This window comes from Schistocerca cancellata, chromosome 7 (assembly GCF_023864275.1).
Source record: "Schistocerca cancellata isolate TAMUIC-IGC-003103 chromosome 7, iqSchCanc2.1, whole genome shotgun sequence".
NCBI classification, from domain to species: domain Eukaryota; kingdom Metazoa; phylum Arthropoda; class Insecta; order Orthoptera; family Acrididae; genus Schistocerca; species Schistocerca cancellata.
Window position 1 is genome coordinate 541866436 of NC_064632.1, and position 1134033 is coordinate 543000468.

General features: G+C 44.2%; 1 protein-coding gene and 3 non-coding genes across 4 annotated transcripts; 2 read left to right on the forward strand and 2 right to left on the reverse strand.

The window, feature by feature from the left end:
* The first annotated feature begins 71221 nt into the window (after positions 1 to 71221).
* LOC126092515 (uncharacterized) lies at positions 71222 to 769803 on the forward strand. The gene is made up of 6 exons (XM_049908142.1): positions 71222 to 72915; positions 381454 to 381574; positions 494760 to 494989; positions 731227 to 731396; positions 749328 to 749474; positions 769540 to 769803. The coding sequence occupies exons 1-6, from the start codon at positions 72625 to 72627 to the stop codon at positions 769658 to 769660; spliced, it is 1080 nt and encodes a 359-aa protein (XP_049764099.1). The 5' UTR covers positions 71222 to 72624; the 3' UTR covers positions 769661 to 769803.
* On the reverse strand, positions 201262 to 201336 carry Trnat-ugu (transfer RNA threonine (anticodon UGU)). Its single transcript has one exon. It is a non-coding gene; the product is annotated as a tRNA-Thr (tRNA).
* On the reverse strand, positions 678194 to 678268 carry Trnas-cga (transfer RNA serine (anticodon CGA)). Its single transcript has one exon. It is a non-coding gene; the product is annotated as a tRNA-Ser (tRNA).
* Positions 678358 to 678432, forward strand: Trnas-cga (transfer RNA serine (anticodon CGA)). Its single transcript has one exon. It is a non-coding gene; the product is annotated as a tRNA-Ser (tRNA).
* Positions 769804 to 1134033: the final 364230 nt, after the last annotated feature.

The window sequence follows — 1134033 nt, forward strand, 5'->3', positions numbered from 1 at the left end:
TGGTTGGTCGGCGTTCGAAGGAGTCTGTAGAGAGGGAGAATGTCCATAGTTTCGATAATATGATTCACCTTCTGCTATTATGAGGGAGGGGACCCGGGCTTTTCTGGGAAGCCAGCGGTGGAGACAAAGAGGTCTTCCGTTTTGAGCGCCCGTGTCTGACGGTCGCTCAGTATCAGCTTTTGTTGGTACAGACGGACTTGCTGTCTTTACTCTCAAGAGATTTTATTGTTAGTGAACGGTTAGGCACTGCAGTGTTGCGAACTTAAACGATTCTGGATTTCTCCTCCAGGTAGGGTGTTGTCGTTAAGTACACAGCTTGACTGAGAGCAGTTCTTCTGTCTATACTGATGTAGAGACGTTATCTGACTTCCGTCATTGTGGCTTGGAGTTCGCGTTTCTTGTCTGTGGAACACCGAGAGCAGGAGACAGTATTAAATTATACTAGTCAGAGGACCACCTTCTACCGACCTAGTGTTTGAATCAGGGTTGTTTTTTTTTTATTTTGTGGCTGGAGTTCTTCTGTCGTCACAGACGTGTACAAGAACCGTCACTCCGACGACCGGACGCACTACATACGGTGATATTGCTAATCGCTTCGACTTATTAGGGCTATAAATCTAAACAGCTGTGATCACGTTAGTTTATTTCCATTGAGGTTGCACACCACTGTAGATCATCTCTGTAAGTAGTGTCTTCTAGTATTGGTATGTAGATGATGTCAGTCATCTCGCTTTATTTATATTAGATCGTGTAGCCATGAAAGGGCAGATTTGGGCAATTGATCAGTAATATTAGTAAGGAAATTCATTTATATCTCTGTATGTCCATTGGAGATAGATATATAAACATCTGCGATATATAAAGGGGTTTTAATCGACAAGAAATGTATAAGCACACGGGGTGGCCGAGCGGTTCTAGGCGCTACAGTCTGGAACCGCGCGACCGCTACGGTCGGTTCTAAGTTCTATGGGACTGATGACCTCATAAGTTAAGTCCCATAGTACTCCGAGCCATTTGAACCATTTGTATAAGCACAAAAAACATTTATCATTTTGTAGTTACTAGTTCCCTTAGTTATTTATTTATGTTTTATGTTGTAATTTATATGTTAAAGAGTAAGAAGGAGGAAATAATATCACCATTAAGAGATCGTAAGATCTGCTTCAGGGGGTAGTCAGACACGGCCAAATATTCAGTTTCGCGTTCAGTATTTTCCATTGCGCACATTCATTTTTAAACCCACTTGGAGTAGCATCTTGGAGCATATAAGACGCTGCGGGCACACGTAAGTATTAATATGTCAGGAAGTGTTTTATACAGCTATCAGTCTGGAGTGTAGCGTTACACCAAAGTTAAACGCTGACTATAAGGGCAACAAGAGAATAGCAGCTTTTGACACGTGGTGCTGCAGAGGAAAGCTGAAGATTTAATGTGTAGATCGAGTAACCAGTGAGGAGCTACTGAATGAAGTAGGGAAGAAAATAAGTTGTGGCAGAACTTGACTAAAAGAAGGGATCGGTTATAGGGCGTATCCTGAAGCAAAGCATGGGGCTAAAAATTGTAGAAAGAGGAAAAGGCAAGAATGCAGGTTCAAATGAATGTAGGTTACACTAGGTGCATCAAGCCAGTCTTCCGATTCAAGACAACAGTATCAACCATAAGGAAAAGAAAAGCAAGAAAAAGAAAGAGAAATGTTTCGTACCCAGAGAAAGACAGTATATTCATTTCTGGTAACTTAGTGCCTTTGTTTTATTCCTATTTTCCTTGTTCCATTAGAGACTAAAGGGAGATCATGCATTCCTCGGCAGAGTTAACCCCAGTTGGAGTTGAATCACAAGTGAGATGGTGCCAAGACTTCGTGCCAGTGACACTCAGGTTAACGAAGTGCAACATATAAGAATACATTTGACAGGTCCAGCAGGACGGACTGCGCCCTCTGCTCTTCTGTGGCCTAAAATAATGCCTGTGCGCTGCAGAGCTCATCTGTGTCCTCAATGGGGCAGCTGTCTGGTCTAATCTGGCCCAAATGTCCCAGTATCACTGCGGTCGTTCTCACACTGCAAGGTGAATGATCTCTTATCTCCCATTCGCACACGACACTTTACTTTTAATGTTGCTTTTATTACGATACCTCAGATATACAGGGTGGTCCATTGATAGTGACCGGGCCAATTATCTCACGAAATAAGCATCAAACGAGAAAACTACAAAGAACGAAACTTGTCTAGCTTGAAGGGGGAAACCAGATGGCGCTATGGTTGGCCCGCTAGATGGCGCTGCCATAGGTCAAACGGATATCAACTGCGTTTTTTAAAATAGGAACCGCCATTTTTTATTACGTATTCGTGCTGCACCTAAAGAAATATGAATGTTTTAGTTGGACCACTTTTTCCGCTTTTTTATATATGGCGCTGTAATAGTCACAAGTGTGGGCTATAAGTACGTGGTATCACGTAACATTGCGCCAGTGCGGACGGTATTTGCTTCGTAATACATTACCCTTGTTAAACTGGACCGTTTACCAATTTCGGAAAAGGTCGATATCGTGTTGATGTATGGCTATTGTGATCAAAATGCCCAACGGGCGTGTGCTATGTACGCTGCTCGGTATCCTGGACGACATCATCCAAGTGTCCGGACCGTTCGCCGGATAGTTACGTTATTTAAGGAAATAGGAAGTGTTCAGCCACATGTGAAGCGTCAACCACGACCTTCAATAAATGATGATGCCCAAGTAGGTGTTTTAGCTGCTGTCACGGCTAATCCGTACATCAGTAACAGACAAATTGCGCGAGATTCGGGAATCTCAAAAATGTCGGTGTTGAGAATGCTACATCAACATCGATAGAACCCGTACCATATTTCTATGCACCAGGAATTGCATGGCGACGACTCTGAACGTCGTGTACAGTTCTGCCACTGGGCACAAGAGAAATTACGGGACGATGACAGACTTTTTTGCACGCGTTCTGTTTAGCGACGAAGCGTCATTCCACCAACAGCGGTAACGTAAACCGGCATAATATGCGCTACTGAGCAACGGAAAATCCGCGATGGCTGTGACAAGTGGAATATCAGAGACCTTGGCGAGTTAATGTATGGTGCGGCATTATGGGAGGAAGGATAGTTGGCCCCCATTTTATCGATGGCAATCTAAATGGTGCATTGTATGCTGATTTCCTACGTAATGTTCTGCCGATGTTACTACAAGATGTTTCACTGCGTGACAGAATGGCGATGTACTTCCAACGTGATGGATGTCCGGCACATAGCTCGCGTGCGGTTGAAGCGGTATTGAATAGCATATTTCAAGACAGGTGGATGGGTCGTCGAAGCACCATACCATGACCAGGACGTTCGCCGGATATGAAGTCAGCGGATTTCTTTCTGTGGAGAAAGTTAAAGGGTATTTGCTATCGTTATCCAACGACAACTTCTGACACATGCGTCGGCGCATTGTCAATGCATGTGCGAACGTTATGGAAGGCGAACGACTCGCCGTTGAGAGGAATGTCGTTACACGTATTGCCAAATGCGTTGAGGTTAACGGACATCATTTTGAGCATTTATTGTATTAATGTGGTATTTATAGGTAATCACGCTGTAACAGCATGCGTTATCAGAAATGATAAGTTCACAAAGGTACAAGTATCACATTGGAATAAGCGAAATAAAATGTTCAAACGTACCTACGTTCTGTATTTTAATTTAAAAAGCCTACCTGTTACCAGCTGTTCGTCTAAAATTGTGAACCATATGTTCGTGACTATTACAGCGCCATCTATCACAAAGCGAAAAAGTGGTCCAACTAAAACATTCATATTTATTTACGTACTACACGAATATGCAACAAAAAATGGGGGTTCCTATTTAACAAAACGACGTTGATATCTACGTATTTGACCTACGGCAGCGCCATCTAGTGGACCAAACATAGCGCCATCTGGTTTCCCCCTTCAAGCTAGACAAGTTTCGTTCTTTGTAGTTTTTTCGTTTGACGCTTATTTCGTGAGATAATTGGCCCGGTCACGATCAACGGACCACCCTGTATAGATACTAATATCATGTATATCTGCAGACATTTCGAAGACACCTGACCTCCCTCCAGTCTTCTTTAACGTGCAATGGACCCGTCGTTTGTGATGACTCTGATACGATTCGAAGCACTCCTTATTGGCTGATCCGACAATATACAGGGGGATTCAAAAAGAATACCACAACTTTAAAAATGTGTATTTAATGAAAGAAACATAATATAACCTTCTGTTATACATCATTACAAAGAGTATTTAAAAAGTTTTTTTTTCACTCAAAAACAAGTTCAGAGATGTTCAATATGGCCCCCTCCAGACACTCGAGCAATATCAACCCTATACTCCAACTCGTTCCACACTCTCTGTAGCATATCAGGCGTAACAGTTTGGATAGCTGCTGTTATTTCTCGTTTCAAATCATCAATGGTGGCTGGGAGAGGTGGCCGAAACACCATATCCTTAACATACCCCCATCAGAAAAAATTGCAGGGGGTAAGATCAGGGCTTCTTGGAGGCCAGTGATGAAGTGCTCTGTCACGGGCTGCCTGGCGGCCGATCCATCGCCTCGGGTAGTTGACGTTCAGGTTTCATAACTAACCTTTTTCGTAGGACTCTCCATACAGTTGATTGTGGAATCTGCAGCTCTCTGCTAGCTCTGCGAGTCGATTTTCCTGGGCTGCGAACAAATGATTGCTGGATGCGTGCTACATTTTCATCACTCGTTCTCTTCCGTCCAGAACTTTTCCCTTTGCACAAACACCCATTCTCTGTAAACTGTTTATACCAACGTATAATACACCACCTATCAGGAGGTTTAACACCACACTTCGTTCGAAATGCACGCTGAACAACTGTCGTCGATTCACTTCTGCCGTACTCAATAACACAAAAAGCTTTCTGTTGAGCGGTCGCCATCTTAGCATCAACTGACGCTGACGCCTAGTCAACAGCGCCTCAAGCGAACAAATGTACAACTAAATGAAACTTTATAGCTCCCTTAATTCGCCGACAGATAGTGCTTAGCTCTGCCTTTTGTCGTTGCAGAATTTTAAGTTCCTAAAGTTGTGGTATTCTTTTTGAATCACCCTGTATTTATCACGATTGCTGTTGCGTACAGTTCCGTTTCACCCATAAATGAAGTATTAAAGAGAGTTCCGATATACTGTAATATCCATCCTGCAAAATAACTCTCCGCTCTATCGAAATTTGGGATCCAGTACGGAAATGCTTGGAATCCGTGTGTGATGCTGATATTACCTTACTGAAGTGCCGCGACAATGGCCTCATTCCGAAGTTTGCCCGAGTGACACATTTTGTCAAGACCAACCTTACTAAAGATCATCATGCCTAGTACAGACGAAGGAAAGGATTCGCTTTACTCACCGCGAAATGGCGCATCTCCAAAACATCTGTTTTATCTGCACTTGGGGTGTCATCCAGTCTCTTGTCCGTCTCCTGGGAATGGGTCACAGTGTAACCTGGACCAGGTCGAGGTAAGCCCATGAGAAGTCTGCAAGAAAATCATCTAAGTTCAATCGCTTGCCAGCAATGTCACTGAAGAAGTTACTCTTCCACACTCGGTGGTCAATTCCATTGGTAAGATTTTGGACAACGTGACATTGTCGGTGTTCTGGGAAGGACTGAACTTCGCAACTACGCCTAGACTCTTGCCTTTAATTAATCTCATTAGTGTTATTGAAGAAGCTGTTATATCCTTTCCCAGTGATGTAGCAGAAGAATTAAGGTCTGACAAGTGTCTCTCGCTTACTGGAGTTCCTCCTCAGAAGGGTGATATTTCCTCTGTGGAAAGGGCCGCGCTATGCAAGCTACACTACTGGCCATTAAAATTGCTGCAGCGAGAAGAAATGCACATGATAAACGGGTATTCATTGGACAAATATATTATACTAGAACTGACATGTGATTACATTTTCACGCAATTTGTGTGCATAGATCCTGCGAAATCAGTACCCAGGATAACATCCTCTGGCCGTAATAACGGCCTTCATACGCCTGGGCATTGAGTCAAACAAACAAATGGCGTGTACAGGTACAGCTGCCCAAGCAGCTTCATCACGGTACCACAGTTCATCAAGAGTAGTGACAGGCGTATTGTGACGAGCCAGTTGCTCCACCACCATTGACCAGACGTTTTAAATTTGTGAGAGATCTGGAGAATGTGCTGGCCAGGGCAGCTGTCGAACATTTTCTGTATCCAGAAAGGCCCGTACAGGACCTGCAACATGCGGTCGTGCATTATCCTGATGAAATGTAGGGTTTCACAGGAATCGAATGAAGGGTAGAGCCTCGGGTCGTAACACATCTGAAATGTAACGTCCACTGTTCAAAGTGCCGTAAATGCGAACAAGAGGTGACCGAGACGTGCAACCAATGGCACCCGATACCATCACGCCGGGTGATACGCCAGTATGGCGATGCCGAATACATGCTTCCAATGTCCGTTCACCGCGATGTCGCCAAGCACGGATGCGACCATCATGATGCTGTAAACAGAACTTGGATTCATCCGAAAAAATGACCTTTTGCCATTCGTGCACTCAGGTTCGTCGTTGAGTACACCATCGCAGGCGCTCTGGTCTCTGCTGCAGCGTCAAGGGTAACCGCAGCCATAGTCTCCGAGCTGATGGTCCATGCTGCTGCAAACGTCGTCGAACTGTTCGTGCAGATGGTTGTTGTCTTGCAAACGACCCCATCTGTTGACTCAGGGATCGAGACGTGGCTGCACGATCCGTTACAGCCATGCGGATAAGATGCCTGTCATATCGACTAGTGATACGAGGCCGTTGGGATCCAGCAAGGCGTTCCGTATTACCCTCCTGAACCCACCGATTCCATATTCTTCTAACAGTCATTGGATCTCGACCAACGCGAGCAGCAATGTCGCGATACGATAAACCGCAATCGCGATAGGCTACAATCCGACCTTTATCAAAGTCGGAAACGTGATGGTACGCATTTCTCCTCCTTACACGAGGCTCACAACAACGTTTCACCAGGCAACGCCGGTCAACTGCTGTTTGTGTATGAGCAATCGGTTGGAAACTTTCCTCATGTCAGCACGTTCTAAGTGTCTCCACCGGCGCCAACCTTGTGTAAATGCTTTGATAAACTAATCATTTGCATATCATAGCATCTTCTTCCTGTCGGTTAAATTTCGCGTCTGTAGCACATCATCTTCGTGGTGTAGCAGTTTTAATGGCCAGTATGGGAAGATACTCTCCCCGTGGTCCTTCCGGTGGATAAGGGAAACGCCACTGTTCTGTTGCCACATGTAGTCCGTGACCAGAAGATTTACAGCCCGTTCAGTGAACCATCATGCCGGAAGATTAATATAGGACACACAGGCAGAATGGAAAAAAAGGGCCACCATTGTTCCATTCTTCTTGTTTTCTATAAGAAGTTGTGGAATGATTTAGACCTCGCAACTCTGTTCCACTCAGGTTGTGTAGTCTTTCAAAAATTCACAAAGAAGTTGTACCATTATGTTCCGTTGTGTACAATATTGACACATTGACATATGACTTAGCTAGACATCTTGCTTCGTTACTGACACCTCTTGGGTAAAAATGCTTGCATCATTTTTCCAACTCTGCTTCTCTTATTACTAGACTGGGGTCACTGTGACTCACTGAATCTCACTTATTTGAGGATTTGATGTAATTTCTCTCTTCACTAGGGTCTGCTTCATGGATTCATTGCCACTCATCGTTAGTAAGTTCAAAACCGATGTTATCACCGCTGTCCCAGCATGTCCATTCCCCAATTTACTCTTTATTCACCAGTGAATATTTTGAACAAATTGACGGTACGGTTGTGGATTGTCTTCTCTCGCCTCTGCTAGACAGCATTTTTTATGTAAGACTTTGAGAATGGTGACTCGATGAGAACGGAACTTAAATTACATGTCTTTTGGCGATAAGTAAATTATACCTTTGTAGTGTGGCCCCACGGTGAAGAAGGGCTGGTATGATTTCTAAATTCACTCCATTACAATATTCAATTTACAACACAAGTGAAAAAATGCGACTCCCAGCCATATCTAGACGTCTCAGTCAAGTGTATGGATCACTGGGGCATCCCGTTTACTGTAAGCACACACTTACTGGCCTCCATATATATGCTGGCATATTTGCCAACACGCTTTCCAAACTATGTGCTTTGAAGATTAGTACTCTGGATACATGTCGTGTCCAACAGTTAGTTTTGCAAAAGAGTTGCAACACTTCAATTTGTGTTCAACCAAGATCCATATTCTGCGCGTCAGGTATGCACTGCTTCTGACGAAGAAGAAATATGACCACTCGTAAGATCGAGAGGAGAAGGAAATTTTCAAGTCTAGGACATTCCTCCCATATGCCGGCAATATTTCGTCGTAACTAGGCAGAACCCTAAAGAAATATTATGTTAAAATGGTCTTCCCAGTTCGATAAAAGATGACCTAGTTTTGCGGAAGGTTGGAGTCAACAGAATACCATGCCAGTTTGGCAAAGGCTACATGAGTTAGACCATACGCATAGTATGTGAAAGGTGAGTGGAACATGATGGCCACATTTGCCTTTCACAGCCCAGAAAGTCAGCCGTACCGAAGTATCATATTTTCAGAGGCCATTCTGTGGATTATTCTGGCACGAAACTCTTGGACACGATGTTATTCTTCTGGGATTTAGTTATTAACGAATCTTTGAACTTGGTTTGTCTTTGGCGGAAGACATTACTAATTGTGATGGCGGCCTTCAGTTTGATAATGCTTGGGACCCGCTGAAATCTCTGATATCCTAAGAAAGATAACATTTTACGCCTAATGATTCGGCAAGTGACAGTACAATTTGTTATGTTACGACCTGAAATTTAACTCAGTGGGCACGCAGGTCGACAGAGAGTTAGAACTGAAATAGTTACAACAATTTATACACAACGCATACAAAATAGTTACATGTTTGTGAGGCGTGCGTGGCTCACGTTCGTGCCATCTATTATATAACATCTTTTTTTACCGTACGGCCGCCTCGTCATTTTAATTTCAATTACTGGTGTCAATGAATTGCTGTCTTACCTGCACGTGAGCAGCAACAGCAGCGCGTATCGACACGTGCTGTATCGAACTATCTCTGGGCTACCGATAGTATTTCCGCGTCGTCGTGTCTCTGGCGGGCAGTTGGAGACGGACAAGGAGGGCGGTCGCAACGCAGATCCAGTGCTGTCAGCCACAGAGCCCCAGTGAGGCCCGCACAGCCAGGACCAGTGGGGACGACTGTTCGTTGGTCTTTCGGTCGGTCGTCTCATCGACGACGTGTATCTGGGTCGGTTGCTTCTTGTGCAGAGATGTAGGTTGTGTTCCGTATGCATGGTTGGGTCAGAGCCAGTGTCTCCAGGACGTCGTCCATCCGAAGGAAGTCAGTTCACTTGCAGACGGACCAGGAGGGCGCTCGCAACGCAGCACCAGTGCTGTCCGGCACAGAACCCCAGTGAGGTCCGCACAGCCAGGAGCAGCATGGACGACTGTTGGTTGGTCGTTCGGTCGGTCGTCTCATCAACGACGTGTATCTGTGTCAGTTCCTTCTTGTGCAGAGATGTGGGTTGTGTTCACCTATGCATGGTTGGGTCAGAGCCACTGTCTCGATGACGTCGTCCATCGGAAGGAAGTCAGTTCACTTGTAGACGGACCAGGAGGGCGCTCGCAACACACCACCAGTACAGTCGATCACAGAGCCCCAGTGAGGTCCTCAAAGGCAGGACCAGCGCAGACGGCTGTTGGTTGGTCCTACAGTCGGTTGTCTCATGGACGACGCGTATCTGGGTCGGTTCCTTCTTGTGCAGCGTTGTAGGTTCCGTATGCATGGTTGGCTCAGAGGCAGTGTCTCAAGGACGTCGTCCATCCGAAGGAAGTCACTTCACTTGTTGACAGAACAGGAGGGCGGTCGCAACACAGCACCAGTGCAGTCGATCACAGAGCCCCAGTGAGGTCCGCACAGCCAGGACCAGCGGGGACGACTGTTGGTTGGTCTTTCGGTCGGTCGTCTCATCGACGACGTGTATCTGGGTCGGTTCCTTGTTGTCCAGAGATGTAGGTTATGTGCCGTATGCGTGGTTGGGTCAGAGCCAGTGTCTCCAGGACGTCATCCATCGGAAGGAAGTCAGTTCACTTGATGACGGACCAGGAGGGCAGGCGCAACACAGCGCCAGTGCAGTCGATCACAGAGACCCAGTGAGGTCTGCACAGTCAGGACCAGTATGGACGACTGTTGGTTGGTCATTCGTTTGGTCGTCTCATCGACGACGTGTATGTGGGTCGGTTTCTTCTTGTGCAGAGATGTAACTTGTGTTCCCTATGCATGGTTGGGTCACAGCCAGTGTCTCCTGGACGTCGTACATCCGAAGGAAGTCAGTTCACTTGTAGATGGATCAGGAGGGCGGTCGCAACGCAGCTCCAGTGCTGTCAGGCACAGAGCCCCAGTGAGGTCCGCACAGCCAGGACCAGTGGGGACGACTGGTTTTTGGTCGTTCGGTCGGTCGTCTCATCGACGACGTGTATCTGGGTCGGTTTCTTCTTGTGCATAGGTGTAGGTTGTGTTCCGTATGCAGGGTTGGGCCATAGCCAGAGTCACCAGGACGTCGTCCATCGGAAGGAAGTCAGTTCACTTGTAGACTGACCTGGAGGGCGGTCGCAACACAGCACCAGTGCAGTCGATCACAGAGCTCCAGTGAGGTCCGCACAGCCAGGACCAGCGGGGACGACGGTTGGTCGGTCTTTTGGTCGGTCGTCTCATCGACGACGAGTATCTGGGTCGGTTCCTTCTTGTGCAGAGATGTAGGTTGTGTTCCGTATGCATGGTTGGGTCAGAGCCCGTGTCTCCAGGACGTCGCCTATCTGAAGGAAGTCAGTTCTTTTGTAGATGGACCAGGAGGGCGGTCGCAACACAGCTCCAGTGCAGTCGATCACAGAGCCCCAGTGAGGTCTGCACAGCCAGGACCAGTGGGGACGACTGTTGCTAGTAGTTCGGTCGGTTGTCTCATCGACGACGTGTATCTGGGTCGGTTGCTTCTTGTGCAGAGATGTAAGTTGTGTTCCCTCTGCATGCTTGGGTCCGAGCCAGTGTCTCCAGGACGTCGTCCATCGGAAGGAAGTCAGTTCACTTGTAGATGGACCAGGAGGGCAGTCGCAACACAGCACCAGTGCAGTCGATCACAAAGCCCCAGTGAGGTCCGCACGCCCAGGACCAGCGGGGACGACTGTTGGTTGGGCGTTCGGTCGGTCGTCTCATCGACGACGTGTATTTGGGTCGATTCCTTCTTGTGCATAGATGTAGGTTGTGTTCCCTATGCATGGTTGGGTCACAGCCAGTGTCTCCTGGACGTCGTACATCCGAAGGAAGTCAGTTCACTTGTAGATGGACCAGGAGGGCGGTCGCAACGCAGCTCCAGTGCTGTCAGGCACAGAGCCCATTGAGGTCCGCACAGCCAGGACCAGTGGGGACGACGATTGGTCTTTTGGTCGGTCGTCTCATCAACGACGTGTATCTGGGTCGGATACTTCTTGTGCAAAGATGTAGGTTCCGTATGCATGGTTGGGTCAGAGGCAGTGTCTCGAGGACGTCGTCCATCGGAAGGAAGTCAGTTCACTTGTAGACAGACCAGGACGGCAGTCGCAACACAGCACAAGTGCAGTCGATCACAGAGCCCCAGTGAGGTCCTCAAAGCCAGGACCAGCGGAGACGACTGTTGGTTGGTCGTTCAGTCGGTTGTCTCATGGACGACGTGTATCTGGGTTGGTTCCTTCTTGTGCAGAGATGTAGGTTCCATATGCATGGTTGGGTCAGAGGCAGTGTCTCGAGGACGTCGCCCATCCGAAGGAAATCACTTCACTTGTAGACGGACTAGGAGGGCGGATGCAACACAGCACCAGTGCAGTCTGTCACAGTGCCCCCAGTGATGTCCGCACAGCCAGTACCAGCGTGGACGACTGGTTTTTGGTCGTTCGGTCGGTCGTCTCATCGACGACGTGTATCTGGGTCGGTTTCTTCTTGTGCATAGATGTAGGTTGTGTTCCGTATGCAGGGTTGGGCCATAGCCAGAGTCACCAGGACGTCGTCCATCCGAAGGAAGTCAGTTCACTTGTAGACTGACCTGGAGGGCGGTCGCAACACAGCACCAGTGCAGTCGATCACAGAGCCCCAGTGAGGTTTGCACAGCCAGGACCAGTGGGGACGACTGTTGCTAGTAGTTCGGTCGGTTGTCTCATCGACGACGTGTATCTGGGTCGGTTGCTTCTTGTGCAGAGATGTAGGTTGTGTTCCGTATGCATGGTTGGGTCAGAGCCAGTGTCTCCAGGATGTCATCCATCGGAAGGAAGTCAGTTCACTTGTAGACTGACCTGGAGGGCGGTCGCAACACAGCACCAGTGCAGTCGATCACAGAGCTCCAGTGAGGTCCGCACAGCCAGGACCAGCGGGGACGACGGTTGGTCGGTCTTTTGGTCGGTCGTCTCATCGACGACGAGTATCTGGGTCGGTTCCTTCTTGTGCAGAGATGTAGGTTGTGTTCCGTATGCATGGTTGGGTCAGAGCCCGTGTCTCCAGGACGTCGCCTATCTGAAGGAAGTCAGTTCTTTTGTAGATGGACCAGGAGGGCGGTCGCAACACAGCTCCAGTGCAGTCGATCACAGAGCCCCAATGAGGTCTGCACAGCCAGGACCAGTGGGGACGACTGTTGCTAGTAGTTCGGTCGGTTGTCTCATCGACGACGTGTATCTGGGTCGGTTGCTTCTTGTGCAGAGATGTAGGTTGTGATCCGTATGCATGGTTTTGTCAGAGCCAGTGTCTCCAGGTCGTCGTCCATCGGAAGGAAGTCAGTTCACTTGTAGATGGACCAGGAGGGCGGACGCAACACAGCACCAGTGCAGTCGATCACAGAGCCCCAGTGAGGTCTGCACGCCCAGGACCAGCGGGGACGACTGTTGGTTGGGCGTTCGGTCGGTCGTCTCATCGACGACGTGTATTTGGGTCGATTCCTTCTTGTGCATAGATGTAGGTTGTGTTCCCTATGCATGGTTGGGTCACAGCCAGTGTCTCCTGGACGTCGTACATCCGAAGGAAGTCAGTTCACTTGTAGATGGACCAGGAGGGCGGTCGCAACGCAGCTCCAGTGCTGTCAGGCACAGAGCCCCAGTGAGGTCCGCACAGCCAGGACCAGTGGGGACGACTGGTTTTTGGTCGTTCGGTCGGTCGTCTCATCGACGACGTGTATCTGGGTCGGTTTCTTCTTGTGCATAGATGTAGGTTGTGTTCCGTATGCAGGGTTGGGCCATAGCCAGAGTCACCAGGACGTCGTCCATCCGAAGGAAGTCAGTTCACTTGTAGACTGACCTGGAGGGCGGTCGCAACACAGCACCAGTGCAGTCGATCACAGAGCTCCAGTGAGGTCCGCACAGCCAGGACCAGCGGGGACGACGGTTGGTCGGTCTTTTGGTCGGTCGTCTCATCGACGACGAGTATCTGGGTCGGTTCCTTCTTGTGCAGAGATGTAGGTTGTGTTCCGTATGCATGGTTGGGTCAGAGCCCTTGTCTCCAGGACGTCGCCTATCTGAAGGAAGTCAGTTCTTTTGTAGATGGACCAGGAGGGCGGTCGCAACACAGCTCCAGTGCAGTCGATCACAGAGCCCCAGTGAGGTCTGCACAGCCAGGACCAGTGGGGACGACTGTTGCTAGTAGTTCGGTCGGTTGTCTCATCGACGACGTGTATCTGGGTCGGTTGCTTCTTGTGCAGAGATGTAAGTCGTGTTCCCTCTGCATGCTTGGGTCCGAGCCAGTGTCTCCAGGACGTCGTCCATCGGAAGGAAGTCAGTTCACTTGTAGATGGACCAGGAGGGCAGTCGCAACACAGCACCAGTGCAGTCGATCACAGAGCCCCAGTGAGGTCCGCACGCCCAGGACCAGCGGGGACGACTGCTGGTTGGGCGTTCGGTCGGTCGTCTCATCGACGACGTGTATTTGGGTCGATTCCTTCTTGTGCCTAGATGTAGGTTGTGTTCCCTATGCATGGTTGGGTCACAGCCAGTGTCTCCTGGACGTCCTACATCCGAAGGAAGTCAGTTCACTTGTAGATGGACCAGGAGGGCGGTCGCAACGCAGCTCCAGTGCTGTCAGGCACAGAGCCCATTGAGGTCCGCACAGCCAGGACCAGTGGGGACGACGATTGGTCTTTTGGTCGGTCGTCTCATCAACGACGTGTATCTGGGTCGGATACTTCTTGTGCGAAGATGTAGGTTCCGTATGCATGGTTGGGTCAGAGGCAGTGTCTCGAGGACGTCGTCCATCGGAAGGAAGTCAGTTCACTTGTAGACAGACCAGGACGGCAGTCGCAACACAGCACAAGTGCAGTCGATCACAGAGCCCCAGTGAGGTCCTCAAAGCCAGGACCAGCGGAGACGACTGTTGGTTGGTCGTTCAGTCGGTTGTCTCATGGACGACGTGTATCTGGGTTGGTTCCTTCTTGTGCAGAGATGTAGGTTCCATATGCATGGTTGGGTCAGAGGCAGTGTCTCGAGGACGTCGCCCATCCGAAGGAAATCACTTCACTTGTAGACGGACTAGGAGGGCGGATGCAACACAGCACCAGTGCAGTCTGTCACAGTGCCCCCAGTGATGTCCGCACAGCCAGTACCAGCGTGGACGACTGGTTTTTGGTCGTTCGGTCGGTCGTCTCATCGACGACGTGTATCTGGGTCGGTTTCTTCTTGTGCATAGATGTAGGTTGTGTTCCGTATGCAGGGTTGGGCCATAGCCAGAGTCACCAGGACGTCGTCCATCCGAAGGAAGTCAGTTCACTTGTAGACTGACCTGGAGGGCGGTCGCAACACAGCACCAGTGCAGTCGATCACAGAGCTCCAGTGAGGTCCGCACAGCCAGGACCAGCGGGGACGACGGTTGGTCGGTCTTTTGGTCGGTCGTCTCATCGACGACGAGTATCTGGGTCGGTTCCTTCTTGTGCAGAGATGTAGGTTGTGTTCCTTATGCATGGTTGGGTCAGAGCCCGTGTCTCCAGGACGTCGCCTATCTGAAGGAAGTCAGTTCTTTTGTAGATGGACCAGGAGGGCGGTCGCAACACAGCTCCAGTGCAGTCGATCACAGAGCCCCAATGAGGTCTGCACAGCCAGGACCAGTGGGGACGACTGTTGCTAGTAGTTCGGTCGGTTGTCTCATCGACGACGTGTATCTGGGTCGGTTGCTTCTTGTGCAGAGATGTAGGTTGTGATCCGTATGCATGGTTGGGTCAGAGCCAGTGTCTCCAGGTCGTCGTCCATCGGAAGGAAGTCAGTTCACTTGTAGATGGACCAGGAGGGCGGTCGCAACACAGCACCAGTGCAGTCGATCACAGAGCCCCAGTGAGGTCTGCACGCCCAGGACCAGCGGGGACGACTGTTGGTTGGGCGTTCGGTCGGTCGTCTCATCGACGACGTGTATTTGGGTCGATTCCTTCTTGTGCATAGATGTAGGTTGTGTTCCCTATGCATTGTTGGGTCTGGCTCAGTGTCTCCAGGACGTCGGCCATCCGAAGGAATTCAGTCAGTTGGAGACGCACCAACGGTGCAGTTGTGATGGTGCAGCAGTCGCGGACGGATCATTAGTCCAGTCGGTCAGTTGGCATGGGGCAGCATGCAAGGCCCCGTCGCGTTGAGTCGGGCCGGAGCCGCTGGCGGCGAGTAGTTCGACGGCTGAGGTGTCGTTGGTCGTTGTGGGAGCCAATATTCTATGTGTCGTTGTATTGAAATCTTGTGGTCGTTTTGCTGGTTGTGTCGAGTGGAAGTGATTTGGTTCATTGGTCGGTCGGCTGTCTGTAGGTTGGGTTGCCTTCCGATTAAGAGATGGGTTATCAGGCTGCCTGTCCCGCCTAAATGGGCGTTAGTGTTACAGTTCCAGGCCAACCCTTGGAACTTCTGAGCGCCGTTCCGTGACTGTTACATAGTAACTTCCCTGTTTGAGTCTTAGTTATTTAGTTTATGTGTGGCCTTCAGCCGGGTTTTATGTATCCTGAATTAATGTTCTTCTCTTGCGCTTAAGGGATGAGATTGTTGTTCTTATTGGTGCCTTCAGCCGATTTTTATATCAAATATTTTAAGGCCTTAAGCCTTTAAATTATTGTGTTGATGTGTGGCTTTCAGCTGAGTTTTAATATCTCTTAAATTATTGTTCTTGTCTTGCTCGTAAGTCATATGGTTGTGATGATTTGGTATGGAGCCTTTGGCCGAATTTGCTTCAATTGTTTTAAGATTACGCTTTTCTGCAGTTGGATACAAACACTTCTTATTGCTTAACATGCGACCTCCAGCCGGGTTCCATTAAAATTAACGTGCTAAGGCCTTCAGCCGATTAGTTTTAAGATTTAGACAATATTCTTGGGTGAAACCTCCAGAACAACCTTGTATTTCAGTTGTGCTTAAGCCTTGTGTCTTCGATTTTGAATGTGGCCTTCAGCCGATCTAAAGTTAAGCAAAGGAGGTCGATTAAAGTTTTGAGTGTTTCGCATTCTTGTGTAGCATTGTGTGTGGACAAATAAAGTTTGTATGTTGAGTGCAACTGAGAGCAACCTCATTTTGGCCGCGTTCCACAACCTAACCCGCTCTCGCCTGCTAGCCCACGCATTTGAGTTTGCACCTGTTACTGTCCTTCAAAGTAGTCACCAGCGTTGTGTAGAACCCGTTGCCAGCGATGTGGAAGGAGTAGTATACCGTTAGCAGAGCCTGTTCTGTTGATGGTGCGAATGGAGCGGTCTATGTGTCGAATCTCTGGAACATTTCTGAAGCGAATGCCACGAAGTGGTGCCTTCATCTTCGGAATCAAATATAAGTCACAAGGACTTAAGTCCGGGGAGTATGGTGGATGGTACAGTACTTCCCAGTCCCATCGACCGAACAGAGCAGCCACAGCTTGCGCTGTATGCGCCCGCGCAGGTAATGCTTCACAAACGACCAGCTTTGCGAAAGAAGCGGCGACACTTTCTGCGCAACCGACCCACCATTTTGCACGACAATGCTGAGGCGCATACAGCGCAAGCTGTGGCTGCTCTGTTCGGTCGATGGGACTGGGACGTACTGTACCATCCACCATACCCCCCGGACTTATATTTGATTCCTAAGATGAAGGCACCACTTCGTGGCATTCGCTTCAGAACTGTTCCAGAGATTCGACACATAGACCGCTCCATTCGCACCATCAACAGAACAGGCTCTGCTAACGGTATACTACGTCTTCCACATTCCTGGTAGCGGGTTCTACATATCGCTGGAGACTACTTTGAAGGACAGTAACAGGTGCAAACATGTAACTCCTTTGTATGAAACTTCCTGGCACATTAAAACTGTGTGCCCGACCGAGACTCGAACTCGGGACCTTTGCCTAGCAAAGGTCCCGAGTTCGTGTCTCGGTCGGGCACACAGTTTTAATCTGCCAGGAAGTTTCATATCAGCGCACACTCCGCTGCAGAGTGAAAATCTCATTATGTAACTCCTTTGTATTGGTTGTGAATAAATAGTTTTCACTATTTACGTTCCAACCTAGGTATTACGGACTTAACGCATGTGTCTGCGGCCCTCAGAGCAATATTCTTGATACGACGCTTAACTAGGAAGAGGGTGGTCACGCTGCGGCAGTCTACACGCGTGCACCTCCACGCCAATCCTAACAATAACTTAGCGACGTGCGTCAGCAGTCTCTAGCGTTAAACACTCACCTGATGATGGCATAATGATTGTCAGCCGAAATATCGTGACAAAATCTTGAAGTCATCCGCCTTTTTATTGCTCATGAAAACCACACATTGCATGTTGTACCACCATACAACGAGATCTTCAGAGGTGATGGTCCAGATTGCTGTATACACCAGTACCTCTAATACCCAGTAGCACGTCCTCTTGCATTGATGCATGCCTGTATTCGTCGTGGCATACTATTCAAAAGTTGACCATCTCACTGTTGGTTCCAGATTGTCCCACTCCTCAACGGCGATTCGGCGTGGATCCCTCTGAGTGGTTGGTGGGTCATGCCGCCCATAAATAACCCTTTTCAATCTATCCAAGGCATGTTCGATAGTGTTCGTGTCTGGAGAGCATGCTGGCCACTCTAGTCGAGCGATGTCGTTATCCCGAAGGAGGTCATTAACGAGATGTGCATGATGAGGGCGCCATTTCTTGTCCATGAAGACGAATGCCTCGCCAATATGCTGCCGATATGCTTGCGCTATCGGTCGGTGGATGGCAATCTCGTATCGTACAGCCGTTACGGCACCTTCCATGACCAGCAGCGGCGTATATCGGCCCCACATAATGCCACCCAAAAACAGCAAGGAACCTCCACCTTGCTGCACTCGCTGGACAATGTGTCTAAGACGTTCAGCCTGACCGGGTTGCCTCCAAACACGTCTCCGACGATTGTCTAGTTGAAGGCATATGCGACACTCATCGGTGAAGCGAACGTGATGCCAATCCTGAGCGGTCCATTCTGTATGTTGTTGGGCCCATCTGTACCGTGCTGCATGATGGACCTCGCCATGGACATCGGGAGGGAGCTGCGCGTCATGCAGCCTATTGCACACAGTTTTAGTCGTAACACGATGTCCTGTGGCTGCACGAAAAGCATTATTCAACATAGCAGCGTTGCTGTCAGAGTTCCTCCGAACCACAATCCGTAGATAGCGGTCATCCATTGCAGTAGTAGCCCTTGGGCGGCCTTAGAGAGGCATGTCATCGACAGTTCCTCTGTATCTCCTCCATGTGCGAACAACATCACTTTGATTCACTCCGAGACGCCTGGACACTTCCCTTGTTGAGAACCCTTTCTGGCACAAAGTAACAATGCGGACGCGATCGAACCGCGCTATTGACATCTAGTCATGGTTGAACTACAGACAACAGGATTCGTTTACCTCTTTCCTGGTGGAACGACTGGAACTGGTCGGCTGTCGGTCCCTCTAATAGGTGCTGCTCATGCATGGTTGTTTACATTTTTTGGCGGGTTTAGTGACATCTCTGAACAGTCATAGGGACTTTGTCTGTGATACAATATCCACAGTTAACGTCTACCTTCAGGAGTTCTGGGAACCGGGGTGATGCAAATCTTTTTTCGATGTGTGTAGAAAAAAAACTAAGGTCAATAAACAAATCGGCGAGTACGGAATGTGATACCACAGTGTATGAGAATATACTTTGAATAAGTTGGATAGTAAACAAACTAGATGATGAATTGCACCTCTTTTTCAATTTCAGCAAACAAATAGAAAAGGGCAAGAGAAGTGGGTCTTTTTCACCTAGTCATTAAAAAAAAAAAAAAAAAAAGACGATAGCTTTGTTCGTAACATACTTTTTGCCAGTCGCTTCAGCTGATTAGATAATACACAAAAAATCTGTTTGCAGCTCTGGTCACTATTATTTTAAAGAGTACAACTCGTTTCATTGTGATGGCCTCAGGATCAGGTGGAACCCGCTCTTCTTCCAACGAGGCACGAATTTAGAGCACACCGTGTGACGTCTATGTGACAGACAGCGATGTTTCAAGGAGGTTGCGATCTGTCTTGTACTAGAGAAAAAACAGCAGCTATAGATGCGGCGCTGAGCAGTGGTTTACACGTTTCTACCGACGGAGGTGGTCGTTGTTAAGACAGTGAACTTGCATTCGGGAGGGCGGCGTTTCGCATTCCTGTCCCGCCTATCCAGATTTCGATTCTCCGTGATTGGCCTTAAATGCTTAAGCAGAACGCGGGGATGGTTCATTGAAAAGGCCCCATTGATTTTCTTCCCATGTTTTCTTGTTTCCCGTCTCTGATTACCCCACTATTGACGAAACACTAAACCCTCATCTTCCTTCCTTTTTACGTTTTTAATAGGTGTTTTCTTGACTGTTCGTTGTGTACAAATTTTGTAATTTATTTTAAACTAAGTTTCCGATTAACTAGAGGCTTGAAATTTTAAACGTATCTCAGAACTGGATGACTATGCAATATTCACTCGCTTTCTAGCCGGTCTATTCAGTAGAGGTAGGGCTGGGGGTGAAACTTTGGTAACACCTGACATCTCAGCTACCCTGGAGGACTGGTGTGTTGGCAAGGTGGCATTGGAATACGTTCCAGGTTGCATGCGTGCGGCCAGGCACGCCTGAGCAGCTAGAGAGAGTGGATGAGGGGAAGAGCAGATGGACACAGAGAAGAGGTAATCTCATTAAAATGTTTAAAAATCATTTAAGATACAACAGTTTTAAGTTTTGCAAAGTGCAAAATTTTATCTTTATGAACACTTATCAATAGTTGCATCATATCTGGTGAGTGAATATTTACTCAACCTTGTACAGAGACTACTTCATTTTAGGTCCACCACCAAATCTGAGTGGTCAGCCCACCTGATTCAGGTTCAGTTCCCAGTGCTGTCATGGCATTATGTTGGGGGTGGGGCAGAGAGGATTGGTATGAGGTGCAATAAACCTCAGGTCGTAACTGAGGAGATACTTGAATCAAGTAGCGACTCCAACGTCTTCTAAACTGACAAAAGCCAGGAGGGCGTTTTGGTGACTTCATTCCTTTCCATGTTGCATCTGCATGAACTCATTTGCAAAAGATGACTCATCGGTTGGTCGCCATCACATGGTTTTTAGGGCCGGCGGGTATGTGGAATTGGAGTTTTTGCTTCACTATACATAACTGCATCATCTTCAAATAGTCTGAAGCTACAATTGTCCTTATCAATGGGCATCTAAGGGCACTCCTTACCAACTATCATACACAAATATCATCCACTCCTTTTGATAAGATACCAGTTCTAGTAAAGTTAAACGGATAATGTTTCAATAGAGAACACAGTGAATCGCATACAAGACAGGTGTAGATGCATCATTTTAACTAAGCACCACCAATAGAACACAACTGACGGAACTCGTGGGAGGCCTTATAATTAATGGAATAAAAAAGATTCTTGAATAAGGCCGCAACCAGTAAGTAACTCTGTCGAAAATGGTTTATTTAGTTTCATTAACTGATTTCGGTCCACTATGTCCATCTTAAGGTATCTGCATTTGTTTTAGTACGCTGTCTCTATCGCAACAGCATGTAGTCGGCTACGGAATTTGGTTTTAGTGAAAAATGGCAGGGAATGATGACCTCAGATGTTAAGTCCCATGCCGGCGGGGGTGGCCGAGCCGTTCTAGACGCTACAGTCTGGAGCCGCGCGACCACTGCTGTTGCAGGTTCGCATCCTGCCTCGGTCATGGATGTGTGTGATGTCCTTAGGTTAGTTAGGTTTAAGTAGTTCTAAGTTCTAGGGGACTGATGACCGCAGCAGTTAAGTCCCACAGTGCTCAGAGCCATTTGAACATTTGAAAAATGTCTCTAAGCACTAGGGGTATTAACATTTGAGGTCATCTGTCCCCTAGACTTAGAACAACCTAAACCTGACTATCCTAAGGACATCACACACATCCATGCCCGAGGCAGGATTCGAACCTGCGACCGTAGCATCAGCGCAGTTCCGGACTGAAGCGCCTAGAACCGCTCGGTCAAAGGTTTTAGTGAACGGTAGGACAAATTACAGGAGGCGACATGCTGCTGGCGATACTAACATTGTACTAAAACAAGTGTAGCCACCTGGAAATGGGCATAATGTCCCGAAACCAGTGATGGCATGAAATAAAATTTAGATAGTATTTGTCACTGGTTGTTGTCCTCTTCCACATTCTTTAATTAAGCGGAAACCATGACATTTAACAAGATCCGGCATGGGTGAAATAAAACGGACAAAATACCGGGTGATTAAAAAGTCAGTATAAATTTGAAAACTGAACAAATCACGGAATAATGTAGATAGAGAGGTACAAATTGACACACATGCTTGGAATGACATGGGGTTTTATTAGAACCGAAAAAATACAAAAGTTCAAAAAATGTCCGACAGATGGCGCTTCATCTGATCAGAATATCAATAATTAGCATAACAAAGTAAGACAAAGCAAAGATGATGATCTTTACAGGAAATGCTCAATATGTCACCATCATTCCTCAACAATAGCTGTAGTCGAGGAATACTGTTGTGAACAGCACTGTAAAGTATGTCCGGAGTTACGGTGAGGCATTGGAGTCGGATGTTCTCTTTCAGCATCCCTAGAGATGTCGGTCGATCACGATACACTTGCGACTTCACGTAACCCCAAAGCCAATAATCGCACGGACTGAGGTCTGGGGACCTGGGAGGCCAAGCATGACGAAAGTGGCGGCTGACCACACGATCATCACCAAACGACGCGTGCAAGATATCTTTCACGCGTCTAGCAATTTTGGGTGGAGCGCCATCCTGCATAAACATCGTACGTTCCGGCAGGTGTTTATCAGCCAGGCTGGGGATGATGCGATTCTGTAACATATCGGCGTACCTCTCACCCGTCACGGTAGCAGTTTTTCCGTCCATCGCCATCCGTTGGACATTTTGTGAACTTTTTTTTTTTGTACTAATAAAATCCTATGTCATTCCAAGCATGCGTGCCAATTTTTACCTCTACATTATTCCGTGGTTTATTAGATTTTCAAATTTATACTGACTTTTTGATCACCCGGTATGTCGGAGTGTTTGCTACATTCTATTTCTCTCGTTGGTGTATTGTCATTTGCACTTACGGATGGCAACAAGTGCGTTTATTAGAGATCGTGAGGAGTAATAGTGCACCATTTATTCCACTCTGCAGTGAACGTCAGGTTGCACCTTATTCTGGCGAGTAAAATACCTGCCCCCATCGTGTGGCACAGCCGCTACTTTGATGAGAAACGCCGGAGCTGCGGTTGGCTGGATAGAGACGCGCGACCACGCCGTACATCAGGCTTGCCCAAGAACGGGCGCGATATCAATTAGGGGCCGGCAGGTCCTCAGCTACCGCCTCTGAGTGGCGGCGTGGCAGGGATGAGCGATGAGGCCCTCGCTGGCGGCTTTCGCCTTTCTCCGGCGCGGCGTCGGCTCGCGCCGCGCCACAGCCGAGTTACGACGCCGCTGCTGGCCGACAGTTCAAAGCAGCCGCCGGCACGCCCACCTGCGCTTCGCGTGGGCTGGGGAAGCGACGGGGGCAACTCGATGCGGGTAAGCAGATGGCTGTAGCCAGCGTACATACTCGCTACGTATTCGCTCTCACAACGGACGGTGCCACATACCCGCAGAACGCAATAAGTACTACTCGCGCAAAATAACGTGGCACCTGCAGAAGTACGTTTTTGTTCTGAGTGCTGGGCCAGTCCACTCCATGGCTCCGAAGGGTCGGCCCGCCAACCAACGTACGTTGAGTGTTTTCGCTGATGTGTCTTCAATACATAACACGGCGCCATAGTCACCACACAAATTAGGTGAAGGATGGTGCTTCATAAAGAAGCACATGTCATTCTATGCAATCACGTTATACATTGATGAGCAAAAGAAACTCGTACACCTGCCTCATATCGCGTAGGGCCCCCACGAGCACGCTGAAGTGCCGCATCACGACGTGCTATGGGCACGACTAATGTCTGAAGTGGTGCCGGAGGGAACTGCCACCATGAATTCTGCAGGGCTCTTCATAAATCCGTAAGAATACGGGAGGGTGAAGATCTTTTCTGAACAGCACGTTGCAAGGCATCCCAGATAAGCTCGATAATGTTCATGTCTGGGGAGTTTGGTAGCCAGCAGGAGCATTTAAACTCAGAAGAGTGTTTCTGGAACCACCCTCTAGCAATTCTGGACGTGTCGCATTGTCCTGCTGGAATTGCCCAAGTCCAGCGGAATGCACAATGGACATCTGTGGATGCAGGTGATGAGACACATGCTCACGTACGGGGATCAGAGTCGTATCTAGACGTATCAGGGGTCCCATATCACTCCAAGTGCATATGCCCCACACCATTACAGAGCCTCACCAGGTTCAACAATCCCTTCCTGACATGTAGGGTCCATGGATTCGTGAGGTTGTATCCATACTTGTACACGGTCATCCGCTCAATGCAATTTGAAATGAGACTCGTCCGACCAGGCAACATGTTTCCAGTCATAAACAGCCGCATGTCGGTGTTGACGGGGCGTAAAGCTTTGTGTCGTGCAGTTATCAAAGGTATACAAGTGGGCCTTTGGTTCCGCAACCCATATCGATGATGTTTCGTTGAATGGCTCGCATGCTGACAATTGCTGATGGTCCATCATTGAAATCTGCAGCAACTCGTGGAAGTAGTGCACTTTTGTCACGTTGAATGATTCTCTTCAGTCGTCGTTAGTCCCGTTCTTGCAAGCTTTTTCCGGCCTCAGTGACGTCGGAAATTTGATGTTTTTTACCGGATCCCCCGTGTTCACGGTAGACTCGCGAAATGGTAGTACGGGAAAATCCACGCTTCATCGCTACCTCCGAGATGCTGTGCCCCATCGCTCGTTCGCCGACTGTAACACCACGTTCAAACTCACTTAAACCTTGATAACCCGCCATTGTAGCAGCATTAACGGCTCTAAAAACTGCGCTAGACACTTGTCTTACGTAGGCGTTGCTGATTGCAGCCCCGTATTCTACCTGTTTACATATCTCTTTATTTGAATACGCATGCCTATACACGTTTCTTTGGCGCTTCAGTGTAGTTGTGTCAGAAGAGGCAAATGAGGAAGCAAAGATCTCGTAAATAAGTGTGCTTTAGAAGATTGCAGGAACCCCTTAGTTATTCCCAGTGGCTCAAAAACGAGAACAGGGAAAGAACAGGAAAACACAGTGCAGTACTTCCCAAGGCATCATTCTCCCGAAAAATGTTAACCAAGAGAAGAAAATTTTATTTTCAGATAATGCTGCCAAACAGCTTTTCGAGGACCTGACACATAATTTCCCTGTTCTTTATTTTACATTAGAGACTGCACGGTTTGTACAGATTTTTTTTTCTTTAATCGAATTTGTATGTTGCTCACAAACTGCAACATCTTCTAAACTTTTCTCACTAGGTAAGTTGGTCTGTCTTTTGAGCTATTGTGGTGGTATTTCCATAGAAATTTCCACCCCTAACACATACTTCTTCAGAAGTCAAATATCAGTTTTCATAGATTTAGCTCTAAAAATGTTTCAAGGTAAATAAATATTTTCGTAAAGAATTTCACCCCCTATTTCGCCCCTTCAGCGATTAAATTCACAATGCATTGAGCGAAAATAATAGTGCACTGAGAATAGCTAGCTTCTAGCCGAAATCTAGATCTGCACAATAAAATTTACAAAGGACGACTGATCGCTGCAGTATTGGAACAAGGCGAATTCTGGAACACTCTGCATTGTTGCAAGGTATATCGAAGATGGCAGTGATGACGTCATCCATGATGGCGTCGTGTAGACTTGTCAACAGCGCATTACGTCATCCAAGAAAGCGGCCATGACATGAGCTGATGACGCAAGTACCATTATCCAAGATGGCGGCTTATGGCGGGAAAGTGCCACGTCCCCCTCCCCTCAGAAAAATGGCAGGAAGTTCAAAATCCAACAGGATAAAGCACCAGTTATCTGTACTAAGCAAAGAAAATCGCGGGAAGATAGGCCACTTGGGCTACCTCCACTAACCTAAGTCACCTGACCGCCACTCCCACCTATGAACTGTCACAAAGTGTGAATTTTGGCAGTATACAAAGGTCACCTGGGGTTTCGCTATTAAGCTAAGAAAGGACATTTGTACTAACCTCAGTCACCCGACCGCCACCTCCTCCTACAAGTACATTTATCACAATGATACAAAACACATGCTTTGACATGCTTGGTACCATCTCACACAGCCCACAGACCTGTAAGCTGCCAGCCGGAGTGGCTGAGCGGTTCTAGGCACTACAGTCTGGAACCGCGCGACCGCTACGGTCGCAGGTTCGAATCCTGCCTCGGGCATGGATGTGTGTGATGTCCTTAGGTTAGTTAGGTTTAAGTAGTTCTAAGTTCTAGGGGACTGATGACCTCAGCAGTTAAGTCCCATAGTGTTCAGAGCCATTTTTGAACCTGTAAGCTACTTCTAAATAACGCTCTCCAGACACGGAAAAAACTCCTGAATTAACGAAATAATTTCAGTACACGCTTTCAGACTACTCCTGAATAATGCAGCATAGTGATGTGTAGACACACTCAGTACTCGTAAACTGTCCAAATAACACATTGTGCAGCCTACAGACATGCACGCAAAATAATGCAATCAATGCATGCAAGCACCCTCCGCCACTCCCAGTCCAGTAGAATGTACAGGAGGTAGCGGCAGATCCTGCGAAGTGACTTGGCCGTCAGCTGTCAAACCACGCACAGGCCACCGCTCGGGTCTCGCGAGCATGAGGCTCTGACATCACATTCATACTTGGTACCTGAGAAATTCCTATCTAAATACATGTTCACATAGACACCGCGGCCGACGTGAATGGGCAGGAGTGCAGATGCTCCAAGGGATGCGCACAGCTGCAAGCTACCACCTGATGTGAAAGTTGATTCTATTTCCAAGCATACAGTGACAGTTATACTGACATCACAGAATTCCAAGGTGCGATCACGCCGGTCTCATACGCAGACACCTCCGAGCACCACTTGTCTTCACCATTGATGACAGAATAGCACATCCTGCTTTCACCCTAACGGAACATACGAGCTGTGTCACTGACATCTTGCTGTGAAACGCCTGCGTGGCGATTCGCAATCTAAAACATCCTCAATGTTATTATTAAGACACATGCCTTTGTAAAAAGTAACAACCGAGTCGACCTGTTGAGAATTTTGTAGTGTCCCAGAAACAGTTAAAGCTCACTTTCTTTATCTCTAAGGCTTGTCTGCGCGAAAATTCTTACCGTAACGGAACCTGTTTACGAAAGTAATGCAGAATAACCCAGTCCATCACGTATTACCCTTCCGGCTCTCAACATATGCATACGTTCCCTCCGCTATGTAGAGGCTCCTATATCCCAGCACAAAGAATGTCAATGAATCGAGCATTATGATCGGCTTTTATGGAATTTACTCATTGAATTACTGATACCGCCGATTTCGAAGCACTGTCCGCCTTTCTTCCTTCTGCAGACGAGATTTTACACAGATCGCCATATTGCACAGACAATTAAATCATGCAAACTGCCATACATATCGTCAAATACGGAAAGACTCTTACGATAGGACACACAGTCATCCTCTCTAGTCAGGCCATAACATAAACCATAGTAACTTTACAATGCAATATATGCACATTTTACACAACATAAACCACAGTAACTTTACAATACAATATATAGACATTTTATACAAAGATTTATATCTGTACAGCACCTGAAAAAATTATGGTATGCCTACACTCACACCTGCTATATGTCACGATGCTCCCCAGTCCTAGGGAAGCACCGTTTGCACCGATAACTAAACCTCCCAAAGTGCGATACATATCGTCAAATATGGAAAGACTCTTACTCAATTACACTGCTCTCCCACCGAGAACAGGAGCTTGCATATTAGTCCGCAAATCCGATCTCCGACACAGCAGTATATCACCACGTACTCTGTCGATGTAGTAAACATACAATTCATATCCTCCGCCATACAGAATCATCACTTTTACATCAGAGCACCCCCAGCCGACTCAAGTCGCTCTCAGAACTGTTCTACAAATTCGAGATCGTTTCCCGTTGCCACAAACGCGTTACTGTTTCTGATCCGAACCTGATCTCTTTTCTAGAGACATTTCCAGGCCTGGGGATTACAAGAACACACATATTTTTGCCATAATATTATACCATTTTCGCGGTACTTCTCGATATCAAGAACTAGGCAGCATCCTACCGATCGCTACCGCAACCTGATTGCCAAGATATAGACTGGAAATTATTTCTCGACAAACCCCAAACTTTAGCGAGTTGCAGCATGCTGTAAATCACTGAGTAAGTAGAAACAAATAGAGGAGAGTGATATTTCCACTCTCGAATACCGATGCCGGTGATGTAACAGATTCCAAATCACCCCTATAATTTACAAGCCAACTAAGGTCTTTCCCATGTCTAGAGAACAGGAAAACGTGTCTTCTATATGCTAGATGCACACACCACAATCGATTTTCTCTCAACTAAATAAAGGCGCGAAATATGCAGAAGCAGTCAACCAAACAATTTACATGGGAGTGAACAACAGTCCAGCGCAAAAGTACCTCCGTACACAACATTCTTAAATTTCCACTTGATCACGAAAGCCACCGAACATATACTAAGTAATAGTTCGTCGTCTAGAGGATGGTAAAGTTAACTCAGATACATTCCTACACTCCAATAGGCCTCTGCATTCAGACGGCTGCTGCCGTTAATGGGAAACGTGAATCATTCCCACTACAGGCCATGCATGCACGGAATTATTCCAGAACACCGGTCACATATGTGTCTTATCATTATACTTACAATTAAATGTTACGATTGCGGTCTCAATTGAACGGCATTCGACAATGAGCGAAGTATCGGAAATACACCCTCTTGACGCCTGTGGCTCTGGAAATGGAAATATCTGTACCATCCTTAGGACTGTACTTAGGCATTTCCTTTACGCAAACACAAACATTATAAACCTGATGCTCAAATGCGAACATATCACGCACCCACCACTACTAGTAAGTATAATACTTCGTCAATAACTGATTGCCTACGATACAAAATAATACTGACCGAAAATCAGCGATGGATGGGCATGTCTCTTAGGTTTTTCTTGCAAGTGCTACCACTGTGTCTTAGAAAGAGAGATGTTATCGGCCAGATGTTAAAGAAAAAACACGATCCCAACAACTACTGCATGTTACTGTCACAAGCGATCTTGGTTCTACAGGTACACAGAAGTATCCAGGTTAAAAACTATACCCGCTTTACAGATCGAGGTATGACATTACCTCTGAATAAGGTGGTTTTTTTCCGAACAAATATAGTGACGGTGGTCATAGAAATGTGTATTGTCAGCCCATGATGCAACCTCGGGATAAAATTACCCCATTTTTGAAAGTGATTCAGTTAAGGAACGTAGTATGTAAGCGGTATTTGCGACTCCCCCTCACCGCCCCCAACTAGATAATTCTATAGTATTTGTAGTGCATTCTGTCTCGATACCATATCAGAGGTTCTGCGATATATCCACTGTGTTATAGGCAATGACTGATTGAGAAGGAACACAAACAGTAGTAGCAGATGATGTACTGATTGAGGTCATAACAAGAAAAATGTACACTAGTTTCTCAGTTCGCTAGTGTTAAACTATCAGCTAGAAATGATATTCATGATCTGGAATCAGGTGTTTCCATTCAAACACATACCTGCATACCCACAAGTGAATAATATTTCTGGCACTCTCATATCTCGAAACCAGTCACCTTCCTCGAACCTGTCTGCTACAGTAAAATTACAACCTGGTTTTAGCCACTCCCTATGCATCTTGCAGCCATGCCCATTTCTGTAGCTTCACACATGTGATCGTTCCATTTTAAGTCAGAACGGAGCAGAAGGTGGAGAAGGACATATCCACCACCTTCTGCAGCCTGTGAAGAAACAGAACGATCTGAGTTACTGCAGCAGGAGCATGTTTTGACCATTCGATGGAAATGTGCACATTGTGGTACGTCTTCAACATGGATACAGATACTACAGATCCGTGTCCATTCAAATTTATCACCCCAACATCCTATCATTATTCTCTACCCCCAAACAGAGAAAAATTACGAACTATAAAAGCTCATCTGATATCGAACTCACCTAGGCACCATTGCTCGAGCTATGACACAAAGCTGAGGTGTGGTCCAGCGCGGAGAAGGAGATTTCGCAATGTTTCCCCAGAATAGCGCAGTGTGCAGCCCTCCAAGCATTCCTGACCGTGTACACCATCCTCCACCGAATTCACACCTCAAACTGCTGCTGCTACAGCTGCCTGTATGGGTACGATCCTATTAAATAAACAGGCACTGCAGAGGCCACTTCAAAGTGTTTATCACCTATAAGCGAATGATCATATCCCACAGACTATACTAAGTCGCAAAAGACGCTCCCTCTGGTCCTTAGTTGTTTCAAATAGTGTTTCATAACACGCTTTTTTACAATGCCAAACATTTCCTTCTATGTGACACGACTTCAAGACCTGTGACAGGTTCTAAACTGAGATTAAGAAGTTCCGATCCACGGCCTTTCGCAGGAAACTAGACGGTGCATGGCATAAATCATTTTCTTACGGCAGATAGCATAACTCATCAGCTGATTTTAAATAAAACACAGTTACAACATATGCAAACTGTAAGAGTTTTACGGCGTTGGTTCTAGGCGCTTCAGTCCGGAACCGCACGACTGCTATGATCGCAGGTTCGAATCCTGCCTCGGGCATGGTTGTGTGTGATGTCCTTAGGTTAGTTAGGTTTAAGTAGTTCTAAGTTCTAGGGGACTGATGACCTCAGATGTTAAGTCCCATAGTGCTCAGAGCCATTTGAACCATTTTTTTACGGCGTTGGCACAGGTTCCAAACTACAGTCTGAAGGTGATTCACGAGCTCTACATTTAGACTCCTCTCTCAAACTGACGGAACAGCTGATGGCTCGGCATTCCCTTTCGACTGATTCCTCATATTACACTCATGTACCGATCACTGTTTCGCTGCTAGCAACCCCGTTAAGTTGTCACCCATAAACAAAACTCATTCCCCAACTCAAACAAGCGTTGCCAGTCAATTATTATGTGGTAACCAAAAGCACACCAATGCATGGATGGGGTGGAAAAGACACCGCTGATGTACTGTAATAATAAGCAACACAGTTGATAGCACGAAGAATTTTAGCAATTTTACAGTCACTCCAACACCGGCCAATGATGTGACAGCATGTCTCACCCGTTTTCAGTATCATAGCTAAACCACCCCTTCTCTACTTTGGGAGTATCATTATGAATGTAGACAGATGACTGCTCAGTACGTCCATTCAGTGTTAATTCTCGAACACATAAATCATCAGAGTATACCAGACAGCGCCCTACATATTTCTAACACCTCGAGCATAATGCTTAATTTACGATCTACCTCTCTGCATATGAGAGTCACAGAACATTCTCGCTATCTTAGGGTAAAATTAGGGAGTGAAAGGCCCTCCTCACACTGTCATTGACCAACCCGCCCTGCAGCACCGTTACCAAATCAATCTGCAATCGATCAGAAGAAGACCGCTACACTCCCCATCCAAGTGCACGAGATTTCTCGGGATGCGACCATGTCGAGGAGATTAGCACTTCTTATAGATGTATAGTAACAGATTTCAAAGTGCTCTGAAGTAATAGCACACAGTTAAGAAGAACAAGAAACGATTGATTTTTATATGTGATGAAGCTCCAGACGGATGGAGGTCGACGCATTTTTACGTAAATCAACCAAGCTATCAACTCTAAAGTATTGTTCTAGACGTTTTAAAGTGTCAGGCAAATCCAACACCTTCCATGAAAACCCTGACATGATAAGCAAATCCAGTAGAATGTCACATAGCTCCGAATAAATCGTGACATTAAATTAAGCAAAGTAATACGAATAACGAGTGAGCAAATGGAATACCACAGACTAACACAAGAATGCCTAAATGCATGTCATACCTTCCCACCGTGAGACAGACGCAGTTCCGAGGGGAGAAACGAGAACAGAAGCCTAGAGCAGAACCGGGTTAAGTTAGAAGGCCGTACGATAAGGTACGGCCACCCACGTCACCAGCTAACCGCTAGGACCACCCCCCAAGCCATGTTAAAAGCTAGAGCCCTCCAAAAGAACAGTATAGATCTTACGATAACACTAAAAGGACCACACCAGCTGTAAGTTTTAGCGTGAGACTTTTTCGCGTCTGTTACGTTGCAAACTTTAAAAACATTGCCCCAACACGAAAAGTATAACGTTTCTCATTGGATAGAGGTTAAGGTTAACATTGAGACCCTGATTGGTCAGATGAAAACACAGCCAGATAGTTTTTTTAAACCAACTTCGGTAAATTGTAGTAAGGAGAAGTTAGGAGAGTGTTGCTTCCGAGACGGCGAGGTGAGCGGAGCTGTGCTGCCCGTCGCCCCCTGACGAACACCGACAAGGTAATGAACGCACGCGATGCCGCATAACAGAGCATAAAGCTTCACTCAGAACTGCAGAAGTCTCATCTGTTACACCCCCTTTTTTGCGTAATACTAGTGTCGATCGTCAATTAAAGATCATGGTGTTCTTACATCCTACTTCCCGGTTTCTTTACGATAAACTATGTTAGCGAACCATAAAACGAAAAACAAACTACTTCCGTAAAACACTTGCACTGCATGATACGAGCACAATATAGCTTTCCGGAGACGTGTAGTGTCCACTGTTCACATCCAATCACAGTTCAGAAATTATATGATTCCTGCATCAGGCCTAACTAAAATTATCGTTAGTAGCAGGGAATACATCCCACAAGGAAACAGATAAACATATAGGAGCAGCGTCTGACATGTGAAAATTACAAGTCATTCCGTCACTAACTCTGTAAACAGCATATCTGTCGGGAAAATGTGTACTCAGGGATTGCAGAGCCTCACAAGCTCCTATCGCTAACGTAGTTATGATGCTGAAGTCTCGATTTTACACACAAGATGCCATAGGGGGGATCGCATAAATCAAAGTTCATTTAGAGGAATGTGTCAAGTTCATCACACATAAGATGGAAGTCCTCTGATGACTGACAAGGTTTACCATTAACAATCGCAAGTAGACAGTGCTTTAAACACTGGAGCATCTGTGCTCCTGCCCGTTCACGTCTACCACAGTGTCTTGGTGAACACGTATTTAGATAGGAATTTCTCAGATACCAAGTGTGAATGGGATGTCGCCGCCTCATGCTTGCGGGACCCAAGCGGGGCCTGTGTGTGGTTTGACAGCTGACAGCTGTGTCACTTCACGGGGGCGGCCGCTACTTGCTGTGCGCTCTACTGGAAAGGGGGTGGCGGAGGGTGCTTGCGCGCGGTGATTACATTATTTTGCGAGTAGGTTCTGTAACCTGTGCTATGTATTATTTCGACAGTTTACAAGTACTGAGCGTATCTACACATCACTGTGCTGTAGTATTTAGGAGGAGTCTGCAAGTGTGTACTGAAATTATTTCATTAATTCAGCCGCGCGGGATTAGCCGAGCGGTCTAAGGCGCTGCAGTCATGGACTGTGTCGCTGGTCCCAGCAGAGGTTCGAGTCCTCCTTCAGGCATGGGTGTGTGTATTTATCCTTAGGATAATTTAGGGACTGATGACCTTAGCAGTTAAGTCCCATAAGATTTTTGAAAATGTTCAGATGTGTGTGAAATCTTATGGGACGTAACTGCTAAGGTTACCAGCTTAACTGCTAAGCTTACACAATAATTAACCTAAATTATCCTAAGGACAAACACACACAACCATGCCCGCGGGAGGACTCGAACCTCCACCGGGACCAGCCGCACAGTCCATGACTGCGGCGCCTAGACCGCTCGGCTAATCCCGCGCGGCCCATAAGATTTCCCACACATTTGAACATTTTTTCATTAATTTAGGAGTTGATTGGATGTCTGGAGAGCATTATTTAGAAGTAGTTTAAAGGTCTGTGGGTTGTGTGAGATGGCCCCAAGCATGTCAGATCATGTGTTTTGTATCGGTGTGATAAATATACTCCATCCCTAAATAAATTGTTCCAAAATAAATATAGTGCACTCCTACCTTACTCTCCCCAGCAGCCCAGAGCAGGCTGAGTAATTTTTGCGCCGTTTTCCCCCTACAGACCACCATCTTGGATTACATCACATGAGGTATGACAACACCATCTGATGGCAGTACTGTGTACTAGGTCAGGTCGACTCTAAATCTCGCGGTGAAGAGACTGCCTGCAAAATGAAGACTTGTGTCCAGAGTCGTTTTCCCGCCATTCCTCCCCCCCCCCACCATCTTGGATTACGTCACAGGAGGGATGACTGCACACTGGTGGCAATGTTGTGTGCTAGGTCAGTTGGAGTCTGGATCTCATGGTGGAGACAGTGCCTGCAAAATAAAAACTTGTGTCCAGAGTCTTTTTCCCGCCATTTTCTCCCCCCCCCCTCCACCATCTTGGATTACATCATAAAACGGACAACAGCGCCCTATGCTGGTGGTACTGAGTACTAGACCTTGTGGTGAACACACTGTATGCTGCCATCATGGATAACTGTACTTGTGTCATCACCTGACGTCATGGCCACCATGTTGGACGATAGTGCCCTCTGATGCCTGTACTGTCTACTAGGTCAGTTGAAATGTAGACCTCATGGCGAACACACTGGATGGTGGTGTTGCCTCTAATTGTTTAAGTAAAGACTGGTGCATGATTTTGACAGCTGACGATTAGGAAGCATGTTTGCAGAGTGTTTTAGATGGATTATTATTTTGACAATTTAGGAGTTGTTTGGCTCTCTGGATGTAAATGTATTGCATTATTTACGTGTGGTTTGCATGTATGTAGGCTGTGCAATGTGTTATTTTGACGGTTTACAATTAGCAGGCATGTGTGTAGAGCATTATATATGAGTTATTTAGGAGTAGTTTGCAGTTCTCTATGCTGTTGGACATGTCAGGGCATGTGTTCTGTATCACTGTGATAAGTATACTCCATCACTAAATATATTGTTCCAAAATAAATAAAGTACACTCCTTCCTCTCTCCACCAGCCCAGTGCAGGCTGAGTCCTTTTCCCACCAACCCCTACGAAGAGGTGGCAGCTGTTTGACTTAGGTAAGTGGAGATGAGCTTTGTTTCGCACAATTTTCTTAAGTAGGTAGCGAAAGCTCAAGTGACCTTTGTTTACAACGAAATTCAAACTTGGTGCCAGTTCATAGGAGGAAGTGGCTGTCAGGTGACTTAGGTTAGTGGAGGTAGCCCAAGTGGCCCATCTTCCCGCGATTTTCTTTGTTTAGTACAGATAACCATGGTGTGGTGCATTATTGTGTTGGAATTTGAACTTGCCGCCATTTTTCTGGGGAGGGGCATGTGGCACTTTCCTGTCAAAAGCCGCCATGATGGATAACGGTACTTGCGTCATGAGTTGACGTCATGGCCGACATCTTGGATGATGTCATGCACTGTTGCTAAGTCTACACGACGCCATCTTGGATGACGTCATCGCCGCCATCTTGGCTACATCTGGCAACAATGCAGAGCGTCCTAGAACCCACCTTGTTCCAATATTCACTGCGATCTATAATTTACAAGTTACACATTCATATTGATAATCACACTGGAAACGTCGGCTGCAAAATAAGCGCACAGACTTGTATTCGAGGGTGGGGTTGGGAGGGGTGGGAGGAAAGACACAGCGACCGAGAGGTAGTGGGAGGGGATAGCGAACCCATCCAGCACTTCATTTTCATGTTAGTTTAGTGGTGATGGTATTTAGCCAATATACTAGTCGTTATTAAGGGCGAAAGCAACATTCGCATGAAATGCCACTGCAGAGTAACATAGCTCGATAAAACTTGGAGCGTGCTTAGGAAGAACAGCTACATTACAATACAGAAGGTAACTGAAAGAAGTACGCAGTGAGACTAGCAGAAATTACAGTTTCATTTACAGACAGTAATTAAACTGAAGTAACTCTGATTTATGATGTAGCCGCGGACATAACGAAAGATGGAATGTGATGCAGCTCTGGAACGTGCTCCCATGCCGTCCACGAAGTTGGTAATGAGATCTTCCGGTAGGGCGTTCTATTCCTCCGGCAGCCGATTATCGTTGGTGCATGTAGAAGAGCTGCAGTAGGGTACGTCTCCGCAAAGCATCCCACAGGCGCTCGACGCCATTAAAGTCGAGGGAACGAGCACGCCTGTCCACTCGCCAAACATCCTCTCGCTTAAGAGTTCTTCCACTTGCGCTGTGGATGTGGTCGAGCATTCTCACCCATAAAAGGAAGTCAGAGCAGAGTGCACCAATGAAAAGACGCACACTGGGGAGGAGTACAGTGTCACAATGGCGTCAGCTGGCGAGTGTACAGCATTCAAGGGTTTGGATGTCAGTACGTCGATGCAACCCATACCGTAACACCTGGGTCATCAAAACTATCATGTTAAACAATTTTCACGAGCGCGTTAAGTGTTCGTATGTCTCGCCCAATGAAAGTACACGCTGCCTTTTGATATAGCCGAGGCACCGTCATAAATCGCGGTGACTTCACAGTAATTATTGTCTATGAATTCATTTCTGAGCGTCCCATTGCGTATTTCGATCAGTTACCTTCTGTACTATACTGTAGCAGTTCTTTAAATATACAAGGTGACATTTATTGAACCGTATGAAACAAAAACTTCGTAACTTCTGAACGGTTTGTGTTACACGTTTAAACTGCACGGCTGGCAGCGGGGCATGGTGGGAATTGGAATGCGCCTTGTGGCTGTTGGCCATTTGCAAGTGAAAATGTCAGGGCACAGCGTGCCTGAGCATATAGCGCTTGTGAAGGCCTACTATGCGAGCACTAACAGCCCAACTGCGCCTCAAAGGAAATTTGCGACCGAGTTCGAGCTGAAGACGACCGCTCCATGTGTGGTAACACTCAAGAATGTGATTCGCAAATTTGAGAGAACGGGTAGCGTTCGTGATGAGAGTGCTGGTAATGTCGGTCGTCCAAAAACGGTGAAAACGACTGAAAACATCGAGAAGACAGGCCCTGTGTTTTAAACCAGCCCCAGAAAACAGATCAGACGAGCTGCACAAAAGGGAGGGACTTAGCCGTGAGACACTGCGATTAATTGTTGTTGAAGACCTGCATCTCTTCCCGTACAAAACTCAAACCCATCAGCCATTAAGGAAAATTTTCTAAATTTTTCGTAAGTTCCTATGGGGCCAAACTGCTGAGTTCATCGGTCCCTAGGCTTACACACTACTTAATCTAACTTAGGCTAACTCACGCTAAAGACGATACACACAACCATGCCGGAGGGAGGACTCGAACCTCCGACGGGGGGAGTCGCGCGAACTGTGGCAAGGCGCCCAAGTCCGCCCCACTAACCTGGCGCGGTTCAACCATTAAGCCCCAGGGCCATGGAATAGCTATTGTGTTTCGTCAGACACTATTGTCCACAGAATTCACGAGCAGGACTTTAATGTGAGCATGGTTCGGTTTGACTCCAATGGTTCAAATGGCTCTGAGCACTATGGGACTTAACATCTATGGTCATCAGTCCCTAGAACTTAGAACTAATTAAACCTAACTAACCTAAGGACAACACACAACACCCAGTCATCATGGGGAAGATTCGGTTTGGTGACAAAGTCCGCTTTCACTTGGATGAGTTCGTCAGTAAGCAAAATTGGTGCATTTGGAAGACTGAGAAACCGCATTTTGCGATCGAGAAGTCTCTTCGCCTTCAATGGGTGACTGTGTGGAGTGCAATGTTCAGTCACGGAATAATCGGTGCGGTATTCCTCGATGGCACAGTGACTACCGAATAGTACGTGAAGATTTTGGAAGATTATTTCATCCCCATTATCCAACAGGACACTGATTTCGACAATATGTGGTTCATGCAAGACGGAGCTCGACCCTATCGAAGCAGGAGAGTGTTACATGTCCTGGAGGAGCACTTTGGAGAGCGAATTCTGACTCAAAGGTACCCAGAGGCCAGTGGCATGGGCCTCGATTGACCGCCATATTCTCCGGATCTCAACAAATGCGACTCCTTTTCATGGGGCTGTATTAAAGATAATCTGTACAGCAATAACACCAAAACAATTGCTGATCTGGAAACACCCATTCAGGAGGTCATCGACAGCATCGATGTTCCGACGCTTCAGCGGGTCATGCAGAATTTCGCTATTCGTCTGCGCCGCATCATCGTCAATGATGGCAGGCATATCGAACATGTCCTAACCTAAATCCGAATATCTGTAGTGACGTTTACATGTTGAATAAAGTGTGTGCACGTCGGAGTTTGTAACTAATTTCGTTTCATTTTCATATAGGTCAAGAGACAGGGGAATGTTCAAGAGATAGGGGATGCAATATTAGAAGGAAGCTTTGGAGGACTTAAGATTAAATAAGGCAGAAGGAATAGATAACATTCCATCAGAATTTCTAATGTCATTGGGGAAGTGGGAACAAAACGACTATTCACGTTCGTGGGTAGAAGGTGTGTGTCTGGCGACATTCCAACTGAATTTCGGTAAAATATCATCCACACAATTCCGAAGACTGCAAGAGCTGACAAGTGCGAGTATTATCGCATAATCAGCGTATCAGTTCGTTCACCCGAGTAGCTGACAAGAATAATATACAGAAGAATGGTAAAGAAAATTGACGATGTGTTAGACGACGATCAGTTTGGGTTTAGGAAAGATAAAGACAACAGAGAGGCAATTCTCACGTTGCGGCTGACAATGGAAGCACGAAGAAGAAAAATCAAGACACGTTCATAGGATTTGTCGACTTGGAAAAAGCATTCGACAATGTAAAATGGTCCAAGATGTTCGAAATTTTGAAAAAAAGTAGGGGTAATCTTTAGGGAGAGACGGGTAATATACAATATGTACGAGAGGTCAAAAGGGAATAATAAGACTGGACGACCAAGAACGAAGTGCTCGTATTCAGAAGGGTGTAAGACAGGGATGTAGTCTTTCCGCCCCTACAGTTCAATCTATACATCGTGGAAGCAATGATGGAAATAAAGGAAAGGTTCAGGAGCGAAATTAAAATTCAATGACACGATTCGCTGATGACATTGCTATCCTGAGTGAGAGTGAAGAAGAATTACCTAATCTGCTGAATGAAATGAACAGTCTAATGAGTAAGGAATATGGATTGAGAGTAAATCGAAGAAAAACGAAAGTAATGAGAATTAGCAGAAATGAGAATAGCGAGAAATTTAATGCCAGGATTGACGGTCACGAAATAGAGGAAGTTAAGGAATTCTGCTAGCTAGACAGCAAAATAACTAGTGACGGACAAAGCAAGGAGGACATCAAAAGCAGACTAGCACTGGTGAAAAAGGCATTCCTGGCCAAGAGAAATCTACTAGTATCAAACATAGGCCTTAATTGAAGAAAGAAATATCTGAGAATGTACGTTTGGAGGACAGCATTGAATGGTAGTGAAACACGGACTGTGGGAAAACTAGAACAGAAGAGAATCGAATCATTTGAGGTTTAGTGCTACAGGCGAATGTTGAGAATTAGGTGGACTGATAAGGTAAGGAATGAGGAGGTTCTGCGGAGAATTAGAGAGGAAAAGTATGTGTAGAAAACACTGACAAGAAGAAGAGAAAGGATGACAGGACATCTGTTCAGACCGCATGGCTCATACTAGAGGAAGCTGTTGATGGCAATAACTGTAGACGATGTCAGAGAGTGGAATACATCCAGCAAGTAATTGAAGGCGTGGGTTGCAAGTGTGAGTTGAAGAGGTTGGCACAGGAGAGGCGGGCCTCATCAAACCAGTCAGAAACAAATTACGCCAAAAAAATTGTTTAATAACTGTCACCTGTATTTGGTCCATGTTTCATCGAGGTATGTTACTTGTGCGTGACACATATTGCGAAAGTTACTTTCGTCCTTAAATTTCGCGCGCGCGCACAGACACACACACACACACACACACACACACACACACATACACACCGACCGGTGTACGAGGAGCGTCACGAAAGTTATCTGGTGAGTACACTACTGGCCATTAAAATTGCTACACCACGAAGATGACGTGCTGCAGACGCGAAATTTAACCGACAGGAAGAAGATGCTGCGATATGCAAATGATTAGCTTTTCAGAGCATTCACACAAGGTTGGCGCCGGTGGCGACACCTGCAACGTCCTGACATGAGGAAAGTTTCAAACCGATTTTTCATACACAAACAGCAGTTGACCGACGTTGCCTGGTGAAACATTGTTGGGATGCCTCGTGTAAGGAGGAGAAATGAGTACCATCACGTTTCGGACTTGGGTAAAGGTCGGGTTGTAGCCTATCGCGATTGCGGTTTATCGTATAGCGACATTGCTGTTGGCGTTGGTCGAGATCCAATGACTGTTAGCAGAATATGGAATCGGTGGGTTCAGGAGGGTAATACGGAACGCCATGCTGGATCCCAACGGCCTCGTATCACTAGCAGTCGAGATGACAGGCATCTTACCGCATGGCTGTAACGGATCGTGCAGTCACGTCTCGATCCCTGAGTCAACAGATGGGGACGTTTGCAAGACAACAACCATCTGCACGAATAGTTCGACGACGTTTGCAGCAGCATAGACTATCAGCTCGGAGACTGCTGCGGTTACCCTTGACGCTGCATCACAGACAGGAGCGCCTGCGATGGTGTACTCAATGACGAACCTGGGTGCACTAATGGGAAAACGTCATTTTTTCGGATGAATCCAGGTTCTGTTTACAGCGTCATGATGGTAGCATCCGTGTGCCATTGGTTACACGTTTCGGACACCTCTTGTTCGCACTGACGGCACTTTGAACAGTGGACGTTACATTTCATATGTATTACGACCCGTGGCTCTACCCTTCATTCGATGCCTGCGAAACCCTACATTTCAGCAGGATAATGCACGACCGCATGTTGCAGGTCCTGTACGCGCCTTTCTGGATACAGAAAATGTTCGACTGCTGCCCTGGCCAGCACATTGTCCAGATCTCTCCCCAATTGACAACGTCTGGTGGCTCGTCACAATACGCCAGTCACTACTGTTGATGAACTGTGGTATCGTGTTGAAGCTACACGGGCAGCTGTACCTGTACACACCATCCAAGCTCTGTTTGACTCAATGCCCAGGCGTGTCAAGGCCGTTACTACGGCCAGAGGTGGCTGTTCTGGGTACTGATTTCTCAGGATCTATGCTCCCAAACATGTCAATTCTAGTATAATATATTTGTCCAATGAACACCCGTTTATCGTCTGCATTTCTTCTTGGTGTAGCAATTCTGATGGCCAGTAGTGTAGTTACAGTCGCACGTACGGGCTAGTTACAGTCGCACGTATAGGCAACACGGCCAGGTCTCTCACACACACAGCACTGGCTGCTATCGCCGGCAGGGCGCCAGAGCTGAAGGCACGGGCTTCCACAGCGGTCGTCCCCGGCTGGCACCGCGCTGTCTGCGTGGCCGCGTTCCGGCTGGCCTCCTCCCGCATTCCTGCGCCTCCTCTTGGCTGCTGGCGTTCCCAGAAGCTGGAGGACCAGCAGAGCGCGGCCCACACCTCCGTCTCCGTACACGGACTGGACGGCGATCGGTCGGGCGGTCGGGGTCACGGCTGTCGAGAGCCGCGCCTGCGCAAACTTGCCCTTATACAGCGCGGCCGGCGTTTTTTCGCTCCGGGCAGACTGCAGCCGCCGTGGGTCATTTTCTGGAATGGCCAGATTCCCAAAACGGGCGGACCCCCTGCTTTATTAACTGTTTTTCGGCTGCGGCTTCAACCGGGCCGCCGCTACTGGTTTTTCAAATTTCCATATAAAGGAGGCACATATCGCAAATATTGCCGATCAGAATGTATAATTACGGGGCTATTCTTTTTTGCTATAGGGCTAAAGATCAGGGGTACATTGCAGTACAGTCAAACGTGATAGAGGACAGCAGTCGAGAATCATTGGGGACAGAACGATATTGATCGAAGCGGCAGCTGAAAGAGCTGCCGAAGGCAGGTAAGCTGCAGAGACAAACACCCGCCAGTGTGATGTGAAAGGAAGCTTTATCAGGATTAAAATTCTTGTCTACGTTACAGTCATTAGAGCAGTAGCATGTCTGAAGGGGGGGAGGGGGGAAGGATGAGGTGTTTTCAAGCGATTGTCCCAGTATTCGCTTTAAGCGCTGTATGAAAGCTGGAGCTATATTAGTCGGAGGCGACTTCAACCTACCTAGTATAGACTGGGATGTCGTGTGAATTACTTTTGAACACATTATCCGAAAACTGTCTTGAGCAGCTAAATCGACAGCCAACGCGTAATGGAAATATTTTAGATCTGGTAGCCACGAACAGACCAGACCTCATCGACGATGTCAGTGTTGAGACAGGGATTAGTGATCATGATGTTGTCACTACGACTATGGTTACGAAAGTTAAAAAGTCGGTCAAGAAGGCTAGGAGAGTATTCTTACTAGAAAGAGCAGATAAGCAGTTGTTAGCATCCCACTTAGTAAACGAATCGACTTCATTTACTTCCAGTACGATGGACGTGGAAGAACTATGGGCAAATTTTAAATGCATTGTAAATCACGCATTGGACAAGTATGTGCCGAAAAAATGGGTTACGGACAGAAAAGACCCACCGTGGTTTAACAGCGCAATTCGGAGAATGCTCTGGAAGCAAAGACAGTTGCACTCGCTGTACAAGAAAGATCGGGAGAATGAAGACAGGCAAAACTTAGTAGAGATTCGTGCTGCTGTAAAAAGAGCGATGCGCGAAGCATACAACCACTACCACCGTCATACCTTAGCAAAAGATCTTGCTGAAAACCCAAGGAAATTCTGGTCTTACTTAAAATCGGTAAGCGGGTCGAAGGCTTCCATCCAGTCACTCACTGATCAGTCTGGCCTGGCAACGGAAGACAGCAAAACGAAAGCTGAAATTTTGAATTTAGCATTTGACAAATCTTTCACGCAGGAGGATCGTACAAACATACCGCCGTTTGAGTCTCGTACAGATTCCCGTATGGAGGACAGAGTGATAGTGAAGCAGTTGAATGGGTTGAAAATAAATAAATCGCCAGGTCCTGATGGGATTCCAATTCGGTTTTACAGAGACTACTCTACTGCATTGGCTCCTTACTTATTTTGCATTTATCGCGAATCTCTTGTCCAACGTAAAGTGCCGAACGACTGGAAAAAAGCGCAGGTGACGCCTGTGTATAAGAAGGGTAGAAGGACGAATCCTCAAAATTACAGACCAATATCCTTAATATCGGTTTGTTGCGGGATTCTCGAACATATTCTCAGTTCGAATATAATGAATTTCCTTGAGACAGAGCAGTTGCTGTCCATGCATCAGCACGGCTTTAGAAAGCATCGCTCCTGCCAAACGCAACTCGCCCTTTCTTCACATGATATCTTGCGAACTATGGATGAAGGGTATCAGACGGATGCCATATTCCTTCACTTCCGGAAAGCGTTTGACTCGGTGCCCCACTGCAGACTCCTAACTAAGGTACTAGCATATGCGATTGGTTCCCAAGTATGTGAGAGGCTAGAAGACTTCTTAATTAATAGAACCCAGTACGTTGTCCTCGATGGTGAGTGTTCATCGGAGGTGAGGGTATCATCTGGAGTGCCCCAGGGAAGTGCGGTAGGTCCGCTGTTGTTTTTTATCTACATAAATGATCTTTTGGATAGGGTGGATAGCAATGTGCGGTTGTTTGCTGATGATGCTGTGGTGTACGGGAAGGTGTCGTCGTTGAGTGACTGTAGGAGGATACAAGATGACTTGGACAAGATTTGTGATTGGTGTAAAGAATGGCAGCTAACTCTAAATATAGATAAATGTAAATTAATGCAGATGAACAGGGAAAAGAATCCCGAAATGTTTGAATACTCCATTAAGCGTGTAGCGCTTGACACAGTCATGTCGATTAAATATTTGGGCGTAACATTGCAGAGCGATATGAAGTGGGACAAGCATGTAATGGCAGTTGTCGGAAAGGTGGATAATCGTCTTCGGTTCATTGGTAGAATTTTGGGAAGATGTGGTTCATCTGTAAAGGAGACCGCTTATAAAACACTAATATGACCTATTCTTGAGTACTGCTCGAGCGTTTGGGATCCCTATCAGGTCGGATTGAGGGAGGACATGGAAGAAATTCAGAGGCGGGCTGCTAGATTTGTTATTGGTAGGTTTGATCATCACGCGAGTGTTACAGAAATGCTTCAGGAACTCGGGTGAGAGCCTCTGGAGGAAAGGAGGCGTTCCTTTCGTGAATCGCTTCTGAGGAAATTGGGAGAACCAGCATTTGAGGCTGACTGCAGCACAATTTTACTGCCGCCAACTTACGTTTTGCGGAAAGATCACAAAGATAAGATAAGAGGGATTAGGGCTCGTACAGAGGCTTATAGGCAGTCATTTTTCCCTCGTTCTGTTTGGGATTGGAACAGGGAGAGAAGATGCTATTTGTGGTACGAGGTACCCTCCGCCACGCACCGTATGGTGGATTGCGGAGTATGTATATAGATGTAGATGTAGAGAGGAGCCCATGAATGGATGGACTGAACACTTCTTCTGACTGAGAGATATCAGGGGCCGAATTGCTTCATCCCTGTTTCATAGTAAAGAAAAAAAAATGGTTCAAATGGCTTTAAGCACTACGGGACTTAGCAGCTGAGGCCATCATTCCCCTAGACCTAGAATTACGAGGGTGAGTCAAATGAAAACCTTAAACTTGTAATAATAAATTGAAATTTCGCCCATTTATCTTGTAAGTTAGTAAGCGTGCTACAAACAGCGTGCAGAATGGCCCGTAGGTGGCAGAATAGTGCAGTGCACACATACCGTCGCAGTGTCAGTATAAAGGTGGCCGCTCCACTTGCGACTTGCACCAGGGAAGAGCCGGCCGACGTGGCCGAGCGGTTCTAGGCGTTTCAGTTTGGAACCACAGTAGCCACCGCTACGGTCGCAGGTTTGAATCCTGTCTCGGGCATGGATGTGTGTGATGTCCTTAGGTTAGTTAGGTTCAATTAGTTGTAAGTTCTAGGGGACTGATGACCTCGGAAGTTAAGTTGAAGCGTCCCTTAGAAAAATTATACATGACTGTGCTTAAACTGACACACAATATTTTTAGCGCAACGCAATCTGACTTTCAGTAATCCCTACAAGAGAATGACCCTGACTAAATTAACCTATACGTTTCACAAATCACTTACCCCACAAAAATCTTCGTTACTCGAACTACTGCAATACAGCAAGCACCACTAGTGCCAGCTAAATAAAATATTCAAACTACGGAAGGCACTAACTACTGATAGGCATAGTTAGCAAAAAAAAGATTTTAATAGAGAACAAACAATGTATTTACCTAAATAGTCATAATATATATAGCAGTTCATGCCATCCAGTCTTACAAATTTCAAAACTCCGCCATTTCCCTCCCCACATCCACCACTGCTGGCGGCTCACCTCCAACTGCGCAACGCTACGCGCTGTTCACATCCAGCTGCCCAACACTACAATGGCAGACAACAATGCAAACTAGCCACAGACTGCATACAGCACAGCCAGTGATTTTCATATTGAGCGCTACGTAACGTTGCCAATAAGAAAACATAAACAGCCTACTTACAAGTCCCATAGTGATCAGAGCCATTTTTGAACCAGGTTATTCAGTTTTTGCGTAGTGAAGGTGTGAAACCTATTGAAATTCATCGACGAATGAAGGTTCAGTACGGTGATGCATGTTTGTCACAGCAGCAAGTGTACGAATGGAGTAGGAAGTTCGCAAATGGTGTGACTTCAGTGGAAGATGCTCCTCGTCCAGGTCAGGCACAACGAGTTGTGACTCCACAGAACATTGCAGCAATTGAAGCCATAGTGAAGGAAAACCGCCGAGTGACACTGAATGACTCTGTAGCATGTTTACAGATTAGTCATGGGTCTGCAGACCACATTGTGCATGATGTGCTCCAGTTTCACAAAGTGTCTGCAAGATGGGTGCCACAGCAGCTGACGCCTGAAATGAGAGAACGACGTGTTGATGCTTGTGAAGAACTTCTTCGGCGCTTTGAACGAGAAGATGATGGCTTCCTTGCAAGAATCGTTACTGGGGACGAAACCTGGGTTCACTTCCACCAACCGGAAACGAAGAGAGCGAGCAACGAATGGCGCCATTCCTCATCATCAAATGATTTCCATATGTTTGGACCACTCAAAGACGCAATGTGGGGAAAGATGTTCCGTTCTGATGACGAGTTATGCCACGCGGAGCATGAGTGGTTGCGCGGACTACAAAAAGAATTGTTTTCTAAAGGAATTTATGCACTTTGTATGCGCTGGAGGACTTGTGTTGAGCGTGGGGGAGATTATGTTGAAAATTGATACAGCTTTGTACCGCTTCTGCACAACAAATAATATTTAAAAAAATATTTAAGGTTTTCATTTGACTCACCCTCGTAGTTAAACCTAACTAACCTAAGGACATCACACACATCCATGCCCGAGGCAGGATTCGAACCTGCGACCATAGCAGCAGCGCGTTTCCGGACTGAAGCGCCTAGAACCGCTCAACCACAGCAATCAGCCCTAGTAAAGAAAAAGAATCGTATGGCTCTGTTGCTGGGAGACCCTTAGGGATTGTTCAGCCGGCCAATGCGAAATTGATTTCTTCCTCCGTGCACAATGGACTTTGTCATAGGCGCCACTGTCCCCTCCTGGAATCTGAGGTACAGACTTTTTATTCACTGTAGAACTGTAATACATTTCTCCAAATTACTGTACGTGATGGTAGTAATCCGCAGATTTTGCGAGTGACAAGAATAATTTTGGGTTTAGCGTCTGCTACGTAACTTAGCTCTTCCACGCTGACGGGAAATTATGTCATTTTCTTGGTGCAGTTTCGAATTTGACACTGTCTTACAGTCAGAGCCGATGCGAATCTTAACAGAACAGTGTAGAAACAAAATACCCACTTCTTTTTCTCTGTCGATTCCTTGGAGAGCCCTTAACGAGGGACAACAAAGGTACCGATCCAACATACTGGCACGGAATGCGTGATCAATTCTCAGTAAGCTTTTCTTTAGAAGAGAAGAAAACAAAGTATGGCGGAATGAGAGGCACGCAGGAATCAGTTGCCACCCCATTTGTTTTTATTAGTTCTTGCGTATCTAGATTTCGACTGTAAATAGTTATCTTCAGTGCATTTGAGTTAACATCCGACAAACTCGCGGCAGCATGTCTCATCGTACATTGTGAATGTATTGTTTCGTGAGATTCACCCCAAAATTACTTGCTTATATTTCATTAAATCCAAAACAGCATCCAGTTTTACCGAGTAGTTTTTTTTTTAATCATCCAAATCAGTTAAAAAAACTTTCTCGCGAGAAATACACTTTTAAAGTTTGGAGATCGATTTTTGTATATATAACTTTAAAAGCTTTTGACGAGGTTGACTGGAATACACTCTTCTAAATTATGAATGTAGCAGGGTTAAAATACAGGGAGAAAAAGGCTATTTACAACTTGAACAGAAACTAAGAGTAGATGGCAATTACAACGGAGTCGAGGGGCATGAACGGAAGGCAGTGGTTAAGAAGGGAGGAGGCTATAAGATGAACATCAACAAATGTAAAACAAGCATAATCGAATGTTGTCGAATTAAATCAGGTAATGCTCAGGGAATTAGGAAACGAAACACTTAAATTAGTAGATGAGTTCTGATATTTGGAAAGCAAAATAACTGATGATGGACAGAGTAAACAGGATATAAAATGTAGACTGGCAATGACAACAAAGAAAGTTTCTGAAGAAGAGTAATTTTAACATCGAGTATACATTTAAGAGTCAGGAAGTCTTTTCTGAAGGTATTGGTACGGAGTGTAGCCATGTATTGAAGTGAGGGTTGGGTTGTTTGGGGGAAGAGAGCAGACAGCGAGGTCATCGGTCTCATCGGATTAGGGGAGGACGGGGAAGGAAGTCGGCCGTGCCATTTCAAAGGAACCATCCCGGCATTTGCCTCGATTAGGGAAGTCACGGAAAACCTAAATCAGGATCGCCGGACGCGGGATTGAACCGTCGTCCTCCCGAATGCGAATCCAGTGTTCTAACCACTGCGCCACCACGCTCGGTATGGAAGTGAAACATGGTCGATTAACAGCTTAGACAGAAGGAGAATAGAAGCTTTTGAAATGTGGTGCTACAAAAAAATGCTAAAGATTACGTGGGTAGTTTGTTTAAGTAATGAGGAGGTACTGAACGGAACTGTGGAGACAAGAAGTTTGTGGCATAAACTGGCTAGAAGGGATCGGTTGATAGGACATGTTCTGGGACATCAAGGGATCACCAGTTTAATGCTGGAGGGAAGCGTGGGGGTAAAAATTGTAGAGGGAGACCAAGAGATGAATATGGTAAGGAGATTCAGAAGGATGTAGGCTGCAGTAGTTATTCGAAGATGAAGAGGCTAGCACGAGATAGAGTAGCATAGAAAGCTGCATCAAACCAGTCGTAGGACTGAAGTCCACAACAACAAAGTTAAAATTTTACAACTTACCGCTAATCTGCTATTGCTGAGCCGTATAATAAACTCTCCACTTCCTCGAAGATCTCATTTTCTAAAACGCGAGTCTCTCAGGCCGCAGTTCAAGCCTCGATGTTGCTGTACAACGTGCGGCCCTCCGTAAGCCAGAGGCGTTTCTCGTCCCTTTTCGTGGCGAATGAGCAAGTCGCGGTGCCGGTAACTCCCATGACCTTCACCTTATGGACACTCTTAATTCTATCGTTAAAATGATGCACACCAGATTATTAGCAATTTGGACGAGTTAGACGCTTAAAACACCTCTTTAGGGGCGTAAGATCATATTAATGAGTTCAATGTTTCGTTGTGTTTTGCGGATGGGCAAGCAGTCAGTTAACTGTACACATCAACAATAGCATCACTAACCTCAATCCTCAGTGATGGCGTACGATCAAAAGCATCCACGCTTACTTTCATCTCAGATCGCTTCAATCTACAGCGACTTTCACAACAGTAATAGTGCTGCGGACTGTCACTCCTTTGATATAGTTGTTGTACTTGCCCACAAAGTGCTTTAAGTATATGCTTTTGGCAAAAGTGCGATGAAAAAGTCAGTTATGGTGACATTTTATCACCGGAGTTTAACGAATGATATTTTTCTTCTTTTTATTTTAAACAAAATGTGTCAGACGTTGAACTGTGATGAAATGTCAACATAAGCTGTTTTTTTTTTCATTGCAATTGTGTCGAAAGCATTTACCTAACACACCTGCTGGGAAGATAAGACACCTATATCAATATTTTCATTGAGCCGGAATGTACACCATACAGAGAAAGGGAAATCGTTCGGTGACGCAAACGGCCCAAGTGCCTAGAGAGGCTAGGTAGATGCCATTTTCCTTTGACTTCCGGAAGGCGTTCGATACAATTCCTCACTGTCGCCTGATAAACAAAGTAAGAGCCTACGGAATATCAGACCAGTTGTGTGACTGGATTGAAGAGTTTTTAGCAAACAGAACACAGCATGTTGTTTTCAATGGAGACGTCTACAGATGTTAAAGTAACCTCTGGCGTACCACAAGGGAGTGTTATGGGACCATTGCTTTTCACAATATATATAAATGACCTAGTAGATAGTGTCGGAAGTTCCATGCGGCTTTTCACGGATGATGCTGTAGTATACAGAGAAGTTGCAGAATTAGAAAACTGCAATGAAATGAAGGAAGATCTGCAGCGGAGAGGCACTTGGTGCAGGGAGTGGCAACTGATCCTTAACACAGACAAATGTAATGTATTGCGAATACATAGAAAAAAGAATCCTTTATTGTATGATTATACAATGGCGGAACAAACACTGGTAGCAGTTACTTCTGTAAAATATCTGGTAGTATGCGTACGGAACGATTTGAAGTGGAATGATTATATAAAATTAATTACTTGTAAGGCGGCTGCCAGGTTGAGATTCATTGGGAGAGTCCTTAGAAAATGTAGTCCATCAACAAAGGAGGTGGCTTACAAAACACTCGTTCGACCTATCCTTGAGTATTGCTCATCAGTGTGGGATCCGTACCAGGTCGGGTTGACAGAGGAAATAGAGAAGGTCCAAGGAAGAGCGGCGTGTTTCGTCACAGGGTTATTTGGTAACCGTGATAGCGTTACGGAGATGTTTAGCAAACTCAAGTGGCAGACTCTGCTAGAGAGGCGCTCTGCATCGCGGTGTAGCTTGCTGTCCAGGTTTCGAGAGGGTGCGTTTCTGGATGAGGTATCGAATATATTGCTTCCGCCTACTTAAACCTCCCAAGGAGATCACGAATGTAAAATTAGAGAGATTCGAGGGCGCACGGAGGCTTTCCGGCAGTCGTTCTTCCCGCGAACCATACGCGACTGGAACAGGAAAGGGAGGTAATGACAGTGGCACGTAAAGTGCCCTCCGCCACACACCGTTGGGTGGCTTGCAGAGTATGAACGTACGTACGTGCACTACCACTGAAACGTGGTTTTCAGATGTGACGAATAGCTTCCCAACAAAATCATTTTGATCACATATCCTTAAGACTAAAAGGAGTCAAAATGTGAAAAAAAGAGTTTTTGAAACCTCGACACGGGGAAACTCCCTTCAGACCTTCATCCGGTGGACGGATCACCATCGCCGTTGTCACATGCCCTCGCTTCATGAGAGACTGCGGAGAATATCGGTACAGGAACAGGGCGAGATGGTGCAGTGGTCTGCACACTGGTCTCCCATGATGGAGGAAGAAGGATGCGCTTGCAGCCATCCAGATTTAGGTTTTCCGTGATTTCCCTAAATCGCTCGAGGCAAATGCCCAATTGTTTCCTTTCAAAGTGTACGGCCGATTTCCTTCCCCATCCTTGACACAATCCGAGCTTCTTCTCCGTCTCTAACGACCTCGTTGACGCTGGCCGCTTAATAGTAATCTTCCTTCCTTCCTTCCTTTGTTAGCCCAGGATGTTGGTGTGAACTCTGGTGATCAGGAACTGTACGTCAACACGTCTGCTATGGCGGCCAAATACTGTATATGAAGATTTCATCCACACACTCCATGTCGAGCGCCACCTTACAAACGCGTGTTAACGACGCAGACTGCGGAAGAAGGTTGTTTTCAAATAAACCAGGAGACTGGGAGGCGCACTGAATCTGACTGGAAAACGAATTTAGTATTTTTGTATTTGAAACATCCCCTCAGAAGAATTAGAAATTACTGTGCTGGTAAACTTCTATGTTATTTGATACAGAGACAGATGAGTAAAACTGAACGTATTCAGACGTTTCTCTGTTTACTTATTCTGATCATCAGTAAACTGACACACACAATATTTTTAGCGCAACGCAACCTGACTTTCAATAATCCCTACAAAAGAATGGCCCTAACTAACAACAGCCTATACCTTTCATGAATCACTCACCTCACAAAAATCTTCATTACTCGAACTACTGCAATACAGCGAGCGCCAATACTGCGAGCTAAATAAAATATTCTAACTACGGAAGGCACTAACTACTGATAGGCATATAGTTAGCAAATGAAAGCTTTAGATGAAGAACAAACAATGTATTTGCCTTAATAATGTTCAAAAGTCATAGTATATATATCAGTTCATGATATCCAGTCTTACAAATTTCCTCTTTCTGACGCACACAAGTCCATATCGTACGCTCTCAAAAATCTGGCATCTCTCTCTCCACATCCACCACTGCTGGCAGCTCACCTCGAACTGCCCAACGCTACGCGCTGATTACATCCAACTGCCCAGCACTACACAAGCGAATATTCCAACAATGAGTTCAACCAACCACAGACTGCACACAGCACAGTCAGTGATTTTCATACAGAGCGCTACGTGGCGTTACCAACATAAAAACCTAAACAGCCTACTTACATATTCATCGCCTGACAGTCTTCATAATTAATGTCATGTTTATGATTTCTTGAAACTGTGAACCGCTCGCTGTATAAAGTTATTATTTGACGTCCTTTTCCATTTCCTTGGCTGTAATTAATCAAACTAAGGTCTACGCGTGCAACATAGTAGCTTTTTTCGTCCTCCACAGCGATTTTGAAGTGAATCCTAGGTACACATACTACGTCGTAATATGTACATTGCCTCACTGAAATTGTGTGTGTGCCTGTGTAATTTATTCAGTACGGAAATTAACTGTTTACTGCTAAATCAATTTTGGAAAAGAACGGGTTGATATATATGTGTTCAAAAATAAATGTAATTTAGACTTTAAGCTCATTTTATGAGGTATTTCCTGAATAAATAGTGCTTTCATAAAGACGAAAGCAAAGGAAACCATCCATTTTTAAATATGAAGTTCGTGTACTTATACAATGATACTGGAAAGAATGTAATGTAGTCTTCTGCGTTAATATTGTTATTATTACTTTTGTGTACTAATTACAGTAAAGGAAAAACAACACATCATAATAACTATACTGATGATTCTGAGATTGTGTGTGTGTGTGTGTTTGTGTGCACGCGCACCTAGATGAACGTAACTTATGTTTTTACATGAGTGTTTCGTCTCAGTTTATTTGAAGATTTCTCAGTGGCCTGAAATATAGAAGCGTCTTTACATAATTACTGATTCACGTGAAAATGTGTGCATATTTCAAGTCACTGACGATGGCTGTAATAAACTGAGGCAATCCGCGTACTCCAAAACATGAATTACATTTCCTTAGTTGCGCTCAGCCGCAAAATCAAAGTAACGTAACAACACTTATGTTCTTGATATAGACAAGATCACATACCCTCTCCTTTCTAAAACAACACAATTGCTGTGTACATGAGCGTATAACTTGTGGTAAGAAGACCATCCATAACGCCCTGATAGAAATCTAATAAATCTAAATTAATAGCGCAGAAACATCTGCCCGTTAACAAACAAGTAAACATACAAACGAATATAACCGAGTGAGATGTGGAAATGGTTCAGAGACTGAGCTCAAGGTCGGAAAAAACGAAGTTCAAGGCCCCCTCTCCCTCCCCTCTACAAATCACCATTTAAATTTCTTCCGTTTCCGTGCAGCACGTGAGGAGAACCGTAGGATGGTACCTTCAATACGACAGTGTTCCTGCGTTCCTCTCAAAGTCATCTGATGTCAACAGGAAACCAAACTACAGCATCTGTCCGTTTTCATTTGTTTGTATTGTGATCAACATGCAGAGGGGAAAAACGTTGTAGCGACGCATACCATGAGTCGATTCAATTGACTTTGCTAACTGGATGAATTAGCCGCGTCCCGAATAAATATCGCTTTCGTAAGGACGAAACCGACCGCAACTGCCCATCTTTAACTACGAAATTTGTGTGTATCAAACTGTTTTGTTAGTGTTATTACAATATTTGATTTCTGTTTTTTTAAAGGTTGGATTCTGATTATGAAGCCTTTCGGAGTTTTGGCAAATTGTCGCTCGGTACCAGTGTTTAATTCATTCAGATCTACATCTACATCTACATCTATACTCCGCAAGCCACCCAACGGTGTGTGGCGGAGGGCACTTTACGTGCCACTGTCATTATCTCCCTTTCCTGTTCCAGTCGCGTATGGTTCGCGGGAAGAACGACTGTCTGAAAGCCTCTGTGCGCGCTCTAATCTCTCTAATTTTACATTCGTGATCTCCTCGGGAGGTATAAGTAGGGGGAAGCAATATATTCGATACCTCATCCAGAAACGCACCCTCTCGAAACCTGGCGAGCAAGCTACACCGCGATGCAGAGCGCCTCTCTTGCAGAGTCTGCCACTTGAGTTTGTTAAACATCTCCGTAACGCTATCACGGTTACCAAATAACCCTGTGACGAAACGCGCCGCTCTTCTTTGGATCTTCTCTATCTCCTCCGTCAACCCTATCTGATACGGATCCCACACTGATGAGCAATACTCAAGTATAGGTCGAACGAGTGTTTTGTAAGCCACCTCCTTTGTTGATGGACTACATTTTCTAAGGACTCTCCCAATGAATCTCAACCTAGTACCCGCCTTACCAACAATTAATTTTATATGATCATTCCACTTCAAATCGTTCCGCACGCATACTCCCAGATATTTTACAGAAGTAACTGCTACCAGTGTTTGTTCCGCTATCATATAATCATACAATAAAGGATCCTTCTCTCTATGTATTCGCAATACATTACATTTGTCTATATTAAGGGTCAGTTGCCACTCCCTGCACCAAGTGCCTATCCGCTGCAGATCTTCCTGCATTTCGCTACAATTTTCTAATGCTGCAACTTCTCTGTATACTACAGCATCATCCGCGAAAAGCCGCATGGAACTTCCGACACTATCTACTAGGTCATTTATATATATTGTGAAAAGCAATGGTCCCATAACACTCCCCTGTGGCACGCCAGAGGTTACTTTAACGTCTGTAGACGTCTCTCCGTTGATAACAACATGCTGTGTTCTGTTTGCTAAAAACTCTTCAATCCAGCCACACAACTGGTCTGATATTCCGTAGGCTCTTACTTTGTTTATCAGGCGACAGTGCGGAACTGTATCGAACGCCTTCCGGAAGTCAAGAAAAATAGCATCTACCTGGGAGCCCGTATCTAATATTTTCTGGGTCTCATGAACAAATAAAGCGAGTTGGGTTTCACACGATCGCTGTTTCCGGAATCCATGTTGATTCCTACATAGTAGATTCTGAGTTTCCAAGAACGACATGATACTCGAGCGTTTCACACGCCGGCCGGAGTGGCCGTGCGGTTCCAGGCGCTACAGTCCGGAACCGTGCGACCGCTACGGACGCAGGTTCGAGTCCTGCCTTGGGCAAGGATGTGTGTGATGTCTTTAGGTTAGTTAGGTTTAATTAGTTCTAAGTTCTAGGCGACTGATGACCTCAGAAGTTAAGTCGGATAGTGCTCAGAGCCATTTTGCGTTTCAAAATTTTAATGAAATCTAAACAAAATTTAAATAAATGTAAGTAACGACTGCTGTCAGTCACATTTCAACTCATTCCAGGTCGGTTTTGCTGTACGACACAGCGAATCACAAAAGGCTTCTGTAGTTCGAACAGAGATAAAAGGTTTTGATCAAGCAATCAGCTTCAGCTTTCAGATTTTGAGAAAATACAGGCAACAGAAAGATAGATGGAAGGATAGCAAGATGTGAAGTCGGCCGTAGCAGAACATTACAGTAAGAACTACGAGCAGAATATGATCGGATATGCCATGCGGTGTGAGTAGCGTATTCTAGCCTGAAAAAGGCCCATGTGCAACACGAATGTTATCTGTAAGATGTGCTATAAATGTGTATTACAGGAATTATTTAAAATACGATGAAACTTGACTTCAAGCACTTCACGAGCAATGGCAGTGCTGAATCACTAGAGCTGTGTCCTCAATGCTGTCTCCAGACACTGTGTTATTATTATTACTTTTTTTAACGAGGGATACTTGTTTACTTATTGTTGACAGTGACTTATATTCAGTACATAAAACAGAGTGGCAAATGGGCACTTATTGTGAGCTGCATCTCTCTGATAGGCACTTATACTGCGAATTATGACAATGTGAGATGCACTTGGAGTGAAGTTACGTTGGTTTAGCATAAATAAAAATGCGCTGCTGGCAGTCACCATTTCTGTTTATTTAATTGATTCTATTTCTGAAAATTATTTCCATCGTAAATTATGTTTTTATTACATTTTGACATCTAAAACGTGGTGTGTGAATATCAGTGAATGTCATTTTGATGTTAAAAACCAAATCATAATTTTTTTTTAGAGTCGCCGGCAGTCAACAACAATGTCGTAGTGGATGAAATACGGTTACGGTCACTATGGTTTTAAGCAATTGTTTTATGGAGTAACAGCTGCTAGACTGTGAAAATATACTAAAAGGCAAAGGAGTATTTGGCCAGCACTAATTTCCAGTGCTGAAATAATCGTAGTAACAGCGTGTGTTTTCTCAATAGAAATGTCAGCAACTAGTCATATGCCGTGTATGAACTTTATTTCGTTATACAAGACTGGTTTTCCCTTATTTCCTTAATCAAATGAGGATAGAGCAGACACTGGTTACAGTACACGCTAGCTTAACTCAGCATGCGACTTGTTTCCAGTGTGATGGGACATTAATATCTACATCGACATGTCTGTGCTGCTACGCAAACCACTGTATTTATTTGTGTATCCTGGCTTGCCATCAGGCCCTCTCTTATATCCTACCAGGGCTTCACTCATACGGTACCTTTTTTACATCATATTTAGCTAAGAAAAACAATTTTAAAATGACAGATAATATTAAAATGATCTGAGTGCCCATGGTGACGTTGTGAGTAAATAATTCTATGAACAACTAAAGCTAATACTGCCAGTACTTCTACTATTGCTGCTACAGCTGCTGCCACTAATAATGACAATAGTAATAGTAATAATAATAATAATAATAATAATAATATACTGGAACATAACCATTATAACAGATAAGACAACACCACATAACAAACCTGACATCATACTCACCAATAAAAAGAAGAAATTAACACAACTAATCGAAACATCCATACCCAATACAACAAATATACAGAAGAAAATGGAGAAAAAATTGAAAAATACATCCAACTGGCTGAGGAAGTCAAGGACATGTGGCATCAGGATAAAGTTGACATTATACCGATTATACTATCAACTACAGGAGTCATACCACACAACATCCACCAGTACATCAACGCAATACAGCTACATCCAAACTTGTACATATAACTACAGAAATCTGTAATTATTGATACTTGTTCAATTACCCGAAAGTTCCTAAATGCAATGTAACATATACCGTACAGTTAAAAGGAAGTCACGCTTGATCAAGATCCGCTTCACTTTCCATTTTTAACCAGACATAACGCCTGAGAAAGAAAAGAAATAATAATAATAGTGACAATAAAAGCAATAATGGTAGTATCACATATAAAAACAATTTATAGGTGTACAAAAGATATGTTTTCCGATGTAGACAGTTCTGAGGAAAGGAAATTTAAGGAGACTGCACCAACTAAGAATAATGAGAACAGAGGAAGACTGGTGGGAAAGAACGATGTACAAGGGTAACGACTGCGTTGAGGGACAATGGTAATTCTTATTGTTGCTTTAGTAACTATGTCGTTAATTGTCTTCTGAAGCTGGAGATGTTATTCAGTTTTCTAATATAATGCGGGAAGTTATTCCGGAGTCGGGCCTCTGCAGCTAAGAAGCACGTCGAGAAAGTGGCTGACGATGAATTGGACGGGAAAGGGCGCTAAGGTCGAGGAGAGATGTGGGGAACAGTGTACGTTGACAAGGAAATAGAGAAGACTGAGGGTATAGAGGTCTCTGCACGCAGCCAGGATACCTGTGCATATGGTGGTGAAATATAATCGAAGAGCCGAACGTCACAGATATAACGAACACAGGCATTCATAACCAGTTCCGGTCACCGTGCGCTTTCTCGAGAAAGGCCTTGCAGGACAACATCTCTGTAATCAGTAACTGGAAATATAAGTGTTTGTACAAGTTTCTTTTTCAGGTCAAGAGAGAAGACCTTCTTACATTTTTCTAGGACATGGAGAGATGCTGATGCCTTCTTGCACATTGTAGTTCAGTGCTCAGTACAATTTAGATTTTCATCTATTGTTACTCATACATTATTTGATGAAGAGAAAAGTTGATATTGGTCCCATTTAGGGTAAAAGATGGTAGGGATTGCCGAAAATTCGGGCTAATGAGCCTGGACTGAGCAATGAGCACCACTTGTGTTTTGGATATTTAATGCTTTGATCCTACATCCTGCTCCCATTTCGATATAACAAACAGGTCAGTATTTAGATTCTCGATGGCTGTCCTCAGATTTATTGTTTCACACCTTGAAACAACTTGGGGTCATCAGCGTATATATGGTATTTGCAGTGGAACAGAACTGAAGACACACCATGGACGTACAGTGAAAACAGAGTAGGACGTAATACTGAACCATGAGGGACGTCTGATACTGACTGCCTACAATGTGACTTTATGCTGACGGACATGACACACTGCTCGCGAGACATCAGGTACAGTACATGGCAAAAGGTGTTCCGTACCTGTATTACTGATTTACTTTCTTATTCTGTTCGTGTATTGAGCGGGGGAAAACCGCTGTCTGTATTGACTCGGCACTCGCCAGACTCTGTCTTGTCTTATTCTCAAGATGCCCACGTGAATTATACGATGAGGTGACAGTCTGTATCCCTGCATACGCCCCTTTATCTGATTTATGTTGATGGCCACTTTGCGAAATGTATGATAGTGGCAGCAGATCTGTCACGCAGTCTCCTTCGAGTATAGCTTCTCTTAATTTACCCAACAAGGTTCCATGAGAACCACTACGTAATTTTCGTACCAAGAATTCCCAATTTAGTTCCCCGAGGATTTTTTTTTGTTTTCTTTTACTTGGCCACCAGTAGTAGAAGTCTATTTAGGCATCCAAAACACATGTTTACATTGTACACTTACTAATAAAAATACGGAAATGCGTATCTGCAGAATTAAAAGCTCAAACTACCATAATTTTTTGGACATTAAATTTTTAACAAATAGCATGATACGTAAATTAGACATTTTTGTGGTATGAAGTAACAATATTTCTTAACTTTAATCATAACCGGTACCGAGAAATGAAAATAATCACAGTATTCAAAATACAGATTCTTCCAGGTATTTTAAGGATATTAGCAGTCACTTCATAAAAGCGAATGTCTTTAGTAAATAAAACAGAGAAAGGTGACTGAGGGAGGTGGTATCCCATATGCATCAATGTCTTCAAAAATTCTCATCTTTCATTGTCAAATTTGGGACACGAAAGCAAGATGTATTTTACATCAGCTTCTGATTCAGAATCACTCTCAGGTACAAGGGAACCATGAACGTTCTGTGTAGATGTAGAGGAAAAGAAGGCGGAGGCGTATGATTGTGGAAATCTTGGTCGTTCGAAACGGGTTATCATGAATCACGGCCTAGTAGGAATTTGAGTTTGTGGTACTGCATAGTATTCACTTTTCTTTCGTTGTGAGACGTTCTAAATCTCTTGCCATTGTTGTTTTGTGTGGCCCTTGACGTCACGAAGTACGTTCGTTACACTTTTAAGTGGGCTTTGCCGACTTGTTACTATCATAGCAGCGCCTAACTTAATTCGTTCCACGTCTGCTGACATGCTTACTCAATGAAGACCTCAAACACTGGTACAGCATTCGAGAATTGGTCCCATTAGCGTCTTTTGTGCGATTTTGTTCACAGATGCACAGTACTCTGATAAGACCCTTCCAATAAATGGAAGTCCCTTTCCCTAATACTGATTTTAGCTGATGGTCCGATTCTTATTACTTCATAGTATTATGCCTAAGTTCTTACCCGATTCGTGGTGTTCAAGATGTCGGGACTAATTTTGGGAAATTAACTGCGATCGGTTCTTTTTCTTTGCTGTAGACATTATCTTACTTTTCTCTGCGTTTAAAGAGAGCTTTTGTTACGCCTAGAGGAAATTTTGACCAAGTCTTTCTGCCACTCCTTATGATCGTCTAAAGGCAATGCTCTCCTGTAGATGACAGGGTAATCAGTGAACAGTCTTATAGTGTTGTTTATCCTGTCTGATAAATCGTTTACGTATATTGAGAACGATTCTATGGGGCACAGATGATGTTACATCTACGTCTACATCTACATCTTCACAGATACTCCGCAAGCCACCGTACGGTGAATGACACAGTGTACCCTGTACCACTCTTTGTCATTTCCTTTTCTTCTCCACTCGCAAATAGAGCGAGGGAAAAAGTACTGTGCGTGTGAGCCCTCATTTCTCGTATCTTCGAGGTCTTTAGGCGCAGTGTACGTTGGCGGTAGTAGAATAGTTTGGCAATCAGCGTCAAATGCTGGTTCTCTAAATTTTGTCAATAGTGTTCCTCGAAAAGGATGTCGCCTTCTCTCCAGCGATTCCCGTTTGAGTTCTGAAGCATCTCCGTAACACTTATGTGTTGTTCGAATCTACCGGTAACGAATCTAGCAGCACGCCTCTGAACTGTTTCGATGTCCTCCTTCAATCCAACCTGTAACGCATCCTAAATACTGGAGCAGTACTCAAAAATAGGTCGCACCAGAATCCTACATGCTGTCTCCTTTACAGGTGAACCACTCTTTCCTCAAAGTCTCCCAATAAACCGAAGTCGACCATTCGCCTATCGTACCACAGTTCTCACATACTCGTTCCACCTTATATCGCTTGCAACGTTACGCACATATATTTAAACGAGTTGAATGTGCCAAGCGGCACACTAGTAATATTGTATCCGAACATTACAGGTTTAATCTTCCTACTCATCGGCATTAACCCACGTTTTTCCACATTTAGGGCTAGCAGCCATTCATCACACCAAGGGGAAATGTTGTTTAAGTCGTCTGGTATCTTTCTACAGGCACTCAACTTAGACACCCTACCGTACACCACGGCATCATCAGCAAACAACCGCAGATTTCTGCGTTTCATTGGAGTGTTTACTATCCAGTATAACGTACTGGTTTCTGTTAGTCAAATATTCTTTGAAAGAATCACATATTTACGAAGTGTATGCTGCTGTCTTGGTTAGCAGTCTATAACGTGGTATATTTCGGGAATATGTGAGGGTGAGTCAAATGAAAACCTTAAATATTTTTTAAATACTATTTATTGTGCAGAAGTGGTACAAAGCTGTATCACTTTTCAACATAACCTGCCCCACGTTCAAAGCAAGTCCTCCAGCGCTTACAAAGTGCATAAATTCCTTTAGAAAAGAATTCTTTTGGTAGTCTGCGCAACCACTCATACAACGCGTGGCGTACCTATTCATCAGAACGGAACTTCTTTCCTCCCATTGCGTGTTTGAGTGGTCCAAACATATGGAAATCACTTGGGACAAGGTCTGATGAGTACGGTGGATGAGGAAGACACTCAAAATGCACGTCTGTGATTGTTGCAACTGTTGTACGGGCAGTGTGGGGCCTTGCATTGTCATGTTGCAAAAGGACACCTGCTGATAGCAATCCAGGTTGCTCTGATTTGATTGCAGGCCCCAGACTATTTTTAGGAGATCTGTGTACGATGCACTGGTGACAGTGGTCCCTCTAGGCATGCAATGCTCCAAAATGACGCCTTTTTCGTCCCAAAAGAGAGCCAGCATAACATTCCCTGCTGGTGGTTCCGTTCGAAACTTCTTTGGTTTTGGTGATGAGGAATGGCGCCGTTCCGTGCTCGCTCTCTTCGTTTCCGGTTGGTGCATGTGAACCCAGGTTTCGTCCCCAGTAACGATTATTGCTAGGAAGCCATCACCTTCTCGTTCAAAGCGCCGAAGAAGTTCTTCACAATCATCAACACGTCGTTCTCTCATTTCAGAAGTCAGCTGCCGTGATACCCATCTTGCAGACACTTTGTGAAACTGGAGCACATCATGCACAATGTGGTGTGCTGACCATGACTAATCTGTAAACACGCTGCAATGTCATTCAGTGTCATTCGGCGGTTTTCCTTCACTATGGCTTCAACTGCTGCAATGTTCTGTGGAGTCACGACTCGTTGTGCCTGACCTGGACGAGGAGCATCTTCCACTGAAATCACACCATTTGCGAACGTCCTACTCCATTCGTAGATTTCCTGCTGTGACAAACATGCATCACCGTACTGAACCTTCATTCGTCGATGAATTTCAGTAGGTGTCACACCTTCACTACGCAAAATCCCAATGAGAGTACGCTGTTCTTCCCTGGTGCAAGTGGGGCGGCCATCTTTGTACTGATACTGCAACGGTATGTGTGCATCTGCACTATGCTGCCACCTACAGGCCATTCTGCTCGCTGTTTGTAGCACGCTTATCAACTAAATTTAAATTTGTTATTACAAATTTAAGGTTTTCATTTGACTTGCCCTTGTACTTGCTACCCTGCAATTAAGTGTGAGCTGCGCCGCATAGCGTAAAAGTACACTGTGTGAAGTGTGACGAGTAAGTTTAGTAAATGCTGGGGAGTGGTCGTATTTTAAGTAAATGGAACTAACTGATGACGCGTGAGTGCCAGCATTTCAGTAGAATCTGTATTTCATAAGACTAAAAACAGCCGACCAGTTGCAATGGATAAAGAAATCTTTACCTAGGTTTCGACAGATTTAAATCTGTCTTCTTCAGAAGGCGGCAATTTTACATCCATGTACTAATTTTTATTTACATGTCAAACCCTATTTTCCGGGCTATATTTTAATTTGGACTAATGGATCTATGCAGATATTTGTAAAAACGACGATGATATATCATTCCATATTAATGTAAAATTGCTGCCTTTTGAAGAAGACAGATTTAAATCTGTCGAAACCTAGGTAAAGATTACTTTATCCATTGCAACTGGTCGGCTGTTTTTAGTCTTATTACGTGGAACCGTTGCTGTTGCGCAGCTATGCTTAAAATCTGTATTTCAGTACTGTCTTGGAAGTTCTTCGTCCACCTGGGTCGAAATATTAACTCCTCACGCTGCTGCTAGTGGCCACAGAGGGAGGAAAACTAACAATTTAACAGCCTGAAGTACTGGTGCTCCTCCTGAATTAAGCCTGGCTCGCACCACCCAAGCGGCATTCCCAGAATTCGGAGCGCCGCTTTGTTGGCGGCGGAAGAGGAATCCGGGACGCCAGCTGACAGCTTAATGGTCGCGGCCGTGCAGGTCGGCACTCCGTACAGAGTCGCGGCTACTGCTGCTGCGTCTCTCACAACCAATTCTGTCCGAGGCGCGCTCCAGCACCTGTTCATCCTGGTCCATAACTCGGCCCTCTTGTCTCAGCGTGAAGAGGCAAGCGGACATGGTTTGGATGTCCACCGCATTTGCCCGAGTAGTAACTATAAGTAAGTGAGCACAAAGACACGCTTTTGTAGAATGGGTGCCTGAGTTTGTATAAGGATTATTTCTTTATTAAATGGCGACGCGGCGAGCTGCCGCAAGTTCTACTATTACCTTGTTACCTTATATTCATGGATATACATGGATATAAACGTTGTGGAGACGCACTTTTCTCAGGAAAGTTGGAATAAGAATCGCAACCCGAGACCTAAGTTCGAGTTTTTAAACAATTTCTCTCAGCTGAATATTAGGGGTCTAAAGTAACATTAATTTGCCAGCACAAAATTCGTGACTAGTGACTTAGAATACGCATTTGACTATTGCGCTGTCCCTTCTCTCCTCATCACCGTTGCTATTCACAATATATATAAATGACCTTGTGGATAACATCGGAAGTTCACTGAGGTTTTCTGCGGATGAAGCTGTAGTATATCGAGATGTTGTAACAATGGAAAATTGTACTGAAATGCAGGAGGATCTGCAACGAATTGACGCATGGTGCAGGGAATGGCAACTGGATCTCAATGTAGACAAGTGTAATGTGCTGCGAATGCATAGAAAGAAAGATCCTTTATCATTTAGCTACAATATAGCAGGTCAGCAACTGGAAGCAGTTGATTCCATAAATTATCTGGGAGTATGCATTAGGAGTGATTTAAAATGGAATGACCATATAAAATTAATCGTCGCTAAAGCAGATACCACACTGAGATTCATTGGAAGAATCCTAAAGAAATGCAGTCCGAAAACAAAGGAAGTAGGTTACAGTACACTTGTTCGCCCACTGCTTGAATACTGCTCACCAGTGTGGGTTCCGTACCAGATAGGGTTGATAGAAGAGAGAGAGAAGATCCAACGGAGAGCAGTGCATTCGTTACACGATCATTTAGTAATCGCGATAGCGTTACGGAGATGATAGATAAACTCCAGTGGAAGACTGCAAGAGAGGCGCTCAGTAGCTCGGTACAGGCTTTTGTTGAAGTTTCGAGAACATACCTTCACCGAGGAGTCAAGCAGTATATTGCTCCCTCGTACGTATATCTCGCGAAGAGAACATAAGGATAAAATCAGAGAGATTAGAGCCCACACAGAGGCATACCGACAATCTTTCTTTCCACGGACAATAAGAGACTGGAACAGAAGGGAGAACCGATAGAGGTACTCAAGGTACCCTCCGCCACACGCCATCTGGTGACTTGCGGAGTATGGATGTAGATGTAGATCAACTACAGGCTCCTGCGACGAATTAATTAGTGGATAAGGACTTTTATTTCTCGTGTAGTTGCTGGTGTGACCATGTGTCACCACGCCACAGATGCAAATCGTAGCGTAACCATGTCTGAGAAGAACCGACAGTAACATTCATAACAGTCAAATCTTCTTCTATTTAAATACGATTCTTCTATAGCAGATCCTTCTCACCAACAAGGAGTAGACTCATGGACAATCTGGACGCATAATGTTGAATTACGTTCGTGGGAAAAGTGTGCGATATTGTGAAACAGGGGAAGACTCTATATATCGATGATCCAACAACACGTTCATCTCTGGTGTCAGTGTTTTATAATGACAGTATTTAACAATATGCGTTTTCTTGAGTACATAAGCTTTTAAATAACTCACTTCAGATGGTACCATTAACTGCAGCTCGTCAATACAGTTTAAATATCACTGTTCATGTCAGCTATCAATCGCAGTCAAAGATAATTCCTATTATCAACAAAAGTAAAACAAAGGTAATGGAACGTAGATGAATTAAATCAGTTGATTCTGAGAGAATCACATTAGGAAATGATGCATCAAAAATGCTCGTACTGAATGGATGTTAGTTCCTGGGCAGCAGAATGCTGAAAAGACGGAGGTACTGACGATATAAAATGCAGTCTAGCAACGCCGAGAAAAGCTCATATAATAATTTATTATGCCAAGATCGCCACTAATTTCTACAAAAATTAAAATTATTGGGATTAGCACATTAAATGCCTTCTTCAGATGTGACAATAATCCGCAAATACTTCAGTCATAATCTATAAAAATGAATTACAACCATACTGAACATCATGAAAAGTATTGTAAGATATGTAGATTATTTGCACTTGTAAAAATGGCAGTTAATGTGCTTACATCGCTATTGTAAATGTTTCTAGTAATTAGTGACAATCTTGGCATAACAATTTACTGTATGAGCATTCATAACGTCGCTTGCTTCAAGCTGACCGTATGTTAGTTCTTAAAACTGGAGAACAGCATTTCTGAAAAAAAGGGGTTTGTTAACATCGAGCATAAATTAAAGTGTTAAAAAATTGTATTGTGGAGGTAATAGTCTGAAATGTAGCCTTGTACGGAAGTGAAAAGTGAACAAAAAACAGTTAAGACAGGAAGGGAACAGAAACTTCTGAAATATGGTGCTACAGAAAAATGATGAAGATTATACTGAAACATCCCCTTAGAAAATTTTATGAATTACTGTGCTGGTAAACCCCTTACGTTATTTGATTTTAAAACAGCTGAGCAAAACTGAACGTAGTCAGACATTTCTCTCTTTACTTATTCTGATCATCACTAAACTGACACACAATATTTTTAGCGCAACGTAATCTGACTTTCAATAATCCCTACAAAAGAATGGCCCTGACTAACAATAACCTATACCTTTCATGAATCACTTGTTGTTGTTGTTGTGGTCTTCAGTCCTGAGACTGGTTTGATGCAGCTCTCCATGCTACTCTATCCTCTGCAAGCTTCTTCATCTCCCAGTACCTACTGCAGCCTACATCCTTCTGAATCTGCTTAGTGTATTCATCTCTTGGTCTCCCTCTACGATTTTTACCCTCCACGCTGCCTTCCAATACTAAATTGGTGATCCCTTTATACCTCAGAATATGCCCTACCAACCGATCCCTTCTTCTAGTCAAGTTGTGCCACAAATTTCTCTTCTCCCCAATTCTATTCAGCACCTCCTCATTAGTTATGTGATCTACTCATCTAATCTTCAGCATTCTTCTGTTGCACCACATTTCGAAAGCTTCTATTCTCTTCTTGTCTAAACTATTTATCGTCCACGTTTCACTTCGATACATGGCTACACTCCATACAGATACTTTCAGAAACGACTTCCTGACATTTAAATCTATACTCGAAGTTAACAAATTTTTCTTCTTCAGAAACGCTTTCCTTGCCATTGCCAGTCTACATTTGATATCTTCTCTACTTCGACCATCGTCAGTTATTTTGCTCCCCAAATAGCAAAACTCCTTTACTACTTTAAGTGTCTCATTTCCAAATCTAATTCCCTCAGCATCACCCGACTTAATTCGACTCCTCACAAAAATCTTCGGTTCTCGAACTACTGCAATACAGCGAGCGCCAATACTGCCAGCTAAATAAAGGATTCTAACTACTGAAGGCACTAACTACTGATGGGCATAGTTAGCAAATGGAAGATTTTGATATAGAACAAACAATGTATTTACCTTAATAATGTTCAAAAGTCATCATATATATATACTCCTGGAAATTGAAATAAGAACGTGAATTCATTGTCCCAGGAAGGGGAAACTTTATTGACACATTCCTGGGGTCAGATACATCACATGATCACACTGACAGAACCACAGGCACATAGACACAGGCAACAGAGCATGCACAATGTCGGCACTAATACAGTGTATATCCACCTTTCGCAGCAATGCAGGCTGCTATTCTCCCATGGAGACGATCGTAGAGATGCTGGATGTAGTCCTGTGGAACGGCTTGCCATGCCATTTCCACCTGGCGCCTCAGTTGGACCAGCGTTCGTGCTGGACGTGCAGACCGCGTGAGACGACGCTTCATACAGTCCCAAACATGCTCAATGGGGGACAGATCCGGAGATCTTGCTGGCCAGGGTAGTTGACTTACACCTTCTAGAGCACGTTGGGTGGCACGGGATACATGCGGACGTGCATTGTCCTGTTGGAACAGCAAGTTCCCTTGCCGGTCTAGGAATGGTAGAACGATGGGTTCGATGACGGATTGGATGTACCGTGCACTATTCAGTGTCCCCTCGACGATCACCAGTGGTGTACGGCCAGTGTAGGAGATCGCTCCCCACACCATGATGCCGGGTGTTGGCCCTGTGTGCCTCGGTCGTATGCAGTCCTGATTGTGGCGCTGACCTGCACGGCGCCAAACACGCATACGACCATCATTGGCACCAAGGCAGAAGCGACTCTCATCGCTGAAGACGACACGTATCCATTCGTTCCTCCATTCACGCCTGTCGCGACACCACTGGAGGCGGGCTGCACGATGTTGGGGCGTGAGCGGAAGACGGCCTAAAGGTGTGCGGGACCGTAGCCCAGCTTCATGGAGACGGTTGCGAATGGTCCTCGCCGATACCCCAGGAGCAACAGTGTCCCTAATTTGCTGGGAAGGGGCGGTGCGGTCCCCTACGGCACTGCGTAGGATCCTACGGTCTTGGCGTGCATCCGTGCGTCGCTGCGGTCCGGTCCCAGGTCGACGGGCACGTGCACCTTCCGCCGACCACTGGCGACAACATCGATGTACTGTGGAGACCTCACGCCCCACGTGTTGAGCAATTCGGCGGTACGTCCACCCGGCCTCCCGCATGCCCACTATACGCCCTCGCTCAAAGTCCGTCAACTGCACATACGGTTCACGTCAACGCTGTCGCGGCATGCTACCAGTGTTAAAGACTGCGATGGAGCTCCGTATGCCACGTCAAACTGGCTGACACTGACGGCGGCGGTGCACAAATGCTGCGCAGCTAGCGGCATTCGACGGCCAACACCGCGGTTCCTGGTGTGTCCGCTGTGCCGTGCGTGTGATCATTGCTTGTACAGCCCTCTCGCAGTGTCCGGAGCAAGTATGGTGGGTCTGACACACCGGTGTCAATGTGTTCTTTTTTCCATTTCCAGGAGTGTATATATATATATATATATATATATATATATAGAAAAAGAAATTCATGGCGTAACTTCCGCTCCAGTAAAGGATCGGTGTAGAGCATCAAGGAATCAAGGCATGCTGGGGTCGGCACTTTGGTAATGGACGATGATGTTTGGTTTGTGGGACGCTCAACTGCGCTGTCATCTGCCCCCGTACAAAGTCCACACTTTCACGAATGATTATGATGACTCTACGCGTTTCAGCCTGGAACCGCGCGACCGCTACCGTCGCAGGTTCGAATCCTGCATGGGGCATGGATGTGTGTGATGTCCTTAGGTTAGTTAGGTTCTGAGGACAACACAGACACCCAGACCCCAGACAGAGAAAAATCCCCAATTCGGCCGGGAATCGAACCGGGGACCTGTGATCGAGAGGCATCTACACTAGCCACTAGAGCACAAGATACGGAGTTTGGGAATGGTTCAAATGGCTCTGAGCACTATGGGGCTTAACATCTGTGGTCATCAGTCCCCTAGAACTTAGAACTACTTAAACCTAACTAACCTAAGGACATCACACTGATGCATGCCCGAGGCAGGATTCGAACCTGCGACCATAGCGGTCTCGCGGTTCCAGACTGTAGCGCCTAGAACCGCACGGCCACTCCGGCCGGCGGTGGGGGTGGGGCGGGGATAAAATTTGTAGAGAAAGACAAAGACGTGAAAAGACTTTCACAGGCTAGAGAACTGCTTCAAGCCGGCCGGAGTGGCCGAGCGGTTCTAAGCGCTACAGTCTGGAACCGCGCGACCGCTACGGTCGCAGGTTCGAATCCTGCCTCGGGCATGCATGTGTGTGATGTCTACATCCATACTCCGCAAGCCACCTGACGGTATGTGGCGGAGGGTACCTTCAGTACCTCTATCGGTTCTCCCTTCTATTCCAGTCTCGTATTGTTCGTGGAAAGAAGGATTGTCGGTATGCCTCTGTGTGGGCTCTACTCCGTCTGCTTTTATCCTCATGGTCTCTTCGCGAGATATACGTAGGAGGCAGCAATATACTCCTTGACTCCTCGGTGAAGGTATGTTCTCGAAACTTCAAAAAAAGTCTGTACCGAGCTACTGAGCGTCTCTCTTGCAGTCTTCCACTGGAGTTTATCTATCATCTTCGTAACGTTTTCGCGATTACTAAATGATCCTGTAACGAAGCGTGCTGCTCTCCGTTGGATCTTCTCTATGTCTTGTATCAACCCTATCTGGTAGGGATCCCACACTGCTGAGCAGTATTCAAGCAGTGGGCGAACAAGCGTACTGTACCCTACTTCCTTTGTTTTCGGATTGCGTTTCCTTAGGATTCTTCCAATGAATCTCAGTCTGGCATCTGCTTTACCGACGATCAACATTATATGATCATTCCATTTTAAATCACTCCTAATGCGTACTCCCAGATAATTTATGGTATTAACTGCTTCCAGTTGCTGACCTGCTATTTTGTAGCTAAATGATGAAGGATCTATCTTTCTGTGTATTCGCAGCACATTACACTTGAGATTCAATTGCCATTCCCTGCACCATGCGTCAATTCGCTGCAGATCCTCCTGCATTTCAGTACAATTTTCCATTGTTGCAACCTCTCGATACACCACAGCATGATCTGCAAAAAGCCTCAGTGAACTTCCGATGTCATCCACCAGGTCATTTATGTATATTGTGAATAGCAACGGTCATATGACACTCCCCTGCGGCACACCTGAAATCACTCTTACTTCGGAAGACTTCTCTCCATTGAGAATAACATGCTGCGTCCTGTTATCTAGGAACTCCTCAATCCAATCACACAATTGGTCTGATAGTCCATATGCTCTTACTTTGTTCATTAAACGACTGTGGGGAACTGTATCGAACGCCTTGCGGAAGTCAAGAAACACGGCATCTACCTGTGAACCCGTGTCTATGGCGCTCTGAGTCTCGTGGACGAATAGCGCGAGCTGGGTTTCACATGACCGTCTTTTTCGAAACCCATGCTGATTCCTACAGAGTAGATTTCTAGTTAGGTTTAAGTAGTTCTAAGTTCAAGGAGACTGATTATCTCAGCAGTTAAGTCCCATAGTGCTCAGAGCCATTTGAACCATTTGAACTGCTTCAAACCAGCTCGCCCTATTTGCCCAAGAAATTCACAGTGCCGTAGACACTGGCGAGCAGATTGATGCCGTATTCCTGGACTTCAGGAAGGCATTTGATACGGTTCCGCACTTACGTTTAATGAAAAAAATACGAGCTTACGGAATATCGGACCAGGTTTGTGATTGGATTCAGGATTTCCTAGAAGAAAGAACACAACATGTCATTCTTAACGGTTCAAAATCTGCAGATGTAGAGGTAATTTCGGGAGTACCGCAAGGAAGCGTGATAGGACCTTTATTGTTTACAATATACATAAATGACTTAGTTGACAACATCGGTAGCTCCGTGAGGCTATTTGCAGATGACACGGTTGTCTACAAGAAAGTAGCAACATCAGAAGACTCGTACGTACTCCAGGAAGACCTGCAGAGGATTAATGCATGGTGCGACAGCTGGCAGCTTTCCCTAAACGTAGATAAATGTAATATAATGCGCATACATAGGGGCAGAAATCCATTCCAGTACGATTATGCCATAGGTGGTAAATCATTGGAAGCGGTAACGACCGTAAAATACTTAGGAGTTACTATCCGGAGCGATCTGAAGTGGAATGATCACATAAAACAAATAGTGGGAAAAGCAGGCGCCAGGTTGAGATTCATAGGAAGAATTCTAAGAAAATGTGACTCATCGACGAAAGAAGTAGCTTACAAAACGCTTGTTCGTCCGATTCTTGAGTATTGCTCATCAGTATGGGACCCTTACCAGGTTGGATTAATAGAAGAGATAGACATGATCCAGCGAAAAGCAGCGCGATTCGTCATGGGGACATTTAGTCAGCGCGAGAGCGTTACGGAGATGCTGAACAAGCTCCAGTGGCGGACACTTCAAGAAAGGCGTTACGCAATACGGAGAGGTTTATTATCGAAATTACGAGAGAGCACATTCCGGGAAGAGATGGGCAACATATTACTACCGCCCACATATATCTCGCGTAATGATCACAACGAAAAGATCCGAGAAATTAGAGCAAATACGGAGACTTACAAGCAGTCGTTCTTCCCACGCACAATTCGTGAATGGAACAGGGAAGGGGGGATCAGATAGTGGTACAATAAGTACCCTCCGCCACACACCGTAAGGTGGCTCGCGGAGTATAGATGTAGATGTAGATGTAGAACCAGTGTTCGGGCTTAAACAATAACAACAGCGCTTCACACCCGCTACTTTGTAGCGCGTTACCGTCCCGTGACGCAACATTTCGTCAGCGTCCAGTGAAAGTCGGCATTAAATGGGGAAAACAAAAATATGTCGAGGCTGGCTGACGTATAATTTGTCAGAAGTCTTCTTTAGGAAAACGGAACCGGGAAGCAAAAAGAAAGTAGCGGAGGACTGGTAGCGGGAAGGGAGGTGTCTGTGTGAGAGAGAGACGAGAGATTAATGCGATCAGGCGGCAGCGTGAGGTGGCGGGCCTCCGCTGGTCACCTGCTGGGGGCAGCGGCGGCGGCGGCGGCGGCGGCGGGAGCAGAGTGTCCCCCGGCAGCCAATGGGAGGCGGCGGCGGGTGGCGCGAGCCGCCGCGGGCCGGCTCTGCACACACAGCCCCGCAGTCTGGCCCGCGCGCTCCGCCACCGCGCACCTTCTCCCGCCACCTGCAGCTGCGCTGGCGCCGCCACCACCGCCGCTGCTGCACCTGCAGGCACGCGTCACGCCGCCAGCTGTGCTGTCTGCACCTGACGAGTCCGCTAGCGCTCTGCAACTGACGTGTCACGCCTCGGAAACGTCGCTCGAGGACTTTTGACAAGGGTACCGGTTTCTTTTATTCAGTCCAAATTCGCACATCGCGTTTCTTCGAATCCGCGTAGAACCAGTCGTGATAGATGCGACATTCTGGTACAGCTTTTGATAGTTCGGACATTTAGTATTTCGTGCCTTTTTTACAATTTTGCAGAGGCCTGTGCACTCCTTTCGCTCGAAGTAATGACGTAAAATGTGGCGATTTAGTTGAGGTAATTAACTATTAGACCAACTGACAGTGAAGTGCTTTCGTTATAAATATCTGCATCTGATCTGAAAGGAAACAACGGATAAGGACTGTCATAATGGAAGTTTCTGGGTAATTGAGAGTGAGGAAAGAGATCATATCAATAGTGGTATATAAACTGGCTTCAGTGAGGATTATTTGTATATCGTATATATTTAGTCTTACGTCGAACCTTTTCAGCATCTTGTCACAAGCCGACGTAAGTGGAAAAGACTGTGCTTACAGGTACTAGGTCGTTTAACACTCTTGTGTGTGTGCTTCATATAGCAGCTGGTGCATGAATTAGATACAATCACGCTGAGCGGATGAAAATTAGCGTCGCAATTTTATTATTGCCAATGATGTGTGGACACTTACTGAAGACGTAGTGGAAACTGCACCTGATCAGTGTGTAGCTAACAACTCAGGTCTCAATATCAGTCCCTGAGGAAAACCATATTTACATTCTAAGCCCGCTGCTGGACAGCTAGTGTCATACAACAAGAATTCCCAGTTGACTGGGGACACTGCAGAACTAGTGGAAGCAGCGTAACCGCAGCATTTAGTCAATAACTGAGGCCCCGGCATCAGTCCTGTGGAACACTATATTTGCTCTTTCTCAGCCTGTCATTACAAAACTGGTGTCATATATTGGCTGTTTTCAGTCGGTTGTGGACACTGACTGCAAAATTGGTGACATTATTGTGATACTAATCTTTAGTTTATCAGCTCTGGCCGTAGTGTCATTCCCGACATCGCAGTTGCCCTCCCACGTAGCCAGTATAAAATTGGTGTCGTGGCATCGATTGTTGTCAGTCCACTGTCGAGAGTAACTACACGACTGGCGATACTGCCGCATCACTAATCTTCAGTCAACAACTGAGGGCCCAACACTGATCCCTGTGGAACATCACAGTTATTCGGTCACTTGACGGCACCCGGCGTGGCCCGCCAGCGTCGACGTACAGACCAAGTGATAACCGTGTGATGCTCGTGTCCAGCACCGCCTGAAGCCATGACGCAGAGAGCATCATTGCTGGTGTTGACACCGCTGATGGTGGTGGTGGTGGTGGCGTTGTCCCTTGTGGTGCGACTGCCCGCCGCCCACGCACGCCAGCTGTCGCCCTTGGAGCGCTTCATGCACGCGCGCTTCCCGTCCACGACGGAGTCGCCTCTGCAGCGCGACTGGGTCGGTGACGATTACGATTCGGACAGCTTCGACGACGACGACATCGACGACTACCAGGACAGCACCAGCAGCACGGCGCCGCCGCCACCGTCGCCCCCCAGACAGCACGCTCCCTCGGTGAGTACAGCCGCTAAACACTGTAATTAGCGCCTCGTTCCGGGAGCGCCCGCTCCGCTATTTATTGGACACAGAGACGGTAAATCGCTTCTCCGTCTCTCCGTAAACACAGGGCGTGCCTTCACGACGAGAGGCGTCACGTAAAAACAGTTTACTTTGTGGCTACTGCCTGGGTGCGACCGATTACGCATTGTCCTGCAAAGGGACCGACGACGTATTTCAGACCATCCTGACTGAAGGCACATGCGGGCTGTCGCGTCTTACAGTGATAAAATGACGGACGTGGTGATTCTCTCACATTAAAGACAGCAGTCTTTTAGTCCAAGAGTATATGACATGTTAACTGTGCACCTGTGTATGTTTCTGACACGAGATCATCATCATCATCATTTAAGACTGATTATGCCTTTCAGCGTTTAGTCTGGGGCATAGTCCCCCTTATAAAATTCCTCCATGATCCCCTATTCAGTGCTAACATTGGTGCCTCTTCTGATGTCAAGCCTATTACTTCAAAATCATTCTTAACCGGATCCAGGTACCTTCTCCTTGGTATACCCCGACTCCTCCTACCCTCTACTGCTGAACCCATGAGTCTCTTGGGTAACCTTGCTTCTCCCATGCGTGTAACATGACCCCACCATCTAAGCCTGTTCGCCGTGACTGCTGCATCTATAGTTGCTTCCCAGTTTTTCTTTGATTTCCTCATTGTGGACACCCTCCTGCCATTGTTCCCATCCACTAGTACCTGCAATAATCCTAGCTACTTTCATAACCGTAACCTCAACCTTATTGACAATGTAACCTGTATCCACCCAGTTTTCGCTCCCATACAACAAAGTTGGTCGAAAGATTGAACGGTGCACAGGTAACTTAGTGTTGGGACTGACTTCCTTCTTGCAGAAGAGAGTAGATCGCAGCTGAGCGCTCACTGCATTAGCTTTGCTACACCTCGCTTCCAGTTCTTTCACTATGTTGCCATCCTGTGAGAATATTCATCCTAAGTACTTGAAACCGTCCACCTGTTCTAACTTTGTTCCTATTATTTGGCACTCAATCCGTTTATATCTCTTTCCCACTGACATCACTTTCGTTTTGGAGATGCTAATCTTCATACCATAGTACTTACATTTCTGATCTAGCTCTGAAATATTACTTTGCAAACTTTCAGTCGAATCTGCCATCACAACTAAGTCATCCACATATGCGAGACTGCTTATTTTGTGTTCACATATCTTAATCGCACCCAGCCAGTCTATTGTTTTCAACATATGATCCATAAATAATATGAACAACAGTGGAGACAGGTTGCAGCCTTGTCTTACCCCTGAAACTACTCTGAACCCATGAACTCAATTTACCGTCAACTCTAACTGCTGCCTGACTATCTATGTATAAAGACCTTTAATTGCTTGCAAAAGTTTGCCTCCTACTCCATAATCTCGTAGAACAGACAATAACTTCCTCCTAGGAACCCGGTCATATGCCTTTTCTAGATCTATAAAATATAGATACAATTCCCTGTTCCACTCGTAACACTTCTCCATTATTTGCCGTAAGCTAAAGATCTGGTCCTGATAACCTCTAAGAGGCCTAAACCCACACTGGTTTTCATCCAATTTGTCCTCAACTAATACTCGCGCTTTCCTTTCAACAATACCTGAGAAGATTTTACCCACAACGCTGATTAAAGAGATACATCTGTAGTTGTTACAACCTTTTCTGTTTCCATGTTTAAAGATTGGTGTGATTACTGCTTTCGTCCAGTCCGATGGAACCTGTCCCGAAACCCACGCGATTTCTATTATCCTGTGTAGCCATTTAAGGCCTGACATTCCACTGTATTTGATGAGTTCCGACTTGATTTCATCCACCCCAGCCGCTTTATTGACACGAGAATTAAAAAAAAAATCACTGTGGATCCAAAAACTAATGAAGTCATTTGTACTTTAAGAAGGATGTAGCTACATCGTAATGACGAAAATTTGATGACAAGTATTTCTCTTCATGAGAAAAACGACGTATTCCTCTCGGTATCGTGGGTAGCTTTGCCTCCCGCACACAGCGCGCCGCCCACGTCTCAGCTGAAGACGCAGCTCACAGACCTGCCGCGAGTCACGCCGGCTGCGGGGTCCACCGTTTTCCCATGGGTGTCGCTATGGACGCCGTGTTCGGTCCCACTCACTGCTTGCCAGTGTATCCGTCCGCGCATCTTCTTAACACGCTGCTTACTGAGTTCCGCTCTGAGATATCGAAAGACTTGCAGTGCGGTACAGTGACCTGCGCATGACGCCATTACTCTTCAGAGTGTGTTCAAAACTACGAGCGTCGGTCCGAAAGAATTTCCTCTTATTTTTGTTCACGAAATCTACAGGCGATACGTACACTTCTAGCCATTAAAACTGCTACATCACGAAGATAACGTGCTACAGACGCGAAATTTAACCGACAGGAAGAAGATGCTGCGGATATGCAAATGATTAGCTTTTCAGAGCATTCACACAAGGTTGGCGCCGGTGGCGACACCTATAACGAGCTGACATGAGGATAGCTTCCAACCGATTTCTCATACACAAACAGCAGTTGACCGGCGTTGCCTGGTGAAAAGTTGTTGTGATGCCTCGTGTAAGGAGGAGAAAAGTGTACCATAACGTTTCCGACTTTGATAAAGGTCGGATTGTAGCCTATCGCGATTGCGGTTTGTCGTATCGCGACATTGCTGCTGGTGTTGGTCGACATCCAATGACTGTTAGCAGAATATGGAATCGGTGGGTTCGGGAGGGTAATACGGAACGCCGAGCTGGATCCCAACGGCCTCGTATCACTAGCTGTCCAGATGACAGGCATCTTATCCGTATGGCTGTAACGGATCGTGCAGCCACGTCACGATCCCTGAGTCAGCAGAGGGGGACGTTTGCAAGACAACAACCACCTGCACGAACAGTTCGACCACGTTTGCAGCAGAATGGACTATCAGCTCTGAGACCATGGCTGCGGTTACCCTTGACGCTGCAGCACAGGCAGGAGCGCCTGCGATGGTGTCCTCAACGAGGAACCTGGGTGCACGAATGGCAAAAAGGCATTTTTTCGGATGACTTCAGATTCTGTTTACACTATCATGATTGTCGCATCCGCGTTTGGTGGCATCGCGGTGAACGCACATTGGAAGCCTGTATTCGTCATCGCCATACTGGCGTATCACCCGGCGTGATGGTATAGGGCGCCATTGGTTACACGTCTCGGTCACCTCTTGTTCGCTTTGACAGCACCTTGAACAGTGGACGTTTCATTTAAGATGTGTTACGCCCCGTGGGTCTACATTCGATCCCTGCGAAATCGTACTTTTCAGCAGGATAATGCACGACCGCATGTTGCAGGTCCTGTACGGGCCTTTCTGGATACAGAAAATGTTCGACTGCTGCCCTGGCCAGCACATTCTCCAGACCTCTCTCCAATTGAAAACGTCTGGTAAATGGTGACCGTGCAACTGGCTCGTCACAATGCGCCAGTCACTACTCTTGATGAACTGTGGTATCGTGTTGAAGCTGTATGGGCAGCTGTACCTGTACACGCCATCCAAGCTCTGTTTGACTCAATGCCCAAGCGTATCAAGGCCGTTATTACGGCCAGAGGTGGTTGTTCAGGGTACTGATTTCTCAGGATCTATGCACCCAAACTGCGTGAAAATGTAAACACATGTCAGTTCTAGTATAATATATTTGTCCACTGAATACTCGTTTATCATCTGCATTTCTTCGTGGTTTGGCAATTTTAATGGCCAGTAGTGTAAATCACAACAGCCCAGCTACATAGAACAATATTTCAGCTAAGGACTGTCGTTTTTACACATGTTCACCACCAAGCGTTATGCTCTTTTGCCAACGATGAACCAGAAACTGCAAGCCGCGCTTGTAAAAATCGGAAGCAGCTGCGGCTAAGCACTTCCTTACAGGTTTGACGACAGCAACCGAATGTTGAAAATATTCGCCACGTAGTCCATCTTTCAGAGGCCCAAGTAGATGGAAGTCTGAAAGCGCTAAATCGGGACTGTACAGTGGATGTGGCGAGACAGTTCAGTCGAATTTTGCATTGAGTTGCGTGGTCGTAAAACTGGTATCGGGCCTGGCGTTCTCATGTTGCAGGTAAAAGTTGGTCTTCTTCTTTGGCCTTACTCTGGAAATTCAGGCTTTCCGCTCAATCAGTGTCGTCTTGTAGCGTGCTGAATTGACAATTTACCTACGGTCCAGAACATCGGAATGAACCACACGCTGGCTCTCCCAGAAGACTGTGCACATCACTTTGCCTGAAAACGACTGTATCTTGAATTTCTTCTTTGACGGAGAAATCGCATGTCGCCATTCCAGGGATTGTCTTTTGGATTCCGGCGCATACTCGTGACGCCACGTCTCATCTCGGGTGACGATGCTCATTTTATGAGATTTTTGTTCTTTTGTGAGCATTTGTGGGACCCATCTCGCATAGATGTGTGTGTGGCGTATATGAGTATCTCAGTCATTTCGGTGTCTTATTGCTCTATACTATTTTTAGTTCCAAAAATCGAAAAGTTTACAGTAGCTAAATTTAGATTCTATCTTGGCGAAAGAATTTACGCTGACTCGATTATGGCTACTCAGTGAACGCTAAAGTACGCTGAAACATTTTTTGGATTGTGTATCACTCGGGCAGGAAAATAAATCTGCTCTGGCCTAGCACAGCTTAACGGAAAAGCACATGTTGGTTTTGAACAAACGTTAGTTATCCGCTCAGTCAATTGTTTCTGGGGCAGCTTATTAAGGAAACAGTCGAAATACGGGTGTCGACAAATTTTATTAATCGAGATAGGGGTTTTGCCCTTAGCGTAGCTGGAAAACAGTCCTTGAAGCAATAAGACATGAGAGGGTTGGATTGGGTTGTTTGGGGGAGGAGATCAAACAGCGAGGTCATCGGTCTCATCGGATTAGGGAAGGACGAGGAAGGACGTCGGCCGTGCCCTCTCAGAGGAACCATCCTGGCATTTGCCTAGAGCGATTTAGGGAAATCACGGAAAACCTAAATCAGGATGGCCGGACGCGGGATTGAACCGTCGACCTCCCGAATGCGAGTCCAGTGTAAGACATAAGACGCAGCATTCTGCATGGTAGCCGGCGGGCACGAGATGTCAGTCACGAAGCAGTTAGCGCGGACGATATTGAAACTGTTGTGGGACGGCCTTTGCGAGATTTAAATGCCCGGCGGTGAGGTCTGCCATATAAAAGGAGACTGTCGCACACCGCTAATTTACCAGAAGACAGAGAGAGAGAGAGGGAGAGAGAGAGAGAGAGAGAGAGAGAGGGAGAGAGTAGCCTCTCCTCTTGCGCCCACACTCCGATCTTAGGCGGCAAGAAACCATTGAAGAGTGTATTGAATTTTTTGGACTATTTTTCTAACAACAGATTCATCTCCGGACCAGTTTTCTTTTCCGTTATGATCCCATCTTTTAGTGTGCAATCGTGAAATAAAAAGTGCCTATTATGGTATTGATAAGAACAGACACAAGCTCTTTTCACAAAATTGGCCACCACTTCGCAGGGCTATGCCTTTTAACCGCGTAAGTAGAACGAATATATTTCTTCTTCGTAATGTTACGTGTACAAGGGTAGAAGAGATTATTATTGTAACAACAAATTTTTAAGCTTCTGTAGACACGCTTTGCATCTATCACTTTTTCGTGTACAACTTGTTACGGAATCAAGGATTAAAATCTGTTTTTCTTTCGCTTTTCATTTTTACATCAACCTATACACCCTTACCGTGTATAGCAGAGGATTATTCTGGCACCATTACCATCCCTCGCCCACTCCCACCTCTGATCCATTCGCGAATGGTGCGCGGGATGAAGTACAGTCGGTAAGCCCACACATGAACTCCAATTTCTGCGGTTTTTTCGTCGTGATTTTCGTCATGGTCATTTCGCGAGATGTGCATGAGAAGAAGTGCGTCTAATTTGTTACTCGACTGTTCTTGGAAAGTTCGCTCTCGGAATGTCAACGGTAAATCTCTTCGTGAGGCTATGGCCCCTGTCAAAGAGTAATAAGCAGCACCGAGGGACCAGTCGAACGAGTGGTTCGGTACGACACCTCTCGGTAGAATTATCACAGTGTCGTGCATTTAACCAGGCGACCCAGAGCGGTTGTGTTTCGGTCAGTGATCTCTGTACAACCTGGATGTAGAAGTCTGGTCTCTGAGTATAGAACCACAGTGTGTCCGCAGTTCCATGTGCTGTCCATCGTCCGCCGGGGTGGCCGAATGGTTCTAGGCGCTTCAGTCTGGAACCGCGCGACCGCTACGGTCGCAGGTTCGAATCCTGCCTCGGGCATGGATGTGTGTGATGTCCTTAGGTTAGTTAGGTTTAAGTAGTTCTAAGTTCTAGGGGACTGATGACCTCAGATGTTAAGTCCCATAGTGCTCAGAGCCATTTGAAACCATTTTTTTGCTATCCATCGTCCGTCATGTTATAGTTTGGCAAACAAATTTCTATCGGTTTGTACTTGACAATTGTAGACTGAGTTCTTGTTTTGAACTTTATGTCAACATGTGATGTAACAACTGATGTTGGAGCGGAATCGAAAAGTATTTTCTTTTCGTGTTCTACTGACATTTCCTAGCAGCCATGTTGCAGTTTGATAAGAAACGAAATGTCAGCATCTATGGTTGCTACGATCAGATAGCTGGAGTTCAACATCCAGGTAATATAGAGATCACTGGTTTCGGCACATATAGCGCTCAGCGCTTCGTTCCTTGACCGAACAAACGAAAGTCAACTAATGTTGTGATCCGTTTCGCACGCATACCCTCTCGGGGTTTCTCTTGTGAACAAACAGCTTAAGTCTCTAGAAGCCCTCTCTTGTGACGGGACAACACCCGGCTGACGCATTCCGCATTCCATGAAAGCGGCCACTGTGTTGCCTAATGGAGGCCGCTACTCCAGAGGCCGCTGAAAGCCCGCTGAAGTTCTCGTTGGCCTAGATCTGGAGAGCCGCACTTCGGGAAGCAGCACTTGGCGTCCTAGCCGTCGCTAGCATCTCGTTGCCAACACTTTCATCATATACGTAATTCGTTTGGGTCCCACTGGACCACACTATGTACACCACATGCTTTTTCAGACTGTTGTTTTAGCTTTCCTTTGAGGCCATTTACTGTCACTCTCTTAGAATCGGCGCTTTTCCGCTTATGTGGTTCTGGTCTACTTGAGTTTTCCTGCCAGGCCAACTGTACACTCGTGAATTTTCTGCTCGAAATTTTTTTCTGTGTGGTATAAGATGTGTAATAAATGGTGTCGTAGAAGCAGTTATGAATATTTTGGGCTACGACAGGAACGTCAACATGAAAGAAAAAGCTTCAAAATGGTTCAAATGGCTTTGAGCATTATGGGACATCTGAGGCCATCAGTCCCCTAGAACTTAGAACTACTTAAACCTAACTAACCTAAGGACATGACACGTATCCATGCCCGAGGCAGGATTCGAACCTGCGACCGTAGCGGTCGGCCGATAAAGCTTCCTATGCACGTATGCTCTATTCCGAATAGCATCCGAGGTGGAACAATTTTGTGATAAGGTATAGGAGTAGACATGAACTTTAAACCCCCCTCCCTCCCCCCCCCCCCTCTGTGATTTCTCCCCAGTACAATCGACCGGCCACCAACGTCGCCAGACTTTACGCCGTTAGATTTTTGTTTATGGGACTGGATGAAGTCTGATGCGTAGGAACGAAATCATATGCGAGGTGGTCTGTCTTGTCACGCCGGCCGGAGTGGCCGAGCGGTTCTAGGCGCTACAGTCTGGAACCGCGCGATCGCTACGGTCGCGGGTTCGAATCCTGCCTCGGGCATGGATGTGTGTGATGTTCTTAGGATAGTTAGGTTTAAGTAGTTCTAGGGGACTGATGACCTCAGATGTTAAGTCCCATAGTGCTCAGAGCCATTTGAACCATTTTTTTGTCTTGTCACGTCGTGGCCGCTGCTGCCCTCATTAAGGAACACAAAGAGTGCACAAATGCACTGACTTAGACGGTGGTATATTCGAACATCTATTGTGAACTTTTTACAACAGCTGTAACGTGACGTGTGCGGTAATGCTTATAGGTTAATGTCTTACGAATATCTGTTTCTCAACTGACAATTTATAAAACCAAAGTTGTAATGTTTACTAACTGTTGTACATGAGTGCATGTGTAAACCTAGCAACGTATTGAATAATACAGGAAGTAAATAACAATGTAAATTAAATGTGTTCTATCTCGGAAACAATTCGGAATAGGACATATGTCCATAAGAAGACTTCTTTGCTTCAAATGACCGTTTGTATCATTGACCATCCCTTCTCGTCACCCTGTATGTATGTAGTGGCCTACATTGATTCTGCCTGTGATTTTGTGATAAGGTATAGGAGTAGACATGAACTTTAAACCCCCCTCCCTCCCCCCCCCCCCTCTGTGATTTCTCCCCAGTACAATCGACCGGTATCCACTTTCTTCTGTCCTGTGTTTCTTTCTTAACCTAGTGACAATGTCAATCGTTTTTAATGCCATTTAGCGTCCCAGGTCTTCTTCGACGTCTCTCGTTCCTTCAGTTACTTTTAGTTACAGACAATTTCTTTGCAGCATGAAACGTCCTTGGGCATTAAAGCTGTGTGCAAGATTGGCAGTCGAACCCTGGACCTCTGCCTCCCGTGAGCAGGTGGTCTACCAACTAAACCACTCAAGCACGGCTTACGTCCAAGTTTGGGTGTGGCGATCGTGTTCGGGATCCTTCGTGGGCCTCAACATTTCTCGGATCCTGTTACCTACCAATCACATGCGAGAGTATTACAAGCAATAGCCCACAGTGCAGCCATCTACCCATAGCAATTTCTTACTTCAAATCGTCCAGTAGCATCTCAGAATGTGGCATTGGTAGGCATCTAACAAACAAAACAGACAGTATATAAGGAGAAGCCGTAACGAGAATTCGTCAGTTAGTCACCCCGAATCGGACGGCTGTAACGTCTGTAGAAACATCAACATTTTAGAAGTTTTAGTGTTTTATAATTACGCTACTTATTACCCAAATGATTTTATTCAAACCGATACAAGCCGTGAAAGACATAAGTTAAAACTGATTAATTTCCGTGACATCTTCAGATTCATGCAGGTGGGGTTGGCAGGTTTTGGTCGTTAGAGGGAATCTTCAGACCTGCACTGATCTGTTAGAGTGCAACACGACGTAAATGTAGCTTTGACCGGCTTCCTTAACCATTAAAACAGAGAGCTATGGTTTGTTTACTTAACTTTCGATTAATGTCAGAAGTATATACCTTTCTCTGGAGCTTATAAGAAATGGGCCACCTATTATTATGAGCAAGGATGCTGTTATAATTCGTTATCTACATAATTCGTCCAGGAACAAAATCGTTTCCACGATCGCTGCGCTAGCTTGTTCCGTATCTGCTGAGGTTCTGCCTCGTAGTTATTAGTTTCGGGAGCACAACCTTGTAGAAAATGGTTCCTTCGTCGATTTACCTTGTCAGTCAATAAAAGCCGAGAGAGCAGTAAACGTCACAATTATGGCTGCCTTTAGGTCTCTGCGTGACAGCTAGCTATTGTTCCGAAAGCTAATATGCTATAAATCTTACGCGACTGTCACTGACGTTCGTTGCGTAAGATGTCACTCCTTACCTTCTGCTGACACCTTTGCATAGGAAATGTCTATATCTCGCTCGGCAAGAATCTAAGATAACAACAAAAAATTACTCCAGTCGGGAGTGAAAGTCGCGGGTCGTGTTTCCCGACTGAGCTTGAAGGCAAAGGTTCTTCCGCATTAGAGGGCAAATCATTCATTATACGAGGAAGGAGACCCCTGTAGCGGTGGATAGATCGTGCGACTTAGGTTCGTGACTGGTTTGTCCGTTCAAAGCGCGCGGACGTCGAATAATCACACATCTGTGTCTTGAGAAGAATTCTGTGCTCGTATCGGAAAGAGCAAATACTGTAAATTGTAGATACGTTTCTGCAAAGATAACAGTAATACTAGGTGACGTCGCCGGCCGCGGTGGTCTCGCGGTTCTAGGCGCTCAGTCCGGAACCGTGCGACTGCTACGATCGCAGGTTCGAATCCTGCCTCGGGCATGGATGTGTGTGATGTCCTTAGGTTAGTTAGGTTTAAATAGTTCTAAGTTCTAGGGGACTGATGACCTAAGATGTTAAGTCCCATAGTGCTCAGAACCATTTGAACCATTTGAACTAGGTGACGTCATTAAGTTTTAATTATCATCTCGACAGAGGTGTGACCATGCCACTTTGTTCATTCTTCAGTGCGACGTATTTTTTCCAACTATGGCTTACTTAGCGGGTACCTTGTTCTAGACGTCTAGATTTTCATAGTTCAAGAAACTTTCCAGTTCCAAAACCACCTCAACTCGTTCTGAAAGTGTGTCCGACGCAATGTATATTCATCCTATGGAGGACGTGCTATGTCAGAAGAAAACGTGGAGAGGGAGGGGGGGGGGGGGGCAAGTAGCATGTGCCACTGTGTCCTATGCAGAATCATGTGGAGGATGAGGGGTTGTTGTGGAGCAATAACGCCTCCAAGTCTACATCCATACGCCGCAAGTCATTTTACGGTGTGTGTTTGAGGATACTTTGTGTAGCTGTGTCATTTCTCCAATTTCCTGATCCAGTTGCGAATGGTTCGCGGGAAAAACTGTTACTGGCAAAGCCGCGCGGGGTAGCCGTGCGGTCTTAGGCGTCTTGTCACGGTTGCGTGGCTGCCCCCGTCGGAGGTTCGAGTCCTCCCTCGGGCACGGGTGTGTGTGTTGTCCTTAGCATAAGTTAGATGAAGTAGTGCGTAAGCCTAGGGATCGATGACCTCAGCAGTTTAGTCCCATAGTTCTTATCACAAATTTCCAAAAAAAATTTGTTTCCGGTGAGCACCTGTGTGGGCTCGAATCTCACTAATATTATCTTCCTGCTTTTTTTTCTCGTGATGTACGTAGGATGATGCATTGTACTGGCTGACTTTTCCAGGGACGTACGCAAAACGCCTCCCCTCCAGCTTCCCCCCTGGAGCCTGAACATCTCCGTGACGCTTTCACACTAACTAAATGAACCTGAAACAAAACGTGCTGCTCTCCTTTGGATCTTCTCTGTTTACTCTATCCATCCATTCTGGTACAGATCCCAGACTGACGAGCAATATTGAAGTATTGGTCGAACGATTGTATGCTACTTCCTTTATTAATGGACTACATCCGCCTCTGCGATAACTGGTGACTAAAATCACTTGCCACAGCGAAGCGGAATTCGTCGGAGAACACCACTCTGGACCACTGTTGCTGATCACCACCCAACATTCTACCTACACCAGCTAATTCTTTCTCGACGATGGCGTTTTTGAAGCGGGACGCATTTAACAGTCTTCCGATCACACAAAGCCAACGTGATTTAATTACCGCGAAATGGATCTGGCAGAGACACTTGTATTAGTATCGATTACAAGGCTTGCAGCGATCTGCCCAGGAGTGAGATGTCTGTTCTTTTTCTCCACTACGGCTTACGTATCGATCCTCTCAGGGTGTGCTGGTCGGTCTACGGCCACCAGCAAGCTTTCGCATAGCATTTGCAATTTCAGCGGCCTTTTTTTTTTTTTTTTATCGCGAGGTGACACTTTTGTACACATCAGTTATGTGGCCACAATAGTGACATTTCGACCGGATTCGAGCTAACTGCTCTTCCACGATCGTAATCACTCAGACAACGTCTTGCAGACATGTTGCTGTACCACAAGGAATGTCGCACTAATCTGTTCCACAACAACTTTGCGTCAAACACCGTACTGCACGAACTGCCGAATACGTACAAAAGACCGATTTCCTTTCCTATCCTCCCCTATCTTATTTATATAAATGATATACCTTCTAATATTACAGGTGATTCAAAAATATTTCTGTTTGCTGATGACACCAGCTTGGTAGTGAAGGATCTTGTGTGTAATATTGAAACAGTATCAAATAATGTAGTTCATGAAATAAGTTCGTGGCTTGTGGAAAATAATTTGATGTTAAATCACAGAAAAACTCAGTTTTTACAGTTTCTAACTCACAATTCAACAAGAACCGATATTTTGATCAGACAGAATGGGCATATTATAAGCGAGACGGAACAGTTCAAGTTCCTAGGCGTTCGGATAGATAGTAAGCTGTTGTGGAAAGCCCATGTCCAGGATCTTGTTCAGAAACTAAATGCTGCTTTATTTGCCATTAGAACAGTATCTGAAATAAGTGACACTTCAACACGAAAAGTAGTCTACTTCGCATATTTTCATACGCTTATGTCGTATGGTATTATTTTTTGGGGTAGTTCTTCTGATTCAAAAAGGGTATTTTTTGGCTCAAAAACGGACTGTTCGAGCTATATGTGGTGTAAGTTCGAGAACGTCTTGTCGACCCCTATTCAATAGTCTGGGAATTCTGACAATGCCTTCACAGTATTTATTTTCTTTAATGTCGTTTGTTGTTTGCAATATTAGCCTATTTCCAAGAGTTAGCAGCTTTCACTCAGTTGATACTAGGCAGAAATCCAATCTTCATGTGGAATGCACTTCCTTGACTCTTGTGCAGAAAGGAGTGCAGTATTCTGCTGCATCCATTTTCAATAAGCTACCACAAGAACTCAAAAATCTTAGCAGTAGCCCAAACTCTTTTAAGTCTAAACTGAAGAGTTTCCCCATGGCTCACTCCTTCTATTCTGTCGAGGAGCTCCTGGAAGATCTAAAAAATTAAGCAAATTCCAGTGTTACATTGTTGATTTTCTTTATTTAAACTTACTTGTCACCTGAATATGCTTTTTATATTTTATTTTATCTGTTTCTAATATCGTGTAATAATTTCATGTATTGACTTGTTCCATGACCATGGAGACTTCTCCTTAATTTGGTCCCACGGAACAATAAATAAATAAATAAATAAATCCGACAGGGCCGATGACCTCGCTGTTTAGCCGGCCGGTGTGGCCGTGCGGTTCTAGGCGCTTCAATCTGGAACCGCGTGACCGTTACGGTCGCAGGTTCTAGGCGCTTCAATCTGGAACCGCGTGACCGCTACGGTCGCAGGTTCGAATCCTGCCTCGGGCATGGATGTGTATGATGTCTTTAGGTTAGTTAGGTTTAAGTAGTTCTAAGTTCTAGGGGACTGATGACCACAGATAAGTCCCATAATGCTTAGAGCCAACCTCGCTGTTTGGTCCCCTCCTCCAATTCAACCAACCAACCAATAAATGTTGTAAAGATCTTCCAGTTGAACTGACACAGACAAATTTCTAAAAATCGTATCAAGTGAAGAGTTATTGACAAATGCTTGTAAAATTAATCTTTCTCAAACCGTTTGGAGTATTTTCCTCTAATTTTAATATAATGTTCCATGTTTCATAGGCTGCAAAGGTTTAGCATAAGTAAAACATATTCTGTTCGTAAAATCGATTTATTATTCGCTGCCAGTATGAATAATCTCTTCGTCATCGCCACAGTCTAAATGAAATGATCCTATGGAATTATTCACCGGGAGACACCGTCTGGAACCGCACGCCCGCCTGCTGTAGACCGTTCTGTTTGACGCCACCTTGACTACTTTCGCGTCTTCGTAATGAAGACGAGATGAAATGTCTAGGACAATGCGAACACCCAGTCTCAGAGTGAAGAAAATTTCGAACTCGGCCCTGAATCGAACGTCGGAACCAACAATCTACAGACCACTAGACCGCAAGTTGAGGTCACTTCCGAAATTAGTAATTGTTTCATCATTTATGCTGGCTTTATGCCGGTAGCTACACAGAAATAGTATTCACTCCAGTCATTTCGAAATGTAGTTTCAAAATTTGAAACAATTCGGAAGAGTGAGGATATATATTTTTTTGTTTGTTACCGTAAAACTTAATTTCCAATTAGATAGGTTCGTGGCATTATACGAGGGCTATCCACAAAGTAAATTACGTTTTGGAATTAAAAATAAATAAAGTATAGGATTTTTTTTATTATATACAGATGAAAGCCACACTTAAATACTACTTTCCTACATAGTTGCCATTTAAATTAAGGCACTTATCGTAGCGATGGACGAGCTTGGAAATTCCTTCGTCGTAAAATTCGGCCGCCTGCGCCTTCAACCACGTGGTTACCTCTTCTTTTGGGACAGAAAAGGTGTGATTTTTGTGGATTTCCTGGAAAGAGGCGCTACAATAAACTCTCAAAGGTATTGCCAAACTCTGCACAACCCCAGAAGAGCAATGCAAAACAAGCGCAGGGGAAAGTTGGGCTCAAAGACCTTGCTGATTCACGACAACGCCCGGGCCCACACGGCAAATGCCACTCGTGAAGTTCTCGAATCTTTTAAGTGGGAGTTGTTTCCTCATCCGCCGTACAGTCCCGACCTGGCACCGAGCGACTTCCACTTATTCCCAGCAATGAAGAAGTGGTTGGCTATGCAGCGTTTTGATGACGACGCGGAGCTTCAAGAAGAGGTAAACACGTAGTTGAAGGCGCAGGCGGCAGAATTTTACGACGAAGGAATTTCCAAGCTCGTCCATCGCTACGATAAGTGCCTTAATTTAAACAGCAACTATGTAGAAAAGTAGTATTTAAGTTTGGCTTTCATCTGTATATAATAAAAAAAAATTCCAATACTTTATTTATTTTTAATTCCAAAACGTAATGTACTTTGTGGATAGCCCTCGTAATATCCGATGCAGGCTTACACAAAGGTCTAGAACAGTAATCGCACTAAAGTAAATAATGCTACCCATATGTAAAATTAAAAATCGCCATTCCAGGAAACGCCTGCTTCCTGTCAAATTTCAAGCCAGACACTCCGTCTTCTTCAAGCCAGACTATACCTTGTTTGTATAAGATGCAAATCAGACTCTGTATTCTACGTTATTTTGTTTATGTTTCTTTCCTTCTGTCAGTGATGTATCTGACGAATGAGGGGAACCAGCGCAACGGGTTCCTCTGCCTTATCACCGGCAGCTGATTGGAGAAAAGGGGAGAAAATGCCGTATGAAAATAGGGGGAGAGGAAATAGAGCAAGTGAATAACTTCAATTACTTGGGAAGTGTAACAAAGGATGATATGTATTGCTCAACAGAATTTAGGAAAAGAATTGCAAAGGCAAAAGAAGGATTCAAGAGGAAACAGAAATTTCTTTGTGGACCACTAAACAAATATCTGAGGAAAAGACTTGTGGTTCATGGTGTGGGTTCCTGTAGTCATGTCCTAGTTCATGAACCACGGGCAACGTATGAGTGGCCAAGTAAGTGGTCCCGACAGTCGGGATACCAGTTACTTTGGAATAAGGCTGGGCATCTCGGACATATTCTGAGTCGTGGTCACCTTTGTGCTCATACGGCAAAGACTACCAAATCCACCGGTTAGTCCCTCAGCCGTTAGGGGTAAAACCCAATGGGACTCGGGGCAAGTAAGGCTAGCAACCTGCTTCCCTGGTACTTTAAATATGATGCTGGCAACAATCAGAGCAAAATGCCTCGGACCTTTGGAGGTGACGGAGTCCCACCTCTAACTGACAAACCAGGGACTCCTAAGATACGACTTGGCAAACAAATGGTAATGCGATGGGGAGCTATTAATATCAATGGGGGCTACTCTGGGAAGAAGGTAGAGCTGGCAGAGGCTGCAAGTAAGATGGGGCTGGACGTTTTAGCTGTTAGTGACATTCGGGTAAGGGGTGAGAAAGAAGAGGAAGTGGGAGAATACAAGGTCTACCTGTCAGGAGTCAAAGCAGGAATAGCACAATGGGGAGTAGGGCTTTACATCAGGAAAGAAATGGAACCCAGCGTAGTTGCAATAAGGTATGTAAACGAACGACTGATGTGGATAGATTTGACAGTGTCTAGCAAGAAAATTAGGATTGTGTCAGTATATTCGCATTGTGAAGGGACAGATCAAGATAAGATGGATAGTTTTTATGAGGCACTCAGTGATGTAGTTGTTAGAGTAAAGGACAAGGACAGTGTTGTGCTCATGGGTGATTTTAACGCCAGGATTGGAAATCGAACAAAAGGGTATGAAAAGGTTATGGGTAAATTTGGAGAGGATATGGAGGCCAACAGGAACGGGAAACAACTCTCTTGGATTTCTGTGCCAGTATGGGCTTAGTAATCACAAACTCCTTTTTTAAACATAAGAACATTCACCGGTATACTTGGGAAGGCAGGGGAACCAGATCTGTCATTGACTATATAATAACAGATCAGGAATTCAGGAAGGCTGTGAGGGACACACGTGTATTCAGGGGATTCTTTGATGACACTGATCATTATTTAATCTGCAGTGAAATTGGGATTGTGAGGCCGAAAGTGCAGCAGGTCAGGTCCATATGTAGGAGGATAAGAGTGGAGAAACTTCAGGATAAGGAAATCAGGCACAAGTACATAACAGCGATCTCAGAAAGGTACCAGTTAGTTGAATGTAGTCAATTACAGTCATTGGAAAAGGAATGGACAAGGTACAGGGACACAGTACTAGAAGTAGCTAAAGAATGTCTTGGAACAGTAGTGTGTAAAAGTAGGATGAAGCAAACAGCTTGGTGGAATGACACAGTTAAGGCAGCCTGTAAAAGGAAAAAGAAGGCGTATCAAAAATGGCTACATACCAGAACCCAGGTAGACAGAGAAAGTTATGTTGAAGAAAGAAACAAAGCCAAACAGATAATTGCAGCATCCAAGAAGAAATCGTGGGAAGACTTTGGAAACAGGTTGGAGACTATGGGTCAAGCTGCTGGAAAACCATTCTGGAGTGTAATTAGCAGTCTTCGAAAGGGAGGTAAGAAGGAAATGACAAGTATTTTGGACAGGTCAGGAAAACTGCTGGTGAATCCTGTGGATGCCTTGGGCAGATGGAGGGAATATTTTGAAGAGTTGCTGAATGTAGGTGAAAATGCGATCAGTAATGGTTCAGATTTCGTGGCAGAATGGGATAGGAATGATGATGGAAATAGGATCACATTTGAGGAAGTGGAAAAAATGGTCAATAGATTGCAGTGCAATAAAGCGGCTGGGGTGGATGAAATTAAGTCGGAACTCATCAAATACAGTGGAATGTCAGGTCTTAAATGGCTACACAGGATAATTGAAATGGCCTGGGAGTCGGGACAGGTTCCATCAGACTGGACAAAAGCAGTAATCACACCAATCTTTAAACATGGAAACAGAAAAGATTGTAACAACTACAGAGGTATCTCTTTAATCAGCGTTGTGGGTAAAATCTTCTCAGGTATTGTTGAAAGGAAAGTGCGAGTATTAGTTGAGGACCAATTGGATGAAAATCAGTGTGGTTTTAGGCCTCTTAGAGGTTGTCAGGACCAGATCTTTAGCTTACGGCAAATAATGGAGAAGTGTTATGAGTGGAACAGGGAATTGTATCTATGCTTTATAGATCTAGAAAAGGCATATGACCGGGTTCCTAGGAGGAAGTTATTGTCTGTTCTACAAGATTATGGAATAGGAGGCAAACTTTTGCAAGCAATTAAGGGTCTTTACATGGATAGTCAGGCAGCAGTTAGAGTTGACGGTAAATTGAGTTCATGGTTCAGAGTAGTCTCAGGGGTAAGGCAAGGCTGCAACCTGTCTCCACTGTTGTTCTTATTATTTATGGATCATATGTTGAAAACAATAGACTGGCTGGGTGAGATTAAGATATGTGAACACAAAATAAGCAGTCTTGCATATGCAGATGACTTAGTAGTGATGGCAGATTCGATTGAAAGTTTGCAAAGTAATATTTCAGAGCTAGATCAGAAATGTAAGGACTATGGTATGAAGATTAGCATCTCCAAAACGAAAGTAATGTCAGTGGTAAAGAAATATAAACGGATTGAGTGCCAAATAGGAGCAAAGTTAGAACAGGTGGACGGTTTCAAGTACTTAGGATGCATATTCTCACAGGATGGCAACATAGTGAAAGAACTGGAAGCGAGGTGTAGCAAAGCTAACGCAGTGGGCGCTCAGCTACGTTCTACTCTCTTCTGCAAGAAGGAAGTCAGTACCAAGACTAAGTTATCTGTGCACCGTTCAATCTTTCGACCAACTTTGTTGTATGGGAGCGAAAGCTGGGTGGATTCAGGTTACCTTATCAACAAGGTTGAGGTTACGGATATGAAAGTAGCTAGGATGATAGCAGGTACTAGTAGATGGGAACAATGGCAGGAGGGTGTCCACAATGAGGAAATCAAAGAAAAACTGGGAATGAACTCTATAGATGTAGCAGTCAGGGCGAACAGGCTTAGATGGTGGGGTCATGTTACACGCATGGGAGAAGCAAGGTTACCCAAGAGACTCATGGATTCAGCAGTAGAGGGTAGGAGGAGTCGGGGCAGACCGAGGAGAAGGTACCTGGATTCGGTTAAGAATGATTTTGAAGTAATAGGTTTAACATCAGAAGAGGCACCAATGTCAGCACTGAATAGGGGATCATGGAGAAACTGTATAAGGGGGGCTATGCTCCAGACTGAACGCTGAAAGGCATAATCAGTCTTAAATGATGATGATGATGATGATGATGAAAGACTTGCCAGACGTTACATTGACTATATGGTGCGGAGACCTGGACATTGAGGAAGGCAGATGGAAGAAGATTGGAGGCACTAGAGATGTGGATATGGAGAAGAATGGAAAAAGTGAAATGGGAAGACCGAGTAAGGAATGAAGAAGTATTAAGAAGAGTTGGAGAGGAAAGAAACATGCTGAAAGTCGTCAGAAAGAGAGAACGGAACCGGATAGGACATTGTTTGAAGAGGGACTGTTTATTGAAGGGAGGAATAGAAGGAATGGTGGAGGGAAAAAGGGGAAGAGAAAAAAGAAGATATCGATTGCTGGACAATATGAAAGGAGATAAATATTCAGAAATGAAAAGACTGGCTATGGACAGACAAAAGTCGAAGAGTCTTAACCCATGACAAGACCTGCCGTAAGGCATAATACCATACTACTACTACTGATGTCAAAATTCTCATGTGGACAAATTGCAGAGTTTCTTGCTATAACGAAAGGACTCATGTCCCTGGCGGGAGCTGTGTAATATTCATTTTTGGAAATTTTTTTAGCGCTGTACAGAATTTTGAAGTCTGGAGGAAAGGAAGGACCAGAAACTGTATGAAACTGTGTAACAAGTAACCATTATGAGGAAAACAAAGACTAGACGACATCGGTGGACAGTATAAATGGCTCCCATTGAAGAACGCCCTAGAGTCGAACCAAGTCCGGAAGGAATACAGCCGCTTGGTAGAACCAGGAAATGACAGATGGACGAAATGCTTATGCTGGGAGCTGAATCAAGCTGGCTGGGAACAGCTCGAGAGCGCAATCACTGGAGGCACATTGTGAGGTTTACCACGGTCTTCAAGGTGGAGAAAGGCCAGATTAGTAGAATATTTTAACAAAAGTATCCGGACATCTGTTAGTGGACTGTAATATTGAGTGTGCCTACTCTTCGTTTTTATGACGGCTTGAACTCCATTGGCGATACTTTCATCGAAGTGTCTGAATGTATGTGTAGGAATGGCAGAGTCGAAATCAGAGTAGTAACGTTGGGCGTTAAGGTCTGGAGTGAAATCAACGTTCTAACTGTTGCCGAAGGTGTTTCAAATGGTTCAAATGGCTCTGAGCACTATGGGGCTTAATTTCTGAGGTCATCAGTCCCCTAGAACTTAGAACTACTTAAACGTAACTAACCTAAGACATCACACAAATCCAGGTCCGAAGCAGGATTCGAACCTGCGTCCTTAGCGGTCGCGCAGTTCCAGACTGTAGCGCCTAGAACCGCTCGGCCACTCCGGCCGGCCCAAGGTGTTTCATTGGGTTCACGTCACACCTCTGGCCAGGGCAGTCCATTCCAGGAATGTTATCGTCCACAAACCATTGTGCCACAGGTGCTACTAAGAAAGTGTGCATTGAGGTGCTGGTACAAACATCGCCTCCGAACTGTTCCTCCATTGTATACAATACACAGTGGTGTAAAATGTGTTCATATATTTTAGCGGTTAGCGTTTCCTTAAGCGGAATAAGAGGGCGACACTCTACCCACGAATGTTACCACCATACCGTAACACCACCTCTTCCACTCTTCACTGTTGGCAGGTAACGTTCCCCAGACATTCACCGAACCCTAATCCTTCCCTCGGATTGATACAGGATACAGCGCGCTTCATCACTGGAGGTTACTCGCTTGCAGTGATCCACTGTCTATTGGCTTCGCTGTTTACAACACATCAAGTTCAAATGGTTCAAATGGCTCTGAGCACTATGGGACTTAACATCTCAGGTCATCAGTCCCCTAGAACTTAGAACTACTTAAACCTAACTAACCTAAGGACATCACTCACATCCATGCCCGAGGCAGGATTCGAACCTGCGACCGTAGTGGTCGCGCGGTTCCAGACTGAAGCGCCTAGAACCGCTCGGCCGCAACGGCCGGCTTTTGTTTGTGAATATAAACTTTATTGTCAGTACAATCTGAAAGGAACATATACTACAATGAAGAGCCGTCCATGGAGATTTGTTCTAACTTAGCACATGCTGAATATGTCCACCATTTCGTTTCCTAACTTCCTTCAAACGAACACTGAAGTTAGTGTTTACACTACGGCACATGTCTTCTGTCATTTCACTGCAAGCTTGATGAATAAGTCTTCTGAGCTCCATTAAATCACGTAGACGTTTCGGGAAAATTTTTTCCTTTAGTGGGTACCCGCAAAGAAAAACGTCACATGGACTGAGGTCTGGACTATTGGGGGGCCTATTTTGTCCGTCATTGAAGCGACCTGGAAACCTGTGTGAAATGATCCGCATGTCGAAATGCTCGTGTAAAAACTCCAACACAGTTTTTGCAGTATGTGGCCTTGCTCCATCTTGCACTGCGTGTTGAAGGGTAGCAGAGTACGTGTGGCGTGCACACGGGGGTTTTTTAGGTTAGAGAGACCCCCCCTTGGGCGAAACGATAAAATACCTGACGGCTTACCAGAGAGGACATTATCATCGTTGATAAAGAACGTCCGTCCTCAGAGACCAAAAACAGGAAAAGTTAACGTAATGTTGGTAAACTGCAGGAGTATCCAGGGCAAGGTTCCTGAATTAGTATCTCTTATTGAAGGAAATAGTGCGCATATAGTATTAGGAACGGAAAGTTGGTTAAAACCGGAAGTGAACAGTAACGAAATCCTAGACACAGAATGGAATATATACCGCAAGGATAGGATAAACGCCAATGGTGGAGGAGTATTTATAGCAGTAAAGAATTCAATAATATCCAGTGAAGTTATTAGCGAATGCGAATGTGAAATAATCTGGGTTAAGCTAAGTATCAAAGGTGGGTCAGATATGATAGTCGGATGCTTCTATAGACCACCTGCATCAGCAACCGTAGTAGTTGAGCGCCTCAGAGAGAACCTGCAGAACGTCGTGAAGAAGTTTCGTGATCATACTATTGTAATAGGGGGAGACTTCAATCTACCAGGTATAGAATGGGATAGTCACACAATCAGAACTGGAGCCAGGGACAGAGACTCTTGTGACATTATCCTGACTGCCTTGTCCGAGAATTACTTCGAGCAGATAGTTAGAGAACCAACTCGTGAAGCTAACGTTTTAGACCTCATAGCAACAAATAGACCGGAACTTTTCGACTCCGTGAATGTAGAAGAGGGTATCAGTGATCATAAGTCAGTGGTTGCATCAATGACTACAAGTGTAATAAGAAATGCCAAGAAAGGAAGGAAAATATATTTGCTTAACAAGAGTGATAGGGCACAAATCGCAGAATATCTGAGTGACCACCATCAAACGTTCATTTCTGAGGAAGAGGATGTGGAACAAAAATGGAAAAAAATTCAGAAACATCGTCCAGTACGCCTTAGATAAGTTCGTACCGACTAAGGTCCAAAGCGAGGGGAAAGATCCACCGTGGTATAACAATCATGTACGAAAGGTACTACGGAAACAAAGAAAGCTTCATCATAGGTTTAAGAGTAGTCGAATCATAGCTGATAAGGAAAAGCTGAACGAAGCGAAAAAGAGCGTAAAGAGAGCAATGAGAGAAGCATTCAACGAATTCGAACATAAAACATTGGCAAACAATCTAAACAAGGACCCTAAAAAGTTTTGGTCATATGTAAAATCGGTAAGCGGATCTAAATCCCCTATTCAGTCACTCGTTGACCACGATGGCACCGAAACAGAGGACGACCGAAGAAAGGCAGAAATACTGAATTCAGTGTTCCGAAACTGTTTCACTGCGGAAAATCGTAACACGGTCCCTGACTTCAGCCGTCGCACGGACGCCAAAATGGAAAATATTGAAATAAACGATACCGGAATTGAAAAACAACTGCTATCACTTAGTAGCGGAAAAGCATCCGGACCAGACGAGATACCCTTAAGATTCTACAGTGATTATGCTAAAGAACTTGCCCCCTTTCTATCAGCAATTTATCGTAGATCGCTGGAAGAACGTAAAGTACCTAGCGACTGGAAGAAAGCGCAGGTCGTTCCCATTTTCAAGAAGGGTCATAAATCAGATGCGAATAATTATAGGCCTATTTCGCTTACGTCAATCTGTTGTAGAATAATGGAACATGTTTTGTGTTCTCGTATTATGACGTTCTTAGATAATACAAATCTCCTTCATCATAACCAACATGGATTCCGCAAACAGAGATCATGTGAAACTCAGCTCGCCCTATTTGCCCAAGAAATTCACAGTGCCGTAGACACTGGCGAGCAGATTGATGCCGTATTCCTGGACTTCAGGAAGGCATTTGATACGGTTCCGCACTTACGTTTAATGAAAAAAATACGAGCTTACGGAATATCGGACCAGGTTTGTGATTGGATTCAGGATTTCCTAGAAGAAAGAACTCAACATGTCATTCTTAACGGTTCAAAATCTGCAGATGTAGAGGTAATTTCGGGAGTACCGCAAGGAAGCGTGATAGGACCTTTATTGTTTACAATATACATAAATGACTTAGTTGACAACATCGGTAGCTCCGTGAGGCTATTTGCAGATGACACGGTTGTCTACAAGAAAGTAGCAACATCAGAAGACTCGTACGTACTCCAGGAAGACCTGCAGAGGATTAATGCATGGTGCGACAGCTGGCAGCTTTCCCTAAACGTAGATAAATGTAATATAATGCGCATACATAGGGGCAGAAATCCATTCCAGTACGATTATGCCATAGGTGGTAAATCATTGGAAGCGGTAACGACCGTAAAATACTTAGGAGTTACTATCCGGAGCGATCTGAAGTGGAATGATCACATAAAACAAATAGTGGGAAAAGCAGGCGCCAGGTTGAGATTCATAGGAAGAATTCTAAGAAAATGTGACTCATCGACGAAAGAAGTAGCTTACAAAACGCTTGTTCGTCCGATTCTTGAGTATTGCTCATCAGTATGGGACCCTTACCAGGTTGGATTAATAGAAGAGATAGACATGATCCAGCGAAAAGCAGCGCGATTCGTCATGGGGACATTTAGTCAGCGCGAGAGCGTTACGGAGATGCTGAACGAGCTCCAGTGGCGGACACTTCAAGAAAGGCGTTACGCAATACGGAGAGGTTTATTATCGAAATTACGAGAGAGCACATTCCGGGAAGAGATGGGCAACATATTACTACCGCCCACATATATCTCGCGTAATGATCACAACGAAAAGATCCGAGAAATTAGAGCAAATACGGAGACTTACAAGCAGTCGTTCTTCCCACGCACAATTCGTGAATGGAACAGGGAAGGGGGGATCAGATAGTGGTACAATAAGTACCCTCCGCCACACACCGTAAGGTGGCTCGCGGAGTATAGATGTAGATGTAGATGTAGAAGAAGCTGTGGAATGAAGCTATTGCGAAGCATGCTCAAATAACGCTCGCTGTTCACAGTTTCTTCAAAGAAAAAGGGTCCAGTAAGTCCGTGACTGGAAATTTCTCCCCACGCTGTAATCCTCGGAGCATAATGTTGTCGTTCATGAAGCACTTGTGGGTTTTCAGTGGCCCAAAAGCGTACATTTTGTTTGTTAACCACACCGTCTAAATGAAAATGCGCCTCGTCTAAAAACCAAACGTTGTTGATAGTTTCTGCCCTATCCTCCGCCCACTGAGCAAACAGTAGTCTCTGCTGCTTGTGTTCTTCAGTGAGCTTCTGTGCACAGGTGATCTTGTATGGGTACATAAGGAGGTTACATTTAAGAATGCGTTGAACGAAGCGTCTGGATATTCCCAGTTGCACTGCTGCCTTTCTATACGGTCTCTCGGGACTTCTCTGTGCAGCAACTCGTACCGCTTCAATATTCTCCGGCGAACAAACAGGCTTAGGCCGAGGTGGCTTCGCTTCCAATACTGTTCCTTCCTGTACAAATTTATCGTACAACCTGTGTATGGTCTTCTTGCAAGGGACCCATCGTGTGTTAAACTGTTGCCGAAAACGCCTCCGCGTCACAACAAGGCTTTTCGTTTTATTAAAAAGTAACACAATTGCCGATCGTTGCTGTGTCGTCAGTTGCTGTGTCGTCAGGCTCGTTTCACACTGGGACACTTGTGACGGTCACCGGTGACGGTCACTGATAGAGATACCTTCGTTTGAATTGGAGCATCCACATCGGGGCACTGCACTGAGTCACCGAGTCACGGTGACCCAGCAGTGACTCACCCTCGCCACATGTGACGGACACCGACACTGCGTTCGCTGCGGTCACCGCCGGACACGCATTAGCTTGTATTGGAGTGTTCACACTGGGACACCGATCACAGACACAGCAGTGCAGAGTTGCCAACAGACAGGCAGCCGTTGCTGAGCCCAGTGGTTCTCCACATTGTGCAGCCACGAGTTTAGAGTTCATCAACACAGAAGATTTTATAAGTGAAGTGGAAAGTCGTCCCGTTATTTGGGATATGAAAAGCGATGACTACAGTAACAAAGTCATGAAAATAAAAGCGTGGCAAGAAATTATTACGAAGTTTGTGCCTGATTTCGATGAAAAGAGCATAGATGAAAGAAACAAAATTGGTAAGTTCTATATTCTTTTTTCACTTTAATACCGTATTTTTCGGACCACAAGAATAGCGAAATATATTTTCTATCCCTGTACGAGGCTAGGAGGTTAATAACCTACAAGGAGAATACTAGTAGTTCATCAAATGAAGTTTTTGACATTCGAAAATACTGAAAAAACTTCTTCTCAGATTGTCTCAGATCGTCATAAAGGGTGTAATACAATCCTTTCTCCAGCCGATCACGTAGCAGTGGATGTATGTGTAATGAACGTTTTGTCTTCATTCTCCTCCTCCTCCTCATTACAAGTACTAACAACAGTTCCTCCTCGCTCGAGTCCATTTCACCAACTAATCAGTTGGCAACAGCTGCAGTGTGAGACACCAGTGGCCCAGGAGTGTTCGCCACAGTCACCGGTGACCGTCACCGGTGACCGTCACGAGTGTCCCAGTGTGAAACGAGCCTCAGTCTTCCATTGTCAGCCATTGCTGCTTACTAGTGTCCTAGCGGCAGTATCGTGAATTACACGTCATTTCGTAACTCCTTTGTTTTTCCAGGCTCTGCTGGTCCTGCGGGATATCTAGTGTGCGTCGTAAATTGTGAAAGAAACAATTGGTAACACATTTAATGTGCCACCCTATATATTAGTTGTAATGGAGAGTGTTTCGAAGGCGATGAGGTTGTTTTGTAAACAAATTGTAAATATACAGCTTGTATGCCAGTTTTTTGGCGGGTACCCCGTCGTATAGGTCACTCAGAGCGAGAAAGCAGTGGCCCGCTTTCGCTGGCTGCAGCGTCTGGTGGTCAGTGAGCGTGGCGGCGGCGGCGGCGGCGGCGGCGGCGGCGCGGCGGCGGCGGCGAGTACTTGACAGAAGCACAGTGTCCGCCGGCCTTTGTGTGGCGCTCCGCTTAGTCAGGGTGCTATTCGTGGCCGGCGGGCGCCGACACAGGCGCGACGGATTCCGCCGCCGGCCAGAATAAACGCCGCACCGAGAGACTAGACTGCCAGACTGCCCGTCTCCTGTCCTGCGAGCGAATGCCAGCCACTGTGAGCTGGCAGGTCCCAGCGGCTACGTCTGCCCGCCTTGCCCCTGGCTCGCTCATTGAGGAGCCTTTGTTTTCGCCGTCCAGTGTCAGCCGACCCTAGTCAAGTCGTTTGGTCATAAATTTTGAGGGAGACAGGCCATTCGACGAAAATTCAGTTTTACTCGATAACTTTAAGTAAGGCTGGGACGTGTTTCTGTAACAGCTACAAGCCAGTAAATCAATTACATACACTACTGACAAAGAACCGAGAAGACGTGGTCTGATGTCGATGTACACTACTGGCCGTTAAAACTGCTACACCAAGAAGACATGCGGATGATAAAGGGGTATTTATTGGACAAACATATTATACTAGAACTGACATATGATTACATTTTTACGCAATTTGGGTGTATAGATCCGGAGGAATCAGTACCCAGAACAACCACCTCTGGCTGTAATAACGGCCTTCATACGCCTGGGCATTGAGTCAGATAGAGATTGGAGGAGGAGGAGGACATTAGTGTTTAACGTCCCGTCGACAACGAGGTCATTAGGGACGGAGCGCAAGCTCGGGTGAGGGAAGGATGGGGAAGGAAATCGGCCGTGCCCTTTCAAAGGAACCATCCCGGCATTTGCCTGAAGCGATCTAGGGAAATCACGGAAAACCTAAATCAGGATGGACGGGATTGAACCGTCGTCCTCCCGAATGCGAGTCCAGTGTGCTAACCACTGCGCCACCTCGCTCGGTGAAGAGCTTGGATGGCGTTTACAGGTACAGATGCCCCATCCAGCTTCAACACGATACCACAGTTCATCAAGAGTAGTGACTGGCGTATTGTGACGAACACGTTGCTGGGCCACCATTGACCAGACGTTTTGAATTGGTGAGAGATCTGGTGAATGTGCTGGCCAGGGCAGCAGTCGAACATATTATGTTTCCAGAAAGGCCCGAACAGGACCTGCAAACATGCGGTAGTGCATTATCCTGCTGAAATGTAGGGTTTCGCAGGGATCGAATGAAGGGTAGAGCCACGGGTCGTCATGCATCTGAAACGTAACGTCCACTGTTAAAAGTGCCGTCAATGTGAACAAGAGGTGATCGAGACGTGTAACCAATGGCACCCCATACCATCACGCTGGGTGATACGCCAGTCTGGCGATACCGAATACACGCTTCCAATATGCGTTCACCGCGATGTCGCCCAACACGGATGCGACCATCACGATAGTGTAAACAGAACCTGGATTCATCCGAAAAAATGACGTTTTGCCATTCATGCACCCAGGTTCGTCGTTGAGTACACCATCGCAGCCGCTCCTGTCTGTGATGCAGCGTCAAGGGTAACCGCAGCCATGGTCTCCGAGCTGATATAGTCCACGCTGCTGCAAACGTTGTCGAACTGTTCGTGCAGATGGTTGTTGTCTTGAAATGTCCCGGGGATCGAGACGTGGCTGCACGATCCGCTACAGCCATGTCATCTCGACTCCCCGCTACGGTCGCAGGTTCGAATCCTGCCTCGGGCATGGATGTGTGTGATGTCCTTAGGTTAGTTAGGTTTAATTAGTTCTAAGTTCTAGGCGACTGATGACGTCAGAAGTTAAGTCGCGTAGTGCTCAGAGCCATTTGAACCATTTGAACCATCTCGACTGCCAGTGATACGAGACCGTTGGGATTCAGCACGGCGTTCCGTATACTCTACTGAACCCACCGATTCCATATTCTGCTAACAGTTATTGGATGTCGACCAACGCGAGCAGCAATGTCGCGATACGGTAAACCGCAATCGCGATAGGCTACAATCCGACCTTTATCAAAGTCGGAAACGTGATGGTACACATTTCTGCTCCTTAGACGAGGCATAACAACAACGTTTCACCAGGCAACGCCGGTCAACTGCTGTTTGTGTATGAGAAATCGGTTGGTTCAAATGGCTCTGAGCACTATGGGACTTAACATCTATGGTCATCAGTCCCCTAGAACTTAGAACTACTTAAACCTAACTAACCTAAGGACAGCACACAACACCCAGCCATTACGAGGCAGAGAAAATCCCTGACCCCGCCGGGAATCGAACCCGGGAACCCGGGCATGGGAAGCGAGAACGCTACCGCACGACCACGAGATGCGGGTAGAAATCGGTTGGAAACTTTCCTCATGTCAGCATGTTGTATGTGTCACCACCGGCGCTAACCTTGTGTGAATGATCTGAAAAGCTAATCATTTACATATCACAGCATCTTCTTCCTGTCGGTCAAATTTCGCGTCTCTAGCACGTCAGGTGTAGCAATTTTAATGGCCAGTAGTGTAACTTGTAAAAGTACACAACATCAGCGGTATATACACGATTAGAGTTGCAATTCTCTGTGACAGGTGGCATCATCAACAGAATGCATTAATGTTCGGCGTGAACAACAGGGTGCATTACTGTTGTTCACAGTTAATAAGAAATTCCAGGCTTTTACATCGTGGCCGAATGGATTTCACATCAACACCCACCGTTTCGTCCCTATCTGCAGAGGACATTTTCAGGGGGGATCGTAGCTCCTTTGAGTGTCCGACTCAGCCACTTGCTCGTTACTAACTGCAGCAAAATTCCGTTTACGCGTGCTTCCGCATAGTGGCGTGATGTCACATACACTGGTGTCCAAAAGAAAGTCGCTATTTCCCCGTCCATTGTCTTCACAATAGAATCATACAAACTGTCAACAGATGTTCGTACGATCGTCTTCTGAACAGAAGATGGCATTCCGTTCAAAGGACAACCGCGCCTACAATGACGTTCGGGCGCCTAGAACATGTTTTTTGCTCGCGTATCACGTCGTTTCTGGAAACCCAGAATCTACTATGTAGGAAACAACATGGATTCCGGAAACAGCGATCGTATGAGACCCAACTCGCTTCATTTGTTCATGAGACCCAGAAAATATTAGGTACAGGCTCCCAGGTAGATGCCATTTTCCTTGACTTCCGGAAAGCGTTCGATACAGTTCCGCACTGTCGCCTGATAAACAAAGTAAGAGCCTACGGAATATCAGACCAGCTGTGTGGCTGGATTGAAGAATTTTTAGCAAACAGAAGACAGCATGTTGTTTCCAATGGAGAGACGTCAACAGACGTTAAAGTAACCTCTGGCGTGCCACAGGAGAGTATTATGGGATCATTGATTTTCACAATATATATAAATGACCTAGTAGATAGTGTCGGAAGTTGCATGCGCCTTTTCGCGGATGATGCTGTAGTATACAGAGAAGTTGCAGCATTATAAAAGTGCAGCGAAATGCAGGAAGATCTGCAGCGGATAGGCACTTGGTGCAGGGAGTGGCAACTGACCCTTAACATAGATAAATGTAATGTATTGCGAATACATAGGAAGAAAGATCCTTTACTGTATGATTATACGATAGCGGAACAAACACTGGTAGCAGTTACTTCTGTAACATATCTGGGAGTATGCGTGCGGAACGATTTGAAGTGGAATGATCATATAAAATTAATTGTTGGTAAGGCGGGTGCCAGGTTGAGATTCATTGGGAGAGTCCTTAGAAAATTTAGTCCATCAACAAGGGAGGTGGCTTACAAAACACTCGTTCGACCTATACTTGAGTATTGCTCATCAGTGTGGGATCCGTACCAGATTGGGTTGATGGAGGAGTTAGAGAAGATCAAAAGAAAAGCGGCGCGTTTCTTCACAGGGTTATTTGGTAACCGTGATAGCGTTACGGAGATGTTTAGCAAACTCAAGTGGCAGACTCTGCAAGAGAGGCGCTCTGCATCGCGGTGTAGCTTGGTGTCCAGGTTTCGAGAGGGTGCGTTTCTGGATGAGGTATCGAATATATATTGCTTCCCTCTTCTTATACCTCCCGAGGAGATCACGAATGTAAAATTAGATAGATTCGAGCGCGCACGGAGGCTTTCCGGCAGTCGTTCTTCCCGCGAACCATACGCGACACTAACAGAAAAGGGAGGTAATGACAGTGGCACGTAAAGTGCCCTCTGCCACACACCGTTGGGAGGCTTGCGGAGTATAAATGTAGATGTAGATGCAGATCAAACGCCGTAGTCTTTGGCCAGGTAGTTCCACGTCCACAATCGGTGTGCACACAATCACAGACGGCGCAGTATGTCACAGAGACGATGCCTACCAGACTTACTGCCGTGGAGTGCCACAGAAAGAATGGAAGCAGGATGGTCGCAAACTGATGCGGCTCGATGGCTTAATGTGATCCTTTCTGCTGTTTCTTGGATGTGGCGATAGGTTGCAGAGACCGAAACTGTGTCCCACAGACCAGGGCGGGTCCGACCACCTGTGGCATCAGAAAGAGATGACCGTTATCTGGCTCCAAGGGCACGACTGCACCGCCTTAGTACTGCATGGCAACTGGCATCTGACCTCGCAGCACCCACTGGGTGTGTTGTATCGAGACAAACGGTGTACAGAAGGCTTCGGTAGAATGGCCTTTATTGTCGGAGAACTGCTGTATGTGTACCTATGACCCGTCTTCACAGAATAGAACGCCTAGAGTGAATTCGTCAACATGCCACCTGGATGATGGAGTAGTGGGCCAGTTCCTTTCACAGAGGAGCGCCGATTTGGTCTGGAGCCGGCCAGTGTGGCCGAGCGGTTCTAGGCGCTTTAGTCCGGAGCCGCGCGACTGCTACGGTCGCAGGTTCTAATCCTGCCTCGGGCATGGATGTGTGTGATGACCTTAGGTTAGTGAGGTTTAAGTAGTTCTAAGTTCTAGGGGACTGATGACCTCCGATGTTAAGTCCCATGGTGCTCAGAGCCATTTGAACCAACCATTTGGTCTGGAGAGTGATTCTCGACGGATTCCCATCTGGAGGTGACGTGGAACACGATTTCAGGACCCAAACACTAGGAAGGAGACTGAAATCGAGGAGGATCCCTAATAGTGTGGGCAGTGGTCATGTTGACCTGTGGGCTGTAGTCATGTTGACCACTCGAACACCTCTTCATGAAACTGCTCGGGTGTATCGGCAAGGTTCAACTGCTGTCAGGCATCGTGACGAGATCTTGGGATCTCATATGCGCTGTTGCGAGGTGCTGTGGACCCAGACTTCGTACTGATGGACGATAAATCTCGACCTCATAGAGCACAGGTGGTTGGTGTTTTCTTGAAAACGGAAGATATTACACGCATCGTATGACCTGCTCACCCTCCCGATCTGAATGTAGTAGAGCATTTCTGAGACGCACAAGAGAGACAAATTGCGTTACGTCAGCATCCACCAATCACTCTCTAAGAGTTGCAAGCAGTTCTGCAGGAAGAGTGGGCGCTGTTGCCTCAGAATGAGTTTCATTACATCATTCCCAGCATGTCGCATCATCGTGAGGCCTGTATTGCTGGCAGAGGTGGTCACATCCCATACTGAGCACATTAATCAGTTGTCGGAATGTTTGAACAAACCCATTAAGTTGGATAAAGTAACAGTATTTTTGTCTACCGTTATGCATGTTGCAGTTGTTTACGTTCTGTATTCTTTACATTGTTTCTACTTTACTATTAACCGTTTATACTGTTTTGTGGCAAAATGAGCGCAGCCTTGCAAAATTTCCGGTTGTTGCTTTAATTTTGGACACTAGCGTAGTTCGAATACCCGAGCACAACTGATGTTGTCGATTGCCGTCTTCCGCTTTTGCTATCACCACAAGGTGGAAGACTGGTACACATCTTCTTCAGCAGCGGAATCGAGATGTTATTCAATTTCACACCCTTCTCCTTCTTACTGAAACTCCCGAGGTGTTTTACATCCCTATGGCCCCTATTCGGACCACAATGCACAACGAAAGCGCGTCATCATAGAAGCGTTGACGGTTTGGGCGAGGAACATCTGCGAACCAGGAATGCTTGCTGCAGGATTAAAATATCTCACCAATGCATTGCTCAAGAATGGTTATTCATCGGCCGTAGTAAAAAGAACGTAAAGACCAACGCGCAGAAATCATAGCGATGCAAAAGTTCCTTTCATTCAAGACGTTATCGAAAGCAGAAGAACATTGCGGTAAAAAGCAGAACATTGCGGTAATCTACATACCCAACCGGAAGATACTAGATCACCTAAAATTGGGAAAGGATTCTCGCCAACCGCTGGTAAAAGCAGGAATATATAGATTTCTGTGTAGTTGTGGAGAGATGTACATGGGGACTACAAAAAGTACGCTCAAGAGACGACTAGAAGAGCACAAGGTCAACTGCAGAAGAGGGGAGATAGACAGAACATCTGTTGCGGAACATGTTTTGCGGTCATGAGACCACCACATTAATTTTGATAGGACTCTAGTACTGTCAGATGCAAGTGGATACCATGAAAGGCTGTACAGAGAGACCAAAGACATTGTAAAACACCCCAGGAATTTCAATAGGAAGAAGGAGGACGTGAAATTGAGTATCTGGATTCCGGTGCTGGAGGACATCTCCTCCAGTCTTCCAATAGCAACAATTGACCAAGGGCTAACTGTACTCGGGTGTTCAAAACATGTGACGTCACGCCACGGCACGAAGCCATGCTTAAACGCAATTTTTCTGCAGTCAGTAGCGAGCCAGGATGGAATCAGACAGTCAAAGAAGCTACGACCCCCCTTGTAAATGTCCTCTACGGATGGGCGAAACGTTGGTTTGTGATGTGAGGTCCATTCGACTACGGCATAATAGTCCGGAACGATTAATTAACTGTTAATTTCTGTTCACGGAAGTTTACGTTTTTAATTAGTGTTTTTCCTGTTTCGTGCACTACTGAATAAGTTTGTTAGTCTTTCTACGTGTCTTGTACGGTTTATTCATGTTACGGCAAGTTGAAAAAGAGAGAGTGAGGGAGAGAAGTGATATATACGTGCAAATGATAAAGCCCTTCCTTCAAAAATATTTCTCTCCTGAATACCTCGTCTGTGTTACCACACATGACGTGTCATTAATCTCATTTGCACTAAGTGGCATCCCGTGTAGACAAACTGATTTAAAATGTAATCATTTCTAAAATAACAGTTGCTGGCATAGAGTTTCTATCAGCCTCAGAATTACGGATTCACGACCGTCGTGCTGTTTTCTGCGCAGGGGACAACAACTGTAGAAGACTGCAGGTTGCTGAACTTGCCGGCCGAGGTGGCCGAACGGTTCTAGGCGCTATAGGTTTGAATCCTGCGTCGGGCATGGATGTGTGTGATGTCCTTAGGTTAGTTAGGTTTAAGTAGTTCTAAGTTCTAGGGGACTGATGACCTCAGAAGTTAAGTCCTATATTGCTCAGAGCCATTTGAACATTTTTTTTTTTGCTGAACTTGTTATTAGAACTTACGCATTCCACTCAGGGCTGTGGAAGCAAATAGGCACCTCGCTTGTACTTCCGAATGCAGCAGCCAATCGTGGAGAAGGACCACTATTTAGGTGGTCTTTCTCACGGTGCCCGTACCGAACGAAACCATCTGTCATCGGTACCTCACACCACATTACGTCGTCTAGCAACTGCTGCCTTCTCAACTGCTCTAAGAAGAGCTTCTTATATCATAATAATGGCTGCAAAGCCAGAAATATTACAATGTGCAGTTAGGTAGCACCTGAAGACGGGGTCACTGTCTTGACAGGGGATCTCAAGTTGATTCCGTATTTCTAGATTTCCGGAAAGCTTTTGACACCGTTCCTCACAAGCGACTTCTAATCAAGCTGCGGGCCTATGGGGTATCGTCTCAGTTGTGCGACTGGATTCGTGATTTCCTGTCAGGAAGGTCGCAGTTCGTAGTAATAGACGGCAAATCATCGAGTAAAACTGAAGTGATATCAGGTGTTCCCCAGGGAAGCGTCCTGGGACCTCTGCTGTTCCTGATCTATATAAATGACCTGGGTGACAATCTGAGCAGTTCTCTTAGGTTGTTCGCAGATGATGCTGTAATTTACCGTCTAGTAAGGTCATCCGAAGACCAGTATCAGTTGCAAAGCGATTTAGAAAAGATTGCTGTATGGTGTGGCAGGTGGCAGTTGACGCTAAATAACGAAAAGTGTGAGATGATCCGCATGAGTTCCAAAAGAAATCCGATGGAATTCGATTACTCGATAAACAGTGTTAAAATTGCGAACAACTTCAGTTGGAAAGACCACATAGATAATATTGTGGGGAAGGCGAGCCAAAGGTTGCGTTGCATTGGCAGGACACTTAGAAGATGCAACAAGTCCACTAGACAGCTTACACTACACTCGTTCGTCCTCTGTTGGAATATTGCTGCGCGGTGTGGGCTCCTTACCAGGTGGGATTGACGGAGGACGTCGAAAGGTTGCAAAAAGGGGCAGCTCGTTTTGTATTATCACGTAATAGGGGAGAGAGTGTGGCAGATATTATACGCGAGTTGGGATGGAAGTCATTAAAGCAAAGACGTTTTTCGTCGCGGCGAGATCTACACTCCTGGAAATTGAAATAAGAACACCGTGAATTCATTGTCCCAGGAAGGGGAAACTTTATTGACACATTCCTGGGGTCAGATACATCACATGATCACACTGACAGAACCACAGGCACATAGGCACAGGCAACAGAGCATGCACAATGTCGGCACTAGTACAATGTATATCCACCTTTCGCAGCAATGCAGGCTGCTATTCTCCCATGGAGACGATCGTAGAGATGCTGGATGTAGTCCTGTGGAACGGCTTGCCATGCCATTTCCACCTGGCGCCTCAGTTGGACCAGCGTTCGTGCTGGACGTGCAGACCGCGTGAGACGACGCTTCCTCCAGTCCCAAACATGCTCAATGGGGGACAGATCCGGAGATCTTGCTGGCCAGGGTAGTTGACTTACACCTTCTAGAGCACGTTGGGTGGCACGGGATGCATGCGGACGTGCATTGTCCTGTTGGAACAGCAAGTTCCCTTGCCGGTCTAGGAATGGTAGAACGATGGGTTCGATGACGGTTTGGATGTACCGTGCACTATTCAGTGTCCCCTCGACGATCACCAGTGGTGTACGGCCAGTGTAGGAGATCGCTCCCCACACCATGATGCCGGGTGTTGGCCCTGTGTGCCTCGGTCGTATGCAGTCCTGATTGTGGCGCTCACCTGCACGGCGCCAAACACGCATACGACCATCATTGGCACCGAGGCAGAAGCGACTCTCATCGCTGAAGGCGACACGTCTCCATTCGTCCCTCCATTCACGCCTGTCGCGACACCACTGGAGGCGGGCTGCACGATGTTGGGGCGTGAGCGGAAGACGGCCTAACGGTGTGCGGGACCGTAGCCCAGCTTCATGGAGACGGTTGCGAATGGTCCTCGCCGATACCCTAGGAGCAACAGTGTCCCTAATTTGCTGGGAAGTGGCGGTGCGGTCCCCTACGGCACTGCGTAGGATCCTACGGTCTTGGCGTGCATCCGTGCGTCGCTGCGGTCCGGTCCCAGGTCGACGGGCACGTGCACCTTCCGCCGACCACTGGCGACAACATCGATGTACTGTGGAGACCTCACGCCCCACGTGTTGAGCAATTCGGCGGTACGTCCACCCGGCCTCCCGCATGCCCACTACACGCCCTCGCTCAAAGTCCGTCAACTGCACATACGGTTCACGTCCACGCTGTCGCGGCATGCTACCAGTGTTAAAGACTGCGATGGAGCTCCGTATGCCACGGCAAACTGGCTGACACTGACGGCGGCGGTGCACAAATGCTGCGCAGCTAGCGCCATTCGACGGCCAACACCGCGGTTCCTGGTGTGTCCGCTGTGCCGTGCGTGTGATAATTGCTTGTACAGCCCTCTCGCAGTGTCCGGAGCAAGTATGGTGGGTCTGACACACCGGTGTCAATGTGTTCTTTTTTCCATTTCCAGGAGTGTATTTACGAAATTTCAGTCACCAACTTTCTCTTCCGAATGCGAAAATATTTTGTTGAGCCCAACCTACATAGGTAGGAATGTTCATCAAAATAAAATAAGAGAAATCAGAGCTCGAACAGAAAGGTTTAGGTGTTCGTTTTTCCTGCGCGCGGTTCGGGAGTGGAATGGTAGAGAGATAGTATGATTGTGGTTCGATGAACCCTCTGCCAAGCACTTAAATGTGAATTGCAGAGTAGTCATGTAGATGTAGATGTAGATGTAGATTCCTTGGCTGTACACATGAGTGACTATCCAAATAAAAGGACTTTGAAACTACAACTACAGGTGATTTTATTCATCGAAATAATCTTGTAGACGTAACTGACCCACTCGCGACGTGGGTTGCGGCTCAGTGAATTGATGACTGATGACACCACCCCACACGTGACGTGGTAGGCGGCCTATTTACACGCTGGCATGTGACGAGTAACCGACTTTGACCAGGAAGTCGCACTGGTAACCCGGGCTTTTAGGCTGCTCAGCCACCAGGGCGGGATTTTTTGTTCGTCGAGCGACTTGGGAAGTGCTTTCTACGGCCGCTTCTCGTGAGTAATGCTGGAGACGTTGCGCTTGTAGTGGAGCCGCCAGCAGGCGGAGCCCGGGGCGTTAACACGCTACGCTGCCCGCGCTGTGCTCCCAGCCGTTAGTTCCGAGCCGCTAGGCATCGCGCAGGTTCAAGGCCGATCAGCTGACTGCCCAGACTCGGCGGGCGGGGTTCAGAATTCCGCGCCTGCTAAGCGAAGCGGATCCCAGCTGCCTGACGGTTACCCAGCGCCTTCAGCACGAGCGTCTTTCTGGTCGGAATCAACTAGTGGTTGCTGCGAGTCACGTGCTAGCGTGTAATAAAGGCCGATTCACACTAGACGTCAACGCACCGTCACGTCACGTCACGTCAACGTCAACGTCGGGTAGTATTTATACTGGACGTCGAGTCACGTCACATCACGTCAATTCACCCAGTAGCGAACAGTGAAACTTAAGTTTAAGAGATTCCATCCGTGATACAAAAAATAGGAGAACAATATTGTAATTGAGGAACGATAAAGTTTATTAATGGCTAAAGTAAACTTCATATGAAATATTTTTCACCAATATTTGTGATAAATTGCTGAGAAGTGAAACAAGATTTCAAAACATTGACATTTATTTGCTAAAGAAATTATATATATATATATATATATATATATATATATATATACAAACCCATCGAACAGTATTTACACGGAAGATCCGTACCCAAAGACTGGAAAGTTGCACGGGTCACGCCAATGTTCAAGAAACGTAGTGCAGCAATCCACTAAATTACAGGCCCGTATCGTTAACGTCGATATGCAGCTGGATTTTAGAACATATATTGTGTTCGAACATTATGAATTACCTCGAAGGAAACGGTCTATTGACACACAGTCAACATGGGTTTAGAAAACATCGTTCCTGTGAAACACAACTAGCTCTTTATTCACATGAAGTGCTGAGTGCTATTAGCAAGGTATTTCATATCGATTCCGTATTCCTGGATTTCCGGAAGGCTTTTGACACTATACCACACAACCGACTCGTAGTAAAATTACGTGCTTATGGAATATCATCTCAGTTATATGACTGGATTTGCGATTTACTTTCAGAGAGGTCACAGTTCGTAGTAACTGACAGAAAGTAATCGAGTAAAACAGAAGTGATTTCTGGCGTTCCACAAGGTAGTGTTATAGGCCCTTTGCTGTTCCTTATCTATATAAACGATTTGGAAGGCAATCTGAGCAGCCGTCTTTGGTTGTTTGCAGATGACGCTGTCGTTTATCGGCTAATAAAGTCATCAGAAGACCAAAACAAACTGCAAAACGATTTAGAAAAAATATCTGAATGGTGCGAAAAGTGGCATTTGACCCTAAATAACGAAAAGTGTGAGGTCATCCACATGAGTGCTAAAAGGAATCCGTTTAACTTCGGTTACACGGTAAATCAGTCTAATCTAAAAGCCGTAAATTCAACTAAATACCTAGGTATTACAATTACGAACAACTTAAATTGGAAAGAACACAGAAAATGTTGTGGGGAAGGCTAACCAAAGGCTGCGTTTTACTGGCAGGACACTTAGAAAATGTAACAAACCTTCTAAGGAAACTGCCTACACTACGCTTGTCCGTCCTCTTTTAGAATACTGTTGCGCGGTGTGGGATCCTTACCAGGTAGGACTGACGGAGTACATCGAAAAAGTTCAAATAAACGCAGTATATTTTGTATTATCGAGAAATATGGGTGAGAGTGTCACAGAAATGATACAGGATTTGGGCTGGAAATCATTAAAAGAAAGGCGTTTCTCGTTGCGACGGAATCTTCTCACAAAATTCCAAACTTTCTCCTCCGAATGCGAAAATATTTTGTTAACGCCGACGTACATAGGGCGGAACGATCACCACGATAAAATAAGGGAAATCAGAGCTCGTACGGAAAGATATAGGTGTTCATTCTTTCCGTGCGCTATACGAGATTAGAATAATAGAGAATTGTGAAGGTGGTTCGATGAACCCTCTGCCAGGCACTTATATGTGATTTGCACAGTATCCATGTAGATGTAGATGTAGGTGAAATACACACATCCTATTTACCTTATCCATTATGTTCTTGTTTCCTGCGTAGCAAATAACGTCGTGAATAACTGTACTTTGATGCTTCAATACAGCTGCCATTTTCACTTTTTAAAGACTTTTTAATGAAAGTTGTTTTATAAATTTGAGTTCTGATTTACACGCAGGATAGGTGTCAGCTCTGTTCTGTTAATGTGAAATATAAAACATTTTTCGCTTTCAGATATCTGACCTGGCTTACAGAAGAACACTCGATGGAAGAAATAACCAAATCGTCATGGAACATTTGCAATCTGTAACGAAAACAAAGGAAAATAACAAGGAAAATTACGAAATAGAGAGTAAGAAGTGACGAAGCACGAAACAGACTACTATAGCACACGTGAACTTGGCGAAAATAGGTTAACTTTTGATCTACATCTACATCTACATCTACATGGAAACTCTGCAAATCACATTTAAGTGCCTGGCAGAGGGTTCATCGAACCAACTTCACAAATCTCTATTATTCCATACTCGTATAGCGCGCGGAAAGAATGAACACCTATATCTTTCCATAAGAGCCCTGATTTCCCTTATTTTATCGTGGTGATCGTTTCTCCCTATATAGGTCGCTGTCAACAAAATATTTTCGCATACGGAGGAGAAAGTTGGTGATTGGAATTTCGTGAGAAGATTCCGTCGCAACGAAAGACGCCTTTCTTTTAATCATTTCCAGCCCAAAGCCTGTATCATTTCTGTGACACTCTCTCCCATATTTCGCGATAATACAAAACGTGCTGCCTTTCTTTGAACTTTTTCGATGTACTCCGTCAGTCCTCTCTGGTAAGGATACCACACCGCGCAGCAGTATTCTAAAAGAGGACGGACAAGCGTAGTGTAGGCTGTGTCCTTAGTAGATCTGTTACATTTTCTAAGTGTCCTGCCAATAAAACGCAGTCTCTTGTTAGCCTTCCCACAACATTTTTATGTGTTCCTTCCAATTTAAGTTGTTTGTAATTGTGATTTCTAGGTATTTAGTTGAATTTGCGGTCTTTAGATTAGACTGATTTACCGTGTAACCGAAGTTAAACGGATTCCTTTTAGCACTCATGTGGATGACCTCACACTTTTCGTTATTTAGGGTCAAATGCCACTTTTCGCACCATTCAGATATTTTTTCTAAATCGTTTTGCAGTTTGTTTTGATCTTCTGATGACTTTATTAGTCGATAAACGACAGCGTCATCTGCAAACAACCAAAGACGGCTGCTCAGATTGTCTTCCAAATCGTTTATATAGATAAGGAACAGCAAAGGGCCTATAACACTACCTTGGGGAACGCCAGAAATCACTTCTGTTTTACTCGATTACTTTCTGTTAGTTACTACGAACTGTGAACCCTCTCTGAAAGTAAATCGCAAATCCAGTCACATAACTGAGACGATATTCCATAAGCACGCCATTTCACTACGAGCCGCTTGTGTGGTACAGTGTCAAAAGCCTTCCGGAAGTCCAGAAATGTTAACAGACGACGACGTCGTCGAAACTTTCTGAACGCCGACGCGTCGTGACGTGACGTTGATGACCTGTGTGAATGCCGACATTTGGAGGCCCTGTGAAATGTCTTGACGTGCATGATGTCGATTATGGTGGCCTTAAGCTAGCCGCCAGTCACATTTAGATGTATCAAAACTGAAATTTGTGTCCATGCAAAAATCTGTTGAATTTGCGCCCATTGTTCCCGCAAATTACCTACTCACAAAGTCACGGCCTACCTGCAAACCGAGAGCCTTTTCCTCCTCCGCAAACACTCCCCTTGAATCTCGGTTTGCGTGCACCCCAGTGGGTGGTCGCTTGAACAATCACCATGCGTACAACTATTAACTCTTTACTATTCAGTTTGTGCACCTTGTGCAATTTGTATGCTTGTAGGTTCGCCATGGAAGTATCAACGATCATGCGCAATAATCCATGTGAACGCTACGAAGATTTCTCGTATGTCATAAACACAACCAAACAGAGGGACTGTGATTTGGCGCTGTTCAAAAAAGATATAAATACGCGCTGAGGACTGCTTAAGATCAAAGATTGTACGGTTTCTAGCTCAAACGAACATTAGCGTAAACCTCCGGACTACGCTTGCTTAGAAGAAAGTTGCAAAAATTGTTCGTTAAACAAGCGAAGAACTGTTCGAGAGCTTACCGAAAACTTAGCATCTCGTACTGGGCCGCAAAAAGCATTTTAACTGATAATTTGCAAATGAGATGAGTGAGTGCAAAAGTAGTTACCAGACTTTTGAGCGATGAACAGAAGGAAAATGGTGTGTGAGCTTGTACGGAATGTCCAAAGTTGTAATTGGAGACGAAACTTGGGTCTGTGGGTATGACCGTGAGACGAAAATTCAGAGTTCTCAATAGAAAACCAGTGAATCTCCTGGCCGTAAAAAGGCACGTCAGTGAAAATCGAATATCAAAGTCATGCTCATGGTTTTTTCGATATTGAAGACATGATGAGATCGGAGTTAGTCACAAACAACTGTATCATCATCATCATCATTTAAGACTGATTATGCCTTTCAGCGTTCAGTCTGGAGCATAGCCCCCCTTATACAGTTCCTCCATGATCCCCTATTCAGTGCTAACATTGGTGCCTCTTCTGATGTTAAACCTATTACTTTAAAATCCTTCTTAACCGACTCCCGGTACCTTCTCCTCGGTCTGCCCCGACTCCTCCTACCCTCTACTGCTGAATCCATGAGTCTCTTGGGTAACCTTGCTTCTCCCATGCGTGTAACATGACCCCACCATCTAAGCCTGTTCGCCCTGACTGCTACATCTATAGAGTTCATTTCCAGTTTTTCTTTGATTTCCTCATTGTGGACACCCTCCTGCCATTGTTCCCATCTACTAGTACCTGCAATCATCCTAGCTACTTTCATATCCGTAACCTCAGCCTTGTTGATAAGGTAACCTGAATCCACCCAGCTTTCGCTCCCATACAACAAAGTTGGTCGAAAGATTGAACGGTGCACAGATAACTTAGGCTTGGTACTGACTTCCTTCTTGCAGAAGAGAGTAGATCGTAGCTGAGCGCTCACTGCATTAGCTTTGCTACACCTCGCTTCCAGTTCTTTCACTATGTTGCCATCCTGTGAGAATATGCATCCTAAGTACTTGAAACCGTCCACCTGTTCTAACTTTGTTCCTCCTATGTGGCACTCAATCCGTGTAAACGCCGAATTTTACTAGCGCGTTCTGTAACGTTTGCGAAACGATGCACGAAGAAAGAGAGCAGAAAAATGGGCCAGTGGCTTCCTCATTCATCAGCCGGCCGGTGTGGCCGTGCGGTTCTAAGCGCTTCAGTTTGGAACCGCGTGACCGCTACGGTCGCAGGTTCGAATCCTGCCTCGGGCATGGATGTGTGTGATGTCCTTAGGTTAGTTAGGTTTGAGTAGTTCTAAGTTCTAGGGGACTGATGACCTTAGAAGTTAAGTCCCATAGTGCTCAGAGCCATTTGAACCATTTTGAACCTCATTCACCACGACAATGCACCGTGCCATACCTCAATTTTGATTGATTGTGTTTCTCTCTGTACAAGTCCTCCTTACTCACCAGATTTAGTAGCATGCGACTCCCCAAAAATTAAAACCGTGTTTAAGTCAAAACGTTGACACCATTTCTAACACTGAGGTCGCCACGGGCAGAGCAATTGAATGCCCTGCCAAAGGAAGCTCTCTAGAAGTGTTTCCAGTCATCGATTTAACGTTTGGATAACTGCATTGTGTGGTAGATTCTTTTATGTGTTTGTCTGTTTTTTGTTTGTCTGTTGTCGATGTATTATGCTCGCAGTAAAAGGTCGTAACAACGTGATAAAATTGTCTTTGATAGTGCTGTTAGAAGAATTACCGTTTGTTGCGCGTATGAAGAGTCTTGGGAGAGACAGCTGGATATTTTTAGCAACTATTCATACATGAGACTGGAGGTTCGAGTGCTCTTGTCCACGTCTCTTCCCGTACACGTCGCAGTGAATCTGAAAAAATTCTGCTATTTCAATACTTCCAAAAATACCAATAAAGGTCGTGACGCTCACCTTTGTTCTCATGAAATAAGAACGGTTTATTGTGTCTCTTGTACAATTCTCCACATAACATCAAAAGAAGCGAACAGAAAACTCTAGTTACCCTTAGTTACGAGTAAACCACGTAATTTTGAGGAAATACAAATTTGAGTTTCATAATTTTAATGTGTTTGTAGAAGAATTCAGATCAAAAGCTGGTAAATCAACTACACTAACAGGTGAGTCAAAACTTACACGTGAAGGTGCCATTAATGCCAATCTTGATGTTGAACACAGTGGGTTGTTTGAAAAATGTCTTGTATCATGTTATCATAAGAATGAAACATTTCCATTATCAATTCAGAGTACACCTTACATAAAATGGAAATCACCCAGACGCACCAAATTTACTTACACACATTACTTGAAACCAAAGCAATCAGTTGAAATTAGTAAAGACTTGTCAATTCAGAACTTGGATGAAATGGAAAGACGCATGGACTGTTCAAATCCATATTTTGAAAGCAAGAATCAACCTAAAATAGCTGTTGCGTTGAGTGGATTTGAACCTAATGCTAAATCAACATCAAGAGTTGTTTATAAAACATTTTCTGGTCATTGTAAACTTAGTGTGTATTATTGTTATTCAAAAAGACATGATGTTGAAATTCCTTTTCCTATGAATCAATAAATAAATGAAAACGTATTTCTGGTAAAAGTTATTTATTGAGGTGACACATTGACGTGTAGCGTAGCCCCAGAGAGAGTAATATTCCGAGTCAGCGATATAATTATCATAGAGTCTCTCAGATAACGTCTTTGCCACTTAGCTTTCTCATGGTCGATTCCGCACATTACATATTTATTACACTACAATTGCCAGTCTAGGACAATAACTTGAACGGGATTAAACCAAATTCCATGTAAGCTTATTCCTTTCGTTTTTAATGAAATTATTCGCCGTATTTTTTGATCACGCCTCGTACATGGATTCGAAATAATCACCTTGAACATGCAGACAACGTGTACATCGATCGTAAAAGTTGTTGAAAGAACGCTGGGGGACTCTTGCGGTCACACCACGTTGGATGTCCTCATTGTCGCTGTAATGTTCCCCTTTTAGAGTACATTTAATTTTCGTAAACAGAAAAATATCTGCAGTTGCCGAATCAGGCGAATGGAGAGCGTCTTCGAGCGACCGCTCCAGGGGCAGGGCGCAGTGAGCCGGTGCGTTGTCATGCGGAAGAACGTAGCTCTTGCCGTGGAACAAATGCGTCTTGGCACGACGCATGCGAATAAAGAGGCGTGGCTTGACTTCTAAGTAGTACTCTTCGGTCACTCCAGAAGCATCGAAAGAAAAACTATTCCCACTGTCTTGATGCGTGATTTCCGCAACGTTTCTTCGACCTCGATGACAATCCATATTTACATCCATATACAGACCCTGCAAGCCACCTCACGGTGCCTGGCGGAGGGTACACTGTACCACTACTGGGCATTTCCTTTCTATATCTACATCTACACTCCTGGAAATTGAAATAAGAACACCGTGAATTCATCGTTCCAGGAAGGGGAAACTTTATTGACACATTCCTGGGGTCAGATACATCACATGATCACACTGACAGAACCACAGGCACATAGACACAGGCAACAGAGCATGCACAATGTCGGCACTAGTACAGTGTATATCCACCTTTCGCAGCAATGCAGGCTGCTATTCTCCCATGGAGACGATCGTAGAGATGCTGGATGTAGTCCTGTGGAACGGCTTGCCATGCCATTTCCACCTGGCGCCTCAGTTGGACCAGCGTTCGTGCTGGACGTGCAGACCGCGTGAGACGACGCTTCATCCAGTCCCAAACATGCTCAATGGGGGACAGATCCGGAGATCTTGCTGGCCAGGGTAGTTGACTTACACCTTCTAGAGCACGTTGGGTGACACGGGATACATGCGGACGTGCATTGTCCTGTTGGAACAGCAAGTTCCCTTGCCGGTCTAGGAATGGTAGAACGATGGGTTCGATGACGGTTTGGATGTACCGTGCACTATTCAGTGTCCCCTCGACGATCACCAGTGGTGTACGGCCAGTGTAGGAGATCGCTCCCCACACCATGATGCCGGGTGTTGGCCCTGTGTGCCTCGGTCGTATGCAGTCCTGATTGTGGCGCTCACCTGCACGGCGCCAAACACGCATACGACCATCATTGGCACCAAGGCAGAAGCGACTCTCATCGCTGAAGACGACACGTCTCCATTCGTCCCTCCATTCACGCCTGTCGCGACACCACTGGAGGCGGGCTGCACGATGTTGGGGCGTGAGCGGAAGACGGCCTAACAGTGTGCGGGACCGCAGCCCAGCTTGATGGAGACGGTTGCGAATGGTCCTCGCCGATACCCCAGGAGCAACAGTGTCCCTAATTTGCTGGGAAGTGGCGGTGCGGTCCCCTACGGCACTGCGTAGGATCCTACGGTCTCGGCGTGCATACGTGCGTCGCTGCGGTCCGGTCCCAGGTCGACGGGCACGTGCACCTTCCGCCGACCACTGGCGACAACATCGATGTACTGTGGAGACCTCACGCCCCACGTGTTGAGCAATTCGGCGGTACGTCCACCCGGCCTCCCGCATGCCCACTATACGCCCTCGCTCAAAGTTCGTCAACTGCACATACGGTTCACGTCCACGCTGTCGCGGCATGCTACCAGTGCTAAAGACTGCGATGGAGCTCCGTATGCCACGGCAAACTGGCTGACACTGACGGCGGCGGTGCACAAATGCTGCGCAGCTAGCGCCATTCGACGGCCAACACCGCGGTTCCTGGTGTGTCCGCTGTGCCGTGCGTGTGATCATTGCTTGTACAGCCCTCTCGCAGTGTCCGGAGCAAGTATGGTGGGTCTGACACACCGGTGTCAATGTGTTCTTTTTTCCATTTCCAGGAGTGTATATAGACATTCCGCAAACCACCGTACAGTGCGTGCCGTAGGGTACCCAATGCCACTACCTCCTCTCCTGCTCCATTCGCGTCCGCAGTTCGCGGTCGTGCGGTAGCGTTCTTGCTTCTCGCGCCCGGGTTCCCGGGTTCGATTCCCGGCGGGTCAGGGATTTTCTCTGCCTCGTGATGACTGGGTGTTGTGTGATGTCCTTAGGTTAGTTAGGTTTAAGTAGTTCTAAGTTCTAGGGGACTTTGGCACGGTAACTCAGCGTGTTCGGTCAGAGGGTTAGTTGCCCTCTATAATAAAAAAAATTGAGATAATGGATCAACTGCGAACTGAAACGGGTGTCTTGCGACGTCCGCACTGAGCAGATACAACGAACGAAAACGAACAAAATGAGACTAAAAAAAAAGGGGGGGACTGATGACCATAGATGTTAAGTCCCATAGTGCTCAGAGCCATTTGAACCATTTTGTTCCATTCGCAAATAGAGCGAGGGAAAAACGACTGTGTCTCCGTATCTTATTTTCATGATCCTTACGCGCGATGTATGTTGGCGGCAATAGAATCGTCTTCAGATGCCGATTCTTTGAATTTTCTCGAAAACAACGTAGCGTTTCCTCCAGGGATTACCATTTGAATACCCGAAGCATCTCCGTAACACTTATGTGTTGTTCGAGAATGTTGGTAACAAATTTATCCGGCCGCTTCTGAATTCCTTCGATGGCTTCCTTCAGTCCGACCTAGTACGGATCCCAAACACTCGAGCAGGACTCTAGGTCACACCAGCGTCCTATATGCGGCCTCCTTTACAAGTGAACTACTCTTTCCTAAAAGTCTCCCAATAAACCTATGTCGACCATTTGCCCTCCCTGCCACAGTTGTCACACGCTCGTTCCACCTCATACCGCTTTGCAACGTTACACCCCTAGATACTGAAACGATTTGACTGTGTCAAGCAGGACACTAGTAATACTGTATTCGAACTTTGCAAGTTAGTTCTTCAAACTCATCCGCATTAACTTACATTTATCACAGCACCTGAAAATATTGTCTAAGTCGTTTTGAATCTTCCCACAGTCATTCAACTTCGACACCTTACTGTAGACCACAGCATCGTAAGAAAACAACCGCAGATTGCTGCCCACCCTGTCCATGAAATAATAATGTAAGTAGGCTGTTTATGTTTTCGTTATGTAAGTAGGCTGTTTAGGTTCTTATATTGGTTACGCCGCCGCCACGTAAGTAGGCTGTTTATGTTTTCTTTATGTAAGTAGGCTGTTTATGTTTTCTTTATGTAAGTAGGCTGTTTAGGTTCTTATATTGGTAACGCCGCCGCCACGTAGCGCTCTCTGTATGAAAATCACTGGCTGTGCTGTGTGCAGTCTGTGGCTAGTTTGCACTGTTGTCTGCCATTGTAGTGTTGGGCAGCGGCAGCTGGATGTGAACAGCGCGTAGCGTTGCGCAGTTGGAGGTGAGCCGCCAGCAGTGGTGGATGTGAGGGGAGAGATGGCGGAGTTTTGTAATTTGTCATGAACTGCTATATACATATTATGACTATTAAGGTAAATACATTGTTTGTTCTCTATTAATATCTTTCATTTGCTAACTATCCCTATCAGTAGTTAGTGCCTTCTGTAGTTTGAATCTGTTATTTAGCTGGCAGTAGTGGCGCTCGCTGTATTGCAGTAGTTCGAGTAATGAAGATTTTTGTGAGGTAAGTGATTTCTGAAAGGTATAGTTTAATGTTAGTCAGGGCCATTGTTTTGTAGGGATTATTGAAAGTCAGTTTGCGTTGCGCTAAAAAATATTGTGTCAGTTTAACCACAGTCGTGTACAATTGTTCTAAGGGGACGTTTCATAATAATAATGAGCGTATGGCATTGGTAGTCGGGAGACCCCTCGCTGGGCTGTTCGGCTGCCGCTCCACAAGCCCTTTAACGCCACTACGCCGACTTGGGAGTGAATGAGGATGAAAGACACACAACATGCAGTCATCTCGAGGCAGAGAAAATCCCTGACCCCGCCGGGAATCGAACCCGGGACCCCGTGCGCGGACTCACTGAAATCATTTGTGTATATAGAGAACAACAGGGTCCTATCACACTTCCCTTGGGCACTCTTGACGATTCCCTTGTCTCTCATGAACACTCGCCGTCGAGGACAACATAATGGGTTCTATTACTTAAGAAGTCTTCGAGTCTCTCAAACATCTGTGAACTTATTCCATTGCTCGTGCCTTCATTCACAGCATGCAATGGGGCACTGTGTCAAATGCTTTCCGCAAATCTAGAAATATGGAATCTGCCTGTTGCTCCATAGTTCGCAGTATATCATGTGAGAAAAGGGCAAGGTGGGTTTTCTCATGAGCGATGTTTTCTAAAACCGTGCTGATTCGTACACATAAGCTTCTAACTCTCAAGAAAGTTTGCTATATTCGAACTGAGAATATGTTCAAGGATTCTGTAGCAAACAGAAGTTCCGGATATTGGTCTGTAATTTTGTGGGTCTGTTCTTTTACCTTTCTTATACACTGGAACCAACTACGCTTTTTTCCAGTCGCTTGAGACTTTGGGCTGGGCGAGAGATTCACGATGAATGCAAGTTAAAATGGTTCAAATGGCTCTGAGCACTATGGGACTGATGACCACTTAAACCTAACTACTTAAACGTAACTAACCTAAGGACATAACACACATCCATGCCCGAGGCAGGATTCGAACCTGCGACCGTAGCGGTCACGCGGTTCCAGACTGAAGCGCCTAGAACCGCACGATCACACCGGCCGGCGAATGCAAGTTAAGTAAGGGGCCAATGTCGTAGAGTAATCTTTGTAAGACCGAACTGGGATTCCACCAGGACGTGGTGATTTATTTGCTCAAATCTTTAAGTTGCTTCTCTTCGCCAGGTATGCTTGTTTCCATGTTGTCCATATGGGAGTCCGCCCGATGGTCGAATGACGGTATGTTTGTAGGATTCTCTTGTGTGAACAATTTCTTGCACATGAAATTTAAAACTTCGGCTTTAGTTTTACTATCTTCAACTGCCACGACAGACTGGTCGATAAGGGACTAAGTGTAAGCCTTAGACCCGCCTAGCTTGTTATGTAAGACCAGGATTTTCTCGGGTTCGCTGGCAGATCTTTGCTAAGGTGTGGTGGTGGTAGTTGTACGCTTCACGCACAGTTCTTTTCACAGACGCACGAATCTCTACTAACCTTTGCTTGTCGTCATTGGAGCATCCTCTTTTGAACCGAGAGCGCAAAAGCCTTTGCTTTCTCAGCTTCCTCCGAATTTCGTTATTAAACCATAGCGGGTGTTTTCCATCATTTGTCCACTTGAGCTGGGCATATATCTCTCCAGACCACGACTTACAATCTGCTTAAGCTTTGCCCATAATTCTTTTACGTCCATCTTACTGGAACTAAGTGATGTCAGTTCACAATCTCAATGAGATGCTAACAACTGCTTATCTGCTCTATCTAGCAGAAACACTCTCCTAGCCTTCTTGACTGATCTATTAACTTTCGTAGCCGTAGTTGCTATAATGACATCATGATCGCTAATCCCCGTTTCTCTACGGACATTGTCGATATAGCCGGGCCTATTTGTGGCTACAAGGTCTAAGATACTGACGTTGCATGTGGGCTGCCGAGCTAGCTGCTCAAGCGAGTTTTCAGTAAACGTGTTCGAAAGTATTTCGCATGACTGTCTGTCTGTACCACCCTGCGATGAATCATTAGACCTCCCAGTCAACATTCGGTAGGTTAAAGTCGTCTCCAACTAGTATTGCATGATCTGAACATTTACGCCAGTTTCCACGCCATTCCACACTGAGACGGTTTACCTCTGGGTCCTCCCCAGTTACAAATCTTTTCAACACATCAGGGTCCCCATCAATTATGGCAGCGAATTTGGTCAAAATGGAGCTTGATGGTTTTCTGTCAGTTAGTATGGAACTAACCGTGAACAAACCTTTCTCTTGCGCAAATCTTTCTCTGCAGTGGATCTGGCCGTTTCCTTATTCCTCTTCCAATATTCTGGTGGCAATTCGACCATCACTGGTAATAATTTCGTTGGCTTTTTCCACATTTTCTCCCTCCCGAGTAGACACAGAACATCCAACAGGTAATTGTCTAATGTTTCTCTTCTATTCTCCAACGCTTGTGCACGACTAATACACTCATCCCCGTAAACAAACTGCATGTCTCTGGTAATTTCTGATGTATTTCCTAATTTGCAATAAAATTTTATAACACCTCTTTGATTCATGACGCTCCGTTTGACCGCCGCTACTTGCTCAACACTACTTTCATAGCAGCTACGCTTGTATTGGCTAAGTCATCAACACAATAGAACCATCTACATGTGCAGCACAATCTAGTGGGTGAAATGGTAACCACATTTAGCATCTTCCTTGATAGAGTTTCTGGAAAAAAGAAAACATTTTCATCATTTATTTGGCACAGCGTGTATCTGCGAATAAACAAAAATGGCTCTAACCACTATGGCACTTAACATCTGAGGTCATCAGTCCCCTATCCTTAGAACTACTTAAACCTAACTAACCTAAAGACATCACACACATCCATGCCCGAGGCAGGATTCGAACCTGCGACCGTAGCAGCAGCGCGGCTCCTGACTGAAGCGCCTAGAACCGCTCGGTCACAGTTTCCGGTTGCGAATGAACAATGACGTACGTTTTACAATGCCTCCACTGAGAGAAAACCCTGCTTTTGCATGCACGAGAATGTAACTAGATGATATGTTTTAGTAAAATTGTTTCAACAGTGAGGAGGTCAGCTTTATAGAAGGAGAAATTAGTTTTAGGTGTTAATTTTGGCTTACAAATTTTGTCTCGACCAAAAGATTTTCGATGTCTTGAAATGTTTCAGAAACAGTTTTCCTACTCTGCCACTTCTCGGGAGTGTGGAAAATTAACGATGAAACCTTCAACAACGACGTCTATTACGAATTTTGGTTTGGATGTTAAAAAAGCGTTGGTTCAGTGGTAACGTGGATACTGATCTAGAGGTCTGGTTCTCGATCACAAGCAGTCCTTGTCTCTCTTTCCACTTGTTTAACCTCTGGCAATGTTTGTTGGTGTGAAAAATGCACAGTCTGACTGTCGTCCGGAATCCACCTGAAACTCTTGGGCGCTCTATAACTGACTGGTAAAGTCAGTTCAAAGAAAAGTAACGGCAGTTTACCTCTAGTGGAACGATGCCAAGTAAAACACTGTGTTGTTCAAATAAACCGCTTGCATCTCTACTTACGTTCATAAGCTGTATTATCATTGCTAGTTTCTCAATGCTGTTACTACAGTCCGACTTTTTATAAGACAAACAGTTCCACACAACCCCACCTGCACGTTCAGGTACAAAACTGCACAGCAAACAGCTCTCACAACATTAAAGACATGCAACTATACTCCATGGACACTGCAGTAGAATCACCTTAGGCGATTGGGCCGAGAAAGTCGGTTGTGTAAAGGGGGCTTCGGGACTGCTGGGTCTATTCCGAATGAGTCGAGTGGTATCACATGCTTCTAGGACACACTGATAAAGCGCCTGTGGTAGTGGTAAGTTGCTGTAGGACCAAACTGCTGAGGTCATCGGTCTCTAGGCTTACACACTAGTTAATCCAACTTAAGCTAACTTACGCTAAGGACAACACACACACCCATGCCCGTGGGAGGACTCGAACCTCCGACGGCGGGAGCCGCGTGGACCATGACAAGGCGCCCTTAGACCGCGCGGCAAAAGCGCCTGGGCACTACAAATATCCGATAAACAGACCTATCGTTTTATGAAACCCCAAAGAGCATAATCAAAAAACTTGAGGTCAGGAGAATGTGTAGGTCATGGAACTCGCGCTTTCCTACTTACAGGGTGTTTCAAAAATGACCGGTATATTTGAAACGGCAATAAAAACTAAACGAGCAGCGATAGAAATACACCGTTTGTTGCAGTATGCTTGGGACAACAGTACATTTTCAGGCGGACAAACTTTCGAAATTACAGTAGTTACAATTTTCAACAACAGATGGCGCTGCAAGTGATGTGAAAGATATAGAAGGCAACGCAGTCTGTGGGTGCGCCATTCTGTACGTCGTCTTTCTGCTGTAAGCGTCTGCTGTTCACAACGTGCAAGTGTACTGTAGACAACATGGTTTATTCCTTAGAACAGAGGATTTTTCTGGTGTTGGAATTCCACCGCCTAGAACACAGTGTTGTTGCAACAAGACGAAGTTTTCAACGGAGGTTTAATGTAACCAAAGGACCGAAAAGCGATACAATAAAGGACCTGTTTGAAAAATTTCAACGGACTGGGAACGTGACGGATGAACGTGCTGGAAAGGTAGGGCGACCGCGTACGGCAACCACAGAGGGCAACGCGCAGCTAGTGCAGCAGGTGATCCGACAGTGGCCTCGGGTTTCCGTTCGCCATGTTGCAGCTGCGGTCCAAATGACGCCAACGTCCACGTATCGTCTCATGCGCCAGAGTTTACACCTCTATCCATACAAAATTCAAACGCGGCAACCCCTGAGCGCCGTTACCATTGCTGCACGAGAGACATTCGCTAACGATATAGTGCACAGGATTGATGACGGCGATATGCATGTGGGCAGCATTTGGTTTACTGACGAAGCTTATTTTTACCTGGACGGCTTCGTCAATAAACAGAACTGGCGCATATGGGGAACCGAAAAGCCCCATGTTGCAGTCCCATCGTCCCTGCATCCTCAAAAAGTACTAGTGTGGGCCGCCATTTCTTCCAAAGGAATCATTGGCCCATTTTTCAGATCCGAAACGATTACTGCATCACGCTATCTGGACATTCTTCGTGAATTTGTGGCGGTACAAACTGCCTTAGACGACACTGCGAACACCTCGTGGTTTATGCAAGATGGTGCCCGGCCACATCGCACGGCCGACGTCTTTAATTTCCTGAATGAATATTTCGATGATCGTGTGATTGCTTTGGGCTATCCGAAACATACAGGAGGCGGCGTGGATTGGCCTCCCTATTCGCCAGACATGAACCCCTGTGACTTCTTTCTGTGGGGACACTTGAAAGACCAGGTGTACCGCCAGAATCCAGAAACAACTGAACAGCTGAAGCAGTACATCTCATCTGCATGTGAAGCCATTCTGCCAGACACGTTGTCAAAGGTTTCGGGTAATTTCATTCAGAGACTAAGCCATATTATTGCTACGCATGGTGCATATGTGGAAAATATCGTACTATAGTGTTTCCCAGACCGTAGCGCCATCTGTTGTTGACAATTGTAACTACTGTAATTTCGAAAGTTTGTCTGCCTGAAAATGTACTGTTGTCCCAAGCATATTGCAACAAACGGTGTATTTCTATCGCTGCTCGTTTAGTTTTTATTGCCGTTTCAAATATACCGGTCATTTTTGAAACACCCTGTACCTATCGGTTATAAGAGATATATCATCCAGTCCGTCTACTCACGTTATGAGCGAATGTTTATAACATGATGGTATACTATGTTTGCAAATTCCAGGCACGCTGCTTTGGCATGGTAGGTCCGCAATTGTATAGTATTGAGGAACTTTTCTCTTAAGTTGCATGAATTTCCAATTTTTGCTGCAGTGGTTGCCGGTTTCGGACTGAAACGCCCATTCTAAAACCACATACCTTGTTGTTAACCGTAACTAGTCATGCAATATTGTGCAATATTGTGCTAAAAGGCACGAATAGGCGTGTTAGCCTGAAATCGGTTACCACTGCAGCAAAAATTGTACATTTACGCAACTGAGACGGACAAAATAAAAAAAAAGCAATGTGTCGAAATAACATCTGATGATGGATATGGCGAAAAAGGTCATGAAAAGTGAAAAATAAACGTAGTTAATTTTTTGGTGACCGAGACAAGTGTAATTGTATCACAGAGAGGTAACTGTTGGAATTTCGATTGCATATGTTCCAAGAGGAGTCGGGCAACACATTACTTGCAACCACACCCAGGCTGACGATTATTGAAGTATATCAAAACAACGCAAATCAGTTACAAACTACGGCGTTCACACACTTTATTCAACACGTAAATGTCACTACAGATATTCGGATTTAGGTTATGGCATGTTCGATGGCATCGGCGATGACGTGGCGCAGACGAGTAGCGAAATTCTGCAAGACCCGCTGAAGTGTCGGAACATCGATGCTGTCGATGACCTCCTCAGTGGCTGTTTTCAGCTCAGTAGTGGTTTTGGGATTATTGATGCACACCTTGTCTGTAATATAGCCCTACAAAGAAAAGTCACATGTGTTCATATCCGGAGAATGTGGGCGGCCAATCGAGGCCCATGCCAGTGGCCTCTGGGCACCCCGGAGCCAGAATGAAATGCCCAAAGTGCTCCTCCAGGACATCAAGCATTCTCATGCTTCGATGGGGTCAATCTCCGTCTTGCATGAACCACATATTTTCGAAATTATGATCACTTTGGATAACGGGGATGAAATCTGTGGTGTCACCGCCAGACACCACACTTGCTAGGTGGTAGCTTTTAAATGGGCCGCGGTCCGCTAGTATACGACGGACCCGCGTGTCGCAACTGTCAGTGATGGCAGACCGAGCGCCGCCACACGGCAGGTCTAGAGACAGATCCTAGCACTCGCCCCAGTTATACAGCCGACTTTGCTAGAGATGGAACTGACACATAGCGCTCTCATTTGCCGAGACGATAGTTAGCATAGCCTTCAGCTACGTCAATTGCTACGACCTAGCAAGGCGCCAGTATCATTTAATATTTATCTATGGATGCCTGTACAGTAACAAGAGCTATGTTCTACAATTGTGGATTAAAGTTAAGTATTCCAAGAGCTTCGTACTTTATTTGCTACTATACATTCCCTTAACTGTTCCAGACCTCACGCCAGTCTGCGTGAGCTTTAACGCGTGCCTTTCGGCCTCCTCTAGCTACAAGGTGTTGGCTCTTCTGCCAACACTTCAAAATCGTCTTCCACAACCTTCATGTACGGTTCGTTAGTCATCATGCTATCAAGGAACATCACACCGGTTATTCCGTGTCTGGACACTGCACACCACACAGTCACCCGTTGAGGGTGAAGAGACTTGTCGATCGCGAAATGCGGATTCTCGGTCTCCCAAATGCGCCCATTTTGCTTATTGATGAACCCATCCAAATGAAAGTGGGCTTCTTCGTTAAACCAAATCATGCACGCGCATACTAATGCTCCGCGACCAACCGTGCCCAAGTTATGACGACTTTATTTCCTACAGTTCAGTAACTGTCACCGTGTACGACTCTCGAAATGAGCTCGACGAGAAATCAAAGATATTACACTACTGGCCATTAAAATTGCTACACCACGAAGATGACGTACTACAGACGCGAAATTTAATCGAGAGGAAGAAGATGCTGTGATATGCAAATGATTAGCTTTTCAGAGCGACACCTAAAACGTGCTGACATGAGGAAAGTTTACAACCGATTTCTCATACACAAACAGTAGTTGACCAGCGTTGCATGGTGAAACGTTGTTGTGAGGATTCGTGTAAGCAGGAGAAATGCGTACCATCACGTTTCCGACTTTGATAAAGGTCGGATTGTAGCCTATCGCGATTGCTCGCGTTGGTCGAGATCCAATGACTGCTAGCAGAACACGGAATCAGCGGGTTCAGGAGGGTAATACGGAACGCCGTGCTGGATCCCAACGGCCTCGTATCACTAGCAGTCGAGATGACAGGCATCTTATCGCATGGCTGTAACGGATCGTGCAGCCACGTCTCGATCTCTGAGCTAACGTATGGGGACGTCTGCAAGACAACAACCATCTGCACGAACAGTTCGACGACGTTTGCAGCAGCATGGACTATCAGCACGGAGACCATGGCTGCGGTTACTCTTGACGCTGCATCACAGACAGGAGCGCCTGCGATGGTGTACTCAACGACGAACCTGGCTGCACGAATGGCAAAACGACATTTTTGCGGATGAATCCAGGTTCTGTTTAGAGCATCATGATGGTCGCATCCCGACATCGCGGTGAACGCATATTGGAAGCGTATATTCGTCATCGCCATACAGGCGTATCACCCGGCGTGATGGTATGAGGTGCCATTGGTTACAAGTCTCGGTCACATCTTGTTCGCACTGACGGCACTTTGAACAGTGGACGTTACATTTCAGATGTGTTACGACACGTAGCTCCACTCTTCATTCGATCCCTGCGAAACCCTACATTTCAGCAGGTTAATGCACGACCGCATGTTGCAGAGCCTGTACAGGCCTTTTTGGATACAGAAAATGTTCGACTGCTGCCCTGGCCAGCACATTCTCCTGGTCTCTTACCAATTGAAAACGTCTGGTCAATGGTGGCCGAGCAACTGGCTCGACACAATACGCCAGTCACTACTCTTGATAAACTGTGGTATCGTGTTGAAGCTGCATGGGCAGCTGTACCTGTACACGCCATCCAAGCTCTGTTTGACTCAATGCCCAGGCGTATCAAGGCCGTTATTACGGCCAGAGGTGGTTGTTCTGGGTACTGATTTCTGAGGATCTGTGCACCCAAACTGCGTGAAAATGTAATCACTTGTTAGTTCTAGTATAATACATTTGTCCAATGAATACCCGTTTATCATCTGCGTTTCTTCTTGGTGTAGCAATTTTAATGGCCAGTAGTGTACAACTGATACGGAGATACAGATATACATGTAGAGGTTAACCGTCCACCATCAGGCAGCGGTCGGATATCGACTGAAGGCAGTCGCGCATTGTCACCCCCGCCGCCTCACAGCGCATGAGGCGACCGCAGGATTGCACCGCTGGTCGACCTTGGCAGACGGCCGCGTGCAGGTAGAGGCAGGCACGCAGCTATTCAGCGTGGAGCCCCGGGGGCGAAGCCGGCGCCAGTCGAACGCTTCTGCTTCTAGGGGCTGCCTCCTCCCAACACGCGGACGGGGCAGAGCTGGTATACGCACCTATACAGGCGTCTAGCGCACTTCAAAAATACTAAAGTAGGAAGCACCGAGGACGTAAAACACTCTAGATGTGACGTAAAACAAAAATTAATAGAACAGAGAGTAAAAGTCGTCGCAAAGTAGTGACTTTATTGGAGACCCACGTTACATTTCGTAGCACGATCTTCGTAGTGTGCACTGTGTACTTCGGAACCCCTCACTTTTTTAGCCTTATTGGAACGTAAGCTTTTAGGTTATGTTCAAATTCGAAAGAATACAAACAAGGTAGGATTTAATTTCTTCATTTGTGTGGCCGTATTGTCCGTAGTTGCCTTACAATTCTCGACCGTATTTTCGTTCTGCCGTTGCAACTACAATAAATGCCAGACATGTTTCGCTTTATTGAGGTAGAGCATCATCAGTGGTGTGTAATTAAGTTATTAACCTTTTGATTTGATTTAAGATCAAAAACTGTTCGTTAACAATTTGTTGGTTTGTACTTAAGGGGGGGGGGGGGGGGGGGTAGAACGTCAAACGGGCCGACCTGGAGCAGGAAAGGCACCACAGGACATTTTATTTTCTACTGTCTATACTTTTACAAATTAATTCATAAAACTTTGTCAGCGAGACCAGGAAGGATTCAGGATTCACACTCATAGCAGTGGAAGTGCAAAAACATAACAAAATAAATTATTTTTAGATATGAATTTTCATCATTTTTGCACTTACTGCTGGCTGCTATAGGCACATTTTTCTTCGGAAGTAAGAGAGATTCTTTGATGAATTTTGCACAGCATACAAACCATACTTACAGGTGTATAAAACTCTAGAAGTTTCCAAATGTATTAAAACAGTGGTAAAAATGGAGATAATTAACTACAAAATTTGATTTTTTTCTACACATAAAGTTTAAATGTAACAGCTCATTCATTTTTTCATAAATTAAATAAGTTCTAGAGTTTCACACACATGTAAGTATGGTTTGTATGCTGTGCAAAATTCATCAAACAGTCTCTCTTACTTATGTAGAAAAGTGTACCTAATCCAACAAATGCAGCCAATAGTAAGTGAAAAAATGGTGAAATTTCACATGTAAAAAAAATTATTTTGTTATGTTTTTGAATTTCCGCTGCTACGAATGTGAATCCTGAATCCTTCCTGGTCATGCAGACAAAGTTTTATGAATTTACTTGTAAAAGTATAGACAAGGAAATTAAAATGTCCTGTGGTGCCTCTCCTGCTCCAAGACGGCCCGTTTGATGTGCAATTGATTTCTCACCTACATCGGGAAATGCTGTCTGCTAGCACATCGTTGATATTTTGCTTCTTTAGACACTGATAACTGTAGACTAATTTTTAATTGCTCTAAAAAACTATCCATTACACCGCACCGTAATTAAATGGAATTACATACACACAGTAAACTAAAAAAAGGAGTATAGTTCAAAGATAAACTAGTGGCAATGTTATGTTGGCAACACTACAAAACAAAACCAAAATACATACTTAGAAGTATAAAAACAAAACAGAAAACAGTGGTGTGCGAAAAAGTGTGCTGTGTAAAACATAAAAAATGCATAGTTCTGCAGAAAAACTAAAAATTAGACTACATCTATCAGTGTCTAAAGAATAGAAACATCAACGATGTGGTAGCAGACAGCATTTCCCGATATAGGCGAGAAACCAATCGGAAATCACCGTAAGTGAAACCCAACATATTGTTAATGAACTGTTTTTCCATCTTAAAGCAATTCAAAATGTAAATAATTTAATTACAGCCGACTGATGATGCTTTACTTCAATAAAGCGAAACGCGTCTGGTGAAACAAATCACGCATTTTGTAGTTGCAACGTCAGGACGAAAATGGCCTCATGAAAAATATGGTTTGCTGGTATTCGTCAGCCTTTTACATCTGCCATCTGAGAACACGTATGAATTCCATGCAACATTCTGTGTCATCCCGCCCAGCAGCCAGACAAGACAATTAGCTACCCATGTATAGGTCTAGCACCACCACACTGATGGCTGCATCTGAGTGGTGCTGTGAATGGAATCGGCGACTGCTGACGAATGACGTCACATTACGTTCAGCGACGAATCACTGTTCTGCATTCTGCACTACTCCGGACGACCATCCTGGGCGAATATGACGGCGACAAAAGGAGAGTGTGATACTATATGAACGTGTGGACGTGTCCGCAGGAACAGACACGAGGCATTCATGTAATTGATATGCTTAGATGGGCAAAGGATTCACCTCTTTCAATGCGGATGCGCAAATACGTCCGACCTCCTGTGGGAATCTCAGAGTAGCGAACGGGAGTAAAATCGGCAGTGACTGCGGACAGGTAGCGCTCGGTGGGAGTCTGGATCGGCTGTGAGGCGTGCTGAGATAGGCTGTGCAGTTACGATAACGCTGTGTCACGCATGGTGCAGTGGTTACCGCACCTGCTAGTAAGCAGCAGATCCCGGCTTAGAATCCTGGTCTGGTGCACGTTTTCACTCGTCGCTGCTGATTCCACATAATGTCCCGCTGCAGCCGATAGCAGCATTATGCATATGACGCAGTCAGTCGTGTGAGGTACAAGTAGCATGTGGTTCGTTACTCGTTGGAAAGACCACGAGAACTGCAGAGTACTGGCTGATGCTTACGGAGGCTGTGCGCAAAAATGCTTATTATCTTTCATTAATGAACCAGATGGCAGTTATAAGAGTCGAGGGGTATGAGAGGGAAGCAGTGGTTGGGAAGGGAGTGAAACAGGGTTGTAACCTCTCCCCGATGTTATTCAATCTGTATATTGAGCAAGCAGTAAAGGAAACAAAAGAAAAATTCGGAGTAGGTATTAAAATCCATGGAGAAGAAATAAAAACGTTGAGGTTCACCGATGACATTGTAATTCTGTCAGAGACAGCCAAGGACCTGGAAGAGCAGTTGAACGGAATGAATAGCGTCTTGAAAGGAGGATATAAGATGAACATCAACAAAAGCAAAACGAGGGTAATGGAATGCAGTCGAATTAAGTCGGGAGATGCAGAGGGTATTAGATTAGGAAATGAGACACTTAAAGTAGTAAAGGAGTTTTGCTATTTGGGGAGCAAAAATAACTGATGATGGTCGAAGTAGAGAGGATATAAAATGTAGACTGGCAATGGCAAGGAAAGCGTTTCTGAAGAAGAGAAATTTGTTAACATCGAGTATAGATTTAAGTGTCAGGAAGTCGTTTCTGAAAGTATTTGTATGGAGTGTGCCCATGTATGGAAGAGAAATGGCCGGCCGGTGTGGCCGTGCGGTTAAAGGCGCTTCAGTCTGGAACCGCGTGACCGCTACGGTCGCAGGTTCGAATCCTGCCTCGGGCATGGATGTATGTGATGTCCTTAGGTTAGTTAGGTTTAAGTAGTTCTAAGTTCTAGGGGAGTTATGACCACAGATGTTGAGTCCCATAGTGCTCAGAGCCATTTGAAGAGAAATGTGGACGATAAATAGTTTGGGCAAGAAGAGAATAGAAGCTTTCGAAATGTGGCGCTACAGAAGAATGCTGAAGATTAGATGGATAGATCACATAACTAATGAGGAGGTATTGAATAGAATTGGGGAGAAGAGGGGTTTGTGGCACAACTTGACAAGACGAAGGGACTGATTGGTAGGACATGTTATGAGGCATCAAGGGATCACAAATTTAGTATTGGAGGGCAGCGTGGAGGGTAAAAATCGTAGAGGGAGAGCAAGAGATGCATACATTTAGCAGATTCAGAAGGATGTAGGTTGCAGTAGGTACTGGGAGATGAAAGAGCTTGCACAGGATAGAGTAGCATGGAGAGCTGCATCAAACCAGTCTCTGGACTGAAGACCTCAACAACAAAAACAATGTTTTAATAACGATGCAATAAACTTACTTGACATTCTGGAATAAGTATCTCAAAGTAGCAAACCGTCGCCTACTTATTTCGAAAGTCAGAATTACGTGTTAAATAACAACAAAAGTGAAACTAAACGGCCGACAAAGCTCTTCAGGTGTCTTCAGACGTCCACCTAGAGCGAGCATCCAAATGAAGTGGCGGTACTCCCTAATGATAGCTGAAGGGGCAGTCGTGGGGGAATGACGTGTTGTCTGGGGCAGTGGGGCAGTTTGTCAGATCTTAATTGTGTGCAGAAATAATGAGTTCGGAACAGTTGAAGAATCAGTAACCTGTAATCAGCCAATCGTGTTGCAAGATAAAGTCAGTAAATATGCTCATAACGTGTGACTTGCTGGAAGCAGTGCATAATGTTCGTGAACTGTAGTTTCTCGTGTTCTACTAAAGTAAATACGAGTAACATCCCTGAAAAAGAAGTGAACGAACTACTTAATTACATAACATCAGTTTGACGCTAACGGCTTATTACAGCCTCGAGACAATGGGTCTTCGACCTAAGAGCTGGTGTCTGTGGAGGGGCCTTCTTCAGAAGACTGCAGGTTGGACAGAACGTTAGAACTAACTGTTTTTTTTCCTTTCCTTTTTTTTCCACTGCTTCCTCCACTCAGACCCACTGCGTTTATCATAAAGCGTTTCGTACTTTCCATAGAGGGTCACTCAAATACACACCCATTTACACACATACACTCTCACATTTTATATCTAAATTCTCATGTGCCTCCAGATATACCCTTGAGTAACCGGTATGCCATTGTCCGTATACCGTCACGTGGAGCTGGACCATTTTGGTGAAAGGGCAGTGATAGGGAATTATCAGTAGCTATCTGAACTTACAAAATGAAATATAAAGTAAAGTTAGAGATTTAAGTAAAGCAAAATGGAAATTAATTGTATGTTAGTATAGTAATTAGTGATTTAAGTAAATAAAAATAAAAATCAGTTGGGTGTTACTATATGTTATTAATGAAAGTTAGTAAGATAAATAAAAATGAAAATGAATGGAATCCCATCAGTAATTGGACCATAAAGGGAAAGCCTCGTTTTTTCTTGGAACCTATGCCTTTTAGGTCTAATCCTATATATAACGTTAGTTTATTTACGAAGTTAGTTATGATTTAGGTAAAACGTTCATTGTCTATGGCATTAATAGCCAGTCATTTCCTACGTGTTAATTACATAATTAGACATACAATAAACAAACACAGAAAGGCTTATGACTTGTCAGTGTAATATTGTAGCACAAGAAAACATGTAAGGTAATTGTCAGAGCACTATGAAGTACAGCAGAGACAATGCCAAGTACGTAATAATATAAGAATTGCGATTAGTAGGAACTTGAACTGTATCATAATTCAGTAGTAAGGGGACTTGGGTATTATGGATTAAAACCAAAACTAGTACGTACAACAGAGACAATTGAAAGAACGTAAATGCTGTTATCGACTATGGTTTACAGAAAAGCTTGTATTATGATATATACAGTTGAGACAATGTGATATGTAGAATAGAACTAGAAAAAAGTAGAATAGATTGGAAGATAATTGTAAATGCAGTTATGTAATTTGTATGCAGATGTTATAACAATGCAGAATAGAATATGTGAAAATTAAAAATAACTCATCTTGTGTAAGCTGAACACCGTAAAGCAATTAGTATTAATATATTGTATCTGATTAGTAATTTAGGGTACAACCATTTAATGTAAATTGTTTGTCTGAGGGCCACAGCTGAATGGTATTATACCGAGACCTGCAATGCAGGATAAACTCAGTGGTTTACCAGAACAAAGGGGTCCTTAACACTTCATGTGTGGTAACACAGATGACGTTAAGGAACACTAATTAGTATTCCTCCCTTAAAGGGTCATAACAGCAGTCTTTCACTGTTTTGGCGAGGCACAGCTGTGTTCCTCGTGGCGTCATTGTCTGGAAAGCCAACAGGTGCGACTTCACATGACGCCTGTTAACCGTCAATTAGGGCGGTTCACAAACAACAACTCAAGTACACATGTTATTCCAAAGCGTTATCGTGGAAGTAGGGGCCAGGAGGTACTGCTGAAATAACACACACTGCTAAAGATACCTTTTTTGTTTAAACTTTCTCAATAATAAATTTTTAAATCTGGCACCTTTTTAAAAGAAAAATTTCAAAAACAATTTCCAATAGCTGACAAATTTTCTTCTGATAAGGAGATTGCAAGGTATGGCGTTAACAACTTCCCAATAATAAGATTTTAAACTTTATATATATATATATATATATATATATATATATATATATATATATATATATATATATATATATATATATTATATAATCTCTTTGTAAAGGATATTGCAAGGTTTGACGTTAACAATAAGAAGATTTTAAACTTGTTATATCAATCAGGGAACAATTCCAACAAAAAAAAATTAAGTAGCTAGCTTGTAGTAAGCAAAAATGGTTGTCTCTCGCCAGTTACAGAACTTATATTTGTTACAAGATAAATGTGAATAAGCCAGCACGCAAACCTTCACATTAAAGGCAGTTCCCAAAGAAAAATTTCCTTAGCTCGATGAGGGAGTGACACGTGTAAAGGAGCCCAAATCTCAATAGGCGGAATAGTTACTGGTGGCCTACAGGGCCATAGCAGATCAGCCCCAAAACTTCCATTACAAGCCGTCACCTCCCCGGGTTACTTAAAACCAGAAGATGTAGCAAGGGCGGTGCCTGCACAGACTCCAAACCACAGAGGCCCGCGAGACCGACCCTACATCACCCAGTCGAGGTGTGAATGAAAACGGCCCGACCAAGAAGCAATTACCACATTCCCGCGGACAGGCAAACGAAAACTGTGGTGGGACGACCCCAACAAAACCACTCAACTTCTCACACTTCACCCCAGCGCCGGGAACACGTCGCACTTCCAAATGCTCGTCAGAGCCAACCACTGCCAGTGGTTTCAATGGCCGATAAGAAGACATACGGTCCCACGGCCTGATCTCCTGCACCAAGGCTTCTAAGCTTCATATGGCACATACATGCAGGCAAGGCAGACTTAGCCCCTGGCAGCCAAGAGGTCGGCCAAAGCACGTGGCGAGCAGTTGACGACCCCCGACAACAGGGCCCCGCTCGCGCCACCACCTCCCTCGGTCACCGCCCAGTACGTACTCCTCGATCGTCACGCGACCGTACACTTGCTCCACCTCCCGCCAGAGGGCGGTAGCGATCCGGGTCCGCAGCTCGTGGTCGTGCGGTAGCGTTCTCGCTTCCCGCGCCCGGGTTCCCAGGTTCGATTCCCGGCGGGGTCAGGGATTTTATCTGCCTCGTGATGACTGGGTGTTGTGTGCTGTCCTTAGGTTAGTTAGGTTTAAGTAATTCTAAGTTCTAGGAGACTGATGACCATAGATGTTAAGTCCCATAGTGCTCAGAGCCATTTGAACCATTTGGTAGCGATCCAAACAGCGCGCCAAACCGAAAGCGCCACCGCAAACACTAGACGTGAAGCGAAAGCACTCCACCTGGCGCGCTTTTCGAAGAGCCGAACACAACTATGGCTCAGCCTGGTAGTGATTGAAGGAACTCTTGACGGAATAATGGCAGGTCACGGACAACCTGCATCCAAATGTGTCACCTCTCCTGTGACAGTACCGTGGTACCATTTTGCGGCGGGACAGTACTTGTTCACAGATGGCACATGTCTCTATGAATTGGGTGTGTGATATTGAGTTACCCCAGTGACCAGCAAGAGCCCCAGATCTGTCCGCGATAGAACGTGTGTGGGACCAGCTCGGCTGTCAGCATCGTCCCAATACATCAAGGATCAGTTACAGTAAGTTTCACTTATTTAAGAAAATGAAGCACCTAAAGCTGTCCTCATGATGTCATTTATCGTATGGCTACCAGTTTCGGTGCTTCAGTGCACCACCTTCAGGCGTCAGCACATGGTATGGGGTTAACACTCTCGGTATACATGATGCATCAATGGCCAACATCTACAACAGGTTTCTGCAGACTACCAGTAACTGTATGTTGTCTCTCCAACCATCCAGTATCTACTGATAGTTGTCTCTCCAACCTCAACTATCAACTGACAGTTATCTGTTCAACCATTAACTATCAGCAGACAGTTGATGGTTGGAGATACAACATTGCAGTTACAGGTAGTCTGCGAGAACCAGTTATAGATGTTGACCACTGATGATCACGTATATGGTGGGTGTTGACCCTATACCATCTGCCAAAGCCTGAAGATGATGCACTGAAGCACCGAAACTGGTAGCTATACAATAGATGACGTCATGAGGACAGCTGTAGTGGTTCATTTTCTTACATAGGTTACAGCAGTAGTGGGCCAGCTTGGCTCATGAGAGGACACGACAGCTTTATGACACCCTTCTCAACCAAATTAGTGCGTGCATCCAGGCCAAAGGGGCTGCAACGTCATACTGATACGTGGCCTCATACTGCCAAGTTCTTTGTAAATTTGACTAGATTTTGTAATCACCGGAAAAACGTCAGTTACCATCTCAACCCATGAAGTTTCATGTTGTGTGCTCCTCCCCTTCTGGGTGCTTCAGTTCTTTTGTTGGGCAGTGTATCTTGACAGAGGTTCAAAACGGTTCAAGTGGCTCTGAGCACTATGGGACTTAACCTCTGAGGTCATCAGTCCGCTAGAACGTAGAACTACTTAAACCTAACTAACCTAAGGACATTGCAAACATCCATGCCCGAGGCAGGATCCAAACCTGCGACCGTAGCGGCCGCCCGGTTCCAGACTGTAGCGCCTAGAACCGCTCAGCCACCACGGCCGGCTCTTGACAGAGGCCGCCATCGTACTCTGGGCAACTGTTGTTCCTGTCAAGTATAAACAGTTGGGTGTAATTATCACCAAAGTTAAACTGAAGATAGACATGTTGGGGTTCTGCCCTCTTTGGCTGTGTGAATAATTTCTGTCATTTATCCTTTGTTTCGAGGTCTACTGCTTTCATAATTGAGTGATTTTTATGTTTCTTTAACATTTTCTTCGGAAGCCTTTCGTATCGTCGCACACTTGAGTTAACCTAGTGGCGGAAGATGGTACTCTCCACCTGTGAATAGTGGAAAGTTTGTTCTGTGTGCTATCGAATTTTAACTGTTTCTGCATCGTATTTTCTGAGGAAGAGATAAAGGAGCAGCCCAAAATTTGCGTAAACGAATGGGTAAAATCGACTAAAAACGACTTCCAAGCTGGCCGCTGTACCAAACCAACGGTTAAGGTATTAGCAGGTCACGACGGCTGTTTTAAACATGGTATAAAACAGACTGTAACTCATATTTGCCATCTTAGCTAAAATTATGTATAATATGTTATCAGGAAGCACAGATTTCTGGAACGTCCATTAGCAAGATCAGGAGTTTTGCATAATCATGGCAGTGTTTTTAGCACACTTTTTGTGTTCATCAGTTTTGTGTGGTAGTTAGGGAATAGTATTATAGTTGAAACTTCCTGGCAGATTAAAACTGTGTGCCGGACCGAGACTCGAACTCGGGACCTTTGCCTTTCGCGGGCAAGTGCTCTACCATCAGCACACACTCCGCTGCAGAGTGAAAATCTCATTCTGGAAACATCCCCCAGGCTGTGGTTAAGCCATGTCTCCGCAATATCCTTTCTTTCAGGAGTGCTAGTTCTGCAAGGTTCGCAGGAGAGCTTCTGTAAAGTCTGGAAGGTAGGAGACGAGATACTGGCAGAAGTAAAGCTGTGAGGACGGGGCGTGAGTCGTGCTTGGGTAGCTCAGATGGTAGAGCACTTTCCCGCGAAAGGCAAAGGTCCCGAGTTCGAGACTCGGTCCGGTACACATATTCTGCCAGGAAGTTTCATATCAGCACACACTCCGCTGCAGAGTGAAAATCTCATTCTGGAGTATTATAGTTTAACATTTTTGCATATCACAGCGTGGGTAGCTGAGCGAATCCATCTACTGGGAATTACAAATGTACCGTGCGCTAGTCCTAAAAAAATTAAAAACTGAAATGTAAGTTCCTACGTCACTACCAGGACGGTATAAGAAACGTAATGGCGTTGATCCTCCTTGGAGATAATTATGCAGACTGAGTGCCGAGGCACTCGTGCTACAAGGAAAGGCGCTGGATGCGTTACGCAGAGGTCTTCAGCATTCAGAATGAAAGTACGGACCGCAGCTTGCAACGAGGGCACAGCGTGTGATAAACAACGCGGACGGTAAACCACATCCCTCAGCCACTGGAGGGCCTGCTGTTTGTCCTCACATTCCAGAGGGGCCGGGAATGAGAACATGTGGCGCTCAAAGCCAGGGTCTGGAGCAGCGCTCAGCCGAAGACTGCGCCGCCGAGACGACAAGATGAACAGCTTGCAGACTTCAACCAACATCCGTCACGGAATTTAGAGGATAGCTGATTGGTAAGGACAGACGTGCTGCCTTCGAGAGATGCAACAACAGTCAAAAAGTTGTCTCTCGTTTTTTATCCAGTCGGAGCTTCGAAAAGATCCTAGCTGCCAATACTTAGATCTACAAAACTGTTAATGTTTGGAACAAATAACTGGTAACTGTTAGCCCAGTATTCTTCAATCCTGACGCTACTTTTTTTTCCTTTTCTAAGTTCTTTTCAATCCAGTTTCTGGACCCACTTTTACTGCTGTTAGTGACTGGAAAGAATTTGATAAGAATTGGTTTTTGTCGTGAAGTTTTGTGTGGTCAGTTTATAGGTAACAACTCTTGAGACAGTGCTGCAAATTCTTGACGTAAGTATCTAGTTCACATATCAGACAAAACCGCCGTAAATAATTCTTGTCGTCGATATATAGCACTGTAGATGTTGTTCGCGCTCTTTGTATCTGATTCTGCGCACACTATCTTCTTTTATGAGCCCATGATGATTCTCAGAATGTTCCTTTAGTTCTGCATTCCCGAGTTGCCCCAAGTTTCTTTTTCTTTTTTTTTTTTTTTTCTTATGGGGCTTAACTGCTAAGGTCATCAGTTCCTAAGCTTACACACTACTTAACCTAAATAATCCCAAGGACAAACACACACACCCACGCCCGAGGGAGGACTCGAACCTCCGCCGGGACCAGCCGCACAGTCCATGACTGCAGCGCCTTAGACCGCTCCGCTAATCACTTTGTTGAACACGATGAGGCCTACTGGTGCATACGGTATTGAAGGTGTCGCTGTAATCGGTTAGCGTGGAAGTTTTAGGCGAGGGAAAAGTATTTAGATCTCTAAATATTCTTACAAACATCTTTTTGTAGTTTGATGCACTTATTGTTCATGGCCAACTGTTCGTTGATTATTGGGGATATCTATTGCCCGAGGTATTTTAAGGTCTTAATTTTCTGTATAGTGTAGTGGAACCGTGTCGTGTGCATCTCTGATATTTGTGATGTACTCCGTCCGTCTTGTTGCAGGCGATTTGAAATGCACCTTGAGTCCCTATACAGCTGTGAGGGGGGGGGGGGGGGGGGTTGGCAGAAGTAAAATCTTAAAATCTTTTACACTAGATGCTGAAAGCTCGATATCGTTTGCAAAGATTAAGCAGTCGTCTATTATCTTGTCGAGTTTGAAAACAATTTTCAGCTCGCAGTCTTCTTCAATTCACGAACAACACGCTGCATAAGGCAGTTAATTAGTGCTGGGGTTCGGGCGTCTCCTAGTTTCAGTTCTCCTCGCATTTTTACTTTCTGCGTCGCTTTCACAGACTTCTAGTGACGTGGTCCACTGTAACCAATCAACAGAGGAACAACTTACTGTTGTATGTTTTTATGTTCATTTTTACGTAGTTATCGAAACCGGAAGCAAACTCGGTAATTACCTGTATATACTCGCAGATGACTGAAATAAATTACAAATTAAGGTTGTTTCAGTTCAGTCTGACAGGATCATCTATTTAAGGATATAGCGCCGCCCCCAAATAAGTCACAGTTTCGAAACGGATTGATGTAATTTTCTGGAACAGACTGTCAAAGGGGATCATTGTAAGAAAGGCGACATATATCTCGCGAAACTCTGTTGGAAAAATTTAGAGAAACTATTTGAATAACACTGTGCGGTCACATATCTCGCGTAAAGAACACGAGAAAAAGACAAAGAAAGAATAGTGCCCATATAGAGCGTACAGACAGTTTTCCCTTGCCTAGTAGGAGAATCAAATAGGAAACAAAATCGATAATAATGGTACGAGCTACCCTCCGTCATGCAATGCTCAATGGCAAGTGGAGTTTATCTTTAGATGCAGCTACATTACTCTTCACTAAAAGTAAAAGAAAAGAACCAGACAGGTGCGAGAAGGACACGCTCTGACGGTTCCGCACCAACTTAATTATGTACATGGGAAATTCATCTGCAGGTTTTGTGAGTGAGTTTGCGAGTTTCTTTTGACTGCATTGACTTACAAACTTAAATTTATACTCCACCAAGGGACCGCAGACCTTGATATTAGACATAACTTTCAACTTGGTATCTCTTCCCAGTTCTGAGAAAAAGCGGTCTTAACAAACGCACAACAAAGTGATCCTGTAAGAGTTCCGTTTTTTTACCGATTGAGACATGGAACCATAACTAAACGAAATTAGAATTAAATATTAATACCTTCAGGTGCTGACGGTCGTTGATATATATCAACGGGGACAGGTGAAAATGTGTGCCCCGATCAGTACTCGAACCCGGGATCTCCTGCTTACATGCAGACGCTCTATCCATCCGAGCCACCGAGGGCACAGAGGATAGTGCGACTGCAGGGACGCCTCCCGCGAGACCCACGTTCTCACCTTGCATGTCCACACACTACATTCGTAGTGTCCCTTCCCAACACACTCATTACTCGTAGACGACATTCTTACCAAGTCCCGTAAGAGTTCGGGGAATATGTGTGCATCCGCACAGAAGAAGGTCTTGGCCGGTATTGCCAGAACTATACAGGGTGAGTCACCTAACATTACCGCTGGATATATTTCGTAAACCACATCAAATACTGACGAATCGATTCCACAGACCGAACGTGAGAGAGGGGCTAGTGTAACTGGTTAATACAAACCATAAAAAAATGCACGGAAGTATGTTTTTTAACACAAACCTACGTTTCTTTAAATGGAACCACGTTAGTTTTGTTAGCACATCTGAACACATAAACAAATACGTAATCAGTGCCGTTTGTTGCATTGTAAAACGTTAATTACATCCAGAGATATTGTAACCTAAAGTTGACGCTTGAGTACCACTCCTCCGCTGTTTGATCGTGTGTATCGGAGAGCACCGAATTACGTAGGGATCCAAAGGGAACGGTGATGGACCTTAGGTACAGAAGAGATTCGAACAGCACATTACGTCCACATGCTAACACCTTTCTATTGGTCTTTTTCACTGACGCACATGTACATTACCATGAGGGGTGAGGTACACGTACACACGTGGTTTCCGTTTTCAATTACGGAGTGGAATAGAGTGTGTGCCGACATGTCAGGCCAATAGATGTTCAATGTTGTGGCCGTCATTTGCTGCACACAGTTGCAATCTCTGGCGTAATGAATGTCGTACACGCCGCAGTACATCTGGTGTAATGTCGCCGCAGGCTGCCACAATACGTTGTTTCATATCCTCTGGGGTTGTAGGCACATCACGGTACACATTCTCCTTTAACGTACCCCACAGAAAGAAGTCCAGAGGTGTAAGATCAGGAGAACGGGCTGGCCAATTTATGCGTCCTCCACGTCCTATGAAACGCCCGTCGAACATACTGTCAAGGGTCAGCCTAGTGTTCATTGCGGAATGTGCAGGTGCACCGTCATGCTGATACCACGTACGTCAACGCGTTTCCAGTGGACATTTTCGAGCAACGTTGGGAGATCATTCTGTAGAAACGCGATGTATGTTGCAGCTGTTTGGGCCCCTGCAATGAAGCGAGGACAATGTTTCAAGCGTCAACTTTAGGTTACAATATCTCCGGATGTAATTAACATTTTACAATGCAACATACGGCAATAATTACGTATTTGTTTATATGTTCAGATGTGCTAACAAAACTAACGTGGTTCCATTTTAAAAAACATAGGTTTGTGTTAAAAAACATACTTCCGTGCATTTTTGTATGGTTTGTATTAAACAATTACACTAGCCCCTCTCCTCACGTTCGGTCTGTGGAATCGGTTCGTCAGTATTTGATGTGGTTTACGAAATATATCCAGCGGTAACGTTAGGTGACTCACCCTGTATACTTATATGGACATGGTGTCTGTTCTTTCGCACATGTCTGAAACAACAGACACCATATCCATATAAGTATATAATTAAACGATGTATTAAACATCCTAAAGGTAGTAGTTTTTTACACTGTAGCGCCAAAGAAACTAGTGGAGGCACAGGTATTCAAATACAGAGATATGCAAACAAGCAGAATACGACGCTGCGGTCGGCAACCCCTACACAAGGCAGCAAGTGTCTCGCGCAGTTGTTAGATCGGTTACTGCTGCTACAATTGCAGGTTATCAGGATTTAAGTGAGTCTGAACGTGGTTTTATAATCGGCGCACGAGCGATGGGACACACCATCTCCTAGGTAGCGATGAAGTGCGGGTTTTCTCGTACGACCGTTTGACGAGTGTACCGTGAATATCAGGAATCCGGTAAAACATAAAATCCCCGACATCGCTCCGACCTCAGAAAGATCCTACAAGAACGGGACCAACGACGACTGAAGAGATTCGTTCAACGTGACAGAAGTGCAACCCTTCGGCAAATTGCTACAGATTTCAGTGCTTGGCGATCAACAAGTGTCAGCGAGCTAACCATTCAAAGAAACATCATCGATATGGGCTTTCGGAGCCGAAGACCCACTCGTGTACCCTTGATGACTGCACGACACAAAGCTTTACGACTCACCTGGGCTCGTCAACACCGATACTGGACTGTTCATGGCTCGTAACTTGTTGCCTGGTCAGTCGAGTCTCGTTTCAAATTGTATCGAGCGGAAAGGCTTGAATCCATGGATCCCGCATGTCAGCAGGGGACTTTTCAAGCTGGTGGAGGCTCTGTAATGGTGTAGGCATGTGCAGTTGGAATGATATGGGACCCTGATACGATTAGATACGACTCTGACAAGTGACACGGGCCTAAGCATCCTGTCTGATTACCTGCATCCATTCATGTCCGTTGTGCATTCCGATGGACTTCGGCGTTTCCGGCAGGACAACGCGATACCCCAGACGTCCAGAATTGCTAGAGTGGGTCCAGGAACGCTATTTTGAGTTTAAGCACTTCCGCTGCCCACCAAACTCTCTAGACATGAACATTATTGAGCATATCTGGGATGCTTTGCAACGTGCTGTTCAGAAGAGATCTCGACCCCCTCGTACTCTTACGGATTTATGGACAGCCCTGCAGGATTCATGGTGTGAGTTCCCTCCAGCACTACTTCAGACATTAGTCGAGTCCATGCCACGTCGTGCTACGACACTTCTGCGGGAACCTACACGATATTAGGCAGATATACCACTTTCTTTAGCTCTTCTGTGTAGTACAATAAGTGATTTAATGAAAACACAGATCAGCGTGGCAGACCATCAGCTTCGACTGCCAACATGGTTAAATTAGAGCCTGTACTTGATGTTTTGTCGTCATTCTGAGGTACATCCTTCTCCAACCGGATCAGTAAGCCTACCGTTCCACAAGTTCCTTCTCCTCCTCCCAACAAAGGCGGTCTAAATAGCTAATCAGGAGGTTTATATCCCCCCCCCTCCCCACCACCACCAAGCTGTGTATCTACTGTTCTTTTCTGAACCACTGCTGTTTTCATTAATAAATCGAGGTACTTCCGAAATCAGCATGCGAGAACCGCACTGAGTCTTTCGTCCATCGTCGTCTCTATTCATTAATGATTATGTACCCGGTAGTAGCTTCATACAGAAAGACGGGGTCTGGAGGTCAATGGCAGCGCTCGTGTTCCATCCTTGCTGACCTTGCTCGGGGGTTGTGAAGCTCACGTGCGCTACAGTACCTGCTGTTGTAAACATGAAAGCGGCCGCCTTCCTTAGTCCGTATCCTGGGATAAACAGCCGTTGCTTCCACTGTAGAGCTCACCGACTGAGGTCCACCCTGACAGAATGCAATCTACCGTTTTCTGAAACAGTCCCTCATATTCAGTTAATATTTGACTCCTCACATTATCCAGATACTGAGTACTTCTTTTGCTGTAAGATTAATTTTTTGCATTATGAGGCGGTACGGTATATTGTTTCAGTTTTCAGTGTCTCACTCGAACGTCACCGTAATGTTGCTACAAACTAACGTAGTAAACTACCGGTCTGTCTTGTGTTACTATACGAGGTGCATTCAAGTTCTAAGGCATCCAATTTTTTTTCTCCGGACTGGAAAGAGATAGAAACATGCGCATTGTTTTAAAATGAGGCCGCGTTCATTGTCAATACGTCCCAGAGATGGCAGCACCGTACGGCAGATGGAATTTTACCGCCAGGGGCGAGAATGAGAACTGTTTTAAATACTTAAAATGGCGACGTTTTCCTTACTTGAACAGCGTGCAATCATTCGTTTTCTGAATTTGCGTGGTATGAAACCAATTGAAGTACATCGACAGTTGAAGGAGACATGTGGTGATGGAGTTATGGATGTGTTGAAACTGCATTCGTGGGTGCGACAGTTTAATGAAGGCAGAACATCGTGTGACAACAAACCGAAACAACTTCGGGCTCGCACAAGCTGGTCTGATGACATGATAGAGAAAGTGGAGAGAATTGTTTTGGGGGATCGCCGAATGACTGTTGAACAGATCGCCTCCAGAGTTGGCATTTCTGTGGGTTCTGTGCACACAATCCTGCATGACGACCTGAAAATGCGAAAAGTGTCATCCAGGTGGGTGCCACGAATGCTGACGGACGACCACATGGCTGCCCGTGTGGCATGTTGCCAAGCAATGTTGACGCGCAACGACAGCATGAATGGGACTTTCTTTTCGTCGGTTGTGACAATGAATGAGACGTGGATGCCATTTTTTAATCCAGAAACAAAGCGCCAGTCAGCTCGATGGAAGCACACAGATTCACCGCAACCAAAAAATTTCGGGTAACCGCCAGTGCTGAAAAAATGATGGTGTGCATGTTCTGGGACAGCGAGGGCGTAATCCTTACCCATTGCGTTCCAAAGGGCACTACGGTAACAGGTGCATCCTACGAAAATGTTTTGAAGAACAAATTCCTTCCTGCACTGCAACAAAAACGTCCGGGAAGGGCTGCGCGTGTGCTGTTTCACCAAGAGAACGCACACGCACATCGAGCTAACGTTACGCAACAGTTTCTTCGTGATAACAACTTTGAAGTGATTCCTCAAGCTCCCTACTCACCTGACCTGGCTCTTAGTGACTTTTGGCATTTTCCAACAATGAAAGACACTCTCCGTGGCCGCACATTCACCAGCCGTGCTGCTGTTGCCTCAGCGATTTTCCAGTGGTCAAAACAGACTCCTAAAGAAGCCCTCGCCGCTGCCATGGAATCATGGCGTCAGCGTTGTGAAAAATGTGTACGTCTGCAGGGCGATTACGTCGAGAAGTAACGCCAGTTTCATCGATTTCGGGTGAGTAGTTAATTAGAAAAAAAATCGGAGATCTTAGAACTTGAATGCACCTCGTAGAAGTAACTGATGCCAGCAGCTGTCTTAAAATTGCGTATTTTTCTATAGTTTACGAGTATATGCACTGATATTCACTGAAATATTCTGTTACTGTTGGCCTTCTTGTCCCTCACACGTCCGTAATTTGAAGTAGTTCTAGTTTACTATTGACTATGTGGCAAACGTTCTTATTATCGTAGAGTGTAGTAATCGTCTTTAAAATTATACTGAACGCCACGCCGTGTTGTTGAAGTAGTGGCTCGTCAGTTCATAATTCTTAAAGGAGGTAGTATACAGGTAGAGGTGCTTAGCAACATTTTAAACTTCAACAAAATAGTTGAGACCTTTTATTTCTATCTTGTGTGTATTGAGTTTCCAGATGTATGGAGAAGCTTTGTCTTCTCATTCGGACTGTTTTTATAATGGCCGATAGACATATTGAGAGCTAATTGCATTCTAGACCTCTGCCTCACCAACGTAGCGGCCAAGTGACTGAAACATTCCAGGTAATTTCCTACTTGGAGATGATGAACACTGCGAATACGCCACTGATCCTAATGCGGATTAGTCACAACATGTTTTCCAAGACAAGGAACTGAATTTTTGTTATCATTATGGTTCCTGTACGATGAGTCCATAGTAAATTACAAGCGCACATGTCTAATGCTGGCGTAGGAATGCGTGGAATTCTTTATAGCTCTGTTCAGGTGCTTTGACGTTGACTTTTTCATTATACTGAATCTCCTAGATTTATGCGTCCATTGTTTCGGTGTTCACTGCAGAAATAAACTTTTTGTTTATAGTCGACTGTCTTTCGAATGCTTTGATCCTATCGTATAATGTTTTTCTTTTTATCTCGTGCTGATCTCTTTATCTGCGCACAACTGCAACGTCCACACCGAATGTTCAGCCTTTGTCGTCGCCCTGCCTCCATACGCAAATTAAGAGCTCTAGAATGTCTCAATCTCCATCTGTTTCTTATAAACAGCTTCTTTAGACTTCGATCTTGTCTTGTGTGATAGCTTCGGCACTAAGAAAATAGTTGTTGCGCGCCCTATATCCACAACACTGCCCGCTTCCTGTAGCGGCATGCTTTAAGTGACCCTAGCTACATTTGAGACGTAAACATTTCACGTGAGTGCAGTACTTTGTTGCAAGGAACTTCCGCCAACCTACTCACAACTTCTTTCACTTTCCTTCATGCCTCATGTGCCCATTTGCACGTTTCTTTTAGAAAGACACATGACTGACGCTTCTGAAAGAAGTGATGACGGCAGTGAGGACATAATCGACAGAGCAGTTCTTTAACAGCCTTCGATTCACCAGTGGCATGGAATCTTAGAGTAGCCAAAAACTTCTCGAAAGGAGTAAATGCTTTTCTCATCAGAGTGTCTTGCTATGTTAATTTCTGATTCATAGGCTGCGGTAGGAATCGATTACTATCTTCGCTCATCCTCAATTATTTCGAAACGAGTATTCGTTCTCTAGAAGAAGTTATTTTTCTCCCGCCTTGACGCATACACGATTGATGCATGAATCGTTCACCTCCTATTACGCTACTTAGGTCTACTAATTGATGCCTCCTTACCATTACTTTTGACAATGTTGACTGGAATACTCTCTTTCAATTCTAAAGGTGGCAGGGGTAAAATACAGGGAGCGAAAGGCTATTTACAATTTGTACAGAAACCAGATGGCAGTTATAAGAGTCGAGGGACATGAAAGGGAAGCAGTGGTTGGGAAGGGAGTAACACAGGGTTGTAGCCTCTCCCCGATGTTATTCAATCTGTATATTGAGCAAGCAGTAAAGGAAACAAATTTGGAGTAGGTATTAATATCCAGGGAGAAGAAATAAAAACTTTGAGGTTCGCATTCCTCCGGTGTTTTACTAGCATTTATAACATCCCATTTGGCGGCAATTATAATGCCTGGTAGTTGTCCTAATCCCATACTGATAGACCTAAAAAGTTGTGCTTGTGAATTTTTAATGGCTATGACAGAACTTGTAAGATTTATAACGAAAAACATGGGAAGCCTGCAATACATAATCAGTTCATGTTGGGTTCACCTATTATCTGTGGCGTCTGTTCTACGTTTTTCGTTAAAAACCTTACAAGTTTTATAATAATAGATAAAAAATTCACAAGCACAAATTTTGAGGACTATCTGTATCGGGAAAGGAGAAAACATTTTACACTTTTTGTTTCGATTTAAAAAGGCGTTACATTAAAAATTTACTTTTTTAGAATAATTATTTTCTCCTTTTTTGCTCTTGTGTGTGTGAAATTTCTCAATAAATTTTAAACATTTGGAAGGGGTCTGTTTATGGATTATAACTGCCGGCCGTTGTGGCCGAGCGGTTCTAGGCGCTTCAGTCTGGAGCCGCGCGACCGCTACGGTCGCAGGTTCGAATCCTGCCTCGGGCATGAATGTGTCTGATGTCCTTAGGTTAGTTAAGTTTAAGTAGTTCTAAGTTCTAGGGAACTGGTGACTTCAGATGTTACGTCCGATAGTGCTCAGAGCCATTTGAACTGATTGTAACTATTTAAAGGAAACAATAAGTACATCAGATTATTTAATATTTCTTTAACCATCACAACAGCAGTAAGGACGCCTGAATATTAATTATCATCTTCAGAGAACATTAGAAATGGACATGGTACATTGGTGATTGCACCGCAAGGAAGACTAGCAAGTCGGAACGAAAGATGTCATTTGTAATGAATTCAGTCAAAATCTACGCGAGCTGACGGGACAAAAAAAAAAAAAAAAGTTTTGATCACATTGTTACACAAGGTTGCACGAGGTGAAATAACATTTCGTCGTCCGCTCATGTACCAAAGAGAAGTGGGCTAGTTGATTTAATGGAATGAAGGTAACTGAAACTCGCGCTTCCATAATTTCCGTCAGGCTTGACAAACTCGGCTCGGGCCTGGCGTGTAATTTAGCGATGCCACGCTTACCTGAGAACAAGAGTCCCGTTCCCTACTTTTCGGATTAGCGCATGAACAAGCGAGCACGTCGCGCCAGCTGTATTACGAAAACAGCTTCTAGTTTTGTAACCGACTTGTTCCCAGGCAGAGAAAACGGGAAGCTGGGTCTCGACGTAGCGTCTCCCACCATCGTTGCGTTGAATCGCCACGTACGCAGCGAAAAGTCGGTGTATTTCTTGAAGGTCAACCCCTCCGGCCTTGCAGTCGTACCCTGCCTTTTGTGAACAGGTGTCAAAAGGGGGCGCCCCGACTGTTTTCAGCTTGGCTGAAAAGACGGAGAGCATCTCCGTAGTGTCGGGACGCGCTCATACGAAAATCCTTCAAGAGGGTGAGAATTATTTTCTTTATGAACGTGAACGTGAAAGTGAAGAAGAATTACATGATCTGCTGAATTGAACGAACAGTCTAATGAGTACAGAATATGGATTGAGACTAAATCGAAGGAAGGCGGAAGTAATGAGACGTAGCAGAAATGAGTATCGCGAGAAACTTATCAGGATTGATGGTCACGAAATAGATGAAGTTAAGGAATTTTACTACCTAGGCAGCAAATGTTCGTCTCGAACATATACTTCGTTAGGTTGGCAGCAAATAGGTAAACATACCAAAGAAGATGAAACACGTAATGGAGTCGCAATATTTACGTTGTGAAAAACAGTGTACGACGAAATAGTTGTATCGAGTGACAAAAGAACTATAGCCCACCACAAAAAAGAGTGAGAAACATGGTGAACAGTATGTGGAAGGCGAGAACACAAAGATGTGATTATATGGCAGTGATAAAAGTGGTAGTGCGACCTCCAGACCAGATGTGAGGAAACGCAAATCAGCAAATCGTAAGTAATTACTTTTTTTTACAAAAAATCGCGAAGTGAACTGTTTAATAATCTAAAATTAACAAAACTGTATCGTTATAGATCCCACTGATGATGACTTAAAACAGGAGAAGGCGAAACGCGTGTGGGATAAATAGAGTAACTAGCAGCAGGACAAGGCAGTTTTATTTACAAAACAAGTATTTATATGCTTGCTGCGGAGGATGGCCACACAAACAAACTTGTTGTTCGAACATCATCTCTTCAAATGTAAAAATACGCTCTTCCAATTTGTTTTCTACTACTTTAGAAAGAACTTCATTGCAGCCAAAAAATGTTATTCCCCGTTTTAAATTTTGTTTTTATTTCAAAATGCCTTGCTAACGGTGAAGCACCCCTTTCTCGAAGCTGTTTCGTAATTGTGGAGAAAAGGTTATGCGGTGGAGTCAGACGTCGTGGATAACGATCCTGATAAATGCGACGAACAGCTCGGCTTTGACATACAGAAGGATCATACATTCTGAAAATGTGTACTAAATCATGTTGCTGTAACGCTCACAGACACGTGATAAGGCGCAACCAAGTCACACAGGTAGGATAGACGTTAAACTACATCAGCCGATCCGACGTAAGCACCTCACACCATGACTACCCTGTTGCGACACTACCTAGCAAATAACGTTTTCTAGAGGCTGTAGCACGGAAACGGTTCGTTTCCGGACATGGGTGCCAATTCAAAATATTGTCTACTCAGTCCCGTTTACGAGTCCTAGAATTTTGTAATGGGAATTTTGAAGCATATTGAATGTGTCCACGTGTATGTAATCCATGATCCCCATTTAGATATATTATTACAGCTGAATGCTATTCATCTGCGCCCCGCTTCCCGTAACGCCCTTCCCGTTACCCTTGAAATACAAAATAATTGTTTAATTAATTACTTAGTGTAAGGAACGCATTACAAAACTCACCTCATCACTTTTAACCATTATGCTGCATTAATAAACCAAAAGCATATTTTACAGGTTCCAAAGTGTACCTGTATATATCGTAAACTTACAGGGGTTTATTACAGGCAGCGTCATGGCCGTCTGAAAACTGAAGTTATTTCATGTATATTCACACAAAAATAAAACATTATGTTGCCACTTACCTAATTCTCTTCGCCGTGTACACAAAAAGTGAGAGGAAAACAACAGCAAAATCAATGTTGTGCTCAGACGATCTTTCCCTCAATATACAGAGCTCGTTGCTGACAATATCGCTCCAAGAAGCTCGTAGTTGAGTCTGACTTCGGTAAATGTTGAACTGTACACGAGGTACGAAATTTATAGTCGTGGTACAACTTTTGAGCCGGTACAATATAGCCAACTCTTTCCTAATCAAGTTTTTGTATGTCCGTCCTTTTGACTGGAGGTCTTGGGGACCACGGCCGTTCACTATTGTAAGAAAACAAAATACCAACAGCCGTCCTTATGATCTTATTCATTGCGTAGCTACCACTTTCGTTGCTTCAATGCGCCATTTTTAAGCCTTAATTGATGCTGGAGGGGTTATCACGATCTATATACACTCCTGGAAATTGAAATAAGAACACCGTGAATTCATTGTCCCAGGAAGGGGAAACTTTATTGACACATTCCTGGGGTCAGATACATCACATGATCACACTGACAGAACCACAGGCACATAGACACAGGCAACAGAGCATGCACAATGTCGGCACTAGTACAGTGTATATCCACCTTTCGCAGCAATGCAGGCTGCTATTCTCCCATGGAGACGATCGTAGAGATGCTGGATGTAGTCCTGTGGAACGGCTTGCCATGCCATTTCCACCTGGCGCCTCAGTTGGACCAGCGTTCGTGCTGGACGTGCAGACCGCGTGAGACGACGCTTCATCCAGTCCCAAACATGCTCAATGGGGGACAGATCCGGAGATCTTGCTGGCCAGGGTAGTTGACTTACACCTTCTAGAGCACGTTGGGTGGCACGGGATACATGCGGACGTGCATTGTCCTGTTGGAACAGCAAGTTCCCTTGCCGGTCTAGGAATGGTAGAACGATGGGTTCGATGACGGTTTGGATGTACCGTGCACTATTCAGTGTCCCCTCGACGATCACCAGTGGTGTACGGCCAGTGTAAGAGATCGCTCCCCACACCATGATGCCGGGTGTTGGCCCTGTGTGCCTCGATCGTATGCAGTCCTGATTGTGGCGCTCACCTGCACGGCGCCAAACACGCATACGACCATCATTGGCACCAAGGCAGAAGCGACTCTCATCGCTGAAGACGACACGTCTCCATTCGTCCCTCCATTCACGCCTGTCGCGACACCACTGGAGGTGGGCTGCACGATGTTAGGGCGTGAGCGGAAGACGGCCTAACGGTGTGGGGGACCGTAGCCCAGCTTCATGGAGACGGTTGCGAATGGTCCTCGCCGATACCCCAGGAGCAACAGTGTCCCTAATTTGCTGGGAAGTGGCGGTGCGGTCCCCTACGGCACTGCGTAGGATCCTACGGTCTTGGCGTGCATCCGTGCGTCGCTGCGGTCCGGTCCCAGGTCGACGGGCACGTGCACCTTCCGCCGACCACTGGCGACAACATCGATGTACTGTGGAGACCTCACGCCCCACGTGTTGAGCAATTCGGCGGTACGTCCACCCGGCCTCCCGCATGCCCACTATACGCCCTCGCTCAAAGTCCGTCAACTGCACATACGGTTCACGTCCACGCTGTCGCGGCATGCTACCAGTGTTAAAGACTGCGATGGAGCTCCGTATGCCACGGCAAACTGGCTGACACTGACGGCGGCGGTGCACAAATGCTGCGCAGCTAGCGCCATTCGACGGCCAAGACCGCGGTTCCTGGTGTGTCCGCTGTGCCGTACGTGTGATCATTGCTTGTACAGCCCTCTCGCAGTGTCCGGAGCAAGTATGGTGGGTCTGACACACCGGTGTCAATGTGTTCTTTTTTTCCATTTCCAGGAGTGTATAAACTACATCAGTGGCCAACATAACTGGTTTATGCAGACTACTGTAACTGTCATGTCAGCACTCGAACCATCAACTGCCAAATCAGTTGGTTCGACTGCTGACATGACTGTCACAGTTCTGTGGGTAGTCTGCGTCGAACAGTTATGTTGTCCACTGATGCAGTGTATATATGGATCGTGATAACCCCTCCAGTATCAATTAATACCTGAAGATAGTGCATTGAAATGACGAAACTGGTAGCTACACAATGAATAAGATCATAAGGACGGCTGTAGGCATTTCGTTTTCTTACTCTCCTAATCAAGCGTTACAGGAAATGTTTTGAAGCTTTTTACTGTCGAATTTGTATTCATAGAATGAGCACAGTTTAATGACGTTGGCCTTCTAATGCATCAAAAATATGTGAAGCTTCATTATGCTCATGGTCGAAATTTCTAGTAGAATCATTCAACACTTTTCACACTTGCCTACGAAATGATATCTTGATTATTACCACAATGACGGATTGCAGAACCTTGCCTTCTTCTTCCGATCCTGGTACGAATTCGTCGAGTGTAACGGGCACTGGATACCGCAGTGCACCTTGGCATTTTTTGCATAAAGAAAAAAAAAACTAGGATCGCAGCAGGTTGGAACACAGGACCACTAATATTGTAGAAGCAGCAGTACCGATCTCTGTTTTAGGACCACCATCATCCCCCACAGTTCCTCCTTATGCTCTCAGTTTTCCCATCTTCTCCGTCGGCTTCTTCTACTACGATAATAAAACTCGTCTTACTACACTACTGGCCACTCAAACTGCTACACCACGAAGATGATGTGCTACAGACGCGAAATTAAACCGACAGGAAGAAGATGCTGTGATGTGCAAATGATTAGCTTTTCAGAGCATTCACACAAGGTTGGCGCCGTTGGCGATACCTACAACGTGCTGATATGAGGGAAGTTTCCAATCGATTTCTCATACACAAACAGCAGTTGACCGGCGTTTCCTGGTGAAACGTCGTGATGCCTCGTGTAAGGAGGAGAAATGCGTACCATCACGTTTCCGACTTTCATAAAGGTCGGATTGTAGCCTATCGCGATTGCGGTTTATCATATCGCAACATTGCTGCTCGCTTTGGTCGAGATCCGATGACGGTTAGCAGAATATGGAATAGGTGGGTTCAGGAGGGTAATACGAAATGCCGTGCTGGAGCCCAACGGCCTGGTATCACTAGCAGTCGAGATGACAGGCATCTTATCCGCATGGCTGTAACGGATCGTGCAGCCACGTCTCGATTCCTGAGTCAACAGATGGGGATGTTTGCAAGACAACTACCATCTGCAAGAACAGTTCGACGACGTTTGCAGCAGCATGGACTTTCAGCTCTGAGACCATGGCTGCGGTTACCCTTGACGCTGCATCACAGACAAGTGCACCGGCGATGGTGTACCTAACGACGAACCTGGGTGCACGAATGACAAAACGTCATTTTTTCGGATGAATCCAGGTTCTGTTTACAGCATCATGATGGTCGGATCCGTGTTTGGCGACATCGCGGTGAATGCACATTGCAAGCGTGTATTCGTCATCGCCATACTGGCGTATGACCCGGCGTGATGGTATGGGGTGCCATTGGTTACACGTCTCGGTCACCTCTTGTTCGCATTGACGGCACTTTGAACAGTGGACGTTACATTTCAGATGTGTTACGACCCGTGGCTCTACCCTTCATTCGATCCCTGCGAAACCCTACATTTCAGCAGAATAATGCACGACCGCATGTTGCAGGTCCTGTACGGGCCTTTTTGGATACAGAAAATGTTCGACTGCTGCGCTGGCCAGCACATTCTCCTGATCTCTCACCAATTGAAAACGTCTGGTCAACGGTGGCCGAGCAACTGGCTCGTCACAATACGCCAGTCACTACTCTTGATGAACTGTGGTATCGTGTTGAAGCTGCATGGGCAGCTGTACGTGTACGCGCCATCCAAGCTTTGTTTGACTCAATGCCCAGGCGTATGAAGGCCGTTATTACGGCCAGAGGTGGTTGTTCTGGGTACTGATTTCTCAGGGTCTATGCACCCAAATTGCGTGAAAATGTAATCACGTGTCAGTTCTAGTATAATATATTTGTGCAATGAATACCCGTTTATCATCTGCAGTTCTTCTTGGTGTAGCAATTTTAATGGCCAGTAGTGCATTACTGTCCCGTAACTTTCCTTCGGGGAGGTCAATCTGTACTAGGCTTAAAGAACACCACAGAAGCTGGAGATTGAGGAAACCTGATTCAGCCTTTGAAGAACATTGCCCGAACAATAACTACAAATACACAATAGATGTACGAGTCCTACACATGAGGAAAAGGGGGCCAAACTCAACCGATTAGAAATTTTATAAATTAATAAACAGATGCGTATATCACTACAACTGTTATTAAACGATCAAACCCAATTCAATTTTTCACTTCTTTCGGATGAGATCACAACCCCAGGACAGAACCAAAACTTTGTGTCACAGTCCATCGCAGTTAAAAATGTCTTGGCTAATGCATAACTTGAGTCCGGTCATTGTAGTATAATTGGTGAACGTGAAATAATGTACGTAATTTGTTAAAAAATGGTCATTGACGTAACTGTACATTAAGCTATGGATCGATACCTCAGGAAGTTGAAATGATTGTCTTTGCCTGGTCGTCATGTTTATCTGTGCATTATCAGCTTTGGGAATCAGTAATGTACTTGAAAATGGGCTTATAACCCGAAACCTTGGTTGTGGAATAAAATTAATAATAAATTGTGAAACAAGGCTAAAAACAGTGTTTGTTTAGTTACTTTACAATGAATGTAGGTTAATTCTTACAAACAATAAAACAGCAACCAGCCACTATTAATACTGCTATTTATTTAGGTAAATAGCGCCGTTACCGGTTTCGAACTGGCAAGTTCATCGTCAGACGGCTGTTCACATGATTTTTCAAGATACACCTTACATTATTGACCGTTTTCAATTTTTATTATTCCAATGTGGCGAAGTATTTTTGGTGTGTTGTTGCCCTACGGTAGAAAACAGTGTTAAAAGCACCCTATGTGAAAATAACTAACCTCCAAACGATGAAATATAGCGTAAATAAATATGTGAGGTTATGTGGTTACGGTACTTACATAAGTACCATAACCACTTAACGTAAGTACCATAGCCACTTAACGTCACATATTTATTTACGCTGTATTTCATCGTTTGGAGGTCAGTTATTTTCACGTAGGGCGCTTCTAACACTGTTTTCTACCGTAGGGCAACAACACACCAAAAATACTTCGCCACACTGGAATAATACAAATTGGAAACGGATGATAATGTAAGGTGTATCTTGAAAATCATGTGAGGTTATGTGGTTATGGTACTTACATAAGTACCATAACCACTTAACGTAAGTACCATAGCCACTTAACGTCACATATTTATTTACGCAGTATTTCATCGTTTGGAGGTCAGTTATTTTCACGTAGGGCGCTTCTAACACTGTTTTCTACCATAGGGCAACAACACACCAAAAATACTTCGCCACATTGGAATAAAGAAAAATTGGAAACGGATAATAATGTAAGGTGTATCTTGAAAATCATGTGAACAGCCGTCTGATGATGAACTTGCCAGTTCGAAACCGGTAACGGCGCTATTTACCTAAATAAATAGCAGTATTAATAGTGGCTGGTTGCTGTTTTATTCTTTGTAAGAATTAACCTACATTCATTGTACACAGCCACGGTGATGATGATGATGATGATGTTTGGTTTGTGGGGCGCTCAACTGCGTGGTTATCAGCGCCCGTACAATTACCCAATCTTTGCTCAGTCCAATTTCGCCACTTTCCTGGATGATGATGAAATGATGAGGACAACACAAACACCCAGTCATCTCGAGGCAGGTGAAAATCCCTGACCCCGCTGGGAATCGAACCCGGGACCCCGTGCTCGGGAAGCGAGAACGCACAGCCACGGTCTCACCATATCAGTTTTAGACAAAATAACATTAACTTACAATGTTTCACCAAGAAGCCACATTTGCTCCTATTAAAATGATTTCCTTCTTTCCGTATAATCGCTAGTTTCTGTTATTGACATACCATTATTATTTAAAATTTCACTTATACGTATAAGATGAGCTGGTGACGACTGAACCAGAGTATCTTAACAAAGCTCGCCACTAATTTCCACTGAGGGAGCTTACTGTTATGTAATTTTCGTAAAGTTGGCACATTCTCACTTTCAAGGAAAGAAAGAGCATCAGTAGGTTCCAGCATTGCAATGAATGTACGAATTGACGATATAATGAGCTGCTCCTTTACATTCTCTGCTAGGATGGCTACCGCAGTTTAGTATCTCGAACGATCAGATACACGGCGCCTGTCGCATTCGATACTGCGCGTACACCTAATAATCGTCACACATTCGCCTCACTTCGTGTGAAATGAAGGCGCCCCTCAACGGTGGATAGTTTTCTGAAGCCATCCTCTCATGGGACGCTGGTATCGTCACAGCGTGGAATTCCTCGTTCCACCACATTTCGAAGCGTGAAATGGACAATCTGGCGTGTCAGATTTTTCCTCGTGGAGACGAACGTGGCTAATGAGATGCGGCATTGGTTTTACGTCCGGGGCAGAACGTAGGGGCTGCCATATTGTATGGAGTTAAATTCCTTACTTGGTGTTTTTTTTGTTGTCATTATAGAGTACGTGGTATGAGTAGAAGCTCATCCAAAGGGACAGCGCATTGAGGACCTGTCGACAACGCGTTGGTTTAGGTACAATTTGCCACAATAAAATGACAGGAAATTACATATCGGTAGTTAAAGGCTTTCTGTGCTTGAAGCTTTTAGTACCATAACTTGTTTGCTATGAAAGTACACCGTTTCAGTGGAATGGCACAATGATCATGTATCAAAAGCGCGTCGTTTTTAGTGCAATTTGTCGTAGTCAAATATCAAAAAATGACTTTTCTTAATACATCCGTTAAGCAGTGTATACCGAATAACTGAGGCACTGTTGCTATGTCAAGTCGGTAGCGTAGTTCATATTTTCATTAATTATTTCAAAAAGCTATCAGTTTTGTGTATAGCTACTTCCAAATTTTTATACCTTTTGTTTTGCAAAAGATTCTGCGTCTTTCTCATTAATTTAATAGGAGTATTATCTGCAATAGTCGATGTTAGTTGCTATAAATAATGCGTTTGCTGCAATTCTTGTTGCATAGGCCACCAATTGGAATGTATCCCCATTGTTAAAAATCTTAATGTGACTGCCAGTTTATGTCAGAAACTAAATAATTGTTACATATTGGAAGTTTATGCAGTTATCAAATTTTGTAAACATACAGGTGTGTATATCTTGGTTCAATACATCTACATCTACATGGATACTCTGCAAATCAAATTTAAGTATTTGGCAGAGGATTCGTCGAATTTTCTATTATTCCTATCTTGAGCAGCGCGCAGCAAGAACGAACACCTATATCTTTCCGTACGAGCTCTGATTTCCCTTGTTTTACCACGGTGATCGTTTCTCCCTTAGTCGGTCGGCGTCAACAAAATATTTTCACATTCGGAGGAGAAACTTGGTGATTGGAATTTCGTGAGAAGATTGCTCGGCAACGACAAACGTCTTTGTTTTAATGATGTCCATCCCAAATCCTGTATCATTTCAGTGACACTCTCTCCCCTTTTTTGCGATGATACAAAACGTGCTGCTCTTCTTCGAACTTTTTCGATGTACTCTGTCAATCCTATCTGGTAAGGATCCCACATCGCGCAGCAGTATTCTAAAAGAGGACGGACAAGCGTAATAGATCTGTTACATTTTCTTAGTGCCCTATCAATAAAACGCTGTCTTTGGTTTGGCTTCCCCACAGCATTTTCTATGTGTTCCTTCCAATTTAAGTTGTTCGTAATTGTAATTCCTAGATTTTAGTTGAATTTACGGCCTTTAGATTTGGTGATTTATCGTGTAACCGAAGTTTAACGGATTCCTTTTAGCACTCTTATGGATGACCTCACACTTTGCGTTACTTAGGGTTAATTGCCAGATTTCGCACCATACAGATATCTTTTCTAAATCGTTTCGCAATTTGTTTTGATCTTATGCTGACTTCACTAGTCGATAAACGACAGCGTTTTCTGCAAACAACCTAAGACGGCTGCTCTGATTGTCTTCCAAATCGTTTATATAGATACGAAACAGCAAAAGGCCTTTGGGAACGCCAGAAATCACTTCTGTCTTACTCGATGACTTTCCGTCAATTACTACGATCTGTTACCTCTCTGACAGGAAATTGCGAAATGGCTCAAATGGCTCTGAGCACTGTGGGACTTAACATCGGAGGTCATCAGTCCCCTATAACTTAGAACTACTTAAACCTGACTAACCTAAGGACATCACACACATCCACGGCCGGGGCAGGATTCAAACCTGCGACCGTAGCGGTCGCGCGGTTCCAGACTGTAGCGCCTAGAACCGCTCGGTCACACCGGCGGGGCAGGAAATTGCGAACCCAGTCACATGGCTGAGACGATATTCCATAAGCAAGCAATTTCATTACAAGCTGCTTATGTGGTACAGTGCCGGCCTGTGTGGCCGTGCGGTTCTAGGCGCTTCAGTCTGGATCCCGTGCGACTGCTACGATCGCAGGTTCGAATCCTGCGTCGGACATGGTTGTGTGTGATATCCTTAGGTTAGTTAGGTTTAAGTAGTTCTAAGTTCTAGGGGACTGATGACCACAGCAGTTGAGTCCCATAGTGCTCAGAGCCAATTGTCAGCGGCATGCTACGCCGCTCTTCAGCCATAGTGGTGACAATAACAGAACACAGAATGGAGAATCAGAATGAACATAGTGACGTGCAAAGAAGAGTGGTCACAGATACACAAAAAACACGGAGCCGTTCACACTCGACGATAACGACACTGAAAACACGTTGACACGGCGCACAGAACACTGGTGAATCCGACGGCACAAGTGAACGTAGAAGCGTGACGGCGGACACTAAAAACACAAAACGACGTCACACACACGAGACACTGATGGCGATGATCTCCGGCGCGCGAATGTTCACTGAGCGTGTGCGAGTCCGGGGACCTGCCAAGAGGGGAGGAGGGGGAGGGGTGGGAGAGGGAGAGGGGGAGCAGAGATGCCACGGGCAGGGGAGATAGGGGGAGGGAGGAAGGGGGAGGGGAAGCCCGGGGGAAGAGGGGTGGAGGGAGGGGACGGGGGAAAAGGAAAGAGAAGGGAAGGGAAGAGAAGGGAGGGAGGGTGCCTAAAGGAAAGGACACCGGAAGTGGGGGGTGGGGCAGGGTCAAAGTTGATAGGAGGGGTTGATGGAGGGGAGGAGGACATCATCAGGGAGGGGGAGCTGACGGAAGCCACCTTGGGAGAGGGTAAGGAGGGTGGAAAGATGGAGACCGGGTGGGACGTGGGAATACAGGCGCGGCAGCGGGCGGGGGTGGGAGAGGATCGGGGAGACTAGCGGGTGAGGAGGATCGAGTTTACGGGAGGTGTACAGGATCCGTATCCTTTCAAGGAAAAGGAGGAGGTGGGGGAAGGGGATGAGATCGTACAGGATCCGCGTAGGGGAGGGGAGACGGATGCGATAGGCGAGGTGGAGAGCATGGCGTTCAAGGATTTGGAGGGATTTATAAAAGGTAGGGGGGGGGTGGAGATCCAAGCCGGATGGGCGTAACAAAGGATAGGGCGGATGAGGGATTCATAGGTGTGGAGGATGGTGGAGGGGTCCAGACCCCACGTACGGCCGGAGAGGAGCTTGAGGAGACTGAGTCGGGAGCGTGCCTTGGCTTGGATTGTCCGGAGGTGGGGAGTCCAGGAGAGGCGACGGTCGAGGGTGACGCCAAGGTACTTAAGGGTGGGAGTGAGGTCGATAGGACGGCCATAGATGGTGATATAGAAATCAAGGAGGCGGAAGGAAGGGGTGGTTTTGCCTACAACGATCGCCTGGGTTTTGGAGGGACTGTATTTTATCTTCATTCAGTTTAAAACCGAAAGTGAGGTGGGGACTCAGTTGCGTTAACTAACTTACACTAGTATGTATCACAATCGTCGTACAGCATTACGTAGTGTTCCTTTACCAGCAATTCGTTGTTCAACTCATCGAAGAGTTCAGAACCTTCTTCGACAATCGTTAACATAGTTAACGTAGCCATATTACGCGTGTTCATTTTCATAAAGAAATTGCGTGATTTGTGTACCAGATGCAGCAGAGAACTGCCGCTAGAAAGCGCTGCTGTCGCAAATCACGATGAGGAGCTCGTTACTATACGAGCAAACTACAGGGGATAGGCAAAATAATGTGAACCAGTGTACTTACTTGGGAATGGTTTATTAATAAGAGTTTGGACACCCATTTGTCCGTAATACAGCCGCGATTCTCTTTGGAATACTCCATATAACGATTGCATAGTCTCTAGTGGAATGTTATGCCACTCTTCGATCGGTACCTTTCCCAAATCCTGTTGTGACGAGGGAGGCGGAAATCTACTCCGGAGTCTGCACTCCAATACCGTCCACAAAGGTTCGATAATGTTCAAGTCCGGGGACTGTGCTGGCCAGGGAAGACGCGGCGGTTCAGTTGCATGCTCCTCATACCACGATTGTACTGACCTGGTTGTGTGGATGGGTGCATTATCGTCCTGAAATATGGAATCATTGTTGGGGAACAACGTTTGAATCATGGGCTGCATCTGATCACCTAAAATGTTCACATAATTGTTGGTCGTAACACGGTCTTTGAGAGTAATGTGGGACCAGCAGAATACCATGATATGGCTGCCCACACCATCACACTTCCACCTCCATGCTTAACCGTTCGAATCAAGCAATCAGGTTTGTAGGCTTCTTTTGGCGCTCTACAGACGTAAATCCAGTCCGATGTTGGAAATAACGAAAACGTTGACTCGTCAGACCATATCGCGTGTTTCCACTGATCGGCCGTCCAGGATTTATGCTCCTGACGCCATGTTTTACGCTTCTTTGTGTTGGTTGTCGTCACTAATGGTTTAGGTGTAGCAGCTCGTCCATGAATATTCGCTTTATGGAGTCGATTGATGCGCGGTCTCAAATATGGTTATTGAGCTCTGCAGTCACTTTAGCCGCCGTTGTTTTGTGTTCTTTTCACACAATTCATGTTAGAGTACGACGACATCTGTCATTTAGTTTTGATTTGCGGCCACTATTACGTTTACTCGATGATGTCTTTCCGTGTGTGTAGGCTGTCGTGACTGTTGAAGCAGCTGCTCTTGAAACAGTCAGTAAGTTGGCTGTCTTGGTTACTGATGCTCCAACTAATCGGACACCCATAATCTGCCCTCTTTAAGAACTCTGTTAGGCCTTTCATTGCATGTCGACCTCGGCTTCAGAATGCGAATACGAAATGTGCACTACTCGTAGGCAACCTGCACTGATGCCTAGTCCGTATTGAACACTCACAGTCCAGCGCGACACGTGCCTTACCTGCGTTGTTGACCGTCAGACACAACAATCCCATTACTACCACTGTGCACATTATTTTGCCTACCTCCTGTACGTTGAGACTCGGTGCGGTAGCACTTGTAAATGCATTTCCCATATGCAGTCGCTCCCATCGACCACCGCGCCGAGTGTCAATTTTGTTTGCGCGAATAATACCGGGTGATCAAAAAGCCAGTATAAATTTGAAAACGTAATAACCCACGGAATAATGTAGATAGAGAGGTAAAAATTGACACACATGCTTGGAATGACATGGGGTTTTATTAGAACATAAAAAAAAAACAAAGTATTGCTTGACGCGTGGAAGATCTCTTGCGCGCGTCGTTTGGTGATGATCGTGTGCTCAGCCGCCACTTTCGTCATGCTTGGCCTCCCAGGTCCCCAGACGTCAGCCCGTGCGATTAATGGCTTTGGGGTTACCTGAAGCCGCAAGTGTATCGTGATCGACCGACATCTCTAGGGATGCTGAAAGACAACATCTGACGCTAATGCCTCACCATAACTCCGGACATGCTTTACAGTGCTGTTCACAACATTATTCCTCGATTACAGCTATTGTTGAGGAATGATGGTGGACATTTTGAGCATTTCCTGTAAAGAACATCATCTTTGCTTTGTCTTACTTTGTTATGCTAATTATTGCTATTCTGATGAAATGAAGCGCCATCTGTCGAACATTTTTTGAACGTTTGTATTTTTTTGGTTCTAATAAAACCCCATGTCATTCCAAGCATGTGTGTCAATTTGTACCTCTCTAACTACATCATTCGCCGGCCGGGGTGGCCGAGCGGTTCTAGGCGCCACAATCTGGAACCGCGCGACCGCTACGGTCGCAGGTTCGAATCCTGCCTCGGGCATGGATGTGTGTGATGTCCTTAGGTTAGTTCGGTTTAAGCAGTTCTAAGTTCTAGGGGACTGATGACCTTAGAAGTTAAGTCCCATAGTGCTCAGAGCCATTTGAACCACTTAACTACATTATTCCATGATTTACTCAGTTTTCAAATTTGTACTGACTTTTTGATCACCCGGTACGTTCCGTGAGATGCAGCAGGTTGTTTCAGAGAGTTCTACGACCACGGGGGACACCAAGTCTGGCGTGAGAAACACGTCCCTCATGAGGAGGGCTTAACTTGCAGGACGTTTGAGGCTGCCGACTGCTGCTGCTGCTGCTGCTGCTGCCTCTAGAAGGGAAGAAAAGCATTCTGCTGCGCCTGACAAATAACGCACCTGCCCCTCGCGCGCCTGTTTACCTTTTTCGCCTTTTTCCGGGCGCCGACGTGGCCCCCAGCAAGTAGCAGACCCGGGGCGGCCGCTTTTGTCGGCAGGCGGGCTAAACGCCCTCTTAACGGCCGGAAATTTGTAAAACAAGTGGGCCGGCCGTGGCGCCCCCTCATTTGGGGCAGTAAACTCCCGGAACGTATTGGCCACATCACAATGAGCGGCTTACATTAACGCTGAGCCGCCCCGCCGGAGGCTATAAATTTATTCCTTTACGAGGCTTACATTTCCTTTCATTTCGCCCGCCTGGCGTCCGTCAGGTGTTGCCATAAACTGCGATCTTCTGAGGCGGTGTGTGCGACCCCGCCGTTCCGCCGAGCAAAGCTTTATTCTGTTGCTCTTTGTGAACGTCATGAGATCAACGCCGTTGCTTTGTTCGAAAGCGGGTGGTAAAGACGCTCTGGAACAAAGCCACGCGCAGATATATTGCACATCAACAGGCTTTCAGTATCACGAAATACTGCTTAAAATGTTTTGGATCATTAAGTATGTACAGAGAAGTTGCAGCATTAGAAAATTGTAGCGAAATGCAGGAAGATCTGCAGCGGATAGGCACTTGGTGCAGGGAGTGGCAACTGACCCTTAATATAGATAAATGTAATGTTTTACGAATACATAGAAAGAAGGATCCTTTATTGTATGATTATATGATAGCTGAACAAACACTGGTAGCAGTTACTTCTGTAAAATATCTGGGAGTATGCGTGCGGAACGATTTTAAGTGGAATGACATAAAATTAATTGTTGGTAAGGCCGCTACTAGGTTGAGGTTCATTAGGAGAATCCTTCGAAAATGTAGTCCATCAACAAAGGAGGTGGCTTACAAAACACTCGTTCGACCTATACTTGAGTATTGCTCATCAGTGTGGGATCCGTACCAGATCGGGTTGATGGAGGAGATAGAGAAGATCCAAAGAAAAGCGGCGCGTTTCGTCACAGGGTTATTTGGTAACCGTGATAGCTTACGGAGATGTTTAGCAAACTCAGGTGGCAGACACTGCAAGAGAGGCGCTCTGCATCGCGGTGTAGCTTGCTCGCCAGGTTTCGAGATGGTGCGTTTCTGGATGAGGTATCGAATATATTGCTTCCCCCTACTTATACCTCCCGAGGAGATCACGAATGTAAAATTAGAGAGAATCGAGCGCGCACGGAGGCTTTCAGACAGTCGTTCTTCCCGTGAACCTGTAAGTAGGCTGTACAATTTGAATAGCAAAAATAAGAGAACACATTAACATAGCACTGAAAATAATATGTAGTTAATTACAAGCGCAGCTGCGAAATACTTGGTGCAAACCTACATGCATGCCACAACTGTTTTACAGTACAACAATGAAAAACCACAACTACCAAGGAAATTCTCTCTATAATTACGCGCTATCAGTAAACAAAAGCTACACTAAATACACAAACTACAAGAAAAAATCAGAAGATTCCAGTGAGGTATCCTAGGCTAAGGGTCGACATATGAAACGTCCCCTTAGAACAATTGTACACGACTGTGCTTAACCTGACACACAATAATTTTAGCGCAACGCAATCTATCAAAAATCCCTGCAAAAGAATGGCCCTGAGTAACATTAAACTACACCTTTCAGAAATCACAAAAATCTTCGTTACTCGAACTACTGCAATACAGCGAGCGCCACTACTGCCATCTAAATAAAAGATTCAAACTACAGAAGGCACTAACTACTGATAGGGATAGTTAGCAAATGAAAGATATTAATAGAGAACAAACAATGTATTTACCTTAATATTCATAATTGACATCTAATTACAAATTATCAAAACTCCGCCATCTCTCTCCCCACATCCACCACTGCTGGCGGCTCACCTCCAACTGCGCAACGCTACGCGCTGTTCACATCCAGCTATAGCAGTTCATGACAACAATGGCAGACAACAATGCAAACTAGCCACAGACTGCACACAGCACAGCCAGTGATTTTCATACAGAGCGCTACGTAACGTTGCCAATAAGAAAACATAAACAGCAAACTTACATAAAGAAAACATAAACAGCCTACTTACAAACCATACGCGACTGGAACAGAAAAGGGAGGTAATGACAGTGGCACGTAAAGTGCCCTCCGCCACACACCGTTGGGTGGCTTGCTGAGTATAAATGTAGATGTAGATGTAGATGTACGAGGAGCATTCACATATAATGCAACATCGTTTTTTTTCGGTCGATTTGTTATGGGACATCGTGGAATATTGCTGCTTCAGCCCCTGTGTGCGCTCTAGGTAGCCTTCACAATGAAATTCTATCTCGAAATCTGGCAGAAAACCCAAAGAGATTCTGGTCATACATAAAGCACACCAGTGGCAAGACGCAATCAATACCTTCATTACGCGATAACAACGGTGAAGTCACTGATGACAGTGCCATTAAGGCAGAGTTATTAAACACGGTTTTCCGAAACCCCTTCACCAAAGAAGACGAAGTAAATATTCCTGAATTCCAATCAAGAGCAACTGCCAAGATGAGAAACATACAGGGTGAAAAGTATTTAAACCGACAAACTCTGGGAGGTTGTAGGGGACATCAAAACAAATATTTTTCCCTAATGTCATTTTTTCCTATGGGGATTATTTAAACCGGTGGAGGCCGTATTACACTCTTCAGTTGTTAGAGGCCGTATTACGATCTTCAGTTGTTAGAGGACGTATTACGCTGTTTAGTTGTAGGCAACTGCTGTCCACCAGTGTAGTAGACCATTGTCTTTGTTTACTAGTGGACCGATACACCAGGAGTGAGTACACTGACATGTTAGAGGACGTATTACGCTGTTTAGTTGTAGGCAACTGCTGTCCACCAGTGTAGTAGACCATTGTCTTTGTTTACTAATGGACCGATACACCAGGAGTGAGTACACTGACATGTTGGAGGACGTATTACGCTGTTTAGTTGTAGGCAACTGCTGTCCACCAGTGTAGTAGACCATTGTCTTTGTTTACTAATGGACCGATACACCAGGAGTGAGTACACTGACATGGTTGGTGCGTACTAGTTAGCGCACCACAACGGACGGGCTGTACAGCACGTTTATCAACAACAATATCCTAATCGTCGTATCCCGCATCATACTCCCTTTGCTGCCGTGTACCAACGTGTGCGTAGGACCAGGTCATTTAGCAGATTACCTGGACAGGGACTCCGTTGCACGTTAGGAACGCTGCAGTTTGAGGAAGCTGTCTTGTAGCTTGTGGAGCGGCACCCTTCAATCAGCACTCGTGCAATTGTACGTAACATGGGGACGAATCAGACGAATGTAAGAACAGTCCTTCGAGACCAGTTGTTGCGTATATTTCACTTACAGCGTGTCCACAACCTGGAACCAGTTGATTACCCACCCAGAGCACAGTTTTCGCAGTGGTACCTGGAACTGTGTGAAATGCATCCAACATTTCCATCCTCTGTGTTGTTTACCGATGAAGCAACGTTCGGGCGTGATGGAGTCTTCAACTTGCACAGTTCGCATGTTTGGAGTGAGGATAACCCACAGGCCACAGTTACTAGCGCTCATCAAGTGCGGTTCTTCGTTGATGTGTGGGTCGGTGTTGTTGGGGACTGTTTAATTGGGCCGTATCTGCTACCTAGGCCATTAAATGGCAGGCACTATTACAATTTTCTCGCCAGAGCATTGCCAGAATTGCTGGAAGACGTCCCGCTCCCTTCAAGACAACGCATGTGGTTCCAACATGACGGGGCGCCGGCACATTTGAGTTCGTGTGCATTTTTGAAAAGCTACTGTAATTGAAATTGGGTTGTGTTAATGTGTTGTCTCTTGGTCATAAAAAATGGAAAAGTGTTTGTTGGTTTAATTAATTTGCCGCCAGAGAAATCTTCCTCTACCGGTTTAAATACTCCTCATAGAAAAAAATGACATTAGGGAAAAATATTTGTTTTCATGTCCCTTACAACCTCACAGAGCTTGTCGGTTTAAATACTTTTCACCCTGTAGAAGTAGATATCCTCGGAGTAACGAAGCAGCTTAGATCACTTAATAAGGGCAAGGCCTCCGGTCCAGATTGTATACCAGTCAGGTCCCTCTCAGAATATGCTGATAAAATAGCTCCATATTTAGCAATTATATACAACCGCTAGCTCACAGAAAGATCCGTACCTAAAGACTGGAAAATTGCTCAAGTCACACCAATACCCAAAAAGGGAAGTAGGAGTAATCCACTGAATTACTGGCCTATATCACTAACGTCGATTTGCAGTATGGTTTTGGAACATATACTGTGTTCGAACATTATGAAGTATCTCGAAGAAAACGATTTATTGACATATAGTCAGCTCGGTTTCAGAAAATATCGTTCTTGTGTAAGTGCCATCGACAGGGGATGTCAAATTGATTCGATTTTTTTAGATTTCCAGAAGGCTTTCGCCACCGTTCCTCACAAGCGTCTTCTCATCAAACTACGTGCCTACGGAATATCGCCTCAGTTGTGCGACTAGATTCGTGATTTCCTGTCAGAACGGCGACAGTTCGTAGTAATAAACGGAAAGTCATCGAGTAAAGCAGAAGTAATATCCGGCATTCCCCAAGGAAGTGTTATAGGCCTCCTATTGTTCCTGATCTATATTAACGACATAGGAGACGATCTGAGTAGCCGTGATAGATTGTTTGCAGATGATGCTGTCATTTGCCGTCTTGTAAAGTCATCAGATGATCAAAACGACTTGCAAAATGATTTAGATAAGATATCTGTATGGTGCGTAAAGTGGCAATTGACCCTGAATAAGGAAAAGTGCGAAGTTATTCACATGAGTACTAAAAGAAATCAGCTAAAATTCGATTACGCGATAAGTCAGACAAATCTGAAGGCTGTAAATTGAACTAAATACTTAGGGATTACAATTACAAATAACCTAAATTGGATTGATCACATTGATAATATTGTGGGTAGAGCAAACCAAAGACTGCGATTCATTAGCAGAACACTTAGAAAGCGCAACAGGTCTACCAAAGAGACTTCTTACACCACGCTTGTCAGCCCTATTCTGGAGTATTGCTGTACGGTGTGGATGCCGCATCAGGTGGGACTGACGGATGACATTGAAAAAGTACAAAGAAGGGCAGCTCGTTTTGTATTATCGCGAAGTATGGGAGATGGTGTAACAGACATGATACGTGAATTGGAATGGCAATCATTAAAACAAAGGCGTTTTTCGGTGCAACGGGATGTTCTCATGAAATTTCAATCACCAGTTTTCTCCTCCGATTGCGAAAACATTATGTTGGCACCCACCTACATAGGAGGAAACGATCATCACGATAAAATAGGGGAAATCAGGGCTCGCACAGTAAAATTTAAGTTCTCGTTTTTCCCGCGTGCCGTTCGAGAGTGGAACGGTAGAGAGACAGCTTGAAGGTGGTTCATTGAACCCTCTGCCAGGCACTTTATTGTGAATAGCAGAGCAATCACATAGACGTAGACGTAGATGTAGAAAATGGCGTCTGTAACGGAGGTGCATTCCAGGCGGAGAGCTGCCATTGAGTTTTTGTTTGGCGGAAAACCAGAACATCGCAGAAACTCATAGCCGCTTGCAGAATGTCTACGGAAACCTGGCAGTGGACAAAAGCACGGTGAGTCTTGGGCGAGGCGTCTGTCATCATCCAGTGACACATACAATTGGATGGAAAATTTTTTAACAGACAGGGAGCAGTATGTTGTCCTGAACGGGATAACCTCAACAGAAACAAGAGTAACTTCAGGTGTGCCCCAGGGCAGCGTAACAGGTCCTCTGCTTTTTACGATTTACATAAACGATCTGGTTGATGGTATTGACAGCGGCCTTTGACTGTTTGCCGATGATGCTATGGTCCACAGGAAAGTAGTATCAGACGAAAGTTGTGAACAAATCAATGAGGATTTGCAGAAAATAAATACGTGGTGTAATGACTGGCAGTTATCTCTCAATATTAGTAAGTGTAACCTACTGCGTATAAGAAGGTGAAAATCCCCATTAATGTATGAGTACAAAATAATGGTCAAGCGGTAACATCAGTCAAGTATCTGGGTGTGACTATTCGAAACGATCTCAAACGGAATGATCAGATTACACAAGTAACGGGTAAGGCGAACTGTAGATTGCGGTTTATTGGTAGAATCCTGAAGCGGTGCAGTCCTTCTACAAAGGAAATAGCTTACAATACGTTAGTTCGTCCAGTCTTAGAGTATTGTTCGTCTGTATGGGACCCTTACCACTTGGGTCTGGTTCAAGAAATTGAGAAGGTTCAAAGAAGAGCGGCAAGATTCGTGATTGGTACATTTAGCCATCGCGAGAGCGTTACAAATCTCATAGAAAGTTTAGAAAGTTTGAAGTGGGACACACTTGCAGATAGACGACGCGCTGAACAGAAGGAGCTGCTCTCTAAATACCGAAATCCAATCTTCACCGAGGATGTACAGCATATACACTACTGGACATTAAAATTGCTACACCAAGAAGAAATGTAGATGATAAACGGGTATTCAATGGACAAATATATTATACTAGAACTGACATGTGATTACATTTTCACGCAATTTGGGTGCATAGATCCTGAGAAATCAGTACCCAGAACAATCACCTCTGGCCGTAATAACGGCCTTGATACGCCTGGGCATTGAGTCAAACAAAGCTTGGGTGACGTGTACAGGTACAGCTGCCCATGCAGCTTGAACACGATACCACAGTTCATCAAGAGTAGTGACTGGCGTATTGTGACGAGGCAGTTGCTCGGTCACCATTGACCAGACGTTCTCAGGTGGTGAGAGATCTGGAGAATGTGCTGGCCAGGGCAGCAGTTGAACATTTTCTGTATCCAGAAAGGTCCGTCCAGGACCTGCAACATGCAGTCGTGCATTATCCTGCTAAAATGTAGAGTTTCGCAGGGATCGAATGAAGGGTAGAGTCACTGATCGTAACACATCTGAAATGTAGCGTCCACTGTTCAAAGTGCCGTCAATGTGAACAAGAGGTGGCCGAGACGTGTAGCCAATGGCACCCCATACCATCACGCCGGGTGATGCGCCAGTATGGCGATGACGAATACACGCTTCCAATGTGCATTCACCGCTATGTCGCCAAACACGGATCCGACCATCATGATGCTGTAAACAGAGCCTGGATTCATCCGAAAAAATGACGTTTTGCCATTCATGCACCTAGGTTCGTCGTTGAATACACCATCGCAGGCGCTCCTCTCTGTGATGCAGCGTCAAGTGTAAGCGCAGCCATGGTCTCCGAGCTGATAGTCCATGGTGCTGCAAACGCCGTCGAACTGTTCGCGCAGATGGTTGTTGTCTTGCAAACGTCCCCATCTGTTGACTCAGGGATCGAGACGTGACGGCACGAACCGTTACAGCCATGCGGATAAGATGCCTGTCATCTCGACTGCTAGTGATACCAGGCCGTTGGAATCCAGCACGGCGTTCCGTATTACCTTGCTGAACCCACCGATTCCATATTCTGCTAACAGTCATTGGATCTCGTCCAACGCGAGCAGCAATGTCGCGATACGATAAACCGCAATCACGATAGGTTACAATCCGACGTCTATCAAAGTCGGAAACATGATGGTAGGCATTTCTCCTCCTTACACGAGGCATCACAACAACGTTTGACCAGGCAACGCCGGTCAACTGCTGTTTGTGTGTGAGAAATCGGTTGGAAACATTCCTCATGTCAGCACGTTGTAGGTGTCGCCACCGGCGCCAACCTTGTGTGAATGCTCTGAAAAGCTAATCATTTGCATATCACAGCATCTTCTTCCTGTCGGTTAAATGTCGCATCTGTAGCACGTCATCTTCGTGGTGTAGGAATTTTAATGGCCGGTAGTGTACTATTACCACCAACTTTCAAATCGCGTAATGATCATCATTCAAAGATAAGGGATATAACAGCTCGTACTGAGGCATTCAGACAGTCGTTTCTCCCTCGTGCGATCAGCGAGTGGAACAGAGGGGTCGGGGGATATGACTTTGGCGCGAATTGTGCCCTCTGCCACACACCGCTTCGTGCCTAGCGGAGTATATATGTAGATGTAGATCGCAACGAGGTCGGTCAAAACTGTTCCATATCCTGTGTGCCGGCCTGCGCACACAGATTTGATTCCTGCAGTTTCGGAACGTGTGGACACTCTCATTCGAGGTGATCCACTGATCACAGACACCTGGTTGCTCAACTGGACGTCTCTGGTGGTATTGCTGACACACTCGTCCACCAGTTGGGGTACACAAAGGCGTGTGCCCGCTAGATTCCTCGCCACCTAAGTGAAGACCATAAAACGAAGGAACATCTGGGCGGAATTGATGCTCATCGTGACAATTTTTTGTTGAATATCTTCTCAGGATATGAAACGTGGGTTCATCACTTCGAACCGGAAACAAAACGGCAATCCACGGGGTGCCCCATACCACCTCTCCTCAGAAGAAAAAGTTCAAAGCCGCACCCTCAGTCGATAAAATCAAGGCGATGGTCTTTTCTGACTGCGAAGGTTTATTTTTTTTGTTTTTTTGTTTTTTTTTTGTTCGATACCTTTCCCTCATGATGTAATGATCAACTATGAAGTGTATTGTGCTTCTCTCAGAAAATTGTAGAAACGATTTCAGCTAGTTCGTCGCCACAAAAACGCTAACGAACTTTTCTCCATGAGAACACAATTCGCAGCGCGCCCGAAAGGAGTCCAGAAAACCTCACTGGACTGCTGCTCCTCCTCCACTCTGAAGCTCCGATCTCGCACCTTCTGGATTCCGTCTGCCTGTGCGCAGTGAAGGATGCACTCCGGCAGGGCGCAGCAAGACTTTAGCTCCGACGACGACGGGTAGAGTGATACTTTGTGGGCATAAACGCCCTGCCGTAAGATGAAGCAAGGCCGTCTCATTGAACGCAGATTATATTGAAAAAAAAAAAAAAAAAGAATTTTATAGCCAAAAGAGTGGGGAATCATATGTATTGGAATCCTCAACAAAACCAACCTGTTACTTGTAATCCGTCTTGATTGCAAAATGTTTATTCACATGACCGGTTTCGGATCCTCTAGAAACATATTCAGATCTGAAATGACAATGATACTAATTTACTATTTCATAAATGCAAACCTATTTCGTCCTGTCTGATCAACATCAAATGTACCAGAACGTACCTGCAATTTCGGTTACAAGAGTAACCCGCCCACACTCAGCAACCTTCACATGCTGCGTCACATTAAATACCAAAATAGGCGTTATGATTGAACTCGCTTTGCTCGTAGAGGATTAAATCCGGGTCTTTCTTTTTGTGGGTGTGTATTTGAATTTCTTCTAAAATGTTAAGAAACCATCCCTTATGAGCTCTACGCAGGATGTCTAAATTTTGTTCAGTGTTCGTGACTGAGTGCTTAAAGGCAGCCATATGCGCCCCAAACACTGTTTTGTTTTGAGAGTAGGTGTACTCCCTGGTTCTAGTTTCAAAGTTACTGTCAGTCTGCCCTACTCAATCATAACGCCTATTTTGGTATTTATGACGACTTACTGAGATGGTCACTGTTGCGTATAGAAGTCCAAGCCGAAGGAAGAGAGATGGTGCACAGGGAATCAGCTGGAAGACGCGTGCAGCGCCTAACGTCGTTGGCGGGGCCCTCCTGCACGGCCCTCTTACCCACGGCGATGGACATCAGACGACTGAACAGCTCGCGACACAACACCGAAATGGCGGGAACCACGGAAGCAGACCATGGAGGAAAAGAAGTCTACACCAGCGCCATGGATATAGAAATCGCCCTTTGTTTCCGATCATAGAAAAACGATAATTGTATTATGTATTTTAATTTTGACAAGAACAGATTTTAACCTTGACAACTAAAGATCTTAGCTAAGTATTTTTAGAGATAAAAGCAAATTAGAAAAATCTACTTAATACAGTATGTGCATATGTAATGTAACAAATGTACCAGACGCCACCTGTCGGTAAGAGTTTTATAATTATTATAAATGACGAGCATTCTGCCAACCAATTTAATGTGACACAGCATGTGAAGGTTGCTGAGTGTGGGCGGGTTACTCTTGTAACCGAAATTGCAGGTACGTTCTGGTACATTTGATGTTGATCAGACAGGACGAAATAGGTTTGCATTTATGAAATAGTAAATTAGTATCATTGTCATTTCAGATCTGAATATGTTTCTAGAGGAATCGAAACCGGTCATGTGAATAAACATTTTGCAATCAATACGGATTATAAGTAACACTGAATAAGAAAGTGAGTGCGGTATCCCTGCAGACGTTATGTCTGTTTTTGGAAAACTAACCTGCTTTCAGAAAAGAAATGTGTTCCATAACTTATTGAACACCTCTCGTAATTGATGCAGTACATTAATTTCTTTTACATTGTGCCGTGTCTTCAGGTGCGCCGAATACAGAATACTCGTTGCTTATAGCGTGCCTAAAGGATGTTGCCTTCTCCGAATACTATACAACAATTCAACGAATAACATTAGTAGTTTTATTTCCAATAAGCAACTGACTATACTTAACTGTGGAGATTTACTAGTAGTAGTCGCAAGCGAGGTGCGACATGAAAACAGTAAAGTTCTTACTATACACAAAGTCCAAGTAAGCACTTGATACGGATCGCGACAATCTGATAGCGCACCACTAATCCCGTTGCAGACTGGACCGATCTGAGCGGCCGAAGCTAGAAAAGGCGACAGTTATGGCTCTGAGCACTATGGGACTTAACTCCTGAGGTCATCAGTCCCCTAGAACTTAGAACTACTTAAACCTAACCAACCTAAGGACATCACACACATCCATGCCCGAGGCAGGATTCGAACCTGCGACCGTAGCCGTCGCACGGTTCCTGACTGAAGCGCCTAGAACCGCTCGGCCACCGCGGCCGGCGAGCGACAGTTATATCCTCTTCTTCCAGGTGTAGCTCCTGGCGCGGCGCGGTCCAATTCCGCACACCATTGGCCGACGTCTCCTCACCGCCTTCTGTGCTCTTGCGTTCCGCATCTTCGTTCCGGCTCTTGTGGTTACGCCAGAATGCTAAATCTCTTACTTTACTCTCCTTACCCACAACCTGAATATGCTGTGGTGGCAACACAATTTTCGGAGAGTCTTCCTCGACAACTGTTTCTTGAAAACTTACTGAACCGGTCTTCGCAAGGACAACGGCTCCTTTTATCTGAAAACCCTTTTTAAGTGCCCTGGCATTACTTTTACACTTCCGTATGTGCTACAGCAAACGTCGCTGAATTTCTTCAAAGAAATGGTGATTAGGTTTTCACGTTCCTTCGGCAATGAAGTCTTTAAAGACCTAGCACAAACTAGGATGGGGAAAGGATGCTGAAGAAAAGCAGCCGTAGCAATCTCGACTTTCGCCTAAGCTATTTAGGAAACTTACAGGGGACTTAATCCGTTTGGGCCAAATTTGTGTTCAGTTTCTTACCATTGCGCCAACTCGTTCGGTGAATTCGTTCGATGTCGTGGCTACTCAAGGGGAGATTTACTATCTTTTGGATCAAAAAATCGATTTTTTTTTAAAAAAAATGCATTTTTGGATCCATAAAAGTGTTTAGAATCCACCCCTGAAACGGTTTTTCCGAATACGGAACGGAAATATTTGTTATTCACGGTTTAACAAAAAAATGCACCTGCCTGAATTCGGCCTTATTCACGCACCAGTTTTTTTTCTTTCGCAGGACGCGTTATTGTAGCGGTGCTTGGGAGGAAACACACAAAATTCAAATGAAAGTCTGAACGCGGGTGTTTGGAAGTTAGCCCCCAAGCATTTGCATTCTGGTGCGAAGAATGTGCAGATTGCGACTTTCCTGGTAGTGAGCAGCTTCAACGAAGAGTATTCAGCTATTCTGAAGACCGTGACAACGATGGACGTCACCCTGGGAACTCTATTCCACGCAGTTCGCCAAGTATTCGGACGACCACCGGATTCAAGCGGCCGAAAACCGCTTGTCACCGGCCATGCGAGCGGCTCTGGAGCAGCGCAGGATGGTCCACATCGAGTAGAACGCCCTGTATGAGGAAGAGGAAGGACTAGTTTATGGACCCGGAATAGCATATGGAACGTACGTTGCATAATATTGCATTTGTATGTAGTCAAAAATTCAAACGCGTTATTCTCGAAATGACTTTTTTTTTATCGCCCGGTAACTTCAAATCTACTGAACCGATTGGCATGATTCTTTGTTTCCGACGAAGCTAACTAAATTGTCTAGGAGTTGTACCACTTTTATTCCGATCCATCAACTATAAATATTTTTACTTGGCCGACGAAGTCGAAAAATCGATGAAAAAAACCTTATTTTTTTAAATGGCCGCCATTTTCTTTCCTATGGTCCAAATAACTTAAGCGAGGTACAACTCAAAAAGATTCTTATATATTTCGCTAACGTCAACTCAGTTTTGATTTCAGACGAGCCGGCTGACCTGTGACATACCGGGCGTGGAGGTCTACATCGAAATTTTGTTTCGTTCCGGCAGCATTTTCGCCTTTGCTCTTCGCCATTTCCGGTCGAAAAAGTTCCAGTTTGTAGAGGAAATATCAATAACAATTTGACATTGATATCTATAACACACCCCGAGAAAAGGTTTTTTAAAGAACATGCTTTTTTCGGGCCAAAGATAGTAAACGTCCCCTTAATAAAGACTCTAACGCTGGTAAAGAGCTCTGGAATTGTTCACACTAGTATCCCGTATGCACTTCGCTTTCACTGTGACCGAGATTCGGCGTAAAGTAGGGAGCGACCAAAGAACCAGCTAGGAGTCATCAACTGCGGTTCGACGAGTGTGAACAGAAGCACAACAACAAAACGAAAACGGACAAAGGAATCAGTATGGGAGAATAACGCAGTCCTCTGAATAATCCATGACCGAAAACTTTAGACATAGCAAAATCTAAGACCAAACCACCAGTGTGCAATGAGAACAATACGAGAGCTCAGCGAATACACAAGTGAAGACAGAGCCGCGGCACGAAGATCAGACGGGCCGCCAGCACTAATTGGTCAGCAGGGTGGGCGTGGCCCTGCGGCGCTGTGCGAACGGTGCTGCAGAGGAGATGAGATACTGGCGCTCACAGGTGCAGCGGTCCCGTCTAGCGGCCGCCATAAGAGTTCCATGACCTGCGGCAGCTTTCAAATCGCCTGGCCAGGATACTTCCCCAGACCTCTCACAACAAATCTGTTTACCATTCCACCTGCCTCCGTCTCATGTACATACTCGTATACCCACAAATACGAAGCCCATGTGGCAGACCCCAGAAGTCCGTCACTAATGTTTTAATCTACATCTACATCCATACTCCGCAAACCACCTGACGGTGTGTGGCGGAGGGTGCCTGGAGTACCACTATCGGTTCTCCCTTCTATTCCAGTCTCTCATTCTTCGCGGAAAGAAAGATTGTCGGTATGCCTCTGTGTGGCCTCTAATGTCTCTGATTTTATCCTCATGGTCTCTTCGCGAGATATACGTAAGAGGGAGCAATATACTGCTTGACTCCTCGGTGAAGGTATGTTCTCGAAACTTCAACAAAAGCCCGTACCGAGCTACTGAGCGTCTCTCTTGCAAAGTCTTCCACTGGAGTTTGTCTATCACCTCCGTAACGATTACTAAATGATCCTGGAACGAAGCACGCTGCTCTCCGTTGCATCTTCTCTATCTCTTCTATCAACCCTATCTGGCACGGATCCCACACTGCTGAGCAGTATTCAAGCAGTGGGCGAACAAGCGTACTGTGGCCTACTTCCTTTGTTGTCGGATTGCGTTTCCTTTGGATTCTTTCAATGAATCTCAGTCTGGCATCTGCTTTACCAACGATTAACTTTATATGTTCATTCCATTTTAAATCACGCCTAATGCGTACTCCCAGATAATTTATGGAATTAACTGCTTCCAGTTGCTGACCTGCTATATTGTAGCTAAATGATAAGGTATCTATCTTTCTATGTATTCGCAGCACATTACACTTGTCTACATTGAGATTCAATTGCCATTCCCTGCACCATACGTCAATTCGTTGCAGATCCTCCTGCATTTCAGTACAATTTTCCATTGTTACAACCTCTCGATACACCACAGCATCATCTGCAAAAAGCCTCAGTGAACTTCTGATGTTATCCACAAGTTCATTTATATATATATTGAGAATAGCAACGGTCCTACGACACTCCCCTGCGGCACACCTGAAATCACTTTTACTTCGGAAGACTTCTCTCCATGGAGAATGACATGCTGCGTTCTGTTATCTAGGAATTCTTCAATCCAATCACACAATTTGTCTGATAGTCCATATGCTCTTACTTTGTTCGTTAAACGACTGTGAGGAACTGTATCAAACGGCTTGCGGAAGTCAAGAAACACGGCATCTGCCTGGTAACCTGTGTCTATGGCCCACTGAGTCTCGTGGACGAATAGCGTTAGCTGGGTTTCACACGATCGTCTTTTTCGAAACCCCTGCCCATTCCTACAGAGTAGATTTCTAGTCTACAGAAAAGTCATTATAATCGAACATAATACGTGTTCCAAAATTCTACAACTGATCGACGTTAGAGATATAGGTCTATAGTTCTGCACATCTGTTCGACGTCCCTTCTTGAAACTGGGGATGACCCATGCCTTTTTCCAATCTTTTGCAACGCTACGCTCTTCTAGAGACCTGCGGTACACCGCTGCAAGAAGGAAGGAAAGTTCCTTCGCGTACAGTAGTACATTGTTGTTTTGCATTTAACGAAATTTAAAGATACCTGCCACACATTATAGCAAGTGGACTTATTGTCCAAGTGTTTCTGCGTTTTCTTAATCCTGTCCAACTGACGATACTTTCAAGCAGACATCATCATCGGACAATGTTATTGCGCTGTTGATAGTATCGGTTAACTCATTCCTGTATACTGGAAACATTGCATGCCACAGCACGCTCCTTGAGGCACATCAAACGTTCCTTTCGTTTCTGTTGAACAGCCGCTAGCCAATGTAATGTACTGCATTCTGTTATCAAACATTCATCGATCTTATCGGGTGTTGAAGATAGTTAATATTTGAGACTCGAAGAGGTGGTGCTGTGTCAAAGGCTTTTCGGAAATGAAAGAAGACACAATCCATCTGTTCGCCTGCCTCAACAATCGCGTGTGAATGAAGCAAGCTATGTTTTTCTCATGTTAATTTCGTGAACCTGTGCTGACTCAATGAGAGAAATGACAACATGGTCTGTTATAGGTTGAATATTAATGTTCTAATTTCGACTTCGCGACATTTTCAAACACAGGCGTGGCATCGTACATCACGTTTTACGTTGTGCAAATACCGGATTCAGCTTACACATACAGGGTAATTCAAACTGCCGCTACCGGTTATGCAACACGCAGTGTTACAGCTGGCCTTCACTTACCACGAGCGAGATTTTCACATTCTTTCGCTCACTGTTGGTCCTACAGTAAAAATGAACTGGACATTTTTATAGAAAATTTAATGCAGTTAAATTTGGTACGGGGATGCGTTTTCGCTGGACGCCACGGTTTTCGAGTTATTCAAGAAAAACGGGGTGGAACTGCGTTTGAAGATCACTTTTGTACGTTTTACTAGAATAACTCGAAAACCACAACCTCTAGCGAAAACGCACCACAATGCAAAATTTAACTACATTAAATTTCCTATGAAAAAGGTCCAGTTCTTTTTTTCTGTAGGACTAATAGTTTGCACGTAGCGGGCGAGAGAATGTGGAAATCTCGAGCGTGGTTACTGAAGGCCAGGTGTAACACTGCGGGTTGCATAAAACTACGGCGTTAAGGGCAGCTGAATCGCCCCATATATAGCCACCCAGCATAACCCATAAACACATGTGGACGAACTCTAGATCATAAAGGTGGACAATCACGTGGCATATAATGGCAACTGTAACTGCGAGTGAACCATTGTGATCTGCAGTCTGTCCACATGTATGTATGATTTATGACATGTGCCCGTATATATGCATAAGATGAATCCGATACTTACACAGCGTGAAAAATTTACTTACACACTGCACATAAGTTGATGTCGTGCATGTGCTTGAAAATAATAAGAAACTGAAATTAGGTAATCGCACAAATTAAATAGTCAACGTTGGTATTCAGCCAACAAATGACCATGTCTTCATTAGTAAAATATTTAGAGGGTGGATTCCAAACGTAACCGTCAATTCAGCTACCCGCTGCAAAATGCACGCCATGTAATATTCGGAAAAGGCACCACTTTTCTGTACTCTTTGAAGTCTCTCTTGCCAGTAGTTCGTCAAGTCATTTCTGCACTGCCGAAGAAACAGATGGCAGAGAGCAGCCGAAACCGGCGTGCTCTGATCTAAAAAAAAAAAAAAAAATTAGTGAAGAAAGTACTGGATCATATATTTATTATTCTAATAATCTACTTCGAGGAAATTACGCTCAGAGAATTTTGCTCAGAGAATGATGCTCAGAGAATGGAAGCTATCGTCATCATTAAGTGGTGCGCGTCGTTTGTAAATACATGTGTGTGTGTGTGTGTGTGTGTGTGTGTGTGTGTGTGTGTGTGTGCGTGTATGAGCCTTTAGATGTGCTTTAAGGTATTCTAAGAGGTCTTAAAAGTGTGCGCCGTGCACATCTCTTTATTTATTTCAGGAAAAATTTGGTTACTTCACTATCTCTGCCTTGTGCATCTTACGAAACGTTTTACACCAGTTATATAAGTTGTATTTATTAAATAACTATCCTATACTTGAGTGTTTGGACATACCAACAGTTTTCAGCGTAGTCACCTCAGAGTAGCAAGAAACATCCTCCGTTGTATGGAGTATGACTTCAATGTTGTTGGTCAGCCCAGTATCTCTTAGTTTCTGTTAAATTAATACTGTTTAGAGTATATCTGTGAATGTGAACTGTAAACGCAGTTTTCGTTTATCCAGAAGCGGTTTGCCATAATTTATTGAGATATCGTCAGTGTCGCATACATTCTGACGAAAATACATCAGTTTTATTTTTACTTTCTTAATTATTTGGTGTACGGATTGAACACTAGACGAGAAAGACTGCGTAATGAGTGTTTCAATGCAATTAGTTCTCTGCCGGCCTCCCATTTTTTTATTGTTTCCTCTTCCCTCTTGGACGTGTATATGTACTACGTTTCCCTACAGCATGTACCTATTTTACTGAGGATGTCAAATGTGCTGCAGCGTTTCACGTTATCGGAAGATTTTTCTTCAAGAAATCCGTCAAAGCGTCTTGTCTGTTCGTAACTCTTGCTTCCCATGCCTAGCTCTGCCCCGTACCGCCTTTCTGCTTACTTAAAGTCAGACTGAAATTTAGCAGAGTTATTTGGTCGAAGCTACTTTTTTAAGCTGCTAAATCCCTGACTGAACTGTCACGTGCGTTACGTGTATAAGAATGTGTTGCTGCTTACGTTCAGCGGTGCGTCAGAAGGCTGTCCTTGATGAATGACTGTAGTCCAGTGGTTCCCAACCTGGGTGTAAATCCTCCCTGAGAGGTAAAACGAAACTTTCTCAGGAATAAGAACCAAACGATTCGATTCTGTATCAGTCATAAAACCAAATTATTTTCAGAACAGCAATACTATTATCACAATTTTGTAAAAGTCTAATACTGATTATTTACACTGCTGGCCATTAAAATTGTTACACCACGAAAATGACATGCTACAGACGCGAAATTTAACCGACAGGAAGACGATGCTGTGATATGCAAATGATTAGCTTTTCAGAGCATTCACACAAGGTTGGGGCTGATGGCGACGCCTACAACGTGCTGACACGAGGAAAGTTTCCAACCGATTTCTCATACACAAACGGCAGCTGACCGGCGTTGCCTGGTGAAACGTTGTTGTGATGAGTCGTGTAAGGAGGAGAAATGCGTACCATCACGTTTCCGACTTTGATAAAGGTCGGATTGTAGCCTACCGCGATTGCGGTTTATCGTATCGCGACATTGCTGCTCGCGTTGGTCGAGATCCAATGACTGTTAGCTGAATATGGAATCGGTGGGTTCAGGAGGGTATACGGAACGCCGTGCTGGATCCCAACGGCCTCGTATCACTAGCAGTCTAGATGACAGGCATCTTATCCGCATGGCTGTAACGGATCGTGCAGCCACGTCTCGATCCCTGAGTCAACAGATAGGGACGTTTGCAAGACAACAACCATCTGCACGAACAGTTCAACGACGCTTGCAGCAGCATGGACTATCAGCTCGGAGGCCGTGGCTGCGGTTACCCTTGACGCTGCATCACAGACAGTAGCGCCTGCGATGGTGTACTCAACGACGAACCTGGGTGCACGAATGGCAAAACGACATTTTTTTTCGGATGAATCCAGGTTCTGTTTACAGCATCACGACGGTCGCATCCGTCTATGGCGTCATCGCGGTGAACACACATTGGTAGCGTGTATTCGTCATCGCCAAACTGGCGTATCACCCGGCGTGATGGTATAGGGGGGCCATTGGATACACGTCTCGGTCACCTCTTGTTCGCATTGACGGCACTTTGAACAGTGGACGTTACATTTCAGGTGTGTTACGACCCGTGGCTCTACCCTTCATTCGATCCCTGCGAAGCCCTACATTTCAGTTGGATAATGCACCACCACATGTTGCAGGGGCTGTACGGGCCTTTCTGGATACAGAAAATGTTCGACTGCTGCCCTGGCCAGCACATTCTCCAGATCTCCCACCAATTGAAAACGTCTGGTCAATGGTGGCCGAGCAACTGGCTCGACACAATACGCCAGTAACTACTCTTGATGAACTGTGGTATCGTGTTGAAGCTGCATGGGCAGCTGTACCTGTACACGCCATACAAGCTCTGTTTGACTCAATGCCCAGGCGTATCAAGGCCGTTATTACGGCCAGAGGTGGTTGTTATGGGTACTGGTTTCTGAGGATCTATGCACCCAAATTGCGTGAAAATGTAATCACATGTCAGTTCTAGTATAATATGTTTGTCCAATGAATACCCGTTTACCATCTGCATTTCTTCTTGGTGTAGCAATTTTAATGGCTCTGAGCACTATGGGACTCACCTGCTGTGGTCAGAAGTCCCCTACAACTTAGAACTACTTAAACCTAACTAACCTAAGGACATCACACACATCCATGCCCGAGGCAGGATTCGAACCTGCGACCGTAGCGGTCGTGCGGTTCCAGACTGTAGCGCTTGTAACCGCTCGGCCACTCCGACCGGCCAGCAATTTTAATGGCCAGTAGTGTAAGTTATCCATAATTATTTCTCTCAGTTAGTAGCATTAACGTGATCGAGGTTATAGGTTCCTCACATAGCCCTTCCACTACACACATATGTTGTGCTTTGGTCCGTAAATAGCTCGTGATAAAAGTGAGACATATACGAAACAAATGCTAAATATGTCTTTTTCCAGTTGTAAATAGTACCTGAAATAGTCCAGAAATTGTTTCATTACTCGCTTCGGAACAGTTAAATGAACTAATTGGCAGTACGACACAGCAGTAACTATATAAGGGGTACTGTAGAGCTGCACACTATTATTATTATTATTAGAGTGGTTAGGAACAAAGCATTAACAGCCGGAAGTCGTCCAACTTCTGCGAGTTCAGAAGTAAGAAGTGCAGCAATGAAATGATTTACAAGCAAAGTATAGCGCACGCAACTGAACTTGCTTGATTTTAAATGGCGTTGCAGTGTGCACGTCAAGCAATTGACGCAATGGACAGAGACAACGCAGGGGAAGCATGCTTCGTAACAAGTGTGTACCCTCCCTGTGGATAATTAGCTTTCTCTTCTGAGAAGGAGTTGTGGGCAACACTTCCGATGCACCACGAATTTCTTCGTCATTCTTTCTAACACAAACCGTCACACATACCCACCCACCAACCCACACACACACACACACACACACACACACACACACACACACGCACGCATACACAAACTAAATATCGTTCATCTTTCATCATTTTGAAAGTGAAAGTGTTCCAAGAGAAGTTTTTCGATCTACAGTTTAGCTAGGTATTAAAATTGGTGCTAATATGGGGACTGGGGGGGGGGGGGGGGAATGACACTGATGACAAAAGGAGGGGGGGGGGGCTATTAGCCAATGTCCGATTGCATTCATTTCGGTCGGAGAAAGATTGGGGAGCACTACTGTTGCCAGCCCTAGCTACGCTCTGTCGACGCCTGTGGCAGGGGGCTGGCTAACTCTGTGGGAACAGCGTGGTGCAGCCGTTTGAGGATACAGGGCAGTGTGCGGCGTGCGTGCGAGGCGTGGGTGCCCAGGCAGCGCGGCCTGGCGTGGGTGAGGTTGGAAACCAGGACACGGCTGTTAGTGCGGCGGTGCCGAAGGCGGACACGGCGGCGCGAAAGCGGCAGCAGCAGCGGCCACTGTGCTACACTGTGCAGTCGCTCTCTGCCTGTCTGCGCCTCTTCCCCACTCACTCAGCAGGGCGCAAACGCCCGTCTGATAAACAGCCCGTCAGGAGACGCCGATGTCCAGATACGTTCTCAGACAGAGCGCTCCCGAAACGGAGTGCAAGGAAACCTGCGTAGGAAGTGTCGAGGCCACGTCACGAGGAGAACATTTGTGAAATACTGCAGCTAACGATCAGCCTTGGTGGCCGATCGGTTCTAGGCGCTACAGTCTGGAGCCGCGCGACCGCTACGGTCGCAGGTTCGAATCCTGCCTCGGGTATGGATGTGTGTGATATCCTTAGGTTAGTTAGGTTTAAGTAGTTCTAAGTTCTAGGGGACTGATGACCTCAGAAGTTAAGTCTCATAGTGCTCAGAGCCATTTCTGATCAGCTGGGTGTGACCAATGGGCAGGCCAGAAAAACATAGCACTTCAACCGTAAAACAGGATAATTTGTTATCAATTTTCTGCAAAGTTCTTATGAATTTCTTTTTGAGGCGTGAAATGGGACATATTCAAGTAAATGCAAGAAAACTGCCGTTGACTCATTAATATTTGAAAGTTAAATAATTTACAGTTGAAATTTGAAAGCACTGAGTTGCGTCATACTACTGCCAAAGTTATTTAAGCAAGGCAAAGTCCCAAAATTCAACGATTACTAGAACATGCAGAACATTTCCAGGTAACGCATGGGGCAAAGAAAACTTCTTCAGTAGCCAATGCAACTGAGACCTGTAAGGTCAGCAGTTCAGTCAATCAGTGGGCAACCAAAATGTACGGGCATTATACTTTCTTTCTTCCATTCGCGCGTGCCTTTGTCCTGCAGGTACGCAGGGTCAGCTTGTTTTATCGGATTTGGCAATTTTAGATTAAGGGCTGGCCGGATGCCCTTCCTGCCACCACCCCGTACCCCCCCCCCCCCCCCCCAGGACGGAATTAGTGTACCCCAACTGTCTGCGACTAGTGTAATCCAGGGAATAATGCGAAAGTGGTCAGATATCTGCGAGCCATGTAACTGAGGCGGGACGTGGAGACCAGCCCGGTATTCACCTAGGGGGATGTGGAAAACCGCCTAAAAACCACATCCAGGCTGGCCGGCACACCGACCGTCGTCGTTAATTCGCCGCGCGGGTTCGATCCGGGGCCGGCGCGCCTACCCGAGTCCACGAAGCAGCGCATCAGCGCTCTCGGCTAACGTGGCTGGTTCGTACGGGCATTATACTACACTCCTGGAAATGGAAAAAAGAACACATTGACACCGGTGTGTCAGACCCACCATACTTGCTCCGGACACTGCGAGAGGGCTGTACAAGCAATGATCATACGCACGGCACAGCGGACACACCAGGAACCGCGGTGTTGGCCGTCGAATGGCGCTAGCTGCGCAGCATTTGTGCACCGCCGCCGTCAGTGTCAGCCAGTTCGCCGTGGCATACGGAGCTCCATCGCAGTCTTTAACACTGGTAGCATGCCGCGACAGCGTGGACGTGAACCGTATGTGCAGTTGACGGACTTTGAGCGAGGGAGTATAGTGGGCATGCGGGAGGCCGGGTGGACGTACCGCCGAATTGCTCAACACGTGGGTCGTGAGGTCTCCACAGTACATCGATGTTGTCGCCAGTGGTCGGCGGAAGGTGCACGTGCCCGTCGACCTGGGACCGGACCGCAGCGACGCACGGATGCACGCCAAGACCGTAGGATCCTACGCAGTGCCGTAGGGGACCGCACCGCCACTTCCCAGCAAATTAGGGACACTGTTGCTCCTGGGGTATCGGCGAGGACCATTCGCAACCGTCTCCATGAAGCTGGGCTACGGTCCCGCACACCGTTAGGCCGTCTTCCGCTCACGCCCCAACATCGTGCAGCCCGCCTCCAGTGGTGTCGCGACAGGCGTGAATGGAGGGACGAATGGAGACGTGTCGTCTTCAGCGATGAGAGTCGCTTCTGCCTTGGTGCCAATGATGGTCGTATGCGTGTTTGGCGCCGTGCAGGTGAGCGCCACAATCAGGACTGCATACGACCGAGGCACACAGGGCCAACACCCGGCATCATGGTGTGGGGAGCGATCTCCTACACTGGCCGTGCACCACTGGTGATCGTCGAGGGGACACTGAATAGTGCACGGTACATCCAAACCGTCATCGAACCCATCGTTCTACCATTCCTAGACCGGCAAGGGAACTTGCTGTTCCAACAGGACAATGCACGTCCGCATGTATCCCGTGCCACCCAACGTGCTCTAGAAGGTGTAAGTCAACTACCCTGGCCAACAAGATCTCCGGATCTGTCCCCCATTGAGCATGTTTGGGACTGGATGAAGCGTCGTCTCACGCGGTCTGCACGTCCAGCACGAACGCTGGTCCAACTGAGGCGCCAGGTGGAAACGGCATGGCAAGCCGTTCCACAGGACTACATCCAGCATCTCTACCATCGTCTCCATGGGAGAATAGCAGCCTGCATTGCTGCGAAAGGTGGATATACACTGTACTGGTGCCGACATTGTGCATGCTCTGTTGCCTGTGTCTATGTGCCTGTGGTTCTGTCAGTGTGATCATGTGATGTATCTGACCACAGGAATGTGTCAATAAAGTTTCCCCTTCCTGGGACAATGAATTCACGGTGTTCTTATTTCAATTTCCAGGAGTGTATATATGTATATGTGTGGTTGGTTGGTCTGTTGGTTGATTTGGGAGAGGGGACCAAACAGCGAGGGTTAGGGAAGGATGGGGAAGGAAGTCGGCCGTACCCTTTCGCAGAAACCGTCTCGGCATCTAACTGAAGCGATTTAGGGAAGTCACGGAAAACCTAAATCAGGACGGCTGGTCACGGGTTTGAACCGTCGTCCTCCCGAATGCGACTCCAGTGTGCTAACCACTTCACCGCGCACGGTCACAGATGTGTGCTCTGTCCGATATACATTGATAAGCCAAAACATTACGACCACTGCCCACCGCGACTTTGGACGCCGTTTGGTCGCGTTGCGGTCACGTGAAACGGTAACAAAACTGTGTAACCGGAGCAGACACGGATGGGGAATCACCCTAGCCGAGATATGGGCTGCAAATGGAGGAAGCCATTGAGATAGGCAACTTTGACAAAGGTCAGTTTATATTTACGCAGAACGAGTATCTCTAAAACAGGGAAGCTGGTTGAATTTTCACTGTCGAGAGCGTCTGAGGGAAGAGGCAGGACAGTGAAACTACGACTAGGTGCTAGGTGGTTGGACGCCCACGACTCTTGAGAGAATGTGGGGTTCGGAGGCTTGTCTGCTCCGTAAAGTAGCATAAATGGTGATCTCTGGCATCTCTGGAGAAAGAGCACAATGCTGGTGCACTCACAAGTGTTTCGGAGCCCACAGTTCATCGAACGGGAGCTCTGTCGCAGACTACCTCCATGTTCACATGTTGACCCAACGACATCGTCATTTACGATTAGAGTGGGCATGGTGAAACACGAATGTATTCATTACCAGCGATGGCGAGGCATGACAGAATCTCTGACCAGAGAGTTATTTATCGTTGCTAGTCTGCGCTTGACCGCGCGAGACGACAGTAGTAGCACGTAGCGAGTCGGCAGGAACAGTTGTTGCATGTAGCGAGTCGGGAGAGGTAGTAGTCAGTCGGATACAGTAGTAGCGAGTGGACGATTGTACTGACCGGGCGTCGGCATGCGTCGGCGGCGTGCTCTTCTCGCGATTCTGGTCACGGTTCGGGACGATGTATATTGTTATAGAAGGTAATGAAGCAGCATTGCGCAAATCTAATAATGTATGTTAATTGTAATTAATTTGTTCAAAAACGCCCCAATAATAATTTTTTTTTATAAAGCAACTTTTTTAAAGAAAAACATTCATTTCAATTTAAAGAATATTTCCTATGCATTTCCTCCAAGAATCAAAATTAAGTACACTCCTGGAAATGGAAAAAAAAACACATTGACACCGGTGTGACAGACCCACCATACTTTCTCCGGACACTGCGAGAGGGCTGTACAAGCAATGATCACACGCACGGCACAGCGGACACACCAGGAACCGCGGTGTTGGCCGTCGAATGGCGCTAGCTGCGCAGCATTTGTGCACCGCCGCCGTCAGTGTCAGCCAGTTTGCCGTGGCATACGGAGCTCCATCGCAGTCTTTAACACTGGTAGCATGCCGCGACAGCGTGGACGTGAACCGTATGTGCAGGTGACGGACTTTGAGCGAGGGCGTATAGTGGGCATGCGGGAGGCCGGGTGGACGTACCGCCGAATTGCTCAACACGTGGGGCGTGAGGTCTCCACAGTACATCGATGTTGTCGCCAGTGGTCGGCGGAAGGTGCACGTGCCCGTCGACCTGGGACCGGACCGCAGCGACGCACGGATACACGCCAAGACCGTAGGATCCTACGCAGTGCCGTAGGGGACCGCACCGCCACTTCCCAGCAAATTAGGGACACTGTCGCTCCTGGGGTATCGGCGAGGACCATTCGCAACCGTCTCCATGAAGCTGGGCTACGGTCCCGCACACCGTTAGGCCGTCTTCCGCTCACGCCCCAACATCGTGCAGCCCGCCTCCAGTGGTGTCGCGACAGGCGTGAATGGAGGGACGAATGGAGACGTGTCGTCTTCAGCGATGAGAGTCGCTTCTGCCTTGGTGCCAATGATGGTCGTATGCGTGTTTGGCGCCGTGCAGGTGAGCGCCACAATCAGGACTGCATACGACCGAGGCACACAGGGCCAACACCCGGCATCATGGTGTGGGGAGCGATCTCCTACACCGGCCGTACACCACTGGTGATCGTCGAGGGGACACTGAATAGTGCACGGTACATCCGAACCGTCATCGAACCCATCGTTCTACCATTCCTAGACCGGCAAGGGAACTTGCTGTTCCAACAGGACAATGCACGTCCGCATGTATCCCGTGCCACCCAACGTGCTCTAGAAGGTGTAAGTCAACTACCCTGGCCAGCAAGATCTCCGGATCTGTCCCCCATTGAGCATGTTTGGGACTGGATGAAGCGTCGTCTCACGCGGTCTGCACGTCCAGCACGAACGCTGGTCCAACTGAGGCGCCAGGTGGAAATGGCATGGGAAGCCGTTCCACAGGACTACATCCAGCATCTCTACGATCGTCTCCATGGGAGAATAGCAGCCTGCATTGCTGCGAAAGGTGGATATACACTGTACTAGTGCCGACATTGTGCATGCTCTGTTGCCTGTGTCTATGTGCCTGTGGTTCTGTCAGTGTGATCATGTGATGTATATGACCCCAGGAATGTGTCAATAAAGTTTCCCCTTCCTGGGACAATGAATTCACGGTGTTCTTATTTCAATTTCCAGGAGTGTATAATCCAGCATTGCAAGAAGCTGTGTGGATAGATAAGAGCAGATATAGATGCAGTTTGTTGACGTAAGAATTTTGCTTTTGTTATTCAGAATACATTGGCCGAAGGTCAGCGCTGCTGTCCTTATAAAATTTATTAGGTTTAATTATTTCACAGGGCCGAAGGTCAGCGCTGCTGCCCTTATAAAATTTACCAGATATTATTATTTCTGCTGAGAGCTTCCATTTGGGTCATGGTTCACTATTTAATTAATATTGTTGTTGGTTTATGGTCAATTTTCATTCCCTAATTTTTGTGGGGAGTTTAAGCTTGGTTCCATTTCACATTTTTTATTAAAGGATATTTTGCGGGGAGTCAACATTTGGCTCATTTTTTCTCTGTGGGGAGGTTACAATGGGACCATCGGAGTATGACCGTCGATCAACGGAAACGTGCCGGCTCTTCGGGTGAATCACATTTTTACTACACTAGGTCGCTGGTCGTCTCCACAAACGCCGTCATCGAGGCGAATGGCGGCTCGAAACGCGCAGAGCACAACGGACGCAGGCTGGTGGGAGCAGTAATACGCTACGGGAGACACTCTCCTGCGCTTGCGTGGGACCTGTGGCAGTAATCGAAGACACTGACAGCTGGGAACCACCTGCATCCCTTCATGCATGTGTCTTCCCGACGGTGACGCCATCTTTCAGCAGTGCCTCGGAGTCAGAATCGTGCTACAGTGATTTGGGGAGCATCATAGTGAACTCACGTTGATGTCTCGGCGACCAAATTCGCCGTATGTAAATCTTATGAAACTCACCTGGGTCGCTGTCAGGCGCCATCGGTAGCCAAATCAGCGGCCCGTTGTTTACGCGAATTACATGACACGTGCGTAGACATCTAATGCCACAAACCTACCAAAAAACAGTCGGATTCTTGATACGGCAGACACACTACTGTTGTCACAATAGAGGATGAGAGGATGTTTGGTTTGTGGGGCGCTCAACTGCGTGGTTATCAGCGCCCGTACAATTACCCAATCTTTGCTCAGTCCAAATTCGCCACTTTCCCGGATGATGATGAAATGATGAGGACAACACAAACACCCAGTCATCTCGAGGCTGGTGAAAATCCCTGACCCCGCCGGGAATCGAACCCGGGACCCCGTGCTCGGGAAGCGAGAACGCTACCGCGAGACCACGAGCGGCGGACCTGTTGTCACAAAGCCAGCCCATCGGGTGCCAATAATTGCACTTTTCCCGTGCATTCCGTAGCCATAAAAAAAAGAAAGAATTAAGTTCCAGTACCGTCACCCATCAAATCTGAGGTCCACGCTTCTCTGGCAGATACGTTGATAGAATAGCGCCACCCGCTCGCTCGAAAGATACCTGTTGCTCACAGCGTCCATGTCCCACATAACTGCCGGCAGTTGCCATTGGACGGCCATCCTCCAGCTGTCGGTGATAAACGACTGATGGCGACCTGATTCTGGACGCCATTAACTGAGCATGGCAGATTGAGCGCCTGCTCCCTGATGAGACTGGAAGTAGACGGTTGCTTAGCTACATGTTTTGTATCCCGGCTGGAAGGCCGCGCGTGGGTAGGACCAGGAAAAGGTGAAGATCTCTCTGTACTGCAGTGTGAATTAAAATCACCTTTACTTTAGCAACAACTTACATAACTTTGCCCTGAGGTGCGAAGTTCAAGCGAAGTGTCCCAGCCGTCTGCTCTTGGTCAAATGGGCAGAATTTCCAGTGGTGCTAGTAGAGCTCAACAGCTCAACAGCGCCTGCTAGAGGCCGCTGTCGTCGTTGTCTGTCGTAGTGCCAACTTAACTCGCAGCTACGCCGTGGCATCCTAGCTATCGATACCACAACATGCGGATCGGATAGGTTACATCGCTATTTTGATTACACATCGAAACAGCCCTTGGTCAATTTCGTCCTCAAACCTGTGCCACAAGGGATAATAAGTTAACTCTGTCTTACATGAAATTAATTTTACACATAGTCCAAAAACAAATTGTCAAAATCTGTCTCCGTTGATGATCAATGTGTCCCATGAACCTAATTAGGTTAGTGTTCTCTTTGGAAACTAGGACTTCCAAAGTTAAGTTTTTGTCTGGAGGGAGACCTTATCGGGTTCGTAAATATGAGAAAAGTTTAACAAGTAAGTACCAAAACATATTTATTCCCGTGTCAGTGAATAAACGTGAAATATCGCATAGAGACGTCCAACATAAAATTTGAAAGGGGCTTTGACGTATGACACAACAATGATTTTTTTTTACGTTTCACGCTGGGACATCTATTTCTCATTAGTTACAAATGCATGTACCAGCGCAACCACATCTACATCTACTTTATTACCCCGCAAGCAATCTGACAGTGTGTGGCGCAGGGTACTTCTGGCGCTACTATCTCATCCCCATTCCCCTTTCCATTGCCGAATGTCGTAGCATCTAAAACTTGTCAGTTTTATTGCTGGCGTATTACAGTTTTCTTCCTTACATTCCGGTAAGAAGTTAATTAACCAAAACAAGTTGTTAATTAATGATTAAATAATGAAGTAAGTGCTCATAATTAAGTATATACCTCCTGGAATAGTCCCCATTAAAATAAATCGGTGTGATTTCGGAGAACAAAAATACATTCCTGGAAATGGAAAAAAGAACACATTGACACCGGTGTGTCAGACCCACCATACTTGCTCCGGACACTGCGAGAGGGCTGTACAAGCAATGATCACACGCACGGCACAGCGGACACACCAGGAACCGCGGTGTTGGCCGTCGAATGGCGCTAGCTGCGCAGCATTTGTGCACCGTCGCCGTCAGTGTCAGCCAGTTTGCCGTGGCATACGGAGCTCCATCGCAGTCTTTAACACTGGTAGCATGCCGCGACAGCGTGGACGTGAACCGTATGTGCAGTTGACGGACTTTGAGCGAGGGCGTATAGTGGGCATGCGGGAGGCCGGGTGGACGTACCGTCGAATTGCTCAACACGTGGGGCGTGAGGTCTCCACAGTACATCGATGTTGTCGCCAGTGGTCGGCGGAAGGTGCACGTGCCCGTCGACCTGGGACCGGACCGCAGCGACGCACGGATGCACGCCAAGACCGTAGGATCCTACGCAGTGCCGTAGGGGACCGCACCGCCACTTCCCAGCAAATTAGGGACACTGTTGCTGCTGGGGTATCGGCGAGGACCATTCGCAACCGTCTCCATGAAGCTGGGCTACGGTCCCGCACACCGTTAGGCCTGGTGTCGCGACAGGCGTGAATGGAGGGACGAATGGAGACGTGTCGTCTTCAGCGATGAGAGTCGCTTCTGCCTTGGTGCCAATGATGGTCGTATGCGTGTTTGGCGCCGTGCAGGTGAGCGCCACAATCAGGACTGCATACGACCGAGGCACACAGGGCCAACACCCGGCATCATGGTGTGGGGAGCGATCTCCTACACTGGCCGTACACCACTGGTGATCGTCGAGGGGACACTGAATAGTGCACGGTACATCCGAACCGTCATCGAACCCATCGTTCTACCATTCCTAGACCGGCAAGGGAACTTGCTGTTCCAACAGGACAATGCACGTCCGCATGTATCCCGTGCCACCCAACGTGCTCTAGAAGGTGTAAGTCAACTACCCTGGCCAGCAAGATCTCCGGATCTGTCCCCCATTGAGCATGTTTGGGACTGGATGAAGCGTCGTCTCACGCGGTCTGCACGTCCAGCACGAACGCTGGTCCAACTGAGGCGCCAGGTGGAAATGGCATGGGAAGCCGTTCCACAGGACTACATCCAGCATCTCTACGATCGTCTCCATGGGAGAATAGCAGCCTGCATTGCTGCGAAAGGTGGATATACACTGTACTAGTGCCGACATTGTGCATGCTCTGTTGCCTGTGTCTATGTGCCTGTGGTTCTGTCAGTGTGATCATGTGATGTATCTGACCCCAGGAATGTGTCAATAAAGTTTCCCCTTCCTGGGACATTGAATTCACGGTGTTCTTATTTCAATTTCCAGGAGTGTATTTCATCCGAACGACGTGTTACTTTCCCAGCCCGGTTACCCCGGCGAGCGGCTCACAAATAAATGCCACATTGGATCAACCTTCGGTAGAAACAGGTGGCCGTTTCTGAGACCGGGATTCACCATACGCAGAGGTCTGCGCGGATAAGAGATGCGCTATCCGCTTCCGTAAACCCTTTATCCGCATCCGCAAGTAATTTTTCCGCATCCACACTTTGATCCGTTCTGTACGCCAGAACTCTGACGGGTCGCTTACGCCTAGCCTGAGTTTTTGTCTGCTGAAGTCGGACCTCGCAATTTACACCACTGCCGTCATTTTCGTTAAAAGAAACAAAGAAATAAAAGAAGATAAGAAAAACAAAAACGACATGCAATTGTAATCGGAACAGTACAGCCAGTGTATTTTATTCTCGATATTTCTATGTTGGATTAACGAATCTCAAACGCAAATACTAGTTACAATAAGTTTACCAATATTTGTTGCATACTACTGCAGTAAGTTCAACATGGGAAAGAAACTAAAGCCTATAGGCTACTGAAACAACTAAATAAAGATGAAAGAGATATGGTTCAAAAAATGGTTCAGAAAATGAGTGGTTCGATTGTTTCCAAAATCTGTGAACAGGTGATGAGGAGAAGGTGAAAACTGCAATTAGTGACTAGCAAGTTTTAAAAGATCTAAAAACAGAAAATCATCAGAGGAAGACACCCTAAATGTGGATTTTTTTGAATATGCTTCGGAATCACTACTCTCAAAACTATACTTGTTGGAAATATAGCAACAGACTAGAGGACAGGCAAACGGCAGTTGTTACCGCATTATTTACAAAATGAGATCGCAGGACATGTGGCAATGATCAACGTATTAGTCTTCCTAACTCTGGGTACAAGATATATGCCAAACGAATAACAAATAGACTTAAGATACTTCCGGAAACGTTTCTTACTGAAGAACGGAATCAATTTCGGATGGGACAAGCTTGCTTACACAGTGTTTTCCAGTCTGCCAAATTACTGGAAAACGTATACTATCATCTCAGCCTATACTGACTATGAGAAAGCTTTTGATAAAGTTATAGGAAATTTTAGAAAAGAATGATATACCCCAGCATCTAATAAGTGTAATTCAAAGTATGTATACACATAATAAAAGCAACGTACAAAAAGGATCTCCGTTTGCGAGAAACATCTATTAATGAGTGAGACAAGGGTGACCTTTATCTCCCACATATATACACAGACGATGTCGTAAAGACATGGCAGAATAAATTAGTGCAACATTATAAGCTTAATAATAAAGTTATTAATATATTCTGTTTGCAAATGATCAAATAATCTTAGTGGACTCAGAAGATAAATTACAGAGAGCAGTTTGGTTCTTGCACAAGGTAGCAAATGATTATAGTATGAATCATAGTATGGCAATATCTAAAAGTAAAACTAAGATAATGGCACTCCATGTTAGGGAGCATTTACGAGCAAAAGTAATAATTGGTGATACGCCAATGGAACAAATAAATACTTTTAAATACCTGGGTGTGAGGTCTCATATGTCACAAACAAAGATTAAGGATACAAACTGCTAAAAATTCCAGCAGTTGGTAGGTACTATAAATCGCAGTCTCCTCCAAAAATGTTAGAAAAGATACAGTCCTAAAATCTTATAAAGTGATGGTCATACAGTTCTAATTTATGGGTCAGAGACTTCGACTCTAACTGCCAGTCAAAGAAGGAGCACTGAGGCAGTAAAGATGAGACTCCTAAGACCTGTAGCTGGTTACAAACTCATGGATCGTGAAATAAGGAATGAACAGGGTGACATAAGCATACCTCAGGAAATAGAGGAGTGCAGAAAGAAATGAGATGAACACATTAAAAAAAGAATGACAGAAGAACGAATACCTAAAATAATATGCAAATATAGACCTCAGGGGGAAAAGGAATGTTGGGCGTTCTAAGAAGAGATGGAAAGGTCAGCTGCAATCTGCTTGAAATTGGAACAGGCAAGGATACATAAACCAAAACCAGGTATGTCAAGATACGCACATGTTGTCCGTTGGTTATGAGTAACGCGACATTGTGTTTCGTGCTAGAGTGATGCATCTGAACTGAAGATACTGACGATCCTGCGGCCATTAACCTAAGGCATTTATGTTTTGTACAGCAGTTTGCTTCAGTAAAATTTGTTTGACAAAAGTGCAGCAGTATTACTGCTCACAGCGTACGTAATATATAGCGACGCTCTCTTAGTAATAACTGGCAGTTTACGAAAACATTAGAAATCTTCTAGGAGAAGAACTTTTAACTTGACGTCTGAAATAAACCTTGCTGCTTGAGTAGTTAGGTTTATGTACTAATAAATGGTCTGGTTTAGCTAGTCTGTTCTAGATTTCGATGACGAAACGTCCTCCAGAAAGAGATGTTGGCCCTTAAGCTTTGATTTTTCCTACTAAAAGCGACTTTTCTGACATGATATATACTTACAGGGAAAGCTGGCTAATATACAGTATATACAAGAACCAAGAGTGAACAATAATAGTGGGAGACAAGAACAAACTGCTCGCCTTAAAAAGAATATAAAAGAGATGTAGTCTTTCGCCCCTACTGTTCATTGTATACATCGAAGATGCAATGATGGAAATTCAAGGAAAGTTCTGCAGTGCGATTAAAATTCAAGGTGAAAGGACGTCAGTGTTGTTGACTGGAATGAAAAATCTAATGAGTACCGAATATGAATTGAGAGTAAATCGAAGAAAGGCGAAAATAATGAGAAGTAGCAGAATTGAGAACAGCGAGAAGCTTAACATCAGAATTGTTGATCACGAAGCAGATGAAGTTAAGGAATTCTCCAGAATGAGATTTTCACTCTGCAGCGGAGTGTGCGCTGATATGAAACTTCCTGGCAGATTAAAACTGTGTGCCGGACCGAGACTCGAACTCGGGACCTTTGCCTTTCGCGGGCAAGGGCTCTACCAACTTTTTTTTTTTTAACCTCATTTTGTTCGTTATAGTTCGTTGCAATTGTTCGTGGCGGACGTCCCCAGACGCCCTTTGAAGTTCGTTGTTGATACATTCACTCAGTTTTTTTTATTACAGAAGGCAGCTAACCCTCTGACCAAACACGCCGAGCAATCAACTGAGTTACCCAAGCACGACTCACGCCCCGTCCTCACAGCTTAACTTCTGCCAGTACCTCGTCTCCTACCTTCAAAACTGCAGAAGCTCTCATGAGGGCCGAAGCAAGGAGGACATAAAAAGCAGACTAGCCTTGGCAAAAAGGGCGTTCCTGGCCAAGAGAAGTCTACTATTATAAAACATAGGCCTTAATTTGAGAAAAAAATTTCTGAGACTGTGCGTTTAGAGCACATGGTTTCTGGGAAAACCGGAGCAGAAGAGAATCCAAGCATTTGAGATGTGGTGCTACAGACGAATGTAGAAAATTTGATGGACTGGTAGGATAAGGAATGGGGAGGTTTTCCGCAGAAGCGGCGAGGTAAGGAATATATGGAAAAAACTGACAAGAAGAAGTGACAGGATGGTAGGACAACTGTTAAGACATCAGGTAATAACTTCCATGGTAATAGAGGGAGTAGTAAAAGGTAAAAACTGTAGAGGAAGACAGAGATCGGAACTCTCCCAGGAAGAGGACGTAGGTTGCATGTGCTATTCTGACAAGGGGACCCTCCATACTGTAAATCACGGATTTTGATGCGCTTCAAATATGATGCAGAGGCACTTACCCTGAGTACCTGGCTATCCGGTTTTTTAGCGACGGGCCTTGGTTTATGAGAAAATCGTTTCTGAAGTTCATTGCGCGATTTGTATACCTGTAACATTATGTTCATTCCGAGCAAGTCAGCGTAGCGCAGCGGTAAAAGTTCACTGCTACCGCGTAGGAGGTACCGTGTTCGAACCCTGCTCCTATATGTTTTTTTATGTATGCAAGACCGTCCGGAAAATTTGGTCCTAACGTTCAAAAACGAGTAGACGAATCAACTGGGAAATACAGAAATGAAGTCGTGTCCTGCACGAAATCCTGGAAGTTCACGAAACTGGTGTACGAAGAATTTTTGCATTCTGTAATTCTTTCGCACGTGGGACAGAAAATTTTTTTCTGCATTATCGATTCATGGGGAGGGCAAACCGATTCCACTTTATACAATCGTCTGCTCACTGATGAAAGGAAAGCGAGCACCTGCACCCTAAAAGTGGTCCCACCAAAGTGCACTCCTTATTGTCAGCACTGCGATGTTTATTTTCACCGACAGGTGAAAATCTTCACGAAAATTATTCCGAATGCTCCCAACATAATGAAAGACAATAGAGAGATCGCTTCTAGGGAAGACTCGATAAAATTACATTCGCTAATCCTACATCAATTTAGCGCACCTAATTTTGAAAGCACGATTAGATGCGCATGGTTCGCATAGATATTAGTGGATGAAAGAGCAATATTTTTGAATGCATAAGAATTGTGTTTCCCGGTATCGCTCATGAAGAAACCGTGCGCCTGCAAGACGGTTGCTTTCATAAAATGCGCGTGGTGCTGCGAAAATTTGTGCTTCGGTTGTTTCTATGATAAGTATAGCCCACAATTGTGGCTGCTAAAGTTAAAACTAGAAATAATATTCTTCAGAAGCTTGTTGGTACATCATGGGAAGCCAATACTAACGTCCTGAGATCTACAGCATTAGCTCTGTCATATTCTGTTGCTGAATATTGCTGCCCAACCTGGATCAACAGTGTTCACACTAAGAAGATAGACGTGCAACTCAATCAGGCAATGCGATTAATCACAGGATGTATTCGGAGCACAAACACGCTGTGGCTGCCTGTTCTAAGCAATATCCCACCTCCAGCCCTAAGAAGATCAGAAGCTCTCCTAAAGACGTGGAAAAACATTCAGCAGAACCCCCAGCTCCCCATCCATCAAGATATTGTACAAGGAACACACCAACGCTTGAAATCGAGGAAACCACCATGGCGCACAGCACTCGACCTTGAAGGATCTGCTTTCAACATTAACAGTTCATGGAAACTCCAGTGGGAACAGTCTTCAGTAGCCAATAAACATCTAGTCGAGGACCCTTCCAAGCAGACGCAAGGATTTGATCTTCCAAGGCGTCAGTGGAGGATCATTAACCGCATTCGAACTGGACAAGGCAGATGTGGCTATCTACTGCACAAATGGGGATGGGTTGGCTCCGCAAATTGTGACTGTGGTGCCCCCTCACAGACGATTCATCACATTGTTGCTGACTGCCCTCATCGTACTTTCAGAGGAACTTTAATGGACATTCACCGTACATCGGATGAAGCAGTCAAGTGGATTGAAGAACTAGACATAGAGCTGTAAAATTGTACGAACTTGTGATTGTACATTTTAGGCCTGAAAATATTGTATATAAATGTAAATCAATGTACACATCATACGATAAATAAATAAATAAATAAATAGCCCACAATATTGTTCTGGCACATCAAGCAATGTGGACGATGAAAAATAAGATTTCGTGGTATTGTAAGACAGAAAAAATTAATAACTGAATATAGCTTTATAATTTCGCACACCTTACACTGTTTTTTCATATTCTTTGAAATAAAATTGAAAAATTCGGTCGATTTTGAAAAAAAGAAAGAGGAAGAACACGAGCAGGATTCGAACACGGTACCTCCAGCGCTGTAGCCGTGAACTTGTACCTACATCTACGTCTACATCCATACTCCGCAAGCCACCTGACGGTGTGTGGCGGAGGGTACCTTGAGTACCTCTATCGGTTCTCCCTTCTATTCCAGTCTCGTATTGTTCGCGGAAAGAAGGATTGTCGGTATGCCTCTGTGTGGGCTCTAATCTCTCTGATTTTATCCTCATGGTCTCTTCGCGAGATATACGTAGGAGGGAGCAATATACTGCTTGACTCCTCGGTGAAGGTATGTTCTCGAAACTTCAACAAAAGCCCGTACCGAGCTACTGAGCGTCTCTCCTGCATAGTCTTCCACTGGAGTTTATCTATCATCTCCGTAATGCTTTCGCAATTACTAAATGATCCTGTAACGAAGCGCGCTGCTCTCCGTTGGACCTTCTCTATATCTTCTATCAACCCTATCTGGTACGGATCCCACACTGCTGAGCAGTATTCAAGCAGTGGGCGAACAAGCGTTCTGTAACCTACTTCCAATGAATCTCAGTCCGGCATCTGCTTTACCGACGATCAACTTTATATGATCATTCCATTTTAAATCACTCCTAATGCGTACTCCCAGATAATTTATGGAATTAGCTGCTTCCAGTTGCTGACCTGCTATACTGTAGCTAAGTGATAAGGGATCTTTCTATGTATTCGCAGCATATTACACTTGTCTACATTGAGATTCAGTTGCCATTCCCTGCACCATGCGTCAATTCGCTGCAGATCCTCCTGCATTTCAGCACAATTTTCCATTGTTACAACCTCTCGATATACCACAGCATCATCTGCAAAAAGCCTCAGTGAATTTCCGATGTCATCCACAAGGTCATGCGCCACGCTTACTTGCTCGGAATAAACATAATGTTACTGGTATACAAAACGCGCAATGAGCTTCAAAATCGATTTTCTCAGAAACAAAGGCCCGTCGCTAAAAACCGAATAGCCAAGTACTCGGAGTAAGAGCCTCTACAACATGTTTGAAGCGCATCAAAATCAGTGATTTACAGCATGGAGGTCCCGTTGTGAGATGAAAGGGCTGGCAAAGGAGAGGAATTCATGTTGGGCCGCATCAAACCTGTCAGAAGACTGATGACTGTTTGCCATCACTTTCAATAAATGATAGCAACACGCAAACTAGTGTTTACCCTCGACACAGGCACATACTTTATGGCATATGTTTCCATCTCTTTTTAACTATATATGACGGTAGTATCTGTTCCCGAAAGAACAGTTACCGTCGATGACCATGCAGCTTTGCTAGAAATGAAATGATAATTAAATTGACACCCTAGTTGCAAGCAGGCGTTGATATACTTCATTGGGGACATGTTGAAAATGTGTGCCCCGACCGGGACTCGAACCCGGGATCTCCTGCTTACATGGTAGACGCTCTATCCATCTGAGCCACCGCGGGCACAGAGGATAGCGCGTCTGCAGGGACTTATCCCTTGCACGCCCCCCGTGAGATCCACATTCCCAACATGTCCACAACACTACATTCGTAGTGCGCCTAATAGATGTTTGCCCATCATACTCATTACTCGTGGCAGATTAATCTACCAAGTCCCGTACGAGTTCGGGCATAGCGTGTGCGTTCGCACAAGAAGGTCAAAGGCCGGGAACCCAAATTTTTAACTATATATGACGGTAGTATCTGTTCCCGAAAGAACAGTTACCGTGTAAGCAGGAGATCCCGGGTTCGAGTCCCGGTCGGGGCACACATTTTCAACATGTCCCCAATGAAGTATATCAACGCCTGCTTGCAGCTATGGTGTCAATTTAATTATTGTTTCCATCTCGTTTTCTTTTTCTTTTTTTTTAATTACCCTTAGGATACGGGCATTACTTTTGAAGCTACTACTGTTCCTAGGCAGTGCGTGAGGCCGTGGAGCACGTTCCTTCAATAGAAACGACTAAATACGATGAAATGCGGTGGGTGGAGAATGGCAGGCGCCGGCGAGGTGGCCACGCTTTCGCTGTACAGGGCTACAGTGGGGACCACCCCGTGTCGCGGACCACTTGTGCTGCGTCGCGCCGCCCACGCAATCACAAGTGCCGCCCACACTCTCTGGCGCCAGCCTATCTCAAGTAGCTTTGCATGGCGGGCGGTCCGCTCTGGTTATGGAAGCATGTCGAGTGGAGGCAGGCGGCGGCGTTCGTGAGTGCCTCCACCAGAGAGGTATCTGCATGTCTTATATCTCTGAAGAGATCACAGGGGAACGTTCAGAACCTAAGCGACGCAGGCAGGGTCAAGTAAAACGCGCGTTGTAAGACTCCCTCTGCTGTGTCACTCCCATCACTTCGCTGTAGCACCTACATCCAATGTTCTCCGTTCTTTGTTGTTTGTATTCTATCTACATAAATGATCTTCTGGATAGAGAGGATAGCAATGTGCGGCTGTTTGCTGATGCTGTGTTGTACGGGAAGGTGTCGTCATTGAGTGACTGTAGGAGGATACAAGATGACTTGGACAGGATTTGTGATTGGTGTAAAGCATGGCAGCTAACTCTAAATATAGATAAATGTAAATTAATGCATATGAATAGGAAAAAGAATCCCGTAATGTTTGAATACTCCATTAGTAGTGTAGCGCTTGACACAGTCACGTCGATTAAATATTTGGGCGTAACATAGCAGAGCGATATGAAGTGGGACAAGCATGTAATGGCAGTTGTGGGGAAGGTGGATAGTCGTCTTGGGTTCATTGGTAGAATTTTGGGAAGATGTGGTTCATCTGTAAAGGAGACCGCTTGTAAAACACTAATACGACCTATTCTTGAGTACTGCTCGAGCGTTTGGGATCCCTATCAGGTCGGATTGAGGCAGGACATTGAAGCAATTCAGAGGCGGGCTGCTAGATTTGTTACTGGTAGGTTTGGTCATCACGCGAGTGTTACGGAAATGCTTGAGGAACTCGGGTGGGAGTCTCTGGAGGAAAGGAGGCGTTCTTTTCGTGAATCGCTACTGAGGAAATTTAGAGAACCAGTATTTGAGGCTGACTGCATTACAATTTTACTGCAGCCAACTTATATTTCGCGGAAAGACCACAAAGATAAGATAAGAGAGATTAGGGCTCGTACAGAGGCATATAGGCAGTCAGTTTTCCCTCGTTCTGTTTGGGAGTGGAACAGGGAGAGAAGATGCTAGTTGTGGTACAAGGTACCCTCCGCCACGCACCGTATGGTGGATTGCGGAGTATGTATGTAGATGTATATGTAGTGAAACGTCCCCTTAGAACAATTTATACACGACTGTGCTTAAACTGACACACAATATTTTTAGTGCAACGCAATCTGACTTTCAATAATCCCTACAAAACAATGGCCCTGACTAACTTTAACCTATACCTTTCACAAATCACTTACCTCACAAAAATCTTCGTTACTGGAACTACTGCAATACAGCGAGCGCCACTACTGCCAGCTAAATAAAAGATTCAAACTACGGAAGGCACTAACTACTGATAGGGATAGTTAGCAAATGAAAGATATTAATAGAGAACAAACAATGTATTTACTTTAATAGTCATAATATATATAGCAGTTCATGACAAATTTCAAAACTCCGCCATCTCTCTCCCCACATCCACCACTGCTGGCGGCTCACCTCCAACTGCGCAACGCTACGCGCTGTTCACATCCAGCTGCCGCTGCCTAACACTACAATGGCAGACAACAATGCAAACTAGCCACAGGCTGCACACAGCACAGTCAGTGATTTTCATACAGAGCGCTACGTAACGTTGCCAATAAGAAAATATAAACAGCCTACTTACAGTAGATATTCTTGTGGGTGGAGAAGGGCATCCTGGATGTTCTGCACTACTTTCTCTGCTGGGTTGATTAGAGAGACTGAAGAGCACAGAGACTGAAGGGTACTAAGGGAGTCGAAACAGACGAGGATTTCAGCATGAATGACGCATCTCATCTCCTGAGCACCCTCTAGATTACGTATGATTCGGCACCGAACACAGAGAAGTCTTGAGGCCACCGAATCTTGAGCCAACGACATGAACATTACATTCTAAATTTACTTTCTTCCTTCCAAAGACTAATTTGGCCTGTAAAAGAGTGTGATGTCACCTGTCTCCTGGACAGATCTCGCATTCACCGGAGCGCAGCTGCGCCTCTAGCTACAGGCCCTTTTAAACTCGTGTAGTTACGGCCCCCCCACTCGGCTGACAGATCGCTGGTGTGTGCAGATGGAAGCGACGCCAGCAGCGGCCTTACTGGACGCAGTGCTCTTGCAGTCGTCCAGATGCTATCTGCCACAAAAGAAAAGGGGCCGACACGGCGTCCAGACAAGTCCGCAGGGACACTGGCCATGTACCTCTTGACGTCCCTGATGCCATCCAAGGTCTCCGTGTGGGTAACCTCCAACCGTCAGGCAGGACAGCGCAGATTCGTCTTGGATGCTGTGCCGCTGACGGAGGCCCCAGAGTCTGAACAGAGCAGACGTTGCAGTCGGAAAGGAGATTTGTATCCCCACCACAAAGAAGAAATCTGGTGCTACTCGTCGCTGATGCTTGTTCAGACAGTGGGTGAGCTCATGAGACAAAAGTATGCCACCAGGCGAGTAATTACTTCGGAAGGATATACCATAACTGTTATTAATACTGACAAGGGTAAAATCATACAGTGATAGAAGAGGAAACATTTTAGTAATCATGGAGACGCAAACGAGTCGTGCAAATGTGTGGTTACGAGCTGGCTGTGACTTCTATATTAGATAGCGTCCTAATTAGTACAAACTGTTTTGGATGTAAGCTTTTCAATTTATTCTCCACCTTGCGAGGCGCCGGGGTGGAGAAGAGTTTGTACCTCGTTAATTCTGACGAACTTTGCATGAGAACGAGAGATGCACTTGACCCCTTCCTTACGTACCTCCTAATTAATTATGCGCACGACGGAGACGAGGGGAAATCATGGTGGACCTTGCTAGTTGGTAAAATAAGCACAATCACAATAATTTGGTAAAATCGTAATCCACTCACAGAGAAAAAAAAAAGAGAACTTTATCATAATAAACAACAATAAATAGTGTAACCTCTCCACAGAATATATATATATATATATATATATATATATATATATATATATATATATATATATAATATTATGAACCATGAACCAAGTGTAACCTCGCCACAGAAATAATAATTAAATGAATTTTTAAAGTATTGTAACCTCTGAACAAAATTAATTTTAATGTAACCTCTGAACAAAATTGGCTCCCATTTATGATCTCTATGCTGAAATGCATTCACATTTAATGTAACCACAAAATTCAATTCCTAAATCCGGAAATTATAAAAAAAAAATTAGTAACCTGGTAAATTTTATGACGACAGCAGCGCTGCGCCTCGGCCCTGTATTCTGAATAAAAAAAAGGAAAAATTCTTACCTCAATAAAAACTGCGAATATACCTGCTCCTACGTAAAAACTTTTTGGCACAGCTTCGTGCAATGCTGGCCTATATTTTTTTCTGATTCTTGGAAGGAATGATCATGCATTGGAAATATTCTTTAAATTGAAATGAATGCTTTTCTTTAAAAGAAATTACTTTATATTATAAAAATTATTATTGGGGGAATTTTTTAAAGAAATTAATGACAGTTAATATACACTCCTGGAAATTGAAATAAGAACACCGTGAATTCATTGTCCCAGGAAGGGGAAACTTTATTGACACATTCCTGGGGTCAGATACATCACATGATCACACTGACAGAACCACAGGCACATAGACACAGGCAACAGAGCATGCACAATGTCGGCACTAGTACAGTGTATATCCACCTTTCGCAGCAATGCAGGCTGCTATTCTCCCATGGAGACGATCGTAGAGATGCTGGATATAGTCCTGTGGAACGGCTTGCGGACGTGCATAGTCCTGTTGGAACAGCAAGTTCCCTTGCCGGTCTAGGAATGGTAGAACGATGGGTTCGATGACGGTTTGGATGTACCGTGCACTATTCAGTGTCCCCTCGACGATCACCAGTGGTGTACGGCCAGTGTAGGAGATCGCTCCCCACACCATGATGCCGGGTGTTGGCCCTGTGTGCCTCGGTCGTATGCAGTCCCGATTGTGGCGTTCACCTGCACGGCGCCAAACACGCATACGACCATCATTGGCACCAAGGCAGAAGCGACTCTCATCGCTGAAGACGACACGTCACCATTCATCCCTCCATTCACGCCTGTCGCGACACCACTGGAGGCGGGCTGCACGATGTTGGGGCGTGAGCGAAAGACGGCCTAACGGTGTGCGGGACCGTAGCCCAGCTTCATGGAGACGGTTGCGAATGGTCCTCGCCGATACCCCAGGAGCAACAGTGTCCCTAATTTGCTGGGAAGTGGCGGTGCGGTCCCCTACGGCACTGCGTAGGATCCTACGGTCTTGGCGTGCATCCGTGCGTCGCTGCGGTCCGGTCCCACGTCGACGGGCACGTGCACCTTCCGCCGACCACTGGCGACAACATCGATGTACTGTGGAGACCTCACGCCCCACGTGTTGAGCAATTCGGCGGTACGTCCACCCGGCCTCCCGCATGCCCACTATACGCCCTCGCTCAAAGTCCGTCAACTGCACATACGGTTCACGTCCACGCTGTCGCGGCATGCTACCAGTGTTAAAAACTGCGCTGGAGCTCCGTATGCCACGGCAAACTGGCTGACACTGACGGCGGCGGTGCACAAATGCTGCGCAGCTAGCGCCATTCGACGGCCAACACCGCGGTTCCTGGTGTGTCCGCTGTGCCGTGCGTGTGATCATTGCTTGTACAGCCCTCTCGCAGTGTCCGGAGCAAGTATGGTGGGTCTGACACACCGGTGTCAATGTGTTCTTTTTTCCATTTCCAGGAGTGTACATTACTAGATATGCGCAAGGCTGCTTCTTTACCTTCTACAATAATACTTATCCTCCAGAGTCCCGACCAGAGCAGACTGCCGACACACGCAGGCACGCGCCGACTACAGTCGACTACCGCTGACTCACTCAGACTACTCAAGACTACTGCCGACTAGCGACAAGCAACAACTAACTACATACTACTCTCTGGTCAGAGACTCTGCCATGCCTCGCCCATCGCCGGCAACGCATACGTCTTACAATGGGATTCTGCATATATCTACGAAATGATATGCAGCTTAAATATTACAATTAGATTTATTATACATAAGAACATAAAGGCACCTGATTATCGACACAAACAGCATGTTAAAGGATAGGGCATTCTGAACTATTATGCGAATAAGAGTTGGCTTGAGAACAAGTGCTACTACTCTCTGTGATGCAATAGCTTGACGAAAATGACTGGAGGTCCTAATCAATCAAATATTACTCTCCCGACTATATTGCGGTATCGCTGAGCTCACGTGGGATCACACGGAGAAACAAGCAAGGTGGACTTGTGGCTAAACGAGCACGTGTGCTGCTGAGGACTTTAGTATAAAACTGATAGGTCGTACAATTCCGAGGCCGCAAAATACTTCAGCAATCCTGAAATTTGTAGCAGGTCGTCGGTAGGCAGCTTTCTGATGGTGTAGGCGCCGACGTCTGGTGTGCAGCAACTCTGTTTCAACCCGTGGCCTCGAAGGCTGTCCGAGAATTCTAAGTTCTGCCGAAAAAAGTGCGACTAAGTCACAAGACCGTCCGACTCCGACGAAGATCAGGTCCTGAAAACTCCTGCGCCGGAGCAACGCAAGAGAGAAGCCGATATTGCTCAACTCCCTACTATCCTCGAAAACCGCGAATCATCATTCAGTGCTTATTCCAAAACTCCCCCACACTGTCTGAGAACATCATTCGCGCCAACAGTGACCGTCCCGTCCAATTTCGAGCAGGGCTTTATGACGTCAACTAGCCTCAATTTAAGTTGACCAATCACGCCTCTGCTATTCAGTTGAGGGCACTGAACTTTCCATTTGACCGGCTACGAAAACAACATGCCTAGACCACCGGCCATCCGGCGCCAGACAGTCGCACCCAGCAGGGCACAGTCCACAAGTATTCTCAGAATCAAGAGGACAAGCTGGCCGGAGTGGCCGTGCGGTTCTTGGCGCTACAGTCTGGAACCGAGCAACCACTACGGTCGCAGGTTCGAATCCTGCCTCGGGCATGGATGTTTGTGATGTCCTTAGGTTAGTTAGGTTTAACTAGTTCTAAGTTCTAGGGGACTAATGACCTCAGCAGTTGAGTACCATAGTGCTCAAAGCCATTTGAATAACTGTTTAACAGTGTGTGCTCCATCTCTAACACGCAGGACATAACTACGCAGGATATCTAAACGACACTGTCCGTCGTAGTATATCCTCACTAATGGTGCAAAAATGGTTCAAATGGCTCTAAGCACTATGGGACTTAACATCTGAGGTCAGCAGTCCCCTAGAACTTAGAACTACTTAAACCTAACTAACCTAAGGACATCACACACAACCATGCCCGAGACAGGATTCGAACCTGCGACCGTAGCAGCAGCGTGGTTCCGGACTAAAGCGCCTAGAACCGCTCGAGCACAGCGGCCGGCACTAATGGTGCAATTGCTGATCTTGTGCGAGTCGCACTTCCTTCAGGTCCACACCTGCGTCTGGTTGGTAGCATCCTCAACAAAGTCCCAAAGTAAAAAACCTGGCAGGATTACGTCTGAAGCCCTTGGGACCAGGAAATGGGCTCACCTATGCCAAACCAGCGACCTGGAAATGTGTCGTGTGAAGTCTTCCTTACGATCGGGGCCCAGTGAGGATGGGACCAGCCTGCTGCAGCATGTCGGGTTGCAGTTTTTGAAACCTGTCGAAACGCAGACTGTTCCAGCATGTCCAGAGAAACAGCCTCTACAAAGAAAAACTATCCCACTACACGTTAGTGAGGCATACCACGCCATACCTTTACCTTTGGAACTGTCGCACACAATTTCTATCCTAAAACAGGGGTTCTCAGAGAACCAGATCCTCAAATTATACCGCCTGAAAGCAAACTTCGTCCGTGATGTTCACCTTTTTCAGGTAGTCTAGGTCATCGTCTTAAATGCAAACGCTTCTTTGCCCTTTCTGCGTCTAGTCAGGCTGCTCCTTCTAGACCTGAAGACTCAGCTTCAAATGGTTCAAATGGCTCTGAACACTATGGGACTTAACATGTAGGTGATCAGTCCCCTAGAACTTAGAACTACGTAAACCTAACTAACCTAAGGACATCACACACTTCCGTGCCCGAGGCAAGATTCGAACCTGCGACCGTAGCAGTCGCGCGGTTCCCGACAAAAGCGTCTAGAAGCGCTCGGCCACCGCGGCCGGCAGCTTCAGCTTCTTGTGCAACACCCCGTGCACTATTGTTGGTGTGTTGGTGGTAGCTGCAACTGTCAAGGTGCCTGGCGGATTGATTTAGTTGGGCTACAGGTAATTGCCTGTTGCACCCGTTCGATATCTGCTTCCCTCGTGCATCATCGCCCAGTACTCGTCCTTTTCACGATACTTGCGGATTATTTGAACATCGACAGGACGTTAAGGTGGTGTGCTTCTGTAACTTGAAACGTCCCCTTAAAAAAATTATACAAGACTGTGCTTAAACTGACATACAATATTTTTTAGCGCAACGCAATCTGACTTTCAGTAATCCCTACAAAAGAATGGCCCTGACTAACATTAACCTATACGTTTCACAAATCACTTACCTCACAAAAATCTTCGTTACTCAAACTACTGCAATACAGCGAGCGCCACTACTGCCAGCTAAATAAAAGATTCAAACTACGGAAGGCACTAACTACTGATAGGCATAGTTAGCAAACGAAAGATTTTAATAGAGGACAAACAAAGTATTTACCTTAATAGTCATAATATATATATAGTAGTTCATGACATCCATTCATACAAATGTACTGTTTCTGATGGACACACTTCCAGATTATCTGCTCTCAAAAATCCGCCATCTCACTTCCCCACATCCACCACTGCTGGCGGCTCACCTCCAACTGCGCAACGCTACGCGCTGTTAATAGACAACTGCCCAACACTACAATAGCCAACAACAATGCAAACCAGCCACAGACTGCACACAGCACAGCCAGTGATTTTCATACAGAGCGCTATGTGGCGTTACCAATAAAAAGACCTATACAGTCTACTTACAAACTTAATGTGGAAGTTCCATTGTACCTGTGTGTCAGATTTTCTCTCTATCATCTCAACCATTCCAAAATCTGCTAGGGTGGGCTTCGGTGAAAGGGGGACGGGCGTGGCAGAGAGGAGATCGTAAAGCTCGTTTTGAAACACTCTGTATATATATACCTTACTGCCCAGCCACTATAGAAGAGAGACCGTATGAAATATTTCTGGCTTTACATCTTGAAATCTGAATAAAAACTGAAGCGCCAAACGAATCGGTATAGGCACCCGCATTCATACACAGAGATATGTAAACAGGCAGAATACGGCGCTGCGATCAGCAACGCCTATATAAGACAAAAAGTGTCTGGCGCAGTTGTTAGATTGATTACTGCTGCTACAATGGCAGGTTATCAAGGTTTAAGTGAGTTTGAACGTGGTGTTATAGTCGGCGTACGAGCGATAGGACACAGCATCTGCAAGGTAGCGATGAAATGAGGATCTTTCCCGTACTACCATTTCACGAGTGTGCCGTGAATATCAGGAATCCGGGAAAACATCAGATCTCCGACATCGCTGCTGCCGGTAAAAGATGCTGCAAGAGCGGATCCAACGACGACTGAAGAGAATCGTTCAACGTGACAGAAGTGCAACCCTTCCGCAGATTGCTGCAGATTTCAATGTTGGGGCATCAACAAGTGTCAGCGTGCCAATCATTTAACGAAACATCATCGATATGGGCTTTCGAAGCCGAAGGCCCACTCGTGTGCCCTTCATGACTGCTCGAGACAAAGGTTTACGCCGCCTGGGTCTGTCAATTTCGTCATTGGACTGTTGATGACTGGAAGCATGTTGCCTGGTCGGACGAGTCTCGTTTCAAATTGTATCGAGTGGGTGGACGTGTACGGGTATTAATCCATGGACCCTGCATGTCAGCAGGGGACTTTTCAAACTGGTGGAGGCTCTGTAATGATGTGAGATAAGTGCAGTTGGAGTGATATGAGCCCCCTGGTACGTTTAAATACGACTCTGACAGATGACACGTACAGTCGTGGACAAAACGATCGAAACCCCTCGCCTTTTCGTTATGCTGATCCGCACAGGTCTAAGGTCTGCTACACAGCATAACAGGCAAGGCGAAGGAGTGCTACCAACATACTACGCACAGGCGTTAAACTGAAAAACTATCCGAACTTTGTCAGACCGTTTTCAATCATGTGTAAGACTATATTAAAGCTGATTAGTGTGTTAAACACAACACGTAAATATGAGATATAAATGAAAGAAGGGACGCTAATTACTATGAACTGTACTGATAAAAATGAATTTCAGCTTATCGAGGTAACATAACTGTTTTAGTAAGACAGAGTAACCCAGATCGTTACGAATTAGCAAAATATTATGCGCATTCGGCCGCGAAAGGTCCTAATCTCGACGAAGGCAGATAGACTATCAGTAAAGCAATTTTAAGAAATTCTCGCGCTCCCAATACGTTTTATTGCTACCTTTATTCTGTACCGGCGCCCTGTGGATGTCAATATGAAACTCTTGTATAATTTCATACTTGTTACTGCCTACTTTTTCCTCTTCTGTCAATAAATGAATTGGCACTGAATGACTTTTCACTGAATTTCATTATGAATCTTCACGCATTCCTAAATTTGCACACTTTCATGGTAGGTCAGCAACGGTAATCCAGTATGACTGCTGTGAACGTTGACACAGAACCTTTCGCGGCGCATAATATTTTGCTAATTCGTAACGATCTGGGTTACTTTGTCTTACTAAAACAGTTATGTTATCTCGATAAGCTGAAATTCATTTTTATTAGTACAGTTCATAGTAATTAGCGTTCCTTCTTTCATTTATATCTTATATTTACGTGTTGTGTTTAACACACTAATCAGCATTACTAATCTTACACATGACTGAAAACGGTCTGACAAAGTTCGGACAGTTTTTCAATTTAACGCCTGTGCATAGTATGTTGGTAGCACTTCTTTGCCTTGCCTGTTATGCTGTGTAGCAGACTTTAAAGCTGTGCGGATCAGCATAACGAAAAGGCGAGGGGTCTCGATCGTTTTGTCCACGACTGTACGTAAGCATCCTGTCTGATGACCTGCGTCCATTCATGTCCATTGTGCATTCCGACGGACTTGGGCCATTCCAGCAGGACAATGCGGCACTGCATACGTCCGGAACTGCCACAGAGCGGCTCCAGGAACACTCTTCTGAGTTTAAACACTTCCGCTGGCCACCAGCCTCCACAGACGTGAATATTATTGAGCATATCCGGAATACCCTCCAGCACTACTTCATACATTAGTCGAGTCCATACAGAGTCGAAACGCGGCACTTCTGCGTGCTCGTGGGGCCCTACACGATATTAGGCAGATATACCAGCGTCTTTGGTTCTTCAGTGTCTACTGTCAGTCCGTCCATGTTCGTTCAAAAATGGTTCAAATGGCCCTAAGCACTATGGGACTTAACATCTGAGGTCATCAGTCCCCTATAACTTAGCACTACTTAAACCTAACTAACCAAAGGACATCACACACATCCGTGCCCGAGGTAGGATTCGAACCTGCGACCGTAGCAGCCGCGTGGTTCCGGATTGAAGCGCCTAGAACCTCTCTGCCTCAGCGGCCGACCCATGTTCGTTTCAAGTCAACACTTTAACTATGTAAGCCTATAATTTTTATCTGAACCAGGATTCAGATGACGACTAACGTCGAAACATGTAAAAAAGGGTTAATAAATGAAGGAATACTGCTTTCTATCTTTATCTACATTACAATTCCTTCATCTGCGACCAATTCAGCAAACTGCAAAGTACGCTAATTACTCACCATGGTCGCCTCCCTCCTGAGTGTCTTTATGGCGCACCTCTGTTATTTGCATGCTTGTTCATTGTGTTTTGCACTGACGCCCGTGGCCTTGTTGCTACCTGTTCAGCGACTGCGGGGGCCGCAGCCTTTCTCATTCTGCGCACTACGGAGACAATGGAATGCGAACAACTTAACGACCTTCAGGCACTGTGTGGGCATCTCTGCTTTTCAATGTTCCCGTACCCTGAGTGAATATGTCGCTGACGTCAGTTAACCAGGTGCAGCCGTTACCGTATCTAATAGTGCTGCTGTCCACAGTAAGTTTGAGCAGGATTAACGCCCAGAACCAGGTGGACAGGTGGGTCTTAAGGGTAAGGTGGGCATGCGTTGTTAGGAGCAGAGTAATGTCTTCCTTGTCGATATCGTACATCCACCAGGAGCCACTTTTTGTCCAGGGAGAGCACCCGCGGCCGAAACCACCATAGCTGATGCCGAAGCTGGATCTACTGGCCGTGTATTAAAATCTGTACTTCTCGGAAATTTCTCCCTGTGAGATGTGACCTTCACAAGTTCCTGGGTAATTCTTTCGACGCCAAAATATCTGAACTAATTCGGAATGGAGTGTGTCAATGTAATTCCCGTTCCGATCACTATCTTCTTAGATTTATATTTTTAATTACAATTCACTTTTCTTTGCTTGAGCTCAACTTGTCATTGTATCCGCTCTACGGATGTAAGAAAATTTGTCAGCTGTGCGACGCTTTGGTGTTTATTCTAAATTACCATTTCCTAACTTAATGACTGTGACTGTTTAAGAAGATTATGAAAGAGATATCTTTACTTACTTATTTCTTAAGAGAAGTTTTGTTATGATTTTTTTTTCATTTATTTCTGGCACAGATTGCTTGGTGTAGCACGAACTGAAAGTTTAGTTCTGTCAATCTGTGGTTAAAACTTAAAAGGGCTTATTATCATTTAACAACCTCTTATGTTCAGAGTATTTGGTGATTGTGGTGTTTTATTTTGTGCTATCACGTGTGGTGAAAATAAATGTAAACAGTTTTTAGTGTGGCTGAGCAACAGTCATACAATAAGTTTTAAATGAACACACCGTCATTTGGCTGTATTGCTGTTTATTGAATTACGATCCAGGTTTCGACCTAGTGAGCCATTTTCAAGTAATTGAATTTATATCATACACAGGGAGGATCATTGATAGTGACCGGAACAAATATCTCACGAAATAAGCATCAAACGAAAAAACTACAAAGAACGAAACTCGTCTAGCTTGAAGGGGGAAACCAGTCGGCGCTATGGTTCGCCCGCTAGATGCCGCTGCCATAGGTCAAACGGATATCAACTGCGTTTTTTGAAATAGGAACCCCCATTTTTATTACATATTAGTGCAGTACGTAAAGAAATAGGAATGTTTTAGTTGGACCACTTTTTTTGCTTTGTGATAGCTGGCACTGTAATAGTCGCAAACGTGTAAGTACGTGGTATCACGTAACATTCCGCCAGTGCGGACGGTATTTGCTTTGTGATACATTATCCGTGTTAAAATGGACCGTTTACCAACTTCGGGAAAGGTCGATAACTTGTTGATGTATGGTTATTGTGATCAAAATGCCCAACGGGCGTGTGCTATGTATGCTGCTCGGTATCCTGGACGACATCATCCAAGTGTCCGGACCGTTCGCCTGATAGTTACGTTATTTAAGGAAACAGGAAGTGTTCAGCAACATGTGAAACGTCAACCACGACCTGGAACAAAAGATGATGCCCAAGTAGGTGTTTTAGCTGCTGTCGCGGCTAATCCGCACGTCAGTAGCAGACAAATCGCGCGAGAATCGGGAATCTCAAAAACGTTGGTGTTGAGAATGCTTCATCAACGTCGATTGCACCCGTACCCTACTTCCAAGCACCAAGAATTGCATGGCAACGACTTTGAACGTCGTGTACAGTTCTGCCACTCGGCACAAGAGAAACTACGAGATGATGACAGATTTTTTGCACGCTTTCTATTTAGCGATGAAGCGTCATTCACCAACAGCGGTAACGTAAACCGGCATAATATGCACTACTGGGCAACGGAAAATCCACGATGGCTGCGACAAGTGGAACATCAGCGACCCTGGCGGGTTAATGTACTGTGTGGCATTATGGGAGGAAGGATAATTGGCCCCCATTTTATCGATGGCAATCTAAATGGTGCTATGTATGCTGATTTCCTCCGTAATGTTCTACCGATGTAACTACAAGATGTTTGACTGCATCACAGAATGGCGATGTACTTCCAACATGATGGATGTCCGGCACGTAGCTCGCGTGCAGTTGAGGCGGTACTGAATAGCATATTTCATTACAGGTGGATTGTTCGTCGAAGCAAGATGCCATGGCCCGCACGTCCACCGGATCTGACGTCCCCGGATTTCTTTCTGTGGGGAAAGTTATAGGATATTTGCTATCGTGATCCACCGACAACGCCTGACAACATGCGTGAGCGCATTGTCAATGCATGTACGAACTTTACGGAAGGCGAACTACTCGCTGTTGAGAGGAATGTCGTTACACGTATTTCCAAATGCATTGAGGTTGACGGACATCATTTTGAGCATTTATTGCATTAATGTGGTATTCACAGGTAATTACGCTGTAACAGCATGCGTTCTCAGAAATGATAAGTTCACAAAGGTACATGTATCTCATAGTTACAACCGAAATAAAATGTTCAAACGTAACTACGTTCATTATTTTAATTTAAAAAACCTACCTGTTACCAACTCTTCGTCGAAAATTGTGAACCATATGTTTGTGACTCTTACAGAGCCATCTATCACAAAGCGAAAAAAGTGGTCCAACTAAAACATTCATATGTCTTTACGTACTACACGAATATGTAATAAAAATGGGAGTTCGTATTTAAAAAAAAAAAAAAGTTGATATCCGTTTGACCTATGGCAGCTCCATCTAGCGGACCAACCATAGCGTCATCTGGTTTCCCCCTTCAAGCAAGACAAGTTTCGTTCTTTGTAGTTTTTTCGTTTGAAGCTTATTTCGTGAGATATTTGGCCCAGTCACGATCAATGGACCACCCTGTATATGCAATGTCATATATAAGCATTAAATGTTAATGACATAAACTCAGTTACTTGGAAATGCCATAAAAGGCCGAAACCTGTGTGGTAATTAAATAAAAAAACAATACAGTCAAATGCCGGTGTGTTCATTTTAAAAAACAGTAAATAAATGTGATCGTTCAAAAGATAAATGATGCAAGAATTGCGGGCTTTCCCTTCCATGATTTTCTTTTCCTATCCCAGCCTGTATCTAGAGGTTTCAGTATCCAACAGCAGTTATCCGTCAAAGTAAAACACCGCTAAAAGGCAGTAATGCATTGACTAACACAGCCGGATGTAAGGATTCCAGGTGGGTGGGAGGCAGCTAAGCAAATTATACCACAGTGATCCACTGACAAGGTGATAATACATGAAAAATTCTTAAGACCTCCGCTGTCCTTCCCCCTCACCACGCCACTTCCTACTCCATCGTCCCTCCTACTTTTTGGTTTCTTGTACAGCTTCCTTTCAAGTTTGACTCTAAAAAGTTTCTGAAGTTTTAATTATATTTAAGAAAGTATCAAAATTCACCACAAACTTTTTTGATTATATGAAGTTTTTAAATACAAATTTTTAATAACGTTTTAGGAAGCAATTTTTTTCGAATTTTAAAGTTTTTAAGATTTATTTAGGGGTCACTGTCGGCAAATCTATTCCTTGGACGTAATATAACTATCCGGTGGTCGTCTTTTACGTTATTAAACGCCCTTGGTTCATGAATTTCTTTTAGGTTACGATAACTTACAGGCAACATTAATGAAAATGAATGTGAACTTTTTGAACTTGGGTACCCCAATATTCCTTGTTCTCATTAACCATTCGCGTGTTCTCCCAAAGAACCACCGATCATTTGGTTGTGCCCGCGCGGCATCAGCGCATGCGCAAGCTGTTTACCGGTAATCTGTTAACTTTCATGTCGTCAGCAATAGAAAGAACTCTGTCGCATCCCCTGTTTCGCGATTGAGTATAGGCCGGATAAGCAGTTTTTCATGTTCTATTTTTCCGTCAATATAGCTACTTACTTGACGCATTTTGACCACGTTACTTAGAATATCCGTCCATTTTCCTGCAACCACCCCTTGATATTCCAAGCTAGCCGCGTAATAGGTCTTAACAATTTTTCATGTATTTTACCCTTACAAATGAATCACTGTGGTATAATTTGTTTAGGCCCCATCCACTGTAATGGTTCAAATGGCTCTGAGCACTATGGGACTTAACATCTATGGTCATCAGTCCCCTAGAACTTAGAACTACTTAAACCTAACTAACCTAAGGACATCACACAACACCCAGTCATCATGAGGCAGAGAAAATCCCTGACCCCGCCGGGAATCGAACCCGGGACCCCGGGCGTGGGAAGCGAGAACGCTACCGCACGACCACGAGCTGCGGACCCACTGTAATGGATCAGAAGCCAGATATTCGGCTGATTTTTTCGACATACTGCTTTTAGCTGTGTTTTATTTGGACGGACAACAAGTTTTGGGAATCAAATTCCGAGCTTCTTAGTTCTAATGTTTTAGCTACGAGAGTAAAAGGATTTCTGTCGAATTGTCTCTTAAATCGTATATATCAACTAGGAACAGAAGTAGCAGAAATGGTAACAGCGGGAAATTTAGCATCAGGATCAATGGTCACGAAGTAGATGCAGTGAAGTAATTCTGCTACCTAGGCAGCGAAATAACCAGTGACGGACGGAGCAAGGAGGACATGAAAAGCAGACTAGCAGTAGCAAAAAGGGAATTCCTGGCCAAGAGAAGTTTACTAGTACCAAATATAGTCCTTAATTTGAGGAAAACATTTCTGACAGTGTGGGTTTCGGAGCTCAGCACTGTATGGCAGTGAAACATGGACTGTGGGAAAACCGGAACAGAAGAGAATCCAAGCATTTCAGATGTGGTGCTACAGTAAAAAGTTGAAAAGTAAGTGGACTGATAAGGGAAGGAATGCTGAGGTTATGCCCAGAATGGAGAGGAAAGAAATATATGGAAACCGAGCGGTTCTAGGCGCTTCAATCTGGAACCGCGCGACCGCTAAGGTCGCAGGTTCGAATCCTGCCTCGGGCATGGATGTGTGTGATGTCCTTAGGTTAGTTAGGTTGAAGTAGTTCTAAGTTGTAGGGGACTGATGACCTCCGATGTTAAGTCTCATAGGGCTCAGAACCATTTGAATCAAATATATGGAAAACACTGACATGGAGAAGGGACAGAATGGTACGGCATCTGTTAGTACATCAGGGAATGACTCCTTGGTACTAATGCGGGTTACAGGCGAAAAAATCTGTAGAGAAAGACAGAGTGTGGAATACATCGAGCACATAATTGAGAAAACGTAGGGTGCAAGTGCTTCAGAAGACTGATGACTAAAAAATACAAATAAAAAGAAAGAGAGGTTGGGGAAACCCGAATATACTTTGCCGTCACTAGAATTCTGAAATATTTACTGAATGTTCTGTGTTCTGTGGTGTAGGAGTTTCGCGAGACTGGGAAAGTAGCTCCGCTTAATAGCGCTGTCATCGGTAACATTACCATCGCTATCGCACAGCGGAAAGATTGATTGCGCCTTGCCGCTGCTATGCTTCACATATTACCAGATTCTATTCGAATTTTCTGCCAGATTTCGAGACAGAGCTTCTTTGACCCAATCTTGGAGGTTTAGCGTTCTTCTTAATCTGGCATGCTGTTTTTGTTCCTGCAACTTGTTTGGTGTACCACAGGGGGATCTGCTCCGTCAACCAGTTTCGGCGTAACACTACGCCGTCTTCAGCTATTCTGAGTGGCTTGTAGGAACAATCCCATCTCCTGTACAGTCGAAATAGACGCCAGCATACACTCACTGAGATCCGTAGACCCTTTAACAATGCGAGCGTTTCGATCATCACTTGCAGACTGTTCAAAACAGCAAAAATAAAATAAAATTGGAAATACGGACGTCTAAAGTGTTTCGATTTCACATTTTATATTGTACAGCCGAGGTCCCCCGCTATAAACCTTACTTTAAACATTACAGAAAATTCTAAATTGCCGCCAATGCTATTTCTTGAATTCAAGCGACATAATAAAAACTTATGTAGTAACAACTTTTGATGTGACAATGCTTAACAATTTGTCGTATTAGGACGGAGTATAAAAGGAAAAAGGAGTATAAAGCCAAAATTTTCGGTATCGGAATTTATCTTCTGTCGGACTCAATCACAAAATTTTTACTTGTGGCTAGATCTTCAAAAATTACAATGGAAACAAATAAATAAAATTACATCAACTTTAAGAAGCTTATCTTCAAATAACGTGAGGTCCATATCAGTGGACCAGCATACAGTTCACGTAATTTACGTGGTACATTGTCAACCTACCTAAAAGGCCAGGATGTTGCTCGTACTATACAGATGACATAAGCTGTACATATCTTCTCCTCACACAGCTAGTGCTACACGCGCACTTCCTCTGTGTCTGACTTCAAAACATAAAAACAATACACTGAAGAGCCAAAGAAACTAGTACACCTGCCTAATACCGTGTAGGCTCCCCGCGAGCACGCACCAGTGCCGCAGTACGACGTGGCATGGACTCGACTAATGTCTGAAGTAGTGCTGGAGGGAACTGACACCATGAATCCTGCAGGGCTCTCCACAAATACGTAAGAGTGCGAGGGGGTGAAGATCTCATCTGAGCAGAACGTTGCAAGGCAACCCATATATGCTCAGTAATGTTCATGTCTGGGGAGTTTGGTGGCCAGCGGAAGTGTTTAAACTCGGAAGAGTGTTCCTGGAGCCACTCTGTAGCAATTCTGGACGTGTGGGTTGTCGCATTGTCCTGCTGGAATTGCCCAAGTCCGTCGGAATCCGCAAAGGATATGAATGGCTGCAGGTGATCAGAAAGGATGCCTAAGTACGTGTCACCTGTCAGAGTCGTATCTAGATGTATCGGGGGTCCCGTATCACTCCAACTGCACATGTCCCGCTCCATTACAGAGCCTCCATTAGCTTGAACAGTCCCCTGCTGACATGCAGGGTCCATGGATTCATGAGGTTTTCACTATACCGGTACACGTCCATCCTCTCCGTACACTTTGAAACTAGACCCGACTGGCCAGCCTGGATGTTTCCACTTGTCAACAGTCCAATGTCGGTGTTGACGATGACAGGCGAGGAGTAAGGCTTTGTGTCGTGCAGTCATAAAGGGTACACTAGTGGGTCTTTGGCTCCGAAAGCCCACATCGATGACGTTTCGTTGAATGGTTTGCTCGCTGAGACTTGATGGCGCAGCACTGAAATTTGCAGCAGTTTACGGAAGGCTTGCACTTCTGTCACGATGAACGATTCTCTTAAGTCGTTGTTGGTCCGATTCTTGCAGGATCTTTTTCCGGCCACTGCGATGTCCGAGATTTGATGTTTCACCGAATTCTTGATAGTCACGTTACACTCGCGAAATGGTCATACGGGAAAATCCCTACTTCATCGCTACTTCGGAGATGCTGTGTCCCATCGCTCGTGCGCCACGTTCAAACTCACTTAAATCTTCTACCACTGTAGCAGTAGAAAGCGATCCAACAACTGCGCCAGACACCTGTTGTCTTATATAGGCGTTGCTGATCGCAGCGCCGTATTCTACCTGTTTACATATCTCTGTATTTGGATATGCATTCCTACACCAGTTTCTTTGGCGCTTCACTGTATGATTCTGTATGTCATTGTCATCATTGTTCAGTGGAAGATATATGAGCATTATAAAGTTGTACATTACATGAACCATACTTTAAAAGGCCCCCATGAACCATGGACCTTGCCGTTGGTGGGGAGCCTTGCGTGCCTCAGCGATACAGATAGCCGTACCGTTGGTGCAACCACAACGCAGGGGTATCTGTTGAGAGGCCAGACAAACGTGTGGTTCCTGAAGAGGGGCAGCAGCCTTTTCAGTAGTTGCAAGGGCAACAGTCTGGATGATTGACTGATCTGGCCTTGTTACACTAACCAAAACGGCCTTGCTGTGCTGTTACTGCGAACGGCTGAAAGCAAGGGGAAACTACGGCCGTAATTTTTTCCCGAGTGCATGCAGCTGTACTGTATGGTTAAGTGATGATGGCGTCCTCTTGGGTAAAATATTCCGGAGGTAAAATAGTCCCCCATTCGGATCTCCGGGCGGGGACTATTCGAGAGGATGTCGTTATCAGGAGAAAGAAAACTGGCGTTCTGCGGATCGGAGCGTGGAATGTCAGATCCCTTAATCGGGCAGGTAGGTTAGAAATTTAAAAAGGGAAATGGATAGGTTAAAGTTAGATATAGTGGGAATTAGTGAAGTTCGGTGGAAGGAGGAACAAGACTTCGGTCAGGTGACTACAGGGTTATCAACACAAAATCAAATAGGGGTAATGCAGGAGTAGGTTTAATAATGAATAGGAAAATAGGAATGCGGGTAAGCTACTACAAACAGCATAGTAAACGCATTATTGTGGCCAGGATAGATGCGAAGCCCACGCCTACTACTGTAGTACAAGTTTATATGCCAACTAGCTCTGCAGATGACGAGGAAATTGAAGAAATGTATGGTGAAATAAAAGAAATTATTCAGATTGTGAAGGGAGACGAAAATTTAATAGTCATGGGTGACTGGAATTCGGCAGTAGGAAAGGGGAGAGAAGGAAACGTAGTAGGTGAATATGGATTGGGGGTAAGAAATGAAAGAGGAAGCCGCCTCGCAGAATTTTGCACAGAGCACAACTTAATCATAGCTAACACTTGGTTCAAGAATCATGAAAGAAGGTTGTATACATGGAAGGAGCCCGGAGATACTGACAGGTTTCAGAGAGATTATATAATGGTAAGACAGAGATTTAGGAACCAGGTTTTAAATTGTAAGACGTTTCCAGGGGCAGATGTGGATTCTGACCACAATCTATTGGTTATGACCTGTAGATTAAAAATGAAGAAACTGCAAAAAGGTGGGAATTTATGGAGATGGGACGTGGATAAACTGACTAAACCAGAGGTGGTACAGAGTTTCAGGGAGAGCACATGGGAACAATTGACAGGAATGGGGGAAAGAAATACAGTAGAAGAAGAATGGGTAGCTTTGAGGGATGAAGAAGTGAAGGCAGCAGCGCATCAAGTAGAAAAAAAGACGAGGGCTAGTAGAAATCCTTGGGTGACAGAAGAAATACTGAATTTAATTGACGAAAGGAGAAAATATAAAAATGCAGTAAATGAAGTAGGCAAAAAGGAATACAAACGTCTCAAAAATGACATCGACAGGAAGTGCAAAATGGCTAAGCAGGGATGGCTAGAGGACAAATGTAAGGATGTAGAGGCTTGTCTCACTAGGGGTAAGATAGATACTGCCTACAGGAAAATTAAAGAGACCTTTGGAGATAAGAGAACCACTTGTATGAATATCAAAGGCTCAGATGGAAACCCAGTTCTAAGCAAAGAAGGGAAAGCAGAAAGGTGGAAGGAGTATATAGAGGGTCTATACAAGGGCGATGTAATTGTGGACAATATTATGGAAGTGGAAGAGGATGTAGATGAAAATGAAATGGGAGATATAATACTGCGTGAAGAGTTTGACAGAGCACTGAAAGACCTGAGTCGAAACAAGGCCCCGGGAGTAGACAAGATTCCATTAGAACTACTGACAGCCTTGGGAGAGCCAGTACTGATAAAACTCTACCATCTGGTGAGCAAGATGTATGAAACAGGCGAAATACCCTGAGACTTCAAGAAGAATATAATAATTCCAATCCCAAAGAAACCAGGTGTTGACAAATGTGAAAATTACCGAACTATCAGTTTAATAAGTCACGGCTGCAAAATACTAACGCGGATTCTTTACAGACGAATGGAAAAACTAGTAGAAGCCGACCTCGGGGAAGATCAGTTTGGATTCCGTAGAAATGTTGGGACACGTGAGGCAATACTGACCCTACGACTTATCTTAGAAGCTAGATTAAGGAAAGGCAAACCTACGTTTCTAGCATTTGTAGACTTACAGAAAGCTTTTGACAATGTTGACTGGAATACGCTCCTTCAAATTCTGAAGGTGGCAGGGGTAAAATGCAGGGAGCCAAAGGCTATTTACAATTTGTACAGAAACCAGATGGCAGTTATAAGAGTCGAGGGGCATGAAAGGGAAGCAGTGGTTGGGAAGGGAGTGAGACAGGGTTGTAGTCTCTCCGCGATGTTATTCAATCTGTATATTGAGCAAGCAGTGAAGGAAAGCAAAGAAAAATTCGGAGTAGGTATTAAAATCCATGGAGAAGAAATAAAAACTTTGAGGTTCTCCGATGACATTGTAATTCTGTCAGAGACAGCAAAGGACTTGGAAGAGCAGTTGAACGGAATGGATAGTGTCTTGAAGGGAGGATATAAGATGAACATCAACAAAATCAAAACGAGGATAATGGAATGTAGTCGAATTAAGTCGGGTGATGCTGAGGGAATTAGATTAGGAAATGAGACACTTAAAGTAGTAAAGGAATTTTGCTATTTGGGGAGCAAAATAACCGATGATGGTCGAAGTAGAGAGGATATAAAACGTAGACTGGCAATGGCAAGGAAAGCGTTTCTGAAGAAGAGAAATTTGTTAACATCGAGTATAGATTTAAGTGTCAGGAAGTCATTTCTGAAAGTATTTGTATGGAGTGTGACCATGTATGGAAGTGAAACATGGACGATAAATAGTTTGGACAAGAAGAGAATATAAGCTTTTGAAATGTGGTGCTACAGAGGAATGCTGAAGATTAGATGGGTAGATCACGTAACTAATGAGGAAGTATTGAATAGGATTGGGGAGAAGAGAAGTTTGTGGCACAACTTGACTAGAAGAAGGGATCGCTTGGTAGTACATGTGTTGAGGCATCAAGGGATCACCAATTTAGTATCGGAGGGCAGCGTGGAGGGTAAAAATCGTAGAGGGAGACGAAGAGATGAATACACTAAGCAGATTCAGAAGGATGTAGGCTGCAATAGGTACTGGGAGATGAAGAAGCTTGCACAGGATAGAGTAGCATGTAGAGCTGCATCAAAACACTCTCAGGACTGAAGACCACAACAACAACAACTTTAAAAAGACAAAATATGCATCACGTAAACTGACAATCGTTTCTGAAATTTCTGAAACGTTCTTGCGTTGGTGGATACGCCTTATTTTCAAAAAAAAAATTCGGCTAATATGTGTGGACTGATGTAAGTACAAGGAGGGAGTAGTACTTAAACTGTCTGTCTCTAATATTCAGTTGAAGAGAAGCAGCCATTTTGCTGACAAAATCAGAAACCGGAACCGAAGCCATTTGCGTAAAACAACCGCCGATCGGAAAACCGATGTTTTATCGCTCTAGCGAAACTGTTACCTGCCTTAATACGTAAACACGACAGCGAGAAACAGTTTCTAAAATTCGGTTTCGATCTTCCAGAAGTTATATCACACATAAACGTAGTGCTGGCGCGGTAAAGTGGACGGCTGTGGCAATGACGGGCGGGGGGCGGCCGCGGGAACACGGCTGGGTCCCATGGGAGCGGTCCTCCGCTTGTGCCGTCCGCCGATGAGCGATGCGCCACGCACCAGTGGCTAATGTCGCGCCACCAGGCAGCAGCCATCCGTCACCAGCCGTCCCTCATCCTTCTTTCGTTCTACAGCGCGAGAGTCGCTCACAACCGACATATCTTGCGAAGGAACACAGTGTTGTTTTCGGAACTTCCGATCGTGTCCGTCAGTTTACTTAGGAAGGAATCATCGCTACGCGAATCTTGTTCATAAATACGGAGCGATCCTCCTCTTACTTGCGCCAAGTCCAAAAAGCACGTCGCTGTCGTGGTTCGCACGCTCCAAACCTCTGAGAATCATCAGCGACGAGACTTCTACATCTTCATCTAGACCTACGTCTACTTCTACACAGATACTCCGCAACCCAATGTACGGTGCCTGGCGGAGGGTACCCTGTACCACTACTTGTCATCCCCCCTCCGTTCCACTCGCAAATAGAGCGAGGGGAAAACGACGGTCTGTATGCCTCTGTGTGAGCCCTAATTTCTCGTATCTTATCTTCGTGGTCATTACGCGCAATATACATTACTGGCCATTAAAATTTCTATACCAAGACAAAATCTAGATATTCATTGGACAAATATACTAGAACTGACATGTGATTAAATTTTCACGCAATTTGGGTGCATAGATCCTGAGAAATCAGTACTCAGAACAACCACCTCTGGCCGTAATAACGGCCTTGATACGCCTGGGCATTGAGTCAAACAGAGCTTGGATTGCTTGTACAGGTACAGCTGCCCTTGCAGCTTCAACACAATACCACGGTTCATCAAGAGTAGTGACTAGCGTATTGTGACGAGCCAGTTGCTCGGCCACCATTGACCAGACGTTTTCAGTTGGTAAGAGATCTGGAGAATGTGCTGGCCAGGGCTGCAGTCGAACATTTTCTGTATCCAGAAAGGCCCGTACAGGACCTGCAACATGGGGTCGTGCATTATCCTGCTGAAATGTAGTGTCTCGCAGGGATCGAATGAAGGGTAGAGCCACGGGTCGTAACACAACTGAAATGTAACGTCCACTGTTCAAAGTGCCGTCAGTGCAAACAAGAGATGACCGAGACGTGTAACCAATGTCACCCCATAACATCACGCTGGGTGATACGCCAGTACGGCGATGACGAATACACGCTTACAATGTGCGTTCATCGCGATGTCGCCAAACATGGATGTGACCATCATGATGCTGTAAACAGAACCTGGATTCATCCGAAAAAGGACGTTTAGCCATTCGTGCATCCAGGTTCGTCGTTGAGTACACCACCGCAGGCGCTCCTGTCTGTGATGCAGCGCCAAGGGTAACCGCAGCCATGGTCTCCGAGCTGAAAGTCCATGCTGCTGCAAACGTCGTCGAACTGTTCGTGCAGATGGTTGTTGTCTTGCAAACGTCCCCATCTGTTGAGTCAGGGATCGAAACGTGGCTGCACGATCCGTTACAGCCATGTGAATAAGATGTCTGTCATCTCGACTGCTAGTGATACGAGGCCGTTGGGATGCAGCATGGCGTTCCGTATTACCCTCCTGAACCCACCGATTCCAGATTCTGCTAACAGTCGTTGGATCTCGACCAACGCGAGCAGCAATGTCGCGATACGATAAGCCGCAATCGCGATAGGCTACAATCCAACCTTTATCAAAGTCGGAAACGTGATGGTACGCATTTCTCCTCCTTACACGAGGCATCAAACAACGTTTCACCAGGCAACGCCGGTCAACTGCTGTTTGTGTATGAGAAATGGTTTGGAAACTTTCCTCATGTTAGCACGTTGTAGGTGTCGCCACCGGCGCCAACCTTGTATGAATGCTCTGATAAGCTAATCATTTGCATATCAGAGCATCTTCTTCCTGTCGGTTAAATTTTGCGTCTGTAGCACGTCATCTCCGTGGTGTAGCAATTTTAATGGCCAGTAGTGTATGAGGTATCACGTCAGTGTACAGTATACTTCGTACCACTTAAAGGGTTGGTTGTACCAATCCCAAAGAAGAAACTTCTAAGGCCATACCCTAAATGTTATGTTTCATTATCAATGAGAAACAAATTAGAGGAGTAACTTAAGCTAAACATTTATGGAAATATCTTTATTAATTGACGAGTTCGAAAATTTGTATCTTTTCCTTCATTTCCTCGGTCTTATGTCGTATCTTCACGGTATCGGCATGTTATCCCGGATTTAGCAATGTCAGTGGTAGAGGGTGAACAGATGCACCGCTGTCACTAATATTTGAAAGACTGACAACGTTTTCGAAATGTTTCCGAACTGAAGGGGGACGTGGGCGCCACCCTAGAATTCACCTAGCCAGAAATGCCACGTCCAGGCTCGTCGCTACTCTGCCGGGTCGATTCTATTCGAGGCCGGTTTGGCTCCCAGAATTCCGGGGGCAGTTTAGGAGCCATGTCTGTAAAAGTTTACTTGAATGCTGCAGTCTCAAGGGGTTATGGTTTTCAACGAGAAATCGGGCTAATCACCTTACTGCTCGCGACTTGAAATAACTCGTTAGCTGAATTAACGATGATAGCTAGAAAGTTGTACCATAACTGAGCGTCGATGTCATCCGTACCACCCCCAAGGTAACGTTAACTTTCTTCTGCCATTATATCGTTACTTGATGATATTTCTCCCGCTCGCCTAGTTATATAGTGTCTTTATTTCTTGTGTTTTGTATCCTCCAATTAACCAGACAATGACCGCTAAATTATGTTCATGCGGAATAACTTAAGACACTCCTTGCTACATACTTCAGTGTCCTTATATTTGTGAAACAACGAGCTTCTTTGTGTTAGTAATAAGAGATTTCTATACATCTGTTTTTTAAATCTGTATACGACTCTTACATGTGTAGTGTTGCAAGCTCCATTCGTGTCTATTTCTAATAGTAGCTTTAACCATGCTAACTGTGATTAAGCAAAAAATGGCTACAGTTGCGTCTGCTAACAGAAAATGAAAGCTGATGCCTAGGTCGCTGTAATGTCAGCACATCTGTTAGTCTCGATCTCAATTAAGCAGCGGAGAGAATACTGGGCTTTAGTGACCGGCTGATTAACATGGATTCTCTGAACATTTTTGTTTATTAATGTTCTCGACATGTTACTCTGGTGGCATTTTATACTGCTATAGTTTTTGACAACTTGTATCTTCTTAACTGCAAAATATGCATTTGATCCACGGATACATACCAATTCTATGCAAAGGTCCAGTAAGGCAATCCTGAGATGTAATTAGTAATGTGGTTGTGATTGTTTTGTTTCGTGGATATTCTGGAAAGCTGTGTGATCGCTATCCAACTCCATAATCTTTAATGAACATATCACTACTTTGTAGGAAGATGGCATAAGACTCCCTAAAAGACTATACAGGACCTGTATTTTATCCATTCCGAAATGATCGGAAGAGGCTTTGAATACCAATACTTTTCCCACACTGCATTAGGAAATGGTAACGCGTTTTCTTTTTGGTGTTTTCTTATTTTTGTCCTCGCCGTGTTTACAGGGTGGTCCATTGATCGTGACCGGGCCAAATATCTCACGAAATAAGCGTCAAACGAAAAAACTACAAAGAACGAAACTTGTCTAGCTTGAAGGGGGAAACCAGAAGCCGCTATGGTTGGCCCACTAGGTCAAACGGATATCAACGTCGTTTTTTAAATAGGAACCCCCATTTTTATTACATATTCTTGTAGTACGTAAAGAAATATGAATGTTTTAGTTGGACCACTTTTTTCGCTTTGTGATAGATGGCGCTGTAATAGGCACAAACATATGGGTCATAATTTTAGACGAACAGTTGGTATTAGGTAGGTTTTTTAAATTAAAATACAGAACGTACGTACGTTTGCAAGTTTTATTTCGTTTGTTCCAATGTGATACATGTGCCTTTGTGAACTTATCATCTCTGAGAACGCATGCTGTTACAGCGTGATTACCTGTAAATACCACATTAATGCAGTAAGTCCTCAAAATGATGTCCGTCAACCTCAATGCATTTGGCAATACGTGTAACGACATTCCTCTCAACAGCGAGTAGTCCGCCTTCCGTAATGTCCGCACATGCATTGAGAATGCGCTGACGCATGTTGTCAGGGGTTGTCGGTGGATCACGATAGCAAATATCCTTCAACTTGCCGCACAGAAAGAAATCCGGTGACGTCAGATCCGGTGAATGTGTGGGCCATGGTATGGTGCTTCGACGACCAATCCACCTGTAATGAAATATGCTATTCAATACCGCTTCAACCGCACGCGAGCTATGTGCCGGACATCCATCATGTTGGAAGTACATCGCCATTTCGTCATGCAGTGAAACATCTTGTAGTAACATCGGTAGAACATTACGCAGGAAATCAGCATACATTGCACTATTTAGATTGCCATCGATAAAATGGGGGCCAATTATCCTTCCTCTCATAAAGCCGCACCATACATTAACCCGCCGAGGTCGCTGATGTTCCACTTGTCGCAGTCATCGTGGATTTTCCGTTGCCCTATAGTGCATATTATGCCGGTTTACGTTACCGCTGTTGGTGAATGACGCTTCGTCGCTAAATAGAACGCGTGCAAAAAATCTGTCATCGTCCCGTAATTTCTCTTGTGCCCAGTGGCAGAACTGTACACGACGTTCAAAGTCGTCGCCATGCAATTCCTGGTGCATAGAAATATCGTACGGGTGCAATCGATGATGATGTAGCATTCTCAACACCGACGTTTTTGAGATTTCCGATTCTCGCGCAATTTGTCTGCTACTGATGTTCGGATAGCCGCGACAGAAGCTAAAACATCTAGTTGGGCATCATCATTTGTTGCAGGTAGTGGTTGACGTCTCCATGTGGCTGAACACTTCTTGTTTCCTTAAGTAACGTAACTATTCGGCGAACGGTTGGGACACTTGGATGATGTCGTCCAGGATACCGAGCAGCATACATAGCACTCGCCCGTTGGGCATTTTGATCACAATAGGCATACATCAACACGATATCGACCTTTCCCGCAATTGGTAAACGGTCCATTTTAACACGGTTAATGTATCACGAAGCAAATACCGTCCGCACTGGCGGAATGTTACGTGATACCACGTACTTATACTTTTGTGACTATTACAGTGGCATCTACCACAAAGCAAAAAAAGTGGTCCAACTAAAACATTCATATTTCTTTACGTACTACACGAAATGGGGGTTCCTATTTAAAAAAAAAAAAAAAAAACTCAGTTGATATCCGTTTGACCTATGACAGCGCCATCTAGCGGGCCAGCCATAGCCCCTTCAAGCTAGACGAGTTTCGTACTATGTAGTTTTTTCGTTTGATGCTTATTTCGTGAGATATTTGGCCCGGTCACTATCAATGGAAAAATGAAACGATCGTATGGCATTGTTGGCCGGGAGGCCCCATGCGGGGAAGTTCGGCCGCCGTATTGCAAGTCTTTTTAAGTTGACGCCACTTCGGCGACTTGCGCGTCAATGATGATGAAATGATGATGAACAGACAACACCCAGTCATCACGAGGCAGAGAAAATCCCTGACGCCGCCGGGAATCGAACCCGGGACCCCGTGCGCAGGAAGAGAGAACGCTAGCGCACGACCACGAGCTGCCGACACTATCAATGGGCCACCGTGTTTATTGCCAGAGATAATGATAATGGTAGTTCGAAACCAGTACGGTGTTGTTGACCTAAATATATGATAACGCGGTGACAAGTTGCAGCTCATTTCGTAAATTTCGGAAAAATATAGTGGTATTGAACTTAGCTCTAGCGCACATATCGTGTCACAATCGTCGCCGTGCGTTCGAAGTTTTCGTATTTTTGTAAAGAGATATGTGCAGTCGAGCCACGGAGCCATGCGGTCGCGGGTGCATTTTGACAGCTCGTTAGCTGGACTACTCGACTTTTTTTTTTTTCAGTTCCAGGCAACAGCGGAGTTTGCCGTCCGAGTTAGAAGGCCCACTGGGGCAGAAGTAGAGGACCGGTTCCGCGCTACTGCTGTCCTTATGACGGAGGTGGCTGGCAGTGCCTACTTTCGCCCAACACGGCCAGATCGCCAAGTCGCGTGACGAACGAACTGGAATACCGGCCTTTGTGATTTCACAGCTGATACCAACGAAATTTAATGAAAAGCTCCGTCAAAATATCTTTAAAGAGAAAAACGTAAATGCCAACTTTCCCCTAATAACGTGTAATACCTTCACGAGCCTGTTTGGAAGCTGCGATTCGCTCTGGCAAGAAGAGGTGTCAGTTGTCTGCAATACCTGGAACAACTACCAGGGAGTTACGGCTGGCTCTGCATCTGCCTCTGTACCCTGCACCGCTCTTTTGGGGTGTATGGCGGAGGGTACTCGGTGTACCACTACCAGGTGCATCAGAAAATCAAACTTAATATATTATTACACTACTGGCCATTAAAATTGCTACACCAAGAGGAAATACAGATGATAAACGGATATTCATTGGACAAATATATTATACTAGAACTGACGTGGGATTATATTTTCACGCAATTTCGGTGCATGGATTCTGAGAAATCAGTACCCAGAACAACCACCTATGGCCGTAGTAACGGCCTTGATACACCTGGTCATTGAGTCAAACAGAGCTTGGATGGCTTGTACAGGTACAGCTGCCCATGCAGCTTCAACACGATACCACATTTCATCAAGAGTAGTGAGTGACTGGCGTATTGTGACGAGCCAGTTGCTCGGCCACCATTGACCAGACGTTTTCAATTGGTGAGAAATCGGTTGGAAACTTTCCTCATGTCAGTACGTTGTAGGTGTCGCCACCGGCACCAACTTTGTGTGGATACCCTGAAAAGCTAATCATTTGCATATCACAGCATCTGCTTCCTGTCGGTTAAATTTCGCGTCTGTAGCACGTCATCCTCGTGGTGTAGCAATTTTAATCGCCAGTAGTGTATTCATTTGGTATTTAGAATTAGCGTACCTTCTTCGTTTAACACAAAGATATTGTTTTAAATATATCTGGAAAATGAGATTAAGTGCCTAATGCACAGATAAATCTTTACAGGAACTGCTGTCACTGTAGCAGCTTTCTAGAAAACAATCGCGTAGCTCTGTTTACATACGAAAAACACTATAGTGGGTTTAATTCATTTTCTTTGCGCTACTGGATTTCGATGTTTCTTTCATTTGTTAATTGCTTATGAGAGTAGTATTTAGTAAAGTCGTTTTTTTCTTTACAGGTAAGAGGTCACACCTAATGGCGAAACTTTCGCTTGATTTCTTCCTCTACCTTCGTACGTAAGTAGATCTGAATTGTTTTATAAAGTCGAAGTACAGAGAGAGTGAAGAAAACAAACGAAAATAATTTACTGTTTCCGAAGATCTGTGCCGTCCCAAATAATGTACGGAGTTACTGCCAGGAAGATCCCTTCCGAGAGCAAATTCATCCTATTTCATCGTTATGTTTTTTTTTCCCTATGTAAGAAAAAGCAATGTGTTCTTCTTTCCATACTGGACCTTACGCTGTCGAAATTTTAACCTTAAATCTACATCTATACTCTGCAAACTACCTTGAAAACCATGGAAAAGGGTACTTCCCATTACACCCGCTATAAGGGTTCTTTTCCCGTTCCATTCACGTACGGAGTGTAGGGAAAAGGACCCTTTTAACTGTTTGTGTGAGTGCTGTAATTAATCTAATCTTGTCCTCACGATCCCTATGGGAACGATATGTAGAGGGTTATTGTATGTTCCTAGAATCATAACTTAAAACTTGTTCTCGAAACTTTGTAAGTAGGCTTTCTCGGGATAGTTTATATCTATATTCACCTGTCTGGCAGATCAGTCTGTTCAAAAGCTCTGTGACATTTTCCCACGAGTCAGAGTAGTCTGTGATCATTCGTGCTGCTCATCTCTGTATACGTTCAGTATCTCCTGGTAGTCCTATTTCGTAGGGTGCTCGAGAAATAGTCTAGGATGGATCCCACGAGCGATTTGTAAGCGATCTCCTTCGTAGACTGATTGCATTTCCCTAATATTCTACCAAAAAGTCCGCAGCTCGGTCGTGCGGTAGCGTTCTCGCTTCCCGCGCCCGGGTTCGATTCCCGGCGGGGTGAGGGATTTTCTCTGCCTCGTGATGACTGGGTGTTGTGCGATGTCCTTAGGTTAATTAGGTTTAAGTAGTTCTAAGTTCTAGGGGACTGATGACCATAGATGTTAAGTCCCCTAGTGCTCAGAGCCATTTGAACCATTTTTTCTACCAATAAACCAAAGTCTACCGCCTGCTTTATCTACAAGTGAGACTATGTAATCGTTCCAACGCATGTCCCGGCAAAGTGTTGCACACGGGTATTTCTATGGCATTACCGATTCCAGTTGTGACTCGTTGATACTACAGTCATACTACGTTTTTCCGTTTCGCGAAGAGCACAGTTCTACCTTTCGAACATCTAAAGGATTTGCCAATCATAGCACCACTTTGAAATATCATCAAGATATTTGAGCAGATCCTTTCACATTTTACTTCATCGTAGATAACTGCATCCTCTGAAGAATTATGAGGTTAATATTAATGTTGTTCGTAAGATCATTACTATAGAACGTGAACATCAAGGGATCTAATACACTGCCCTAGGGTACACTCGAAGTTATGTCTACGTCTGGCGATGTCTCTTCATCCAAGATAACTCACAGCGTCCTCCCTACCGAGAAATCCTAAATGCAGTCACAAATTTCGCTTGGTGCCCCGTAGAATCGTACTTTTGATAGTAAGCGTGGTAGTAAATCAAGTGCTTTTTCCGGAAATCGAGGAATACTATACCTACCTACCTGCCTTTGTCCATGGCTTTCAGGACGTCAAGTGGGTTGGGTTTTACATGACCGATGTTTTCGAAATTCGTTTTGATTGGCATGGAGGAGGTCATTCTGTTCGAAAGACTTCGTTACGTTTCGGCTTAGAATATGTTCTACGATTCTACAACAAATTGATGTCAAGGATACGGGACTGTAGTTTTGTGGATCACTTGGGTTCTTATACACGGGCGTGACTTGTGCTTTTTTCCAACTGCTAGACAAGGTTAAATTGGTTCAAATGGCTCTGAGCACTATGGACGTAACATCTGAGGTCATCAGTCTCCTAGAGTTAGAACTGCTTAAACCTAACTAACCTAAGGACATCACACACATCCATGCCGGAGGCAGGATTCGAACCTGCGACCGCAGCAGCAGTGCGGTTCATGACTGAAGCGCCTAGAATCGCTCGGTCACAGCGGTCGGCTAGCCATGGTTAATTCACGATAGATTGTAATTAACAGAGGAGTATAAAACCCGATACGGATTCCATTGGGCCCTGGAACTTTGTTCAGTTTTATTGCACAATGCTTCTCATAGCCTTTGCCACTGGTGTTTGTTGAACATTTCCGTTACTCCTGCACTTACTAAAGGACTGTGAGATGAAATGAAGTGCACTTAATTGCATCTCTTCTATTAATCCTGCCTTAAGAATTTCAGACTAGCTCAGGAATAGATCAAATGATGGGTTTTGTAAATTACATCCGTCGTGGGTGAATTACATTGCCTTACGATTCTTCCGTGAACCTCAGTCTAACGCCTAGCATTCCTATAATTAGTTTTATACGGTGTTTCCAATTTAAATTACTTTTAGTAAAGCGATTTATAGCACTCTGGTTATCCTAATTCATCATCATTATACTTAAGCCTAAATTTCAGATCTGATCTACTTGTAGACCAGGACTGGTAGTATCCAGCGATTCGGCTATGAATTTCACCACTTTCGTTACAGAATGACCTATGTTACTTCCGATGCGAATCGCTACTTTCTGCTATTAGCGGTCGATATAGAGCAGTGGAACACACTGGACTCATATTAGGATGGACGAAGCCTCAAATCCCAATGTGATTTAAGTTTTCTGTTGTTTTTTGAAATCGCTTAAGGTATATATTGGGATAGGTCCCTTGGAAAGGGCACGGCCGATATCCTTTTGCAATCTTCACTAATACGAGTTTGTGCTCCTTCTCTAATGAGCTCCTTGCCGACGATAAATTTAACTCATACTGTTCCGCCAGTGATCCGTACCAATGTCTTGGATGCTCCTGCAAGCGACCTTTAAGTGCTAAGAAACCCTTGTGGTTAGCTGTTCCGTGTCCTAGACATTCCCGTGTATTCTGAAAGAGCTTCACCCAGATTAGTCACTTATATGCATTTTCAACTTTTCGCGGTGTAATGAATAGTCCATTACTTTTCGGTCATGCAGCCGTGTAAATAAAATTTCCTCCACTGACATTTCAGAGTAAGTCTTGCGACTTATTCTGAAGATGGCCAGACAATACGCGGCCGAAATATCAGCGGATGCATGCACGAAATATAATGGACTGGTCACTTATACTTTACAGTTCTGTGCACATTGATTTACTAGCGACGGGGGCAGAGTGTTGACAGACCATTATTGGAGCTACATGACCCACGGCGGTTACGCTAGGTTCCATTTGTGATTGCCAGATTTGTACAGTCTGTGATTCAGTCCTGGCTGAATAATTTTTTTTTTCAAAATAATTACACTATGAATATATTTTAGAGTTTGTGCCATTTTTTACATGGCACTGTTACATGAGTGCGTATGTATTTTTCCTATAATCAGTCACTTTGTATTCACCTGAAATTATTAGAGCTATTTGTGTTAAATTGCCAACAGTACCTTTACTTATTTTTTTAACGTTGCATTTCTGGTGTGTGTGAATACTGACATGTATGTTAATCTAAATTAACACAAACAATTCTACGATTATTTCTACTGTCCTGGTGATGGAGTCCCTATTGGAGAATACGGGGATGGGGATATAAATCGACATCCAGTTGCATCTGCTGGTTGTTTAGCTGTGAGCTGTGCAGCTCAGCTAGACGTATCTCGTTGTCTGTTGAGCTGGACAACATAGCCTGTGTGAGACGCGTGCAGGCGGATTTGCATCAGTTGTAATGGCTCACTAGTGGTGTGATACACTTTTAAGCTCTTGTGTGGCAATAATATATAAAAATAATTTTAAAACTTTTTACAGAATTCGCTTCATCATTCTAGTAAGCAACGAATACGAGAAGTAGCAAACAAATAATTTTAAGGAAGTAGTTTTACATGGTAAATACTAGTACAAGTAGTTTTCAACCACCGCTTGTTTCAAGTGACATACACTGAACGGTAAAAAAATCGCAACACCTTTTCTTTCTTTTTTTTTTGCTTTTTTTAAAATCTTATGGGAGTTAACTTCTATGGTCATCAGTCTCTAAGCTTACAGACTACTTAACCTAAATTATCCTAAGGACAAACACACACTCACACATGCCCGAGGGAGGACTCGAACCTCCGCCGGGACCAGCCGCACAATCGCAACATCAAAAAATAATTGATATAGAGTAATGAAATTTCGGGAATACATTACATGCCAGTGTAACCGCCAGAATGTTGAATGCATACATGCAATCGTGCATGCGTTGTCTTGTACAGGTGCCGGATGTCAATTTGTGGGACGCAGTTCGAGGTCTGTTGCACTTGGTCGGTCAAATACGGGCAGCTAATGCTTTTTATGGATGACGATGGAGTTGTCGTCCGCTGATCACCCATATGTGCTCAGTTCGACCGGGCCAATTCAACATGCCGACACTTTAGAGCATGTTGTGCTACAACAGCGTTATGCCGAGGAGCATTATCCTGTGCCGGCCTGCGTGGCCGAGCGGTTCTAGGCACTACAGTCTGGAACAGCGCGACCGCTACGGACGCAGGTTCGAATCCTGCCTCAGGCATGGGTGTGTGTGATGTCCTTAGGTTACTTAGGTTTAAGTAGTTCTAAGTTCTAGGGGACTGATGACCTCTGATGTTAGGTCCCATAGTGCTCAGAGCCATTTGAACCATTTGAACAGCATTCCAGGGAGTATTTTCCAACAGGATAAAGGTTCAAATGTCTCTGAACACTATGGGACTTAACATCTGAGATCACTAGTTCCCTAGAACGTAGAACTACTTAAACCTAACTAACCTAAGGACATCACACACATCCATGCCCGAGACAGGACTCGAACCTGCCACCGTAGCGGTCGCGCAATTCCAGACTGTAGCGCCTAGAACCGCTCGGCCACTCAGGCCGGCAATGCTATTCGTGAATGACAACACAATAGGTCCAATCACCAGAGAGACGTACAGTTTTGCAGTCAGAGCACTTCGGATAGCCACGAAAGTGCTTCTGCGTACGAAATCACACCCCAGACCACAACTGCAGGTGTAGATCCAGTGAGTGTGTGGCACGCAGACACGTTGGTAGCCTCAAGAGGCCTTCTAATCAACACAAGGCCATCAGTAGGACCACGGCAGAACCAGCTTTCATCAGAAGACACAAGAGACCTCCACCCTGTGTTCCCAATGAGCTCTCGCTTGACACCAAATGGCGGTGGTTTGGCTCAGTGGAATGCACGCTACAGAGCAACTGGCTCGGAGTAACCGCAGTTCGTTGTGTCACCGTGGTGCCAACTGCAGCTGAGATTGCTGCTGCAGTTGCAGTACGATGCGCCAGAGCCATAAGCTGAATACGATGGTCTACCCTCACGGTAGTGACACGTGGCCGTCCGAATGGCTCAAAATGGCTCTGAGCACTATGCGACTTAACTTCTGAGGTCATCAGTCGCCTAGAACTTAGAACTAATTAAACCTAACTAACCTATGGACATCACATACATCCATGCCCGAGGCAGGATTCGAACCTGCGACCGTGGCGGTCGCTCGGCTCCAGACTGTGGCGCCTAGAACCGCACGACCACGCCGGCCGGCGGCCGTCCCAAGCCCGACGTTCCTGTGACTGTAGATTCTCCTGACCACCGATGCCAGCAGTCATGTACAGCAGCTGTATTGCTGCCAAGTCTTTCGTCAATATCGCAGAAGGATCATCCAGCTTTATGTAGCCCTATTACAGGACCTCGTTTAAACTTAGTGAGGTGTCGTAATGGCGTCTTTGTCGTCTTAAAGGCATTGTTGACTAACATTAACTCATCCCGTCCAGAGGTAATTAATGCTTACGGCCGTTAGAGCGTGTATTTAAAGCATATGTCGTTTGCATCCTCACAGTAGCAAAATGGTTCAAATCGCTCTAAGCACTATGGGAGTTAACATCTGGGGTCATCATTCCCCTAGACTTAGAACTACTTATACCTAACTAAGGACATCACACATATCCATGCCCGAGGCAGGATTCGAACTTGCGACCGTAGCGGTCGCGGTGTTCCAGACTGAAGCGCTTAGAACCGGTCGGTCACAGAGGTCGGCTATCCTCACAGTAGGTCTAGTAGCGCCACTCTTATCCGTCTGACGCGAAAATTGAATAGACGTCAGCTTTCAGATGTAGAAACTCCGTTACAGTCTTTCGATTAGCCGCTCACTCCTTCTTCACGTTGCGGTCTTTTTTATGTCAGTGTACAAGGGGGGACCCAAAAGTAACCGGAATCGTAATGCTGCACATCGTGTACTTATAGTAGCAGGTTGTGCCGTCAGAGGGTTGTAGTAGGACCTCTGCTGAGTCAATCTGCCACGCGGCGCCACCCAACACTGAGAAGTGTGGTTTCTTTGGCAGTTCATTGAGTGTGCGTGCATTGCAGTCGTGACACGAGGAAATGGCTAGTTCTTATGAACAACGTGCGGCAGTCAAGTTTTGTTTCTTGCTCGGCAAGAACGCAGCAGAAACTGTTACAATGATTCAGACGCCTACAAAGACCATGCTCTTAGTAAAACGCAAGTGTACGAATGGTTTTCTCAGTTTAAAAAGCGAGAAATGTTGGTTGAAGGTCAGCCCCGTTCCGGTCGACCTTCAACTGCTTGAAGCGAAAAATCCGTGATCTCATCAGTGAAGATCGACGCAGGACAATCGACCAACTCGAGAACTTGTCCGGGTTCTGCTGGAGCTCAATTCAGCGCATCTTGACCATCGATTTGGGGATGCTAAGAGTGGCAGCAAAATTCGTGCCGAAGCTTCTTACTGGAGATCAAAGGGATCGTCGCGTTCAAGCCTGTCTCGAAATGGGTACGATCCAGAAAGTAAACAAGTCATCACAATGGAAGTCACCTGGTTCACCTCGACCAAAAAAAGGCTCGACAAGTGAAATCAAATGTGAAAGCGATGTTGATCTGTTTTTTTTTGACATCAAAGGGATCGTACACTCTGAATTTGTCCCTGAAAACCAGACAGTAAACCAACAATTCTATTTGGAGGTTATGAAACGGCTTCGCAGATGTTTGTCGCGAAAACGTCCGGCTTTGTGGGATTCTGGCGAGTGGTTGCATCACGACAACGCTCCCGTGCACTGCTTCGAACACTGGCATGAACGTTTGGACAAGTGTATTAATGCTAATGGATAGTACTTCGAAGGATATTAAGGTTGTATTTGAAAACAATAAAGTATGTGCTTTCCAGAAAGAAATTCCGGTTATTTTTTGTTCCCCCCCCCCCCCCCCACGTATTTGAAAGCAATTGCGCATTTTTCCTAGACGCAATTCCACATCTCGAAACTTCCATGAAATCGTAATGCCTAAAACAAATTATAGTCCTATCATGACAAGCAAAAATGTTTTTTTTCCTTTATTGTTATTTAAACACCTTACATAAGGCGGGCTGGCAGTAGCATATTACGCTGCTCTTCAGCCTCAAGTTGACAAAGAAAATACAATGTAGACACAGAAGACACAGAACAAAGTGAGGGTCAAAACACGGGAGACACAGAAACAAATAGCACAAAGCTGTTCACACTCGACGAAATAACACTAAAAACTGCTGGCACTGTACACAAACACTGACGACTGAGACGGTACAGAGTAACGAAGGAGCGTGACGACGAAAAACACTAAACCACAAACACGATGGCACATACACGAGAAACTGATGGCGATGATCTCCGGCGCGCTAATGTCCACTGAGCGTGTGCGAGTCCGGCGACCTGCCAAGAGGGGAGGAAGGTGGTGGGGGTGGGAGAAGGGAGAGCAGAGATGCCAATGGCAGGGGGGGTGGGGGAGGAATGAAGGGAGGAGGGGGTAGGGGAAGCCCGGGTGAGGAAGGAAGGATGGAGGGAAAGGAGAGAGAAGGGAGAGAGGGTGCCCTGAGGAAAACACACAAGAAGTGGGAGGGGAGGATCAAAGTTGGTAGGGGGGGGTACATGGAGGGGAGGAGGGCATCATGAGGGAGGGGGAGCTGGCAGAAGCCACCTCGGGAGAGGATAAGGAGGGCGGAGAGATGGAGAGCAAGTGGGACGTGGAACTACAGGCGCGGCAGCGGATGGGGGTGGGAGAGGATGTGAGAGACAAGCGGGTGGGGGGATCTAGTTTACGGGAGGTGTATAGGGTCCGTATCCATTCGAGGAAGAGGAGGAGGTGGGGGAACAGAGTAAGATCGTACAGGATCCTTGGGGGGGGGGGGGAGACGGATATGATAGGCGAGGCGGAGAACATGGCGTTCTAGGATTTGAAGGGGTTTGTAAAAGGTAGGAGGGGCGAAGATCCAGGCAGGATGGGCGCAAAAATGGGCCGAAACTAATAAATTTGTATCAAAAGTACACAGTGCCCTAGAGCTTTCATCTGGAAACCACTCATAAAACAAGTACAACAAACACAATTTAATGTTAGAGTAACTTTAGATATACTTACTTTCACTGTCAATTATCTCCACAAAAAAACCATATGTCGCGATCTCGTACAATCTCCGCGCCGATTGTTGCTTTGGACGTTGTGAGTGACAGCTACGATGCACTGCATTGGTAGAAGCACCTCAGTGAACCACTAGATGTCTCTGCCTTACAATAGCATCGGTAGTTTTACGCCAAAGGCACTGGTACTTAAAATAATAATAATAATAATAATAATAATAATAATAGAACAGTGGCTTCAGGCAGAAACAACTGATACTCAAATGGTTAACAGGTTAGTTGTTCACTTACTTCGTGGATCCATTGCATCATTCACATTCTATTTCCTTCTGTTACACTGGCAATACTATTGAGTAATATAAGTCAATACTACTTCTACTCAGCGCCTCATTAATAAGTTTCGGATGGTATTACTGACCCTCCTGATCCTCACCCTCCCCCTTCCTTTCCTGTCCTTTCCCCGGGCTCCCTCTTCCCTCCCTTTCGTCCTGTTTTCTCCCCACCTAACCTCTCTCTGCCTCCCCCCGAGTCCTTTTGTATACCCGTCCTCTGCCATTCCCACTCACTGCCGCATCTGACCAGTACCCCCCTCCCCCTCCTATGGGTCCTCGTCCTCGATCGGCTCCTTTCCCCCCTTCTACCCCACAACTTCGTTTTTTCCTCTCCTTCCGCCTCTTTCCTTTCCCGTCATCTGTCCAGGTTCCCCCCATCTGCCCTCGGCTGTGGTATATTTGTGCCAATTTTTTACTGCAGTGTTCAAGTGAATGTTCAGTGTTGTTCGTCTTTCCAAAGTGTTGCGAACAGAAACCTTGCTGTCGCTGGGTGTAAATTTTATATCTCTTGCGAACAGAAACCAAACTGTCGCCGTGTTCTTTTAATTGTACAGGGTTATTACAAATGATTGAAGCGATTTCACAGCTCTACAATAACTTTATTATTTGAGATATTTTCACAATGCTTTGCACACACATACAAAAACTCAAAAAGTTTTTTTAGGCATTCACAAATGTTCGATATGCGCCCCTTTAGTGATTCGGCAGACATCAAGCCGATAATCAAGTTCCTCCCACACTCGGCGCAGCATGTCCCCATCAATGAGTTCGAAAGCATCGTTGATACGAGCTCGCAGTTCTGGCACGTTTCTTGGTAGAGGAGGTTTAAACACTGAATCTTTCACATAACCCCACAGAAAGAAATCGCATGGGGTTAAGTCGGGAGAGCGTGGAGGCCATGACATGAATTGCTGATCATGATCTCCACCACGACCGATCCATCGGTTTTCCAATCTCCTGTTTAAGAAATGCCGAACATCATGATGGAAGTGCGGTGGAGCACTATCCTGTGGTACGTTTAGCTCCCTGCTTGCTTTATTCGTCGACTTCCGCGGGCTACGCGTGAAACTTGCCCGCACGCGTTCAATCGTTTCTTCGCTCACTGCAGGACGACCCGTTGATTTCCCCTTACAGAGGCATCCAGAAGCTTTAAACTGCGCATACCTTCGCCGAATGGAATTAGGATTTGGTGGATCTTTGTTGAACTTCGTCCTGAAGTGTCGTTGCACTGTTATGACTGACTGATGTGAGTTCATTTCAAGCACGACATACGCTTTCTCGGCTCCTGTCGCCATTTTGTCTCACTGCGCTCTCTAGCGCTCTGACGGCAGAAACCTGAAGTGCGGCTTCAGCCGAACAAAACTTTATGAGTTTTTCTACGTATCTGTAGTGTGTCGTGACCATATGTCAATGAATGGAGCTACAGTGAATTTATGAAATCGCTTCAATCATTTGTAATAGCCCTGTATGTCTATTCTTTTACCTGTCTCCTTCATATGTATTTTATTAGCATCATCAACCCTTTGTTTTAAGTTTTAAGTTCCACTATTTTCCACCATTTTTCGATTTACGTCGCCGATTTTATCGCCTGCTTTTATTATTACCTTCATCTTTTTTAAACAAATTCTGTAGGCTGAAGAACAGCGTACTAAGCTGCTGCCAGCCCGCTCCCTTCAGGGGGAATCGAAACTCAATAAAGAAAAAAAATACTGACCCTTTGTCGTGCAGTCCAGCTGGATTTCCATTTCAGCGGCCTTGAGTTCTGCATACTCTCTCTCTCTTACACACACAAAGTGCCTGGCATCTCGTGGTGTGCGTACTGTAAGACCTTCGGTACACACACCATCAGAGTATTTGACTTGTCGCTCTAACGAAGTAGGCGAGTGTCAGCAATATGTCTCTTAGTCTCATCGTGGCGTGTTTATCTTCTGCCGTTAGGTCAGACGATAGAAAGGCCACTTGCACGCTTAGAGTAGCAGATTGACAGTGACCAACTTTAAACAGAACTTGATTAATTTTTACACACATTTATTAAAATAATAACAAGCATAAAATTACTTAACTTGTTTCTGGGTGCTATTTACAATTGACAATCTGAAGTTCCTTTGGTATTGGTACGTTAATCTTATTCTCACATATATCTCTGATACTTGACGAAAGTGTCTATACATTTATCTTCATGCCTATGTACAGGAATATGGTAATCTTATTGGGCGCAGACTGGAACTTGACTATAGACTGGTACAGACAAATGTAGAACTCGTACAGACTGTTGCAGACAAATGCAGAATGGTACAGACTGGTGCAGACAAAGGTAGACTTAATAATACACTCGTTATAATACCTCGCGCTTTCATGTATCACTGCGCGAGTGTGATCCGCAAGGAGAAAAGGTTCTACGTTATCAGCAGTCTCATTGGCTGCGTTACATATTAATACGCGGATCGGCGGAAGCAAAATTTGGTCCGTCTCTATGGCAGCGCCATCTCGTAGTGCGCAGACGGATCAGCGCTGCGCCTGCGCTGTTGTGCTTAGCGCGGCGCGCTCTTGTGGGAAAGTTGTGTACGCGCTGACTACGCGGAACTATGTACACAACACATCTAGTGTTCCCCTGCCAGGATTCACCTGCTGCCGCCCAGTCGCACGCTGCCCGCAGCTGTCCAGCAGCTACCGACAAGTACGTGCCGGCGTCTCCTGCGCTCAGCGCCTCCAGGTGTTGACCTGACGTGCGGAGGCAATAGGGCGGCAAGTGATGCAGTGGGACGGCCTTCGTGGCACGCCCTGACGCCTACAGCGGCGGCTCGTGTTTCCGGCAGTAGCACCTCATGTATCCGTCACTTCGCAGCAGGCGCGTCCCCAGGAAGAGCGGTGGCCGCCGTCTTGTAGGCCTACAGGGGACCACGCCGCTCCCGTCCTGACTCCTGTTTCCTCCTTGCCTCGAGCATGGATGTGTGTGATGTCCTTAGGTTAGTTAGGTTTCAGCAGTTCTAACAAGGGAACCCCCCTCAGATTTAGTTATAAGTTAGCACAGTGGATAGGCCTTGAAAAACTAAACACAAATCAATCGAGAAAACAGGAAGAAGTTGTGTGGAACTATGAAAAAAAATAAGCAAAATATACAAACTGAGTAGTCCATGCGCAAGATATGCAACATCGAGGATACTGTGAGCTCAGAAGCGCCGTGGTCCCGTGGTTAGTCTGAGCAGCTGCGGAACGAGAGGTCCTTGGTTCAAGTCTTTATGTTCGCAAAGTTATGATCTGTCGGTTCGTTCATTGGCGTCTCTGTTCACTGTAATAAGTTTAGTGTCTATGTTTTGCAAACCGCACCGCAAAACCGTGCGATTAGTAGACGAAAGGAAGTGCCTCTCCAATGGGAACCGAAAACATTTGATCGCAAGGTCATTGGTCAATCGATTCCTCCACAGAAAAACACGTCTGATATATTCTATACGACACTGGTGACGGCTTATGCGTCACATGACAGGAATATGTTGTCGACCCACCTAACTTGTGCACTTGGCGAATGGGTAAAAAGATTCTTCTATCTTGCCCGATTTAGGTTTTCTTGTGGATGTGATAATCACTCCCAAAAAAGTGATGAAAACATAAGAGTTTGTCACATAAACTGCAAAAAATGAATGCAACAGTTTCACAGTCGCACAGTTTTCCCTGTGCTCTGTCAAAGCATATGTTTTCAACGTTTTCAAATCCTGCATCCTGCATATGTCCAAGAAAATCTGATCATGTCCTGGAATTTTGGAGAGCGAAGTTGATTATGTGTGAGTGCCTGAATATTCGTAATTGTCTGAAAATAAAAAATTAAACTTTTCACTCTAGGGAAGACTTGAACCAAGAACTTCTCGTTTCGCAGCTGCTCACGCTAACCACGGGACCAGGGCACTCCTGAGCCTACCCTATCCTTGATGTTGCCTATGTTGCTCATCGACTACTCAGTTTGTATATTTTGCTTATTTTTTTCATAGTTTCGCACAACTTCTTCCTGTTTCCTCGATTCATCTGTGTTCAGTTTTTCAAGGCCTATCCACTGTGCTTAATAGGGAGGGGCGTTAACCACTACGCCATCTGGGCCACAGTGCTGGGGGCACCTGCGCGAACTATCTCGACACGCCTCACGGCCGATCCACAACCCACTGAGCGCCACCTATCTGCAGTCTTTGTTCATTTCCTCCATGTTCGCTACTGTGAGATTCCCGCATGAGGTCGTACGTACTTCTGCATCCTCACTGAAAAAGGTGGATCCATTGCCCATCCAAACGAATCCATTTTATCAATGCGTGGCGTCTGTTTGCCGGACATGTCCGAGGACAACAGTTTTTTACAAACATGGCAACATGCGTCATGAATATACCGTGTTATGGCACAGGCACCATAACGCGTAAAATTACTATGAGCATGACATCAAATTACTCAATGAAATATCGTTATTTATATTGAAGACCAACATTCTAGAGGAAACCAAGTCGCAAGAAAATTGTGATCATTTCATAAAAATGAGCAAATATTAACCGATTTTATGTACAAATAGGCAATGCCAAGGATAAAACAAACGAAGCCTTATTACGGATGACACGCACCACAATGTATAAATATACCGTAAGCAATGAAATAGAAATATTTCATTGGATCGTATCGCGAAATATATGCAGTCAGATCTCATCCTTGCGAAAACCGACTACTAATTGAATTGTAACATTAAGACAAACGGATATGGAATATTTACCTATTGTCTAGACAATGTATCAGAAAGAATCAAGCTAATAAAATTTTTTTTAATTACATCGTAAAGTATACAAACTAAAAGTCCAAAACTGAACTATTTCTGTTTTGTTGTTTACAGTTCCTTTATACGGTTGTCGTGACTGTCATCCATAATAAAATGTAAACGAGATGTTTTGAGATAATGCGTTTTAAAGTTTCCTTTATTGCCATTGTTTAACTGCACATTTTAATAAATAAATTCTGCGTTTATATTACCACTAAAATGTCCTTTTTAAGTTAGTTACGTAATATACAGGGTGATCAAAAAGTCAGTATAAATTTGAAAACTTATAAACCACGGAATAAGGTAGACAGAGAGGTAAAAATTGACACAAATGCTTGGAATGACATGGAGTTTTATTAGAACCAAAAAAAAAAGTTCACAAAATGTCCGACAGATGGCTCGTGAAAGATCTCTTACGCACGTCGTTTGGTGATGATCGTGTGCTCAGCCGCCACTTTCGTCATGCTTGGCCTCCAAGGTCCCCAGACCTCAGTAGTGTGATTATTGGCTTTGGGGTTACCAGAAATCGCAAGTGTATCGTGATCGACCGACATCTCTAAGGATGCTGAAAGATAACATCCGACGCCAATGCCTCACCATAACTCCGGACATGCTTTACAGTGCTGTTCACAACATTATTCCTCGACTACAGCTACTGTTGAGGAATGATGGTGGACATTTTGAGCATTTCCTGTAAAGAACATCATCTTTGCTTTGTCTTACTTTGTTATACTAATTATTGCTATTCTGATTAGATGAAGCGCCATCTGTCGGACATTTTTTGAACTTTTGTATTTTTTTGGTTCTAATAAAACCCTATGTAATTCCAAGCATGTGTGTCAATTTGTACCTCTCTATCTACATCATTCCGTGATTTATTCAGTTTTCAAATTTATGATGACTTTTTGATCACCCCGTATGTTTAACCGCTTCAGTTCGATAGCTCATTCTAGTGTACATAAATTTCAAACAACAAATAAATTGGCTCCAGACTGAGAGAAATTAGTGAATGCTGTACTGATTTCTATTGGAAAAGTGTTCGTATTTTTTATTCTATGTTGTAGCCAATTGCAGATTGCCGACATCTACAAGCATTTAGAACTCTAACATAAAAGGGGACCAGTTGTCTTGATTCACACTATTGTAATTACAAAATGTGCTTCGTTTATACAAAACTACTCTGAGCCCCTTAAAATTCCTCTAAAATTTTGGAAGTGTTATTTTGTGAAGCACTGCATACACAGCTGCGAGATTTTGAATAGGGTCCTTTTTCCGAAGCAAGGTTATTTCTCCATAACGACAAGAGATTCGTTTTCTGAAAACTGACATCGATTGCTTTTAACGATATTATTGACTCCTGTTGGATTCATACAACTTCTAAACGGTAATGAGCATGGACATATATGAGTCGAAGGGCATGAAAGGGAAGCAGTGGTTGAGAAGGAAGTGAGACAGGGTTGTAGCCTATCACCGATGTTTTACAATACGCACACTGTGGAAGCAGTAAAGGATACAGAAAAATTGGAATCAGGAATAAAAACTCTTATGTTTGCGAACGGAATTGTAACGCTTAACACAGCAAAGGATTAGTAACTGCATTAAACAGAATGGACAGTGTCTTGAAAGGAGGATATAAGATGAACATCAACTAAAGCAAAACAACGATAATGGAATGTAATCGTATTTAATCAGGTGATGATGAAAGAATTAGATTAGGAAACGACAGAGGTAATGAAGTCCACGAGTTTCGTTATTTGGACAGAAAAATAAATAATGATAGCCGAAGTAGAGAGGATATAAAATGTAGACTGGCAATGGCAAGAAAAGCGTATCTGAAGAAGAGATGTTTGTTAGGATCGATCATACACTCCTGGAAATGGAAAAAAGAACACATTGACACCGGTGTGTCAGACCCACCATACTTGCTCCGGACACTGCGAAAGGGCTGTACAAGCAATGATCACACGCACGGCACAGCGGACACACCAGGAACCGCGGTGTTGGCCGTCGAATGGCGCTAGCTGCGCAGCATTTGTGCACCGCCGCCGTCAGTGTCAGCCAGTTTGCCGTGGCATACGGAGCTCCATCGCAGTCTTTAACACCGGTAGCATGCCGCGACAGCGTGGACGTGAACCGTATGTGCAGTTGACGGACTTTGAGCGAGGGCGTATAGTGGGCATGCGGGAGGCCGGGTGGACGTACCGCCGAATTGCTCAACACGTGGGGCGTGAGGTCTCCACAGAACATCGATGTTGTCGCCAGTGGTCGGCGGAAGGTGCACGTGCCCGTCGACCTGGGACCGGACCGCAGCGACGCACGGATGCACGCCAAGACCGTAGGATCCTACGCAGTGCCGTAGGGGACCGCACCGCCACTTCCCAGCAAATTAGGGACACTGTTGCTCCTGGGGTATCGGCGAGGACCATTCGCAACCGTCTCCATGAAGCTGGGCTACGGTCCCACACACCGTTAGGCCGTCTTCCGCTCACGCCCCAACATCGTGCAGCCCGCCTCCAATGGTGTCGCGACAGGCGTGAATGGAGGGACGAATGGAGACGTGTCGTCTTCAGCGATGAGAGTCGCTTCTGCCTTGGTGCCAATGATGGTGGTATGCGTGTTTGGCGCCGTGCAGGTGAGCGCCACAATCAGGACTGCATACGACCGAGGCACACAGGGCCAACACCCGGCATCATGGTGTGGGAAGCGATCTCCTACACTGGCCGTACACCACTGGTGATCGTCGAGGGGACACTGAATAGTGCACGGTACATCCAAACCGTCATCGAACCCATCGTTCTACCATTCCTAGACCGGCAAGGGAACTTGCTGTTCCAACAGGACAATGCACGTCCGCATGTATCCCGTGCCACCCAACGTGCTCTAGAAGGTGTAAGTCAACTACCCTGGCCAGCAAGATCTCCGGATCTGTCCCCCATTGAGCATGTTTGGGACTGGATGAAGCGTCGTCTCACGCGGTCTGCACGTCCAGCACGAACGCTGGTCCAACTGAGGCGCCAGGTGGAAATGGCATGGCAAGCCGTTCCACAGGACTACATCCAGCATCTCTACGATCGTCTCCATGGGAGAATAGCAGCCTGCATTGCTGCGAAAGGTGGATATACACTGTACTAGTGCCGACATTGTGCATGCTCTGTTGCCTGTGTCTATGTGCCTGTGGTTCTGTCAGTGTGATCATGTGATGTATCTGACCCCAGGAATGTGTCAATAAAGTTTCCCCTTCCTGGGACAATGGATTCACGGTGTTCTTATTTCAATTTCCAGGAGTGTAGATTTAAGTGTTAGGAAGTATTTTCTGAACTTATATTTCTGTGGAGTGTAGCGATGTATGAAAGTGAAACACGGGCGATAAACTGTTTAGACAAGAAGAGAATAGAAGCTTTTGAAATGTGGTGCTACAGAATAATTCTGACGATTAGGTGGGTACATCACGTAACGGAATAGAATTGTGATAGAAAAGAAGTTTGTGGCACAATGTGACTAGAACAAGGGATCGTCTGGTGGGACACATTCTGAGACATCAAGAGGTTAACAGTTTGGTATTGGAGGGAAGTGAGTCTGTGAGGGTGAGAGGTGGGGGTGTAAAAATCGTAGAGGGAGTCCAAGAGATGAATACAGTAAGCAGATTCAGAAGAACGTAGGTTACAGTATTTATTCGGAGATAAAGAGGCTTACACAGAACAGGGTAGCATGGAGGGCTACACCAAACCAATCTTCGGATTGAAGATCACAACAAAACTAACATGAGCATGTACAAAATGAATTAAATTGTAATAATACACAAAAAACAAAAATGGATGTTTTAGTTACTATCGAAAGTGTTTGCTTCTTCTGAAAATTTTACTTGTCTGACAAGAGGTCCCTTTTTCCGTCTCACATGTATTAAAACTAATTAGTGACATAGACAATGGCAAGCAGCACTGCACGGCTATACCGGAAACAAATTCTTAGGGTGTCTGTGTATTACCTGCGAAAAACCTCTTATGCCAGCGAGAGCCGCAAGATCAGTAAAATGTGTCTCCGAAGAAGGTTCACTCCGTACAAGCGTTCCAATTCCTGTTCTTCCACATGGAACACCATTTCGACTGACTTGAGGTAGGTCTTCACAAAATTTGGTTGCTATTCCTCTGTGTTTCGATTGAATGTGTACTCGAAACGCAGACATCTGCTTTTTCGGGGTAGTGTCTTCATAGCTGCTCGCCGTGAACAGCAGCTACTCACGAGGAACTCCTTGAATGGCACGTGGCAAAAGGCTAGTGATGTTTACGGAATTCGACGCCTCACACATTGTCTACCAGTCAGCCAAAATATTGGCTGTTAATGGCAACAGCGGGAGAGGGGGACGGGGGGGGGGGGGGCTACGGAGCGTAGTTTAACTTCTTATTCGACGAGTAACTCACGACAATGCTCCACTGCTATTGGTGTCGATATGTAGCAGAGCAGAAGCAATGATAAAGCAAACATTGCATTATATCGACAACAACAGTTGCTGAACTTGCCATTTCGTCAGAAAGGCACCCAAGGAATTTCGCACAGTGAGAATGTTGTGGGAGATGAAAAATTAGCGTCTCTGCGAGATGAGTTAGTGGAATGTGTGGTGTCATATACGCTCGACTGGGCGAACAATTTACCTGAGGGGTACACTGATGACGATGCGTGCTTAACAAGTAAACGTGATACTGAAACAGGTGTCGAGCTATGTAGTTCCTCATCCTTGTCGAACAGGGAGCCACAGATCCTGTCTCCAGCGAGAAATAGTAAAGGACAATCGCTGCCCAAGCAGCGAGTACTAAACATAATTACGTACAGGGCTATTACAAATGATTGAAGCGATTTCATAAATTCACTGTAGCTCCATTCATTGACATGTGGTCACGACACACTACAGGTACGTAGAGAAACTCATAAAGTTTTGTTCGGCTGAAGGGGCACTTCAGGTTTCTGCTCGAGAGCGCAGTGAGACAAAATGGCGACAGGAGCCGAGAAAGCGTATGTCGTGCTTGAAATGCACTCACATCAGTCAGTCATAACAGTATAACGACACTTCAGGACGAAGTTCAACAAAGATCCACTAACTGCTAACTCCATTCGGCGATGGTATGCGCAGTTTAAAGCTTCTGGATGCCTCTGTAAGGGGAAATCAACGGGTCGGCCTGCAGTGAGCGAAGAAACGGTTGAACCCGTGCGGGCAAGTTTCACGCGTAGCCCGCGGAAGTCGCCGAATAAAGCAAGCAGGGAGCTAAACGTTCCACAGCCGACGGTTTGGAAAATCTTACGGAAAAGGCTAAGGCAGAAGCCTTACCGTTTACAATTGCTACAAGCCCTGACACCCGATGACAAAGTCAAACGCTTTGAATTTTCGGCGTGGTTGCAACATCTCATGGAAGAGGATGCGTTCAGTGTGAAACTTGTTTTCAGTGATGAAGCAACATTTTTTCTTAATGGTGAAGTGAACAGACACAATGTGCGAATCTGGGCGGTAGATAATCCTCACGCATTCGTGCAGCAAATTCGCAATTCACCAGAAGTTAACGTGTTTTGCGCAATCTCACGGTTTAAAGTTTACGGCCCCTTTTTCTTCTGCGAAAAAAACGTTACAGGACACGTGTATCTGGACATGCTGGAAAATTGTTTCATGCCGCAACTGGAGACCGACAGCGCCGACTTCATCTTTCAACAGGATGGTGCTCCACCGCACTTCCGTCATGATGTTCGGCATTTCTTAAACAGGAGATTGGAAAACCGATGGATCGGTCGTGGTGGAGATCATGATCAGCAATTCATGTCATGGCCTCCACGCTCTCCCGACTTAACCCCATGCGATTTCTTTCTGTTGGGTTATGTGAAAGATTCAGTGTTTAAACCTCCTCTACCAAGAAACGTGCCAGAACTGCGAGCTCGCATCAACGATGCTTTCGAACTCATTGATGGGGACATGCTGCGCCGAGTGTGGGAGGAACTTGATTATCGGCTTGATGTCTGCCGAATCACTAAAGGGGCACATATCGAACATTTGTGAATGCCTAAAAAAACTTTTTGAGTTTTTGTATGTGTGTGCAAAGCATTGTGAAAATATCTCAAATAATAAAGTTGTTGTAGAGCTGTGAAATCGCTTCAATCATTTGTAATAACCCTGTACATGGAAGATCATCAGTTGCATAGTAAAAAAACCGTTATGAACGGACTATGAATAATTCCGCAGCAATAAGACCGTGTGGTGCATGAGAAAAACTACGGGTAGTCAAGGGAGGACAAGCCGCACTTGTTACAACAAAAACTGGTGTTTGAGCGTTGCCGGCGTGCCGAATTTACAGGATGCATGATAGTGACCTACTACGTTATGCGCATCAAATTACAGTGATTTCAGGGGAAGCAGTGGACGGTTGCATAGCTTCAAACAATGCTACAGAATTGAAAGACTTAAGATAACGAAACTCCAAACGAAGCGTCAACTTGACGATCCACAGTAAAATGCGGAAACGGCCAGAAAATTTGTAGAAGAGATGAACAAACTTATCCTATCGTTCAGTAAGAAATTTGTTTTCAACTCCAATCAGTCGGGATTTGAAGAGGTAATGCAGATGAAAGAAAACCTTAAAATTAGAGGTATCAAGAGACCTGTATCTGGATCAACTAACATCAGTGCCTTAACGCATTCGTGTACAATTGTGCCGACTGAATATGGATGGAGAAATTGGCTGGTAAGTTATTTCTTGCGCTGTCACCTACGACTCTTTTTCGTGTGCCTGAGCTTAACAAGGCCATTAGGGAATATTTACATGACAGAAAGCAAGAAAAGGAAAATGGGTGTAAGGGACTACAATTATGATATGAGCACTGCTTTTGGCCAACAGATGCTCAAAATAACTTCCTTGTTCTTGATTCCTGGTCTATGTATAAGAATCATACTCCTTTGCAGCATACCACCTGGAACCATTGGACAATATCAGCCTCTGGATATTTTTTTCCATGGCTATAAAACATATCGTTGCACTATTTTTAACTACCCGTTAAAAGATAACCAGTTTCAGAATATATACTTGTAGGACATGGTGTCTGTTCTTTCGGACACCATCGATGACGTGCAAGCCGTCTAGAACGAAATTAGAATTATATGAATACCTTCAGCTGCTGACGGGCGTTGATATATATCATCGGGGACAGCTGAAAATGTGTGCCCCAGCCGGGACTCGAACTCGGGATCTCCTGCTTACATGGTAGACGCTCTATCCCTCTGAGCCACCGCGGGCACAGAGAGTAGTGTGACTACACGGACTATCTCGCGCACGCCTCCTGCGAGACCCACTTTCTCACCTTATATGTCCACACACTACATTCGTAGTTTCCCACCCCAACATGTCCGAAAGAACAGACACCATTGATGACCTGCAGGCGTCTCGAACGAAATTAGAATTACATTAATACCTTCAGCTGCTGACGGGCGTTGATATACACTCCTGGAAACGGAAAAAAGAACACATTGACACCGGTGTGTCAGACCTACCATACTTGCTCCAGACACTGCGAGAGGGCTGTACAAGCAATGATCACACGCACGGCACAGCGGACACACCAGGAACCGCGGTGTTGGCCGTCGAATGGCGCTAGCTGCGCAGCATTTGTGCACCGCCGCCGTCAGTGTCAGCCAGTTTGCCGTGGCATACGGAGCTCCATCGCAGTCTTAACACTGGTAGCATGCTGCGACAGCGTGGACGTGAACCGTATGTGCAGTTGACGGACTTTGAGCGAGAGCGTATAGTGGGCATGCGGGAGGCCGGGTGGACGTACCGCCGAATTGCTCAACACGTGGGGCGTGAGGTCTCCACAGTACATCGATGTTGTCGCCAGTGGTCGGCGGAAGGTGCACGTGCCCGTCGACCTGGGACCGGACCGCAGCGACGCACGGATGCACGCCAAGACCGTAGGATCCTACGCAGTGCCGTAGGGGACCGCACCGCCACTTCCCAGCAAATTAGGGACACTGTTGCTTTTGGGGTATCGGCGAGGACCATTCGCAACCGTCTCCATGAAGCTGGGCCACGGTCCCGCACACCGTTAGGCCGTCTTCCGCTCACGCCCCAACATCGTGCAGCCCGCCTCCAGTGGTGTCGCGACAGGCGTGAATGGAGGGACGAATGGAGACGTGTCGTCTTCAGCGATGAGAGTCGCTTCTGCCTTGGTGCCAATGATGGTCGTATGCGTGTTTGGCGCCGTGCAGGTGAGCGCCACAATCAGGACTGCATACGACCGAGGCACACAGGGCCAACACCCGGCATCATGGTGTGGGGAGCGATCTCCTACACTGGCCGTACACCACTGGTGATCGTCGAGGGGACACTGAATAGTGCACGGTACATCCAAACCGTCATCGAACCCATCGTTCTACCATTCCTAGACCGGCAAGGGAACTTGCTGTTCCAACAGGACAATGCACATCCGCATGTATCCCGTGCCACCCAACGTGCTCTAGAAGGTGTAAGTCAACTACCCTGGCCAGCAAGATCTCCGGATCTGTCCCCCATTGAGCATGTTTGGGGCTGGATGAAGCGTCGTCTCACGCGGTCTGCACGTCCAGCACGAACGCTGGTCCAACTGAGGCGCCAGGTGGAAATAGCATGGCAAGCCGTTCCACAGGACTACATCCAGCATCTCTACGATCGTCTCCATGGGAGAATAGCAGCCTGCATTGCTGCGAAAGGTGGATATACACTGTACTAGTGCCGACATTGTGCATGCTCTGTTGCCTGTGTCTATGTGCCTGTGGTTCTGTCAGTGTGATCATGTGATGTATCTGACCCCAGGAATGTGTCAATAAAGTTTCCCCTTCCTGGGACAATGAATTCACGGTGTTCTTATTTCAATTTCCAGGAGTGTATGTAATCAGGCAGAATATGGCCCTGCGATCGAAAACGCCTATATTAGACAACAGGTGTCTGGCGACGACGACTGTAGAGCATCGTTCAACGTGACAGGAATGCAACCCTTCCGTAAACTGCTGCAGTTTCAGTGCTGGATCATCAATAAGTGTCGCCGTGCGAACCATCATCGATATGGGCTTTCGGAGCTGAAAGCCCTCTCGTGTACCCTTGACGACTGCACGACACAAAGCCTTACGCCTCGCCTGGGCCCGTCAACACCGACATTGGACTATTGATGAGAGCAAACATGTTGCCTGGTCGGACGAGTCTCGTTTCAAATTGTACCGAGCGGATGAACGTGTACGGGTGTGGAGACAGCATCATGAATCCATGGAGCCTGCTTGTCGGCAGGGGACTGCTCAAGCGTCCGCAGCTCGTGGTCGTGCGGTAGCGTTCTCGCTTCCCGCGGCCGGGTTGCCGGGTTCGATTCCCGACGGGGTCAGGGATTTTCTTTGCCTCGTGATGACTGGGTGTTCTGTGATGTCCTTAGGTTAGTTAGGTTTTTTAGTAGTTCTAAGTTCTAGGGGACTGATGACCATAGATATTAAGTCCCATAGTGCTCAGAGCCATTTGAACTATTTGAACAACAAAATATGTAACCAGTAGCGCGTACTTCTCAAGCGTTACTGAGAAAATCGCAAGATAATTTCGGTCATCAAATATGTACCTGTGAGTGGCCATTTTTACCAAGAGGCGGCGGCAGCCGAGTGGTTAGCGTTCAAGCCCCGTAATCGCTGGATCGAGTCCCGTTCGTCAGTTTTTTTTTATTTTTAAAGCAATCATTTTATTTACTATTTATATTACAATTGATATAACGGGAAAAATCCGTGTAACCGGATGAACTTTTATTAAATTTACAATGTTATTTGGCGGTCTAAAAATTTTTGTTATCACAAATAATATAATATTCATAACTATCTACTAGTAAACGACCAAACGCATAAAGTGATACTGAAAATGTATGCTTGTCCGTGATTTGAGAAATCACTTATACCTGGAAGGAGCCCGAAACGACTTGTTATCTCGAAGTTTTTTTGTCCGCAGCTCATGGTCGTACGGTAGCGTTCTCGCTTCCCACGACCGGGTTCCCGGGTTCGATTCCCGGCGGGGTCAGTGATTTTCTTTGCCTCGTGATGACTGGGTGTTGTGTGATGTCCTTATGTTAGTTAGCTTTAAGTAGTTCTAGGGGACTGATGACCTTAGATGTTAAGTCCCATAGTGCTCAGAGCCATTTGAACCATTTTTTATTTGACTGCTCAAGCTGGTGGCGCCTCTGTAATAGTATGGGGCGCGTGCAGTTGGAGTGATATGGGATCCCAGATGCGTCTAGATAGATTCTGACGGGTGACCCGCACGTAAGCATCCTGTCTGATCACCTGCAGCCGTTCATATCCATTGCGCATTCCGACGGACTTGGGCAATTCCAGCAGGACAATGCGACAACCCACACGTCCCGAATTGCTACAGAGTGGCTCCAGGAATACTCCTTTGTGTTTAAACACTTCCTCTGGCCACCAAACTCTTCATAATTGAGCATATGTGGGGTGCCTAGAAACGTGCTGTTCAGAAGAGAACTCCACTCTCTTGTACTCTTACGTGTTTATGGACAGTCCTGCAGGATTCATAGTGTCAATTCCCTCCAGTACTACTTCAGACATTAGTCGTGTCCATGACACGTCGTGTTGCGGCGCTTTTGCAAGCTCGCGGGGGCCCTACACGATATTAGGCAGTTTCTTTGGCTCTTCAGTGTGTATGCATTCTTTAGAAGAGTAGATACCTAGCTGAACGTCCTGCAAGATCTATAACTCCCAAGGAGTTTGTCCTTTGATCACTGTGGACCGCCATTTTTCATTCGGTGTTCATGGCGCAAGTTAATGATTTGTTTTGAACACGTCTCGAATGTCGACGATGTCCATTTTGTGAAGCATAATACATGCGTCCAACAGGAGGTTGACCTCTGCACTTCCCGGACAGTCATGCACATGGTGAGTCATTAGCTTCCAATATTTTTCCGCTCATAATTGTTAACAAAACACTTCTAGATGAGTCTCACTGCAGTCATGGACTGTGCGGCTGGTCCCCGCGGAGGTTCGAGTCCTCCTTCGGGCATGGATGTGTGTGTTTGTCCTTAGGATAATTTAGGTTAAGTAGTGTGTAAGCTTAGGGACGGATAACCTTAGCAGTTAAGTCCCATAAGATTTCACACACATTTGAACATGTTTTTGAGTCTCACGAAAAACTGAACTTGCCACATCGCACTCTACGGCTTCCTTGTCAGAGGTAGATTGAGCCGTGCTGTGGCCGGCCAGCGGCGACCGCCGTAAAGCGGCAGGTGTCTGGCAGCCTGCCCTGCGCCGTCCTCTGGTTTGTCTCGGGTTTCCACGGCGGGCCGCGCCGCGCTTTGGTGTCTGCAAGGGCGCCGACACTAATCGCTCGTGATCCCGCCTTTACGCGTCTCTCCCTACAAAGTTGCCGACGTCACTCCAGACGCGGGCGTCCGTCTGTGAAAGACGGCTCCAGCTGCGCCGGAGAGGCGCGCTCGCCTCACGTCGCTGGAGTCTTCACGCGGTGTCGTCTGCAGTAGAAAGCTCCACCGAAATTTCTCCGGCACTTACACACCGCTTTCGATGGACACAGAAGAGTGTAGCAGTATTATATTTCCAACACACTATGTCCTGGACATTCAAGTGCTAAGTTAACGACAGCATCACGGATGTAATGTCTGTGTAGACCTCTGCCGATATACGAGGTTTCTCCGGAAAATACTTATAGAAGTTGAATAATTATTTTACAATTATTCAGGTATTACAATATGGTCTCCTTCAAAGTACTCGTCCTGAGACGCGATACACTTCTGCCAACGCCGTTTCCACTGTTGATGACATTGCTGAAAGTCTTCAGTTGTGGTGTTGTTCAGTTGCCGTGTCGTTTCTGTCTTGGTGGCTTCCACATCTCCCAAGTGCCGCCCCCGAAGCACTATTTTGCATTTCGGGAACATGAAGAAGCCACACGGGGCTAAAACGGGAGAATAAGGCGGGTGGTCTGTCACGGTGATTGAGCTTCGGGCCAAAAACTCACGCACAACGAGCGACGTGTGAGCGGGCGCATTGTCGTGATGAAGGATCCACCTGCCACCTTTTGCCAACTCCGGTCGAACTCGGGCCACACGAGCTCTGAGACGTGTCAGAATTTCAACGTAAAAATTTCCGTTCACTCTCTAGCCGGGAGAGACAAATTCCTTGTGAACAATGCCCCTACAATCAAAGAAAACAATCAATATTGTCTTCACATTGGACCTTGATTTTCGCGACTTTTTTGTTCTCGGTTCACCTGCAAGTTTCCATTCCTTGCTTTGAGAATTGAGCTCCACATCGAATTCGTAAAACCAGGACTCGTCTCCAGTGACGAGTCGGTTGAGAAAGTCCCCTCGTTCCTCTGCTTCCAACCAATCCTCACAGCACTCAACCCTCTTTGCTTTCTGTTCTGGCGTCAAGAGCTTCGGTACGATTTTCGCACACAATTTATTATTATCAAGTTTTTGTGTTAAGATTTCGTTAACGATTGTTTTGGGGATTGACAGCTCGTCAGCAATCATTCTGACTGTCAATCCACGGTCTCTAAGAACACAAGCCCGAACATTTGCATCAGAACTCGATGTCGACGGGCGACCTGGGCGAGGGTCATCGTTCACTTCTTCTCGGCCATCCCGGAACCTTTTTAACCACTTGTTCACGGTTGATTCCTTCAGAGAATTGTCTCCGTAAACCTGTTTCAAACACTCAAAAATCTCACGGCCATTCTTGCCTAGCTTTGCAAGAAACGTGATGTTTACGTGCTGTTCCTCAATCAGAGAGAGCTCCATGCCGACGGCAGGTGAAAAAGGGTAACTGTCAACAAGCTGCCGCACACTCCCACCTTCACGCAGAGTGCTCTGACTCGAACTGAGCGTTGATGGGATTGATTACAGCAGTAGTCCCACCTAGCGGTGACTGCAACTTGTAACATAAAGACATTATTCAACTTTTATACGTATTTTCCGGACAAACCTCGTACACTCTAACGCAAAAAAAAGCACCGCGAAGGAATTATCGAACTGGGACGGAAGTCCGTAGATGTGATGTACATGTACAGACAAACAAATGATTTCAATTTCAGAAAAGTTATATAAGCTGTTGGAGAGAAAGAGCTTCACAAATTCAGCAAGTCAGTAACGCGTTGGTTGACCTCTGACCGTTATGCAAGCAGTTATTCGGCTTCACATTGATATAGTTGTAAGACTCCCTCCTGAGGAATATAGTGCAGAATTCTGTCTAAATGGCGCGTTAGATCGTTGGAAAGTCCTACCCATAATGCTCCAAACGTTCTCAAGTGGAGTTAGATCCGGCGATGTTGCTGGCCAAGATAGGGTTTGGCAAGCACAAAGACAAGCAGTAGAAACTCTCACCCTGTGCGGGCGAGCATTATCTTGCTGAAATGTAGGCCCAGGATGGCTTGCCATGAAGGGTAACAAAACGGGTCGTAGACTATACAGGGTGGTCCATTGATCGTGACCGGGCCACGAAAAAAGCGTCAAACGAAAAAACTACAAAGAACGAAACTTGTGTAGCTTGAAGGGGGAAACAAGATGGCGCTATGGTTGGCCCGCTAGATGGCGCTGCGATAGGTCAAACGGATATCAACTGCGTTTTTTTTAAATAGGAACCCCCATTTTATATTACATATTCGTGTAGTACGTAAAGAAATGTGAATGTTTTAGTTGGACCACTTTTTTCTCTTTGTGATAGATGGCGCGGTAATAGTCACAAACATATGGCTCACGATTTTAGACGAACAGTTGGTATTAGGTAGGTTTTTTAAATTAAAATACAGAACGTAGGTACGTTTGCACATTTTATTTCGGTTGTTCCCTGTGATACACGTACCTCTGTGAACTTATCATTTCTGAGAACGTATGCTGTTACAGCGTCATTACCTGTAAATACCACATTAATGCAATAAATGCAAAAAATGATGTCCGTCAACCTCAATGCATTTGGCAATACGTGTAACGACATTCCTCTCAACAGCAGGTAGTTCGCTTTCCGAAATGTTCGCACATGCATTGACAATGCGCTGACGCATGTTGTCAGGCGTTGTCGGTGGATCACGGTAGCAAATATCCTTCAACTTTCCGCACAGAAAGAAATCCGGTGACGTCAGATCCGGTGAATGTATGGGCCGTAGTATGGTGCTTCGACGACCAATCCACCTGTAATGAAATATGCTATTGAATACCACTTCAACCGCACGCGAGCTATGTGCCGGACATCCATCATGTTGGAAGTACATCGCCATTCTGTCATGCAGGGAAACATCTTGTAGTAACATCGGTAGAACATTACGTAGGAAATCAGCATACATTGCAGGATTTAGACTGCCATCGATAGAATGTGGGCCAATTATTCTTCCCCCCATCGTTCAGCACCATACATTAACCCGCCAAAGTCGCTGATGTTCCACTTGTCACAGCCATCGTGGATTTTCCGTTTCCCAATAGTGCATATTATGCCGGTTTTACCTCGTCTCCTACCTTCAAAACTTCACAGAAGCTCTCCTGCGAACCTTGCAGAACTAGCACTCCTCAGAACTAGCTCAGATGTTTGGTTGGCCTCTGTAATAAAAAAAACTGAGTGGAAGGGTCAACAAACGAACGTGAACGGATGTCACGTGACATCCGCAACGACCAAACACAACGATCAACAGCGGAAAAAAATGGTACAGCACTTGCCAGCGAAAGGCAAAGGTCATGAGTTCGACTCTGGGTCCGGCACACAGTTTTAATCTGCCAGGATTGTTTCATATCAGCGCACACTCCGCTGCAGAGTGAAAATCTCATTCTGGAAATTATATGCTTTCTGTAGCGTTAAGAACATAGTTTATTCAGAGTTCTTCCAGAGAGTTACAGCAACAAGTTATAATTTCTTAAATAGAACGTTATTTTGTTCCTATATTGTAAGTGACGGGTTTCAGCCAACTGCGTTCAAGTCAATTTAAATCAAATTTCTATCAATTTCAGTTGAAACTTTTGACTGTGTTCACATGAACGATCTATCCGCGGAATTTTTCATGGTTGTCTGGTGTGCAGTGCATATGTTTCTGAATATAGAACTCAGTCCACCTTCTAAACGACCTGCTTACGAGATGAAAAGCTCCTGGCGAGAACACTTCAGGTTTGATGATGAAGAAGGAGACAATTGTTTTTCGTTTATGTACGCAACTTGAACGAAATTCTAAGTTCAAAACAACTGTTAAAAATGCCCTCTTCCAGAGTTTCTTCCCTCCCCCCCCCCCTAATTTTCTATGCAGGCATCACATTTCGCAAAAAGTACTGTTGTACTTGTTCGAACTATTCGCCAGTGCTGTTCCAACGAAGTTACAGACAGCGACATCCTTGCTGAGAGATCTTTTCGAGGCTTAGTACACAAGACGTTTCATGTGACAATACAAGAAACCAGAGAGGGTAAACCAGGTAAACAAATTGTCCACGAAGCAGGATCTTTCTCTGTTCACCTTATAGTTACCATCTGACACAGGTGACGATGAGGAAGACGTATAAACTGACCCGCTGAATGATTGCGTTGGAACTACACTACTGGCCATTACAATTGCTACACCAAGAAGAAATGCAGATGATAAACGGGTATTCATTGGACAAATATATTGTACTAGAACTGATATGTGATTACATTCACACGCAATTTGGGTGCATAGATCCTGAGAAATCAGTACCCAGAACAACCACCTATGGCCGTAATAACGGCCTTGATACACCTGAGCATTGAGTCAAACAGAGCTTGGATGGCGTGTACAGGTACAGTTGCCCATGCAGCTTCAATACGATACCACAGTTCATCAAGAGTAGTGACTGGCGTATTGTGACGAGCCAGTTGCTCGGCCACCATTGACCAGACTTTTCAATTGGTGAGAGATCTGGAGAATGTGCTGGCCGGGGTAGCAGTCGAACATTTTCTGTATCCAGAAAGGCCCGTACAGGACCTGCAACATGCGGTCGTGCATCATCCTGCTGAAATGTAATGTTTTGCAGGGATCGAATGAAGGGTAGAGCCACGGGTCGTAATACATCTGGAATATAACGTCCACTGTTGAAAGTGCCGTCAATGAGAACAAGAGGTGACCGAGTCGTGTAACCAATGGCATCCCATACCATCACGCCGGGTGATACGCCAGTATGGCAATGACGAATACACGCTTCCAATGTGCGTTCACAGCGATTCCGAAAAAATGACGTTTTGCCATTCGTGCACCCAGGTTCGTCGTTGAGTACACCATCGCAGGCGCTCCTGTCTGTGATGCAGCGTCAAGGGTAACCGCAGCCATGGTCACCGAGCTGATAGCCCATGCTTCTGCAAGCGTCGTCGAACTGTTCGTGCAGATGGTTGTTGTCTTGCAAACGTCCCCATCTGTTGAGTCAGGGATCGAGACGTGGCTGCACGATCCGTTACAGCCATGTGGATAAGATGCCTGTCATCTCGACTGCTAGTTATACGAGGCCGTTGGGATCCAGTACGGCATTCCGTATTACCCTCCTGAACCCACCGATTCCATATTCTGCTAACAGTCATTGGATCTCGACCAACGCGAGCAGCAATATCGCGATACGATAAACCGCAATCGCGATAGGCTACAATCCGACCTTTATCAAAGTCGGAAACGTGATGGTACGCATTTCTGCTCCTTACACGAGGCATCACAACTACGTTTCACCAGGCGAGGCCGGTCAACTGCTGTTTGTGTATGAGAAATCGGTTGGAAACTTTCCTCATGTCAGCACGTTGTAGGTGTCGCCACCGGCGCCAACCCTGTGTGAATACTCTAAAAAGCTAATCATCTGCATATCACAGCATCTTCTTCCTGTCGGTTAAGTTTCGCGGCTGTAGCACGTCATCTTCGTGGTGTAACAATTTTAATGGCCAGTAGTGTACATATTTCCAGCAACAGGGCAGTATGTCTTTCAGAAACACAGCGTACGGTTGTGGTGTTAAGCAGACGCTGAGATATCAACCAGTTTTTGACTGTATCCACCGACAAGTTTACTGCCGGCTTCGGTGGCCAAGCGGTTCTATGCGCTTGAGTCTGGAACCGCGCGACCGCTACGGTCGTAGGTTCGATTCCTGTCTCGGGCATGGATGTGTGTGATGTCCTTAGGTTAGTTAGGTTTAATTAGTTCTACGTTCTAGGGGACTGATGACCTCAGATGTTAAGTCCCATAGTGCTCAGAGCCATTTGAACCATTTGATTTGACGAGTTCACTGGAAGTCAGTGGTGGCAGCTCTCGACATAAAAAAAAAATGGTTCGAATGGCTCTGAGCACTATGGGACTTAACTTCTGAGGTCATCAGTCCCCTAGAACTTAGAATTACGTAAACCTAACTAACCTAAGGACATCACACAACACCCAGTCATCACGAGGCAAGGTCTCCTCAACTGTTTCGTATGGCTTCTCGTTAGCCTGTGTATGATTACTGCGACTACTGAGAGTTCTGTCTCTGAAACAGGCTTTATGAGAGAGAAGCTCTTTCACAGGAAATGAGAATCCACCAGATTACGCTGCAGCACTTATTGCTTAGACACAACATGCAGCACGAAGTCGGCATTATTAGTTTTAACCTGTTGTAAGCTTCCCGTTGGGTAATCGTGGTGTCTTCACGGTAGTTTGTAGTCGAAAGTTACTTCGGTTTATTTTCGTGTATGCCGAATACTTTAGGACGGCTCTAATTATACCGTGGACAAACAAGAGTTCATAGCCCTACCTGACGGCATACTTTCGACGCCTCACACCAGGGCGGTGTGTTATCCAGATGCCCGTGTTGACAGACTCTTCGCTACTTCCGTGGATTCGCGTCTTTTGTCGGTCGGTACCTGCGCTCCGCTTCTTTCGACGCGACATAAACATCGCTTTCAGCACTATTTTATAAAAGGTGCTCCGTCAAAACATCGCGATGTTTCCGCGACGCCGTCTCGTGCAACGTCCGACAGCCTCTGCGGTATTTGGTACATCAGGAGAACACTAAACAGGGCATCATAAAACTGTAAGAGGTCGATGCCACTGGAAGACGCTACTGAATGGGCCACTGATTGCAAGAATTTCCTGAACCGAATAGACGTGAAATCGTTCCAACAGACAGAGAAATCGCATTTCCACGCCAACTAATCTTATAATACACGACCATGTTTTTTGAATGTGGTGTCGTCCCGTATACTGTAAAATTCGAAAATTAATAACTCCAGAAATTAAAAGGAAATTTAATTATCAGAAAGAGTTTATATACAGGGTGGTCGTGACTGGGCCAAATATCTCACGAAATAAGCGTCAAACGAAAAAAACTACAAAGCACGAAACTTGCCTAGCTTGAAGGGGGAAACCAGATGGTGGTATGGTTGGCCCGCTAGATGGCGCTGCCATAGGTGAAACCGATACCAACTGCGTTTTTTAAAATAGGAACCCCTATTTTTTATTACATATTAGTGTAGTACGTAAGGAAATAGGAATGTTGTAGTTGGTCCACTTTTTTCGCTTTGTGATAGATGGCGCTGTAATAGCCACAAACATACCGCTCACAATTTTAGACGAATCGTTGGTAACAGGTAGGTTTTTAAAATTAAAATACAGAACGTAGGTACGTTCGAACATTTTATTTCGGTTGTTCCAATGTGATACATGTACCTTTGTAAACTTATCATTTCTGATAACGCATGCTGTTACAGCGTGATTACCTATAAATAGCACTTAAAGCGATAAATGCTCAAAATGATGTCCGTCAACCTCAATGCATTTGGCAATTCGTGCAACGACATTCCTCGCAACAGCGAGTAGTTCACCTTCCGTAATGTTCGCATATGCGTTGACGATGCGCTCACGCATGTTGTCAGGCGTTGTCGGTTGATCACGATAGCAAATATCCTTCAACTTCCACCACAGAAAGAAATCCGGGGACGTCAGATCCGGTGAACTTGCGAACCATCGTATGGTGTTTCGACGACCAATATACCTGCCATAAAATATGCTATTCATTACCGCTTCAACCGCACGCGAGCTATGCGCCGGACATCCATCATGTTGGAAGTACATCGCTTTTCTGTCATGCAGTGAAACATTTTGTAGTAACATCGGTAGAACATTACGTAGGAAATCAGCACACATTGCACCATTTAGATTTCCATCGAGAAAATGGGGGCCAATTATCCTTCCTCCCATAGTGCCGCGCCATACATTAACCCGCCAAGGTCGCTGATGTTCCTCTTGTCGCAGCCATCGTGGATTTTCCGTTGCCCAATAGTTTATATTATGCCGGTTTACATTACCGCTTTTCGTGAATGACGCTTCGTCGCTAAATAGAACGCGTGCAAAAACTCTGTCATCGTCCCGTAGTTTCTCTTGTGCCCAGTGGCAGAACTGTACGCGACGTTCAAAGTCGTCGTCATACAATTCCTGGTGCATAGAAATATAGTACGGGTGCAATCGATGTTGCTGTAGCATTCTCAATACCGACGTTTTTGAGAATCCCGATTCCCGCTCAATTTGTCTGCTACTAATGTGCGGATTAGCCGCGACAGCAGTTAAAACACCTACTTGGGCATCATCATTTGTTGCAGGTCGTGATTGACGTTTCACATGTGGCTGAACACTTCCTGTTTCCTTAAATAACGTAAGTATATGGCGAACGGTCCGGACACTTGGATGATGTCGTCCAGGATACCGAGCAGCATACATAGCACACGCCCGTTGGGCATTTTGATCACAGTAGCTATACATCAACACGATATCGACCTTTTCCGCAATTGGTAAATGGTCCATTTTAACACGGGTAATGTATCACGAAGCAAAAACCGTCCGCACTGGTGGAATGTTACGTGATACCACGTAATTATACGTTTCTGACTATTACAGCGCCATCTCTCACAAAGCGTAAAAAGTGGTCGAACTAAAATATTCATATTTCTTTACGTACTACACGAATATTTAATAAAAACTGGGGGTTAATATTTTAAAAAAAAGCGTAGTTGATATCCGTTTGAACTATGGCAGCGCCATCTAGCGGGCCAACCATAGCGCCATCTGGTTTCCCCCTTCAAGCTAGACGAGTTTCGTGCTTTGTAGTTTTTTCGCTTGATACTTATTTCGTGAGATATTTGGCCCCGTCACTATCAATGGACCACCCTGTATAGATACTAATATCATGTGCTGCTTGTTTTCAGAGTAATCACCACAGCGAGTGATAAATTTACCGCAGTGTTGCGGTAGTCATCCTCTGCGGAAAATACAAAACCTTCCAGCGCTGAAGTATATCATAACAGAAAAGTGATGTGCATGTGCCAGTCGGTGATATGGAGTCGGTGCAGTAAGAAGGTTAGACATGGAGCCGTGAGAGAATGGCGTGTTTGTGCTGTCGAGTGTGGACGTGTCCACCACCACTCGGTGATGATGTACCAATGCGGACCTTCAGCGTGACTGCAAGTAATGGTGTACCACGTGCAGCCCCGTAACGCGACGTAAGAACAATAGACGTAAAAAGATTATAAGCGACAGGGAGCAGAGATGAGTTTCACACTTGTCAACGACTGTCGGTATCATACCTAAAAGGAATTGTAGATCTTATAATTAAATTTTTCTCAAGACATTTGAGTCTCATCTTTATCTACAATAATGGTCGGAGCCGAAGAAAAGATTCAAAATTTGAGTCACAACTGGGAGTTGACCCTTGGTCGCGTTGTTTACAGGCAGGAATGCTAGGCACTAACCAACGTAGCACTGCATGATGCGTAGAAGACACAAATCCAATGCTATCCGCAAGACAAACTTCAGTTCACATATCCTGCTGCCGTGATGTAATGGTTAGCATTCCTGCCTTATAACCAAGGAGATGCGGGTTCAAGTCCCGACCGTGGCACAGATTTTGATTCATTCCTTTAACTTCTATCATTATCACAGATAAAGACGAGACACAAATGTCTCAATGTAAATTTAACTACAAGAGCTATACATCACCTACACCAGAGGTATAGGATCTCCCCATTATGTCTAATGTTGAAGAGCCTCGGGACTAGTGATGATCTAAGAAGGGGAACGCAAGCAGAAGATATGAACTAAGTTCGTGTTGGGGAGGACACTGGAATTCGATAGTCTGTGCGGAAATATTAGATATGGTGATATGGTGGCGTAATGGTTAGCATTACTGCCTAATAAGCAACGAGACCTGGGTTGAAGTTGTAACCTACCCCTCCCTCATCTGTTGACTGTCACTGACTTAGTAATAAAGTCTTTTAATAAGCTTCGAGAGGAGTAAGATTTACAATAAACTTTTTTACTTATCTTCCTTTCTCGTAGTTGGCTCCAGTTCTTCACGTCTAGGGGTTGATTCTTGAACCTGAAATTTTTGATATCATAGGATCTCATGGTTTCAATTGACGTAATGACTTCTGAAGAATTGCCTGGATAGTTAATTTTAGTCGGCTGGAGTGGCGGAGCGGTTCTAGGCGCTTCAGTCTGGAACCGCGCGACCGCTATGACCGCAGGTTCGAATCCTGCCTCGGGCATGGATGTGTGTGGTGTCCTTAGGTCAGTTAGGTTTAAGTATTTCTAAGTTATAGGGGACTGATGACCCCTGCTGTTTAGTTCCATAGTGCTCAGAGCCATTTGAACCATTTTTGAGTTAATTTTATTCCCTCCCATTTTTTCTATATCAGAACGTCTTTACAGTTTCCACTTCAAAGCCGGAAACTACATTGTTATTGCCAGAAATAAAAACACGTCCGATCACATCAGAGGCACGCCCACTACTAATTCATTGTGCGGTACTAACAACATTCCAAAGAGTTCACAAATTTTCTTGACAAATGACTCTCCACCAGCTTATACTATTATTTCAGAAATGAATGCAGAAGTAAACATAACAAATATCGTCAGATTGCGCAATTAATAATAGGAATTTAATGTGTGTCAGATATTTCCTAATTTCAAATTTTTTTTAAAAAAAGCAATTTTAACAGTACGCGCAGAGCTAGTACTTATCGATTGTAACAACGAAAATAATTTCTTTTTATACGATTTAGACTGAAATACCTGTATAATACATCGTGTACAAAATCACATGCAATTCTTTTAGAAAAACACTTGTGATAACATTAACCTGTTTAAAAGGTCGTAAATATTTTTTGGTATCGCTTACTTCTGCCGAGGTAAAGTAATGTTAGAGGAGGGTGTCCCTCTCCAAATTTCTGGCTGTGGCACAAATTTTAATTCATTTCTTCAGCTTTCGTCACTAAAAGAATTGCTGCCGTTAATGATTGAGCATCCATTTAAACGTGATTATTAAAAAACCATCTTTATCGCAAATTTCTTTTAGTCGGAGTGACCGGTTTCAATCCTTAAGCATCATCTTTAGACTCCAGAATGGCAGGTGGACTTCGATGGAACAAGCTGCGCCGACGCACGACGCTGAAATGACCTAAATCCTAAGGAAACATTTGTACCTGCATTTCAGCTACGCAGCAGATAGGAAAATTACAAATCAAAAGTCAGATTCACAGCCTTGCTGTACAGCACTAAAATACCTATGAATAACGCTAGGTAGACAATAACTTTCAAGTAGCACCTTCGAAATGTATTTGCTAAAGTCAAAACGAAATATAACAGTCTTCAAGAACTTTCTGCTAACCTCATGGGGAGCTAACGCTCGTATTTCAAGATCCACAGCCTTGCTCCCATCATACTTCGTTGGTGAATATTGCTGTTCCACCTGTATGATTAGTGTTCACATTAAGAAGACAAAAGGACAATTCATTCAGGCACTGCAAATAATCAGGGATGTATTCGAAATAGGAACAACCTATGACTTTCTGTTCACAGCAATTTACCACCACCAGCTCTAAGAAGATCGGAAGCTCTCGTGTGTGTGTGTGTGTGTGTGTGTGTGTGTGTGTGTGTGTGTGTGTGTGTGGTTTGAGGTTTTCGGGTGCTAAACAGCGTGGTCATCAGCGCCCAAACGCATAGAAACAGGAACACATGCAGTGAAGGGACGAGGACGGACAGCGAACAAGGAGAACGGCTAAAAGACACAGACCTGAAGCAGTTACAAATCCTCACATACAGAGGCAAAACAAGAGGAGAAGAAACGCACTAAAAAAGGAAAGGAACACAAGGAAAAGAGAACAGAAATCGAAGTGAAACAAGTAGGTAATCGTGACTGGCGGACCTCTTACCTAAAGCTTGGGTGAGCCGGTCACCCAGCAGCACATTAAAATCCTCTCCCTAAAATCCGAGGCAACAAATTGGACAGGACACAAAACCGTAAGACCTTAACCACAGTCGTTGCGTCGTCTTGCAAAATAGAGGGCAAATCCGGTGGCAAGGAAACCACCGCCCTCTGGTCAGAGAATAAAGGACAGTCAAGTAAAATGTGGCGGACAGTAATCTGGACGCCGCAAGCACTGCAGATTGGGGAGTCCTCCCGCCGGAGTAAAAAACCGTGCGTTAAGGGACTGTGCCCGATGCGGAGGCGAGTGAGAAGAACCTCATCCCGCCTGCATGACTGGTAGGACGTACGCCATAGCCGCGTGGTGGCCTTGACCAGACGCAGCTTATTTTCACCGACTGCCAGCCACTCCTCTTCCCATTGACGCATAACACGAAAACGCAAAAGGGAGGTAACAGCATGGAGGGGGACGGCACATTCAACAACGTGAGGGAGGGAACATGCATCTTTGGCAGCCACATCCGCCAGTTCGTTTCCCCTAATACCCACGTGCCCCGGCACCCAGCAGAAAGAAACCTCCTTCCCCTGCAGTTGCAGGTGGAGTAGGGCATCATGGATGTTCTGGACGACCGTATCCGCTGGGTACAAGTGTTGCATGGTCTGGAGGGCACTCAGGGAGTCGTGAAGGTTTAGAACAACTTGCAGAAAAGTCCCCAGTTACTCATACGTCGAGACATTGGACGAGTAGAACATTAAAGCTTAAAATCAAGGAAACCGCCGTGCTGCGCGGCAAACGACTTTGTTGGGTCCTGTTTCAACCATTTATGCAAAACCCATTGGGAGTAGCCACCAGCAGCCGACAAACATCTAGTTGAGAACCCTTCCACGCAGATAGGATTCGTTCTCCCCAGACGTCTGTGGAGGAACATGAACCGCATTAGGTTCGGACTAGGCAGATGTGGTTGTCTACTGCACAAGTGGGTTTGGGCTACTGTGACGTACAGTCCGTCCACGATATCGTTACTGACTGTCCTGCGTTTAAAAGGAACGATAATAGGCATTCACCACGCATCGGATGAAGCAGTCGAATGGATCAGGGAACTAGCCGCAGGGAAATAAAATTGTAGGGGTTTTTGATTTTACAGATTTGTCCACAGATGTATACTGCATCTGTTTACATCATACGATAAATAATATAAACAAGAGAAAAAACAACTGTTACCGAAATAAACGTTAACGACGATAGCTGATATCGAAAAGTAGCTGTCTAGCCCATTCCTAGTCAGCATCGTAGTTGCTGGATGCCTGTGATAGTCTGATTAATTCATCGCCCTCTGCAGCAAATAACAATATCACTGTCGAATTATCGCGGAGTCATCACTAGAAAACCCCCTTAATGTCACGGGGAGCACTGTGAACACTCCGAGCAGTGAAATCATTCCTGAACTCCACGCTACAGCGCGCTGGATTAGCCGAGCGGTCTCAGGCGCTGCAGTCATGGACTGTGCGGCTGGTCCCGGCGGAGGTTCGAGTCCTACCTCGGGCGTGGGGGTGTGTGTGTGTTTGTCCTTAGCATAATTTAGGTTAAGCAGTGTGTAAGCTTAGGTACTGGTGACCTTAGCAGTTAAGTCCCATAAGATTTCACACACATTTGAACATTTTTGAGCTACAGCCCGGTTAGGGAGAATGCCCGTTCCCTCGAGCCACTGGCAAAGGCAATCTCCCAGCCGACGTGTATTTCGGAACGCCTTTCGAAAACTTCGCTGAGATTCACGCCCGTATGAACTACAGCGTTTTTTCGCTACTTACTTTAAGCGCGCAAAGTTATATTTCACGGATTGCAATGTGTGACTATGTCTACCATATTTTCCTTTTAGGTATTTTAGTAATATGGTACAGAGAGTAGATAACTCAAAATCTTTTGATGCAACGAGTATATAACACTTCCGTCCGCTACGGATATACCATAACCTCTAAGCTGGAGGCAGTTCGTATAGTGAAATTATTTTTATTAAAGCAATTACAGTATAAAGAAGCAGAACTGTGTTACCCTCTGAAAGGGAATTTTCTTGTGCTGACTGTGGTGTCCCTAACGGAGATGGCTTATCGGAAGTGAAAGTCAGAATTACGTAAATAATTAAACAGTAATAAACAATATTTAACCTATCCACACTGTCCAAAGAATAAAGAAAACGGTCGCCAGCCTAATTAGGCATAAGAATGAGTAACATTTTTGTTCAAGAAACTGAAAATAAGTAACTTCAATTGGCAAACACAACCTATACTTTGTCACACGAGAGTGCAATGAACTCTGGCACCAGCATATGTTAAGGTTGGAGCTGACAGAGCAGAACAAACTATTTGCATAAATATAACAGATAACAATACACATTATTACCTTCAGGGCTTAGTCAAACTGGATGGGCTCGATAATATTACTATTAATATTCACTGTAGAATCATAATTAGGTTCAGTATTACTTTTCAAACATCTTCCTATCTGACAAAAAAAATTTTAAGTGTAATTCACTGCAAAATTATGAACTGGGCATAGGTTAAGTCTCTCTCAGCTAAATACTTTTCTATTTAGAACGAAAGTTAAATGTATTGCACCAACAAACACTTTCTCACTGGCCTTTGAATAAAAGAAGTTACTGTTTTCATAGATCTTTCTATTAATTGTTATCTATCATGAGCATAAAGGATAAACTGTGGATCCTGTTACACTATTAATATGCACTTCCAATACACAAGAGAAACAAGTGCTTAACAAGCATGAGTATATAACCTTCCACAACTGCAGTTTTCAAATTTTACTGCAGTGAGACACAAAATTGACATATTTGTAAGATACTGACTCACCTTTTGCGATTTACAACAGGCAGCAATGTGACATTTACTAAGCAAAACTTTATAACCCTCAGTTTTAAGAACTTTTTAATTTTGAAGTTGGCAGCAAACTGTTATAATACCTGTTTGTACTACTTTATTACTTTAAATTCTATTTTTCACTTTAGTTTTTAAGCAAGTCCACAAACTTTTAACAAGCAGTTTTAATTGCAAAATTACTTTCAGCAAACATTACTTACTTTAGCTAACTCTTTTGCCACATTAACTTTAACTTTCTTTTTACTATGTTGAAGAGGCATTAATTAGTAAAAACCTTGGTCTTTCATTTCGATAAGGACACTCGGTAATCACTTTAACTTGGGAAGGATCCTGTAAGTGGGAATTTGACAGAGGATAGATCAAGGTAAGTTTTCATAAATAGTCTTTTGGTTTACCTTATAATTGAAAACAAATAAATCATCCACATGAACTGATCCTTCACTGTACATTTCTACAATTCCTTGGTGCCTTTTCAGTGATTACGCAACGTGGTGGCGAGTGCATGTTGGTGGGTGGATTTGCAGGCGGAAATGTTGGACTCTGTCATTTCTTGGTGGCGATGATAGATACCAATTCCAGAATAGTTCCAGCTCTTTATCCATCCACCCGAGACGCTGGAAAGCGGCACGTAAAGCCTCTGTCGCCACCAGCACAATACACAACTTTTACATGAGCAGTTGACAGTTTGGTAGCTAGTCCCCGACTAACTCTCCCTTCCACCTTTCTATCCATGCCAACCACTTTTTGCGCGCGCTACAAAGTTCCGTTCCCGAGGGGAACCACACCACCTTTACATACAAAATAACTAAAAGCTCTTAGTGAGGATCAGTCTTTACATAGCAGCAAGTAGTTACTTTAAACAAAACATATCGTTTGCACATATTGGTATTTCTATAAAAAATTATTTAAACAAAATTACAATTATATACATTAAGTTTTGTTCCCTCCAAATGAAGCAGAGAATTTAACTAATAAAGACAATACAGTCCACAGTATTTTATCGAGACATCAGAGTTTTTACAAAGAAAGAAGTATACAATTCTGTGTTATTGATTCAAGGCAGCAACATTTACAGAAACTCAGCGATATAATATTGAATAAACATAAAGCCAAAAAATAAAAATAAATAAAAATTAAAAAATTAATCAGTAAACAGTAAGGTAGGGTCTGAGTTGTGGTGTTACAAGTTCCATAAAATTTTGTTACTGGGACATGGAATTTTGAAATATATCGCCAAAGTTATCCCAGTCACTCAAGAAGATTCGTCCGAATTCGCAGTACTATATTCTCTACACGAATGAAGGTATAAGCTTGGGGTGAATTTCAACTTAAGCACAGGATTACAAGGGTTTTTATTCTTAGAAGAACCATTCGGTTTTCCAAGAGTGTATCTATTACACCCAGGGGTACATTTTTACAGTTACATTTAGGATCAAAGTTTTCATTTATCTTTCACAAACATTCAACACATTCCCTCCATCGGATGTACTACAGACATCCAACATGATTTGATAGACGGCCGGCAGCTGTGACCGAGCAGGTGTAGGCGCTTCAGTCCGGAACCACGCGGCTGCTACGGTTGCAGGTTCGAATCCTGCCTCGGGCATGGATGTGTGTGATGTCCTTAGGTTAGTTAGGTTTAGGTAGCTCTAAGTCTAGGGGACTGATGACCTCAGACGTTAAGTCCCATAGTGCTTAGAGCCATTTCAACCAGTTTTTGAAAGACGAACGTCGCTTCAAAAAACAGGCGTGAAGCGGTTAACGCTTGACTGGCACTACGACTAGACTCCTGTGAACTATGTGCAAAACTACAGATTTCCCTTTACATAGAGGTGCGAAATGTTTGGAAATTTGTAAGTTGGAGCAAATGGCCAAAATTGCTAAATACCCGAGAATTTATGCATTTCAAAGATTAGTTGATACGCAGAACTTATAAAAAAAATTAAGCTGATATTTTGTATTGGGAAAGGTGTTTTGCAACACTGATTCTTTAGTGGTTGGATAACACGTTGAAAAAGCTGCTTTTTACAGTTTTACTGGGACCAATTTTATCTTCACAGCAATGCAGTCATACGGAAGTAGATAAAGAAAGAAGCAGAACGGAAAAAAATGGTTCAAATGGCTCTGAGCACTGTGGGACTTAACATCTGAGGTCATCATTCCCCTAGAACTTAGAACTACTTAAACCTAACTAACCTAAGGACATCACACACATCCATGCCCGAGACAGGATTCGAACCTGCGATCGTAGCGATCGCGCTGTTCCAGACTGTAGCGCCTAGAACCTCTCGGCCACCCCGGCCGGCAGAGAAACAGAAAACTATAGTCTGATTCAAATGTCGCTACATCTGACAATGAAGCTTTCTTTTTCTTTACTGAAAACAATTTACCATTTAAGTATACATTTATCGTCTTGGAACACATGCAAGCTATTTAATACTTTCAGTAATTATTTTTGTAATCAATAATAATTCTTCAGTAATATTCAGAGGTTTGACACGGATTATAAACCAGAACAAAACTGGCCAGCATCAATGTCAACAGGCTCGGTTGGCATAACACAGATACGCCGAAAGCAAATGTTCAGAAACGTGCTCGCCAATTTCAGTTCCTCTGCTGATGGCATCTGTCGCATGTGACGGAGTCCGCGGCAGAAATTTCTTCAGTCCATCCAGTTTCTGCCTGCCACTAACCAGCTCGACCTCTTGGAATCGCACAGTTTTTCGCAGATCAGAGAGAACAGAGTCCTGCCAGTAGGTCTTGCGAGTTAGCACAGCCCTTGCGCGCGGCCCTCAGCAAACCTGTCTCGCCCGTAGCCCAAACAATGGTGATCAAAAAAAATCATGAAGTCGCAAATTTTTGCACAGTGCTAGGAGGGAGTGTCCTCGACACCTCCTAAAACTCCTGACCGGTGGGGTGTGAGCATTGCAGTAGGGTGGATTTAAAGGTCATTTTTTATGTTTTTCTCGAAAAAACTCGAAAACCGCAGCTTCTGAGGAAAATGTTCCGCCGTATAAAACTAAACTGCATTAAATTTCCCACAAAAACGTTCATTTCCCGCGTTCAGGGGATGGATATACGGCAGGTTTTTAAAAATATTGTTCTGACGTCATAAAATTAATCTTTGCGTCTAAACGAAGTGGTTTAAGAACTAATATTGTGATTTAAGAACTAATATTAACTACACGTAAGTGCTGTAGAGCAATGGTAAGGTATAAAATGTGTTGCAGGGGTGTCAAAGGGTGAGAGGTGATGGGGGTGGGGATCTATGGGGTGGAAGCACGAGAAAGGTTGGTCGCCAGACTGTGTACACCCATTTCCCTCCTTCACAGCTCTGCAAACTGAGGGTCCAGCAGGTGATTGCCCGCTCCATCTACCCCACAACGACACAATAAGCAACTACAGGGTGTTTCACAAAGTTATACCGGATCCTCCACAGCACACTTTAAGATTTACAGGCGACGCAGTGCACAGACGTGCGCGTGGAATGTTTATTTTGTATAAAATGCGTTAACACACCCACATGGAAAGCAGATGTAAGTTAGTGATAACACTAACGCGGGTAATGCATATGAACAGAATCGATGTAAATCCCTGCACACTGTTGTACACTGCTAAAGGAGAAATTAATTCTTGTCCTGTACGGCAGGTGAAGAGTTCTTAAGGGAAGTGCAACTTCCCCACCATGAGCGCTGTTTGCTTTTCAGTTTACAGACAGACCATACCGCATAGAATTTCCTGATCAGTTTTCTTATGCGAGTAGGCAAAAGAACTTCAATGAGCTGGAATGTATATAGTGAAGTTCTTCTCATTTTGTTAATTGAATATTAATTTGTGGTTGTTAAATGAGCTGTTATGTAAAGTACGTTCCTGTGTGTTTAATTTGCAATTGTGATTTTCACAATAATCTATGTACAATCGGCCGGGAACGAGATTCAGCTGGCGAACGTGGCAACTTGGTGCAGTCTGTCGTTGACAGCGTACTGTAAAGCTGTCAATTGTGTTTTAGTCACTTGGTGGAGAATTGACGAATGACCAGAAGGTTGCTACATTTCTTTCCCCATTGTGTTACTAATGACTGCATAAATCTTTTACGTTCAGGAAATGCACTAGATGGAGCCATTTATCATACATCTTCCGAACTGGGTGTGAATACGTCTCATGGAATGGGACTGATCATGTCCGAGTGTAGAACATCAATCTGCTGTAATATATTGCTTGACTTACGTTGAAATATCTGAAGTTCCATAACATCTAGGTGACCTATTTCTGTTGCAGAGATAGAAAATCTGAACCCCTGGGCCCCTTCAGATGTTGAGAGAGTTGAGGTGAGGTTGGTCCCCATCAGATACCACTCATGCTGCAGACAGCGATAGTGGAGACAATGAGATCGAGAATTGTCGCATACATATTGACAGTAAGTCACATTTGGAAAAGGATCTTCATTGCGGTAGGCAGCTGACACTTCCAGCTGCGGAGTTTTTTTTGTTTTTTACACAATAGCTCACTTAACAACTGTAAATAAGTACTCATTTAGTAAACTGAAAATAACTTCACTATATAAACACGTCTTCATTTAATGTTTTTTCCTACTTACATAAGAGAAATGAACAGGAAATGCTGTGACATACGGTCTGTCTGCAAACTGAAAAGCGAGCAGGGCTCAGAGTGGGGAAGTTCCACTTCCCTTAAGAACTCTACACAGCATAAGAATTAATTTCTCCTTTTGCAGTGTACAACAGTGTGCAGAAATTTACATAGATTATGTCCGTATGCGTTAATGCAAGTTAGTTCAAATGGCTCTCAGCACTATGGGACTTAACATCTGTGGTCATCAGTCCCCTAGAACTTAGAACTACTTAAACCTAACTAACCTAAGGACATCACATACATCCATGTCCGAGGCAGGATTCGAACCTGCGACCGTAGCGGTCACGCGGTACCAGACTGAAGCGTCTAAACCGCACGGCCACACCGGCCGGCTGCAAGTTAGTGTTATTAGTAACTCGTATCTGCTTTCCATGTGGATGTGTTAACGCATTTTGCTCAAAATAAACATTCCACTCGCCTGTCTGTGCACTGCGTCGCCTGTAAGTCTTAAGGCGTACTGTGGAGGATCCGTATAAATTTTTGAAACACACTGTAGTTATTTCTTGTGACGTAAAGGGGGAAAATAGAGCGGGAAAGCTGCTCGTCGAGATGAAATTCATTATATTGGCGAAAAATAATTTGTTATGGTGTTAAAGGTACGTGATCAAAAGAATTCGGAGACCCCCAAAAACATAAGTTTTTCTGCTGCCACCTACTGCCAGCTATTCCATATCAGCTACCTCAGTAGTCATTAGACAGCGTGAGAGAGCAGAATGGGGCGCTCCGCGGAACGCACGGACTTCGAACGCGATCAAGTGATTGGGTGTCACTTGTGTCATACGCCCGTACCCGAGATTTCCACACTCCTAACTTCCCTAGTGTGGTGTCACCGCCAGACACCACATAGCGTTTAAATCGGCCGCGGTCCGTTAGTATACGTCGGACCCGCGTGTCGCCACTATTAGTGATTGCAGACCGAGCGCTGCCACACAGCAGGTCTAGAGAGACGTCCTAGCACTCGTCCCAGTTGTACAGCCGACTTTACTAGAGTTGGTTAACTGACAAATTACGCTCTCATTTGCCGAGACGATAGTTAGCATAGCCTTCATCTACGTCATTTGCTACGACCTAGCAAGGCGCCATTATCATTTGCTATTTATCCGTCAGACCGATGTTCACCAATTATGGATTAAAGTTAAGTATTCCAGAAGCTACGTACTTTTCTTCCTACTATAAACTCCTATAACTGTTCCAGACCTCACGCCAGCCTGAGTGAGCTTCGACGCGTGCCTTTCGGCTACCAATCATAGTGGCTTGGCTGTCTTGCCAAGTCACAACACCTAGGTCCACTGTCTCCGATGTGATAGTGAGGTGGAAACGTGAAGGGGCACGTACAGCACAAAAGCGTAGAGCTCGACGTCGTTTGTTGACTGACAGAGACCGCCGACAGCTGAAGATGGTCGTAATGTGTAATAGCGAGAAATCTATCCAGACTGCATCAGGATCCACTGCAAGTACTATGACAGTTAGGCGGGAGGTGAGAAAACTTGGATTTCATGGTCGAGCGGCTGCTCATAAGCGACATGTCACGTTGGTAAATGCCGAACGACGCCTCGCTTGGTGTAAGGAGCGTAAACATTGGATGATTGAACAGTGGAAAAACGTTGTGTGGAATGACGAATCACGGTACACTATGTACTGATCCGATTGCAGGGTATGCGTATGGCGAATGCCCGGTGAATGTCATCTGCCAGCGTGCGTAGTGGCAACAGTAAAATTCGGAGGCGGTGTTGTTATGGGGCCGGCCGATGTGGCCGTGCGGTTCTAGGCGCTTCAGTCTGGAACCGCGTGACCGCTACGGTCGCAGGTTCGAATCTTGCCTCGGGCATGGATGTGTGTGATGTCCTTAGGTTAGTTAGGTTTAAGTAGTTCTAAGTTCTAGGGGACTGATGACCTTAGAAGTTAAGTCCCATAGTGCTCAGAGCCATTTGAACCATTTTTTTTTTTTTGTTGTTATGGTGTGGTCGTGTTTTTCATGAAGGCGGCTTGCACCCCTTATTGTTTTGCGTGGCACTATCACAGCACTACCACGGCACCTTCTTGCGTCCCACTGTTGAAGAGCAATTCGGGGATGGCGATTGTATCTTCCAACACGATCCAGCACCTGTTCATAAGGCACGGCCTGTGGGGTAGTGGTTACAAGGCAATAAGATCCCTGTAATGCACTGGCCTGTGCAGAGTCCTGACCTGAATCTTATAAACACTTTTGGGATGTTTTGGAATGCGGACTTCGTGCCAGGCTTCACCGACCGACATCAATGCCTCTCCTCAGTGAGCCCATGAAGAATGGGCTGCCATTCCGCATGAAACCTTCCAGCACCAGATCGAACGTGTGCCTGGGAGAGTGGAAGCCGTCATCAAGGCTAAGGGTTGGCCAGGCCAACACCATAATGAATTCCATTATTACCGATGGAGGACGCCACGATCTCGTAAGTGATTTTCAGCCAGATGTCCGGGTACTTTTGATCACGTAGTGTATGTCGGCCGGCCGCGGTGGTCTAGCGGTTCTGGCGCTGCAGTCCGGAACCGCGGGACTGCTAGGGTCGCAGGTTCGAATCCTGCCTCGGGCATGGGTGTGTGTGATGTCCTTAGGTTAGTTAGGTTTAAGTAGTTCTAAGTTCTAGGGGACTTATGACCTAAGATGTTGAGTCCCATAGTGCTCAGAGCCATTTGAACCATTTTTTGAGTGTATGTCGGTCCATGAGGCGCGATGTGCTCATGTTTCGAATTCGAAGTGTTCAACCATAAATGGAGTATCCGCTCCTTCAGCATGAGAGTGCCTGATCACACACGAGCGCTGCGACATCCGCAACAGACCGACGCCTTCCGTTCATTGTCATCGGTCATCCTCCATACTGTCCCGACGAGCCCCATCCGATTTGCATCTGTTGCCGAAACTTTAAGAACATCTTCGAGCGCTTCACTTTGATAGGGACGAATCACTGCAAGGGGAGGTGAGGTTGTGGCTCCGTCAACAAAGTCAAACATTCTACATGACGGTATAAACAACTTGTCTCTCGTTGGGAGGAATGTGTTCGTCGCCAGGATGACTATGTTGAGAATAAATGTATATACATGAAGAATTAAGATGAAGAATGTTAATAGCATGTGTTTTATTTTAAAAAAAGTTTGACATAAAAAATTCAGAGGCATTACTTTTCAGCGCTCCCGCGTACGTTGATCGTCGCTCCACTGCAATGTGCCACTGGACGGATAACCGATTACACTGTTCTACAAAAAAACTTTTTCTATTTCTGATAAAAATATTGTGATTCTAGTTGTATTTTGAGTGCTGAATTGAAAACTGTTTTTGGTTTTTTTCTGTCAGGGATAGTTTATGTGTAATCGCAATTTTATTTCTCTTTTCAGTTTTTGATACAGTGCAGCAAACATGAAGTGAAATTCGACAAACAAATGCGCATCTTTATGATGTTATAAGTTCATCACATTGATGGAGGGTGGGATCTACCATATAACACAGTAACCTTTGTGCATACACTTTGAAGCATTTATTTGACATGAGAAATTACAGAAAATTGACAAACAATGAGCCACTACCTTGTAATGCACATCACTTTTTTCTCTTGTATTGTGAATCTTTATTCTCTCGAATGATATTCCAGCAATAATCTGATAACATAGAAGGTACCCACTTCCCTTCATAGCGCCTTTCTGTGGTAGAAATGTCTTTATGGAATCTTTCCCCATGTTCATCCGATACGTCACTACAACTCTCTGTGAAGTAGTCCAGATGAGAGTCCATCGTATGTACCTTCAAAGACATATTGCATCCCAAATCTTGATATGCTTTGATCATATCCTTCACCATTGCTTTGTAGTTAGTAGCTCTTCTTCTTCAGGAAGTTTTCCGACACCATCTTGAAACAGTCCCATGCGGTTTTTTCTTTGTCAGTTAAACATGCTTGAAAATTTGCATCTTTTTGCAGTTCCCTGATTTGTGGGCCCACAAATACACCTTCCTTTATTTTTGCAGCTGAAAGACGGGGGAATTTGGTAGCTAGATATGCAAACCCACAGCCTGTTGGATCCATGGCCTTCACGAATTGTTTCATCAGGCCAAGTTTGAGGTGAAGCGGTGTAAGTAGTATATATTCAGGAGCTACCAGACTTTCACGTTGTACATTCCTTTCGCCAACTTTTTATCTTCGCCTAGGCCATTTCTTTTTCACGCAGTGAGAATTTCGGTCTTGACTATCCCACTCGCAAAGAAAACAGGCATACTTTGTATAGCCTTGTTGCATTCCCAGTACCATAGCAATTATCTTGAAATCTGCACATATTTCCCATTTGTGTTCATTGTATTTTAATGAATTTAGCATCCTTTGTACGAATTCGTAATTCTCTTTTGTCAAACTAGCGTAAGCTACTGGAACAGAGGGTATTTTATTCCATTTATGGAGCAAAACTCCCTTCAGACTTGTTTTCGATGCATCTATGAAAAGTCTCCACTCTTGTGAAATATAAGTGAAATTCAACCGTGCTCGGAAATATGACAGATAGTTACTTGTCAGCCAAAACAGCCATTCGTTAAGACTGACACAAATTGCGGCTAACACCACTGTTGTAAACTCGATGCCATGAATTGTGAATATACATATATATACATATACATAAAAAGTATCCCTGACAACGATATTTTGATTACATATTTGAATTTCCCACGGTAAAACGGTCTAGAAGGACATACTTTAATATCAGAAATAGAACCCATGTCGAACAGTGAATTATTAGTGTTACCGTATTGTAGTTGCGGCGTTCTTTCACGAAAGCCCACTTCCCCACCACGAGCGCTTCTTGCTCTTGAGCTTACAGGCACTTGTATCGGCTACCAACACCGCCACTAAAAAGTCAAAGGCTAAATGCTGTGTGGCGCATGCCAACGTGCCACACGGAAGGGACCCGTTAAGTGATGCGACATGAGAAGAATTATTGCTTTCAGAGCCTCGGAGTTTGCATAGCCGCCGTGTCACAGAGAGACAGCGGGACCCCGCCGTCCTCCGCGTACAGCGCGGTTGCTGTGGCGAAGTGCCGTGTCAACAGACACCGCTGGCAGTTTCCCTGCAGAGGCGCTCCTTGACGCGAATCGTGAGCAGGCTGTCTGTCGCTGCTTCAGCTGAGGTGGGAGGCGAGAGGCGAGAGCTCCCGACTGCCAGGTGCACACAGACGCACACAGCGCGCCTACCCCAACAAGTGGCACACGCAAACCGCAACTGGAACCGGTTACCACCAGGGTGTGGCACGGGAAGTGCAGTGGGCGGGCTTCCCACAGCCAACAGAGCGCTTCTTATCCTCTGCTGTGGCCGGGGAACGCCGCAGGTGCAACACCTGCATCATTACCCATCTCTCAACACGTTTTTTAAAATGTGATTGCGACTGTCTTCTTAGTATCTAAGATACCGTTCTGCGACTAAATGACAGGCTCTGCGTTTGTCTGACAGCACGCTGACACAAACACACACACACACACACACACACACACACACACACACACACACACACAAACACATTTGAAAATACAAACTTTTATCCTGTACAGAGTGTTAAAAAAATGTATCCACTGTTTAAAAGTCCATAACTGGCAAATATGAAACGTCCCCTTAGAACAATTATACACGACTGTGCTTAAACTGACACACAATATTTTTATTTTTTAGCGCAACGCAATCTGACTTTCAAAAATCCCTACAAAAAAATGGCCCTGACAAACATTAATCTATACCTTTCACAAATCACTTACCTCACCAAAAATCTCCGTTACTCGAACTACTGCAATACAGCGAGCGCCACTACTGCCAGCTAAATAACAGATTCAAACTACGGAAGGCACTAACTACTAGTAGGCATAGTTAGCAAATGAAAGATTTTAATAGAGAACAAACAATGTATTTACCTTAATAGTGTTGAAAAATCGTAATATACATAGCAGTTCATAATATCCAGTATTACAAATTTCAAAACTCCGCAATCTCTCTCCCCACATCCACCACTGCTGGCGGCTCACCTCCAACTGCGCAACGCTATGCGCTGTTCACATCCAGCTACCGCTGCCCAACACTACAATGGCAGACAACAATGCAAACTAGCCACAGACTGCACACAGCACAGCCAGTGATTTTCGTACAGAGCGCTACGTAACGTTGCCGATAAGAAAACATAAACAGCCTACTTACAGTATCCACTGTTTAAAAGTCCATAACTGGCAAACTAATTGACGGTGTTATCTCATCTTTGGTAGAGTAATAGTTTGTAGTTCCGGCAATCGCCACACAAGTGTTGTATTGTGTTGTTTTGTTTTGTCAGATGACAGTCGCCAGATAGTCAGTGTCTTGTTCTTAGTTGCACCTAGTTGCTCGAGTAAACATGGCTGGCGCAAGGCTTGTGTTGTTGTTGTGGTCTTCAGTCCTGAGACTGGTTTGATGCAGCTCTCCATGCTACTCTATCCTGTGCAAGCTTCTTCATCTCCCAGTACCTACTGCAACCTACAACCTTCTGAATCTGCTTAGTGTATTCATCTCTTGGTCTCCCCCTACGATTTTTACCCTCCACCCTGCCCTCCAATACTAAATTGGTGATCCCTTGATGCCTCAGAACATGTCCTACCAACCGATCCCTTCTCCTGGTCAAGTTGTGCCACAAACTTCTCTTCTCCCCAATCCTATTCAATACTTCCTCATTAGTTATATGATCTACCCATCCAATCTTCAGCATTCTTCTGTAGCACCACATTTCAAAAGCTTCTATTCTCTTCTTGTCCAAACTATTTACCGTCCATGTTTCACTTCCATACATGGCTACACTCCATACAAATACTTTCAGAAATGACTTCCTGACACTTAAATCTATACTCGATGTTAACAAATTTCTCTTCTTCAGAAACGCTTTCCTTGCCATTGCCAGTCTACATTTAATATCCTCTCTACTTCGACCATCATCAGTTATTTTGCACCCTAAATGGCAAAACTCCTTTACTACTTTAAGTGTCTCATTTTCTAATCTAATTCCCTCAGCATCACCCGACTTAATTCGGCTACATTCCATTATCCTCGTTTTGCTTTTGTTGATGTTCATCTTATATCCTCCCTTCAAGACACCATCCATTCCGTTCAACTGCTCTTCCAAGTCCTTTGCTGTCTCTGACAGAATTACAATGTCATCGGCGAACCTCAAAGTTTTTATTTCTTCTCCATGGATTTTAATACCTACTCCAATTTTTTCTTTTGTTTCCTTTACTGCTTGCTCAATATACAGATTGAATAACATCGGGGAGAGGCTACAACCCTGTCTTACTCCCTTCCCAACCACTGCTTCCCTTTCATGTCCCTCAACTCTTATAACTGCCATCTGGTTTCTGTACAAATTGTATATAGCCTTTCGCTCCATGTATTTTACCCCTGCCACCTTTAGAATTTGAAATAGAGTATTCCAGTCAACATTGTCAAAAGCTTTCTCTAAGTCTACAATGCTAGAAACGTAGGTTTGCCTTTCCTTAATCTTTCTTCTAAGATTAGTCGTAAGGTCAGTATTGCCTCACGTGTTCCAGTGTTTCTACGGAATCCAAACTGATCTTCCCCGAGGTCGGCTTCTACTAGTTTTTCCATTCGTCTGTAAAGAATTCGTCTTAGTGCTTTGCAACTGTGGCTTATTAAGCTGATTGTCCGGTAATTTTCACATCTGTCAACTCCTGCTTTCTTTGGGATTGGAATTATTATATTCTTCTTGAAGTCTGAGGGTATTTCGCCTGTTTCATACATCTTGCTCACCAGATGGTAGAGTTTTGTCAGGACTGGCTCTCCCACGGCCGTCAGTAGTTCCAATGGAATGTTGTCTACTCCGGGGGCCTTGTTTCGACTCAGGTCTTTCAGTGCTCTGTCAAACTCTTCACGCAGTATCGTATCTCCCATTTCATCTTCATCTACATCCTCTTCCATTTCCATAATATTGTCCTCAAGTACATCGCCCTTGTATAGACCCTCTATATACTCCTTCCACCTTTCTGCTTTCCCTTCTTTGTTTAGAACTGGGTTTCCATCTGAGCTCTTGATGTTCATACAAGTGGTTCTCTTATCTCCAAAGGTCTCTCTAATTTTCCTGTAGGCAGTATCTATCTTACCCCTAGTGAAATAAGCCTCTACATCCTTACATTTGTCCTCTAGCCATCCCTGCTTAGCCATTTTGCACTTCCTGTCGATCTCATTTTTGAGACGTTTGTATTCTTTTTTGCCTGCTTCATAGGCTTACATTCGATGAAAGGAAGTCAGTTTTGAAGTGGTATTTTAAGTACGAAAACATTAATGAGATTCAACGGCAATGGCGAAATGAGTATTAAACAGAGCCACCGACATGTTTAACGATTCGTCGCATTCGAGACAAATTTGAAGCCGAAGGCTGTGCTAAAGATGTACACAAACAACGATCTGGACAAACTGTAAAAGTAACAAGTCCAGCTAACTCCCGTCGTGTCTTACAACAATTCACTCGCTCACCACAGAAGGACGACCCAGATCGTAGAATGGAGTACTGCTAGTGGTTTACTAACATGGTGCGCAACGATGAAGAGTTTGCAGAGATGATTGTGTGGTCTGATGAGGCGCAGTTCAAACTCAATGGTACAGTAAATCGACACAACTGCATCTACTAGGCCGTCGAAAATCAGAATGTCCATGTAGACAAAGCCGAGAATTTGCCAGATGTGTGGTATGGGTTGTCTTACCGGGGCTTGATTGCGCCATTCTTCTTTGACGGCACAGTTACCAGTGAGGTGTACCTTCAGGAGCTTCAGATATCCATTATACCTGCCATCCGAGACTTGTATGGAGGTCCGCAGCTCGTGGTCGTGCGGTAGCGTTCTCGCTTCCCGCGCCCGGGTTCCCGGGTTCGATTCCCGGCGGGGTCAGGGATTTTCTCTGTCTCGTGATGACTGGGTGTTGTGTGCTGGCCTTAGATTAGTTAGGTTTAAGTAGTTCTAAGTTCTATGGGACTGATGACCATAGATAAGTCCCACAGTCTTCAGAGCCATTTGAACTTGTATGGAGACGGAAGAGTTTACTTTCAACAAGGTGGTTCAAAAAATGGCTCTGAGCACTATGGGACTTAACTGCTGTTGTCATCAGTCCCCTAGAACTTAGAACTACTTAAACCTAACTAACCTAAGGACATCACCCGCATCCATGCCCGAGGCAGGATTCGAACCTGCGACCGTAGTGATCAAGCGGTTCCAGACTGTAGCGCCTAGAACCGCACGGCCACTCCGGCCGGCCAACAAGGTGGTGCCCCAGCCCACTACCAAAATCTTGTTAGGGCTTATCTCGACGAAAATCTACCAGGAAGATTGATAGACCGTAGAGGTGCTGTGGAGTATCCACCACGTTCCCCAGACCTAACTCCTCTGGACTTTTACCTGTGGGGAACATTAAAGGATGTAGCGGTCGCTTGGTTCCAGACTGAAGCGCCTAGAACCGCTAGGCCACCCCGGCCGGCTAAGACCATCGTGCTCTGCCGCATCATACTGCCTCTACAACAGTAGTCTGAACAGCTGTTGGCACCACGGTGACACAACGAACTGTTACAAATGGGTTACTTTGAGGATGGGTCCAAGGCAGACGGCCTGTAGCGTGCCTTCTACCATTACCAAACAACCTCCATTTGCGACTTCAGCGCCGTCAAGCGAGATCTCATTGGACGGCAGGATGAAGATCTATTGTGTTTTTTGATGAGAGCTGGTTGTGCCTCGGTGCTAGTGATAACCATGTGGAGGTTAGAAAGGAGCCAGCAGAGGGTCTGGGTTGGTCTGCGGTGCAATTTCGTATGAGAGCAGGAGCAGTCACGTGGTTGTCTCACGCACCCTCACTGCGAGCTTCTACGTCAGTCTGGTGATTGGACCAGTTGTGCTGCAATTCATGAAGAGCACTCTAGGGGATGTTTTCCAACAGGATATCGCTGGCCCACATACCGCAGCTGTAACCCAACATGTTTTACAGAGGATCAACGTGTTGCTTGGCCTACCCGTTGACCACATCTGTATCTAATGAGGCACATATGACGCATCATCGGAAGACATCTCTAGAGACATCTACAAACAGTATTAACCATCCTTGTAGTGAGCGATCAAGTGCACGTTTGCATGCTTGTATTCAAGATTCTGGCGGTCGCATCTGTTATTAACGTACCAGGTTTGCACATTTGCAATTGGTTATCTCGTGCTTACACTAACACATGAGCTTGCACTGTTAATCACTTACTTATGTTACCTATTTAAATGTGTTCTCAATATTTCATTACTCTACAGTAATTTTTTTTGGTGATTACAGTTTTTTTATTTGTCGGTGTATGTAAGCACAATAAGCCTCGTTGAAGTTTGCCTTTCGCATTTGCGAGTATAACCTGTTGTTGTTGTTCTGGTCTTCAGTCCTGAGACTGGTTTGATGCAGCTCTCCATGCTACTCTATCCTGTGCATGCTGCTTCATCTCCCAGCACCTACTGCAGCCTACATCCTTCTGAATCCGCTTAGTGTATTCATCTCTTGGTCTCCCTCTACGATTTTTACCTGCCACTCTGCCCTCGAATACTAAATTGGTTATCCCTTGATGCCTCAGGACATGTCCTACCAACCGATCCCTTCTTCTAGTCAAGTTGTGCCACAAACTCCTCTTCTCCCCAATCCTATTCAGTACCTCCTCATTAGTTATGTGATCTACCCATCTAATTATCAGCATTCTTCTGTAGCACCACATTTCCAAAGCTTCTATTCTCTTCTTGTTCAAACTATTTATCGTCCATGTTTCACTTCCATACATGGCTACACACCATACAAATACTTTCAGAAACGACTTCCTGACACTTAAATCTCTACTCTATGTTAACAAATTTCTCTTCTTCAGAAACGCTTTCCTTGCCATTGCCACTCTACATTTTATATCCTCTCTACTTCGACCAGCATCAGTTATTTTGCTCCCCAAATAGCAAGACTCCTTTACTACTTAAGTGTCTCATTTCCCAATCTAATTCCCTCAGCATCACCCGACTTAGTTCGACTACATTCCATTATCCTCCTTTTGCTTTTGTTAATGTTCATCTTATATTCTCCTTTCAACACACTGTCCATTCCGTTCAACTGCTCTTCCTAGTCGTTTGCTGCCTCTGACAGAATTACAATGTCATCGGCGAACCTCAACGTTTTTATTTCTTCTCCGTGGATGTTAATACCTACTCCGAATTTTTCTTTTGTTTCTTTTACTGCTTGCTCAATATACAGATTGAACAACATCGGGGAGAGGCTACAACTCCAATCACTGCTTCCCTTTCATGTCCCTCGACTCTTATAACTGCCATCTGCTTCCTGTACAAATTGTAAATAGCCTTTCGCTCCCTGTATTTTACACCTGCCACCTTCAGAATTTGAAAGAGAGTTTTCCAGTCAACATTGTCAAAAGCTTTCTCTAAGTATACAAATGCTAGAAACGTAGTTTGCCTTTTCTTAATCTAGCTTCTAAAATAAGTCTTAGGGGCAGTATTGCCTCACGTGCCCCCATATTTCTACGGAATCCAAACCGATCTTCCCCGAGGTCGGCTTCTACCAGTTTTTCCATTCGTCTGTAAAGAATTCGCGTTAGTATTTTGCAGCTGTGACTTATTAAACTGATAGTTCGGCAATCTTCACATCTGGCAACGCCTGCTTTCTTTGGGATTGGAATTATTATATTCTTCTTGAAGCCTGAGGGTATTTCGCCTGTCTCATACATTTTGCTCACCAGATGGTAGAGTTTTGTCAGGACTGCCTCTCCCAAGGCTGCCAATAGTTCTAATGGAATGTTGTCTACTCCCGGGGCCTCATTTTTGAGGCGTTTGTATTCCTTTTTGCCTGCTTCATTTACTGCATTTTTATATTTTCTCCTTGAATATAACCTAATCATTTAAAAAAAGGAGTGAAACGGTACATCTTGGTTGGTAGGACTCTTCATTTTCTTTTGAATTTTTTTTCACGTCGTTTATTCAGGGTGATTTTTTGCACCGTGTACAGATCCTAGGGACTGATCGATGAGAAATACGGAACAAAAAAAAGTTCTAATGAACTTCCGTCCGGTAAAGCGTGGTTTACATTCAAGAGACCATTTATTCAATCATACTTTGTTACAGAGACTGCGGTCTAATATGCGCTGTAACACGCAGCCACAGTTACAGCATGCACTGTTTCCTCCTAGAGGGTGGTACTGTTCCTCATATGTAGCGCCATAGCGACCTCTCCTGCCATAGTTAATATGTTGCGTCCGTTTCGCTTCTCTTGCTGACTCACCTTGTACAATACGGTTCTGTATTCGAATCGAAAGCTTGTCGGCATGGTGTTTATTTACGAAAAGGCAAATGGCAATTGGCAGCGGGCAGCAAGGTAATATCAGTAGACCTGTCCCCACCGACAACAACCACAGCATTCAATGTTTGCAACAGTGTTACTCCGTTTGTCTGCGATAGGGTCGTTTCAGGAAGCAGGAAATCATGAAGAACGTACCCGAAATATTCTGACACCAGACTTGGAGGAAAATGTGATTAACACTGGAAGGCGACCGCCGTGTCAGCACCAGGCCGTCGACGCGCCAGTACAGGGTAAGCCAGACGACCGTGTGGGACATTCTCCATGGTCAGTGATACTTCCCTTATCAGGGCCTGCGCAGGGCTTACTAGCGACGGACTTTCCACAACGGGAGCAGCTTTGTCACTGCTTTCTTCGTCAGGCAAGTACCATTCTGGGACTTGTGTCATCCACCCTATTCACAGACGAGGCCACGTTTATGCGGAGTAAACGTGGCAGAAATGCAATGTTTCCGCAAATTGCTGCAGATTTAAATGCGAGGCCGTCAGCAAATGTCAACATGCTAACCATTCAACAAAACATCATCGGTATGGGATTTTGGAGTCGAAAACCCACTCGTGTGATCTTGATGACATCTACATCTACTCTGCAATTCACATATAAGTGCCTGGCAGAGGGTTCATCGTATGATTTTCATACTACTTCTCCACCATTCCACTCTCGAATGGCGCGTGGGAAAAAGGAACACCTAAATCTTTCCGTTCGAGCTCTGATTTCTCTTATTTTATTATGATTATCATTTCTCTTATTTTATTATGATTATCATTTCTCCCTACGTAGGTGGGTGTCAAAATATTTTCGCATTCGGAAGAGAAAGTTTGAAATTTCATAAATAGATCACTCCGCAAAGAAAACCGCCTTTTTTTCAGTGACTGCCACCCCAACTCGCGTATCATATCAGTGACACTCTCACCACTATTGCGCGATAACACGAAACGAGCTGACATCTTTGCACTTTTTCGATGCCAAAAAAAAAAAAAAAAGGTTCAAATGGCTCTGAGCGCTATGGGACTGGACCACACAAAGCTTTACGCATCCCCTGGGCCCGTGAACACCGACAGTCGACTGTTGATGACTGAAAGTATGTTGCCTGGTCGAACGAGTCTCATTACAAATTATATCGAGCGGATGGACGTGTACGGGTATGGAGACAACCTCATGAATCCATGGACCCTGCATGTCAGCAGGGGACTGTTCAAGCCGGTGGAGCCTCTGTAATGGTGTGGGGCGTGTGCAGTTGGAGTGATATGGGAACCCTGATACATCTAGATACGACCCTGACAGGTGACACGTACGTAAGCGTCCTGTCTGGTCACCTGCATCCATTCGTGTCCATTGCGCGTTCGTACGGACTTGGGCAATTCCAGCGGGTCAGTGTGACACCCCACACGTACAGATCTGCCACAGAATGGCTCCAGGAACACACTTCTGAGTTTAAACACTTCTGCTGGCCGACCGATGACCGTTGCAGTCTGGTCCCTTTAATCCCACATCAGAGTCCCCAGACATGAACATTATCGAGGATATCAGGGATGTATTTCAACGTGCTGTTCAGAAGATATCTCCATCCCCTCGCACTCTTACGGGTTTATGGACAGCCCTGCAGGATTCATGGTGTCAGTTCCCTCCTGCAATACTTCAGACGTTAGTCGAGACCATGCCGCGTCGTCTTGTGGCACTTCTGTGTGCTCGTGGGTATCCTATACGATATTAGGCAGGTGTATCAGTTTATTTGGCCCTTCAGTGTAAGATAGAGTGCACCATAAATGTGGATTCTGCTCTTTTTGGCCTTGTTTCATCTCGTGAGGAGGTGAACTTGATTTACGATGTGGCTAGCTACGCAGTAGATTCTACGAGTTTTTGGTCAGTTCAACGCCAGTGTGAAAATAAGCATCCTTGTCGCACTTGTGATAGCAACCGCGAAACAGAAACGACGTTTTACTCCAGGGGTCTCCAAACTACGGCCCGCGGGCCGAAACCGGCCCGCGAGAGCCGGCAAACCGGCCCGCGTTAGCTGGCCGGACATCCCCGGTATCCGGCCCGCCAAATATTTGACGTGGTACCTATACTGCCAACAATTGAGTTTCGAGGCCTAATGCGAACAATACACCGCGGCATTGGCTCTGCTACTCGCTACAAGACTACATAACTAATTGTTGGGCCGCTTGAAATAACAATGCGTTGACATACTCTACCTCTGTTACGTCTTGCAGTAATAGTGTTGTAAACAATGATTTTGAGATTTTGTTAACTTTGCAGGACGCTTTCGTAAAGAATGTGCAGTGACATACTTTTTTGTCGGTGAAATTCGCCAGAATAAAATACGCCAGAATTTCGGTCATGTACGTCAACCAATCAAAGTTATGTAATTAAATAAAAATCGTAGTTCGTTTCAGCGCTAGCTATTCCCACAACCTTAGATTTTTGCGATTTCACCTTTCCGTTAGCCTTACATTACGGTGGTCATGGAGTGCTAGAGTGCTTTAATCCCACTAGGTAGATCTTGGCCCTTATGACTTCGCGGAGGAGTCAGTGTGGCCCGGGGACTAAAAAGTTTGTAGACCCCTGTTTTACTCAAACCGTACGCCACGTCAGACGCCCGGACGTTACGACAGACGTCAGAAGACTTTTGTTTCTTGGAGCACTCCGTCTGTGACAGCAGGCTGGCGGGTAGGATGTCGTGCTGAGGCTTCGGCGCCTGTCTGACGTCATAGCAGCGGGCGGCGACAGGTATTCAGTCTCCGGGAAACTGGGTTGGCGTGCGGCCAGCCAGCGCCATTCAGAGCCGCGGCGGGGGTCGCCCAGGTCGGAAAACACGCCACGCTGCCTGCGGGTTAGACAAACTGGCGCTGGAATCCTCCATTGTCTGCTGCAGACCGGACGACGGCCACTGGCGCAGCCAACATCACTTGCCACCGAGAATAAACCAGAGGTAGCTCCCATTCTGAAACTGCTATAAGCAGTTACCTCTTGGACGGACACCTTAAAATCTTAAATTTTGGGAAATATAGACATGTAGGTTTCTCTGCTGGTTGGATGCCATTCTCGACCTCATCCTACCATCATCATCAGCATCATCATCATCATTTAAGGCTGATTATGCCTTTCAGCGTTCAGTCTGGAGCATAGCCCCCCTTATACAGTTCCTCCATGATCCCCTATTCAGTGCTAACATTGATGCCTCTTCTGATGTTAAACCTATTACTTCAAAATCATTCTTAACCGAATCCAGGTACCTTCTCCTCGGTCTGCCCCGACTCCTCCTACCCTCTACTGCTGAATACATGAGTCTCTTGGGTAACCTTGCTTCTCCCATGCGTGTAACATGACACCACCATCTAAGCCTGTTCGCCCTGACTGCTACATCTATAGAGTTCATTCCCAGTTTTTCTTTGATTTCCTCATTGTGGACACCCTCCTGCCATTGTTCCCATCTACTAGTACCTGCAATCATCCTAGCTACTTTCATATCCGTAACCTCAACCTTGTTGATAAGGTAACATGAATCCACCCAGCTTTCGCTCCCATACAACAAAGTTGGTCGAAAGATTGAACGGTGCACGGATAACTTAGTCTTGGTACTGACTTCCTTCTTGCAGAAGAGAGTAGATCGTAGCTGAGCGCTCACTACATTAGCTTTGCTACACCTCGCTTCCAGCTCTTTCACTATGTTGCCATCCTGTGAGAATATGCATCCTAAGTACTTGAAACTGTCCACCTGTTCTAACTTTGTTCCTCCTATTTGGCACTCAATCCGTTTGTATTTCTTTCCCACTGACATTACTTTCGTTTTGGAGATGCTAATCTTCATACCATAGTCCTTACATTTCTGATCTAGCTCTGAAATATTACTTTGCAAACTTTCAATCGAATCTGCCATCACAACTAAGTCATCCGCATATGCAAGACTGCTTATTTTGTGTTCACATATCTTAATCTCACCCAGCCAGTCTATTGTTTTCAACATATGATCCATGAATAATATGAACAACAGTGGAGACAGGTTGCAGCCTTGTCTTACCCCTGAAACTACTCTGAACCATGAACTCAATTTACCGTCAACTCTAACTGCTGCCTGACTATCCATGTAAAGACATTTAATTGCTTGCAAAAGTTTGCCTCGTATTCCATAATCTTGTAGAACAGACAATAACTTCCTCCTAGGAACCCGGTCATATGCCTTTTCTAGATCTATAAAGCATAGATACAATTCCCTGTTCCACTCGTAACACTTCTCCATTATTTGCCGTAAGCTAAAGATCTGGTCCTGACAACCTCTAAGAGGCCTAAACCCACACTGATTTTCATCCAATTGGTCCTCAACTAATACTCGCACTTTCCTTTCAACAATACCTGAGAAGATTTTACCCACAACGCTGATTAAAGAGATACCTCTGTAGTTGTTACAATCTTTTCTGTTTCTATGTTTAAAGATTTGTGTGATTACTGCTTTTGTCCAGTCTGATGGAACCTGTCTCGACTCCCAGGCCATTTCAATTATCCTGTGTAGCCATTTAAGACCTGACATTCCACTGTATTTGATGAGTTCCGACTTAATTTCATCCACCCCAGTCGCTTTATTGCACTACAATCTATTGACCATTTTTTCCACTTCCTCAAATGTGATCCTATTTCCATCATCATTCCTATCCCATTCTGCCTCGAAATCTGAAACATTACTGATCGCATTTTCACCTACACTGAGCAACTCTTCAAAATATTCCCTCCATCTTCGCAAGGCATCCACAGGATTCACCAGCAGTTTTCCTGACCTGTCCAAAATACTTGTCATTTCCTTCTTACCTCCCTTTCGAAGACTGCTAATTACACTCCAGAATGGTTTTCCAGCAGCTTGACCCATAGTCTCCAACCTGTTTCCAAAGTCTTCCCAAGATTTCTTCTTGGATGCTGCAATTATCTGTTTGGCTTTATTTCTTTCTTCAACATAAATTTCTCTGTCTACCTGGGTTCTGGTATGTAGCCATTTTTGATACGCCTTCTTTTTCCTTTTACGGGCTGCCTTGACTGTATCATTCCACCAAGCTGTTTGCTTCTTCCTACTTTTACACACTACTGTTCCAAGACATTCTTTAGCCACTTCTAGTACTGTGTCCCTGTACCTTGTCCATTCCTTTTCCAATGGCTGTAATTGGCTACATTCAACTAACTGGTACCTTTCTGAGATCGCTGTTATGTACTTGTGCCTGATTTCCTTATCCTGAAGTTTCTCCACTCTCCTGCACTTTCGGCCTCACAATCCCAATTTCACTGCAGATTAAATAATGATCAGTGTCATCAAAGAATCCCCTGAATACACGTGTGTCCCTCACAGCCTTCCTGAATTCCTGATCTGTTATTATATAGTCAATGACAGATCTGGTTCCCCTGCCTTCCCAAGTATACCGGTGAATGTTCTTATGTTTAAAAAAGGAGTTTGTGATTACTAAGCCCACACTGGCACAGAAATCCAAGAGTTGTTTCCCGTTCCTGGGTAAAACCCAATGGGACTCGGGGCAAGTAAGGCTAGCAACCTGCTTCCCTGGTACTTTAAATATGATGCTGGCAACAATCAGAGCAAAATGCCTCGGACCTCATCCTACCTTGGCTAAATATTTTCATCTCTTCTTCATATCTGTTACACCCAGTCCATAAGACCATCTGTTTCGTGAATGTCTTCTAGCACATACTATGTCTTCCCCCGGGAGATGAGTGCTCAGCGCGACAGAATGTCAGATCCAAGGGCCCGGGTTCGATTGCCGGCTGGGCCGGAGATTTTCTCCGCTCAGGGATTGGGTATTGTGTTGTCATAATCATCATCATTTCATCCCCATCGACGCGCAAGTAGCCGAAGTGGCGTCAAATGGCTCTGAGCACTGTGCGACTTAACTTCTGAGGTTATCAGTCGCCTAGAACTTAGAACTAATGAAACCTAACTAACCTAAGAATATCACAACATCCATGCCCGAGGCAGGATTCGAACCTGCGACCGTAGCGGTCGCTCGGTTCCAGACTGTAGCGCCTAGAATCACACGGCCACTCCGGCCGGCCGAAGTGGCGTCAAATCGAAAGAACGGTCTACCCGACGGGAGGCCCTAGTCATACGCTACTTAAATGAAACAAGTTTACTGTTACCAGTCACCGTAACTTGTTGTTTCATTTAATGTCAATAACAGTCACGGTAAAGCCTAACCTAAAATTTTCACATTTAAAGACACTTACTTATTTAGCACATACCAGTAACCTCGCCCCTCTTCTCGTACATTTCAGACTCGCCCTTCCAGTAGCTCTTCAGTTGGTAATCTAAGTCACACTTAAATTTACAATCATTTTGTGTCAATTCTTTTCAAACAAAACGTCTGTGGATAAAAATTCTACTTCAGCACCGCAACTTTTTTTATTGCTTACGGGTTTCGTCTCATTGGCGAGCCATTCTCAGACAAATCTAAAATATTGTTGATTGTGTGACAATCCTTAAATATATTCTTAGAGGTAATTTGCTCAAAAATAAATAAATAAATAAATAAATACAGTGTGTAATGATTGTTTCACACAGAACAACATTTCTGGATGGCTCGTCAGACAGAAACCGTTAATCAACAAAGAAAAATTGCGATCGTGACTTAGAATTTTTATTCACGAATGTCTTAAATCAACAGATCGCGTATGTCCCCACTGACAATGTCAAAAAATAATTTTTCGTGTAGATCTGGGTGCAGATTTTCAGGTCTGATTAATATCCGTGCACAATTTGGGGATTTTTCAAAAAATAAAAATAAAGCTAGGTCTGAAATATTCTGTTGTACTCGGAATGAATATTTTCATTTAGAATGAAAAGTACCGTTTGTGAAAACGTAAGTGACGATTTTCGTCCCCGTCGTACCCCAAATGAATTTGTGGTCTGCCCGTAATGACCTAGTCGTCGACGGGACGTTAAGCTATTATCTTCCTTCCATCCTATTGAATGCTGTACTCCGAATGTAGTGTTTCAGAACATTGTCATCAGACCCATTCGTTCACAAGCAGAATCGTTCTGCTGAAGAAACTTAATCTAATTATCTCAGATAAGGTGGTTGTATGTACTACGTACTTCACATCAGCTTCAAGATTGATATCATTTTACTTAAGTGAAGTGATACCGTTTTATTAATAATAAAGTTGAATGAACAGATAGTTATGATCTCTGCCAGCACCTTTTTCGACAACACACTGGAGGGGTACTGCTGTATACTCATTGAACATAAGCCATTTTCTAAGTTTTGATAGGATTTACCTAGAACTCAGCTTAAAAGTGGGACTCTGAGCAGATTTTGTGTGATTCTTGCAACCAACTCAAATACCCATTGGGGATGTTTGGAACTCATCCAAGAGAACTATAATCCACCGCCGGCCGCGGTGGTCTAGCGGTTCTGGCGCTGCAGTCCGGAACCGCGGGACTGCTACGGTCGCAGGTTCGAATCCTGCCTCGGGCATGGGTGTGTGTTATGTCCTTAGGTTAGTTAGGTTTAAGTAGTTCTACGTTCTAGGGGACTTATGACCTAAGATGTTGTCCCATAGTGCTCAGAGCCATTTGAACCATTTTTTATAATCCACCATTTATTTTTCCCATGTCAGGAAAATACTACTGATCAAAAAACTATCAAATTCGAATTTTCCACACAAGTGTGCATTAGCAACCTCCGCTACGACGACACATGTAGCGTCTGGACAGTCGTCGTTCGTACACTGACAGAAAAAAAAATCGCAGCACAAAAAGTAATTAATGTAGAGTAATGACATTTTTGGAATAAATTTACCTCGGTAACATGTTTAAGTGATTAACATTGTATCATCAAAGGTTAATTTAAGCCCGAGATAAGCCATTGCAAATGTGAAATGCTGGTACAGTAATGACCGATGTAACCGCCACATTGTTGAATTCAAGCACGCAGGTGCCGCATGTCAGTTTGTGGGATAGAGTTCCACGCCTGATGCACTTAGTCAATACAGGGACGGGTAATGCTGTTTGTGGATGATGCTGGAGTTGTCGTCCGATGACATCCCATATGAGCTCGATTGGAGACAGATCTGGTGGTCGAGCAGGCCAAGGCAACTTGCCGACACTCTGTAGAGCATGTTGGGTTACAACAGCCGAATTTGAGTGAGCGTTATCGTATTGGAAGACAACTTGGAATGCTGTTCATGAATGGCAGGACAACGGGTCGAATCACCAGAATGACGTAGAGTTTTGCAGTCAGGGTGTGTGGGATAACCATGAGAGCGCTTCCGCTAAAGTCGTTCAAAAATGGCTCTGAACACTATGGGACTTAACATCTGAGTTCATCAGTCCCCTAGAACTTAGAACTACTTAAACCTAACTAACCTAAGGACATCACACACATCCATGCCCGAGGCGGGATTCGAACCTGCGACCGTAGTGGTCGCGCGGTTCCAGGCTGAAGCGCCTAGAACCGTTCGGCCAATGCGGTTCAAAATGGTTCAAATGGCTCTGAGCACTATGGGACTTAACATCTGTGGTCATCAGTCTCCCAGAACTTAGAACTGCTTAAACCTAAGGACATCACACACATCCAAGCCCGAGGCGGGATTCTAACCTGCGACCGTAGCGGTCGGGCGGTTCCAGACTGAAGCGCCTAGAACCGCTCGGCCACTGCGGCCGGCCGCTAAAGTCGCACCTCAGATCATAACTCCAGGTGTAAGTCCAATTTGTCTAGCTTGCTGACAGGTTGGTTGCACGCCCTCGTAACCAACATACCGCCATCACAAGCACCGTGGCGGAACCAGCTCTCATCGGAAAACACACGAGATCTCCACCTGGCGCTCCACACAGCTATCGCTTGACACGATCGAAGTCTCAGTCGGCGGTAGTTTGGGGTCAGTGGAATGCGTCTGGCTCGGAGCTATCCATGTAGTAACCGATCTGTACCAGTTCGCTCGTTGTGCCACTGTGGTGCCAACTCCTGCTCAAATTGTTGCTGCAGACACAGTATGGTGGACGAGAACCATACGCCGAACACAATGGTCTTCTGTCGTGCTAGTGCGACATGGCCATCCTGATGCCGGCCAGAGTGGCCGAGAGGTTCTAGGCGCTACAGTCTGGAACCGCGCGACCGCTACGGTCGCAGGTTCGAATCCTGCCTCGGGCACTGATGTGTGTGATGTCCTTCGGTTAGTTAGGTTTAAGTAGTTCTAAGTTCTAGGGAGATAAGAGAACCACTTGTATGAACATCAAAAGCTCAGATGGAAACCCAGTTCTAAGCAAAGAAGGGAAAGCAGAAAGGTCGATGGAGTATATAGAGGGTCTATACAAGGGCGATGCACTTGAGGACAATATTATGGAAATGGAAGAGGATGTAGATGAAGATGAAATGGGAGATACGATACTGCGTGAAGAGTTTGACAGAGCACTGAAAGACCTGAGTCGAAACAAGGTCCCCGGAGCAGACAACATTCCAGTAGAACTACTGACGGCCTTGGGAGAGCCAGTCCTGACAAAACTCTACCATCTGGTGAGCAAGATGTATGAAACAGGCGAAATACCCGCAGACTTCAAGAAGAATATAATAATTCCAATCCCAAAGAAAGCAGGTGTTGACAGATGTGAAAATTACCGAACAATCAGTTTAATAAGCCACAGCTGCAAAATACTAACACGAATTCTTTACAGACGAATGGAAAAACTAGTAGAAGCCGACCTCGGGGAAGATCAGTTTGGATTCCGTAGAAATATTGGAACACGTGAGGAAATACTGACCCTATGACTTATCTTAGAAGAAAGATTAAGGAAAGGCAAACCTACGTTTCTAGCATTTGTAGACTTAGAGAAAGCTTTTGACAATGTTAACTGGAATACTCTCTTTCAAATTCTAAAGGTGGCAGGGGTAAAATACAGGGAGCGAAAGGCTATTTACAATTTGTACATACACCAGATGGCAGTTATAAGAGTTGAGGGACATGAAAGGGAAGCAGTGGTTGAGAAGGGAGTAAGACAGGGTTGTAGCCTCTCCCCGTTGTTATTCAATCTGTATATTGAGCAAGCAGTAAAGGAAACAAAAGAAAAATTCGGAGTAGGTATTAAAATCCATGGAGAAGAAATAAAAACGTTGAGGTTCGCCGATGACATTGTAATTCTGTCAGACAGCAAAGGACTTGGAAGAGCAGTTGAACGGAATGGATGGTGTCTTGAAGGGAGGATATAAGATGAACATCAACGAAAGCAAAACGAGGATAATGGAATGTAGTCGAATTAAGTCGGGTGATGCTGAGGGTATTAGATTAGGAAATGAGACACTTAAAGTAGTAAAGGAGTTTTGCTATTTGGTGGGAAAAATAACTGATGATGGTCGAAGTAGAGAGGATATAAAATGTAGACTGGCAATGGCAAGGAAAGCGTTTCTGAAGAAGAGAAATTTGTTAACATCGAGTATAGATTTAAGTGTCAGGAAGTCATTTCTGAAAGTATTTGTATGGAGTGTAGCCATGTATGGAAGTGAAACATGGACGGTAAATAGTTTGGACAAGAAGAGAATAGAAGCTTTCGAAATGTGGTGCTACAGAAGAATGCTGAAGATTAGATGGGTAGATTACATAACTAATGAGGAAGTATTGAATAGGATTGGGGAGAAGAGAAGTTTATGGCACAACTTGACCAGAAGAAGGGATCGGTTGGTAGGACATGTTTTGAGGCATCAAGGGATCACCAGTTTAGTATTGGAGGGCAGCGTTGAGGATAAAAATCGTAGGGGGAGACCAAGAGATGAATACACTAAGCAGATTCAGAAGGATGTAGGTTGCAGTAGGTATTGGGAGATGAAGAAGCTTGCACAGGATAGAGTAGCATGGAGAGCTGCATCAAACCAGTCTCAGGATTGAAGACCACAACAACAACAACAAGTTCTAGGGGACTGATGACCTCAGAAGTTAAGTCCCATAGTGGTCAGAGCCATTTTTGAGCCATCCCGATCCCACGTGGCCACCCCGAGAGGCCGTACATTCTCCAGACCAATGCCACCAGCAGTCACGGTCAGTGGCTGCATTCCTGCCAAGTCTGCCTGCTATATTCCACATGGAACATCCGGCTTCTAGTAGCCCTATTACACGATCTCGGTCAGATTCAGTGCGGAGCTGATATTGGCTTTTTTGTCTCCTTAAAGGCATTCTTGACTAACACCAACTCACCACAACCAGCCGCAAAGGTAGCTAACGCTCACGACCTTTAGAGCGTGTATTTAAAGCAAACGTGATTAGCATCCTCATAGCGGCGCTCTTGCGCGACTGGCGTGAAATCGGAATAAACTGCGTCTTTCAGATGAAGAAACACGGCTGCCGTTTCGTTTGTGTCACAAAACATCTTCTTGGTGTTACGATTTTTTTTGCGTCAGTGCGTTTAAGCTCTAGACATGCTACTGTGTGCAAAGTCTCTGTTCACTATTATGAAGGCGTTACACTTTGCAGAAACGCTTCACAATTTCTGATTCACTGAAAGCGGAATTAGTTTCATTTATTCGAATAACATGGGACAGAGTGAGACGCACTGCTAAACGCGCAGGCCAGGACAGGTAGTTTAAATTGTGGAAAGCGGCCAAAATACGCGGCTGTCAGTTACACTCGAACATACAACTTTATTTATTTGACCAAACATTACAAGAGCCAAGAATACTTTAAAAATACACAGCATTAATTTTTGGAACTTAATTACCGGCTGAACGCGCCATACAATCTCATGCCTCAAGGGCAAGACCGCTTTAATTTAATATCGGATGAAAGCCAATAACTTAAGACGCAAACCAAAATCAGAAATTTAAAAGGCAATAGGCCTTATCTTAAAACAGTTCTTTAATTAGGCTGAAGGCCCAAACAATCTTACGCCTTAAGAAGAAAATAATCTTAATTTAAAAATTGGCTAGAAGCCATAGAAAGAAAAACAACAAGAACAAATAAGAAAAGGCAGTACACCCAACGGCGCTCAGAAGTTTCCGAGGGTCGGCTAGGAATTCAGACACTAACGGTCGTTTAGGTGAGACAGGCAGTCGGCCCAACCATTCTCGATCCGACGACAACCCAACCGACAGACAGTCAGTGCACCCACTGACAAAATAACTTCCATCCCACCCGACCAGCACACAACATGGAGTTTGTGGGGCGGCGGGTGGAATAATAGAATAAATGTTTTGTATTTATGCTGTTTGCCATTCTCAACACTGGCTCTCTAACTACAATATTGGCAACCACAAAGTGATTAGCAAAACGTGAAGCCTGTAATTAGAATTCCTAGTGCCCACTTCATCTGAGAAATACATTTATAGCTACAGCTTACAGCTCTGAGGAATTAGGAGATTGTCTGGGATTCATAATCAAAAAACCATTGTCTCTAAAATGTTCACTATATTCTGAAAGTCACAGACCAAAAAGAATCCACACAATCCAACTACCAGAGCAGTTCAGAGTCTAATGCGCTGATGCCACTATAACTGTTCAAATTAAATGTTTAAGTGAATGCTCGCCATAATTTGATGATAATGTTCATCAAACGCCAAGCTAATAATGGTAGAATGTCTGTCCTGCGGCGGCACGTGAAAATACCACATACGCAAACTAAAGATAGATCATTAACGTCATCCCAAAATTAACACTTCACTCGAAAACGATTTCATGGTTTCGCGTATCCCGAGTAACTTATTACTGCATCCGAGGCTGTTTATATCAACGATACCGATACCGACGCGACACTACTCCCGGCACAGGTGGTGCGCTAATCAGCGTCTGGAGGGAACTGGGGCCTTCTTTTTTCTCGCGCAGCGTTCTTACATATAAAGCCGCGGTGCGGACGGCTAAGGGAACGCCTGATCAAATCTGCTCTCCCGACTAGCCGCTGGGCTAGTAATGCACCACTTTAAGTTATCGAATAAATCATTGCTGCCTTTGCTGATGGCCAATGAAGCTTTCAATTTAATTGTGCAATCGGCACACAAGTAAGTAATCATAATAAAAGTCTGACGTGGCTAAGTCAAATATTTTGGGCGAGAGAATTAATTTAATTACACTACACGCAGTAGACGAGCTCTGAACTTGCTCTTTGGAGATACGCTATAGCTATAGTTTTATAGTTATTCTGTTGAAACTTCTCACATTTTTATGATTATAGCGGATCTCCCTTCTACTTAAATTTAAACATCCTAGCTTTATTTATTCGCCTACTTAATCTATCTTGCTTCCTTAATTCCTAAGACAAAAACCAGAAAATCATGAATTTCAACTGAAATTTTAATTTGTGAGATCCAGAATACTGTTTCTACTAAATTATTATGCAAAAGGAATCTAAATATAAATTTTTAAGTTTCTAGCTCTTTTCTGTTGCGCCAATGATTTTTACACAAAAACGTCCAAATTTCGAAAATGGTTAAAGTTATTGAACTGATATTCAACACATATTGATTTAGTATTACCCCTGACATGCTAGAAGCGTTTCCGGTTATTTACTTGATTTTTAAAGTATTGCGCAACATTTATGACGTCAGAGCTAGTTGCAGCGGACTGGCTGGCACACAATGGAAAGACTGATGTGAATTTTATAAGGCGTGAGTAGGCTGCTTCCCTAAAAGTTCAATGGAACAACGTAGCAAGTATTGGCGCCCACAAACAATTATACATTCAGCTGTCAACTACTCACCCTGCTGGACAGCGACAACACGATGCGGAAAATGCACTGCCTGAATTTACGTCAACGGCCATGGCAGGTAACCGGAACGTTAACGGCCACGAGGCAGAAGATTCCGCTGGTGTACTTCAATTCAAAATAACCAAGTACAGTTAAACTCCACCGGAGGGTGGCTAAAATTTGCCAACTTGAAAACACCCGTTGTTGCTCGCGGGAATGTCCCAACAGCCGACAACGAAATCCAAACGACACAATGTGGACAGTCGTGACTTGCTGGTAGATTAGGTCAAAACTCAACTTTTGTGTTCAGGATCGGTGAGCCACGGACCTCGTAGCAATGGGAGGAGCACCACACACTCCGACCGCGCGTAGACGCCGCCTGCGGCCCCCGGCCAAACTACGCGCCGCGGACATTTGCTCGCTGCTCCACGGCAACCGACCAGCACCCCAGGCCCGGAAACTGTCAAAGGACCGAACATACGTCGGCCGATGAGACAACCAACCGAGCGACCAACCAACGGTCGTCCCGCTCCAATCTCTCTCTGTCGGACTGTTCACGTGTGTCGCCAGCGGTCGGCCAGCACTGGCTGTCGGCGCCTCACCGGCGCTCCGTCCCCGACTTCACTGCTGCTGCGTCCCGACTGCACTGCTGGTCCGTCTCCAAGCCACTGCCAGACACACGACGACCCGGAAATGCTACCGGTCGCTCCAGAGAGGGTACGACAGTGCACTTATCGATACGCGCTGCTGCTGCCGCTCACGGACAAGTAAGGCAGGAAGTTAGTGACACCAGTAAATTGACTAAGAAAACGAGGCGGTAGTACCGTAATAGAAGATAACAAACAATAAATGGGATAAACGCGAGCCGTGCACTGCTCACATAGATTTTGCTGGACGAATAAATCTGGCATGTAATGAGAGTTTTGGTTCATCCCAGTTCAGGGGGACAGGGGGGGGGGGGTGTTCGATCGAGTTACTGGAATGCAGTTCCGTGATCAAGAACCAGACATCATCGCTTTCCCCATTTTGCGTTCCCTCCTCCCATTAGCGCCTAAATTCTAATGCTGAAAATTTCTGCCTTGGCAATCAGTCTGGTGATTCGATATGTTGTGCTGTCATTCATAAACAGCATTCCAAGGGGCGTCTTCCAATAGGATAACGCTCACTCACAGACCGCTGTTGTAACCCAACATGCTCTACAGAGTGTCGGCAAGTTGCCTTGGCCTGCCCGATCTCCAGATCTGTCTCCAATCTGGCACATATGGGATGTCATCGGACGACAACTCCAGCGTCATCCACATCCACAAACCCGTCCCTGTATGACTAAGTGCAGAAGGCGTGGGACTCCACCCACAAACTGACATCCGGCACCTGTACAACACAATGCTTGCCCTTCAGCATGCCTGAATTCAACATTGTGGCAGTTACATCGTTTATTAATGTGTCAGCATTTCACATTTGCAATGGCTTATCTCGGGCTTACATTAAGCTGTGATGATGCAATGTTAATCACTTAAATGTGTTACCCAGGCAAATTTATTCAAAAAATGTCATTACTGTACATTAATTACTTTTTGGTGGTGCAATTTTTTTTCATCGGTGTACGAACAAGTGTCCAGACGCTCCATGTGTTATCGTAGCGGAGGATGTTAATGAACACTTATTTGCTGACATGGGAAAAATACATGGTGCATTATTGTTTCCTTAGATGAGTCCCAAACATCTCCACGGTGATCCCTGATGTGAGGACATGTGACGCTATTGATGCCTATCAGTCCATCAGATGAGCCGCGCGTGGTAGCCGCGGGGTCTAGGGGGTCTTGTCACGGTCCGTGCGGTTCCCCTCGTCCGAGGTTCGAGTCCCCCCTCGGGCATGTGTGTGTGTGTGTGTGTGTGTGTTTGTGTGTTTGTGTGTTGTCCATAGCGTAGGTTAGTTTAAGTTAGACTACGTAGCGTGTGGGCTAAGGGACCGATGACCTCAGCAGTTTCTGTCCCACAAGACCTTACCACAAATTTCAAAATTAATTTTTCCATCAGATGGGGAAGCTAGTCTCGGTTGCCCCCCCCCCCCACCCAAAAAACCAGTTCGACTAGAAGAGTCTATATAACAACACAAGCACCCACCTGAGTTATCTACGCAATTGTTGAACTTCTCCGTGCTCATACTTTTACCGGCTCAGGTTGGAGACCGATTCCTCGCATGTTTGTGTAGAGCTGCCATTAATCACGCTCTAGGTGCGAATAGTTCGTGCAGCACCGCACTTTGTCCTTTACTTTGTCCGACCCGATGATTGGCATTTACTTTGTCCGATCTGTGGACCAGGTACCCAGGCTTAATTTTTTTTTTCATCCATATAAACAACTGCCACGCAGGGACTTTACGTTAACCGTCAGAAGTATCCTAGGAGCAACCAGGGATCGAATTGCAAAACTGTCAATTCAGTGTCTGACACTGTGGCAGTCATAATCTATGCCAAGATTTTTGCACGTGGTTTCCAGCGTGCGTGCTACAGATTATAATCCATGATTCGCGAAACTGATCGTCGGCGGTGAATTACAGTGATGTCATGTAACTTCAAACAGTACCAATTGAGGTAGCGATGATGGAGGTGGGTAGCGGTCAAACACATTTATGTCCAAAGTACACCACAAAGGCTCAATAACAGATCTGATGACTGGCTAGGGGAGATGGGACAGTTCATCCTCGTGCTCAGAATACTAATCCTGCACGATGCTAGCTGTGCAAACAGAGGCCCTGTCGTCTTGGGACATACACTACTGGCCATTAAAATTGCTACACCACAAAAATGACCTGCTACAGATCTGAAATTTAACCGACAGCAAGAAGATCCTGTAATATCCAAATGATTATCTTTTCAGAGCATTCACACAAGGTTGACGCCGGTGGCGACACCTACAACGTGCTGACATTAGGAAAGTTTCCAACCGATTTCTCATACACAAACAGCAGTTGACCGGCGTTGCCTGATCAAACGGTGTTGTGATGCCGCGTGTAAGAAGGAGAAAGTGTACCATCACGTTTCCGACTTTGATAAAGGTCGGATTGTAGCCTATCGCGATTGCGGTTTATCGTATCGCGACACTGCTGCTCGCGTTGGTCGAGATGCAATGACTGTTAGCTGAATATGGAATCGGTGGGTTCAGGAGGGTAATAGGGAACGCCATGCTGGATTCCAACGGCCTCGTATCATTAGCACTCGAGATGACAGTCATCTTATCCGCATGGCTGTAACGGATCGTGCAGCCCCGTCTCGTTCCCTGTGTCAACAGATAGGGACGTTTGCAAGACAACGACCATCTGCACGAACAGTTCGACGACGTTGCATGGACTATCAGCTCGGAGACCATTGCTGTGGTTACCCTTGACGCTTCATCACAGACAGAAGCGCCTGCGATGGTGTACTCAACGACGACCCTGGGTGTACGAATGGCAAAACGTCATTTTTTCGGATGAATCCAGGTTCTGTTTACAAATCATGATGGTCGCATCCGTGTTTGGCGATATCGCGGTGTACGCACATTGGAAGCGTGTATCCCACATTGGAAGCGTGTATTCGTCATCGCATTACTGGCGTATCACCCGGCGTGATGGTATGGGGTGCCGTTGGTTACACGTCTCGGTCAGCTTGAAACGTCCCCTTAGAACTATTTATACATGTGAAACGTCCACTTAGAACAATTATACAAGCCTGTGCTTAACCTGACACACAATATTATTTAGCGCAACGCAATCTGACTTTCAATAACCCCTACAAAACAATGGCCCTGACTAACTTTAACCTATACCTTTTACAAATCACTTACCTCACAAAAATCTTCGCTACTCAAGCTACTGCAAAACAGCGAGCGCCACTACTGCCAGCTAAATAAAAGATTCAAACTACTGAAGGTACTAACTACTGATAGGGATAGTTAGCAAATGAAAGATATTAATAGAGAACAAACAATGTATTTACCTTAATATTCATAATTGACATTCAGTCTTACAGATTATCAAAACTCCGCCATCTCTCTCCCCACGTCCACCACTGCTGGCGGCTCACCTCCAACTGTGCAACGCTACGCACTGTTCCCCGCTGCCTAACACTACAATGGCAGACAACAATGCAAACTAGCCACAGACTGCACACAGCACAGCCAGTGATTTTTTATACAGAGCGCTACGTAACGTTGCCAATAAGAAAACATAAACAGCAAACTTACATAAAGAAAACATAAACAGCCTACTTACATAGCCCCCATGCTCCCCACAAAAAATTTTACAAAATATTTTTGGGCAGTGGCCAATAAAGATTTGATAAAATTTTTCATAATTACAATAACAAAGATATCAAATGCACACACTTATTGATACAATGTTGGTCAACAGCTAAAATTTTTTTCACAGTCAATAAAGACAGTCCTGATCATTCATCATAAGAGTAAACCTGCAGTTTGTTTGCTCAAAGTCTGAGCAGTAAAATACAATGCACACGGAAGTAGTGGATTTCCATGCAGTCTTGAAGAAGTAGTATTGTCCTTCCAACGGTAAGACAGTGCTGACTCTTGACATGCTGACAGGTAATGGGCCACAACAGAGCAAACCCACAGCAGAGTCAGTCGATGTTTCGAAGAATATTGGTAGGTAGGTCATCACAGAGTAGACCCACTGTACTCCTGGTAGAGATTGTGGTATTGGTGGGCCACCAGAGGTGCAGACCCACTGTAGTCCTTGTAGAGACGGCCAGCAGCCATCTGTTGCGACTGTGCAGGTGCACAATCACCACTGAAGAGTCTTTCGGATAATAGAGCAAGTCCATAACCACCACTTGTGCACTCACAAAGTTTTTGGAATTGTCCTTAGAACCAGCGATGCTGTTATCCAGTCCCTTGCTGAATTATTAACACACGTGCAAACACTAACAGTCCCTACTTCTCACATATTGTCCATATACTATGACCAACAGAAATGTGTGCAGTGAAATGAATGCTTACAAGTTAATAATATGATGAACGGGTGTCAATTACAATTATATAACATAAGAATACAATTACAAAGATACAAAATACATCATTAAAAACATAACAATACAGATAACATTTGTAGTGCAGGCTTTACAAAACAATAGAAATAAACATATACATCAGTGTTACAGGAATGATGACATGAGTACAAAAATAAAAGATCAGAATCACTTTTGAAACGTCAACTTCACACATGAGCATTAAAACAAAACAGAATAAATAAAGTCTAAGCATCTTTACAAAGAAAATAACAGAGTATTAGAAAAATTCTACAACATAGCTCTCATCAGCTAAACACATAAAGACAGGAAAACACTAATACACAAGGGTACACAAACACATAGTGGGATAACACCAAAAGGAAAGGACAACACACAATTACATATTGGGAAAAAGCAGCAAAGAGGAAAGGACAGGGTTTGTTTTACTGCAGTATTTTGCTTGGAGATCTCCCTTCATTCCATAGATCGTTCGTCTTATTTCAACCTCTGCTTCCACCAAAAAAAATCCTATCTAAGCATGCTTTCTGTATTTATATGTTCACACATTGCTTACCTCATCATTTATTTCAAAGAAAATCCTACCTATACCTCCTTCCTGTATTCTATTCATATTTCTTTCAAAATGATTATTTCTGATTGTACAACACTCATTTGGGCCCAATCTTTTTCATATCACTTCGCAATGCATTCTTTACCTATTCTCCATAGTCAGTTTCTTATATAGTCTACCCCCTCTTAAGCTAACTTAAATCTACTGAGCTCAGATATATATATCAAGGGACGAGGCAATGCAGCATCACATAACACAGTTAATATAAACAGCAATGAAAAAAAACGCAGATTTGCGAAGCAAGCAGCATTAAGAAATTAGCAAAAGTCAAATTCAATAACACTATGCCTGGCAAACAGCAGCAACTTATACCTAAACATGACATAGCTCAAGCAGAAAAAATATTACAGTAAAAACAACAATGCAGACAAGGGAAATGCATATTCACATCTTAATGTCTATGCAATTAAAGTGGTGCACCATAACAACTGATTGTAAAAAAAAAATATTACCATGTACTTGAAAAGAAAATTTTGTTTTACTGTTGCTAGTTCCTTCTTATTGTTCTTTCCTTTCCAAGTGCTCCTTTTTAAAGAATGTGGATCATAAAGTAATTAATTAATAAATCTGTTGACAGAAAGAGTTCACATTAGCAAATGCATCTCATTTTATAAAAGCAATGCTGCAACACAGCTGGAAACCAGATATCAAATGAAATAAGCAATTACACAAACCAAAGCATAAAAATATCATTCAGTAGTCATGTGACATTTCATTTCATAAGTTAATGGCTCTCAACTCTCGTAGAAAGACACTTGTCATAATCAGGTGTGCAGATGTAAAAATATTTCTTGTCATTTTATTAGGCATTTCAGTAAATATCATAAATTACGAGCTCCACAGTATGCTTTCAACAAGGAGATGTCAGTAGCGCGGACAATGGCCTTCCCTTTCTTTTTTTTTTTCCTACCTGTGCTTCTGACGAGGCACTCACACTAATGGCTTGTTCTCCAGGTGTTTGACACAGCTGTGTCCCGACGACGCACGTGCAGGTGATCACTTTCTTACGGAAATATTTACAACAGCAGTTTCCGCTGCAGTGACAGTCTCATTCACGCATTTACACACACATTTCATAACTCTTAAAGTACGATTCTTGGTTTCCAACAACCTTTTTCACAAGTCAAGAGTCCCTATCTTCTATTCATTATTCATATACATATAAACAGGTAATCACCTTCCTCATATATGGTAGCATCATCTTATTGACATAAACATACCTCAACAGCATAATACACATCGTCGTCGTAATAATAACATCATAACACCTCAGTCAAATCTCAAAAACGTCGTAGCTTTCTGCAATTGTTTCAAAATCTAAAGAAAATTCTCTGCTCATGTCAAAAGTCTCATCTGCCTCAAACGTACTTTAAAATCATTCTCCCTTACCAAATACATCATTCAAAGCTCTCATAGTATCACAATGGTTCTGAAAAAATATGAACAGTTCACACAGTAGAGACAAAATACAATTTCATAAGTGTGAAGTTACCCAACTGTGTAATTGCGTAAACATCTGTCACTGACGTAGTAAAAAGGTTTGTCTCTCTCAGTTAAATGATCAGATAGCTGTGTAATTTATGTGTTAGAGAAATATGGTACCGATGTGTAAAGTTGTATAAGCAAATACCATATTAGCTAGGGCTCCTTGTGCTTGCCAAACACATGGTACACAAAGTAGGCGTGTACCCCCCTGAGGTTTTGTAATTGTATCCTCAGGTATTACAGCTTACAGCAATGAAATGAAATGTGTCTCGAAAAACTTTCTTTGTAATTCAAAAATCTTTAAAAATAAATGTTTTAAGTACAAAATTAATCACTCAAATACGTGTCCAGTAGCGCTAAATATGCGTCTTGCTGTAAGATAATCTCTGGGAAGTGTCGTAGTTATTGTCCTCCGAAAGCTAAGTTCTGTAGAAGTCAATGTACTTACCTCATGATACACAAAAGTGAAATGCTTTGCGTATAGATAACTTAGTTATTACGCTTATTGCCGTGATGAGGAAAGTACTGTGCTGTAACGTATTGTTGTCCTACGGAAAAGGCTGTCTCCTTGTAGCAATAGCACAAAAGTCACCACTAAAACATGTCTCACTTTATAGAAGAATTCAGAAAAAACTGTGCAGATATAAAACAGATACACCGCAAAAGCAACATTGTAAATTGTCACGCATTAGCAGCGTCGTGATAAAATCGTGTAGCTGTCACATAAACTAACCACTGTGTCATCTGGCATTTCACAGAAAGCACCTCAAATCCTGAATCCACTCTCAAGCAAACCAAAATGTTGCATGTTAACAGTTTCTTAACTCTGACAAATTGTACAAGTAGCGTGAAGTGAAAATTGCAAAGACTAAGTTAAAAAGCAGATTATCTGTCAATAAATGGTTTTACATGAGAAATGTGGTGTAAACCTTTACTCTTCCTAGTACGCAGAGTTTCAACTTCAACGCAATTATCATGTGGCATACGTCGGATTCTGTAAGGTCCATTGTAAACTAGAAAGAATTTGTGACTCAAGTGTTTCTTCTTATGTGACAATGAATGAGCTTTAATGAGAACTTTCTGACCAATATATAATTTCTTTGCATTTGCTTTACCGTGTAGTTTTCTCCTTTTGTCTGCTGCAGATTTTATATTTTTAAGAGCCAAATCAATTATGTCTTTGTGTCGAAGTTTACGTGTATTCGGGAAAGGTACAAGCTCTCTGATTCTGTTCGGAGGTTCTACATTCTTCAGTACAAGAGTAGGTGGTAAAGCAGTGGAATCATGAGGCATTTCATTCAGCACATTTTGAAATAAGTGTAAATATCTGTCCCAATGCTGATGCTTTCTGTGACAATAAAGTCTGCAAAGCTTATTGATTTCTTTCATAATCCGTTCAGACGGGTTGCAATGTGGTGAATACAATGAAATAAAAACAGGTTTGATTTTATGATTCCGAAGCATGCGTGACCAAACAGCAGATCTGAATTGCGGTCCGTTATCTGAAATGACTTTACTAACGTGTCCAACTTCACGTAAGAAATTTTTAACAAAGGCGTTGGATACAGACCGTCCAGTGGCTTTACGTAACGGAGTGAAAGAAACAAATTTTGAAGTAAGTTCAACAGCGACTAGAACGTATGCAAATCCATTAGATGTTCTGACAAGCGGTCCCAAGAGATCAACAGCAGCAAATTCTTTTAATTTAGAAGGAATGATAGGAAACAGCGGAGCACGATGGGAGACAGTAGATGGTTTCGCCTTTTGACAAAGTTTACAAATAGACAAGACTCTTCGAATTCGCTTTTCCATATTGTTAAAATAACAAGTCGTTCGAAGAATATGAAAACATTTTCGTGGGCCAAAATGTGCATAGCTGAAATGAATGTACCAAATGAGCTTATTAACAAAATCGTCTGGAATGCAAAGTACCCATAGCTTGTCATCAACAGTGCAGCGTTTGAAGAGTATGTTGTTTCTAACCAGGTAATAATGCCGAATCTGAGTGTGTGTCTTTTCATGCCATTTACCTTTGATGTCTTTCCAAATCGGATCTTTATCTTGTTCATGAGCAATGTCCTTTAAAGATGTGGTGATGAAGTTTTCAAAGGCGACTTTCTGAATGTAAAGAATACTGAAATTTTTCTCGAGGTTGCCTTCTGTGTTACTTTTCTCAAGCCCAGCCGGTGCGCGTGACAGCGCGTCCGCAACAATGTTCTCCTTGCCGGGAATGTAGACTACTGTGAAGCGGAATTCTTGCAGAAACAATGCCCAACGTTTTAGCCTGTCATGATTTAATTTTGAAGACATAAGAAATTGTAATGCACGATGATCACTGTATACTTTTACGTGCTTACCAGAAAGAAAGAAACGGAATTTGTTAAATGCCCAAACGATAGCTAAAGCTTCTAATTCAGTAACGGAATAATTTTTTTCAGATTTTGTTAGCACTCGGCTAGCAAAAGCAATGGTTTTCTGAACAGTAGTGTCATTTTCTATGGCTTCTTGAAATAAGTGGGCACCAAGACCGACTTTAGAAGAATCTGTGCTAAGGCAGAAATCTTGTGACAGATCTGGATGAGCTAGTATTGGCGCGTGAAGTAACGCTTCTTTCAAAGAATTGAATTCCAACTGTGCTTGTTCGTCCCAGTTCCAAATAGTATTTTTTCCAATGAGAGAACAAAGTTTTGGTGTAACTAGAATTTGCATATTCAGAAAACGACGGTAAAAATTTACGAGACCTAAAAAACTACGTACTTGTTTTTTTGTAGATGGAACTGGAATGGCTCTGATTGCTTCTAACTTTTCAGGATCCGGCTGAATGCCTTCAGAAGAAATAATATGTCCCAAAAACTTCACCTTTGTCCTACCGAATTCAGACTTTTCCAAGTTAACTGTAATTCCAGATTCTGCAAAAATACGTAACAAACTGTTGAGTATGCGGTTATGTTGTTCCCATGAAGCTTCTGCTATTAGAATATCGTCCACATATAAGGTGATGTGACGTTTTAAGAACTCAGGTAATATGGAATTTAACCCGCGAATGAATGCTGCTGAAGAAATGTTCAAACCAAAAGGAAGTTTCCGAAACTGATAACAAACGCCGAAACAAAGGAAAGCTGTGTATTTTCTACATTCTGGATGAAGTTCGATCTGATAAAAGCTGGATCTGAGATCAATGGAAGACAACACTTTTACACCATTAAAATTTTGAAGAAGTTCTTCCATCGTCTGTGGCCTGTCTGTTTCAGGAATAATGATAGTATTGATTTGTCTCGAATCTAAGACAAGTCTGATCGATCCATTTTTCTTCTCAACAACATGTAACGGATTGTTGTATGAGCTTGCTGCAGGCTCAATAATGCCCTCGTCAAGCATAGATTGTATTTCTGTTCTAACACGGTCCCTATAATGTGCTGGAATTACGTATGGTCTAACACAAAATTTAGTATGCTCACGAACACGAAATTGGTATTGAAATCCCTTGATTGTTCCTGTTTCGTGAGTAAAAACTGTGGAATGTGCTTGTAAAATCTCAAAAAGTTCCTGCCTATCAGTGTCATTACAATTCTCAATTGTTTGAATTTTATTCTGAATTAACTCATTAATTTCAAATATGCCGTCGATGTCATCCCTGTCAGTACTTGCAGAGTGATTGTTAGTGTCTAGTTCCGTAGAAAATTCCGAACTGTTATCTAACAGAAGGTAAAGCCGATTAATTTCCTCATCATGGTTTGAGAGCCAGTCTTCAAATTTCAAAGCTATTGACTTACCTTCTTTCTCTAAACTTATTTCAGCATCGTGAAAGCTTAAAATTGCATTGTATTCATTCAAAAAGTCTACTCCCAGTATAATTTCCGTCGACAATAATGGAACAATAAGAAAGTTCATAGAGAAGCTGTGGCTTTGGCAAACGAATTCTAAATTGGTTTGTTGGCGTACATCTACACTTTTTCCAAAGATTGCACCTTGTAATTTAATCTTACGTAACGGAAGTGTGGGGCAATCGTTCGATTTGTTGCATTTGCTAAAAGCTGTTTCACTAATTACTGAAATGGGACTGCCAGAGTCAAGTACTGCCGTAAATTTTACGTCATTTACAGTAATGTGAATCACAGGATATGCAATGTTGTTATGTTTTACGTCGTGTTCCTGGAGTAAGATGTCCCTAATGTCTTCCATTTTTACGTAATTACTAGCTACGGCAGCTCCGTCGTCAGTTTCATAAGTACATATTGTCGCTGCCAGCGGAGTGAGTCATTGCCTATTGTCTCTTTGTTGGCGCGCGTCGTTATTGGGATTTGGAGACCTAACTTCTACAAATTCATCGTGACGAAAGTGCTCTGCTCTGTTTAAATTTCGCCAGTTCTGATGCAATTCAGGTCTGTCGTTACGATCATATCGTCTGTCGTCATGTCGGTAGTTTACATAGTTTCTTGTTTGTCGGTCATGTGGTGGAGAATTTCTGCCTAAGTCGTAACTGCGTGCTGGACCGTTGCGTCTAAAGTTATTCTGTCTCCCTTGATAATAATTGTTTTGGTTCCCATATTGTCTGTTTCTCTGATTGTCTCTGTGATAGTCATTACCGCGGAAAGGTGATCTTTCCCTGTAACTATTACTCTGCCAGTGGTTATCATATGGGTGGTGTCTGTTTTGGTCACGATTTACGTTGTAAGAATAGGTTTGTCGTGGCCATTTATTGTTTCTGTCGTCACGGAATTGTGACGGATGTGACCTATAGTGATTGTTTTCCTGTTTTCGCATCCCGCGACTGTCTGTGTCAATTTCCAGTTCTTGTAACAGTCCCTGAAAAGCTTCAATGTCGTCTTTGCAACGTCCTGCCAAAATAATATGTCGTAAATGTTCAGGCAGTTTGATTAAGCAAATGCGGATGAGTTCTGAGGGGCTGTATGGGTTTGACAGGTACTGATTCTTGTGCAACATGTCTTCAAAATATTTGACAAGACTGGAAAATTCAGATTGTTCAAAGTGTTTCATCATCATGATGCTATGTTTTACGCGATCTTGTGTAGCTTGTGACCAATATGCTGAGAGGAAGGCGTGGTAAAATTCTCCTTCACTGTGACAATCGTGAATGACCGATCGCATTCTTACAGCTGGTTCATTCTCTAAGTAGCCACACATAAATTCTAACCTGTGCTCCAATGACCAGTTGGGAGGGAAACAATGAGAGAATTGATGGAGCCATGCTTGTGGATGAATTGATAGGGATAGTTAGCAAATGAAAGATATTAATAGAGAACAAACAATGTATTTACCTTAATATTCATAATTGACATTCAGTCTTACAGATTATCAAAACTCCGCCATCTCTCTCCCCACGTCCACCACTGCTGGCGGCTCACCTCCAACTGTGCAACGCTACGCACTGTTCCCCGCTGCCTAACACTACAATGGCAGACAACAATGCAAACTAGCCACAGACTGCACACAGCACAGCCAGTGATTTTTTATACAGAGCGCTACGTAACGTTGCCAATAAGAAAACATAAACAGCAAACTTACATAAAGAAAACATAAACAGCCTACTTACAAGCTTTTGTTCGCATTGACGGCACTTTGAACAGTGGACGTTACATTTCACATATGTTACGACCCGTGGCTCTACCCTTCATTCGATCCCTGCGAAACCTTACATTTCAGCAGGATAATGCACGACCACATGTTGCAGGTCCTGTATGGCCCTTTCTGGATACAGAAAATGTTCGACTGCTGCCCTGGCCAGCACATTCTCCAGATCTCTCACCAACTGAAAACATCTGGTCAATGATGGCCGAGCAACTAGCTCATCACAATACGCCAGTCACTACTCTTGATGAACTGTGGTATCGTGTTGAAGCTGCATGGGCAGCTGTACCTGTACACGCCATCCAAGCTGTGTTTGACTCAATCCCGAGGCGTATCAAGGCCGTTATTACGGTCAGAGGTGGTTGTTCTGGGTACTGGTTTTTCAGGATCTATGCACCCAAATAGCGTAAAAATGTAATCAGATGTCAGTTCTAGTATATTTGTCCGATGAATACCCGTTTATCATCTGCATTTCTTCTTGGTGTAGCAATTTTAATGGCCAGTAGTGTAGTAAGCGATACATTTTTTTTCCGGCATCATTTTGTGGAGGTGTGACGGAGGAAAAGCTTCAAATGGTTCAAATGGCTCTGAGCACTATTGGACTTAACATCTATGGTCATCAGTCCCCTAGAACTTAGAACTACTTAAACCGAACTAACCTAAGGACATCACACACATCCATGCCCGAGGCGGGATTCGAACCTGCGACCGTAGCGGTCACGCGGTTCCAGACTGTAGCGCCTATAACCGCACGGCCACTCCGGCCGGCCGGAAAAGCTTCGAAAAGGTTTAAAATTATCCTCAAAAATCGTTGCAAGTGAGTAAGTGGTCTCATGCTCAGATATTAAACGGATATAGTCTGTGTATCTGCGCGCGGTGTGTTACTCTGCTTCAAGAAATATACGCAGTTAACTGTAATATTGTCTTATTGTGTTTAGGTACAACGTAATATTACAGTTCTTAATGAGTAAAGTATGACAGCATTTTAAATCTTTAAATTCAGTCAATAGTTATATGAAACATTCGAAATCAATTTTTTTTCAGGTGGAAGCCGTTAGTCAGTCAATTTGCAAGTAGATCCAGGAACTAAGAAGCTTGTTATCCGTTTAGTAATCTATACTGACGGTAAAAGCATAGCAACATCAAAACTTAATTAATGCAGAACAATGAATTTTCAGGAATACATTTGTCTAGGTGACATATTTAAGTTTTTAACATTGCAAGACTACAGGTTAATGTAAGTGCGAGATAAATCATTGCAAATTCGGAATTCTGGCAAATTAATGACGGGTATATCATACAGAATGTTAAATGTAACATGTAAACATGCATGCATTGTGTTGTACAGATGCCGGATTTCAGTATGTGGAATGGAGTTTGAGCCCATTCCACTTGGTCGGTCAATACTCGTACAGGGCGGTTTAATGCTGTTTGTGGGTGAAACTGGAGGTGTCTTGCGATGATGACCCATATGTGCTCCACTGGAGACAGACCAAGCCGTGCCGGCCGGAGTGGCCGAGCGGTTCTAGGCGCTATTGTCTGGAGCCACGCGACCGCTACTGTCGCAGGTTCGAATCCTACCTCGGGCATGGATGTGTGTGATGTCGTTAAATTAGTTAGGTGTAAGTAGTTCTAAGTTCTAGGGGACTGATGACCTCAGAAGTTAAGTCCCATAGTGCTCAGAGCCATTTGAATTTGAACCAAGCCGTCATGTCGACACTCCGTAGAGCATGTTGGGTTACAACAGCAGTATATGGACGACTGCTATCCTGTTAGAAAACACCCCCTGGAATGCTGCACAACAGGTCGAATCAATAAACTGACGTACAAATTTCTTGCAGGGTGCGTGGGATAGCCATGAGAGTACTACTGCTGTCATTGGAAATCGAACCCCAGACCATAACTGTACGCAGGTTCGTTGCAGGCCTTCAGTTTGCCTCCTAACCAACACTCGGCCATCACTGGCACCGAGGTAGAACCAGCTTTCATCGGAAAAGACAACAGACCTCCACCCTGCCTTCTAATGAGATCTCGTTTGACATCACTGAAGTCGCAGATGGCGATGGTTTGGGGTCAGTGGAACGCACACTCCAGGGCGTCTCGTTCAGAGCTGTGCTTGAAGTAACCGATTTTAACAGTACGTTGTGTCACTGTGATGCCAACAGTTGCTCAAATTGCTGCTGCAGATGCAGTTCCATGCGACAGAGCGACACGCCGAACACAATGGTTTTCCCTCTCGGTAGTTCCAACACTGGATTCGCATTCGGGAGGACGACGGTTCAATCCCGCGTCCGGCCATCCTGATTTAGGTTTTCCGTGATTTTCCTAACTCACTCCAGGCAAATGCCGGGATGGTTCCTCTGAAAGGGCACGGCCGACTTCCTTCCCCATCCTTCCCTAATCCGATGAGACCGATGGTCACGCTGTCTGGTCTCCTTCCCCAACCAACCAACCAACCAACCAACCTCGGTAGTGCCAGGTGCCATTCCAGAGCCCGGTCTTCTTCCGAGCGTACATTCTGATGACACCGCTACCAGAAATCATGTACAGTGGCTGGTTACATTCCTATCTAATCGTTCCGAAATATCACAGAAGGAACATCCAGCCTGTCGTAGCCCTATTACACTATTTCGTCCAAACAAAGTGAGGAGTTGATATTGACGTATTTTTCAGCGTAAAGACGTTATTCACTGACATCAACTCACCACATCCAATCCCACAAGTAGCTAACGCTCACGACAATTACAGCGTGTATTTAAAGGAAACTTGATTCTCATCCTCTTATGCCGCTGGTGCGAAATCTGAATAGACGTCATCCTTCAGATGAACTTTCGTTTATGTCGTACAACTCCGTCTTAGTGTTTCGACTTTTTTCTACGCCAGTGTAGATTGTCTACCATGACGGTGTGCTGAGGCACACATCATACATGGTAGCCTGGTGTTCGGGAGTCGAAAACACTGTCACGATTATCTGTGTAAATGCGTGAAACACCACTGCATCTCTAGTCAGTGCGCAATGATGTTTGCCGTCAGGAGTGGACGAGCGGTTCTAGGCGCTACAGTCTGGAACCGCGCGACCGCTACGGTCGCAGGTTTGAATCCTGCCTCGGGCATGGATTTGTGTAATGCCCTTAATGCCCTTAGGTTAGTTAGGTTTAAGTCGTTCTAAGTTCTAGGGGACTGATGACCAGAGCAGTTAAGTCCCATAGTGCTCAGAGCCATTTTTGAACAATGATGTTTTCTTTGGATTACCAGCAGGAGTACAGAAACAAAGTAGCTCTCGGCCATTACGCTTACATGGTCCGACAGAGACACACCCGGCTGCTCCCTATGCTCACCACGGACTCATCGAGGAGTCTTTGGCCGAGACCCCTTTGTTTTGCAGCCTCAAAAACAGTTGTAGGAGGATAAGATCTGACAGCACACGTGCCTGCCCCGGGACAACCCCAGCGCCACAGGACGCCAAGTTAGGTGGGGACTCGCTATTTACTGGTCGGACCAGTTCAAAGCATTTAACCAGCTTTACTGTCAAAACTCCAGGAGTCGCAATCCATCACTCCTCGTGGGAGGCAACCAGAAGAACCGGTGAAACAGAGCGAGAGAGAGGTTGCTGAAATAAAAAAGCAGCTTGGCTGTACTGTTATTTGTACGAGGCACATTCAATAATTAGGGAGACAAATGGATGTAGAAATGCAGCAGTTAGTAGTAGGACTTTTCTAATCTCATGACTTTAGGTTGGCATCACCGGGATGAGCTCGAAACAACTGACGGATGAAAACTATTTTGTTTATAACCTAAATATTGCATTTAATGATAGCATATCTGCTTGAAGTTGAACAATATCCATTGATCCGTTTTTTGGTTTCTGAAGGTGAAAAAAATCGGAAAAAATCTTTTGTCGAATGATTGTGCAGCGTGGTGACAATTGTATGGACCGCGGAAATTTTTATGGTTGCGAAGGACAGTTAAAAAAAAGGCCGAATCGGTTCGTGAGGATCCGGGCAAACAGATTCACCAGCGCACCATGAGGTGGAGTGTCTGAACGTCTCCCCCAACGTAACGATGCAGTTAGGGCTTCATATAACTTGAGAGGAAGATTTTGAGTTGTTTTGAATGCGGGAATCAACCCTTCGCGTCTTCCATACTTATTATTTGGACTTAGTTCCCGCAAATATATATTTTTTATATGTGCGAAATCTTATGGGACTTAACTGCTAAGGTCATGAGTCCCTAAGCTTACACACTACTTAACCTAAATTATCCTAAGGACAAAAACAAACAGCCATGCTCGAGGGAGGACTCGAACCTCCGCCGGGGCCAGCCGCACTGTCCATGACTGCAGCGCCCTGACCGCTCGGCTAATCCCGCGCGGCGTTCCCGCAAAAAAAAAGTTACTAGCCGCTGGAGAATGTCCAAGTATCGAATCCAACACAACCATTTTCCATTTTGAAATTCGCAATTTAACAGTCTACCAAACTAAAATAGGAACCCAGAGATATGACCAAATGGCACTCATGAAATGGAATTGACTGTTCAGAGATAGGTCTAAAAACGGAGGAATGGCTCTAGGTCCATTCACAACGTCAGCTGGCGGCCAAATAACTCACTTCCACAACAGGCAGATAATTCCCGTACATGTTGTATCGTAGCGACTGAAACACAATTCTTACACACACATTATAGGGTATAGTGGGATACCTTAATAAGTGATAAAAGGGATCGGTAACTACACCACACTTATATCGCAGAAGATCCAAGTAAGGTACTACGGTACTTGACGGCAATATAAAAATAGCATATTGGGGCTAACGAGCCGTCGATGACGAGTCATTTGAGGCAGAACACAAACTCGGACTGGCAAAGGATGGGGAAGGTAATCGGCTGTGCTCTTTTAGAGAAACCATCGTGGCATTCGGAAAGAGTTTAACGACCCATAGACAACTATGTCATTAAAGACGGAGCGCAAGCATGGAAAGTTCCAAGGATGGAAAGGAGATCGGCTTTCAAAGAAATAATTCCGGCAATTTCCTGGAGTGCTTTAGATAAATCACGGAAAACCTAAGTCTGGATGGCCGGACGCGGATTTGAACCGTTGTCGTCCCGAATGCGATTCCACTGTGCTCGCCACTCCGCTACGTCGCTTGGTCGTGACATTCGGCTTAAGCGATTTAGCGAAACCACAGATGAAGCTAAATCTGAGCTTCTGAAAATGGTTCAAATGGTTCTGAGCACTATGGAACTTAACATCTGAGGTCATCAGTTCCCTAGAACTTAGAACTACTTAAACCTAACTAACCTAAGGACATCACACACATCCATGCCCACAGGCAGGACTCTAACCTGCGACCGTAGCGGTCGCGCGGTTCCAGACTGAAGTGCCTAGAACAGCTCGGCCACTCCGGCCGGCTCTGAGCGTCTGAACAGGGGTTTGAACTGCAATCCGCCTTCTTCCAAACACCGCACTCCCTCGCTCTGTAAAATGCATAAAGAGGGGGGGGGGGGGGAAGAACACAAGCATAAGAGGAGGGCAGTTCTAAAAATTGCTGGGGTGTTTGTGAAAGACATCATCGCCACCATTGAATGTTAAAAAACTTTGTATTCATAAATTCGCCTACTGCAATTCTTCTTTTTAGTCATTTTCAAGTGTTTTAAATCGAACATTTTGTGCTTTGGCACAAAAAAACAATTTTTAAAAAAAGTGACATGTATGTCATCACAAAATCCATAGAGTGAGTATTTCATACCGCTACGGTCGCAGGTTCGAATCCTGCCTCGGGCATGGATGTGTGTGATGTCCTTAGGTTATTTAGGTTTACGTAGTTCTAAGTTCTAGGGGACTGATGACCTCAGAAGTTGAGTCCCATAGTGCTCAGAGCCATTTGAACCATTTGAACACTTGCTGGTAGGAAAAGTAAATTAAGCCCGGCTCCCCTCGCGATTCTGTAAACAGTACAAAATATCTAGTTTTTCGTGCACCTCAGTGTTTATGACTATGTGTCGTACAGTGATATACACTCCTGGAAATTGAAATAAGAACACCGTGAATTCATTGTCCCAGGAAGGGGAAACTTTATTGACACATTCCTGGGGTCAGATACATCACATGATCACACTGACAGAACCACAGGCACATAGACACAGGCAACAGAGCATGCACAATGTCGGCACTAGTACAGTGTATATACACCTTTCGCAGCAATGCAGGCTGCTATTCTGCCATGGAGACGATCGTAGAGATGCTGGATGTAGTCCTGTGGAACGGCTTGCCATGCCATTTCCACCTGGCGCCTCAGTTGGACCAGCGTTCGTGCTGGACGTACAGACCGCGTTAGACGACGCTTCATCCAGTCCCAAACATGCTCAATGGGGGACAGATCCGGAGATCTTGCTGGCCAGGGTAGTTGACTTACACCTTCTAGAGCACGTTGGGTGGCACGGGATACATGCGGACGTGCATTGTCCTGTTGGCACAGCAAGTTCCCTTGCCGGTCTAGGAATGGCAGAACGATGGGTTCGATGACGGTTTGGGTGTACCGTGCACTATTCAATGTCCTCTCGACGATCACCAGTGGTGTACGGCCAGTGTAGGAGATCGCTCCCCACACCATGATGCCGGGTGTTGACCCTGTGTGCCTCGGTCGTATGCAGTCCTGATTGTGGCGCTCACCTGCACGGCGCCAAACACGCATACGACCATCATTGGCACCAAGGCAGAAGCGACTCTCATCGCTGAAGACGACACGTCTCCATTCGTCCCTCCATTCACGCCTGTCGCGACACCACTGGAGGCGGGCTGCACGATGTTGGGGCGTGAGCGGAAGACGGCCTAACGGTGTGCGGGACCGTAGCCCAGCTTCATGGAGACGGTTGCGAATGGTCCTCGCCGATACCCCAGGAGCAACAGTGTCCCTAATTTGCTGGGAAGTGGCGGTGCGGTCCCCTACGGCACTGCGTAGGATCCTACGGTCTTGGCGTGCATCCGTGCGTCGCTGCGGTCCGGTCCCAGGTCGACGGGCACGTGCACCTTCCGCCGACCACTGGCGACAACATCGATGTACTGTGGAGACCTCACGCCCCACGTGTTGAGCAATTCGGCGGTACGTCCACCCGGCCTCCCGCATGCCCACTATACGCCCTCGCTCAAAGTCCGTCAACTGCACATACGGTTCACGTCCACGCTGTCGCGGCATGCTACCAGTGTTAAAGACTGCGATGGAGCTCCGTATGCCACGGCAAACTGGCTGACACTGACGGCGGCGATGCACAAATGCTGCGCAGCTAGCGCCATTCGACGGCCAACTCCGCGGTTCCTGGTGTGTCCGCTGTGCCGTGCGTGTGATCATTGCTTGTACAGCCCTCTCGCAGTGTCCGGAGCAAGTATGGTGGGTCTGACACACCGGTGTCAATGTGTTCTTTTTTCCATTTCCAGGACTGTAGTTTTAGAGATACATTCGACAGCCGGCGCGGTAGCTCAGCGTGTTCGGCCAGAGAGCCGGTTGGCCTCTGTAATAAAAAAAACTGAGTGGAAGGATCAACCACCGAACTTGAACAGGATGTCTTGCGACGTCCGGAACGACCGAACACAACGATCAACAATGAACAAAATGAAAAAAAAAATATTAAAAAAAAGTCAGTGCGACAGACTGTTAATCCTAAGGGCCTGGGTTCGATTCCCGACTGTGTCGGAGATTTTCTCCGCTCAGGGACTGGGTGTTGTGTTGTCCTAATCATCTGCATTTCATTCCCATCGACCCGCAAGTCGCCGAAGTGGCGTCAAATGGAAAGACTTGCACCAGGCGAGCGGTCTACCCAACGGGAGGCCCTTGTCACATGCCATTATTATTATTATTAGAGATACATTCAGTAGTATATGTGATTGATATCTCCAAAATGCGTTGCGAATAGAGTTAGTGGTAGAGAAGTAGTAAATTAAAACGCCATGTCTGATGTTGAAGTTTACTGCATTAACAGCTAAGTGATAAACTTCTGCCGTTTCTAGAAGATGTGTAAAATCGTCAGCTCTTTCATTATTTTTATGAGGAATGTCAGTGCAAAAATGTTTTGAAAAGATCTGAGAATATGTGTAAAGTTTGTTGGAGGCCGCTAAGTTCTGTCGTCCTCAGATACTGGACGAATTCAGTCTGGGCACGCAAACAGCCTTGTAGGTAGGGCAACAACTGCCCTGAGTAGTCATCTTGGGTATTAATAAACTGCTTCAGATGAATTTAGTCCTTTGTTATTGGATAACTACTGGTTTCGGGGCCCTGAAAGCCACATCTTGAGGTGAACATCTGTATAAAAATAAATCCTGAAGGAATAACAGCCCTGAGATATACACTGGTATGGAACATTATTTTAAGATTTTAAAAATTAAAAAAAAGTACTAAGAACTTTTACATGAGAATATCAGAATGTTAGTACTGACATGACTAAAGCATTAGAACCGGAAAGCTCGGGACCTTTTTACCCAACGTTCGTTGTCCGTCAGAAAAAAGAAAGTGCTAAAAGGCAATATGTCATAGAATAAAACTGCCGGATCCCAGTATAGTGGATGGGTCATAAACAAATCACAGCATAGTGATCCATTGGTAAGGAGAAAATAAATGAAAACTATTAAGACCTAATAATTTTGGGCTAGAATGAAAAACCAAGAAGTCTGGATAATTTCCGCGCCATGAGTTACGCTGCTTCAAAGTACATACATAGTTTCTGACTTTGGTACCTATTGCGTTAAATCTGTTACGGAAGAGGACAACTCTTAACGAGTAGAGTGTGACAGCATTTTAATTTTTTAAACTCGGTCAGTAATTAAAGGATACACAGAAAATCATGTTTTTGTTGTCCCTATAATACTTCATACAGGCACCCTACAAGTGTAAATTGGTGACCGGATGACATTTCTAGACATTCAACAGTATAGATGTCGGAAAAGATTTAAAAACCATGTTTGCACAGCAAGGCACTCAAATGATACGTCCTTATTATGACGTCCTAAATGTGATATCTGAACGCGAAGCTTTCGTGACGTGCCAAATGGTAAGCACTTACGAAGGAGACATGTAACAAGTTGATACGTTGTATGTAACAGCGGCGCCATATACTTCAACAAGTGACACTCCATTCTGTTCAGCAAAACCCTGGCGCATCAGATCCGCACAATACAAATTTCGAGATCTTTTCCTTTTACAATAACCCTAATAATTCAACATTAAAGAACGCTCGAGTACATTTTACACCATTAAAATCGTCGTATCAAATATCATACTTTGCATTATTCGACTGGATAACAACAGAAGTTAATAAGACTAACGCCATCTCTCAGTCCTGTGAATTCGTTAGGCGCTGGTGGGGCTGCACGCCTCACGTTGACGCCCCACCTGGAAGAACTGATAGCAGCTGCATCATGGAGATTCCAGGAGGGGCGTTGTGCTGGAGCGGCCGCGTGTGACCGGCGGTGATACGTCACACGCCGGCGCCCTCCGCGCTCCGCCGGCTGGAAGTGGAGGGCGTGTCCTCTCCAGAACAAGATGCCGCTGGAAGTCTAGACTCCCACAAATCGTCGGCAGTCGCATGTTAACAAGATATTCGGCAGTAATTCCTCTCTGAAATTAGTCCAGTCGGGAAACTGTACCAGCAAAGTAATGTTAAGTACCTGTCATCGTAATCAAACACATGGTTTCCTGGCTATGTCCATCTACAAATCAAAAAAATTCCCCAAATCCTTCACTGTTGCTGCTGTCTGTCTGTGGATTAGGCCACCTATAGCCATTTTCCCGTTGTAAAGAAAATGATCTCACTTTCTCCCAGTGACGCTACTTCCATTTTTAATTTCTCATTCCGACTCTCCACTTTTCTGTCTTCTACACTGAACTGCCAAAGAAATTGGTATAGGCATGCGTATTCATATACAGAGATACGTAGACAGGCAGAAGACGACGCTGCTGTCGGCAACACCTATGTAAGACAACAAGTGTATACCGCAATTGTTAGATCGGTTACTACTGCTAAAATGGCAGATTTTCGAGATTAAAGTGAGTACGTACATGGTGTTATTGTCGGCGAGCGAGCGATGGGACACAGCATCTCCGAGGTAACGGTGATGTGGGAATTTTCCCGTATGACCATTTCACGAGTGTAACGTGAAAACATCAAATCTCCGACATCACTGCTGCCGGAAAAAGATCCTGCAAGAAAGGGACCAACGACGACTGAAGAGAATCGGTCAACGTGACTGCAAGCCTTTCTCAAATTGCTGCAGATTTCAATGCTGGGCCATCAACAAATGTCAGCGTGCGAACCATTCAACGAAACATCATCGATATAAGCTTTCGGAGCCGAAGACCCACTCGTGTACCCTTGATGACTGCACGACACAAAGTTTTACGCCTCGCCTGGGCCCGTCAACACCTACATTGGACTATTGGACGAGTCTCGTTTCAAACCGCATCGAGTGGATGGACGTGTACGGGTATGGAGACAATCTCACGGATCCATGGCTCCAGGATTTCAGCAGGGGACTATTCAAGATGGTGGAGGCTCTGTAATGGTGTGGGGAGTGTGCAGTTGGAGAAACATAGGACCCACGATATGTCTAGATACAACTCTGACAAGTGCCATTTACGTAAGCGTCCTATCTGATCACCTGAATCCGTTCATGTCCATTGTGCATTCCGACGGACTTGGGTAATTCCAAATGGACGATGCGACACGTCAAACGTCCAGAATTGCGATAAAGTGGCTCCAGAAACACTCTCCTGAGTTTAAACACTTCCACTGGGCACCATACTAACCAGGTACGAACATTATTGAGCGTATCTGGGATGCTTTGTAACGTGCTGTTCAGAAGAGATTTCCACCCTCTCGTACTCTTACGAACTTATGGGCAGCCCTGCAGGATTCATGGTGTCAGTTCCCTCCAGCACTACTGCAGACATTAGTCGAGTTGATGCCACGTCGTGTTGCGACACTTCTGCGTACTCGCGGGGTCTCTACACGATATTAGGCAGGTGTGCCAGTTTCTTTGGCTCTTCAGTGTACATTCATTAATTGTGCATGACGCCCCACTTTCTCTGCCTCTTCTACACCTTCTCCCACGTCCATTGTTGCTAGCTCTGACGGTTTAAGCCTTTTTTTATTGTCATTTCTCTCCCCCCCCCCCTCCCCACGCCTGCCCCATAAGGGCGGTGGGTGTGCTGTCAGTGGATATAAGTCGCCGCTCTACAGTCATATGAGAGTAAAAATTCTAAAACGTAGTAGGAAATTGCACATGGTGGTTGACAAAATAAATGTTTGCCACAGTAAAAAGACTTATAGTTGGTTTGCATAAGTTACAATATAAAGGGCTGATTTGCTGATGAGTTAAAATAATGATACGAATGAAATAGCAAATGAATGTTTCACAAAATATAAAAGACGGATCGACAGTTGACCTAGACTGTCAGAGAGAGGGGTTTTAGGGAAACAAAGAAGTCGCTTTAATACATAATGGGGTATTCGTGTGGATGGACGTTTGGAGGAATTGATCTGGGATAGTGAAGAGGGATACTCCAACGGGCCAAGCGTTAGGATGTGGATGGAGGGGAGTGGAATGAAAGGTAGTCCTGATCTGGGAAGGTGGGGTAGGTTCTTCTAGATCCGGTAGGAGTGTATGTACAGGGCTACTACAAATGATTGAAGCGATTTCAGAAATTCACTGTAGCTCCATTCATTGACATATGGCCACGACACACTACAGATACGTAGAAACACTCATAAAGTTTTGTTCGGCTGAAGCCGCACTTCAGGTTTCTGCCGTCAGAGCGCTCGAGAGCGCAGTGAGACAAAATGGCGACAGGAGCCGAGAAAGCGTATGTCGTGCTTGAAATGCACTCACATCAGCCAGTCATAACAGTGCAACGACACTTCAGGACGAAGTTCAACAAAGATCCACCAACTGCTAACTCCATTCGGCGATGGTATGCGCAGTTTAAAGCCTCTGGATGCGTCTGTAAGGGGAAATCAACGGGTCGGCCTGCAGTGAGCGAAGAAACGGTTGAACGTGTGCGGGCAAGTTTCAAGTTGGCTCATGCCACAACTAGAGACCGACAGCGCCGACTTCATCTTTCAACAGGATGGTGCTCCACCGCACTTCCATCATGATGTTCGGCATTTCTTAAACAGGAGATTGGAAAACCGATGGATCGGTCGTGGTGGAGATCATGATCAGCAATTCATGTCATGGCCTCCACGCTCTCCCGACTTAACCCCATGCGATTTCTTTCTGTGGGGTTATGTGAAAGATTCAGTGTTTAAACCTCCTCTACCAAGAAACGTGCCAGAACTGCGAGCTCGCATCAACGATGCTTTCGAACTCATTGATGGGGACATGCTGCGCCGAGTGTGGGAGGAACTTGATTATCGGCTTGATGTCTGCCGAATCACTAAAGGGGCACATATCGAACATTTGTGAATGCCTAAAATAACTTTTTGAGTTTTTGTATGTGTGTGCAAAGAATTGTGAAAAAAATCTCAAATAATAAAGTTATTGTAGAGCTGTGAAATCGCTTCAATCATTTGTAATAACCCTGTATCAGTGCGTAGTTCACGGTCGGTAAGGGGAGGCTTGTAAAGTTACGTTGGGAGAGGACGTGGAGGGTGTGGAGCCGTAATGTCGGGAGACTGTGGTGGTAGAGATGAGGCAGAGTATCAGGATCAGTGAGTAGGGGGAAACTAGTGGCTGGGAACTGTGTAGTTTACTGGTAACGTAGGATATTCGGAGGTGCTGAAGGTGGAAGAGTAGGGATGGGAATTTAATAAGTTGGTAGAGAATGCGGGGTGGCGGGGGGGGGGGGGGGGGTGGTACGCGGATCCGTAAGGTTAGGCGGAGTGGATGGTATTCAAGGATTTGTAGGGCGCATTAGGGAGGAGCGCAAGTTTGTGATACATTTGCGTAGCAGAGGATGGCTCAAATAAGGGATTTATAGGTTTGGAGGATAATGTTCGGGTGATTAGTAGTTTTAGAAAGGTTAGTAGACGAGGCTTCCATGTTAGTCGGCGATCAAGTGCTAATCGGAGGTATTTTAGTGTGTTAGTTAACAGGATAGGACTGTCGTGAATGGTAAGTTAAACGTCGTAGGGATGGAAGCTGCGGATAGTTCGGCCTATAGTTATTGCCTGGGTGTCGATAGCGTTGATTTCGAGGAGCGACTGGTTACACCAGGAGGTGAACTGACTGGGACGGCGTTGGAGGGATCTTTGGATACGGTGGAAGGCGAGGAACGCGGTGCCATCGGTTTACTGCAGAGGATGAATGGAAGGAGGAGATTTTGCCAAATCGGCGGTGTAGAGCACATACAGTAGACGAGAGGGGACGGAACCTGCAGTGGGATGAATGAAAGGAGGCAATGAAGCAGACATAATTCAAGGCAATTGCATTGGTCTGTGGTTTAAAGAGGAGGCTGAAATGACACACGATCATATGCTTTTTCTAAGATCAAGGGAGACAGAAATGGCGGATTTGCGTTTGTTGGTTTGGTGGCATAGGAGATGAGTAAGGTGCAGGAGTTGGTCATCGGAGAAGAAATTGTCATCAGTTTTGCTGCACAAATGACAAAATTGTCTTCCATGACTCTTGTACCATTAACGGCAAGACATAGTTTCAGTGAAGAAACGGACGAAGCTAGTTGATGAGAGCAAGGTCCGAGCAGGCACACGGGGGGAGGGGTTTATTAGTTATTGGGAGCTCCAACGTTAGGCGGGTGATGGAGCCCCTTAGGGAAATAGCGAGAAGGTCGGGGAAGAAGGCCAGTGTTCACTCTGTCTACTTGCCGGGGGGTCTCATCCGAGATGTGGAGGAGGCCCTACCGCCGGCGATAGAGAGCACTGGGTGCACCCGACTGCAAATTGTTGCTCATGTCGGCACCAATGACTCCTGCCGTCTGGGTTCAGAGGTCATCCTCAGTTCGTACAGGCGGTTGGCGGAATTGGTGAAGGCGGAAAGCCTCGCTCGCGGGGTGGAATCAGAGCTAACTATTTGTAGTATCGTTCCCAGAACCGATCGCGGTCCTCTGGTTTGGAGCCGAGTGGAAGGCTTAAACCAGAGGCTCAGACGATTCTGCGGAGATCTGGGGTGCAAATTTCTCGACCTCCGCTATCGGGTGGAGAAATGTAGGGTCCCCCTGAATAGATCAGGCGTGCACTACACGCCGGAAGCGGCTACAAGGGTAGCGGAGTACGTGTGGAGTGCACATGGGGGTTTTTTAGGTTAGAGAATCCCCTCCCTAGGCCCGACAAGACGCCTCCTGAGACGCGGCAAGATAGGAGTAGGCAAAATGCAACAGGGAATAACAATATTAATGTGCTAATAGTAAACTGCAGGAGCGTCTATAGAAAGGTCCCAGAACTGCTCTCATTAATAAACGATCACAACGCCCATATAGTACTAGGGACAGAAAGTTGGCTGAAACCAGACGTAAACAGTAACGAAATCCTAAACTCAGATTGGAATGTATACCGCAGAGACAGGCTGAACAGTGAAGGGGGAGGCGTGTTTATAGCGGTAAGAAGTGCAATAGTATCGAAGGAAATTGACGGAGATCCGAAATGTGAAATGATTTGGGTGAAGGTCGCGGTTAAAGCAGGCTCAGACATGGTAATTGGATGTCTCTATAGGCCCCCTGGCTCAGCAGCTGTTGTGGCTGAGCACCTGAAGGATAATTTGGAAAATATTTCGAGTAGATTTCCCCACCATGTTACAGTTCTGGGTGGAGATTTTAATTTGCCGGATATAGACTGGGAGACTCAGACGTTCATAACGGGTGGCAGGGACAAAGAATCCAGTGAAATTTTTTTTAAGTGCTTTATCTGAAAACTACCTTGAGCAGTTAAACAGAGAACCGACTCGTGGCGATAACATATTAGACCTTCTGGTGACAAACAGACCCGAACTATTTGAAAAAGTTAACGCAGAACAGGGAATCAGTGATCATAAAGCGGTTACGGCATCGATGATTTCAGCCGTAAATAGGAATATTAAAAAGGGTAGGAAGATTTTTCTGTTTAGAAAAAGTGACAAAAAGCAGATTTCAGAGTACCTGTTGGCTCAACACAAACGTTTTGTCTCAAGTACTGATAGTGTTGAGGATCAGTGGACAAAGTTCAAAACCATCGTACAATATGCGTTAGATGAGTATGTGCCAAGCAAGATCGTAAGAGATGGAAAAGAGCCACCGTGGTTCAACAACCGAGTTAGAAAACTGCTGCGGAAGCAAAGGGAACTTCACAGCAAACATAAACATAGCCAAAGCCTTGCAGACAAACAAAAATTACGCGAAGCGAAATGTAGTGTGAAGAGAGCTAAGCGAGAGGCGTTCAATGAATTCGAAAGTAAAGTTCTATGTACTGACTTGGAAGAAAATCCTAAGAAATTTTGGTCTTATGTCAAAGCGGTAGGTGGATCAAAACAAAATGTCCAGACACTCTGTGACCAAAATGGTACTGAAACAGAGGATGACAGACTAAAGGCCGACATACTAAATGTCTTTTTCCAAAGTTGTTTCACAGAGGAAGATTGCACTGTAGTTCCTTCTCTAGATTGTCGCACAGATGACAAAATGGTAGATATCGAAATAGACGACAGAGGGATAGAGAAACAATTAAAATCGCTGAAAAGAGGAAAGGCCTCTGGACCTGATGGGATACCAGTTCAATTTTACACAGAGTACGCGAAGGAACTTGCCTCCCTTCTTGCAGCGGTGTACCGTAGGTCTCTAGAAGAGCGTAGCGTTCCAAAGGATTGGAAAAGGGCACAGGTCATCCCCGTTTTCAAGAAGGGACGTCGAACAGATGTGCAGAACTATAGACCTATATCTCTAACGTCGATCAGTTGTAGAATTTTGGAACACGTATTGTGTTCGAGTATAATGACTTTTCTGGAGACTAGAAATCTACTCTGTAGGAATCAGCATGGGTTTCGAAAAAGACGGTCATGTGAAACCCAGCTCGCGCTATTCGTCCACGAGACTCAGAGGGCCATAGACACGGGTTCACAGGTAGATGCCGTGTTTCTTGACTTCCGCAAGGCGTTCGATACAGTTCCCCACAGTCGTTTATTGAACAAAGTAAGAGCATATGGACTATCAGACCAATTGTGTGATTGGATTGAGGAGTTCCTAGATAACAGGACGCAGCATGTTATTCTCAATGGAGAGAAGTCTTCCGAAGTAAGAGTAATTTCAGGTGTGCCGCAGGGGAGTGTCATAGGACCGTTGCTATTCACAATATACATAAATGACCTGGTGGATGACATCGGAAGTTCACTAAGGCTTTTTGCAGATGATGCTGTGGTGTATCGAGAGGTTGTAACAATGGAAAATTGTACTGAAATGCAGGAGGATCTGCAGCGAATTGACGCATGGTGCAGGGAATGGCAACTGAATCTCAATGTAGACAAGTGTAATGTGCTGCGAATACACAGAAAGATAGATCCTTTATCATTTAGCTACAAAATAGCAGGTCAGCAACTGGAAGCAGTTAATACCATAAATTATCTGGGAGTACGCATTAGGAGTGATTTAAAATGGAATGATCATATAATGTTGATTGTCGGTAAAGCAGATGCCACACTGAGATCCATTGGAAGAATCCTAAGGAAATGCAATCCGAAAACAAAGGAAGTAGGTTACAGTACGCTTGTTCGCCCACTGCTTGAATACTGCTCAGCAGTGTGGGATCCGTACCAGATAGGGTTGATACAAGACATAGAGAAGATCCAACGGAGAGCAGCGCGCTTCGTTACAGGATCATTTAGTAATCGCGAAAGCGTTACGGAGATGATAGATAAACTCCAGTGGAAGACTCTGCAGGAGAGACGCTCAGTAGCTCGGTACGGGCTTTTGTCAAAGTTTCGAGAACATACCTTCACCGAAGAGTCAAGCAGTATATTGCTCCCTCCTACGTATATCTCGCGAAGAGACCATGAGGATAAAATCAGAGAGATTAGAGCCCACACAGAGGCATACCGACAATCCTTCTTTTCACGAACAATACGAGACTGGAATAGAAGGGAGAACCGATAGAGGTACTGAAGGTACCCTCCGCCACACACCGTCAGGTGGCTTGTGGAGTATGGATGTAGATGTAGATGTAGATATAAATTTTGCTTAGCAATAGCTCATGTTGGGTCCGTTTCATTTCGCTGTTGTACCACGATCGAGAAGGGAACTAGAAACTAGCTGACACTTGTCTTGACCAGGAAGGTAAATCATCGTACATCCAAAGTTGACATGGAGAACAGTGGGACGTCAGCTGGTATAAATTTATATTAAAAACGAAGAAATTCCTTCAGCTGTATTTACGGTGTCGATTTTATTTTGGCAACTAGTTTCAACGTCATCTTCAGGCCTATAAAATATACCATACATACAACGCTTACGGATAATTACGATCATGTATATATAATTTTATTTGTTCTTATTGGTACCACATAAATTCTTAATTTCCAGAATGATTGCATTTAATGAAAACGGACAAAATGTAATTAATTTTATTGAATTCGTCCATTATGTAATATGTTTATAATATATTTGTTACATAATAACTCATAGATTACTGATGTCACATTGGTTGTTGTATGTATGCTCAATTTTATAGGGCCTGTAGATGACATTATTACAACGTTCAAAGTAGTTGACAAAATAAAATCTACACCGTAAATACAGCCGGAACAATTTCTTCATTTTTAATTTTTAATAAGAAAGTAAATTGTTGGCAACCTCAATTGGCCCGTAGATGTGTATTAACATTCCACTTGGCCTGTCATTGTGATCACTTGAGAATAGCTGACGAAGATGGTGTCGACTTAGCTGTGAGTGTTTTGGATGCTCGCTTGTCGTGTATGACATACAATGATGGGCCATAACATTATGACTACCTTTTTAATAACTTGTTTGTCCATGTTTGGAACAAAATAGATCACTGATTCTGCGTATCACAGATCCAATAGTTGGTTGGTAGGTTTTTGGAGGTATGTGGCAGTAGACGTCTACGCACAGACCGTGTAATTCACGTACATAACGGGTTGAGTTGATTTGGGGGAGGAGACCAAACTTCGAGGTCATCGGTCTCATCGGATTAGGGAAAGATGGGGGAGGAAGTCGGCTGTGCCCTTTCAAAGGAACCATCCCGGCATTTGCCTGAAGCGACTTAGGGAAGTCACGGGAAACCTAAATCAGGATGGGCGGATGCGGTATTGAACCGTCGTCCTCCCGAATGTGAGTCCAGTGTACTAACCACTACACCACGTCGCTTGGTTTACATAACGGGCCACTGATTTGCATACGTGGTGATGGCGCTCGATAGTGACCCAGTCGGCTTCCATAGGATTTACGTAGGCGAATTTGTTCGCCGAGATATCAACCTCAGTTGTTCCTTAAACCACTGTAGTACGTTTGTGGCTCCGAGGCACGGATACTTATACTGCTGAAAGGTGACACCGGCGTCGGGGAAGACATAAAGCATGAAGGGAGGCAGGTAGTTCGCAGGCTATCTTCGATTACTGCCACAGGTCCCGTACAAGCGCAGGAGGATGTCTCCCATAGCATAATACTACTCCCACCAGCCTGCGGCCGTGACGTGCTGAGCGTTTCACCTCGATGACGGCGGTTGTGGACACAACCATAGACCTAGTGATCCACCCGAAGAGCCGAGACGTTCCCATTGATCGACGACCGAATCCCGATGGTCCCGTGCCCACTGCAATCATAATCGACGATGTCGTTGGGTCAACATGTGAACACGTAGGGGTAGTCGCTGCGGAGCTCCATGATCAAACGATGTACAACGAACAGTATGCTCCGCAACAGTTCTGAATGCAGCAACATTTTGCTCTTTCGGCAGAGATGCCACAGGTCACTTTATCCCAGTTTACAGAGGAGACAAGCCTCCAAATCCCACGTACTGTGAAGATTTGTGGACGTTCAACCATATAGCACCAGGTGGCAGTTTCGCTGTCCTGCTCCTTCCGTAGATACTCACAACAGTAGCACGTGAACATTCAACCACCCCCGCCGTTTTCGGGATACTCGTTCACAAGCTCTGCGTAACAATAATCAGCCCTTTGCCAATGTCGCTTATCTATATAGAGACAATTGCTAACTCACGTGCCGCGCGACTGCTACGGTCGCAGGTTCGAATCCTGCCTCGGGCATGGATGTGTGTGATGTCCTTAGGTTAGTTAGGTTTAAGTAGTTCTAAGTTCTAGGGGACTGATGACCACAGATGTTAAGTCCCATAGTGCTCAGAGCCATTTGAACCATTTTTAACTCACGTGTCTACTTACAAGTAATTCTATGTTTCAAAGACCTTAAACAGTCGCACAATTCTGATTGCAGGTTACGTATCTAACGGCTTGCATCAGAAAGAAAACTAGGGTTCTTATTATTTATTATAATTACTTACCGAATTTAAAAAATTAAAATGCTGTAAATAATCTTTGCGGGTTTGCCTCCGGATGACGTTGTGCAAATTCCACAATATTTCCTCCGAGCAACTGTCCGACATCTTAAGGTGGTTCAACCTTTTTGCCGTATTTTGGTTCAAATGGTTCAAATGACTCTAAGCACTATGGGACTTAACATCTGAGGTCATCATCCCCTAGACTTAGAACTACTTAAACGTAACTAACCTAAGAACATCACACACATCCATGCCCGAGGCAGGATTCGAACCTGCGACCGTAGCAGCCGCGTGGTTCCGGACTGAAGCGCCTAGAACCGCTCGGCCACCTGGGCCGGCAGTATTTTGCTGCCATGCCGTCAAGAATCGGAAGAGTCCTTGGAAGTTATAACATTAACTGTCCTTTTCGAACATCTGCAAAACTAAGGAACCTGTTGGGTTCGCTTAAGGATGACCTTGGCCTGAGGAAATGTGGTGTGTACAAGATTCCTTGTCAATGTGGGGGCAGCATACACAGGCCAGACATGTCGCACAGTGCAAGAACACTGCTATGAACACCAGCGTCATACACGTGTACGTTAACCGGAAAAATCGGCAATTGTGGAACACTGTCTGAATACAGAACATCGCATGATTTACAAAAAGACGGAAGTTTTATCCCCGGCATCAATCTCCTGGGATTGTGTAATTAAGGAAGCACTACATACCCGTACAGCCGATAATCTCATCAACAGGGAAGCGGGATTTCAACTGAGCACAGCCTGAAACCCTGCAAATCACGACGCGAAAATCGAGATTGGTCTAGAATAGTTTTTTAGTGAGTGACGACTGGCGCTCTTAGTAAACACAGTGTACATTGCACGCGCAGAAGGACCATTCTACGATTTTCGGCATAGGGCGTTTCAGTATGGCACAAGTCACTGAGCATCCGTGATTTCCGCGCCTGCGCATTCTTCGCGCTCGTGTTCTACACTCCTGGAAATTGAAATAAGAACACCGTGAATTCATTGTCCCAGGAAGGGGAAACTTTATTGACACATTCCTGGGGTCAGATACATCACATGATCACACTGACAGAACCACAGGCACATAGACACAGGCAACAGAGCATGCACAATGTCGGCACTAGTACAGTGTATATCCACCTTTCGCAGCAATGCAGGCTGCTATTCTCCCATGGAGACGATCGTAGAGATGCTGGATGTAGTCCTGTGGAACGGCTTGCCATGCCATTTCCACCTGGCGCCTCAGTTGGACCAGCGTTCGTGCTGGACGTGCAGACCGCGTGAGACGACGCTTCATCCAGTCCCAAACATGCTCAATGGGGGACAGATCCGGAGATCTTGCTGGCCAGGGTAGTTGACTTACACCTTCTAGAGCACGTTGGGTGGCACGGGATACATGCGGACGTGCATTGTCCTGTTGGAACAGCAAGTTCCCTTGCCGCTCTAGGAATGGTAGAACGATGGGTTCGATGACGGTTTGGATGTACCGTGCACTATTCAGTGTCCCCTCGACGATCACCAGTGGTGTACGGCCAGTGTAGGAGATCGCTCCCCACACCATGATGCCGGGTGTTGGCCCTGTGTGCCTCGGTCGTATGCAGTCCTGATTGTGGCGCTCACCTGCACGGCGCCAAACACGCATACGACCATCATTCGCACCAAGGCCGAAGGGCTCTCATCGCTGAAGACGACACATCTCCATTCGTCCCTCCATTCACGCCTGTCGCGACACCACTGGAGGCGGGCTGCTCGATGTTGGGGCGTGAGCGGAAGACGGCCTAACGGTGTGCGGGACCGTAGCCCAGCTTCACGGAGACGGTTGCGAATGGTCCTCGCCGATACCTCAGGAGCAACTGTGTCCCTAATTTGCTGGGAAGTGGCGGTGCGGTCCCCTACGGCACTGCGTAGGATCCTACGGTCTTGGTGTGCATCCGTGCGTCGCTGCGGTCCGGTCCCAGGTCGACGGGCACGTGCACCTTCCGCCGACCACTGGCGACAACATCGATGTACTGTGGAGACCTCACGCCCCACGTGTTGAGCAATTCGGCGGTACGTCCACCCGGCCTCCCGCATGCCCACTATACGCCCTCGCTCAAAGTCCGTCAACTGCACATACGGTTCACGTCCACGCTGTCGCGGCATGCTACCAGTGTTAAAGACTGCGATGGAGCTCCGTATGCCACGGCAAACTGGCTGACACTGACGGCGGCGGTGCACAAATGCTGCGCAGCTAGCGCCATTCGACGGCCAACACCGCGGTTCCTGGTGTGTCCGCTGTGCCGTGCGTGTGATCATTGCTTGTACAGCCCTCTCGCAGTGTGCGGAGCAAGTATGGTGGGTCTGACACACCGGTGTCAATGTGTTCTTTTTTCCATTTCCAGGAGTGTATATAGAGACAATTGCTAACTCATGTGTCTACTTACAAGTAATTCTACGTTTTTAAAAACCTAAAACAGTCGCACAATTCTGATTGCAGGTTACGTTTCTAACGGCTTGCATCAGAAAGAAAAATAGGGTTCTTATTATTTATTGTAATTACTTACCGAATTTAAAAAAATTAAGATGCTGTAAATAATCTTTACGGGTTTGCCTCCAGATGACGTTGTGCAAATTCTACAATATTTCCTCTGAGCAACTGTCCGACATCTTAAGGTGGTTCAACCTTTTTTCCGTATTTTGGTTCAAATGGTTCAAATGACTCTAAGCACTATGGGACTTAATATCTGAGGTCATCAATCCCCTAGACTTAGAACTACTTAAACGTAACTAACCTAAGAACATCACACACATCCATGCCCGAGGCAGGATTCGAACCTGCGACCGTAGCAGCCGCGTGGTTCCGGACTGAAGCGCTAGAACCGCTCGGCCACCTGGGCCGGCCGTATTTTGGTGCCATGCCGTCAAGAATCGGAAGAGTCCTTGGAAGTTATGACATTAACTGTACTTTTCGACCATCTGCAAAACTAAGGAACCTGTTGGGTTCGCTTAAGGATGACCTTGGCCTGAGGAAATGTGGTGTGTACAAGATTCCTTGTCAATGTGGGGGCAGCATACAAAGGCCAGACATGTCGCACAGTGCAAGAACACTGCTATGAACACCAGCGTCATACACGTGTACGTTAACCGGAAAAATCGGCAATTGTGGAATACATGTCTGAATACAGAACATCGCATGATTTACAAAAAGACGGAAGTTTTATCCCCGGCATCAATTTTCTGGGATTGAGTCATTAAGGAAGCACTACATACCCGTACAGCCGATAATCTCATCAACAGGGAAGCGGGATTTCAACTGAGCACAGCCTGAAACCCTGCATTGGCTGTTGTTAAATCACGACGCGAAAATCGAGATTGGTCTAGAATAGTTTTTTAGTGAGTGACGTCTGGCGCACTTAGTAAACACAGTGTACATTGCACGCGCAGGAGGACCGTTCTACGATTTTCGGCATAGGGCGTTTCAGTATGGCACAAGTCACTGAGCATGCGTGATTTCCGCGCCTGCGCATTCTTCGCGCTCGTGTTCTACACTCCTGGAAATGGAAAAAAGAACACATTGACACCGGTGTGTCAGACCCACCATACTTGCTCCGGACACTGCGAGAGGGCTGTACAAGCAATGATCACACGCACGGCACAGCGGACACACCAGGAACCGCGGTGTTGGCCGTCGAATGGCGCTAGCTGCGCAGTATTTGTGCACCGCCGCCGTCAGTGTCAGCCAGTTTGCCGTGGCATACGGAGCTCCATCGCAGTCTTTAACACTGGTAGCATGCCGCGACAGCGTGGACGTGAACCGTATGTGCAGTTGACGGACTTTGAGCGAGGGCGTATAGTGGGCATGCGGGAGGCCGGGTGGACGTACCGCCGAATTGCTCAACACGTGGGGCGTGAGGTCTCCACAGTACATCGATGTTGTCGCCAGTGGTCGGCGGAAGGTGCACGTGCCCGTCGACCTGGGACCGGACCGCAGCGACGCACGGATGCACACCAAGACCGTAGGATCCTACGCAGTGCCGTAGGGGACCGCACCGCCACTTCCCAGCAAATTAGGGACACAGTTGCTCCTGAGGTATCGGCGAGGACCATTCGCAACCGTCTCCGTGAAGCTGGGCTACGGTCCCGCACACCGTTAGGCCGTCTTCCGCTCACGCCCCAACATCGTGCAGCCCGCCTCCAGTGGTGTCGCGACAGGCGTGAATGGAGGGACGAATGGAGACGTGTCGTCTTCAGCGATGAGAGTCGCTTCTGCCTTGGTGCCAATGATGGTCGTATGCGTGTTTGGCGCCGTGCAGGTGAGCGCCACAATCAGGACTGCATACGACCGAGGCACACAGGGCCAACACCCGGCATCATGGTGTGGGGAGCGATCTCCGACACTGGCCGTACACCGCTGGTGATCGTCGAGGGGACACTGAATAGTGCACGGTACATCCAAATCGTCATCGAACCCATCGTTCTACCATTCCTAGAGCGGCAAGGGAACTTGCTGTTCCAACAGGACAATGCACGTCCGCATGTATCCCGTGCCACCCAACGTGCTCTAGAAGGTGTAAGTCAACTACCCTGGCCAGCAAGATCTCCGGATCTGTCCCCCATTGAGCATGTTTGGGACTGGATGAAGCGTCGTCTCACGCGGTCTGCACGTCCAGCACGAACGCTGGTCCAACTGAGGCGCCAGGTGGAAATGGCATGGCAAGCCGTTCCACAGGACTACATCCAGCATCTCTACGATCGTCTCCATGGGAGAATAGCAGCCTGCATTGCTGCGAAAGGTGGATATACACTGTACTAGTGCCGACATTGTGCATGCTCTGTTGCCTGTGTCTATGTGCCTGTGGTTCTGTCAGTGTGATCATGTGATGTATCTGACCCCAGGAATGTGTCAATAAAGTTTCCCCTTCCTGGGACAATGAATTCACGGTGTTCTTATTTCCATTTCCAGGAGTGTATATACAGGGCGTCGACGTGTGGATACCGTCAGTAGTACCCAGCCACCAGCAATGTTGAACCTCCTGGAGACGTCGGACAGTTGCTCCTAGGAAATTTGCACATTCGGAGGCAAACCCGTGAACACTATTTAGAACATATCCACCCAGAAAGCTTGAAGAGTCAGAATAAAGATGCTGTCATAACCTGTTCATGAAGAAGAGTAAGTTTACGTAATAGTTTTATACAATAAGTCAAATAGCGAAGTTAGAAACTATTCATGTGTCTGGTGGCAGTGTAACACACGATACATACATTACCTACGCTATCTCGACCGTTATTTGAGAATGAGAACACTTGGCGACTTCCAACAAACTTTCGTGAACTAAAATGAGAATTTCTGGAGGGAAGACACTTTCTTTTCACGAGACACTATTGAGAAAGTGTAGGGAACCGCCATTCGTTTGAGGCCGACTGCAGAAAGATTCTACTGCCGCCAACGCACATTTCGCTTAAGTACCACGAAGATAAGGGAAATTACGGCTCATAGAGTGGCACATAGTCGTCTTTACATCGCCTTATTTGCGAGTGGAATAGAAAACAAAATGGCTAGTAGTCGTACGAGATACGCCCCTCTCCCGTTCCCCCACACAATAATGAAAGGAAAAAAGTTTATCCCTTACTTCGTTTTCACTATTCGTGCAGTAAAATTTCTACATCTGTCATGGACGCTCTGATGTATTACTTCTTTACTACTACCTAATTTCTCAACACATTTTGGAGACAATATCCACATACGCCGCTGAATGTATGCGAAAAATTGTACCATCGTGCAGCATATATGAGTACTTCTGGCGATATGACCTCGTAAACGTTGAGATGGAAGTTCGATACTTTCAAGAATGGTGGGTGAGTTATTGGTCGAGAAGAATGAAGTTATAATTATGTAATATTATGTCTAAGCTCGCGCTAATCTTCTGAAATTACAGGTTTGCATTAAAGTTTATTTACAACATCTTCGAAATTTTCGAGAAGAAAATACACTTCCTTGTTCAGACTGTAGGGACGGAGGTTCATAGTTCCTCAAGGAGGTTCATCTTATTGGCTTTGTAAGAATAATGCAAAATGCGGGTCATTTTCAGTGATGTCCAATGCGTGTTTATTATTGGTTACATGAGTGGCGAATGCTGACATGGGTAGATTGTTGACCCTACTTGCACATCTGTGCTCTTTTATACATTGTTCATGCTCTATTATAATTTGTTTAGATATTTCTCCTATTTTTGCACAAGTAATGTTGTGAGTAATTACTACAAGTTAACTTATTAATTCTTTTTTTTTTTTTTTTTTTTTTTTTGGCCGGCCGGTGTGGTCGTGCGGTTCTAGGCGCTTCAGTGTGGAACCGCGTGACCGCTACGGTCGCAGGTTCGAATCCTGCCTCGGGCATGGGTGTGTGTGATGTCCTTAGGTTAGTTATATTTAAGTAGTTCTAAGTTCTAGGGGACTGATGACCACAGATGTTAAGTCCCATAGTGCTCAGAGCTATTTGCACCAATTCCGGTTTTTTAATGTGTGGATCTATAACCCTGCCAGTGTGTCCATCAGACTCTTTTGAAGGTTTGTCTAGCGAAACGATTTTGCAGTTTTGGTAAATATGTTGCCAAGAAAAGGGAGAGAGTTCTTGAAATATTGTTTAAGGACATTTATTTATTTATTTCATTAACAGTACATAATAACCCACTGCCTTGAAATGTAAGGTGGGGCTAATTCTTCTGAATCTAGTAGCAAAGACTTCTCATTGTTACAGTCTTATTGGTATACAGTTGTTAATGCTTCTTTTTAAATAATATAAAGAACTTAATATATAAAGATTTCTCTGAGGTCACAGCGAATTGAATGCTTAACAATTGTTAAAATGGTTCCATATAATTTGATACTACCTAGTTGATGAGAATATAATTTATACAATGCAAATGTCAAAGAAAAAAGAATATGTAACACAATGAGCGTGGTTAAGAATAATTTGTAATATATAGGGGGAAGTGATATGCTGTATTTGGATGAGTAATACAGTCTAAGCAGCATGTTGATTAATAATGGCCTATTTCTATCCATTTGAGATGAGAAGGTCTCGGTACAACCTCTAGCTATTATCATCTGAAATGGTTTGCGCTAATCTATGTTTCCACAGATTATGCTGATTAAATGCTGATTGAGCACTTCGTACATGGAATACATGAATTTTCGCTTCACAAGAGAAACACACTTATGTTTGTAGCTTGTTAGTTGAAATAGAATATAGTTCATTGCTACTTGAATTCATTATTCCTTAAATAACTTAATACATTTCTGATATGTGCAATTCATTGATTGTAGCTGTATGCACACAATAAGACGAGCCATACATTACTGCTTGTGTGCAGCATACTTTAAACACTATGCAGGATGCCACTGGGGAGGAGGAGCCTCGGAATAAAAGTTCTTCGAGTCTTCTCCTCCCAAGCGACATTACCTCATTACTACGGTCTTAGTATGTGGTGCGGGTGTTTATTTATTTTATGATGGCTGTGTTGTTTGTGACTGTGTTGTGGCATGCAGTTTAGGGACAGGTGAGGAGAATGTGGCATCTTTAGTAGAGATCTAGGAAGACTGATCGCGAACCACATAATTAACATACATACTATAAGAAATCCGCATAATTTGTGCTTTATTGTAGAAAGGGGTCTGCCAAGAGATTGGAAAACGGCGCCGGGGAAAGTGTCTAAGTGCTAAGTGCTATACTCTGGGCTCAGAACATCCATGGACAACAGGGCAGCTGCCATACGAACGATGCGAGTTATTATAACGGTGGCACAAAAAAAGAAAAAGTATGGCAGCATTCATCCCGAAGCCGACACAGCAGTATGTCCGTCCAGAGCAGGGACCGAGAACAAGGCGGGTGGACCATTTGTCAGAGCACAGAGGTGTTCTCGCGTTGATGCTATCATTGTGGGACGAGAGCGCTATTACGCTGCTGTTACGCCGACAGGGTTCCAAGGACATCTCCCAGAGTACATTCCCTTCAACGAGATCACAGTCTGCTTCAGCTCTCGCGTCAATTCCGGATTGGTCCTCAATCTCTAACCAACTCTAAACTGATGGCAACAAGTAGTAACAAGTCCATCAGCTTTGAGTCGTTGTTAAACTTCATCTGATTAAAATCGTTAGTTTACTTTGTATCCCATTAGCAAGATGGAAAATATTGGGTCTGAGTTTCTGATGAGAATCATTCATATAATTCTAGGTTTCCTGATATGTTTTGACGACGGATTATCTATAAAAATAAGTACGAAACATGCCCTGAATTATTAATTCCCTATCGAATACAATGTTTAGACCCATAAATACATAGAAAGAGGGATCCTTTATTGTATGATTATTTGATAGCGGAACAAGCACTGGTAGCAGTTACTTCTGTAAAATATCTGGGAGTATGCGTGCGGAACGATTTGAAGTGGAATGATCTTATAAAATTAATTGTTGGTAAGGCGGGTACCAGGTTGAGATTCATTGGGAGAGTCCTTAGAAAATGTATTCCATAAACAAAGGAGGTGGCTTACAAAACACTCCTTCGACCTATACTTGAGTATTGGTCATCAGTGGTACGCTAAGTGCCCTCCGCCACACACCGTTGGGTGGCTTGCGGAGTATAAATATAGATGTAGATGTAGATGTAGAAATTTAATTAGTGACTTGATCTGACTGCAAATTTTATAGAATGGACAGGAAAGGAATAATTTACGCAACGATTTTTAACGGGCACTGAAAAAGAAAATCGACTTACGGGAACCTGATTTAGTCTATAGAACATCTGACTTCGAATGGGAAACATGTAAGCAACGGCACTTATAAGACCATCGCGTGCAGTGGGGTATGTGGACCACATTGCTATTATACAGTAGCTCACAAATACGAGACATCAAAAAACCACACTTCGTCGAATGAAGAACTGTGACTCTGCCATAGCATCGAACACCGTTTTCTTCATCTTGTACTCAAAATTCATGCATAGAAAAGCGAAGTACGATGTTCCTCGTGACTCATTGCAGTTTTGAGACTAATCGAAGTAAGGATTCTAGAAAATTTCTACCATTGCTGATGGCAAGTAGCAATTTTTCTTCTTTCCTTCCTTCGCCCTCTGAAATCGACAGAAACATTGGAGAGGAGCCAGCAGTAGTCTAGTAGTCTCTTGTGTACAATTCTGTTATGAATATTACATCTGCGTCGAGCGTTATTGTGATGACTGCTCAGCGCAACTCCAAGTAAACTCATGTGAACAAGAAAGTGGTGACAAGGAAAATTAATTGATTTGAAAAGTATTTCAACATAAAACCATTTAATTGTCTCCACAAGGTAGATAAGCGGCGAGAGCATGTGTAGTACGGGTGCTCAGAAACACACTGTATTCAAAGTTTCAACACCCAGAAGAATAGACAAACTCAAAGTTCTCCCGAATAGGCCTTGAAGTCTCAACGGTGCGACTGACCGCATTGTCACACTCAGGCTATTGGCGTCACCGGATGCGGATATGTGGGGAGGGGGGGGGGGGAGGGCACGTGATCAGGACACCGTTCACCCGGTCGTTCTCAGTTTACGAGATCCAAGTCGCTACTTCAGCTAAGTACGGCCTCGGTTGGCCTCACAAGGGTTGAGCACATCCCACTTGCCAACAGCGCGAGGAAGACCCGGACGATCACTCCACCCACGCATCAGCCAAGATCAATAGCGCTTAACTTCGGTGATGTGAGGAGAACCGGTGTTACAACTGTCGCAAGGCCGCTGGGGAAGTGAAACGAATGGAAATGTTCGAGGGCTATTAATAAAATAACTTCCGTTTATTTCTTTTTAATGTGAGTGAAATGACAGAATTCATTTCAAAATACCGTGGAAGTGCGTTCTCTAATGTATTTTTGCACATAATTTCCAGCCACATTGAGACAGTTGTCGTAACGTTTGATGAGCTTTGAAATTCGTCAATCTTAGAATTCTGCCACTTTCACTCATCTACCATTATATTTACGGTAGCCGAAATTTACAGTAATTACTTTGTGTAGAAGAGTACTACTGATCTGTGGAAAATGGACAAAAAGCTCCGTGATGGGGAATCTGCGGTTTCCTCTAACCCTCAGCTAAACAAATGAAATCTGCGGTCACGAGAGTTGGTCGATCGCTTTCCTCTTCATCAAGGACATTGGTTCGCCCATTTTTTAACATACGCCATCATTGACTTACACTATCTCCACTCATTATGGAAGATTTTGGCCACCGAAATTTAATATAGCGAAAACAGAGATACTGTACCACTGGTGGAGTACGAACTACCAAGCATGGAAGAAGTAAGAGCGACCATAAAACTGCTGAAGAGGGGGCAGCCACCAGGAATAAGTGGCATACCTGCAGACGTGCTGAAGGAGGGAAGAGATACTCTACAAGCGAGACTATACCACTTAATCTGCTTAAGGATCCCAGAAGAATGGAAGGAGTCTGTCATCTGCCTTATACTAACGGAAGGAGGCCCAATGAGATATAGCAACTATAGAGGAATCACACTACTATGTACAGCTGATGAGATCTTCAGCATGTTGTTACTGAAGTGACTAACACCATATGTCGAGAAAATACTGGGATTCCAACAAGCAGGTTTCAGAAAGGGAAAGTCTACTGTAGACCATTAACATACTATACGGTAAGTGCTAGCAAAGAGCTGGCAATTCCGCAAAAAGGTTCACTGCCTTTTTGTGGACTTTCAAAAAGCGTACGATAGTGTGAATACACAAGCAATATGGAAATATCTCGAAAGGGCTCAAGTTCCCAGAAAACTCATAAAACTGGCACAGATATGTACCCAGGAGACAACATGCGTGGTGAAAATAAATGGAAACATATCAAAGAAGTTCAAGGTGGGGGTTGGAGCGCGACAAGGAGACTGCCTCTCCCCTCTTCTGTTTAACCTGGTACTGGACAGAGCCTTGACAAAGGTAGCAAGCCTAGAGACAGGAATACACCTCAGAAGAAGGATCAACACCCTGGCCTATGCCGATGATGTAGTTTTAATAGCTGAGAAAGAGCAAGACCTGGTTCAGATGACAAGAACATTAATGGAAGAGGCAATGAGAGCAGGCCTGAAGCTGAATATGGATAAGACAAAATACCTCAGAGTTAGCAGAAAAATGATGACAGACCCCTGAAGGCGGAGGACAAAGTCTTTGAAAGCGTAAAAGACTTTAAATATCTTGGGGCTATACTCAATGAAGGGAACGAGATAGATCAGGAAATTACCTCACGAGTACAAGCAGGGAGCAGGTCAAGGTTTGCTCTGGGAAAGCTGTTAAAGACCCGGCTTATATGGAGATCCTCAAAGACCAAGATCTACAAGACAATAATACAACCTGTAGTCTTATATGGAGCAGAGACCTGGACCATCACCCAAAGGATGGAAAGAAAACTTCTGACATTTGAGAATGCCATCCTCAGACAGATTTTTGGGCCAGTGAAGGATGGAGATGAATGGAGAAAAAGAAAGAACTGTGAACTGCAGGAACTATGCAAGTCGATGGACATCGTGGCAGTGATCAATGAAAGAAGACGGAAGTGGTATGGACACGTAATGCGTCGAGAAGGCCAGGTCATCAGGCAGGTAGTGGAGGAAGATATTAGAGGCAAAGGACCACGGGTAAGACCACGACTCCGATGGATCGATCAGGTCAGAGAGGATGTGAGTACGGTGGGGCTGTCTGAAGAAGAATTCATGGACCGAGGACGCTGGAGGAGACTGATCGATGAGGCCAAAGACCGACTGCGGTTTGTGTGATCAACGCAGTAAGTAAGTAAGTAAGAAATTTAATGTCAGAGGGCTTCAGGCGGCAGAATTCTGCCATTGTGGAATTTCTGAGCTCGTCAAACGCTACAGAAAATGTCTCAGTATGGCTGCAAAAAATGCGGAAAAATTTACTTTCACTGCATTATAAAACATGTAAGAGGTCCATGATTAAAGAATTTGTTGCTAGCGCACTCGAGCAGATGTAATTTCGATCGATTGCTCACGCGCTGCCTGCGATATGTAAGCTGTAACAGAATCTCAGACCAGAGAGCAGTGTTGACTGCAGTAGGAACTGTGTGTTAGTAGCAGTAAGTAGTAGCTAGCACTCTGGTGTATCGTGTTGGCTGGGCCGGTCGTGGGGAGCGATGGCGGAGCCTGAGCGTTGTAGTATAAGGTAAAAGCAGCCTCGCGCATATGTAGTATTGTTATATCAAGTCCCATGTAAATGTTTTAAAAAGAAATCTCTTAATAATAATCTTTCTTATAAAAATTAACTTTCGACAATCATTCAACTCAATTTAAAGATTTTACTAATTTCTCCAATCCTTGGTCATCCTGATTATTGTAAAGAAAAATCAGTTGTTTCTTTTTATACATGACAAATCTATCGGCCAGCATTGCACTGAGCTGCGCCAGAAAAATTTCTTATAGGAGCAGATACAGGGTGTTTCAAAAATGACCGGTATATTTGAAACGGCAATAAAAACTAAACGAGCAGCGATAGAAATACACCGTTTGTTGCAATATGCTTGGGACAACAGTACATTTTCAGGCAGAAAAAGTAAACCACTAGTAATGGAACATCTCGAGAAGTAGTGTGAATAAGTAAATTAAAGTCGACGAAAGTGCTGTGTAATTGTATTATCAATTAATATTGTTTTCTGTGGATATGGATCAATGACGACCAGGGCAACAGTGAGTGTAAATTACATAGGTTACAATTAAATTTCATGTTCGTCTACTTCAGACATATACACTACGTGATCCAAAGTATCGCGACAGCTGGCTGTAAATGGCTTACAAGTTCGTGGCGATCTCCATCGGTTATGCTGGAATTCAATGTGGTGTTGGCCCACCCTTAGCGTTGATGACAGCTTCCACTCTCGCAGGCATACGTTCAATCAGATGCTGGAAGGTTTCTTGGGCAATAGCAGCACATTCTTCACGGAGTGCTGCACTGAGGAGAGGTAAAGATGTCGGTCGGTGGGGCCTGTCACGGAGTCGGTATTCCAAACATCCCATTGGTGTCCTATGGGATTCAGGTAAGGACTCTGTGCAGGCCAGTCCATTACAGGGATGTTATTGACGTGAAACCACTCCGCCACAGGCCGTGCATCATGAACAGGTGCTCGATCGTGTTGAAAGATGCAATCGCCATCCCCAATTTCTCTTCAACAGTGGGAAACAAGAAGGTGCTTAAAACATCAATGTAGGCCTGTGCTGTGATAGTGCCACGCAAAACAACAAGGAGTGCAAGACCCCTCCATGAGAAACAAGACCGCACCATAACAACACCGCCTCCGAATTTTACTGTCGGCACTACACACGCTGGCAGATGACGTTCACCGGGTTTTCGCCATATCCACACCCTGACATCTGATCGCTACATTGTGTACCGTAATTCGTCACTCCACATAACGTTTTTCCACTGTTCAATCGTGCAATGTTTACGCTTCACCAAGCGAGGCGTCGTTTGCCATTTACCGGCGTGATGTGTGGCTTATGAGCAGCCGCTCGATCACGAAATCCAAGTTTTCTCAGCTCCCGCCTAACCGTCATAGTACTTGCAGTGGATCATGATGTAGTTTGGAATTCCTGCATGATGGTCTGGACTTTCTCTGCCTAAATACACATTATGACCCTCTTTAACTGTCGGCGGTTGCTGTCAGCCAACATACGAGGTCGCTTTTGTGCTGTACGTGTCCCTTCACGTTTGCACTTCACTACCACATCAGAAAGAGTGGATGTTTAGGAGTGTGGAAATGTCGCGTACAGACGTATGACGCAAGTGACTCCCAGTCACCTGACTACGTTCGAAATCCGTGAGTTCCATGCAGAACCCCTTTCTGCTCTCTCACGGTGTCTAATGACTACTGAGGTCGTTGATATGGAGTACCTGGCAGTAGGTGGTAGCACAATGCACTTAATACGAAAAACGTATGTTTTTGGTGGTGTCCGGATACTTTGGATCACATAGTGTATATTTATTGGCTCTACTAGATTCTTGCATGTTAATTGTCCACATATCTCAATTTGGAAAGAAAGAGAGAGATAGAGAGAAATTTATGATTAGTTAATATTCCGGTAGCTGCGTTTTTAACCCGACAGTTCTATATGGTTCAGAATAAACTGACGTGTGCTAGATGGGGTACACACATTTAAACTACAGTTTATTCGACGCAAGTGCATCGCAGATTGGTAGCTAGTGAGAAAGTACCGACGAAACTATGAAAATTTGTACCAGTTTTATAATATAAATTAGCTACTAGTTCTTCAGGACGTATGTTGCTACCGTAACTGCAGCGAGCCACGGCCACGATGCTAATTTTATACTGCGTGTAACAGCGGTAAATGTGCTGAAAGACTGAAATGGTAGCAGCTAAATCATACGCTTTGAAGTATTATTAATGAGATGACCACAGCAGGTTTGGCGGTAACGGAACTATGAATATTCTTGGGCACTGCAAATATTGGGGATAATCTTTGCCAAACTGTCACTTCCTTCACTACTTTCAGAGAAACAACTTTTTGCGCCCAGAGAAGTTCTCCTGCAACCATGACCGTGGCAGCGTCGGATTTCCGATCGTTCTACAATTGTTCGTGGCGACAATGAACCTTGTTTTGCAAGTTCTAAGTTTTGGTGAGACTACTATGAAAGCTTTTTAACTTTTTAATTTTACATCTGTTGTAGCTAAATGCAGTGTACAAATTCCTGCCGCTGTACTTTCCTTTGATCTTAATTACAATTCTCGTGACTGCACCATCCGAAGCGAGGTATAAATAAAGAAATACGAGTATGTTAAGCATCTAAACGATTTTATCCACAGGACACTCACAATGATCGCGGAAATTCATTCTCTTTATTACTAAGTCATTTAGGTGCATTCTATGACACAAATGAAAGTTGAGGATGCCGTTCCGTTACGGGAAACAGTAATCCACAAGGCCAGATTATTAGTGGAAATAGCGCAGTTAACACATGGCAAGATATCTTAACTGAAAAGGTATGAAAGCGACCGAAGCTCGCATAGTCCAGTCCGTGGCACGTTCGTATTTCAAATGCTTCGCGGGAAAAGCCTACAGGGAGATAATGAAAGTTGTCAACTAGCTATGAGAGTTCTAAAGATTCGATGCAAGGGCCGGCATACATCGTAGCGCTTACAAGGTTATCGAAAGCATGTAGGTGTGCTCAGGTCCGCGAGTAATAGGTGCGCCGCGAGGAATTTCCGACGTCACATTACCGGCCTTGCCCGACATACATGGGACAGGCAAAATAATGTGAACAGTGGTAGTAAAGGGATGGTTGTGTGTGACGATCAACAACGCAAAATGGTGCAAATGGCTCTGAGCACTATGGGACTTAACATCTGTGGTCATCAGTCCCCTAGAACTTAGAACTACTTAAACCTAACTAACCTAAGGACATCTCACACATCCAAGCCCGAGGCAGGATTCGAACCTGCGACCGTAGCGGTCACGCGGTTCCAGACTGAAGCACCTAGAACTGCACGGCCACACCGGCCGGCTCAACAACGCAGGTAAGGCACGTGTCGTGCTGGGCTGTGTATATTCAGTACGGACTAGGCATCAGTGCAGGTTGTTTACGAGTAGTGCACACTTCGTATTTGTATTCAGAGGCCGACGTCGACGTGCAGTGAAAGACCTAACGGAGTTCCAAAGAGGGCAGATTGTGGGGGCCCGATTTGCTGGGGCGTCAGTAACCAAGGCAGTCACCTTATTGAATATTTCAAGAACAACTGTTTCAACAGGCAAGACAGCCTACACAAAACATGGAAAGACATCATCGAGTAAACGTAAAAGTGGGAGCAAATTAAAACTAAATGACAGAGATCGTCTTACGCCAACACGAATTGTGTAAAAAAAAAAAAAAACACACAAAACTACGGCGGCTAGACTACAGAGCTCAATAGCCATCTTCGAGACCCCGAGTCTATCGACACTGTCCGCCGAGAACTCTATAAAGCGAATATTCATGAACGAGCTGCTGTACCGAAACCATTAGTGACGACAACCAGAACAAAGAAGCGTAAAACATGGCGTCAGGAGCATAAATCCTGGACGGCTGATCAGTGGAAACACGTCATATGGTCCGACGAGTCAACGTTTTCGTTATTTCCAGCGTCGGACCTGGTTTACGTCTGGAGAACGCCGAAAGAAGCCTACAATCATGATTGCTCCATTCCAACGGTTTATCATGGAGGTGGAAGTGTGATGGTGTTCAATGGTCCCATCATTACTCTCAAAGGCCGTGTTAAAGCCAACGATCATGTGAACATTTTAGGTGGTCAGGTGCATCCCATGATGCAAATGTTGTTCCCCAACAATAATGCCTTATTTAGGACGATAATACACCCATTCAATCAGCCAGGACAGTACAATAGTGGTTTGAGCAGCATGCAAGTGAACTGCACCGTTTTCCCTGGCCAGCGCAGTCCCCGAACTTGACATTATCAAACCCTTGTGACCTGTATTGGAGCGCAGACTCCGGAGCAGATTACCGCCTCCCTCGTCACTACAGGAGTTGGAAGAGATTCTGATCTAAGAGTGGCATAAAATTCCATTGGAGAGTACACAATCTTTTTATAACAGTATTCAAGAAGAATCACAGCTGTATTATGGGCAAATGGGGGTCCATCCACTGATTAATAAATCATTCCCAAGTAAGTACAGGTGTTCACACTATTTTGCCTATCCCTTGGACACCGCGAACACTCGGCTCCGTCCAGGGCCCACGGAAAATCAGTACGCCAACAAGAAAGTACCTACTGAAGGTTATAGCCTTGTCATCTGTCATGTGTCATCACGAGCTTGCATATATTTAAATGAGCAGTTAAGAATTATTAAATTCGTCTGAAATACACTACTGGCCATTAAAAATGCAACACCAAGAAAAAATGCAGATTATAAACGGGTATTCATTGGACAAATATATTATACTAGAACTGACGTGTGATTACATTTTCACGCAATTTGGGTGCATACAACCTGAGAAATGAACACCCAGGACAACCACCTTTTGCCGTAATAATGGCCTTGATAGGCTTGGGCATTGAGTCAAACAGAGCTTGGATGGCGTGTACAGGTACAGCTGCCCATGCAACTTCAACACGATACCACAGTTCATCAAGAGTAGTGACTGGCGTATTGTGACGAGCCAATTTCTCGGTCACCATTGACCAGACGTTTTCAATTGGTGGGAGATCTGGAGAATGTGCTGGCCAGGGCAGCAGTAGAACATTTTCTGTATCCAGAAAGGCCCGTACAGCCCCTGCAACATGCGGTCGTGCGTTATCCTACTGAAATGCAGGGTTTCGCAGGGATCGAATGAAGGGTAGAGCCACGGGTTGTAACACATCTGAAATGTAACGTCCACTGTTCGAAGTCCCGTCAACGCGAACAGGACGTGACCGAGACGTGTAACCAATGGCATCCCATACCATCACGCAGGGTGATACGCCAGTATGGTGATGACAAATACACGCTCCCAATGTGCGTTCATCGCGATGTCGTCAAACGCGGATGTGACCATCATTATGCTGTAAACAGAACCTGGATTCATCCGAAAAAATGACGTTTTGCCATTCGTGCACCCAGGTTCATCGTTGAATACACCATCGCAGGCACTCCTGTCTGTGATGCAGCAGCCAGGGTCAACCGCAACCATGGTCTCCGAGCTCATAGTCCATGCTGCTGCAAACGTCGTCGATGTTTGTTGTCTTGCAAATGTCCCCATCTGTTGGCTCAGGGATCGAGACGTGGCTGCACGATCCGTTATAGCCATGCGGATAAGATGTCTGTTATCTCGACTGCTACTGATACGAGGCCGTTGGGATCTAGCACGGCGTTCCGTATTACCCTCTTGAACCCACTGATTCCATATTCTGCTAACAGTCATTGGATCTCGACCAACGCGAGCACCAATGTCGCGATACGACAAACCGCAATCGCGATAGGCTACAATCCGACCTTTATCAAAGTCGGAAACGTGATGGTACGCATTTCTCCTCGTTACACGAGGAATCACAAGAACGTTTCACCAGGCATCGCCGGTCAACTGCTGTTTGTGTATGAGAAATGGGATGGAAACTTTCCTCATGTCAGCACGTTGTAGGTGTCGCCACCGGCGGCAGCCTTGTGTGAATGCTCTGAAAAGATAAATAATTTGCATATCACAGCAACATCTTCCTCTCGGTTAAATTTCGCATCTGTAGCACGTCATCTTCGTGGTGTAGCAATTTTAATGGCCAGTAGTGTAGTAACTCGTTACCCGATCAGAGACCGTCGCTACAACTCGTAAGACCTGCTGTGTCGCGAACTGTGATGCACGCCACAGCGCCAGTGTATCTCTTTGCCCCGAGCAGGTCGCAGGTCGTAGCGTCGAACCCAGGCAAGGGAGCCCTCAACTGTCGCTTACGTCGTCACCATATTATCGCTATGAGACAGCATTAATAGCGAGACTGGACTCGGCGGCGCTGACGTTCTCGTTGACAAAACGAATGAGCCACGCTAAACGAACGAATGACCGGGAAACCGGCGTCTCCGGCTGTTTTCATACTTCGGTGTCGACCGGACGCTAACTCTAATCTTCCTTCCTTCTGCCCGTTTCATTATCTTGATAGCGTGCTCCCAGGTCAGTGTACCAGCATTGTTATCTGTCGTCCAATCTGCTACAGATGGCGGTCGATTCCTCTGTACACGGTTCTCTCCAAGTTCTATGACGAAGCGTGAACGTCGAACGTGTTGCTGCCTATTCGTGTTTTCACCGCCGTTCAACCACTTTCCCTAGTTGCACATTGAAGCAGCAAGTGAACAGACAACTGTTGTTGTGATCATCAGTCCGAAGACTGGTCCCATGCGGCTCTCTACCTTCGTCTATCTTGTGCAAGTCCTTTCATGTCTACGCAAGTACTGCACCCTACATCAACCTGAACCTCCTTATTCTAGTCATGCCTTGACTTCCCTTAGCTCCCACATTTCCCTCCATTAATAAGTTAATTATTCCTCCGCACCTCAGAATGTGGTATTCCTTTTAGTCAAGTTGTTCCACAGAGTTATTTTGTCCCCAGTTCGATTTAGTACGACTTCATTAATTATGTTAACTACCCATACAGTCTTTTCTATTTTTCTTTGAAATTTGCATTATATAAATTATATTATCATTAACTAGGCAGAAAGAAATTGTATAGAACCATTTTAACAATTGTTAAGCATTCAATTCGCTGTAACCTTAGAGAAATTTTTATATATTACGTCCTTAATATTATTTAAAAAAGCGTTAATAACTGTATACCAATAAGATCGTAACAATGAGAAGTCTTTGCTGTTAGATTTAGAAGCATCCGACCCACTTTACATTTCAAAGTGGTGGGTTATTCTGTACGGCTAATGAAATATACACTCCTGGAAATGGAAAAAAGAACACATTGACACCGGTGTGTCAGACCCACCATACTTGCTCCGGACACTGCGAGAGGGCTGTACAAGCAATGATCACACGCACGGCACAGCGGACACACCAGGAACCGCGGTGTTGGCCGTCGAATGGCGCTAGCTGCGCAGCATTTGTGCACCGCCGCCGTCAATGTCAGCCAGTTTGCCGTGGCATACGGAGCTCCATCGCAGTCTTTAACACTGGTAGCATGCCGCGACAGCGTGGACGTGAACCGTATGTGCAGTTGACGGACTTTGAGCGAGGGTGTATAGTGGGCATGCGGGAGGCCGGATGGACGTACCGCCGAATTGCTCAACACGTGGGGCGTGAGGTCTCCACAGTACATCGATGTTGTCGCCAGTGGTCGGCGGAAGGTGCACGTGCCCGTCGACCTGGGACCGGACCGCAGCGACGCACGGATGCACGCCAAGACCGTAGGATCCTACGCAGTGCCGTAGGGGACCGCACCGCCACTTCCCAGCAAATTAGCGACACTTGCTCCTGGGGTATCGGCGAGGACCATTCGCAACCGTCTCCATGAAGCTGGGCTACGGTCCCGCACACCGTTAGGCCGTCTTCCGCTCACGCCCCAACATCGTGCAGCCCGCCTCCAATGGTGTCGCGACAGGCGTGAATGGAGGGACGAATGGAGACGTGTCGTCTTCAGCGATGAGAGTCGCTTCTGCCTTGGTGCCAATGATGGTCGTATGCGTGTTTGGCGCCGTTCAGGTGAGCGCCACAATCAGGACTGCATACGACCGAGGCACACAGGGCCAACACCCGGCATCATGGTGTGGGGAGCGATCTCCTACACTGGCCGTACACCACTGGTGATCGTCGAGGGGACACTGAATAGTGCACGGTACATCCAAACCGTCATCGAACCCATCGTTCTACCATTTCTAGACCGGCAAGGGAACTTGCTGTTCCAACAGGACAATGCACGTCCGCATGTATCCCGTGCCACCCAACGTGCTCTCGAAGGTGTAAGTCAACTACCCTGGCCAGCAAGATCTCCGGATCTGTCCCCCATTGAGCATGTTTGGGACTGGATGAAGCGTCGTCTCACGCGGTCTGCACGTCCAGCACGAACGCTGGTCCAACTGAGGCGCCAGGTGGAAATGGCATGGCAAGCCGTTCCACAGGACTACATCCAGCAACTCTACGATCGTCTCCATGGGAGAATAGCAGCCTGCATTGCTGCGAAAGGTGGATATACACTGTACTAGTGCCGACATTGTGCATGCTCTGTTGCCTGTGTCTATGTGCCTGTGGTTCTGTCAGTGTGATCATGTGATGTATCTGACCCCAGGAATGTGTCAATAAAGTTTCTCCTTCCTGGGACAATGAATTCACGGTGTTCTTATTTCAATTTCCAGGAGTGTATGAAATGAAATAAATAGTCTTCAGAATTTTGTAACACCTCGCTTACTGTACTTGGGAGTACTGTTTATCGTCCACGTTTCACATACTACAGGGCAGTCAGCCCCGTCAGAACGAAGGCTGCAGTAATATACTGTACTTTATATGTTTCACTATCTGTCTACAAATTGTTGCCTCGACAGATACATATCAAACAATTCTGATTGTCTCAGCACAAGTTCAGTTAAATGCACCTTCCTCTCATAGAGTGGTTTTTGAACTGTGAAAACCAAACAAATTAAGCTTTGCTCCAATAATACTTACTTGCTAGGCAACATTCCCATATGTAAATAAAGGATCTTGATGATACTTGACGTGTGTGTAGAGGGGGCAAAGAAAAGCAATAAATATTTTTTTTCTTTGTAATCAATTTCACTTTTAAGGGAAAAAACACAGCCCGAAAGGTACTATGGCATATTAGGTTCAGAAGGAATGTCTTCGAAACGATGATGCATAAAAAACGTTTTCATATTTAATTTGACATGTAACTAACGGTTCTGAAAACAGTATGATCAACGTTTGCCATAATCTGAAATTTTGCAAAATACCTCATCACAATTAACTAATTTTTAAGTATAAAAACTTTTGTTACAACAAAAATAAAAGAAGCTTTCAAGCCAAATACATCCATGTGTAATAAACCTGATTTCCGAAATACAATTTTCTGCAGATAAGCTTTACACAGTGTTCTGTCACCACAATGTGCTTTTCAACATATCTAATTACAATATCTTAACATTCAGCATTACTCTAATTATTTATTTTAGTTAGAATCTGGTTTGATCCATTCAAATGTGTGTGAATTCCTAAGGCACCAAACTGCTCAGGTCATCGGTCCCTAGACTTACACCCTACTTAAACTAACTTATGCTAAGAACAACACACACACCCTTGTCCGAGGGAGGACTCGAACCTCCGGCGGCAGGGGCCGCGCAATCCGTCACATGGCGCCTCTAACCACGCGGCCACACCGCGCGTCTTTGATCCGTTATAAATGGGTTTGAAAGACTGCGACTGTGAAATCAGTAGGTTTGTTTATAAATAATTCGTCTACTGCCAGTCATGGTTTTCTTTATTTACTTTTTATTCGACGGGTTTCGGGAAATGATTCCCGTTTTCAAGTGCGTTGTTTGTGCGTATTATGCCATTTCTGTTTAATGTTATCGCTCTGTGACAGTCTGCCTCATTTCGTTGACTTTAAGTTTTCTTCCTACAAGACTTGTAGGAACATGTTTGTAACTGTTTTGTTTATGTAAGATATTTTCGACGTTTAAAGTGTACAGCAAATTGTGTGTGATGTTTAGTATGTGTGAGAGTCTGCACAAATGGATCATAACAAAACTTAAAGTCAGTGAAATGAAGCAGACTCTCACACATCGACAACATCACGTAGAATAATACACACAAATAACGCACTTGAAAATGGGAATCATTTCCCGAAACCGGTGAAGTGGAAAGTAAATAAAGAAAATCATGACTGGTAGCAGAAGAATTATTTATAAACAGACCTACTTTACTTAGAGTTGTTTTATGTTCTTGTTGCTATTTGACGGTTTACATTCGTGCTTTGTTGATTTTTTTACTTTAGCGTTTCTCATAGAAATATAGTTAACTAAAAATTGTGAGTAACTTATTATTATAATACCAGATCATTATAAATTATATTCTGCAAAGAAGTGCTTAAAATATTACGTTTTTTACAACATGAACATAAAATGGTCGTAATTTATTGACATAGTACACACGACGGAGAACATAATATAAAACAAAATTCAGGAGGATTTTAAATTTTCGCTGGTGATACTATAAATATCCTGATTTGTATCAGGCATATTGGTAAGTCTTGGCGAAGAGAACTGAGCATGTGCTAGTGACTGCAGCTCGATTGTATTGGAGACTGACAGCATAAGCATTCAACAGGACTACATATGAAAAACATTTCACAAAGTTGAAACTTCCTGGCTGTGAGGACGTGCCGTGAGTCGTGCTTGGGTAGCTCAGGTGGCAGAGCACCGCCCGCGAAAGGCAAAGCTCCCGAGTTCGAGTCTCGGTCCGGCACACAATTTTAATCTGCCAGGAAGTTTCATATCAGCGCACACCTCGCTGCAAAGTGAGAATCTCATTCTGGATTTCACAAAGTCCTTTCGACATCGGAAGCCCTATACGTCCCACGGCTGCACATGTGCGTTTGCGGTAGCTTACGTTGTCTCACTCTGCTCTTTTCCTAATTTTTCACATCTTCCACAGCTGCTGTAAACGAGTAAGGAAAAGAGACCGGCGGGAAAGACGGGTATTTCTTTTTTGAGTAGCGTGTAATTTACGTCTGCGGCGAGAAATACGCCGTGTTGTGGGACATTCCTCCCCACCTTCTCTGTCGCCGGTGTCAGGGCCGAAAATTCCGCCGCGGCGGTAGCCAACTCGGAACCTCTTGGCGGCCATAAAACTCTTTCTCCCGCGGCAGAAGTTTGGGCAACATCTGCTCGCCGGCTCCCTTAAATTGGGTCCAGAGACAAAGTGCGGGCAGCGGCCGTTAGTGGCCTCTTGAGAGATGGCGTGGCGGCGTGTTTGTGTCGCACGGCGGCTCGCGACCCGGACAAGGGAGGTGGGAGAGGTTAGTCCGTGCCTCTCGCCTCCAGCTGTCCGCGCTACACGGCCGCTACCTGTCCAGAGCGCACCTGCCCAGGTGTTTTACCTCCTGGCCGAGGATTACGTTCTGTAACACAGCCATCTGTAATAACAGTGTAAAGGACAACGGCATCCTTTTGTAACATGTGTTCTGCTGTACCATTTACGGGCATCGGACACAGGAGCGGAAAGATAACTCACTTCTGTATCGTTTCTGAAGTCCTGCAGTTGGGTAACTCATTCAGGCTGAGTCAACGCGGAAGTGAGGCGACAAGATGCGTGGCGTAGCGGCTGAGCAGTAGCCCATTTATTTATTTATGCATTTATGCATTTATTTTACCTGGCAAGATTAGGGCCTTCAGGCCCTCTCTTACACCTAACCAGGCATACCCAGATTGAACGAATTTCAGTTTCTACAGAACATTAAGGACATATGACGTGTTATACAGTATTAATGTTAAAGAAAAAAATAGAGATTATAACAGTAGTACAATGATAATTATAACAATCAAAATAATAATTATAACAATCAATAATAATAATAATAATATTAATAATAATAGTAATGACTATGTATATGAAAGTAAACATATTTTTATTTTATGAATGTCACTCCTATTGCTAGTTGGGAATTTTCTCGTTATGTTCTTGCAGCTTGTGAGTTATTCTCATCGAGCAGAGACATAAAACGATAGAATGGTGAAGGAGATATAGAAGAGGTAGAAAGGTTAGAGGAAGAGAAATAGAATGGTAAAGTTCGAAGCTATGATGAAGAGGAGAAAGAAAGAGATGAGAGGGGCACAACAATGGTGGCTATACCGTCCCTAAAATGTAAGTTTTGAGTTCCCGCTTGAATGTTGAGTGGTTCTGGATAAGACGCAGATCACAGGGGAGCGCGTTCCATAGTCGTATGTGTGAGATGCAGAATGACACTGAGAAAAATTTTGTGTTATGTAAAGGTACAGCCAAGATGCTAGACGTATCCGATCAGGTATTGCGGTTGTGGAATGATGATAGGTGTTTAATGTGAGAAGATAAGTATTGGGGGCACCAGTGGCTAAGAAATCGATGAAGTAAGCACATCGTGTGGAGATCGCATGCCTTATGTGGGCGTATCCAACCTAGCTGGGAGTATGGAGGACTGATATGATCATACAACCGTATATTGCACATATATCTAACGCAAGCATTCATCACTAGCTCGAGGCATCTCGAATTTTCACTATTTGTGCCGTGTTGAACTACATCGCAGTAGTAAAGATTAGGCAAAACTAGTGTTTGGACTAATTTTTGTTTAACATGGGTTGGAAATGTTTTTCTAAATTTTTGAATTGCATGTAGGGAGGAGAGCGATTTCCGGCAAGCTATGACTGTTTGTTCTTCCCAGTTTAGGTGTTCATCCAAGATCATTCCTAGGCCTTTTACTGTTTTTTTGGTATGGTAGTTGGGTACCATTGAGAAATATTTGAGGGACTGTTTCGCGAAAGTACCGGCTGATTAACTTTGGATGAGATATAAGTATGACCTGGAATTTCTTGGGGTTCAGTTTCAGACCTAGGTTCTGTGCCCATCGAGAAACAGAGCAAAGATCTGCATTCGTACTCGCTACTGCGTCAGCAATGTTCTTGGGGCTCGCACATATGTACAGTTGGATGTCGTCGGCATATAGATGGTAGTTGCAGGAGTGAATCACTGAAGAAATATCATTAATGTACAGTGAGAAGAGTAATGGACGAAGGACGGAGCCTTGGGGAACTCCAGAGCGCACGTTTTTCCATGATGACTTTTCCGACCCACAAATGACTTGTCGACTTCTGTTTCTGAGGTAGCTGTCGAACCAGTGTATTGCGCTGTTTGAGAAATTCAGCTGTTTCATTTTAATTAGTAATATATCCAAGTCAACTGTATCAAAAGCCTTGCTAAAGTCAAGCAGTGTTAGGATGGTAGCTTCACGTCTGTCCATAGCATGTTTAATGTCATCAGTTACTTTGATTAATGCAGTTGCTGTACTATGGTGCTTTCGAAAGCCTGACTGATATTTGTCATGGATGCTGTGAGTTTTGAGGTAATCCGTCAGCTGTTCATGGACGATGTATTCTAGGGCTTAAGATATTGCACGTAGTATTTACACTGGAGAAGAAATGAAGAATTCGTAGGACGAGAAAATTTGGGAAGAAAAAAGGAAACTGACAAAGGATAACAAAATTTCTTCTTCCATTTGGCCTGCGCAACTCTAGTACTTTGTCATTACTAATTAGTCTCTGCCTCGAGGCAGCTTTGGTGTGATAGATGTGCCTACACCTACTTCATTACTCGCGTGTTTCGCCGGAGCGCCGTGGTACCAATGTCAGACTGTTTCTCTTCCGTTCTACTATCGAATTGCACGTGGGAAAGATGAACACCTGAATCTTCCTCGGCATACTCTTATTTGTCTTAGTTTTTCACGACGGTCATTTCACCCTAAGTAGGTGGAAGCGGACAAGATATTCTCGCTCTGACAGGAGAAAATTGGCGGGTACAATTTAGTAAAAATATCTCGACCAAACGAAAAACGGCGTTGTTTTGATGAGTGCCACCCATACTCGCTTATAACAACCGTGACACTCTCTCTCCCCTATTACGCGATAATACTTAACGATTCGCTCTTCTTTGACCTTTTATGGAACCCGTAGTGTGAAGACGGACTTACTTAGCTTGCATTTATCGCGAATCTTGCGCCTAGCAAAACGCCTCAAGCGACTGGAACAAAGCGCACGTCACTCGTCTATCTAAGAAGAGTAAAGGAACGGACCCGCAAAATTACTGGCCAATATCTTTAATATCGGTTTGTTGCAGAATTTTAGAATATATTCTGAGTTCGAATACAATAACTTTCCCGGCGACTGAAAAGGTTATGCCCACGAGTCAGCACGGTTTTAGAACGCATCCCTCGTGTGAAACTGAGCTCGTCCTTTGCTGACATGACATACTGCGAACTATCGATGAAGGGCAGCAGGTGGATACCATATTCATAGATTTCCGATACGCGTTTGACACGACGCACCACTGCAGACTGTTAACGAAGATACGAGCCTGTGAGTAGGTTCACAGATATAAGTGGCTCGAAGATTTCTTAAGTTACAGGACCCAGTATGTTGTCCTCGACGGCGTGTATTCTATCAGAGACAAGAGCGTCCTCAGGAGAGCCCCAGGGAAGCGTGAAGGACCGCTCATATTTTCTATGAACATAAACGATCTGGCGGACAGTGTTGGCAGCGATGTGCGATTGTTTTTCCTCATGATGCTGTGGCGTACGGGAAGGTGTCGATGATGAGTGAATGTAGGATGATACAAAATGGCTTAGACAAGATTTCTAGCCGTTGTGATGAATGGCAGCTGGTTGTAAATGTAGAAAAATGTAAGTTAATTAGGGTGAGTAGGAAAAACAAATTTGTCATGTTCGGATACAGCATTAGTACTGTCCTGCTTGGCACAGTCAAATTGTTTAAGTATCTGAGCGTAAGGCTGGAAAGCGATATGATATGAAAGGAGCATGTGAGGGTTGTGGTAGGCAAGACGAATGGACTTCTTCACTTTATTTGGAGAATTTTGGGAATTGTATAGGACGCTAATGCGAAATATTCTGCTCAACTGTTTGGTATCCGCACCAGGTGGGATTAAAGGAAGTCAACGAAGCAATTTAGCTGCGGGCTGCTACGTTTATTACCGGTAGATTCGAACAACACGCAAGTGACACGAAGATGGTTCGGGAAGTCAAATAGGAATGCCTGGAGAAGAAAGGCGACGTTCTTTTCGGGAAACGCTACTGAGAATATTTAGGAACCGGCAGCTGAAGCTGACTGTAGAATGATTCTACTATCGACAACGTACATTGCACATAAGGACTATGAATATACACACTCTCTCTCTATTCGTTTATTCGGTTCCGACTCTTCGTGACCCCATGAACCAAATCACGCCACTTTTTCCTGTCTTGCACTTTCTCCCGTAGACCTTCCAGGTTGGAACACATTGCTTCTGTGATGCCATCGCTCCATCTCATCCTCTGACGTCCTCTTCTTCTAGTTCCTTCAATCTTCCCCAGCATTAATGTTTTTTTCCAGCGAGGCATGCCTTCGCATTGTGTGTCCAAAGTAGGTCAGCTTTTGTTTTAACATTAGATCTTCCAGGGAGAAATCTGGTTTTTTTGCTCCAATATTGATCTGTTGGTTCTCTTTGCAGTCCATGGAACTCTAAGACGTTTCCTCCAACACCACAATTCGAAGGAGTCAATTCTTCGCCGTTCAGCCTTTCTAATGGTCCAGGTCTCACATCCATACATCACAACTGGAAAGACCATAGCCCTCACAATACGGATATTTGTTGCTAGTGTTATATCTCTGGACCTTATAACCTTGTCAAGGTTTGACATCGCCTGTCTACCGAGCAACAGGCGTCTCCGGATTTCATGGCTGCAGTCGCCATCAGCAGAGATCTGGGAACCGAGATAACTGAATGTGGTCACTACCTCCATGGTTTCTTCAGCTATATCCCACGAATTTGTAGGTGTAGTTGCCATAATATTCGTTTTCTCCACATTCAGCATAAGACCGGCCTTTTCACTTTCGTCTTTCACCTTCAGTAAGAGTGTTCTTCAATTCTTCTTCACTTTCTGCCAACAGGATCGTATCATCCGCGTACCTGAGGTTGTTTACATTTATTCCAGCTGTTTTAATTCCTGTTTCTCCTTCATATAGCCTCGCATTCCTCATAACATGTACTGCATACAGATTGAATAAGTACGGTGATAGTATGCACCCTTGCCGGACCCCTTTCTGAATCTCCTATCCATTTCGTTGTTCCATACATAGTTCTCACCGTGGCTTCTTGGTCAAGGTATAAACTCTGTATCAGATGAATGAGGTGATCTGGTACACCCATGTTTTTCAGTACGTTCCATAATTTGTTGTGATCGACGCAGTCAAAGGCTTTGGCGTAGTCAATAAAGCAGAGGTACACATCTTCCTGGAATTCTCTCGCTTTTTCCATAATCCACCGAATGTTAGCGATTTGATCTTTAGTTCCTCTTCCTTTCCTAAATCCAGCTTGTTCTTCTGGTAGCTATCGATCTAGATATTGGCGAAATCTATTTTGTAAGATTTTCAACATAACTTTGCTAGCATGTGAAATAAGGGCGATTGTTCGATAATCTGAATATACACTGCTCGCCATTAAAACTGCTACACCACATAGATGACGTGCTACAGATGCGAAATTTAACCTACAGGAAGAAGATGCTGTGATATGCAAATGATTAGCTTTTCAGAGCATTCACACAAGGTTGGCGCCTGTGGCGACACCTACAACGTGCTGACGTGAGGAAAGTTTCCAACCGATTTCTCGCACACAAGCAGCAGTTGACCGCCGTTGTCTGGTGAAACGTTGTTATGATGCCTCGTGTAAGGAGGAGAAATGCTTACCATCACGTTCCGACTTTGATAAAGGTCGGATTGTAGCCTATCGCGATTGCGGTTTACGTTATCACGACATTGCTGCTCACGTTGGTCTAGATCCAATGATTGTTAGCACAATATGGAATCGGTGGGTTCAGGAGGGTAATACGGAACGCCGTGCGGGATCCCAACGGCCTCGTATCACTAACAGTCGAGATGACAGGCATCTTATCCGCATGGCTGTAACGGATCGTGCAGCCACGTCTCGATGCCTGAGTCAACAGATGGGGACGTTTGAAAGACAACAACAACCATCTGCACGAACAGTTCGACGACGTTTGCAGCGGCATCGACTATCAGCTCGGAGACCATGGCTGCGGTTACCCTTGACGCTGCATCACAGACAGGAGCGCCTGCGATGGTGCACTCAACGACGAACCTGGGTGCACGAATGGCAAAACGTCATTTTTTCGGATGACTCCAGGTTCTGTTTACAGCATCATGATGGTCGCATCCGTGTTCGGCGACATCGCGGTGAACGCACATTGGAAGCGTTTATTCGTCATCGCCATACTGGCATATTACCCGGCGTGATGGTATGGGGTGCCATTGGCTACAAGTCTCGGTCACCTCCTGTTCGCATTGACGGCACGTTGAACAGTGGACATTACATTTCAGATGTGTTACGACCCGTGGCTCTACCCTTCATTCGATCCCTGGGAAACCCTACATTTCAACAGGATAATGGACGACCGCATGTTGCACGTCCTGTCAGGCCTTTCTGGATACAGAAAATGTTCTACTGCTGCCCTGGCCAGCACATTCTCCAGATTTCTCACCAATTGAAAACGTCTTGTAAATGGTGGCCGAGAAACTGGCTCGTCACAATACACCAGTCACTTCTCTTGATGAACTGTGGTATCGTGTTGAAGCTGCATGGACAGCTGTACCTGTACACGCCATCCAAGCTTTGTTTGACTCAGTGTCCAGGCGTATCAAGGTCGTTATTACGAACAGAGGTGGTTGTTCTGGGTACTGATTTCTCAGGATCTATTCACGTAAACTGCGTGAAAATGTAATCACATGTCAGTTCTAGTATAATATATTTGTCCAATGAATATCCGTTTATCATCTGCATTTCTTCTTGGTGTAGCAAGTTTAATGGCTAGTAGTGTACACTGGCCAGGCGGTTGTTGTGACCGAGCGGTTCTAGGCGCTTCCGTCCGGATCCGCGCTGCTGCTAAGGTCGCAGGTTCGAATCCTGCCTCGGGCATGGATGTGTGTGATGTCCTTAGGGTCGCTAGGCTTAAGTAGCAGTCTATGGGACTGATGGCCTCAGATGTTAAGTCCCATAGTGCTTAGAGCCATTTGAACCATTTTTGTACATTGGCCGCTTCTTGTGAAGGAAGTGAGAGCGAGGCCGTTGAAACTCAGCGGAGAATATGAAAACAATGTCAGCCAAAGGTCTCATGCAAAAGAAACCTTAGTCTCATATTTAACTGTCAAAGATATTTATAAAAGCAGGAACTACACTTTAACGTCTATAAAAGCTTAGCTGAGAAGCACTGCGTTGTCTGGGTATTTATTTATTCCAGACTGCTATTACGCCAATTTCTCCTCCCTCCTCTTTCCATCTCTTCTTCTCCTCTCTGTCTATCGTCTATATCCTCCTCGCCGCCCAATCCCACCCCCCCTCCCCATCTGTCCATCTGCTCCTCCTCTACCTCCTCCTCCTTCCGTTTCTCTCCCTGTCCCTCTCCACTCTGTCCATCCCTCTGTCTCTGTGCATATGTTGCTCTCTTCCTTTCTCTGTCGATTTTTTCTGTCCTCCTCTCGCTGTCTTTCTCCTCCCTCTCAATATCCATATCCTCCTCTCTCTGTCAGCGGTGGCCATCCTCTGGTATGCCTCCTTCAAAGCAGTCTGATACTACCCACACAACACGCCGGTCTTGCAGGAAATCCAGGCAGTTCTTTGGTACTTTACATAAAGGAAAAACTACGGACGGAAATTTCTTCTGAAGCCAAGAACGCTAAATATTATTTATTTCACATGGCCGATTTCGACAGCTTCTTGTCATCATCTGATCATTGGAAATTTAAAGTGCATCGTTACAAATCACATAGTGCGAACACATTCCATTGATAATAGAGCGTAGGCACATTGGTTTGTCACTAATAATAAGACGAAGAGATTCAATACACATTGTCCTCGCCTTCTCGGCTGAGTCTGAATGGCCTCGCTCACACTACCTTCCCGAGAAGTGACCAGTGTACAAAATTCCCCCTGACACATCATCAAGACACATGTATTGTACGTCTTTATCTTCTTATTTTTGACAAACCAATGTGACTACGCTGTGTTATCAGTGGAATGTGCTCCCACTATGTGGTTGGTAAGTATGCACTTTAAATTTCCGAAGATCAGATTACGATAACAAGCTCTTGTCGAAACTGGTTATCATGAAATACTTGGCTTGGCTTCAGTAGAAATTTCATTTAATTAAATCGGCAGATCGCTCCCCTCACATTAACATGTGTAACCTAAGGAAGGACTATTTTTCACCCCTATGTCCACCCCTATTCGAGGTAGGTGTCCTTACCCCATATCCCCTCTTTCCAGACATAATGTGATATGTGTACCAAATTTGATTGAAATCGATTCTGTGGTTTGGAGAAGAGGTAGAACGTAGAGGAATACATACATATGTAAATACAAACATTAATGGTTGATGGAGAAGGGTAAGTGTATCAATTTGAAGCCGGGGGCCGTGGTCCGGAAACGATAGATTGGAAAGTTGTAATGCCTGTGACACTTTCCTACTGAAAGTTCTTTGTTTTCCATATTTTGGGAGGAGGTCGTATAGACCAAAACAAAAAGAAATTTCCAGTAAACATGGACTCTAAAGTGCATCCCTTTTTCATCTTTGGTGCTGTGGAACACATCTCTTCTACTGAACAAATGCTCGTAACTTTTTAGGTATGCATTTCAGAGCGAATATTTACTGGACCATTTGTTCTTGTTCTGATCCATACTACCGCTTCCCACAATATGGGCAGAAAAGAGCTTGTAGTGGAAAAGGTCCACCGTCAGGGTCTCAGTGATTTTCGCTTGCAGCTTTCGACTCGGTCGTTTCCGGAGCAGGTTCCGTTGCCTCAGATTAATACGCTTACCATTCCCTATCACCCTGAAATTTGTTAACATTATCACGCAATCATCCTGTATAGGGGTATGATAGAAGTACTTCAGTACACCGTGAAAGATTTTATATAACTTTTACAAACCATATTTTATGAAGTCTGATACAACTAGAAGTGGGACAACTTTAAGGAAAAACACATAGAGGTGGTCCCGGATATTTCGTCATACACTTTATTGCTTCGCAAAAATATTATAACTACAACTTTAAAAACTTTCTTAAAAGAATATCAACGCTGTCAATCATTTTAAAAACTTAAATAGGCTCAATTCATTAATGACAAACTTTAACAATTTATATCATTAAGAGCCGGCCGGTGTGGCCGTGCGGTTAAAGACGCTTCAGTCTGGAACCGCGTGACCGCTACGGTCGCAGGTTCGAATCCTGCCTCGGGCGTGGATGTGTGTGATGTCCTTAGGTTAGTTAGGTTTAAGTAGTTCTAAGTTCTAGGGGACTGATGACCAGAGATGTTAAGTCCCATAGTGCTCAGAGCCATTTATATCATTAAGAGCAGGGCTTTAAACCAGGAATGTAGAGTTTCCAAGTACAAGAAAGAAGTCACGCCAACTCTGTTTGACTGCAAGCGGGTTCAAGAAACAATTTTATCAGTAAAATTAATTGCAGTGACAGGCAATAAATGTACTAATAATTTCCAGGCATGGGGAACACAAGTGCACAACGATCATCCAAAATACAGAAAGCCTATCAAGTCACGCCACCGATTGTGGCTGTTGGAAAGCCCATAACAGTGTATAAACCGTAACAAAAAAAAAATCCCTTAATCAATGAAATACACAATCCCCTAAATGTATCCAAAGCTGGTAAGGGATACAATTTAAATGCGACTAACAGCTGGTACATACCAGCAGAAATATTGATAATGACCCTTAATAAAAATACAGTTGCCCAAATACAAGGTAAGCTGGGAGGACATGGAATTTAAATATGACTCCCAACTCGTACACACCAGCAGAAAAGTTGACAGTTGCCATAGTAAAAATACAAGTGCCCAAAATACAAGATAAGCTGCGAGGACATGTAATTTAAATGTGACTCCCAACTGGTTCGCACCAGTAGAAATGTTCGGAATTACCCTTAATAAAAATCAAATTGCCCAAAATACAAGATAAGTTCGGAGGACATGTAATTTAAATGTGACTCCCAACTGGTACACACCAGCAGAATACAAGGTAAGCTGAGAAATACGGCACACGATTATCACAGCCAAGAAGGAACAAGCAGGCAAGTTCCACAATGAGTGGAGTTAGTTAATGACTGTAGATGAAAGGACATGTTCAACGGTTTATATTGATAAGTAAAAGGCCTTAAAAGTTAACGCTAAGTAGGAATACGGCTGCAAGGTTTAAACGAGTAGTTAAAGAGGAGGTATAGCGAGGAGCAACTTCGGGCTTGCAGAACAAGCTTTAAAACTCACGGACTTACTGCATTCACCACATAGGACAGATTAATGCTTCCTGATTAATCAGCAGCACTCTGCCGTTGTACGCATCAAGCGATCAACTTAAACTGAACAACGACGACGCGGCTGCTAGAGGCACCAGACTGCGGACCAACCCAGACGTCGTGCGACAACGGTATTGCCGTCGGAGCAGAAAGCAAACAGGTCTCTGCTCCGTGCCCAGGGAAAAGGAACGCGTCGTCCGCTACCAAAGTTATCCTGCCAACAGTCGTCTGGAGGAAACAGCAATCTGTGCAAATGAAGGCTACAAACGAGCATGCCAAAGATTTAAGAAATCTCAACTTGTCCCGAAAGCAACTACACATCCAAGTTACAAGCTTAAGACTCCTTAAAATTACTTTTAAGTTAGAAGGCGAAATACCAGCGCCTGTTGTTGCAATGATTAAGACTTACTCACCTACAATGGGTGCTTTGCTTCCGACAAAGATTATGTTTCAAATTTAATTTCGTCCATTCAGTTTATAACAGGATACTCATACACTTGCAAGGAATATGGCCTGGAACAACGAAATGCGATATGTTACACTGACTGATTATAAACACAATCACTAGGAGGCTCGTTAATATACACTACTGGCCATTAAAATTGCTACACCACGAAGATGACGTGCTACAGATGCGACATTTAACTGGCAGGAAGAAGATGCTGTGATATGCAAATGATTAACTTCTCAGAGCATTCACACAAGGTTGGGATCGGTGGCGACACCTACAACGTACTGACATGAGGAAAGTTTCCAACCAATTTAGCATACACAAACAGCAGTTGACCGGCGTTGCCTGGTGAAACGTTGTTGTGATGCTTCGTGTAAGGAGGAGAAATGCGTACCGTCACCTTTCCGACTTTTAAAAAGGTCGGATTGTAGCCTTTCGCGATTGCGGTTTGTCGTATTGCGACATTGCAGCTCGCGTTGGTCGAGATCCAATGACTGTTAGCAGAATATGGAATCGGTGGGTTCAGGAGGGTAATACGGAACGCCGTGCTGGATCCCAACGGCCAAGTATCACTAGCAGTCGATATGACAGGCATCTTATCCGCATGGCTGTAACGGATCGTGCAGCCACATCTCGATCCCTGAGCCAACAGATGGGGACGTTTGCAAGATAACAACCAACCCAGACGTCGTGCGACAACGGTATTGCCGTCGGAGCAGAAAGCAAACAGGTCTCTGCTCCGTGCCCAGGGAAAAGGAACGCGTCGTCCGCTACCAAAGTTATCCTGCCAACAGTCGTCTGAAGGGAACAGCAATCTGTGCAAATGAAGGCTACAAACGAGCATGCCAAAGATTTAAGAAATCTCAACTTGTCCCGAAAGCAACTACACATCCAAGTTACAAGCTTAAGACTCCTTAAAATTACTTTTAAGTTAGAAGGCGAAATACCAGCGCCTGTTGTTGCAATGATTAAGACTTACTCATCTACAATGGGTGCTTTGCTTCCGACAAAGATTAAGTTTTAAAATTTAATTTCGTCCATTCAGTTTATAACAGGATACTCATACACTTGCAAGGAATATGGCCTGGAACAACGAAATGCGATATGTTACACTGACCGATTATAAACACAATCACTAGGAGGCGCGTTAATATACACTACTGGCCATTACAATTGCTACACCACGAAGATGACGCGCTACACACGCGAAATTTAACCGGCAGGAAGAAGATGCTGTGATATGCAAATGATTAGCTTTTCAGAGCATTCACACAAGGTTGGCGCCGGTGGCGACACCTACAACTTGCTGACATGAGGAAAGTTTCCAGCCGATTTCTCATACACAAACAGCAGTTGATCGGCGTTGCCTGGTGAAACGTTGTTGTGATGCTTCGTGTAAGGAGGAGAAATGCGTACCACCACGTTTCCGATTTTGATAAAGGTCGGATTGTAGCCTATCGCGATTGCGGTTTATCGTATTGCGACGTTGCTGCTCGCGTTGGTCGAGATCCAATGATTGTTAGCAGAATATGGAATCGATGGGTTCAGGAGGGTAAGACGGAACGCCGTGCTGGAGCCCAACGGCCTGGTATCACTAGCGGTCGAGATGACAGGCATCTTATCCGCATGGCTGTAACGGATCGTGCAGCCACGTCTCGATCCCTCAGTCAACAGATGGGGACGTTTGCAAGACAACAACCATCAGCACGAACAGTTCGACGACGTTTCCAGCAGAATGGACAGTCAGATCGGAGACCATGGCTGCGGTTGCCCTTGACGCTGCATCAGATACAGGAGCGCCTGCGATGGTGTACTCCACGACGAACCTGGGTACACGAATGGCAAAACATCATCTTTTCGGATGAATCCAGGTTCTGTTTACAGCATCATGATGGTGGCATCCGTGTTTGGCGACATCGCGGGGGACGCACATTGGAAGCGTGTATTCGTCATCGCCATACTGGCGTATCACCCGGGGTGATGGTATGGTGTGCCATTGGCTACATGTCTCAGTCACCTCTTGTTCGCATTGATGGCACTTTGAACAGTGGACGTTACTTTTCAGACGTGTTACGACCCGTGGCTCTACCCTTCATTCGATCCCTGCGAAACCCTACATTTCAGCAGGATAATGCGTGATCGCATGTTGCAGGTCCTGTACGGGTCTTTCTGGATTCAGAAAATGTTCGACTGCTGCCCTGGCCAACACATTCTCCAAAACTCTGACCAATTGAAAACGTCTGGTCAACGGTGGCCGAGCAACTGGCTCGTCACAATACGCCAGTCACTACTCTTGATGAACTGTGGTATCGTGTTGAAGCTGCATGGGCAGCTGTGCCTGTTCACGCCATCCAAGCTCTGTTTGACTCAATGCCCAGGCGTATCAAGGCCGTTTTTATTGGCAGAGGTGGTTGTTCTGAGTACTGATTTCTCAGGATCTATGCACCCAAATTGCGTGAAAATGTAATCACATGTCAGTCCTAGTATAATATATCTGTCCAATGAATACCCGTTTATCATCTGCATTTCTTCTTGGTGTAGAAATTTTCATGGCCAATAGTGTAACAGGTCCAATTTCACATTAACATAGACGTGGACTTGCAATATCAAGTACCCAAAAAATAAGAAAACACCATAACTCCACTCACTTATGATGAAGAGGTTGCTTCTAGGATTCCAAGACGGGATGTTTTTGCCTCTAATCTGGGCCTTGAATTTTCCGACCAGGCTGCACGCAACATCGGCTGCTCTTCCCGCTACTCGCCGCTGCCAGTCCTTAGGTGAGCCGACAAGGCTTGCCTCCGACCCACTTAACCACTCGCGACTTCTCGAGGCACGTGCCCGGCATGCCGAGGCCCCCAAAAGCAACAACTTGCCAGCCACCTGCTCTCCAGCCAACTGACTATACCGGGACACACCCCTCGACCAAAAACCCTAGCTCGTGACATATGATCTGATATCAGCAACCCAAGTAGTTAGTGGCCCGGCGGAGTGCCATGGCACAAAGTTTTTCGCAGAGTAATTCGGGTATCCAGGAGACGTAGGAGAGAAAAATTTCTTCTGTCGTTCCTGTGGGACGAGTATGGATTTAAGACAAATTGGCATCCAAGATGGAAAGATATTCTCTGAAACCTTCGTTTCTCTGATTTCTCCCTCGCTCAGTGGTTTACTGCTCGTTCTTCTAAATCACAAAATGTGACTGAATGTCAATAATAATAATAATAATAATAATAATAATAATAATAATAATAATACTTTTGTGTTTATACAGGGTGGTCCATTTATAATGACCGGGCCAAATATCTCACGAAATAAGCATCAAACGAAAAAATTACGAAGAACGACACCTCTCTAGCTTGAAGGGGGAAAACCAGATGGCGCTATGGTTGGCCCGCTAGATGGCGCTGCCATAGGTAAAACGGATATCAACTGCGTTTTTCCAAATAGGAACTCCCATTTTTTATTACGTATTCGTGTAGTACGTAAAGAAATATGAATGTTTTAGTTGGACCACTTTTTTCGCTTTGTGATAGATGGCACTGTAATAGTCACAATCATATGGCTCAGAATTTTAGACGGACAGTTGGTAACAGGTATGTTTTAAATTAAAATACAGGACGTAGGTACGTTTGAACATTTTATTTCGGTTGTTCCAATGTGATACACGTACCTTTATGAACTTATCATTTCTGAGAACGCATGCTGTAACAGCGTGATTACCTGTAAATACCACATTAATGCAATAAATGCTCTAAATGATGTCCGTCAACCTCAATGTATTTGGATATAACGTGTAACGACATTCCTCTCAACAGAGAGTAGTTCGCCTTCCGTAATGTTCGCACGTGCATTGACAATGCGCTGACGCGTATTGTGAGGCGTTGTCGGTGAATCACGATAGCGAATATCCTTTAACTTTCCCCTCAGAAAGAAATCCGGGGATGTCAGATCCGGTGAACGTGCGGGACATGATATGGTGCTTCGACGACCAATCCACCTGTCATGAAATATACTATTCAATACCGCTTCAACCGCACGCGAGCTATGTGCCGGACTTGCATCGTGTTGGAAGTACATCGCCATTTTGTCATGCAGTGAAACATCTTGCAGTAACATCACTAGAACATTACGTAGGAAATCAGCATTCATTGCACAATTTAGATTGCCATCGATAAAATGGGGGCCAATTATCCTTCCTCCCATAATGCTGCACCATACATTAACCCGACAAGGTCGCTGATGTTCCACTTGTCGCAGCCATCGTGGACTTTCCGTTGCCCAATAGTGCATATTATGCCGGTTGACGTTACCGCTGTTGGTGAATGACGCTTAGTCTCTAAATAGAACGCGTGCTAAAAATTTGTCATCGTCCCGTAATTTCTGTTGTTCCCAGTGGCAGAACTGTACACGACGTTCAAAGTCGTCGACATGCAATTCCTGGTGCATAGAAATACGGTACGGGTGCAGTCGTTGTTGATGTAGCATTCTCAACAGGGACGTTTCTGAGATTCCCGATTCTCGCGCAATTTGTCTGCTACTGATGAGCGGATTAGCCGCGACAGCAGCTAAAACACCTACTTGGGCATCATCATTTGTTGCAGGTCGTGGCTGACGATTCACATGTGGCTGAACACTTCCTGTTTCCTTACATAACGTAACTACCCAGCGAACGGTCCGGACACTTGGATGATGTCGTCCAGCAGCATACATAGCACACGCCCGTCAGGTATCTTGATCACAATAGCCATACATCAATACAATATCGACCTTCTCCGCAATTGCTAAACGGTCCATTTTAACACGTGTAATGTATCACGAAGCAAATACCGTCCGCACTGGCGGAATGTTACCTGATACTACGTACTTATACGTTTGTGACTATTACAGCGCCATCTATCACAAAGCGAAAAAAGTGGTCCAACTAAAACATTCATATTTCATTACGTACTAGACGAATATCTAATAAAAATGGGGGTTCCTATTTTAAAAAACGCAGTTGATATCCGTTTGACCTATGGCAGCGCCATCTAGCGGGCCAACCATAGCGCCATCTGGTTTCCCCCTTCAAGGTAGCCGAGTTTCGTTCTTTGTAGTTTTTTCGTTTGATGCTTATTTCGTGAGATATTTGGCCCGGTCACTATCAATGGACCGCCCTGTATAGTCTTTTGCATGACCATCCAAAATGAAAGATTGTGTTGTTGTCGCCACCCAATTTGAAATTCTAGAATCGATAAACAGTGACAATATTGGGATCGAACCAGTGTCATTTGATCGAGATAATTTTTGCGATTAATGTGCGTAACTGCTGCTTTAGAGCAGTGGGCTGAGTGACACTGATCTGGCGCCGATGTTTTATTCAGTTATTTGAACTATCCAGCTAGGCACATTCGGCCGAAGTAATCAATGATCTGCTTACAATTAATTAAGCTCAGGCGACAGAGGGGTTCTGCAACAAGATAATTCTAAAAGTTCACGGCCGATTTCTTTAATCAGCCTTTTCGAATGGGACACTATACTTTGTCACTAATGACATTGATTCCCATCTGTTCCCTGAACGTTTATCATTTTAAAGTGACCTTATCTTTTCTGATGACGTGATAGAAGAAGAAACAGAAGTCGATAGAGAAGAGACAGGAGATCCATTATTAGAACCCGAATTTAGAAGAGCGTTGTGAATCTTAAAATAAGATAGGGCAGGAGGGATGAATAATATTCCATCGGAATTTCTAAAATCATTGGGTGCAAGCGAAAAAAACGATGATGACGTTTGTATATAGATTGTATTAGAGCGGCGATATACTATGAGACTTTCGGAAAAACATTATCTACACAATTGGTTGGTTGGTTGGTTTGGGAAAGGAGACCAGACAGCGTGGTCATCGGTCTCATCGGATTAGGGAAGGATGGGGAAGGAAGTCGGCCGTGCCCTTTCAGAGGAACCATCCCGGCATTTGCCTGGAGTGATTTAGGGAAATCACGGAAAACCTAAATCAGGATGGCCGGACGCGGGATTGAACTGTCGTCCTTCCGAATGCGAGTCCATCTACGCAATTCCCAAGACCGTAAGAGCCGACAAGTGTGAGAATTACCGCACAATCAGCTTAACAGTTCATACATCCAAGTTACTGGCACGAATAACACACAGAATAAAGGGAAAGAAAATTGAGGATCTGTCAGATGACGAACAGTTTGGCTGTAGGTAAGGTGAAGGCGCCAGAAAGGCAATTCTGACGTTGCGGTTGATAATGGAAGACTGAATAAAAATCAAGAGACGTTCATAGGCTTTGTCGACCTTGGAAAAGTGTTCGACAACGTAAAATGGTGCAAGATGTTGGAAAGCCTGAGAAAAATAGGGGTAAGCCGTAGGGGAAGACGTAAAATGTACAAGAATCAAGAGGTCAAAATGCTCGGAATAAAAAGGGTGTAAGACAGAGAGTAGACTTTCTCCCTTACTGTTCAATCTATACATCGAAGAAGCAATGACAAAAATAAAAGAAAGCTTCAAGAGTGAGATTAAAATCCAGGGTGTAGAGACATCAATAATAAGATTCGCTGATGACATTGCTATCCTCAGCGAAAGTGAAGAAGAATTACGGGATCTGCTGAATGGAATGAACAGCCTAATAAACAAAGAATACGAATTGAAAGTAAATCGAAGACAGACGAAAGTAATTAGACGTAGCAGAAATAAGAAAAGCGAGAAGCTTTACATCAGGATTTATCATCACAAAGTAGATGAAGTTAAGGAATTCTGCTACCTAGGTAGCAAAATATTCAGTGACGGATGGAGCAAGGAGGACATCTAAAGCAGAGTAGCACTGGCAAAAATGGCATTTCCGGTCAAGGGAAGTCTACTAGTATCAAACATAGACCTTAATTTTAAGAACATATTTGTGAGAATGTATGTTTGGAGCACAGTTTTGTATGCCAGTGGGACATGAACTGTGAGGAAACTAGAACAGGAAAGAATCGAAGCCCTTGAGATGTGATGCTACAGAAGAATGTTGAAAATTATGTGGATTGATAAGGTAAGGGATGTGAAGGTTCTCCGGAGAATCGGCGAGGAAAGGAATATATGGAAGGCACTGACAAGGAGAAGGGAGAGGATGGGAGGACATCAGGGAATAACTTCCAGCTGGCCAGTGTGGCCGAGCGGTTCTAGGCGCATCAGTCTGGAACCACACGACCGTGACCGTCGACGGTTCGAATCCTGCCTCGGGCATGGATGTGTGTGATGTCCTTAGGTTAGTTAGGTTTAAGTAGTTCTAAGTTCTAGGGGACTGATGACCTCATATGTTAAGTCCCATAGTGTTCAGAGCCATTTGAACCATTTTTGAATAACTTCCATGGCACTAGAGGGAACTGTACAGGACAAAAACTGTAGAGGAAGACAGATATTGGAATACATCCAGGAAATAATAGAGGACGCAGGTTGCAAGTGCTACTCTGAGCTGGGGAGTATCTCGTTAAAATTACCCCCGTTTTCGCTGAGGATGTCAATATCAGCAGCGAATCTAATCATCGATATCTTTTGTCCCAGAATTTCAACCCCACTGCTGAACCTTTTTTTATTTCCGTCATTGCTTCTACGATGTACGGTTTGAGCAGCAGGAGCTAAGGACTAGTCCGAGCACTTCCTTGTTCCCAGCACACAGTTTTAGTCTGCCAGGAAGTTTCACTTTCTTGTTTGACTTCCACTCCCTTTTCGTTCCTGTGCGTATTGTATACCATCCCTCATCTCTACAGCCAGGTATTTTTCTCAGAATTTGGAGCATTTTTCATTGCCGTACGCGTTTCCTAGGTCCAGAAATCGTATGAATGTGCCGTGATTTTTTTACGCCTGTATTACGCTGGTTGTCGCACTGCGGCACCCGACTGCCGAAGCCGTGTTGTTGATATGGGTGTCAATCGCTCGGCGCGTTGCTTCGCCTGCAGGTGAAACACAGAGCGACAATTGGACCCTGTAGTTCCCTGGGATCGGCAAGCGGGCTGGAGCATGCGCGTGACGGTGTTGGAATCAATTTCCGGCAAATTAGGAGGCGGCTCCTCCGTGGCGAGGCTGGGCAGGTGACGCTGGAGCCCCGCGCCCTCTATTAACCCCGTCGGCCTCTTCCTTCCTTGTGTCCAGGCCCGGCCGGACCTCGTTCCTCTGCGCACGTGTGGAGACCTCACCAGGCGCCGACACGAACTTCGCAGGTTTATCTCGGTTTCTAGAGGCTGCGTCGATCAAAATACACCTGTAGGGTCCCATAAACACAACTACACTACTGGCCCTTAAAATTGCTACACCAAGAAGAAATGCAGATGATAAACGGGTATTCATTGGACATATACAGGGTGAGTCACCTAACGTTACCGCTGGATATATTTCGTAAACCACATCAAATACTGACGAACCGATTCCACAGACCGAACGTGAGGAGAGGGGCTAGTGTAATCGTTTGATACAAACCATACAAAAATGCACGGAAGTTAGTTTTTTAACACAAACCTACGTTTTTTTAAATGCAACCACGTTAGTTTTGTTAGCACATCTGAACATATAAACAAATACGTAATCAGTGCCGTTTGTTGCATTATAAAATGTTAATTACATCCGGAGATTTTGTAACCTAAAGTTGACGCTTGAGTACCACTCCTCCGCTGTTCGATCGTGTGTATCGGAGAGCACCGAATTACGTAGGGATCCAAAGGGAGCGGTGATGGACCTTAGCTACAGGTACTTTAACGTACCCCACAGAAAGAAGTCCAGATGTGTAAGATCAGGAGAACAGGCTGGCCCCATAGGATATGAAACAACGTATTGTGGCAGCCTGCGGCGACATTACACCAGATGTACTGCGGCGTGTACGACATTCATTACGCCAGAGATTCCAATTGTGTGCAGCAAATGATGGCCACCACATTGAACAACTATTGGCCTAACATGTCGGGACACACTCTATTCCACTCCGTAATTGAAAACGGAAACCACGTGTGTACGTGTACCTCACCCCTCATGGTAATGTAGATGTGCGTCAGTGAAATAGACCAATAAAAAGGTGTTAGCATGTGGACGTAATGTGCTGTTCCAGTCTCTTCTGTACCTAAGGTCCAACACCGTTCCCTTTGGATCCCTACGTAATTCGGGGCTCTCCGATACACACGATCGAACAGCGGAGGAGTGGTACTCAAGCGTCAACATTAGGTTACAATATCTCCGGATGTAATTAACATTTTACAATGCAACTAACGGCACTGACTACGTATTTGTTTATATGTTCAGATGTGCGGACAAAACTAACGGGGTTCCATTTAAAAAAACGTAGGTTTGTGTTAAAAAAACATACTTCCGCGCATTTTTTTATGGTTTGTATTAACCAATTACACTAGCCCCTCTCCTCACGTTCGGTCTGTGGAATCGATTCATCAGTATTTGATGTGGTTTACGAAATACATCCAGCGGTAATGTTAGGTCACTCACCCTGTATATTGTACTAGAACTGACATGTGATTACATTTTCACAGAGTTTGGGTGCACAGATCCTGAGAAATCAGCACCCAGAACAACCACCTCTGGCTGTAATAAAGGCCTTGATACGCCCGGGCATTGAGTCAAACAGGGCTTGGATGGCGTGTACAGGTACAGCTGCCCATGCAGCTTCAACACGATACCACAGTTCATCAAGAGCAGTGACTGGCCTACTGTGACGAGCCAGTTGCTCGGCCACCATTGAACAGACGTTTTCAATTAGTGAGAAATCTGGAGAATGTGCTGGTCAGGGCAGCAGTCGAACATTTTCTGTATCCAGAAAGGCCCGTACAGGACCTGCAACATGCGGTCGTACATAATTTGCTGAAATGTAGGGTTTCTCAGGGATCGAATGAAGCGTAGAGCCACGGGTCGCAATACATCTGAAATGTAACGTCCACTGTTCAAAGTGCCGTCAATGCGAACAAGAGGTGACCGAGACGTGTAACCAGTGGCACCCCATACCATCACGCCAGGTGATACGCCAGTGTGGCGATGACGAATACACGCTTCCAATGTGCGTTCACCGCGATGTCGCCAAACACGGATGCGACCATCATGATGCTGTAAACAGAACCTGGATTCGTCCGAAAAAATGACGTTTTGCCATTCGTGCACCTAGGTTCGTCGTTGAGTACACCATCGCAGGCGCTCCTGTCTGCGATGCAGCGTCAAGGGCAACCGCAGCCACGGCTTCCGAGCTGATAGTCCATGCTGCTGCAAACGTCGTCGGACAGTTCGTGCAGATGGTTGTTGTCTTGCAAACGTCTCCATCTGTTGACTCAGGGATCGAGACGTGGCTGCACGATCCGTTACAGCCATGCGGATAAGATGCGTGTCATCTTGACTGCTAGTGATACGAGGCCGTTGGGATCCAGCACGGCGTTCCGCATTAGCCTCCTGAACCCACCGACTCAATATTCTGCTAACAGTCATTGGATCTCGACCAACGCGAGGAGCAATGTCGCGATACGATAAACCGCAATCGCGATAGGTTACAATCCGACCTCTGTCAAAGATGGAAACGTGATGGTACGCATTTCTCCTCCTTATACGAGGCATCACAACAACCGTTCACCAGGCAACGCCGGTCAACTGCTGTTTGTGTATGAGAAATCGGTTGGAAACTTTCCTCATGTCGGCACGTTGTAGGTGTCGCCACCGGCACCAACCTTGTGTGAATGCTCTGAAAAGTTAATCATTTGCGTATCACAGCATGTTCTTCCTGTCGGTTAAATTTCGCTTCGCGTCTGTAGCACATCTTCACGGTGTAGCTATTTTAATGTCAGTAGTGTTGGTACTGAGTTGACAAAAGAGATACCTCAAAATGTCGATTCGGGCCTCAATTTACCCGGTGTAGTGCACCAACTCGACTTGGTATGGTCTCAAGAAGTCGCTGGAAGTCCCAGGCAGAAATATTGAGACACGCTGCTTCTACAGCCGTCCGCAATCCGAAAGCATTACCAGTGTAGAGTCTTGGGCGCGAACTGGCCTCTCGATTAAGTCGCATAAATGTTCGATAGGGTTCATGTCGGGCGGCCTGGATGGCCAGACCATTCGCTGGAATAGCCCAGACTGTTCTTCAAACCAATCGCAAACAGTTGTGGCCCGGTGACACAGCGCATTGTCATCCGCAAAAATTCCATCGTTGTTTGCTGCAAGTGGTCTCCAAGAAGCCGAGCATTGCCATTTCCAGTCAATAATCGGTTCATTTGGACCAGAAGACTCAGTCCATTCCATGTAAACAAAGCCCACACCATTATGGAGCCACCACCAGCTTGCACAGCGCCTTGTTGAGAACTTGAGTCCATGATTTCCTGGGGTCTGCGCCACACTCGAGCCCTACCATCAGCTCTTACCAACTGAAATCTTGACCTGACTAGGTCGCGATTTTCCAGTCGCCTAGAGTCCAGCCGATACAGTCACGAGCCCAGGAGAGGCGCTGCAGGTTACATCGTGCTGTTAGCAAAGGCACTCGCGTCTATCCTCTGCTGCCATAGCACATTAACGCTACATTTCGCCGCACTGTCCTAAAGGATACTTTCGTCGTAGGTTTCACATTGATTTCGGCGGTTATTTCTCGCAGTTCTGCTTGTCTGTTAGCACTGACAATTCTATGCAAACGCCGCTGCTCTCGGTTGTTAAGTGAAGGCGGTCGGCCACTGCCATGTCCATAGTGAGAGGTTACGCATGAAATTTGGCAGCCCCGGCACTGTGAGGCTCGGAATATTGAATTCACTAACGATTTTCGAAATGGAATGTCCCATGTGTCTAGAGCTCCAACTACCATTCTGCATTCAAAGTTTGTTAACTCCCATAGTGAGTCCACAGTCACGTAGGAAACCTTTTCACATGAATCACTTAAGTACGAATGACAACTCAGCGAATGCCCTGCCCTTTTATAACTAGTGTAAGCGTTACTACCGCCATATGTATATGTGCATATCGCTATTCTGTGACTTTTGTCACATGGTGTGCAATGACTCGCCCCAGTTTGGCGTGGATAGCATTAAGTAGCACTGTAGACGGCATTACTTGAGGATGAAAACAGCTTTAGCATGTTGTGTCACTATCAACAAACATAGTTCGATGAACCTTGGACCATACACAGAAATAACTGCTACAGTGCAGAAAGTATCTGAAAGAATACGGTCGCGCGGGGTAGCCGCTCGGTCCGGGGCATCTTGCCACGGTTCGCGCGGCTCCCTCCGTCGGAGGTTCGAGTCCTTCCTCGCCCATGGGTGTGTGATTTGTCCTTGGCGTAAGTTAGTTTAAGTTAGAGTAAGAAGTGTGTATGGCTAGGGACCGATGACCTCATCAGTTTGGTCCCATAAGACCTTACCACAAATTTCAAATTTCAATTTAACTTAGTCTCCATCTCTCAACATTGCGAGAAGGCGCCAGAAACAGCAAGTAGTTCGCATTCCAAGCCAAACTGTCGGACCCATTTCCCCTGTTGGGTAACTGCGTAGGTTAGGGACATGGCCGCGCGGGATTAGCCGAGCGGTCTGGGGCGCTGCAGTCATGGACTGTGCTTCTGGTCTCGGCGGAGTTTCGAGTCCTCCCTCGGGCATGGGTGTGTGTGTTTGTCCTTAGCATAATTTAGGTTAAGTTGTGTGTAAGCTTAGTGACTGATGACCTTAGCAGTTAAGTCCCATAAGATTTGACACACATTTGAACATTTGTTTAGGGACACGCTGGACACCGAAGTGGCATCCATTACAAAGACTTCAGCCAGGTTATGAACCTACACGAAATTATTGTTATTATTATTATTTTCTTGGATTCTTGTACGTATAGCATGTGCAGAGGCTACTGAACGTGACTTTCTTTAGCTCCATAAGATGTTTTCAGTTTAAATTTCCGTCCGCCTGTTCAACTCAGTGACGCACGGACTTAAATATACAGTAGCATTAAGAGACTATTTGAAAAAAAAAATTCCTTTAGGAAATTATTGAACATTTACTCCGCTTTCGTTGATTCTAGTACTTGTGTTACTTACAAAAACCCCTAGTTGCCCTAGAACAAATATCTAGGAAATATTGGTGGACCGAACATGGAACCTTGTGGACCCAATAATAATTCTGCACTCCATCCATCCTATCTGTCCCGATTAGTTGATTTTTTAGTATAGCTTCCGCATTTATTTGCTAAACTTTTGGGTTTCATAGTGTTGCTCTAGTAAGCACACAGCTGAGAGCGGCCGGCCGTCTTGTTGTTGTTGCAGGAGCCGATGTCGCCGCACAGCCAGCAGAAGTGGTCGCTCATGGGATCGCGGGCGGCCGTCGACGCCTTCCGGCACTCGCGGCTCAAGCTCACAGGCACCGGCTCCAGGACCTCTGCCGAGAGTAAGTACTCTCCACACTCACTCCAAAAACAAGCCCACTCTGCCCTTGCAACATTTATTTTTCAAGGCTGAATTTAACTCCAAACATTTGTTAATGTTATGTATGTTACCACTGTGTGCAGTTCAATCAATGCAGTTTAAATTTAGTCATTTATTCACTTCCCCACTGAGCACGAAGAGACCGATGCCATTAATTAATTTACTGTCTAATAGCGAGTAGGTGCATCACACAGCAATAAACTGTATAATAAACTATGTAATCAAAAGTATCCGGACACCTGACTGAAGATGACTTACAAGTTCGTAGCGCCCTCCATCGGTAACGCTGGAATTCAAAATGGTGTTGGCCCACCCTTGTCTTGATGACACCTTCCACTCTCGCAGGCATACGTTCAATCAGATGCTGGAACATTTCTTGGGGAATGGCAGCCTGTTCTTCACGGAGTGCTGCACCGAGGAGAGGTATCGATGTCGGTTGGTGAGGCCTGGCACGAAGTGGGCGTTCCAAAACATCCCAAAGGTGTTCTGTAGGATTCAGGTCAGGATCTGTGCAGGTCAGTCTATTACAGGGATGTTACTGTCGAGTAACCACTCCGCCACAGGCCGTGTATTATGAACAGGTGCTATCTTGTTGAAAGATGCAATCGCCATCCCCCAATTGCTCTTCAACAGCTTCCGAAATCAAGAAGGTGCTTAAAACATCAACGTGGACCTGTGTTGTGATAGTGCCACGCAAAACAGCAAGAGGTGCAAGCCCCCTCCATGAAAAACACGACAACACCATAATACCACCGTCTCCGAATTTTACTCTTGGCGCTACACGAGCTGGCAAATGACGTTCGCCGGGCATTCGCCATAGCCACACCCTGCCATCGGATCGCCACATTTTGTACCGTAATTCGTCACTCCACACTACGTTTTTCCACTGCTCAGTCATCCAGTATTTACGCTCCTTACACCAGGCTAGGCGTCGTTTGGAATTTACCGGCGTAATGTGTGGCTTACGAGCAGCCGCTCGACCATGAAATCCAAGTTTTCTCACCTCCCTCCTAACTGTCATAGTACTTTCAGTGGATCCTGAGGCAGTTTGGAATTCCTGTGTGATAGTCTGGGTAGACGTCTACCTATTACACATTACAACCCTCTTCAACTGTCGGCGGTCTCTGTCAGTCAGCAGACGAGGTCGGCCTGTACGCTCTTGTGCTGTACGTGTCCCATCACGTTTCCACTTCACTATCACATCGGAAACAATCGACCTAGGAAAGGTTTAGGAGTGTGGAAACCTCGCGTGCAGACGTATGACACAAGTAAAACCCAGTCACTTGGCCGGCCGGCTCATGGATGTGTGTGATGTCCTTAGGGTAGTTAGATTTAAGTAGTTCTAAGTTCTAGGGGACTGATGACCTCAGAAGTTAAGTCCCATAGAGCTCAGAGCCATTTTGAACCCATTCACTTGACTACGATCGAAGTACGTGAGTTCCGCGGAGCGCCCCATTCTGCTCTCTAGCGATGTCAAATGACTACTGAGATCGGTGATATGGTGTACCTGGCAGTAGGTGACAGCACAATGCAGCTAACATGAAAAACGTATGTTTTTGGAGGTGTCCGGTTTGATCACATATTGTAAGTACTTCAAACATGCGAGTCTTACTTTGACATAGAATTGTCATCAGAATATCTGGTTCTTAACATAAAACTCACAACACACTAGATACTTATTATAGAATAGTATCGAGATTAAGATCTATTATCTCATGATTTACGTGTTTCTGCTTCGGTGCTTATTCATTAAAAAGTGTTTTTGGGCTTATTAGTTCATCTGCAGATAACACGTGACTAGCGTCCTCGAAGTTGCTACTGTTAAAGAAAATCAAACCTAGAAAGCTTCAGATATTAACTGCTTGTCGTATTCACAGAACAGGCAGGTAAACTTCAAACCATGTGTCTGACACGTTACAACTAACTTTCTTAAACTCTTAGAGGCGTTTACTTACTGCAATTTGGTAAGTATGTAAATTCAAGATGTTTCGAGTGCACATAAACAATATTTCACGAGGGAAACATGAGCTAAAATGTTCAGTACACGAAGGGCATTGGCTCTGAAATACGTCACAAACGATATATGGGTAAAAATTTTGATCCCAAATGGCGCACAGGTAATAGTTTGGTAACAGAGAATGATGGTAATCTAATGGGTATAAAAGTAGCACAATAATGAATAGATACAGTATTAAAATTCTCAGAATCTAAGAACACTAAATTGTAGAATGAAAACGCAAGGTAATATAAATACCAGAATAAATAAACTGCTGCTGCGCCTTCGTATTTGATTTATACAATTTCGTTTCCGATGTGTTGGTTCAACATTAATTTCTACAGTAACTGAGTCATGATTTTCAGTCATTCTTTCATACTTCCTGTATTAAGTTCTCCAGTTGTGTTGTTTATATTTTGCAGAGGCAAACAGTACAGTGACATATACTGTAGCACAGTGTAAAACTACTCTTGATACTCTTTTGGTGTCGCTGGGAATGTAAATTGTAGATTGATACCCGTAGACCCTTACACTGTCTTTCGGTCACCTGCAGTCTGCGTAATTGTGTGTTACGTGTATCTCTCTTGTTTTGTATCCATATATGCTTTGTGTTAAATTTAGAGCTCATGTGATATTTTTCTCATTGAAAACTAGTATCTATATGTGTCTCAGACAGGAACTGTTATTTACATTTAAAAACGAAAAGCACAGAAATGTGGATGTTCTATATTATGTTAGAGTTGTATAGAGTTGTTCTGCCACAACAGAAGAATTAATTAACGTATTATTTAAATCCAACCTTAGTCATATCTACGTGTTTGTGCCAAACTTTTCTGAAGAGATGCAACTCATTATTGACCAGTTTCCTTGTTAAATATTTGACGCACAACATTAATTAAGGAATCTTAATACTACATTTCCAGACAATGCCATGATTAAAGACTGTTGACAGATAAAAACTTTAGCTTTCGAGATTTGGTTTTGTTTGATCCTAGTCCGTTGTCGTACTTTGATTAACAAGGTGAAAATCGGTGTGAAATTCGTTGCAAATAAATAACCACTACAACAAAACACGAGTGTTTGTTATCAAAACGGAAACAGAGTTTAGTATTTATCGTTAGGACAATGTGAATACTCAGATGCAGCTGAAAGAAGCAGACGCCTTGCTATAAGACTACTGTCGTGTGATTAAACAAATGGCAACATATAATAAGCATTGCAAAGAAAAGCAATAGAACTTCAGTGTTTCCCCAATGCGGCACTTCGTTGCCTGAAACACAAAATAGAAACAAAAAGGAGAAGAGGAAAAGAGCGCGATATAAACACACGAGAGTTTCCCCAGTGATGTTGAAAACAGTTGGAATCGCTAAAACTGAAGAAAACTCGATGGCCCGATGGAATCCCTATCAGATTCTATATCGAATTTGTGGCTGAGTTAGCACCTCTTTACAATAATCTACCATAGATCTCTCTAGTAAAATTCGTGCCCAATACAATGGAAGGTAGCACAAGTCTCGCCTCTGCACTAAAAGGGTAGCATAAGCGATCCACAAATTACTCTAGAATGTCCTAGAAATCTACTTGTTGTAGAATCACAGAACGTATTCTGAGCTCAAACGTAATGCCAGCCAGCATGGATTAAAGAAACATCGAACATGTGTAACTCACTTTGTACTTTCTCACATGACATGCTGAAAGACGTGGATCATGTCACGTACAGGCAGTACTCCACGATTTCCGGAAAATATTTGTTTCAGTACCACACCATCGCTTCAAGCTGGACTCGATTGGAACCGTTGTGCCCACCGACTGGATGTAATCCAAACAGGAAGGAAGTCAGCTAGACGCGTCTAAACGAACATTTAGTACACGACCTTAGCATAGCTGTTAGCTACGTACATGCTAAGCTCTTGTAATAAAATGGGCGTTAAGAAATCTATCCGGTCCATGTGACTCACTTCATGTGCATTGGTGATTGCTATACTGTAACTGAAATCTAGATCTGCTATAAAATACAGATTAAATTTGTTGACTTCCTTCCTGTTTTAACACCAAGCTTATTGTCAAAAGTACGCTCGTATGCGCGGGAGGGGGTATCATGCGGAGCTTATGACTGGAATGACGCTTTCGTGGTAGGGGGGACGTAGCATCTCATATTGCATGGACTGTCCTCGACAGATGTACAAATAAATTCGGGCGTGCTGAAGTGAAGTGTGTTGGCATCCTCGCTATTTGTATCTATTAATGACCTAGCAGACAATATTAATAGTAACCTCAGACTTTTCGCACAAACATTCAGTCGCATTTTGATAAGATCTCAAAGTGGTGGAAAGATTGGCAACTTGCTTTAAATGTTCAGAAATGTAATATTATGCACCTCTCGAAGCGAAAAGACATAGTATCCCACGAATCCAGTATCAACGAGTCATAACTGGAATATGTCAACTGATACAGATACTTGGGTGTAAAAAAGTTTACATGGTATCAAATGATCTGGCAGACACTTGAAGATAGACGCAAACTATCCCGAGAATGCCTACTTGCGAAGTTTCAAACACCAGCTTTAAGTGATGAGCCTAAGAATATACTGCAACCCCTACGCATTGCAAAGACAAGATTAGACTGTCCACAGCACACGCACAGGCGTTTAAGAAATCATTCTTCCCGTGCTCATCAGTGAATGAACAGGAGGAAACAGTAATGACTGGCACAATGGAAAGTATCCTCTGCCATACACTTCACAGTGATTTGCACATATAGATGCAGATGGAGATGTAAGTAGCGGCAAAGAATGAGACAGACTAGGGTGGGGTGTGGGGAGGAAAAGAAGTGCAGAGAGAGATTAATTGCATTTGATAGATCAGTCGTGTATTTGTCATGAAGTTTGGCAAAACAAACTTCCGAAAGTTGTTGAGGAAGTACAAGGCGTTTTCGTTGTCGTGAGAAGCACTTTAATTTTAAAGTGCATATTTAGTATGCATCTAAGCAGAACTTCTGTCAACCATATAGATGAATAATACTGAAATCTGAAATGACAGCTACCAGATTGCTGGTAGGAATAGCTTGTGCGTCCGACTAGCCGTGAGTAGTTGAAGGAAGCCCCAAGAGATGTCGCGATGTGTCCGACTGCTAGCCAGTTGGCAGCGATTGAAGGTGTGAACGCTGTCCAATGCACTTTGTGTAGCCGTAACTGCTCGCTGACAGATGGACTCACATGTCCCTCTTTCTGTTCCATAACATTCTTTTAAATGTATGTACAGTCAAGGAACCATAATCTAATAGTGTCACACCCCATACTATAAGTTCTATAAAATACGGTACTCTAGTGGTTCCTTATTCTTTCATGTTCCGCTTATGCAGTACACTTTCGACATGCGTTCATCTAACTACAGTAACTCCATGGCTGAAAAGTGTTTTCCAAAATGCTAACACACTATTCCACCTTATAGGTCATTTTTCCCCTCCCCAAATCCTTTTCTCCCCGAGCATGACGCTTTTAGGCGAAAGTGCAGTGACTGTCTTTTTCAGAAGATCGCCAACATTTCTGTATTGTGTTTTAAATACATATCTTGGTTTTCGTTTTTTAGTTCTTCAGCTTTCCGTTTAACCACAAAGACAGTCAACAGTTCCAATGTTTTATGTGACTGCCAACAAATTTGTCTCTGTTTTCTAGACTTTGTAAGTCATCTGAAAACTTCTCATCTTTTAATCACATTTGCATTTGTTCCATAATTACTAATATTTTTAAAAGATTTTTACTGAAGAGGGGCTGATGGTACTGCTGAGGGCCCACCTTCCGCCCATATGCGCTGAGAGGTATGATGTCCATTGCTAAACGACGAGACAAAACAGCAGTAGAGATAAAATGATCAGAAACGTGTAGACGATTTACTTCACACACGAGAACAATATTAACACATTGCCCCCGTTGTATTGCCAAATGACTAACAATAAATAGACACGTCTCCGAATCGAAGTCAGCACTTGTACCAAGGTTGCCTAAAAGAGCCACATCTGTACGGGAATGTTTAAAAACGCGATATAGAACAATGTAGGTTGTAACCTCCCCACAAAATTTTTAAAAGGAAATATTTAATAAAAATGGGACCAAATGAAACCTTCCCACAAAATGTTGACCGGACAATAATTTGAATGTTAACAAGAATACAACCTAACGTAATCCCCAGCAAATAAGTTTACTGACAAAGACAATGAAACAAAAATTCGCAATCTGACTCTTGCGTAAGCTTCCGCAAAATAATGAAAAACAATTCAGTGCTAATGAAATCTCAGTGATAATGATAATTCAATTAAACCGAAATATCGGTCTTTGGCCCTGTACAAAAATCAGAATTAAATTCTTACCTCATTGTAACTGCTAGTCACATTTCTGCTCTTATTCTTGCGCACAGCTTGGAGGAACCGCATTGCAAATAATATTATTCCTTTTTTTTTTTTTTTTTAATTTAACTGAGACTTTTGTTTAAGGGAAGTGGAACTTCAATTAAATAAATTTTTTTTTTTTTTTGTAAAATTGCTTTTGAAATCAAAATTATTATTGGGGCACTTGTTGGAAATTAATTACAATAAATAAACTTTACATTATCTGATGATTACCTTAATTAACAATATACCTCATTCAGCATCTTGACCAGTGTTGCCCACAGACTGCTCTGCATGACGACTACTAGCGTACTCCACGACGACTACCACTGAACTGCTCTCAACGACTACTGACTGAGTACTGCCCTCAACTAGACAGAGCTACAGACTCGCAACGACTGACTGACAGACTGAGAACCGCTCGCAACACTCGCGCGGTCAAGCGCATACTCTCTGGTCACAGATGCTACAATGCCTCGCCATCGCTGCTATGTTACATACGTGTTTCATAACCCTCCACTGGGGGGGCAAAAATTTGGCAGCGATGGTGAGTCATTTGGACTTGCCAAGCGCGGCAAAATTTTTCTTTAATTAACAAACTTCTACAACTTACAGAATATTTAGATGTAGTACATGAATTAAATGTTGTGCACACGCACTAAGTACAAAATATATCAGACAAAGACAAAATGTGAGTACAAAACATAGTAGCAAATCAGAAAAATGTATATACAAATTATTTGACAGATAACAAAGTGCACAGGCACTGAAAAAATTCTTTAGCATATTCAGAACAAATAAACAGACTGGCAAAAAATATTATGTTGACAAGTGACATGAGTGCACATGCACTGCAGTTGAGAACATATCAGTAAATGATGAAATGTATATACAATTCGTAACAAATGACATAAGTGCATACGCATTGAAGTATTGAATATACAGAATAGTACAAATCATATTGAAAAATGAGAAAAGTGCACAGGCACTGGAGTTCAGTAGAAAACATATTAACACACAACATAAGTGCACATGCACTGTAGTTCAGAACATATCATTAAAATAAAATACTAAAAAAAATGTATATACAATATAAAAGACAAGAGTGCACACACTGTACTTGAGAACAAATCGAAAAAATGTCTTAGGTATTTTTGCAATAAATAAACATAATGGCAAAAATCATATCGACAAGTGACATAACTGTACTCGTACTGGAGTTCAGCGAATCAAAAAAAAATGTATAGTCATGAACATAAATAATGTTAGCAAAAAAATGATTTTCACTATGTGACAAGAATTAGGATAGGAAAGGGAAGGATCGCATCATGGTTGTAGCACTTTAGATTGCACACAGCTGTTCTGAAAGTCCATATCTTTCCACAGAAGTACAACACCAGGTGACACAATTTGAAGTTCTTTTCCCATCAGAATTTGCCAGTGTAGCCAAGACACTGAACTCTCGTAGTAATATTTCATGTTCTCATTTTGGCAGTACATTAGGTACACTAAACAGTGGAACCATAATAACGTCTTCATCGCTCATGGTGGTGGACAGCATGTCGTGTCAACACCACGCTTTTACAAGACACACCAACGTAGAAGTAGTGCAAACCCAAAGGTAGTGCTCCATGATCACTAGGATAGATAGGACAAATGGACATTGCAGTAATTCAGGGTAGTTGGCTCATGAGGTGAAGGACATTAAGTCACATAATATTGACAATTACAGTTTTCATTTGGGGCATTCATAGCCCAGTGTTGAACATTTCTGTACCATGAATGTAGTATTACAGAAAAATGTTCACAAAATTAAATTATTGGCATCATGGGTAATCGTATTACAATAAACAGTGGCAGTCCTTGGACGGTTACAAAGCCTATTTAGTATGACAGAATAATGTTAATTATTGGCACTCAGTGGCCAGCAAGTATTGAATAGTACAGAACATTACACTAATTCTTGGCACTCAGTGGCCCAGCAATTACTGAATAGTACAAAACATTACACTCATCATTGGCACTCAGTGGCCCAGCAAATATTGAATAGTATAAAACATTGTTCCTCATTCAGTATTATTCAGATCATTAAGAAGTAATAACAATTCATTGAGTGACATTCAGATCATTACGAAGTCATTATTAAAAATCAGCTAATTACAGTCATAGCATTAATAATCATGGGCATTATAAGTAGTCTCATTACAATAAACAGTGGCACTTATTAGCCAGTTACAAAGCATTATTTTATATATATATTTTTTGTATCATTACTGAAGTGACATACTATTCAGAGTTGATCAGTATTATTCAGAACTTTCTCAAACTGGTATCACTATTTTGGACTGGTAATACATTTTTTTTTTGGTTGGCAATGCATTGCGTTTGGTAATTATAAGAGAAAGCAAGAAGAGAAAAAAAGAAAAGAAAATTGGTAGTGGGTTGTTCCTGTAAATCAAAAATGTGTAACGTCATTCGTCATGAGTCAGCTGTAGCAAGATTGTGAAACAAGGCAGTAATGTGATCACATGTATAAATGATAGACACAAATGGGTAAAAAATAAAAATGCAAGTACTAGAACAGGTATAATAAGTAATAGGTTTAGTAAGTATCTTGAAAAGCTTCTGCTGGAAAAAATACAAAATGGATTATTGACCTGAAAGAAGAAACGCACACTATGCTGAAAAGTAGTGAACTTCGAATTAACAAGTAGTGAAATGTGTATAAAATGTGTTCCATAGCTGTCCCTTCCAAAACCTTCATTCATCCTACTAAGCAACAAAATACCTACTGTCAAAACGAACTGCAACAAATACTTAAATAACTACATAGCATAAATACATAACTTCAACATTATCCTCATCTGTAAAGAAAAAACTTCATTATTCATAACAGCATTATCCATATTATCATAACTTCTTTATTATCATCACCTGTAAAGAAAAACTTCATTATCCATAGTAGCACACTCTTCATCATCACTCATTATCATCTGCAAAAAATCACTTCATTACTCATTACACAACTATTCCTTATCTCTAGCATATTTCATCACTAAAACTAAGATGTGTAGTTCTGTCTGACAGCCTGCATCAATCACCTTGTATTCTGAAAGAAAAAATTAGTTAAGACTGCTATTCTACGATGAGTATAGTATATTCTTGTTAATGCTTGTTAATCCTGATCCATTTACTCTTCCTCATAAAGTTATTGCATCTTCTATCGTTTATTCCGTAGGTGAAATTCCCATTTCTGTTTAATTTATTTTCTTTACACGTTATTTCTTTCTGAAAATGATGAACAAAGATTAATGTCTTGCATTCAAATCATATACCCACTAAATAATTATTGATTAACGGTAACAGAATTAAGCATACAGCATAACATGACAGAAAACGTAATATGTCAAAAGCATAGACAGTGTTCAAACGCAAAAAATGTACACGGAATATCACAATGCAGCAGCAAAAAAAAAGAAAAACGTAAAATAGTCACGATGTTGAGACATCATAGGGCAAAAAATGTCAAAGTCAACGGGTGTGTTATACCTTAACTATTTCACAGTGCATATAGACAAAACCGGAATACAATCGTACATAAAAAAGTGGAAAATGTGCATGGTCTGACGTGTAACGACAAGAAAAGCGACCTGCTAACCTTACCTTGCCGGGCACTTGCCAAGAAAAAATACGATAATCATCAGTAAGTATTCATGAGAGTATAATTGCATACGTGATCATAAAATTAGCAAATGGCATTATAGCTTGTTAAATCATAAAGTGATTTCATTCAATAAACGGTTTAATGTTTGAGATATGGTGGTTGCCTTTCGATTTTCTGGTTCTCAAAGTTTCGACGTGTACAACATTGGGGTGAGGGATGCTGCGAATCCGATATGGACCTGCGTATAGAAGTTCAAATTTACTGCACTTACCTTTTAATTTAATGGATAAATGGTGTGTACGTACTAATATTTTCTGTCCAACCTGAAAGTCGCGGCGTGTACAAACCTGTTTTTGCTGTCTTCTCCGGCGCTCTGCGGCACGTTTGATGTTGTTCAGCGCAATGTCAATTATTTCGTGGTGTCGTAAGCGACGAGATGTGGGAAAATTTACAAATTCTTTAATTTTGTTTGGTGGTTCAACGTTTTTCAGTATAACAGACGGAGATAGCATAGTGGATTCATTTGGAATGGAATTAATTACATCTTGGAATGAGAGTATGTGTGTATCCCAATCAATATGTCTTTTGTGGCAGTATATTCGGCACAGCTTACCAATTTCTTTCATTAATCTTTCACAGGGGTTCGAAGAAGCGTGGTACTTGGATATATAGATCGGAGAAATGTTTCTGGCTCGTAACATGCGTGTCCATACGCTACTACGAAATTGAGATCCATTGTCAGAAATTACTTTCATCACATGCCCTACATGAAATAGAAAATGTTTTACAAATGCTTTCGAAACAGTTTTAGCAGTAGCTTTGCGTAACGGAGTGAAAGTAACAAATTTTGAAGTGAGCTCAACAGCGACAAAGATGTAGCAAAAACCTCTGTTAGTTCTCGGAATCGGACCAAAAATATCTACTGCGGCCATGTGTCTTAATTTAAAAGGTACAATGGGATATAAAGGAGGAATATGTGAAGTGGTGTCTGATTTAGCTTTCTGGCAAATTTTACAAGACGCTAAAACTCGTCGTATACGTTTCTCCATGTTGTTAAAATAACAGTTCTGTCTCAGTATAAGAAAACATTTTCGTGCTCCGTAATGTGCGTAACTTAAATGAGTGTACCAGATCAATTTGTTAACAAGTTCGTCAGGGATGCATAATAACCAATTGTTGCTGTCAGGATGAGAGCGGCGAAACAGAATGTCATTGCGTACAGTGTAATGGTTTCTAATCGTAACATTATTCCTATCTTGCCAAAGCTGTTTAATTTCTTTCCACACATTGTCTTTATTTTGTTCTTGTGCTATGTCTTGTAATGACGATGAAATAAAATTTTCAAATGCAACTTGCTGAATGTACATGACACTGAAATTTGTTTTGCAGAAGTTGGTTGCTACGTCTTGCTGATTGTTGCCGAGAGAACGCGATAGTGCGTCTGCTATAACATTTTGCGTACCGGGAATGTGAACTATTGTAAAATTAAATTCCTGTAAATATAGTTTCCATCTACTTAATCTGTCGTGCGTGAATTTGGCCGAAAGTAAAAATTGTATCGCTCTGTGGTCTGTGTACACGGTGGTATGTCTGCCATAAAGAAAGTGCCGAAATCTCGTGAAAGCCCAAATAACACATAATGTTTCAAGTTCAGTAACGGAATAATTACGTTCAGCAGGTGATAGAATGCGGCTTGCAAATGCGATGTTTTTAATTACTATCGAACCATCTTCTTCAATTTCCTGGAAAATATGTACGCCTAAAGCTGTGTTGGAACTGTCGGTGGCAATGGAAAAATTTCTGGTAAGATCTGGGTGCGATAAAAGTGGTGCATTTAACAAAGCGTGTTTCAAATAACATTTTCGTGGACAAGATTCTGTGTGTCAAAAGTATTGCTCACATTATTGGAATATGCAACCTGTACTGTATTTAATCATATTCTATCTGACGTGTTATTGAATGTACGCTGAAAATTGTGCTAATTAATTTTACGTATGTCGTGATAGTCATTTCCATACGGCACATTGCGATAGAGATTGAAATACTGTTTTTTCTGTACGTAGTTATTTCCTCGTGGCTATGCGTTACTATTTGTTGTACCAGGGACTATACGTGCACGCGGCGAAACATTAAAGCTTGGTTGACCTTGTAGACTGCATTGTTGGTTAGGTATGCTAAGCGGCTGACTTTCATGCTGTTGTGGTGAAAAACGTCTATTGTTACAAAAATGTGTTTACTGTTACTGATAATTTTACACGTACTGATGATTAAGATTTTCCTTGATGTCAAAATTACGCTGGTAATTCTGGAGTGCCTAATAAAATTGTCACTTTCGGTATAACTTGTCAAATCCGGTTTTCTTTACATATTCTTAATTCTAAATAGAGCAATAGTTAAAGAGCGGTTTTGATAGATATAAAGGATAGTAGAAGAGAAGGCAGCAGTGCAGAAAACTAAAGATGAAACAGCACTACTACAGCTCGGGGCCCTATGCTCGCTACGGCACATATTCATTAAAGCGTAATGAATCCCCTGAGGTCAATTACGTGCTACAAATAAATTTTAGCTTTTGCACTACAGGCAATGTCGGTAAAGATTCAGAAATAAATTGCTGTATCCATACTAATTCAGGTTTTTGCATTACACGAAATGTTGGTAAAAATTCAAGAGCAAATTGTCGTATCCAGTTCAAAGCTAGTTTCTGCGTTACAGGTAATAGCGGTGAAAGTACAAAAATAAATCGACGTATCCAGTTCAAATCGTGTATCTGTGCTCTGTCATTATTAAATTCCTTAGTTTTTCTTACGGATAAAAACTGCTCGTAATCAACGTTATCGTCTCTGAATTTGTGAACACGTTCAGGTTTGTGCGAGAATCTGTTTGTCTGTGTCAGTTCGGATTTCAAGTTGCGTAGCTTTTCAGATTTTAAATCGCGTAGCTTTTCGGATTTTAAGTCGCGTACTCTCTGTAGATTACTCAAATTATATGCACTGCGTGAGTCTGGCAAATGTTCGAAAAGTAGCGCCTGCTGTGATGTGTTATTAACTGAAATATTTTTAATCTCTGTTACTTCTTGCTGTAAACTTGACAGTTTTCTACGCAACATGTTGTTAGACGAGTCGATCTCATTAATTGTCTGCTGCAAATTTTGAAATTCAGGTGTTTGGTTAAATGAAACCGGTGCAGTATCGTCTGATTTATTATCATTACTACTTTCAATAGCATCAATACGACTGGCCAATTCTTCATATTTTTCAGTCAGTATTTTTGCCTGATCATCGGTTTTAGAATCGGACGCATTAATCTGTTTTTGCAACTTACGCGTAGTTTCGCTCAGTTTTTTAACATCAGCTTTGATGACATCGCAATCCTGTGTTAGTTCTAATTGTTCGAATCTGTCTGTTACTGTTTGAATATCTACTGTCTGTGTATCTGTTTTTGATTTAAGATTGGAAATTTCGTCACGTAATTCTGTGTTCGACTGTTTGATGGAATTAATTTCGTCGGACACTGTAGTAATATTATTGTCTACATACGTCTTCGCTTTCGCGAACAATTTACGTTTGTCTTCTTGTCTTTGTGCACTGATTGTTTCCATGACCTGACGTTTGACTTTATTTTGATCTTGAATAAATTTGCGGAAACGCGTATTACTGTTTTCTATGTGGTGATTAAAGCGTTCGTCAATCTGAGTATTCTGCTGTTCGAATTTCGCGTCTATCTTTGAATCCATTGTGCGCGAAAGTTCTGCTGTCATTGCTTTAAACTCGTCGCGTAATTGTGTAGCTTTTTCAGAGCATTGTTTAGCGACTCCGCTAATTTCGTCTCTGAGTGTTTCTGTTGCGGCTGTTTGCATTTCCCTTAATTCTTGCGCAACAGACTTAATTTCTTCGCTATTTTTGCGTGAACAAGCCTCAATTTCCACGCGCAACTGTTCCTTAGTGTCATGACACTGCGCGGCAACAGCTCTAATTTGTTCACTAAGCTGTCTGGAATTGTCGTCTAATTTTTCGTTTAACTGTTTATTCTGGTGTTTGACCTGTTCACTAAGTTCTTTGAAATTTTCTTTAAATTGTTTATTATCTTCACTCTGTTGTTTGGAATTGTTATCAAGTTTTTCATTAAACTGCTTAGTCATTTGTAGCAACAATGCCATAATTGGATTCGACTCAAAGTCAGCATTTCTATTCTCAGCACTGTTTAATGGTGTACCTGCAATTGTCGCGCATTGTGTGACCATTTGGTCATTCTGTAATTTACCAAAAGGATTATCAGTCGGATGTACACTGTCAGACACTATTTCGGAATTAAATAGATCAGTCGTACTTTCAGTACACTGTCCATTTTCATTCGAAAAATTTGTTTGTATGTTACTTGAATTTTCCAAACCGGTTGTGTTAAGCTGGGTAGCGCTCATTACAATAGAGCGTCCAGCGTCATCAATTGTCGTCAAGTTAACAGAAGACACAATCGAGTTCGTTCGTTCATCATTAAGACAAAAGTCATCATTAGTGGTTGTAATGCATTGATTGTTAGTGAACGCAGGATTGTCATCATTACACTGCGTGTCACATGTCCTATCGGTAAAGTCGTTTGAGCCGGTAATTTCGTTCGTAATACTTCGCGATACACTATTCACAGTCTTTCGCGGCATTTTGACAATAGTCACAAATATTCACAAAATAAATAAGCACAATGCAAAAGCAACATACAAATACAACAGAGCAACGAATTGCCGTTGACCTGTAGAAAGAAAGTCACAAGTTAATAAAAACGTTGCGCCAAATCCTAATTATATCTAAGCAAATAAGAGCAGATATCTGACTGTTGTTCAAAAGACTCACAACGAAATACGATCCTGGACTGGGTGTCGCCAAGTGTAACCTCCCCACAAAATTTTTAAAGAAAGGACATAAATATTTAATAAAAATGGGACCAAATGAAACCTTCCCACAAAATGTTGACCGGACAATAATTTGAATGTTAACAAGAATACAACCTAACGTAATCCCCAGCAAATAAGTTTACTGACAAAGACAATGAAACAAAAATTCGCAATCTGACTCTTGCGTAAGCTTCCGCAAAATAATGAAAAACAATTCAGTGCTAATGAAATCTCAGTGATAATGATAATTCAATTAAACCGAAATATCGGTCTTTGGCCCTGTACAAAAATCAGAATTAAATTCTTACCTCATTGTAACTGCTAGTCACATTTCTGCTCTTATTCTTGCGCACAGCTTGGAGGAACCGCATTGCAAATAATATTATTCCTTTTTTTTTTTTTTTTTAATTTAACTGAGACTTTTGTTTAAGGGAAGTGGAACTTCAATTAAATAATTTTTTTTTTTTTTGTAAAATTGCTTTTGAAATCAAAATTATTATTGGGGCACTTGTTGGAAATTAATTACAATAAATAAACTTTACATTATCTGATGATTACCTTAATTAACAATATACCTCATTCAGCATCTTGACCAGTGTTGCCCACAGACTGCTCTGCATGACGACTACTAGCGTACTCCACGACGACTACCACTGAACTGCTCTCAACGACTACTGACTGAGTACTGCCCTCAACTAGACAGAGCTACAGACTCGCAACGACTGACTGACAGACTGAGAACCGCTCGCAACACTCGCGCGGTCAAGCGCATACTCTCTGGTCACAGATGCTACAATGCCTCGCCATCGCTGCTATGTTACATACGTGTTTCAAGGTCTAAACTGAGTAAAAACGATTCTCGCCAATCAAACACTTTTGCAACCCTGGATCTCACCCAGGACATTAGTAACCACCAGGAATCGCGGGGATAATCTCGGACTATAGCAAGCCTATCTATTGGGTACTAACGGCCAAGTTGTTTATGTCAGACTAGCAAGACATGAGGAACTTGTGCAGGATAACCTTTCTTATGTGGTGTGGCGGAATGTTATAGGAACACGTTCTTTGCACACAGAGGCAATTACAGCTGAGTGGTATACAGGTAACCTAGCAAAAGATTAATGCGAAGGTGGATTTTTTTCTAGACTTCGAGAAGGAATCCTACGCATTGTGGAAAGCGGTTAACAGTGAACTAAGATCGGGATATTAGGATTAGCAGAGACTGATTGGAAAGGCACTGGACACTTCAAAACAGCTAACAGCAATACAATATATTTTTCTGGTAGATAACTCCATCAATGGTGTTGCCTTGTTAGTTCACCAGGTATAGAATGCCGCAGTGATGGAGTACAAGCTCTGAGTGACCGAATAATACTAGTGAAATTCAACACTAGAGCTTGCAAGCTAAATGTAATACAGGCACACGCACCAGTTTCGACAACTAATGATGAAGAGCTAGAAGAATTTTATGAGTCTCTTTCCAGTTGCCTACATTCAGTACCTAAAAAGGAAGTTAGTGCAAGTAGATTTTAATTCCAGGGTAGGGAAGTGGAACTCATTAAATGAAGTATTGGGCAGTCATGCATTAGACAATTGAAATGATCGTGGAGACTGACTGCTTCGGCTCTATCAGGAAAATAAGTTTGTTATAACTAATACCTATCAAAAAATGGCTCAAATGGCTTTGAGCACTATGGGACTTAAGATCTGAGGTCATCAGCCCCCTAGAACTTAAAACTACTTAAACCTAACTAACCTAAGGACATCACACACATCCATGCCCGAGGCAGGATTCGAACCTGCGACCGTAGCGGTCGCGCGTTTCCAGACTGAAGCGCCTAGAACCGCACGGCCACACAGGCCGGCTGCCGTGATTGGTGCTGAGTGGCAGTTTTGCCTCCTGTAGGTAAAGTGTTACTTATCCTTATTGGGATGATGATTTGAGTATGCAAAGCCACGGATCAGAAAAACGCTGTGGGTTTTGGAACAACATTTGTGAAGTCATTACACGTTTTTTTCTACCGAGGATGTGCTTTTTCACAAGTTACTGGCTTTACTTCTCCTCAGCTCCTCACATAATAAGTTAATAAACCACTGTTTCACAATGCTCTAGCAATTTTTTCTGCACAATATGTTGGAGAGGTGAAACAGTGTAAACTTTTGTGTGTTTTGACAAAAGAAGCAAATTTTGACACGGCAACCAGAGAAATGTGTAGGGATTACTCAAAATTCGCCGCTCATGACACTTCTCTGAAAGAAACGGTTAACAAAGGAGGCGAAAATAAATCGCTGCATTTTCGGCGGAGTCCTTTTTAGATTCTAACGAAAGCAGAGGTGTAAGTAAATCTATTTGAATGGCCTCCATGGAAGTGTGGGCATGGAGGGGCCCCACTTAATATTTACAAAAACGCTGTCATGTGCTGCAAGGGCGAGGGACTTTTGAAACACGTATGAGCTTCAGTACACCGTTCTTGGGCAATTATATGCACGAGCTACGGCGAGCAGCTCTCGAGAGGTAGAGGTTGTCGTTTTCACGACAGGTCTAAACTGGCAGTGGGTGACTACAGGGTATTACAAAAAGGTACGGCCAAACTTTCAGGAAACATTCCTCACACACAAATAAAGAAAAGATGTTATGTGGACTTGTGTCCGGAAACGCTTAATTTCCATGTTAGAGCTCAATTTACTTTCGTCAGTATGTACTGTACTTCCTCGATTCACCGCCATGATTTTATACCTCTGCTGCTAGAACATGTGCCTTTACAAGTACGACACGACATGTGGTTCATGCACGATGGAGCTCCTGCTCATTTCAGTCTGGTGCTCGTATTGTGGACGGCTGTGATACAATACGCCATTCTCCAGGGCTGCATCAGCGCATCAGAGATTCCATGCGACGAAGGGTGGATGCATGTATCCTCGCTAACGGAGGACATTTTGAACATTTCCTGTAACAAAGTGTTTGAAGTCACGCTGGTACGTTCTGTTGCTGTGTGTTTCCATTCCATGATTAATGTGATTTGAAGGGAAGTAATAAAATGAGCTCTAACATGGAAAGTAAGCGTTTCTTGACACATGTCCATATAACATGTTTTCTTTCTTGGTGTGTAAGGAATGTTTCCTGAAAATTTGGCCGTACCTTTTTGTAACATCCTGTATATGAGATCTTGCCCCAATCTCGGGCAATTTCGGCAAGCTGCGTCTCGGCGCTGTTTACACGATGCCTATTACTCGGGAAAGCTCTCTGAGAGTAAAAAGCTCTCACGTGTGTCCGTGGCTTAAAGGGGAGAACTTTTGAACTTGATTCGCACCGTTTCATTACACACACTTAGGTGGATGTCATGCTAAGAGGTCAGACGGCCAGCAGAGTGGTTCAGTGCGGCGCTGGCAGACAAAGCACTCTAGGGACACGCGGTGGGCGGGCGGAGGCGTCGCGTGCGAGCGGCAGGCGGCGAGGTGAAGGACCGCGGTTCGAATTCCGCGCAGGTCACGCTAGCGCGCCGCCCGATCGCTTCCGCGCGCCTCGCGTAGCCCGGACCGGCCGGCCTGTGTTACGAAACGAGACCCGCACCCTCTGCCGGGGAAAGGGGGGAGCCGGCTGCGTCCGCCAGCTGGCCACACACTGGCTCACAGCCACGCGCTGTGCGTTCGGAACGTTCCCGCGTTACCACAACACAAAAGGGGATTCCCTTTGCACTAGCGGTCGTACAGCAGTGTGGGGCCACAGCACAGAATACAGTGTAGAAAGCACTTGACTTATAGTGCGCGCAAAATGCCGTGGCCGCTAGATACGTAGTCGGCTGGGGAAGCGTGAGGAGAACGGCAGTGGTGGGGGTTCGCTCAGAGCGCTGTAGGGGAAGCGCCGAGAGCTGGCGGCAAAGTGCCCGTCTAAAGTGAAGCCTACACTCCAATTTTTTGTAAATATTAAGTGGGGCCCCTCCATGCCCACACTTGCATGGTAGCCATTCACATAGATCTACTTTCACCTCTGCTTTCGTTAGAATCTAAAAAGAACTGCGCCGAAAATGCAGCGATTTATTTTCGCCTGGTTTCTTAACCATTTGTAACTTTCAGAGAAGCATCATGAGTGGCGAATTTTGAGTAAACCCTGCGCATTTCTCTGGTTGCCACGTCAAAATTTGCTTCTTTTGTCAAAGCATACCAGAGTTGGCACTGTCTCACCTCTCCAAGATGTTCATTAGCTATCTTTTGACAATGTTGACTGGATACTCTCTTTCAAATTCTGAAGGTGGCAGGGGTAAAATACAGGAAGCGAGAGGCTATTTACAATTTGTACAGAAACCAGATGGCAGTTATAAGAGTCGAGGGGCATGTAATGGAAGCAGTGGTCAGGAAGGGAGTAAGACAGGGTTGTAGCCTCTCCCCGATGTTATTCAATATGTATATTGAGCAAGCAGTAAAGGAAACAAAAGAAAAATTCGGAGTAGGTATTAAAATCCATGGAGAAGAAATAAAATCTTTGAGGTTCGCCGATGACATTGTAATTCTGTCAGAGACAGCAAAGGACTTGGAAGAGCAGTTGAACGGAATGGACAGTGTCTTGAGGATATAAGGTGAACATCAACAAAAGGAAAACGAGGATAATGGAATGTAGTCGAATTAAGTCAGGTGATGCTGAGGGAATTAGATTAGGAAATGAGACACTTAAAGTAGTAAAGGAGTTTTGCTATTTGGGGAGCAAAATAACTGATGATGGTCGAAGGAGAGAGGATATAAAATGTAGACTGTAAATGGTAAGGAAAGCGTTTCTGAAGAAGAAAAATTTGTTAACATCGAGTATAGATTTAAGTGTCAGGAAGTCGTTTCTGAAAGTATTTGTATCGAGTGTAGCCATGCATGGAGGTGAAACGTGGACGATAAATAGTTTAGACAAGAAGAGAATAGAAGCTTTCGAAATGTGGTGTTACAGAAGAATGCTGAAGATTAGATGGGTAGATCACATAACTAATGAGGAGGTATTCAATAGAATTGGGGAGAAGAGAAATTTGTGGCACAACTTGACTAGAAGAAGGCATCCGTTGGTAGAACACTTTCTGAGGCATCAAGGGGTCACCAATTTAGTATTGGAGGGCAGTGTGGAGGGGGACCAAGAGATGAATACACTAAACAGATTCAGAAGGATGTAGGTTGCAGTAGGTACTGGGAGATGAAGAAGCTTGCACAGGATAGAGTAGCATGGAGAGCTGCATCCAACCAGTCTCTGGACTGAATACCACAACACAACATAGCTATCGATGGCCTTGAAAATTACATTCTTTCACCGAAAAAGTTTGTAGTTATTGGAATGACAGGTAGATAATGAAGTTTTACAAAGTAACTATATGGTAAAATACTCTTCTCTCTGTGTGCTATCATTTGCCAAAATCTCACTTCGATATCTCAAACTGTTTATGAAATGTGAGGAATGTTGTGGATATTTTACTCTGGCTGGCTGTGGTACATCAGATAAGTTTTCTCGAGATTGGTGACAGATAGAAACCTCTACCCAACTCTAAAGAAAAATTCTGTATGTTAGCTAAATTTCGTAAGCACCAACATATTATGTAATATGCACCAAACGCAAAATAATCAGTGTACAGCTTTCCGAATTTCGCGCACTGTCTTACTTGCACGTAAATATCACAATAACTATGACCATTAACGAAATGATGGGCAAATCACGAATCTGACATATAAAGCTATAAATAAAGCAATAATGACTTTTTTTACTGAATAGTTTCTGGAAAATCGTTTGAGAAAGATCGTACTGTGTGCATCACGATTCTGTCATCGCTGACCGGCCGAGAGGTGGAAAACATTTATCGACCTCCCCTTCTGAACAAAGAAATGAACTCACCCAACGCTTTGGACGAAAACTGGTCAGTGCGCATTGGCCACTTTATCCTGCGTGAGCTACTGTACCTTTTGCAGCAGCGGTATTCAAACTTCTGCCCGATTCGAGTGTTCGTGCAGCCCCCAAGTCTCAGACGTATTTTACAGTAATTTTCTTCTCGCGACTAACAGCAGATTCGAAACACTTCCACTAATATCAACAGCTTCTTAAGAGCGCATTTTTCGTGCTGAATAACAAGAGACTGATAGTTTAAGCTGTGCTTAAAGTTTATCACCATTGGGAATAACAAGCAAAGTATACTTACACAGAGACAGTTTAAGATGTGATTAATGTTTATCACCATTGGGAATTCGGCCGTGAGAAAGGGACATGCTCGTGAAAATGATCAAAAATTTGAAAAAAAAATTCTTGGTCTATAGAAAAGAGCATTTCATGCTGATTTTAAAAATGTGTACTTAATGGGCATTATCATTTTCCGTTCGTTATAAAATTGAGGTTGAACATAATGTTTCACAGGGGCCACTCCATCCAATGCATCAGAATACATGATGCATTATTTTGTTCTTCCATTTTTTCCATCTTTAGTTACAGTTCGTTAACACAGGTGTATTCTACAAGGCAGTGACTCGCAGAACCAAAATACAGGTATATCTAGAAGGCTATGGTTCGAATGTAAAGAAAGATCTGAGGATATATGATTTCGGAATTTCATACACTTGTGATTTTACAGCTATTGTGTGTTGATTTGTATCTGTGTGTGTGTTTCCTGTGCTACAAATGCCGAGAGTAAAGAAATTTAGCCCCAAACGAAAGTTTCGCGGCAACCAGTTCCGAACACAACCGAATAATACACATCAGTGGCTTCAAAAGTCGCCCAGGGGAACTGTGTCTACAGGCATTGATTCTAGACATAAACTTTCGCTTTCTGAATGTAATAACAACAAGCGTAGTAGTATTGTGAGCAGCAATATCGACAGAGATGTAATTGTGAACCTAAATATGCTGTCAAGACTTTTGAAGAAATAAAAAATACATGGTTAAATTAATAGGAAATTTTGGAGGTGTATGAGGTGCGAAATTTAGCACACGGAGGTTCTATCTCTGGCAGCCGCTATAGCTCTCACCTGGCTGGTCCTCAAGTTGAACTGATCTTGGATGACAGATACGAGGGCGCCATTCATGCTGCTTCAACTCTGTGCCAGAGATCATCAGCCGTAGTGGCTGGCGAATAGTGAGTTGGCAGTTTCATGATAGCTGATGAACGAATTGAATTTTATCACGTTGAGAAATCAGAAGAAAAGATCTGTTTTACTTGCTAAAAAACTTTCTAAAGCCAAGATCGCATAAATATTTCTTTATTTACGACGAGCGGCTTCGAGAGACTTTGCTATCACCTTCAGGACTTCAAAATTTTTTGTTACAAAACGTGTTTATTTTGAGCTGCAATTTCACACCAAGTTGTCATGTTAGTGGATAAAAAGTAGCACATTATACAAACGTTTGTCATAAATAAATCCTTTACAGTATACATGTCCTTATATGTAGCGCTCACAGATGATTGTTACGTCGTTAAAAACACAGTACACAATAAAATGCACAGTAGCACATCTGCTTACGTTAGGTGGACCTGTTCTAATCATTGGATCAGGCGGATCTTCAACTTGTCGTGAGGTTCCAACTGAAAATGAACACGTTTTATTACAAAAATCTTTGAACACCTGAAGATGACAACAGTCTGTCGAAACCGGTTGCTGTAAATAAAAAATTTTTATGCCATCGCGGCCTTAGAAAGTTTTTACCATGATGATCGAATGTTTTCGGTGGATGAGAAGTGTGGAGAACGTTCTACCTAGGAGAGCAGCCTAACGCCCTCGGTATATAGTTGCTTCTGTACAGCGCGGGCGATGTGCGGTCTCACCCTATACTTTTGAAAGACAATGTCACTGAGAGCTTGAAAATGGGATATTATGGGCCTCAAGAAAAGTCAGAGAAGTGACGCCTACTGTCTAAATGAACAGTTGTGTGAAGCAGAGCTGGTCATCGTCTACACAATGGCACACTGTACCTTCACGGCAGCTGCCACTCCTGTATGACGATGACGAAGGCTCTCTATAGTTCGTTCTCCTTGAAGCCTTCACATGAGGATGGATCCATTGTGATGGAGTATGCAGAACTGGGAAGCGCCTGAAAAGGTGACGCTGCTCCTGTGTTCAGTGTCCTCCATGGGCGCCTCCCAATGCTGATGCGTCAAGGAAAGCCGCAACAACGACTGCCGTGCTCACAGGTTGCGGTGCTTCAGGAGTCGTCGCACTGCTTTTACAGTTACTGTGGTGTCGTCCAGAGATCGCGTTGCCACACCGAGCTCCGCAATGCTTGTAGATACCACAGGCGTTAGCGAAGGCTCCCTGCAATCCAGTGGGAGGCACTCCAGAAGACCACGCCTCCCTCTCACAAGGGAACCTCCCCATCGCACCCCCTTCAGATTTAGTTATAAGTTGGTACAGTGGATAGGCCTTGAAAAACTGAACACAGATCAATCGAGAAAACAGGAAGAAGTTGTGTGGAACTACGAAAAAAATAAGCAAAATATACAAACTGAGTAGTCCATGTGCAACATATGCAACATCAAGGAGAACATGAGTTATGAGCGCCGTGGTCCCGTGGTTAACGTGAGCACCTGTGAAACGAGAGGTCCTTGGTTCAAGTCTTCCATCGAGTAAAAATTTTACTCTCTTTATTTTCGCAAAGTTATGATCTGTCCGTTCCTTCATTGACGTCTCTGTTCACTGTAACAAATTTAGTGTCTGTTTTGCGACCTCACCGCAAAACCGTGCGACTAGCAGACGAAAGGACGTGCCTCTCCAATGGGAACCGAAAACATTTGATCGCAAGGTCATAAGTCAACCGATTCCTCCACAGGAAAACACGTCTGATATATTCTATACGACACTGGTGACGGCATGTGCGTCACATGACAGGAATATGTTGTCGACCCACCTAACTTGTACACTTGGCGAATGGGTAAAAAGATTCTTCTACCTTGCCCGATTTAGGTTTTCTTGTCGATGTGATAATGACGCCCAAAAAAGTGATTAAAACATAAGAATTTGTCACAAAAAATGCAACAAATGAATGCAACAGTTTCACAGTCGAACAGTTTTCCCTGTGCTCTGTCAAAACATATGTTTTTAACGTTTTCAAATTTTTACGTGTGTAGACCGTCAAATCCTGCATATGTCCAAGCAAATCTGAACATGTCCTGGAATTTTGGAGAGCGCAGTTGATTATGTGTGAGTGTCTGAACTTTGATAATTGTCTGAAAATAAAAAATTAAACTTTTCACTCGGTGGAAGACTTGAACCAAGGACGTCTCGTTCCACAGGTGCTCACGTTAACCACGGGACCACAGCGCTCATAACTCATGTTCTCCTTGATGTTGCATATGTTGCATATGGACTACTGAGTTTGTATATTTTGCTTATTTTTTTCATAGTTCCACACAACTTCTTCCTGTTTTCTCCATTGATCTGTGTTCAGTTTTTCAGGGCCTATCCACTGTGCCAACTTATAACTAAATCTGAGGGGGGTGCGATGGGGATGTACCCTTGTCAGTATAGCAGCTCAATCACACTGAGGTCGACATAGTGTCGAGCAAGCACGAGCTCTGCCTCCAGTTCGCGATCTCATCTGAACGAGTCAGTATCGAAGTGTAGGAACCAACGAGTGATTCAGAGTTCCAGTTGGACTTGTACTTCCGTAAATGTTGCATTTATACTGCAAGAGAACACTTTATTAATCTGTTCATCAAGTCATACTTTCATAGTCAGTGATAGCCGTAAACTGTCAAACAGTCGTATGGCAAAGAACTGTGTCAGCGTTAAATAAGTCTTTTATTGATTTATATAATAAAGCTGTAACGTTCTTTAATAAAATAAGAAAAACTTTATGATTACGTTGAATAAATGCCTGAACTGTGGAACGCATACAAAACTCGAATTGTCGTTTAGCGTGTTGAAACTGCAAGTGGTGTGCTTACTCTGTGTTATTGTTGGCAAAACTTTACACCAATTGATTGGGCAATGCAACTCCCAATACCAATAAAGAAATACAGTCACTGCAAAATACCTTCAGCCCCTTAGGCAATGAATCCTCTGGCCCTGTTCAAAACTGATAACTTTGGTCTCTGTGCACATAACAATAAATTAAGTTGTCTTACCTCTAAAGCAGTAAATATGGTATGTGGACATGTGTCCGGAAATGCTTACTTTCCATGTTAGAGTTCATTTTATTACTTCTCTTCAAATCACATTAATCATGGAATGGAAATACACAGCAACAGAACGTACTAGCGTGACTTCAAACACTTTGTTACAGGAAATGTTCAAAATGTCCTACGTTAGCGAGGATACGTGCATCCACCCTCCGTCGCATGGAATCCCAAATGCGCTGATGCAGCCCTGGAGAATGGCGTATTGTATCACAGCCGCCCACAATACGAGCACGAAGAGTCTCCGCATTTGGTACCGGGGTTGCGTAGACAAGAGCTTTCAAATGCCCCCATAAATGAAAGTCAAGAGGGTTGAGGTCAGGAGAGCGTGGAGGCCATGGAATTGGTCCGCCTCTACCAATCCATCGGTCACCGAATCTGTTGATGAGAAGCGTACGAACACTTGGACTGAAATGTGCAGGAGCTCCATCGTGCATGAACCACATGTTGTGTCGTACTTGTAAAGGCACATGTTCTAGCAGTACAGGTAGAGTATCCCGTATGAAATCATGATAATGTGCTCCATTGAGCGTAGGTGGAAGAAACTAATATGAGCTCTCACATGGAAATTAAGCGTTTCCGGACACATGTCCACATAACATCTTTTCTTTATTTGTGTGTGAGGAATGTTTCCTGAACGTTTGGCCGTACCAGGCTCAGCGGTGTGCAATGCTGGGCGTAATACTTTGAAATGTAAATGAAATTCTTTTGGCTGATAAACGAAAACATTTGAGAAAAATGCCACTTGTTAGAAAAACATATGACCTGGGCAGGGAGGCGGTACTGATTGTGGTGAATTACTAAAACAGATATTTTTTTAGCAAAATTATATTGCACGTTAAGTTGGTCTTTTCAAAAACATCTACAACTGAAGTTACATCGGTTAGAATAATATATCGTATTTCCTAATTGATTCAGGAAGAATGAGATTTATACAGCATGTATTATCTATTCTCACTAATCCAGCATAAATAAAAGTCATCAAATGACATATAGCTCTGTTAATAAATTTTAGAAGCATTACAAAAGTGAAATATCTAACTAGCCTTTTTCATCAAATCAGTTTACGTATTTTCTGGGGTTACTCAACAATTACAAATTGTGAGCCAACTCATTTATACTAATGCGCTGGCAAAACGAAAATCATCACTATTTAATATCTTTACCTTGCTTGCACCAAGACTTCTGCTTCCATATTCAACAATATTGACATACCTTCATGAATCTAACACTTGGTGGCTTCACAGACCACACCACAAAAACTGCCTACTCCATCCTCTTTCGCTCACAGAGAGCTACCTACAATTGAGCGCCAAGCGCACTCTTACTCGAACACTACAATCTCAGACCGGATGCACTATCTTTGGCTCTGCTGTCGTACACAGTCAGCATTATAAAGCCTATCAGAGACATACATCGTTTATATCATAGTTTCGGTTTGGTTACATTAACATTCTTATCATATTTGGGTGCAACATACAATTGTGTCCCATTAGATTGCTTTCAAAGCGAACTAAAATTTCGTGTGCTTCACTCCTGTGCGCCACCTCAATGAGCAGTCAAGGACGCCACAGCCATGGCTGCACGAAAGTAGTTTCACTTGGTCGCAACAGTTTCTTGTCCTGCTGCAGACAAGGCCATTTCCTGACTCAACGTACGTGGCGGGGCTGTTATGATCCACGTGAGCTATATGTCTACCCTCTCTGGCGCTAGTCAAACGGGATATCAGAGACGTTTAGTGGCACTGAGGATGGCTCCCTTGAATCCAGTTCCGTATTCCCGTGAATGAGACAAAGTCGTAGGATCCGTACAAACGCGAGCTCCAATATCACAGAACGATAAACAGGCTGTGGTCCTGCCGCTATTGATTTTTGTCCTCTGCCAGTAGACGTTTCCCCTTCTTACACGAGGTATAACTCTAGCGTCCCAGAAACACCCGCCATTCACAAGCTGTTTCTGTATAATATTTCCTTACATACATAATGTATAAGACGCTACTCTCATCCTTTTTGTCTGGTTGCGCTGAAAAGCTAACCATTTGCTTATCCAAGTTTGTAACATGTTTCCGGCAAGGGCGTGTAAGTCGGGCACGAGAAGATCATATATAATATTGATATTATTATTCTTTTACAGTCGATGGTTTACCCGTGCAGGAGTGATATTCAACGCAAAAACTGGGAAGCAGTGATTTTCTCGCCATCGTGCATTCGTCATAAACGCCGCATATGAATGTAAACTACGTTAGATTTTCTATAGAAACTTTAAAACAATCCTGAGTTTACCCGTGCAGGAGTGATTTCCAACGTAAAAACTGGGAAGCAGTAATTTTCTCGCCATCGTGCACACGTCATAAACAGGATTGTTTTAAAGTTTCTATAGAAAATCTAACGTGGTTTACATCCATGAAAAGTTCTTTCTCATTGGACTGTCTGAAAGCAAACCACGCGCAACGAAGTCCTGTTTTGCTTCAATTACAACCACTTCCTGAAAATTTAAATGCAATGCCAAGTTCTCCTTTGCGTTACATTTTCGTCCTTTTTATGAAAATTTTCTTTTTCGTCCTTTTTATGAGGATATTAATGAATACAATACACTGATCATCATTTCGGTTCACATGCAAAGTAGGTAACGTAAAAACTGCAAATAAGAAAGAAATAAAAAATGTTTCAAGAAAGAGACTCGACTGCAGGACCGTCGGATTACCGTTTTGTACTCTTTCCGCTATGCCAACGAGTGGCTGGAAACTAAACTCACATATATGGGTGATGCCTCCTCCGATCCGCTCCAAAAACGGTAGTTTTTTCTAAATTCTTCGCCATGTGGCGCTCCCGCTTCTGTCGCTGTCATTTCTGCCCAAGTCTTGCATGTACCATAAATTCGGACGAAACCGGTGGTGACGAGTGAGTATGGTTCCCTGGTAAGTAACCCAGAGATAGAACTGACAAAGACAAGGCTGAAAGGGGGAAGAGACGCTCGCATAACCACAGCCAATACAGCCTTGTTCAGAATTACTGAAGTAAGTTAAATACCAATAATTATCAGCGCACACATCAATTTTGTAACTTATAAATTTGTCAAAATTGTGAGAGTTTGCTGCTATTGTTCTGGAAAAATTGCATAACACATGTTCTCAAATTTTCGGATGAGTGAAATTCAAATAATGCCATTTTCTGAGTTTCTGTTTCTTCGGATCTGTGCTAACGGATGATGCAAATAAATTATATTTAAAATTTTAATGTATCTGTTGTTTTTATTATTAAAATCGTAGATATATGTAGTATGTTAAAAGTCGATATGACAACAGGTTATATTTTACTATAAGTTCGAATGAAACAATTATCTACGTCAGTACTCCTTTTGTTTCATCCCACGAAGCGTTTCGAGAGCCTACACTCTCTCATCTTCAGGCGGAACAATGATATTGTATTACATTTTCGCTAGCTGGATGCAGTTAGTTGTTTGTTGTGGTTTCATTTTTCAAGAAAAACATATAACAGGCACTTGTTATTTAATATGACACTACTATTATAAACTTTAAAAGGTGATTGAGTTACTTACTTACTGTTCCAGTGCACAGAACCCTGCGGTTCGTGATAAATATACATTTTTAACTTAATTTGTCTCACAGAACATGAAACAGTAATAGAAACAAAACCAAGATTATAATGATTTAAAGATACAGTTCCTCGCCTAACTTACACAGTGAACCACAAATACATATAACATTTATAAAATTGTTTCATTCTTTACAACAACTTGTTAAAATTATTACTACTGCAAATACATGCTAGTAAACACACACATAAAAATAAAATTAAAAACGTAAAAAATATAAAACTTTCTGACTTAGTTTCAACATAATCTAATTCTTACTGTTTCTGTGCAGCAGTTTGGGAATTACCTTTTATTAAGGTCACTCACGAAGCAGAAAGTGGAAAAAGTTACAGTGCATCATCTAGTATATCTGCAGAGCTCTTAAAGAAATTCATTGTGACTGTCTCAGCTTCTTCATTTAGTGGCTTCTGTCCACGTTTCCTATCGAGAATGAAAATTTCTAGTGCTTCAGAAAGCTTGAGTTTGTAGCCCTTGTTTATTTGTGAAGTGTGATTAGATTATCATCTATTTATCAAAGGAATATCCTGCGTCCTGAATATGTGTAGCTATTGGAGATTTATTGGGTGTGCTGTAGCTAAATGCATTAATGTATTCTTTGAAACTAGTTCGGAAAAGGATATTAAGCAATGAAATCCAACAAAATCAATTTGAGGCCATCAAACAGATAGCAATGGTCTAAGAAAGTTAGGAAACGAACAGACGGAAACATAAATAAGAATAACAAACAGACACACACCAGGAGCGATTTAATTGAGAAGTAGCGGATCCAGTCTCGTAAACTGATATGCGGCCGGAAGAGCGGTGTGTTGATCACATGACGTATGTGCATCCAGTAGCGCCTATGGGCTGAGGATGACGCGGTGGCCGTTCCTAGTTTGTTCAGGTGGAATTTTTTTATGCAGTGTAGGAGTCCCTTTCTCCATCAACAATAAATTAGACAGACTACCACACAATACAAACCAGTAAAGATATTTTCTCCAACTCAGGTGCATACAGAGTAAAATGCAATCAATGCCACATACAATATGTTGGTCAGAGCGGACGAAGCTCCCGAACTAGTTTCAAAGAACACATTAATGCATACAGATACAACACACTCAATAAACCTCCAATAGCTACGCACATTCAGGACACAGGACACTCCTTGCGTAACATAGAGGATAATCTAATAATACTTCACAAAATAAACAAAAGATAATAAACTCAAACTTCCTGAAGAACTGGAAATTTTCATTCACAACAGAAAACATGGACAGAAGACACTAAATGAATAAGGTGAGACAGTGGCAATGAGCTCCATTAAGAGTTTTGCAGACGTACTAGACAATACACTGTAACTCTTTCCTCTTTCTACTTAATGAGTGACCTTAATAAAAGATAATTCCCAAAACACTCTACAGAAACAGAATTAGATCATGTTGAGAGTTTTGTATTTTTTACGGTTTTTATTTTATTTTTATTTGTGTCTTTACTGTCTTGTAGTCCGCCCTCGTGGTCTCGCGGTAGCGTTCTCGCTTCCCGAGCACGGGGTCCCGGGTTCGATTCCCGGCGGGGTCAGGGATTTTTCCTGCCTCGAGATGACTGGGTGTTGTTGTGTCGTCTTCATCATCATCATTCATCCCCATTACGGTCGGAGGAAGGCAACGGCAAACCACCTCCATTAGGACCTTGCATAGTAAGGCGGTGCGGGTCTCCCGCATCGTTCCCCTACGCTCTGTAAAGAAGCATGGGACTTCCAGAGACTGTCTTGTATTAGCAATAGTAGTACTTTTAACAAATTGTTGTAAAGAGTGAAATAGTTTTATAAATGTTATATGTATTTGTGGTTCACAGTATAAGTTAGGCAAGGCACTATATATTTAAATAATTATAATCTTTGATTTGTGTATGTTACTGTTTTGTGTTCTGTGACACAAATTAAGTTAAAAATGAATATTTATCACGAACCTCAGGGATGTGCGCACTGGAACAGATTCTAAATAGCTCGATCACCCTTTAAAATTCATAATCTAAATGCCATATTACGCTGACTAGTGCCTGTTATACGTTCTTGTAGCGAAATGGAACCACAACAAACAACTGGCTGCATCCAGCTAGCAAAACCGTAATATAATATCATTGTGAGAGTGTACACTCTCGAAACGCTTCGTGGGATGAAATGAAATGAAATAAAAGGTGATTGACGCAGGTAGTTGTTTTATTTGAACTTTCATTGTCATAAAGAGTCTCAGATCCTTAAAAAGGTTCAACTTTGACGACATAAGGTTAGGTTATATTTTTCTGATGGCTGGGTAGAGGGGAGTAGCCACAATCTGTACCTCTCGCCTAAGTCCCCCCCCACCCTTTCACATGCCTCCTTGAACCGAGTGTTGGATTCACGCCAGCCGGTGCCCACTTCTTATTGGTCCCGTCATCCATTCCAGAGGCGTATCTATCGCCAACTTACTGGTTTCTACCGCCGAGGCTAACTTTTGCGAGGATGGAGTCGAGAAACTGGTTCTCAAAGTGCGACAGGATGCATCGAATTCCAAGATAAGCCAGCTGACTAAATAAACCGATGTTTTTACCGATTTACAAGTCTATTACGAACAGTACAAAAACGTAAAGCAGGTGCTCTGCACACCTCTTTAAGTCTTGTCTTTCACGTCTAACGCTTAGGTTGTATGTTCAGATAGGAATCTCATAAAATCTGTCTCTCGCCGACGAGCGGTTGCGAAAGCGTTTCCACGTGCAGTTTGCGAGTCTCAGCATCTGGCAGGCTGGCGGTGAGACTGCAGGCACCACGTTTGAGGCGTCGTGTACAAACATGCCTATCTGCCCCGTGGCTACTTCTGCGTTGGTGTATCCACCAGTGCTGTAATATGAGCAGTTCTTTATTATTGTGGACGGTCACATTAACGGTAAATCGTCATTAACCACACCAAACATACCAAGTCTGTATACTACGTATATCTTTGTGTGCTCTTTTTTTTATACCGGCTACCTTATCTGACAAATTGTTTCTGTGTCTTGACAAGTATCAGCCATGCTGCGAGCGATGCGGAAGACCCGCTGTGGCTAGATAGAGGTTGTAGTTAGAAAGGAAGGAACGAAGATTGGATTTATCGTCCCGTCGACATTGAGGCCAATAGAGGCGGTGCACAAGCTCTAACTGTGGTAAGGATGTGGAAGGAAATCAACCGTGCTCTTTCAAAGGAACCGTACTGGCATTTTTTGGAGCGATTTAAGGAAACCACGGAAAACCTAAATCTGGATGGGTGGAGGCGCGTTTGAACTGCGGTATTCCCGAATATGAGTCCAGAGTGCTAACTAATCTCGGTGTTTTAGTTACAAAGTTGCTCCGAAAGTAAAGAGACCTTCACTGCGAACTGAAACATAACCAAATCCTCGCAGACATACAAAAACTGAACAAAAACCGAAATTAGTTTAAGAAGGACCAGACATGAAGCATTCAACGAATGCGACATTAAAATTCTGTCTTCCGATTGGAGAGAAAATTCTAAGAAGTTTTAGGCTTACGTCATATCAGTAAACGGATCAAAATCATCTGTCCAGACGCTCCGTGACCACGATGGCATCGACACGGGCAGAGAGGAGGTATAAATACTATTTTCCCAAAGCTATTTCACTGACAAAGATCGTCAGTGAAACCGCCAGAAGATTTTCAGAATGAGAGATTGACCACGGAAGATTTTCAGAATGAGAGATTGACCACGGAATGGAGATTCGATTGAAATGGCTCAACAAGGGAAACTGCACCTGAGGGGATACGTATAAGATTCTACGTAGGGTTTGCGAAAGAACTTGCTCTTCTTCTAACAGCGGTCGACCTTATGTCGCTGGAGGAACAAGTTATAAGCTCTCGTGTTATAAAATTTCTGGAGACCAGAAACCTCCTTCGTAGGTATCATCATGGAATCCACAAACAACGATCATTTGAAACATGGACACCGGCGACCAGTTCGATGTCGTGGTTGGCTAAAATGGCTCTGAGCACTATAGGACTTAACCTCTAAGGTCATCAGTCCCCTAGAACAAAGAACTACTTAAACATAACTAACCTAAGGACATCACACACATCCGTGCCCGAGGCAGGATTCGAACCTGCGACCGTAGCGGATGTCGTGGTTGGGTTGGGTCGTTTTGGGGGAGAAGACCAGACAGCGAGGTCATCGGTCTCATCGGGTTGCGGAAGGACGGGGAAGGAAGTCGGACGTGCCCTTTCAAAGGAACCATCCAGGCATTTGCCTGGAGCGATTTATGGAAATAACGGAAAACCTAAATCAGGATGGTCGGACGCGGGATTGAACCGTCGTCCTCCCGAATGCGAGTCCAGTGTGCTAACCATTGCGCCACCTCGCTCGGTGATGTCGTGGTGTTTCTTGACTTTACAAAGGGCGTTTGATACAGTATCGCATGAACCTAATGAACAAAATACGAGCGTACGGTAACACGGCATAGATAACCTCCGTCTTCTGGAAAAAAAACTACATTCCATTTGTGGAGACGGGGGCTGACTCATTGTAAGATATAATTTTTTATTTTTGACACAATCATTTTTGTAAGACACAATCATTAACAGTTTCGACCTTCGCAGGCCATCTTAATATTTCACAACAGAGAAGAGAAAAGCTTAAATTAAGATCTGAAACAAGTGCAACTATTGTTACTAGGTCTATTTGTGAGCTCAGTCAAGTGCATAGAAGAATGGAGATTAACGTCACGAAACGGAAAGAACCGGATAAGCTCCTAAATAAATAAAGTGACTGTGGATGTATATTTTAATATTTACGAGGATTTACTTAGCTGAGTTAGTCGCTGCTTCCTGCATACATGCTCCAACATGTCATTGGCCGCCTTATGAACGAGTGCCGCACTGCGCTGTCCGGGCCGTGTCTGCTCCTACTTACCCAGCCAACACGAATACCTCGCAGCCGGAAGCTGCAGCGAGGATGATGATGATGATATTTGGTTTGTGGGGCGCTCAACTGAGCGATCATTAGCGTCCGTACGAAATCTCAATTTTCCTACAGTCGAAATTTTTTACACTGTCCAAGCGAGCCACTGTCACGAATGATGATTATGATGATGAAATAGTGATCGGCCGGGACCCCATGATTCTAGACAGCAACGCTAACACTAGACCGCGAACTGCTGACCTCCATCGAGTAGCTCCCCTGGTCGTCCATAATGTGTCATCTCTCCTAAGCTTATGTGTAGTGGAGTATACACCTAGCAGCCTGAAGTGAAACCCCACCGGGTATAGAAGAATATACCATTAGGATTGGTCCTACCTCTCTTTTATTGTAAAGGCCTCACTTCGTTCTATATATGTTTTACTGTTTTCTCGACCTGTATTTACTTTCATATTTTATCAATAATTGATTGAAATATTATTATAATAATTCTAATACTTCACGGTTTTTACCGTTGAAGATTGTCTCTCAGAGTACGCGCACAGCTGGTGCAAAGAATAGGCAAGGAAAAGTACACATCGTTATATTTGCATAGAATTCCATGCTTTACGATTTTATGTTTAGTTGACAACGCGTGAACACTTGTTAATCAAATGCCGCCCATAGGTATGAACCAAATGCATGTTCCCAGAGCACTAAAGTCACAAATAGATTTAGTCAAAATAATTTTACTTATTTCAGGTCTTAATTTAAGTTTCTTTGTTGTAGAACCTGAAGATGATCTTTGAAGGCCGAAACCGATAGTGCTTGTAAGACAAAAAAGGGATTCTATCAAAAATAAAAATAAAAGAAAGTAATACCTAACCTTGGTCTGGCACAGTGATTCAGGGTGGAAAGAATCTTCTGCACTGTACTTAAGCCATTTATCCACAATATCGTGAAGTGCTAGTCCTGGCCTGCCGGAGTGGCCGAGCGGTTCTAGGAGCTACAGTCTGGGGCCGCGCGACCGGTACGGTCGCAGGTTTGAATCCTGCCTCGGGCATGGATGTGTGTGATGTCCTTAGGTTAGTTCGGTTTAAATAGTTCTAAGTTCTAGGGGACTGATGACCTCAGAAGTTAAGTCGCATAGGGCTCAGAGCCATTTGAACCATTTTTTTGCTAGTCCTTTGAGGTACGTAGGAGAGCGTTTGTGGAGATTGGGTGGTGGAAGAAAAATACTGGTAGAGGTATAGCCGTGGAGGCGGTTCGTTAGGTGTGTCTTGACTCGTTAAGAGCTTTGCATGAGAAACTGAAGTTCCAGGTTCGAGTCCGGGATCGGCACACAATTTTAACCTTCCAGCATGTTTCGAAACAGCGCACACTCGTATATAGAGTGAACGGTTGATTCTGGAAATCCAATACCTGCTAGACACAGCAGCTCGTGCAGCAGTAACGAGATAGGTGGTGCTGTAGTTAGCACACTGGACTCGCGTTCGGGAGGACCGCGTCCCGCCATCCCGATTCGGGTTTTCCGTGGTTTACCTAAATCGTTCCTGCAAATGCCGCGGTGGTTCGTTTGAAAGGTCACGGCCCATTTCCGTCCCCATCCTTGGGCTCCATCTCTAATGACGTCGAAGTCGACGTGACGTTAAACGCAATCTTCCTTAACTCTGCATCTTCCTTCGTAAAGTAGCCCAATGTAAGTAACCTCGGCTGGGCAGAGCAATGCTGAAACAGGTGGCAGTGTGGGAAGTTCGAGAGGTAAAGCGCCTGCTATGTGGTGGCGTAGGCAACGGTTCCTCTCTCATATCGAAAGGCTGCAAGCTCGGGACTGCACTCCATTCCGTGTGTTTCGCCGTCCACGAGACTCAGAGGGCCATAGACACAGGTTCACAGGTAGATGCCGTGTTTCTTGACTTCCGGAAGGCGTTCGATACAGTTCCCCACAGTCGTTTAATGAACAAAGTAAAAGCATATGGACTATCAGACCAATTAAGTGATTGGATTGAAGAGTTCCTAGATAACAAAACGCAGCATGTCATTCTCAATGGACAGAAGTCTTCCGAAGTAAGAGTGATTGCAGGTGTGCCGCAGGGGAGTGTCATAGGACCGTTGCTATTCACAACATACAGAAATGACGTGGATGACATCGGAAGTTCACTGAGGCTTTTTGCAGATGATGCAGTATTGTATCGAGAGGTTGCAACAATGGAAAATTGTACTGAAATGCAGGAGGATCTGCAGCGAATCGACGCATGGTGCAGGGAATGGCAATTGAATCTCAATGTAGACAAGTGTAATGTGCTGCGAATACATAGAAAGATAGATCCCTTATCATTTAGCTACAAAACATCAGGTCAGCAACTGGAAGCAGTTAATTCCATAAATTATCTGGGAGTAGGCATTAGGAGTGATTTCTAATGGAATGACCATATAAAGTTGATAGTCGGTAAAGCAGATGGCAGACTGAGATTCATTGGAAGAATCCTAAGGAAATGCAATCCGAAAACAAAGGAAGTAGGTTACAGTACGCTTGTTCGTCCACTGCTTGAATACTGCTCAGCAGTGTGGGATCCGTACCAGACAGGGTTGATAGAAGAGATACAGAAGATCCAACGGAGAGCAGCGCGCTTCGTTGCAGGATGAATTAGTAATCGCAAAAGCGTTACGGAGATGATAGATAAATTCCAGTGGAAGACTATGCAGGAAAGACGCTCAGTAGCTCGGTACGGGCGTTTGTTAAAGTTTCGAGAACATATCATCACCGAAGAGTCAAGCAGTATATTGCTCCCTCCTACGTATATCTCGCGATGAGACCGTGAAGATAAAATCAGAGAGATTAGAGCCCACACAGAAGCATACCGACAATCCTTCTTTCCACGAACAATACGAGACTGGAATAGAAGGGAGAACCAAAAGAAGTGCTCAAGGTACCCTCCGCCACACACCGTCAGGTGGCTTGCGGAGTATGGGTGTAGATGTAGATGTAGACGCCGGCCGGGAGCCCCACGTCGGCTTCAGCACCTCGCAGCTGGAGAGAAGACCCTCGCCTCAGCTACGGCGGCCCGAGCGCGTGTTAACTGGGAGTAATTGCGTGGCAGGTCGTAACGAGCCACCTGTGCCGACGTAATTGCGCTGACGACTGCCGGCGCCACATTCCTGGCCGTACGCGCCGTTGCGTACACCAGGACCGTGGCGAGGAACCACTGGGTCCACTCTCCCTTAATTGCACGCAACGTCCCACTGGCGCCCGGCTAATTGCTTATTTACACGTCTCGTTATCCAGAGTAAATATCGACAATCTAAAACCAGAGACGACGCCGAGGCAGAAGCGTCTCTTTTGTTATTACAATTGGAGTTAATTAACAGAAAAGAAGTAAAGAACCTCAGCTGCTGATGGCCCGAATCAGGAGTACCGGAAGTGGGAGTTATCGAGCGAGGCTAAGTGGTGCCAGCGTTGCCAACTGAACAGCTCAAGTGACGAGATGCGCATCCTTCCAACCAGCTCTAGCCAGCGTAACAGGACAGCTATGCACTGCGACTGCTGATAAAATATCGGTTTATCGACATTTTTACGAAAGCATATCTGCGAGCGTGAGACAAATCAAAACCTTAAATTTGTAATAACAAATCGAAATTTCGCACCGTTATCCTGTAAGTTGGTAAGCGTGCTACAAACAGCGTGAAGAATGGCCTGTAGGTGGCAGCATAGTGCAGATGCACACATACCGTTGCAGTATCAGTACAAAGATGGCCGCCCCACTTGCGACTTGCACCAGGGAAGAACAGAGTTCTGTTATTTGGTTTTTGCATAGTGAAGGTGTGAAACCTATTGAAATTCATCGTCGACTGAAGGTTCAGTACGGTGATGCATGTTTGTCACAGCAGCAACTATACGAATGGAGTAGGAAGTTCGCAAATGGTGTGACTTCAGTGGAAGATGCTCCTCGTCCAGGTCAGGCACAACGAGTTGTGACTCCACAGAACATTGCTGCAGTTGAAGCCATAGTGAAGGAAAACCGCCGAGTGACTGTGAATGACATTGCAGCATGTTTACAGATTAGTCATGGGTCAGCACACCACGATGTGCAAGATGTGCTCCAGTTTCACAAAGTGTCTGCAAGATGGGTGCCACGGCAGCTAACTCGTGAAATGAGAGAACGACGTGTTGATGCTTGTGAAGAACTTCTTCGGCGCTTTGAACGGGAAAGTGATGGCTTCCTTGCAAGAATCGTTACTGGGGACGAAACCTGGGTTCACTTCCACCAGCTGGAAACGAAGAGAGCGAGCAAGGAATGGCGCCAGCCCTCATCACCAAAACCAAGGAAGTTTCGAACAGAACCATCAGCAGGGAAGGTTGTGCTGGCTCTCTTTTGGGACGAAAAAGGCGTCATTTTGGAGCATTACATGCCTAGAGGGACCACTGTCACCAGTGCATCATACATAGATCTCGAAAAAAATCATCTGCGGCCTGCAATCAAATCAAAGCGACGTGGATTGCTGTCAGCAGGTGTCTTTTTGCAACATGACAATGCAAGGGCCCACACTGCCCATACATCAGTTGCAACAATCAGAGACCTGCATTTTGAGTGTCTTCCCCATCCACCATACTCACCAGACCTTGCCCCAAGTCATTTCCATATGTTTGGACCACTCAAAGACGCAGTGGGAGGAAAGAAGTTCCGTTCTGATGAAGAGGTACGCCACGCGGTGCGTGAGTGGTTGCGCGGACTACCAGAAGAATTTTTTTCTAAAGGAATTTTACACACTGTGTAAACACTGGAGGACTTGCATTGAGCGTGGGGGAGATTATGTTGAAAAGTGATACAGCTTTGTACCTCATCTGCACAATAAATAATATTTAAGAAAATATTTAAGGTTTTCATTTGACTCACCCTCGTATATATTTCGACGGTATTTTTCCCCAATATGTCGATATCAAAAAGGCAATATCGAGTATCGGCATTTTTATTTTATGCTATATTTTTTCACAGTTTTCGGAAAACATTTGAAATTGTCCTTTTGAAATTGTAGTACAACATAACTTTACTTTCACTGAGTCAAGGAGCCTTACTACTTTTTGAGCTTTCATGTCCAATCTTTCTCTTTGACTGTACGGGGCAGCTACAAGTGGCACAAAAGCAGAAGTCCGACTGCACTAGCGTGGCGGGGTGGGCCGAGACGTGTGAGGGGAAATGACGTAATCGGCGCTCGCCGCTGGCAACAGAAACTGCAACGTTTAGCTTCACCACGCAGTTTTGACACTGCAACCTCTAGGCCGCTGGCGTTCGCTGAAATGAAAAAAGCAGGGAAGTCGACACGACGTGTTCCGGACAGATCCGATATGTGACGAAACCGAACGACGGACCCATTAGACACCTTTTTAGCAAAGTGGCTATCGCCAAGCTTGAACGTGCTTCGTTTTCCTTTCATTCCTTGCTCTAAGGGGGATACTCAGGTTGCTAGCTTGTTAATTTACAGAATATCTAATAATAAGTCAATACTTAAATATACAGCTCTAAAACGGGCGGTACATTTACAATGAGCAGCCCATATTTTTATAGGCAGGTGCCTCGATATTTTTCCGCCGATATATGGATACTTGTTTCATCGAGTGGCGACAATGATATTTTTACAAATATCGATGAATCGGTTTACGATCATTTTAAAAGTATCAGCAGTCGTAGTATGCACTGTCGTACTTAATTTGACAAGGCGCAACATGTTCAGTGACAGGAGTGGCACAATTTCGAGAAAAAAAAACGTTTTCAAAACGGGTGCTAGAGACTGCAGCGACCCTCCTCTGTTCGAAAAGATACTGGGTGAATATTGAGATTAGTAGGAGATTGCCACAAGGAGAAATGAATGGATGTCGTATGACGAGTCTCTTCATGAGAAAAATTATTTAAAATAGCCTTATATTTGTAGTGACAAACTTTAATAGTTCATTTAAACGTAATACTAGTAAATCGCCAGAGTCACCTCACTAAATTATCCCCTACGTATGCTTTCATCAAATTAAGTGTTATGTAAGGTGACCACATCCTCGGAGAGCTCAGATGTCACCTCACATTTTTATTAATGCTCAGATGATTAAAATTCTTCATATGTAAATGAATGTGTAAATTCGCCGATGAAACGATTGTCCCTACCATGTAGCTATCTGAAAGTTTCGGGTGACTGTCTAAAAATACTGTTTCGTTTTGACGACGATTAATTTGAAAATCAAAGAGAAGCTAAGACATTATCTATTTATATTTTAAACACAAAAACAGTCATTCTTCCTTACATGGCTGATATGTTGCGTATCTAAGAAAACTGAAAAATTTTCTATCGGGCGGCAATAAGAGCGAAATGCCAACTGCCCTTCCTTCAGAAGGTTTTCATGAACTTCAGGTTGAAAAGGGAAACTTATACTGTTAAATTAAATGTAGGTGGTACCTTTACAGACAGCGTAACTGACACATAATTTCTAGGAATGAATGTTGAGTGCCGTCACAGTTGGTAAAGCCTCGTCTTTTCAATAGCAAGTGCACATCATTATCACTCTTTTAATTAACAGATAGCGACGATTGCCTAGACAATGGACCTACCTGATGACAGTGTGAATCACTTATTGAATTACTGTGCTGATAAATCTCTTACATTATTTGATTTTCAAACAGCTGAGCAAAACTGAACGTACTCAGACATTCCCTATTCTGATCAACACTAAACTGACACACAATATTTTTAGCGCAACGCAGTCCTACAAAAGAATGGCCCTGACTAACATTAACCCTTTGTTTCCTGACATAAGAAAAAATTTACTTTTTAACATTTTCTTTGCATAATTTATGCTATTGTGGCCTCAAATGACGGTAGGATTTTTTGTAAAATTTTATTTTATTTTTCACAACTTTTTTCTCTCCTGGTACTTAGAAGTACCGTCAGACTCCATGTACAGAATCACAACATGCGCAGAAAAATGCTCCAATTTTTATAACTTGTACCTTATTCCATATAAATATTAAATATTTTTACATTAGAAAATTAATTAACCGAAATATGATATTTCTGATTTTTTTTTTAAATTTCGCATAAATTTATTCTAGAGCAACTTCACAATACATAGTAACTTAGCTATACATTTTTGACAGTATATACATATCACATATTTAGTGTTAGTGATACCTAATGAAATTGTAGGAAACAGTTCTTTTTCTCATTGCAGCACAAATACACTTTACATGTACTACATTGTGAATGTGGTCGCGACTGAATTTTATTTTTCGCACACATTTCGCATCGTCCTCTTTTACAACTGAACACTACAAAATGGTTTCCTCGGTTGCCAAGACGTACATCCTTCGGAACAGAAAAGTTATCCTCCCTTCTCTTTGGGAGAGTTATTTCATCTTTACCAGAGTTTCTCTTTTTGAGATTTGGCACTTGCTGTTCATTCATTAGCCCTAGTGCCACAGCACACCTGAATTCCAGCAGTGGCAGTGCCACATGTAGATAACTGAAAATGACGTAAGCATTGACAAAAGCAATATCTATTGCTCCCCAGAAGAGACGGTGCCACCATTTCTTTGATCGCTTGTCAAGACCATAAGTTGAATGTAATCTGTCTGCATGATCCACACCGCCCATGTTTTTATTGTAATCACATACAATAACTGGACATGGTATAGTCCTACTAGTTCCATCTTTCTGTTTTCTTGTCACAACGCTCTGTTCAATGCCATGGAAGTTTGACGCAAAATATACTACTTTATTTTCCTTCCATTGAAATACTGTTAGGTCTAAAGATGACTCTCTGTGATTTGATTTAGACATTTTTCTTTAGGTAAATTCCCTGGCAAACCTTTCCTGTTTGTTCTAATTGTTCCACAGGCAAATGTATTTACCTATTTCTGTGTGAGAAAAAGTGGACAGAACAACTAGCGAGAGGTAACGCATTGTTGCTACAATAGTGTTCGCACAACCTGACGGTACTAATAAGTCCGCTTTATATTTTCCACTTTATCTCATTCACTTGTAACGTAATGCTTCAAACTATTATAAAAAAACAAAGAAGGTAAGTACGTACAATGGAAAACTCAACGGAAGTTTCAATAAATTGCGCACAAATTCAGGCAACACCATGGAAACAAGCACATACAATCTTCTGTTTTCACAGCAGCGCGCGAAAAACAATTTCAAGCTCTGACCGCCAGAGAGGTCTATGTATTGCACAATAACATCTATGAAACAGTAGAGCAGAGTTACTGTTACGAACCGACAAGCTCTCAGATCACGAAACTTCACCACGAGAAAATAATTAGAGTCAAAACTTACTGGTACTTTTAAGTACCGTCAGGCAACAAAGGGTTAAACTATACCTTTCACAAATCACTTACCTCACAAAAATCTTCGTTACTCGAACTACTGCAATACACCGAGCGCCACTACTGCCAGCTAAATAAAAGATTCAAACTACTGAAGGCACTAACTACTGATAGGCATAGTTAGCAAATGAAAGATTTTGATAGAGAACAAACAATGTATTTACCTTAATAGTGTTCAAAAGTCATAATATATATATCAGTCCATGATATCCAATATTACAAATTTACTCTTTCTGATTGACACACGTCCAGATTGTCCGCTCTCAAAATTCCGCCATCTCTCTCCCCACATCCGCCACTGCTGGCGGCTCACCTCCAACTGCGCAACGCTACGCGCTGTTAACAGCCAACTGCCCAACACTACAATAGCAGATCCCAACAATGCCACCCAGCCACAGACTGCACACAGCACAGCCAGTGAATTTCATACAGAGCGCTATGTGGCGGTGGCGTTACTAATATAAGAATCTAAACAGCCTACTTACAAGTGTACTATGTCATCTGTGTCCTCATGTTATCTACGCCATCTAAACAGCCACTGATGAGCTTTCTGATACACTCACGTGCTTCCACTCCTTTATGGTCCACTGAACAACGTTTACAATTCTACATCTACATCTACGTGATTACTCTGCTATTCACAATAAAGTACCTGGCAGAGGGTTCAATGAACCACCTTCAAGCTGTCTCTACACCGTTCCACTCTCGAACGGCACGCGGGAAATACGAGCACTTAAATTTTTCTGTGCGAGTCCTGATTTCTCTTATTTTAATCGTGATGATCATTTCTCCCTATGTAGGTGGGTGCCAACAGAATGTTTTCGTAATCGAATTCAGACTAAATGAGTCATACCCGACACAATCTGGTTGGTGTCCCGATCGGATGTATGCACTATTATAGTGTCAGACACAACATAAGCTCCGTATATTGCTTACTTAATTTTGACTTCGTTGGTCTGCATGGATATGTGATCCTTTCCAACGTAGCTGGACATCTACTGAAATTGGTGTCCTTCAACGTCGCATCCACCTTTTCCGTTACTACGAAATCAGTCTGTTCCCAAGAACTGAGACCGGAGTGAATTTTGAATAAAATCGTTTTGGAGAATAGACCCTGACGATGTGTAAATTAGATACAAGTTCCAAAACAAACACTTGCAAGTAGATCGAAACGTTGAATTTGTTCTAATAAATTATATCTAATTTGCAGACTGAAGCGAACTAATCCCCAAAAGAATGTTACTCCAATTGACACTTGCGGCCAGTGTCCTCGTACTTATATAACACCACAGAATTTGGTGGAAACTGTATAAAGAAGAATATATTTGGCACTGCCGCTTAATTGTGGTTGTGCCAAGACTTTTCCCGTCACTGTTTCTTCTCTTGATGCTATAAAGTACGGTATTAAATTTTCGGTGATTGGACATATAACACACAGGGTGACCTGGTATACGTTTCTGTACCTGCTGCATTCCACGTGCCTCTTCTGCGCTTTCCTCTCTTAACAATGGGTGGTGAGTCAATTAGTTTGCGCGGAATCGGTACCAAACGGAACAAAACAACATTGGACGTTGAGTCCATTAATACATCTACGACGCTAGAGAAGAGATTCCAAAAGTCATAGAGGTAACATGTTCTTGAACATCTGATACTTGGCAAAATAGTCGGGGATTCTATAGCTATCAGCAAGTCCTTGCACCCTTTGAAGTTTTGCCAATACAGGGTCTTTTTTTTTCTCACAAGAGGCAGTTACTAATTGTCCTGATTCCTTCCGCAGTTGCTACTTGCCTGTATTTCACTGGTTTGACGCACAACTGTTCATGAAGGTCAGCATTCGTCTATCAGTACGTTCCCTGAATATAAAGCTGGTTGTGAATAGCTGTCTCATTACATGTTCATGTACAAGAGTGGTGTTCCATCTTAACACTGTGATGTTCTTGAACAATTTCGCCATGTTCTCTGTCGATATTAATTGGTTAAAGGCCCCGAATGCAGGGAAGTCCATCTATACAGTAGTTGTTAATACTATTCTTTCAGCTCCATTGCGTCGTCCGAGTTTGAAAGATTCTGGTCACTGAAATATGCTATTTCATATTGACAATGACTGAGTCAAAAATAAAAGAGTTAGGACATTATGTATTTATTTTGCAAACACAAAAAATATGACTGTTCTTTACATGGCAGATATGTGGCGAATATAAACTAACTACAAGGTTTTGTAGCAGGCGGCAATAAATGCGCAATGCTAACTGCCCTTCTTCCATTCCAAACAAATCTGTGACCATTCTAACTGCCCCTCTCTGTATTCGAAAATGGTTCAAATGGCTCTGAGCGCTATGGGACTCACCATCTGAGCTCATCAGGCCCCTAGACTTAGAACTACTTAAACCTAAGTAACCTAAGGACATCACACACATCCTTGCCCGAGGCAGGATTCGAACCTGCGACCGTAGCAGCAGCGCGGTTCCGGACTGAAGTGCCTAAAACCGCTCGGCCACAGCGGCTGGCTCTCTGTATACGTTCAATATCTCCTACTAATTCTGTTTGGTACAGGTCCCAAAAACTTGAGCAATTTTATAGTATGTTGGACGAGTGATTTTTAAGCAATCTCCTTTGTTGAGTGCTTGCGTTGCCTTAGTATTCTACCAGTCAACCGAAGTCTGCTATCTGCCGTCTGCCATACCCACGACTGAGCCAGATATTTGTATGAGTTTGGCGATTGCAACTGTTACTCAGTGACATTATATTCATGGGCTACTATGTTTCTTTCATTTTGTGAAGTGCACAATTTCACATTTCTGAACATTTAAAGTAAGTTGCCAATCTTACACACAGCACTGTCTGTCATTCTAAGGCGAGATGCGATACCAACGTCCATTTGCCAATGGCACAGCGTGCTGTTCACATCACAAGTTGTTAAGTCACTTCCTGTTGAATCTAATTCCTTTTTCTTTCCCGTTCAGTTCTGACTTTGTCATTTCCAGGAGAGCAGAGAGAGAGAGATGGGGTCACCTTGTTGATGTATTACGTCAGCATGATGATATTTCTGATGTTTACTAAGAATTTTATCTTTGCATAAAACTTTAAGCTGAGGTAGATATCGGCATGAGGAACGACATTTGTTACAGACAAAATGTTCGCTGAGGTTTGCCAGGGACTGGTTATGTCCATGAGAGTCGACAGGGCTTAGGCAAACTTTGCTATGCATCTGCAATTTGTGTTGCCTATAATCCAGTGTTCTGCTGTGTATCGTCATCTGTGTATGAAATGGGGTAGGCCAACAAAATTAAAATTACAATTAGCTTCTAGAACATGTTTCTGCACTTACTCTCTCTCTCTCTCTCTCTCTCTCTCTCTCTCTCTCTCTCTCTCTCTCTCACACACACACACACACACACACACATTGTTAGTATTTTTTTAGGTATTATGCAGCACACCTGGTTCGTAGCTCCTGCTAGTTCAGTGAAATCTCGTCGTCCCAGGGTCGGCGGATACTAAAGGATGCCTAGCGCCCCCAAGGAGTATTAGCGAACATATTTCTCTGATAGCAAATGTTCTCCATGAAATGTTACACACCTACAATGATGTCTGCAGTAGCTGAATATCAACTAGCAAGAAAGTCACATTTTTTTCAACGTCTGTTAGACTGAGATCACCGTCAGTTTGTAAACACTGACCCGCAAGCGTAGCATCGAAAGACCTACACTACCGCATTTCTTGTTCTGGTCACCACTGTTTATTTTCTCTCTTCTTAGAACTTGATACCGAGAGGACAGGGCGCTCCGTGGCACTTCGTTCGTTTCCTCGAGAAACGAGGCTGTGGCCTGAAGTCCCACTGACATAACTGAAGGTTTTCTTTGTGCATACCACACGTGTATTGCAGTATAACTCATTATCTACGTTGACTTCGAATTACACGTGGTAGATGGAATTCGAGTCGAAAATCTACTGCGATGAGCAGAAAACAACCCTCTCCCTAGTACCTCAATCATGAGCAATTAGGAACTCATATCAGAGTGCGTGTAAGAAATAAACTGTCAAAGATATAAATTAACGATATTTCCAATTTCTTGGTTCTGAGCTAGCTTTTCGATGCGTTTCTCTTGGTTCTAACGCAAAAGCCAGTACTGATTACCCCCTCCCACTGAATCATTTCCATTTGGGAACCGTTGAGCCTTAGTATCCATTCGCCTGGTATTTGACTGAAAACGAATCTCGAACAACCAGCTCGCGCTAGAGACTGAACGACCGACTGATTTTTAACAGTCTATTGGTAAGTCGTGTTTTCATTCGTCCACTTTTTTTCAGTCGAATAAAAGAATCGAATGAAATTGCTCTCTTTCGCCACATCTATTACATTGTATGAATATTCTTCACTCATTCCCCAAACTTGAGTGGTGTCCCTCAAGGTGACGCAGGCGACTGACACAGGTCTAAGGCACTTACATGAAAGTCTTCAATCAAGCTCCGAGTCTGACCAGTACTTAGTCTGCATACTTTTTCATGAACTGTGACAAGCGTTGCGGACCTCTTAGACGCAAATAACGCTCATTATATCAAGGACATGAAACATTTTTCAAATTTATGTGTTTATTTACTTAAATACGAATTTGTCGCGCTTCTGTAATTAAATATAGATTTTTAGTAGATTTTAAAGGAGAGGAATTCGTGGCGGGCCGCATCAAACCAGTCAGAAGACTGATGAACCAAAAAAATTAGGTAACTGGTGCTATATTGTAAATTTATGTTTAAATAAATGAGCAATTTTTCATTTAAATTTTGCGGGTTTTCAGCTCTCTCTTCCCGGTGGTTTGCATCTATCACCGATAATTCTCTTTCGGCAAATACTGAATTGTCGTTAACAGTAAGCATATGGGATACTTTTTTCTTATTGTTTGGTAACTTAATCACTTGATTTTAAGCGTACACGGCCACTTGCGGACAGCATTTTTCCACGATAAGTATTTTCTCATCATTCGAATTTCTTTAATTAATACAGTTCCAGGATATGTATCGTCATTGTATATACTGTATAACGCATTGAATTTATCTTGAGGATATTTTTTATTGATTCGTCTGATTTCTCCCATTTCTAAGCCATTGAATCTGTCGGTAGTTTGATCCCGACACAAAGATCACTGTTAAGTAAACGCACTGTCACAAACCTGGGCGAAACCCTGAATAAAAAATCTATTTATTGGCACTAAAAAGAAAGAAAATAGCACCTATTATCGGAACGGCAATAAGAGTGACGACAGGCGATAGCAAGAGTGCAATCAACAGTAATGATTTAACAACAACAGAACTATCGATTGTTTGCGCTCCAGCCGGCCGCTGTGGCCGAGCTGTTCTAGGCGCTTCAGTCCGCAACCGCGCGACTGCTACGGTCGCAGGTTCGAATCCTGCCTCGGGCATGGATGTGTGTGATGTCCTTAGGTTAGTTAGGTTTAAGTAGTTCTAAGTTCTAGGGGACTGATGACCTCAGATGTTGAGTCCAATAGTGCTCAGAGCCATTTGAACTATTTTTTTGTTTACCCTCCTAATTGGATGTGCTGCTGGTCAGGTGAATCGAAATGTCTTTCCCAGCGATCCAGAAGCCTGTGAACTCGGTAACGGAGTGATAACAGTGTTGGCTACAAACAGGTTTAACTGCGAAATTCAAGTACCAATGTATGAATGTGAACAGCAGCTCTTCACATCCGTCAAATGCTATACCTGTTCGTTTTGTGAAGGCTGCGAAATGCAAACAGGTTCGTGTATACGGGCGTGATTTGCACGTACATAGCTGCTGACGTAATTTACGTTTCAGACAGATGAATGGCTGCATATTTAACCAGCGAGACCTCGCTCCTTAAAATTTATGCGATTGGTCGCGCGTCGAGCATTTTGCTCACGTTTAACAAGCAATCTGAAATTTATTTAATAGGTATAAATTAGTGTGTGTTTTGTGATTTTTATAATAAAACACTCGTATTTTACTATTTAAAATATTTATTAGCAGTTCAAAATAATCAGTGTGTCTATATTGTCGGTAATAATATTAGGACGGTTAAAACCGCCAGTCTTCTAAGACACTTACAAAAAATTGAAAAAAACGAGTATTTCTTGTTATGTAACTTTTGTCAGTCAATCTTCGACATATATCTGAGCTTTGTACATATCACATATTGTTGCAGCATGTTTATTGCACAAACATTTTTGACAATGAATACATGCCTGTTTTGTCTTCCGATTTTTGCATCTTGGACAGACACGAGATATACCTCTTGGTTTTTCAGCGTCTGAAACTTCAGTTCCATTGGTAAAAAGTTTTTTAACTTACTGTAGAGGATACGACAGTTTTTTCATTGACTCCCATCCATAGTTTGTGGTCGTGTTATCTCCAGGGCCAGCGTTTCCATGTATTGCCTCCTAATAATTATCACATTTGTATTTTCTTTATATAGTATTTGATTTTGTATGCCATGATATTTAAAATGAAAAAAAAAAATCTCAATAGCCATCCACATGCTACTCGAGCCACGGCATGTTCTTTTTTAGACGATTCACCGCATCGACCCCTCCTTTTGCCCCATTATAATAAGTGATGATTAATGGTTTTACATATATCCTATTAGTCGGATTAATTTGGTCATTATCATGGATTGTATTAATCATAAGCACAAGTTTTTTTCTTTTTCTCTTTGGTACGTGGGAAACCAGAATCTTTTTCACATGAAAACCGAAGATAATACTTGTTTTTGGCCTTCTTTAGTTTCCTGGAAGATCAGAGTATTGAGAGCACCAAAACTTGTTCGTTTACTTAGCCATTGGAATCGAAGTGGAACAATTATCAGCCTTTGTAATTCTACCTGTATATAGTATATCTTGTGACAAACGATTCACGACAGCAGATGCCGTGGTATCAGGTTTGTATGGTGGGCTTTATGGTTACCTGCCTGGGTAAGTTCCTACATTACTTGTGTAAAAAGAATCTGGATCACGTAAAGCGTACACCTTGATTCCGTACTTGGTCGGTTTATTTGCTAAGTTCATACGGAATTTACAGCGACCTCGAAATGCTTCCAACATTTCATCGAGTGTTACATAGTCTCCTACCTGATAATTCGATCGACACTTCCCGGCAAATGTTTCACGAATCGGGGCGTGACTGTCATATTTAAACCTCTGTGATAGCGTTTGAATGTCATCAAACCTTATAATTCTTATAAGAAAAATAAATCTCATGCTGCTTGCAAAATATTAGGATCTGTGCCGTCCTTGTCTCACATTTCCTGCATACTCAAATGAAATTTTTTTAATGTCAGCCATGTATAAAATATCAGTAAACGCATTTTGTTCTACAATGTCAGTCTGCTTACAATCTCTCACTCTTGAAAATCGATCCTAGATTTTTTAAAATATGAATATTCGTGTATGTAACTATGTCATTCAGTAATTCTTCACTTATAGAAAGAAGCAAACGGTCCACAATATGAAGTTAAAATCTTCTGGGTTATTAGGCCGCGTCATATTTCCTCTAAAATAATCGACATTTCGACCCCTCCGCTGGGATATTCCTCAGAATCTTCCGGTGTCCACTACTGCTAGAACACTGTCAGAGACCAGTGATGCGTACACTTATAAAGGGGACTTTTCCCGCTTTCGTCTTATGGCTACCACTGGTAAACCATCGTCATAGGCTAATATTCCCGCACTGATGCAGAAGAAGGGGCGTTATTGGCTAAACTCTTTTGGATACTATTGGTGGCCCATCGTCATTGGGTAGGAAGGCTCTATTCCACACTTACGCTGGAGAAGGGGCATTGGTTGAAATTCCTCCTACTGCTATTGGTTGGCCGTCATCACTCACTAGATGCGAAACGGGCAGAGCAAGAAGGGGAATGTTTACCCAAAATAATATTCTCCGCCGAGGTGACTTGCAGCCCATTGTTTATATTGCTCGCATACCACGGCCTCATATTCACCTCCTTGATGGCGGGGAGCCACGATACCGGAAGCCCATAGCCGTCCTCTCTATTAAAATTGGATGCATTCTTGGAAATTTCAACCGCTTCTCGGACCTTTCTCATGTAAATGTTTCCTCAGCGAGTACACGTACGTTATTAAAACCGATGTCAGAGCCACAGTTTTCATGATGTTCGGCTACTGCCGATTTCACACTTTGTTTTAGCCGCGTGTGCCGTTCGTGCTCTTAATGTGTTCTTTAACAGTTCTTCCTGTTTCGCCTATATACACTTTGCCGCAGCTTGTCACTAGATAGGCGACTGCATTGTGGAGGCAAGCAGGTACATCCGTTTTTCGTCGGAAAAAAACTTTTATTTTTGCTAAAGAAAGATGTCTTAATATTTTTTTTTAGAATTCTGCTTAATGCGGTCAGTGACCCAGAAACGAACGGTAACCTAACGCAGTGAGAAGGCGGTTCATCGTCATTCTTATTAGTGTGATTAATATTCCACCTAAAAGGCCTGTCGATGGAACAACTATCACAGCCATTTGCCATCTATGTCCTCTTTAAAAAAAATCGACTCCGATTCCAAGTTGTCGTCATCGCTGGAGACCCAAGTAGAGGTAGAGGGGTCGAAACATCGATTACTTTAGAGGAAACTTCAGTGACAATGGCCATGAAAGTCTGCAGACTTACATAGTCCACAATATCTTGGGATCTTATTTACCCCTTGTCCACCGCCGGCCGGAGTGGCCGAGAGGTTCTAGGGGCTACAGTCTGGAACCGCGCGACCGCTACGGTCGCAGGTTCGAATCCTGCCTCGGGCATGGATGTGTGTGATGTCCTTAGGTTAGTTAGGTTTAAGTAGTTCTAAGTTCTAGGGGACTGATGACCAAAGAAGTTACGTCCCATAGTGCTCAGAGCCATTTTTTGAACCTTGTCCACCAGTAACAATATTATGAGATCGAGGACTCACATTTGAACGACCTGGATTGTAACCCCATTTCGTTTGTTCGTCTTTGCCTAAGTAAAATAACTGACCTAGCGCTTCGATGGATGACATCTCACTTCCATCTTCATCTGATGACTGTTCCGTTCAAAATGGTTCAAATGGTTCTGAACACAATGGGACTTAACGTCTGAGGTCATCAGTCCCCTAGATCTTAGAACTACTTAAACCTAACCAACCTAAGGACATCACACACATCCATGACCGAGGCAGGATTCGAACCTGCGACCGTAGCAGTCGCACGGTTGCAGACTGAAGCGCCTAGAATCGCTCGGCTACCCCGGCCGGCCGACTGTTCCATCTCGGTATAGTGGTCGCCGTGTTCGTTATCTTCGTCACTTCCAGTATTATCGGCTGTAACAGATGATACTTCAACACCTTCTAGTTCGTCTTCTTCCAGTCACGCCAAAATTGTTTTTTTCTTGTCTATCCATCTATAAAAATACAAAATTATGTTAGTTTACTCCTTTCATATACAGGGGGGCTTTTTCCACCGTGTAAAACTCTAAGGACTGATCGATGACAGGATATGGAACAAAAAAGTTCTACTGATCTTATGTGCGGAAATGCATGGTTTCCGTGGTAGAGACCATTGTTACAGAGACTGCGCTGTACCATGCAGCCAGAGTTACAGTATGTGTTGAAAATGGTTTCCATGTGCCTCGACGCACGCGCGTACGCGCCATTGGATGTTCCGTGTCAAACGTTCACATCAGCTAGGCTGTATCCGAACAGTGTCAAAGGCTACACCACTACGCTGCTCCTGTGTCTCCAAATCTGGGATGGGCTCTGTATACACGATACTTTTGAGATGGCCCCATAACCAGAAATCGCACGGATTGAGATCCGATGAACGAGCAGGCCACGCAACTGGACCCCCTCGTCCGATCCATCGACCAGGAAAGACACGATTGAGATGCGTCCGCACGTTAACGGCGAAGTGAGCTGGAGCACCATATGTAGCAGCCACATAGCCAATCGAATCTTCCAGCAGGGGAGGCAAAGTCACCCACCGATAGTTCCGGCCCGTTATCCGACGTGGAACGAAGACTGGTCCCAAAATACGGTCGCTAATTATCATGGCGCACACATTCTGGCTGCACCGATGCTGACGATTCACTGTCACCATAGCATTGGGTTTTGCATACTATCCCACAGATGACTGTTATGAAAGTTGAAGACACCACTCAGCATAAAGGTGGCCTCATTTGTGAATAGAATGGATGACACAAATCCCGAAATCGTGGTTGCCGGGTGAAGAAACTAGTAACAAAACTGCTCCCGATGTGGAAAGTCTGTTGCTAGTAAGCTCTGCACATGCAGTAAGTAATGAAGATAGTAACAGTTATCGTGAAGAATGTTCCACACGATCGTCTGGCTTATCCTGTACTGGCGGGCAAACTGTCAGATACTCACACGGCGGTCGTCTTCCTCAGTGTTAATCACCTTTTCCCTTAAGACCTGGTGTCCGAACATTTCTATCACGTCCTTCTTGATTTCCTACTTCCTGAAACTACCTGAGCTGGCCGGTGTGGCCGAGCGGTTCTAGGCGCTTCAGTCTGGAACCGCGCGACCGCTACGGTCGCAGGTTCGAATCCTGCCCTAGGCATGGATGTGTGTGATGTCCTTAGGTTGGTTAGGTTTAAGTAGTTCTGAGTTCTAGGGGACTGATGACCTCAGATATTAAGTCCCCTAGTGCTCAGAGCCATTTGAACCATTTGAAACGACCTTATCTCAGGTAACCGGTGAAATACTGTCCCAAACATTGATTGCTGTAGTTGTCAGTGGGGATATGTTTCCTGATACAACCTTGTTGCCCGCCGCCCGTTGCCACTTCTCTTTCCGTAATCTAACTTCATGTCGGCGAGCTCTGGCTTCGAATACGGAACCAATGTGTACAACGCTGTATCATATGAACTACAAAGTGAGTCAGCAAGAAAAGTTCTGCATACTGATATTGTGGCCGCATGATATAGCGCGTATTAGACCGCAGTTTCTGTAGCGAAGTATGATTGAATAAATGGTCTCTTCGCATGGAAACCATGCATTTCCGGACGTAAGTTCAGCAGGCCTTTTTTGTTCCGTATCCTCTCACCGATCAAACCCTAGAGTTTGTACACGGTGGAAAAACAGTCTCCAAATATATTTAGTCATTGTAAGTGATAAAAAAAGCACAATAAAACATTCGCAATATACATAAAGTAATATTTTAAATAATATGCATAGCGATACAGTTTGCGCGGGTCGGGGGAAGTGTAAAATCTAGCTACTAAACGAACGAGAACCCACTAGGTAATGTTGATAAAATGCCGAGTGTTTTAAAATTTCTGTGAGCAAAATTCTCATGCGCGAGTATCCCCGGGTTAAGGCTGTGGTCGTCCAACTTTCTTCGCTGAAGAGCCAATACTGACGTTGTAGGATGGCACGTCGCGTTGCATATGTGCCGATCTTATTATCAATTGGTAACCTGTATAAATTAGTATGTTACGGGCCCTCAGCAGACTAGCTGCAGTATGGCGCGGTAAGTTTGCCGCCGACATCCAAGTACTGACCGTCGGCATCACTTCGGAACAGTTCGTGTGCTCTGTTTCAGGCTGATACCACCCTCAATGACTTCAGTGTAGTGGCACTGTAATTTTGTGACGAAGTGTTGTTGTGCTGTTCGAGTGACTGGGTGATTGATTAATTAATAACAATAGGTGTACTTATATTTAAATGGATTATGCAATATGAGGCAGGGTCGCAAATGAATACCAGATATTTGAATTTTATTTTTCTTCTTACAACAGTCTTAATTTAATTTTATGTTCCTTGCTACAAATAAGTACCACATTTCAAGATGATTGTCTCTATAATGCTCATTCACCAATACATGTCACTTCCGGTAGATATGCATGCATAGTAGGTGGTGATTCGTTCGAGACATAGAAGCTCGTGAGTTGTCAGCACTGGCTGACAAACAAGAAAACGTTTCGCCCATCATGCCCCTCATCCCGCAACGACAAATGTATCTACCTCTGCACCCATCTTCGTCCCCTACAAGGGAAACTCCCCATCGCACACGCCTCGGATTTAGTGGTAAGATTTCCCTGTGGATAGCCCGTCAAAAACTGAACACATATGATGCATGAAAACAGGAAGAAGGGGTACTGAACTGTGAAAAGAGAAGAAAACTACACAGTGAACGGTCTAAACTCAAGATGTGCTACATTGAGCAAAGTTGTATGACCGTGCAGTTGTGGGTATGTGGTCACGATGTTGGGCTGTGCAGGGGAAGAACTGTGTTCAAATCTCCCCTTGACCCACATATAAGAGGGTTATCGGAGAGTAAGGAATGATCGGTCGCGAAATGGAAAATACAGTGAAAATCTGATGAAGATTTGCACAGATGCATTGAACACAGTGTCTAGTACGGCAGTCGATCGCAACATGTCGCTCTTTTCAGTTCTGAGCTCACAGTGAGAACGTACAGATGGCTAGAAATTAGCATCTCCCGCCAAGTATGAGGGCCTGGCGAAAGATTTCGTCTGAAGCTATGCAATCCACATAACATAACTGTCATGCGGTTCGCTCTACACGACAATTATTTGTCGCATTCTGCAGGGGCGATGAAGATGCTCCTGCAGCGTTTTCGTTGGGAAGTGTTTGGTCATCCATAATAGAGCCCGTAATTGACTGCCCCTGAGGTTCATCTTTGCTTAAATGAACCGCTGGGTATGAAAACAATATTTTGACGTAGACAACGAGCTGCAGTCCAGAGTAGAAAATTGTCGAAAAGCATTGGCGACTGTCTTCTATAACGACGGAATTGAAAAGGTGGTACAACGCTACGACAGATGTCTGAGTGGCGACTGTGTAGAGAAGTAGCTGGAAGGTGTAGCTAACTGTCGCAAATAAAACAGTTCTGATTTTCACTGTGGTTTCCATTTCGCGACCTATCGTTCCTTACTTCCCGAATAGCCCTCGTATATACGTGTCTGCTCGTTGTATTCAAATCCGTTTCTGTATCGTGGTGTAACACTCGATTGCAACAGCGAGGCGGAAGGAAGAGATCTCCAAATGTACATACATCCTATTTATTCTACACAAGTACCACGTTTTGTAACTCTTGTGTTCCCTTTGGAAGGTTTTGACTCTTGAATTCTTTTGTTGTGACGTAGTTTGCGCTCGTTTATTTGTCACTTTTATTTCCTTGAGAGGTCTATGCAGCATCTCGCCTGCTCTCACAATTCGTTGCGACGGGACTGTATACTTACCACGTGACTCATACGCTATAACCAATGCATGCTGGAAGTATGACAATTGCCAAGAATGCAGAAGAAGAACGAATACGCAAATGACCGGACGGGATGTTCATGAAGAAAAAGCGGCAGGAGATACGTTTTAACACGGATCTCCCGCCCTGCAGTCCAACACAACTGACACACAACCACAGCGCCGCAGTTCTTGCAGTCCAACACAACTGACACTGCAGTCCAACACAACTGACACACAACCACAGCGCCGCGGTTCTTGCAGTCCAACACAACTGACGCTGCAGTCCAACACAACTGACACACAACCACAGCGCCGCAGTTCTTGCAGTCCAACACAACTGACGCTGCAGTCCAACACAACTGACACACAACCACAGCGCCGCGGTTCTTGCAGTCCAACACAACTGACGCTGCAGTCCAACACAACTGACACACAACCACAGCGCCGCAGTTCTTGCAGTCCAACACAACTGGCGCTGCAGTCCAACACAACTGACACACAACCACGGCGCCGCGGTTTTTGCAGTTCACTCCGTGTTGCATATCTTTAGCTTGGACCGTTCACTGTTTTTATTTCGCTTCTTTTTCCACAGTTCATTACACCTTCTTCCGGTTTTCATGTTTGATCTGTGTTCAGTTTTTGACGTGCTATCCGGTGGGCCATTTGTAAGTAGGCTGTTTAGGTTTTCTTATTGGTAACGCCACGTAGCGCTCTGTATGAAAATCACTGGCTGTGCTGTGTGCAGTCTGTGGCTGGGTGGCATTGTGTCTAACTTTTGAAGATTTTGTTCCATTGTGTCTAACTTTTGAAGCTTTTGCTGTGTTTGTCTCTGATTTTGTTCCATTGTGTCTATCTTTTGAAGCTTTTGTCCCATTTGTTGCATTAACTGTAATAACAGTGCACTGGTGTCTGAAACATGTTCCTCAGTGCTATTCGGCAATGCATTTGAACCGGCAATATTCGCATTTTGAAAAGCAGAAAATGTGTCTTGATTTATTTGAGAAAACGGTGAGGACGCAAAACCTGAATCTACAGTATTTGCAAGATTGTGTCCTGTCATTTCGGAATCCTGAGGCGAGCTGTTGCCGACCGATCGATCGATAATGCTTCCCTGTTCACTAATTGTTTCACTGCCTACACCATTATTTGATGCCCGCTCCATTTCCCTATGCACAGTTACCAAATTACTACTTTGAATATTTGTTAATTCATTACATGGTGGCGTTAACACACTGCTTTCGTCTTCACTGTTACTTCTCAGTTTACTTTGGAGCCTAGTATTACGTTTTTCACACGCCATTATTGTCACAATATTTCACACGACAACACAGAAAAACACAATTTGGAGAGCAAAAATAAGAGAACACATTAACATAGCACTGAAAATAATATGTAGTTAATTGCAAGCGCAGCTGCGAAATACTTGGTGCAAATTGACATGCATGCCACACCTGTTTTACTGTACAACAATGAAAGGCTGCAACTACAAAGGAGATTCTCTCTACAATTACGCGCTATCAGTAAACAAAACCTACACTAATTACACAAACTACAAGAAAAAATCAGAAGATTCCAGTGAGGTATCCTCGGCTAAGGGTCGACAAATGAAACGTCCCCTTAGAACAATTATACAAGACTGTGCTTAAACTGACACACAATATTTTTTAGCGCAACGCCATCTGACTTTCAATAATCCCTACAAAAGAATGGCCCTGACTAACATTAACCTATACCTTTCACAAATCACTTACCTCACAAAAATCTTCGTTACTCAAGCTACAGCAATACAGCGAGCGCCACTACTGCCAGCTAAATAACAGATTCAAACTACGGAAGGCACTAACTACTAGTAGGCATAGTTAGCAAACGAAAGATTTTAATAGAGAACAAACAATGTATTTACCTTAATAGTCATCAAAAGTCATAATACAGTATATACAGAAGTTCATGACATCCGTTTTTACAAATTTCAAAACTCCGCCATTTCTCTCCCCACATCCACCACTGCTGGCGGCTCACCTCCAACTGCGCAACGCTATGCGCTGTTCACATCCAGCTGCCCAACACTACAATGGCAGACAACAATGCAAACTAGCCACAGACTGCACTCAGCACAGCCAGTGATTTTCATACAGAGCGCTACGTGGCGTTACCAATAAGAAAACCTAAACAGCCTACTTACACATTTTACCACTAAATCTGAGGGGGTGTGCGACGGGGAGTTTCCCTTGTTAGCTAAGCGGCCAGCTATAGTTGGCTCACGGTCGAATTTGCCAGCGTCGGTTTAAAACTAAGCAAATTTTACGTTTATTACTGAGCAGGAAAACTACGTTCTTAAGAAGCTATTGCCTTTATTGACTTTTTTGAATGGCTGTTAGTTGCTAGATGCATACCACGCTATTATAAAATTTGCCTGAGAACAGCGGGCAGCACGAATACTTGATTCTCTGTATGTCTATCTTTTTAGCAGTGGTTGCGGGACTCGGATGTTCGATAGAGGATGTCAAATTAAACACCTTTCAGCCGTCGGTTTTCAACATTATTTTACTGGGCAACCAGTTTCAGCGTTTTAATAGGCCATCTTCAGGTCCCTGATAGACGTGTAGGAATAATCTATCTCGCTTGTGAACAGTCGGCAGCTGATGGTTGAAGCGGTCACTGTGAAAGATTACCGTCCAACCTCCTTGCCTAGGGACGCCAGATGAAAGTTGATGTCGTCAAGCCCTGAATGAAAATTGCGCAATGGATAACTGGGGAGGGGAGCTTGAGAGCGCTATCTAGAGAGCGTGCCCTTTCTGTACGATACTAGGCAAGGGGCTGGACAGCTCACACGCTGATGTGTGGCTCCCTGCATTCTATATATTTTAGTTTAAATGAATTCCTTTAACTTGACTCCTTTGTGATTTTTAGGGCATGTTTAAAGATTGATGACAATTGATTAGTTGTTTTAAACATTATCACTCGACTTTACAGCGATTGCAGCAATTGTTCCAGTTTACAGATATTACAATTTTACAACTTATAGCTCGGGTATATTATGTACTAATCTGCACGCACATTTCTACGGGCAAGACGGAATCGCGTTGGCCAAAGGTATACCACCAAAGTCTCCCAATATTTTACATGGGGCATCCACTATGTGAGGAGGATAACGGGCAAACTGGGGACCAGATACATTAACACAGGGGGTCAAATTTCCGAAATTAAACGAGAACAATCATTTCCGTACACAATCCGAAGCTGGAAATAAAAGAATTAGTGCAAATATTCTAATACCTCTTTTCCACGCGTGAACATCGAGACAGACGCACCGAGGACACGTCTGCTCAATTACCCCTCTTCTGTAACACTCCCAGAATATCGCAGGCACCCGGAGGTCTTCCTGCGCCCCGGTGGAGGGGATGGTCGAAGCAGTTGGCCGTGACCAACCTCTCCACCCCAAATCTTGTGACACTGGAACGTCTCTGACTTTCACCTGCCTGTGCTGTCTTTCTGATCTCCTATCCAGGAGTAAGGTTGGCACTACTGTACTACAGAACTACTTCCCAACTAAGATTTAGCCTTTATGGAAAGGTGTGAGGAGGATTAGGATTCACATTCACGTACAAGACATCCATAATACACGACACATATAAATACGTACTATGAAGCCTGACACATTTCTTTCCACCCGTCCACATGGGTTCTGTTGCACCCGCGGCCGGCCGCGTCGTGCAATAAAATTGGCGGCGGAGCCGCCTCCGTTTGTATTTCCCGGTGCGAGCGAGCAGCGAAACCTGCTGTTTATGGAGCGGAAACTACTGTACGGTTTCAACTGTAACAAATATCTACTGATAGCTGTATTGCTGGCCACTGTTTTGATCACAAGCGAGGTAGATTATTTCTACACGTCTTTCAGGGGCCTGAAGATGGCGCAGTAAAACGCTGAAACTGGTTACCCAATAAAATAAGGTTTAAAATTGACGGCTGAGAGGTGTTTATTTTGACTGCCTCTGATACTTGATTCGGTCCGCAAGCGACCGGCGGGCTGCAGTTTCACGACAACAGATTTAAGGATTATGATTATTATGATTTATGTATGAGCACTATCAGACTTTTCGAGTAAAATTTGGCAATGTTTCTTTCTTTTGAATACTTATTTAACTGATATTTTGCACACAGTTGCAGAGAGTAAGGTCTCTGAACTTTCATTTGCTTGTAGACATATACAGAGTTATTACAAATGACTGAAGCGATTTCACAGCTCTACAATAACTTTATTATTTGAGATATTTTCACAATGCTTTGCACACACATACAAAAACTCAAAAAGTGTTTTTAGGCATTCGCAAATGTTCGATATGTGCCCCTTTAGTGATTCGGCAGACATCAAGCCGATAATCAAGTTCCTCCCACACTCGGCGCAGCATGTCCCGATCAATGAGTTCGAAAGCATCGTTGATGCGAGCTCGCAGTTCTGGCACGTTTCTTGGTAGAGGAGGTTTAAACACTGAATCTTTCACATAACCCCACAGAAAGAAATCGCACGGGGTTAAGTCGGGAGAGCGTGGAGGCCATGACATGAATTGCTGATCACGATCTCCACCACAACCGATCCACCGGTTTTCCAATCTCCTGTTTAAGAAATGCGGAACATCATGATGGAAGTGCGGTGGAGCACCATCCCGTTGAAAGATGAAGTCGGCGCTGTCGGTCTCCAGTTGTGGCATGAGCCAATTTTCCAGCATGTCCAGATACACGTGTTCAACCGTTTCTTCGCTCTCTGCAGGCCGACCCGTTGATTCCCCCTTACAGAGGCATCCAGAAGCTTTAAACTGCGCATACAATCGCCGAATGGAGTTAGCAGTTGGTGGGTCTTTATTGAACTTCGTCCTGAAGTGTCGTTGCACTGTTATGACTGACTGATGTGAGTGCATTTCAAGCACGACATACGCTTTCTCGGCTCCTGTCGCCATTTTGTCTCACTGCGTTCTCGAGCGCTCTGGCGGCAGAAACCTGAAGTGCGGCTTCAGCCGAACAAAACTTTATGAGTTTTTCTACGTATCTGTAGCGTGTCGTGACCATATGTCAATGAATGGAGCTACAGTGAATTTATGAAATCGCTTCAGTCATTTGTAATAGCCCTGTAGATAGAGTCTTCCCACGTGTGGAGAAAGCCCGAAGATAAGCAGTGTGTTTTAGAGTCGCTTTTTAAAATACCACAGACAGAAAACCAGACGCATTTAGCACGAAGGCGCAGTTTGTTTCGCTGGCGGAGATGGGTCCATTTAACACTGGAGCCGTCAGTCAGCTGAGCGCGACGCCGGTGAGACAGTAGCGGCGAGGCGCCGCCGAGGGAATTAGCGGTGAGTGATGGAGGGTGCTGGCGCGCTAATTGGGCTCACGGCGGCAGGTGGTGCTGGGAGACTGGCCCTGGCGCGGCCCGCAGCTCCAGTTTGCCGAGATGAAAGGCGCGCCGCGAAGAACAGCGGCCACTGTAGTCGCCGGCGCCTGTCCGCGAAGAAAAACACGTCGGCAGTGCCGCGACGGGCACCGTTACCTGAGCACGGTGGCACACAAAACGGAGCGTGCGGCTACCGCTGTACAGTAGGCGGAATATGCAGAATTGTGGCTTTCCACTAGGAAGCATTCTGGCGCCTATAACGCGCGACGTGTGCACTGATGTCCAGTCAGTTTCGAAGCACGCTACGCTATTCATATACGTCAGAGGTGGCCAGCTGAGCCCCCGTTTTTCCTGGCCCAGTGCAACCGGATTGGTTCAAATGGCTCTAAGCACTAATGGGACTTAACATCTGAGGTCATAAGTCCCCTAGACCAGTGTGCGATTTGCAGGGGGGGATGGGGGGGGGATTTCCCCCTCTCTGCATCAGACCATCCCCTCCTCTGGTTTTAGTTTATGCATCCCAACCTGGGATGTTTATTTCCCACGCACTGGAGTAAAACTTTACATATAATTTAAATTTGTGGAGCCGAACACTGAAAGTTTTTAATAAGTCTTACTATTAATACTCTTAATATGTTTCAGTTTTCTATCGTCAGAATAAGTACAGCTTTTCACAAATGTCCCTCTACTTTTTGAATTCCCCTCGTATACCTGTATGTAGATGATTTTGTAAATAAGCTTTACCTATAATGTACTTTTAAAGATATAACAAGGGACGGCTTTTCTGATAGTGCATACGCGTGAATAGTGAGTTTTGGCATTAACATCTATTTGTAAATAGCGTAACGCCACGGTCCAAGCTAGTAACATATATAATTCTACTAACCCCCTAAGACATCCCCCCCCCCCCCCACCCACTGCTAAAAGCTCAAATCGTACCCTGCCCTAGACTTAGAAGTACTTAAACCTAACTAACCAAAGGACATCACGCACATCCATACCCGAGGCAGGATTCGAACCTGCCACCGTAGCAGCAGCGCGGTTCCGGACTGAAGCGCCTAGAACCGCTAGGTCACAGCAGCCGGCCAACCGGATAGGTAGGTCTGATGAAAATCGGGCAGCTTAGCAGCTTACCTCCAAATATACGTCACAGTGCAGTAGGCATTGCGAGACGCATCGTACCTAAAAGTGATAGGTATTTAGTGACGACAGTTTAAATCTAATACTGTTGTATTGTTTACAATGTTTACGTTACATACATAAATACAGGCATTGTTAATCTTCATTAATGTATCTCCAGACAATCTCATAGGTTGGTTGGGATCTTTGGGGGAAGAGATCAAACAGCGAGGTCATCGTGAAACATCCCCTTAGAAAAATTATACATGACTGTGCTTAAACTGACACACAATATATTTAGCGCAACGCAATCTGACTTTCAAAAATCTCTACAAAAGTATGGCCCTGATTAACATTAACCTATACCTTTCACAAATCACTTACCTCACCAAAAATCTTCGTTACTCGAACTACTGCAATACAGCGAGCGCTACTACTGCCAGCTAAATAAATGATTCAAACTACGGAAGGCACTAACTACTGATAGGCATAGTTAGCAAATGAAAGATTTTTATAGAGAACAAACAATGTATTTACCTTAATAGTCATAATATATATATAGCAGTTCATAATATCCAGTATAACAAATTTCAAAACTCCGCCATCTCTCTCCCCACATCCACCACTACTGGCGGCTCACCTCCAACTGCGCAACGCTACGCGCTGTTCACATCCAGCTGCCGCTGCCCAACACTACAATGGCAGACAACAATGCAAACTAGCCACAGACTGCACACAGCACAGCCAGTGATTTTCATACAGAGCGCTACGTAACGTTGCCAATAAGAAAACATAAACAGCCTACTTACAATCGGTCTCATCGGATTAATGAAGGGCGAGGAAGGAAGTCGGCCGTCCCTTTCGAAGGAACTATCCCGGCATTTGCCTGGACGGATTTAGGGAAATCACGGTAAACCTAAATCAGGATGGCCGGACGCGGGATTGAACCGTCGACCTCCCGAATACGAGTCCAGTGTGCCAGCCACTGCGTCATAGGTAGGGCAACCACATCTGTGACTAATCATCAAGGATATTAGTAAACAGCTTCATCTGTATTTACTCCTTTATTTTTAGATCTGTACCCTTTTAATGGCACTAAAAGCCACATCTTCAGGTGAGCATTGCATAACAATACATCGCTGCGCGGTGTAGACGCGCTTTGTCAAGGTTGGCCCGGCTCTCCCCGTTGTAGGTTCGAGTCCTCCCTCGGGCATGACTGTGTGTGTTGTCCTTAGCGTAAGTTAGTTTAAGTTAGATTAGGTAGTGTGTATGCTTAGGGACCGATGACCTCACGGTTTGGTTCCATAGTACTTACCACAAATCTCCAAATTTTTCCAACAATAAATCAAGAAGAAATAACAACCTCATAGTTGATTTTTTTTAAATTTTAAGATTTTTAATTTTTTTAACAGCTATTATTAACTTTTACATGAGAGTATTAAAATATTTATATTCACATATCTAAAACGTTAGAGCTGAAAACCTCGGAACTTTGTACGAGACATTTGTAGTCCGTAGGAACAAAACATTGCTAAAATTCGGTATGTCATTGAATAAAACAGCCGGATGCGTGAATTCCAATGCGATATGGGGGATGGGGCACAAGCAAACTACAACAAAGTGATCCAATAGTAAGGTGAAAATAATTGAGAAACTATTAAGACTTAATTTGCCACCAGCATGGAAAACCAAGAAGTGGTTGCAACAAAACGGGGGGGGGGGGGGGGATGTTCTACCTGGACCAAACACGTCAATTAACTAGGTACTGACGGAAAAGTAGAACCTGAAAAGCAGACTTACCGCTTCTGCGGTCGAGCCAGAAACCCTAAGTTGTCCATTAAAATTAATGTGATAATAAAGCTCCTGCCGGTTTGTCCAGTGTACCACCCGGGGCAACCATTGTATGTGATACAATACACCTCAAATGAACTATATTTGGAACAAGTGGAATGTTCTCTGTGCCTGCACTTTGCGCCAACGTTGATGGGAATTAAGAAAGCCGGTTCAGTATTTTTAGACTGTAATTGTCTGACGATATTTCCGGGAATATTGCTGAAATATGATGTTTTATAATACGTAGCGCCTGCGGATGTCCAACTATAGGCATTGATAATGGTGTTATCCATTGGGTTAGCCATCGTTCTTATCTTTCTGAGGATATGCTGTTAATACCACTGACGAACTCAGTGCCTCGGCCATTTTTGTAGGATATGTATTGTATAATTTGAAATTCTCTGTGTGATGGCTTCTCTTGATCACTGGACACTATGGAGGCATGTATGGAAACGACCTGAAGGCTGACGCCTTGTATCTGATAGGGTGGGTTGGAAGAGCTATGAATCACTATATCAGTGGGGGCTTCTTTTTGTAAACATCAAATCCCACTTTACTACCACATAAGTTAATCTTAAGATCCACATATGTTTCCCATGTTTTGCTGTAAGCGAATGCCTGGACGAATGCTGCTAGTGGTGTGCAGTCGAAGAATGACCCCCAGACGGCTGTCATTTGTGACCGATGTTTCGATTTGCAAAGCATTAAGACTGAGAAAAGTTGTTCACATAAATAAGTAGAGCTAAACATGCACATTATAGCCCTCGCTTTCGCATGTAGTTGAGGGAATCTAGACCGTGGAACCTAAGATAAACCTGAATGTTGTCATTCGCCATTCTAAACTTCTTCTTAATAAAACGGTCACATTACAGAGCTATGAATCCTAATTGTACCTTGCGGTCACAGTTCTAGCATCAGCCGAACATGATGACATGAAATACCGAAATTCCACTCAAGTGATATCAAATCCTTGAATCTTTTCGCGAATGCTATCCATAAATTAACGAGAGGCTGAAAGAATGACGCAAGAAGGTCGTTATTAATGTTGGCTGGGTATGCATCACAATCGGAAAATGCGTGAAATTACGGTCCTGAAACAGATTTCTCCATATGTAAAATTTCAATTGCCTTGCATAAATTTCAGAAAACAGAGATGTAGTTAACTGATCTTTTCCTGGCAAATAAGTTTTAGGAGTATTTAAATAACTTATTGCGCGAGTAACAATTGTTAGGGAACAGACCTTCTTTCTGTATCCATAAAAAGATTTACCTGGTGAAACAAGAGTAAGGAACCTTCAAGGTTTTTACTCGTGCTTAGCCATTTTACCTGACAAAAATAGCGTATATCACTGAATTCAGATTCCAGTGAATCCGTTATCTCTCGAAACTCTGATTCAGTCCTGAAGATCGTATGTTATTTACAGTCTTAACAAAATCATTCACAGCTATGCCAAATTGCACAGTCTTGGCACAGAGTATCTCTTGATGAATCACAAAACGTAGAGACCAAAATTTCGGTCCTGGGTTCAGCCTAGTTTTTATAAGTCGTCCAAATCCCGCACTACAGCCGACCATAATTGGGCTCCGTCAGTGGCGACGTAAACCAGCTTATTCCGGGGCAAATTCATACTCTCAGAAGCGTGTTCAACATCACGAAATATATCTTCGCCGGTTCATGTATCTCTCATAGCGATTAAATCCAGAAGCCCTTCCGTGATGTTCAAGTCTCTATTCACTTCTCGGACGAAAATACCCAGCTGTGCTGCATCAATAACGTCGGTACTTTCATCAAGGGTCATAGAACGTGCAATGAATAGACAGCGGTGGTCAAAACTATAATAACGCTATAAATACAGTGGCGGGATAGAAATCGGAACACCAAAAATTAACTAACGTACTGTACCCGTGATCTGACAAGGGAACCTCCCCATCGCAACCCCCTCAGATTTAGTTATAAGTTGGCACAGGGATAGGCCTTGAAAACCTGAACACAGATCAATCGAGAAAACAGGAAGAAGTTGTGTGGAACTATGAAAAAAAATAAGCAAAATACACTAACTGAGTAGTCCATGCGCAAGGTAGGCAACTCTCTCCTAGAGAGCGTCAGCTTACGAGCGCCGTGGTCCCGTGGTTAGCTTGAGGTGCGGAATGAGAGGTCTTTGGTTCAAATCTTCTCTCGAGTGTAAAGTTTAATTTTTTATTTTCAGACAATTATTAAAGTTCAGGCACTCACACATAATCAACCTCGCTCTCCAAAATTCCAGGACATGTTTAGATTTGCTTGGACATATGTAGGATTTGACGGTCTACACACGGAAACATTTGAAAACGCAAAAAACATATGTTTTGACAGAGCACAGGGAAAACTGTGCGACTGTGAAACTGTTGCATTCATTTGTTGCAGTTTATGCGACAAATTCTTATGTTTTCATCACTTTTTTGGGAGTGATTATCACATCCACAAGAAAACCTGAATCGGGCAAGGTAGAAGAATATTTTTACCCACTCGCCAAGTGTGCAAGTTAGGTGGGTCGACACCGTATTCCTGTCATGTGGCGCACATGCCGTCACCAGTGTCGTACAGAATATATCAGACGTGTTTTCCTGTGGAGGAATCGGTTGACCTATGACCTTGCGATTAAATGTTTTCGGTTTCTATTGGAGACGCACGTCCGTTCGTCTACTAATCGCACGGTTTTGCGGTGCGGTCGCAAAACACAGACACTAAACTTATTACAGTGAACAGAGACGTCAATGAATGAACGGACAGATCGTAACTTTGCGAAAATAAAGAAAGTAAAATTTTCACTCGAGGGAGGACTCGAACCAAGGACCTCTCGTTCCGCATTTGCTCACTCTAACCACGGGACCACGGCGCTCCTCAACTCACATTGTGCTTGGTGTTGCATGTGTTGCACATGGACTATTCAGTTTGTATATTTTGTTCACTTTTTCATAGTTCCACACAACTTCTTCCTGTTTTCTCGATTGATCTGTGTTCAGTTTTTCAAGGCCTATCCACTGCGTCAATTTATAACTAAATCTGAGGGGGCTGCGATGGGGAGGTTCCCTTGTGAGCTCATAGCCAGCAGCACACCACGCCTAGTACACGCGGCGCTCGGAGGTCACAGCACCAAGTTACGACACCTGAAGACCGGCTTACGAGAGCCCGAAACTGGTCGTGTGATAACGAAAGAACTTTACAACTGAAGCGGTATTTTCATCCTCCGGTAACTAACGTAGGGTAATGGAATTCTGGGAATGTATTTGTCTATGTAACATATTTAAATGCCAAATCAAAGGTTAATGTAAGCATGAGATAGGCCATTGCAAATGTGAAATGCTGCTACGTGCTATAATCGCCAGAATGTTGAATGGAAGCATGCAGTTGTGCCAGTATTGTGTTGTACAGTTGCCAGATGTCACTTTGTGGGATGGAGTTCCGTGCCTGTTGCACTTGGTCTGTCAATACAGGGACAGTTAATGCCAGGTGGGGATGACGCTGGAATTGTCGTCCGATGTTGGCCCATATGTGCTCGATTGGAGACAGAGTGGTGATCGAACAGGCCAGGGTAATAAGTCGACTCTATGTAGAGTACATTGGGTTACAACAGCGGTATGTGGGCGAGGTTATCCTGTTGGAAAACAGGTCGAATCACCAGATTAACATACAAATTTGCAGTCAGGGTGCCTGGAATAGCCACGAGAGTGTTCCTGCTGTTATACGAAATCGCATCCCAGGTGATAACTTCAGATATAGGTCCGGTGCGTCTAGCACGCAGACAGGTTGGTTCCAGATCCTCAGCTGGCCTTCTGGCAGCGAAGTTGCGCTAGATGTTGAAAACTCTATTACATTTACAAGTAATACGTGGCCATAAGTGACGTCATCATCACATGAGCAGAACTGGCATAAAATCGGCAAAATTACGAAAATTGACGCAAAATAGGTATAAATTGAGGGAAAATACTCCAAAATATGGGGAAATCTAGGGACATTGAGGGAACACATGTCTGAAATTACTGTACATGGCAACGGATGTGTGACAGCTAGAGGCGTGTAATTTCGCATGTCAAACCCTGCTGCTATGCATTTGTCTATTTCCTCATAAGATATCGTTGTTTCATGCGTTTTCCGTTGCTGGTTATCATTTTATAGCATTGATGTAGTCATGACATAACTTCCAAACCATAATCGGATGTGACAGCGGGCGCTATACACATCGGAAAAGCTAAATAGGGCACGTATCACAAAGAATCCGTTCTTTTTTCTTTAATGTAGAAGGTAGTAGTTTTATCATCTTAAAATATCTCACCATAGTGCAGGGTGAATGTATATCAGATGTAGGAAATATATTTCCTGCATTGGAGTGTTAACAGTATTTCATTCCACATGACTAATATGTCGGAAGCCACACTGCTTTAATATTATAACATGCTTAAGTGCAGAACCGTTTAAGTTCTACGATCGTTTCTCTCTTCCCAGTACCTTCCTTGTATCGAATCCAAACACTACACAACAATATTACAGAACTGATTGCACAAGTGATCTATGCAAAATGTTTCAAATTCCTTCGTCTGGAGTTCATCATGCATGAACGATACCTTTGTTCTTCCTCTTCTAAATCATCTCTTACATCACCACAACACTCTCAAATGTATGAGGCACATATCTATTATACACCAACGTGGAGTGCTAATCAACTCAGCGGCCGGTGTGGCCATGCGGTTCTAGGCGCTTCAGTCCGGAACCGCGCGACCGCTACGGTCGCAGGTTCGAATCCGGCCTCGGGCATGGGTGTGTGTGATGTCCTTAGGTTAGTTAGGTTTAAGTAGTTCTAAGGTCTAGGGGACTGATGACCTCAGATGTTAAGTCCCATAGTGCTCAGAGCCATTTGAACCATTAACCAACTAAGCGCTCTGGCACCTAGAGAGATCGTGTAAGAGGCAACATTCACATTGAAAACTGGAGACCGAAGGGGCAACTCATTTCGAAATAGACGGAAGAGTGCTGCTATGGACATGATTCGTTTGTTGGGGTGGTAATCATCAAAGGTGTTGGTGAGATCTTTCAAACTCCGACTTTAACCCACGAATGCGAGAATATTTTGTGACTCCCATCCACTTAGGGGGAGATGGCAAATAGTAATAAAATCCTACTGAATTTATAGAGTGTTTCAGCTAAGGAAAGCAGTTGTTGCACTTTCTCTCTGCTGATAGTTATTTCCTACACTAAGAAACAATATTTGTGTCATGTGATGTGGGCAGCAGAACAGGGTTCACGATACGTTGGCATGTATACGACTCTTGCAAAGTAATGGAGCGGGTGGTTTGGGCAATGATACTGAAATTACAGCAGTGTCATTGGTCGATACCATTACGAGGTCGACTGATGAGACGTTCTGTTGATCTCGATGTTGGTGGTTTGGACCTAAATTAATTGGGTAAAATTCGTTGAACTTACGGAAAACCTAGTAAAATTACGAAAACTTGATCGAAAATATGTAAAATTGATGAAAATATGGGATAAAAAGATGAATGGATGAATGTACTTACATATATGAAAATCATTCCATTCCTCCACCAATGGGATTGACAACTGATGGTACATACTATCCATGATCTATGAATTTAAGTCCCGCAGAGTCCCCTTGTTCCATATGGGGTTACTCATTGTAAGTCAAAAAAAGGAAAGAGTGAAGGACGCAGTGTCCAAAGATTTGGAGGTCAGGATGACCACGACCTAGAACACCGTAACAGTGATCATATACCTGAATGCAATATGCGCCACAAATAAAAGAATCAAATCTCTCGATCTCTTAGAAAACATCACACTATGACATCTGCTACCTGTCACTATGGAAGAAGAAGTTAAATATGGAGATCATCACCTTTGGACAGTTGTTTGGAAACGCTCCACAATCTCACAAACGCTTGCAGTTTCCACACGCTGTCTTCCACATTTTTGTCAATAACAAACACCGCCTCTGTCTTTTACTTCAATTAACCTGTGTGTTGTCGGAGCAGATTAGTTTACACCGTACGATGTTCAGCTTTCTGTAAGAGCCAATAGAACGAAATGTGTTAACGTTGGTTTAGCACCTGACACAAACCTCAAAGTAGTAAAAGGCTCTGAGCGCTATGGGACTTAACTTCTGAGACCATCAGTCCTCTAGACCTTAGAACTACTTAAACCTAACTAACCTAAGGACATCAGACATATCCATGCCCGAGGCAGGATTCGAACCTGCGACCGTAGCAGTCGCGCGGTTCCGGACTGAAGCGCCCAGAACCGCATGGCCACCGCGGCCGGCTCTCAAAGTCGTGGTAGAAAAGCAAGATGTATGGCTTTGACCACAGCTGTAGTCATACACTGTTTCGGCGTGTTATAGTAGAAACCAATATATCACACTGCTTATGAAGCAACAACACAAGAATCCCCTATTGTGATTGATAGCCTGTGGGATATGGCCTTCTTCCAGTATTCAGGCAACAAAACTTTATGCAGGTTTATGGAAGCGACTTTGATCACTGGCCACCTCTTCCAGTGGATCAATACACGTATATTTAATGAGCTCACTACATATGTTTGATGTCAACACGCAGATGGTATTTGTTTCTGATACACCAGAAGAGAGCTGAGGTAAAATCTCATTCAGTTCTCTATCAGGTGTCGTTAATGAAGTTTTTAAATAGTTAATGGTTTTACTACACTGGATGTTACAAAAATAACGAAGAGACAGACAGACAGAGAGAGAGAGAGAGAGAGAGTGAATCAGATAAAGGAGATTAGGACATGTAGAGGGGTTATTTATTGACTGTGATTTGATATCGATGAATGTAGGTGTTATGTTTCTGAATTCTTTGTGCAGTCTGTGTATACGCTGCAGTTGTGAATTTCCTCCTGTAAGTTAGTGTGCTACTTTTCTCTTGATGTAGTTCTCTGCCTAGTCAGTGACAGGTGGATGGCTGTACACCCTTCCAATTATGGAACAGTATTGCCAGAATGTAAAGGGATTTCGAGAGAATAAGCAGTGGTCTGTGACGTGGGTAGGGGTATCAATTCTTCATGCTCTGCGAAACGCCTACTATCGACGCAAGAACATACACTGAAGCGCCAAAGAAACTGGTGTAACCAGTGCCTGGCGCAGTTGTTATATCGGTTACTGTTACTACAATGGCAGCTTTTCAAGATTTAAGTGAGTTTGAATGTGGTATAACTGTCGGCGCACGAGCGTTGGGACATAGCACCTCCGAGGTAGTGGTGAAGTGGGGACTTTCCCGAACGACCATTTCACGAGTATACCGTGAATATCAGGAAACCGGTAAAATGTCAGATCTGCGACATCGCTGCGTCCGGAAAAAGATCCTACAAAAACGGGACCAACGACGACTGAACAAGACGTGACAGAAGTGCAACCCTCCCGCAAATTACTGCAGATTTCAATGCTTGGCCACCGACAAGTGTCATCGTGTGAACCATTCAACGAAACATCTTCGATATGGTCTTTCGGAGCCGAAGGCCCACTCGTATACCCTTGATGACTGTACGACACAAAGCTTTACGCCTGGTCTGGGCCCGTCAACACCGATATTGGACTGTTGATAACTCTAAACATGCTGGTTGGTCGGACGAGTCTCGTTTTAAATTGTATCGAGCGGATGGACGTGTGTGGGTATGGAGACAACCTCATGAATCCATGGACCCTACATGGCAGCAGGGGATTGTTCAAACTGGTGGAGGCTCGGTAATGACGTGGGGCGTGTGCAGTTGCAGGGATATGGGACCCCTGATACGTCTAGATGCGACTCTGACAGGTGACACGTACCCAAGCAACCTTTCTCATCACCTGCATCCATTTATGTTCTTTGTACATTCCGACGGACTTGAGCAATTCCAGCAGGACAATGTGATGCCCCACACATCCAGAAATGCTACATAGTGGCTCCAGGAACACTCTTCCGCATTTAAACACTTCCGCTGGCCACCAAACTCCCCAGACATGAACATTATTGAGCAAATCTGGGATGCCTTGCAACATGCTGTTCAGATCTCCATCCCCTCGTACTCTTACGGATTTATGGACAGCGCTGCAGGAGTCACGGTGTCAGTTCCCTCCAGCACTACTTGAGACATTAGTTGAGTCCATACCTCGTCGTGTTGCGACACTTTTGTGTGCTCGCGGGGGCCCTACACGATATTAAATGGGTGTACCAGTTTCTTTGCCTCTTCAGTGTACGTAACATAAATAAAAGACATAAGGGCTTTTTTATTATAATTACACCCTTTGTTCCTCGAAGAATGTGTGATAACTGCCGGCCGTGGTGGCCGCGCGGTTCTAGGCGCTTAAGTCTGGAACCGCGTGACCGCTGCAGTCGCAGGTTCGAATCCTGCCTAGGGCATGGATGTGTGTGATGTCCTTAGGTTAGTTAGGCTTAAGTAGTTCTAAGTCCTAGGGGACTGATGACCTCAGATGTTAAGTCCCATAGTGCTCAGAGCCATTTGAACCATTTTTTGTGATAACGACGATGTGGCGGGAGGGTTTTCATACTGGGAAGCATTGATAAGCCGTGTGAAACGAAACACAGCGGGTTTGAGTGTGGACATACCATAATTTTCCCGTCTCTTCAGCACCCATAAATGATAATCCCGCTACTTGTCGGAAATGTTATAATGGTGGAACGTAAAGTTACTCTTGTTAGCGCCCGACACATCGCAAGAAGTGTGTGGGAAGTGATCAGACTACTATTTCTGTAAAAAATCACGTATGTCTAGCCATTAGGGGGACAGATTTGACGTGAGGAATTGCGATTTCAACGCATCGACGAGTATATCCGACTATAAGGGATGATAGATTCATTTCATAAACAGCTGCACATTATAGATATACAAGGGTCAACTGGATCCACTTTAGTGTAAAAACAAGGCAGGCAATACGACTGTAATATCATGGGTACGCAGATCGTCGTCTCATCGGCTCCCCTAACCAAATTCTCACATGTCCTTTGTTGCGCTATCGACTGCGATGCTTATTACAGCACACAAACCCATGTCGGTGATGTCTTTCCAACCCTTTCATCTGCGGCAGGGCTGTTGAATCACATAGTGCTGGATGTCTATGTTATACAACACTTGTTTGAGAGAGTCGTGGCGGATGCAACACCTTCCAGAAGCGTTGATAGAAAATACTTGCAGTCTGTTCTCGAATTTGATTGGCTGGAAAAATTAAATGTCAAATAATTTCCTAGAGCTAGGAGAGTCGAAACACTTAGCCCGTGTGACTCTGAACAGACCACAGTTTTTTCGGGTGGAATACACATATAAACGATATCTACCCTGCTTCTCTGAAATATGTATGCGTTGGACCGTAAATTTACTGTGGTCATTGTTCCGACATGTGCAAAGAAAATGATGTGGGTGGCACTATGTCCAGATGTAAGGGAGGTGTAGATTTGACGTGGAAAATTGCGATTCAAGGCATCGATAGCTGTAGGCGGTATGAAATATTTTACATGGAAAATTATGTCCACTCAGACTGATAATATAGATTTACGTGGTAAAATGATATTTCCAGAGCCACAGTCGTTATGAGGAAGGGTTTCTGATACTTTTCTCATTGTCATATGTCGCCAGATTGCACTGTAATCGTAATATTTGACTGTAATTACACTGATAAATATGCCCTGGTTTCGTAGGACGACTCTGCTTGGCCACCGCCACGGTGGTATTATGTGCCTGGAACGAATGAACATTTCCCATTTAAGGATACAGGGTACTTATAAAGGGTGGAAAAATCGAAATTTTTTATGATTTTATTAAATTGTATAGTTTTTCTTGATTACATTGATATATACATTATACGGTTTCAAGTGAAAAATGACCTATATATATCAAATTTTAAAGTTACGGTCATGTATGCCGCCACACCCCCTTTATTTCTGTTACAGAAACCAGTATTATTTCGAAAAAAAAACTGTGATCTTTCTGTTTCCAGCGATTATACCTGCTAACAGTGCATGTTTCTAGTGTCTGTAAATGATTTTCTTTGCTAGTATTTACTTTTGTTTCCAAGGTAGAACATTTAATATAACTTTTGAATGAGAATGTGACTTTCACTCCGCAGCGGAGTGTGCGCTGATATGAAACTTCCTGGCAGATTAAAACTGTGAGTCGGACCCAGAATCGAACTGGGGACCTACCAGGAAGTTTCATGTCAGGGCACATTCCGCTGCGGAGTGAAAATCTCATTCTGGAAACATCTCCCAGGCTGTGGCTAAGCCATGGAAAATTGTGTCCACTCAGACTGTAAGTAGGCTGTTTATGTTTTCTTATTGGCAACGTTACGTAGCGCTCTGTATGAAAATCACTGGCTGTGCTGTGTGCAGTCTGTGGCTAGTTTGCATTGTTGTCTACCATTGTAGTGTTGGGCAGCGGCAGCTGGCTGTTAACAGTGCGTAGCGTTGCGCAGTTGGAGGTGAGCCGCCAGCAGTGGTGGATGTGAGGAGAGAGATGGCGGAGTTTTGAAATTTGTAATACTGGATATCATGAACTGCTATATATATTATGACTATTAAGGTAAATACATTGTTTGTTCTCTATTAAAATCTTTCATTTGCTAACTATGCCTATCAGTAGTTAGTGCCTTCAGTAGTTTGAATCTTTTATTTAGCTGATGCGAAAGTGCAACTACTTTCTCTGATAATGAACTAATTTCCTCCATGTGTCTTTCTGAACCAATTTTCAGAGTATCTACTGTGTCCTTTAAGTTTTCCTGAGTTTTTGCAAGTTGCGTAACCGAATCGGTAGATGCAACTGAGTCAATTTTAATTTGCAAGGTCTCATGATTTTCATGAACAATAGTTTGCAGTTCTTTTATGGCTGCTTCGTGATTCAGTAATGCATTTTTATGACGCGAAAAAATAGGTTGGAAATGCTCACAAATTTGTGTTTTTACGTCATTACAGACTTTTTGACATTTCGATTCAATGTTATGTAACTCAGCAGTTAAATCTTCACGTGTCTGTTCGAGAGTTTGTTCCAATGAATCTAACTTTTGAAACTTCTGCTGTGTTTGTCTCTGATTTTGTTCCATTGTATCTAACTGTTGCTGTGTTTGTCTCTGATTTTGTTCCATTTGTTGCATTAGCTGTAATAACAATGCATTAGTGTCTGGAATCTGTTCCTCTACGCTTTTCGGCAGTGCATTTGCACCAGCAACATTCACATTTTGACAAGCAGAAAATGTGTCTTGACTTATTTGAGAAAACGGTGAGGACGCAAAACCTGAATCTACAGTATTTGCAAAATTGTGTCCTGTCATTTCGGATTCCTGAGGCGAGCTGTTGCTGAGCGATCGATCGATAATGCTTCCCTGTTCACTAATTGTTTCACTGCCTACGCCATTGTTTGCCGCCCGCTCCATTTCCCTATGCACAATTACCAAATTAGTATGTTGAACATTAGTTAATTCATTACACGGTGGCGCTAACACACTGCTTTCGTCTTCACTGTCATTTCTCAGTTTACTTTGGAGCCTAGTATTACGTTTTTCACACGCCATTATTGTCACAATATTTTACACGACAACACAGAAAAACACAATTTGAAGAGCAAAAATAAGGGAACACATTAACATAGCACTGAAAATAATATCTAGTTAATTGCAAGCGCAGCTGCGAAATACTTGGTGCAAATCTACATGCATGCAACAACTGTTTTACTGTACAACAATGAAAGACTGCAACTACAAAGGAGATTTTCTCTGCAATTACGCGCTAGCAATAAACAAAAGCTACACTAATTACACAAACTACAAGAAAAAATCAGAAGATTCCAGTGAGGTATCCTCGGCTAAGGGTCGACATATGAAACTTCCCCTTAGAAAAATTATACATGATTGTGCTTAAACTGACACGCAATATTTTTTAGCGCAACGCAATCTGACTTTCAATAATCCCTACAAAAGAATGACCCTGACTAACATTAACCTATACCTTTCACAAATCACTTACCTCACAAAAGTCTTCGTTACTCGAACTACTGCAATACAGCAAGCGCCACTACTGCCAGCTAAATAAAAGATCCAAACTACTGAAGGCACTAACTACTGATAGGCATAGTTAGCAAATGAAAGATTTTAATAGAGAACAAACAATGTATTTACCTTAATAGTCATAATATATATAGCAGTTCATGATATCCAGTATTACAAATTTCAAAACTCCGCCATCTCTCTCCCCACATCCACCACTGCTGGCGGCTCACCTCCAATTGCGCAACGCTACGCACTGTTAACAGCCAGCTGCCGCTGCCCAACACTACAATGGCAGACAACAATGCAAACTAGCCACAGACTGCACACAGCACAGCCAGTGATTTTCATACAGAGCGCTACGTAACGTTGCCAATAAGAAAACACAAACAGCCTACTTACAAGACGGACAATATAGATTTACGTGGTAAAATGATATTTGCAGAGCCACAGTCGTTATGAGGAAGAGTTTCTGATACTTTGCTCATTGTCATATGTCACCAGATTGGCACTGTAATCGTAATATTTGACTGTAATTACACAATTAATATCTCCTTGTTTCGTAGGTCGACTCTGCTTGGCCACCGCCACGGTGGTATTATGTGCCTGGAACGAATGAACATTTCCCATTTAAGGATACAGGGTACTTATAAAGGGTGGAAAAATCGAAATTTTTTATGACCTTATTAAATTCTATAGTCTTTCCTGATTACATTGATATATACATTATACGGTTTCAAGTGAAAAATGACCTATATATACCAAATTTTAAAGTTACGGTCATGTATGTCGCCACACCCCCCTTTATTTCTGTTACAGAAACCAGTATTATTTCGAAAAAAAAAAAAACTGTGAACTTCCTGTTTCCAGCGATTATACGTATGATACATTGTATATGTTGCTAACAGTGCAGGTTTCTAGTGTCTGTAAATGATTTTCTTTGCTAGTATTTACGTTTGTTTCCAAGGTAGAACATTTAATATAACTTTTGAATGAGAATGAGTCTTTCACTCTGCAGCGGAGTGTGCGCTGATATGAAACTTCCTGGCAGATTAAAACTGTGTGCCCGACCTAGAATCGAACTCGGGACCTGCCAGGAAGTTTCATGTCAGAGCACACTCCGCTGCAGGGTGAAAATCTCATTCTGGAAACATCCCCCAGGCTGTGGCTAAGCCATGTCTCCTCAGTTTACTTCTTCCAGGAGTGCTAGTTCTGCAAGGTTTTCAGAAGAGCTTCTGTGAAATTTGGAAGGTAGGAGACGAGATACTGCCAGAAGTAAAGCTGTGAGTAACGGGCGTGAGTCGTGCTTCGGTAGCTCAGATGGTAGAGCACCTGCCCGCGAAAGGCAAAGCTTCCGAGTTCGATTCTGGGTCCGACACACAGTTTTAATCTGCCAGGAAGTTTCAACTTTTGAACATTTTTCTTGAATGACTCGAAAACTGCACCCTTAAAAACGTGTCACAGTACAAAAATTAAACTACATAAAATTTCCTACAAAAAATGTCCTTTTCGTTTATTTCTGTGTGGTTATTAGTTTGTGCGAAGAGAGCGCGAGTGTATTGGAAACCTAGCGCGACGTGCATGCACTGTAGCTTAGATAGTTTTTGTGGACCAATTTCAGGTACTTACTCAACTTAATGGACTACAGGTTACCTGTATCATGTTCTTCGTCTCGGCTCCCACTCCTGTACCGTGGTACGTTGTGAACAACGGCAGTGTCTGAAACATACAGGAAATAAATAACTATGTACATTGATCGTGTTCCTGTAACCCAAAAACACGATCATTTCACATGAAAGACCCCAATATATCGAAGTGGCCCATTATCATACATAAGAAACCCATCTTTGTTTGGGAACATGAAGTTCATGTTGTTGTTGTTCTGGTCCTCAGTCCTGAGACTGTTTGATGCAGCTCTCTATGTTACTCTATCCTGTGCAAGCTGGATCTGTTTAGTGTATTAACCTCTTGGTCTCCCTCTACGATTTTTACCCTCCACGCTGCCCTCCAATACTAAAATGGTGATCCCTTGATGCCTCAGAACATGTCCTACTAACCGATCCCTTCTTCTAGTCAAGCTGTGGCACAAACTCCTCTTCTCCCCAATTCTATTCAATACCTCCTCATTAGTTATGTGATCTACCCATCTAATCTTCAGCATTCTTCTGCAGCACCACATTTCGAAAGCTTATATTCTCTTCTTATCCTAACTATTTATCGTCCATGTTTCACTTCCATACATGGCTACACTCCATACAAATACTTTCAGTAACGACTTCCTGACACTTAAATCTACACTCCATGTTAACAAATTTCTTTTCTTCAGAATCGCTTTCCTTGCCATAGACAGTCTACATTTTATATCCTCTCTACTTCGACCATCATCTGTTATTTTGCTCCCCAAACAGCAGAACTCGTCTACTACCTGAAGTATCTCATTTCCTAATCTAATTCCCTCAGCATCACCCGACTTAATTCGATTACATTCCATTATCCTCGTTTTGCTTTTGTTGATGTTCATCTTATATCCGCCTTTCAAGCCACTGTCCATTCCGTTCAAGTGCTCTTCCAAGTCCTATGCTGTCTCTGACAGAAGTACAATGTCACCGGCGAACTTCAACGTTTTTATTTCTTCTCCATGGATTTTAATACCTACTCCGAATTTTTCTGTTGTTTCCTTTACTGATTGCTCAATATATAGATTGAATAACATCGGGGAGAGGCTACAACCCTGTCTCACTCCCTTCCCAACCACTGCTTTCCTTTCATATCCCTCGACTCTTATAACCGCCATCTGGTTTCTGTACAAATTGTAAATAGCCTTTCGCTCCCTGTATTTTACACCTGCCACCTTCAGAATTTGAAAGATAGTCTTCCAGTCAACATTGTCAAAAACTTTCTCTAAGTCTACAAATGCTAGAAACGTAGGTTTGCTTTTTCTTAATCTAGCTTCTAAGATAAGTCGTAGGGACAGTATTGCCTCACGTGTTCCAATATTTCTACGGAATCCAAACTCATCTTCCCCGAGGTCGGCTTCTATCAGTTTTTCCATTCGTCTGTAAAGAATTCACGTTAGTATTTTTCAGCCGTCACTTATTAAACTGAGCCGGCCGGGGTGGCCGAGCGGTTCTAGGCGCTACAGTCTGGAACCGCGCGACCGTTACGGTCGCAGGTTCGAATCCTGCCTCGGGCATGGATGTGTGTGATGTCCTTAGGATAGTTAGGTTTAAGTAGTTCTAAGTTCTAGGGGACTGATGACCTCAGAAGTTAAGTCCCATAGTGCTCAGAGCCATTTGAACCTTATTAAACTGAAGGTTCGGTAATTTTCACATCTGTCAACACCTGCTTTCTTTGGGATTGGAATTATTGTATTCTTCTTGAAGTCTGAGGGTATTTCGCCTGTCTGATACATTTTGCTCACCAGATGGTAGAGGTTTGTCAGGACTGGCTCTCCCAAGGCTGTCAAGTGGTTCTCTTTTTCTCCAAAGATCTCTTTAATTTTCCTGTAGGCAGTATCTATCTTACCCCTAGTGAGATAAGCCTCTACATCCTTGTATTTGGCCTCTAGCCATGCCTGCCTAGCCATTTTGCACTTCCTGTCGATTTCATTTTTGAGACGTTTGTATTCCTTTTTGCCTGTTTCATTTAGTGCATTTTTATATTTTCTTTCATCAATTAAATTCAATATTTCTGGTGTCACCCAAGGATTTCTACTAGCCCTCGTCTTTTTACCTACTTGATCGTCTGCTTCCTTCACTACTTCATCCCTCAAAGCTACTGTATTTCTTTGCCCCATTCTTGTCAATTGCTCCCTTATGCTCTCCGTGAAACTCTGTACAACCTCTGGTTTAGTCAGTTTATCCAGGTCCCACCTTTTTGCAGTTTCTTCAGTTTTAATGTACAGTTCATAACCAATAGATTGTGGTCAGAGTCCACACCTGCCCCTGGAAATGTCTGACAATTTAAAACCTGGTTCCTGACTCTCTGTCTGACCATTATATAATCTATCTGATACCTGTCAGTATCTCCGGGCTTCTTCCATGTATACATGTATGTGAAGTTCATGAATGACTGCAAATGCTCCCCAAGTTTCCGATCGTAATCTTTGCAGTCAATGGTCGGTTCAGTTGGACCAGAGGACTCAGTCTATTCCATTTAAACACAGCCCACACCATTATGGAGCCTCCACCAGCTTGAACACTGTCTTGTTGACAACTTCGATCCATGGCTTCGTGGGGTCTGAGCCACACTCAAACCCTACCATCAGCTCTTAACATCTGAAACCAGAAGTAATCTAACCGAGCCACGGTTTTCCAGTCGTCAAGGATTCAACATGTATGGTCACAATCCAAGGAGGCGCGCTGCATACCATGTTGTGCTGTTAGCCAAGGCACTCGCGTCGGTCGTCTGCTGACATAGTCCATTACCGCCAGATTACGCTGCACCTTCCTAACGGATACGTTCGTCGTACGTCCCACATTGATTTCTGCAATTATTTCACGAAGAGTGGCTTGTCTGTTAGCACTGACAACTCTACGCATACGCCGCTGCTCTCGGTCGCTAAGCGAAGGGCTTCGGCCACTGTTTTGTCCGTGGTGAGAGGTAATGCCTGAAAATTGCTATCCTTGACACTCTCTTGGCGCTGTGGATCTCAGAATACTGAATCCCCTAACGATTTCCGAAATGGAATGTTTCATGCGTCTTGCTCCAACTAATATTCCGGTTTAAAATTCTTTTAATCCCCATCGAGCGGCCATATTCACGTCGAAAGCCTTTTCACATGAAACACACGAGTACAAATGAGAACCCTGCTAATGCGTTGCCCTTTTATACCTTGCGTAAGCAATGCTGTATCTGTGCATATCGCTATCCCGTGACTTCCGTCACCTGAATGTAGCCGGCCTCTATGACCGAACGGTTCTAGGCGCTTCAGTCCGGAACCACGCTGCTGCTACGGTCGCAGGTTCGATTCCTGCCTCGGGCATGGATGTGTATGGTGTCTTTAGGTTAGTTAGGTTTAAGTAGTGCTAAGTCTAGAGGACTGATGACCTCAGATGTTAAGACCCATAGTGCCCAGAGCCATTTGAACCTGAATGTAAATATTATGAGGACCACGTGGCGGCTATCCCAAGGTAAAACAAAGACTTCGTTCACAAAATATTGATGACACTCACGAAAATGCAACGAATCGTTAGGTGAATGACGAACGGATTTGATACAACTCGGTTACGAAGCAAATACACCGCAGTCAGAAACAGATTCTGCGCGGCACTAATGGAAACTACATGTTTTTCTATGCCATTGACAATGACTCAGTACTGCCAAGCATACTCTGAATCGGTATGGTGCACGAAGTTTCGCACTTGCAGCAAATATTACCTTTTCTTCCGGCGTTGGTGCCCAGAGAAATGCAGCTCTCAATTGTCACCGTAAATTTTCGCGTACAAACCCAGAGCGTCTTCAAACACCTTCTTTCTCTTTCAATGTACTAGGGCTATCCACAAAGTACATTACGTTTTGGAATTAAAAATAAATAAAGTATTGGAAATTTTTTTAATATATGAAGATGAAAGCCACACTTAAATACTACTTTTCTACATAGTTGCCACGTAAATTAAGGCACTTATCGTAGCGATGGACGAGCTTGGAAATTCCTTCGTCGTAAAATTCGGCCGCCTGCGCCTTCAACCACGTGGTTACCTCTACTTGAAGCTGTACGTCGTGATCAAAACGTTGCATAGCCAACCACTTCTTCATTGCTGGGAATAAGTGGAAGTCGCTCGGTGCCAGGTCGGGACTGTACGGCGGATGAGGAAACAACTCCCACTTAAAACATTCGAGAACTTCACGAGTGGCATTTGCCGTGTGGGCCCGGGCGTTGTCGTGAATCAGCAAGATCTTTGAGCCCAACTTTCCCCTGCGCTTGTTTTGTATTGCTCTTCTGAGGTTGTGCAGAGTTTGGCAATGCCTTTGAGAGTTTATTGTAGTGCCTCTTTCCAGGAAATCCACAAAAATCACACCTTTTCTGTCCCAAAAGACAGTCGCCATCACCTTCCTTGCCGACATTGTCTGCATGCATTTCTTGGGTTTTGGGGGGGAATTTGTGTGCCCCCACTGCATTGACTGAAATTTTGTCTCACAATTCACATGCTTAACCCATGTTTCGTTATCAGTAACGATGCGATCGAGTAATGAGTCGCCATCTTTCTCGTAAGCGTCCAAAAACGTTAACGCTGCAGCCATTCGCTGATTTTTGTGAATCTCTGTCAAGATTTTTGGTATCCATCTTGCACAAAACTTGTGGTAACCAAGCTTTTCGGTAATGATTTCGTGCAACAAACTTCGTGAAATTTGTGGAAAACTCATAGAGAGTTCCGTTATTGTGTAATTACGGTTTTCACGGACCGCGGCATCGACTTTTTCGACAAGTTCGGCAGTCACTATGTTGGGTCTTCCACTTCGCTCTTCGTCGTGAACATTAGTTCGGCCATTTTTAAATTTTATGACCCATTGACGCACTCCACCTTCAGTGATTACGTTGTCCCCAAACACTTCACAAAGCTGCCGATAGATTTCTATCGGTGTACAGTTTTTTGCAGTCAGAAACCTTATTACAGCACGCACTTCACACTTCGCGGCATTTTCAGTTATCGCTGACATTTCAAACTGTCACAGTAACTCAACGGAGTACAGCACGAACCTCTCACTAGCACGGCAGGATGCCGACGGAGCGGCGGAATGCCATGACACCAAAATGGCCGCGCTAGCCCCGCCCCTAACGGACACAAACGAAAACGTAATGTAGTTTGTGGATAGCCCTCGTATATCAGAGCAGGCATACTTCCTCCTTACAATCACACTGAACACAGACAAGAAAGAAATAGTGCTCCCTAGACACTTTGTTCCAAATTAAAAAATTATTTCACTGGCGGGATTAAATTCTTATTGGCTGAGCCATCGCTTGTCCGAAAGAGAGTCGTCAGAGAATCCTCCACAGCTGAGCCAGGAGTGCTTACTCCAAAGATATCGCCTAATGGGCCCAGGTTGTGGCAGCACAAATTGCTTGTGACTTCATAGATGCATAAAACATGAGGAATTTGAAGTTGACAATCCTAACAGGCGGGGTTTCAAATTGAAAGCAATTAGATTTTCACTGGGATATGCTGTGCGCTGTTTTTGAGAAAGTGGTATGTAGTAATTCAGAGGTTGCGGAAAGCCAGGCTTTCCAAAGATGTAGTGTGGCGTTAGAAGTTTATAGCAGATTTGCACAGGTAAAAATGTTCAAAGTCTTTGGCGAACTGAGGGAGTTATGAGCTAATAAAAGACACTCGTGAGAAAACAAGAAGGCAAGGAGGGATGCATATCATTCAAGGATTTGGCAGGAGTGGTAAAATTTGAGAGGAACAGAGACCCATGCAATATTTACTTGGGTGAGGATGGGACAGTTAAGAGACATGAATGTGAAGGTGATGGTTTTGGGAGTTGGTCCTGTATTCCATTTGTTATAAGTATTTTTTCATTGTGTGCTCTCTTGTGTATGGTAGGCAGGTGGGGATTACAAGTTCTTCATTGAGATTTAAGTAGAGACCATAGAGGTGACAAGCTCTTTTGTTTATCTGTAGCAATTGCCAGGGATTTTTTTGTGGTTAGTGAAGAAGAAACAGTGATTGCATGAGGTAGGATACCCTTCGGTTGAAACCGAAAGAGTCATGGAATGAATGAATGGCTGAATGGACGATGACGAAAAAAATACAGAAAACTCGTTGGAATAGACTGAGTGGTTAGTAGAAGGTAGCAGTGACCGCACAGCTCCTTGGTGAACCGAGGTAGCTTCATGTTTATGTTTGATAATCAGTAGTTAATTGCGTGAATAGGTGAATGCAGTTTATTGGAAATACATATTGGTGGTGTTTGAATAGAGCGCCAACAACAGTGCGCATTATCAGTTTGTTGATATGTGGCAAAAGACGGCTGGCAGTGTTACGTTATTGGCACAGAAACGGATGGCCCGGAAGTTGATCAGCTACAGATAAATTGGGACGACAACCATGGGAAGGTCTAGTTCAACGTGTTTGTGAATTCATTTGCCGATGATAGTTACAGGAACCTTGCTGAGAACAGATGTTAGGCGCCACGGTCGTGGCGGGAAACATTTTCTTCACGCTGATGGGTAAACATCCTACGCAGTCGATTCGTAACTCTGTCAATCAATATGCGTTACTATCATAGTCTTAAAATGATAATATCCAGTTGGAATCCTTCAGCATACCGAAGAAAATACTAATATCGAATTGGAATCGTTCAGAACGCCAATTGGAGTCTGTTAGAACGCCATGGGAGTCTGCGTGTATCCTCGATGCACTCCCTAATACGTGACATACGAGTGCAAGTAGCTGTTGGTAAGATGATCTCAGTCCACGCTCTCTGGAAACCATATTGGCGCAGGAATTTCAAAAGCACCGATAAAACAGAGTGGTAAGTGTAAACCAAGTATCGTAGCACCTTCTTTGTCGCCGAGTCCATCTGGCAGGTGGTAAATAGTACAGGCGCAGTAATATAAAGGGCGGTTTCCACGTAGGGCACCGTGTTCCGACTGCGCTCCTGCAATTCGCGCCACGTGCATTCCCACATAACATTCCGTATACAAGGTGAGGAAGCCATTGTTGTCCGGAGAGTGCTTTCCGAAATATTTGTTAAAGGATGGGACTTTGTGTAAACAAGTAGGTAAACACGGAGAGCCGAGAATTTGTGTCCCTGTTGAGTTAGTTTCCTTCGTCTTTCATTATTTCCTTAACTCTTTGGTAGGTGATCGTTTAGGCCTTTACAAAACCTTGGCGAAGTGGGAATCCCTGATAGTAGTGACCTCCCGAAAACAACAAAAAGTATTAATATAATACTTCAAGGAATGACAAATGTATTAGTACAGTAACTCAAAGGAACGATAAGTAACGTCAAAGCTGTTCAAAATGGTTCAAATGGCTCTGAGCACTATAGGACTAGAACTTAGAACTACTTAAACCTAACTAACCTAAGGACATCACACACACATCCATGCCCGAGGCAGGATTTGAACCTGCGACCGTAGCAGTCGCGCGGTTCTGGACTGAAGCACCTAGAAACGCTCGGCCACCAGCGGCCGGCGGCAAAGCTGTATTCAGTCACCAACAGTGCAAATAGACGAGAACATTGTTGTAGTTCTCTTGAGGAGAAATGATCAGTTAAAGAACAAGATATTCAATAGACTAGCTGATGACCCTGTGAAATTCTTAAGTATCTATAACTTCTATTGACTTCAAGGTTTTTTGCACTCCCTACTTCCTGACGTTCGGAAAAAGCACGCAAGATGGAGAAAGTGTGTTTCAGCTGAGGAAAGACTGGCTATACACTAACGTAAGAAGTTCCAGTTGCACTTGGCATTAATTTCCTTTTTTTCGATTCTTAAACGGTTCAGTTTTCTTATTTTTATTTTTTAACGATGTTTAATACTTCTTATTTTATTTCTGCAGTATCGAGATCGGAAAACGACATCTTTGTATCTGCTATATTTTTCGAAAAATACCGTTAATTTTTTTGTTCTCTGGCACATGGGGCGATTGCCGACGTTCACTACTGGCTCACACAAAACCAGTCAGGACAGTTTCCAGATAGATATCAGAGCTTCCATGCGACACCGAAACCCGATGGCTTCTGTTTATCTGACCAGCACGTCTTAATGTTGTGCAACTTGCAGGAGAGGAAGTACTGCGATCCACTGACGATGGACCTCCCTTGACATCCTTGTTTTCTTCTCGATTTACATCGTCTAGGGAACTTTGAACTTCGGTAAAAGTCTCATGATTTCTTCCTTTGCAACCTGACGAGATGTGGGTTTGCGTCTAGTATGAGCTCGAATAAAATACGACCTCAGTAGCGTCCATTTGCTTCTGCGTCACCTAAAAGTAAGCAAAATTGTGCCCGAATGTGGAAAATGGTCCTACTGTCACCTTTCAGCAAGTACAATAAAAGGTACCATGAAGAGGACAAACAAAATCTATACTTAATAGAGTTGTTTCCCACCGATGTCCTTCCACATTTCGTCTGTGAGAAGAGTGTCGTCGTAACCTTTATGCTACAAATCGTAGAGCATTCAAATCATAGAGCATCCAAATCGTAGAGTTTTGGATGCTGCTGAACAAATAGTAAATGCCCCTCTTCCATGTTTACGAAAAATACACAGAGCCTAGTGTGAGGTCAGACAGGGCACGTTAGAGTTCAAGTGATATTCGTAGAAGTTCGGGCAAAACCGGAAATAGCCGAACACCAAGCGACCGCCAACAGACGGCCTACCGGCGCCTTAATGTAGTTTCCACACGACGTACTGTGTTCCCGCTGCACACCTGTCATCTGTCATAAAATCACTCTCGCGACGGATAGCTTACAACACGACGGGCGCACGGCATGAACTCAGCAGCGACACAGCAGGCGGTGTGGAAACGAGATAATTGACGCCTATGCAAAGTGAACAGGACGAGTTCAGTCACGATCCCTTGCTTCATGGCAGTCGGAGCACAGTCGAAACACATTCTGAACACGGTATTCTATGTGGAAAGCGGGCCTTAAGAGTGTTGAGCCTAGCTGCGTCCACTAACGACGATGTTATCTTTTATCCTCCGGTTTACTACGGATTTTGTGCCTTGACGGCTGTGCCTTCAAACCGTGTTAGCTCTTTTTACGAGGGGGTGTTTGAAAAGTTCGTGCAAAGTCCGAGAGATGGCACCATCGGCGCGTATCGAGGTCATGCTTAGTTAGTAGCATCTTTGGAAAGAACGCACGCTACGTTTCAGCCATAATGGTCTATTTCTTTGTGTTTGGCATTCGTCTGAATTAGGGAAGTCGAGTGATTGTCAAAACATGGACGAAAAAGAATTTCGTGTGGTGATTAAACATTACTTTATGAAAGGAAAAACGCCTCAGGAGACTAAACAGAAGCTTGATAAACATTACGGTGACTTTCCACTTTCGATTAGAACAGTTTATAAGTGGTTTCAAAATTTTCGGAGTGGCCATATGGGCACAAGCGATGCTGAACGTTCTGGACGCCCTGTGGAGGTTACGACTCCAGAAATCATTGATAAAATCCGTGATATGGTGATGGATGACAGAAGAGTTGAGTTGCGTGAGATTGCTAGTGCTGTGGGCATATCGAATGAACAGGTACATGAGAAAGCTATCCGCAAGATGGGTTCTGCGATTGCTCACGGTTGACCAAAAACGGAATCGTGTGAAGTGCTTCAAGGATGGTTTGCAGCTGTTCAGGAAGAATCGGCAGAACTTAAAGCGTCGTTTCGTCACTGAGGATGAAACATAGATATATTACTACACTCCTGAGACCGAACAACAATCTAAACAATGGGTTACCAAGGGAGAATCTGCACCAAAATAGACGAAGACCATTCCTTCGGCCGGAAACGTTATGGCAACTGTCTTTTGGGATTCGCAAGGTATAATCCTCATCGAATATCTGGAAAAGGGTAAAACTATTACAGGTGGATATTATTCATAATTACTGGACCGTTTGAAAAGCGAGTTGCAAGAATAACGCCGGCGATTGGACTGCAAAAAAGTCCTTTTCCATCACAACAATCCACCAACACACACATCGGCAGTTGTGGTCGCAAAATTAATGGAAATAGGGTTCCAACTCGTTTCACATCCCCCCTCTTCTCCAGACATGGCTCCCTTGGACTACTATTTGTTCCCGAAGTTGAAGAAATGGCTGGCACGACAAAGATTTTATTCAAACGAGGAGGTGATTGCAGCAACCAATAGCTATTTTGCAGACCTGGAGAATTCTTATTATTCTGAAGGGATTAACAAATTAGAACAGCGTTGAACGAAGTGTATAAGTCCAAAAAGAGACTATGTCGAAAAATACTAAGGTTTACCCCAAACACGTAAGTAATTTTTATTTTTGCACGGACTTTCCAAACGCCTCAAGTAGGTACTGCCTCGTGTTGTGGTTGTTCTGCTCGTGACCATTTATTTCATCCACCTGGCAATCAGAGCTGCCGAAACTTCAATTCCGGAACAAGTGGGGTGAAACTGAGGCTGCTGTAGTATTGCTGCCCCAACCCTCTTCCTTCCCCCCCCCGCCCCTCCCCCCTCTATCTGTCTGTCTGTCTGTCTGCCGCTTTCTCTCTCCCTCCCTCTCTCTCTCTCTCTCTCTCTCTCCCCCTGTGTGTGTGTGTGTGTGTGTGTGTGTGTGTTTATCCCAGGCACGAGGCTACAGGTCGCACTCATGGGACACAGCCTGGTCTTTGACGGCGTCTCTTCGTTCTTGTGTGGCAAGTGCTGCTCCCTGATGAGGAGCGACCCCCAGCTGCACAGCTACCCCTGGCAAGTTTGCATCAATAGCGCTGCCGGGTACTACATTAATAATCAGCGATTCCATTTTTTTTAATGGCGTACCCTCTTATATTAGGCAGTGCTGTTCCGCTTAAGAAATAAACCTTTGCTGCAACTAGTGAGAAGACGTAATAAAGCCCGGCAGGTTTGGTAGCTGGACTGATGCTACAGCTACAGACGTGGAGAGACCTGTTGCACTGGCCGGCCTTGTTGTACTCCCGCTGCGGTCAACTGGACACCGGTACCAGTGTTGCCAACAGTCAAAGTGAGCTCCTCACCTGTTTCAAGTGCAAAAACCGCTAACAAAAACGTCCCTATTCTCATAATCGCTAAACTTTCCACTAAAATTGTTTTATTTTTATGAAAGAAAAGAAAAAGTAAGTCACTAACTAGTTTCATTTATTATTAAGTAATAAAGTATTTACAATCATTAAATGAACATACGATTAATAAATCTGCAAGTCAAGGTCAGGAACACATAAATAGTTTTATAGCAACAGCTTATTATTTAAACGAATTTGTCTTCTTCAGATGAATCATTTCTGTCTGCATCATTATTGTCGGTTTCATATTGGTACCATTCTTACCAGCGCATTCTTAATATAGCAGTCAAAAGATTTAACTTGATTCTATTCCTCTGCCTGTTTTTTATTACATTCATGCCGCGAAATAGTCTCTCAGCATCGGCATTTGAATAAGGCAGTATTAGGAGAGTACTCGCAAACGTCACTAATTCCCCAAATCTCGATTCCCCTTGAGCATCTTTGAAATGCAATACATCACTCGAAATTTTTTTTCTATCCTTGGTCTCGTTCCAGTTCAACAAATAAATTTGTCGCCACTGATCATTCACTCTTGCTATAAATTCTACAATTTTATTGAACTGAGCCATTATATCAATTAGATTTTCTATGTTGTAATTAAGTTCTTGTTCACCATTTATTCTGGAAATTTCTTCATCAACGTCATATTTTCCTGTAACCTGTTTTTTATTTCTTCAATCAGACTTACTATAAATGTTATGCGCCGATTATGCAACAGCCCGCATCTCGTGGTTGTGAGGTAGCGTTCTCGCTTCCCACGCCCGGGTTCCCGGGTTCGATTCCCGGCGGGGTCAGGGATTTTCTCTGCCTCGTGATGGCTGGGTGTTGTGTGCTGTCCTTAAGTTAGTTAGGTTTAAGTAGTTCTAAGTTCTAGGGGACTGATGACCGTAGCAGTTAAGTCCCGTAGTGCTCGGAGCCATTTCTTTTTTATTATGCATCATTTCTTTGCCTTACCGTGTTAGTACTTTTTCTCTCATTTCAGGCGAGTGCTTTTCAAAGCGGAATCCCAGATAACAGCTTCGATCGAAGGAATCACGAATATTTTGAGTAAAAATATTGACTTTATTTGCAGATAACGTAACTTTGCTGACAAGCATATCTATCAGGTTGGTCAACTCATCAAGGAGTTTGGTGTGATCTGTATCTTTCAACCCAAACATTTTATTGACACTGTTTATTTCAATTAATAATGGATATAAAAATGAAATATAGCGTACTTATTCTCGTTCGCCTACACAGAGTGCTATAATTCTGCTATGTAACACCTTTTGAGCACTTTAGCTACGGAAAAATGTCTTTTCAGCTCTGAGCATTGCGCGTGGATATTCTTGATACAACGGATGGTACTGATGCGACTAGACCCTTCATATGCCTCTTCAATAAAAACTCTAAATTTCTCGGTAAAAATTCTTTTGCAGCAGCTGAAATAGCCAGTTGCAAGGAATGGCACAGCGAACATACTGAAATCAGGTGTGGTACCTCTTCTTTCAATTTCGTAACTAATCAACCATGACAGAGGCATTATCTGTACCATTGGCCATTAAATTTTCAAGTTGCAGATCGAACCGTTGAAGTGTCTTCTCTGTACCAGAGACTATACTTTCAGCACTACACTCGTCCAGTTCAGCATGGCCATCGTATATAGACTCTATTTTTGGTGTAATATACTGTAATAAATTAGAATCAGTCCATAGCGTTTATGTACAGTAAGCCGGCCAGGGTAGACGAGCGGTTCTAGGCGATACAGTCTGGAACCGCGCGACCGCTACGGTCGCAGGTTCGAATCCTGCCTCGGGCATGGATGTGTGTGTTGTCTGTAGGTTAGTTAGGTTTAAGTAATTCTAAGTTCTAGTGGACTGATGATCTCAGAAGTTAAGTCCCATAGTGCTCAGAGCCATTTGACCCATTTTCTGTATAGTAATATCAGTAGGCCGGCCGCGGTGGTCTAGCGGTTCTAGGCGCTCAGTCCGGAACCGCGCGACTGCTACGGTCGCAGGTTCGAATCCTGCCTCGGGCATGGATGTGTGTGATGTCCTTAGGTTAGTTAGGTTTAAGTAGTTCTAAGTTCTAGGGGACTGATGACCACAGATGTTAAGTCCCGTAGTGCTCAGAGCCATTTGAACCATTTTTTTTAATATCAGTAGATGCGTCAGTTAATAAGCTAAGTAGTTGGCCTTTGCAGTCTTGTTTTAGAATGTCAGTGAAATGCGATGCTAACACTTTTTTTTTTAATAACTGAGGTACACTTATGAACTTTTTCGATATCTTTTTCATGACTCTGACTAATTACTTCTCAAAATGTTCGACTACACGTATACAAGCATACACGACTGTGAATAACTCAAGTCTTGCTTCTTCCATTTTTTATTCCCAGTGGTATCTGACGTAGGCTGCGTAGTTACAACCTGCAACAGTTTAATCAGTCAAAGACTGGTCAAAGATGTAAAACCGATCAATGAATGATTAATCAATTAAAAAAAGGTTGCTTACCTTTCTACTTTGTAGATGCTTCTTTGACATCCCACAAGACTTCAAATATCCATAGTGACTCCTTTAGTACCACAAAATTTGCACTTCCTTACCTAATCCGTAGTACTTTCAATAACTTGAAGCCAATATTTTAAATGTGTGTCTTGAAGCCAAGAATACCGAAACATCTGCGTATATTGTGGTTTCGGCATAGTTATACACGTATGAAGTCGTGAAATAATATTATACACTAAGGATCACAACCGTATAGTGCACACCACGAACGACGACAGGCGAGTTACTTTTTCTGCGCATCTGACGTGATGCACCCTGCGTGAGCCAACAAGCGCTCACTGGTTATTCCAAGAGACAATGAGATAAGTGGGCACCCATTGTTTGAAACCGGTTGCTGCGCTCCAAGCAATAACGCAAGTCGCCTTCGTTCGTGAAATGAACTATAACTACGCGCTATTAAGTACTGTTCATTCTACGGGGAATCCCCGCATGAAGTCTATCGAGTGTGATTGTTTGATGTCACATTGTATTGTATTGTATCAGTGCTGTCTTCGCAGCGAAAGTTAAACGGTGTGCGGACATTTGCCACGCTGGACATTTGCCACGATTTTACCTGCTCCGAAGGGTTAGGTCTCTTGTCTCCCTCCCCTCCTCCTATATTACGTTTGCAGCGGTTCTCATTTCGAATTCAAGAATATGTACTTCGTCGTTTTTGGTGAAGGAATTTCGAAAAACTGCATTTAGTAACTCCACTTCAGTGGCACTGTCATCAGTAACATTACCGTCGCTGTCGCGCAGCAGTAAAGGTACTTACTGAGCCTTTCCACTGGTTTACTTAACATAGGACCAGAATCTCTTTGGATTTTCCACCACATTTCTAGAGAGAGTTTCGTTGTGGAAACTATTAAATGCATCTCACATTGAAATCCGCACCAAATTTCGAGCCAGAGTAAAACTTCGCCAATCTTGGAGATTTTGCGCTCGTCTAAATCATACGTGCCTTTTTCGGTGCTCCTGCAGCAGCTTTCTGTCGTGTTGTGTGTACCATTGGGGATCATTTCTGTCTTATATTAATTTATTTGGTATGAATCTCTCGAGTGCTGTTGATACTATTTCTTTGAACTTAAGCCACATATGGTCTTCACTACATAGTTTGGAAAGATTGGAGACTGTCTCTTAGAAAGACCTCAACCGAATTTTTAGTTGCTTTTATAAATATTATATTTCGCGTTTAGTTTTGGTGAATTTCTTTGTTACGGAATTGAGCCTCGCTACGACTGTGTGTTCACTAATCCCTGTACCCGTCGTGATGCTCAGGATTATTTGTGGCTAAGAGGTCAAGTGTATTTTCGTAAGAATTTACAATTTCAATGGCCTCGTGAACTAATTGTTCAAAATAATTTTATAAAAGCATTTAGAACAATTATGGAAGTTGTTTTCTATCTACAGGAGGGCCTGAAAATGTATTTTTGTCAACATACGGAATGTAGATTGAAGTCACTGCCAACTATAATTGTATGAGTAGCGTACCTATTTGCGATGAGACTCGAGTTTTCTTTGAAATGTTCAGCAACTGTTTCATCTGAGACCGGGGGTTGGTAAAAGGAGCCAGTTATTAATTTATTCCGGTTGTCGAATATAACCTCTGTCCATAGTAAGTCACAGGAACTACCTGCTTCAATGTCGCTAGTGAGCTGGAACATACATTACATTATTTTTCCTTAAGTTGTGCTTCTTGTTTCTGTTGTAGTGGAGATTATTAGAATTACGGCTTTTCCCTCCAAAACCTAGGATACTTTGTCTGTGACCCTGTAAATACCAGAGCTAAACAATGTAGAACAACAACCTGTGGTACAAGCATACAATTCTGTATTTCTTCATTTCCTTATTTCTAACATTTTAAAATTGTACGTCGACTTTACATGACATGTCAATCACAGATGTCCTTATCTCTGTTTATGAACGTACTTTCAGTCATGTTGTGAATACTGTCCCGCTCCACTTTATTAACTAATGTTTCGCCGCAAGGGATATCGGATTTTAGAGAGTAAATTAATATGGAGTATGTCGTTCTTCTTTTCAAACATTCACATACCCATTTCTTCTTTCCTTATTGTCTTTTGGACATGCAGTTGTAGTAATTTAAGTAGGCACAAATGCAGCGATCAAAAAGAAATGATTAGCGTACATTCGCATTCTGTTTACAGCGTTCCTTTCTCGTTGCTCGCATGGCGATGGACTGTTTCTATCGCAATCAGTAAGCGTGAGGGGAAGCTACCGTACAGACAGAGGGATCTATATTTACACTTGGCAGAACTAATTACATACTGACATAATCGTCGGTATTGCTTTCGATTCCCAAAAGATATAAATATTTCGATTTCGAAAAAGAAGCTCTGTTTTTCGCCAAGATGTCGAAGAAGAAGGTCCCTTACATACACCGAGTAAGATGTGGAGACGGCGGTTTGAAAGCGGACAGAAGTACGAGGAAGGGCGTCCCTTACCTGAGAGATCGCTACCTGGCGAAGGGGCAAGTGTGGCAAATGTCCGGGGTGTCGAATGACCGGCATTCAGTTAAACACTCCTGAAATCAAATAAAGTAGAAGTAACATATTTCGAAACAGTATAAATAGCTTAGTGGTTGAGACCTCGCATTTTCAGTAACTGAAATTGAATTCTTCTAAACGACCATAAAATCCACGAGCCATTGGAAGCAATATTTCTCAACTGAATGGAGGGTAGAAACCACCAGTTTTAGTGGAAAATCCACTAAGTTGGCAACACTAACCCAGTTCAGGAGGACCGGCTGCGCCAGAATGCGAGATGGCGGCGCGTGCTCAGCGCGCATGCGCCAGTGCCGGCACCCGCTGTGTGCAGTCGGGTGCGATGTGGGGCGCCAGAGCGGCCGCCATAAATCTGTGCACGTCTTTCTGGCCTGGCAGCGCTCTGCGGGTGGCCCTAGCGGGGCGAGGCGGTCACTGGCGAAGACAGCAGCAGCCACTGCCGCCACCCAGCAGTGGGTTCCAAGTGCCAGTTGCAAACGAGGGATATCATAAAGGTTTTAATGAAATTTCATAAAAAAAATAATCATCAGTTACCTTTTCTTTAAATTTGTTTTTAGTTAATTTGCCTTTCTTTCCTTCTGTACGTACGAAGTTTGTTGTAGAACCTCTTATTTACATGTGGTAATAAAAATTCATTTACACAGAATTAAGTACATTTAAAAATACGGGAATTCATATTAACTGATTAAGAATATTTAGTTGAGAATTAAATCCTTTATATAGTTTGGCCTTGGCACACATTTTCTAAATGCAGTGGTTTTTTTAAAATATTTACTGAATTTTTTCCCGGCGTTAGCTATGGAACACAAGACTGTCTCTGTTAGCAGAAAAGGTTAAATATTGCCAAGGCGACGTTTAATTAACACTGATAAAACACACTTCACTATACATTTAAGTTATTTGAAAGAACCAACAAATTGTTAAATTTCAACGTTAACTATCTGCCTATGAATGCACAAATGTGAAACTAGTAATAAATTCCGTCAGTCTCAGGATCGCTGTAAAAGAAAAACATTTTCTTAATTCACTGCTAATTTTTATCTGCTCCCCATTTACAGGTTTGGTTAATTTTTCCTAGCGGAACAATTTTTTAAATGTGCCGCCGCTGCAAATCGTTCCGTCGCGGCACAGCCCAGCAACACCGCTAAAAATGCTGAAAATTCTTTAAAGAAATATTATAGATGACATGGGCAAGCTAATTTACATTAATAATACACACTTTTGATAAATTATAATGTATTTAGACCACAACAATAATTCAACTTACATTAGTTTGTAATTTCTCCTCTAATGGCGGCTAAATCTAGATACAGACAAAAGAAGTCTACCCATTCATAAAATGCTACGTCACAGGTTCCTCTCACTTTCAGCTCTACAGGGAGACGACCAAGAATACACACTACGTGGTGCTTTTTATACTGCTGCTGACCATTAACATCTCTTTGTAATCTTACAACATTATTTTCCTCTGTGGCTGAATTTTACATTTTTGTTATTGCAGATATTGACACATTTCGCAATTACATTATGAGTATAGAAATATTACAATCATAAATACATCGAGAATATTACTACAGAAAATATTACAATAATAACGAATGTCCTTTACACAAAATTAAATAATATTTTTTGTTAAATAATTACAGTATATACAAATTGCTTCAGAACGGCGTATACAGTACAATTAAATTTTAGTTTATTAATAGTGTGAGTGTTGCCAGGGAACGTTACATGGTTTAAGTATCACATCGGAAAAAAAGTAAAGGTGCGACCGTGAAACTTGATGCTGGTCCTGATATTCACCATTCGAAGCGACACACTTTTCGCAACGATGGATGACCTGTCACAGTCCTCGGTTGTAGAAGTCTCCGTTTCGGCTGTTCAGCAAACATTCCTGCTCGAAAATCATCACTCCGTCGTTGGGTAAATGCCTGCCACGTAAAGGTTCCTTCTGTCCGTGGGTGACAAGTCATTGAGAATGCGGAGGTGAGGCAGCGTTTACACCGAAGAAGCAGCAGCACTGTGCAGAAGCTACGGCAACGCTGCGTTTCGATAGCTAGCCGTAACCTTGTCGGTAGACGCCGGTAGTGTGCTCCTAGATTTGCCCAGTACGAGCATAATCTGTTAGCGCCACACCGTGGCAGTCCCAAAAAAACACCCAGCATCACCTTGCCCGATGGCTGTTGGGAATTCACCTTTTTCGTTGATCGTGAATCAGCATTTCCCCGGCTTGTGTTGCTCTTTTTTGTACCGAAATCACTTTAAATCGCTTCGGACTCCTTTCTGGGGTTCCGTCTCTCGATCGCTAAAAACGAATCCCGTTTGGGACGAGTTCGCTGTCTGCGTGTTGTCCGACTGTTAAGATTCCTTTGTCTCAGGAAAGTGCAGGGATGTAAAATTCAAATTTATGTCAAATACGGACCTTTGGCGGTATAAAAAGATTAAGCTTCCAAGTCAATGCAGTGAAAACGTACGGCCATTTATGTACCGTATTTTGATACTCATGAAGACGTATCGATGAGTTATCAACATACGTGAGTGGTTTGTGTGGAACCCTCAGAACGCGAACCCTGCTCACACTTTTCTGGTTTCCTATTCATTTCTTCGAGTCGTAAACAAATACAGTGCATGATTGTTGTTGTTGTTGTTATTGTTGTTGTTGTTGTTGTCTTCAGTCCTGAGACTGGTTTGATGCAACTCTCCATGCTACTCTATCCTATGCAAGCTTCTTCATCTCCCAGTACTTACTGCAACCTACATCCCTCTCAATCTACTTAGTGTATTCATCTCTTGGTCTCCCTCTACGATTTTTACCCTCCACGCTGCCCTCCACTGCTAAATTTGTGATCCCTTGATGCCTCAGAACATGTCCTACCAACCGGTCCCTTCTTCCCTTCTTCTTGTCAAGTTCTGCCACAAACTCCTCTTCTCCCCAATTCTGTTCAATACCTCCTCATTAGTTATGTGATCTATCCGTCTAATCTTCAGAACTCTTCTGTAGCACCGCATTTCAAAAGCTTCAGTTCTCTTCTTGTCCATACTATTTATCGTCCATGTTTCACTTCCATACATGGCTACACTCCATACAAATACTTTCAGAAACGACTTCCTGACACTTAAATCTATACTCGATGTTAAGAAATTTCTCTTCTTCAGAAACACTTTCCTTGCCATTGCCAGTGTACATTTTATATCCTCTCTACTTCGACCATCATCAGTTATTTTGCTCCCCAAAATAGCAAACTCCTTTACTACTTTAAGTGTCTCATTTCCTAATCTAATTGCCTCAGCATAAACCGACTTAATTGGACCACATTCCATTATCCTCGTTTTGCTTTTGTTGATGTTCATCTTATATCCGCCTTTCAATACACTGTCCATTCGGTTCAACTGCTCTTCCAAGTCCTTTGCTGTCTCTGAAAGAATTACAATGTCATCGGCGAACCTCAAAGTTCTTATTTCTTCTCCATGGATTTTAATACCTACTCCGAATTTTTCTTTTGTTTCCTTTACTGCTTGCCCAATATACAGATTGAATAACATCGGGGAGAGGCTACAACCCTGTCTCACTCCCTTCCCAACCACTGCTTCCCTTTTATGCCCCTCGACTCTTATAACTGCCGTCTGGTTTCTGTACAAATTGTAAATAGCCTTTCGATCCCTGTATTTTACCCCTGCCGCCTTTAGAAATTGAAAGGGAGTATTCCAGTGCATGATTATTACCGTTAAAACCAAACGAAGGAAACAATAAGCAAGTTACACTACAGTTGACCAAAGTCTTGGAATTTCAATTGGGCTCAGAATCACAATAAGAAGATCGTCTTCTGGGCAAGACGCAGGGCGTAGCTGACAGTCGGGCAGGCGCTCCATGATCGGTGGTTCTCCTAGTCACAGCCGGTAACATCCTTAGGGAAGTGCCATTTCTAGAGATTACTCCAGGATTTCCAGAGCGAAGACCGTTAAGCGAATTCCTCACGCAGCAATTCCGTTCAGGGCGAGGTGACAGGATTTCGTAAGAGAGAGGGCAGGTAGAGATATTAAAATCGAGAAATCCACGTTTTCTTGCTGTATCTACTGTTAATGGACTGGTCTTGAGCAAACTGTTTCTGTACCTCAACCCTGGAACTGCTGCAAAGTGCCCAGTTAAAAGATCCCGATGAGCCTTATTTGTTCTCTCCACTTTTGCAGCCATTTCACGAAGAAAATCTTAGTGTAATAGACAATTAGCTTTCTCTATGCATCCGTCAGGTGCTTCAACAGCTTAGATATATGTCCCTTGACTTTCCAGGTAATCGGCTTAAAGGGAACTCCTGGTGTTCTCCGCAAGTACGAAGGTTATTCCCAAAGGTAAGTCTCCTATTTTTTTATAAGCACATAGACCAGTTTATTTCTGAAATGGTTTACATCAGTTTACAGCTTGAACATTTAGCTATTTCTCGATATAATCACCATTTCCGTCGATGCATTTTTGTACACGCTGTCGCAGTTTTTGTATACCCAAGTCATGCCAGCACGCAGCCATGCTCTTCAGAAAGTTATGAACCTCTTCTCTCACCTCGTCGTTGGAGCTGAATCGCTGGGACCACAATTAACATTGACAGGTACTGTGAGACTCTGAAAAAACTCGAACGGGTAATTTAGAACCTGAGAAGAGGAATGTTGAGCAAGGGCGTACACATTCTCCATGACAACGCTCGCCCACACATCGCTCGGCAAACCGTGGCTCTCCTGCAACAGTTTCAGTGGAACATAATCACCCACCCACCCTATAGTCCTGACTTGGCGCCCAGTGACTGTCACTTGTTCCCTAGGTTAAAAGAACATTTGGCCAGAAAGCGATGTGTGGGCGAGCGTTGTCATGGAGAATGTGTACGCCCTTGCTCAACATTCCTCTTCTCCGGTTCTGAATTGCCCGATTGAGTTTTTTCAGAGTTTCACAGTACTTGTCAGCGTTAATTGAGGTCCCAGCGATTCTGCTCCGACGACGAGGTGAAAGAAGAGGTTCATAACTTTCTGAACAGCATGGCGGCGAGCTGGTATGACATGGGCATACAAAAACTGCCACAGCGTGTACAAAAATGCATCGACAGAAATGGTGATTATGTTGAAAAATAACTAAATGTTCAAGCTGTAAACTGATGTAAACTATTGTAGAAATAAACAGTTCTATGTACTTATAAAAAAATAGGAGACCTTACTTTTGGGATTAACCTCGTAGTTGACCATTGGTGTAAATGTAACACCACATTGGTGAAAGAATATCTCCTTGTGGTAAGCAATTTCTTTGACATCTCCATCGACTGTGCTTACACTGGAAATATACACAAGATCTAATGTTTTAAGGTAAAATTCCAAAAAGTTTGATGGAATCAATCTTTAGTTATCCTGTAGATCTTTTGTGACAATGCGTGGCGACTGTCAGTGTGACAAGCAGCCGTCAGGTCGATAAAAGCTACTCCTCTAATTTTCTAGGTCTCAAAGCTATCCACAATACATTGCATGGGATGGAGGACCTTTGATACAATTTCCTTGTCCTTATATTAGAACTGTCTCTTCAATATGAATCAACCGATTCGGCAACATTCGGTCGAAGATTTTGAGCAGATGGCACAACAAAGGTATTGGCCTGAAGTTTTTGGGCTCAGATAGGAGATAACATTCCAGCAGAATTTAAAAAATCATTGGGAAAAGTGGCAACAAAACGGCTATTCACTTTGGTGTGTAGAATGCCTGAGTCTGGCTACATACCATCTGACTTTCGGAAAAATATCATCCACACAATTCCGAAGACTGCAAGAGCTGAGAAGTGCGAGAATTACCGCACAATAAACTTAACGGCTCGTGCATCCAAGTTGCTGACAAGAATAATATTCAGCAGAATGGGAAAGGAAACTGAGGATGGGTTAGATGACGATCAGTTTGGCTTTAGGAAAGTTAAAGGCACCATAGGGGCAAACCTAACGTTGCGGTTGATAATGGAAGCAAGACTCAAGGAGAATCAAGACACGTTCACAGGATCTGTCGACCTGGAAAAAGCGTTCTACAAAGTAAAATTGTGCAAGATGTTCGAAATTCTGAGAAAAACTGGGATGAGCTATAGGGAGAGATGGGTAACATACAATATGTACAAGGTCCAAGAGGAAATAACAAGGATGGACGACCAAGAAATAAGTGGTCAGATTAAAAAGGGTGTAGAACAGGGATGTAGTCTTTCTCCGCTACTGTTCAATCTGTACATCGAAGAAGCAACGATGGAAATAAAGGAAAAGTTTGGGAGTGGAATAAGAATTCGCCGTTAAAAAATATCAATGATTCGGTTCTCTGATCTCCTTGCTAACCTGAGTGAGATGAACACGAATTACATGATCTGCTGAATGGAATGAACAATGTTATTAGTACAGAATATGGATTGAGAGTAAATCGAAGAAAAACGAAAGTGATGAGAAATATCAGAAATGAGAACAGCGAGAGACTTAACATCGGGATTGATGGTCAGGAAGTAGATGAAGTTAAGGAAATCTGCTACCTGGGCAGCAAAATAACCAATGGCGAAGAAACAAGGGGGACATCAAAAGAAGACTAGCACTGGAAAAAAGGGCATTCCTGCCCAAGAGGAGTCTACTAGTAGCAAACACAGGCTTTAATTTGAGGAAGAAATTTCTAGGAATGTACCTTTGCAGCACAGCATTGTATGGTAGTGAAACATGGACTGCGGGAAAACAGGAAAAGAAGAGAATAGAAGCATTTGAGATGTGGTGCTACAGGCAAATGTTGAAAATTAGGTGGACTGATAATGTAAGGAATAAGTAGGTTCTGCGCAGAATCGTAGAGGAAAGGAATACGTGGAAAGCACTGGCAAAGAGAAGGGACAGGATGATATGACATCTATTAAGACATCGGGGAATGACTTCCATGGTAGAGGAAGCTGTAGAAGGCAAAAACTATAAGGTAAGACAGAGATTGGAATGCATCCAGCAAATAATTGAGGACGTAGGTTGCAAGTGCTACTCTGAGATAAAGAGATTGGCACATAGAGGAATTTGTGGTGGGCCGCATAAAACCAGTCAAAAGACTGAATTCCTCCAGACTCCTTGATATTCTTTACGGTTGTTGACTAATAGCCATTTGTGTAATCGAACAATACTGAGTTCTTGGGCCCACGGATACGAAACGCTCTCCATTTGTCGATGGACTATACCGAGCGTGTGTTCTTAGAAAGTATACGATGCTTTAGTGTTGTTAAAACGTCTCAAGTTTCTTTCGAAAAGCCGAATATCGTCGATAGCTTTACATATTCACCAGACGCGACACTTTGCAGACGCTGCATTGACAGCGCCCACATGCGTGTGGAAGGACATCTGCCGTCAGTCCATCTGTGAAATATCTTACGGAATGGCCAATTTCTATGAGGATATCCAAGGTCATTCTTAAGTGCTTTGAAAAACACATCGCTGTGGTCAGTTTCTACTTACGAACAAAGTCTGGTTTTCGTTTTGCGTACCACAACAAGCCGGAGACATTTAGTAGGAATTTGGCGATCACTGTCGTATTGGGATAGGGTTGCAGCTTGAAAAGCCGATGCCGCTAGGTCGAAATCTACTTAGGCGTGAGTGTGATTTTGTAATTTGCGTCTACGGTATATCCGTACACAAACATCAGTGAAAAAGAAGTTTAGGATACCTGTAAAGTGAGTTCCTGTCTCAATCATTCGGAAAAATGAAGCTGTGTGTACGAGGAAGGAGGTAAATCGAACTAATGAGAGTAGAGAACCAATTATACAGCGTCTCTAGTCATTTTAATATCCGTATTGTAAGAAACATATCAATAGAGAATAATTCTAGCAGAAACAGCAGCTGAATGACTATTTTTATAGTAAAAAAGAACAAAGACAAATCGTGCCTTGGCAAATTGTGGCATTTTCATTACAAATTATAAATCACGTCGAAAAATTCGCCAACGTTGCAGTGTAAATTGTTTCTTATCTTCGCATGCTCGAAGAGTAAGAAAACCACTGCCGTCATCCACGTAATTTCAACACAAAAGTCAAGAAAATACATTATTGGCATATCATGATCTTTCCCTTTCATTTCTTTCCCCGTCCGCATCAGTCTTCTGACTAGCTGCACGTGACTCAATTGTGTCACCATGTCAAGCTGTTCATCTCAGATTAACCACTTACCTAAACCATTTGTTGCATATATTACAATTTCAGTTTTCCTCTTCAACTTTTGCTCTCTACAGCTCCCTCTACTACTACTGAAGCTACTCTCTGATGTCCAATCATCAAAGCCTTCCTTATAGTTAGCGCTTCCCATATCCGTGAATTTAACAACCAATACATCTTTCAACTACCTGAATTGGTCAACAACCGTTATTTCAAAATAACAGTGAGGTTAGACAACGAAAACGTTAACTAGCTGTATAATCAATCACTCTTATTTCAGAACTATGAATGGAGTTTACGTTTGTTTGATTGGTGTTGGCACAACCAGTCGATTGGCCTCTTTGATTGGTAACAACAAATGGGCAGAGTAACAAGTAATGGATTACTGTAACAGAGGGAACGCAACAGAATTAAAAACAGTATTTAGACCGTTAAAACTTCAATTTAAACACAAATCAGACTAGGCCAATCAAAGCTTGGAAGGTGCCCAAACATACTTGTCTAGACCTTCAAAAGATTTGATATTACTGCAGAATATAAAGAAGATAGTTATGGTTAAGAGTTGTAAACTGCGTTCTGTTTTGGGACTTCCGAAGTAAACATATCTGAAAAACAACAGACAGTAACTGTGTCCAAACAAGATTCCACAGTTGAAATAATAATAATAAAAGGGATAGACAGCATACAACCGTTGTCATGCAATTCAGAGGAACATCAGCTCGTGTTATAACTCTGAATAAATGACACTAGTAAACAGAAACACGAAATGTGCGCCACTGCAGACAGAAATAGTTGAAGTTCAACGTCAATCTCCGGTAAGATCCGAAAGAACAATGTTTAACATAAGGTCCTCACGAAAATAACTTTCCTCTGCGATCGTTCTGGAACAACGATTTCATAGCCGTCGGTGTCGTGTACCAGTGTTTATGCATTTGGACTCACTTCCTTCTTAAGGCGCAGTCCAGCAAGAACCTAAGGGTAACTCACCAGAAACGAAGACCTAAGCAGAAGTCTCTTCTCGGCCACAACAGGGAGCGACATGGCCAAGTTGCACATCTAGCCCGTGAGCGGAGACAGTGTCCCCACCTCCTCCAACACAGGTCTGCCTCGGCGACCCGAACGCTCCGCTGGAGTTGGCATACGCCGGTTACTCCCTCTGGACATGGCAGGTATACACGTGCCCCAAGTCTAGCAAAGATATGGTCACACAAGCATTTCGATCCCACGCAGTAATATGGATCACATATTTTCCTTCGCTCACGGATTCTACGGTGAAGTCACTCATTTCTTATATTACCAGAAACGCCTACCATATCAGATTCTCTAAAGAACAGAATCACTCCGTTTTTAAGACAAGCAAATTTTTCATAGTTCTCGATGTTTACGATAGAATATCTCCTGAACTATGGTTCGTAAAGCGATATAATTTTGCAGGTACATTAAGTAGCATATATGAATACTGTGTGCAAAATTTATTGCAAATAGAGTTGATAGTAAAGAAGTAATAAATGAAAACGTCATATCTGGTATCGAATACCGAAACTGTAAGAAGAGATAAGCTTTTTACCTTTCATTGTTTTGTCTGGGGGGAGCGAGGGGGAGGGGAGGGGCATAAATGAGACAAGTGTTTCGAAAAGGTTTGAAATTATGTGTGAAGTTTGTTGGAAGTCGCTAAGTGCTCTCATTCCCAAATACTGGACGAGTATAGTGTAGGTAATTCGGACGCTGTGAGTTAAAGCTGTCTCTAAACATATACACTTCAATACTTGCCTCATTGTGTTAAAACCTGTAAGGCGAGATTACACTTCTTAATGCGTACATTATGAGTGCACTTTAAATTTTTAATTTCGGCCAAATTGAAAGTCAAATGTTTGTAGCCCATCGATCTTCAGCTGAGGCCGTGCCATTCTTTCGGCAGTTTAATGATATAGGTTGGTGTACTTAATTTTCTGCAGCCTACTTTAACACCACATTGATGACAATTCGATTTTCTTCTTTTCCGGTTGTCTCACAGCCCATGATTCATTTCCATTTGACGCTTTGCTCCAAACGAACGTTCTCAGAAATATCTTCTTCAAATTAAGGCCGCTGTACAACACTAGCAGACTTCTTGTAGCGAAGAATGTTTTGTTCGCTTGCACTAATCTGCTCCTTTGCCGTCCTTGATTTGTCCATTACGAAATTAATTCACATTTATATATATATTAATCTGTTGCAGTAAAAGTGGTCAATCTCTATTTGATTCATTTGGCAGAATTAGTTAGTCCCGTGCTCACGTAAAAGTGAACTGAAGCCTGTTGTCACCTCATTCCGCTAAGGAACCCACCTGTACGAAGCTTTCCATTTCTCCCTAACCTTTCAGCAGTATGTGGTGTCTCAGGGACCAGGCGAAGTGTTGGTTATACAGCACTGGACTCGCGTTTTCGAGGAACTGTGCTGAATTCTTGGCCCGGACATCTAGAATTAGGTTTTCCTTATTTCCCTAAGTTCACTCAAGGAAAATGTGAGGGTGGTTCCCTTGGAAGGAAAACAGCCAGTTTCCTTCCTCAATTCGTGTGTGTTCTTCCCTCCGTCTGTAATTACTACGTCGCCGCTGGGACGTTAAATACTAATCCTCCTTCCATTCTGCTAATTTTCTGAAGAGAAACGTTTCCGAAAGATCAGGGCAAGAGCTGTCGGTTGCACAGAGAAACACTCAGCTGTTTTCATAGAAACATTACAGTTTTTCGACTAAGCAAACGACGCCACGTTCTTCCTTTGACCAAAGAGTTATTTATTTCAGTGTTAGTTCTAAAATTTAAATATGTACACATACAGCCAAATCGACGAGCCAGCTCGACACAACAAAATGAACTGTTGATATTTTTAAAAATATCGGGAACCCGATAGATCAATGTTTAAAAATTATCATCAGCACTCGATACAACGATAAAAATTGTCGATTTAACGATCTATCGACGGAAAAGATATCGACGTTGCAGCCAAAAGAATATCAGTTGCACGTTGTAGATATACTGCCAGTTTTATAGCTGTACGTTTAAATATTAATTTATTGTTAGATATTCTGTACATCAACAAGCTAGCAGCCTGCTTATCCCCCTCAGAGCAACAATTGAAAGAGAAACAATGCACAGACACGCTTGGCGATAACCACTTTGCTAACAATGGTAACTGGAGGTAAGTGGCACAATAAAAGGTATCAGATGGCTCCGTCGTTCGATTTCGTCACATATCGGATTTGTCTGGAACACTTAACGTCGACTTCCCTGTTTTTTTTTTATTTATTATTTTTTTATTTCTGCAAACGCCAGCCACCTAGCGGTTGTAGGTCAAAATTGCGTGGTGAAGTTAAATGTTGCAGCTTCTGTTGGTAGTGCCGAGCCTCGATTACGTCAGCATTTCCCCTGACACGTCTCCGCCAACCGCAAAGACCGATCTTGTCATTTAGATTTGTGCTCGTCAGTTTCAGAAACTGTTTTTGAAGCATGCCGATGTGAAGAAATAGCACACAACTGGTGTGCTGTTTCCTCACGTCGGATATCTTCCATTCACCTCCCCCCCCACCCCCTCCCCTAAGTGCAATAGCACCATTTCTTTGTGTCATCTATACTTACTTCACAATCAAAGAGAAAGACAGGACGTGATGAAAGCTCAATAAGTAGTAAGATTCCTTCACACAATGAAAGTAAAATTATGTTTTACTATAATTTTAAAGTAACAACTTGAAATATTTATCGAAAATTGCGAACAAAGTATAGTATAAAATAAAAATATCGGGAGTTGTTAATGCCATTTCGATATTAATATCTCGGGTAAAGAAATATCACCGAAATATACACTCCTGGAAATGGAAAAAAGAACACATTGACACCGGTGTGTCAGACCCACCATACTTGCTCCGGACACTGCGAGAGGGCTGTACAAGCAATGATCACACGCACGGCACAGCGGACACACCAGGAACCGCGGTGTTGGCCGTCGAATGGCGCTAGCTGCGCAGCATTTGTGCACCGCCGCCGTCAATGTCAGCCAGTTTGCCGTGGCATACGGAGCTCCATCGCAGTCTTTAACACTGGTAGCATGCCGCGACAGCGTGGACGTGAACCGTATGTGCAGTTGACGGACTTTGAGCGAGGGCGTATAGTGGGCATGCGGGAGGCCGGGTGGACGTACCGCCGAATTGCTCAACACGTGGGGCGTGAGGTCTCCACAGTACATCGATGTTGTCGCCAGTGGTCGGCGGAAGGTGCACGTGCCCGTCGACCTGGGACCGGACCGCAGCGACGCACGGATGCACGCCAAGACCGTAGGATCCTACGCAGTGCCGTAGGGGACCGCACCGCCACTTCCCAGCAAATTAGGGACACTGTTGCTCCTGGGGTATCGGCGAGGACCATTCGCAACCGTCTCCATGAAGCTGGGCTACGGTCCCGCACACCGTTAGGCCGTCTTCCTCTCACGCCCCAAGATCGTGCAGCCCGCCTCCAGTGGTGTCGCGACAGGCGTGAATGGAGGGACGAATGGAGACGTGTCGTCTTCAGCGATGAGAGTCGCTTCTGCCTTGGTGCCAATGATGGTCGTATGCGTGTTTGGCGCCGTGCAGGTGAGCGCCACAATCAGGACTGCATACGACCGAGGCACACAGGGCCAACACCCGGCATCATGGTGTGGGGAGCGATCTCCTACACTGGCCGTACACCACTGGTGATCGTCGAGGGGATACTGAATAGTGCACGGTACATCCAAACCGTCATCGAACCCATCGTTCTACCATTCCTAGACCGTCAAGGGAACTTGCTGTTCCAACAGGACAATGCACGTCCGCATGTATCCCGTGCCACCCAACGTGCTCTAGAAGGTGTAAGTCAACTACCCTGACCAGCAAGATCTCTGGATCTGTCCCCCATTGAGCATGTTTGGGACTGGATGAAGCGTCGTCTCACGCGGTCTGCACGTCCAGCACGAACGCTGGTCCAACTGAGGCGCCAGGTGGAAATGGCATGGCAAGCTGTTCCACAGGACTACATCCAGCATCTCTACGATCGTCTCCATGGGAGAATAGCAGCCTGCATTGTTGCGAAAGGTGGATATACACTGTACTAGTGCCGACATTGTGCATGCTCTGTTGCCTGTGTCTATGTGCCTGTGGTTCTGTCAGTGTGATCATGTGATGTATCTGACCCCAGGAATGTGTCAATAAAGTTTCCCCTTCCTGGGACAATGAATTCACGGTGTTCTTATTTCAATTTCCAGGAGTGTATTTATACTTTTTGGAATAAATATCGATATGTCGATATTTTATCAACAGTCTTAGCAGGCAGCATGTATCGTTCGTCACATTGTAATCCCTAACGTGAAATATTTAAAACCAGGTAACATTGACGAATGTGCGACGAGCATAACTATTGTATGTGATGGCTAAAAACATTTCATTGTGTAATATACCATTCCCATATTAGGCACTACAATTGTATGAACGTTGTTCTCAGCAACATCGAAGAATGAGGGCAACCACATTACGAGCTCAATTGAAACGTACCTAAGCAATAAATTTAGATACACTCTGCGAGTGTTTAGTGTTTTCCTTCCTCTCTGCTGGCGGCAGCGTGTGCGTTACGACTTGTCATCAACAGGAAGTAGGTCAGCATTCCCTATCCCGGCAGTTGGCGACCCAGTCTCATACATTCCCATCTGGCGAGACTGTATTTTGTTCTAGTTTACTGTCCGCTTGGTTAGAGGTTACGGTGCTTTCTAACGAAGCACATTTCACGTCACACAGCGCTTGAACGAGGCTGGTCCAGGGTCAAGGCGGGCGTAGACAACGGTAAAGCTGCAGTTGCGGCACTTGCCTGCTGTTTAAAGCTCAGCACGCGCAATGCACGGGTCAATTGGGGTAGCACTCGAAGAATGCCCTGAATTGCTTCATGTGTATTACGTCACGCAGCGCTATCCTCCTCTGACAACACTGATGTTTAAGCGTCAGTGACAACCTTGTAACTGATTACGCAAACTTCTTTCCGCATATTTATGTTTAGAAACAGCTTCCTCCGTCACGGTATTGAATAAATATCCTGAAAAGTAGTACATCTAAAATCAGTGGATAGTGAACCCAATGTCAGTCAGCTATGAGTGAATGGCTACCAGTGTTTCAAAACACAAATATTGCTTTGATATTCTGGTTCACTGTACAAGGCACGGTCCTGACACGAAAAATGAAGAATTTTTTTTCAAATTTTTAGTAACTTTCTTCGTACGCGAGGCTGTGAATGACCGTATAAGTCTCTCCCGATATGTCCGCAGCTCGTGGTCTAGCGTGTTCAGTCAGAGAGCTGTCTGGTCTCTGTAATTAAAAAAAACTGAGTGAAGGGATCAACAACGAACTTCAACGGATGTCATGTAACCTCCGCTACGACTAAATACAACGAACAATAACGAACAAAATGCAAAAAAAAAAAAAGTGGCTAGCGTTGCCGTGTCAGGATCACAAGGTCCTGGGTTCGATTCCCGGCCAGGTCAGGGATTTTCTCTGCCCGGGAACTGGGGGCTTGTGTTGTCCTCATCATTACATCATCATTCGTGGACGTGGCGAGATTGGACTGTGTACAGATTTGGACTTGGTACGGGCGCTGATAACTGCGCTGTTGAGCGCCCCACAAATCAAACATCATCATCATCATCATCATCATCATCATCATCTCTTCAGATCTAGCGATTCGTATGTTCGAACTAGGCTAAATGTACTGTTTACATAGAAGATTTCACAAATTGAGAGAAAAGTTGGTTTGCCTCCTACGTTCGACAATTCGATCACTTAATTTATTCAGGAACACAATTCGAGTCAGCATAACTTTTCTCGAACAAGCGTTGCCACAGGTGCAAAACCTGAAAGGAGGGAAGGATGAAATTAGACATCTCTGTCACCGTCTATGTCACTGGAGACGGAACACAAGCGCTAGGTTGAAACACAAGCGCAAGAGATGAAACAAATTGCTACAGTAATTTGTAACGAGCAATCCCGTAATGGTATATTGGTGTTTAAGGAATGCGCCTGAATGAGTGAGCCCAAACCGTGGCTTGGAGTACACTCTCAAAATGCCAAAGAACCACCTCTGGCCTGAACTACAGCCCCAACACGCTACGCTTTAAACGCTTCATTGGCCCGCCGTCAGGTTCGACGCTTCGCATCATTTTGGAAAGAGTGAAAATCACAACCGCCCGACCACACTTACTTTATTGTTTGGCCTACTGGAGACGTGCGGCTATTGTGCATAATGCCTGCCCACACCATAACGACTAAGCCTTACGGATGACGTTCATAAACATTCTGTGATGTGTGACGTGTTCCCCTCGGTCATCACACTAACTAGTGGCCAAAATCACTTGCCACAGGGAAGGAGGATTCGTTGGAGAACATCAGTCTGTTGTTTATCCCAACCAATGAGCTTCCTACACCAACGAACGAAGCAGTGTACATGGCTGCGACTGTTACACCGACAGTTGCAGAAACGTTGTGCAGTCTGCGTAGGTACAGCAGTAAGTTGGGCTACTTTCATTATGGTGTGGGCATGAACACGTCCACACACCGTAGCTCATTTTTGCAATTGTGTCGCATCGATGTCATGCCGTCTTTCTGTACTAATTCTACACAAGCAGATGACACAAACCACGCCACCGCCATGACTTGCATAGCGGTAGAGAGTCACGTGACTACCTGCCAACAATTATGCACCATGTACAGCCCTAGAAAGCGACCAGCGTGCCTTTTTAAGGGGGTATTTTATTGTGTCCGCCGAGATTACAAGTTGCCAACTGCAGTGATTTTTGTTATGGATGTTCAGGTTGGCAGAATGAATTCCACAAGCTAGCCAATCAGAATAATGTGGATCGCCGGCCGGAGTGGCCGGTGGTTCTAGGCGCTACAGTCTGGAACCGCGCGACCGCTACGGTCGCTGGTTCGAATCCTGCCTCGGGCATGGATGTGTGTGACGCCCTTAGGTTAGTTAGGTTTAAGTAGTTCTAAGTTCTAGGGGACTGATGACCTCCGAAGTTAAGTCCCATAGTGCTCAGAGCCATTTGAACCATTTGAATAATGTGGATCGCAGATAATAATGATTATCTTTGGGATGAGACATTGATTCGAACGTTTCTTTGGTGATGAGCTTATGATGGTCAGACATTCAGTTTTACACACTTCTGCTTGACTCTGGTTGAGATTTTTTCTGTGAACTTTTGCTGGTTCACCACCCGTGGTGGAAAACGCGGTTCGCCTGCAACAGGAGAAATGACTAAGGGTGCCGATGACATGGGTTGTGTTACTCGCGGACCAATATGCACAACATATAGCACTGCATGTCACATTTGAGATGTGTTGGAAACTATGTCGCGCTTACAATGGAGATCGTGCCGCACAGTAGCTGAGAACGTCAATCTCATATTTAGCGTATTTAAATACTCGTATTTGAGTATATATTGATTTTGTATTCAGTGTGTGGTAAAGGGCTCCCACTAGCAAATAATGAAAATCACAAGGTTGTTCAACAACTATGTTCACATGTTACCAGCGAAATTCTACTTAGCACTTCGCACCAAGCGTGAGGAAGTTCATCTGCAATTGTATATGTGCATGTAGAAGCGCGTTTAATGTCCATACATATTCGTGCAAATATCTCACTTGTATCTTCTGGTCACGTCTTCCCGGCTCTGAGAAAGCTAATGTAAAATTCAGTGTAGTCGACCATGAATCGGACACAAGCATTTCTGAGTCTGCTGTAAGACGACAGACATTATGTACGGTGCGTATACACAGTTCGTCGAGTAGTGGACATCAGCTGTCAAAAATTGTGTTGTAATTAAATGAAAATTCAAAGGAGATATCATTGTCTTTCACGTGCAATGCTTAAGCGACTGAAGGCCCTTAAATGCTTAAGCGATTGAAGGACCTATCTGTCATAAAGCTAATCGCCGGTTCAAAATGGCTCTGAGCACTATGGGACTCAACGTCTTAGGTCATAAGTCCCCCAGAACTTAGAACTACTTAAACCTAACTAACCTAAGGACATCACACACACCCATGCCCGAGGCAGGATTCGAACCTGCTAATCGCCGGCCTTTGCGACTTCACCACGAGCTGATATATCTAAAGCAGTATATTGGTTACATGATGAAGACACATTTTACAAATTGTTTTCGTGAGAATAGTATAACAGGTTCCTAGTCGGCCTACTTTTATAGTAACTTCAGTGACAATTCTGTCCGTATACATACTCTTTTCTACAGTGTCACAAATTAATATAAGTTGACGCCATGAATTCCACAGATGATATTTTACACATTAACCAACTTCGATAATGCTATAGTTGAAGTCCAAATATCCCTGGTTTTCGTATAACATCATATTCCGTAGAATAGCTGCATGGAACACTAGGCGCTCGCAGTTACGTTGCGGGATGTTGTTTGTTGTTGTGGTCTTCAGTCCAGAGACTGGTTTTATGCAGCTCTCCATGCTGCTCTATCCTGTGCAAGCCTTTTCATCTCCAAGTACCTACTGCGACCTACATACTTCTAAATCTGCTTAGTGTATTGATCTTTTGGTCTCGCTCTACGGTTTCTACCATCCACGCTTCCTTCCAATGCTTCCCTTGATGCCTCAGAACGTATCCAAGCAACCGATCCCTTCTTCTAGTCAAGTTGTGCCACAAATTTCTCTTCTCCCCAATTCTACTCAGTACGTTCTCATTAGTTACGTGATCTACCCATTTAAACTTCACCATTTTTCTGTAGCACCACATTTCGAAACTATCTATTCTCTTCTTGTCCAAACTACAGTATTTATCGTCCTTGTTTCACTCGATACAAATCCTTTCAGAAAAGACTTCATGACACTTAAATCTATACTCGGTGTTAACAAATTTCTCTTCTTCAGAAACGCTTTGCTTGCCATTGCCAGTCTACATTTTATATCCTCACTACTTCGACCATCATCAGTACGTTACGTAGTAACAGAATATAATGGCTGCCGCATCCAGTACTCTCGTTATTGGTAGGTGAAAAGCACACATCTACAGAAAAACGAAACGCACTAGTATCTGCGACTGGTACGAGTCAAAAGGCGCTTTATCCAGCAATGCGCGTTAGTTTTATTATGCTACTCTGTGTTGCACCGCAGACGAGGCTCTGCATACAGTAAGCAATACACCGCGCGTAGTAGACCTGTAGCACGAGATGTAGGTGCCGGCAGCATGGCGCCGAATACCCCACATAGTACACTACTGGCCATTAAAATTGCTACACCAAGAAGAAATGCAGATGATGAACGGGTATTCATTGGACAATTATATTATACTAGAACTGACATGTGACTACATTTTCACGCAATTTCGGTGCATAGATCCTGAGAAATCAGTACCCAGAACAACCACCTCTGGCTGTAATAACGGCCTTGATACGCCTGAGCATTGAGTCAAACAGAGCTTGGATGTGCGTGTACAGGTACAGCTGGCAATGCAGCTTCAACACGATACCACAGTTCATCAAGACTAGTGACTGGCGTATTGTGACGAACCAGTTGCTCGGCCACCATTGACCAGACGTTTTCAATTGGTGAGAGATCTGGAGAATGTGCTGGCCAGGGAGCAGTCGAACATTTTCTGTATCCAGAAAGGCCCGTACAGGACATGCAACATGCGGTCGTGCATTATCCTACTGAAATGTAGGGTTTTGCAGGGATCGAATGAAGGATAGAGCCACGGGTTGTAACATATGTGAAATGTAACGTCCATTGTTGAAAGTGCCGTCAATGGGAACAAGAGATGACCGAGACGTGTAACCAATGGCAGCCGATACCATCACGCCGCATGATACGTCGGTATGGCGATGACGAATACACGCTTCCAATTAGCGTTCACCGCGATGTCTCCAAACACGGATGCGACCATCATGACGCTGTGAAGAGAACCTTGATTCATCCGAAAAAATGACGTTTTGCCATTCGTGCACCCATGTTCGTCGTTGAGTACACCATCGGAGGCGTGATGCGGCGTCAAGGTTAACCGCAGCCACGGTCTCCGAGCTGATAGTCCATGCTGCTGCAAACGTCGTCGAACTGTTGGTGCAGATGGTTGTCTTAAACGTCCCCATCTGTTGACTCAGGGATCGAGACGTGGCTGCACGATCCGTTACAGCCATGCGGATAGGATGTCTGTCATCTCGTCTGCTAGTGATACGAGGCCGTTGGGATCCAGCACGGCGTTCCGTTTTACCTTCCTGAACCCACCGATTCCATATTCTGCTAACAGTCATTGGATCTCGACCAACGCGTGCAGCAGTGTCGCGATACGATAAACCGCAATCGCGATAGGCTACAATCCGACCTTTATCAAAGTCGGAAACGGTATGGTACGCATTTCTCCTCCTTACACGAGGCATCACAACAACGTTTCACCAGGCAACGCCGGTCAGCTGCTGTTTGTGTGTGAGAAATCGCTTGGATACTTTGCTCATGTCAGCACGTTGTAGCTGTCGCAGCCGGTGCCAACCTTGTGTGAATGCTCTGGAAAGCTAATCATTTGCATATCAGAGCATCTTCTTCCTGTCGGTTAAATTTCGTGTCTGTAGCACGTCATCTTCGTGGTGTAGCAATTTTAATGGCCAGTAGGGTGTATTTGGTGCGCCCCAGAGTGCGGCTATCAAGCCTGTGACGCCGCTTGGCGCTGTGTTGCAGACGAGGTCCAGCTGGCGGTGGAGAACGCGCTGCGGGTGAACCGCGAGCACGAGTGCCGCGTGCCGGCGGCGCGGCTGGTGCGCGTCAAGGACGAGTACCCGCACCCCAACAAGCGCTACATCCCGCACTGCGCCACGCTGCACCGCTGCGGGGACGACGCGGGCTGCTGCCACTCCGACACGCTCACCTGCGTCGCCGCCAAGGCGCACCCCGTCACCCTCTACTTCTACGTGAGTACCGCCGCCTGCTCGTCCCAGCACTCGCCCCGCCTTCTGGATGGCCAATCCGTGTCATTCGATGACGCCTAGACATCGCACGTACTCCTCGCGGTACCACCGTGACGGAATTTTTCCTTACTGGATGGAATCGAAGTATGTGCATCCAAGTGAGGACAATAGAGGATCCAGTTGAAGAACAAGTAACGCCTCTACCTTGAGAAAGTTAATATTATCTTGGAACTCTTCCATTTTGTCCGTGTTTGGACAGAAAAATAGTAATATCACAAATTGAGTTCGCCTTCATGCAAAACACCTTGTTATTCGTTTATTTCTTTATCATCCCAAACTAGTTTCGGCGACAAACATCACCACAACAACAGCCATGACCATATTGATTAACTCGTCTAGCTTAGTGGAAGGAATCATAAAAAACATGCTCTGAGCATGTTTTGATGCACCCATAGGCTAAGAACTATTCATGGGGTATTGAATACGGTAAGTAGAATCCGGTCAACTACGAATTATGTTATGCGAGTATTTGCAAGCAATAATCTTTATTGTTATAAGCAAGCTGTATGACAGAGTAAATGTTCCGTAGGGGTGTTTAGCTAACGCAAGCAGGTCCTATACAGACTTTCGCTCTAGACAGTTACAAACTCACAAATACTTTACTAGTTACGCATCTTTCAAAAACAGTGCAACATATATAGTTCAGCACCTTCTCCTTCGGCAGTGTCCTCACACACATACACAGACACACACACACACACACACCCGGGTTCCCGGGTTCGATTCCCGGCGGGGTCAGGGATTTTCTCTGCCTCGTGATGGCTGGGTGTTGTGTGCTGTCCTTAGGTTAGTTAGGTTTAAGTAGTTCTAAGTTCCAGGGGACTGATGACCATAGATGTTAAGTCAGATAGTGCTCAGAGCCATTTGAACCATTTTGAACACACACACACGCACACACACACACACACACACACACGCACGCTATATACGCACGCAGACGTCAGCCATCTTCTCCTTCGCAAGTATCCTCACAGCCCCCTCCCCCCAACCCCCACCCCACACACACAAACACACAGACACACACACATATACACCGCTTACATATACACACAGACGTCAGCACTGTTACAGACAGCAGTACAGAGAATAATTTATGTAAAGTTGGCCTCGGATTGACCCGTCGCTGAGGGTGACAAGCCCTGGGGCTTGTGTGCCCTCGACGGATATCTGGCATCTTTACGGTCGGCTCGGTACCTGATCAGCATGCCGAGGGACTGACGTCCGGCCAAACACACCATTAATTAGATCTTATCGCACCCCAACTTCCTCCGCCCGACACCAATTTGTGAAGCGCCTCAGACCCGTTAACTGAAAACAGATTTTAGGAGCCGGCATGAGGAGTGCGCGTGCTTTGCAGTGGTTTGTACGTCACTCCGATCGGAGGGTAAATACGTTTCCGGGCTTGTCGACCCGTCTTATCTGATTCGCTTTGTCTCGGGCCCCGGCAGAATGTTTCGGACTGCGTCTGTCCCGTCTGTCGGAAGAAAGTTGTAGGCTTAATAAAATAATTACGTCCGTGGATTTGCTGTAAGCATAAATTAAAGTCATTCGTAGGTTTTAGTTTTCTACGAGGGTTGCCGAGAAAGTAATGCACCGCACTTTTTGTTCAACAATTCTGTATTGATCACAACGAGAACCACACACACCAAAGAATGGTGTTTTATCTACACACCTTATTTTTCCACGTAATCTGCATTCCGTTCTATGGCCTCCCACCAGCACGAAACAGCAGCGTTATGCACGAAGGTACCAATCCTTGTCATGTTGGCGGAACCAGTGCTTCACTGTGTGAACCATCTCCTCATCGTCCTCAAAAATGTCTTCCACGAATGGCATCCTTTAATGGCCCAAACAAGTTGAAGTCCAGGGGGGCTAGGTTACGTGCGTCAGGTGTGACTGCCGTCGATTGTCCCCCCGACCGCTGCAATCGTGGGTCTCCGCCGAACTGCCTTCTGATAACCTCAGCCTCTGTTGTCCAGCGACTGACTGTATTTCTGTCGACAGAAGACGCCCCATAGACTTTGCACAAGCGTTTGTGAATATTCCCCAAAGTTTCTTTCTCTGCAGTGATAATTTCAGTGACGACACGTTGTTTGTAATGTACATCACCTACAGATGGCATTTTGAATCTGTCCAGCAGCTACGCTATCTGTCGCAAATGACGGAAACTTGGCGCGCCCACTCAGAAGACTTCAAATAATACATACAGTACGTAAAGTTTCGCATTCGTAGCATTGTTTTCGGCTGAGAAAAAAAAAATGCGATGCGTCATTTTATGAGCAGCCCTCGCAGAAATTAGTTTCAAAGGTTTATTTGTAGCACTTCTGGAACATCAAATGCTGAAAACGTGAATCGTGACAGTAAAATCCTGATTTCACATACTCATTTACAGTCATTAATCTTTAAAGTCGTTGTACTGTGTCGGGAAGGGAGAAATAACACGGCCACACAATCACCTACAGAGCTACTGTACGAGGTTCAAGGGGCGTTTGGTATTGTTAGTATTGTTCCACAGAAAGAAGCCAAGTACCGATCTCTGGTCGCTCCAGGGTCAGCATATCTCGCTAGCCCCGGTTCAATGTTTATGACGTCATCTTCTGAACTACGTGCCGTACAATAGTATAATTTTGTAGGTACATTCAGCGCCATATGTGGATATTGTCTGCGAAATGTGTTACCAATAGACTCAGTAGCAAAGAAGTAATAAATTTAAACATCATGTATGAACATCAACAAAAGCAAAACGAGGATAAAGGAATGAAGTCGAGTTAAGTCGGGTGATGCTGACGGAATTAGATTAGGAAATGAGACACTTAAAGTAGTAAAGAAGTTTTGCTATTTGGGGAGCAAAATAACTGATGATGGTCGAAGTCGAGAGGATATAAAATGTAGATGGGCAATGGCAAGGAAAGCGTTTCTGGAGAAGAGAAATTTGTTAACATCGATTATAGATTTAAGGGTAAGGAGGTTGTTTCTGAAAGTATTTGTATGGAGTGTAGCCATGTGTGGAAGTGAAACACGGACGATAAATAGTTTGGAAAATGGCTCTGAGCACTATGGGACTTAACATCTGTGGTCATCAGTCCCCTAGAACTTAGAACTACTTAAACCTAACTAACCTAAGGACATCACACACATCCATGCCCTAGGCAGGATTCGAACCTGCGACCGTAGCGGTCGCGCGGTTCCGGACTGAGCGCCTAGAACCGCTAGACCACCGCGGCCGGCTAAATAGTTTGGACAAGAAGAGAATAGAAGCTTTCGAAATGTGGTGCTACAGAAGAATGCTGAAGATTAGATGGGTAGATCACATAAGTAATGAGGAGGTATTGAATAGGATTGGGGAGAAGAGGAGTTCGTGGCGCAACTTGATTAGAAGAAGGGATCGGTTGGTAGGACATGTTCTGAGGCATCAAGGGATCACCAATTTAGTATTGGAGGGCACGTTGGAGGGTAAAAATCGTAGACAGAGACCAAGAGATGAATACACTAAGCAGATTCAGAAGGATGTAGGTTGCGGTAGGTACTGGGAAATGAAGAAGCTTGCACAGGATAGAGTAGCATGGAGAGCTGCATCAAACAGTCTCAGGACTGAAGACCACAACAACAACAACATGTATGATGGGCAGCATTCCACGCATCTCAGTGTTTATGACATCGTATCTCCTGAACTATCTGTTGTGCTTTTGCATTCGTGTTCAGTGGTGTATGTGAATAATGTCTGGAGAATGCGTCGCGAATACAGTTAAAAAGTAGTAAAGAAAGAATGAAAACGTGATGCAAGATAAGGCAGTTTTACTGCATGAACAGCGAAAATCTAGTAACTGATAAACTGTATGCCAATGGCCTTGCCACAGTGATAACGCAGGTGCCCGTTAGATCACCGAAGTTAAGCGCTGTTGGGCTGGGCTAGTACTTACATGGGTGACCATCCGGTCTGCCGAACGCTGTTGACAAGCGGGGTACTGTCAGCCCTTGTGAGGCCAATTGAGAAACTGCTTGGTTGGGAAGTAGCCTCCCCGGTCACGAAAACTCACAACGGCCGGGAGAGCGGTGTGCTGACCACATGCTCCTCCGTATCCTCATCAGGCGACGCCTGTGGGATGAAAATGACACGGCGGTACGTCGCTACCGTTTGGCCTTAATGGCCTGTTCGAGAGGAGTTCAGTTCTGATATTAGTCTAAGGGATCCACCATGTCCGGCAGCTGGTTACAGATTCAACGCATTTCGTTTGGATTCTTGTCCCAATTAGCTTTCTATGTGTATAGCGCTGAAAATAGTACACAGCATTTCAAATGTCGGTATCCGCTGCGTCTCTTGTTTCCATTTGGTCTCGGTCCTCTTTAACTCGCGGCTCTCAAATTGGAACTCTGTACTGCTCGGTTCTGCCGGCCGGGGTGGCCAGGCGGTTCTAGGCGCTACAGTCTGGAACCGTGCGACCGCTACGGTCGCAGGCTCGAATCCTGCCTCGGGCATGGATGTGTGTGATGTCCTTAGGTTAGTCAGGTTTAATTAGTTCTAACAAGGGAACCTCCCCATCGCACCCCCCTCTGATTTAGTTATAAGTCAGCACAGTGGATAGGCCCTGAAAAACTGCACACAGATCAATCGAGAAAACAGGAAGAAGTTGTGTGGAACTATGAAAAAAATAAGCAAAGTATACAAACTGAGTAGTCCATGCGTAAAATCGGCAACATCAAGGACAGTGTGAGCTCAAGAGCGCTGTTAGCATGAGCATCTGCGGAACGAGAGGTCCTTGGTTCAAGTCTTCCCTCGAGTGAAAATTTTAATTTTTTTATTTTCGCAAAGTTATGATCTGTCAGTTCGTTCATTGACGTCTCTGTTCACTGTAATAAGTTTAATGTGTGTTTCTTTTTGCGACCGCACCGCAAAACCGTGCGATTAGTAGACGAAAGGACGTGCCTCTCCAATGGGAACTGAAAACATTTGATCGCAAGGTCATAGGTCAACCGATTCCTCCACAGGAAAATCCGTCTGATATATTCTATACGACACTGGTGACGACATGTGCGTCACATGACAGGAATATGTTGTCGACCCACCTAACTTGTACACTTGGCGAATGAGTAAAAAGATTCTTCTACCTTGCCCGATTTAGGTTTTCTTGTGGATGTGATAATCACTCCCAAAAAAGTGATGAAAACATAAAGAGTTTGTCACATAAACTGCAACAAATGAATGCAACAGTTTCACAGTCGCACAGTTTTCCCTGTGCTCTGTCAAAACTTTTGTTTTTAACGTTTTCATATTAATCCGTGTGTAGACCGTCAAATCCTGCATATGTCCAAGCAAATCTGAACATGTTCTGGAATTTTGGAGAGCGAAGTTAATTATGTGTGATTGCCTGATCTTTAATAATTGTCGGAAAATAAAAAATTGAACTTTTTACTCGAGGGAAGACTTGAACCAAGGACCTCTCGTTCCGCAGATGCTCATGATAACGGTGCTCTTGAGCTCACACTCTCCTTGATGTTGCCTATTTTACGCATGGACTACTCAGTTTGTATATTTTGCTTATTTTTTTCATAGTTCCGCACAACTTCTTCCTGTTTTCTCGATTGATCTGTGTTCAGTTTTTCAGGGCCTATCCACTGTGCCAACTTACAACTAAATGTGAGGGGGGTGCGATGGGGAGGTTCCCTTGTAAGTTCTAAGGGACTGATGGCCTAAGAAGTTAAGTCTCATAGTGCTCAGAGCCATTTGAACTAATTTTGAACTGCTCGGTTCTGCGTAGGGTTTTGTTCTTCAAGAGTGTTAGTTGTGCGTTATCCGTGGCGTTTAGTATAGAGCTGTAGGGCAATCAGGGTGCTCTCAGCCCTTGGGAGGCAAATTGTGTAGCTACTCGACTGAAAAGCAGCGGCTCCGGTCTCGTAAACTGACACGGTGTGCTGACCACATGCCACTCCATATCCGCATCCAGTGACGCTCGTGGGCTGAGGATCACATGGCGGCCGGTCGGTACCACTGAGCCTTCCTGGCCTGTTGAGGTGGAGTTTAGTTTCTTAGTTTTAGATAACTTTTTACCTTTCGTCATTTCATGAGGGTTGTCAGCGAGAAGCCGGCCAGAGTGGCCGAGCGGTTCTAGGCGCTTCAATTTGGAACCACGCGACCACTACGGTCGCAGGTTCGAATCCTGCCTCGGGCATGGATGTGTGTGATGTCCTTAGGTTCGTTAGGTTTAAGTAGTTCTAAGTTCTAGGGGACTGAAGACCTCAGCTGTTAAGTTCCATAGTGTTCAGAGCCATTTGAACAATTTTTGTCAGCGAGAAATGTTTCCTAAATGTTTGAAATTATGTGTAAAGTTTGCTGGGAGACACGAAGTGCTCTCATTCTCAAATACTTGGTGAATAAATTCTGGTGGGGCTACTCTTCTTTTACACTCCCACTCTTTGATAGGTAGGTGGCTCTTAACCGCACAACGATTCTTTCCGGACAGTAAGTCATATGTATACCAAGTCTGATAGAAGTTCATCAAACGATGTACGAGGAGGTGTGGAAGATATACAGAATGGTCCATTGATAGTGACCGGGCCAAATATCTCACGAAATAAGCATCAAACGAAAAAACTACAATGAACGAAACTCGTCTAGCTTGAAGGGGGAAACCAGATGGCGCAATTTTTGGCCCGCCAGATGGCGATGCCATAGGTCAAACGGATATCAACTGCGTTTTTTTGAATAGGAACCCCCATTTTTTATTGCATATTCATGTAGTACGTAAAGAAATGTGAATGATTTATTTGGACCACTTTTTTCGCTTTGTCATAGATGGTGCTGTAATAGTCACAAACGTATAAGTATGTGGTATCACGTAACATTCCGTCAGTGCGGACAGTATTTGCTTCGTTATACATTACCCGTGTTAAAATGGACCGTTTACCAATTGCGGGAAACGTCGATATCGTGTTGATATATGACTATTGTGATCAAAATGCCCAACGGGCGTGTGCTATGTATGCTGCTCGGTATCCTGGACGACATCATCCAAGTGTCCGAACTGTTCGCCGGATAGTTACGTTATTTAAGGAAACAGGAAGTGTTCAGCCGCGTTTGAAACGTCAATCACGACCTGCAACAAATGATGATACCCAAGTAGGTGTTTTAGCTGCTGTCGCGGCTAATTCGCACATCAGTAGCAGACAAATTGCGCGAGAATCGGGAATCTCAAAAACGTCGCTGTTGAGAATGCTACATCAACATCGATTGCATCCGTACCATATTTCTATGCACCAGGCATTGCATGGCGACGACTTTGAACGTCGTGTACAGTTCTGCCACTGGGCACAAGAGAAATTACAGGACGATGACAGAATTTTTGCACGCGTTCTATTTAGCGACGAAGCGTCATTCACCAACAGCGGTAACGTAAACCGGCATAATACGCACTATTGGACAACGGAAAATCCACGTGCGGTTGAAGCGGTATTGAATACCATATTTCATGACAGGTGGATTGGTCGTCGAAGCACCATACCATGGCCCGCACGTTCAACTGATCTGACGTCCCCGGATTTCTTTCTGTGGGGAAAGTTTATGGATATTTGCTATCGTGATCCACCGACAATGCCTGACAACATGCGTCAGCGCATTGTCAATGCATGTGCGAACATTATGGAAAGCGAAGTACTCGCTGTTGAGAGCAATGTCGTTACACGTATTGCCAGATGCATTGAGGTTGAAGGACACAATTTTGAGCATTTATTGTATTAATGTGGTATTTAGAGGTAATCACGCTGTAACAACATGCGTTCTCAGAAATGATTAGTTCACAAAGGTACATGTATCACATTAGAACAACCGAAATAAAATGTTCGCACGTACGTACGTTCCGTATTTTAATTTAAAAAACCTACCTGTTACCAACTGTTCGTCGAAAATTGTGAGCCATATGTTTGTGACTTTTACAGCGCCATCTATCACAAAGGGAAAAAAAGTGGTCCAACTAAAACATTCATATTTCTTTACGTACTACACGAATATGTAATAAAAAATGGGGTTTTCTGTTTAAAAAAACTGAGTTGATATACGTTTGACCAATGGCAGCGCCATCTAGCGGGCCAACCATAGCGCCATCTGGTTTCCCCCTTCAAGCTAGACAAGTTACGTTCTTTGTAATTTTTTCGTTTGACGCTTATTTCGTGAGATATTTGGCCCGGTCACGATGAGTGGACCACCCTATCTATGTTTGTATCCGTTTTTATAATTTGTGTGGATTTACCTGTGAAAACTGAGTGTAGTACGCCCCATTTTGCAACTATGTCTTTTTAAAAACACAAGGTAACTCATTGTGACTCCTTTATAAACCTGATGCCATGTTCCCTTTACAGTCTAATTTTGGCGAAGGTTTTGGAATGTTAGTATTTCCTCTAGTTGTTTACAATACGGCAGCAGTTATTACCTACGAACACATTCATCCACATCGTCAATGGAATATTCATCGCGTATACTTCGTTTCTTTTCCTTTTGGAATAGACACGCGGATCCCACTCACAAGGGGAGGCCGCCAATTGTGAAACTCAGATTCGATTCATACTGCGCATAATAAAAGCTCATGGCCAGAGGTGTAATGTGGCAAAGCACCAACATGCACTTCTCAACCGTTGTCGAGAAAATCGACATTTAAAAGAAACCGTTGCAGTGAAATACTCTTTACGATTAATAGTTTTCTACAGCGTCGTGGCACAGCGGTAAGCGCTCGGGTTCGTAATCTGAAGGTCGCCGGATTGAATCTCGCGCCACGCAATTTTTTTTAATTATTAGTTTTTTGTAATTCAAATATATATATATATATATATATATATATATATATCAACTATTAATAAATTGCTTATGTATGTTGGTGAAGGCGGATCGCTCTCCAATTGTACCGCCTCCATGTTTCCGTTTGTTTAACAGGGTGTACCAAAGCTCTCCCGTCCGCACTGATTTTCGACGATGTTATAAGTTGCGCTAGGGACCGCATCTACCTTCTTTCGAAGTTAGCAGGCAACTACGCTGTTATGCGGTGGCTCGTTTCGGCCCATTCAGCGTCTGTTCTTCAAGTGTAACGAGCGAGTAACCGAGTTTATATTTCATACCTGCCACAGCAAATTTGTGTTCGTGGGGTCTCTATCCTAATTCGAACGTTTGACTTACGGTATATGTGTTCGTTTCGGAATATCGTTTCTACGTCTTCCGTTAACTATACGTGGTTAACATTATGAAGACAATTAATAACATTTGTGAAATACAACTTTGTTTGCGGAAAACATAATGATGTTCGAAGTCGCCAGTTTTTCCACGACAAACGACTTTCAAAAACTTATTATATGCATAATTGTTTCAACTGATTGCCGGGAATTATATATATATATATATATATATATATATATATATATATATATATTTGAATGACAAAAAACAAATACTAAAAAAAAAGTTGCATGGCGCGAGATTCGATCCGGCGACCTTCGGATTACGAATCCGAGCGCTTACCGCTGCGCCACGACGCTATAGAAAAGTGTTAATCTTAGAGAGTATTTCCCGCAACGGTTTCTTTTAACTGTCGATTTTCTCGACAACGGCTGAGAAGTGCATCTTGGTGCTTTGCCGCATTACACCTCTGGCCATGAGCTTTTATTGTGCACAGTATGAATCGAATCTGAATTTCACAATTGGCGGCCTCCCCTTGTCAGCTTCCGTAATTTGTCTGCCATCCGCTTACAGAACTCTTAACATTTTGCTTGTGCGTCCTGTTGTCATCTCCGCCAGCACAACCTCTTCTATATTATTCACGTCGCAATTTAATTTAATGACGTTAATAGCATGCAGACGCACCTTCCCGAGAAGGGCATTTTCCACAATCAACATCCGTGTTTACATTGCGAGATAACAATGCTCACCAGTAGGGGATCGCAGCTGTGTCTGCATAATCATGGGACCAAGTCAGTCACCGCCACGGACGCCTCTACGCTAAGGTTCCATTTGTCTCGTTTTACCTGTCCCGCCCCCCCCCCCCCCCTTTTTCCCCTTCCCACGACACCATTACAGTGTTTGTCAACACACTTAACTTCGCTCGTAGGGTAACAGCTGCAAGAAACTCTAAAGACTTTCATCTCCAGAACGGGCCGGCGTCTTAAGTCGTAGGCTCGTTGAGTTACTTTCTCCCAGAGATAATGGATGACACACGCACACATCTAAGAATTTTTCGGCCAGGATTGTTGACCTGAATGAACAAAGAAGGTGTGCGGACCTAGACAGTGGCAGGTGAAAGCGCATTCCTAACTCAAACCGACGATTCATAACGGCGGCTTCGTCTGAACACGCCTGCAACCGGTGCAGATGTTTCTTCGATTTCTCCGAGCCATTAGGAAAGAAACTTTGGAGTTGTAATAAATGATATTTATAGGTTTTCCCAGTAAGCGGGTACATGCACTTCACAGAAATCTTTATTCTGCAACGAAAGGTTCTGTGCATTGAACAATCAGCCATAGTAACCTGAGAACTTCCTAAGTTTTCATTTTTGTACTGATGAACTCTTGTGTCACACATGCAGTTGTTACATCTCACTAATGGCTACCCTGTACTGGCTACAGTATGTCAGCCTTAGAGGATATGTGACATAAAAACATTTTTTTTCCTTTTATGTTATTTAATATACCTAATGGATCAAACACCTATACACGTTGAATCTCTCTTCAGTGTCTACATAGCTCAAGAATGTGGGAGAAATTTATTTTTGTTCTTTTTTATCTAGCACGAGGACTTGTAGGAGTTTATTAAAGAAGACAATAAATTTTTTGAATGAGACTGCAAACATTGTGATATTTTGCGAATAATACCGTCTAGATCTCTTAATGTATTCTCACTTTTTACCTTTTTGGCAACTGTCATCATCAGATTACGTAATTAAGATCAAAGACACGGAAGAATGGGAATTGTTATGCAGCATGCTTCACAATTCTTGTTACGGACTTCTAGCGGTTGTAGAGTGGTCTGGCAGGTAAAGTCTTGATAAGGAACCCATGTCCGGAAATGTACCGATCGGAAATAAAGTAAGTTTGAAGACTGGATCATATCTCCTAGGAGTTGATCGACTTCGACCTATACACCTTTCACCGTAAGCTTGGTCGACATGTTTGTGCACGCCACGTGCCAGATGCACGGGTGTGCCATTACACTACAGTCAGATTTCTTACAGTTTCTAATGAAAACTATTGCTGTTCATAACCCTCACTTCCGCAGTTGTTCCTACACACAAATCAGGAGTTTATGAAATCACTTGTCGTACGTGTTCTGATTATTATACAGGACAAGCTGGAAGATCTTTTGGTGTCATGTACAAGAAACATTTATTGGGAAAAAGAGGCACTAATGTACATAATTCCACTTTTGCTGATCATCTGTTAATTTTCGGACACGAACCGAGAGGTGTTCAAGAAATTTCCATTTGACACAGGGAAAAGAAAGGTCACAGGCTCGACGTATGTGCAGAGATGGAGATTTTTCAAGCACATGCTACGACCGGTGACCTCGTCCTTATCGAACATTTGCACTTACGAAACAAAAATTTTTTCGATAGCTTCAATCGACAACTCGCCTATTTTTGATACCTTTATTCTTTACTGTACTTTACTACCTCTAATTCCGAAATATCTCTTTCTTCAAATCTCATATACGTAGATGTGTACTATTAAAGTTTCCTTCATGCAGATGTTTTTGGACTGTGCAGCTGTTTGTGTAAATATTGTATATTATTCTACAGTTTACGTAATGAGCATTTCAGCTCTTAGTTGTACCTCACTTACTTGACCACCTTGTATTTTCAAAAACACATTAAGCTCTCATCTTCTGAATCTTGTTTCTTTATAATTAAGTGTTGTTTAATTCGATTGTTTGTTGTTACGTCACTGTCCGCGCCCGATAGGCGGCGCAACTTGGGTCGTAATTTCGTAGCAGCAGTGCAAGCCACTGGCCGCTCAGTCTGCTGTTGTTCCTTGCAAGGTGTACGAACCAAAGACTGGAACATTTTTAACTTTTAATTTTTGACTTGAGCATGTCTGCTCTAACCTTTGACTATTTCCTTCTTCCAACGTAACCTTACATAAGTAACCTTACTATACTTGAAAAAAAGAGACAACATTGGTCGTATATTTTTTACTATCGCATGTCTATGTGATTGCCGTAAGCTTAGTGACAACAATGCATCCTAATTTAAGTTATACAATATAGCACTGAAGATGGTCACTCAGTGACAGAAAATCGATTTTGCGATAGTAAAAAATATACGACCAATGCTGTCTCTTTTTTCAAGTATACCTGTTATCTGGTCGTAGTGCACAAGACAACATGGAGTCGCCAATCAATAACCTTACTATGTTATGACTGTTTTCGTCTTGTTTAATATTTCTGTCAAGCTTACTTTTCTATGTAGTATTGTATAGGGCTTTTAAATTCATTCTGATGAAGACATCCCTAGAGGTGTCGATACGTCGGTCAATGTATTAAACAATTAATTACAACCAGTTGGCTGTGTTGTTTCTCCTTTGAGACAATTAGATTTGCAGGCGGAGTGACAGCGGTAAATATTCCAGCATTTGAGTCAGTGCCTCTTTTGTTCGTACCATGAAGCGGGGGATTTGAAAGTTCGCCTAGTCTGATGGAACTCGTTTCGTACCACACGAAGTCGATGGCCGAGTCTCGATGCGCAGGCATTCAGACGAATCGCGCTGTGCATGCAGGCCGGTGCGAGCGGTATTGTGCTGCCGGTAACGTTCACGTCAGATTCCACGGGTCGTGTGGCAGTAATCGAATGCACCATGACAGCTGTACACCGCGCTGCTTAAGATGGACGAACAGAGGCCCAAAATGTCGGAAACCGGGATCTTGGCTTCGTCGCATAGGAAACGTTGCACTTCCAAAGCCTTTTTTCGGGTGCAGTAATTACAAAAGACGAATCGTAGTGCGGATTTTCGAAAACGGTTGGCCATGGCTGTAGTACACGGAAGTGAAGAAGGCCTCTGAAAGTGAACAACAGCGAAGCCGAAACACATGACACGCCTTCACTGCGAGGCTGCGCTAGCCGGACATTCCATTCGGCTACGACCTGACGATAAGGGCATAGTAAGTATTAGTCCCATTCTGGGAACCTCTCGAATTGTGGGTGTTGATTGTAGTTATTGGGATCGAGCAGTGGTAGCCAGCCTGGTTCTTGCCGCCCAGTGGTGGGCCTTCCAGCTTTCTTGGTGAGGGGTTTTAAAGGCATTATATTAGGTTTTCATAAATTTCTGACATAAAGTGTTTGGTAAGTAACTATGGTGTTAACTTACAGCAACTTTGCTTTATACATTTTATAAAGCAAGTTACTTCTCTACTTTGTGAATCACCATTGGGTGGTTTGGAAATGTTAGTACTAACGGACATGCAAAAATCGGCGGTAGGCAAGAAAGGTTGCCTACCCTTGGTAAAGAGTATGTGCGATGAAGGAGAAGTACAGATAAGTCAGTCAAAAGTTTTTGGATGTCAGTATTCGTTGGCTGATAAGTACATTTGGACACCCATTTGATTTGTATGTAGATATTATTCCTTCATCAAGATGATGACCATGTTCCATTCAAAGAAACCATCGCAATAGTTCCCTGTGATAAATAGGACATCCTGGCAAAGCTAAATGATTTTCACCGTAAAGAGATTTGAAAACAGCTCCTCTCGAAAACGAGTCATGTAATAACCGTTGTTTCGCGTCTGCATGAATTATACACTGAAGAGCCAAAGAAACTGGCACACCTACCTAATGTCGTGTAGGGCCCCGCGAGACGCAGAAGTGCCGCAACACGACGTGGCATGGACTCGACTAATGTCTGACGTAGCGCTGGAGGGAAATGACACCATGAATCCTGCAGGGCCGTCCATAAATCCGTAAGAGTACGAGGGGGTGGAGATCTCTCAGCACGTTGCAAGGCATCCCAGATATGTTCAATAACATTCATGTCTGGGGAGTTTGGAGAGCGGAAGTGCTTAGAAGAGTGTTCCTGGAGCCAGTCTGTAGCATTTCTGGACACGTGGGATGTCGCATTGTCCTGCTGGAATTGTCCAAATCCGTCGGAATCCACAATGGGCAAGAATGGATGCAGGTGATCAGACACGATGCTTACGTGTCACCCGTCAAAGTCGTATCTAGATGTATCAGGAGTCCCAAATCACTCCAAATACATACGCTCCATATCATTATAGAGCCCCCGTCAGCTTGAACAGTCCTCTGCTGACATGCAGGGTCCATGGATCCGTGCTCGTCTATCCGCTCGATATAATTTGAAACGAGACTAGTCAGATCAGGCAACATATTTCCAGTCATCAACAATCCAATGTTGGTGTTGACGGGACCAGGCGAGGCGTAAAGCTTTGTCTCGAGCAGTCACTAAGGGTACACGAGTGGGTCTTCGGTTCCAAAAGGCCATATCGATGATGTTTCGTTGAATGGTTCGCACACTGACACTTGCTGATAGCCCAGCTCTGAAATCTGCAGCAATTTGCGGAAGGGTTGCACTTCTGTCACGTTGAAAGATTCTCTTCAGTCGATGTTGGTCCCGTTCTTGCAGGATCTTTTTTCGGTCGCAGCGATGTCGGAGATTTGAAGTGTTTTACCGGACTACTGATACTCATGGTACACTCGTGAAATGGTCGTACGGGAAAACCACCACTTCATCACTGCCTGAGAGATGCTGTGTCCCATCGCTCGTGCGCCGACTAAAACTCACTTAAATCTTAATAATCTGTCATTGTAGCTGCAGTAACCGATCTAACAACTGCGCCAGACAGTTGTTGTCTTACATAGCCGTTGCCGAATGCACAGCCGTATTCAGCCTGTTTACATACACTACTTCTGTATTTGAATACGCATGCTTTACAAGTTTCTTTGGCGCTTCAGGGTGTATCAGGACATGGTGAATGGTATCTGGATACTGCTTGCTCGTGGTCGTGCGGTAGCGTTCTCGCTTCCCGCGCCCGGGGTGCCGGGTTCGATTCCCGGCGGGGTCAGGGATTTTCTCTGCCTCGTGATGACTGGGTGTTGTGTGATGTCCTTAGGTTAGTTAGGTTTAAGTAGTTCTAAGTTCTAGGGGACTAATGACCATAGATGTTAAGTCCCATAGTGCTCAGCGCCATTTGAACCATTTGATACTGCTTTCATATTTTCTATGATTTTTCTTCCCTGCACAGGATATTTTAAAACATTTTTTTTTGCCGTCAATAATAAATGGTTTCATACTCGAAGAACGAAGGAAGGAAAATTTATTGTTTCACGTCCTGTCAACAATGAGGTCAGTAGTGCCGGAACACAAGCTTCGATTAGAGGAGCACAGAGAAAAAAATCGGCAGTGTCGTTGTCAAAGGGAACATCCCACCATCTGCCTTAAGCGATTTAGGAAAATCACAGAAAATCTAAAACCGGGTGGTCGGACACGGATTTGAACCGTCATCAGTCAGGCAGCAGCAGCCGACCGAGACACAAGCAGCAGGGAAGTGACGGTTTTTGTGACATTTTCCGAAACCCAAACCAGGAACAAATCGTGTAGTTTCATCTGTGTGCTTTGGTAGATTAGTTTTTTGAGTTTCTGCGTGTTAATTTAATATTTAACACCAGTTCTTGGCTTTCGTTTGCGTCGGAAAGTGAACCAGTTTTAGGACATATTACAACTTACTAATCAAGAGAAAATTATTTAGTCTCACCTGAGTGCTCTGGTGGTTCAGGTTTTGAATGTCTGCATGGTAATCTAATTTATTAGACACAGTTCTTGCGTTTTTCTCTGTGTCTACGCAGAGTTCCGTAGCGCGTGCCGACAGTCCTTGTTTGAGTAGTGTAGTTTCCCGCGACCTTTAGTATGGATTGGGGCTGCGACTGCTGTGTGCGGATGCGAGCCAAGTTGATGGCACTTCACCTACAAAGCTTGAAACTGCAGTGGACTGGCATCACTGTTGTGGGCCGACCGTGGGCCAACTCGTCGGAGTCCACCGATCTGTTCGCACTGGTGGCCAGCCCAGTTAGTGCTCGCACTGAGGTTGAACACTCACCAGTGGCCGAGTGGGAGGTCGCCTGAGGGCGTGGCAGGAGGCGAAAGACTTCCCAGAGGGCCGCAGGTAAGGCCATCCCGGTTAATCTGACAAACAGGTACCAGGTGCTGTCCGGAGCTGACACTGTCCCTCAGCCAGATGCAGTCCCTTGCCCTGTTACAGAGGGCACCTCTCAAACTGCAAGGTCCGGACAGTTACAGAGGGATGGATTATTGGTACTTGGTAGCTCCAATTTAAGGCGCATTATGGGGTCCCCTAGCAACATGGCTGCCAAGTAGGGGAAGAAAGCCAATGTGCACTCCACGTGCATACAAGGGGGGGGGGGGGGGAGATATTCCAGGTGTGGATCACATTCTTCAGGATGCCGTGAGGAGCACAGTATGCAGCCAACTGCAGGTGGTGGCTCACGTCAGTACCAAGGATGTGTGTCGCTTTGGATCGGAAGAGATCCTCTCTGGTTTCGAGCGGTTAACAGAAGTGGTAAAGGCTCTCAATCTTTCTTGCGAGATAAAAGCAGAGCGCATAATTTGCAGCATAGCAGACAGGACCGATTGCAGACCTTTGGTACAGAGTCGAGGGTCTGAATCAGAGGCTCAGACGCTTCTGCGAATGGTGCAGGCTGCCGATTTCTCGATTTGCCCCATAAGGTGGATGGGTTTCGGGTTCCGCTTGAAACCTTCCCGTCTCCTCTATATCTCTTCTGTGTTACGCAACCTTCCCTTTTCCTCTATATCTCTCTTGTGTTACGCAACCTTCCCTTCTGCAATAACCTATGAAACCTTCCCTTAGCATTTCTACCTCTTCCTTAATAATAACAAATGAAATCTTCCCTTTGAAATTAATTCTCTTTCTCAATCTTCGCATACAAATTTAAATGTTGTTTATTAAAAGTTATTTTCTGATTATTTCAACGAAACATAGAATGTGTCGTCGTCGTGGCCCTCAGTCGTTACCTGCAATAACCCAAAACTGTTCCTTACCTTTTTTACTATTACTGGATCGCCATCTGACTGCTACATCGAACTGCGACATGAATATACTTACTCTGGTTTACTATACTCTACTAACTGCTGGTGGGCTGTCATAATAAATGGCTGTATTTATTACCAAAGCTGACTTTATTCTTTAATAGCAAAGCTGACGTTATTCTTTAATTAAATTGACTGAAGTTACGTAATTCATAGTTACACTTTTTCTTGATAACAATAAAATTTTTGCAAAGTTATACGTTGATGGTTTTTGGGATGGATTATAATCAGTAATGAAACATTGCCGGCAAAAATTAATTATAGTCTAAAAACATTTCTTCAAATATTTACTGCTGGTAATGAAATGATTTTACAAACGTTCAAATGGGACTTACTTTTTACAGTGATCTTACAACTAGCATTGCGCAAACATACCTTCAGTAGTCTTGAGTTTCGCAAAGAAAATAATTCAATAATATTAGTTCCTCTTATGATAATAGTTAGCTGATGTCTCTGTACATCCGTTTATAATCTCTTTTAAATCATAGCTGGTGGCTGGCAGGCACACTACTCCTCTCAACCTCTCGCTTCAGACCTGTTACCGACTCGCTTCACTTCTCGCTTACTACTGACTTCCTACGAACGCTAAAATGCGCTGCCAACAATGCTTTCTGGTGCAGACAATCCCTGCTACCATTACAAAATGTATCAATGCGTGGTCTTTCCCGCTCTTTTCTTAAAATGTATCCATACGCGGTCTCTCCCGCCATTTTTAAAATTATATCAATGTGCGGTCTCTCTTGCCAACAATACTTTGGTGCAGACATTCCCTGCTACCACAATTATTTCCAAAATGACAAATATTAATTATTCCTACTTAATCCTATCAATAAAATATAAACATCTTTCATAAATTGTGGTTTGACAATAGAAATATACACGTCTTACATGCTGAATATGTCAGGAGTCCATCAATCGCAGGAGGCGGCTACAGGGTTTGCAGGAGCTGTGTGGCGTGGACTGGGTGGTTTTTTAGGTTAGAGAATCACGGGGAAACGCAAAAAGGGCTTCAGTTTCGAAAACAGTAGGACGAACACAGGAAGAGCGTAAATACAGGAACCATCGGTATAACAGTTTTAAAGTGTCGCAGCTGTGTTGGGAAAGTGCGAGAACGCCAAGCGCTAATAGGAAGCGCTGATGCTCAAATCATTATAGGCATTGAAAGCTGGCAAAAGCTGGAGATAAATTCAGCCGAAATTTTTGCGAAGAATCTAACAGTGTTCTGCTGAAGTGTTTGTTGCTGTTAGAAGTAGTTTATCTTATAGCGATATTAAAGTACATAGCTCCTGTGAATTAGTAGGGGCAGACGCCATTCTTAGAAACCAGTATAGAATAATATTTGGATCCTTTTACCGACCTTGCAACTCAGAAGACCCAACTACTGAAAGGTCCAAATAAAATGTGAGTTTAATTTCAAACAGGTACCCGACGCATGCAATTATAACTGGTGGTGACTTTAATTTACCCTCTATATGTGGCAAAAATACATGTTTTAATCCGGAGGTACGCATAAAACATCATCCGAAATTATGCTAAATGCATTCTCTGAAAATTATTTCGAGCAGTTAGTTCATGAGCCGTGCGAATAGTTCAAAATGGTTCAAATGGCTCTGAGCACTATGGGACTTAACATCTGTGGTCATCAGTCCCCTAGAACTACTTAAACGTAACTAACCTAAGGACATCACACACATCCATGCCCGAAGCAGGATTCGAACCTGCGACCGTAGCGGTCGCGCGGTTTCAGAATGAAGCGCCTAGAACCGCTCGACCACACCGGCCGGCTCCACGCGAATAGTAAACGATTGTGTAAACACACTTGACCTATTTCCAACAAATAATGCTGAGCTAATAAAGAACATCAGAATGGATACGGGGATTAGTGGACACAGGGTTGTTGTAGCGAGGTTGAATATTACAACCTCAAATCCTCCAAAATATACAAAAATATACCTACTCAAAAAAGCAGATAAAAATTCACTTGACGCTTTCCTGAGACATAATCTCCATTCCCTCCAGATTAACAATGTAAGTGCAGAAAAGATCTGGTTGACGTCAAAGAAATAGCATGGGGGGCAATTGAAAGATTTGTACCAAATAAATTAACAAACGAAGAAACTGTTCCCCCACGGTACACAAAACGGGTCAGAACAGTGTTGCAGAAACAACGAAAAAAGAATCGCAAATTTAAACGAATGCAAAATCTTCAAGATTGGCGATCTTTTACAGAAGCTCGAAATTTAAAGTCGACTTCAACGTGAGATGCTTATCACAGTTTCGACAAAGAAATTTTGTCTCGTAACCTGGCAGAAATTCCAAAGAGATTCTAGTGGTATGGGAAGCATGCTAGCGGCAAGACAAAACCAAAGCCTCCTCTGCGCGATAGCAACTGAAATAATATCGCTGACAGTGATGCCAAAGCAGAGTTACTAAACACAGCCTTCCGAAGTTCCTTCATTAAAGAAGACGAGGTAAATATTCCAAAATTCGGATCAAGTACAGCTACTGAAGTGAATAACGCAGAAGTAAATATCCTCGGTGTAGTGAAACAACACTTAATAGAAGCAAGTCTTCCAGTCCAAACTGTACACGAATTAGGTTCCTTTTAGAGTATGCTGATGCAATAGCTCCGTACTTAACAATCATATACAACTTATCGCTCGACGAAAGATCCGTACCCAAAAGACTGGAAAGTTGCACAAGTCACACCAATTTTGAAGAAAGTTAGAAGGAGCATTATGGATTACCTCGAAGAGAACGGTCTACTGACGCACAGTCAACGCAGATTTAGAAAACATCGTTCTTGTGAAAGACATCTAGCCGTTTACACTCACAAAGTGTTGAGTGCTATTAACAAGGGATTTAAAATTGATTCCGTATTTCTAGATTTCCAGAAGGCTTTTGATACTGTACGACATAAGCGGCTAGAAGTGAAAATGAGTGCTTATGGAATATCGTCTCAATTATGTGACTGGATTTGTGCTTTCTGTGAGAGAGGCCACAGTTCATAGCAATTGACGGAAAGTCATCGAGTAAAACAGAACTGACTTCTGGCGTTCCCCAAAGTACTGTTACAGGCCTTCTGCTGTTCCTTATCATATAAATGATTTAGGAGACAATCTGAGCAGTCGTCTTAGGCTGTTCGAAAATAAAGATGTTGTCGTTTATCGTCCTCTATAGTCATCAGAAAATTGCAAAAATACACTCCTGGAAATTGAAATAAGAACACCGTGAATTCATTGTCCCAGGAAGGGGAAACTTTATTGACACATTCCTGGGGTCAGATACATCACATGATCACACTGACAGAGCCACAGGCACATAGACACAGGCAACAGAGCATGCACAATGTCGGCACTAGTACAGTGTATATCCACCTTTCGCAGCAATGCAGGCTGCTATTCTCCCATGGGGACAATCGTAGAGATGCTGGATGTAGTCCTGTGGAACGGCTTGCCATGCCATTTCCACCTAGAGCCTCAGTTGGACCAGCGTTCGTGCTGGACGTGCAGACCGCGTGAGACGACGCTTCATCCAGTCCCAAACATGCTCAATGGGGGACAGATCCGGAGATCTTGCTGGCCAGGGTAGTTGACTTACACCTTCTAGAGCACGTTGGGTGGCACGGGATACATGCGGACGTGCATTGTCCTGTTGGAACAGCAAGTTCCCTTGCCGGTCTAGGAATGGTAGAACGATGGGTTCGATGACGGTTTCGATGTACCGTGCACTATTCAGTGTCCCCTCGACGATCACCAGTGGTATACGGCCAGTGTAGGAGATCGCTCCCCACACCATGATGCCGGGTGTTGGCCCTGTGTGCCTCGGTCGTATGCAGTCCTGATTTTGGCGCTCACCTGCACGGCGCCAAACACGCATACGACCATCATTGGCACCAAGGCAGAAGCGACTCTCATCGCTGAAGACGACACGTCTCCATTCGTCCCTCCATTCACGCCTGTCGCGACACCACTGGAGGCGGGCTGCACGATGTTGGGGCGTGAGCGGAAGACGGCCTAACGGTGTGCGGGACCGTAGCCCAGCTTCATGGAGACGGTTGCGAATGGTCCTCGCCGATACCCCAGGAGCAACAGTGTCCCTAATTTGCTGGGAAGTGGCGGTGCGGTCCCCTACGGCACTGCGTAGGATCCTACGGTCTTGGCGTGCATCCGTGCGTCGCTGCGGTCCGGTCCCAGGTCGACGGGCACGTGCACCTTCCGCCGACCACTGGCGACAACATCGATGTACTGTGGAGACCTCACGCCCCACGTGTTGAGCAATTCGGCGGTACGTCCACCCGGCCTCCCGCATGCCCACTATACGCCCTCGCTCAAAGTCCGTCAACTGCACATACGGTTCATGTCCACGCTGTCGCGGCATGCTACCAGTGTTAAAGACTGCGATGGAGCTCCGTATGCCACGGCAAACTGGCTGACACTGACGGCAGCGGTGCACAAATGCTGCGCAGCTAGCGCCATTCGACGGCCAACACCGCGGTTCCTGGTGTGTCCGCTGTGCCGTGCGTGTGATCATTGCTTGTACAGCCCTCTCGCAGTGTCCGAAGCAAGTATGGTGGGTCTGACACACCGGTGTCAATGTGTTCTTTTTTCCATTTCCAGGAGTGTATTTAGAAAAGAACCTCTATGTTGAGAATATTGACTATTGACCCTAAATAATGAAAAATGTGAATTCATCCGCATGATTTCTAAAAGCAATCTGTTAAACTTCGCTTACACGATAAATCAGTAGTCAAATCCAAAGGCCGAAAACTCAACTAAATAACTAGTTATTACAATTACGAACAACCTACACTGGAAAGAACACATAGAAAATGTTGTGGGGGAAGGCAAACCAAAGACTGATTTTATCGCAGAGCACTTATAAAATGTAACAGATCTACTAAAAAGACTACCTACACTACGCTTGTCAGTCCCCTTTTGGAGTACTGCTGCGAGATCTGGAATTCTTACCGCGTAGGATTTACGGCGTACATCGAGAAAGTTCAAAGAAGGGCAGGGGTGATAATGTTTCTGACAAGGTACAGGATTTGGGATGGGCATCATTAAAACAAAGGCGTTTTTCGTTGCTGCGGGATTTTCTCACGAAATTTCAATCACCAACTTTCTCCTCTGAACGCGAAAGTATTTTGTTGACGCCGACCTACAGAGGGAGAGACGATCATCATAATAAAATAGGGAAAATCTGAACTCGCACGAAATATACAGGTGTTCGTTTTTTCCGCGCGATGTCCGAGATTGGAATAATAGAGAATTAGTGTGAAGGTGGTTCGACGAACCCTCTGTGAGGCACGTAAGTGTGATTTGCGGAGTATCCATGTACATGTAGATCCTGCCGAATAGAAGTGCAGCGTTCTAACCTCTGCGCCGCCTCGCTCCTTTTGGTAAATGTATCTTTTTATACCATGAATAGTGAACCATTTTACACCTACCTAACGAAAGGTTTTCGGATCCATGTTCATATGAATTTTCTGTAATGGTTTCTTGTCAAGAATAAACCGATGAAGTTTCTAACACACGCTTTTATACATTCTGTATTTACACACTGATTGAACTACACAACCGCAAGCCCTATCGATTGCACTAGTCGTAACCTACTAACCCATTATAAATGCCAGCTGGGTCGGCAGGAAATGTTACAGCATTCGGCTCTGTTTCATTGACGAGTCCCTCGGCTGCCGGGACATTAAGATAACTTCACTTACAACGCTGTTCATTTCCATATCTAAAGTAATTAACGAAGTCGTAATGGAGGTAAGAATCCGAACACTTCCGGTGTAAGCTCTGTGTCGTAAATTTTGTCTGCCCATTAACGTCGAGAGCGGCATTATCAACAGTGAGACATTTCTCTCTCTCTCTCTCTCTCTTTTCTTTTTCTAGAGTTACTCACTTTCTACACATCTGATCCATGATTTAACCACGTGAGTGCAGCGCCCGTACTGTGCTGTCCCTCGCCATAGGGGGGCCGAGGGAACTCGTTACCTCTTCACATGCCCGGTAATAACCAGCATTTCTGGCTCGTACGTCCACTTCCCCAAGGGGGCCTGCCAGGCCTTACAGTCGTTATCGCTGCACGAAGAACACTGTTTAGCTGCAAGTTAGTTTTGTCAACATTTACATTGTATGAACAAGCGCTCGAAATAAACGGTTTTCATTAGTGTCCTTTGCTTATGTTTCTAAATTAATTGTCAGCTATTTTCGTAAGTTATTTGGCGTCGCCTTATTGCTACCTGTTACTTTACACACGTAAATGAAACACGTTATTTGCGGATCACAATAGCTACCATTGCACATCAGTATGTTTAACTTCATCGGTTCCTTCGTGCATTTGTTTATAATGATATACAGGGCATAAAATCCCGTCTGAGGCTTGCGATCATTTTTATGTTAATAATCGGCAACTAATGCTGTACAACTGCAATGAAGTCATGAGTTGCTCAATTGACTTTTATTAGAAAATGTTACGCGTTTCGGGATGTTCAATTGAGTCTTTTATTAGAGCCGGCCGCGGTGGTCCAGCGGTTCTGGCACCGCAGTCCGGAACCGCGGGACTGCTACGGTCGCAGGTTCGAATCCTGCCTCGGGCATTGGTGTGTGTGATGTCCTTAGGTTAGTTAGGTTTAAGTAGTTCTAAGTTCTAGGGGACTTATGACCTAAGATGTTGAGTCCCATAGTGCTCAGAGCCATTTGAACCATTTCTTTTATTAGAACATGTTAACGCGTTTCAGGATTACACCCATCTTCAGGCATCACAAACTTCTACTCCTTCATAACCAACCAGGCACACAGCCTTAACAACACAAAGAAAGTGTCCAATAACATATGACTGTAGCTGCGACACAAGCAGTCTTGAAGCAGAGCATATACTGGTTGATTAGGAAGGAGTTGAAGTTTGTGATGTCTGAAGATGGGTGTAATTCCGAAACGCGTAACATTTTCTAATAAAAGAGTCAATTGAACATCTCATGACTTTACTGCGATTGTACAGCATTGGTTGCCAATTATTTATTTATAGCTGGACCGTCGAATACGGCAGCAGAAACAGGACCATTATCATCAAGCATTAAAAAAAAGATTCCTTCGCACTGTGAATGAATTATCTGAATGGGAAGAAAATCGGTAGGCGTGACGTACATGACGTACCCGTACAGACAAAGATATGATGACAATTTCAGAAAACTTAGGTGATTTATTCAAGAGAAAGAGCTTCACAAATTTAGCAAGTCAATAACGCGTTGGTCCATCTATGTCCCTTATGCAAGCATTTATCGGCTTGGCATTGACCGACAGAGTTGTTGTATGTCCTCGTGACGGATACCGTGCTATATTCTGTCCAATTGGCGCGTTAGATCGTCAAGATCCAGAGCTGGTTGGAGAGTCCAAATGTTCTCAGATGGGGAGAAGTCCGGCTACCTTGCTGGCCAAGGCAGGGTTTGGAAAGAACGAAAACAAGCAATAGAAACTCTCCCCGTTGTGCGGGCGCACATTATCTTTCTGAGATGTAAGCCCAGGATGGGTTGCCACGAAGGGCAACAAAACCGAGCGTAGCCCAGATGCCTGCTGCTATGGGCAACGGGTGCAGGCTGTTCATCTGCCATCTTCTCACTACGGTGTATGGAGTACAGGGCCTGGCCAGTTGCTGTGCCTGTCAGATTCCGGTAAGTGTGCATTCTCAAGTGATGGGATCATGTTGGCACAGTGCTCAGCTATGGTTCCAAGAGGATAGGCAGCTGCAACATCAGGAATCGCTGGAGTCTAGTTACTGCCTGCTCGTCATAGTTCACTATGTTTTCTGTTCTGGTCGGAGCTGTTTAGTTTGTTTTCCTCTTTCCTGCTGTGTGCTGCTACTGCAGTATGGCCTGTATGTGTGATTCACCAGTATTCGAGTGACGTTGTTTTGCAGTCATTGTCACTGATTAGTTTTTGAGTGCGGTTCTTGCAAACATTGTGGTTCATCAGCTTATAAGTGATGTTATTTTCAGTTTTCATTGTGGTTTATAACGGCTTTGTCTTTTAGTTGTGTCCTTTCCGTCATGTTGTGTTGTACATTGCGAGAATGTACTGTTGCCTACTTGCATGATCTCATGCCTTGTTAAACTGTATGTGTTAGTCTACTGATCTGTAGTGTTGGACAGGGCTTTGTTTTGGATACTATGATTCTTCCTCAACTGTATATATTAGTGTATTTGTCTGTACTATTAGTGAGGGCTTTGTTTTGCATCCCTAGGGTTTTCCTCAGCTGTGTATGTTTGTATAGGTCTGCAGTATTAGTGAAGGTTCTTTTTGGATGCCAAGATTCTTCTCCTTCGTCCCTTAAGTTTGCCTGTTATTGACTACATATATTGTAGCTGCGGTCTTTTGAGCAATTTCGTGTTCGATTAAAGGTTTAATTTACGAAGGTTGCCACCACCATTTGCTGGTTTCTAATATTTATAGTGCTGATAGTGCCAGGATTGTACGGCAGTTGGTGGTATGGGTCAAATGGCTCGGAGCACTATGGGACTGAACGTCTGAGGTCACATCCATGCCCGAGGCATGATTCGAACCTGTGTCGGCCGTTGTGGCCGAACGGTTCAAGGCGCTTCAGTCCGGAACCGCGCGACCGCTACGTCGTAGGTTCGAATCCTGCCTGGGGCATGGATGTTGTGATGTCCTTAGATTAGTTAGGTTTAAGTAGTTCTAAGTTCTAGGGGACTGATGACCTCAGATGTTAAGTCCCATAGTGCTCAGAGCCATTTGAACCATTTGATTTGAACGTGCGACCGTAGCGCTCACGCGGTTCCAGACTAAAGCACCTAGAACCGCTCGGCCAAGTTGGTGATATACATTACGTGAATGCTTCTGATGCGAGGTCGTATCCATGTAACCGCGTTAAGGTTTAGTACACTAGTGTCGCTAAGGCCACGTGAAGGTTTCAACATGCAAGGGCTATTCAGAAAGTAAGGTCCGATTGGTCTCGAAATATAAAACACTGTGCAAATAAAAATGTTTTATTTGCAACAGTTACCTACTCATTTCAGATATTTCTATACATAGTCGCTGCTCGGACTTGGTCAAATATCATAGCGTTGTACCAACTTCCCAACACCCTCGTCATAGAAGACAACTGCGTGTGCTTTCCCTCAAATCTCTACGCTGATATGCAGGTCGTTGTCTGTGCCAAAATCTTGTCTTCATAGCCAGAGGTTCATGTGAGCAGACCCAAGTCCGGACTGTATGGTGGGTGACCGAAGACTTCCCATCGAAAATGGGGCAGGAGGGTCCCCATAGCCCATGCAATGTGCTGCAGTGAACTGTAATGAAGAAGGAAGTGCATGACAGCTACTTTCTGTGGGCTGCATGAAATCTGGCGAAATCTCGCGGCAGGCACCCATACTTAGCGGGAACACTGTTTTCTGGGCATGTCCACTTGTTCACTGTGCATTCGGACCCGAAAAGAGCGGCATGACACGATCGACGGGCTTACTGGAGCCACTGCCCAACACACCTGTGCAAAACTTCATCGGATGTTCGCTGTGGTTTCCATTTCGCACACAGTCGTACCTTACTTCCGAATAGCCCTCGTATGTGGAGTCGATTGACATATGTTTGCTATCTATCTCATCAGAGTTGTATGTCAGAGAGTGCTTTTAATAGAAATCTAGATCTATCTTGTAAATGTTTCTAGTGACTTGCAAGACGAAAGATTTGTTTTCCTTTTTTTATACATGGCGAATGTGACAATGGTTCGAATGGCTCTAAGCACTTTGGGACCTGACATCTGAGGTCATCAGTACCCTAGACTTAAAACCCAATTAACCTAAGGACAACCCACACATCCATGCCCGAGACAGGATTCGAACCTGTGACCGTAGCAGCAGCGCGATTCCGGGCTGAAGCTCCTAGAACCGCTCGGCCACAACGGCCGGCCGAATGTGACAATATGTAGACTGATTTTAAACTGTGTTATGATCAAATATTGTGTAACTGATCTTACGGTTGTGTGTAATATGTTGATTGTTTATCAATAAATGGTGACTTGAAATTTACGTCCAGTAAAACCACCAGCACACTCCATTTCACACGCCCACAGTCCTACCAAATCACTTGCATCTGCGTTGCAGTGATTTGCATGTCTGTCAAAGCATTGTAACATGGGTATAAGGTACTACAGTGGACAATGCCTACCTCTAAACCACCCATTGTAAAGCAAACGGAGGTTGGCACGCTGGCAAGTCGTTAGTGCGACAGGCGTGGATGCGCTTGACTCAAAGAGAGAATGAGAGAGAGAGAGAATACATTGTTTAGTGGTCATTGTGTTTCTGCGCCTTTCCTAGCTGCCGTAGTCTGTGTAATCATTCTGCAGCTGTCTTGCAAGCGAGAGAATTATTTTTGGTTTAGTGAGGTACACCACTGCTGAGTGATTTTGCCCGACATAAAAAGTTAAGCACTTAGAAGACACAGTTTGAAGATAGTGTTACTTTGAAGAGGTACACATGGTGGGTATGTAAACGATTCGAACTGCGATTCTCTGAGGCACGTGGAACGCTCATGAGAGTGAATTAGTGTTGTTCGTGTTGGTATTCTTATCAGGGCTGGTAGGTTGTATAATGGGCGTGAACACCGTCAGACGTTAGTGATCACCGTGAATGATGCGGAGATGGCATGTAGACACATGCTCTCATATGTAAGACAGCATTATCATTGTAGGTCTTCATTTACCTTTATAACAATGTGACCCTAATACTGTGTCTCTTGTGCCCTCCAGAATTAGAGCCACTTCTTCATATATCACGTCAGCAGTGGGTTCCACCCCCTTGCAAAGATCCCGAACGTGTGTACCTAGAACATAACGTATCTACGATCAGGTGATACGTTTTGGTCTGGACGTCAGTGTAGTGATTGGTTTTAGAATCGCATGAAGGAATGCGCACTAGAGACATCCGTACGGAGTTCCAGCCATTTTATGCTGTTTTTGTTGGTACTAGGCATGACGTTGTGCTTTGTGCAACCTTTGGAAATATTTGGAGTGCTACACATTTCAGTGTTGTACAGTGTATTAAAACTATTTAGAATATGGTCCTAATTCTCCAGTTACTTAATTTTATAGCAAATAAAACCTTATATATTTTTAAAACTAGCTATGTAAAGTGTGGATTGTAAAGCAACATTTCATCAATCATCCACCATTTTGTAGCTTGAAAATGGCGATGATGATGATATTTGGTTTGTGGGGCGCTCAAGTGCGTGGCCATCAGCGCCCGTACAAATTCCCAATCTTTTCGCAGTCCAGTCACGCAACTCTTTTCGAATGATGATGAAATGATGAGGACAACACAAAAACGCAGTCTCCGGGGTGCCCTGAAAAAGAAGACGTCGTTTTACCGTGGAACATGGTACTCTAGCAAGTTAATTGGGTTTCGTTAGCATATTTACAATTTTACCTATCTTGAAATTAGAAATTTCTATTAGTTTCCGATAGCTTCAATTTCAAAATGTATTTAACTTCTGGACGGTTTTTGACTATAGTTCGACTTAAATTTATTTCAATTTCTGATTGTTGGTGTGCACTAGAGTAATAATGTAATAGATAGAAGACAGAACAAAGTAATGACAAGATTTACTCGATCGCAACGCTTTTAAATCTCAATAAACTATTTGTTTCGTATGACCATGTTGTACCCTGGAACATTCTTTTCCGGAGTGAATTTTGTAATTTGAGAAAAAGACTGTAGCATATTAAGAATGAATGCCATCACCAAATGTGAAATACGAAATTGTATTAAAATGTTTACAGATGGCAGTACTATCACATACACAAGGTATGAAAGGGTAGTTCATTGTGGAGCTGTTATCTGTATTAAGGTGATTCATGTGAAAGGCTTTCCAACGCGATTACGGCGGTACGGCGGGAATTAACTGACTTTGAACGCGGAATGGTAGTTGGAGCTAGACCCATGGGAAATTGAGTATTTCGATAGCCACCGTGTCAAGAGTGTGCCGAGAATACCAAATTTCAGGCATTACCTCTCACCACGGACAAATCAGTGGCCAACGACCTTCACTTAAAGCCTGAGACCAGCGGCGTTTCCATAGAGTAGCTGTCAGTGATAAAAGACAAGCAGCACTGCGTGAAGTAACCCCCAGAAACCAATGTGGGATGTACGACGAACGCATGCGTTAGGACAATGCGGCTAAATCTGGCGCTAACGGGCTACGGCACCAGACAACCGACGCGAGTACCTTTGCCAACAGCACGACATCACCTGCAGCGCCTCTCCTGGGCTCTAACCATAGTGGTTGGACTCTACTGGACTGTAGAACCATGGCCCGGTCAGATGAGTCCATATTTCAGTTGGTAAGAGTTGATGTTATGGTTCGAGTGTGGCGCAGACCCCATGAAACCATGGACCCAAGTTGTACCTTTGTCAACAGCACGACATCACCTGCAGCGCCTCTCCTGGGCTCTGACCATAGTGGTTGGACTCTACTGGACTGTAGAACCACGGCCCGGTCAGATGAGTCCATATTTCAGTTGGTAAGAGTTGATGTTATGGTTCGAGTGTGGCGCAGACCCCATGAAACCATGGACCCAAGTTGTACCTTTGTCAACAGCACGACATCACCTGCAGCGCCTCTCCTGGGCTCTGACCATAGTGGTTGGACTCTACTGGACTGTAGAACCACGGCCCGGTCAGATGAGTCCTTATTTCAGTTGGTAAGAGTTGATGTTATGGTTCGAGTGTGGCGCAGACCCCATGAAACCATGGACCCCAGTTGTCAACGATGCACTGTGCAAGCTGGTGGTGGCTCCATGGTGATGTGGGCTGTGTTTATGGACTGGGTCCTCGTGTCCAACTGAACCTATAATTGACTGGAACGGGCTACATTCGGAGACTATTTGCAACCACTCATGGGCTTCAGGTTCCCAAACGATGGAATTTTTATGGATGACAATGCGCCGCGTCAGAACATTTTGGACGATTCAAGCGGATGATTTGGCCACCCAGATCAACCGACATGAATCCCAGCGAACCTTTATGGGACTTAATCTACAGATAAGTTCGTGAACAAAATCCTGTACTGGCAACACTTCCGCAGTTATTGATGCCTATAGAGGCAGCATGGATCAATATGGCTGCGGGGGGCTTTCAACGACCTGTTGGATCCAAGACGCGTCGAGTTTCTGAGCTACGCCGGACACAGGAGGACTGACACGACATTAGGTGGTGTCCCTTGAGTTTTGTCGCCTCAGCGAATTTGTCTGTCCAGTCTCTGTGGCTGCCCTTTTTAGGGATCATTCCCCTTCAGCTCAACTGCCTATTGTCTAGCTGTAACCTTTACGAGAATTTGAGACCCTCCTGCGTATTATAATGAGTGAAAAGTTCGATATGGGAATAAGCTGGGTAATGCACAAGCTCTGCCTCTAATACCAATATATTTGGATAAATACACCAGACTACTTAAGTTCAGGCTAATTACACAATTTGCATAACTGTTGTTGTTGTGGTCTTCAGTCGTGAGACTGGTTTGATGCAGCTCTCCATGCTACTCTATCATGTGCAAACTTCTTCATCTCCCAGTACGTACTGTAGTCTACATCCTTCTGAATCTGATTCAGCATTCTTCTGTAGCACCACATTTCGAAAGCTTCTATTCTCTTCTTGTCCAAACTACTTATCGTCCATGTTTCACTTCCATACATGGCTACACTCCATACAAATACTTTCAGAAACGACTTCCTGACACTTACATCTATACTCGATGTCAACAAATTTCTCTTCTTCAGAAACGCTTTTCTTGCCATTGCCAGTCTACATTTCATATCCTCTCTACTTCGACCATAATCAGTTATTTTGCTTCCCAAATAGCAAAACTCCTTTACTACTTTAAGTGTCTCATTCCCTAATCTAATTCCCTCAGCATCAACCGAGGTAACTCGACTACTTTCCAATATCCTCGTTTTGCTTTTGTTGATGTTCATCTTATATCCTCCTTTCAACACACTGTCCCTTCCGTTCAACTGCCCTTCCAAGTCCTTTGCTGTCTCTGACGGAATTACAATGTCATCGGCGAACCTCAAAGTTTTTATTTCTTCTCCATGGATTTCAATGCCTACTCCGAATTTTTGTTTTGTTTCCTTTACTGCTTGCTCAATATACAGATTGAATAACATCGGGGAGAGGCTACAATCCTGTCTCACTCCCTTCCCAACAACTGCTTCCCTTTCATGTCCCTCGACTCTTATAACTGCCATCTGGTTTCTGAACAAATTGTAAATAGCCTTTCGCTCTCTGTGTTTTACCCCTGCCACCTTCAGAATTTGAAAGAGAGTATTCCAGTCAACATTGTCAAAAGCTTTCTCTAAGTCTAAAGATACTAGAAACGCAGGCTTGCCTTTTCTTAATCTAGCTTCTACGATACGTCGTAGGGTCATTATTGTCTTGTTCCTCCTGCCACCGAACTTCGCTAATCCCCACTATATCTAACTTTAGCCTATCCGTTTCCCTTTCTAAATTTTCTAACCTACCTGTCCGATTAAGGGATCTGACATTCCACGCTCCGATCCGTAGAATGCCAGTTTTCTTTCTCCTGATAACGATGTCCTCCTGAGTAGTCCCCGCCCGGAGATCCGAACGGGGGACTATTTTACCTCCGAAATATTTTACCCAAGAGGACGCCATCATCATTTAACCATACAGTAAAGCTGCATGCCGTCGGGAAAAATTACGGCTGTAGTTTCCCCTTGCTTTCAGCCGTTCACAGTACCACAACAGCAAGGCAGTTTTGGTTATTGTTACAAGGCCAGATCAGTCAATCATCCAGACTGTTGCCCTTGCAACTACTGAAAAGGCTGCTGCCCCTCTTCAGGAACCACACGTTTGTCTGGCCTCTCAACAGATATCCTTCCGTTTGTAGTTGCACCTACGGTACGGCTGTCTGTATCGCCGAGGCACGAAAGCCTCCCCACCAACGGCAAAGTCTGTGGTTCATGGTGGGAGGGGGGGGGGGGGGTTTGGATAACTAAGAATGATTTATTGAATTATAGATGGAATTTGACTTAGTGCCTACCTGTGTGGGTCTAATTTATCTACAGGTCCAACAACAGTAAACAACGTAAAAGAGGGAGAAAAAGTGACATGCTGGTTGATAATGTACATAATAACAGTATGTGATAGCTTCATCTGGTTTAATAGAGATTATAGTCGAGATTCACATGGTTGCCGGATAGTGATGCTGAACAAACACCTTTCGTGACTGAAGATTCATGCGTGTCTGTATGTTAGTAGAAAGAACTACTGCTTGCTGCCATTCAGGGGAGGAACAGACACGACCAAAACAGGGCAGATAACTTGATCAGCAACTACTTTGACCTCTATTCGGTGGATGTTAACGAAAGATGGGAGAGGAAACACATTATTAGATGCAAGGTTTAGGTAACATGTAAGTCGTTTATTTACTCCATATTACAATCGTGACAATGGTTCAAAATGGCTCTGAGCACTATGGGACTCAACTGCTGTGGTCATAAGTCCCCTAGAACTGAGAACTACTTAAACCGAACTAACCTAAGGACATCACACACATCCATGCCCGAGGCAGGATTCGAACCTGCGGCCGTAGCGTCGTGCGGTTCCAGACTGTAGCGCCTTTAACCGCGCGGCCACTCCGGCCGTCGTGACAATGGTGGTGTATTCAGCAATTGCTGAAGAAAGGTTACACTAGGATGCCACGTTTGAGAGTAATTTGCAAAATCAGCTTCCAATCTTCGCAAACGAAATCAACGCAAACAAAAGACGGAAGTTTAAAGAAAGACATTATATCTGGATTTTGAAGAAATTAAATAGGGATTTTGCAGAGATGTTGACATAAAACTCGCTTCTTTGGAATCGTCATAATAAGCTATTTCTTCGATTCCACCCTGCTCTTACTCGAACTTGAAAGTGAACTTACGGTGTCGACAGCATTTCCGTAACGTGCAGCAGATGATGCCAGCCCGATGAATCACAGAATATGAAATCAACCAATCGTGAGTTAGACGTTGACAGTCAAGGCGAACGACGTTCTTCATTTCTTTCACTTCGTAAATATAGTTAGCTGATATGTTGTTTCTCTCGCAGGAATTTAAAATTTAAGGTTTGGTATTATTAGTATGCATGGTAATGAAAATCTGCAAAATGGTGACGTGTTTGAAAATGATAGATATATCTCGTACGTGATAACCAACAATCTAAAAACGAGGAATCATGGTTCAGTTATCGGCAGTCGTGAAATTACACTTCCGGTGTGAGAGCATTTCTCGCGGCATTATAATTTGCGACACAGCAAGTGCCCTTTCACGTAAATATTGCTACTCGCTTCACTCCCACCATAAGCTGAGCGCTGAGGTTCCTGCCTAACCACGTTACCCGAAATATCAGTTAACTTTGTGTATGAAGCGAAAGAAATGATGAAAGACATTCTCACTTACTATCTACAATTGACTCATGATTGGTCGCCTTTATTTGTCGCGATTCGTTGCGCCTTTGCCAACAGTTGCATATCACATAAATAGTGCCGACGCCGGAAGTGTACTTCAACCTTATTCGAATTTGTTCCGCGTGATCGCGGGAATTCAAAGATGCTACTGCCATACGAAGACTAATCTGTCGCCCGCCTCTGCGGTGGCTCAAAGATAAACGTACCACCTTTGACCTCGTCTGCCACTTTGGGTATGCGCGATAAACAGCTGTGGAGTTCTGAAACGAGGGATGCGGAAACAACAACCAGGTTTCAAGCTGCCACACAAACCTACCACGCGCCAGGGCGTATTCGACAATCGGTACCTTGCAGTGATACAAACTATTCAGTCGTACCAATACTGATCTTCTAAGTGGCAACAATACATGGTAAGTCGAATTCGTATTTTAATGAAATTGTGTCTTGATTTATTTTGGAAATGTTGTGAAAAGTATTTTTTTGAAGAAGTGGTAATGGAAAAAGTTACTGCGTCCTTACAGAAGTCGATAATTAAATAAAAGATTGGCTTTTACAGAGATAAAAGCTATCTTTGGATTCAAACAGTTTACAAACTTAGCAAGTGGACTTTCTTAATCTGTTCGGTGATATTAAAGTAGTTCAAAGTCTTGATTAATAGAGAAACATTCGTTAATTAGAAAGTTATAGGTAGGTCAATGCAGTGAATATTGGAATTTAACTACATCTGCATTTTGTTTGAAAAAAGGATATTTCGAACCAGACAGCATTTCTTTCGGCTCTGCGGAACTGAGGACATTGTCTGACCAAAACAAAAGCGCAAATTATAACTAAAAGTGCAAATGCATGAAATGTATGAGGCTATATCTGTCACATATAAGTGGCGAATATTTAACATTCTAGGGTCAATATTTACAAAGAAACGAACGGTACGCTAACTGAGTGTATCCAAAGAACAAAGATATTGCAACTATCCGAACTAACGGATCGTGACAATCACAGCAGTTAAACGTAATCTATGGGTCGGTATGGCAATCGGTATGGCTACAGGAAAGTCAACTAATCTGGTTATAACTGATTTCAGAATTGGTGTACGGAAATAACAGTATTTAATTGGTATGTTACATATTTATGCCCACGTTGGGGGAGTGAATGTGTACAACAACCTGTCTAAAAGAAATTATCTTCGGATGTATGTGAGAACGAACTCTGTGGTTGTAGCTTTCGGGCTGCTGAATAATAGGTACGTCGCCTTAGATACAGGCTTTGTTCTGCAAGGGTTAACGCAAGCGATGGGTGAAATGTGTGATCTCTCAGACTTCCAAAAATTCAATTCGTTGCTGCATGCGCGGTTATCAGGAGCATCTATGTTAAAAGCGGATGAACTGTTTAACGTTTAACGTACGCAAGTGTCCACGGTAATGACAGTATATGCAAAACGTGATTCAACATCGTCGCCGAACAGGAATAGTGGGCGAGAGCCGAAGTTAACTGCCAGAGATAAATGAGAATTAAAAAAATATTGTGGTCAGTCAACAAAAAACTATCGCGGTAAAAGTGACTGTAGAACTCAACACTCAGGTGAATTGTGTTGTATCGACAAAAACACTACAGCGGGATCTTCACAAGGCTAACAGTTAAGGAAGAGCTATAATTTCGAAACCGTTAATAACGGAAGCGAACGCAAATCTGCAAAAGAAGCGATGCTATTGTAATACGAGGGTATTCCCAAAACTAAGGTCTCCAATTTTTTTATAAGTACATAGACATGTTTATTTCTGCAATAGTTTACATCAGTTTACAGCTTGAACATTTAGCTATGTTTCGACATAATCACCATTTCTGTCGATGCACTTATGTAGACGCTGTGGCAGTTTTTGTATGCCCATGTCATACCAGCTCGTCGCCATGCTGTTCAGAAAGTTATGAACCTCTTCTTTCACCTCGTCGTCGGATCTGAATCGTTGGGACCACGGTTAACGCTGACAGGTACTGTGAGACCCTGAAAAAACACAAACGGGCGATTCAGAACCGGAGAGGAGGAATGTTGAGCAAAGGCGTACACATTCTCCATGACAACGCTCGCCCACACATCGCTCGGCAAACCGTTGCTCTCCTGCGACAGTTTCAGTGTAACACAATCACCCACCCACCCTATAGTGCTGACTTGGCGCCCAGTGACTATCACCTGTTCCCTAGGTTAAAAGAACATTTGGCCGGAAAGCGATTCAGCTCCGACGACGAGGTGAAAGAAGAGGTTCATATAACTCTCTGAACAGCACGGCGGCGAGCTGGTATGACATGGGCATACAAAAACTGCCACAGGGTCTACAAAAATGCATCGACAGAAATGGTGATTATGTCGGAAAATAGCTAAATGTTGAAGCTGTAGACTGATGTAAACCATTGTAGAAATAAACTGGTTTATGTACTTATAAAAAAGTAGGAGACCTTACTTTTGGGATTACCTTCGTAAACCCTTCACACTTGATGCCTGGAAGAATCTGGTACGGTCCGATGAATCATCGTTTACATTGTTTCCTACAAACGGACGGGTTTACGTATGGAGAAACGCAAGAGAGTCCTATGATACAGCCTACCTGTTTCCTGCAGTCAAGCAAGGGGAAGGTTTCGTTATGATTTGGGCGGCTTACTTCTGGTATTCAGCTGGTCCTATCATTACCCTCACCAGACGCATTACTACGACTGCGATGTTGCTGGCAGACACTGCCATGTTCCTAGATAATAATTCATCCATAAACAGAGCCAGAAAGGATTAGGTGTGATTGGGGTACAATCAGAATATCATCGAACATCTTCCCTGGCCAGCACAACCGCCAGACCTCAACATAACTGGACCGTTGTGAGGCGTTGTAGAGCAGAGAGTGAGGAGAAGATTTCCAGCTCAAACATCGTCGAAGCAATTGGCGGATGTTTCTGGCACAAGAATCGGAGAACATTCTGCTGGGTACTACTCAGATATGGAAAGAATCTACTCCGAAGAATTGCAGCTGTTCTCAAAGCCCTTATAAATAAATGAATAATGTGTATACGTCAGGTGTTCACATTTTCTTGTCCATCCGTTGTGCGTACTGCTGGCTGGTGGTGGTGGTGGTTAGTGTTTAACGTCCCGTCGACAACGAGGTCATTAGAGACGGAGCGCAAGCTCGGGTTAGGGAAGGATTGGGAAGGAAATCGGCCGTGCCCTTTTAAAGGAACCATCCCGGCATTTGCCTGAAACGATTTAGGGAAATCACGGAAAACCTAAACCAGGATGGCTGGAGACGGGATTGAACCGTCGTCCTCCCGAATGCGAGTCCAGTGTGCTAACCACTGCGCCACCTCGCTCGGTACTGCTGGCTGTATTACGTGGTTATCCCATACGCATATTAAGAACGTCGTACCACTGAAGCCTACCTTTGGGGAGACAGGTTACGGCAAGAAAGGAAGAATGAATTGATTGTTGGTGTTAATAGCGATCATCCTCCTTTAGCTCCTCTGCATTATTGCAGATGACGTGTCACTGAGCACATTTGTTCTGTGCATGCAGTACACGTGGGGCGCCTGGTTGTTTCCACTGCACTGTGTGGAATACGAAGGTTCTGTTATAGTTCACTAACCTGCTGTCTTCAAGTTGATGTCCCCAGTGCAGAAAACAGCACGCAAGTCGTAGGTATCTTGAGGCTAAAACTGACTTTCAGCGAGGTTCTGTTCTGAAATAATGTATCACTTCTTTGGGATGCCACTCGCGTATTTTAACATAGCCACACGAGAAGACTACATGATCTTAATAAAACACCTTCTGATACAGCAAAGTACATGATCAAACACAATGTTTTCGAAAATGTATCTTTACACTATTTGTAGCACGTGTCTGTGCCTCATGACTACCGGAGTGAATCTTTTAATACTGAATACTGGCAAAGACATCCTGCCACAGACAACATGACTGTACATCTCGACTGCCTAATCCAGAGCGACGAACAGGAACTTACATAAAAATTGGAAACACATCCTGCAACAGATAACATGTCTGTTCTTCTCGACTGCCTAATCGAGAGTGACGAACAGCCAGAAACAGTTCGCGCGCCATACCAGAAAAGGCGTGACCCGAACGCTTCCGAAGTGCTTCGTCTGCAATTTCGTCAGTCTTTTGTTTTTTATTTAAATTGTTTTTGATAATTCTAAAATGACTGATTGATAGTCAGCTGTTGAGAGATATTTATATTAAAAAGTGAAGTCATTCCAATGAGTAGTTTAACCAATAATAATAACTATACTTTAACGTTTTGGCGCCCTTGCTCCGAACACAGCAGCCAATCACAGAGCAGTAGCATTATGGAGGCGGTCTTTCTCACGGGAATGGTACAGAATCTAACATCTGTCACAGGTACCTCACACCACATTTCTTCATCTCCACTGCTCTGGGAACAGCTTCTTGCAGACTAATATGATGGCTGACTAAGCCAGAAATATTACAAGATTCCTGCGGCATGCCGAACATGCCACCTGGCCCGTAGTGGGAACTTCCTCTAATACGGTAATAATACCTCAAGTGGCAACAGGGGTCGACGACCCGCCTTGCCCAAGACGCTGTGACGAGGACAACGATGACATTTAATCCCCCCGACTGGGCGACCTGTCCGTCACCAGATGACTTGGCCGCTTCTGATAAGAGGCCGTACCGTGTTCTGCCGACAGCGACCGATAAGCCGTCTCCGGTCGGTCGGTCAAATTAGGAGCGGACGCGCGCCGCCCGACGGGATATCCAATCACCGGGAATTACGCAGCAGGTCCTCTTAAAATTCATCGGGCGAGCCGGCGCGGAACGGAACGGTCCAGCTTTTTGTGGCCGCACTGTAAACACTGCGCCCGGCGTCCCATCCGTGCCTGTGTTCCGCTCCGCGGGGAAATTGAATATAATGCCGAGCTAATGCCTCGCAGGAGGCTCCGCCGGCATAACGCCCCGTTTAAGACCCCGCCAGCAACAATGTACGGCGCCTGCTGGTCTGTTTTTATCGGCAGACGAGCCCTTCCCTTTCGTCCGTAATCAGTATCCTTTCAGCGCGTAACAAGGAAGCTGAAAATTCGGGCACCCAGCCACGCGTGTCAGTCGGGGGGAAGTAGTGGGCTTTAACGGTACTTTGGAAGGCGGCTGGGGGGGGGGGGGGGGAACCACTTATCGCTTTACTGGTACATAAAGACAAGTACCCGCAGAAACGATCAGATCCTAGGATACTTCTCTGGTCGAGCAGAATATTATTGCAATTAATTTACTGACACTCTGCTGAGCGTGGAGTAGTATTTGACTGTTTTTTTCTTTTTTTTTTTTTTTACTTTGAATCAGATGTTTTCTGAAAGTATAAATCTTTTGACGACTTGCCCGTATTCTGTACATGGGCTTCAATCGGAAATGGTCATCCACACGAGTGCTAAAAGGAGTTCGTTAAACTTCGGTTACACGATAAATCAGTCTAATCTAAAAGCCGTAAATTCAGCTAAATACCGGGAAATCACAGTTACGAACAACTTAAATTGGAAGGAACACACAGAAAATGTTGTGGGGAAGGCTAACCAAAGACTGCGCTTTATTGGCAGGACACATGGAAAATGTAACAGACCTACTAAGGAGACTGCCTACACTGCGCTTGTCCGCCCTCTTTTAGAATACTGCTGCGCGGTGTGGGATCTTTACCAGATAGGACTGACGGAGTACATCGACAAAGTTCAAAGAAACGCAGCACGTTTTGCATTACCGTGAAATATGGGAGAGAGTGTCACAGAAATGATACAGGATTTGGGCTGGAAATCATTAAAAGAAAGGCGTTTTTCGTTGCGATGGAACCTTCTCAAGCCGGCCGGAGTGACCGAGCGGTTCTAGGCGCTACAGTCTGTAGCCGAGCGACCGCTACGGTCGCAGGTTCGAATCCTGCTTCGGGCATGGATGTGTGTGATGTCCTTAGGTTAGTTAGGTTTAATTAGTTCTAAGTTCTAGGCGACTGATGACCTCAGAAGTTATGTCGCATAGTGCTCAGAGCCATTTGAACCATTTGAACCTTCTCACGAAATTCCAATCACCAACTTTCTCCTCCGAACGAGAAAATATTTTGTTGACACCGACCTACATAGGGCGGAACGATTACCACGATAAAATAAGGGAAATCGGAGCTAGTACGGAAAGATATAGGTGTTCATTCTTTCCGCGCGCTATACGAGATTCGAATAATAGAGAATTGTGAAGGTGGTTCGATGAACCCTCTGCCCGGCACTTAAATGTGATTTGCAGTGTATCGATGTAGATGTAGATGCAGATGCAGATGCAGATGTTTCACTAACATACATACATACGTAACTGCATATAAAGAGTGTAAACAATAATTTGTAACAACGTAACGCAGCGGTGTAGGGAAACCGGGGACGAATAATTTTACGCAAGATACTTTTGCTCCATCAAGCTCAAACTGGTAACTCAAACTGGCATACAAGAAACAGATAACCTGCAGCGCATGCGCACCGCATGACATTTTTAATATCTTCTAGCCCTCTTATGCTGCCGGCTTTCTTTGACATTTTTAAGCTGACTTTCCCTGTGGGGGTAATGAACAGGTTATGCAATAATTACGTGTCTAATTCAGTATAAACTGAACCCTTACAAGCAGAGTTGTCTTTTTACGCTGTTATAATTCACAAAACTGAGAGGTAAAATTTACACAAACGTCAGTTTTACAATTTGTAAGTGCACGACTAAGACGATGGCATAAAAGGAAGAAAGGAAATTGAAAATCTTGCGTAGTCCACGTATGCTGCAAAATGGTTCATATGGCTCTAAGCACTATGGGACTTAACATCTGAGGTCATTAGTCCCCTCGACTTAGAACTACTTAAATCTAACTTAAGCTAGGGACAGCTCACACATCCATGCCTGAGGCAGGATTCGAACCTGCGACTGTGGCAGCAGCGCTGTTCCGGACGCGTATGCTGCAGCTTAACTGGATTTCGTAGGTGCGTCTGAGGCTGTTTTCCGGCTCGATAGATCACAAATGTCTTAAATAAAATTCTTCGTCTTGACTTCTCCTACACCACTTGATACTTTGTGAAAACACTGACGGAAAAAAAAATCGCCCGACCAAGAAGGAGTTGTGCAGCATAAACGTAAGTTGGTAGGCGTGCGTCTACATCTCAAAGATGATGTCTTTTCAAATTTCGCTCCAGTCGCATAAGAGTTGCACTATGAGGATGGAACTGATTTGTTTTAAATACGTGCTGTAACGGTCTTGAGCGTTAGCCATCTTTGAGATTGGACTTGGTGGGCTGATGTTAGTCAAGAATGGCTTTGCGGTGACAAATAAGCCGTTATCAACACCTCACTGAGTTTAAACGAGATAGTGTACTACAAGCTGGATGTTCCTAAGGCCGGTATTACACTATCCAATTTCTTTGTCAAAGATTGATCAAAGATGTGATCAAAGATGTGATCAAATATTCCGTCAAATATATTTGACAAAGATCTTTGACGTAGCGCTAGAGGGGGTATTACACTATCATCATATTTTTCGTCAAATTTCAAGATGGCTGACAACAACAACAACAACTTCTTATTACCCGCAGCAGTTGCATGTAACACAATTACACTGTGAGCACATGCGGATGAGATGTGGGGGAAAAAAAAAGGTAACGTACCTGGGTGAAGCCAAGGGTTTTACGACGACACGATAGAAGCATTCAAAAAGACTTGTTACGTGAGCTTATAGTGGAAGAAATCAAGTCGTCCATCAATTACTTAAGATGGTTCAAATGGCTCTGAGCACTATGGTCATCAGTCCCCTAGAACTTAGAACTACTTATACCTAACTAACCTACGGACATCACACAACACCCAGTCATCACGAGGCAGAGAAAATCGCTGACCCCGCCGGGAATCGAACCCGGGAACCCGGGCGCGGGAAGCGAGAACGCTACCGCACGACCACGAGCTGCCGACAGTTACTTAAGAATGGATGAGCATACATTTCTGTATGTGCTCAGTGAAGTGTGTCCTCATATCACAAAGCACAATGTTCATTTAAGAACTACTACATTTGCAGGAGACAGGCTCACTGTAACACTCCGATTCCTTGCTACAGGAGAGGGTTAGGTTAGGTCAGGTTAGGTTAGGTTAGGTCAGGTCAGGTCTCCAATCTCATTAATCTATTTTTGTATTCAGGGTGCCTCACGTTGTTAAGCGCCTCATCAGCTTCATACATCTCTATTAATTTTGTAGTTGTCGGCACACACCAATTATATTTACTAGCAATGTATATAAAAACACTACAGACGACAGAACGCTGCAGTGATGCTAGCGCTCCACGTGGTAACATGTCACATTGCAGTGAGTGAACAGAAGGCAAACGACTTCTTTGATCAAATCTACAGCGAGGCCCTAGATTTGATCAAATATTGGACGACATTTGACGAAGTTCCATATTACACCATCAAATATCTTTGGCAAAGGTTTTTGACAAAGATATTTGACAAAGTAATTTGATAGTGTAATACCGGTCTAAGCGATATTTCAGAGAGACCTGGCACGAATACAGCGATTTTACATGTTTGCTCCAGCAGTGGTCACGAGAATGTACGGTTCCAAATAGACCGGACTCCGGACGGCCATATGGCACTAACGAGGGAACACTAATCGTGTTCGGCGTAATGCTCTGGCGTATCCCACTCCATCTGCAGCAGCAATCTGAGCAGCAGTTGGCACCGCAGTGACGCAGTGAACTGTTACAAACCAGTTATTTCCACGACAGCTCAGAGCCACATGCCCTGTAGCGTGCGTTTCACTGATCCCACACCACCGCCATTTGCGACTTCGGTGTCAAGCGAGAGCTCAGTGGAGAGCAGGTTGGAGGTCTGTTGTGTTTTCTGATGAAAGCTGCTTCTGTCTCGGTGCCAGTGATGGCCGCGTGTCGGTTAGAAAGAGGCCACTCGAGAGCTGCAGTCAGTCTGTCTGCATGCTAGACGTACTGGACCAACACTTGGAGTTAAGGTCTGGGGTGCGATTTCGTATGACACTAGGAGCGCTCTCGTGCTTATCCAACGTACCCTGACTGTAATACTGTCAGTATGGTAATTCGACCTGTTGTGCTGACATTCCTTAAGGCGCTCCAGAACGCCCTATACTTGCAATGTTAAAATAACGCTTATAAATTACATCTTTCCTCACAAAGTATTTGAGGTAGGAAGTTGAACTTTTTACAGATTATTTATTGGAATATCGGCTACAACTTAACACAGGGATTTTACAAAATTTTAGTTCAGTTACTAAAGATGATTTTTTTTTCAATTGTAATGAAAATTCACAACATTTTTTTGCAATTTTTATTTATATATTCAAAAATATACAGTTCTTTGGAAAAAGGCTGTGTTAAATTATGCAGAAGGTACTGTGTAACATTTACTGAAAGTTTGAAACAAATATGTTTGGAAGATCCTTAGAAAACATGTAATTAGTATGAGAAAATAAAAGTTTTGGGAATCGAGCGACAAAGATTGGATTAACTTTTTAGTGCATTCCAGGTCCATAGGATTGATTATCTTCATCCTCTGCAAACTCCTCCTCCAGCTTCCTCTTGTTCCTCCTACTGTTTACTCTTGCTTGTATTTCTAGACTCTTTACAGCCCTGTCTGCAGCCCGAAGGCGTTCCTGGTCTAAAGCAAGCATCGCTCGTACCATGTTAGAACCTATCTTCATTCCCATATTTCTAAATACCTTGCACCTTACAATGTTGCCATCATTGAAAGTCGCAACAGCATCATACACACCAAAGTGAAGTGTTTCTATTCCAACAAATACAGTCTTGGGGATTCTCGACCATATAACACTATTTACACTTTCATTGGGGTTTTGAGTTTTTCCGTGATTACACTTTTTCAACAGTTCAGGTGCTGCTAAGTCTCTGAAAATAGGTTAGCCACAACACATACTTTATCTCACATCACTAAAATGTACCTGATGAACACGGACGTTAATAATAACACCATTTGACAGCAGTTTAACAGCGCCACAGTGGGTCACGCCCATGTAGAACACATTTCAAAAAAAAATTTAAAAATAGTTGTAGTTTTCGGAATTGAATAAATTATATATCTATTAAAAGGTAATAGTCTGCAGATTCAGAAAACGCAAAAAAGTAAAAATTGAACTTTTCATGATTTTGAGCCTTTCCGGAGCCCCTTAAGAGTTATCCATCATTTTTATCTGCAGCTGCTTGTATTGGCCGTGCTTGCAGTTAAAATCGTTGGATGTGAGGTCCTCCAGTTATGCAAAACATCGTTTTTCTCAGTACCCAAACATGTTTCGGCACCATTGTGCCATCATCAGTGGGTTTTTATTTATTCTGCAATGTGAACATTTTTGTTAAATGATTATAAAATTGTGTGCATTTTTAGTTCAAAGAACAGATCGTTTCTTTTTGTAAATACCTTTACATTTGGTGTGCATGAATTTTCTGGATCACTTGTGTGTTAATTACTACAGGTAGCTTGTCATCTGCAACCAAACGATGTTGATGAGAAAATATTTTGCTGGGAGTTAACCTGTCTTCTAGAATGTTAACTCCCAGCAAAAAACTTTCTCATCAACATCGTTTGGTTGCAGATGACAAGCTACCTGTAGTAATTAACACACAAGTGATCCAGAAAATTCATGCACGTCAAGTGTAAAGGTATTTACAAAAAGAAACGATCTGTTCTTTGAACTAAAAATGCACACAATTTTATAATCATTTAACAAAAATGTTCACATCGCAGAATAAATGAAAACGAAAACCAACTGATGATGGCGCAGTGATACCGGAACATGTTTGGGTACTGAGCAAAACGGTGTTTTGCATAACTGGTGGACCTCGCATCGAACGATTCCTGAAGAGCACTACAGGGTATGTTTCCCAACAGGATTACGCTCGATCACATACCGTTATTGTAATCCAACATGCTCTGCTGAGTGTCAACATGTTGCCTTCGTCTGTTCGGTCACGTGTGCACGCTTGCATCCAACATTCTGCTTTCGAAGAGCGCTTGTTCTGCAAGGTTCGCAGAAGAGCTCCTGTGACGTTTGGGGGTAGGAGATGAGGTACTGGCAGAACTGAAACTGTGAGGATGGGTCTTGAGTCTTGCTTGGGTAGCCCAGTCGATACAGCACTTGTCCACGAACTGCAAACGTCCCGAGTTCGAGTCTCGGCCTGGCACACAATTTCAACCTGCCATAAAGTTCTATGTCAGTGCACACTCCGCTGCAGAGTGAAAATTTCATTCTGGGAACATTCTGGAAGTTACATCCGTTATTAATGTGCCAGCAGATCGAATTTGTAATGGCTTATCTCGCGCTTACATCAGTCTGTGATGTACTAGAACCTATAAAGATTCTCTTCGTTTCCTAAAAGCTAGCACATCGCAGGCACGTTTGTTGAATGCATGCGCATGCAGCACCGAAACGGAGAGATATCTTTCCTGCTGGGAGAAACAGCTTACGTCGTCTTCTCGCAAATGCCGGCCGGTGTGGCCGAGCGGTTCTAGGCGCTTCAGTCTGGAACCGAGCGACCGCTAAGGTTGCAGGTTCGAATCCTGCCTCGGGCATTGATATGTGTGATGTCCTTAGGTTAGTTAGGTTTAAGTAGTTCTAAGTTCTAGGGGACTGATGATCTCAGACGTTAAGTCCCATAGTGCTCAGAGCCATTTGAGCCATCTTCTCGCAGTTGAACCCCTTACGTTAAGTTATTAATCCTGGTAGCTAAAGCATCCGTTCGCCTGTGGGCTATCATTATCGATCATTCACATACATTACCCATACGGATGCATTCCTAAAATTTCAGTTCTGTACACTAATTTAAATAACTGATGGTGGTCGAAGTAGGGAGGGTATAAAATGTAGACTGGCAAAGGTAAGAAAAGCGTTTCTGAAGAAGAGAAATTCGTTAACATCGACTATAGATTTAAGTGTCAGGAAGTCGTTTGCGAAAGTATTTGTATGGAGTGTTGTCATGTATGGAAGTGAAACATGGACGAGAAATAGTTTGAACAAGAAGAGAATAGAAGCTTTCGAAATGTGGTGCTACAGAAGAATGCTGAAGTTTAGGTGGATAGATCACATAACTAATGAGGAGGTATTGAACAGAATTAGGGAGAAGAGGAGTTTGTGGCACAACTTGACAAGAAGAAGGGACCGGTTGGTAGGACATGTTCTGAGGCATCAAGGGATCACCAATTTAGTATTGGAGGGCAGTTAGAGGGTAAAAATTGTAGAGGGAGACCAAGAGATGAATACACTAAGCAGTAAGTACTGGGAGATGAAGAAGCTTGCACAGGATTGAGTAGCATGGAGAGCTGCATCAAACCAGTCTCAGGACTGAAGACCACAACAACAACAAACAACGCTTATTATATCTTGGGGTTGCGATACTGTCATTGTAGTTTTCGCCCACGCCCCGCACACACGTGTGAAAGTATACATACCGGGAATACCTTGCATGTGGCTTACTGCACCTACATGCCCGTAATGATTCGCGGTGGTCGACTCGCGGAACACTTTTGACATGTCAGTGAGGACTCAATAAATCTATAAATGTTCGAAATATTAATACATTAAATTTTGGGCACACAGCCACTGCTAAGGAGGAGGAGGAGTGGGGGTGGGTGGGTGGAGGGAGGCATAAACGGACTGGAAATTGTCAGGAATACTGCACCAGATTTTATTGATAATTAATTGCTTAACACACAGTTACGAAATTTTTAGCCAAAAGATCAACAGATAACCTTTTTAAAATTACTGAAGGAAATTCCGGAGTGAGAAGAGGAAACGCAGAAGGCATTTTAACACACAGTTACAAAGAATTTTGCATATAAGATCGTGAGACAACCTTTAAAAACTACTGAAGAAAATTCAAGAACGGGATAACTGCATTCGCAGAAGGAGATCAGGAACCAGGAGGCTGTGCAATGCTATCACTATTTGGCATGTTTTCGTAAAAGGCGCCGTATTGCATTTAGAGAATAATGCACTTACAAAATTTCTAGTCCCAGTGCATCCATAATAACAAAACACGCAACCAGGTTAAAAGAAAACACAATGACTGATCCTCTGAAGGCTCTTAGTTAAGTGGAAGGCACTGTTATTCAATCCAGTTACGCAATGAATACTATTTTAAAATAAATATACATGCAAGGATGTTTCGCTGAAATGTGACATTACTCGACTTACATTATAAACATAAGGAATAAAAGAGAAATACCATAGCTAGTGAAATATCAAGTGTCAGGGAACTGAATATTAAATGAGTTACATGGTCAAGGGCAAACAGAAAAAAATTAATTTTATTTCACCTGCAAGGTCCTTCCTAAATTTAGTCATTATAGATTGCTTCCGCTTGTTGGTGACAATGCAAAGACTACAGTGATCTTCCTAACTCCCATCCAGTAGCGTGATCTTCCTAACCCCCATCCAGTAGCCTTCCAAGGGATTATCCGCTCTAGTACCATCAGGTTAACTGTGGTTGAATGGACGACCAGTAAAACCCTCAAAACCACAATAATTACACGTCAGACAACAGTTACCAGTATTACAACAGATAAAGCATGCATTTAAACGCAGGCTTAAGATATATACACTACTGGCCATTAAAATTGCTACACCAACAAGAAATGCAGATGATAAACGGGTATTCATTGGTCAAATATATTATACTAGAACTGACATGTGGTTAAATATTCACGCAATTTGGGTGGATAGATCCTGCGAAATCACCACCCAGAACAACCATATCTGGCCGTAATATCGGCCTTGATACGCCTGGGAATTGAGTCAAACAGAGTTTGGATGGCGTGTACAGGTATAGCTGCCCATGCAGCTTGAACACGGTACCACAGTTCATCAAGAGTAGTGACTGGCTTATTGTGACGAGCCAGTTGCTCGGCCACTATTGACTAGACGTTTTCAATTGGTGAGAGATCTGGAGAACGCGCTGGCCAGGGCAGCAGTCGAACAGTTTCTGTTTCCAGAAAGGCCCGTACAGGACCTGCAGCATGCGATCGTGCATTATCCTGCTGAAATGTACGGTTTCGCAGCGATCGAATGAAGGGTAGAGTCACGGGTCGTAACACATCTGAAATGTAACGTCCACTGTTCAAAGTGCCGTCAATGCGAACAAGAGGTCACCGAGACGTGTAACCAATGGCACCCCATACCATCACGCCGGGTGATACGCCAGTATGGCGTTGACGAATTCACGCTTCCAATGTGCGTTTACCGCAATGTCGCCAAACACGGATGCGACCATCATGGTGCTGTAAACAGAACCTGGATTCATCCGAAAAAATGACGTTTTGCCATTCGTGCACCCAGGTTCGTCGTTGAGTACACCATCACAGGCGTTCCTGTCTGTGATGCAGAGTCAAGGGTAACCGCAGCCACGGTCTCCGAGCTTATAGCCCATACTGCTGCAAACGTCGTCGAACTGTTGGTGCAGATGGTTGTTGTCTTGCAAACGTCCCCATCTGTTGACTCAGGGATCGAGACGTGGCTGCACGATCCGTTACAGCCATGTGGATAAGATGCCTGTAGACTGCTAGTGATACGAGGCCGTTAGGATCCAGCACGGCGTTCCGTATTACCCTCCTGAACCCATCGATTCCATGTTCTGCTAACAGTCATTGGGTCTCGACCAACGCGAGCAGCAATGTCACGATACGATAAACCGCAATTGTGATAGGCTAAAATCCGACCTTTATCAAAGTCGGAAACGTGATGGTACGCATTTCTCCTCCTTACACGAGGCACAACAACAACGTTTCACGAGACAACGCCGGTCAACTGCTGTTTGTGTATGAGAAATCGGTTGGAAACTTACCTCACGTCAGCACGTTCTAGGTATCGCTACCGGCGCCAACCTTGTGTGAATGCTCTGAAAAGCTAATCATTTGCATATCACAGCATCTTCTTCCTGTCGGCTAAATTTCGCATCTGTAGCACGTCATGTTCGTGGTTTATCAATTTTAATGGTCAGAATTGAAACGTCAATTTCGGGGAAGTACATGTATCCAGTTAGTATTAGTCTTACTAACTCGTCCCAGAAGAAAACAGTACTGTCTGGATAGTCGAACTGCAGTATTAATTTTTTGCTTAAAGATCTTATCCATACGATTTCGAAGGTGAGTCAACTATTATTACGGTGACGTTATAAATAATCTTCGATAAGAGAGGGAGTACAAGGTCTACAAATTGCTCACCATACAATCGTTTCTTGGCGACAGCCAGTTCACATTCGTTACAGAAGCTGACTAGCATTCATAAGTCCAGGCTGTCTTCCTGTGTCAGAGACAGTTCCATATAACCAGTGCCGCTTGAAAACAAAGATCAATGTAGATCCAAGTCCGCCGTGCAGCCTCACACACAGCCAGCGGCCAAGCTTAAATCGCCTTCCCCGGCCACCCCCTCTCTCGGTCGGCGAGTGAGCTTATAGAATACTCAGAGCGAAGACGTGAGGTAATAACTATCGACACACGCACTCGCACAGACCAACCACCATTCAAAACGACAAAGTATAAACGCCTGAAACGTATCGATTTCTAGTCTAACTGCTTCGCCTCAGAAGAACAAGGGTGTGGTGACAGCTTTGCCTCTTTATTCAATCGAGTTTAACGTGTTTTAAAAATGCTGCAGTTATACGAAGCAAAGAAAAGATCGTATGGCACAGTATATCATGAAACGTGCTACCCATTTTCGTTATCATTCGCGGGTCACTTGTGCCTAATGACCTTGTGATTCATCACTCGTGTCTGCCTAAATTGATCGATTTTTTTGTTAGTATTTGTTTTGAAGCTTCCAACGATTTCCAGGTCTAGGCTTTGTTAGTTTTTCATCGTAAAGCTAATGAATACGCAGAGTAGATTTTTATTACAGGCTTTCGGTGCCTGAACTTTAGTTTCATCTTCATAATTTTGGCTGAGTGTGTCCGTATTGACCTAAGACTTGCTTCATATTCTCCAATTATTGTTTCTGTAGTTATGCACTCCATTAATAAGATTACCGCTTGTTCATACTGTTAGACATTCTCAAAATTACTTTTGGAACGTTGCAGCGTAATCTCAATCAAATGTTTCCGACAAGATCAGCTAGCATTCAATTTACATAGCACATTACACGCAAAAATCTGTGTAGAATATCATGAACTGTGGATTTACGAGTATTACCTCAACATCTCTCATATCATTCTGGGATCATTAGTGGCTCCAGTGCCTTATGATTCATTACGTCGTTTCTGCTGAAATCATCTGTGTGTAGGATACTGTTCCGAATGTGAAGTGAACACCGTTAATTCACTGCTCACGAGCGATTTCATTTCGATCAACCACTATAGATAATGATTATTCTCTTCAACGGGAAAGATTGTCTGACCGGTTCCCGCACTTTGTGGCAACGTAATTCTTGTAGTCATCAAACTTACTTGGCGTCAGACACACAAGTCTGGCAGGATGTTGCTGTTACGACGTGGCTACTTGCTTGTAGCAACTGTACAGCCTCTTCATAGGGCCAAATAGGGTTAGGCAAGTCCAAAGGTACAATGGTGGCAACACACTTTAGCAAGAAATTACAATAACTTATTAAAAGAGACTTTCCGCTTGCTTAGCTGGGTGGTAACGTGCTTGCCTCCCATGAACTGGGCCCGGGTTCCATTCCACCCGGGTTGGAGATTTTCTCCACTCGGGGACTGGGTATTGTGTTGTCCTTATCACCGTTTCATCCTCATCATCGGCCGCAGGTCGCCCAATGTGGCCCCGACGGAAATAAGACTTGTACTTGGGGGCCGAACCCGAATGGGACATCCCAGCCAACAATGCCATACGATGATTTCAACAGAGAATTAATAGGAGTCAACCGTGGTATATAGACAATATGTGCCAAAGGTTCAAAGTTCTCTTGCACTGATCTGTCTTTAATAATGATCACAGTAGAAGGACTAGTTGGACTGTCTGTTAAGTGCGGTACTGTCTGAGTGCAGCCAAGTGTTAACTTATATCCGCATTTGGAGGACACAGCAGTGACTGAGACAGCAAAGTGATATTAGAGATCGTGAAAAGACAAGGAGAGCTCCATCACGCACCGCACGTTCAACCTCGGCAAGAACCTGTGGGGCGTTCGGCGAGGGGCAGCTAACAAACGCAGTAAATATCTCCCGGCTGCTAAGATCGCCTAAGCTCTCTCGTTATGGTTTTCAGCGCCGGAGTACGCTGATATATCATGCGTGTTCAAGCAATCGTGAGACAACGAAAGAGCTACAGTGAATATGTTAAACGTTTTTGTGACATCTCAGAACTGGTACACACCACTCACGGTGGGAAACATTGCGCGCAGAGCTAATTTTTTGTTTTTTATTTTATTTTATTTTATTTTTTTGAGTAATCAGCCTTCTGACTGGTTTGATTCGGCCCGCCAAACTCTTCATGTCAGAGAAGCACTTGCAACTTAACGTTTTCAATTATCTGCTGGATGTATTCCAACCTCTGTCTCCCTATACAGTTTTTGCCTTCTGCAGCTCCCTCTAGTACCATGGAAATCATTCCCTGATGTTTTAACAGGTATCCTATCATCCTGTCCCTTCTTTTTGTCATTGTTTCCCCTATATTCCTTTCAAATGGCTCTTAGCACTATGGGACTTCTGACGTCATCAGTCCCCTACAACTTAGAACTACTTAAACCTAACTAACCTAAGGACATCACACACATCCATGCCCACGGCAGGATTCGAACCTGCGACCGTAGCGGTCGTGCGGTTCCAGACTGTAGCGCCTAGAACCGCTCGGACGGCTACATTTCTTTCCTCGCCTATTCTGCGGAGAACATCGTCATTCCTTACCTTATCAGTCCAACTAATTTTCAACATTCCTCTGTAACACCACATCTAAAATGCTTCAATTCTCTTCTGTTCCGATTCTCTCACATTCCATGTTTCACTACCATTCAGTGCTGTGCTCCAAACGAACATTCTCAGAAATTTCTTCCTCAAATTATCTCACATCCTATTAAGAAAATGTCCCACCTTTTATAATGTCGAGGGGACCGTCATGAATCGCAGTGATTTCAGTGTAACTACCGTCTTTGAATAAAAGTGTTATTACCGTTCTTCTCCCTCCGTATTTCCTTCTCTTACCTTCTACACCATAAGGCAGCAGTTCTTTATATGCACTGTCAAAGTTTCATCGAGCCATGTTCCTCGGCAGTGATACATCATTCTTTCCACATCAATGTATTTCGTTGTAACTAGGGCGGATATTATCATTTTTTTCATTTCGAATACGGTTTTGTAATTGTGAAGACGAATACGTAAATATCCGTAATTAAATAGCGATGCCTTTGATTCGGTGTTTGCAGCTAAATGACGCGGAAGTGAACAAAGTGTGTTCGGTATTGGAAGGGAGGGAATACGAGGCGCTGAAATGCGTTGTCCTGTTCTTAGAGCAAACAGGACGCAATTCATCAGGCTGTGCCGATGTTTTGACTCTCCGGAAACGTCGTCAGGAAGAAAACTGAATGAAAAATACTAACCGCCAAAAAACGGACGATTGTATCCCGAAAATACTTGGAAGCAGGTGGTACGGAATACAGTGTGTTTGAAGTGCAATTTTGTAGGTAAGGTATCAGGTCCCGGTGAGTAAGGAGTGAAACATGCAGTGGGATTTCAAATGTGGCATGTAGCATTCTTTGTAAATACAATAACATATCCCGTTAAAAACTTGTGTATTTGTATTATGGCGTAGTCTCGGGTCCGCATTAATCTGGATAATAGCTGGCCGCACTCGAGCATATTTTAGTGACGGGCCACGGATATTTCCGACGCACTCTGAAAAATCTGCAGACTCTAACCATGCGTTGGTAGAGGAATGATGTGAAAGCCGTTACCTGCAATTCGCAGAACCGACAATCCCGCTTCCTCAGATGAACACACCCGAGCGGATTTCTGCGACTGGCCACGTTCAGGACGTCCATAAATTTTCCTGCGGTTTTCAGGTTGCAGAAATTATTAGTTCTCGCTGTTCTCATTTCTGCTACTTGTCATTACTTTCGTCTTTCTTCGGTTTACTCTCAGTCCGTATTCTGTATTCATTAGACTGTTTATTCCATTCAGCAGATCATGTAATTCTTCTTCACCTTAACTTAGGATAGCGATATCATCTGCTAATCGTTATCATTGATATCCTTTCACCATGAATTTTAATCCCACTCTTGAACCATTCTTTTGTTTTCGTCATTGCATCTTCGATGTATAGATTGAGCAGTACAGACGAATAACTACATCCCTGTCTCACACCATTTTTAATTCGTGCATGTCATTCTTGGTCTTCCGTCTTATTGTCCCACCTTGGTTCTTGTACATAGACCCTAATGTATATTACCCGTCTTTCGCTATAGTTTACTCCTATTATTCTCAGAATTTCACACATCTTGCACCATTTTACATTGTCAAACACTTTCTGCAGGTTTACAAATTCTATGAAAGTGTCCTGATTTTCCTTCAGTCTCCTTCCATTACCAACAGCGACAGAACTGCCTCTCTGATGCCTTTACTTCCCCTAAAACTGTTGGTCATCTAACAGATCCGCTATTTTCTCTTCCGTTATTCTTGCCAATAACGTGGATACATCAGCAAGTAAGCTGATTGTGCAAAAATTCTCACACTTGTCAGCTCTTGCAATCTTGGGAATTGTGTGGATGATGGTTTCCCAAAAGTCAACCGCCAGTCTCATACATGCTACACACAGACGTGAATAATCGTTTTGTTGCCACATCCCTAAATGATTTTAGAAATTCCGGTGGAATGTTATCTATCCCCTCTGTCTTATTTGATCTTCAGTCTTCCAAAACCCTTTGAAATTATAACACTGGATCACTCAATCTCTTCCTTATCAGAGGCTCTTTTAAATTCTGATTCTAATATTGGATCCCGTATCTCTTATATCGACTCGTGTTTCTCCTTTTATCACGTCGTCAGACAACTCCTCCCCCTCATACAGGCTTTCAATGTACTCTTTACACCTTTCCCTCTCTCCTCTACATTTAGCAGTGAAATTCCCATTGCCCTCTTAAATGTCACCGTCCCTGCTTATAATTTCACCGAAGGCTGTTCTGACTTTTCTACGTATATGCTGAGTCATTTCTTTCGACAATCATTTCTTTTTTCCATTTCCTCACATTTTTCATGTAACCATTTCGCCTTAGCTTGCCTGCATTTTCTAGTTATTTAATTTCTAAGTGACTTGTATTTCTGCATTCCTGAATCTCAGTGAACATTTTTGTACCTCCTTTTTTCGTCGATCAGTTGAAGTATTTCTTTTGTTACCCATGGTTTCTTCGCAGGTACCTTCATTGTAGCTGTGAGTTTTTTTCCGTGACTGACGCTGTTAGAGATGTCCATTCCTCTTCAACTGAAAGGTCTGCTGATCTGTTCACAATCGCAGTACCTATAGCCTCAGAGAAATTCAAGTGTATCTCTTCATTGCACATTGATTTTTCCTAACTACTCTTTTGAACTTCAGCCTGCTCTTCATCATTACTGAATTGTGATCTGTCTGTATCTGCTCCTGGGTCTCTGCCTGACCATGATGTAATCTAACTGAAATCTTCCGGTACCTCCCAGCCTCTGCCTATTATACCCCTTCCTCTTGTGATTCTTTAACAGAGTATTCGCTGTTATTTGCTGAAATCATTACAAAATTCATTTAGCCTTTCTCATTCCTAGTACCAAACCTTTTTTCTACGGTAACCCTTTCTTCTAATCCTTCCCCTACAACTGCATTCCAGTCCCCCATGACTTTTAGATTTTCATATCCCTTTACCTACAGAATTACCTGTTCACTATCCTCATATACTTTCCCTGTCTTTTCATGTTTGTGACGTCGACAGGTGTACCTGAATTATTGTTGTTGGTGTTGGTTTACTGTCTATTCTGATGAGAACAATCCTATCACTGGACTCACTCTCCGCACTACCTTCGTGTTCATAACGACTACCACTCTCGTTATACCATTTTCTGCTGCTGTTGATATTTCCCTATACTGGTCGGACCAGAAATCCTTGTCTTCTTCCCATTTTACTTCACTTACCACTCTTTAGCTGGAATGAGCCTTAGAATTTCCCTTTTCAGATGTTCTAGCTGCCCTATGACGTTCAAACTTCTGATATTCAACGCCCGACTCGTATGACTTCATCTTTTGGTTGATTTTTCAACCTTTTTCTCAGGATCACCTCCCCTCAGGCAGTCCCCTCCCTGAGATCCGAATGGGGGACTATTCCGAAATCCTTTGCCAATGGAGGGATCATCATGACACTTTCACAATTGCAGTCCACATGTCCTGTGCATACACATCGTGTCTTTAATGCAGTGGTTTCCATTGCCTTGTGCATCCTCATGCCGTTGATCAGTGCTGATTCTTCCGCCTTTTAGGGGCAGGTTCACACCCCAAGGACAAGAGAGTGCCCTGAACGTTCGTCTGCTCCTCTTCCCTCTTCGAAAAAGCCGTCGGCAGAATGAGGGTGACTTCTTACGCTGCAAGTCTCACGCTGCCGTTGCAATGATTTTTATTCAGAATTTAAGCAGTTGTGGGTTTCGAAACCGGGACCGAGCGGGCTTTGATTAGTACTCAAAGATGCTACCGCCAGACCACGTGTGCACCTAAGTGAGTGTCAGAAACTGTAAAAACTCAGTCTTATTGTGATTTAGCGTCGATTAATTTTCCACAAGGCACGAAGTACTGTTGGTCTACACTATGTGATACATTGCCTTTGTTGCACTCATCATTCGCTACCAGGCTAGTGTCATCTGCAAACATAAATATTTTAGAATCATGTCATTATCAAACTGAAATATTTTAGAATCATCTATCGAATTAGAAGGCGCATCACTTATGTATAAAAGGAGATTCAAAAGTCATGTCACAATTGGGACGAACCAAATTTACATCAACAAACTTTCAGAGGTGGAAGTATGGACCAAAATAATAAAAAAGCGCTTAGTAAAATGGGCTCTAAAATGCATACCTTATAAGCTACGAACAGTTCATCTTCGACACTGTGAAACAAAGTTCTTCTACTGCAATCTCTTTGTTTTCTATATTTTGAGAGGTGGTAGTTTGGACCAAAACAAGAACGAAACGTGCATTAAATAAGGGTTCTAAAATGCAAACCTTTGAGAGCTGTGAGCACTTGTTCAGTAGATGAGATATGATTCATATACTACTGGCCATTAAAATTGCTACACCACGTGCTACAGATGACGTGCTACAGACGCGAAATTTAACCGACAGGAAGAAGATGCTGTGATATGCAAATGATTAGCTTTTCAGAGCATTCACACAAGGTTGGCGCCGGTGGCGACACCTACAACGTGCTGACATAAGGAAAGTTTCGAACCGATTTCTCATACACAAACAGCAGTTGACCGGCGTTGTCTCGTGAAACGTTGTTGTGATGCCTCGTGTAAAGACGAGAAATTTGTACCATCACGTTTCCGGTTTTGATAGAGGTCGGACTGTAGCCTATCGCGATTGCGGTTTATCGTATCGCGACACTGCTGCTCGCGTTGGTCGAGATCGAATGACTGTTAGCAGAATATGGAATCGATGGGTAATACGGAACGCCGTGCTGGATCCCAACGGCCTCTTATCACTGGCAGTCGAGACGACAGGCATCTTATCCGCAAGGCTGTAACGGATCGTGCAGCCACGTCTCGGTCCCTGAGTCAACAGATGGGGACGTTTGCAAGACAGCAACCGTCTGCACGAACAGTTCGACGGCGTTTTCAGCAGCATGGGCTATCAGCTCCGAGACCATGGCTGCGGTTACGCTTGACGCTGCATCACAGACAGGAGCGCCTGCGATGGTGTACTCAACGACGAACTTGGGTGCACGAATGGCAAAACGCCATTTTTTCGGATGAATCCAGTTTCTGTTTACAGCATTATGATGGTCACATCCGTGTTTGGCGACATCGCGGTGAACGCACATTGCAAGCGTGTATTCGCCATCGTCATACTGGCGTATCACCCGGCGTGATCGTATGGGGTGCCATTGGCTACACGTCTCGGTCACCTCTTGTTCGCACTGACGGCACTTTGAACAGTAGACATTACATTTCAGATGTGTTACGACCCGTGGCTCTACCCTTTATTCGATCCCTGCGAAACCCTACATTTCAGCTGCCCTGGCCAGCAAATTTTCCGGATCTCTCACCAGTTGAAAACGTCTGGTCAATGGTGGCCGAGCAACTGGCTCGTCACAATACGCCAGTCACTGCTCTTGATGAACTGTGGTATCGTGTTGAAGCTGCATCGGCAGCAGTACCTGTACACGCCATCGAAGCTCTGTTTGACTCAATGCCCAAGCATATCAAGGCCGTTATTACGGCCGGAGATGGTCGTTGTGGGTACTGATTTCTCAGGATCTATGCACCCAAATTGCGTGAAAATGTCATGTCAGTTCTAGTATAATATATTTGTCCAAATAATACGCGTTTATGATCTGCATTTCTTCTTGGTATACCAATTTTAATGGCCTGTACTGTAGTAGCGAAAATGAACAAGTTCCCGTTGGTTTTAAGGTATCCGCTTTGGATCGCATATTTACTAGACCTTTTTGGTCCATACTACCATCTCTGAAAGTTGGTCGGTGGAGCTTCGGTTCACCATATTTGCTCCAATGGGAATTGATTTTTGAATCATCCCGTATAAGAAAACAGTTGTGGCCCCATCACTGACCCCTAAGGCACTCTCCACTTAAACGTCCCCTAATCAGACGTCACCTCACGGCTGTTCTCATTACTGGTACGTATTACTTCTTCTGCCTGTTCTTAAAGTATGAGAGGAAGCAATTTTGAGCTATTCCTCTTATTCCACAGCTGCGCAAGTTTTGCAGTGTTATTTTGTTATCCATACAATCAAAAACGCCTTAGTTATATCACAGAAGATATCGAGTGCTCGAAATTTTTGTTTAACCCGTACAGTTGGTCTCCGAGGAAAGAAAACGTGGCGTTTTCAGTCAGTTTTAGGAGAGAAAGGTCAGAAGCAGAAATTGTGACACAATGTCCCAATGTTGGCAGCTGTGTGGAACAGCTGTGGTCTGAGAGAGAGAAAGACAGAGAGAGAGGGAGAGAGCGAACCGTCAGCGACTAGAGTCCTCCCTCCTCGCCCCTGTGGACAGAACACACCGCCCAGCCGCCTCTCTTGACTGGCGAGCACTCTGGCGGACATCACTTGGTCAGCGGGGCAACAGCTGAGTGTGACCCGTTGGCCGCATTCGAGCGACGGCTGGGTACACAAACAAACAATCAGGCCGGCCATTACTGCTGAGCACCCAATTAGACCAGCCGCCGCCTGCCACGCGTCGGCAAGTGGCTGCTGGTGTGGCGTCTGTGGTGGTCCTCCGGATCGCCGCCTCATGGCAATCTGCTCGCCACTCTGCTGTAGAAGAGTCGAGCGCTGCGGCAAACACAGGCTGGAGAGACGCTGTTGCGTCACACACCGAGTGGCGCAATCACGAGAACGTCGTGTCGGAGCAAGGTGTCCTTTCCTACCCGTAATACTCGTCACTGCGCTGAGGTGTCGTCGCTGAAACTTAATCACCTGCCTCCATTAGAGATGGATAAAACTGTCCTTTTCAGAGATCTGATCAGTACTGGTCACTCACCGGAACGAACTACAGTTGTTCTCTTTCATGACTCAACACTCGCTCCCAAAAGGAAGCACATTGTCTTTTTAATTCAAGTCACGAAGCCTGTAATTTTATCTGATTGTGTCTTGTTTTGAAAGAACATATAAACGAGAAGAATAATTATCTGTTTTAAATATCGTCTGCTGTAAAAATTATAAACATTACAATAAAATTCTAAATATTTTTCATCAAGTGGAAAAACTGTAAGATTGAACGCTGATTATTGTTATATTTTGATACTTTTATTCGAAAAGATTCAATGTGCCACTTACAGCATAACTGTAATTAAATTGTATCTGCAGTCGTTATCTGCAGTCACCATTGCCACATTGCCATACTGACATTGTAATTCTGTCAGAGACAGCAAAGGACTTGGAAGAGCAGTTGAACGGAATGGATAGTGTCTTGAAAGGAGGATATAAGATGAAATCAACAAAAGCAAAACGAGGATAATGGAATGTAGTCGAATTAAGTCGGGTCATGCTGAGGGAATTAGATTAGGAAATGTGACACTTAAAGTAGTAAAGGAGTTTCGCTATTTGGGGAGCAAATTAACTGATGATGCTCGAAGTAGAGAGAATATAAAATGTAGACTGGCAATGGCAAGGAAAGCATTTCTGAAGAAGACAAATTTGTTAACATCGAGTATAGATTTAAGTGCCAGGTAGCCGTTTCTGAAAGTATTTGTATGGAGTGGAGTATTTGTATGGAAGTGAAACATGGACGATAAATAGTTTAGATAAGAAGAGAATTGGAGCTTTCGAAATGTGGTGCTACAGAAGAATGCTGAAGATTAGATGGGTAAATCACGTAACTAATGAGGAGGTATTGAATAGAATTGGGAAGATATGGCTGCCCACACCATCGCACTTCCACCTCAATGCTTAACCGTTCGAATCAAGCAATCAGGATTGTAGGCTTCCTTTGTCGTTCTCCAGACGTAAACCCTGCCCGATGTTGGAAGTAACGAAAACATTGACTCGTCGGACCATAATATGTTTCCAGAAGAACAATGACATAACTGTCAAAATGAATAGTTTACAGTAGAAAAGCAGACGACATTTTTTTAAAAACTTCGTAAAACAACAGTAAAATTGTCTATGGAATTGAAAGTTGGCCTAACTGTGGTACTAAGTATTCTCTACAAAATACAAAAATTATTTCCCTCGAACAGCATTATATTCACCCCCTTGCAAACCTTTAAGTAAATGTGTCATTATTCTTCCGACATAGTTTTCATAATTTAACAAATACGACTAAAGGTGTGTGGGAAGAAAAGAAATATATCTCTAAACCATAATTTTTAGTTCACTCTTACAGTTTCATTGTTTTATTATCTTTTTATTATATGCATCTTTTAACTGACGTAAAATAATATACACTCCTGGAAATTGAAATAAGAACACTGTGAATTCATTGTCCCAGGAAGGGGAAACTTTATTGACACATTCCTGGGGTCAGATACATCACATGATCACACTGACAGAACCACAGGCACATAGACACAGGCAACAGAGCATGCACAATGTCGGCACTAGTACAGTGTATATCCACCTTTCGCAGCAATGCAGGCTGCTATTCTCCCATGGAGACGATCGTAGAGATGCTGGATGTAGTCCTGTGGAACGGATTGCCATGCCATTTCCACCTGGCGCCTCAGTTGGACCAGCGTTCGTGCTGGACGTGCAGACCGCGTGAGACGACGCTTCATCCGGTCCCAAACATGCTCAATGGGGGACAGATCCGGAGATCTTGCTGGCCAGGGTAGTTGACTTACGCCTTCTAGAGCACGTTGGGTGGCACGGGATACATGCGGACGTGCATTGTCCTGTTGGAACAGCAAGTTCCCTTGCCGGTCTAGGAATGGTAGAACGATGGGTTCGATGACGGTTTGGATGTACCGTGCACTATTCAGTGTCCCCTCGACGATCACCAGTGGTGTACGGCCAGTGTAGGAGATCGCTCCCCAAACCATGATGCCGGGTGTTGGCCCTGTGTGCCTCGGTCGTATGCAGTCCTGATTGTGGCGCTCACCTGCACGGCGCCAAACACGCATACGACCATCATTGGCACCAAGGCAGAAGCGACTCTCATCGCTGAAGACGACACGTCTCCATTCGTCCCTCCATTCACGCCTGTCGCGACACCACTGGAGGCGGGCTGCACGGTGTTGGGGCGTGAGCGGAAGACGGCCTAACGGTGTGCGGGACCGTAGCCCAGCTTCATGGAGACGGTTGCGAATGGTCCTCGCCGATTCCCCAGGAGCAACAGTGTCCCTAATTTGCTGGGAAGTGGCGGTGCGGTCCCCTACGGCACTGCGTAGGATCCTACGGTCTTGGCGTGCATCCGTGCGTCGCTGCGGTCCGGTCCCAGGTCGACGGGCACGTGCACCTTCCGCCGACCACTGGCGACAACATCGATGTACTGTGGAGACCTCACGCCCCACGTGTTGAGCAATTCGGCGGTACGTCCACCCGGCCTCCCGCATGCCCACTATACGCCCTCGCTCAAAGTCCGTCAACTGCACATACGGTTCACGTCCACGCTGTCGCGGCATGCTAGCAGTGTTAAAGACTGCGATGGAGCTCCGTATGCCACTGCAAACTGGCTGACACTGACGGCGGCGGTGCACAAATGCTGCGCAGCTAGCGCCATTCGACGGCCAACACCGCGGTTCCTGGTGTGTCCTCTGTGCCGTGCGTGTGATCATTGCTTGTACAGCCCTCTCGCAGTGTCCGGAGCAAGTATGGTGGGTCTGACACACTGGTGTCAATGTGTTCTTTTTTCCATTTCCAGGAGTGTACTAAGTGAAATCAAGAACTTCCAAATGCCACAAAAGCAACAAATTACATTTATGTGGAAAGAGAATCATAGAAATCCATGTAATATTTAGGAATGATGTTGCTGTTAACCAAATTGTTTAAATCTTGAATTTTGTTTCCTGAGATGGTCATTTTTGTTGTATAAGCAGGTTTCAGATCCGAACTACTCCCATCTACATTCCCTGTTAAACGCCTCTTTCTCCCTTTGAACTGAACTTGTCTCCACTCCGACTGTTTGTAACTGTTCTTATACTGAAACACATCACTTCCCTTTTCACATCGAAATAATTTGATTTCGGACACTTTGAAAATACTCCGGTCAATGTCCTTGGCCATGTAAAGAGCCATCTCATCATGCAAAGCTTTAATGTCATTGAAATCTGAAAACCCATTTCTCTAAGATGTAGCGGACTTCCCTTCTTTTTTGCATTTCTGATGACTGATATGTACTGATCGGGTACAGAAATTGGTTCTGACTTCTTGGCACTCTTAACTACTCTCTCACTGATGCTGTGAACTGCGTCTCCCTCGTTCTGGGTACGACCACGAATCAAATACTTGTGCGCAGTGGACTCAATATCCAGCCTTTATACTGCATACAAATACGTTGCAATCATGTATCTGAAATAGAAGATTTTAATCAATGTGATTTTTACAACAGAAACATTTTGTTACATGATTTCCGCGAATCACAGTCTGAGTTTACGGTACTTACTTGTTCTTCTGTTGCCCTCCACAATTGTCGGAGTAAAATACGACATCCACCCCAGGAAGGTTCTTGGACAACTCTTCAAGATATTGTAAGATACAATTTGCTATTTCTACCACGCCTCTGTTTCCAATGAAAAAAAAGGTACTTTTGTCGTTTCCAATCTCAGTGACCTGCAACAAACAACAAAAATAAGTAGAACAGACTTCAAGATTAATAATAGATAGTGAAAAAAGGTATGTATGGACACTTACTGTGAAATTGTAACAGTTGAGTCTCGACTTGTAGAAAAGGCAGATGTTTGTCCCGTTGGTACCGGTAAAATAGCTTGTAAATCATAAACAGCTAGTTGTATCTCCTTATTTTGAGCCAGCTCCTTATCAAAATTTTTTTCTATGCGACTCAATTCTTTTTCTTCCTGATGTCCGTGAAATGCTTCTTGCAGCTTTGCCTTGTCTTCATCTGTAGCGTTTTTGTAAGCTTCGCATTCGTCGCACTGATCCTTCTTTGGAACAAAAAATCCGATGTTAAATTCGGTATTGAATTTATGCGTGTAGGCGTCATAATTTGCAGCTGGCAGGTTAGCGCAAGTAGAGTAATTTCTGTGCATTTCTGCTATGGGTAAGCTACCATCGATGAATACTCTTGTTGTGTCACTTCTTACATAGTGACTCTCAATATGGGGAATTGAGTTTATGTGATTCCTAACTGACTCCAAGATTTCTGGATCTGTCTTACGGTGTTTTCCATGTTGTCCCCTTTTGTTCACAGGTGCCATTCCAGTCCCAGCCCTTTTCGCTTCGATAACAGTACGGATTTGCCTTTCAGTTATTCCCAAAGTGTTTATCAGAAATGTTTTGCACACACGAATCTTCTGCTCATCTTTCACCAAGTAGGAAACGCAATCCGGCTTTCTATGTTCTTCGACAGTAATGCGACGATATTTGGGAACGAGCGTTTCAATGCATGTATTTAGAAAATGCCGTTGTCTTTGTAACGATCCCAGTGCCCAGTAATTCGTGAACAGGTGACATATATAGTCCTCTGTTACTTTCTTTGTGCAAGAGAGGATACATTTATCAGTACACGGAGCACCCATTTTTCGAGCCTTGACAATTTTGCCCGAATGTGATGTATATCTTTTCCCACTGTTTCTCAATATTTTGGCTTTTACTCTGTCCCAGTTGCTAAAATTTCGAATTCCTTTTTAGGCTTTTTAATGGGAGAGTTTTCCTTATGGACGACTGATTTTTCACTTGAATTAAACGATTCATCACTGCTTGATGGATGATAATCGTCACTTGAGCCAGACGACAAATCTGAACTGCTATCTGAAGTGTTGCTCGGCAAAGGGGATGTTATTGGCATCCTCTTCAGAACAGATTTTGTCGCGCTTGCCCTTACAACCACATACACATTTGAAGCTTCCGGCAATTGTGTTACCTTGGATTTATGTTTTGATGATGATGCCTGTGGCTCCACCTTGCTCACGGGCTGGTCTGTTGTTTCACAGTGTGGGCTTGATAGTTGTTGCTCTATACTGCTCACCCGTACTTGTAATTCACTTATGATGGAACAGTTTATTTCCCATGTCTCTTTGTCATCCTCCGCTAACCCTTGAAGAGCAAGTCGCATAATCTTCTTTGCTCGGTCACTCATTTTTACCCCTATAAAACGGAAATGAAATTGACCTACATGTATTAAAAAGCCGATATGTTCACATCAACAATGACGCGAAGAACAGTTATGACTAAAAAGTTATTTAAAAGTTGAGGTAACAATGATGCTATGAACACTCACCAAACTGAAACACGCAACTGACAATTACGACAATGTTCTTCCCAAACTAAGTCACAAAAGCGATATTGCCACAAAGACGCAGCTACCCTCTAGCGGCACCATGTATAACTACAGTTCTGACGATCTTTCACAGCGTGCATTACCTTTTTCTGAGATGACTGGTGCAATAATCTCGATTTGGTGAATTTTGCAGTTGTGTCATTGTTCTTCCGGAACAGCGATATGACGTGTTTCCACTGATCAGCTGTCCAGGATTTATGCTCCTGATACAATGTTTTAGGCTTCTTTGCGTTAGTTGCCGTCGCTAATGGTTTCGGTATAGCAGCTCGTCCATGAATATTCGCTACATGGAGTTCTCGGCGGATAGTGTCGATAGATACAGGGTCCCCAGATGACTCTTGAGCTCTGCAGACACTTTAGCCGCCGTAATTTGTGTTGTTTTGACACGATTCGTGTTAGCCTACGGCGATCTCTGTCATTTAGTTTTGATTTCCGCCTACTATTGCGTTTACACGATGATGTTTTCTCGTGTTTTGTGTAGTTGTCTTCACTGTTAAAACAGTTGCTCTTGAAACATTCAATAAGATGGCTGCCTTGGTTACTGATACTCTAGCTAATGTAAACCGCAAAAAGCCAAAGTTGCAGATTTCATATTTTCTGGAGCTAGGAGAAGCAGTTTCCTTAATGTTCCAGATACGCTAGACATAACACCAGAGGCGATTTCCACTGTTCTCTTTTGTTTTGCGTCTTTGAGGTGGAAATCCTTATGGAACTTTCTCTGTTAAATGGATATTACACACATCAAAAAAAGTTTTGCATCACCCCGGCTCCCAGAACTCGTGAAGATAGACGTTGACTGTGGATATTGTATCACAGACACAGTCCCTTTGACTGTTCAGGCATGGCACTAAACCCGCCCACAGATGTAAACAACCATACCAGTACCGCAGTTCGATAGCGTCCGCATTGTTACGTAGTACCAGGGATGGATCTCAACAAGGGAAGTGTTCATTCGTCTCGTAGTGAACCAAAGCGATGTTGTTCGGACAGGGAGGAGATACAGAGAGACAGTAACTGTCGATGACATGCCTCGTTCAGGACGCCCCAAGGACTACTATTGCAGTGGATGACCGCTACCTACGGATTATGGCTCGGAGGAAGTGTGACAGAAATGCCACCATGTTGAATAATGCTTTTCGTGCAGCCACAGGACGTCGTGTTACGACTCAAACTGTGCACAATAGGCTGCATGATGCGCAACTTCACTCTCTACGTCCTTGGTGAGGTCCATCTTTGCAACTACAACAGCATGCTGGGCGGTACAGGTGGGCCCAACAACATGCCGAATGGACCGCTCAGGATTGGCCTCACGTTCTCTTCTCCGATGAGTGTTGCATATGCCTTCAACCAGACAATCGTCGGAGACGTGTTTGGAGGCAACCCGATCAGGGTGAACGCCTTAGACACACTGTCCAGCGAGTGCAGCAAGGTGGAGGTTCCCTGTTGTTTTGGGGTGGCATTATGTGGGGCCGACGTACGCCGCTGGTGGTCACGGAATGCGCCGTAACAGCTGTACGATACGTGAATGCCATCCTACGACCGATAGTACAACTATATTGGCAGCATATTGGTGAACCATTCGTCTTCCTGGACGAAAATTCGCGTCCCCATCGTGCACGTTTTGAGAATGACTTCCTTCAGGATAACGACATCGCTCGACTAGAGTGGCGATCATGTTCTCCAGACATGAACTCTATCGAACATGCCTGGGATAGATTGGAAACGGCTGCTTACGGACGACGAGACCGACTAACCCCTCTGAGGGATCTACGCCGAATCGCCGTTGAGGAGTGGGATAATCTGGACCAACAGTGCCTTGATGAATTTGTGGATAGTATTCCACGACGAATACGGGCATGCTACAGTGCAAGAGGAATGGTCAGCTACAATCATATGTTGCAGGCATTATCTTTTTTTTTTTTTTTTTTTTGGGAGAGGCGTCTTTTCGAGGCTTGCTGCTGCAGTTTCAATGACATATGCGACATAGACGGCTCTGGAAATTCCCCCATCTGACACTCTGTCATGTTACAAATTATGGAATTTGTAGGCGGCATCAGTAACTGCCATTAAGACTCGAATTTGTTGCCAACACTTTGCCAGTTTCCTGATATGTGTACGAGGTCTGTTACAGAAATGAAAAAGTGAAGGAAAACTGAAGATCAGAAAATGAGAAGTTTCGCTTTAGCAAAGGTAAAGGTAGTCCTCACGTTGCGGCTGATAATGGAAGCAACACTGAAGAAAAATCACGACACAGTCATAGTATTTGTTGACCTGGAAAAACCATTCGACAATGTGAAATAGTGCGGATCTTCGAAATTATGAGAAAAAGTATGAGTAAACTATAGGGAAATATGAATAATATACAACTCGTGGAAGAATCAAGAGAGAACAATAACTTTGGAAGACCAAGACTGAAGTACTCCGATTAAAAAGGGCGTAATACAGGGATGCAGTTTTTTGACCTTACCGTTCAATCTATACATCAGAAAAGTAATGACGGAAATAAAAGAAATGTTCAAGAGTGGGGTTAAAATTCTGGGTGAAAGGATATCAGTGATCAAATTCGCTGATGACATTGCTATCCTTAATGCAGGCGATGAAGAATTACAGGCTCTGTTGAATGGAATGAACAGTCTAATGAGTGCAGAATATGGACTGAGGGTAGACCGAAGAAAAGCTGAAGTTATGAGAAGTAACAGAAATGAGAATAGTGAGAAACTTAACATCAAAATTGGAGATCACGAAGTAAACAGAGGTAAGGGGTTCTCCTCCCTTGCCGGCCGTGTGGCCGAGAGGTTCTAGGCACTTCAGTCTGGAACCGCGCGACCGCTGCGATCGCAAGTTCGAATCCTGCCTCGGGCATGGATGTGTGTGATGTCCTTAGGTCAGTTAGGTTTAAGTAGTTCTAAGTTCTAGGGGACTGATGACCTCAGATGTTAAGTCCCATAGTGCTCAGAGCCATTTTTTTCTCCTCCCTTGGGTGCAAAATAACTGATGACGGACGAAGCAAGGAGGACATAAAAAGCAGATCAGCACTGGCAAAAACAACATTTCTGGCCAAGGGGAGTCTAATAGTATCAAACATAGGCCTTAATTTGAGAAAATGAGAATGTTCATTTGGAGCACGGCATTGTATGATACTGAAACACGGACTGTGGGAAAACAAGAACAGAAGAAAATCGATGCATGCGAAGTGTTGTGCTGCAGAAGATCTTGAAAATTAGATGGACTGATACACTACGGAAGGAAGAGATTCTCTGCAGAATCGGCGAAGCAAGGCACACATGGAAATCACTGAGATGAAGAAGAGACAGGTCGATAGGAAATGCGTTAAGACCTCAGGGAACAGCGTCCACTTTAGTAGAGGTAACTGTTGTTGTTGTTGTGGTCTTCAGTCCTGAGACTGGTTTGATGCAGCTCTCCATGCTACTCTATCCTGTGCAAGCTTCTTCATCTCCCAGTACCTACTGCAACCTACATCCTTCTGAATCTGCTTAGTGTATTCATCTCTTGGTCTCCCTCTACGATTTTTACCCTCCACGCTGCCCTCCAATACTAAATTGGTGATCCCTTGATGCCTCAGAACATGTCCTACCAAACGATCCCTTCTTCTGGTCAAGTTGTGCCACAAACTCCTCTTCTCCCCAATCCTATTCAGTACCTCCTCATTAGTTATGCGATCTACCCATCTAATCTTCAGCATTCTTCTGTAGCACCACATTTCGAAAGCTTCTATTCTCTTCTTGTCCAAACTATTTACCGTCCATGTTTCACTTCCATACATGGCTACACTCCATACAAATACTTTCAGAAATGACTTCCTGACACTTAAATCTATACTCGATGTTAACAAATTTCTCTTCTTCAGAAACGCTTTCCTTGCCATTGCCAGTCTACATTTTATATCATCTCTACTTCGACCATCATCAGTTATTTTGCTCCCCAAATAGCAAAACTCCTTTACTACTTTAAGTGTCTCATTTCCTAATCTAATACCCTCAACATCACCCGGCTTCATTCGACTACATTCCATTATCCTCGGTTTGCTTTTGTTGATGTTCATCTTATATCCTCCCTTCAAGACACCATCCATTTCGTTCAACTGCTCTTCCAAGTCCTTTGCTGTCTCTGTCAGAATTACAATGTCATCGGCGAACCTCAAAGTTTTTATTTTTTCTCCATGGATTTTAATACCTACTCCGAATTTTTCTTTTGTTTCATTTACTGCTTGCTCAATATACAGATTGAATAACATCGGGGAGAGGCTACAACCCTGTCTTACTCCCTTCCCAACCACTGCTTCCCTTTCATGTCCCTCGACTCTTATAACTATCATCTGCTTTCTGTACAAATTGTAAATAGCCTTTCGCTCCCTGTATTTTACCCCTGCCACCTTTAGAATTTGAAAGAGAGTATTCCAGTCAACATTGTCAAAAGCTTTCTCTAAGTCTACAAATGCTAGAAACGTAGGTTTGCCTTTCCTTAATCTTTCTTCTAAGATAAGTCGTAAGGTCAGTATTGCCTCACGTGATCCAGTATTTCTACGGAATCCAAACTGATCTTCCCCGAGGTCGGCTTCTACTAGTTTTTCCATTCGTCTGTAAAGAATTCGTGTTAGTATTTTGCAGCTGTGGCTTATTAGAGGTAACTGTAGAGGGTAAAAATTGTAGAGGAAGACAGAGACTGGATTACATCCAACAAATAATTGAGAGCATAGGGGTACAAGTGCTACTCTTGAGATGAAGAGGTTAGCACAGGAGAGAAATTTGTGGCGAGGCGCATCAAACCATTCGGAAGAGTTAAAAACTGGTTCAAATGTCTCTAAGCGCTATGGGACTCAACAGCTGAGGTCATCAGTCCCCTAGACGTAGAACTACTTAAATCTAATCTAAGGGCATCATACAAATCCAAGGCCGACGCAGGATTCGAACCTGCGACCGTAGCAGCAGTGCGGTTCCGGACTGAAGCGCCTAGAACCGCTCGGCCACAGCGGCCAGCTCGGAAGAGTGACAAACTCATTAAAAAAAACCACGGTATTGGAAGTAAGGTGGGTTTACTGAGACAGAGGTACGCTAGTGACGTTTATTACATGTTGTATCGTACTTGCTCTCACATTTCTGTCTTCTTCACTTGGCCGATTACCATTGTTCCACTCGAACCACTTCAGTTACGCAGCGCCGATGCGGCCGAGTTTTCATTGCGAGTATCGCGACGCGGACTGCCTTATTTCAGCACGCTATTATCTGTCAGCACTGTTTAGTGTGACACAAGCCGAACTTCAGTTGGTGCAGTCTCTGGCCGGCTAAAGAGCGCGCCGCTCGCATCAGAAGTGAAGTGTTCCGCCTGGAGCCACACACGCAGACGGAGCCATTACCGAAACACTTTGCGTGAGTGATAAGCGCTATTGGTGGCCACTTTCCCGGCGACACCGGATACGCTGGTGCAGTTTTGTACGAGTCAGATCGCTTCTGCTCAGCTTCATGCCTGCAAGGGTCCCCGCCTACCAGGCACAACAGCGCAATGGCCGTAAATAACATTGCCCTTACGGCCGGGGCCCACTCGTTAAATGCCTAGCCCATCGATAAGTCATTAGGCAAATACATTAAATGGCAGTGATGTTTTAACGCTCATGCTAATGTGTGACATATCAGACCACTTGAAGCGCGGTAAGTACCCCGTATTTCACGCGGATAATGGGTGAACATTAACATGCCCCTGCCACGTGCTGACATCTTGTACTGACTCATCCCAGATGGTTTCTGACTCGAACTCACACTGCTAACGTCAGAAATAGATAAAGGATTGGAAAAAAATATGCAAACACCAAACACAGGAATCATTATGTAGGACGGTGTAAGAAACCGGTTGGCCTTCAGAACGCCTTCTACTCATCTCAGCATAAATAAATACAGTTCCTGTTTGGTTCCCAAGAGACTCTTGCACGATTCTTCCTGCAAAATAGAGGCAAGTTCACTTGGATAAGAATCTTTCCAAAGTAGACCACAAAAGCTCAAGATATTGAGACCTGGCATCCTCGTTTTCTAAAAAGCTGTCCTGGACGACTCGAGCTCTGTGAACCGAGGCCGTATCTTCTTCGAACACATCATGACCTTTCAGGAACGAACATTGTACTATGGGATGGACCTGAAGAGCCAAAACTGTCACATAATCGTTATCAGTAAAGCGACTTTGAGGAGCAACATGGAACCGATGGACTACCATAATATGGCAGCCAAAATCATCATCGAACTCCCGCCATGTTTTACTCCCGAGATGTTAAGTTGGCCAGAGTTTGGAAACAGTCTGAAACAAGACTCATCGGCCCAAATGACGTTCTTTCGTAGCCCAGGTTTTAGGGCTTACACAGAACGATTTTCCGTTATTGGCATTTATATCACTCAATTTAAGATCGCCCTGCAATTTATTGACTGTGGAATTCCCTTCGAATTGATCTGTGAGTGTGACATTCAGGTCTGCAATGACTTTTGCAGCTGTCGTCCACTTACACTGAAGCGCCAAAGAAACTGGTATACGCATGCGAATTCAAATGCAGAGATACGTAGACAGGCAGAATACGGCGCGGTCGGCACCGCCTATATAACACAACTGTCCGGCGCAGATTTTAGATCAGCTACTGCTGCAATGGCAGGTCATCAAGATTTGAGTGAGTTTGAACTTGGTGTTATAGTCAGCGCACGAGCGATGGGACACCTGCGAGATAGCGATGAAGTCATTTCCCCGTATGGCCATCCATTTTAAGAGTGTTTCGTGAATATCAGAAATCCGGTAAAACATCGATTCTCCGACATCGCTGCGGCCGGAAGAAGATACTGCAAGAATGGGACCAACGACAACTGACTAGAATCGTTCAATGTGACGGAAGTACAACCCTTCCGCAAATTGCTGCACATTTCAATGTGGGGCCTTTAACAAGTGTAAGCGTGCGAACCATTCAAAGAAGCATAATCGATATGGGCTTTCCGAGCCGTAGTCCCACTCGTGTACCCTTGATGACTGCACGACACAAAACTTTACGCTTCGCCTTGGCCCGTCAACACTGACATTGGACTGTTGGTGACTGGAAACATGTTTCAAATTGCGTCGAGCGGATGGACGTGTACGGATATGGAGACAATAGCATAAACCATGGATCCTGCATGTCAGCAGGGCACAGTTCAAGCTGGTGGAAGCTCCGTAATGGTGTGCGGCATGTGCAGCTGGAGTGATATGAGAGCCCTGATACGTCTAGATACGACTCTGACAGGTGACACGTACGTAAGCATCCTGCCTGATCATCTGCATCCATTAATGTGCATTGTGCACTCCGATGGACTTGGGCAATTCCTGCAGGACATTGCGACACCTCACACGTCCAGAACTGCTACAGACTAACTCCAGGAACACTCTTCTGAGATTAAACACCTCCGCTGGCCACCAAAGGCCCCAGACATGAACATTATTGAGTATATCTGAGATACCGTGCAACGTGCTGTTCAGAAGAGATCTCCACCACCTTGTACTCTTACGGATTTATGGACAGCCAAGGATAATTCATGGTGTCAGTTCCCTCCAGCACTACTTCAGACATTAGTCGAGTCCAAGCCACGTCGTGTTGCGGCCCATATGCGTGCTCGCGGGGGCCCTACACAATATTAGGCAAGTGTAATAATTTCTTTGGCTCTTCAATGTATTTTTCATCACAATCCTCTTCAATGACCGTCTGTCGCGATTACTCAGCATACCCTTTCGTTCGCGTTGTGACATAGCAGAAGATGTCTTACCGCTTTCGCCGTATGCGGTGCAAATCTTCGATACAGAGCCTTTTGAGCCCCAAAACACTTTGGCTCCCTTGGTTACGGAAGTACCCACCATATGACCACCAACAATCTGCCCAGTTGGAATTCACTCAGCTCCGACAGAATGCACTTACAACAACACAGAACACTGTTCTGACCTTCACAGTCGTGAGGACACTACACATTTGCGTTCGTGGTCAAATACAACACCACAACCTGCATGTTTGGCTCGCATCTGCGTTTATGTTCAAACACGTATTTCTCGCGGTATTTCCGTATTCTTGGCCAAGCCCCGTACCTTGACTGGTTTAAAATTGTCATTCAGTTCTTTGTACAGTCAGTGACTACAACTACTTGAAATAGGAACAGACTGAAAGTGCCTTTCGAATACGAGGAAATTTTAAAGGAGGATCGTAACATGAAAGATTAAATTTCTTCTTGTATGTTTATACTCTGAAAGTCAATATATAGTATAAATGGCTATGGGAACTCCGTTTTAGCCAGCTTTTTTCCTTACGGGTGCCACAGCTACACATTTCTTAAAAGACTATCCTCAATACAAGAAAAGATAGATTGCTCCTTACCGCAAAGAAGACACGATTAATTTGCATACAAGCACAATTAAAGGACACCTACTCAAAGCTTTTGGCCACAGCCTTCATCAACAAAGGGAAACAGAGAAACACACACCATTCATACACACAAGCAAGCACACCTCACGCACACATGACAGCTCAGGGGGCAGAGGATATTTCCTGTTTTAACACTTTTTAGGGTTTCTTCCCGTTCCAATCAAATATAGAGCGTGGGACAAATGACTGTTCAAATGCATCTGTGCCTGCTGTTATTATCCTAATCTTGGCCTCACGAACCCATAAGGGGGGGGGGAGGACGATTGTAGTATATTCGTAGACACATCATTTAAAGCCGGTTCTTGAAACTTCGTGAGCAGACTTTCTAGGAAATAGCTTTCGTCTGTACTCAGTAGGCAAAATGCCATATGGAAGGTCATTTGCAGCAGCGGCCGAAACGTCAGGGAGTTATATATATCGACAGTGTGGCCACGTGCCCTGAAGAATTTTATTCGCATTGACAACGAGCGCGGAAGTCTACGTTTATATAAACCTGTGGCCATTCCTGCTGTCCCATCTGTATCGCTCAGTATCCCCTGTTAGTCCTGTTTGGTACGGGGCCCACACACTTGAAAATTATACTAAAAAGATGTAGACGGATTCTGAGTTTATTCTTATTTCGCACGCCATTCGTTACGTAGACGCTGTAGACGCCATTTGCATACATTTCATCTACTTAGATATTTACACCAGTAGTCGATGTACGAAATTTTATTGTCTTCATGTACTTTTGCTTATTTATCGTTGTAGTTATAACTTGATATTTCTAATAATTACTATTTTCGTCTTGAGGTTCCTCCTGCTTTTAGAGATGCTCTTTTCAGAAAACGAAAGGAAATGATCATATCTGAAATACTTTCAGAGGTTTTTGACCACGGTTATTGTCATGTACGTAGTGCGAATGACGATTCGGATGAGAGTATGAATGAATGTTCTTCTGACTAAGTTCAAATGGTTCAAATGGCTGTAAGCACTATTGGACTTAACATCTGAGGTCATCAGTCCCCTAGACTTACAACTAATTGAACCTAAGTAACCTAAGTACATTACACTCATCCATGCCCGAGGCAGGATTCGAATCTGCGACCATAGCAGCAGCGTGGTTCCGGACTGAAGCGCCTAGAACCGCTCGGTCACAACGGCGGGCTTCTGACTCAAAGGACGATTCCACTAGACCTCTAAGAAAACGTGAAATGGCAGCGTTTTCAAGTAATTTCGACAATAACGATGAAGGTGACCTCTTATTGTGAATGACTCGTTGTGTCATAATGTTAACCCTTCCGAGGAGGCGACCGAATCCTACTTGGGCATTTGCTTGAGCTAGGATGGAACGAGCGAATGATTTGTAGGCAACCGTTGTTTTCAGAGGACTTCCGGAGCGGTCGGACTGTGTCAGTCACATGGAAAGGACTGCGAACGGTTTTGTATCGTTCGAAATAATTCCTTCCGAATTCACGATTTACTTTATAAAGGGGGATTTTTTCTACCGTGTACAAACTGCAGAGATTGATTGATGAGAGGATAAAATGATTCAAATGGCTCTGAGCACTATGGGACTTAACATCTGAGGTCATCAGTCCCCTAGACTTAGAACTACTTAAACCTAACTAACCTAAGGACATCACACACATCCATTCCCGAGGCAGGATTGGAACCTGCGACCGTAGCGGTCTCGCGCGGTTCTCGACGGAAGCGCCTAGAACCGCTCGGTCGCAGCGGCCGGCGATGAGAGGATACGGAACAAAAAAGATCTAATGAACGTATGTCCGGAAATGCATGTTTCCATGCTAGAGACCATGTATTCAATTATACATTGTTACAGAGACTGCGGTGTAATACGCGCTGTACCATCAGCCACAGTTACAGTTTGCATGGTTTCCTCTGGGAGGGTGGTACTTTTCGTCATGCGTCATGCCCTGGCACTCTCTCTTGTCATAATAATTGGTAATGTTTTCTCCGATTCAATTCTCTTGCTGACTCGCCTTCTAGTAGACGTGATATAGCTTTGCTCGCAATGCTTCCGTATTCGAATGGAGAGCATGCCGAAACGGTGTTTACTTACGGAAAGGCAAATGGTAACGGGCGGCGAGCAGCAAGGTTGTACACTCCTGGAAATGGAAAAAAGAACACATTGACACCGGTGTGTCAGACCCACCATACTTGCTCCGGACACTGCGAGAAGGCTGTACAAGCAATGATCACACGCACGGCACAGCGGTCACACCAGGAACCCCGGTGTTGGCCGTCGAATGGCGCTAGCTGCGCAGCATTTGTGCACCGCCGCCGTCAGTGTCAGCCAGTTTGCCGTGGCATACGGAGCTCCATCGCAGTCTTTAACACTGGTAGCATGCCGCGACAGCGTGGACGTGAACCGTATGTGCAGTTGACGGACTTTGAGCGAGGGCGTATAGTGGGCATGCGGGAGGCCGGGTGGACGTACCGCCGAATTGCTCAACACGTGGGGCGTGAGGTCTCCACAGTACATCGATGTTGTCGCCAGTGGTCGGCGGAAGGTGCACGTGCCCGTCGACCTGGGACCGGACCGCAGCGACGCACGGATGCACGCCAAGACCGTAGGATCCTACGCAGTGCCGTAGGGGACCGCACCGCCACTTCCCAGCAAATTAGGGACACTGTTGCTCCTGGGGTATCGGCGAGGACCATTCGCAACCGTCTCCATGAAGCTGGGCTACGGTCCCGCACACCGTTAGGCCGTCTTCCGCTCACGCCCCAACATCGTGCAGCCCGCCTCCAGTGGTGTCGCGACAGGCGTGAATGGAGGGACGAATGGAGACGTGTCGTCTTCAGCGATGAGAGTCGCTTCTGCCTTGGTGTCAATGATGGTCGTATGCGTGTTTGGCGCCGTGCAGGTGAGCGCCACAATCAGGACTGCATACGACCGAGGCACACAGGGCCAACACCCGGCATCATGGTGTGGGGAGCGATCTCCTACACTGGCCGTACACCACTGGTGATCGTCGAGGGGACACTGAATAGTGCACGGTACTTCCAAACCGTCATCGAACCCATCGTTCTACCATTCCTAGACCGGCAAGGGAACTTGCTGTTCCAACAGGACAATGCACGTCCGCATGTATCCCGTGCCACCCAACGTGGTCTAGAAGGTGTAAGTCAACTACCCTGGCCAGCAAGATCTCCGGATCTGTCCCCCATTGAGCATGTTTGGGACTGGATGAAGCGTCGTCTCACGCGGTCTGCACGTCCAGCACGAACGCTGGTCCAACTGAGGCGCCAGGTGGAAATGGCATGGCAAGCCGTTCCACAGGACTACATCCAGCATCTCTACGATCGTCTCCATGGGAGAACAGCAGCCTGCATTGCTGCGAAAGGTGGATATACACTGTACTAGTGCCGACATTGTGCATGCTCTGTTGCCTGTGTCTATGTGCGTGTGGTTCTGTCTGTGTGATCATGTGATGTATCTGACCCCAGGAATGTGTCAATAAAGTTTCCCCTTCCTGGGACAATGAATTCACGGTGTTCTTATTTCAATTTCCAGGAGTGTATAAGGAGACTTGTCCCCGCCGACAACAACCACAGCATGCAATGTTTGCAACAGTCTTTCGGCGTTTGCCTGAGACAGGATCGTTTCAGCAAGCAGGAAATCACGAAGGACGTACCCGAAATGTTCGAACATCAGACCTGGAGGAAAATGTGATTAACACTGTGGAAGGCGACCGCTATGTCAGCACCAGGCAGTTGCCCAGCCAGTACAGGATAAGCCAGACGGCCGCGTGGAACATTCCCCCTGACAACTGAAGGCACTGCTGCAAGAACAAGATAACTCACGTTCACATACTTTCGAGTAAAACGCAAAAAGACTGTCCAGAAATTTGAAAACGCTAATAATCGGTCTAGTCTTTTCCTAACTTTCATTTAGGTCACTAAAACACCGTAATAGCTTATTGTATAACCAAACTATTGTAGGATTTATTGTGATCTTTACTAAATTTTAAAACATTGGACTTGTCTCGCCCTTGCATCAAACTACTGTATTTGTTGAAAAATGGTTCCAATGGCTCTGACCACTTTTGGACTTAACTTCTGAGGTAATCAGTCCCCTAGAACTTAGAACTACTTAAACCTAACTAACCGAAGGACATCACACACATCCATGCCCGAGGCAGGATTCGAACCTGCGACCGTAGCGGTCGCGCGGTTCCAGACTGTAGCGCCTAGAACCGCTCGGCCAGTATTTGTTGAAAATGACGTAAAAAAAATAAACAAGTAACTAAAGACTCAACAACTATTAGCCGTTTACAGGTTACTGAATGTGATTAGGAGTTAAAGAAGTAAAACAAAGTAATACTCTAATAAAAATTATAAGTGTGGAAACTTAATAAGAAGTTCGTTGTTCTTCTCCTTCTGATGAACTGTATGGAGCATCTGTAGAAGTCTGTAACTGTAACAGAACATCTTACTATAAAATTCCATGTCTGAGAGTGCCACACAATTCCTGGTAAGTTTAATAACATTTTTATATTTCTCAGGTTTCATTTGTGGAGGCTCTTCATAAAATTTTTTCTCCTCAGATGAAATCAATGTAAATCACGCTTTCTGAATGACGATCTCACGATAGATAAGTTATAATAACGATTCACTTCAGTGAACAACATGCTTGTGAGCTGTGGAGTACTCAGAGAAATTGTACTTTGGAACAGTTAACTTCTCAGAACTTCTAACAACCCTACCACAACAAAGGTCAAAATTTAATAATGATTGTGGTCATAGTATGAAGGCTTTCACGACCGGATGACATATCTTCTGGTAAACCTTCCGGGATGTAAGGTCGTGGTCCATGAAACTCTTCGGCTCCTAACGTTCCGTCCAGAGCTGCGCTGGACATCTTCAGAGGGGTGTTTCTCCTCCGGTGAGTCTTGCCGACTGACGGGTCAAAACACCCCTCTGAAGATGTCCAGCGCAGCTCTGGACGAAACGTTAGGAGCTGAAGAGTTTCATGGACCACGAGCTTACATCCCGGAAGGTTTACCAGAAGAAATGATTGTGGTGTTGCTCACGCTGCTAAATACTGCATTTTCGGGCAACAAAAAAGTTATTATGTGGCAGGTGTCATTAGAGCACAGTTAATAAAGTCATTTGATGTAATAATGAATAAGCTAGGCACTCATCTTTTCGTGTTTCCCACGCTGGTCTCGTTGTAAAATCATGGCTCAATCGTCGAAAATCTAGGTGGTGATGATTCCAAGCTCGGATGCAAAGAGGCCTAGGTTTCATTCTGCTATATTCAAAAGTTTTATAGATGTGTTCCACAAACCATTCTAGAAGATTACACTTTTGCAGGACAATGGTGATGTAAAAAAGTAATCAGCACTCCGAATTTATGTTACACTTCCTTTTTATTGCTTTTGTTGCAATATCTCGTAACACACAAAACAACACTTCACAATACAAAACATACTTGAAAACATCTTCCTCACATTTTATAAGCTAACTACAATATGCGTCTTTCCAACATGACGTCCAAGACTTGACCTTCTCAAGGTCCGACTCTCTAACAACTAATAATCGCTTACGCGCCCAGAAATCAGAGTTACAAGTACGACAAAGATCATAATGGCAAAAGAAACAATACACATAAGAATAATATCATTGCAATATAAACATATCGATGTATCAAAATATCTCTACATTAATGAAATCAAATCTGAATGTTGTCTCAGAAATATGTCAATTACTTTACAGAAGCGCAGTGAAATACTGCTGGTATCGAGAGGTTCAGGTGAGGTACCATAATGGTTGCGTAAGTCAAGTACCATTACAAACTCTTAATGTTAGACGAAACAGCTTTTTTGGTGGAACAAGAAATCTAAAAATAGATCTTGTGCATTATCAACCACAGCGAACTTGTTGGATGTATTTCACACGCCAGAAAGTGACAACTGTGTGGTGCAATGACAAAGCAAGCTCTGGACATGTCTGGTTCTTTCGCAGAACACCCGACTTCTTCAAGCTGATTTCCTATATTATTCTCAATTGGTCCCATGGACAGGCCTAGTTCTTCCACCACACAATAGAGCAGTTTTCAAACTATGGAATGAGTGTAAAGTCTCATTTTTGGCCAAAAATTGACATACCTGGTTACTGCGCCAATGCCTGCAATTGGTACTGCCTTTACAACTTAACAGCGTGTACAAAGTTTACACAGACTTCCAACATCGGGAGCAGTTTTGTCACTGCTTTCTTCACGAGGCAACCACGATTTCAGGATTTTAGTCATCCATGCTATTCACAGATGGAGGCCACCTTTACGAGGAGTGGTATATTCAACTTTCTCAACAGTCATTTGTGCGATAGCATACAGAACCCCCATGGTACGGTGACAGAAAATCATCAGCATCGATGTTGCCGCAACGTGTGGGCCGGGATAATTGGCGACATTTTGGGACCAGTTTTCCCACCGCTAACAGGCCGAAACTATCGGCGTTTCTTGCAGGTGACTTTGCCTACCCTGTTGGAAGAAGTGCCATTGTTGATTCGGAGGGTTATGTCGCTGCTACACGATGGTGCTCCAGCACACCTCGCCGTGAACGTGCGGACGCATCTCGATCGTATCTGCCCTGGTCGATGGATCGGACGAGGGGGTCAAGTTGCATGGCCTGCTCGTTCACCGGTATCAACCCGGTGATGCCTACTTGTGGGGCCATCTGAAACGTATCGTGTACACAGAGCCCATTCCAGATGTGGGGACACTAGAGCAACTTATTTGTGCCGCGTTTTGACGCCGCTGGGATGCAGCCTGGCCGGCTGCGTTGGCCGAGCGGATCTAGGCGCTTCAGTCCGGAAGCGCGCGACTGCTGCGGTCGCAGGCTCGAATCCTACCTCGGGCATGGATGTGTGTGATGTCCTTAGGTTAGTTAGGTTTGAGTAGTTCTAAGTTCTAGGGGACTGATGACCTCAGATGTTAAGTTCCATAGTGTTCAGAGCCATTTCAACCATATGATGCAGCCTGACCGATGTGAACGCGTGAGACAGTGAAAGGTGGCTACACTGAGTCACAGCGCCAGAGATTGCGCCAAAGAGTATTTTCAGCCGCCTCCACAGGCAGTAGTTGTTCAGAAACGGTGGTAGGCAGTGCTTGTCGCGAAGTGGTCGTAAAGAGTTCTTGTCGAGAAGCGATGGTAGAGAGTGCTTGTGGAGATGTTGCAGTAGTGTGTCGTTGTTGAGAATATCCCATGGAGAGTGCTTGTTCAGATGTTGTCATATTGCTTTGATGGACTACAGTGTACTTTTCGTCAATATATATGAAGGTAAAAAATTCCTTTTTTTTATTATTTCAATGTCTTAAACACTAATGCCTCTTGGTAACAGGTTCAGTCAACAAGCATCTGGCTCGTGTTCTTGTATCAGGCTGTATTGTGGTTTCTATGTTCAATTGTAGTATTTCAGTTTTATTTAATTAATTTAGTGTAAATGGTATTTAAAATATCTGGTCTTATTGAGGAAGAACCGTGCCAGATGTGTACGTTGAATCACACTTCCACACACAGAACAGCTACACTTGAGTTTTGTTGTTTTGTAGGTTTTATAGTTGCTGGGGACTTAATTAATTAATTGTGTTAACGGAAGTTTTGTTTCATTCTTTGTTGTTATTCTATGCAGTCAGATTGCGTACTAATACTGGTCAGGGCCAACCGGTTACGAGGCTGCGTAACCGGACAGACAGTAAAAATATTTGCAAAAATAATTAATTAAGCCCCCATGCAACAGGACATGCCACGGCGCGTACACGCGTGCGGTGAAGCACATGGAAACCATTTTCAGCACATTCTGTAACTGTGGCTGCTTGGTACATTGCGTATTAGACAGCTGTCTCTGTAACAATGTTGATTAAATAAGCGGTCTATGGCATGGAAACCATGCGTTACGTATCCTCTCGTCGATCAATCCCTAGAGTTTGTACACGGTGCAAGAAATCACCCAGTATAACAGTCAGTCTATTTATTGGTTAGTATTGAATGCTTCGTTATTTCATGGTTGGGCGGAGTAAAGTTAACGGCATTCACAAAGTTGTGCGAGAAGAGGCAGGACGCGCTAGGGAGGTTGCCGCCTGTCTAGTTTTTCAGAAACATGACCCTCCTCCCTGCGGTTAAGGCGCTCTGTCTCGCACCCAAGCCGGGAGAACACTAGGCGGTCGCCGAACCGCTCCCCCCACTGTATCACACGCGGAGTTGTTAGACACAGGGAAAAAGTTTTGCCTAACGTGATACTCTCCCATACCGACAGGCACGGCGTTAAGGGGCTCCGGAAAGGCTCAAAATCATGAAAAGTTCAATTTTTACTTTTTTGCGTTTTCTGAATCTGCAGACTATTACCTTTTAATAGATATATAATTTATTCAATTCCGAAGACTACAACTATTTTTAATTTTTTTTTGAAATGTGTTCTACATGAGCGTGACCCACTGTGGCGCTGTTAAACTGCTGTCAAATGGTGTTATTATTAACGTCCGTGTTCATCAGGTACATTTTAGTGATGTGAGATAAAGTATGTGTTGTGGCGAACCTATTTTCAGAGACTTAGCAGCACCTGAACTGTTGAAAAAGTGTATTCACGGAAAAACTCAAAACCCCAATGAAAGTGTAAATAGTGTTATATGGTCGAGAATCCCCAAAACTGTATTTATTGGAATAGAAACACTCCACTTTGGTGTGTATGATGCTGTTGCGACTTTCAATGATGGCAACATTGTAAGGTGCAAGGTATTTAGAAATATGGGAATGAAGATAGGTTCTAACATGGAACGAGCGATGCTTGCTTTAGACAAGGAACGCCTTCGGGCTGCAGACAGGGCTGTAAAGAGTCTAGAAATACAAGCAAGAGTAAACAGGAGGAGGAACAAGAGGAAGCTGGAGGAGGAGTTTGCAGAGGATGAAGATAATCCATCCTATGGACCTGGAATGCACTAAAAAGTTAATCCAATCTTTGTCGCTCGATTCCCAAAACTTTTATTTTCTCATACTAATTACATGTTTTCTAAGGATCTTCCAAACATATTTGTTTCAAACTTTCAGTAAATGTTACACAGTACCTTCTGCATAATTTAACACAGCCTTTTTCCAAAAAACTGTATATTTTTGAATATATAAATAAAAAATTGCAAAAAAAATGTTGTGAATTTTCATTACAATTGAAAAAAAATCATCTTCAATAACTGAACTAAAATTTTGTAAAATCCCTGTGTTAAGTTGTAGCCGATATTCCAATAAATAATCTGTAAAAAGTTCAACTTCCTAACTCAAATACTTTGTGAGGAAAGATGTAATTTATAAGCGTTATTTTAACATTGCAAGTATAGGGCGTTCCGGAGCCCCTTAAGTGCTTTCGTTCTCGTCGTTTCTAGGCGCTATAATAGATGTACGACATGTCTGCTAATCTCATTATCAGAATGCCACGGGAGATTAAAACTGTCTGTCGGACTGGAATTCGAACCCGAAATCTTTGCATTTTGAGGGCCAATGGGAAGTACGAGAAAGTGAGTGGCTGAAATTTCACGGGAAGATCCTGCCACGACGAAACACGCCTTTGTTTAATGATTGCTTCCCCCTCCCCCACCCCATCCCCAACTGAAGTACCACGTCCGTGACAATAAGTTCAATAAGTAATGCAAAAGCATTGCCTTTATGGAAGCAGATTTCTTTTATTCACGATTCCAATACTCCATATTATTCTCCACTCTTTTAGCTACAAAACCCAATTTTCCAATGCAATCTGCGTTCAATGTGACGAACTTACTGGAAGGGCCTGTATGCACGCAACGTACCACTTTACTGGTCGACGTCGGAGCCAACGTCTTTCTGCATCAATAACCTCCCCATCATCCGCTTACTGCTTCCCGCGTTGTGGGCTAGACAGACGGAAGCCGGAAGGTGCGATATCCGGACTGTAGTGTGGATGAGGAAGCACAGTACAAAGTTTTACATCTACATCTATATTTATACTCCGCAAGGCACCCAACGGGCTGTGGCGGAGGGCACTTTGCGTGCCACTGCATTACTTCCGTTTCCTGTTCCAGTCGCGTATGGTTCGCGGGAAGAACGACAGCCGGAAAGCCTCCGTGCGCGCTCGAATCTCTCTAATTTTCTATTCGTGATCTCCTCGGGAGGTATAAGTAGGGGGAAGCAATATATTCGATACCTCATCCAGAAACGCATCCTCTCGAAACCTGGCGAGCAAGCTACACCGCGATGCAGAGCGCCTCTCTTGCAGAGTCTGCCACTTGAGTTTGCTAAACATCTCCGTAACGCTAGCACGCTTACCAAATAACCCTGTCACGAAACGCGCCGCTCTTCTTTGGATCTTCTCTATCTCCTCCGTCAACCCGATCTGGTACGGATCCCACACTGATGAGCAATACTCAAGTATAGGTCGAACGAGTGTTTTGTAAGCCACCTCCATTGTTGATGGACTACATTTTCTAAGGACTCTCCCAATGAATCTCAATCTCGCACCCACCTTACCAACAATTAATTTTATATGATCATTCCACTTCAAATCGTTCCGTACGCATACTCCCAGATATTTTACAGAAGTAACTGCTACCAGTGTTTGTTTCGCTATCATATAATCAAACAGTAAAGAATCCTTCTTTCTGTGTCTTCGCAATACATTACATTTGTCTATGTTAAGGGTCAGTTGCCACTCCCTGCACCAAGTGCCTATCCGCTGCAGATCTTCCTGCATTTCGCTGCAATTTTCTAATGCTGCAACTTCTCTGTATACTACAGCATCATCCGCGAAAAGCTGCATGGGACTTCCGACACTATCTACTAGGTCATTTATATATATCGTGAAAAGCAATGGTCCCATAACACTCCCCTGTAGCACGCCAAAGGTTACTTTAACGTCTGTAGACGTATCTCCATTGAGAACAACAAAATGGTTCAAATGGCTCTGAGAACTATGGGACTTAACATCTTAGGTCATCAGTCCCCTAGGACTTAGAACTACTTAAACCTACCTAACCTAAGGACATCACACACAAACATGCCCGAGGCAGGATTCGAACCTGCGACCGTAGCAGTCTCGCGGTTCCGGACTGCAGCGCCTAGAACCGCACGGCCACCGAGGCCGGCGCTGAGAACAACATGCTGTGTTCTGTTTGCTAAAAACTCTTCAATCCAGCCACACAGCTGGTCCGATATTCCGTAGGCTCTTACTTTGTTTATCAGTCGACAGTGCGGAACTGTATCGAACTCCTTCCGGAAGTCAAGGAAAATGGCATCTACCTGGGAGCCAGTATCTAATATTTTCTGGGTCTCATGAACAAATAAAGCGAGTTGGGTCTCACACGATCGCTGTTTCCGGAATCCATGTTGATTCCTACAGAGTAGATTCTGGTTTCCAGAAATGACATGATACGCGAGCAAAAAACATGTTCTAAAATTCTACAACAGATCGATGTCAGAGATATAGGCTTATAGTTTTGCGCATCTGCTTGACGACCCTTCTTGAAGACTGGGACTACCTGTGCTCTTTTCCAATCATTTGAAACCTTCAGTTCCTCTAGAGAGTTGCGGTACACGGCTGTTAGAAGGGGGGCAAGTTCTTTCGCGTACTCTGTGTAGAATGTGAGTCCTGTCGGGTGCGCAGACTTGTGTCACGGAGAAGGAGAAGTTCGTCTGCATTTTTGTGGCGACGAACACACTGCAGTCGTTTCTTCAATCTCTGGATTGTTGCACAATACACTATAAGGTGATAATTCCACCACGAGAGAAAGCATTAAGGAGAATAACCCTTTCAGAGTCGCAGGAGGCCGTCACCATGACTTTTTCTTCAGAGGAGGGATGGTGTGGCGTCACTCCATGGATTTCCGTGTTCTTTCCGGCTCGAAGTGACCCATGTTACACTCGAAGTGAACCCATGTTACACTCGAAGTGAACCCATGTTACACTCGAAGTGAGCCCATGTTACACTCGAAGTGAACCCATGTTACACTCGAAGTGAGCCCATGTTACACTCGAAGTGAGCCCATGTTACATCGCCTGTGATGTTCGACAAACATTGTCACCATCAGCCTCATAAGGCGCAAGCAGCTCGGCATTGTTGATCCTTCGTTGCTCTTTGTGGTCTTTTGTTAGGCGCAATGAATCCAGCAGGCACAGACATATGAGTACTCCCATCTGATGGACGGCTGTGTCAACACTACCAACAGAACTGTGCGTTAAGCAGCGAGGAGTTTCATTACGATCCGTCGATCACCTCGAATGAGAGTGTACGCGCGTTCCAACATTGCAAGACTCACAGCTGAGTGCGGCCGGCAAGCGCGCGGGAGATCGGGCAGGTTTGCGCGGCCTTGTTGTGATGTTGACAGAAGCCTCGCCCAACGATTCACAGTGCTTTTGTTCACTGCCAGTTCTCTGTAGCCATTCTGCAAGCGCCTATGATTATCTGCGATCCTCTGGTTTTCCGCCAAAAGAAACTCAGTCACAACTCTATGTCTGCAACGCATCCTCCATTACACACGTCATCTTGGAGGCTACGGAAGGCTGTCCGAACTTAATGAAAGTGTAGAGGCCGAAGTGGGAATACTCCACCATGCCCGACAGCAAATTCCACATTTTCTAAATTGGCCGAGAAAAGAAATACACTCCTGGAAATTGAAATAAGAACACCATGAATTCAATGTCCCAGGAAGGGGAAACTTTATTGACACATTCCTGGGGTCAGATACATCACATGATCACACTGACAGAACCACGGGCACATAGACACAGGCAACAGAGCATGCACAATGTCGGCACTAGTACAGTGTATATCCACCTTTCGCAGCAATGCAGGCTGCTATTCTCCCATGGAGACGATCGTAGAGATGCTGGATATAGTCCTGTGGAACGGCTTGCCAAGCCATTTCCACCTGGCGCCTCAGTTGGACCAGCGTTCGTGCTGGACGTGCAGACCGCGTGAGACGACGCTTCATCCAGTCCCAAACATGCTCAATGGGGGACAGATCCGGAGATCTTGCTGGCCAGGGTAGTTGACTTACACCTTCTAGAGCACGTTGGGTGGCACGGGATACATGCTGACGTGCATTATCCTGTTGGAACAGCAAGTTCCCTTGCCGGTCTAGGAATGGTAGAACGATGGGTTCGATGACGGTTTGGATGTACCGTGCACTATTCAGTGTCCCCTCGACGATCACCAGTGGTGTACGGCCAGTGTAGGAGATCGCTCCCCACACCATGATGCCGGGTGTTGGCCCTGTATGCCTCGGTCGTATGCAGTCCTGATTGTGGCGCTCACCTGCACGGCGCCAAACACGCATACGACCATCATTGGCACCATGGCAGAAGCGACTCTCATCGCTGAAGACGACACGTCTCCATTCGTCCCTCCATTCACGCCTGTCGCGACACCACTGGAGGCGGGCTGCACGATGTTGGGGCGTGAGCGGAAGACGGCCTAACGGTGTGCGGGACCGTAGCCCAGCTTCATGGAGACGGTTGCGAATGGTCCTCGCCGATACCCTAGGAGCAACAGTGTCCCTAATTTGCTGGGAAATGGCGGTGCGGTCCCCTACGGCACTGCGTAGGATCCTACGGTCTTGGCGTGCATCCGTGCGTCGCTGCGGTCCGGTCCCAGGTCGACGGGCACGTGCACCTTCCGCCGACCACTGGCTACAACATCGATGTACTGTGGAGACCTCACGCCTCACGTGTTGGGCAATTCGGCGGTACGTCCACTCGGCCTCCCGCATGCCCACTATACACCCTCGCTCAAAGTCCGTCAACTGCACATACGGTTCACGTCCACGCTGTCGCGGCATGCTACCAGTGTTAAAGACTGCGATGGAGCTCCGTATGCCACGGCAAACTGGCTGACACTGACGGCGGCGGTGCACAAATGCTGCGCAGCTAGCGCCATTCGACGGCCAACACTGCGGTTCCTGGTGTGTCCGCTGTGCCGTGCGTGTGATCATTGCTTGTACAGCCCTCTCGCAGTGTCCGGAGCAAGTATGGTGGGTCTGACACACCGGTGTCAATGTGTTCTTTTTTCCATTTCCAGGAGTGTATATTGCGTTACTTACTGAACTCGCCTCGCAGGATAGAGGGGACTGATGACGTCAGATGTTAAGTCCCATAGTGTTCAGAGCCATTTGCGCCATTTTGTATGAGACAATTGCCCTTATTATCATTCACAGGCGTTAATTTTTAGCTAAGTTCCGCACATTTTAGGCACTGTTAACCTTAACGTATGGCCTTTTCTTTTTAAAAGGTTCCTTTACGCTATATAATGTCATTTGCCTCCCACAGAACTGTAACTTCAGTTACTATGGTTTATTTGCCAGTAACATTTCTAGTGGTTGTAACAAAGTTATCAATGTTTATTCATACTTAACGTATGGCCTTTTCTTTTTAAAAGGTTCCTTTACGCTATATAATGTCATTTGCCTCCCACAGAACTGTAACTTCAGTTACTATGGTTTATTTGCCAGTAACATTTCTAGTGGTTGTAATAAAGTTATCAATGTTTATTCATACTTATGTACAGTACACTTTGCCTTTTATGGAACGGTAACTTCAGTGACTTACGGTTTTAATGCCATTAATAGTCCGAACTATTGTAATAAACTATTTTCCATAATAATCTCAGTTAAGATTTACTGGTTTTAGGTTTTAAGTATTACTCCGCACGCGCATGCGCGCAACCACCAGCTCAGCTGCCCGCAGTGCCAAGTTACGACTCAGCGCCCGCGGCCCACGTGTCCGGCCCGCTGGTGTGGCCTAACGGCAAAACATTCTTATCACTATGTACTGTAGTGCTAACATTTTAAGTTTGACAAGGCCAGTATCCGGCATGTTTTTATTTAATTCTCTGTTGTGACTTTTCTGAAGAAGGCTACATTATTATAGCCGAAACCCAGGTACAGTTTCTTTGCTTATGCAACTGGAGGCTGAAATTTGATATAATTACATTTTACAGTGCTGACTCTGCTGCACGATGCTAAAAATATTCAAGCTTTGCTATCAATCTGTGCATACGCATTGGAGTGACTAATTCTTTCGTGTGGTGAACATGGATTTAGAAAACACAGTTGCTGTGAAACACAACAAGCTCTTTATTCACATGAGGTGTTGAGTGCTATTGACAGGGGATTTCAGATGGATTCCGTATTTCTGGATTTCCGGAAGGCTTTTGAGACTGTACCACGCAAGCGGCTCGTAGTGAAACGGCGTGCTTATGGAATATCGTCTCAGTTATGTGACTGGATCTGTGATTTCCTGTCAGAGAGGTCACAGTTCGTAGTGACGGAAAGTCATCGAGTAAAACAGAAGTGATTTCTGGCGTTCCCCAAGGTAGTGTTATAGGCCCTTCCCTGTTCCTTATCTATATTAACGATTTTGGAGACAATCTGAGTAGCCGTCTTCGGTGGTGTGCAGATGACGCTGTCGTTTATCGAGTAATAGAGTCATCAGAAGACCAAAACAAACTGCAAAACGATTTAGAAGAAATATCGGAATGGTGCGAAGAGTGGCAGTTGACCCTAAATAACGAAAAGTGTGAGGTCATCCACATGAGTGCTAAAAAGAACTCGTTAAACTTCGGTTACACAATAAATCAGTCTAATCTATAAGCCGTAAATTCAACTAAATACCTAGATATTACAATTACGAACAATTTAAGTTGGAAGGAACACATAGAAAATGTTGTGGGGAAGGCTAACCAAAGACTGTGTTTTATTGGTTGGACACTTAGAAAATGTAGCAGACATACTAAGGAGACTGCCTACACTACGCTTGTCCGTCCTCTTTTAGAATACTGCTGCGCGGTGTGGTATCCTTACCAGATAGGACTGACGGATTACATCGAAAAAGTTCAAAGAAAGGAAGCACCTTTTGTATTATCGCGAAATATGGGAGTGTCACAGAAATGATACAGGATTTGGGCTGGACACCATTAAAAGAAAGGCGTTTTTCGTTGCGACGCAATCTTCTCACGAAATTCCAATCACCAACTTTATCCTTCGAATGCGAAAATATTTTGCTGACACCGACCTACATAGGGAGGAACGCGCACCAAGATGAATTAAGGGAAATCAGAGCTCGTACGGAAATATATAGGTGTTCATTCTTTCCGCGCGCTATACGAGAGTGGAATGATAGAGAACTGTGAAGGTGGTTCGGTGAACCCTCTGCCAAGCACTTAAATGTGATTTGCAGAGTATCCATGTAGATGTGGATGAAGATGTAGAACTTGTTTTATGCCAACAGCGTTGCCGCAGTGGTAACACCAGTTCCCGTCGGATCACTGAAGTTAAGCGCTGTCGAGCTTGGTTAGCACTTGGATGGGTAACCGTCCGGTTCACACAGCGGTGTTGGCAAGCGGAGTCCACTCAGCCCTCGTGAGGCAATTTGAGGCGCTATTTCTTTAGAAGTAGCAACTCTGGCTACGAAAACTGACAACGGCTGGGAGAGTGGTGCGCTGCCTCACGCCCCTCCATATCAGCATCCAGTGATACCTGTAGGGTGAAGATGACGCGGCGGTCGGTCGGTACCGTTGGTTCTTCCGCGACCCGTGGGACGGAGTTAAGTTTGGAGCTTATTTTATAAAATCCTTCTTCATCGCACATACCTACCTTGGACGTATGACTCCTATTTCTAAGTGGTCGTTCTGAAATGTATTTCCTAACGCAAAAATCTGCGATAGTTTACTTCTGTGAATAATGACCAGACACTGATGGCTAAGCGTGCCTCGCACAATAGTCTGGCGTGCCGTGGGATAGTTACCGCAGATATTTTAAGCGTTGCTACTAGAAAATGCCGGACCCTCCTATCGGGAAGCTGATTCATCCTAATGCGAAGTTCCTGTGTTCCCCAAATCTGTAAAATATTTCCCGAGTCACGCACGAATTCCTACGAACCTTTGCCGAGATCGCCGTCCGAACTCCAGCAGATTTCTGCGGTGCTGCCGCAGATCCGTGACACCGCATTCGGAGCACGTATTCCAGCTTTGGTAACAAGAAACGGTAGCACAGTAGGCCTCACCAGTTTAGGGGACAAAGAGGAGCTGGGGGCATAAGGAGAGAGAGGAGTTTGCTTCCACACGATTTCCCGTACAGCAAATTACGTTGCTATGTTTGTTTTGTAAATGAAAAACACCTTCCCCCACTGCACTCTATTTTATTCTCTTTCGCTTTTTATGTAACTAAGTGATTATTTACAGTTCTCCACATTTTTAGTTGGCATCTGTGTTTCATCTCATCTGGTCGCATGGAAGTAGCACTATTGCTCTAAGAAACATAAGCATATTTTTGTGTTTAGTACATTTTGTTTCCCATTTTTTTTTTTGCCTTGTTAATGTGGTGCGCTATCAATCTTCTGTCACTATTTTATAATTTACGAATAATAAATATCGAAACAAAAGTGTATCATAACTGTATCATTATAGATACAACTGATGATTGCCTTAAAGCGAAACAAGGGAAACGCGCATTGGAAAATAAAATGGACTCCAGCAAGAGAAGGAGTTTTTTTCTACAAAACAAATATTTCTGCGCTTGCTGCGGAGGATGGCCACGAAAACAAACTCGCTAAATTACCTAGCTAATCCACGAATGGGTTTATCGCAATTAATAGCGAAATTAACCAGGGAGAAAGTACGCGATAACAGACCATATAATATAAGCAAAAAGAAAAAAAAAATGGTTCCAATTGAAACATCCTTTTTGAAAACTTTATGAATTGCTGTGCTGATAAACCTCTACGTTATTTGATTTTCAAACAGGTGAGCAAAACTGAACGTACTCTGACATTATCTTTTTACTTATTCTGATCAACACTAAACTGATACACAATATTTTTAGCGCAACGCAATCTGACTTTCAAAAATCCCTAAAAAAGAATGGCCGTGACTAACAATAACCTATACCTTTCATGAATCACTTAGCTCACAAAAATCTTCATTACTCGAACTACTGCAATACAGCGAGCGCCAGTACTGCGAGCTAAATAAAAGATTCCAACTACTGAAGGCACTAACTACTGATAGGCATAGTCACCAAATGAAAGATTTTGATAGAGAACAAACAATGTATTTACCTTAATAATGTTCAAAAGTCATCATATATATATATATATATATATATATATATATATATATATATATATATATATATATATAAGTTCATGATATCCACTATTACAAATTTACTCTTTCTGGCGGACACACGTCCAGATCGTCCGCTCTTAAAATTCTGCCATCTCTCCCCACATCCACCACTGCTGGCGGCTCACCTCCAACTACGCAACGCTACGCGCTGTTCACATCCAGCTGCCCAACACTACAATAGCAAATATTCCAACAATGCAAACCAACCACAGACTTCACACAGCACAGTCAGTGATTTTCATATAGAGCGCTACGTGGCGTTACCAACATAAAAACCTAAACAGCCTACTTACACAGTAAACATAAACTAACGTGAATAGCTCTTAACTTGCAGAATTACGAAATCAGTCGATCTCGTAGGTCGTGTTTTATGATAAAAAAATGTGAAGTAGTCCCATGAGCAGTGAATATGAAAGCATTAAGTACGAAATGGCTCTGAGCACTATGCGACTTAACTTCTGAGGTCATCAGTCCCCTAGAAATTAGAACTACGTAAACCTAACTAACCTAAGGACATCACACACATCCATGCCCGAGGCAGGATTCGAACCTGCGACCGTAGCGGTCGCTCGGTTCCAGACTGTAGCGCCTAGAACCGCACGGCCACTCCGGCCGGCATTTTGTATGAGACTTCTAGCCACAGAATGAAACTGGAAGCGCAATATGACCTGCTATAGTTAACAGAAGCGGCCCCTCCCACCAGGGGTTGGAGTTCTCCCTCGGGCTTGGGTGTGTGTGTTGTTCTTAGCATCAGTTTAAGTTAGTTTAAGTAGTGTGTAAGTCTAGGGACCGATGACCTCAGCGGTCTGGTACCTTAGGAATTCACACACATTTGAACAGTTGAGTTAACAGAATAGCCAAACACAAACACGCACACACACACACACACACACACACACACACACACACACAAACATACGCACACACACATGCACAGACACTTAGATAATTTGAGCGCAAATGGAAATGGAGTTTGCATAGCTATCATTTGACCATTGAGCAATAAGTAACGAGTCATCAAGAAACTTACCAAAAATTAAATAAGTGTTTGCTTTCTGCGTATAGTGTCCACTTTGTGCTCATGAGGATGTCCCATTAAGCACGGAGTTCATCAATATCAGCGTGAAAGAATAAACTGAACCACAAAATCAACACATAACTTATTAATACCGTTTCCATGTAATATATCAGTAACGTGACAAATAACTCCTCAGCATATTTATTAAACACCGATCGCCGTAACTGCAGTCGTCGATTTACTTTCTGCATTTGAAAAAAAAAATCGTGTTAAGAGATAATACTTATTTCTCATGTTTTGTACTTGAAAAATTAATACAGTGAGTGGCTTCTGATGTATAAGAATATTCACGAGCCGTGTTCGAATTAACGAGTTAAAGCGCTGTAGCAGCATGGTTCTTGAATTGGTATAAAGGGAAATACTCCATAAACAAGTTTATATGTATCTCCATCGTTTTGGTGACAATATACAGGCTGAAGGAAAAATGCCGCACTTGGAGGTCGGCCTGCGATTCCTCATCCAGACTTACGTAAGTTCATCTAGCAAAATTATGATTTACAGGACAAAAAATCCCGTCTGAAGCCTGCGATCATTTTTTTGTTAATAATCGGCAACCAATGCTGTACAATCGCAATAAAGTCATGAGATGTTCAATTGACTCTTTTATTAGAACATGTTAAGCGTTTCGGGATTACGCCCATCTTCCGACATCTGTTACAAAAAAATACAAAATATAAGTGAACAACACACTCAACGTTACAGAAAATTAGATCTGGTCGTATGAGTTACATACCACAAACTTCAACTCCTTCCTAAGCAACCAGGCGTACAGCCGTAACAACTCAAAGAAAGTGTCGAATAACATATGACTGCGACACAAGCAGTCTTGAAGCAGAGCTTATACTGACACTAAATAAGTCAACTAGCAGAAGATGGGTGTAACCCCGAAACGTGTAACATGTTCTAATAAAAGAGTCAATTGAACATCTTATGACTTTATTGCGTTAGTACAGCATTGGTTGCCAATTGTTAGCAAAATTATATCGTGTGCATATTGAAAACACATGTATGAAAATAAGCATCTGGGGACACTGTCATATCGCGCAGCGCATCGGGATATTCAGAGGAACGTTTATCACCCCACACCACCGTACCAGCCGTGCGCGTGTGCCGACGATTTTATGGTACTTCCTCGTAACCATGACGATATACCGATGCTCAGGCACGTGTTGGACGCATTTTGTCGTCTTACGGGAGGAAAGATTAACGATCGGAAATGTCGATTATTCAGTCTGAGGCGGTTGAGATTACACGGGCTGTGGAGGTCGCCCGCCATCGATCGTTGGGCGTTATAATTGATCGTTGTCCGATGAAGATGGCTGCGTTAAGTTAGAAGTGCGTGACTGGCAGGATTCAAGGAGTGACCCTTCAACGCAAGCTTGCTCCCTCTCGTTACTTCATAAGTTTCGTACCTTGCAAACTTATGTGTTGAGCAAAGCCTGTTTTGTTGCCAAAATTTCCCCCTTCCTGCGATGAAGCTACAACGATTATCGGGGAAAGTTTATCTGGCGAAACTCTATGTCTCAGGCTATGTGCAGATCCCAGCTGATGGGCAATTAGGACCTCTCTTATTTTTGGGGCAAAGTTTCTGCTTTATTTCCTCTACGCACTGTTTCAATGTGCCTTCGCGTCCCCCAGTCACTTACAGCTCGCCTTTTTGCCTGTATCCGACCTGCAAGCTTAGCCCCTCCAATAGATGTTGGTAGGATAAATAATAAATTACGGCATATTTGTGAATGTTTTCTTGATGTCAGTTGTTTTAGGGATTGATATTCTTTCCCAGTAACATCTCTCTCTCAGAATGCTGTTATGTCGCTGGACGGTTCCAAATCACGCTTCCTCTGTGGAGTCCCTGTCGCCAGAGAGAAATTGGAAGATTGTTTGGTCCAGTGTCAGTCTACCTATTTTTCCGACTGAAGTGCCGTACTCGTGGTACCAAGCCGTACATGACCTTTTCCCCACCAGCGTTCGGCTTTTTCCATTTGACCTTAGTGAGGCAGACCGATGCAGTCGTTGCCATGAAACGGATACATTACGTCATCGGTTGGACGCCTGCGGACACATTGGAGTTGTCTCCGCCGACAATTGGTCTTCAAAATTTTTCAAATGGCTCCAAGCACAGTGGAACTTAACATCTGAGGTCATCAGTCCCCTAGAATTATCACTACTTAAAACTAACGAACCAAAGGACATCACATACATCCATGCCCGAGGCAGGATTCGAACCTGCGACCGCAGCAGTCGCGCGGTTCCGGACTGAAGCGCCTAGAACCGCTCGGTCACAACGGCCGGCCAATTGGTTTTCCTTGCCAGAACGACGGAGGCTGTACTCTCCAGTGAGATTCTCCTGCGTCACGATTTTACATTCTTTCCCAGAACGAAGAACAATACGGTTATGTGCCTTGTCGCGCGATATGTTCATTGCCTGGTGGGGAGCGGGAATGACCCGGATCCTTGTGCTTTTCACCAGTATGTGGTTACGGCCCAGAGGACATGACAAAGGACGCCACGCATCCGTGAGCTTTTTGTGAATATGCAGCGTCTGGTATCTGAATCAAATGTAGAATCTCTTTTCTGTAGGCATGTTTCATTCTTGTCACCTTTTCGTAAACTTAATGTTCAGTTAACTGGTCCTCTTGGTATTTCCGTCATGACCCCGTCATAGCCCCTTTGCAGGTGTATTGCTAGAGATTTTTATTAATTTTTGTGGCCCTGTTTGACTTTTTGTTTAATTAATAAAAATCTACAAAATCAAAGCCAAGATTCGAAATGACACTACACTATGTAATCAAAAGTATCCGAACTCGTGAAATGGTCGTACGGTAAAATCCCCACTTCATTGCTACCGCCGAGATGTTGTGTACCATCGTTCGTGCGCCGACTATAACACCACGTTCAAACTCACTTAAATCTTGATAACCTGCCATTGAAGCAGCAGTAATCGATCTGATAGCTGCGCTAGACGCTTGTTGTCTTATACAGGGTGATACAAAAAGGTACGGCCAAAAAGGTACGGCCAAACTTTCAGGAAACATTCCTCACAAACAAAGAAAGAAAATATGTTATGTGGACATGTGTCCGGAAACGCTTACTTTCCATGTTAGAGCTCATTTTATTACTTCTCTTCAAATCACATTAATCATGGAATGGAAACACACAGCAACAGAACGTACCAGCGTGACTTAAAACACTTTGTTACAGGGAATGTTCAAAATGTCCTCCGTTAGCGAGGATACATGCATCCACCCTCCGTCGCATGGAATCCCTGATGCGCTGTTGCAGCCCTGGAGAATGGCGTATTGTATCACAGCCGTCCACAATACGAGCACGAAGAGTCTCTACATTTGGTACTGGGATTGCGTAGACAGAGCTTTCAAATGCCCCCATAAATGAAAGTCAAGATGGTTGAGGTCAGGAGAGCGTGGAGGCCATTGAATTGGTCCGCCTCTACCGAATCTGTTGTTGAGAAGCGTACGAACACTTCGACTGTAATGTGCAGGAGCTCCATCGTGCATGAACCACATGTTGTGTCGTACTTGTAAAGGCACATGTTCCAGCAGCACAGGTAGAGTATACCGTGTGAAATCAGTGTAACGTGGTCCATTGAGCGTAGGTGGAAGAACATGGAAGCCAATCAAGACATCACCAACAATGCCTGCCCAAACGTTCACAGAAAATCTGTGTTGATGACGTGATTGCACAGTTGCGTGCGGATTCTCGTCAGCCCACACATGTTGATAGTGAAAATTTACAATTTGATCACGTTGGAATGAAGCCTCATCCGTAAAGAGAACATTTGCACTGAAATGAGGACTGGCACATTGTTGGATGAACCATTCGCAGAAGTGTACCCGTGGAGGCCAATCAGTTGCCGATAGTGCCTGCACACGCTGTACATGGTACGGAAACAACTGGTTCTCCCGTAGCACTCTCCATACAGTGACGTGGTCAACGTTACCTTGTACAGCAGCAACTTCTCTGACGCTGACATTAGGATTATCGTCAACTGCACGAAGAATTGCCTCATCCATTGCAGGTGTCCTCGTCGTTCTAGGTCTTCCCCAGTCGCGAGTCATAGGCTGGAATGTTCCGTGCACCCTAAGACGCCGATCAATTGCTTCGAACGTCTTCATGTCAGGACACCTTCGTTCTGGAAATCTGTCTCGAAACAAACGTACCGCGCCACGGCTATTGCCCCGTGCTAATCCATACATCAAATGGGCATCTGCCAACTCCGCATTTGTAAACATTGCACTGACTGCAAAACCACGTTCGTGATGAACACTAACCTGTTGATGCTACGTACTGATGTGCTTGATGTTAGTACTGTAAAGCAATGAGTAGCATGTCAACACAAGCACCGAAGTCAACATTACCTTCCTTCAATTGGGCCAACTGGCGGTGAATCGAGGAAGTACAGTACATACTGACGAAACTAAAATGAGCTCTAACATGGAAATTAAGCGTTTCCGGACACATGTCCACATAACATCTTTTATTTATTTGTATGTGAGGAAAGTTTCCTGAAAGTTTGGCCGCACCTTTTTGTAACACCCTGGATATACGAAGAAATCGTCGATTTTTTTCAGTGACGCTCTAACGCGAATGCAAGAAAGGAGGTTTGTGGCACATGTGGTGCATTAGTTACTGTGATCTGTTGCAGCTTTGCGCCTCGTGCACTGCGGCACGCTAATGGCTTGCTACGTGAGGTGTGCTCGCTCACTGAATGGACGGAGCTAATGCCCGCTAATTACTCGCTGGCTCTGCCCGGCCCAGCCAGCAGGGGGCGTGGCGAGAGGTCGCATTGTAACTCTGCCGCGCTGCGCTCCTACCTTCCTCTCGGTCCGGGCCGTCAGCTTTTGGAGCGCTAAGGTGGAGGCAGTCCTACCTCAGGAAGGACTGCTTCCCGCACCTTCTGCACGTTGTTGGTCGGGCTGGTTTCACCAGGCTCAGCCATCGAATTTATTGAAAAAATTAATAACGTAGACGCCACATTTCGAGATCCTGGTCGCATGCCTAAGGAATGAGCATATTTAAAAAAAAGTCGCTAGAAACAGATTTGAAAATTTTAGGGGAGTCAGTGCTTTGAATACAGGGTATAGAAGATGTGGTGTCACCGCCAGACACCACACTTGCTAGGTGGTAGCCTTTGAATCGGCCGCGGTCCATTAGTGTACGTCGGACCCGCGTGTCGCCACTATCAGTGATTGCAGACCGAGCGCCGCCACATGGCAGGTCTAGTCTAGAGAGACTCCCTAGCACTCGCTCCAGTTGGACAGCCGACTTTGCTAGCGATGGTTCACTGTTTAATATATTTCTGATGGGATGTAAAATTTAAAAACCTCTCTCACACCGGCCTGATTTAGGTTCACTGATCAGGATAGTAAAAACATGCGTATATTAAGGGAATTTTCATTGACAAAGCAGGCTTATCACATTCACACAGTTCAATACTGTTCTATCCTGATTAAATTAAGCTTAACTTAAATTCCATAAGGCAGTGAAGCAATTTCGAAGTCTCGGTGCGACGAAAATTGTCAGTCGATCTCCTAGAAACATTTGTAATAATTATTAACTTTCGGTGATCACATGGGGAAGACCGGAGATCTGCTGGTAAGACCGTGTTAGCCTATTTATTTGAAGTAACTGGATATCTTGAGCATACAAAACGGCAGGTTCGTCCAGTGTAAATCAGACGTTCCCCACTGATCCCGTGCAACACAGCGTAGTAAGCAGACACTGTCAATAATAATAATCCGTTAAATAATACGCGAACACACTTACTTTAGTTTAGTTCATGTATTAAATTCCTTCTCATACAGAATCTCATCAAGATGGCGACTAGCTCAACCATACATACATATACATCCTTCTTTCACGACTAATCGGCAAGAAGACCCATTCTTTTTCCTAAGAGAAAACATAGATAGCAGAGAAGCTATTCCCTGGAGTAAATGGACGCTCCAAGGAATAATTGGGCTTGAAACTACTTTGCATTGATAATCGGTAAGATAAGAAGAGATATTTCGAGATATATACTGAGTTATATAATTTATAAAATTTCTGAAAATATCACGGAGAGACCGCTGCAAGAGACATTACAACTGTCTACATTCGCTCTCATTTGCCGAGACGACAGTTTAGCATAGCCTTCAGCTACGTCATTTGCTACGACCTAGCAAGACGCCATATTCAGTTACTATGTATCCTGAACAGGTAATATTGTGAATCATGTACCGTCAAGAGCGACGTTCATCATTAATGGATTAAAGTTCAGTATAAAACTAATTACGTCCGCTTTCTGAATTCTAATTCCTTGTCATGTTGCAGACCTCACGTCAGTATAGTTCTTCCCTCCTCACGCCAGCCTGCGTGAGCTAAAACGCGCGCATTTCGTCCTCCTGTAGTAACACGGTGTTGGCTCTTCTGCCAACACTACAGAAGACATGCAAGAATATTAAGTAAAAATGTGCGAGCCATCACAGATTTTTCTTATTAGAGGAACGAAACCGTTTTAGAAAGGGACGCTCCTTTACAGATACCACTTCGACAGTTAAGCAGATAACACAAAATGGAAAGGAATATAGCTTCGAAACTCATACAGCTTTTATAAATTACGAAAAAGCATTTGACCTGGTGAGCGGAGAAAAATTTGGAAATAATCACTCAAAGAGAATATCCGAATCACCCATTTAAAATATTAAAATATAAATTTGAAGGCACAAGAATCAGCGTGCGTGTCGGAAACAGTAGGTATAGTAAAAAGATACATACAAACCAAGGTGAAAAACAGACTATAGCTTGTCGTCTAATTTGTTTACAGTTTATTTAAACGATCTGATTACAGAATGGATGTGTAAAGTTAACAGATATCTGTATTGCAACAAATTTTACGCTTAAGACAATGCTATTTGCTGTTGGTGAAGCAAAAGAGAAGACGTCCTGCAAAGACCATTATACATGTTACAGAAATAACGTGAAAATTATAATTTTGAACTTTTTCATAAATAAAACGAAAACAATGGCCTTTAAAGGTAAATATACCAATCAAAATTGTTATCATTAACACTGTATTAGAACAAATTACGGGTATGAATTACTCAGGAAAAATGAAAAAAGTATTGTAAAAAAAATGAAAAAAGTATTGTAAAAACATATTTACCGTGTTCCAGAAAACACGTAGTACAAAAAATAGAAGCAAACTAGAAAATAAACACGAATGAAGTACTACAACGTGATAGTTGTGCCTGATTCTCTTGATGGATCTGAAACATCGAAGTTGAGGAAAGTTGATACAAACAAGATACAAAGATGTAAGCTCCCTATTTGAGATTCTCGGAGACGATGAAAGAATGTACTATTTCAGATAAAATTGCAAATTTAACAGCTGAGGACATCAGTTCCCTAGAACTTAGAACTACTTAAACCTAATTAACCTAAGGACGTCACACAGGATTCGAACCTGCGACCGTAGCGGTCACGCGGTTCCAAACTGAAGCGCCCCGAACCATTCGGCCACAAGGGCCGGCAAGAAAAAAGTGAGAGTCTGTTCTTTTGGACATACATTATTCAGGAGAAGACGGTCAGCGATCCCTTCAGTGCAGATGCTCACCAGTCTCGAACTGTTAAGGGTATCGGCGAAATGTCGCGAGTAATGTAGATGATTGGTAAGGGGCACTACGGTAGTAATCTGCGGATAAGCTGAGAATTTCGGTCCGCGGAGTTACGATGAGCACTGTGTCCGAATGGCTTATGGTGAGAGCATCTGCCTAGTAAGAAGAAGCCCCAGCTTTGAATGCTGGTCCTGCACAAATTTTCAACTTTTCTTATTGATTTAACTCAATGCCCAGTCGCAGTCAATGTCTGTAATACCTTTGCGTCTTAACTATAGAAATGACTGAAGACAACTTGTTGTTGGAACACCAAAGGAGAGGATCCCAAGAACATATTCTACTATAGGGATAAGGGAAGAAGATGACCGAGAAGACCAGGGGTCGTGCGGTAGCGTTCTCGCTTCCCACGCCCGGGTTCCCGGGTTCGATTCCCGGTGGGGTCAGGGATTTTCTCTGCCTCGTGATGACTGGGTGTTGTGTGATGTCCTTAGGTTAGTTAGGTTTAAGTAGTTCTAAGTTCTAGGGGACTGATGACCATAGATGTTAAGTCCCATAGTGCTCAGAGCCATTTGAACCATTTGAAGACCAGGGAAACGATGGTCAGATATTTCCTGAAGCCGGAACAGGCAACTTTGCCTAATCCATCAAATGGTTCAAATGGCTCTGAGCACTATGGGACTTAACATCTATGGCCATCAGTCCCCTAGAACTTAGAACTACTTAAACCTAACTAACCTAAGTACATCACACAACACCCAGTCATCACGAGGCAGAGAAAATCCCTTACCCCGCCGGGAATCGAAACCGGGAACCCGGGCGCGGAAAGCGAGAACGCTACCGCACGACCACGAGCTGCGGACCCTAATCCATCGATTGCAGAAGAAGTGAAGATTAATAACAACATAGAGACCGCACTATTCTTTATGTCTATGCACAGTCATCTACTCAGTTAATTATACCAAATATATAGTAGAAATCGACTGAATTGTAGCCAGTTTACTCTTGTGCAAACGATCGAGCACAAATCATATATTTTTTTGGGAACATTTCCAGCAGGTGCTGCAGCATAGCTTGCAAACATATCCTAGCGCCATCAGCAACTATGGAGACATTGACTATGGCTACTAGTTTAGTTTGTTACAAGTCATCATTAGACACCTTGGATTAGGGATGTTCGGTGATCATCGATGCACAGGATAAACAAAAATTCACGCAGTCGAATGGAGGTAGCAGCGCGATTCCTTACATACTAACTCTACAAAAAATGTCTGCAACAAAATTTCGTACAGTGAATATTTTCAATACAAAATGGACATCAAATAAACGCAGTTTCGCAGCACTCTAACAATACGTACAACTATGTGTAGTCAAGGCGATTGAATCCTCGAGTCTGAGAGTTCGGTTCTCTGTCTTGATGTCTTTCCTTTATTATTTTGTAATTTTAAACTGTGTGACAGGGTATCTTCTTTGTGTATCGCTATACAGCAGTTAGGGGCCGTCTTACACAAAACACGTGTAATTACGTAATACTGACATGGAATTGACAGCACTACACCCCTCCAAGATTTCCTGTCACTTGTTACTAATGTTTCCCTTTACGTCATAGTAGGTATTTTTAACATCAACACATTGATAAGTTTTGTAGCTCTTTTTGTCCTATGAGAAATAATTAATTTTTAACACAGTACGAATATTTGACACATCTGATCAACAACTTTTAGGTTCAACACCAGAAAAAGAAAACAGACGCAGAATGTACCTCTCGAACCCGAGTATCCTAAAGCAAAACTCATCCACTGCACAACAGCTCAGCACAACAAACAAGAACAATGAAGTCCTGCAAACAATGAAGTCCTGCAACGACGTTAACATCGACATTAAATATGAACAGGCGACTTTCGATTTTGACAGAAAATCGCCAATTGCTTTTTCGTCGCTTAAACTTGTCCTTCTGTGAAGTTGTCTCGTAACGACACCAGTGTAACTTTTAGTGTGTCTTCAAACGTGGACATGGTGTGAGAGCGGGTGGGAGGGGGGGCGGGGGGTTGAGTTGTCTTCGTCTGACAAGCGGGGTGGCTGTCTACGTCTTCTCGTCGATCGACGATTCTAAACACGAGATGTGTTGGCATGCATATATTCTCATTATCAGAACTATTCAGAGGCGAAGTTACTTCGGGTAACAAACAGAACGACTGATTCCTTAAGGAGCCACTGGGGTCCGAGGGTACCTGACACAAAAAAACGCAACACAGTTTAGCGTATGGAAATTTATCGATAGAATTTGACCTCACCCTGTCTTTTCTCTCAGTATAATTCATGCGTCCATGTATTATCTTATTCAAATTCAAAGGCACACTTCACCAATTCCAAAATTTTTTTTTTAAAATTGTGCTTATACTTTGCACGCTTATTATAAAATGGGTGTGTTTAAATATTAACCATATCAATGATGCTAGAATGAACAACGTAGACGTTCAAGATTCTTTAGCGTGTTGGAGGGCAATCAAAACCATCATGTGTTTGCTTGTAGCTGTTAAAGCAACTGTCTGAGAGGATGGGCAACGCGTTGATACCTTGAAGCAAGACGAAGAAACAAATTTAGTTTTGTGGAGCGAATGTTATCAAATAGCACATAAGAAGAATATATTGCGAACTGGAATAGGAACAGTCCTAGCAACACAGTTCAGTTAGTATCTGAAAATTCGTCTTGCACATATTAAACATGAGTCATTCAAAGTATGGAATGATGTACCTCTCCGAAACTAAAAAAGACTGTACTTAAATACTTGAGCTGTATAGCCACATCGGCAGGTTGTGAAAGACTGTTCTCAAAAGCAGGATGTGGAAAATAGGAAATTTGTGGTAAGAACTATGGGACCAAACTGCTGAGGTCATCGGTCCCTAGGCTTACACACTAAGTAAACTAACTTACGCTAAAGACAACACGCACACCCATGCCCGAGGGAGGACTCGAACCCCCGACGGGGGGGCCGCAGGAACCGTGACAACACGCCTCAGACCGAGCAGGGTATGCTCCCTGTCAGCAATGTAATACACCTCTCAGAAGTGTTATCTGTAACCTGTAGGCAAAAGGTTGCGTGATATTCAGTGCTAATTATTGGTGTGCTTATTGGTTGGTGTCATCACCATCGTCTTCATTTTATGGATTAGGCCTGTTACAGAATCCGCCTTGTCCTCGGACATCTGACACTCACCTGCCCATTAGGCTTGCAGTTCATTGCAGTTCCAGGCAGACGATCTTACCGTTTTCCTTCTAAATGGTTACGTCATTTGACTCTTCTTATTTCTGTGTTTTGTAATTTGTCCATCGTCATACAACTTTGATTGTCCTGTGAAACTTCATCTCAGCTGACGTAAATCTTCATTCGAGATTATCCGCGTCTCTCTTCCATGGAGTACTACAGGAACCGCCATTGTTTTATAAAACATCAGTTTGATTTCTTTTCTGACTTTATACACTCTAAGAAAAAAAAGCCGACACACCACGAAGGAATTTTGCGAATGAGATGGAAGTCAGTAGATGTGATGTAAATTTACTGACAAACACAAGATTATAATTTCAGAATAGTTGAATGATATATTCAAGTGAAAGAGGTTCACAAATTGAGCAAGTCAATAACGCGTTGGTTCACTTCTGGCCATTACTCACACCGTTTCTAGGTGTGGTACTGACCGGTAGAACTGTTAGATGTCCTTCTGACGGATATCACGCCAAAATCAATCCAATTGGCGCTTTACATAGTAAAAATCTTGAGCTGGTTGGACGACACTGCCCACAATGCTCCAACCATTCTCAATTGTGGAGAGATACGATGAGTTTTCTGGCAGAGGAAGAGTTTGACAAGCACAGAAACTACATAGATACTAAAACACTTGAGCTGGTTGGACGAGACTGCCCATAATGCTCCAACCATTCTCAATTGCGGAGAGATACGGTGAGTTTTCTGACCGAGGAAGAGTTTGGCAAGCACAAAGACTACACAGATACTGTCACCGTGTGCGGGAATAGACTATCTCGCTGAAATTTACGCCCAGGATTGCTTGCCATGAAGAGCAAGAAAACGTGGCGTAGAATATAGTTGACGTACCGCTGTGCCATAAGAGTGCCCGATATGACAACCAAAGAGGTCTCGCTATGAAAAGAAATGGCACCAAAGACCATCACTCCATGTTGTCAAGTCCTATGGACGGTGAAAACCAGGTTGGTACTCCACCGGTGTCTGGAACGTCTCCAGACACGTCTTCGACCTGGAATCTCATTGACTGGGATAGAGTTGTCTTCAGTGATGAGTTCCGCTTCGAACTGAGCTCCGATGATAAGCAAATACATGTCTGGAGACGCCCTGGACAGCGGTGAGGTGCCAACCTCACTGTCGCTCGCCATACTATCCAACAACCAGAAGTAACTGTCTGGAGTGCCATTTCTTTTCATAGCAGATAATCTTTGGTTGTCATCCGCGGCATCCCTACGGCACGGTATTGTACGTCCCGTTTTGTTGCTCTTCTAGGGAAGCCGCCCTGGGCTTACATTTCAGCAAGATAATGCCTGCCCACACACGGCGTGAGTTTCTACTTCTTGTCTTCGTGCTTGCCAAACCCTTTCTTGGCGAGCAAGGTCATCGCATCTCCCGCCCCCCCCCCCCAAACTGAGAATATTTGGAGCATTGTGGGTACGGCCCTCCAACCACACCAGGATTTTGACTGTGTAAAGCGCCAATTGGACAGAATTTGGCACCGTATCCTTCAGGTGGACATCCAACAACTATCAATCACTGCAAAGCCAATTAACTTCTTGTATAAGAGCTAGAGGTGGCCAGTGCGTTACTGAGTTGCTCAAACCGTGAAGTTTTTTCTCTTAATCATCCAGTTTTTTTGAAATATTAATCATATGTTTGCGTGACCATTTGCGTCACATATTTTTTGTCTTAGAGCATATTTCAGAGTTTGTAAGAGTTCCACGACTAAGGAATTTATTGCTAGCGCACTCGAGCAGATGTAACTTCGATGGATTGCTCACTCGCCGCCTGTGATATGTAAGCTACAATAGAATCGCAGACCAGAGAGCAGCGTCGGCAGCAGTAGTGGTAGTAGCTCGCAGTCGGTCAGTTGGGTCAGGTCGCTCTTAAAGAGTAGTTGTCAAGTTGTATGTACTTGTGTCCTGGAGTTCGAACAATGAAGTTCAGTAATGGTGTTTTGTAGCTCGTGAAAAGCAGTAGGGTTATGGAACTTGCAAGGCCGGTCGAGGAGGACGATGGCGGTGCCTGAGCGATGTGGTATAAAGTAAAAGCAAAGTATTATTGTTCTTTATTGCCCCGCGCATATGTTAATTGCTACAACTGATTTTAGTACTATTGTTATATCAAAGTGCCATGTAAATGTTTTCAAAAAAATCTTTCAGTAATAATCTTTCTTATAAAGATAACGTATGACAGTCATTCATCTGAATTCAAAGTTTTTACTAATATCTCCTATCCATAGTCATGCCGATGATCGTAAAGAAAATCAGTTGTTTTTCATACGTAACAAAATCTAGTGGTCAGCACTGCACTGGGCTGTACCAGAAAAATTTCTTATAGGAGCAGATATATACGCGTTATCCGGCGACATCACTGAGGTAAGAATTTTCAGTTTATTCAGAATGATTTTTCAGGGCCATGACACAGCACTGCTGACGTCCAAATTTACCAGTTTAGATTCACAGTCAGTTAATTATTGAGAAGTTACATAACGAGATTTCTTTTGAAATGTTATACACTCCTGGAAATTGAAATAAGAACACCGTGAATTCATTGTCCCAGGAAGGGGAAACTTTATTGACACATTCCTGGGGTCAGATACATCACATGATCACACTGACAGAACCACAGGCACATAGACACAGGCAACAGAGCATGCACAATGTCGGCACTAGTACAGTGTATATCCACCTTTCGCAGCAATGCAGGCTGCTATTCTCCCATGGAGACGATCGTAGAGATGCTGGATGTAGTCCTGTGGAACGGCTTGCCATGCCATTTCCACCTGGCGCCTCAGTTGGACCAGCGTTCGTGCTGGACGTGCAGACCGCGTGAGACGACGCTTCATCCAGTCCCAAACATGCTCAATGGGGGACAGATCCGGAGATCTTGCTGTCCAGGGTAGTTGACTTACACCTTCTAGAGAACGTTGGGTGGCACGGGATACATGCGGACGTGCATTGTCCAGTTGGAACAGCAAGTTCCCTTGCCGGTCTAGGAATGGTAGAACGATGGGTTCGATGACGGTTTGGATGTACCGTGCACTATTCAGTGTCCCCTCGACGATCACCAGTGGTGTACGGCCAGTGTAGGAGATCGCTCCCCACACCATGATGCCGGGTGTTGGCCCTGTGTGCCTCGGTCGTATGCAGTCCTGATTGTGGCGCTCACCTGCACGGCGCCAAACACGCATACGACCATCATTGGCACCAAGGCAGAAGCGACTCTCATCGCTGAAGACGACACGTCTCCATTCGTCCCTCCATTCACGCCTGTCGCGACACCACTGGAGGCGGGCTGCACGATGTTGGGGCGTGAGCGGAAGACGGCCTAACGGTGTGCGGGGGGCCGTAGCCCAGCCTTATGGAGACGGTTGCGAATGGTCCTCGCCGATACCCCAGGAGCAACAGTGTCCCTAATTTGCTGGGAAGTGGCGGTGCGGTCCCCTACGGCACTGCGTAGAATCCTACGGTCTTGGCGTGCATCCGTGCGTCGCTGCGGTCCGGTCCCAGGTCGACGGGCACGTGCACCTTCCGCCGACCACTGGCGACAACATCGATGTACTGTGGAGACCTCACGCCCCACGTGTTGAGCAATTCGGCGGTACGTCCACCCGGCCTCCCGCATGCCCACTATACGCCCTCGCTCAAAGTCCGTCAACTGCACATACGGTTCACGTCCACGCTGTCGCGGCATGCTACCAGTGTTAAAGACTGCGATGGAGCTCCGTATGCCACGGCAAACTGGCTGACACTGACGGCGGCGGTGCACAAATGCTGCGCAGCTAGCGCCATTCGACGGCCAACACCGCGGTTCCTGGTGTGTCCGCTGTGCCGTGCGTGTGATCATTGCTTGTACAGCCCTCTCGCAGTGTCCGGAGCAAGTATGGTGGGTCTGACACACCGGTGTCAATGTGTTCTTTTTTCCATTTACAGGAGTGTAGTTACCCCCTGAGGGGTAAAATGAAATTTCTGAGGGGGTAAAAACTAAACGATTCGATTCTGCTTCAGTCATAAAACTAAACTGTTTTTAAAAGATCATTGCTATTATCACAATTTTATAGGACTCTGATACTGATTATGTAAGTTATCAATAATTACTTTTTCTCAATTAGTAGCATTGATCTGTTGGAAGTTACACGTTCCTCACATAGTCGAAACACTACACACACATATGTTGTGCTTTGTACCGTGCATTGCTGATGATAAAAGTGAGATACACACGGAAAAAGTGTTACATATCTCAAATAATTGTCTTCTCTAAGTTGTAGATAGTGTCAGCAGTCCTCCGGAAATTGCTTCATTTCTCGCTTCGAAACAGATAAATGAACTATTTGACAGCACAACACGAAAGTGACTACCTAAGGTGGTACATATTACTGTTATTATTATTAGACTGATTAGACACAAAACATTAACAGCCTGAAATCGTCCAATTTGTGCCAGTTCAGTAGTAAGGAGTCGAGTAGTGAAGTGATTCACAAAGTATAGTGCACACACATTAACTTGTTTTATTTTAAATGGGGTTGCGGTGTCCAGGTCAAGAAAGTTCAGTAACAGAGACGAGTAATACAGGGTAAGTATCTTCTGTAACAAGCGTCTGACCTCACCGTGGATAGTTAACTTTCTTTTCCGAGAAGACTGTGAGTTGCGCTAGCGATGCACCACGAATTCCTTCACCATTCATTAATTCACACACACACACACACACACAAACTAAGTAACATTCATATTAGCTACTTCATTTTAAAAATGGAAGTGTCCCACGAAAAGTCTTTCATGCTACCGTTTAGTTAGGTGCGTTGATGAAAATATGAGGAACTGGGGAGGGGGGGGGGGGAGGACAAATGGCAAGGGGGTAGGGGGATGGCGGACCTGACTGCACTCAGGGGTGATGGTGTAAGAAAAGTTCGGAATCACAGATCTACAAATGCTAGAAACGTAGGTTTGCCTTTCCTTAAGATGATAAGTCGTAGGGTCCGTATTGCCTCACGTGTTCCTATATTTCTACGGAATCCAAACTGATCTTCCCCGAGGTCGGGTTCTACCAGTTTTTCCATTCGTCTGTAAAGAATTCGCGTTAGTATTTTGTAGCCGGGACTTATTAAACTGATAGTTCGGTAATTTTCACATCTGTCAACACCTGCTTTCTTTGAGATTGGTATTATTATATTCTTCTTGAAGTCTGAGGGTATTTCGCCTGTCTCATACATCTTGCTCACCAGATGGTAGAGTTTTGTCAGGACTGGCTCTCCCAAGGCTGTCAGTACTTCTAATGGAACGTTATCTACTCCTGGGGCCTTGTTTCGACTCAGGTCTTTCAGTGCTCTGTCAAACTCTTCACGCAGTATCGTATCTCCCATTTCATCTTCATCTACATCCTCTTCCATTTCCATAATATTGTCCTCAAGTACATCGCCCTTGTATAGACCCTCTATATACTCCTTCCACCTTTCTGCTTTCCCTTCTTTGCTTAGAACTGGGGTTTCCATCTGAGCTCTTGATATTCATACAAGTCGTTCTCTTTTCTTCAAAGGTCTCTTTAATTTTCCTGTAGGCAGCATCTATCTTACCCCTAGTGATATGTGCCTCTACATCCTTACATTTGTCGTCTAGCCATCCCTGCTTAGCCATTTTGCACTTCCTGTCGATCTCTTTTTTGAGACGTTTGTATTCCTTTTTGCCTGCTTCATTTACTGCACTTTTATATTTTCTCCTTTCACCAATTAAATTCAGTATTTCTACTGTTACCCAAGGATTTCTACTAGCCCTCGTCTTTTTACCTACTTGATCCTATGCTGCCTTCACTACTTCATCCCTCAAAGCTACCCATTCTTCTTCTAATGTATTTCTTTCTCCTATTCCTGTCAATTGTTCCCTTATGCTCTCCCTGAAACTCTGTACAACCTCTGGTTTAGTCAGTTTATCCGGGTCCCATCTCCTTAAATTCCCACCTTTTTGCAGTTTCTTCAGTTTTAATCTACAGTTCATAACCAATAGATTGTGGTCAGAGTCCACATCGGTCCCTGGAAATGTCTTACAATTTAAAACCTGGTTCCTAAGTCTCTGTCTTACCATTATATAATCTATCTGAAACCTATCTCCAGGCTTCATATCATATCATATCAGAGGGAAACATTTGAGCTCTGGCTAGGAACTGAAGGAGACAGTGGAGGACTGGCTCCTGTCACAGTCACAGAAATTCTGGGGACAGGGAATCCTTCGGCTCCAGAAACAGATGTGTCGAGATCTCTTGTGATGACTTTTGAATAAAGACTTCAGTTATAAACGCAGTGGTGTTCCGTACCTTTTCTTTTGGACACCCCTCATGTCAAAAAATTCCATGGAAATTACTTGCTCCTTTCAAAAATGTATTCGGACTACTGCATCATGCTATCACTTTTTTCATTTATACCGAGTGAGTTGGAGCCGTTTTAGTGTTTTTTTTTAATCTAGAGCCTCTGGCAAAATTACACCGCTAACCGTGGAGTAACGGAAAGAATATCTCGGCACGCACCACATTTCATTCTGATTTACGCAGTGCATCGCGCGTTGCGTGCTTATAACAAGGTGCCCGCATTCACTTACTTTATGAGTGGTGCTTCCTTTGTGGGGCGGAACCTGTTCGCAGATCGGCGGCCGCTTTGCGCATGCGCTAACAGGGCGCCCCTGATTTACATTAGCGGACTCCGCCTGCTCGGGCAGACTGCGTCTGCCCCGGATGTGCCGGTCGCTGGGGACTCCCCGTCCCGTTTTCATTGTGTGTGCTTTCTGTCGCACCGAACTACATCGCTCTCCAGTGTCTTACCACAGTCAACGACATGAACTTACCAGAATTATTCAATTAGATCAGATCCTTCGATACCATCGGCTGACTTTGACTAATTACGTCATAACAAGTCCTAAAGCGCAACACAACATGATTTAAAAATGGCGACAAATGATATTACCCGTTCCGATGCTGTCGAAATATAAACATCAAATACAGAATCTTACGAATTATTAATAACGAATGCTGAAGCTAACAAGACAATCGTGACACATTAGGAACCTTAGGCGGACAGCAATGGCAAGGAAAGCGTTTCTGAAGAAGAGAAATTTGTTAACATCGAGTGTAGATTTAAGAGTCAGGAAGTCGTTCTCAAAGTATTTGTATGGAGTGTGGCCATGTGTGGAAGTGAAACGTCGACGATAAATAGTTTGGACAAAAAGAGAATAGAAGCTTTCGAAATGTGGTGCTACAGAAGAATGCTGAAGATTAGATGGATAGATCACGTAACTCATGAGGAGGTATTGAATAGAATTAGGGAGAAGAGAAATTTGTGGCACATCTTGACTGGAAGAAGGGATCGGTTGGAAGGACATGTTCCGAGGCATCAAAGAATCACCAGTTTAGTACTTGAGGGCAGCATGGTGGGTAAAAATCGTAGAGAGAGACTAAGAGATGAATACAGTAAGCAGATTCAGAAGGATGTAGGTTGCAGTAGGTACTGGGAGATGAAGAAGCTTGCACAGGATACAATAGCATGGAGAGCTGCATCAAACCAGTCTCTGGACTGAAGACAACAACAACAACAACAGGCGGAGACAAACTGGAGGAACAACCACAAAATCACGACAACAGCAAAATGTATAGAACGAAGCAACCAGAGAAACACAATGCAATGTTTTGTTTTAAATACCCAAAAACACACAATAAGCGCAAACCAGTTTTCATGGGCATCGAAAACATGACCCATACAAACAGCCACAACCAGACAGCAATACAAAAGCAATATAGATAGAAAAAAATCACGGCAATTAACTATACGCGATACGAAAATAATCACTTCACTTGTATAGCTCATCTGAAATGCTGATACCAACACAAAAAGCTAGAAACCGATAGCGTGACAAAAAAAAAAGCCAAAAGGCGATACCAGTAAATGTAGAAATAAAAGAAATACGTTAATATAACCATAACACATAAATGGAGCGTACATCTTTCAAGGCAAGTAGCATGACAAGAAATAATTTTAATTTAGAAAAAAAATGTATTCAAAAATTGCCTCACGTTCACGAAAATTGTAATAATTGTTTCCATCCATAACTAGGACAACTAAAAATGAATAATGTCTCACTGATGAATGACTACTATAAGTGTATAGTACCGGGTACATTAGACACTCTTGTTCATGAATTAAGAAGTCACAGAGATACACGAAACACAATGCGGTATCGTGGTAATGTGTGAGCCAACGGCGTCCCACCAGTAACATACTGAGGTAACAGTATACGCACGTATACAGATGGCGGTAGTATCGCGTACACAAGGTATAAAATGGAAGTGCATTGGAGGCGCTGTCATTTCTACTCAGGTGATTGGTGTGAAAACGTTTCCAACGTGATTGTGACCGCACAATGAGAATTAAGACTTTGAACCCGGAATGGCAGTTGGAGTTAGACACATGGGACATTCCATTTCCGATATCGTTGGGCTCGCACAGTGCCAAGAGTGTATTAAGGCTATCGAATTTCAAAAATTACCTCTTATCATGGCCGACAGCTTTCACTTAATGACCGAGGGTAGTGGCGTTTGCGTAGTCAGTGCTAACAGACAAGCAATACGCCGTGAAATAATTTTTGTATCCCGCCTGGAAGGCGGTGCGTGGGTCTGCTCCTGAAAAAGGTTGGCCGAATGAAGGAAGCGAGTAGGAGCAAGTGAGGTAAAACACGTCAGTACTGCAAGTAAGTAAAAGTGGTTTACTGGTGCATGAATATACAGGGTGAGTCACCTAACGTTACCGCTGGATATACACTCCTGGAAATTGAAATAAGAACACCGTGAATTCATTGTCCCAGGAAGGTGAAACTTTATTGACACATTCCTGGAGTCAGATACATCACATGATCACACTGACAGAACCACAGGCACATAGACACAGGCAACAGAGCATGCACAATGTCGGCACTAGTACAGTGTATATCCACCTTTCGCAGCAATGCAGGCTGCTATTCTCCCATGGAGACGATCGTAGAGATGCTGGATGTAGTCCTGTGGAACGGCTTGCCATGCCATTTCCACCTGGCGCCTCAGTTGGACCAGCGTTCGTGCTGGACGTGCAGACCGCGTGAGACGACGCTTCATCCAGTCCCAAACATGCTCAATGGGGGACAGATCCGGAGATCTTGCTGGCCAGGGTAGTTGACTTACACCTTCTAGAGCACGTTGGGTGGCACGGGATACATGCGGACGTGCATTGTCCTGTTGGAACAGCAAGTTCCCTTGCCGGTCTAGGAATGGTAGAACGATGGGTTCGATGACGGTTTGGATGTACCGTGCACTATTCAGTGTCCCCTCGACGATCACCAGTGGTGTACGGCCAGTGTAGGAGATCGCTCCCCACACCATGATGCCGGGTGTTGGCCCTGTGTGCCTCGGTCGTATGCAGTCCTGATTGTGGCGCTCACCTGCACGGCGCCAAACACGCATACGACCATCATTGGCACCAAGGCAGAAGTGACTCTCATCGCTGAAGACGACACGTCTCCATTCGTCCCTCCATTCACGCCTGTCGCGACACCACTGGAGGCGGGCTGCACGATGTTGGGGCGTGAGCGGAAGACGGCCTAACGGTGTGCGGGACCGTAGCCCAGCTTCATGGAGACGGTTGCGAATGGTCCTCGCCGATACCCCAGGAGCAACAGTGTCCCTAATTTGCTGGGAAGTGGCGGTGCGGTCCCCTACGGCACTGTGTAGGATCCTACGGTCTTGGCGTGCATCCGTGCGTCGCTGCGGTCCGGTCCCAGGTCGACGGGCACGTGCACCTTCCGCCGACCACTGGCGACAACATCGATGTACTGTGGAGACCTCACGCCCCACGTGTTGAGCAATTCGGCGGTACGTCCACCCGGCCTCCCGCATGCCCACTATACGCCCTCGCTCAAAGTCCGTCAACTGCACATACGGTTCACGTCCACGCTGTCGCGGCATGCTACCAGTGTTAAAGACTGCGATGGAGCTCCGTATGCCACGGCAAACTGGCTGACACTGACGGCGGCGGTGCACAAATGCTGCGCAGCTAGCGCCATTCGACGGCCAACACCGCGGTTCCTGGTGTGTCCGCTGTGCCTTGCGTGTGATCATTGCTTGTACAGCCCTCTCGCAGTGTCCGGAGCAAGTATGGTGGGTCTGACACACCGGTGTCAATGTGTTCTTTTTTCCATTTCCAGGAGTGTATTTCGTAAACCACATCAAATACTGACGAAAAGATTCCACAGACCGAACGTGAGGAGAGGGGCTAGTGTAATTATTTAATACAAACTATACAAAAATGCACGGAACCACGTTAATTTTGTTAGCACATCTGAACATATAAACAAATACGTAATCAGTGTCGTTTGTTGCATTGTAAAATGTTAATTACATACGGAGATATTGTAACCTAAAGTTGACGCTTGAAACATTGTCCTCACTTCATTGCAGGGTCCCAAACACCTGCAACATACATCGCGCTTCTACCCAATGATCTGCCAACGTTGCTCGAAAATATCCCACTGGAAACGCGTCGACGTATGTGGTATCAGCATGATGGTGCACCTGCACATTCCGCAATTAACACTAGGCTAACCCTTGACAGGATGTTCGACGGGCGTTTCATAGGACGTGGAGGACGCATAAATTGGCCAGCCCGTTCTCCTGATCTTACACCTCTGGACTTCTTTCTGTGGGGTACGTTAAAGGAGAATGTGTACCGTGATGTGCCTACAACCCCAGAGGATATGAAACAACGTATTGTGGCAGCCTGCGGCGACATTACACCAGATGTACTGCGGCATGTACGACATTCATTACGCTAGAGATTGCAATTGTGTGCAGCAAATGATGGCCACCACATTGAACATCTATTGGCCTGACATGTCGGGACACACTATATTGCACTCCGTAATTGAAAACGGAAACCACGTGTGTACGTGTACCTCACCCCTCATGGTAATGTACATGTGCGTCAGTGAAGAAGACCAATAAAAAGGTGTTAGCATGTGGACGTAATGTGCTCTTCCAGTCTCTTCTGTACCTAAGGACCATCACCGTTCCCTTTGGATCCGTACGTAATTCGGTGCTCTCCGATACGCACGATCGAATAGCGGAGGAGTGGTACTCAAGCGTCAACTTTAGGTTACAATATCTCCGGATGTAATTAACATTTTACAATGCAACAAGCGGCACTGATTACGTATTTGTTTATATGTTCAGATGTGCTAACAAAACTAACGGGGTTCCATTTAAAAAAACGTAGGTTTGTGTTAAAAAACATACTTCCGTGCATTTTTTTATGGTTTGTAGTAACCAGTTACACTAGCCCCTCTCCTCACGTTCGGTCTGTGGAATCGATTCGTCAGTATTTGATGTGGTTTACGAAATATATCCAGCGGTAATGTTAGGTGACTCACCCTGTATACAGAGGCATACGTAACTTTGTACAGATGAGCGCGTAGGTGCGAAGCCTTAGACCCGTGGTAAGTAGTCTCTATGCCAAGCGAAGCTGAAGCGGAGAGTCCCGGCCGTCTGCTCTTGATGAACTCTGCGAGTGGAGCGGCGCTCCTAGAGCTGCACAGCGTGGGCTAGAGGTCGCTGTGGTCGGCGAAGATCTTCCGCTCTCGTAGTGCCATCCGAAGAACGGGCACCTACACTGTGGTATCGTAGCTATCGATACCACAACAGCCGCGGAAACAACCTCGGGCGTACTACGAACTTATCCATTAGGACACTGCGGCGTAATTTGGCGTTAACGGGCTATGGAAGTAGACGACCAACGCGAGTCCCGTTGATAACAGCACGACACCATCTGCAGCGCCTCTACTGGGCTCGAGTCCATGTTGGTTGGACCCCAGACGACTGGAAAACCGTGGCCCGGTCGGATGCGACCCGATTTCAGTTGGTAAGAGCTGATGGTAGGTTTAGAGTACGGCGCAAACTACAGGAGGCCGCCTGGTGTGGCCGAGCGGTTCTAGGCGCTTCAGTCTGGAACCGCGCGACCGCTACGGTCGCAGGTTCGAATCCTGCCTCGGGCATGGATGTGTGCGTTGCCCTTAGGTTAGTTAGGTTTAAGTAGTCCTAAGTTCTAGGGGACTGATGACCTCAGATGTTAAGTCCCATAGTGCTTAGAGCCATTTGAAACTACACGAACCCGTGGGCCCAGGTTGTCAACAGGGCACTGTGCAAGCTGGTGGTGGCTCTGTGATGGTGTGGGCTGTGTTTACGTGGAATGGGCTGGGTTCACTGGTCCAACTGAACCGATCATTGACTGGGAATGGGTTCGGCTACTTGGAGACCATTTGCATCCATTCATGCACCTCATGTTCCCCAACAACGTCGGAATTTTTATGGATAACAATGCGCCATTTCACCGGGCCACAATTTTTGCTATTGGTCTGAAGAACATTTTGGACAGTTGGAGCGCCCGACATGAATCCCACACAACATTAATGGGACATAATCGAGAGGTACAGGGTGTTTCAAAAATGACCGGTATATTTGTAACGGCAATAAAAACTAAACGAGCAGCGATAGAAATACACCGTTTGTTGCAATATGCTTGGGACAACAGTACATTTTCAGGCGGACAAACTTTCGAAATTACAGTAGTTACAATTTTCAACAACAGATGGCGCTGCAAGTGATGTGAAAGATATAGAAGACAACGCAGTCTGTGGGTGCGCCATTCTGTACGTCGTCTTTCTGCTGTAAGCGTGTGCTGTTCACAACGTGCAAGTGTGCTGTAGACAACATGGTTTATTCCTTAGAACAGAGGATTTTTCTGGTGTTGGAATTCCACCGCCTAGAACACAGCGTTGTCGCAACAAGACGAAGTTTTCAACGGAGGTTTAATGTAACCAAAGGACCGAAAAGCGATACAGTAAAGGATCTGTTTGAAAAATTTCAACGGACTGGGAACGTGACGGATGAACGTGCTGGAAAGGTAGGGCGACTGCGTACGGCAACCACAGAAGGCAATGCGCAGCTAGTGCAGCAGGTGATCCAACAGTGGCCTCGGGTTTCCGTTCGCCGTGTTGCAGCTGCGGTCCAAATGACGCCAACGTCCACGTATCGTCTTATGCGCCAGAGTTTACACCTCTACCCACACAAAATTCAAACGTGGCAACCCCTCAGCGCCGCTACCATTGCTGCACGAGAGACATTCGCTAACGATATAGTGCACAGGATTGATGACGGCGATATGCATGTGGGCAGCATTTGGTTTACCGACGAAGTTTATTTTTACCTGGACGGCTTCGTCAATAAACAGAACTGGCGCATATGGGGAACCGAAAAGCCCCATGTTGCAGTCCCATCGTCCCTGCATCCTCAAAAAGTACTGGTCTGGGCCGCCATTTCTTCCAAAGGAATCATTGGCCCATTTTTCAGATCCGAAACGATTACTGCATCACGCTATCTGGACATTCTTCGTGAATTTGTGGCGGTACAAACTGCCTTAGACGACACTGCGAACACCTCGTGGTTTATGCAAGATGGTGCCCGGTCACATCGCACGGCCGACGTCTTTAATTTCCTGAATGAATATTTCGATGATCGTGTGATTGCTTTGGGCTATCCGAAACATACAGGAGGCGGCGTGGATTGGCCTCCCTATTCGCCAGACATGAACCCCTGTGACTTCTTTCTGTGGGGACACTTGAAAGACCAGGTGTACCGCCAGAATCCAGAAACAATTGAACAGCTGAAGCAGTACATCTCATCTGCATGTGAAGCCATTCCGCCAGACACGTTGTCAAAGGTTTCGTGTAATTTCATTCAGAGACTACGCCATATTATTGCTACGCATGGTGGATATGTGGAAAATATCGTACTATAGAGTTTCCCAGACCGCAGCGCCATCTGTTGTTGAAAATTGTAACTACTGTAATTTCAAAAGTTTGTCCGCCTGAAAATGTACTGTTGTCCCAAGCATATTGCAACAAACGGTGTATTTCTATCGCTGCTTGTTTAGTTTTTATTGCCGTTTCAAATATACCGGTCATTTTTGAAACACCCTGTAAGTTCGTGCTCAAAAGCCTGCACCGGCAACACTTTCGCAATTGTGGGCGGCTGTAGTGGCAGCATGGCTCAATATTTCTCGCAGGAAACTTCCAGCGACTTGCTGAGTCCATGCCGCGTAGGGGTGCTGCACTACGCCGGGAAAAAGGAGATCCGACAGGACACTAGGTGTCCCATTACTTTTGACATCTCAGTGTGGTACACGTGAAACTATGACGTCATTGTGATGTTTAACACACTGATATGGATAGGAATACCGGGCACCTCACATGGCAATGAGAGCTGTTGGATATTGCACGTGTTCGTTACTAGAGTCAAAGCACCGTTTCGTTAGTACCTTTAGATATCGTGACTTACACACTTCCTTTCCCGCACGCAATCCGTGCCTGACTCGGACCGAATCGGCAGTCTTCGTGTTCCTCCAGTGCGTTACTCTCAGCGGCGTCCGAATGGGAACAGCTTCCATGACTGTAGAGAGAGAGACGTAGACGGCTGTGCAGGAAGACTGAACAAATAATCGACAGCGTTGTGTGTTACGGAGTTGGAAGAAGCTGGTGGCAGGCTGCATGAAACCAGCCACAATGCAGATGTAATGCTCAATCCTTGTACATGACTTCCGTGGTATACGTGACGCCTATATTCAAACGTCTGGATTTTCAGTATTTGCCTCAGACTCTCGCATGAGCCACACAAACCTGTGAGCCGTGCTGCTTCCGTGTATACGTTCTGTATCTCGTGTTATTCCTATCTAGCATGGCTTCCACAACTGGAGCAATATTTTAGGATACAAACAGTCGCCTTTATTGACTGACTTCATTTGACCAGTTTGTCAACAATGAAGGCAGACTGCCACGTACGTTACCTACGTTTCAGCCTACGACATCGTTTCATTTCATATCACCACTAATTATGGAGTCTAGGAATATGTGAGTCATTGCTATTCTAGGCGTAAGGTGCAAAGTTTTTGCCTTTTGTTAAGTGCACAGTTTTATGTATCTGAGAATCAGAACCATGTTGCCAGTCTTTGCGCCATCTTATCAATATCCGAACTATTTTCAGATACTGCTGAATTATAAGTAACACGATCATGTGTGATCTACCCATCTAATATTCAGCATTCTTCTGTAGCACCACATTTCGAAACCTTCTATTCTCTTCCTGTCCAAACTATTTATCGTCCATGTTTCACTTCCATACATGGCTACACTCCACACAAATACTTTCAGAAACGACTTGCTGACACTTAAATCTATACTCGATGTTAACAAATTTCCCTTCTTCAGAAACGCTTTCCTTGCCATTGCCAGTCTACATTTTATATCTTCTCTACTTCGACCATCATCAGTTAGTTTGCTCCCCAAATAGCAAAACTCCTTTACTACTTTAAGTGTCTCATTTCCTAATCTAACTCCCTCAGCATCACCCGACTTAATTCGACTGCATTCTATTATCCTCGTTTTGCTTTTGTTGATGTTCATCTTATATCCTCCTTTCAAGACACTGTGCATTCCTTTCAACTGCTCTTCCAAGTCCTTTGCTGTCTCTGACAGAATTACAATGTCATCGGCGAACCTCAAAGCTTTTATTTCTTCTCCATGGATTTTAATACCTACTCCGAATTTTTCTTTTGTTTCCTTCACTGCTTGTTCAGTACACAGATTGAATAACATTGGGGAGAGGCTACAACCCTGTCTCACTGCCTTCCCAACCACTGCTTCCCTTTCACGCCCCTCGACTCTTATAACTGCCATCTGGTTTCTGTACAAATCGTAAATAGCCTTTCGCTCCCTGTATTTTACCCCTACCACCTTTAGAATTTGAAAGAGAGTATTCCAGTCAACATTGTCAAAAGCTTTCCTTAAGTCTACAAATGCTAGAAACGTAGGTTTGCCTTTCCTTAATCTTTCTTCTAAGATAAGTCGTAAGGTCAGTATTGCCTCACGTGTTCCAATATTTCTACGGAATCCAAACTGATTTTCGCCGAGGTCGGCTTCTACCAGTTTCTCCAATCATCTGTAAACTATGTTACTTGTCTGATTCCTGTGTATTTTATCAACATTGCCAACTCCTTTTGCTTTCTGTTTTAACTTTCCGCATTTTTCCGCCATTTTACACTTTAAGTCACCGTTTTAATGCCTGTTTTTCTTGTTTATTTCTTCTTCCTTTTTTTTAAAAAAAAAAGTCTGTAGGCTGTAGAACAGCGTACTAAGCTGCTGCCTGCCCGCCCCCTTCGGGGGGAATTGAAAATCAATAAAGAAAAAATAAGGTGATTATAAATATTGTAAAAAAAACTTTGCCTTTCACTTACTGTACCCATTGTTACGCTGTTGTTGACCGTTTATCGGTACTGACTTTTTTGAAATATTTAATGGACTTTCAAATAACGCCATGAACTGTTGAGCCTATTTTCTTACCATTTCTGTCTTTTCCGGTTTCTTCTCTTACCCCGTGTCATACGAAGTGCGTGGTTGCTACCCATTCCTCTCCGATTCCATTTCTGGGCCACAACACTGGACACTTTGCTCGAGCGAGCCACCCTGCCGCGGTGCTATTTCGGTGGCATTGAGCTCAGCTGTCAGCGCCCCGGGCAGCGAGAACAGGACGCCGCGACAAAGGGCCGCAGCTACAGAAGCCTGACGAGGCGTGGGTCACGCAGCGCGGGCCGCTGAAACGCTTCCGCATCCTAAAAATATTCGCCGTCACGCGCTCTGTCGGCAGTCGGCTTTGGCGGGAAGTGACGGCGCGCTTTTCCGATACGTGGCCCTCCGGACTCGCCGCGGAAAAACGCTCAGGGGAGTTTAATTCAGCTCTGACGTTGGTAATGGCGACCCTGCTGCGTCAGGCTCCGAGGAGGTACCGCTCCAACACGCTGGGGATCAGTGTCTGAAAGAGATGATCAAAGGTTGGCAGCCGACTCTCAACACAACGAAACATGTCATCATCTTCATGATCATCATCATTCTATCCATCGCCGTTCCATCTTATCTGAAGGATCGATGGAGAAAGCTTCTCCTTCAATTATAGTCTACATGTACATCATAATCCGGAAGCAACCTAATGGTGTGTGGCGAAGGGTACTGTCTGTACCCCCATCTGATCCCTCCAACCCTGTTCCACTCGCGAATAGTGCACGGGAAGAATGGTCGACGGTAAATCTCTGTATTGGCTCTAATTACTCGAATTTTCTACTCGTGGAGTAGTAAATCTCTCCGGGATGCACAATGCCTGTCTTGTTACGCCTGGCAGTGGAGCTTTTTTTTTTTTTTTTTTTTTTAATTTAAGCATCTCCGTGACGCTCTCTCGCCAGTTAAACGATCCAGTGACAAAACGCGAAACTCTTCGTTGGATTTTCTTTGTCTCCTCTATGAGTCCTACCTGATAGAGATCCCAGACAGATCAACAGTACTCAAGAATCGGGCGAACAAGCGCCTTATAAGCCACTTCTTTCGTGGATGCGTTACATTTCCTTAAGATTCTTCCGATGAATTTGAGGCTTGTGTCTGCTTTTCCCATTATCTGTTTTATATGGTCATTCCACTTAGGGTCGCTCTTGATACTCCTAGATATTTTACGGCAGACGCTGTCACCAACTGTTCGCCATCAATAGCGTAGCTGTACAGTAGTGGATTTCTATTCCTATGTAAGCGCAATATGTCAAATTTATTTACATTTATTGTCCACCATTAATCAATTCTCTGCAGGTCGTTCTGCAAATAGTTACTATCTCCTGTCGTTGCTACTTTGGTATAGACACCTGCATCAGCTACGAATAGCCTTAAAGCGCATCCAACGCTTTCTACTAGATCATTTACATCTATTGTAAACAGCAACGGTCCTATCACACTTTCCTGTGGTGTTCCGGATATTACCTTTACCTTTGTCGATTTAGTTCCGTTAAGAGCGACGTCTTGAGTTCTATCTGCAAGTAAGTCTTGAATCCAATCGCCAGTCTGCTCCGACACTCCGTAAGCTCGTATTTTTTTTTTCATTAAACGGCGATGCGGGACGCTGTCAAATGCCTTACTGAAATCAAGGAACACGACATCAACCTGAGCGTCATTGTCCACTGCGCTGTGGATCTCGTGGAGGAACAGAGCGAGCTGAGATTCAGAGGATCTCTGCTGATTTTTGTAGGGGAGATGTTCATTTTCTAAAAACGTCATAATTCTACAACAGATTGACGTCAGTGATATAGATCTATAATTGTGTCCTTACACTTAGTTTCCTGTTAGATGCTGCCCAACGTATGTCCTGTCTGCTCGACGTCGTGTTTCACCACGTTATTGTATCTGGATCTTGGTCGTCTTCTTGGTCTTTAGCCTCTGGCGCTCAAATCAAACATTAGGCTTGGTGGCCTAGTAGCAGCCATGCGTCGCTTAAGTCCATACCATCTCGATCGCTGCTAGGTTATTTTGTCTTGTAGTGTTTCAACTTGAGTCTGTTTTCGGATTTCCTCATTTCCATCCCTCTGTCTTTTCGGCAACGCTACGAACAAACCTAAGCTGCCTGACTCTTGCTATTTAGTTAGTTAGTTGCATGTTGCATGAAACTTTTTTGTACGATAAATCCCAATCATATGAAATGAGTCATTTTACATTCACGTCGCAATTTAATTTGGAAACATGGCTAAATGCTGAACATTTATAAGCTTTCTTCGTTTCTTTTTGTAAATATACAGATATGAGTTAGTAATTCCCACCCACCATCTTTTACACATTACTATAGATATTCTGCTACGGAGTAGAAGGAGATGTCAAGGCTAAACTCTTTCAGGCGAAACTCTTTCAGATATATTATATACACGGTAAGTGATCAAAAATTTTTGCTGCAGCATTGTGTATCGCTTTTTGTGCGAAAGACAAGCTTAACGTGGACTAATGAATGTCGTATTTCGCTCTGGTATTGTTATCATGTACATCATTGTTCATTTTGAACTGTAGTGAATTATTCGTGTGGGAAAAAATATACTGTGGAGCAGTAGTCAGAAGGTCCAACTCCTTAAACGGGTGTCTACAAAATCATCGTGTGTGAGCACTACATATTATTATCACAGCACGTTTTGAGCAATGAAGACTTTCTTTCTTAAATTGAGTTACCCCAGAACTTTATTCCATACGACACGATTGAATGAAAATATCCAAGAGTGTCAACTTACTCATTTGTCTCTCCCCAAGATTTGCAATGATTCAAAGTGCAAATGTGGCTGCACTAAGTTGCTTTAGGAGTTCCAAAATGTGCTTTCATAATTTTAGTTCTCATCAATATGAACACCTAAGAATTTTGAAGTTTCCACACTACTTATCATTTTCTCACCATGTGCTACAATTATCACTGGTGTAGTAACTTTAGATGTGCAGAACTGAAAGTGTTGCGTCTTTTAAAGTTGAGAGCGAGGCCATTCGCAGAAAACCAATTAATGATAACTTTTAAGGACAGTGTTCACCATCTATTCTGTTTCTGTATGTATGGTTGGACTGATTACAATACTATACAGATTAAAACTGTGTGCCGAACCGAGACTCGAACTCGGGGCCTTTGCCTATTGCGGGCAAGTGCTCTATCGACTGAGCTACCCAAGCACGACTCACGCCCCGTCCTCACAGCTTTAATTCGGCCAGTACCTCGTCTCCTACCTTCCAAACTTCACAGAAGCTCTCCAGCTATAGAATAAAAAATTTCATTCTAGAAACATCCCCCAGGCTGTGGCTAAGCCATGTCTCCGCAATATCCTTTCTTCCAGGAGTGCTAGTTCTGAAAGGTTCGCAGAGTCGTGCTTGGGTAGCTCAGTCGGTAGAGCACATGCCCATGAAAGGCAAAAGTCCCAGGAAGTTTCCAGTAAGTATTTTCTCCCCAGTCATAACTATGTCCGCGGCCTAAGTTTGTCGAATTACTAGGTACAAATTACTGCGTTCTTTTGGTCAGATTTGACATTATCCACTGGTTGGTTATACCATTAACCTCATAATACGTAAACAGAAAATATCAACTGGTGCTATTTTATTATTTAATGCATGTAAACAGCGTTCTCAGTAGAGCAGCTCTTCTGAAACTCAAACTGTGATATGCTGAGGATATTATTGTTGCTAGAGTGAGATACTATTCTAAAATATGTCATCTTGGCAAAGTTTTACAGAAGTTCGAAATATAGCGCGTACTTCAATGCGAGATACTTTTAATAATTTCTACAAAGAAATTCTGTGTCGAAATCTCGCAGAAAACCCAAAGACATTCTGGTCATACATAAATCAATACCTTCACTGCGCGATAACAACGATGAAGTCACTGATGACAGTGCCACTAAAGCAGAGTTATTAAACACGGTTTTCCGAAACTCCTTCTCCAAAGAAGACGAAGTAAGTATTCTTGAATTCCAATCAAGAGCAACTGCCAAGATGAGAAACATAGAAGTAGATATCCTCGGTGTAACAAAGCAAGGCGAGGTCTCCGGTCCAGATTGTATACCAGTCAGGTTCCTCTCAGGGTAAGCTGATAAAATAGCTCCATATTTAGCAATTATATACAACCGCTCGCTCACAGAAAGATCCGCACCTAAAGACTGGAAAATTGCTCAAGACACACCAAACCCAAAAAGAGAAGTACGAGTAATCCGCTGAATTACAGCCCTATGTCACTAACGTCGATTTCCAGTAGGGTTTTAGAACATATACTGTATTCGAACATTATGAAGTACCTCGAAGAAAACGATTTATTGACATATAGTCAGCACGGATTCAGAAAATATCGTTCTTGTGAAACACAACTAGCTCTTTATATTCATGAAGTAATAAGTGCTATCGACAGGGGATGTCAAATTGATTCCATATTTTTAGATTTCCAGAAGGCTTTCGACACAGTTCCTCACAAGCGTCTTCTAACCAAACTGCGTGAATGCGACTGGATTCGTGATTTCCTGTCAGAAAAGTCACAGTTCGTAATAATCGACGGAAAGTCATCGAGTAAAACAGAAGTAATATCCGGCGTTCCCCAAGAAAGTGTTATAGGCCCTCTATTGTTCCTGATCTATATTAACGATATAGGAGACAATCTGAGTAGCTGTCTTAAATTGTTTGCAGATGATGCTCTCATTTACCGTATTGTAAAGTCATCAGATGATCAAAACGACTTGCAAACTGATTTAGATAAGCTGTCTGTATGGTGCGAAAAGTGGCAGTTGACCCTGAATAAAGAAAAGTGTGAGGTTATTCACATGAATACTAAAAGAAATCCGCTAAATTTCGATTACGCGATAAGTCACACAAATCTGAAGGCTGTAAATTCAGCTAAATACTTAGGGATTACAATTACAAATAACCTAAATTGGAACGATCACACAGATGATATTGTGGGTAGAGCAAACCAAAGACTGCAATTCAATGGCAGACTACTTAGAAGGTGCAACAAGTCCACTAAAGAGATTGCTTACACCACGCTTGTCCGCCCTATTTTGGAGTAGTGGTCGAGGCGACCGTTCGCGGCAAGCAGAAAATCCGGCTCCGTTCCCCGGTTCGGCACAAATATTTACCTGTTGTCTTTGGATTTATTTCAGAGTTAGAATGCAGCTGATATCATTGGTGTCCCTCAATTCAAACATGTCCATCTGAAATTTGTGCTGGGTTGTCTCCGCGTGCAGTGTACGGAACAGTCATACAAAATAACAGTACGCCGGAAATGAATTGGTCACTTGCGGCGGTGTTGGTCACTGGTGAATCACGAATCCTGCCGTATGCAGCAATGTCGCTGCTAAAAACTCCAGTACACTGTATTTATTGAAACTTGACAAAATCTAACTAGCAGAAAAGAAATACCACTGCTCAGAGTTTTGTAAGGGAGATTTTTTAGATGCAAATTAAAAGCCAGTCCGGATCACGACAGAGACAGTGAAGCGTGGCCACGGGCGCTGTAAAAAGAACAGAAAACGATCCAAACAGTAAACCGAAAGTGCAGAGGCAAAACGTACTGCTGTAACTCTGGCTTGCCACCGTTATGGCGTGCCGAACGTGCGCTGTGTCGTGAGCTGGCCTCATCGTGGTCAGCTGATTTGTCCACGTGACTTCTCGTGCTCGCGGCCTGCTATTGGCCACGGTGTGACGCGAGGACTTCAAAGCGTGTAGTGCCATAGTCGTTACTCTGCCCCGGACAGAAAACAAAAATGTCTACCGAAGCTCAACTCATGGTAGTTTGTCTCACCATCTGGTACTTGTTTCATCTAATAACCACTTCTACAACCTCTTTCTGAAAAACAGCGATTCTGCAACTTTCCACTGCTATTCTTTACGCAAGCGCTTGACTAAACAATGAATTTATGTTATTGTTGTTGTTGAAGTGGTCTTCTGTAGGAAGACTGACTTGGTGCGACTATCCACATTAGTCTATAACTAAGCTATAACTAATACAACCTATAGAGCTCGGACAAAAATATGTAAACACAACACATTACGGTGCCTTATACGGCGTAGGAAACCCGTTGGCGTTCAAAACAGCTTCCGGTCATCTCGGGACGGAGAAATACGGGTCCTGTATCGTTTTCAAGGAATCGTATACCATTTTTCCCGCAAAACAGTGGCAAGTTGAGGTTACAATCGTGGAGATGGGTAGCGACAAGCGCTCTTCTCTCGAAACTGGACTGCAAGAGCTCAATAATATTGAAATCTGGCGACTGTGCTGTCGAGGGGAGAGGTAACAATTTATCCAGGTGCTAATGAAACCACTACTGCTAGGTGCGAGCTGTGTGAACAGGAGCGTTGTCGTGTTGGAAAACAGCACCATTTGGGAACAGTCATTGTACAGTGGAATAATTCGATCCTGGAATGCCACAAAGTGGCTTCCAAAATCATTGGCGAACCCCGACATGTTTTACTCTTGGGGTGTATGCTTAGTGAAAAGTTGGAAAAAGTTTGAAACAAGACTCATTTCACCTAATGAAATTGTGCTATTGCTACAAGGAACAGGTTTTGTGGCATCGACTCCACGCTTTCCTATTACGGACATTTACGTCACTGATGAACTGTTTTGGGATTACAGCTCATCCTTCACCCCCCCCCCCTCCCCCGCCCATCCTTATTGTTTCGGCGCTCACAGGGTTCGTATAAGCGACATTCGATATTCACTTCTGCAGTGACTTTTACAGCGGTCATCATATTTCTCGTCACAATCCTCTTCAATGACTATCTGTGACGACCACTCAACACACCCTTTCGTCCGCGTTGTCACTTAGCAGATGACAAAGAGATTCGAGCCCCGTTGTAATTGGCGGAAAGTCATCGAGAAACACAAGCGATTACTGGCATTCCCCAAGGTAGTGCTAAAGGTCGTCTGCTGTTGAATACCTATTTAAACTATTTAGGAGACAATATGAACAGTCGTCTTAGGTTTTTTTGCAGATGATGCTGTTGTTTATCATCTAGTACAGACATCAGAAGATCAAAAAAAAATTGCAAAACGATGTAGAAAAGAAACCTGTATGCTGCCAAAATTGGCAATTGGCACTAAATCACGAAAAATGTGAGGCCATCTATATAAGTACCAAAAGGAACCCCTTAAACTTCGGTTGAACGTTAAATCAATCAAATCTAAAGCGCGTAAATTCAGCTAAACACCTACGAAATACAATTAAAAACAACTTGCATTGGAAAGAACACATAGAAAATGTTCTGGGGAGCCGGCCGGAGTGGCCGAGCGGTTCTAGGCGCTACAGTCTGGAACCGCGCGACCGCTACGGTCGCAGATTCGAATCCTGCCTCTGGCATGGATGTGTGTGATGTCCTTATGTTAGTTAGGTTTAAGTAGTTCTAAGTTGTAGGGGACTAGTGATCTCAGATGTTAAGTCCCATAGCGCTCAGAGCCATTTGAACCATTTTCGATTTGTTAGGTTTGCCACCGCTGTCACCCTTGTTTCTGTGAAAATACCGTCAACAGAGTGAAGAAGCCTCTAATACGCGATAAGTGAAACTTACAACTCACAACGAAGAGTAACACAACAACCCGAGACTAAACACCGTGCTATAATGTGGTTGCCGTCGCCGCGGGAACAATTCAGCAAACCTGTCCTCCGCTGATATACACTCCTGGAAACGGAAAAAAGAACACATTGACACCGGTGTGTCAGACCCACCATACTTGCTCCGGACACTGCGAGAGGGCTGTACAAGCAATGATCACACGCACGGCACAGCGGACACACCAGGAACCGCGGTGTTGGCCGTCGAATGGCGCTAGCTGCGCAGCATTTGTGCACCGCCGCCGTCAGTGTCAGCCAGTTTGCCGTGGCATACGGAGCTCCATCGCAGTCTTTAACACTGGTAGCATGCCGCGACAGCGTGGACGTGAACCGTATGAGCAGTTGACGGACTTTGAGCGAGGGCGTATAGTGGGCATGCGGGAGGCCGGGTGGACGTACCGCCGAATTGCTCAACACGTGGGGCGTGAGGTCTCCACAGTACATCGATGTTGTCGCCAGTGATCGGCGGAAGGTGCACGTGCCCGTCGATCTGGGACCGGACCGACCTAGCGCCATTCGACGGCCAACACCGCGGTTCCTGGTGTGTCCGCTGTGCCGTGCGTGTGATCATTGCTTGTACAGCCCTCTCGCAGTGTCCGGAGCAAGTATGGTGGGTCTGACACACCGGTGTCAATGTGTTCTTTTTTCCATTTCCAGGAGTGTACTCAGAACTAAACTCCAGGCGAACAGGTCATGAAGATCCAACGGTACCGACCGACCGCTGTGTCATCCACAGACCACAGGCGGCACTGGATGAGGATATGGAGGGGCGTGTGGTCAGCACGCCACTGTACCAGCCATTGTCAACTTTCGTGACTGGAGTCGCTACTTCCCAGTCAAGTAGCTCCTTAATTGGTCTCGCAAGGGATAAGTGCATCCCGGTTGCCAACAATGCTCAGCAGCCCGGACGGTCACCCATCCAAGTTCTAGCCCAACCGGACAGCGCTTAATGTTGGTGATCTGATGGGAACTTGTGTTACCACTGCGGCAAGGTATGCCGATACCACCACTGAAAGCTTCTGGTTCAACCTGTATTGAGAACAAGATCAATCCTACCACACTTCCCTCCAACATTCCTATGTCCCCGATTTATCATCTGCAACAACATACTTAAGGGGCTCCGGAACGCCCTATACTTGCAATGTTAAAATAACGCTTATAAATTACATCTTTCCTCACAAAGTATTTGAGGTAGGAAGTTGAACTTTTTACAGATTATTTATTGGAATATGGGCTACAACTTAACACAGGGAGTTTACAAAATTTTAGTTCAGTTATTAAAGATGATTTTTTTCAATTGTAATGAAAATTCACAACTTTTTTGCAATTTTTTATTTATATATTAAAAAATATACAGTTTTTTGGAAAAAGGCTGTGTTAAATTATGCAGAAGGTACTGTGTAACATTTACTGAAAGTTTGAAACAAATATGTTTGGAAGATTCTTAGAAAACATGTAATTAGTATGAGAAAATAAAAGTTTTGGGAATCGAGCGACAAAGATTGGATTAACTTTTTAGTGCATTCCAGGTCCATAGGGTGGATTATCTTCATCCTCTGCAAACTCCTCCTCCAGCTTCCTCTTCTTCCTCCTCCTGTTTACTCTTGCTTGTATTTCTAGACTCTTTACAGCCCTGTCTGCAGCCCGAAGGCGTTCCTTCTCTAAAGCAAGCATCGCTCGTACCATGTTAGAATGTTAATATTTACAGTAATAACACATACCTTTGGCTTTCCAACATTTCTCCTTTTCTTAAAAGCCTTCAGAGGATTTCTAATAACTTTACTTTTACTCATTATTATACTTCAACTAAACAGAGACTCAAGAAACAGAATTAATTACGAATATGAAACAATCGACAATCACACCAGCGATATACACTCCTGAAAATTGAAATAAGAACACCTTGAATTCATTGTCCCAGGAAGGGGAAACTTTATTGACACATTCCTGGGGTCAGATACATCACATGATCACACTGACAGAACCACAGGCACATAGACACAGGCAACAGAGCATGCACAATGTCGGCACTAGTACAGTGTATATCCACCTTTCGCAGCAATGCAGACTGCTATTCTCCCATGGAGACGATCGTAGAGATGCTGGATGTAGTCCTGTGGAACCGCTTGCCATGCCATTTCCACCTGGCGCCTCAGTTGGACCAGCGTTCGTGCTGGACGGGCAGACCGCATGAGACGACGCTTCATCCAGTCCCAAACATGCTCAATGGGGGACAGATCCGGAGATCTTGCTGGCCAGGGTAGTTGACTTACACCTTCTAGAGTACGTTGGGTGGCACGGGATACATGCGGACGTGCATTGTCCTGTTGGAACAGCAAGTTCCCTTGCCGGTCTAGGAATGGTAGAACGATGGGTTCGATGACGGTTTGGATGTACCGTGCACTATTCAGTGTCCCTGCCGCCGTTGGATAAGCAGCTGCAGCAGCAAGTCGTATACTCCTAGCTCACTCATTTGTTACATAGTTTAATTCTTAATTTCTTTGCGTGTTTTTGGTACTTGCATTGTTTAATTCATAAATTTCGGGCGTATTATAGTATTTGAGAGTTGTAGCATCACGTTTTAGTACTCGAATAGTGTTAAATCGCGTAGTCTCCTTCCGCCGCCGAGCAGTGTGTCAGCAGTGCACAAGTGGCAGCATTACTGCATTTACTAGGCAATCTTGTATTTTAATAACCGCTTCAATTTTGTGTCGTTTTGTTTGCGCTCTCTGTAGATTAGTTCAGACGTTCTTTGCACAGTTTTTAGCATGGATAGGGACTGCAACTGCTGTGTTCGGATGCAGGCTGAGTTGGCATCCCTTCGCTCCCAGCTTCAGGCAGTGTTGGCTTCGGTCACACAGCTTGAGGCTGTTGCCAATGGGCATCACTGTGGGGGTCCGGATGGGGGTTTGTCGGGGACGGCCAGCTCGTCCCACGCATCCCCCGATCGGACTACGACTGTGGTTGCCCGGGATACTGCCCGCATTGAGGCTGATCCCTCACCTGTGGTAGAGTGGGAGGTCGTCTCAAGGTGTGGCAGGGGGCGAAAGACATTCCGGAGGGCTGAACGGAAGGCCTCTCCAGTTTGTCTGACGAACCGGTTTCAGGCTCTGTCTCAGGCTGATACTGATCTTCAGCCTGACATGGCTGCTTGTCCTGTTCCAGAGGTTGCCCCTCAGTCTGCAAGATCCGGGCAGTCGCAGAGGGTGGGCTTACTGGTAGTTGGGAGCTCCAACGTCAGGCGCGTAATGGGGCCCCTTAGGGATATGGCAGCAAGGGAGGGGAAGAAAACCAAAGTGCACTCCGTGTGCATACCGGGGGGAGTCATTCCAGATGTGGAAAGGGTCCTTCCGGATGCCATGAAGGGTACAGGGTGCACCCATCTGCAGGTGGTCGCTCATGTCGGCACCAATGATGTGTGTCGCTATGGATCGGAGGAAATCCTCTCTGGCTTCCGGCGATTATCTGATTTGGTGAAGACTGCCAGTCTCGCTAGCGGGATGAAAGCAGAGCTCACCATCTGCAGCATCGTCGACAGGACTGACTGCGGACCTTTGGTACAGAGCCGAGTGGAGGGTCTGAATCAGAGGTTGAGACGGTTCTGCGACCATGTGGGCTGCAGATTCCTCGACTTGCGCCATAGGGTGGTGGGGTTTCGGGTTCCGCTGGATAGGTCAGGAGTCCACTACACGCAACAAGCGGCTACACGGGTAGCAGGGGTTGTGTGGCGTGGGCTGGGCGGTTTTTTAGGTTAGATGGCCTCGGGCAAGTGCAGAAAGGGCAACAGCCTCAACGGGTGCGGGGCAAAGTCAGGACATGCGGGGACCAAGCAGCAATCGGTATTGTAATTGTAAACTGTCGAAGCTGCGTTGGTAAAGTACCGGAACTTCAAGCGCTGATAGAAAGCACCGAAGCTGAAATCGTTATAGGTACAGAAAGCTGGCTGAAGCCAGAGATAAATTCTGCCGAAATTTTTACAAAGGCACAGACGGTGTTTAGAAAGGATAGATTGCATGCAACCGGTGGCGGAGTGTTCGTCGCTGTTAGTAGTAGTTTATCCTGTAGTGAAGTAGAAGTGGATAGTTCCTGTGAATTATTATGGGTGGAGGTTACACTCAACAACCGAGCAAGGTTAATAATTGGCTCCTTTTACCGACCCCCCGACTCAGCAGCATTAGTGGCAGAACAACTGAGAGAAAATTTGGAATACATTTCACATAAATTTTCTCAGCATGTTATGGTCTTAGGTGGAGATTTCAATTTACCAGATATAGACTGGGACACTCAGATGTTTAGGACGGGTGGTAGGGACAGAGCATCGAGTGACATTATACTGAGTGCACTATCCGAAAATTACCTCGAGCAATTAAACAGAGAATCGACTCGTGGAGATAACATCTTGGACCTACTGATAACAAACAGACCCGAACTTTTCGACTCTGTAAGTGCAGAACAGGGAATCAGTGATCATAAGGCCGTTGCAGCATCCCTGAATATGGAAGTTAATAGGAATATAAAAAAAGGGAGGAAGGTTTATCTGTTTAGCAAGAGTAATAGAAGGCAGATTTCAGACTACCTAACAGATCAAAACGAAAATTTCTGTTCCGACACTGACAATGTTGAGTGTTTATGGAAAAAGTTCAAGGCAACCGTTAAATGCGTTTTAGACAGGTACGTGCCGAGCAAAACTGTGAGGGACGGGAAAAACCCACCGTGGTACAACAACAAAGTTAGGAAACTACTGCGAAAGCAAAGAGAGCTTCACTCCAAGTTTAAACGCAGCCAAAACCTCTCAGACAAACAGAAGCTAAACGATGTCAAAGTTAGCGTAAGGAGGGCTATGCGTGAAGCGTTCAGTGAATTCGAAAGTAAAATACTAGGTACCGACTTGACAGAAAATCCTAGGAAGTTCTGGTCTTACGTTAAATCAGTAAGTGGCTCGAAACATCATGTCCAGACACTCTGGGATGATGATGGCATTGAAACAGAGGATGACAAGCGTAAAGCTGAAATACTAAACACCTTTTTCCAAAGCTGTTTCACAGAGGAAGACCGCACTGCAGTTCCTTCTCTAAATCCTCGCACCAACGAAAAAATGGCTGACATTGAAATAAGTGTCCAAGGAATAGAAAAGCAACTGGAATCACTCAACAGAGGAAAGTCCACTGGACCTGACGGGATACCAATTCGATTCTACACAGAGTACGCGAAAGAACTTGCCCCCCTTCTAACAGCCGTGTACCGCAAGTCTCTAGAGGAACAGAAGGTTCCAAATGATTGGAAAAGAGCACAGGTAGTCCCAGTCTTCAAGAAGGGTCGTCGAGCAGATGCGCAAAACTATAGACCTATCTCTCTGACGTCGATCTGTTGTAGAATTTTAGAACATGTCTTTTGCTCGAGTATCATGTCGTTTTTGGAAACTCAGAATCTACTATGTAGGAATCAACATGGATTCCGGAAACAGCGATCGTGTGAAACCCAACTCGCTTTATTTGTTCATGAAACCCAGAAAATATTAGATACAGGCTCCCAGGTAGATGCCATTTTCCTTGACTTCCGGAAGGCGTTCGATACAGTTCCGCACTGTCGTCTGATAAACAAAGTAAGAGCCTACGGAATATCAGACCAGCTGTGTGGCTGGATTGAAGAGTTTTTAGCAAACAGAACACAGCATGTTGTTCTCAATGGAGAGACATCTACAGACGTTAAAGTAACCTCTGGCGTGCCACAGGGGAGTGTTATGGGACCATTGCTTTTCACAATATATATAAATGACCTAGTAGATAGTGTCGGAAGTTCCATGCGGCTTTTCGCGGATGATGCTGTAGTATACAGAGAAGTTGCAGCATTAGAAAATTGTAGCGAAATGCAGGAAGATCTGCAGCGGATAGGCACTTGGTGCAGGGAGTGGCAACTGACCCTTAACATAGACAAATGTAATGTATTGCGAATACATAGAAAGAAGGATCCTTTATTGTATGATTATATGATAGCGGAACAAACACTGGTAGCAGTTACTTCTGTAAAATATCTGGGAGTATGCGTGCGGAACGATTTGAAGTGGAATGATCATATAAAATTAATTGTTGGTAAGGCGGGTACCAGGTTGAGATTCATTGGGAGAGTCCTTAGAAAATGTAGTCCATCAACAAAGGAGGTGGCTTACAAAACACTCGTTCGACCTATACTTGAGTATTGCTCATCAGTGTGGGATCCGTACCAGATCGGGTTGACGGAGGAGATAGAGAAGATCCAAAGAAGAGCGGCGCGTTTCGTCACAGGGTTATTTGGTAACCGTGATAGCGTTACGGAGATGTTTAACAAACTCAAGTGGCAGACTCTGCAAGAGAGGCGCTCTGCATCGCGGTGTAGTTTGCTCGCCAGGTTTCGAGAGGGTGCGTTTCTGGATGAGGTATCGAATATATTGCTTCCCCCTACTTATACCTCCCGAGGAGATCACGAATGTAAAATTAGAGAGATTAGAGCGCGCACAGAGGCTTTCAGACAGTCGTTCTTCCCGCGAACCATACGCGAGTGGAACAGGAAAGGGAGATAATGACAGTGGCACGTAAAGTGCCCTCCGCCACACACCGTTGGGTGGCTTGCGGAGTATAAATGTAGATGTAGATGTAGATGTAGATCACCAGTGGTGTACGGCCAGTGTAGGAGATCGCTCCCCACACCATGATGCCGGGTGTTGGCCCTGTGTGCCTCGGTCGTATGCAGTCCTGATTGTGGCGCTTACCTGCACGGCGCCAAACACGCATACGACCATCATTGGCACCAAGGCAGAAGCGACTCTCATCGCTGAAGACGACACGTCTCCATTCGTCCCTCCATTCACGCCTGTCGCGACACCACTGGAGGCGGGCTGCACGATGTTGGGGCGTGAGCGGAAGACGGCCTAACGGTGTGCGGGACCGTAGCCCAGCTTCATGGATACGGTTGCGAATGGTCCTCGCCGATACCCCAGGAGCAACAGTGTCCCTAATTTGCTGGGAAGTGGCGGTGCGGTCCCCTACGGCACTGCGTAGGATCCTACGGTCTTGGCGTGCATCCGTGCGTCGCTGCGGTCCGGTCCCAGGTCGACGGGCACGTGCACCTTCCGCCGACCACTGGCGACAACATCGATGTACTGTGGAGACCTCACGCCCCACGTGTTGAGCAATTCGGCGGTACGTCCACCCGGCCTCCCGCATGCCCACTATACGCCCTCGCTCAAAGTCCGTCAACTGCACATACGGTTCACGTCCACGCTGTCGCGGCATGCTACCAGTGTTAAAGACTGCGATGGAGCTCCGTATGCCACGGCAAACTGGCTGACACTGACGGCGGCGGTGCACAAATGCTGCGCAGCTAGCGCCATTCGACGGCCAACACCGCGGTTCCTGGTGTGTCCGCTGTGCCGTGCGTGTGATCATTGCTTGTACAGCCCTCTCGCAGTGTCCGGAGCAAGTATGGTGGGTCTGACACACCGGTGTCAATGTGTTCTTTTTTCCATTTCCAGGAGTGTATATTGAACCATCACATGTTAGCTACAACACATACTTTATCTCACATCACTAAAATGTACCTGATGAACACGGACGTTAATAATACCATTTGACAGCAGTTTAACAGCGCCACAGTGGGTCACGCCCATGTAGAACACATTTCAAAAAAAAATTTAAAAATAGTTCTAGTCTTCGGAATTGAATAAATTATATATCTATTAAAAGGCAATAGTCTGCAAATTCAGAAAACGCAAAAAAGTAAAAATTGAACTTTTCATGATTTTGAGCCTTTCCGGAGCCCCTTAAAAAATCGTTGAGCCACTCACATATCTGAGAACCTGCTCTGCATGCTGTACTGTAGTTAAGTCTGCAGGGTGGCACTGTGCAAACATGTGGTATCGTCCAAAGATCGCTGTGCCATGCCAAAGTAAACAGCGCACATCCATACGACAGAATTTAGCGAGGTATCACCGCAATCCACAATGATGAATAACCGTCGCTCCAGAAGACCACACCTTCTGAGCTACGCTTTAATAGTTAATGGTAGTTGTAGGTATTCAAGAACTCCTGTGGCAAATGGCTAAATCAAGTTAAGAAATCTTTTTATTAAAAAAAATGGTTCAAATAGTTCTGAGCATTATGGGACTTAACATCTGAGGTCATCAGTCCCCTAGAACGTAGAACTACTTAAGCCTAACTAACCTAAGGACATAAGACACATCCATGACCGAAGCAGGATTCGAACCTGCGACCGTAGCGGTCGCGCGGTTCCAGACTGAGGCACCTAGAACCGCTCTTCCACAATGGCTGGCAATACTTTGTTGATTCATGTAATGAAGTGAATTAATATTTCATATTCTAAAGGTGGCAGGGGTGAAACTCAGGGAGCGAAAGGCTATTTACAATTTTTACAGAAACCAGGTGGTAGTTAAAAGAGTCAAGGGGCACGAAAGGGAGGCAGTGATTGAGAAGGGAGTGAGACAGGGTTGCAACTTATCCCCGATGTTTTTCAGTCTGTATATTGAGCAAGCTGTAAGGGAAACAAAAGCAAAATTTGGAGTAGGAATTAAACTCCATTGAGAAGAAACAGAAATTTTGTGATTTGAAGATGACTTTGTCCTTCCGTCAGAGACAGCAAAGGACCTAGAAGAGCAGCTGAACGAAATGGACAGTTTCTTGGAAGGAAGATATAAAATGAACATGAACAAAGGCAAAGCTAGGATAATAGAATGTAATCGAGTTAATTCAGTTGACACTGAGCGAATTAGATTAGTAAATGAGACACTTAAAGTAGCAGATGAGTTTTGCTATTTGGTAAGCACAATTTGTTAACATCGAGTATAGATTTAAGTGTCAGGAAGTCCTTCCTGAAAGTATTTGTAGGGTAAATAGCTTAGACAAGAAGAGAGTAGAAGCTTCAAAAATGGCCCTAAGCACTATGGGACTTAACATCTGAGGTCATCAGTCCCCTAGACTTAGAACTAGTTAAACCTAACCAACCTAAGGACATCACACACATCTATGCCCGAGGCAGGATTGGAACCTGCGACCGTAGCAGCAGCGCGGTTCCGGACTGAAGCGCCTAGAACCGCTCGGCCACAACGGCCGGCAGAGTAGAAGCTTTCGAAATGTGCTGCTACATAATAATGCTGAAGATTAGATGGGTAGAATACTTAACTAAATACTACTGGAAATAATTAGTGAGGAGAGGAATTTGTGGCACGACTTGACTAGCAGAAGGGATCGGTTGGTAGGACACGTTCTGAGACATCAACGGATCAGCAGCTTAGCATTGGAGGGAAGCGTGGAGGGTAAAAATCGTAGAGGGAGACCAAGAGATGAAACACTGAGCAAAGGACGTAGGTTGCAGTAGTTACTCGGAGATGAAGAGGGTTGCACAGGTAGAGTAGCATGGAGAGCTGCATCAATCCAGTCTCCAGACTGAAGATGACAACAACAACACAGCCGACCGGTGTGAACGTGCGGTTCTAGGCGCTTCAGTCTAGAACCGCGTGACCGCTACGGTCGCAGGTTCGAATCCTGCCTCGGGCATGGATGTGTGTGATGTCCTTAGGTTATTTAGGTTTAAGTAGTTCTAAGTCTAGGGGACTGCTGACCTCTGATGTGAAGTCCCATAGTGCTTCGAGCCCTTTCTTTTTAGGTAATACCTTCAGGAATTTACATGTGGTTCCTTAATCAATATAAGTAAAAATGTATGTCCTGAAATGCTTCATTTATCAGATATCCGCCCGATTTGCCTTTTGAACGTCTATGACCATCACGATGAAATTGGTGTAATGTTATTTCTTCATTACTTTACCAAAAATTAAAGAGAATAAACATAGCTGATGCTAGAAATGCTAGTGTCGCAAGCAAAAGTATGTGTGTGATGTCCTTAGGTTAGTTAGGTTTAAGTAGTTCAAAGTCTAGGGGACTGATGACCACAGATGTTAAGTCCCATAGTGCTCAGAGCCATTTTGAAGAACAACAACAACAACAACAACAACATAATTCCAGTGGGCCATCTCCAAGAACTCATAGTTATGTAATATCGTCTAGTCATAACGGAACGCCTTTCAAAAATCTAGGGACATGGAACCTACTTATTTCCATTTTTCGTGGTTCGCTGTATATCGTGCTAGAAAAGGGCGAACTGTTTCCACTCAACGCCAACACAGCGCTGGCGTAGTACGTTAAACGTTCTGTCGCTTCAGAAAAAAATTTGCATCTCATCCTGTACAACAAGTGGCAGTACGACCAGAATCGCCATTTTCGTTCTCCAGCTGGAGTGGCAGGGACCCTCCGGGCCATCATTACTACCACACTGCAACAACAACAGCAGCAGTAAGAGCAGCAACAACAACAGCGGAGCGTGAATCACGGCGGCGCCTGGAGTTACGCGCAGCGCTGGAGCGCGTCCGGATCAGGTTGCGGCGTGGGGCTCCCCACATGGAAACAGCGCCGCCAAATAAGGCCGTACCAATTAAAGCGGCGGCGGGCGGCCGGCGGCGCCGCTGACGCTGCAAATAATTCGGACAGCGGGCAGGCGGCGCCGACCCGCGTGTCTCGCCCGGACAGTTACGGCGCCGTAAAAATAAGAAACTGCCGCTTCGGCGCACACGCGGCCGCGCTCACCTCGAGCGCAGTTCCCGACTCTGCCCTGCAGTCTGTTGCCGGCCTATTCTCCTCCTCTCTGTCCAGCCGTCGTCTTCTTACGCTCCCCTGCTCAGCTTGTCGGGCTATTGCCAAACACTTTGTCTCACGACTTCACCACGAAGCTGGCCGTCACGCTGACGGAGAGACTGTCATCAGATGCTACAGGACTGTGCGCGGATTAAGGAAGGTGAGCTGTGTGCGTATCTGTCAGCGATCGCTCCCTGAGTAATCTCACGTTCATTTTTTAACAGCACTTACAGTATCACATGGAAATTCATCACCATCATCATCATCTCCAGTTCTCTGCTCTATTAGCAGGTCCTTTTCGACTCCATTTCTTGCCATTCTTTGATTCCTCCTTAATGATACTGTACTTGATGCCATACAGAAAGTCAGCCGGCCGAGCGGTTCTAGGTGCTTCAGTCCGGAACCGGGTGACTACTACGGCCGCAGGTTCGAATCCTGCCTCAGGCATGGCTGTGTGTGATGTCCTTAGGTAGTTCTGACTGATGACCTCAGATTTTAAGTCCCATAGTGCTCAGAGCCATTTGAACCATTTGAGCCGTACAGAAAATCGTCCGGGAATGAACTCTCTTCCTTCCCCACCTCCTATTTTCTTCCATCGCCAGTGATGTGATGGACTTTTTGAAATTATGTGTACGGTGATGTACGTTAAAAAACCAGGTATCACGCACCGCATGCATGTTCCCTGGCGGGCACTCCTTTGCGAGTAATTGACGAAAAAAAATTTTGGAATTTTGTGTGACACCGAGTAGCTTTAAAATAGGTGGAATTGTTTGTGTGGGATAATGGGTAGTGAAGAACTCCATATGCGGGAAGTTGTGAGTTCGAATTTCATCAGATGCAGTAAATTTGTTTCTTTTTTTAGAAATCTTTATCGAAATGAGTTTGATCATTTCTATTTAGTAAACTGGTTTTAATGTAATCAGAATGAGATTTTCACTCTGCAGCGGAGTGTGCGCTGATATGAAACTTGCTGTCAGATTAAAACTGTATGCCGAACCGAGACACGAACTCGGGACCTTTGCCTTTCGCGGGCAAGTGCTCTACCAACTGAGCTACCCAAGCACGACTCACGCCCCGTCCTCACAGCTTTACTTCTGCCAGTACCTCTTCTCCTACCTTCAAAACTTTACAGAAGCTCTCCTGCGAAACTTGCAGAACTAGCACTCCCGAAAGAAAGCATATTGCGGAGACATGGCTTAGCCACAGCCGGGGGGATGTTTCTAGAATGAAATTTTCACTCTACAGCGGAGTGTGCGCTGATATGAAACTTCCTGGCAGATTAGAACTGTGTGCCGGACCGAGACTCGAATTCGACACTTTTGCCTTTCGCGGGCAAGGATTTTCGAAATCTTTTACAACTGTGGTAACAATTGAGATAATTAACTACAAAATTTGATTTTTTTCTAAACTTTTTAAAACGTAACAGCTCATTAATTTTTTCAAAAATTACATAGATTCTAGATTTCAGACACCTGTAAGTATGGTTTGTATGCTGTGTAAAATTCATCGAACTGTCTCTCTTACTTATGAAGAAAAGTGTACCTATAGTAACAAATGCAGCCAATAGTAAGTGAAAAAATGAAGAAATTTCACGTGTAAAAAAAATATTTTGTTATGTTTTTGAAATTCCGCTGCTACGAGTGTGAATCCTGAATCCTTTCTGGTCATGCTGACAAAGTTTTATGAATTTACTTGTAAAAGTATAGACAGTGGAATTAAAATGTCCTGTGATGCCTCTCCTGCTCCAAGTCGGCCCGTTTGACGTCCTACCCCCCTTAAGGAAGGTGAGCTGTGTGTGTATCTGCCAGCGATCACTCCCTGAGTAATCTCACGTTCATTTTTTAATAACACTTACATTATCACATGGAAATTCATCACCATCATCATCATCTCCAGTTCTCTGCTCTATTAGCAGGTCCTTTTCGACTCCATTTCTTGCCATTCTTTGATTCCTCCTTAATGATACTGTACGTGATGCCGTACGGAAAATCGTCCGGGAATGAACTCTCTTCCAACCCCGCCTCCTATTTACTTCCATGTACCCTTCTAAACGAGGAGAAGTCCCCAGCGGTGTTATGGACTTTTTGAAATTACACTACTGGCCATTAAAAGTACTACACCACGAAGATAACGTGCTACAGACGAGAAATTTAACCGACAGGAAGAAGATCCTGTGATATGCAAATCATTAGCTTTTCAGAGCATTCACAAAAGGTTGGCGCCGGTGGCGAGACCTACAACGTACTGATATCAGGAAACTTTCCAACAGATTTCTCATACTCAAACAGCAGTTGATCGGCGTTACCTGGTGAAACGTTGTTGTGATGCCTCGGGGAAGGAGGAGAAATGCGTACCATCACATTTCCGTCTTTGATGAAGGTCGGATTGTAGCCTATCGCGATTGCGGTTTATCGAATCGCGACATTGCTGCTCGCATTGGTCGAGATCCAATGACTGTTAGCAGAATATGGAATCGGTGGGTTCAGGAGGGTAATAAGGAACGCCGTGCTGGATCCCAACGGCCTCGTATCACTAGCAGTCGAGATGACAGGCATCTTATCCGCATGGCTGTAACGGATCGTGCAGCCACGTCTAGATCCCTGAGTCAACAGATGGGGACGTTTGGAAGACAACAACCATCTGCACGAACAGATCGACGACGTTTGCAGTAGCATGGACTATCAGCTCGGAGACCATGGCTGCGGTTACCCTTGACGCTGCATCACAGACAGGAGCTCTTACGATGGTGTACTCGACGACGAACCTGGGTGCACGAATGGCAAAACGTCATTTTTTCGGATGAATCCAGGTTCTGTTTACAGCATCATGATGGTCTCATCCGTGTTTGGCGACATCGCGGTGAACGCACATTGGAAGCGTGTATTCGTCATCGCCATACTGGCGTATTACCCGGAGTGATGGTATGGGGTTCCATTGGTTACTCGTCTCGGTCACCTCTTGTTCGCATTGACGGCACTTTCAACAGTGGACGTTACATTTCAGATGTGTTACGACCCGTGGCTTCATCCTTCATTCGATCCCTGCGAAACCCTACAATTCAGCAGGATAATGCACGACCGCAAGTTGCAGGTCCTGATCAGAATGGTTCAAATGGTTCTGAGCGCTATCGGACTTAACATCTGAGGTCATCAGTCCCCTGGAACTTAGAACTACTTAAACCTAACTAACCTAAGGACATCACACACAGCCATGCCCCAGGCAGGATTCGAACCTGCGACCGTAGTGGTCACGCGGTTCCAAACTGAAGCGCCTAGAACCGCAAGTCCTGTACGGGCCTTTCTGGATACAGAAAATGTTCGACTGCTGCCCTGGCCAGCACATTATCCAGATCTCTCATCAACTGAAAACGTCTGATCAGTGGTGGCCGAGCAACTGGTTCGTCACAATACGCCAGTCACTACTCTTGATGAACTGTGGTATCGTGCTGAAGCTGCATGGGCAGCTGTACCTGTACACGTCATCCAAGCTCTATTTGACTCAATGCCCAGGCGGATCAAGGTCGTTATTAAGGCCAGAGGTGGTTGTTCTGGGTACTGATTTCTCAGGATCTATGCACCCAAACTGCGTGAAAATGTAATCACATATAAATTCTAGTATAATGTATTTGTCCAATGAATACCCGTTTATCATTTGCATTTCTTCTTGGTGTAAAAATTTTTGTGGCAAGTAGTGTATGTATACGGTGATGTACGTTAAAAAACCAGGTATCACGCACCGCATACATTTATCGTGGTGGACACTCGTTTGCGAGTCATTGACGAAAAAAAAAATTCGGAATTTTGTGTGACACCGAGCAGCGTTAAAACAGGTGGATTTGGTTGTGTCGTATAGTGGGTAGGGAAGAGCTCCTTATGCGGGAGGTTGTGAGTTCGAATCTCATCAGGTGTAGTAAATTTGTTTCTTAATTAGAAATCTTTATGGAAGTGACTTTGCTCATCTCTATTCAGTTAACCGGTTTTATTGTAATGTTTCCGTTTCTTTGTCACATCATTTTAATCACCGTATGACCTTTTTAATTTCTTTCATTTTTTTCTTTATACATTCTTGAGCCGCACTGCGGCTCGTATTGGTGCCGTGTGTAGGTGTCTGCCTGACAGTATCGTTTGTTTGGCATGGTTGCGTTTTTGGTCTACTTCTCGTGTTCACTGGTGCCACTCGTTTTCGTAAGCGTTGACTGTCCGCTAGTGGCAGCAGCGGCGCTTATCGATATGTAGTAACTGTTGCCCTATCTTTGGGGCAACGTTGTGCTACTTCCGTGTGGTGAGTGTAGCAGTTCGGTAGGGGACGCAGGAGCAGCGAGGTTCGCGCAGAGCGACAACACGCAGGGACCGCTGGCGGCGTGAATGGACTGCCGGATCGAAGGGCTGTGGTCACGGATCCCTGCAAGTTTAAGTTGAGTGATTTACAATTTGCGTAGAGAAACCTCCAGCATTGTGAAATCTCGCGATTCTGCAGTGACTTGGGTTGGAGTTGCCGCTTGTAGCGTCGCCGAGGCGAAAGGCAGCGAGTGGAGTACTTGGGGCAGGCGGATCTGATTATCCTTCCTGAGATTCTTATTACTATTTACTATGTTCAGGTTGCCAAATTGTCAAGTTCAACCAGCGGTATTTTTCTGCCTTGTGGCCGCTAGCACTCTAGTTACCTGCCCTGCGGTTTGGTGCACGTAACGGCAGTGTACGTTCCTCGCTTTTGCCGCAGCTGTCCGGTGAGTCGTGTAAGTTTGACAGCTTTTGATTGTAGGTTGGTTGGCGATTCTCCTACCTTGGTGATGGTCATTCCTTCTTGTTTCCGGGTTGCCCTAAGCACAGTATTCTGTGGGCGGAGTCCAGACCGCCGGTTCCGGGTTTGGCGTGTTTTCACAGCTTTGCATATGTTTTATTGGACGTCAGGTAGCCTCACCAGCATTATCATTAGACTGCCACTAGTCCGAGTTACCATCTCGTGATCTGAATGCAACTCTTGGCTGAATTTCTCATCGCTCGCGAAAGTGCTTTTGGTGTGACCTACTCAGAGGTCGATTCCTGTATCACCGTCTGGCACTGGCCCTTGTCTATTATTGTGTTATTATTTTATTATTGTATTATCAAGTTACCATCCTTTGTCTCACCCTTTTGGTGATTTGTTGACTGTCTTTTAAATTAACTTTGCTATTCCATTCGCCGTTTGGCAGTATGTTCGTTAAATTTTCTAATAATTGCCATTTTTGGCGTTAAGGGTTTTCAGCAATGGCTGTGATTATTTGCTTTACAATTCTGATTGCGACCACATCGACTTGTTTCCCAAAATTATTCACTGCCCATATTTTATGTATGTTTGTTAAATTTTTATTAAATAATTGCCATTTTGGGCGTTAAGGGCCTTCAGCCATGACTGTGGTTATTTGCTTTAAAATTCTGATTACGGTCACATTGACTCGTTTCCCAAAATTATTCACTGCCTGTATTTTATCTACGTTTGTTAAATTTTTTTAATAATTGCCGTTCTTGTAGTTAAGGGCCTTCAGCTTTGATTGTGGTTACTTGCTTTAAAATTCTCATTGCGACCACGTGGGCTCGTTTTAAAAAATTATTTATTTAAAATAAATGGTTGAGATTGCAAAACCAAACCAACAGTAATTGATTCAGGCCCCATCCACAATCCTGCCTTCCGTTACTACCAGGTATCAATTATTTTCCCAACTGGAATATTGTGAATATGAATTTAGTCATATTTATCTATTACAATATTCAGTTATTTGAATATTCCGATCTATGAATTAAAAAACGAAAAGTGAAGTAATATATTTATATTTGTGCAATAGTGTAAAAATGTATTTTTGTTATCAGATGTGCAAATTTTTTTCACCGTAATCATCATAATAACATTTCAATCATAACCTAAATAATTGCGCTATGGACAAAATAACGCAGATGTAAATTTAAATGAAAGACGGATTCATAAGTAAAACAAAATTCAAGCAAAATGAGAAACAGACATAATGAACGAAATAATGTGGAAGAAACAACTGGGTGATAAAACAGAAATGAAATCGAATTTAATACATAAAATTAATTAAAACACATGAACAAAGGTTTCAAGTCAAGATAAAATGATAAGAAGCAAAATGAGAGCAAATGAAGAAGCAGATATTTACGATTAAAATTATGTGACAAGGGAATGGAACCAAAGAATTATATTTAAATCAATTAATTTAATAGAAACGATGACCAAAGTCATTTAGAAAGATTTAAAAACGTACCAACTCCTGGCAAGATTCAAACCCACAAACTCTTACACATAAAGCCGTTATTCTGTCCATTTCACCACACAAATAGGCTGTATACGGAACTTTTTTAACGCTATTGTCACACAAAGTTCCGAATTTTTTCCGCCAATTACTCGCAAAGGAGGGCCAACCAGGTGATTGGCTGCAGTGTGTGACACCTGGCACCTTAAGCTCACTCCCGCATAGATACCTGATGTAACTGTACGAGTTATGTTAATGTGAAATTATACAAATAACGTTTTAAGTTAACCTTTACTAATGTAATGGAGAACGTTAAATAAATATTTATCTTCAAATCTGAAATTCACAATCGGGTACGGAAGAATAAGAGCGAAAAACGTTTATATAGGCTGCAAAAAAGAATGATACGACTGACAAAGAATCATTATTCAACACCTTAAAGGAGTTTGGAGCTCACAACAAATCAGTTGAAATAATAAAAAACACTTTAATATATACGAAATGGAAAATAAATTTTTAGGTAAAACATCCAAGGCTTTTGGAGATCAAAGCTGTTGGAGGATGACGATATGGATTGTCCCCGCTGCTGTTCAGTTGTGTACCATAAACGATAATTAGGGAATGGAAGTAAAGAAAAGAAGATGGAGTTTAAAACAATCATAACTGGGAGAAAATCGGATAATTTGAGGACTGATTGTTTGCCTTTCGCAAACGCCTTTGTCATCTTAGCTGAATTGTATAGAAGGTGCAACAGTACAGATAATACTTCTATAAGAGGCAGCTTTAAAAGGGGATACTTTGAAAATTTATTGTTTGGCTTTTGCAGACGATTTTGTCATCGTAGTTGTAGGGCCTATAGAAGAGGGAACAATGTACATAATACTGCAACGAGAGACAGTTTCAAAAGCAGGCGTAAGTACAGCTTTTGAAAAATAGGTTAATGCGAAGGAGGCAGAGAAAAATATCGCTAGAGATTACGGAAAAAAAGACACAAAATTTAAATATATAGGTGAAATAATACAATCAACTACCTTGAACAAAAAATCAAACTGAGCAAGGTCAAGGAAAGTGGAACTGGATTTTCTAGTAACAAAAATCCTGTACAACAGGAAATCAATTTGCATAAATTCAAAACTCTAACACCTCAACATTGTCATTAAGCAAGAATTCCTTTATCCTTCAGAACGCCCGCTGTTAAATACAGCCAAAGAATGAGGTGAAATTGAAGGGAAAGAAAAAAAAATAATAAGGAAAATCTTGGGACCAAAATATGATAATGAGAAATGAAAATGAAGAAGTAATAAAACAGCTTAGGGGAGAATGCAACCGATGTTAGACACAATAAGGAAGGGAAGAGTTGTACTCTATGGACACACAAAAATGCTAGATGAAAAAAAAACGAAAAGAATTGTTTACTTTCATGACAGAAATGAATTTTTAACTTTCTTGGCAGAAACCCTAAAACAGTGACGTCCATGAAAGAAGTTAAAACTGACCTGCGGAAAATAGAAATAACGGAGGAAGAAATAGGAGAAATAGAAAAGTACAGAGCAAAAGGAAAAAGTTTCAAGGGCTTCAGGGAGAAAATAAAGGAAAAGAGAGACGCAGTATGGGCCGAAGAAAGAGGAGGAAAACACAGGGAAAGAAAGAAAAATTGCTGGAAAGAAAGAAAGAAACTGTAAGTTGTGTCATGTGGTCCTCAGTAGGCCCAGTAAAAAATAAATAAATAAATAAAAAAATAAAAATCTTTGTGGTCGCAGGAGTCTTCCTCACCCATTGAATGATCTCGTAAACTTTTTTTTTTCCTGAACATCACTTCAGACGCCATTCCATTAAACTTTCAGTAATTCGGCACTCATTTAATGGCCTTGGCTGCGAGTGTGCTGCCACAGGCGTCGGACGCGTAACTCTCGGGAACATTCGTCGACTAATGTGGAGGCTTACATGCTAATGGTGCGTGCTAATGCTCGCTAAGGGGGCGATTACGATGCCCTGTAATTGCGGCCCGCGTGACAAATTAACACGCGGCGATGGCCACATCCTTTGTTATGCGGGCCGCGGGCGCCACAACCTCTGTTTGCCGGCCGCGTGCGCGAGATGCAGCAGATACGAGCCCAACCCCGCACCGGCTGCCATTGTCTTTGCTCCTGCTGCGGGGCGTGTCGCTAGCGCGCCTGCTCCGGCCAGATAAGATCCCGTATCTCTCTGATTGTCCGGCGAGGAATCGCTGAGGAGGCTTCTCAGAAATGTGAACGCCGACGCGCGAGACAAGTCCGTCCACGTGCGTGTACACCGAAGGCCGGGTGGGGGCTTCCTTCTTGTTTGGTCGCTAGTCCCGTCCAACGATAGTTATGTACGCCAGTTTTCACAACAGCAACCGAGCGAACAATTCCGATAAAAAAAAGGCGTTTGATGATAGCTGTGAATATTACCGCACCATCAGTTTAGTAAGCCGTGAATTCAGATTTCTGAAACGAATTATTTACAGAAAATGGAAAAACTGGTATATGCTATAAATGCGAACATTTTTAGGTTAGGATTTACCGTGACTGATACTGACATTACTGTTACCAGTCACCGTTTTATTTATTTCCACGACGCGTTTAGAAGGTTTAAACCTCCATCATCGGGTGGATTTACATTAGTTAGTATTACATTTGTGTGTGTGTTGTGTTACGATTTTTGGAGGAACTTGTGGCACTGCCTAGTGGAGAAACAAGACACTATTTCAGAATATGGTTTAGGATTACTTTTGACAAAAAATTAAACTGATATCTAATGCTAAACATTAAATAAGTAAACTAGAGTACCTCCAGTGGTCACAGGTTCCTTTTGCTGTCGTAACACATCACATGTATACTGCCACATTTATAACAAATATGGCATCTGGAATCAGCTGGGTGCAAGGTTCGTATAGCAGAAGAGAAGACATAATCGCAAAGTGCAAAGAATATACATCGTAACAAAATTATTACAGAATAATTGTTTAAAGCATTTGGAGGTGTTTGTTTTGAGGTGTCGAATATAGGAGAGTGTACTTCAGGTGGTGTACAAATCCAATTTTGACAAGTTAAAACAGCTGAACATTCGTACTCGTTTATACAATCAGGTGAAATGTTAAAATGGCTTAAACTTCATACTTGTTAATAACAAGTAGGTGAAATGTTACAGACTTGATTTACAATCATCATATTGGCTACAGCAGTAAAATCATACATAGATGACACTCTTTGATATTGGGATTAATAAAGAGATGTGAGGGGCTGGAGGCAGAAGAAGAGGAAGAGAGAGAGAAACTGTGTGTGTGTGAGAGAGAGAGGGAGGGAGAGAGGGAGAGAGAGAGAGAGAGAGAGAGAGAGAGGGAGAGCAAACATTTACATGGCAAAGAGTCTTAAGGTTACATGTTGTATATATTGAAACGTCCCCTTTGAAAAATTTCTGAATTACTGTGCTGATTAACCTCTTACACTATTTGCTTTTCAAACAGCTGAGCAAAACTGAACGTACTCAAACATTCACTAAAGTGACACACAATATTTTTAGCGCAACGCAATCTGACTTTCAAAAATCCCTACAAAAGAATGGCCCTGACTAACATTAACCTATACCTTTCACAAATCACTTACCTCACAAAAATCTTCATTACTCGAACTACTGCAATGCAGCGAGCGCCACTACTGCCAGCTAAATAAAAGATTCAAACTACGGAAGGCACTAACTACTGATAGGCATAGTTAGCAAATGAAAGATTTTAACAGAGAACAAACAATGTATTTACCTCAATAGTGTTCAAAAGTCATAATGTATATAGCAGTTCATGATATCCAGTATTACAAATTTCAAAACTCCGCCATCTCTCTCCTCACATCCACCACTGCTGGCGGCTCACCTCCAACTGCGCAACGCTACTCGCTGTTAACATCCAGCTGCCCAACACTACAATAGCCAACAACAATGCAAACCAGCCACAGACTGCACACAGCACAGCCAGTGATTTTCATACAGAGCGCTATGTGGCGTTACCAATAAAAAAAACCTATACAGTCTACTTACAATATTAGCTGCCTAAATATGTGTGAATCGCGAAAATCGCATCTCGACAACTTTATTGAGCTACCCGGAAGGGGGACAGGGTCAAGAACAGAACTAGAGGCCATCTGGTCTCGACCAGCACGTCCAGTTCTTCTCCGTAGCGCCACACAGAGCGCGAGGTCACGGCATCAGGAGGTACCGTTGGCTTTGAGCGAGCCATCCGCAATGATTCAGGAGCGCATTAATCTGCTCGGCTCGCGCCCTGGCAGAAGTGATTTGCTTCAGAAGCCACGGGCGCGCCGGTGGGGAGATAAATCGCCGCGCGATTATACACGCCTGTCTGGGGCATTAGCGCGGCTCCGTGAGAACGCGCCGTTCGGGAACAGCTCAGCGCAGCTCGCGGGCGTGGGCGGAATTCGCTGTGGTCGCGACGGCAACGACCGCCGCTGGAAGGAGGGCGTGGTCGCCAGCGGGCGCCACGCATTTCGGCACCAGGCGGCCCCTGTGACCGCCAGTACCTACCGCTTCACAGGGAGCGGCGTCGCAGGGGCCGAAATGTAACTGGAGCACCGCGTGCCGCAGCAATCCGAGAACCTCGCCGGCGGCCGTGTCTCGTAAAATGGAGGTAGTGAGGTCGACCCCTATTCCGGACACGTGTGTGGGATTTAAAACTAACATTACTGTGTGGCTGTACCCATTAGGTACCGAAGCAATGAGAAAAATGATCGTATGACAAGTGCGAGAATTATCGCACAATCCGCTTAACAGCTCATGCATCGAAGCTGCTCACAAGAATAATATACAGAAGAATGGACAAGAAAATTGAGAATGCGCTAGGTGACGATCAGTTTGGCTTTAAGAAAAGTAAAGGGACGAGAGAGGCAATTCCGACGTTACGGCTAATAATGGAAGCAAGGCTAAAGAAAAATCAAGACACTTTCATAGGATTTGTCGACCTGGAAAAAGCGTTCGACAATATAAAATGGAGCAAGCTGTTCGAGATTCTGAAAAAAGTAGAGGTAAGCTATAGGGAGAGACGGGTCATATACAATATGTACAACAACCAAGAGGGAATAATAAGAGTGGACGATCAAGAACGAAGTGCTCGTATTAAGAAGGGTGTAAGACAAGGCCTTTCGCCCCTACTCTTCAATCTGTACATCGAGGAAGCAATGATGGAAATAAAAGAAAGGTTCAGGAGTGGAATTAAAATACAAGGTGAAAGGATATCAATGATACGATTCGCTGATGACATTGCTATCCTGAGTGAAAGTGAAGAAGAATTAAATGATCTGCTGAACGGAATGAACAGTCTAATGAGTACACAGTATGGTTTCAGAGTAAATCGGAGAAAGACGAAGGTAATGAGAAGTAGTAGAAATGAGAACAGCGAGAAACTTAACATCAGGATTGATGGTCACGAAGTCAATGAAGTTAAAGAATTCTGCTACCTAGGCAGTAAAATAACCAATGACGGACGGAGCAAGGACGACATCAAAAGCAGACTTGCTATGGCAAAAAAGGCATTTCTGGCCAAGAGAAGCCTACTAATTTCAAATACCGGCCTTAATTTGAGGAAGAAATTTCTGAGGATGTACGTCTGGAGTACAGCAATGTATGGTAGTGAAACATGGACTGTGGGAAAACCGGAACAGAAGAGAATCGAAGCATTTGAGATGTGGTGCTTTAGACGAATGTTCAAAATTAGGTGGACTGATAAGGTAAGGAATGAGGAGGTTCTACGCAGAATCGGAGAGGAAAGGAATATGTGGAAAACACTGATAAGGAGAAGGGACAGGATGATAGGACATCTGCTAACACATGAGGGAATGACTTCCATGGTACTAGAGGGAGCTGTAGAGGGCAAAAACTGTAGAGGAAGACAGAGATTGGAATACGTGAAGCAAATAATTGAGGACGTAGGTTGCAAGTGCTACTCTGAGATGAAGAGATTAGCACAGGAAAGGAATTCGTGGCGGGCCGCATGAAACCAGTCAGTAGACTGATGGAAAAAAAAAAAAAAAAGAAATGCAGGGTGTTCGGAAATTCCCGTTACAAACTTCATAGACATTTAGAGGGGAGTGCGTACATAATATTTTGAATATGAACCCATATCTGAAAACGTGCCATTTCTGTTCTACGGCGGTTTCAGTTCAGATGTTAAACTCATCCACTTCTGCGTGATGAACTGAACTGGGCTTGAGGAAGCAAAATTCAAAAATGGTTCAAATGGATCTGAGCACTATGGGACTTAACCACTCGGCCACTCCGTTCGGTGAAGCACAGTTATTAGGCAACAGTTCGAAAGGAAACCTAGCGAAACATACCCTTATCAGTTAAGCACATTAGTTTGGATTAATACTTAAACATTACGTATTTACATTATTCCAAAACAAAATAGAATCCAGCATACTGTACGTACAGAACAGTACTGATCCATTACGACATCCGCTCGATGTGGTGACCACCAACGTTGTTTCAGACATTGTACCTAGGAAGCATGTTCTGTAGATCTTCCTCTCTCTCTACAGGAGTCTTGTAAATTAAACTTTGCATACGAGCCCACAACACATAGTACACGTCATCCTGTCTACCCAATTGCATACCAGGGCAAGCAGCTCTGAGACTTTTCTCTGTCCCTCAGCAGACGTTGACGCATTACACATATGAAATGAAACCGTCATAAAACGGAAAAGGCAGGTTTTCTGGACATGAGTTTCTGTTAAAAATATTATGCAAACACTCCCCTCTACAACTCCTAGAAGTTTATAACGGGAATTACCGAACACCCTGTATGTGCTACATTGACTGTAGTGTTACGAAATTGTCGGTGACACTCCCTACCTGTAACCGCGGACACAGTTATACAGGGGAAGGTCGGTTAAAGCGGTCAGGGCGGGAAAAGTGGCCAATGCGTATTGTTTTCTTGCACTGTGCCGCTGCCTTTCAAAAAGTGGCCCAACTGGTTCTGATATAAACCATAATTTTTGTGAATGAGTATGACAGAGGAACCTTGTTCCGTCATTGTTTAGTTAACAGTTTTCTGATTTTCATTCGTCTGATCTAAAGTAAGTCATTTATGTAATTTTTCTTACCCTGCATCTACAGGGTGTTTCACTAAGGACGTGCAAAAATTTACCAGGACATAGAGGTTGCTCCACTCAGCAATTTGAGGTGTCGGAGAAGCCAGCGTAAGGATATAACAGGAATAAAGCCACATTACTGTGTACTTTTTTATTTATGTTGGTTATAGTTAACTCCAACATCACCGACACAATGAAAGTACCGTTATTTATTTATTTATTTGTGGTATGATGATACAGAGCTTGGATCAAATACATAATTTTAAGAGTATACCGTGTAAGTAATGACAAGCAAAATACATCTACAGAATCAAATGTTCAAAGTATTATGACACAAGTTCCTAGATTTCTATGTCCAATCTGTTGATCCAGTTGAGCCCTTCAGGTGACGCATGGTGGATGTCATTTATTGATTCCCCAAAGGTTCATTTCGGGCATTCACCAACAATGTGATTAATCGTTTTCAGGGCAGCTCCACAGTCACAATCTGGAGATATTGTCCAGCCCCATTTGTGCTTTAGATATCCGCAGTTCCCTTGTCCTGTTCTGAAGCGGTTGATGGTTCTCCACTGGCGACTGGGGAGTGTGAAACCTGGAACTCGCATGGAAGGCTCTTCAACCAGATAACCATTGAACACTGACGATTCTTCCCACTGACTTCTTCATACTTCGTCGATGTTAAAGTCGGAGGCTTCAAGATGTCGTGCAGTTCGCCAAGGTGGTTTTCTTGACTTCAGACGCTGACCTTCTGCTATTAATATATCGCTGGCGGTTCTTCTGAATGTTTCTCCAGGTCTTCAGGATAGTATCTGATCTTCGTAGAGCTGGAGGTTGGATGTTACTTAAAGCTGGTAGCCATGCAGTTTGAGTGCTACGTATGCAGCATGTGATAAGTCGCATTGTCTGGTTGAGTTGCGCATCTGTCTTGCTACAGTGAGCATTGTTCATCCAAGTTGGACAACAGTTTTCAGCGACAGAGTATGGCAGTGTGCCAAAGCAGTTGATCTTAGGGTTTGAGCTTAGGGTTTGAACGCTGCAACCCTAGGAGGTACCAGCAAGCTTCTGAATGATATTATTACGGGTCTTCACTTTTGCGACCACGTTGGAGAGATGTTGTCGGAAAGTTATGGACCTATCGAGTGTTATTCCTGTTATTCCGATGTACTTCGGTGTGCAGCAGTACTTCAAGGTTTGGCCTCGGAGTTTGACTTCTGGTTTATAGTCAGAGTGTCTGTTCAAATGGTTCAAATGGCTCTGAGCACTATGGGACTTAACATCTATGGTCATCAGTCCCCTAGAACTTAGAACTACTTAAACCTAACTAACCTAAGGACAGCACACAACACCCAGCCATCACGAGGCAGAGAAAATCCCTGACCCCGCCGGGAATCGAACCCGGGAACCCGGGCGTGGGAAGCGAGAACGCTGCCGCACGACCACGAGATGCGGGCTCAGAGTGTCTGTTCCGTAGGTGGAATGGTAAAGTAACAGTTTTCTGAGTACCGTTTGTACTATATCGTACAAATTGTGCTGAAACTGACGGCTGTCATCCTCAGTGAAAGTATGAGATCAGCGATCAAGATTCGGATGCACCCTGACAAATATCCGTGGTGTGTTTCGAATCACATCACAGGCATCTACAGTTCTGGCAATTAATAACATCTCCGTAACCACTAGTATCTCATACACAAGTGACTTCAGATATCCCAACAGGAAATAATCAAGGGGATTCAAGTCACGTGACCTCGCACGTCATGGACTAGGACCTCCCCTTCCGATCCAGCGACCAGGAAATACAGCATAGAAATCTGGAAATTTGTGGTAAGCTCCTGTGGGACCAAACTACTGAGGTCATCGGTCCCTAGGCTTACAAACTACTTAATACAACTTAAACTAAGAATGCAGCATAGAAATTGTTGCGGAAGTGAGACGGTGCACGGTCACGTTGCATCCACATCCTCTCACGGACAGCCAAGGGTAAGTTCTCCAAGAACTCAGAACTCTTTGCACAAATCTCAAGTACAGGCAGACATTCAGACGGCCAGGTAGAAGACATGGTCCAATGAGATTGTCGCCTACGTGTCTGAATAGCACTGAGTAATGAATGGGTCTGTCGTTCTGTCATGGGGCAATGTAAATACAACAGAGCTACTTCATGGACAATAAAAGTAAACAAAGCCTCCATCATGACTAATCGGTCTTTTTTACTTGCAGAAAAGAAAGAATGTACTTCTAAATAAACAGCACAGTAAGTGTAAACTTGTACGCATGTTAATTGTAAATAGGCCGGAAAGCAGCAATGCTACACAAAGCGATAGACACGTTTACTTCCACATCTCCTTAAATTGGCTTTTCCGACCCCAGGTTCTCTACTCGAAATCGTTCAGTGGAGCATTCTCTATGTCGTGCTACATTTTCGCACGCTCTTACGGAGACACTCTGTATGTAAAGTAATAGTTTCTTACAATATCAATGTTCAAATAACATCGTTTGGCCTACAGATGTAGTTCCTTCTTGTTTCTTTCAGTTTTATAGTTTCACCTGTGCATCACTGATGCCGACATGGCATCCAATTGGGAAAAGTGGCCTCTGTACTCTCTACTCGTCAGGAAACGTGGCTAATATGTTTACCCCAAATGTTATTCCAGATATCATAGATAATACTAGAGATCAGATAGGGATCTAAACCCTTTTATTAGAAAAACTATCATCCATCGCTCTATCCCTCTCTGACGATTTTGAATTAATTGATTTATATTATTTACAGTTGCCTCTGTTCTGTTATATTCTGTCTGATTGTAATCGGACACCTGCGGCTGCTTAATATTGTTTCAGACATCAAGACGCTTAGAAAATACGAGGGCTATCCACAAAGTACATTACGTTTAGGAATTAAAAATAAATAAAGTGTTGGAAATTTTTTTATTATATACAGATGAAAGCCACACTTAAATACTACTTTTCTACATAGTTGCCATTTAAATTAAGGCACTTATCGTAGCAATGGACGAGCTTGGAAACTCCTTCGTCGTAAAATTCGGCCGCCTGCGCCTTCAACCACGTGGTTACCTCTTCTTGAAGCTGTGCGTCGTCATCAAAACGCTGCATAGCCAACTACTTCTTCATTGCTGGGAATAAGTGGAAGTCGCTCGGTGCCAGGTTGGGACTGTACGGCGGATGAGGAAACAACTCCCACTTAAAAGATTCGAGAACTTCACGAGCGGCATTTGCCGTGTGGGCCCGGGCGTTGTCGTGAATCAGCAAGATCTTTGAGCCCAACTTTCCCCTGCGCTTGTTTTGCATTGCTCTTCTGAGGTTGTGCAGAGTTTGGCAATACCTTTGAGAGTTTATTGTAGTGCCTCTTTCCAGGAAATCCACAAAAATCACACCTTTTCTGTCCCAAAAGACAGTCGCCACGTGGTTGAAGGCGCAGGCGGCCGAATTTTACGACGAAGGAGAATTTCCAAGCTCGTCCATCGCTACAATAAGTGCCTTAATTGAAATGGCAACTATGTATAAAAGTAGTATTTAAGTGTGCCTTTCATCTGAATATAATAAAAAAATTTCCAATACTTTATTTATTTTTAATTCCAAAACGTAATGTACTTTGCGGATAGCCCTCGTATGTCCAGAATTAATGGCAACAGAAATGCGTTTCTGTTGTAAAACCACTGGCCACATTACTCCATTTGGTTCGGAGAAGTGGTCAGTATATAAACTTCAATAAAGCGTACGTAGTTCCTACACGTCATTTTCTTCCACACTTAAAAATATTTGGTGTAGATTCGAGGTGTGTATGCGTTTGGTGAAAATTAAATTTCCGTTAGAATGGCCACTTTCCCGATCTTCCATTACAACCGTTTTACAAGTTTTTTTGTATGTTAAAACATGTGCCTGTTATTTGACAACAGAAATTATATTTTTCTGTTTCCTAGTAACGGGATATCTGATCACAAGCCGTAACGTGCCGATGGCCATCGTCCCTCAGATCAAGGATAACATTTTGAACCTATTTCTTTGCGGGTAACCGTTGTAACTTGAGGTAAATGGAATTAGTTTGGAGAGGAGTGCCTTTTGTCAGCTAGACTCGTTCATGCTAGTGTACAAAGCTTATAAGAACAATTGATGTTTATAGAAGCCGTAAAGCTCAAGAACAAACAGCTCAGGAATGGCGTATACTGAATTTTGTGAAGGAGACGGCAGTCAGTTTTATCTGAAGAATAAATTACAATTTTCATTATACGATGTAGCCTGGAGAGATATTTTTGGCTTTTACAACGAATATTTAGAGAGTTATTTAGGCATTTGATGACAACTTTAAGATAGGATAACTTTTCTTATTATTTTGGAGTCTATATGGAAGTTCTGTATTGCTCAGCGGCGATGAATGCTATTGAGACGGACACAGTAGGTATTACAATCTTCGTTTGTGTGCACCCTATTATGTTTCCCTTCTCACGCTCTATAAAGCTGAAATTGGAAATTAATGTTATAAGTCAGTGAAGAATTGTACTACACAACAGGAAATACAGAACTCTGAGTGAAACTTTTTGTTGTCGGAGGGTTACGAGGTGTTCTAGAAACTTGGAGGAGATGGAAGATAGTAAGTTAAAATTACGGACACCCAGGACGCACTACATATAGCGAAGTAACGGGTGTCTTTGTGTCTCCATCATCCTATTATGTTACAGACCTGTTAGGTCAACGTGGTCTGGCAGAGCAGACGTACTCGCTCACTGATTACGTTTCAGTTGCCAAGGATTACCCTCGTCAGGTACACTTTACATGCCGAGAATGTCATCCAATTAATTCAGTATGCACATGACCAAATACAGATTACCATAGACTAGTCTCCACATATTCTTTTTATTATGGCGCATATCATCCCAGATTATGTTACACATAGTTAAATCCCCTGGTTCTCGTTTTTGGAATATTTTACTCGGCTGCCAAGTAAAGACCGGAACTGGTAGAGCCCTACCATCTATTACTAACTGGAAACCTTCTGACCGACTACCACCTTGCCTGGTAATTGACTGAACAGAACCGCCACTCCGTAATGGCCCAGATCTGAAAAAACCCGCTCTGCTATTTGGAGTGGAGAATCAAAAGAGAAAAATAAATAAGGAAATATCTGTATGACACAGATACACACACATATTTTGGGCTATTGGCTGTACAATGGCCGGCCGCTGTGACCGAGCGGTTCTAGGCGCTTCAGTCCGGAACCGCGCTGCTGCTACGGTCGCAGGTTCGAATCTTGCCTCGGGCATGGATGTGTGTGATGTCCTTCGGTTAGTCAGGTTTAAGTATTTCTAAGTCTAGCGGACTGATGACCTCAGACGTTAAGTCCCATAGTGCTCAGAGCCATTTGAACCATTTGGCTGTACAATGGGCAACATTATCGCAGAAATACAATAAAAGTAGCTGCATTTCCCAGTTTCCGAGCGGGGTTTCCGGTTGTTTTGCACTCGCTTTAAGGAAAATACTGTTCCTGGTAATCCACCCCATTCATATCTCCTTCTACCTGCTCGTTTGCCTGCTACCTACAGTGTGTTCACTGTAGTAACTTGAAACGTAAGGACTATTAGACGACAGTGAACAAGCAAATAATAATAGACAAAGGTCTGGAAGCCGATTCTTTGTCCAGTACGACTTATTACGATTTAATACATAAACACCTTATAACATAATGTTTGTCTTGGTGAAAGGGTGCATACGAGGTACATGGGCGTTAGTGCACCGGAACACTTTCATGAGGCTAATCGGGGATATGTACCGTAGCACGAATCATCGACAAGTATATGAATCGTGGCTTGTATCAGTCGTGGCTCACAAATATCAAGGTCTTCAAGGTCCCCCAACTAGAACCTGTTGTATTTTTTTTTTGGTATGTGCATCTTCGGCGTATTCAAGCCCTGGTGAGAGTGTCAACGAACTCTTGGAAGATGTTGTAGACGGGCCGTCCGCGGTGGCCGAGCGGTTCTAGGCGTTTGAATCCGGAACCGTGCAACTGCTACGGTCGCAGGTTCTAATCCTGTCTCGGGCATGGACGTGTGTGATGTCCTTAGGTTAGTTAGGTTTAAGTAGTTCTAAGTTCTAGGTGAATGATGACCCCAGATGTTAAGTACCATAGTGCTCAGAGCCATTTTGTTGTAGACGGCTGTCAATGCATTCGGAACATGCGTGGAATTTTTGAAATTGTACGGGCATCGCAGACGTTCACAACAGCGTTGGCTACGATGAACACTTGCTGCAACGTGTTTCTTCCCAAGTGCATGTTGCAGTTTGGAGCCGCGCGGGATTAGCCGAGCGGTCTTAGGCGCTGCAGTCATGGACTATGCGGCTGATCCCGGCGGAGGTTCGAGTCTTCCCTCGGGCATGGGTGTGTGTGTTTGTCCTTAGGATAATTTAGGTTAAGTAGTGTGTAAACTTAGGGACTGATGATCTTAGCAGTTAAGTCCCATAAGATTTCACACACATTTGAACATTTTTTGCAGTTTGGATCTTCGGGGAGTCTGTTGTACTCACTCGTAATACGTCGTGTCGGGGAACGCATTGGTTTCTCGGTTTCTGTTTTATCAAGGTTATTTGCTTGATCCATTGTCCCCGATTCGTCCCCTTCGTTTGTACCTATATCAGTCAGACATGCTGTATGATGGGCTGGACGGCTAACATCTCGCGTTACCCCTAGAACTACAATCAGTAAATAAATGAATATCCTTGAACTGAATATCAAGTCTGACTAATCTGAAGCTAATTTCTTGATCGGACTCATTTAATTCCAGCGCAAGCAACATTTTGTGTAAAATGAGGAAGAAGACATAGTTTTGCGTTGATGTAGGATGTCGTACGAAGCACGCACATGTACAATCTCTGCAACCTCTCTTTCACAAATAAAATTAAAAATGCATTTAGAAACGCAGTTGAAAAAGTGATTAACAAATATTCTAGCAGATCTGTACTTCACAAACCACAATACAATGCGTGCCACAGGATACTAACATCACTTCACTCTTTTACTCTTCCATTCGCGACTGGCCAATATCCGTGTGAGCTTTAATTTCGATGACTTTCTTGTCGTGGTCGCTTGGTGAGACGTATGTGGAGCAAGTGAAATGTTTTCCGACTTCCTGTAAGGTACGCTTTCGGAATGTAAACAGAAAACTTCTCAGTAATCGCCTCTCTTATAGCGTCCGTCACTTCGGTTAGTTTAGAATTTTTCTAACACTCTGGCGCTTACTAAACGATCGCGTGGCGAAACGTCCCCCTCTTCGTCGGACTTTCTCTTTTTCTTCTATTTATGCTACTGAATAAGAGTCAAAGACTGATAAGCAATACACAATGAAACCCTCTTTTTTAGTGGGTCCATTACATTTCTTTGAAATTATTCCAATGAATCTCAGCCTGGCATCTGTTTCTCTTACAGTTACATTCATGTCTTCATTCCACGTCAGCTCGCTCCGGACGGCTCTTCCCAGGCATTATAGGTTTGTTACTGTGTAAAGTGGCTTATTGCCAATAGGGCAATCGAACAGTCATTGGCGTTTTTCCCTATTCATGCCTTCCGAAAGTTAACGAAGTCGGCAACAAACTGGGCGCCATATCTAAGGTCTTCGGCACGCTGTTGACGAACGTAGTGCGATGTTTCAGATCTATGAGTTTGGAGCACATGTTGGGGAGTTCTTAGTTTTCTAAAAACGCCATAATGCTCGAGCATAAAAGGTGTTCCACAATCGTAAACTGATCGACGTCTTCACTGTAAGTCTGTAAAAATATATTGTCCGACAACCCTTCATGGAAATGTAAATGATTCTCACATACTTCCAATTATTTCGAACCTTTCTCTGTGCCAGCTACCTACAATTGTTTGCTGCCACGAGGTGGTGACCAAAAATACCCGAAATCACAGTCATTACGAGTGCACGGACATACCACTAAAGTCTCCCCACGCATCCATCTTGAATCAGTGTGGGAAGTGGCTGCGAGCTGAGTACTTTGGTTTTGCTTTGGATAATCAAAGAATAGCGTCCAGTATGAAATTTTCGCTCTGCAGCGGAGTGTGCGCTGACACGAAGCTTCCTGGCAGATTAAAACTGTGTGGCAGACCGAGACTCGAACTTGGGGCCTTTGGCTTTCGCGGACAAGTGCTCTACTAACTGAGCTACCCAAGCACGACCCACGACCCCACCTCCCCCCTTCACAGCTTCACTTCAGCCACTACCTCATCTCCTACCTTCCAAACTCCACAGAAACTTTCCTGCGAGCGTTGCAAGACTAGCAATTCCGCAAGAAGATGAGATATTGGCTGAAGTGAAGCTGTGAGGGCGGGTCGTGAGTCGTGCTTGGGTAGCTCAGCCGGTAGAGCACTTGCCCGCGAAAGGCAAAGCTCCCGAGTTCGAATCTCGTTCGCGCACACAGTTTCAATCTGCCAGGAAGTTTCAAAGAATAACGTGTCTGTATAAAGCACTGCTTTAAATTTCCTAAAAGCGCTGCCAAATATATAAACAAGCTTTTGAAAACAACTCTTTAGATCAGACATATGACTGGTATAAGCGTTTCAAAAATGGGCAAACGTCCCTCCAGTTCAGTTATCGAAACATTCGTAATACCTGCCTGTTGTGGAAACATACCTGTAACAAATCTAGCGGCCCGCCTCTGAATTGCTTCGATGCCTTCCTTTAATCCGATCTGGTGCGGATTCCAAATCCTCGAACAGTATTCGACAGTGGGTCACGCTAGTGTTCTATCACAGATGAAGCACTCTTCCCTAAAATTCTCCCAATACACGGAAGTCGACCATTCGTTTTCCCTACTACTATCCTTATAACCCAATTCCATTTTACATCGCTTTGCAGCGTTACTCCTAGGTATTTTATCGATGTGACTGTGTGAAGCAGCACACTATTACTGCTGCATTCTCCTGAAGACCTCCCGAAAACTTAGTTTGGAGTGGTGGACTGGAACAATGGCGCTGCAGTGTGACCAGTGTATTTTTTTAAGTTAAAAAATGGTTCAAATGGTTCTGAGCACAATGGGACTTAACTTCTGAGGTCATCTGTCTCCTAGAACTTAGAACTACTTAAACCTAACTACCCTAAGGACATCACACACATCCATGCCCGAGGTAGGATTCGAACCTGTGACCGTAGCGGTCGCGCAGTTCCAGACTGTACCGCCTAGAACCGTTCGGTCACTCCGGCCGGCTTGTTTTAAGTGGCTGACTACTTTTCTCATAAATGGCAAGAGTGGCGTACAAAATTCAACTACAGATGGACTATAAGAAAGGTGAGAATAGTTGGCTCTTTCTCTGCCGCTGTTGAGGACGTCCGGCTTTGAATCAGCACTGATGGCGGAGATAATCTGCGTAGAGATTATTATTGCGACTGTATGTGTGTTAGCCTTGTCTTCTGATTGGTTATTCCACCTGCCTGAGATGAGTCAACGGAATGAAAAAGCTTTCTTCCACTGGAGCAGTTGATGCACGACGCGATACGCGAAGCGTTCTTGCACGAATTGTGTGTCACGTAACACAATGCAGCTTGCGGCTCATGCCTTTGTGCGAGGGGAACGCCGCGCAGAGCTGCAGTACACGGCACGTGGCTCGTGCCGCTCGGAATCAGAACCGCCGGCCGATCCCGGCGAACGCCACGGATGGGGAGCGGGAGAGGATCTGATGGCGGGCTGGGAGGTTCTTTCTGCCTGTAGGACGGGCGAGCAGCGCGTGCCGGAGCTCGCATTTCGGCTAATGGCGGCTCATTACGGGACGGCGCTGCAGGCACCCTCCCACAAATTGGAGCGGGCAGAGATTAGGCCGGCAAGCCGCTGTAATAACGGCACGGCGCCGGGGAAAACAAACAAGGTACACTCGCGGCGTGGTAAAGCCGCAGCGCGCCCAGCGTCTCCTCGCGGTTATGTCGGCTACGAGAGGCTTGGACGCAGGTGCAACTACTCTTGTACGTCCTCCTTTGCTCTCCTAGATTTTTACATCGAAGGCCACCGGATAAAACTTTAATCACACTGTAAGACGTCCTGGTCACCTGACCTTCATTGCTCACATATTCCGCCCTCACAATCATATTCCGCACATTAAGATGCTTCATTAGAACCCAAACTCGATAAGATAAAGTCAATGTTGTATGAATTCATGTAAACAATACGCAAATAACAAGTGCGCACCGGGGTTGACATACTCAAGGCTGGCGTACGCATACACATTCAAGACATGACGGTCACAAGAGCTTTTAGTTCGGGAGAGACGGACCGCACGCCGAGAGGCCGGTCCCTTCAGAGGACGATTCAGCCTGTCTATGTCGGACGGCGACCGCCCGTGGAACGGACAGCGTTTGCCCGAGTGAAAGGCCGTGTTCGGCTTAAAAGCAAATTCTGCTACATTGTGTGGGAGCGTCCAGCCTACGCATTCTTTACAAACATAGCATGCAGTTTCAGAGGTTTTCACAGGGAGACAGCAAACGCCAAACGCTGATGCTACAGATATCAGGATTGGTCGCCTTAAACGAAACGTCATTCTCCCATTTTAGAAGAGCAATGCTGATTGGCAGTCGATATTCCTGACGCCTTGAGCTGAAGTACTAATGGAAGAGACCGAAAGATATACCCCTTCACAAGTGGCGTGGAGAGGGGCCGTTCCGTTGTCGCTCTTGGAGTGAGAACACGTAACGAGAGCATGTGCGCTCGTACGTGTACTCCAAGAACGAGGAACAAGTCTCTCCTCAGTACTTCACTGGGACAGCACCTCTCTCGAGAGCGAATCGGAGTGCGACTCTATATTGAGTCCTTGCGATTAAGTATTGTTCACTGTGTTGGCTGCCACACTTATTGTGCGGTGTGAATGGACAGAGTTATAGTTAAACGCCTGCGAGTGAATTTTTGAGTGGCATCGCGGTGGACTGATTATCCCACCGGTGTACCACACCAATAGTTAGACTAGGGCCGAATAGGAGTCCTTGGCTTCATCAAGGCGTAGGGAGAGTTTGATTGGCAAAGGTCAATCCAGATAGAATGAGAGTTATCTTATTTGTCAGCAGCGAGCGCCGCAGACAGCAGTCATCGCAGCTTATGCTATTGTGCGCTACAGCTCTTGCGAGCTCCATATTTCCTCCACAACAGTACACTTCACTGCATTTCACACACGACAGCCTCGACCCTACCTAGCAACTTTCTAACGGATAATTATTCAAGCTGAGTAGGTGTGGCTCTCAGCCATTCTGCCAAGTCAATAACAATCGTAACTTTGTATAGAAATTTCATTAGCGAATCCTATCCTTAAGAGGAAACTTCACATTCCGAAAAGAACCCGGAAATAACGTGTTCATTTCATAACTAAAAGTACCATTGTGATTTCTCAGAATTTTTGCAAAATAAATAATAACTTTCGTTAGTTTCATGTTTTTCTTACACTAACTAACACTACTCCAGTACCCAAGTATCCCACTAGTTATGTAAGAAATTTTTTGTGATTTTTTGTGTCATTTCCTTACAGCGGACGACACCAGAAGATATTTATTGCTGAAAGTTTTTCAGGCATTTCTCTTTAGAACGTTAGGAGCGTCTCTTTGACTTCTGTAGTAGTGTGGGGGTGGAAATTGCATCTTGCAGGAGCCACAGGGTGAAGGGTACATCTCAGATTAATCCCTTGCACAGAATGACAGAATAGCACCCATACGCTCACAACACTTGTCACACTGGATGCTGTAGATGCTGTCAATCTGGTATAAGGCAGTCGCGTAACCCTCCACCGCTGCCGTACATCACGGCAATACAGTACAGTGTATGTGCCAGTCAGGTGTATGGAGTCACAAAGCACACGGAAGACTAGTAGGATTGCAGAAACGGGGTATCCTGTTTGCACTTGCCCATGACCACTCGATAAACATACGAGGGACGTGCAATAGGTACACTGAGGTGACGAAAGTCACGGAATACCGAATATCATTTACGACCTTATTTTGCCGGGTGCAGTGCAGCAACACTACGTGGCATGGACACAAGTCGTTGGAGATCCCCTGCAGAAATACTGTGCAATGCTGTCTCTATAGACGTCCATAACTGCCGAAGTGTTTCCGGTGCAGCAAATTGTGTACGAACTGACCGCTCGACCATGTCCCATAACTCTTCGATGAGATTCATGTCGGGCAAACTGGATGCCTAGATCATTCGCTCGGTTCATCTAGAATGTTCTTCAGACCAAATACCAACAACTGTGACCTGGCGACAAGACGTTGCCGTAAGGGAACATCAAGTCCATGAAATTGCTGAAATGGTCTCCAAGTAGTCGAATATAACAATTTAAGTCAATAATCGGTTCAGTTGGACCAGAGCAGCCTCTCCATTCCATGTACACACAGCCCAAACCATTACGGAGCCAGCAACAGCTTGCGCAGTGCCTTGTTGACAGCTTGCGTCCATGGCTTCGTGGAGTCTGCGCCACAGTCGAACACTACCATCAGCTCTTACCAACTGAAATCGGGATTCGTGTTATAATACCACGGTATACTAGTCGTCTAGGGTCCAATCGATATGGTCGCCAGCCCAGCTGTTAGCAAAGACACTCGTCTGCTGTCGTAGCCCGTAAATGCCAAATTTCGCCGCTCTGTCCTAACACACGCGTCCGTCGTTCATCAAACACTGGTTTCTGCGGTTATTTCAAGCAGTATTGCTTGTCCGTTAGCACTGACAAACTACGCAAACGCTGCCGCACTCGGTCTTTGAGTGGAGGTCGTCGGGCACTGAGTTGTCCATGGTGAGAAGGAATGCCTGAAATTTGCTATTCTCGGCACACCCTTGATACTGCGGACCTCGCAATACTGAATTCTCTAACGATTTCCAAAATGGATTATCTCATGTGTCTAGCTCCAACCACCACTCCAAGTTCAAAGTCTGTTAGTTTCCGTCGTGCGGCCTCAGTCAAGTCGGAAACCATTTCACAAGAATCATGTGAGTACAAATGACAGCTCGGCCAACGCACTGCCCTCACACATACCTTGTGTACACGATACTAACGCCATCTGTATATGTCCATATGGCTACCTCATCACTTTTGCCACCGCCGTGTACATGGTTACTTTTTAGTTCTTTCAGAATCACTCCTCAGTGTAGATCTGGTACATGGCAATCGCTTAACGCTCTGCTGCTAATCTACGTTTTGGCAGTATGTTACTGTGTACGTGCCAGTCAGGTGTATGGAATCAACACGGTAGGATGCTTCGACGTGGAGGTGTGGTAGAATTGTAGAACGGAGCTATTCGGTTTGCACTTCTCATGTCCACACAGTAAATGTACGAGGCGAGTATTGGAACACGCTTCTTCTGAAAGCAGGTTGGTTTCATTCAGGATTACGATACACCATACTATACCCTATCCTTTTGGCTACAAAAAACTATTTTTCAATGTAATCTCCGTTCAAAGCGACAGCGTTATGCCGCTTTTTTGGGGGAACCTTTATGCCCGCCTAGTATCACTCTGCTGGTCGACGTCAGAGTCAACGTCTTGCTGGATGAATATCCTCAGCATCATCCACGTTCTTCTTCCTGTTGTGTACATCCTTCTGTTGTGTACATCCTTCTGTTGTCTACATCCTTCTGTTGTGTACGACTTTGTACACAATGGAAAGGAGAGGTGGCTACAGAGTGGTGTGCCAACCATCTTCATATGAAAGCTGAGCACTAGCAAAAATGATTGGTGAACATGTTAAAACCATTAACAGAAGATGTACTTAATTTGTAATTCTCCAAGCGTACAAAGACTGATTATAAATAATGCAACCAAGGAACAGAGTCCACTTGTCAATGTCAACAAGGAAGAGGCTTGTTGTACTAAGCACGAATGATGGTGTCATTGTGAAGAGACTCCAACTGCAAGTAGGCTGAGTGGCTGCCTCTGGCCATCCTATGTTGTGGCGGCAGAGGGCGCTCGTGGTACGGAACTGCTGAAGGCGTGGCTCAGCAGACACGCACCATTGGGTCCGCTGGATCCCATACAACCGTTATCCGCGTCTGACGAAACATGCAATTCGACTGCAACCTAAAGACGCCCGTAGGGTGGCATCGATACGTGATACCACACGACCTTTGGTCCAGACAGATGAAAATCAGAAGGTGCGAGATCCGGGCTATAGAGTGGATGAGGAAGAACAGTCTAAAGAAGTTTCGTGAGCTCCTCTCGGATTCGCAGACTATTGTGAGGCCTTGTATCGTCATGGAGAACAAGTTCGTTTGTATTTTTGTGGCGACGAACAAGCAGAAGTCGCCTCTTCCATTTCGTGAGGGTAGTACAATACACTGCTGAGTTGATCGTTGCACCACGATGCAGGATGTCGAACAGAATAACCCCTTTAGAGTCCTAGATGACGATCGCCATTACTTTAGTGGCTGAGGGTGCAGCTTTGAACTTTTTCTTCGGAGGAGAGGTGGCGTGGCGCCGCTCCATGGATTGCCGTTTCGTTTCCCGTTGAAAGTGATGAACACGTGTTTCATCGCCTGTGGCGAAGTTCCACGAAAAATTGTGACCATCAGCCATATAATGCTCAAGAAATTTTTCACACGTGGTCCGAAAAATTGCTCTTTATGTTCTTCTGTCAGGCGGCGAGGAACACTGCGGTCACACACTTTTGAGCACCCCAACTGGTGGACGTGGATGTCGGAACTACGGACGGAGACGTCCAGTTGAGCAACGTACTGTTTGAATGTGATCCGTCAGTCGCCTCGAACGGTAGTGTCCGCACTTTCCAATACGGTAGGTTCAAAAAATGGTTCAAATGGCTCTGAGAACTATGGGACTTGACTTCTGAGGTCATCAGTCCCCTAAAACTTAGAACTATTTAAACCTAACTAACCTACGGACATCACACACATCCCTGCCCGAGGCAGGATTCGAACCTGCGACCTTAGTGATCGCGCGGTTGCAGGCTGTAAACACGGTAGGAATCATAGCTATGTGTGGCCGGCCGGTACTGCGGGAGATTGGACACGTTTGCGCGACGTTTTTGCGATGATGGCATACGCCTTGCCCAACGACTCACCGCGCTTTTGTTCACTGCCATCTCTCCGTAGAAATTCTGCAATATGTACGATGGTCTGGTTTTCCCCACTGTGCTTGGAAAGAACCGCCGTTACAGATGCGATTTTGAAGTCTGTATTTAGTTTCGCCACCCATCAGAACTTCATGAATTTACAGGGACTGATTCGGAAATGCCCCATAATAAATTCCGCATTTTTGTCAACTGAAACTGGCAGAGAAAAAGGAATGTGTCGCATTGCAATTGCATATTGAACACCCCTGATAGTTACCCGATTTGTAGGCCCAGCATGTCTACAAGCATTAGTGTTCCATTCGCAGCTGTGTACAAAGGCGTAAGGACAGCGGTCGTAGAAACACCCTAACCAACAGGGCCAAGAGACGAGAGCGACGTCTTGTCAGTGTTGAGAGTGGTAATCGAATTCTTCGTGTCAACAAAATTATTAAAATGTTTGTTATTGCAGTATACAGCCGTCTTTAGTTTGACTATGAAACCCGTATCGTTCAGTTACGGAACATCTTCAGGTCAATCGTAGTTGCAGAACACCCAGTCAGGTTCAATGTCACTGACTTACGGACGGCCGGTAAACCTCTAAATTGTTGCTCTGAAGCTGTGGTCGACCTGAAAATGTGTCGTAAGTGAACGAAACCGGTGATCACTGTGAAAAAAAAACTGTCATGGTCGATTGAAACATATTCGGTTAAATAAGAACACATCAGTTACGCGCGGTTCTTATTAACGGCCATAATTAATTTTACATATGTAACAGTGAACGATTATAATTTCAGCGAAGCAATGAAAAAAAGGGGAAATACTAAACAGAGGCTCGAGTCATACTCGTTGCCGCTAACGACTTTGGATCCCTGATGGCGTTTTTAGTGTAGTTACGATTGGCACAAACGGCGGAGCGAGCGCCTTCCAGTTCTGCAACCCGCAGACACGATTCCAGTAGCTTTTAGCCGGCTATTCCGAACACGTACGCGCCTGCCTTTAGTTTTCGTCTTCCCGTTTATTGTGCAGACAGTAGCGTTGCTTAAACAGTTCATATTAGCATTCCACGTGATAATGTAACACTCTCGTTGTTACATCGTTACAAATAAGTACAGAGCGAGACAGTTAAAGCCCATGACTCGTTCTAGAGCAGGGGGGCTGGTGGGGGGGAATGTTCAAATCCGCGTATGGCTATCCACATTGTTTAAATCACTCAAGGTGAATGCTTGAGTGTTTCCTTTCAAAATAGCACCACAGGTTTCCTTTTCAGTCCTTGTCCATTCCGAGCTTGAGCACCGATAATAATGACATGGTCGTAAATGGTCTGTAAACCGTAATCTTCCTACAAGTTAATCACTTCTTCATCCCCTCCGCGATACGACAAAAGGAGGGGAAAAAAACCCACTGGCAAGATCGTTTCGAGCAAAACTGCGCCATTATAGCGATTATGGTGACACCTCGTGCATCGAATCCGTAATGAGAAGCGCCACTTCTGGCGTAACACAGGACTTCGGGTCTTGCGGTTGTGTTGGAGCTGAAATCTGACTACCGCGAGAAGTCGTGACTCTCGCCCGACGAAAGCGGTATCCGTGTTAGCCTCATTATGACTGGCTAGACATCTAGTGTTTCAGCAACGAGACAACTTGTCTCAGACAGGCGCACGACAGTGTGTTGTTTCTTCTTAGCATGAAACTGTTTCCCAGATAATGAAAAATGAAGGGGTCGCATCACATGCCCGTTATCAACAGTTTAGCGCATCCTCTTAAGACTCGAAAACGGCTTTGTTAATAGGACGACCTGACGCAATGAAAGACTTACAGAAGACTGTGATCGTACGTTCCTTGCAGCAACAATTAACGATATTAAAAGTTATTAATTTCAATAAATTCTATACAATTTTGGCTCTTTCATACTATTATATTTATCTAGGGATGCCCAGGTAACGTTATAACTGCTCTCGCTCCTAAACATCCATGACTGCGTCGTACATATGAAGCACTCCTTTTCGCAATCACGTATTCCCGGCATGCCGTCGGTTGAAGAAGCGAGCAACACAGTCAGAAAAAATTACACTACTGGCCATTAACATTGCCGCACCACGAAGATGACATGCTACAGACGCGAAATTTAACCGACAGGAAGAAGATGCTGTGATATGCAAATGATTAGCTTTTCAGAGCATTCACACAAGGTTGGCGGCGGTGGCGACACCTACAACGTGCTGACACGAGGAAAGTTTCCAACCGATTTCTCATACACAAACAGCGGTTGACCGGCGTTGCCTGGTTAAACGTTGTTGTGATGCCCCGTGTAAGGAGGAGAAATGCGTACCATCACGTTTCCGACTTTGATAAAGGTCGGATTGTAGCCTATCGCGATTGCGGTTTATCGAATCGCGACATTGCTGCTCGCATTGGTCGAGATCCAATGACTGTTAGTAGAATATGGAATCGGTGGGATCAGGAGGGTAATACGGAACGCGGTGCTGGATCCCAACGGCCTCGTATCACTAGCAGTCGAGATGACAAGCGTCTTATCCACATGACTGTAACGGATCGTGCAGCCACGTGTCGATCCCTGAGTCAACAGATGGGGACGTTTGCAAGACAACAACCGCCTGCACGAACAGTTCGACGAAGTTTGCAGCAGCATGGACTATCGGCTCGGAGACCATGGCTACCGTTACCCTTGACGCTGCATCACAGACAGGAGCGCCTGCGATGGTGTACTTAACGACGAACGTGGCTGCACGAATGGCAAAACGTCATTTTTTCGGATGAATCCAAGTTCTGTTTAGAGCATCATGACGGTCGCATCCGTGTTTGGCGACATCGCGGTGAACGCACATTGGAAGCGTGTATTCGTCATCGCCATACTGCCGTATTACCCGGCCTGATGGTATGGGGTGCCATTGGTTACACGTCTCGGTCACCTCTTGTTCCCATTGACGGCACTTTCAACAGTGGACGTCACATTTCAGATGTGTTACGACCCGTGGCTCTACCCTTCATTCGATCCCTGCAAAACCATACATTTCAGTAGGATAATGCACGACCGCATGTTGCAGGTCCTGTACGGGACTTTCTGGATACAGAAAATGTTCGACTGCTGCCCTGGCCAGCACATTCTCCAGATCTCTCACCAAATGAAAACGTCTGGTCAATGGTGGCCGGGCAACTGGCTCGTCACAATACGCCAGTCACTACTCTTGATGAACTGTGGTATCGTGTTGAAACTGCATGGGCAGCTGTACCTGTGGATGCCATCCAAGCTCTGTTTGGCTCAATGCCCAGGCGTATCAAGGCCGTTATTACGGCCAGAGGTGGTTGTTCTGGGTACTGATTTCTCAGGATCTATGCACCCAAATTGCGTGAAAGTGTAATCACATGTCAGTTCTAGTATAATATACACTCCTGGAAATTGAAATAAGAACACCGTGAATTCATTGTCCCAGGAAGGGGAAACTTTATTGACACATTCCTGGGGTCAGATACATCACATGATCACACTGACAGAAGCACAGGCACATAGACACAGGCAACAGAGCATGCACAATGTCGGCACTAGTACAGTGTATATCCACCTTTCGCAGCAATGCAGGCTGCTATTCTCCCATGGAGACGATCGTAGAGATGCTGGATGTAGTCCTGTGGAACGGCTTGCCATGCCATTTCCACCTGGCGCCTCAGTTGGACCAGCGTTCGTGCTGGAGGTGCAGACCGCGTGAGACGACGCTTCATCCAGTCCCAAACATGCTCAATGGGGGACAGATCCGGAGATCTTGCTGGCCAGGGTAGTTGACTTACACCTTCTAGAGGACGTTGGGTGGCACGGGGTACATGCGGACGTGCATTGTCCTGTTGGAACAGCAAGTTCCCTTGCCGGTCTAGGAATGGTAGAACGATGGGTTCGATGACGGTTTGGATGTACCGTGCACTATTCAGTGTCCCCTCGACGATCACCAGTGGTGTACGGCCAGTGTAGGAGATCGCTCCCCACACCATGATGCCAGGTGTTGGCCCTGTGTGCCTCGGTCGTATGCAGTCCTGATTGTGGCGCTCACCTGCACGGCGCCAAACACGCATATGACCATCATTGGCACCAAGGCAGAAGCGACTCTCATCGCTGAAGACGACACGTCTCCATTCGTCCCTCCATTCACGCCTGTCGCGACACCACTGGAGGCGGGCTGCACGATGTTGGGGCGTGAGCGGAAGACGGCCTAACGGTGTGCGGGACCGTAGCCCAGCTTCATGGAGACGGTTGCGAATGGTCCTCGCCGATACCCCAGGAGCAACAGTGTCCCTAATTTGCTGGGAAGTGGCGGTGCGGTCCCCTACGGCACTGCGTAGGATCCTACGGTCTTGGCGTGCATCCGTGCGTCGCTGCGGTCCGGTCCCAGGTCGACGGGCACGTGCACCTTCCGCCGACCACTGGCGACAACATCGATGTACTGTGGAGACCTGACGCCCCACGTGTTGAGCAATTCGGCGGTACGTCCACCCGGCCTCCCGCATGCCCACTATACGCCCTCGCTCAAAGTCCGTCAACTGCACATACGGTTCACGTCCACGCTGTCGCGGCATGCTACCAGTGTTAAAGACTGCGATGGAGCTCCGTATGCCACGGCAAACTGGCTGACACTGACGGCGGCGGTGCACAAATGCTGCGCAGCTAGCGCCATTCGACGGTCAACACCGCAGTTCCTGGTGTGTCCGCTGTGCCGTGCGTGTGATCATTGCTTGTACAGCCCTCTCGCAGTGTCCGGAGCAAGTATGGTGGGTCTGACACACCGGTGTCAATGTGTTCTTTTTTCCATTTCCAGGAGTGTATTTGTCCAATGAATACCCGTTTATCATCTGCATTTCTTCTTGGTGTAGCAATTTTAATGGCCAGTAGTGTATTTGGAGCCACACTTCTATTCTGTCTACCACCATTTTCCCATTTTCGGTACCGAGTAACATCATCAGGCTGCCCCCTGGTTCTCAGTCGTCGATCTCGCTTAGGTGTGTTATATATGAGAGCATACGTCACAGCCACTTGGGTAAGCGGCTGAGTGAGCTAACCATCAGTCAGTGGGTCTATAGATTAAAGCAAATAAGTTGTTTCTTCCTCACAATTTCATAAGCCTTAGGAGCTGTCTACTTCATTAATTAACACGGTAATCGGCGCTCTCACATCATCTTCATATGAGGCCCACCGTGCGAGCCACAGATTTTGACGAACCTCACGTACTAGATACGGTAGATAATAGTATGAAAGATCCAAAATTGTATAGAATTTATTGAAATAAATACCTTTTAGTATCATTAATTGTTGCTGCAGGGACCGCACGACCACTGCCTTCTATAAGTCTTTCATTGAGTCATGTCGTCGTGAAAGAGCTTAGGACAATACAGATCCATTTGAGAGAAAATAAAAATCGAAGGTCTTGGCGCTACTTCCGTATCGGATTCGGTGAAAACTTCAAAAAAGCACAGGATAAAAGAGAAATTTTATCCGTATGAGGCCCACACTCTTTTAACGCCTGTGAAGGTTTCTGGAGATTCTTCTTGGTTATAAGGCGAATACTGGTGCTGTTCCCTTAGGCCGCTACAAATAAATTCCTAATTCCCTCACACCCAATGAACAGGGCCACAGCACGGCATTGTAGCTAGACAGTGGCCTGCCCCACTCAACAGAGCCGGGAATTAAAAGTTAAAAAGTCCTAATGTTTCTGAGAAATCCAGAAAATACGATAGATCGTAAGTGGTACGCTGTTTGCGTGATACAAAACCTGCGTTTATTTTACAATTACATCGTGTGCATGTGGGTTCTAGTCATACTTCTTGCAATATTTTTTACTCTTTGGCAAGTCAATGGATGGTGTAATATTTTATATTGTTATTTTAATTGAAATGCTATTACGAACAAAAGAAAAAAAGTGGGCAGTGAGCGTGACCCCCAACTTCATGTTTGATTCCCGGTGCAGACTACATTTTAGTTCTGTTTTCTGTACTTTTTCTCAGTAAATACATACTTCTCCTTTTTTGGGAATATGAAGGACAAAAAAATCCTAAAGTGTTTAGGATTTACTCTCGCTCTCTGTTTCTCGAAGACGCATTTCATTTCATCCTGTCGCGGTAAGCCACCACAGTTCAAATGACTCTGAGCACTATGGGACTTAACATCGGAGGTCATCAGTCCCCTAGAACTGAGAACTACTTAAACCTAACTAACCGAAGGACATCACGCACATCCATGCCCGAGGCAAGATTCGAACCTGCGACCGTAGTGGTCGCGCGGTTCCAGACTATAGCGCCTAGAACCGCTCGGCCGCCTCGGCCGGCTAAGCCACCACAGTGCGTGGGACGGTATTGATCATGGAAGTAGAGAACTGAGAGAAATCCTGTAAACAAAGCGGAACATGTCACATGGGAGGCAAAATTTCTGTACCTTTATGGACGTTGATGGTTAATCTAAACAGGTGCCTTGCGTACGGTCATTTTGTGGAATTGTACGGCTTACGAATAATTATGCACAGAGCTGTGGATCTTTATGTAAAAAAAAAGTTGAAATAACTGCGAATAACACCTAGAAACACGAAAGTTGACTTTGATCTGAACGCACAGCTTGTAACACTTGACCACCACAGCTGGTAACAGGCGTTTCTCTCCTTAACTATTTGGTAAGGAATGACATCACAGACACTTCGATTTCCCGGAGAAAGGTTGCGAAACTGTTATGCATAAATGAAGTTTTTGACCGAAATTAATAAAATTTTCTTGGGATATCAGCCGAGAGGCAGCGTCGTCAACGAGTTTTCTACTCGTTATCTTCACTGAGGAACGCCAAATAGGACTTCTTACTCGACGACTTTCCGTCAGTTACTACGAGCTGTGACCTTTCTGACGGGATATTCCGAATTCAGTCGCACAACTGAGACCTGCTTCATAGGAACGCGATTTGATTAGGAGTCGTTTGTGAAGGACGTAATCAAAAACGATCTGGAAATGTAGAAATGTGGAATCATTTTGAGATCCCCTGTTGATAGCACTCGTTACTTCGTGTGAACAAAGAACAATTTCCGTTTCATACCCAAAAACGATATTTCCTGATTAGTGTGTAATGTTGCGGTTTTTTTTTATTTATTCTAGAATGGAGAACAACTGTGTGTGGTGAAATGATAAGTTTAATGTCGCAATATTTCCCACCAAATTACTTCTTTTTACGCAGTTTTCAACTCGCCAACATAAAAACAGCGCAATGGATAACGCATCTTGCCGACATCAAAAAGTGAAATAAGTTTCTACACAACAATTTTAAATATTAACTCTCCGAAAGTACATTAAACTTAAGCACAATATTATGAAAGTTTAATTGGAAGTTTCTTTACATTAATTGTAAGCACAATAATATGAAAGTTTAATTGGACGTTTCTTTACAAAATTGCTCCTACACATATGTTATGATGTTTGTCAGTACTACGAAAATCGTCCAACTCCTGTTCAAAGTTCGGTACTATTTAGGATGACAACCAAGTCTACGGTGGATGGTTAGTCAAGAGACAAATTTGAGCGCAAGATTACCCAAGGCCGCTTGAGTTTACAGTGGACGCAAGCTGGTGAACCAACAAAGTTCACGCCTCTGCTCGCGGTATTTACCTTAATCTGCGACGTGCTACTGTCTGCAAGGCCGCTCTCTCCCACTGTAATTCCTACAAAACTAATCTGGCCTTTGCTGAACTTTCCAGCAGAAACTTTCCCTATCTTTCTCGTTATGCGAGAAAACATGTACTCAGCCCTAGTCTTATTATGTGGCGATATACACGCGCATTGTTTGAGCAGCGTGTATATTATAGTGCCCTCTCAGTTCTCGCAAGAACGGTTAACTAATTTGACTGGTTCGTTTCTCCGCAGTTGGAGCTAAACGTTGCTACAGCTAATTTTAGCTGGAGTGCAGCCGCTGTGAACGCAGTGGCCACACCAATTTCTTCTCTGCGTCGTACGGAGCATTAAGCGCTCCGATCTGCACTTGATGCCAGTTCAGAGAAGGGTCTCACCTACACAAAATTTCTCTCTTGTCCTCCTCATGGCAGAACTGCCTCCCTCCACTTGGGTTCCTTTTTCACGTCGCGGCTTTTTTTGACCAATAGGAGCATTCCTCTCATTTTGTAGAAACACCCTCTACCAATGGCAACGTCTCTTCTATCAAAGCGCGTCGAACCTTCAGTAGTTTTCTCCTTCCTAGTGAGTTTCCGCCAATCGGACGTTTTGTGCCCGTTCTAGACGCCTAAAGTACATTGACCTTTCCGTGTGTCGCACTCGCTGGATGAAAATGCGTCACTTGCTTTTGTTCGTCTCCTGTTGGAATTTCGAAACGCAGTTTGCCAAAGCTTCTTCTCTGCCCTTGTACTGATGCCCCCGCTACAGGCTGCCCTCCAGCTTGAATCACCTGGCCCGGGGTCACTGTCCTCTTTCCTGCCACCCCTTTATGTGGTCGCCGGCGTTACTCCCGCAGCGCTTTTCGCTACGCCGTTGTGGAGCTGGCTTTTCAAAACGAAAAGCGACTCAACTCGCATTCCCTGTTCTACCTTCTGCTCAAAGATATGCATTGTATAGGAATGGTGTGTTAATTACCGTCGATTGACTGTCGTCCCTTTTTGCATTACATATTGATTGGCAAATGTTCTCATAACTGTCGATTTACGTTAGGTGTCATCTTCACCTTCTCATTGCGATTTGTAAAGGTCTCATGTAAGGTGCAAATCTGACCATTTATTCTGCCGCCTTACAAATGCTATGTGTCAATAGAGCGTTTTCTCCGAGATAATTTATTACAGCACCGCCAGTCCCGATTTACGGAACGGGTAAGCCTCCGACAGCCACAGTCTATGACGCGCGTGAACACCAGTGTCTTGTCACCAGCTCGTGGTTTCAGCGTCCTTCAACCACTTTCGACAGAAGTTCGTGACAGTGGCACGTGAACGGTCGACCAGCTTCGCCGTTTCTGAGTTATATAACGATGTCTCCTTCATCATGTCGTTTATGCCAATAGATTTCCCCACTTGTGGTTCCTGTGATTCCTAGAATGATTCCTCATCTCTGTTCCGTTTGCACACTTTCCTTCAAATGGTTCAAATGGCTCTGAGCACTATGGGACTTAACAAATCAAATGGTTCACATGGCTCTAAGCACTATGGGACTCAACATCTGAGGTCGTCAGTCCCCTTGACTTACAACTACTTAAACCTGACTAACCTAAGGACATCACACACATCCATGCCTACGGACCGAGCGAGGTGGCGCAGCGGTAGCACAATGGACTCGCATTCGGGAGGACGACGGTTCAATCCCGTCTCCAGCCATCCTGATTTAGGTTTCCCGTGATTTCCCTAAACCGTTTCAGGCAAATGCCGGGATGGTTCCTTTGAAAGGGCACGGCCGATTTCCTTCCCAATCCTTCCCTAACCCGAGCTTGTGCTCCGTCTCTAATGACCAAACATCCGTGCCTGAGGCAGGATTCGAACCTGCGACCGTAGTGGTCGCGCGGTTCCAGACTAAAGCGCCCAGAAGAGCTCGGCCACACACTTTCTGTCCCTCGTCTCGCGTCCACAGCGCCACCAGAGGGAGCTCCGTCTCGCGGCGGGCAGTGATTATAGCGTTCTGGGCCATCATGTCCGTGGTTGCTGAAGTTATTGCGGCAATTGGTGCGAGGTCGCCGACCCCGCCCAGTGGCGCGGTGGTCCTCCAGAAGCGACGGCAATTAGCGCCACACGACGACAGTACAGGCCCGGCTCGTTAGCGACAGGTGCGCCGCAGACCGCCGCCATTGTCTCGGCACGCATTGGCAGCCGCACTCACGCACACGCCGACGCGCGAACAGACCAGCCTTGCGGAACAATGAGCGCCGCCTGCCGAATGCTGATGCCGCACTGGCACCGACCGGCAGCCGCTAGGGGGACGGCACGCGGGCCCGGGCGTGCGCGTGTGTCACCCGGCAACCCGATAGCGGTACCACTGACAAACCGTGACGTCACTGCTATTACGACCAGCGAAGGTCGTAGTAGACGCATTACAGCATTCCATCGTTGATGGTGCTGTAGGGGGCGCAGGCGCTTGCATAATTAGGGAAATCCGCTTGAGACAGAGACGTTGCTGTCCACGCATCAGCATGGCTTTACAAAGCATCGCCCTTTTTTACATGATATCATGCGAACCATGGATGAAGGTTATCACACGGATGCCATATTCCTTGACTTCCGGAAAGCGTTTGACTCGGTGCCCCACTGCAGACTCCTAACTAAGGTACGAGCATATGGGATTGGTTCCTAAGTATGTGAGTGGCTCGAAGACTACTACCACTGAAAGTTTTGCGGTACTGAGACTATATTCCTACTTTCTGTAGGACGGACGGTCTCTCATAACCACACTTTCGTCGTTCAGTATTTGACGTGATGTGACGTTGACTTTACATCTCGAGTGAGTGCACCGTCTTTTGACGGGACGTAGCCGTTCTGTTGACGTCGAATATTAAGCGGTCTTAAGCCCTCTGTCAGATGTAGGCTTGATTCAGCGTTAATACTATGGAAAGGTGCACTGTACATTAGGGGTCAGAATTAGCAAGACCCCTATCCTTTTCCTTATGCTGAACTGTAAAGCCTCACTGTCTTTTGTACAGCATAACAAGCAAGGAGACACAATACTACCAATTGTGTTCCAGCTGTATCTTACGGTAAATAAAGAAGTGAGATGCCAAAGGACAGGAGAATTTTAATCGGAGATGAGGGTATCATCTGGAGTGCCCCAGGGAAGTGTGGTAGGTCCGCTGTTGTTTTCTATCTACATAAATGATCTTTTGGGTAGGGTGGATAGCAATGTGCGGCTGTTTGCTGGTGATGCTATGGTGTAAATTAATGCAGATGAATAGGAAAAAGAGTCTTGTAATGTTTGAATACTCCTTTAGTAGTGTAGCGCTTGACATAGTCACGTCGATTAAATATTTGAGCGTAACATTGCAGAGCGATATGAAGTGGGACAAGCATGTAATGGTAGTTGTGGGGAAGGCGAATAGTCGTCTTCGGTTCATTGGTAGAATTTTGAGATGATGTGGTTCATCTGTAAAGGAGACCGCTTATAAAACAGTAATACGACCTATTCTTGAGTACTGCTCGAGCGTTTGGGATCCCTATCAGGTCAGATTGATGGAGGTCATAGAAGCAATTCAGAGGCGGCCTGCTAGATTTGTTACTGGTAGGTTTGATCACCACGCGAGTGGTGATCAAAGGAAAGGAGGCGTTCTTTTCGTGAATCGCTACTGAGGAAATTTAGGGAACCAGCATTTGAGGCTGACTGCAGTACAATTTTACTGCCGCCGACTTACATTTCGCAGAAAGACCACAAAGATAAGATAAGAGAGATTAGGGCTCGTACAGAGGCAAATAGGCAGTCATTTTTCCCTCGTTCTAAAATGGTTTAAATGGCTCTGAGCACTATGGGACTTAACATCTGTGGTCATCAGTCCCCTAGAACTTAGAACTACTTAAACCTAACTAACCTAAGGACATCACACACATCCATGCCCGAGGCAGGATTCGAACCTGCGACCGTAGCTGCCGCGCGGTTCCGGACTGCGCGCCTAGAACCGCTAGACCACCGCGGCCGGCTCAAGCTATGGGATACAGCATCTCCGAAGTAGCGATGAAGTGGGGATTGTCCCGTACGACCACTTCACGAGTGTACAGTCAATATCAGGAATCGGGTAAAGTATCAAATCTCCGACATCGCTGCGGCTGGAAAAAAGATGGTGCCACAACGGGACCAACGACGTCTGAAGACTTGACAGAAGTGCAACTCTTACGCAAATTGCTGCAGATTTCAATGCTGAGCCATTAACAAGTGTCAGCTTGCGAACCATTCAACGTAACGTCATCGATATTGGCTTTGGGAGCCGAAGGCCCACTCGTGTACCCTTCATGACTGCTTGACAGAAAGCTTTACGCCTCGCCTGGTCCCGTCAACACCGACATTGAACTGTTGATGACTGGAAACATGTTGCCTGGTCGGACGAGTCTCGTTTCAAATTGTATTGAGCGGATGGACGTGTACAGGTATGGAGACAACCACATGAATCTGTGGACCCTGCGTGTTAGCAGGGGACTGTTCAATCTGGTGCAGGCTCTGTAATGGTGTGGGGCGTGTGCAGTTGGAATGATGTGGGACCCCTGGTACTTCTAGATACTACTGTGATAGGTGACACGTACGTAAGCGTCCTGTCTGATCACCTGCACCCATTCATGTCCATTGACGGAGGTGATCAATTCCAGCATGACAATACGACACCACACACGTCCAGAATTGCTACAGAGTGGCTCCAGGAACACTGAGTTTAAATACTTCCGCTGGACACCAAACTCACCAGACTTGAACATTATTGAGTATATCTGGGATACCGTGCTGTTCAGAAGACATCTCCACCCTCTCGTACTATTGCGGATTTATGGACAGCCCTGCAGGATTCATGGTGTCAGTTCTCTGACAGACGTTAGTCGAGGCCATGCAACGTCAATGTGCAGCACTTCTGCGTGCTCGCGGGGGCCCTACATATTATTGGGCAGGTGTACCAGTTTCTTTGGCTCTTCATTGTTGTTTATGATCTGCTATCCCCTTTATAACTCTGACACTAAATGTGCCCTTACCAGCTGTCAAACAGCGTGCTAATACGCCTAATGTTGCGGGTGTAAAATTAAATCGCATAACATCGCAGTAGCACACTTTCGCCGCGTAACATGTGTCTCTCAGCACTTCGAATGAAACATTATCGGAGGTTGTTATCTATTTCAAATCTATAACGACATCACTTCTGCTGGAGACACTCCCTGTTCTTAGGCCTTAATAGCCAACTGGAAGTAGCAGCAACATCAGGCGCAGGTCACGAAAAATCAACTTCTCATCAGTGCGCAGCTATTCCTGGCGTGTCCCGTTGTATCGACATCTCTCCGTGCCCAACGGCGTGCTCTGGGCCTCGCTTAAGTGCTAATCGTGACTCGTTCGGCGCTTGTCCATAGTTGGGATACCGCTGCACGTGAGTGTTCGATGGTTCTTAATCGTCTGGCGGTGTGGGGTCAGATTTCGTAGCCAGTGCCGGGTACAAGACGTAGCATTAGGTTACTTTCTACAATGTAATTAATTATAGGCCTTTAAAATAATTCTTATGTACCAATAATATAATGTAATGTTACATCGGTGACAACGTCTATTAACTCAACATTGTTGTTTCTATTAATGCTATTTCTCTTCCGACGTCACACTTAAAACAGAAAGAAACTGGCGGTGAGGGAACCGATTACACGGGCGTTGGATGAAGTTAAAAGCGGTGTCTTGTTTCTTTTAAGTATTTTTCTGTGGGAACTGTGGAAAGATTCCTGAACAAATAAATTTAGTGAATAGGCGATAGTAATTTAATCCAAACTTTACATCACCTATTCAGGATAAGACAACCAACTTTCACCACATGAACTAGAATCCGGAAGGGAAGAATTTGATTTAATTGTAAGCGGTTCCGTAAGTACAATTGTCGCAGCGGTTCTACGAGAACAAACTCGGCCCCAATAAAGAAAGCGCGAGATCCGAACGACCTCAAAATGGTTCAAATGGCTCTGAGCACTATGGGACTCAATTTCTGAGGTCATTAGTCCCCTAGAACTTAGAACTAGTTAAACCTGACTAACCTAAGGACAACACACACATCCATGCCCGAGGCAGGATTCGAACCTGCGACCGTAGCGGTCTCGCGGTTCCAGACTGCAGCGCCTAGAACCGCACGGCCACTTCGGTCGGCGAACGACCTCATGGTGACGGACTAAGCAACGCATTTATTCATTAATTGATTTGCTGCTCGTAATGGTTAATGGCGGCTTGCAAGCTGTTCTTACGTGAGGAGGGAGTTTTATTGAGCTGATGAATGCAGATAGTCATTAGTACGACATCTTTATTACAAAAAGAGAGTAAACGAGGTCTTACACAAACACAAAGAAAAGAAGGTTGTTATTTGCACTCATTCAGTTATTATTGACATAACTTTACGGGGGTAAGGAAAGATTGATTCAGTATTCTAGGGCATCTTTATTACAAAAAGAGAGTAAACGAGGTCTTACACAAACACAAAGAAAAGAAGGTTGTTATTTGCACTCATTCAGTTATTATTGATATAACTTTACGGGGGTAAGGAAAGATTGATTCAGTAGTCTAGGGCGAAGAACAAAATAAGTAGCGGGAAGCGGACTAAGGAGTCTGATCGTTGTGACTAAATAGTTACGCTACCATTTTTCGGAGAGAATGGAATTACCGTCATGCACTCGGCACTACCGTAGAGCAAGCAGAGTAAGGGGTATATGTCAGAATAAGAAAGTGTCAAAGTGGCCTCCCCACCGAAAATCAAGTAACTCACCATTGTAGCAACACTTGTTTAAGCGAAGAAAGTAAAATCACCGCAAGGCTAAGAAGTTACTATGGAATTAGCAGTAGCAAGACTAACCACTTGCAACGGGCTCGAGGGTTCTAGCACAGCGGACCATGAGTCCATTTTGCGAAGTTACAATATACACTCCTGGAAATGGAAAAAAGAACACATTGACACCGGTGTGTCAGACCCACCATACTTGCTCCGGACACTGCGAGAGGGTTGTACAAGCAATGATCACACGCACGGCACAGCGGACACACCAGGAACCGCGGTGTTGGCCGTCGAATGGCGCTAGCTGCGCAGCATTTGTGCACCGCCGCCGTCAGTGTCAGCCAGTTTGCCGTGGCATACGGAGCTCCATCGCAGTCTTTAACACTGGTAGCATGCCGCGACAGCGTGGACGTGAACCGTATGTGCAGTTGACGGACTTTGAGCGAGGGCGTATAGTGGGCATGCGGGAGGCCGGATGTACGTACCGCCGAATTGCTCAACACGTGGGGCGTGAGGTCTCCACAGTACATCGATGTTGTCGCCAGTGGTCGACGGAAAGTGCACGTGCCCGTCGACCTGGGACCGGACCGCAGCGACGCACGGATGCACGCCAAGACCGTAGGATCCTACGCAGTGCCGTAGGGGACCGCACCGCCACTTCCCAGCAAATTAGGGACACTGTTGCTCCTGGGGTATCGGCGAGGACCATTGGCAACCGTCTCCATGAAGCTGGGCTACGGTCCCGCACTCCGTTAGGCCGTCTTCCGCTCACGCCCCAACATCGTGCAGCCCGCCTCCAGTGGTGTCGCGACAGGCGTGAATGGAGGGACGAATGGAGACGTGTCGTCTTCAGCGATGAGAGTCGCTTCTGCCTTGGTGCCAATGATGGTCGTATGCGTGTTTGGCGCTGTGCAGGTGAGCGCCACAATCAGGACTGCATACGACCGAGGCACACAGAGCCAACACCCGGCATCATGGTGTGGGGAGCGATCTCCTACACTGGCCGTACACCACTGGTGATCGTCGAGGGGACACTGAATAGTGCACGGTACATCCAAACCGTCATCGAACCCATCGTTCTACCATTCCTAGACCGGCCAGGGAACTTGCTGTTCCAACAGGACAATGCACGTCCGCATGTATCCCGTGCCACCCAACGTGCTCTAGAAGGTGTAAGTCAACTACCCTGGCCAGCAAGATCTCCGGATCTGTCCCCCATTGAGCATGTTTGGGACTGGATGAAGCGTCGTCTCACGCGGTCTGCACGTCCAGCACGAACGCTGGTCCAACTGAGGCGCCAGGTGGAAATGGCATGGCAAGTCGTTCCACAGGACTACATCCAGCATCTCTACGATCGTCTCCATGGGAGAATAGCAGCCTGCATTGCTGCGAAAGGTGGATATACACTGTACTAGTGCCGACATTGTGCATGCTCTGTTGCCTGTGTCTATGTGCCTGTGGTTCTGTCAGTGTGATCATGTGATGTATCTGACCCCAGGAATGTGTCAATAAAGTTTCCCCTTCCTGGGACAATGAATTCACGGTGTTCTTATTTCAATTTCCAGGAGTGTAGAAACTTAACTCCACACGCGTATCACAAGAAAAAGTCTAAATAAGAGATGCTGAAGGCCATACTGCAACTTCGAGGACAAGAGTCTTTTCTCTGATATAACCGCAGATGTACTCGAGCTCGTGACGGACAAAGGGCGGACACCAAATAAAATATTACTCATGAATCATCGAAATTGCGAAACAAAATTTATGTGAAAAAAGTAGTGCTCTCTCACTAACCAATCCCTAGTGCTGTAAGTGCAATATAGCCAACTAAGCTGGCTTACCGATATCAGCATCGCGAACTCACGCCTCCAGCAGGGAGCAGGAACCGAACTGTACTGACCGAGGTTCCATGTCTCCAGAGGGTATCTGGGAGCGTTGAATCGCGAGAATTTTCGCGCCCCTAACCCGGCAAGTCAGAGGACACGTGACCCCCGCGGAACACGATGCCGTTCTGGCTAGCCGCCCGAACACCGGAAAACGGCTCGTCATTCGTCAGATAACGGTCACAATCAGCGAGACTACTTTGCAGCGATAGAGCGCGAAGTTAAGCTTCTAGGTTGGTACTTCAAGTTGTGAGACTAGGGAGAGGGACAACTTTGGCCACTACATATCATTCAAACTGGTCCCACATGCTCCCTACATCATCGACCAGCGAAGGAAAAGGGAAGCTATCATGGCTACTACTACAGGGAGACTGCTAAACTGGGTTGAGAAATAACGTAAAATTCCTGCTCCCATTCTCTCTCACTGACCAGCGTATTATTTCCGTAGAAAATTGCCTACCCGTACAGGCATCCCACTGCAGTTGTAAAATGATGAAAGAATTGCAAAAAGAATAAAACACGAATGGTGTGCATAGTGAATGGGAATAAAATGCACGCCTTGGAAAATGTTGAAAAAGTATGTAATTTGTCCCCAATTTTTGTATTCTGAAAAACTATCAGACAAGGCGTAAGTATAGACTGAAAGCAGAACAGGAAGAGGAAAAAGAATAACGACAGTTAAGTGTGCAGTTAATCAAGCTGTGATGGCTGGGTCAGAGGAAGGATTAGAACTTGAGGTGGTCAGGGTCGTGAAAGTAAGGGAAGAGTGTAGTGTGTGTCGTTAAATATTGGAAAGATCAAAGTGAGAAGAGACAGCCAACATGAAATTTCTGTCGAAATACGGTCGAGAGAAGTAAACTTGGGACAAAAATAAATTTTAGATGTTTAAGATGTTCGTTAAGAATACTGAGCGGCTGCAGAAGAAATATGGTTTAGAGTACCTTTAGGTAAAATATCCTTTGAAAATGAGAAAGCTTTGTTGTCAGGAAAAAGAAAGTTGATAGGTCTAAGAAAGAAATTCGCCAAATAATTTTTCTGGAGTGTGGAATTATAAGGCAGCGAATTGTGGACAGTCAAAAAGAAAGAGGACGAGGGGGAAAAAACTTAAAGTAAAATGAACTGACAGAATGTCATAATAGTATGTCATAATAGCAGAGAAAGAAAAGTAGTGGGAATTATAAGAGTGGTGAAAATATCTTGGCTCAGATATTTATTACGGTTAAATGTCTTGCAACTAAAGCTGATCAAAGAAAAGTGCAAAGGAGAACATCGACCACATCAGTTTCGGCTGCCCACTGCTACGCCACGCGACAACCGAATTGCTGCATTGCTTGGCACTTACTCAGTGGACAACATCTTCCTACCAGTGTAATGTCACTACTCGCAACATGATGTACAGGGTGACAATTACAGAACTAATGGAATAAACGTAAATTAGTTACAAAGTACGATGTGAACACACTTTATTCAACATGTAAACGTCACTACAGATGAAACTTCCTGGCAGATTAAAACTGTGTGCCCGACCGAGACTCGAACTCGGGACCTTTGCCTTTCGCGGGCAAGCGCTCTACCAACTGAGCTACCGAAGCACGACTCACGCCCGGTACTCACAGCTTTACTTCTGCCAGTCTGCCAGTACTTCTGGCAGAAGTAAAGCTGTGAGTACCGGGCGTGAGTCGTGCTTCGGTAGCTCAGTTGGTAGAGCGCTTGCCCGCGAAAGGCAAAGGTCCCGAGTTCGAGTCTCGGTCGGGCACACAGTTTTAATCTGCCAGGAAGTTTCATATCAGCGCACACTCCGCTGCAGAGTGAAAATCTCATTCTGGTCACTACAGATATTCGGATTAAGGTTATGACATGTTCGATATGCCTGCCATCATTGGCGATGATGTGGCGCAGACGAATAGCGAAATTCTGCGTGACCCACTGAAGTGTCGGAACATCGATGCTGTCGATGACCTCCTGAATGGCTGTTTTCAGCACATCAGTGGTAGGTTTTTTTTTCTGTGGACTTGGTATTTAATACAGCCCACAAAAAGGAGTCGCACTTGTTCAGATGGTGACCAATAGAGAGTCATGCCAGTGACCTCTGGGTACCCCAGAGCCAGAATGCGATCCCCAAAGTGTTCCTCCAGCACATGAAACACTCTCCTGCTTCGATGCATGAGCCATACCTTGTCGAAATCGGGGTCACTTTGGATAAAGGGGATGAAATCATCTTCCAGAACCTTCACGTACCGTTCGATAGTCACCGTGCCATCGAGAAATGTAGCACCGATTGTTCTGTGACTGGAGACTGCACACCACACAGTAACCCACTGGGGGTGAAGAGACTTCTCGATCGCGAATGTGCATTTTCGGTCCTCAAATTGCGCCAGTTTTGTTTATTGACGAACCCATCCAAATGAAAGTGGGCTTCGTGGCTGAACCAAAGTATGCATGCGCATACTAATTTCCATCATGTCTCGCGAGCAACCATGCAGTTTGAACGTCCTACCGCAAACCGTTCAGAAGGTATGACGATTTTATTTCATGTACCGGGTGATCAAAAAGTCAGTATAAATTTGAAAACTTAATAAACCACGGAATAATGCAGATAGAGAGGTAAAAATTGACACACATGCTTGGTATGACATGGGGTTTTATTAGAACAAAAAAAGTTCACAAAATGTCCTACAGATGGCGCTGGACAGCAAAACTGCTACCGTGACGGGTGAGAGGTACGCCGATATGTTACACAATCGCATCATCCCCAGCCTGGCTGATAAACACTTGCTGGAACGTACGATGTTTATGCAGGATGGCGCTCCACGCCATATTGCTAGACGCGTGAAATATCTCTTGCGGGCGTCGTTTGGTGATGATCGTGTGCTCAGCCCCCATTTCCGTCATGCTTGGCCTCCCAGGTCCCCATACCTCAGTCCGTACGATTATTGGCTTTGGGGTTACCTAAAGTTGCAAGTGTATCGTGATCGACCGACATCTCTAGGGATGCTGAAAGATAACATCCGACGCCAATGCCTCACTATAACTCCAGACGTGCTTTACAGTGCCGTTCACAACATTATTCCTTGACTACAGCTATTGTTGAGGAATGATGGTGGACATATTGAGCATTTACTGTAAAGAACATCATCTTTGCTTTGTCTTACTTTGTTATGCTAATTATTGCTATTCTGATCAGATGAAGCGCCATCTGTCGGACTTTTTTGAACGATCGTATTTTTTTTTGTTCTAATAAAACCCCATGACATTCCAAGCATGTGTGTCAATTTGTACCTCTCTATCTACATTAATCCGTGATTTATTCTGTTTTCAAATTTATACTGACTTTTTGATCACCCGGTATTTCAATAATTGTCTCCCTGTATCATTTTGTAGACATACATAATACGTTTTGCAAGCTGAACGCACCATGACTTAATTGTTCTGTAAAAAGCAATGTAAAGTATTAAATATGAGTCTTGGCTGTATATACGTGTGATGGATATGATTGGATGTACCTTTTAAATCGCAACACATCATGTATTGGAGGAATGGATAATGTCCGATGGCCATATTGAAGTAAATAAATAAAACCAAGAACTCCACTGGAAGACATCAGAAAAAATAAAATAAAAATGATTAATGAACGGCATTGATGTACAGATTCCGAGACCTCACACCCTCCAATTCGGCTCATGAAGCGTATCATTTCATGGTGACAACCAGCCTCGAATGAAAGGGGGAGTCAAAATGATTCTGGTGTACCACAGAACGCTGTCTTGCGGAGCACAGATATAGGTGTAGATAATTCGTAGAATGTTGTCTTAGCTCAGCGTTTTATTACTGACCTCGCACAACCCTCTTAAATTTTCAGTGTGTTGTTGGGAAGGCATGCGGCGCTCCATGACGTAACTGCTGGGGCAACGCAGAACACCGATCAGTTTCGCTGCTTCCGCTCGTAATCCATTACCTCGACGGAAGGACGAGTTACGGCCGGCGCGCACGTACTGCCGCCGTCGTAGTAAACTCGCAGTAGTTCATGGGCGAAAATGACCGGTTGTTTCCCTGTCGACCGTTAATGCGTTCAATGGAACGAGACGTGCTTCGGTTTCACTTTATCGCAGCTGCCGCGTATCCTGTCTGCAGCACTGCGTCATTACCTCCTGCGCTGTTGTGCCTCAGGTTTCGATGAGAGGCGGCCGTGAAATCTTGAGAAGTGCTTCAGTGTCCACAGGAGTGTTTACAGCAGAGTTCCCACAGAAGTATATCATTACTCTTCATAAAGAGGAGGTTGTAGTTCCAAGTGGCAGAAGACGCCGTATAGACTGCTAAATCATTTATTTCCTTTTACCTTTCGCGAGGTTCCTTTTGCGACCAACAAGCCAGAGCTAAAGCAGTTGACATTCACGACGGTGCTGTTAGAATAATGGACTGCACGCCTCATTCCTTCCAACCACAGATGGAGACATAAAATCATGACTAGCCGAGTTAGACACGTCTCCTGAAGACGGCGTCTACGCATGACGGGGTAGATTCCGCGAAGCGCTGAAAGTAGAGAGAGGCCATTACTGTACTCCTCGAAAACACTACCGCCGCCCACAACTCGCGGAAATTAGTCGGAGTTTGGTAGAAGTCACATACATATTACGCCATACTGTGTAAGTAGGCTGTTAAGGTTCTTATATGTAGGCTGTTTAGGTTCTTATATTGGTAACGCCGCCGACACGTAGCGTTGCGCAGTTGGAGGTGAGCCGCCAGCAGTGGTGGATGTGGGGAGACAGATGGCGGAGTTTTGAAATTTGTAACACTGGCTGGCATGAACTGCTATATATATTATGACTGTTAAGGTAAATACATTGTTTGTTCTCTATTAACATCTTTCAATTGCTAACTATGCCTATCAGTAGTTAGTGCCTTCTGTAGTTTGAATCTTTTATTTAGCTGGCAGTAGGGGCGCTCGCTGTATTGCAGTAGCTTGAGTAACGAAGATTTTTGTGAGGTAAGTGATTTGGGAAAGGTACAGGTTAATGTTAGTCAGGGCCATTCCTTTGTAGGGATTTCTGAAAGTCAGATTGCGTTGCGCTAAAAAATATTGTGTGTCAGTTTAAGCACAGTCATGTACAATTTTTCAAAGGGGACGTTTCAACTGCTCCAGATATCCTCTTATCCTCAACAGGACTGACGGGAGATGACATGGAAATCACCATTTCTTTTTGAGGGTTCTCAAACTGTTTTCTTGCCTTGTTACAGGTTTGTTGCAGTCCCCATATCATTCTTTCCTGTATCAGCCTCCCTCTCTCAAAAGACACTACTGGCCATTAAAATCGCTACAGCACGAAGATGACGTCCTACAGACGCCAAATTTAACCGACAGGAAGAAGATGCAGTGATTTGCAAATGATTAGCTTTACAGAGCATTCACACAAGGTTGGCGCCAGTTGCGACACCTACAACGTGCTGACATGAGGAAAGTTTCCAACCGATTTCTCATACACAAACAGCAGTTGACCGGCATTGCCTGGTGAAACGTTGTTGTGATGCCTCGTGTAAGGAGGAGAAATGCGTACCATCATGTTTCCGACTTTGATAAAGGTCGGATTGTAGCCCATCGCGATTACAGTTTATCGTATCGTGACATTGCTGCTCGCGTTGGTCGAGACCAATGACTGTTAGCAGAATATGGAATCGGTGGGTTCAGGAAGGTAATACGGAACGCGGTGCTGGATCCCAACGGCCTCGTATCACTAGCAGTCGAGATGACAGGCGTCTTACCCGCATGGCTGTAACGGATCGTGCAGCCACGTCTCGATCCCTGAGTCAACAGATGGGGACGTTTAAGACAACAACCATCTGCACGAACAGTTCAACGACGTTTGCAGCAGCATGGAATATCAGCTCGGAGACCATAGCTGCGGTTACACTTGACGCTGCATCACAGACAGGAGTGCCTGCGATGGTGTACTCAACGACGAATTTGGGTGCACGATTGGCAAAACATCATTTTTCGGATGAATCCAGGTTCTGTTTACACGATCATGATGGTCGTATGCGCGTTTGGCGACATCGCGGTGAACGCACACTGGGAGCGCGTATTCGTCATCGCCATACTGGCGTATCACCCGGCGTGATGGTATTGGGTGCCAATGGTTACACATCTCGGTCACCTCTTGTTCCCATTGACGGCACTTTGAACAGTGGACGTTACATTTCAGATGTGTTACGACCCGTGGCTCTACCCTTCATTCTATCCCTGTGAAACCCTACATTTCAGCAGGATAATGCACGACCGCATGTTGCAGGTGCTGTACGGGCCTTTCTGGATACAGGAAATGTTCGACTGCTGCCCTGGCCAGCACATTCTCCAGATCTCTCACCAACTGAAAACGTCGCCGAGCAACTGGCTCATCACAATACGCCAGTCACTACTCGTGATGAACTGTGGTATCGTGTTGAAGCTGCATGGGCAGCTGTACCTGTACACGCCATCCAAGCTCTGTTCGACTCAATGCCCAGGCGTATGAAGGCCGTTATTACGGCCAGAGGTGGTTGTTCTGGGTACTGACTTCTCAGGATCTAAGCACCCAATTTGCGTGAATATGTAATGAAATGTCAGTTCTAGTATATTTGTCCAATGAATACCCGTTTATCATCTGCATTTCTTCTTGCTGTAGCAATTTTAATGGCCAGTAGTGTATCTATGTGCCACACAAAAACGTATAAATTACGATGACGCGGACGCGCGTGCTACGTAGGAAAACACAGCTAGATAACTCGATTCAGTCGAGTCGACTGATGAAAGAAACGAACGAATTGCGTGCGGGCTGCCTAGCAGGGGCGGCCCGGGTGGCAATGATGATGGCCCCGTAAGGTGGTTGGGAGGGGGGGGGGGGGTTGGGCGCTCCCCCCTATGTTTCCGCCACTGCTTAATGTTGTTGTTGTTGTGGTCTTCAGTCCTGAGACTGGTTTGATGCAGCTCTCCATGCTACTCTGTGCTGTGCAAGCTTCTTCATCTCCCAGTACCTACTGCAACCTACATCCTTCTGAATCTGCTTATTGTATTCATCTCTTGGTCTCCCTCTACGATTTTTACCCTCCACGCTGGCCTCCAATACTAAATTGGTGTTCCCTTGATGCCTCAGAAAATGTCCTACCAACCGATCCCTTCTTCTGGTCAAGTTGTGCCACAAACTTCTCTTCTCCCCAATCCTATTCAATACTTCCTCATTAGTTATGTGATCTACCCATCTAATCTTCAGCATTCTTCTGTGGCACCACATTTCGAAAGCTTCTATTCTCTTCTTGTCCAAACTATTTACCGTCCATGTTTCACTTCCATACATGGCTACACTCCATACAAATACTTTCAGAAACGACTTCCTGACACTTAAATCTATACTCGATGTTAACAAATTTCTCTTCTTCAGAAACGCTTTGCTTGCCATTGCCAGTCTACATTTTATATCCTCTCTACTTCGACCATCATCAGTTATTTTGCTCCCCAAATAGCAAAACTCCTTTACTACTTTAAGTGTCTCATTTCCTAATGTAATTCCCTCAGCGTCACCCGACTTAATGCGACTACATTCCATTATCCTCCTTTTGCTTTTGTTGGTGTTCATCTTATATCCTCCTTTCAAGACACTGTCCATTCCGTTCAACTGCTCTTCCAGGTCCTTTGCTGTCTCTGACAGAATTACAATGTCATCGGCGAACCTCAAGGTTTTTATTTCTTCTCCATGGATTTTAATACCTACTCCGAATTTTTCTTTTGTTTCCTTCACTGCTTGCTCAATATACAGATTGAATAACATCGGGGAGAGGCTACAACCCTGTCTTACTCCCTTCCCAACCACTGCTTCCCTTAATACGTCCCATCAATCCGGCCCATTTTCTTGTCACATATTTCCTATAGCGACATCACTCAGATTCTTCGATTCTCCTCTTTTCCATTTCCTCAGTCAATAAGTCATCCATGACTCACTTCCAAACAATACTGTTATACAATATTCTAAGAAACGCCGTGCACGTGTGAGCGCAGTTAAATGAACCAGAATTAATCGCGATGCGGGCACACCGTTTTCGCCAATGTTGGAATAAATGTATGGAACGGAATGATTAACGTAATGAAAGATCATGTCCCTAGCACTGACACTTAATGGGAAGCACTATCACTCCGTCTTCAGCCCATAAGTGGCCCATCGGGACCATCCTACCGACGTGCAATCCTCAGCTGAGGATGCGGATAGGAGGGTCGTGTGGTCAGCACACCGCTCTCCCGGTCGTTATGGTGGTTTTCTTTGACCGGAGCCGCTACCATTCGGTCGTTCAGCTCCTCAATTGGCATCACGAGGCTCAGTGCACCCCGAAAAATGGCAACAGCGCATGGCGGCTGGATGGTCACTCATCCAAGTGCCAGTCACGCCCGACAGTGCTTAACTTCGGTGATCTGACGGGAACCGATTTATCCACTGCGGCAAGGCCGTTGCCCAATTAATGGGAATAATATGCTTTTTATCATTGAAAAATATGAAATACAGTATTGGTGGAAACACCTGCTCTAATCCAAGATATGATTTAAGGGAATTCTCTGTTACAAAAACGCATAAGAATGAACAAGCGTGTAAATAAGTAACTGAATCTCGGAACTTACAACCATAGGGTACTAACTGTGAGTGGCAGATAAGTAAACTATCGGTTGGCAAAGGTACTTGGTTGGAATAGGAATTAGCTCATAACCTGAGTTTGTGAAATTTAACTTGTTCTACCCCCGCATCAGTTACAGTAATTGTTTGTCTGACTGGACAAACGAAGAACCCCATGCAACTGAGAATGTACAGACGAATTTGGGAAAGGGAATGCTAATACGATTCTCTAGTTCGTGACGGCCCTAACATGCTGAAGCTGTAAGGTATTTTAACAAATAAAAATAAAATAATAATAATATGTAATAATAATAATAATAATAATAGCAATAATAATAATAATTGTTTGTTACTTTTTTTGGATAAGTAATTGAGAGATTATAATTTACGCCGTGAATTTATCGAGCTTCGCACGTCCGAAGATGTACGGAACGTAGCAAGGGCTCATTATATATATTTTTTGTAGACAAAGACTGCTATCTGACCTCAGCTTCAATCATGAAAATGGAGTGACTAAAACTACTAAAACAGAGAAAAGCATACGATTAAATAAAACATAGTCATTTTAACATATACGTTACGATATAACTGACACTTACGTAAAGTTATAGGTAAATAAATGCAGATCATTCACAAATGAGAGCGACTTATTAATTCTGCGCCTCTTTTCTGCTAATAAATATCAATATGGCTAACCGTGGAGCCGCACAAAATATTATGTCCTTCTAGGACAACGAATGACATAAGAGTGTTGATGCCTACTGGCTGTGACAAGAGAGCGGTGTTAATTCCTTTATTTTGCATTCTCTTGTCTTAAAAATCGATACATATAATCTAACTAAATTACATATTGTCTGCACTCGAGTGCAAACGGTTCCTTAAAGTACGCAGCAAGGTATCGTCGATCCGATAAAAGAACGGTGACTCCACTTCTCGCTGTCATCAAGTACTGCCGAGGACTTGAAAATCAGCTTCCACTCTGACAATATACGAGAACCAATGCATTCAGTGTGAGTTCCTTCGCCGGCCGGAGTGGCTGAGCGGTTCTAGGCTCTACAGTCTGGAACCGCGCGAGGTTCGAATCCTGCCTCGGGCATCGATGTTTGTGATGCCCTTAGGTTAGTTAGGTTTAAGTTCTAGGGGACTGATGACCTCAGAAGTTAAGTCCCATAGTGCTCAGAGCCTAGGTTTAAGTTCTAGGGGACTGATGACCTCAGAAGTGAAGTCCCATAGTGCTCAGAGCCATTTGAACCATTTTTGAGTTCCTTCAATAATCTAGTCGAGTAGTCATGCGTCAACAATCTCGTCAAACAGTCTTCTTCTTGCAACAAAATCCCCACCAGCATAGATGAAACGTAAAAACCAATAATCTCGATTTCCTCCCAACTGTTGCCAAAATCTTCACACTGTGTGTTACGTCCTCTTGACGTCACAGCAGTGTCAACAATCTGTGCTGTCTCAAGCAGCAGCTAGCCTCACATCACACATCCTGCGAAAAGCTTAAATACTGTGCTCGAGGCTTTCCGTCAACTCTGCGACATCTTCTGAACCTGTAAGACGTCAGAGCTTTTCTGCCACGTAGTTTGGACCACTGAGAGATGTTTATTAGCTGAATGTATTTTTCTTAGCACAGCCCTAAAGCCGGCTGAAGTGGCCGAGTGGTTCTAGGCGCTTCAGACTGGAACCGCACGACCACTACGGTCGCAGGTTCGAATCCAGCCTCGGACATGGATGTGTGTGATGTCCTTAGGTTAGTTAGGTTTAAGTAGTTCTAAGTTCTAGGGGACTGATGACCTCAGATGTTAAGTCCCTTAGTGCTCAGAGCCATTTGAACCATTTTGAACAGCCCTAAAACCCGTGTCCTTCCAGACAGAGATCCGTCATCTGGAATGAATGCTATCAGCTCAGCTGTCCAAAGTGGATCTGTGCAATAAAGTGTACAATAGGCCAAGTGCCAATGTGTTGCTAGCAGAGGCGAGTTTCCCCAGGACAACGTGAGGGCAGCTTCTACTTGTTGATCCCTCCGCTAGCAATTCTGCGAAAGATGTCATTCCTTGGCCCACAATGGGTCCATTTAAGGGAGCCATTCTTGCGGTTGTTCTGTCCCTTATCTTCAGTCTATCCCACTTATAAAGCTTATCCAAAATCGCTGTCGAAATAGCTAGCGCCACGTTAAATTTCAAAATGCTAATAAAGGAGCTGAAATCAGCACGTACAGCTGCTGTAATCGCATTATATGCTGTTTAGCTTAAATATGAACGAAAAGAGACTGGCCAAACACCTTGCCACTTTTCCTATTAAGGCTGATGTTTGATGCAAGTAGTCTTGTTTATAGCAGAAGCTTCCTATTTCCCTGTACTGTTTTGCTTTTTTATGTCCTTCGTGTTTCGTCACATGTTATTTTGCTTTCAAGGTAGCAGAATTTTGATTTTGTTTATCGCTAGTCACATTTCCACAATTCCTCATTTCTTTCGTCTTTCTCCGGTTTACTTTCAGTCAGTAGTGCACACTTGTTAGAGTATTCCATTCAACAGATAATGTAATTCTGTCTGTTGAATTAGGCAAATTGGTGAAATGGTGGCAGTACAGATTGCAACAACTTTTAATAATTTATTGCTAGAAATTTTATAATATTAAACTGTAGTATGTGGATAGTGCATGACATTAGTTAACTTTTCTATTGCACTGAACTGCCTTTAATCTAGTACTGAATCAAGTCGACGATTACTATGATCCTTTGTAGAACGTCCAGTTTGGGTCTTCTTGGTGGCGACTCTAGACATGTTCCTGATGCTGAGGTACTGTTGAGATAGTGCGATTCTTTGTTAATGTTGCGCGGGTACTTTCAGAGTGGTGTCGTGCGAATGTTTATGTGGGTGTGTTGAAAACTATTTGTGTGGCATAAGGCAAGAGCATAAAATAGAGGGCCATCTGTTGGTGGCTAGCTTTCACTCAGTTGGCATGAGTACTAAGCAACTCCCCACTCCTCTATATACGACTATATGCCGTATCTCCTAAAGAACACAGTATAGCCTCAGTTTCAATGCGGATAGTAATTACATTTGCGAATATTACCAATGACATCCTTTCACCGTCAGTTATAACTTCACTCCTGAACCTTCCTTTCATTTCCGTCATTGCTTCTTCGACAGGGTGGGGGGAGGGGATACACTATTTCTGCTTTAATTTAGTACGTAAAGGGAGAAGAAGATAATAGTCATGGGGAATTGGAATACGGTTGTAGGTGAAAGATCAGGGAGAAAGGGTTACGGGAGAATATGGGTTTGGTACTAGGAATCAGAGAGGAGAAAGAATAATTGAGTTCTGTAGTAAATTTCAATTAGTAATAGCGAATACTCTGTTCAAGAGGAGGAGGTACGTCTGGAAAAGGCCGAGAGAAACTGGAAGATTTCAGTTAGATTACATCATGGTCGTGGCAGAGATTCCGAAATCAGATATTGGATTGTAGGGCATACTCAGGAGCTGAAGGAGACTCGGATCACAATTTAGTAGTGATGAAGATCAGGCTGAAGTTTAAGATACTAGTTACGAAGAATCAGTGCGCAAAGAAGTGGGTTGCGAAGTACTAAGACATGAAGAAAAAATGTTTCAAATGGCTCTGAGAACTATGGGACTTAACATCTATCAGTCCCCTAGAACGTAGAACTACTTAAACCTAACTAACCTAAGAACATCACACACATCCATGCGCGAGGCAGGATTCGAACCTGCGACCGTAGGGGTCGCGCGGTTCCAGACTGAAGCCCCTAGAACCGCTCGGCCACACCGGCCGACAAGACATGAAGAGATTCGCTTGATGTTCTCTTCGGCTATAGACACTGCAATAAAGAATAGCACAGCAGGCAGTTGCAGAGGACAAGGAATGGACTTCTCTGAATAGGGAAATCACTGAATTTCGAGAGAAAACATTGGTACAAAGAAGGTAATTGCGAAGGAACCATGGGTAACAGAAGAAATACTTCAGCTGATCGATAAAAGAAGCAAGTGCAACTATGTCGAGGAGAAATTAAGAGATACAGAACTACGTCATTTAGGAATGAAATAAACGCGTGTGCAGGGAAGCTAAGGCGAAATGACTCCATGAAAAAATGTGAAGGAATTGAAAAAGAAATGAGTGACGGAAAGACTGACACAGCTTATAGGAAAGTCAAAAAAACATTCTGTGAAATTGAAAGCAAGAGTGGTAACATTAAGAGTGTTAAATGCAGACGAGAGAGCGGCTAGGTGGAAAGAGTACTTTGAAGGCCTGTGTGAGGGGGAGGACTTGTCTGAAAACGTGACAGAACACGAACCGGAAGTCGATATAGAAGAGACATGGCATCTAGTATTAAAATCAGAATTATGAGAAGCTTTGGAAGACTTAAGATCAAGTAAGGCACAAGGGATAGATAACATTCCATAAAAATTTCTAAAATCATTGGGAGACGTGGTAACAAAACGACGATTTACAAGGTGAGTAAACCTTTTTACTTTCGGAAAAATACCATCTACAGAATTCTGAAGATTGCAAGAGCCAACAAGTACGAGAGTCATCGCACAATCAGCTTAACAGCTCACACCCAAGTTGCTGAAAAGAACAATATACAGAAGGATGGTAAAGAAAACTGGTGACGTGTTAGATAAGGGTCAGCTATTCTCAGTCAAAATGAGGAAGAGGTACAGGATCTGCTGAATTCAATGAACAGTCTAATGAGTACAAAATTTGGATTGAGAGTAAATCGAAGAAAGACGGCAGTAATGACAAGTAGTAGAGATGAGATCAGTAGAAACTTAACATACAGATTGGTGGTCACGAAGTAGATAAAGAAAAGGAAATCTGCTGCTTAGGCAGCAAAATAACCCATGGCGGAAGCAGCAAGAAGGATATGAAAAGCAGACCAGCACTGGAAAAACGGGAATTTCTGTTCAAGAGACGTCTACTAGTATCAAACATATGTCTTAATTTGAGGAATAAATTTCTGAGAATTTAAGTTTGTAGCACGGCATTGTATGGTAATGTAACATGGACTGTTGGGAAACCTGCAGAGAATAGTTTCGACGCATTAGAGATGTGGTGCTGCAGAAGGATGTTTAAAATTAAGTAGATTGATTAGGTAAGGCATGAGGAAGTTCTCCGCAGAATCGGTGAGGAAAGGAATATATGGAAGGCACTGACAATGAGGAGGGACAGGGTGACAGGACATCTGTTAAAGCATCACGGAGTAAATTGTTTGACACTAGAGGTGGCTGTAGAGGGTAAAAACTGTAGAGGAAAACAGAGACTGGAATACATGCAGCAAATAATTGAGGACGTAGGTTGCAAGTGCTACTCTGAGATGAAGAGGTTGGCACAGGAGAGGAATTCATGGTGTGCCGTATCAAACCAGGCAAAGACTGAAGGCTCTCAAAAACCTGTTTTTTTGGTTCATATTCGTAAATAAAATAGTCATAAAACTTCGTTCCAAAATAGGTTTTTTATCTTTATTTATTTATTATCTTTTGCGTCTATTGGTAGAGAGAGAATCATTTATCGATGCCTCATTAATATAAATAAATGGACCTAACGATGGAAGTACCAAATAGTGATGGTAAGGTATAGTAACTGTGACAGCTTACAATTAATTGTACTTCTGACTGGTATGAAAATATAGTTTGCCGCCGATTAGTAATCTGAAAGTAAAAGTAAAACAGTTACAAATTTGCTATTATAGGCTAGTATTTGCCACTTACACGTCTAATATGCAAGCGAAATTTTTCTGACATGTAACTCGTAAGCAGCGCAGACCGAAGCGTTCCGATCGTTACGGATACAAGCGTAAGCTATTTACGGAACAGGACACGTCGTTGCTGCGACGCTTTTTGCCCCTTTAATTGTGCCCAGTAGTCGCAGCAGATACGACGACGCCCCTGACAAGACAGCGGAGAACATGTCAGGAGTATCTAATTGAGAAAATGATATCACAGACAAGGCTTAATTAACTTGATTAATGGACGAACGACAGAGGGACTCCGCAAACGCTGGCGGCGGCGCGCATGCCAGTTACGCAAACAGCGATCACGCGAGACCGCTGCCGATGACGCCCGGCGGCGTTCGAAACGATCTGTGACCAGCTGTTCCTGCGGGCCCGACATGCCTGCTGCATGCCATTCCAGGGGCCCTCAAGCAATCTGCCGGCTGCAGGTTCTATCTCAGAAGTGAACTGACGCGTTTGGCTCTTTGATTCTCGGGCGCGACGGAGTCCGTAATTTATATTCTGCTATTAAGCCTTTGCTTCCTTTCAGTTTTCTGTTTCCCTGGTCTTGATGTACGGCTTCTGCAGTGAATAAATGTACAAATTAAATAGTAAGAAAATGATGTTACATTTCCTCATCACGAAAATGAAAGTAACTTGGATACCACAATGAGGTAGGGACATGCAGTGTAATCGTAATTTGAGAGATCTACCCTGAAATTGCCGGCCCGGCTAGCCGCGCGGTCTAAAGCCCGGTCCACACGCAACGATCTGTCTGCGCAGACATCGGCGCAGATGTCTGTACATGGAAAAGATCGCTGCAAATGTGGTGTGTTCACACGACACAAACCCTAATCTACTACTCGCCCGCCATCTGCCGGTGTAGAAAAGAAATATAAGTGGCAAGCGACTACGCTCCCTGTAAACGTCAAAAATTTAATTCAGTTATTTTGAAATATAGAAATGGAGGAAGTTCTGTTGTGGTCTGTGTTTGCAACTTGTGTTGCAAAAAACATTCAGACCAACCGCAGGAAACGGAGAAAGCGGGCAAAATGGTGTAGACAGTGGCTGCTAAAGCGAAAGCAGTTTTCTCACGTAAATTTACTGCGAGAGTTGCAGGGCGAACCTAACGACTGGCGAAATTATTTGCGGAACGATGTCGAAACTTATAATTATCTCTTAATGCTTGTAACCCTCTATATTATGAGAAAAAATACTTGTATGAGAAGGGCAATTTCCCCTCATGAACGGCTGGCGGTAACATTGATACTCCAATTTCATCTTCAATTGTACTCCTGCTTGGTCTTGGCGTTTCTTGATCTCTAAGAAAGCCAAGCAGATCAAAATACTATGACATTGGCTGGTATACTTGATCTATTCCTACACCAGATCTTCTAGATTTCTGAACTTTGGATAACTCTTTTCGGTAAACAGTTCGCAAGGATTTTTTTTATTACTGCTTCTCTGTTTGCCGAGGCGTCAACTGCACGCAATTTTTTCAATTAGAGCATTGTGTGCTGCTGTCTTTTTGTCTCGGTCACCGGTCACTATATTCTTTACTTTTAATCTTCCACAAACATGGGTGGTTTCTACATATTTCAATGAATTCACTTACAAACTCACGAGAACACTGACGAGTATCAGCCATTTTAATGCCTTGTGCGCACAAATACAAACACTAGACTGAGCAAACAGCTGTTTCGCGCCAGATTTGCGGCGATCTTCTATCCACACGCTCCAACTTGTCTGCGCAGATGTGATTTGAACCCACAGATTTGAGAGGTTTCGCTCAAACCTCCAACTCCAACTTCCAGGTTTGCACACACCTCAGGTTGGTGCAAATCTTCTGTCCACACGCAACGATCTGTCTGCGCAGATGTGATGTGCGCAGACATTTGCGCAGACAGATCGTTGCGTGTGGACGGGCCTTAACGCGTTGCTTCCCGTTCGGAAAGGTCTGCCGGTCCCCGGCACGAATCCGCCCGGCGGATTAGTGTCGAGGTTCAGTGTGCCGGCCTGCCTGTGGATGGTTTTTAAGGCGGTTTTCCATCTGCCTCGGCGAATGCGGACTGGTTCCCCTCATTCCGCCTCAGTTATGGTACGTCGGCGACTGCTGCGCAAACACTGTCTCCACGTACGCGTACACCATAATTACTCTACCACGCAAACATTGAGGTCACACTCGTCTGGTATCAGACGTCCCTGTGGGGAGGTCCACTGGGGGCCGAACCGCACGATAAAACTGGTATCGGTGTGGGGCGGCGGTGGGGTGGGTGGACTGCTGTGGCCTGTTGTAGGAACGAAGCCTCTCCGTCCTTTCTAGGTCCCCAATTCAACACACGATACACACACTCTGACATTTATATCTGTTATAATGGAACTGGTTGAGGTCTGCGAATCTAGCACGAAATTTACAAAACTACTCAAGTTTTCTTCATCCACATTATTTTTCAGTAACTCTTTGGTACAACGTATATTGGCAGCATGATGAGATCTGTAGTTGCCTAAGTGTAGTTTTAAGAGTCATGTCTCCTTGGTATGTAAATTTCATTTATGTCGTTCTGTGGAAGCCGGCCGGGGTGGCCGAGCGGTTCTACGCGCTACAGTCTGGAACCGCGCGACCACTACGGTCGCGTGTTCGAATCCTGCCTCGGGCATGGATGTATGTTATGTCCTTAGGTTAGTTAGATTTAAGTAGTTCTAAGTTCTAGGGGACTGGTGACCTCAGAAGTGAAGTCCCATAGTGCTCAGAGCCATTTGCCAAATTTTTTCGTTCTGTGGTTTTATGATGTATACATTACGAGAGAAATTGTAACTCACGTATTGTGGGCATATATAATCTATTTCCGGCTCACTAAGTCAAGGACACGAACAGCACCGTCGTTTCTATTCCTTGCTAGGGTATTTACACTGGAGTAGGGGAGAGTAGTCAAAAATTTTTATGCTATTTCACTGAGAGGATCTTCTGCTCGAGACAGTTTTAATGTCAGCAAATGTACAAGAACACACTGTGAGATGCATTATTTTCTATGTAACTCTCATAAGCCAATGCCAGTTAATAATTAGCATTAGCTTGAGTAGATCCATGATGTAATGATTTCTGGTAATCATTCATTTCCGTGTTCGATCAGCATTTGCAGAAAGAAGCAACTATACTGAAGGGGCAAAGAAACTGGTACACCCGCCTAATATCGTGTAAGGCCACCACTGCCGCAACAAGATTTGTCATGGCCTCGACTAACATCTAAAGTAATACTGGAGGGAATTGACGCAATGAATCCTGCAGGTCTGTCTATAAAGTATGAGAAAGCGGGAGGGGGGGGGGGGGTGGAGACCTCTTCTGAACAGCACGTCGCAAGGCATCCCAGATATGCTCAATAATGTTCAAGTCTGGGAACTTTGGTGGCCAGCGGAAGTGTTTAAACTCAGAAGCGTATTTCCGAAGTCATTCTGTAGCATTTCTGCACGTGTGTGGTGTCGCATTGTCTTTCTGGAACTGCCGAAGTCCGTCGGACTGCACAATGGACCTGAATGGATGCCGGTGATCAGACAGTCACCTTACAGACTCGTATCCAGATGTATCAGGGGTCCCATTTCACTCCAACTGCACACGCCACGCACCATTACAGAGCCTCCAACACCTTGAACACTCCCTCGCTGACACGCAGGATCCAAGGATTCATGAGGTTGTCTCCATACCCAAACGCGTCCATCCGCTCGATACAATTTGAAACGAGACTCGTTTGAACAGGCAACATGTTTCCAGCTGCAACAGTCCAATGTCAGCGTTGACGGTCCCAGGGGAGGCGTAGAACTTTCAGTCGTGCAGGCATCAAGGGTACACGAGTGGGCCTTCGTCTCCGAAAGCCCATATCGATGATGATTCGTTGAATGGTTCGCACGCTGACACTTGTTGATGGCCCAACATTGAAATCTGCAGCAATATGGAAAGGATTGCATTTCTCTCACGTTGAACGACTCTCTTCAAACGATTGGTCCCCTTCTTGCAGAATCCTTTTTCGGCGTCAGTGACGTCGGAGATTTGATGTTCCACCGGATTCCTGATATTCGTGGTACACTAGTGAAATGATCGTACTGTAAAATCCCCACTTCATCGCTACCTCGGAGATACTGTGTCCCATCTTGATAACCTGCCATTGTAGCAGCAGTAACTTATCAACAACTGCGCCAGTCACTTGTCTTATAAAGGCGTTCCGACCACAGCACCGGTTTCTGCCTGTTTATATATCTCTGTATTTGAATACGCACGCCTATACCAGTTTCTTTGGCGCTTCAGTGTATGATGGTGTTGTTATTTGCGTCGATGAAATCAGTGTTGTACAAAGTTGTTCTAGAGGAGCAAGTGGCCCGGATCTTGTGTTCTTTCGCACTCCAGGACACGTCCCCATTGGTTTCAAGGACGGTCCATTTCTCGCATGATAGTTATTCAGTCCGGGACGCCCATATTAAGACAATTGAATGACCAGAGTAGGGAAGTTCGTTTCCTTGGTCTAGCTCCTCCTTTGTAGATAGGTGTGGGGGACAGATTAAATGCTGATTGCTTGTAACTGAGCAGTGTTCTGTGTGTGTATAGGAACTGGTCAGAACTTCGCTATGTTAATGTTTGCCTTAGGAGAGAGTAGGTTGCGCCTAGTTTCCTTATTTGTACATTTGTTGGCTAATTACCGAACACCACTAGTGGGCTATAGCAGTTGTTTTTTGGACATCAATGACCATCCGAAGTGCTCTTCCACAATTCTATGCATGGCTTTGAAAACTCATGAAGTATCAATGCTGCTTCGTAATGAAAAACTGATTTAAAATACATACATATTAAAAGTTAGATACAAAACCATTATGCAAGGAGCAAATTCTACTTCATATCTTTAAGACAACTTGTATATTAAAAGTACAATCCAGCTACGCATCACCTGAAACGTGACAATTCAATAAGGAGCGGATTGATTGCGTAGTACATAACGAAAAATCAAATGACATCTAATCCAGTGGCCAAAAGTACACGCACCTGAAAAACTGTCGATAATTGACAGATGTGAAGCACAGTTAGAAGGCGAGTAGTGGTTTTATAATGTGTGCTGATCAGGCTGAATTCAGTCAGTACACACAGCAGCTCACACCACTTAATAACATCTGCAGACCTCCAGCACAATGGAACAGCCCTGCCTAGTAACACACTCACCCACACAGTCGATTCCGCTGTCTTAAGGTTCCGCTTCGCCAACAGCCAGCCAGATAGCCCTGAAACAAACTGCGCCCAGTCTCATCGTATCGCAAGTCTCCCGACAACACCTTCTTTCTTGTTGCCGTCCGCCACGGCAGCCACGGAGTACAGCTAAACCCAAGGGCCGCTTCCACAACTGACAACTGAAACCCGCCTATCGCACCCTCTGGAGGTTTATTGGTAAGATGGCACAGTGAATAGCCCGTCAAAAACTGAACAAAAAAATGGCTCTGAGCACTATGGGACTTAACATCTATGGTCATCAGTCCCCTAGAACTTAGAACTACTTAAACCTAACTAACCTAAGGACATCACACAGCACCCAGTCATCACGAGGCAAAGAAAATCCCTGACCCCGCCGGGAATCGATTCCGTGAACCCGGGCGCGGGAAGCGAGAACGCTACCGCACGACCACGAGCTGCGGACGAAACTGAACACAGATCAAGCATGAAAACAGAACAAGATTTATTAATCTGTGAAAAAAGCAAAATAGAAACAGTTAACGGTCCAGGCACAAGAAATGAAACCGTCACGTGATTGGCTTGCTAAGCGGACGATCTGTGTTCAAAACTCCATTGTGCCATTTATTTTTCTTTTTTTCACAACATTGTGTACTGTCTGTCCGGTCACTGAGATGTTTGTTGACTTGCTGTAGTCTTCGTTGTTGTCATACTATGCACTGTTCTTAGAATATAAGTCACGTAGTAAGAATAGATTACCGTCGCAAGTAAAACTGAGAGCAGGCGAGATACCATGTAATGTCTCTTGCAGCGGTCTCTCCGCGATATTTTCAGAAATTTTATAAATTATATAACTCAGTACATATCTCGAAATATCTATTCTTATCTTACCGATTATCAATGCAAAGTAGTTTCAAGCTCAATTATTCCTTGGAGCGTCCATTTACTCCATGGAATAGCTTCTCTGCTATCTATGTTTTCTCTTATAAAAAGAATAGAAATCTTCTTGCCGATTAGTCGTGAAAGAAGCATGTATATGTATGTATTGTTGGGCTAGTCGCCATCTAGATGAGATTCTGTATGAGAAGGAATTTAATACATAAACCAAACTAAAGTAAGTGTGTTCGCGTGTTATTTAACTGATTATTATTGACAGTGTCTGCTTACTACGCTGTGTTGCACGGGATCAGTGGGGAACGTCTGATTTACACTGGACGAACCTGCCGTTTTGTATGCTCAAGATATCCAGTTACTTCAAATAAATAGGCTAACACGGTCTTACCAGCAGATCTCCGGTCTTCCTCATGTGATCACCGAAAGTTAATAATTATTACAAATGTTTTCAGGAGATCGACTGACAATTTTCGTCGCACCGAGACTTCGAAATGACTTCACTGCCTTATGGAATTTAAGTTAAGCTCAATTTAATCAGGATAGAACAGTATTGAACTGTGTGAGTGTGATAAGCCTGCTTTGTGAATGAAAATTCCCTTAACATACGCATGTTTTTACTATCCTGATCAGTGAAGCTAAATCAGGCCGGTGTGAGAGCGGTTTTTAAATTTTTAGATTCCACACACAAAAAAATATTAAAACCACATAGACGTCTCACAGAAATGCAAAGAACAAATAAATGGGTGTGAACTATGTTACAAAAAAGAAATTCAAGAGTCAAAACTTCCAAAACTGAACGCAACTTCAAAAAAGTTTAAAAAAAATCTTGTGACAGCACTCAGGGAAAGTGTGTGATTGTGAAAGTTTGTGTTCATTTGCTGCAGGTTATGTGACAAACTATTATGCTTTCATCATGTACTTCGGAGTGATCACACTCACATTCACATGGACGCCTGGATCCGGCAAGGAGGCATATCTCACTCACACACCAGGCGTATAAATTAGGTGCGTCGGTCAGAGATACCTATCATGTGACACACGCACTGTCAGTAATGCAGTGTATGACACACCAGACGTGTTTTCCGGTGGAGGATTCGGTTGGCTTGTCGGCTTGTCGTCAAACGTTTGCAGTTCCTATTCGAAACACTTAGTTTGGACTGCTAATAGAGTAGCTGTGCTGCCAAAGCAGAGTTACTAAACACAGCCTTCCCAAATGCCTTCACAAAAGAAGACGAAGTAAATATTCCAGAATTCGAATCATGAACAGCTGCCAACATGAGTAACGTAGAAGTAAATATCCTCGGAGTAGTGAAGCAACTTAAATCACTTAACAAAAGCAAGTCTTCTGGTCCAGACTGTATACCAATTAGGTTCCTTTCGGAGTATGCTGATGGATTAGCGCTATAGTCCGGAACCGAGCGACCGCTACGGTCGCAGGTTCGAATCCTGCCTCGGGCATGGATGTGTGTGACGTGCTTCGGTTAGTTAGGTTTAATTAGTTCTAAGTTCTAGGCGACTGATGACGTCAGAAGTTAAGTCCCATAATGCCCAGAGCCATTATTGATGCATTAGCTCCATATTTAAAAATCACATACAACCGCTCGCTCGACGAAAGATCCGTACCCAAAGATTGGAAAGTTGCACAGGTCACACCAATAAATTACATTACCATATCGTTAACGTCGATATGTAGCAGGATTTTAGAACATATATTATGTTCGAACATTATGAATTGTCTCGAAGAAAACGGTCTATTGACACACACAGTCAACATGGGTTTAGAAAACATCACTCCTGTGAAACACAACTATCTCTTTATTCGCATGAAGTGTTGAGTGCTATTGACGGGGGATTTCAGATCGATTCCGTATTTATGGATATCCGGAAGGCTTTTGACACTGTATCACACAAGAAGCTAGTAGTGAAATTGCGTGCTTACGGAATATCGTCTCAGTTATGTGACTGGATTTGTGATTTCCTGTCAGAGAGGTCACAGTTCGTAGGAATTGACAGAAAGTCATCGAGTAAAACAGAAGTGGTTTCTGGCGTTCCCCAAGGTAGTGTTATAGGCCCTTTGCTGTTCCTTATCTATGTAAACTATTTGGGAGACAATCTGAGCAGCCATCTTCGGTTGTTTGCAGATGACGCTGTCGTTTATCAAATAATAAAGTCACCATAAGATAAAAACAAACTGCAAAACGATTTAGAAAAAATATCGGAATGGTGCGAAAAGTGGCAGTTGACCTTGAATAGCGAAAAGTGTGAGGTCATCGACATGAGTGCTAAAAGGAACTCGTTAAACTTCGGTTACACGAGAAATCAGTCTAATCTAAAAGCCGTAAATTCAACTAAATGCCTATGTATTACAATTACGAATAACTTAAATTGGAAGAAACACAAAGAAAATGTTGTGGGGAAGGCTAAGCAAAGACTGCGTTTTACTGGCGGGACACTTAGAAAATGTAACAGACCTACTGAGGAGACTGCCTACACTACGCTTGTCCGTCCTCTTTTAGAATACTGCTGCTCGGTGTGAGGTCGTTACCAGATAGGACTGGCGGAGTACATCGAAAAAGTTCAAGAAAGGGCAGCACGTTTTGTATTATAGCGAAATATGGGAGAGAGTGTCACAGAAATGATACAGGATTTGGGCTGGAAATCATGAAAAGAAAGGCGTTTTTCGTTGCGACGGAATCTTCTCACGAAATTCCAATGACCAACTTTCTCCTCCGAATGCGGAATCATTTTGTTGACACCGACCTACATAGGGAGGAATGATCACCACGATAAAATAAGGGAATTCAGAGCTCGTACGTGTTCATTCTTTTCGCGCGCTATACTAAATTGGAGTAATAGAGAATTGTGAAGGTGGTTCGATGAACCCTCTGCCAGGCACTTAAATGTGATTTGCAGAGTATCCATATAGATGTAAATCAACTTGCATTATACGTACTTTCCTATCTGTTGCTAACGGATGTTACCCCACGACACTGACACAAGTAGAATAGAACAGCGGAACAGAGCGAACAGTGAAAAAAAAAAGTTGGCATGAGCGAGCTTCGACCACGGGTCGACCGGTTAGCAGTCCAACAGCGTGACTACTTCTCTATGACGCTGTGGTGCTTGCAAACGGCTCTATGTTTCACTTCTTGTACTTGGACCGTTCCCTGGTCCAAATGGTTCTGAGCACTATGGGACTTAACAGTCCCCTAGGACTTAGAACTACCTAAACCTAACTAATCTAACGACATCACACACATCGATGCCAGAGGCAGGATTCAAACCTGCGACCGTAGCAGTCGCACGGTTCCAGACTGAAGCGCCTAGAACCGCTCGGCCACAGTGGCCGGCAGCTGTCCAGTTCGCCGTCTCCCTGTACGTTCGTGTGTCTGAAAGGACCCATGATCACATGTTGTTGTTGTTGTTGTGGTCTTCAGTCCTGAGACTGGTTTGATGCAGCTCTCCATGCTACTCTATCCTGTGCAAGCTTCTTCATCTCCCAGTACCTACTGCAACCTACATCCTTCAGAATCTGCTTAGTGTATTCATCTCTTGGTCTCCCCCTACGATTTTTACCCTCCACGCTGCCCTCCAATACTAAATTGGTGATCCCTTGATGCCTCAGAACATGTCCTACCAAACGATCTCTTCTTCTGGTCAAGTTGTGCCACAAACTTCTCTTCTCCCCAATCCTATTCAATACTTCCTCATTAGTTATGTGATCTACCCATCTAATCTTCAGCATTCTTCTGTAGCACCAAATTTCGAAAGCTTCTATTCTCTTCTTGTCCAAACTATTTACCGTCCATGTTTCACTTCCATACATGGCTACACTCCATACAAATACTTTCACAAATGACTTCCTGACACTTAAATCTATACTCGATGTTAACAAATTTCTCTTCTTCAGAAACGCTTTCCTTGCCATTGCCAGTCTACATTTTATATCCTCTCTACTTCGACCATCATCAGTTATTTTGCTCCCCAAATAGCAGAACTCCTTTACTACATTAAGTGTCTCATTTCCTAATCTAATACCCTCAACATCACCCGACTTAATTCGACTACATTCCATTATCCTCGTTTTGCTTTTGTTGATGTTCATCTTATATCCTCCCTTCAAGATACCATCCATTCCTTTCAACTGCTCTTCCAAGTCCTTTGCTGTTTCTGACAGAATTACAATGTCATCGGCAAACCTCAAAGTTTTTATTTCTTCTCCATGGATTTTAATACCTACTCCGAAATTTTCTTTTGTTTCCTTTACTGCTTGCTCAATATACAGATTGAATAACATCGGGGAGAGGCTACAACCCTGTCTTACTCCCTTCCCCACCGCTGCTTCCCTTTCATGTCCCTCGACTCTTATAACTGCCATCTGGTTTCTGTACAAATTGTAAATAGCCTTTCGTTCCCTGTATTTTACCCCTGCCACCTTTAGAATTTGAAAGAGAGTATTCCAGTCAACATTGTCAAAAGCTTTCTCTAAGTCTACAAATGCTAGAAACGTAGGTTTGCCTTTCCTTAACCTTTCTTCTAAGATAAGTCGTAAGGTCAGTATTGCCTCACGTGTTCCAGTATTTCTACGGAATCTTCCCCGAGGTTGGCTTCTACTAGTTTTTCCATTCGTCTATAAAGAATTCGTGTTAGTATTTTGCAGCTGTGGCTTATTAAACTGATTGTTCGGTAATTTTCACATCTGTCAACACCTGCTTTCTTTGGGATTGGAATTATTATATTCTTCTTGAAGTCTGAGGGTATTTCTCCTGTCTCATACATCTTGCTCACCAGATGGTAGAGTTTTGTCAGGACTGGCTCTCCCAAGGCCGTCAGTAGTTCCAATGGAATGTTGTCTACTCCGGGGGCCTTGTTTCGACTCAGGTCTTCCAGTGCTCTGTCAAACTCTTCGCGCAGTATGTTATCTCCCATTTCATCTTCATCTACATCCTCTTCCATTTCCATAATATTGTCCTCAAGTACATCGCCCTTGTATAGACCCTCTATATACTCCTTCCACCTTTCTGCTTTCCCTTCTTTGCTTAGAACTGGGTTTCCATCTGAGCTCTTGATGTTCATACAAGTGGTTCTCTTATCTCCAAAGGTCTCTTTAATTTTACTGTAGGCAGTATCTATCTTACCCCTAGTGAGGTAAGCCTCTACATCCTTACATTTGTCCTCTAGCCATCCCTGCTTAGCCATTTTGCACTTCCTGTCGATCTCATTTTTGAGACGTTTGTATTCCTTTTTGCCTGCTTCATTTACTGCATTTTTATATTTTCTCCTTTCATCAATTAAATTCAATATTTCTTCTGTTACCCAAGGATTTCTACTAGCCCTCGTCTTTTTACCCACTTGATCCTCTGCTGCCTTCACTACTTCATCCCTCAAAGCTACCCATTCCTCTTCTACTGTATTTCTTTCCCCCATTCCTGTCAATTGTTCCCTTATGCTCTCCCTGAAACTCTGTACATATTCTGGTTTAGTCAGTTTATCCAGGTTCCATCTCCTTAAATTCCCACCTTTTTGCAGTTTCTTCAGTTTTAATCTACAGGTCATAACCAATAGATTGTGGTCAGAGTCCACATCTGCCCCTGGAAATGTCTTACAATTTAAAACCTGGTTCCTAAATCTCTGTCTTACCATTATATAATCTATCTGATACCTTTTAGTATGTCCAGGGTTCTTCCATGTATACAACCTTCTATCATGATTCTTAAACCAAGTGTTAGCTATAATTAAGTTGTGCTCTGTGCAAAATTCTACCAGGCGGCTTCCTCTTTCATTCCTTAGCCCCAATCCATATTCACCTACTACGTTTCCTTCTCTCCCTTTTCCTACACTCGAATTCCAGTCACCCATGACTATTAAATTTTCGTCCCCATTCACTATCTGAATAATTTCTTTTATTTAATCATACATTTCTTCAATTTCTTCATCATCTGCAGAGCTAGTTGGCATATAAACTTGTACTACTGTAGTAGGTGTGGGCTTCGTATCTATCTTGGCCACAATAATGCGTTCACTATGCTGTTTGTAGTAGCTTACCCGCATTCCTATTTTCCTATTCACTATTAAACCTACTCCTGCATTACCCCTATTTGACTTTGTGTTTATGATCACATAAATGCCGAAGAAGAGCTTGCATGTAGTGTGATTTGCTTGCTGTCTGTGAGGGCACTGTTTTGGTATAGGGTGCCACTCCTCCACTGTTTCCATCTGCTTCGCCGTTACACGAACACCATCTCGGCATGTTGCCGACATGAATACCGGACGATTAAGCTGTTTACAGCGCGCTGCGTCAATCACACAGCCTGCAACACGTAAGGAACACACGGCACGTGGTCAGAGGAACTTCCATTCGTCAGGCTCATCTTCCGCGGCAACGGTGCATTTCTGGGCACATGTTCACGGGACATTTTTTCCTGTATTTCCAGTCAGGAATCCGTCCGTGCAGTTTGTAGGTTTCATTAACGTCTGCCCTGTATGGACTAGGAAGAGCAGCGGGCCTGTAACGCTTCCTTGGGGAACTCCAGATATTTCTCTTTCACTGGATGACTTCCCGAAAATTACTGCAAAGTGTGACCTTAGAAATTCACGACTCTAGTCGCGCAACTCCGACGATGCTCCACAGGTCCGCAATTCGATTACAAGCCACTTCTCAGGAACGGTGTCGAAAGCTTTCTGGAGATCTAGAAATTTCTTTCTTTCTTTCGTTCTTGCTTTCACTGGAACGGATTTGGCAAGGTTAGCGGAAAGAGATGGCCGGATTCCCTTCCTGCCATCAACCCGTACCCCCCCCCCCCCGGGACGGAATTAGTGTACCCCTGCTGTCTGCGACTAGAGTAATTCATGGAATAGTGCGAACGTGTTCAGATGTCTGCGAGTCGTGTAACTGACGCGGAACGTGGGGACCAGCCCGGTATTCACATAACGGGATGTGGAAAACCGCCTAAAAACCACATCCAGGCCGACGTCGGTAATCCGCCGGACGAATTCGAACCGGGGCCGGCGCGCCTACCCGTCTGGAGATCTAGAAATACGAAATCAATTTGAGATTCCCTGCCGATAGAACTCATTCTTTCGAGCGACAGAAGGGCCGATAGTGTTTCACTAGAAGGAGGGTCCCCGCACCAGCATTAAACGTTTACTGAAAGCATGGAGAACACAACCGCAGTCTATGGAGTTAGCGCTCGGCCATAACATAAAGGCTTTGACTTTGCACAAGCCCTGGCGCGAAGCCATCCTCGTGAGGACATGCGGGCTGTTAAGCCCGTCTCACACGGAGCAAGGTTCGCCGCAAGTTTGCGAGATGGCGTGCATGCCTGCCGGCTTGCAGGGAAAGGAGCCGGCTATCTTCCATGCCGAAGCTCTCCCACGGTGCAAGATCGGCAGCTAGTTGTGCTATGATCAGCTGCATGTTCTGTCGAACGAAGGTGGCTGCTTCAGGTACAGATGTTCAGAGCAAACTTTCGTTATTAGCTGTTTTGGGGCTAAACGGTGCAGAAATGCATGCTAATGAGAGAAGAAGAAAGAAAGAATGGACGAAAAACTGGATTAAGAGGAGAAACGCTGGAAAAGGTGTGCTCTCCATGCTTCATAAAGAGTTGAGGTTAATTCACATAACACCTACTTTTGTTTGAAAAGTATCACCATTTCATTACTGTTTGACTTTATAAATATACCAATAATGACTGTTATATACGACTTTATTTTATAGGATAGAAGATCGTACATCGTTTTCAAATTTTATACGAATGGATGTATATGGTCGAACAAGACACACTTTTTCGAGTGTTTCTGCACGCAAGTGTTTATTATAATAGTTTGCACTTTTCACGACGTACAGACACTGTTATTCCCTATAAGTACATATCAATGCTTCAATTGCTTCCTTGGACCACTGGGGTGCCATTATTTAATAATTATAAGAACTTCCTACCGCACCTCACAACAGCAGAAGAGCGACTATCAACAAAGGCTTCCCGCCCAAGCTTTCCGCGTTTGAAGTCTCAAACGTAACGTTTCATGATTGGCCAACGCAGGTAGCACGCAGGGAACCTTACAAGAAAAACAGCACCGGACCTATCCTGGAAATCTTACAAGGTTCCCAGCAAGGTAGCCCGCTACCAGACGACGGAGCTCGCAAGGTAGCCGTCGCGCGAGCCAGCAACGAAACTTACAGCGAATCTTGCTCCGTGTGAGACGGGCTTTAGTCCATTGTCACCGGCTCTGTAACCCGGGAGGCTAAGGTCGGTGCGCTTCCAACGCGAACTTGGGAGCTTGCGAACTGCGCGAAACGCCCTGCATATTTCTCGAGGGTGTAAGACGTGGCTGCATTTGCATGACGTCGGCGCGCGCAGCGTGATCCGGGCGCGGACGCCGGTTGCGGGTGGAGACACACGTGTGTCAGCCGGCTCGGCGCGTGATTGGCCGAAATCGAGGGGCCAGCGGTTCAAGGGCCGCGCTGCGCCGTGACGCGGCGCTTCCAGCCGACTCAGCACGTGCACTGATTCACAGCAGCGGCGGCGGCGGCGGCCACGTCGCCTGGGCCTGGCTAACACGCCTTCCTTCGTCGTGATTTACCATCACGCAGTCATCAACGAGAAAACTTCGTGCGCTAGTCTATACGGCATAGATATTCTGCATAACTACTAAAATCCACATCCATTTTAACCCGCCTACTGCCTTCAAAGCTTGTATCCCTCTACAATTTATACCCCCATCTCCCTCCTGCGACCACTTCTCTCCACTACCAAACACGCAGTTCCATGGTGCCTCAAGATGTATCCTATCAATCAGCGCTTTACTGTGTAGTAGATGCCTTTCCTCCCTGATTCAATTAGAAATTCATCAGTTGTCCAATGTACCCGTCTAGTCTTAACCATATTCCTGTTGAACACTATGTCCAAAGCTTCCATTCATTTTTTTTCTTTTTGCTTGGGAAGCAGTCGTTGGGAAGGGAGTGAGACAGGGTTGTAGCCTATCCCCGATGCTATTCAATCTGTATATTGAGAAAGCAATAAAGGAAATAAAAGACAAGTTCGGAGTAGGTATTAAAATCCGTGGAGAAGAAATAAAAACTTTGAGGTTCGCCGATGACATTGTAATTCTGTCAGAGACAGCAAAGGACTTGGAAGAGCAGTTGAACGGAATGTACAGTGACTTGAAAGGAGGGTATAAGAAGAACATCAACAAAAGCAAAACGAGGATAATGGAATGTAGTCGAATTAAGTCGGGTGATGCTGAGGGAATTAAATTAGGAAATGATATCCTTAAAGTAGTGAAGGAGTTTTGCTATTTGGGGAGCAAAATAACTGATGACGGTCGAAGTAGAGAGGATGTAAAATGTAGACTGGCAATGGCAAGGAAAGCGTTTCTGAAGCAGAGAAATTTGGTAACATCGAGTATAGATTTAAGGCCCAGGAAGTCCTTTCTGAAAGTATTTGTATTGGAGTGTAGCCATGTATGAAAGTGAATCATGGACGATAAATAGTTTAGACAGGAAGAGAATAGAAGCTTTCGAAATGTGGTGCTACAGAAGAATGCTGAAGATCAGATGGGTAGATCACATAACTAATGAGGAGGTATTGAATAGAATTGGGGAGAAGAGGAGTTTGTGGCACAACTTGACTAGAAGAAGGGATCGGTTGGTAGGACATGTTCTGTGGCATCAAGGGATCACCAATTTAGTACTGGAGGGCAGTGTGGAGGGTAAAAATCGTAGAGGGAGACCAAGAGATGAATACACTAAGCAAATTCAGAAGGATGTAGGCTGCAGTAGGTACTGGGAGATGAAGAAGCTTGCACAGGATAGAGTAGCATGGAGAGCTGCATCAAACCAGTCTCAGGAATGAAGACCACAACAACAACAACAACAACAGCAACAACAACAACTTGGTCCACAGTCCTGCAATATTTTAGCAGTGAAATTTTCTTCCTGGATTGTTATGAGTATAAAAGTCCAAGCAGAAAATGTTGTCACTTTAATATCTAATTTCTTATCTCTATTGTTTATCATCCACGTTTCACTAAACTCCATGAAAATATACCCTTAAGCGGCTTACTGATATTTAAAAATATCTTTTTCCTGACCTTTATCCCATATTCTGCCCTCGCAGTCGACGCCCCTCCCCCGCCTCCAACCCCCCGCACCCCTCCTCTGGACAGTAGTTGTGTATCCCATGTCTACGTCTAGTATTATCCCATGTGAAAATGTGCGAACGCTTTTCGAGATAACAAATCTATATTCGATGTTAAAAACTTTATCTTCTTCAGAAATGCTGGTCTGGACGTTACTAGTCTGCGTTTTATGTGCTCTCCTTAATTCCAATATGGTCACTTATTTCGCTGATCAAATAACAAAATTCATCTGCTGCTCTTAGTTCCTAACTGCCCCCCCTCCCCCCCCCCCAAATCCCCAATCGCTAGGCTTAATACGACATCATTGTTTTACTTACTTGTTGTACTTACAGCTATATCTGAAAACATACATATATGTATAGCTGTAGAGTGTAGTTGTGAGTAACGGATACGTGTGTAGTGTAGTGTTACATGAGCATGATCCACTGCCCCCTGGCAGGTGTGTGGCGGCGGCAGGGGAGGATGGCTGATCGGCAGTGTTGTGGCACCACTTCCCACAGGGTAGACTCAGTGCAAGAGGTGGCTGCCCCAACACGGCCTTGAACCAATGGCTGCAGCTGGGGTGCCCAGTCGTCGCGTTTTCTAGTGTAGTCCTGTCGTCATGGTACTGCTGGCGCTGCTGGACTTCGAATGAATCTACATCAAAAGTCACACTATGCCCCGTTAAATTTTTGCACGCTCTTACGGAATCGCCGTAAATGTATGTATTTGTAGGAGCGTGCAAAAATTTAACAGGACGTATAGGATGCTCCACTGAACAATTTGATGTAGGGAACCTGGGCTAAGGGACGGAAATAATAGGAATAAAATCACATTCCTGTGTACTTTTTCATTTAATCTAGTAAACTGGGGAAACCATCACCTACAAAACGAAAGTACCATTTGTAATGTATCTTACAAAATGTGCTGGAAGTGACAGGCATCAACCTCAGTGCAAGCATGACATCAGCGAACAAGGTTCTGACGCACCGTAACAAATATCACTGGTGTTTTTCGAATCACATCACAGGCAGTTATAATTTTGGTAACTACTTCCATCTCCGTACCCAGTGGGGTCTCAAACGCAGATGACTAGAGATTTTCATAGGAAATAATCAAAGGGATTCAGATTAGGTGACCTCGCAGGCCATGTATTAGGACCTTCCCTTCCAATCCATCGACCAGTGCCTGTACTGCTCCATCGGACTGTACTGTACGTCTCTGAATAGCAGTGAGTAATAAATCGGCCTGTCATTCATTCATAGCACGTTTTGTCATGGGACAATCTTAATACAATATAACAGAGCCATCTTAGGGACAAATAAAGTAAACAAAACCTGCATCAAGACTTTCTGGTAACCAGGTTCGTCCTCCTCGTTTTACCTACAGAAGATAAATGATGTACATGTAAATAAACAGCACAGTACGTGTAAATTTATATGAATATTAGGTGTAAATAAGCTTGGATGCAAGACAAAGCGGTAGATAAGTTTACTTCCGTATCTCCTTCAGCTGGCTTCTCCGGCCTCAGGTTCCCTACCTAAATTTGTCCAGTGCAGAATTCTCAATGTCATGTTACATTTTTGCACGTTATTACGAAAACATCAGGTATACAGAGCTCTGGGATGCATTTGTTGCACTATTAACAGGCCCAAGATCACGTAGCTGGTCCTTGCCCTGGTGTGCTGACACTGTCTTGTCTGCTCCAGCTATTACTACCATGCAGTGCACGGTTTGCGCGACTACAGCTATCCCGTCTCTCAATCGGTTTTCGTACGTATTGCTGTAACCTACATACCGCCACAATGCGCTCACCGGGCACTGGTACAAAAACATGTCTCTGAGCACTATGGGACTTAACATCTGAGGTCATCAGTCCCCTACCACTTAGAACTACTTAAACCTAACTAACCTAAGGACATCACACACATCCATGCCCGAGGCAGGACTCGAACCTGAGACCGTAGCAGTCTCGCGGTTCCGAACTGAAGCGCCTAGAACCGCACGACCATCACGGCCGGCGGCAGTGGTACTTCTTGCAGTGCTCCACGGCAGCTTTCTTACAAATTCCTACAAGTTCTACCTAAAACAAGGAAGCGACACTACAGTTAGTTCCTGATCTGCTCAGTGGAGTGGTTCAGTGTCGGTTTGTATCCCCATCCAGCAACTGAGACCAGTGTTTACAGTGATATCCATGAATCGCACAAGGAGAATGATTGGACGTGTGCTTTGAAAATTACACGATCTATTACCGTCTCCATCCTCCCCCACTCTGTGCTTGTAGTGCAATGACCTCGTCATGGACAGGATGTTAAATTAATTTCCTCTTTTTTCCTTCAATTCCTTATCGCAAGTTAGTAGCTTTATAATTTTATTCAGTACATCTGTGTAGGTACTGGTATCTTCAGGACTCTCAATGTGTCTGCTTCGTCTTTCACACAACTTGATCTGATGTGTATTTGAAACAAGCATTTTATAGACCGCCTTACTGCCGAAAGCACGCCTCCGCCGGCTAAGATTTCCGGAGTGGCCAACAGGCTAGCAGGTCGCTGTGTACGAGTTCTCACAGGCCCTAAGCAGGCCATGCCAGAGTTGAAAAGAGGTGCTCGTTGTGTAATCGAAGCTGCCACGCCCCACGTCGGTGCCGCTGGGAGGCAATTGGCGGCCCATCTGTCGAGCCTTGTGAGTTCTCTTTCTATTTTCCGCTTGTCATTCCGGGCTGCATTCAGTTGTTGTATGCCGGGAGCTGTGAATACGATAGGAACGCCATCTGTATTGTTATTCTGAAGCAGACGGTAGTGTCAGTTGGCCGAAGCCATAGGCGCTCTTTTGGAGCAGAAGAAACATAATAACTGTAACGACATCAGGCGCTTGCAGTAACAGGATTCATCTGAAGAGTTATAAAGTTCTATCGATATAAAGAAAACTACAAAATAAACTTCAGTTTAGCGAACAAAGCAACTGCCACAACGCGCAACACTAGTGATACGTTACGTCTCCCTCTTGTAGCTAAATACGTTAGTCAACTTACACTACTGGCCATTAAAATTGCTACACCACGAAGAAGCGAAATTTAACAGACAGGAAGAAGATGCTGTGATATGCAAATGAGTAGCTTTTCAGAGCATTCACACAAGGCTGGCGCCGGTGGCACCACCTACAACGTGCTGACATGAGGAAAGTTTCCAAACGATTTCTCATACACAAACAACAGTTGACTGGCGTTGTCTGGTGAAACGTTGTTGTGATGCCTCGTGTATGGAGGAGAAATGCGTACCATCAGGTTTCCGACTTTGATAAAGGTCGGATTGTAGCCTATCGCGATTGTGGTTTATCGAATCGCAACATTGTTGCTCGCGTTAGTCCAGATCCAATGACTGTTAGCAGAATATGGCGTCGGTGGGTTCAGAAGGGTAATACGGAACGCCGTGCGGGATCCTAACGGCCTCGTATCACTAGCAGGCGAGATGACAGGCATCTTATCCGCATAGCTGTAACGGACCGTGCAGCCACGTCTCGATCCCTGAGTCAACAGATGGGGACGTTTGCAAGACAACAACCGTCTGCACGAACAGTTCGACGACGTTTGCAGCAGCAGGGACTATCAGCTCGGAGACCATGGCTGCGGTTACCCTTGACGCCGCATCACAGACAGGAGCGACTGCGGTGGTGTACTCAAAGACGAACCTGGGTGCTCGAATGGCAAAACGTCATTTTTTCGGATGAATCCAGGTTCTGTTTACAGCATCATGATGGTCGCATTCGTGTTTGGCGACATCGTGGTGAACGCACATTCGAAGCATGTATTCGCCATCGCCACACTGGCGTATCACCCGACGTGATAGTATGGGGTGCGATTGGTTAGACGTCTCGGTCACCCCTTGTTCGCATTGACGGCACTTTGAACAGTGGACGTTACATTTCAGATGTGTTACGACCCGTGGCTCTACCTTTCATTCGGTCCCCACGAAACCCTACATTTCAGCAGGATAATGCACGACAACATGTTGCAGGTCCTGTACGGGTGTTTCTGGACACAGAAAATGTTCGACTGCTGCCCTGGCCAGCACATTCTCCAGATCTCTCACCAACTGAAAACGTCTGGTCACTGGTGGCCGAGCAACTGGCTCGTCACAATACGCCAGTCACTACTCTTGATGAACTGTGGTATCGTGTTGAAGCTGCATGGGCAGCTGTACCTGTACACGCCATCCAAGCTCTATTTGACTCAATGCTCAGGCGTATCAACGCCGTTATTACGGCCAGAGGTGGTTGTTCTGGGTACTGAATTGTCAGGATCTATGCACCCAAATCGCATGAAAATGTAATAACGTGTCAGTTCTAGTATAATATATTTGTCCAATGAATAGCCGTTTATCATCTGCATTTCTTGGTGTAGCAATTTTAATGGCCAGTAGTGTATTTTTTAAAGTTTAATTACCCGTGTACTTGTGCATTGACTTTAACTCGCATGCAATGTTTTTTAAATCTTTTAATTAAGGAATTATGTAACTTTTCGAGGTAACGTAACAGAAAAAGTGAATTTAATTCACTGTTAGGCTCCTATACTAGCGATCCGTTCTTTGCGAAAGTCAAAAAATTTCGCTAATTATGAATTTAGCCAATTCTAAATTTAGAAAATTATACTTCATTGACATTAAATTCGGTTACCCATTGAGATAAAATGATTTCAAACACCCAAAACTTCAATAGCGTGTGACTGCTCATTCGTGATGTAAAAATAAAGAAATGGTGGAACAGAAACATGTCAGTTGTCAAGTTTCTTAACAATACTGGTATCACCTCTTCGTCTGTCATAAATACTGTAAGTTTCTTGCACATGCCGAGTAGTCGCTGATACCAGATTTCATCACTGCAAATTTAGAAATAATTAGAATGTGGAAAGTTGTAGTGAAATAATTTTGGAAAGTTTTAAAATGCTTTGGAGTAGATGTTGTCATCAACTGTACCAGCAAGACTGAAACGACGGATAAAGGGGGTGTGTTAAGTGTGAAATGGATTTGGAAGTGGAAGACTCAATAATGGTTATACTTATAACGTCAGAATTATTAAAAAATAAGTTAACCTTCAACTTAAAATTGAAAGATACATAATATGAACCTATGAGAGTTGTTTTTCGTTTGAGCCTCTGGGTTGGTTGTGTTTAAAATGGCGCTGATAATTTCCAGCCGGAGGTGATCTGACTAAGATTCTCTTGTTTTTAATTATTGTCGAAACTTTCCAGCATCCAGACCAACTGTACATAGCGTGAATTCATGCCACGTACAGTAGATGCCCTATCAGCATAGAATGTATTGTATCCTGCATACTTGTCAAATATGGGATGCCCAGGAAATCTGCTATCACAGATCGCTACACAACAATTCAAGCAAATTATACAATGGATTTGATTTATAGAAAATAAATGACAATACTTGGAGAAATAAAGATGTGTCGCAGGCAAAGGTCGACAGACAAAATAAAATAATCACCTCAGTATAGACAATGCTATATAGTAGAAGCGAACTGGCTAGTCTAGATGCTATTCTTGAACTCGCAGGACTGGCCGCGGCCACGCGGCGCGGTGCTTATGTTGTCTTCGTGTAGAGGGCGCTGCCGTCGCATTGTCGTCCTGGAGAGCGGTCGGTCAGCATGCTATTGGCTGACGTCGTCTCACAGCCTTCTCTGCTCTAACGTTCCCGCCTGGCGTGCTGACGCTTGACTTTACAGAATGGCGTCCACTGCAAGAATCTGAACATTTAGCAATATCCTAATCGTTTGTCTGGTATTACTTTTCAGTCACGTACTGTTTATTTACAGGTGTCGTACAGTTCCTATTCATGTCATGCACGCATTGTAGCCAACGAGAGTTAGCGCTTGGGTCCCACAATAATTCTTCGAAGAATGCCTTAACCGCCACTGTTCATCAATTGCTGGCCGTTAATCAGTGTCCAGACTGATGTCTCCAGCTGTACACGTTCACACTGTTCACAGGATAGTGTCCATGTGTCCATATTTTAACTGGGTGTTGAGCCGCTCACGCCCCACACATTCTAAAACCACTCCTGCGAGCTAAAGAACCATTTACCATAATCGATACTCCTCAACTTCGGAGGCGCTCCCTACAAAGATGCCTATTCATGCACTGAAAACATAAAGAGGCTTTGTCACCTGGTGGCATAGTTAGCCACCATCTTTTATGCGAGCATACTACGGTTGTTCTTAAAGTGAGAGCGGTGATGTATGCTTCTGTAAGCTATATAATCATTTCAGAAATTCTTTTCTCAATCATCCGTGTTGCATGCTCTGTAGGTAAAAAGATTAAGATTGGTTCACAAAATTTTCTGTAATATTATGTTCTATAACTGTGCTGTATTTTGTGTACATTTATGTATTTGTTGACTTGTGTAGTAAAGCTTCTTTCATCTAATTTTTTCCTTGTCTTATAAACTTTGTGGTGATGGAGTATCTGGAAAACGGCTTGCATCATACTTTGCAGCTTTTCCGAAATTTCGGGAGCATAAGATCGTCAGTTTTTCTTATGACTGAAAACAGTTCCAGGATGGAAGGTATGCTGCCAGCTTTCCTGCTGCACATTTTTGCGGAAATTCCATGCAGAACTTATGGTTTGCAACTTTTGCAAATGCGTGTAAATGAAATGTATTCCTTTGGTTTCAAGTCCCGCGAATGGAAACTATGTTGCTAGGTGAACATGATCCAGTCCGTAATAATTAGATACGCTGTAACCATCCTTTTTGAGCTGCTCCAAATGGGAACGGAGCTTTGTAATATTCTTCGTGTGTCCTTCAACGTAGTTAATTGTGGGTAACATCTGAATGTGGATCCATCCCATCATAGGTCCAGAAGTGGGGTCTGGAAGTGTATTCACCTGCTGTAAATCATGGTGCTGTCCTGAAATGGATCCATCACAGTAAGCTAAGGGTGAGGTGTTGTGATTCGGGGGGGGGGGGGGGGCTGAATAGGAAACTGACACACAAAATAATGCAATTGGGCTAGTAGTTAACAACTGGATTGCGAGTACAATCATATTTAGAAGGTGTGACCGGAACTGCTACTACCTTGGATCCTTAGAGTAGAAAAGGAAGCTTAGGAGCCACAACCAGTCAGTCTTTTGTGGCACTACAAAGCGTCGATATGAATCCCTGCAAAGTGCCAAACATCCCTCAGTTGTTAGGGAGGAAGACGAGGCAAACCAACAAACTCTTTCATTTGTGGTTATTACTGAAGAAGGTGGACAATTGTTTTACTGATATTGTTAGTATGAATTACACCCAATAGCCACCTCGTCAGCAAAGATAATTTAAATGTGCTTACATCAATTACAGAACCGTTCTGTGATAACTTTATGGATGTTAAAATCTGTGATTAAGTGGCCAGTCAGGAACAATTAGAGAAGGAGGGTCAATAATGTTAAAGGAAGAGATGTGCTGATCGTGTAACTATCATCTACATAGTAAATTTTCCAACTTCGTCATTGTGAGACATGATGTGAAGGTTATCCTGTCTCCTACAAAAGGAACGAGTTTGTGACAGTAAGAGGGATACTGGAAAAACATGGGCAAAGAAACACTGGAAACCATATCGAAGAAATAGAAATTCTATGGCTATACCATACAAAATCAAATCACCCGATGCCAAAACGGATGCAGCAGGTTTATGTATAAGACTGTTACCTTTTAGATGCGAAAATAACTCAAGATCTTCACGCCCTTTTTTTAATAAAATAAAGATACCCGGCTATGTAATATCAAACCACGACTTCTGCACGATAGTAGATTGCCAGGGAAATAGCAGTGTGACTGTGGACAATAAGAAGACAGTTGGCATTGACTGTTTAGAATAGATGGACTCCAGCTATAGACTAAGGATACATTACAAATTTACGTAGCAAATCACAAGCCCAGGAATCCATTAAGTTACCTGTAACCAGATTGTCAATTTCATAAAGTGCTCTGATATGTTACTGCACGAAACTTCTATGTTCTTCTTGGCTAAACTACTTGATTTTCCCAGGCTGGAGACTATAATATACAACAACAGACTGGATTGTTTGACCTTGTGCACGACTGTTTAAGTGTACTAGACACCAAAAACCAATTTTTTCAAAGTTCTATAATGTACTCTGTGTCACTTACTTCCATGTGGTGTCAATTAAAGACTAACTTATACAACAGTTGCTGTCTGGTGTTTAACAGCGATCTGCAGTTTGTCTAACAGCGCATTAACATCCAAAAAATTGTGTGCAAGTTAATCTTCCAGATACTGAAGACCGAGAAAAGATTGTTGTCGTTGTGGTCTTCAGTACAGAGACTGGTTTGATGCAGCTCTCCATGCTACTCTATCCTGTGCAAGCTTCTTCATGTCCCAGAACCTACTGCAACCTACATCCTTCTGAATCTGTTTACTGTATTCATCTCTTGGTCTCCTTCTACGATTTTTATCTTCCACGCTGCCCTCCAATACTAAATTGGTGATTCTTTGATGCCTCTGAACATGTCCTACCAACCGATCCCTTCTTCTAGTCGTGTGTGCCACAAACTCATCTTCTCCCCAAATCTGTTCAATACCTCCTCATTAGTTATGTGATCTGCCCATCTAATCTTCAGCATTCTTCTGTAGCACCACATTTCTAAAGCTTCTATTCTCTTCTTGTCCAAACTATTCATCGTCCATGTTTCACTTCCATACATGGCTACACTCCATACAAATACTTTCAGAAACGACTTCCTGACACTTAAAAATCTATATTAGATTTTAGCAAATTTCTCTTCTTTAGAGACGCTTTCCTTGCCATTGCCAGTCTACATTTTTATATCCTCTCTACTTCGACCATCATCAGTTATTTTGCTCCCCAAATAGCAAACCTCCTTTACTACTTTAAGTGCGTCATTTCCTAATCTAATTCCCTCAGCATCGCCAGACTTAATTCGATTACATTCCATTACCCTCGTTTTGCTTTTGTTGATGTTCATCTTATATCCTCCTTTTAAGACACTATCCATTCCATTCCATTCAACTGCTCTTCCAAGTCCTTTGCTGTCTCTGGCAGAATTATGTCATCGGCGAACCTGATCGAATAACACTGGGGAGAGGCTACAACCCTGTCTCACTCCCTTCCCAACCACTGCTTCCCTTTCGTGCCCCTGGACTCTTATAACTGCCATCTCGGTTCTGTACAAATTGTAAGTGGCCTTTCGCTCCCTGTATTTTACCCCTGCCACCTTGAGAATTTTCAGAATTTGGAAGACAATATTCCGGTCAGCATTGTCAAAAGCTTTCTCTAAGTCTACAAATGCTAGAAACGTGGGTTTGCCTTTCCTTAATCTATCTTCTAAGATAAGTCGTAGGGTCAGTATTGCCTCAAGTGTTCCAATATTTCTATGGAATTCAAACTGATCTCCCCCCAGGTCAGCTTCTACCAGTTTTTCCATTCGTCTGTAAAGAATTCGCGTTAGTTCTTGAAGTCTGAGGGTATTCCGCCTGTCTCATACATCTTGCTCACCAGATGGTAGAGTTTTGTCAGGACTGGCTCTCCCAAGGCTGTAAGTAGTTCTAATGGAATGTTGTCTACTCCCGAGGTCTTGTTTCGACTTAGGTCTTTCAGTGCTCTGTCAAACTCTTCACGCAGTGTCATATCTCCCATTTCATCTTCATCTACATCGTCTTCCATTTCCATAATATTGTCCTCAAGTACATCGCCCTTGTATAGACCCTGTATATACTCCTTCCACCTTTCTGCTTTCCCTTCTTTGCTTAGAACTGGGTTTCCATCTGAGCTCTTATTATTCATACAAGTGGTTCTCTTTTCTCCAAGGGTCTCTTTAATTTTCCTGTAGGCAGTATCTATCTTACCCCTAGTGAGATAAGCCTCTGCATCCTTACATTTGTCCTATAGCCATCCCTGCTTAGCCATTTTGTACCTCCTGTCTATCTCATTTTTGAGACATTTGTATTCCTTTTGCCTGCTTCATTTACTGCATTTTTATATTTTCTCCTTTCATCAATTAAATTCAATATTTCTTCTGTTACCCAAGGATTGCTACTAGTCTCCTCTTTTTACCTACTTGATCCTCTGCTGCCTTCACTACTTCATCCCTCAAAGCTACCCATTCTTCTTCTACTGTATTTCTTTCCGCCATTCCTGTCAATTGTTCCCTTATACTCTCCCTGAGACTCTGTGCAACCTCTGGTTTAGTCAGTTTATCAATGTCCCATCTCCTTAAATTACCACCGTTTTGCAGTTTCTTCAGTTTTAATCTGCAGTTCATAACCAATAGATTGTGGTCAGAGTCCACATCTGCCCCTGGAAATGTCTTGCAATTTAAAACTTGGTTCCTAAATCTCTGTCTTACCGTTATATACCGTATCTGATACCTTCTGGTATCTCCAGGCTTCTTCCATGTATACAAATGTTTTGTATCTATACAGTTTTAACCTTTTGCCTTGGGATTCTTCACATTGACTCTACGAAAAAGAATATAAGTATTACACAGAAGTGTTATATTAAACAAAAGAGAAACATGTTCTTCTCAGTCCCCACAATACTATCAAAATTAACATAGATATTTCTGAATTAGGACTGATATCTACAAATAATGTTATTCTCTAGTCTTAAGAAAGAGAGTAAATATTATCGAATAGACTTAAACCATTCCCCATTAAAGAAATTACTCCCATAAGTGCATTTAATGTGTTAGGCACAAGCAAAAGAAAACTGGAATCGGAAGAAGAGATCAAACTCAAAAAACGGAAACGAGAGAATCTGAAGAAACAAATGGCATAAAGAAAGAACATAAACAGCTCTTGTGAAAGGAAGAGGCTATTGTAGGTGCGCATGCAAGTTTTCATATTGTTTTAAATACGGTGTATGGAGAAATCTGGCTACGAATGGGAAATATAAAATAGATGCATTTTCAATAAACAGCAATGGAGATTGGGAACAATGGCCAAAATCAATGGAATCGAGAACATTTACTGCATTAAAGGATACGAGAAAAAATTTCTTATAAACCTCCTTTCTCATTTGTATATGTTTAAAGAGAATGTTACAGTCTGTAAGAGTACTCAACTCATTAGCCGAGAAGCCCAAAGCGCTGTTGGCCGCCAGGCACTTGACGGTGAGAGAGAGTGAGAGGGCCGAGACAAAGAGAGAACATAATTACATAAGAGCCTAATTAACAGGTGTTGTTATCAGGGGTCAGGGGCAAGAGTGGCAATAAGTCAAGAGGCTAGCCAGAACCCGCCCCGACATCCTACTTAAGGTCAGGTTCTCATTCAGATGAGCAAAAAAAATAGGCAAAGTTCGGATTTTTTTTGAGACAATGAGAAGACAAACAAAGTTATCTGTTTGGGTTTGTGACTGACCACACTTCGAACTTTATTTTACATTTTCAATACAAAATAAATGGCGCCCGTAATTATGGTTTGATCAAGGGCATGCGAGTATGAAGTACGCAGACTGTATGCGATGTAGCCCCTCAGGAGTTATTTGAAATCAATAATGGACAACATCAGTCAATACTACAGTAAATCTGTGGGAGCTTATACCTAACCACAATAAAATAGCTTCAAATTTAACCATATGTTGCTAAGTCTAACTTTGTGGACTATGTTTGGGCGTTTGTTACACTGTTTATGGCTTTACAAAAAACAGTTAATATTAACAAATTTCAAATATGATAGGTACAAGCTCTCAAGAAAAGTGTTTACTTTTCAGGGGTCAAAGATAGAAGATAATAGTTTAAACGGTTTTTATTTTATGCTGCACGTAGTTGTGAAAAATCGTTTCTTGAGAAAACCTGTTTAAAGTTTAGGGAAAACTTTTATATGTATTATTGGTTCAATTTGCATAAAAACTAGATGTTACTATATATTTTTGATGCCGGTGAACGCAAAACTGATGTTAGATTTTTAAAAATTCAAAGTAGTTTATCCAATACGGCCGACCAAAAATTATGTTTTGACCAATTTTCACCAAAATTTGACATAAAAGTGTTTTCATTACTTACGGTTAGTCTACAGTTCCAGGACCGTATATCACCGCTTAGTCTAACTCGAATATTGATCCTGGAGAGCAGTTCCACCGTTCTTCTTGGCGAGAAAAGCCGATCTGGGTGAGCCGGATTTGCCGCGTTCGGCAGCTTGTACACATTGTTCGTCAGAATTTTTGCCGAATATGTTCGCATGCATACTGCATCATAAATCATTTTGTGAACGTCCGTCACGGCACGACAAGTTTCCCACGTGAGCCGGGCATCTCCGGCTGAGAGCGTACCACGGCGGCCGTGTCATTGCTTCGAACAATGAGCCGTAGAAACTTTTGTAACGTACGGAATAAAAAATTTTCCTCCAAACATGCTAGACACATACATCTTTCAAAAATTGCAATAACCAAAAAATCTAATTTCCGACCATTTTGAATGAGAACCTGGACTTAAAGGACGTGTTAAACCACGTGAAGACTAATTCTTCATTGAATTTTCCAGACCGTGTCTTCTTATTGTGAATGAGAGTAGTAGATCGTCCGGTCTTAGAGTAAGGCTGCGTTCACACTGCCGGCCGGGCCGAGCCGAGCCTGGCCGGGCCGCCGCCCGCTTCGATATCAAACACATGGTTTTGAATTGCGGTGTTCACACTGGCGGCCGGGCCGCGCCGACACGGCGTGAGCCTCCCGGAGCCGAGCCGACGACATTCCGAGTGTTTAATATTGCCGGCGCGAGCCGACCGCAGGCGCGAGCCTGTGGAGCAGCACTACAGCTTCTGCAGTACACGCATCACACGTCTCCCTTCTGCTTTCTTCACAAGTGTGACTGCACACCTCTTTTATTTTAAGATGTTACCTCACATTTCACAATCAGTGAGCAAAAATTACGTTTATTATGATGGTACATGCGAAATTACTTTTATTTCATTTATTTAATCTACCGTATTTACATGCATTTACAACAATAGCTTGCCAGCGATCGCGGCATTGCCGCCACTGAATAGTTCGCATTTACTTGTAAACGGAGGCAGATATGAGTGTCACTGAGGGACGGAAATGTGTCCCTACCAGATGACAATGCATTGTAAAGTCATGTTGTGGCACGTTACTATAAGCTGTTGTCTGTGACATCTTTTTGCGATGTTCTTACTTTAATGGATGCAGAATAACATATACATGACATTAACTTGTGTCCATCAATTTGGTATCAGAATTTCGGCTAGTATGACAGTAATGATGCAGTTTCCAGATTATGGAACGAAGTAGCCAAGGAGTGTGTTTCAGATAGTACGCACAAATATAAATTATTTTCCTTTATAATTTTATTTGTTTTATTTACAGTGAAATGAGATACAAAAAAATACAGTAAATAGCAAAGTACTTTCAATTCCAAAATTTATTTGAGAGGTTTTTTAATTATTTTAAGTTGCATTTTTAACGAAATATTCAACAAAAGTGTTCCTGACAGTTTTCGAACGTAATGTGGAATTTCTGTTGAATGTGGCACCAGCTGTCTGCATATCAGCATTGTTACAAAACTTTTCAGCTTCAACATTGCATCCTTCTCTGTCAATGACAATATTATGAAGTAGACAAATGCACTTGACTATGTGATCAGCTACGTCAACGGATGTTTCAATTTCCTTCCTCACTAGTCTCCATTTATTGGTCATTATACCAAATGCACATTCAACAACTTTTCTTGCTCTGGAATGCATATCATTGTATAGAATCTTCTCGTTGTCCAAATTTCTCCGAGGAAAAGGTCTCATCAAATTCTCTAATAAGGGGTAAGCTTCATCTCCCAAAATGACGTACGGTAGTTCCTGACACATTCCTTCAAGTCTTGTTGGTGGCGGTAATAACAGCTCCCCATTTGTAAGTTTCTTATATAACATACTTTCTTTAAACACACCTGCATCAGACTGTTTACCGTAGGCACCAACATCCACAGCTATAAATTTGTAATTTGCATCAGCAACTGCTTGGAGTACAATCGAATAATACTGTTTGTAATTGTAAAACATGCTGCCAGAAAGTTTAGGACATTGGACACGTAAGTGCTTCCCGTCTATACATCCAACACAGTTTGGAAATCCCCATCTCGTATGCATTTCACTGGCAATTTCTTTAAATCGAGAAACAGTTGGCGCTGGTAAATGAATGGGAGCAAGTGACTCCCATATGGCCATACAAACGTCTTTCACCAACACTGATACGGTGGACACTCCTAATCGGAATGACGATGCTAGTGCATGAAAGGAGATGCCAGTGGACAGATACCTGAGAAAAAAAATCGTAAAATGTGTTACTCAAGTGTGGTGTTGGGCGAAGTTTTTACAGTTTTGTTTGCACAGTAGATATTTACTTAGTCCATGTCATTTCATAGTTATACAACAATAAATAATTAAAGAGACATTTTCTTGCATCCTTCTATATTATTTCAATTAAAATAATGAAATCGAAATGCAAAGACCTGAGAGACAGTTACAGAGAATAACTTGTATAACTTGGCAAAATAAGGTCATGTGATCCAGGGAATAGTATATTAAAATGCAATTCCACTCGGGCTTTGTTCTGTCATATGATTTTCCTAAGTTCCAAGAGCTATGCACAGTTCCTTACCAGTGGAAATAGAACCACTGAGTCAAAGGGCATATCAGTCTGTCTATCTTACAAGGTAATGAAAAGAATTCTGTGAGGTCATCAGTGGCTCCACATGATGAACCATCGCCACTGCCAAGCGCTGCATCATGAAGAAAAACGAAGAAAAAGTTGGAAAATTCTGAAGGAGTGTATCTGCGATTCTTCGTTGAAGGCACAGCAAGATTACCCAAAATGACGAAGCTAATTACTTACTGATGATTCTCTGGAGTCCCATAAACTCTCTTCCCCTCAGAGGTAAGCGTTTGTGAAATTTAAAATACAAAAGCATGACTACAATTAATTGGAGGTAGTGAATGCTGCACAAAGTTCTACTGCAAACCAAAAAGTGTGTACTAACGAATCTTACCTTATCGTTATACACAATTTTTCTTCTGCTGTTATACTTCTGCGAAAATTTGTGTTCTGTTTCGAAATTTTGTCTTGAATGTTCTGCAGCACATACTGAAATGTATTATGATTCATTCTGTAATATGAATAAAATTTTTCAGGATAGTTTTTAAGTTCTTCATGTAAAGAAAAAAACTCTCCTAAATGTCTGTCGCTATTTATGGGATGAATCCATAACCTCCTAGTTCTTCTGTACTTCAAAACTCGACGAGTTACTGCAGAGTCAAAACAATACCAATAAAAGAGTGAAGACATTGTTCTACACGACAGCACAGACTAGCCAAAGGCGAGCAACTGTTGACAGCAGCTGCGTTTTCTAGTGACTTGTTTGTCAGCTGTCGAAGGGTGGGGATTTTTTTTAATTTATTTATTTGGCTTTCGGCAACTAGCAGCCATTTAGCCAAAGAGTAGGGATTACCTTGACGGTGCAGCGCAGCCCGCCAAGGAAGGAAAAAAATAATGAAGAACAATGAAACGCACATCTGTGTCGATCTACAGTAGTTTCATTAACTCTCCATATTTTTTTTTCTGTCAAAGTAGACAACGAGACTACGGAATTGCGCTTCAGTTTCTGCAGTAAACGTATCACAAATCTCCAGTTTGTTTTTGTGATTAGTTTTACAGCACTGATCACTAGTAATTAGTTTTTTTCTGTCCTGCATTATATGACTACATTAAACCAAGCTGTAACCGCTCGAACTCCGTGGCTTGCGGACGCGGCACTGACGCCACTGAATATCTCGCATTACTTGTGACCAGAGACAGATATCAGTGTCATTATCATTTCAAAAACTTTTTGGTACTTTTAGCTACATTTCATTCGCAACAATGTATGGTCTAAAACGGATCTAACAGTAAGCTACCCGCTACATAACTTTTTCACTACAAGATTTGTAAATCAAGTGCACAACGTTGACAAATAGCATCATTTCACAATGACTGTTAAGAAATATGAAAAGATAAATGATTCAATACGAAGCTAACAAGTTACACTAGCACGTGTACAAAAATCAGATTTTTTAGCCGCATAATTTCTTCAAAATCGGCTGGGAAGCGTTACGAAACTAAGAAATCACGCGAAACGAAAAGTAGACTTTTTCTTTTTTCACGACGTAAGTTACGCTTTTAAGGAAAAAATGAGTTCATAAAACGATGTGGCGCATTCTTATATACCTCTAAGAATTTTTAGAACATGAAAATCGGAGAAGTGGATTTTCCCCCATTCCGCCGACCCGGCTCGGCGCGGCGCGCAGTGTGAATGCCCTACACGTCGGCCTGAGCTGGCTAGGCACGAGCCGAGCCAGTACGCGTCAGCCCAGCCCGGCCCGGCCGGCAGTGTGAACGCAGCCTAAGTATACATGTGTGTTACAGTCGTTGCTGAAAGACGGTGTATGTCAAGTGTTCATCCGTGATAATCAGGGGTAACATCGCGTCTGGTTGCCTGCTGAGCAACACTTGAATGTTACTTCATAATTACGTGACACGTTATCTATCAATATGCTGTATCACTCCCATTTGTTTTGGCAACATAATATATCGCAGCGGGTGTTTCAACTTGCATCAGTGTCGTCACGGTGTTGCTTCTTTATGGTACTGTAAGTGTTTAATTAAACCTCTATGACTTAGATATACATTTTTAACAATAAAAAATTCGTGATCCTCCTCATTAGCTTCAAAAAGAAATAAAGAAAAACAGCGACACGCAAACTCACATAGCTGTATACTAACATTTTGTATCTTTGCTGCCATTTCCCTTTGTTAACATTGTCTCTTTAATGTGCTGCTTCGCACTAGTTTAGTAGCAGGTGGAGTTAACGGATGTTTCATAATGCTGTCTAGCGTTCACCATGAATACCTCGCAAAGTGGCCGTAAAACTAATGCCTTTGTTTTGGATAGTTTGGTACTATGTCGAGGCCGCAGTAACGATAGACTTTTTGCACAAAAATTACTCTTAAAATTGAATAACAGCGATAAGTTGCATTCCTTTGTTAACATGTTTCACTCGTCAGACGTGACCATCTTCAGAAATTAGTAGCCACCCTCTATGTTTTAAATATATCTGGCTCTGAACAGCGGTGACGTAGCCGCTGTACGTACCCGCCAGATATATGATTATACGCTGACCGAAAATGAAATCGCAACACCAAAAATTATTTAGTGTAGAGTACTGATATTTCAGGCAACGGCCTTGCCACAGTGGATACACCGGTTCCCTTAGTCCGCCGCTCGTGGTCTCGCGGTAGCGTTCTCGCTTCCCGAGCACGGGGTCCCGGGTTCGATTCCCGGCGGGGTCAGGGATTTTCACCTGCCTCGAGATGACTGGGTGTTTGTGTTGTCCTCTTCATTTCATCATCATCCAGGAAAGTGGCGAAATTGGACTGAGCAAAGATTGGGTAATTGTACGGGCGCTGATAACCACGCAGTTGAGCGCCCCACAGACCAACCATCATCATCACCACACCGGTTCCCGTCAGATCACCGATGTTAAGCGCTGTCGCGCATGGCTGGCACTTGGATGGGTGACCATCCGAGCCGCCATGCGCTGTTTCCATTTTTCGGGGTGCACTCACCCTCGCGATGCCAATTGAGGAGCTACTCGACCGAATAGTAGCGGCTCCGGTTACAGAAAACCATCATAACGACCCTCCTACCGCATTCTCATTGAGGATGACATGGCGGTCGGATGGTCCCGATGGGCCACTTGTGGCCTGAAGACGGAGTGCTTAGTGATATTTCGGGAATAAATTTGTCTAGGTAACGTATTTCAGTGATCAACATTGCAATATTACAAGTTAAAATAAGCCATTGCAAATGTGAATTATTGGTACACTAGTAACCGGTGTAACCGCTAGAACGTTGAATGCAAGCATGCAAAAGTGCATACATTGTGTTGTACAGGTATCGGATGTCAGTTTATGGGATGGAGTTCCAGTCTGTTGCACTTTGTCGGTCATTACAGGGACGGTTAATGCTGTTTGTGGATGACACTGGAGTTTCCAGAATGAGATTTTCACTCTGCAGCGGAGTGTGCGCTGATATGAAACTTCCTGGCACATTAAAACTGTGTGCCGGACCAAGACTCGAACTCGGGATCTTTGCTTTTCGCGGGCGAGTGCTCTAACAACTGAGCTACCCAAGCACGACTCACGCCCCGTCCTCACAGCTTTACTTCTGCCAGTACCTCGTCTCCTACCTTCCAAACTTTACAGAAGCTCTCCTGCGAACCTTGCAGAACTAGCACTCCTGAAAGAAAGGAAAGGACGCTGGAGTTGTCGTCCACTGATGTTCCCTACGTGCTCGACTAGACATGTATCTGCTGATCGAGTAGACCAAGGCAACATGTCGACACTCTGTAGAGCATGTTTGGTTAGAACTGCGGTATGTGGGATAGTTCAAAAATGTTCAAATGTGTGTGAAATCTTATGGACTTAACTGCTAAGGTCATCAGTCCCTAAGCTTACACACTACTTAATCTATATTATGCTAAGGACAAACACACACACACCCATGCCCGAGGGAGGACTCGAACCTCCGCCGGGACCAGCCTCATAGTCCATGACTGCAGCGCCTGAGACCGCTCGGCTGATACCGCGCGGCTGGGATAGTTATCCAACTGGAAAACACCTCCTGGAATTCTGTTCATGAATGGCATCACAACATGTCGAATCACCAGACTGCTATATAAATTTGCGTCAGGGAGCATAGGATAACCAGGACAGTTCTGCTGCTGTCACACGAAATCGTACGCCACATGTGTCTAGCACGCAGATAGGTTGGCTGCAGGCTCTCACAAGGGGAGGCCGCCAATTGTGAAATTCAGATTCGATTCATACTGCGCATAATAAAAACTCATGGCCAGAGGTGTAATGTGGCAAAGCACCAAGATGCACTTCTCGGCCGTTGTCGAGAAAATCGACAGTTAAAAGAAACCGTTCCGGTGAAATACTCTCTACGATTTATGATTTCCCACAGCGTCGTGGCGCAGCGGTAAGCGCTCGGGTTGTAATCCGAAGGTCGCCGAATCGAATCTCCCGCCATACAATTTTTTTTAGTATTTGTTTTTTGTAATTCAAATATATATATAATTCCCGGCAATCAGTTGCAACAATTATGCATATAATAAGTTGTTGACAGTCGTTTGTCGTGGAAAAACTGGCGACTTCGAACATGATTATGTTTTCCGCAAACAAAGTTGTATTTCACAAATGTTATTAATTGTCTTCATAATGTTTACACGTGTAGTTAACGGAAGAGGTAGAAACGATATTCCGAAACGAATACGTATAGTGTAAGTCACACGTTCGAATTACGAACCCGAGCTCTTACCGCTGCGTCACGACGCTGTAGGAACTCATAAATCGTAGAGAGTATTTCACCGCAACGGTTTCTTTTAACTGTCGATTTTCTCGACAACGGCTGAGAAGTGCATCTTGGTGCTTTGCCACATTACACCTCTGGCCGTGAGCTTTTATTATGCGCAGTATGAATCGAATCTGAATTTCACAATTGGCGGCCTCCCCTTGTCAGCTGACCTCCTTCTAATCAACACACGGCCCTCAGTGGCACCGAGGCAGAACCAGTTTTCATCAGAAAACACAACAGACATCCACCCTTTCCTCTGATGAGCTCTCGATTGACACCATTGAAGTCGCAAATGACGGTGGTTTGGGGTTAGTGGAATTCGCGCTGCAGGACTTCCGACTCGGAGCAGTCCTTGAAGTAACCGATTTGTAACAGTTCATTGTGTCACAGTGGTGCCAACTACTGCTCAGATTGCTGCTGCAGATGCAGTACTGTGCGTCAGAGCCATACCCCGAACACAATGTTCTTCCGTCTCGGTAGTAGCATCTGGCCTTCCAGACCCTGGTCTTCCTGCGACCGCACATGACCGTGGCGACCGCTGCCGGCACTCATGTATAGTGACTACCTTCCTTCCGAGTGCTTCTGCAGTATCCCAGAAGGAACATCCAGCTTCTCGTAGCCCTATTACACGACCTCGTTCGAACACAGTGAGTTGTTGATAATGGCGTCATTCTTGCTTTAAAGGCATTTTTGACTAACGTTAACTCTGCATGCCGAATCTCAAAGGTAACTAACGCTCACGACCGTTACGGCGTATATTTAAACTAAACCTGGTTTGCATCCTCATAGTGGCGCTTCTAGCGCCACTCTTATGCGAGTGGCACGAAATCTGAACAGAAACCATCCTTCAGATGTAGAAACACGTCTACCAATTGTCGTTTATGCCAAACAGCTCCTTACTTTTGCGATTCTTTTTTCCGTTAGTGTGTAAGAAGTTGTAACGTCTTCGCTCTCGTTAACTCTTTAAAGCCTGTACTATGGTAAGTTGACGGGCTTCACCTTATAAGAAAGGATTTTAGTAAATATGTTGACCGCGTGTACCTGAATGGAGGCAAAATCAGACTTACACTCACTCAGTAACAACAGTGATACGTCAAGCAAGTCTAAAGTGCAACTACACGTTAGGACGGGCAAGAAATATACACAGCAGATGCTACCAATTGTTAATAATACGGTCGCCAGCCTAATTAGGCATTAAGTGAGGTTTTTTTTCTTGTACAAGTGGATGTACGTACAAGCATAACAATACGTAGTAATACTGCATTATATGGTAAATTTGAGAACCACAAAAATCTACTGAACTAATATTTTCACTTTCTGTACTAATTTGGACAAGCTATAAATACACAACATTACACTATAATGATTACTACAAACTGCGTTTTGTCTACTGATCCGACTGAAATCGGGCATAGGTTACCCTAGAAATAGCACTTTTGAAACACACATACAATGTCAATTTTAAGAAGGGTAAAACACTGATAAATTTAGGTTTTATATTGACTTTAACTTTGTTGGTCAAATCAGTTCAGTACACTTCAGAATTCAAATGAATAGAAAAGAAAAAAGGGGGGGGACCCTGAAACTGTTATGATCACTGTAGTGAAAGTTTGATCATTGAGAGCCTTAAGCATTCTAGATTTCCAATATATGATTTACCACTCTTTTTTGTCTTATTTCCTGCTCATTTAACTACCGTTATTTTTGTCTCAATTTAAATAAACGTCATTACTAAACCAATTTCAATATTATCTTCCAACTTGGTCAGACCTATATTATTCGTCCAGTATTTCATTAACAACAAAGTTCTTTAAACATCATTCTAACATAGATAGGTCTGCAGGTAATTATTATTAACATAAACTTTAAATCTTCATCTTGGGATACTCGGATTGCACAACATGTGGAAAGGACCCTGTCTAGGTTAGTTGTGAGGATAATTAATTGATAGGACAGTTCTGGTAAAATTTAAGTTATTATTGAACAGTATGTAGCAAAAGTGACACTGGTCCACACGAATACAGTACTGAAAGTTTCAACCTGTTCGTATCGATGAGGCGGTCGGCAGGCGGCGAGATGGCGAGGCACAAAGCACACGTGCAATTACAGCAATGGCTCATGAAATATCGGCACTTTACTTCTTCATGGCGTCGCAATGCTTTTCCATTTAGTGCCTATGGAATAATGTCATGCTGTATAGACGTCGGAAACAGCGCATCGGAGGCTCAACGAAATCACTTTTTCCAGGAGAGCCTCCTCGATCCAGCACGTGTTTCTCAGATCGAAGCCCGACTCCGACTAACTCTGCTGAGCCCGTTATGCCGTGCAGCACCCGTGTGCATTTTCCTGCGCTCGCCTGCCTCCACCTTTTCCTGCTCCCCTACAAACAGGGTATTCACCAAAGGTTTTACATTCCACATATTCTAATACATTGCCTACGTATGGACCAGGCGTACAAATACAACTTTCACATCTTACAATAGTTTCAACATTAGGTACACTTCCCTTTGATTACAACATTACTTGAAATTTGACATAAATATTAAAATTTACATCGAAATTTGTTTATAGCTTTTTCAACATAATGTCATGAAACAAAAAAGAAATGAAACCAGAATATCGATTATACTAATTTATCGAAATTCAGAAAACAAAAATTTATTACATATACAGTAGGATAACGTTAGTGTTGTTAAAAAGTGACTAGTGGCTACTAAATTTCTGAAGATGCTGGCGTCTGACGAGTGAACCTTATGGATAAATTAAAGTTCTATGCAAATTGTCGCTGTCCCACAACGTTAATTTCTGATGGTAGCTGTTTCCTGTTCAGGTGGAGCAAAACTCTGAAACCGCTCTGTGAAGTCGATTCATAAGACGCTTGTCGAATTCGGTACAACTTATTCACTTCACTACCTGATTTTAGCTCAATTCATTAATTCTTCCAGAAAGACTGAGCACTCAAATAAGGCCTGTCGAATATTATATGTGTGTTTTAATGTGGGATTTCGGTTTTGTTTTGTGGGAAACGCTGAGTTGGTCATCGTCTGCTGGGAGCAGACGATGTTGCTTCTCGTTCGAAGGAGAGCACAGGATGACCAAGTTAGATTTCCAGTAGCTGAACAGAGAGGTTTACCCATCGTAGTTGAAGGCTGTTTTTGTGTGTGCGGTTGGTGACGGAGGGCTACCGCTGTGGTAACTTCCGCTGCACGGGGAGCTAGGTAAGAGAAAGCGGTACTCTTCGGTGAACGCTTGGTGAGTATGGATCGTAGCTCTAAAGGGAGGTTTCAGGTGATAGAGGGCAGGTTGAGTTAGGAATTCGTTATGTTTAACTGTAGAAATACTTAAGAACTTCAGCTTAACTGAAGCGTGTGAAGAGAGTTATTTTTCCGAATGTGCCATAATTATAATGCTTTAAATAGGCAATTTTTGGGTGTTTGAGTTAAAATGTGGAAGTTAATTTGTTCATTTTGAACAACGATGAAGTAGAGTTTCAAACGGTAAATCTGATTAGGAAAAGCTGGTTAGGATCGCTTCAACTATACGTGAGTGTAATACTGTGTCGAAGCGAGTATGATTTTTAATGATTTGTAATGTTATGTTTTGTGTAAGTTGCTTTTGTCTTTGTGGGTCGATTCTGTGCTACGTGTTTGGTAATCAATGACCCTTCTGGTCCACCACGGCACCGCAGTAGGCTTTATTTTAACAGTTTGCTTGTTTAATGAGCTATAATTTCTGCAATAATATCTGTTCTTTTGTGCGCTTTCTACAAAGCAGCACAACAGTTTGATTCGGAATGCACCACGTGCTCTAGTTCGGCCGTCTGCAAGCAGCAGACGCAGTTAGTATGTTGAATAAGTATCGCACAACCTCGTGCATTGGTTAAACATCTGCCCAGAATAGTGCATGCGTAGAATCGTAATGCGAATCTCACTGAGATATTTTTATAGTGTGAATGCAAAGGAGTTGATAGTATCATTGTCTCCCACCCCCGTTTTCTGCATTTCTTCTTGCTGTAGTTAAATTGTGCTCTGTTACATTCTCACGTAATTCTTATTCAAATATTTCTAGTGAGGCATCAGTTATGTGTAGTTAGGATGTACAACAATAAATAATCTACGTGAAAGATAAATTCTGTGGTGTTGATCTTACCCACTTAGTCCGATTTCCAATCCTGAATTAATCAAGTTGCTTCATGCACGACATGGAGTGCTATTTATCCGGCTACTTAAAGAAATTTGCATACTTGTGATTATTTTATTAAAGTAATTAAACTAATAATTTTCCAGCTTCGTTTTTTTCTAAATTGATAGGAAGGGCTCAGTCTGGTGGGAACCGTGAATTTCTGAATTTTTTATCATTATTTGTGTGAGAGAAGCAGCTGGAAATGCAAGTTAACGTAAATGCCTCGATGAGAAACGTCGTAAAGATAGTAATACGTTACAACTCTCTAGTATTATTTTTCTCGCTTCATCTGCTGGTGGAAGAGGAAGAGTTTGGTTGTATGTAGAAGTCGTGCGACGGACGGGCTGATGGCGGCGTTTTGCGGTGTTTGCAGACGACCACGGCGGGGTCGCGCGCCGTTGTGGAGAAGCTGACGTTCGAGAACCACACGGAGTGCCGCTGCGAGGACAAGCTGGACGCCGTGATGCCGCGCGACATGCCAGACACCCAGCGGCCTCTGAGGGGGCCCCACCACCACCACGAGCCGCAACAGCACCACAGCAGGTGAGCACCAGCACCACGCCGCCGGTGCAACCGGTCCACTCCTTGGGGTCACGCTGAGCGTGACTAGCTTCTCAAGCGGAGGTCCTGGTTTCCATTCGCAGTGCCTAATTCCACTGTTTCTCTCACGGAAACGGTACTGATCAGAATAGTTCCCATTCACGTGGTCACAGACACATGCTGAGCATCAATTTGCGTTAGAATTAATCATGCCCTCCGGTATGGCAACCGGGATTAAATAAAGAAATGTGATTAGCTGGGAAGGTACGGGTGAAAGGCTTATTTCAGTAGTGGTACAAGTCCATTTTTGTTCGTATTGAGGTACAGAGTCCTAAAGTTAAATAAGCGCTGAAAAATCTGCAGTTGAGATACCAGATATATTCAAGCATATGGCTTCTTGCTAGAGATGAATCTTTCTTTCTACATCTACATCTACATTTATACTCCGCAAGCCACCCTACGGTGTGGTGTGTGGCGGAGGGCACTTTACGTGCCACTGTGATCTCCTCGGGAGGTATAAGTAGGGGGAAGCAATATATTCGATACCTCATCCAGAAACGCACCCTCTCGAAACCTGGCGAGCAAGCTACACCGCGATGCAGAGCGCCTCTCTTGCAGAGTCTGCCACTTGAGTTTGTTAAACATCTCCGTAACGCTATCACGGTTACCAAATAACCCTGTGACGAAACGCGCCGCTCTTCTTTGGATCTTATCTATCTCCTCCGTCAACCCGATCTGGTACGGATCCCACACTGATGAGCAATACTCAAGTATAGGTCGAACGAGTGTTTTGTAAGCCACCTCCTTTGTTGATGGACTACATTTTCTAAGGACTCTCCCAATGAATCTCAACCTGGTACCCGCCTTACCAACAATTAATTTTATATGATCATTCCACTTCAAATCGTTCCGCACGCATACTCCCAGATATTTTACAGAAGTAACTGCTACCAGTGTTTGTTCCGCTATCATATAATCATACAATAATGGATCCTTCTTTCTATGTATTCGCAATACATTACATTTGTCTATGTTAAGGGTCAGTTGCCACTCCCTGCACCAAGTGCCTATCCGCTGCAGATCTTCCTGCATTTCGCTACAATTTTCTAATGCTGCAACTTCTCTGTATACTACAGCGTCATCCGCGAAAAGCCGCATGGAACTTCCGACACTATCTACTAGGTCATTTATATATATTGTGAAAAGCAATGGTCCCATAACACTCCCCTGTGGCACGCCAGAGGTTACTTTAACGTCTGTAGACGTCTCTCCGTTGATAACAACATGCTGTGTTCTGTTTGCTAAAAACTCTTCAATCCAGCCACACAGCTGGTCTGATATTCCGTAGGCTCTTACTTTGTTTATCAGGCGACAGTGCGGAACTGTATCGAGCGCCTTCCGGAAGTCGGCCGTGCCCTTTGAAAGGAACCATCCCGGCATTTGCCTGGAGCGATTTAGGGAAATCACGGAAAACCTAAATCAGGATGGCCGCACGCGGGATTGAACCGTCGTCCTCCCGAATGCGAGTCCAGTGTCTAACCACTGCGCCACCTCGCTCGGTACTATGACTAAGGGATCATTAATGTTTTTCATATTGGTACCAGGTCTACCTGTACGCAATACTTACATATACACAAATTTATGGACATTTAAAAATGAAATCTATTCACTGATGAGACCTGTGCATGATAGTAGGCGGACAGACACGTAATCTTGTTGCATGGTTAACAATATTTTGCATGAGTCAAAGAAACAAGAAGTGTACAATGGAAATTCTGGATACAGTGACGGACCCTAACAAGAACAGTAATCGATTGCGGTCGACTTTCAATTTTTGTAGGGAGTTCCAAATATACCCCGTTTCAAAAGCTTTCGAAAGCCGTAAAATATTGAGTTCTTCCATTACAAAAATAAGTGTGCCAGGATTCCGGTTGATAGGAGACGATTAACTTTACAATAAACTACGTGCGTCTTTGCCTCCTGTTATTCCCGAAAGCCTCATTTCGAGATCTTGAAAAAACAAATAGTTTTACGACTTACTGAAACACACGCTGTAGTTATAAAGGGTAGGTGTGGGAGTGGAAACATGACAAATACATTACCATGCCTAATACTGTTTATGATAATCGTTGCCATTCAAAACAGCTTCCAGTCGTCTCGGATTGGATAAATACAGCTTCCGTGTGGATTTAAAGAGAATTTTTTACAATTCTTCCTGCGTAATAAAGGTAATTTCAGGGAACGATGAGCAAGTGGATAGTGATCTCGCACCATTTTCTCCAAAACGGACCGCAGAGGCAGCATAATATTGAAATCTAGCGACTGTGGTGGCCTGGAGATATACGACAGTTCATCGTCGCCCTCACAAAACCAGTCTTGAACAATGAGAGCTGTGTGAACAGCGACTCTGCCGTCTTGGAACACAGCATAGCCGTTGCGGAACAAAACATGGTACCGTGAGATGAGCCTGCACAGCCAAAGTAGTCACATAACCCTTGGCTGTAATGCGACGTTGTTCAGTAACCATGGAATACCTCGATATGGCTGCGCAACTCATCACGGAACCCCCGGCATGTTTCACTCTTGGAAAGTTGAAACGTCCCCTTAGAACAATTATACACGACTGTGCTTAAACTGACACACAATATTTTTAGCGCAACGCAATCTGACTTTCAAAATTCCCTACAAAAGAATGGCCCTGACTAACATTAATCTATACCTTTCACAAATCACTTACCTCACAAAAATCTTCATTACTCGGACTACTGCAATACAGCGAGCGCCACTACTGCCAGCTAAATAAAAGATTCAAACTACGGAAGGCACTAACTACTGATAGGGATAGTTAGCAAATGAAAGATTTTAATAGAGAACAAACAATGTATTTACCTTAATAGTCATAATATATCATATCCAGTATTACAAACTTCAAAACTCCGCCATCTCTCTCCCCACATCCACCACTGCTGGCGGCTCACCTCCAACTGCGCAACGCTACGCGCTGTTCACATCCAGCTGCCGCTGCCCAACACTACAATGGCAGACAACAATGCAAACTGATCTTCTCTGTAGGTGGTATAAATCTTCGGTACGTTGTCTCCTGAAACACAAACACTTCCGCCATCTTAGAGAGGGAAGCACCCATCATACGAGCACCAACAATTTGTCCAGACTAGAATTTACTTAGCTCCGATATAATGCATTCACAACTTACTACACAGAACACTGTTGTGACCACGAGTGACACTTGCACCATAATGAAGCCATTTTGTGGTTAAATACAACAGTGCAACCTCCAAGCATGGCTATCACCTGCATTTATGTACAAACATGCAGTTCTCGGGATGTTTCCATATTTTTTGCAACCCCTATACAAGGACACACAAAAAAACCGATTCTTCGTAGGATCCGACCTTCCATATATGAAACGGCTTCAAACTTCTGATCAATCTGTTAAGTATTTGAAGCTAGAAAATTTTCACGAATTGTTTGAAGTTGTGTTTAAAGTTTGTTGAAAGTCACTAAAGGCTGTCATTCTCAAAGAGTGGATGAGTGTAGTCTGGGTAATTTGCTATGTTTCAACAAAAGCGACTTTTTCACGAAATTAAATGATGATGTCACGCATCATGAACTATGTCTCGTACAGTGATAAAAGTTTTGCAAACATTTTCGTTGTATATGTGGAAACAGTCTGCAAAATGTGTTGAGAATAGACACATTAGTAAAGAAATAATAAATTAAGACGTCATGCCTGATGTTGCAATTTTAGTGCGTGTTCAGTGTCAATGTAGTAAGTGATAACAGTTTTTCATCATTCTGAAGGGGGAGGGAGGTGTGGGGATTCAGAGAGATCAGGTTTCGTAAAGGTTTGAGATTATGGCTAAACTTTGTTGCAGGTCTGTAACAGCTCTTACTGTCAATTAGTGGATGTATTTGAACTTGGTGAATAAAGCTGCCTCACGATATTATGTAAAACCTCGTCGCCAATTTTGTAAAGGCCTCGTCGCTACTGCTGTGGAGTAGCGAGTTGCCACCATCATTTCGGAGTAGCAGGTGTAACGGTATCTACATTCTGTATTTAATATTTCAAAGATGGGTTCTCCTGCAGAAATCGCATGTGAATGGAATTCGTATTTTCAGGAGCACCAAACTCAACACCAGTATTAGCATTTCAGCAGCACCACGCGACTAGCATCCGACCAAATACATGGTCATGGGCTGTCGAGAGACTGCCACTGCTCCACTAAGCCAGTCACTACGACTGAAGAGACCTGGCATACATTGGAGTTTTCGTTCTTGTATGTCTTCTTTCTCTGCGACAAGTCTTCTCATTGTTAAGCGTACATTTTGGAGCCAGGTAGTCGTATGGCGTCCTATTCTCTTCTTTCTCTCTGGCTCCCATTCCAGGATCAATTTCGGAATTCTGGCTTCCCCCATTCTTCTTACATGGCCGTACCATTGTAATTTCTTTCTATCCACCGCGTAATGTATTCTTTCTATTACTTCCATTCTCTTTATTATTTCGTCGTTTCTTAATCTCGCTTGTCTAGAAATTCTTGCTGATCTTATCCAGAATTATGTTTCTACTGCTTGCACTATTTTTTAGCTGTTTCAGATTTGTAGTCCAAGTCTCCACTCCATACATAACTACGCTCTCTAGTATCGATCTGCATATAATTTTTTTTTTTTTTTTGGTTCGGTTTATTACATTTCTGCTCCATAACCTTGAGTTGAGCATCCCAATGACCTTCCTTCCACTGCTAATTATTTTACTAATTTCTACTTCTGATTTTCCCCGCAACTCTAAAATGGATCCCAAATAATAGAAGGTATTGACCTTCTTAATTTTCTTTCCCTCTGTGTATAAGTCATCTGGATCATTAGTGAGGTATTCTGTTTTCTGGTAATTAATCTTCAATCCCCAGTTTCTATATTCCATTGCTAATTGGTTACACACATCATTTGCATCCTCCCCATCTTATACTACAACTACTTGATCATCAGGAAATAGCAGGTGATGTAAATAAACTCCATCTTTAATTTCTAGCCCCATCCCATTCCATTTACGATACCATGTCTTTAGATCAATATCTATAGATTTTAAACAATGTTCGTGACATGGGGCAACCTTGTAACAGACCCTTGCTTATTCTAAATTTTTCTGAAAGTGTACAACCAATTTTCACTTGACATATCTTATCTTTACACATTACCTGTATTATTTTGATTAAAGGAACATTTTGTTTGCCACATGTAATGATCTCCAAAGTAGTTTTCGACGGACAGTATCATTTGCTTTTTATAAATCTATAAAAATTAATCCTATGTTTTTTGGTTTTTCCCTATGTTTTTCTAAGATTGGTCATAATGTGAAAATATGGTCTTCGCTTGATCTATCAGCTACGATGCCACATTCTTCGTCCTCGTTTTTAAAATTTATGTCCAACTTATTTTTAATCATTTTCCCAAAAATTGTCATTAATGTGTTTATAACACAAACTCCTCGATAGTTCGACCAGCTTTGGCGATCACTTTTCTTAAATATATTATTAATATAGCCCAGCTTCATTTCCTTGGATACTGAATCTCAGTGTAATATTTTATTTAATAACTGTGTTATTAGCTTCACCATTTTGTCACCACCACATTTTAAGAGCTCCAGATTGATATTGCCTGGTCCAGGTGATTTACCATTCTTCCCTTTTCTTACTACCTTACTCACATCGCTTTCTAAAACTTGGATCTCCTTCCCTTCCTGCTCCTTTTCTTCCACTGTTCCTTCCTCCAGATACTCTTCTCCATCCTCATTTAATAATTTACGTAAATATTTGTCCCATTCTTTTGGTGTTATCAGTTGAACATTGGTTTTGCCTTTTGCCTCTTGTCGAAGTCATTGTAACACTGACCACGCTTGTTTCGCTCTCCCAAATGGTTCAAATGGCTCTGAGCACTATCGGACTGCTGAGGTCATAAGTCCCCTAGAACTTAGAACTACTTAAACCTAACTAACCTAAGGACGTCACACACATCCATGCCCGAGGCAGGATTCGAACCTGTGATCGTAGCGGTCGCACGGTTCCAGACGGAAACGCCTAGAACCGCTCGGCCACGCCGGCCAGCCTCTCCCAAATCCTAATTTGCTATTGACATTGGAACATGTCCATTCCCATGCTTCATTCTTTGCTACTCTTATTTTTTTATCACTTTATTCTTCCTTTCGTTGCAGACTGTACTTGTTACTTCCGATTTATCATTCAGCCACAGGTTGAATGCCCTCCTCTTTTCTTTAACTGACACTTCTATTGCCTCCAACCACCATTCTGCTGTACGATTGTGGTTGTTTCCCCTTATGCCCAGCACCTTTGTTGCTGTACTTGGATTTTATATAATCCTACATTTCCTCTGTACTTCCTTCAAATGATTCTTCCAATGATTTTTTCCGTTATGGCAGCAAAGAATGTTAGTATACTTTCATCTTGTAGGCTGTCAATATTGAAGTACACTCCTGGAAATTGAAATAAGAACACCGTGAATTCATTGTCCCAGGAAGGGGAAACTTTATTGACACATTCCTGGGGTCAGATACATCACATGATCACACTGACAGAACCACAGGCACATAGACACAGGCAACAGAGCATGCACAATGTCGGCACTAGTACAGTGTATATCCACCTTTCGCAGCAATGCAGGCTGCTATTCTCCCATGGAGACGATCGTAGAAATGCTGGATGTAGTCCTGTGGAACGGCTTGCCATGCCATTTCCACCTGGCGCCTCAGTTGGACCAGCGTTCGTGCTGGACGTGCAGACCGCGTGAGACGACGCTTCATCCAGTCCCAAACATGCTCAATGGGGGACAGATCCGGAGATCTTGCTGGCCAGGGTAGTTGACTTACACCTTCTAGAGCACGTTGTGTGGCACGGGATACATGCGGACGTGCATTGTCCTGTTGGAACAGCAAGTTCCCTTGCCGGTCTAGGAATGGTAGAACGATGGGTTCGATGACGGTTTGGATGTACCGTGCACTATTCAGTGTCCCCTCGACGATCACCAGTGGTGTACGGCCAGTGTAGGAGATCGCTCCCCACACCATGATGCCGGGTGTTGGCCCTGTGTGCCTCGGTCGTATGCAGTCCTGATTGTGGCGCTCACCTGCACGGCGCCAAACACGCATACGACCATCATTGGCACCAAGGCAGAAGCGACTCTCATCGCTGAAGACGACACGTCTCCATTCGTCCCTCCATTCACGCCTGTCGCGACACCACTGGAGGCGGGCTGCACGATGTTGGGGCGTGAGCGGAAGACGGCCTAACGGTGTGCGGGACCGTAGCCCAGCTTCATGGAGACGGTTGCGAATGGTCCTCGCCGATACCCCAGGAGCAACAGTGTCCCTAATTTGCTGGGAAGTGGCGGTGCGGTCCCCTACGGCACTGCGTAGGATCCTACGGTCTTGGCGTGCATCCGTGCGTCGCTGCGGTCCGGTCCCAGGTCGACGGGCACGTGCACCTTCCGCCGACCACTGGCGACAACATCGATGTACAGTGGAGACCTCACGCCCCACGTGTTGAGCAATTCGGCGGTACGTCCACCCGGCCTCCCGAATGCCCACTATACGCCCTTGCTCAAAGTCCGTCAACTGCACATACGGTTCACGTCCACGCTGTCGCGGCATGCTACCAGTGTTAAAGACTGCGATGGAGCTCCGTATGCCACGGCAAACTGGCTGACACTGACGGCGGCGGTGCACAAATGCTGCGCAGCTAGCGCCATTCGACGGCCAACACCGCGGTTCCTGGTGTGTCCGTTGTGCCGTGCGTGTGGTCATTGCTTGTACAGCCCTCTCGCAGTGTCCGGAGTATGGTGGGTCTGACACACCGGTGTCAATGTGTTCTTTTTTCCATTTCCAGGAGTGTATATAGTTTGGGATTTCTCAGCACAATTCTTTTTAATGTTGTTAGAATCATTCTTTGCATTCTTCCATTGCCAAAAACTCTTCATTTTTACAAAATAACGGTCTGATCCACACTGGGCTTGTTTATAAGATCTAACATCTGCTGCCCTGAAACTACTTGTCTGTCTAATGATAATATAATCTGTTATGGAACGAAGTTCTCTGGTATTCTGCTGCCATGTATATTTATGAATATCCTTGTTTTTGAAAAATTGTTTTGGTAAAATTCTTATAAAACTGTTCGCAAATTTCAATCAGTCGTTCTTCATTGTCATTATATTATGTCTCCCCATGGTTTTCCACTATCAGACATGGTTCTCTAATTCCTACTCTTCCGTTCATATCCCCCATGATAACCAGTTCCTTCCTCCTCCGGATTTTTTCTTTAGCCTCCCTGAGGATTGTCCAGAAAGTATCTTTCTCCTGGTCTCTTGCCTCATTCGTGGCTGCATATACACCAATAATTACAATTTCTCTGACAAATAGTCTTTTCTTTCACACTAATACATTCATTAATAAATTTCCAATCTGTCATTCTCTTTTTCCATGCTTTTTTTTATCGTGATGGAGACTCCTGCTTTGGCTCTTACCGCTTTGGACACTACACTCCAAATATGCACATAATTAACAAGTTGTTCTTCTCCTTTGCCCTTCATCTTCGTCTCACAGAGAGCACGATAACATCCATTTTGAAACTGTCAAGGTCTTCGCGTGATCTACCAGCTGCGAAGCCACATTCTTCGTCCTGGTTTTTAAAATTTATGTCCAGCTTATTTTTAATCATTTTCCCAAAATTTGTCATTAATGTGTTTATAACACAAACTCCCGATAGTTCGAGCAGCTTTTGCGATCCCCTTTCTTAAATATATTATTAATGTAGCCCAGCTGTTGGTAATATATGCAGTTTCATGGAGATACCTTGCACATCCAAATGTCATTTTCCTTTTTCCTTCGCCAGTTCATTACTTGCACACGTGGATATATATGTTCTCAGTGACATTTAAGTCCAAATTAATTCGAATATATCGGAAAAAACTCAGTAGACCTTTCCAGTAACCTTTAGAAACAAGTAAAACCATGCAGAATTATCTGTAAGGACAAAAACGAAACGAGAAATCATTTCCCTCGCGCCTGGGCAGCTCGTTCCAAGATGGCCGCCGAGTAAGTGACGCCAGAAACCATTTCCAGAAAGTTAAGTGATTTAGACAGGAATATAATTTAATTTAACGCCGACAACAAATTAAATACATGCATTAGTGTATCATTTAGTCTTGCCGTTAAAGGTTTGACTTTTCTTTGCGTATTTTTTCAGAAAACACGAAAAGATCGTAACTTCGCGAAGTCGCGCTTAGGCTTAAATTTTGTAAACGTGTTTGTTTCTTGTTTCACGGTAATTTAACTAATTTCTCGGTAACAAATAAGTAAACTACCGTAAATAGCGTATAACTTCATTGTTTTAATACTGATTTCAGAAAAACAGCGTAACTTTATATCAGAAACTTGGTTATATACATTTATTTATAGGCCTAATTCTCGTACCGTTTTTGGAGAATCAAAGTTAAATTATCTCGTTTAATTGTCCTTTTTTCATTCCATCGAGTGAAATATAAAATAAATAGCGTATACCTTCATTGATCTCAGGAAAACAGCGGAATTTTAAATCAGAAACTTGCTTATATACATTTGTGAATAGGCTTAATTCTTGTAACGTCTTTTTTGATTTTCGGTAATTTAATTGATTTATTCTAGCTAAAGCATTATTTTTGCCATGAGTGAGAAGTGCCTGACTTGCCGTAGAATTGTTAGTTCCGGGAATTGGTGTGATGGATGCAGTAGTTTTTTTCACTGGGGGGACTGCAGTGGCGCGGGTGTCGGGAAAGTGGATCAGGCTCATCTGTGGTTATGTAGGATTTGCAGCAGAGATAGGAAGATAGTGGAACAGGAGGGGAAAATTGCTGCCCTTCAGGCTGAGCTAGATCAGGCTAGGGAAGATCTGGACAGGTTAAGGAGGGAGAAGGGCAAAGAGAGGTGGGAAATGGCAACAGGTAGCAGAAGGAACAGGCCTAGAACTGAGTCTGACAGTTTTGTGATGAATGTCAAAAATAAGTTTGACCTGTTGCTTCAGTTAGAAACTGATGAGCCTCAAGCAGAGGTAGGTGTAGACAGGACACAACAAACTTTCAATAGGAAATTGAAAAAGAATGTAGGAAAGCCATCGAAAAGGAGGAAAGTTTTGTTGTTAGGCAGTTCTCATGCCAGAGGTGTAGGCCAACTTCTGCAGGAGGAATTAGGACCAGAATACCAGGTCACAAATTTTTTCAAACCAAGTGCTAGTCTGGATCAGGTGACAGAGGATTTAGGTTCACTCTGTAAAGGATTTACCAGGGAAGATACCGTGTTTATTGTGGGAGGGCCAAGGAACAGCAGCGACAGAGATCCTGGGTACAGCATAGAGTGTGACCTGGTAAAGATTGCGTCGGCATCGAGACACACCAATGTTGAATTTGTATCTGTCCTGAGACGCCATGACCGCCCTCATTTGAACTCTTCTGTTGGGGGAGTTAATTTGGAGTTGGAACGGCTGCTTGGGTCGGGTGCGGGGGCTCATATTGGTGTGGTTCCTGTTGATTCTCTCAGAAGGTGGGACTATACCAGGCACGGCCTACATCTCAACAGGAAAGGGAAGGGGAAACTGGCTGGGGTAATAGCAGGAAATTTAAGGGGGGGAGGCACTGCCATGAATGGTAAAATACCAGTGGTTACAGGTGTTGGAGCAGCACCTTTTTTAGGATAGGTAAGACAGAAAGATGTCAAGTTCTACGAGAGGTCAGGATTGAAACAAATCTTCAGTTTAGGAAAGAAATTAAACAGCACAATTATATCACATTGGATCACCAATCACAGCTGTCAATTATAAATTTTCACCAATCACCAGAAATTTTATCTCCACCAAGTTGTATCTCAGTCCTAGGTAATTGCATTGATGAATTAATGTCACCCAACCCAGTTGACATAATCTGCCTCTCTGAACACCATGTGACCACTGGTATAGCAACTAGGCCTAAGGACAATGAGAAACTCAGACAGGAGAGTACTGCAAATGTTAGAATAAGGAAAGGTTCACATAAAAGTATAACTAAAAATAATGTAAGTATATTTCATCAAAATATTGGGAGTTTAAAGAATAAAATAGATGAGCTTCTGGTTTGTTTATAAGATTTAGAAGCTGAGGATGAAATAGATATACTATGCCTGTCTGAGCATCACATTGTTACTGATATGGATAAGATAAATGTAAGTGGATATAAACTCTCTGCACATGTAATGAGAGAAAATATGGAGAAAGGAGGAGTTGCCATATATGTCAAAAGTTATCACTGTGCAAAAAGTATAGAAACAAAAAAGTTTTGTGTAGAGAAACGTATAGAAGCATGTGCCTGTGAGATTAAATTAAATAAAGGCACATTTATAATTGTAACTGTATATAGGTCCCCATCAGGAAATTTTCATCTATTTCTGAAAAATTTGGACTCCTTGTTGTGCTATCTGTCAGACAGGGGGAAGCAAATTATTATTTGTGGGGACTTCAATGTAGATTCTCTGAAAGAGGGTAATAGGAAAAATGACCTTGAAGTATTACTCGGTTCTTTCAATTTGACACACGTTATTGATTTTCCTACTCGGGAGGTAAAGGATAGCAGCTCACTGATAGATAACTTCTTTATAGACCAAGATAAGTTTAACCAGATAAATGCTCAGCCTGTTGAGAATGGTCTTTCTGATCATGGTGCACAGCTAGTTACAATATATGACATAGCTCCATTCAGCAATACTAAACAGTCCTCCAAAGTAGTACGTTCAGTCAACGATTTAACAATTGCAAATTTCAGGGAATGCCTACAGCAGTTAGACTGGGATGAGGTGTACCATGAACCTGATGCCAATTTAAAATATAATTTATTTCATGACATTTTTGTAAATGCATTTGAAAACTGCTTCCCCAAGAAAATAGTTAAATATACTCATAAGAAACCTTGTAACAAACCATGGCTTACTAAGGGTATAAAAATATCTTGTAACCGGAAAAGGGAAATGTATCTGACAGCAAGAAAGAGTAGTGACCCAGAAACTATCAAACATTATAAAAACTACTGTGTTATATTAAGAAAAGTTATTAAAAAATCCAGAAGTATGTGTATCATGTCTGAAATCAGCAACTCTGATAATAAAATTAAAACAATTTGGAATATTATTAAAAGAGAAACAGGTCAACCAAGAGCACAGGAAGACAGTATTACCATCAAATTGAATGAAAACTTTACGAACAAAAAGTCAGATGTTGAAAATATTTTTAATAATCATTTTCTAAATGTTGTGGATATAGTAGGATCCATGTGTTCATTAGAAGATGCTAGGCTGTTAATGGAAGAGGCCATACCTATGCAATTTGATACAATTGAAATCTCACCCACTTCTCCCACTGAAATTAGGAAAATAATAAACTTGCTTAAAAGCAAAAACTCACATGGAATTGATGGCATTTCCAGCAAAATACTAAAAGCTTGTTCTCAACAGATAAGTAAGATTCTCAGCCACCTGTGTAATAGCTCTCTGCAACAGGGCATTTTCCCTGATAGACTGAAATATGCTATTGTTATACCTTTGCATAAAAAGGGGGATAGATCTGATGTCAACAATTACCGTCCAAATCCCTTCTAACAGCTTTATCCAAAATTTTTGAGAAAGTAATGTATTCAAGAGTAGCTTCACATATCTGTAACAATGAAGTACTAACAAAATGTCAGTTTGGTTTCCAGAAAGGTTTTTCAACAGAAAATGCCATATATGCTTTCACCAATCAAATTTTGAATGATCTGAATAACCGAACACCACCCATTGGGATTTTTTGTGATCTCTCAACGGCTTTTGATTGTGTAAATCATGAAATTCTGCTAGACAAGCTCAAGTATTGTGGCATGAGGGGGACAGTGCACAAATGGTTTAATTCGTACCTAACTGGAAGAGTGCAGAAAGTTGAAATAAGTAGTTCTCATACTATGCAAAGATCAGCACATTCCTCAAACTGGGGAAATATCAAGAATGGGGTTCCACAAGGGTCAGTCTTGGGTCCTTTGTTGTTCTTAATATATATTAATGACTTGCCATGAAGAGGCAAAGTTAGTTCTCTTTGCTGATGATACAAGTATAGTAATCACACCTGGCAAACAAGAATTAACTGATGAGATTGTCAATACTGTCTTTCAGAAAATTACTAAGTGGTTCCTTGTAAACGGACTCTCACTGAATTTTGATAAGACACAGTACATACATTTCCGTACAGTGAATGGTATGACGCCATTAATAAATATAGACCTTAATCAGAAGCATATAGCTAAGATAGAATATTCCAAATTTTTAGGTGTGTCCATTGATGAGAGATTAAATTGGAAGAAACACATTGATGATCTGCTGAAACATTTGAGTTCAGCTACTTATGCAATAAGGGTCATTGCAAATTTTGGTTATAAACATCTTAGTAAATTAGCTTACTACGCCTATTTTCACTCATTGATTTCATACGGCATCATACTTTGGGGTAATTCATCACTGAGGAATAAAGTATTTATTGCACAAAAGCGTGTAATCAGAATAATAGCTGGAGTCCACCCAAGATCATCCTGCAGACATTTATTTAAGGATCTAGGGATATTCACAGTAGCTTCTCAGTATATATACTCTCTTATGAAATTTGTTATTAACAACCAAACCCAATTCAAAAGTAATAGCAGTGTGCATAACTACAATACTAGGAGAAAGGATGATCTTCACTATTCAAGATTAAATCTAACTTTGGCACAGAAAGGGGTGAATTATACTGGCACTAAATTCTTTGGTCACTTACCAAATAGTACCAAAAGTCTGACAGACAACCAACAAGTATTTAAGAAGAAATTAAAAGAATTTCTGAATGACAACTCCTTCTACTCCATAGAGGAATTTTTAGATATAAATTTTAAAAAAATAATTAAAAAAATAAAAAATAAAAATAAAAAAACACAAAAAATGAAAAAGTTGCTATATTAACTTAAGTATGTTGTTAAATTAACTTAATTATGTCATGTATTGGAAAATTTGACTCGTTCCACATCATTATGAAATATCGTATTCATGATCCATGGAACTAGTATTAATCTAATCTAATCTAATCTAACCTGCTTGATTACAAAAGTTGTTAAAAATGAGTGTCATGGCGATGCTGCATAATTAATCACGTAAGATCTGAAGATGGTCTTTTAGAAGATCATCTAAAAATTAAAAATTAAAACAAATGCGATCACGACTGTGTTTATCAAAATAAACAATAAATACTGTTAACATCACAGAAAAACATATGCCCATAAGTCTTCGTAATAAAAGACATACTACAAAGATCTTCCGATGACGACTGCATAGTGACTGATATCGCGACAATTCAGTTCTACATAGCAATTTATACTTTTGCAAAATGCTCCCGAAGCTATTTGTTCGAATTTATGACCACCATAACATCGGATTTTTACAGAGAGGAAGAGTGTGGGCAAACTGCTTACATTGACATTTCGTATCATAATAAACCGTTTTTACAAAAACTGAATATGTTTTTCAAAAAGATAATAATAATTCTTTCAAAGTTTCATTTATCGTCACATAAATTAATTTCGGAAAATAATCAAGTCCACACGCCATTAGTTATAAATGATATATAAAAAAAAAGAAATGACAATTTTTGTAGGGACAAAATTTGTTTGTAAAGTGAAATCTACAGCATGCCCACGTTTCTGTACTATAACGTGTTCATGTCATAGTTCGCAAAAATGTTTAATAATATTATAGACAAATTTGGAAAAGAGTATAATTTCAGTAATAATTGAGAGCATAGTGTACTTGCGTAAAGACCATGAATTTCGTACTTTACTACCGAAACCACAACAAATATTGCCAAACCCAATAATCTTGGTTTATTATAGAGTGGAAGCGGATCACATAAGGGCCTGGAAGTTGCAATATCACCTTATTTACTTACGTGTTATTTCACTGAATAGACAACTGCATCTGTGTCATTTATTCAAAAACAGTCTTAATCGCATTTATTTTTATTATACCGCCAACCGGCTTCAACCTGACGTAGGGGTCATCTTTTGGGCGTTTACACTGTGAAATTATAGATACCCGTCAGAAAGACTCCATTATACAACAGATAAAATTACGTAAATTTAAAATATGTTACCCATTGGTCGACTGGTGGTGGTGTCACTCCTGTCTACATAACGGCAGGAAACTATGCGAGACTAACTCTTCGTATCGGTTTAAATAGCGTACTGAGATGACGTGAAAAGACGGGAACACCCCCAGCGGCGATCAACGGCATTTAATACAGTTTATTATATGTAATTACTAGTCACCTTGGTTTAACATAAATTTAAGTGACAGTAAATAACAGAAAACGGAACCATTCCATTTAAAAAGAGTTACAATTATAGTGTTAATTATAAAATAATAACAAATGTTCCGAAGTAAATTCGTAAAATTCATAAAATTATATTGCATTATGTGCCATAATATAAAGTAAAACAATTTGCGACACACAAAAACTGCTGTCGTCTTGTGTTATAATATATCTATTCGTACATTTATGTAGAAAACATTTGAGACAATTTACTGATATACGCTTTATAATCCATGGCAATGGGGTCCTCACCACAAGGAGTAGAGGACGTTGTCGTCACTCCATATTACCCAGTTTAGTAAATTGACTCAAATGTTTTCTATGCAAATGTACGAATAGATATATTATAATACAAGACGATAGCACTTTTTGTGTCACAAATTGTTTTTATATTATTGCACATAATGTAATATACTTTTACGAATTTTACGAGTTTACTACGGAACATTTGTTGTTATTTTATAATTAACAATATTATTGTAACTCTTTTTAAATGGAATGCTTCCGATTTCTGTTATTTACTGTCACTTAACTTTACGAGGTGCATTCAAGTTCTAAGACCTCCGATTTTTTTTCTCCGGACTGGAAAGAGATAGAAACATGCGCATTGTTTTGAAATGAGGCTGTGTTCATTGTCAATACGTCCTAGAGACGGCAGCACTGTACGGCGGATGGAATTTTACCGTCAGGGGCGAGAATGAGAACTGTTTTAAATACTTAAAATGGCGACGTTTTCCTTACTTGAACAGCGTGCAATCATTCGTTTTCTGAATTTGCATGGTGTGAAACCAATTGAAATTCATTGACAGTTGAAGGAGACATGTGGTGATGGAGTTATGGATGTGTCGAAAGTGCGTTCGTGCGTGTGACAGTTTAATGAAGGCAGAACATCGTGTGACAACAAACCGAAACATCCTCGGGCTCGCACAAACCGGTCTGACGACATGATCGAGAAAGTGGAGAGAATTGTTTTGGGGGATCGCCGAATGACTGTTGAACAGATCGCCATCAGAGTTGGCGTTTCTGTGGATTCTGTGCACACAATCCTGCATGACGAACTGAAAATGGGAAAAGTGTCATCCAGGTGGGTGCCACGAATGCTGACGGATGACCACATGGCTACCCGTGTGGCATGTTGCCAAGCAATGTTGACGCGCAACGACAGCATGAATGGCACTTTCTTTTGGTCGGTTGTGACAATGGATGAGATGTGGATGCCATTTTTCAATCCAGAAACAAAGGGCCAGTCAGCTCAATGGAAGCACACAGATTCACCGCCACCAAAAAAATTTCGGATAACCGCCAGTGCTGAAAAAATGATGGTGTCCATGTTCTGGGACAGCGAGTGCGTAATCCCTACCCATTGCGTTCCAAAGGGCACTACGGTAACAGATGCATCCTACGAAAATGTTCTGAAGAACAAATTCCTTCCTGCACTGCAACAAAAACGTCCGGGAAGGGCTGCGCGTGTGCTGTTTCACCAAGATAACGCACCCGCACATCGAGCTAACGTTACACAACAGTTTCTTCGTGATAACAACTTTGAAGTGATTCCTCATGCTCCCTACTCACCTGACCTGTCTCCTAGTGACTTTTGGATTTTTCCAACAATGAAAGACACTTTCCGTGGCCGCACATTCACCAGCCGTGCTGCTATTGCCTCAGCGATTTTCCAGTGGTCAAAACAGACTCCGCCGACCGGAGTGGCCGTGCGGGTCTAGGCGCTACAGTCTGGAGCCGAGCGACCGCTACGGCCGCAGGTTCGAATCCTGCCTTGGGCATGGATGTGTGTGATGTCCTTAGGTTAGTTAGGTTTAATTAGTTCTAAGTTCTAGGCGACTGATGACCTAAGAAGTTAAGTCGCATAGTGCTCAGAGCCATTTGAGCCCAAACAGACTCCTAAAGTAGCCATCGCCGCTGCAATGGAATCATGGCGTCAGCGTTGTGAAAAATGTGTACGTCTGCAGGGCGATTACGTCGAGAAGTAACGGCCAGTTTCATCGATTTCGGGTGATTAGTTAATCAGAAAAAAATCGTAGGCCTTAGAACTTGAATGCACCTCGTATGTTAAACCAAGGTGACTAGTAATTACATATAATAAACTGTATAAATGCCGTTGATGGCCGCTGGGGGTGTTGCTGTCTATTCACGTGATCTCAGCACGCTATTTAAACCGATACGAAGAGTCATGTAGACAGGAGTGACACCACCAGCAGTCGACCAGTGGGTAACATATTTTAAATTTACGTAATTTTAGCTTTTGTATAATGGAGTCTTTCTGACGGGTATCTATAATTTCACAGTGTAAACGCCCAGAGGATGACTCGTACGTTGGATTGAAACCGGTTGGCGGTATAGTAATAATAAATGCGATTAAGACTTTTTTGAGTAATTGATTAATCATACTAATCGCTGCTTCATCTCCACAACTATGTTGTCCAAAAGTCTATGCTCCTGTGTGACTTGCGGCCGTTGTCGCGCCCTGTTGCAGCCACGCTGGCGGCTGCCGGTGCCCCAGCGCCTTCTCGGCGCGCCGTCTCCAGGGCGGCTCCAGCTGCCGCTGCGAGTGCTTCGGCCACCACGCCGGCTGCGCCCGCCTGCGCCGCGGCAAGGACTACTTCTCCACCAGGGACAAGTAGTGAGTACCCGCCACCAGTGACTCCGACCTGGGGCCCTATTCTGTGTCGTTCATACCCATCGGTGTAGTTGGTTAGTCTCGGTACTGACGTCATTTCCGGTTCTTTATCGAAATATCCTATTCAGTAAGCTTCTGAGACCTGTTACCGAACGGTCCTCCCACCGATTTTACGACAATTGTACCGAGAGTTTTTGGATTTCGGTGTGGTCTTGTCGATCGGTGAGCTGTGATTTATGTACACCTATAATTTCTTATTTTAAACATATTTAGCGGTTTTAGCTTTGGATTTAGTGATTGTGTTACTAAAGAATCTCCAGACGACGCATCCAGCTGGAAAGTGAGTTCCTAATAGACTATTTTTCTTTGTTAGAAATATGGTTAGGTTAGCTTGTTACTGTGAATGATCACATAAAAAAAAGTTTCTGTCTATATTCTCTCAAAATACGGGTTATTTTTATGCAAATCAGAGTTTAAAGCTCATTAAATATCAAGACATCGGCTCTGCATACGTATATTACATGAGTCTGAACTGACGTTACTAGTGACTTTGTATACGTCTTCCCGCAAATGGTTTAGTCAGTAATTATCGAAACGTGTTTACAACTTTCAAGTAACGATGGAAAGCAATTATGTAAAGCCTGATATTGAAAACCTTCCAAACTATCAGTCATTTATGACTTAGGCAGCACCGTTTGGCAACGAAGTCAGCCTACGTTCCTCTGCACAATAGAATAAGAATTGAGGGCTGAGTTTCTGTTGTTTGTCGTGGCCAAGTGGTTAGCGCGCGGGAATGCGCATGGGTGGATGACAAAATTTTTTTTTCCTCTTCATACATGCAAACGTTCTGAGACACTGTTATTCGTGTAAGGTAACATTTTTCTGCAATATTCGTTATTACTTACATACACTCCTGGAAATTGAAATAAGAACACCGTGAATTCATTGTCCCAGGAAGGGGAAACTTTATTGACACATTCCTGGGGTCAGATACATCACATGATCACACTGACAGAACCACAGGCACATAGACACAGGCAACAGAGCATGCACAATGTCGGCACTAGTACAGTGTATATCCACCTTTCGCAGCAATGCAGGCTGCTATTCTCCCATGGAGACGATCGTAGAGATGCTGGATGTAGTCCTGTGGAACGGCTTGCCATGCCATTTCCACCTGGCGCCTCAGTTGGACCAGCGTTCGTGCTGGACGTGCAGACCGCGTGAGACGACGCTTCATCCAGTCCCAAACATGCTCAATGGGGGACAGATCCGGAGATCTTGCTGGCCAGGGTAGTTGACTTACACCTTCTAGAGCACGTTGGATGGCACGGGATACATGCGGACGTGCATTGTCCTGTTGGAACAGCAAGTTCCCTTGCCGGTCTAGGAATGGTAGAACGATGGGTTCGATGACGGTTTGGATGTACCGTGCACTATTCAGTGTCCCCTCGACGATCACCAGTGGTGTACGGCCAGTGTAGGAGATCGCTCCCCACACCATGATGCCGGGTGTTGGCCCTGTGTGCCTCGATCGTATGCAGTCCTGATTATGGCGCTCACCTGCACGGCGCCAAACACGCATACGACCATCATTGGCACCAAGGCAGAAGCGACTCTCATCGCTGAAGACGACACGTCTCCATTCGTCCCTCCATTCACGCCTGTCGCGACACCACTGGAGGCGGGCTGCACGATGTTGGGGCGTGAGCGGAAGACGGCCTAACGGTGTGCGGGACCGTAGCCCAGCTTCATGGAGACGGTTGCGAATGGTCCTCGCTGATACCCCAGGAGCAACAGTGTCCCTAATTTGCTGGGAAGTGGCGGTGCGGTCCCCTACGGCACTGCGTAGGATCCTACGGTCTTGGCATGCATCCGTGCGTCGCTGCGGTCCGGTCCCAGGTCGACGGGCACGTGCACCTTCCGCCGAACACTGGCGACAACATCGATGTACTGTGGAGACCTCACGCCCCACGTGTTGAGAAATTCGGCGGTACGTCCACCCGGCCTCCCGCATGCCCACTATACGCCCTCGCTCAAAGTCCGTCAACTGCACATACGGTTCACGTCCACGCTGTCGCGGCATGCTACCAGTGTTAAAGACTGCGATGGAGCTCCGTATGCCACGGCAAACTGGCTGACACTGACGGCGGCGGTGCACAAATGCTGCGCAGCTAGCGCCATTCGACGGCCAACACCGCGGTTCCTGGTGTGTCCGCTGTGCCGTGCGTGTGATCATTGCTTGTACAGCCCTCTCGCAGTGTCCGGAGCAAGTATGGTGGGTCTGACACACCGGTGTCAATGTGTTCTTTTTTCCATTTCCAGGAGTGTATAAGAGCGCACTTCCTCGGTAATGATTTCGTGATTTATGTGTGTTTAAAAAACTAAATTGCTGAAGATGAAATTGCTGTGAGTTAAACAACCGACAGTGACATTTATATTTTTTCTTGTCAGAAATAATTCTCCATTTTTTTCCGAATATGTACCGATTTCCTAGTTGCGGTTAGACAGAAATGTAAGAGCACTACTTAAATTACTAGGAATGTAACTAGGAGCAGTCGTCTTCATAATCTTGCTTGTCACAAGTATTTATCTGCCATCGAATCCTCAACAACAGTAGACAGAGATGAAAGACCTCCTCCGTAATATTTTTAGACTGTAGCACCATATACGAAACATTTTCATTCATGAGATGCATGTTATAAACTTCGACTAACTGCAGGAACTCTCGGAAATGCGTTTTTTCAATTTTGTTTTTGAGACCCAAATCGTTGACGTATCATATAGGGAAGTGGGCTACTTAATCATTTGGATCTCTAGGAGCGAGTTATAACAACATTCTGTTTATCTTCTTATTCTTTAAAACTCTCAGAATCAATGTTTCGGGTGTTTTTATAGATGCATTAGTACAATGTGGACTACACACTATTCCTAACTCATTTTCCGAAACGTAAAATCCAAAACCCGATGTCAGTGTGAATGGGAAGATGACGTAATGCGGCATTTACGACAGTCTGCAGAATACAGTCAAATACGCTATCGTTATTATGCATGCATGGAAACATGAGGTCAGGGAAACTGTAAAAATTTCAATGCATTTCAGCTGAGAATCATGGAAATGGATATAGTGCGCCTGATACTTTTAAGGAGGAGGCAAGGGCAATGAAGGCAGGTACGTCAGCTCGATGGAATGTGGCGTCATGCGTTATGGCAACGTAAACGCAGTTTTCGGTACTTGGAAGAATAGCACGCCTGTGTCGTCTGCTAGCCGCTTTGTGTTAGTGACACTGTGCACGCTGCAGTGCGCATGCGCGGATCTACGGCCGCTTGATTTTGATTGGCTTGCGCGACGCGAACCGACAACAGCGCTTCGGTTTTCTAGACCCGAACGGTATCGCTACCGAAATGCATACTGAATACTGCAAGGGCTCTAATTCGAGTACTAGACCGTTCGGTGCTCTTGAGTGCCGAAACGATCGTCACAATGGCGGAAAGATACAGAATAGGCACCCTGAAGTAGAAAGTCATCAAAGATCGGCTCTGGGATCCAGAAAGAGTGTACAGGAGAGTGAAACATGTTATGAAGCTTCCTCACTGATTAAAACTATGGACGGGATCGACTCTCGAATGCACAACCTTGCCGTTCGGGGGCAGTTCTTCTTCCGGCTGAGTCATTCGGCCACGATTTGCGAACCGTCCTCGGCGGTACCCCTCTCCTACTGTCCAAGCTTCGAAAGCTAATGCTCCAGTTTCGGGTCTCGATTTCGGACTCGTCTTATTTGGCCACGACTTACTCAGTAACATGGATACGTAATACCTGGCGAAGAGTATCTGGCGTTGATAAACAACTGAAAGATTTGAAAGCAAGTAAAGCAGGTTCGGATGGAATTACAGTTCGATTTTACAAACGGTATTGCCCCCTTACCTTGCTTGCGATTATCGTGAATCTCTATCCCAGCACGAAGTCCCAAGCGACTGAAAAAAGTGAAGGTGACTCCTGTATATAAGAAGCGTAAAAGAACGGGACCGCAAAATTACAGACTAGCTTCGGTCTGCTGCAGAATACTTGAACATATTCTCAGTTACGAGGGTGAGTCAAATGAACACCTTAAATGTTTTTAAATATTATTTACTGTGAAGAAGTCGTACAAAGCTGTATCACTTTTCAACGTAGTCTCCCCCACGCTCAATGCCAGTCCTGCAGCGCTTACAAAGTGCATGAATTCCTTTAGAAAAAATTCTTTTGGTAGTCCGCGCAATCACTCGTGCACCGCGTGGCGTACCTCTTCATCAGAACTAATCTATAAACATGCTGCAATGTGATTCAGTGTCACTCGGCGGTTTTCCTTCACTATGGCTTCAACTGCTGCAATGTTCTGTGGAGTCACAACTCGTTGCGCTTGACCTGGACGAGGAGCATCTTCCACTGAAGTCACACCATTTGCGAACTTACTACTCCATTCGTAGACTTGCTGCTGTGACAAACATGCATCACCGTACTGAACCTTCATTCGTCGATGAATTTCAATAGGTTTCACATCTTCACTACGCAAAAACCGAATAACAGAACGCTGTTCTTCCCTGGTGCAAGTAGCAAGTGGGGCGGCCATGTTTATACTGATACTGTGACGTAGACTTGGCCACTGTTTCTATGTTTCGATACAGTGTATCGATACGTGGAACTGTTTCAGTGTTTCGGAACGGCTGTGCTTCACTGTTTCGAAACAGTGGTGTTTCATTCCGCCCCTGTCTCGGATAACCCGACCCGATTCGATCTCGAGCCAGACACAGAAACTGTATCGTTGTTTCAAAATAAGGCTGTGCTTGGAACGGACTAATTGTATCGAAACAGTGATGTTTCATTCCGCTCTGTGTCGGACGAGATTCGGGCTCGGCACAGGTACTGAAACACTTTCAAGAGTGTCGAAATCTTTCTGATAAGCAATAGCTTGAAGCTTAAGATATCCGAAAATAAAGCTTCGTTTCTAGCTGACAGCCCTATTCCGAAATGGCGTAACATCTGCTTTATAAACACTAACCAAACAATAAAATAAAGCATAGTATTCACATTCAAAGTAATAAATATGTGAAAATCATTCAGTTAAATTACACTTTTTTTATAACATACGCTTCCCTGTTGATGTACAGTAATCATATTAAGAAACGCACGTAAGCCTACAACATTTTGAATAAAAAAAGGCGTAGAGTGACAGTTATTAGACATACACATAAATTTGATGTTGGTATAATTGCAAGCAATCTGTTTTTTTTTTTTTTTTTTACTTTATTGTCATTTTAATGCCTATACAATAAGCAGGCTGGCAGCAGCACACTACGCTGCTCTTCAGCCAAATGAGACAGAAGCACAAAAAACAGGAGAAAAACAGAAAAGTCACAAAACGGTGGGCGATAAAATAGGAGACACAGAGAGACAAACATGGAGCCGTTCACACTTGACGATAAACCACACTGCAAACTGTTGAGACGACGCACAGACACTGAAGAAGACGATGGCACTGGTGAACAACGGAGCGTGACGGGAAACACTGAACACGAAACACGACGGCACACACAAGACACTGATGGCGGCGATCTCCGGCGCGCGAAAGTCCACGTAGCGTGTGCGAGTCCGGGGACCTGCCAAGAGTGGAACAGGGGGGAGGTGGGGGGAGAGGGGAGAATAGGATGCCAACGGCGGGGGAGACGGGGGCAAGAGGGAGAGGGACAGGGGAGGGGGGCCCGGGGGAGAAGGGGAGAGAAAAGGAGGAGGGAGGGAAAAAGGGAGAGAAGGGAGGGAGGGTGCCCGGAGGAGCAAGCACGGGAGGAGGGCGGGAGGATCAAAGTTGGTAGGAGGGGTAGATGGAGGGGAGGAGGGCATCATCAGGGAGGGGGAGCTGGCGGAAGCCACCTTGGGAGAGGGTAAGGAGGGTGGAGAGATGGAGACCGGGTGGGACATGAGAGTACAGGCGCGGCAGCGGGCGGGGGTGGGAGAGGTTCGGGGAGACGAGCGGGTGGGGAGGATCGAGTTTACGGGAGGTGTAGAGGATTCGTATCCTTTCGAGGAAGAGGAGGAGGTGAGGGAAGGGGATAAGATCATACAGGATCCGCGTGGGGGAGGGGAGACGGATGCGATAGGCAAGGCGGAGAGCATGGCGTTCAAGGATTTGGAGGGATTTATAAAAGGAAGGGGGGGCGGAGATCCAGGCGGGATGGGCGTAACAGAGGATAGGGCGGATGAGGGACTTATAGGTGTGTAGGATGGTGGAGGGGTCCAGACCCCACGTACGGCCGGAAAGGAGCTTGAGGAGACGGAGTCGGGAACGTGCCTTGGCTTGGATTGTCTGGAGATGGGGAGTCCAGGAGAGGCGACGGTCGAGGGTGACGCCAAGGTACTTAAGGGTGGGGGTGAGAGCGATGGGACGGCCATAAACGGTGAGATAGAAATCAAGGAGGCGGAAGGAAGGGGTGGTTTTGCCTACAATGATCGCCTGGGTTTTGGAAGGATTGACCGTGAGCAACCACTGGTTGCACCAAGCGGTGAACCGGTCAAGATGGGATTGGAGAAGGTGTTGGGAGCGTTGCAGGGTGGGGGCAAGGGCAAGGAAGGCGGTGTCATCGGCAAACTGGAGAAGGTGGACGGGGGGTGGCGGCGGCGGCATGTCCGCCGTGTACAACAAGTACAGAAGGGGGGAGAGGACGGAGCCTTGGGGCACACCGGCGGAGGGGAAAAAGGTGTAGGAATCGGAGTTATGGATGGTGACATAGGAAGGACGGCGGGAGAGAAAGGAACCGATCAGACGAACGTAGTTAGTGGGAAGGGCGAAGGTTTGGAGCTTGAAGAGGAGACCGGAGTGCCATACGCGGTCATAGGCGCGTTCGAGGTCAAGAGAGAGGAAGATGGCGGAGCGACGGGAATTGAGCTGTTCGGAAAGGAGATGAGTGAGGTGAAGGAGAAGATCGTCGGAAGAGAAGGACGGCCGAAAGCCACACTGGGTAACGGGGAGGAGGCGGTGCTGGCGGAGATGCTGGTGGATGCGGCGGGTGAGGATAGATTCCAGGACCTTGCTGAAGACCGAGGTAAGGCTGATGGGACGGTAGGAGGAGACGGCGGACGGCGGTTTGCCAGGTTTGAGGAACATGAGGATACGAGAGGTTTTCCACAGGGCGGGGTAGTAACCAGTGGACAGGACTACATTGTAGAGCCTGGCCAGGGTGGAGAGGAAAGAGACAGGAGCTTCACGAAGGTGACGGTAGGTGACACGATCGTGACCAGGAGCGGTGTTGCGTTTGGTGCGGAGTGTAGTAATGAGATCCTGTGTAGTGATGGGGGCGTTAAGTTCCGTGTGTGGAATGTTGTCCAAGTACTGGAAACCAGGAGCGAGGGGAGGGACAGAGGTGTCAGTTCGATCGCGGATATCTGGGAAGAGGGAGTAATCGAACCGGGGATCATCAGGGATGGAAAACACATCGGACAGGTAGGAGGCAAAGTGGTTGGCCTTACTAAGGGCGTCAGGGAAGGGGTGGTCATCGTGGAGAAGAGGATAGTAGGGGGAGGGCTTAGTTCCGGTAAGGCGACGGAAGGCGGTCCAGAACTTGGACGAGTTGATGGGGAGGGTAGCATTTAAACGGGTGCATGTCTGTCGCCAGTCCCGGCGTTTCTTAGCCGCGAGCAAATTTCGAATGTGTCGCTGTAGTTGCCGGTGGCGTCTTAGGGTGTCCGGGTCACGCGTGCGGAGGAAGGCACGGTAGAGACGACGGGATTCACGGAGGAGGAGGACGGCCTGTGGTGGTAAGGTAGGACGGTGGGGGTGGATGGCAACAGTAGGGACGTGGGCCTCCACGGCCTCAGACAAGGTCTGCTGGAGAAAGGAGGCGGCATGGGAGACATCATCGGGATGGCGGTAGGCGAGAGGGTGGCTTTCGACCTGAGTGGAGAGGGTATCCCGGTAGGCATCCCAGTTGGCACGGGAATAGTCATGGATGTACTTGGGGGGAGGGTCATGACGAGGGTCGGGGCGGGGGCGACGACCGTCTGAAACGGTGAGGAGGACAGGGAGATGGTCACTACCAATAGGCTCCAGGACATCCACCGTAATGCGACCAAGGAGGTTGGGGGAGGAAAGAATAACATCGGGAGTGGAATTGGATTCGGGGCGGGTGTGCTGGGGGATGGGGACGAGGTCGCCTTGAAGGGAGGAGAGGAACCGATGCCACCGCCGCAACTGGGCAGCGGAGCGACTATGGATGTTGAGGTCGGCGGCGATCACATAGGAGGAGAAGGTACGGTCGATGTGGGAGAGGAAGTCGAAAGGAAGAGGGGCGTTGGGGCGGACATAGATGGTGGCACAGGTAACGGTAAGGCCGGGGAAGAAGAGACTAAGGATCAGGTGTTCGGTGGGGTCGGGAAGGAGAGGTTGGAGCCGAACGGGGATCTGGCGGTGGTGGCCAATGGCAACTACGCCACGCGCAACTGGGAGGGGATTATCGGAGCGGTGGAGGAGATAGGGGGAGGTGTGGATGGAGTGGTGGGGTTGGAGGAAGGTTTCATTGAGGAGGAAGGCATCCACACGGTGGGTAGCAAGGGTGTGCAGGAAGAGGTTCTTGTTGGCGGGAAGGGAGCGGATATTGTTGAAAAGGATACGATGCTGTCGCGCCATGATAAGGATTTAGACGAGGGTGTCAAGGCGGGAGAAGGTGAAATGGGCCTGGTTATTGGAATAGGTGGCGTACATTTTAAGGTGGAATATGGAATGGGCGGCGAGGGAGATCTGTTGGAGGGTGTGGGGGCGCTGAAAGGGATGGACGTTTTGGAGGACAATGGTGAGGAACCTGATGATGTCCTCAGCAGTGGGGGGGGGACGAAGGGAATTGCCAGGAGGGGTGGGGGCGTCCAGGGGACGGACAGGGACGTTGAGTTCAGGGGTGGTGGGAGGGGGCCGGGCTTTACATTTTTGGGAGTAGGTAGGGTGGGGGAGGCTGCAGGTATTACAGGAGGGAGGGGATTGGAGGTTGGGGCACTGCCGGAGGAAGTGCGCTTGGCGACAATGCGGGCATGTGGGGGCCTCGCGGCACTCGGCTGTTGTGTGTGCATTGTAGCGCAGACATCTCTGGCAGCGCAGGGATTGAGGGGGGGAACGGGAGGGGTCGACTTTGTACCGCTGATTGAAGAGGAGGGCACCCTCCTTCAGGAGACGGTCAATGGAGGGGGCGTCCTCAGAGAACACCCGCATAAGGCGGGTGGGGCCGGTCGCGTTAAAAATGCGGCGGACTGCCCGCACCTCCAGGGTGGGATGGGCCTTCAGCTCCGCCAACACCTCCTCCTCCGTGATCAACGAGCTAAGCCGAGTGATCACGGCGGTGAGGGTCGGCGGGCGACGCGGGGGTTGGGGTTGGCGGGTAGGAGATGGGGAGGGAGCAGGGGTGAGGGAGGCGTTAGGGCCAAAACGGGTGATGGGGAGGCGGGAGAGGATGTCAGTATGGAGGGTTGGGCTGGGGGAGGAGATAAGAACGGAATCCCGTCTGGGAGTAAGGAGAGAGATGGGGGCGCCAGGGAAATGTTGGCGGAGGAGGAGGGAGAGATTCCGGGCCTCGAGGAATGAAGGATCGGGACGGGACAGGAGATATTTGTAGAGACCGGGTGGGGAGGAGGAGGAGGAGGAGGAGGGAGCGGGGCCTGGTGGGGAGACGTCCATGGCATTTTGGGGTGGGGATGGGGGGCGGGGTGGAGCCTTTTTAGGAGCAGAGGGAGTGGGGGCGGCACTAGGGCGTTTGACAGCGGCAGATGGGCGGGTGGTGATAAGAGGGACGGGAACAATGGGGAGGTGGTGGGAAGGGGCAGGTCCCGCACGGACGCAGCAGTCGGCGCCGGAGATAATGACTGTGACGGCGCAGGCGAAGGTGGCAGTGACGGCGACGGTGAAGTCGATGAAGATGGCGGTGGTGGTGGAGGCGGCGGTGACGGCGATGGCGACGGGGAGAGCTGGGCGTGGGCAGTGGCCCGACGGGCCACCACCCTAGCCGGAGCTGCAGTGACAGGCTGGGGGAGTGGGGGGAAGGGATCAGAACGAGAGGAGGAAGCGGGAGAGGGGGCGACAAAGAGCGAGGGCGAAGGGATAGAGAGGAGGGGAGGGATGGAAGGAGGGGGGTGGGACTGGGCACACCAAGTGATTGTGGTGGAGGCGGCGGAAGGGGACGTATACACGATGGCGGTGGTGGTAGTAGTGACGGTGGTGGTGGGGGCGGACATGACGACAAGAAGAAGAAAGAAAAAACACAGCACTAAAAGGACAGGACCCACACACTGGGAGACGGCGGACGGACGGCGGACGGACGGCGGCGGCGACGGCGACGGCGACGGCGACGGCGAGAGGCAGGGACGCTGCTGCCGCGGACGGGGCCGGGGCGGCGGCGGCGGCGGCGGCTGCTGCTGCTGCTGCTGCTGGCTGGACTGCTGCGGGCTGGACTAGTGCTGGCAGGACTGCTGCTGCCACCGGAGGGCTGGCAGGCTGGCTGGCTGGCTGGCTGACCACTGCTGCAGGCCGGGACCGCGAACTGCTGCTGCTGCTGCGGGCTGGCTGGCTGGCTGGCTGGCTGGCTGGCTGGCTGGCACCTGTAACCCCTAACACTTCGATTAGCGCGAAAATTGCACTATCGAAGGGCGGTAACCTTTCGGTGTACCGCCGGAGATGCAAGCAATCTGTTTGACATGTCACTAGTAGTGTAATGTTGAACGGGAAGGGCTGGGAAGCATGGTGAATTTATAGTAACGGTTCGAAACACCATGAAAGACAAAATTTTTTCTGTTATATTTTGTTATTTATTCGGTTATTTATTCGAATTATTTGGCATTATTTGTGAGACTATAGTCACTGTGCCTATTATCCACAATGATTCCCTTTGTGTGCATGGAAATTAGCAGGATGGGTATATTACCCATACTAACGGAATGTGGGAATCCCAGTAGCATATCCGTTGTTTCTGCAATTTGCTCCCACCTCCAGTTCCGTTCGTGGTGGCTCTTCTGTCTTCAGCTATGGCTGTCCTCAGCCAACTGAAAAGTATGAAAGTCACACGACACGAAAGCAGCGCATTTGCTGCAGAAATACGAAACTGCCAAGACGCCTAAGCGATTTCATACTTTCTGCGATATGATTGGCGCTCTCGCACCTCATTTGTGTTTATATGGACATACTTATACAGTAGACAATCAAGATGATAAAATGTGTAGGTTTATTAGATTACAAAACACAAACTGTTTCACTGTTTCGAAACATCGTATCGAAACATTACATTGTACTGTTTCATTTGTTTCGAAACAGTTACGTGTTTCAGTTTGCCCATCTCTACTGCGACGGTATGTGTGCATCGGCACTATGCTGCCACCTACAGGCCATTCTGCGCACTGTTTGTAGCACGCTTACCAACTCACAGGACAACGGGGCGAAATTTCGATTTATTATTACAAATTTAAGGTTTTCATTTGACTCACCCTCGTAGAATATAATAAACTTTCTTGACATTGAGAAGCTTTATGTCTACGAATCAGCATGGTTTTAGAAGGCATCGCTCGTGCTGAACTCAGCTTTCTTTTTCTTTTTTTTTTTTTTTTCCTTTTTTCCTTTATTGAATTTCAATTCCACCCGAAGGGGGCGGGCTAGCAGCAGCTTAGTATGCCGCTCTTCAGCCTACAGACTTTGTGAGAAAGATCAAGAGAATAAATAATAAAAAACAGGCGATAAAATCGGAGACTTAAAGAGTAACATGGCGTAAAGAAATCGTGGAACTTAAAACAAAGAACAGAGGGATGATGATGCTAATAAAATACATACGAAGCAGACAGGGAAAACAATAGACAATTAAAAAACACGGCGACAGTCTGGATTCTGTTCGCAAAAGACATAAAATTCACACCTAGCGACAGCATGGGTTCTGTTCGCAACATGAGAAAGACAAACAACACTGAATAGTCACTGGAACACTGCACTAAAAAGTTGGCAAATGTGACATACCACAGTCGAGAGCAGGTGGGGGAAACTGGACAGAAGATGGGAAAACAAAAAAGGGGGGAAAGGAGAGTAAAAGCGAAGGGGGGAACCGGGAAAGGAGCTGATGGAGGATGAGGACCCATAAGAGGGGTGGGGGGCAGACGCGACAGGGAGTGGGTTAGGCAGAGGAGGGGAATACAAAAGGACTTGGGGGGGGGGAGAAGGGAGGTAGGGAGAGGTTTAGTGGGGAGAAAACAGGACGGAAGGGGGGGGATGAAGGGGCAACAAGCACATTCCGTGTTTCTGGATTTGTGGGAAGCATTTGACATGGTGTCCTATTGCAGGCTATTAAAGAAGGTACGAATACATCGAATAAGTTCTCAGGTATGTGAGTGGCTGAAAGACTTCTTAAATCAGGGCCGGTCAGAAATTCTGCACGCGTGCGGTGCTCTTGCACATGTGCAACTTCCGGGTGACAGCGTGCACGCCGCAGCCGTCAGCGTTCATGTAGTGAATGTTTCTATGCACAGATGTCGATCCTCTGTTGCACAAAGTGCGTTATCGACACCTCTTATGTACAACCCAACCTGGGCTGTAACTGTAAGATCTGTTGCTTCATCGAGCGCAACAGAGAAAGCAACAAAGTATTTAACCTTATTTATTAGCTGCCTGTGCAGATCACCGGCCATAGCACTGATACATCTTGTCACTGTTTGTTTGGATAGACTGATTTCTTGAAACCTGCTAACGTTCGTGGGACACACAAGTTCTGCAGCACCAATCAGACACCGTTTCACAAACTCCCCTTCGGAAAAGGGTTTCCCAGATTGTGCAATTCTTAATGCGATTTTAAAACTTGCTCGCAGTGAAGATTTAGAGTGGTTGTCATTCTCGAAAATTGAAAACAGTACATTGTACAGCGTACAGTAAAACAGACATAAATGTAACACAAGAAACTAAGAGTTCAAGAAGTATCAGTTACTTTGACGTACAGTAAAATCGAGTTGATGTGTCTCATCCATTTTCTGGACATTTAATTTTGCTTGCCGTTCTTCACTGTTGAGTACACTACACTTGTCTTTGTGATATGTATTGTAATGTCTTTCAATTGAAAACTTACGCTGGACGCCTATCATTCGGCGGCACGGCAAACACTGTGAGTTTTCACCAACGGCTACAAAAAGGAATTGCTGTTCCCAGTCATTTTTAAACGACAGAGAACATAGATCTCCCGTCCTTTGCTTTTTCACAGTACTTGGCATTTCTCAGTAGTTCTCTGTTAACGTTACGGCCACCAGGGATAAACGAGACTGGGTATGTTGCGCTCTTGCTTGTACCACATAAACAGGGAAGTGGAGCCGCCGCCATTCATTTAGGACACATGTCTAATAACAGATGTCGCTGTCGCACACGTGCGCACATGTGCAGCATTTCCGCACGTCTGCACACTGTGCAGCTTTTGGCCGGCCCTGTCTTAAATAATAGAACTCAGTATGTTGTCCCGGACGACGAGTGTTCATCAGAGACAGGGGTATCGCCAGGCGTGCCCCAGGGATGTGTGATAGGACCGCTATTGTTCTTTATACACGCAAATGATTTGGCGAACAGGGTGGGCAGCAGTCTGCGGTTGTTTGCTGATGAAACCGTGGTCTACGGTGAGGAGTCGAAATTTAGTGACTGTAGGAACATACAAGACGACTAAAGACAAAATTTCCAGTTGGTGTGATGAATGGCAGGCAGCCCTAAATGTGGAAAAATGTTAGTAAATGCGGATGAGTAGGAAGATAAAATCTGTATTGCTGGACAATAACTTTGAGATTTTCTGTTTTGAAGAAAATTATGTAAATAAACACAGGCTAGTGCCACCACTGTAGCCTTTTCCGGACTGAGAAGCATTTGCTTCCTCAGCACTATGTAAACAGCACTTATAATCCCAAATACATTTTCTATTACTCTTCTTGCCCTGCATGCTCTATAGTTAAAAATACGTTGCCAACTATTTTTTTCATGCAGACCTGGAAATGGTTTCACAATATTTTCCTCTAGGCCAAAGGCTTCGTCAGCGACGAAAACATATGGAACAGGCTTGCTCATACCAGGAAGAGGAGTCCTGCTTGACCACTCTTCCCTAAAATTCTCCCAATAAACCGAAGTCGATCATTCGCTTCCCTACTACGATTTTCACCTGCTTGTTGCACCTCATGCCGCTCTGCAACGTTCCGAGTTGGAAAGAGCGTGTGAAAATTGTGCTAGGGAAGGCGAATGTTCGATTTCGGTTTGTTGGGAGAGTTTTAGGGAATAGTGCTTCACGTGTAGAGGCGACAGCATACAGGACGCTGATGCCATCTGTTCAGGACGCTGATGCGACCTGTTCTTGAGTTCTACTCGAGGTTTTGGGATCCGTACCAGGTCCGATTGAAGGATGACATCGAAGCAATTCAGGGGACGGGTGGCTTGCACTTGTTACTGGTAGGTTCGAACAACGGGTAAGTGTTACGGAGATGTCTCGGGAGTCCCTGGAGGGAAGACGACGTTCTTTTCGAGAAACACTACTGAGAAAATTTAGAGAAACGGTATTTGAAGCTGACTGCAGAACATACATTGCGTGTAAGGACCACGAAGATAAGATACGACAGCTTAGCGCTCATGCGGACACATATACGCAGTCGTTTTTCGCGACTGCTACGGTCGCAGGTTCGAATCCTGCCTCGGGCATGGATGTGTGTGATGTCCTTAGGTTGGTTAGGTTTAAGTAGTTCTCAGTTCTAGGGGACTGATGACCACAGATGTTAAGTCCCATAGTGCTCAGAGCCATTTGAACCATTTTTTTTTGCAGTCGTTTTTCCCTCGCTCTGTTTGCGAGTGGAACAGGAAAGGAAATACCAACTAGAGGGTACTCTCTGCCACGAACCGCAAGGTGGCTAGCGGAATATCTATGTAGATATAGATGAATTATCCATCCTGACTCATCTGTACTAGACAAAAAATATGTACAACATTGATACTGGCCCAACTTAGGAGTCCGTTGAAGGACCATATTACGCTGTGTGTGCGGCAGTGGCTATTTCTGCAGCGGGGCAAGCAGTAGGAATTACTCCGTCTATGCCAGGGGCGGGCAAACGTTGCACGCGGCTCGTGAGCACACAGCGCTGCACGTGTGCTGCTCGCGTGCAATCGTCGAACGGGACAGTGCCGACAGCCTGCAGGTTGCGGCAGTGTAGTACCAGGCTAAGCTGCGGACGTTGAAGCGAAGCGACCACTACGTAGTGAACGTTGTATTTCAATAACCGGAAAATGCAGAGTGAATCGAGGAAACGGAGAATTGGATATTTGATATCTTTTAAAAAGGAATGGGAGAATCATTTGTTCTCTCTGGAAAAACGTGAAAATTGGAAATGTATAATATGTGACAGTATTCTCGCTGGTGAGCGGAAGTTAAATATTGAACGCCATTATAATAAATTTCAGTATGTTGCCGTTCTTAGTGCAATAAAAGAGGAATTTCTCAAGCGATTTGGGGATATATCTTACTTATCCCAAGGTTTTGAATAGTTCTCGAGAGAATCTGGTTTCTGTAGATGATATTCATCTCAGTTTGCAAATGGAATTAATAGATCTACAGTGTAATTCTCGTCTGAGAGACAAGTTTCTTTTGGCAAGGCGTGCAATAGATCTTTATCACGACTTTCCACAGCAAGAGTTTCCTCGTCTCCATCGTGAAGCCATGAAAATAGTCAATGTTGGGCTCGACATACTTTTGTGAGAGATTTTTTTCTGTTATGAAAATTAATAAGTCTCGGTTAAGAGCAAACATCAGTAAAATTTACGTAACTGTTTGCGTTTGTCTGTATGTAGAAATTTTGTTCCAGACATTAAACGTATTGTAAACTACACCTGTGATAATTAAACAAAACGTATCGTAGGTAATAGGTACTCTTTCAAACCATGATTACTTTCAAACACTCCTACTAACATTATGCCTTCATTTAATAAAGCAGGCCAAGAAAGAAAACGCATTACAGGGGAAGAAGCGGAGAGACGGTATGTTGGGGAGGGGTGACAAGCGGGTGGCCAGCTTGCCCCTGTGTGCACGCAGAACACCTGTTAACTGCACACGTGCATGTGCACCGCACACGTGCAGAATTCCTGCCCGCCCCTGGTCTAAGCTGTGCTGGTCAACACCCTCATTCAAAGTTAATTATGGACTATTTCAGTCATGCACCTTATATCGCCTGTGTGTTCATGGTGGCTTTTCTGGGAGGGACACGAAGTCAGCACTCTCCCTGAGTCGTCTGTATTCAGCAACGCGGATCTTCTTAATAGCCCACCTCAGGGGTCAAGTGTGAGTAGGCGACAGTGTTGTACATGGAGGATAGTGTACGTAGGAACATCTGATGCTTTGTGGTCGAAGTTTCAATCTAGTGACCGAGTTTAGAACCACATGAAGGAAGGCGCACAATAGATCACCATAAGCATTTCTGGCATTTTGTACTACTTTTATCGCTGCGAGGAATGAGGTTGTGTTCTGTGCAGCGTTTCTAGATTAGAGATTTATGTAATTAAACGCTGCATAATACACTATCTAGTTACATTAACGTGACCACTTGTCGAAAGCCTGAATAACCACCTTTCGCAGCGCAGATCGCTGATAGACGTGCAGGAAGGGAATCAGTGAGGTTGTGGAAGGTACCGACAAGGACGCGGAGCTTCCCGACTCCAGTGGCCATGATGGCCAGCCGCGCTCGGTTTCTCGATTGAAGACCCAAGACGCTAATCGCCCGATCGAGGTGCTCTTACAGGCTCTCGACTCCTTTTAAAACCTTGGAATTCGTCTCCAAGAGAGTACGGTTAACTCATCTACATCTACATCTACATGGATACTCTGCAAACCACATTTAAGTGCCTAGCAGAAGGTTCACCGAACCACCTTCACAGTTCTCTATTATTCCAATCTCGTATAGTGCGCGAAAAAGAATGAACACCTATATCTTTCCGTACGAGCTCTGATTTCCCTTATTTTATCATGGTGATCATTCCTCCCTATGCGTCAACAAAATATTTTCGCATTCGGAGGAGAAAGTTGGTGATTGGAATTTCGTGAGAAGATTCCGTCGCAACGAAAAACGCCTTTCTTTTAATGATTTCCAGCCCAAATCCTGTGACACTCTCTCCCATATTTCGTTATAATACAAAACGTGCTGCCCTTTTTTTGAACTTTTTCGATGTACTCCGCCAGTCCTATCTGGTAAGGACCTCACACCGCGCAGCAGTATTCTAAAAGAAAAAGCACATGCGTAATGTAGGCAATCTCCTTAGTAAGTCTGTTACATTTCATAAGCGTCCTTCCAATAAAACGCTGTCTTTGGTTAGCCTTCCCCACAACATTTTCTGGTGTTCTTTCCAAACTAAATTGTTCGTAATTGTAATACCTAGGTATTTAGTTGAATTTACGGCTTTTAGATTAGACTGATTTATCGTGTAACCGAAGTATAACGAGTTACTTTTAGCACTCATGTGGATGACCTCACACTTTTCGTTATTTAGTGTCAACTGCCACTTTTCGCACCATTCCGATATTTCTTCTAAATCGTTTTTCAGTTTGTTTTGATCTTCTGATGACTTTATTAGTCGATAAACGACAGCGTCATCTGCAAACAACCGAAGGCGGCTGCTCAGATTGTCTCCCGAATGGTTTACATAGATAAGGAACAGCAACGGGCCTATAACACTATCTTGCGGAACGCCAGAAACAACTTCTATTTTACTCGATGACTTTCTGCCAATTTCTACGAACTGTGACCTGTCTGACAGGAAATCACAAATCCAGTCACATGACTGAGACGATATTCCATAAGCACGCAATTTCACTACTAGCCTCTTGTGTCAAAAGCCTTCCGGAAATCCAGAAATACGGAATCGATTTGAAATCCCTTGTCAATAGCACTCAACACTTCATGTGAATAAAGAGACAATTGTGTTTCACAGGAACGATGTTTTCTAAACCCATGTTGACTGTGTGTCAACAGACCGTTTTCTTCGAGGTAATTCATAATATTCGAACATAATATATGTTCTAAAATCCTGCTACATATCGACGGTAACGATATGGGCCTGTAATTTAGTGGATTACTCCTACTACGTTTCTTGAATATTGGTGTGATTTGTGCAATTTTCGAGTCTTTGGTCACGGATCTTTCGTCAAGGGAACGGTTGTATATGATTGTTAAGTATGGAGCTAATGCATCAACATACTCCGAAAGGAACCTAATTTGTATACAGTCTGGACCAGAAGACTTGCTTCTATTAAGTGATTTAAGTTGCTTCACTACTCTGAGGATATTTACTTCTACGTTGCTCATGTTGGCAGCTGTTCTCGATTGGAGTTGTGAAATATTTACTTCGTCTTCTTTTGTGAAGGCATTTCGGGCGGCTGTGTTTAGAAACTCCGCTTTGGCAGCACAGTCTTCGATAGTATCTCCATTGCTACCGCGCGGAGAAGGCATTGATTGTTTCTTGCCGCTAACATACTTCACATACGACCAGAATTTCTTTGGATTTTCTGCCACATTTCGAGACAAAGTTTCGTTGTGGAAACTGTTATAGGCATCTCGCATTGAAGTCCGCGCTAAATTTCGAGCTTGTGTAAAAGATCGCCAATCTTGGGGATTTTGCATCTGTTTAAATTTGGCATGTGTGTTTCGTTGTTTCTGCGACAGTATCCTAACCCATTTTGTGTACCAAGGAGGATCAGCTCCGTCTTTTGTTGATTTATTCGGTATAAATCTCTCAACTGCTGCAGATACTATTTGTGCGAATTTAAGCCACATCTGGTCTACACTTATATTATTAATTTGGAATGAGTGGAGGTTGTCTCTCAGGAAGGCGTCAGCGAATTTTTGTCTGCAGGCAGTTCTATTGGTGACTGAGGACGGTGTACTGAACAGAATGACATCAGTATTTACTTCTTTTGCAGGCCAATAATTACGGCTGACAAGAGCAAGCCGTTAATGTTTATTTTCCCTTGGGCAGGAAGTCATGTACTGAAGTGGAAATGGGTGGCTGCAAAAAGGACAATCTATACTGCCAGGCGTCGTTCACGTCGCGGTCCAGTTAAAGTTGTAAAGTTTTTGATGTGTCGGTGGGAAGACTGAGCGATACAGAGAAAAAGCAAGCAAACACTGATGTGTGTACATGTCAAGGTGGTCCATTTGAAGTTGCGGATGAGATTATCCCGAAAACTATAAATTGGGTAATAATGTTTTCGCTTGGATGTCGTCTGTTTGGGAAACGATCCGCATACAATTTCGCAGCTGCAGAGTAATTGTTATGGCACTCCCCTAAAATTAACATCATATCAACAATCTCTTCAAAAGCATAGTGAGCCATCTTACGCTAAAGAACAATTTACTTTCGTCCGTTGATGTTTATGGTTCACAATCTGAAAGTGAAGTGATGTCTGATCGCATTGCACCGACCTTTATACTGAGCCATAGTTCGAAGTTTGGCCACGGTAGCGCCACAGTCGGGTGAGTAATGCAATTGTGAAGAGTTCCCTAACGAGATTTTAATACCATTCCGCCCCCATCCATCAAAAACTGTGGCGGGTAGGATATATTTTATGAAAAAAAAGCTTAATTTGGCGTAATGAAAGAATTGGTGCACAATTTGTATCGATTTGATGCGTCCCTCTTGGATCATTCTAAATAAATCGGAGTTCTTCCCCAATTTCAATTTTTCTCGATTTCAGCGCCATCTGTCAGTGGTTTAAAAAATGTTTCAGACAAAACTTGATTACTTTTTGTGGAGAATCCGAATCTGCAATAAAAAAATGGGTGTTTCCATTTAAGACTTAAAAGTTGCCACCCACCCCACCCAAGGGGGTGGAGGCTGGAGGTCACGTGTAGTATAATTTGATGTCCCCCTTTGAGCTTGCGAACTCCTCTTACGCACTATTTTTACCCGATGTATAGTTTTCGAGATAATCTCATCCGAAACTTCAGATGGACCACCCTGTATATTTCTGGATTCTGATGGAGTAGATTAGTAATAATGAAAGATCTAAAGAGACGCGTGCGTTGTTTCAGCTGCATCCAGAGCGGCGAGTGCGCCTACCCGGACTGCGAGTACGGGCCTTACATCCGCAAGGCCGGCCGCTGTCCGCGCAAGAGGGAGCGGCTGTCTGCGTGGGACAAGGCGAGGCACTGACCGCCCTGCTGAAGAGGGGTCCAGGCGGAGCCACCGAAACGTCGCGACACGACACCAGCGGTGGTCACCTCTCAGCTCAGCGGTGGTCCACGAGGGCTACAAGTACCACGCTGTCATCAGCGACCACTCGCCAAAACTACACTAACCACACCGTACCGCTTCCTCCCGTCTTCAGCCTGCCGCTCACTCTCGTGATAAGGGTCGCGTAATTGTAATTCCGACTCTGTGCAGATTAACTTGTGTCCTATTACGGTTGATGAATTGCTGTCAGAGTTGGTCAGTGTGTTCTGAGGGAACCAGTCGAGCGTTTTAGGGAGAAAATGTACACGGTTATTACAAATGATTGAAGCGATTTCACAGCTCTACAGTAACTTTATTATTTGAGATATTTTCAAAATGCTTTGCACAGACATACAAAAACTCAAAAAGTTTTTTTAGGCATTCACAAATGTTCGATATGTGCCCCTTTAGTGATTCGGCAGACATCAAGCCGATAATCAAGTTCCTCCCACACTCGGCGCAGCATGGCCCCATCAATGAGTTCGAAAGCATCGTTGATGCGAGCTCGCAGTTCTGGCACGTTTTTTGGTAGAGGGGGTTTAAACACTGAATCTTTCACATAACCCCACAGAAAGAAATCGCATGGGGTTAAGTCGGGAGAGCGTGGAGGCCATGACAGGAATTGCTGATCATGATCTCCACCACGACCGATCCCTCGGTTTTCCAATCTCCTGTTTAAGAAATGCCGAACATCATGATGGAAGTGCGGTGGAGCACCATCCTGTTGAAAGATGAAGTCGGCGCTGTCGGTCTCCAGTTGTGGCATGAGCCAATTTTCCGCGGGCTACGCGTGAAACTTGCCCGCATGCGTTCAACCTTTTCTTCGCTCACTGTATGCCGACCCGTTGATTTCCCCTTACAGAGGCATCCAGAAGCTTTAAACTGCGCATACCATCGCCGAATGGAGTTAGCAGTTGGTGGATCTTTGTTGAACTTCGTCCTGAAGTGTCGTTGCACTGTTATGACTGACTGATGTGAGTGCATTTCAAGCACGACATACGCTTTCTCGGCTCCTGTCGCCATTTTGTCTCACTGCGCTCTCGAGCGCTCTGACGGCAGAAACCTGAAGTGCGGCTTCAGCCGTACAAAACTTTATGAGTTTTTCTACGTATCTGTAGTGTGTCGTGACCATATGCCAATGAATGGAGCTACAGTGAATTTATGAAATCGCTTCAATCATTTGTAATAGCCCTGTATTTATCGGGATATATGCCAACAGTAAATGACAACAACGAACCTATCGAACGATTCAGTGCCAGATTTCTGGTAGGAAGTTACGTAGATAGCTGTGAGTAATTGAAAAGTATGTTCGTGGTGAGCAATGGATGCCTCACGTCATAAAGGAAACTCACAAATCATCTTACTGTCTTCACTGGTTACACTCAATATGTTTTAGAGTGATGTCTTCTTGTTTCCACTCCCGTCTTACTGTACCCGTGCCAGTAGCTAGTAAGCGCGTCAGCAGGTTGCGGCGCTACTACCAATATTGCCCCTCACTTAGCAGTGTAAAGACTTGTCTGCCACAATATCTTCGCTAATCCTATTGCACTTGGCGTCAAGGCAGTTTGCTCCTACCATGCCTCAAGACCATCTCCCAGCTGACATTTCGTGGTGCGTATTCCTACGAGACTGTTCATGAACAGCTTTCTCTACATACAAAATTGTTTGGAAATACAATAATTACGGCGGAAGGGAACTACGATCAACAAGTGTCTCCTAAATATCTATTTCAGCTCTAGCGGGAGATGTCACAGTTGTTCATACATTTATATTGGACGAACCAGTGACGTAAGAAAGAAATGTAAGCAGAGTTTTTGAGAAATCCAATAAAACTGTGAATAACGTAGACAGGGAACATGAAGCCATGTTTCATAGCTGAAAGATTCTTCATATTAGAAAGTTAAAGTTCCCCGAGTGAAAGTTTTGCTTGTTTTTTTTTAGCAGGGATGGAAAATTCAGTTGTTTCTTTTCTTTAATGTTACGCTCGCCGCAAAATGATGACCGAAGAACAATACCATAAAAGTAGACGTTATTAAGTCGATGTTTTCTGACATGCTACACGTCGTTCAATGCTGTGATGGCGTAGTAATCTGCAGTATGTGTTCCTCGTCGCTCGTGTACAGCAGTTGCTTCTCTTTTACTTTTTACGGAGTCGATGTGAGAATGATGACAACACCTTCCGTCAGGGAGTTCGACTTCTCTGAGGAAGACGATTAACGTGTCATACAAAGCCTCAACAAAGGGTGCCGTTATAAGATGTCAATAAAGCAATATTTGACGTCACCTCCTCCAGCCAACACTGCCATTTTACTGAGAACAATTTTTATTCATTAACATAGTTTCTAAGAAAAGTGTGTAGGTCATAACGAAAGTAAGCCAATGTATATAAGAGTAAATGATCATGTCTGCTGTGTATGAGTAGACTTTATAGTATCAAATGTAAAGTTTTATAATGCTCCTGAATGGTGAACATGACATTAAAAAAATTGTAGTTTTAAGACACACTATGTGAACAATTATTTTTCTTCATATGATTTCAAAGTTCAAGAATTCGCAAACTGTGCAGTTCGCGTTCCCATATTTTTCTTGTATCATCCACATTTATATGTCTTGCACATTAATCTTAAAGCATTTCGTTTCGCAAATAAATATTTGACTGTGAACTTGATACAACTGTACTAAATTGAACAGTCCTTGTAATCAGTTTAGAGTACACCGCCCACCTGTCAAAACTATCCAGGGTTTGGAGAACCGTAAACCATCTATTTCCTTTTATTTTTATCACCTCTTTTTCGTCACTGCTATTTCTTTGTGTAGGACGCGCAGGATCACTTTCTGCACATGCCTCTGCAGACACTAAGCTGGAGGGCGGCTTTTTAGCTTATTGTACTTTGTAAGTAGGGAACAAAGCTTTCCGGCTTTAGGCTGACTGGGAGACGAGGGAAATGTACGAAAAGAGTCTTCCCTAAACTGATATAAAGGAGGATTTAGTGATACGACAAGTTTTATAATTTGCAGTATACAGTTCTTGTTATATTTTCTCTTTCTCCTACGTCTATAATCTCTTTCCTATGTTAGTATGGCATTTTACCTCACACTCCTTTACTACACTATGTGATCAAAAGTATCCGTCGGTAATACTGCAATACAATATGGTGTTGGCCCACCCTTAGCCTTGATGACAGCTTCCACTCTCGCAGGCATACGTTCAGTCAGGTGCTGGAAGATTTCTTGGGGAATGGCAGCCCATTCTTCACGGAGTGCTGCACTGAAGAGAGATATCGATGTCGGTCGCTGAGGCCTGGCACGAAGTCGGCGTTCAAAAACATCCCAAAGGTGTTCTATAGGATTCAGGTCAGGACTCCGTGCAGGCCAGTCCATTACAGGGATGTTATTGTCGTGTAACCACTCCGCCACAGGCCGTGCATCATGAAAAGGGGCTTGATCGTGTTGAAAGATGCAACTGCCATCCCCGAAATGCTCTTCAACACTGGGAAGCAAGAATGTGCTTAAAACATTAAAGTAGGCCTGTGCTGTGACAGTGCCACACAAAACAACAAGGGGTGCAAGCCCCCTTCGTGAGAAACACGACCACACCATAACACCACCGCTTCCGAATTTTACTGTTGACAGGAAGTGCAAAATGGCTAAGCAGGGATGGCTAGAGGACAAATGTAATTGTGTAGAGGCTTGTCTCACCAGGGGTAAGATAGATACTGCCTACAGGAAAATTGAAGATACCTTTGGAGAAAAGAGAACGACTTGTATGAATATCAAGAGCTCAGATGGAAACCCAGTTCTAAGCAAAGAAGGGAAGAAGAAAGGTGGACGGAGTATATAGAGGGTCTATACAAGGGCGATGTACTTGAGGACAGTATTATGGAAATGGAAGAGGATGTAGGTGAAGATGAAATGGCAGATATGATACTGCGTGAAGAGTTTGACAGAGCACTGTAAGACCTGAGTCGAAACAAGGCCCCCGGAGTAGACAACATTCCATTAGAACTACTGACAGCCTTGCGAGAGCCAGTCCTGACAAAATTCTACCATCTGGTGAGCAAGATATATGAGACAGGCGGAATACCCTCAGACTTCAAGAAGAATATAATAATTCCAATTCCAAAGAAAGCAGGTGTTGACAGATGTGAAAATTACCGAACTATCAGTTTAATACGTCATAGCTGCAAAATACTGACGCGAATTCTTTACAGACGAATGGAAAAACTAGTAGAAGCCGACCTCGGGGAAGATCAGTTTGGATTCCGTAGAAATATTGGAACACGTGAGGCAATACTGACCCTACGACTTATCTTAGAAGATAGATTAGGGAAAGGCAAACCTACGTTTCTAGCATTTGTAGACTTAGAGAAAGCTTTTGACAATGTTGACTGGAATACTCTCTTTCAAATTCTGAAGGTGGCAGGGGTAAAATACAGGGAGCGAAAGGCTATTTACAATTTGTACAGAAACCAGGTGGCAGTTATAAGAGTCGAGGGACACGAAAGGGAAGCAGTGGTTGGGAAGGGAGTGAGACGGGGTTGTAGCCTCTCCCCGATGTTATTCAATCTGTATATTGAGCAAGCAATAAAGGAAACAAAAGAAAAATTCGGAGTAGGTATTAAAATCCATGGAGAAGAAATAAAAACTTTGAGGTTCGCCGATGACATTGTAATTCTGTCAGAGACAGCAAAGGACTTGGAAGAGCAGTTGAACGGAATGGATAGTGTGTTGAAGGGAGGATATAAGATGAACATCAACAAAAGCAAAACGAGGATAATGGAATTTAGTCGAATTAAGTCGGTGATGCTGAGGGAATTAGATTAGGAAATGAGACACTTAAAGTAGTAAAGGAGTTTCGCTATTTGGGGAGCAAAATGACTGATGATGGTCGAAGTAGAGAGGATATAAACTGTAGACTGGTAATGGCAAGGAAAGCGTTTCTGAAGAAGAGAAATTTGTTAACATCGAGTATAGATTTAAGTGTCAGGAAGTCGTTTCTGAAAGTATTTGTATGGAGGTTAGCCATGTATGGAAGTGAAACATGGACGATAAATAGTTTGGACAAGAAGAGAATAGAAGCTTTCGAAATGTGGTGCTACAGAAGAATGCTGAAGATTAGATGGGTAGATCACATAACTAATGAGGAAATATTGAATAGGATTGGGGAGAAGAGAAGTTTGTGGCACAACTTGACTAGAAGAAGGAATCGGTTGGTAGGACATGTTGTGAGGCATCAAGGGATCACCAGTTTAGTATTGGATGGCAGGGTGGAGGGTAAAAATCGCAGAGGGAGTCCAAGAGATGAATACTCTAAGCAGATTCAGAAGGATGTAGGTTGCAGTAGGTATTGGGAGATGAAGCAGCTTGCACAGGATAGAGTAGCATGGAGAGCTGCATCAAACCAGTCTCAGGACTGAAGACCATAACAACAACAACAACATTTTACCCAAGAGGATGCCACCATCATTTAACCATACAGTAAAGCTACATGCTCTCGGGAAAAATTACGGCTGTAGTTTCCCCTTGCTTTCAGCTGTTCGCAGTACCAGCACAGCAAGGCCGTTTTGGTTAGTGTTACAAGGCCAGATCAGTCAATCATTCAGACTGTTGCCCCTGTAACTACTGAAAAAGCTGCGGCCCCCCTTCAGGAACCACACGTTTGTCTGGCGTCTCAACAGATATCTCTCCGTTGTGGTTGCACCTACGGTACGGCTATTTGTATCGCTGAGGCACGCAAGCCTCCCCACCACGGCAAGATCCATGGTTCGTGCGGGGGGGATCTTAGATATGTAATGCAATATGTGTGACTATGTATACTCTACACATCAACAACTATCTGTATACTTGTAACTGATTATTTAACGTACGGATACTTCAGCTCACTATATTATTCCATCTTCCCACATCACAATGGTACTGTTACATTATTTTAAGAGCGATAATAGAGGAAATTATCTGTTTTCTAGGCAAAAACATTGAGCCCTTTCAGCTCTTCCTGTTGACTACTTTGCAATGAAACATAGTGCAGGATTCACTTTCTACAACTGATTGTAACAAGTTACATGTCCTTGTTTTCATTGAGATGGTCATTCGACGCTTGCTTTCTGACATTAGACTGATTACGCTTCGTTGCGTGACTTCGGCTCACAATAAGCGTTTGTTTAGCAGCGCGTCCAGGGCGATGAAACCTGGGAAGTACTTTCTTTTTATTTATTTCATTTTTTTTTTAGCTGTGCAACCCTTGTTTGCATTAAGCAATCATTTGCAGTGAGCTACGAACAGTTGTTAACAAATACTATTTTTGTTTTTCCGTTTTACTTTTAGTCGCTATCACAATAGCTTTTATAAAGAGACAAATTTGTGACAATCCCTTGTATTAATTTGCAAAGGTCACTCACATTTGATTTAGTGAAAACAAAACAAGTTAGAACGAAGTAAACTACTGTCAATATTGTGTTTGTGTGACGTAGGAACAGTTTTATCTGAATGCCCTATAACTGTCGCGATCGTGCGTATTTCAAGGGGGTATAATTATCTTGGAATCTGGTGGCGTGGACATTTAGAGCAGAACAGTTCGTATAAAAATGTCCTGTTAAACCATTTCAATGTTAATCAGAAATGAAATCTGGCAGAAATAGGATGTGAAATTCTTATTGGTACGTTCTTCGCACTTAAATATGCAAATGATCTCCAACAGTTTATAACATATATGAAAAAAGAGACACCAGTGATTTCATTGCAGTTTTCAGTTTCCTTCGCAGTAGTAATATCACAATTGAGAATGGAATTACCACCCAGACGTTGGAGTGGTGCTACGTGGGCTTGGCAAGTGTGTACGTGTGCGACACAGCGATCACACCAACGTGCACAGCCGTAGGTATTCGTTCCGGCCCGAGTCAGTTCCTATAAAACTCTTCTGTTGCAGACCGCGCCGTATTGTCTAATGAGCCAAAGTTTCGAGCACTAGTGCCAATTACGAGGTGCATTCAAGTTCTAAGGCCTCCGATTTTTTTCTAATTAACTACTCACCCGAAATCGATGAAACTGGCGTTACTTCTCGACGTAATCGCCATGCACACGTACACATTTTTCACAACGCTGACGCCATGATTCCATGGCAGCGGCGAAGGCTTCTTTAGGAGGCTGTTTTGACCACTGGAAAATCGCTGAGGCAATAGCAGTACGGCTGGTGAATGTGCGGCCACGGAGAGTGTCTTTCATTGTTGGAAAAAGCCAAAAGTCACTAGGAGCCAAGTCAGGTGAGTAGGGAGCATGAGGAATCACTTCAAAGTTATCACTAAGAAACTGTTGCGTAACGTTAGCTCGATGTGCGGGTGCATTGTCTTGGTGAAACAGCACACGCACAGCCCTTCCCGGACGTTTTTGTTGCAGCGCAGGAAGGAATTATCACTGGATGCACCTGTTACCGTAGTGCCCTTTGGAACCCAATGGGTAAGAATTACGCCCTCGCTGTCCCAGAACATAGACACCATCATTTTTTCAGCACTGGCGGTTACCCGAAATTTTTTTGGTGGCGGTGAATCTGTGTGCTTCCATTGAGCTGACTGGCGCTTTGTTTGTGGATTGAAAAATGGCATCCACGTCTCATCAATTGTCACAACCGACGAAAAGAAAGTCCCATTCATGCTGTCGTTGCGCATCAACATTGCTTGGCAACATGCCACACGGGCAGCCATGTGGTCGTCCGTCAGCATTTGTGGCGCCCACCTGGATGACACTTTTCGCATTTTCAGGTCGTCATGCAGGATTGTGTGCACAGAACCCACAGAAATGCCAACTCTAGAGGCGATCTGTTCAACAGTCATTCGGCGATCCCCCAAAACAATTCTCTCCACTTTCTCGATCATGTCGTCAGACCGGCTTGTGCGAGCCCGAGGTTGTTTCGGTTTGTTGTCACACGATGTTCTGCCTTCATTAAACTGTCGCACCCACGAACGCACTTTCGACACATCCATAACTCCATCACCACATGTCTCCTTCAACTGTCGATGAATTTCAATTGGTTTCACACCACACAAATTCAGAAAACGAATGATTGCACGCTGTTCAAGTAAGGAAAACGTCGCTACTTTAAGTATTTAAAACAGTTCACATTCTCGCCGCTGGCGGTAAAATTCCATCTGCCGTACGGTGCTGCCACCTATGGGACGTATTGAGTTTGAACGCGGCCTCATTTTAAAACAATGCGCATGTTTCTATCTCTTTCCAGTCCGGAGAAAAAAAATCGGAGGCCTTAGAACTTGAATGCACCTCGTACCTTTACCTGGAGGTATTGGAAGGATAAGCATAATGTCAGTGTCAGGCAATATATATAGTTCACCAACCATCAAATTGGAAGAAAAGCTGTGATGGCTGTCGTTCTCAAAAAAATACACTTATTTCTGTCCTCCACACAGTCACACAATACACAAAATCATAGCCGGATACAGCTATGTCGCCAAATGCTGCTTATGACGTATACTATCTGAAGATAGACAAGGTACTGCCGAAACCGCTTATGATTTTTATTACATTATGTGACTGTATAAAAAGGAAGAGAATGTTACTTCAATTCAATCACTCTGATCTGTAGACAGGGGGTTATCTTTAACAATACAAGGAAAAAGATATATGCACTTTCCAGGAAGACCATTTAATATGAGCTGCATAAAGGGAAGAAGAGGAATATGTCCACTACTTAGAAGACACTAACAAAAAGAAAAATATTTCCACAGACACAAAATGTATCGTAAAGCATAAAAAAACTGGAGAAGTCGAACTCATTCTCGCTCACACATAGGTGAACATTACAAGAGTGGCAAAACCATCACACGACATCGCTTCACCCCGACGTTCCCATTCCTCTGCCACCCTGTAAACATAACTTCCCGAAATCCCGTCATTTACCACAGGAACAAGGTTTAAGTACAGTGTGGCGCAATATACCACTGTGGAAACGTATACTGGAAAAAATTTTCATCACTTCGAGTCCAAAAAAGTAACAAACCGTACACCAATTGGACATGTGTGGAGGATTCGAGCGATAAAAGTAAGTACACCTTATCCGTAAATACTGAGAGTTCTCATCTAATTAAAGCTACGGATTGCTACCTCAATAATGTACACCAATGCAAAACAAATAAGCAAATAATCCTAGTAATCGTTTGTGTTGCAGCTGCGTAAAAATTTTTATTAAGAAAGAATATAAATTACTGTTGCAAGACATTAGTAATAGTTATTGTTACGTACCGCATAAACACCATTAATCTAGCAGCTGAGAAAGAATGGGGACAAATACTATCACTGTGGAATTTTATGACAGCGTGGTATGCCAGTTCATCCATATGTATGAGACACACACTACGTGGATAACCTAAAAAGTCGTGTAATCAAAACTGTCAAGTTCATCCTTGATTAACGGCACAACATGTAACAACAGAACAACAACAACATTTCATTCGTATTAATACCACCTTTACTCATCCTAACTTTGAATATACACTCCGGGAAATTGAAAAAAGAACACATTGACACCGGTGTGTCAGACCCACCATACTTGCTCCGGACACTGCGAGAGGGCTGTACAAGCAATGATCACACGCACGGCACAGCGGACACACCAGGAACCGCGGTGTTGGCCGTCGAATGGCGCTAGCTGCGCAGCATTTGTGCACCGCCGCCGTCAGTGTCAGCCAGTTTGCCGTGGCATACGGAGCTCCATCGCAGTCTTTAACACTGGTAGCATGCCGCGACAGCGTGGACGTGAACCGTATGTGCAGTTGACGGACTTTGAGCGAGGGCGTATAGTGGGCATGCGGGAGGCCGGGTGGACGTACCGCCGAATTGCTCAACACGTGGGGCGTGAGGTCTCCACAGTACATCGATGTTGTCGCCAGTGGTCGGCGGAAGGTGCACTTGCCCGTCGACCTGGGACCGGACCGCAGCGACGCACGGATGCACGCCAAGACCGTAGGATCCTACGCAGTGCCGTAGGGGACCGCACCGCCACTTCCCAGCAAATTAGGGACACTGTTGCTCCTGGGATATCGGCGAGGACCATTCGCAACCGTCTCCATGAAGCTGGGCTACGGTCCCGCACACCGTTAGGCCGTCTTCCGCTCACGCCCCAACATCGTGCAGCCCGCCTCCAGTGGTGTCGCGACAGGCGTGGATGGAGGGACGAATGGAGACGTGTCGTCTTCAGCGATGAGAGTCGCTTCTGCCTTGGTGCCAATGATGGTCGTATGCGTGTTTGGCACCGTGCAGGTGAGCGCCATAATCAGGACTGCATACGACCGAGGCACACAGGGCCAACACCCGGCATCATGGTGTGGGGAGCGATCTCCTACACTGGCCGTACACCACTGGTGATCGTCGAGGGGACACTGAATAGTGCACGGTACATCCAAACCGTCATCGAACCTATCGTTCTACCATTCCTAGACCGGCAAGGGAACTTGCTGTTCCAACAGGACAATGCACGTCCGCATGTATCCCGTGCCACCCAACGTGCTCTAGAAGGTGTAAGTCAACTACCCTGGCCAGCAAGATCTCCGGATCTGTCCCCCATTGAGCATGTTTGGGACTGGATGAAGCGTCGTCTCACGCGGTCTGCACGTCCAGCACGAACGCTGGTCCAACTGAGGCGCCAGGTGGAAATGGCATGGCAAGCCGTTCCACAGGATACATCCAGCATCTCTACGATCGTCTCCATGGGAGAATAGCAGCCTGCATTGCTGCGAAAGGTGGATATACACTGTACTAGTGCCGACATTGTGCATGCTCTGTTGCCTGTGTCTATTTGCCTGTGGTTCTGTCAGTGTGATCATGTGATGTATCTGACCCCAGGAATGTGTCAATAAAGTTTCCCCTTCCTGGGACAATGAATTCACGGTGTTCTTATTTCAATTTCCAGGAGTGTAGATAAAGATAACAAATCTCTGTTACATCTGACATATATTTACCCATAAGCTACATTGGCGTATTAAGCTGCAACTGCCACTGTGCAAAATCACAGAAGACTGTAGATTGGGTAACGATTAATCGCATCCTCTCCCATCCCTCTTCCCACCCCCACACGACCGTAGTATTAAAGAAGTGTGGATGAGTATAGGTAATTTACGTTTCGTTTTAAGGGGACCTATGTTTCCACGCATGTCAGTGTTTACGACGGCATAATATCCTGTAGTACGTGCCGTACAGTGACAAATTTGCAGGTGTGCTCTGTGGTGTACGTGAATACTGTTGCAAATGTATTGCGGATAGAGTTGGTAGTAAAGACGTAATAATCTGAAATGTCATGCGTAATGCAGAAGTTGTAACTTGTTTCAAAAAGGTTTGTTGTAGTTTATTATAAACTAAACTGAGCTGAACTGGTTTCCTATTCTTAAGATTTGTGTGTGCTCCTTTGTAACTCTGAACGACGCAAATTGTGTAATTACGAAACAGCTATCTGATGAAAGTAGTCGCTAAGCTATCTGAAACTGCATAGCTGTGTTTTAATTAACCTTTACCAAAATAATTAGAAAACATGCAACTATAAATTAAAGACATTATCCTGTGAAATTATGAATTGTGCAGTGTAGTGAACAGTGCCATGGTGCGTGACGTCACAGTACGTGACTTCCAGTTCCAACTAACAGAAAAAAATTCTGTATAAAATTATAAATCAAATTTTGAAAGAATAAAACTGTCCGAACTCCTTGTATTACTGATAAAATGCCCTGTAAATTTCTTACCGAGACTGACTGAGTAAAATTACAAACACTAAATGATGTACACGTGAATGCGATACTACACTGTAAAAATAAGACTGTATGCATAAGAAATTAAATCTGAACCGATATTCAGCCAAAACCTTATTGTTTCTGACGGTGATGTAAAACTGGTCGTAACAAATTTTATGGTTACTTGTGGCAACAGAATCTCAGTGCTGTGATGAACGTTGAAATACTGGGCAGAAACAAACCAGCTAAAGGGAAGAAAGCCTACCACACTGCCATGCAAGAAAATGCCACTATTCTCGACACATTAAGCTTTAGTTTTACTTTTGGGCAGCTGTATTCCGCCTAGTGCACTGTGGCAACACACAACTGGAACAAAATTTTCATGAGCGGACTGTAGGAGAATTTAAACTTGTTGAATAATTGAAAAGCGACTAGCATTCGAAAGTTATACTGAATCTCTCACTGCTTAACAATTGCCATCATTCTCACAAAAATCACTTGCACAAAAATAATTATTACTTTGCCACGAGTTAGCTACTGAAATGGTAAAGAATAGGTGTACCTACTACTCTGAGCGCAAGCCACGTGAACAAATTATTTTACTTGATCTCGTCTCAACAGTCAGAGTAACTGATCTTGACCAACAAAGAAAAATCACCGAAAATGTACCTTTAACAAACTCGTAAACTGGACTTGAGCAAGCAATGCAGCAACGACGTTACCCTAGAGTTTCGCACTTCTCAAATCAAGCTTTACTAATCATATTTTCAGATCACAGACTTCCTCTGCATGTACATCTCTGTGCTCTGTTAGCTATTTCCAGATAGCTCAGTAGTGTAACCAAAACCGATTCTCACACTCACTTCCCACTGGATGCTACTGACAAGGACATTACCATTGACAACCAAAGAACCTAGTACTCAGAACATCTGTGGAGTATACCATCTATTAAAGACTTCTCTTTGAAAAATATCGAGTGTGCAAATATTAAATATAACACACTGAATGAAAATAGGCCGCGCGGGGTAGTTTGGTCCGAGGTTCGAGTCCTCTCTCGGTCATGGGTGTGTGTGTTGTCCTTAGCATAAGTTAGTTTAAGTTAGATTAAGTAGTGCGTAAGCCTAGGGAACGATGACTTCAGCAGTTTGGTCCCATAGGAACTTACCACATGTTTCCAAATAAAAATACAGCTCACAACATATTCATTGAATACCAAATATAAGCTAGAAAAGTTACAAAATTTTTGTGCATTAGTAGAGAAGATGTAGTAGGCGGTAAAATTCTTACATTTACTTTGTGTGGGTGTTAGCAAGATAAAATTTCGAATAGGCTTAAAATTACGTGTGAAGTTTTTTGGGAGTCGCTACCTGTACTCATTCTCAAATACTTCTTGAACAAAATCTGCGCACCGTGTGTTACACTACCGTAAGGCGAATATACAGTTCTCAACTTTAATAACGCAAGTTACACGTCTTAATTGCTGGATTATAACAGTGTTTTAAATCTGGTCAGTAATTATATAAAATATCGAAAGTCAAACTTTTGTTGTTCCTGAAACCCTTTAGACAGGCAAGTTGCAACTGAGACCAGCAGTAATATAGGTCGTCTCCTTATTTCTTAACGGTCTTAGTAGATAACTTGTTTCCATAGTTGTCGTTTATTGTAGCTGTGGGAAAGAGCGCACAATTATAAAAATGCGTAACGAAATATATACGTCACAGAGTATAACACCAGAATGAAAAAGCGTTATACTCTCACAGATCTAGCGGCCGTTTAAAATGCTGGTTATTCTCCTCTCCTTTTGTTTGCCTAAGTAATTATTCTCAGGATCTCATCGTGTTATTTACAGTCCGTGTTCAATAAAGGCGTCTTCTAGACTTTGCCACATACCACGTCGATCAGCACAGCAGTTGACCCACTACTGAAGTCTAGTTCTGTCTGAGGCAGTTCATAAGGGAAATCGATGTGTAATTGATGGGTTGGGAGTACAAGTCGTTCAAGTACTTGCTGAAGCAAACTCAGTAAATGACTGCCAAAACTGAATGGCTATTTATGAATTATGCGTCTAACTATCGGAAACATAAGCTCTTTTTTTCTAATGATCAGTTAGTACAGCTGTAAGTATGATTCGAGATTGTAGTGCTTCTGCATTATGTTTTATAATATTGTATATCAAAATTGCTTATACTCCTTGAACGTTAGAACTTTTTAGATAAAACAGTTACAAACGCAAAAACTGTGCTTTATTCTGAAGGATTCTTTGGTACACAACACATAATACTCATAGTGCAATACATGTTCATTATAAAACTAGAATATGCGCGTAATTAATGTAACGAGCTATAAACAATATGTAAATCGCAAATAAAATAAAAATAGTAAAAGTAAAATATATTGGTGTGATTCCAAAACATACAGTATGAGAAACTGTTCATGGTAACTTACTCATAGTCAGTGCCCTAGTATAGAATGCGAATCAGTTCCTGCTGTGGTATCTCTTGAAAAATGTCCTACCTGGGGCAACTCATGCTGCAGCGTTGTGCATTTTCAGCCTTCCTCCTTCCCTTCGTTGACCACGTCCTTTTCTTTCTTCACTCTTTCTCTTTACACCTGTAATAACTGCTGTCAGGGATGGGATATGTATAGTTATAAAACTCATGAAAAAATGGGAGTTATGTAGTTCTTTGTTTCCTGAAAATTTTTCCACTTCTCCAATTTTATGTCATACTCATCTTGATGCAGAAGCAGCAGAAGAGGTATTGATTGGTGACCCATATTTTGCCTCCTAAAATCTTCAATAAACACAAGATGACATTTTAGTGAATACTTAATCTACATCTACATCTATACTCCACGAGCCACCTGACGGTGTGTGGCGGAGGATACCTTGAGTACCTCTATCGGTTCTCCCTTCAATTCCATACTCGTATTATTCGTGCAAAGAAGGATTGTCGGTATGCCTCTGTGTGGGCTCTAATCTCTCTGATTTTATCCTCATGGTCTCTTCGGGAGATATACGTAGGAGGGAGCAATATACTGCTTGACTCTTCGGTGAAGGTATGTTCTCGAAACTTTGACAAAAGCCCGTACCGAGCTACTGAGCGTCTCTCCTGCAGAGTCTTCCACTGGAGTTTATCTATCATCTGCGTAACGCTTTCGCGATTACTAAATGAACCTGTAACGAAGCGCGCTGCTCTCTGTTGTATCTTCTCTAACTCTTCTATCAACCCTATCTGGCACGGATCCCACACTGCTGAGCAGTATTCAAGCAGTGGGCGAACAAGCGTACTGTAACCTACTTCCTTTGTTTTCGGATTGCATTTCCTTAGGATTCTTCCAATGAATCTCAGTCTGGCATCTGCTTTACCGACCATCAACTTTATATGATCATTCCATTTTAAATCACTCCTAATGCCTACTCCCAGATAATTTATGGAATTAACTGCTTCCAGTTGCTGACCTGCTATATTGTAGCTAAAGGATAAGGTGTCTATCTTTCTATGTATTCGCAGCACATTACACTTGTCTATATTGAGATTCAATTGCCATTCGCTGCACCATGCGTCAATTCGCTGCAGATCCTCCTGCATTTCAGTACAATTTTCCATTGTTACAACCTCTCGATATACCACAGTATCATCCGCAAAAAGCCTCAGTGAACTTCCGATGTCATCCACAAGGTCATTTATGTATATTGTGAATAGCAACGGCCTTCGACACTCCCCTGCGGCACACCTGAAATCACTCTTACTTCGGAAGACTTCTCTCCATTGAGAATGACATGCTGCGTTCTGTTATCTAGGAACTCCTCAATCCAATCACACAATTGGTCTGGTAGTCCATATGCTCTTACTTTGTTCATTAAACGACTGTGGGGAACTGTATCGAACGCCTTGCGGAAGTCAAGAAACACTGCATCTACCTGGGAACCCGTGTCTATGGCCCTCTGAGTCTCGTGGAGGAATAGCGCGAGCTGGGTTTCACGCAATCGTCTTTTTCGAAACCCATGCTGATTCCTACAGAGTAGATTTATAGTCTCCTGAAAAGTCATTATACTCGAACATAATGCGTGTTCCAAACTGATCGACGTTAGAGATATAGGTCTATAGTTCTGCGCATCTGTTCGACGTCCCTTCTTGAAAACGGGGATGACCTGTGCCCTTTCCAACTGCAAGTTAGAGAATTTTCTTTACTGATTTCGAATCGAATAATATTCCACCGTCATACTTCATTTCCTTCAATGTCTTTAGCAGCTTTGTCCTTTGCTACGCTACGCCATCCAAGGCTTTAACTGAATAAAAGTTACCTATTTTCATTCCAACTATAGAATACATTCCTCCTGGGGCAACACCCATGCTGTAGCATTGTGTTGTCCATTTTAAGCCTTCCTTGTCCTCTGGTTTATTATGTCCTTTTCTTTCTCTACTCTCTCTTCTTACAGCCGTAGTAACTGCCTTCCATCCTGTCTTGCAGGGTAAATACATATTTCGAGTGTTTCTGTGTATTATCACATTCGATGCACCAAGGAACCTATTGGTTTGTTATGTCAATATCGTGATTTTTGCCATAATATGAACATGCATTATTTCGAAACGGGGCCTGTTGAAACATGCATTAAATATCGATATAAGTAATCTTAGAACTATACACGTTAGGCTATTGCACTACTTTCAGAGATGCGTATGTGAAGCTTCATTAAAGATAGCAGCAATTCTTCCTTCATCCGCCATTTCACTTGCACTAGTTGTATTCTAAATGCATTCCAGACATTGGCTAAGAGCCTAAACTTTGTCATCACAGGGTGCAGAACCGTGCAGGAAATCACTCATATTTCTTTTACTGTGAAGAGATCCACACTTCAACTTATCAAATGTGAACTCAGATAATTGTATTATGAAATGTCAGATGTATCACCTGTACTCTCAGCGCTTCAATTAATTTCTCCATTCTTGTGTGCGTGAACTATTAAACTGTCCAATAAATTACAGGGTGAGTCTACATCTGGTACTCTTCGGCTTGAAAACTTCCCCGCCAGCGATTTGGTATGTAAAAACTGACCCTTTTTACACAGACCCTACCTCAGACCCACCTCCTGCCCCTCCCTTCAATTCGCAGACACTGCGCTTCCAGTTGTGCCAGCCAAGCATGACTCGGGCGGACTGTCTCGAAGTGTGGACGCAGCACAAGTTCCTCTTCATTACGATATCCATTCAGCGGTGCTGGGACGGTGTCGCGGACAAAGAGCTGCCCGTCCCCGGAGGTCCTTGAGGCCGCCTCGGCTGGCGCGGAGGCCGCTGGACGGTGGTGAGGTCCTCCGCTGCCGGCGGTCACCTTGAAGCAGCCAGCGGCTCCAGGCTTGGGACAGGTCCGGTCCTGAGACCGCAAATACCGCAGCAGACCTCGACTGTCCCATACCGCACACCTCAGCGACAACAACCGCCGGAAGCAACCCGAGCCCCAAATAAACACTCTCTGACGTCACGAATGTGTTCTCGTTACGTACCTGTCGTGGCTTTCTTTTTTTACCCTCACGATAGTTTTTTGTCTAGGCGCGAAAGTCGGACGTTGAGGTCACCTTCCATGTATCGCTGGAGAGCTCCACGCTCATGGCAAATAACTGTTTTGATCACAGACGTTCAATCGCGAGAGGCGTCTTTCTGTTAGCACAGTGTATCGCCGCCGTAAAGTACAGAAATGCAGCGCTATTTTAGCGCGATCTATGGACTCTCACCGGCCTCGATCAGTGAGGGAGTAACACTGCAGATTCATTTCGTTGCCGGCTCGTCTCGCGGAAGGAAGCTTACTTCTCTCGTGAGTGTCGTCTGCGCTGGAGTTTTCGATGTCTTAAGGGGTTCCAGAAAGGCTCAAAATCACGAAAAGTTCAATTTTTACTTTTTTGCGTTTTCTGAATCTGCAGACTATTACCTTTTAATATATATATAATTTATTCAATTCCGAAAACTACAACTATTTTTAAATTTTTTTGAAATGTGTTCTACATGGGCGTGACCCACTGTGGCGCTGTTAAACTGCTGTCAAATGGTGTTATTATTAACGTCCGTGTTCATCAGGTACATTTTAGTGATGTGAGATAAAGTATGTGTTGTGGCTAAACTGCGATGGTTCAATATATATCGCTGGTGTGATTGTCGATTGTTTCATGTTTATTTACTCTGTCGTTATCTCGAAAATATTCGTAATTAATTCTGTTTCTTGAGTCTCTGTTTTGTTGAAGTATAATAATGAGTAAAAGTAAAGTTATTAGAAATCCTCTGAAGGCTTTTAAGAAAAGGAGAAATGTTGGAAAGCCAAAGGTATGTGTTATTACTGTAAATAATAACATTCTAACATGGTACGAGCGATGCTTGCTTTAGACAAGGAACGCCTTCGGGCTGCAGACAGGGCTGTAAAGAGTATAGAAATACAAGCAAGAGTAAACAGGAGGAGGAACAAGAGGAAGCTGGAGGAGGAGTTTGCAGAGGATGAAGATAATCCATCCTATGGACCTGGAATGCACTAAAAAGTTAATCCAATCTTTGTCGCTCGATTCCCAAAACTTTTATTTTCTCATACTAATTACATGTTTTCTAAGGATCTTCCAAACATATTTGTTTCAAACTTTCAGTAAATGTTACACGGTACCTTCTGCATAATTTAACACAGCCTTTTTCCATAAAACTGTATATTTTTGAATATATAAATAAAAAATTGCAAAAAAAATGTTGTGAATTTTCATTACAATTGAGAAAAAATCATCTTTAATAACTGAACTAAAATTTTGTAAAATCCCTGTGTTAAGTTGTAGCCCATATTCCAATAAATAATCTGTAAAAAGTTCAACTTCCTACCTCAAATACTTTGTGAGGAAAGATGTAATTTATAAGCGTTATTTTAACATTGCAAGTATAGGGCGTCCTGGAGCCCCTTAACGGGTAGTGTTGCAAACACTGTAGCTTAAATACAAGGGTATTTGACCAGCAAGCGTTGGAACTTTAGTTCACTCATGATGAGCTCGAGGGGGCGATCTGTAGTGATTACTTAGGAGGAGAAGAACCTCTTAGCTATAAAGATTTTATAGTGATCTCGGCTAAGAAGCTCTTCTCCTAAGCAATGGAAGCTTGTTAAGAACGCAGCCTGTCGCACGCCTTCCATTCCCGTTCAATTAATAGAGAACCGTTTTCGTGAGCTTTCGTGTGCAAATCTCACATGCAGTATATCGTGTCTTTTTTCAAATTCTGTTTGATGCACAACACGTCGTTAGCTGTATCCGTCTCTCGAAAAGGTATCGATAAACTCAAATGATTTATCCTCATATGCTAAATCAGAGGATTTATAATATTACGTACTTTTTTTGTGTATTCGAAATGATGATGCGGAGATGTTGCTACTCGATGCTGATCCATCGCAACTCTGACAAAAACTCTGCACTTTGTCTACTGGAAAGTTGTTTGGTGTGCTTCTTGCATTCAGATCTCATAGATTCATTAAGCAATATTTTTTCCTCTACTACCAATTTCAACCACGTGAATTTGCACCATCTCGCTCTTTCATGCGGTGATATGTTTCTTGCTTATACCTGAACCTGTATTCGGGATTACGTTCCCTGTTACTGGCAAGGTATTAGAAGGATACAAGCAACTGCCTCTCCAACAATGCCAATTCTCACTAAAAAAAGTTCGAAAATAAAGTATGAATAAAACTCACTAAGTAAAATCATAAAAATTTTGAAATATCGTTATTGAATTTAGAGCAGTCATATAATGTCATTAATCAGTTCATGATAACATATAAAGTTCGGAAGTAGTACACCAATACCCATATGAGCAGTGTTATCTTCATCGTAGCTACAGGTGTAGTATCTTCGTAGTCCTTGATATCTGAACTGTTTACTGTGAGTTCTGACCCTTTAATGCCAGTGTGTGTCTATTGTTCGTACTCTAGAGTTAGTTGCTCTGCACACAGGTTATCGTACTTGCTACATTCTGAATGAACGATACTTTTAGCTCTGACATGTAACAACTGCTGCAAATTAATTTTTCGACATATGTAATTTTTCTGTTGTTACATTAGAAATATTCTTGTGACCACGTAGGTCATTTCCTTTCTGCATTTTGATATCTTTTTTTTTATGTATTTCGTCCAGAACCGTAAAAATGTTTTATGACCGAAACTGGTCGGAATAAAATATAAATAAAGTCAGCACTTCATGGAATATTTCAAAGCTGCTTACTGCCGTAACAAGATGTTTATATCTGAATAACTTTGCTGTCTCTTTGCAGTCTGTGATACTGTCACTACAACTGAGTGCAGTGCTCCAGACAGTCGTGGCAGTCCAGTTACTCCGCAGATAGCAATTGCTAGGTCGGAAGGCAGCCTTCAGAGCAATGTAAAGAGTTGACTGCAGTCACTGAGCTAAAATGTCTAACTGGTGGTGCGCAAGTTTGCTACCCATGATGGGAAGGACATCCATTTCCACCCGTACAGTGAGGAAGTAATGTGGTCTGTGGGTGACACCATTCCATATGACAGCTGTCCAGACTGATGGCGGACGAAACTGACGTGCTGCAAGAAGTGATGCGTGACGAGGAAGAGAGCCGGGTTTGTGAGCTACTGTCCAGAACCGAGAGACGCCAGGTTGTCCCTGTGAGGCGGCGACTGGCGACCTCCCGTGGGCTTTGCAGGGTACCTCTTGATTGGTACACAACACTTGCAATACCACAAGACAACTGCGCTGCTTACAAGAGATATTGTAATTTGCTAAGCTTTCGACGCCACACTTGATGGGTGTTGCAGATATTGACCGCGGTCCGTAATACGAGGTGCATTCAAGTTCTAAGGCCTCCGATTTTTTTTTAATTAACTACTCACCCGAAATCGATGAAACTGGCGTTACTTCTCGACGTAATCGCCCTGCAGACGTACACATTTTTCACAACGCTGACGCCATGATTCCATGGCAGCGGCGAAGGCTTCTTTAGAAGTCTGTTTTGGCCACTGGAAAATCGCTGAGGCAATAGCAGCACGAATGGTGAATGTGCGGCCGCGGAGAGTGTCTTTCATAGTTGGAAAAAGCCAAAAGTCACTAAGAGCCAGGTCAGGTGAGTCGGGAGCATGAGGAATCACTTCAGAGTTGTTATCACGAAGAAACTGTTGCGTAACGTTAGCTCGATGTGCGGGTGTGTTGTCTTGGTAAAACAGCACACGTGCAGCCCTTCCCGGACGTTTTTGTTGCAGTGCAGGAAGGAATTTATTCTTCAAAACATTTTCATAGGATGCACCTGTTACCGTAGTGCCCTTTGGAATGCAATGGGTAAGGATTACGCCCTCGCTGTCCAGAACACGGACACCATCATTTTTTCAGCACTGGCGGTTACCCGAAATTTTTTTGGTGGCGGTGAATCTGTGTGGTTCCATTGAGCTGACTGGCGCTTTGTTTCTGGATTGAAAAATGGCATCCACGTCTCATCTATTGTCACAAGCGACGAAAAGAAAGTCTCATTCATGCTGTCGTTGCGCGTCAAGATTGCTTGGCAACATGCCACACGGGCAGCCATGTGGTCGTCCGTCAGCATTCGTGGCACCCACCTGGATGACACTTTTCGCATTTTCAGGTCGTCATGCAGGATTGTGTGCACAGAACCCACAGAAATGCCAACTCTAGAGGCGATCTGTTCAACAGTCATTCGGCGACCCCCCAAAACAATTCTCTCCACTTTCTCGATCAGGTCGTCAGACCGGTTTGTGCGAGCCCGAGGTTGTTTCGGTTTGTTGTCACACGATGTTCAGCCTTCATTAAACTGTCGCACCCACGATCGCACTTTCGACACATCCACAACTCCATCACCACATGTCTCCTTCAACTGTCGATGAATTTCAGTTGGTTTTACACCACGCAAATTCAGAAAACGAATGATTGCACACTGTTTAAGTAAGGAAAACGTCGCCATTTTAAGTATTTAAAACAGTTCTCATTCTCGCCGCTGGCGGTAAAATTCCATCTGCGTACGGTGCTGCCATCTCTGGGACGTATTGACAATGAACGTGGCCTCATTTTAAAACAATGCGCATGTTTCTATCTCTTTCCAGTCCGGAGAAAAAAAATCGGAGGCCTTAGAACTTGAATGCACCTCTTAGATATCGCTGGACCCGCGAGTCGCGACTAGCGCCGCTCCGCGGCTTGTGACAAGTCTCTAGCGAGCTCTCGTCCACTCTTGCTCGGGACGTCAACTAGGAATGTAGTATAGCCTTCAGCTGATAGGAAGCAGCCTCTAACAAGGCGCTTAGTCAAGTATGGCATAAGTAATGCATCCTTAGATATCTGTTTGTAATTATGTGTATGCAGCATATGAAGAAGCCTGTAACACCAGTTAAGTACAATATATATTATTTTTTACCCACGACTACTAATTATTTCAGGGGCTGCAGATACAGACTATGCAGCCAGCTCCTTACCGACTTCACTGCCAGACCTGCAATACAAGGTGCGACAATAAAGTAATGAGGCTGATGTGAAAAGAAATGTTGCTTACCGTTTTAGTCAATTTTAGTGTTGTCTCCTCCAAAGTAGTTCCCTTCTGATTGCATACACTTTTTTCAGCACTTCTGCCATTGATGGTAACATTTCCGGAACTTCTTCTTTCATATCCTCCAAGAACCTCGTCACAGCTTTTTGGACATCTTGTGTTGTTTGAAAATGGTGTCCCTTGAGTGCCGTTTTGACTTTTGGAAATAGAAAAAACTCACATCGAGCGATATCTGGTGAATAAGGTGGCTGTGGTAGCACTGAAATTTGTTTTGAGTTTGAAAATTGCTGTACTGACAGAGAAGTATGGAACAGCGCATTATCGTGATGCAGAATCCAATTATCATCAATGTTGGCACGGACACGAAGAACTCTTTTACGAAGTATTTCTAAAATTTATTTGGAGTAATATTGGTTAACTGTTTCTCCATGTGGCACCCACTATTTATGAACAATTCCCTTGGAATCAAAGAAGCAGACAAGCATGCATTTCACTCTTGACTTTGACATGCGAGCTCTTCTTCTTCATTATTCGTTCTGCCTTTACTAAACATTTTATGCCAACAAAAAACTTGAGCTCTTGATATAACATCCTCTCCAAAAGCCTTCTGAAGCTTACCGTAAGTTGTCGTCTCGCTTTCACCCAATTTAACGCGAAAAGAAATGGCGTACTGTTGTGCAATATTATGCTTTTCCATTTTCGTGACGGGAGACACAAACACATGTTAACTTATTACAGCACAGCTCGCGACTGAGCAGCTGCATCGATGTGCCACTTGGACAAGAAGCAGCTTATAGACCAAGTCAAAGATATTGTGCCTACGCAAGCCTGCAGGGTTGCTAGATCTTGCAAAGAAAATCAGTCTAATTACTTTATTGTTGCACCTCGTATATGTTTCTATTTAGCATTGGCCACCTGTCATCATAACAACTGACGACAAGAATAATAACAGAAAGTATTAGTTTTAATTTTTAACAGCGACGCGTTTTCATATCGGTGCTGAACAACTTTAATTTTAGTTTCAATATAAATGAATTTTATTTCCAACTCTGAAGCATTCCTTCGTCTCACCCTCGAAGATGCGGTAGAGTAGCATGAGATGCTCCGTCCCGTTCCTAATCGTGATACTCTCTTCCACTGGTTATGTACTCTCTTCTTAAATACAGTATATTCAGCATGCACCAAACATTGTACTCTTGCCAACATTTAATTAAAATTTCTCAAAAAAATCTTTCTGATAATATGAATAAATATAAATGACCATATTTACCAGGGGGAGTACACCTCATACGAAAACCGACACAAAAGAGTTAAAGACATTTGAAAATTTGTAGCAGACTGGGATTCGAACCTGCATGCCCTGCTTACTATGAGGATGCGCTGAACACTATGCCATCTCAGCACAGTGGTCACAATCGCAGATACTACGCTAGCATGCCTCCTGTCGGAGCCAAATGCTCAACTTTTATCACACACTAGTGATGTAGTGTTTCTGCGTTTAGCCACATTACTAGGGGCATCTCGCCCATTCCTGTAACAGTTGGAGCTTGGTATGCATGCGCGTTGAAGGCACTGGAGGGATCATTGGGCGTCAGTGTCTTAATTAGATTTGTGGTATCTGTTCTTTCCTACATGTCCATAAGAGTTCGTTGATTTAGACAAAGTTCATGTTTTTCAGTGATGCAACACATCCTAAACTTAATTCAGGAACTTTTTACAATTGGGAAAACGCTTCACTGTATATCTCGTCGAGCAGCAATTTACTGAAATTATCTTGCCGCTCAATAACTTCAAAATTGGTATCATCAGTCACCGCCAAATTAAAATAGAAGACCTATACTCCGAATAGACAAAAGTCAGACACGTTTTAGAATTTTCTTCTAAGATATCTAACGTCAGTAACGTTAACATTCGGTTTATTTTATAAATTTTGATAACTTGCAATGATCGTACAAATTAAAGACCTTATATACACTCCTGGAAAGTGAAATAAGAACACCGTGAATTCATTGTCCCAGGAAGGGGAAACTTTATTGACACATTCCTGGGGTCAGATACATCACATGATCACACTGACAGAACCACAGGCACATAGACACAGGCAACAGAGCATGCACAATGTCGGCACTAGTACAGTGTATATCCACCTTTCGCAGCAATGCAGGCTGCTATTCTCCCATGGAGACGATCGTAGAGATGCTGAATGTAGTCCTGTGGAACGGCTTGCCATGCCATTTCCACCTGGCGCCTCAGTTGGACCAGCGTTCGTGCTGGACGTGCAGACCGCGTGAGACGACGCTTCATCCAGTCCCAAACATGCTCAATGGGGGACAGATCCGGAGATCTTGCTGGCCAGGGTAGTTGACTTACACCTTCTAGAGCACGTTGGGTGGCACGGGATACATGCGGACGTGCATTGTCCTGTTGGAACAGCAAGTTCCCTTGCCGGTCTAGGAATGGTAGAACGATGGGTTCGATGACGGTTTGGATGTACCGTGCACTATTCATTGTCCCCTCGACGATCACCAGTGGTGTACGGCCAGTGTAGGAGATCGCTCCCCACACCATGATGCCGGGTGTTGGCCCTGTGTGCCTCGGTCGTATGCAGTCCTGATTGTGGCGCTCACCTGCACGGCGCCAAACACGCATAAGACCATCATTGGCACCAAGGCAGAAGCGACTCTCATCGCTGAAGACGACACGTCTCCATTCACGCCTGTCGCGACACCACTGGAGGCGGGCTGCACGATGTTGGGGCGTGAGCGGAAGACGGCCTAACGGTGTGCGGGACCGTAGCCCAGCTTCATGGAGACGGTTGCGAATGGTCCTCGCCGATACCCCAGGAGCAACAGTGTCCCTAATTTGCTGGGAAGTGGCGGTGCGGTCCCCTACGGCACTGCGTAGGATCCTACGGTCTTGGCGTGCATCCGTGCGTCGCTGCGGTCCGGTCCCAGGTCGACGGGCACGTGCACCTTCCGCCGACCACTGGCGACAACATCGATGTACTGTGGTGACCTCACGCCCCACGTGTTGAGCAATTCGGCGGTACGTCCACCCGGCCTCCCGCATGCCCACTATACGCCCTCGCTCAAAGTCCGTCAACTGCACATACGGTTCACGTCCACGCTGTCGCGGCATGCTACCAGTGTTAAAGACTGCGATGGAGCTCCGTATGCCACGGCAAACTGGCTGACACTGACGGCGGCGGTGCACAAATGCTGCGCAGCTAGCGCCATTCGACGGCCAACACCGCGGTTCCTGGTGTGTCCGCTGTGCCGTGCGTGTGATCATTGCTTGTACAGCCCTCTCGCAGTGTCCGGAGCAAGTATGGTGGGTCTGACACACCGGTGTCAATGTGTTCTTTTTTCCATTTCCAGGAGTGTAGAACTGATACATTCTTATACATTCATTTCATACAGCAGTTTTTAACAAGGTGCAGAGATGATGCTGACAATGGTTCCCCGAAGTACACGCCACTGCAGACCGTCAGCTTTCTCATAGTACTGACTCGCACAGCGGATTTGCTGCTTCGGTGGAACACTAATGAATCACTTGTCAGCACCTCCTCCGTGCAACATGAAACAAAAAGAACACCAACATTTCAGTACCCAAATCATAGACATGTTTTTATTTTATTTTATTTTTATTTTTTTTTGAGTCATCATGTTTCTGACCGGTCTGATGCGGCCCGCCATGAGTTCCTCTCCTGTGCTAAACTCTTCGTCTCAGAGTAGCACTTGCAACCTACGTCCTCAATTATTTGCTGGATGTATTCCAGTCTTTCTCTTCAGTTTTTGCCTTCTACAGCTCCCTCTAGTACCACGGAAATCATTTCCTGATGTCTTAGCAGATGTCCTGTGATCCTGCCCCTTCTGCTTTTCAGTGTTTTCCACATATTCCTTTCGTCTCCGATTCTGCGCAGAACCTCCTCATTCGTTACCTTATCAGTCCATATAATTTTCAACATTCGTCTCAAATATTTAAGGCTTTAGTTTTGCCATCGCGTTAGTGTAGATGAGTTGGTTGATAATTGCCAATTGTTGAGTAACTCCAGAATGTACGTAAACAGATTTGATTTACAGTGCAGTTGGGTATTTCCATTTTTGTAATGTATCTGAGATTTGTTAACACAGGTATACGTAATTTGATGAATTTGTCTTTATACTTTTTTAGTGAACTTCGATAATATTTACTATATAAATCTCATTGTGTGTGATTCAATTAGTACAAAGGACGTAATTTTTCTGAGTGATGTAATTTCAATTGCCACATGTTTTGGAACTCCAAACTTCGAATAGAATTTCACTACTGAAAAGGTCAGTGTTAGTAATTCACCGAAAGCAGTTCCGCCTCCCTGGCCACATCATGTGAATTTTTCATAAATGTTTTCATTTATCAGCCAAAACAATTTCATATACATTTCAAAGTAATACAGCCAATATTGTACACCGCTGAGCATGTAGCTAGTATATTTTATTCATTTTCATGACAGACCAGAATATATCGCAATCCACCGTTGCTGCTTTAGAGTTAAGACAGTTTTATTTATTTGTTATGTGCACATGGACCAAAGTTATCACTTGTAAACATGGCCATAACATTCAGTATTTAAGGGGCTGAATGTATTTTGCAGTGACTGTATTTCTTTATTAGCATTAGGAGTTGCATTTCCCAATGAGTTCGTATAAAGTTTTTGCTAACAACACAGAGTAAGCACGCCACTTGCAGCTACAACACGCTACAAGATAACTCCAGTTTTGTAAGCATTCCCAGTTCAGGCATTCATTCAATGTAATACAAACAAGATATTTTAAAGAAAGTTACAATTTTTTAAAGAACGTTGCAGTTTGCAGCACCACATCTCAAATGCTTCGAGTTTCGTCTGTTCCGGTTTCCCCACAGTACATGTTTCACTACTATACAATGTTGTGCTCCAACCGTACATTCTCAAATTTTTCTTCCTGAGTTTAAGGTCTATGTTTGATATTAGTAGACTTCTCTCGGCCAGGAATGCCCTTTTTTGCCAATGCTAGTCTGCTGTCGATGTCGTCCTTGCTCCGTCTATTAACTGTCTCTCCTTATTCCTTACCCCTAGTTTTCTGAGAATTTCGAACATCGTGCGCCATTTTACATTGTCGAACGTTTTTGCAGGTCGACAGATCTTATGAACGTGCCCTTAATTTTCTTTAGTCTTGCTTCCATTATCAACCGCAAACGCCAGATTGCCTCTCTGGTTTCTTTATCTTTCCTAAAGCCGAACTGATCGTCATCCAACACATGCTCAGTTTTCTTTTCTATTCTTCTATATGTTATTCTAGTCAGCAACTTGGATGCATCAGCTGTGAAGCTGATTGTGCGACAATTCTCGCACTTGTCATCTCTTGCAGTCTTCGGAATTGTGTGGGAGATATTTTTCCGAAAGTCAGATGATATGTCGTCAGACTCATACATTCTACACACCAAGGTGTTTTTGTTGCCATTTCCACCAATGAAGTTAGAAATTCTAATGCAGTGTTATTTATCCATTCTGCCTTACTTGATCTTAAGTCCTCCAAAGCTCTTTTAAATTCTGTTTCTAATACTGCATCCCCAATCTATTATAAATCGACTCCTGTTTCTTCTTCTATCACATCAGACAACTCTCCCCCGTCATAGAGGCCTTCATTGTAATCTTCCCACCTATCCGCTCTATCCTCTGCATTTAACAATGGAATTCCAGTTGCCCTTTTAATGTTACCACCCTTGCCTTTAATTTGACAGATGGTTGTTTTGACTTTCCTATATGCTGAGCCAGTCCTTCGGACAATCATTTCTTTTTCTATCTCTTGACATTTTTGATGCTGCCATTTCGTTTTAGCTTCACTGCACTTCCTATTATTTCATTCCTCATTGACTTGTATTTCTGTACTCCTGAATTATCTGACCATTTTTGTACTTCCTTCTTTCATCGATCAACTGAAGTATTTCTTCCGTTACCCATGGTTTCTTCGCTGTTAACTTATTTGTACCTGTGTTTTTCTTTCCAGATTCTGTGATGGCCCTTTTTAGAGATATCCATTCCTCTTCAGCTGTACTGCCTAGTGGCCTATTCCTTATTGCTGTATATATAGCGTTAGAAAACTTCAAGCGTATCTCGTCATTCGTTAGTATTTCTGTATTCCACTTCTTTCCGTACTGATGCTTCCTGACTAATCTCTTAAACCTCACTCTACTCTTCGTCACTAAGACGTTGTAACCTGAGTCTATATCTGCGCCTGGGTAAGCTACAAACCAGTATCTGGTTTCGGAAACTGTCTGACCATGACGTAATCTAACTGAAATCTTTGCATATTACCCTGCCAATTCCAAGTATACCTCCTCCTCTTGTGGTTCTGGAACGGAGTATTCGCTATTACTAGCTGAAATTTATTGTAGGACTCAATCTCAAATTTCTTGTCCCAAGGGCCTACTCTCCTGTAACCATTTCTTCTGCTCCTTCCCCTACAACTGCATTCCAGTCCCCCATGACTATTAGATTTTTCATCTCCATTTACGTACTATATTACCCTTTCAGTATCTACATATATTTTCTCTATCTTTTCATTTTCAGCTTGCGACGTCGGAATGTATACCTGAACTATCGTTGTCGATGTTGGTTTGCTGTCGATTCTGAGAAGAACGACCCTATCACTGAACTGTTCACAGTGAGACACTCTCTGCCTTAACTTCCTATTCATAACGAATCCTACTCCCTTTATACCATTTTCTGCTGTTGTTGATATTGCCCTGTACTCATCTGACCAGAAATTCTTGACTTCTTTCCATTTCACTTCACTGAATCCTACTATATCTATGTTGAGCCTTTGCATTTCCCTTTACAGATTTTCTAACTTCCCTACCATGTACAAGCTTCTGACATTCCCTGCCCCCCTTCCCCCTGGCTCGTAAAACGTTATCCTTTCGTTGGTTATTCAGTCTTTCCCTCATGGTTACCTTCGCCTTTGCAGTCCACTCCCTGAGATCCGAATAAGGGACTATTCCGGAATCTTTTGCCGATGGAGAGATCATTATGACTATTCGGGAATCGTTTGCCGATGGAGAGATCATCATGACACTTTTTCAACTACTCGCCACGTATCCTGTGGATACACTTTATGTGTCTTTAACGCAATGGTAGTCGTTGCCTTCTGCATGCTGATTTCGTTGATCATTGCTGATTCTTCCACCTTTAGGGGCAGTTTCCCATCCCTAGGTCAAGAGAGTGCCCTGAACTTCTGTCTGCTCCTCTGTCCTTTTTGACAAGGCCGGTGGCAGAATGAGGGTGACTTTTTATAGCGGAAGCCTTCGGCACCGGATTCGTTTTTATTACTAATCGAAGACGTTATCCCTAGATCACGGATCCGACAAAAAGTTACGTACTGAAACCATATACTAATATGACTTACCTGATGTCGGTCAAGCGAAAAATAAGGACAGTGCTGCTTACCAGTTTAGAGCACTACATACGCTTACCTAGAGATGAGCGACTTCTGGCTAGATTTTATAACATTTACAAGCTCATCTTTAAACTTAAATAAATAAATATATTTTTTATACTCCTAGAACTCTTTTGTTATACTCTTTTTTATATAGCGCTTTTGTTTAGATGAATCTAATCCATGAATCTCATGGACTGGCGTTTTGTCGAATACAACACTAAATGTACTTAATATTCATTACCATCCAAGTTCCATCTCCTATTCACCAGTTATGTTCCATCTCCTATTCACCAGTTATTTCATTTTATAGGATTTATGATTTTGCATAATAATTTCAACATGTTACATAAATATGTTTGTGATGTATTTCATACTCTAGCGTACTTTAGTTAGGCTCTGCTTAAAAATGAGTTATTTCCCGTGACTTGGAGAAGATAGAATGTTGGCACAGAGAGTGGGAAATGGCTTTATTGATGCATGCGAGAGAGATCCAGTGTGTAGCTGAAAAACCGCTAGGGTTTATCTTCCCAAGAAAGTATGGACTGGGCTAAACAGCGTAGGGGCAAACCATGGAAGATACGTGGACTCCTGAGTGTAACGACCCGACACATCTTCGAGGAATGCCTATCAGAAAGTATTATGGCCAGACTGCAGATTTACTGATCGCAACTGAAGACGCCATCGATTACATCGTGAATATGGACGTACGTGTATGATGTACATCTTATTTTGTTACACTTTTGTGTCTGTGTATGTGTATTTGTACCTTCATTTACAGTTGCTTTATATATTTTTATTTGTACATATGTGATCTGTATAGTTTTTATTTGAATTCTTCTTGCAAATTTATGAATGTATGTACTTCACTGGTGTCCTTCACGGATTGTGATTTGTGCCATACACTACATAAATCAGCCTTTAATATTCAAGATTTCTTGGTCTAATGTCTATACCTCATCAACATTGTTTTTACTATACTATGTTTTGGAAGGACACTGCCTTCATGAACGTCGTGTTGTCAACATCTCCCACAATTTCTTCTGTCTATTTGGATTTGTTGTATGAACATACCCAAACTGAGTATTTACATTTGAATAATTAGAACAATAAGGAGTACAAGCAATTACCTTCGATCCTCATAGTATTACCTATACTGTTTGAACTAATTTACCTATTTTTCCATAGGTTAGTGATTGTATTTCTATCATATTAGTGGGATAATGCCACTACTTATAATGCCAAAGGTTTTGTAGGAACTGTTTTACCATTTATTTTAATTTTTTATTTTTTGTCCCCAAGTTCACTTTTTAATTTTTCCTTAATACTAGAAATTTCCCATCTTGAGATACTTAAAACTAACTGCTTTGATGAGTGATGGAGCTATGAGTGACTGTTTGTCATCCTCTGTTGCCTTTTCTCAGCATCAGTTATACTGATAGTAATCTCCATATATTTTACTATGTATTTTCGACATTTTAATCGAGGATGTATCTGAAAAACGTTTAAGTATGCGTCTCATGACTGAACATTCTGGGTTCGATAACTTTTAGTAAGTATTTCTAGCGAATATTGCTTAGAGGTACCGATTAATCTTATGACTCTGAATAATTTCCTTTATGATATTGATCCTAGTAGTATAAGTGACTTAAATATGGGTTACTTACTGCCTTACTTTGCTATTCCAGTCCCAACAAGCAACTTTGATCCTTATTTGGATTAGCATTACTGTTTTCCTAAACGACCAGTTCCGGTTCATGTGGCAGTATTACTCTTCAGCTAAGGTCGCTGGGAAATCTCTCCCATGCAATACTCATACTCTGTGAGTACCGACACACAGATAAATAGGAACTACCTTAGTAGAGACGATTGGTTATCCATGTATTATAATGTGGCAGAAACGGCTCCAATGTGTAAGCAATCTCCGCTAATAAACTATATCCACAACATATATAACACTGACACTTTCTTAATTTTTTTTTTTTTATACTCCGCAAGCCACCTGACGGTGTGTGGCGGAGGGTACCTTCAGTACCTCTATCGGTTCTCCCTTCTATTCCAGTCTCGTATTGTTCGTGGAAAGAAGGATTGTCGGTATGCCTCTGTGTGGGCTCTAATCTCTCTGATTTTATCCTCATGGTCTCTTCGCGAGATATACGTAGGTGAAGGTATGTTCTCGAAACTTTGACAAAAGCCCGTACCGAGCTACTGAGCGTCTCTCCTGCAGAGTCTTCCACTGGAGTTTATCTATCATCTCCGTAACGCTTTCGCGATTACTAAATGATCCTGTAACGAAGCGCGCTGCTCTCCGTTGGATCTTCTCTATGTCTTGTATCAACCCTATCTGGTACGGATCCCAGAAACTTTGCTAACCATCAGAGATTGGTGGCAATAACCTCCTCTTTAACTATCACACATTTTGCTGTCTGTAATCTATTCGGTCTTATTTAATCTAACTTTCACATTTATTATTGTTAACCATACACATCAAATTCTCTCACTTCCTCCACAGTGTTAAACTATGCTGGTGAGTGGAGCATGGCAATATTTACGAGAATTCAGTGCTTTCCGTTTCTTACTTAGCTGTCTTTGTGGCGTATATTTTAGTTTCCTGCTACCATACCTGGAATAGCAGGTAAGACGAGTCAGTTAGCTTGCTATGTAGTCATGTACAGTTAGGTTATACTGACAGAAATTAGCAATAAGGACATTCGTGTTGAAAACAGGGCTTACACACCGGTTTCTGCTTAGATTGGCAGAGAAAGAAGCAATTAAAAGTAGATTCAGAATCGTCGGAACTGAAGAATAAAATGATAGCTCCCCCAAGACAGATAACGCTACCCTGCCCACCACTATAGGAGTCCCCTCTGTGAACAGTACTTGTCCTGATGATCCGGAGGAGTGATGTTAGTCTTCCTACAGAACAAGTATCGTAAGTCTTTGCTACCACAGTCCCGACATATTAGAACCTGCTAGTCATTGCTTAGACTCCATCATATTTTAGCTTACACACATTTTATCCCTAAACACTATATGTACTACATACCTACATCCACACCTTTTGTTACCTTAACAATAACCAAAATCTTAAATGTTTCCTTTAGTAATATAGGTCAGTAAGGACCAAAAAGAATTTGTCTTTCAATACATTGTTGTGTATTATATTTCTTTATATTGTTTTGCAAATATACGTCTTACGATTTATGCCTCAGGATACTTCCATACACGTGATGCATTATATAGTCCTCTGACTGACTCATAGGATCATATAAAAGTAAGGCTTTTGGGTGTGATATACCTATCACTTCCCAAGGTCCTTGGAATGAACAAAAAAGCCATACTTCTTCATGAAGTTTGTAGCTCGTAGCATCCATTTGTACCATTACCTTATATTCAATGTAAAACGTAGGAATCGTAGCTGTTTCAAACATCTTTTAAGTCTTTGTTGGCCATTATCGTTCAGATTAACTTCAACCTCATCTGGATTAATATTCACAGGTTGCTTATCGTCCTCAGGCTATTTTAGTAATGCTAATATAGGTTCTCTTAAAATTTCTTTACTTATAACTTCCAATGGTAACATACCCATGTCAATATCAAGTAATTCATTTATGATGGTTTCAAATTCAAAGAGCATGTCTACCCATTTTCTTTTTTTTTCCTGAACAATAAGTGCGATAAAGGTAGCCCAACTCTCATTGTCCTCTCAGTGGTGTTACTTTGAGGGCCGTATTTCAGTATTCCGAAATTAGAACCCGCTGAATATTATCCTAAATTAGTACATTCACAACGTATTTAGCAATGAAAAGGCTACCATTGTATGACAATAGTCTTGGGACTGCAACATTAATTAAATAATCTCCTTCTTTGAGCGTTTTCCATCTTTAGTGAGTATAATCATACATATTTCAACCAACATTCTTCCTCTAGAAATATGTACTAACATTCACGCCTTCCTTTGGGTAGTTGACCATAGAGGTGGACTGCCAAGAGATCCCAAAGTGTTTTAGTTATTATAGGCTATATCTTATATTTACCCAAATCACCAGTTCCTTTCACCTTTTGACATAACTGGCAAGCGCAAATTACATTTCTTATTGTGCCACTCATATTCCTAAAATAACAGTTATTAACCACAAGATTTAAGCATTTTTAAACTCCAAAATAACTGTGACCTTGGTGTATATATTCCATTAATGGCAGAGATGTACGAGCAGGAATACAAATCCTCTACCCTCTTCTGTTCGCTTCATTACTCCAATAAGATATTCCACTGTGTATTGACCAATTTCCTTTTCAATCTTGGTTAGGAATACCCAACCACATATCTTCAATATTTTTATTTAACACAGTATCTAAATCGTGTTCCAGCACTGTCATTTAGACTAACTTTCTCACACTTTTATGTACTCTTTCCATAAAATGAATTCAAAACTTGATATTTCGCTCTGATAGTCCCTGATTCTCTTCGAGCCTTATGGGAAATCGTGATAATGTAGCTAGTATTATATTTTTCGGTATCTTATTTCAAAATCGCATTCTTGAAGGAGCAATATTAATCTTTTTTTGACAAACTGTCTATTGGCTTCTGTCTCGGATTCTTCGGCAGACGTTCATCTAATGATTTTTCTGACGTTTCGCCAGCACGAGTGGCTGGCATTGTCAAAGCTTCACCCTCCATTGCCGGTGGTGAACTGGAGCCGAGCTCGCGGGCGCAGACTATATGTACCTGGCGCGCCAACGTCCGAGGGCTTCTCCGCGGTCATTTCCGGTGCGGTTCTCCTCTTGATACCTGCGACGGTCGTTCGCGCAGTACGGGAAGCCAGGATCCGTTTACCTTAAGGCTTTCCTCTTTCTTGTTCAAACTGTTCGCGTGTTTTTGTATTTTTACAGCTTCTCTGAACAAGCGCGTGTGATAGTGGTTCTCTACAGCCAGAACTTCCGTGTCGGCGAATTTTATTACGTGGTCGGTCTCATTCAGTGCGTGCTCTGCCACGGCCGATTTCTCCACCTGCCCCAACCTGCAATGTCGCTTATACTCTTTGATCCTGGTGTTAATGGATCGTCCAGTCATTCCGACATAAACTTTTCCGCATGTGCATGGTATGCGGTATATTCCCGACATTGCAAGTGGGTCTCTTTTCTCCTTCGCCGATCTAAGACACTCTTTGATCTTCCTTGTCGGTTTGAAAATCGTCTTTACGCTTTGTTTGCGCAATATACGGCCGATTCTGTCCGTCACTCTGGGAATGTATGGCAGAAAGGCCGTACCCGACATTTCTTTTTTCTGGTTCCTTACTTCGCCGAGTGTTTGACTCTGTTACACTTCCAATATAATTTGTGGAGTACCCATTGCTCCTCAGGACAGTTTCCAGGTGTTGCATTTCTCGTTTGAGGTGTTGCGGCTCACATATTCGTCCTGCTCTCGTTACGAGTGTACTAATCATGCCTCTTTTCTGGCTCGGGTGGTGGTTTGACAGTTTGTGCAGGTATCGGTCCGTGTGAGTCGGTTTTCGATACACGCTGTGTCCCAGGTTTTCGCCGTCCCTTGTGACCAGCACATCTAGAAATGGCAGTTTCTTGTCCTTCTCTACTTCCATGGTAAATGTTATGTTGGCATGGAGGCTGTTCAAGTGTCTTAGGAAGTCACCGAGCTGTTCTTCACCATGGTTCCACACCACGAAAGTATCATCGACGTACTGTACCACACCTTAGGTTTGCAAGTCGCCGAGTCCAGTGCCTGTGCTTCGAATTGTTCCATGAAGAAGTTGGCCACCACTGGACTGAGAGGACTACCCATGGCGACGCCTTCCAGTTGTTCGTAGAAATCGCCATTCCACGTGAAATAGCTCGTGGTGAGACATGCATGGAAGAGCTTTCTGATGTCTAGCGGGAAAACGGCACCGATGTGCTCCAGAGCGTCACTGAGTGGCAATTTCGTAAATAACGAAACAACATCAAAGCTGACCAGGATGTCGTTTGGTGCAAGTTTCAGTTTCTTCAGCTTCTCAAGGCCATCTGCAGATGCTACAGACTACATTTAATGAACAGGTTTTCATGCACTGCATGCATTGACACTAACTTTTTGTGTACAACCAGAATTTTTGAAACAATGTGAAATCATTAACAAATGCTACAATCTTTTGCAATAATTCATTACCCAAAGAGTGATCATATACCCTCATAAATACTCATACCAACACATTAAGACCAAATGGCGAAACTTTGAATTTCATAGACCAACCTTCAAAGAGAAATGCTGTCTGTAGAAGGCTGTAACTATTCATGAAGGGACACCTACCAGTATCCAGCCATAAGGCCAATGCTGCTAATAAATCTGGCAACATTTAATCTAGCTAACACTTCATCTGTTAGTAAAGGTCTATTTCTTTCTGTTTACATGATTATTTGACTTAACCATTGCCATACAATTTAGGAGGAAGGAGGGTATTTTATGCTGACACTTTCAAAATATTTGAAACTGGTGAGTTTCTTACCACTTTAAAATTTTGAAAATATTACTATTTCTAATGAATTCTTCGACCAAATTCCACACCTGTTTTAAATTTTTCATTTAAACTTAAGCCAAAAATATATGTCACTGTAATAGATGTTACTTTCCCAATGAATGTCATATTCAGTATTTCAAGCTTCAGGATCTTACTTCCACGTCAATCTATTTTTAAAATATTTTCACAGCAAAAGTCAAGAACAACGAAATTTGCATTTTAAAAATTTTTGTAGCAGTCATAAATTTGGTACTACACATTACTGAAAGTGCATTGATATTGCTAAGAGTGTGCTAGGCAGTATTTTCGGGTTGTGGATCCTATTTATAGGACAGTATCTCTTTAGGAAATATGCTGTTAATATAAGTCAACAACAATTAACAATTTTTTTTAAAATTTACTTTAGGGTGGCACAAAATACTCCTCCACTTTGGTAATGTGCATTATAGAAAATGTCTTTGTATTCCTAGCGTTGTTATTGTTGTTGTGGTCTTCAGTCCTGAGACTGATTTGATGCAGCTCTCCTCCTACACTATCCCGTGCAAGCTTCTTCATCTCCCAGTACTTACTGCAACCTACATCCTTTTGAATCTGCTTAGTGTATTCACCTCTTCGTCTCCCTCTACGAGTTTTACCCTCCACGCTGCCCTCCAATACTAAATTGGTGATCCCTTGATGCCTCAGAACATGTCCTACCAACCGATCCCTTCTTCTGGTCAAGTTGTGCCACAAACTTCTCTTCTCCCCAATCCTATTCAATACCTCCTCATTAGTTATGTGATCTACCAATCTAATCTTCAGCATTCTTCTGTAACACCACGTTTCAAAAGCTTCTATTTTCTTCTTGTCCAAACTATCGTCCATGTTTCACTTCCATACATGGCTACACTCCATACAAACACTTTCAGAAACGACTTCCTGACACTTAAATCTATACTCGATGTTAACAAATTTCTATTCTTCAGAAACGCTTTCCTTGCCATTGCCAGTCTACATTTTATATCCTCTCTACTTCGATCATCATCAGTTATTTTGCTCCCCAAATAGCAAAACTCCTTTACTACTTTAAGTGTCTCATTTCCAAATCCAATTCCCTCAGCATCACCCGACTTAATTAGACTACATTCCATTATCCTCGTTTTCCTTTTGTTGATGTTCATTTATATCCTCCTTTCAAAACACTATCCATTCCATTCAACTGCTCTTCCAAGTCCTTTGCTGTCTCTGACAGAATTACAATGTCATCGGCGAACCTCAAAGTTTTTATTTCTTCTCCATGGATTTTAATACCTACTCCGAATTTTTCTTTTGTTTCCTTCACTGCTTGCTCAATATACAGATTGAATAACATCGGGGAGAGGCTACAACCCTGTCTCACTCCCTTCCCAACCACTGCTTCCTTTTCGTGTCCCTCGACTCTTATAACTGCCATCTGGTTTCTGTATAAATTGTAAATAGCCTTTCACTCTCTGTATTTTACCCCTGCAAACTTCAGAATTTGAAAGAGAGTATTCCAGTCAACATTGTCAAAAGCTTTCTCTAAGTCTACAAATGCTAGAAACGTAGGTTTGCCTTTCCTTAATCTATCTTCTTAGATAAGTCGCAGGGTCAGTGTTGCCTCATGTGTTCCAACATTTCTACGGAATCCAAACTGATCTTCCCCGAGGTCGGCTTCTACTAGTTTTTCCATTCGTCTGTAAAGAATTCGCGTTAGTATTTTGCAGCCGTGATTTATTAAACTGATAAATCGGTAGTTTTCACATCTGTCAACACCTGCTTTCTTTGGGATTGGAATTATTATATTCTTCTTGAAGTCTGAGGGTATTTTGCCTGTATTATATATCTTGCTCACCAGATGGTAGAGTTTTGTCAGGACTGGCTCTCCCAATGCTGTAAGCAGTTATAATGGAATGTTGTCTACTCCCGAGGCCTTGTTTCGACTCAGGGCTTTCAGTGCTCTGTCAGACTCTTCACACAGTATCATATCTGCCATTTCATCTTCATCTACATCCTCTTCCATTTCCATAATATTGTCAAGTACATCGCCCTTGTATAGACCCTCTATATACTCCGTCCACCTTTCTGCTTTCCCTTCTTTGCTTAGAACTGGGTTTCCATCTGAGCTCTTGATATTCATACACGTGGTTCTCTTTTCTCCAAATATCTCTCTAGTTTCCTGTAGGCAGTATCTATCTTACCCCTGGTGAGATAAGCTTCTACATCCTTACACTTGTCCTCTAGCCATCCCTGCTTAGCCATGTTGCACTTCCTGTCGATCTCATTTTTGAGACGTTTGTATTCCTTTTTGCCTGCTTCATTTACTGCATTTTAATATTTTCTGCTTTCATTAATTAAGTTCAATATTCCTTCTGTTCCCCAAAGATTTCTAGTAGCCCTCGTCTTTTTACCTACTTTATCCTCTGCTGCCTTCACTATTTCATCCCTCAAAGCTACCCATTCTTCTTCTACTGTATTTCTTTCCCCCATTCCTGTCAGTTGTTCCCTCATGCTCCCCCTGAAACTCTGTACAACTTCTGGTTCTTTCAGTTTATCCAGGTCCCATCTCCTTAAATTCCCACGTTTCTTCAGTTTCTTCAGTTTTAATCTACAGTTCATAATCAATAGATTGTGGTCAGAGTCCACATCTGCTCCTGGAAATGTCTTACAATTTAAAACCTGGTTCCTAAATCTCAGTCTTACCATTATATAATCTATCTGAAACCTGTCAGTATCTCCAGGCTTCTTCCATGTATACAACCTTCTTTTATGAGACTTGAACCAAGTCTTAGCTATGATTAAGTTGTGCTCTGTGCAAAATTCTACCAGGCTGCTTCCTCTTTCATTTCTTGCCCCCAATCCATATTCACCTACTGTGTTTCCTTCTCTCCCTTTTCCCACTACCGAATTCCAGTCACCCATGATTAGTAAATTTTTGTCTCCCTTCACTATCTGAATAATTTCTTTTATTTCATTATACATTTCTTCAATTTGTTCGTCATCTGCAGTGCTAGTTGGCATATAAACTTGTACTACTGTGGTAGACGTGTTCTTCGTGTCTATCTTGGGCACAATAATGCGCTCTCTATGTTGTTTGTAGTAACTTACCCGCACTCCTATTTTTGTTATTCATTATTTAACCTACTTCTGCATTACCCCTATTATTTTTTCAGAGAGCTGATTAGTTATTTGTTTCTTAAGTTCCTTTCCCCAGTCTCTGTTTTCTTCCGATATCTCTCTCCGATCCTTCTCTAGCTGCTCTCTTGTTTCTTTAAACAGTCGAACTACATATGATTCCATTCAGTTACTAATTACATACAAGTAACAGATAGGATATCTACATCTACATCTACATCCATACTCCGCAAGCCACCTGACGGTGTGTGGCGGAGTACCTCTATCGGTTCTCCCTTCCATTCCAGTCTCGTATTGTTCGTGGAAAGAAGGATTGTCTGTATGCTTCTGTGTGGGCTCTAATCTCTCTGATTTTATCCTCATGGTCTCTTCGCGAGATATACGTAGGAGGGAGCAATATACTGCTGGACTCTTCGGTGAAGGTATGTTCTCGAAACTTTAACAAAAGCCTGTACCGAGCTACTGAGCGGCTCTCCTGTAGAGTCTTCCACTGGAGTTTATCTATCATCTCCGTAACGCTTTCACGATTACTAAATGATCCTGTAACGAAGCGCGCTGCTCTCCGTTGGATCTTCTCTATCTCTTCTATCAACCCTATCTGGTACGGATCCCACACTGCTGAGCAGTATTCAAGCAGTGGGTGAACGAGTGTACTGTAACATACTTCCTTTGTTTTCGGATTGCATTTCCTTAGGATTCTTCCAATGAATCTCAGTCTGGCATCTGCTTTACCGACGATCAACTTTATATGATCATTCCATTTTAAATCACTCCTAATGCCTACACCCAGATAATTTATGGAATTAACTGCTTCCAGTTGCTGACCTGCTATTTTGTAGCTAAATGATAAGGTATCTATCTTTCTATGTATTCGCAACACACAATGTCCACACAATAATTATCGTGCTCAAATGTTTCCACTAGTTATCGATATCCACACAATAAAATTTCACAATAAACATTGTTTGCTCTTCAGTAGGAAACATGTTTATGCACATGTAACTGTCATTTTGAAAACAACACGCCAATGACTGTTGCCGTTGAATTGACACTGCAATGCTGATTCCTGCTGTGCTGCTGCCTCCGATAGGTGTTGGTGCCAGGGGGACTGCCGACAACTGCTCTGGGTCGGCTGCCGAAGACTGCTGATGACTCATAGGGCCCTGCTGCCTGCACCAACGTACTCTTAGGTGTTGCTCCATCGACCACACATACGGACTTCTAAACTGCAACTGGACAAACTTAATATCAGTGTGGAAGCGAGACACTTCTCGCCCTCCACAGACTTCCCAGTGAAACCTTCGCACAAGGACCAACCAATCAATATTTGCCTGTCCCCTTCCCTTCTAGTGGCGTCCTGTCACGGTCGCCACTATGAGACTTCACTGCACTAGGAACCTGGGCAGGTAGAGGATAAACTGTAAGTAGGAGCCTTAAGTGGTCATTTGAGGAATGGGTTGGTACAGGAACTGACAGACTGATATGTGGGCATGTGTAGTTTTGGAATATAGAGCGGCAGCAACATTGAAAAAAATGGCTCTGAGCACAATGGGACTTAACATCTGAGGTCATCAGTCCCCTAGAACTTAGAACTACTTAAACCTAACTAACCTAAGGACATCACACACATCCATGCCCGAGGCAGGATTCGAACCTGCGACAGTAGCGGTCACGCAGTTCCAAATTGAAGCGCCTAGAACCGCACGGCCACACCGGCCGGCTGCAGAAACATTGAATCTGGGATAGGGATAAGTAGGCTGAAGGCGAGGCAATGGTTATTTCGTCACGTGAGAAAGAATAGCGAGCAAAGTACATCCACTTGTGGATGTACTTCATTGTTCGAAGTGGTCTGTGAGAGATGGCATGGAGTATGTATATGTGTTGTTGTGTTCGTTTTCGCTCAGGAGCAGAGCAGGAAATGATCAGGTTGAATGTATAAGATGTATGGAGATGTTAAATGCTGACAGGGAAGAAGAGTGGAGAGGTGGCAAAAGATGCACGTAGTGTAGTGCAAGCGAAAGGCTAAGCTTGATGGAGGTTATGGCATTCGAGGATTTGGAGGTACTGACAGTGCAGTGAAGTCGATAATCGGTCACCAAAGAGATGCTGTGTGTTGAAGCATCACCTGGTTACACTGAGGAAGAAGGAGTAACAGATGCCTCCTGTAGTTATGAGGCCCCAGCGCTACGCCAGGCTCTTCAAATACCGCCGCAAAAGACAGGAGGGACTTCTGTCCGAATCCAGTCCGAGACTACGAAAATATCAGGAATTTCGACACTGTTGCGGACACGAGACGTCCACTGACAGCAAAAAAAAAAAAAAAAAAAAAAAAAAAAAAAAAAAAAAAAAAAAAAAAAAAAAAAAAAAAAAGCGGCGCGCCCCCATGACAGATTATGCCACATGGGGGAAAGTAGATGTTCTGCAAATGGTTTTAACGTCTTCCGCCAGTATATACTATAGAGGCATAGCTACCAGTGAGCCATTTGTATCTACTCTTTAAAAGGGGCTGCTGACAACCAGAACCCTCAGTGTGGTACAGATGGTGCAAAGGTGTGAAGCAAATAGCCAACCATGCCGTGCTGGAACAGCCGTGTCTCTTACAGCCAACTGAGCGAGTCTGAAAGGGCTCAAAGTGTGGCCTTTATTGGCAGGATGATTCAGAGAATTGCCACGCAGGTTGGACATGCTGCAACAGTTGTGCAACGATGCTAGTACCAGTGGTCACGTGAACAATCTCACACCCGAAGGCGAAGTTCGGGAGGTCCTCACAACACAAACGCCTGCCAGGATTGGCAGAGCAGCATTGGCAGATCGTACACGTACCACAGCACGGATAAGAGGGCTTGTGAGCCAGATGTGTCAAAACGATCTATTCGAACTACTGGCATGAATACCTCTAGCCCATCTTCCACTCACGCCACGGCATTGACGTCCACGGCTTCACTGGTGCCGTCAGAGGATCATTGAAAATGGAATGGCGCGCTGTGGTCTTTAGTAATGAAAACAAATTCTGCCTGGACACAAGTGATGGCCGTTTGCGCGTACAACATAGACCTGGTAAGCCCTGTCTCGTTCCTCCCCCCCCCCCTCCCCCCGGTCAAAGCCTTCTGATATGGGATGCGGCAAGCTGCAACTCTCTTTCCCCTTTGGTGTTTCTGGACGGGACCTAATGCATGCAAAATGTTCTTAGATCCGTTCTTGTGCCGTTCTTGCAGCAGCAAGGTGATGTGTTGTTCCAACAGAATAATGCTCGCCCATAAACTGCCCGTGAAACTCAATGCGTTCTGCAAGACATGAAGATACTCATCTAGCCAGCACGATCTCCGGACTTGTTTCCAATCTAGCACGTGTAGGATTCCTGGACAGTATTCACCATCTGTACGATTGACTGGCTACCAGAATCAGTTCCTGCATTCCTTCCCGTCGAAGGTACACCACGTAGTAATATGACGCGCTCCCACTATTATTTACTGATATTTCTACAAGATATCTTGGGGGAGCGAATATTTTCTTAATTTACGCCCAATTTTGAGATTGATGTCCTGAAATATATGTGAATTACATAAACTCAGCCACTGGAAAATGGCATAAAAGCCCGAAAACTGGGTCGTAATGATATAAACAACAATACAGTCAAATGGCGGTGTGTTCATTTCAAAATAATACGTATGTTTCGGCATGGGTCGATACCTGATACCAAGATCAGCCTGTGCTATTGATCCGTAAACGTGATACTTTCAGGTATTCCATATGCACTGTTCAAACAATAAATTTCGAGTGAATTTGAACCGTATAATGTAATAAAATAAAACTAGTTGAGACTCTTTTTGTTTACTATCAGTGTAATGTAATAGAATGAATATGAGCCGTGACTTAAATAAAAATGAAACACACGTTAATGCAATGGCTCAGCATAAAAGAGAAATAACTAATGTAGGAATATTATTAACCGTGTAATAAGTTGTTTAATTTAGCCCGACGCGTATAAGCACTCAGTAAACTACACTCCTGTAAATTGAAATAAGAACACCGTGAATTCATTGTCCCAGCAAGAGGAAACTTTATTGACACATTCCTGGGGTCAGATACATCACATGATCACACTGACAGAACCACAGGCACATAGACACAGCCAACAGAGCATGCACAATGTCGGCACTAGTACAGTGTATATCTACCTTTCGCAGCAATGCAGGCTGCTATTCTCCCATGGAGACGATCGTAGAGTTGCTGGATGTAGTCCTGTGGAACGGCTTGCCATGCCATTTCCACCTGGCGCCTCAGTTGGACCAGCGTTCGTGCTGGACGTGCAGACCGCGTGAGACGACGCTTCATCCAGTACCAAACATGCTCAATGGGGGACAGATCTGGAGATCTTGCTGGCCAGGGTAGTTGACTTACACCTTCTAGAGCACGTTGGGTGGCACGGGATACATGCGGACGTGCATTGTCCTGTTGGAACAGCAAGTTCCCTTGCCGGTCTAGGAATGGTAGAACGATGGGTTCGATGACGGTTTGGATGTACCGTGCACTATTCAGTGTCCCCTCGACGATCACCAGTGGTGTACGGCGAGTGTAGGAGATCGCTCTCCACACCATGATGCCGGGTGTTGGCCCTGTGTGCCTCGGTCGTATGCAGTCCTGATTGTGGCGCTCACCTGCACGGCGCCAAACACGCATACGACCATCATTGGCACCAAGGCAGAAGCGACTCTCATCGCTGAAGACGACACGTCTCCATTCGTCCCTCCATTCACGCCTGTCGCGACACCACTGGAGGCGGGCTGCACGATGTTGGGGCGTGAGCGGAAGACGGCCTAACGGTGTGCGGGACCGTAGCCCAGATTCATGGAGACGGTTGCGAATGGTCCTCGCCGATACCCCAGGAGCAACAGTGTCCCTAATTTGCTGGGAAGTGGCGGTGCGGTCCCCTACGGCACTGCGTAGGATCCTACGGTCTTGGCGTGCATCCGTGCGTCGCTGCGGTCCGGTCCCAGGTCGACGGGCACGTGCACCTTCCGCCGACCACTGGCGACAACATCGATGTACTGTGGAGACCTCACGCCCCACGTGTTGAGCAATTCGGCGGTACGTCCATCCGGCCTCCCGCATGCCCACTATACGCCCTCGCTCAAAGTCCGTCAACTGCACATACGGTTCACGTCCACGCTGTCGCGGCATGCTACCAGTGTTAAAGACTGCGATGGAGCTCCGTATGCCACGGCAAACTGGCTGACACTGACGGCGGCGGTGCACAAATGCTGCGCAGCTAGCGCCATTCGACGGCCAACACCGCGGTTCCTGGTGTTTCCGCTGTGCCGTGCGTGTGATCATTGCTTGTACAGCCCTCTCGCAGTGTCCGGAGCAAGTATGGTGGGTCTGACACACCGGTCTTTTTTCCATTTCCAGGAGTGTAGCTCAGTTCTCAGGGGTTACGAAATTGTAAATACTCATTTGTTTAATTATTAAAACACCAAGGATATTCCTCAATATATACCTAGGTGACGTCAAGTTAGAAGTCGTGTGCTTATAGCACCAGAGAATATTTCACCAGTCCGTTCACTGTACAACAATAAATTCTGTAACTCAAAATAGTGGTTTCGTCTTGATTCCCAATATTAGAAGCGTAGCTTTTACAGATAAAATCTTATACCAGAACTAGAATCCTGTGATCAGGCCTTTCTGCCTGGGATGTTATCTCGCAAGATTGAGAAAATCTGAAAGTGCATCGTATTAAATTATTTGCAGCGACCGCCAGGCTAGTAGAATCTGACAGAAAGGTTTAGTTTTCTATCTGGCGGCACATTTCTACGACGAGCTAAAAGAAAGTTCTTAGTTATTTTTTAAGATGGCGCCTAACAATGAAGAATTTATGTTAAGAACCATGTCTACTCTAGATAATGGTTCAAATGGCTCTGAGCACTATGGGACTTAACATCTTAGGTCATTAGTCCCCTAGAACTTAGAACTACTTAAACCTAACTAACCTAAGGACATCACACACATCCATGCCCGAGGCAGGATTCGAACCTGCGACCGTAGCGGCCCCGCGGTTCCGGACTGTAGCGCCTATAACCGCACGGCCACCGCGGCCGGCTTCTACTCTAGATAAGCAAGGTTTAGGATTACAAATGATTTCAACACGGTCACAATTTTTAAGTCACAAACAACTCTGTTTTCAGTTTTGTTAATAACTTACATTGACTGATACAGTAAGATGAACCTTCGTCAGACGCTCCTTACGGTTCGCGTTCAGATCTTAAGCCAAAAAGAAGAATAGCAATGACAAAAAGAGTTCAGAGTTCAAACACAGAATCTCAATTCCATGGAATAGGCATACATTGTAGCATAATATATAGTTCCTTGGTAAAATTCACAAGTCACTCATACAATATTTATCGTAAAAACATGTAATCTATACATTTCACATTCATGTCCACCCAGGAGAAACAGTACAACCGCTCTTTTTTCGGCCGTGTAATTTCATATCTGCCTACAGAAGACAATGTCGGCATACATAGCTCAGTCAAATATTGGCCTTGCTTACTTCGGTGGAATACTGATTGCCACCAACGAACACGTATTTGTCACGACTGCAGCAAAATGTTTGTGTTCCTCAAATGCAGAATTGTACCGTATGCAGATGAATGACTTCTACTACTCTTGTGTATCTGAATTTCTATTGATTTCACGTGTGCTCTCACTGCCATAGCAGTGAGAAGCGAAAGTTAAGTGATTGGTTTCTGTATTAACAAAGTGTTCTGTTCATTGACAGGTCGCATAATTAGTTATATGAGTGTCCAAAGTAGGACATAACACACAGCAACTGGGGTTTGCGAAAAACCATATCCATTGGACATCAGGGCTATGCAGAAGATGATGGAAGGTTCACGATTCCTTTTCGGCCGCTTGGTTGTTTCAGTAGTTACCCATCCTAGGCTTTCTGTCGGATGGGGTTAGTCGGCAAGGTATCCACCATGTTTTGTAAGGTGCGGCGATCGATATGGTTGAAGAAGAACACATTTCGTACTCCGCTATCACAGTGTAGGCACTTTTATTGTTCCAGGCGACCAGTTCCAGCAATCTTATGCTCCCATCATCTGACCTAAGGGGGAGACAGAGGTAATAAAGGGGTGGGGGGAGGTAGGAGGCGACTACATCACCGATTACATAAAATTTACGAAGTCGACGTACCTTATTGAACTTGTTACAAAACTTACATGAAGGAATAGATTAAAAGGCACTCCCCACGTATACATGTCTTGATAAAAGTGAAGTTGATAAGATGCATACAGTTGATAATATACATACACAAAATCAAATGCACACAGATGATAAAATCCTTGTATCGCCCACGTATGTCGGTAGCGAACATGATTCTCACAAAATTTCGGGCCTGCAACCGCATAAATTCGACTTCTTCTTCTAATATTCCGGCTGTATACCGTCCAGCCATCGTCAGAGTGAGCCGAGTTGACTGACGTTCCAGCACTTACTTCGTCCTTTTAAACCTGCGGACCGCATCACTGCGCATCTGGCCACAGATACACAAGGCGGCGGCAAAGAGGCATGGCATATGCATGGAATTAGATGTATGGCTGCGGGGTCGATCCACACGATAATATCGGTGTATTACTGCGAGCTGCACCGTCGCGAACTCTTTGTGAGTTTATTACAGAAATTGCCGGATTCCATGATTTCATACATCGGACAGACGGCACGTACAGTCCAAGAGAGATGCACAGAACACCTCAGGTACACCCGGCTCTTAAAACCTAATAAATCTGCAACTGCAGAGCATTTTATTGACAATGGGCACTCTATGGTGTACGATAACGTCGAAATTCTTCCAATCTATATGTGGCATACAGCAAATCAGTGCTTAACAATATTGGTTAAAAACAGTCTTGGTTGCAATTTTAGTTTTTATATTTTTCAACTACGCGTTTCGCCTTATTTAGGCATCTTCAGGTTGATCTTAATTTTGTATTTCTTAGAACGATCCTTTTAAAGTGTAACCCAAAGGCATTGTCGAATACATCAGGCCAACATCGCCTTCGTTAAACTCAGTAAAAACAGTGTAGCCCTTTTGGCTACACTGTTTAAAAGGATCTTTCTAAGAAATACCGAATTAAGATCAACTTGAAGATGCTTAAATAAGGCGAAACGCGTAGTTGAAAAATAAAAAAAAACTATAGCAACCAAGACTGTTTTTAACCAATACTGATAACGTCGAAATTTTAGCGTCGACTTCATCTTTCTGGGAGTCAGCAATGAAAGAAGAAATTGGAGTTTGGTTAAGGACGAATTTAATTAATGCTCTGTGCATCTCTCTTGGGCTGTATGTGTCATCTGTCCGATATATGAAATCATGGAATCCGGCAATTTCTGTAATAAACTCACGAAGACGTCGAGGCGGTGCAGCTCGCAGTGATACATCGATATCACTGTGTGGTTGACCGCGGAGCCATAGATCTAATTCCATGCATATGTCATACCTCTTCGCCACCGATCAACATCTCTGGCGCCTTGTGTATCTGTGGCAGCACGCGCAGTAGTGCGATCCGCGGGTTTAAAAGGACGGAGCAAGCGCTGGAGCGTCAGTCAGCTCGGCTTACTCTGAAGATGGTTGCACGGTATACAGCCGAAACGTTAGAAGTCGAATTTAAGCGGCTGCACGCTGGCGGCGTGTTAACATACAGGCGGCAGACCCGCTACTTGAAAGTTGGTTGGATAAGAAGGCCACAGTCTTTATTATATGTGGAAAGTGAGACATTTGAGCTCTTTGCTACATCTACATCTACGTGATTACTCTGCTATTCACAATAAAGTGCCTGGCAGGGGGTTCAATGAGCCACCTTCATGCTGTCTCTCTACCGTTGCAATCTGGAACGGCACGCGGGAAAAACGAGCACTTAAATTTTTCTGTGCGTGCCCTGATTTCTCTTATTTTATCGTGATGATTATTTTTCCCTATGTAGGTGGGTGCCAACAGAATGTTTTCGTAATCGGAGGAGAAAACTGGTGATTGAAATTTCATGAGAAGCTCCCGTCGCAACGAAAAACGACTATGTTTTAATGATTACCACTACAATTCATGTATCATGTCTGTGACACTATCTCCCCTGTTTCACGATAATGCAAAACGAGCTGCCCTTCTTTGTACTTTTTCGATGTCATCCGTCAGTCCCATCTGATGCAGATCCCACACCGCACAGCAATACTCCAGAATAGGGCGGACAAGCGTGGTGTAAGCAGTCTCTTTGGTAGACCTGTTGCTCCTTCTAAGTGTTCTGCCATTGAATCGTAGTCTTTGTTTTGCTCTACCCACAATATTATCTATGCTATCGTTCCAATAGGTTATTTGTAATTGTAATCCCTAAGTATTTAGTTGAATTTACAGCCCTCAGATTTGTGTGACTTATCGCGTAATCAAAATTTAGCTGATTTCTTGTAATACACATGTAAATAACTTTTTTTTATTCAGGGCCAATTGCCACTTTTCGCACCATACAGATATCTTATGTAAATCATTTTCCAAGTCGTTTTGATTATCTGATGACTTTACAAGATGGTAAATGACAGCATCATCTGCAAACAATCTAAGACGGCTACTCAGATTTTCTCCTATGTCGTTAATATAGATCATGAACAATAGACGGAGTATAACACTTCCTTGGGGAACGCCGGATATTACTTCTGTTTTACTCGATGGCTTTTTGTCTATTACTACGAACTGTGACCTTTCTGACACGAAATCACGAATCCAGTCGCAGAACTGAGGCGATACTCCGTAGGCACGCAGTGTGGTTAGAAGAAGCTTGTGAGGAACGGTGTCGAAAGCCTTCTGGAAATCTAAAAATATGGAATCAATTTGACATCCCCTGTTGATACTTCATGAGTATAAATATCTAGTTGTGTTTCACAAGAACGATATTTTCTGAATCCATGCCGACTATGTGTCAATAAATCGTTTTCTTCGAGGTACTTCATAGTGTTCGAATACATTATACGTTCCCAAACCCTACTGAAAATCGACGTTAGTGGTATAGGTCCGTAATTCAGCGGATTGCTTCTACTTCACTTTTTGGGTATTGGTGTGATTTGAGCAATTTTCCAGTCTTTAGGTACGGATCTTTCTGTGAGCTAGCGGTTGTATATAATTTCTAAATATGGAGCAATTTTATCAGCATACTCTGAGGGTCATATACAATATGTACAACAACCAAGAAGGAATAATAAGAGTGGACGATCAAGAACGAAGTGCACGTATTAAGAAGGGTGTAAGACAAGGCTGTAGCCTTTCGCCCCTACTCTTCAATCTGTACATCGAGGAAGCAATGATGGAAATAAAAGAAAGGTTCAGGAGTGGAATTAAAATACAACGTGAAAGGATATCAATGATACGATTCGCTGATGACATTGCTATCCTGAGTGAAAGTGAAGAAGAATTAAATGATCTGCTGAACGGAATGAACAGTCTAATGAGTACACAGTATGGTTTGAGAGTAAATCGGAGAAAGACGAAGGTAATGAGAAGTAGAGAAACTTAACATCAGGATTGATGGTCACGAAGTCAATGAAGTTAAGGAATTCTGCTACCTAGGCAGTAAAATAACCAATGGCGGACGGAGCAAGGAGGATATCAGAAGCAGACTCGCTATGGCAAAAAAGGCATTTCTGGCCAAGAGAAGTCTACTAATATCAAATACCGGCCTTAATTTGAGGAAGAAATTTCTGAGGATGTACGTCTGGAGTACAGCATTGTATGGTAGTGAAACATGGACTGTGGGAAAACCGGAACAGAAGCATTTGAGATGTGGTGCTATAGACGAATGTTGAAAATTAGGTGGACTGATAAGGTAAGGAATGAGGAGGTTCTACCCAGAATCGGAGAGGAAAGGAATTTGTGGAAAACACTGATAACGAGAAGGGACAGGATGATAGGACATCTGCTAAGACATGAGGGAATGACTTCCATGGTACTAGAGGGCTAGAGGGAGATGTAGAGGGCAAAAACTGTAGAGGAAGACAGAGATTGGAATACGTCAAGCAAATAATTGAGGACGTAGGTTGCAAGTGCTACTCTGAGATGAAGAGGTTAGCACAGGATAGGAATTCGTGGCGGGCCGCATCAAACCAGTCAGTAGACTGATGACAAAAAAAAAAAAACATCTGAGAGGAACCTGACTGGTATACAATCAGGACCGGAGGCCTTACCTTTATTAAGTGATTTAAGCTGCTTTGTTACACCGAGGATATCTACTTCTATGTTTCACATCTTGGCAGTTGTTCTTGATTGGAATTCAGGAATATTTACTTCGTCTTCTTGGGTGAAGGAGTTGCAGTACTTTGATGGGTAGTGGGGACATTCCGAAGGTTAAGGTCCACGGCTACACTCCTGGCGTGGCTTAGGAAGCTGCGGCAATCGCTGGAGGCAGTGGCTGTGCGTAAGCTGAGCCCGGCTGCGGTCGCAGGAGGACCGACCACCTGGCAGGGGCGGACGCCGCCTCGGGTGACCTCCAGGAAGCGGCAGCGGCTGCGTGGGCGGTGGCGGGGGCGAGAGAGGGCATCCAGCAACCGCCCACGTCCGGCCGGCGGCGTCTCTTGCCCACACTCTCCAGGAAACCTGTATACAGACCTCTTGACCGACACGACGCTAATTAAGACATAAAGGAAATGGGTCCCGGTAAGTGCGTGAACATGGAACCTCTCTGTCAACTGTTCAACTTGTCCAAAGAAATGCAATGGATATTGAGCCGTGGTAAAATTTGCTGTTTCGGAGAGCGCGCCGCAGCGCGTAGTGTAAAGCAGTCGCCTTCCGTTTCTGGCAGTGGCGCCGCTGTGGCAATCGCAGCTTTGGTGTCTCCCTCTGGTGGGAAAGGGGAAAGGTAGCCTGTTTACGTGCATTTAAGGGGGGCCGCGAGCTCGGCAAGGGGTGTAGTCCGTCATTCTCGGCGAGTCTGGTCAGTTGGTCAGCCGGATCAGCGTGGGGTAGTCAGTGTCTGTCTGTCGTCCGGAGTGCTAGTATGTGTTAAGGCCGCCAGTCTGCTCGAGTTTGCTCAGGCAATGGGCATTGGCGGTTGGATCGATCGGTTGGTCGGTCGCGCACTGGGACACAAGATGACATGTCCGCCTGGAGCGTCGGCGCATGTGAGGTCGCCACGTGAGTCCAGTGGGCCGCGCCGTATACCGAGGGTTAGTGACTTCTTCGCCGACACGATAGCAACAGGAGTCAACCCACGACATCGGTCTGGCAGGGGCGAGCTGCGACGCCGTGAGACGGGAGATCGGCGCGCCTTCCTGCGTCCGTTGAAGCGGCTGGCAGCGGACGGTTCGGGAGAGCGTTTTGGGGGTGCTCCGCCAGGTCTTCGCCTGAAATCGCAGTTTATTAGAAGTTAAGTGACTGTTGATATACTGTTCATTTACTTGTTAAATTTTACTTTGCCGGCCGGGGTGGCCGAGCGGTTCTAGGCGCTACAGTCTGGAACCGCGCGCCGCTACGGTTGCAGGTTCGAATCCTGCCTCGGGCATGGATATGTGTGATGTCCTTAGGTTAGTTAGGTTTAAGTAGTTCCAAGTTATAGGGGACTGATGATCTTAGAAGTCCCATAGTGCTCAGAGCCATTTGAAATTTTACTTGTTTCTTGGTCCGTCTCTCGTCCCCAGCTTGCTCGTCTGTCTCTCGTCCGCATTTGTTAGGCAGTTAGTGTCTGTCTGTCTGTCGGTCTGCCGTTCGTTAGTGGCTGCTTCTGTCAAGTTTGTCGGATTCGGTGTTAACGAATTTATAGAATTAAGGTGTAAAGGCCGAATTCCTGAAATATGTTTTTATCTTGCCTATCATCTTGCGAGGCGGTATATGTGTAATGTAGAGCATGTTGTACATTTTATGTAAGTCTGAATTTCATGGGTTTTATTTAAATAGTCACTTTTATAAAGTTGCCACCTTTCCACCGTAAGAGTCCTTTAAAAAAAATTGCACTTTCGGTGGCAAATAATTTCTTAGTGTGAGTGTTTGTACCATTTCCATCCCTCTTACGGGGTGCATAGTTAATATGTTTGTGTGAGTTGTTAAAATTTTTAGTTTAAAGTAATCTGGTGTGTTGCAGATTTGCACCAGTGTAGTCTTTCAGAGGTTGTTGTGAGCGGTCGTGACTATACTGTCAATATTGTTCTTTCTGCCTCTAAATAAAATTGCAACTTGATATTTCGAGGGTGCTTTTCTGCATATACGTTTTAAATCTGTTTTTGAAAAGGCTTTTATGAATAAAATTCCCATTTGTTAAAGGTAATTTCATTTTCATCCGTTACTCCACGCTTAAATGTGTTAATGTTCTTGATGAATCGCTAGTAAATAAAGTAAATTCTTTAAGAAAAGATTTTGAAAGTAAATTCACGGTTCAAATATGTTGGCAGAACGTTATCAGTAGGGTTCAAAAACACTAAAGCCACAAATTCCATTTTGGGCAATCACCTTCTATCATGCAAACATCGTATGACAACAACAAGAAGGCATGCTCCTGAATGTCCCTGCAGTGATCAAAGTTTACATCTTCTCGAAGAAACAAATTGAGAGTACGCTAAACGAACAGAAAGAGTTCAATAGCAACGCATTTTACGCACTAATATTTGGGTTACGTAGCACGGATCCTGTCGAAAGTGGTCTTTGGCAAGTAGAAAGAAGTCAAGTTAGTACTTTATGTTGAAAATCAGTAGAATGAAATGGCTTAAAATATGAAATATTATTTTATTACAGTGTTAGTAACAATCAAAATATTAAGTTTAAGAGTTCTACTAAGATTTTCTTCAATGGAGAAGAATACGATTTCCAAGAGCCTCCGACACATTACGTTAATACACTGAAGAGCCAAAGAAACTGGTACGCCTCTCTAATATCGTGTAGCGCCCCCGCGAGCACGCAGAAGTGCAGCAGCACGACGTGGCATGGACTCGACTAATGTCTGAAGTACTGCTGGAGGGAACTCACGCCATGAATCCTGGAGGGCTGTCCATAAATCCGTAAGAGTATGATGGGATGGAGATCTCTTCTACACAGCACGTTGAAAGCCATTCCGGATATGCTCAATAATGATCATGTCTGGGGCGCTTGGTGGCCAGCGAAAGTGTTTAAACTCATAAGAGTGTTCCTGGAGCAACTCCGTGGCAATTCTAGACGTGTGGGGTGTCGCATTGTCCTGCTGGAATTGCTCGAGTCCGCCGGAATGCACAATGGACATGAATGGATGCAGGTGGACAGACAGGATGCTTATGTACTTGTCACCTGTTCAAATGGTTCAAATGGCTCTCAGCACTATGGGACTTAACTGCTGAGGTCACCAGTCCCCTAGAACTTAGAACTACTTAAACCTAACTGACCTAAGGACAGCACACACATCCAGGCCCGAGGCAGGATTCGAACCTGCGACCGTAGCGGCCGCGCGGCTCCAGACTGTAGCGCCTAGAACCGCTCGGCCACACCGGCCGGCTGTCACTTGTCAGTGTCGTAGCTAGACGTATCAGTGTCTCATATCACTCCAACGCCCCACACCATTACAGAGCATCCGCCAGCTTGAACAGTACCATGCTGACATGGATTCATGAGGATGTCTCCATACCCGTACACGTCCATCTGCCATACCGGCCGGCTGTCACCTGTCAGTGTCGTAGCTAGACGTATCAGTGTCTCATATCACTCCAACGACCCACACCATTACAGAGCATCCGCCAGCTTGAACAGTACCATGCTGACATGAATTCATGAGGATGTCTCCATACCCGTACACGTCCATCTGCCATACCGGCCGGCTGTCACCTGTCAGTGTCGTAGCTAGACGTATCAGTGTCTCATATCACTCCAACTGCACACGCCCCACACCATTACAGAGCATCCGCCAGCTTGAACAGTACCATGCTGACATGAATTCATGAGGATGTCTCCATACCCGTACACGTCCATCTGCCACACTGGCCGGCTGTCACCTGTCAGTGTCGTAGCTAAACGTATCAGTGTCTCATATCACTCCAACTGCACACGCCCCACACCATTACAGAGCATCCGCCAGCTTGAACAGTACCATGCTGACATGGATTCATGAGGATGTCTCCATACCCGTACACGTCCATCTGCTCGATATAATTTGAAACGAGACTCGTCCGACCACGCAACATGTTTACAGTCATCAACAGCCCAATGTCGGTGTTGACGAGCCCATGTAGGCGTAAAGCTTTGTGTTGTGCAGTGATCAAGGGTACATGAGTGGGCCTTCGGCTCCGAGAGCCCATGTCGATGATGTTTCGTTGAACAGCTCGCACGTTGACACTTGTTGATGGACCATCATTGAAGTCTGCAGCAATTTGCGAAAGGGTTGCACTTTTGTCATGTTGAATCATTCTCTTCAGTGTTTCAATGTCAATAAACTTTACGAACAATGTGCAGTAAGTTGTAATTCTTAGGTTCGCCACCAATGTTTGTTGTTACAGTTGGACGAAAGTAACGTTGACTAAGGACTCAATTCATTGCTCTACAGCCATCAAGCACGTAGCATCAATTGTTTAGCGTCCATCACGGACAGTGCAAGAACGTAAAATCAGTCGTTTAGTGTTCATCGCGGACTTAACTTCGGGTACAGTGCAATGCAAGTATACTCAAATGCGGAGTTGTCATAGCCCAATTTCCTGTACGGATTTACAGATGGAAGCAGTCGCGGCTCCTCAACGTTTACATCGGGAGAAATTTCCAGAACGACTGTGACCCGAAAGGTGGACTTATGAAGAAAATGATCGTCGTCTTAGGGTTCAAGCCAACCACTGGCGACAGGGGAGCTCTAGAACGACAAGCACATCTCAACTCGTGCAGCTGATGACAACTTAGTGTCAATGTAAGACAATCAGCTGCAAGTTACGCTGATCAGATGGCTGTCTGGAGAGCGCTGTACGAGAACTTGCTGTATCTGTACCACGTAGAGCTTGTACAGGCACTATCTGCAGCTTATTTTCCTGCACCTGTACACTTCTACGACAGGTTCATTCGACAATGTGTCAATCCTCAGTTTACAGCAAATGTGCTCTTCACGGATGAGGTATCGTTTCGAAGTACATGATTAATGCATTGAAGAGTTTTCGAAACTGAGCTCTTACATGGAAATAAAGCGTTTCGGGACTCATGTGTATGCAACATATTTTCTTCCTCTACGTGTAATGAAAGATTCGTGAAAGTTTGCTCACGCATTTTTGTTACACCCTGTATAGTACTATACAAATTAATTTTGAAATTTCTATTGAAAATTACCTTGACATGCAGTTCATGAAACAAAATAAAGATCGTGTTAAAGTAACGCTAAACTGCCTCGGAAATCAGAATTAAATATCTTGCGCTATTGCCGCTACTTATGTATCGAAAATTCCGAATATTTCTGTACAGCGACACACATTTGATTCAATGTCTTACCTAGAAAGTTAATTGTTGAATACAATCAAGCAACTTAGACTGGTAGTGGCCCTCACTATCCATATAAAATTATACTTTCCAAAAGAATATTGCACACAAAACGTATAAAACAAAGAACACAAATTTTGGAGAGCATATTTGATAAAAATGTAATTTAGTGAGCATAAGTCCTCGCAACGCTGATTTACTCACAACACAGCAATATCACAGCTGATGAAACTTACCTGTAAGGTCAAGACAACACAAACACACTCACACTTGGCTATGGTTCAAAATGGTTCTGAGCACTATGGGACTTAACATCTGTGGTCATCAGTCCCCTAGAACTTAGAACTACTTAAACCTAACTAACTTAAGGATATCACATACATCCATGCCCGAGGCAGGATTCGAACCTGCGACCGTAGCGGTCCCGCGGTTCCGGACTGAGCGCCTAGAACCGCTAGACCACCGCGGCCGGCACTTGCTATGGTGTCAGCACAATCATGCGGTATTCATTTGCTCGCTGTCATACTACACCAAACATAATTAATTATTACAGAGCCTTGTCGGTTTTAACTACAGTATTCGTATTTTCACCCTTGTACGACTGCGTGCTGCAAAGTAATTCCTCCAAATCTTTAATGCGAAATCTCTTAAAGCTTTTGAAATAGAGGGCTGTTCAATAAAGAAGGATCATAATTTTTATGGTCATAATTTCTCGCTCTAAAATTTAATCTTATGGTATTCTGTTAGCTCAATGTGCAACAAACACGCCGTTGTTGTTTCATTGTTGGGATTCCTGGTTCCCGCCTGTGAGAGGAAGGCAAGGTCAGACATGTTCAGTATCGCCTACCGCTGCAGTGGAGGTAAGGCGCGAGGAACAATATGCGGCTTTGAAATTCTACTTCCGTTTCAACAAATCTTCCGCTGAAGCCTAGACAATGTTACAGGAGGCTCATTTAGAATCTGCTCTTCTCTACAGCTCAGCTCGAAGGTGGTTTAAAATGTTTAGAGAGGGGAGACAATCAATTTCAAAACAAGGTGGACCCAGTGCTCCAGTTACTGCTCTTACAGAAGAAAACATCAACGCTGCTGTCAGTGTGAGAGAGGATCGACGAATTACCTTAAGATCAATTTATGAAATACTGAACATTTCATTGGGTACAAACCACACGTTGATGTCAGAAAAAGTACGCACGACACGTGCTTGTGCGTGATGGATTCCTAGACTGTTGCTTCCCGAACGAAAGGACATTCGCGTGCAGGTCTGCATCACACACATCCATGCCCGAGGCAGGATTCGAACCTGCGACCGTAGCCGTCGCGCGGTTCCAGACTGAAGCGCCTTGTTATAGGACGATCCGGAGTTTCTTTCGAATGTAATAACTGCTGGTGAAATTTGGCTACATCATTTTGATCCTGAGAGCAAACAGGAAAACACAGTGTGGAAATCTTCTTCATCACCAACCCCAGAAAAAGGATTCATGGAATGGTTTATCAGCATGCTGTACTTGCACACACATCAGTAACTGGACAATACTACAAGGATGTCCTGAAAAAATTGTAAGTCCATATCAGGCAAAAAGACCACATTACCGTGGAGCAGGCTGGATGATGCACCACGATAAAGCGGGGCCGCATTTTGCCAATGTTGTTGCTAAATATCTTTAAGAAATCAACGTGAAGTGCATCCCTCGCCCTCCCTATAGTCCGCATTTAGCCCCATGCGACTTTTTTTCTATTCCCTAACATGAAGAAACGCCTTTGTGGGAGGCATTATCAACCATCAGAAGCACTGGTGAAGGCTGCGGGGGCGATTTTGAAGGACCTCTCAAAAAATGGTTTCCAGCATGTATTTGAAGACTGGCAGAAACGCTGGGACAAGTGTATCGCATTCATGGGAGACTGCTTTTAGAAGGACCACCAGAATTATGAGGATGAGTAAAGCTATGTCGTAAAAAAAAATTATGATCATTGTTTATTGAACAACCCTCGTAAGACATTATTTTAACATTCTACATCATCATTCTTCACAGCCGGCCGCGGTGGTCTAGCGGTTCTGGCGCTGCAGTCCGGAACCGCGAGACTGCTACGGTCGCAGGTTCGAATCCTGCCTCGGGCATGTGTGTGTGTGATGTCCTTAGGTTAGTTAGGTTTAAGTAGTTCTAAGTTCTAGGGGACTTATGACCTGAGATGTTGAGTCCCATAGTGCTCAGAGCCATTTGAACCATTTTTGAATCATTCTTCACATCTAAATATTTATTTCTCAACATGGTGACACCAGCGACAACCATATTTCTCCCAGGGAGAGACCAGTCTGTTCATACCGACACTGTAGAATCTTTGACCTTGTTGACGGAACAGATGAAAATCGTAGTGGTCGGAGTCGCGACAATATGGAGAATTGTCGACCACAGTGAACCCAAGAAATCGGACTGTTACAGATGTCGCAACTCGCGTGGGTGTGGTACGGCATTGTCGTGCTGAAGGAGAAGGTGATCCATGCCTGGAGGAACTCTTAGACTCGTATTATCAGTTTTCTGGGGATTTCACAGAATCTTGCAGATTTTATTGATGCGCCTTTAGCTATGAATTCCAAATGCAGCATATCTCGAACATCCGAGAATAACGTGGGGGTGAGATTCCTTGCTGATGTCATGGTCAGATCCTCTGCGGCGGAACTGCACTGATGATCTCTCGTTTTTGGGGTCAAAATGTGAACCAAGGTTTCATCACCGGTCGCAGTGTTCTACATCTACATTTACATACATACTCCGCAATCCACCATACGGTGCGTGGCGCAGGGTACCTCGTACCACAACTAGCATCTTCTCTCCCTGTTCCATTCCCAAACAGAACGAGGAAAAAATGTCTATATGTCTCTGTACGAGCCTTAATCTCTCTTATCTTATCTTTGTGGTCTTTCCGCGAAATGTAAGTTGGTGGCAGTAAAATTATACTGCAGTGAGCATCAAATGCTGGTTCTCTAAATTTCCTCAGTAGTGATTCACGAAGAGAACGCCTCCTTTCCTCTAGAGACTCCCACCCGAGTTCCTGAAGCATTTATGTAACACTCGCGTGATGATCAAACCTACCAGGAACAAATCTAGCAGCGCGCCTCTGAATTGCTTCTATGTCCTCCCTCAATCCGACCTGATAGGGATCCCAAACGCTCGAGCAGTACTCATGTACAGGTCGTATTAGTGTTTTATAAGCGGTCTCCTTTACAGATGAACATCTTCCCAAAATTCTATCAATGAACCGAAGACGACTATCCGCCTTCCCCACAACTGCCATTACATGCTTGTCCCACTTCATATCGCTCTGCAATGTTACGCCAAAATATTTAATCGACGTGACTGTGTCAAGCGCTACACTACTAATGGAGTATTCAAACATTACAGTACTCCTTTTCCTATTCATCTGAATTAATTTACATTTATCCATATTTAGAGTTAGCTGCCATTCTTTACACCAATCACAAATCCTGTCGAAGTCATCTTGTATCCTCCTACAGTCACTCAACGACGACACCTTCCCGCACACCACAGTATCATCAGCAAAGAGTCGCACGTTGCTATCCATCCTATTCAAAATATCATTTATGAAGATAGAAAACAACAACGGACATACCACACTTCCCTGGGGTACTCCAGATGATACCCTCACCTCCGATGAACACTCACCATCGAGGACAACGTACTTGGTTCTATTACTTAAGAAGTCTTCGAGCCACTCACATACTTGGGAACCAATCCCATATGCTCGTACCTTAGTTAGGAGTCTGCAGTGGGGCACCGATTCAAACGCTTTCCGGAAGTCAAGGAATATGGCATCCGTCTGATACCCTTCATCCATGGTTCGCATGATATCATGTGAAAAAAGGGCGAGTTGTGTTTCGCAGGAGCGATGCTTTCTAAAGCCGTGCTGATGCATGGACAGCAACTTCTCTGTCTCAAGGAAATGCATTATATTCGAACTGAGAATATGTTCGAGAATCCTGCAACAAACCGATGTTAAGGATATTGGTCTCTAATTTTGAGGATCAGTCCTTCTACCCTTCTTATATATACAGGCGTCACCTGCGCTTTTTTTCAGTCGCTCGGGACTTTATGTTGGGCAAGAGATTCGCGATAAAGGCAAGCTAAGTAAGGAGCCAATGCAGTAGAGTAAGATCCTTTGTACCATAACTCCACTGATGCTCTCTCGTTGTTGGGGTCAAAATGTGAACCCAGGGTTCATCACCGGTCGCTGTGTTGTTCAGGAAACCATCTCCCTCAGGCTCAAAACGTAAAAGAATTTGTCGACATATGTCCAATCTCCTGTGTTTCGTGTTCTGAAGTGAAGGCCTGTACACTCTGTTGTGATATGTCACACTTACCTGATAGTTGTGTTTGTGTTATCTGACGATTTCCTCTGATGAGCCGCGCGGGGTAGCCACGCGGTCTTAGGCGTCTTGTCACGGTTCGCCCAGCTCCTCCGGTCGGAGGTTCGAGTCCTCCCTCGGGCATGGGTGTGGGTGTGTTATCCTTAGCGTTAGTTGGTTAGGTTAAGTAGTGTGTAAGCTTAGGGACCGATGACCTAAGCAGTTTGGTCCCATAAGATCTTACCACAAACTTCCAAAAAAATTTCGTCTTATGAATTCATCACCCCGATTCCAATGAGTCTCGTCATTTGCCGTAAGCGGTCGTCCCCTTCGATCTCCGTCACACACGTTCAGATTGGCACCACCGTTTCCTTCATTACGAGTATGAACGTGCCAACGTCGCTCATTATTAATGTCGATACAATCAGCACCGTACATTATTCTACGAATTTTAATTAGTAGCACGTTTTCTGCGGTTAGAAACTCGATTACAGCACGCTCTTCGTCACGCACCTACAAAGTTACGTTACACACCGCCAATTCGCAGCCCTTAAGCCGTCGGCACACGAACCGTGCATCCGAACGTTGAGCGTTGGGGGTGCCGAGTTCCTGACGTCATAGCGTGGAATAGCACGTTCTGGAGTCTTTTTGAAAGTGCAGAGCAATATCTGGCATGTCAGATATTCTGAGCGTGCGTCTGAGCGTTGACCAATGAGATGGCACAACGCCACCTACGTCACACGGACGCCGTCTCCATTCAGTACAGAGCTGTGAAGCGCCATATTGGCATTCATTGCAAGCTTATATGTATATATGCCGTTTCTGAGCACCAGAAAATTAGGAATCAGTGGAAAACCCGTTGTTAGTTGTGTGATTCGTTCCAATAAAATAATGAGGAATATCATATTCGTGGCAAAACAATTATTGTAACTTGCGTATTGTGAAAGTAGGCTACTTGAAGGTAGCGACACACTGAAGATGCACCCAAAACGCATTGTTCTTGGTACAATTTGTTATAATTAAATTTCAATTTGTAACATAATTATGTACGGTTAACGTTTTTAGCAATGGGTAACACAATATGATTAAGCACAGGGAGTCTGTTTTTGGTTTAGCGTAAGCAGTAGTGTCGCTATCCAGTAAAGAAAAAATGGCTCTGAGCGCTATGGGACTCAACATCTGAGGTCATCAGCCCCCTATAACTCAGAACTACTTAAACCTAACTAACCTAAGGACATCACACATATCCATGCCCGAGGCAGGATTCGAACTTGCGACCGTAGCGGTCGCGCGGTTCCAGACTAAAGCGCCTAGAACCGCTCGGCCACACCGGCCGGCCTATCCAGTAAAGAGTTTTTGCTGGGGCGGTGGTTCGCGTCGTAACACTTCCAATTTTTTTCCCTAACATTCACGTTTTTATTAGGTTCTGGTACTTTATTATTAGTTTATTATAAATATATGTTATTATATTTGATGTTATGTACATATAACTCACCTTTTTTTGAGGGGTGACTCTGTTCGATTGGCTGAATCTACAGGGACAGCTTGCTCTACTTGTATAAAGATATTTTGTTCCTTTTTCTTTTACGCTTCGTAATTCACATGTTGCAAAAATTCTTCTACTGGGTAGGAACAGTGATCAAGTAAGACTGACCTTGGTGTTTTACTAAAATGTGGAAATGATGAAATAATGTTTTGCTCATGCGGAGAAGTATTTCAAATTTGTACCGCACTGTTTGTAATGGAACTTTTATAGGCCTGTGCCCTTATTAGTTGGACATGGTACTTTCCTTTTCATTGACAATGGAGGAAATGTGCGTTTTAATGGAGCTAACGTGGGAACTTTACGCGTGCCCGTTGAGTAAACAGTGTGATTTACGAACTACAAACATCCCTCAACTGCCGCTGGAGTGCGTTGAGATCGTGTATACAACGTTGGGGGCCCACGTACCGTATGCACAAGTCGCATCGTTCCTGAGCATTCAGCAGCACGTTGAACTTGGCACGCTCAACGTTAACGTTCGACAGCACGGTCCGTGTGCCGACGGCTTTAGCCGCAAAGGGTTGCATCTTGCGCCAGTGAAGCGCGAACGCTGATCGAGTAATGTGCACGACATGTAATATCTTAACTGATACCGGCAACAGTATACAAAGTTCAGACGCGTTACCTTTCAGCACGCCCTCGTACATAGTCATCTGTGCATGTGCAGCACGGAATCATGGAAACCAGGTAGCCAGTTTTCCTCAGGAATACGATGTGTCTTGGCGATGATTTACAGCAAGCTGACAGGCTACTTGCCGGCAAGTGCGGCAGACGACCGCACGTGCTGCTAGGTGGCTGGCACGTGTCCTTGGCCCTCAGCTGCCCCCCTGCGGGATGCAAGAGGCGTTGCACTTGTAGCGCCGTGCTCCCACAGCGTGACGTCATGACGTCACCGCTGCGTTCCTCGGAGCCAGCCGCTTCGACCGTGTAATGTCTGCACCGGCCAGCGCGACGCGTCTCCGGCAGAGCCGCCTGCGTTCTGTCTCGCTTGGAGCGTGTATCGTACTGCGCTCTGCAGGTAAACCATCAGTTTGTAATGCTATTGTAAATACAGGGTGATTCAAAAAGAATACCACAACTTTAAAATTTGTATTTAATGAAAGAAACATAATATAACCTTCTGTTATACGTCATTACAAAGATTATTTAAAAAGGTTTTTTTTCACTCAAAAACAAGTTCAGAGATGTTCAGTATGGCCTCCTCCAGACACTCGAGCAATATCAACCCGATACTCCAACTCGTTCCACACTCTCTGTAGCATATCAGGCGTAACAGTTTGGATAGCTGCTGTTATTTCTCGTTTCAAATCATCAATGGTGGCTGGGAGAGGTGGCCGAAACACCATATCCTTAACATACCCCCATAAGAAAAAATCGCAGGGGGTAAGATCAGGGCTTCTTGGAGGCCAGTGATGAAGTGCTCTGTCACGGGCTGCCTGGCGGCCGATCCATCGCCTCGGGTAGTTGACGTTGAGGTAGTTACGGACAGATAAGTGCCAATGTGGTGCCGCTCCATCCTGCTGAAATATGAATTGTTGTGCTTCTTGTTCGAGCTGAGGGAACAGCCAATTCTCCAACATCTCCAGATACTGTAGTCCAGTTACAGTAGCACCTTCGAAGAAAAAGGGATCAAAAACTTTATTGGCTGAAATGGCACAGAAAACGTTCACCTAAGGCGAGTCACGTTCATACTGAGTTGTTTCCCGCGGATTCTCAGTGCCCCATATACAGACATTGTGACGGTTGACTTTCCTGTCAGTGTGGAAAGTTGCTTCATCACTAAACACAATCTTTGAAACGAAAGATTCATCTGTTTCCATTTGAGCAAGGATAAAATCACAGAAATCGATTCTTTTAATCTTATCAGCTGCAGACAGTGCTTGATCCAATTTCAGATGATAAGGTTTCATAACTAACCTTTTTCGTAGGACTCTCCATACAGTTGATTGTGGAATTTGCAGCTTTCCGCTAGCTCTGCGAGTCGATTTTCCTGGGCTGCGAACAAATGCTTGCTGGATGCGTGCTACAATTTCATCACTCGTTCTCGGCCGTCCAGGACTTTTCCCTTTGCACAAACACCCATTCTCTGTAAACTGTTTATACCAACGTTTAATACACCACCTATCAGGAGGTTTAACACCATACTTCGTTCGAAATGCACGCTGAACAACTGTCGTCGATTCACTTCTGCCGTACTCAATAACACAAAAAGCTTTCTGTTGAGCGGTCGCCATCTTAGCATCAACTGACGCTGACGCCTAGTCAACAGCGCCTCATGCGAACAAATGTACAACTAAATGCTCCCTTAATTTGCCGACAGATAGTGCTTAGCTCTGCCTTTTGTCGTTGCAGAGTTTTAAATTCCTAAAGTTGTGGTACTCTTTTTGAATCACCCTGTATAATACTGCCATTAATCTGCATATTTTAAAATTTTTTTTGTTCCGTAATAATTTTCGAAAAATTAAGAAAATACTATAACGAGAGTAAGTTTTTTGTTAAGTGTAGTTTATCTTTTTAAAATAGCCTCTTTCACGTAGGTGGAGTAAAGGTATTAAAACATATTTTGTAAATAATTATGTAATATTTTAAGTACAACTGTAACTATTTATGTCAATTTTGTATGTATATCCTGTCATGCAATTGTAGATGGTTCATACTTAGGGTTTTTGTAAGCAGAAGTGTAAATTGGAAAGATGTAGTGATCATAGGTAGAACGGGACTCCGTTCTGTAGTGGAATGGAAAAGCTGGTGGGGTGCGCGAGTGAGATTTGGCGCGCAAGTGGCTCACACAGTCGGCAGCTGCCCTGCAAGTAGTGAACACGCATTACGTTGGTCAAGCACTAGAGGCCCCGAATTTACCTGCAAGACTGGGTTACTGGCCTCGGACGTGTTCTACACGATTGGCGCTGTACGGCAGTTAATTAATTTGCAATTTTATCGTCGTCACCAAGAGGAAGACAGAGCTATGTACGTCAAGAGCCGTACCTGCGCAATGTTACTACGCAGCACCGCCTCACGCCACCTTCGACATCGGTAACAGGCAAAGTACTTTATTTAGAGGTGTATCACAGTGTGAACTATCCATTTTCAATCAGTGGAATATAAGTGTTAAATGTACCTCTGTGTTTAACCGTGATTTTCCTATGTCATTTACCTCAGTAGGGTCCTTACCTAAACGAATTTATTCCGAGTATCCTGATGTTTATTGAAGCTTGAATAATAGTAAATTACTGGCAAGAGTACTGTTTTGTTAGTAAATTCTGAAAATCATTATTAAATACTAAAGTTTGCACACATCAGTTTAAGGGCCACCGCTTTGCGTGACCATGAGGAAAGTTTTCAATAGTATTTCCGAAAGTAAAGTAACATAATTGTTTAACTGCAACAATCTTAACAGTAATTGTTCGTGTTGCTTCTCAAATGTCAAAGAAAGCCAGACAAATATTGGTGTTAGTAAAATGTTAACAAACAACGGTCCTAAAGAAATGAAATTTAGCCGTGTTAAATAATAGTTTTGGTCATATGAATGATAGCTATAAGTTTAATATTTCTTTGTATCCTTGTTGATACATATGTGTGTCTTCTTTAAATAATTACTGAAGTATAGTGACAAAATCCATAAGTAACAGAAAGTGGGATTAATAGTACTGACTGCCAAGTGACCGTAGTAAGTGAAAGTAGTTATTTATTCAGTGTCGAAAATTGACTTCATCTTTTTGTGTAGACACTGTGCCCGATTTGGGCTGGCGGCCGTTTTATTAAGCGAAACAGTTTACTGTTATAACAGGCTTTGTCTGATAAAAGGTTTCCAAAAGTAATTATTCTCACAGCTTGTCCCCCAAACTGTATGATTCGGAGAAAAATAGTTCGATACTTTACCATTAGGTTGAACACGGTTAAAATCTCTCTCCGAGAGTCGATGGTTTTGGAGTGTTAGTGCTGTGTATTTTTGTTGTGGAGTTCCTGCCGCTACTTACTACACAGTTCTGACATTCCGAATCGCGGATCTTCTGTCTTTACAGTGGTAGAACGTAAACGTTCTGGTACCGTATTGACGAGAACGCGAAAGAATCGTTGTAAGTTCACCAAAGGTTATTAATCGCAATTAATACACAAAATGTAAAGTGGAAGTAGGTGCCAAGGAATAACTGGTGAAATTATGCACAATTTTCAGTAACACTCTTTATTCAAATTTGGTGCAAGACTTTACGATATTAAAAAAAAATCATTTAACGAATAAGTCACAATTTACGATAGGAAAGAAATTTTAAATTATTAAATTAGTATAAAAAATTTCACGCCAGTAAAAGGTAAGTACAGGCAAGCAATTTAACGTATACAACGCGACGCTATATAATATTTCAAGCTCAGCGAAATTACAAGTGAATTTCACTCCATTAATAAATGAATACAATTTGAATATATGATTTCACTTTTGGGCAGACAAATTTCCCATTTGGTTACAACAGCCGCCCACAACAGCCTCACGCAGGCTCATTAAATGGCGCAGAATCTAACTTGTCTGCAACATATAAAGACAACCCTGTTTACAAAAGTTCTCAAAATAGAAAAACCAAAACGCATGAGCCATGCACACGGAGGGGGTGGGGGGGATGTGGGGGACACTCACAGTTAATAACATTAACATTTCCAAAATTTATAAAAAAAACAAACTTTACTACTTTCTGCCACTTAACTTACGGCAAACACACACACTCGCAAGGTGTGACTTGCGAACTTTTACAACATTCTCCTTTCAAGGCAACAATTTCTACCCGTAATGAAATGGCAAACTTTTGTGTGGCAAGAAAACACACTAATAACCAACTACCCGCATAAAACACACAAGCACGTTGGGCAAAAGCCTTAAAACGTACTGAATTGGAAAAAACACACAACAGTTTTTGCTGACTAGAAACAATTTAAAAATTTCACTACGGCGTACATTAACAACCTTGCTTGATTATAGCCAGATATACATAAACACAAATTTACGTAAGTTATAGCTACCAGATGAGCAGGAATTCGTTATGCAGTTGACTAGTTCTTGGCTCAAATGGCTCTGAGCACTATGGGACGCAACTTCTGAGGTCATCAGTGCCCTAGAACTTAGAACTACTTAAACCTAACAAACTTGAGGACATCATACACATCCATGCCCGAGGCAGGATTCAAACCTGCGACCGTAGTGGTCTCGCGGTTCCAGACTGTAGCGCCTAGAACCGCACGGCCACACCGGCCGGCGACTAGTTCTTACCACGAGGCAAAAAGGAATTTGTCTTCTTTCTTAGAGTACCTTTTACACGTGAGTCTAGTAATACCAGTTAAGGCAGATGGGAGAATGGCTCAGGTCTTAGTGCCTTGCATTTTAAACAGCACAGCCTTAGACTTTCAGAGACATGGCAGAGGCTAACAGTCGAATCACCCGTAGGTAAGCTGGGTGGGGAAAGAAGCGGTCCGAACCACAGATTTACTCTGACTCCCCCCCCCCCCCCCCCCACTTTTGTCCTGAAAAGGGGACAAACGGACCATCCTTTCTAATATTACCACCTTCCCGCGGGTGGGCAGACGAGAATGAATGGCGGGAAACTCCCAAAATATACGGCTGGTATAAATAACAAGAATAAGTAAATAGAATTCAATTAAACTTCATAAAATCTGTTAACAATCAATACTCAACTTCTGGTGCGTTACGACTCCCAGGACTGAACCAACGCAGCACCTCCAAATGCTCTGCCGAGCCTCCCGCTGCCAGCCGTTTCAACGGACGCAGGAAGGCGCGTCGATTTTCAGAACCCCCTCGCCGCTCTAGAGCATACGGCAGAACTGCAAATTAGGCCCCTTGCGGACCCACGCTCAGGAAGATTCCTTTCGCGACGAGCAGTTACGCCCCATACCACGGAGCCGCTGCTCGCGTCGCTTACGCTGATGCCGCGGTCTGCGTGCTGTCCCTCTAGCACCGGCAGAGAAGTCGCTTCTTCATGCCCCGACTGCCAACTCTCCACGAGAGCCCATACAGCCACTTCTTAAACCCACTTTTCCTCTTTCCTTCTAGAGGGAGACACCGAAGCCTTCAATTGCGACAACGGCGCCACCGCGAGAAAACGGAGGGCGACTGCTTCACGCTACGCGCTGCGGCACGCTTTTCAAAGCTAACTTTACTACGGCTCAGCCTGCATCTTGTAAATTTTACGCTAATTACTGTACGACAGCTCCTAAGAAACAACAGTTTTTCATCAAACAATGAGAGTGTAAGATAGACCGATGAAATGTAATAACGCAGAGTCTCGCGGTGGTAACACTGAATAATAGTTATCGGGTTTGAAGCCGCGCCAAGTGATTTGAAGTTACCCGAGCTTTCGGTCAAGCACTCCTTGGCTATTGGGAAGTGATGTGACTGCCACGGGACTTCTGGTGCGCCCATTAATACCCTAGCTGCCGGTTGTGAAGTCACTGGTGTTTGCGGCATCGCCACATACGGGCGTACGTTGACACGTTGTTTCTTGTGCTCGCTTCAACCGTGCCATCACTGGATCCCACGCCTTGCTGAGCTGCAGATCACCGTCTCTATTTACTGTGTCATCTGTTATTTTCACTGCAATGGCTTCCTTATTACACAACCCCAGAAGCTGCTACTGCGAGCCACGACAAATGTTTCCTCGAAGTTTGGGCTTTTTTAATGCACGCTCAGTTAAAACAGATTTCTCGGGATAGCGCAGGACCTCTCATGCTCCTTTCTGCTTTGTTCCACTGTGCTTACTGTTTGTGCGACATAAGACTGGCCACACTCGCAAGGCTTTTTGTGGACCCTGGGTGTTCTGAGACCTCTTGCGTCTTAAACTGGTCTCTGTAATTGACGGATTGTCAGAGGCCTGAAGATCGATTTTCTCTTGTCTTCCTCCGCTACTAACAAACTGGATGCCTTGCCCTCAGCTTCTACAGAAAACCCACCCACACCGATTTGTACTCGCACGCCATCACCCATCTTCACCGGTCACAGAAGTGTATTATTTTGCAAACATTGGTGCATCTTCCAAGAATTATATCAGACGCCGACAAGCTGCCCCATGAGCTCAGCCACCTATGTAAGGTCTTCAGGAAGAACCACTATCACGTTCATCAAACAAATGATTTCAAGAGAGAGTCACAATAAGACCACCGACGAGGAGCCAGAAAGGAAACCTGCTGTTCTGTGGCTCCGTACCGGGCAAGATAAGCAGACTACTGGAAAGACACAAGATCGTATCGATCTTCAAGCACACGACAAAAATCCGTCAATTACTGAGACCAGCTAATGGAAATGGAAATGAGCGTTTGGCGTCATTGGCCGGGAGGCCCCTCGCGGGGCAGGTCCGGCCGCCTTGGCGCAGGTCTTATTACATTCGGCGCCACATTGGGCGACCTGCACGCCGGATGGGGAGGAAATGATGATGAACACAACACAACACCCAGTCCCTGAGCGGAGAAAATCTCCGACCCAGCCGGGAATCGAACCCGGGCCCGGAGGACGGCAATCCGTCACGCTGACCACTCAGCTACTGGGGCGGACAGACCAGCTAATGACGCAACAGGTCTCAGGAGACCTGGGTTCTACAAGAACCTTGCGAGTGTGGCCAGTGTTATGTCAGACAAACAGTACCCACTGTGGAACAACGCATGAAGGAGCATGAAAGGTTTTATCGCCTGTGCTATCCCGATAAATAAGTTTTCGCTGAGTATGCTTCAGAGAAAAGACACCGGATAAAGTTTGACGAAACATCCGTCATGGCCCGCACTAACGGCTTCTGGGATTGTGTAATTAAAGAAGCGATTGAAATAAAAATCATCGATAACACGCTAAATTGAGACTTTGGCGTGCAGCTCAGCGCTGCTTGGGGTCCGGCAATCACGCGTTTGAAACGGGCATATCTGACGCCGAGTCAACTGAAGCCCATATACGGCGATGCCGTGATCACCGACTGGCAGTCATACCACTTGACAATGGCCAAGGAGTACTTGGTGGAAGGTCGTGTAATTTTAATCACTTGACGCGGCTGGAAACGCAACAAATTTTCATTCAGACCGATGAAACGTTGTAACATAAAGTTTTTCGAAAGCCATAATACACATTTGTATTTATATCAGAACAACTATCAGTCACAGACCTGTTGAGACATTCGAAAGAATTTGGATGCTGGGACACCTATACGGCGATTTAAGCAGCAGGCTTTCCGAAAAAGTGCCTGTTCAGAAGACGTTAACAGAGATAGGCGACCAAATGAAAGTAGACCGAAGAGGAAGGATGAAAACGACGAAGAACACCGTTTCGCTCACTTTTAGTTTAACAGCTAGCTGATCAGACTGGTGGGAATTTACATATTATCGGATCAGTTTTTCAGCTAATGTAGAATACGGCTGAAGATCACAGATCTGTACACGATAAACGACCACCTCTACCACCAAGCGGAATATACGAAATTCCTTGAACTAATAGTAAGATCTGCACTGGGACTACAAAGACGAACGTGAATACAATTCAGAAGGAACACAGAAGTCTTCACTGACTAGGGAAAGTAGCAAAATCAGCAGTAACAGAGCATATTGTTCGATCAGGAAACAAGGAAATGAAGTTTTCTAAAACCAACAATTTAGCTAAAACTACGAACTATTATGCACAGCTATATAGAGAATCCTTCGAAATACATGACAGGAAAATTTTAATAAGAAGGAAACACCGTAAATATCATTAAATGTGTTTTTATCCGTATTCTGAATATTTAAATTTATTTATCTACATGGGTCTCATTGCTTTTCAAACATTTCCCACATCGCTCTACATGTTCTTGAACTGCCGGCCGGTGTGGCCGTGCGGTTCTAGGCGCTTCAGTCTGGAACCGCGTGACCGCTACGGTCGCAGGTTCGAATCCTGCCTCGGCCATGAATGTGTGTGATGTCATTAGGTTAGTTAGGTTTAAGTAGTTCTAAGTTCTAGGGGACTGATGACCACAGATGATAAGTCCCATAGTGCTCAGAGCCATTTGAACCATTTTGTTCTTGAACTCCGACTTGAAAGGTATCTACTGCCTGTGAAGAAATTTGAATCCATGACTGCAGTTTTGACTACTTAGTCTTTGTTGAACTGTTGACCACCAATTAACTCCTTTAAGTTCGGAAACAACTGGAAATCACTGGGTGAGAGGTACGAGCTGTGAGTGGCTCCCATCCCAAATACATGAGGATACCTTGTGCTTGTGCGGAAACATGTGGCCATGCATCGTCATGGAACCGCATCACACCGGAAGACAGTAGATCATGCTGTTTGTTTTGTATGGCAGGCCGGAGTCTCTTGCATTCAAGAATCGAATTACAGGTCGTATTTCGCAGCTGGTGGGCGAAAGGGTTTCTAAAACATTATAAAATTCTGCGGCTCAGCATCTAGGCAGATGGAATGGCTCCAACAGCGTCTAAAGGCGTATAAAGCACGCTGCGAGCAGACGCACGTATGCACTTCGGCGATCGCTCGTCATTCTCCTTTCATTCACAAACGGAGATTACTCAAAAAATACTCTCCGTATAAACATGGCGACAGTCTTAACAGAAGAGAAGCAGGCATGAAACTTAGTGATATGCTGTTGATAGATAACGTCTTTAGTAGACAATAGGTAAGTTGTTTCCTTGACAAGAACTGTCTCTGCTGATCACTTGTAAACTTCTACGGCGACCCCTATTCGCAGTACTTATGTCGCTCTTCAACGTGTGACCCGTCAGCCGACAAGATTTAGCGGAACAGGGAGCACCTCTAAAGGTGTCTGGACGATACGTCGGCACAGACAAAGTTTTATGGACCAAAACCATTAAAACATCAGCAACCAATTGTTCTCTAGTTTCTTTAACGTGTTGCCAAAACCACATACTCAGTTTGCTCCTATACCTTGCGGATAATAAATTTCATTTATTTAAAACAAAATTACAAAAACTTCGTGACAGTTTCCATTCTCCTAGTTAAGAGCAGAAAAAAATCACAAAAAGTGTATTTCGATAACCTGCATGGATGTTGACTTATCTGAATGCAGGACTCGTATCGCTGGATTGTTGTCTCAGTCGGCAAGAGTTTTCCTCCTCAAACATATTTCCAATGAAACGACATCATTGATCTTTCAATTTATCTGGTACTATCACTTGTGAAATCCTGATACGTATGAATAAAATTTCCTTATTTCTAATGTTCTAACGTTTCCCCGCTGTCTCAACCTGATCTTGAATCATGACCTTTGAACTTCATTTTCCGAAAATGAAAGCGCAGTGATGCAGTCCCTTTCACAGAAGTTGCATTCTAGCAACTCCAAATTCTGTGTCGAAGCTCGCTGAAATGTGCAGATGCGGGGATGTCGCTTCTCCTAACAAGAGGCACTTTCACCATCGAAATCACGGAATCCTGACATGTAACGACAGGTAACGGCTCGTTTTCATTGGCGTTAATGTGCCTGTCACTTGGAAAACTGGAGTTCTAACACAAAAATCACTTTTTAGATTTTGAAAATGGAAATGGAAATGTGTGTGAAATCTTATGGGACTTAACTGCTAAGCTCATCAGTCCCTAAGCTTACACACTACTTAGCCTAAATTATTCTAAGGACAAACACACACACCCATGCCCGAGGGAGGACTCGAACCTCCGCCGGGACCAGCCGTAGCTTTTGAAGTTAAGAGTCAAATGTGAGGTCTGTGCAGTTAAGCCTGTGACGAAAAAGGCTGTAATCTACCCCTCCCTTTCTAGTCGTTGCTACTGTCCACGATGGTGAAGCCTTTACAGAAAACTCGACAGGAGTAAGATTTACAATAAACTTTTTACGTATCTTTTCTCGCACAGTTGGCTCCACTTCTTCATGTCTAGGGGTCTGATTCTTGAAACTGAAATTCTGACAGTTTAGATTCTCTTGGTTCAACTGATCTAAATAATTTTGAAGAATGTTTTTGCAGAATTTTTGTCTTCACGATGATTTATTGTCTCACACTTTAATATATCACACTGTCTTTTGAATTATCACACTAACGAAGCCGAAATTACGTCGTTCGTCCAAAAGACAAAAATACGTCCGTTTACATCAGAAGCATGCTTACTACCACTTCACTCTGTGGTAATAATATTCCAAAGTGTTTACAATTTTTCTTGACAAATGAATTTCTATGTACATTTAGAGGTAGTACATCGATAGTAACAGCGGAAATTTTGCTTGAAATATAACATATTGTGTATAAACTTGTATGAAACTTTTCTTAAAAACGGCTGAGATAATATTGATGACTCCAAAATTCGAAAAATATTTCTGGTATCGAGTACTACTGTTGAGGAAATGTAATGCTACAGGACAAGACGAAATTGTACTGTATTCCATCACTTTCTTGACATTCGACTTGACGCGTACGTGAATGCTTCGTAAAGTGAAATTGCATGTCACAGCGTCACAGAAATCATCCTGCTATGGAGGAAATGCTCGTTTCATTAAACAAGGACGGTAAACTTCAGTCATTTATGATAGGGTCATACTCCAAGTCAGTGTGCGTTACGGCGTAAAGTCGACCGTCGGCACGCCAGTCGGGAACGATAGGGAAGAGATGGTTGTGAGAAGAAGTCAGCCAATCGCACGCTTACTGACCCATATCCAGGACGACAACGCGACAGCAGTGGCCCCTATGTGGAGGGGACATAAGGGTCGTGACCGACTGGCGACGTCCCAGTTGAAGAGCAGCTTCAAGACTAGCAACTTAGATAGAAGCGTCAACTGTAATCAGTACTTGCACTGTCTATGGAACACGGACTTGGGAATTGTTATACTGAAGATATTTATTATTTTCTCTGTCAGCCGAGGTGACCGAGCGGTTCTAGGCACTATAGTCTGGAACCGCGCTACCGCTACGGTCACAGGTTCGAATCCTGCCTCGGGTATGGATGTGTGTGATGTCCTTAGGTTAGTTAGGTTTAAGTAGTTCTAAGTTGTAGGGGACTGATGACCTTAGAAGTTAAGTCCCATAGTGCTCAGAGCCATTTTTTTCTCTGTCACCCTTTACTTGCGAGAAATCAGTGTAACACGAAGTTAAGTATTGTCTTTTTTCATTTTGCAATACAACTCATTAATACGATTTGTTTGAAAGTTGTCTTGCGAGCCGAGAAAGGTTTCCTAGACACCCAGCATTTGACGGCTTGGCTGGATTTAACAGTGAGAATTTCTCCATTGTTAAGTGCATTTTCCGGTTACGTGGTTTGCAGTGTTAAGTTCCTGTGAACAAAATCATACTATCGTAGTACTGATATTTTAATAAGTGGGCTATTGCTGAAAATTCCTCGGTCTTTGCGTCGTATAATGTCGTGGAAAGTGCACAACATTTGAAACAGGCATCTGCCCGTCACCTTTAGGTTTGAGCACTGTGGCTAATTTCATCTTCTCAGTTCTTTTTTTTTTTATCATAATTTTTCCAACCCTCCAGTGCCAACCTTGAATACCATAGTACCACTTGCAACCTACTTCCTCAGTTGTTTGCTGGATGTACTCCAATTTCTGCCTACCTCTGCAGCTAGAGTTCTTACCCTCTAAAACTCCCCCTATTACCATGGTTCTCTGATGTCTTAAGAGGTGTCCTGTTATCCTGTCCCTTTTCTTGTCGGCGTTTTTCCTTCCTCGCCGTTTCTGCGGAGAGCCTCCTTATTCCTTACGTTATCAGCCCACCTGATATTCAACATTCTTCCGCAGCGCCACAGCTCAAATGCTTCGATGCTCTCCTGTTCCGGTTTCCCCGGGGCCCATGTTTCACTACCATACAATTCTGTGCTTCAAGTGAAAATTCCTAGAAATTTCTTCGTGAAATTAAGGCTTTCAAAATGGTGCAAATGGCCCTGAGCACTATGGGACTTAACATCTGAGGTCATCAGTCCCGTAGAACTTAGAACTACCTAAACCTAACTAACCTAAGGACATCACACACATCCATGCCCGAGGCAGGATTCGAAATTATGACCAGTTCCAGACTGACGACCCTAGAACCACTTGGCCACAGCGGCCGGCGAAGTTAAGGCCTATGTTTGAGACTAGTATACTTGTCAAGGGCCAGGAATACCCTTTTTGCCATTACTAGTCTTCTTCTTATGTCCTCCTTGGTCCTTCCATCGTGGGTTAGTATAGTGTCTACGCAGCAGAATTCTTTAACTTCGCCTACTGATGTTAAATTTCTCGCTGTTTTCAGTTTTGCTGGTTCAGTACTTTTTATGATGGTGGGCCCCCGGTAGCCGAGTGGTCAGCGCGACAGAATGTCAATCCAAAAGGCCCGAATTCGATTCCCGGCTGGGTCGGAGATTTTCTACGCTCAGGGACTGGGTGTTGTGTTGTCCTAATCATTATCATTTCATCCCCATCGACCCGCAAATCGCCGAAGTGGCGTCAAATCGAAAGATGTGCACCAGGCGAATGGTCTACCCGACGTTAGGCCCTAGTCACACGACATTTTTTTTTTATGATAGTGGGCGTATTTCAGATTACGAATGCAGTCAATTGTGCTTCCTTATGCAACAAAGGAAAGACTCATGGAGAACTCCACTGAAGTAGGCGCCAACACTCTTTGTCTCGCGCTTCCTCACGAATCATATATGGTCATCGGAGCATCCTCCTAAATAAACTTCTCTCCAGACAGTTGCGGGGGTTGCCCGGTGTCTGAAGAGAGGTCCACTGTTCCCTGTGAGGAGACGCCCTTCCTCTGGTGGTGACGACCTGTGGGCGGCGTGTTCGGCGGCAGTCCCAGAAACAATATCCAGCCGCCACCTCCACGTGGGCTCCGTGTCCTCTGCAGGCGTCTGTCCGCCTCCTCACTTGGAAAGCAGTCCGCCATCCCACGACAGGTAGCACGGGCACGTGTCTCCGGACACGTGGGCTACTACTAGGACTCTGCCTGCAAAGGCTGGCGTCACCACACATGCCGGTGATCGCGGCCATGACATATCTCAGTCTTTGTATCGGAACCCAACTGTAGCGGGACGTCATTATGTGTGTCGTGTGTCTTCAGTACCGATTTGAAGCCCAGTTGGCCGCTGTCGTGTCACTGGTGCTATTTATTCTCTCAAGGAGTTTTCCACTTGGCCTCACCAGGTCATCCTTCCACCGCAGAATAATTTGGATCGCCTCGTAATATCCTGTTTTAAATGGTAAGGATATGGACAGCCGAGGGTGGGAACAGACTGACAGCCCACAGTTAGCAGAAAATTTTTACAATTATTTCACACCGTCAAATCACAAGGCATACGCTGATGACTTCAGCACTCTTGATTATTAAGTTAATCACATGTAAATTCTTCATGAATTGTTTAAGAGCACTACTAAATAGATCAGTTACTGTGATCATTAAAATATTTTTAAAGTTGCCAGTGAGCTAAACAGACATTATAAACATCCTAAAACTTTCCTTTAAAAGGGTATCTGTGGCTTAAACATAATAACTGACAGAATTCCAATCAAAAAAGTTAAATTACAACCCACAACTCATTTACAGTTCCAAAAGTCAAATCTAATAGATGCCAAAGGACGTCAAGGAAACTGATAAAGGCATTATATATTCGGCACAGGTTCCCCAAGACATAAACTGTAAGTAGGCTGTTTAGGTTTTTATGTTGGTAACGTCACGTAGCGCTCTGTATGAAAATCATTGGCTGTGCTGTGTGCAGTCTGTGGTAGGTTGGCATTGTTGGAATATTCGCTATTGTAGTGCTGGGCAGTTGGATGTGAGCCGCCAACAGTGGTGGATATGGGGAGAGAGATGGCAGAGTTTTGAGATATATATATATATATAATGACTTTTGAACACTATTAAGGTAAATACATTGTTTGTTCTCTATCAAAATTTTTCACTTTCTAACTATGCCTATCAGTAGTTAGAATCTTTTATTTAGCTGGCGGTATTGGCGCTCGCTGTATTGTGTGTCAATTTAGTGATGATCAGAATAAGTAAAGAGAGAGATGTCTGAGTACGTTCAGTTTTGCTCAGTTGTTTGAAAATCAAATAACTTAAGAGGTTTAACAACACAATCATTCATAAATTTTCCAAAGGGGACGTTTCAAAACAGGTATAATAAATTATTTAGGTTTTAGAGCCCTAAATCAGACCAATTTTACTCCACATGCCATAACATCTTGAAACAATTACGTATAAAACAGGGGAAAGTACCAGAGTTTTAAAGTTTTGAAGATGGCTCCGTCGTCAGCGACCATTTACAAAGTTAAATTAACAGCAGTAGCAGCTGTCGGTCGCAAAAGAGAAGTCTTCTGACACAGGTTTCGGCATTGCTATGAGTGCCTGCATCAGGAATGAAACTCTCAGAGTTTCAGCAAATGTCTGGTAAGGCAACTAATGTGACGTCACAAGCTCGTTGTGGGGGCCCATATTTTCCGTGAGCCCTGGTGCACGTCAACACCCAGAAATGAGCGATGGACCGGAAGTGTGCAGCAGGAAATCGCCGCAGCAAACCCTCGAACCCAGCGTATGCGTTCAGGCAACCTGTTGGTATTCGGCCTTGCTGCCTGATTTCGACCCCCCATCAGTGTGACCTCATTGAATTCTTTTGTCTGCGACCGACGATGCTTTTGTGAGGACAAAGCTCATTTGCGCACTTTACTACGCTGAAATCCTATGTGTCTGTTGAGTTTGCTGTAGGTATTTCGAACGCTTCTCTGATGATGGGATCCCAGTAGAAGGACAAGATGGTCTTGCTCTCTTCATAAGTTCAAACTGTATCTAAGACAACGGCCACAACCAGCATATTTTTCCCGCTGACATAGCCTAACGTTGCATCAATATTCATCGCACCTGTCTTTAAGAGTACGCCAAGTGTGGCTAATGTATGATTTCCCGCACTGACACGGGATTTTGTATATTCCTAGTAGTCTTAGACCTGGCTGCGGTAACATTAGAGCCCCGCCTTTTGATTCCTGCACTTTCTTAGCGAACCAATATACATTCCTAGAAATTGAAATAAGAACACCGTGAATTCATTGTCCCAGGAAGGGGAAACTTTATTGACACATTCCTGGGGTCACATACATCACATGATCACACTGACAGAACCACAGGCACATACACACAGGCAACAGAGCATGCACAATGTCGGCACTAGTACAGTGTATATCCACCTTTCGCAGCAATGCAGGCTGCTGTTCTCCCATGGAGACGATCGTAGAGATACTGGATGTAGTCCTGTGGAACGGCTTGCCATGCCATTTCCACCTGGCGCCTCAGTTGGACCAGCGTTCGTGCTGGACGTGCAGACCGCGTGAGACGACGCTTCATCCAGTCCCAAACATGCTCAATGGGGGACAGATCCGGAGATCTTGCTGGCCAGGGTAGTTGACTTACACCTTCTAGATCACGTTGGGTGGCACGGGATACATGCGGACGTGCATTGTCCTGTTGGAACAGCAAGTTCCCTTGCCGGTCTAGGAATGGTAGAACGATGGGTTCGATGACGGTTTGGATGTACCGTGCACTATTCAGTGTCCCCTCGACGATCACCAGTGGTGTACGGCCAGTGTAGGAGATCGCTCCCCACACCATGATGCCGGGTGTTGGCCCTGTGTGCCTCGGTCGTATGCAGTCCTGATTGTGGCGCTCACCTGCACGGCGCCCAACACGCATACGACCATCATTGGCACCAAGGCAGAAGCGACTCTCATCGCTGAAGACGACACGTCTCCATTCGTCCCTCCATTCACGCCTGTCGCGACACCACTGGAGGCGGGCTGCACGATGTTGGGGCGTGAGCGGAAGACGGCCTAACGGTGTGCGGGACCGTAGCCCAGCTTCATGGAGACGGTTGCGAATGGTCCTCGCCGATACCCCAGGAGCAACAGTGTCCCTAATTTGCTGGGAAGTGGCGGTGCGGTCCCCTACGGCACTGCGTAGGATCCTACGGTCTTGGCGTGCATCCGTGCGTCGCTGCGGTCCGGTCCCAGGTCGACGGGCACGTGCACCTTCCGCCGACCACTGGCGACAACATCGATATACTGTGGAGACCTCACGCCCCACGTGTTGAACAATTCGGCGGTACGTCCACCCGGCCTCCCGCATGCCCACTATACGCCCTCGCTCAAAGTCCGTCAACTGCACATATGGTTCACGTCCACGCTGTCGCGGCATGCTACCAGTGTTAAAGACTGCGATGGAGCTCCGTATGCCACGGCAAACTGGCTGACACTGACGGCGGCGGTGCACAAATGCTGCGCAGCTAGCGCCATTCGACGGCCAAGACCGCGGTTCCTGGTGTGTCCGCTGTGCCGTGCATGTGATCATTGCTTGTACAGCCCTCTCGCAGTGTCCGGAGCAAGTATGGTGGGTCTGACACACCGGTGTCAATGTGTTCTTTTTTCCATTTCCAAGAGTGTATAAACTGGCGAGTCACTTCAGCTCCCCATAGTTGCATCTGAAGATGCTGCTGCGTCGTAGAAAGGAAGGCAGGGAGGCTGGATTCAACGTCCCGTTGACAATGGTGTCATTAGAGACGGAGCATATACTCTGATGGTGGCAAGGACGGGGAAGCGGGGAGGGAAATCGGGCGTGCCCTTTCACAGGAACCATCCCGGCATTTGCCTGGAGCGATTTAGGGAAATCACGGAAAACCTAAATTTGGATGGGCAGACGCGGTTTTGAACCGAATCCATCGTGAAAATATTGTTCAGTTTCCACGACGTCACCCGACGCACACCCCAGAAACCTACAGGTAATTATTACGTCGGAAAAACTCCAGATGGAACTATAACAGAATGAAGTGTAGCTCAGGAATTCATACTTTGCCGCGCACAAAATATCTCATTACTGCACCCAATAATGTAGTGAAATACTGGTTTTTGTATCGCTACTCTTCTTTCCTGATAATGGAGAACAGACTAAAGAAAAATCGACATACTTTTATAGCACTTGTTGATGTAGGAAAAGCGCTCGACAATATAAAATGGCGCACTCCCTTAGATAATCTCGTAAAAAATAGGAACAGAGTATATGGAAACGCAGGTGTGTGAGAATGTAAACCCAACAACGAACAACACGTATCAAAAGCCTGTCTTTCTCCTCTACTGTTCAGTCAGTAGTTGAAGTAATGACGGAAATAAAAGAAAGGTTAGGCAGCAGAATTAAAATTCATGCTGCACGAGGATGAATGAAATTATTGCATGACATTACTTACTACACTGAGTGAAGGTGTAGGAGAGTTACAGGACCTGTCAAAAGTCTAACCAGTACAGATTATGTACCGAGTGTACACCGAAGATAGATGAAAGTAATGAGAAGCAGCAGAAATGAGAAGAGCGAGGAACTAAGCACCAGAACTGTGAATCAAGAAGTAGACCAAGTTCAGCAACTGGTGCAGCAACTGAAATCCAATGATACGTAGCAATGTTCTGAAATTGCTCTTCGGTTTGTCGCACCGATTGAAGTTAGTGACATGTGGCCCGGCAATTCTATGGAGCGACAGCGCGCATTTTACACTACATGGTGTTGTGAACACACAGAACTGCCGAATTTGAGGTCTTGTAAACAGCGTGTTGTGCACGAAGAGCCCTTGCACTCGCCGTATGTGGCTGTGCGGTGTGGGCTCAAAAGCACTTTTATTCTCAGTTCGTTCTTCTTTGAAGAGAATACACCCAGAGAGCCTGTCAGCTGTACCGTGACAACAGGATATTATCGAGCTCACCTGCTTTGGAAGAGCGCATCTGTTTGGAAAGAACAGAGAGTTGCCGCCAGTGAGAAATGCACATCAATTAACACGGAGCTAACATTATTCAAGTCTCGGCGTATTTGCTCGATTCTTTCACGGAGAAGTGCTTGGCTGGCCCTTTGGTAGATTCTCCTGGCTTTCACTGTCTGCTCAAGGTGGCTAATTTAGGCGAATCTGGGAATAACATCATGTGGTGTCACCGCCAGACACCACACTTGCTAGGTGGTAGCCTTTAAATCGGCCACGGTCCGCTAGTATACGTCGGACCCGCGTGTTGCCACTGTCAGTGATTGCAGACCGAGCGCCACCACACGGCAGGTCTAGAGAGACGTCCTCGCACTCGTCCCAGTTGTACAGCCGACTTTGCTAACGATGCTACACTGACAAATACGCTCTCATTTGCCGAGACTATAGTTAGCATAGCCTTCAGCTACGTCATTTGCTACGACCTAGCAAGGCGCCATTACCAGTTAATATTGAGATTGTAAAGCATGTACAGTCAAGAGAGATGTTCACCAATTGTGGATTAAAGTTAAGTATTCTACCAGTTACTTCCTTTTTTTACTAGACTCAACTCCTTTAACTGTTCCAGACCTCACGCCAGTTTGCGTGAGCTTAAACGCGTGCATTTCGGCCTCCTCTAGCAACACATCACATCATTATCACGGCACCGGGATAGTAAGGCCAAATCGCTTTGTAATTTACCTCTTCTTCTGCGAAGGTTCTCCAGTCTTCTGATGGTGGTATAAACCTCTTGCCCATACAAGTTTTATGTAAGACTGCGGGGTTTCGTGGCCGTTGTCACTGAAGTTAAAATCTTCTGGGTTATTAGCCAGCGTCATTTTTCTTCTAAAATGATCGACGTTTCGACCCCTCTAGTGGGATCTTCTCCAGCATACGTGTAGAATAGTTCCGTTCTATCCAATGACGATGGGCCGCCAATGGTATCCACAGGAGATGAGCTACCAACGCCCCTTCTTCTGCATCAGACCGGGAATATTGGCTTATGACTATGGCCCACCAATGGTACCCATATGAATTTTAACCAATACTATCACATCTCCAGCACGAACGCGTGAAAATTCCTCCTTTATAAGAGGACGCGACACTCGTCTCTGACAGTGTTCTAGCAGTAGTGGACACTAGAAGATCCTGAGGAAGCTCCCAGCAGAGGGGTCTAAACGTCGACCATTTTAAAAGAAACATGACGCGTTCTAATAACGCAGAAGATTTTAACTTCAGTGACAACGGCCACGAAATCCTGCAGACTTACTAGTGCTGTAGGTAGATAATAAATATTACAAATTTAGTAAAATTTAAACAAATTTACATAAAATTTAAAGAAATTTAATGAAATTTAAGCAAATTTCAAATTTATAAAAATTATATTTGAATTGAATGAGCTGGTGGGGGCGACACCATACTAACTCTCCTCAGCTGCAGGATGAGGCGTTACTTTCGTTTTGCCTCAGGTTACAATAGGAAGTAATTATGTTTTCTATATCGAGATATAAGTTTTTCTTTGATTGCTAGCAGCTTCAATACTTCGCTGGGTGAAAGGAATATTTGACGCATTTCTTTATTTCCTTTCATCATTTCACAAAAAGGTCACACGCCGTTTATATGTATACTCCTTGTTCCATCCTGTATGAGTGTGCATGGGTATGAATGGAAGTCAAATGTAGCGGGAGCATGGACCAAAGGGAACAGTTTAAGGGAATAGCAGTCATTGCCAACATTACAAGAGTAACGGCAGGTAGGCCAGAGCAGCAAGCAAAGATGAAAACAGGCACGAGGGTAGGTTACATGATGATGATGATGATGATGTTTGGTTTGCGGGGCGCTCAACTGCGTGGTTATCAGCGCCCGTACAATTTCCCAACCTTTGCTCAGTCCAATTTCGCCACTTTCCTGGATGATGATGAAATGATGACAACACAAACACCCAGTCATCTCGAGGCAGGTGAAAATCCCTGACCCCGCCGGGAATCGAACCCGGGACCCCGTGCTCGGGAAGCGAGAACGCTACGGTAGGTTACAAAGTTGGTGCGGGGGTGAGGTGAGTCTCCCCACACCCGCGTTTGAATAGGAACGTTGGTCGGATTTCGGCGCGTGGAGAGCTCTGTGGGGCCAGCCATAAGACGGACCGGACGCGGGAGCACTGCAGCTCGCAGATTTGGTGAGATAGAAATGAGGTAATATGGCTAAAAATTCACCACAGGGTATGCCCATAGCACGCATTCCACATACCTTCATCGGTACAGGTTACGGTTTTAATTTATTTGCAATAGTTTTCTCTGAAATGTGTTTGTGAAATTTTGCTTTGTGGTAGTGAGCGTGCAACAGGAACCATCAGTTCATGTAGCTGTTTCCCGAGTTATAAGCTTCACTTTTAGCTCAATGAGTGCAGATTGCGTATCGGATAGTAGATCGAGAAATTTCTGTCGCGAAATTTAATTATTTTTGGTACTTCCTTTGTGAGTTCAGTTCGCACTTCATTTTGGCGCCAATAGTACACCATTTTTGCCCAGAATCTTTTCTCTGATAGAGGTTATCTACCTTCAGCAGTAGCCTACCCTAAATTTCCAGTGGTGTAATTCATGCATGACGATAAGTGAGTCTTAAAGAATGAATGACGATTTTCGCGCTAAAGACGGTGTGGCCCACTTATGTATTTTCTGTGTTATTATGAAATTATGTGTCATATATTTTTTTGTGTTTTTATGAAATTATGTGTCATATATGAAATTATTCGTGTAGCGTTTTCGTTTTGTCATTGTTCTACTCATGAGAGGTAACGCTGATTCAGACAAGTTTTGTAACTAAAGAAAAATTGTAATGTGCCGGTTTCTAAAGTTTTCATCAAAGTAGAAAATAGATCTATTAAATGAGAGTCAGCATTTCAGTTAAGAAATATTCCCCCAGACCCCTGACACATGAAATGGGTAGGATGTATCTTATTCATATCGATTTTCTAAAGTTAATCAAAGACAGAAACAATGTACAATGTGAATTTAGATAGGCTACCAGCTGCTATAGTGCCGGTTTAGGAACAACCACCCCAGAACGTGTTATCTTAGAGAAACTCGCACCAGTTTCCGTTGCGCGCATTTCTAAAATAATTAATTTGTTCACCAAATTAATCAAATAAGGGTCAAAATATAGATACCATTTCTTATGGGCCTGGAATATTAGCAGCCAGGACGGAAAGTCGAGAAAAATTCTCTAAGGTAACGCGAGGAGATGGTCACGCAGGTTCAGTATAAATTAAAAATATATAAAGAACCAGCATACAGCCAACGAGCAGTCATATAGCAAGGAGTAAACTATTAGAGCAAAATTCACATCCATTTTCCAAGAAGATGGCGAACACACTTGATGGTGGTACTGGCTCAAGACTCATGACCAGCTCCTAGGAAGAGGTGACTTTGCTTAGTGGAGGTAGCCCAAGTGCCCTTTCTTTCCCGCCATTTTCTTAGGTTAGTAGAGGTAGCCCAATTGACCTATCTTCCTCCATTTTGGATAACGGCACTTCTATCATCAGCTGACATCACGTGACGCCACGAACATAAGGCACGGCCACCATCTCGGATAACGGTACTTTGGGGTGACGCCGCCCCTAGGGTGACGACGCCCTTTCGCCATTTTGGATAACGGTAGTTTGGGTTGACGCCGGCCTAGCCCTACTACCGTTATCACCGGAGGTTTTCTAGACAGATGGCCTGCATAACCATTTGATCTGAATCTATGTGACTTTTGGCTCTGGGGATACTTAAAAGAACGCGTTTACCAGGGACACGTTCGGACACTACCTGATCTGAAGGTCAGTAAACAGGATCGCGTTGCTCATATTCCACCGGAACCACTGTGAGCAAGTGTTGTTCACCGGATGCACCGTGACTTCGACGTTTCCGGTGCTCTTGTTGAACGAATTGAGTAAGCAGTGGTTAATAATAAAACCAACACTATGATTTCCTCATTTGTTTGACCTTTTCTGCCCATGACCCGTTCCTAATCCATTACATATGGAAACATTTCTATTCGTCTTTCTTGTATTCACAGAACCAGATTTGCATCTGATGGCCAAAATTGGAATCAATTTCTTTTTTCTATCTTAGATCGGTTCCGCATTAACGCATTACAATAGCTTCCAAGTTTCGCTACCCTACAATAATTACAGCCAACAATGGACCTCTCTGAGAAGCTGTCCTTTACTAACAACCGCCCGCTATCTCACTCGACGTTAGCTACAGCTTACATATATTTTTGTGAGAATTTCAAACATCTTGCGCCACTTTTCACTATCGAACCCATTTACTATGTCAAGAAGTCCTTTCAATTTGGCCGGATTACTCCTGCGCTCATTATCAACCGTAAAGACAGAACTGCCTCTCTGGTAACTTTCTTTTCTTTTAACCTGCTTCCGTAGCTGGACTCAGAAGTAAGCCGATTAGAATCCTGGTGGCAGATGAAACTTCCACTGCTCATATTTAGCCGGGCAGGGGCGGAGAGCTTGTGACGTAAAGTTCCTGATTACCAGTCTTTATGCCAATGTCCTGGATTCAATTCAAAATCTGTCGACTGCGTCTAAAAGTGACTGCATGTCGCACTCTTAATGGCATTCCGGCCGTCGGATGTGGACATTCAGCTTGGGGGCCCCCTAGGTGTCATTCGAGGGAAGTTGGCTGTGTGGCAGTACCGGGTTTCACGCTTATCCTTCTTTCATTATCATCATATAAATAAACATAGCACTACACTACATACGCATCCATTACACACACCTGTTTGTTGTTGCGGTCTTCAGCCCAAAGACTGGTTTGATGCAGCTTTCCATGCTACTCTGCCCTGTGCAAGCGTCTTCATCTCCGAGTAACTACTGCAACCTACATCCTTCTGAATCTGCTTACTGGTCTCCTACGGTTTTTAATCCCACGCTTCCCTCCAGTCTAAATTGGTGATCACTTCATGCCTCAGAATGTGTCCTAGCAACCGGTCCCTTCTAGTAAGGTTGTGTCACAAATTTCTCTTCTCCCAAATTCTGTTCAGTAGCTCCTTATTAGTTACTTGACCCACCCATATACTCTACAGCATTCTTCTGTAGCATCACATTTCAAAAGCTTCTATTCCCTTTTTGTTTTACCTGTTTATCGTAAAAGTTTCACTTCCATTCATGGCTTCACTCCTTACAAATACTTTCAGAAAAGACATCCAGAAACTTAAATCTATAATCGATGATAACAAATTTTTCGTCCTTAGAAACGCTTTTCTTGTCATTGCCAATATAGATTTTATATCCCCCCTACTTCGACCATCATCAGTCACTTTGCTTCGCAAATAGCAAAACTCATCCACTACTTTGTCTTTTTCTAATTTCCTCAGATTTAATTCGAATATATCCATTATCCTCGTTTTGCTTTTGTTGATGTTCATCTGATACCCTCTTTTCAAGACATTGTTCATTCCGTTCAACTGCTTTTCCAAGTCCTTTGCTTGTGTGACAGAATTACGACTTCAACGTCAAACCACGAAGTTTTTATTTGTTCTCCCTGGACTTTAATTCCTACTCCAAATTTTTCTTTTGTTTCCTTTACACACACCTACACACTCCAAAAAAAAAAAAAAAAAAAAAAAAAAGAAAAACATCAGACACAATTCTCTCATTCCTGCAAGGAAAGGGGTCATAACAACATAATTTCTGACAGACGGCTGAACCCACTCCCACTCCCTGGGATATCCCAGCGAACAGTGCTACATGACATGCATCGTGTTAGACTTTGCTAAGGCCAAACTGAAGACCACCTAACACACCGTTCATTTTTTAAAATCTTTCTTCTATGTATTAAACTGGTCTGTAACTTGGATGCATCAGCTGTAAAGCTGATTGTGCGATAATTCTCCCAATAATCACCTTCTGTTATCTCAGTGGCTGTGTGTTTCCAGATTGTATACACTAATCTGAATAATCGTTTGTTTGTCACTACCCCACGCTTTTGGAATCTCCAGGGGAGGTGAGGGGGCAGGGGACGTTAAGCATCGCTTTGTCTTGCACTCGACGAATCGTATCTGACGCAAACAGTGTGGTCTTGTTGTTAAAATCTAACTAATCTACCGTTTCCAAATTAAATGTAAAGATACAACTGTAACAGTATCAATGAATTGAGCAACGTTGTTGAAAGAGACATTAATAGATGAGATTTTTCGATGAAACATAGGTTGCGATGTTGTTGTTGTTGTTGTTGTGGTCTTCAGTCCTGAGACTGGTTTGATGCAGCTCTCCATGCTACTCTATCCTGTGCAAGCTTCTTCATCTCCCAGTACCTACTGCAACCTACATCCTTCTGAATCTGCTTATTGTATTCATCTCTTGGTCTCCCCCTACGATTTTTACCCTCCACGCTGCCCTCCAATATTAAATTGGTGATCCCTTGATGCCTCAGAACATGTCCGACCAACCGATCCCTTCTTCTGGTCAAGTTGCGCCACAAACTTCTCTTCTCCCCATCCTATTCAATACCTCTTCATACTTGTGTGATCTACCCATCTAATCTTCAGCATTCTTCTGTAGCACCACATTTCGAAAGCTTCTATTCTCTTCTTGTCCAAACTATTTATCGTCCATGTTTCACTTCCATTCATGGCTACACTCCATACAAATACTTTCAGAAATGACTTCCTGACACTTCAATCTATACTCGATGTTAACAAATTTCTCTTCTTCAGAAACGCTTTCCTTGCCATTGCCAGTCTACATTTTATATCCTCTCTACTTCGACCATCATCAGTTATTTTGCTCCCCAAATAGCAAAACTCCTTTACTACTTTAAGTGTCTCATTTCCTAATCTAATTCCCTCAGCATCACCCGACTTAATTCGACTACATTCCATTATCCTCGTTTTGCTTTTGTTGATGTTCGTCTTATACCCTCCTTTCAAGACACTGTCCATTCCGTTCAACTGCTCTTCCAGGTCCTTTGCTGTCTCTGACAGAATTACAATGTCATCGGCAAACCTCAAGGTTTTTATTTCTAGGTTGCGATATTGGAGATGATTTCACAAGGAGACGAGGTAATTAATCTCGTAAATTACATTTCATAAACAGATAGATACAGAAGTTAATGCTCAAATGTTATTTTCAGAGGCAGCTAAAAAGTTCTTTTATGACCGAAGGGTGCAAGTAATACGATTTTTTTTCCAGAAACAAGCTTGGAATATAAACTCTCGGTTCCAGGAGCAGATGATGACGTCACATTTAGCTTTTACTTGTTTGTCAGACTTTCGACGAAGTATTACTTGCCGTGAAATCAAGTAGCTGTGGGTTTCTCGGAATGAGTATGCAAGGCATCGTTGATCAGCTGCAGCTAATTACAATTCCATGTACGGCGGAGACTTGCTGGCACTGGAAGCGGCAGTGTGAGGTCACTCGCGGTCTGCGCCAGGTGCTGCCTGCTCTGGGAAGCCATTGGAGGTGCCCGCTTTCTCTGCTTGAGACCAGATTTCATGAAGTCGTTCTCAATGTTTTTCGAGGTATCGTTGCTAACTAGGAAGGGGAGGTCAAGGAGACTGATATGGGAAGTGGGCTGGGTTTTAAATGTGGCGTTACTTTGTGTTAGACGTATTTCCACACTAACATGTAACCCGTAAGGAAATGCACAAATGCCCGGTCAGATCCTCATAAAATTTCAAAGTGGTACAAAGACTGACACTTGTTTTAAATTTTCAGAAACGCAAAATTGTGCACTTCACAATACGTAGAAGAGTAGCAGCGTATGAGTACAACGTGAATGAGTCACAGTTGGAACCAATAAATTCGTAAAATACGGGATTATAACAATTTCTGGAGATATCAAACAGAAAGGTCACAAAGGCTGAATCGTAAGGCAGATGGCGCACTTAGGGTCATTGTTAGGATACAGGGAAAATGCAGTCAGCCTACAAGGGATACCGTTTATGAAACACTCAATAAACAAATGGTTCAAATGGCTCTAAGCACATCGGAGGTCATCAGTCCAATAGACTTAGAACTACTTAAACCTAACACACATCCATGCCCGTGGCAGGATTCGAACCTGCGACCGCAGCAGCAGCACGGTTCAGGACTGAAGCGCCCAGAACCGCTCGGCCACAGCGGCCGGCTCAACAAACAATATTACGCAGATGCGTGGGCTCGTACCAAACAGATTAACGGGGGATACTGAATGTATACGAAGAAGGGCAGCTCGAATGGTCACTGGTTTGCTTGACTCAAGAGAGAAAGTCACGTAGTTGCTGAAAAATTTGAATTAGACATGCCGATTATCCCACAATAGCCAAGTTACAAAGTTTCAGGAATCTGTATTTAAGTGAAGAATCGAGAAATGTATCAGAGATGTATCGCTGCCGTCGGGATGGCAAAGGTAAGATGAGTGTGGTGTCACCGCCAGACACCACACTTGCTAGGTGGTAGCCTTTAAATCGGCCGCGGTCCGCTAGTATACGTCGGACCCGCGTGTCGCCACTATCCGTGATGGCAGACCGAGCGCCGCCACACGGCAGATCTAGAGAGACTTCCTAGCACTCGCCCCAGTTGTACAGCCAACTTTGCTAGCGATGGTTCACTGACAAATTACGCTATAATTTGCCGAGACGATAGTTAGCATAGCCTTCATCTACGTCATTTGCTACGACCTAGCAAGGCGCCATTACCATTTACTATTGATGCTGTAAAACATGTACCGCCGGCCGCGGTGGTCTAGCGGTTCTGGCGCTGCAGTCCGGAACCGCGGGACTGCTACGGTCGCAGGTTCGAATCCTGCCTCGGGCATGGGTGTATGTGATGTCCTTAGGTTAGTTAGGGTAAAGTAGTTCTAAGTTCTAGGGGACTTTTGGCCTAAGATGTTGAGTCCCATAGTGCTCAGAGGCATTTTAACCAAAACATGTACCGTCAAGAGCGATGTTCACCAATTATGGATTAAAGTTAAGTATTCCAGCAGCTACGTACTTTTTTTACTAGTCTCAATTCCTTTAACTGTTCCAAACCTCACGCCAGCCTGCGTGAGCTAAAACGCGTGCCTTTCGGCTTCCTGTCATAGTGGGTTGGCTGTCTTGCCAATCCACAACAATGAGACTGGAAATAACGCTCGTAAATGTATTTAAACAATCACTCTTCTCACGCTCCGTATAGAGTGGAAGTAAATTCTAAATATGTTGCGCAACAGGGAGTGCATCTGCCATGCACTTCAGTTGTTTGAAGAGCACGGGTGTAGGTGTTGTAAGCCTGCCCTGAAATATACCGCCGCACATTGAACGTGACTCATTAAAATCTCAGTCTGACTTCGAAATCTGTGTTCCGGAGATGGCAAAGCTTATGCAGAGTGACATATTAGGGAAGTTATTTGGAAATACAGTTATAGAATTTAATATTGAACTACAACATTAGCCGGCCAATGTGGCCGAGCGGTTCTAGGCGCTTCAGTCCGGAACCGCGCTGCTGCTACGGTCGCAGGTTCGAATCCTGCCTCGGGCATGGATGTGTGTGATGTCCTTAGGCTTGTTAGGTTTAAGTAGTTCTACGTTCTAGGGGACTGATGACCTCAGATGTTAAGTCCAATACTGCTGATAATAGAAGGCCTCAAACTGTATTAAAATCAGGCCTTATACTCTCGATTTGTGCGGGACAAATGTTTTTGTCAACAGCTGTCTAGACTATTTAATAAACTGAAAACACATAATGGAGTTACAAGCTCTGTTCCCGTGCTACCAGAAAAATGTTAATGATTTAAAGAAGATCCAAGTTCTTACGAGCACACTGTTATTGCTTGGTATGCAAGGTTACTTAGGTTTAAGTAGTTCTACGTTCTAGGGGACTGATGACCTCAGATGTTAAGTCCAATAGTGCTGATAATAGAAGGCCTCAAACTGTATTAAAATCAGGCCTTATACTCTCGATTTGTGCGGGACAAATGTTTTTGTCAACAGCTGTCTAGACTATTTAATAAACTGAAAACACATATTGGAGTTACAAGCTCTGTTCCCGTGCTACCAGAAAAATGTTAATGATTTAAAGAAGATCCAAGTTCTTACGAGCACACTGTTATTGCTTGGTATGCATTTCGGGAACAATAAAAAAATTACTGAAGAATCATGTTTCGGTACTAAAGCGAAACTATAATTGTGTACTTTCAAAAGGGCAGGCACTCTTTAATTCGTTATGCAAATACAGAACTTACGTGGTGTACGCAATAATTTGCGATGCCGGCGTCTCCATTGCCACATAGCTCGAAGAACTGTATTAGCAATGCCTTACCCGCTTTGCCGAAAATTTCTTGAGGGAAACGAATGCAGATATTGCAAACATGTGTAGCGTAGCCGCCGAGTGATGTTGGTTGGTTGGTTGACTTGGAGGAGGGGACCAGACAGCGAGCTCATCGGTCCTATCGGATTAGGGAAGGGTGGGGAATGAAGTCGACTGTGCTCTTTCAAACGAAGTATCCCGACATTTGCCCGAAGAGATTTAGGGAAATCACGGAAAACCTAAATGAGGATGGCCGGCCGTGGGTTTGAAACGTCGTCCTGCCGCATGCGAGTTCAGGGTGAATGAAGTATATTTTGTATGAAACAAACATTAAACATTCAAACATAGAGGTAATGTACACGTGGTAGAATTTTTGAAGAAAAGGTAAGTGTAGGGCTACGAATTCGCGGACGAAATATACGAAAAATCCAGTATAATGCTGAATAAATCTTGAGAGGCACCCACATGCCTTGCTCATACTGTGGCATCAAGCAGTCAGGCCTGCAAGATGAGTGGTCTGCCAAGCGAGTGGATTCATTCTTACTTATCGAGTAACATGAACTCTCGTACTCACAATTAAGTTACAAATTATCCTCCTGTATGAATAATACGCAACGGAAACGCACATCTGACTATCAGTAATTTACAGAACTCTGACTGTTCACTACGCATTGGCAATGCAACATTTTCGGCCATCGCACTGAATATGAGTGGCGCACACATTATAAATTCTGGATATCTTGACAACATACAATTCGAAGAAAAAGGCTACCAATCTTTTTCTTTTCACTATCTTATTTATTCCGATAAATTCTATAACCTAAACACACAAATTCTATAAACTACAACAATAACACATGAGAAATTCCGCCCAGTGGGCATGGCTTTACATTGGTGAATCTCTATATTATGGTCTCGTAATTATTTAACGCTACAGTGCACTTTCTGGATAGGATGGTGGATCTTTTATTATATCTCACACTTCGACTCTCACAATCATCATCACGAAACTTTCCTCCAGACCGAGCAGTACAAAAGGAACAAGCATAACCCACTAATCTTTTGAAACTACCTTGCTACTCTCCCATGCAAACCACACATACCCAAATTACATGACATACACCACACTACAACATGGAATACAATACAATAAATAGTCACAACACTATCACTTTCAGCTATCTCACTTCAATTAGTATTTATCCCAGTTTCACACGACACTGCCCCACTATGTAATTCTACTTTCCTACTATGAACTCTGGAGATATATGCACGTCTTCCTGTGCAGTGCAAGCCAAGTGGCGTTGCTGGATAGACGGCCGACTCACCTTGCTTCTCTCTCAGAGTTTGAATCTAGCGTCACACGGAATCATATCACGCAAAGTAATATTAAGAACATATTCATCACATACGCGAGTCCTCAATTGATACCATGGACGAGTACTTCCCTTTATCTTTTGTCTCATACACAGTTTGAGACTCACACAGTACTCACCACGTGGCAGTACTCGTCTCTAATTTCAAGTCCTGCACACGCAATTTCTTAAATATTTCAACTTATGGTACACACGCTATTTCTTAAATATTTCAACTTATTGTACACACGCTAGTAATTCAGCTTAACTTAAGCACACGGAAGTATTTCAACTTATTGCTACACGTGGTTTCATTGTGACCGTTGCTCACTTCCGAAGATTACTACAATCCCATTAATATTACTTGCCTGACATTTAATTCTCCCCACAAAAGTTCCTGAAATAGAGAAATTATTATTTCAAACTACTCTTAAATATTCCACATGCATACCATGTCTCCGCTCTTTTGTCTTTATGGAGCACAACTAAGACAGGTCTTAACAGCACAAGATCCAGCGGCAGAGTGCTGAAACATGGCCGTTCTTCAGGTCATCTCGCACCTCTGTCGAGGTGGGGGAAGACCATGCTACCGTATTGGTCAGCCACATTTCAGGCGCTCAAAGCTCAGGTAAATTTCATCTGTTTGGTCCCACCAAAGGTGGCCAAAGGATCGTCTCAAAGATGACCATATATTCACATTCACTATCTGCGGTTAGCAGACGACCATACATTCATTCATTTCACAGATCTCACCAAACTGGATGTAGGAATTTATTTTGAGGGAGTGCACATGTGATCAATTAAATAAATAAATTGTCATTCTTTCCCACACTGGTAATCGGCTTCGCTGTATTAATTGAAATTGAGTTATTATTAGAAAAAATATGTTGTTCAGACAAGAATAATGAAGTATGTTGTACCTATTTTCAATGTCGGGCGGTACTGCACCCTTTCAATCTGATATACAGAGTATCGAATAATTTAGAATCTGTTGAAAAATAGGCCGGCCGGAGTGGCCGAGCGGTTCTAGGCGCTACGGTCTGGAACCGCGAGACCGCTACGGTCGCAGGTTCGAATCCTGCCTCGGGCATGGATATTTGTGTTGTCCCATAGTGCTCAGAGCCATTTGAACCATTTGTCGAAAAATAGCCTTGCGAGTGATGCCTCTGAGCGCTCTGGGACTCAACATCTGAGGTCATCAGTCCCCTAGAACTTAGAACTACTTAAACCTAACTAACCTAAGGACATCACACACATCCATGCCCGAGGCAGGATTCGAACCTGCGACCGCTCGGCCACCCTGGCCGGCTGGGAGTGATGGAATCTCTTTGTAAGTCACTGGGTTTTACAGATGGTTAACTTACAGACAGATACCGACCTTCACATTTTCTGACGCAACAGGAAACCAGAAGAAATTCACAACACTGTCTACGGCAAGTCCAAATGCGAACTGTCACGTGGAAAAAAAAAACACAATTTTAAATTTCAGCGCTCTCGCTGATTCTAACCATGTGAATAAAGCCAAATGCTTGCAGCTTGCTGCGATCTAACTTTTATGTTGAAGTTTATATGTCGTAAGCACCCGTATCAGATACACTAGACAAGTGCCAGAATTGCATAACTTGAGTGTGTTGTCCAGATCGAGAGAGGGGAGACAAGTGCTTTTGTGTTACAACCAGCATGAGACCTGCTCCAGACCCATGTTGACTGCCTGCAACTGTGGTACAGACTGATGCTTGGGTTTCAACCCTACGTCGTCGAACCACTACCGGCGCCTAACAGCAAGTCGTATCACTAACACTACTAACAACGCAAATCCTGCAACGAACAGCGTGAATACTATTCCTAGTAGGTTGGTTATCTGTACGGTAAACAGTTTTTAATCTACGCTACCGCGCGGGATTAGCCGAGCGGTCTGAGGCGCTGCAGTCCTGGACTGTGCGGCTGGTCCCGGCGGAGGTTCGATTCCTCCCTCGGGCATGGGTGTGTGTGTTTGTCCTTAGGATAATTTAGGTTAAGCAGTGTGTAAGCTTAGGGACTGATGACCTTAGCAGTTAAGTCGCATAAGATTTCACACACAACTGAATATTTGAATGTACGCTGGCTCAAGTAGCGAAAGTGTAATTATAACGATACTGTACTTAGCATAACTGTGAGTTAGATTTAATAATGTTTGACTGGTGAAGGTGGAATTAAGAATTAGCGGGATCCGTAGTTCATTTTTCCATAACAAACAACTTGTATTATTAACGATGACATTTTCTCTGCAAATCCTCTTAAACACACTGTTATGACTTTCTTTGAGCGAGTCATCCTAATGAGAGGCGAACCCTCCTACGCCAAGATTAACAGCGAATGATATCTTTTCCTTTAAGCACATAACGTCCGATAGCTATATTTAGTCTTTTAAATTGATCATGCCGTTTCAATAAATATTCTTCAAGAGGTGGGAACTCACCTCGTCAGATCCCTTCTCTCCCCTGCACGAAACGTTTTTAGCAGTCCTGCCTGCTTTTCTGCTTCGGGGTTGGTTCAGCGTCGGCGGAAGATTTCCTAACCTGCTTGTTTTCTGCGAGAGTCAAAGCCTTCCTTGAAGTCATATTCACGACTGATTTATGTACTTTCTGCATTTTTGAGCAAACAAAGGAGTATCGCGGAGGGTAATGACGAAAGAAGTACGGAAGCAACTGATGAAACAATTCGAACTACCGACTGTTTGACAGGCGCTAACTTCCGATTAGGCAGTGGTTGTGGACGGTCTGTCCAGACAATTGCTTCGATTACTCGAGTGTTCCAAATACATATTATGAAATGTTTGATGTATTGAGGTCTGTGCGCTGTGTGCTCTCTACTGGCCTATACAGGCGCGTCGCAGTAATAGCAGTTCGACGGGACTCAACAAAAGCACCTCTACATCTACATCTATCCTCTGCAAATCAGTGTGAAGTGCATGACAGAGGATACATCGTTCCATTGTAGTAGTTGTTAGGGTTTCTTCCCGTTCCATTCATGTGTAGGGGGCGGGAAGATTGATTGCTAAACTGGCTCTCTGTGTGCTATAATTAATTTGATATTGTCCTCATGATCCGTATGCGAGCGATAAGCAGGCGGTTGTAGTATATTTCTAGAATCATCATTTAAAGCCGATTGTTGAAACTTCGTAAATAGTTCTTGGTATAGTTTATGTCTGTCTTCATTGATATGCTACCGAACGAGGTGGGGCACTAGTTAGCACATTGGTCTCGCATTCGGGAGGACGACGGTTCAAACCCCGTCCGACAATATTGATTTAGGTTTCCGTCATTTCCCGAAATCGCTGAGACTGATGACCGTGTATTTTGGTCCCTTTATTCCCCAAACCAACCAAACAACCTACATCGCTTCAGGCAAATGCCGGGATGGTTCTTTTGAAAGGGCACAGCCCGCTTTCTTCCCCATGCTTCCCTAACCCGATGGAACCGGTGACTTCGCTGTTTGGACCCCTCCCCCAAATCAACCAACCAACCAGTCAATGGCATGCCATTTCAGTTGCCTCTGCATCCCTGCGAACTCTTCCACGGATCAAATAAAACTGTGACTGTTTGTGCTGCCCTTCTCTGTATACGTTGAACATCTCTTAGTCCTGTATAGTGCAGGTCTCACGCACTTGAGCAGTATTCCAGGATGGGTCGCACGAGTGATTTGTAGACTGATTGCATTTCCCAAGTATTCTACCAATAAACAGAAATTTTCTATCTGCTTTACCCACTACTGAACCTACGGTACATGATCGTCCCTACTAAAAAAAGTGTTACACACAAGTGTCTGTAACAGTTGGTCGATTCCATCTGTGGCTCGTTGACATTATAAGCATGGGGTACTTTATTTTTCCGCATTGCGAAGTGCACTGTTTTACATCTATGAACATTTAAAGCACGTTGCAAACCTTTGCACCATTTTAGAATCATACCGAGATCTGAGTAAGCATTTAAGGAGCTTCTTTCAGACAATACTGTAGACAACAGCGTCATCTGCAAAAAAGTCTGAGTTTGTTATCAATATTATCCGCAAGGTCATTAATACACTCCTGGAAATGGAAAAAAGAACACATTGACACCGGTGTGTCAGACCCACCATACTTGCTCCGGACACTGCGAGAGGGCTGTACAAGCAATGATCACACGCACGGCACAGCGGACACACCAGGAACCGCGGTGTTGGCCGTCGAACGGCGCTAGCTGCGCAGCATTTGTGCACCGCCGCCGTCAGTGTCAGCCAGTTTGCCGTGGCATACGGAGATCCATCGCAGTCTTTAACACTGGTAGCATGCCGCGACAGCGTGGACGTGAACCGTATGTGCAGTTGACGGACTTTGAGCGAGGGCGTATAGTGGGCATGCGGGAGGCCGGGTGGACGTACCGCCGAATTGCTCAACACGTGGGGCGTGAGGTCTCCACAGTACATCGATGTTGTCGCCAGTGGTCGGCGGAAGGTGCACGTGCCCGTCGACCTGGGACCGGACCGCAGCGACGCACGGATGCACGCCAAGACCGTAGGATCCTACGCAGTGCCGTAGGGGACCGCACCGCCACTTCCCAGCAAATTAGGGACACTGTTGCTCCTGGGGTATCGGCGAGGACCATTCGCAACCGTCTCCATGAAGCTGGGCTACGGTCCCGCACACCGTTAGGCCGTCTTCCGCTCACGCCCCAACATCGTGCAGCCCGCCTCCAGTGGTGTCGCGACAGACGTGAATGGAGGGACGAATGGAGACGTGTCGTCTTCAGCGATGAGAGTCGCTTCTGCCTTGGTGCCAATGATGGTCGTATGCGTGTTTGGCGCCGTGCAGGTGAGCGCCACAATCAGGACTGCATACGACCTAGGCACACAGGGCCAACACCCGGCATCATGGTGTGGGGAGCGATCTCCTACACTGGCCGTACACCACTGGTGATCGTCGAGGGGACACTGAATAGTGCACGGTACATCCAAACCGTCATCGAACCCATCGTTCTACCATTCCTAGACCGGCAAGGGAACTTGCTGTTCCAACAGGACAATGCACGTCCGCATGTATCCCGTGCCACCCAACGTGCTCTAGAAGGTGTAAGTCAACTACCCTGGCCAGCAAGATCTCCGGATCTGTCCCCCATTGAGCATGTTTGGGACTGGATGAAGCGTCGTATCACGCGGTCTGCACGTCCAGCACGAACGCTGGTCCAACTGAGGCGCCAGGTGGAAATGGCATGGCAAGCCGTTCCACAGGACTACATCCAGCATCTCTACGATCGTCTCCATGGGCGAATAGCAGCCTGCATTGCTGCGAAAGGTGGATATACACTGTACTAGTGCCGACATTGTGCATGCTCTGTTGCCTGTATCTATGTGCCTGTGGTTCTGTCAGTGTGATCATGTGATGTATCTGACCCCAGGAATGTGTCAATAAAGTTTCCCCTTCCTGGGACAATGAATTCACGGTGTTCTTATTTCAATTTCCAGGAGTGTATACAACATGAACAGCAAGGGTCCCAACACACTTCCCTGGGGCACATCCGAAGTTACTTCTACATCTGACGACGACGATGGTCTTACCGGAAGTTTATGGCCAAGTGCACTGTCGAAATATCATATCGACTTGATGATCCGGCTTTAAACGGGAAAAGTATCACAATGGTCCACTGTGCGTATGGAATGCATTTGTCATGGACACTTCCACACACGGCCACACACCGACGACTGAAAAGAGAACCCAGCAGGTAGGCGATCTTTATCGACAACTGACTGCCGACCGGCTTGCAGTGCTGTGGCGCACACTGCAGAATTCGGAAATGAGAAACTGCAGTTGCTGTGTGCGAACGTGTGGGAAATTGTTTGTTGCACCCGTGTATTTTACTCTTGGCTTGCCGGTATACAGATTCAAGTTCATGGGAAGATGAGAAAACAAAAAAAAGTACTGGATTCATCCGTACACCCAGAGAAACATAAATTGCAGGCTGCAACAGCCAAGGAAGTTTAACACAAAGTTTCGAAATTAATAGCTTCTTATAGAAAGAATAAACAGTGTTACAATGACTTGGCACAACTGATTTTTTCCTGTATAGCTCAGTGTTACTTTTATTTTGAAACCCCCGATCTCGTGAGATTTGTACACACGGAAATCTGACGGTGGTTTGCGCACCTTAAATCATTTTGTTTAAGCCTACCGGTATTGGTAGACTTAGAGAAAGCTTTTGACAATGTTGACTGGATACTCTCTTTCAAATTCTAAAGGTGGCAGGGGTAAAATACAGGGAGCGAAAGGCTATTTACAATTTGTACAGAAACCAGATGGCAGTTATAAGAGTCGAGGGACATGAAAGGGAAGCAGTGGTTGGGAAGGGAGTGAGACAGGGTTGTAGCCTCTCCCCGATGTTATTCAATCTGTATATTGAGCAAGCAGTAAAGGAAACAAAAGAAAAATTCGGAGTAGGTATTAAAATCCATGGAGAAGAAATAAAAACCTTGAGGTTTGCCGATGACATTGTAATTCTGTCAGAGACAGCAAAGGACCTGGAAGAGCAGTTGAACGGAATGGACAGCGTCTTGAAAGGAGGATATAAGATGAACATCAACAAAAGCAAAACGAGGATAATGGAATGTAGTCGAATTAAGTCGGGTGATGCTGAGGGAATTAGATTAGGAAATGAGACACTTAAAGTAGTAAAGGAGTTTTGCTATTTGGGGAGCAAAATAACTGATGATGGTCGAAGTAGAGAGGATATAAAATGTAGACTGGCAATGGCAAGGAAAGCGTTTCTGAAGAAGAGAAATTTGTTAACATCGAGTATAGATTTAAGTGTCAGGAAGTCATTTCTGAAAGTATTTGTATGGAGTGTAGCCATGTATGGAAGTGAAACATGGACGGTAAATAGTTTGGACAAGAAGAGAATATAAGCTTTCGAAATGTGGTGCTACAGAAGAATGCTGAAGATTAGATGGGTAGATCACATAACTAATGAGGAAGTATTGAATAGGATTGGGGAGAAGAGATGTTTGTGGCACAACTTGACCAGAAGAAGGGATCGGTTGGTAGGACATGTTCTGAGGCATCAAGGGATCACCAATTTAATATTGGAGGGCAGCGTGGAGAGTAAAAATCGTAGGGGGAGACCAAGAGATGAATACACTAAGCAGATTCAGAAGCTACAGAAGAATGCTGAAGATCAGATGGGTAGATCACATAACTAATGAGGAAGTATTGAATAGGATTGGGGAGAAGAGAAGTTTGTGGCACAACTTGACCAGAAGAAGGGATCGGTTGGTAGGACATGTTCTGAGGCATCAAGGGATCACCAATTTAATATTGGAGGGCAGCGTGGAGGGTAAAAATCGTAGGGGGAGACCAAGAGATGAATACACTAAGCAGATTCAGAAGTATGTAGGTTGCAGTAGGTACTGGGAGATGAAGAAGCTTGCACAGGATAGAGTAGCATGGAGAGCTGCATCAAACCAGTCTCAGGACTGAAGACCACAGCAACAACAACCGGTATTGGAGACTCGTGGCTTCTGTATCATTTTCATTCCGTTCTTATCGTCCATTTGCACACGAAAATGTAATTTTAGAAAACGACACAGGCGCCATTTGTCACACCAAAGAACACTCCCGGTGTGCTGTACTTTGTTTTCGTACATTTCCTCCCACTGACGTACTAGTCATTCACTTTAAACAATAGAACTTGTCATACTACCATCTTTTCACACTTTAAACTACACTTCCGCTGTTAAATGCCTCCTACAGTAGGTTGGGAGCTTGTATAAGATGTGATATTCTTTCCGCTACCTGTACAAAGCTAGTTCATTTTCAAATTAAACGAGTAAGAGCTACAGTCGAGGACACGACGCAGCCCAGATCACTTGCCAACGCGGACATCGAATCGCTGGCAACTTGTTGTTAACGCTTTGCAAGTGATTTACGGGTGGGTCACCCTGTCTGCGGAGCCCTGTTTAACCAGGCAGGAAGTCATTCAGAGGTTTCCAAATCGCGTCGGCAGTAGGTAGATGTAATGTTCATGTACAGACAAACAAATGATAGGCAGTGAAGGGTCCTGAAGAGGACCGCAATAAATCGGTCTAATTGTGTTAGTTTAACTGTTTTAATAGTTACAATAACGCCGCCAAACTCCCAAAATTATTATATCCATAACAACTCTGAAGAATACTTTATAAGCCAAGATCGGTAAAAAACAATTTTTTTCTACAATCGGTGTCGACAGAACTATGCTGTCATCATAGGATATTATGGTTTAAAACTTTTACACCGTATTGTCCATCAGTGCTGTAAGTCGCTTGATACTGCACATGCACATTCAAAATGGCTCTGACCACTATGGGACTCAATATCTGAGGTCATTAGTCCCCTAGAACTTAGAACTACTTAAACCTAACTAACCTCACACACATCCATGCCAGAGGCAGGATTCGAACCTGCGACCGCAGTGGTCGCGCGGTTCCAGACTGCAGCGCCTAGAACCGCGAGACCACCGCGGCCGGCTGAAAAGGAATGGCATCCCAGACCATCAGTTTCGGTTGTCGGGCCGTACGGCGGTCGACACTCAGGTTCGTGTTTTGGAAATTTGTGGTAAGATCCTATGGGGTCAAACTGCTGAGGTCATCGGTCCCTAAACTCACACACTACTTAATGTAACTTAAACTAACTTTCGCTAAGAACAACGCACACACCTATGCCCGAGGGAGGCCTCGTACCTCCGACAGGGGTAGCCGCGCGAACCGTGCAAGGCGCCTAAGACCACGCGGCTACCCCGGGCGGCCAGGATGGCGTACCTACCGCTGTCCAGGGCGTCTCCAGACACATCTGCGCTGATCATCGGGGCTCATTTCGAAGCAGCACTCGTCACTGAAGACAGTTCTACTCAGTGAGACTCCAGGTCGAATACGTGTCTGGAGACCTTCCTCCCCGTCCGTACAGCGGTGTGGTACCAACCTGATTCTTGCCCCCCATGCGACCCGACTGCCTGGAGTTGCGGTCTGGGACTTTGTGCTTCAGATCTATGAGTCGAGAGAGTCGTTCGGGAGAAGTCTTCCGGTAAACACCTATGTTTAACGGGCGTGTGTCATGTGGATTACGAGACATTATGGCGGACACTTCTTCCCAAGAAGCCAACTGAACGACTGACTAACTCGCAGGAGTCGTGGCTCACTGACTGTTTAGGACGTTCAAAATATCAGGTCTGACTAAATAGCTTCTGGCTGCTTCCGGGAGTGAACTTGTAACAAAGACTGGCAGTAACATTGCATAATTGATGTCGGGATATTAAATACGGACTTGATAGACAAAATCCTGTTTTCAAGAGAATAAACCGGCTTAAAGGAAATTTTAGACCTTTTTTCAAACGAGTCATGGAAGAATCCCGAACGCTCGATATTTTAACTCTCAGCTACTGCCAGCGGACTGGAGTTATAAGTGGCCTTTGCGTGGTAGGTATTTAGTCGAGTTTTCGCCAACGCTGCTTTTGTCGGCTAAACATGCATTTACCCCCGTAGAGTGAAGGGGCAGACAGCCTGAAAGCTCTCCATGTAGGTAGACTAATTGTTTAAAGGACAGTAAGCGACCAACCCGCCCTACCGCAGTCCTTCCCTTATTCTTCCGTGCTCATCTTTAGATACGTTATATATTGGATGAAGAAGTGCAGTCAAGAAAGAAGACAGGATGTACCCTCTCTAACTCGTTTAAAATAATAAAGGATGGGAACAAGATCTGCACTGATTCATTGGTGGTTGGCTTTCTAGGTCGTCCTGAATATTTTCGTATTACAGTTATTGATGCCGTCCAAGATGTATTCCGAGAAGTCCTACCTTTGGTTGCATACAGCTAGCAGAGGACCACTGAACCGCTCCGTCTCTGCTAAGACTGCTGCAAAATGGCGGCAGTTCTAGGTGCACCTCGAATTTAATAAATCTTCTAAAAATAATTTTCTAGAAAATAAAGCTACGGGAGACAAACTCAAAGACAAGAACCGTTGTACTCAGTCCACTGCAAATTTCAGGATGGGATACAGATGAGGTATATATGTGAAAACACACGCTCTTTATGGCAACAGGTCACTCTCACAGTCTATATAATTGATAGATGAAATGCATCTTTGTTGCAAAATTTCAGTTTTGCAGAACATGCACTATGCCCTCACAAACAACCAAACACCTCTAAAGTGTCCGCTTCCTAGGAACGTCCACACAACTGTCACTGAATCCTCTAAACAGTTCGTTCATTTGATACAGTTCTTCCGCACCACACAGCCCACACACTATTTCTACTTTGCCGATAAATGACGTTCTATTTGTGCCTACACTTGCGGTTACATTGTCCTTTCTTCTTCTTACGCTTTTAATCAGAGTTCAAGTAGCCACTCTGAATCTTGAAATGCTGCTCTTGATCTCTTCTCCTCTTCTCAGTCTTCATCCTTCTTCCGTCTTGCAATCGGCTGCTCCTTTTTCTTTATACTACTCAAGACTATTGGAATAAGTTATACATAAGCGGTGTCTCAGCTCACACTTCGTCTACTCGTACTAACATCTCGCCTTTCCTATCCGCAACAACATTCTTCACTACGCCTTCAGTGTTACCAAAACAGCTCCACTGCAACTTGTTCTTGGTACAATATCCTTTCCTAAATTCTTCTCCACACATCAGAAACTAAACATTGTCTCAAAACACTTCTACTTCCCCATTAAACAAACAGCTCCTCCACTATCGTACTGTCACGATCTCACACCATCTTTCCACTCTCAATTATCTTCTCTTCATAGATAATAATCATAAATCAATCAGCATAATACTTCATTGGATAAGCCACAAAATATAATATATTAGTATTACACAAAAGCGATGCATTCACAATAAAATTTCATATGCTTTGTATAGTAACACTGTGCCACACTTAATGGGTGTAATGTATGCATCAAAATAAGCGTAAAATGTTAAACAAAGTTTTGACTGAAATTGGGGTAGAGCAGGGATCAAAAGTCCACCACAAACGACACAAAATTAATTCTTGGTAATTCAGAAGTAACTGTACACACTTCGTGGGTGTAATGTATGAATCAAAATAAGCATAAAATGTTAAAGTGTTGCCTTAAAATGCTGCATTTCAGGGTTATTCATTAGAGCAGGGGTCACAAGTGCGACACAAACAACGCAAAATTAGTTACATGAAACTACATGGCTCAAGAAGCCCTTTTTAGGTCCCAACTATCTATTATGTATCTGAGAAGACTGAAGCGACGCATGAAAACTCGCCTGTTCGAGTTGGTCTGAGGTGTGAATGGAAACGTGGATTGAGAAGGGAGACTGTGAAGTGGGGTGGTTATGGTTATAGTAGTGCACACCCCTGACATGCACAATTAAAGTCTCCGTGACCGGAATCTGAGTAAATCTCCCTGTGCAATCAGGCGAATTTACTTTTAAAAGCCAATGAAACAAATTGCACGACGGATAGTGTCTTATCAAGTCTGAATTTAACAGGGGTAGGCCCTACCTTTAAAAGTTAATAGTCATGCGTGAAACAGAGAAGTCAGTCACCACATGACAGCACGTTTTAGTTAGGGACGTATCTAACTATTAACTGAAAATGGACGCTTATAAATGATGCTATTTATTTCCCTTAACGATCATTTAAGTGGGAAAACCTTCAACAAGATAGCAATGAACGCAAAGATAGAAAACAGTTATGTTTAATTACGACCTTGGTACCAATTTTAGAACTGATAAATGAATATTTCCAATGGTCAAGCGAAGAGTATATCAGAAAATGCTAACGAAAAGTGAACTCGGAAGAACAAACATCGTCCAAAGATGCAAAATGCATCCTGCAAATCAGACAACTAAGAGCTTCATCAGTTACCGAAACTACTAGCTCTGCGAGGTTGACAACTACTGCGTCCCCTGAACTATCGCACAGAAAAGCATTGCTGGCCGAATCTCACCAAATAAACTTCCAGTACTTTGCTGTGAGCGGCAGTTAATAGCGTACTTGCGCTATCTTCGCGTGTGCGGCCTATGAGGTGCTGCAAGACCGTCGTTCGTGGTGGCAGAAAGCAGAGCGAGTCAGAACAGAAATTCTAAATACTCTCTCAAGTTTTGGAAAAGCTCCAAGACTTCACCAATGACGGTAATGATTCTGAGCGCCGTCTAATCCCTAGCCAAGTTTTGCCGAGACCGCGACCACTGCGCTAATGAAATTTCAAGATTTAGACAGAGTGCCAAAAGGAGTGAGACTCTTTGTTTATTTTATGGACAGCCTTTCTAACCATGTTCCAGTGCACACACTGACACATGTGTTTTGCGGTTCCCAAGGAAAACTTCCAGCTGATACTTTCTGAAAGTAAAGGATGCATTCCTCCACGTAGGCATCGTGCCTTTGATTGAGCAGTTTATAGCCGCCCAGCGCTTTACCTTCCTTTGGATTAACGTGGCCAGCCTCGACTCCGGGGAACCAGTGAGGATGGAGGCAACATCGTCCCTGAAGTTCCCTTAAAGCTACACTTTTATGGCTAGGGCAAAGGTCGGATGCTTGCGTCCCTACGCCGTCTCTCTCTGCTAGGCTGTTGTGCCGAACAAACGGAAAATTGCAGCTTCTCACAAACCTAAGAGAACAGCGAATTCAGTACCTGCCTTGATTGTAAGTAATTAAGCAGTGTATCGACTCGTGCTACACCTTGTGTTTAGATTGCATTGGTTTTCCTTTTCTTCCCCTTGTTTGTTTGATATGTTGTCTGTCATTAAGTGGCTGCTTGGTTGTCTTTTCCCTCGGCTATCGATATCTGCGTTTTGCTTCCGGGAAACTGCTATGGAGGAAGTCAGATTTTTGACGGGTGGTAACTTCATGTGGTGGCGCGGAAGTAGGGGCGTGCGCTCAGAGAGTGTGGTGGACACGGGAGGGCAGTGTGGCTCGCCAGCTCGGACCAGGCGTGGTCGGTTGTACCGAGTCGCCACGTGATGTATGTCGGTTGTGTGTAACGAGCGGGTGAAGTTGACGGAAGCGCTCTCCGCAGGTTGGCTGTATACAGAATCGCCCCACGAGTAGTTGCTGTTCATTTCACCTTGGTGGGACGTTAACAAGCTTCTTTAAGTCCTCCGTTTCAACACTGGAGTTTAAAAAGGAGACACCTAACATGAAGGAGCGGTCACTATCCGTCAACGTTGCAGAGAAGACGTTAACTCCGATGACAGAGCGTGTTGTCACGTGACCGTGGCGTGTAGGGTACACTGGCGACGCGTGCGCGGTCGGATGTGTGGATCCTTGCCATCGGAGGTCGTGTACTGCCCGTTCGAGCATAATTGCAAGTTAAGTTAGTGTAAGGTTTAATCATTAAGTAATAAATTTGCGTAACCAGTGTCTCTTCTGCCTTGTGGCCTCCGGCGATCGGGATTCCTGTCCCCGGCACCGGTGTAATTGAAGACAGTGATCTTTCCTCCTACTCTCGTTGCTGTCGATGGGAGGTGTAGTTTTGGCAGTTTAATTGTTTCGCTATTCTGTCGTGGTTTATGAGTAAATTCATGCTTCTTGCTGGTTGATCATGTGGTCGCTCATTCAGGACGGTGTGGTGTAAAGTTTCCTTGCAGTAGGTTAGCTCTAATTCTCTCAGCAAGTTAAGCCATCTTATTACAAGTTTTCGCTGGCTAAAAGGTCGGTGCAGCGACCAGCCTGAGAGTGGTAATTGTGTTTACGGGCATATTTAAATTGATCAGTAAATTCTGCCTAGCCTGAGCATCCCTCAGTGGGTGATTTGTGGCCGCCTTACACGGGTCCGTCATATCTGTTTTGTTCTAATGATATTCCAGGACACTTTCGTTTAAAAACTTTTTTAAATTCCTCCATTCCTTGATTGCCATTAATCGTGTCTTTGCTGAGACCTTTGATTTTTTTTTAAAAATGGCGGCGTTGGTAGCTTCACTACCTCACCGTACTTTATTAACAGAGTTCAGTATTTACTTTAGTAGCCTGTTTACTAATGTTCTTTAAATTTTTTAAACTGTTGTATTGCTATAAATTACTTGATTGCCGTTAGCAGTACGGCAATAGCAGCCTTTCAAAACACGCCGCTAACTTCTGTGTGTTTTTTTAAAAATGGAATTATTTTTTTAAATTGTGGTACTGCTATAAATGACTTGATTGCCGTTAGCGGCGTGTTTAAAAGGCTGTTTATTGCCGAACTGCTAGTTTCTGTAAGATATGAATAAAACATTTGTGTGTGAAAATCTCAACTCGACAGTAAACTACTAGAAATTTGGCCCCGTTTCCCAACTTATGGTGTCGCTTCTAGTAACCGTAACCATTGTGTGTGTCAGTAATATGTGGAATTACATATGCATTTTGCAAGTAGTAATACAAACTGTGAAAGGAACAACTCGGTTACCAATTCGTTATGTTAACAGGCCTGGGGAGTACTATCAGAGCATAGAAATATGAATAAAATGTATTGGGTGCTGCTTCATGAATAATCAAGCTTTCTCACAATACTGCTAGAGCAGGCAATACAGTTGAGCAAACCCACTGTGCAAGTGTTGCGTAGTGGTTATCACGACTGCCTATTCAGCTGGAGACTCGAGTTTGAGTCCCAGCATTGGCACAAATTTTCATTCTTTGCTTCGGCCTGCGTATATACATGATAAACGGTTGAGACCTGAAAAGGTCTCTGGAACCATATACGAGGTTTCATTTGATTAAAGCACCCAATTATGGGTTTCAGGCAGGGTCTCCCATTTCGTTCGATGCTGAGATGCTATTCCAACACATTTGGGGAGCCTCTGCAATACTGTTCGAGTTGAGGGAATATCAAGTGGGCTCAGGCATGAATAGGAATTTGGGTTGGGGAGGGTTTCAGGCTAGGGCACCCCTTGTAATTATGTAAAACCACTGTGCTAGAGTGGAATAGTGGCTAGCGCATCTGCCTAGTTAGCAGGAGACCTGGGTTCGAATTCCTGCCTGCTGTATTGCTACAAATTGTCATTCGTTGCTTTAGTCTGCATGTCCCCCGGAAAGACATAGTTTCATTTCATTAATGCACCCATGTCTGGGTTACAGGCAGAATCCCCTGTTTCGTTTGAAGATGAGGTGCTAATTCAATACAGTTGGAGAGCCTCTGCAGTTCTGTTCGAGTTAATGGAATACGAGAGGGCTGAAATGTGAACTGGGATTTGGATTGAGGAATGCGGATGGTTGGTTGGTTGGTTGTTTGGGGAAGGAGACCAGACACCGTGGTCATCGGTCTCATCGGGTTAGGGAAGGACGGGGAAGGAAGTCGGCCGTGCCCTTTCAGAGGAACCATCCAGGCATTTGCCTGGAGTGATTTAGGGAAATTACGGAAAACCTAAATCAGGATGGCCGGACGCGGGATTGAACCGTCGTCCTCCCGAATGCGAGTCCAGTGTCTAACCACTGCGGCACCTCGCTCGGTAGGAATGCGGAGTGCTAGGGTGTGCTGGAATCTGGATTGAGGAACGAGGTGTGCTAGGCTAGTTCGTGCAGTTGTGCGAAGTGACTGTGCCAGGATGGCGTAGTGATCGGCGTATCTTCCTACTGATCAGGAGACCCGGGTTCGCATCCCAGCTTTGGTACAAGTTTTCAGCCTGCATATATACAAAATTAATTCCTCCCAGAAAGCAACTACATCAATAGACCCTAAATTCAATATAATTACTTACTGTCCATTTACCGCATGACATGTACAAAATACTATCCACGCAGACAAAGGCAGTGACGTAGTCTATGGCTCACCACTTTCGGAATGTCGCAGGTTCCGTTTATCTCATTCTCCACAGTAACACAGTCGTTTTCAATTTCCATTGTGTAGTTGTGCTACATTCTCAATTCCAAAAACATTCACAAGCTCCTTGAGAAGACCACTAATGAAAAAGTCCGGGAAGATCTGGCGGGCCAAGCAACTGGTCCTGCGCGACCTATCCATTTATTGGTATGAGCAACAATGATATAATCCCTTGCCTCCTGCTTCAAATGTGCAGGGGCACCGTCGGGCATAAACTATAAGTTGGTTCGTGTAGCGGGTGGGACATCATGAAGGAGGCCATCTAGTTTTCTTGTTCCAGCTGTTGATACACTCCACAGTCAGTAGCTGTGGAATAACATGCGGTCCGACTAACTAATTGTCCACTGTACCACACCAAATGCTCATTGCAAAACGATGTTGATATCTTTGTGCTGTATTAATGCGAGAATTCTCATATGCCAACATATGCATGTTTTGAGCGTTCACAATTCTCTCTTTGGCAAAGAGACTCTCATCTGTAGACAGTAATCGACGACTGAACAGTGGATGAGCAGCATGTCGTTCCATTAACGACGGACAGAAATTCTCACCTCTACGTTAGTCTACAGCTGTCAGCTGCAATACCTTCTGAAATGGGTGGAATTGCTGTCTCTGAAGCAGTCGCCATACTGTTCATTGAGGAACCGCTACAGTATCACTTACACGGCCAAAACGTAAGATCGAATGTTTATCAATCATTTCTTGGACGTTCTTGACATCTACTCTATCCAGTTGAGGCCGACCTAACTGTTCGCACCACGAATGCGATATTCCTTAAACGCCCGTCTGTAGCTCTGGATGTCTGACGGTCTGGTGTTCTTCTGTTTGGAAACATTTAAAATAACATCGCTTTGATGATCGTGTGTTGCCTTTCGCTGCGTCGTTGAGGATGATGCTCATCAGAGTATTCACTGTCTACTACACAACGACTGGAGTCTATGAACTATTGGCTGAATGAATGTATAAAGGGCGTTCAAAAAGTTTTGCATAGTCGTCTCAATTTTTTTTTAATTTTTGCAGGAGGAGAATGAAACTTTTTGTGAACACAGTTGGACAATTAGCTATACATTGAGCTTACTCAATGTAGCCTCCATCAGCTGTGACGCATCTGGCCCAACGTTCCTTCCATGATGGAAATGCGCTTTGGTAAAATTCTGGGGCTGACTTTTACACCATCGCTTGACACAGGAAATAAGGTCTTTCTGACCATAAAATGCTTTACCGCGCAGGTTGGCCTTCAGACGACCAAAGAGGTAAAAATCCGGACTGTAGGCAGGATGAGGAACAATTTTCCAACCCATTTTCCTGATTTGCTCCTGCATAATAAGGGCTGTAAGGGTTTGGCATAGTCATGGTGTAGTCTGATGAGCTGACCCTGAAGCTGTGGTCTGTGGGTCTTGATGGCACGTCGCAGCTTGTCCTGCGACAAACAGTAACGGTCCCGGTTAATTGTGGAGCCAGATTCCAAAAAGTCAATGAAAAAGACAGCACACTGATCCCAGAAGAAGAAGGCTACCACCTTCAGGCCTGCTGTTCGTGAAAGTCTTGCTTTCTTCTTCCGAGGGGAACGCGGATGACGCCACTCCATGGATTAGGTTTTGCTCTCAGGTTCGGACAAAGACAACCATGATTCAACCAGGGTAATGACGTCATCCAAACACTGTTTCCACTCTTCAGTAGAGGTCTTCATGACACCCTCGTACATATTCTTACTCATCGTTTTCATTTCTCTTGTCAATAATCTAGGCACCCAACGTGCACAGGTTTTTCTGTAACCTAGTGACTGTACCAGGGATACCACACTACTAATGACAAATGAGAAAGCTGTCGTGTCGTCACACATCCATCATTTTGGATGATTTGATCAATGGTCTCCTTATCCACATCACTGATTGCCGTTGATGGCCTACCGCATCGTGGATTGTCCAGTAGAGAGAAATCACTTTCTGTAGACCTCTGCACTCACCGCTGTATACTGCTGCGATCCGCTGTTTCCTTCTCATAAACAGGGAGGAACTTCCTGTGAAACGATGTGGCAGAGTCACCGACGGTCTTGAAGAGGAACTCCATCACCGACCGTTGGCGCAACCTGACATCTACTTCACGGTTCATTATGGCTCACCTGTAAATAAAAGAAACCAACTTACAGCTAAATGTTCCAAGTATGTTCACAAAATATTTCATTCTCCTCCTGCAAAAAATTAAAAAAATGGAGACGACTGTGCAAAACTTTTTGAACGCCCTTTGTACGAGGTGCATTCAAGTTCTAAGGCCTCCGATTTTTTTCTAATTAAGTACTCACCCGAAATCGATGAAACTGGCGTTACTTCTCGACGTAATCGCCTTGCAGACGTACACATTTTTCACAACGCTGACGCCATGATTCCATGGCAGCGGCGAAGGCTTCTTTAGGAGTCTGTTTTGACCACTGGAAAATCGCTGAGGCAATAGCAGCACGGCTGGTGAATGTGCGGCCACGCAGAGTGTCTTTCATTGTTGGAAAAAGCTAGAAGTCACTAGGAGCCAGGTCAGGTGAGTAGGGAGCATGAGGAATCACTTCAAAGTTGTTATCACGAAGAAACTGTTGCGTAACGTTAGCTCGATGTGCGGGTGCGTTGTCTTGGTGAAACAGCACACGCGCAGCCCTTCCCGGACGTTTTTGTTGCAGTGCAGGAAGCAATTTGTTCTTCAATACATTTTCGTAGGATGCACCTGTTACCGTAGTGCCCTTTGGAACGCAATGGGTAAGGATTACGCCCTCGCTGTCCCAGAACATGGACACCATCATTTTTTCAGCACTGGCGGTTACCCGAAATTTTTTTGGTGGCGGTGACTCTGTGTGCTTCCATTGAGCTCACTGGCGCTTTGTTTCTGGATTGTAAAATGGTATCCACGTCTCATTCATTGTCACAACCGACGAAAAGAAAGTCCCATTCATGCTGTCGTTGCGCGTCAACATTGCTTGGCAACATGCCACACGGGCAGCCATGTGGTCGTCTGTCAGGATTCGTGGCACCCACCTGGATGACACTTTTCGCATTTTCAGGTCGTCACGCAGGATTGTGTGCACAGAACCCACAGAAATGCCAACTCTGGAGGCGATCTGTTCAACAGTCATTTGGCGTTCACCCAAAACAGTTCTCTCCACTTTCTCGATCATGTCGTCAGACGGGCTTGTGGGAGCCCGAGGTTGTTTCGGTTTGTTGTCACACGATGTTCTGCCTTCATTAAACTGTCGCACCCACGAACGCACTTTCGACACGTCCATAACTCCATCACCACATGTCTCCTTCAACTGTCGATGAATTTCAATTGGTTTCACACCACGCAAATTCAGAAAACGAATGATTGCACGCTGTTCAAGTAAGGAAAACATCGCCATTTTAAGTATTTAAAACAGTTCTCATTCTCGCCGCTGGCAGTAAAATTCCATCTGCCGTACGGTGCTGCCATCTCTGGGACGTATTGACATTGAACGCGGCCTCATTTTAAAACAATGAGCATGTTTCTATCTCTTTCCAGTCCGGAGAAAAAAAATCGGAGGCCTTAGAAATTGAATGCACCTCGTACGTAGCACATATGGTGCCACTACACTACAATAGCGCTGTAGAATACAGCGGACGACATCGTAGTCAAGTAAGCAAAGGTATTTTGTGCCAGAATCAACCGAGCAGCGTAGTGGGTATCGCAGAAAACGTCAGTTGTTGTGCAAGCGACCACGACACGCTAAATGCTTGTACTGACCATGACGTAATAACTACCACAAATGACATATGCATCGAAACTCAAAAAATAAAGCAATTTCAGACAAAACTTTATTTAACATTTTACTCTTATTTTGATTCGTACCTTACACGCACGAATTGTGTACAGTTACTTTTGAATCCCTAGTACACACACTTTCCATTTGGTGTTAATAGAGTTGGTAATAAAATATCAATAACGTAACGCTGAAAGTAAAGGTAAGTAACAAAACCGAGTATACTTGTCCCATTGATAGAACATGTTAATTACATAGGACAAAAAAGTTCGTCACATGAGCTGTTGCCTTTCATACTAGTTGCTCCCGAATTGGCTTCACAAGGCTGACGCCAAAGAGTTCCATTCGTCCCACCAAGAAAAAATCCCCCGCAGTACCGGGAACTGAAACCGCGCTCTCCGCACGGCAATCAGATGCGCTGACCATTCAGCTAAAAAGGGAAACTTCCAATTGCACTCCCTTCAGATATAGTGGTAAAATGGCACAGTGGAAAACTCAACACAGTCAAACATGAAAAGATGAAGAAGCTGTACCGAACTGTGAAAAAAAGAAGGAAAATTTGGACAGTGAGCGGTCCATGCTTGATGTGCAACATCGAGCGAAGCGGACGAGCAACGGTGTCGTGGTTGCGTGGGCACGGTGTTGTACTACGAAGGGGGAGGTCCTTGTTCAAATCGTACCCGTGCCCATTCGTCCGGTCATGGACGTGTCTGTTCGCTGTATTCAAATTTGCGTCCGCATCATGGCTTAACGTCCGTGAGAAAGGGACCTCCAGACGTACGTACTTCCTACTTGTTCTGCACAAGTACCGCATGCTATGACTGTTTTGTCCCGTTTTGGAAGTTTTGACTCTTTAAGGGGCTCCGGAACGCCCTATACTTGCAATGTTAAAATAACGCTTATAAATTACATCTTTCCTCACAAAGTCTTTGAGGTAGGAAGTTGAACTTTTTACAGATTATTTATTGGAATATGGGCTACAACTTAACACAGGGATTTTACAAAATTTTAGTTCAGTTATTAAAGATGATTTTTTTCAATTGTAATGAAAATTCACAACATTTTTTTGCAATTTTTTATTTATATATTCAAAAATATACAGTTTTTTTGGAAAAAGGCTGTGTTAAATTATGCAGAAGGTAGTGTGTAACATTTACTGAAAGTTTGAAACAAATATGTTTGGAAGATCCTTAGAAAACATGTAATTAGTATGAGAAAATAAAAGTTTTGGGAATCGAGCGACAAAGATTGGATTAACTTTTTAGTGCATTCCAGGTCCATAGGATGGATTATCTTCATCCTCTGCAAACTCCTCCTCCAGCTTCCTCTTGTTCCTCCTCCTGTTTACTCTTGCTTGTATTTCTAGACTCTTTACAGCCCTGTCTGCAGCCCGAAGGCGTTCCTTGTCTAAAGCAAGCATCGCTCGTACCATGTTAGAACATATCTTCATTCCCATATTTCTAAATACCTTGCACCTTACAATGTTGCCATCATTGAAAGTCGCAACAGCAACTTTACTTTTACTCATTATTATACTTCAACAAAACAGAGACGCAAGAAACAGAATTAATTACGAATATTTTTGAGATAACAACAGAGTAAATAAACATGAAACAATCGACAATCACACCAGCGATATATATTGAACCATCACAGGTTAGCCACAACACATACTTTATCTCACATCACTAAAATGTACCTGATGAACACGGACGTTAATAATAACACCATTTGACAGCAGTTTAACAGCGCCACAGTGGGTCACGCCCATGTAGAACACATTTCAAAAAAAAATTAAAAATAGTTGTAGTCTTCGGAATTGAATAAATTATTTATGTATTAAAAGGTAATAGTCTGCAGATTCAGAAAACGCAAAAAGTAAAAATTGAACTTTTCATGATTTTGAGCCTTTCCAGAGCCCCTTAATTCCTTTGTTGCAACATCACACGCATTTACTTGTTGATTTCATTTCTGTGAAAGGCCTGTGTACCATATCTCGCATTCTCTCACTATTCGTCATATTTACTGGCGATGGTAATATATTCTTATCACATCACTCGCATCCTATAAGCAATGTACGAGTGTAATCCCAAAAGTAAGGTCTCCTATTTTGTTATAAGTACAGAACTCTTTTTGTTTCGCGGTTGGTCACACTGTTACGAAGAGTGCTTCACGCGCTGTGTGTAAACATGCACACACCGCGCTGAGGTGCTTAGTCTTGGCTTGGCAGCCGTTGAGAATGGAGCTCCCGTTGGATGGTACTGCCAAGTACGAAATGCGCGCAGTTATTCGGTTTTTGAACGCAAAGAGCACTGCGCCGATTGAAATCCATCACCAATTGACGGAAGTGTATGGTGAGTCGTGCATGGATGTGAAAAAATGTTCGTAAGTGGTGTAGAGAGTTTGCAGCTGTCCGGACCGAAATTCACGCCGAACAAAGGAGCGGGAGACGGTCAGTTTCTGAGGAGACAGTGTTGAAGGTTGAGCAAAGAATGCGTGAAGATCGGCGGATCACCCTGGATGATCTCTGCACGTTGATTCCTGAGGTGTCCCCGAGATTGTAAGACTAACGTCCGTTTAGGTGAGACAGGCAGCCTGTTCAACGACTTCTTAATCTGAAGGCAACCAAACCGACAGACAGCCGACCAACCAATCAACAAAATCAGTTCCGCTCCACGCAACCAGTAAAACAACCACAAAATTTCAATACAACGACACACAGAATATTGGCGCCCACAACGACCAACAACACCTCAGCTGTCTAGCTACACGCCGCGCTGGACAGCAACAACACGACGAGGAAAATTGAACCACCGGAGGGTGTGCGCAAGATGGGTGCCACGCAAGCTGACTGAGGACGACATGCGGCAACGAGCTGATGCTTCCCGCGCATTTATTCACCACCTTGCAACCGAACAGGACAACTTTCTGGACTCAATTGTCACAGGTGTCGAAACCTGGGCATACCACTTCACACCTGAGACCAAGCAACAATCGGGCCAGTTCATAACTTTCTGAACAGCATGGCGGTGAGCTGGTATGACATGGGCATACAAAAACTGCCACAGCGTCTACAAAAAATGCATCGGCGGGAATGCTGATTATGTCGAAAAATAGCTAAATGTTCAAGCTGTAAACTGATGTAAACCATTGTAGAAATAAACAGGTCTCTGTGCTTATAAAAAATAGGAGACCTTATGTGGTGTCACCGCCAGACACCACACTTGCTAGGTGGTAGCCTTTAAATCGGCCGCGGTCCGTTAGTATACGTCGGACCCGCGTGTCGCCACTATCAGTGATTGCAGACCGAGCGCCGCCACACGGCAGGTCTAGAGAGACTTCCTAGCACTCGCCCCAGTTGTACAACCGACTTTGCTAGCGATGGTTCACTGACAAAATACGCTCTCATTTCCCGAGACGATAGTTAGCATAGCCTTCAGCTACGTCATTTGCTACGATCTAGCAAGGCGCCAGTACCAGTTACTATTGATACTGTAATCATGTACCGTCAAGAGCGACGCTCATCATTAATGGATTAAAGTTAAGTATTCCACCCGCTACGTCCGTTTTTCTAAATTCTAATTTCCTTGTCCTGTTCCAGACCTCACGCCAGCCTGCGTGAGCAAAAACGCGTGCCTTTTCGGCTTCCTCTAGTACCCGGTGTTGGCTCTCCTGCCAACCCACAACACCTTTCTTTTGGTATTGTAGTGTTGGGCAGTTGGATGTGAACAGCGCGTAGCGTTGCGAAGTTGGAGGTGAGCCGCCAGCATTGGTGGATGGAGGGAGAGAGATGGCAGAATTTTGAGAGCTGACGATCTGGACGTGTCTCTGTCAGAAAAAGAAAATTTGTAAGACTGGATGTCATGAACTGATATATATATATATATAATGACTTTTAAACACTATTAAGGTAAATACATTGTTTGTTCTCCATCAAAATCTTTCATTTGCTAACTATGCGTATCAGTAGTTAGTGCCTTCCGTAGTTTGAATCTTTTATTTAGCTGGCAGTATTGGCGCTCGCTGTATTGCAGTAGTTCTAGTAACGAAGATTTTTGTGAGGTAAGTGAATCATGAAAGGTATAGGTTTTTGTTAGTCAGGGCCATAATTTTGTAGGGATTATTGAAAGTCAGATTGCGTTGCGCTGTTTGTGTGTAAGTTAGTGTTGATCAGAATAAGTAAAGACAGTAATGTCTGACTACGTTCAGTTTTACTCAGCTGTTTGAAAATGAAATAACGTAGATGTTTTCTAGAACTGTCTTTTACAAATTTTTCTAAGGTGATTTTTCACCCTTTGGAATTGAAACTTAGAAGTTTCAGCGCTATTTGCAGTTGGCGAATTCATAAAATTCCACCAATTTTCGTATCTGTATATACTATATTTTGGGACTCATTGAATGCTTATTGAAGCGGATGATTGACAATTCTTTCCGCTTCACTGTGAAATAGCTCTCTATGAGAATCGAATACTTACCTTTAGAAAAACAGAGCTGAGATGTAGCTAGAGCAGTTATATGAAGAACTAGAAGAATTCCATAGGCATGGCCTTGTACCGAGCTTCTGATGTATCTCTATTATGCCGTCCGCACTTCGGTAAGTCTGTAAGGGGGTTTAAAAAGCATCTATTTTTATCTGGATAAACTCTCAGTCATTTCTTCTTCCTGTCTCGTTCATCATTGTACATAGTATTGTATTCGTGGTTGTGATATCTTCTTCCAAGCTTTATGTCTCTGTATGGTCTATGACTTCTTCCTATGCGGTTGCGCACAAAGAATTTCTCTTCGCTGGGGAGAACCATTGCCAATGTCCGTCCATTCAGGTTGCCATAATCAGAAGCTGAGAGCCGCGAAGCGACTTACCGCGAAGTCTTAGCACGATAAAGTCAATACAATCATATACAATGCCCAGAGGAGTACAGACTTCTCTCTGCGATATGCAGCTACTGTTGCAGAAAATGGTGAATTAAATAGTTCTTATTCGCGGTTTGTATTATTGTATGTTACTAGTTATGTTTGTCGTTTCTATCAGAACTGCAGTCTACAAGAAAGTCACGTCTTAACTGGGTTTGAGTTCTAGACGTGTAACTTCAGTTCTCTGGTGTATCTTCTCACTCATTACAAACACTCTCCTCATCGTGTAGTAGGAACTTCCGAACATTTTCGTCGCTAATTCTTATCGAGCCGTTTCTAAACGAATAACCTGCAGGAAATGGCCATCCGGAGCAGAATTTCACGAAGAGAGCCTTAATAACGTATTTAACCTTGTCCGTTTATATTTTTGTACCGACTTTTTAACAGATATATGAAAAGCATAAAAACATCAAATATCTCTATGGATGCGAACTACCTGTAGCCTTAGCTTGGCGGAATAACAGGCGCACGCGACCTTGCTGTACGGAGTACCTATCTGGTTGACGCTTCCTGCTACTCGGTCCAGGTCATTACCGCTGGAACCTCTTAAAATCCTAAAAATGACATTTTGCCATTCGTAAACACAGGTTCGTCGTTGAGTACACCATCATAGGCGCTCCTGTCTGTGATGCAGCGTGAAGGGTAACCGCAGCCATTGTGTCCGAGCTGATAGTCCATGCTGCTGCAAACGTCGTCGAACTGTTCGTGCAGATGGTTGTTGTCTTGCAAACGTCCCAATCTGTTGACTCAGGGACCGAGAAGTGGCTGCACGATCCGTTACAGCCATGCGGATAAGATGCCTGTCATCTCGACTGCTAGTGATTCGAGGCCGTTGGGAACCATCACGGCGGTCCGTATTACCATCCTGAACCCACCGATTCCATAACCTGCTAACAGTCATTGGATCTCGACCAACGCGAGCAGCAATGTCGTGATACGAGAAACCGCAATCACGACAGGCTACAATCCGATCTTTATCATAGTCGGAAACGTGGTGGTACGCATTTCTCCTCCTTACACAAGGGATCACAACAACGTTTCACCAGGAAACGTCGGTCAACTGCTGTTTTTGTATAAGAAATCGGTTGGCAACTTTCCTCATGTCAGCACGTTGTAGGTGTCGCCACCGGCGCCAATCTTGTGTGAATGCTCTGAAAAGCTAATCATTTGCATATCACAGCCTCTTCTTCCTGTCGGTTAAATTTCGCGTCTATAGCACGTGATCTTCGTTGTGTAGCAATTTTAATGACCAGTAGTGTATTTTCGGAATACTGTGATCAAGTCATGGAGACGCAGAGTCCAGAGTATCTCAGGAACCCGTTACCAAATACTCTGCAACGCTATATTCCCTCAAATAGCGTGTGAAGCCGAGATATGGAAACAGAAAGAGATATGGAAACAGAAAGAGATCACACGTCTAGTCAACACTGCGTGAGTGACTCACCGAAACGCGGGAGGAGAAGTGACGAGTGTTCTGGAGAGGTATTCGTCGGACCAGACGACAGACAAACCGCAGGCAGCGATCTACGGCCCACACCACACTGAAACCCCACGCTACGATCAAAGCGCGCCACACGGCCCCCAGCTGCGCCGGTTGTCGATCCGGAGGCGAATCAGCTTTGCGCCAGACGTCAAAGTGTCGGTCGGGAGCACCGAATCAACACGTGTCTCCCGTCCAGCTGCCTACTCCGGAGCACGTGCGCGCCGCGAGGGAACAACACTTCTCTCGTCTTCTCTCTCATTCACGCACACACACACAAACGCACACACACACACACACACACACACACACACACACACACAAAAGATAATTGTATTCAAATGTGGCGGCTGACCGAGGCACACGACGGCTTAAGACACCGCCGCCTCCCATGTATATTCATTTACGTGACCTAGATACCTTCGTATAACTGTCACACCGCTACAGTGTTATATGGCCTTGAAAATTACTTGTCCTGCTGGTACAAAATCACGAGTATCGAAAATGGTGCTCGCAGCGTCTGACACAAGAGCGCTACGTCTTGCCTTCCTACAAAGGAAACTCCCCATCGCATCCCCGTCAGATTTAGTGGTAAATGGCACAGTGAGTAGCCTGTCAAAAAATGAACGCAGATCAAGCATGGAAAGTGGAAGAAGGTGTACTGAGCTGTGAAAAAAGTAGCAAAATAGAAACAATGAACTGTCCAAGCTCAAGATGTGCAGCATCGAGTGAACTGCAAAAATGTTTTGATTGTGCGGTCACGGTGTTGAGCTATAAAGTGGGAGATCTGAACACAGATCTCCCTCGTTAACCTTGTTTTTTTTCCAGAAAATTAAGAACTTTCCGCCGGGTCACTGATGTGTCTGTTCTCTTTCTGTAGTCTTGGCAATTGTTATATGAGGGTAATACCAAAATCAAATAATACCAAAAATCACTGAGCACAGTCAGTGATATTCTTACAGACTGCTTCGTGGAGTTACCAACATAAACACCTAAAAAGCCTACTTACGAGGGTAGATAATCTACCATGGTTTTATGTTTTGTAGTCCCAATTTTCTCAATAAATGAAAAACAATGGAAATATGGAGAGCTTACAGCATCTCTAAACTTTACATGGCAAGTAAAATGTAATTTTTGTAATTTACATACACACTTATCTGAATCGAAGGTCATAAAATTTATATGGGTTTATACGAATCATTCTGTTGCTGTGTTATTACACAAATCTCCCATATAGAACACGTCACTCTACTGTGTCGTGGGCACGGGGCAAGTCCGCCTTTACACTTGCTCGGCATTCGTGTGCATATGAGTCTGGAAACAAGGTTTGTGTTTGCAAAAATGTGTGTATTATATATTTTGTACGTTTGTTGTAACAATATTCTACATACACAGTTCGTTGGTGGCCAAACGGAGACTAACGCACGAAATAGCAGCGAGGCAGCTACTGGTCGTCTCAGAAACCAGAGCTGTAACAACACTGCGGAGTAGCTGGCCACAACCCGAGCTCGCCAAAGACTGTCGATAATAATGAAATCAATGACAGAAGTAGAGATGGCTCTACGTGTTCGTTTACAACGATGGTTCCAAATGACTTTTACTTGAGAAGGCTATGAAGTCCACTTATGAGATTCGTAGGAGTCACTTCGTCAAAAGACGAGAGACCATAGTCTGTATTTGTTGAGGTCTGATTTGCGGTCTCGTGGGGCCAGACTTTCTAAGCAGAATTATTCAGACTAGATTGGCTATTAAAGACGAGTGGCCAAATTTCGTTTAAGGAACTGTGGCGGGTCGCGAATGGCCAACACCTAACAAGACAGAGATCTGTTGAATTGTGTAAGATTCAGGGACCCAAGAGGCGTTGGCACATAGGACTTTCGTTTCTTTCTTTTTGTGTTTCCTTTCCGTTTGTGGAGGGAATTCCTAGTTTTGTTGCTGGCAGTCGCACACAAGCTACACTACTGGCCAAGAGGAAAAAAAAACAAAAAAAAAAAAAAACCGCTACACCACGAATATGGCGGGCTACAGACGCGAAATTTAACCGACACGAAGAAGATGCTTTGATATGCAAATGATTAGCTTTTCAGAGCTGTAATGGATCGTGCAGCCACGTCTCGATCCCTGAGTCAACAGATGGGGACGTTTTCAAGACAACAACCATCTGCACAAACAGTTCGACGACGTTTGCAGCAGCATGGATTATCAGCTCGGAGACCATTGCTGCGGTAACCCTTGACGCTGCATCACAGACAGGATGGTGTACTCAACGACGAACCTGGGTGCACGACTGGCAAAACGTCTTTTTTTTTCGGATGAATCCAGGTTCTGTTTTCAGCATCACGATGGTCGCATCCGTGTCTGGCGACATCGCGGTGAACGCACATTGGAAGCGTGTATTCGTCATCGCCGTACTGGCGTTTCACCCGAAGTGATGGTATGGGGTGCCATTGGTTACACGTCTCGGTCACGTCTTGCTCGCATTGACGGCACTTTGAACAGTGGACGTTACATTTCAGATGTGTTACGACCCGTCGTTCTACCCATCATTTGATCCCCGCGATACCCTACATTTCCGCAGGATAATGCACGACCGCATATTGCAGGTCCTGTACAGGCCTTTCTGGATACAGAAAATGTTCGAATGCTACGTTGGCCAGCACATTCTACAAATCTCTCACCAACTGAAAACGTCTGGTCAATGGTGGCCGAGCAACTGGGTCGTCACAATACGCCAGTCACTACTCTTGATCAACTGTGTTATCGTGTTGAAGCTGATGGGCAGCTGTACCTGTACACGCTATCCAAGCTCTGTTTGACTCAATGCCCAGGTGTATCAAGGGCGTTATTACTGCCAGAGGTGGTTGTTCTGGGTACTGATTTCTCAGGATCTATGTGCGAGGTGCCGGGGCTAGCAGTGTTTTTAACACTCAATTCTTAGAGAATTTACATATGTACATGATGCTCTAAGCCCCCCCTTTTCTAACTCCAACTTTTCCTGTTGCACAAGGATAAAAAAAATACGCGAACTGACTCTAATCAACCCTGCCAGTGGAGTAGAAGAGAGTTTGGCACCTGCAATAATTTAATTTGTTAAATAAGTTAATTAAACGAAGGTTTCATTAACATAGTGAGGAATGATGGGGTTGCTCTATCTATTAACAGAATGAAAGTTCTGTCCAAAATAACAATATGATTTATTAAGACTAAACACAAAATAATAAACAACAACACATGAAACATTAACAATATATCAAATTGGCTCTAATTGGATACTTAAACAAACGCTGTGAAATTGAAGTTGTCCCTAAACTAGATTGTGAGGATTATGACGAAGTGGTATGTGCAGCCAATTCCTAGCAACTCAATTCTTAGAGAAAACACATAGCCAACCCACCATTAATTGCTGCTACCCAAGACAGAACAAAGTTAGGAAAAAAAAAAAGACGAACAGGCGCACTCTGCTGAGCTCTGATTGTCACCTAGGAAAATCCCTATCTGCCGGTGCTGCGGACATACATTACCAAACCGACTTCTTGACTCCCAGAACACGATCTGCCGTACCGGAGCCGTTGGCTGGTTGCTTCGACGTCCTCGACCGAAAGGCGAGAGACGACTACCCACAAGAGCACCCGTACAAAAACCGAACACAGAACATTCCCGCCCCCACGACAGTGGCCGTGGTTAAACGTTCCAATCAGCAACTCGAAAACCGGCGGAAATTCCACTCCATTGCCAGAACGCTACCATTCCACCAATGGAGATTCTTGGCGCCAATTTCTGCGCCGATCTTGCTACGTCACGGAGCTATGCCCTGAGCAAGCCAATCACAGTTACTATTTTGCAGAAAGTGCGGGAATTTTCCCGCCACAGCTGCCTGGGTACACAAGTCATTCCCACGCCTCGCTGGTAGCCCGCCAGAAAGTGTTTTCGCTAAGTTTCTGCGAAGTAACGGAACCTCTAGCCCATCCACTACTTCAAGCTCTGCGGGCGTGCCTCTTGACAATGTCGGTGTCTGCAAAGCATTCACTCGACTTCCTCACACCCGTCGGCTTAAAGCTTTCTAGATCAGCAGAGCCCGCCTGTCACCGGACCACCCGGGTGACGAGAGACGCTGCGTGGGAAGTCCGCGCGTGAAGGAATAGCAACTTTCCACCGCATGCAATTATAGAGGAGAATCGTAAGATAGAAATATGAGAGGGGGCTCATGCCACCTCTCATAGCCCCTACGCCATTTTAGATTGTAATTGGTGAGCGGTTGGCTCACTTAGGAGCAAGGTAGTGAGTCAATCGCCCAAGAACAATCTCGCAAACTGGCTGCACATGCCGCACTCTATAAAGAAAATAACTGCAACTGAAAAATGCAGCTCATAGAGGGAGGATTATTTATGATGTAGCCAACTTCACCTTCTTAATATGGAACACTAACACTCACATCACACATCCATACCCAGGGAGCCCCTTCCAAACACCGATTCACACAGACATTCACTCTCTAAATATGTCCCGGGCATGTGAGCCAAATATGGAGCAATTTATTCTTTACAATCAGAGTTGGAGTGCTCCGCAATTAAATGCCCAAGATGTTACAACAATTTTAATCATTAAACTAACCTGAACTCACTCACACATGATACTATTTAAGTTAACAATCTCTTTGTGAGCTTTCAGAATCTAATTACGACCTCCGATTCATTCTGTCTCCCTGCAGCAAGAATAACCTTTACAAATGTTCCCTGAACTGATGGTCCATTCACAATGACAGAGGTGGTATCTGCTTCAGTTTATGGGGACTTCAGGCACACTGTTTCCATACACTCAACAATAAATACAAGATAAAAAAAATGGTGTGGAGAACAATACAGTAATTTGTAATGAGAATTACAGTGTAAAACAAACACATACAAGGTATCACATACATTACAAAAACAACACTAGAGAAAGAAATTAAAAAAAAACAAGGTTCATGGGACATTAAGTTGTGCGTGCACATTGCACACTGTTCACGACCGTGCTGAGAATGTGGCACTAAATCACATTGTTAGAAATGTTCGAAGCACTTCACAAATTCATTAGTTTCTCTGAGGGGGTTGGTATGTTGAGTCACATGCATTGATGCACGTGGTTCCATGTCTTGAGCATTGGAGGGCGGCTTTTGGGATGGGGCCACAGTACTGACATCACATAGGGCTAAACGTCGGGTGTTGTTGCTACGTTGTTGCAACAGCAATAGCGAGTGCTGGAGCGTCTGCAGTACGCTGTTGAGATTGTAGTCAGACCCACGCATATGATCACGGCAGTACGGTAGGAAGACACAGTGATAGGCCCTCCTCACGTCGATTAATTGTCTCTGATGTCTACTTGTTGGGATACATCACTAGTCTGGGTCTCTTCTCTCGCTGGGCAGTACTTTACGTTTCCCAATATTGCAGTTCGACGAGGGATGATGGCACGTGGAGTGACTCCACAAGTGTGTGAGGTCATCCATACAGGATCGAACTAGGAGCGACGATTGCTAAAAACTGCTCTCTAATAGAGAGGAGAAGTTAGAAATGAGACCATACATTTGTTAGTGTGGCACGATACTGCTTTGTGTAAGCAGATCGGCCAATGCTAGTGAGTTGTAAAAACCCAAACAGGTGAGTATATAGCGTCCCTTTCTGTCCTGAGGCACATGAGACGCCAGTTATGACACCATATGTGATCTTCTTCGTGTACTCACGACTACGTGGTCTGCCGCAGGGAATCCCTCCAAACGGCTGCCTCGTGTGGGTCGCGTGTCAGTGTCAACGGCCAGCCTCACTTTCGCTTGTGGCCCGGCGAGGATCCTCCCTAATCCCTCAGGTACACGGCCCGGTGACTGTCAGCTTGTAGGACCGGACGCCCTCGCGCCCCTCACGTCAGGTAGCGCGTCGACGCTCTCCTCCTGCAGGTAGCCGATGACCTCCGGCTGGCCTCTGCGTTGCCACTATCCCAGTCCTCTGCACAATTCTTACAAAAATCATATGCCTAACTTTTCCCCATGACCTTCTATGTTATAATAAATTTACATACCGATACATTGATGGTCTGTCATTTCAGACACTGTAATTTTAATTTTATAGTTATTTATCTGTAGCTATCATAACAAAAAATGGAAATAATTTATCTTGATATTTGTGTAGAGACCGATCTCAGTATTGTACATGGTGTGTGATAACTGATGCTATGTAATGGATGAACAACTAAATGTGCGGGCCCACACTAATATTACTATTAATTATATAGATCGACAGTAGACATGCTCAAGAATTAACTACCATTTGCCAACGATCTACATTCTATGTCTTTTAATTAAATTATGTTGTTATTCAGGTCTAAGTTTTACTGTGCTATAAAGAACATGCAACTATACTACTTTCGCTCGCCGGTCGTCACTCCATCTCGAGTCTGTGATTTGATGACCTGAAAAATAGCATCCCAACAGGCGCGCGCCACACTTGTGGTAGAAAACCCCCACAATATTAATCTAGTTATTGTTAAATCCTATAGTTTAACTTATCCTAGTATAACTTACTTTCCCTTTTATTTATTTATTTATTTATTTATTTATTTATTTATTTATTTTATTTATTTTTTTTTGTTTACCTTATACACTACTCTTACATAATTCCTGTTACGCTGAGATATCTCGCTGCTCGCCGCTATTGACGACAGTGATGTGCGCGCCGTACGACACGGCCTCCGAGTTCTCACTACGCCTCACTGAAACTCCAGAGACTGGGTTAGCCATGGCTATACAAGACAATAAATTTATAGTTGAACTTAATTTTGTATGTGATGCAGTCTTAGCAATGAAAGCGCACCTTTCCAGATGCAATGCAATTTGACCCAGCCAAGTCTGGTTCCTGTTGAGGATTCAGTCGCCCATCACACGCCAGCTACACAGTATGTCACGAATATCCTAGTATGAGTCACTGGTTATTCATCTGTGACAGTCGCAAGCAGCATGCTAAATCCCCAACCAGCACATTGGCATGGTAGGCTTTATGCCCGCATTTCTACCGTCTAGGCCCTAGGGCACCATTGGAGTCAAACGCTCACAGGTTCACCCCGACTTGCAAGACAACGATGCTGGCGCAGCTCTGCAAAAACTATACTGCCAATATTCATCCTCGAAATCTCGCAATATACCACAATCTTGCAGTGCACTGACGCGTGCCTGCAAGCATTGGTATGAACGTCTCACGAACTGGCTGTGGCCGCTATGGAGCGTATCACGACTTCTCAGAACGCTTCTAAGAGCACGTTCTTGTATGCGCCCGTTTGTGCGACATCTCGTCACTCATCACTATCCCTTAACATGGACACCAGATTGGAAAGGACAAAAACATTGCTCATGGAAAGGTAGTGCCTCTTATCGCATTGACAGTGGAGCTTGCGAACATAAACAGAAAAAAAATTAGCAGCAGTAAATTCTTATGCGAGAAAACGCAGCGTGTTAATACTTTAACAATCTTAATCTATTAATGCAACGATTATTGTTCCCCGAAGAAAGGTTCATATCTTTGCCTATTCTACTCTGTACACCACTTACACTACTACTATAGCAAGGTTCACGTATTTGCCCATTCTACTACGTACACCACTTACACTACTCTATTCCACGAACTCCTTTATGTGAGAGATGTGGTGGAGTCCTATGGACTTCTTTCCTATCAGCGTCTCTAATTCATAAGCATTGTGGTGAGCTGCTCTCCTTATACGGTACGGGCCGTTGTAAATAGAATAGAATTTTTGGCATTTCATTTTTTGTTTGTTCGAAAGTCGGAAAGACTTAACGAGCACCTTTTGTCCAATGTGGAAGTGTCGTAGACGAGCTCCCCTGTCGGCACGTCTCTTCCTGACCTCTGCTGCAGCACGTATCCTCTTGAGAGCCAAATCCACTATGGCTTGGTGCTGCGTTCGCGCACTTGGTGGGAAGTTTACGACATCGGTTATCAAGTCCTTAGGAATCCGGTTTTTCAGTACTGTAATGGGTGCCAATTTTGTTATCCCATGGGGTGCCTCATTGATCACCTCCTGGAAGTCTTTAAGGAAAACGTCCCATGTCGTGTGCTGTTTGTTACAGTACAACCGGCACAAGTTTCCGAGTTCTGCAGCATTCGAGCTCGGATGGTGCGAAGATATAAAAATGGGATCAATTTTACATCGACGCAACGTCTCCTTCCAAGTTTTTGACTTAAACTGTGGCCCGTTATCAGAAATAATTTTACTCACATGACCAACCTGTTGTAGGAAATCCCGGATTAGGGCTCGAGATACAGTTCTTCCTGTCGCCCTCTTCAGTGGCGTAAAGGTAACGTATTTGGACGTTAGTTCAACAAACACTAATACGTAAGTATATCCTCTTCTTGTTCTTGGCAAAGGTCCCATCAAATCTGTTGCTGCTAATTGTCTTAATTTGGTCGGTACGATTGGGTATAATGGTGCCTGCATGCTCACAGTGGTGTGCTTAGCCTTTTGGCAGTCTTTACACACCGACAGTACCCTCCGAATTCGACGCTCCATGTTTCGAAAGTAACACATGGTCCTTAGCTTGAGATTGCACTTGCGTGGTCCGAAGTGTCCATAGCTGAGGTGAGTATGCCATATAACCTTGTTTATTAGGTGTTCAGGGATGCATACCCCCCATTCAGTGTCATTGGCATAATTTCGGTGGAAAATTATGCCTTTCCGCAAGAGGTAGAACTGCCTGATGGTGGCGTGTCTTCTGTCTATCCATTTCTGTTTCAATAACACTAGGGCAGGGTCCTTGTCTTGCTCCTTCTTGATGTCATGCATACTACAGGTAATAAAATTTTCAAAGGCTACTTTCTGCATATAGAAAAGGCAGTAGTGATTTTCCTCCAGATCTTCTTCCATGTTGTGCTCAAATCCGATCGGTGACCGTGATAAGGCGTCTGCAATAATGTTCTGACTGCCGGGGATATATTCTATCGAAAAGTTGTACTGCTGCAGATATGATGCCCACCTAATGAGCCGCCTGTGATTAAGCTTTGCAGTCATCAAGAACTCGAGTGCCTTGTGGTCTGTGTAGACCCTCGTCTTGCGACCAAACAGAAGGTATCTGAATTTTTCAAACGCCCATACAATAGCCAGCGCCTCTAACTCGGTTACTGAGTAATTCCTCTCACTCTTGGCTAGTACTCTGCTACCAAACGCAATTGTCTTCCACACCCTGTTTCCTTCATGTACATAGTCTTGGAACACCATGACACCCAGACCTGAGTATGAACTGTCCGTTACTATGCAAAGCTCTTCTGCTAAGTTAGGGTGTGATAGGATGGGTGCTTGTAATAATGCGAATTTTAATGCTTTCCATTCGGATTCGGCCGCCTCATCCCATTCCCAAGGAATCTTCTTTCCTGTAAGTTGATGCAACCTAGGACTGCTCTGAGTTTTGACATGTATAAAGCGGTTGTAAAAATTTATGATCCCCAAGAACCCCCTTAACTGCTTCTTTGTCGTAGGAATGGGAAACTTTTCAATCGCTTCGATCTTTTCGGGATTTGGCGCAATGCCCTCACCCGTGATGATATGTCCCAGAAATTTGACAGAGGACGTCCCAAAATTCGATTTTTCGATATTGATAGTCACTCCGTATTCCTTGAATGTCGCAAGGAGTTCACCGAGGACCGCATTGTGCTCTCCCCAAGATTTCTCCGCGATCAGCAAATCGTCCACATAGCTGGTGACATGACGTTTCAAATTATCGCTTAGTATGCCGTCCAGCCCCCGAATGAATGCGGCAGATGAAACGTTCAAACCAAATGGTAGACGACGAAACCGGTAACATCTTCCAAATGCTAAAAAGGCTGTGTACTGTCTGCAATTTGGATGGAGCTCGATCTGCCAGAAACTCGATTTTAGATCAACTGATGAGAAGATTGATATTCCATGGAAGTTTTGTAAGAGTTCCTCTAATCGTTCCGGTCTGTCTGTTTCGGGTTCTATTATGGTATTAATTTGTCGCGAGTCCAAGACTAAACGAATACTACCATCTGCCTTCTCGACTACTCTTAACGGGTTATTATAGGCTGAAGCCGTAGGTTCTATTATTCCTTCACTCAACATTCGCGTAATTTCGGCTGCTACTTTCTGTCGATATGCCAAGGGGATTGGATAGGGTGGCACACGAAACTGATTGTGCGGACGTACACGAAATTCATATTGGAAGTTCTTTATTGATCCTGTCTTGGGAATGAAGACCTCCGCATGTTCTACTAGTAATTTATGAAGTTCTTTGCGGTGGTCGCACCTTATATTCTTTATTGCTTCCACTTTTTCTCCTATTTTCTCCTTTATTTCCCCCATTATTCTGACTTCATTCTCATCTGTGTCCGCTCCCCTACCCGCAACGTCGACCTGTTCTTCCTTTCTGTCTTTCAGACACGCATAGTTTATCCGTACACAGTTAGACGGTAGTTGAGCTGGGATCAGCTGATCGTCGAATTTAATGTGGACGGGATTCCCTTTCCTCAAAACCACTTCACCTCGTCCTAGATCAACTATCGCTTCATGTTCATTTAGGAAGTCCGTTCCTATTATCATGTCGATCGCCAGATTTGGCACAATCCAGAAGTTAGACTCTATTTTGTGTCCTTGGCAGGAGAATTCCAGTCTTGTTTGTTGGGTGACCTCCGTACATTTTCCCGCTAATGCCCCTTTTATTTTGGTTTTCTTAACCGATAGGACAGGCCAGTCCATCTCCTGAGAGCACATCTTGTATGCTGCCTCAGATATTGCTGTTATGTAGCTTCCACTATCTATTATCGCATTCATACTCTTTTCAGCTATTGCTACTGTGATAAGAGGCTGCCGATCTTGTCGAGGAGTTGCTTTATGTTCCTCGAGCAGGATTTCTGATAAATCTTCGTAATGTATCATCCGTAGTTGGCCAGGTCCGAGATTACGTGCGAAATTCCGGCGGCCTGTGTTCGCACTAGTCTGGCGTCAATCCCTTGTTAAGCTCCCCCTCCTCTGACGTGCATTAGGATTTGCGGGTCTAGTTTCAATCTCCTGGTTCCACTGTTGTCCTTGGTTTCGCTCTCTCCAATTACGGTCGCTTTGCCGTTCGTTATTCCTCCTATCCCAGATTCCTTGTCTAGATTGACCCTGCTCCCGGACGTTCTGGTTTCCGTGTCTTTGGTTTCCATAACCTTGAATAGCGTAACCTTGACTTCCGTAACCCTGGTTTCCTAACTGACCAGTGCGATTATGCGATCTGTTGTCGTCTTCCCTTCCTGGCCCGTGGTATTTGTTACTTTGCCCCTTCTTCCTGTCCTTTGCGTCTTGTTTATCAAAGACTACTTCGAGTTCGCGCAATAGACTCTTGAATGCTTCTATGTCAGATCCACACTTGCCGACAAGTGTCTGTTGGTACCTAACTGGCAATTTGGAAAAGCAAAATTTAATGATTTCTCCGTTGCTATATGGACTATCTAAAAATTGATTCTTCTTGAGTAACTCATCAAGAAATTTGGTTGCGCTCCTATACCCGGACACTTCCAGTTCAGGACAAAATATTATTTCATCTTTAATCCTTGAAACGTCCCCTTAGAACAATTTATACATATGAAATGTCCGCTTAGAACAATTGTACAAGACTGTGCTTAACCTGGCACACAATAATTTTAGCGCAACGCAATCTGACTATCAAAAATCCCTGCAAAAGAATGGCCCTGAGTAACATTAAACTATACCTTTCACAAATCACTTACCTCACAAAAATCTTCGTTGCTCGAACTACTGCAATACAGCGAGTGCCACTACTGCCAGCTAAATAAAAGATACAAACTACGGAAGGCACTAACTACTGATAGTCTTAGCAAATGAAAGATTCTAATAGAGAACAAACAATGTATTTACCTCAAGATTCATAATATATACAGCAGTTCATGACATTTTTCAAAACTCCGCCATCTCTCTCCTCACATCCACCACTGCTGGCGGCTCACCTCCAACTGCCCAGCGCTACGCGCTGTTCGCATCCAGCTATAGCAGTTCATGACAACAATGGCAGACAACAATTCAAACTTTTCATATAGAGAGTGCTACGTAACGTTGCCAATAAAAAAACATAAACAGCAAACTTACATAAAGAAAACATAAACAGCCTACTTACATAAAAACATAAACAGCAAACTTACATAGCCCCCATGCTCCCCACAAAAAATTTTTACAAATGGTGTTGGGCACTGGCCAATACAGATTTGAAAAAATTTTTCATAATTACAATCACAAAGATATCAAATGCACACACTTATTAATACAATGTTGGTCAACAGCTAAAATTTTCTCACAGTCCATAAAGACAGTCCTGATCATTCATCATAATAGTAATTACAGTTTTTTTTCACAAAGTCTCATTAGTAAAAGAAATTGCACACAGAAGTAGTGGATTTCCATGCAGTCTTGAAAAAGTAGTGTTGTCCTTCCAACGGAAAGACAGTGCTGACTCTTGACATGCTGACAGGTAATGGGCCACAACAGAGCAAACCCACAGCAGAGTCAGTCGACGTTTCGAAGAATATTGGTAGGTAGGTCATCACAGAGTAGACCCACTGTAGTCCTGGTAGAGATTGTGGTATTGGTGGGCCACCAGAGGTGCAGACCCACTGTAGTCCTTGTAGAGATGGCCAGCAGCCATCTGTTGCGACTGTGCAGGTGCACAATCACCATTGAAGAGTCTTGCGGATAATAGAGCAAGTCCATAACCACCACTTGTGCACTCACAAAGTTTTTGGAATTGTCCTTAGAACCAGCAATGCTGTTATCCAGTCCCTTGCTGAATTAGTAACACACGTGCAAACACTAACAGTCCCAACTTCTCACATAGTGTCCATATAGTATGACCAACAGAAAAGTGTGCAGTGAAATGAATGGTTACAAGTTAATAATATGATGAACTGGTGTCAATTACAATTTTATGACGTAAGAATACAATTACAAAGGTACAAAATACATCATTAAAAACATAACAATACAGATAACATTTGTGGTAATAGGGGCTTTACAAAAGAATAGAAATAAACATATACATCAGTGTTACAGGAATGATGACATGAGTACATACATAAAAGATCAGAATAACTTTTGAAACGTCAACTTCACACATGAGCATTAAAACAAAACAGAATAAATAAAGTCTAAGCATCTTTACAAAGAAAATAACAGAGTATTAGAAAAATTCTACAACATAGCTCTCATCAGCTAAACACATAAAGACAGGAAAAACACAAATACACATAGTGGGATAACACAAATGGAAAGGACAACACACAATTACATATTGGGAAAAAGCAGCAAAGAGGAAAGGACAGGGTTTCTTTTACTGCAGTATTTTGCTTGGAGATCTCCCTTCATTCCATAGATCGTTCGTCTTATTTCAACCTTTGCTTCCACCAAAAATTCTATCTAAGCATGCTTTCTGTATTTATATGTTCACACATTGCTTACCTCATCATTTATTTCCAAGAAAATCCTACCTATACCTCGTTCCTGTATTCTATTCATATTTCTTTCAAAATAATTATTTCTGATTGTACAATACTCATTGGGGCCCAAATCTTTCTTCGCAATGCATTCTTTACCTATTCTCCATAGTCAGTTTCTTATATAGTCTACCCCCTCTTAAGCTAACTTAAATCTACTGAGCTCAGATATATATACCAAGGGACGAGGCAATGCAGCATCACAACAAATCAACACAAACAGAAATGACAAAAAATGCAAATTGGCAAAGCTAGCAGCATAAATTAGCAAAGCAAGTGCAATATTACAACTAATATAAGGCAATGCAGGAAACAAGAAAAACTAGCTTAGAAGAGTAACACAAAGTCAAATTCAGTAACACTATGCCTGACAAACAGCAGCAACTTATACCTAAACATGACATAGCGCAAGCAGAAAAAATATTACAGGAAAAACAACAATGCAGACAAGGGAAATGTCTATTCACATCTTAATGTCTATGTAATTAAAGTGGTGCACCATAACAACTTATTGTAAAAAAATATTACCATGTACTTGAAAAGAAAATCATGTTTTACTGTTACGAGTTCCTTCGTATTGTTCTTTCCTTTCCAAGTGCTCCTTTTTAAAGAATGTGGATCATAAAATAATTATTTAATAGATCTGTTGACAGAAAGTGTTCACATTAGCAAATGCATTTTATTTTATAAAAGCAGTGCTGCTACACAGCTGGAAACCAGACATCAAATGAAATAAGCAATTACGCAAACCAAAGCATAAAAATGTCATTCAGTAGTCATGTGACATTTCATTTCATAAGTTAATTGCTCTCAACTCTCGTACAAAGACTCTTGTCATAATCAGGTGTGCAGATGTAAAAATATTTCTTGTCATTTTGTTAGGCATTTCAGTAAATATCATAAATTTTTAATTAACGAGGGTGTCGCATTAGCGATGAAAGGCACATCCTAATGGCTTGTTCTCCAGGTGTTTGACACAGCTGTGTGCCCACAACGCATTACAAAAATCATATGTTTTCAAGTAACGAGCGTGTCGCATTAGCGATGCCCTCTACAAAGAATTGTCAACAGCGAGTTTAATGGCCTCTCTTTGTCCTTCTCTTCCACCTGTGCCTCTGGCACACCCTAATGGCTTTCTTTTCTACCTGAGCGTCTGAAAAGGCTTGTTCTCCAGGTGTCTGACACACCTGGGTGCCCACGTCACATTATGTGCAGGTGGTCACTTAACTTTCTTACGGAAATATTTACGACAGTAGTTTCCGCTACAGTGACAGTCTCATATAAAAACATTTCACAGGTCAAGAATTTTATTGACATAAACATACTTCAACAGCATAATACACATCGTCGTCGTAAAAATAACATCATATCACCTCAGTCAAATGTCAAAAACGTCGTAGCTTCCTCCAATAATTTCAAAACCTAACAAAATTCTCTGCTCATGTCAAAAGTGTCATCTGCCTCCAACGTACTTTAAAATCATACTCCCTTACCAAATACATCATTCAAAGTTCTCATAGTATCACAATGGTTTCAAAAAAATTATGAACAGTGCACAAAGCACAGACAAAGTACAATTTCTTAAGTGTGAAGTAATCCAACTCTGTAATTGCGTAAACATGTGTCACTGACGTAGTAAAAGGATGTTTGTTTCTCTGTTAAATGATCAGATAGGTGTGTAATTTATGTGTTAGAGAAATATGGTACCGATGTGTAAAGTTGTATAAGCAAATACCATATTAGCTAGGGCTCCTTGTGCTTGCCAAACACATGGTACACAAAGTAGGCGTGTACCCCCCTGAGGTTTATTGTAATTATACCCTCAGGTGTTACAGATTACAGCAATGGAATGAAATGTATCATGGAAAACTTTCTTTGTAATTCAAAAATCTTTAAAAATAAATGTTTTAAGTACAAAATTAATCACTCAAATACGTGTCCTGTAGCGCTAAATGTGCGTCTTGCTGTAAGATAATCTCTGGGAAGTGTCGTAGTCATTGTCCTCCGAAAGCTAAGTTCTGCAGAAGTCAATGTACTTACCTCATGATAAACAAAGTGAAATGCTTTGCGTATAGATAACTTAGTTATTACGCTTATTGCCGTGATGAGGAAAGTACTGTGCTGTAACGTAGAGTTTCAACTTTAACGCAATTATTATGTGGTATACGTCCGTAAAGAATACGGGAATTTTGCTCAAGGTTAGCGTCAATGTCATTTTTCTCGGAGCCAGCCGGCGCACGCAGCTGCCTGCGGTGCGAGTCATTGTCTGTTTCTTTGTTGGCGCGCGCCGTTACTGGGATTAGGAGGCCTAACTTCCACCAATTCGCCTTGCCGAGAGGGCCCAGCTCTGTTTAAAGCTCGCCAGTTCTGATGCAATTCAGGTCTGTCGTTACGATCATATCGTCTGTCGTCATGTCGGTAGTTTCCATAGTTTCTTTCTTGTCGGTCACATGGTGGAGAATTTATCCTTGAATCGTAACTACGCGCTGGACCGTTGCGTCTAAAGTTATTCTGTCTCCCTTGATAATAGTTATTTTGGTTCCCATATTGTCTGTTTCTCTGATTGTCTCTGTGATAGTCATTACCGCGGAAAGGTGATCTTTCCCTGTAACTATTACTCTGCCAGTGGTTATCATATGGGTGGTGTCTGTTTTGGTCACGATTTACGTTGTAAGAATAGGTTTGTCGTGGCCATTTATTGTTTCTGTCGTCACGGAATTGTGACGGATGTGACCTGTAATGATTGTTTTCCTGTTTTCGCATCCCGCGACTGTCTGTGTCAATTTCCAGTTCTTGTAACAGTCCCTGAAAAGCTTCAATGTCGTCTTTGCAACGTCCTGCTAAAATAATATGTCTCAAATGTTCAGGCAGTTTGATTAAGCAAATGCGGATGAGTTCTGAGGGGCTGTATGGGTTTGACAGGTACTGATTCTTGTGCAACATGTCTTCAAAATATTTGACAAGACTGGAAAATTCAGATTGTTCAAAGTGTTTCATCATCATGATACTATGTTTCACGCGATCTTGTGTAGCTTGTGACCAATATGCTGAGAGGAACGCATGGTAAAATTCTCCTTCACTGTGGCAATCGTGAATGACCGATCGCATTCTTACAGCTGGTTCATTCTCCAAGTAGCCACACATAAATTCTAATCTGTGCTCCAATGACCAGTTGGGAGGAAAACAATGAGAGAATTGATGGAGCCATGCTTGTGGATGAATGTCGTTGCCAGAATTCTTAAATGTTTTGAATTTACGTGTAGTAATGAACAGCTTATAGTCAAAGTCATCATGTCGGTGAGTCACATATTGGTCATTGTTACGTCGTGTCGGCGGTTCCATCTCAAAATTCGGTGCAATTGCCAATTCCTTTCATAATTACCGAAATGCCCTGTGTTATTATTTTGTGGCTGTTCCGTATTTCTATGTCCCTCTTCCCGTATTGTAGCGCGAGTGTCCTCTGAAATACGTAATTCTTGTATTACCTGTATCAGCTGATCTTGTACTTCCCGCATTTCTCTTTTGTATTGCGTATTAATTTGATTCTGATTTTGTTTGAATTTTCTTATTTGTTCATACTCTTCTGTGTCAGTGAAGGCTACGGGTCTTGTGTCATTTAGATCATCATCTACCTTTGTAGATAAGTTAGTGACCTGATCCGAAAGTTCAGCTACTTTCTCCGATAGTGAACACATTTCCTCAGTGTGTTTTTCTGAACCAAGTTTCAGAGTGTCCATTTGTGTTGAAATCGAATCTACTGTGTTCTTTAAGTTTTCCTGAGTTTTTGCCAGTTGCGTAACCGAATCGGTAGATGCAACTGAGTCAATTTTAGCCCACAAGGTCTCATGATTTTCATGAACAATGGTTTGCAGCTCTTTTATGGCTGCTTCGTGATTCTGTAATGCATTTTCATGCCGCGAAAAAATAGGCTGAAAATGCTCACAAATTTGTGTTTTTACGTCATTACAGACCTTTTGACATTTCGATTCAATGTTATGTAACTCAGCAGTTAAATCTTCACGTGTTTGTTCAAGTGTGGTGTCTAACTTTTGAAGCTTTTGCTGTGTTTGTCTCTGATTTTGTTCCATTGTGTGTAACTGTTGCTGCGTTTGTTTCTGGTGTTGTTCCATTGTGTCTAACTTTTGAAGATTTTGTTCCACTGTGTCTAACTTTTTAAGATTTTGTTCCATTGTGTCTAACTTTAGAAGATTTTGTCCCATTTGTTGCATTAATTGTAATAACAATGCATTAGTGTCTGGAATCTGTTCCTCTACGCTTTTCGGCAGTGCATTTGCACCAGCAACATTCACATTTTGACAAGCAGAAAATGTGTCTTGACTCATTTGAGAAAACGGTGAGGACGCAAAACCTGAATCTACAGTATTTGCAAAATTGTGTCCTGTTCTTTCGGATTCCTGAGGCGAGCTGTTGCCGACCGATCGATCGATAATGCTTCCCTGTTCACTACCTGTTTGACTGTCTACGCCATTGTTTGACGCCCGCTCCATTTCCCTATGCACAGTTACCAAATTACTACTTTGAACATTAGTTAACTCATTACACAGTGGCGCTAACACATTGCTTTCGTCTTCACTGTCGTTTCTCATTTTACTTTGGAGCCGAGTGTTACGTTTTTCACACGCCATTATTGTGACAATATTTCACACGATAACACAGAAAAGCACAATTTGAATAGCAAAAATAAGAGAACACATTAACATAGCACTGAAAATAATATGTAGTTAATTACAAGCGCAGCTGCGAAATACTTGTTGCAAATCTACATGCATGCCACAACTGTTTTACATTACAACAATGAAAGACTGCAACTACAAAGGAGATTCTCTCTACAATTACGCGCTAGCAATAAACAAAAGCTACACTAAATACACAAACTACAAGAAAAAGTCAGAAGATTCCAGTGAGGTATCCTAGGCTAAGGGTCGACATATGAAACGTCCCCTTAGAACAATTTATACATATGAAATGTCCGCTTAGAACAATTGTACAAGACTGTGCTTAACCTGGCACACAATAATTTTAGCGCAACGCAATCTGACTATCAAAAATCCCTGCAAAAGAATGGCCCTGAGTAACATTAAACTATACCTTTCACAAATCACTTACCTCACAAAAATCTTCGTTGCTCGAACTACTGCAATACAGCGAGTGCCACTACTGCCAGCTAAATAAAAGATACAAACTACGGAAGGCACTAACTACTGATAGTCTTAGCAAATGAAAGATTCTAATAGAGAACAAACAATGTATTTACCTCAAGATTCATAATATATACAGCAGTTCATGACATTTTTCAAAACTCCGCCATCTCTCTCCTCACATCCACCACTGCTGGCGGCTCACCTCCAACTGCCCAGCGCTACGCGCTGTTCGCATCCAGCTATAGCAGTTCATGACAACAATGGCAGACAACAATTCAAACTTTTCATATAGAGAGTGCTACGTAACGTTGCCAATAAAAAAACATAAACAGCAAACTTACATAAAGAAAACATAAACAGCCTACTTACATAAAAACATAAACAGCAAACTTACATCCTGTCCTGCGTTTCCTTTGACCAGTAGGTCCGCAGGAATGCACCAACAAATTCCTGATAAGTCCGACACGTCACTGCTACACCCCGCATCTTTTCCGCGGCTTGGCCTTCGATGTGTCCACACATGAATTCTAATTTTGCCTGGGTTGGCCATGATGCCGGTAATGAATTTGTAAACTGCATCACCCAGCTCTTCGGATGCATCGACCCTCCATTTTCTTTGAACTTCTGGAATTTTAGTATCGACAGGAAATGATTCTGATCAAAATCCTGTCTGATCCTCGCACTGGTGTTGTCACTCGTTTCCGATACTTGCACGTCTGCTGAGTGTCCTGTTCTATCTTGGTGATAACTGTGATGTGCTACCTCTGTATCACAGTGGAAGTGGCACTCAGAATTCACAAGTGGGCTACAATTATTGGAGCTATTACTCGCTGTTTCTGCGTGTGCATTGTTAGTTCCGCACTCGGTCATTGGGCTAGAGCACGGCGGGCTTTTCCTCGGAGACACAATTCTGTGTACTCCATCATTGGTATCCGAACGCGCAGTGCTCGTGTGCCCGTTTTGCTCTAGTTTTGCTATCCGACTCTCTACGTCTTCCATTCGTTTCGTGTTGTTCGCAACCGCGATATTACCCTGAATTTTTAAGAACGCTAGGGATTTTGAGTGGGATTGTGTTGTACGTCGCAAGCGCCCTGCGAGTTTAGAAGTTGCTTCCGCGACTTTCATTGCCCCTATTGCTGCCGTTTTAGCCAGGCCTGCTACTTTTTGTGCAGCCATTGACATTTGTTTTACCTCTCCACATTCTTTCTTTATTGTTAGTAATTCCCCACGAATTTCCCCTATATGCGAAATTATTGCCTCAGTGTCCTTCTTACGCTGTTCGTCAGCTTCTTCCTTCTCCTTCTTACGTTGTTTCTCCTCTTCTTCCTTCTCCTTCTTACGCTGTTCGTCAGCTTCTTCCTTCTCCCTCTTACGTTGTTCGTCAGCTTCTTCTTTCATTGATCGTAGGAAGCTCAGTATTGGGTTAATGTCATCATTTTGATCCTCGTCACCCATGGGTGGTGTAACTCTGGACACCTGGGCGCTAGAGCTCTGACGTGGCCGAGCTGGCCCCTGTCTGCTCTCGTTCGTTTGATTATAAACTTCTGCTACCGTCTCGACCTGTGTGACTGTCTCTGTTTCATCCTCTACTTCACTATCATAATCACGGCCGCAACGCTGCTCTGAGATCGCGTCCAAATCACCTTCCTCATCAAAGACCCTGGCGTCCTGTCCTGCTAAAAATGTGCCCATCTCATCTCCGAACCTATTCCCGTTAAACTGCCCCTTATCCATTATGCTATCCTCTTTTGTTTTAGCTTCGCTCGATAATAGTCGTGCCTTACTTCTCGTTATCATTCATGAAAAACAAATTTATCTAAAATGCACAATAAAATTAATCTACTCCATATATTTTTACACATAGACACAAAATTTCAACAACGCTGTAATTACAAGCACAATTTGAAGTGGTACAGAAACCGCACACAAATCCGACAAAGTGCGATGTGGTACGGACACCACACCAACGAAACACAAAAAAACAATGAACAAAAAAAACAAAACAAAAAAAATATATACACTGAAAACAAAAACTGTAATCATGCGCCGCTACTTAAAACTAAACGCGGAACTACCGTAAAAAAAACTTGGGTATTAATCAATAAAAAAAAGAGAGAAAAAAAAATTGAATGTTCCTACTAAGAATCCTGTTTGCTTATCAGAGATTCACAGGGAAGATCCGAGGCCAAGGGTCGCCATATTATGCGAGGTGCCGGGGCTAGCAGTGTTTTTAACACTCAATTCTTAGAGAATTTACATATGTACATGATGCTCTAAGCCCCCCCTTTTCTAACTCCAACTTTTCCTGTTGCACAAGGATAAAAAAAATACGCGAACTGACTCTAATCAACCCTGCCAGTGGAGTAGAAGAGAGTTTGGCACCTGCAATAATTTAATTTGTTAAATAAGTTAATTAAACGAAGGTTTCATTAACATAGTGAGGAATGATGGGGTTGCTCTATCTATTAACAGAATGAAAGTTCTGTCCAAAATAACAATATGATTTATTAAGACTAAACACAAAATAATAAACAACAACACATGAAACATTAACAATATATCAAATTGGCTCTAATTGGATACTTAAACAAACGCTGTGAAATTGAAGTTGTCCCTAAACTAGATTGTGAGGATTATGACGAAGTGGTATGTGCAGCCAATTCCTAGCAACTCAATTCTTAGAGAAAACACATAGCCAACCCACCATTAATTGCTGCTACCCAAGACAGAACAAAGTTAGGAAAAAAAAAAAAGACGAACAGGCGCACTCTGCTGAGCTCTGATTGTCACCTAGGAAAATCCCTATCTGCCGGTGCTGCGGACATACATTACCAAACCGACTTCTTGACTCCCAGAACACGATCTGCCGTACCGGAGCCGTTGGCTGGTTGCTTCGACGTCCTCGACCGAAAGGCGAGAGACGACTACCCACAAGAGCACCCGTACAAAAACCGAACACAGAACATTCCCGCCCCCACGACAGTGGCCGTGGTTAAACGTTCCAATCAGCAACTCGAAAACCGGCGGAAATTCCACTCCATTGCCAGAACGCTACCATTCCACCAATGGAGATTCTTGGCGCCAATTTCTGCGCCGATCTTGCTACGTCACGGAGCTATGCCCTGAGCAAGCCAATCACAGTTACTATTTTGCAGAAAGTGCGGGAATTTTCCCGCCACAGCTGCCTGGGTACACAAGTCATTCCCACGCCTCGCTGGTAGCCCGCCAGAAAGTGTTTTCGCTAAGTTTCTGCGAAGTAACGGAACCTCTAGCCCATCCACTACTTCAAGCTCTGCGGGCGTGCCTCTTGACAATGTCGGTGTCCGCAAAGCATTCACTCGACTTCCTCACACCCGTCGGCTTAAAGCTTTCCAGATCAGCAGAGCCCGCCTGTCACCGGACCACCCGGGTGACGAGAGACGCTGCGTGGGAAGTCCGCGCGTGAAGGAATAGCAACTTTCCACCGCATGCAATTATAGAGGAGAATCGTAAGATAGAAATATGAGAGGGGGCTCATGCCACCTCTCATATGCACCCAAATTGAGTGAAAATGTAATCACATGTCAGTTCTAGTATAATATATTTGTCCAATCAATACCCGTTTGTCATCTGCATTTCTTCTTGGTGTAGCAATTTTAATGGCCAGTAGTGTACTTTTAACTTCACTGAAATATCTGAAGTTCAAAGAAAATTAAACTAAAATAAAGAATTTGTATTAATTGTTCACTTCAATAGAGAGTGACATTTCTGGTCTCTTATCGAAATGTTTTGATATGGCTATTACTGATGAGGTAATTTCGTTAATGGCGGAGAAAACCTATGTGGAAAATAAATGAGTACAATTGGTTGATGCCAAGGGAAGGGTATTCATACCTTTTGAGGGGAAAGGTCACTTGGTCGTGTATTTGCGACTATCATAATTAAAGTAGGGAAGAAAAGATAGTTACTTACTTAAGTATTAACTGAAAAAAAGTTAAAGGAAAAGAACTGAAATAATCTGAGTTTTCTTTTATAAAGCAAATATTTGTTCACGTGATTCTTTTCCGTGCTCATTGAAAGCGATTTCAAATAATCAGGGGCTGCGTCATCGCTGCGGTGCATTAAAAGAAGGAGCAGAAGTAGGAGATTAATGTTTTACGTCCATCGACCACGATGTCATTAGAGACGGACCACAAGCTCGGATTAGGGAAGGATAGAGAGGGAAAGTGGCTATGCCCTTTCGAAGGAACCAGCCTGGCGTTTGCTTTAAGCGATTTAGGGAAATCACGATAAAGCTAAATCAGGATGGGCGGATAAGCGTTTGAACCGTCGTCCTCCCGAACGCGGGTTCGGTGCGCTTACCACCACACTACCCCTCTCGGTGATATATTACGACCAGCTAACAAATTCACAGATATTCCGAATTAACGACAGACGTTTTTCCAACAAAAGAAAATATTTCCGTGCGATCTTAGTTACATCGTACGATAAAGAAAGAGACATCAATTTTTCTCACACTAGTATTAAAAACAACTCTCATCGAATAAATCGCCAATATTCCTGTACTGGCCTGTTTTGACGTTTTGCCGTCGCAAAGGTACAGTAGCTCAAACGTTTCGTGCAGTGGCAGTTTCAAGGATAACACTCGTTTCACAACTCGTGCAAATGTGACGTCATTTTGGCGTCACACACAATATCGACGACCACACGATCGGCTATCGACTTACGTTAGCATTCGATACGGACCTCTCACAAAATTTCATGATCGCGTACTGGAGATATACAAAAAAAAGGTCAATCTTGGAATGATTTTTTATAATTATTGCCATAACACAATGACAATGTAATGATTTATCAATGGTGAACGCCTTCATATTAGAGTGCTGTCTTAGGAGTGAGTTATTATCGTTAATAATTTACAAATTACGAATACAACACACTTGTTTTATAACATGCAGCATGCCGTTTCATGTAACGGAGCACTGAAAATTTATCACAAACACATCACCATTATCATCAGATGTTAATTAATAACGCAAGGATACAAGCCTTCAAGATAGAATATGATAACCAAGACCACAGTTAAACATCGCATGATTAATGAATAACGTACAGATTTTTAGAGTCGAAAGTTGTTGGTTCACATCCCGTTTTCAAATTTTTTGAAAATGTTAGCGATGTTAACACGTTCTGTACTTTCTTGTGAATGGAATGCAAGTATGTTCTGCAATATTGGCTGTTATTTACATTTAGTCTGACCTGAGAACGAAGATGAAATAAATATTTAGCGATTCCCGAGTATGTGGTTAGGCAGGAAGCTAAGAGGAGAGCTTAATTTGCTTCGACTGAAACGAACAACGGTAAAATTCATATGCTTCCTTCCCTCAAGCATTTGGCTCTTTATTCCCGAATATGTGCCGCCTTTCGAGTGTGTGATTAGGTAGAAACCTAAGACGACAGTTTAAATTACTGCTAGTGAATCGAGGAGCATTAACATTCATATTCTTCCTTGTCAAAAATATTTCGTTCTTTATTTACAAATATGTGGCGATTTCCGAGTATGTGATTAGGCTGTAACCTATGAGTACAGCTTTAAATGCTGCGACTAACATGAGCTGCGATAAAGTTTTTATTTTTTCTTCTCTCAAATATATGTCTCTTTATTTCCGAACACGTAGCGACTTCCCGAGAGTGTGGTTGAGCAGGAACATGAGAGGATAGCTTAAATTGATCATGGCTAGGCACTAGCCCAAATCTGGATTTACTTTAATAAATTTACTTTAATAAATAACACGAATTCTTTACAGACGAATGGAAAAACTAGTAGAAGCCGACCTCGGGGAAGATCAGTTTGGATTCCGTAGAAATACTGGAACACGTGAGGCAATACTTACCTTACGACTTATCTTAGAAGAAAGATTAAGGAAAGGAAAACCTACGTTTCTAGCATTTGTAGACTTAGAGAAAGCTTTTGACAATGTTGACTGGAATACTCTCTTTCAAATTCTAAAGGTGGCAGGGGTAAAATACAGGGAGCGAAAGGCTATTTACAATTTGTACAGAAACCAGATGGCAGTTATAAGAGTCGAGGGACATGAAAGGGAAGCAGTGGTTGGGAAGGGAGTGAGACAGGGTTGTAGCCTCTCCCCGATGTTATTCAATCTGTATATTGAACAAGCAGTAAAGGAAACAAAAGAAAAATTCGGAGTTGGTATTAAAATCCATGGAGAAGAAATAAAAACCTTGAGGTTTGCCGATGACATTGTAATTCTGTCAGAGACAGCAAAGGACCTGGAAGAGCAGTTGAACGGAATGGACAGCGTCTTGAAAGGAGGATATAAGATGAACATCAACAAAAGCAAAACGAGGATAATGGAATGTAGTCGAATTAAGTCGGGTGATGCTGAGGGAATTAGATTAGGAAATGAGGCACTTAAAGTAGTAAAGGAGTTTTGCTATTTGGGGAGCAAAATAACTGATGATGGTCGAAGTAGAGAGGATATAAAATGTAGACTGGCAATGGCAAGGAAAGCGTTTCTCAAGAAGAGAAATTTGTTAACATCGAGTATAGATTTAGGTGTCAGGAAGTCATTTCTGAAAGTATTTGTATGGAGTGTAGCCATGTATGGAAGTGAAACATGGACGGTAAATAGTTTGGACAAGAAGAGAATAGAAGCTTTCGAAATGTGGTGCTACAGAAGAATGCTGAAGATTAGATGGGTAGATCACATAACTAATGAGGAAGTATTGAATAGGATTGGGGAGAAGAGAAGTTTGTGGCACAACTTGAACAGAAGAAGGGATCGGTTGGTAGGACATGTTCTGAGGCATCAAGGGATCACCAATTTAATATTGGAGGACAGCGTGGAGGGTAAAAATCGTAGGGGGAGACCAAGAGATGAATACACTAAGCAGATTCAGAAGGATGTAGGTTGCAGTAGGTACTGGGAGATGAAGAAGCTTGCACAGGATAGAGTAGCATGGAGAGCTGCATCAAACCAGTCTCAGGACTGAAGACCACAACAACAACAACAAAGCCTGAATGGAAAGGACGACTGACTGCTGTGCTCCGTCATTTTGTTTGTCAGACTAGTGAAACAGAACGCTGTACGGCCAGGTATGCGCACAGACTGCAGAACATTTGTAAAACGAGGCGTGGCGATCCAGAGGAATAAAACCACGCGGCATGTCACAGCAACGTTAGGCGCGCTTCTTCTGCCAAATCAGCGTCTTGAACATGTCCTCGCTGACATCGTAGGCCCATTCACAGCATCTGAAGACTACAGTTATTGACTAGCGGTGGCAGACAGGTTCACCAGGTGGCCTAAAATATTTACAACGAAGGACATTACGGCAGAAGCTGTAGCGCAAACAGTTTTTCGTGGCTGGATTGCCCGGTTCTGAGTCCCTCTGAAAACTGATCAAGGATGGCAATTTGGAACCTACGTCTTCAGAGCTCTGACCACGTTATTAGGTGCGAAGCGCATACTCACCACGACGCACCACCCTGCTTCAAACGGTACAGCTGAGAGTCTTCATCGGCAGCTGAAAGCAGCCCTGACGTCTCACGCTACACCTATCTGGACACAGAGGCCGCCCGTCGTGCTTTTAGGTTCAAAAATGGTTCAAATGGCTCTGAGCACTATGGGACTCAACATCTTAGGTCATAAGTCCCCTAGAACTTAGAACTACTTAAACCCAACTAACCTAAGGACATCACACACACCCATGCCCGAGGCAGGATTCGAACCTGCGACTGTAGCAGTCCCGCGGTTCCGGACTGCAGCGCCAGAACCGCTAGACCACCGCGGCCGGCGTGCTTTTAGGGACACGAACGTCATTTAAGAGTGATCTGAAAAGCACAGCACTGGAACTTGTATATGGATAAATGTTAACCTACATGGAGAGTTTTCGCGCAGCCTAGCGAATGACACAATCACGGCCTCAGAATTCACCACCCGATTAAGAGAACATATGTCCCAGCTGAGACCGACAATGCCTAGGAACCAGTTGGAAAGACACTGGATCGTTTTTGCGGAGGTAGGCAAGTGCACGCATGAGTTCTTACATAACGATTAAGCGCGTGAGCCAGTGCAGCCAGATAACGACGGACCGTATCCGATGGTCAATAGGGGAAGCAATACTTTCCGAATAGTGATCAATGGAACACCCACCACAGTCATATTGGATCGGATCAAACCAGCGTTTCTGAATGCAACAGACATTACAACGACCACGAAACACAAGAATCAGGCTGATGGATCAGCAACAGGAGCAGCTCCTGTACCCCACGAGGACGAAGGTGCACCGAGAACAACATCGAGGAGTATATCCCGTTCCCTGTTCGAACCACTGACTCACGTGGCGCACCACCTAGTTTCAAAAAAGAAAGGGTTACGAGGGTTGGACGGCATGTTAAATTCGATCTGTGCTGTCGTAAGCACTAAGCGGGAGTTACACTACTGGCCATTAAAATTGCTACACCACGAAGATGACGTGCTGCAGACGAGAAATTTAACCGACAGGAAGAAGATGCTGTGATATGCAAATGATTAGCTTTTCAGAGCATTCACACAAAGTTGGCGCCGGTGGCGACACCTACAACGTGCTGACATGAGGAAAGTTTATAACCGATTTCTCACACACAAACTGCGGTTGACCGGCGTTGCCTGGTGAAACGTTGTTGTGATGCCACGTGAGCGGAGAAGAAATGGGTACCATCACGTTTCCGACTTTGATAAAGGTCGGATTGCAGCCTATCGCGATTTTGGTTTATCGTATCGTGACATTGCTGCTCGCGTTGGTCGAGATCCTATGACTGTTAGCAGAATATGGAATCCGTTGGTTCAGGAGGGTAATACGGAACGCCGTGCTGGATCTCAACGGCCTCGTATCACTAGCAGTCGAGATGACAGGCATCTTATCGGCATGGCTGTAACGGATCGTGCAGACACGTCTCGATCCCTGAGTCAACAGATGGGGACGTCTGCAAGACAACAACCATCTGCACGAACAGTTCGACGACGTTAGCAGCAGCTTGGACTATCAGCTCGGAGACCACGGCTGCAGTTACCCTTGACGCTGCATCACAGACAGGAGCGCCTGAGATGGTGTACTCTACGACGAACATGGGTTTACGAATGGCAAAATGTCATTTTTTCGGATGAATCCAGATTCTGTTTACAGCATCATGATGGTCGCTTCCGTGTTTGGCGACATAGCGGTGAATGCACATTGTAAGCGTGTATTCGTCATCGCCATACTGGCGTTATCACCCGGCGTGATAGAATGGGGTGCCACTGGTTACCCGTCTCGGTCACCTCTTGTTCGCACTGACGGCACTTTGAACAGTGGACGTTACATTTCAGATGTGTTACAACCCGTGGCTCTACCCTTCATTCGATTCCTGCGAAACCATACATTTCAGCAGGATTATGCACGACTGCATGTTGCAGGTCCTGTACGGGCCTTTCTGGATACAGAAAATGTTCGACTGCTGCCCTGGTCAGCACATTCTCCAGATCTCTCACCAACTGAAAACGTCTGGTCAATGGTGGCCGAGAAACTGGCTCGTGACAATACGCCAGTCACTACTATTGATGAACTGTGGTATCGTGTTGAAACTGAATGGGCAGCTGTACCTGTACACGCCATCCAATCTCTGTATGACTCAATGCCCATGCGTATCAAGGCCGTTATTACGGACAGAGGTGGTTGTTCTGGGTACTGATTTCTCAGGATCTATGCACCCAAATTGCGTAAAAATGGAATCACATGTCAGTTCTAATATAATATATTTATCCAATGAATACCCGTTTATCATCTGCATTTCTTCTTGGTGTAGCTATTTTAATGGCCAGTAGTGTATGTAGTGACTTGTTCTGACGTTTTGTCCTCGCACATGTACAGTGGCGCATAAACGTACTGAACAGTGACAGTTTCAGGGGTAATGCTCGTTTCACAACAATTTCCGCAAACGTGACGTCATTTAGACGTCACACGAAATGTCGACTACAGCATGACTGGCTATCAAATGGTTCAAATGGTTCTAAGCACTATGGGACTTAACATCTGAGGTCATCAGTTCCCTAGAACTTAGAAGTACGTAAACCTAAATAACCTAAGGACATCACACACATCCATGCCCTTGGTAGGATTAGAACCTGTGACCGTAGCAGCCACGCGGTTCCGGACTGATCGGCTATCGACTTTGTGACAAGGGAGAATATGAATATTCTTCTTCTTCGATTCACTCGCAGCAATTTAAGCTGTGTCTTAGGTTCCTGCTGAACCACACACTTGAAAGTCGCTACATATTCGGAAATAAGGAGACAAATATTTGTGGAAAGAAAAAAAATACAAATTTCATTGCAGCTTGTTTTAGTCGCAGCACTTAAAGCTGTACTATTAGGTTCCAGCCTAACCGCACACTCAAAAATCGCCACAAATTCTTAAATAAATACCGAAATGTTTGTGATAGTGAAGAATATAAGTGTTAATGCCACTCGTTTCAGTCGAAGCTATTTGAACTTTTCTCTTAGGTTCCTGCTTAACCACACACCCGGAAATCTCTAAATATTTATTTCATCCCTCATTCTCAGATCAGACAATGTGAATAACATCCAGTATTGCAGAACATACTTGTATTACATTCATAATCAAGTAACTCAAAGTGTCAAGAATTCCAACATGAAAAAAAACTGCTACTGAATGCATACTAACATATTTCGACTCCAGAAAACACGACTACGCTATGTTTGATTATGGCCTTGGTTATAACATTCTATCTTGAAGGCTTGCAGCGTTGGTGCTTTATTAAGTGCCATTTGATTATAATGGTGACGTGTTTCAATGCTCTCTTACAATGAAACGGCTTGCTGCATATTATAAAACAAGTATGTTTCATTCTTAGTTTGTAAATTATTGACGATAATAGCTCAATCCTAAGAGAGCACTCTTATGCGAAGGCATTAATTGTCGATAAACCATTGCACTGTCATTGTGTTATGACAATAACTATAATAAATCATTGCAAGAATGACGCGTTTTCGTAAATCTACAGCACGCGCGCATGAAATCTTGTGAGAGGTGCTTATCGAATGCTAACAAAAGCCGATAGCCGATCATGCGGTCGTCGACATTGTGTGTGACTTTAAAATGATTTTATTTACTTTTCTATTAGCTATTCCATGCTTTACATGGTACACTCATTCATGTTTGTACAACTATAAGCTATTATCGAATATATGTGGGAATAAATATCTTGTTTTCTCCGATATCCAAACTCTGTGGCAGATGAGAATTATCTGTGACTAAACGCCCAAATATATAATTTATTAAACTTCCTGACAGATTAAAACTGGGTGCCGGATCGAGACTCGAACTGGGGACCTTTGCCTTTCGCGGGCAAGTGCTCTACGATTTTTTTTAATCTCATTTTGTTCGTTTTGATCGTTGTATCTGCTCTGGGCGGATGTCGCAAGACATCCGTTTCAGTTCGTCGTTGATCCATCAACTCAGTTTTTTTATTACAGAGGGCAGCAAACCCTCTGACCGAACACGCTGAGTTACCGTGCCGGCACCATCTGAGCTACCCAAGCACGACTCACGGCCCGTCTTCACAGCTTCGGTTCTGCCAGTACCTCGTCTCCTACCTTTCAAACTTCACAGAAGCTCTTCTGCGAAACTAGCAGAACTAGCACTCCTGGAAGAAAGGATATTGTGGAGACATGGCTTAGCCACAGCCTAGGGGATGTTTCCAGAATGAATTTTGGTATATAATTTATTTGCCGCAATTGAATTTTATAAACAAGAGAGAGCTATTTTCACATATTTCGTTCGGAAGATTTTTAGCCAGCCGTTGTGGCCGAGCGGTTCTAGGCGCTTCAGTCTGGAACCACGCGAGCCGGCCGCGGTGGTCTCGCGGTTCTAGGCGCACAGTCCGGAACCGTGCGACTGCTACGGTCGCAGGTTCGAATCCCTCCTCGGGCATGGATGTGTGTGGTGTCCATAGGTTAGTTAGGTTTAAGTAGTTCTAAGTTCTAGGGGACTGATGACCTCCGATGTTAAGTCCCATAGTTCTCAGAGCCTTTTGAACCATTTTTTTAAAAGATTTTTATCGACGTTTTTGCTGATGAGTAAATGTTTGCTTATAAATGTGTTTCCTGTTAATGTTAGTCTGAGCTGAGCCGATTTGTTAATTGTTTATTAGTCTCGAGAAGGATCTGTGATAACTGAGTTGTTGATGTAAGTCGTTGAAGGTTGCCTTGCATATTGAAAGGTACAGCTAATATATATATATATATATATATATATATATATATATATATATATATATATATATATTAAACCTAAGTTTTCCTTCATAATCACTGTAATACTGGACAGTGGATGTACCGGAGTAGTAGCGCAACAGGAAGCTAGTAAAACAAAGTGTGACGGCTTGTACAGTTCCTCGCATTGCTGTAGAATTTTGAACGTAAATGGGACTCTGATTTATACGCCGACGTAGTACACCACGCCTAGAACGGGATGCTGCATCCAGTCTGGGAACAGACTCCTCACAACGTACTCGAGACCAATTAGCATCTCCTTAGTGCACAAGAAGGAATTATTTGCTTCCTCACAAGTCTTCCGTTGAAATATATCCAAGCAACCGACGTGCAAAAGACCGTACAAACCGCATAGTACCTGACGGTAGTAAAATGCTGAACGGGTTTTAGAAGTTCTGGTTTAGATGGGTCGTAATATTTACGACGCACACCTTCAATGAATCTTACCAAAGCATAAAACACACTACAGGGCGAAACCACCTGCGTACACAGAGTTGATGCCTTATCTGGAAGACCCTTCTCGGCCTCCAGCAGGCGTGTAAGGGCCGCCCTGGATCCCCCACGATAATCAGACAAAGGCGGTGCAAGGCACTCGCGCCCCGTAGTCTGCCAGGAAAAGACAGCGGCGCTGAAGACGACGCCCTCGACGCGGCCCCCAGACAGAGCCGGAGGGAGGAACGTCGGCCGCAGAACGCAGCTTTACGGCTCAATCGGCCGCAGTAAAAACCGCCGCCCAAAACTCCGCCCCCTTCCCCCCCCCCCCCCCAGAATAACTATCGGTAAATCTGCGGTGCATCGGCTTTTTACTGTGTGCAGATAATGTCCGGCGGGAAGGCGAGGCCGTGTACTTTGGTGGGAGGCGTAATCGCTGGGGTGTCTGGCTGGCGGCGAACGGCGGCAGACAATGGGCTCGCTCCTCGTACACCAGTGGCTGCTAACGTGCTATAGGCGCAGCTCCATCCTTCTGGCTTTCTCGGAGAAATGGACTGCTTACTAGTTTCAGGATTTGCAGCCAAATTTTCACTTGTCTCGTAACACTATGTTTCGACGACGTCACTAGTCGCTTTTGTGAAGGTGTCGATATCAGACTTGTTACTTGCTGTATGGACCTGCAACCGAATGTCGTTGCGACTCGCTGTGCACCGCCCTAGTGACTGTTTTGCGACACCGTTAAACAATGAAACAGTCAGTAGGAAAATGATATCAACAAAAGATCTATGTCAAAACTTGAAAAAGTAATGCAAAAAGTTTAACAAAAGGCTGCAGTGACCTACCTCCACATAAACAAATGTAAATAACTGCTCATACGTAGGAAGAAAAACTCACTATCATACTGAAACGTCCCCTTATAACAATTATACATGACTGTGCTTAACCTGACACACAATATTTTTAGCGTAACGCAATCTGACTTTCAAAAATCCCTACAAAAGAATAGCCCTGACTAACATTAACCTATACCTTTCACAAATCACTTACCTCACCAAAAATCTTCGTTACTCGAACTACTGCAATACAGCGAGCACCACTACTGCCAGCTAAATAAAAGATTCAAACTACGGAAGTCACTACCTACTGATAGGTATAGTTAGCAAATGAAAGATTTTAATAGAGAACAAACAATGTATTTACCTTAATAGTCATAATATATATAGCTGTTCATGACCTCCAGTCTAATAAATTTCAAAACTCCGCCATCTCTCTCCCCACATCCACCACTGCTGGCGGCTCACCTCCAACTGCGCAACGCTACGCGCTGTTCACATCCAGCTGCCGCTGCCCAACACTACAATGGCAGACAACAATGCAAACTAGCCACAGACTGCACACAGCACAGCCAGTGATTTTCATATAGAGCGCTACGTAACGTTGCCAATAAGAAAACATAAACAGCCTACTTACATAAAGGAAACATAAACAGCCTACTTACATAAAGGAAACATAAACAGCCTACTTACAATACTGTGTAACAAAGTCCAGATTGTTGCTATAGTAGTTTAATGAAGTATTTACTGTCAGGGATTCATTTCGGATAGACTGTTATCTTCACGCCATCTGCGAAAATTATAGAACTCTATTAACAGTCCCATTTATCTTGCAGTTGTTGTTCTGGTCTTTAGTCCAGAGATTGGTTTGCTGCAGCTCTCCATCATACTCTATCCTGTGCAAGCCTCTTCATCTCCGAATAACTACTGCAACCTACATCCTTCTGAATCTGCTTAACCTACTCATCTCTTGGTCTCACTCTACGATTTTTACCCTCCACGATTCCCTCCAGTACTAAATTTGTGATGCCTTGATGCCTCATAACGTGTCCTACCAACCGATCCCTTCTTCTAGTCAAGTTGTGCCACAAATTCCACTTCCCACCAATTCTATTCAGTACCTCTTCGTCCGTTATGTGATCTACCCATCTAATCTCCAACATTCTTCTGTAGCACCACATTTCGAATGCTTCTATTCTCTTCTTGTCTGCACTATTTATCGTCCATGATTCACTTCCATGCATGGCTACACTCCATTCAGATACTTTCAGGGCGAGACTTCCTAACACTTAAATCTATACTCAATGTTAACAAATTTCTCTTCTTCGGAAATGCTTTCCTTGCCATAGCCAGTCTAAATTTTATATCCTCTCTACTTCGACCATTATCAGTTATTTTGCTCCCCAAATAGCAAACCTCATTTAATACTTCACGTCTTTCATTTCCTAATCTAATACTCTCATCATCAAGTGATTTAATTAGACTACATTCCATTATCCTCGTTTTGCTTATGTTGGTGTTCATCTCATATCATCCTTTCAAAACGCTGTCCATTCCCTTGGGCTGCTCTTCCAGGTCCTTTATTATCTCTGACAGAATTTCAATGTCGTCGGCAAACCTCAAAGTTTTCATTTCTTCTCCACGGTTTTTAATACCTACTCCAAATTTTTCTTTTGTTTCCATTACTACTTGCTCAATATATAGATTGAATAACATCGGCGATAGGCTTCAACCCTGTCTCACTACCCTCTAAACCATTGCTTCCCTTTCATGCCTCTCAACAATGCGCCTCTCATTGTCATGTCCCTCGACCCATTTACCCTACCGGCAAAAAATTGGAAATGGTACATAGTGAGGTGACAAAAGTCATAGGATATCTCCTAATATTGTGTCGGACGTGCTTTCGCCCGGCGTAGTGTAGCATCTCGACGTGGCAGGGTCCCAATAAGTCGTTGGAAGTCGCCTGCAGAGATATTGAGATATGTTGCCTCTGTAGACGTCCATAATTGTGAAAGTATTGTAATGCAGGATTTTGTGCACGAACTGACCTCCCAATTATGACCCATAAATGTTCGATGTGGTACATGTCGGGTGATCTAGTTAGCGAAATAATTCGCTCGAATTGTCCAGAATGTTCTTCAAACCAATAGCGAACCATTATTTCCTGGTGACATGGCGCATTGTCATCCACAAAAACTCCATCATTGTTTGGGAAAATGAGGTCCATGAAGGGCTACAAATCGTACCCAAGTAGCTGAACATAAGCAGGACCCAGTCCATTCCATGTAAACACAGCCCACACGCCGGGCGATGTGGCCGAGCGGTTCTACGCGCTACAGTCTGGAACCGCGCGACCACAAAAAACACAAGGTCCGTCGACAAGTGCGGTGGCAGCAACAGTCTTCACTTGTGTGCGGTTCTTCTTGTCTGCAGCAGATGTAGCAAATTGCAGGATGTTGCCGGGGTCAAAGGTCAACTGGTCAGTGTGCTGACGTGACATGCTGTTACATACTCCATGCCGACAGTTCCTAGATGTACCCTTGTCCGTTTTTCAGCTACGCTACAGATCACTTCATTTATGAAAATACAAAGTACAGTCAGCAACAAATTTAACATATTCACATACTCCTTTACCTTTAACCCAAATAAATACAGACTCATTAACAGATATTTTTCTCTTATTTCTAGTATACAACGACAATGCTGAAGTAGACATATAAGCAGATTTACCGAAGTCTTTATTTGCCATGCCATGCCGATTGCCATGTGGTAAGTACGACAGGCAATAATGTCTCTATCAACAAAAGATTCAAGTCCAGGAACATTAGATACTCATGTACCTCCTCGTACAATGGCTACAGTAAGCCAACCATTACCATGAGTAAAGGAATCGTTAATGTCAATGCTAAAGTTAAGTCTACATCCACAGAAGACACAGGGTCCGTCGATAAGTGCAGTAGAAGCAATGTTCTTCACAGCATTCTTTTTCTTGTCTGCAGCAGATGTTGAGACGATGCCTTATTACAGAAGATATCGTCGTCGCGCTAAGCAAACAGTCTATAAAACCATCGAGAACATTGAATTCTCAACATCTGCTGCAGACAAGAATAAGAACGCAGTGAAGAATATTGCTGCCACCGCACTCCTCGACGGACCGTCTGTTTTTTGTGGATGTAGACTTAACTTTACCATTGATATTAACGACACTTTTACCCATGGTAATGGTTGGCTTACTGTAGCCATTGTACGTGGAGGTACAGGATTACCTAATGTTCCTGGACTTGCTAGCAGGTTCGAATCCTGCCTCGGTCATGGATGTGTGTGATGTCCTTAGGTTAGTTAGGTTTAAGTAGTTCTAAGTTCTAAGGGACTGATGACCTCAGAAGTTCAGTCCTACAGTGCTCAGAGCCGTTTGAACCATTTTTGAACATCCCACACCATTATGGAGCCACCAACGGATTGCACAGTGCCTTGTTGACAGCTTGATCGACTCAGTTGAACCAGAGATCCCCGCCCATTCCGTGTAAACACAGCTTGCATACCGCCTTGTTTACAACTTGACTCCATGGCTTAGTGGCGTCTTATCAACTGAAATCGGAACACATCTGACCAGGCCACGGTTCTCCAGCCACCTAGCATCCAACCGACAAGGTCACGACCCCACATGAAGTGCTGCAGGCAATGTCGTGCTGTTAGCCAGGGCACTCGCGTAGGTCCTCTGCTGCCGTAGACAATTATAGTCAAACTTCGCCTCACTATCCTAATGGATGCTTTCATCATACGCCCCACATTGATTTCTGTCGTTATTTCACGCAGTTTTGCTTGTCTATTAGCATTGACAGGTCTACACAAACGCCGCTGCTCTCAATCGATAAGTGAAGGCCGTCGGCCACTGTGCTGTGCGCGGTGAGAGGTCATACCCAGTATTTGGTATTCTCGGCACAGTTTTGGCATTGTGTATATACACTCCTGGAAATTGAAATAAGAACACCGTGAATTCATTGTCCCAGGAAGGGGAAACTTTATTGACACATTCCTGGGGTCAGATACATCACATGATCACACTGACAGAACCACAGGCACATAGACACACGCAACAGAGCATGCACAATGTCGGCACTAGTACAGTGTATATCCACCTTTCGCAGCAATGCAGGCTGCTATTCTCCCATGGAGACGATCGTAGAGATGCTGGATGTAGTCCTGTGGAACGGCTTGCCATGCCATTTCCACCTGGCGCCTCAGTTGGACCAGCGTTCGTGCTCGACGTGCAGACCGCGTGAGACGACGCTTCATCCAGTCCCAAACATTCTCAATGGGGGACATATCCGGAGATCTTGCTGGCCAGGGTAGTTGACTTACACCTTCTAGAGCACGTTGGGTGGCACGGGATACATGCGGACGTGCATTGTCCTGTTGGAACAGCAAGTTCACTTGCCGGTCTAGCAATGGTAGAACGATGGGTTCGATGACGGTTTGGATGTACCGTGCACTATTCAGTGTCCCCTCGACGATCACCAGTGGTGTACGGCCAGTGTAGGAGATCGCTCCCCACACCATGATGCCGGGTGTTGGCCCTGTGTGCCTCGGTCGTATGCAGTCCTGATTGTGGTGCTGACCTGCACGGCGCCAAACACGCATACGACCATCATTGGCTCCAAGGCAGAAGCGACTCTCATCACTGAAGACGACACGTCTCCATTCGTCCCTCCATTCACGCCTGTCGCGACACCACTGGAGGCGGGCTGCACGATGTTGGGGCGTGAGCGGAAGACGGCCTAACGGTGTGCGGGACCGTAGCCCAGCTTCATGGAGACGGTTGCGAATGGTCCTCGCCGATACTCCAGGAGCAACAGTGTCCCTAATTTGCTGGGAAGTGGCGGTGCGGTCCCCTACGGCACTGCGTAGGATCCTACGGTCTTGGCGTGCATCCGTGCGTCGCTGCGGTCCGGTCCCAGGTCGACGGGCACGTGCACCTTCCGCCGACCACTGGCGACAACATCGATGTACTGTGGAGACCTCACGCCCCACGTGTTGAGCAATTCGGCGGTACGTCCACCCGGCCTCCCGCATGCCCACTATAGGCCCTCGCTCAAAGTCCGTCAACTGCACATACGGTTCACGTCCACGCTGTCGCGGCATGCTACCAGTGTTAAAGACTGCGATGGAGCTCCGTATGCCACGGCAAACTGGCTGACACTGACGGCGGCGGTGCACAAATGCTGCGCAGCTAGCGCCATTCGACGGCCAACACCGCGGTTCCTGGTGTGTCCGCTGTGCCGTGCGTGTGATCATTGCTTGTACAGCCCTCTCGCAGTGTCCGGAGCAAGTATGGTGGGTCTGACACACCGGTGTCAATGTGTTCTTTTTTCCATTTCCAGGAGTGTAGGAATGTTGAGTTCCCTAACGATTTGCGAAATGGAATGACCCGTGCATCTAGCTCCAACTACCATTCCGCGTTCAAAGTCTGTTAATATTCGTCTTGAGAACACAATCACGTCGGAAAACTTTTCACATTAATCGGTAGAATACAAACGATAGCTCCACCTATGCCATTTCTTACCTTGTGTACACCATACTGCCGCCATCTGTGTATGTGCATATCGCTATTCCATGATTTACGAGTGTCAATCAAACACCTTCCAGGCGTCTTAATTTCTAAATTGTTATTTATTAGACTACTAGTTTCAGCGATATTTCATGCCATATTCAGGCCCCCTGACCGACTTGTAGGGAGATTCCCACCTTCGGTCCAGTTAAAGTAGGGACCAGCATTCAGTGGCTGGTATCTGCAGATTTTTGAGACAGCGATCATTTCAAACATCACCTGCCGACTGGAACAAAGGTCGGAATTACCTCCACGTTGGTCAGACGCCTGAAGATGGCGTAATACATCGCTGAAACTGATAGCCCAATAAAATTTGGAAATATAGACGGCTGAAAGGTATTTGATTTGACGTTCTGTGCAGAGCAGCCAAGATCCCAGAACCATGTGTCACGTGATGGACATACGGAGATTCCGTGACTTCTGTCACCTTACTTAACATTCACTACTAAATTCACTATAAAAGCTGTCGTGTAGTGGTACAAAAATAAAGGACATCAAAATTCCACCTAATTGATGTTATCAAAATGTATACGCCAGCTGCGGTGGCCGAGGGTTCTATGCGCTTCAGTTCGGAACCACGCGACTGCTACGGTCGCAGGTTCGAATCCTGCCTCGGGCATGGATGTGTGTGATGTCCTTAGGTTAGTTAGGTTTAAGTAGTTATAAGTTCTAGGGGACTGTTGACCTCAGATGTTAAGTCCCATAGTGCTCAGAGCCATTTGAGCCAATCTGTATACAAATATACCACTCCAAGAAGTACAGAATAACCTCTCACAGTATAGAAATATTTCAATCGCAGGCATACAAGAAAGAATGGCCCTACTTCGTTTAGTTACAACACAAAATTACTTTCAATTCAACAGTAACTGCGAATTAGGGGGAGCAACCATGGATAGCAGTACTGCCAGCAGCTTAGAAGATTTCTTCTTGAATACATATGGTAGATGACACTCGTGCTCTTTTAGATGGAGATGAACTTGACAGCCAACATATCCACCAAGCACTAAATAAACTACATCCTAAAATGCAATTCACTAAGGAAACAAAAACGAACAAATCTATTAATTTATTCGGCCTCACAATCACTAACAACAATAATTCATACATTTTCGAAATTTATAGAAAGCACACAACAACAAACAACATCATACATGCTAATTCATGCCACCTAAAGATACATAAGCGCGCATACTTCCAAGCCATGATCAAAACAATACAAATCTGCTACTAAACCAACTTGCCATACACAAAGACCTCGATACACTGCGATATATAGGAAACCATGATGCCTACCCAGACATAGTAATGCAGAAATAGAAAGGAAAAAGTATATCTATGCAACCAAAATTTCGCAAGGACACAAAATTGTCCGGAGAAACACCGGAAAAGACTAAAGCAACCTACGTATCTATAAAATATTTAGGTGCAATATCAAACAAATTAAACGCACTGATGAAGAACTCATGTATCCAATTCATGTACAGATCTATCAACTTTATCCGGCATAGAAATCACTCAAGAAACATAAAATTACCAATACACATAAACACAGGTATATAAAAAATCTAATGTTAGGATTGCAACGTATTTTACATACGACAGACAGGGCGTAACTTCAGTATAAGATAAGGAGACTTAGCGAAAATAATCCATCTACATTTTTCAACGTCACAACGCAGAACGAATGGAATAACACTGAAAATTTTACTCATATAACCTAAAGGTTACTTAAACTGAAGAAATATAAATCTACATACACACTATACACTTTAAATGAACAAATGGATTTAAAACAAACGTGTCATACAAAATTTTATTCAATTTTTAAACAGAAGTAACGGATAGACACAAACCACGAACCACAAGCCACAGACACAGATTGCAAAGGTCATATGTACAGACAGAAACGACAACATCAACACACCATAGCAAATGTAACCGTATAGCATCTTTAGCCAACTGCTACAACTGTCAGTCCGTTAAATTATAAAAAATTACAAGAGAGGACTATTAACAACGCGAAAAAATCACAAAACAAAAAAATGTTTCAAATGGCCCTGAGCACTATGGGACTTAACATCTGAGGTCATCAGTCCGCTAAAACTTAGAACTACTTAAACCTAACTAAACTAAGGACATCACACGCATCCATGCCCGAGGCAGGATTCGAACCTGCGACCGTAGCGGTCGCGCGGTTCCAGACTGTAGCCCATAGAACCGTTCGGCCACCTCGGCCGGCAAAATAACAAAACAACCTACAGCGTAGGAGTCCTAAACTAACATCACGTTGTGATGCAATACAGACTGACAGCGACCACTGATGGTACATGAACGTACATACCAAATTTGTATATCCAGAAACATGATTACCAACACTACAAAAACAAAAACGTTACACAACTTTCGCAGATGGTTTGAAGATGGCAAATTAGCCTAAATGGATCCATCACAATAAATACATCATTATAATACGAGGCCTATTCAGAAAGTAATGTCCGATCGGTCACAAAATGGAAACCACCGTGAAAATGAAAAATGTTTTATTTGCAACATTTAGCTGAACCTTCCAGCTGCTTCTCTACATTGGAATTATATATTAATACCTACAGCTGATTCATATATATCAACGGGGACAGGTGAACATTTGTGCCCCGATCGGGACTCGAACCCGGGATCTCCCGTTTACATGGCAGACGCTCTATCCATCTTTTCCTTTTTTTGTTCGGTGTTGTTAGTTGCGTTGGTCTGCGCGGACGTCACAAGACATCCACTCACGGTGATCGTTGATTCCTTCGATTCCTTTACTCAGTTTCTTATTACAGAGGGCGAGGAGTCCTCTGACCGAACACGCTATTACCGTGTCAGCTGAGCCACCGAGGGCACGGGGGATTGTGTGACTGCAGGGACTATCCCGCGCAAGCCTCCTCCGAGACCTACATTCTCACTTTATATGTCCACACATTAGATTCGTAGCGTCCCTACTCAACACACTCATTACTCGTGGAAGACATTCTTACCAAGTCCAGTAAGAGTTGGGGTAATATGTGTGCATCCGCACAGAAGAAGAAGGTCATGGCCGGTATTGCCAGAACTATATACTTTGAGGTTCGCCGATGACATTGTAATTCTGTCAGGGACAGCAAAGGACTTGGAAGAGCAGTTGAATGGAGTGGACAGTGTCTTGAGAGGAGTATATAAGATGAACATCAACAAAAGCAAAACGAGGATAATGGAATGTAGTCGAATTAAGTCGGGTGATGCTGAGGGAATAAGATTAGGAAATGAGACACTTGAAGTAGTAAAAGAGTTTTGCTATTTGGGGAGCAAAATAACTGATGATGGCCGAAGTAGAGAGGATATAAAATGTAGACTGGCAATGGCAAGGAAAGCGTTTCTGAAGAAGAGAAATTTGTTAACATCGAGTATAGACTTAAGTGTCAGGAAGTCTTTTCTGAAAGTATTTGTATGGAGTGTAGCCATGTATGGAAGTGAAACATGGACGGTAAATAGTTTGGACAAGAAGAGAATAGAAGCTTTCGAAATGTGGTGCTACAGAAGAATGCCGAAGATTAGATGGGTAGATCACATAACTAATGAGGAAATATTGAACAGGATTGGGGAGAAGAGAAGTTTGTGGCACAACTTGACCAGAAGAAGGGATCGGTTGGTAGGACATGTTCTGAGGCATCAAGGGATCACCAATTTAGTATTGGAGGGCAGCGTGGAGGGTAAAAATCGTAGAGGGAGACCAAGAGATGAATATACTAAGCAGATTCAGAAGGATGTAGGTTGTAGTAGGTACTGGGAGATGAAGAAGCTTGCACAGGATAGAGTAGCATGGAGAGCTGCATCAAACCAGTCTCAGGACTGAAGACCACAACAACAACAACATATATGTTCTGTCCGAAAGAACAGACACCATATCCATATTAGTATATAGTTCTGACAATACCGGCGATGATCTTCTTCTGTGTGGGTAGGGACACTACGAATGTAGTGTGTGGACATATAAAGTGAGAATGCGGGTCTCGCGGGAGGCGTACGCGAAACAGTCCCTGCAGTTGCGCTATCCTCCTTGCCCTCGGTGGCTCAGATGGATAGAGCGTCTGCCATGTAAACAGGAGATTCGGGGTTCGAGTCCCGGTCGGGACACACATTTTCACCTGTCCCCGTTGATATATATTAACGCCCGTCAGCAGCTGAAGGTATTAATATATAATTCTAATTTCGTGTATTTTTTATGTATATTTTTGTTTTTTCTTCATTTTAAATGTAATCCACTAAATTCAAATTGTAAACGGCCGGGCTAGTGGCCCTGTGTTCTTCTTTCCGTCAATAGATGGCAGCACTTTTGCGACTCTGGTTTACTAATTTGCCTCCTCGTTCGCATCCGCTACTCCAGGTCTTAACAACTGGCCGGTTTTGAGCGCGAGTACTCGCGTCTGCTCAGGCACGTGCTCGCGAGCAGGTGCAAGGTCGCGGAGTAGGGAGGGAGGGGAAATGCGCGCGCATGTTTGAATGTGATCTCGCGTTCTTAGAAGATTTGACTAGCCATCTGAATGCTTTGAACATTTTACTACAAGGTAAAGATATGCTAATTACTCATTTCATAGATCGAATACCAGCTTTTAAAATGAAATTGACACTTTGGGTGAGTCAGCTGGAAACAGGAAACCTAGCTCATTTTCCTAAATTATCATCCATGCAAGATGTTCACAAAGACTGTGAACGTTATTCACATAGTTTAGTTGATCAGCGCTATCAAGATCTGACAGCACTAGACAGTGATTTTGATCTGTTCTCTCCATATACAGCCGAATATTTAAGAGATTCGTCCTGAGCTGCAGCAAGAAATTATTGACCTGCAGTGTGACAGAGAATACAGAGACAAATTTCAGAACAAGAAAAACCTTTTGGAATTCTACAGACACTTCCCTCAGGATAGATTTCCTCGTTTGTACAAACTGGCGGCTACAATAATATCAATGTTCGGTTCCACGTATGTTTGTGAACAACTGTTCTCTGCAATGAAATGTAACAAGACGCGCCTGAGAAACGCATTGTCTGATCGAAATTTAAACTGCACGCTGCGCCTAAAATGCACAAGAACAATTACTCCGAACGTAGACGCAATTGTAAAGGGCAAAAAGTACAAGATAACCGAGAATCCCACACTTCAGTGACACCTTTTACTGTGTAACAGTTCACAAATTAATACAAGTGTAGATGCATACACTAAGCTAATAAAATTATGTGGCACGTGTACATTCTCCTTTATTTGTTTCATTTGTCGCAGTAATAATTCGTGAGTGATATCCCTGCGGGTGATTGCGGATTTACATTGACTGGCGGCAGCTGTTGTGTGCCCCACGTGACTCTCCCCACTCTCCGCTCTGGTCCGGTAGTGGGGGTAGCGTGCTACCGCTGCCCCGTGCTCGCGCATTGCTGCTCACAGCTTGCTCAGCGAGCACGTATGTTGTGAAACCCTGCGTTACTCCCTGTTCTTCGCTCGTACGCAGCACACCGCGCCTGGTACACGCGGCGCTCGGGGACCACAGCACAGCTACGACACCTGAGGATGGGCTTATAACAGTCCGAAACCGGTCGTGTGAAAATAAAGTAATTTTCAACTGAAGCGGTATTTTCAACCTCTCCTCGTTACACCGAAGCTTAGGGCCATACAAGAAGAAAGCAAGAAAACATGTTCATGTACCAGTGCAGGCACTGTACATGGTTTGACGAATACCAAGAACTCGAGACTGTGGGCATAGGAAGGGTAGCCTATTGTGGAAGCTGTGGCAAATTATGGTCGGGGTGTAAGACATATTGTTAAACACATTCATCCAGTACGTATTTTAAGTGAAAAAGAATAGCAAAACCCAGGGGGTGGGCTTCCACTTACAGATATCGCTGTGAACGTACGTGACCAATAGCTGTAGGCAAATGATACGTGACCACGTCGTACTTGATTAAAAACCATGCAAAACTCTACATTAATCATAGTTGCAGAAAGCACCGGTGAATCACATGGCAAGACAAGAGGTAAACAAGTTCAGATTCTGCGATCATCAACTAAGTAAGATCCCGCAATTACAATTCGGCCAAATTATGGCTTTAGCTTCAGTTCAAAATTAGCACAAAGAATAAAAACATCAAATGAATTCGCAATTGCTAATAAGGACTACGATCAGCTGTAGAATGGAGTGACGACAATGTAAATCAAATAATATAAGAGATTTATCAGCACAGTAATTCAATAATTTTTCTAAGGGGACGTTTTATATGTATTTAATTACTGTGCTGATAAATCTCTTACATTATTTGATTTTCAAACAGTTGAGCAAAACTGAACGTACTCAGACATTTCGCTCTTTACCTATTCTGATCAACACTAAACTGACACACAATATTGTTTTAGCGCAACGCAATCTGACTTTCAATGATCCCTACAAAAGAATGGCCCTGACTAACATTAACCTATACCTTTCACAAATCACTTACCTCACAAAAATCTTCGTTACTCGAACTACTGCAATACAGCGAGCGCCACTACTGCCAGCTAAATAAAAGATTCAAACTACTGAAGGCACTAACTACTGATAGGCATAGTTAGCAAATGAAAGATTTTGATAAAGAACAAACAATGTACAGGGTTATTACAAATGGTTGAAGCGATTTCACAGCACTACAATAACTTTATTATTTGAGATATTTTCACAATGCTTTGCACACACATATAAAAACTCAAAGTTTTTTTAGGCATTCACAAATGTTCGATATGTGCCCCTTTAGTGATTCGGCAGACACCAAGCCGATAATCAAGTTCCTCCCACACTCGAAAGTATCGTTGATGCGAGCTCGCAGTTCTGACACGTTTCTTGGTAGAGGAGGTTTAAACACTGAATCTTTCACATAACCCCACAGAAAGAAATCGCATGGGGTTAAGTCGGGAGAGCGTGGAGGCCATGACATGAATTGCTGATCATGAACTCCACCACGACCGATCCATCGGTTTTCCAATCTCCTGTTTAAGAAATGCCGAACATCATGATGGAAGTGCGGTGGAGCACCATCCTGTTGAAAGATGAAGTCGGCGCTGTCGGTCTCCAGTTCTGGCATGAGCCAATTTTCCGCGGGCTACGCGTGAAACTTGCCCGCGCGCGTTCAACCGTTTCTTCGCTCACTGCAGGCCGACCCGTTGATTTCCCCTTACAGAGGCATCCAGAAGCTTTAAACTGCGCATACCATCGCCGAATGGAGTTAGCAGTTGGTGGATCTTTGTTGAACTTCGTCCTGAAGTGTCGTTGCACTGTTATGACTGACTGATGTGAGTGCATTTCAAGCACGACGTACGCTTTCTCGGCTCCTGTCGCCACTTTGTCTCACTGCGCTCTCGAGCGCTCGAGCGCTCTGACAGCAGAAACATGAAGTGCGGCTTCAGCCGAACAAAACTTTATGAGTTTTTCTACGTAGTGTGTCGTGACCATATGTCAATGAATGGAACTACAGTGAATTTATGATATCGCTTCAATCATTTGTAATAGCCCTGTATTTACCTTAATAGTGTTCAAAAGTCATAATATATATAGCAGTTCATGACATCCATTCTTACAAATGTACTGTATCTGATGGACACACGTCCAGACCATCCGCTCTCAAAAATCCGCCATCTCACTTCCCCACATCCACCACTGCTGGCGGCTCACCTCCAACTGCGCAACGCTACGCGCTGTTAACAGCCAACAGCCCAACACTACAAAAGCCAACAACAATGCAAACCAGCCACAGTCTGCACACAGCACAGCCAGTGATTTTCATACAGAGCGCTACGTGGCGTTACCAATATAGAAACCTAAACAGCCTACTTACACATTATGTATATCCTCGAACAGGTGAGACGCTGTACTTGAAAGTCGTTTGCCCTGTATCAGCAGACAAATACGATATTCCAATGCCTGTGTTATTCTGATTACGATGCCAAGTTCCTTAGGACACGCATGCATGCAAGCAATCAGAATGACACAGACACTGAAATTTTCTGTTTCGTCATCCGTTCTACAGCTGACGGAGTCCTTATTCGCAATTGCGAATTCATTTGATGTGATTCGTAAGCGCTGTGGTCGCCGCAGTGCCTGCACTTATGGACATGCATGCTTGTCCAAAGACACTTTCCGTCGTAGTCAGAATAACACAGGCACTGTGAAACACAACTAGGTCTTTATACTCATGAAGTAATAAGTGCTATCGACAGGGGATGTCAAATTGATTCCATATTTTTAGATTTCCAGAAGGCTTTCGACACCGTTCCTCACAAGCGTCTTCTAACCAAACTGCGTGCCTACGGAGTATCGCCTCAGTTGTGCGACTGGATTCGTGATTTCCTGTCAGAAAGGTCACAGTTCGTAGTAATAGACGGAAAGTCGTCGAGTAAAACAGAAGGAATATCCGGCGTTCCCCAAGGAAGTGTTATAGGCTCTTTATTGTTCCTTATCTATATTAACGACGTAGGAGAATCTGAGTAGCCATCTTAGATTGTGTGCAGATGATGCTGTCATTTACCTTCTTGTAAAGTCATCAGATGATCAAACCGACTTGCAAAATGATTTAGATAAGATATCTGTGTGGTGCGAAAATGTTAGTTGACCCTGAATAGAGAAAAGTGTGAAGTTATTCACATGAGTACTAAAAGAAATCTGCCGAATTTCGATTACGCGATAAGCCACACAAATCTGAAGGCTGTAAACACTTAGGGGTTACAATTACAAATAACCTAAATTGGAACGATCACATAGATGATGTTGTGGGTAGAGCAAATCATAGACTCCTATTCATTGGCAGAACACTTAGAAGGTGCAACAGTTCTACTAAAGAGACTGCTTACACCACGCTTGTCCACCCTATTCTGGAGCTTAATGTGCAGTGTGCGATTCTCATCAAGTGGGACTGACGGATGACATCGAAAAAGTACAAAGAAGGGCAGCTCCTTTTGTATTATCGCGAAATAGGGGAGATAATGTCACAGACATGATAGGTGAACTGGAGTGGCAGTCATTAAAACAAAGGCGTTTTTCGTATCGACGGGATCTTATAATGAAATTTCAATCACCAGTTTTCTCCTCCGATTGCGAAAAGATTCTGTTGGCACCCTCCTACATAGGGAGAAATGATCATCACGATAAAATAAGGGAAATCTGGACTCGCACAGAAAAATTTAAGTGCTTGTTTTTCCCGCGCACTGTTCGAGAGTGGAACGGTATCGATACAGCTTGAAGGTGGCTCATTGAACCCACTGCCAGGTACTTTATTAAAAGATGGTGCAAATGGCTCTGAGCACTATGGGACTTAACATCTGTGGTCATCACTCCCCTACAACTTAGAACTACTTAAACCTAACTAACCTAAGGACATCACACACATCCATGTCCGAGGCAGGATTCGAACCTGCGACCGTAGCGGTCACGCGGTTCCAGACTGAAGCGTCTAGAACCGCAAGGCCACACCGGCCGGAGGCACTTTACTGTGAATAGCAATCACGTAGATGTAGATGTAGACCTGTGTTTTCGCCAACGGAAACTGATGTTAGTTACCTAGATGAAGTACACCGAAGAAATGAATGTCTACACATGGGCTGTGGCTGAGGGTTTTCCTGTTTCAGGTGTGTCGATAGTACAAGGATATGTCTGTTTTAACATACTTAGTTTGTTTGCTGAAGTAGTAAGAGCAGAGTGATAAAAGTTTATTACTCTACGCGTGAACAGCAGCCTTTCAAGCAGATAATTCTTTTTGCGACGAATCGCACGTGAACCAAGCAGTTGACCCTCTGTTCTGCACAGGCCTCCGACGCCTCTGCTGATGAGAACGACCTTTACCACCTCTCGCATCACTCCGCTGGGAGGAGTCGTTGCGTGCTCGGAGCTGCGACCTAATTACGCCACAAATTAACTACAGTGGCGCCACGAAGGCGGGGCGGTGCCGACACGCACTGCACAGCTCTGCAGTGGGGACTAATTGCAGCCGCCATCATTACGCGTCCACACGTCGTCTGCTAAGCTCCCCTCTTTCTCTCTCACCCTCTTCTCCACTTGTCACCATCCTTCTTGTTAGTCTTTCGCCGCACCGACTTCTTTCGACTGCTGTGGCCTCTTCTCCCTCCAGCTACTCCTAGCTTTCGAGGAGAACGCTTCGTTTTGGGAGCCACGACTCGACTGTAGAATACAGGCAACTCATTGAGACGCAAGTCGTGCTGCTCCTTTTTACTGGTCATTCGGGGGCCGTGTCTCTTCATTACGACGTACTTCAAGAGACGCCCTTCATTTCGCACCTGATGCGCTGTAATTGGATTTAAATGACTCGTCCTTTTGTAACGCTCTCGCAGCCTTTCTTCTCTTTTTCTTCCCTCTCCCTACCTTTTTAATCCATTTGTACTCCGTCGTGCACTCGTCTGTCCCGTGCGAAGCCGTGTTTTGAACAGTTGTTCTTCCTCTCCTGTAATTGTTGTTATCACTTCAACAACAAGCGACTTCTGTCTTTACTACCGATCTCATGATTTATACGATCGTTCTTGTTATGATGTCTAGATTGCTACACATTCATTAGATATGGTCGCAAGGTGTACATATTAAGAGAAACATTTATTGAAGGCGTGTACACATAAAGAGAAATGGTTATGAAAGGCATATATATATCAGGAGAAATGATTATGAAGTAGGCGTATGTCGTGACAAAATTTTTTGATATATTTGATAATTTATTTAGAATTTTTGACCTGCTTTGTACATCAAACACACGAGTGATACGTATTCTTTGCCTAACAGAGGTTGTTGCATCATTGTATAGAACTCGGTGGAGCGAAGGAGCCAAGTCGTGGACGGAAAAAGAGACAGAGAGAGAGAGGGGGGGGGGGGAAGGGAGAGAGAGAGAGAGAGAGAGAGAGAGAGAGAGAGAGAGGGAGAGAGAGAGAGTGAATTGTGTCATGGTAGGGTCAGGACCCTGGATGGCGGATGTGCCGCACAGAGAAGGAATTTGTTATTTGAGATGATGTAAATGAGGATTAATGGTAAACCATGTCTTTAAGAAAAGATTTTGTAGAGAAACAGTTCATTTGGGAAAAGATAATTGCATTGAGTTTATTTTGCTGCTAACATTAGGTTAGTAATTATCTACGAATTCGTATCCAGGCAGAATTATCAGTCATGAGTATTCTAATTATTACCCCATCAAGTTTAACTTAAAGATTTTTCATCTGGAATCTAAAAGTGTGCCGGCCAGAGTGGCCGTGCGGTTCTAGGCGCTACAGTCTGGAGCTGAGCGACCGCTATGGTCGCAGGTTCGAATCCTGTCTCGGGCATGGATGTGTGTGATGTCCATAGGTTAGTTAGGTTTAATTAGTTCTAAGTTCTAGGCGACTGATGACCTCAGAAGTTAAGTTGCATAATGCTCAGTGCCATCTAAAAGTGTAAAAATTTACCAGATGTAAAAGAGTATATGTTAGAAGTATTCAGTGTGGTGTAAAACAACGCTGACGAAAACAGGGTCCAGAAAGAGTAATAGTTCATGTAAGTTCCACTTTTTTCCTGTGGTATTAAAAGGTTTCAGTCTAACTGCCAAATACCCTCATACTTATTTACAAAACATTTCACTGAAGTTTATCCGCACAGTTTATGGGTCAAATGGCTATAAGCACTATGGGACTTAACATCTGAGGTCATCAGTATTCTAGACTAAGAACTACTTAGACCTAACTAACCTAAGGATATCACACACATCCATGCCCGAGGCAGGATTCGAACCTGCGACCTTAGCAGCTGCATGGTTCCAGACTGAAGCGCCTAGAACCGCTGGGCCCCAATGTCTGGCCGCACAGTTTAAATGAAATATACGTTTGGTAAAAACTGCACTGCCACGACTTCCACTATTGTGTGAAAAGTTGTTATTGTTTTTGAATAAGGACCAGAATTTGTCTTCTGCTAAAACAGCACAATTAAAAACATAAGGTGAAGTTCCTCGCAGCGATTTATTACAGGTCATGATTCGGTTTATCATTTTGTAGTGCAGGCAAAACATTTATTCAACTCCGTTGCCAAGGTAAGAAAAAATTGTTCGGGCCGAAACGAAGCTTTGGGAGAAATTTAGAAGCTGATTTCATGTACAAAATTTCGTATAAATTCAACAGACGCGTTTGTCTATTAGGGCACAATTTTCGTAGGGTAACAGAGAACCATTGTGTGTGAATGTTTGATGAGAAAGAATTATTGATAAACATTATTTACATACATTAACAGATAGTCAGATGCTGTTTAGCTTAACTCATACGCCACACATCCAAAGTTATTTGCACGGTTATGTTTCTGTTTAAAGGTAGGTTAACAAAGGCGATTCTAGGTCACAAGCTTTAACAGGAATTCAAAAGTACTTCCTTTCACATTACTGGCGAAAGGTTTTGTCACACTCAGTTTTCAATTATTATAAGTGCAAGTTCTTAATTGCTTTCAAGGTGACTGGTTTCAACGGAAAATTGCGGTCTGCTTCTGGACTAATGATAACAGAAAAATGGCAGGCAACGTTCGGTGAGTTAGTAAAACATATAAGATAAAAGTTACACAACGTACACAAGCTACAAACTGACACACTGAATGCTATGAAAACAACATATTAATACAAGTTCTTACACCTGCAGTGTTCTGTACAGGGTTGAGAAGATTACAACCACTATTACAGAAATATCTAACAAATAGCAAACGATAAAAGCAAAACCAACCACTAAAGTACAAGTCACATCAATTCTTAAAGAAATATTCCCATAAATGAGTTGCAAGACAATAAAGTCATAAAACAACGTGAGGAACAGGCAAGCAGAAATACAACGGTAGTTCAGTGAATGACGACCAGAAATTTTTTTCTCAGCCATTAATATACGTAGAAAAGCGTTGAGTTACGTACTTAAAGGGTGATATTTTTTCTGCACATGTACGAAATTTCAAGCAATTCTGGCAGTTGTCTGAGACACAGTGAACCATCAAAATGGCGCCTATGCAAGACATTCGTTTCAAGAAACTCAGTGTAGTTGAATTCTTGGTGAACATCCATAAAAGTTTGTGTGGTTCAAAAAATGGTTCAAATGGCTCTGAGCACTATGGGACTCAACATCTTAGGTCATAAGTCCCCTAGAACTTAGAACTACTTAAATCACACACACACACACCCATGCCCGAGGCAGGATTCGAACCTGCGACCGTAGCAGTCCCGCGGTTCCGGACTGCAGCGCCAGAACCGCTAGACCACCGCGGCCGGCAAGTTTGTGTGCAATGACTGTTAGTGGTGCTGTTGGTAGGAGTAGTGATCGATGATGGGTAAGGAGAGTTAAGGCATCAGGGAGGGCAGAAAGTGAGCTCCATGATGGGCCACATTCGGCACGTCCTATGGCAGGCACTGCTGGCCACAGGCTGAGTCGTGCGGATGCCGTTATTCGAGTAGGTGAACTCGAGGACTGGCTCAAAAGGCGTCGAAGAACATTTGAAGAACGTGTGTAATGACTGACACTTTAAGACATTCATAGGTGTGCTCAAGATGGGTTCAACGACTGCTCGTAACACACCACAAGGTTCAAAGGAAAACTAGTTCATACGAACTACTGGAGCACTTGGAGGACTGCAGAGAGGCCACTCTGTCACGAATCGTTACAGGTAATGAAATGTAGGCGCATCGCTTTGAGCCAGAAACAAAAAGGAAGTCACTGGAGTGACTTCCATCTTCTGGACGACTTATGGATTCACTTTGTTAGACGCAATTTGAAGACGAGAGCATGATTCATTCAGTGGAAACGTAGCTACCAACATAGGCTCAGATTTCTTAGCAATAGGGAATACATGCCCTTAAACGAAGCTGACATAGCCGGCCGCTGTGACCGAGCGGTTCTCGGGGCTTCAGTCCGGAACCGCACTGCTGCTACGGTCGCAGGTTCGAATCCTGCCTCCGGCATGGGTGTGTGTGATGTCCTTAGGTTAGTTAGATTTAACTAGTTCTAAGTGTAGGGGATTGATGACCTCAGATGTTAAGTCCCATAGTGCTCAGAGCCAACTGAACCATTTGAAGTTGGCATAAGGCCTTAGAATTTTGACTGACATGGCCGTCCAGTTCTAGCTCTTAAGAATAAAAATGTTCTCAGAAAAAAAATTGGATGGCATAAGTATTGAATGACCTTTGTAGTGCTGCTGCTAAACAGTTAAGTTCATGAGAAGGTGCCAAAGATATACAGCGTGGTTCCGTAAGAGCGTGCAAAAATGTAACAGGACGTAGAGAATGCTCCACTGAACAATTTGAGGTAGGGAACCAGTCGTTGGAGAAGCCAGCTTAAGGAGATATGAAAGTAAACTTTTCTACCGCTTTGTCTAGCTTTTCCTTATGCAGAATTATAATCCGTACAAGTTTACACGTACTGTGCTGTTGATTGGGATGGACATTATTTCCTGTAAGGAAACAAGGACAGATTCATTGGGCCATATATCCTAACGAGCCGCTTGAATAGTCATCTGTGCTTGAGGTTTATGCAAAGAGTTCTACCTGAGTTGTTGGAAAACGTACCCTTGGTTGTTCGTGAGAAGACGTGGATGCGACAAGCCGGCCGCGGTGGTCTAGCGGTTCTGGCGCTGCAGTCCGAAACCGCGGGACTGCTACGGTCGCAGGTTCGAATCCTGCCTCGGGCATGGGTGTGTGTGATGTCCTTAGGTTAGTTAGGTTTAAGTAGTTCTAAGTTCTAGGGGACTTATGACCTCAGATGTTGAGTCCCATAGTGCTCAGAGCCATTTGACGTGGATGCGACATGACGGTGCACCGTCTCACTTCAGTGTGGGTGACCGCAACCATCTCAGTACTGTACTTCCTGGTCGCTGGATTCGGAGGGGAAGTCCTATTCCATGACCTGCGAGGTCACCTGACCTGAATCCCCTTCGTTGTTTCCTGTTGGGACACCTAAAGTCGCGTATGAGACACCAGTGGATACAGAGATGGAATTAGTTGGCACAATTGTAGCTGCCTGTGATGTGATTTGAAACACACCAAGGATATTTGTCAGGGTGAGTCAGAATCTTGTTCGCCGACGTCATGCTTGCTTTGAGGTTGTTGGCCCTCACTTACAGCACATTTTGTAAGATACAGGACAAACAGTAAGTTCACTGTATCAACGATGATATAGACAGTTAATTGTAACTGACTAATTTAAATGAAAAAGTACACAGTAATCTGATTTTATTTCTATTACCTCCTTAAGCTGGCTTCTCCGGCCCGGGTTCCCTACCTCAAATTGTTCATTAGAGCATGCTGTTAAATTTTTGCACGCTCTTATGGAAATGCCCCGTATGAACTAAAACGACAAATAACAAAAGTCGTATAAAAGTAAATGGCGCCAAGCAGATGTGAGGACTGGCATGTTAACACAAGCGACATGAGGCCTCCCGTGCCAACCGGATATGCTTTCAGCTTCGCGCCATTCATAAGACACTTCCACTCGACTCGCACTGCAGGGAGCAAGCATAGCTGCGCCAACGCACCCACTTACGGCTACAAGCGCGAGGCAGTCTTCGAGAAAATACCAAAGTTCTCCGCCACACTTATCTCTGGAATGCGGCTCTTCGATGTAAATGGCTGGAGGCTGCTATTTGCAACACTGATTTGATAAGGATAACCTCTTCAGATAAGTTGCCAGGTCCGGACGGATTCCGAGATCGTTTTTACGGAGAGTACTCTATGCCACTGGCTCCTTACATAGATTGTATTTATCGCGAACATCGCCCAGCGCAATGTCCCAAGATACTGTAAATAAGCGCAGATGACTCCTGTGTGTAAGAAGGACAAAACAACGGACCTAAAAAATTGCAGACCAGTCGTTCTTGACCATGTTCTAAGTTCGAATGTAATAAATTTCCTTGAGGCAGGAAATCTTCTGTCCACAAATCAGTACGGATTTAGAGAGGATCGCTCTTGCGTGAGTCAGGTTGCACTTTTAGAGTACGATATCCTGCAATCTAAAGTTTGCGATTGACACGACCCGCAGTGCAGATTACTGCCGGCTGCTGTGGCTGAGCGGTTCTAGCGCATCAATCCGGAACCACGAGGCTGCTACGGTCGCAGGTTCGAATCCTGCCTCGGGCATGGATGTGTGTGATGTCCTTAGGTTGGTTAGGTTTAAGTAGTTCTAAGTCTAGGGGACTGATGACCTCAGATGTTAAGTCTCATAGTGCTCAGAGCCATTTGAACCAATTTTTTTCAGACTACTGCAGATCGTTATCAAATTTACGAGCATCTGGAATAGGTATGTGATTAGATATGAGAGTAGTTCGAATACACCTCATGTAACAGAACACAGCAAGCTGTCCTAGACGGCGGGTGTTTATCCGACACAACTTTGCCATTCATCATTTTTTTTTTTAAATTACGTCCTTCAGATGGTTTCCTCCTGTACGAATATATTCGTGAAATCTGCTGTTGAGATTCCTCCTTTGCCATTCAGCATTTTTTAAAAATTACGTCCTTTAGATGGCGTCCTCCTGTACGAATACATTCGTGAAATCTGCTGTTGTGGTTCCTCATTGACCACTGCAACATCTCAGCTGGGATACTGTGAACTGCATCCCGAATTCTCTGTTTTAACCCATCCAGGGTTCTTGGTCGAGTCGTGTAGACTTTCATCTTGAGGCAGCCCCACAAAAAAAAATCAGAAACGGATAAATCTGGTTATCTAGGGGCCCAGGGAATGTTACCGAATCTTGAAATCACACTGTGTAGCAGGACACAGTAAGCTGTCCTCGACGGAAGGTGTTTATCCGTCACAAGGGTGTTGTCAGGGGCGCTCCAGAAGGAGTTTCACGTGACTTCATTAATATCTACAGGGTGTTTCAAAAATGACCGGTATATTTGAAACGGCAATACAAACTAAACGAGCAGCGATAGAAATACACCGTTTGTTGCAATATGCTTGGGACAACAGTACATTTTCAGGCAGACAAACTTTCGAAATTACAGTAGTTACAATTGTCAACAACAGATGGCGCTGCGGTCTGGGAAACTCTATAGTACGATATTTTCCACATATCCACCATGCGTAGCAATAATATGGCGTAGTCTCTGAATGAAATTACCCGAAACCTTTGACAACGTGTCTGGCGAAATGGCTTCACATGCAGATGAGATGTACTGCTTCAGCTGTTCAATTGTTTCTGGATTCTGGCGGTACACCTGGTCTTTCAAGTGTCCCCACAGAAAGAAGTCACAGGGGTTCATGTCTGGCGAATAGGGAGGCCAATCCACGCCGCCTCCTGTATGTTTCGGATAGCCCAAAGCAATCACACAATCATCGAAATATTCATTCAGGAAATTAAAGACGTCGGCCGTGCGATGTGGCCGGGCACCATCTTGCATAAACCACGAGGTGTTCGCAGTGTCGTCTAAGGCCGTTTGTACCGCCACAGATTCACGAAGAATGTCCAGATAGCGAGATGCAGTAATCGTTTCGGATCTGAAAAATGGGCCAATGATTCCTTTGGAAGAAATGGCGGCCCAGACCAGTACTTTTTGAGGATGCAGGGATGATGGGACTGCAACATGGGGCTTTTCGGTTCCCCATATGCGCCAGTTCTGTTTATTGACGAAGCCGTCCAGGTAAAAATAAGCTTCGTCAGTAAACCAAATGCTGCCCACATGCATATCGCCGTCATCAATCCTGTGCACTATATCGTTAGCGAATGTCTCTCGTGCAGCAATGGTAGTGGCGCTGAGGAGTTGCCGCTTTTGAATTTTGTATGGATAGAGGTGTAAACTCTGGCGCATGAGACGATACGTGGACGTTGGCGTCATTTGGACCGCAGCTGCAACACGGCGAAGGGAAACCCGAGGCCGCTGTTGGATCACCTGCTGCACTAGCTGCGCGTTGCCCTCTGTGGTTGCCGTACGCGGTCGCCCTACCTTTCCAGCTCGTTCATCCGTCACGTTCCCAGTCCGTTGAAATTTTTCAAACAGATCCTTTATTGTATCGCTTTTCGGTGCTTTGGTTACATTAAACCTCCGGTGAAAACTTCGTCTTGTTGCAACAACACTGTGTTCTAGGCGGTGGAATTCCAACACCAGAAAAATCCTCTGTTCTAAGGAATAAACCATGTTGTCTACAGCACACTTGCACGTTGTGAACAGCACACGCTTACAGCAGAAAGACGACGTACAGAATGGCGCACCCACAGACTGCGTTGTCTTCTATATCTTTCACATCACTTGCAGCGCCATCTGTTGTTGAAAATTGTAACTACTGTAATTTCGAAAGTTTGTCCGCCTGAAAATGTACTGTTGTCCCAAGCATATTGCAACAAACGGTGCATTTCTATCGCTGCTCGTTTAGTTTTTATTGCCGTTTCAAATATACCGGTCATTTTTGAAACACCCCGTATATACGTAAATGATCTGGAGGGCAGGGTGAGCAGTATTCTGCTGCTTTTCGCTGATGGTGCTGTGGTGTACTATAAAGTGTCATCTTTGACTAACTGTAGGAAGATACAGGATGACTGAGACAGTTTCTATTTGGTAATAAATGGCAGTTTGCTTTAACATAGAAAAATGTAAGTTAAAGCAGATCAGTAGGAAGCGAAGTCCTGCAGTGTTCGTATACAGCTTTAGCGGTGTCTGCTTGACACAGTAAACGTCTGGATTTAACATTGCAAAACGATATGAAGTGGAACGAGAGCGTGCGGATTGTGGTGAGGAAGGTGAATGGTCGGCATCGATTAACTGGGAGAGTCTTAGGAGTGTGTGACTCATCTGTTAAGGAATCAGAGTAAAGAAAACTTGTGCGATTCATCCATCAGTGTTCCTCTAGTGTTTGGAATCCTCATCAAGTAGGATTAAAGGAAGGTATGGAAGCAATTCAGAAGCGAGCAACTAAATTTGTCACCTGCAGATGACGCTCATCTCACCTGAGATGCGCGTGCTTCGTAAACTCAAATATGAATCCTTGGACGAAGACGTTCTTCCCGCGAAACTAGTGAGAAAATTGAGAGAACTAGCATTTGCAGTTGACTGCAGGACGTTTCTACTGCCGCCAATGCACGTTTCGCGTAATGGCCTCTAAGAGAAATTCGGGCCCGTACGGGGGCATGTAAACAGTCGTTTTTTCCCTCGCTCCATTCGCGATTAGCACAGGAAAAGGCATAACTAGTACTGGTACACGGTATCCCCTCTCTCTCCCCCCCCCCCTCGCCCTCCCCTCCCGCCCGCCCGCCGCCAAGAACCATATATTGAACTGCGGAGTATTTATGCAAATTGTAACGTTCTCTGGCAGCATGCATCCAAAGTGAAAGTTAAAGGAACATTTCGATGTATAATGCTCACTGTAACAAACGTGTATTTCTGCTAATTGAATTTCAAAAGAGCACTTAATTTTGTGAGGAAAAGTATAATTACCAATTTTGCTGTTATAATTGATTATTCAAAGAATGTGAAATACTATCTGTGGCGGAGGATGTGAAAACCGCCACAGAAGAAACGATATGTAATGAGAAATGACAAAGACTGTGGAAGAATTAGTTAAGATATAAATAGGCAATATATTATAATAGAATCGCTTGTCTTCTGCACGGACTGACTGGGAGAGGAACCGGTGACGTTGCATTAGTCTCTTATGTAGTCTTCATTTGTCAAAGTCGATGATCGACGCCATTTGTAGCTGGGATTGTAAAAGGTGTGTAAAGATTTTAATTGATTCTGTTAAAATATATTTATCTAGTAAAATCTGTTTGTCACAATTACTGCAAAGTTCGCACCGGACAATACCAATTTTATTTAAGAAATTTCAGCATTTTATTCGATATCGCTGGCGGTGCGGAGCTGTGCCGCGAGCGAGCAGTCTGCAGCAGCGGCAGATTTAAATATACGATCGCTATAACGACCACATCCTAAAAAGGGTACAGGTAGAAAATAATAACGAGTTTCTTTTCACAGCATTCCTGACGCAGATTAAAAGGAGACAGTAGATTTTATCTTGTGCATTCACAGGTGGATGCAAGCTGCAGCTTTTGTAAATTTTCATTCAAAAAGTGATAAATTCTGAATATTACGTAAAGTGTAGTTAAAATAATTTTCATGAGAGCTTAGCAATATAAAAAAAGAAAACATTTTCATACGGTAAAGATAGTCTTATGCTTCAAAGCTAGTCGGGGTATATCCAGTTAAACAAAAATCCACTGCAACGTGAAAATGTTTGCTAAGTTCGATGGACAATAATATTTTCATTCTTGCACAAACAGCTTTAGTACTTGAATGAAAGTAAACTTCAATAATTATTTTGGAATATTCATAGAAATTCGTTTTTGTTAATCTGCAACAGAATATTTCATACGTAAAGTAATAATCATAGATGAAAAATTTATTGCAACCTTTCATTTCTCATGTCCATCCATGTATATGTTAAGTTCAATCTCAACGGTTTACCAATCAAATCAAACGCAAAAAGCAAAGAAAGTTTAAAACCAGACGGTCAATTCCTGAATAATTAAAACAGACACATTCCCATTAAAAATTGTGTTTCACAGAGTGTACATAATTAAAGTTCCTGTTTCAAAACGCTTTAGAAAGAGAACCGCCACTCAGAATGATGTCAAATTTGAACAGAGTGTTACTGACATAGGGAGAAAAGTCATGGCACAAATAAATGAATATAAAATAAATAAGGCATCAGAAAAAGCACACCAGCAGGCGCTTGGCACAGGGACAGTCCCGCGGCACACGGCTGTTCGTCAGATTATGTCCGAGAAGCCCAACATGACTGTCTTCAGGAACGATCGCTTGCTGCTGTAAAGCTGTTTTACAAGAACGATGGCTGTTGTGCGCTAGTAGCCCTGCAGAAGTTTCGGACACTTAAGAGCATGAAAAAAGGCGTTGATCCGATGTCTGCTAAGAGTCTGGAGAAAATGATTACAAAATTCGAAACGAGAGGATCTTTTGAAGCGGAGTGCAGTGTGGCAGAAGAAGGAATGTAGCTGGTCCGACGTCTGCCAAAGCGACGTCATTGCAGCAGGGGTCGAGTGGTGGTGTGCAAACATGCAGTGCACTGGGCATTGCCCGAACGTTGGGCATGCGTGCGAGCACGGTGCAGAAAATCCAACGAAATGTCGTGCACTGCTATCCATACAGAATCACCCGTGTTCAAGAGTTGTTTCCAGCAAGACAAACATTCACTTTGGAGCTTCTTGTTCACGTGGAAGCGGACAATGACTGGCCATGGAAAATTCTGTGGACAGACAAAACCCATTCCCATCTCCAAGGACATGTCAACACACAGAATGTGGGCAACGGGAAATACTCTCGCACATCAGCTGGTACACTTCATTCTGCAAATGTAGGTAACTGTGTGATGCGGGTTGACGGCATCGTTTTTCGTAGGGCCTAATTTTTCGATGGGATGAATCCTTCGGGCCCCGTTACCTCTATTGTCATTTGTAAAGGCTGTGAGAGTCTTTTGCGCATCAGTGTCATTCCAACCCTTTGTCAGCGTGGATGTGTGCATAGTATCATTTTATCCAAGATGGCGCTACCCCGCACATTGCACAACCAGTGAAACGGTTGCTGCAGAGGCATTTCCGAAATGCTAAAATTATCAGCCATCGTGTGCCTACAGCCTGGCCGTCCATACCACCTGTTCTTACTCCGTGTGACTTCTGGCTGTGGGATGATGCGAAGGATGTTGCGTTCAGTATTCCAGTTGCAAACGCAGTTGAATTAAAGTCATGTATTGCGCAACGCTTTCTGAACCGGAGCCACTCGGTCTCACGATAATAAGAAGCCGATGACCTTTGATTTTTATGAAGTTTTTGGCCCGAGCACAATTAAAAACCAATGTTATTTTGCTTCTTATGCTGTTTTTGACCTCAGGTCAATTTAAAAAAGAAACCCATGTCATTTTGCTTTTTATGTGGATTTTGGCCTCAGGATGTTTCCCATCTGATGTGGTATGACCTTGTCCTGGCTGGGCTTGCCGAAGCTTGGGCAGTTATGCACATTCAACACTACGGACGGGGTACTCTGCTACTCGAACCATAGCCGTCGTATAGCGATTAATCTGTCATCTGTAGCCGACCCCATTTACTTTGAGACGCTTACAGTGCCATCGGTTGGATTTTTTTTTTTTCATGACGTGTCCCAGAAGTAGGTAGGACAGAGAGAGTTACTGTGAACAATTCAGTCAGAGGGTTTTCCCCGTCAGAATCGACAGCAAACCAACAACGATAGTTCAGGTATATATACCGAAGGCGCATGACGAACAAAACGAGATAGAGAAGCCATATGAGAGTAGTGAACAAGTCATTCAGTACTTAAAAGGAGGTGAAAATCAAATAGTCAAGTAGGTTTGGAATGCGGCTGCATGCGAAGGAGTCGAAGAGAGGGTTACAGGAAAATATGGGCTTGGTAATAGGAACGAGAGAGCAGAAAGAATAATTGAGTTCTGCAATAAATTTCGGCTAGTAATAGCGAATAATCTGCTCACGAATCACAAGAGGAGGAAATATACTTGGAAAAGGCCAGGAGATAGAAAGCAGACTAGCATTGGCAGAAAAGGCATTCCTGGCCAAAAGCAGTCTTATTTCACGAAGAAAGTTATGAGATTATCCTTTGCGAGCACGATATTGTTTGGTTATGAAACATGGACAGCGGGAAAATGGAACGGAAGATGGTCGAAGAATTTGACATGTGGTACTGCAGAAGAATGTTGAAAATTGTTTGGACTGATAAGGTAAGGAATGAGGAGGTTCTCCGGATTGGCGAGGAGAGGAATATGTAAAAAACAGTGACACCAAGAAGAGAGAGGATTACAGGACATGTATTACAATATAGGTGAATAACCTCCATAGTACTAGAGGGAGCTGTAGAGGGCAAAAACTGTAGGGGAAGACAGAGACTGGACTACATACAGCAAATACTTGACGACTTAGGTTGCAACTGCTATTCTAAGATGAAGAGGTTGACACTGGAGAGCAATTCGTGGCGGGCCGCATCAAATAAAAAATCAATAAATAAAAACAAAAAGAAATAAAAAAATTCATCCCATGTCAATAATATGCTGTTGAAATTTGACGTTAGATTGAGGAGTGGTTCTCTTTCTACAGTGTTTTGATGAACACTCAGTATGTTAATATGATACTGCGACGACTGTGTTGTTCATAAGTACGATGCACAGTTCCTTCGAGCATCTGTCGCGAGACACGTGGTTGACAATATATGCAAGTTTGTGTGTGGCGGTAAGTCGTGCTCGGGTAGCCTAAAGGTAAGGCGAGAGCTCGCGATAAGCGAGATATCCCGGTTGGAGTGCCAGTCCGGCACAAATTTTCATTGACGTCATTCCACTATATAGCTGATTGTCGTCCATATTGGCAAATTCGAATACATTTCCTGTACGTTAATGGCCGAGGTACGAAACGCCTTTCGTGAAAATAAACCTTATAACAAAATATTTTCAGAACATATTCAAATTTTGCGGATGGCGAATCCAATCAAATTATTTATCACTGTTCTGCAAAGATCACATTAAGGTGCAGGTGAAGTATAATTAGCAGATATAACCGTAATTAAATGGGAATCGGTGACCACATAAGTGACGACCAATTTGACGCCTAAGAACATCCACCACAGCAAACTTACTACGTGGCTTTGATATCAAAGGCGTCTCTTTGCCAGACTAAAAAATATTTACGATGCTGTCGGAATGAATGCTCCAACATGCTGGAAGTTTGTAATTAATGGTGTCTTAACTTTTCGTATCACTGCTTCACAAGCTCCATCTATTTTTGTCCTTTTTACATTCAGCTTTTCTCGCCCTGAGCTACTTTGTATTTGTTATGTAGTGTAGTGTGCAGTGCCTTGTGCAACGTCGATTTGCCTCATAATACGTTAATTTATCAGTATTTAAATTCTTATTGAGTACCTGAATCCTTACCGTTCAGTAGTAGGGTGAAATGGGTATCTTCCCAAGTTTCTCTTAAACCGTATTTTTTTTCTTTTCTTGCCATTTTTTCAAGATGCTATTGATATTATCGATTTACACATTGGATTTTACTTCAGTTTGTGCTGTGCATCTTGAAATATAAACTTATATTTTGTAATACGTACTTGATTCTATAGGCTACATTTCTTAGCCATATACTTGTCATATGTAGCACCATTCTAATATTCTGATAATTCCCCCACAACGATTTATGAGGAGCAATGTAGATGCACCAGATGAAAAGCTCACGAGTGGAAGCGTGCGGGTTTCCGTAGTAATTGTGCAGTGGCATTCTCAGACCAATTGTAGATCCCTGTCCGCTCGTCAGGTGGTGCTACATTCCTGTGCATTTCTGTCGCTGTGTAGGAAAAGTATGCCAGTGGTGTTAGCATATTGGGCTCTTGTGCGCTGACCGCCGCATCGTATTTAGCCTTTCGAGTCTATTCTAGGATGCGATTCGAATCCTCGTCACTGAACCACGACGACATGTATGAGGTGTCTACAATAGGAAGGATGTAAGTGGCCTGTTGTTAAATTTTACCTGTAGTTTCTTTCGTTATTGGCGTCACTATGCTACTTATTCTGAATATGTGGCTATTTCCGAGGGTGATGGTTCAAATGGCTCTGAGCACTATCGGACTTAGCTTCTGAGGTTATCAGTCCCCTAGAACTTAGAACTACTTAAACCTAACTAACCAAAGGACATCACACACATCCATGCCTGAGGCAGGATTCGAACTTGCGACCGCAGCGGTCCCGCGGTTCCAGACTGTAGCGCCTAGAACCGCTCGTCCACACCGGCTGGCTTTCCGAGGGTGAGTTTAGGCAGGAACGTAAGAGTACAGCTTACATTATTGCAAATAAAATGGGCAGTAATCATATAATGCTGGTTCTCAGAAATATTTGATAGTTTTTTTTCCTGAATGTGCCACGATTTCCAAGGATGAGGTTAGGCAGAAATGTAAAAGGTCATAGGACGATATCAAATGTAAGAATCCTAAGAGAAAGCAGAGTATAGCGTAAAATAAGAGACTTTGGAATGAACTAGAATTGATCTACACCGCGCGTTAGGGATATAAGTACAGGTATTGTAATAATGGGATCATTAATATGTACCCACTTCAATGAGTAAGTTGCTTTTTTTGTTTGTGTCTAAGAGTCTCCCCATAAACACGTTACATAATTTAGTACCTGATGTTTTCAGTACGGTCATAGATTGATCCTCACTTCATTATTTTTCGTAGGTTTTCAGTACGTGTTTAGTGTGATTTCTTTTAGGTTTTCTGTGTTGATTATCTGCTATTTCCTGTTCTGTCGCTTTTGCGCTCTGTATATGTTACGATTTGTTTGATTTTGATTTTGTTCTGTTAGATTTTAGTTTGTCCCCACCCAAAATCCACCTTTCCCGCGCTACTTCCGTTAGATGCAAATACCATTCGTCAGAAAGAAATACAGCTATTCCTTAATGCCAGGAGTTTATAAAGTTTGTCTCTGGTTGTTTCAGTTACTTACGTAAACTATGATAATAATTTATTTGTCATATGTATATTTCCTTTTCTTTGTGTAGTAATTTTCTACTTTTATTTATGTTTATCGCATTTTAGTTGCCATATAATTCATAGTTAAATAGTTATCCACGTGTACTATTGTTGGAAGTACGTTGTAACTCATGGCATGTATGTGTATTACCTTTCATTTCTATGGTAGATTCTTTTGCTTACCAATAATAGTCGTTGTTTTGAAATCTTTGTGTGTGTGTGTGTGTGTGTGTGTGTGTGTATACTTTAAGATCTTTTGCGGTATGACGTCGCATGGTCAAACATGACGATTGGAATCGAATTTATCCGCACTTTCCTTAATTAAAGATGTGAGCTGAGATACCCCACACATTGCTGAAGTATATCAGAAGCTTCAAACTGAGCTGTGACTCGGTTTCAATCAACCGCGAGCAGCAGGAGGCGGCATGTGTCATCGCAAAAGATGGCCGAACTTTCCATACGCTGAGCTTTACGAGTGGAGGTCACAGTTAGCGCCGCGTAAGTCAGTAAAGGAGCGGCCGTAGCGGCCAGTCGGGTGAAGCCTGGGGCACCGGGCCAAGCAAGAAACCTGTGGCAGCGAGGCGTGAAGACTGGGTCAGCGCGGTGGAGGACGCTTCTCTCCTCGGGGCCCCATCCTGCAGGCGAGGCGGCACGGGGCAGCCCGGTGGACGTCGGCTCTGGAAGAGGACAACAAAGTGACTGTGGAGCCGACTGGACGCCAAGAGTGCCGGTTGGTTTCGTTTCCTGGTGCCACAAAAAGTCACTTCTTGTTGTCGTGCTTCGGCAGTCCCGATAGCTGATGATTCTCTCTTTGTTAGTACTGTTCGAATGAAATTATTGCAGCCATTCGTATTTGTTTCTTTATTTCACTGTGCCGATTTCGGTTGTAGAGCTATTTTTAGGTGCAAAGCTGAAAATGAAACCAGTGAAACATGTGGATAACAGCACGGTGTATTTTGTTGTTTTCCTCAAGTGTGTGTGTGTATATGTGCATGTGTGTGTGTGCGTGTATATGTGCATGTGTGTGTGCATGTGTGTATGCACGTGTATGTGTATGCATGTGTATGTGTATGCATGTGTGTGTGTATGCATGTGTATGTGTGTGTGTATGCATGTGTATGTGTGTGTGTATGCATGTGTATGTGTGTGTATTTGTGTGTATATGTATGTGTGTGTATGTATGTGTGTGTATGTATTTATGTGTGTGTATGTATTTATGTGTGTGTATGTATGTATTTATGTGTGTGTATGTATGTATTTATGTGTGTGTATGTATGTATTTATGTGTGTGTATGTATGTATGTGTATGTATGTGTATGTATGTATGTGTATGTATGTATGTGTATGAGTGTGTATGCATGCGTGGCGCACGTGTCGGCACTTTTAGGAGTGAAAGTGCACTTGCTGTGTCGGCTGCACTTCCGTGGTCTGCTGCAGTTGGTAATTGTTTGGTTGTGAATGATGGGAAGTCAACGTATGATTAATCGGTTGATTAGACAAGATGGCGGAACGAATGAGAAAGTAGTGTTCGATAAATGTCGTCAGTATCAAACTTCGTGGCAGCATAATGGAATATGCACTGATCAGTCAGAACACTATGACCACCTATCTAAGAGCCGGTGTGCTCAACTTTAGCACGGATATCAGCGGTGACGCAGCGTGGCATGGAAGCAACGAGGACTTGGAAGGCTGCTGGAGGTAGTTGACACCACATCTGCACGCACAAGTCCCGCAAATTCCGGAGAGGGAGGCGTTGAGTTCAGACGCTACGTTCAACCACATCGCAAATGTGTTTCATCGGGTTCAGATGTGGCGAGTTGGGGGGCCACCGCATGAATTGGAGCTCCTCACTGTGTTCCACTAACCACTCCATCACACTCTTGGCCTTCTGCCATAGCCCATTACCTTGCTTAAAAATTCCACAGCCTTCAAGAAACATGATCGTCATGAAGGGGTTTTCGTGGTCTGCAACCAGTGTAAAATACTCGTTGGCTGTCATGGTGCCTTGCACGAGCTCCACTGGACCGATGGATGCCCACGTGAATGTTCCCCAGAACATAATGGAACTGCAGCCAGCTTGCATCCGTCACCTTGTTTTCAGCACGTGTTGAAGACACTCACCACAGCACTCCTGGAGTACATAATATGTCGTGCAGTTTCCGAGGTGGTCGTGCCGAACCTGCTAGCCACCACAATCTGCCGTCGGTTGAATTCAAAGAGATCGCGCGCCTTCCCCGTTGTACACACGGACAGCATGCTCACTGTGAAAGGGTACAGTAGCACCCGACATTGAAAATAGGTACAACATTCTTCGTACAACATTCTTCGTACAACATTCTTCTTCTGACATTCTTGTCAGAACAACATATATTTTGTAATAATAACTCAATTTCACTTAATACACTGAAGCCGGATACCTGTGTAGGAAAGATGGACAATTTATTTAATTGATCACATGTGCACTCCCACAAAATAAATCACTACATTCAATTTGGTGAGATCTGTGAAATAAATGAATGAATGGTCGTCTGCTAAGCGCAAATAGTGAATGTGCAATAAATGATCATATTTGAGACGGTCGTTTGGTCACGTTTGGTCACCTTTGGTGGAACCAAAGAGAGGAATTTTACCTGAGCTTTGAGCACCTGAAATGTGGCTGACCAATACGGTAGCATGGTGCTCCCCCACCTCGGCGGAGGTGCGAAATGACCTGAAGAACGGCCATGTTTCAGCACTCTAGCGCTGGATCTTGTGTTGGTAAGACCTGGCTTAGGTGTGCTTCGTAAAGACAAAAGAGTGGAGAGAATGGTATGCATGTGAAATAGTTAAGAGTAGTTTGGAATAATTATTTCACTATTTCAGGGACTTTTGAGGGGGGGGGGAGAATTAAATGACAGGCAGGTAATGTTAACAGGATCGTAGTAATCTTTGGAAGTGACCCACTGTCACAATGAAACCATGTGTAACAATAAGTCGGGACACTTGCGGGCGCCAGCGCCAAGCCGAAACACGTGCGGGCGCCAGCACCAAGCCGAAACACGTGCGGGCGCCAGCACCAAGCCGGAACACGTGCGGGCGCCAGCACCAAGCCCAAACACGTGCGGGCGCCAGCACCAAGCCCAAACACGTGCGGGCGCCAGCACCAAGCCCAAACACGTGCGGGCGCCAGCACCAAGCCCAAACACGTGCGGGCGCCAGCACCAAGCCCAAACACGTGCGGGCGCCAGCACCAAGCCCAAACACGTGCGGGCGCCAGCACCAAGCCCAAACACGTGCGGGCGCCAGCACCAAGCCGAAACACGTGCGGGCGCCAGCACCAAGCCGAAACACGTGCGGGCGCCAGCACCAAGCCGAAACACGTGCGGGCGCCAGCACCAAGCCGAAACACATGCGGGCGCCAGCACCAAGCCGAAACACGTGCGGGCGCCAGCACCAAGCTGATACACGTGCGGGCGCCAGCACCAAGCCGATAAACGTGCGGGCGCCAGCACCAAGTCGATACACGTGCGGGCGCCAGCACCAAGCCGATACACGTGCGGGCGCCAGCACCAAGCCGATACACGTGTGGGCGCCAGCACCAAGCCGAAACACTTGCGAGCGCCAGCACCAAGCCGAAACACTTGCAAGCGCCAGCACCAAGCCGTAACAATTGCGAGCGCCAGCAGCAAGCAGTAACAATTGCGAGCGCCAGCACCAAGCCGAAACAATTGCGAGCGCCAGCACCAAGCCGAAACACTTGCGAGCGCCAGCACCAAGCCGAAACACTTGCGAGCGCCAGCACCAAGCCGAAACACTTGCGAGCGCCAGCACCAAGCCGAAACACTAGCGAGCGCCAGCACCAAGCCGAAACACTTGCGAGCCCCAGCACCAAGCCGAAACACTGGCGAGCGCCAGCACCAAGCCGAAACACTCGCGAGCGCCAGCACCAAGCCGAAACACTTGCGAGCGCCAGCACCAAGCCGAAACACTTGCGAGCGCCAGCACCAAGCCGAAACACTTGCGAGCGCCAGCACCAAGCCGAAACACTTGCGAGCGCCAGCACCAAGCCGAAACACTTGCGAGCGCCAGCACCAAGCCGAAACACTAGCGAGCGCCAGCACCAAGCCGAAACACTAGCGAGGGCCAGCACCAAGCCGAAACACTAGCAAGGGCCAGCACCAAGCCGAAACACTAGCGAGCGCCAGCACCAAGCCAATACACTTGCGAGCGCCAGCACCAAGCCGATACACTTGCGAGCGCCAGCACCAAGCCGAAACACTTGCGAGCGCCAGCACCAAGCCGATACACTTGCGAGCGCCAGCACCAAGTCGAAACACTTCCGAGCGCTAGTACTAAGTTGAAATACTTCCGAGTGCTAAGGTTAAGCTGAATTACTGGCGTGTATACTATAAGTTGGAAATATTTAAGAAATGTCGTGTGCAGGACTTGAAATTAGAGACGAGCACTTCCACGTGGTGAGTACTGTGTGTCTCAATCTGTGTATGAGACAAAGGATAAAGAAGTACTCGTCCGAGGTACCAGTTGAGGACTCGCGTGTGTGATGAATATGTTCTTAATATTACTTTGCGTGTTATGTTTCCGTGTGACGCTAGATTCAAACTCTAATACTCTGAGAGAGAAGCAAGATGAAGCAGCCGTCTATCAAGCAACGCCACTTGGCTTGCATTGCACAGGAAGACGTGCATATATCCTCCAGAGTTCGTAGTAGGAAAGAAATGTTACAAAGTGGGGCAGTGTCGTGTGGAAAGTGAAGCGATTATAACGTTGTGACTATTCTTTGTGCTGTATTCTATGTTGCCAGTGTGATGTATTTCATGTAATTTAAGTATGTGTGGTTTGCATGGGAGAGTAGCAAGATAGGTTCAGAGGCAGTGGGTTATGCATGTCCCTTTTTGTACCGCTCGATCTGGAGTAAATTTTCGAGATGATGGGTGTGAGAGTCGAAGTGTGAGATATAGAAAAAGATCCACCATCCTATCCAGAAAGTGCACTGTAGCGTTAGATAATTACAAGACCATAAGATAGAGAATCACCCATGTAAAGCCTTGCCCACTGGGCGGAGTTTCTCATGTGTAGTTGTTGTATAAAATGTAATGGTGTGTTTAGGTTATCTTTGAATCATAATAGAATTTATCGGAATAAAAAAGATAGTGAAAAGAAAAAAGATTGGTGGCCTTGTTCTTCGAATTGTGTGTAGTCATGATAACCAGAATTTATAATGTGTGCGCCATTCATATTCAATGCGATAGCCACGTGTGGATCAAAGCCGTTGGATAAGAAAGAAAATGTGGTATTGCCAGAGCGTGGTGAACGATCAGAGTTGTGTAAATTCCTAATAGTCAGATGTGCGTTATCCGTTTCTGTTACGTAATATTCAAACAGGAGAATAATTTGTAGCTTAATTGTGGGTACTAGAGCTCATAATCAGTCATTAATGTTACTAGATTAATAAGAATAACTCCACTCGCTTGGCAGACCACCCATCTTGCAGGCCTGACTGCTTGATGCCACAGTATGAGCAAGGCATGTGGGTGCCTCTTAATTGATACTACGGTACATGCACCGTGCATGCTGCTGTCGCCTGGACGTGTTTGTATAGGCAGTAAGTCGTTGGTCATAATGGTCTGGCTGATCAGAGTATTGTGTAGAACGTTGTCAGATAAAACGAAGTATTCTGTAAAACTTAAACTGTACTCTTAGTTCCCCACATAACCAGAAGCACGGAAATCGAGACATTTCGAAAATACACCACAAAGTTTTCGAAAATGTTGCTTGGTTACGCTACAGATCAGTCCGTCACAACAGCCATTTTTCGTCCAATCACATTCATCGATTTCACCAACTCGCAGCCAAACTTAAACACTGGAATGTGAAACAGTATCCCAAGAAATCTTGTCATATTCCTAGAAAAATACAACACAAGAAATACATACGAAAAACAATAAGCAACTATATACTGCACAATAACCACATCAGTAATAGTAAGTCTCGCACTATCCGTGTCGAAAACAAATCAACTCGTATGTTCCGGAGAAACAACTCATTACATTCGGCGACTCTCATTGGTTACTGTATACTATAAGCCGATTGGCTGCCATAAACGGAAAAGAAATGCCAACAGAAGCACGCACTGCATCAGGCGCCGACACTGTAAGTGCAGCATTTTATGTGTGCATACTGTTTAGGTACTGAGATTTGTTTATTTCATATATGTCTACTACAGCTCTGTGTTGGCTAGCATTATCACAACATAATACGTTGAAGTGTGTCTGTCAACTGTAATACTAACTGCAATTCCCGTTATTAATTCGCACTCCTATCTTATGACCAGGCGAGTGGTATTTATTAGAAGTTCCCCACCACGTGTTTCTGTATGAAATTTAGCCCAAATTTACCTTCCACTCGACACAAGGTCTATGTATTATCAAAACTATGTACCCACTAGCAGTTATCCAACTTACGCTCCTACGCTCACCTTTGACCAACTGATCTGAATGGAACTTGTCTTTATATTAAATGCGCAACTCAAGTAAAAAAGTTATCTGGCCCTGATCAAAATTTCCACTTACCTCGCGTCTTGATAACACTGTTGCAAAAAAAAAAAAAAAAAAAAAAAAAATGGTTCAAATGGCTCTAAGCACCATGGGACATAACAGCTGAGGTCATCAGTCCCATAGACTTAGAACTACTTATACCTAACTAACCTAAAGCCATCACACACATCCATGCCCGCTGCAGGGTTCGAACCTGCGACCGTAGCAGCATCGCGGTTCCGGACTGAAGCGCCTAGAACCGCTCGGTCACAGAGGCAAGCAACATTGTTGCAGATTTCTCGAAAGCACAACAGCAAATGGCGAGCAAGTAGCGGCTAAGCTAGATTTTTATTTTTAAATAAAATTTTCAAACTGTTGCATACCGTATGATGCATTGTGGTAATCGGTAATTATGAACCTTCTTTAAACAGTGGGATGGAGAAAGTAACTACTCTTATGAAAAGAAATACCAGGACAACGATTTTTGCATGTAGTATCTATTCAAAGAGACAGAACAGCTGGCCGTGGTGGCCGAGAGGTTCTAGGCGCTTCAGTCCGGAACCGTGGGACTGCTATGGTCGCAGCTTCGAATCCTGCATCGGGTATGGATGTGTGTGACGTCCTTAGGTTAATTAGGTTTAAGTAGTTCTAAGTTCTAGAGGAGTGATTACCTCAGATCTTAAGTCCCATAGTGCTCAGAGCCATTGGACAGAGAACAACTTCGTGTGACTTTCACTTTCACACCTGGCATTGGTCTAAACAGAGCAATGCTTAAAAAGGGTACGATGTTAACAGATAATTTCTGTAAAAACCACACTGCATAATCAGCTGATGGGTTAATACATGACTCAGGGAAGTGCGGTGGTCCTCCTCTCAGCTCTAAGCAAAAGAATTTTTTAAAGTTATTATAAATATCCTTTTCCCCTTTCAGTATATCATATTTTTCGTTGCTGCAATTTACAATAAATCTTTCTTCATCAAACAGATACAATCACAAGTCAACACAGAACAACTGAATATGTCCATTACCTACGACACTTCAACTAAGAATGTATCAGAATGAGATTTTCACTCTGCAGCGGAGTGTGCGCTGATATGAAACTTCCTGGCAGATTAAAACTGTGTGCCCGACCGAGACTCGAACTCGGGACCTTTGCCTTTCGCGGGCAAGTGCTCTACCAACTGAGCTACCGAAGCACGACTCACGCCCGGTACTCACAGCTTTACTTCTGCCAGTACCTCGTCTCCTACCTTCCAAACTTTACAGAAGCTCTCCTGCGAACCTTGCAGAACTAGCACTCCTGAAAGAAAGGATATTGCGGAGACATGGCTTAGCCACAGCCTGGGGGATGTTTCCAGAATGAGATTTTCACTCTGCAGCGGAGTGTGCGCTGATATGAAACTTCCTGGCAGATTAAAACTGTGTGCCCGACCGAGACTCGAACTCGGGACCTTTGCCTTTCGCGGGCAAGTGCTCTACCAACTGAGCTACCGAAGCACGACTCACGCCCGGTACTCACAGCTTTACTTCTGCCAGTACCTCGTCTCCTACCTTCCAAACTTTACAGAAGCTCTCCTGCGAACCTTGCAGAACTAGCACTCCTGAAAGAAAGGATATTGCGGAGACATGGCTTAGCCACAGCCTGGGGGATGTTTCCAGAATGAGATTTTCACTCTGCAGCGGAGTGTGCGCTGATATGAAACTTCCTGGCAGATTAAAACTGTGTGCCCGACCGAGACTCGAACTCGGGACCTTTGCCTTTCGCGGGCAAGTGCTCTACCAACTGAGCTACCGAAGCACGACTCACGCCCGGTACTCACAGCTTTACTTCTGCCAGTACCTCGTCTCCTACCTTCCAAACTTTACAGAAGCTCTCCTGCGAACCTTGCAGAACTAGCACTCCTGAAAGAAAGGATATTGCGGAGACATGGCTTAGCCACAGCCTGGGGGATGTTTCCAGAATGAGATTTTCACTCTGCAGCGGAGTGTGCGCTGATATGAAACTTCCTGGCAGATTAAAACTGTGTGCCCGACCGAGACTCGAACTCGGGACCTTTGCCTTTCGCGGGCAAGTGCTCTACCAACTGAGCTACCGAAGCACGACTCACGCCCGGTACTCACAGCTTTACTTCTGCCAGTACCTCGTCTCCTACCTTCCAAACTTTACAGAAGCTCTCCTGCGAACCTTGCAGAACTAGCACTCCTGAAAGAAAGGATATTGCGGAGACATGGCTTAGCCACAGCCTGGGGGATGTTTCCAGAATGAGATTTTCACTCTGCAGCGGAGTGTGCGCTGATATGAAACTTCCTGGCAGATTAAAACTGTGTGCCCGACCGAGACTCGAACTCGGGACCTTTGCCTTTCGCGGGCAAGTGCTCTACCAACTGAGCTACCGAAGCACGACTCACGCCCGGTACTCACAGCTTTACTTCTGCCAGTACCTCGTCTCCTACCTTCCAAACTTTACAGAAGCTCTCCTGCGAACCTTGCAGAACTAGCACTCCTGAAAGAAAGGATATTGCGGAGACATGGCTTAGCCACAGCCTGGGGGATGTTTCCAGAATGAGATTTTCACTCTGCAGCGGAGTGTGCGCTGATATGAAACTTCCTGGCAGATTAAAACTGTATGCCAGACCGAGACTCGAACTCGGGACCTTTGCCTTTCGCGGGCAAGTGCTCTACCAACTGAGCTACCGAAGCACGACTCACGCCCGGTACTCACAGCTTTACTTCTGCCAGTACCTCGTCTCCTACCTTCCAAACTTTACCAAAGCTCTCCTGCGAACCTTGCAGAACTAGCACTCCTGAAAGAAAGGATATTGCGGAGACATGGCTTAGCCACAGCCTGGGGGATGTTTCCAGAATGAGATTTTCACTCTGCAGCGGAGTGTGCGCTGATATGAAACTTCCTGGCAGATTAAAACTGTGTGCCCGACCGAGACTCGAACTCGGGACCTTTGCCTTTCGCGGGCAAGTGCTCTACCAACTGAGCTACCGAAGCACGACTCACGCCCGGTACTCACAGCTTTACTTCTGCCAGTACCTCGTCTCCTACCTTCCAAACTTTACAGAAGCTCTCCTGCGAACCTTGCAGAACTAGCACTCCTGAAAGAAAGGATATTGCGGAGACATGGCTTAGCCACAGCCTGGGGGATGTTTCCAGAATGAGATTTTCACTCTGCAGCGGAGTGTGCGCTGATATGAAACTTCCTGGCAGATTAAAACTGTGTGCCCGACCGAGACTCGAACTCGGGACCTTTGCCTTTCGCGGGCAAGTGCTCTACCAACTGAGCTACCGTAGCATGACTCACTCCCGGTACTCACAGCTTTACTTCTGCCAGTACCTCGTCTCCTACCTTCCAAACTTTACAGAAGCTCTCCTGCGAACCTTGCAGAACTAGCACTCCTGAAAGAAAGGATATTGCGGAGACATGGCTTAGCCACAGCCTGGGGGATGTTTCCAGAATGAGATTTTCACTCTGCAGCGGAGTGTGCGCTGATATGAAACTTCCTGGCAGATTAAAACTGTGTGCCCGACCGAGACTCGAACTCGGGACCTTTGCCTTTCGCGGGCAAGTGCTCTACCAACTGAGCTACCGAAGCACGACTCACGCCCGGTACTCACAGCTTTACTTCTGCCAGTACCTCGTCTCCTACCTTCCAAACTTTACAGAAGCTCTCCTGCGAACCTTGCAGAACTAGCACTCCTGAAAGAAAGGATATTGCGGAGACATGGCTTAGCCACAGCCTGGGGGATGTTTCCAGAATGAGATTTTCACTCTGCAGCGGAGTGTGCGCTGATATGAAACTTCCTGGCAGATTAAAACTGTGTGCCCGACCGAGACTCGAACTCGGGACCTTTGCCTTTCGCGGGCAAGTGCTCTACCAACTGAGCTACCGAAGCACGACTCACGCCCGGTACTCACAGCTTTACTTCTGCCAGTACCTCGTCTCCTACCTTCCAAACTTTACAGAAGCTCTCCTGCGAACCTTGCAGAACTAGCACTCCTGAAAGAAAGGATATTGCGGAGACATGGCTTAGCCACAGCCTGGGGGATGTTTCCAGAATGAGATTTTCACTCTGCAGCGGAGTGTGCGCTGATATGAAACTTCCTGGCAGATTAAAACTGTGTGCCCGACCGAGACTCGAACTCGGGACCTTTGCCTTTCGCGGGCAAGTGCTCTACCAACTGAGCTACCGAAGCACGACTCACGCCCGGTACTCACAGCTTTACTTCTGCCAGTACCTCGTCTCCTACCTTCCAAACTTTACAGAAGCTCTCCTGCGAACCTTGCAGAACTAGCACTCCTGAAAGAAAGGATATTGCGGAGACATGGCTTAGCCACAGCCTGGGGGATGTTTCCAGAATGAGATTTTCACTCTGCAGCGGAGTGTGCGCTGATATGAAACTTCCTGGCAGATTAAAACTGTGTGCCCGACCGAGACTCGAACTCGGGACCTTTGCCTTTCGCGGGCAAGTGCTCTACCAAGAATGTATCAGACTGCGCAGATGCGAAGACTGTGTCCGAAAAGACCAAAGATTCCGTAACAGTAACATAACTTGCTCTCTCCCTGACGTGCACATCGATAACTAGCAAAAATCAACATGACATGCCCACCTTACAATATGTCAACATTCGTTCTGTAATGTTTCGACGAGGACATATTCAGATGTGTCTGATGTTTACTGACATTTTAAGTAATATCCATAAATATACTTATGTTTCATGTCCACTATCGCCATTCCTTCTCTATTTTTTTTTCTAAAAGAGGTGGAGCCCCTCCACGCCCACACCGGCATGATGGCCAACACAAAAGGTCTACTGCCATCTCTGCATAAGGGTTAGTATTCACTAAAGTGAGGTGTCGCAGGATGTGGGTACTGCGATGTTTGCGTACGTCTGGTTAGGATTAACCATTAATACGCGCTCATATGGAGATAGATCGGTCGAAATCTGACGAAGGGTAGCGGTTTGAAGGGCAGAGGAAAAAAAGTGCCAAGGCAAGAGCCAAGGGAAGAAAACCTCTGCGGTAGTTAGGTCGGGCGGCAAGAGCAGTAGCGGTTGTCTTGCTGCCTGCGATAGGTTGTGCAAGGATAGGCTTTGTTAGTAGTGGGTATCATGCATGTCGATACCTTGACGTTGTGCGTTTGTGCTGCTCGGCGGCTGGCGCTGGGTGCTGGTACAGAGTCCTCGTTCAGCGTCCTGCAACCTGCAACAGTTATGTTTGTTATCGGTCTTGTGTCCGATAGGTCATATACCGGAGGCACAGTGTGAGGGAGTGTTGGGAGATTGTTCGTGCGTCTGTGGGCGAGCTCGTCGGTGTCCCTGCTGTGGCCTGTTGGTCGGCTCTAATAGCAGCTGGTAGTTGCCAGTCAGTATTGCTGATATGCAGGGGCTTACCGACGTTTGTCGCTGTTTGCGTATGTTAGTTTACCATAGGTGGTTATGCCCTAGCTAGCAGTGTCTTTGGTCGCTTGTGTTTCCACCTGTGGTTGTGATCGTAGTTTCCCAGAGTGAGGATGAAAGGATTGTTCGAGTGTCTCGAGTTCCTATATAGTCGTGTGGCGTGTTTCTTGAATACTTCCTTGAGGGTATCAAGGCGGTATTCATGGTGAAGATCCACGGTGCGTGTGTAGCGTGGAGCATTGCTAATGATTCGTAGCACTTTGTTCTGTATGATCTGCAGGCGGCGCAGTCGTGTGGGAGCTGCATATCCCCAGACGGGAGCTGCGTACGTCATCAGAGGTCTAATCAGTGTCATGTATAAGGACCTCGACACCCTTCCTTCTCTACTCTTACACAGTACATAAATACACAGAAATATACCTAAAAAGAATTATACAAATGCAATAATATAATTTAAAAAATAATATTTGTTGGTCAAAGAGAAAGTAGTGGAAAGGTTATGTTGGCAACACTACAAAACACAAACAGCAACACATACTTGAAGTACAAAAACAAACAGAATGCAGTGGTGTGCATAAAAGTGTGTTAGAAATGCATAGCGCTGCAAAACATCTAAAAAGTAGACGAAAATTAGTGTAACAAAGAAAAACGATGTGTTAAGCAGACGGCATTTCCAGATGTAAGCGAGAAATCAGCCGAAAAATCACCGTAAGTACAAACCAACCCATTCTTAATGAACTGTTTTTCGATCTAAAAAGCAAATCAGCATGTAAATAAACTTAATTACAGACCACTGATGATGCTTTACCTCAATAAACAGAAACGAGTGTGGTGAAAAATCACGCATTTTTGTAGTTGCAAAGGCGGTTGAAAAATACCCTCATGAATTATAAAGCAACTGCGGATACTATGGCCACACAAATGGAGAAATTAGTTGTCATTTTTATTTGATCATCAGTATAATTACATGGTTAAAGACAGTACAAATAACGTCACTGTTGCTAGTGAACTTCAGTTCGCTTACATCGTTTTGTTGTTGTTGTTGTCTTCAGTCTTGACACTAGTTGGATGCAGCTCTCCGTGCTACTGTATCCTGTGCAAGCTTCATCTCACTGTACCTACTGCAACGTACATCCTTGTGTATCTGTTTAGTGTATCATCTCTTGGTCTCCTTCTACGGTTTTTACCCTCCACGCTGCCCTCCAATACTAAATTGGTGATCGCTTGATGCCTCAGAACGTTTCCTACCAACCGATCCCTAATTCTAGTCAAGTTGTGCCACAAACTTCTCTTCTCCCCAATCCTATTCAGTACATACTCATCGGTTATATGATCTACCCATCTAATATTCAGCATTCTTTGAAGCACCACATTTCGAAAGCTTCTATCCTCTTTTTATCCAAACTAGTTACCGTCCATGTTTCACTTCCATACATGGCTACACTCCATACAAATACTTTCAGAACGATTTCCTAACACTTAAATCTATACTCGATGTTAACAATTTTCTCTTCAGAAAAGCTTTCCTTGCCATTGCCAGTCTACATTTTATATCTTCTCTACTTCGACCATCATCAGTTATTTTGCTCCCCAAATAGCAGAACTCCTTTACTACTTTAAGTATCTCATTTCCTAATCTAATTTCCTCAGCATCACCCGACTTAATTCGACTGCATTGCATTATCCTCGTTCTGCTTTTGTTGGTGTTCATCTTATATCCTCGTTTCAACACACTGTCCAATCAGTTCAACTGCTCTTTTAAGTCGTTTGCTGTCTCTGCCTCAAGTTTTTATTTATTCTCCATTGATTTTAATACCTACTCCGAGTTTTTCTTTTGTTTCCTTCACCGCTTACTCAATATACAGATTGAATAACGTCGGGGGGGGGGGGGGGGGGGGAGAGGCTACACCCCTGTCTCACTCCCTTCCCAACGACTGCTTCCCTTTCATGTCCCTCGACTCTTATAACCATCTGGTTTCTGTACAAATTGCAAATAGCCTTTCGCTCCCTGTATTTTACCCCTGCCACGTTCAGAATTTGAAAGAGAGTATTCCAGTCAACATTGCCAAAAGCTTTCTCTAAGTCTACAAATGCTAGAAATGTAGGTTTGCCTTTGCTTAATCTAGCTTCTAAGATAAGTCGTAGGGTCAGTATTGCCTCACGTGTTTATGTTAGGTTATTTAAAACTCCATTTCCATTTGGCAATATGTCCAACAACTTTGTGTGAAGAGTGACATGTTAATAAAATTACTCACTTCAGCTCCGTAACTTCAACGCCCTTGCAAAACCTGTCGTAACGGAGGCACAGCACAGTTCGCGCTGCCAGACCCCCTCCCTCCTTGCTTCCTCCGTCCTCTCCTCCCACGCCGCCCACCCGCACCAGCAAGCACCCCCGCAGCTGCCTACACAGGCAGTCAGCACCCGCAGCCAGCTGCAGGGCGGGCGTAAATCACAGAGTCTGCTGACAGAGGGGAGTGAGTGAGCGCCGGCGCGTTAGCCGCCCCTGGGGTGCCAGGCGGCGGGGCCGCGTCGTAAACCGCAATCAGCGAGCACGCCAAACTCTGCGCGAGCTTCACCTTCCGCTTAATCACGCCGAGCCTCAATTCGTGTCTTCCGGCAGCAGCACTTTATGCAGCCGCCGACAATACTGCTTCAGCTCGCGGCCTCTCGAGCGCCATGTATGTGACCGCTCTCTGTGACGCACATCCAAGGATGGCACCTGAAATATACACAAAATAACAGATGTTCAGGTACGAAAACAAGCCACCGCTTACGTCGCTTGCGTGTCGGGTGATCTGAATAGCGTCAGTTCATTGACAATCTAACCTATGAATTCTGTGTGCAAGGTAATATTGTCCTGTCAATGTTTTTTTTCATTCAGTGAGTGCACTGTTAACATACACGCATCTGGAGAGTCAACTCTAACACAAATCAGGCAATAATCACTTACGAATTTACAGGGTGGTCGGAAATTACTGTTACAGACTTCTAAGACATACAAGGTGTTACAAAAAGGAACGGCCAAACTTTCAGGAAACATTCCTCACACACAAAGAAAGAAAATATGTCACGCGGACTTTCCATGTTAGAGCTCATTTTCTTACTTCTCTTCAAATCACATTAATCATGGAATGGAAACACACAGCAACAGAACGTACCAGCGTGACTTCAAACACTTTGTTACAGGAAATGTTCAAAATGTCCTCCGTTAGCGAGGATACGTGCATCCACCCTCCGTCGCATGGAACCCCTGATGCGCTGATGCAGCCCTGGAGAATGGCGTATTGTATCACAGCCGTCCACAATACGAGCACGAAGAGTCTCCACATTTGGTACCGGGGTTGCGTGGACGAGAGCTTTCAAATGCCCCCATACAGTAAATGAAAGTCAAGAGGGTTGAGGTCAGGAGAGCGTGGAGGCCATGGAATTGGTCCGCCTCTACCAATCCATCGGTCAACGAATCTGTTGTTGAGAAGCGTACGAACACTTCGACTGAAATGTGCAGGAGCTCCATCGTGCATGAACCACATGTTGTGTCGTACTTGTAAAGGCACATGTTCTAGCAGCACAGGTAGAGTATCCCGTATTAAACCATAATAACGTGCTCCATTGAGCGTAGCTGGAAGAACATGTGGCGCAATAAAGACATCACCAACAATGCCTGCCCAAACGTTCACAGAAAATCTGTATTGATGACGTGATTGCACAATTCCGTGCGGATTCTCGTCAGCGCACACATGTTGATTGTGAAATTTTACGATTTGATCACGTTGGAATGAAGCCTAATCCGTAAAGAGAACATTTGCACTGAAATGAGGATTGACGCATTGTTGGGTGAACCATTCGCAGAAGTGGACCCGTGGAGGCCAATCAGCTGCTGATAGTGCCTGCACACGCTGTACATGGTACGGAAACAACTGGTTCTCCCGTAGCACTCTCCATACAGTGCCGTGGTCAACGTTACTTTGTACAGCAGCAACTTCTCTGACGCTGACATTAGGGTTATCGTCAACTGCACGAAGAATTGCCTCGTCCATTGCAGGTGTCCTCGTCGTTCTAGGTCTTCCCCAGTCGCGAGTCATAGGCTGGAATGTTCCGTGCTCCCTAAGACGCCGATCAATTGCTTCGAACGTCTTCCTGTCGGAACACCTTCGTTCTGGAAATCTGTCTCGATACAAACTTACCGCGCCACGGCTATTGCCCCGTGCTAATCCATACATCAAATGGGCATCTGGCAACTCCACATTTGTAAACATTGCACTGACTGCAAAACCACCTTCGTGATGAACACTAACCTGTTGATGCTACGTACTGATGTGCTTGATGCTAGTACTGTAGAGGAATGAGTCGCATGTCAACACAAGCACCGAAGTCAACATTACCTTCCTTCAATTGGGCCAACTGGCTGTGAATCGAGGAAGTGCAGTACATACTGACGAAACTAAAATGAGCTCTCACATGGAAATTAAGCGTTTCCGGACACATGTCCACATAACATCTTTTCTTTGTCTGTGTGTGAGGAATGTTTCCTGAAAGTTTGACCGTACCTTTTTGTAACACCCTGTATAGAGGGCAGTCAGTACAGATAGATATTCAGCGATCACAGGCCCTGCAGACCACGCGCTTCTTTCACAAACTGTCTCCATTCCTTCCTGTTTTGTGCCCGGTTCCTCCAGGTGTCTTAAATTCCCAGGGCTGCTAGGTCCTTCACCAGGTGGTCCATCCAACAATGCCTTGGTCGTCCAATGGGCCGCTCGGTGTTTCATTTTTCCTCTAGTGCCATCTTCGCCTGTCTTCCATCTGGCATACGGGCTACTTGGCCCACCCATTGTATTCTTTTGCTCTTTATCTTTAGTAGGATAGTTGGTTGTCGCATCAGAAGGTAGATTTCCTCGTTTTTCCTCCTCCTCCATTCTCAGTTATCTAAAACTGGTCCCCCATATCTTCCTCATTACTCTTCTTTCAAATATTAATAGTTTTTCCCTTTATCGCTTAGTCATGCTCCATGTTTCTGAACCATACATTACTGTTGGGTATATCACTGTGTTGTAGTTTTTCATCTTAGTGTTCACTGAGATCGATTTAGTGCCAAGCGTCTCTCTGAGGCAATGCATGCATTTCGGTCCCACTGCTATTCTTTCCTTGATGTCAATATTTATGTTGTTGTCCGTAGTAAACCAAGATCCCAAGTATTTGAACTGGTCTACTCTGTTGAACCTCTTGTCATCTATCTCAAGAAATTCTTAGTGAGTACAGAACATTTTGAATAGGAAACCATGTCCGGAATCGTATCGTTTCCGTTCTACGACAGTTTCAGTTCAGATGTGTACCTCGTCAACGTCTGCTTAGGGCAAGAGAAACGCCTCAGAGTTCCCTGTCCTGGTATTCAACAGGGTAGACACGATGACTTATACTACGTCAAACGGTCCCCAGATGTCACTTATTGTCCGCTTTGTTGTGAGACCGAGACAATACCTGTGCATTACCGATAGAGGAAACATGGTGCAGTACACGTTTGCGGAATACGCAGACATCCTCCTTGTGTATGGCGAAGCTGGAGGTAACGGAAGAGCTGCTACCCGGCTGTATCACGAACGTTTCCCACACCGTCACCCTCCATCGCGCAAACTGTTTGCCCAAGTTACACAACGGCTTCGAGAAACGGGTTACTTCACCGTGAGGACGCAGAACTGTGGTGCCCCACGGCGACGCCGCACTCCAGAATTTGAAGGAGGTGTGCTGCGTCGCACTGAAGATAGCCCGTCAAAGAGTTCGCGAACAGTTGCTCGTGCAATGGCTGTCAGTCACAGTACCGTCTTGGACGTTCTGCATGAGCAACAGTTACATCCGTACCACTTACAAAGGGAACACACTATGGGTCCAGCAGACTTTCCACAACGCGTCTCCTTCTGCACACGGTTCCTGCACCGTTGCAACGACGCGCTCCTGTTTCCACGTCGAGTTCTCTTCACAGATGAATGTAGGTTCAGAAGGGATTGGGTTCTGAATGCTCGAAATAGCCACGTCTGGGCGGACGAAAACCCGCATGCCACGCATTTCAGGGACTTCAAGACAGGTTTGAAATTAACGTGTGGGCAGGTATTCTGCACGGTCATGTGACTGGACCATATGTCCTTCCATCCAAGCTCACGGGTCCCGCATACCTAATCTTCCGACGACACGTAATGGACCCGTTCGTGGAAGCTGTGCCATTGAATGTCCGTCAGGAAATGTGGTTTCAGCATGATGGAGCACCACCTCACTTTTCACTGGCTGTCAGGAGACATCTCAACAGACGGTATGGTGGAAGATGGATAGGCCGTGGTGGTCCAACCACGGGGCCGCCACAATCACCACATTTAACCCCTATGTACTATTTCTTGTGCGGTCGTATGAAGAGCCTAATTTATTAGACACCTGTAGAGACAGAGGAAGATCTGCGGACTCGAGTTCTGACCACTGCACAAGACATTAAAGAGACAGCAGGTGGGATGGAGAGTGTACCAGAACATGCTTCGGAGGTGAAATGTGTGTGGCAATGTTGGTGGTCGCCATATCGAGTCGCTATTTTCTTACTTGTCACTTGTTCAGTGAGTTTCTGCTTTTAGGAAGCTTTAATCGTCGAGTGCTATTAATAGTACCATAGATTTTGTTAGTTTTGAATAGTCAGTCCCTTTAGTTAGCCATAGTGGCAGTAGTGTCAGTGTCGTCGTAACGGCCGTCTGCTTCACGTCAGCTGTGCGGCGAGCTACCTTAAGTATTAACTGTATTTTTCTTGTCACTTGTTCTGTGAGTTTCTGCTTTTAGGAAGCTTTAATTGTCGAGTGCTATTAATAGTACCATAGATTTTGTTAGTTTTGAACAGTCAGTGTCCCTTTAGTTAGCCATAGTGGCAGTAGTGTCAGTGTCGTCGTAACGGCCGTCTGCTTCACGTCAGCTGTGCGGCGAGCTACCTTAAGTATTAACTGTATTTTTCTTACTTGTCACTTGTTCCGTGAGTTTCTGCTTTTAGGAAGCTTTAATTGTCGAGTGCTATTAATAGTACCATAGATTTTGTTAGTTTTGAATAGTCAGTGCCCCTTTAGTTAGCCATAGTGGCAGTAGTGTCAGTGTCGTCGTAACGGCCGTCTGCTTCACGTCAGCTGTGCGGCGAGCTACCTTAAGTATTAACTGTATTTTTCTTGTCACTTGTTCTGTGAGTTTCTGCTTTTAGGAAGCTTTAATTGTCGAGTGCTATTAATAGTACCATAGATTTTGTTAGTTTTGAACAGTCAGTGTCCCTTTAGTTAGCCATAGTGGCAGTAGTGTCAGTGTCGTCGTAACGGCCGTCTGCTTCACGTCAGCTGTGCGGCGAGCTACCTTAAGTATTAACTGTATTTTTCTTACTTGTCACTTGTTCCGTGAGTTTCTGCTTTTAGGAAACTTTAATTGTCGAGTGCTATTAACAGTACCATAGATTTTGTTAGTTTTGAACAGTCAGTGTCCCTTTAGTTAGCCATAGTGGCAGTAGTGTCAGTGTCGTCGTAACGGCCGTCTGCTTCACGTCAGCTGTGCGGCGAGCTACCTTAAGTATTAACTGTATTTTTCTTGTCACTTGTTCTGTGAGTTTCTGCTTTTAGGAAGCTTTAATTGTCGAGTGCTATTAATAGTACCATAGATTTTGTTAGTTTTGAACAGTCAGTGTCCCTTTAGTTAGCCATAGTGGCAGTAGTGTCAGTGTCGTCGTAACGGCCGTCTGCTTCACGTCAGCTGTGCGGCGAGCTACCTTAAGTATTAACTGTATTTTTCTTACTTGTCACTTGTTCCGTGAGTTTCTGCTTTTAGGAAACTTTAATTGTCGAGTGCTATTAATAGTACCATAGATTTTGTTAGTTTTGAACAGTCAGTGTCCCTTTAGTTAGCCATAGTGGCAGTAGTGTCAGTGTCGTCGTAACGGCCGTCTGCTTCACGTCAGCTGTGCGGCGAGCTACCTTAAGTATTAACTGTATTTTTCTTGTCACTTGTTCTGTGAGTTTCTGCTTTTAGGAAGCTTTAATTGTCGAGTGCTATTAATAGTACCATAGATTTTGTTAGTTTTGAACAGTCAGTGTCCCTTTAGTTAGCCATAGTGGCAGTAGTGTCAGTGTCGTCGTAACGGCCGTCTGCTTCACGTCAGCTGTGCGGCGAGCTACCTTAAGTATTAACTGTATTTTTCTTGTCACTTGTTCTGTGAGTTTCTGCTTTAAGGAAGCTTTAATTGTCGAGTGCTATTAATAGTACCATAGATTTTGTTAGTTTTGAATAGTCAGTCCCTTTAGTTAGCCATAGTGGCAGTAGTGTCAGTGTCGTCGTAACTGCCGTCTGCTTCACGTCAGCTGTGCGGCGAGCTACCTTAAGTATTAACTGTATTTTTCTTGTCACTTGTTCTGTGAGTTTCTGCTTTTAGGAAGCTTTAATTGTCGAGTGCTATTAATAGTACCATAGATTTTGTTAGTTTTGAATAGTCAGTCCCTTTAGTTAGCCATAGTGGCAGTAGTGTCAGTGTCGTCGTAACGGCCGTCTGCTTCACGTCAGCTGTGCGGCGAGCTACCTTAAGTATTAACTGTATTTTTCTTGTCACTTGTTCTGTGAGTTTCTGCTTTTAGGAAGCTTTAATTGCCGAGTGCTATTAATAGTACCATAGATTTTGTTAGTTTTGAATAGTCAGTCCCTTTAGTTAGCCATAGTGGCAGTAGTGTCAGTGTCGTCGTAACGGCCGTCTGCTTCACGTCAGCTGTGCGGCGAGCTACCTTAAGTATTAACTGTATTTTTCTTCCTTGTCACTTGTTTCGTGAGTTTTTGCTTCTAGGAAACTTTAATTGTCGAGTGCTATTAATAGTACCATTGATTTTGTGTTAGTTTTGAATAGTCAGTCACTTTAGTTAGCCATAGTGGCAGTAGTGTCAGTGTCGTCGTAACGGCCGTCTGCTTCACGTCAGCTGTGCGGCGAGCTACCTTAAGTATTAACTGTATTTTTCTTCCTTGTCACTTGTTTCGTGAGTTTTTGCTTTTAGGAAACTTTAATTGTCGAGTGCTATTAATAGTACCATTGATTTTGTGTTAGTTTTGAATAGTCAGTCACTTTAGTTAGCCATAGTAGCAGTAGTGTCAGTGTCGTCGTAATGGCCGTCTCCTTCACGTAAGCTGCGCGGCGAGCTACCTTAAGTATTAACTGTATTTTTCTTGTCACTTGTTCTGTGAGTTTCTGCTTTTAGGAAGCTTTAATTGTCGAGTGCTATTAATAGTACCATAGATTTTGTTAGTTTTGAATAGTCAGTCCCTTTAGTTAGCTATGGTGGCAGTAGTGTCAGTGTCGTCGTAACTGCCGTCTGCTTCACGTCAGCTGTGCGGCGAGCTACCTTAAGTATTAACTGTATTTTTCTTCCTTGTCACTTGTTTCGTGAGTTTTTGCTTTTAGGAAACTTTAATTGTCGAGTGCTATTAATAGTACCATAGATTTTGTGTTAGTTTTGAATAGTCAGTCACTTTAGTTAGCCATAGTGGCAGTAGTGTCAGTGTCGTCGTAACGGCCGTGTGCTTCACGTCAGCTGTGCGGCGAGCTACCTTAAGTATTAACTGTATTTTTCTTCCTTGTCACTTGTTTCGTGAGTTTTTGCTTTTAGGAAACTTTAATTGTCGAGTGCTATTAATAGTACCATAGATTTTGTGTTAGTTTTGAATAGTCAGTCACTTTAGTTAGCCATAGTAGCAGTAGTGTCAGTGTCGTCGTAACGGCCGTCTGCTTCACGTCAGCTGTGCGGCGAGCTACCTTAAGTATTAACTGTATTTTTCTTGTCACTTGTTCTGTGAGTTTCTGCTTTTAGGAAGCTTTAATTGTCGAGTGCTATTAATAGTACCATAGATTTTGTTAGTTTTGAATAGTCAGTCCCTTTAGTTAGCCATAGTGGCAGTAGTGTCAGTGTCGTCGTAACGGCCGTCTGCTTCACGTCAGCTGTGCGGCGAGCTACCTTAAGTATTAACTGTATTTTTCTTGTCACTTGTTCTGTGAGTTTCTGCTTTTAGGAAGCTTTAATTGTCGAGTGCTATTAATAGTACCATAGATTTTGTTAGTTTTGAATAGTCAGTCCCTTTAGTTAGCCATAGTGGCAGTAGTGTCAGTGTCGTCGTAACGGCCGTCTGCTTCACGTCAGCTGTGCTGCGAGCTACCTTAAGTATTAACTGTATTTTTCTTCCTTGTCACTTGTTTCGTGAGTTTTTGCTTTTAGGAAACTTTAATTGTCGAGTGCTATTAATAGTACCATAGATTTTGTGTTAGTTTTGAATAGTCAGTCACTTTAGTTAGCCATAGTGGCAGTAGTGTCAGTGTCGTCGTAACGGCCGTGTGCTTCACGTCAGCTGTGCGGCGAGCTACCTTAAGTATTAACTGTATTTTTCTTCCTTGTCACTTGTTTCGTGAGTTTTTGCTTTTAGGAAACTTTAATTGTCGAGTGCTATTAATAGTACCATAGATTTTGTGTTAGTTTTGAATAGTCAGTCACTTTAGTTAGCCATAGTAGCAGTAGTGTCAGTGTCGTCGTAACGGCCGTCTGCTTCACGTCAGCTGTGCGGCGAGCTACCTTAAGTATTAACTGTATTTTTCTTGTCACTTGTTCTGTGAGTTTCTGCTTTTAGGAAGCTTTAATTGTCGAGTGCTATTAATAGTACCATAGATTTTGTTAGTTTTGAATAGTCAGTCCCTTTAGTTAGCCATAGTGGCAGTAGTGTCAGTGTCGTCGTAACGGCCGTCTGCTTCACGTCAGCTGTGCGGCGAGCTACCTTAAGTATTAACTGTATTTTTCTTGTCACTTGTTCTGTGAGTTTCTGCTTTTAGGAAGCTTTAATTGTCGAGTGCTATTAATAGTACCATAGATTTTGTTAGTTTTGAATAGTCAGTCCCTTTAGTTAGCCATAGTGGCAGTAGTGTCAGTGTCGTCGTAACGGCCGTCTGCTTCACGTCAGCTGTGCTGCGAGCTACCTTAAGTATTAACTGTATTTTTCTTCCTTGTCACTTGTTTCGTGAGTTTTTGCTTTTAGGAAACTTTAATTGTCGAGTGCTATTAATAGTACCATAGATTTTGTGTTAGTTTTGAATAGTCAGTCACTTTAGTTAGCCATAGTGGCAGTAGTGTCAGTGTCGTCGTAACGGCCGTGTGCTTCACGTCAGCTGTGCGGCGAGCTACCTTAAGTATTAACTGTATTTTTCTTCCTTGTCACTTGTTTCGTGAGTTTTTGCTTTTAGGAAACTTTAATTGTCGAGTGCTATTAATAGTACCATAGATTTTGTGTTAGTTTTGAATAGTCAGTCACTTTAGTTAGCCATAGTAGCAGTAGTGTCAGTGTCGTCGTAACGGCCGTCTGCTTCACGTCAGCTGTGCGGCGAGCTACCTTAAGTATTAACTGTATTTTTCTTGTCACTTGTTCTGTGAGTTTCTGCTTTTAGGAAGCTTTAATTGTCGAGTGCTATTAATAGTACCATAGATTTTGTTAGTTTTGAATAGTCAGTCCCTTTAGTTAGCCATAGTGGCAGTAGTGTCAGTGTCGTCGTAACGGCCGTCTGCTTCACGTCAGCTGTGCGGCGAGCTACCTTAAGTATTAACTGTATTTTTCTTGTCACTTGTTCTGTGAGTTTCTGCTTTTAGGAAGCTTTAATTGTCGAGTGCTATTAATAGTACCATAGATTTTGTTAGTTTTGAATAGTCAGTCCCTTTAGTTAGCTATGGTGGCAGTAGTGTCAGTGTCGTCGTAACTGCCGTCTGCTTCACGTCAGCTGTGCGGCGAGCTACCTTAAGTATTAACTGTATTTTTCTTCCTTGTCACTTGTTTCGTGAGTTTTTGCTTTTAGGAAACTTTAATTGTCGAGTGCTATTAATAGTACCATAGATTTTGTGTTAGTTTTGAATAGTCAGTCACTTTAGTTAGCCATAGTGGCAGTAGTGTCAGTGTCGTCGTAACGGCCGTGTGCTTCACGTCAGCTGTGCGGCGAGCTACCTTAAGTATTAACTGTATTTTTCTTCCTTGTCACTTGTTTCGTGAGTTTTTGCTTTTAGGAAACTTTAATTGTCGAGTGCTATTAATAGTACCATAGATTTTGTGTTAGTTTTGAATAGTCAGTCACTTTAGTTAGCCATAGTAGCAGTAGTGTCAGTGTCGTCGTAACGGCCGTCTGCTTCACGTCAGCTGTGCGGCGAGCTACCTTAAGTATTAACTGTATTTTTCTTGTCACTTGTTCTGTGAGTTTCTGCTTTTAGGAAGCTTTAATTGTCGAGTGCTATTAATAGTACCATAGATTTTGTTAGTTTTGAATAGTCAGTCCCTTTAGTTAGCCATAGTGGCAGTAGTGTCAGTGTCGTCGTAACGGCCGTCTGCTTCACGTCAGCTGTGCGGCGAGCTACCTTAAGTATTAACTGTATTTTTCTTGTCACTTGTTCTGTGAGTTTCTGCTTTTAGGAAGCTTTAATTGTCGAGTGCTATTAATAGTACCATAGATTTTGTTAGTTTTGAATAGTCAGTCCCTTTAGTTAGCCATAGTGGCAGTAGTGTCAGTGTCGTCGTAACGGCCGTCTGCTTCACGTCAGCTGTGCTGCGAGCTACCTTAAGTATTAACTGTATTTTTCTTCCTTGTCACTTGTTTCGTGAGTTTTTGCTTTTAGGAAACTTTAATTGTCGAGTGCTATTAATAGTACCATAGATTTTGTGTTAGTTTTGAATAGTCAGTCACTTTAGTTAGCCATAGTGGCAGTAGTGTCAGTGTCGTCGTAACGGCCGTGTGCTTCACGTCAGCTGTGCGGCGAGCTACCTTAAGTATTAACTGTATTTTTCTTCCTTGTCACTTGTTTCGTGAGTTTTTGCTTTTAGGAAACTTTAATTGTCGAGTGCTATTAATAGTACCATAGATTTTGTGTTAGTTTTGAATAGTCAGTCACTTTAGTTAGCCATAGTAGCAGTAGTGTCAGTGTCGTCGTAACGGCCGTCTGCTTCACGTCAGCTGTGCGGCGAGCTACCTTAAGTATTAACTGTATTTTTCTTGTCACTTGTTCTGTGAGTTTCTGCTTTTAGGAAGCTTTAATTGTCGAGTGCTATTAATAGTACCATAGATTTTGTTAGTTTTGAATAGTCAGTCCCTTTAGTTAGCCATAGTGGCAGTAGTGTCAGTGTCGTCGTAACGGCCGTCTGCTTCACGTCAGCTGTGCGGCGAGCTACCTTAAGTATTAACTGTATTTTTCTTGTCACTTGTTCTGTGAGTTTCTGCTTTTAGGAAGCTTTAATTGTCGAGTGCTATTAATAGTACCATAGATTTTGTTAGTTTTGAATAGTCAGTCCCTTTAGTTAGCTATGGTGGCAGTAGTGTCAGTGTCGTCGTAACGGCCGTCTGCTTCACGTCAGCTGTGCGGCGAGCTACCTTAAGTATTAACTGTATTTTTCTTGTCACTTGTTCTGTGAGTTTCTGCTTTTAGGAAGCTTTAATTGTCGAGTGCTATTAATAGTACCATAGATTTTGTTAGTTTTGAATAGTCAGTCCCTTTAGTTAGCCATAGTGGCAGTAGTGTCAGTGTCGTCGTAACGGCCGTCTGCTTCACGTCAGCTGTGCGGCGAGCTACCTTAAGTATTAACTGTATTTTTCTTGTCACTTGTTCTGTGAGTTTCTGCTTTTAGGAAACTTTAATTGTCGAGTGCTATTAATAGTACCATAGATTTTGTGTTAGTTTTGAACAGTCAGTGTCCCTTTAGTTAGCCATAGTGGCAGTAGTGTCAGTGTCGTCGTAACGGCCGTCTGCTTCACGTCAGCTGTGCTGCGAGCTACCTTAAGTATTAACTGTGTTTTTCTTACTTGTCACTTGTTCCGTGAGTTTCTGCTTTTAGGAAACTTTAATTGTCGAGTGCTATTAATAGTACCATAGATGTTGTTAGTTTTGAATAGTCAGTCCCTTTAGTTAGCCATAGTAGCAGTAGTGTCAGTGTCGTCGTAATGGCCGTCTCCTTCTCGTAAGCTGCGCGGCGAGCTACCTTAAGTATTAACTGTATTTTTCTTGTCACTTGTTCTGTGAGTTTCTGCTTTTAGGAAGCTTTAATTGTCGAGTGCTATTAATAGTACCATTGATTTTGTGTTAGTTTTGAATAGTCAGTCACTTTAGTTAGCCATAGTAGCAGTAGTGTCAGTGTCGTCGTAATGGCCGTCTCCTTCACGTAAGCTGCGCGGCGAGCTACCTTAAGTATTAACTGTATTTTTCTTGTCACTTGTTCTGTGAGTTTCTGCTTTTAGGAAACTTTAATTGTCGAGTGCTATTAATAGTACCATAGATGTTGTTAGTTTTGAATAGTCAGTCCCTTTAGTTAGCCATAGTGGCAGTAGTGTCAGTGTCGTCGTAACTGCCGTCTGCTTCACGTCAGCTGTGCGGCGAGCTACCTTAAGTATTAACTGTATTTTTCTTCCTTGTCACTTGTTTCGTGAGTTTTTGCTTTTAGGAAACTTTAATTGTCGAGTGCTATTAATAGTACCATAGGTTTTGTTAGTTTTGAATAGTCAGTCCCTTTAGTTAGCCATAGTGGCAGTAGTGTCAGTGTCGTCGTAACGGCCGTCTGCTTCACGTCAGCTGTGCGGCGAGCTACCTTAAGTATTAACTGTATTTTTCTTCCTTGTCACTTGTTTCGTGAGTTTCTGCTTTTAGGAAGCTTTAATTGCCGAGTGCTATTAATAGTACCATAGATTTTGTTAGTTTTGAATAGTCAGTCCCTTTAGTTAGCCATAGTGGCAGTAGTGGCAGTGTCGTCGTAACTGCCGTCTGCTTCACGTCAGCTGTGCGGCGAGCTACCTTAAGTATTAACTGTATTTTTCTTGTCACTTGTTCTGTGAGTTTCTGCTTTTAGGAAGCTTTAATTGCCGAGTGCTATTAATAGTACCATAGATTTTGTTAGTTTTGAATAGTCAGTCCCTTTAGTTAGCCATAGTGGCAGTAGTGTCAGTGTCGTCGTAACTGCCGTCTGCTTCACGTCAGCTGTGCGGCGAGCTACCTTAAGTATTAACTGTATTTTTCTTCCTTGTCACTTGTTTCGTGAGTTTCTGCTTTTAGGAAGCTTTAATTGTCGAGTGCTATTAATAGTACCATTGATTTTGTGTTAGTTTTGAATAGTCAGTCACTTTAGTTAGCCATAGTAGCAGTAGTGTCAGTGTCGTCGTAATGGCCGTCTCCTTCACGTAAGCTGCGCGGCGAGCTACCTTAAGTATTAACTGTATTTTTCTTGTCACTTGTTCTGTGAGTTTCTGCTTTTAGGAAGCTTTAATTGTCGAGTGCTATTAATAGTACCATAGATTTTGTTAGTTTTGAATAGTCAGTCCCTTTAGTTAGCCATAGTGGCAGGAGTGTCAGTGTCGTCGTAACGGCCGTCTGCTTCACGTCAGCTGTGCGGCGAGCTACCTTAAGTATTAACTGTATTTTTCTTCCTTGTCACTTGTTTCGTGAGTTTTTGCTTCTAGGAAACTTTAATTGTCGAGTGCTATTAATAGTACCATTGATTTTGTGTTAGTTTTGAATAGTCAGTCACTTTAGTTAGCCATAGTGGCAGTAGTGTCAGTGTCGTCGTAACGGCCGTCTGCTTCACGTCAGCTGTGCGGCGAGCTACCTTAAGTATTAACTGTATTTTTCTTCCTTGTCACTTGTTTCGTGAGTTTTTGCTTTTAGGAAACTTTAATTGTCGAGTGCTATTAATAGTACCATAGATTTTGTGTTAGTTTTGAATAGTCAGTCACTTTAGTTAGCCATAGTGGCAGTAGTGTCAGTGTCGTCGTAACGGCCGTCTGCTTCACGTCAGCTGTGCGGCGAGCTACCTTAAGTATTAACTGTATTTTTCTTCCTTGTCACTTGTTCTGTGAGTTTCTGCTTTTAGGAAGCTTTAATTGCCGAGTGCTATTAATAGTACCATAGATTTTGTTAGTTTTGAATAGTCAGTCCCTTTAGTTAGCCATAGTGGCAGTAGTGTCAGTGTCGTCGTAACTGCCGTCTGCTTCACGTCAGCTGTGCGGCGAGCTACCTTAAGTATTAACTGTATTTTTCTTCCTTGTCACTTGTTTCGTGAGTTTTTGCTTTTAGGAAACTTTAATTGTCGAGTGCTATTAATAGTACCATTGATTTTGTGTTAGTTTTGAATAGTCAGTCACTTTAGTTAGCCATAGTGGCAGTAGTGTCAGTGTCGTCGTAACGGCCGTCTGCTTCACGTCAGCTGTGCGGCGAGCTACCTTAAGTATTAACTGTATTTTTCTTCCTTGTCACTTGTTTCGTGAGTTTTTGCTTCTAGGAAACTTTAATTGTCGAGTGCTATTAATAGTACCATTGATTTTGTGTTAGTTTTGAATAGTCAGTCACTTTAGTTAGCCATAGTGGCAGTAGTGTCAGTGTCGTCGTAACTGCCGTCTGCTTCACGTCAGCTGTGCGGCGAGCTACCTTAAGTATTAACTGTATTTTTCTTCCTTGTCACTTGTTTCGTGAGTTTTTGCTTTTAGGAAACTTTAATTGTCGAGTGCTATTAATAGTACCATTGATTTTGTGTTAGTTTTGAATAGTCAGTCACTTTAGTTAGCCATAGTGGCAGTAGTGTCAGTGTCGTCGTAATGGCCGTCTCCTTCACGTAAGCTGCGCGGCGAGCTACCTTAAGTATTAACTGTATTTTTCTTGTCACTTGTTCTGTGATTTTCTGCTTTTAGGAAACTTTAATTGTCGAGTGCTATTAATAGTACCATAGATGTTGTTAGTTTTGAATAGTCAGTCCCTTTAGTTAGCCATAGTGGCAGTAGTGTCAGTGTCGTCGTAACTGCCGTCTGCTTCACGTCAGCTGTGCGGCGAGCTACCTTAAGTATTAACTGTATTTTTCTTCCTTGTCACTTGTTTCGTGAGTTTTTGCTTTTAGGAAACTTTAATTGTCGAGTGCTATTAATAGTACCATTGATTTTGTGTTAGTTTTGAATAGTCAGTCACTTTAGTTAGCCATAGTAGCAGTAGTGTCAGTGTCGTCGTAACGGCCGTCTCCTTCACGTAAGCTGCGCGGCGAGCTACCTTAAGTATTAACTGTATTTTTCTTGTCACTTGTTCTGTGATTTTCTGCTTTTAGGAAACTTTAATTGTCGAGTGCTATTAATAGTACCATAGATGTTGTTAGTTTTGAATAGTCAGTCCCTTTAGTTAGCCATAGTGGCAGTAGTGTCAGTGTCGTCGTAACTGCCGTCTGCTTCACGTCAGCTGTGCGGCGAGCTACCTTAAGTATTAACTGTATTTTTCTTCCTTGTCACTTGTTTCGTGAGTTTTTGCTTTTAGGAAACTTTAATTGTCGAGTGCTATTAATAGTACCATAGATTTTGTGTTAGTTTTGAATAGTCAGTCACTTTAGTTAGCCATAGTGGCAGTAGTGTCAGTGTCGTCGTAATGGCCGTCTCCTTCACGTAAGCTGCGCGGCGAGCTACCTTAAGTATTAACTGTATTTTTCTTGTCACTTGTTCTGTGAGTTTCTGCTTTTAGGAAACTTTAATTGTCGAGTGCTATTAATAGTACCATAGGTTTTGTTAGTTTTGAATAGTCAGTCCCTTTAGTTAGCCATAGTGGCAGTAGTGGCAGTGTCGTCGTAACTGCCGTCTGCTTCACGTCAGCTGTGCGGCGAGCTACCTTAAGTATTAACTGTATTTTTCTTACTTGTCACTTGTTCTGTGAGTTTCTGCTTTTAGGAAGCTTTAATTGTCGAGTGCTATTAATAGTACCATAGATTTTGTTAGTTTTGAATAGTCAGTCCCTTTAGTTACCCATAGTGGCAGTAGTGTCAGTGTCGTCGTAACTGCCGTCTGCTTCACGTCAGCTGTGCGGCGAGCTACCTTAAGTATTAACTGTATTTTTCTTCCTTGTCACTTGTTTCGTGAGTTTTTGCTTTTAGGAAACTTTAATTGTCGAGTGCTATTAATAGGACCATAGATTTTGTGTTAGTTTTGAATAGTCAGTCACTATAGTTAGCCATAGTAGCAGTAGTGTCAGTGTCGTCGTAACGGCCGTCTGCTTCACGTCAGCTGTGCGGCGAGCTACCTTAAGTATTAACTGTATTTTTCTTGTCACTTGTTCTGTGAGTTTCTGCTTTTAGGAAGCTTTAATTGTCGAGTGCTATTAATAGTACCATAGATTTTGTTAGTTTTGAATAGTCAGTCCCTTTAGTTAGCCATAGTGGCAGTAGTGTCAGTGTCGTCGTAACGGCCGTCTGCTTCACGTCAGCTGTGCGGCGAGCTACCTTAAGTATTAACTGTATTTTTCTTGTCACTTGTTCTGTGAGTTTCTGCTTTTAGGAAGCTTTAATTGTCGAGTGCTATTAATAGTACCATATATTTTGTGTTAGTTTTGAATAGAGTGAGTCCCTTTAGACAACCATAGTTCCAGGTGTGCTAGTGTTTGTTTTCAATACAATGCAGACAGGTTGTGCTATTTTCATTGTTTTCTACATGTAGCTAGCAACCAGTTTCGTCTATAAACAGCCGCATTTAGTGAATTAGCAGTCTAGTATAAGGTTGATAAACTCTCTTCAGTATATTGATTCCTTAGGATGGATAGGGTGTGTGACTGCTGTGTACGGAGGCAGGAGGAACTGGCCACTGTCCGCGAATAGCTGAGCGTGTTCATGGCCGTGGTTAGCCGTCTACAGGCTGCTGCCTCGGAGTGTAGCGGCAGTGGGGTGTCTGGTGTGTCGCAAGGTACAGCCCAGGTGTTAAATGCTTCACCCACTGTCCCTGCTGTCGAGACATCTTCGCGGGTACCGGGCGCGGTTGGGCCACCCTCTCCCCAAGGGGAGTGTCGTGTTCAGCGGCGTTCGCGCCTCACTAGGCTGGCCGTGTGGCATAGCCCGCTCTGCCTGTGAGTGGACATGTGGCTGCTCCTTCAGCAAGGGCCGAGCAGGCACACGGGGGAGGGGTTTATTAGTTATTGGTAGCTCCAACGTTAGACGGGTGATGGCGCCCCTTAGGGAAATAACGGAAAGGTCGGGGAGAAGGCCAGTGTTCACTGTCTGCTTGCTGGGGGTCTCATCCGAGATGTGGAGGAGGCCCTACCGGCGACGATAGAGCACTGGGTGCACCCGATTGCAAATCGTTGCCCATGTCGGCACCAATGACTCCTGCCGTCTAGGTTCAGATGTCATCATCAGTTCGTACAGGCGTTTGGCGGGATTGGTGAAGGCGGAAAGCCTCACTCGCGGGGTAGAATCAGAGCTGTTTGTAGCATCGTTCCCAGAACCGATCGCCGTCTTCTGCTTGGAGCTGAGCGGAAGGCTTAAACCAGAGGCTCAGACGATTCTGCGGAGATCTAGGGGTGCAAGTTTCTCGACCTCCGCTATCGGGTGGAGAAATGTAGGGTCCCCCTGAATAGGTCAGGGGTGCACTACACGCCGGAAGCGGCTATAATGGTAGCGGAGTACGTGTAGAGTGCACATGGGGATTTTTTGGCATAGAGAATTCCCTCCCCAGGCCCACCAAGACGCCTTCTGAGACGCGGCAAGGTAGGAGTACGCAAAATGCAACACGGAATAACAATATTAATGTGCTAATAGTAAACTGCAGGAGCGTCTATAGAAAGGTCCCAGAACTGCTCTCATTAATCAACGGTCACAACAGCTATATAGTACTACGGACAAAGTTGGCTGAAAGCAGACGTAAACAGTAATGAAATCCTAAACTCAGATTGGAATGTATACCGTAGAGACAGGCTGCACAGTGAAGGGGGAGGCGTGTTTATAGCGATAAGTGCAGTAGTATCGAAGGAAATTGACGGAGATCCGAAATTTGAAATGATTTGGGTGAAGGTCACGGTTAAAGCAGGCTCAGACATGGTAATTGGATGTCTCTATAGGCCCCCTGGCTCAGCAGCTGTTGTGGCTGAGCACCTGAAGGATAATTTGGAAAATATTTCGAGTAGTTATAGTTCTGGGTGTAGATTTTAATTTCCCGGATACAGACTGGGAGACTCAAATGTTGATAACAGGTGGCAGGGACAAAGAATCCAGTGAAATTTTTTTAAGTGCTTTATCTGAAAACTACCTTGAGCGGTTAAACAGAGGACCGAGTCGTGGTGATAACATTAGACCTTCTGGTGACAGACCCGAACTATTTGAAACAGTTAACGCAGAACAGGGAATCGGCGATCATAAAGCGGTTACGGCATCGATGATTCCAGCCGTAAATAGAAATATTAACAAGGGTAGGAAGATTTTTCTGTTTAGAATAAGGGACAAAAAGCAGATTTCAGAGCCTGATGGCTCAACACAATAGTTTTGTCCCAAGTACAGATAGTGTTGAGGATGAGTGTGTAACGCCGGAAATGTATTCCTCCTATTTCCATCTATTGTACAATATTTTTTCCTTGCTTTGTTACCTCAAGATACATTTCTGTCTCTTTATATATTGTAATCGTTCTACTGTGTGTGTGTGTGTGTGTGTGTGTGTGTGTGTGTGTGTGTGTGTGTGTGTGTGTGTGTGTGTGTGTATATATATATATATTTATGCATTTTTTGGTTTGTTTCGTAAATATTATTTGTATTTATACGCTGGGTCTGGCCTAGGGAAAACTATGATATCGAACAGATACATAGATAGGTCGTGTGGAGTACGAAAGTGTTTAGGATCTTTGGTAGTGTTAACTCTGTCGCGTGGAGCGCGGGCAGAGGGAGTCTGGCTGGAGTAGCGAGTGGAGCAGGTGTGTTGTGTGAAGCTCCCGCGAGTTTCCGCGCTTTCGGGGTTTGGCAGCATGTAATTGCGCTCGACTTGCGATGATAGTTTCCGACATGGTGTCGCGGACGGGAAGCATTAGCTGGCGCACATCAAGAGCCCGTCTCGTCTGGTGACCGTGTCGAGAAGGCGCACCAACATCCAGCTTCTGCAACAGCGACGGCCGACAATGAGTGACTGTTGCCACCCCCTCGATCGACGGCTTCAAACCTTCAATCAACCAAGTAAAGTTTTAGAACTGTATGGCAGACCTCAGCTTTTCAAACATTCAAAATTGTTACATCACAAAATTACAGCTACTTAGCATGACCCTTTGTTGCTCATTGTCCCAATTGCATTACCAAGCAGGGTCCCTTCCTTTTCCGGAATGAACCCGAGTGTCGTTCAAATTCAGACGCCAGCATTAAAATACAATCATTCCATTTCACTACTTTAATTTCAAAGTTCAGTTAAAGTAATCATAGCTGGCTACAATACTTAGATAACACAAGCACAAATTAAGAGTGCTAGTTTTGTTACCATATTTTAGCTTACCTGTGACTGCAGCTCAGCTTGGTACGTACTAAATTTTACTATTGTTAATTGGTCAGAATCATTTAATTCAAGTTCAAAGTTAAATTTCTTATTTCTAAATTACGTAGATTCAAGTAGCTTTTGAAATGATTGTTCAGGTAGTCCAAGACTAACCGCATTTTACTGAATTTCGTTGTGCTTCAGAAACAAAGCTCACTGTTAATTTGTCACTAAATTAAGTTTCAATTTTCCGGTTTAATTAATTCTTTCGCTAAATAAAGCCAGAGTGTAGCGAAATTTATTACTTCTGACAAACTTTGTTTTCACACTATACGTGTCAAACTTCAGTAGCCACGCTTCTAGTGCTAATTATATGTGTAATAACCTTTCTTTTTCAGTTACTATAGTAAATGTCCTTCGGACTGGCGACCTTAATTTCCACCAAATCTCAAATACCTAATTACCGCTAATTAATTGTTAACGTAACGTCCGCACATTTACTTTCTTTATTAACTTTATCCCTATTTCAAAATTAATTTCCACCAGTTTCATTAGCATTTTTCCTTTCATTTAGATGTAACCCTTTCCTCCCTCTGTACCGACAAATTAACCTCGGTGGCGATTGCTTTTCCCAAATTTCCATTAGGTACACGCGGTTTAATTTTTCACTGTCATTAAGGTCGATAAGTGAGGGGGAGGTTACAAGTGGACAAAGTTCAAAACCATCGTACATTATGCGGTAGATGAGTATGTGCCAAGCAAGATCGTAAGAGATGGAAAATAGCCACCGTGGTACAACAAACGAGTTAGAAAACTGCTGCGAAAGCAAAGGGAACTTCACAGCAAACGTAAACATAGCCAAAGCCTTGCAGACCAACAAAAATTACGCCAACCGAAATGTAGTGTGAGGAGGGCTATGCGAGAGGCGTTCAATGAATTCGAAAGTAAAGTTCTATGTTCTGACTTGGCAGAAAATCCTAAGAAATTTTGGTCTTATGTCAAAGCGGTAGGTGGATCAAAACAAAATGTCCAGACACTGTGACCAAAATGGTACTGAAACAGAGGATGACAGACTAAAGGCCGAAATACTAAATCTCTTCTTCCAAAGCTGTTTCACAGAGAAAGACTGCACTGTAGTTCCTTCTCTAGACTGTCGCACAGATGACAAAATGGTAGATATCGAAATAGACGACAGAGGGATAGAGAAACAATTAAAATCGCTCAAGAGAAAAGGCCTCTGGACCTGATGGGATACGTTAGATTTTACAGAGTACGCGAAGGAACTTGCCCGCCGCCCCCCCCCCCCCCCCCCATCTTGCAGCGGTCTACCGTAGGTCTCTAGAAGAGAGTAGCGTTCCAAAGGATTGGAAAAGGGCACAGGTCATCGCCGTTTTCAAGAAGGGACGTCGAACAGATGTGCAGAACTACAGACCTATATCTCTAACGTCGATCAGTTGTAGAATTTTGGAATACGTATTATGTTGGAGTATAATGACTTCTGGAGACTAGAAATCTACTCTGTAGGAATCAGCATGGGTTTCGAAAAAGACGGTCATGTGAAACCCAGGTCGTGCTATTCGTCCACGACTCAGAGGGCCATAGACACGGGTTCACAGGTAGATGCCGCGTTTGACTTCCGCAAGGCGTTCGATACAGTTCCCCACAGTCGTTTAATGAACAAAGAGCATATGGACTATCAGACCAATTGTGTGATTGGATTGAGGAGTGCCTAGATAACAGAAAGCAGCATGTCATTCTCAATGGAGAAGTCGTCCGAAGTGAGAGTGATTTCAGGTGTGCAGCAGGGGAGTGTCATAGGACCGCTGCTATTCACAATATACACTCCTGGAAATGGAAAAAAGAACACATTGACACCGGTGTCAGACCCACCATACTTGCTCCGGACACTACGAGAGGGCTGTACAAGCAGTGATCACACTCACGGCACAGCGGACACACCAGGAACCGCGGTGTTGGCCGTCGAATGGCGCTAGCTGCGCAGCATTTGTGCACCGCCGCCGTCAGTGTCAGCCAGTTTGCCGTGGCATACGGAGCTCCATCGCAGTCTTTAACACTGGTAGCATGCCGCGACAGCGTGGACGTGAACCGTATGTGCAGTTGACGGACTTTGAGCGAGGGCGTATAGTGGGCATGCGGGAGGCCGGGTGGACGTACCGCCGAATTGCTCAACACGTGGGGCGTGAGGTCTCCACAGTACATCGATGTTGTCGCCAGTGGTCGGCGGAAGGTGCACGTGCCCGTCGACCTGGGACCGGACCGCAGCGACGCACGGATGCACGCCAAGACCGTAGGATCCTACGCAGTGCCGTAGGGGACCGCACCGCCACTTCCCAGCAAATTAGGGACACTGTTGCTCCTGGGGTATCGGCGAGGACCATTCGCAACCGTCTCCATGAAGCTGGGCTACGGTCCCGCACACCGTTAGGCCGTCTTCCGCTCACGCCCCAACATCGTGCAGCCCGCCTTCAGTGGTGTCGCGACAGGCGTGAATGGAGGGACGAATGGAGACGTGTCGTCTTCAGCGGTGAGAGTCGCTTCTGGCTTGGTGCCAATGATGGTCGTATGCGTGTTTGGCGCCGTGCCGGTGAGCACCACAATCAGGACTGCATACGACCGAAGCACACAGGGCCAACACCTGGCATCATGGTGTGGGGAGCGATCTCCTACACTGGCCGTACACCACTGGTGATCGTCGAGGGGACACTGAATAGTGCACGGTACATCCAAACCGTCATCGAACCCATCGTTCTACCATTCCTAGACCGGCAAGGGAACTTGCTGTTCCAACAGGACAATGCACGTCCGCATGTATCCCGTGCCACCCAACGTGCTCTAGAAGGTGTAAGTCAACTACCCTGGCCAGCAAGATCTCCGGATCTGTCCCCCATTGAGCATGTTTGGGACTGGATGAAGCGTCGTCTCACGCGGTCTGCACGTCCAGCACGAACGCTGGTCCAACTGAGGCGCCAGTTGGAAATGGCATGGCAAGCCGTTCCACAGGACTACATCCAGCATCTCTACGATCGTCTCCATGGGAGAATAGCAGCCTGCATTGCTGCGAAAGGTGGATATACACTGTACTAGTGCCGACCTTGTGCATGCTCTGTTGCCTGTGTCTATGTGCCTGTGGTTCTGTCAGTGTGATCATGTGATGTATCTGACCCCAGGAATGTGTCAATAAAGTTTCCCCTTCCTGGGACAATGAATTCACGGTGTTCTTATTTCAATTTCCCGGAGTGTACATAAATGACCTGGTGGATGACATAGGAAGTTCACTGAGGCTTTGTGCAGGTGGTGCTGTGGTGTATAGAGAGCTTGTAACAATGGAAAATTGTACTGAAATGCAGGAGGATCTGCAGCGAATTGAAGCATGGTGCAGGGAATGGCAATTGAATCTCAATGTAGACAAGTGTAATGTGCTGCGAATACATAGATACTGAAAGGTGGCTACACTGAGTCACAGCGCCAGAGATTGCGCCAAAGAGTATTATTCAGCCGCCTCCACTGGCAGTGTTTGTTCAGAAGCGGTGGTAGGCAGTTCTTGTCGAGAAGTCGTAGTGGGCAGTGCTTGTTGAGATGTGGTAGTGGTGAGTAGTTGTTGAGAAGTTCCCATGGAGAGTGCTTGTTCAGATGTTGTCATATTGTTTGATGGGCTAGACACCAGATACTGTTGGATTGGGGATGCTGTAACGATCAGTGTGCTTTTCGTAAATATATATGAAGGTAAACTCCTTTTCTTATTATTTCAATGTCTTAAACAATAATGCCTCTTGGTCACAGGTTCAATCAACAAAGCATCTGGCTCGTGTTCTTGTATTAGACTGTATTTGTGGTTTCTATGTGCAATTATAGTATTTCTGGTTTTTTTAATTACTTTACTATAAATGGAGTTTAAAATATCTGGTCTTATTGAGGAAGAACCGTGCCAGATGTGTACGTTGAATCACACTTCCACACACAGATCAGTTACACTTGTGCTCGGATGTTTCGTAGCTTTTATAGTTGCTGGGGACTTAATTAATTTTGTTAACGGAAGTTTTCTTTCATTTGTTGTTATTCTATGCAGTCAGATTGCGTACTAATGCTAGTCAGGGCCAACCGGTTACGAGACTTCGTAACCGGACACACAGCTACTAAAATTGTTTGCATTTTTATTTAATTAAGCCCCCATGCACGTGGCGACCGCTGCTTCGGATCGGCCCTTGGAATCTTGTGATAGTAAAAAGAGCAGACAGTAGTCTACAAAAGTGTAGTCTACAAAAGTGTAGTCTAGAAAGTGTAGTCTAGAAAGTGTAGTCTAGAAAGTGTAGTCTAGAAAGTGTAGTCTAGAAAGTGTAGTCTAGAAAGTGTAGTCTAGAAAGTGTAGTCTAGAAAGTGTAGTCTAGAAAGTGTAGTCTAGAAAGTGTAGTCTAGAAAGTGTAGTCTAGAAAGTGTAGTCTAGAAAGTGTAGTCTAGAAAGTGTAGTCTAGAAAGTGTAGTCTAGAAAGTGTAGTCTAGAAAGTGTAGTCTAGAAAGTGTAGTCTAGAAAGTGTAGTCTAGAAAGTGTAGTCTAGAAAGTGTAGTCTAGAAAGTGTAGTCTAGAAAGTGTAGTCTAGAAAGTGTAGTCTAGAAAGTGTAGTCTAGAAAGTGTAGTCTAGAAAGTGTAGTCTAGAAAGTGTAGTCTAGAAAGTGTAGTCTAGAAAGTGTAGTCTAGAAAGTGTAGTCTAGAAAGTGTAGTCTAGAAAGTGTAGTCTAGAAAGTGTAGTCTAGAAAGTGTAGTCTAGAAAGTGTAGTCTAGAAAGTGTAGTCTAGAAAGTGTAGTCTAGAAAGTGTAGTCTAGAAAGTGTAGTCTAGAAAGTGTAGTCTAGAAAGTGTAGTCTAGAAAGTGTAGTCTAGAAAGTGTAGTCTAGAAAGTGTAGTCTAGAAAGTGTAGTCTAGAAAGTGTAGTCTAGAAAGTGTAGTCTAGAAAGTGTAGTCTAGAAAGTGTAGTCTAGAAAGTGTAGTCTAGAAAGTGTAGTCTAGAAAGTGTAGTCTAGAAAGTGTAGTCTAGAAAGTGTAGTCTAGAAAGTGTAGTCTAGAAAGTGTAGTCTAGAAAGTGTAGTCTAGAAAGTGTAGGTGCAGATTTGGTAATTGTCATTCTTCTAATAATATTTTTTCAGAATTTAATGTTTTATGTCTTGTACACGGGTTTGACAATTTTGTGCAATTATGAAGATTTCAATTATTCGTTAATCGTGTTTGTCGGGAAGCATTTCGTGTGAATGGTATTGTTGGATATAGTGTTATTGTGTGTAATTTTGGTACAGTGACGAGTTTTGTATGTTTTGTAAATGATTACGTGGTCGATGAAAAAGGCAAAAATAATGGATAGTGAGTGACTAAATTAACTTGGCGAAGTCGCCAACACAGGAGAACAGTATGATGAATAATGAAGTACAAAACAATTTAATAAGTCGGGAAAATAGTCCGGAACCATTTCAAAACTTTTGACAATCAAAAAATTTTCAGAATACGAGATTAACGACAGAAGATTCTGGAATACTTTCGAATACAGATAGCTTTACAGCTATGACGAAGGAAGTTGGTTTTACGGGAAATGTTAGGGGCGAAAAGAATGACGAACCCGTTAACATGGAGCAGTTGATGAGTGAAATATTAAATTTGGGATCACGGTTACTCAAAAATAAAACCAATTAGAACCGAGATGGAAGCAATGGCAACACGGTTAAGCTGACACATAAGAACATGTTTCAAAAACATGAAAGATGAATCAAAGAAAGAAATTAGAGAAGTACAACAGATTTTGAATGCTCACAATAATAGTTTAATTTCAATAGAAAGTAGACAACAGGAACAGGGCAGAGAATAGGAAGAAAGAGATCGCGTGATAGTACAGAAATTTTGAGTTAAATTTACAACGTGCACACGATAAGGAAGTAATATTTGAAAGAATAGAGATATCCGTACCAAATGACAGAATAAATAACTTAACACAACAGTATGAACAGTTAACTACTAAATGTGTCAATACTGAAACCGGAGTCACGACACTTACGGAAGACGTAAATAAACAGAAAGAACAAATAGGTGACTTATCGGAACGAGTAGAGATTTCAGATAAATTAACAAGTCTCAGTTTAAATGGGGACAGAGATTCAGATGATACAGCTCCATTGCCATTTGCAGAAGCAGAAGAGTACCAGTACATAAATAAGCATGTTGAAAATCAGGGAAAATTTAATGAACGCATTAAAAGGGAATTTGAGGCATTAGGAAAGCAAGTTAAACAAATTGATATCGATATTGCAGGAAAAGACAGCAGAAGAAATTTAGAATCTGATAGCAGAGGGGTTTCAAGAACGTAATTTATTTCATTTACGAGAAGCAACAAGAGAGCGCCAGGCGCGCGAACTTGACAATAGACATTGGGACAGGGACAGACGCGTTAGGTCTTTGTCGCCACAAGGAGAAAACTTTGACTATAAAAACTTCTTAACTGTTCGGAAATTTAAGATCTTTCGCAATTCTAAGAATGACACACATCCATGTTCATGGTTAGATCAATTTATGTACGCACTTCCACCAAATTGGCCACTAAGTCACAAACTGGAATTTATGTGCGGCTATTAAGGTCCTCAGGGGATTCATTACACTAAGTGAATATGTGCCGTATCGTGCACAGGGCCCCGAGCTGTAGTGGTGCTATTTCCCTTTTAGTTTTCTGCACTGCTGCCTACTCTTTTACTATTCTTTGCATCTATCAAAACAACTTCAACTATCAATCTATCTACAGTCGGTAAGAAATAACCGAATATCACTTTTACCCAAAAGTGATTTCGGAAATTACCGTTTGGACTTACTGTATCTTCTGCAGCATTCATTCGTAGTTTAAACGAAATTTTACCTGTTTATCTTCGTGACAATATTACTTCATATGTTGGCGATATTCTTATTGCTCAACGTTCGTGGAGTGAGCATAACAAAATTTTGGATTCATTATTACGTGTTTTTGCAAGAGTTGGCATTACAGTGAACTTGAAAAAATCCGAATTTGGTCGTTCTCAGGTGAAATTTCTTGGTCATTATTTCTACAGAAGGTATTCTTCCTGATCCAGAGAAACTAGATGCTATTCGTAATTATGCTGTTCCTACTACAAAACGTGATGTTCGTAGTTTCCTTGGTGTCTGTAATTTTCTTAGACGCTTTGTTAGATTAGACAATTTGGCCATACCTCGTTTATGTGAACTATCTGGAAAGAAATCTAATTGGTATTGGGATGAGGAGGCTGTCAGAATTTGAACAACTTCATGATGTTTTAGTTGCTGCTCCACTTCTTTCACATCCGGATTTATCTAAAGATTTTTGTTTGGCGGCGTACTCATCATACAAAGGCCTAGGTGCACATTTATTTCAAGAGATAGAAGAAAACGGCGTTGTAGTACAAAGGACTATTGCATTTGGAAGTCGTGTTCTTTCTAAATCAGAAAAGAATTATTCGATTACGGAACTCGAAGCTTTGGCTGTTTGGGCTTTCACAAAATTTCGCATCTATTTGTATGGCAGACATACTAAGGTTTACATCGATCATCGAGCTCTGGAATTTCTTATGTCAACAAAATTAACTCGTGGAAGATTGTCACGATGGGCGCTGTATCTACAGGAATTTGATTTTAGTATTGTTTACATACAGGGTTCTTCAAATATTATTGCTGATGCTTTATCACGTGCACCTATGGGTTTGAAACAGTGCTGAAGAGGACTGCGAAGAAAACAATTGTTTGATGTATATTCATGGCGTTGCGTTCGAAAATTTTATTTCGTCTTCGCTCCAGGACATCGCTAAGGAGCAAAATAAGGATCCAATCTGGAAGGACATTAAGGAGAAGTGGTGGAGAAAGGAAAGCGTAGCGATCAGACAGTATTATTTAGTTCGCAATGATATTCTTTCTAAACGAAAATCGGTCTACAACTCTGGTTAGTTTGTATTCCTGATGAGTGGGTCAATAAATTGATTTGGTACACACATTTCAGTTATGCACACTTTGGTCCCAGAAAATGCTTTAATAAATTACGAGAAAATTGCTACTTCAGTAATATGGAAAAACGTATTCGATCTGTCCTTGCCAAATGCAAATTATGTCAAAAGGCTAAGCCGCCAACTATTTCTCACAGAGCACCGTTGTTTCCTATCATTCCAGCGAAATTAAAGGAGATGGCTGCAGTCGATTTGTTCGGTCCAGTGGTTCGTTCTACTAATGGTTTTGCGTACATTTTGGTAGCAGTGGAATTGACATCAAAATGTGTGTTTTACACCTTTACATAAAGCAACAGCTCTTTCAGTATCTAACGCTTTCATCAAACATTTTGTTAAAGAAGTGGGTCATGTTGATAAGGTTATATCACATAATGGATCACAGTTTCGTTCTAAAATTTGGCTTCGTACTCTAAGGCGTCGTAAGATTAAACCAATTTTCATTTCACTTTTTCACCCTCAATCTAACGCTTCAGAGAGATGGATGAAGGAAATCAATAAATTGTCGTCTTTATTGTCATCAGAATCACAGAACGTCTGATGAGTATCTTATTTTTCAAAACATTCTGAATGGACTCCCTAATGATTCAACTTCTTTACCGCCTATATTGATATTAAAAAATAAAGCACCGACAAATCGCATTTCTGAAATCGTTCCTTTTCCGCCTTCATGGAAACTGCGGCATTCTGAAGTTGTCAATCTAGCTCTACAAATATTGAATCTGCGGCTGCTAGAAGAGAGAAATCAGCTAAACGTCCTGGTCGTTTAAAAACCTTCAGTTGGTCAAAAGGTATTAAGTCTCACCGTATGTCTCACAGAGGAAAGGGCTTGTGTAGCAATTTTTTTCTGTTTTATAACGGTCCATATAGAGTTCGCAAAATTATTCATGATAACACTGTCGAAGTAGCTCTTAAATCTCGGCGCTCTAAGGGAATACATCATATATCGAACATTAAAATTTTTTTGGAATGACATAATTTTGAGAAACTAAGTTATACGTAAACACACGCAGAATGCAAGGATACCGCGCCTTGTTCCGGCGGCGGCATCACATACTAAAAGCAACAGTCAAGTCTGCGCACCGCACAAGGCAGTCATTGACCACAAACATTTACTTCCTACGTCACGCGTACCTACAGCTGATCGAGCGCTCAGTGCGAATGCACTGACAACCGTAAGCAAATAGTCTAATTTCTCCGAATAAATTCAGTATAAAGCTATAGTGACTTGATGAATTATGTTATTAACGTTCAGTATTTTTCAGGATACGGTTGTATAAAATATTTAAGAACTTCAGGTAAATTCTGTGTGTCCGACGTTTAGAGGACTTGCTATCGAGAAATTTTCGGGAAGAAAGTAACTTCGAAGAAGAAACTAAGAAGGTAACTATTCATAGTTTCTTTTTCAGGTAACATGTTTCCCCTTAGGTACGTACTTCAGACGTAATTTGCTGCTCGCGATTACGTGTTTTATACTTTGTGTTAACTGATTTTGACAATGATTGATTAATGAACAGGGTTATTAATTATGTATCGCTTGGCTGCACTGCTTTTTTACTGATGTCACATTTTTTTATTATGTATCTGCTGTGCTTATCTATTTAAATTATAATTGTCACCTGATTAATTGTACTGATATGGTTATTTATGTAAGTTATAGTTTGTGATTTATCTGCTTATGCTGATATGATGCTAATGACATGTTTATTATGTGAGATACATATTTGCTGCATTGCGTATGTATTGCATATTGACACATTTGTGCTTGTTGTCATAACTATTCTTTAATTTGGTATATAGAAATGCTGATGTACAGTGTACGAACATGGAGTTTGGGTCACACTATGGTATTAATTATAGGTTGTTCGCTTGGCAGAGCCTCGTTGCAGGGATTGTGCTACATCCATTTGTTGACATTGTGTTCTCTACTGGTATATTGTCTCACTATTGCATGTTTTGCTTACGCTCAGTGCTTTATATTTTAAGATAAGAAAATGAACTACTATAATGCTACGAAAGACATTCGTACAAGAAACTTCTTTGATGTCACATGAGCTGGAGGTTTTATGGAAGCTGTATAAATTTGTTACTAGGAAGGAAGCCAACGACATGACACCAACACTAGGTTTAGACCATTGACAGTTATTACACTGCATTCTTCGTGAGCAGTTGAAATAGCAAGTGACACTTGACAAGAAATACTCCACATGTTTGCTTCTGTTTTGCCATGATTCTTGAAGTCGTGTACACATTGAGAAATATTACGATTTATTCACTCGGTCTTATATGATCTTTCATACAACGTACTCGCACCTACTTAAAGTTATTCGAACTAAAGGCTGTTAGAGGTCATGTATGCATTTCTTTTATTTAATGATGGACAAGGTAACCAAAATGTATTTTATCATTCATAATGAGTAGAAGATTTAGGTCAGATGGATTACACAGAGGTTGTGTGTGTGGACATTGTCTTCGGATTGCATGGGATGATGAATTGAAGATTGCACTAGAATTTTATCTGTACTTGTTAGAGGTGACTGACTAGAGGAAGAGTTGTTATGGAAGTGAAATGATATTGGTGATAAGGTTTATATGTATCGACGTATTGAAGAGGTATTACTGAGGTATTGAGATTGTGTGATGCTGATGATTATTGGAGTTTTAGTGGATAAGAGGTGAAGAAAGTGAGGAGCATTTTTTGTTTGTTGGTCTATATCGAACATGGAGGATGAAGATAGCAGACTAGAACACTCCAGTGGAAAGAAGCTTGTCTACACACACATTGTTAAATCACTAAGCAATATATACTTTTCTTTTTTTTTTAAAGAGGAAGTAATTGCACATCTTGGCACACTGACAGTTGTTCAGAAACCGTACATTTTGATTTGGCTTGGCAAACATTGGTCTTGACATGACTACGACGTTGACTAACTATTATTGACTGTTATACATTGTTGCCACTACTTGATACACATGTCGAACATCAAATCATTGATAGAATTACATTTACACAGTTAACACTATTCAATTTCACAGTAGTACTTAAATGTGGATGAAGGATGAGTGAGTGTGTTTTGTGTGTTTCCCCTGTCCTAATCCCAAATAATTGGTACCGACCTATCTCCTAAATATTTTACTTGCTTGTTGTACCTTGCACTGACACCCATAAATATTATAGGTTTACTGATATTTGTGTATTTGTAATAGTTAATATGACAATTCTCTGATATCATTTGTGTTTGTTATAATTTGTATGTTTAGTGTAAGAGCATTGATAATGATTTTGTAAAACCAATTGCGTGTGCATTCAAACTGTTGTTCGTGCTTGCACCTATTCAACATTGCTGGGTGCCACTGTTGAAGCTGTTTAAATACTGATGATGAAATGTTACGAGACTATTTGCACCTGCTGATGGTTGCTGGGGGCTAATGTTTGAACTGTCTACTACTCTGAGGAGTCTTACTTGTATTGAACTATTGAAAGGATTTTATGTGAATATTTGTAAAAACTGATTTTTTGTGTATTTACTGTTTATGAAATGTTATGAAATTCTTACCTGCACCTGTTTGTCATTTCTGGTGCCACTGATTGAATAATACTCATGTAAACTATTACGTAAAATCACATGTATGCAAGCATTTGTATTGCTTACTGTATTTTATGTTAGGTTATTGAAGGGTCAGTGCAAAGCCAAAATTTATTTAGTTATGCGATATTTACTTATTAATATTGCTCTTTAGTTTTTGTTGTATTTTTTGGACGAATATGGTGATATTTTCACCACCAATGCTGGCAAAATACCATCAAATTCTAGCCCGTGCAGGAGGGGCATATGAAAGGTGGCTACACTGATTCACAGCGCCAGAGATTGCGCCAAAGAGTATTATTGAGCCGCCTCCACTGGCAGTGTTTGTTCAGAAGCGGTGGTAGGCAGTTCTTGTCGATAAGTCGCAGTAGGCAGTGCTTGTTGAGATGTAGCAGTGGTGAGTAGTTGTTAAGATCCCATGGAGAGTGCTTGTTCAGATGTTGTCATATTGTTTGATGGGCTAGACACCAGATATTGTTGGATTGGGGATGCTGTAATGATCAGTGTGATTTTCGTAAATATATATGAAGGTAAATTCCTTTTCTTATTATTCCAATGTCTTAAACAATAATGCCTCTTGGTCACAGGTTCAATCAACAAAGCATCTGGCTCGTGTTCTTGTATTAGACTGTATTTGTGGTTTCTATGTACAATTATAGTATTTCTGGTTTTTTAATTACTTTAGTATAAATGGTGTTTAAGATATCTGGTCTTATTGAGGAAGAACCGTGCCAGATGTGTACGTTGAATCACACTTCCACACACAGAATAGTTACACTTGTGCTCGGATGTTTCGTAGCTTTTATAGTTGCTGGGGACTTAATTAATTGTGTTAACGGAAGTTTTCTTTCATTTGTTGTTATTCTATGCAGTCAGATTGCGTACTAATGCTAGTCAGGGCCAACCGGTTGCGAGACTTCGTAACCGGACCCACAGGTACTAAAATTATTTGCATTTTTATTTAATTAAGCCCCAATGCAATAGATCCTTTATCATTTAGCTACAAAATAGCAGGTCAACAACTGGAAGCAGTTAATACCATAAATTATCTGGGAGTACGCATTAGGAGTGATTTAAAATGGTATGATCATATAATGTTGATCGTTGGTAAAGCAGATGCCAGACTGAGATTCATTGGAAGAATCCTAAGGAAATGCAATCCGAAAACAAAGGAAGTAGGTTACAGTACGCTTGTTCCCCACTGCTTGAATACTGCTCAGCAGTGTGGGATCCGTACCAGATAGGTTTGATAAAAGACATAGAGAAGACCCAACGGAGAGCAGCGCGCTTCGTTACAGGATCATTTAGTAATCACGAAAGCGTTACGGAGATGAACTCCAGTGGAAGACTCTGCAGGAGAGACGTTCAGTAGCTCGGTACGGGCTTTCGTTGATGTTTCGAGAACATACCTTCACCGAGGAGTCAAGCAGCATATTGCTCTCTCCTACGTATATCTCGCGAAGAGACCATGAGGATAAAATCAGAGAGATTAGAGCCCACACAGAGGCATACCGACAATCCTCCTTTCCACGAACAATACGGGACTGGAATAGAAGGGAGAAGCGATAGAGGTACTCAAGGTACTCTCCGCCACACCGTCAGGTGGCTTGCGGAGTATGGATGTAGATGTAAATGTAAATCTATCTGGGTGTGACTATTCTAAATGATCTCTCAAGTGGAACTATCAGAGACGGCCAGTGTGGCCGAGCGGTTCTAGGCGCTTGCTTGGAACAGCGCGACCGTTATGGTCGCAGGTTCCGATCCTGCCTCGGGCATGGATGTGTGTGATGTCCTTAGATTAGTTAGGTTTAAGTAGTTCTAAGTTCAAAGGGACTGATAACCTCAGATGTTAAGTCCCATAGTGCTCAGAGCTATTTGAACCACTTTGGAACTATCAGATTCCAGAAGTAACGGGTAAGGCGAACTCTAGATTGCTGTTTATTGGTAGAGTCCTGAAGCGATGCAGTCCTTCAACGAAGGAACTTGCTTACAATACTTTAGTTCGTCCAGTTTTGGAGTATACGTCCGTATGGGACATTTATCAGTTGGGTCTGATTCAAGAGATTGGGAAGGTCCAAAGAAAAGCGGCTCGATTCGGGACTGGTACATTTAGCCATCGCGACAGCGTTACAAATCTCATAGAAAGTTTGAAGTGGGACACACAGACGACGCGCTAAACGGAAGGGGCTGCTCACTATATTCCAAAATCCGACATCGCCGAGGATATAGAGCATATATTATTAGCACCAACTTTCAAATCGCGCAATGGTCACCATTCAAAGATAAGGGAAATTAGAGCTCGTACTGAGGTGTTCTGACAGTCGTTTTCCCCTTGTGCGATCCGCGAGTTGAACAGGGGGAAGTTTGTCTTTGGCGCGAATAGTGCCCTCCGCCACACACCGCTTAGTGGCTAGTGGAGTGTAGATGTAGATCTGAGATTATCTACCATAACACTGAATATGTACACAATAAGATAATAAGAGTAGCCCCATTTACCAATAGCATTGTGAGACGTGACGTACTAGCAATACTGATCTAACCACGTAAAAATCCGTAGTTACTGCCGCAGTTGAAAATCTATCACTTAAGCGCCTATCAGACTTAGAACATGACTGTGCATGGCTATACTTTGCAAACATCAGGTAAACTAATCACGCAGGTTTTCGTGCAGCTGAAATTGAGCTGCCATCAGCTGCGTGGTCTGACCTTAGCCAACGCCCGTCGCTGTCTGCCGAGAACAAGGGGACACTACCCTATTTGTAACTTTCTTAGGAGACTGTGGCGTAAGACAAGTCAAATTCATAATTTAGTAACTTTGGTGAGCCACACCTGCAACTCACATGTAAACTCCCTCAGGGCACTTCGTGCAACAGTTCTGATATCAGTCTATCTGCTACAACACGTATTTATATCCAAGTACTATCTTGTTCAGGGCAAGGAACGAGTCCATTCTGCTGTTGCTTCTCACTAAAACTGCGTCTTAGCTTTCAGCTTTGATGGGAGTGTTGCAGAGTATTCGACACACCTAATTTCCGACCGTGTCTGCGACATCTCGTCCACCCACTTAGCAGACTCGCATCTTCTGCAGCCACACATCACCACCTTAAATGACAATGGATGGACATGGCTGCTACCCTTTTCCCAGAACTCTGTTGCACTACTCAATTAAAATCCATATAACCCCTGAAACAAATGTTGGATTCAAGTTCAGAATACATTAATAAATTGTAAAAATCCACAAATCATATCTTTATCATATGCTCTACCACAAGTTTGTCTTTTCCTCAAAGAAAGATTCGCATGGCGCAGGCAGATGCCACACGGATATTCACCGAAAGAATCGTACAAGGTCGGTTAATTCATCCACAAATGAAGTAGCACACAATTCCTAATTTGATTGATTGTCGATTCTAGGACCCATACCAGTGTAACGAACTGCTGAGCAACGACCGCTATCGAGAGGTCCACCTGAGCATTGTGTGTTCGATGGGTTGGCGAGGCTACAGCAGAGAGTCGGAGAAGTAAACATGCTGCAGAAAGACAGACGGAGTTAATGGAAAAATCTTTACTATTCCAACAAGTTTAGAGCAGGTACAGACGCACGCCCATATCTGGTGGCACATTTTGGCGTTGGTCCATGGAATCTCCATTCTGGAGACGTAGTCATGCGTTGATCTCTGGCTCACAAGTGATCTGTGCGGATGCATGGTTTCTCTATGTGCTAACACATCGGAAGCAGAGATGGCGGCTGGTGTTCATTGGTCCACCACAATATTATTGCAGTGGACTGAGCGCGCTTGAGTGAACTTATCGCGAGCTTTTATCGTGGCATTTCATGAGGACCCGCCTAACTAATTTGTAGTATATGCACAACTGACCTGTTAAGGGGCTCCGGAAAGGCTCAAAATCATGAAAAGTTCAATTTTTACTTTTGCGTTTTCTGAATCTGCAGACTATTACCTTTTAATAGATATGTAATTTATTCAATTCCGAAGACAACTATTTTTAAATTTTTTTTGAAATGTGTTCTACATGGGCGTGACCCACTGTGGCGCTGTTAAACTGCTGTCAAATGGTATTATTAACGTCCGTGTTCATCAGGTACCTTTTAGTGATGTGAGAAAGTGTGTCGTGGCTAACCTGTGATGGTTCAATATATATCGCTGGTGTGATTGTCGATTGTTTCATGTTTATTTACTCTGTCGTTATCTCGAAAATATTCGTAATTAATTCTGTTTCTTGAGTCGGTTTTGTTGAAGTATAATAATGAGTGGTGTGTATGATGCTGTTGCGACTTTCAATGATGGCAACATTGTAAGGTGCAAGGTATTTAGAAATATGGGACTGAAGATAGGTTCTAACATGGTACGAGCGATGCTTGCTTTAGACAAGGAACGCCTTCGGGCTGCAGACAGGGCTGTAAAGAGTCTAGAAATACGAGCAAGAGTAAACAGGAGGAGGAACAAGAGGAAGCTGGAGGAGGAGGAGTTTGCAGAGGATGAAGATAATCCATCCTATGGACCTGGAATGCACTAAAAAGTTAATCCAATCTTTGTCGCTCGATTCCCAAAACTTTTATTTTCTCATACTAATTACATGTTTTCTAAGGATCTTCCAAACATTTGTTTCAAACTTTCAGTAAATGTTACACAGTACCTTCTGCATAATTTAACACAGCCTTTTTCCAAAAAATGTGTATTTTTGAATATATAAATAAACTGCAACAAAATGTGAATTTTCATTACAATTGAAAAAATCATTAATAACTAAAATTTTGTAAAATCCCTGTGTTAAGTTTTAGACCATATTCCAATAAACAATCTGTAAAAAGTTCAACTTCCTACCTCAAATACTTTGTGAGGAAAGATGTAATTTATAAGCGTTATTTTAACATTGCAAGTATAGGGCGTTCCGGAGCCCCTTAACAATGTGATTCGTCTTCCTTAGTATCGTTGTCCTTGTTTACTGTAATGTCTGGTAATGTCTGGTAAGGTCTGTTTCCGATAATGCCCACGGGAGGGAGAGTACCACAATAGCATCGTCTACTGAGGCTAGGCTACCGTTCCCAAGCCATGGTCGCTGGGCTTAGCACAGTGACATCAGGACCTCGCTACCGTCTGCGTACTTCGGGAAGTGCGCTTAGCATGCAAGTAAGTGGCTGGGGGGGGGGGGGGGGCGGCAGGTGGGTGGCACAGCTGGGCTTGATCGCAGTGCAGGGCTAACTAATTACAGGCGTTTGAGAGGTTATAGGAGCATTTCGGGGACGAACACTGGACCCGTACCTGGTTGGCGGCCATTGGCGCTGGTGGGCGCCTTACTGACTTGGAGGGTAGGAGCATCTCAGTTCGGCCTTCCGTCCATCAGGTGGCAGCTGGATGTCCTTGGCGGGCGTTCCACTGTGCTTGACGGCAGAGTGGCAGTGACTCAGAGGAGGCCGACATACTGTAGGACTTTCATAAAGGAAGATAAGGTGGTGACAGTGGGTGGAGCAGGAAATGATCTTGATAGAGACAGGGAATATGATTGAGGTGGTGACATGGTAAAGATATATTCTCAAACTGGTGGCACTAATGTACATTTCGTGCAACTGTTTCAGCGTCATCTTTAATGCGGCTGTTAGGCGCGTTAACATGGGACTGGAGAAGGCACCGACGGCAGAGGCCATGGGTCACATCCCAGTGGTGCCAGTTGGGTTTATCAGTAAATCGGGATTCACTAGGCATGGCCTGCACCTCAATAGGTACTGGAAGGGGAGGCTGGCAAAGCTTATAGGTGACAGTGTGGTGGGTGGTGGTATCACTCCTGGAAAAAATTCCTGTAGTGGTTGGTGTTGGAGCTAAACCTTTTCTAGACTGAAGTCAGCTGATACGTATACCTCCTTAAAGGAAGTCTCTCTCTAACTAAAGGCTCATATTCTGAGGATGTCATGTTTCCAAGTAGAGAAGGAATTAGCATATTTCATCAAAATATAAGAGGTATTAGAGATAAAGTTAGTGAACTGCTTACAGATGTTGACTCTGAAATTATTGGTACATCGGAACACCACTTAAATCATTTGACAATTGAGAGGCTTCCTTTAACAGGATTCAGATTAGCTGGCTTTTTTGAAGGAGTTCCTTGCAGAGTGGAGGAGTAGCCATGTAAGTAAAAAATATTGTTCCATTTGAGTCCATAGACGTATCACAGCACTGCACTGAACAGATATTTCAATGTTGTGCAGGAGCAGTTGAGTTTAGTGAAATTAAACATCTAGTTTTTGTTGTTCATAGGTCCCCTAACTCTGACCTCAGAGCATTTCTACTCAAGCTAGAGATCGTTCTTGGTTCACTTTATAGGAAGTACCAGAAATTATTTGTGATGACTTCAGTATTAATTTTGTATATGATTGTGCAAGAAAAGGGATGTTGGTAGATCTCATAAATTCATATGATCTGATGCAAACTGTTTTTTTTTTTTTCAACTAGAGTGCAGGGGAACAATAGCACAGCCATAGACAATATTTTTATTCATTCTTCATTAGTAGATGGGCATTGTTAGTAATGCACAAACTTTAACACTAACAAGCTTTTTTACTCTAAGAAATGTCACATATAATTACAAATTATGTAGGAAAGTTAAACCAAGGGCAATAGTTTTTAAACCTCATCAAGGAACAAGAGTGGCAAGATGTTTGTTGTTGTGGTGCTCTTCAGTCCTGGGACTGGTTTGATACAGCTCTCCATGCTACTCTATCCTGTGCAAGCTTCATCTCCCAGTACCTACTGCAACCTACATCCTTCTGAATCTGCTTAGTGTATTCATCTCTTGGTCTCCCCCTACGATTTTTACCCTCCACGCTGCCCTCCAATACTAAATTGGTGATCCCTTGATGCCTCAGAACATGTCCTACCAACCGATCCCTTCTTCTGGTCAAGTTGTGCCACAAACTCCTCTTCTCCCCAATCCTATTCAGTACCTCATTAGTTACGTGATCTACCCATCTAATCTTCAGCATTCTTATGTAGCACCACATTTCGAAAGCTTCTATTCTCTTGTTGTCCAAACTATTTACCGTCCATGTTTCACTTCCATACATGGCTACACTCCATACAAATACTTTCAGAAATGACTTCCTGACACTTAAATCTATACTCGATGTTAACAAATTTCTCTTCTTCAGAAACGCTTTCCTTGCCATTGCCAGTCTACATTTTATACCCTCTCTACTACGACCATCATCAGTTATTTTGCTCCCCAAATAGCAAAACTCCTTTACTAATTTAAGTGTCTCATTTCCTAATTTAATTCCCTCAGCATCACCCGACTTAATTCGACGACATTCCATTATCCTCGTTTTGCTTTTGTTGATGTTCATCTTATATCCTCCCTTCAAGACACCATCCATTCCGTTCAACTGTTCTTCCGAGTCCTTTGCTGTCTCCGACATGATTACAATGTCATCGGCGAACCTCAAAATTTTTATTTCTTCTCCATGGATTTTAATACCTACTCCGAATTTATCTTTTGTTTCCTTTACTGCTTGCTCAATATACAGATTGAATAACATCGGGGAGAGGCTACAACCCTGTCTTAATCCCTTTCCAGCCACTGCTTCCCTTTCATGCCCCTCGACTCTTATAACTGCCACCTGGTTTCTGAACATATTGTAAATAGCCTTTCGCTCCCTGTAGTTTACCCCTGCCACCTTTAGAATTTGAAAGAGTATTCCAGTCAACATTGTCAAAAGCTTTCTCTAAGTCTACAAATGCTAGAAACGTAGGTTTGCCTTTCCTTCATCTTTCTTCTAAGATAAGTCGTAAGGTCAGTATTGCCTCACGTGTTCCAGTACTTCTACGGAATCCAAACTGATCTTCCCCGAGGTCGGCTTCTACTAGTTTTCCATTCGTCTGTAAAGAATTCGTGTTAGTATTTTGCAGCTGTGGCTTATTAAACTGATAGTTCGGTAATTTTGACATCTGTCAACACCTGCTTTCTTTGGGATTGGAATTATTATATTATTCTTGAAGTCTGAGGGTATTTCGCCTGTTTCATACATCTTGCTCACCAGATGGTAGAGTTTTGTCAGGACTGGCTCTCCCAAGGCCGTCAGTAGTTCCAATGGAACGTTGTCTACTCCGGGGGCCTTGTTTCGACTCAGGTCTTTCAGTGCTCTGTCAAACTCTTCACGCAGTATCGCATCTCCCATTTCATCTTCCTCTACATCCTCTTCCATTTCCATAATATTGTACTCAAGTACATCGCCCTTGTATAGACCCTCTATATACTCCTTCCACCTTTCTGCTTTCCCTTCTTTGCTTAGAACTGGGTTTCCATCTGAGCTCTTGATGTTCATGCAAGTGGTTCTCTTTTCTCCAAAGGTGTCTAATTTTCCTGTAGGCGGTATCTATCTCACCCCTAGTGAGATAAGCCTCTAAATCCTTACATTTGTCCTCTAGCCATCCCTGCTTAGCCATTTTGCACTTCCTGTCGATCTCATTTTTGAGACGTTTGTATTCCTCTTTGCCTGCTTCATTTACTGCATTTTTATATTTTCTCCTTTCATCAATTAAATTCAATATTTCTTCTGTTACCCAAGGATTTCTACTAGCCCTCTTCTTTTTACCTACTTGATCCTCTGCTGCCTTCACTACTTCATCCCTCAAAGCTACCCATTCTTCTTCTACTGTATTTCTTTCCCCCATTCCTGTCAATTGTTCCTTATGCTCTCCCTGAAACTCTGTACAACCTCTGGTTCTTTCAGTTTATCCAGGTCCCATCTCCTTAAATTCCCACCTTTTTGCAGTTTCTTCAGTTTTAATCTACAGGTCATAACCAACAGATTGTGATCAGAGTCCACATCTGCCCTGGAAATGTCTTACAATTTAAAACCTGGTTCCTAAATCTGTCTTACCATTATATAATCTGATACCTTTTAGTATCTTCAGGGTTCTTCCATGTATACAACCTTCTATCATGATTCTTAAACCGTTAGCTATGATTAAGTTGTGCTCTGTGCAAAACTCTACCAGGCGGCTTCCTCTTTCATTTCTTAGCCCTAATCCATATTCACCTACTACGTTTTCTTCTCTCGCTTTTCCTACACTCGAATTCCAGTCACACATGACTATTAAATTTTCGTCTCCCTTCACTATGTGAATAATTTCTTTTATTTCATCATACATTTCTTCAATTTCTTCGTAATCTGCAGAGCTAGTTGGCATATAAACTTGTACTACTGTAGTAGGTGTGGGCTTCGTATCTATCTTGGCCACAATAATGCGTTCACTATGCTGTTTGTAGTAGCGTACCTGCGTTCCTATTTTCCTATTCATTATTAAACCTACTCCTGCATTACCCCTATTTGACTTTGTTTATAACCCTGTAGTCACCTGACCATGAACCATGGACCTTGCCGTTGGTGGGGAGGCTTGCGTGCCTCAGCGATACAGATAGCCGTACCGTAGGTACAACCACAACGGATGGGTATCTGTTGAGAGGCCAGACAAACGTGTGGTTCCTGAAGAGGGGCAGCAGCCTTTTCAGTAGTTGCAAGGGCAACAGTCTGGATGATTGACTGATCTGGCCTTGTAACAATAACCAAAACGGCCTTGCTGTGCTTGTACTGCGAACGGCTGAAAGCAAGGGGAAACTACGGCCGTAATTTTTCCCGAGGGCATGCAGCTTTACTGTATGGTTAAATGATGATGGCGTCCTCTTGGGTAAAATATTCCGGAGGTAAAATAGTCCCCCATTCGGATCTCCGGGCGGGGACTACTCAAGAGGATGTCGTTATCAGGAGAAAGAAAACTGGCGTTCTACGGATCGGAGCGTGGAATGCCCGATCCCTTAATCGGTCAGGTAGGTTAGAAAATCTGAAAAGGGAAATAGATAGGTTAAAGTTCGATATAGTGGGAATTAGTGGAGTTCGGTGGCAGGAGGAACAAGACTTCTGGTCAGGTGACTACAGGGTTATAAACACAGTCAAATAGGGGTAATGCAGGAGTAGGTTTAATAATGAATAGGAAAATAGGAACGCAGGTACGCTACTACAAACAGCATAGTGAACGCATTATTGTGGCCAAGATAGATACGAAGCCCACACCTACTACAGTAGTACAAGTTTATATGCCAACTAGCTCTGCAGATTACGAAGAAATTGAAGAAATGTATGATGAAATAAAAGAAATTATTTAGATAGTGAAGGGAGACGAAAATTTAATAGTCATGTGTGACTGGAATTCGAGTGTAGGAAAAGGGAGAGAACAAAACGTAGTAGGTGAATATGGATTAGGGCTAAGAAATGAAAGAGGAAGCCGCCTGGTAGAGTTTTGCACAGAGCACAACTTAATCATAGCTAACGGTTTAAGAATCATGATAGGTTGTATACATGGAAGAACCCTGGAGATACTAAAAGGTATCAGATTATATAATGGTAAGACAGATTTAGGAACCAGGTTTTAAATTGTAAGACATTTCCAGGGCAGATGTGGACTCTGATCACAATCTGTTGGTTATGACCTGTAGATTAAAACTGAAGAAACTGCAAAAAGGTGGGAATTTAAGGAGATGGGACCTGGATAAACTGAAAGAACCAGAGGTTGTACAGAGTTTCAGGGAGAGCATAAGGAACAATTGACAGGAATGGGGGAAAGAAATACAGTAGAAGAAGAATGGGTAGCTTTGAGGGATGAAGTAGTGAAGGCAGCAGAGGATCAAGTAGGTAAAAAGAAGAGGGCTAGTAGAAATCCTTGGGTAACAGAAGAAATATTGAATTTAATTGATGAAAGGAGAAAATATAAAAATGCAGTAAATGAAGCAGGCAAAGAGGAATACAAACGTCTCAAAAATGAGATCGACAGGAAGTGCAAAATGGCTAAGCAGGGATGGCTAGAGGACAAATGTAAGGATTTAGAGGCTTATCTCACTAGGGGTGAGATAGATACCGCCTACAGGAAAATTAGACACCTTTGGAGAAAAGAGAACCACTTGCATGAACATCAAGAGCTCAGATGGAAACCCAGTTCTAAGCAAAGAAGGGAAAGCAGAAAGGTGGAAGGAGTATATAGAGGGTCTATACAAGGGCGATGTACTTGAGTACAATATTATGGAAATGGAAGAGGATGTAGAGGAAGATGAAATGGGAGATGCGATACTGCGTGAAGAGTTTGACAGAGCACTGAAAGACCTGAGTCGAAACAAGGCCCCCGGAGTAGACAACGTTCCATTGGAACTACTGACGGCCTTGGGAGAGCCAGTCCTGACAAAACTCTACCATCTGGTGAGCAAGATGTATGAAACAGGCGAAATACCCTCAGACTTCAAGAATAATATAATAATTCCAATCCCAAAGAAAGCAGGTGTTGACAGATGTCAAAATTACCGAACTATCAGTTTAATAAGCCACAGCTGCAAAATACTAACACGAATTCTTTACAGACGAATGGAAAAACTAGTAGAAGCCGACCTCGGGGAAGATCAGTTTGGATTCCGTAGAAGTACTGGAACACGTGAGGCAATACTGACCTTACGACTTATCTTAGAAGAAAGATTAAGGAAAGGCAAACCTACGTTTCTAGCATTTGTAGACTTAGAGAAAGCTTTTGACAATGTTGACTGGAATACTCTCTCAAATTCTAAAGGTGGCAGCGGTAAACTACAGGGAGCGAAAGGCTATTTACAATATGTTCAGAAACCAGATGGCAGTTATAAGAGTCGAGGGACATGAAATGGAAGCAGTGGTTGGAAAGGGAGTAAGACAGGGTTGTAGCCTATCCCCGATGTTATTCAATCTGTATATTGAGCAAGCAGTAAAGGAAACAAAAGATGAATTGGAGTAGGTATTAAAATCCATGGAGAAGAAATAAAAATTTTGAGGTTCGCCGATGACATTGTAATCATGTCGGAGACAGCAAAGGACTTGGAAGAACAGTTGAACGGAATGGATGGTGTCTTGAAGGGAGGATATAAGATGGACATCAACAAAAGCAAAACGAGGATAATGAAATGTAGTCGAATTAAGTCGGGTGATGCTGAGGGAATTAAATTAGGAAATGAGACACTTAAATTAGTAAAGGAGTTTTGCTATTTGGGGAGCAAAATAACTGATGATGGTCGTAGTAGAGAGGGTATAAAATGTAGACTGGCAATGGCAAGGAAAGCGTTTCTGAAGAAGAGAAATTTGTTAACATAGAGTATAGATTTAAGTGTCAGGAAGTCATTTCTGAAAGTATTTGTATGGAGTGTAGCTATGTATGGAAGTGAAACATGGACGGTAAATAGTTTGGACAACAAGAGAATAGAAGCTTTCGAAATGTGGTGCTACAGAAGAATGCCGAAGATTAGATGGGTAGATCACATAACTAATGAGGTACTGAATAGGATTGGGGAGAAGACAAGTTTGTGGCACAACTTGACCAGAAGAAGGGATCGGTTGGTAGGATATGTTCTGAGGCATCAAAGGATCACCAATTTAGTATTGGAGGGCAGCTTGGAGGGTAAAAATCGTAGGGGGAGACCAAGAGATGAATACACTAAGCAGATTCAGAAGGATGTAGGTTGCAGTAGGTACTGGGAGATGAAGCTTGCACAGGATAGAGTAGCATGGAGAGCTGTATCAAACCAGTCCCAGGACTGAAGAGCACCACAACAACAAACATCCTGCCACTCTTGTTCCTTGATGAGGTTTAAAAACTATTGCCCTTGGTTTAACTTTCCTACATAATTTGTAATTATATGTGACATTTCTTAGAGTAAAAAAGCTTGTTAGTGTTAAAGTTTGTGCATTACTAACAATGCCCATCTACTAATGAAGAATGAATAAAAATATTGTCTATGGCTGTGCTATTGTTCCCCTGCACTCTAGTTGAAAAAAAAAAAACAGTTTGCATCAGATCATATGAATTTATGAGATCTACCAACATCCCTTTTCTTGCACAATCATATACAAAATTAATACTGAAGTCATTACAAATAAGTAATTTCTGGTACTTCCTATGAAGTGAAACAAGAACCATCTCTAGCTTGAGTAGAAATGCTCTGAGGTCAGAGTTAGGGGACCTATGAACAACAAAAATTAGATGTTTAATTTCACTAAATTCAACTGCTCCTGCACAACATTCAAATATCTGTTCAGTGCAGTGCTGTGATACGTCTATGGACTCAAATGGAACAATATTTTGTACGTACATGGCTACTCCCCCACTCTGCAAGGAACTCCTTCAAAAAAGCCAGCTAATCTGAATCCTGGTAAAGGAAGCCTCTCAATTGTCAAATTATTTAAGTGGTGTTCCGATGTACAAATGATTTCAGAGTCAACATCTGTAAGCAGTTCACTAACTTTAACTCTAATACCTCATATTTTGATGAAATATGCTAATTCCTTCTCTACTTGGAAACATAACATCCTCAGAAGGTGAGCGTTTAGTTAGAGAGACTTCCTTTAAGCAGGTATACATATCAGCTGACTTAAGTCTAGAAAAGGTGCAGCTCTAACACCAATTTTTTCCATGAGTTTTTTTTTGTGGTTTTAGGGCGCACAACTTCAAATGTCATTAGCGCCCTGACTACTCTAAGAATGCACCGCGAGGCACAAGTAGACAACAACAACTAAAAGGGAAAACACGATAAAAGACAGACTGACAGGCATAGGATTAAAAAACCACATCATCAAATGTCCTTAGCGAGGTTTGTCAAATTGATAAAACAAAGATCACGAGCAGCTGCTCGTGGGTCATCCGCTAAAATGGCATCGAAAGTATTAGGCAGGTTAAGATCGAGGCGCAGTGTGTTAAGATCTGGACAGGACATTAAAATGTGTCTAACCGTCAGCAAGTGCCCACATGGGCAGAACGGCGCCGGCGCAGCCGTCAGCCGTTACCAGATGGCGATGGCTGAACCGGCAGTGTCCAATTCTTAACCGGGCTAAAACGACCTCCTCCCGCCGAGAAGGGCGTGAGGAGGACGTCCAAGCCACGGAAGAGGTTTTAAGGCCCGAAGCTTGTTGTCGGTAAGTGCAGCCCAATCGGCATGCCACAGCGACACAACGCGCCGACAAATGACCCTGCTAAAATCGGACGAAGGGACACAACAAGAAGCTGTCAGAGGCTGGAGGACCGCAGCCTTGGCCGCGGCATCTGCAGCTTCGTTCCCAGGGATACCGACATGGCCAGGAACCCACATAAAGCTAACCGGCGTACCGACGTCCACCAGCTGCTGAAGAGAGCGTTGGATCCGGTGTACGAAAGGGTGAACCGGGTACAGATCACTGAGGCTCTGGATGGCGCTCAGGGAATCTGAGCAGATGACATAAGCAGAATGTCGGTGGCGGCAGACGTAAAGAACAGCCTGGTAGAGGGCAAAGAGCTCAGCTGTGAAGACCGAACAATGGCCATGGAGCCGGTATTTGAAACTTTGTGCCCCGACGATAAAGGAACACCCGACCCCGTCATTGGTCTTAGAGCCATCTGTATAAATGAAAGTCATGTTGATGAACTTCGAACGAAGTTCCAAAAAACGGGAGTGGTAGACCGAACCGGGGGTGACCTCTTTTGGGAGCGAGCTGAGGTCAAGGTGAACGCGGACCTGATCCTGGAGCCAAGGTGGCGTGCGGCTCTCGCCCACTCGAAAGACTGCAGGGAGTGAAAAATTAAGGTGTTGAAGGAGGCGACGAAAGCGAACTCCAGGGGGTAGCAAGGCAGACACATACAACCCGTATTGAAGGTCAAGAGAGTCGTCAAAAAAGGAACGATAAGACGGATGGTCGAGCATTGACAGTAGCCGACAGGCATACCGACAAAGCAGTACATCGCGCCGGTAGGTGAGTGGCAATTCGCCAGCGTCAGCATGAAGACACTCTACGGGACTAGTATAAAATGCTCCGATCGCAAGTCGTAAACCCCGATGTTGTATGGAGTTGAGGCGGCGTTAGATGGATGGCCGTGCAGAGGAGTATATGAAGCTCCCATAATCCAGCTTGGAGCGGACGATCGACCGATATAGACGAAGTAGGACGGTTCGATCCGCTCCCCACGGCATACCACTGAGAACACGGAGGACATTTAAAGAACAGGTACAACGGGCGGCCAAATATGACACATGTGGAGACCAGCTAAGTTTCCTGTCAAAGGTAAGGCCTAAAAGTTTGGTTGTCTCCACGATTGGGAGAGCAACGGGACCGAGTCGTAAGGACGGTGGGAGAAACTCTTTGTAGCGCCAGAAGTTAATACAGACCGTCTTCTCGGCAGAAAAACAGAAGCCACTGGCGACACTCCAGGAGTAAAGACGGTCAAGAGAACGCTGAAGACAGCGCTCCAGGACACGTGTACACTGCGCGCTGCAATAGATGGTAAAATCGTCCACGAAAAGGGAGCCTGATACATCAGCTGGGAGGCAATCCATTATTGGATTGATCGCGATGGCGAAGAGAGCGACGCTCAAAACTGAGCCCTGTGGCACCCCATTCTCCTGGCGAAAGGTGTCGGACAGGACAGAACAGAACCCACACGTACCCTGAACTGTCGATCCATTAAAAAGGAACTAATAAAAAGAGGGAGGCGACCGCGAAGGCCCCATGTATGCATGGTGCGGAGAATGACCGCCCTCCAACAGGTGTCGTAAGCCTTCTCCAAATCAAAGAACACAGCCGCGGTCGGGTGCTTCCGCAAGAAGTTATTAATAATGCAGGTTGACAAGGTAACCAGATGGTCAACAGCAGAGCGGCGCCTACGAAATCCACATTGTACATTGGTAAGTAGGCGGCGAGACTCGAGCAGCCAAACCAATCGAGAGTTAACCATTCGCTCCATCACTTTACAGACACAGCTGGTAAGCGAGATAGGTCGATAACTGGAAGGCAAGTGCTTGTCCTTCCCCGGCTTAGGAATCGGGACAACAATAGACTCGCGCCAGCATGCGGGAACATGTCCCTCAATCCAGATGCGATTGTATGTACGAAGAAGAAAACCTTTACCCGCAGGAGAAAGGTTCTTCAGCATCTGAATATGAGTAGAATCAGGCCCTGGAGCGGAGGACTGTGATCGGCCAAGTGCGTTTTCGAGTTCCCGCATGGTGAATGGGGCATTATAACTTTCACAATTCGAGGAGCGGAAGTTAGGTGGCCTACCCTCCTCTGCCTGTTTGCGGGGGAGGAAGGCAGGGTGGTAATGAGCGGAGCTCGAAACCTCGGCGAAAAAGCGGCCGAAGGCATTGGAGACAGCCTCAGGGGCCACAAGGACTTCATTCTCGTCCTTCAAGCCTGAAACTGGGGAGTGGACCTTAGTGCCAGATAGCCGGCGCAGGCTACCCCAGACAACAGGAGTAAAACTGTTGAAGGTGCTTGTGAAAGCAGCCCAGCTGGCTTTCTTGCTTTCTTTAATAATACGACGACACTGAGCACGTAATCGTTTATAATTAATACAATTCGCCACTGTAGGGTGGCGTTTAAAGGTGCGTAAAGCACGTCGACGAGCACGTAAATCGTCTCTACATGCTGCGGTCCACCAGGGGACCGGTACGCGACGTGGAGAAGAAGTAGGGTGAGGGATGGAATATTCAGCAGCAGCGAGAATGACTTCCGTGAGGTGTGCGACCTGACGATCGCAGCTTGTGAAGGTTTGATCCTGAAAGGTCGCCCTGGAAGAGAAGAGCCCCCAGTCTGCCTTGGAGATGGTCCAACTAGAGGAGCTCGGAGAGGGAGTATGCTGCAGGAGATGGATAACACACGGGAAGTGGTCGCTCGCATATGTATCAGCAAGTTCAAATGGCTCTGAGCACTATGGGACTCAACTGCTGAGGTCATTAGTCCCCTAGAACTTAGAACTAGTTAAACCGAACTAACCTAAGGACATCACAAACATCCATGCCCGAGGCAGGATTCGAACCTGCGACCGTAGCGGTCTTGCGGTTCCAGACTGCAGCGCCTTTAACCGCACGGCCACTTCGGCCGGCAGTTGTATCAGCAAGTGCATACCACTCAAACCGGCGTGCAAGTTAGGGAGTACATATAGAGAGGTCTAAATGGGAATAGGTGTGAGATGTGTCCGAAAGAAAAGTAGGGGGGGCCAGTATTCAGGCAGACAAGATTGAGCTGGTTGAAAAGGTCTGCTAACAAGGAGCCCCTCGGGCAGGAGGCTGGAGAGCCCCAAAGGGGATGGTGGGCATTGAAGTCTCCAGTTAACAAAAATGGTGCAGGTAGCTGAGCAATAAGTTGCATCATGTCTGCCCTGGTAACGGCAGATGACGATGGAGTGTAAACGGTACAAAAGGAAAACGTAAAAGTGGGGAGAGTAATGCGGATGGCAACTGCCTGCAGGCCGGTGTGCAACGTGATGGGATCGTAGTAAATATCATCCCGGACCAGCAACATAACCCCTCCATGAGCTGGGATACCTACCACAGGGCGTAGGTCAAAACGCACAGAGGTGTAGTGTGCCAAGGCAATTTGATCGCATGGGCGTAGCTTCGTTTCCTGGAGAGCTACGACGAGCGGACAATGCAAGCGGAGCAGCAACTTCAAGTCCTCTCTGTTGGAGCGAATGCTGCGAATATTCCAGTGAATAAGTGCCATCGTAAGAAAAGGAAGATGATAGAAGGGGTCACCTCGAAGGCCGCTTAGGGCCTGGCTTCGAGCGAGCACTGCCGCCGCTATCAGTAGGCGGACAGTCATCGTCCATTGGGTCTATAGGTTCATCGGCCATCTCGGGAGGGGGAGCTTCCTCCGCCGGTTAACGGCCAGATGTACGGCTACCAGCGGTGCGGCCAGGCGAAACGGATGACGGCCTGGGGCGGCAACCGCTGGGTGGCGCAGGAGAAGAAATGCGCCGTGGCGGAGAAGGAGAACTGTGCTTCCTATGAGCCTTTTTGGAAGGACGTTTGGTGGAAGTACCGGTCGAAGGCTGGGAGGTCGAGGGACGGAGGAAGTCTGCACGGGATGGTTCCTTCTTGAAGGACCGTGCATCTGACTTTGGGGTCTTCGTCTTAGCAGAAGCTGATGAAGGGGCTGGTGTCTGGTGTGATAGGAGGAAGAGGAGACGTCGACCGCGCGATCTTAGCACTGGCCGAACGGACGACCGTGGTGCTGAAGGTCAGATCGCATGTCTGGGTTGCTACCTCCCTGGTAGTCCGAGGAGAGGAGAGGACAGTACTGTATTTCCCCGCAGGGAGCAGCGTGGGCTTCCTACTAGCTAATAGCTTGCGAGCAGCCGAGGTGGACACTTTCTCTTTGACCCGAATTTCTTGGATACAGCGTTCTTCCTTATAGACAGGACAGTCGCGGGAGGATGCGGCATGGTCACCCTGACAGTTCACACAACGAGGAGACGGAGGTGGACAGTCACCCTCATGGGCATCCCCGCCACAAGTGACACATTTAGCCGCATTGGAACAAGACTGTCGAGTGTGACTGAAACGCTGACACTGGTAGCAGCGCGTAGGTGTCGGGACATCGGGGCGAACAGAAATAACCTCGTAGCCCGCCTTGATGCGCGATGGCAGCTTAACACTATCGAAGGTCAAGAAAATTGTCCGGGTCGGTACAAGATCGTTGTTGACCTTTTTCATGACCCTATGGACAGCCGTCACGCCCTGCTCAGCGAGGAAAGATTGAAGCTCGTCGTCAGTCAATCCGTCGAGGGAGCTAGTATAGACTACACCACGAGACGAATTCAAAGTTCGGTGGGCCTCCACCCGGACAGGGAAGATGTACAGGAGTGTGGCCCGAAGCAGTTTTCGTGCCTGAAAGGCACTCTCAGTGTCTAGTAATAAGGTGCCGTTACGCAACCTGGTACAAGATTTGACAGATCCGGCTATGGCATCTACGCCCTTCTAAATAACGAAAGGGTTGACAGAGGAAAAATCCTTTCCGTCCTCAGTTCGAGAAACTATGAGGAACTGTGGGGCAGGCGGTAGTACTTTTGTCACTGTTGGCTGGGCACGTTTCCGTTTTTGGGTCGAAGTCGAAAGCGATGGAGTAGAATCCAATGCGGAGGAATCCCCCATGATTGCCAGCGTCTCCGATGGCGCGTTCCTTCCTTGTGGGGACCCTCTCAGAGGGCACTCCCGCCTTAGGTGAATGTTTACACCTCAGGTCACACCTCCCGAAAAACAGACGGAGGGACCAATCGGCATGGTCAGAAGGTATCAGCTCAGGCACTCCCCGCACCTGGGCTTTACCAGGGGGTACGCACGTGCCTTACATGTCTACCCAGGGCGGGGACTTACGCGTTACCCCATCACCGGCTACGCGTGCGAACGCGTGGGTCGGCCTTCAGACACGCACAGGGAGGAAGGAAGGAGAGGAAAAAGAAGAGAGAGAGAGAGGGAGAAAGAGGACAGACTGTCTCAAACGCCGAGGCGGAGACCAGAGAAGGCAAGGAGAAGAAGGCAAGGAGAAAAAGGCAATGAGAAGGCAAGGAGAAAAAGGCAATGAGAAGGCAAGGAGAAAAAGGCAATGAGAAGGCAAGGAGAAAAAGGCAATGAGAAGGCAAGGAGAAGTCAAGGGAAAGAGTAAGGAAGACAGTGAGGTGGAGAAGAGCAAAGAAAGGAACCAACAAAAGGAAGGAAGAAACGAGAAGTGAAAAACCAAAAAGACCACAATAATAGGTCGAGGAACCGTCAGTCTCCGGACGCAGGCGCTAACTACCCCCGTGAGGGTGATGGACTCCTTTTTGTCGCCTCTTACGACAGGCAGGAATACCTCGGGCCTATTCTAATCCCCGGACCCGCAGGGGGGTGATCTGTGTGTGGAAGTGTGATTCAACGTACACATCTGGCACGGTTCTTCCTCAATAAGACCAGATATCTTAAACACCATTTATACTAAAGTAATTAAAAAACCAGAAATACTATAATTGCACATAGAAACCACAAATATAGTCTAATACAAGAACACGAGCCAGATGCTTTGTTGACTGAACCTGTGACCAAGAGGCATTGTTTAAGACATTGAAATAATAAGAAAAGGAATTTTTTACCTTCATATATATTGACAAAAAGCACACTGATCATTACAGCATCCCCAATCCAACAATATCTGGTGTCTAGCCCATCAAACAATATGACAACATCTGAACAAGCACTCTCCATGGGAACTTTTCAACAACTACTCACCACTGCTACATCTCAACAAGCACTGCCTACTGCGACTTCTCGACAAGAACTGCCTACCACCGCTTCTGAACAAACACTGCCAGTGGAGGCGGCTGAATAATACTCTTTGGCGCAATCTCTGGCGCTGTGACTCCGTGTAGCCACCTTACATTTGCCCCTCCTGCACGGGCTAGAATTTGATGGTATTTTGTCAGCATTGGTGGTGAAAATATCACCATATTCGTCCAAAAAATACAACAAAAACTAAAGAGCAATATTAATAAGTAAATATCGCATAACGAAATAAATTTTGGCTTTGCACTGACCCTTCAATAACCTAACATAAAATACAGTAAGCAATACAAATGCTTGCATACATGTGATTTTACGTAATAGTTTACATGAGTATTATTCAATCAGTGGCACCAGAAATGACAAACAGGTGCAGGTAAGAATTTCATAACATTTCATAAACAGTAAATACACAAAAAATCAGTTTTTACAAATATTCAGATAAAATCCTTTCAATAGTTCAATACAAGTAGGACTCCTCAGAGTAGTTGACAGTTCCAACATTAGCCCCCAGCAACGATCAGCAGGTGCAAATAGTCTCGTAACATTTCATCAGCAGTATTTAGACAGCTTCAACAGTGGCACCCAGCAATGTTGAATGGGTGCAAGCACGAACAACAGTTTGAATGCACACACAATTGGTTTTACAAAATCATTATCAATGCTCTTACACTAAACATACAAATTATAACAAACACAAATGAATTGGAGAATTGTCATATTAACTATTACAAATACACAATTATCAGTAAACCTATAATATTTATGGGTGTCAGTGCAAGCCACAACAAGCAAGTAAAATAATATTTAGGAGATTGGTACCGACCTATTATTTGGGATTAGGACAGGGGAAACAAAACACAATCACTCATCCTTCATCCACATTTAAGTACTACTGTGAAATTGAATAGTGTTAACTGTGTAAATGTAATTCTATCAAAGATTTGATGTTCGACATGTGTATCAAGTAGTGGCAACAATGTCTAACAGTCAATAATGCTTGGTCAACGTCGTAGTCATCATGTCGAGACCAATGTTTGCCAAGCCAAATCAAAATGTACGGTTTCTGAACAACTGTCAGTGTGCCAAGATATGCAATTACTTCCTCTCAAAAAAAAAGAAGAAAAGTATATACTGCTTAGTGATAACAAAGTGTAGTGTGTGTGTGTGTGTGTGTGTGTGTGTGTGTGTGTGTGTGTGTGTGTGTGTGTGTGTGTGTGGACAATCTTTCCACTGGAGTGTTCTAGTCTGCTATCTTCATCCTCCATGTTCGATATAGACCAACAAACAAACAAACAAAAAATGCTCCTCACTTGCTTCACCTCTTATCCACTAAAACTCCAATAATCATCAGCATCACACAATCTCAATACCTCAGTAATACCTCTTCAATACGTCGATACATATAAACCTTATCACCAATATCATTTCACTTCCATAACAACTCTTCCTCTAGTCAGTCACCTCTAACAAGTACAGATAAAATTCTAGTGCAATCTTCAATTCATCATCCCATGCAATCCGAAGACAATGTCCACACACACAACCTCTGTGTAATCCATCTGACCCAAATCTTCTACTCATTATGAATGATAAAATACATTTTGGTTACCTTGTCCATCATTAAATAAAAGAAATGCATTCATGACCTCTAACAGCCTTTAGTTCGAATAACTTTCAGTAAGTAGGTGCGAGTACGTTGTATGAAAGATCACATAAGACTGAGTGAATAAATCGTAATATTTCACAATGTGTACACGACTTCAAGAATCATGGCAAAACAGAAGCAAACATGTGGAGTATTTCTTGTGTCAAGTGTCACTTGCTATTTCAACTGCTCACGAAGAATACAGTGTAATAACTGTCAATGGTCTAAACCTAGTGTTGGTGTCATGTCGTTAGCTTGCTTGCTTGCTTCCTTCCTAGTAACAAATTTATACAGCTTCCATAAAACCTCCAGCTCATGTGAGTTCAATGAAGTTTCTTGTACGAATGTCTTTCGTAGCATTATAGTAGTTCATTTTCTTATCTTAAAATATAAAGCACCGAGCGTAAGCAAAACATGCAATAGTGAGACAATATACCAGTAGAGAACATAATGTCAACAAATGGATGTAGCACAATCCCTACAACGAGGCTCTGCCAAGCGAACAACCTATAATTAATACCATAGTGTGACCCCAAACTCCATGTTCGTACACTGTACATCAGCATTTCTATATACCAAATTAAAGAACAGTTATGACAACAAGCACAAATGTGTCAATATGCAATACATACGCAATGCAGCAAATATGTATCTCACATAATAAACATGTCATTAGCATCATATCAGCATAAGCAGATAAATCACAAACTATAACTTACATAAATAACCATATCAGTACAATTAATCAGGTGACAATTATAATTTAAATAAATAAGCACAGCAGATACATAATAAAAAAATGTGACATCAGTAAAAAAGCAGTGCAGCCAAGCGATACATAATTAATAACCCTGTTCATTAATCAATCATTGTCAAAATCAGTTAACACAAAGTATAAAACACGTAATCGCGAGCAGCAAATTACGTCTGAAGTACGTACCTAAGGGGAAACATGTTACCTGAAAAATAAACTATGAATAGTTACCTTCTTAGTTTCTTCTTCGAAATTACTTTCTTCCCGAAAATTTCTTGATAGCAAGTCCTCTTAACGTCGGACACACAGAATTTACCTGAAGTTCTTAAATATTTTATACAACCGTATCCTGAAAAATACTGAACGTTAATAACATAATTCATGAAGTCACTACAGCTTTATACTGAATTTATTCGGAGAAATTAGACTATTTCCTTACAGTTGTCAGTGCATTCGCACTGAGCGCTCGATCAGCTGTAGGTACGCGTGACGTAGGAAGTAATTGTTTGTGGTCAATGACTGCCTTGTGCGGTGCGCAGACTTGACTGTTGCTTTTAGTATGTGGTGCCGCCGCCGGAACAAGGCGCGGTATCCTTGCATTCTGCGTGTGTTTACGTATAACTTAGTTTCTCAAAAGTATGTCATTCCAAAAAAATTTTAACGTTCGATATATGATGTATTCCCTTAGAGTGCAGAGATTTAAGGGTTTCTACTTGGACAGTGTTATCATGAATAATTTTGTGAACTCGATATGGACCGTTATAAAGCAGAAAAAACTTCCTACACAAGCCCTTTCCTTTGTGAGACATACGGTGAGACTTTACACCTTTTGACCAACTGACAAGATTTCTAAATGACCAAGAAGTTTAGCTGATTTCTCTCTTCTAGCAGCTGCAGATTCAATATTTTGTAGAGCTAGGTTGACAACTTCAGAATGCCGCAGTTTTCGTGAAGGCGGAAAAGGAACGATTTCAGAAATGCGAGTTGTCGGTGCTGTATTTTTTAATATCAATATAGGCGGTAAAGAAGTTTAATCATTAGGGAGTTCATTCAGAATGTTTTGAAAAATAAGATACTGATCAGACGTTCTGTGATTCTGATGACTAAAGTAGACAATTTATTGATTTCCTTCATCCATCTCTCTGAAGCATAAGATTGAGGGTGAAAAAGTGAAATGAAAATTGGTTTAATCTTACGACGCCTTAGAGTACGATGCCAAATTTTAGAACGAAACTGATCCATTATCTGATATAACCTTATCAACATGACCCACCTCTTTAAGAAAATGTTTGATGAAAGCGTTAGATACTGAAAGAGCTGTTGCTTTACGTAAAGGTGTAAAACACATTTTGATGTCAATTCCACTGCTACCAAAGTGTACGCAAAACCATTAGTAGAACGAACCACTGGACCGAACAAATCGACTGCAGCATCTCCTTTAATTTCGCTGGAATGATAGGAAACAACGGTGCTCTGTGAGAAATAGTTGGCGGCTTAGCCTTTTGACATAATTTGCATTTGGCAAGAACAGATCGAATAAGTTTTTCCATATTACTGAAGTAGCAATTTTCTCGTAATTTATTAAAGCATTTTCTGGGACCAAAGTGTGCATAACTGAAATGTGTGTACCAAATCAATTTATTGACCCACTCATCAGGAATACAAACTAACCAGAGTTGTAGACCGATTTTCGTTTAAAAAGAATATCATTGCGAACTAAATAATACTGTCTGATCGCTACGCTTTCCTTTCTCCACCACTTCTCCTTAATGTCCTTCCAGATTGGATCCTTATTTTGCTCCTTAGCAATGTCCTGGAGCGAAGACGAAATAAAATTTTCGAACGCAACGCCATGAATATACATCAAACAATTGTTTTCTTCGCAGTCCTCTTCAGCAGTGTTTCAAACCCTTAGGTGCACGTGATAAAGCATCAGCAATAATATTTGAAGAACCCTGTATGTAAACAATACTAAAATCAAATTCCTGTAGATACAGCGCCCATCGTGACAATCTTCCACGAGTTAATTTTGTTGACATAAGAAATTCCAGAGCTCGATGATCGATGTAAACCTTAGTATGTCTGCCATACAAAAAGATGCGAAATTTTGTGAAAGCCCAAACAGCCAAAGCTTCGAGTTCCGTAAGCGAATAATTCTTTTCTGATTTAGAGAGAACTCGACTTCCAAATGCAATAGTTTTCTGTACTACAATGCCGTTTTCTTCTATCTCTTGAAATAAGTGTGCACCTAGGCCTTTGTATGATGAGTACGCCGCCAAACAAAAATCTTTAGATAAATCCGGATGTGAAAGAAGTGGAGCAGCAACTAAAACATCATGAAGTTGTTCAAATTCTGACAGCTTCCTCATCCCAATACCAATTAGATTTCTTTCCAGATAGTTCACATAAACGAGGTATGGCCAAATTGTCTAATCTAACAAAGCGTCTAAGAAAATTACAGACACCAAGGAAACTACGAACATCACGTTTTGTAGTAGGAACAGCATAATTACGAATAGCATCTAGTTTCTCTGGATCAGGAAGAATACCTTCTGTAGAAATAATGACCAAGAAATTTCACCTGAGAACGACCAAATTCGGATTTTTTTCATGTTCACTGTAATGCCAACTCTTGCAAAAACACGTAATAATGAATCCAAAATTTTGTTATGCTCACTCCACGAACGTTGAGCAATAAGAATATCGTCAACATATGAAGTAATATTGTCACGAAGATAAACAGGTAAAATTTCGTTTAAACTACGAATGAATGCTGCAGAAGATACAGTAAGTCCAAACGGTAATTTCCGAAATCACTTTTGGGTAAAAGTGATATTCGGTTATTTTTTACCGACTCTAGATAGATTGATAGTTGAAGTTGTTTTGATAGATGCAAAGAATAGTAAAAGAGCAGGCAGCAGTGCAGAAAACTAAAAGGGAAATAGCACCACTACAGCTCGGGGCCCTGTGCACGCTACGGCACATATTCACTTAGTGTATTAATCCCCTGAGGACCTTAATAGCCGCACATAAATTCCAGTTTGTGACTTAGTGGCCAATTTGGTGGAAGTGCGTACATAAATTGATCTAACCATGAACATGGATGTATGTCATTCTTAGAATTGCGAAAGATCTTAAATTTCCGAACAGTTAAGAAGTTTTTATAGTCAAAGTTTTCTCCTTGTGGCGACAAAGACCTAACGCGTCTGTCCCTGTCCCAATGTCTATTGTCAAGTTCGCGCGACTGGCGCTCTTGTTGCTTCTCGTAAATGAAATAAATTACGTTCTTGAAACCCCTCTGCTATCAGATTCTAAATTTCTTCTGCTGTCTTTTCCTGCAATTTCGATATCAATTTGTTTAACTTGCTTTCCTAATGCCTCAAATTCCCTTTTAATGCGTTCATTAAATTTTCCCTGATTTTCAACATGCTTATTTATGTACTGGTACTCTTCTGCTTCTGCAAATGGCAATGGATCTGTATCATCTGAATCTCTGTCCCCATTTAAACTGAGACTTGTTAATTTATCTGAAATCTCTACTCGTTCCGATAAGTCACCTATTTGTTCTTTCTGTTTATTTACGTCTTCCGTAAGCGTCGTGACTCCGGTTTCAGTATTGACACATTTAGTAGTTAACTGTTCATACTGTTGTGTTAAGTTATTTATTCTGTCATTTGGTACGGATATCTCTATTCTTTCAAATATTACTTCCTTATCGTGTGCACGTTGTAAATTTAACTCAAAATTTCTGTACTATCACGCGATCTCTTTCTTCCTATTCTCTGCCCTGTTCCTGTTGTCTACTTTCTATTGAAATTAAACTATTATTGTGAGCATTCAAAATCTGTTGTACTTCTCTAATTTCTTTCTTTGATTCATCTTTCATGTTTTTGAAACATGTTATGTGTCAGCTTAACCGTGTTGCCATTGCTTCCATCTCGGTTCTAATTGGTTTTATTTTTGAGTAACCGTGATCCCAAATTTAATATTTCACTCATCAACTGCTCCATGTTAACGGGTTCGTCATTCTTTTCGCCCCTAACATTTCCCGTAAAACCAACTTCCTTCGTCATAGCTGTAAAGCTATCTGTATTCGAAAGTATTCCAGAATCTTCTGTCGTTAATCTCGTATTCTGAAAATTTTTTGATTGTCAAAAGTTTTGAAATGGTTCCGGACTATTTTCCCGACTTATTAAATTGTTTTGTACTTCATTATTCATCATACTGTTCTCCTGTGTTGGCGACTTCGCCAAGTTAATTTAGTCACTCACTATCCATTATTTTTGCCTTTTTCATCGACCACGTAATCATTTACAAAACATACAAAACTCGTCACTGTACCAAAATTACACACAATAACACTATATCCAACAATACCATTCACACGAAATGCTTCCCGACAAACACGATTAACGAATAATTGAAATCTTCATAATTGCACAAAATTGTCAAACCCGTGTACAAGACATAAAACATTAAATTCTGAAAAAATATTATTAGAAGAATGACAATTACCAAATCTGCACATGCAATATAAACTACAAACTGCTAAACTACAAACTGCTAAACTACAAACTGCTAAACTACAAACTGCTAAACTACAAACTGCTAAACTACAAACTGCTAAACTACAAACTGCTAAACTACAAACTGCTACAACAATACTACTGTCTGCTCTTTTTACTATCACAAGATTCCAAGGGCCGATCCGAAGCAGCGGTCGCCACGTGCATAGGGGCTTAATTAAATAAAAATGCAAACAATTTTAGTAGCTGTGTGTCCGGTTACGAAGTCGTGTGTCCGGTTACGAAGTCTCGTAACCGGTTGGCCCTGACTAGCATTAGTACGCAATCTGACTGCATAGAATAACAACAAAGAATGAAAGAAAACTTCTGTTAACACAATCAATTAATTAATTAAGTCCCCAGCAACTATAAAAGCTACGAAACATCCGAGCACAAGTGTAACTGATCTGTGTGTGGAAGTGTGATTCAACGTACACATCTGGCACGGTTCTTCCTCAATAAGACCAGATATTTTGAACACCATTTATACTAAAGTAATTAAAAACCAGAAATACTATAATTGCACATGGAAACCACAAATACAGTCTAATACAAGAACACGAGCCATATGCTTTGTTGCCTGAACCTGTGACCAAGAGGCATTATTGTTTAAGACATTGAAATAATAATAAAAGGAATTTACCTTCATATATATTTACGAAAAGCACACTGATCATTACAGCATCCCCAATCCAACAGTATCTGGTGTCTAGCCCATCAAACAATACGACAACATCTGAACAAGCACTCTCCATGGGAACTTCTCAACAACTACTCACCACTACCACATCTCAACAAGCACTGCCCACTACGACTTCTCGACAATAACTGCCTACCACCGCTTCTGAACAAACACTGCCAGTGGAGGCGGCTGAATAATACTCTTTGGCGCAATCTCTGGCGCTGTGACTCAGTGTAGCCACCTTTCAGTATCTATGTATTCGCAGCACATTACACTTGTCTACATTGAGATTCAATTGCCATTCCCTGCACCATGCTTCAATTCGCTGCAGATCCTCCTGCATTTCAGTACAATTTTCCATTGTTACAAGCTCTCGATACACAACAGCACCACCTGCAAAAAGCCTCAGTGAACTTCCTGTGTCATCCACCAGGTCATTTATGTACACTCCGGGAAATTGAAATAAGAACACCGTGAATTCATTGTCCCAGGAAGGGGAAACTTTATTGACACATTCCTGGGGTCAGATGCATCACATGATCACACTGACAGAACCACAGGCACATAGACACAGGCAACAGAGCATGCACAATGTCGGCACTAGTACAGTGTATATCCACCTTTCGCAGCAATGCAGGCCGCTATTCTCCCATGGAGACGATCGTAGAGATGCTGGATGTAGTCCTGTGGAACGGCTTGCCATGCCATTTCCACCTGGCGCCTCAGATGGACCAGCGTTCGTGCTGGACGTGCAGACCGCGTGAGACGACGCTTCATCCAGTCCCAAACGTGCTCAATGGGGGACAGATCCGGAGATCTTGCTGGCCAGGGTAGTTGACTTACACCTTCTAGAGCACCTTGGGTGGCACAGGATACATGCGGACGTGCATTGTCCTGTTGGAACAGCAAGTCCCTTGCCGGTCTAGGAATGGTATAACGATGGGTTCGATGTACCGTCCACTATGCAGTGTCCCCTCGACGATCACCAGTGGTGTACGGCCAGTGTAGGAGATCGCTCCCCACACCGTGATGCCGGGTGTTGGCCCTGTGTGCCTCGGTCGTATGCAGTCCTGATTGTGGCGCTCACCTGCACGGCGCCAAACACGCATACGACCATCATTGGCACCAAGGCAGAAGCTACTCTCATCGCTGAAGACGACACGTCTCTATTCGTCCCTCCATTCACGCCTGTCGCGACACCACTGGAGGCGGGCTGCACGATGTTGGGGCGTGAGCGGAAGACGGCCTAACGGTGTGCGGGACCGTAGCCCAGCTTCATGGAGACGGTTGCTAATGGTCCTCGCCGATACCCCAGGAGCAACAGTGTCCCTAATTTGCTGGGAAGTGGCGGTGCGGTCCCCTACGGCACTGCGTAGGATCCTACGGTCTTGGCGTGCATCCGTGCGTCGCTGCGGTCCGGTCCCAGGTAGACGGGCACGTGCACCTTCCGCCGACCACTGGCGACAACATCGATGTACTGTGGAGACCTCACGCCCCACGTGTTGAGCAATTCGGCCGTACGTCCACCCGTCCTCCCGCATGGCCTCTATACGCCCTCGCTCAAAGTCCGTCAACTGCACATACGGTTCACGTCCACGCTGTCGCGGCATGCTACCAGTGTTAAAGACTGCGATGGAGCTCCGTATGCCACGGCAAACTGGCTGACACTGACGGCGGCGGTGCACAAATGCTGCGCAGCTAGCGCCATTCGACGGCCAACACCGCGGTTCCTGGTGTGTCCGCTGTGCCGTGCGTGTGATCATTGCTTGTACAGCCCTCTCGCAGTGTCCGGAGCGAGTATGGTGGGTCTGACACACCGGTGTCAATATGTTCTTTTTTCCATTTCCAGGAGTGTATATTGTGAATAGCAGCGGTCCTATGACACTCCCCTGCTGCACACCTGAAATCACTCTCACTTCGGACGACTTCTCCATTGAGAATGACATGCTGCTTTCTGTTATCTAGGCACTCCTCAATCCAATCACACAATTGGTCTGATAGTCCATATGCTCTTTGTTCATTAAACGACTGTGGGGAACTGTATCGAACGCCTTGCGGAAGTCAAACGCGGCATCTACCTGTGAACCCGTGTCTATGGCCCTCTGAGTCGTGGACGAATAGCGCGACCTGGGTTTCACATGACCGTCTTTTTCGAAACCCATGCTGATTCCTACAGAGTAGATTTCTAGTCTCCAGAAGTCATTATACTCCAACATAATACGTATTCCAAAATTCTACAACTGATTGACGTTAGAGATATAGGTCTATGGTTCTGCACATCTGTTCGACGTCCCTTCTTGAAAACGGCGATGACCTGTGTCCTTTTCCAATCCTTTGGAACGCTACTCTCTTCTAGAGACCTACGGTAGACCGCTGCAAGAAGGTGGGCAAGTTCCTTCGCGTACTCTGTGTAAAATCTGACGTATCCCATCAGGTCCAAAGGCCTTTCCTCTTTTGAGCGATTTTAATTGTTTCTCTATCCCTCTGTCGTGTATTTCGATATCTACCATTTTGTCATCTGTGCGACAGTCTAGATAAGGAACTACAGTGCAATCTTCCAGTGTGAAACAGCTTTGGAAGAAGACATTTAGTATTTCGGCCTTTAGTCTGTCATCCTCTGTTTCAGTACCATTTTGGTCACAGTGTCTGGACATTTTGTTTTGATCCACCTACCGCTTTGACATAAGAACAAAATTTCTTAGGATTTTCTGCCAAGTCAGTACCTAGAACTTTACTTTCGAATTCATTGAACGCCTCTCGCATAGCCCTCCTCACACTACATTTCGCTTGGCGTAATTTTTGTTGGTCTGCAAGGCTTTGGCTATGTTTATGTTTGCTGTGAAGTTCCCTTTGCTTCCGCAGCAGTTTTCTAACTTGATTGTTGTACCACGGTGGCTCTTTTCCATCTCTTACGATCTTACTTGGCACATACTCATCTACCGCATAATGTACGATGGTTTTGAACTTTGTCCACTTGTAACCTCCCCCTCACTTATCGACCTTAATGACAGTGAAAAATTAAACCGCGTGTACCTAATGGAAATTTGGGAAAAGCAATCGTCACCGAGGTTAATTTGTCGGTACAGAGGGAGGAAAGGGTTACATCTAAATGAAAGGAAAAATGCTAATGAAACTGGTGGAAATTAATTTTGAAATAGGGATAAAGTTAATAAAGAAAGTAAATGTGCGGACGTTACGTTAACAATTAATTAGCGGTAATTAGGTATTTGAGATTTGGTGGAAATTAAGGTCGCCAGTCCTAAGGACATTTACTATAGTAACTGAAAAAGAAAGGTTATTACACATATAATTAGCACTAGAAGCGTGGCTACTGAAGTTTGAGACGTGTAGTGTGAAAACAAAGTTTGTCAGAAATAATAAATGTCGCTACACTCTGGCTTTATTTAGCGAAAGAATTAATAAAACCGGAAAATTGAAACTTAATTTAGTGACAAATTAACAGTGAGCTTTGTTTCTGAAGCACAACGAAATTCAGTAAAATGCGGTTAGTCTTGGACTACCTCAACAATCATTTCAAAAGCTACTTGAATCTACGTAATTTAGAAATAAGAAATTTAACTTTGAACTTGAATTAAATGATTCTGACCAATTAACAATAGTAGAATTTAGTACGTACCAAGCTGAGCTGCAGTCACAGGTAAGCTAAAATATGGTAACAAAACTATCACTCTTAATTTGTGCTTGTGTTATCTAAGTATTGTAGCTAGCTATGATTACTTTAACTGAACTTTGAAATTAAAGTAGTGAAATGGAATGATTGTATTTTAATGCTGGCGTCTGAATTTGAACGACACTCTGGTTCATTCCGGAAAAGGAAGGGACCCCGCTTGGTAATGCAATTGGGACAATGAGCAACAAAGGTTCATGCTAAGTAGCTGTAATTTTGTGATGTAACAATTTTAAAAGTTTGAAAAGCTGAGGTCTGCCATACAGTTCTAAAACTTTACTTGGTTGATTGAAGGTTTGAAGCCGTCGATAGAGGGGGTGGCAACAGTCACTCATTGTCGGCCGTCGCTGTTGCAGAAGCTGGATGTTGGTGCGCCTTCTCGACACGGTCACCAGACGAGACGGGCTCTTGATGTGCGCCAGCTAATGCTTCCCGTCCGCGACACCATGTCGGAAACTATCATCGCAAGTCGAGCGCAATTACATGCTGCCAAACCCCGAAAGCGCGGAAACTCGCGGGAGCTTCACACAACACACCTGCTCCACTCGCTACTCCAGCCAGACTCCCTCTGCCCGCGCTCCACGCGACAGAGTTAACACTACCAAAGATCCTAAACACTTTGGTACTCCACACGACCTATCTATGTATCTGTTCGATAGCATAGTTTTCCCTAGGCCGGACCCAGCGTATAAATACAAATAATATTTACGAAACAAACCAAAAAATGCATAAATATATATATATACACACACACACAGAACAATTACAATATATAAAGAGACAAATGTATCTTGAGGTAACAAAGCAAGGAAAAAATATTGTACAATAGATGGAAACAGGAGGAATACATTTCCGGCGTTACACACTCATCCTCAACACTATCTGTACTTGGGACAAAACTATTGTGTTGAGCCATCAGGCTCTGAAATCTGCTTTCTGTCCCTTATTCTAAACAGAAAAATCTTCCTACCCTTGTTAATATTTCTATTTACGGCTGGAATCATCGATGCCGTAACCGCTTTATGATCGCCGATTCCCTGTTCTGCGTTAACTGTTTCAAATAGTTCGGGTCTGTCACCAGAAGGTCTAATGTTATCACCACGACTCGGTTCTCTGTTTAACCGCTCGAGGTAGTTTTCAGATAAAGCACTTAAAAAAATTTCACTGGATTCTTTGTCCCTGCCACCTGTTATCAACATTTGAGTCTCCCAGTCTGTATCCGGCAAATTAAAATCTACACCCAGAACTATAACTACTCGAAATATTTTCCAAATTATCCTTCAGGTGCTCAGCCACAACAGCTGTTGAGCCAGGGGGCCTATAGAGACATCCAATTACCATGTCTGAGCCTGCTTTAACCGTGACCTTCACCCAAATCATTTCAAATTTCGGATCTCCGTCAATTTCCTTCGATACTACTGCACTTCTTATCGCTATAAACACGCCTCCCCCTTCACTGTCCAGCCTGTCTCTACGGTATACATTCCAATCTGAGTTGAGGATTTCATCACTGTTTACGTCTGGTTTCAGCCAACTTTGTCCGTAGTACTATATAGGCGTTGTGATCGTTGATTAATGAGAGCAGTTCTGGGACCTTTCTATAGACGCTCCTGCAGTTTACTATTAGCACATTAATATTGTTATTCCGTGTTGCACTTCGCGTACCTTGCCGCGTCTCAGAAGGCGTCTTGTTGGGCCTGGGGAGGGAATTCTCTATCCTAAAAAATCCCAATGTGCACTCCACACGTACTCCGCTACCATTATAGCCGCTTCCGGCGTGTAGTGCACGCCTGACCTATTCAGGGGGACCCTACATTTCTCCACCCGATAGCGGAGGTCGAGAAACTTTCACCCCAGATCTCCGCAGAATCGTCTGAGCCTCTGGTTTAAGCCTTCCACTCAGCTCCAAATCAGAAGACGGCGATCGGTTCTGGGAACGATACTACAAACAGTTAGTTCTACCCCGCGAGTGAGGCTTTCCGCCTTCACCAATGCCGCCAAACGCCTGTACGAACTGATTATGACCTCTGAACCTAGACGGCAGGAGTCATTGGTGCCGACATGGGCAACGATTTGCAGTCGGGTGCACCCAGTGCTCTATCGCCGCCGGTAGGGCCTCCTCCACATCTCGGATGAGACCCCCGGCAAGCAGACAGAGTGAACACTGGCCTTCTCCCCCGACCTTTCCGTTCTTTCCCTAAGGGGCTCCATCACCCGCCTAACGTTGGAGCTACCAATAACTAATAAACCCCTCCCCCATGTGCCTGCTCGGCCCTTGCTGAAGGAGCAGCCACATGTCCACTCACAGGCAGAGCGGGTTATGCCACACGGCCAGCCTCCACATTGACCCTCCGTCTCGTGAGCCGCGAACGCCGCTGAGCACGACACTCCTCTTGGGGAGAGGGTGGCCCAACCGCGCCCTGTACCCGCGAAGATGTGTCGACAGCAGGGACAGTGGGTGAAGCATGTAACACCTGGGGTGTACCTTGCGACACACCAGACACCCCACTGCCGCTACACTCCGAGGCAGCAGCCTGAAGACGGCTAACCACGGCCATGAACGCGCTCAGCTATTCGCGAACAGTGGCCAGCTCCTCCTGCGTCCGTAGACAGCAGTCACACATCCTATCCATCCTAAGGAATCAATTTACTGAAGAGAGTTAATCAACCTTAAACTAGACTGCTAATTCACTAAATACGGCTGTTTATAGACTAAACTGGTTGCTAGCTACATGTAGAAAACAATGAAAATAGCACTACCTGTCTGGACTGTATTGAAAAACACTAGCACCAATGGAACTATGGTTGACTAAAGTGACACTAACTATTCAAAACTAACACAAAATCTATGGTACTATTAATAGCACTCGACAATTAAAGCTTCCTAAAAGCAAAAACTCACGGGACAAGTGACAAGTAAGAAAAATACAGTTAATACTTAAGGTAGCTCGCCGCACAGCTGACGGGAGAGAACTACCGTTAGCCATAAGGAAATTACTATTATTACTGTTGCTACAACTGGGAGTCCACTCGATAGATGAATGGACTGGTGATGGGTGATCGTAATCATCATCATTTGGGGGGAGAGGTATACGTCTCGGAACGCATACCTTGCGTGGGCTGCGAGCTGCTGCTTCTGGAGGAGGAGAGGGTGACAGCCCCGCGTTCCGAGACGTATACCTCTCCCCGCAAATGATGATTACGATCACACATCACCAGTCCATTCATCTATCGGGTGGACTCCTAGTTGTAGCAACAGTAATAATAGTAATTTCCTTATGGCTAACGGTAGTTCTCTCCCCCGTCCTATCGATAACGAATTCGATCAGAATAACGGCGTAATGACTCCCTTAGAATACTCAGCAGTTGCTAGAGCGTTTGAGGGGCAAATCTCTTTCACCAGAATTTAGAATCCATGCGGGAGGTATCGCGATCCTGTAAGGTTTTTGGAGGCGTGCCTCCCCGTCTTGGAGACCGAGCTCCTCAAACTCTTATAAGATCCGGAATTTAACGCCTTTAAATGCAGTGCGGTATTATGCAGTGAACTGAGTCACCACCCTAAACATCAAGGTGACGCGGAGACGGCTACTCTGCATTATATATGGGGTGAAAATGGTGTTATTTCTCGGAGCACATCGATTGCTGAGTTGTACCGAGAATCCACCTTGAGCGCTATTATGGCCCGATTTTCCGAGATGGAAGTACGTGGATCCGCTAAAGCGCTCAGCAGTATACCACACCTCGACATCCATATACATGTCTATGATCCAATGAATGGAGGGTCCAGTTATATTAAACTCCCTATAGATATTGAGAAAAAGCAGGCGTGCATTAATGTTCAAAATAAGTATGATAATGCGTGTTTTGCATGGTCAGTCCTGGCTTGCGAGAGAAATTACAATTACAATTACAAACATCATGCCGAGCGTCCCAGCAGTTACAAAGTCAAAGATATTAAGAGACTGTACAACTTTGATGGAATAGAGTTCCCTTTAAGAATCCAGGACTTACCTAAGTTTTAAGTTCAGAATACCGCAATATCGGTCCACGTTTGTGGCTTGGAGAGGAAAAGCAAGTCAGATGAGCAGAACAAGCATACAGTAGTAGGCCCCCTCCATTTCTCAAAATTTGTATGTGAGCGAGAGTTGCATGTCAACATGCTGCTCTTCTCCAAACGTGATAATTATCACTACGTCTGGATCAAAGACATGTCCCGACTCATTTCCTCCCAGTTAAGTAAAAATGAACATAAACAACATATTTGTATAAGGTGTTTGAATTATTTTTCATCTCAAGAGTTATTAGCGACACATCTATTAGATTGTGCATGCATGGTCCCGGTACATGTTGTTATGCCCACTGAGGAAAATAACTTCATTAAATTTAAAAATGCTCACCACCAGCAGCGTTGTCCTTCTGTTGTGTACGCCGATTTTGATGCTTGCTGGCTCCTATTAGTCGTTGTGAAGGGAACCCCTTAGCCTCACACACAACCTTCACACAAAAACACGTACCTTATGCGGCTGTGTTCCAAGTTGTATGCGCATATGATTGTAAAACATAATAGCTATCAGTCTTATGTAGGGGGCGATCCGGCGGTTTGGCTTCTCACTGAGCTTGGAAAACTTTCATGGCAAGTTCACAAGCTCTACAGCATCAATATTCCCATGACCAAATCAAAGGAAAATGATGACTTGTATGAAAAGGCTGTTAATTGTCATATTTGCGGGCTGGCCTTAGATAGAAAAGCTGGGACTCCTCGTAGAGACCATTGTCATCTTACGGGTAAGTTCCGCAGTGCAGCCCACAAAGCATGCAACTTGAAGAAACAATCCACAGTGACGCGATAATAGAGGACAAACATTATCCGTCACAGGAACGTAGGTGGAACCAGGGTAATAATAACTGGAAACCAACCAATAAAAATGGAAGGGATCAACCAGTGCAGAACTGGAGAGCGAGTGAAGACCGCAATCCAGAACCTACACAAATAATCAAAATACGTCCGGCGAACCCTGGCCGTACGCAAACTGCGCAAAACAGACAAGAATGACTAGGGCGGCACACTCGGCAGCGGAAGAACGCGGCCGGGAACAAAGTAGTGTATAATTACATTAGATTTTTGTGATTTGTTGGCGATGTTTATTTGTATTAGTATAGGCAGTGTTTTATTTGTGTTTTGTGATTATTTGTTTTATGTTGTGTGTATTTATTTTCCTATTTTCATGTGCTTGTCTTATTTTGGTATTGATTGTGTGTATATTATGTGTTTGATGTTAAATTTTGTTGTATGGGGACCAGTGGGTCGCTTAGTATAGAAAATGTGCTTCAGCTATGACACAAACAATATTTAGAAGTATTAGATTAATTATAGAAGGGGTTATCTTATGTAGATAACTTCCTATACAAAATTTTATGGCAAGGCTATTGGACAGGAGAGCTTTCAGGATAAAATCTGGCTCTGTGGTGGATGGATTTGGGGTGTGTTGAGCGTGTTGTGATGTGGTAGGTGGATATTGCGTCCCACCGAATGTGTTGCGTTTCTTGAGACGAGTGCAGGGTATGACGTCCGATGCGGTAGTGTTCAGGACCCACCCGTTGCGTTATCGGCGTATGGTGATTGTGGGTGTTTCGGGTGATAATTATGAGGTGGTCTGTCCGACGCAGTAGTGTTCGAGACGCACCTGTTATCTCAATTGTGTTGATAGTGTGAGTACAGTGATCAAAACGACTATCCGGTGGCCAGTCAATCGAAATTAGGCGATAGGGACGCATCAAACATGGATAATTCGTAATCGGTGCGATGAGGATATTGTGTGAAAAGACTAGTTTTGAGCCGTCATAGAAAGACGTAAATCAGGTGGCTGGTCGCACGCAATAGCGTGATCGACAGAGCTTATTGATGATTTGGGCCGTAGGAGTGTTGTAGAGACGTATTAGCGACGCTAGCCGAGTCTAGGCTTAACTATTTGAGTTAAGCAGAGACGCTAAAACACGCCAGTCAGTTTAAAGGATGATAATGAAGGTCACCACAAAAGATAGATGCTCTTAAGTCCAGCCATGAACCTTGACCACTATCACTGATTTTTACTTGTTGTAACGTGTAAAACTAACTCTTGTTTTGTTCAACAGATAAGCATGACGTTGAATTGAGCCCGCCGTTACAGACAGAAGCAGACTAGGAGCGGAAGACCAATGCCATAATCAGTCAAACTAGCGTCGTCTTCAGAATTAGACTAACTGTTCTAAAACATATTAATCTTTAACACCATCAGTGGTTGAATTCGTTGTGTGGTGAGCAGATCGAGCGTCTTCATCACACAAGTTGCTGAGTGGGACGGAGAGCACGTAAGAATGGCGTCATCAGGTGAGCTGTATGGGAGCCAAACGAAATCAAATTGAATGATGGATGAGTCTGCGAAACGTAATCCGAGTGGTCCTATACTTTCGGTTCCTCTGAGAAGGTAAATGTGCGGTTAATTTCTTCCTTGATTACAACACCGAACAGTTGGTGCAGAGAGTCTTATTGCACTCCAAGTAATAGTATTACAGGGAGGGAGATATTGCTGCTGTCATGGAGATCAGCCAGTGGCATCAAAGTTATAGTGTAAATTGAGGATATATGGATAGGTACGAGGCTGGACATTACTGAAATAGACTGAACAAGGCTGTTGGCAGTTTAAGTACAATACATTCTATCTCTGTATTGGCATCTTTGGCCGCAACAGTGACAGTGTATCATTTACTCACTGTGGATGCTACGATGAATTTAGCAACTGTAGAGGCAACACACTGCGTATTTCTAAAGCATCAAAGACACATGCACCTCTGTGGTATACTCTGTTGTAAGGGAATCGTCTTGTAGAAGATGGTGGATACTAGGAGAGAGTTTATATATGAGGATTGTAAATTTAACAATGGAAACTATTTACTTACAGCTCGTACAAAATAAATATGTCTTTCAAAGTTTTATTGACCTTCAAAGTAGTCTCCAGCATAGTGTATAACCTTTGCCAGTGATGCTCTTAGCAGTGTCATGTGTCGACAGTTCGAGTGGCGCGGTCTGTTAATCGATGAGTTGCAGCAGTCGTCAAGCAAATGCCGTGAAGTGTTTCCTTCAGTCAGAAATCGAGTTGAACTCACGAGGACTTACGTCAGGGGACCTCAGTAGGTGGTACAGCACTCAGCACTCCCATCAGTCAAACAAATCAGTAACAGTTTGCACTCTACGTGCTTCAGCATTGTTCTGCAAAATGATGGTCAGGTCCCGCAGAAAGTGTCATCACTTCTGTCTCTAAGCTGCTCGTAGGTTGTGTTCCAAAATATGTAGTGCTTTTAGTCGATATTTATTATTTCACAGAGAAATATTACATCATCATCGTCATCATTATCATCTTTTCCATGCCCCTCCTCCGGAAGCAAGTACCATCTTGGCAGTGATGGTAGTGGTGACGGCGATGCGGAGCTATCGGGGATAGCTTCTGAAACTAAAATCAATAAATAAATAAATAACATCAAAACAAAATGAAATTAGTTTTGTGCATCACAGACAAAGAATCAGTTATGCACCGAATTTTCTGTGTATTAGCATACCCTGTCATAGATACCTGGCTATTTCGAGTCAGACAGTATCGCTTTTGTAATGAATCGCTTTTGTAATGAACCTCGCTTGTAGTTACCGGTACTCATAACTGCGACGAGCACTAAACAATCCTACTTGTAAGCCATATATTTAGGAATGAAGTACCATTGACATTAATGGAAAACGAAGATGATGTATAATTTGACCGATATTTCATGGCTGTAAGCTGTAGGGAATAGAATAATCGAATCAAGCACGTTTAATAGATTGAATCGAGGCCTCGTAAGCCATTAGCCGGCTGCCGAAATATTAATGCGTGAAGCACGTAACTGCCACCGTCACAACTTAGCAAAAGATTTGGCAGGGAGCCGAGAACTTTCAGACCGTGTGTAAAATCGGTAAGCGAGTCTAAGGATTCCATTCAGTTCCTTGTTGACACGTCTGGTGCGGCAGTTGAAGATAGCAAAAGCCAAACCTAAGTTTAAAATTTCACGTTTAAGACATCGTTCAAGCATGAAAACCGTACAAACATGCAGTCTCTTGACCTTCGGACGGACCCCCGTATGGAAGATGTGTAACTGACATAAGGAAGCACCGTCAAGATTTGAAAAACAGACAAATCATCTGGTCCGGATGGCATTCCTGTTAGATTTTAGAAGGAGTACTCCAGGGAATTGGTCCATCACCCCGCCTCTCTCTTTCCCTCTCTCTTTCTTTCTCGTCCAACACGAAGATAGAAACGTTTTTTTTTTTTTTTTTTTTTTTGGTTGGGTTTAAGGGCGCTCAACTGCTGAGGTCATTAGCGCCCAGTCACTGTTGTTAGAGCACATGCATTCTGGTAAAACTCAAGGGGATGGAGGGGACACCAGAAGGACCCGACAAAGATGCAGACAAAATAAGTAAAAAGATTAAATGTCTTTGGACAAGCCAGTTAAAGTTATAAAACGCAGAATACTAGCAGCTGCTCGAGCGTCATCAGCTAAAACATCCGGTAAAGTAGATGGCAGGGACAGGACAACACGAAATTGACTAAAACGGGGACACGACAATAAAACATGGCGCACTGTTAATGCCTGACCACAAGGGCACTGCGGGGCTGGGTCACCGGAGAGCAGGTAGTGGTGGCTAAACCGGCAATGCCCAATCCGCAACCTGGTCAGAAGGACCTCCTCGCGCCGAGATGGTCGGGAGGATGTTGTCCAAGCAGTTGGTAGCGGTTTTACTGCCCGCAGCTTGTTTCCGTGGAGGGATGACCAAGCATCCCACCACAACGACACAAGCCTCTTACATACATCCCCACGAACGTCGGATGACGGGACACAATGGGAGGCTGGCCGAGGCAGGAGGACTGCAGCCTTGGCTGCAGCATCCACAGCCTCATTCCCAGGCACTCCTACATGTCCGGGAAACCACAGAAAGCTGACAGAACCACCGTTAACAGCGAAAGAATGGAGGGACTGCTGTATCCGTTGAATCAAGGGATGGACCGGATAGGGAGCTCCAAGGCTCTGAAGAGCACTGAGTGAGTCAGAGCAGAGTACATATGATGAATGGTGGTGGCGGCGGGCATACTGAACGGCCTGATGGAGAGCAAAAAGCTCGGCCGTAAAGCTGGAACATTGGTCGAGGAGCCGGTATTTAAATGTGGCGGCCCCGACGACAAAAGCACAGCCGACACCATCGTCAGTTTTGGAGCCATCGGTGTAAATAAAGGTGTGACCGGCAAGTCGAGCACGAAGTTCGGCAAACCGTGAGCAATACACTGCAGCCGGAGTACCCTCCTTCGGGAGTGAGCTGAGGTCGAGATAAATATGAACCGGAGCCTGGAGCCAAGGTGGTGTCGGGCTCTCACCCTCTCTGAAGGTGGTAGGGAGGGCAAAATCCAATTGTCGAAGCAGGCGACGGAAGCGGACTCCGGGGGGCAGCAGTGCAGACACATACAACCCGTACTGACGGTCGAGAGAATCGGCGAAGAAGGACTTGTAAGAGGGGTGGTCGGGCATAGACGACAGCCGGCAGGCATACCGACACAGCAGTACGTCGCGCCGGTAGGTCAACGGTAACTCGGCAGCTTCAGCATAAAGACTCTCGACAGGACTAGTGTAGAAGGCTCCGGTCGCAAGACGTATCCCCCGATGGTGGATGGAGTTGAGCTGGCGTAAGAGGGACGGCCGAGCGGACGAGTAGACGAAGCTCCCATAATTCAGCTTCGATCGGACTATGGACCGATACAAGCGAAGCAGGACAGTGCGATCCGCTCCCCAAGATGAACCGCTAAGAACTCTGAGGACATTAAGGGAACGTGTACAACGGGCCGCCAAATAAGAGACATGTGGAGACCAACACAGTTTCCTGTCCAACGTGAGCCCTAGAAACTTAGTTGTGTCCACGAATGGGAGAACAACGGGACCGAGATGTAAAGATGGCGGAAGGAACGCTTTATATCGCCAAAAGTTGATACAAACCGTCTTTTCTTCAGAGAACCGGAAGCCATTTGCCACGCTCCATGAGTAGAGGCTGTCTAGACAACGCTGAAGGCAGCGCTCCAGGAGGCATGTTCTCTGGGCACTGCAGTAGATGATCGCGAAGTCATCGACAAAGAGAGAGCCTGAGACATTAGGTGGAATGCAATCCATAATTGGATTGATCGCGATGGCAAAAGGGCTACGCTCAAGACGGAGCCCTGAGGCACTCCGTTCTCCTGGAGGAAGACGTCGGACAATACGGAGCCCACACGTACCCTAAACTTTCGATCCGTTAAAAAGGAATCAATAAAAAGGGGCAGGCGACCGCGTAGGCCCCACCTGTGCATAGTGCAGAGGATACCTCCTCTCCAACAGGTGTCATAAGCCTTCTCCAAGTCGAAAAACACGGCTACCGTTTGGCGCCTTCGCAAAAAGTTGTTCATGATGAATGTCGACAAGGTCACGAGGTGGTCAACAGCGGAGCGGCGGCGACGAAAGCCGCATTGGACATTAGTAAGTAGCCGTCGAGATTCAAGAATCCAGACTAACCGAGCATTAACCATGCGCTCCATCACCTTACAGACACAGCTTGTAAGAGAAATGGGGCGGTAACTAGAAGGAAGGTGTCTATCCTTCCCGGGTTTGGGTACTGGAACAACAACGGCGTCACGCCAACGCTTGGGGACTTGACCTTCGGTCCAGACGCGATTGTAGGTACGGAGAAGGAAGCTTTTGCCCGCCGGAGAAAGGTGTGCCAGCATCTGAACGTGAATGGCATCTGGCCCCGGAGCAGAGGACCGGGACAGTGCAAGCGCACGTTCGAGTTCCCGCATAGTAAAGGGGGCATTATAGGTTTCCAGATTCAGCGAGTGGAAGGAAGGTCGCCGAGCCTCTTCTGCCTCTTTCCTGGGAAGGAAGGCAGGATGGTAATGGGCGGAGCTTGAAACCTCCTCGAAAAAGCGGCCAAAGGCGTTGGAGACAGCCACCGGATCAACAAGGACCGCATTACCTGAGGTCAGGCCAGGTACCGAGGAGTGGGCCTTAATGCCCGACAGCCGGCGCAGGCTACCCCAAACGACGGAAGAGGGAGTAAAACTGTTAAAGGAGCCGGTGAAAGAGGCCCAACAAGCTTTTTTGCTGTCTTTGATGACTCTACGGCATTGCGCTCTGAGTCGTTTGTATTCAATACAATTCGCCAACGTAGGATGGCGGCGAAAGGTGCGTAAAGCACGTCGTCGAGCACGGATAGCGTCCCTACAAGCCTCGTTCCACCAGGGGACGGAAACGCGACGTGAAGAAGTAGTACGAGGAATGGAACGTTCGGCAGCATGGATGATAACAGCCGTGAGGTATTCGACCTGACTGTCACAACTGGGAAAATCGTGGTCCGGAAAGGTCGCCAGGGATGAGTAAAGTCCCCAGTCAGCTTTCAGTATGTTCCAGCTCGAAGGACGTGGGGATGCGGTGTGGTGCAGGAGACTAACGACACAGGGGAAGTGGTCGCTCGAATAGGTGTCAGAAAGGACATACCACTCGAACCGACGGGCAAGAGTGGTAGAACAGATTGAGAGGTCCAAGCGGGAGTAGGTATGAGTAGAGTCCGAGAGGAAAGTCGGGGCGCCGGTATTGAGGCAGACAAGACTGAGATGGTTGAAGACATCCGCCAAGATTGAGCCTCTTGGACAGGATGCAGGAGAGCCCCAAAGGGGATGATGGGCATTGAAGTCGCCAAACAAAAACGGCGGGGGAAGCTGAACGATCAGGTGCATCATGTCAGCCCGACTAACAGCAGACGACGGTGGAGTGTAGATGGTACAAACTGAAAAAGTAAAAGCAGAAACAGTAATGCGGACAGCTATTGCTTGGAGTGGGGTGGTCAATGGGATGGGATGGTAATAGACGTCGTCCCGAATGAGCGACATGACCCCACCATGAGCTGGGGTACCGTCCACAGGGGTGAGGTCATACCGCTCCAAGGTATAGTGGGTAAAGGCAATGCGGTCAGTCGGGCGCAGCTTGGTTTCCTGGAGTCCAAGGACGAGCGGACAGTGCAGGCGGAGGAGCAGTTGTAATTCCTCCCGATGAGATCGAATACCTCTTATGTTCCAATGAAACAACGCCATCGCTAGTCAAAAAGTCGGGGGAACGAGCCGGGGGAAGAGCTGGTCACCTCGACGGCCGCAGAGGGCCAGGTTGCGAGGGAACAACGCTACAACCGACGGGAGGCGGATCCGGTTCCATCGACTCGTCGCCAGCTGCGGCCGCTGTCCCTGGTTGTGTAGGAGGGGCAGCATCATTTGCCGACGAAAAGCCAGCTGAGCGCCTGGCAGCAGAGCGTCCCGGCGAAACTGAGGACGGCCGGGAGCGGCGACTCACGGATGGAGCGTCAGTCGAAACGTGCCGGGGTGGAGAGGGGGATAGAGACTTATTCTTGGAGGCCTTCTTGGAAGGCCGAGGAGGCACAGGGATGGTGGGCTGGACCCGAAGAAGGTCCTCACGCGTGGGGTCCATTTTGGAACGCCGGACCTCGGAAGCCGGGGTCCCGAATGTTGCCCCGATGGACGCCTGAGAAGAGGATCGCTTCTCAGGTGGCGTGGGGGGAGAAGGAGGAGGAAGGGTGGCCCCTAGGGCAGAGGGGGTGGGGGCCACGGGGGAGGAGGATTTGGAAGGGAGGGATTTGGGAGGCGGAGGCAGAACCCCCTGATGGGCGGAGGAGGCGGAGGGGGGACAGGAGAGGGGCGAGGATACCGCGGAAGGAGTGGACACAACTGAGGCAAATGAAGTGGTCAATGGCACGGGATGGAGGCGGTCATACTTCTTCCTGGCCTCAGAATAAGACAGCCGATCCAAAGTTTTGATTTCTTCTTCTTCTGATATGCGGGGCAGTCTGAGAATCTAGGCGAGTGGACGCCAGGACAATTAACGCACCGAGGTGGTGGGGTGCATGTATGTTCCTCACGAAGAGGACGTCCACAATCGCCACAAAGGGGCTCAGCCTTACACCGTGACGACATGTGCCCAAAGCGCAAACACCTAAAACAGTGCATAGGAGGCGGGACGTAGGGTCGCACGTCACACCGGTAGCACATCACCTTTACCTTCTCCGGGAGAACGTCCCCCTCGAAGGCGAGGATAAAGGCCCCGGTGTCGATGCGACGGTCTTTGGGGCCGCGCTGGACTCGCCGGACGAAATGCACGCCTCGGCGCTCCAGGTTGGCCCTGAGCTCCTCATCAGATTGTAGCAGGAGGTCACGATGAAAAATAACCCTCTGCGTCCTAGTTAGTGCCAGATGTGGGACAATTGAGACTGGGATGTCTCCTAGGCGGTCGCACGCCTGGAGCGCCGCCGACTGTGTGGCGGAGGTGGTCTTGATAAGAACGGACCCTGAACGCATCTTGCTGAGAGCCTCGATTTACCCAAAGATGTCCCCAATGTGCTGAACAAAGAACATGGGCTTGGAGGTGGCGAATGTCCCCCCATCGGTTCGAGAACAGACCAAATAGCGGGGGAAGTAATTCGCTCCAAGCCGGCGGGCCAGTCCCTCCTCCCATGGAGTGGCCAAGGGGGAAAGGGCAGGAGAACCAGAACTAGAAACAGTACCTTTTCTTTTGAAAGACTCGGCCGCAGAGCGACCTGATACGTGGTGACGTTTCATCTGCGAAACGTCCGCCCCGATACCACCCACTCCGACCAGGGGCTCTCCCCATGGGCGCCACCCAGCCGCAGCAAGGGCCACCTGGCAGGATGATCATTGCCGGGAGTCCTGATGCCCCAAGGAGACAGGAATCTACTCTTTGGCCGACGTGGGGAGGGTGCAGCTCAGGTATCGGCAGTACGATCCCTGTGATGTCAGGGGGCTACAACCTAGAGGGTACATGACGACCCCACCACAACGGGCTGGCTACCGTGCTTGATTTCTGGTGCCATGGAAAGTCCATCATGATCGCTGGTGCAGATGGAGACGCACTATGGGCGTAACTTGGACAACCCAAAAGGCGTTTAGGCCCAATTTGAGTAATAGTGGGTATGGTTACAACGCCGGTGCAATGCTGAGTGCCAAGGTCTGACTGCACTTAGGACCAGTGGTACACCACGTAAGGTGTCCTGCCCCAAAAGGCTCTTACTTCTGTAGAATTTTGAAAAATGGAGGTCAAACCCCAAGGGGGACCATCACATGGAAGGCCGAAACGGTTGAAACTTGTTTTAGTCGCCTCGTACGACAGGCAGGAATACCTCGGGCCTATTCTTACCCCTGTCCCGCAGGGGGGACACGGCCGTTACGACGACACTGACACTACTGGCACTATGGCTAACTACAGGGACACTGACTATTCAAAACTAACACAAAATCTATGGTACTATTAATAGCACTCGACAATTAAAGCTTCCTAAAAGCAAAAACTCACGGGACAAGTGACAAGTAAGAAAAATACAGTTAATACTTAAGGTAGCTCGCCGCACAGCTGACGTGAAGCAGACGGCCGTTACGACGACACTGACACTACTGCCACTATGGCTAACTACAGGGACACTGACTATTCAAAACTAACACAAAATCAATGGTACTATTAATAGCACTCGACAATTAAAGCTTCCTAAAAGCAAAAACTCACGGGACAAGTGACAAGTAAGAAAAATACAGTTAATACTTAAGGTAGCTCGCCGCACAGCTGACGTGAAGCAGACGGCCGTTACGACGACACTGAACTACTGCCACTATGGCTAACTACAGGGACACTGACTATTCAAAACTAACACAAAATCTATGGTACTATTAATAGCACTCGACAATTAAAGCTTCCTAAAAGCAAAAACTCACGGGACAAGTGACAAGTAAGCAAAATACAGTTAATACTTAAGGTAGCTCGCCGCACAGCTGACGTGAAGCAGACGGCCGTTACGACGACACTGAACTACTGCCAGTATGGCTAACTACAGGGACACTGACTATTCAAAACTAACACAAAATCTATGGTACTATTAATAGCACTCGACAATTAAAGCTTCCTAAAAGCAAAAACTCACGGGACAAGTGACAAGTAAGCAAAAGACAGTTAATACTTAAGGTAGCTCGCCGCACAGCTGACGTGAAGCACACGGCCGTTACGACGACACTGAACTACTGCCACTATGGCTAACTACGGGGACACTGACTATTCAAAACTAACACAAAATCTATGGTACTATTAATAGCACTCGACAATTAAAGCTTCCTAAAAGCAAAAACTCACGGGACAAGTGACAAGTAAGCAAAATACAGTTAATACTTAAGGTAGCTCGCCGCACAGCTGACGTGAAGCAGACGGCCGTTACGACGAGACTGCCACTACTGCCACTATGGCTAACTACAGGGACACTGACTATTCAAAACTAACACAAAATCTATGGTACTATTAATAGCACTCGACAATTAAAGCTTCCTAAAAGCAAAAACTCACGGGACAAGTGACAAGTAAGCAAAAGACAGTTAATACTTAAGGTAGCTCGCCGCACAGCTGACGTGAAGCAGACGGCCGTTACGACGACACTGAACTACTGCCACTATGGCTAACTACAGGGACACTGAGTATTCAAAACTAACACAAAATCTATGGTACTATTAATAGCACTCGACAATTAAAGCTTCCTAAAAGCAAAAACTCACGGGACAAGTGACAAGTAAGCAAAAGACAGTTAATACTTAAGGTAGCTCGCCGCACAGCTGACGTGAAGCAGACGGCCGTTACGACGACACTGAACTACTGCCACTATGGCTAACTACAGGGACACTGACTATTCAAAACTAACACAAAATCTATGGTACTATTAATAGCACTCGACAATTAAAGCTTCCTAAAAGCAAAAACTCACGGGACAAGAGACAAGTAAGCAAAAGACAGTTAATACTTAAGGTAGCTCGCCGCACAGCTGACGTGAAGCAGACGGCCGTTACGACGACACTGAACTACTGCCACTATGGCTAACTACGGGGACACTGACTATTCAAAACACAAAATCTATGGTACTATTAATAGCACTCGACAATTAAAGCTTCCTAAAAGCAAAAACTCACGGGACAAGGGACAAGTGACAAGTAAGAAAAATACAGTTAATACTTAAGGTAGCTCGCCGCACAGCTGACGTGAAGCAGACGGCCGTTACGACGACACTGAACTACTGCCACTATGGCTAACTACAGGGACACTGACTATTCAAAACTAACACAAAATCTATGGTACTATTAATAGCACTCGACAATTAAAGCCTCCTAAAAGCAAAAACTCACGGGACAAGTGACAAGTAAGCAAAAGACAGTTAATACTTAAGGTAGCTCGCCGCACAGCTGACGTGAAGCAGACAGCCGTTACGACGACACTGAACTACTGCCACTATGGCTAACTACAGGGACACTGACTATTCAAAACTAACACAAAATCTATGGTACTATTAATAGCACTCGACAATTAAAGCTTCCTAAAAGCAAAAACTCACGGGACAAGTGACAAGTAAGCAAAATACAGTTAATACTTAAGGTAGCTCGCCGCACAGCTGACGTGAAGCAGACGGCCGTTACGACGACACTGAACTACTGCCACTATGGCTAACTACAGGGACACTGACTATTCAAAACTAACACAAAATCTATGGTACTATTAATAGCACTCGACAATTAAAGCTTCCTAAAAGCAAAAACTCACGGGACAAGTGACAAGTAAGCAAAAGACAGTTAATACTTAAGGTAGCTCGCCGCACAGCTGACGTGAAGCAGACGGCCGTTACGACGACACTGAACTACTGCCACTATGGCTAACTACAGGGACACTGACTATTCAAAACTAACACAAAATCTATGGTACTATTAATAGCACTCGACAATTAAAGCTTCCTAAAAGCAAAAACTCACGGGACAAGGGACAAGTGACAAGTAAGAAAAATACAGTTAATACTTAAGGTAGCTCGCCGCACAGCTGACGTGAAGCAGACGGCCGTTACGACGACACTGAACTACTGCCACTATGGCTAACTACAGGGACACTGACTATTCAAAACTAACACAAAATCTATGGTACTATTAATAGCACTCGACAATTAAAGCTTCCTAAAAGCAAAAACTCACGGGACAAGTGACAAGTAAGCAAAATACAGTTAATACTTAAGGTAGCTCGCCGCACAGCTGACGTGAAGCAGACGGCCGTTACGACGACACTGAACTACTGCCACTATGGCTAACTACAGGGACACTGACTATTCAAAACTAACACAAAATCTATGGTACTATTAATAGCACTCGACAATTAAAGCTTCCTAAAAGCAACCCCCTGCGGGTTCGGGGGTTAGAATAGGCCCGCGGTCTTCCTGCCTGTCGTAAAAGGCGACTAAAAGGAGTCTCACATGTTTCGGCCTTATGTGATGGTCCCCTCTCGGGTTTGACCTCCATCTTTCTAAATTATTCCGAAGAGCGAGCCAATTGGGGAAGGTGCCTTACATGGTGCACTGTATCCGTCGTGCAATTAGACCTTTAGCCGTCTTTCTCGTCGTTGCAATGGTGTCCCGCTCGTTTTCGATCTCTTGGGCGATTACCACACTGCACTCTGCAGCGTTTCTTTTAACTGCGACGACGACCTTGGCCATTTTTGCACCTAAGGTCCAGCACGGTAGCCAGTCCGTTGTGGTGGGGCCGCCATGTACCCTCTTGGTTGTAGCCCCCTGACAACACAGGGATCGCTCTACTGATGCCTGCGCCGTTCACTCCCCACGTATGCCAAGGAGTAGATGCCCATCGCCCTGGGGCATCGGGACTCCCGGCAATGGCCATCCTGCCAGGTGGCCTTTGCTGTGGCTGGGTGGCGCCCGTGGGGAGGGCCCTTGGTCGGAGTAGGTGGCATCAGGGCGGATGACCCGCAATGAAGCGTGGTACATCATCTCTCGCTGGTGGGCCTCCACCAGCAGTCTCTAAGCGATCGAGGTCTAACCTCAACGGCAGGAAATACGATCCACGATCATATCCCTCCCTGGCCACTCCATGGGAGGAACGTATGGCAAAAGAAGGCAGTGGAGACTATTCACCCCGGTTCCTTGTTTGTACGCGAGTTGATGGGGAATCGTTTATGTCAACCAAGCCCCAGTTTTTTGTGGAGCATTTAGAGGACCAGTTCGGGGAGGTGGAGGGCTTGTCCAAGATGCGCTCTGGTTCTGTGCTCATCAAAACGGCATCCTCTGCCCAGTCACGGAGGTTGCTCAATTGTGACAAGTTGGGGGATGTTTCAGTTACCATCACGCCGCATAAGAGTCTGAACATGGTCCAGGGTATTATATTCCACAGGGATCTTCTTCTGCAGTCCGACGATGAATTACGCGCCAACCTCGAACGACGAGGTGTTCACTTCGTCCGGCGCGTCCATCGGGGTCCGAGGGATAATCAGGTAGCCACCAGTGCCTTATCTTGGCCTTTGAGGGTGATGTCTTACCCGAAAAGGTTAAGGTGATGGTTTACCGTTGTGATGTGAAGCCATATATCCCTCCTCTGATGCGGTGTTTTAAATGCTGGAAGTTCGGGCACATGTCATCTCGCTATACTTCCAGCATCACGTGTCGGGATTATGGACGTCCTTCGCATCCTGATACTCCATGTGTCCCGCCTCCTATCTGTGTTAACTGCGGAGAACACCATTCCCCCTGCTCGCCGGACTGTAGGATCTTCCAGAAAGAAAGGAAGATAATGGAATATAAGACCCTGGACCGCCTGTCCTACACCGAGGCAAGGCGGAAATTTGAGCGGCTACATCCTGTGCCAATGCCAACTAGTTATGCCGCTGCTGCAACACCAGTTCGATCTCAGCTCGGTCAGCATTCACCGGCCCCCTTGGTTGTGGGGGGCACTTCACTCCCTGTTGCTCCTGCTCCATCTACTTCAGGAGCAACACCACCCCAACCACCGGGGACATCTGTTCCCCCTTCACAGCCGGAGAAGCGTGAGCCTTCTTCGGCTCCTCTCGCTCGGAAGGGGTCCCTTGGGGCCCTCCCATCCCAGGCTTTGCCCAGTGCCAAAGCGGACACCCGCAAGTCTGTCAAACATCCACCGGTCGCTGGTCGTAGGGCGTCACGGTCGTCTTCAGTCCCAGAGACTGACCCAGTGAGGCCCTCCCAGCCAGAACCACCTAAGGCTCAGCGCGCAAAGCAGTCAAAGAAACAGGCTCCCAAGCATTCTGAAATTGCGGTGGCACCTGTCCCACCGCAACCTTCTCCCTCTGCGTCCGAAGATGAGGTGGAGATCCTGGCGTCCGCCGAGGACATGGATCTCGCCAGTCCCTCGGATGCAATAGATAGCTGTTGTCCAGGTGGTGACTCAGTAGCAGCAGGGGCCCCGGAGGCGTAATCTGACTCCCCAGTCCCTTCACGCCTTTCCCATCCATGGCTACTACCATCCTCCAGTGGAACTGCAGCGGTTTCTTCCACCATCTAGCTGAGCTCCGCCAACTTCTCAGCCGTCATCCTTTCCTTTGCATTGCTCTGCAGGAAACTTGGTTTCCAGCAATGCGAACCCCCGCCCTCCGTGGCTATCGGGGTTATTTTAAGAACCGAGCAGCTTATGAAAGGGTGTCTGGTGGCGTTTGCATCTATGTCCTTAACTCTCTTCACAGCGAATTTGTACCTCTACAAACAGCTTTAGAGGCTGTCACTGTTCGGGTGTGGATGCCACAGGCTATCACCGTCTGCAGTATTTACCTTCCACCTGATGGTGTTGTCGCACAGCATGTCCTGGCTGCTCTGATAGCCGAACTGCCGCCACCTTTTTTGCTGCTGGGTGATTTCAATGCCCACAACCCTCTATGGGGTGGGACTGTCTCCGATGTTCGCGGTCGGGCCATGGAGCATGTGTTGGCTCAGCTCGACCTTAGCCTCTTGAACACCGGTGCTCCCACGCATTTCAGTGTGGCCCATGGCTCGTTCTCGGCCATCGATCTCTCTATTTGCAGCCCTGGCCTAGTCCCATCCCTCCACTGGAGAGTGCACCCTGACCTGTGTGGTAGTGACCATTTTCCCATCTATTTGTCACTGCCCCAGTGTCATTCTTCTGGGCGCTTGCCCCGCTGGGCTCTCCACAGGGCTGACTGGCCAGCTTTTACTTCCGCTGCAACCATTGAGTCTCCCCCACAGGGTGACATTGACGAGGTGGTTCGTGTTTTAACCACGTCCATCATTTCAGCGGCCGAGGCTTCCATCCCCCGTTCTTCTGGCCTCCCTGGGAGGAAGGCTGCCCCCTGGTGGTCGCCGGAGATTGCTGAGGCTATTCGCGACCGTAGGCGGGCTCTCCAGCGTCATAGGCGGCACCCGTCTCTGGAGACCCTCATCGCCTTTAAGAGGCTCCGTGCCTTCGCCCGCCGTCTTATTGCACGGCGTAAGCAGGAGTGCTGGGAGCGGTATGTTTCCTCCTTGGGCTCCCGTGTTTCCCCCTCGCTCGTGTGGTCCCGGATACGGCGGATTTATGGACACCAGACCCCTACGGGTGTCCCTGGGATCTCTTTGGACGGCGCTGTGTGCACGGACGCTGCCGCCATTGCTGAACACCTTGCTGCGCACTTCGCTACGAGCTCTGCGACTGCAACTTATCCCCCCGCCTTTCGCTCTCTCAAGGAGCGGGCCGAGCAGATGCCATTATCGTTCCACACGCGTCGTTCTGAAACTTACAATGCTCCTTTCAGCGAGAGGGAATTCCTCGCTGCCCTCGCCGATTGCCCTGATACAGCACCAGGACCGGACTGCATCCACGCACAGATGCTGAAGCATCTCTCCAGGGACTGCCAGAGACACATTCTCGCGATATTTAATCGCATTTGGAGCGAAGGCGTGTTCCCGTCGCAATAGCGAGAGGGTGTTATTGTCCCCACCTTGAAGCCCGGTGCGGACCCACTGGCGGTGGACAGCTATCGTCCCATTACCCTCACCAACGTTTTGTGCAAATTGCTCGAACGTCGGTGGGGCGGCGTTTGTGTTGGGTCCTTGAGTCGCGCGGTCTCCTCACTCCATCCCAGGGTGGCTTCCGTCGGGGCCGGTCTGCAGTGGACAATTTGGTGCGGCTGGAATCTGCTGTCCGTATGGCCTTTGCCCGACGTCAGCATCTCGTTGCTGTGTTTTTCGATCTGCGGAAGGCGTATGACACCACATGGAGGCATCACATCCTCGCCACATTGCATGAGTGGGGTCTTTGTGGTCGGCTCCCGGCTTTTCTTCAAAGCTTTTTATTGCGCCGCTCTTTCCGGGTGCAAGTCGGTGCCACCTCTAGTTCCTCTTACATACAGGAAAATGGGGTCCCGCAGGGCTCGGTGTTGAGCGTCTCCTTATTTTTAGTGGCCATTAATGGTCTGGCTGCAGCAGTGGGGTCGTCGGTGTCTCCTCCTTTGTATGCCGACGACTTCTGCATCTCATTTAGCTCCACGACTACGGGAGTCGCCGAACGCAGGCTGCAAGTCGCCGTTCGCAAGGCAGCATCATGGGCTCTGACTCACGGTTTTCAGTTCTCTGCACCCAAGACTCGAGTTATGCACTTCTGCAGGCCTCGGACGGTCCACCCTCATCCTGAACTTTACCTCGACGGCCACCTGCTTGAAGTGGTGGACACTTACCGCTTCTTGGGACTCGTGTTTGATGCCCGACTCACATGGGTTCCTCATGTTACTCAGCTGAAGCAAAAATGCTGGCGGCACCTCAACACCCTCCGCTGCCTTAGCCACACGTCTTGGGGTGCAGATCGCTGCACGCTGCTGCGGTTGTACAGGGCCCTTGTGCAGTCCCGGCTTGATTATGGGAGCCTGGCCTATGGGTCTGCGTCCCCCTCAGTGTTGAAGTTGTTAGACCCCATACACCACTGTGGGGTTCGGCTTGCAACTGGCGCCTTTCGCACCAGCCCCGTGGATAGTCTACTGGTGGAGGCCGGGGTTCCCCCGCTGCAGATTCGCCGCCATCGTCTGCTCGCCGACTATGCTGTCCACGTACATTGCTCGCCAGGCCATCCCAATCGTCGCCTGCTTTTCCCTGCCATGGTCCTTCATCTGCCCGAACGGCGACCTAGGTCTGGGCTTTCCGTCGATGTCCGTGTCCAGTCCCTGCTGTCCGAACTGGGGTCATTCCCTCTTCTGCCTCCCTTCCGGGTCTGTACACCTACGCCTCCCTGGTGTTTGTCCCGGCCGTCCGTCCGTCTGGATTTGGCACAGGGACCTAAGGACTCGGTTCCGCCTGTGGCCCTCCGTCGCCGTTTTCTTGCGCTCCTCGACTCATTTCCGGGCTGTGAGCCTGTCTACACTGATGGTTCCCTGGTTGATGGTCGCACTGCCTACGCTTTCGCTCACGCTGCCCATGTTGAGCAACGCTCCTTGCCGGTTGGCTGCAGTATTTTTACTGCAGAGCTGGTGGCCATATTGCGCGCTCTTGAGCATATGCGTTTCTGCTCAGGTAGGTCCGTCGTCATCTGCAGTGACTCCCTGAGCAGCCTTCAGGCCATCGACCGATGCTATCCCTCCTCTCCTCTGGTGTCCTCCATTCAGGAGACTGTTTCCGCCATTGCCCGTTCTGGTCGTTCGGTGGTCTTGGTTTGGACGCCCGGTCATGTTGGCATCCCAGGGAACGAACGTGTAGACAGGCTGGCCAAAGGGGCGATCGACGCCCCGGCTTTGGAGGTCGGCCTTACGGCTCGCGACCAGCAGATGGTGTTGCGCCGTAAGCTGATTGGGGTGTGGGCTGCTGAGTGGCGTGGCATGACAGCCCCGAATAAACTGCGGGCTGTCAAGGGGACGACCGATGTGTGGCGTTCCTCCCTGCGGGCTTCTCGCAGGGACTCGGTAGTCCTGTGTCGGCTGCGCATCGGCCATACATACCTGACGCACGGCCATCTGTTGCGTCAGGAGGATCCCCCCTTGTGTCGGTGTGGGTCCCGGCTGACGGTCGGCCACATTTTGCTGGAGTGTCCTCGACTGCGCACACTCCGGCAATCTTTTAATCTCCCGGGCACTTTGGCTTTCGTTTTATCTGACTATGCCTCCATGGCTGATGACGTTTTAAATTTTATCCGTGGTAGTCCGTTTTATGGTTCGATTTAGGGAGGTCCTGCACCTATCCCTTTCTGTGTCTTTTGTCCTTGTGTCTGTTGCTGTTCTGGTGTGCCGTGACATGGTTGACTCTTTCCCCTTTTTTGTTGTCGTGGTCAGTCAACCAGTCTCCGGCCATCTTCTTCTCTTCTATTTCTTTCTGTCTGGTTTTCGTCCGTACTCTTCTTTTCTGTAGCGTTCGTTGCCTAATTTGTGTTCTTTAGCACCTGGGGGGGGGGGGGGGCAGTCTCCTTCCCCTTGGGGTTTTATCTGCTCTGCGACTTTGTCTCGCTTGTTTTTGGAATGGGGGACTGATGACCATCGCTGTTTAGTCCCCCTTAAACATCCCAACAACCAACCAACATAAAAGCAAAAACTCACGGGACAAGTGACAAGTAAGAAAAATACAGTTAATACTTAAGGTAGCTCGCCACACAGCTGACGAAGCACACGGCCGTTACGACGAGACTGACACTACTGCCACTATGGCTAACTACAGGGACACTGACTATTCAAAACTAACAAAATATATGGTACTATTAATAGCACTCGACAATTAAAGCTTCCTAAAAGCAAAAACTCACGGGACAAGTGACAAGTAAGAAAAATACAGTTAATACTTAAGGTAGCTCGCCGCACAGCTGACAAAGCAGTCGGCCGTTACGACGAGACTGACACTACTGCCACTATGGCTAACTACAGGGACACTGACTATTCAAAACTAACACAGAATCTATGGGACTATTAGTAGCACTCGACTATTAGTAGCACTCGACAATTAAAGCTTCCTAAAAGCAAAAACTCACGGGATAAGTGACAAGTAAGATAAATACAGTTAATACTTAAGGTAGCTCGCCACACAGCTGACGTGAAGCAGACGGCCGTTAAGACGAGACTGCCACTATGGCTAACTACAGGGACACTGACTATTCAAAATTAACAAAATCTATGGTACTATTAATAGCACTCGACAATTAAAGCTTCCTAAAAGAAAAACTTACGGGACAAGTGAAAAGTAAGAATAATACAGTTAATACTTAAGGTAGCTCACCACACAGCTGACGTGAAGCACACGGCCGTTACGACGAGACTGACACTACTGCCACTATGGCGAACTAAAGGGACACTGACTATTCAAAACTAACAAAATCTATGGTACTATTAATAGCACTCGACAATTAAAGCTTCCTAAAAGAAAAAACTTACGGGACAAGTGAAAAGTAAGAAAAATACAGTTAATACTTAAGGTAGCTCACCGCACAGCTGACGTGAAGCACACGGCCGTTACGACGAGACTGACACTACTGCCACTATGGCTAACTAAAGGGACACTGACTATCCAAAACTAACAAAATCTATGGTACTATTAATAGCACTCGACAATTAAAGCTTCCTAAAAGAAAAAACTTACGGGACAAGTGAAAAGTAAGAAAAATACAGTTAATACTTAAGGTAGCTCACCGCACAGCTGACGTGAAGCACACGGCCGTTACGACGAGACTGACACTACTGCCACTATGGCTAACTAAAGGGACACTGACTATCCAAAACTAACAAAATCTATGGTACTATTAATAGCACTCGACAATTAAAGCTTCCTAAAACAAAAAACTTACGGGACAAGTGAAAAGTAAGAAAAATACAGTTAATACTTAAGGTAGCTCTCCGCACAGCTGACGTGAAGCACACGGCCGTTACGACGAGACTGACGCTACTGCCACTATGGCTAACTAAAGGGACACTGACTATCCAAAACTAACAAAATCTATGGTACTATTAATAGCACTCGACAATTAAAGCTTCGTAAAAGAAAAAACTTACGGGACAAGTGAAAAGTAAGAAAAATACAGTTAATACTTAAGGTAGCTCACCGCACAGCTGACGTGAAGCACACGGCCGTTACGACGAGACTGACGCTACTGCCACTATGGCTAACTAAAGGGACACTGACTATTCAAAACTAACAAAATCTATGGTACTATTAATAGCACTCGACAATTAAAGCTTCCTAAAAGAAAAAACTTACGGGACAAGTGAAAAGTAAGAAAAATACAGTTAATACTTGAGGTAGCTCACCGCACAGCTGACGTGAAGCACACGGCCGTTACGACGAGACTGACGCTACTGCCACTATGGCTAACTAAAGGGACACTGACTATTCAAAACTAACAAAATCTATGGTACTATTAATACCACTCGACAATTAAAGCTTCCTAAAAGAAAAAACTCACGGGACAAGTGAAAAGTAAGAAAAATACAGTTAATACTTAAGGTAGCTCACCGCACAGCTGACGTGAAGCACACGGCCGTTACGACGAGACTGACGCTACTGCCACTATGGCTAACTAAAGGGACACTGACTATTCAAAACTAACAAAATCTATGGTACTATTAATAGCACTCGACAATTAAAGCTTCCTAAAAGAAAAAACTTACGGGACAAGTGAAAAGTAAGAAAAATACAGTTAATACTTGAGGTAGCTCACCGCACAGCGGACGTGAAGCACACGGCCGTTACGACGAGACTGACGCTACTGCCACTATGGCTAACTAAAGGGACACTGACTATTCAAAACTAACAAAATCTATGGTACTATTAATACCACTCGACAATTAAAGCTTCCTAAAAGAAAAAACTCACGGGACAAGTGAAAAGTAAGAAAAATACAGTTAATACTTAAGGTAGCTCACCGCACAGCTGACGTGAAGCACACGGCCGTTACGACGAGACTGACGCTACTGCCACTATGGCTAACTAAAGGGACACTGACTATTCAAAACTAACAAAATCTATGGTACTATTAATACCACTCGACAATTAAAGCTTCCTAAAAGAAAAAACTCACGGGACAAGTGAAAAGTAAGAAAAATACAGTTAATACTTAAGGTAGCTCACCGCACAGCTGACGTGAAGCACACGGCCGTTACGACGAGACTGACGCTACTGCCACTATGGCTAACTAAAGGGACACTGACTATTCAAAACTAACAAAATCTATGGTACTATTAATACCACTCGACAATTAAAGCTTCCTAAAAGAAAAAACTCACGGGACAAGTGAAAAGTAAGAAAAATACAGTTAATACTTAAGGTAGCTCACCGCACAGCTGACGTGAAGCACACGGCCGTTACGACGAGACTGACGCTACTGCCACTATGGCTAACTAAAGGGACACTGACTATTCAAAACTAACAAAATCTATGGTACTATTAATAGCACTCGACAATTAAAGCTTCCTAAAAGAAAAAACTTACGGGACAAGTGAAAAGTAAGAAAAATACAGTTAATACTTGAGGTAGCTCACCGCACAGCGGACGTGAAGCACACGGCCGTTACGACGAGACTGACGCTACTGCCACTATGGCTAACTAAAGGGACACTGACTATTCAAAACTAACAAAATCTATGGTACTATTAATAGCACTCGACAATTAAAGCTTCCTAAAAGAAAAAACTCACGGGACAAGTGAAAAGTAAGAAAAATACAGTTAATACTTAAGGTAGCTCACCGCACAGCTGACGTGAAGCACACGGCCGTTACGACGAGACTGACGCTACTGCCACTATGGCTAACTAAAGGGACACTGACTATTCAAAACTAACAAAATCTATGGTACTATTAATAGCACTCGACAATTAAAGCTTCCTAAAAGAAAAAACTTACAGGACAAGTGAAAAGTAAGAAAAATACAGTTAATACTTGAGGTAGCTCACCGCACAGCGGACGTGAAGCACACGGCCGTTACGACGAGACTGACGCTACTGCCACTATGGCTAACTAAAGGGACACTGACTATTCAAAACTAACAAAATCTATGGTACTATTAATAGCACTCGACAATTAAAGCTTCCTAAAAGAAAAAACTTACGGGACAAGTGAAAAGTAAGAAAAATACAGTTAATACTTGAGGTAGCTCACCGCACAGCGGACGTGAAGCACACGGCCGTTACGACGAGACTGACGCTACTGCCACTATGGCTAACTAAACGGACACTGACTATTCAAAACTAACAAAATCTATGGTACTATTAATAGCACTCGACAATTAAAGCTTCCTAAAAGAAAAAACTTACGGGACAAGTGAAAAGTAAGAAAAATACAGTTAATACTTGAGGTAGCTCACCGCACAGCTGACGTGAAGCACACGGCCGTTACGACGAGACTGACGCTACTGCCACTATGGCTAACTAAAGGGACACTGACTATTCAAAACTAACAAAATCTATGGTACTATTAATAGCACTCGACAATTAAAGCTTCCTAAAAGAAAAAACTCACGGGACAAGTGAAAAGTAAGAAAAATACAGTTAATACTTAAGGTAGCTCACCGCACAGCGGACGTGAAGCACACGGCCGTTACGACGAGACTGACGCTACTGCCACTATGGCTAACTAAACGGACACTGACTATTCAAATCTAACAAAATCTATGGTACTATTAATACCACTCGACAATTAAACCTTCCTAAAAGAAAAAACTTACGGGACAAGTGAAAAGTAAGAAAAATACAGTTAATACTTAAGGTAGCTCACCGCACAGCGGACGTGAAGCACACGGCCGTTGCGACGAGACTGACGCTACTGCCACTATGGCTAACTAAACGGACACTGACTATTCAAAACTAACAAAATCTATGGTACTATTAATAGCACTCGACAATTAAAGCTTCCTAAAAGAAAAAACTTACGGGACAAGTGAAAAGTAAGAAAAATACAGTTAATACTTAAGGTAGCTCACCGCACAGCGGACGTGAAGCACACGGCCGTTACGACGAGACTGACGCTACTGCCACTATGGCTAACTAAACGGACACTGACTATTCAAATCTAACAAAATCTATGGTACTATTAATACCACTCGACAATTAAACCTTCCTAAAAGAAAAAACTTACGGGACAAGTGAAAAGTAAGAAAAATACAGTTAATACTTAAGGTAGCTCACCGCACAGCGGACGTGAAGCACACGGCCGTTGCGACGAGACTGACGCTACTGCCACTATGGCTAACTAAACGGACACTGACTATTCAAAACTAACAAAATCTATGGTACTATTAATACCACTCGACAATTAAACCTTCCTAAAAGAAAAAACTTACGGGACAAGTGAAAAGTAAGAAAAATACAGTTAATACTTAAGGTAGCTCACCGCACAGCGGACGTGAAGCACACGGCCGTTACGACGAGACTGACGCTACTGCCACTATGGCTAACTAAACGGACACTGACTATTCAAATCTAACAAAATCTATGGTACTATTAATACCACTCGACAATTAAACCTTCCTAAAAGAAAAAACTTACGGGACAAGTGAAAAGTAAGAAAAATACAGTTAATACTTAAGGTAGCTCACCGCACAGCGGACGTGAAGCACACGGCCGTTGCGACGAGACTGACGCTACTGCCACTATGGCTAACTAAACGGACACTGACTATTCAAAACTAACAAAATCTATGGTACTATTAATACCACTCGACAATTAAACCTTCCTAAAAGAAAAAACTTACGGGACAAGTGAAAAGTAAGAAAAATACAGTTAATACTTAAGGTAGCTCACCGCACAGCGGACGTGAAGCACACGGCCGTTACGACGAGACTGACGCTACTGCCACTATGGCTAACTAAACGGACACTGACTATTCAAATCTAACAAAATCTATGGTACTATTAATAGCACTCGACAATTAAAGCTTCCTAAAAGAAAAAACTTACGGGACAAGTGAAAAGTAAGAAAAATACAGTTAATACTTGAGGTAGCTCACCGCACAGCGGACGTGAAGCACACGGCCGTTACGACGAGACTGACGCTACTGCCACTATGGCTAACTAAAGGGACACTGACTATTCAAAACTAACAAAATCTATGGTACTATTAATAGCACTCGACAATTAAAGCTTCCTAAAAGAAAAAACTCACGGGACAAGTGAAAAGTAAGAAAAATACAGTTAATACTTAAGGTAGCTCACCGCACAGCAGACGTGAAGCACACGGCCGTTACGACGAGACTGACGCTACTGCCACTATGGCTAACTAAAGGGACACTGACTATTCAAAACTAACAAAATCTATGGTACTATTAATAGCACTCGACAATTAAAGCTTCCTAAAAGAAAAAACTCACGGGACAAGTGAAAAGTAAGAAAAATACAGTTAATACTTAAGGTAGCTCACCGCACAGCGGACGTGAAGCACACGGCCGTTACGACGAGACTGACGCTACTGCCACTATGGCTAACTAAAGGGACACTGACTATTCAAAACTAACAAAATCTATGGTACTATTAATAGCACTCGACAATTAAAGCTTCCTAAAAGAAAAAACTTACGGGACAAGTGAAAAGTAAGAAAAATACAGTTAATACTTAAGGTAGCTCACCGCACAGCTGACGTGAAGCACACGGCCGTTACGACGAGACTGACGCTACTGCCACTATGGCTAACTAAAGGGACACTGACTATTCAAAACTAACAAAATCTATGGTACTATTAATAGCACTCGACAATTAAAGCTTCCTAAAAGAAAAAACTCACGGGACAAGTGAAAAGTAAGAAAAATACAGTTAATACTTAAGGTAGCTCACCGCACAGCGGACGTGAAGCACACGGCCGTTACGACGAGACTGACGCTACTGCCACTATGGCTAACTAAAGGGACACTGACTATTCAAAACTAACAAAATCTATGGTACTATTAATAGCACTCGACAATTAAAGCTTCCTAAAAGAAAAAACTCACGGGACAAGTGAAAAGTAAGAAAAATACAGTTAATACTTAAGGTAGCTCACCGCACAGCGGACGTGAAGCACACGGCCGTTACGACGAGACTGACGCTACTGCCACTATGGCTAACTAAACGGACACTGACTATTCAAAACTAACAAAATCTATGGTACTATTAATACCACTCGACAATTAAAGCTTCCTAAAAGAAAAAACTTACGGGACAAGTGAAAAGTAAGAAAAATACAGTTAATACTTAAGGTAGCTCACCGCACAGCGGACGTGAAGCACACGGCCGTTACGACGAGACTGACGCTACTGCCACTATGGCTAACTAAACGGACACTGACTATTCAAAACTAACAAAATCTATGGTACTATTAATAGCACTCGACAATTAAAGCTTCCTAAAAGAAAAAACTTACGGGACAAGTGAAAAGTAAGAAAAATACAGTTAATACTTAAGGTAGCTCACCGCACAGCGGACGTGAAGCACACGGCCGTTACGACGAGACTGACGCTACTGCCACTATGGCTAACTAAACGGACACTGACTATTCAAAACTAACAAAATCTATGGTACTATTAATAGCACTCGACAATTAAAGCTTCCTAAAAGAAAAAACTCACGGGACAAGTGAAAAGTAAGAAAAATACAGTTAATACTTAAGGTAGCTCACCGCACAGCTGACGTGAAGCACACGGCCGTTACGACGAGACTGACACTACTGGCACTATGGCTAACTAAAGGGACACTGACTATTCAAAACTAACAAAATCTATGGTACTATTAATAGCACTCGACAATTAAAGCTTCCTAAAAGAAAAAACTCACGGGACAAGTGAAAAGTAAGAAAAATACAGTTAATACTTAAGGTAGCTCACCGCACAGCGGACGTGAAGCACACGGCCGTTACGACGAGACTGACGCTACTGCCACTATGGCTAACTAAACGGACACTGACTATTCAAAACTAACAAAATCTATGGTACTATTAATAGCACTCGACAATTAAAGCTTCCTAAAAGAAAAAACTCACGGGACAAGTGAAAAGTAAGAAAAATACAGTTAATACTTAAGGTAGCTCACCGCACAGCTGACGTGAAGCACACGGCCGTTACGACGAGACTGACGCTACTGCCACTATGGCTAACTAAAGGGACACTGACTATTCAAAACTAACAAAATCTATGGTACTATTAATAGCACTCGACAATTAAAGCTTCCTAAAAGAAAAAACTCACGGGACAAGTGAAAAGTAAGAAAAATACAGTTAATACTTAAGGTAGCTCACCGCACAGCTGACGTGAAGCACACGGCCGTTACGACGAGACTGACGCTACTGCCACTATGGCTAACTAAAGGGACACTGACTATTCAAAACTAACAAAATCTATGGTACTATTAATACCACTCGACAATTAAAGCTTCCTAAAAGAAAAAACTTACGGGACAAGTGAAAAGTAAGAAAAATACAGTTAATACTTAAGGTAGCTCACCGCACAGCGGACGTGAAGCACACGGCCGTTACGACGAGACTGACACTACTGGCACTATGGCTAACTAAAGGGACACTGACTATTCAAAACTAACAAAATCTATGGTACTATTAATAGCACTCGACAATTAAAGCTTCCTAAAAGAAAAAACTCACGGGACAAGTGAAAAGTAAGAAAAATACAGTTAATACTTAAGGTAGCTCACCGCACAGCTGACGTGAAGCACACGGCCGTTACGACGAGACTGACGCTACTGCCACTATGGCTAACTAAACGGACACTGACTATTCAAAACTAACAAAATCTATGGTACTATTAATAGCACTCGACAATTAAAGCTTCCTAAAAGAAAAAACTCACGGGACAAGTGAAAAGTAAGAAAAATACAGTTAATACTTAAGGTAGCTCAACGCACAGCGGACGTGAAGCACACGGCCGTTACGACGAGACTGACGCTACTGCCACTATGGCTAACTAAAGGGACCCTGACTATTCAAAACTAACAAAATCTATGGTACTATTAATAGCACTCGACAATTAAAGCTTCCTAAAAGAAAAAACTCACGGGACAAGTGAAAAGTAAGAAAAATACAGTTAATACTTAAGGTAGCTCACCGCACAGCGGACGTGAAGCACACGGCCGTTACGACGAGACTGACGCTACTGCCACTATGGCTAACTAAAGGGACACTGACTATTCAAAACTAACAAAATCTATGGTACTATTAATAGCACTCGACAATTAAAGCTTCCTAAAAGAAAAAACTCACGGGACAAGTGAAAAGTAAGAAAAATACAGTTAATACTTAAGGTAGCTCACCGCACAGCTGACGTGAAGCACACGGCCGTTACGACGAGACTGACGCTACTGCCACTATGGCTAACTAAAGGGACACTGACTATTCAAAACTAACAAAATCTATGGTACTATTAATAGCACTCGACAATTAAAGCTTCCTAAAAGAAAAAACTCACGGGACAAGTGAAAAGTAAGAAAAATACAGTTAATACTTAAGGTAGCTCACCGCACAGCTGACGAAGCACACGGCCGTTACGACGAGACTGACGCTACTGCCACTATGGCTAACTAAACGGACACTGACTATTCAAAACTAACAAAATCTATGGTACTATTAATACCACTCGACAATTAAAGCTTCCTAAAAGAAAAAACTTACGGGACAAGTGAAAAGTAAGAAAAATACAGTTAATACTTAAGATAGCTCACCGCACAGCGGACGTGAAGCACACGGCCGTTACGACGAGACTGACGCTACTGCCACTATGGCTAACTAAACGGACACTGACTATTCAAAACTAACAAAATCTATGGTACTATTAATAGCACTCGACAATTAAAGCTTCCTAAAAGAAAAAACTTACGGGACAAGTGAAAAGTAAGAAAAATACAGTTAATACTTAAGGTAGCTCACCGCACAGCGGACGTGAAGCACACGGCCGTTACGACGAGACTGACGCTACTGCCACTATGGCTAACTAAACGGACACTGACTATTCAAAACTAACAATCTATGGTACTATTAATAGCACTCGACAATTAAAGCTTCCTAAAAGAAAAAACTCACGGGACAAGTGAAAAGTAAGAAAAATACAGTTAATACTTAAGGTAGCTCACCGCACAGCTGACGTGAAGCACACGGCCGTTACGACGAGACTGACACTACTGGCACTATGGCTAACTAAAGGGACACTGACTATTCAAAACTAACAAAATCTATGGTACTATTAATAGCACTCGACAATTAAAGCTTCCTAAAAGAAAAAACTTACGGGACAAGTGAAAAGTAAGAAAAATACAGTTAATACTTGAGGTAGCTCACCGCACAGCGGACGTGAAGCACACGGCCGTTACGACGAGACTGACGCTACTGCCACTATGGCTAACTAAAGGGAGACTGACTATTCAAAACTAACAAAATCTATGGTACTATTAATACCACTCGACAATTAAAGCTTCCTAAAAGAAAAAACTTACGGGACAAGTGAAAAGTAAGAAAAATACAGTTAATACTTAAGGTAGCTCACTGCACAGCGGACGTGAAGCACACGGCCGTTACGACGAGACTGACGCTACTGCCACTATGGCTAACTAAAGGGACACTGACTATTCAAAACTAACAAAATCTATGGTACTATTAATAGCACTCGACAATTAAAGCTTCCTAAAAGAAAAAACTTACGGGACAAGTGACAAGCAAGAAAAATACAGTTAATACTTAAGGTAGCTCACCGCACAGCTGACGTGAAGCACACGGCCGTTACGACGAGACTGACGCTACTGCCACTATGGCTAACTAAACGGACACTGACTATTCAAATCTAACAAAATCTATGGTACTATTAATACCACTCGACAATTAAAGCTTCCTAAAAGAAAAAACTTACGGGACAAGTGAAAAGTAAGAAAAATACAGTTAATACTTAAGGTAGCTCACTGCACAGCGGACGTGAAGCACACGGCCGTTACGACGAGACTGACGCTACTGCCACTATGGCTAACTAAAGGGACACTGACTATTCAAAACTAACACAATCTATGGTACTATTAATACCACTCGACAATTAAAGCTTCCTAAAAGAAAAAACTTACGGGACAAGTGACAAGCAAGAAAAATACAGTTAATACTTAAGGTAGCTCACCGCACAGCTGACGTGAAGCACACGGCCGTTACGACGACACTGACACTACTGGCACTATGGCTAACTAAACCACTCCTTGTCTATTCAAAACGAACACAAGATCTATGGTACTATTAACAGCACTCGACAAGTAAAGCTTCCTAAAATCAATAACTCATGGAACAAGTGACAAGTAAGAAAAATACAGTTAATACTTAAGGTAGCTCGCCGCACAGCTGACGTTAAGCAGACGGCCGTTACGACGACACTGACACTACTGGCACTATGGTTAAACGACTCCCTGACTATTCAAAACGAACACAAATTCTATGGTACTATTAACAGCACTCGACAATTAAAGCTTCCTAAAAGCAAAAACTCACGGGACAAGTGACAAGTAAGATAAATACAGTTAATACTTAAGGTAGCTCGTCGCACAGCTGAATAAGCAGACGGCCGTTACGACGACACTGACACTACTGGCACTATGGCTAAACGACTCCCTGACTATTCAAAACGAACACAAAATCCATGGTACTATTAACAGCACTCGACAATTAAAGCTTCCTAAAAGCAAAAACTCACGGGACAAGTGACAAGTAAGAAAAATACAGTTAATACTAATGGTAGCTCGCCGCACAGCTGACGTGAAGCAGACGGCCGCTATGACGACACTGACACTACTGGCACTATGGCTAAACGACTCCCTGACTATTCAAAACGAACACAAATTCTATGGTACTATTAACAGCACTCGACAATTAAAGCTTCCTAAAAGCTAAAACCCATGGAGCAAGTGACAAGTAAGAAAAATACAGTTAATACTTAAGGTAGCTCGCCGCACAGCTGACTAAGCAGACGGCCGTTACGACGACACTGACACTACTGGCACTATGGCTAACTAAACGACTCCCTGTCTATTCAAAACGAACACAAAATCTATGGTACTATTAACAGCACTCGACAATTAAAGCTTCCTAAAAGCAAAAACTCACGGGACAAGTGACAAGTAAGAAAAATACAGTTAATACTTAAGGTAGCTCGCCGCACAGCTGACGTGAAGCAGACGGCCGTTACGGCGACACTGGCACTATGGCTAACTAAACGACTCCCTGACTATTCAAAACGAACACAAAATCTATGGTACTATTAACAGCACTCGACAATTAAAGCTTCCTAAAAGCAAAACCTCACGGAACAAGTGACAAGTAAGAAAAATACAGTTAATACTTAAGGTAGCTCGCCGCACAGCTGACTTTAAGCAGACGGCCGTTACGACGACACTGGCACTATGGCTAACTAAACGACTCGCTGTCTATTCAAAACGAACACAAAATCTATGGTACTATTAACAGCACTCGACAATTAAAGCTTCCTAAAAGCAAAAACTCACGGAACAAGTGACAAGTAAGAAAAATACAGTTAATACTTAAGGTAGCTCGCCGCACAGCTGACGTGAAGCAGACGGCCGTTACGACGACACTGACACTACTGGCACTATGGCTAACTAAACGACTCCCTGACTATTCAAAACGAACACAAAATCTATGGTACTATTAACAGCACTCGACAATTAAAGCTTCCTAAAAGCAAAAACTCACGGAACAAGTGACAAGTAAGAAAAATACAGTTAATACTTAAGGTAGCTCGCCGCACAGCTGACTTTAAGCAGACGGCCGTTACGACGACACTGACACTACTGGCACTATGGCTAACTAAACGACTCGCTGTCTATTCAAAACGAACACAAAATCTATGTTACTATTAACAGCACTCGACAATTAAAGCTTCCTAAAAGCAAAAACTCACGGGACAAGTGACAAGTAAGAAAAATACAGTTAATACTTAAGGTAGCTCGCCGCACAGCTGACGTGAAGCAGACGGCCTTTACGACGACACTGACACTACTGGCACTATGGCTAAACGACTCCCTGACTATTCAAAACGAACACAAAATCCATGGTACTATTAACAGCACTCGACAATTAAAGCTTCCTAAAAGCAAAAACTCACGGGACAAGTGACAAGAAATATACAGTTAATACTAAAGGTAGCTCGCCGCACAGCTGACGTGAAGCAGACGGCCGTTACGACGACACACACTACTGGCACTATGGCTAACTAAACGACTCCCTGACTATTGAAAACTAACAATCTATGGTACTATTAATAGCACTCGACAATTAAAGCTTCCTAAAAGCAAAAACTCACGGAACAAGTGACAAGAAAAATTCAGTTAATACTTAAGGTAGCTCGCCGGACAGCTGACGTGAAGCAGACGGCCGCTACGACGACACTGACACTACTGGCACTATGGCTAACTAAACGACTCGCTGTCTATTCAAAACGAACACAAAATCTATGTTACTATTAACAGCACTCGACAATTAAAGCTTCCTAAAAGCAAAACCTCACGGAACAAGTGACAAGTAAGAAAAATACAGTTAATACTTAAGGTAGCTCGCCGCACAGCTGACTAAGCAGACGGCCGTTACGACGACACTGACACTACTGGCACTATGGCTAACTAAACGACTCCCTGACTATTCAAAACAAACACAAAATCTATGGTACTATTAACAGCACTCGACAATTAAAGCTTCCTAAAAGCAAAAACTCACGGGACAAGTGACAAGTAAGAAAAATACAGTTAATACTTAAGGTAGCTCGCCGCACAGCTGACGTGAAGCAGACGGCCTTTACGACGACACTGACACTACTGGCACTATGGCTAAACGACTCCCTGACTATTCAAAACGAACACAAAATCCATGGTACTATTAACAGCACTCGACAATTAAAGCTTCCTAAAAGCAAAAACTCACGGGACAAGTGACAAGAAATATACAGTTAATACTAAAGGTAGCTCGCCGCACAGCTGACGTGAAGCAGACGGCCGTTACGACGACACACACTACTGGCACTATGGCTAACTAAACGACTCCCTGACTATTGAAAACTAACAATCTATGGTACTATTAATAGCACTCGACAATTAAAGCTTCCTAAAAGCAAAAACTCACGGAACAAGTGACAAGAAAAATTCAGTTAATACTTAAGGTAGCTCGCCGGACAGCTGACGTGAAGCAGACGGCCGCTACGACGACACTGACACTACTGGCACTATGGCTAACTAAACGACTCGCTGTCTATTCAAAACGAACACAAAATCTATGTTACTATTAACAGCACTCGACAATTAAAGCTTCCTAAAAGCAAAACCTCACGGAACAAGTGACAAGTAAGAAAAATACAGTTAATACTTAAGGTAGCTCGCCGCACAGCTGACTAAGCAGACGGCCGTTACGACGACACTGACACTACTGGCACTATGGCTAACTAAACGACTCCCTGACTATTCAAAACAAACACAAAATCTATGGTACTATTAACAGCACTCGACAATTAAAGCTTCCTAAAAGCAAAAACTCACGGAACAAGTGACCAGTAAGGAAAATACAGTTAATACTTAACGTAGCTCACCGCACAGCTGACGTTAAGCAGACGTGAAGCAGACGGCCGTTACGACGACAATGACACTACTGGCACTATGGCTAAACGACTCCCTGACTATTCAAAACGAACACAAATTCTATGGTACTATTAACAGCACTCGACAATTAAAGCTTCCTAAAAGCTAAAACCCATGGAGCAAGTGACAAGTAAGGAAAATACAGTTAATACTTAAGGTAGCTCGCCGCACAGCTGACTTTAAGCAGACGGCCGTTACGACGACACTGACACTACTGGCACTATGGCTAACTAAACGACTCCCTGACTATTCAAAACGAACACAAAATCCATGGTACTATTAACAGCACTCGACAATTAAAGCTTCCTAAAAGCAAAAACTCACGGGACAAGTGACAAGAAATATACAGTTAATACTAAAGGTAGCTCGCCGCACAGCTGACGTGAAGCAGACGGCCGCTACGACGACACTGACACTACTGGCACTATGGCTAACTAAACGACTCCCTGACTATTCAAAACAAACACAAATTCTATGGTACTATTAACAGCACTCGACAATTAAAGCTTCCTAAAAGCTAAAACCCATGGAGCAAGTGACAAGTAAGAAAAATACAGTTAATACTTAAGGTAGCTCGCCGGACAGCTGACGTGAAGCAGACGGCCGTTACGACGACACTGACACTACTGGCACTATGGCTAACTAAACGACTCCCTGACTATTCAAAACAAACACAAAATCTATGGTACTATTAACAGCACTCGACAATTAAAGCTTCCTAAAAGCAAAAACTCACGGAACAAGTGACCAGTAAGGAAAATACAGTTAATACTTAACGTAGCTCACCGCACAGCTGACGTTAAGCAGACGTGAAGCAGACGGCCGTTACGACGACAATGACACTACTGGCACTATGGCTAAACGACTCCCTGACTATTCAAAACGAACACAAATTCTATGGTACTATTAACAGCACTCGACAATTAAAGCTTCCTAAAAGCTAAAACCCATGGAGCAAGTGACAAGTAAGAAAAATACAGTTAATACTTAAGGTAGCTCGCCGCACAGCTGACTAAGCAGACGGCCGTTACGACGACACTGACACTACTGGCACTATGGCTAACTAAACGACTCCCTGTCTATTCAAAACGAACACAAAATCTATGGTACTATTAACAGCACTCGACAATTAAAGCTTCCTAAAAGCAAAAACTCACGGGACAAGTGACAAGTAAGAAAAATACAGTTAATACTTAAGGTAGCTCGCCGCACAGCTGACTTTAAGCAGACGTCCGTTACGACGACACACACTACTGGCACTATGGCTAACTAAACGACTACCTGTCTATTCAAAACGAACACAAGATCTATGGTACTATTAACAGCACTCGACAATTAAAGCTTCCTAAAAGCAAAAACTCACGGGACAAGTGACAAGTAAGAAAAATACAGTTAATACTTAAGGTAGCTCGCCGCACAGCTGACTTTAAGCAGACGGCCGTTACGACGACACTGGCACTATGGCTAACTAAACGACTCCCTGTCTATTCAAAACGAACACAAAATCTATGGTACTATTAATAGCACTCGACAATTAAAGCTTCCTAAAAGCAAAAACTCACGGGACAAGTGACAAGTAAGAAAAATACAGTTCATACTTAAGGTAGCTCGCCGCATAGCTGACTTTAAGCAGACGGCCGTTACGACGACACTGACACTACTGGCACTATGGCTAACTAAACGACTCCCTGACTATTCAAAACGAACACAAAATCCACAAAATCTCTGGTACTATTAACAGCACTCGACAATTAAATCTTCCTAAAAGCAAAACCTCACGGAACAAGTGACAAGAAAAATACAGTTAATACTTAACGTAGCTCACCGCACAGCTGACGTTAAGCAGACGTGAAGCAGACGGCCGTTACGACGACACTGACACTACTGGCACTATGGCTAACTAAACGACTCCCTGACTATTCAAAACGAACACAAAATCTATGGTACTATTAACAGCACTCGACAATTAAAGCTTCCTAAAAGCAAAACCTCACGGAACAAGTGACAAGTAAGAAAAATACAGTTAATACTTAAGGTAGCTCGCCGCACAGCTGACTAAGCAGACGGCCGTTACGACGACACTGACACTACTGGCACTATGGCTAACTAAACGACTCCCTGACTATTCAAAACAAACACAAAATCTATGGTACTATTAACAGCACTCGACAATTAAAGCTTCCTAAAAGGAAAAACTCACTGGACAAGTGACAAGAAAAATACAGTTAATACTTAAGGTAGCTCACCACACAGCTGACGTTAAGCAGACGTGAAGCAGACGGCCGTTACGACGACACTGACACTACTGGCACTATGGCTAAACGACTCCCTGACTATTCAAAACTAACACAAAATCTATGGTACTATTAACAGCACTCGACAATTAAAGCGTACTAAAAGCAAAAACTCATGGAACAAGTGACAAGTAAGAAAAATACAGTTAATACTAATGGTAGCTCGCCGCACAGCTGACGTTAAGCAGACGTCCGTTACGACGACACACACTACTGGCACTATGGCTAACTAAACGACTACCTGTCTATTCAAAACGAACACAAGATCTATGGTACTACTAACAGCACTCGACAATTAAAGCTTCCTAAAAGCAAAAACTCATGGAACAAGTGACAAGAAAAATACAGTTAATACTTAAGGTAGCTCGCCGCACAGCTGACGTTAAGCAGACGGCCGTTACGACGACACTGACACTACTGGCACTATGGCTAAACGACTCCCTGACTATTCAAAACGAACACAAATTCTATGGTACTATTATCAGCACTCGACAATTAAAGCTTCCTAAAAGCTAAAACCCATGGAGCAAGTGACAAGTAAGAAAAATACAGTTAATACTTAAGGTAGCTCGCCGCACAGCTGACGTGAAGCAGACGGCCGTTACGACGACACTGACACTACTGGCACTATGGCTAACTAAACGACTCGCTGTCTATTCAAAACGAACACAAAATCTATGTTACTATTAACAGCACTCGACAATTAAAGCTTCCTAAAAGCAAAAACTCACGGGACAAGTGACAAGTAAGAAAAATACAGTTAATACTTAAGGTAGCTCGCCGCACAGCTGACGTGAAGCAGACGGCCGTTACGACGACACTGACACTACTGGCAGTATGGCTAACTAAACGACTCCCTGTCTATTCAAAACTAACACAAAATCTATGGTACTATTAACAGCACTCGACAATTAAAGCTTCCTAAAAGCAAAAACTCACGGAACAAGTGACAAGTAAGAAAAATACAGTTAATACTTAAGGTAGCTCGCCGCACAGCTGACTTTAAGCAGACGGCCGTTACGACGACACTGGCACTATGGCTAACTAAACGACTCCCTGTCTATTCAAAACGAACACAAAATCTATGGTACTATTAATAGCACTCGACAATTAAAGCTTCCTAAAAGCAAAAACTCACGGGACAAGTGACAAGTAAGAAAAATACAGTTCATACTTAAGGTAGCTCGCCGCACAGCTGACGTGAAGCAGACGGCCGTTACGACGACACTGACACTACTGGCACTATGGCTAACTAAACGACTCCCTGACTATTCAAAACGAACACAAATTCTATGGTACTATTAACAGCACTCGACAATTAAAGCTTCCTAAAAGCTAAAACCCATGGAGCAAGTGACAAGTAAGAAAAATACAGTTAATACTTAAGGTAGCTCGCCGCACAGCTGACTAAGCAGACGGCCGTTACGACGACACTGACACTACTGGCACTATGGCTAACTAAACGACTCCCTGTCTATTCAAAACGAACACAAAATCTATGGTACTATTAACAGCACTCGACAATTAAAGCTTCCTAAAAGCAAAAACTCACGGGACAAGTGACAAGTAAGAAAAATACAGTTAATACTTAACGTAGCTCGCCGCGCAGCTGACGTGAAGCAGACGGCCGTTACGGCGACACTGGCACTATGGCGAACTAAACGACTCCCTGACTATTCAAAACGAACACAAAATCTATGGTACTATTAACAGCACTCGACAATTAAAGCTTCCTAAAAGCAAAAACTCACGGGACAAGTAAGAAAAATACAGTTAATACTTAAGGTAGCTCGCCGCACAGCTGACTTTAAGCAGACGGCCGTTACGACGACACTGACACTACTGGCACTATGGCTAACTAAACGACTCCCTGACTATTCAAAACGAACACAAAATCTATGGTACTATTAATAGCACTCGACAATTAAAGCTTCCTAAAAGCAAAAACTCATGGAACAAGTGACAACTAAGAAAAATACAGTTAATACTTAAGGTAGCTCGCCGCACAGCTGACTTTAAGTAGACGGCCGTTACGACGACACTGGCACTATGGCTAACTAAACGACTCCCTGACTATTCAAAACGAACACAAAATTCACAAAATCTATGGTACTATTAACAGCACTCGACAATTAAATCTTCCTAAAAGCAAAACCTCACGGAACAAGTGACAAGAAAAATACAGTTAATACTTAACGTAGCTCACCGCACAGCTGACGTTAAGCAGACGTGAAGCAGACGGCCGTTACGACGACACTGACACTACTGGCACTATGGCTAACTAAACGACTCCCTGACTATTCAAAACGAACACAAAATCTATGGTACTATTAACAGCACTCGACAATTAAAGCTTCCTAAAAGCAAAACCTCACGGAACAAGTGACAAGAAAAATACAGTTAATACTTAAGGTAGCTCACCGCACAGCTGACGTTAAGCAGACGTGAAGCAGACGGCCGTTACGACGACACTGACACTACTGGCACTATGGCTAACTAAACGACTCCCTGACTATTCAAAACGAACAGAAAATCTATGGTACTATTAACAGCACTCGACAATTAAAGCTTCCTAAAAGCAAAACCTCACGGAACAAGTGACAAGAAAAATACAGTTAATACTTAAGGTAGCTCACCGCACAGCTGACGTTAAGCAGACGTGAAGCAGACGGCCGTTACGACGACACTGACACTACTGGCACTATGGCTAACTAAACGACTCCCTGTCTATTCAAAACGAACACAAAATCTATGGTACTATTAACAGCACTCGACAATTAAAGCTTCCTAAAAGCAAAAACTATCGGGACAAGTGACAAGTAAGAAAAATACAGTTAATACTTAAGGTAGCTCGCCGCACAGCTGACGTGAAGCAGACGGCCGTTACGACGACACACACTACTGGCACTATGGCTAACTAAACGACTCCCTCACTATTCAAAACGAACCCAAAATCTATGTTACTATTAATAACACTCGACAATTAAAGCTTCCTAAAAGCAAAACCTCACGGAACAAGTGACAAGAAAAATACAGTTAATACTTAAGGTAGCTCACCGCACAGCTGACGTTAAGCAGACGTGAAGCAGACGGCCGTTACGACGACACTGCCACTACTGCCACTATGGCTAACTAAAGTGACACTGACTGTTCAAAACTAACACGAAATCTGTGGTACTATTAATGGAAATACAGAAGCGTCCGATCGGACCGGTCGGCTTTGACCCATGACGTCACCAAAATGGCGGAAACGATCATAAACGACAATTCCAATATGGCAGATATAAAAACATCACATACGTATCATAAACACTGAAATACACAGTTTTCACAAAAAGCCTAATGACTAACGTGACAAGCGTGGGAAATTGGGGGTTTTTGGGTGGGGAGAAACTAAATATACACAAATGTAGCCACCGACCGCCATATAAAACCACGCAACACGACGAAAAAATCAACATCACGAAACTAACCAAATACCAAAAAACACATTCTTCTCCGGAATCAGACACTTACCTTGACCTATATACATCTACAGTAACTCCCGATCCCATAAATTAGGATCGAACACTTACGTTGACCAATATAGCTCAACAGGACCTACCGATCACATCCCCCAATACAAAACTCGAGAAACAGTTCCCTTAATCCTACATACATCTACAACAGCTCCCAATCCCATAAATTAGGATCGAACACTTCCCTTGACCTATACAGCTCAACAGAATCTCCCGATCCCATCCACCAATACAAAAATAAAAAAAAAAACACCAACCATAACAAACAAACACTTCCCTGACCATACATACATCTACAGCAGCTCCCGATCTCATAAATTAGGATCGAACACTTCCCTTGACCTATAAAGCTCAACAGCAACTCCCGATCCCATCTCCAATTCCAAAAATCGACATACTACACCAAACATTGAGATTACCACTTCCCTCCAGCTATATAGCTCAACACCAGTTACCAATCCCATATCGACCACTACCCATGACCTATGATCACAAACACATCTTCCAATACGAATACCAATACCAACCTTCACAGCCACAAATCTCAATGAAACGCTTCCCTATACCCAATACACAACGCGTACACCAAAAACAGAAAAAAATGAAACTTACCACAAAAAAGTTCCAGCCCCACACACTAGATTGGCCACCACAATCACACACAAATGCACACACACACACAAACACACACACACACACACAAACGCACGCACACACCAACGAAAAAAACTGAACTACAGTAAAAACCCAACCCACCCAAACATCAACCCCCTCCCCCACAAACCCCAAAATAAAAAACCCACAAACATAAACCAAAAACATCTCAACCACACACTACAACTCAACAAAAACTTCAACAAAATAGATCTTCCACAATGAAAAGAAAACACACACACACACTCCCCCTCCCCCCCCCCACCTTAACAAAAACTATACAACAAAGTAAACCACCCACCCCACCCTGAACCACAGCCACCCCCCCCCCCCACCTACCCAGCCCACCCTAACTAACCACTTTCGGCCTATACATTTTACCCACAGCCCTTAAAAAAACCCGAATAATGCAATAGCCCTCTGGGACACTCTTCCTCCAACAGTACTCATCTAAATGAGACTGCAGGTTGGAAGAGCGCCTCTTCCCCCTCCCAAGAACTGACTTAACCGCCCCCCACATCCCCTCAATTGTGTTAGTGCAAGCCCCTGTATCACAATCCTTAAACTCTAAACTGTGGTTCACTACTAGATGATTAAATCCCCTCTCACCCAACCCCCTATAAGATGAAAAAGCATCGGAAACTACTGTGGACCCCGGCTCTACATACTCCTCAATTAACCCCACTAATTCAGCCTTCGACCTCCCCTCCACAACCCTAAAAACACATTCGGAGCCCCCACCACCCGGAACAACAGCCCCCCACACCCAAAGACCAGCCACAGACTTCCCCCTCCCATATTTCCTTTTCCCAAACTGCGACTCGTCCACCTCCACAACCACCCCATGCCCCCCCAACTTACCCCTGTACTTAATAAATTCCGAACACACTTCGCGACAAAAAGAATACCAGTCTAAAACAGTCCTCTCACTCACACCAGTCTCAAACGCGCAAAAACTCTGTGGAGATCTATAACAAAAATAATACGTAATAAGCACAATCTCACGCATGCCCAATCTAGACTTCTCGAACCAGGTACCACGCCTTATGGAACGCCATACGCCATCTTTCCTGCAGCACCACATGTACCCGTCCCTGGTCCGAGAGGCCGGAACTTTTACCAATTTCATCGCCTTACGGCAAAGAGAACACTTCACAACTTCGGCGATTAATCCGAATAGCTGTAAAAACTTGATGAGGTCTAACGGCGTCTCGCCCATCAACGCCCTCAACCGAACACTATTCATGCGGTCTTTCATATCCATTCCTGAACAAAAAACCACAACCGAATACACTCAATAACAAACTCACCCGACGTACAGTAATTATCCTTACATCAACCATCACACAAAAACCGTTTACTCACTAATACAAATACCGCTTCAACACCACGAACACAGCACCCACCACTGAGCAACAACAAACTGACCCCAACACACCAAACAAACTAAAACCATGAACACACCACCAGAGGGCACGACAAACACTCACACGACATCTACAAACACGCCACAATCACAAACCAAACTCCGCGCCGTAATGACGTCACACACCACATCACGCTTACGTCACGGGTCAAAGCCGACCAGTAAGATCGGAGGTTTCTGTTGACCCCTATTAATAGCACTCGACAATTAAAGCTTCCTAAAAGCAAAACCTCACGGAACAAGTGACAAGTAAGAAAAATACAGTTAATACTTAAGGTAGCACGCCGCACAGCTGACGAAGCACACGGCCGTTACGACGACACTGACACTACTGGCACTATGGCTAACTAAAGGGACTCTCTGACTATTCAAAACGAACACGAAATCTATGGTACCATTAATAGCACTCGACAATTAAAGCTTCCTAAAAGCAAAAACTCACGGAAGAAGTGACAAGTAAGAAAAATACAGTTAATACTTAAGGTAGCTCGCTGCACAGCAGACGTGAAGCAGACGGCAGTTACGACGACACTAACACTACTGGCACTATGGCTGACTAAAGGGACTGTCTCTGTCTGTATTCATATCCAACAAGAAATCTATGAAACTATTAATAGCATTCGACAATTAAAGCTTCCTAGAAGCTTGACGGAAGTTTCCGCTTTCAAAGATTTGCCATTTGTTTAGTACTCGTACAATAATGGGGATTTTCGCCTTGTTATACGCAGTACTTTACACATACTAATATTGGAGATAACTGCCAGTCAGTACACCACACATTTACTTTCTGCAAATCCTCATTGATTTGTTCACAGCTTTCGTGTGTTACTACTTACCTGTAGACTACAGCATCATCGGTAAACAGTCTAATGCCGCTGTCAATACCATCTGCCAGATCATGTATGTAAATCGTAAAAAGCAGCGGACCTTTTGCGCTGCCCTTAGGGCACACTTGATGTTACGCTTGTTTCGTTGAAGTCAACCCGTTCAGGCCGACATACTGCTCCCTGTCTGTGAGAAAACTTTCTATCCAACCGCATGTGTCATCGGATAAACAGTAAGCGCGCACTTTTTGGAGCAAGTAACAGTGCGGAACTGAGTTGAACACCTTTCGAAAGTCGAGGAATATGGCGTCAACCTTGGAGCCGGTATCTAGAGCCTGTTGTATATCAGTCTCAAAGAGGGCCAGCTGTGTCTCGCATGACCGCTGTTTCTTAAAACCGTGTGGGTTTCTGCAGATGCGCTTATCAGAGTGTAGAAAGGTCATTTTGTCTGAAGACAAAATATGTTCCATGATCCTACAAGAAATGGATGTCAGTGAAATTGGCCGGTAATTTTGTGCATCCGATTTTCTATCCCTTTTATAGATTGCTGGGCCTTCTTCCAGTCCCGTGGAACATTCCGCTGTTCCAATGATCTCTGACAGATGATGGAAATAATGGTGCTATATCTGTAGCATAGTCAACATAAAGTCTTACTGGGATACCGTCTGGGCCAGATGCCTTCCTGGCATCTTAACTGTTTGACAATCTCAGATACACTAAACACTATGTCTGCCATCCTTGCGTTTGTTCGACAATTTAAAGGGGGAATGGTGCTGCAGTCCTCCACCATAAACGAGGCTTTGTAAGCTAGGTTTATAATTTCGGCTTTCTGTTTATCATCATCCGTTACATTATCCGGCAAGGTATTGAATTATTTGCAGCTTTCATAGATTTTAAGAACGACCAAAAATTTTTGGGGTTATTTTTAGAATCTTCAGGTAAAATATTGCTTTCAAATTCGTTAAAAGAATTTCTCATTGACCTTTCGACAGCTGCTTTCATTTCCCATAATTTCTGTTGTCAGCGGGGCACTGACTACGTTTAAAACGTTGTGCAAAATCTCTGCTTTCTCAGCAACTTCCTAATATGTTTGTTGAACCAAGGTGGATCCTTCCCCTCCCCTATATTTCTGTTAGGCACATATTTCTCCTGCACATGTTGGACAATACCTTTAAATTCTGACTAAAGATGCTTAATGTCTTTTGTCCCGCGGTGAATGCTTGGAGCTGAATATGAAGATATTCATTAATGACACTTTTATTTTCTTTCCCAAACAAGAAAACTCTACTCTCTTTCCTCAGTTTTTTGCGACTTCCACTGACATAGGAGCCACAACGATGTAACTGTCGTTAATACTTTCTTCTAGATTAACTTCCTCAAAAAAACCAGGTCTGTTTGTCACCAAGATATCTAATATGTTCCCACCTCGAGATGGTTTTCTAGCCAGTTACTCAAGATTGTATGTTGAGAACGCCCTTGGAATAACTTCACAGGAGTCTTTGCTTCTACTCCTGTGATTTTCCCAACCAATGGACACCAGATTAAAGTCTCCACCTATAACTAATGGAAAATTTGGATTTTTATTTCCTGTGTACTCAAGACTTGCCCTGAAACGTTCTGCGACGATTATTGCGGGTGCTGGTGGTCTATGAAAACATCCTAATACAATGGTCACTACCTGTCTGATTGACAGCTTTATCCAGACTATTTCACAGTCCGACCTTGTATCGATCTCAACTGCGTTTAAACAACTTTTAACTGCAATGAACACAGCACCTCCCATAGCATCAGTCCTATTCTTCTTAAACATTGTCCAATCCGAGTCCAAAATTTCGCTACCATTTATGTCTGGTTTCAACCAGCTTCCGGTACCTTATATAATATTGGAATTACTACTGTTTATTTTGGAGAGTAACTCGGGGATCTTCCTACAGACACTTCGACAATTTACTAACATAAGACTTAGCATGTTTAAATCGTTTGGAATGATCTGTTTAGGCGAACTAACAATTTTTAGAGTTGGCACACCGACATCAGTGTCATGAACTGACAATTTTTCAGGTCAACGATTTGTTTCGTGTGGGCAGGAACCTAATCTAAAAAACTCCCATGTGCACACCACAAGTACTGTGCTATCCATGTAGCTGCTTCCTGTGTGCAGTGCACGCCTGATCTATCGTGGGCCGTCCTACAATCTTCCACCGCATAGCGCAGGTCGAGGGATCTACAACCCTTTTCGTCACAGAGTCGACGTGGCCTCTGGTTTAGATTCACCACTTGACTCCAAACCAGAGGATCCCGGTCCACCCTGGGTACGATGCTGCAAATCGTCAGCTTGGCTTCCACTCCTGGACAGATGGAGCCCCCCCCCCCCCCCCAGCATCAGATATCACACTGAATCTATTAGCAAAGTGCATGGAATTTGGCAGGAGCCTGCGTCCCCCATGCAGCCAACGCCTTGAGGCTCGAGACCTCGGCACATTCCGCCGCCCACACTGAGGTGAGAGTGGGCCGGCCGGTTCAGTCGCACCTGAGGTCGACTCAGTGACAGAGAGTTGTGACAGCCCCCCCCCCCCCCCCTCTGCACATCTACTACAGCAGAGGCTGCTGCAGGCATGCCATTCCCAACACACCTCAATGTGGCGCTCTGGCGCTGTTGACTGTGACCAACAAAACTTCCAGCTTCGTTTGGACTGTGGCCAACTCCTCCTGCATCCGCGCACAACAGACAAAGTCTGTATCATTCTAGCTCACATGTGATTTACAATGAGAAATTTAAGCAAACCTACTGCCACACAATGTTTACAGCTACACTTTAGTTGGCAGAAAACAGACTCAACAATGAAAACAACAATGGAATTAGATGGACTTCTGGTCACGATTGCGGGTGTCAGTTTAATACTAGTGGAGAGCCTTGTGCGTCAAGCTGCTAACAACTATCCGAAGTTCCCCGCCGTTTTCATTATGAAGTCCCTTGTGGGAGGGTATTTTCAAAATGGCTCTGAGCACTATGGGACTTAACGTCTGAGGTCATCAGTCCCCTAGAACTTAGAACTACTTAAACCTAACTAACCTAAGGACATCACACACATCCATGCCCGAGACAGGATTCGAACCTGCGACCGTAGCAGTCGTGCGGTTCCGGACGGAAGCGCCTAGAACCGCTCGTCCACCGCGGCCGGCAGGATATTTTCTTTCATAAACTAGGAGTCGCCAATTACTGTGGTAACTTGGTTATTTTGAACTGCTGTCCTCTGGGAATGCACTGTGAGTTCCGGTGTGATGTAAATTTGTATTTTATTTGCTGTTGTTGCTGATGTACACCATTTTAAGCGGGTAATCCTCGTTGAAAATTACAAAAGAAACATTTTTTTATTGGTTTAAATTGTTCTCTCGGATGTCTACTTTATTGCAGCGTTCATCACAAGTTCGCCAGTAACTCCGTTATCCAGTTCCAAGAGATATGTGAAAAAGTGTCTCAGAAAACTACTCACAGCGGGAAAAAAATAGTCGACATGTAACTTCAACGACCGCTTAACAAGGTATTGTGGAAATTATGAACGTGTTCGATCTTGAGAGCAGACCAGCTTGATACAACTTCTGCACAAAAACGGGCGGGAAGCGTATCGAGTGAGCAGAGCAACGGATGACAGAAGCTGCCAAAAGAGGTCTAAGGGAGTATCGTGCCCACGATGAAGATGGAAACAAGCCTACTTTTGAATCTGGAGGAATTGTTGTGTGGTCCAGTGATTGCCAACTAGAGGTATGTTTAGCATAACTAAAATGTAACCCAAAGCTTTAAACGTGTTTTCCTCGAAGCAGTATTTTTCGAATTGGTGGGACACGTAACATATAAACTGTTCATACGATTTCATCAGAATCTGATGCCGGCATTCTACATTAAATTCTCTATTAGCGTTCGTAGCCGTTTTGAAATCTCTTCAAAAGTCTAGTTTCGGTGCACGCTTTGGTCTTGATTTTTGTGGGCGAAAAAATGACATTTGTTTCAACAAGTCCCTATTTTGATAGAACTCAATACTTTTCAGTTATCCTACGTATGCTGATAGAAAATATACTGAAAATGACTAAAACAATTTTGTTACGGGTCCAGTAGTTGGGCTGTGGGAAATTATACCGATGATCAATGGTCCGGTTACAGGCCAGTTGTCATTACACCTGGTACATCGGTTACAGGGAGCGTATGATGTCGTCACAAAAATGGTTCCTTAAACTCAGGACTGTAAGGAATAAAACCATATCATCAGATTTAGCGTTAATTTTCATTTTAATTGAAAAAATTCAGGAAACTCACTCATTTCTCATGCATTCTGAGAAGGATACCCCCTTAAGTGGAGAACACAGTGCTTCGACATTGTAGTCTGCTTTTACTAGACGCGTGGGGTACTTATTTTTCGTCCAAGCATTTTCTACACAGGCCAATCGTTTTATTCGGTGACCGCGTGTGTGCTACTAGTGGGTGCGCTACGTCAGAACAACAGCAGACCTGATAAGGCGGATGAGATTTAACAAGTGGCTGCGGCGAGATGAGGATTAATCTGCAGAAATCATCAGGTGGTTCCACTGTGCTGCTAGATTGCAAGCGCGTATTATTTCTCCAGTTACAGCTGCAGATCGTCCTTTTCCACTGAGACGTTGCATATTTTTTACCTTTTCGCCTATCTGCTAAAAAATAGTGCATAAACATTCATGGACAAGGTGGAATTGGTTACACGCCTCTCTTGCAACAACTTTATGTCGTCGTTCCACATTAACCTGCCTCGAAAAGTCGCCCGTTTATATTTGCTGTTATTTTTCTAATGAATGATCGATAATGATGTAGAGAACATTAATGGATGTTTCTGCTTATTTATGTTCAATATATTCTCGTTTTATGACGAGAATCTGGCTGTAATAGTTGATCCTCAGCACGTCTGCCTCCATTGTAATACATTTTTTTGGCGTTGTGGCTTCAGCATACAGAGTGTTACAAAAAGGTACGGCCAAACTTTCAGGAGACATTCCTCACACACAAAGAAAGAAAATATGTTATGTGGACATCTGTCCGGAAACGCTTACTTTCCATGTTAGAGCTCATTTTATTGCTTCTCTTCAAATCACATTAATTATGGAATGGAAACACACAGCAACAGAACGTACCAGCGTGGCTTCAAACACTTTGTTACAGGAAATGTTCAAAATGTCCTCCGTTAGCGAGGATACACGCATCAACCCTCGTCTCATGGAATCCCTGATGCGCTGATGCAGCCCTGGAGAATGGCGTACTGTATCACAGCCGTCCACAATACGAGCACGAAGAGTCTCTACATTTGGTACCGGGGTAGCGTAGACAAGAGCTTTCAAATGCCCCAATAAATGAAAGTCAAGAGGGTTGAGGTCAGGAGAGCGTGGAGGCCATTGAATTGGTCCGCCTCTACCAATCCATCGGTCACCGAATCTGTTGTTGAGAAGCATACGAACACTTCGACTGAAATGTGCAGGAGCTCCATCGTGCATGAACCACATGTTGTGTCGTACTTGTAAAGGCACATGTTCTAGCAGCACAGGTAGAGTATCCCGTATGAAATCATGATAACGTGCTCCAGTGAGCGTAGGTGGACGAAACTAAAATGAGCTGTAACATGGAAATTAAGCGTTTCCGGACACATGCCCACATAACATCTTTTCTTTATTTGTGTGTGAGGAATGTTTCCTGAAAGTTTGGCCGTACCTTCTTGTAACACCCTGTATACAACAATACAGTCCGCAGTCTCATGCATCTTCCTTTGTTATCTTCCATTTCATGTACATACCATGAAAAGCTATGTTTATGAAACAGTTCTTTGGAGTACACTCGAGCTTTCCTGGCGATTTTTCTCCATTCAGATCGATATGCAGGGGGCGGTTTGCTCGGATGCCTGCAATATGGTCGGGAAGCCACACTAATATTTAATTATGTAGGTCTGTTTTTTGTTCACTGCTCAACATGGAACTATGTGGAATACTTTAGGAAGCACATGAAAACGGCATCAATCTGGTCACCGATGTTTAGCGCCTCGCGAATGGTCAGACCGAGATGAGTTTCATTCGAAGTTTCCATGGTCTGTGGTTAAACTTGTCCTGTAACGCTTCCATTTCTGCGCTACACATTCGCCAGCCTATGTACATACACAACTGCATCTATTCTTTCCAAACCACAGTAAAGTGCATAGAAGAAGGTACTTCCCGATGTACCCGTTTTCAGGGACTCTACCTGTTCGATTCACGTATGTTGCGCCGAAAAAATGATTTCTTAAATGTTTATGTTCTTCTTGTAATTAGCCTAATTTTGCCTTCGATATCCCTACAAAGGAGTTTTAGAACATTTGTAGTTTCATGACTGAAGCTATTTCACGAAAGTTGGTAATTAAACTTTCACGGGATAGTTTGCTTCTGTCCTGAAGCGTGTGCTAGTTTAGTTTTTTTCAGCGCTCCTCAAGGGTCAACAAACTCGCCGCTCTTCTTTGTATAGGCTCAATATTCCCAATTAACCCTATATTGAGACGGATCCCACACACTTTCGCAGTTTTCTAGAACGAATCGAACGTCTGTTTTGCAGACAATGTCATTTGTAAGCTAGTATTCCACCAATGAACCGCAATTTACCACCTGCTTTACTTACGACTGAACCTATTTGATCATTCCGTTTCGTATTCGTACAAAAAGTTAAAACTAGGTTTTTGTATGAATTGATTGATTCCAATAATTGTGATTCTCTGATATTGTAGTGATAGGAATCAACGTTTTTAAGTTTTGTGAAGTGCACAGATAGGCCTATACACATCTGCCATTTGAAGCAAGTTTCCAGTCATGGTTTAAATAATGAAAACTGCACCAGTTACTTATTTTTTGCTTCTTAGCAACTTCGAAAAGAGAAGCAGAAAATCACACACTCAAACGTCACCATATACATATGACTGAAGGATTGTGCAGCTTCTTTTAGACAGCACTTCACTTACATAATAAAGTCTTACACTATATGATCAAAAGTATCCGGATACCTGGCTAAAAATGACTTACGAGTTCGTGGCACCCTCCATCGGTAATGCTGGAATTCAAATGGTGTTGGCCCACCGTTAACCTTGATGACAGCGTCCACTATCACAGGCATACATTCGATCAAGTGCTGGAAGGTTTCTTGGCGAATGGCAGCCCATTCTTCACGGAGTGCTGCACTCACGAGAGGTATTGATGACGGTCGGTGAAGCCTGGAACGAAATTGGCGTTGAAACCGTCCCAAAGATGTTCTGTATGATTCAGGTCAGGACTCTGTGCAGGCCAGTCCATTACAAGGATGTTATTGTCGTGTAACCACTCCGCCGTGGGCACTGCATTATGAATAGGTTCTCGATCGTATTGAAAGATACAGTGGACATCCCCGAATTGCTCTTCAACAGTGGTAAGCAAGAACGTGCTTAAAACGCCAGTGTAGGCCTGTGCTGTGATATTGCCACGCAAGACAACAAGGGAATTTTACTGTTGGCACTACACACGCTGGCAGATGACGTTCGCCAGGCATTCGCCATACCTACACCGTGCCATCGGATCACCACATTGAGTAGCGTGATTCGTCACTCCACACAACGTTTTTCCGTTGTTCAGTCGTCCAATGTTTACGCTGCCTACACCAAGCGAAGCGTCGTTTGGCATTTACCGGCGTGATATGTGGCTTATAAGCAGCCGCTCGACCATGAATTCCAAGTTTTCTCACCTTGCGTCTGTCATAGTAATTGCAGTGGATCCTGATGCAGTTTGGAACTCCTATGTGATGGTCTGGATAGATGTCTGCCTATTACACATTAGGACTATCTTCAACTGACGGCGTTCTCTGTCAGTCAACAGACGAGGTCGGCCTGTACGCTTTTCTGTTGTACAGGGTTATTACAAATGATTGAAGCGATTTCACAGCTCTACAATAACTTTATTATTTGAGATATTTTCACAATGCTTTGCACACACATACAAAAACTCAAAAAGTTTTTTTAGGCATTCACAAATGTTCGATATGTGCCCCTTTAGTGATTCGGCAGACATCAAGCCGATAATCAAGTTCCTCCCACACTCGGCGCAGCATGTCCCCATCAATGAGTTCGAAAGCATCGTTGATGCGAGCTCGCAGTTCTGGCACGTTCCTTGGTAGAGGAGGTTTAAACACTGAAACTTTCACATAACCCCATAGAAAGAAATCGCATGGGGTTAAGTCGGGAGAGCGTGGAGGCCATGACATGAATTGCTGATCATGATCTCCACCACGACCGATCCATCGGTTTTCCAATCTCCTGTTTAAGAAATGCCGAACATCATGATGGAAGTGCGGTGGAGCACCATCCTGTTGAAAGATGAAGTCGGCGCTGTCGGTCTCCAGTTGTGGCATGAGCCAATTTTCCAGCATGTCCAGATACACGTGTCCTGTAACGTTTTTTTCGCAGAAGAAAAAGTGGCCGCAAACTTTAAACCGTGAGATTGCACAAAACACGTTAACTTTTGGTGAATTGCGAATTTGCTGCACGAATGCGTGAGGATTCTCTACCGCCCAGTTTCGCACATTGTGTCTGTTCACTTCACCATTAAGAAAAAATGTTGCTTCATCACTGAAAACAAATTTCGCACTGAACGCATCCTCTTCCATGAGCTGTTGCAAGCGCGCCGAAAATTCAAAGCGTTTGACTTTGTCATCGGGTGTCAGGGCTTGTAGCAATTGTAAACGGTAAGGCTTCTGCTTTAGCCTTTTCCGTAAGATTTTCCAAACCGTCGACTGTGGTACGTTTAGCTCCCTGCTTGCTTTATTCGTCGACTTCCGCGGGCTACGCGTGAAACTTGCCCGCACGCGTTCAACCGTTTCTTCGCTCACTGCAGGCCGACCCGTTGATTTCCCCTTACAGAGGTATCCAGAAGCTTTAAACTGCGCATACCATCGCCGAATGGAGTTAGCAGTTGGTGGATCTTTGTTGAACTTCGTCCTGAAGTGTCGTTGCAGTGTTATGACTGACTGATGTGAGTGCATTTCAAGCACAACATACGCTTTCTCGGCTCCTATCACCATTTTGTCTCAGTGCGCTCTCGAGCGCTCTGGTGGCGGAAACCTGAAGTGCGGCTTCAGCCGAACAAAACTTTATGAGTTTTTCTACGTATCTGTAGTGTGTCGTGACCATATGTCAATGAATGGAGCTACAGTGAATTTATGAAATCTCTTCAATCATTTGTAATAGCCCTGTACGTGTCCCTTCACGTTTCCGCTTCACTATCACATCGGAAACAGTGGACTTAGCGATGTTTAGGAGTCTGGAAATCTCGCGTACAGACGTATGACACCCAATCTCCTGACCACGTTCGAAGTCCGAGTTCCGCGGAGCGCCCCATTCTGCACTCTCACGATGCCTAATGACTACTGAGGTCACTGATATGGAGTTCCTGGCAGTAGGTGGCAACACAGTGCACCTAATATGAAAAACATGTGTTTTTGGGGGTGTCCGGATACTTTTGATCACATAGTGTACGTTGTTATCAATATTGGCTGTGACGTCATTAATATACAACATACATAGTATGGACAATAATATGGAAACACCAAACACATTACGGCGTAGGACAAACGTTCGCAGTCAGAACAACTTCCAGTCACCTCTGAATAGGTAGATACAAGCCCTGCACGATTTTTAAGGAAATCTTATACTACTCCTCCTGCAAAATAGTGGTAAGTTCAAGTATCGATGTTGAAGATTAGTAGCGATCACACACTTATCTCCAAAGTATACCACAAAAGTTTAATTATATTGAGTTCTTGCGAATGCGGTGATGCAATTCAGCCTCGTGCTTATAAAACCTGTCCTGGGCGATGCCAGTTTTGTGAACATGTGCCCTGTCGTCTTGAACAACAGCATCAGCATCAGCATTTGGTTACAAATCTTCTACCATGCGATGGATCTCATCAGTCACAATGATTACATAATCCTTCGCGTTAATGCGACCTTGCAGAATAATCTTGGGGTCCATGGAATACCACGATATGGCTGACCAAACAATCACCGAACCCAGCCATGTTCCACTCGTAAGAGGTAAACTGGGCCAGAAGTTGGAAAGAGTGTGAAACAAGACCCGTCCAACCAACTCACTTTCACCCATTGCTCTATAGTTCAATTTTTATGACTTCGGCAGCACGCTTTCCTGTTACGGGCATTTGCGTCACTGTTGAATGCTTTTGGAATTCCATCCACCCCTGAAATTCCGTGGTTATGGGAGTCCTTCGTGTTGTTATGGTTCTGACACAGTTCGTGAGTGCGACGTTCAGCTCTGCAGCTACTTTTTTAAGAGTAGTTATCGTCCTCTTATTTTTCGGTACAATTTATTTTAACGACCGTCCGTCACAATCACTCAACACACAGTTTCGTCCGCGTTGTAACTCGGCGGTTATGTTTTTCCACTTTCCCTGTACGCGGTATAAATCTTCGATAGGGTGACTCTTGGAACAGCAAACACTTCGGCTACCTTGGTTAAGGAAGAATCCACCAGACGAGCGCCAACAATCTGCGCACATTTGAATTTGCACAGCTCCAACATAATGCATTCACAGATTTACAGAACTCCGTACTTACACGACTGAGACTTACAACGTATTGAGTACATGCACAGCTGTCATTCGTGGCTTAGATATTTGATTGACTGCCGGACGAGAATGCGAGAGAGCCCCTAGGACGGCTTCTAGTGCGCCATTCTACATGTCACTTCACAGTAGATTACCAGTTTCAAAAACCGAGCAGGAAACATCATTTGTTTCTAGGTACGCTAGTCCCCTACTTTAACTTGGAAGCTCATTTTGTGTATCATAGCCGATGAAAATTTGCAAACACGTTTTTTACTACCCAGTATTACATTTATTGGTCCATTAATGTTTATGGTTTTCAAATTAGGTTTGTAACGTCACCATTTTTTCTTCTTAGTAGTTGATAGATTAGTATTGATCGGCCCTGGCTAAAACCCGGCGATAGTCGGTAGAGCGATGATACTGTTATTAGGTAAAAACGACGTTACATAAAACAGTGATGAACTGAACTCTCGACGTGTGCGTGATATTTACTTCACCAATTGTGACCAATATTACGTTACTCATCGTAATTAACTGGTTTGTATTCGATCGTTTAACAGTTGCTATTAAAATGTTAATGATAAGTTCAATTCAGTTCCACCGACACCAACTTCCTCATAGTTCGGTTGTAATTTAAAATCTCTAATAATAAATCAGGAGTTGACAGATGTGAAAATTACCGAAAATCAGTTTAATAAGCCACAGCTGCAAAATACTAACACGAATTCTTCACAGACGAATGGAAAAACTGGTAGAAGCCGACCTCGGCGAAGATCAGTTTGGATTCCGTAGAAATACTGGAACACGTGAGGCAATTCTGACCTTACGACTTACCTTAGAAGAAAGATTAAGGAAAGGCAAACCTACGTTTCTAGCATTTGTAAACTTAGAGAAAGCTTTTGACAATGTTGACTGGAATACTCTCTTTCAAATTCTAAAGGTGGCAGGGGTAAAATACAGGGAGCGAAAGGCTATTTACAATTTGTACAGAAACCAGATGGCAGTTATAAGAGTCGAGGGACATGAAAGGGAAGCAGTGGTTGGGAAGGGAGTGAGACAGGGTTGTAGTCCCTCCCCGGCGTTATTCAATCTGTATATTGAGCAAGCAGTGAAGGAAACAAAAGAAAAATTCGGAGTGGGTATTAAAATCCATGGAGAAGAAATAAAAACTTTGAGGTTCGCCGATGACATTGTAATTCTGTCAGAGACAGCAAAGGACTTGGAAGAGCAGTTGAACGGAATGGATGGTGTCTTGAAGGCAGGATATAAGATGAACATCAACAAAAGCAAAACGAGGATGATGGAATGTAGTCGATTTAATCGGGTGATGCTGAGGGAATTAGATTAGGCAATGAGACACTTAAAGTAATAAAGGAGTTTTGCTATTTGGGGAGCAAAATAACTGATGATGGTCGAAGTAGAGAGGATATAAAATGTAGACTGGCAATGGCAAGGAAAGCGTTTCTGAAGAAGAGAAATTTGTTAACATCGAGTATAGATTTAAGTGTCAGGAAGTCATTTCTGAAAGTATTTGTATGGGGTGCAGCCATGTATGGAAGTGAAACATGGACGGTAAATAGTTTGGACAAGAAGAGAATAGAAGCTTTCGAAATGTGGTGCTACAGAAGAATGCTGAAGATTAGGTGGGTAGATCACATAACTAATGAGGAAGTATTGAATAGAATTGGGGAAAAGAGAAGTTTGTGGCACAACTGGACCAGAAGAAGGGATCGGTTAGTAGGACATGTTCTGAGGCATCAAGGGATCAACAATTTAGTATTGGAGGGCAGCGTGGAGGGTAAAAATCGTAGAGGGAGACCAAGAGATGAATACACTAAGCAGATTCAGAATGATGTAGGTTGCAGTAGGTATTGGGAGATGAAGAAGCTTGCACAGGATAGAGCAGCATGGAGAGCTGCATCAAACCAGTCTCAGGACTGAAGACCACAACATCAACAACAACAACAATAAGTCGTAACATTGCGATTGCTTCCTAACGTCAGAGAGTTTCTACACTCCTGGAAATTGAAATAAGAACACCGTGAATTCATTGTCCCAGGAAGGGGAAACTTTATTGACACATTCCTGGGGTCAGATACATCACATGATCACACTGACAGAACCACAGGCACATAGACACAGGCAACAGAGCATGCACAATGTCGGCACTAGTACAGTGTATATCCACCTTTCGCAGCAATGCAGACTGCTATTCTCCCATGGAGACGATCGTAGAGATGCTGGATGTAGTCCTGTGGAACGGCTTGCCATGCCATTTCCACCTGGCGCCTCAGTTGGACCAGCGTTCGTGCTGGACGTGCAGACCGCGTGAGACGACGCTTCATCCAGTCCCAAACATGCTCAATGGGGGACAGATCCGGAGATCTTGCTGGCCAGGGTAGTTGACTTACACCTTCTAGAGCACGTTGGGTGGCACGGGATACATGCGGACGTGCATTGTCCTGTTGGAACAGCAAGTTCCCTTGCCGGTCTAGGAATGGTAGAACGATGGGTTCGATGACGGTTTGGATGTACCGTGCACTATTCAGTGTCCCCTCGACGATCACCAGTGGTGTACGGCCAGTGTAGGAGATCGCTCCCCACACCATGATGCCGGGTGTTGGCCCTGTGTGCCTCGGTCGTATGCAGTCCTGATTGTGGCGCTCACCTGCACGGCGCCAAACACGCATACGACCATCATTGGCACCAAGGCAGAAGCGACTCTCATCGCTGAAGACGACACGTCTCCATTCGTCCATCCATTCACGCCTGTCGCGACACCACTGGAGGCGGGCTGCACGATGTTGGGGCGTGAGCGGAAGACGGCCTAACGGTGTGCGGGACCGTAGCCCAGCTTCATGGAGACGGTTGCGAATGGTCCTCGCCGATACCCCAGGAGCAACAGTGTCCCTAATTTGCTGGGAAGTGGCGGTGCGGTCCCCTACGGCACTGCGTAGGATCCTACGGTCTTGGCGTGCATCCGTACATCGCTGCGGTCCGGTCTCAGGTCGACGGGCACGTGCACCTTCCGCCGACCACTGGCGACAACATCGATGTACTGTGGAGACATCACGCCCCACGTGTTGAGCAATTCGGCGGTACGTCCACCCGGCCTCCCGCATGCCCACTATACGCCCTCGCTCAAAGTCCGTCAACTGCACATACGGTTCACGTCCACGCTGTCGCGGCATGCTACCAGTGTTAAAGACTGCGATGGAGCTCCGTATGCCACGGCAAACTGGCTGACACTGACGGCGGCGGTGCACAAATGCTGCGCAGCTAGCGCCATTCGACGGCCAACACCGCGGTTCCTGGTGTGTCCGCTGTGCCATGCGTGTGATCATTGCTTGTACAGCCCTCTCGCAGTGTCCGGAGCAAGTATGGTGGGTCTGACACACCGGTGTCAATGTGTTCTTTTTTCCATTTCCAGGAGTGTATATATGTGCCGAGCGCTTCAGTCAAACATTATCGCAGCGCGCAAAAGATCACAGTTATGTCTCTAAACAATTTTGTAATTTGGAATCACAAATGCGTAAATTGGCACGAAATGGTGGTTTATTTCACAATAACAATCACTTCCTAACAAGGCCGTGAGGAAGAAACTTTCGCAGGTGGTGGTGGTGGTGCTGCTGGTGGGGAATTTATAAATTGTCTGCTTTAAAACTATTGCCAAGTTCCAGAGTCCATTTGCAATTACGAAAGAAGTTAATTGTCCATCACTGTTCAATGCCTGACTAGGGTCGAGTTCGAGTTTATGTAATTAAAAAGTTCACTTCGGTATAATATAAGGTAGTCCTCTATCTGAATTCTAAGCGATGTTATAGTTGAAGTCAGTGTTTCGTTTCACTGCGTCATAGTAGATCGCAATTATCAGTCCTCGAAAAACAATCTAACCGCGCCTACATATACGAGTATTCAAGCGTGTGTGACCAGCTGCTGCTAACTCTCGTAACGTGGTGACAATGGATCAAATTTTCCTATTACTCACACGAAGTATTCTTTAAGATAGTTGGTTCTACTTTTCTAATTTTAATTATAATGATTTTGCGATTTACTATGATTTTGTGTTTGAGTTTACTGAGATTCTATCTTTCTTTTGAAAGTTGATGTATTACTAAGTATAAGGTTCTTGTTTCAATTACTGGTTATTATCCAAATAATAGTGTTAAATGGAACTTCGGTTACTTGTTCACTTTTCATGGAATTTGGAACTTGTTTTGGGGAAATTTTTGAAGTATTGTTTGCTATTTTTTCTTTTTCCATTTTTCGTTCGAGGAAGTGGCATTACAGTTTGCAGCTGCGGGATGGATGACTGAGAGTCGCGAGTTTGGCGGATTTAGCAATGTAAACCAGTTGGTTGCGTGCCGTACGGTAACCATTCCAGCAGGCAATGAGATTCAGTGTGAACAAGAAGTCATTAGTTCCTGTTCACGAAGGAAGAATGTCCACTAGGCTTAATTACAGCGTGGTTGGGTGGCTACGTGACGGACAACAGATTCACATGTTTGGAGTTCAGTACACTGTAGGTCCTAGGGTTTCAAATGGCTCTGAGCACTATGTGACTCAACTGCTGTGGTCATAAGTCCCCTAGAACTTAGAACTACTTAAACCTAACTAACCTAAGGACATCACACACATCCATGCCCGAGGCAGGATTCGAACCTGCGACCGTAGCGGTCGTGCGGTTCGAGACTGTAGCGCCTTTAACCGTTCGGCCACTCCGGCCGGCTCCTAGGGTTTCATTTACCGCTTCTTACATTTGTGGGAACGATTCGTGTATTTGAAAATGGCTACATACGCCCTATTTACGAGTTCGCGTGTAACTGTAAACTCCATTGTAAGTAGCTGTAAAAGTCAGTACAAAGTGCACATGCACACTGTCTCCAAGTGGAGCGTGTCAACTAAAGCACTACGGTGTTCAAATCAACCTTGTGTTGACTATAGTTCACCTTACCTTTTCTTATTACTCAAAACTTCGCAATTTTGCGTCTGATTAAAACTGTGCGTCGGACCGTGACTCGAATCAGGGACCTTCGCCTTTTGCGGATACGTCTTCTACCGCCTAATGTATCCAAGGACGGGTTTCATATCCACGCACGCTCCACTGCAGAATGGAAATTCATTCTCAGATCACAACATTGTTTTAAAACAATTACCACCACAAGAGTCGCTTGGAATACCCAAGAGATTGATTAAAGTTACTGTACAGGTGCATCTGACTTGTCCAACAGTACAACTAACTGCAGGAAATGGAGAGTCATTGAAACAATACTCGAAAATTGCAGTCCAGCCACAACGGAGGCGCAGAGTAAACTCTCGTTCTAACGATTTTTGTTTTCAGCCATCTTTCTTCTGACTGGTTTTATGCGGCCCGCCACGAATTCCTCTCTCCTGCGCTGGCCTCCTCACGTGAGAGAAGCGCTTGCCCCCAAAGTCCTGAATTATTTGCTGGATGTATATCAATCTCTGCCTCCGTCTATAGTTTTCATCATCCATAGCTCCCTCTAGTACCATGATGTCTTAAAAAATCTAATTTCCAACATACAGGGCTATTACAAATGATTGAAGTGATTTCATAAATTCACTGTAGCTTCATTCATTGACATATGGTCACGACACACTACAGATACGTAGAAAAACTCATAAAGTTTTGTTCGGCTGAAGCCGCACTTCAGGTTTCGGCCGTCAGAGCGCTCGAGAGCGCTGTGAGACAAAATGGCGACAGAAGCCGAGAAAGCGTATGTCGTGCTTGAAATCACTCACATCAGTCAGTCATAACAGTGCAACGATACTTCAGGACAAAGTTCAACAAAGATCCACCAACTGCTAACTCCATTCGGCGATGGTATGCGCAGTTTAAAGCTTCTGGATGCCTCTGTAAGGGGAAATCAACAGGTCGGCCTGCAGTGAGAGAAGAAACAGTTGAAGGCGTGCGGGCAAGTTTCACGCGTAGCCCGCGGAAAATTGGCTCATGCCACAACTGGAGACCGACAGCGCCGACTTCATCTTTCAACAGGATGGTGCTCCACCGCACTTCCATCATGATGTTCGGCATTTCTTAAACAGGAGATTGAAATACCGATGGATCGGTCGTGGTGGAAACCATGATCAGCAATTCATGTCATGGCCTCCACGCTCTCCCGACTTAACCCCATGCGATTTCTTTCTGTGTGAAAGATTCAGTGTTTAAACCTCCTCTACCAAGAAACGTGCCAGAACTGCGAGCTCGCATCAACGATGCTTTCGAACTCATTGATGGGGACATGCTGCGCCGAGTGTGGGAGGAACTTGATTATCGGCTTGATGTCTGCCGAATCACTAAAGGGGCACATATCGAACATTTGTGAATGCCTAAAAAAACGTTTTGAGTTTTTGTATGTGTGTGCAAAGCATTGTGAAAATATCCCAAATAATAAAGTTATTGTAGAGCTGTGAAATCGCTTCAATCATTTGTAATAACCCTGTATTTCTGTAGACCTACTATTGTTGAACTATATGAAAAGAGACTAAATTAGTTACAAACTGCGGCGTGCGCGCACTTTATCCAACATGTAACACGTCACTACAGATATTCAGGTTGAGGTAATGACATGTTGGATGTGTCTGCCGCCATTGACGATAATGTGGCGCAGACGAATAGCGTTATTCTGCATGACCCGCTGAAGTGCTGGAGCATCGATGCTGTCTGTGATGTCATGAATGGCTGTTTTCAGCTCAGCAGTGACTTGGGTTATTGTTGTACACCTTGTTTTCTACTGTAGTCAGACAATAACGAGTCGCACGTGTTCAGCTACGGAGAATATGGCGGCCAATCGAGGTCCTCGCCAGTGGCCTCTGGGTGCCCCAGGGCCAGAGAGTGGTCCCCAGAGTGCTCCTACAGGACATCAAACACTCTCCTGTTTCAATGGGGTTGAACTCCGTCTTGCATGAAGCAGTTACATTGATTCTTTTCCTGAACAGAGAAACGACGAATATCGTGCAACTGAGAATGCACTGTTGACAGTGGGAAAGTGAATCGCAATTGTATTCTGAACTTCTAGTTCACGATGGTCTCACCATGCCTAAGGCGCAAGTTATGCTCACTGTGACGGCGGTGCGATATGAGAAAATTGGTGATACTGCGTCGGGCTGCCATCAAGTACATCACTGGAGCCACCTTGCAGAGTACTCGAACGCCGGCCGCGGTGGTCTAGCGGTTCTGGCGCTGCAGTCCGGAACCGCGGGACTGCTACGGTCGCAGGTTCGAATCCTGCCTCGGGCATGGGTGTATGTGATGTCCTTAGGTTAGTTAGGTTTAAGTAGTTCTAAGTTCTAGGCGACTTATGACCTAAGATGTTGAGTCCCATAGTGCTCAGAGCCATTTGAACCATTTTTAGTACTCGAACACTGCTGTTCCAGTTGAAAGCAAAGCCTGCAGTGTACTAGTGCGTTCAGCGCCACGTCCGCAGATGAAGTCCTAACTTCCTATAGGCAAAGAGCTAACTGCATCCTTACTCCCGAATCTTGGCAACCAACGGCGTAGTTATTTCCTAGTAACAAAAACTCCCTTCTGTAGAGGCGAAACGTTAAACTTCAGTAAACTCGGTTTCCTCCCCGTTTTTTCTAAAAAACACTTAATCTACTTGTTATATCCTCACCAACTTCACCAATCGGTGTCCTTTCAAGAAGAAACTAGCCTCGCATCACAGGGAATGGGAAAAGCTGAAGAACAGTGCTCAAGGCTATCCGCCAACTCTCCGGCGTCTTTTGAGCCTGTAACGAGACAGAGCTGTTTTTCGACGTGTCACATTTGGGACTATAGTGTCCTGTATCCTCAGCTCTTCTCAGTTCTAAACCTCCCCCAGAAAGCAACTGACATAACCAGTACCACATTAAGTTAAAGAATGCTGTAAAAGAAGTGAAATTAGCGCGTATAGCCACTGTAATCTCGTTAATCCGTTTAAAGTTTTATGATAGGCTCAGCTCATGTACGGTCTAATTATTTTATCAAGTATGACTGAAAAAAGACGAACCGAACGGCTTGCCACTTTTCAAGCTCAAAGCGGAAATGGCTAAATTCAAATTAGCAACCACTGCAACCTCATTAATCCACGTAAACTTTTATATTATCCGACTGTGTCTAACTCAACTAATGCCCGGTCGAATTATTTTACGAAATACGAATGAAAAAGAGCCGAGAGGCATGCCACTTTTCAAGCTCAAGCGAAATGGTGAAATTCCAATTCACCATTGGTTTGCTAATAATGATGAAAATCCAAATGGGCACATATTTTGCAATAATTTTTAAGATATGACCAACTTCTATACGGTACTACAATAAGAGTTGTTCAAAGTGGCGTCCACTGCCTTCTGCGTAGGTACGATATCGTTTCAAAATTTACGGCCGTGTTGCTACAACGATGTCACCGCCAGCAATAATTTATGCTACGGGATCGTTTCGAGTCTCTATCTTTTAGATAACCCCACAGAAAGCAATTTCAAGGGATCAGATGAGCGAATGACCTGGCCGCGATATACGCTGGTGAGCCAAAACATTACGCCCCTGCTCACCGAGAGACTGAATGTCACCTACTGGTTTTACAGGCACATGATGTGTAATCGGAGTCCCTAAAGGCAGAAGAATCAATAACTGTCAACGGCGTGAGGATGCAGAATGCAATAGAAACCACTGCATTGTAAATGCCGTGTGGCTAGGGCCGCCCGTCGGGTAGGCCGTTCGCCTGGTGCAAGTCTTTCGAGATGACGCCACTTCAGCGACTTGCGTCTCGATGGGGATGAAATGATGATGATAAGGACAACACACACCCTGTCCCTGAGCCCAGAAAATCTCCGACCCAGCCGAGAATCGAACCCGGGCCGGTAAGCATGACATTCCGTCGCGCTGACAGCTACCAAGGACGGATACCACTGCATTAAAGATACGTAATGTGTATCCACAGGACATGTGGCCTGTAACTGGAAAACGGCCATGATCTCTCTCTTCATTAGTAAAAGATTCCGGACTAGCCACCGTTCGGAGGGTACTTCAAATAGGGAGGCGACCACAAGAAAAAGATTGATTGGAAAACGAAAGGGTAACGTTCTATGAGTCGGGGCGTGGAATGTAAGAAGTTTAAACGTGGTAGCGAAGCTAGGAAATGTTAAAAGGGAAATGCTGAAGATAAGTCTAGGTACCATCTGGTTTTTAGAAAAACGTCATCCACACAATTCCAAAGATTGCGAGAGACAACAAGTGCGAGAATTATCGCAAAATCAGCTTAACAGCTCATGCATCCAAGTTGCTGAAAGGAATAATATATAGAAGAATGAAAAATAAAATTGATGATGAAGTTAAGGAATTCAGCTACCTCGGCTGCAAAATACACCATGTTGGACGGAGCAAGAAGAACATGAAAAGCAGACTAGCTCTGGCAAAAAAGGTACTCCTGGCCAAGAGAGATCTACTAGTATCAAACTTAGCCCTTAATCTGAGGAAGAAATTTATGAGCACAGCATTGTATGGTAGTGAAACGTGGGCTGTGGGAAAATCGGAAAAGAAGAGAATCAAAGGATCTGAAATGTGGTGCTACAGTAAAATGTTGAAAATTAGGTGAACCGATACGGTAAGGAATGACTTTGAGGAATACATAAAGCAAATTACTGAGGATGTAGGTTGAATCAAACAAATGCTTGGACTGCAGTGTCTAATAGTACAGAGCTCTACAAATTGTTTCAAAGAATGATCGAGGTTAAATTGTATTAATTATTTAAACGCTGTACTGAGACATACCAACTGTGACTTATGATTATAATGTACCACACAACCTAGCACATTCGTAACTCATCACTAAACCCAAACTTGAATCCAAAAGTAATCAAATATACTGATTATTTGTACACTGTTTCTCTTGTAATGCCCATGACCGTTCGGTTAGCGGTGAACCAAGCTACTATAGATTTGGAATAATCTGCATCTATCTGACTACAAATGCAACCATTAAACCAAACCATAATTTATGAAGAAAAATCTAAAATGCACCAAAGTGTATCGCTTTGTATTAAATATGATTTCTATTCCCACTTATTCTGCCAAGATCTAACCTTTTAATCTCGCCACTACATTAACCAGAACACACATGGCCAAACACGTGGTATCCAAACCTGTCAGAAAGAAAACCTATTTTAAAACACTTAAAATGTACAAAATCACTTTCATTACCCATCCACTTATCCACTTCCTGGTACACATTACACAACAGCGAACAAACATACTCTGAGCTGAGCTAAACACTTAATAAAGCGGGCAATTCAACTTTATCTGAAATAATACTGAAGTTCAATGTTCGTTACAGCCACATGCTGCGTTACGTTGAGCAACACCACAGTACAAAGAAAACTGCAAAAATTTGAAAATTTATCGTGAATCGCTACTTTGACAAAGTTTCCGTACGGTTAATTCACATTTCAAACCCGTAATTAAATTAGAAATTCCACATTATAAGCCACCAACACTAAAAAGAAAAGATAAAAACGGTCCATGACCGCGACTGGACACATCAGCTCCCGGCGACAGAATGATGAACAAGGCTACCTACTTCTTGCCAATGTACCTATCGTTCAAAAATTGAGGGCCGAAGATAGCCCTCACTGGCTGAACGGCCTAACTGCCTCTGGACTATCGATGCAGCCCGAAGCCTCTAGTAGCCTCCTTGCTCAACCTTCCGTTCTACTCTATATTTGTAAACCACCACCTTCTACGAGGTGGCGCAGTGGTTAGCACACTGGACTCGCATTCGGGAGGACGACGGTTCAATCCTGCGTCCGGCCATCCTGATTTAGGTTTTCCGTGATTTCCCTAAATCGCTCCAGGCAAATGCCGGGATGGTTCCTTTGAAAGGGCACGGCCGACTTCTTTCCCTAATCCGATGAGACCGATGACCTCGCTGTTTTGGTCTCTTCCCCCAAACAACCCAACCCACCACCTTCTACATATCTTTGGTTAGTCGTCTGCTGGATGTCTGCCACGTAGTTTCATTCATTCACGCACCTGCCAGGAAGGGGGGATGGAATGAAGAAAGTGTGACACGGTTTTAAGACATTCCCTCATACTACAGCCCACGGTGTGATGAAGTGTCGCTTTGTAGCTTGCCATATAGCACCAAAATTATTATTATACAAAATTGCTTACAAATATTTTACCGGTGCGTACTTGTAGAATCGCTCCAGCATGACACATCTGCACTAGAAGACCACCAGCGCTACACCGCGCTTGACGTCTTCCCCAATGGCGATGGTGACTCCCAGCAGCGTATCTGTCCTTGTCACAAGGGAGACCCATTAGTCTTCTAACTGCATTGATGCAGCCCGCCACGAATTCCTTTGCTGTGCCATTCTCTTCATTTCGGAATAATACCTGCAACCTACGTTCTTAATTATTTGCTGGATATATTCCAAACTCTGTCACCCTCTACAATTTTTACCCTCTACAGCTGACTCTAATATCATGCAAGTTATTCAGTGAAGTCTCAGCAGATCTGCTATCAACGTGTCCCTCCTTCTTGTGAGTATTTTCAGTATATTCCTTGCCTCTCCGATCTGCGCAGAACTTCTTCAATCGTTATCTTTGTCAGTCTTAACTTTCGAAGTCCTTCTGTAGTACCACATCTCAAATGCTTCGATTTTCTTCTGTTCCGGTTTTCCCACAGTCCATGTTTCTCTACTATACACTGCTGTGCTCCAGACCTGCATTCTTAGAAATTTCTACCACAAATTAAGGCCTATGTTTGAACTAGAAGAAAAAAATGGCTCTGAGCACTATGGGACTTAACTTCAGAGGTCATCAGTCCCCTGGAACTTAGAACTACTTAAACCTAATCAACCTAAGGACATCACACACATCCATGCCCGAGGCAGGATTCGAACCTGCGACCGTAGCGGTCGCGCGGTTCCAGACTGTAGCGCCTAGAACCGCTCGGCCACCCCGGCCGGCGAACTAGAAGACTTCTCCTGACCAGGACCCCCTCTGGTCAGTGCTCTTCTGCTTTGTATGTCCTTCTTGTTCCGTCTGTCATGGTTTATTTTGCTGCCTAGTTAGCAAAATTCCTCAACCTCATCTACTTTGTGATGACCATCGTGATGTTAAGTTTCTGGCTCTTCTCATTTCTGTTACTTCTCATCACTTTCGCCTTTCTTCGATTTACTCTCAAACCTTATTCTGCACTCATTAGTAAGTTCATTCCATTCAGCATATCGTGTAGTTCTTCCTTTCTTTCACTGACAATAGCAATGCCATCAGTGAATCTTCGCAGTAATATCATTTCACCTTGAATTTCAATTCAGCTCTTGAACCTTTCCTTGATTTCCTTCATTGCTTCTTCGATGTATAGATTGAACAGTAGGCGAGAACGACTACAACCCTGTCTTACACCCATTTTAATCCTCGTATTTCGTTCGTAGTCTCCCACTCTTATTACTCCTTCTTGGCTCTTGTAGATTCCCGTGTCTCCCTATAGTTTACCCCTATTTTGCTCATAATTTCAATCATAATGTACCATTTGACATTGTCGAACACTTTTCCAGGTCGACAAATTCTATGAACGTGTCTTGATTTTTCTTTTCATTTGCTTCTGTTCCCAGCGGCAACCTCAGAACTGCCTCTCTCATGCTTTTACCTTTCCTACAGCCAGGCTGATCGTCGTCTAACACATTCTCAATTTTCTTTTCCGTTGTGCTGTATATTATTCTTATCAGCAACTTGGAAGCATGTGCTGCTAAGTTAATTATGCGATAATTGTCGCAAGTCGAAGTGGCCGAGCTGTTATAGGCGCTACAGTCTGGAACCGCGCGACCGCTACGGTCGCAGGTTCGCATCCTGCCTCGGGCATGGATGTGTGTGATGTCCTTAAGTTAGTTAGGTTTAAGTAGTTCTAAGTTCTAGGGGAATGATGATCTCAGATGTTAAGTCCCATAGTGCTCAGAGCCATCTGAACAATTTTTCGATAATTGTCAGCTCTTGCAATCTTCGGAATTGTGTGGATGACAGTTTTCCGAAAGTCAGATCGTATATCGCCCGACTCATATGTTCTACGTATCAACGTGAATACTCGTTGTGTTGCCACTTCCACCTATGATTTTAGAAATTCTGGTGAACTGTTATCTAATTCTGCCTAATTCGATCTTAAGTCTTCCAAAGCTCTTTTAATTCTGATTCTACTACAGGATTCCCTATCTCTTCAGCATCGCCTCCTGTTTCTTCTTCTATCACGTCAGACAAGTCTTCCTCTTCATAGAGGCTTTCAAAGTACTCTTTTCACCTATTCGATTTCTCCTCTGCATTTAAGGGTGGAATTCGAATTGCACTACGTTACCGCCATTCCTTCAAATTCCAGCGAAGGTTGTTTTGATTTGTCTATATACTGAGTCAGTCCGTCCGACAATCATATCTGTTTCGATTCTTTCACATTTTTCATGCAGCCATTTCGTCTTAGCTTCTCCGCATTTTCTATTTATTTCATTCCTAAGCGGCTTGTATTTCTCTATTCCTCAATGTCTCTGAACATTTCCGTACTGCCTTGTTTCACCGATCAATTGAAGTATTTCTTCTGAGAGCCATTGTTACCTTCTTTACAGCAACGGTTTTCTTTCCAACTTCTGTGACTTCCCTTTTTAGATACATCCAGTCCTTTTCAACTGTTTACTGAGCTATTCCTTATTGCAATATCTATAGCCTTAGAAATGTTCAAGCACATCTCCTCATTTCTTAGTACTTGTGTATCCCACTTCTTGATTCTTCCTGACAAGTCTCACAAACCTCAGCCTACTCTTCTTCACTACTACAATGTAATCTGAGTCTGTCCATGCTGCTGAGTACGCCTTACAATCCAGTATCTGATCTCGGTATCTCTGCCTGACCATGATGTAATCTAACTGAAATTTTTCCCTATCACCAAGTATACCTCCTTCTCTCGTGATTCTTGAACAGAGTATTTGCTGTTACTAGCTAAAATTTATTGCAGAACTGAATCATTCTTATGACTACCAGGTTTTCATCTGCCTTTACGTACTGAATTACCCGCTCAATATCCTCACATACTTTATCTCTCTCTTCATCTTCAGCTTGTGACGGCATATACAGGGTGAGTACCTAATGTTACCGCTGGATATATTTCGTAAACCACATCAAATACTGACGAACCGATTCCACAGACCGATTGTGAGGAGAGGGGCAAGTGTAGTTGGTTAATACAAACCATAAAAAATGCACGGAAGTATGTTTTTTAACACAAACCTACGTTTTTTTTAAATGGAACCTCGTTAGTTTTGTTAGCACATCTGAACATATAAACAAATATGTAATCAGTGGCGTTTGTTGCATTGCAAAATGTTAATTACATCCGGAGATATTGTAACCTAAAGTTGACGCTTGAGTACCAGTACTCCGCTGTTTTATCGTGTGTATCGGAGAGCACCGAATTACGTAGGGATCCAAAGGGAACGGTGATGGACCTTAGGTACAGAAGAGACTGGAACAGCACATTACCTCCACACCATTTTATTGATCTTTTTACTGACGCACATGTATATCACCATGACGGGTGAGGTACACGTACACACGTGGTTTCCGTTGTGTTCCAACATGTCAGGCCAGTAGATGTTCGATGTGGTGGCTATCATTTGCTGCACACGATTGCAATCTCTGGCGTAATGAATCTCGTACACGCCGCAGTACATCTGGTGTAATGTCGCCGCAGGCTGCCACAATACGTTGTTTCATATCCTCTGAGGTTGTAGGCACATCACGGTACACATTCTCCTTTAACGTACCCCACAGAAAGAAGTCCAGAGGTGTAAGATCAGGAGAACGGGCTGGCCAATTTATGTGTCCTCCACGTCCTATGAAACGCCAGTCGAACGTGTACCTCATCCCTCATGGTAATGTACATGTGCGTCAGTGAAAAAGACCAATAAAAAGGTGTTAGCATGTGGACGTAATGTGCTGTTCCAGTCTCTTCTGTACCTAAGGTCCATCACCGTTCCCTTTGGATCCCTACGTAATTCGGTGCTCTCCGATACACACGATCGAACAGCGGAGGAGTGGTACTCAAGAGTCAACTTTAGGTTACAATATCTCCGGATGTAATTAACATTTTACAATGCAACAAACGGCACTGATTACATATTTGTTTATATGTTCAGATGTGTTAACAAAACTAACGGGGTTCCACTTTAAAAAACATATTCCGTGCATTTTTTTATGGTTTGTATTAACCAATTACACTAGCCCCTCTCTTCACGTTCGGTCTGTGGAATCGATTCGTCAGTATTTGATGTGGTTTACGAAATATATCCAGCGATAACGTTAGGTGACTCACCCTGTATATACCTGAACTATCGTTATCGGTGCTGGTTTCCTGTCGATTCCGATGAGAGCAGTCCAACCCCTAACCTGTTCACAGTAACTCACTCTCCGTCCTGCACTCTCTGTCCGGTTCATAACGAATCCTGCTCCTCTTATACCGTTTTCTGCTGCTGTTGATATTACCCTACTCTCATCTGACCAGAAGTCCTTGTCTTCGTTCCATTGCACCTCACTATCCCCCACCATATCTAGATGCATCCTTAGCGTTTCCCCTTTCAGAGATTCTAGCTGAGGGAACCTAAACCACGTTCAAACCTCTGACATTCCACAGCCCGACTTTTAGAACGTTATCATTTCGTTTTTTACACGATCTTTTCCTTATAATCATCTCCCCCTTGGCAGGATACCGGACTATTTCCATTGGAGAGATTATCGTGACACTTTTAGAATCACAGGCCACATGGCCTGTGGATACACTTTATGTGCCTTTAATGCAGTGGATAGGTCAACTGATTCCTCCACAGAACAACACGTCTGATATATTCTGTACGACACTGGTGACGGCATGTGCGTCAGCTGACAGAAATATGTTGTCGACCTATCTAACTTGTACACTTGACGAAATGGTAAAAAGATTCTTCTACCTTGCCCGATTTAGGTTTTCTTGTTGGTGTGATAATCACTCCAAAAAAGTGATGAAAACATAAGAGTTTGTCACATAAACTGCAACAAATGAATGCAACAGTTTCACAGTCGCACAGTTTTCCCTGTGCTCTGTCAAAACATATGTTTTTAACGTTTTCAAATTTTTCCGTGTGTAGACCGTCAAATCCTGCATGTGTCCAAGCAAATCTGAACATGTCCTGGAATTTTGGAGAGCGAAGTTGATTATGTTCGAGTGCCGGAACATTGATCATTGTCTGAAAATAAAAAATTAAGACTTTCCACTCGAGTGAGGCTTGAACCAAGGACCTTGCATTTCGCAGCTGCTCACGCTAACCACGGGACCACGGCGCGCCTGAGTTCACAGTATCCTTGATGTTGCCTATGTTGCGCATGGACTATTCAGTTTGCATATTTTGCTTATTTTTTTTTCATAGTTCCATACAACTTCTTCCTGTTTTCTCGATTGATATGTGTTCAGTTTTTCAAGGCCTATCCACTGTGCCAACTTGTAACTAAATCTGAGGAGGGTGCGATGGGGAGGTTCCCTTGTTAGAGCCATTTGAACCAGTTTTGAACCAAATTCGCCTGATTTGCATCCGTTGGAAAACATCGGGTGTGACGCTACTGAACGCCAGCTCCGGTCCACAAACCACCGGCCTTTAATTTCCGGGACCTGCGTGACATATGGTGGCACATGCCTCGGGAAACGTACCAAGAACTTGTCAAAGCCAAGCAACACGGAATCGCAGGTGTTATACGTTCCAAAACTGGATCAACACGCTGTCAAACAGGTGGTCATAATGTTTTGGCTGACGAACGTATGTCTTCCGTTATTTCATCCATTACTCTGTACAGTATTCTTGTCACCTCCTTGAGCTGTCGAGCTGATCGTGCGATAGTTCCCGCACCGGTATGACGCGTGCAGTGAGAGTGAACTGTGGCGCCATTACGGGAAACGAGCGCCACAAGTCAGCGGCTAAGCGCGGTTCAGTCCGCGCCTTTCCGTGCCGCACCTCGCAGCGCGAGTGAAGGGGAGACCTCCGCCAGCAGTTCCGCGCGATTAATGGAATCCGCGCGACCTCTGCGTGGGAGACTAATGGCTGCCATCAGCTCGCCAGCCGCTGCTAATGACGAGGGAGTGTCCGGAGGCTGGGTACTCGCTTCTCGGGGCGTGTCTCAGTAGCGAGCTGACTGGCTAGCAACAGCACGGATACTAGAATATACGACAGCGAGGCGCATGCGCAGTAGCAAGACGCGGCCCTGACGTCAGAGTGCACCCTTACGGAGCTCAGTAGCGCGCCACTGCCATAACGTGTTGTGTTGTAATTGCATTTACGAGCGAAAGCGAGGCTGTTTACAGCAGTTTGAATTTCTATTAGTGACTGGTGATTGAAAACACAGTTATACCATAATAGTCAATATACTGAGGGATTTCTTATAAGAAGTTTTTAAGTAAAAAATAATGGCTTGTTGTGCAACCGCCAGTTGTTCTACCCATAGCAGACAACTAAGTAGTTTATGAATTAAGTTTAACATATTCCAAAGCTAAATCTACAGTCCTGTATTGCTGTTTGAGGGCTTAGTAATGAGAGTCATAATGAGAGAAACATAAGGTCACAAAAAAGGTACAGTAAATAAGCAGAAGATTTTTTCAGCTAAATGTATTACCAGCTAAGGAAGAAGTTACTACTAGACAAAACCTTAACCGTGAAAACAAACGCTACTGTAAATGCGACAACGTAGGCTTACAATACCAATTAGAAATTATGGGAACAGAAATGAAAGACCTTAGACAAAAGAATGCAGATTTACGAGATCGTCTCTCTCTCGATGTAGCGTTGCGTTACATAAAATTAAAACGTGCTCAGAATGTGATTCAGGGCTGTTTTCCTGTCAACAACGAGTAGTTATGAAAGGACGCTGTACTAAGTGGTCATCTGAAGATACTGAAAAGGGCTGCAAGTTTACGTTGCCTGCATTATAAAGCGGTATCTTTTGTCAGAGGCGTATTGAAATATCCTCTTCCTACTGATGTCACTCTTAAAAAGAAGACCTAGCCAGTTTAGGGTTCCACTAGTTTTATTGACGGAAGCCTTAGTGTTTTCAAAAATCAGTTATTAACAAAATTTGATAAAGACATAGTTCAAAGGCTTGACTTTAGCATTTTTACCCACCATAGAAGAAAATAGTATGACTAATATAAAGATATTTTAACCATAGCTACACAACAGCAACGGTTTCACGTAATAAAATTATAAACAGCCGACCAGTTGCAATGGATAAAGAAATTCTTTATCTAGGTTTCGCTAAATATAAATTAGTCTTCTTCAGAATGTAAAATTGTTATCTTCTGAAGAAGAAAAATTTATATTTGTCGAAACCTAGGTAAAGAATTTCTTTATCTATTGCAACTGGTCGGCTGTTTATAATTTTATTACTAATATAAAGCTTAATAATAATGTACTAAAACCTGTAAAACCTCGGTTACACTCGCACCTGCGTCTGAGTTATGACACGTGTGCACCGTGTGCCTAATAAGCTTCAGTACAGTTGCAGTGTGGCGGGAGGGTTCACAGTGACGTCACAGTTCACATCCTGGTTGCGTGTGACCCCTACCGTGTATTCCAGTGTCGGTGGGTAGGAACGCAGTGTCTAGTGAACTCTTATCCACATTTTATTTATTTCTTAACTACATTTCCCCAACAGAGGACGCGCTGGCAGCGGTCCAACATGCCTTCCTCCAGTCTCTGATTGGAATAATTGATAATTGAAAAATACATAAACGTTTTGCAAGAAGCCGGTCGTGGACGCTTATCTTGAACTACACAATTTGGTACCTGATCCCGTCCAGACATTACCGGAAATCACTTCCCATGAGTTCAGATGCGTAACGTGAAAGAAAATGCTTTGCGATGAACAATGCAAGGGCCCTCGCTAATGTAACATGATTGCCAATGTTGCACAATCATTTAATTACGAAGAGAGGTAGGGATTGTATAAGCTACGAAAAGGCACAACAAGTCCAGGTTGCCCACTTTATTTGCTCTCATGAGCACACAAATGAGAAAGAGACATAAAAGGTATTTACCTGTAGAACAAAGCCGACAGAAAAAAGAAAGGATTACTAAACACAATGAGAAATTACCTGATTACACTTTAAAAACTACCGTGTAGGCCGCATGAAACTGGGAAAACATATGAAAAAGTGGTCACCTCTTCGGATTTTGATGGAACAGTTCACCAGTCATGCTATGTGATAAAATTAACCAATCACCCAATGAGTTGATTGTTTGCGCTAGGCAAAGTATGGTGAACTTTCCCAAGAAATAAAAGATCGACTCGGATTATAATTGGAAATTTTAAAGTGTAAAGGCAAACATTATCGCGGTACTAAGAACAGTCACGTGCCCCTATAAAATCCCTCATGGAATGTTCAGAACCAACTCCGATTCGTAACACTTTTACAAGTCTATATAAGCCAGAGAGCGGTCACGAATGGTGAGACGCCTTCAACGGTCTGAAGGCAAAGTCCGCATTCATTAACATCTCGTGCTGGAGGCGAAGTTCACTCCCTTCAGAGTCTGGTACCAGAGAGTGAACATATGCGTCCACCGGAATCCAGTACCTAAGTGTTGGAAGTATTCCCTCCTTGGATATTAATCTGAGAGCTGGAACTCTTCTCTCCTCGGAAACTACTACAGAGTCACTGCAAACAGTTGCTCCTCTATCGCTCTGAGCGTTTCGTGAAACAGCATCACCACCAGAAACTTCCGTAGACAACGGAAACTGGCTAGGCAATGACGAGAAGAGCTCGTGACTTCTAATCGCTCTTCTAGCTAAATTTTGAGAAAGATTTCCCAGTGGAAATTTCCACGCAAGGAAAGAAAGAGAGCTAGAAAGTTGTTTTAACAGCCGATATCGTGTCAGGAAATCTCGGCTTTCTAGTCTGCCGAAAGCTTTAACATTTCAATATCCATTTGTGTTGGCTAAAATAAAAAGATTTTCGTACCATCCGACACGGCCGACTTCTCGCCACCACCAGGAAACGCGTCTACCTTGACATGAAAGATTAGGTTTTGTTTCTATCTATCTATCTACATCCGTACTCCGCAAGCCACCTGACGGTGTGTGGCGCAGGAAGATCGACTCGGATTGTTTCTTTTTTCGGTGAGAGTTGTGTCCCATACTCTAGCTATTCAAAGCCATACCTTGGCGAGTCCTTACAACGACTGAGAAACTAGCTAGCACGCTGTGGTCCCGGCTGGTCTCGACATAATAGTTTGTAAACACAAGCGGCGCTATGGTAGGGGATTAAAAATGATCCAGAATAAACTTCTTATATTTCCGACAATGATCACAAAACTTTTGATCCTTAGATTGCCGGTTTCGATCAGCAATAATCATCTACAGATCTGTTTTGAAACATTTCCTAAAATGTTATAAACCAGATCTGAAGGTGATCATTGCTGACCGAAACCGGTAGACTAAGTACCAAAAGGTTTGTGATCATTGACGGAAATAAAATAGATTAATTGTACACTTCCTGGATCACTGTTGTAGACCGTGACCAAGTCGTAACATGTGAAACAGTCATCCAGGAAACAATTCCAAAATTTGTAATTCTATTGCATACGAAACGACGAGGCTTTCCGTAATCTGATCCACATCTCTCTGGCACCGAACAGCACACTAGCTGAAACATTTGTATTTGTTTTTTGGACCTCCTCACTCCAAAGAATGTGGAAACGCGACAAACTACGTATTGTAAGAGGTACCCCCAGAGACACCACTGGACAGTGGCTCTCTCCCATCGTCTTTTCACAGGGCTTGCGGAAGTAACACACGTTGCTGGATACTGCATGTTGCTACCCTTGGCATAGCCATACAAACGGCCGCCCACTGTCCACAGTTGGGCTGAAGCCAGTCCTCGACAAAAATGTTGGAAACTTGTTTCTTTTGTAACGATTCATGAAACTGCTCGTGCTTTACAGTCGGAAGAAGGATAAGTGGTGTTGATCTTGTGCAAATGTCTCTCTTACTTCACGACTACCATATTTTGTCCTGTAGCCGGAGTGACGCAACTTGTTATCACATGAAACGAGTCATCCAGAGAGCTGGTAGATGTGCTTCAGTATCAACAAGAAGGATGTGTGTCGTTTAGAAAACTACAGGGGTGATGATTCTATGGGTTCCTGGCAACATTTCCTATGCGAGAGATTTTGACGCGGGTGGTGTACCATGATTTTGTGGCACAGTTTAAATCCTGCCTCGCTCGTCATACGGCGTCAAACTCGCTGCGCTAGAGGGCGCATCAAAGCAGCCGTGAAGAGCACAACTGGTGTCAGCGAGCTAGCAAGTCTGGCAGTGGTTAACAAGGTTTGTATGCGGCAGCGGAACAGCCCAAACCTGGAGCCAGCACGGAGGAAGCCGATGTATCGCTACTTGTTGAGAACACACGAAGAACGCCACCGAATAAATGATGCGCCGTCCGATGTTTCTCTGGTCCCGAGTAGCTGGATCCAGAGTCTTGAATCGGGCAGCAGATTCATCGAAACAGGAAACCACAGCCTAGTGAGAACTGGCGCCCTCTGGCTGCCAGTTCAGTGATAGGGACCTAGAATGCACTGAGGGGTGGGACGGGGGGTGGGGGGGACGCAGTCCGGTGTTGTCTTGGTTCCCACGTGGTCTATTCCTGGAGGCTTGCTGCGAACAGTCGAGCAGCGGAACAGATAGTACTTGGAGCTGGGGCTGTGGGCAGCTTCTCACTGACAACATACGGTAGCGCGCCGAGTGGATGGGGGTCGCAGCATCTGGGTTCCGAGAATATGTTCCGGAAGTGGCTGTGGTGACTGGTGTCTGCTGTGGAACAGTGGAACCTTGATATTTACACTTGTGCAGCTGAGACGCATTTGGCGGCTGATGACATGAGTGAGTGGTCCTGAGACCAAGGAGTACTGACTGACCAGTCTTGGTGTCCGAGAAGTCTGTTCATTGCTGTTGCTAGAGATCACAGACATGGATGCTGTCTTGGGCTGTGAGAGTCTGTTTCTTTGTGTCTGCCCATTATGTGGCCGACTGTGTGCTAACCGGTCGGGGCACATATTTTCATCTGTCTCCGTTCATGTATATCAACCCCCTTCAGCAGCTAATGGTATTGATTTAACTGTAATTTCAGATATTATTCTGTTCATTGTAGAGATTAATTACTGTTACGTGAATTTCAGCCGTTGTCCTTCTTTACTCATAAAATCTGTTCTACTTATTCTACGTATACTAAACAAGCTTTAGACGCTGTTCTTGTGTCTTAGGTATAGTTTTCTTCTGATTCAGAAGAAATGTGTCGTTTAATAGTTGTTTATTGAGGTTCTGTCATTACTGTGCACATTTTTCATAACATATTTTGTCACTTGTTTGGAATTATACTTACTTATATTGTAGCAAAAATTCTTTCACTTCGTCTAAGTGTGATACTTAAGTCTTACGCATTTCCACTACTGGTCAATAGTTTAATGTCTCTTTTGTTTTCACGCCATCCATATTCTGCGCTCAGTGGGCTGTTTAGTCAGTTCACTAGCTCGCGTCATTCCTCTTCATTTTCACAGGGAGTGGAACACTTTTCAAACTTTCGCCATAGCCAACCGTGTAACAGAAGTTTGATATATTTACTTATTCCCTTTTTAAATGATGACATTCACTTTTCACGTGTAAAAGAGTTCTTTGTAGGTTACAAATATTACTCTGGAAAATTGTGGTTTTTCTAAATATCAAAACATATTCCAAGGTACAACTCAGGAATAAATATTCTGTTTGAATTTAAAATCCTTGCAAACGACAAGGTCTTGCTTGTCAGTACTGTATTTAGTTGTCTGTCTGTAACTTTATTACTCTACTACATGCCAGCAATCAATGAGTGAAATCAAACTAAGAGATACTATTGCCAAAAGTCAATTACAAGTTAAATACATTTTGGAATTGAAACTATTCCAAACCAACACAAATATCCATTTTGAAGATACACGAAATTGTTAATTATTAAAGGAACCCAGTTAATTCTCAAATATCACATGTTCACGGTGAAAGACCTTTTGTTTTAAGGTGGAAGCTTGTGCACGACTGACGGAGCGTGGCTTAACCTTCTACATATTATATAAATAATTACAAAAATATATACAGAATTTTGCTTACCAAAGAATGCTTTGATTGAAGAACTGACAAGCTTATACAACAGTTAAATATGTAGAAGTATGCAGCAAATGCTGCACAAAACAGAAAATAATGTCCAGCAACAATAAAAACTGTAGAAATGGCGGAGACTGCTTGTGGCAGTCTGTAGTGCGCGTTTCTTCAGGCATCTTTAAAATCAGACACTGGACTGAAGTTTGTAGTGGGACGTGAAATTGAAGCGTCCCCCATCCACCAGTGTCAGCCCAGTTTGCAGGTAAATATAAGTTCAATTTATTGTTTTGTTTATGTATTTTTGTAATATTTGTAATAGCTGTGAATTATCTAAAGTTTTGTATTTATTTTTTGTTTCATGTACGGAGAGAGCGGCGCAACGAACGGAGACAGCATCTTCGCTGCCGGGACCAGAGAGAAAATTGCTGGCCACTATACGTCGCGGGTCGACAGCCAAAGAGCAACAGAAGATCCTGGAACCGAGTTGTTGCGTCGTGCTTCTAAAAATTAGATAATTGCGGATTTGTAATGTTTGTACAACAATGACGTCGTAGAAAGTTTGATCTTGTTGAAAATGTTCAGTCCTATCTTGTCAAGGCTCATGTTCACGTCTATATGTAGGAAGATAGTAAAGTAGTGGATGCTACAAAAGTTTAAATACGTGTTCCGATAATTTATTTATGAAGAATTATGTGAATGAATTAATAATATATTTGACAAGATTATTAATTTTTCACAACGTTCATCGCGAGTTTGAATCTCGAAAGTTTATTCAATGTGGTTCTAATATTTATTAAATCAGATAACGTGCATTAATATAATTTCTGAGGAGAAACAAACGACATCTAAATTGAAAAGTTTGCGCAAACCAATTGGACTGAGTGACGTAATTCTGCGCATACGACTCAAATGATGTTTTACAGTTTCGTTCAAGAACCATTCTGAGACAATTTAAAAAGAATATAAATAATTTGGAAGTGTGTTGCAACTGACGTAGGTGACGAAGTATACACATGGTCATATGTCAAAAGAAAATCATTTATAAAAAGCTTACGTCGTTGCACTACAACTTCCTTGGCAGAATAGTATCTAGACAGAACACTCTCCCCTACAGATTAACAAGTAGAGCAGAAAGGTTCATGTCTGTCATACAACTTTTTAAACTTCCATCTAGGTACTTCTTTTTATTGTACCTGTTCTTGTACATATTGTGTTCTTTTTATATAACACGTTTTTCCCTATAACCTATATGCATTTTTCGAGGGTTGAAAACATATTGCACCTTTTGTATCCCGCCTGGGTAGGCTGTGCGTGGATCTGCTCCTGTGACCTGCTTCTGCAAAATTGGTCAAGAGTGAAGGACGCGAGTAGGAGCAGGAAAAGGTGAAGTTCTTCGGTACTGCCTGTAGATTTTACAAGTTTATTATTGGCACAAATATGCGTACATAAATAGTTACTTAACCTTGGCTGAGATGAGCACGTAGGTGCGAAGGCGTACAGGTATCAAAGCTAACAGCTACTAGAAGTTACCAAGACAAAATCTGTAGTGGCTCGCCCACCATGAAACAGAAACAATGTTGCTTGGTCGTCTACGCGTGATCAGATGGGCCGAAGCTGGAACGGCGCTCGCCGAGCTAGGGGGCGCTGTGGTCGGCGTCGTTCGTCCGCTCCCGTAGTGCCAACCTACGAGAGCGCACCTACGTTTGGCATCGTAGCACCATTTTACTAGGTTGACTCCTCAAAAAAATAAATCATGCTTCCAGTAATGAACGTAATGCCCCTCCAGTGGAGGAGCAATGCATCACATAGTTTGTTGATGATGCCACAGACTGCTGAGAGTGCGCGGGTTCCGGCCGCAGCCACGAGTATGAGGCCATCGAAGTTCCCAGGCATGGAAACGGAAACGTTTCACATTATCAAGCGCAACATCAGAACGGTGTATCAGGTGGCGTTACGTTTCCTAAAACCAATGTAATCAGCTAACAAATCCTAAGTATCTCTTTCCATTCTCCTGTGTACAATTCTTTTCAGGACCTTGAACTCCTGAGTTGCTAAGCTGACTGTGAGTTGTTGTTGTTGTTGTTGTCTTCAGTCCTGAGACTGGTTTGATGCAGCTCTCCATGCTACTCTATCCTGTGCAAGCTTCTTCATCTCCCAGTACCTACTGCAACCTACATCCTTCTGAATCTGCTTAGTGTATTCATCTCTTGGTCTCCCTCTACGATTTTTACCCTCCACGCTGCCCTCCAATTCTAAATTGGTGATCCCTCGATGCCTCAGAACATGTCCCACCAACCGATCCCTTCTTCTGGTCAAGTTGTGCCACAAACCTCTATTCTCCCCAATCCTATTCAATACTTCCTCATTAGTTATGTGATCTACCCATCTAATCTTCAGCATTCTTCTGTAGCACCACATTTCGAAAGCTTCTATTCTCTTCTTGTCCAAACTATTTACCGTCCATGTTTCACTTCCATACATGGCTACACTCCATACAAATACTTTCAAAAATGACTTCCTGACACTTAAATCTATACTCGATGTTAACAAATTTCTCTTCTTCAGAAACGCTTTCCTTGCCATTGCCAGTCTACATTTTATATCCTCTCTACTTCGACCATAATCAGCTATTTTCCTCCCCAAATAGCAAAACTCCTTTACTACTTTAAGTGTCTCATTTCCTAATCTAATACCCTCAAGATCACCCGACTTAATTCGACTACATTCCATTATCCTCGTTTTGCTTTTGTTGCTGTTCATCTTATATCCTCCCTTCAAGACACCATCCATTCCGTTCAACTGCTCTTCCAAGTCCTTTGCTGTCTCTGACAGAATTACAATGTCATCGGCGAACCTCAAAGTTTTTATTTCTTCTCCATGGATTTTAATACCTACTCCGAATTTTTCTTTTGTTTCCTTTACTGCTTGCTCAATATACAGATTGAATAACATCGGGAAGAGGCTACAACCCTGTCTTACTCCCTTCCCAACCACTGCTTCCCTTTCATGTCCCTCGACTCTTATAACTGCCATCTGGTTTCTGTACAAATTGTAAATAGCCTTTCGCTCCCTGTATTTTACCCCTGCCACCTTTAGAATTTGAAAGAGAGTATTCCAATCAACATTGTCAAAAGCTTTCTCTAAGTCTACAAATGCTAGAAACGTAGGTTTGCCTTTCCTTAATCTTTCTTCTAAGATAAGTCGTAAGGTCAGTATTGCCTCACGTGTTCCACTATTTCTACGGAATCCAAACTGATCTTCCCCGAGGTCGGCTTCTACTAGTTTTTCCATTCGTCTGTAAAGAATTCGTGTTAGTATTTTGCAGCTGTGGCTTATTAAACTGATTGTTCGGTAATTTTCACATCTGTCAACACCTGCTTTCTTTGGGATTTGAATTATTATATTCTTCTTGAAGTCTGAGGGTATTTCGCCTGTTTCATACATCTTGCTCACCAGACGGTAGAGTTTTGTCAGGACTGGCTCTCCCAAGGCCGTCAGTAGTTCCAATGGAATGTTGTCTACTCCGGGGGCCTTGTTTCGACTCGGGTCTTTCAGTGCTCTGTCAAACTCTTCCCGCAGTATCGTATCTCCCATTTCATCTTCATCTACATCCTCTTCCATATCCATAACATTGTCCTCTGTGAGTTAGTTATCACATTAATGTGTTGTTTCTTTTTTCCAAGTGCCTGTTTGGATGTCTTCAGTCTATTAGATTTTACACCGGTTAACTTAAACAGTTGTTTGAGTACACTTCCCTCCATGATTTTATGAATTCCGCCTTCTACCTCGTCTTTCAAAGCTCTGTGAAGCTCTGATCCAAAAGAGAATTACATGTTACTTCGAAACTGATACATGTTTCTTCTTCTATAAAGTCTTCTTCCCAGTAGAGGCCTTCGATGTATCTTTTTTCCATCAACCTCCTCCATTCTCTCTCTTTCTGTCTGTTTCTCTCTCTCTCTCTCGCTCTCCCTCTCTCTCGGTATTGTTTAATGCTGAAATCACTTTTTGCACCCTTTGTGTTGACAACTTTGTTTTCACATTCCCTGAAAGTTATTTTAAGTTTGCTCCATCTTGACTCTGTCGTTCCGACAACGTTTTTCCTCAGATTTCACAGCATTTTTCCTACAGCCTGCAGCCATTACACTTTTGCTCCGTTGCTCTTCTTCTCACTCAAGATATCAAACGGAAACTATAAGGGTTGGAACTTAAATAGTAGCAACTATTTATTCACAGCCGGTACCTGTTACTGTCCTTCAACGTAGCCACCAGAACCCGTTGCCAGCGATTTGGAAGCCTGTTCTGTTGATGGTGTGAATGGAGCGGTCTACTGCCTGTCGAATCTCTGGAACAGTTGTGAAGTGAACGCCACGAAGTGGTTCCTTCATCTTCGGAATCAAATCAAAGTCACAAGGACTTATGTCCAGGGAGTGTGGTGGCTGGTAAAGTACTTCCCAGTCCCATCGACCGAACAGAGCAGCCACAGCTTGCGCTGTATGCGGCCGCGCACTGTCGTGCAAAATGACGGATGCGTTGCGCAGAAAGTGTCGCCGCTTCTTTCGTAAAACTATTCGCAGGTGGTGCTCCAAAAACGAACAGTAATACTGTGCACTGACGGTCTGCCGTGGAGGAACGTAATGCGTTAGGATAACACCATCACAGTCGTACACGAGAATCACCACAACTTTCATCATACTGGGGCTCTGACGCACTTTCGACTTTCGCGGCGACCGATAATGACGCCATTCTTTGGATTGGCTTTTCAGTTTTGGTTAGTACGATGTGACCCATGTTTTATCCAGTGTTACTATAAGGCGTAAGAAAGCCTCTCCTTCGCGCTCATAGCGCTCCAAGTGCGTCAGAGCAGCGTCGTAATGCATCCATGTCTGAATTTCCGTCAATTCAGGCAGAACCCATCGTCATGCAATTTTTCGCATGCCCAGACTTTCTCCTTCAGGATGCAAATAACCGTAGTATGCTCTAATCCTGTTTCTTGGGCGAGCTCACGAATCGTATGACGTCGATCACTGTCCACTAACGCGGTAACAGCATGCACTTCCTCTTCAGAGACGCTAGGACGACCTGCCCGATACATGTCTGCACAGTTTGCCGACCTTCGTTGAAAGCTTTTACCCAACGTGCCAGTGTTCTGTACGGCAATTCCGATTCACCGCACGCCACTTGAAGACCCTGATGACACAGTCGTGCTGTACGACCTCTGGCACATTCAATCTTGATCCAACTCCGTTGTTCCTGTTTCGAAAACATAGTGCCGTTACGTTAGGCCGCTCGCTCACAAGCCACTGTGTTTTCCTCGATTGTGGTCACGGCGGTGACGTGGGAGGGGCAAGTCCATTTACTCGGAGGTAAGGTAGGTATGTCAACAACGTGTGCTACCGGCGACAATAGTAGATTCCATTGCATAGTCTCTCCACAGCACTGTTGCCACTATTTAAGTTGCAACCTACGTATATAGATACAGTATATTGCCGGAAGAATATTAATTCACTAAGGAATTTAAAGTGGTTCTGTTTACGCTTCTATTTATTTTCTTGTGCCTGAGTATTTAAATCCAATGATCTTATAAAAGTTTACATTTTATCCCATCCTATTTCGATGTGGGTCTCTCTCTCTCTCTCTCTCTCTCTCTCTCTCTTGTCTGATTTCTGTTCAACTTATTTTTCTGCAAAACAACTAAGAATTATGTACAGAATTTTAACTATGCTTATGACAGGAATATAAAATCCATACTTTATATATATACTAAGATGGTGTCTGTTCTTTCGGACATATATATATATATATAGTGTTAAGGCTCACCGGCCACTTGACCATCTTCTTCTTCTGTGCGAATGCACAAACAGAGCCCGAACTCTGACGGGAATCGGCAACGCGCCGCGAGTAATGAATGTAATGGGCGGGGGCACTACGAATGTACTGCGGGAGAATACGTTGAGAATGTGAGTTGCGCGGGAGGCGTGCCAGGAATAAATCCCTGCAGTGGCGCTATCCTCTGTGTCGTAGGTGGCTCTGATGGATAGAGCGTCTGCCATGTAAGCAGGAGATCCCGGGTTCGAGTCTCAGTCGGGGCACACATTTCCATCCGTCCCTGTAAGCAGCTAAAGGTGTTCATTTCATTGTAATTAAATCCATACTTGCCCATTCAAACATAACAGCACACGTACTTCACAAGTGATCATTGCAGTCGTCCACTGTTGTTGTTGTGGTCTTCAGTCCTGAGACTGGTTTGATGCAGCTCTCCATGCTACTCTATCCTGTGCAAGCTTCTTCATCTCCCAGTACCTACTGCATCCTACATCCTTCTGAATCTGCTTAGTGTATTCATCTCTTGGTCTCCCCCTACGATTTTTACCCTCCAAGCTGCCCTCCAATACTAAATTGGTGATCCCTTGATGCCTCAGAACATGTCCTACCAACCGATCCCTTCTTCTGGTCAAGTTGTGCCACAAACTTCTCTTCTACCCAATCCTATTCAATACTTCCTCATTAGTTACGTGATCTACCCATCTAATCTTCAGCATTCTTCTGTAGCACCACATTTCGAAAGCTTCTAGTCTCTTCTTGTCCAAACTATTTATCGTCCATGTTTCGCTTCCATACATGGCTACACTCCATACGAATACTTTCAGAAATGACTTCCTGACACTTAAATCTATACTCGATGTTAACAAATTTCTCTTCTTCAGAAACGCTTTCCTTGCCATTGCCAGTCTACATTTTATATCCTCTCTACTTCGACCATCATCAGTTATTTTGCTCCCCAAACAGCAAACTCCTTTACTACTTTAAGTGTCTCATTTCCTAACCTAATATCCTCAACATCACCCGATATAATTCGACTACATTCCATTATCCTCGTTTTGCTTTTGTTGATGTTCATCTTATATCCTCCTTTCAAGACACTGTCCATTCCGTTCAACTGCTCTTCCAAGTCCTTTGCTGTCTCTGACAGAATTACAATGTCATCGGCGAACCTCAAAGCTTTTATTTCTTCTCCATGGATTTCAATACCTACTTCGAATTTTTCTTTTGTTCCCTTTACTGCTTGCTCAATATACAGATTGAATAACATCGGGGAGAGGCTACAACCCTGTCTTACTCCCTTCCCAACCACTGCTCCCCTTTCATGTCCCTCGACTCTTATAACTGCCATCTGGTTTCTGTACAAATTGTAAATAGCCTTTCGCTCCCTGTATTTTACCCCTGCCACCTTTAGAATTTGAAAGAGAGTATTCCAGTCAACATTGTCAAAAGCTTTCTCTAAGTCTACAAATGCTAGAAACGTAGGTTTGCCTTTCCTTAATCTTTGTTCTAAGATAAGTCGTAAGGTCAGTATTGCCTCACGTGTTCCAGTATTTCTACGGAATCCAAACTGATCTTCCCCGATGTCGGCTTCTACTAGTTTTTCCATTCGTCTGTAAGGAATTCGTGTTAGTATTTTGCAGCTGTGGCTTATTTAACTGATTGTTCGATAATTTTCACATCTGTCAACACCGGCTTTCTTTGGGATTGGAATTATTATATTCTTCTTGAAGTCTGAGGGTATTTCGCCTGTTTCATACATCTTGCTCACCAGATGGTAGAGTTTTGTCAGGACTGGCTCTCCCAAGGCCGTCAGTAGTTCCAATGGAATGTTGTCCACTCCAGGGGCCTTGTTTCGACTCAGGTCTTTCAGTGCTCTGTCAAACTCTTCACGCAGTATCGTATCTCCCATTTCATCTTCATCTACATCCTCTTCCATTTCCATAATATTGTCCTCAAGTACATCGCCCTTGTATAGACCCTCTATATACTCCTTCCACCTTTCTGCCTTCCCTTCTTTGCTTAGAATTCGGTTTCCATCTGAGCTCCTGATATTCATACATGTGGTTCTCTTTTCTCCAAATGTCTCTCTAGTTTCCTGTAGGCAGTATCTATCTTACCCCTGGTGAGATAAGCCTCTACATCCTTGCATTTGTCCTCTAGCCATCCCTGCTTAGCCATTTTGCACTTCCTGTCGACCTCATTTTTGAGACGTTTGTAATCCTTTTCGCCTGCTTCATTTACTGCATTTTTATATTTTCTCCTTTCATCAATTAAATTCAATATTTCTTCTGTTACCCAAGGATTTCTACTAGCCCTCGTCTTTTTACCTACTTGATCCTCTGCCGCCTTCACTACTTCATCCCTCAAAGCTACACATTCTTCTCCTGCTGTATTTCTTTCCCCCATTCCTGTCAATTGTTCTCTTATGCTCTTCCTGAAACTCTGTACAACCTCTGGTTCTTTCAGTTGATCCAGGTCCCATCTCCTTAAATTCCCACCTTTTTGCAGTTTCTTCAGTTTTAATCTACAGGTCATAACCAATAGATTGTGGTCAGAGTCCACATCTGTCCACTCCATGCCCATTTACTGTAGACTGTAACTGATCAGAGACAGTAATGGCAGTCACTACCTCTAACCTTTGGGCTGCAATGTCGGATTGTCGCATCAGTAGTGTATCTATGAGATTTCTTGTCCACAATAAATGTTCTCACTGCTGCCGAAGCCGTAGTGAAAGCCTTGGGGAAAGACCATGGCCTGGTTGTCCACATGCAGGGGCTGGTTAGCAGGTAAGGACAGAGGATGGAGAGGGGAGTTGGAGCATGTGCACACACATGTATTTTGCTCTCCCAAACACATCTGTCGTCTCCTTGTTAAAACACAAATCTTATACACACACACACACACACACAGAGAAACATATTTTGCTCTCTCAAGCAGATTCTCATCTCCTTCTTTTGTCACATCTCCTTCTTGGAAACGAATCAGACGGCTCCTACGCCAAAAATGACACATGTATTATGTATCATATTGTGTATGAGGGAAACTTTATAAAATCTATAGGAAGATTACTAACGTAATTGTTTGTACGTGGGATTGTGGGTGGACATATATATTTGATATACTTCTTTATTCTACAGTTTTAGCTCAACCACATTAAAATATCTGTTCTGAGTGTCCTACCATTGTTAACGATCACATTGCTGTTTCCATGGTAGTCTTCTTCACACAGAAGTCATACTTTAATGTAAGGCAAGCATACATTTCAATTTTGTTGTAAGTCCCAACAATATCGTCCATTAAATCCAGATCTTTAAGCTACTAGTCATCTACATGGAATTGTTACAATATACCAGGTAGCTGATTCTAGAAAGGTCACCACAGCAGATAATTGTTAAATACACTAACATTTTCTTTTTTATATTACAGACCATAACTTTGCTACTTGTTCTTGGCAGATGTACAGCCCACATCTCTGTAGTACGAGAAATAAGACACATGCAAGTTTGAATGTCTCAATATGTCTCTGCTTGTCTGAGACCTTGCTGAATTAGCATGCTTGCAATCCTTACCACAGTCCCACAGACATCACATGCATGTGGTGAGGAAGGATAGGGATGAGTGGGAGAGAGCAGCTCGCATGTGGTGTGAGGAGTACTCCGCTAAGCTGTGTAAATATGCTTAGTCAGGAATTCAGTCTTTCACACAGCTTATTTAAAACGTTACAGCGATGTGGGCTACACCTGTATCAAGCTGCTGTCAGAGGAATGCAACTGTGTCCTACCAGACTACCAAAAACAATTAAGGAATGTTCTGAAATGTTAACGGATCAAGATTTAACTCAAGATTATACTAGGATTTTTGCAAAATCGTTAAGTGTGGTTACTTAACATCAAATCATTATTTGCGTGTGCAAGAAGACTAACTATGAAACAGTAATATTATTGTTAACAACAGTTAGGCAACTGGAATAAACTGTTTAATGTGGCTGAGTTCCAATTGTCGATTAAGGATGTGTAACAAATTTATATATCAAATCACAAGTGTCCCTTCTGTGCGTCAATGAGAAAGTTTTACCTCTTCCTTGGTTAAAGAACATGCTATTACCAGACTGGAAGCCATGATTTATAACTACAGTAAGGAAACTGTGTTCAGTCTTACATATAGCTTATTTATCACGTTACAGTGATGTGGGCTACACATGTATCAAGCTGCTGTCAGAGGTCGGCATCTGTGTCCTACCAGGGTACCAAGAACAATTCAGGAATGAAACAGACTGTGTGTTAAACCCCAAATTCCAATGTCTGACTGCACATGTTAGCAGAAGAAGACAAAAATGCTTCGAACTGCAAGTTAAAGAAAATATCCTAGCATGGGGCTTACTATAATGCTTGAGTGACTATGAAAATGACTTAAAAGCTAGTAGTTGAAAACATTGCAACCCTCGTTTCTTGTCTATACGAATGTGTGTTAAACGGTGTTAATAAATCAACCGTTCACTATGTAATGCGATCCAAGCAGCGTACAGCCTCTACTGTGCAATAGCCCAAGTTAGTATTATCGTCAGAAGATGACAAACGCTTTTTGCTACAATATAAAGTTTAAACCTTAGAGTGGGGTCACTGTAATGTCTTAATGACTCTAAAAAGTAACTGAAATTTGGCAGCCGAAAAAATGGCAGACTTTGTTTCTTATATACATGAAAGTGTATTAAATTCAGATGTTATAACTACTCTTCAGTACATTATTTCATTTCAAGTGTCTTGTTGTTTCCTCTGTGCAACAGCGTACGTCAGTAATCGCCAAGTGTACCTCAGCTACATTAGCAGTTCTGCTAAGTGGATCATGTGTATTTTATGCTATTATAGAACAAACATTTACGTGTTTGGACAAACAACAGAAACCACTTTTTTGGTATCTTAAAAGTGCTGATAATAGTTCTTAGCATTATTTGTCACCCAGGATAATTTATCCTGTAAGTTGCACCAGTAGTACCAATAAGTCGGCCTTATGTGTTTTATCCTGTTATAGAACAGTAATACAGTTTAGATGTGGGCTTATCACTGTCACATTTATTTTGAGGGTTCATGCTGCGTTGCACAGACTGGGTATAAAATCGAGCTACGGTTGTTGTGCAGCGTACCTTAACCAGTAAGTACAGCAGTATCAGCTAGTTAGCCACATGTGCTTTGTACTGTTATGAAACAAATCTTTATGTATTTTGATGAATAACACAGAAAATTTTTCGGTTTCATTAAAAAGTTGTTTTACATCGGTGCAAAGATCAAATTTTCGTCTGCGATCAGAGACTGAATTTTCCTCCTTGTGGAATCTTTTTCAGAGACATTGGTATGTTGAGACTCGTCGTAATAGAACAATCCTTTCACGCAAACCGAGGGACCACAACGTGGATCTAAGTTTGTAAGAAGCTCACATGTAGTATTTGGTGCTTTTCGTAGTTATACTTGTGTATTACAAAAAATATGCGGTTATGTGATGTACCATATTGAACATCTGTCCGAAATGTGTCGCTTGTAGTGCAGTCTATTTCGCTAACGTGTTGAAAAATATTATGTCGGTAGCTAAATATGTAACAGATATTATTTTTGAATTTGCTCTTGGCGTTACTTAGTAGTTGAACATGAGAAGGACATATAATAGTGATCCGCACCTGTTCAAACATAAAGCTTCGTCAGAGGTTTCACAACGTACATTAAACATAAACCCAGTAAATAACGTCAGTTATATTTGTCTGTTGTATAACGAGATCCAATATTTTCTTCCTATTCTAGAATTTTGTTTAGTGAGATGATTACCGCAAAATATCTAAAAAAATCATCAGATGAAGAAATTCGATTTTACTTAGGCACAAAGGGCGAACTACACTAATCGCCAAATGTACCGTAAACTGTAACATAGATCAGTAATGCTTGTAAAGGACCTACACGTATTTTTCACTGTTATATAACAGTAGTATAGATACTTCAGACGTGGAAATAACATTTTGATATTTAGTTTTAGCGTCCACTCTGCCTTGCACTAAGTGGGACACGAAGATCGAACAAGAGTTGGGATTAATTCCAGAGTCTCTTCCACTGATCTGCTTTGAGCAGTGACATCATAGCAGAAGCAAGGACGTTACACGCTACATAGAGGCAAACTTTGATAGTCCTAAATAAAGGAATGTAGCATAAGATAAAATTACCATCACAATTCACACGATTTGTTACTTAGGCACGAAGATAACGAAAATAAATAAGAACAAAACAAAACAGAAATATATATGTGTGAAATAATTTACTGCCATAATCTATGAGAGGAAGGAAAGCATAGATATACTGTAAGTTCACAACAGTAAAGCGTATGGCGAATTCGCGATATTATAAAATAGCGTTAATTTATTATAATAATTATTGAATCTAAAGGGACTACCTCGGGAACGTGGAGTTTTGGGCGGGAAGAAACTAAAACGACAACGGGAAAATGATATGAATAATAACGTATATGAAAATATAGCATGAAATGTAGAGAAACCCTAAAAAAGCCGGGACACAACGAAAATTCACAAAAAGTAAAAATATTGGAATTGATAACTAGAACTGACCTATGTACGTTAATTCTAGTTACCGATTCCAACATCAGTTACTTTTTCGCAGCAGTTCAGAGAGTAATTACATCATCATCATCATCATCATCATTTAAGACTGATTATGCCTTTCAGCGTTCAGTCTGGAGCATAGCCCCCCTTATACACTTCTTCCATGATCCCCTATTCAGTGCTAACATTGGTGCCTCTTCTGATGTTAAACCTATTACTTCAAAATCATTCTTAACCGAATCCAGGTACCTTCTCTTCGGTCTGCCCCGACTCCTCCTACCCTCTACTGCTGAATCCATGAGTCTCTTGGGTAACCTTGCTTGTCCCATGCGTGTAACATGACCCCACCATCTAAGCCTGTTCGCCCTGACTGCTACATCTATAGAGCTCATTCCCAGTTTTTCTTTGATTTCCTCATTGTGGACACCCCCCTGCCATTGTTCCCATCTACTAGTACCTGCAATCATTCTAGCTACTTTCATATCCGTAACCTCAACCTTGTTGATAAGGTAACCTGAATCCACCCAGCTTTCGCTCCCATACAACAAAGTTGGTCGAAAGATTGAACGGTGCACAGATAACTTAGTCTTGGTACTGACTTCCTTCTTGCAGAAGAGAGTAGATCGTAGCTGAGCGCTCACTGCATTAGCTTGCTACACCTCGCTTCCAGTTCTTTCACTATGTTGCCATCCTGTGAGAATATGCATCCTACGTACTTGAAACCATCCACCTCTTCTAACTTTGTTCCTCCTATTTGGCACTCAATCCGTTTATATTTCTTTCCCACTGATATTACTTTCGCTTTGGAGATGCTAATCTTCATACCATAGTCCTTACATTTCTGATCTGGCTCTGAAATATTACTTTGCAAACTTTCAATCGAATCTGCCATCACAACTAAGTCATCCGCTTATTAAGACTGCTTATTTTGTGTTCACATATCTTAATCTCACCCAGCCAGTCTATTGTTTTCAACATATGATCCATAAATAATATGAACAACAGTGGAGACAGGTTGCAGCCTTGTCTTACCCCTGAAACTACTCTGAACCATGAACTCAATTTACCGTCAACTCTAACTGCTGCCTGACTATCCCTGTAAAGACCTTTAATTGCTTGCAAAAGTTTGCCTCCTATTCCATAATCTTGTAGAACAGACAATAACTTCCTCCTAGGAACCCGGTCATATGCCTTTTCTATATCTATAAAGCATAGATACAATTCCCTGTTCCACTCATAACACTTCTCCATTATTTGCCGTAAGCTAAAGATCTGGTCCTGACAACCTCTAAGAGGCCTAAACCCACACTGATTTTCGTCCAATTGGTCCTCAACTAATACTCGCACTTTCCTTTCAACAATACCTGAGAAGATTTTACCCACAACGCTGATTAAAGAGATACCTCTGTAGTTGTTACAATCTTTTCTGTTTCCATGTTTAAAGATTGGTGTGATTACTGCTTTTGTCCAGTCTGATGGAACCTGTCCCGACTCCCAGGCCATTTCAATTATCCTGTGTAGCCATTTAAGACCTGATATTCCACTGTATTTGATGAGTTTCGACTTAATTTCATCCACCCCAGCTGCTTTATTGCACTGCAATCTATTGACCATTTTTTCCACTTCCCCAAATGTGATCCTATTTTGCATCATCATTCCTATCCCATTCTACCTCTAAATCTGAAACATTACTGATCGCATTTTCACCTACATTGAGCAACTCTTCAAAATATTCCCTCCATCTGCCCAAGGCATCCACAGGATTCACCAGCAGTTTTCCTGACCTGTCCAAAATACTTCTCATTTCCTTCTTACCTCCCTTTCGAAGACTGCTCCAGAATGGTTTTCCAGCAGCTTGACCCATAGTCTCCAACCTGTTTCCAAAGTCTTCCCACGATTTCTTCTTCAATGCTGCAATTATCTGTTTGGCTTTGTTTCTTTCTTCAACATAACTTTCTCTGTCTACCTGGGTTCTGGTATGTAGCCATTTTTGATACGCCTTCTTTTTCCTTTTACAGGCTGCCTTGACTGTATCATTCCACCAAGCTGTTTGCTTCATCCTACTTTTACACACTACTGTTCCAAGACATTCTTTAGCCACTTCTAGTACTGTGTCCCTGTACCTTGTCCATTCCTTTTCCAATGACTGTAATTGACTACATTCAACTAACTGGTACCTTTCTGAGATCGCTGTTATGTACTTGTGCCTGATTTCCTTATCCTGAAGTTTCTCCACTCTTATTCTCCTACATGTGGACCTGACCTCCTGCAATTTCGGCCTCACAATCCCAATTTCACTGCAGATTAAATAATGATCAGTGTCATCAAATAATCCCCTGAATACACATGTGTCCCTCACAGCCTTCCTGAATTCCTGATCTGTTATTATATAGTCAATGACAGATCTGGTTCCCCTGCCTTCCCAAGTATACCGGTGAATGTTCTTATGTTTAAAAAAGGAGTTTGTGATTACTAAGCCCATACTGGCACAGAAATCCAAGAGTTGTTTCCCGCTCCCGTTGGGCTCCATATCCTCTCCAAATTTACCCATAACCGTTTCATACCCTTCTGTTCGATTTCCAATCCTGGCGTTAAAATCACCCATGAGCAGAACACTGTCCTCGTCCTTTACTCTAACAACTACATCACTGAGTGCCTCATAAAAACTATCCATCTTATCTTGATCTGTCCCTTCACAATGCGAATATACTGACACAATCCTAATTTTCTTGCTAGACACTGTCAAATCTATCCACATCAGTCGTTCGTTTACATAGCTTATTGCAACTACGCTGGGTTCCATTTCTTTCCTGATGTAAAGCCCTACACCCCATTGTGCTATTCCTGCTTATACTCCTGACAGGTAGACCTTGTATTCTCCCACTTCCTCTTCTTTCTCACCCCTTACCCGATTGTCACTGACAGCTAAAACGTCCAGCCCCATCTTACGAGTACTTGCAGCCTCTGCCAGCTCTACCTTCTTCCCAGAGTAGCCCCCATTGATATTAATACCCCCCCAAGAGAGTAATTACAAGTGAAAAAAATCCCATTTTATTTTGGCACACACACCTGTTCTAAAAATGATCTGAATAATGAACTGTGCAATGGTTGGAATCGATAACTAGAACTGACCTGTTGTACAGCTTATTTCTAGTTACCGATCCCAATAGTTGTCATTTTTACCAGTAGTTTAGAGAGGAATTATAAATGCAGAAATCCTATTACATTTCAGCATACACACCTGCCGAAAAAATGACCTAATAATGAAACATGGAAACATTGGAATCAGTAAATAGGACTGACCTATATAGGAGGTCAATTCTAGTTATGGATTCCAACCATTCGATGGATCATAATTTTGGACATGTTTGCAGTATGTGTGTGATCTCGGTTTTTGTAGGATTTCCAGAGTTCCTATTGCTCCCTGGACAACTGCGAAAAAGTAACAAATATTGTAGGTACTAACATCAAGCTTTTTTCTTTTTCGTAGTAGTGAAGAGAGTAACATCAATTGAGAAATCCTGTAGCAATGTAGTGCACAGACTTGTTGCAAAAACGGTCAAAATAACAAACTGTCCAACAGCCGAAATCGGTAACTAGAATTAACCTATATACGTCAATTTTAGTTAGCGATTACAGTATTTTGTCACTTTTTCGCTATAGTTGAGAGAGCAATTACAAGCGCAGAAGTGCACACACTAGTTGGAAAAACGATCTAAGTAATGAATCATGAACAGATTGGAATCGATAACTAGAACTGATCTATATAGGTTAATTCTCGCTACCGATACCAGTATTTGTTACTTTTCGTGAATTTTCGGTACTTGTGTACTGGGTTTCTTTTAGGATTTCTATGCCGGTATCTCCACATTTCACATTATTGTTTCATATACGTCATTATTACTTTAATTATTCCGCTTTCATTTTCCCGTTGTTGTGTCACATTTTAGTCTTTCCCGGTCCAAAACCCACACTTTCCTGCGGCAGCCCCGTTAATTCAGTAATTAACAAATTAACACTATTAATTACAAATTAACACTATTTCACAATACTACGACTTCACCGTGCACCATACTGTAATGGATTTAGAGGTTCTCTGTGCTTTTCTTATTCGCATAAATTACGATACTAATTTATTTCAGACACGTATATTTCTTTTTTCTGTTCTTGTATGTTTTCGTTCCTTCCTTTTTTTCGATATAATACATGGATAAGTAATTAATTACGCGGACTGAGGTTTTTTTTGTTCGTATACTGCATTTGTTTGTTTAGGAATATGATCTGTTGCTTTTAAAGATTACCTCTTTGCCTCTGTGTAGTGTCTTTGCCTTTAAGTATGACGCCATTGCTCAAAGCCGACGGGTGGAATCTGACACTAGAACTGATCCCAACATTTGTATTCGGACGCTAACTGGAGTATAGAGAACTAGATTATCGACTCTAGGGTACATACTGGTCGGCAAATCAAATACCGCTTTTTTTGTTATCCGCCTTCTGACTGTTTGATGCATCCCACCACGAATACCTCACCTGTGCCAACCTCCTCATCTGGGACTGGCACTTGCAACCTACGTCCTGAATTAGTTGTTGGATGTACTCCAATCTCAGTCTTCTTCTACAGTTTTTACTCTCTACAGCTCCCTCTAGTACCATAGAAGTTATTCCGTGATGTGTTAACAGATATTCTACCATCCTGTCTCTTCTTCTTGTCGGTGTGTTCCATATACTCCTTCCTTCGCCGATTCTTCGCAGAACTTCCTCATTCCTTACCTTATCAGTCCACTTAATTTTCAACATTCCTCTGTAGCACCACGTTTCAAATATCTCTATTCTCTTCTTCTCCGATTTTTCCCACATTCCATGTTTCACTATCATACACACAACGGTATGCTCGAAACGAAAATTCTCAGAAATTTCTTCCTCAAAATAAGGGCTATGTTTAATATACTTCGTTTCTTTTGCTAGTCAGCATTTTCTGTCCTTCTTGCCCCATCCGTCATTAGTTACTTTGAGCCTAGGTAACTCCGTACACTTCGTGATCACGCTGTTCTCATTTCTGCGTACTCAGACTGATCATCCCATTCAGCAGATCTTGTAATTCTTCCTCACTTTCACCCACGATAACAATGTCATCAGTGAATCCCATCATTCATATCGTTTCACCTAGAATTTAACTTCCACTCTTGAACCTTTCGTTCACTTTCGTCTTTGATTCTTCAATGTACAGACTGGACAGTAGGGGCGAAAGAATATATCGCTGTCTTATACCATTTTTAACCCGAGTACTTCATTCTTGGTCTTCCACTCTTATTGTTCTTTCTTGATTCTTGTACTTATTGTATATTACCCGTCCTTCCTTATAGCTTACCCCTATTTTTCTCAGAATTTCAAACAACTTGCACCATTTGACATTGTCCAACTCTTTTTCCAATTCTACAAACCCTGTGAAAGTTTCATGATTTTTCGTCAGTCTTGCTTCCATTATCAACCGCAACGTCAGAACTGCCTCTCTGGTGACTTTATCTTTATTAAAGACAAACTGATCGTCATCTGAAAAAATCATCAATTTTCTTTCCCATTCTTCTGTATATTATTCTTGTGAACAACCTGAATGTACTCTTTTCACCCATTCGCTCTCTCCTCGGTATTTAACCGTGTAATACCCATTGCAATCTTAATGTTCCCACCCTTGCTTTTAATTTCCCTGAAGGTTGTTTTGACTTCTCTATATCGACATAAGATTTACAGCCAAACGGTTGCAAATGACTGTTTGGTACACTGACCTACGTTTCGACATCAATGTGGATGTCTTCATCATTCTGAAATTTTGAGAAACCGTAAAATTGCATTGCGAGAAAGCAGTGGTCAGAATTAAGTGAAAATATGCTCAAGTCGAAAAATAAAATAAAAACGTTTCAGCCTTTGGCATGTGTGCCTAGCTAGAAACAGCATGCGACACTAACACGTACGTGATTAAAACTTCAAAGTCTGTCGCTAAGATCCCTGTTCAGTGAAATCCTCGATGGCTCCCGCACACGTTTATTTAGTATTTTAAAAATGTGCCTTTGAAGAGAGAAACTGTAAAATATACCTAGACACGTGCAGGCAGGCAACTGACCTCAGAGGTGTGCCAAGAGGTCGCCTACCTGCAGGCGCCTCATACTACTGCGCAGGTATTCTCTGTGAACGCATGTGTTAAATCATATCCCTCCATGGTCAAGTCATAGGAGGGAATGGAACAGGAGCACTGACAATACATAAGGAATCTTTACTGCTTCAGATCACACTCAAATTACGACGAATGGTTTTGAACTATCCCTTAGTGGTTCTATCCTGTACCCCAGAACAAAAATTGTGGTCGTACCGCACTCCAGTGGGGACAGATCGTGTTCAATGGGACTGCAGCCGCGTGATGTTCGTCGAGAAGGGTTGTATCACCCTGGAGGTGTCAACAATGCCAAAGGTTGTCATTAACGTCATCCTGTTGCTCATTGCACTGCGAACTACTGTTTCCGACCTCGAAATGTTTGGGAATCAACGTCCCAGGGAAAGGGGTGGTTTCATTGACGCCCGAGGCCGTTTAGATTCTAAGCGACGGTGTGTCCTCGGCCACTCGTAAGAAAATCGCGTGATTTTAACGCTGCACGTCGCGGTCCTGGCCTCCATTTCTGAGGTGTCAAAAGAAGGGCTGAAATGTGGGTAAAGATGCTGTGATGACCTTCCCATAGTATGACCCGTCCATGGTAGCGTTGTGCAGAATTGTGGTGAAATTCGGTGCCTGTGTGACGTCATTAACAGATTTTACACGCCACACGAACTTCTGAGCTGTGGCGTTATTCTATCATGAGTCAACACCTTGTAATTTAAAGCGTCGTCGAGCTCGAGGATGGCGTCGCAGGGTGGCACACTTTGGCAGCGCTACAGAGGAATGTTGTAGACACCTTCGAGCCGAATTTCAGACTTAGGCGTCGAAATGGGAGGCAATAACGGGGGTTCCAGCAAATGATCCTTACATCGGTGGCGCCGTGTATTTTCTGGGCCAGTTTTCCTTTGTACAACACGCTCCAGGTCTAACACCTACACCACACGTGAGTCTCCAACTGAGCCACCTCACGTGTACGAGGTGCATTCAGGTTCTAAGGCCTCCGACTTTTTTTCTAATTAACTACTCACCCGAAATCGATGAAACTGGTGTTACTTCTCGACGTAATCGCCCTGCAGACGTACACATTCTTCACAACGCTGACGCCATGATTCCATGGCAGCGGCGAAGGCTTCTTTAGGAGTCTGTTTTGACCACTGGAAAATCATCGCTGAGGCAATAGCAGCACGGCTGGTGAATGTGCGGCCACGGAGAGTGTCTCTCATTGTTGGAAAAAGCCAAAAGTCACTAGGAGCCAGGTAAGGTGAGTAGGGATCATGAGGAATCACTTCAAAGTTGTTATCACGAAGAAACTGTTACGTAACGTTAGCTCGATGTGCGGGTGCGTTGTCTGGGTGAAACAGCACACGCGCAGCCCTTCCCGGACGTTTTTGTTGCAGTGCAGGAAGGAATTTGTTCTTCAAAACATTTTCGTAGGATGCACCTGTTACCGTAGTGCCCTTTGGAACGCAATGGCTAAGGATTACGCCCTCGCTGTCCCAAAACATGGACACCATCATTTTTTCAGCACTGGCGGTTACCCGAAATTTTTTTGGTGGCGGTGAATCTGTGTGCTTCCATTGAGCTGACTAGGGCTTTGTTTCCGGATTGAAAGATGGCATTCACATCTCATCCATTGTCACAACCGACGAAAAGAAAGTCCCATTCATGCTGTCGTTGTGCGTCCACATTGCTTGGCAACATGCCACACGGGCAGCCATGTGGTCGTCCATCAGCATTCGTGGCACCCACCTGGATGACACTTTTCGCATTTTCAGGTCGTCATGCAGGACTGTGTGCATAGAACCCACAGAAATGCCAACTCTGGAGGCGATCTGTTCAACAGTCATTCGGCGATCCCCCAAAACAATTCTCTCCACTTTCTCGATCGTGTCGTCAGACCGGCTTGTGCGAGTCCGTGGTTGTTTCGGTTTGTTGTCACACGATTTCTGCCTTCATTAAACTGTCACACCCACGAACGGACTTTCGACACATCCATAACTCCATCACCACATGTCTCCTTCAACTGTCGATGAATTTCAATTGGTTTCACACCACGCAAATTCAGAAAACGAATGATCGCACGCTGTTCAAGTAAGGAAAACGTCGCCATTTTAAGTATTTAAATCAGTTCTCATTCTCGCCGCTGGCGGTAAAATTCCATCTGCCGTACGGTGCTGCCATCTCTTTGACGTATTGACAATGAACGCGGCCTCATTTTAAAACAATGTGCATGTTTCTATCTCTTTCCTGTCGGGAGAAAAAAAAATCGGAGGCCTTAGAACTTGAATGCACCTCGTACATAACATTGTGTGGCAGCTACTGCTCAACGACACCGGATAGTTGTCAGTCTTGGCACTAGGTAGAGACACTGTACTCGCATTCGGGAGGACGACGGTTCAATCCCGCGTCCGGCCATCCTGATTTGGGTTTTCCGTCATTTCCCTAAATCGCTGCAGGCAAATGCCGGGATGATTCCTTTCAAAGGGCACGGCCGACTTCCTTCCCCGTCCTTCCCTAATCCGATGAGACCGATGACCACGCTGTCTGGTCTCCTTCCCCAAAACAACCAACCACTAAGTAGATATTTCGTTAACGTCTAATTGGATGCCGGGTATAATTTGTTCATAGCTGCATCATCTGCGAAAAGTCTGAGGTTGCAACTAATGTTGTCCGCCAGGCGATTAGTGAATAACTCGAAGAGTAATGAAATTACACTCACCTGTAGCAATGCGAAAATTTTCCCGTTGCCTGTAGATGACAGTACATACTGAGAAACATGTTGTGCCCTTCTTCTAGTTTAATTTTCAATCCTGTTAAAAATTGATTACACTTCCAATAGGAACGTAACTGAGTGTACTACCGATTCTTATGTCAGTGTCTGGCGTGCCGTATCTCAGACTGTGTAGGAGAGATGCATAGACAGGAAAAATGTGTTCCTTGAACTCCTACATCAACCTTTTTTCCGTTGTTAGTCTTCGATCAACGTGTATAGTTTGATAATCTAATATGGGGTTTTTGGGGCAACTCATCAGGGCAGGCTGAAATTTTCTGAGTCCAAAGGCGTGGCCGGATGCTGTGGCCGAGCGGTTCTAGGCGCTTCAGTCTGAAACCGTGCGACTGCTACGGTCGCAGGTTCGAATCCTGCCTCGGGCATGAATGTGTGTGATGTCCTTGGGTTAGTTAGGTTTAAGTAGTTCTAGGGGACTGATGACCTCAGATGTTTTAAGTCCCATAGTGCTCAGAGCCATTTGAACGATTTTTTGAAATGGGACCAACAACGACTGAAGAGAATCGTTCAACGTGACAGAAGTGTAGTCCTTCTGCAAATTACTACCGATTTCAGTGCTGGGCCATCAACAATTGTCAGCGTGCGAAACATTCAACCACACATCATCGATATGTGCTTTCTGAACCGAAGGCCCACTCGTATACCCTTGATGACGGCACGACACACAGCTTTATGACGCCTGGCCTGGCCCCGTGAACACCGACAATGGACTGTTCATGACTGGAAACATGTTTCCTGGTCGGACGAGCTTGAGTTTAGTTAGTACCGAGGGGATGGTCGTGCACGGGTATGGCGACAACCTCATCAATCGATGGACCCTGCATGTCAACAGGAGTCTCTGCAAGCTGGAGGAGGCTCTGTAATGATGTGGGGCGTGTGCAGTTGAACATCTAGATGCGACTCTGGCAGGTGTCACGTTCGTAAACATCGTGTCTGACCACCTGCATCCATTCATGTCCATTGTGCATTCCGACGGACTTGAGCAATTCTAGCAAGACAATGCGAGACGCCACATGTTCATAATTGCTACAGACTGGCTCCAGGGACACTCTTACGATTTTAAACACTTCCGCTAGACACCAAACCCCCTAAGCACGAACATTATGGAGCATATCTGGGATGCATTGCTAAGTGCTGTTCAGAAGAGATCTCTACACCCTCGTACTCTTACGGGTTTATGGACATCCCTGCAGGTTTGTTGGCGTCAGTTCCCTCCAACACTACTTCAGACATTAATGGAGTCGATAGCACGTGGTTTTGCGGGACTTCTATGAGCTCGCGGGCGACCTACACGGTTTTAGGCAGCTGTACCAGTCTCTTTGGTTCTTCAATGTAGATTGTCAGCTTACTTGCACGTGGAAGGCCTAACAAGCAATGGTTATCTTCTATTTAGGAATAAAGTGTCATATTAATCTTCAAATTTAATGCACAGATCATTTTGGATTCCTGCTACCGGCCATCGCAGCTTATCTTCTTCCTTGTTTGCGTCTCTGATGACTCCCACAGTAGCTAACACAACATTAACTACTAATAAAGTTCAGTTTAAGAGGAGCCTAAGGCATTTATTGGTGCCTAATTTCTGCTTCATTGACGAATTAGTTAATACAGCCAATTAGTGTGTATATACATTATTAATAAAATCATATGATATATTATGTAAAAGGTGACTTGTGTGGTCTGGTGCAGTAATATGATCAATGTAAGTATATTTTTTTTCTGATGATGTGTGGCTACAATAGCCCGAAAATTGTTTCATGTGTCTCACTGTATTTTATATTTACATGTGTAGTAACACGCTTATTACGTTACGAAAGAATATACTTGTAAGATTATTATAACTTATTCTACAGCCATGAGGACAATTTCATTGTTTTTTCTATAAAAACGTATTGTGCGTTCATCTTTTTGATATGCTGTACATACTTGAGGTTCTCCTGACATGGATCTATCGGAAAGGTACAACTAATCTAGTACAAACGTGTGTGGTCCATTGATTTCCCTGATTTTTTAGTGAATGTGGACTACTTTACCTACCTGTGAGCTCTGCGCAGTCACGTGGTGTTCGTGACGGAACGTCGCTGGCGTAGGTTGTGGACAGCGGTGAAAAGCACCCAAGTACCACCCTCACTGTACTTTACCTCGACGTCGCCCACCGAACCTGAGCAACCCCAGAACAGAGAGAGGGTCCGGTCCCACCTGCGTCCATGTTTATTTTTGTTGTCAGGCGCGGAGGCGGCGGCTGGACGTCACAGGGAGGGCTGGCCGACGCCCGTGTCGCTTCATTAGGGCCTCAAAGGGCCGGGATTCGGCCCGCAGGCTGCGCTGAAAGCGGCCGTCACTCCGTGGTGAGGCGCTGGGGCGGTCAGCGCAGGACAAGGGCAAAGGGCGCCCTGCCCCCAGGGCCGCCCATTGTCCTCTAGCGCCATGGAAGTCCGGGCTTCACACTGCTCCGGTGGCTGAGCTGTACTAATAAAAAAGTATCAGAATATGTGGCCTCAACACTCTGCTGCAGTGATCCAGTGCAAGACCTGAATTTGTTGTCTGGAACGATGGATAGACAGCCTTGAACGTAGCTGTAGGGCAATAACGAGAAAAAGGAGTTACACAGAGCAGAGCTTCACCTATACTCGCTTTCATTTAGATACTGTGGAATATCAGAAAAATCCACTTTAAGACGGAAAACATATTGTATGTCTTGTGCACGTAGAATCGATTAGACGATTGTCAGAAAACGGAGAAGATCTAGGTTAAGTACAAAATGACTTCGGCAACATTTGAAAACGAGAAAGGAAACCCTTCAATTCGAAAGGAATTGTTTTAAATGGGAATAATTGTATAGCAAAAAACTTGACGACATACACGTTTGCCGGCCGCGGTGGTCTCGCGGCTCTAGGCGCTCAGTCTGGAACCACGCGACTGCTACGGTCGCAGGTTCGAATCCTGCCTCGGGCATGGATGTGTGTGATGTCTTTAGGTTAGTTAGGTTTAAGTAGTTCTAAGTTCTAGGGGACTGATGACCTCAGATGTTAAGTCCCATAGTGCTCAGAGCCATTTGAACCATACACGTTTCGAGATTCCGTTTATCTTCAGTTGGCTTGCTGTAGTTACACATTGTTGTCAAATACATTTCGAATTGTCTAATTGTCTTTCCTATTCGGTAGTCACGTGGTCCAGTATATGTACAGAATGCGTCTCCTAAGAGACATCAGGCGCATTTTCTCTCGCTTTACGGCAGATACCCTTAATTTCATTTTTGCAGTGTGTAACCCGAGTCAGCCCAAACAAATATTGCTGAGTTAATGTTCCAATTGATGCCCACGGTCGACGGAAAGCAACTGTTTGTTTCCCATCACAAATATATATATATATATATATATATATATATATATATATATATATATATATATATATATATATATATTTTAAGCGGAATTTTACGTGCCCAAGCGACAGAGTGGTCCCACATTAGTGTGATATCTGATTAACCGCTCTGTATTAACATGGACAGTAAAAGACGAAGAATAGCTTACAAGCTATTCAGCAGCGACTGACCAGCTCTGATGCTTGGCGGTAGCAACCAGTGTGAACAAGGCGGTGCCTCGCTTTTGGAGTACCGGTTATTTTTCGTGTTACACTGTCCATATTAATACGTATCGGTAAAATTAGTATCACACTAGACTACTTTTGGGACAGCTCCAGCGAATTGGCACTTAGATTTCCGCTTTAAAAATCATTCTGTTCTTAAGTGAGAAAAAAACAGACGCTTTTCGTCGATAATGCCCGTCGCATGAAAGACGTGATGAGCAGTATTTGTTACGCCTGATTCAAGCCACTATTGCAAAAATAATATTCCAAATATCTTCCGAAGCACAAGGGAAACGTGTCTGACGGTTTTTAAGAGAGATACCCGGTTTGTGAGGCTATTGGTATGGTTGGAAATTATGAAACGAATATGCAAACGTGCGGAGTGCGTTTTATGCTTTGATTTAATGTCATGTAAGATGGCAGTTTTGTAACAAGTTCCATTAGATAACATAATGCCACCATATGACTGTTGAATACGGTCATCGTGGAACAATAAAAGTGTCTACACTCCGATCACGATGTACTGAAACGGAAATTGTTGTTCCGTTCCATATTTTTTCCAATACCGGTACAGGAGACCAACAGCCATAGTGTTTTGACTCTTCAGAAGTGAATTCCGTGTATAACAAACAGAAGAGAATGGACTACAGTAGTGTTTATCTATTTATTTATTCACTTTATTTCATGTGTGCCACTTTTCCTTGTATCCTTTCGCGTATGCGACCTTGGACTCTATGAATTAGATAGTATGTGATGTAGCAGAAAGCTCCAGTCAGAGGTCGTAGCATTGCATGTGTAGAATCATTCTGTGGTAGGACAGTACCAACCCCCTAAACGTGAACAAGTTTGGCAAAGATTGTGTGCAAGTCAGGTCAGAGAGGTCGCGAAGGTACGAGTATTGACTCTGTCAGGTTGGCGAACCATCTCCTCCACCACCTTTTGAACGAACAACGGTTAGTCGAGGTGTCCGGACGAGCACTTGTTCCTGGGACGCGGCGCTGGACAGACATGGAGACGCAGCTCACGTTTTGGTAATGTTAACAAAGCTATAAGATTGTCTGAAATCTGCTCGGTAATGAAGTCCAGATGTTGAAATCAGGTGCGAGATTACCAATAAACCCTTTAAGGGAATTTATTTTCATAACTTATTCGAATTTCAGTAGAACTTCGCGTTTGTGCCTTGGTCAGGCCACGCACCATGTGCCTTAAGCTCACGGTCATATTATTGCTCCGTGCTTAACGGAAATTAACTAATTCGATGTATTTCAATCTGATCTTCCATTTACAGTAATATTTTGGGAGATTTTTATTTATTTTCCATGTTTCTTGGTGAACTTGCGTTGAATTGTAGTTTCGGTCTGAAAATGTATTGTACACGATTAATAATCATACGATAGTGGGCGAGTATAAAATAGTGTAGGAATAATCTTGTGTGTCCGTATTTTTCTGGATTTCTGTTGGCACCCTAAACATGGCCACGTGTGTTGAATAGCATTGAAGTGATGATGTTTCTTGTGCTCCCCATAACTATTTGATTTGTTGGCAATGTTGTGCGTTAAGTAGAACACATGGTTTAAACTCGTGCCACTAGGAAAAATATCAGATTTTAATTCCCATTGATTTGATAAAGAATTGTGAAATAC

What these genes read in the sequence shown, in the direction of transcription:
- LOC126092515 (XM_049908142.1), top strand. Translation starts at nt 72,625, where the DNA reads ATGACGCAGAGAGCATCATTGCTGGTGTTGACACCGCTGATGGTGGTG. An exon ending in CCGTCACCCTCTACTTCTAC is followed by an intron (nt 494,990 to 731,226) that starts GTGAGTACCGCC and finishes CGGTGTTTGCAG; the next exon opens with ACGACCACGGCGGGGTCGCG. An exon ending in TTCTCCACCAGGGACAAGTA is followed by an intron (nt 749,475 to 769,539) that starts GTGAGTACCCGC and finishes GCGTTGTTTCAG; the next exon opens with CTGCATCCAGAGCGGCGAGT.